Source organism: Drosophila teissieri, chromosome 3L (assembly GCF_016746235.2).
Source record: "Drosophila teissieri strain GT53w chromosome 3L, Prin_Dtei_1.1, whole genome shotgun sequence".
In the NCBI taxonomy this organism is placed as follows: domain Eukaryota; kingdom Metazoa; phylum Arthropoda; class Insecta; order Diptera; family Drosophilidae; genus Drosophila; species Drosophila teissieri.
Genome location: NC_053031.1, coordinates 16733262 through 17859313, shown reverse-complemented (window position 1 = coordinate 17859313; position 1126052 = coordinate 16733262). Strand labels below are relative to the sequence as shown.

The 1126052-nt window shown below is 43.6% G+C and overlaps 121 protein-coding genes, 2 long non-coding RNA genes and 2 other non-coding genes across 197 annotated transcripts; 57 read left to right on the top strand and 68 right to left on the bottom strand.

Annotated features, from left to right (window-relative positions):
* Positions 1-24517: 24517 nt before the first annotated feature.
* LOC122616726 (peroxiredoxin-2) lies at positions 24518-25239 on the bottom strand. Its single transcript, XM_043792278.1, has one exon. The coding sequence runs from the start codon at positions 25152-25154 to the stop codon at positions 24564-24566; it is 591 nt and encodes a 196-aa protein (XP_043648213.1). The 5' UTR covers positions 25155-25239; the 3' UTR covers positions 24518-24563.
* Positions 25240-31860: 6621 nt separating this feature from the next.
* LOC122617763 lies at positions 31861-32763 on the top strand. Its single transcript, XR_006325968.1, has 2 exons — positions 31861-32266; positions 32333-32763. It is a non-coding gene; the product is annotated as an uncharacterized LOC122617763 (long non-coding RNA).
* Positions 32764-69669: 36906 nt separating this feature from the next.
* Positions 69670-72477, top strand: LOC122615979 (endoplasmic reticulum-Golgi intermediate compartment protein 3). The gene is made up of 5 exons (XM_043791183.1): positions 69670-69880; positions 69950-70301; positions 70568-70905; positions 71970-72177; positions 72247-72477. The coding sequence occupies exons 1-5, from the start codon at positions 69793-69795 to the stop codon at positions 72380-72382; spliced, it is 1122 nt and encodes a 373-aa protein (XP_043647118.1). The 5' UTR covers positions 69670-69792; the 3' UTR covers positions 72383-72477.
* Positions 70929-71607, bottom strand: LOC122615980 (reactive oxygen species modulator 1). Its single transcript, XM_043791184.1, has 2 exons — positions 71268-71607; positions 70929-71144 (listed from the first exon to the last, which is right to left on the bottom strand). The coding sequence occupies exons 1-2, from the start codon at positions 71396-71398 to the stop codon at positions 71036-71038; spliced, it is 240 nt and encodes a 79-aa protein (XP_043647119.1). The 5' UTR covers positions 71399-71607; the 3' UTR covers positions 70929-71035.
* LOC122615977 (U4/U6 small nuclear ribonucleoprotein Prp31) lies at positions 72389-74252 on the bottom strand. Its single transcript, XM_043791182.1, has 4 exons — positions 74085-74252; positions 73576-74027; positions 72895-73513; positions 72389-72829 (listed from the first exon to the last, which is right to left on the bottom strand). The coding sequence occupies exons 1-4, from the start codon at positions 74181-74183 to the stop codon at positions 72494-72496; spliced, it is 1506 nt and encodes a 501-aa protein (XP_043647117.1). The 5' UTR covers positions 74184-74252; the 3' UTR covers positions 72389-72493.
* A 523-nt stretch (positions 74253-74775) lies between these two features.
* Positions 74776-79001, top strand: LOC122615909 (probable DNA mismatch repair protein Msh6). The gene is made up of 5 exons (XM_043791087.1): positions 74776-75863; positions 75919-76248; positions 76306-77913; positions 77970-78455; positions 78515-79001. Exons 1-5 carry the CDS (start codon positions 74862-74864, stop codon positions 78659-78661), a joined length of 3573 nt encoding a protein of 1190 aa, XP_043647022.1. The 5' UTR covers positions 74776-74861; the 3' UTR covers positions 78662-79001.
* Positions 79002-79095: 94 nt separating this feature from the next.
* On the bottom strand, positions 79096-86448 carry LOC122616055 (glycoprotein 3-alpha-L-fucosyltransferase A). Of its 4 annotated transcripts, none has more exons than XM_043791314.1 (5): positions 86246-86448; positions 82585-82768; positions 81385-82101; positions 80729-80912; positions 79096-80663 (listed from the first exon to the last, which is right to left on the bottom strand). In XM_043791314.1, the coding sequence occupies exons 2-5, from the start codon at positions 82668-82670 to the stop codon at positions 80139-80141; spliced, it is 1512 nt and encodes a 503-aa protein (XP_043647249.1). In that variant the 5' UTR covers positions 82671-82768; positions 86246-86448; the 3' UTR covers positions 79096-80138. The 4 variants fall into 4 exon arrangements, with proteins under 4 accessions (XP_043647249.1, XP_043647250.1, XP_043647251.1 ...); XM_043791315.1 differs by lacking the exon at positions 86246-86448 and adding an exon at positions 84400-84679; XM_043791316.1 differs by lacking the exon at positions 86246-86448 and adding an exon at positions 84452-84679.
* A 1004-nt stretch (positions 86449-87452) lies between these two features.
* On the bottom strand, positions 87453-89400 carry LOC122616552 (peroxisomal biogenesis factor 3). 2 transcript variants are annotated; one of them, XM_043792044.1, is made up of 2 exons: positions 89217-89400; positions 87453-89097 (listed from the first exon to the last, which is right to left on the bottom strand). In XM_043792044.1, exon 2 carries the CDS (start codon positions 88977-88979, stop codon positions 87822-87824), a length of 1158 nt encoding a protein of 385 aa, XP_043647979.1. In that variant the 5' UTR covers positions 88980-89097; positions 89217-89400; the 3' UTR covers positions 87453-87821. The 2 variants fall into 2 exon arrangements, with proteins under 2 accessions (XP_043647979.1, XP_043647980.1); XM_043792045.1 differs by having other exon boundaries at positions 89231-89400.
* Positions 89401-89889: 489 nt separating this feature from the next.
* LOC122618158 (elongation factor-like GTPase 1) lies at positions 89890-164915 on the top strand. The gene is made up of 6 exons (XM_043794326.1): positions 89890-92219; positions 92285-92714; positions 92779-92892; positions 154177-154361; positions 160350-160558; positions 164799-164915. The coding sequence occupies exons 1-5, from the start codon at positions 90036-90038 to the stop codon at positions 160536-160538; spliced, it is 3102 nt and encodes a 1033-aa protein (XP_043650261.1). The 5' UTR covers positions 89890-90035; the 3' UTR covers positions 160539-160558; positions 164799-164915.
* On the bottom strand, positions 93454-119700 carry LOC122618159. Its single transcript, XM_043794327.1, has 5 exons — positions 118222-119700; positions 97231-97379; positions 97034-97112; positions 94643-94793; positions 93454-94376 (listed from the first exon to the last, which is right to left on the bottom strand). Exons 1-5 carry the CDS (start codon positions 119698-119700, stop codon positions 93670-93672), a joined length of 2565 nt encoding a protein of 854 aa, XP_043650262.1. The 3' UTR covers positions 93454-93669.
* On the bottom strand, positions 138960-152343 carry LOC122618162 (protein giant-lens). Its single transcript, XM_043794332.1, has 4 exons — positions 151324-152343; positions 140401-140954; positions 140114-140285; positions 138960-140051 (listed from the first exon to the last, which is right to left on the bottom strand). Exons 1-4 carry the CDS (start codon positions 151756-151758, stop codon positions 139839-139841), a joined length of 1374 nt encoding a protein of 457 aa, XP_043650267.1. The 5' UTR covers positions 151759-152343; the 3' UTR covers positions 138960-139838.
* On the bottom strand, positions 160647-164629 carry LOC122618161 (proton-coupled folate transporter). 2 transcript variants are annotated; one of them, XM_043794331.1, is made up of 6 exons: positions 164495-164629; positions 163594-163863; positions 161862-162665; positions 161422-161760; positions 160974-161302; positions 160647-160901 (listed from the first exon to the last, which is right to left on the bottom strand). In XM_043794331.1, the coding sequence occupies exons 2-6, from the start codon at positions 163606-163608 to the stop codon at positions 160778-160780; spliced, it is 1611 nt and encodes a 536-aa protein (XP_043650266.1). In that variant the 5' UTR covers positions 163609-163863; positions 164495-164629; the 3' UTR covers positions 160647-160777. The 2 variants fall into 2 exon arrangements, with proteins under 2 accessions (XP_043650266.1, XP_043650265.1); XM_043794330.1 differs by lacking the exon at positions 164495-164629 and having other exon boundaries at positions 163594-164250.
* Positions 164916-168193: 3278 nt separating the features above from the next.
* Positions 168194-171101, top strand: LOC122618160 (protein scarlet). The gene is made up of 7 exons (XM_043794329.1): positions 168194-168598; positions 168775-168824; positions 168928-169064; positions 169266-170231; positions 170358-170599; positions 170659-170759; positions 170831-171101. Exons 1-7 carry the CDS (start codon positions 168270-168272, stop codon positions 171004-171006), a joined length of 2001 nt encoding a protein of 666 aa, XP_043650264.1. The 5' UTR covers positions 168194-168269; the 3' UTR covers positions 171007-171101.
* A 1406-nt stretch (positions 171102-172507) lies between these two features.
* On the bottom strand, positions 172508-197039 carry LOC122618164 (adenylate cyclase type 6). The gene is made up of 27 exons (XM_043794333.1): positions 196851-197039; positions 196076-196375; positions 194389-194500; positions 192377-192531; positions 191527-192017; positions 189548-189942; positions 189358-189478; positions 188741-188921; positions 187860-188009; positions 186979-187100; positions 185421-185513; positions 184357-184503; positions 183961-184119; positions 181939-182083; positions 181782-181876; positions 181556-181715; positions 181039-181136; positions 180728-180818; positions 180532-180645; positions 179206-179355; positions 178729-178889; positions 178148-178281; positions 177070-177179; positions 175814-175983; positions 175513-175694; positions 175097-175221; positions 172508-174187 (listed from the first exon to the last, which is right to left on the bottom strand). Exons 1-27 carry the CDS (start codon positions 197037-197039, stop codon positions 172949-172951), a joined length of 5589 nt encoding a protein of 1862 aa, XP_043650268.1. The 3' UTR covers positions 172508-172948.
* A 14432-nt stretch (positions 197040-211471) lies between these two features.
* On the bottom strand, positions 211472-217067 carry LOC122616760. The gene is made up of 3 exons (XM_043792316.1): positions 216934-217067; positions 212453-212546; positions 211472-212107 (listed from the first exon to the last, which is right to left on the bottom strand). The coding sequence occupies exons 1-3, from the start codon at positions 217065-217067 to the stop codon at positions 211472-211474; spliced, it is 864 nt and encodes a 287-aa protein (XP_043648251.1).
* Positions 217068-218020: 953 nt separating this feature from the next.
* On the top strand, positions 218021-225815 carry LOC122616759 (fibrous sheath CABYR-binding protein). Its single transcript, XM_043792315.1, has 2 exons — positions 218021-218077; positions 225045-225815. The coding sequence occupies exons 1-2, from the start codon at positions 218021-218023 to the stop codon at positions 225813-225815; spliced, it is 828 nt and encodes a 275-aa protein (XP_043648250.1).
* Positions 225816-236820: 11005 nt separating this feature from the next.
* On the bottom strand, positions 236821-245583 carry LOC122617348 (multiple inositol polyphosphate phosphatase 1). 2 transcript variants are annotated; one of them, XM_043793182.1, is made up of 6 exons: positions 245438-245583; positions 238894-239152; positions 238269-238505; positions 237959-238200; positions 237759-237831; positions 236821-237702 (listed from the first exon to the last, which is right to left on the bottom strand). In XM_043793182.1, exons 2-6 carry the CDS (start codon positions 239146-239148, stop codon positions 237106-237108), a joined length of 1404 nt encoding a protein of 467 aa, XP_043649117.1. In that variant the 5' UTR covers positions 239149-239152; positions 245438-245583; the 3' UTR covers positions 236821-237105. The 2 variants fall into 2 exon arrangements, with proteins under 2 accessions (XP_043649117.1, XP_043649119.1); XM_043793184.1 differs by lacking the exon at positions 245438-245583 and adding an exon at positions 239349-239366.
* Positions 240051-240607, top strand: LOC122617349 (cytochrome b-c1 complex subunit 10). Its single transcript, XM_043793185.1, has 2 exons — positions 240051-240211; positions 240349-240607. Exons 1-2 carry the CDS (start codon positions 240132-240134, stop codon positions 240488-240490), a joined length of 222 nt encoding a protein of 73 aa, XP_043649120.1. The 5' UTR covers positions 240051-240131; the 3' UTR covers positions 240491-240607.
* A 1806-nt stretch (positions 245584-247389) lies between the features above and the next one.
* On the top strand, positions 247390-249033 carry LOC122616669 (endothelial differentiation-related factor 1 homolog). The gene is given in 4 exon segments (XM_043792206.1): positions 247390-247758; positions 247860-247983; positions 248203-248363; positions 248752-249033. Coding segments are annotated over 3 exon segments (567 nt in total). The 5' UTR covers positions 247390-247758.
* Positions 249034-249136: 103 nt separating this feature from the next.
* Positions 249137-253681, bottom strand: LOC122616667 (nuclear RNA export factor 2). 2 transcript variants are annotated; one of them, XM_043792204.1, is made up of 8 exons: positions 253510-253681; positions 253049-253337; positions 252524-252979; positions 252333-252470; positions 252118-252264; positions 251912-252013; positions 250705-251835; positions 249137-250637 (listed from the first exon to the last, which is right to left on the bottom strand). In XM_043792204.1, exons 2-8 carry the CDS (start codon positions 253292-253294, stop codon positions 250332-250334), a joined length of 2526 nt encoding a protein of 841 aa, XP_043648139.1. In that variant the 5' UTR covers positions 253295-253337; positions 253510-253681; the 3' UTR covers positions 249137-250331. The 2 variants fall into 2 exon arrangements, with proteins under 2 accessions (XP_043648139.1, XP_043648138.1); XM_043792203.1 differs by lacking the exon at positions 253510-253681 and having other exon boundaries at positions 253049-253366.
* Positions 253682-253806: 125 nt separating this feature from the next.
* On the bottom strand, positions 253807-254688 carry LOC122616668 (survival motor neuron protein). Its single transcript, XM_043792205.1, has one exon. It carries the CDS (start codon positions 254578-254580, stop codon positions 253894-253896), a length of 687 nt encoding a protein of 228 aa, XP_043648140.1. The 5' UTR covers positions 254581-254688; the 3' UTR covers positions 253807-253893.
* A 1690-nt stretch (positions 254689-256378) lies between these two features.
* LOC122615514 (26S proteasome non-ATPase regulatory subunit 8) lies at positions 256379-257386 on the top strand. Its single transcript, XM_043790451.1, has one exon. The coding sequence runs from the start codon at positions 256462-256464 to the stop codon at positions 257254-257256; it is 795 nt and encodes a 264-aa protein (XP_043646386.1). The 5' UTR covers positions 256379-256461; the 3' UTR covers positions 257257-257386.
* Positions 257387-257623: 237 nt separating this feature from the next.
* LOC122615513 (cytochrome b-c1 complex subunit 2, mitochondrial) lies at positions 257624-259475 on the top strand. The gene is made up of 4 exons (XM_043790450.1): positions 257624-257792; positions 257937-258070; positions 258129-258432; positions 258554-259475. The coding sequence occupies exons 1-4, from the start codon at positions 257748-257750 to the stop codon at positions 259391-259393; spliced, it is 1323 nt and encodes a 440-aa protein (XP_043646385.1). The 5' UTR covers positions 257624-257747; the 3' UTR covers positions 259394-259475.
* LOC122615515 (syntaxin-8) lies at positions 259476-260436 on the bottom strand. The gene is made up of 2 exons (XM_043790452.1): positions 259813-260436; positions 259476-259759 (listed from the first exon to the last, which is right to left on the bottom strand). The coding sequence occupies exons 1-2, from the start codon at positions 260348-260350 to the stop codon at positions 259599-259601; spliced, it is 699 nt and encodes a 232-aa protein (XP_043646387.1). The 5' UTR covers positions 260351-260436; the 3' UTR covers positions 259476-259598.
* A 206-nt stretch (positions 260437-260642) lies between these two features.
* LOC122617456 lies at positions 260643-261547 on the top strand. 2 transcript variants are annotated; one of them, XM_043793319.1, is made up of 2 exons: positions 260643-260660; positions 261180-261547. In XM_043793319.1, exons 1-2 carry the CDS (start codon positions 260658-260660, stop codon positions 261468-261470), a joined length of 294 nt encoding a protein of 97 aa, XP_043649254.1. In that variant the 5' UTR covers positions 260643-260657; the 3' UTR covers positions 261471-261547. The 2 variants fall into 2 exon arrangements, with proteins under 2 accessions (XP_043649254.1, XP_043649255.1); XM_043793320.1 differs by lacking the exon at positions 260643-260660 and adding an exon at positions 260875-260988.
* Positions 261548-263130: 1583 nt separating this feature from the next.
* On the top strand, positions 263131-264704 carry LOC122616428 (polycomb group RING finger protein 3). The gene is made up of 4 exons (XM_043791874.1): positions 263131-263543; positions 263605-263757; positions 263822-264105; positions 264221-264704. The coding sequence occupies exons 1-4, from the start codon at positions 263438-263440 to the stop codon at positions 264344-264346; spliced, it is 669 nt and encodes a 222-aa protein (XP_043647809.1). The 5' UTR covers positions 263131-263437; the 3' UTR covers positions 264347-264704.
* LOC122616429 (female-specific protein transformer) lies at positions 264700-265675 on the bottom strand. 2 transcript variants are annotated; one of them, XM_043791875.1, is made up of 3 exons: positions 265541-265629; positions 264953-265296; positions 264700-264882 (listed from the first exon to the last, which is right to left on the bottom strand). In XM_043791875.1, the coding sequence occupies exons 1-3, from the start codon at positions 265581-265583 to the stop codon at positions 264715-264717; spliced, it is 555 nt and encodes a 184-aa protein (XP_043647810.1). In that variant the 5' UTR covers positions 265584-265629; the 3' UTR covers positions 264700-264714. The 2 variants fall into 2 exon arrangements, with proteins under 2 accessions (XP_043647810.1, XP_043647811.1); XM_043791876.1 differs by lacking the exon at positions 264700-264882 and having other exon boundaries at positions 265156-265467; positions 265541-265675.
* A 57-nt stretch (positions 265676-265732) lies between these two features.
* LOC122618404 lies at positions 265733-269597 on the bottom strand. The gene is made up of 3 exons (XM_043794822.1): positions 269440-269597; positions 268616-269378; positions 265733-268545 (listed from the first exon to the last, which is right to left on the bottom strand). The coding sequence occupies exons 1-3, from the start codon at positions 269522-269524 to the stop codon at positions 265953-265955; spliced, it is 3441 nt and encodes a 1146-aa protein (XP_043650757.1). The 5' UTR covers positions 269525-269597; the 3' UTR covers positions 265733-265952.
* Positions 269598-269703: 106 nt separating this feature from the next.
* Positions 269704-275076, top strand: LOC122618405 (importin-4-like). Of its 2 annotated transcripts, XM_043794824.1 has the most exons (9): positions 269704-270132; positions 270676-270848; positions 270913-271628; positions 271688-272094; positions 272635-272744; positions 272805-273930; positions 274020-274237; positions 274313-274735; positions 274832-275076. In XM_043794824.1, exons 1-9 carry the CDS (start codon positions 270067-270069, stop codon positions 274848-274850), a joined length of 3258 nt encoding a protein of 1085 aa, XP_043650759.1. In that variant the 5' UTR covers positions 269704-270066; the 3' UTR covers positions 274851-275076. The 2 variants fall into 2 exon arrangements, with proteins under 2 accessions (XP_043650759.1, XP_043650760.1); XM_043794825.1 differs by having other exon boundaries at positions 269705-270132; positions 274313-275076.
* LOC122618406 (ADP-ribose pyrophosphatase, mitochondrial) lies at positions 275062-276281 on the bottom strand. The gene is made up of 2 exons (XM_043794826.1): positions 275651-276281; positions 275062-275589 (listed from the first exon to the last, which is right to left on the bottom strand). Exons 1-2 carry the CDS (start codon positions 276157-276159, stop codon positions 275175-275177), a joined length of 924 nt encoding a protein of 307 aa, XP_043650761.1. The 5' UTR covers positions 276160-276281; the 3' UTR covers positions 275062-275174.
* A 96-nt stretch (positions 276282-276377) lies between these two features.
* On the bottom strand, positions 276378-277498 carry LOC122618407 (proteasome subunit beta type-1). Its single transcript, XM_043794827.1, has 2 exons — positions 277303-277498; positions 276378-277227 (listed from the first exon to the last, which is right to left on the bottom strand). Exons 1-2 carry the CDS (start codon positions 277389-277391, stop codon positions 276609-276611), a joined length of 708 nt encoding a protein of 235 aa, XP_043650762.1. The 5' UTR covers positions 277392-277498; the 3' UTR covers positions 276378-276608.
* A 217-nt stretch (positions 277499-277715) lies between these two features.
* Positions 277716-279267, bottom strand: LOC122617118 (prostaglandin E synthase 2). The gene is made up of 3 exons (XM_043792826.1): positions 278420-279267; positions 277949-278355; positions 277716-277886 (listed from the first exon to the last, which is right to left on the bottom strand). The coding sequence occupies exons 1-3, from the start codon at positions 279175-279177 to the stop codon at positions 277795-277797; spliced, it is 1257 nt and encodes a 418-aa protein (XP_043648761.1). The 5' UTR covers positions 279178-279267; the 3' UTR covers positions 277716-277794.
* Positions 279268-279529: 262 nt separating this feature from the next.
* On the top strand, positions 279530-280026 carry LOC122617624 (protein anon-73B1). Its single transcript, XM_043793549.1, has one exon. The coding sequence runs from the start codon at positions 279658-279660 to the stop codon at positions 279919-279921; it is 264 nt and encodes an 87-aa protein (XP_043649484.1). The 5' UTR covers positions 279530-279657; the 3' UTR covers positions 279922-280026.
* A 299-nt stretch (positions 280027-280325) lies between these two features.
* LOC122616330 (protein Mo25) lies at positions 280326-282572 on the bottom strand. The gene has a single exon (XM_043791744.1). The coding sequence runs from the start codon at positions 282265-282267 to the stop codon at positions 281248-281250; it is 1020 nt and encodes a 339-aa protein (XP_043647679.1). The 5' UTR covers positions 282268-282572; the 3' UTR covers positions 280326-281247.
* Positions 282573-283625: 1053 nt separating this feature from the next.
* Positions 283626-309792, bottom strand: LOC122615567 (tyrosine-protein kinase Abl). 8 transcript variants are annotated; one of them, XM_043790547.1, is made up of 10 exons: positions 308711-309792; positions 292958-293011; positions 290256-290799; positions 289767-290182; positions 289106-289692; positions 288526-288796; positions 288347-288467; positions 287882-288219; positions 285260-286897; positions 283626-284911 (listed from the first exon to the last, which is right to left on the bottom strand). In XM_043790547.1, exons 1-10 carry the CDS (start codon positions 309039-309041, stop codon positions 284397-284399), a joined length of 4815 nt encoding a protein of 1604 aa, XP_043646482.1. In that variant the 5' UTR covers positions 309042-309792; the 3' UTR covers positions 283626-284396. The 8 variants fall into 8 exon arrangements, with proteins under 8 accessions (XP_043646482.1, XP_043646484.1, XP_043646478.1 ...); XM_043790549.1 differs by having other exon boundaries at positions 288131-288219; XM_043790543.1 differs by having other exon boundaries at positions 283626-286897.
* Positions 309793-311063: 1271 nt separating this feature from the next.
* LOC122615554 (elongation of very long chain fatty acids protein 6) lies at positions 311064-323622 on the bottom strand. Of its 2 annotated transcripts, none has more exons than XM_043790523.1 (5): positions 323467-323622; positions 321185-321420; positions 313297-313434; positions 313034-313156; positions 311064-312503 (listed from the first exon to the last, which is right to left on the bottom strand). In XM_043790523.1, exons 2-5 carry the CDS (start codon positions 321364-321366, stop codon positions 311996-311998), a joined length of 951 nt encoding a protein of 316 aa, XP_043646458.1. In that variant the 5' UTR covers positions 321367-321420; positions 323467-323622; the 3' UTR covers positions 311064-311995. The 2 variants fall into 2 exon arrangements, with proteins under 2 accessions (XP_043646458.1, XP_043646460.1); XM_043790525.1 differs by having other exon boundaries at positions 323407-323617.
* On the top strand, positions 315665-315873 carry LOC122618676. The gene has a single exon (XR_006326046.1). It is a non-coding gene; the product is annotated as a U12 minor spliceosomal RNA (small nuclear RNA).
* Positions 323623-324788: 1166 nt separating the features above from the next.
* LOC122616301 (guanine nucleotide-binding protein G(f) subunit alpha) lies at positions 324789-330170 on the bottom strand. The gene is made up of 5 exons (XM_043791709.1): positions 329859-330170; positions 327292-327513; positions 327000-327168; positions 325862-325959; positions 324789-325770 (listed from the first exon to the last, which is right to left on the bottom strand). Exons 1-5 carry the CDS (start codon positions 329867-329869, stop codon positions 325071-325073), a joined length of 1200 nt encoding a protein of 399 aa, XP_043647644.1. The 5' UTR covers positions 329870-330170; the 3' UTR covers positions 324789-325070.
* Positions 330171-334017: 3847 nt separating this feature from the next.
* LOC122617102 (coatomer subunit zeta-1) lies at positions 334018-335822 on the bottom strand. Its single transcript, XM_043792804.1, has 4 exons — positions 335644-335822; positions 335219-335586; positions 334811-334901; positions 334018-334196 (listed from the first exon to the last, which is right to left on the bottom strand). Exons 1-4 carry the CDS (start codon positions 335659-335661, stop codon positions 334149-334151), a joined length of 525 nt encoding a protein of 174 aa, XP_043648739.1. The 5' UTR covers positions 335662-335822; the 3' UTR covers positions 334018-334148.
* Positions 335823-336282: 460 nt separating this feature from the next.
* Positions 336283-338781, top strand: LOC122615480 (coiled-coil domain-containing protein 13). The gene is made up of 3 exons (XM_043790401.1): positions 336283-337840; positions 337894-338267; positions 338394-338781. The coding sequence occupies exons 1-3, from the start codon at positions 336446-336448 to the stop codon at positions 338602-338604; spliced, it is 1980 nt and encodes a 659-aa protein (XP_043646336.1). The 5' UTR covers positions 336283-336445; the 3' UTR covers positions 338605-338781.
* A 1093-nt stretch (positions 338782-339874) lies between these two features.
* LOC122615482 lies at positions 339875-340476 on the bottom strand. The gene has a single exon (XM_043790405.1). It carries the CDS (start codon positions 340474-340476, stop codon positions 340111-340113), a length of 366 nt encoding a protein of 121 aa, XP_043646340.1. The 3' UTR covers positions 339875-340110.
* Positions 340477-340482: 6 nt separating this feature from the next.
* Positions 340483-368707, bottom strand: LOC122615478 (LIM and SH3 domain protein Lasp). Of its 3 annotated transcripts, none has more exons than XM_043790398.1 (7): positions 367987-368707; positions 351339-351433; positions 343616-343748; positions 343135-343270; positions 341114-342253; positions 340734-340969; positions 340483-340662 (listed from the first exon to the last, which is right to left on the bottom strand). In XM_043790398.1, exons 1-7 carry the CDS (start codon positions 368053-368055, stop codon positions 340483-340485), a joined length of 1989 nt encoding a protein of 662 aa, XP_043646333.1. In that variant the 5' UTR covers positions 368056-368707. The 3 variants fall into 3 exon arrangements, with proteins under 3 accessions (XP_043646333.1, XP_043646334.1, XP_043646335.1); XM_043790399.1 differs by having other exon boundaries at positions 341114-342190; XM_043790400.1 differs by having other exon boundaries at positions 341114-341761.
* Positions 361961-363444, top strand: LOC122615481. Of its 2 annotated transcripts, none has more exons than XM_043790403.1 (2): positions 361961-362082; positions 362145-363444. In XM_043790403.1, the coding sequence occupies exons 1-2, from the start codon at positions 362053-362055 to the stop codon at positions 363270-363272; spliced, it is 1158 nt and encodes a 385-aa protein (XP_043646338.1). In that variant the 5' UTR covers positions 361961-362052; the 3' UTR covers positions 363273-363444. The 2 variants fall into 2 exon arrangements, with proteins under 2 accessions (XP_043646338.1, XP_043646339.1); XM_043790404.1 differs by having other exon boundaries at positions 362004-362082; positions 362149-363444.
* Positions 368708-370065: 1358 nt separating the features above from the next.
* LOC122615642 (protein disabled) lies at positions 370066-381913 on the top strand. Of its 4 annotated transcripts, none has more exons than XM_043790664.1 (10): positions 370066-370117; positions 372794-372864; positions 372926-373522; positions 373582-374188; positions 374897-375130; positions 375367-378361; positions 378432-378541; positions 378602-379339; positions 379402-379531; positions 379597-381913. In XM_043790664.1, the coding sequence occupies exons 1-10, from the start codon at positions 370081-370083 to the stop codon at positions 380678-380680; spliced, it is 6603 nt and encodes a 2200-aa protein (XP_043646599.1). In that variant the 5' UTR covers positions 370066-370080; the 3' UTR covers positions 380681-381913. The 4 variants fall into 4 exon arrangements, with proteins under 4 accessions (XP_043646599.1, XP_043646601.1, XP_043646598.1 ...); XM_043790663.1 differs by lacking the exon at positions 370066-370117 and adding an exon at positions 370994-371676; XM_043790666.1 differs by lacking the exon at positions 374897-375130 and having other exon boundaries at positions 375598-378361; positions 379597-381912.
* LOC122616757 lies at positions 380906-382691 on the top strand. The gene is made up of 3 exons (XM_043792313.1): positions 380906-381087; positions 382235-382262; positions 382323-382691. The coding sequence occupies exons 1-3, from the start codon at positions 380906-380908 to the stop codon at positions 382689-382691; spliced, it is 579 nt and encodes a 192-aa protein (XP_043648248.1).
* A 347-nt stretch (positions 382692-383038) lies between these two features.
* On the bottom strand, positions 383039-383640 carry LOC122617797. The gene is made up of 2 exons (XM_043793783.1): positions 383519-383640; positions 383039-383459 (listed from the first exon to the last, which is right to left on the bottom strand). The coding sequence occupies exons 1-2, from the start codon at positions 383525-383527 to the stop codon at positions 383106-383108; spliced, it is 363 nt and encodes a 120-aa protein (XP_043649718.1). The 5' UTR covers positions 383528-383640; the 3' UTR covers positions 383039-383105.
* A 315-nt stretch (positions 383641-383955) lies between these two features.
* On the top strand, positions 383956-384690 carry LOC122618369 (peptidoglycan-recognition protein SB2). 2 transcript variants are annotated; one of them, XM_043794766.1, is made up of 2 exons: positions 383956-384319; positions 384392-384690. In XM_043794766.1, exons 1-2 carry the CDS (start codon positions 383956-383958, stop codon positions 384577-384579), a joined length of 552 nt encoding a protein of 183 aa, XP_043650701.1. In that variant the 3' UTR covers positions 384580-384690. The 2 variants fall into 2 exon arrangements, with proteins under 2 accessions (XP_043650701.1, XP_043650699.1); XM_043794764.1 differs by having other exon boundaries at positions 384372-384610.
* On the bottom strand, positions 384643-385388 carry LOC122618368 (peptidoglycan-recognition protein SB1). The gene is made up of 2 exons (XM_043794763.1): positions 385284-385388; positions 384643-385220 (listed from the first exon to the last, which is right to left on the bottom strand). Exons 1-2 carry the CDS (start codon positions 385336-385338, stop codon positions 384703-384705), a joined length of 573 nt encoding a protein of 190 aa, XP_043650698.1. The 5' UTR covers positions 385339-385388; the 3' UTR covers positions 384643-384702.
* Positions 385389-385891: 503 nt separating this feature from the next.
* On the bottom strand, positions 385892-388231 carry LOC122618366 (probable ATP-dependent RNA helicase Dbp73D). Its single transcript, XM_043794761.1, has 3 exons — positions 388116-388231; positions 387241-388061; positions 385892-387179 (listed from the first exon to the last, which is right to left on the bottom strand). Exons 1-3 carry the CDS (start codon positions 388136-388138, stop codon positions 385960-385962), a joined length of 2064 nt encoding a protein of 687 aa, XP_043650696.1. The 5' UTR covers positions 388139-388231; the 3' UTR covers positions 385892-385959.
* A 2742-nt stretch (positions 388232-390973) lies between these two features.
* On the top strand, positions 390974-397202 carry LOC122618367 (myrosinase 1). The gene is made up of 4 exons (XM_043794762.1): positions 390974-391204; positions 391890-392091; positions 394966-395859; positions 396541-397202. The coding sequence occupies exons 1-4, from the start codon at positions 391164-391166 to the stop codon at positions 397027-397029; spliced, it is 1626 nt and encodes a 541-aa protein (XP_043650697.1). The 5' UTR covers positions 390974-391163; the 3' UTR covers positions 397030-397202.
* A 17426-nt stretch (positions 397203-414628) lies between these two features.
* Positions 414629-414963, top strand: LOC122617701. Its single transcript, XM_043793653.1, has 2 exons — positions 414629-414767; positions 414832-414963. The coding sequence occupies exons 1-2, from the start codon at positions 414743-414745 to the stop codon at positions 414903-414905; spliced, it is 99 nt and encodes a 32-aa protein (XP_043649588.1). The 5' UTR covers positions 414629-414742; the 3' UTR covers positions 414906-414963.
* A 3737-nt stretch (positions 414964-418700) lies between these two features.
* On the bottom strand, positions 418701-420422 carry LOC122617960 (probable G-protein coupled receptor Mth-like 12). The gene is made up of 6 exons (XM_043794028.1): positions 419922-420422; positions 419717-419864; positions 419487-419660; positions 419176-419431; positions 418957-419112; positions 418701-418905 (listed from the first exon to the last, which is right to left on the bottom strand). Exons 1-6 carry the CDS (start codon positions 420420-420422, stop codon positions 418701-418703), a joined length of 1440 nt encoding a protein of 479 aa, XP_043649963.1.
* Positions 420423-430600: 10178 nt separating this feature from the next.
* On the top strand, positions 430601-441919 carry LOC122616087 (neurotactin). Its single transcript, XM_043791373.1, has 3 exons — positions 430601-431071; positions 438285-438937; positions 439053-441919. Exons 2-3 carry the CDS (start codon positions 438328-438330, stop codon positions 440981-440983), a joined length of 2541 nt encoding a protein of 846 aa, XP_043647308.1. The 5' UTR covers positions 430601-431071; positions 438285-438327; the 3' UTR covers positions 440984-441919.
* A 117-nt stretch (positions 441920-442036) lies between these two features.
* LOC122616088 (E3 ubiquitin-protein ligase RFWD3) lies at positions 442037-444408 on the bottom strand. Its single transcript, XM_043791374.1, has 2 exons — positions 442867-444408; positions 442037-442805 (listed from the first exon to the last, which is right to left on the bottom strand). The coding sequence occupies exons 1-2, from the start codon at positions 444293-444295 to the stop codon at positions 442246-442248; spliced, it is 1989 nt and encodes a 662-aa protein (XP_043647309.1). The 5' UTR covers positions 444296-444408; the 3' UTR covers positions 442037-442245.
* Positions 444409-444656: 248 nt separating this feature from the next.
* Positions 444657-447063, top strand: LOC122616924 (cold shock domain-containing protein CG9705). Its single transcript, XM_043792515.1, has 4 exons — positions 444657-444979; positions 445064-445362; positions 446110-446232; positions 446308-447063. The coding sequence occupies exons 2-4, from the start codon at positions 445229-445231 to the stop codon at positions 446480-446482; spliced, it is 432 nt and encodes a 143-aa protein (XP_043648450.1). The 5' UTR covers positions 444657-444979; positions 445064-445228; the 3' UTR covers positions 446483-447063.
* A 601-nt stretch (positions 447064-447664) lies between these two features.
* On the top strand, positions 447665-449926 carry LOC122615560 (acetyl-coenzyme A transporter 1). The gene is made up of 3 exons (XM_043790535.1): positions 447665-447906; positions 447969-449373; positions 449556-449926. Exons 2-3 carry the CDS (start codon positions 447970-447972, stop codon positions 449727-449729), a joined length of 1578 nt encoding a protein of 525 aa, XP_043646470.1. The 5' UTR covers positions 447665-447906; position 447969; the 3' UTR covers positions 449730-449926.
* LOC122615561 (eukaryotic translation initiation factor 3 subunit E) lies at positions 449918-451623 on the bottom strand. Its single transcript, XM_043790536.1, has 3 exons — positions 451431-451623; positions 450940-451332; positions 449918-450848 (listed from the first exon to the last, which is right to left on the bottom strand). The coding sequence occupies exons 1-3, from the start codon at positions 451518-451520 to the stop codon at positions 450024-450026; spliced, it is 1308 nt and encodes a 435-aa protein (XP_043646471.1). The 5' UTR covers positions 451521-451623; the 3' UTR covers positions 449918-450023.
* Positions 451624-452123: 500 nt separating this feature from the next.
* LOC122615511 (glutamate synthase [NADH], amyloplastic) lies at positions 452124-472394 on the bottom strand. 4 transcript variants are annotated; one of them, XM_043790445.1, is made up of 16 exons: positions 472219-472394; positions 464128-464604; positions 463670-463797; positions 459801-460887; positions 459402-459404; positions 459056-459222; positions 457836-458999; positions 457638-457768; positions 457208-457566; positions 457001-457146; positions 456144-456253; positions 455950-456083; positions 455558-455889; positions 454018-455502; positions 453236-453894; positions 452124-453078 (listed from the first exon to the last, which is right to left on the bottom strand). In XM_043790445.1, exons 2-16 carry the CDS (start codon positions 464440-464442, stop codon positions 452945-452947), a joined length of 6354 nt encoding a protein of 2117 aa, XP_043646380.1. In that variant the 5' UTR covers positions 464443-464604; positions 472219-472394; the 3' UTR covers positions 452124-452944. The 4 variants fall into 4 exon arrangements, 3 of the variants coding, with proteins under 3 accessions (XP_043646380.1, XP_043646379.1, XP_043646381.1); XM_043790444.1 differs by lacking the exon at positions 472219-472394 and adding an exon at positions 464750-464884; XM_043790446.1 differs by lacking the exons at positions 459402-459404; positions 472219-472394 and adding an exon at positions 464750-464884.
* Positions 472395-473112: 718 nt separating this feature from the next.
* On the top strand, positions 473113-485270 carry LOC122616173 (nuclear migration protein nudC). Its single transcript, XM_043791521.1, has 5 exons — positions 473113-473306; positions 473382-473665; positions 473879-474068; positions 484593-484990; positions 485049-485270. Exons 1-5 carry the CDS (start codon positions 473232-473234, stop codon positions 485098-485100), a joined length of 999 nt encoding a protein of 332 aa, XP_043647456.1. The 5' UTR covers positions 473113-473231; the 3' UTR covers positions 485101-485270.
* On the bottom strand, positions 474328-502669 carry LOC122616174 (cell wall protein RBR3). 3 transcript variants are annotated; one of them, XM_043791525.1, is made up of 4 exons: positions 502251-502669; positions 475270-475542; positions 474760-475165; positions 474328-474699 (listed from the first exon to the last, which is right to left on the bottom strand). In XM_043791525.1, the coding sequence occupies exons 2-4, from the start codon at positions 475540-475542 to the stop codon at positions 474671-474673; spliced, it is 708 nt and encodes a 235-aa protein (XP_043647460.1). In that variant the 5' UTR covers positions 502251-502669; the 3' UTR covers positions 474328-474670. The 3 variants fall into 3 exon arrangements, with proteins under 3 accessions (XP_043647460.1, XP_043647458.1, XP_043647459.1); XM_043791523.1 differs by lacking the exon at positions 502251-502669 and adding an exon at positions 494402-494960; XM_043791524.1 differs by lacking the exon at positions 502251-502669 and adding an exon at positions 476610-476965.
* Positions 502670-508518: 5849 nt separating this feature from the next.
* Positions 508519-510588, top strand: LOC122616639 (tumor susceptibility gene 101 protein). Its single transcript, XM_043792171.1, has 7 exons — positions 508519-508683; positions 508784-508868; positions 508949-509014; positions 509085-509360; positions 509502-509716; positions 509771-510117; positions 510234-510588. The coding sequence occupies exons 1-7, from the start codon at positions 508639-508641 to the stop codon at positions 510418-510420; spliced, it is 1221 nt and encodes a 406-aa protein (XP_043648106.1). The 5' UTR covers positions 508519-508638; the 3' UTR covers positions 510421-510588.
* Positions 510569-511079, bottom strand: LOC122616640 (transmembrane protein 258). Its single transcript, XM_043792172.1, has 2 exons — positions 510922-511079; positions 510569-510864 (listed from the first exon to the last, which is right to left on the bottom strand). Exon 2 carries the CDS (start codon positions 510861-510863, stop codon positions 510627-510629), a length of 237 nt encoding a protein of 78 aa, XP_043648107.1. The 5' UTR covers position 510864; positions 510922-511079; the 3' UTR covers positions 510569-510626.
* A 294-nt stretch (positions 511080-511373) lies between these two features.
* Positions 511374-518551, top strand: LOC122616851. The gene is made up of 6 exons (XM_043792423.1): positions 511374-511507; positions 511566-511887; positions 513203-515368; positions 515426-515625; positions 515682-515819; positions 515883-518551. The coding sequence occupies exons 1-6, from the start codon at positions 511499-511501 to the stop codon at positions 518250-518252; spliced, it is 5205 nt and encodes a 1734-aa protein (XP_043648358.1). The 5' UTR covers positions 511374-511498; the 3' UTR covers positions 518253-518551.
* On the top strand, positions 512219-513002 carry LOC122616852. Its single transcript, XM_043792425.1, has one exon. It carries the CDS (start codon positions 512296-512298, stop codon positions 512980-512982), a length of 687 nt encoding a protein of 228 aa, XP_043648360.1. The 5' UTR covers positions 512219-512295; the 3' UTR covers positions 512983-513002.
* Positions 518552-518751: 200 nt separating the features above from the next.
* LOC122615960 (opsin Rh4) lies at positions 518752-528882 on the bottom strand. The gene is made up of 2 exons (XM_043791153.1): positions 528294-528882; positions 518752-519299 (listed from the first exon to the last, which is right to left on the bottom strand). The coding sequence occupies exons 1-2, from the start codon at positions 528880-528882 to the stop codon at positions 518752-518754; spliced, it is 1137 nt and encodes a 378-aa protein (XP_043647088.1).
* On the top strand, positions 519814-524351 carry LOC122615962 (E3 ubiquitin-protein ligase sina). 2 transcript variants are annotated; one of them, XR_006325885.1, is made up of 3 exons: positions 519814-520562; positions 522344-523523; positions 523591-524351. XR_006325885.1 is itself a non-coding variant. In XM_043791155.1 (3 exons), the coding sequence occupies exon 3, from the start codon at positions 522465-522467 to the stop codon at positions 523407-523409; it is 945 nt and encodes a 314-aa protein (XP_043647090.1). In that variant the 5' UTR covers positions 519814-520018; positions 520085-520562; positions 522344-522464; the 3' UTR covers positions 523410-524351. The 2 variants fall into 2 exon arrangements, 1 of the variants encoding a protein (XP_043647090.1); XM_043791155.1 differs by having other exon boundaries at positions 519814-520018; positions 520085-520562; positions 522344-524351.
* LOC122615961 (probable E3 ubiquitin-protein ligase sinah) lies at positions 525110-526474 on the top strand. Its single transcript, XM_043791154.1, has one exon. The coding sequence runs from the start codon at positions 525300-525302 to the stop codon at positions 526356-526358; it is 1059 nt and encodes a 352-aa protein (XP_043647089.1). The 5' UTR covers positions 525110-525299; the 3' UTR covers positions 526359-526474.
* LOC122615964 (probable palmitoyltransferase ZDHHC24) lies at positions 526686-528256 on the top strand. Its single transcript, XM_043791156.1, has 3 exons — positions 526686-527141; positions 527520-527617; positions 527668-528256. Exons 1-3 carry the CDS (start codon positions 526797-526799, stop codon positions 528089-528091), a joined length of 867 nt encoding a protein of 288 aa, XP_043647091.1. The 5' UTR covers positions 526686-526796; the 3' UTR covers positions 528092-528256.
* Positions 528883-529681: 799 nt separating the features above from the next.
* Positions 529682-531485, top strand: LOC122615959 (coiled-coil domain-containing protein 22 homolog). The gene has a single exon (XM_043791152.1). The coding sequence runs from the start codon at positions 529754-529756 to the stop codon at positions 531416-531418; it is 1665 nt and encodes a 554-aa protein (XP_043647087.1). The 5' UTR covers positions 529682-529753; the 3' UTR covers positions 531419-531485.
* Positions 531486-531840: 355 nt separating this feature from the next.
* LOC122617270 (four and a half LIM domains protein 2) lies at positions 531841-590182 on the top strand. Of its 11 annotated transcripts, XM_043793041.1 has the most exons (10): positions 531841-531956; positions 533249-533522; positions 550539-550624; positions 563540-563916; positions 564200-564444; positions 578987-579187; positions 580134-580308; positions 588763-588932; positions 589000-589186; positions 589252-590182. In XM_043793041.1, the coding sequence occupies exons 2-10, from the start codon at positions 533442-533444 to the stop codon at positions 589407-589409; spliced, it is 1680 nt and encodes a 559-aa protein (XP_043648976.1). In that variant the 5' UTR covers positions 531841-531956; positions 533249-533441; the 3' UTR covers positions 589410-590182. The 11 variants fall into 11 exon arrangements, with proteins under 11 accessions (XP_043648976.1, XP_043648977.1, XP_043648979.1 ...); XM_043793042.1 differs by lacking the exons at positions 531841-531956; positions 533249-533522; positions 550539-550624 and adding an exon at positions 553219-553872; XM_043793044.1 differs by lacking the exons at positions 531841-531956; positions 533249-533522; positions 550539-550624 and adding an exon at positions 562942-563274.
* LOC122617271 lies at positions 543914-545998 on the top strand. The gene has a single exon (XM_043793052.1). It carries the CDS (start codon positions 544064-544066, stop codon positions 545690-545692), a length of 1629 nt encoding a protein of 542 aa, XP_043648987.1. The 5' UTR covers positions 543914-544063; the 3' UTR covers positions 545693-545998.
* Positions 590183-591082: 900 nt separating the features above from the next.
* LOC122616754 lies at positions 591083-591637 on the top strand. The gene has a single exon (XM_043792307.1). The coding sequence runs from the start codon at positions 591083-591085 to the stop codon at positions 591635-591637; it is 555 nt and encodes a 184-aa protein (XP_043648242.1).
* An 820-nt stretch (positions 591638-592457) lies between these two features.
* LOC122616749 lies at positions 592458-593583 on the bottom strand. Its single transcript, XM_043792305.1, has 2 exons — positions 592617-593583; positions 592458-592555 (listed from the first exon to the last, which is right to left on the bottom strand). The coding sequence occupies exons 1-2, from the start codon at positions 593581-593583 to the stop codon at positions 592458-592460; spliced, it is 1065 nt and encodes a 354-aa protein (XP_043648240.1).
* A 2795-nt stretch (positions 593584-596378) lies between these two features.
* On the bottom strand, positions 596379-603137 carry LOC122617569. Of its 4 annotated transcripts, none has more exons than XM_043793478.1 (4): positions 603123-603137; positions 601181-601248; positions 596887-597575; positions 596379-596821 (listed from the first exon to the last, which is right to left on the bottom strand). In XM_043793478.1, exons 1-4 carry the CDS (start codon positions 603135-603137, stop codon positions 596379-596381), a joined length of 1215 nt encoding a protein of 404 aa, XP_043649413.1. The 4 variants fall into 4 exon arrangements, with proteins under 4 accessions (XP_043649413.1, XP_043649414.1, XP_043649415.1 ...); XM_043793479.1 differs by having other exon boundaries at positions 596887-597572; XM_043793480.1 differs by lacking the exons at positions 596379-596821; positions 596887-597575 and adding an exon at positions 597974-598838.
* A 3039-nt stretch (positions 603138-606176) lies between these two features.
* LOC122617912 lies at positions 606177-606807 on the bottom strand. The gene has a single exon (XM_043793958.1). It carries the CDS (start codon positions 606802-606804, stop codon positions 606211-606213), a length of 594 nt encoding a protein of 197 aa, XP_043649893.1. The 5' UTR covers positions 606805-606807; the 3' UTR covers positions 606177-606210.
* Positions 606808-606990: 183 nt separating this feature from the next.
* On the bottom strand, positions 606991-614615 carry LOC122617834 (keratin, type I cytoskeletal 10). Of its 2 annotated transcripts, none has more exons than XM_043793847.1 (4): positions 614545-614615; positions 609610-609747; positions 608513-608694; positions 606991-608459 (listed from the first exon to the last, which is right to left on the bottom strand). In XM_043793847.1, the coding sequence occupies exons 3-4, from the start codon at positions 608658-608660 to the stop codon at positions 607102-607104; spliced, it is 1506 nt and encodes a 501-aa protein (XP_043649782.1). In that variant the 5' UTR covers positions 608661-608694; positions 609610-609747; positions 614545-614615; the 3' UTR covers positions 606991-607101. The 2 variants fall into 2 exon arrangements, with proteins under 2 accessions (XP_043649782.1, XP_043649781.1); XM_043793846.1 differs by lacking the exon at positions 614545-614615 and adding an exon at positions 610745-611036.
* On the top strand, positions 612617-614207 carry LOC122617835 (general odorant-binding protein 70). Its single transcript, XM_043793848.1, has 3 exons — positions 612617-612797; positions 612857-613131; positions 613858-614207. Exons 1-3 carry the CDS (start codon positions 612617-612619, stop codon positions 614143-614145), a joined length of 744 nt encoding a protein of 247 aa, XP_043649783.1. The 3' UTR covers positions 614146-614207.
* Positions 614616-614726: 111 nt separating the features above from the next.
* LOC122617833 (2-oxoglutarate dehydrogenase, mitochondrial) lies at positions 614727-627480 on the top strand. Of its 5 annotated transcripts, none has more exons than XM_043793841.1 (12): positions 614727-614746; positions 618376-618493; positions 618559-618696; positions 619083-619262; positions 619918-620047; positions 621742-621820; positions 621882-622293; positions 622349-623217; positions 623276-624170; positions 624230-624384; positions 625490-625777; positions 626791-627480. In XM_043793841.1, exons 2-12 carry the CDS (start codon positions 618398-618400, stop codon positions 626888-626890), a joined length of 3342 nt encoding a protein of 1113 aa, XP_043649776.1. In that variant the 5' UTR covers positions 614727-614746; positions 618376-618397; the 3' UTR covers positions 626891-627480. The 5 variants fall into 5 exon arrangements, with proteins under 5 accessions (XP_043649776.1, XP_043649780.1, XP_043649779.1 ...); XM_043793840.1 differs by lacking the exon at positions 614727-614746 and adding an exon at positions 616607-616735; XM_043793843.1 differs by lacking the exons at positions 614727-614746; positions 619918-620047 and adding exons at positions 616609-616735; positions 620888-620990.
* A 2022-nt stretch (positions 627481-629502) lies between these two features.
* On the top strand, positions 629503-654425 carry LOC122615559 (rho guanine nucleotide exchange factor 5). Of its 2 annotated transcripts, XM_043790533.1 has the most exons (9): positions 629503-629972; positions 640372-643669; positions 645050-645153; positions 651032-651279; positions 651342-652310; positions 652374-652563; positions 652645-653666; positions 653737-653941; positions 654005-654425. In XM_043790533.1, the coding sequence occupies exons 2-9, from the start codon at positions 640500-640502 to the stop codon at positions 654166-654168; spliced, it is 6072 nt and encodes a 2023-aa protein (XP_043646468.1). In that variant the 5' UTR covers positions 629503-629972; positions 640372-640499; the 3' UTR covers positions 654169-654425. The 2 variants fall into 2 exon arrangements, with proteins under 2 accessions (XP_043646468.1, XP_043646469.1); XM_043790534.1 differs by lacking the exons at positions 629503-629972; positions 640372-643669; positions 645050-645153 and adding exons at positions 646277-646413; positions 650447-650824.
* A 590-nt stretch (positions 654426-655015) lies between these two features.
* Positions 655016-672694, bottom strand: LOC122616226 (folliculin-interacting protein 1). 2 transcript variants are annotated; one of them, XM_043791601.1, is made up of 7 exons: positions 671591-672694; positions 660071-660344; positions 658783-659808; positions 658530-658717; positions 656310-658470; positions 655975-656244; positions 655016-655914 (listed from the first exon to the last, which is right to left on the bottom strand). In XM_043791601.1, the coding sequence occupies exons 1-7, from the start codon at positions 671863-671865 to the stop codon at positions 655708-655710; spliced, it is 4401 nt and encodes a 1466-aa protein (XP_043647536.1). In that variant the 5' UTR covers positions 671866-672694; the 3' UTR covers positions 655016-655707. The 2 variants fall into 2 exon arrangements, with proteins under 2 accessions (XP_043647536.1, XP_043647537.1); XM_043791602.1 differs by lacking the exon at positions 671591-672694 and adding an exon at positions 661832-661945.
* A 358-nt stretch (positions 672695-673052) lies between these two features.
* On the bottom strand, positions 673053-676308 carry LOC122616181 (coiled-coil domain-containing protein 6). The gene is made up of 5 exons (XM_043791532.1): positions 676003-676308; positions 675438-675563; positions 675287-675377; positions 674156-675067; positions 673053-674095 (listed from the first exon to the last, which is right to left on the bottom strand). The coding sequence occupies exons 2-5, from the start codon at positions 675551-675553 to the stop codon at positions 673616-673618; spliced, it is 1599 nt and encodes a 532-aa protein (XP_043647467.1). The 5' UTR covers positions 675554-675563; positions 676003-676308; the 3' UTR covers positions 673053-673615.
* A 587-nt stretch (positions 676309-676895) lies between these two features.
* On the top strand, positions 676896-680629 carry LOC122618073 (ribosome biogenesis protein BMS1 homolog). Its single transcript, XM_043794204.1, has 2 exons — positions 676896-678766; positions 678835-680629. Exons 1-2 carry the CDS (start codon positions 676978-676980, stop codon positions 680523-680525), a joined length of 3480 nt encoding a protein of 1159 aa, XP_043650139.1. The 5' UTR covers positions 676896-676977; the 3' UTR covers positions 680526-680629.
* Positions 680630-680845: 216 nt separating this feature from the next.
* On the bottom strand, positions 680846-683389 carry LOC122618075 (protein MLP1). Its single transcript, XM_043794206.1, has 5 exons — positions 683114-683389; positions 682562-683047; positions 682209-682434; positions 681382-682155; positions 680846-681326 (listed from the first exon to the last, which is right to left on the bottom strand). The coding sequence occupies exons 1-5, from the start codon at positions 683185-683187 to the stop codon at positions 681057-681059; spliced, it is 1830 nt and encodes a 609-aa protein (XP_043650141.1). The 5' UTR covers positions 683188-683389; the 3' UTR covers positions 680846-681056.
* A 514-nt stretch (positions 683390-683903) lies between these two features.
* Positions 683904-684423, bottom strand: LOC122618077 (putative odorant-binding protein A10). The gene is made up of 2 exons (XM_043794211.1): positions 684153-684423; positions 683904-684100 (listed from the first exon to the last, which is right to left on the bottom strand). Exons 1-2 carry the CDS (start codon positions 684421-684423, stop codon positions 683904-683906), a joined length of 468 nt encoding a protein of 155 aa, XP_043650146.1.
* An 872-nt stretch (positions 684424-685295) lies between these two features.
* On the top strand, positions 685296-687881 carry LOC122618074 (unc-112-related protein). The gene has a single exon (XM_043794205.1). The coding sequence runs from the start codon at positions 685630-685632 to the stop codon at positions 687775-687777; it is 2148 nt and encodes a 715-aa protein (XP_043650140.1). The 5' UTR covers positions 685296-685629; the 3' UTR covers positions 687778-687881.
* Positions 687882-688490: 609 nt separating this feature from the next.
* Positions 688491-690818, top strand: LOC122618076. 3 transcript variants are annotated; one of them, XM_043794210.1, is made up of 5 exons: positions 688491-688573; positions 688630-688742; positions 688801-689680; positions 689739-689890; positions 689948-690818. In XM_043794210.1, exons 2-5 carry the CDS (start codon positions 688642-688644, stop codon positions 690576-690578), a joined length of 1764 nt encoding a protein of 587 aa, XP_043650145.1. In that variant the 5' UTR covers positions 688491-688573; positions 688630-688641; the 3' UTR covers positions 690579-690818. The 3 variants fall into 3 exon arrangements, with proteins under 3 accessions (XP_043650145.1, XP_043650143.1, XP_043650144.1); XM_043794209.1 differs by having other exon boundaries at positions 688510-688524; positions 688600-688742; XM_043794208.1 differs by having other exon boundaries at positions 688505-688742.
* Positions 690819-690898: 80 nt separating this feature from the next.
* Positions 690899-693206, bottom strand: LOC122618078. Its single transcript, XM_043794212.1, has 3 exons — positions 692988-693206; positions 691759-691957; positions 690899-691359 (listed from the first exon to the last, which is right to left on the bottom strand). The coding sequence occupies exons 1-3, from the start codon at positions 692997-692999 to the stop codon at positions 691118-691120; spliced, it is 453 nt and encodes a 150-aa protein (XP_043650147.1). The 5' UTR covers positions 693000-693206; the 3' UTR covers positions 690899-691117.
* A 3560-nt stretch (positions 693207-696766) lies between these two features.
* Positions 696767-697984, top strand: LOC122615859 (probable malonyl-CoA-acyl carrier protein transacylase, mitochondrial). The gene has a single exon (XM_043791014.1). The coding sequence runs from the start codon at positions 696787-696789 to the stop codon at positions 697948-697950; it is 1164 nt and encodes a 387-aa protein (XP_043646949.1). The 5' UTR covers positions 696767-696786; the 3' UTR covers positions 697951-697984.
* On the bottom strand, positions 697969-703681 carry LOC122615856 (calcium homeostasis endoplasmic reticulum protein). Of its 3 annotated transcripts, XM_043791010.1 has the most exons (13): positions 703529-703680; positions 703197-703367; positions 702794-703134; positions 701538-701700; positions 701238-701310; positions 700705-700779; positions 700408-700484; positions 700147-700345; positions 699094-700086; positions 698869-699036; positions 698490-698804; positions 698195-698366; positions 697969-698141 (listed from the first exon to the last, which is right to left on the bottom strand). In XM_043791010.1, exons 1-13 carry the CDS (start codon positions 703548-703550, stop codon positions 698043-698045), a joined length of 2868 nt encoding a protein of 955 aa, XP_043646945.1. In that variant the 5' UTR covers positions 703551-703680; the 3' UTR covers positions 697969-698042. The 3 variants fall into 3 exon arrangements, 2 of the variants coding, with proteins under 2 accessions (XP_043646945.1, XP_043646946.1); XM_043791011.1 differs by lacking the exons at positions 701238-701310; positions 702794-703134; positions 703197-703367; positions 703529-703680 and having other exon boundaries at positions 701538-701594; XR_006325878.1 differs by lacking the exons at positions 697969-698141; positions 698195-698366; positions 698490-698804; ... (1 more) ...; positions 699094-700086; positions 701238-701310 and having other exon boundaries at positions 700281-700345; positions 703529-703681.
* Positions 703682-703906: 225 nt separating this feature from the next.
* Positions 703907-705542, top strand: LOC122615858 (adenosine 3'-phospho 5'-phosphosulfate transporter 2). Its single transcript, XM_043791013.1, has 3 exons — positions 703907-705021; positions 705085-705266; positions 705329-705542. Exons 1-3 carry the CDS (start codon positions 704170-704172, stop codon positions 705483-705485), a joined length of 1191 nt encoding a protein of 396 aa, XP_043646948.1. The 5' UTR covers positions 703907-704169; the 3' UTR covers positions 705486-705542.
* Positions 705481-706229, bottom strand: LOC122615860 (ribonuclease P/MRP protein subunit POP5). Of its 2 annotated transcripts, XM_043791016.1 has the most exons (4): positions 706117-706229; positions 705824-706061; positions 705585-705770; positions 705481-705535 (listed from the first exon to the last, which is right to left on the bottom strand). In XM_043791016.1, the coding sequence occupies exons 1-3, from the start codon at positions 706134-706136 to the stop codon at positions 705591-705593; spliced, it is 438 nt and encodes a 145-aa protein (XP_043646951.1). In that variant the 5' UTR covers positions 706137-706229; the 3' UTR covers positions 705481-705535; positions 705585-705590. The 2 variants fall into 2 exon arrangements, with proteins under 2 accessions (XP_043646951.1, XP_043646950.1); XM_043791015.1 differs by having other exon boundaries at positions 705481-705770.
* A 1055-nt stretch (positions 706230-707284) lies between these two features.
* Positions 707285-709573, top strand: LOC122615998 (troponin C). The gene is made up of 5 exons (XM_043791220.1): positions 707285-707465; positions 707534-707651; positions 707713-707769; positions 708571-708822; positions 709204-709573. Exons 1-5 carry the CDS (start codon positions 707454-707456, stop codon positions 709230-709232), a joined length of 468 nt encoding a protein of 155 aa, XP_043647155.1. The 5' UTR covers positions 707285-707453; the 3' UTR covers positions 709233-709573.
* Positions 709574-710825: 1252 nt separating this feature from the next.
* LOC122616031 (protein rogdi) lies at positions 710826-716732 on the top strand. Its single transcript, XM_043791272.1, has 8 exons — positions 710826-711044; positions 711802-711926; positions 712629-712762; positions 713203-713274; positions 713346-713477; positions 713982-714139; positions 714223-714553; positions 715596-716732. Exons 1-8 carry the CDS (start codon positions 711034-711036, stop codon positions 715662-715664), a joined length of 1032 nt encoding a protein of 343 aa, XP_043647207.1. The 5' UTR covers positions 710826-711033; the 3' UTR covers positions 715665-716732.
* Positions 716733-716884: 152 nt separating this feature from the next.
* LOC122617473 (3 beta-hydroxysteroid dehydrogenase/Delta 5-->4-isomerase) lies at positions 716885-720395 on the top strand. The gene is made up of 4 exons (XM_043793345.1): positions 716885-716964; positions 718556-718911; positions 719089-719364; positions 719718-720395. Exons 2-4 carry the CDS (start codon positions 718593-718595, stop codon positions 720317-720319), a joined length of 1197 nt encoding a protein of 398 aa, XP_043649280.1. The 5' UTR covers positions 716885-716964; positions 718556-718592; the 3' UTR covers positions 720320-720395.
* Positions 720396-722317: 1922 nt separating this feature from the next.
* Positions 722318-900778, bottom strand: LOC122618539 (RNA-binding protein Musashi homolog Rbp6). Of its 11 annotated transcripts, none has more exons than XM_043795050.1 (15): positions 900393-900769; positions 897771-898505; positions 883352-883392; positions 839564-839645; positions 827106-827190; positions 824137-824178; positions 784914-785006; positions 747916-747964; positions 741727-741809; positions 741219-741303; positions 737955-737990; positions 737805-737888; positions 731488-731553; positions 730659-730900; positions 722318-729221 (listed from the first exon to the last, which is right to left on the bottom strand). In XM_043795050.1, the coding sequence occupies exons 2-15, from the start codon at positions 897854-897856 to the stop codon at positions 729180-729182; spliced, it is 1116 nt and encodes a 371-aa protein (XP_043650985.1). In that variant the 5' UTR covers positions 897857-898505; positions 900393-900769; the 3' UTR covers positions 722318-729179. The 11 variants fall into 11 exon arrangements, with proteins under 11 accessions (XP_043650985.1, XP_043650987.1, XP_043650991.1 ...); XM_043795051.1 differs by lacking the exon at positions 722318-729221 and adding an exon at positions 730249-730382; XM_043795052.1 differs by lacking the exon at positions 731488-731553.
* Positions 826996-828324, top strand: LOC122618540. The gene is made up of 3 exons (XR_006326032.1): positions 826996-827136; positions 827201-828104; positions 828164-828324. It is a non-coding gene; the product is annotated as an uncharacterized LOC122618540 (long non-coding RNA).
* Positions 900779-901341: 563 nt separating the features above from the next.
* Positions 901342-904685, bottom strand: LOC122615811 (AFG3-like protein 2). The gene is made up of 4 exons (XM_043790940.1): positions 904356-904685; positions 903795-904297; positions 903253-903648; positions 901342-903198 (listed from the first exon to the last, which is right to left on the bottom strand). Exons 1-4 carry the CDS (start codon positions 904437-904439, stop codon positions 901701-901703), a joined length of 2481 nt encoding a protein of 826 aa, XP_043646875.1. The 5' UTR covers positions 904440-904685; the 3' UTR covers positions 901342-901700.
* A 1202-nt stretch (positions 904686-905887) lies between these two features.
* LOC122617523 lies at positions 905888-907203 on the top strand. The gene is made up of 4 exons (XM_043793418.1): positions 905888-906217; positions 906282-906515; positions 906569-906768; positions 906825-907203. The coding sequence occupies exons 1-4, from the start codon at positions 905990-905992 to the stop codon at positions 907114-907116; spliced, it is 954 nt and encodes a 317-aa protein (XP_043649353.1). The 5' UTR covers positions 905888-905989; the 3' UTR covers positions 907117-907203.
* Positions 907204-907652: 449 nt separating this feature from the next.
* On the top strand, positions 907653-927130 carry LOC122616998. The gene is made up of 3 exons (XM_043792628.1): positions 907653-907846; positions 926643-926811; positions 926905-927130. Coding segments are annotated over exons 1-3 (333 nt in total). The 5' UTR covers positions 907653-907845; the 3' UTR covers positions 927068-927130.
* On the bottom strand, positions 914423-915803 carry LOC122616997. The gene is made up of 2 exons (XM_043792626.1): positions 915002-915803; positions 914423-914938 (listed from the first exon to the last, which is right to left on the bottom strand). Exon 1 carries the CDS (start codon positions 915664-915666, stop codon positions 915010-915012), a length of 657 nt encoding a protein of 218 aa, XP_043648561.1. The 5' UTR covers positions 915667-915803; the 3' UTR covers positions 914423-914938; positions 915002-915009.
* Positions 927131-927282: 152 nt separating the features above from the next.
* Positions 927283-927872, top strand: LOC122617727. The gene has a single exon (XM_043793697.1). The coding sequence runs from the start codon at positions 927377-927379 to the stop codon at positions 927707-927709; it is 333 nt and encodes a 110-aa protein (XP_043649632.1). The 5' UTR covers positions 927283-927376; the 3' UTR covers positions 927710-927872.
* A 58565-nt stretch (positions 927873-986437) lies between these two features.
* On the bottom strand, positions 986438-987342 carry LOC122617525 (NADH-quinone oxidoreductase subunit E). The gene has a single exon (XM_043793420.1). It carries the CDS (start codon positions 987215-987217, stop codon positions 986492-986494), a length of 726 nt encoding a protein of 241 aa, XP_043649355.1. The 5' UTR covers positions 987218-987342; the 3' UTR covers positions 986438-986491.
* Positions 987343-989959: 2617 nt separating this feature from the next.
* Positions 989960-991630, top strand: LOC122618128. The gene has a single exon (XM_043794270.1). The coding sequence runs from the start codon at positions 989960-989962 to the stop codon at positions 991628-991630; it is 1671 nt and encodes a 556-aa protein (XP_043650205.1).
* Positions 991631-991736: 106 nt separating this feature from the next.
* LOC122617490 lies at positions 991737-992731 on the bottom strand. Its single transcript, XM_043793371.1, has one exon. It carries the CDS (start codon positions 992639-992641, stop codon positions 992027-992029), a length of 615 nt encoding a protein of 204 aa, XP_043649306.1. The 5' UTR covers positions 992642-992731; the 3' UTR covers positions 991737-992026.
* A 1645-nt stretch (positions 992732-994376) lies between these two features.
* Positions 994377-996399, bottom strand: LOC122617597 (odorant receptor 74a). The gene is made up of 4 exons (XM_043793517.1): positions 995515-996399; positions 995315-995410; positions 995072-995254; positions 994377-995014 (listed from the first exon to the last, which is right to left on the bottom strand). Exons 1-4 carry the CDS (start codon positions 996397-996399, stop codon positions 994964-994966), a joined length of 1215 nt encoding a protein of 404 aa, XP_043649452.1. The 3' UTR covers positions 994377-994963.
* Positions 996400-1004661: 8262 nt separating this feature from the next.
* LOC122616722 (transmembrane protein 209) lies at positions 1004662-1006874 on the bottom strand. Its single transcript, XM_043792271.1, has 5 exons — positions 1006717-1006874; positions 1006356-1006660; positions 1005689-1006296; positions 1005303-1005632; positions 1004662-1005244 (listed from the first exon to the last, which is right to left on the bottom strand). The coding sequence occupies exons 1-5, from the start codon at positions 1006737-1006739 to the stop codon at positions 1004882-1004884; spliced, it is 1629 nt and encodes a 542-aa protein (XP_043648206.1). The 5' UTR covers positions 1006740-1006874; the 3' UTR covers positions 1004662-1004881.
* Positions 1006875-1007667: 793 nt separating this feature from the next.
* Trnap-cgg lies at positions 1007668-1007739 on the bottom strand. The gene has a single exon. It is a non-coding gene; the product is annotated as a tRNA-Pro (tRNA).
* A 434-nt stretch (positions 1007740-1008173) lies between these two features.
* Positions 1008174-1009157, bottom strand: LOC122617934. Its single transcript, XM_043793997.1, has 2 exons — positions 1008764-1009157; positions 1008174-1008643 (listed from the first exon to the last, which is right to left on the bottom strand). Exons 1-2 carry the CDS (start codon positions 1009155-1009157, stop codon positions 1008174-1008176), a joined length of 864 nt encoding a protein of 287 aa, XP_043649932.1.
* Positions 1009158-1010094: 937 nt separating this feature from the next.
* On the bottom strand, positions 1010095-1012778 carry LOC122617436 (polycystin-2). Its single transcript, XM_043793292.1, has 4 exons — positions 1012208-1012778; positions 1011629-1012000; positions 1010853-1011571; positions 1010095-1010714 (listed from the first exon to the last, which is right to left on the bottom strand). The coding sequence occupies exons 1-4, from the start codon at positions 1012745-1012747 to the stop codon at positions 1010135-1010137; spliced, it is 2211 nt and encodes a 736-aa protein (XP_043649227.1). The 5' UTR covers positions 1012748-1012778; the 3' UTR covers positions 1010095-1010134.
* Positions 1012779-1012981: 203 nt separating this feature from the next.
* Positions 1012982-1019034, bottom strand: LOC122616540 (allatostatins MIP). 2 transcript variants are annotated; one of them, XM_043792026.1, is made up of 3 exons: positions 1018962-1019034; positions 1017692-1018701; positions 1012982-1014011 (listed from the first exon to the last, which is right to left on the bottom strand). In XM_043792026.1, the coding sequence occupies exon 3, from the start codon at positions 1014007-1014009 to the stop codon at positions 1013380-1013382; it is 630 nt and encodes a 209-aa protein (XP_043647961.1). In that variant the 5' UTR covers positions 1014010-1014011; positions 1017692-1018701; positions 1018962-1019034; the 3' UTR covers positions 1012982-1013379. The 2 variants fall into 2 exon arrangements, with proteins under 2 accessions (XP_043647961.1, XP_043647960.1); XM_043792025.1 differs by lacking the exon at positions 1018962-1019034 and having other exon boundaries at positions 1017692-1018740.
* A 2096-nt stretch (positions 1019035-1021130) lies between these two features.
* LOC122615852 lies at positions 1021131-1026146 on the top strand. 2 transcript variants are annotated; one of them, XM_043791005.1, is made up of 7 exons: positions 1021131-1021294; positions 1021360-1021786; positions 1021841-1022091; positions 1022150-1022743; positions 1022802-1023615; positions 1023711-1024324; positions 1024386-1024554. In XM_043791005.1, exons 1-7 carry the CDS (start codon positions 1021208-1021210, stop codon positions 1024419-1024421), a joined length of 2823 nt encoding a protein of 940 aa, XP_043646940.1. In that variant the 5' UTR covers positions 1021131-1021207; the 3' UTR covers positions 1024422-1024554. The 2 variants fall into 2 exon arrangements, with proteins under 2 accessions (XP_043646940.1, XP_043646938.1); XM_043791003.1 differs by having other exon boundaries at positions 1023711-1026146.
* Positions 1026147-1027914: 1768 nt separating this feature from the next.
* On the top strand, positions 1027915-1029126 carry LOC122617872 (basic helix-loop-helix neural transcription factor TAP). Its single transcript, XM_043793896.1, has one exon. It carries the CDS (start codon positions 1027915-1027917, stop codon positions 1029124-1029126), a length of 1212 nt encoding a protein of 403 aa, XP_043649831.1.
* Positions 1029127-1036200: 7074 nt separating this feature from the next.
* Positions 1036201-1048447, bottom strand: LOC122616815 (protocadherin Fat 2). 3 transcript variants are annotated; one of them, XM_043792383.1, is made up of 9 exons: positions 1048212-1048447; positions 1047184-1047497; positions 1042228-1042592; positions 1040663-1042160; positions 1040340-1040601; positions 1038665-1040279; positions 1038302-1038604; positions 1037092-1038233; positions 1036201-1037028 (listed from the first exon to the last, which is right to left on the bottom strand). In XM_043792383.1, exons 2-9 carry the CDS (start codon positions 1047332-1047334, stop codon positions 1036902-1036904), a joined length of 5463 nt encoding a protein of 1820 aa, XP_043648318.1. In that variant the 5' UTR covers positions 1047335-1047497; positions 1048212-1048447; the 3' UTR covers positions 1036201-1036901. The 3 variants fall into 3 exon arrangements, with proteins under 3 accessions (XP_043648318.1, XP_043648319.1, XP_043648320.1); XM_043792384.1 differs by having other exon boundaries at positions 1048279-1048447; XM_043792385.1 differs by having other exon boundaries at positions 1048294-1048447.
* Positions 1048448-1049482: 1035 nt separating this feature from the next.
* LOC122617955 (alpha-protein kinase 1) lies at positions 1049483-1052104 on the bottom strand. Its single transcript, XM_043794023.1, has 2 exons — positions 1051979-1052104; positions 1049483-1051648 (listed from the first exon to the last, which is right to left on the bottom strand). The coding sequence occupies exons 1-2, from the start codon at positions 1052102-1052104 to the stop codon at positions 1049483-1049485; spliced, it is 2292 nt and encodes a 763-aa protein (XP_043649958.1).
* A 1302-nt stretch (positions 1052105-1053406) lies between these two features.
* LOC122616748 (proline-rich extensin-like protein EPR1) lies at positions 1053407-1056536 on the bottom strand. The gene is made up of 4 exons (XM_043792304.1): positions 1056510-1056536; positions 1055746-1055814; positions 1055027-1055686; positions 1053407-1054909 (listed from the first exon to the last, which is right to left on the bottom strand). The coding sequence occupies exons 1-4, from the start codon at positions 1056534-1056536 to the stop codon at positions 1053407-1053409; spliced, it is 2259 nt and encodes a 752-aa protein (XP_043648239.1).
* Positions 1056537-1065370: 8834 nt separating this feature from the next.
* Positions 1065371-1091457, bottom strand: LOC122617089 (sodium-dependent nutrient amino acid transporter 1). Of its 2 annotated transcripts, XM_043792780.1 has the most exons (6): positions 1091304-1091457; positions 1078753-1079406; positions 1070825-1071056; positions 1067921-1068066; positions 1067726-1067862; positions 1065371-1067660 (listed from the first exon to the last, which is right to left on the bottom strand). In XM_043792780.1, the coding sequence occupies exons 2-6, from the start codon at positions 1079395-1079397 to the stop codon at positions 1065884-1065886; spliced, it is 2937 nt and encodes a 978-aa protein (XP_043648715.1). In that variant the 5' UTR covers positions 1079398-1079406; positions 1091304-1091457; the 3' UTR covers positions 1065371-1065883. The 2 variants fall into 2 exon arrangements, with proteins under 2 accessions (XP_043648715.1, XP_043648717.1); XM_043792782.1 differs by lacking the exons at positions 1078753-1079406; positions 1091304-1091457 and adding an exon at positions 1072727-1072922.
* Positions 1091458-1091741: 284 nt separating this feature from the next.
* LOC122615700 (exocyst complex component 1) lies at positions 1091742-1095255 on the bottom strand. Its single transcript, XM_043790757.1, has 6 exons — positions 1094472-1095255; positions 1094187-1094414; positions 1093679-1094128; positions 1093133-1093614; positions 1092563-1093070; positions 1091742-1092484 (listed from the first exon to the last, which is right to left on the bottom strand). Exons 1-6 carry the CDS (start codon positions 1095123-1095125, stop codon positions 1092137-1092139), a joined length of 2670 nt encoding a protein of 889 aa, XP_043646692.1. The 5' UTR covers positions 1095126-1095255; the 3' UTR covers positions 1091742-1092136.
* A 214-nt stretch (positions 1095256-1095469) lies between these two features.
* LOC122615702 lies at positions 1095470-1096333 on the top strand. The gene is made up of 4 exons (XM_043790759.1): positions 1095470-1095559; positions 1095621-1095682; positions 1095960-1096129; positions 1096189-1096333. Exons 2-4 carry the CDS (start codon positions 1095637-1095639, stop codon positions 1096243-1096245), a joined length of 273 nt encoding a protein of 90 aa, XP_043646694.1. The 5' UTR covers positions 1095470-1095559; positions 1095621-1095636; the 3' UTR covers positions 1096246-1096333.
* Positions 1096332-1097208, bottom strand: LOC122615701 (DNA-directed RNA polymerase III subunit RPC7-like). Its single transcript, XM_043790758.1, has 3 exons — positions 1096972-1097208; positions 1096775-1096903; positions 1096332-1096717 (listed from the first exon to the last, which is right to left on the bottom strand). The coding sequence occupies exons 1-3, from the start codon at positions 1097113-1097115 to the stop codon at positions 1096358-1096360; spliced, it is 633 nt and encodes a 210-aa protein (XP_043646693.1). The 5' UTR covers positions 1097116-1097208; the 3' UTR covers positions 1096332-1096357.
* Positions 1097209-1097442: 234 nt separating this feature from the next.
* On the bottom strand, positions 1097443-1098904 carry LOC122617257 (RAB6-interacting golgin). Its single transcript, XM_043793023.1, has 3 exons — positions 1098715-1098904; positions 1097937-1098630; positions 1097443-1097880 (listed from the first exon to the last, which is right to left on the bottom strand). The coding sequence occupies exons 1-3, from the start codon at positions 1098812-1098814 to the stop codon at positions 1097652-1097654; spliced, it is 1023 nt and encodes a 340-aa protein (XP_043648958.1). The 5' UTR covers positions 1098815-1098904; the 3' UTR covers positions 1097443-1097651.
* A 287-nt stretch (positions 1098905-1099191) lies between these two features.
* Positions 1099192-1103698, bottom strand: LOC122615973 (ubiquinone biosynthesis protein COQ4 homolog, mitochondrial). Of its 2 annotated transcripts, XM_043791176.1 has the most exons (5): positions 1103629-1103698; positions 1100212-1100438; positions 1099943-1100147; positions 1099437-1099660; positions 1099192-1099365 (listed from the first exon to the last, which is right to left on the bottom strand). In XM_043791176.1, exons 2-5 carry the CDS (start codon positions 1100430-1100432, stop codon positions 1099209-1099211), a joined length of 807 nt encoding a protein of 268 aa, XP_043647111.1. In that variant the 5' UTR covers positions 1100433-1100438; positions 1103629-1103698; the 3' UTR covers positions 1099192-1099208. The 2 variants fall into 2 exon arrangements, with proteins under 2 accessions (XP_043647111.1, XP_043647110.1); XM_043791175.1 differs by lacking the exon at positions 1103629-1103698 and having other exon boundaries at positions 1100212-1100465.
* Positions 1101651-1103298, bottom strand: LOC122615972 (UDP-sugar transporter UST74c). Its single transcript, XM_043791172.1, has one exon. It carries the CDS (start codon positions 1103067-1103069, stop codon positions 1101954-1101956), a length of 1116 nt encoding a protein of 371 aa, XP_043647107.1. The 5' UTR covers positions 1103070-1103298; the 3' UTR covers positions 1101651-1101953.
* A 269-nt stretch (positions 1103699-1103967) lies between the features above and the next one.
* Positions 1103968-1108142, top strand: LOC122615932 (cell surface glycoprotein 1). The gene is made up of 6 exons (XM_043791116.1): positions 1103968-1104225; positions 1104277-1104421; positions 1104481-1104543; positions 1106412-1106465; positions 1106599-1107608; positions 1107673-1108142. The coding sequence occupies exons 1-6, from the start codon at positions 1104025-1104027 to the stop codon at positions 1107922-1107924; spliced, it is 1725 nt and encodes a 574-aa protein (XP_043647051.1). The 5' UTR covers positions 1103968-1104024; the 3' UTR covers positions 1107925-1108142.
* On the bottom strand, positions 1104549-1106528 carry LOC122615931. Its single transcript, XM_043791115.1, has one exon. It carries the CDS (start codon positions 1106331-1106333, stop codon positions 1104618-1104620), a length of 1716 nt encoding a protein of 571 aa, XP_043647050.1. The 5' UTR covers positions 1106334-1106528; the 3' UTR covers positions 1104549-1104617.
* An 11442-nt stretch (positions 1108143-1119584) lies between the features above and the next one.
* Positions 1119585-1123553, top strand: LOC122617966. Its single transcript, XM_043794034.1, has one exon. It carries the CDS (start codon positions 1119585-1119587, stop codon positions 1123551-1123553), a length of 3969 nt encoding a protein of 1322 aa, XP_043649969.1.
* Positions 1123554-1126052: the final 2499 nt, after the last annotated feature.

The following is a 1126052-nucleotide window of genomic DNA, read 5'->3' as shown; positions in this document are numbered from 1 at the left end:
TGCCAATATTTCAGCAAGACATGATTAGGTGAAAATTAGATCATGGGGGAATAGGGGCAATAAGAAATAGTTTTGCATTGCCGATTGAAAGCGTACTACTTGCACTTACAACTATATTGCTTCGAATTATTCATTGTTTAATTATATTTTCCAATTAACTATTAACTATTATTTCCAAGTTTAAGTGATTATTGAGGCTTTTATTGTAGATGTCGATTAACGTGTTGCTTCGTAGCCTTCTTATAATAGTAAAAAGATAATAGTATTAGGAAGTTCTTTACCAATATGTAGGTTTATTCTTATACTTTCCTCTTTATATATTCTATTCAGATCCCCCGGTCAATCCAATGTATAAATTCCATCACTCAGCCCAAGAAACCCGAAGTCTTACCGCTTCCCAAGGCGTTGCAATTAAATTCCCGGGCGATGACATGTCACGCCAATCGGCGATGGAATCCGTCAAGTGTCAGCGGCGGTGAAAAGAAGCGACGGACCGGGTTTGAGACCCGCTTACAAATCAGTTGAGATATGGCCGAGTCCCTCGCGCGGGCGATGGATTTCGGAAGAATACTCGTATGTTGAATAAGTTGCCATTGTTCTTAATTATAACGCGTTGTCATGTGAGCTTGCCATTCATTCATTCCGTACCGCACTCAACTCACTCACTCAGCTCACTCGACTTCACTCCGTCCCTCCATCCCGCCGTCCATCGAGTCATCCATCTCAGCTGTTCTTTACGGCTTGACGCCTAATAAAAATTAATTTAATAATCTCCAGCCGTGTGGGAAAGGGACGGAGCGTGGGGCAGACAGAGAGCGAGATAGTGCGGGTGAGCAGTTAACGCTTATGTAAACAGAGCCACCGAGGATGTGTGGATATCGCCTCGTATCTGCTGTGCAAAACATATTAATTAGCATTTCCAATTTCGTATGCATATCTCTCGCAACTATCTCGTGATGCAACGCTGCACACACAAACGATATTCCCCCGTTCTTGAGCCCCCCTCGAGGCAACCCCTCTGACCCACGGGCTCGATCGCGACGGTCAGCAGAGTTTTTCCATTCGGTTTCTTCGCTTTTGCAGCCACTAAAGAACTTTGGCATTGCGTCTGGGCGACTTAACGAGAGCGTAAAAGCGAAAACATCAAAATAAATAGCTCAAAAAATTAACAAGACAGCGTCAGCAGCGACGGCGACGTCAGCGTTTCGTTTTATGCTACCCTGTAGCTTGGCACCGTGGCTAAGGGTATTATGGGCAGAAAGGTAGGTTCCACAGAGCATATGTTATTTGATAACTGTTCTCCCGTGAAACTATTTCACCACGCAACTTACTGATTTATTATTTTAATATCCATTTATTTACTGGATTTATAAAATTCATTTAGTAATGAACAGTGTTCCAACGAGTATTTACTCAATTTCTGTTAGCTTTACAGAATACAATATTTCCTTACCCTTAATACGTTTGATTTCGGATGTTCCCAAATAAATTATAATATTTATGTTTACATTCTTGATTTTGTTGGTGTTTCTCTTAGACATTTTATTTTTAAAAGCTTGAACATTTTAAGTAGCCCATGTACTTTATGAATTTGTGATTCTATCGCTCACAAATTGTATGTAATATGTATGATATAATAACGATGAGAAAAATAACGCAGTAGAACATGTTTTTAGTTTCAATAGGAATTTCTTGTCCATGTCACCCATCCTTAAGGGATAACGACGAAGCTTTTCGTTATTTAAACCCTTTAAAAATGCATAAGAGCCCGCTAATGAGTATCGTCTGGGTCTCAAACTGGTCAGGTATTGGCCTACTGTTGTTTCCGACAGAACCTGAGTCTGGGTCTGGGTCTGGAACCAAAAGCGAGCTGAGGCCACAGAACCATGGACGGAGACGAGTGGCAGAGACTGAGGGGCAGGGTCTTGAGTGAGCCGAAATGACTGACAGACAGCCGCCGCGTTGTGGCAACTAATCGAAACGCGTTGCAGCTGCCTCGTTCGAGTTTTCGCAGTCAAAGTGGTTGCCCAAGTTGTTGCACGACACACACACACATACGTAAGTATAACCATACCCAGGGAACCGGGAACCGGGAACCCAAGAGCTTATAGATATTTTTAGGCGCGAGTGTTTACCTACAACGCTCTCCAAAAACTTGGCAGCACGACAGGCTCCGGCGAAATGGAATGGGAATGGGAATGGGTATGGGTATATGGATATGGGGATCGACTTTTGCGTTCCGACTGGACGCACATCAAAAAGACCATAGACGACGTCAGAAGACATTGGACATGGACATTCAACAACAACTACAACAACAGCAGCAGCAGCAGAAGCAACAAACACACACGCAACATCCACAGTGAGGTCCAATTGTATTGTGCCCGGGGGCGCGACGATTTGAAAGGATACTATACTACTTCTACGCAATGCAAAGAGGATGGCATCGGACGGTAGTCGGTAGTCGGCAGTCGTCAGTCGGCCAGACGAGCTCTATATAATTTGATGAACAAACAAGGGACAGGCAGACAACCTTGGACCGAGACATGCCCCGAACTCGACTCCCCACTAATCATCTACATGTATGCACTGCGAAAAATGCAATCAACTGGAAATAGGTGGGCTAATGGTTCTAGGTATGCAAACTTAGCAATAAATGCATACATACTACATACCATCATTATTTAATAAGCATTGTGGTTACAACAGCAGTCATTCTATGACTATTTCACTTGGCAAAAATATTTTGTGTCAATTACATTACCTTGCTATTTATTGAGTTTTAATGAAATCCCAGAATTATTTCCCAGAGTGTACGGTTGCAAACTAGCCTTAAAGACTCGCCCTACGCTTGGCCAACCCAGTTCATAATAATAATAAAAAGAAACTACTTAAGTCCATCCAAATGGGCCTACAATTGACTCGATCCGAATGGGCTGGGTCCACAGAGCGATTCGAATTAGCATAAGCAGACCAAAGTTGATTCATGCAATCCATTGGAATTAGTCAAATTATAACTCAACTGATTTTAATGGTGACTGGCAAATGACAGCCGTCTTCGAGTTCCGCAGCTATACTTCTGCTGGCCATTCATAAGTTTTCGCCATTCGCGACTCGTGCTGAAGCAAGAGATATGGAAAAAGCAAAGGAAGTGGAACCGCTGGGCGGGCAGAACAATGGCCAAGATTTTGCTTCTGTGGGACGTTGGACTGGAATTAGTCTCGCTTGGCTATAAATAAAGCTCGTTTTATTCAATTAGGCGGAATGGAATGGAGCCGCAATACAGGCCACAAAAGTTCATCTATGGCTACACGAACTCTATGGATGGGTTGCTGTCAATGGAAGTTATGAGACTAATCTTCAGTCAAGAACATAAATTAGCTTGGCTAGAATAGCACGCGAATATTTAGTTAAGTAGCACGCTAGCCAGCTTGATTTTGAAGTGGGTAAAAGGCGCAAATATTAAATTATTTCCATATATTATTATTAAGCTGAAAAAACAGAAGAAACTTATCTTAAATATATGTATAAAGTACGATATAATAAACTTCCAATTACTGTATTATAAATCTTTGCTTGGGCATAAAGGTTTCTGAAGTATTTCCTTTTCTTGCATTTCCTAGTTATTATTGTAAAGTTGAGTTCATAATCAGCATAAATAGAAAATACTTATGTATATTAAGCATATTAATTCACCACAATAAGTTTTAATTTCCTGTATGATCAATCTATGCTTGGCCATGAAAGTTTCAGAAGTATTTCCATTACTTTCATTTCCTGCTTTCAGTCAGTAAATGTAACAAAAATTACATTATTCCTAGATATTAAGTTTAAGTTGAGCTTATAATCAGCATAAATGGGAAAACTTATCTTAAACGTATTAAAATTAACACAATAAGTTTTCTGAATTATCAATCTTGGCTTGGCCATCAAAGTTTCAGAAGTATTTCCTTGACTTTCATAAAGCAATTCCCTTCAAAGACAACAGAAAATGTATATCGTAGAAGAATCTAACCGAATGATCTTCTATCCGCAGTATATACCCTCCAACTGAAATTTTTAAACGAGATACATAAGAAAGCATCTTTTAATTTATCGATTCAATGGCACCCAGTATCGAAAAGTTCAAGATAAATAAACCCAATCTAACAACATTTAAATACAAATTCGAACAGAAATTTCTCATTATCTATTTGAAAGCGCTCTTCTCCAAACTGGAAAACCCATTGAAATTCCAAGCTGCTCAATCTTATCCAATAAACCAGGTTATCTCCCACCTTCTTGGGATAAGACAAGGCGGAATCCCAAATGCCTCTTTCTGGCCAGTTTTATTGATGGCCGTAGATGCGGCCAGATGCAGCCCTATATCTTCACTAATATGTCATCTATTTGCAACTAAATGCAATTAAAAAGCCCGAAAGACAAAAGAGCGTCAAATCTATTGTGGCAGATACAGATCCCGAATGATACGATACGATACCGAAACAATCAAGTAGAATCACATTTTAAAGTCGATCTCGAAGACTGCCACTTGATGAGTGGTCAAAGTGAGGCGAGATTGGGATCAGCCTTGTAAATCCGAAAGATTAAATTACCATGTTACGTTGGGATCTGAGGTTTCTACTCCATAGCAGCTCTGGTGGCTGGCTGGTGGCTGGCTGGTGGACTGGTGGGTTGCTAATTAAAAGCGAGTAAAACTCAAACGAAATAAAATAAATTCCGCCATGGGCTGGAATTGGAAGAAGGGTAATAATTTCACAGACATTTCACATAAATAACATCAATCGAGAGCGCAGGCGACTCCAACGAACTTCTTCTAGGAATCCGAGTATCTGGGCCTGAAAAGCAAACGTTTTTCTTGTTTCTTTTCTTTTTGTGGGGAGTGGAAACATCATTAACATGTCGTAGATACGCGATGAGATTTCGATGTTCAGTTCTTTTTTTTCGTTTTTTACTTTTGTTTTGTCTTGTGTGTTGGGAGTTGTAGGAGAAGAGATTCTTCTTCTTTTATTTTGTTTTATATCTAACTGATTAACAATCGACGGGTATTGTTGTTGCGTTGCTGCCTTGCTGCGTTGTTGCTCCTATCAGTCAGTCAAGGCGTTAAGGCCGAAATGTTGAGTGAGGTTGCCCCGTGGACCCGCTCGTATATCTCGATCGCCATTCGATCGCCGTCATCATCATCAGCTCGATCTCTCCGCAGTTCGTGTGAAGCTGCATCGGCTGAGATTTTATTTTTTCCGTTTTCATTTCATTTTTCTCCATCGAGTTTTCTGTTTTCTGTTTTATTTGGAGAGGCAACAGGTTAACACGCCAGGTTAAACTGACCCGGGGAGACCGCAAAGCTGTTGCCTTGGCCCGAACATTTTTGATTGCTTTTTTAATGTTTCCAATTTATACGAATCATTGTTGTTTTATAGTCCGCCACGAGAGTCCATAATTTAGCCAGAAGAGCTGGTCTGTTCTCCTCTGGCCATTGAGCCCGGTTCAGCACATGAAAAAATGTTCTTAAGAAAAATTACAAAATAAATAGCAAGTTCTTCCTCGGCTCTTCGACTCTTCGGCTTCGGCCTCTGCCGGCTTCAGAAGTCATAAAGTCAAAACGCTTTTGTCGGCATCATCATGCCGCGTTCCCATTGATTTCTGTAGCGCACTGTGGCAATGTTTTTAATTAGACAGTTTTGATGTTTGCGTCAATTGTCAATTGGCCAAGCAGGCAACAAAGCCACAAAGAAGGCGCAGGAGCCGAGCCGAGCCGAGCCGAGGATCCTTTTACAAGTCCCGGCTTAGACGCCTGGGCCAAAAAAGGCGACGACGTTGTCGCCAACTTTGGCCAACAAATCTGTGTCAAGGCATGGGGCAACATGCAACATTCAGCTGCATGTTGTTGCTGTTGCTGCTGCTCTTGCTGCGGCTGCATTTACTCCTGTTGTTGCTGCTGCTGCTGCTGCAGCCGGGCGGATGATCTGAAGCGCGACAAGTGATTGCCATCAGTTGTCAGGCCGCTATCGTTGATCACAATGTCAACAGCAGCAGCAGCAAATGCAACAGCAGCAACAACAACAGCAGGAACTGCAACAGCAACACCAACAGCAACAACATGCAGACAGTCAGACTGGCGACGGCAAATTCCCGTGGGGAGCTGCATTTAAAAGGCATTTAAGCCACAAAATCTCAAGCAGCAACAGTAGCAGCAGCTCCACCAGCAACAATTACTGCAAGTAGGGGAGATCATTTGGGCTTGGCGGGAAGCGGGGCATCTGGATATACCCTAACAAATTTCAAGACATATACTTTATCCTAAAAGTAATAGGGCATAAAATAATATTATGTAAACCCACAATGTAGTTCACAAGTTGAATAATAAAAGTGTTGCTGATATACAATAAGTATTTGTACGTAGAAAATAAAATAATATATATAACTAATGTTAAATTATTGCCAGCATAATTTTTAAAAAGTTAAAGTAGTCTTCTTAATTAAAGCAAAGCAATTTGAAATTCCTTTAGACGCTCGTAAAAATGTCTACCCACATAAAAAGCCGCCCTTTTTCGCTTGCACAGCCAATAAAACCCTTCCTAATCTATTAAATGATATCAGAAAATTGCCCAAAATATTTACGACATATTGTAAGCCAATAAACTATATGGCCAGTTTTCCTTTATGCTAATTGATTCGGGCCGAGCAAACTCATCCCGAGCCAAACCCAATTAAAAAGTGGCCGTGCCCAGTGGGGCAAGGGCCAAGTAAACACTAAAAACAAAAAATGTGAACCACAATAAAGCTGAGCCGCCAGCGCACTGGACTTCTGCAACCACAGCAACCACCGCAGTGGCAGTGGCAACTTGAGCAGCTGGCAGCTAACTTTCGTGACATGACAATTTCGATGACGACGATGATGAGCCCCGCCAGTCAGCGAGCTTGGCCCGATCAGGATCAAGGGGCTGTAGTCCAGCCTTGGGAAGGCATAAAGCACTGTGAGAAAATTGCAATTAAGTGAAATATATATTATATCTATTATCACTGCCAAATCACTGCAAATCTTGCAATGGATGTATAGACTCTTTAAACAAATTCGATTGAATCATGGATGGTATGTAAGTTTAAGAGCAGATGCGTTTTCTTTTAAATGGCTCAAATCATGTTACAAAAAGTAATCTTTTTAATATAAAGATCATGAGTAATAGCCTTAGAGATATTTTTTAATGTGTTGCTGCTGGTGTTGTTGCGCTTGCTGCATGATGATGTTGTCGGTTGACAGTGACGATGACGACAACGACGACGACGAGGAGGATGACTTCGACTTCAACTGCGACTGCACTGCGACTGCGACTGAAGCGCAGACGACGCACGTTGACGATATGATAGACGCACTCATCACATCAGATCACATCGCATCGCATCGCATCACATCACATCAGCCCGTGGACGTCGCCTTGATTGTCACATCGTTCCGTCGTCATCGTCGGCTACCGAATTGGATGGATCCGATCGGCTCAGATGGGATGGGATGTGATGGAAGGTATGGGATGCTGGGGCATGGAATGGGATCGGATCGGCATGCGGGCACTGAAAATTGCAATTTGCCGTCATTTTGTAATGAGGGAGCGCCAACCGCCAACCACCAACCGCCAGCCACCAACCACCAACCACCGGCCTCGTCGCCGTCGTTGTCGTCGTCGTCGTCGTTCAACGAAATTATGGCAAATTGTTTATGGGGTGTTTAAATGGCCCTGCAACAGCAGTGTTGTTGCTGCCGCTGTTGCTACTTGTGCTCTTGATGTTGCTGTTGCTGTTGCCGTTGCCTTTGCTGTTGTTGCCTTGACTTTCGAGACTATAATTTTATTTGTAAATAAATTCATGTGGAAAACCAACAGAGGTTAGGCCACGGAACCAGCGCCCAAGAGTGAGATAAACAGAGGAGGTGCCCTGGTCATTAATCATTTGCTTACTGTCGCTCCCTTAACTGGCCGACTACACGGTGTGCGTGTGCGTGTGTGTGTTTAACTAACTCATTATAAGGCAGGAATCCCCAACATGCAATTAAATAACGTGGGTCTAATCCTAATGAGACGACAGGCACTATGTCATGTAGTCGTTTCTCGTCGGTTTCCATGCAACATTTGCGTTTGCGCATGCGCATTTCCCAACTCGATTCTCCTGTTCTCCAATTCTCTGATTCTCTGATTCTCCGGTCCTCGGCCTTCTATTCTCCAGAGAATAGAACCGAACACAGTGCATAGAACACAGGGCTCTACGCATGAGTGAAAGCTGCGATTTGAGTTCGAAAGCAAGCGAACCGTCCAAAAACAAACACGTGTTCCAGGCCAATTGCAATGGGCATGACTGTTCGGGATAGATTTGTGCTGTCAGAGCCCTAAAGGAAAAATTAATCATATTTGGTTCTGAGCCAGAAACACATATGTGGTTAAATTCTTGTGGGCTGTTCCGGCCGAGAAATAGATGTATTTTGTGTGAGCTGATCATTAGAGCAGTCTTTTTGGGGACTGCGAACTATTCGAGCCGGAGGAAGTGGAGAATCGTGTTTCTGAAAACACCTTTTGGGGGGAGCTTAGGAACGAATATTGAAAGATCAGTGGATCTTCGCTTGATTAATTAGCCACTTTTACGCCGGGAAAGGTCTTGATCGATTTGATTGAGCACAGCTTAATTGTTGTTGATACTGAGGAAATCAAAACTAAGGGAAAGTCAACAGATTAAGCTTAAGAAGATGAACTAGATTGACTTAGTTTAGTTTTAAGATCAATAACCTATTAAAGCTAAACTCAGTACCTATATTTAACAAATTCTTTATTGTTTAATTCTTTCGTTAGCTATATATATTTATTATATATAAAAGGACCAAGAATAATTAAAAATATGTCCGGAAACAAAGTGGCCCATTTTGGGATTATCCTTTCTGTCCTAAGGTCTTGCACAACCTCCTCCCATATTTTCCATTATTCCGATCATAACAACCTACTAAATACCAAATATGTTGTCTGTACCTTTATGACGCACATAAAGCAATCCGACCAGTATCCGCACTGATCCCATACTAATCATCTCGGTCTGGGAACCTATACACCCCAGCAGGTACAGAGATAAACCCTTGCCGACCTTGCTTCAACTGTTTGTTGACTTTAACCCACCGCTGGCCAAGGGGTCTGTTTTGCATAGACCGCTTCCGTGAAAAGGCACCCCGATCATTGCACATTGTCGGGCGACGTAATTGGGCCAGCGTTAAAGTCCAGCGAGTAATCCCATGATCCCAAGAGGTGATCCTGCGATTTACTACTCTGCCCACGCCGGATTCCTGGGTAACTAATGATCCGCGGGCGGAGCGACAGCGAATTCCCTGGAAGATCTTTTACGACCAGCACCCAGGTGGGAAGGGGCAACCTTTGCTCACACAACTCTAATTGCTTGGAAAGGAGCAGGAGAACGAGGAGAACGAGGAGAACGAGGAGGATGAGTATGAGGAGGAGGGCAAACCGAATAGAGTGGAAGGGTCGTAAAAATTACAACCGCAGGATTTTCTCTGTCAGCACAACCATTAATCCCACCGATCTCTTAGTTCCAGTTTGGTTCTGGTTCTGATTCTTTTCTTAACTGCTTGACAACGCCCTTGTAAAGTGTTCCTCTTTTTTTCTTGGTCCACCTTGGTTCTGTTTGGGTCCAGTGATGCAACTTCGGCCCTTTTGTGCGGCAGGCTATTTCGGATTTTAATGTTTTATTGGGATATATAAAGTATTGCAAGGCAAGCAGAAGTAAAATAAATTGAAATCTTTCTAGCATAAATAGTTGAAAATTTGCGGTCCTACTCAAAATAAAATATAGTTTATTTACCACACTTCAGGTATTTTTTATTTTATTTTTTCATTATCCCAATCACGTTTTAGTTTTTAATAGGCCTTTGGCCATCACTGTTCGGAGCTCCAATAAATGATGCAGGTCGGTGCGATTGTACACCGGCCTTCTCTTTTGGCGGTTAGGCTCTAATAATTCTGTTCATTATGAATTAATTTAATTCGAGATCGGCTGGGGGAAGAAGTGAAAAGGTTCCCTCGAATTCCCAACGGGTGGGCGCCACGGATTGTGTCAAAGATACGCGACGCATGCGGCGCAAAGTTCCGCCAAATGCACAGTTGGTAGTCGATCGGTTGGATCGTTTGGGAATTTGAAATATTATTTGTATATATATGTATATCAACTCATAACCCGGTGGCCACGACCGGTCTCCCCTTTTGCTCTGTACTATATATGTGTGAATTTCATATTTTATTTTGTTGAAAAAGGTCAAACGCACGCAAAATTCGTTCACAATCTTTTCTGCCTGCCCGCAGACACAATTTTAATGCTCGGATCGAGTGGGGAATTTCTGTGGGGGCCGCGGGGGGTAGTAAAAACAAGGCAAAAGTTTATCGCATCCCAGAAACTCGGAAACGCTCAGGCAACGTTGCGTGTTTGGCCGGCTTTGACCCAAAATAAAGTTGGCATTTTGAGTGTTTTATTGCATGGACACAAGTTTCAAGCAATCAACAAAGCGACTGATCAAATGCAAGATCATCCAAATGGGACAGCCAACCGCCGAAGTTATTGGGTTCGGGGGTCCTACGAAGGGGGCCAGTTCAGGGGGCCAAGAAATATGTTTATAAACATGCACATTTGGCACGCGATCATCAATTTTTAGTCCGTAACTGCCTTATGCGTACTGTAAGATACATTTGCTGTGTCTGCGTCCGCATCTCTTGGCCTTCTTCCTCCTTTCGGCTGGCTTTATTTCGGGGGCTATCAAACTGCAGCAGTCTGGGGAGAAAAATTGTTTTGGGTAAACATGTGATAGATAATGGATATTGATATGTGAAAAATGGGGAGAAAGTCAAGTAGAATTCTCGGCTGGAAAGCAAGTTTCAATTTGCTGCACTCAGGTGGGTTGATAAAGATTGTCCGATTAATAGAAAGGAAAAGGCATTGCAATGGAAGTTATAAGAATTGAAAAGATGTGTATGGCTTTCTTGAAAAGAACTAGGCAACAATTGTTGGGATTTTCATGTATTGTAAATTGGATTGATCTTCCTTGAAATAGAAACATAAATATATTATTGATTAAAGAATAAATCCATTAAAGTTTAAAGTACTTATTGTAATTTCCCAGGTCAACAAACTCGTGTATATCTATGTATCCAGCAATTATTAGACAATATCTTGATTTCAAATTAGATTTCATGCCTTAGTTCCAGCGATATTTTGTCCAAATCAAAATACCCACAAATGCATCACAGCCATAGAACAGTGCAGAACAAAAGACTGGTAAAAGTTAAAGAACAATTACAGTCTCCCCATGCCGACGATTGCCGATCCAGTGTTGATTCCTTACCTTAATTGTTACACAATGATCGGGCTGAATCTCTCCGTGGTTGGATGTCGGGTCTCTTGCCGGCTACCCACCAATTATAAAGGCCGATTAGATAACCAGAAAGGAACCCCGCTACCTTCGTCCGCCCATCGAGTTGCCCATCATCATGTTTTATTGTTTGCCCGACTCCAGTCTTCCAGCTCCCAGCTCCCAGCTCTCGACTCCGATTCCAGGTCCCAGGTCCGAAATCCCATGGCTTTAGCTTTAGCTTCAGCTTTAGCTTCGGTCTCGAATCGAATGTGGCACTGTTTTTGGAGGTCCCCAAACGACAACGAGAAAACACACCAAAATGTTCAACTCATTCGATGCCATTTAGAGCAACAATAGAGAGCACAAGCCCGGTAAAATGTAAACAGAATCACCGGCTTACGTATCGATACGAAAATGAGCAATAATAAAAAAGCAGGCAGGCAGGAGGCAGCAGAAATTATACTGTGGCCCAATCGAGGGAGCCACAGTAAAGTAAAGTGAAGTGAAGTAAAGTGGGATAGAGGCACCGAGCGACCTTCTCTTCGGATAAAACAACAAGCATACCCAAATATGCGATCATTACTCATGCGCGATTTCACAATAAATCAACGAGACGTGTTCACAATAATTTTATTCAACTTATTTTCTTGTCGGTTAGCTGGTCGCTCGGCTGCCCAGATCCCCGGCTCGGCTTGGTTCTCCTCTGGCTTCGCTCCCGTCCAGACCTCCAGACCTCCATCCACATCCAATCCGTAGTGCCGACTACTCGTATACGAGTAGAGTCCCTCTGTTCTTCTGTTCTTCTGTGTGTCGATTGTTATTATACCGGCATCTGTGTGAGTGGCTGCGGGCGGAGATGGAGTTGGACTCCAAGCCAAGTTGGATACCTGTGTTGTATCGGTCGGAGCGCTGTGCTGGCCACCAAAATGCAAAAGGAGCGCAGGCTTTCATGTTGTTGGCGGCAACAATGAAACCGTTTTCGCTACGAGCCACGGCAATGTGTTTGCTAAATATGCAAAGCACCAGAACTCGAAATCGAAATCGCCGGGGCAGCCAACCTGGTGGCACTTGGAAGTCGATTCCAGTCCCAGTCGCTGTTGCCAGTTGCGCTGTGTTGCAATTGCTCGTTGTCATTATCACACTCAGAAGTATTTTACTACAGCTTGTAAATCTAAGTAGCAATTGAAATAGAAGAAGAAGTGAATAACATTTCCAATAAATCGAATTGAGAGGATTAATTAAATTTATTCGACAAGAATATTATATTCTTTTACAATTTATTTCATGAGTAGTCAATTGCAATTGAGTAGGCTCTTTGGGCTCATTTACCACTTTAATAAATACGTATATACATTCCTCAACACCTACTAACGGAATTAGCACAGTAATAGCACACAACATGGTTTTCTAGAACTGACCTTATTAAAATGCGTTATTTTCCTGAGTGTACTTTTAGTTGCAGTGGCGTTGGCGTCGACTTCGTGATGTGACGCTTCCCACTCCGAGGAAAGAAGGCTCCTTCGCATCGAGCGCCGCCGTCTTTGGGAGGAGTGCAACTATTTTCGTGTCGCGGATCGTGATGAAGTTAGGTGCATGGGCCACGCAATCCCATCCTATCCAATCCCATCCAATCCAATCCCATCGAGCACCGGCATCCTGTGGGCCTGGGCCCAGTTAGAGCCACCGATCCGAGCCCACGGCCACCGATCATTTGCAAATTGTCTGCAGACAGAAGAGGAAGCCACACGATTTAATTGTTACGCACATTGACAGCAGATTCCAGGGGGGCAAAGGCGTGTGGTTGGGGGCTTCATTGTCTGGCCCTGGGTTATGAGACCATTGAAAATGCCACCGAATGCAGATATGGCCAGCTCAATGGGCTGGTTCACTCGCTGCTTACTCAGAATTGCCCTTTTGCCGGGCTTCAATTGGGCCTATCGCCAAGTATGGAGTGCTCGAAGACGATTGCAACAAGCTGTGAATATCTCAAGGATTTTGTCCGAGAAAGAAGCATTCCAAAACATAGTCCCAAAACCTTTGACTTCAGCGCAGGTGGGCTCAGAAATAATAAACCTCCATCCCTTTCGCTAGGAAGACTTAATTATAATTATAAATATAAAATAAAATATATATTGATATCTTTGTTAAGAAAGCAAAAATCAGCATGTAAATATTATGTAGCTGTTGAATAGATCTAGAAAGAGCACTCCAAGCCTCCCATAAAAAGATTAATGATTTAACGATCAGCGACTTCAACATATCTCTGCCTGAAGAAACCAAACCAGATGTGATCAGTCGCGTGGCTAAATAGTCGATCAACAGCAATTGTAGATCACTCGAAAACAAATGGGAAGATAAGCGATCTCCTTAAGAGAATGGAGATCTTCAAATGAAATGATCTTGACTCGATCACAACTGAAGTGTTTACGAATAGAGATCACGGGCAATGATCGAGTGTGTGACAAAGTGACAATGAGCAAGTGTGACATTGTAAATGACAGCGAAATGATCAATCAATTAAGTGCAAGGGGAAAATACAAAAAAGGTTTACATTAAAAGTAATAATTTGGAAGAAATTATATCCGTGCTAACAATATGATTTTCTCAATATAATATACTTTTCATATAATTAGTTTACAAACAATGATGAAGATTTATAATTGAAATCAGCAGGCTCCGCTTCACCTTTTTATTTTGTTTATTTATTTTGCGGCAAGAGTTAATCTTGTTAAGAGCGCTTCCATCGGAACGATCAATCTCGTGGCCCCCAGATATTTCCGTCTCCCCCAATTGCAATATGATTTACCCCCATGGAGCTGAAAAACATCATCGGCGACAACAGGAAAACTGAGAGGAAAAAAGAAAAAGAAAACTGAATAATCTGGGAGCGATGCGAAGTATGCGGCACTTGTGTATAGGGCATGAAAGCTTCGTCGTGTCGCATGCTTTGCATTTCGAACATGTTTTATAAATAACGCTTCCCAGACCCCCAAGCTCCTCATAGAGGAGAGGAGGGGAGATGAGCTGGAAAAAAGAATAAAGTGCGATCTGCTCGTAGTGCGGCTCAAGAACATGGATTTCGTTTTAAAAATCGTGTCTTGTTGGCTGCTTTGCTTTTGCCACAAAACAAAAGGGTAGCAAAAATATGCAGCAGCTCGTGAGGAGCAGAGGTTTCCGGGGCAGCGCAGTCCACAATGTTGCACTGATGCCTCCAGAACGCAGATCAACTTTTTGGCGTCTGCCCCTCATCTTGGCTTTTAGTTCTTGGCTCTAGGTTCTCGGCTCTCGGTCCTCGGTTCTTGGCTAATATGCATGCAATCAGCCATGGCAGCCAGCCGACGACGTCGACCACGAAAATATGTTCGGCTTGTAAACGTTTGCCACGCAAAAACCAATAGATCAGGAGTCTGGTTGTACCCGTTCCTCCCTAAAAAATGTGCAAAAATGCTCCAAAAATGCTTGCGACCTTCGGTTACCCAGTACTCTACACACATTTGTTGTGAATGTGCATATCAGGTGTTTGCTTTCCAAAACCATTGTAGGTGTGCAGTTAAGGCAAATTTTATATTGGCGACACTCCCGAAAAACACAACACAACTTTCAATTCACTTTGTTTAGATGGTCATAAAAAGCGAATTTAAGTGTCGTATTAAAATATCTTTAGCTTTAACCCTGAGTTACTGAGACTTGAGTTCATTATATGATAATAGCAAAGAGGTCAATAAAGTTTACGGCGTTCGCTGCAAATGAACTTTAAGAACACAATTAAAACGCAGATATTTGTGTGAGCTAATCATTTGTTGTTTAAGATGGTTTTAATGGTTTGTTACGAAATACATTTAGCATTTGTTTGATAAATAACAATTTATCTGAAACTAATTCCATGTTAGGGTCATGTCTCTACCGCACATTGAAGACTTATCCCTATTTTATGTTTTTTCTTTATTTTAATGGGGCGCCCTGTTCGCCGCTCCTAATGCCATATTTTATGGCTTTACCTCTGAGGACTCTGAAATCCACGTACTTGTGATTGCGATCGATTCAGCTGTTGATCCTGGGAAACTGTAGCCATTGTTTGGGAGTCCCATTCCCAGGCAGGATGCAATATACCCCTGATACCCTTGGGAAAATGTGCCGTCGACTAATATCCCATCCATAGCCAATCGGAGTACCCATTCCCGTTTTTAGGCTTCTAGCTGGAGGATGACACATATTTTGCTTAACGAATGTCACACAGCACCGATGACGATGACTCTTCCTGGTGTTTGGGGCACGTACAGCGTCGCTGTTGCTGCTGTTGCTGTTGTTGCTGTTGGGCATTGCGGCTGCTGCAGTTGCTGCTGCCGTTGTCAGAGGCCTCAACAGCTACTGTCAAAGTCACGTTTTAATGTAACGCTGGCTGGCTGGCTGGCTGGCTGGCTGGCTGGGGCTCTGAAATATTGAGATTGAGTTACGAGCAGCCAACAACTTTTGTCAACACGCGAAGCTGCATAAATGCCGCTTAAATGGCATAAAATATGCATATGCAGCGGCCAGTCAACCAGTTACCAGTTAGCCAAGTTGGCCAAGTTAGTTACTTGGCTAGTTATCGCACCACGCTCAACATATTTCAAAGTTACACGACCGGCTCAGGGAAAGGGTGATGGTGATGGCGATGGCGATGGCGATGGCCATGGTGCTGGTGCTGGTGCTGGCGAGGATTGGGATGAGGACCTTACCTGACACGCCCTTAGTTAGTTAGTCGTCGAGTCGACTCGACTGTGTCTGTCCATCTGAATTTCGAAAACTCGACGGCAGCTATGTGGCCAGTTTCCTCTTGCTGGCTGCCGGGTAATACTCCCTCTTTAGCCCGGCGTAACCGGCGTAGCTGGCGTAACCCTAAGGAAATTCTTTGTAATTTGCGTTTTTCACACCCATTTGATGTAGCACCAGGTCTTAATCTTAATCCCTGCCACCAAAACGGCTAACTACCTTAGAATACCAGGCGGCAGAGGAGGCAGACGATGCAGTAAAAGGGTTGACCATCATAAATCGATGGTGTTGGCATGATATGCGATGGGAATTCCGACGCTACTCCCTTTTGGCCACTGGGAAAAACTGTCATGTTTTTCGCGTTCGTCAAGCCGGAATCCAAAAGGGTTGGCTAGGCAGCCAGCCCTGAACCTGAATGAAATGCGATCAGATAGGCACTTCAGGCGGAGTAATTATAAGTGCAGGCGTACTGCCGCATTGATATGTTCCGCGCTGCAAGAGACATGCGGGCACAATAGGAGGGTAATGAGGAAGTTAATTGTTCCCGACTTTTCGAATTTGTTCCTCTTCAGATTAGAAATCAGTAAGCAGTTAAGCAAAAGAGGGAGCTTTTTTCAATTGCTCTATTTAGCAGTACTCCAGCACAAAAACCAGTAATCTTTGCCATAAATCTAAACTAAAGATGTAAGTACATGCTGTTCAAGAACACGGTCACACAGTTAAATTACACACTAGGCGACCTTAAATAATAAAATATAAAACGAATTACTTTTTTCTTATCCTTAAAAGTATATTTTTAGTTCTTTAAAATTTATTTACTTTACAGCCCGAAGGTCTGAAGACCTGTGCCCGTACTGCATCCGAATCCGAGTGCAATCACCGTGTACCAATTAAGATCGCCAGGATTAGCCAAGATTACATTTACATTATCTGTGCTCTCTTATTTATGGCGCTGATAAACCTTTAGCCTACTCATATTTTCAGTTACCAACTGGGGCTATATCCCCATAGCCCCGCTGCCTGGTCTCTACAGATATCGGTGGTAGTACCGGCGGGTAATTTTCGTACCTGCTGCAGTCTCATCAATTGCTTTGTCAAACCTTGAAGCCTGCGAGCCGAGGGCTCAGTGTTTAGTATTCAGTATCGAAAGAGAAAAAGCAAATCAACTTTTCAGCACACACAAAAAGCCGGGGCCCGGTTATCAAAGTAATTGCCAATTGCTGATGTTGCCGTTGTTAACCAGCGACTATCCCCATATGCACTCGCATATGAGGTACAAGTTTATGTACGAGTATGTCTCGGGATCTCGAGATGTTGGGATGCTCGGATGTTGGCTGGATGTCGGGATCTGGGGATGGTATGGGATGCGATGCGATGAGCCACCACCATTCCACCATATAGCCCGCAGCCTGATAAAACTCAATACTTTTGTGTGTTTATGGCCAATCAGAAATCATGCCCATGCCCACCTCAGCCGCATACAATCCCGCTCACTATATGCATAAACTTCTGCAGCTTTTTACTTTTCCATACCATGCCTCCAACCACAGAACCCCCCTCGACCCACTTGGCCATTCAAAACCGAGTGTCATTTTTAGCCAATTTCGCTGCAGTTGCGTGGCATGAAAACTCAATGGACTGGACACGAGTCGAGGACTCCTCTCCATGGGCTAACTTGCCACACCACCAGCAACTTGCAACAGCCACTGCAACAAATCCAACAAAGAGCTGAGAAGGCAAAAAAAGTGCGAACGCGTTAACTACATGGCGTCGCCAATCTTAGCTGGAAAACGTACGACAAGACAAGACAAGCCAATTGCTGGCCCCGGCCCTCGGATCTCGGATCGCTCTGGGATCGGAAAGAGGGCCAAGGGGAGGTGCACTTAAACAAAAAAAGGTTAACCAGTCATTACAAGTATGGCAAGGGTTAAGTTTATATCTGGTTTATTAAGGAGTATCGCTTAAAATCAAGTATTTAGCGCCGCAATTGTTTTACCTAAATAAATATTTTAGTCATATTTTAGCTAGCTTTAGTAGTACCAAGTAGTTTACCATTTAGACAGCCACATACTTCTTACTACATGACTAATACTCTTTTATAAAATATTTGGTTATTTAGGCGATATATAAATATTTCTAAATATTTCTCGACCTCAGTTCGACAATTTGTTCCATCAATAGAAGGTGAAATCGTCGCTCTCGTCGGACTTTTAATACTTTAGACTTCTCAAGAATTTCTTAATATAATTACAATTAATAGTTATGGCTAATTGTTGACTTATTTTTATCAATCCATAAGTTACTACATTTTTTTCCAGTGCCTGGGCTGAGAGCTCGCAGCGCAGTGAAGCGAACCGCGCTGGACTGAGCTGGGAATGCCAACTGAAGAGCTGACGAAGTGGAGGAGCCGGGAACTGGAGCTAAGCCAGGAGGGGATCAGGAGGACTGCACAGTAGCGCCCGCGGCCCAATAAGTGTGTGAAATAAACAATGTGCACACGTTGCCCCAGCCCCCGCCACCGCCCCTCTGCTCCACCACCGCCCCTGCCACTCAACACCCCCGAGCCCCGCGTGGCGAACCCACGTCCATGTGTTGGCTTGTATGTACATTTTTGTGCTCGACGAGACAACGGCAGCAACAACAAAAAGCCGAGAAAAAATAAATAAATAAATTGCAACATTGGCAGCATATTTTTACACTTCTCCTCTGCCTGGCACCCAAAAAGCCCACGGTCCACGTCCATGGTCAAGTCAAGGATGGCAGAGGAAAAGCGCTGGATGGGATGCATGGAGGCAGGAGCTACGACGACGAGGACGCCGAGGAACGCAAAGCAACGCACTTTTAATAAGCAATGGCCAATGGGTTAAATGGGGTATAATTAGACGGACGGCGAGTTGGTAACATCTGCCAGCGGGGCTGCGGAATATTTGAGAGGAAAAACTGAAGAATAATGCACACTGATCTTTATGGGCTTATGGTGTGGCATCACTCAAACGAGATAAAGACGGTCTCTGGAGAAGTAAAGCGCTCAGGTGCAATTAAATAAATTATTTAATGCGAGCTCTAAAATGTTAAACACCTTACATGTTATAAAAACTCCAGAATTGGGCTTCACAACCGTGGGCCATAATAAATTCCTAGCAATAATATAGAATCGAAACCAGAAACAAAACATTTAATATAAACAAACTCTTAGTAACAAACATTATTTAGATTTATTTAAGTGACTTCAAAATGTAAAATGAAACCTTTAATTCAAAATCTTAACGCCTTAAATATATTATGAACAACCTTTTATTAATGCTAATTTATTTTCCAGTTATATATACATATATACATTCCTGGTGTTCCACATATTTCAGTTCACATATATTGAAGCAAACGCTCTTGTTGAATGGACAATGAATTTACGTACACTTCCACAGCCATGAAGCATTTGTCAAAATATTTTGTTAATTAAAAAAGGCTTCGTTGTGGACAGAAATGGGTATTGCCTAGTTCGATTCCCAGAAGCAGCAGCCCCAACCGCCGTGGGTTATTTTTGCACATCGTTTATGTGGCCCCCAGCATAACTAGGCAGCTGCCCCCTTTTTCCCCTTCTCCCCTTTTCCCTTTGGCTCCAACACGATCTCCATCTCCGATCGCCGCCTGTCAGCGCTCCACTTGTGGCGTCTGAGGATCGGAGCCCGCAGTTCTCCGTTCGGGAACTCGGGAACTCGGACCCAAGAGCCCAGAGTGGACTGGAGTCATCAGTGGGCCTGCCCTTTGGTTGATATTTATTTTTTGCTGTTTGGGCTGATTAAAACTGAGAAATCCAATTTATTTCAAAATTTATTGTGTCTCACACGCGCTGGGACGTTCAGGAATTGAAAAATATCAATAAAGGCATATGAATTGTTACCCAATAATAAATCAAGTCCCCCCAGCAAGACAAACAAATATTCCTTTTATTGTTTATATATGTACATATACCCGTACAAAAAGAAAGAAAGGGCTGAAAAAAGTTAAGGCAGCAGCCCCCTACTTCCCTTGCCATCCGTTTTATTCCCGCCGTCTGTGGCATTTTTCGCACCGAGCCCAATGAGAAATATTTCAATGTGAAAATCACCGAAAAAGCTGGTGGGGAAACGGAAAAAACGTGAGCAGGCTCCCCAGGTTATGCGGCCCATGATCATCATTTCATTTCAATTCGCTGTCCCAACTGGAAGACGGCAATTTTCTAAGAAAGACGAAGCGCATACCGAGGAGCCAAACGATTCCAGATTGGCTCCAACTTGGTGTTTCAGAAATATGTGCAAACAATTACGTGCTTCGGGAGAACGAGAACCAAAACGAGATCTTCCCTTCTGGATCGCCGACCATCCATCCATCCGTCTGTCTGTCTGTCTGTTTGGTTTTGTTTCCTTTTTTTCTCTTTTAGTTTTTTCTCCGATTTTTTCGTCAATTAGAATGAGCTGCTCCTTAAAGGAAGCTGTGAATGTGCGAAGATTTCTTTTATACGAGTGAGTATATTCCTGGCCAACCTGGTCTTCTTTTTTTGGAAGCCCTGCAACCATCAACGGCAGCTAAAATTAATATACCCGCGATAACTCAACATCAACATCAGGCGGGCCATGGAGATGGGAAGTGCACTGGAAGAATATAGTTCTGCGATGCTGTATTAGGTAGAATACAGTTTCTTGAAAAAGTTTTTTATTTTCCTATTTCTGCAAGCCCAACAGTGATAAAACATTTATGTTATTAATGTTTAATACAAGTGTTGGCTCTTCGATTTCCAACAGTTTAGGTTTTGGAATAGAACATGAGTTTTTAAGTAAAACCCATATTGCTTAAGTACCTAAAAAGCGAATATAACAGTGGTGCAGAAACCATAAGGAAGCCTGATCTGAACTTAATAATGTGATGCAATATTTTTTTCGAGTGTTGGCTCCCCCCCAACACCCCCTCCCTAACCCCTGGCCAAGCTTCTTTTGCAAATTTCTGCCCCACGTTCCAACATCCTGTTTCGTGCCGTTCATCTTGTCTCTCCAATTGTTGGGCCCGTCTCTTTGTTGCTTTTCCATTGTTGTTGTAATTGTCGTTGTTGTTTTTATTGTTGTTGCTATTATTTTTGCTTTTGTTGTTGCTATTGTTGTTGTTGGCAGCTAGTTAAGCAGTTTCGCGTAAACGTTTTTCCAATATGAGTTTCGGCTGGAGGTGAGGTGGTGGTGGTGGTGGTGAGGGAACTGGGGCTGTGTGTTGGCTGGCCTGTGTGTTTAGGCTGTCTACAGGGTTGTTATTTTAAAATTAGCACTTTGATTTAAGTTGTCTACACTCTTGGCGGCCCGTCTCTAGTTGGCCAAAAGCCCCAAGACTCGGCTCAAACCGAAACTACAGCTGCATTTTAGCCAAGGTGTTGAACAGCTGAGTGAAGGGTAAGATAGGGGGTAGAAGGTGCCTGGGATTGGTATTGGGATTGGGATTGGGATTTGGGCTTCGGATTGTGAGTCCAACTTGATTGCCGCCACAAAAGGTTGAAGGTTAGGGCAAGATAAACTGTTGTTGATGGTGCCCAGAAAGCCATTATCCACATATCATCGCCGGATGATTTCAGATGTGTTGCAATGTGCGGGGGATCGCATAGGTTCGGATGGGATTGCATTGGAATATCCCACCGCCCGATGATTATGCTGATGGATCGGACAGTTCCTGGGAGTCGAAGTGCCACAAGATGATGGCCAGTTGAATGATCTCGGCTGTGGCATTCGTTTCCTGGTTCCCGATTTTATTAGTCATGGCTTTTTCCATTATTTTGTGCACGCCAGCGTAGAGCGCAAACATCTGGGTAATAAATTTACTGAACAGCGGATCTTGGTTATTTATTTTTTTATATCTTATGGGCATTCACACCTCTTATGGCCGGGGCTGTGATTTTAAATACACCTTTTCTAAATAAACTGTGATTTCCTTTATGACTAAGTTTTCATATTCTAAAACGTTTATTTCATTATTCGCCGTTTTATTTATTGTTAATAATGAGGCAGTATTATAAAGATTTTCATTGTGAAATATGTAAAAGGATTTAAAAATCTTCTTCACTAAATTGTTTTTCAGGTCTGCAAGACTCATAGACAGAAAAATGAATAGGCTCAGTACCTAAATTGATGGATGCTACCAATTATTTCAGCTGGCCCCACTTAAAGATTACCATGCAATCTAGCCAAGTTTTCCGTAGTGCCCATTATCAGTGCAACTTCCTAGTTGATGTACGCACATTGTCGAGACCGCTACGCCATTGAGTTGATTAACCCAGAGGCATGTCTCCCCTTTTTGGTCGGGGATATCGCGTAGCCAATTCTTGGAGGGGCCCATGGTGCGGTGGGGGTTTGGGGCTTGGGGCCAGGTGAAGGCAGGTGAGAAAGAGCACGTCGCTCCGTTCTGAGGCGCCAGCGAAAAGCGATGAAAGAACCGCATCTGCCGCAATTACGGCGATGAGGTTCCGAAGAGAGCGTCACGTCTCCGGTTCTTAGGCCTCAAGATCACCGATTCAGATGAAGATGAAGATCGAGATGGAGCTGGAGATGGAGATGGAGATCTGGTCGCAGTTGCTAATCAACTCGTTTATCGGCCTCAGACTCGCCAGCGTAATCAATCATTGGCCAGATAAACAAGCGTGTGGATCGAGCTTATCTGATCCGTAGTCGGGGACCCTCGAATGGCACGTAAATCGCTTCCGGCGGACTTGGCAACTGGTTCTTATCACTGGCCTAATTAAATCATTACAACCATCAAAAGCACACAGAAGATCTTCAAAGCCTTTATTTCTAATAACCATTTAAATATTTACGTAAAGCAAATTGTATTAAGTATATATACATATGTAATAGTAATTCCTAATAATGCCAAATTAATAGAAGAGAAGCTTTCACGCAGTATAATGCCGAACAAACCATGTAGTTCCACTTGCGGAAGTCTGACCGTAAACTGAAGGGAATCCAAATGAATCGAATGGAAATTAAGTGAAATGACGATGGGCATTAAAATGCATTCGAATCGGAACACATTTCACTACTAATCAGAGCGATAGCCGTACGAGAGACGAGAGACGAGGGACGACGGACAATGGGCAGTGGACAGTGGACTGCGGCTCGGAAGGCTCATGCATTTTTAATGCCCCATTTTGTGGCCGGAAGGAAGCGCAACACGTAAACGTGTTAATATGGACAGCACAATCTATTAATTTGTCAACAATAAAGTAAGACAAGCGACAGGCGACATCGTTCCCGAATGAGAGCATTGATTGGAGCCACCGACCAGACTCACTGCCCCCAGTGCCCCAACTTTTGGGGCTGGGAGGAGGACCAGGGCCTTCAGCTTGTTGTCAGCACAGCAGGTACGAAATTAATATGCGAGCAACAATTAAGATAAGCGCGCCAACTTGTGAAGTGACTGCTGCGAGGAGGGCGCAGTCGGTGGCCCCAATCGCGGTTGTCCGGCGACCGCAGCAGCCGCCAATGACTAAGGCGACAACGCGCTGGCGACTGGGGGAAGAGTTCCACACAGTTGAGATGACACCGAGAGAAATGCCCCTCTCATGCCATATATTTATTAATATATCAGGTTGTGCAATGAATCACCAAACACGAACTGAAACACTTTAAATGTAAAGCGATGTAAAAGATTTAATATTATTTAATTAATATCCCAATCTTAAGATATAGCAACTTTGTGCTTATTTATGTAAGCTTATCTTAAGAATATATTTACTACATTATTTGCAATTATGTGTTATATGAGTGCTATTTCTATGACTGCAAGTACAAACAGTGTATGATAGAAAAGGCCTTGGAAACTCATGTGTTCCATTTATTGTACGTACTAGAAAGTATCTTTTTCAGTGCAGAAGAAAACCAAGAGCAGCGATCTTGATCGCACCTCGCCGACTGACTGCTTCCTCTCACAAGCAGACTCTGCGGTAGCCCGAAAAAATAAACAAGCAGAGCTGCAAAAATACTTTATACGAGTTGAACAAATTTAACCACATCCATTAAGCAAGACCTTGATGACAAACGGCGGCAAGTCTTTCGTGCGATAATAATAAGTATTCATTTCAGATATAATTTTTGTCGCTCTTCTCATTTGGCCATCGGTTCTTGTTATTTTCGGCATGCCCATACGTATAGTAATAATTTCAGTTACCCTTTGCTGATTGCCGATTATATTTTCGGGTGGAATGATTTTATTAAATTAATGGCGATAGAGGTGGCATCTGTTTGAGAATGCAGCCTTAAATTGATTTTATTATGATTTACAGAATGTCAAAAGCTTCCAAGCAAAATGTATAAGTATTCCGAGAACTTTAAAATGCACTTCTTTGAATGTTCATAACCATCGTTTATTTAATGGCCAGCATGCACTGGCGTAGAACAGATTGTACATAGACTTAAGTGGCGTGTTTGAAGTAGTCGTGTATTCCGGATGCATCGGCCTTCATGGTCCTGGCTCCGGGACGCCAGTTGACCGGACAGACCTCACCGAACTCATCGCTGAACTGGAAGGCCTGAACCAGACGCAGTGCCTCGTCCACACTGCGACCCACTCCCATGTCATTCACCGTGATCTGGCGAATGCGGCCCTCGCGATCGATGATGAAGAGGGCGCGTAGAGCCAATCCCGTCTCCTCGTCGAGCACTCCATAGTCCCTGGCTATCTTCATGTTCTTGTCGGCCAGCAATGGTATATCCAACTCACCCAGACCTCCGTTCTTCCTGGGAGTATTCATCCAGGCGCAGTGCACAAAGTGACTATCAGTGGAACAGGCCAGGACTTCGCAGCCCACATTCCTGAACTCCGGAGCTCTGTCACTGAATGCCTGCAGCTCCGTGGGGCAGACGTACGAAAAGTCAGCCGGGTAAAAAACCAGCAGGACATATCTGCCACGCAAGTCCACTAGGGAAAAATTACGAAAGCCACCGGATACCACCGCATTGGTAATGAAATTGGGCGCCACTTGGTTAATATTGAGCATACGCATCTTGACGGGCTTAAATTAGTTATTTGTTTGGAGCTGAGAAAACTTAGTTCCACTGGATTTGATATTTGAAGACTGAATGATCCGATAGGGAGTTATATAGCTTGGAGTGCTATATATAGTTTCAAATTTGTGATTTCACAAAATTAATCTGGGCTCGGAAATTGGATTACAAATATAATTAAATGCGTTTATTCACTCATTTTGAGTTGACCTGCATAAATCCAACATTTTTGACATTTTCCCCTTAATCACATTTCAATGAACATTCTCTTACAACGCCTTTTCATATTTGCGCCATTTCGCTCTCAAATTTCCAATTCATATCTAACCGACAATCGTAACACGATCAGCTCCAATTAGAGCGTCCTTTTGGCAACATAAACCGAATCCGAATCGCATTCGATTAAATTGAATCCAATTCAATTATGTGAATTGTGAATTGTGGGGGTTCGACGAACCATACACCACACACCATACACCATACACCTGCCGCTGAATGGGCGTGTGAAATGATTGTTGTGTTAATTTCGCATATGACACCATCAGCCGTCAGGGAAATTCAAGCACTTTATGCGGTTTATTGGCTTTGATCGATTGAGGGAGTCACATTTTTTATATATTTATTATACCGCCACTATATGACCGCCAGTCATACGGGTCTCGGGTTTCTTGACAGCTCATTCAGTGCGGTCTGTGTCTGTCCCGCTTTTTCGGCTTTTTTAGCATACGTTTTTGTGCCAATTTTGAGTTGGTGAAATATTTGGAGGCGATTTAGCAGCACGTCAATTACCGCTGGCCACCTGATGACAGTTGCAATTAAAAGCAGTGGAGAAAATGAAAAAAATAAGAGAAAAACACGAAAATGCGGGGAAAATAGTTGCCAGTCAACACGGATGGATGCCTGTTAATAGACATGTAAACTGCAATTAAAACAAGCCAACGGGGAGGGGCCAACACACAAAATCGGGGATGGGGGGGGCAACTCCAACTCCTAAATATTTTGACTCGGCCAACTAACATGGCCAAAGAGACGGCGGGCTGGGACTTTTCTTTAATTAAAATATTTAAGCACGCAAATAGGCCTGTCTCTCCATTCTCCATCTGTCTCTATGTGGCCAAGTATACCCGTCAGCCCCTATATCTTCCATATATGTACATACAACCGTACAACCTTTCCGGGCATCGGGATCTGCGGGAAAACTCAACTGGGCGTGTCCACGCTATATACTATAGCGTATAGCGTAGTATAGAGTTCGGAACACGGAGCTGCCGTTGTGCGGCTTTAATCAAAGTTTTTGCCAGCGGGGAATCAATCATTTGAAATTTAAACGTCATCGTGCGTCAGACAACTCATAAGACAAACCAACAGTAACAGCGGGCAGACCGGCCCAGATCGCCACGATTCGAGATGGAAACGTGAGGGCCGTGGATTGGCAATTAGAATTGCAGTTGATGGTAAATAAATGTACCTCTTCACAACAGCATAAGTAGTTTATTTCCCCAGCGTAAAGTCAAGTGCTATATTGCAGGGTAACGGAAAATCGGTTGCACGTATGTGGAAACACAAGGATAACTTATCTTTGAAAATGCCATAAATGTACAAAAGTTTTTATACATCTCTTTACAACATTTGTGTTATAAAACGCACCTATGACATAAATACACATTGCAGGATTTCATTGAGTAAACTTCTAAATGCAATAAAAAGTGTAATATGTATAATTGGCCCGTATATTCACGATATCCCTATCCCATCGCCAACTCCAGGTGAATGCGAATGTGGCGTGTCCGAGTTTTTAGCGAGTCGCCTCCCAGTCCAACAAGAAATCAACCAAAAACCAAACCCCCGATCCCCGAACAGCGACCAGCGACCCCACGGCCAACGCAATCACAGCGTACATTTTTCTTTCTTAAGGTTTGTATTATTTTTTCGTGTATTTCTGTGTATATTTTTTGCGTTTCTGGCCGGCCTGTCTTCATGTTTCGGCGTAGTTTTGTTAATGAAAGCCAAAAGCGAAATTAATGCGTGTGGCCAACGCCATCAGCAGCGCCCCCAGCTTATCACTGTCAGGCGATCTAAACTGGAACTGGACCTCGTTTAAGCCAAGTCGCACCGAACTTGGCTGATCTGCTGGTGTTCAGCTGAATTTATTGGCCAAATATACGAGTATACTAGTATAGAAATTCATTTGATACGGCCCATGGGAAATTTATGCCCCTGTCGCCTGGCCTTTTGTTTTCGGCATTCTGTGTTTGCGCATAGATTTTTAATAAGTGATAAGCATTTGAAATGACAATTTTAAAGTCGATTAATTAATTAAATGGCAATTGAAAATGCCAGCAAGGCCCACAAAACACGGGCACGGAAACATGATGGCACAATAAAATATACAAATTGATTGATTTCGGCTTTTTAGGCATATATTTTAATTTTGTTAGTGATTTTATTGTTTGGTTTTTGTGTCAGATGCGAATATTTTCGAGAATTAGCTTACGGCCAGTTTGTTATCTTGAATAAGTAAACTGAATGGTTATTCAGTTTGAAGCTCTGCTTAATATATTGCTCTTTTTATGTTTTGACATTTTCATGACACGATTCCGTGTTTAAAGATAACCGATTTAAAGTATATTAAATAGAATGCTGATATGGCAGTTGTTCGCACTGCAGGGGAGCTCTTGTTTTCCAGCTAAAATCGTATTCAATGAGTAAAGTGCGAAGTGTTTTTTGTTCTGCAGAAGATATTTAGCAAATGATAGCATATTTATGTACAAAATGTGTCAAAGTCAAGAAAACATAAAGACCAAAGCTGGAATATCTGAGCTCAAAACGTGAGATTTTTCTTTTTGTTCTTGTGCACCTGGAATATAAAGAGGCAAAAACAGTGTGATTATATTTGCATTTTAATGGTTTAAACTTAAGCTGTACAAAAAAGCGGACAGTCATTTCCGGAAAGAATCCAATTTTAATTAAATCTTAACGGAAAACTAAAGAAAATTCTTAGAATTAACTGAATTTACTAGACCGACTTGAGGAGTTTTAGCAAAATATTTGTATAGCTTTTTATCGCTTACATACAATGAAATATATTGTTTTTAACCAAGTGGAAAATGACCATTATCGTTTTTAGTACGACATTTACCTGATTAAATACCATAAGCCCCATAAAGTAAGAATATCAATACTGCATCAATAAAATTTGTCTCATTTATTCAAAACCCAATGGGATCTTTTACAACTATTTGATTACAACTCAATTCGCCCCACCGGCAATAATTTAAGTTTTTATTTGTATCTAGGCAATACATTTGTATTTAACAAGGCATGGAAAATGCCACTTAGCTCAACCCGCGTGAATTCCAATCACACGCCCTCCCAAAACAATCGTGATGGATCGAAAAGACTTTAACTTTCGTATTATTCTGTTTTCCCATGGAACGCCTTGTTATACGCGCATAGTTCAATAGTTTGAACTCTTTTTAATTGATCTTGATTAATCGCACACCACACACAGATACCGGATACAGATGCCGCCCAAGGAGGCGGAAGGCAGGCTCCCCATATCGAATCGGAAGCCCGACCATTAATTACGCTTTAATTACCCGCCGAAAAAACAAAACCAAAAAAACATAAAACGCATGAGGCAAAAACCTTAATAGTTTCGCCTTATCAGCATAGAGTTTCGCTCGCCAGCACTCCTAATTTCATTAGTTTAATGGCACAAAACTGTGGAAAAACCAACAAAGCAACGAAAACACCGACGAATGGCTACCAAACTACGCAAAACGTGCAGACGGGGTAGCAGCACAAAAAAATTGTTAACAATTGTGAGAATAAATTGCTAAATAATTAAGTGGATCAACGGCCGTTGGCCGAGCGAGCTGCTCGAGAGATCTCAGACTCCAAATTGCATATGATTAATTAAAGGAAATAAAATGCTGACGACGGCGGCGGCCACTAGAGAATGAGTAGCAGAAAACTACAGATACAAAAAAACAAGAGCAGACCGAGCGAGGAGCCAACGAACGAAAATCTTTTTCTTTAATTAATATTGAAGTGAAGCAAACCGAAGTTCAGTAGCGAACCGACGGCAGAAACTGGAAAAAAAACCAACGACAAAAAAAGCAAGCAAGAAAGACAGGAGGCGTTTTTCAACTCATTAACGTTCAAACAAATTCATTTGCATATCTCTACCTGCCCCAAATTAATATTCCATGGCTTCAACATTCTTCCCGACTTTTTCCGTAAATTTGAAACGCTTAAGAAACGAGCTGAGAAATGGTCTCACACACAATTTGAACTGCAACACTGCTCAGTCAGTCAGTCAGTCAAACAGCCAGCCAGTCAGTCAGTTTCCCCACCTTCGCCAAACACCACCTATTTTATTTCAGTTTCCTTTGTCTAAATGATTTTTATTAACATTTTTCGCTCTTTGCGTCAGGTATTCGAGTAGGGATACGCATTTGCTGTGTCACTGCAGCCAAGCGTGCCAGTGCTGCCAGCTTGGCTACTTTGCTCGCTAGAATAGGGAATATACATAGATAGAATATACATATATAGCTAGAAGGGATCTTAATTATGAGCTCTCCAAACTAAGAAATCTTCTGAAAGCTAATGATTTAAAAGTGTACTTAAAGCTCAGTAAAAGTTTAAATAAGGTAACATATGTCACGAAATACCATTTAGGCATTCACTTCTTTGGTAATCAACTTGCGGAATCGTTAACTCATTAGCTGTATAAAAATATAAGATCAACAGAAATAAATAAATAAAAAAGTATTCCAGCTGGAAAACCAACCATAAAAGACAGTTTATTCTCAGGAAAGTACATATTACTATTGTACCAATCACATTTTTCCCCAGTATTTACCTGATTTGGGATTGTAAACCTTTCCCTTCCTAGGCGAATCTAGCTAGTTTTTCCTATAGCACCTCAGTGGAGGGGCGATCGTGGAGCGGGGAAGGGGCGTTCCGACGGGAAAGACGCCGGCGCATACGGAACGGGGTCCAAGAGCCGAGTGCTGGGCGTCAACTGCATGCCATGCGTAAATGCCAAAAGCGGCGATCCGACCCTCGTCTTAACCCTCCAGTGCCCCTTTGCGGCTTATCTGCTTGTATTCATCTTGAAAATTGTTTCTAGTTGAAGTTTGCCTTTTAATTGTTAGGCGCAAACAGCCGACCGACCGGCCGACTAAATTAAATTTATACCTACTGTATCGGCGGTTTCTTTCGCACCCTTAACCCCTGTCAGTTCCATCTGGTTGCGTGTTTTCCCTGTGGTCGGTATGCGAAAGTAGCCCCAGCCTCTCCCTCCAGAGGCCCTATAGAGGATATGGTGTAGGATCGTCACATGTCGCCCATTGAGCATGTGCAGCCTTTCAGGTTAACCGACTATCTCGTTCTCTATCAACGTTTTCTAGCCCTCTCTGTCGGGCAGGTCAATAAATTCCTCCGGAAAGTGAATTATTATAACGTTTTTATTAAAGTATGCCCTTGCATCTAGTCCAGTTCTACACACACACATCTCACATAATTAGCATAGTTATGGGGGTTCCGTGTTTATCTAGGGGTTGGCTCAGTTTAACTGTCTAATTTTTCACTCAACTGTCCACATTTGCCTTGGAAATTTATTAATTTGTCCAATTCCACTGACAAATGATAAAAAGCTTGACAATTAATGAGAATATCTGCTCGAATAAAAGGTGTCGTATTAATTAGAATACTGGACCGGGGGGTCGCGTAGTGCTGATGTAGGGGTGTTGAGTCAGGGGTAGGTGGTCCAGCACTAGGCTCAAATTTATGAGCACTATGCAGGATTAATATCCTTTTTATGTCGTGGCTTGCTGTTCATGTCGCACTTAATCACGAGCAATTGAAACCGCACCGACAAGAAATGTGTTAATTTCGAGGGTATGTCATTTTATGTTCGGCTTGTATTTGATTAAATAATGTGTTTATTACCTAAATTAGTTATAATAAGTTAGTTATATAAACACAATCTTTGAAATATTGAAATAAAATATTTATCTTTTCTTCCGCTTTTTTTAGAAAACATTTTTTTTTTAATCATCATATATACATAGATCGAGTATTATAATTTCACTTGCCTTTAAAACCACAAAATGCTTACATATGGCTTCCCAAATCAAATGCAATAAATCTACTATCTGTGATCGTTGCCCAAATTTAGACACCATCAGTTCAATAAAATCCAAAATTATTCACTCCTTCAATCAAAGAGCCATTCAAGACATTGAATCACCGAAAACGTTTGAAAGCCATGAATTACCATATCGGAATCCCGCGAGCTTTGTACAAGTGTATACACATGTTACTTATTCATGGCATTGTAGTTTCTGTTTTTTTCTGAAAGGGCAGGTGGGCTGGTGAAGGGGGGAATTTTGAATTTTGGATGCGAAGAACCCTTTGTACCCCCGCCTTTGTGATTATTATGATTATTCGGGGGGCCCCCAAAAGAGCGCCATTTAAGCCGCTTGTTGTTTGGTATTTTTCACAGCTCCGCACAAAAGATGGATCTTCGTCTCCAGCGGAGAGTGTTCACGATCGATTTGGAATCGTTGAAATATTTCCCAAAAAAAGAAAAGTTTTTCTTGTTCCGAGGAGGTTTCATTAGCGTTTCGGGTACACCTGATGTGTCTTTTCGGGTACACCTGATGTGTCTTTCTTTCTTTCAGTCGGACAATGGAACCCACAGGAGGCTATTTTGAATAACTCGAAATGAAACGAAACAAAACAAAACGCAACGCAACAAAACGCAACAATGCTTTCGCTTCACTGAGACGGATGTGCAGCGTTTTTAGGGTTCATTGCGTTCACCTCATCGAACCGCACAAGATGTTCGTTCACATGACTCGGCAGTCCCAAAAAATGCAAGACAATTAAACAAATTAACAAAACAACGGAGCAGAGTGCACGGCTGGGCCAGCTTAGAGCAATTTTACACATGAGAAAATCGAAGAGCATCGCCGACCATTAGCCATTAACTCGAAAAACCCTCCTCCAGTTCTTCATCCAACTCATTTCTGGCCGAACTGCGCGGGTGTTTCCCAACTGTCAGCTGTTTGTTAGGGAAGTTCAAGTTGAACCTGCCCAGGTAATTAAGTTTCGAATTTTACTTTTCAATAGGCCATCAGGTTTGACCTCCTCCCCCATCAACCAGCCATTTGAACCCTTTCGCCGCTCACATGCTCACATAGTCACATGCTCACATGGTCACATGTGTGTGCGTCTAATTTCATGGCTGTTAGCCGAAAGGGCCAGGTCCAAAAGGTCGCGCAAGACAGGCATTTAGTATGCACGTTCCCCTAACGTCTGGCTGGCTGCCCCCCGAAAAGTCTCCTTTTCCTCAGGAACAACGACTTTTATTATTGACATCAAACGACCAGTGCACGAATGATGACCCCAGAGGAAATGTGACCCCCGAAAAGGGTTGAGAGTGACATGGAAGCGGGAATACTCTATCCACTATTTTTGCAACTGAACGATGTAACTAGTACTAATATACCAATTTAGTGGTTAATCACAGTGTACTTGTATATACATACATCTTTAAAAGAGAACAAATAAATTATTCAGTTTTGAATTAAGTAATTAGATTTAATTCACACACTCATTGGTATTAGAAAAAAACAACAATTGACTTGCTGGAATATTTTTAGGTGCCAACTCCAAATTAATGTTCGCTTGCGCCTAATTGACAGTAAAAACGCCACTCAATTTCCATTTCCGCTGTAAAAACTCGGCAGCCATCAGCATCTCTCAGCTTCATTGACAAATCTATCACTCAGATCGTTAATTACTTCTGCCGAACGAAGTGCCATAAATATGTGACTTCTAATCTCCATCAAATCCTATCGGAAACAAATGCATCCATCAGATCCAGAAACCGAAACTCCACCACTAAGCCCACTCAACTTGACTCAACTCTTTCGCCTGAAGAGCATCTAAAAACACAATGAAACAATCCCACAAAAAAATAAAGGAGAACAGAAAAAGTTCGAGGGCAGCAAATAGCGACAAAGAAAACTCATAAAAACGTTTAATGATGTCACAAAACGTAATAAAAATGCAATAAAATGTCAAAATTATTGAATTTACGATACGAAACAAGTTCAAAAAATAACAACAAAGAGCAACAAAAACAACGACCCAGCAACAAAAGAAGAAGCAACCAAAATAACAATAACCAGGGGACGGAATTCCACTTTCGGGGCGGAGAAACACCTCTGCAACTCTTTGACCGCTCCGATGGAATGGGTTATATTATATTATATGGCATTAGTATGTTCCATTGTTGTGCCGATTCTACTTGTTGTTGTTGTTGCTGCTGCTCTCCATTGTTGTTGCTGTGTGCGTTGTTGCGTTGAGTGCAACATGCGTATGGTTGCTGCTGTCGATGCCGCAAGGTGTCGCGCACTGCCAACTACTCTACCATAACCCTAACCCCACGGCCTAATTTGAATAAATTTCAAGTGTAGGCTCGGTGTTTGCATATTATGCACAGCAAAAAAATATCTCAAGTAGTGAGCAACAGAAATAATTCCTTATTGGGTTAAGAATCTATGTGCTTTTCTATAGTTCGCATAAATCTGTTATCTTTTATTTGAGTTCTTATTTGCTGCTTTTCTAAGCTCAGCAATTTCTTAACTTGAATCTTTCTCCAAGTGCAGTTGCATGTGTATATGTCGAAACTTTTTTGTAGTGCCATTAGTGAAGCGATTGATTCTTATCAAAAATCTTATCAAATTGTGTTTCCTCTAGCTGTGTCCTATTTGATTTTGGGTTACATATAGCGGTGGATAAAAGGCCGAATGGAGACTGCGGGTCAAAGGATCAAGGCAGGGGTTTCAAATTAATGGGTTACAAGCGGCGATAAGGGATCCCGAAAAAGAAAAAAAACCAAAGAATCATCAATCCCGTAGGGCAATTACCATATTCCCTGGCTTAGACAGAGTGTCTCCCCAGGAGCAGACTGCTTGACTCTGGAGGTTCTTTCCTTTTCCCATCCATCCATCGAAACCATCGTCATCCTGGCCCAGCGATTCCAGACGCACCTCCATCGCCTCATATATGCAGGCATGAGCGGGCATACTAATTAGATCGGATCAAAGAGACTGGTGTTCTGAAACTCCGGCGAGTGGATGGGGTGAGCACTGATTTGATTTTTGATTGGGATCGTTCTCACTCGGTTCGATTCAATTGAGAGGAAGCACTAAAGTTGCATTCTTTATGGCCTGACGTGCTCGAAAGAATCCGTTCTTTAATGTAAAAAGCAGGTCGGAATTTAAATTTAAATTTAAACATTTTAGAGTGCAAAATGCATCTTAATGTGTCTTATTAAAAAAATTAAAGGAAAGCAAGTAGGACCTATCAAAACCATTTTCTCTCTCATTCATATTAACCTATAGGTATTCCTGGTTTATAGTTTTTATAGTTTTTACATATTTTGTCGTTGTTCTCCATCTCTTTTAGCCGACTACCTATTATTTGTTTGAGACAAATTACATATACCTTGACTTTCAAAAGATGCTATCAAGGTCCCAACGCACATATGTTCATCGGAAATAGTGACCAGTGACCGACATCTACCCACCAGTAGGCCGGCTCAACGTCACTCGAGTGTCTCAGACACTTGACTCTATCAGAAACAACACTCGGCTCATTCAATTATTACTTGTGAAAACACAGCCGAAGCTTACAATTTCATCAATTATAATGTGCGCTATAGGTATGCGTCGGTGCCTCATTAGTGTGTAATTATTTTGGCCACAACTCGATCACTCAAATTGAATTGCGGTCACCTATTGCCCATTCCATTCCGCATCATCTCATTTCATCTCGAGTGAACAGAGAATTCTTCCACCACATGCAGCGAGCGCCTTGTTTGCCCCAATTGAAAATGTCAACCTATCAACAACAAATTAACTTGAAAACTTACAAAACAAAAAATGTGCCTCGAAAAAATACGGAAAGAAAAGCAAAATAAAAGTGCCAGTGCCAGTGAAAGAAAGCTAAAAAACCTGGCCGAGTCTATAAGTAAGACGCCGCCTGCTGTTGTTTCTGGGTTTCCGAGTTTCTGAGTCTCTGAGTCTCTGAGTCTCTGGGTTGCCGAGATGTTGGGGCTGAGAGCTGATGGTCATCATGATATATGAACGGCCTGGGCTAACATTTATGTACCACAAATGTCAACTGTCAATGTCAATTTATATTATGCTGCCACATTGCGGATATGTCAGCATATGAACATATGTATCTCAAGAGAAAAATGTAAAGATACAAAACCAAAAAACAGAACCAACATTTTTTCGGCCCAGGTTCGCTTTTTGTTTTGGGCCTTAAGTCCGCACCGGGACTGAGTGACCGTCCTACGCAAATTGGTCTTTCCTCCACAGATCCAAAGATCCAAAGATCTGGGAGCCGGGGATCACAAGTATTTATAACATTATTTTCGCACTCTTCGATGTGGGTGTCGTTGATTTGTTGGCGTCTCCGTTGGTGTTACCTTGTCCAGTCCAGTCCAATCCAATCCATTTCATTCGTTTGTGATTCGCATTTAATTTGCTTTTTGGGTTAAACAAACAACAGTTAAGGGGTAAATTATTTTAGGGCTGCAGCCATTCCCCAATTTATTTCCGAAGACGAAACAAGAACAAAGGTACCAACTCACACACGCATGCACAGCAAAGGTCAGCTGAATAATGTTTCCAACTCCGAGTTATTTAAAAATTAATTTGCTGTATTCCAAAAATCAATCAGCTAAAGTGCCAGGTAATAACAAAAGTTTGTTAAAGTCGTTCTACTTTAAAAATCGTAAAATATTGCCTAATGATTTTTAAGTGCTACGGCTTCTATTTAAAACGGGCAATAACTTTTTTAATTGAAGCTGACACGTTATAAAAAAAATACGATAAAATTGATTATTTTCATAATGGCGTCTGCATAAAACACCTTGATTGAAATTTACTTACCAATATTTGTACACTTTATGATACTTTAATAACCGCTTGCTTTATTCCTATGACAGTTCAACGTATCCCACTAAATAATGTTGTATGAAATGTTTTGTATATCGCAAAGAGGCAATTGGTATTATTTTGGCCCCCGCTGTAGGGGTATCTGCATATGGGTATCTGTATAAACAAGCTGGCGCACATTAATAATCTTGTTGAACCCGGCAATTTCGACCCTATAATCAGCGAGTGAAACGCATATGCACATAAAGGCAGTTTGGAGCAGGAGTTTGCAGTTGGCTTTGGCGTTGGAGTTGGAGACGGCGTCGTGGCTCTTTGGTTGGCTGGGTTAGCTTGACCAAGTACGGTCTGGTTGGCCAACTCCGAGTCCAAGCCCGAACCCTGAGTCTTTTCGGCCTGGTACACGCCTCCGGGCAACGCCTGCTCATTCCATTGTCTGGCTGGCTGCCACTGCCTGATATTTCTCCTCCGAGGAGACGTGGCTAATTTGAATCAACCGCCTCTCGCTCATTTTCGCTGTCCCGAAAAAATGAAACCGAAAACAGGCGGCCGCAGCAAATTAAACGCGCATGCGCAGCAAACGAACCGGACTTCACCACATAGCGATCCCCTCCGAAAAAGGGATCCCTTGGGCCAACTCGCATGGCGACCCCTTCGAAACCGACGCCCCTGGACACATCGCTTCCGTAGAGCGAGCGCTCCCCCAATCGGCCAAACAAGCATGTGGATAATTGTTTCCTGGACAGGCGGTAACCCGAACCTCGGGCCCATTTCCAAACTCCAGTAGATAGCCCTAACCAGAACCTCAATCTGAATCTGAATCTGAGCTGGCGGCTGCTGCGCCGGCGTCTGGGAGACATAAATCCAAAAGTAAACATATAAATTTAGCTAAGTTTTCCGGCAGAGAGAGAAAATGTGAAGGCCGATGGGTTCATTTGTTGCCTTTCATCAAGAAAGTTTATTGAGAGATAAAGGTTTTATTAAATAATCAGAAGAAGATTTATGTGAATAGAATAGATACAATATTTGGAAAATGTAAAAAATCGGTTATCTGGTTATCTGATTGCTGAAGGGTGTTAGATTTACTTGCCTCACATACCTTAACACTCATACAAATTTCCCAAAATCATCTTAAAATGAAGATAACTAGCTGGAAATATGAATTGTTTTTCCTACGTTTTCCCATCCCAATCAAGCCAAATAATCTTAGATTTTCGACTTCGCCCAGTGCACAAAACTCGCCCATTAGCTGTCATGTGTGTTGTTTATTTTATGTCCGCTCTTTTCGGGCTTGTTTAGAACGAAAATTATGCAATTATGATAATTGCCCGGCGGAGCAGTTTGGCCAATTATGAAAATATGAGTGTGTTTATATTTTTATTATATTTGTGATCGTGCCCGGGAGGCTTCCGTTGGCACGCAATCTTGGCCAGCACGGCCAGCTCCTCTAATCCCAGGCAGCCGGCTGAGAAATTCTGTCAATATAGGGGAGGCAGTGAGTGCACTTGACTCTTGTCCCTGGTCTTTGGTCTTTGGGTTTGGGCGCTTCGGAGGAGTAGTAATGCTTATCATTGTCCAAGAAGCGGAATTGTTCCAATTATCCGGAGCTGCACGCACTTTCGGCACTCTCCCATGCAACGGTCAGAAAAAATATAAGACGAACGGAGTGTAAATAATGCTATTTAATGGCTCGGGTTGGCTCTTTATAGTTGCCCTTTTAAATGCCGATAACCTTTTTATGCGCTCGCCTGGCGACCATAAAACGAAATAACCAAGAGCAGAGAGAGCAGCGAGACCTGAATGCATTAAATTGAATTCTTGGCCCTTGTTTACTTGGAAACGCTGTTCTTAACGCCATGAAAACTAATTTTATAGTTGCACTCTCTTTGGGCCAGCCCAGGCCAGTCGCACATTTCAATTACATGGCCCGAAAAGTCCACCACTCGTAGCTTCAGCTCCGTAGCTTCATTTAAATGGCCAGCGAGGCTTTGCGAACTGGGAACTGGGTATTGGATACTATGGATACTCTGGGTACTCTGGCTACTCTGGGCACTGTGACTGGGTACCCATGTTCCCTTATTTTATTTCTATTTCTATTTATTTCGCCCCCGCCCCTTCACAGATCATGTTTTACAATGCGTGCCCCGTCGCTCGACGAATGCATGTAATGAAATGTTATGCCCCGGCTTGCAGAATGCATTTTGCACTTTTAGTGCATGCTAATTGGCTCCTTTGGCCAAGTGGTTGATGGTGTGACCATGCTTTGCATAAACCGTTAGCACACTCATCTTGGCCATTCTCACGATTGCAGTTCAGCCATCTAAATGCATCCACATCCACATCCACATCCACATGCATATACTATATGGCAGCCGTAACTATCGGTTAAAGTCTTCGAGTCGCTTTATGGCGGAATCGGAATCGAGCAGAACAGAGCGACTATACTAGAACTATTCATTGGATGTGGATGTTGAGTGAGGTCTTGTGCCATCGGGTGTGGGATTGGGCGAGTGGATCGGATTGCTGTGATGACTATGAGCGCACTCGTTTTGTGGCTCGTTTGGATTCATGTTGCCAAGTACGTGGCACATTTACAACTCCTTTTTATTGGATTAGATTGTTAATATATATTGTTTGTTTCCGCGCTTTACGGCCTTGCTTTATTTCTTATTTGCATTGGTGCGGGTGCAGCCCTCTACTCCGTCTTAAGGAATTAGGTGTAAAACTCGGCGATTCTTTTTATGGCGGCATTTTTACCTAATGACCCCCATCTCAAGTGCTTAGGAATAACTTAATCTGCAGGAGGCCTGTGACTCACTTCTATGTTAAATTCATATGAAATGGGAAACAGCATACTGACATTCAACAAGCAACAAATATTTGTATTAAGATACATTACGTGTTACGTGCATATGATCATATAATATGCAACAATTAGAAGTTGCATATTTATTTATTGGCTACCACACTCTAAAATCGCATTTTCTACAGGATACCTATGAGTACGAGTTTCATAAAGAATGGCAACAAAAGTATCAGTTCGTACGTATCAAGATCAGGTACCACTTACTCATATATCTTCATTTTTAACAATTCAAAGTTGCAATGTATTTATTATTGCACTTTTTTCCTCCTCACCTAAGCCCTCTCAAAATATTGCTTATATGCCAAGCACGTTTTTATCGCACCTTTATCTTAAAGTATTTGCATATTGTTATTGCAGGTTCACAAGTATGGTTTTATGGTTTGTAAACGATCGAAAGAATGGCTCTTATCATTTTATGTCACCTGTTGAGCCACCACTTCATGCCGTTTTATATCCACCGTTTCAAACTCTGAACTACTTTATTTATGCGTGAATCTTGCACTTTAAGGCGAGTCACTCGGAGGTGCATGCTTGCATGAATATGTTATAATTTTCATTACTCAGAAATATCTAAGACATTTCGTCAGGGCTAAGAACTTCCCACACAAACTCCAGTACTCCCCCAGTTGATCTTGGGATTACGCATTTTTATGACTGCCTCTTAAACTCATTACGCAGTTCTCACAGTAACCTATCTTCATTTAATTTCATTATCTAACCCTTAAGTCGCTTATCAATACCATTTCAATTGCATTCCCTTCCTCTGTTTCTTCTTTTTTTTCTTGTTGAGCATTTCTCTGTGAAGCTCGTAAAAGTGAGTTACCCAGCCAACGAATAAAATGCAATTGCATTTATAAACTTTTTCCCGCTTTCATAGAGTCCCCATCCGTCCATTATCGTTATTGGTTAATCATTGCTGGGCATTAAACAAAATTAAACGGGTTTTATCTGATGCGCCTTAATCAACTAGCGACTAAGTCTTTTCGATTTCCAGTCCTCAGTATTTGGAATTTAATTACGGAACTCGAATTTAAATAAAACATTGTTGCCGGCTCAGCGAAGACACACGGCGACTACATCATTTGATTTTCACTGGAATCGTAAATTAATTTTTTCCGTAAATCTTCCAGTCTCTAGTTGGGCCATACAAAGTAGTCGTCGCCGCTCTATGGGTGTGCGCACTTTTTGTTTTTCCACCTTTTTTCGGCCACAGAAAGTCTGGCATATAAACCATCAGATTTCGATATAATCGTAAATTTTCGCCCAGCGCACAAGGAGCCACCGCAAAAGAGGAATCTCTAAGCGAACCTCACTCAAGCACACACTCACTTACACTCGGCAAAAAATCGTCACAATGAGTCGACGGCAATAAAATAGCTGAAATGGCTGAGGAGCTGCAAGGGTGAGGGGGGGAAGTTCGAGAGTCTTTCGAGTTGGAGGCGAAAATGTGATTAAGTTGCGCGCAAAATCCAATTTTTATAACTGCAGAATCACTTCACTTGGACCCGCTGTCCACCCGCCTCCCCACACACTCGTTGCATTTCAATACCCTGTATCGCGGGGTATGCCACATTTTTTTAAAAATCCCGGTAATATCCCGGTAATCGATCTAAGTTATCTCTTTACATGGCGCGATACGATATGATCTTATATGTATATCAATCTCTATTTTGAATCCTTAATTGTGATGTACTATTATAATATTTATACACTTTAAGACAACGCTTATTATTGGAATAACTTAAACATATTACAGCATATTTATTGAAATACTAATCGAAAGTAGATCCTATAGCTGTTAATACAATCTGTTGATTCAGTACACAAAATATCCACACCTCTAAGTGATAGATGCTGAAGAGCAGAATAATTGTATAGCAAAATTGTTCCCCGAAAATAGCTAGATTGTTTGTTTAACTTTTTGCTGATACGTCAGATTCAACCCAAGGGTATGCGGATGTTCGATAACCTCCTTTCAGGGGCTGAAACTTTTTTTCGGCTGAGCCAAGGCGAATTGAGTCCGCCGCTGTTATGGATTTTTTTTGCCGTTGCTCGTAAGATGCTTGGCAGGGCAATAATCATAAATTTAGACAACAACGAACCGGCAGCCGCAACAGTAGTAGGCACCACATAGAGGGGGTGGGGGATACTCCAAAGGGGGCGGAACCTTGGGGGGACACACTTGGCCGGAGGAGCTGGAGCTGTAGCTGGAGCTGCGAGTGTGCCATGTGGTCCGACTCCGAATCCGGCGACTACAACTCCAACTTTGATCGCCGGTTCACTTCGTCTGGTGAATTTCTGCTTTTCGGGGGTCGTTCTAAGCAAACAAATGCTTAAAGCATAAAATATTGATATTTTTCTGCTCCTTTTTTATTTTTTATTTATTTTGTTCTGGTTTTTGCGTGCTGTTTTTTCCTTATTTTGGGTGCTGTGCCAGCCAAGCTTAAGCTGCAATCGATTTCGATTTTCGGATTCGGGTTGCATATGAAGTTGTCTTTTTATTTGATTTTAAATTGTTTATTGCTTTGCATATTTCATAATTCTTTTCCCACTCCGCTCTTGTTTGTTGTTGCTGAAGCTGTTGTTATTTTCGCCATTTGTTATTGTAAGGCTTTTGCGAATTTTCGTTGGCCTTGGGTTAGTGGAAGTGTCGGATGGGCCAATGGGCCAATGTGAATATGGGAATATATTTTGGAGTCGGGGGAGGATGAGGGCCGACTGACAGATGGTTTTTGCGTCGAAATTCGGCGGGTTTCTGGTGAAATCAGGAAGCGGATCGATGTGCTGACATTGAGGAGTCACATTCCCATGAAATTTAAGGCTTCCCAATTTAAGCGGAAGCTGCCAAAATAAATTCAAACGACAATATTATGTTTTCGTTTTCAAAATATTTGTAAGGTTGCCTCATTAAAGTTCTTTGCTGTATCAAAAAAAAAACTTATATGTTATAGATGCTGATTAAGTTCAACTAAAATCTTTTGATTGCTAATCTGAACATTTTAAAACTTAGTCACATTTAAAGTTAACATAGAAAAACGTCACGTTACGATAACGATTTGTACTTATCCAGCAGTTATATTTATTTTCCAAAGGCTTCCCACTTTAAGCGGAAGCTGCAAAATAAATTCAAACGACATTATTTTGTTTCGTTTTCAACATATTTTAAGGTTGCCTCATTAAAGTTCTTTCATTTAAATCTTAACATGAAAAAATTTAACGTAACGATAACGATTTGTATTTATCAAGCAGTTATATTTTCAAACATATAATTTTAAAAAGAAATCTTAAATTAAAAATTAGGCAGAAATTCTTTCTCTTTTTTTTGCATCTTCCTTATTTAAACAACAATCGTTAGAGCCACCCTGGAAATTATGCAAAACATGTTTGTCCGCCAAAGAAGCCACTTTTTGGGATTTTCCGAAACTTGGCAGACACATGAGTTGAATGCCACAAGGAGGCTTCTGTCTCGAACTCATTTCTTGGCTGCATTCGATATGCGCCCCCTTCTGGGGTCCTGAGTTTTGTCAGTTAATTTCCAATACACTTTTCCAGGTGCCCTAACGCCGTGCTCCATGTTCTCAGCTGAAAACCCACCCATGGACGTCGTATGTGCCCCAATCCCAATCGGAGGCTTATCAAAGGTGTCTGCGCTGCGTGCGTGTGTTCCCGAATGACCAAATGCCAAAATGCCCAAAAACCTAGTAGCTGCAAGTGGAGGCCAACAAAACGGGCCAGATCGGGCCAAGTCCAAAACCCAGGGGCTGGTCGAAAACACTTGAATTTGCTCATCATCAGCAGTTGCAGCCAAAATGGGGAGGGGGGCAGGCATGGGGATGCAGGGGCTTCGCAGATTGGTATCGATGGCAAGGCTGTCTGCCAGAGGTTCAAATACTAACACTTAATGAACTTAACTTTCCAACAACATCAAATTTCCATAAGAAAGGCAGGAAAGGAAGAGCTTCTGGGGATGGAATGGGATGAGATGCTGATGTTTGCTACTTTTGCAGTTTCCCCTGCGTGTGCAAGTATCTATTAGATACGCTTATTTCGAGGAGAACGCCGGTGCAGCCGACTGCAATATACCTGCCACACTTGTTGTTGCTGCTGCTGTCTGCTGGATGCTCTTGGTTTATTCTGTTTTGGCTATACCCACTAGTTTTGAATTACCATTGAGTATACTTGATTAATGCCCAATTGATTGATGTGAGCGCGCATTTAGTCTCTTTTTATGTGTTTCTTGAACACATTCACTGTTACTGGTTGAAGCTTTGGTATGTTAACATCGCATTGCATATCCTATAAGCTTGTGTACGTAAAACCATCTCCGATTATCTTGGCATTAACATCCCTAACAAAAACACAATCTTTTTCAAAACTAGTGCTTGTATTTACTAATTAGAAATTGGTTTGAAGCTATATTTCTTTTTGGCAGTATACAGAAACAGTTGTACCAATCTCTTGCTCTTTACACAAGAATTTATTACCAGGTATCTTATAGTTGGGATCCCCCAGCTAGTGCTCCAACTTGTTACTGTTGAGGATGGGAGGCTGCCGTTGCCTGCACAGAGGCATCAAGATACTGCCCCGGACTACATTGGTAGCTGCTAACCGAATACGAGTATCTGGGCATCTGGGCAACTGCTCCCCTCTCGGATCTTTGGGGTTCTGGCTCTGGCTCGGGTTCGGGTTCCATTCAGTTCGGTACGGTGCGGTTCGCAACGGAGCTTCCTCTTTGGGTCTGGGTCTCTGGCTGCGAGCGACTTTGGCAATCAGCAATTAGCAGATATGTTAACTTCATGTTAACGAACCAATTTGAAATTTAAATGCGGCACAAACCCGGGTGCTCATACGTCGTTGTTGTCATCACTTCTTCAACTCACCGATGCACCCAGTCCGATGTCGATATGTCGTTGTCGATGCCGCCAGACAAACCGACAACTGGGAACTGAAAACTGGGAACTGGGATCTGGTAACCGGGAACTGGGAACTCGGGGGTCCAGGAACCTCTCGTCAAGGAGCAGAGTCGTAGGCATCTGAAGACCCAGACCCCAAACCCCCACACTCCAGTCGCCACACACACAAATTTCTTTTTAGCAAAATTTTAATACACCAACCTGGAAGAAATCAAGGGAATCGGCAAAAGAAATACCGAATCGAGCGATCCTAAGAGACGATACATATGCATAACCAAAAGCAAAGGAAACGATAAGAGAAGTGTTTTTGGAGAATGCAAAAAATGTTTGGATACCCTCGATGCAGAAAATGTTTTACACATTTATGTTTCACACAAATTATGTTTGAAAATATTTTAAAATATACTAAATATGCTACTCTAGTTCCTTAACAAATGAATTCATTAAAAGCTAAGATAATATTAGCATAATTTGTGACCCAATGATCATACAGAACTAAGGCAGGAAATTATTAAGCAACCAAAACGATCAAGAACTCCAAATGAATCCTTGCAAAAAAACAAATACCCATTGAAATATCATAAAAAGCTGCCCAGCATCCCTAGTTCCTTTCCCAAGCTCAATTACCTGGTTTTTATACCCCATCGCAGGGCATTCAAAGAAGTGGAGAGCGGGCAGAAAAAACCATGTCATCATACTACGTACCAAAGTACAAATGAAAAGAGTTCGTTAAAAGCTTCTTCATGTTTCTTGCCGTCTCTTTCGCTCGCAGACGCCCCATCTCTTTCGCTCGCTGTGGAGCTGCAAATTCTTTCGGGGGCCTAGCGTCGAAGAATCATTCCAGCTCCGCCGAGTCGTCGTCCGTGCTTTTATAAATCACAGAACGAGGAACGACGAACGACAAGAGATGGAGTTGCAGTTGGAGTTGGGGACCGGCTCAGGAATTCAGCGACTGACAGACAGGAAGGAATATAACGACGACGACAACTTAAGCGCGAAAAAAAATAGTCAATAGCGCGGGGCTTCCAAAGGGGTTTTGCGAAACGAAATGAAACCCTGCCATCCCATCCCATCCCATCCCATCCACACTAACCATGCAAAAACTGAAAAAAGAATAAAAAAGTGGTAAGATAACAATGGCAGTGGCCTCATGGCCACGGCCATGTAATTGTTGCAACTTGCGAGCTGCAAGAAGCGGTGCAAAATTTAAAGCGCAATTTCAAAGCGTATGACAAACAATAAATCAGCTGAAACCATCGACCATTGCCGGCAAAGGAAGTGGTAATAGTTAAATAAGCACAGTCGAAAGGCCCAGGAAAAACTCCAACGAAATTATCATACTCGCATATGAAGAGCTCCTGCACAGGCAGAAAACCAAATATACCATCAATTTAGTTGGCATTACAAAGGGAAAGAGTCTACTTAACACCAAAGAAACTTACAATATTGAATTTCTAACATACTTGCTAAACCTACATTTTATAAAATTATTCTCTTTTTTTTAGAGCAAATATTTAAATTTATATTTAATAAATATTCATAATTAAAGTCACTCTTGCCCAAAAGTAAATATATGTACAAAGATTACATTTTGTTTTCAGATATTTAGTTTTCAGATCTATAAATCTATAATTAATATTTACTACGGCCACACACATTATCCTTCTATAAAAATATTGCTTTATTAGTTTTTAAATACAATTTTGCAAATTTGTAAATAAAATTTTCTTTCTGAGAAATATACCATTTTTTCCCGGTGCAAGAACTCCGTGCACTCCAATTGCAGCTCCTCTCCTTTCGTTTTCTTACGCTTCTTTTTGCATATGTATCTGTCGGATTAACTAATGCGATTTTCCATGGCAAGACTGCGAGTCCTAAAAAGTGTAACGACTTTGCCAGCGGCATCGTAATGTTGAGCTTCGCATCGGCGGCATCAACACCACAAAACCGAGAATCCAAGAAACCAAGAAACCCATGTCCATGGGGGGCCATATATCCATAAATGATCTTGTAGGTAGCCGGCAGTGATCGCTAAATATTGGATTGCCTCGAAATTTTACGCATCTATTTGGGGACCGCTTATTTATGCGGTTATTGGTGCTGTTATTGTGGCTATTTTAAGCGATTTGCGGGCATTAACGCGAAAGCCATTCCCCTACATTAATTGCCAAAACGATGATCAAGGCGTTCTAATGACCACAATTTTAATGGTTGATATAAACAGAATTCCGCGCGAGTTAAGAGCCTTCGAAATCGGACATTTATATAAATTGCAATCACCCGCTGGATAGCATCTCTAGGATCGATAAAAGTTGGCTTCATTAAGTTGCAATCGCCGGAGCTAAAATGTAGTCTTGAAATTATAATACTCACTTTTAGGGCATCTCTTTCACCTGGCATTAAGCTTATGTTAGAATAAAACAAGTCTTAATGAACCATTTCTTTATTAAGCCATCAATGTTTATTAAATAAAAGCTTAAAGGCTGATATCTAGTCCACAATTCATTCAAAACGTTCGAACAAACCGTACATTATTCTTATTGTCTGAAAAAATGTGTCAGCAATTTATTGGGCCATAAGTTTATATGAATTCAACATTTGAATGGCTCCAATACTGTCAAGTTAGGACAAACAGAAATCTAACCCATATTTGATTCCTCTCAACATTTATCCTATTATCTTGCATCAATTTGTAAGGCATTCAGGTAATCCTCAGTTTAAAGAAGTTTGAGGAAAATTGCTTTCGGTTATCTGTGTGCGATTTATTCCTTTGTCATCCAGCTTCTCCACTGCTCCTCGGAGTTGCATTGAAATCACATTGAAATTTTGCAGCAGCTCTTTCAATTATTTATTCCCAATGTGTATCACTTATGCCTGGCTTCCTGTTAAGCCCGAATCCTTTCCCCCATGGGTGACTCCACCCCACTCCAAAAAAAAAAGAAAAAAAATGCCATTAATGCCACACACAGCCAAATTCGCATTCCCCATTTGCCATTTGCCATTCTCTCCTCACTGCGAATGAAAATCGCATAAATGTCGCAAGTAAAACCTAAGAAATACGAAACAAAAATGTCTACTAAAGGCACATTGGCACAAAATTTTTAATTGCTTGACAACATCAAAACACATAAAAACAGTCGGCAGGGAGGATCGAAATGGCAAAGAAGTGGCCATGGAGGAGGGATTTTTAGGGGACATTTAGGGGAGTGGCGTCCACTCAAAATATAATTCAGTTTGCCACCGACCAGAAATTGGTCGTCAGACCAAAAGACCAAAAACACAGGCGAGACCACTACAGCTCCCATGCACCTCCCATGCAGCATCCTATTCAATCCCCAACCCGCAACCATTCCATCTCGATGTCTGTGATTTCATTTCGACTTTCGACAGATAACGCTCGCCCCCCAAGTCGTCGCCCTATAATAAAATTTTTAGTTGTAGCTTTAGTTTGGTGTGCCAATGTTCTGGCTACAAAGCATTTGCTATTCACGAGTTTGCACAATTTTTGCATTCGATTTGAAAATTCTTTTCGAGTTCGAGTCGGTTTGTATTCCTTTTTTTTCTTTTTTTCATTTTTTTTTGGTTTTTGTTTCTGTTTGATTTTGCCTGTCTCTTGTTTATTTTTGTAAATTTTCTCTTTTTATGTTTGATGGAATCACGTACCGACGACTGCGGCTGGGACAAACAAATTTGAGTGGGATTGGGGAAGAGATGTCAACGTGACAGGAACGGAATTGGCGGTGATCGGAACAATCAGTCCATTTGTGTGGTGCTTTTTTGATTAACCTCGTGGAATTAAAAGTATTCAGTGATTGCCTTTGTCTACAAATATTTGACATAAGACAAAAATATTCAAAGTCGGACAAGAACCAAAAATTAAATGTTCGCGTGCTCTATAGTTACACCTCAACATGCAATGAGTGTTGTTGGAATAAAGTTTTAGTTTTAACACTAAGCTTTCAACAAATCATACAAACATATAACATTACATTATAAATTGGTCAAGCTAATATCATCGAATTCATATACATACATAGATCTAAAATAGTGGCTTATAGCAGCTAAGAACAATTTCATTTGGCTCACGCTGCCACATCTGAGATGCGGCCAAGAACGTGGAATGGTTCCAGGTTCGGTCCATAGGTGCAACATGGTCGTAAAGCAAACAAAACCAAGCCAAACCAAAACCCAACTAAATCGGAACGGGACAGTGCGGCTGCTTCTGGCCAAAGTGGATATTCAGTTGTTGTGCCGGCTGCTGCCAAAGCTTCCAAGCTAACGTGTCAATTGCCAGAGGGGCGAGGGGTGGGGACACTGGCGGTTGAGAGGAGGGAGGAGGGGAGTAGGGAAAGCGATGGGGCAGGCTACCAACTGCCAACTATCAAGCCAAATTGGTGGCACGGCACAGGATAATGTTTTGAGCTGCGGTTAGTGTAAGTTTTTCTGGTCGGTAGTGCAGCTGTCCCAGCGACACCTACTAACTCCTATTTTGTCCTCTCTGCCGTCCTCTGCACTGAGAAAAATATTAAATTCAAGATATGTAAACAGTAGAGTGATGTAAGGATCAGCTAACAGAGGCTTAATAAAAATTATATTCAGACAAACAAAATTCTTCTAAAACTCCATTTTGTAAAATGTACCACATTAAAAATATGTGTTTGGGTGTCCGAACAATATATATTCAGAATATATATTAATGTTAAATTCTTAAATATTTATTAAAAAATGGGAAATATATGTTGTCGCTATGTAATTTGATTTTAGGAGCCCAGTAATTGTAGATAATTAATTGTTTGTAATACAGTAATTGTTGTCTACATTTATTTCGAAACTCTAAAAGTTTCGCTTAGTGTTGCAGTTTTTGTTGTTAGTTTCTACATCGTTGTTTTTTTTTATTATTTGCGCTTTTGTTGCAAGTTGTCATTTTTCGTATTTGGTAATTGGTTGCTGCTTTGTCACACCGAGCCACATGCAAAATGGCATTCCTATCACATAGGAGCCGCAATCCACTCGGCACCACACTTTGTGCCGCACCACTTTGCCACTTTGCCACCCACTGACCCCTGACCCCTGGAGCAATGGCCATAGCCATATAGCCACATAGCCACCTTTGTTGTGGTGGTGGTGCTGCCACCAACTACGTGCTCTTTTCATTTGTTTTTATTATTATTAAACAACTCTTGTTGTTCCCGTTGTCCATTTTGCCGGTGGTTGTGCCTTATTCGATGTACGTTGTACGTTGACTGTTGTTTGTTGTTTTGCTGTTTGCTGTTTGCTGTTATTTGTTGCGGCAACTCTACCACGTGTCATAAAAGTTTACAAACACATGCAGCACCCACCGCTGCGATGGGGCAGGATAACCCACAGACAGCCGACGTGTGATAAGTCCGAGGTCCCAATCCCAATCCCAATATGCCGCGCTTTTTACGACCACACACACGAATCACCGGGCTCTGATCTAAATTAAGTTGATTCAATCAAGATTTGCGTGTGTTTCTGTTTCTGTTTCGGTTTTGGTTGCTGTTGCTCTTTCTGTTTCCGTTCCTCTTCCTGTCCCAGTTACCATTTACCAGTTACCGGTCAATGGATTTGTTTAATGTCCGATGTCGAATCGAAAAAAGAGGCTATCCGGACAACTCAATATGGCACGTGAATCGATTGCTTGCGTGGGCGTTCAATGCCTGCAATCCTGGCGAACACTTAATGGTTTTCTGGCCTACGCTTTGATGATCCACATGTCACCGTATGGGATGTATGGGAAATTAAGCTGGGCATGGTTGCAAATCTGGGACTAAAATCCATTTTAACATCCGCCTGGTACTAGGATTTGTGTAACCCAAAATGTAGTGCTAAATTCGGTGTCAAAAATCGAACAAAAACAGGATATGTCCTTCGCCGTATTAGAAAATACAGAAAAGTACTTTAGATGGAAGGTTTATGGCAAAGCATATGAAAAGTGTTGTTTAAAAGTAAAAATTTCAGAGTTGCAATTACTAAAAGGATTTGATATAAGAGAATGTTTATAATATCAAAAAAAGACCCGAAAATGCAAAATCGACAAAGTCTATGGATAATGAAATATTACGATAAATGCAACATGTTTGAATGAATCCAAAAAACCCTTTTCCCCATCCCGTTCTGTATTACCTTCCATTAATTTCGGATCACTCCTGATTTATTCAACTCCCGTGAGCGCTGAAAGTACAATATGGCCGGCCACAATTGAAAAGCCATACAAATATAACAGCCTCGTCCTTTCGGTCCGCCAAATACCCAACCTACAAAGGGACTTATCTGCTGCTGTAAAAACACACATATCATACACGTAAGACACCTTATCCCCTTTCACGCCCCTTATTCGGCCAACACGCGTTCTTAATCCGCTAAAGCCGAAAGCTCTTTGAAATATCCACACCGAATTATGTTGTCCAGTGTGTATGGTCATAAATTTTACGACCGCGATGACCGACGGAGTGAGCACCAGAATTTTCGGCGTGTTTTTGCCATACGGAAGTGGAAGTATCTTAGATACGGTATCACAGGGAGAACGGAAAATGGAAGGTACTAGGAGTACATAAAACTGACGTAATTTCGAAATTGTATTCCTGTAAAATCTGACAGTAATTTCATTTAAATGACAACGCCAGCCCACCTCCTCTCATCCAACTCGATTCAATTCAAGGAGGGCGGATTCGCAGATGGACAGGAACGTTTATCCCTGTCAGGTATTAAATCTCCCCCAAGATTCTTTCTTGGCGTCCGGACAGTGATTCCGTTCAGTTGTTGGTCTGTTTGGCTCGTACTTTGTTATTAACTCATTTCCGTTATGCCATAAATATGCGAACACGACGGGCCCGGGCAATTAAAACAATTGCAAGTTTAAATTTACTGCAGCCGCAGCCGTTCAAGTGCCTCAACTGCTCAGGCTCTCGAACCCGGGCTCTGTTGACTCATAAAACCAACAACATGGACATTAAATGGGGGTTCCTTCAACGGTCCAGGTGGGAGGGTCACTGTATGTCCAATTGCTGGACGGGGAAACTATGGTAGTTGTATCCCCTAGACCACAATAATCAGTCAACATGTTTTCGCGAAAGGAACACGCTAGGTAATCAAATAAAAGTTAATTAAAACCATTGTTTTACATAACTGACAAGAATCGTTAAGTTCTTTATTCCTTATTATACACGTTACTCGAAGTGTGAAAGGGTATACTAGATTCGTTCGTGAAAGGAATGTAAGAGGTAGAAGGAAGCGTTTCCGACGCTATGAAGTATATTTATTCTTGGTCAAAATCACTAACCAACTCGATCTGGTCATGCCCGTCTGTCTGTCTGTCTGTCCGTCCGTATAATCGTCGAGATCTCAGGAACTACAAAAGCTAGGAATATTATTATATTAAGCATGCAGAACCCACAAACATAGACGCAGTATGTGTTGCCATGCCCACTCTTACAAGCCACTTAAAACTTTATCGTTCGCACTCCCACTAGCTGAGTAAGGGGTAGCTGATAGACGAGGAAGTAATTACAATCAACCGCCAAACTTATGATACGAATGCATTGAAGTTGCTGAATCCCCACAGCTTTTTAACGCTTCTCCTAATCGGGTATCTCAATCAGATGCACTTGCCTTCAAGATCTTCAAGATTGTTCGCAACGGGAAATGTGGAAGGCTGTATCGTTCCGGACATTATCTTATCCCATTCCAGTTGGATCACTGTTCCCGGCTACTGTGTCGGCCAGAGATTCGATTCCCCGGCTAATCCTGTAAACAGCAACTGTAATAAATTCCTCCACCTCAACCGATTCCCAATGTAGCCAGGCCATAAAAGAGGCGAATAACAATAAAATTGAAATGAGTGAATTGGATGCTGTCGTCCGCCGTCGACTCGTCTGGTTGCCATCTCTTTCGTGAGGCGCGTTGCCGACTCTTTCGCACATCTCAAATACTTAAAAGGCGACAAGACAAGCCTGACACTAAGAATTGAGATTCCTTGGCTTAATTATCAACGCATAATGTTTTTGGGTGATTTCATCTGCATACTTGCAGCCCAAGGGAGTGGGCCTGAGCCTGAGCCTGAGCCTCGGCGGTGCCAATCTTAACAAAAACGACGGCGACACTGTGTAAACATTGTGAGAGACTTGAAATTTATGTACAATCCCAGCCGAATGGAGAACGAACCGAACCAAAACGGATCGCATCGGCATTGGACTTGGACTTGGACTTGTGCTTGTGCTCGGAATCAAATTCGAAGGCCAACCAACTCCAGACGGACCAGATCCGGTGCCCAGGTTCCAGGTTCGATGTTCCATGCTCCAGGTCCCCGGACCTCGGACCTCTTTTGCAGGTGAGAAGTGTCCATCTTAATCGAAGCAATAAATACACTTAATGAATTTCCTGCACTCGAATCGAGGAAGGCCGCGTTCCGAGCCCAAAGCCTCAGTTTCAGTCACAGTCTGCGTCTGAAATCCACATTCTATTGGTCATACAATGGTGGAGGGCTCTTGCTGCTGATGCACTAAAAAAAATGAACAAATGTATAGTATTTATGCATGTTTTGAATAAGAATGGAGAAGATCTACAAATAAGAAAAGTGACTCAAATGTTTTTTTACTTAGTATATTATTAAACACCATTTAAAAACATATAACTTTTATTTCAAATTCTGAAATACGACTCATAATGAATGCCTTGCCTACAAAACCCGTAGACTGTTTTTGTTACTTTAAAGATAGATTTACATATATAGAGAAAACCATTATTCCTGACCCTTTTCAGATGCTTTCCTTGTACCTCAGTGTATCGATTTTCTTATTGCCCATTGCGTGGCATTTTCGCACCCATGGAGAATGAGTTTGCATCGCACACAGACGCAGTTCCAGACGCAGCCTCGAGTCGAACAATTCGCCTGGCGATCGTCGTCGTCCAAAGTGTCATTAAAGTCCTTTAATTTATAGCAGAAAATCAAGTAAGAAACATGCAACGACTCGGCCCATTTGGATCTTTGGTCTTTGGTCATGGTCTTCGGCTCTGTTCCCGTCTTAAAGTCAGGGTCTCTGGATCGGGCCCTGGTCTTATTCCCATTCCCATTCCCAATGCCATTGCCGGTCCCATTCGCAATGTTAAAGCCATATCCATTGCCAGTTCCATCTTGCAACGGTTGTTTGTTACTCAGTGGAAATGGAAATGGCAAAGAATCGAATTTTGCTTTTAGCGCGGCCTGTTTTTTAAGTTTTTACGAGAGAGAGCTCCATTGCGAAGGCTTGTCGTTTTCACCCGAACATATGCCTTGAAAAAATGACCAACCAACCAACCAACCAACCAGCCAACTAACCACTGAGGCCACAGGGAATCGGGGAATCGGAATCGGAGGGATATATCCTAACATCAGGGCCCAGTTCCCGCCTATGGAAGGTGTCGCATGAGTTTGACGTTTTGGTGCGGAAGTCGCCAGCGGCATTGGGACATGTTAATGGCCCTCAGGTTTATAAGTTATACATAAATTAATGCGGCCCAGGAAGGACGGACCGAGAAACCATTTAGGATCTGGACGGGCCGTAACGGGTTCGCTTCAAGTCATTAAGACCACGCTGCCAGCTGTTGCCTCAAGTGTCCCTACTCAAAACAGTTTATAGCTTCTGGGCAACACGGCGATCGATTGGGTAAAAGTGAACGCAAACTCGAAGCTGAAGTGCAAAAGAAGATCCCCCGTTTTACCTTTCTCTCCATAGGAATACCCAATGAACGGACCGCACCTTACCTAATCCCATCCTATCGCACCAAACACATATCGATGTTGGGATTAACGGCTCTTAAAATCTGTTGGCTTCTTTAATAGTTTTTTGATGAAAGATCCCTAATCTTAATGAGATCCTTACAGCAGGATTATTGGGTATTCAAACGAAGCTTTAATTAGTAGAGGGAGCCGTAAAAGTATCTTTTTAACAGATGTTAGAGTTATAAAGGGTATGGGGCTCATATTCCTTGGAAGCGCTTCATTTATTCTGGAGAATTTTACGCTCTTAATGGTACGTTGGATATCCATCTTTTCGATTCCAGCTATTTAGTTTCGGATACCTTTACAGTAAATATTCAAACACTGTTTGCTTGAACTAATTACTTACTTATTAATTGTCATGGGCAGACCCATAAGTAATCCCCTAAACTTCGGTGCTCAAGCTGCAATGGCTTCTTTCTAACTCAACTTCCCACGAGCTATGATACGAAACATACTTATTCCACAAAAGACCCGAAATTCCCCCATGTAAGAGATATCCCCAGACCCCTTTTTCGTGGTTTTCAGCCCATTAGCTGCCTTATTATAAACACATTTTTTCGATCTTTTAAGCATTTGATTTGTCTCAAATACTCAAATATAAACAGAGAAACTAGTCCAACGCATTTCCCACCATAAATTCACAGGGAACTACTACAGGGAACGCTTGATTTCCCCCCAGAGAAACGAATTCTTCCCCAAAAAAGAGAAATAACACACAAACAAATAGAAAAAACAAAATAAACAAATTGAATGCCTGCCTCACTGAACAAATTTGTGACCTCTGCAAATGGTTTCACTTAAAAAATCGGAAGCGAAGTGAAATCGGAGAGGAATTCCCCACGATGATGGCCGACAGCTGCTCCAAAAAGGTGGGTGGAACTGGGAGGAAATAGGGGGAGTTGGGTGGAATTGGGGGAGGTGGGTGCTGGGAGGCATCCGCCAAAACATGGCTTGTTAAATTCTAATTATTGTAATTAATTACCCGAGAGTCAGGGCCGGGCAAACAATGGGCAGTCAATAATAATAATGATATTAATTGATTGAATTATGGAGCGTGCGGCGAGTTGCGCAAAATCACCGCCAGGGGGCGACAGACACACACACACTACCACAGCAGACAAACAGTCATGGAAAACAATTTGTGGCCAACTTTGGTCGAGGCAACTTTTCAACGCTCGCCTGGGAATATTTATGAATGCCACACAATCGGTGACGAGGGGCCAAAACAAGCAAGACTCTCCGCTTTAGACATTTATCCCAAAAAAAGAGTGAAACAGCAACGTGCGACGCCCAAAAATAGACATTGAAAACATGCTACATGCGGCGTGAGCGGGTTGTGGGGGTGGGCGGAAAACTGTAGTATCCGTGCTGGATATTATTGAATGGGTATGAATACCTCTCCGAGGAGCAGAAGTCCCCCACCATTCGAGTGTTTCGTAAGCGCTTGCTTATTTTTGGCATATGAAAGGAAAAGTGTAGACAAGGCGACGTTTTTATGGTAAATGATTTATGCCACCAGCGGGCGCAGCGTCAAGGTAATTGAGTGGGAAACGCTGCCTGGACATTTCCATGCCCATACTACACACTATAGCATACCCATTCCCATTCCCGTTCCCATTCCCATTCCACAACCCCCGATATGGTGTCGGATTTTCCGGGGGCAGCCATGTTGTTAGCTGCTTCAAAGACATCGCGAACGACTCGCGCAAGTGTAATTAATGCTGTGAATTTTGCGTATTAAAAGACCAACTTCTGCCATCATTCAGCCGCCATGCGAATCGAGTAGAGTGTTTATTTCATTCCCTATATATGCGGGTACTACCACTGCAAGGAAGATCTTGTCATCTCAGTATGTCGTAATTAGCACGGCATTCAGCAGTTATTTATGCTTGCTAGGCAAACGGCTCAACCTTAAAATTATACCTCTAAGATAATCAGTAAAATATTATTTGATTTGGAATAGTATGGATTATTTGGGAAGCTAGGAATCCTGTTCCCAATGTATCCTGTATAAATCCTTAAATACTAAGAACTTATGAACTTGTAATGTTACTCTACCATTAAATGTGGTAAATGTTTTTAAGAAACAAACTTGGAATAAAGTGATTAAAGAACAGAAAAGCGGAAGCCGATGACAATTTCGTATTCATAAAGAGCTAGAACTTTAATATTGCTCTATCCGAAGGTACTTAAGCACGCTCCTAACCCGACACCTGAAACTAGTTCGCACATATCTGTCACATGATTTACAGCATCGTAAACAACTCAGTGTTGGCTCACAGCACCAGCAATTTAGAGATTCCCCTACGACGAGCCTGTATCCATAGTAAGTAGAGGGTATAGGGAGTTCGGTCGGGCATCGGCCATAGATTTCACCCATCTTATGTTTGTTTTATATGGCCGCAACTGCAGCTGATCCTCATAAAAAGCCGCGACACCAAATCCTCGTGGCGTGGCAAACGAGCCGTGGACTCAACTTCTTGCCGGTCCTCGTTGCATGCAACCAAAAATTATGCACTCCAGTGCTGTCACTTTGGCCATTTTTAGCTAGTTATATAAATTAATTATGGACGCATTTATTAATTTAGGAGCACGGTCGTCGAATGACCATTCTAAAAATCGCCAATAAACTAAACCAGTATTATTTATCCACAATTAAAGGACGTACATACCACCATACGTAAGATACCACCTATAAGACATTCGATGGATGCACATATCCTCATAGTTTCCAGATTTTGGATTACATTTCTGGCATCACTTGCGCCCAGATATCCACAGATACGAATGAAACCGACAAACGTGTCGAGCTAGTCGCTGGCCCCAAAGGGGAGTGTCGCTGGAGGGGGAGAGCGGGAAAATGCGGGGAAAATGCGGGGAAATGCGGGGAAATGCGGGGAAATGCGGGGGAGGTGCGGGAAAAGGAGGGTCGCACAGACAGCCCAAAGACGAAAATTTATTACGGAAACTTCATTGACAATTGTCACTGCAAGCTGACGTCGCTGGCTCTGCCTCAGTTGGTAACTAAGTGCGTTGCGGTGTCGGGGATTTGTTGTATTTGTATCTGCCGGATTCGTATTTGTGCGAGTTTGAGTATGCGACGAGTATTTGCCGCATATAGCATCTTAAAATAAGCAGCAACATGTGCGAGTGGGTCCAATACTTGTCCATAACATTTGTGCGGCTGGTGGCAGCTTATGGAAATCATATGGCAAAATGTCAACGAAAAACAAATACCGTAACCGACAGGAAAAAACGCAGAGGGGCGGGCGGGCGTATATGGCGTGGATTTTGTCAAAGGAATTCGCGCTTAGCATTTCGAGATTTCTATTTTGGAGGGGGCGTGGCAGCTGCCAAATCGCGTGAATTATATGGCGATTAGTCGTATATTAGTGAAGGCAATTACAAAAGCGTACTGCCTTGCGATCTGAAGATTATGACAAATGCACGACACGATGATATATGGTGTAGATTAATGTTTACAAGTTTGGTTGGAGATTTATGGCCTGGTAACTATAGTTAATGTTGTGGGATAAATATGAAGGTTTTAGGGAAACTACCCAAAAAATGTATTTTGGTATAGGGGAATACTTTTACAACCTCATTCAATACGGGTACCATTGATATGCAAATTGATTTGGGAGAACAACACATTTTTTATTTTGATGAGCTAAGTAAATACTATTGGCTTCAATTACATATTTTTGGTTTAAGCTACCACTTTAAATATAAAAACTGCTTGTACAACGAGAATGGTAATTATCCAAATGGCTTTCTTATAATTCACATTTTGTGCCTAAGGATGTTAGCTAATAATCATAAATTGGTTAAACATGGTCGATCCAATGTTATAGAGGCTAAAAGCAGAGTTTCCTGGTTGTCCCATAATTAAACTGAAACTTGGAATCCAAGACTGTATAGTTATAAATACATGTTTATTATCCTATCAACTCAATAGCCTGATCACATAACTTGCACCGAGTATCGGGTTTATTTGAGCCCAACCTAATTTCCTTTCCCATCTGCTGCCACTAAACATGCCCCTAATCCCTTCGGCTAGAAGAATTCTCCCCCTTTCTCCGCCCCCCGCTCGTTGAAGTAAATGTGTTTATAATACCGAAAGAAGAATCATCTGAGTTCTTTCGCGCGATGCCATCATTGGAAGCGTCATGCGATATTAAGTGAAGCACTTTGTCAACTCTAGACGAGCGGGAGAATCGGAGGGACAAAATCGGGGGCATGCCCCTCGGTATCCTCCGCAACGGAGCACCGGATGTTGTTTGGTAATTATTTAGAGCTCGCTGCTGCCTTGGCATTGGCGTTTGATGTGTTTGCGTTGGCTTTGCTTGCTCTGCTTGCTTGACTTTCTTTTCCTTTTTTGATTTGATATATTTAACAACAAATTGCTGAAGCGCGTCCAACAAGAACAACAGCGGCGGCAGCGGCATCAGCAACAACAAACAATGCGACAACATGAGAACAACAAATAAACAAAGACATCATCAATAAAAAGCCACGGACGACGAGCCAACACAAACACAATTGGAAGTTTCGGGCCTCCCGACTCATAACTCCCCCTCTAGGGAGTCCCAAAACTCACAGTCCCAGCCCCACTCCCACTCCTACTCCCAATCGCAATCCCTATCCCAATCCGAATCCCAATCCCACTCCCATTGAAGACAAGACATTAACTTTCAATTGGAGAGCGAGATGGGGAATGTTGATGGGATTATAAGTGATTTTCATCAAAAATGCAGCGCACGACAAGAACAGATATGGAATCTATGTGGGTATATGTGAGTGCACTCGAAAAAATTCTACATCTACATTTTTAAACATAATTCTAAGTATCAACAAATAAATAGCAATATTTCCTACATGTCTTTGAGTTCAGAAAGGTTTTGTAATGATTTTGTGATTATAATATTTGGACAAGCTCCTAAAGATTAAAAATGATTTCACAAAAGCTAAAGGTAATCTTATTTATTAATTGTTTATTTAATTTTATGTAATACTTATAAACAGTTAACAAGGCACAAATTGCTATATGTCCGTTCCATTACGTAAAGTTCCATTACCAGCTACATTTTCGCTCAGTGTGCGTAAGGGATAAGGCCTTGTTAAAAGTTGCCGAAGACAAGCGACGTGATAACTCAAAGCGAGACATCAATCGATTCGTCACCGTCGCGGGCAATCAGCCAGCAGAAGTAACCCAACTTCAACCGCGACTTTAACTTCAACTTCAAGTCCAACTTCAACTTCCACTGGAGTCGGGCAGTCGGACAGACGGACAGTCGCGCTTAAGTTCAAGTTTCAGTGCCCGGTGGCCGTCCGCAGGGCCCTCTTAAAATATTATTCATAATTCCATAAATTTAAAGGCCCCGAGGAGCTGGTAGCCTGGAATCTCGTTGGGGCCACGCGCCTGCGCGTTTGTCATATGCAAAAAGGGAGGGGCGGAGGAACCCTCTTTATACGACTGCTCCGGTACATTAAGCCTAATGAACGTCCTTAGCTGTATTGGCTTGAGGTTGTACAGGCAGAAAAATAGTGGTAGGGACTATAATACATTTTAGTTTTATTTCATAGATTTAATATAATGTATTTAAACATAACATATATTTTGAGCTATATACACCATATAGCTCATATATGTATAATATATAAGGTATTAAGTTCACCCATTTTTCATATAATTAAATATAACAAATTAAAGATATACATTTCTTTCCAGTGCAAACTCGGATCTTTCGTTCTGTGTCACTTGTCGGTTTAAAGGAGTCCACTTCCCTGTCCCCCGGAATGACCGAAAGTCGCCGTGATTACCGCGAAAGGGAGGCCGCTCACCGCTCACAGCTCGCCACTCGGACGGCATTAGCGCAGAAATATTTAATTAATGGTAATTTATGGGCACGTAAATTGTGCAAAGTGCGACCGGAGTTTCAGTCGAAGGCAGCTGCAATAAAAGCAACACCAATCGCTGCAGCAGCAGCAGCAACAGCAGGATGATATGAGGAAGTGACCATTACCACTGCAGTACCCAATATCAGGGCCCCCCGCCGTTTCTAGTTAACATCGGGAGTTGCAGAGGTTAATAGGGTTTTCTTTTTGGCCCGAAATGTCGGTAGTGCAATTGCAAGGGGTTAGATATCACTGGACGTGGCAGTAGCCGGTTAAAAGGTCTGCATAATCAGCAATCAGCCAATGTTGCATGGCGAATGGCTATTTGAAATGTGATAACAAGAACTTGAAGTAATGACAATAACCACCAAGGTTAAATGAAACTCACCTATACTAATAGATCAATCAATAACTTAAGCCAACCTGTATCTCCTTAATATGTAAATCAATTTATTTATTGCGAAAAAGGGTAGAACACTTTTACGAAATATTAAACAGAAAAATAAATAAATAAATAAAAAATGCTAACCTGGGATTTCTTAGTCAATTCAAATTCTAGAGAGATCCAGCACTTCTAGTACAACATGGTTTAGGTTCATTTTAGGTATAACAGCGAACATGTTAAGCCCTTTGTCAAAAATATCTTCACAGATATAAGTAATTAAGGTAAGGCTTAAAGTCAGGTAATTATTGATGAGTAAATATAAAATACGTGTGATGTCAGAACCCAAACTTGAGTGCAGTTCCGGGCGAAAAGCAATAAAGCCAGTGACACTGCGGAATGCAATAAGATGTCAACGGTAGCCTGTAGTCGGAATATTGGCCCGACGGGTATGCAAATTCTGCTACTGCTACTGCAGTTGGATGTTTGAACCATCTAGCAGCCGGCAACGCGCCACTAAAAACTAATAAGATGTTGTATCGTCATGTATCTTTCGCGGTGCTATCCGTATCTGTAACTGCAAGCCAAACCGAACCGACCAACTGAACCTCGGGCATCCGCCGCCATCCGCTGATGGCTTCTCATTTTATTTCACCTAGTCACGTGCTGCGTTTGTATGGAGTTTGAAGCGGTGGCAATTTCCCGCATTTCAGCAGAAAATATCTAACTACCTACGCGCGCTCGCCGATTCTGATTCGGATTCTTGTGCGGATTCTGATTCCGACTGTGAGTACAGCGACTATGGCCGAAATCATGACCAGGGGCGTCGGAAAATCGTCCCCCTCAAGAATGTTGCATAACTTTATCGGACCGGGCGGCTGATCCAGCTATCCAGCAGATTGTGAACATCACACTCACAGAAATCGTAAAGTACTTTAATTAAATGTAGTATAATTTGTAATTAAATTTCTTTAAAATACAGTGCAGCATCACCATAGGTTTCTAACTCTTAGTTACTTTTAGTCTCTCTATAAATTTCAAATTTAATTGAGAACTATCGATTCGATCGGCTATCGCGTACCCTTTACTCAGCTTTTAGAAGCAGAAATTTATAAATGTGGTTGGCATATCTTTGGAAACTTCCAAAAAATAAACATTTAAACATTTCCCAAGATTTCGACATTCATACGGACAGGCTAACGGACAGTCAGTGAGACTTTTGCTTTTTACAATACTCTTTTTTATCTGCACTATCTGGTACCCATTGAGTCTTTCCGACTACACACCTGGTCACATATACTACTGACTGTTTATTTTTGTATGCGATTCCTTCCTATTTCGAGGGGGAAGCTGTTGGAGTCTTTTTCATTAAACGGTAATTTCACACCGGCGGACAACACACAGAACACACAGAAAGGGACGGCAGATGTGGGGGAAAGAGAGACCCAATTGTACGCGGCTAGAATTTTTCGGACATTTATCGCCAGGCTGTCGTCGCCGGTCGAATCTCTCTATCGCTGCCCAATTACAAGCAAGTTAAAATCAAGTAGGAGATGGGGCATTGATTAGTTGCCAAGCTAGATACAGGATGGAGAAAGAGAGGGCGAGTGGCGAAAGAAAGAGACGGCTGTGCGGAGAGATTAAAACGTAATCTTTAGCGCCGCAGTCATATGAAACGTGTTCGATTAGGCTTACAGCCTTAGTGGGGTTCGGTTTTCTGCACTGACAAAAAAACAACAAACAATTGTTAGCTTATGGAATAAGGGGTAACAACGGGTCATAGTTAGTGATCATTGCAATCAATAAAAATTGTTGGTAGGTCTTTAGATAAACTCTATTTGCCGGTGTAGAAAAAAGTAATTCCTTTATTGAATTATGTTTTGTTGAATATGTACACATATTTTATTGGTTCGTTTTTCTACGACACATTTTTCTCTGTTTGGGCTCCAATGGCACGGGTTTCCGATTCGCTCCACGTTGGTTTCTGTGGACCTGGCCAACTGCTGTGCCGCATGTAGGTGGCCCTGAAGTGGGAAGTGGGTTTTGGCCACAAAGACCCCCTCTGACCAGCGGTAAGTGCTGAAATGTGTCCTACCTACGCGGCCAACGGAATGGGCCGAAATCAAATTTGCCAACGGATTTATAGTCTCACTAGTGCGCAACGGAAGATTGCGAGTCGAAGTAGATAAGAAAATAGAAAATAATATTAGTGTTTTTTCTTTGGGAATTTAATAGCCGTAAATATGAGTTTCTAGTTAGTTTCTAAAGCTATGCTTGTCCATAGAAACTTATATCATGCAATACAAGAATACAACTTATAAATTTTTTCATATAATCAGAAAATAATATAAGTAAATACGTAAGTTCTCTTTATGGTTGTTTAACCTGAAAACATTGTGGAAGTTAATTTAATATCCCTTTGTAAAGCGAGTTAATCCGCTGCAGACAACCCAAACCCATTTGCAATCACACAGACTCCTTTTCAAAGGGAATGCTTAAGTTGGCGTAGGCTGCGTCCTGAGTGTTACTTTCGAATTCCCCTCAAATCAATCTTAGTGCGGCAGCCCCCATTGTTCGGGACTTATCCACACTTGACCAGATTCCGGTCGTGCCACAACCCCGGTTCACTTCGCAGCAAATGAGCAATTTACTGGATTTCTCCTACGCACTGTAATTACATGCAGTGGGGAGATAGGGGCCAAAATGAAATGCATCCAGAGCCCGTCATGGATGTTTAATAACCTTAAACAGATTTCCTGCTGTCTTAGTAATGCTTTTCACTTGTTTACATTGCAGCTTAAAGGATTCAACCTCCATTCACTCTCCACCACAATCACCATCGCAATCCAACCGTACGCACACCCACACGCCCACACACTTTCTCCCACCTGACCATGGCTTTATTCAATTTTGCAATTTTGCGTAAATGTAATTAAAATATCCTTTGGCCCCTTTGCAAAGGCGCCGAAATCTCCACCTGTGTGTGTATCTGTGTGACTGATTGCGGGTGGGAGTTTGGCTGTTTCCAGGGTGCTTTCGGGTTGTTTTGGATTGTTTTTCGGGGCCTCTTTGGATGGTGCAACATGGTCAGTTGTGGGGTGGAAAGGATGAGTTTTTCCCCAGCATTAGCCAACCGCATGCAGCACTTGTTGGTAAGTACATCTCACAGACAGCTGTGGTCAGAATTATAGTAGGGCTAAAAAAAGAAGCCTGGAAATGTTCTGTTTTTTAGGCAACTTAAATGTGGCAAACAATTTTAAAGTTGTTTTTGTCTAATATGTATATTAATAATTTTAAACGGAGAAAAGCGTCTAAATGAAAGTGTGAACATTTAATACAGAGCGTTTATGTTTGGGAGGTTAGTTTTTAAAAACCTTCTAATCTTAACTTGTTTATGCTACACAGGTTCGATAATTTTTACTCAAAAGCTAGAGAGGTCTGCCAACCTAAAGAATAAAATTAAAATTAAAATTCATAAAAATGTATCATCACCTCATGACCGCTCCTGTACACTTTTATAAAAAAAAGGGTGGGTCATTTGGGAAGTGCAGACGGTAGCATTACACGCTCCTTTGCATATTGGGCAATGGGAGATGGCCGGCTCAAAGGAGCCAGGAGCTGGGCAGTCGTCCGCTTTTGGAGCGGGCTAACGTGGCTCTGCTTGTTTATTTGTTCATTTGTTTGCTCGCATCTCGCTTCATGCGAGGGATGACCTTTGGCCCGCGCTCTGGTGGGGCAAGTGCAACAATCAAGGCGCCACATGCCCCGCTTACTGTCAAAAACACGCAACAACGCATCCCCGGCCAGCAGCCAACAAACAAACAAACAACAAACTCACAGAGCCCAAACTGTGCGGGTGCACAGTGGATTGGGCAGGTCAACAAACGATTTGGGTAAAGGCAAGCTAACGACTATGGCCCTGCTTCACTTTAATGTTTATTCTGCAATTCGTAACTCGATCAAAAGGCGACTAATTGTAGGAGTTCTTACAGTCCAATGAAACACCCAGTCACGCACAGCTTAGAACGAAAATGAGGTAATAAATTTGGATGCGTTTTCATAATTTGTAAGTCAGGCTCACTCAAATCAATAAATATGTTAAAGGCAAGCAACAGAAAATAGAAAACTTACCATAAATAATTCATACATTTAAGACAAACTTTCATTTAGCAATTTATGAACTAAGATTAGTTGTCTTAATGAATATACATAAGTTATTCTCGCACTTCTAAAAAACGTGTGCCCTTATGTGAAACATCATGATAGGGAGCATAATAAAGTGGGATTTGGTATTTGAAATTGAATTACTTTATATTCAATATATTTATGTATAATTTATTAGGCCCACTGTTCCGATGCGAAGCATGTTTTTGTGGCAATCGCAGCGAAGGCCGTGCTGCAGCTTCTTGACAATGATAACAATGCGGCGAGGTCCTTTCCAAGGGCTGTGACACGAGCTGCATGGACTGACTGGCCGGGCTGACGGACGGGCGGGACTCTCAGGACTTACAGGTCTTGCAGGACTCTGCGGCAGCGCAGCGCTTTAGTGTGTAATTTAATTGAACGGACATAACGAGACGCACACGCACAAACACACACATACACAAACGTATGGAAAGAGTCGAGGATTCGAGTGGAGTCCAGTTGAGAGTTGAGTTGAGTTCAGTTGAGTTCAGTGCATGTGGGGGACTAAAGAGGACTCTTTGCTTAATTGAAAGCAATTAAGTGGAAAATTGAAAACTTTGGCAGCCATAACGTTGACGTCTGACCGCCACTGACACACCGCATTCCCCCCTCGCACCGCACAGCTTCCCGCTGGCCCATCATTCACGCACACGCGGAGAAAAAATGTCACCAAAATGCACACTTTTCGATCGAAATATGTTAGCAAAGAGCGTCGTGTGCCCATATTTAAAGCGACAAACTCAAATTTAGAAAGAGAGATATGTTGGAAAGTTAAAAAACATACAAACACACCATTTTAGTTTAAGCTTAGTAGCATATCCCTGGTCAACAAATTTGTATTTCGTATTTTAACTTATTTTAACTTTTTCTTTTCCAAACTATGAAGATTTTTGTTGACTTAAAAGGCATGTAAGCAATTGTGGTTTCTCTTAGTGCACCGAATGCAGAATGCATTTGCATTTGATAGCCCCGCCCACATTTCGGAGGGCGGCGAGTGGCGAAAAAAGTGTGCAGTCACGTACGGCAGCGACGTCGACTGAGGCAGCGGCAGCGACAGCGGCGGTGGCAGTGGCAGAGACGCCTTTTTGCGCTGCTACTGTCATTTTACATGCCACAACACACAATTGACAGCGCGGATATTTATGTAAATAATTTTTCATGTTGCTGGTCGGCGGCAGGCAGTGTGCACAACAAAAGTGTGCACTTTCCGTTGACGTGACCCGCGAGTGCGCAAAATGCAAAGAATGCAAAAAAAAAAATACAACATTTTCGCTTTTTCGCGCAGAAAACAAACAAAATAGGCGAAAAATGGACGCCCGCACACAATGGGGTTAAAGGTTGGCGCCCATTCATCTATTTCTCACCCCGAGAGTTCTGCATAAAGAGCCCATTGTCGCGGTCCAGCCCACAAAATGGTTAAAGTGCAAAACGGATTGCAGTCCGTGAAAGGATTGCACAAAACCGATTTCCAGATGGACTTGAAAAGCGCGTCCAATATGCAAAAGTAACGCATTTTTTAGCAGCCATAAAAGTGTTTCAATTATTCCACAAAAATTGCTATATCCTATACAATGCAGTACAAGTATTCAATTATTTTTTATCTGTTACAACTTATTGGTGCATGCATCAAATATGTTTTTCCCAAGCCAGTTTTTAACCTTTTCACCACCCCTATAATATTTTCATTAATTTGATTCCTGTTTCAATTTTTCGCCAGAAAAAACTGAAAGTTTATCCTTAAAAAAGTACGAGGTTAACTTGAAAGTCTAGCTGGGAATTTGTTCAACTTTTGCGGTAATATTATGACTTGTTGTCTAATAAGTGTATGTAATATATGTAAATAAAGTGAAATTAAAGGCTTAAAGGTTTAACCACATAAAATAATACCTGCAACATTTCTAGCACACATCACTTGCGATTAAAATGCTTGCAGATGCCTTAAAATTTGAAATACTTCATATTCCTTAAGTGGAAACCCGTTGGCATCATTTTAAATTTGCATATTACATTTATACCCCTCTGCATTCTCATTAGAGGTGTCGATTAAGTGTGGGTCTTATTGTTCATTATGCGCCCCTAATTATAACACATTGCAATGCAATTAATAGGCGCGACAATTAAAAGTAACGAGCAGCAGAAATCAATATGGATGTTCGATGTTCATAGGTGACATGTAACTCGGTTTACAGCCATAAAGCAAAATGGAAGGTGGTCGATTTTGAAACGCTTTCGAAACTTTTGTCGGCAAATGGGGCGTACAGCGAGGATTTGACATCCTAAACCAGGATATATGCTTAAATCGTGGCCACCGATTTGAAATTGTCCAATGCAGGAGTTCGTGGCCCAGTTGAGTGGACTAATTTGTCGGAAATGACGTTTTCGGTTTTCGGCCAGCGGATGTGGAGTTTATGTATGTGAATTTTCGCCGCCCATTTATAGCAATTTTCGGTGGGCAAAGGACCGTTTGTGGCATGGAACCGATTTGAGTGACAGGAGACCACCGGCACAAGGCGCAGAATATTTTCAGTCCTTGCGCGACGCTTTTCCAAAACGACGCCTGCTAATTTAATTAATTCCCACCTGGCCCGATGGCAACGAAGGTTAGTCGTGCTGCAAGAAGCACCCCAAACCCCAAAACCCCAGCAACCCAACCCAATCGCCCATCAGCAATACACGTAATTGAAACATTCCTTGACCAGCGAAATTATAAAGGAGTCGCCCCCCAAAAGGAAAAAAGTTACTTTTGCCGCAATTATTTGGCACGTCTCCACTAATTAATTACGCCTTTTGGCTCCACGTTCTTTGGGTGGTGTGGTGGGGTGATGGCGTAGTGGTTCGTTCGGCTGTTCCAAGTTTAAAATGTCCACGTTTAATTAAATATGGCTCGGCAGCGGCGGCTCTATAATTAATTTCGGCACTGCAATTTTGTTTAAAGCAAAGAATGCGGCCCAGGCAAAAAATATGTATGTGCCACGGAGAGCTGAAAACCGAACCGAATTAGAGCAGGACATCTGCACGGATGGATTCAGCCTCCCTCGCGGGGATTTCCCACCCCGAAACCAATTTGAAATCGACACGGAGAGAAAATGGCACAGATTGGGACAAGTATCCCAGCGTTTTAAAATGGATTATTTCATTTAGAGATTTAAGTTACTTCTATTTTTATTTGGGATAGATACATCAAAAATGGCTCATATAAAAGCTACGATCCTCTTAAATGAATTAATATGAGAAATAGCAGTTCCCCTACTTTTGGAAGGGAAAAGTAATTGTGGGTTACTGTGTCAGTAGAACAATATATAGTATATTCAATGGTTATCTATTTTCTGTTAAAATTAATACATTGCAGTACGCTTTTTCCCAGTGCGTTTTCGAAATCAGAATCGAAGCCTGGGTTGGTGGCCAGGGCATTAAAGTGTCAATATCCATTAGGCAGTCCTGATTGTTTAAGCTGCTTTACGCCAACTTCTCTTCTGGCTTTCTTACCCATTCTACGGCTCCGGGTCCGGGTCCAAGTTTCTTGACACGCTCTCTCTATCTTTTGGCCAGGTTCTTTTGTCTCCGGAGTCTTTTATTGCCGGCAAAGCCGTGGCACAATGACTCCTTCTCCGCTATTTGTTCTGGCTGCTGTTGGGCTCATTGTTTCAAATAAGAAATGACCCGAATTGGCTAGAGCGAAATGGTTAGAAATGCAAATTAGCGGGAGATAAGAGGGGGCGGTGCGCGGTCGCTTTGGGGGCGTGGTCGGGGGAAATGGCCATGGCAGAAACCCCGAATGCCCTGTGGCCATAAGTTGCGCGAATATAAGAGGATATACTGCGAAAAGGGCTATGAACTTGTCATTCTGCGGATCCAGGAGACATTTTCAAAGCCAATTTAAAAGTGACCCGATAGGGCTAAGAACTTTTTGACCATTTTTCATTGAATTATTCTTCAAAAAGTAATTTTGTATTTACGAAAAAATAGTTTTAAAACACTTAATTTGATTAGTTATTATTTAAATATTCAACGTAAACTAAGAAGAGAGAAATATGTTTTTTTAAAAACAATAACTTCATTAAAAGTGACAATTTCGATTTTGTAAGAACGCAAAGCCTGATGGTCTATTCCATACCCTCTCCAATCCATTTACTTTAATTTAGAAAGTAAAAAAGTGTAAAATTACCGCTGGCTAATCCTTGTCATCTGCTGCCTTGCCTGATTTTACAGATTTCTTGTCCAGGTAATTGCAAAAAAAGGTCAAGTCGGCAGAAGAAAAGACAAAGGAAACTGTAGAGTGGCCGGGAAAATGAGAAAGCATCGGGGACTTGAGCTTAATTGGTAATTACACAAAGTCGCGGTATGTTCTACACCTACATACAATTATTTGAGACCCTACATGGATTCTGGGTTCATGGGCATTCAGTCAGCCAGTCAGTCAGGGGAAAAGCCATTTGGTGATTTATATTTCGGCGAAAACTTTTAACTTTAACCAAAATCCCCGGGGATAAACCACAGTCTCCTATTAGTCCCCTTCTTTGGAAGTTCTGGGGTTGTGGGGTTGCAACCCCTAAAAGCTAAGCATTAGCTGCGCGGGCTGTCGAAACTTGTGGTTCCTTTCAATTAACCTTTCATCTGTTTAACATGTATTATAAAATTAGACGCGGTCTCCTGGACCGCAGCAGCAGCAGCGGGTTAAGACGGCTGATTGGGGGTGGTGCTGGGGGTGATGCTGGGCACTGCCTAATGTATGCTCAACCACAACCCCAAGACATGACAACACTATTAAACATTATTCGTGGCCATGGGAAAGGACGGCCAAGAGAAGTCCTAATTGTCGCCGGGCCAATGCGGCGTATGCGCAATCAATGGGGTAATGAATGGTGAAACCAAAAAAAAAGAGAATTTAAAGCTTATATAAATGTAATGCTGGACTTTGAATTTTTTAGCCCGTTGCTTGTAGTTAGAGAGGGTATTTTGTATTCGTTGAACATAATTATAGTAAAAAGAAGATTGTCCCATCCTATAAAGTGTATATTACGATCAAGAAGGGCTAATAAAGAGATCGCAGAACTATAAAAGCTTTAATGCTCCGAATAATCATCAAAATACTAGGTGCTGCAATATTCCACATAAAATACCTGCGTTCTAATAACCTTTTTAATTTTTAATGCATTTTTTTGGAAATGTAAAAATGTTGTAATTTTCAAGTATGTAATACACTACTTACAATGGCAATGTAAAATATCATCTCTCTTGATAATCCAGGCACTATAAGGGTTTTAAGTTCTGTGGGAGGTATCCCTTATTAGCGGATTGGAAAGCTAATTTGTCAACCCTTACGGATAAAAATTATTTTAAGGTTTTTTCTTAAGTGGCCTATGTGTTTTTATAGCTGCATTTGCTGCATATCATGTAACAGCAGACGTTTTTAAAAATGTAAAATAAAAAACGTAAAATAGGAGCAGCAATGTAGATACAGATTCGATGACAACCAATCGAACCGCAGCGAACATCTGTTTGGCCGGGCCATCGCAACGAACTGGCAACGCCAATTTCAACACGTCACCTGTCCTGTGCAAAATATGTAATTTTTATTGTTTAGGTCTGCGTTTTGTCCGTTTTGTTGGTTTTTCGTGTGCAAGATGAAGTTCGCCGACGTGCTGCGTCGCCTGGACGCCTATCCCCGCACCCTAGATGATTTCAGCGTTCGCACAGTGGGCGGCGCCGCAGGTGAGTGCAGGTGTTCAATTGACTGTGGCGATAAGAAACCCAAACAACCGGCTTTTCCCTACTTTTCAGTTACGATCATCAGCACCAGCATTATAAGCCTCCTGATCTTCCTCGAGGTCATCAACTATATGCAGCCAACCCTAAACGAAGAGCTCTTTGTAGACACCACTCGTGGTCACAAGCTGAGAATAAATCTGGACGTGACACTTCATAATCTGGCGTGCAATTACATCTCACTGGATGCAATGGATTCATCCGGGGACACACACTTGAGGGTGGACCACGATGTCTTCAAGCACCGGCTGGATCTCAATGGGGAGCCCCTTAAGGAGACGCCCATTAAGGAAATAGTTGCGGTTTCGCCGCCCAATAAGAATGTCACTTGCGGCAGTTGCTACGGAGCGGAGCACAATGCTACTCAGTAAGCTAGTCAATAGCTTCATAAGTTCAACCCATACTGCTAGGTGCATCTATTCTCGCTGATAAGAATGCCTAATTCATCTATTTTCATCTATTTAGGAAAACACTTATACGAAAGTAGGACGTCTTATTATTTCAAGCTCGTATCCCGTATCTAAATTAAGATTTATCTGTACCTAGAGCTACCTTTTTAACTTTTTGTATGATTCTTTCATAGTAATAGCTTTCTAATCTCTTCTTTATAATGCCAATTACCATCCTTTCTAGCTGCTGCAACACGTGCGAGGATGTTCTCGACGCCTACCGATTGCGCAAATGGAACGTGGCGGTGGACAAGATTGAGCAATGTAAGGGCAAGTACAAACGCAGCGACGAGGACGCCTTCAAAGAGGGCTGTCGCATCCAGGGCCACCTGGAAGTGAACCGCATGGCCGGCAGCTTTCACTTTGCGCCCGGCAAGAGCTTCTCCATCCGCCAGTTCCACATCCACGACTTTCAGTTTAGCAATGTAAAGTTATCGCACACAATCAATCATCTATCATTCGGCGAGAAGATCGAGTTCGCCAAGACGCATCCCTTGGATGGACTGCGAGTGGACGTGGCTGGTGAGTAGTGAACACAACCCATCTAGTATTTCTGTAACGTCTCTATTGCAATAACTTAGCGTAATTTAAACAAGATTGGAGTAGGGCTTAAGGTTGGTTGTTTAGTAACTCTAGTCAAATGCCAGCAGGATCAGCAGCGAATCCCTGTGCCGATAGCCATGAAGGTGCCGAAGGTTCCGCCACCCTGTACCATGGTCTTGCCTACATTGTTGATCAGCTCCCGACCACGTAGTCCGTATCTAATGGGGATTTCGATGTGGTTCGTTAGTTAGCCGGTGTAATTACATAATTGCCGGCCTACACTTGCGTCACTTCTTTAGAGGAGTCGCAAGTGGAGCATCCGGGTGCAAAGTCCAACCCACCTGAGTGCCGAGAACCCTCCGAAGACCGCTCCGCTGGCCATTCCCACGCAGAATCCGATGATGAAGCCCGTCTTCATCTTATCGAAGCACGTTGGTCCCTGCTGGGAAAATGAGCTCGTAGGCAGAGGCATGCCGCAAAGTCCGTGGTTTTACCGGTTCTCCCGATATATATAAGTTGATTCCGCTTTGTAGCAAGCTCCGCTGCTTCGACGCACTTACGAATATCGCAGAAGGTTCGTTTGTTTTAGAAATATTCAAAATATTTCTATTTATTTCGGCACCGACTCGTCGAATAATTCGTGAACGTGTGAGTGTGAGCAGCTGAGTGATGGTGTGCGTGAGCTGTCAAATGAGGCAAAGGGCTGCCACTTTGTTTTTCGCTCGGCTTGCCTTGTTCTGGATATGCCCGATAGGGGGCGCTAGCTTAAGAGCGGGTGGCTTGAAATCGAAATGACTTTATTTATTTATTTATATAAAACCAAACTATTTGATATGATTTATAATGGTTTTATAATGTACGTTTTGATTATAGTTAGAAGTTCTTCAAAGATTGTTAGGGTAATTTCACAGTGGGCCAAATGCATATTTTAAAAACGTTTACGAATACACATTTTTATAAGAGGGAAATGCAATTTACTTACTAAATGAAATCAAGACAATTGAAATTAAATGTAAAATATTTAACCATCGAATCTTCAACAGAAACCAAAAGCGAAATGTTCAATTACTATTTAAAAATTGTGCCCACGTTATATATGCGAGGAAACAGTGACGGCGAGCCCATATACACGAATCAGTTCTCCGTCACGCGATACAGGAAAGATCTTTCAGATCGCGAACGAGGAATGCCGGGCATATTCTTCAGCTACGAGCTCTCGCCGCTGATGGTGAAATATGCGGAAAAGCACAGGTGAGTACTACAAAGCTATAAAAGTAATATTTAATTACAATTTTTATTGGTTGCATTCGGGTTTCTCAGCTCCTTTGGTCACTTCGCCACTAATTGCTGTTCCATCATCGGAGGTGTGTTCACGGTGGCCGGCATTCTCGCCGTGCTGCTGAACAACTCGTGGGAGGCCCTTCAGCGGAAACTGGAAGTGGGCAAGCTCAGCTAACAACCATTTGAATCTCTTGTGCAGCTTTACTACGCCTAACTCAATATACATTCGACAAATCTCCAAATAAAAGTGCTTAATTTTATAGAAAATAAGGACAGAGCTGTTCCTTTAGGTGGTTCGCTGTCCCACTGACAGGAATCCGGAGGTGTTTGAAAAGTATTTGGCATTGGCTTCCGTCTGCGAACGTTCCGCCGCCTGGGGATTCACAATCTCCAGACCTTGCAGTGGCGTAAAGGCCACACTGGAGGCTGTTCCGGAGATTTGCCGTTTGACCGTGGTGTTTCCGCCATACACCTGCTGCTTCTGGAGGTTCTTGTGCAACGTCTTGCTGATGCGCACCTTGGTCTTCTCATCCACCTGGGGCAATCGGATGCGGCCAGTGCCAGTTTTGCCGATAGTGCCTCGGGAGTAGCCCAGATCTCCTTGGTAGGCATCCTCCTCGATCTAAAAAGAAGTGAGTAGATTAATAAATAACTCATTACCCTTTTATTTATAAGCCAGAAACTTACGTCTCCGAAATTCATGCGGTTTGCTTGTTTGCGGAACTCCGTTAGCGCATATCGCTCCTTCATCTTGCGCACGCGTTTGCCTCCTCGCTTTTTCTTGCTTCCCTCGATTGGTTTGGGCAGCGGCTTTATGAACTTCACCGGCGGCGGCTCCTGCAGCTTGTCCAGTTTCTTTTCCACATCCTCCTTGAAGCGCAGTCCAATCTCGCCGTGGACACTCTCATGACAGGCATCCACACGAGCAGCCAGCACGGACTTGGCGGCCACCAAGCGAGCTGCCTTGCGTCGCAGATCTGGCGCAGTATCCTGAACAATCTGAGAGTAGTACACGTAGCCAGTGTGCGGCAGCATCTGCGTTTGTGAGAAGCCCGACAGGGTTTTCTTCTGTGCGCCCAACACCTGAACATTGCAGGCCGGCATTTTGGACAGTTTGGAAAGACCACCAGCAATGCCCAATAGTTTAGCTGCCGTCGATGCTCCAACGATCATGGAAAGATTTGGGGCTATGAAGGTCATGCGACTCTCTACATACTCGTAGATCTTGGACTTGAAGTTGTTCAGCTCGATGGCCATTTCACAGGCCTCGTCGATCTTGGCCTTCTCCGCTGGTGTCAACATGGTTCTGCCAAAAGGAATGAAGCTTAGTAACATGATTTATTCGGTTTGGCGGACCAAATAACTTACCCCTGTGTGGTGGACGCTGTGACTGATACAATCATAATGGTGGCCTGTGTGAGGATGGCCTGCAGCTTCTCGTTGTTCTTGACCTGGTCCAGGTCATTGCCCAGCTCCTTGACCGCCAGCAAGTACTCAATTTCGCCCACGATCAGGGAGTCCAGTTCGGGGAACCGCTTCTGGTACTTCTCCTTGGTGAACTTGTGCACAATGGAGATCTCGTTGTCAATGTCCACGGCTATGGCATTCGCGTCCACGATCAGACAGTATTCAGGATCGGATTCCACGGATCCCAGCATTTCGGCTGCGGTTCTTTGGCGACTGGCATAGTGCTCGATCTGCTGCAGCGTGTTCCTGAGGCGCTCCGAGTCACGCAGCTTGCAAAGTTCCCGCACCGACTGCACGGTTACATCCACGTCCATCAGATTGGGAGCCGGCTTGGCCAGCTTCTCCGCCAGCAACTGTTTTGTGGGGAGGGAATCATTAGAACTCATCAATTTTTGCTTTGGTTGCCTTACGCTTTCGTCCTCGGCAGTGGCCATTTCCGCATCCTCCTCCTCCAGCTCATTGTCATTGTCTTCCTCGAGATCGGCTAAAAGCTCATCGGCGAGCGACATTTTGGCTTATTTCTAAAATTTATTTTAAAAACTCGTGAAATTAAGTTTGTTTTGGAATCGAAGTGACCGTTGCTTAACCGCTTAATTATACCACGCGGCTTATTGCAAAGCGTATAGCGTAAAATAAAGAGGGTATTCCTGTGAAGAATACTATGTGGTAGTGCCACAGGATTTACATTGATAAATTTTACAAAATTCAATTACCATTTTAAATATGCAGACAACAACCTACTATCATAGCTCTTGTTATTATTTTTGAAAGCCACAAAAAACTCCCTTAAAATTCTGCATTTAAAAGTCAAACAAGTGCAGAAACGGTTTCACAACTAAGTTCTAAACCCTTTGATGAAAATTGAATATTTGGTTGGTATCGACTATTTTGTTAAATTGTGAACATTCACTGCTTACTTATTTTTGGGCGATAAGATCTGGATGAATGAATATGGTGGTCTGGAGATATGTTCTATTATATTAAGAGCACCATTGGAGCACATCAACAAATGATGTATTCAAATTATTCAAACGTGCACGAGCTCCCCAAATATACTAAATTGATAAACTACTATTTTGGTATTTTTAAGCCAGTGTTTCGCAGAATATAATTCGGTTTTGGCGCACAATCTCGGCGTCTGCATCCTGGATTTTGCGCAACCTGGCAGACGTTTCTAGGCCACTACCATGTCCAAGAAGTTGAACACCAGCGTGGGCGGAACGCCCACAAACACGCTATTTAATTACTTTTCCAAATCGCCGGCTGTCGACAAAAAGAAATTGAATCCCAGCGCGAAAACGGATCCCAATGAATCCACGACCGAAAAGGAGAATCTCCAGAACCAGCAGCCGCAGGTGAAGGATGCAAAGAAAAAGGATTCCAAGCCGGCGGCCAAGAGGAAGTTGCCCATTTCCGACGATGAGGCAGCCAATGGGCAACGCAAGCGGAAGCGCATCGTTCAGCCGGAATCGGAGAGTGAACCGGAAATGGAGGAGACCAAGTCGGAAGACGACTTCTCCGACTGCGCCTCCGACTACGAGCCGGATGATAATGAAGCCAGCGATGATAGCGGCAGCAGTGGCGAGGAGGAGGTGTCGCCCAGCGAGAGCGACATGTCCGTGGACAGTCCGACACCGAAAAAATCGCGCAAAAAGTCAAAGATCCTGAACAACAACAACAACAATGAGCCAACGAGCAAGAAGGTCAAGCTGGAGTCGTCCATCCAGCTGGCCGAGGGTTCAACCTTTCAGGAGAAGCTGATGAACCTGCAGAGCAATGCCAAAAAAGATGCTTCCTACGATGATATCGTAACCACCACATCCCATCTGGATGAGCCCGTTGTTTGGCCGCACCAAAAACTGGAGTTCCTCCAGCCGGACAAGATCAAGGACAAGTACAAAAGGCGTCCAGATCATCCGGACTACGATAAGAGTACCCTGCACGTGCCGGAGCAGTTCCTCAATGGACTGTCGCCAGGAGTTCGACAATGGTGGGTTCTTAAGTCGGCCAACTACGACTGCGTCTTGTTTTTCAAGGTGGGCAAGTTCTATGAACTGTATCACATGGATGCGGATGTGGGCGTCAACGAGCTGGGCTTTACTTACATGCGCGGCGAGTTTGCTCACTCGGGTTTCCCGGAGATATCCTTCGACAAGATGTCCACCATCCTCATAGACAGGGGCTTCAAGGTGATTTGTGCCAGGAGAGTTTCCTCTTCCCACAATAATACAACATTTTCTTTAGGTGGCTCGTGTGGAGCAAACGGAAACCCCAGACATGATGACTGAGCGCTGCAAGCGGATCAGGGCCACCAAGTTCGACAAAGTGGTGGCGCGCGAGATCTGCCAGATTACCAATCGTGGCACCCAGGTCTTCGGCTCACAGTGCAAGATCGGACCGAATCATCAGCCCAACTATATGCTGGCCATAGTGGAGCAGGATGAGGGAACTTGGAGCCGGTATGGAGTGTGCTTTATAGACACCTCCATTGGAGACTTCCATTTGGGTGAGTTCGAAGACGACAAGAACTGTTCCCGCCTTCTCACCCTCTTGTCACATCATATGCCCGTGTTGGTAAGTAACTGCTTTACATGAGTACATGGAAACCCACTTATGTCTATTATTCCCTAGCTCCTCAATGAGAAATCCGCCTTGAGCCAGCGATCCCAGCAAATTGTGCGCACTGTGCTGGGTGGAATTCTTAAAGAACAGGTGCCCGGCAACGGAGTGCAGGCCTGCAGTGCCGAGAAAACCCTGAAACTTCTGGCGGAACGTTACTATGCTGGAAACGGAGCCGATGACAACTGGCCATTGGTGCTGCGCACAATGCAGTCAGATATGGATCACTTGGGCCTTACACCCAATGATAATTACAAGCTGGCCCTTAAAGCTCTCGGCGAGTGCATCTTCTTCATACACAAGTGCAAGCTGGAGCCCAAGGTGCTGCCCATGGCGCGTTATCAGCTATACGTGCCGCCCGATCAACTGGAGGATGCCAAGCCGGCGGTGGCCTCCACCTTGAGACGCTCCCACATGGTACTGGATGCCACTACGTTGTCGAACCTCAGGATTATTGGCGAGGAACACTCCTTGCTCTCCACTTTGGATCACTGCTGCACCAAGTTCGGAAAGCGACTGCTGCACCACTGGCTTTGCGCTCCGAGCTGCGATGTGGCGGTCATTAAGGAGCGACAAGATGCTATTGGCGAGCTCATTCGAATGTCCAGCGAACTGCAGGAAGTTCGCGCGTTGCTAGCTCCAATGCCGGATTTCGAAAGAAATCTCGCACAGATTCACCTATTTGGAAACAAGCAGATAAAGCAGATGGATCACCCGGATTCCCGGGCGATTCTCTTCGAGGAGAAGATATATAACAAGCAAAAGCTACTGGGATTCATGGCTGTTCTCAAGGGATTTAACGCTCTCACCAAGCTGCCTAGGATGTTCCATCAGTGCGATACAGCTTTGCTCAGGAGGATTACCCAGCTGCCGGAATCTGAAGGTACTTTTCCCGATCTAAGCAAGGAGCTACAATATTTTGCCACTGCCTTTGATCATGATGCAGCTGCTAAAACGGGTGTGATTGCGCCCCAAGCGGGAATGGATGCTGAGTACGATGCGGCAATGGATTCCATAGGTGAGATTGAGAAACGCCTGAAGTCATATCTTGAGGAGCAGGAGCGACACTTTGGCTGCCGTATTACCTATTTCGGAAGCGACAAGAAGCGGTACCAGTTGGATGTGCCGGAAAGCCATGCCAGTAAGGCCAATAAATCCTATTCCTTGGAAGGACAAACTAAGGGAAAGAAACCATCTCGTCGCTACACCACTGCTGAAACAAGAGCTCTACTGAAGGACATGCAGCACGCTGAAGAGACAAGGAACACTGTGCTAAAAGATCTGGCGCGTCGTCTCTTCGAGAAGTTTTCAAATCATTACGACCAGTGGAAGCAGTGCATCGACTGCGTCGCCAACCTGGATGTCCTGTGCTCACTAGCTGAATACGCTGGCCAACAGATGGCTATTTGTGTGCCAGAGTTGGTCTCTGGTGCGGAGCAGCCGTTTATCCAACTGGAGGAGGGCTACCACCCTTGCGTAAATGCATCCACCTATATTCCCAATGGCCTGGAATTGGGCACTGCATCGGAGGCGCCACTATCCCTGCTCACTGGTCCCAATATGGGCGGCAAAAGTACGCTGATGCGGGAAGTGGGACTCCTCGTAATTATGGCGCAAATTGTAAGTAATTTTAATATTCGTTATGTTTGCTTAGTTCTTATTTTATTCCATTTTAGGGCGCCCACATTCCCGCTACTAGCTGTCGCCTTTCGTTGGTGGACAGAATATTCACGCGCCTAGGTGCTCAGGATGACATTCTTGCCGGGCACAGTACCTTCCTCGTGGAGCTTAACGAAACGTCACTCATTCTTAAACATGCCACATGCCATTCGCTTGTGTTGCTCGACGAACTCGGCAGGGGAACCGCCACTTATGATGGCACAGCGATTGCTGCCTCTGTTGTGAACTTCCTGGCCAATCTCAAGTGTCGCACTCTGTTCTCCACGCACTATCACAATCTGATTGATTTCTTCCACGACGACAAGAGAATCACACTGGGTCACATGGCCTGCATGGTGGAGAACGAAGACAATGAGGATCCCACCCAAGAAACGGTCACGTTCCTGTACAAGTACACAGCCGGTGCTTGTCCCAAATCGTACGGCTTTAACGCTGCCAAATTAGCTGGAATGCCTCAGGGAATTATAAAGCGGGCCTATGAGGTGCGTGGTTTTTACCCATTATGTTAAGAACTTCACTGAACAATTGTTTCTTCTTTCAGCTTTCCAAGAAAGTCGAAGCCATTGCCCTGCAGCGCAAGATTACGACCAAGATCGTAGCTGCCACCGCCGGAAACGAAGACTCCAAGAAGGAGAAACTAGCTGCTCTCAAGGATTTACTAAAGCAGTTAAAATTGTGCCAAGTTTAATGTGCAGATGCTGCAAAGTTGAGGCTACTTATGATTACTTATGATTCGCCAAGAGGCAGCTATGCTGTAATTGGAAGTATACGTTGCTTTCTAAGGATTTATCACCGTTTCAGTATGCACGATTTTTTTTTTTATCTTTTATAAGTACTCTGAATCAAAAGCTGTGCCATTATCAACAATCATTGAGCCAAATGTCTATGAATTGATCCATTTGAAGCCCAGAAAGCCTTTTAAATTGTTTGCCATTAGTTGCCACTGTTTAATTCTTTTTATTATAATTATTATTTTTTGTATCACAGTAAAAATTAAAATTAAAACAAGTTCACAATCAAAATACACACACATATGATATTATTATTCAATACTTATAAATAAAATGTTACACAATAAATACAAATATTGATAAAAATTGTACAAAACACACATTGCGCTGTTCGAATTAAAATAATACGCCATATGATATTTTATGAAAAATAGGAATGCAGATTGTATTTGTATTATATCAGATATATGTTAGCTTGTGCGAATCGGTTATAAAGTTAGTAGTTTGTCAACAGGCTGGGAAACCTTTACAAGTAGCTCTCAACAGCTAACATTTCAACTGAAAGCCGGACTAGATAATGCCTAAAACAGAAAGTAAAACCTTGAAAAGAAAGTGCGCTCTAATAACAGGCAACTTATTTCAGGTCGAGCCATTATTTGCTGGTTGCTTACAAAAACACTTACAAAAGATCTAATCTATATAGCTGATGCCTCTTCTCATTTTAGTTAAGCTTTTTAATGTCGAACTACTTTAACTGGCCTGTCTTTTACTCATTACGGTCTATTTTGGACTTGCTTTTAGTTTAAACAACTATAAATTACCGAACTATGTATACATAGCACTTGTATATCCATATATAACTAGACTAGGTTCCTAAGTTCTCTTACGCATCTGGTATTGTATATGTTACAACGGTCGGCAGGGAAACCTTTTAGTCGCCGCCGACCTCATGCCTCCTCGGTTTCATTTGATTCATGGTTTAGGTTTACTTACCAACTAACTACAAAAAACATTTACGTAAAACTCCGGCAAAAACGAAGCGACTCTTTACACACGGTTTAGCGAAGGATGGGTCGAAGGATTTCGGTCTTCTCAAAAACATTTGGGACTAGAAAGCTTGGAATTTGGTTAATAACTTTAGCTATTAACTTTTTGTAGAATTAGCTTAGAAGTAATCAGCAAATCAGTTAAATAATATAATATTTGGCCATTATTCATTCCTCAAACTATAGATTTTGGTTTAAGACTAACTATTGCACCATTGTACTTTCCAAATCAGAAGGGACCCATCCTGTGGATAGTGATAGTGAAAGTGGAGAAGGTGATGCCTACGAAACAACAATTCAGAAGCGAATGACTCACTGATGAATGATAATGCCACTTGATCTACCCATTGCCCATGCCCACAATCTGGATCGCATCTAAAACCTGGACTCAGTCGTCGCTGGAGTCGCTAATGACGTCCTTGCGTGCCTTGAAGTTGCGCCAGGATCTCGTCGTGCAGACGCCGGGTCCCCGCCACCAGTCGTTGACGTCGGTGTACCACCGGGGCTTCCTCAGTTGCTCCTCGTTATGGAGCGTGGCACACACGCGACACCAGTAGTACGTGTTGATGAACTCCCCGGTGCCCTTCCACTTGAAGTACGAGTTGTACAGCTCGTCGTCGTGGTCCAGGATGCGCAGATACTCGGCCAGCTCCTTGGGCGAGGAGAACTCGTCCACGTGGATGTAGGACCTGCGCGGCGCACTCACCTCGTAGTCCTCTGGCCGGGCGCCCATGACGATGGGCAGAACCCTCCTGTTCAGCGCGTTCACGAAGAACTTCTCCGTGATGTAGTCCTTGCAGTTGGAGTTCTCGAACGCCAGGTAGAACTTGTAGTCGTTGTCCAGGATCTCGAAGCACTTGTCCGCCGTGCTGCGGGAGCACTTGAAGTTGCCACACGCCCCATAGATGTCAACCTGGTGGAAAACATTATGAGAGATTATTATATTTGATCTTTTATATTATGTGAAGTGATCCGAACCTCGATATATTTCTGCAGTTCATGGGCATACTGGAGCCGGCCGTTCCTCGCTCCACAGTTGGACACAAACCAGGCCACTTTCTTGGTCTTGTTGACGGAGTAATTGATATCCTGCTCCTGCTGCTGCACCTTTGTGTCGTAGTACTGCCACTTTTCATAGGGTGCTACAATTGTGCTGTCCCGCCTGCAAAGAAGATAGTTGTTTAAAAACGTGTAAACATATCACCTTCGTCCGCATAGTGGCGAAGCGCACCGAGCAGAGTGTGCATACATATTTACACGAAAAATAGAAAATCATTAAAACAGATATACCAATCAAAAGGTAATCCATACCAACACAACATGTTATAATATAGAAAATAATAGCCCAAAAAAATGTAGAGATTTTAACTCAAATTAGGTTAAATCTAATTTCTAAGCGTTGTTTAATTGACAATAATTATTAATAAAGATCCGATTACCTCACCTGCCTCTGAAGAGATTTTAATGCTCACAATTACTTAATTTTAATGAAGAATATTTTTTTAACCGAAACGTGAACTTGATTTGTAAAAAGAACACTAACCCTCTTCAATATCAAAGTATTTTCATAGAAGACTTCAGAACTCCAAGTTAAACAGATCCAGAAAATACCGATAATCAATATATAGACCCACCTGTAGGTGGCCGTCCAGTTGATGGCATCGGGCACCTTGACATTCTGCGTGTGGTACGGGCACTCCAGATAGTAGAGCATGGACACCTGCTTGGAGTTGCTGGGCCGCCGAATGCCCGTGGGGATGTAGTGGTCCTTGTAGAGGATCATGTCGGCCGTGCCGGCCAGATCGCGATTGGCAGTCAGTTCGCAGGTGTCCACGGGACACTTGGCTTTCAGGAAGACGTCGCGACCCTTCTTAACGTTCCACGGACCCAATCCATTGTAGACGAGGATGGTCTTCAGCTTGCCGCTGGATTTGATCTCCTCGTAGTTGTGCGGCACGTACATGAGCTGGTTAATAATACGATCGGAATAGGGATCCTGATGGGGCAGCAATCGGGGGGCATGACGCTTCCTGGCCTTGCGATTGCTGTAGGTCCTGGCCGGTTTTGGATAGTACTCTCCGTTCTTGAAGAACCAGGCCTTTTCCGCCGGCGGCTCTTGCATGCGATCCGCCTCGTTTTCCTCCTCCTCCAGAACCGCCTGTTCCGGCTGCTCGACGAGATTATCCGCCATTTCGGGCAGTAAGGTGGCCGCCACTGACGGGGGAGTGGAGCTGGTGGCCATCATGTGCTCCTCGTCCATGGACTGTAGTTGATGCAGATGCTGGTGCTGCTGTTGCTGTGTGGTTATCTGCGACGATCGTGGACTCAGCGTCTTCCATATTTCGCGCTCTCTGTGGAGTTTGATGAACAAGAGTCAATTGTAGCTATATGTGTTTATTTGCTTCTTAATACAAATATGCAATCAAATTCAGATGCATGAGCAACACAGTATAAAGATATCTTATACTGTGTTACTCATGATATGTTATACTGTGTTACTCATGCATCTGAATTTCGATTATTATAACTTAAATAGTTATATATACATACATAGTTAAAACTTGAACAACGACTTAATCTATGCACATTTTTTAAAACTTTTCATTTTGTGTACGCTAACCGTGACTACTCATAGTCAAAGACAATTATTGAACTTCAGTGAGGTAGAATATCAATTTCTTGAAATTAAGTGCTGCTCAGGGGTCTTGTTTACATATTTTTTAACACCTGTTTGGCAGACTCTTCCCTTATCTGCCACTTTTGGAGATGAAGTTACCATATTTGAGTGGTACTATTTACCCTCAGACTATTTACCGACATGATGTCTTACTCACTTGAGACTGAAACCGAATATGAGGAGGAGGGCGCAGATCAGAGTTAGGTAGAAGTACTTCTTGAGGGATATCTTCGGACGCCGCATGGTGACCACTTCCACTCCTCGGCGATGGGACTCTAGACTACGGGTTCCGGGGGCCAATAATCCGACTGCGTCTTCTTCAGCTGGCGTTGGTCATTGTGCTGTGCGAGATAGACAAACAAATGCGATATTAAATGAGAAATACAAATAGTTTACTCTCTTTCGATGCCCCGAAAATCCAGCACTAATTACCCGTGTTAATTATTCTGGACTGATATGACTTCGAATTTTGGTTCAGTATTTTGGTGTTGTACTCAAATCGTGTGGATCGGTTGAACTCTCTGCGAGAACTGCGCTCAATATCGAAAATGTTTCGTTTCAACGATCCGAGGGGTGTTTATCTTACGCACTAATGCGCTTTCTAATCTAATATTGTGTTTGGAATAACATTTCATAACTCATTTCTCAGGGGATTTGATATTAATTCCCGATCTCTAGTGAGTTAGCTCTGCTTTGCACTTAGCAACGATCAACACTGCGATGGTCGACATAATTATTCGGATTTGTGCCATTAGTCATGGACGAACAAGTTAAATGACATTAGTTCCGATCCGAGAGCAGGGCATCAAGTGACGTTCCGAACTCAGTCGAATTATATGTATATTAAAATGTGGGAGAGTCTCTTGGGTTTAGTTTATAAAAATATTCCAAATCGCACAATTCGTATTTGCCCAGGCCAAATATTGAGCCAGATGGCTGTCTCGCCTCAAGAGCTGTTCCACATCAGCCAGCGGGGCGTATACGTAATACAAAGAAGCAGGGGCTTCTTACCCGGCGAATCGGGTAAAGTGGTTGGAAAAGTGGGGGTGGAGGGGGCAAATCCCCATCTCCTCCCGGCAATTGGCAGTCTCAAAAGCTGGCTACTAGCCACGGCTTTTATGGACCTGGCCCCGGGGGTGGCCTAATTACAGGGGAGGCCGGCGGGCGGGTGCATCTTCATTTGGGCCACATTCCTGGCTAATCCCCCAGAGCCCTCGCCAAGTGTCCATCCATCCATCTATCACATGTCATTTATGGCACTATTCCGTAGGAGTGCCTCTGTGTGACTCATCCCGCCGGCGGTTGCAACATCACTTAGGGTCTGGGGGCTGGTCTCTTGTTCCGCACTACTTTGGTGGCCATGCAAAAAGGTGGTAGCAATGGTGGTTTCACCGGGGGCTTCACCGCACTTATGTGGCCCGCTCCATTTCGCAACTGTTCTACACTCGAAAAAAGTCCTAAAGTTCCTAGCTAGGTATGTCAAAGACAGTGGAATGTCGAACAGTCTTTATAACGTACTACATTCATCTATACCATTTAAGCTATCATAGTTTGAGCAGTAACTTAACAAATAGAGATAGTCAAAGGAATACTTTTAAGCTAATTTAACAAAATGTGCTTTATTTTCATCAATATCACTATCATCAATATTATTATAAACTCTGCACACTTTTCTTCAGTGCACCCTTCATTGGGGTCTTCACTATCGCATTTTTGACGTTTTTGACAAGCAAACAGCAGGAAAAAGAAGAAAATAGTAAGGAGTGGCGAGTGGGGATAACCAGAGTGGATCCCCTGGTTGGCATGAAAAATGTAGTTACAGTCATTCATTCATGTTGCAAAAGTAGGACTCCGATGGGGATACATGCACGTGTATAGGGTTGGGGTAAAGGAACGGAAATGGGAAAGTGGCTCGAACAAACAAAACCACATGCAAAGGAATCTATAGTCCGAAGAAGTGACAACAACTCACTTTATCCCCATCAGGACGACTAGTAGAATATAATACGAGTTTGGTTATACACCTTGTACTTTACTCGGTTGATTATAACGCGGTATTGAGTTCTTTGGAAAATCTTCAAACAGATTACAACTCGCTTTCGAACCGATTTCGAACCAGTTTGCAATGTGTTCATGCTTAAAAGGTTCGCGCAAAACTAAACTATTTTTTCACACCTTTTTTAGTCATTGGGTAATTGGTATTCACTCCATTTTTCTTATCAGCTCGGTTCATTGGAAATGCAAATACTGTTTGTAGTTATCGTAATTCCTAAATTTTTTCGCGTATGTACATATATACAACAACCTTTTTATTAAAAAATCTTAAATGTGTCACTTTAATATTTAAAATAAAAAATAAATTTCTACTAAAATTCTAATTAAATGAGTTGAATTATTTTTTATGAATATTAATTGCTTAACAAAACTGGACAATGGTAATATTAAAGATAGTTACAATTATAAAGTTCATTAAAGATAATTAGAGTACACACCATTTCAATTTCCGTTCAAACAACCTAAATCACCAACAACCCAGTTCACCTAAATTCTAAAAAATGTCTTTTGTGTCCCCGATAATTGGGCTCCTCGGAAAATCCATGACGCACTTTTCTTTGGCTCGAGTCGTGTCCTGCTTTCGCTTCCTTAATTTATGTGTTTATATTTAGTTAGGTGCTGTGGCCCCTTGTCAAGGCACTTGATCTACGCCCTCAGTATGTCAATAAGCCTATATATACATATACTATACCATGCAATATAGGACCCAAGCACCCAGAAGGGGAAACTCGTGGCCAGAAGGTGATGGGTGTAGGGGTTGCTTGAGTTGCATGCATTGTTTTCCTTGAATTTCCCACACGGACTTTGGCTGGGGAAAATGTCATTTCTTTGTTATCTCCACGCTGCTGCACTTGACTTGCTTGGCTACAAGTTGATACCCTTTCTTGAAGTCTATTTTATGCTCTACTATGCAGAGATAAGGTATACCCAATAATAATTTGAATCCATATACTAATAATTTTTTTAATCATTTAAGATTGTGTCAATGCTCATATTTCATTATCCTACTTGAATTGCCTTCAAGTTTGTTTTCAAAATTTTTGGGGGTGGTATATGTACATATATAGTACATACTATAGTATATTATTTTCAGATTTGTCAAGATGACAAACAACTCTGGGATAAAGAGAGGTTATTTTCATTTGCTTAGAAATTTAGTTAAAGAACTTACAACGTATACCAAATGGTATACTGATATTCGATCCTTAAGACTTTTATTAAGCTTGTATATCATATATACTGTTATTTGAATTTTTAGATGTAAAACTATACCAAATTTTATACTGCTATCACCTCGACAATGTAAAATTTGAGTTTTCAAGGGTATTCTCATGCTCGGATCCCAAAATCTGTAAACAGCCTTACCGTTATTTGCTGTGTCTCCTTTGGAGGAGCTGCCTTTGAGAAGTTTTCTATTGTGACTTCGCAAGCAGTTAGTTTGTTCACTTGTGGCCTTGCTAATAATAAAGTGTTGATAATTTTAGGCCATATTCGAGTGGTTTTACCCCTCTCCCGTCACCCATCACCCCCGCCCTTACAACCCCTCCCAACAATCGGTACGCACGCACTGTCTGTCCCGTTACCAATATACCGTTGTGTCTCTCTTCGTCGCTCACATGTGCTCATGTGGCCCTTTGATTTTCGTGTTCAGCTTTTCTTTGTCCTAATCAATATATTTTGTGGTTGGCTAGTGAAAAGCTGATGGGCTAAGTGGGCTTTTAGCCCCATCGACTGGCCAATAAACATTTTGCAAGTGCACTTACACAATTGAGCCGCCGTTGTTGTTGCTTGTTTGTTTGTTTAATGGTGGCTCGTTAGACTTTTCTCCGCTTGCTGGTTTTTCCAATTTGTGTATATTTCGAAGTATTTCTCATATTTGCACAATGTGTTTCAACTGAGCTTTAAATGGGCTATTCAATGCTTTTATTTCATTTTTGTAAATTTAATTATTTTTCCGCACCAACACACACACACACAAAGTTTAGCAGGGATGTATAAAAGTAACTGTTGTCCTTTGCCTTTTCACGTAACTTTTGCAACTGCGCCCAAAATGGAAATTTGTTACCAGACAGCTGGGCACCCGAAGGAGTGAGAGAGATGGAAGTGCAGAGAGAGTCCTGCGAGAGCAAACAAGCCGCGAAAAGAGCGAGCGGGAGATATATACATCTAATAACTTTCACCTATTTAAGCTTAAACTTTTGCATAATTTATGATCTTTTTCAAGTTATTTTCCGCTTTAAAATTATTCATATTTGTCGTATTACAATTAACCTTCTGACATGCGGCATTTCTGCGCAAGTGTTTCTAGAGAGAAGAGATGGGAGAGAGCGGCAAGAACAAGAGAAATGGCAAACAAACAAAAGCCACAGCCACAGCTGTCTTATCAGGGGGCGGTTTTTGCCACCCCCTTTCGACTGATAGCAAAGACAACCGTTGCTTGAGGTTTGTGTCTTCGATAACTATGTTATACAAATTTGAATTTAATTTTAAACTTTTTGAAACTAATAAAATGGTATATCAATTTAATATATATATTTCAGACCGCAGACTGTAAGAAACCTTTCTGATGTTTTCAAATTACGTTTTAATTATATGTATGTAAAATGTTATAGTATTTAAAATATTTCTAAATAAAAAATACATTTGTTTCTCCTATTAGATCAATAACAATAAGCCCCTGTGTATGTACATATTTTTGATAGTTCTATAAATCAACATTTTCTCTGATAAGCTGTACGGAAAACAAAACATACCTATTTTATATATACGATGTTGACCAAATAATTTATTAATAAGTGCCGCATAAACTTTAATCCAATATATAAAAGTAATAGTCTTTACAAAAAAAGGAATGTATAGTTTATTTAGTTAGCATTTATTGTACAATTCCTTTAAGATTAACACCCAAAGTTTCTAAAATGGTATAACTAAATTTTCTGTCACTATTTCCATTAATCAATTACACACATATAAATTACTTTTCCATATATTTTCGATACTTAATAACCCTTAGGTCCTTCCTATATAAATATTCTCTCATATGTTGCAAACACTCTCCAGTTATTTTTAAAGGCCTTCACGTTACTCGATTTGTGTCCCTGTCCTGAAGGATTCCCCGTGGACTCAATGGGGGGAATCTGCTTAAGCATACCTTACACTCGCTTCGATTAAATATTCTTAGAAGCTAAACTTAATACGGGTTGGGGTTCAAGTAGACATACAAACAATGCTTCTGAGAATTAAGATCGTATTAAAAATATACAGGTATATAAACTATAATGTTCCAATTGTCTTAGCCTAGCCTATGCACGGATGCATAATCCAAGTTTTGTCGATCTCCTAAGCGGAGCTGAAGCTTTCGTAGACGTTCGCCCCCAGCGTCTTTGTCTTCTCGGCGACCACGTAAAAGGTGAGCAGCTGGGTAGGCAGATTGTGGGGTCGCGAAGTGGTGTCAAAGCCTCTCGAGGTGAGACCACTGATGATTGGAATGAGCTTGGCCAACGCCATCAGCACCCGGTTGATGTTCAGCAAGTTGTTGTTCTCCAGACCATTTTGGCTCTTCGTGTTTTTGGCGCCCGAGCTTCCTGCCTGGTTGAACTTCAGGTTCTGTTCCTGCTGGGTTTGCACTTCAGTTTGCGGCAGATGTTGCAACGTTTCGCCCATGCTCTCGGCGATGGCATCGCAGGCCAGCACGAATCCACGGCTTACATTGTGCGAACAGACCCCAATGGCATCCTCGCTCTCCAGCAGATCAAGCGTCTCATTGAACATTTTCTGCAGCAGCGGCGAATGACTGGGATTCTGGCTGGGAAGCAGATACTTGCTCATTCGCGAGTTGGGATCCCGACGAGTGTCCGCATTGATGGCCATTTGCAGCGACCAAAACAGCTGCTCCAAGTCGGTAAGGGAAAGCTGTTGGGAGAGCGGCATGGTCTTGGTGACAGCGATGACCTGGGTGCGTATATATCGGGCAAGATCCCGGATGCCCGACTCCGTGATAAAGTGTCGGATGAGGGAGAGGTACTGCTGCTTCAGCTCGTCTGTGACTTGCTTCTGTTCCGTCATGATGTCCCGATAGATGTAGCCACCCAGGAGATTTAGCTGCACCCTCAGAGCAATAACCAGCATGGAGGAGGCGTAGACGTATGTGGCCAGCCTTGTGAACGCCACAATCTTCATGTCCTCCCAGAGTTCCAGCTTGTTCTTTGGATTCTGGCGCAACTGCTCGAGCAGCTCGTCCGTGCTGCACTCCCTAAGCACCGCCTGACACATCTCCTCGCCCATCCCCAGGATCACCTGGTTACACGTCTTCTCCGTCGACTCAAAGTGGGTCGTGCGCCGCGTTCTCTCAAAGAATTCCCTGGCCTGTTTCTCCTGAAACTCCACGAATCGACGCTGGGCATATCGTGCCGCAAAGATGGTACCGCCCACCAGAACGCCGGTCACTATGAACTTTCGCCGGTGGCGTGACAAGAAGTCCTGCAGGCGCGACAGCATGTTAACGATTGGAAAAGGTTTCTCTTCTGCCGGATGGCCAACTAGACTCTGCTTCCTGTGTGAAATGGCCCAACTGCTTTTCCGACTGTTTCCCACTTTTTCCCGCTCCACCGGCGACCTGTTCGAGGTTAATGAATAGTTAATGTGCAAAGTTCATCTGTGTGCGTAGGGTGGCGCTCTGCCGACGTCGCTGCCAGCAGAGGAGCGCCCTCAACTCATCCGCAGCGATTAGATTACCTGCTAGAGCTCACCTATATACCCGTGCTCGGATACTCGGATCTGGTTCGCCGCCTTATCGGGCCGATTGCTGGCCTTTGGATCGGATCTAGCTTTGGAATGTATGGAATGGATATATCCTTTGTTGTTGTCGCTGAATGTGTTATTTCTCTGTTTGGAGCCGCATACTGCGTCGTCTGTTTGATTCAAGAAAAATCCCAAAAGTGCGAGGTTCGGAAATACCGAAAAATGGCATTACGTTCAGTATATTTTCATCTACTGCTTACACTTACATTCAAAATAATTAAAATTGTCAATAAAGTTAGGAAATAAAAGATCTAACTAAATATACACAAATTAAGTCTATAAGGGCATTGGAATTATACACAGTTTTCCACAAAAAAAAACAAACGCGTATATGCGCAGACATTTTCCATTTTCATTCCGGAACATTGATTGACCACAATATAAACTAAATTTCAAGGGCTCTTTTTTGTATGGGCTGGTGGTGTGCGTGGATAGTTAAATCTTTTTCATTTAACATTTTTGCATCTTAATTTTTTTGAATTCACCGCCAACTAACGAGAAAATAAATGTTCCATAATCCACTGTTCCTCTATCGTCGTTAACAGCTAGGCCAGACTAACATTTTCACATAACAATCTAATAAGATGAATCTGTTAACAGCTAGTCATATTTAAAGTTTTTGTAGCTGGTCACACCAAGTTGCGAAATTGCCGCGTGCGGGTTTGTTTATAAATACAATTGGACCAACTGGCGAAATTCCCAGTTAAAGTCGTAGTGACAATCGGCATAATATTACCCTAATAACTCGTAAGGATGCCCGTGGTCGAGGGCAGCGATCTGGTGCTGCTGCAGCGACGCCGTCAGCAAGTGCGCAACATCTGCATCCTGGCGCATGTGGATCACGGAAAGACGACACTGGCGGATTCACTGGTGGCCAGTAATGGAATCATTTCGCAACGGATGGCGGGCAAGCTGCGGTACCTAGACAACCGAGCGGATGAACAGGAGCGTGGTATTACCATGAAGAGCAGCAGCATCTCTTTATACTATCAGGAAGCGGAGGAAATGGCTGGTAATCCGGACTACCTCATCAATCTGATTGATTCGCCCGGTCACGTGGACTTTTCCAGTGAGGTGTCCACGGCGGTAAGGCTGTGTGATGGAGCCATTGTCGTCGTGGATGTGGTGGAGGGTGTGGGTCCTCAAACTCGAGCCTGCTTAAAGCAAATCTACGAGGAGCAGCTGAAACCAGTCTTGGTGCTAAACAAACTCGACCGTCTGATCCTGGAGAAGCAGATGGATCCTCTCGATGCCTATTTTCATTTGTGCCAAGTCTTAGAGCAAGTTAACGCTGTTCTAGGCAGCATTTTTGCCTCCGATATTTTAGCCAAGGAGGATATTACCAAGAAGGACAACTACGAGTCTGCCTTGGAGGAAGTGGATGACTCAGAGCTGTATTTCTCACCCAGCTCCGGCAACGTTATCTTCTGCTCCGCCTACGATGGCTGGGCCTTCTCCGTCCGTGACTTTGCCGCCATGTATGCCAAGCGTTTGGAGATGAATCGCAAGGATCTGGAGAACGTTCTCTGGGGCGATTTCTACTACAACTCAAAAAAGAAGGAAGCTTTGCCAGGAGCCCAGGAAAAAGCCAAGAAGCCCATGTTTGTCCAATTCGTGCTTGAGAACATTTGGAGCCTTTACGATATTATTGCCATTCGGAAGGATAAAGATAAACTGCCCGGAATTGCTGAGAAACTGGGTCTCAAGCTTGCAGCCCGAGATTTGCGTCTCACTGATCCCAAGCTGCAGATCAAGGCGGTTCTGGGACAATGGCTGCCCATTGACAAGAGTGTCCTGCACATGGTTATTCAGCATGTTCCTCCGCCTCACCAAATCAGCGATGAGAGGGCACAGAGATTGCTCTATCCAGCGAATGTGGATTTGGGTTCTCTGCCGCCAGAAACCCTGAAGCTCAAGGAAAGCTTTACGAGCTGCGATGCGAACAGTTCAAATGTGATTGCATTTGTGTCTAAAATGACGCCAGTGCACATCTCCCATTTGCCACAGAATCGACCCAAAAGGCTAACGGATCAGGAGGTTCAGCAGCGCAGGGATGAAGTGCGTCGTCGGTTAGAAGAAAGGAAGCAACAAAGTGAACAAGCGGAGCTCGAGAAGATCAGCCAGGGTGTGGAGCAGCTGAGTACCCGTGTTGAAGTTCCGGAAAAGGAGGAATCTAAACCAGAAGAAGGGGAGCAGAATGAGTTTGTATTCATCGCCTTCGCCAGAGTCTTCAGCGGCACATTAAAGCGCGGCATGGAGCTGTTTAATCTTTCGCCCAAACACGATCCCCGTCAGCCAACGCATCGCAAGGAGGAGGAAGCACCCTACGCAAGTCGTGTGACCATCGGAGATCTCTACATGTTTATGGGTGGTGAGCTGCAACTGCTGGATGAAGTGCCCGCAGGAAATATAGTGGGAATCGGAGGTCTTGAATCGCACATCGTCAAAACAGCAACCTTGAGCAGCAGTTTGGATTGCACCTCCTTCAGCGAACTAAGCGTCATGGCCACTCCTATTCTCCGCGTGGCCATCGAACCCGTTCAACCGCAGGACATGCCCAAACTAGTAAAAGGATTAAAGCTTCTGAACCAAGCAGACGCCTGTGTTCAGGTCTCCGTGGCTCCTACCGGTGAGCATGTGATCACTACATTGGGTGAGGTCCATGTGGAGAAGTGTGTGCACGATCTGGAGCAGAGTTATGCCAAGATTAAGGTGAATGTTTCCAAACCTATTGTTTCCTTCCGGGAAACAATTGTCCCCGCTGCCACGGTGGACATGGTTAATGAGGCCATTGTAAAGACGGCGGAGGACAAGGATGTTAACAAGAAGATTGCCGTGCAGCAGACGCTTAACAAACTGGGCACGCTGAAGGTGATAGCGGTTCCCCTGCCTGCAGAAGCTGTAGAGTTGCTGGAAAACCATTCGGAATTCCTCAAGGTAATAGTTACTGATCGGAAATTTATGTGAATAATTTCTTAAGAAATCATGTCTTTGTCCCTCAGGAACTTGCAGCCATTCCTAGAAATCAATTGCTCTCAGAGAAGTGGACAGCGCTGCTAGCTTCAATTAAATCAAAGCTGATAGCTGCTCTGCAGGATCTTCAACTGTTTGGCTTATGTACCCTATCGCCCGAGGAGCTGGTGAATCGAATCTGGGCTCTAGGTCCTCGCAACTGCGGAACCAACATACTACTCAACCTAAGCGACTACGAGCAGCCTGACTTCTGGTCAAGTCACGCCAAGTCGGATACGGACATTCGTTCGAAGACCGATCCACGAAAGGATTTCAATAGTTCGCTGGTGAATGGCTTCCAAATAACCTCCGTAGCCGGTCCTCTGTGCGAGGAGCCCATGCAGGGCGTTTGTTTTGCGGTTCTCGAGTGGTCTATCCAATCTGAAGGAGAGGATTTAAATTCCCGAGGTCCCTTTTCGGGTATGTTAATGCGATTTACTTTAAAAAGGGTTGCGAAGTATTTCAATTCTACCCGCAATTATAGGTCAAGTTTTGACTGCTGCTAAGGAGGCTTGCCGTCAGGCTTTCCAGAACCAGCCACAACGATTGGTAACACCCATGTATAGCTGCAATATTGTGGTCAACGCAGAAATGTTAGGTGAGTGAATCAAATCCAAGTTATATAAAATATAATAGCCATGATGACAAATCGAATGTAATCTTTTAGTCTACATTTACATTCTGTAGTCCGATTAAAAGGGTGCATATGAATGAAGCATGCTATCAACTTAAAAACTTTGAACTCATGAAGATAATAAGACATGTTTTTTAAATAGTATTTTATTTAACTACTAGTAAATGCAGCTTAGGTCTAAACATAAATAAGCAACTAAATTTAGGTTAAATAATTTCGGTGTTGGTTTTGTATTTAATTATCATTTTGTTCATATGTTTCCTTTGTAAATAGTTTCCAGTTTTGCACCTAAACTATTCGTTTAAATCTTTAAATATTATTTTAAAAAGTTGAGGCCTTGTTTACGCTTAAATGCAAAACAAATTAATTAAACAATTAGTGCGATCGTGCCCGGGCACTTGTAATTGTTTAATTAATTCGTAAATTGTTTTGTAAATAAATACATGTATAAATATATAAATTAAGAGGGATGGTGGTACGCTGGGAAGAAGTGAAATGCCAAGTGAAATGCCTAAAAACATCTTTTGAAATTATGAAAAGCTTAGCTAATTACGTTACGTTACGTTGCGCTAGACGTTACGTGACGCGAACTTTATGCTTATCGAAGCCATTTACTTCCGTGTTTCTCATCTCGTACTTCAGTCACAGTTGATTTTTGCACAGTTTTAAAGTCGCCGGAAATGTCGCCTTGTGCTATTGAAATTGTATCTACTAGGATTGGTTGGTTGGTATTTCCGGAACTTAGTCCCAAATGATGCTCTGCTGGAACTCGAGCACGCGATCCCACGGGAACTCCGGCTCATAGTCGTCCGTATCGGGTAGGGATCGCCTGGTCCGGCTTCCGAGTCCAGCCTCCTCCGCCGTGGTGGTCAGTTCCGCAGCCACTGGAACTGCTGCGGCCGCCGGTTCCGCCTCCTGTTCTGCCTGCAGAGTGGTTCTGGCCTCCTCCTCTGCCGCGGGAGTACTGCTGCTCGGTTGCTCCTCGGCGCCGGTTCCCGATCCACTCGAAATGGCTTCGATGGGCGGCAGATCGCCGCGCCGCTCGTTGTTGCGTCCGTAGTTGCTGCTCGGGAAGTTGTTGATCGAGAACTGATCCGGACGGAAGTTGGCGGAGCTGTGGCTGCCGCCGCTCTCCGGTCGGTTGAGATACTGGTACGAACTGCTTCCTCCGTTCTGGAAGCTCGAATCCTGCGGCTGGTAGTTGGAGCTGATGGCCGAGCTGCCCGAGGAGCTGCCACCACCGTAGATGGGTCTGCCGTAGCTATCCTTCTGGCCACCCACGGTGGTTCCCACAGACGGGCGATAGAACGGCTTCTGGAGTTGATACCTTTTGGGTGGCTGGTTGCTGGGCTTGCGCACCGAGTATCCCGGCTTTACACACATCATGCCGAATACTCGGATTCCGGGCACGCTGGCATAGGTGGGCTGGTCATGGGCCATGGGTCCCTCTGAAAAGTTCAATACATTTAATGCGAATTTGTTATTTTACTATCTATATCTTTAAGACTCTAATGTATACTTAGTAAAGCCTTGTATACTTGTATACAATGTATACTTGTATATACGATGGTTGTTTAATGTATGCGTTTTAGTAGTTTGCAAAGGATAGATATGATTTCATTTTGTACTTAATAGTAACAGCGTTTAAGCCGGCTTCAATTTATACCTCATAATTGTTAGTTGGCTTCTAAGGTTGGTACATGCTCGAACTTACCCATCTTGAAGTGGTCGGGACAGCGGCAGATGACCAAGTAGTGCGACTTGCCAGTTCGTGTGTTTTGGAGCGCCAGAAGGGACCAATCCTTGGGTGAGCGGCACTCGCGCATCTCGGTGGTGGCCTCGCAGGTTTTGGCCAACGTGATGGCCTGAATGAGAAACATAAAAAATAGGGTGTGGTGAGGGTGTGTAGGGAGAATGCACTAAAAACCAATTTATTGCAAGAACAGCACAACAGTTCTAAGCCGCAAAGGATTTTAAATGCAACTCAATTTTCCATTTTAGCCTTCTGTTTGAAAGCTGCAAAGGATTTTAATTGCAACTCAATTTTTCATTTTAGCCTTCTATATAAAAGATCATAAATTTAAAAATACTTCAGATTTTACAGCCTTGTGCAGTTCTTCACGACTTTAACTGGTCTGAGATGTTTGGAAGGCAAAACTCCTTTATGGCCGCGGATGGTCTAACCCATATTTAGCTTTAGTGCAGTCTGTCTAGACGGCAGAATTGGTTTAATAGTACGCCCCACTAGCCATTCACTTTGGCCCACAGGGCAGGATGGAGAAAAAGAAAGTGACCCCATCCCGATTTCGATCCCGATCATGACTCTAAATTGAAAGCAGGCATGCTAAACGCTATGAACAAGCTGTCACTAAATACGAGGTGGAAACTAAGCGGAAAAACAGGAGCAGCCAGTGCCCAGGGCTTTGATTTGGAGATCTGCCAGACGTTAAAGGCCGGTGGGCAGGTCCAAACACTTTGCTGTCCAAATTGCTTCGACTTTGCCCGTTCTGCTACGCTTTCAATTGGCCAACCTGATTGTCCTTTTAACTGATTTACAGCCTGGGCTACTGTAAGTGCTGTTCGCCGAACAGCCGAACGTTAATTTGATTGACTCTTGCGGCGCTCGTTTGCATGTCAGTCGATTGGGAAAATCTTTTCTTTTGCATCGCCTTTTTCTATTTTTCCAACCGTTTTCCGCTCGCTTCATTGGCTGTGGCATTCAGGTTAATGTGGTCCGCCCGGCTGTTCCAGTTTTTCCTAACGCCCCGCTCTTGTTTTCTGTTTTCCAGCTAAACGCATTTTCATAATTTGCTGTACAGTTCCGGCAAAATGGTAAAATGGCAAAATGGCAAAACAGCAACAGCAAGTGTTGCATTTAACGGTGAAGTGAAGTGATGTGTAATTATGACAATGTCTCGCACTGCCCACACTCCACACACCTTTTACGCGGAGCACTCTAGGCGACCATTAAGCCATTAGAAATGCTTTTTATTATTTAATTTATTTGAACATTTACCAAGCCACGCTGCTTTGCGTTTATAACTCAATTAAACGTGGGGGAATCTAGGGAAAATCGGGCGAAGGAGCCGATCACGGCCAGGCCATAAAGCAAATAACATTGCAATCCACAAGGTGATCTGGGAAGCTGACCTGGCCAACTGATCGTGCCTTCGGCTGGCTGGGAAGCAGTTCCTCTCCAGCGAGAGTTGGGGATGCGGTTCGAGAAATCAATTTTACGATTCGCTAATCCAGCAAATGAGGCTCAATTCCTTTGGTTTGGCCAAACAGCCGAGGGGGGTGATCTTCAACTGATCAAATGATATATTGCTGGCTTCCAGGCATCGTGATTTTCTTTAATTGACCACTGCCCCGCGAAACTTTCGTGCAATTCCAAGGAGTGTCTGCGCTAAGAAGCACTCATCTTCTCTAAGTAATCAATCGATTGATAATTCTGTGGTTTACTAGGAGTTAGACGTGTTGTTGCTTATTTTCTTGGCCACTTGCTTCATTTAATCAAACATTCGGTATTTACTTCTTTATTCCAAAGAAGTTTTCATTTGAAGTTGGTTCTCTAAATGATCAATTAGTGTGGAAGTTGTTATTTAATTAATAGCGTAAAAGCGATATCGGTTTTTTTTCAATAAGCATTCTTTGGAAAAACGGAAAGGTAAATAAAAATACCTTCAGATCGATCTAATACATCTCATTGACTACTTCCCATGCCATGCCAAGTATTTACGAAAAAATCATCCGAGCTTTGATCAATTACAAAACATGAAATTCGTGTCTTTTGTCAGCAATCTGCTCTATTAAACTACCAATGATTCCACTGATTCCATCTTGCACTAACTCATTTAAAAATAGATCAAATTATATTTGTGGTCAGCCAGCGAAGATTTCGATTTCGACTTCCCAGAGATCCGGAGTCGTGCCAGCGAGAACCTGTAACCATCTATTGAACTAATGATCAACCGAGAGTGATCTAACAAATGATCTGGAAATGCCTGCTGTCAGTTGCACTTTCGGTTCCCAAGGGATCCTACGGTCGTGGCCCCAGGGCAATTATCCGAGTAACTCGGTTGGTATGAAATGTGAATGAGCTCACCTTCTTCTTAGTATCGCCAACCAATTTTGTGGTATGCTGATCATCTTCATTCAGACTGGCCGAGCAGGGATCACGATATCTGTGGAGCAGATGAGCAGGATTAGAGGATTAGACTCGCAGGATTAATTAGAGCCTGGGGGCGGGAGTGACAAGTGGGTAGGTCCAATTTCCAGGGCATTTCCAATCTAGCAACTCACCTTGATGGACAGGCGCACAGTGGTTGGGTGTAGTTCAATCTCACGTAGACGGCGTTACAAACTTGCTGAATGGCACACTCGGGCAGCAGATAGATGTGCTGATTGTGCGGATAATAATGATATTTCGTCGGTTTCGCTGTCGCCGTTTTCTGCAAAGGGAGAAGGACCAATGAGTACGATGAGATTCAGCTCCCGTTGATTGATGTGGCGAAAAGGGTTTGCCACCTCCTCCTCCTCCTGCTCCTCTAGTTTTCGCCTTCTTCTATTTGGTTAGCAATTAAAGTTGCTCTGCTGGCCGGCTGGCAAATGTTTGCTCCTCGGAGGAAAAAGGTGTCTTGTCGAGGTGTTACAGTGTTGTTTGTCTACTGCCAGCTTTCTGGCGTGGATGAAGTGCGAAATTGACGCTCCCCCAGTTGGATTGTTATACCCATCCACATTCCATCATCCCATGTAGACCATGTCGCCCTGCCAAAAGTTTTCATTTCGCACAGTGGGGTATAGTCTTATCTTGGCTAGCAACTGATTGTTAAAGACGTAAAAGCTGAAAGCTGTCTACATGAATCTATGGAAGTTGCAATTAATTCGAACAACCTAAAGATAGTTCTTGTTTGCATATCGTAAATAAAGTAATATTATATTTTCCCTACCCTAGCCCTATGCGATATGTAAATATAAAAGCTATGGTAATTGTTAAAATAAGAGAAAATAATCAAATCCTTCCATATAAATCAATGATGTCTGAAAGGGTATTCAAAGTGGCGTTTTTGGTTGTCGTCTTTGAATTCCGAGAGACGCGAAAACGGATAAAGCATAAAAAAGCAAAAGGAAAAGTGAGGATGGTCTCCTACCAGCCATTCAAGCACTTTGAGCTGAGGAGAGGCGACTCGAGCTGAGTTGATTTGAGTCGCGTTTAGTCGAGTTGAGTGGGGAGTTGAGTTGCCTTGGCCAAAGCAGGTTAATGGCAAACGAGACCCTCACATAATGCCACACAAAATTGCTTGGCTCGCCTTGCATCGCGTTGCAACGCGCCTTTTCCGCCGAGGAAGGGGGAACAAAGTTATTAAGAAATTGATGCAACTTGAGGGGGAACACGTAATGTCGAGTGTGGGTATATAACATATATATTATATATATATTTATACACATATACATATGTGTATGGTAGGTAACCCTGGGTAACCGGGCAAACTGCCAAACGCACTTTTACTTGTAATTTCCAGCCATCTCCCTTTCGTATCCCGTCCCATCCCACCTGACCCAACCCATCAGCCACTTCCTTCCTGCGACCATTTCCCAGTGTGTTTTCCCCAAGTTGTTTTTCATTTTGGGAAACTTTTACCGACAGCTGGGGGAACTCAGGATACCCTCTCCCTTCATTTATTCTTTCCCCTTGTTTGACTATTAAAAAGTTTCCACACTTCAGTTTTCTAAGTCTTTACTTGGGGCACTTTTCAGTCGGCATTCATGACACATTTGATGGTAGTTTCCATTTCAATGTGCTGCATTACTTTTCCTTTCTAGGTAGTTTTTAATTATTTTGTAATTTGTTTTCTTGTTTATCAATGCGTGTAAGGGGATACTTGGAAATGAGAAGGCTAAGCAGTTGGAGACCTAGGAGACCTAATGATCTTAGCCTATGAAAAGTGGCTAGACTAACTTAAAACTACTTCAAGTTCAGTTCTGTTCAATTTTATAATTCAATCCATTTTTATTTGTCTTTTATTTGTTTTTACTTTTCCATTAACATTTCAATTTATTTACCTCAATTTTCGACTACGCTGCGCTGCAAACAGCTTTCCATTTGGCTGACAATTTATCGATCTAGTTTACAGGCACCTTGAACCCCATTTTCCTTTTTCTAGCGCCCCGAATTCGAAACGCGGAGCCTCCAGCTTCAGCTCCAGCTCCAGCTCCAGCTTCAACTGAAACTCAAACAATTCCCTTTTCCTACTTAGCACATAATTGAACAGAAAGCATCTTTGGTTTAGGCCAAATTGCCGGGCCATGATTCGCCTGTACCGCACTGAACGGTACTTCCCATGTCAGTCATTTGCCATTCATTCATTCATTCGGGTATTCAGCCATTCAGCCACTCAGCCACCTACTGTCAGGTAGGCCTGCTTTCTGGCAAGAGAGTGATTTACACTGACCCTGACCATTATTATTGAATTTTTGCCGCTTGTACTTTGGCTTTTCTAGCTCTTTGAGCTCTTCGAGCTTTTCCAGCTTTTCCGTTTCCCTATTTGGCGTCAGCTGGTTGTCGCTTCTGTCCAAATGTCCAAACTGTCGCCGCCAATGCCTTTGTTTCCACTCCACAGCCGTGTTGCCTTGTTGCCGTGCTGCCTGTCTCTTTCACTTTGGTTAAGTACATTTTTAAATATTTACCGTGTACCAATGCAGCGGGCTGGTGGATCGGAGGGGAAGTCCCTAACTAGGCCCTAAGCCAAAAGAATTTTCCACGAACTGCAAATTAAAGCGTTTTGTGTTGCTGTGTTGCTCTGTTGTCCGCTTTTCACACAGGTTAAAGTTCAGCCGGTGGCAGTTAGCAGGAGATACTCCCCGGTCCCTCCAGTTCGTTTTTAGTTTTTTTGTTTTTATTGGATTTTCAGTTTTTTGCTGCCCCTGCCCACCCAAGTGCCACTTGAAAATCGTGTTCTCCGATGCCAGCTTCCTGCAATTTGGACTGCAACTCGGAGTCGGAATCTCGACGCGACCTTTCGCGGGTTGTGTTTCTTTTTCTGCACTTCGTGTTTTGGGTTTTTTCCCACTCTTTTCCTGTTTCTTGTTGTATTTTTGGAGTGCCATGAATTGCGTTTTGATTGAAAAGAAAGTGACATTTCCGTTGATTTTCCTTTAGTGCCGAATGGCTCTTTAAAGTTTTCCTTTTATGCAACTCGCAACTCTTTCTTTCGGTTTTGGATGCTAATTTGTTTTCCTATTTGCCATTTGCCCCGCCAAATGACGTGGAAAATTTTTCTTTCTGTTTGTTCCATAACAACATTGCATGGTAAATAGCAAACAACAAACAGTAAATTGCAGTGGCAATCGCAGAAACAAGCTGTGTGCAACACGACGTATGCGTGATTTGTTTGCTGATGAATGCCTGGCTTATTGACTTGTTTCGATGGCCATGATTGCCACTTGATTAGCTGCCATTGATGACCCAGGATGCAAAGAATTGTTTTGAGTTCCTTGAGGTATTATGGTTTTTCGTGAGATAATCAAGTAAAACTTATGAAACACTTGCACATATTTCTATGCGAATTTGATTTCAACTCATTGCAAACATGTTGTTCTCTTTAATTTAAATATTCTGCAGTGATTGAAGCTGAAGTAATTTGTATAGTTTTAACATGTACTCGCAGTTTCATTCATTTTTTATCACATGGGTAAAATCAGTAAACTATTTTGGCATCAAGTTATTGAAAATCCTGAGTTACTGCCCCAAAGTCTCACCCAAACTATCTTCCGTTTGCTTATGAGCTATTTTTAAAATGATAAATAGCTACATTTGTCTTCCTCACTTCACAGCCAAGTTGATTTTTAGTTTCTCAGCCTTTGTTTTTGCACCTAACAAGCTTAGCAAACAAGTCCTGCAGTCAGCAGCACTTCTCGGATTTCAAGTCCTCCGGGCATAGGAGACTTAGCCCCATCGCATTGCTTTGCGCACTCTGAACAGCGAATATATATCTTAAAGCCGAGTCGCCATTTGGAGGCTTGATTTATGCCAGCAGCTCGAAATTTACTTTTAATGAGAGAGACGGCGAAACCGAGGAGCCGAAGCTAAACGCATGTAAGCGACAGCAGCGCCAGCTTGTATCTATATATCTTGCAGATGCGAAAACCCCGCCACTTGTTATTCAAATCAGCTTGAAGAGATTCAGGAGTGGAGCAAAAACAGTCACATGAAATTTCACCGCTTTGACTACGGATAAAGCTACTTCTCAGACTCAATTGCAGCGACTCAAGATTCAAGACTCAAGACTGAAGTCTCAACGCTCAAGACTTCAGATTCAATGGAAATTTGCATGGCTACAGCCGCAATTAATAAATAATTTTCATTTTCATTTCGAAATTTGATTTAATTACGTGAAAGTCTTCGTGTGTCTCACACCTACCACTTTCAGTGGGAAAGAACTGAAAATTAGTTGCCATTTTAAAGCATTCTCCCTCTCAGGTTGTTTGTTATTTAATTTTATGCTCGAAGTGAAACCGAAATTTAGTTTTCAAGTACTTTCGTTGAAGTTCTGCGCGCTAGGTTTGTTTTTATTGTTATTTATAAAGCGTGAAGTTTCAAGTAGTTTGTCTGTCTACTCACGGATGTATCTTGCTTTTCGGACCAGACCTTTTTCTTTTATTTGACACGACAAGCTACCGAAAACCTTACACTTGCACACTTACACATTTCACTCGAGATTGTGTTTTTTTCTATTTTACCCCTGTTAACGGTAGTTTCTCATGCAAATCCCGGCACAAAGCCGTTTGTTTATTTGTTTGTTTGTTTACCATTATTTATTTGTTTGTTTGCCTAACGCTTTTTCCTCTTTGCGCCGTCCAATTGATAATTATCATCATCATTGCTTTGGCCATCATCATCCCGCACAGCATCCAGCATCCAACCAAAAACCCGGTAAAAGTCATTCGCATCACAATCACAACCTCAGTGTGTAGGAACCTCCAGCTGGCCTTTTCCTCCTCCTCGATTTCAATGGCTTTTTGGTCTTTGGTCTTTTGGTGTTTTCTGAGTAGCCCCAAGCTCTCGTAAACTCTCAACACTCTCAAGTTGTTTATGTCCGCAGGTTGTAATTAAAATGTTAAATAAATTGTACAGCCTGATTGCCGATCTTTTTTCGTTTACAAGAATGCCCAGTTATTGGGGGAAAATCTGCAGGCCAGCGGATATATTGCATATGAACTGAGTGTCCGGTTAAGTTCTGCTTATGGATCCTTCATCATAAAAATTTCATGAGGAAGACTAATTGCGTAGTTAACATTTATTTAATATTTATGAAGAGCGTGAGGAGTAATAATAAGTGTAGTAAAATTTCCTTCTTTAATAAAAAATTACTTTATAATGAGCTTTATGCCAAAGTCATTTTTGGCAATGTCATTTCGGCAATGTCATTTTTATTGTTTGGGAACAAAAATGATTGTGCCTTGCTTGTTGTAAAATAGTTAAACTGCTGCATAAAATTTCCTAGCTACTCCCCTAAGAGGTAAATTTTGTGGTCATAAATTGCTTTAGGTGGCTGAATCTGAATCTGCCACATTAAAATCCAAATGGATTGTAAATTTAAGCCTTGGTACTCTTTTAAATTATTTTTCTCATTCAATCACCTGTGTAAAAAAACATATTCGGTTGATATTCAACTTGAACTAAACCAAGCCACTCTTCCCTATATGCATCTTAAACGGAGCCGTGCTCTTTTGAGCCCCCTGCTCTTTCAAGATCTTTCCTAGACATTCAGGCCGCAGAACGCTGAACGCTGGCCAAAGTTGGCTCTTTGTAGATGCGGCCTTCTGCGCTGCGCATGCGTAACTGATATCCATCTTAGGCGGTGTTACAATTTTTTGTTTCTGCGCTGTTTTTCCGCGCATAACTTGTCAAACGGCAAACAAAGGGGAGCTGTGGTGTGCCGCACCGCGATGAAGATGACGATTGCAGATACAGATTGCAACAAAGAGGTAGCAGATGCACACAAAAAAGAGATTATTCATTCTAATGATCCTAACTTTATATAACTACAATTTGAGAAAAAGCTCTAAGGCACAGTTCAATAAAAAATGAAATATTCAACAAAATAATTGGCACCTTTATGTATCGGTGAAGATTATTTCTTTCTGTGCACAGTGAAAAAACCAAGATGCATACAAGGCAATTACATGATTTGGCTGGCAATGAATAATGGAAAAAATTGTTGAATAATCCAACAGCAACAGCAACCACCACATTCCATACCCAATTCAAGTCGTCGGCCAAAGACGTGTTCATAATTGTCATCTACGCCATGTTGATGATACTGAATCGAAGTCGGAATCAGAATCCGTTTAATGTGTCAACCGCAGAGCGAGCGTTAATTTGTTCTAGTGTGGCTCTAATGCCATTCGGGCCAAGAAAGGGTATCTCTGTGTTTGGTCATAAGCCCTGTTGCCCAGATGCTCCGGATTACATTTGGCTTTAATGCCCAGTGCCGTAATAATAATATTTTTACATTTCTTGCCCCCTTCTCGTTACTTGGGCGTTTTTTCTCAATATATATTCTTTTTTTTTCATTTTTTTAAACACTGCTGCTGCTGGCCGAGTTTATTGTTCTAGTTTTCGTGGCCGTCGGGGTCTGGTCCGGTCCTGAACAGTTCTTTCGGCTCGTTGGTTAAGGTTTGTTGAACCTTTAATGACTTTAAATGCCGGCTATGATATGGTCTTTAATGCACGTTTATGAGTTGCTCCGGCCTGGCCTCCGTTGTTTGGGACACTTTGTGGGACAGAATTAATGTTGCTGCCATTACGGTAACGATTCGGTCATGATACCAAGGGGAAGTCTGACATTAGTCGGTAATATTAAGATATGGGGCCAGCCGGATGCTCGGAATATGGCTTCTTATGCCCGAAATAGGCTTACATTTGAAATTTGGAAAGTTTTAACTGAATTGGTGGTGCGGCTTTCTGCCGATTCTCAGTTAATTCTTATCGATATGCAAGACTTAACTTTGTTATATTATTATTAGTCTTGCTTAGAAATGGTAAAATAGTGTATTGAAATGGTGAATCTTTTTGAGTTCGGACAACACATTTTCAATTCTAGAAACGAATATTGATATCCTAATACTTATTTAATATCTCATTTGTAAATAATAATTTTAGCTTTGATTGAAACTTTTGCTTACCAAGTTTTATTAAAACCATTCTCCCTTTCCTGTTCGCTTTCATGTAAAATACTATTAAAAATCACTTTCCTCATTCAAATCTCGAGTAGCTATCACTTTCTTCGGCGTTCTTTCGCAGTTAACTCATAAAAACTAACCCAAATAGGCCCCGAATCCAGTCGCTTTGTTTGTATATTTGTTCAAGGCAAACACGTCGAACAAATTCACTTAAGAAGAGGAAGAGTATGGGAGCTTGGAGAGAATCCATAACCATTTGATGGCCCATACTTCAGGTCTGGTCGTTTACCCCGAACAATAGTCCGGCAAAGCGGTCAAAATGTTTTGGTTTGTTTGTTGTTATTGCCGCTTTTTACCGCTAAAACGCATAATAAACTCTACGCCAATCTGGGGGGCCAAAAACCTGGACTTTTCTAGGCACTTGGTCTCCTCTTTGTTTTCCGAATCACGTACTCTAAATGGTCATTGCGGTGGAGAGATGCTTACCTGAAAGAAAGAAAAGAAGCAAAGAAAGCGAAATTAGTATGGGGTTGTGTCAAAATAATGTTCAAATCATTAAGACAAAATTGCAAATAAAAATGAGCTGGTGCAAATGGGCAACTCTCTTATAATTGAAATTTAAATTTTAATCTACGCCAACTAGTATTCAAAATGCAATAATAAAGAAAGCGAATTTCGTTTATAAATTTTAAGCCAGGGAAAAATAAGTGATTAACATTGCATTTCTTCGGGGTCTGCAAATGGTTTTATTTTGTGAGGCGTCTCAACTAAATGCTTTAAGAGCTCATTTAAATGAACTATTTACTTTGCAGAGGTTTCAAATTAAAATGGAAAACATCCAGGGACTGCAAATAATTCCTTTGTCGTGCCTAATTACTGCAGCTGTTTGCTTTGTCTCGGTTCTTCAGAGTCTTCTATTTAACATAATGTGCAGTAGGTTGGCTCTTCTATTCGCCGACATCTTCCTCTTTGGTTTTTGGGGCCTTGGGGCCAAACACTTTCTTTTATTGGACTTTCTTCGCGTTCTTCTTCCATGCCTTGCCATTTTTTCTGTTTTATCAAAGTAGCGCACATTGCACATCTTACTCACCGCCCCCTGCCACGCCCCCCAAGGCCCTGGGGTTACGTTTCGGCTTTTGTTTTGCATCTGACAATTTACTTTTCGCATGGCTTTTTCCACCACGGAGGCCAGCGAAAAAAAGAGGTGAGAGATAAAGATGCCGACATTACGCGCTTTGCATTTTCCATTTTTCACTTTACATTTTTCCCTCTATCAGTGCGATGTGTTTTTTATTTCTGTGTTAATTATTAGCTTCCGCTTCGAAGGGAACACGCTGCAGTGATTCCTCTTCTGGGCCAGAGCTATTACACTTGGCTAATGTCTGTATTAGCCAACTTGCAACGAGTTGCACGAGCTTAGACTGGAATGCGAGTGTGTTTCCAGGTACCCAAGTTGGTGGTCAGTGAAAAGGCCGCTCAAAGGAAATGCCACTTTACCGACACTTATGACGGAAAGCTTTGGACATAGCCTTTGTTTTGAAAGTGTGATTCAAACGATTTTATTATTCTTTTAAATGCTTTTTTTAGTAGACATACAAGTTTATACTCGTATATCTTACCATCGGAGGCTTCCGGATTAAGCTAATGATATGATTTTATTCCCTTTGTTCAACAACGTATTTAAAATGTAATTCCGTGTTGCCATTGGAAATTGCAAATATTTTTCTTTTATATTGGAATTTCCTTAAACTAAACTGTATTTCTTTACCAATGCTTTGACACTGAAAGTATTTTTCGAAAGGTAGTTTTTCACCACTTGCTCCTCAAAACAACAGACAACCACGACTAATGTTCCTATGACCGTAAAAACTCGAAGTCGGCAATATAAAGCGAATTCCTAACCCTTTTCTGATCTTCTTCTTCTGGGTAGAGAGATGGCAGGAGAAGAACTTGTAGATACGTTGATGTATCTGGCCAACATCTTCACTCCTTTGGTCATTTGTAATGTGCGACAGATTTTGTGTTTTTCTCGTAGAAGGCAATTTCCACAGTCGAGGGCAATTTGGATTTGCATTTGGCGATCGCCGGACCAAAATGGACCGAGCAGATACGTTCGTTGAGCTTAACAGTAAACCCAATCGGCAGCCAAGAATGGTATCTAATAGATACATGGCTGAGCTCGGCATTTACAGCTATCAATCATAATTAAGTGAATGATAATCAAAATGGACAGCATTATGAAAGCTGCATCTCTGTGAGTTTCTGAGCTGAGTGCCTGGGTTTCCGAGTCTCTGGTTCTCTGGATATCTGAGTTCCAGAGTTTCTCAGTCTTAGTTTCGGTCTCGGTCTTGGTTCTCTATTATTATGGATAATGATAAAGAGCGGCAGATCGAGCGGATCGGAGAGTCTTCTGGGCTCATTCTGCAGTTCGTTCCGTCTTCATCTTCATCTTCAGCAGCACCGTTATGCAGGTCAGCCCTCTTTTCTTCTTCCCCAACCAACCCAAGATGCAGATGCATCCGCAGCAGCAGCAGCAGCAGTGCAGCTCAACCTCATCTCGTATGCAAACGCAGCGCATTCCTGTAGCGATACGAATGTATCTTGTATCTACCATTGACATGCCAACTGCCTGGCTGCCTGACTGCCTGCTTGGCAAATTTAGCACGCTATGATCAAAAGGCTGGCTGGCTCGATGGCTGGCTGGCTGGTTGGCTTGCATTGTAGCTTTCATTTTGCCAGGTGACAGCCAACTATGAGTGGTTACAAGGCCCCCAGTTTCGCAGCCTCAGTCTTTCTCCATTCTCCACTGGCAGGCACATTAATTTATTAGTTGCACTTGCTTGTTGCACTGTAAGAGATACGCACACGTTGAGATACTTTCTGCTGCAGCACCACATCACAACAGCACCACAGCTCCATAGGTACACGGCAATAGCTCCAGAGATCCATTGCCCCACCGCAGGTCCGTTGGCGTTTGTCGGTTGACGGTTGTAACCGTGGCTGGCTAGTTGTCGCCTATCAAATTACCCAACTCCGCTGCTCAATTTCAAACCGTTCAAACCGGCAGTCGGCGGCCAGAGGCTGGAGGCTGGAGCGACCAAGTGGAGTCGCCTTCTGGGAGAGGATGCCTCCACCACTGGGTCTTGCCCAAACGGGAGGATTGAGTCCAGCGAATTGAGGTTTACGCGTTGGCGCTAATCGTGTTTTATTGCCACTTGCTGCACCGAGCGGGATATTTTTATGTGTTAGAGTTTATGAATTTCCTGACTAAATTTAACTTCCCTGCACATTTGTGGTTTTCCTGGCATCCTACAAAATATTTATTTTAGTTGGTCAAATGCATTTGGAAGTACAGTTATAGAAGTTTGAAGTCTTTCGAATTTTCGTCTAATCATCAGCCGAACGCAGTTTAGCTTTCTAATGAGTATTTTTCTCATTAATTCATGAGCACTTTATGAGCTGTATAATGTTTTAAGACTTAGGAGGCCAGCGACCAGCCTCCTAGTTCTCCTGGCAACTCTGATCTGAAGGCCTTCTCACTATTTTATTTGAGTTTCACAGCAATTCGCTGCGCATAAACCTGTCACAATCGGTGGCATCCTCATCTACATCCACATCCATCCTCGTTGGCGTCGTCGTCATCATCATGATGTGTCCTATGGCCAAATGCAACCATTTGGGATGCGGACTACTTTGTTGCGCCTGCCCATCATCCATCCTGGCCATATCCATATGCGAGAGCAGTCAAACTCGATATTGCCCGCCTATGTAAAAAATGTCTAGGGCGAGGGATTCGCTCATTAATTTTCGCGGCCATCCTGGGGTCCGGTTTTTCGGAACCGCAGTCTGTGGACTCTATGGATGACGTTGATTGAAGATGCGGTCGTGTTATGGGTGCCTGGGAAACTTGGAAACTCGGCCTGCTTTTGCCTTCGCCTTTTTGCCAGAAACGATTAATAAAAGTGTGCAAAAGTTGGGCTCCGTTCCACGGAGTTGCGAGTTTTCCCACTTTTCCTATGCTCTGCGATCTTTGAACTCAATTAGTGTTGTCTGGCCAGGAATCTCCAGGAGACTACCCTACCACAAATGACACATTTTGGTCGAGGCTTGTATCTTGCATCTTGTGGCATAAATTTCCATTTCAAATGCCACGCCCATCGCACACGCTTTTAGCCCATGAAGAAACTTTTGCTTTTCGGCTGTGCCCCATGATGAAGATGATGATGATGATGATAAACTTCGATGACTTCATGATGATAGGGATATGGGAACGGGTGGCTGCAGTTAGAAAGCGCATTTTTTGAAAGCCACCCCCCACCCACTCAGTCAGACACACCGTATTTGAAGCCTGCCATCGGTTTGTACCCTTTTTGCACCATTTTGCTATTTGCAATTTGCGGTTTGCCAAGCCACCAAGCCACTTAACCACCAACCACCACAACCAGTGCTCCCTCCAAAAACTATCCGCACTCGCAGTTGACCAACTCAATTTTCTTTGGCAAACCAAAATCCAAAAAGGAGTTTTGCGGCTTTGTCCATTTGGTGTGCTGCGTATCGTGGCCAATTTGTTATTTTAATGATTTCGATGGAATCTTCGCACATAATTGAGCCGGGGTCCTCCTTCGAGGAACTTCTGTTTCTGGGAAAGTACGTGGTAGCTGTAGCTGTGGAACTATCTGACAAATGGCCGGACAAACGCTGGCCAACACAAATGCATATCGCTCTGACACAACCCACAACTTTCTGAAGTTCCAGCAATGCTAAAACAATATTTATCCATACTGCAGCGGCAAGCACTTGTAATATCCGCTGGCAAAAGGCCTTTCCAATGGGTTGATACCCACTACGAGTATATCGATGGGTGGCTGTCTGATTTGAGCCGAGTTTGGGTTCAAGGAGTTTTCGCCTCCAGCTGCGGATTCCAATACGTTTTTCCCCATTTGCGCTGTCTTTTTCTTCGGTTTCGGTTTTCCTGGCCATGGAAATTGACACTCCACCACCGGCGCGTTGTGTGTTGTGTTGTGTTGTGCCTCGTTGTCGTCGTCTCTTATTAAAAATTGTGTCAAGTTGTCAGCGGCAACTGCAACAGCAGCCACATCGGTTGTCAGTGTGCCAGTGTTGGCGGTAGATGGCCTACAAAAAACCGAAAACAAATACGAGAAACAAAAAAACCTGACCACACTGGCTGTAAGTGGAGTTGATGGAGTCAAATGCACTTCGAATTTTCCACAGCTAACCAAAGAAAGGAAAATGAACATGTTTTCAACTCTGATTTGTATTGCTTTTGTTTGTTCAAGAGCTTTGATTGCAAGATGAGCAGCTGTGGAATTTCAAGTTAAATTTCAAGTTGATTGATAGTTTTAGAGTTCCAATTGATTTTATTTCGATGCTGAGTTTGCACACATTTTTAACCATTTAAATGGATTTTCTTCCTTTGGTGTAACAATGAGGAAAAGAATGCTTGTCTTGGACATTAATCAACTAATATTTTGATACACATTACAATTTCACATTTCCATTTCCATATCAATTTCAAATTGATTTTTCTTATATCTTTTGGAAACTGCTTTCGGCCTATCTTCGTATTATTTGTGGAGCCAATCTCATCGTCGGCCTGCTGCCATTAATTTTAATCGCAGATGAGCAATCAAAGATCTACAAATTAATTGCACTTTCTAAAGAAAACCATGGGCAAAACAAAGAAAGCAATCCGGTAATTTGGCGATGAGCCATAAATTCGAAAATCAAAACTCGATTTGCGGTCGAGAGCAACTTTGACCCCCAAAAAGGTCTGTGGGCCAAACGTTAATTCGGCAATTTCTATGCTCGCCTGCAATTAATGGGAAAGATGGAGAGAGGCCTTCCTCCTTCAGACGATGTCGAACATGCAACCAGCGTCTTTTAACCCACTCAAAACTCGAATCTCAATCACCCCAGACACTCACTCACGACAGGTGAATGCAATCAACGATCGAAATAATGTTTGAAAATTGTATTTTGAATGGCAAATCCACAATGCGAAGCGTTTGTAATACTCCCATTTTTGGTGGCTATCGTATTTATTGCCAGCTGATTTTTGTGGAGCAACCAACAACTTTTACTTCAGATTGCCAGAGTGTTGCAGTTGTCTCAAATTTATGTCTCACTTCGTAGAAAGTGCTCTGTGGAGCGGGCAGTCGGCCAAAGGTAGGATCTTCTGTAGTGTAAAATGTTTTTCAAGTCCTGATACACTGGTAGCATTTTTCTGGGTGGCATTTGGAGGACATTTAAATTGCTAATTCGTGGGCGTGGTGGCCCCTCTTCCAAAGGTCCTGTGTTGCAACTTTGGCTGCCGCTGCTGCTGTTGCATTTATTTATGCTTTCTTGTTGTGCTTATAAATTGTAATTCCCTGTCCCCAACTTGAAATGCGCAAAAAGTTGCCTTTTCCCCGTTTGGGGCGGGCTGCATAATTTGTTTGGTCTAGAGTAGAGAGGAGTAGAGCTTGCTCCTTGGCATCGACGGGGCTTGCTTTATGGCAGCCACTGTGTTATAAAATTGTTAACAAATGGCCTGGCTTATCGTCGGGCATGATGCTTATGCCCCTTGTAATGGAGATTTTCTGGCCTTTAGTTGGCCCAGAAATAAATGTGAATTTGAGTAGTAGTCTGCGCAGTCAACAGCATACATATTTCAGAATGCAGCATTAGCATTTGCTTTGTGCAAATTATTTACTGAAATAAATTGGTGACAAAAGTAAGTTACCATTCTATCTCGTAGCATGTTAATAATTTAAGGCTCTTAAGGAAATGAAGTCGATGCTATTTGAATTTAAAGTCATTAAATTAATGTTGTTTGTGTATATGCCAGGGATATGCCATTTGGTAAGTAAGTCACTTTGATTTCTATCCAATTCTGACGGATCTAACTTATTTCGAATTAAAAGCCACACAAATTGAGCAAATAATCTGGATCATCTGACTGTCCGGCCAACGAGAGCGAATCGAAAACCACAAAATTGAGTTTGGTTATTTCTTGGTTCCGATGATTTCGAAAAGTGCATTTGGGTATTAAATTTATAGACCATAAATGCTAAATGGCCTGTATACCCTCTCGTCAGTCTTATAAATTATTTATCAATTCGCTGTAGCAAAAGGCAGCAGCAGCGCCAATTGAATTAGCCATCAAGATGCCAAAAAACAAAACAAATGCTGGATATATAAAAAACAAAAACAAAGAAAAATGTGATTTAAATGCAATTGGTTTTCCTCGCCGCTGTTGTGTTGCAGTTTTTTGTACAATTACACGACCTAGAAAGCCAAAGCAGCAGAAAGTTGCTAGAGAGCTGCAGAAGAAAGCCAAAGACTGAGTCTCTTGGCCAAAAACTCCGCGAAACAAAGACACAAATTCGATGGCCAGGATCGAGAAGCTGATGAAGATGAAGTTCGGCGGGGGCCAAGTGGAATGAAAGATGTTGGAAGTATCTCATAGGTTGTTCGGGTCTTTGTAATGCAAATAGCTGCAGTTGTTCCAACCGGTGGGCCTTTCGAGGGGATTCCCCCTCACTTGTAGTAAAGACATTTGCAATTAGTTTGCCAAATGCTGTGAGATCTTAATTTGGTCGTGAGTCTTTTCGCTGAGCGAGATGCCAATGGAGTTGGGCATTTCGCCGGCATCGTCCTACACATTTTTTTTAGTCCCCCTTAAGTGTCAGGTTTGTTTTATCCGAACTTGATGTAGTTGGTTTTTGGCAGTCGGCCTAATGACTATTTACACTCTCACTCTTTCTTCGTTGTGGAAAAAAGAGCGATCAATGGAAAGTGCAGCCCTCATTAGTATATCAATGTCTTGTAGCAACACGATCTGCATGATCTTTAGGGTCCCATTTGAGGGGTATTCCCGGAGTTCGAGGGACATTTATGTAAAATAGCCTTTCTTACGTTTCGCCAAGACATCGTGTAGTTGATGGTCATGTTTATTGGCTATCTATGTCAACAAATATAATGGGAAAATAAGATGTTATCTTTGGATTTTCCCACTTTAATGTGGGCTTTTAGAGGTTGCAGAATCTTATTTGGGACACCTAGTAAATAAATCTTATCTGAAATTCATCTTCTGGCTAACTACCTTACTCAGCGAACCTACAAAATATCCTCCGTCTCATTTGCTGATGATCTTCCTGGGATTCTACAGCTGGGTCTCCATTCCGTAATTGAATAGCGTGCGGCGAGATAAATGCCTCGCCAAATGGCCAATTCTGGATGCTCAAGTCATGGCCATAAATTGCGAATCTTCCGATGAATTATGGAATGGGCACAGTGGGTATTCACTACCTAGATACGAAATACATGGATATATGCCCGCGTTCTTGGCTTAATTGAAAAGACTTTTCGACTTCTATTTTTAGTCCGGCTTTTTCCCTTTCTTTGGTCGGCTTTGATGCTCTTTGTTTTGCCTATTGTCTTGTGAATACGACCCTTTGCCGGATTTCACTTTTATTTCGCATTTCTGGGATTCTGCTTTATGGTCTCCGGTGATGACCAATCAAAGAGAAATAATTTTCGCTGGCTAGCCAAATAAATTACAGTTATTAGTGGGTGAGATTTTTGTGGCGTCCACACGCCCATTTATTCACCATAATTGCTAGTAAAAGTTTTAATAAATCATCGCAGAAACCGAAAAAGAAAACCCTTTCCCAAAACAAAAACAAGCTGGTTAGAAAGCCCGACAAGATTGGCGGCTTCTCTGCTTTCTTCTGCCAGCCGGATTGTATTGGACTGGATTGGATTGGATTGTCGGCGCATTGTTCGATTTTCCTAATCATATATGAGTGCATATCTCTGCCCCTTTCTTGGCTTTCTGCATCACTGCTTTCATTTGCATTCGATAGCAGATATGCAACTTCCGTTGCACTGAGCGAAAATGTCAATATCATTTCTTATTAAGCTTAAACCATTTGGAATAATGGTTTGTTGAGATACAGTCGGTATGCAGCACACAGTTAGCAAACACTTATCATTGGTAACTTCGCAAAAATGTAAAATACATCCTAAACGAATTGGTTATTTGAGAAACACTATGATACCCAAAGTGAGCTAGATCATAAACCTTATCTACGTAACGACTCATTCGTTTTCTCTGAGTGATTGCAACTTGCTACCAGTTTTCCACAGCATCATCATCATCACCATTGTCTTTGTCTTTGGGTTATCATCGTTTCACCGAAAGCCTTTCCTTCTGAGCAATCTGGAATTAGCATAACTTTGGGCGTCTAATGTCTTTGCTCTAACGGTCAGCTTCAATCATCGCTCTGCCGGCATGTGTTTGTGTTAACAAGCAATTGATAAAACAAAGCGGTAAATGTTTAACCAAAACATGTTCGGATGATAGGGGCGTTCTCCTCTTTCCTCCTAAAAACCTGTGTTTGTTATGTTTGAGCTGGAGTTACGGGATAAAAGAGTTCTTGATGTACGAGCTGTTGACTTCTCGATTAGAGAGTTGATGAGTCTTGAGTAGCCTGGGGAAAATTTGTAATAACTGGTGAGATTTTTCATGTTGATTCGCCTCCATGAGCAGAAGGCTCTGGTTAAGGGGAGTTTTACTAAAGCTAAGGAGGGTTTGCCTCTCTTTAATGTCTTTGTTGAACTCTTTATTCACAATCATTGATTTGTTGTGCTGTCATTTTGCACTTTCAATTAGACGATCTAAATGTCAAATTGTCATGCTCGACTTCCCCGCATTTCCACCCGCCAACTTTCTTGACTTTGTTGAATAAGCCCACACACACGGATCCACAGAGAGACCTCGCTAAGTGCACTTTTCCATGCTACTCCAGGTTGTCAGTCATCGGCTGACCAAGTCACGCCTTCTTCCGCTGTCCACATGTTTCTATATGTGTATAGTATATAGGGAAAATCGGCGGCAGCTGCCGATGTCTGTTAAATTGTTAGACAACAAATTTCACGCTCTTTCACGAGCCGTAGGAGGGTTTTCCTTTGTCTTTGATTTGGCACCGCCTTCGTATATTTTCTCTTTTTTTTTTCGTTATAATTTCTAGAAATCCACATTAACTGCAATTCACTTTTTCAACATTATTTTTCATGTTGTTCATTCGTTACATACTTGGCTGCCAAGGCTGTGATTATATGCTCTATGACTTGTGAAATTGTTAGTGTCATTGCTTTTGCAACGAGGCACGAGTCGAACTTGGTTATAAGAAGAAAATGCCATCGAAAGTTGGGTCGAAAGTGATCGAATTGGTCTGCTTACCATGGATAGTTTGGAAGAAAAGGTCAGATGCAAAGTTTCGAACTGCGAACTAACTAACCGAACAAATCGTGTGCAGTGTTTAGGTTAAGTGAAATTATCCAGGCAATTTGACGATATTATAAATCCATTTAGTGAACTAGTTTTTCATGATAATTTGGTTATTTTTATATGCTAATAGTGAATACTTTGTTCTAGTAATTTAATTCAATTTAATATGCATAAATTGCTTCTTAAGATTGTTCTGTGCATATTCTCGCTCTGTTGCGTTTGTATTTCTTGTATATTATATCATCGAAGTTTATAAAGCTATCTTAGGTATGTTTTTGAGAAGCGCACAGAGAGGATTTGTAAAATATATATTGTTATATATAGTACTAAATTATTTATAGTACAACACCGCTTTTAAGAAAACCCAGTATACCCCTGACTTTGCTCAGCATAAAACTGCAGTTAAATTTTTGTTGGGCTCTCTGTGTGTTGCATACGGCAAGGCTATAATTAATTATTATGAGCGGTGGTCTTTCCGAAGCTTTGGCTCATGCCAAGCCTCTGGGCCTCATCATCCTCCCCGATAATTAGCCGAGTTGGAAGCGTGAAAAAGTCGTGTGTTGGTGGTTGCATCACCGGAGTTGGGAGGCTGAGGGGAAGCCGGAGAGATTTGCAACTCATGCGAAGAAGATCGCAGCCGGAATCAGACATGACCTAGCCGTAGCACTAACTAACGAACTAACGGTGCCTTGCCCTCCATAATTAAGCACAATCGGTTTGTCTATACAAATCAAACAAAATAGATTTCGGTCTTTAGCCCCATTTGCAGTTCTAAGTCGATTGTGTTTCGCAAAGAAAGCGTGTAAATTCAACTGGCAGCGAAAGTTTTTCCCCAACTTGTATTATTATTTGTATGCAAATTAGCAAAGAAACGAAGCCCAATTCTTTTGTTGGCGATGTAACAATTATGCTTTCATCTTTCGATTGTTGCCAAAAACAAATGCCGGATAAAAACACACAAATCTATTTAACAATGTGCTAATTACACGCGGTCACAGTGCTAGATCCAAACCACGGCATTCTCCATAGTTTGCTCCTCTCTGCGGTAACCGTAAACAAATTTTCGCTTAATCGTTAATTTATGATATTCCTAGCGGTAACCGACAGCCGGCAATCAAGACCCAACCCCGAGCTTGACGCTCCGCTGACCAAGCGTCATCATCTTCTGGGTATTCTCTCCAGCTCTGACCATCATGGGTAGCTCATAAAGTTCTTCCGCTGACCGCCGTTGTCTTGAGCAGCATTGAGCAGCATTGATTCGATTTTATGACCTTTCGAAGCCCATTAACATGCTGGATGCTTGAGCATTGAATCGTAATTAATGATCACTTTTCACTTTGTGGTTTTCAGTTTGATATGTTTACTGAATGGAATATTTTCATGGGCTTGATGCTGGGTGTAGCAGGTGTTGTATGTGTGGAGAAATAAAAGCGTACATTGATTAACTGCATGCCCTCTTCGGAAGCCAGTCGTATAATCTTTTATTTGGACACGAAAGTGCTGTGTAGTACACAAGATTAGCCATCGCCTAAGCTTAAACTGTTGAGAAGCGCGGAGAGAGGCGCTGTATTCTTAGTGCTCTTTAGCTGGGAGAGTGTCTTTTGGTTTAATCAAATCCAACATCCATGGGAACCACCTCATGGGATAGGCAATGAAAGGCTAGGATACTAACTTTCCCCGGCAGACGGACCCAAGGCTAATCCAACTCATTCTCAAATTCCACCAACATTCCCAGTGCGTCAAGCATAATCACATCCATTCACAGCCTTTACTTAAAACGGCATCAAACGATGCTAACCGCACAAGCGCAGTTCGATTAATCTGCAGATCAATTGATCCAGCAAACAAACAATTAAAGTCTTCATTAGACTGGTCGGGGTCTTTGCCACCCATTTAGGTGCGGATATGTGACTGCCATTTTAATTAGGCACACGACCGGCATAGAACCAGTGACTCAACCACCCATGGCCAAGTGAAACATTTTCATTTAGTTTAATTCTTTTCTCATTTCAGGTAAGTCCAGGCCGCATAGAATCTAGCAACGCCAACTCAACCTGTTTCCGTGTGCTGGGTAAGTAAGTTGCTCAACCTGTCGATGATGTTGGTCGCTAGTTGGGACGCTGGAGGATACAAGCTTTGCTATGTGTGTCGTATTGCATCGATAGCCGATCGCACTATGGCCATAAATTATGTCGTTGTTTGCGCAGAGTCTCTCAGGCCGACTCAAACGCGAAGTCATTCCAGCATCCACTAGCAATCATCATTGTTAGGTGCACATCAAACTTTATAGGTCAGTAGTGGCTACAAATTGCCATCCATTCCGATGCCTAGCTGCCCAAATCATGGCCGATCCTCCAGTCAGATGCCCTCCATCTTCATCGCTGTCTCACCAATTGCAGTTTTTCGTCTTGACTGTATCTAATAAGGCTTGACCAGTTCCCTTGTCCATGTCATCAAAAAGCAGAAAACAAAACGATATGCTGCGATACCAGCCCAAACAAACTGACCCACTCAACAATTGCATTGAAAGTTTCGGTTGCTTTCCAGCTTGTTCCCTTCCCCCTTTTATCCTCCGGCTTATGACAATCGATTTGCAATGGAAAGCCGAAGACCTCGCGGCGCTCCATTTATAACAAGTGACCAGCTTTGGCCAACTACCCAAGTCAGTACCCCTTTACAGACATAAAAACAGTTGAAATATAATCTTGTAATCAGCCACAGAACCTATGTTGTTGCATGATATCTACATCTAGGGACTTTAAAATCCATAGATATCAAACACATGTGATATAATTCTTTTCAGTTGTATTACATAAAACCAAAAGAACCCTACACCACACACTTCGCTAGACATTTTGAGAAGCGCAGAGAGAGCCCCTAAACATAAATCTTGGTTGTTAATAGCGAAACAATTTGAAAATTATTAAAATAGCAAACAAATAACTAGTAGCTTATCTAAAGTACTCTCATATGTTTTCTAATAAACGCACAATTTTTTCTCTGTGTGGCTCTAAACTTTTTGTGGCTCCTACTGTGCCTTCGATAGCTTCGTGTTGTTGCTGTTGTCATTGTCGTTGTCATCGCTTGTTGCTTTGTTGTTATAGTTTGAGAGTCAAGTTGTTCCAATAATTCTGCATTTGACATTCAACGGGGTTTACTTCGGTTCTTCTAGTTTTTGTTAGCTTAGCCCGAAACGGTTTCCGTCTTTTTTTTTTCGTTGTCCAGAGATGTCTCTGTCCCGGCGACTTAGCCCATTGTCTTGGGAAATATGTATCTAGCTTGACAGGCGCTCGCCGCCTTTCCCCTTTCTACATTTCCCCTTCGAACTGTGTTGTTTTTGGTGGTCATTGCTAATTAAGCCAAAGATGGGGCCTTATTTTGGAAAGGACTTATTGTGTCAGCGATCTTTGGCCCTGATATTTAGGTATGTTTTGGAGTATATTCAGTTGATAGTAAAAATAATGAAATAATGAATACTATTAATATGACTGCCTAGTTGTTAAATGACAAGTTACGAACAAGGGTTCGTAATTTTTAACACTACAAAGAAAAGTGAGAAAAGTGAGAAACCGTAGTTGCACCCTGCCAAAATGGCCCTTTAATATTTATTCAAAAACTAAAGTATACGGAATTTGGATAATGAATAATTTGCAGAATTTTCAGAAGGGCCTATCCACAAAGTTACTAGCGAAGAAAAGCCCTTAAAACTCTCTTCATTAGAAAGTGTAATAATTTTTCTCAATAGCGTAGGAACTGTTTTTTGACAATATGTAAAAAGAGAATTTTCTAAAAGCGTATATAGATGGATGCCTTACCTTGTTATCCTTGTTGACTCCTGCTCCTAGTTTCTGCTGGTAATACTCCTCCCGAGCGTTTGTGTTGAGGCTGTCGATCAAGGCCGACGCATTGACATGTCCATCGTAGACCATGCTATCATGCTGGCTGCTGTAGGTGGATGGCGTGGCCCCCGATCCTGCTGATCCTGCTGCCGCCGCCGAGGATGAGGATGCTGCTGCTGCTGCTGCCGCTGCTGCCAATGGGATGTTGGCCTGGGGAGTACGGGTATACATCTGCTCGATGGGCAGGGCAGGAGATGCTGAGTTCGTGGTAGCCGAGGGAATAGATGCCGAGGACGGGTTGGATGAGCCACCTCCTCCGATCGAGGGTGTCACCTTTTGCAGGGGCTTCGCTTGCTGCTGCTTCTGCTGAAAGCTGTTGGTGGCCAATTTTTGTTTTTGAGTGGTGCTGCTGGCGGCGGCAGTGGTGCTGCTACTGGGTTTTGAGGCCGCTGCCGCGTTAGCAGCTGCCGCACTCACGCTACTCGGACGCTGACCTCCTCGTTTCAGAGCGGCGGTGACCTTGTGGGCGAAGGGTCGCTTGGTGGCCCGATTCTTCAGCTTTCCCATGGTGGTCAACGTGCGCTGCTGACTGCCCGTATTCGCGGTGGTTGTGGTGGTGCCATCGGCATCATCCGCTGCCGTGATGGCCGCTATGTTGTTGTTCGATCTGGCAGCTACGAATTGGTCATCGGGATCAGTGGAATCGGTGAGGGACTCATCACTGGTGGTCGCTGCCTCGGATTGGGTGGTCAGATTGGGGGAGGTGGTCTCGCCCTCCTCATCGGTGGCCTCCGATTCCGACTCCGCTTCCTGCTGACTCACATCCGTGGTCGTGGGCATTTCCTTCATTATGGTGCTCATGGCAGCCTGCTCGTTCATCGTATTCTGCAGCTCCAGCAGCGTGGTTTCGTCTAGGATTAGGGTGGGATCCGTTTCAGCTTCGGTGGCTCCAGTGGGCAGCTGTGTGCTCTGCTCGAGCGTCTCCTGATCCCGCTCCGTTTCCGCTTCTGTTTGCGATTCTTGGGTACTAGAGGTACTGGAGGTGCTAGTGGTGGTACTACTACTGCTCTTGGCGGAAGTAGCTTCCTGCTGGTTGAACTGCTGCTCCTCAATGTCCAGGGACTCCTTGAGCCTGGCCACCCGCTCCACAATCCTGGCCAGCATATCCTTCTGCTGCTCGGGCAGATTCTTCGTATCCAACTCTAGCAAGCGATCGTATTTACGGATATTCCTCTTCACGGTCTCAATATCCGCCCGGGTTTTGGCTGAAGTTAAGCCGGGCTTGGGATTGGGATTGGAGCGGGGCTGCTCCTGGAAGTAGGTCCGTGCGCGGCGGTTGCTGTAGCCCACCAGTTCGATGACACCCGGGTAATCCGCAGTGGAGGAGACGACAGTGGATACCAACGCAATCAGGGCCAAAAAACCGCAGCTCCAGGCTGCACTTAACCGCACCATTTTGACCACGATTGCTGAGTTTCGTTTTCTTCCGGTTTTGTGTTGGCTTATACTGAGGATTGCTTATAGCGATTTTTCGTACTATTTTTCGGCGTTTTCTTCTTTCTATTTTTGTTACTTTTTGCACTCGCGATTCACGTTCGGTTTTTCTTGTATTTCTCGTATTTCACTCGCTCTCGTATTAGTGTCAACTAACAGTAACTCCAAATCTTCGGACACACAGAAAGACACACACGCGAAGTCCAGAGTCAGGAGGAGTCTGAATCGCAGTTCTTCTACCAACTGGCTTGACACTCTGCGTTTTGGCCACGATCCGCTGACTTCTAACGTCGGATTACAAATGTTCCAGGCCGTTGGACGGCAGCGTCTTTTAAAAATTTCCAAGCGGAAAACGCAGCGCAGACTTTTCTCCCATCTGGAGCTTCTCCATGGTAGCTTCTTTCACCAAGTTCATGGCCAGACCGGTTTGAAGCCAACATGTTGCGAGCCGCGATTGCGATTGTATCGTCGTTGCAACCGGCGAGCGGCGAATTCGATCCAGAGGAGGAAAAAATTGTTTCTTTTTTTCGCCGCATAATCATCGTTCTCTTCGCCGCAAAATGTTGCCAGCTTTTGACCTCGAATGTTGCCAGGGCCAAATTGACAAGCGAAGAGCACTATTGGCAACATGTTGCTGAGCTTAGCCATTAGGCCGGGCACACGCCTTCCCTAACGTATCTGGCGGATACGTATCTGCGCGATATACGAGCCCATGCTCAATTCAATTAGTCATTCCAGACACACGTCGGCCAAGCGAGGAATACGGCAATGTACACTGAGATCACAGTCACTCTATAACTGAAATTTGCAACCGGAGAACCTTTTAATACCTGTGTCGTGTGTACTTTGTTTCCGGAAACTTGTTTAATATTTCAAGAACAATAACAATTCATAAATATAGGGAAAACAATAATAATTTGATATAATATGGCATCCGCTTATATCAAATTATTATTGTTTTCATAAAAAAATAGAATACATGAGTTACCATTTTTACTGTTTTTCTACCTTTTTGTTGTTATAAGAACATGTTCTTCATATTTATAAGTGTTGACAATGAAATTCAAATTAAGGTAGATATTTTTTCGGTGTACGGCCTGATTCTTGAGCTGCTTTCGCTTCAATGTCAACTCGGCTCGTTTAGTCTGTCATCGATTTGGACTGGTACTAACAGAACCAGACGAGCTGACACCTAACACCTCGTGGCCAAAACCAGCTGAAAATTCTTGGTTTCTCTCTGGTTCAATTTAGCTAAATGCTTTCGCATTAAACATAATTTGTCGCGGCCTTCTTAATTGTAGAATGGGAAATATGTAGCTCCATCTTGAACTTGAACACTCTCTCTTCCAGTATCATTTCTGTTTTCGTTTCTCGAGACCTTTCTCCCTCTGGGTGATCTATAGCGCCAATCGTGCTTAGAACATCTAATGAACTTCAGACAGCTCATCCATTTACATTTCACAGTGCTCTCATATTTATACACTGACAAAGGGTGCTTTGGGTATAACTTGGAACAAAAATATATATACAATCCGTTGACAATGCCTCAACATCTGAGACTTTTATGACTTTATTTGTAAGGAATTTGTTGTAATTCATCGATTACTTATTTGATAACTTATTTGATTTAAAACAAACATTAAAAAAAATGATATAAAAATGTGTGTTGTAAGGCTATGCTTAACCATTTACTATCTCCCTGGATTACTTTTAAAGTAACCTGCTATTTTTTTATAAACTCCAAATAAATGATTAATAACTTTTCTTTCCCTAAAGTCTCAGTGAGCAATAATTGGCCGCATTTCCGAGATTGAATTTCTTTATTTTCAAGGCATTTCAATTACGTTTCCCCGATTCCAAAGAGCATCTAATATGCCATTAAACATTCTTCCGAGTCTCCTTTCATTTTACGAGCCAACTATTTGGCTGCGAACAATTTCCCTACCGCCTGGGAACTGCAATAAAACAATAACAAATGAACTAATAAGAAAACGTTGCCAACTCAAGCTCAAGTTCAGCGGAAAGGCTGTTTTGTGGAGCTTCCCATTTTTCACGTAGCCGCGCAATAAAAGAAACCGAGCGTTAATTAAAAAAATAGCCATAGATCAATGCACCTGATAGATGCGGGAAATATTTGTTCTGCTGTGTTGTGTTGTGTTGTGTTGCTAGTTGCCAGTTGCAAGTTGCTAGTTGCTGGTTGCAAGTGGCTGGCTGCTCTGGGGTTTGTGAATGTGTGTTGCCAGCGGCAATGTGGTGTAATTTGTGAGAAAGAGGCTGGACTCCTTAGCCCTTCTTAGTGCCCCCTAATGGAGGGAGCCCAGAGGCGTCTCAGAACCCTAAAAAAATAAGGTGGGGGAATGGTAGAATGTTGACAAGGCTGCAGGCGCTTCCTTCATTAGCATGAAATGGCTGGAAATGGCTCGAATCTTTGGCTTTCGTCTCTGACACACATACGGCGTTTATAATCGTAATGGTATAAACGCCGCAGTTGCTAACTCCTGCTGCAACTGTTGCTGCTGCAGTGAGTGGGTGCTGCTGCTGCTGTTGCTTTTGTTGCGTGGCTGCAACTTTCTTCGTCTCCTATCTTTGGTGCATATGCAGCGGGCTCAGCACAGCAACAACATCAACGCAATGGCGGCGTCTGCATTCCTAGCTCGCTATAAAATATGCGACCGACGATCATCTAAGTACAACAGCAGCAGCAGCAGCAACAGAACAGCAGCAGCAACTCTGCAGCAACTGCTGGAGCAGCGCAGCAACTCTTGAACTTTACTGCGCCAGGAAAATGCTCTTGCCCTTTTTCCATGCCGTCTTCTTCTTATTTTACTGCAGGCAGCAACTGTTTAGCATGATCGGCACTGAACAAATTAGGAACTGAGTTCCACATATTCATTAATTGACTTACGTTTGATTTTAAATGTGATTTTATTTTATTATTTGTTAATTTTTAATGGAAGACTGTTATAAATGTAAAGCTTAAGAAACAAGAGAATATATTTGCAATACACTTGGAAACCAATAAGCCTTTTTCAATAACTCTGTTTGAAGTAAGCTTATTTTTTAAATGTTAGTGGATAATAAAATAGTTTGTTTGGAATTTTGACCACAAGAAGAAATATTTTCTATTCCTTTAATGTATATAATTAAGTGCAGTGTGGCTCAAATGAGTGAAAGAGAGAGGAAGACGCAGCACGATGTTGCTGCTGCTGCTGCGGCTGCTCAAGTGCCAATAGCAATCTTCTTTTTTTCCAGCCGCGTTTTCCTCCTGCCGTTGTTGTAGTTTATTTCCCCTTGGCTTGATCTTTTGGACTTTGGCGGTAATTTTTCTGCGCAACTTTTTCCTTTTGCCCAAGACTTTATTGGCTCTGGGTTGCCTTCGCTTCGGCTTCGGGTTCGGTGTTCCTGGTTCTCTCTCTGTATTTCGGTGCCATTTTAGCGCTGCCCCCCTTATCTGCCAAAGTTTTGTCTTCATTTTTATTTTAATAGCGATCTTGATACCGCAGCTGCTGCTGCGACTCCTCCACTCTCTTAGCTGTTTTTTTGCGGTATCTTCTCTTTATCACATAATGATTTCAAATGGTGCGAAATTAATTTGAATTATTACTGTTATTAGCTGTTATTTGTGTAATGGTCAGTGCCTGATCGCAGCCCAAAAACACTTCTTGTGTCGCTGCCACAGACGTTGCAGACGTTGCAAGTTGCGGCCGTGCATTACGCAAGATGCAGGTAACTAATTCCACAAGACGAGCTCTTAAATCACCGATAAGCCATGAGAATTAACAATTCCAGAGCTAACTACTAACTACTACTACTACAGTGGGTACGTGGGAAAGTAAATGAAGTTTTAACGTTCAGCATGCGATACTTATTAGATTAAATAATTTGTTTAGTGATTTTATAAGTAATTATTATACGAATTCTTTAATATTTTTATAATTTATCTGAGTTGTTAGGATTCATTAGGATCGCCTTTTTATCTTAGAACTACGAACTATGCAATTAAATTTATATTAAATTCCTTTTAACTGGTTAGGTAATAATATATATAAAGATCGGTATTTAAATTTCACTTTAAATTATCATACCCAATGATCTGAATAATACATATCCCACAGATAGGAGAAAAATGACCCAGTTGATGACCAGTCTTGTTTGCATTTTCTTCCCGTGCAACCTTGGCAGCAATTACCAATTCTCGTTGGCCGCTCAAATGACACAGGCTTTGTTGTTCGGCTAGCTGGTTGGCCACATTTAAATTTATTAAAACTGCACCAGCCACTAACGGACGTTGTTTGGAATGTGCAACATGTTGCTGCTGCAAGTTGCTGCTGCGTTCAATGACCAAGGTGATCTGTGGTCCCTCGTTCCGGCATCCTGAATGGCGCCTCGGCCATTTGCAATTTGCCATTTTAGCAATTTTAGCATCTCACCATTTAGCATGCAACCTGATGCCATTCGTCATTTGTTTAATTGTGCCCAAGCTGTGTGCAGCACTTCCTGCCACATCAGTTCAGTGTAGATCAGTTCAGTTTAGTTCTGTTTAGTTTATTTGAGTTCGGTTTAAATGAACTGAGTTGAGTTGAGTTTTTCTTACCGTTTCTAATTGTTGGCCGGCACGAAGCGTTAGCTGCAATCTTTAGGCTCGGACCCATTTAGTTTCAATTAATCAAGTTGTCGCTGCACGCGCCTATTAGCTGTTTATGACAAGTGTTCCCGGGCGACGGATCGAGGGAATATATACTCGTATGTATCTGTATGTGGCAACTTGAAGCCGGCAGATCTGACGCCTCTGGCTGTCCGCCTGTCGCTCATTAGCGGCGCCCCCGAAGTCTCCGCTGATGTGGCTGCTCCTGCTGCAGCTGCTTCCCCTCCTCCTTCTCCCCCTGCAGTCCACCAAGTGTTTGTTATTAAATATACGTGTGGCAGTTGCCGCTACTGCCGGTCGGGACTGGGAACTGTTCTTCTGCGGCTCTTAAGCTCGAGCTTCAAGTTCAAATCGACACTGTCTTACTACCTCATAGTCGAGGGTTAAATGGTTAAATGGGTTATTGAGGATTGCCTACAGAGAGCATTGTCTTAAAAGAGTTGGTTTTTATATCATATATTTAGTAAGTATCTATCTATAAGTATGAGATCATTTAAATCCATCCAATGGGTTTTGCGCTAAAGACCCATTTATAATATTTTTATTTCCTCTTCGACATATTTTAAAGGAATTAATTCATTGACCTAGCGTTAATTCTCCACCAAAATAATAAACACTAATTAAACACTAATTCAAACTTGACAGAAAGTATCTTGCTTTACTAGCACAAGTCATGTTTTCAGCCAAATTAAATGCAACCAGAAAGGTGAGCACATATTCATTTTTCATTCCAGTAATTATGGGACTTCAGTTGCATGCCGTGTAACATTTTGGATTCCGGTTAATTTCTACTTACAAAGTATGAGTGCATAAATACATAAGTGGGTATCTGGTAGTCGGAATACTTAACCACATCACGATTGTTCTTTGTTTTTTCGGTATGTTTTGCAATGGGCAAGTTCTTTAATGTTCCACTTTGGGTTTATGTTCAGGTACCGTTGCATATGTGGGGGAAATGGCTGAAGGCTTTATACTTTTTTCTATATTTTCTTTTCGGTTAAAGATTGCGCCATTTCTGCGCCCAGCTGTCACAGGTTCGTTGACTCCCAGAGGCGCAGTTGGTGTTGAAACAATCATGTCCGAAGCAGTGGCCAACTCTTGACGTGCCCATTGCATAATCCGCGCCATAAGAGCCACAAAGCTCTCCACATCTACATCCACATTCACATCCAGATGCAGATCCAGATCCAAATCCGGGCAGACAGGCTTTACTGCGGTAATTACTATTGTCTGCTAAATTGATTTCGAAATGCTTAAGTCGGCAATTTTCGGAGGCTCAGGATGTGAAGATGTTTAGACTCAGTGGAGTGGAGCAGTTGGTGTCCAGCAATTGTGGGTCAAATGCTGCAGCAGACGGATTACGGTGCAGATAGCCATTAAATGGCTTAAATGATCATCGCCTGGGTTTGGCAACTGTTCTAACTGTTTGTGAACTCACCAATTCGGTGATTTGCACCGTAGCCAAAGTTCAGATGCTCAAAATGAAGTAATCTTATTTGATCACTTTGCGGCTGAGCTATATTTTACCTGACTAGATTGCTTAGTTTAAATTATGATACAGAAGGTTATCTAAGCTATTTGAGCACATAGAGATTTATGTTAAATTACTTTATGCAGTTTAGTGGGCTGTTCAATAATAGTTGTCAGAGAAAATCATTCCCTTTAATGTCTGGCGGCTTGTATCAATAACTTGTTTGCAGCTTCTCACTTTCGAGTAATTTTTCAAAGTCTCTGCGATTATACACCTGGAGCATAATCAATTAAGGTATATTAATTATGCCTTGCTAAACCAGCGGAACTAAGCTGTGTTCTCAATCTTCGCAGATTTCTGGGTGTGCAAATAGGAGAGATTACATGAAACTCGAAATGCCACCGACTCTGAATGTCCTCCTCAGCCAAGACAACTCAGTGGCAACTGGTTCGGCCTCCTCATTTTTATTTCACTTGCTTCCCGATTATGATGCTGGCGATTGGGATGCCGGCGTTCTGTTTTAGCTCATGTGAAAGCGGAACTGGACAAACTAGAATCGATCCCTGGATATATTCCCATATGCACACGCACTAGATAAGCCAGATCTGCCTAAACCAGTTGCGGTTATCGGCACCTTATATCTCCGGATCCCCAGATACTCGTAAAACCAACACCCCCCACGAACTGATTGCGTCCCATTTCCATTTATCGCGATGCGTTGCCTGCAAATGAAATACGGCGGCCGAAAGCAAATTAAAATCGTGGCAAATGTTGCGAGCTCCCCTAATTCGCTACTCGACTCCTCAATCCGCAATCCTCGCCTTTCGCATTAAGTTTTTTAAATTACCGTCTGCCGAGGTAGCAAAATTCATGCCTTTTACCCTGACACTTCTCAGTGATGCCAGGTTTAAAAACGTTTAACTTTTTCTCTCCACGGTACACCTTGTGTATTACCTAAAACTAATTAGTAAAATATAAATTTGGTATCTAAATCCAACTCTAATTCAACTATATATCCAGTAAGCTTAGTATAAATACGTGTATTATTTTCAAAAATATATCTTAGTCAGAGAACATTTAAGGAAATGTTTAATCATAACCATTTTTGAGGATCGTACCGTGTACCTGGGTTAGTTGACTTCCGCCAGCACTGAGTAATTCTCAGTTCTTGCGTGCCAGGCTTTTACTTATTTACCTTTTTTCTAGCCGGGTCTCTGCCACTTGTTGCGCCCGTTGCCAAATGCAATTAAATCTGTGTCGTGTGTGCAACAATTGCACTTGGCAATTGCAACTGTGCCGCATAATTGTGCCAAATGAATTTGTAATTATGTATTTGGTTTGGCTCTTGGTCATGCCATGCAATCTGAGCCGGTTCCAGTGCCACTTCCACGTCGCCCTGCTGTGTTTTTAATGCCTTTTTTTTCGTTGTTTTTTTTTTGTGTTTTTGGTCATGTGAGTGACATCACAGTAGCAGCCACACAACACAAAGTCATTGTCAACAATGTCAGCCAGACCCACAAGACCAACAAGTCCAACAAGACCAGGCCAAAACAGCACGGAGCAGACCGGCAACTCTGTTCGAGCCATGACACCACACAAAAAGAAGGCTGACAAAATTTAATTAAAGCGCATGACGAAAAATTCTTTGGAAAAATTGTTTAGGCGACATCCGATGAGCCAAGAAGATGCCAGGCACAAATACCTATAATACCCTTACCGATAGATAGGTGATAATAAAAATCAGTTAAAGTGACAAATTTGAAAAGCGACATAAAATTGTAAAAGATAAGTAAATTGTGTAAATGTATTTAGTGCAACTCCTTTAACAATCTAGACTACTTGCAAATCTTTTTCAGTTAATAAAAAAAGGAATATTTATGTTCGCCGTAAATAATAATCAGATATTTGATACAATAGTGAAAGTCAGCGGAGCCCTAAGGGCATCTCCAAAAACTATATGAAGACACTGCCGACACCTTCAAAGTTACACATTCCCAACTTTTTGTTCCAGCCCGCTCTATTTATATTTTTTGTTAGACAAGCAAGTCTAAAGTTTCAAAGTCGCCGTAGACAAGATACTGGGGCAGGAAATGTGGGGAAGGTGGCATGTGGCACCAAACTGGGTATTTGGCAAAGTTTTCTTGAACTTCACACGGAGCCAATTAAATGGCGACACGTTACGGAACATCATCCTCGTCATTATGATCATCGTCGGAGCCTATTCCCAAGTGGCAATGGTGGATGTGAGATGGCAGCTATGGGTATTCGAAAATGGGTCAATGGTGGCTTAAATTGTGGCTGGATAAGGTTGAAAGCCAAGAGGTGTGGGCTTGACATTTGATCGCATCTGCCGATCCACTCGGCTGATTGACTGATGAATCTTTGCGGGGTTTTTGCGGTTTGATTTATGACGATCTCGATGCCAGGTTTCATTCAACTTTCTTTGATTTTCCATTTTGCATTTTGCGTGCTCGGTGCTCAGTTTTCCTTGACTCGCTTCTTGCGGCTGCTGTTTTGTTTTCATTGCCATGATATCATTATTGAGATGTACAGCCCCTTGCCCCTTTGTAGCCTCCGCCGTCCTGGCAACAATTTGTCTAATGTGCCAATTTGGTCGCCCGCCCCCCAGTCCCGCTGCTCCTCCATCTATTTCCCAGTCTCCCAGTCTCATCTATCCGATTCCAATCAGCTGCTAGATATGGTTAGCAGCCAGCAGAGTGAGTGAAAAGTTTCAGTTTTTATTGCTACCCATGATGGGTGGAAAAGCGGCACTGATGGATTTAAAAGTTGTGTGGAAAACATTTTATTGATTAATATTCATATAAAATATATAGTGTAATTATACTTATCTTTACGAATTATACTTATACCTATCATCATACATTTGTTTTAAAGTATTTAGTATTCGCTAAATAGAAAGAATATAGGATACGTACGAGTTGTTAGTTCTTTAATCGCTCAAGATAAAGGGGTTATAATAACTATGCCTACACATGCTGGATATCTTCTAGGCCAAACTTCATCGAGTATCCCTATCTCGATGGCTACATTCCGCCTAGACAGACCCATCTCCCCCAAATCGCATCAATGACAAGACAAACCGAAACTGCGAGATCTGGGCGCTTAGGAGGCCCTATAATTTCCACACTCTTGCCGCCCGCGAAAATCTCGCTGGCCGCTCGCTCACTTGTCCCATTTATTTATTTTGTACTTTTCAGCCGTTTAAATTTAATTCACGATTCGCGCTGCCATCGAACGGCGACAAAGGAACGGAGAAAATTCCCTCGACGACGGATTGCAATTTTCCATCCATCTATCTCTATCTGGCTGGCTGGTTGCCTGCTTTTCCTTCTAACAAGCCAACGGACGCGACGGGCTTTTCTTTTGCTTACTTTCCGATTTAGCCAGCCAAAGTTGGAAAATCTCTGCGCTCGCGTACTTAACCGCAATAATTTTTGCTCATTTGAGTGTCGTGGAAATGAGTTAAAGTCGCGATACTCTGGCATTGCCACTTGGCATCGTCGCTTCTTCTTCTGCACGCGGAAAAATAGTTTTAAATATTCTTAATTTCAAAACTTACTTAAATAAGTTGGAGTCTTTATTAGATCACAAGTTGCTATCGTCACTCGCTTTTGGCATTGCTTAGAGGTGTTTTAGTTTTATAATCTTCAAGAGACGTTCTTCTTTTTAGTGTCGAAAGTAGCTCAATTTGGCCACCATTTTTCCCTGTGTATTTGTATACTGCCTAATGTAATGTGAGCATTACTTATTTCCATTTTTTGTTTCTTGTACGCCGCCTCCTAATTCATTAATTTCCCACAGAGTCGAGTGGTAGCTGCATCTGCAGTAGGCAGCTACAAAGTCAATTTCAAACGTGAAACCGTTGAAAGTTATCACCTTCGCGCGGGAGTTTGTGGGACCGAAATGAACCGCAATAAACTTGCGCAAATTGTCGCTGCTCTCTCTAATCATTGTCAGCCGTAATGAAGTTGTTCTCGGAGTTGGTCTCCTTTTCCGGGTTTATACTGCTGTATTAGCGACTTTACGGAGTGCTCAAGGCTGCTATTTACTTGTGTAATATCTTTATGACCCATATTAAATCGTAAATCCCTTCTGGGTTCTGGCTACCCTGGCTACTCTTTTAGTGGCCCTTCCCCGAGGTTATATGACCTCTATTACGCGGGTCTTAGTTTGTTTTATCCCTAGGTTATGAGTTTTGGAGAAATACTATATTTTACATAATAAATGTGTTTCTTTTATTGTCAAACGTCTTGTAAACTCCATATTCCATTAGTGTATAGAAATATAAGGAAAGGTTCAAGTGTCCAATTAACCATACTTAAGTTTTTACTCGCTTTATTCCTAAGACATACATTTCAAGATACTAAAAGAACAAGCCTTAAATCCAAAAGTGATTAAATAATACATGTGTTTTGGCAGAATGGATTTGTGTAATTTAAAAAATAGGTTGCAGCTAGTGTGTATTGCGAGTGCTTAGCTAATCGGCGTTTATTGAAAAGATAAATCTTTGGGTCTCCATACTCTATGCTGGAAGCCAACATATATTTGTTGGCCCAAATATTTTGGGTATTCTCTGATAGGACTGCCGTAGAAGTATCGAAAAGGTGTCAATCGCCGTGACCCAGTGAGAAGGTGAAGTAAACTGGCCAACAGACTGGACCACTCTTGGCCTTTTGTGCGGCCATAAGTCTTTTGTGCGGTGTCGCCGCATTTGCATTTCTTTCAACCTTGTCGGTTATCAGTTTAGTAACTGTGCAAGAAAACGAGAACCTATGAGTGGAAGAAACACATTGTATTTACGTGTATCGTTTGACCTGACCTCCACTTAGACTGGTTTATATGCAAATGAATTAATACAATTTCCAATCTCTAGTGTCATATTTGAACTTTCGTTATGCGTTGCATTCTCGGCGACCGAACAATGGTCCCAAATGGCTTTATACAGAGGAAGATTTTACCAACTCTCTAAGCCCAATGAAAGTGATTTTCCTGACCCCGTTTTCAGGGAGAAATACAGAGAAGACAATCTTTGGTGAAGAGCTAACGAAATTGGCTTGTAAAAATGTTTCGCATGTTTATCATATTTCTTGATTTTACTTTTCTACTTTTCCTCTCCGGGCTTCTGGCCCTGTCAGTTTTCTATTTTCCAAGTCGGACGCATAGTTTCCGTGGTTTTTCCCCAGCGTCCCACGCTCTTAATTACCCCCTCTGCCGAACCGCCTCTAACCACTAGCCTTCTCATAGCCAGTTTGCGTATAGTTCAAGCCCAGCTTCAATTGGTAGCTATCTTTTATCTCTTTCACCTCGTCCGTCTCTGTCGCACTATTGGGGTCCGTATCCAGTGGCTGTTTGCTTTGTCCTCTCTGGTTTTCAATTTTAATTTGTAAATGTGCCAAAGGAAGCTGTCCAGATGTTTTGATTTAATTTTCTCGTACATTTCCGAGGAAAAGTCCGTTTAAATGGATAAACCAAGAAAAGGATGGCCGCAAACTCATCGCTGTCTTTTACATCTCGGCAGAAATGTGTTTTATGGTGAAAGGTTGTTGCTTGAATTACCATAATTCCCAGATTGTTTCTTCCATTCATCACGGATTTATTAATGAAGATTAATCGGTTATCTTTGGATTATTTATAAACGAGTTAATGTGGTATTTCAAAGGGGATTGATGTTAAGGTGGTTTGATTATAAGCTGATTCTTGAATAAATAAGTATTCAAATATTATTTAAGATAAACAATAAGCAATTATCTCAGTTATTTGACACATTCTATATTGTGCATGTTGAGATTTTGATATTACTTATAGCTCTAATTAGTGTATTCAATCTATTGTAAAGAACGTTAGTAATTTGTGAGTTGGGCTACCTAATTTTCCTCACTAATCGAGCGCGCTTATCCACTTAATTACGATACAATCTTACCTCTAAAAACCCCTTATTTCTGCATACATTTGCAGCCAGTTCAAGCACCCAATTCAAATCGCATTTCAAAGTTAATTTACCCTGAAATGCAGATCCTATCGCGGTAATTCCATCATGCTGCAACTGTCGCCGAAAGAAAACAGATCTGGCATTCGCCATCTGCCTTATCTGCCATCTACCATCTACCATGTAATGCAGCCATCAAGGGACCACACAGCTACATAGAAACAAAGGATTGACAACACGCCATGGGTCTTAATGATTTTTATGAGTTCATTAAAAATGTATTTTAAAAATTGTTATATTTATGAGGGAAGCCCAGGGTGCGGGCAATTGTTATTGTGCATTTGCATTAAATTATTGAAACATTTTTCGCGCTCTCGCTGGCTGACATTGTTTTTTCTGCTCCTCCGTGTTGCAAGCGGTTTTATTAAGTGCAATTGCAAGGCGACATCACCTGGATACACTGCACACAACTTTGTGGACTGAGAATATTAATTGGATACCATACTGCAGTCGACTTCTGTAATTTCACTTAGCATATGCCATTAGGATTAGGACGTGCATTAACTCTTTCTGCTTTATATAAAACTTGTACTTATAGAGGCTTACAACTGAGGAAGTAAAAGTTGTTAAAGTTCAACTTGAATTATAGATTAGATGGATAATAATTTTATATATATTATTGTCCATTTTTTATTAGTTTATGTTGTGTTATATTCTAAATACAGTATTTCATACTGGCCAGCTCACACATTTCCATTACTTATGTATAAGCATGCCTTGACTTCTGACCTGTGATTTCTCCATACATTACACGGGTACGGGTTTTTCTGACTGTGTAGGCCTTTCCTCACATGTCAGTCAGTCAGCGGTGGTATGACAGACCTCGACAGCGGCAGAAAAACAGAAACAACAGAAACAACAAGCCACCGCAACACCCGCAAGTTGGAAGCGTTACCAACTTTGGCAGCCGTTAAAACTGCTGATGATGTCTGCGGCTTTGTTGCCATATCCACACCTACTGGGAAGAGGGAGAGGGTCCAAGGGGCTTCTGGGCCGGCTGCTGCTGCCAACGCGTATTCATCATCATTTCTGTCATCCAGGCATGGGATGGGATCGCATGGGATGGGATGGTATGGTATGGGCCATGGTAATGGTGATGGTGATGCTGATGGGGAAAACCTTTGCTCACATGATGCGCTTGAATTTTCTCTTGCACCTAAATTATATTTTTCCTTTTGCAATCGGTGCTCTTTCTATTTTTCTTCTTCTCTGGCAGTCGCTGCTGTCAATGGATATTTTCTTCCATTAATTTGATTTTCCTCAAGTGATTTTTCCCACTCGTTCTTAAATTTGCTTTTAGAAAAGGAAAGTAAACGCCAAACTTGTTTATTTATCTTCTTAAAGTTTTTGCATACGTGTTTTAAAGTTGACCTATAAACTAGTTGAAGCTGCATAAAATTACAATTTGTTTTGCTGATTGCTATAGGTGTTCTTAAATTAACGAAACAATATTTAATACATTTTCAGTTGTTACAAAGTAGCTCATTTATATTAGTATGTATTTTAAATTTACTTTAAATTTAATTTTCTGCGCCCCTATTTTACTTTAAGTAAAAACTTTCGACCCATTATGGTTGATTATATTGCTTAGCCTTCAGCTAAGATGGAAAGTTTAATTTTCATTACAAAGAAGCTTAGCTTATTGGTTTATCTCCCAGGCGTTTTGGCAAACATTTTCGCAAGCACTCATTTTGTTTATTTAATTAGAAGATGAGCTGGTGGGCGAAGAAACTTCGGGGTTCGTGTCATTAATTACTCAGCAGGCCACTTGGACACGATCTTCGGGTAGTCAAGTAGCTGGCCAAGTGGCTCCGCGTGGCCAAAACTGCAGCTCTGCGGGATTCTGGCACTCGGACTCGCATTTTGAACGCGCATGGGGGACTTTCTTTCCGAAATTGCCAATTGAGCGGAATCAAGGCAAATACTTCAAGACTCTCCGCATCTCATTTGAATGCTTGAATCTCTAAGTTTTGCGGCTTTCCCATGGATCGTTTGTCTTTTTTGGCCAATTTTTTTCCGACTCTTTTTTGGCAAGGGTTTGGGTCGATGGGCGGCGGTGGGGAAGAAAAACAATCAACGCGCCTTGGAAACGAATTCGCATGACCAAAAGAAATAGTTGAAAAAAGGCGAATAGAAGTTGGGAGGGAAATGGGTAGACTAACCTAGCTTCGACTGGGAGATACCTTTTATTGTAATACACACTTATCTGATAAAAATTAGCCTAACCCCAATATTTAAAGTAATTTACCCGGCAACAGATTTTCCCCTTCTCAACTAATAGAATCTTAGCCATAAACATCTTAATAGGTTCGTTAATTTCTGAATAAAAAACGAATCACCTTTCTTATTAAGTAATAAACGGAATTACTCTGATTAACTACATAAAACTACCTTTGGTTACGAAGCCAACTAAACCGATAACCACTTTCTGCACTTGCAGGGTATTTCTAGCCAAAGTTTATTTGCCTTTTGTTGAGCTCACTTTGTGTACTGTTGGCCAAGTAAATACTTAAATATAGCACACACTTAAATCGCTGTTGATATTGTGTAGCGAAAGTGAAATTTAGTTTGCCTACCTGGAAGTGCCAAAAAAGCCAAAAAGCAAAAAGCACGAGCGATCTGAAGAAAAAACCCAACTTACGACTTAAATGCGAGATTCGCTTACGGAAGTTCCAAATTTGAAGAGATTTCTTTCAGTTTTTACCAACGATTTTGCGATAATTTTTTTGCTTGCAATTCTCGGAGCTGTTTGCCTAGTCTAATGAAAGTTAATTACAACATCAAAGCGGTGTCGCTGCCACTGATCTCCGCTGATCTTGGGGTCTCCTCCTCCGGATACTCCTCTTCTACGCCGGCGCACAAATTCCGATTAGGTGCGGCCTAAAAGACGGAGGGGGAGAAGGGGGGAAAGCCGAAAAAAATTGTGCGATACCAGGCGGAGTCTAAGTAGAGAAAGTACATGTAAAAGTATCTGAAAGATGCGAATCTGCTGCCGCTTTTGAGGCAGTGGGGTCAAAATCGCTGAATACTTTTACCACTCGCTTTTGGGCCAAAAAGGCGCGCTGCTGACCCCGCCCACACAGATCATGTGTGTGTTTGGTTGTAAATATTACAACATGACTGCCTACTTTTTTTCCATCTTTTTCCTTCTTCTTTTGAGTTAGAGATGTTAACTCGAGAGCTGCTCGTCATTTGCATACTTAACACCTTTCGGGAAAATGCGCCAAGATGCATGGAGTTGAGGCACTTGAGTCATCTTGGCTTTTGTGCAATTAGAAAATCATCATCAGGCTGCAGTCGTGTGTTACTTTCAATTTCAATGCCTCTGGCTCTGCCTTTACCCATTGTAATGCATGATTTGTATCTTGGATCTTTGGAGCTTTGGATCTTTCGGCTCGGCTTTCGTTTTGCGGCCGCACCTCACCTGCTTCGCCAGCATCGCCTGCACTTCCATCTCCACATCTCCACATCTTCAAAACCATTTCCATCTCCATTTGAATCGGCGATGACTTGGCTCTGCTCTCTGGCTATTACAATTATTGTTATTGTTACTGTTATTGCTTTATTGTTGCAGTTTATTGCATTGTCTGGATTCGCCATTAAGGAGCCGTGGATTTTTTTTTGATTTTTTTAGTTTTTGCATATCACAAGTTTTCCTCGCGTGGCTTCCAAAAAATAAATCGATAAACTTTCACCCTGCTCCCATTAAAATGCCATTAAGATCTGTGGAAATTTGTCCAGCCGAAAAATCCACAGTCGACGGATATCAATAAGCAATTGTATCGCTAATTGCATTGATTAATGTCTTATCGCATTTGAATTATCTCACAGCGCCAAAAGCAGAAATAGAAATGAAAAACTAAAATCCACAAATTTCACTTTCCAAGCAACAGGTGAAATCTTCACCTGAGTGCTTCCTGTCCTGTATGGGTAAACGTAAGGTAAAAAACGGTGAAATAGCCGCAAAAAGTACCCACTGCGGTAAATATATATATTAAGAATAATTATATTTGAGTGAGATCATCTCATCGCTACTGTTCATCGCTACCTCTCATTTCTCATTTCTCCCAGGCCAAACTGATAAGAGCCAGAATCCCCAGCCCTTTGCGGGCTTAATGTTGCTCAATTAAATTCATTGAGCTGCATAAGCACCTTCCACCAACAACGCATAATTATGCAGATGTTGGCCATTTAAGGGGCCAACTCTTCCCACTTCCCCCTTCGTTTCCCATTTGGGCGCCTTCCTCTTGGGGGAGATTGCATGTCAGGTTGGGCCAACAAATCGCGTCTAATTAGTGACCCGCAAATGAAGAAATTTTTCGGACACGAAAGAAATTTCGTGGTGCACTGGGAAAATCTGCATGGCCATCTATGTCTTTTAAGTATTATATCATTTGGCAGATTGCTTGCAGTTTCTTTTCTTTACACTTTAAAAGCACAACATAATCAAATTAATCTATGGTTTTATTTATATATCAGCATAGGTTGTATATCTTGCATCTAATAATCATAGTTTTTAAATTTGTTTTCAAGAAGAATGTCAAGTCTTTTTTAATTTACATTAATGTAATCCAACTTACCACATAAGTTCTCTTTTCTGATCTTCTTTTTTGCCGGTGCTTAAGTAAGTTTTCCTCCAAGACATGCAACTTTGTTTGCGGGCTCTTGATATTTGTGGACAGTTCTTGGTATTATTTTTTGTCTTGCGACCAATTTGTTGATGTTCATTTTAATGATGCGAAAGAAAGTTACGAGCAGTGAAAAAGAAGAAGCCCTGCGCTGGCATTTTCTAATGATGCATATAAATCTGGTATCCAATAACCCGAAACAACCCTGCAACCAATATCTCCCTAACTCGCTTTTGGCATGCAAATTTAAGCCATCGGCTGTCCGGCCAATAAGCAAGGCAATCAATCAATAAATGGACGGGAATCTGAGCTCTGGGGCTTGGTATCCCAACTTTTTGGGGGTGGGGGAGTTGAAGATAGTCGGTCAACGATGATGGCTCATAAATATGGAAAATGCAGACACCTTGGCAGCTCTTTGCCTCCTCCGCTGCTGAAAGATGAGTGGAAATAATTAGTTATCGACGGCACCTGTGCAACAGTAGCAAAGTCAGTCAACTCGATGGGTGATGAAACTTTCGCCAAAATAATTATTACTCAGGAATTTCTGTGATCGATGATTTGGGGAATCGCTCTTTGAGGACTGTAGAATCACCTGGTTTTTGTAGTGTCTTAAAAGTATATTACCTATATCCATAACCATAACCTATAAAGTAATGTTATTTACGATGTAATTACATCCTAATGATTTAGGTTGTTTGAGAACATTCACTTGTATATAGAGCAGCTCACTTACTTTCTTTTATCCATGTTTCAACTTTTACTGGGCCAAAAGCATCGGTTTCTGGGGACAAGAATCCCATGCTGAAGTGAAAATTGCCGACCTCAGATCGAGATTGAGGACACCGTGGGGGAATGGGTGACAATGAATTATTTCTGCGGCTAACTGTTGGTAATGTTGGCAATTTTGGTGTCTGTGGCTGTTCAGATGGCTAAAAGTGAGTGAATTTCATAGCCAGCCTAATGAAAAATGTACCGAGCTCCTTAAACTCTAATTAAAGTTTTTAAGTGTCTGTGAGTTTGGTGGGTTGTTGGGTTGTTTGGTTGTTTGGTTGCTCGGTTGTTGGGTCTTGTTAAGGGGCTAATGCTATAAACTGTCTTCCAACTGTGCCCAATCTGTCTGTTTTCATGTGGCTATATGGGCCTGCATCTGTGCCGGCTTCTTTCCACTGTGCATTTTTAAAGATCTTTGTCTAATTAGTTGGCACACTAAACGATTTTGAGGATCTTGTATGCTTAATATACAGATCCGCTTTATGGATTCGCCCTAACCTCATAGATTTGATGGCGTATTGCTCCCATGCTCCATGCTCCCCTTCCGGTAATGGGCATAAAAAGTACTCATCTTTTTGTGAGCGTGTTTTATGGTTCACTGGGCTTTTCGCACTGTATATTTTTACAGCTTCTTCTTTCGGCAGAAAACATAGCCCTTTTTTCATAAGCAACACATAATTCTTGATAATTTTTTGATGCTTTGTTTTTATGGATGGTCGGTAATTGAATTTGTGGCTAGGTCCAGCGATGGTCCATCTCTGCAGCACTTTGAGATATTTATTTAATTATATGACGGGTCTTGACTTCTTCGTCTTCAGGCGCCGCCAGCTGCTTTCTAATCAACATTGGTCCAATGATTTGCATTTTCAGCTGCTTTGGCTGCAAGGCTTAAGCTTTGGCTTTTGGCTTCTACGGTCACTTTTGCCTTAGTTTTAATTGTTTTTGCTTGAGCAGAGTTTAGAGAGGAAGCACTTCTGCGGTTGAATAATTTTGATGGATGCATAAGGCATGTGGCAATTTGGTCAAGAATTAAGCCAGCAAACCCCGAGTTCTGCAATTGTCTGTTATTAGCATGAAGTGTAATTTGATGGCGTTATAATTGGTTTCACTGGCTTTTCTGATTGACGTCATGTCTGAGGATTTCCCATTGCTGGAAAAGCTTATCTTACTTTACCATCTTGTATGGAACAATTGGTGAGGAAACTTAATTAGTGAACTTCAGTTGCCTGTAGTTGCACTTATTTGTAGCTCGGCACTACAAATATTGTATTGAACAGCAATCGATTTTCATACGAGATTTAACCGGTATTATAAATATTATTAATCAATCAATTATTTGGTTTATTATACCTATAAATATATTTATTTTATTTATACATGTCGTAAAGTGAATAACTTTTTATTACTTTACATTACGTTTGGTGTCAAATTTGTCGTTTGGCTAACGCATACGCCTAAAAGTAGGCAATGTTCTTTAACAGCACAGGCACCCCCAAAAATATGTGTATAAAGAACCCACGAAATAAAAAGTGTTTGCGGTGGTAAAAGGCAATTTGTAAAGCATACTTAGAAGGTAATTCTAGTTGGATGTATTTTTTCAGTAAAAGATGAATACTGAGAAGTACGCGAATAAAAAGAACCTTCACAGACTTTTGTTCATAAATTAATGTTTATTTTTGCCTTTTTACAAAGTGTTTAAACCGAAACGTCGCCCAATTTCGTTGCTCGTTTTAAGATAAACAAAATCCTGCAGCTTAAATCGATGTACATATGCGTAGTTGAGAGGGAAGAAGAGGAGTCATGGTGGTTACTATACGTGTAGTTAAAAGCCTTTGCGCAATTTCTAAATTAATTTCTAATTTCCTTGCCAAATCCATTGGTCAAATTCAGGAGAAGTGGCTTTGAAGGCGTCACACAAATTGCACTAAAATAGCTGCCAGAGTTGCCACAGTTTCAAACTGCCTTCGCTATGAATTATTCAATGATACATCCTTACGATAACTAAGTGCACCCCATCCGAACATTTGGCACATCCTGCTCTTTGACGTTTGCTGCATTGCTCCACGTAATTTCCGTTTAAATTATAACTGAAACTGTTTTCGTTAGACATACATATATTAAAATATATACAATTTATGCGGGTTAGATTACGAGTATAGTTTGTTGCTATATTACATAGTGGAGGGTATGCCCTCCTTCGTTGCAGGTCTTGCTCTTGTTTTCATAAATATTCATTACAAATTATTTGTATAACAAACTGCGCACATATCGATGCCTAAAACTAATTAAATATTTATATCATACGTTTTATGACCAAAATTTGGTAGCAAAAGAAACACGCCCCTTCAAAACTTGAAAATGATTTGTGTGGAAGTGCATTTTAAGTTCCTAGCTTGTATTTGTTCGTTTTTCCCTTCTCATTAGTTGGTAACTTGGCGAGACTCAATTGGCTCAGTCGATATCTATATAGTAGCTGCTGCTCCTCCGCTCACTTCCTCCGCTATCTTCCTTTACAAAGTGTGTTTTATATATGCTTTATATGTGTGGCTATGTGGAATGATCCCCTTGGTGATGCACTCAATCGTTGGCCATGCAGTACCCGGAATATGTCTGTATGTTGTCGTCCACAAAACTCTCGCCGGCTATCACGCCGGATTGCGTGTGATGACTGGGACAGCGGTGTCCTTTGGGGCACTGGCACAACGAGTTGATGTTGACCTCGTCCAGGAACTCCTGGCGCTTTCGCACCGTGAACAACTTGCACGGCTGCTTCCGCTGACAGCGAAGGCGCTGTATAAATGAAAATGTACATTAGGGCCAAGTTTCAAAGAAATATTCCATGTAAAACGCACCGTCAGGGGAGAGCAGGCGAACAGATATCTGTAGCCCGGACTGCCATCGCCAATGGGTTCCCTCTTGGTCAGGTATGTCACCGAATTCCGGGGACACCGGCAGTGCACTATCTGCTCTGTCACATTCAACTCCGCTGCCGTTGTCAAAGTCCAAGTGTAGTCACGGAAGTGCCTTCAAGGAAGAAGAATGTTCCAATTAGACAGTGAATAAATATATTATGTAAATTCAAAACTGCATTTCGTATAAGATTCTAAGGATATGAAGTAAGGATGTATTTGTAACTTACTTGCAAACTGGCAACTTGTGCACGGGTTGGCACATTTTGTAGTGCCTAGTCTTATCGGCAATGGTGTGGCCATCTTCCACGCCCAAACTGCTCGGACAGCCGCCAATGAAATTGGTTGAAGGCTCCTTGGATCCCCGGTGTCCGGAGTGCCTCATGTGCGCCGGTCCCCTGGGGAACTCATTATCCTGCACCTCCGCATAGGGCAGGGCGTCATTGTAGTCCGGCGACTGATCCAGATGATCCAGATCGTCCTCGTAGACGGCGCCCAGCTTCTGCATCAGCTTCTTCATATGCAGGCTTTCGAATTTCTTGTCCTGAAACTCGCCCAACAGCATTCGCTTGTGCTGCATCATCCTCTCTCTTTCGTAGTAATTCCTGTACTTCAGCGAATCCGCGGATCCAGACGAGTGGCTGTGATGATGGATGATCACGTTGTTGGGCATGCGATTCGATTCAGGACAACGACATTGTCGCTCGATCCAGGGGGTTTCGTATAGATCGATCTTGGAGCAGACTGCATGCGGCGCACAGATGGGCAAGTCCTCTTCAGAGTCCTTCAAAAGAAAATGATCGGACTTTGTTAGGAACATGTGCTATAACTGGTTGGGAAACATTAGTTTGTAATGAAGCCAGAATATAGTAGTCTAATACTCTCCCAAAGCTAGGAATACCAATGAGGGGTATCACAATCCCTAAAGCACAGCTAAACTACTTGAAACATCCTAGAAATTTAATATATTTGGGAGTTGATTTTAAGCCCTAAAAGCCTTTTATTATCCCCTTGATGCTCTGCTTGATTATTTGCCAAATTACCATATGATAAACAAACCATAAAGGCAACTTCCACAGACTGGAGTGCTAAGAACCCTTCGAAAATAGAGGATTGTGTCAACACAGTGATGGCAACTTGATTAACATAACTGAGACAGCCAAAGTCGGTCCTAACTGGAGGATATCTTTGGTGTCTTGCTTGTTTGTTTGTTTGCTGCCCAACAAATACAATTCATTAATTGAATTCCCCAAACAGAGTGGGAGCCCCGAAAACTTGGGCTCCGTTGTTGCGTTTGCCCAAGTTGGGATCCAATAAAAACTTATGCATTGTGTTGTGTCCTGGTCGTAACATAAAAACCAACAACTAGCAACTGATGGGTGCTTTTCGAGGATGCCACTCCAGAGCCTGGTTCCTTCTATCATTCGATTTTATTGTTAGTGATGCTTGACAGTAAGAACAGCGACAACAACAGGTTTCCAATGAAATTATCGAAAGCAATCAATTTTTTAAGTGGAACTGTCGCGCACCCTGGTATTTTTTTCTGTTCACTCTTTGTTATCCCTTTTTGTCGAGGGTTTTCGCCTTTTGTTTGGTTTCAATTTCATTTCCCTCGCTCCACTATCTCCTACCACCTTTTTCTTGATTTTTATTCAAATTATTTTTGGGTTTCTCTGGCTTGCACCTGCTGCTACCTGAGCTCTTTAGGGTCATTCCTTGAGGTCCTTCCTTTATTTTTTCGGGAGAGCGCATACCGGAAGTCCGGAAGTGATTTAGTGCAACTGACGGAAGTAAATAAGTGAGTGCACACGCACACTAACAGTCACACTCACACTCACACTCGCACGCACACACTTAAGCTACAGCGCATTGAAAAAGGGATTAGCCGTAGATGAAGCGGAAGTGAGTCCGGAACAGGTTGCCTGACCTTTTACCTTTTTGCTCAATTGAACCGGAGTTCTCTATGACAGTTCCCTGCTGTTTCTCGCTGTCTCGCTCTCCCCCGGATGTCGTCTGCCTGCCTTCCTTGTGCACTTTATTAGTTGTATTTACTTCCTGATTTTTTTATAATGCTGCTTCCGGAACTTCCTTCTCCACTCGCTCCCCCGTTTCCCACGCAGTTTTGACCCAGTTTCAAACGCAGCACCTGCCGAAGTCCTTAACCCTTTCGACGAGCGAATTTGTCTTGCACTTTGATTATTCATATTTCAAGCAGAAGCTTCGGGCATTGCTGAGATTCTTTCTCGATTTCGATGGGGGGAAGAGCTGAGCTATGAGACCATTGTCAATCCACCCCTGACAGGATATGCCAGAAGTGGAGTTTCAAGGGGGATCCGTTGGGTAAGCAGCGTGAGAAATTCTTTGAAATTCGAGCATGTTTATTGAGATTTCTTTCCCCCATTCAGTGAGTTTTTTCTCTCTGTTTTTTAGTTTTTATTTCTTATTTTTGTCTTCATGTGTTGTTGTGTCGGGAAATGGCACTTCAAAGACATCACCGTTATTCGTATACAATTTTACATATTGATAAGCAAATCACATGGCAGGGACAGCATATCAAAGAAGACATGCTTCATCGGCATTCCAATGCCATCAGCTCATCTCTGAGAAGCTCACAATAGGTGCACGCAGAAAAAATGTGATGCTGTTTGTGAAATTTTGGGCTTAATAGAATTTCATAGCGCCTGTCATTGGTATGAATTTTAACTTTGTATTGTAACTTATTCGAAGCCCTTAATTCTGATAGTCCTAGATTCAAAATAAACATTGTTGCTGGATTTCTATAGAATTATTAAGGTCTCTAAATAATATTAGTTGACTAAGTAGTTTTTCTTGGTGCACGAGTAGAATCGACTTGTAAACAAGACGAAAGTTTCTGTGCTGGCGAAGAAGCTGGAAGAGTAGTAAAAGTTTTGCCAGGCCAACACAAAAAAGCGAGGGAAAAAGCAAACACAAGAAAGGCGGCGAGAAGAGGGAGAGAAGGCAACCGGATTTCCGGTTTAGCAGCTCCCCAAAGAAGGTGGTGTGGCGGGGAGTTGGGGGACAGGGTGTCAGGGGGAAGGGGGCAGGGGTCCAAGCTGCTGCCACACTTTATAATTTGCTCGATCTCCATCAGCAGCACGCGTGTACCGCTCCCCGAGCAGTCAGACAATTAGCCTCATGTGTCAAAGTGCAGTGCCAACGGAAGTTGAGAACGCGCCAAAGACAATGAAAGAGTTTTCCCTCTGTGCCCCCTTTGCTGGCCCCATTTCCCCAGCCAACAGCTTTTTTCCTCCAGCAGCTGGACGCAGTGCAACGTGATGCCGCAAGCATTGACAAACTTTTGTGACTTTTGATTTCAATGAAAGCCGCCTGCGAAAAAGGGAACCCTTCTCCCATTCCATCTCTTTAATTGAACCAAATTAACCCCGCTCACAACCTCCAGAAAGGCGGTGAATGGGTCGAGGGGGAGGGGGAGGGGCTGGGTGGCCAGGGGGTCTCCCCACAATGGAATTCTTGGAGCTACTTCTAGCGTCATTGCTGTCATGCCTCATGTGGCTGCCTGAATGCCGGGAATGCCATTCCCCGCAGCGGAAGTGAGGTGTCTTCAATTGCACAAGGCAGTGGTGCCAATTTGGAGTGACTTTCAGGGACTTAAAGCGTTTCAGGAACCATCTTTGTCGAAGGTTCCTTCCTACTTTTTATACAACCATATAGCCATAAGTTGTGTTTTAAAATTTTAATGACACTTTAATGCATTGTTCTTAATAGAGACTGCATTAGTTTAATAGGAAACTAAATTAAGTTCTTTTCCAGCACAACCATTTTTCATGACCTAATGTAAATCACATAGCATTCCAGATCCTTGAGTAGTATTATTGTTATTGTATATAATGTTCAAATCTATTATAACGCCCATTTAAATGCGATGCTGTACAGTATGGATTTGAATGGATTTGAATCCTGAGTTCAGAGGATGCTGCTTTCACGATAACCTGACTATGACTTTGGCAAAATAAGGACAAGTATCGACAGCACCTGCTCCGCATTGTAGCATTGTATTGCGCATTTGCGCCCCATCTGGTGTGCTATCAATAACGGCCTAACTAAAGGACAATCAATGACATAAATTTCCACACAACAAACGGAAGATGTCTGCGTTGTTGTTTTCCCGGTGCAGCGGCAACAGTTGGTTGAGTTCTTCCCCCGCCGCCCCGTAATTCTTTCGTGGGTTTTTGGTTCCCATGAGGGCGTTGACGCACACACGACGATCAACGTCCGGGCCGGAGATTTTCCGATCTTTCCGATTTTCCAACCGTTAGACGAGACGGATGGATGACAGCAGCCTGCCGCCTGCCACAAGTGTGTTGCCATCAGGTAGTCTCCGCTATATCCCAACCCCTGCACCCTCTGTTATCTTTTGTCTGTGCGTTAATGATTTTTCTATACACTTCCTTTTCCACATTGTTTTTCTCCGTTCCCCCCACCCCTACTCATACTCCGACTCGATTTTGGGTTATTCTTCTCTCTCTCTCAGTTGTTTTTTGGGCTAGAGAATTATGCAATCTGGCGTCGTCATGTGGCCGAGGTAAGCGGAAGTATGCCGGCTCAGCATTGGTTTTCATCCCAGTTTCTGGTCAAGATATATATATATATACATATATATTGCCTAAGTCAGTGTGTTTACACGAAAATTCAATTAAAATTGTTAGAAACGGAAGTGGAAGATGGGGCCGACGAAGCGGAAGTAACACGGAAGTTGTTAGGTCACTATCTGTCTTCCGATTCCAAGTTGGAGACGGAGTCCAAGTCCCAGTCGCAGTCGCAGTCCCAGAGAATTCCAGTGAAAACTCTCAGGCCGGCGCGAGCACTTAGAGAGATTCATCCCAAGCCGGAAGTAGAAAAGATTTGTGTACGGCCGGCTCTTCAAAAAAATGCGATGAATTTATATATATGTATGTACCAGTATATAATAATACTTTGCATAGGCAAGTCCAGGAATTGCCCGGGGCACGCAGACTGACCGTGCCACTTTTGCCATGCCTGCCTGCTGCCTGCCTGTTTTTCTCTCTGGTTTTTTTCTGGACTGCCTTAACGGAAGCATGCCCCAACCGCAAACAAGCAGGGAAAAAACATTTTCATTCATAAAACAGCAGAAATTCCAAAAGGAAGCGCGCAAAAGCCAACAGACAACAGCAGAAAAATTATAAGAATGTTGACTAACTCAGTTTGCATAAAGAAGTTTGGATACTCTTCGAATTCATTAATTTAAAAAGCACAATTGTATGTTTCGAAATGAAACGATAAGCACGTTTCAAGAAATTTAAGAAAGTATACTGGATATAATGTAACTTCTTAGAAAATCTAAACAATAATTTATGAACGTTTCTGCCAAAGCTCATTGCAAAAGCGGAGTACTCCTGTTGTTTGTCAAGGATTGTTCAGGGTATAGCTGGGAAACTGGTTTCTCTGCGGGGCAGCCAATTGCAGCTGAAGCAGCAACAAACAACATCAGCAACTTCCCCTTTTTGTTGCTGCTTGATTTTTGCGTAGCTTGTTGATCGTCACAATTAATGAACGTCTACGCACACGGACATCCACCAACCACATCCACATCCTCATCCTCTCAACCCCATCCCCAAGCCCATGCCGAGTACCCAATAGCCAACTCCACAACTCCATATACCCAATACCCGACCACAATCAGTCTCAGCTGCTGATGTTGCTGCTTTTGCTGCTGCTGTTGTTGCCACAACGGAACGGAAAAAAGTAATTCATTCATTCATTCATTCAGCAACAACGTGGCATAGTTGTTTGTGGCTTTTTTGCTGCGGCTTTCTGGCCATTGTAATTGTTGCCTTGGCCAAAAAGAAGCAAGACAACCGCAAAATGTTGCCGACTGTGTGGCGGGCTATAAACATGTTGCTGCTGCAGTTTGCTGCTGCTGCTTTTACTGCTGTTGCTGTTGCTGCTGCTACTTCTGATGTTGCTGCTGTGCTGTGGGCTCCTTTTACGCGCTTGCCGCCAAATAAATAAATCTTGACTACAATGCCGATGGCTCGTTGATGTTGCTGCGGCGATTTTTATGAATGAATGGATGGCCGGCCAGCTAGCTAAATGAAAAGTTGCCCGGCTTTTAGTGTAAACTGGCTTTGGCTGTTCGCATTTCTGTGCACATACATACATTCATGCTTTTTTCTTGCAGAAAACGCGCGCAAAACGTCACCAAAACGCTTGTGATATATGTACATATATATATTTTCTTGTTTTGCCTGTTTTGTCTGATAATTATGAGCAACTCGCAGTGCCACGCCCCGTTGCCTCCCTCCTGCTGCCCGCTGTGTAAATACACCCAATGCCCATTCCATCCATTTGCTGTTTACTCGCCGTCTGCGCGCGTTTTTATGAATGAAATCCAGCAACAAAGAAGAGCAGCATTCGTTGTTGCTTATTTATAGTTAATTTATTTTTTTACCCCGCCATCGTTTGCGTTGTTTTTCTCTCCGCGTCTTGTTTTGATATTATTGTAAACAAATTGCGCCTTTGGGCACGTAATTAGCACACTTACACGATCGGAAAAGCCGCCAGTTGCCCCGGGGAGGTGGGAAATTGGAACGTGTCCATCAATAACTGTAACAAGGTCTCTTTCTCTTTCTCTATCTCTATCTCTTTTCTTGGCCAACAAAAGCGGAAGTGTTCCAAGCCACATTTCCGCCTGGCCAGCGACAGAGAAATGCTTTTTTTTCTCAAAAAGTGGCACAAAGCTTAGACGGCCAAACAATAGGGGCAGAAAAATGAAAGATCTTATAAATCAACAATATCACGGGATTGTACGTATATCAATGGATATCTGGACGAGGTAGAAACTTTTGTTCTAGCCTCATGGCTGAAAGATCTCATAAATTAGCCATATCACGAGATTATACGTATTGCTTTGGATATCTGGAGCAGATATACACATTTGTGTTGACCTTATGCCTGACAAATAAATAATTGCGATTTTGGTTAGTATTCTCATGGAAAATGCAATGGCCTTCGCCTGGTTTCTTTCAGGTGATTTTGAAAATGAAAAAGAAAATCTATCTGCATTATGTTTTGAAGTTGCGTGGTAGAGTATCTGGAGCTTCGCCTGCGACTTGGGCTAGTAGTATTTTGTTAGCTCATATGAGAAAATATATTTATATATATAGTATCTATAAAAGTTGACTTGGCGCGCGCGCCAACAACAAAGTCTATAGGCAGAAGAGGAAGAAGTCGAGGGAAAAAAGTGGGCAAACTAGTTTTTTGGTATCTGAGCATCCGTTGGCTCAGGTTGTTGTAGTTGTAGTTGCTGCTGTTGTAGTCGGGGGCATTTTTCTCAATGGAGCTCTCCGAGATCGTAGACTTGGGCACTTTTTAGGTGAATAATTGCGGTATGCTGCTGCTGCCTGCTGCTTGTTTTTTAGGCAAATATTTTTATATTCGCGCCTAACTTCGTCTGCGGCATCCAGACACACTTAACCGACATATATCCATTGTTGCTGTTGCTGTTGCTGCTGTCATCGCTGTCTACTCTCTTTCAGTATTTGTTTGTCTTATTTATGATTATTATTATTGTTTGCCTTCGAACCGCATTGAATAATTTCTATATTTAGCATAACAAAAATTCCATGGCAGAGCAAAAAGCATAGATAGAAATTGTAAAAACATGATATGCGAAATCGAGGGAAGCGCGGTTCGATTCATTATGGGATTAAAGTGTTAGGCTCTGATTGTTGGGATGAAATCAATTTTAGAAGGGAAGGCGTTTTGTTTGCTAATGGAATTATTTCTTCTTTACATATTTGGGTTTTGATATTCAAATGCACTTAACAAAGAATGCATTTCTCCCAAGTTTAGTCAGCAGAATATTTACCCTTGAAAATATGAAGCATTGCATTTATAAATACTCAAAGCACTCATAGAGTTAGTCATCAACCAATTAAGGAACATAGATATGATCTATTAGTTCTACAGAAGGAAACTGATACTGCAGCAGGTCAGTGATTGATCAATTTGAAGGTTTCGTGGAAGTTCCCAGCAATCGTTGAAATTTCATCAAATCAACGAAAGTTCCCAGCGTAAAATTTCATTCACAAGAATCTCCCATCACGAAAAACACAAAAGTTCACTAGAAATCGGATGCTCAAGTCCATTGATGATTTCTGTGAAAAAACTCATGAACATAAATTTACCAAAATCAGATCAACGATTCAAAAAACTTGTTTGAAGAAGGTTGAATTCAAAATTGTCATATCGTGTCAAACATATCGGATGTATTGATTAGCATAGAAATCCCATAAATAACCATTAGAGGTGTGGTCGAAATAAAAGTTGTTGGGTTTATATAACCAAGTATTTCCATAAATATTTATTGCGTATTTCGGCACTAAGCATACGCACAACTGGCACTTTTGTTTCCATGTCTGGATTGCAGCCTATAAAGCATTTTCACACCTGCCTGCAACACCAGAACTCAGCTTGGTCAAATAGCCAGAATGGCCGGAATATATGCTTGGTTTGTTTAAACATTTCTCAGTCAATTGGAATTTGTGGCAGACTCTTTTGATATTCCATTTCCAATCAATCCCCTTCCCTGGTATGTTTTCCCAACTCCCTGGCTTTTGGCCATGCCACGCGCACACACATCGACTTGTTTAGGCCAAATATGCGTGGCTGATCTGTTTGTATATGGCCCGACAAATTGCCCGATCTCTGTTGATGTTGCTGTTGCTTTTGCTGTAGTTGTGTTGTTGTTGCTCTCGTTGGCTTTATCCATTCATACATTTGGACGGTCTGTCGCTTTGGCATTCATTCATTCATTCATAGATTGACTTGCCCAGCCAAGCGAGAAGTTGAAGTCGCTGACGTAGCATTTGCTGGCTGCTCTGCTCATCCAGCGTTTACGTTTTCATTCATTCACACACGCGTGTACAGTGAGAGAAAATATTCACGAATGCGGTCATTGATATTTGAGTGTATGCAAATGTTAGTTGCTAGACTGGATTACATTCAAAATAACTTCAAAATGCTTTCTAAAGCTTCTATTGGAACTCATTGTTATGAGTGTAGACTTGTGTTTATAATTTTATGAGAAGCCTAGTTCGACATGTTTTTGATATAAACAGTAATCGACCTTAAGTAAACACTTTCCAGTTTAAATGCATTAACGAACTTTTCTCAGTGTTCCCACTCACACATGCACCACCTCATCGCGCCCCTCACTCACCACCATTTCACCCATTATACCACACCACACCATACCATACCATACCATACCATACCGTACCACCGTCATTATGACCATCATCATCGACTTCTCGTAGTCGTCGTGGTCGTATTTCATTCATGAATTTTCTTTCATTCAGGTCTTCCCCGTCTACCCATCTACCCGTCTCCCTCCCCCTGCTGTTGCCGTCTCCCTCTATCCCCGTCTCAGTCGTGGTCGTTGAAAACGTTTTTAAATACCGGAACTGAATGTTTAGCGCTTTTAAGCATGGGAACTTTTTGTTTTCTTCTATAAACTTTCCTCTCCCTCGCTCCCAGCCTCCTTCCTCCCTCCGTCTCTTTCCTTCCCCTGTGCCCGTCTCTTTCTATCTGGCTATTTGCCTCTCTTTCCGGCTGCTCATTCACAGCCTTTTGTGGATCTATTCCGTTGTGTTCTATTCTCCAATAAGGCGTTTTTATTGCAAGTTTCCAAACAACAGGAATTCTCTGCTCAATTTTTTTGTCTATTTTAGGTGTTGTGTTGTGATGCTGCTTTGTTATGCTTGTTTTATATGCGTTCCAAAATTTATTGCAGGCATTTGGATTTCAAAATTTATGAACCAAGTCGAACCCAAACGCTGTGGCTTGAAAGAAGGTTAAATGGTATAACTACTTGGCAGTGAAGTGTAAGGATACGCTTGGGTTTCGTATAAAGTCATTAAGCATTGATTGATCTCTTATACTGATTTACGCATAGTACTAATAGATTTATCTTTCCCGTTTCTTACACACTTAGATAGTGATCCTTCGCAAGGGTATTTCCAAGTCGAACCTATTCTGCTGCCCTGCCCTGCCCCTTTTGCTGACTTGTTTACGCCGTCAATATTTTGCCTTTGAGTACTGTTGATACTTCACGCCTCGGCCTCGTAGCAACATCAAGCCAGAATTCGATTTTCAGGGCGTGTTTTGTCGTATGACATTTGACATAATAGATATGCGATACATGATATACGGCCGATCCAATCCCCTCTCCTTCTCAATGGACACTTGATTTATGGCCAGATCGGGAGTGAGAACAATGGAAGCGATGTGACCTACGATCTGAATTCGCATTGAAGCGGATTTAAGGGGAAAGATAACGCCAAGAACTTTTTGGTGGGCCGTGGCTTAGTCATGAGTAGCCAGCATTGAACTCTTGACCCGCCGGGCTAATTGGTTTTGGTATCGCTCATATCGTTCGGTTCGGTACAGCAATTGCGACTTTAATTGATCAAATGCGACAGATCAGTTGAGTTGAGCTCTCGGCTGCAAACAACTTTCATTTTTCATCTAGAGCGAGTGTTGCCGCTGCAATTAAATGTGCCATATGCGTGTGGTGATATATGGATAGTGGTTTTGTGGGTGTCAAGTGTAATGGCCATAGGGCGGCTGCTAAATATAGCCAGCGTTTCTCGAACAAAAGCAACAAAATATGTAAAAATAACGAACTAAAGCTCGGACCCAGCCCAAAAAAGTTGCATTGCAAAACCTGCTGTGCAGAGAAAGAAATCGCAGCTAGTCTTGCGATGGACATTTAAAATTGATTGGTTAAGTGATTATGATGCAAATCCAAAGATAAGAAACTGTTTTGAAAGTTCTTTGATAATTTGGAATAGCAGACCTTTAACTGCTCCTCCGTTCGTTAGTTTGAATGAAAGTATCTAATCCATCAGGATTGTTTTCTGTGTAGATGCTGCTGCTGCAGCTGATACCGCTGGCGTGGGCAAATGGCAACCAGTTGAACAGGTGTCTGCTGACGTTGTTGCCTGCATTATGCAACCTGCCATTGCCAGTTGTTGGTTTCATTGGTACCTTGTGTTATTTCTGTTTTTTTTTTTTACTTAGCCCCGATCAATGCAAACATGTAATTAGCCAGGCTAATCAAATGGATTTCGTATTTGCTAGCTACTCACCCCCACTTGGTAGAGGACGCGCACATCCCGATCGCCGTGCGGCTGCTTGCTGCCGATGAAGCTGCGGTGTTGCTGCTGCTTCTGCAACATTTGTCGCGCATGTCGCCGCGACTCGGCGAGATCCTTCTCCGCGGCCGCCGTGGAAATGCTCACAACGGTCAGTTGCTCGGCGGCTGTCTTGGCTGGCTTCACTGTACTGGTCGCCACTCCAGTTGCTGCCGCTGCTCCTGCTCCAGCTCCCGCTCCTGCTGCTGCAGCTGAAATATCTTTGGCATCGTAGACGGTGTACTGCAGACTCTTGTGCTTGTCCGCCGTGGAAGTGGTCGGCGTAATCTCGAACACCTCGAGCGGCAGTCGCGTGCCGCCGACAGCCACGGCAGCGGCGGTCAGCAGCAACAGCAGCATGCACGGCAGCAGCATCAATGTCGTAGGCATGATTTATGACTCTGACTCCAGCTGGATTTCTGGATCTCTGGATGGTTGGGAATCTTGATGTGGATCTGGATTTGTACCTAGATCTGGGGATCTTGGGATCTTTCCGAATCTATTGATTAGATTTGTGCGTGCGGGTGTTTTCTTGCGGTTTGTTATTGACACTCAATAAATTTTGTAATTGAATTCGAATCAAATCCAATCGAATCGAATCGAACCGAATCGAGTCGAATCAGTGTTCTCGCTCTGTCTCACTCGCTCGCTTAGAACCCATGGCTTACATGCACACACACACTGGCAGAAACGAACTCTACAAATCAGGTTTCAAATCGAACGATCGATTGATTTGTGGCGAATGTCACTCGAAATTATTGGATATTTCATTCACTGCAACGGTCGGTGGTCGGCAGTTTCTGTTTGCTATTTAGTAACTTTACACCCGCGACGTCGCTGTCTCCGGTGGCCTTTCGTCTCGTCTCGTCCCGTCTTTTCATTCGCTCCTGGAACGTATACCCTACGGTATCGTATCGTATCGTATCGTATCGTGTCGCCTCGATTCCGCTGCCCTCGCTATATGCTGTTCGCTCGACCAACTCACTTTTCGAACTGATCAAACAGAAAATCCAAAAACGAGCAGCGCACGGCGAACGAGAGCCGCTGAAGCCGGCAGAGAAGTCCGCTGCTCGCGTCGCTGCCGGTATATGCGTGTCTGTACACTGGGAGAAAATGCGCGATCAAACGAAGTCATTTAAGTCATTTATCAAGAAACTCAAGTCGTGAAAAATAACCTATTTCAATTCAGAAAAATTCATTTATTTTTTTGTATTGTTTGTTGTAGTTTTAAGTTGCACAAGTCAATTTAAAATTGTAAATGCTTTAAAATCTTATAAGTATGCCAATAAATAAAATTATTTTATTTAATTTTCACTAATGAACAATTATAAAATGCATAATGTTTCATGACAATGAGTGGACAATTTTTAAGTGGACCACAAATTCTAAGTTCTTCAACAGAAATCAGAAAGTATGTGGTGAAAAGTGTATTTAAAGCACTGATTTAAGAGTAGTGATTTTAAACCTTTTGAGAAATTTTTTTTTTAAATCCTGATTAAACGATATTGTTCTTAGTGCACAAGCGGCAGCGGCACACCGTGAGAGAGCACGAAAGAGAGCTGGATATGAATGAATGAACATGTTGTTGCTGCCTTTCCCGCTGGTGGTTGCAGCATCCATGGCCGCTGCTCCTGTGTGCGTGCGCGTATCTGTGAGATGCATCTGTGAGTCTGTGCGGCTGTGTTGGTGAGAGCGAGCGGATGGCAAGGTGTCTCTGGCTCGCGTGCTTGGCTTAAAGCAAAGGCAACAAAAGCGACGAAATAAAATACAACAAAATAACAAAAAATTAAAAGGGGGCCTCGCAGCCAAGCGACTCTTGCCGCTTCCGTTGCATCCTTTCGGCCGTTTTTGCTGCCGCCGTGTTGTTTTTGTCATCTTTACTACGGCACCGGAAACTAATTCCTGCCTTAGCCACATCGACTTGGACTTGGACCGCCTCCTCCTGGCCTTCTTCGCTCCCCTCCCCATGTTTGGGCCTTCTTCTTGTAGCGCATGCCAAAAAAGAACAACTGGAAAATAATCCAGAAAAGAGTTTAACAAGAATGGAAGATTGCGTGCAAAGTCGAAGCTTTAAATTCCCTTGGAAAGAAAGGTTTAGTGGGTTAGGTTTAGGGTTTAAACTCCGAATTACTTTGGTAACTACAGATCTCAAAGTGATTTAATTTGTAAAGAAATCTTTTTGCTTGTCAGTTACAATCGAATTTACCTTACCACCTGTTTTTATTGTATATTTATAATGTAAAGGAAATGTACACCATTTACTCCGTACAATGTTCTACACAAGTTCAGTATTTTGGGCGAACTTTTAGTATCATTGGTGTCAACTGGCGAAGTTTTAAAAATGCCTATTTAATTATACTCCTCTTTGTCTCCCTCGCAAAATGTTTGTGCTGTTCCTTTGAGGTCTTCCGAAATTCTTCAAAAAATGGTAATGCCCAACAAGTAGGGTATATGGAGAGTGCGAGAGAGACCTGGAAACGATCTTCATCTCCATCTTCGGCTTGGAAGTTCAAGCGAAAAACGCGCGAGGTTCGGCAGAAAGCCCGCCAATTTTATGGGCCAAACCCGATAAGATTTCATTTGTTTACGAGTTACCTTGAGACGCGCCAGAAACAACAACAACAATAACAACAACAATACAAGAAAGAACTGGCGATATAGGCGCATTAACCAGAACCGACCACTCCAACTGAAAGGCGGCCATTGTTAGTTGGAGGTTTCCCTTTTCCCTTTACCATTTCCAATTCGATTTCTAGCTAACGACCAACAGCTGATCAAAGAACGTATCTCTTTCGCTATCATTCGCAGGTAAGATGTACGCAGTAATTGGCCGGCGGCACGGCAAAATCCTCTCCGGCGATTTGACCCAGGGCAGCGGCAACTTCGCGGTCACCTGTCTGCTGCCGGTGATCGAGTCGTTCAACTTCGCCCAGGAGATGCGAAAGCAGACATCTGGCCTGGCCTGTCCCCAGCTCATGTTCAGCCACTGGGAGGTGAGTACTGTACAGTAGAGCTTTGGAGCTCTCTCTACTTTTCCCTTTAGTTTGAAGTATTCTTTGTGATGTATATTTAAGAAGAAGTACTATAAATGGTATTAATCTAAATTTAAATAGGGAAGATGACTCCCGCTGTTTATGAGGAATTTAAAAATGAAACTTGAATGCGTAATTCAGATAATTATGGACATTTTCTAAGTAGAGTTAGTGAGTTGCAAAACATAAATATTTAGATATAGGCATCAGATAGCAGGAGAAATTAGTCAACTATTTACATTCCTACTACATTGTTTTCCAGACTCAGTCATAGAGAAAATAATTTGATTAATCCCGTGTGTGCCAGTTGTAAACCAATGTTGAAGTTTAGATATTAGAAGGTTGTTTCTGTTATGGAATCCTGACTGTAGCTGGCAGCTGTTGCTGCTGCCCTGCTGATGGGGCACAAGTGCAGCGAGTGTCCGACCATATGCCATGTGCGTGCCTCACCGAACTCCCCCTATTCCTGACCCCCATTCCCCATCCCCCATCCTCCATCCCAACCTCTCGACCCGGCTCCTTCTCCCCGAAACTCTCGCTGCCTGTCTGTGGTCAATAAAAATCTCAGCTTACGCTGCTCTAAGCCTTCTGTTACCTTCTGCTGAAGTCTTATAAGCTAAACCACAGTCAGCAGCAGTAGCAACATGGCAACAGCAGCAACTTGGCAACAGCAGCAGTTGGACTGAAAGATATATGGTCCATTTGAAGCTGCAGCTGTGTGCCACTCGAGGTAACCCAAAGCCCCAAACCAGCCTCCCTTTCTCCTCCAGTCCTCTCCTTTCTCCATCGCATTCTGACCTTGTCGTGGGCCACAATTAACACTCGACTTGATGATTATTCCCCTCGGTCTTGTGCTTTTGCCAAGATCAGCGGATGGGCCAAAAATCTTTGAAGGTATAAAGGTAGATATTTTTAAGACCAAAGGCAGGAAAGATATTTCAATTGCAAGAATAAAATATTCCCACACCTTTCTGAACACAGCTCCATTTAATATTAATAAAGCAACATGTTTTGCCGCCTCAACCATACACGTATTTTCAAAGTGCGTGCATTCCGTATTAGTATGGGTGCTTCTATCGGTGTGATTGTGATAGTGTTGGTCACATCGCCCAACCAATCGATAACAACAAGTTTTTGTATAATGACTTCCGGCGATTTTCTATTTCTCAGCTCAAGTTTTGCGGCGACGGAGATGTTGTTTGCCGTTGCTTCGTATAATTTCTTACGCATTTTCAACGCCAGACAGCCGGAAAAGTGGAAAAGGGGCGTAGAAATGGGAGGTGAAGTTGCATTGCACAGAATAAAATGTTATTTAAACGGTCTTTTCGCGATATTTTATCGTAGAATACGTACAAATATTACTTCAAACAGACATTTTGAATTAAATCTATGTATGTTATTTTCAAAAGAAGGGCCAACACCTAAAAACATAGTTGTGCAACTTCTAATTGTGTTGAAATCGTAACGGAAACTAGTTCAGTCAGCGCAAGTGGAAAAGTATCTGAGAGATATTCCATTCGATTACATTGTTCTGGTCGAAGGCAAAGTGAAAACAATTAGGATTTCAGCTTACCGCTCGTCCGAGCAATTAAAACGGTCGACTTCAGCACTTTGTCCACGCCCACTTCTCTTGGCCAGTGACCATACCACCATACCACCACCCCGCCCCCTGGCACCCAACCCCTTTTCCAGAGTTTTTTGTTGTTAACCCTACCTGCCAGGTGAGTGGGCCGGGCTCTCCGCCGTGGGCGCAGTTGTCACGTGCCCATAATAACAACGAAGGCGTCAACTTCACTGGAGTGGCCAACTTCTGGTTGGGGCCAAAAGGGAAAAGGGCTCACAAGTGGGCGGGGGAGCCGTCGTGTTCCCAAAAAGCCATTTCCATTTCTTGCTGCATCATGGCCCACAATACGTTCGTTAAGCATGTGCATCGCCGGATCAGCAGATCTGCAGCCGCAAGAAATCATCTCTCGAGATGAACTCTTAACGTGGAATCCGGAATCTGGAAGCTGCGCACTGGAGACTGGAGGCTGGAGGCTGCGGGCTGAACAAGCCACCTGAAACAGAAACCGAAGCAACAAAAACTAATTTTCAGTTTTCATATATCATAATTTTTTCTGTTATTGCCGTTGCTCTTTCACTTCACGTAGCAGCATTAAGACAGCAGTCAGGAGCTCAGACTCAAGCCAACAGTGCGTTTCATTAAAAGCATTCATTCATTGTGAACAGATCTTCACAAAAATTTGTTCTTTATGGGAGTTAACTTTCAAACAAAAATCCTAGGAAGATCGCCATAGTTGTCCGCATTTATTAAGTTTCATTACGACTTGATGGATTTTGCTTTCATTTTATTTAATTTTAAAAGAGCAGTTCATAAAAACTTAAATGAAATTCTAATTAGACGATGAAGCTTCAACCATCTCATTCTGCGCGGCCTTACAGCAATGTGTCGCACTGTTTAACCGGGAAATATCTACTCGTCGGGTTACTGGCTACTGTCTTGCGCGCTTTTGTTATTATTTAATTTTGAGCTTCCTTTTGTTTTGCCCCAACTCCTCCCGCTGGCTGCATAACTTCTCATCTCTGCTGGCCACTTGATGAACCCAGAGATTGTTATTATGATTACGTGTGTGTGTGCCGGGGCGACGGGAGAAATGAGCCGGGGCAGGAAGAGGGTCAAGACCTGCAGCCTACCGAAAAAAAGGAAAAAATAATAAAATAACATAACAACTTTGGCTACTGGTCTTACTTTCAGGCCGCTCTGCATCGGGTTTTCCTCTGCTCCGGAGTGTTGCATATGATTTTGTTCTGGTTGCTGTTGTTGATGTTGCTGTTGTTGTTGATGTTGTTCTTGTTGTTGTTCCTGCTGGTTGTCGCGCTTTGCATGCAAGACCTCAGTTCTGGAGCTCTGAAACTACTTCAAAAGCATAACAGCCACGGCCACAACAAACTGTGAGCAAAGAACCAAGACAAATAACAAATAATCTGATAACTCGTTTTGTATCCCTGCCACAGTCTGCCCCCCACCAAAGGGAAAGTCTGCAGTGGAGACAGTGTGGAAGGGAGTGGGGCCAAGAGGAAGGGGGCGGGGCAGGGCCACAGCCATGGGCGGGGTTGGAGTTGGAGGCGGGGGTCGTAGGGAGTGCGCCCGGAGGCGGGGGAGAGCATGGCAGTGCCCTAAAGTCTGCCTGGTGCGAATAAACACACACATACAAATACACTGGCCAAAAAAATTTACAATTTAATTGACTATGGCTTTAACAGAAAGGTTTTCAAGCAATTGTTATTTTAAAATTATTCGTACTATTGTAACCTTAGATCGTCTATTAAACAAATAAGAGATCGAAATCAATGATACATATAAAATTCAACCCCTTATATTTTTAAATAAAAAACTCTATAAAAAATGCTTGCCTAACTAATTTTCGTGAGCCCAGCCCCCATTTTTTTTACTGTAGGGATATATCCGTGCCAAGGCAAGTGTTTATCCAAGTGGCCAAAGGATTGTTGTTGCTCTCGTTGTTGTTGCCCCAAAGTGGAACGTGGTTTGCATTGTCCGCTCGCTGGCTGTCAAAATGACGCTCATCGAAGACCGCCGTCCGTGGTCCGTTGTCCATTCGCTGGAGACTTTTACCAATGCGGGGACCCCAAGTCTTTCGAATCAACTCGACTCGAATCGAGTTATATTCTGTGGGCCCAGTCTCTTTCACAGTCTTTCAGCCAGTTTCTGGCGCGCGATAATAATCTCAACTTCGTCTTGGTCGCGGACGGACAAATGGACAAACGGACAAATGGACATGCGGACAAATGGACAAGCGGACAGGCGGACCGATGGACGGCAGCGTATTTCGGTAGCTGCCGCGTAAATTACCTGCATACAAACCGCGCGCGGTCGGACAGGTAAACACATTCACTCATACACCTAAGCACACCACACCACTCATAAGAACACGTGTGTGGAAAGAGAGTTGGAGATACAGAGCGATATACGTTACCCTGCCATATAATGTAGTGCCATACCAAGTGTGTGTGTTGATGTCACGTCGTTTGGTTTTGGCTTTGGCTTTGGTTTTTTGGACTTTTGTTTTGGTTTTCGCGGTTGCTTCAATATTTTTCTTAATATTTCAGCCTCAGGATGGGAGAGTGGTCGGTTTGGAGGTGGCCATCAGGAGTGGGTGATTAGAGGGGGATTTGCTGCAATCTGGAGCGTGGTGCTGCACTAGCGGGGATAGCCACCTTCCTTGAATGGTATAAGTGCGTTTTAACCAGTCTCCTGCACTGGCAAAAAGCACATGTGATGTGATATACCATTCTACAAGTACAGTTAAAATTGCGGAAAAAGAAAGGAAGATTTCAGTTCAATATCCAATGTAGATATTGGTAGAAGCCATTAAATGATAAAAATACTTCATAAATTCATTTCTCTTTGAAAAGTTTGGTAATTATTTATATCCCACTGAATATGAAACCCTCGAAAGACTCCCTTTTTGGGGCAGTGCACTCATCTGCCTGCTGGTGGCTGGCTGCTCATTTGTCTGGCCCGGCTCAGACGCAAGTTCTGCGCACTTCTGGAGCACTTCAGCTGCCACAGGGTCTCCTCCGAATGCTGCCCGAGATTTGGAGTGGGAATGTCGGGAATGGGAATGGGAATGAGGATGAGGATGGGCATGAGTTTTGGTATGGGTATGGGTAGGGACGGCGATGAGGAGCGATGGAAAGACTGGAGGCTGCTGCGCATGCGCAGAACCATTTGCGAAGGATGGCAGTCTCGCTTTTGCGTTCCTGTTTTGTTGTGACAGGGATTGCAAACTGCGAACTGCGAACTGGGAACTGGGATTGCCTTACCTTGTCGAGGACTACTGCTTGGCTCCCTATAGTGCCCCCATTGTTCCCTTCGCCTCGATCCCTTGCCCACACTTGGCGTTGTTGGCTGTTGTTAAACAAGCGAAACTTTGTGCCCGATAATGATCTACATGGGATTGCGAAGATGTTCGAGGGCCCGCAGTTTAGCGTAGTGCGAACAGATGGCCCAGAACACGCACAGTGAGAAAATCCTTAGCAAGGTGGCTGTACAAATATATGCCAGATATTATTAAATCGGCTTATGTGGGATACTCATAAATGAATGCATAGATAAAGGGCAAAATTTAGGTGCTAACTTACCAATTGTCCATGTTTTGCATTTATGTTCTATATGACTCTATTTTTTCTTGCTGTGGAAGGAAAAGTCTCTTCCTGACAAAAGACCAACCTCAAGCCTCAGCATCTTAATCAGCTCTCGAGCAAGCTCAGTCATTGATGAGGGAATTCATAAAGTGTAGAGCCCAAAATCTGGAGTGGGAGAGTGCTAAGTTTTTCCAGCGAACCGCTCGACACCCGCCCGCTGGGTCTCGAGTCCTTGCTGGAAGGAACACAAAAAAAAAGGAGGAAGGAAAACAAAACAATGCAGATCTCACACCAGAGATTCTCAAGTGGTTCGCCTCGCAGGAGGCAATCATCAATCAAGCGCAGGGAACGCTCTTCACGCCATTCGCTATTCGCCATTCGCCATTGAGGAAATGCCCCGTTCTCCGGTACGCCGGTTCTGCGTATCCTGGCGAGCCTGCCTTATCACGTAACGTGCAATGCGTGTCCCTGCGTCCTTTGAAAGTCATTAAGCGTCGAGTCCTTTGTCGCAGCCTCTCAGCCTCTCGAGTCCACACAATGAAGATGTGAAAATGCACGCTTTCCCTGCTGCTGAGACAAAGAGCCCTGCTCAGAGACCCAAAATACATACGACTATACCGAAGAAATAAACCCCGACCCAGCATCATAAACCCAACCCAAATCCAATCCAGTGCGAGGCGAGGCGCAGGCGCAGGCGCATAGACACAGCGACGCCTCGTTCCTTTGTCCCGTCTCAAGTGCCTAAATGATTTCCCGGAATTTACACCCTGCGTCTGCTTACAGGTGATTGATATCGATCCCTTCTGGCTGCCGACAACCGAGGAGGAGCTTATGCACTTCGGCGAGAAGGCGGACTCCGCGAACCGAGCCAAGGTCTACATGGACAGTGTCCGGCGGAGGAAGGGCCTCTTCGTGGACGAGCAGGTGGTGGAGCACGCGGAGAAGCAGCGCACCCTCTCCAAGAACAAGTGATGCGGCAGCTGAGCTCTCGGGTAAGTTGTATATTCAATGCAATTTCTATTTCCCCTCTTCCATTTCAACCAAAACCACCATTCGATATTCCTAAATGATAGGTCAAAATATAGAAAAGTTTTGCTTTTATTAAAAATGTATGGATGGGAATGGTATACATTGGCAAAATGTTTAATGCAATAGCTGCCCTGGGTTCAAGTCTTTTAATTAGGAACCGTTTTTCAGGATTATTTCACAGGCTAATTCTCGTGCTTTTCAGTTTCCGCCTCCACGACAGCTTCCCTTTGGGAAATAAGTCCGCTCTCCTTTTCAGGAACTTCTGGAACAGCCAGTGCATTTTTGCCCAAAACAATGTGAATGCAACTAATAGTAAAACACCAAAAAAAATAAAATCATTAATAAAATAAATAAGAGTCACACCGCGGCATCACTTACAGAATCATCACAAAGACAGCGATTTGGGTGCCAATGGTTAGGATGAAGACACTTCCGCCGTAATTTGTACTCTGAGTGGCCCGATAAAGTTGCGAGTAGCACACTCCGCTGATGAAGGGCACCGCATTATCGCAAACTGAGAGCAGGGCAAACACCTTTCCACGCTCCGATGTGGGCACTATTTTCGAGGTCATGGCCCGGATCATGGGACCCACAATCGGACCCAAGCTGCACACAACGGCTCCGGCGTAGAGCAAGTCCGTATTGGAGGCAAAATAGAAGAACAACCGGGCTATCGAATGCGCCCACGTGCCAATGAAAACGATTGTCTATGAATAAAAGCATTTAAATGCGATGAGTAGTAAATCAGTTGATGATTTAATTGGGGTTAATTCTACTTGGTAATCAAAATTAGACAATAGACAGATTTGTGCTAACGAGGACTCACCGTATCCCTCCATCCAAGGAGCTTGTTCATCAGCGGCACCGCCAACAGCATGGCAATCACATAGGCCGACGACTTGAAGGTCTTGAAGTGGCTGTACGCACTCACATCCCAGTCGAATTTGTCCAGGGTGTACATGTAGAGGTACTGCCCCTCGTCGCGCTGAAAGGTGTACAGGGCCATGCTGACCAGAAGGATAACGAGAAAGCTGCGGCGATGTCCCTTCCGCGGCTTCACCAGCACCGCCAACGAGTCCTTCACATGCTGCTTATCAAAGAAGTCGCCCCAAAAGCCACAGTATCCGAGTTCCCTCAGCGATCGCTGTCTCGGCGTGGTTTGCCACTGAAAGTTATACATAGATGTATTTAAGGAACCTGGGAAACAAACATATTTTCCGATGCTCCTTCGAACGTTTCGATTTCTAGGGTGAATCCGAAACTTACCTTCAGGGCGCACAGGGTGTAGATGATGGCGAGGGCAAGTAGAGAAGCGTTCACGGTGAACATGTCCGCGTAGGACTGATTGAACACGTTGTAAAAGAGGTGCGAGCCCAGGGCCACGCCCAGGGGCATGGCACTGAGGTAGATCACGTCCAGGATGGTCACCCGGATGGTGCGCTGCTCCAGCGTGGAAATGTCCGAGATGTATGCGAAGCAGGAGGCGAAAATGGCCACATCCGCACCGGTCAGCGCCGATGGCAAGGTGGCCGAGTAGATGATGTTCTGCACCGGCCACGTGGGCATCCTGGCATTGACCACTATCATGGTGGAGTAGACGAACTTGCCCACAAGTCCCATGAGCAGCGGCAACTTGCGGCCCCGCCGATCCGAGAAGGAGCCCAGGAAAAGGGCAAGGATAATGGGGAAGACGTGGGCGGAGATGTTCTCCCACTGAAGGAACCAGGCATTGGTCAACATTGCTTCCTTTCTGAACTTCTCGTTTTCCGGCTTGTTGAGATTCCGGCAGATCTCCTCCGTGAAATTCCTGTTAACCCGACAGGATTTGTACAGGAAGAAGTTCTGCTCCACCACCGAGGTGATCATGAAGGCGAACATGTACAGGAACATCGTGGGCTCCACGGATATGGATTTGACCACATGCCACGCCCACTGGCAAACGGTGCGGCCCGCCCCCTCGTCTCGCTGTTCCCTAACGGGGCCGGACGCGCTGTTCTCGCTGCGCTCACTGCGCTCACTGTTCTCACTGGACCGACTATTTCGTCTTTGTGCCGCATTTTCGGAGTGTGCCTGCAAGTATGCAATGGTTGTTTTGGCATTCGAGTTGTCATTTCAAATCAATGCTGGCAATGCCAAAGATTTCGAAGAGAGGATCTCCTCGTTGGCTTTGCGATTAAAACTTGTTTTAAACAGTCGGTACTCTACAGCATTTGGTGAAGTTTATAATTTGGTTCACTGAACAATTGCTTGTTTATTTATTTTTTAGCAGTTAGTTACACAATTAATTTCACCACTGAATTTATAAAAATAGTTTATTTATGAAGCAAGTTAAAAAGGACCACCCCAAATGTGCTCTATTTCTCAAGAACAACTAATAAAAACTGAGGTGGTTCACTGCATAAATTTCGTTGCACTGCAACGTTTCAATAATAATTCTTTTTTTTCACGTGAATTTTAGTTTAATATAACTTTTTTAGTAACTGGTTTTAATGTAGCAACAATTTAACGGAACATGGTGTTATAGCATTTGGCATCTTTTCAGTACATAAGAGTATTCGCAAGTCACCAGAAATTCCTCAATTTATTGTCGACCGCATGTTGACAATTTTTTATCATGTACATTTTAGTTAACAAACAATGTGATTCTTGTGTTGCTTTTGTAAAATTCTACGAATGTTCCTTTTAATATTTTCTGTTATGTGAAACCAGACACAGCACTTAAAATCAATAATGAAAAACTTTATCAACAACAAAAACTCTATTCAAGGTCTTGTCTTTTATTTCAAAGATTTCTTCCGCGAGCTCGCGCGCTTTTCAGGCATCAATTGTGATACGTAATCGTTTAACGAATCGCGACGGTCCAATTTGTGCGATTTTTTAATTGCATAAAAGGCGAACTGTTTTTTTTTTTGCATTTTTGTCACTCACTTCGTGTTTGTTAAATTTAGAACGTAATGTTTTAGGCCTCGCAAACAAAAACAAACTAAAAAGCACTCACCTCTCTGGCGCTCATTTTTACTTTGCGCACTGTTCACTCTCACGCTGTTAAGTATGCGGGGTATGCTCCGTTATGTTTGGGGGTGAGTATGCGCTCAAAGCTTTTGTGCTCTCGCGGTTTTTTTTACCGCATGGCTTTCGCAATTCAAAATATAACCGCCAAAAGCAGCTTATCAATTGATTACACTACCAGTATGTGCATTGCTATTTGGTTATTCAATTGCCATTTGTTATGCAAATTTGCAAAAGATTAGACTTCTAGCCGTGTACCCTAGATATGGGGTAAATTAAATTATTGTTTACTTCAATGAATTCGTAAGCCAATCTCACAGTTATTGCGTACTTAAAATGTTCAATCCTATTATCTAAGTAATTATATTGGAAACTGCGGGAAAGTTGTAGGTTAAATTATTAAAGATTTGGTGCTGTATATATTAGGTAAATCCATTTATTATTCATTCATTGTTTGTTTTGCTAATTTTGCGATAGATTAGATTTTGTAACCTGCAATCGAAGTGTGGGGTATATCACGGAATCGGTTTTTTATCTCACTTCTTGGTTTTATTAATTTCACGTGTACGGCTGTATACTTGGTACTAACTTTAATTTTCGTCTAGCTGGGTTTTTTATAGTTCCATAATTATCCTTATATCTGTAGCTCCCAACTTTTGTTCCGTATCAAAAAAGTACAATAAATTGAACTACTAAAAAAACTCGATAAGGGTTATGAACTTTAATTATAGACTCATTAACTTTGATTTACTACTGCTGCGATTATCATTCTCAGAGATTTTCAATCTCCAAACAGTGGTTTACTGTGCTCAGTAATGAACTTAGTTTAATTGTTGTGAAATTGATTCCGCTGCTGTTGGCATTTGTTTGTATATTGAATATCACATTACGCTGCACTTATTTTCCACCGATCCTGTGTTCCGAAGAACCCAAATATTTAACCGCGCGGATGCGACACGTCCGCTCTACACCTCGATGGCAACTGGAAACTCAGAGGGTAGATCCGTCCACTCAAAACTGGCTTATCAGCCGAAAAGCTGATACAGCTGATACAGAGCGTTTTATATTGGCCTCCGCAGCAATCAGAGCTTCAATAGCGATTGTTCGTTGCTCTTTATTTATTTACGTTTTCAAGGGGTTTTCCCAATAAGCTGCTGACCATTTCTGATTACTTTCTATTTTCTCTTCTTGCAGGTGCTAAGAAATGATTGCTTTACCACCACGAATGGATGAACACATCAGGCTGAGGAATGACATATATTTTTATATCTTGTACACTTATTTAATGAACAAATAAAATGTTAGGCAAATAAATGTTATTTTCTTAAAAAATGCTGGCTTTATTTTAAATTTAGGTTCTACGAGAGTATATTAGATTAAAAGAGAAAACATTATTTTGAATTGCCCAAAAGTATGCAGCAACTGTAAGCGATCTTTAGCAAAACTTTCTGTTCGGCTTGCTTCCGTAAAAGTCATCGAAGCGGGAGGACCTCAAGGAAGTGTGTTAGGACCCACTTTATATTCTATCTTCTCTTCGGATATGCCCACTCATACAGCAGTCACTGGACTAGATCGCAAAGATGTGCTGATTGTGACAATTGCTGACGACACTGCAGTTCTGACAAAGAGTAACAGCATTACCGAGGCCTCGTATGCACTCCAAGAGTACCTGGATGCATTTCAGAATTGGGCTGAGATGTGGAACGTCTGCATCAACGCTGACAAATGTGCAAATGTTACTTTCACAAACAGAACAAAAAGCTGCAGCGACGTCTCACTTAAAGGAAGAGTACTTGACCACAAGTCATCCTACAAATATCTTGGAGTGATCTTAAATAGAAAATTATTATTTGGAAGACATATTACGGCGATACAGCACGCTTTCAAGACCAAGGTCTCTAAAATGTCGTGGCTAATTGCTGCCAGCAACAAACTTTCCCTTGCCAACAAGGTCAGAATTTACAAGAGCATATTAGCTCCTGGCCTATTCTATGCAATACAGGTGTACGGGATCGCTGCCAAAACGCACCTGCATAAAATTTGGGTTCTCCAGGCAAAAACGCTCAGGAAGATCACGGGCGCTCCTTGGTACATGAGGACCTAAGATATTGAACGCGATCTGCAGGTGCCAAAAATTGGAGACAGGATCCAGGAGCTAGCGAAGAAATATAATGATAGGCTAGAATCTCATCCCAATAGCCTAGCGAGGCGACTAAGTATCGCAGCCCAAAGTCATCGGACAAGAATGAGAAGAAGACTAAAACGCCACCACCCTCAAGACCTGATTAACCGGGACTTGACATAAACGTGCTACATGTGAATCCGCTCAATTCCTTATTATTATTCTATATTACTATTCCATTTCCTATAAAAACTACCCAATGTAATCTTTGTAAATTAACTTAGATATTAAAAAATTTGTTTAATGTAAATACTCAGATTAGATTAAGTTGTCCAATAAGGGTAATAGTACGCTAGTCCAAATAAACAATTTCGTTAATGATAAAAAAAAAAAAAGGCTTGCAAATGGTGCTTTTTAAAGGCTGATTTTTCAAAACAACTACATCAACTAGTAACCAGCTTTCTAGAGGATAGGACGTTCTGTGTAACTATAAACGGAAACAAATCTTCGAAAAGGCCAATTTGCGCAGGAGTTCCCCAAGGCAGCGTTCTCGGCCCTACATTGTACTCTCTATACACTGCTGATATGCCAACTCCAAGATCGGTCCGAACTGTGGACACAGATGACGTGCTTATTGCAACATACGCTGATGATACCGCAGTTTTAGTCAGAAGCAACTCCTTGGTCATTGCCGCAGAAGCCTTACAGGAGTACGCTTGTTCCTTTGAAAAATGGGCGCAGGATTGTAACATTCCTATGTTCCTATATACAGTAGCAAATGCGCAAATGTTACGTTTGCGTCAAGACCTGGAAGCTGCTTCTTGGGTCCGTGCTGGAGCATAAGCCCTATTATAAATATCTTGGGGTCATCCTGGACAGAAAACTTAACTTTGGACGACATGGTACATTGGAAAAGCATACTATGTTGTCAAAAGCGGCAAAAATGTCTTGGCTCATGTCTCCTAGGAACAAGCTCTCCTTAAAAAACAAGGTGGCCATATATAAAACAATCCTCAGCCCGATTTGGAGATATGGTTTAGAAGTTTATGGAATTGCTGCCAAAACACATATAAATAAAATCCGTACAGCTCAGAGTAAAATACTGAGAACAATGTGCAATGCTCCCTGGTACATGCGTACTAGTGATATAGAAAGAGATCTGGCAATAGAGAAGGTTGGTGACGTTATTCAAACACTAGCTCAGAAGTATGAAGACAGGCTGAACCGGCATCCAAATGTTCTCGCTAGGAGATTGTAAGGAGAAGATTAAAAAGACTCCACCCACAGGATCTATCTTTTAGAACCATGTCGTAATAAATATTCCTAGTTTTAGTTGTCGCAGTACAATAATTTAATTCTACATGTATCCAAACTTTTTAATAAAAACAAAAAAAAAAGATTTTTCAAAAAAGTTTCTTAACAAAAATATATAAATTTAAATTTAAATAGTAGACAAGCATAAATAGTAGCATAGGCATAAAGAAGACAATAGTGGACAAGCAAGAGACCCGAATAGAAACTCCAAACACTAATACATTAAATACATTATTTAGGTTAATCAAATCTGATTGGCTCCCAATATCTTTGAATATGTGAAATGTTTCACACTATGAGAAACCTTCATTAAGAAAAAGAGTCTTGTAGAAGTGTGAGGAATAACAGCTGCCGTTTACCAGACTAATTTATTTCTCAATCATTTTCTTGCTCCCCTTTTGAGCCAAATGAATGCGAAAACGCGTAGCAAAACACAGACGAGAAGTGGCTCCCATCTGGTTGTTGGCTTTCCCGATCCAGCGGCGGTTTCCCGAGCTGGCTGCTTGGATGACTCTGGCGCTGCGGGGCTTCCCGTTGGATGGGTGGGTTGGTCTGGACTGCATTTTCCGCTGGCAATGGTAATCGGAGCCGCCACCTAAGTCCGCTGCTTCCCAAGCGGTCGGTAAACTGCAAGACGATCGAATGCCCGCTGCCAGGGCCACCCTAAAGATTGTGGACCCCGCACCTCAGATCCCAAGTTGAACATATTTGCATTGTGGGGTGCTGAGCACCACAGTGGGCATTGGCAAGAAAGCTATTACAAAATAGTACCCAACTCATTGTTCTAATTACACCCAAGAGTGTCAGAATAAACGCTTTGCAACGACGATAAAAAGGTCTCTAATGTAAAATTAATTTTAATAATTTCTATAAAGCCCTAAAAAGTACATTCCTCTTGTCTAAGAAACTTTGTGTAATGGTGAAAATTATAAAAAATTAATTCTTTTGATTTCATAGTTCAACAGACGTTTATCTAAGCTGATAGTAAACACTTATTTAATTCTTACTTTCTTAATTATTATATATATTTGTTATTATACACTGAATGTTTCTTGTTGTCGCATTCTCATTACCCAGTGTGTACTGTCCCTGTCTATCTTACTGTCAACTTGGCTGTGACGACTTCTCAGCAAAGTTTAGATGGTTAGTTGGTGCCCAGCTGTGGCACGCTTCGGTTCAGCAAAAGTCAGGCTCCTCAGCAGTGATATCCCAGATAAAACCCAGAGATAATGTCGGACTCAGATAGCAGGCTGATCGATGTGGAGGCCCCGGGGCGGGTGGAGCTGCATGAGTTGCAGATGATGCCGGTGGGCAGCACCATTGAGGTGCCCAGCTTGGACAGCACACCCAAGCTATCGAAACGGAACAGTTCGGAGAGGAGTCTGCCCCTCAGGAGCTACAGCAAGTGGTCGCCCACAGAGCAGGGAGCCACCCTGGTGTGGCGGGATCTCTGCGTCTATACCAATGTCGGGGGCTCCGGGCAGCGGATGAAGCGGATCATCAACAACTCGACGGGGGCCATTCAACCGGGCACTCTGATGGCTCTAATGGGCTCGAGGTAAGCAGCTGCTGCGGAAATCGATACGGCTCGAGATCAGGTGCACTCGAGTGGAAAGTGCTCGAGAACTGGCTGTCCAAAAAAGTGCTAACTATGTCAAGATGTCTTACTTTGGACTCTGATAAGCACAGATTCCGCTGCCACTTTCCCCCCTAATAAAACATCTTCATTCACAGTGGCTCTGGGAAAACAACACTCATGTCGACGCTCGCCTTTCGACAGCCGGGTAAGTGCACTACCAAGTACATATAACTATGCGGTCCCGATAAGATTACACTGATCCCCACACTATCTCCGCCGCTCCATTTGCATTGGGATCTGTGCTGCAGCCGGGACCGTGGTTCAAGGCGACATTCTGATAAACGGCCGGCGCATCGGGCCCTTCATGCACCGCATCAGCGGCTACGTCTACCAGGACGACCTCTTCCTCGGAACGCTGACTGTTCTGGAGCACTTGAACTTTATGGTGAGCTACTGTGTTTGTATAAAAGTTGTCCGTCATCTAATATCTTAGTTTATAGCAATGGTAGAATAACTTTCATACGTGTTTCTTTAATGAGACTCTTCCCACGTGCTTCTATCAAGACATTATCTTCTGGATGATAGTGCAGTTTGGCCTACTTTAAATATGGCCTTTAGTTTAAATATTCCGCTCTCCCTGTTCTAGGCACATCTCCGCCTGGACCGTCGGGTGTCGAAAGAGGAGCGTCGCCTCATCATTAACGAGCTCCTGGAGCGAACCGGCCTCCTTTCGGCGGCCCACACTCGAATTGGCAGCGGCGATGACAAGAAGGTCCTTTCGGGGGGAGAGCGCAAGCGATTGGCCTTCGCCGTGGAGCTGCTGAACAACCCGGTGATCCTGTTTTGCGATGAGCCCACCACGGGACTGGACTCGTACAGTGCCCAGCAGCTGGTGGCCACGTTGTACGAGTTGGCCCAGAAGGGCACCACCATCCTGTGCACCATCCACCAGCCGAGTTCACAGCTCTTCGACAACTTCAACAACGTGATGCTGCTGGCCGATGGCCGGGTGGCATTCACGGGATCACCGCAGCATGCTCTAAGTTTCTTTGCCAATCACGGATACTACTGCCCGGAGGCGTACAATCCGGCGGATTTCCTAATTGGCGTCCTGGCCACCGATCCTGGCTATGAGCAGGCCTCGCAGAGATCGGCCCAACACCTTTGTGATCAGTTCGCCGTCAGCTCGGCGGCCAAGCAGCGCGATATGCTGGTCAACCTGGAGATTCACATGGCGCAGTCCGGCAACTTTCCCTTCGACACGGAGGTGGAGTCCTTCAGGGGCGTGGCCTGGTACAAGCGCTTCCACGTAGTTTGGCTGAGGGCATCGCTAACTCTGCTTAGGGATCCCACGATTCAGTGGTTGCGGTTCGTCCAAAAGATCGCAATGGCGTTCATCATCGGAGCCTGCTTCGCCGGAACCACGGAACCCTCCCAGTTGGGCGTACAGGCCGTTCAGGGCGCCCTTTTCATCATGATATCGGAGAACACCTACCATCCCATGTACTCCGTGCTGAACCTCTTCCCCCAGGGATTTCCGCTGTTCATGAGGGAAACCCGATCGGGTCTCTACTCCACGGGACAGTATTATGCGGCCAACATCTTGGCTTTGGTGAGTGTTGAAGCGAGGTTTGTTAAGTTAACCCTATTAAATGGTTATAGAGTATTTGCCATATATCTTGCTTTTAGAGCACGCACATACCATAAAAGCTGATAATTTTAACTTATTTGTTAATAGCTGCCTGGCATGATAATTGAGCCCTTGATATTCGTCGTCATCTGCTACTGGCTGACGGGTCTGAGGTCCACCTTTTATGCCTTCGGAGTGACTGCGATGTGTGTGGTGCTGGTGATGAATGTGGCCACAGCCTGCGGTTGCTTCTTTTCCACGGCTTTTAACTCGGTGCCGCTGGCAATGGCTTATTTGGTGCCCTTGGATTACATATTCATGATCACCTCGGGAATCTTCATACAAGTGAAGTGGGTGATTAAATTGTTCATTTTTGTAAACTCTGTGTCAAGGAACACACTGCTTTCAGCTCGCTTCCAGTGGCGTTTTGGTGGACACAGTTTCTTTCGTGGATGCTCTATGCCAATGAGGCCATGACCGCTGCTCAGTGGTCTGGAGTGCAGAATATTAGTAAGTGGAAACCGAGTCCCCACTCAAAGGACCTAACTTCATTGAATCAATATTAATTTAAATGCTTACAGCCTGCTTCCAGGAGAGTGCCGACTTGCCCTGCTTTCACACGGGTCAGGATGTCCTGGACAAGTACAGCTTCAAGGAGAGCAACGTCTACCGGAACTTACTGGCCATGGTGGGGCTTTACTTTGGGTTCCATCTGCTGGGATATTACTGCCTTTGGCGAAGGGCTCGAAAGCTGTGAGAGCTCCCAGTTTGAGTGCTGTACATATACTTACTACAGAGCTATGAACTATGAACTCATCCAATAAACAATGCCTAGATTTTAAAATAAATAGCGCCATTTATTAACACACTTTGCTTTTATTTCCTTTGTTGACAGCACAATGAAACATTTACTTAGACTGCATTTATTTTTGTCCTTATCAACTTGAAACTGAACACCAAAGCTAATCAACAACGAGTTCAATACACGCATACACTTATGATTATACTATAAACGTATAGGATACTTCATACTTCATATTCTGTTAAATTATAGTTCGTAGCTAGGCGTAGTCAAAGTGGCCGAGAGGCATTCGTAAAATTTGCAAGTTAAAACTAAGTAACAAAAGGTTATAAAATAATTTATGCATCTTTTCATACTCTTCATAGAAATCACAGCGAGAATTTTGTTTGGTTTTCTTTGGTTTTCGTTTTGTTTACGCATTGTTTAAGTTGCAGTATTTAAATATAAGTATATATTTATACTTAGTGTTGATGCTTTCAGCAACATTGAGACATACAGACATCGAAACACATTTAACATTACATTCAAACAATACTATTTCAACATATAACGTATTAGATACTCTTCCCATCTCAACCTATTCTCTAGTAAATATCGTTTGTGCAACAATTCAAAAACTTTTCATGCTGCTCTTCAATTGACAGATTTTTGGTTTTAGTTATTTGGAAAACACCAGCTATGAACAGCCTCAAAAACCGATGCTATACTCCCTATCGATATGATATACATGTACATATATTGTAATGTAATATCTCTTAGCTCGGTGTAAAAATATTTTGCTGGGGAATGCAATCGAGTCATATAATAATATAATATTTCCTTTTATAGCATGCGTAAAATAAGAACTGCATGTTATAAGGGTTCATTAATGAAAATACATTGAAATACCCACCATTAACCATAACTTTTAATTTATTAACTTGTCAATTATATACTTATGTATATTCATTCATTTAAGGAGACTTATGCAATTTATCGTTTACAATTGTATTCCCCAACGTCAAGTGATAACTAATTATTCGATTGACAATGAACATTAAATTCGATTTCTTTTGGAATTTACACCCTACTGCAAACACACATAGGAACCTTACACACCTACACTCCTTTGCAAGGACTCTGCTCCCAACTTACAACCTATCGAATGCCTAGCAGTTCTAACAATGCTCTTTGGTACCCAGTTGAAGTGCAACACTTTGCTTTCGTACATTAGTTCTGTGTGTGATATGGAATTCACGTTTGTTGGTGCCCTGAAACGCTAACTGAGGAACATGTAAAGCTACAATAAATGCGAGATCGTACAGGGGATGGGGGAAGCTGTAAGTACAGTCGAACTTCTCTAGCGAGGACCACAGAACTGATATGGTTGATTTACTCTTCAAAAAGATCTTTGGACTTGCTTATGTTACATATAGTTAAAGTTGGAATAGAACTTTACCATACATATGTGCTGATATTACATTTAGGAATGAACATTTAGTAAGTATTTTTGTGTACTTCACTATTATCTTCTTCGATTCTTGAAGAAATGTTTATATATTTGTATCTATATGGTAAATTTTTAAGTAAATAGGCATTTAAATGATTTTTGTTTTATGTGACATTTAATTCAATTAAATCAAATAATCAATAGACAGCAGTTATTCGGTTTTCCTATTATCTTTCTGATATCTTTGTAGTTTTTATAGCATGGCAAAGCATCCTGCTAAAGAAGTTCGACTCCACTGAGTACTGGCAAACCAAATGCATCTAATGACTACACCCTTGTCCCAACCATTAACCTTACCTTGCCCATTACCTTATCTTATAGTCCATTACCTTACCGATAGTCCTACCTCTTTTACATACCTCCTACCTTTTTGTACATATTTACACGGCTGCATTGCATGCGCACTCCTTACGTGCTGACATCCTGCAGGAGTCCGGTGCGCGGACTACTCGCTCCGCCGCCCCCTGTGCCCAGTGCGGAAACCGATCCGTTCGTGCTGCTGATGAGCACCATGCTCCGGCTGTTGGGCAGGACAAACACCTCGGTGGTCAGCTGGCCGATGGGGCTCATCGACTGCGAGGTCTTGATGGGACTGCGGTTGGGTTCCAGCGAGGCTGTGCGGGGCTGCCAGTCCTGGGACGAGTTCTCCGTGGAGGACTGGCCGGGCACCGAGCCACCGCTCTCCAGAGTTCCGGGTGCCGTCTGCGTGGAGCTCTGGCTCTCGTTGGACAGCAGTCGCATGGTGGTCGAGGTGGTGAAACTGGCCGCAATGGTGGTCACCGAGCGGCGCTTCTTCTGCTGCGAGGAGGAGTTCGACGATCCCGAGGAGGATGTGAAGGGAGTGGCTGTGGTGGTCACCGTCTCCGTCACGTTGAAACTCACAATTGTGTCGCGTTTCCTCAAAGTGGTGGTGGTGGAACTGCTGGTTTCACCCCGGAGGTTCTGCTGCTGCTTGTTGCTCAGATCGGAGAGACTGATGTTGTTCTTCAGCAGGATCTCCAGGTTCTCAATGGAGTCCTTCAACCCAATCTTCTCATCCCGAGCTATCTCATCCTTTAGATCCGCCACCAGTGTCCTCGGCGGGGCAGTGGGTGTGGCCAAGGACTTACTTGCGCCTCCACACTCCGAACAGCTGTCGGTTGCGGTGGGATTCGCATTCGATAGTGGATTACCGCCCCGCAGGATGGCGGGCAGAGCACCAATGGTGACCACACTGGAGCTGTTCGAAATGCTGGGCGTTATGCCCGTGGAGCTACTCACCGTGGTGCCGAAGGAGGAGGATATGTTATGCTGCCGGCAGAGCGACTTCCTCCGCTGCGCCGTCAAGTTCTGCATATTGGAGTTCAGGTCAATGTCGGGCGAGGGCAGCAAGTCGTCCTCCTGTTCCGTGGAACCCTGCTCCTTGACCGGTTCCTGCTGCTTCTCTGTTGCTGTTCCAGTGGCCATCTTCTCCGGCTCCTTGGCCAAGGTCAAGGTCTTCGGTGGCTCCACCTCGGTCTTGGCCAACTCCAACTCCTTGGCTTCTATGGGCCGCCTGCCCTTCAGGAAGTAGGTGATCATCGAACCCTTGCCCTTCACGTCCACGCTGCCGCGACAGGTGAGCTCGAAGCCACGCCCCTCGAGAATCTGCTGCATCTCCTGTGTCACCTGACCAGGTGGGAAAAGAAAGGGGCGGAAAGAGAGAACGAGCGATAACATAAATTCCGTCTGACAAGTTCAATGGCTCAGCTGTTATTTATTCACCCGCTCACTCCTGGCTACGTAATTCATGATAACACCCGGGACTCCACTGCTTTCCAGCTCCAACTCCCACTCCTGCTGCATGGTCCCTCCAACTCCCAGCCCAATCCCCTCGAGCGTCGCCCGCTTAATAATTTACTTTCCTTGCAAATTTGGTCCCCTTTTCTTCGTTTTATTGACAGCTTCGTCGCACGGCAGATAAAATCAAGTGCGCATTTTTATTTGGAGCTGTACGCACCCACATTAATACATTAGGGTGGACCATAATCACTAAATAACTGTGCGAAGTAAATACTACTATAAATACTCCTTTTTTCATATTATTTATATACAGATTATATTTATTTCAATAAATTTTAACAATTTAAAGTAATGTCTGAAGTTATTTTGTATATTTTAAATTAAAAAATTAAAGGTCCTAACTTTAAAAAAAAATGTTCTATAAAATCTATTAAGCAACAAAATAATAAAATAACAATTCAAATAGCTAGCAATTCCTTTGCTTCAAAATTTGAAATCTAAATTCCCTTATTCCAAAGTATCTTCATTCTTATTTGTCTACCTACACATGTATATCTGTGCCCTTTTCGCATCTGTCCGAGTCGGAAAAGTTCACGGCGACACTAAAACTTTTGCACTGAAGTGGTCAGCCCAGGTGGCCATTGATTGGGTGGGCGTGGCACCGCCCTTAAGCCCTGCCCAACAAGTTTCGCAACAAGCATTTCGCAACAAGCGAGAACTTTGGACGGCAAAAGTGAAGCAGCATTATATCCAGCTGAGTGCCCGCGATTAGGCGATGATTCCATTAAGACTCACCTGGATGTGATCCACCAAGCCGGTGGAGTCCATTCGCGAGGCCACGTTGACGGCGTTGCCCCAAATGTCATATTGGGGCTTGCAGGCTCCAATAACGCCGGCCACCACAGGTCCAATATTTATGCCTGCAAACACACAAGTGGCAAGGGGAAGAAACACTCAGAGAAATAGTATTGAATGTGGCAAAAGATATCATACAAATTAGCTAAAGTATTATGGATTCAAATAGTTCGTTTTTTAGGAACTAAAAACATATTTAATCTTCATGCATGGTATGGTACATATGTATGTATAAACCAAATAAATATTAATTTGAAAGTTAGCTCTATAAGAACTAAAAGCAGCTCATAAATTGATCTGATGATGTCTTAAAGCTGCATCTTATATTTGGATCTTTGAAGGCCAAAAGCTCTCACCTATTCGCATGCGAAAGTTGTTGAAGGAGTGCATGTTGACCTCCTCGATCTTGTCGAACAGCTGGAGGGCGTAGTCGGCCATGGCGGTCACGTGGCTGAAGTTCACCCGGTCGCAGGTGTTCGCCGTGAGTCCGGATGCCGCCATGTAAGTGGCGCCCGTGCTCTTGATTTTCTCGATGCAGCTGCCGGAGGAGAAGGGGTGGATGAGAAGAAGGTGGCCGGAAATGGACCAGCACGCAAAGTGGTTAAAGCCGTTTAGGCCAGAATAAGGAAGGGGAAGCGCTGGCGGATGGGGACTCACCGGAAGCGCTCCTCGCTGAGCAGCTCGTCGAAGTCGGCGATAATCTCGTTGAGCAGCCGCAGACACTCCACGCCCTCGTTGTTGCCCTCCAGTTCCACGTAGAACTCGGAGAAGTTGGGTATGCTGGCGAACAGAATGCACACCGAGTCGCACTGCTCGTGGTAGAGGTCCTGCAACAAAGTCAATCGAAAACTCAATTACAATCTGGCTGGATGTGGCACCTGTTTATGGCTGTGCACTAAGCTGCAAGTGTTTGAAAAAATCAATGAAAACTGTACTTAGATTTATTTCAAACTCCCAAGAGATTTTAGGTCTTTTCAATTAAAAACTAAGTGGAAAAAGCCTAATAATAAACTTCATTTATTTAAATGTTTCTCTTACTGGTTAACTATAAACAAGCCATCTTTAAGAAGTATGAAAAAGTGCCAAAAATCGCTTTTTCAGAGAATATCTTTTCGTTTCACATTTTCTCACAGTGCACGTGCTTGCCAGGCTCAAGTTGAGCTCATTGGCTTTTGTCCCGCTGCCAAAGTGGGTGCTCGTTGGCCATCAAATGCGGCTGCTAAGCTTGTTGAATTTGCATTTAATGCGGGCGGCTGCCACGCCTCCTCGCCAGTTCGCCCCCACCCCCGACTTTCCACCTTGCGGCAAGTGCAGTGAGATGTTTTCTGGCCACATACACGTGGTCACATCACAATTTGCTTCCCAAAATCTAGGACCTTTCGCCACCACCCAACTCCAGCTCCCAGCGCCCAGCTCCTGCTGCATGTGAACATTTGGAGCAGATTTCACAGCCACAAAGTTTTTTAATATGCTGAACAGTTTGCCGGCATTGCAGCGTGCCTCATGAATATATGGCCACTGCACACATACATATATACTCGTATATGGCTAAAATCGGTACATACAGTTGTGCCCAGCAAAGCGACTATTCAGATTGATCTAAAATACTCTTCAAATGAGCATTTAAAAATGGTGAAATAACTTTTGACCATTTAGGTTTTATATAAAATGAGCTCAATGTCCTAAATCCAAACTTGAAACAATCTATAAAGTCTCGAAAATATTGTAATGTATATAAAGTATTTAAAATTGGCAAACTTTCTGCTGGCAACAAATAGTTTCTAAATCTTTAAGAACACAATTTATGTTGTGTCCATCATAACCAGCCAATTTCGAGATAATACTTAGTGCCATTTGGGTTGTCATGACTGTTATTAAGGGTATTTGCTGCATATTTGTATTTGTATACTTACGTCAAGGTGCTTTTCGCGGCTCAGAAAATGCTCGGCAACGTGAACGGGCAGAATGTTTTCGAGCAGTTTACGGTTATAAGCCTGCAGGTGCTCCATATCCTCCTTTTCCTCTGTGAAATAAACGAGAAAGGAGGAAAAACAGCGGCGGAAACCCAGAAAAAGAGGGCAAAAAAACATAAGCGTGAAATTGAAATATCAGTTTATCAGTTTACCGAAGCGGAAAGTAAAAGCGCCAGAACAGAAAGCACGGAACTCAAAACACATTTCCATTGCCCGAAAAAAGGGAAAAGCCGGGGAAAATGTTTTTCAATGCTCGTCTGTGTGGGTGTGTGGGTGGAAGTGCAATTGTGCACTAATACTAATGAAGTGGCTTATGCGCTGAAAGTTTTCCCAATCCCTCAGTCGCATTTCCTCAAAGGAATCATTTCAAATCACTGTCAGTGTGTCAAAGCGGGAAAACCGACGTCAGAATGAAGGAAAATGGATACCAACTTTTCAACTCCCGAATTCTAATCAGCAACAGCATTTAATGGGCTTCTATTTGCCTTAAGAGAAATTAGTAAAATTCCTTTGTTAATTTCGAGACTGGTTGTACTATGCGTATACTTAATATTCAATTAGAAAGTTTAAGCATTAATAAGGCTTCTGCATTACAAAATGGTTAGGCTTTCACATTGGGGAATGCATTTAAAGATTGTTTTTAGATGTTGTGTTTGAGAAGAGAAAACAAATATGTTTGCTTCTATGCTATACTAAAAGATATCAATATTATAATGAAAATTAAATCTTGAATAGTTATAAATACATAGTTCTAAACTGTAATTTATAAAGTTTACTCTTTAACAGTGTACCTTTATTTTATTAATGAACCATTTAAACCAACCATAATTGAGTTTGTGATAGAAAGCTAAAATCGAATTCAGAAACCATTTACTTGAACGTTCTCTTTGACAGCTCCAACTTTTAAACTGCATTTTCCAGTTGGGAGCATAGACCTGCCCGTAAAAGCATTATAATCCTTTGCTGCTTAACTTTCTCTGCGCACTTTCCACTCCGGGAATAATTAAACTTGTCTCACCCGTGGCTTGCAGCTTCCAGATGAAGTCCAGACGGTAAGTGGCCTCCGTCTGGTGGCTGTGGAAAATCAGGGCCAGCATAAATGCAAAGAGGAAGATGGAATCAATTATGAAGCGCAGCAGGGCCTCCTCGTTCCTGCAAATCCGATGGTGCCGATGGTGCAGATGGATCCGACGGCGCGGCGAGAAAGAAAGAAAGGTGCAATTGTCCCGAGTGGCGACAATGAGCAAGTTATTCCGGTCCATTAAAGGGTAATACGGCGGCAAGGACAGGGAGAACAAGAGGCAGGGGGTTACTGCGGCACTTGATAAATGAATCCAGCTGGATTCGGATTCAGAGTTGGTGCTAAATACAATTTTAATGCAGTTTGCGGCTGCCGTAAATGCAATTCAGCTGGTGCCCTCGTCTCAGCAAAGTTCCGCAGCCCCTGTCACCCCCTGACACTCCCTTCAACCCGCTGAACCCAACTGAAATTGCATTACGCCATAATTCGTTTTCATTCAGAGATAGCGCAGCTGCCTCGCTGAATGCGGAATGTTGGCTGTTGGATGTTGGATGTTGGCTGTTGGATGTTCTACTTACGCCAGCTCTTGGCTCATTTCCCTGCTGCGCGAGTACAAGTAGGAGGAGCAGGCCATGTAGCTGCCGGAGGCCAGGAGGAGCAGCAGCAGCTTGAGCAGGATCCGCAGGACCTGGTAGGTGGCACAGCTCATCATCGAGAGCAGCGTGAGCAGCAGGAAGGTCTGTGGGCGACGAGCAAGCGAATCAAGCAATTATATATTCACGACCCACCCACACAGCAAATAAACGCAGCGCGGAACAATTGCTGTTTACTTCTGCCACGAGTGGCACCCATGTGCCACATATGTACGAGTACATGTGTGCTCCACAAATGTTGACGTCAAAACTCGAACTTAGGGATAAATTTACTTTCTCTCGAGGCGTATGGAACTGGATTCTTTATGCTTAATGACGGACTTTAACGTTTAAAGCAGAAAGCTACCTTCTTTGGGAAATATACATATATTCCCATAACCCCAGCTCAGGGCAGTCACTCACATTGTAGGCCAAATAGAAATCGCAATCGGGCTCCTCGGCGGCAGACATCCGTGTGTGGATCTCCGTGTCGTTCAGACTGATGCTCCCGTTCATATCCAGCCAGAAGCGTCTCCTTTGGAGCAACTCCATTTGGCGGCCCGATTCCTGAAACTGGGGAGAGCACGGCTAATTAGCTGTCCGGTCATGAATTTCGCATTAGGCAGGTTTAACGATCTGCGGGCAGATTTTAACGAGCATCCAACAGGTCCTGGCCCCGTAGTCCCGGGCCAGCGGGATTGACCATTAGGCTGGCCCAAAATGAATACGAGTGCCCCTCTTAAAGTGCCATTAAACGCGGCCCGAAACAAACAGCGAAGTGACAACGAAATGTCAAGGAACTTCTGGCCCGAGACTCACTGCAGACAAAAGCCATGGGGCAGGTAACAAGTTGCCCATAAGGCCACCCCCCACTTCATCATATGGGCACAGGATCCTGGCATCCTGGGGCCAGGACTCGTTCGTTGCCCCTCGCTGCCTTGACGAACTTTAATGGAAAAACTTTTGTTTTGACGCGCCCCAAACGAAACAGCGACGCAGAACGCAACAAGCGCGGCCCCGATTTTGTTTGGACTACAAAACGTAGATTATTTGTATTCCTTTTAAGAGGTCGCCCCCTGTAAAACAGCCCCCAAATTTGACTGGAATTTCTAGTCGAAAACTTTCCTCTAAGCTCGCACAAATGCACAGCAAATGATTGGAAAAGCAAAAACTTAACCTGCCCCGAAAACAAAGTGAAAGTGGCATCCAGGCAGTTAATATTCATTTTTTATTCCTCGCAACGCAAATCACCTTCGAAACTTGCCTATCAAAGCACTCTACTTGTATGTTTGTTGCGCATACGCAGTGTGTGTCGCATTAAAGTCAAAGAAATATCAAGTGCGCGGCAGTGGAACTAACTTTTCTGACATTATTGAAAGGCAAACATTTATTTGACAGCCATTTCTGCATTTGAGATTTAAAAATGTTGACTTATATCAATAGTTTTGAATAAAATACATGTTTTTATTTATTTATGTACAACGTAAGCAAAATCATTTGTTTGGTAATAAAATAGAAAATATGGAATAATAGTATTCGATAAACTCAAAAATTCACGATGAATAATAAGTGCAATTAAATGACCAGTCAAATTTTTGTAGGGCCACAAAGAGCAGTTCTGAATTCAATTAAAAAGCCCGACGTTACAACATTCCGACGCGGCTTTTTTAAACATTACTCAAATATTTACAGCATATTATGGGGCCAGGCAATTAATGCAGATAGCAATTATAATTTATGCATACTCACCATGGCCAGCAGGGTGGTGAGGACAATCAGGGCGACACTCGCAAGGGCGAACAACTGCGATACCCTGCGATTGCTATGAATGCGCAATGAGAAGCGTTTGATGTCCGATGGCAGCTAAAAGTTTCGCATTCCGCCGAATAAAAAATGCAGAACGTCAACATCTACCCATCTACCCGCACTTTTTGTGTGTACTCACCTGAAGGTTGATTTTGTGACATGCCACCAGAAATACCAGGAACCCGAGCAGCAGCAGAGCGCCAGTGGACGAGGCCAGAGTCAGCAGGGAGCTGCAATGGAGGAGTAGTTGCCAATTTAAATGGCCACCAACTTTTTCGGCAACACGTATACGCAGTGGTGGATGCAAAACAGCTCAGGGCCCAGCGGGCATACGAGCGGCTCGCCTCGCTTGGACGCCTCGAAAACATCATCTGAACTGGTGGTTTCCAGCTCATCCGCTCCCTCTCCCTCTCTCTGTCCCTGTCCTAAACCAAATCCCCATCAACTCACCTCTGGAACACCACCAGCCGCATTATGCTGGTGCCGAGCAAAACCAACAGACTGCAGTAGAAGTAAACACACAACATGCGATCTGGTTCGCTGGCGTACTGAAAAACAGAGTGGTAAAAGCTCGGCTTAGATGTGCATTATGCAGCTATATTTGTTTACTGTGTAGGGGAACAATAGCAGGGCAAAAATAGGTATTTGGTCCTTGTTTCTCATTGCAGCAACAACTAACATATATGTAACATAACAGGGTAGGCAAATAAATTTGTATATTTGTGTTGAGCATTTTGGGGGGCTTTAAAAGAAATTAAGGGTCTATTTTATTTCAGAATTTAAGAAATCTATGTATTAACCTTAAATAAATAAAATTTATAAAATTCTCTAATCCCTAAATAAAGGAATATTACTTTATTACAACGAAATGAATGTAGGTATCACTTCTAGCTGGCAAGAAAGTTATGATTTTCGATGGAAAGTATCTATTAAGTATTGAGTAGTACTGAACTAATTGTAAATGTACCTTCCTCTCCAGGACGTTGTCCTTGAAGCAGAGCAGCAAGGACTGGCAGTGCTCGGCCCTCAGATGATCGATGCTCCGGGCATCGATGGCCCGCATCAGATACTCATTCACCTCATCCTCGGGGTCCTTGGCACTCTCCGAACTGTCGCCGAATCCAAATCTGCAATTAAATAATATATCAATAGATTACTTTACCCAGAGGAATCAAGTAATTAATAAAACATACTTTGAAGTGTGCTTTTGGGCCGTGCCATGCCCCATCATACGAAGTTCTTTGGAAATGTTGCCATTGACCTGCAATCGATTTCTGGACTTTTTGTGCTGAAAATAGGAATGCATTGTGTATTGAAGGTATGTAATAATTACGGAGGACTCCGACTTACTGGCCTATATATGTCTCCTGGCACAATTAGGTACGTTTCTATCTGATGATCCTTGAGATACGAATTGCGCTCGTTTCCGTTGCCGACCTCCACTTCATAATCGCCATCCAGACACTTCAGGGTCTCCTTGGTTATGTGCACGCGCCTGGGATAGTCGGAAAAAAAGAAACAAGAGGACACATTGTAATGATTATCTTTATCAGCTTAGGGGTTCCTTTATCTTTTGTTTTTCCCCCTTGCGGTTGGTCAGTTAACCGCAGGAAGCGAAAACATTGCAAGGCACATGTACCATTTTCCACGCCCACATTCCGGCCAACACTTTGGCCCTTGCGAGTTGTTTATCCAAGTTTACGAAATAGATTCTTAATGCTCTTCTGGGCTGCAGAGAAAGGAGAATCCGGCAACAGATGCCCCTGGCTTCCTGAGATCCTTGGCTGCCATGAAACTACTGCCTGTTGTTGATTCTATTGATAATTACACGACGCTTTGTTATGGATTGCTGTAGTCCACATTCCCCGGGGCATTCCACTTCCTCCTGTTGCTGCTGCTAACGAACTTTTACATGCCACGCTGGCTCAACTCTCAACTCTCGGCTAAAATTGCAGCTTATCGGGCAGCCCACTGAGACGATGGCTGAGGCGATGGCTGCCACTTTGGCCAACACCCACTGCAGCTATTTGCTTTAAATTTCACCCGGGACAGGGCTAACAAACGAGCTGCCGTCGCCCGGCTGACCCAAATAAACTCAACAGTTACTTAAACTTCCACCCAAAGTCGCAGCGTGAATATTCACAAAAAGTCAACCCAGAAGGAAAGTGTGCAAGGAAAGCGCTCGAAACGGTGGGAGTACTGGGAGTACTAGGCCAGTACTTCGACCCTTTGCTATCTGTTACTTTGGGGCCTTTCAACAGGCTTAGGAACCAGTTAAAATGGGTGCAAAGTACCCACAATTGTGGCCAGGGTTACTTCTTATGCACACCTTTCATTTTCTGAATATTGTAAGAATTTACCAAAATATTAAACAAATAAGAATGACACATAAGAATAGATTCTTAATATTTCAACAAATCCTTCAGATACAAACAATTATTTATATTGTCATTCCTTTTACTGAGATACATTTAATATAAATTTAACAGTGTTTTTGTCTCTAAACCTGCCGTTTAATATTTTTTAAAATAATCTTTCTTGAAGCAGAACATGCTGATATACCTTGGGCAACACGAACTTTTGAGGCCGGGGTATCCGAGCAGAAACAAATTGCTCAAGTGTTGAAGTGAGTGCAGCTGAATCAACAGCAACAAAATATTGTTGTGGGGCACTTATCAGTGGGGCGGTGGGAGGAGTGGGTGGCGTGGGTGTGGCCCCCACTCGGTGGGCCATAATCGATTGGGCGGGCTATCTGAGAGAGGGGATGGGTGCTGCAAGGGGGCAAGCACTCGTAAGTTACCAATAACTTGACGCCTTCAGTTAACCACAAGTCGCATGCAAAATACTGTGTGTGTAGGGCAATTACAACGATTAAGACCACAATGGAGAGGCGCACCCTCGAGCGGATGGTCGAAGGACTCGAAAGGACGAAGGACAACCGCAGAGAGGCGACACTTCTGGACTTTCGAGTGTCTTTATGGGCGGTGCTTCACACAATACAACTTCTGGTCGGTCACAACAAGTTGGCTTTAATTGTGCCACACTGCTGTTATTGGCCAGAGTTTTCGGGAATGTAGGATACTCCCTCTTTCACTTTCACTAGCCATTATTCACAGCTGTCGCCGGAAGTTGCTCCAACTGGCCGAAACGGACGAAACGGGATTTTCAATGGATTGAATTGGATTTGCCGGCAGAATGAAATTGAATTTACCGTGGGAATGGCAGCAAAATGAATTGAATCGAAGGGCATTTCCCATGCCTCGACCACAAAACGCCCAAGACAATGGACACTTTTGAAGTGCCAACATCAGAGGATGACAGCCAAAGACGCCGGATCGATTAATCTCAGCTAGAAGATTAAATAGCACTCACCCGGGAATCCCGCCACTCTCCATGTGGTTGGCCAGCGTGACGTCATTGGACCAAACGTCGAACTGCCACTTGACCAGGCCCAAAACGCCGCAGTGCACCCGGCCCGTATGGATGCCCACTCGCATGTTCACATTCACGGCCATCACCTCGCGGACCAGGCTGCAAAAAAGGAGGGAACAGAACGCCAAAATGCTTTGTTTTATTGGGTATATAAGCGCAGATTTTACATAGGCATTGAAAGCAACAAATTATACTTATGGCAGCATGGTAAAGTGACAGTGTCCAACAGAGGAGTGTGAGGAGGGAAACTCCTTTCTCGATGTCCCCCATGCAGCCACAACAAAGCCGCAAAGCAGCATTGCCTTTGTGCTTCTGTTTGCTGACAAGGATACTCACGCGATGGCGTCAATCATATCGAGTCCCATTTCCACGGCACAATGGGCGTGATCCGGACGGGGTTCCGGGAGCCCGGAGACGCAGTAGTAGCAATCGCCCAGCAGCTTAATGCGCAGACAATGATGCTCCGCAGCCAATCGATCAAAGCTGCAATGGAAGTGCAGAAGTGAAAACGCAGAAGTTGGAAAATGGACAGGAAAAGCGCCACACGAGCTGTAACTCTATACACCATAAGCAACGGCCATCATCTCATCTCAGTTCATCCTGACACAAAAGAAATGAAAAGTAAAGGGTCCAAACGAGTATCTTATCCACTTAATAGCACAGCTTTTGTTTCGAGGTATCAACAACTTTAAATTAATTAAACGCTGAATAATTTGATCAAATTTCCCCCACAGGGACCCACAATTTACTTTCGCAACCACAGTCATCAAAAATTCTCCTGAAAACTAATATTCTTAAGAGGTCGACGAGCATAACCGAATATACAAGTATACAACCCCCCTTCCGAAATTCTTAAATTTTATCTGTTCCTCACCCATAAAAGCAGCTTGTTACTAGTGCCCAAGCTCGGTTACAAAGAGGTCAGCAGGTTTATTTGTTTGCCCCAAGGTCAGTTTCCCTCGTTCACTTGGAGCAATTAATACAGCCGCAGGCCCTGTCTGGGTTTCGATTTCATGAATAAGAAAAGGACTCAGACAGATGGACGTGCACTAAGAAAAAGTTAGAATTTGGTGGGCTTTCTTTAGGTTCATTCGTGGTAAAACCCTTTTAGATTCATGCCACCCGTTTGCTAGTTTCTTTTTCCTGTGTCAGTACTATGGTATATTAAATCAAAAGTGAAAGCAGTCAGCCAGTAGTGTAGTGTAATGTAACTACTATTTTAATATAATTTTAATTAAAGTTCTTAGGGCCCACGAGTTTCCCCTTTTTTGGCAAGTGCACGAATTGTTTGCCATTAATTATGACCACAAATTCTGGCCGTCCCAGTGGTCCATTCAGCAGGCACATGCAACATCGCATCCACTACGCACCCGAATCCGAGTCCGAATCCGAATACTCACCGGGCAAAGAGCTCGTTCAGCAGACGCACCAGTTCCTCGGCGGTGCACTGATCCGAGAGGCTGGTGAAACCGCAGATGTCCGCAAAAAGGATGCTGAAAGGGAAAAAGGGAATTCAGATTTGCTGGGACTCAGTTCTAGGTAATAGCTATACCAAGAAAAGCAAAAGGCCACACGGTTAGTTTTTGATTTTAGAAGCATAGCAGAGCAGATTTTTAGCCACAACCAGAGGTTTTTTTTGGTTGTGGGACTTACTTTTCTTCCCATATTTAAAACGAAGTCCAAAAATAAAGTTTAAAGGTATCTGGTAGTATGCAGTTTAACAATATTGCATTTCAAAGCAGACTGGTCTTTCCCACTTGAAACATATTGCTTCATATTTTTACGTATTTTTAAATCAAGTCATTTTAAAACCGCCCCATTGGAAACAATTTTTCTTTGAGCAGAACCCGAAATTTATTAATTTTACCTTAAATATCTATTTCATACCAACTTTATTTTCAGCCCTTTTTGTTTTTAGTCAATATTTTCTTTAATAATGCTGGTAAGATTTCCATAGGAATCTCAACTCCTTTGAGGAGATTTGCATATATTTTCCCCCTGTCTATTTTATCTCGGTTAACTTCCGCCTTCAGGAACATTCTTTCCCCTTTACTTAAGACTGAATTATGTGTCGGTTATTTATTCCCCGAAATCTAACAATGTTAAATCCCTTTCACGCTACTCTTGGCCTATGCAACATGGCCATGTGTTGACAGAGCCACGTTAGCACAGCCACTTGTTCTGTTTCTTTATTTTGCTGATTTTACGACTCGTAACTGAGAAGGGCTTAGTCGGCTCAGCGCGTAATTTAATACAAAATGGGCTGGGAAAAGTTTGGGAGGGTAAACAAGAGGAAAAGTAACAATGGCAGCCCGAGACGAAAGTTGGACGAGTAATGCTCTTTATTTTGCAGGGAATAACTTATTGTTAAAGTTCTTTTTGTAGGTATTGCCAACCGAACGTGGTTTTAGTTACTCAAAAGTTGGTATAAAATATTCGAAAACCCAGGGATTTCTGACCAATGTAAATATGATTTTACGCACATCGACAAAATAACAGTACTAAAATTATGAACTATGCACTTTCAGTCACTTTCCGTGAAAAAAGTGACAACCTGAATACGTTCTAGGTATCTTTTCTTATTTCCCCAGCAGTTTTTCGCATTTTCCCCCTAACAACTTGGAGTAGAAATCCCAGCAACCCATTCTAAAGGGAAGCGGAGAAAAAGCGACAGACAAAGGACATTTCTGACTCAAACAGGTGCGCCTCAAAGTATGCTTTATTATGCTCGCTTGACTGCTGAATGCGTGTGTCGTTTGTGTGCGTGTGTGCGTGTGTGCCTTGCATCTGTGTGCGTGGCGCTGTGCACTTGGCTTTAGCTCCTTTTTGGCTTTGCATACAAATTCATTGCTCGCGTTACACGCTCAGACATTCAGAGACTCTCAGCCAAACAATTTATTGACTTTGCATGCAAATATATTCGCCCACGCCACACACTTCCCCTCCACGTCCACTCACCTGACGTTCTCGTGCCGCTGGATGTATATCTTATGGAACTGGGTGTCACGTGGCTGGCCCGCAATGTCGTCCTTCATCTCCATGGCCACATGACGCGGCAGCACCGACAGCAACAAGCGTTCCTGCAACAAATGGATATGCTACAATACCTCATATATCACACACTTTCGAAATCCCAATTCAAGTGAACTCCTGTTCGCGATCGGCATGCATAAATCAACTTGCGTGCAACTCATACTCTTTGAAAATGGTGTGCATTTAAACTATTTCATTAATAGTTAACAAGAAAGGATATTTGGAGGATTCATAAAAATGTTCAGTTAAGAGCAGAGCTCTTAAATGTTTCGAAGCTTTTCATTGCTCCTCCGTTCTTGTTTTTAGTCCTGGAAGGCGCCATCAAAAGGCATCTCCGCTCTGGGGCACCTCTCTACATGGAGCACCAATTCGTTGTTATGCTCAAGATAAAAGACCACCGAAATGTGAAGGAGCAGTGGGTTATTGCGAAGAGCATGGGATGGGATGGATCAGTGCCCCGCTGCTACCCAGTCAGCATTCCGTTTGATGCAAACAATTCGTGCGAAATTGGCCCAGAGTTCATTACTTCACCTTTCGGCTTGGTCTTTCATGTTCCACACCCACATACCAATAAAACACCTGCAGATTTCTCTTTGTCGACAGCTCCTGGGCTTCCCCAGTTAGCCAACTCAACATGAATGGCGTGAATTAAGCTTAAAGTACCAGATGATAAATACAAATAATGCTTCTGGAAAATACCTAAAATTAACTAGCTTTAAAGACTAAATGCAATAGGGAAACATGGTCTACGAGTATAATAACTTGCAATAACCTGAAGAGATTTCCTCCTTCTGAGTGTCACTCACCTGCTGCTGATTCTCGCGCTGAGTCCTCAGCCTGGCCTCGATGCACTGCCGCGTCTCGATGAACGCCTTTCGCTGGGCCTTCTCCTTGGGCCAGTGGGTGTAGACGCCGGTGAGGTTGGCCAGGAGGAGGGCCACCAAAGTGCAGAGGAGCTGCGGGCGGAGATTGGGGCATTAATGACATTACGAGCCATAAATACGGGGAAAACAACACTTAGGCGGCTGGTGGTGGTGGTGGAGCAGCCTCCTCCACATTCTCGATTTCATTCAATTTGGCGGCAATTTAATTTCATTCCGTTCATGTTTACTCCCAGGCCCTTGGACACGTGCCACTCTTAGCTGCTGTTTTCCTCCCTGATTTTCCCCTGATTTTCCCCTGATTTCCCTCTGCAAAAACTGCCAATTAAAGCTAGATGTCCTTCCCACTCGCCCCTTTATTGCGCAGTATTTCAATTTTATTATTCGCTGAATCAATTTGCATTTGCGGCTCAGTGAAAGTGCCAAACCTGTTGATAGATGGCTACATGCTCCATTTGATACATAAACAATGGAATCGCATTAAGTTGTGTGACACGCCAGAGCAATGTTTTCTTTCAAACTAGAAGCGTAGTAAAATATTCATTAACTATTGCGTTAAATAAAAATACATATAACTTCTTACAAATATATTACATTATTAAAGTGAACACCCAAGTCTTTTTACATTCGAAATAAATGTTATAATCCTACATCCCAATCCACAGCCAATTTCTGAAATCCCACACATTGTGTAATTAAGCTAGCAATTAAATGTGATATCATTCGAGCACCCAGCAATTCAGCAACTCGAAGACCACATGTGTCCTCCCACTCCCACTCCCACTCGCACTCGCTTTCGCACTCACCTCCCCCCAGTGGATGAAGTGGACCGCCTCGTCCTGCACCGCGGTGAGCCTCAGGCAGGTGTACAGATGGACGACGCTCAGGAGGATTCCTCCGATCAGAGCCTCCCGGAGGCGGAGGGGCAGCATCGTGTAGGTCATGTAGATGAGCACGATGCAGCAGGCGCTGCCGTTGAAGGATTTGCTGCCGGAGGAAATCGGACACGAGAAGAGCGATTAGGACTCTGGAGCACAGGTGCGGTTGTTTGCTCAGCATGATTCCCAGTTCTCGCAATTAGCGAGCCGTGAATGATTAATTTTGCCGAGCCAGCAACAGCTGCCGTGCACTGAGAAAAATTAATGGGTCTCTACTTCTACAATGGCTGCTAAACTATTCAGGGAACTTAAAACAAATGCTAAGTAATGGGAAAAGTAAAAACACATAAAAGAATTGAAATAAGATACTAACTAAATTTAATCAGCACTTTAAGGTACATAAATTGAATACAAATCAACATTGATTCCCAAGCAAACATATAATAGTTTGATGGATTAATATTGATTGCTTTCATAGAATAATGTGCTCAACTAACCAACGATTTTAGTAGTGGGCTTGTTAGCCATGGAACTCATATACCAACCTGGGTTGCATGGCGTAGCTGACGGCCACCTCGATGGCCAGGAAGGTGCCCAGGATGACGTAGGACACGAGCACCAGGAAGATCTCGTTCATGGCCGGCTTGGAGAGGATGCACAGCAGAACTGTAGGCAAACACAAAGGGATTAGCGGCCGAAGTCAGAAGTCACGCGGTGCGTGAGGAGCCAACTCACAGGCGTAGACAATCCCGCAGATTAGCATGACAATGAGGAAGACCAGCACGGACTCGTCCACCTGCATCAGGATCAGGGAGACGAGGTGGCCGTAGCCCAGGGGTGGGTCTGAATTATCGGGTGCAGCTCCGGCGTTTGACGAGGTGTTTAACACTTCATCACGTTCCGCTTGTGAAATTTGATTGTAGTCGCGGACACGCGGCGTATACGTAATGTGTTTACTGCCCTTACTGCCAGCACTCCGCCCCTCATCAACGTCATCATCATCATCATCGGGAGCAACTGTGTACACATCGGCATCATTGGGGGCAGTGTCAACAATCAGCTGGGGCAGGATCCCTCCACCCTTGACCAGCCCAATGTCCTGCAGGCTCCGCTTCTCCCGCATCCTGTATCTGCAATAAAGTCCGAAATTTCATTTCACTCGCATGAAGCACTTGATGAAACCGTCTGCTTTGTGTTTGGCCAACTATCCGTCTTGCCAAATGCGGCATTTATGGCCAGCATAAATATTTGTGGCAAAATAAATCTAAATGTAAATGGAAGGCAGGCAAAATGAATTTGAGCAGTCAGTTAGCACACAAGCTATTGATTTGCGAATTGTCTTGTGTGTTCTTGCAAGAGTTATTTCTTTATCCGCTGATATCTTATGGCTGCCACAATACTGTATGGATATGATTTTGATGACAAATATTTGTGGCAAAACAAATGGCAATAGGTGCTCAAGGATATCAAATGGAAATTTGTGTGATTCTCGGACAACTTGTAGAGCACAGAAAATCGTTTTTTCTTTCTTGTAGCATTAATCTTATCCATTTTTCGTTTCAGTTTCAAGAATAGTATAACTTTATTTTAAAGACGTAAATTTTAGACAAACTTTTAGTTTTATAATGTTGTTAAAGTCTATAGATAAGGTTTATTTTTATTGAGAATTGAACTTACTGTTCCTGTCTTATCTTAATTTGTATTGCTTATTTAAAACATTTATCTATGCAGGGTACCTCACAAAACTTCAAATTGCGAAATTGCTCTTTTTTACAGAAATACTTTTGGCTTTTTAATTGCCTGCTGAACAATTAAAATGATTGCCCATCAGAGTGTTTTTATATTCAACTTCAACAATAACCTTGGGATTTCAAGTAAGGCATTGTCATGAATTCGTAATGATTTCCCTCAACTATTTTGATTTTATAATAGTTCATGCATTTCTATTGTCTGATGTTGTCTAGATTTTTCTGAAATTATATTCCAATATGTCTTTAAATTCAACTTTAGCTTAATTTTTCCCACTCGATTAAAGCCTCGTCATGGATTCCCTTCGATGAATTGTGGCTTCTCCCTCGGCTAAAATTACTTTTCGAGGAGCTTAACTTGGTTCGGTCCTCCAGCTCGCTTTAAATTCAATTTGAGCCTACTTTGGACACACTTTTATGGGCTCAGCTCTTTTCGGACAGCCCCAAGTTGTTTCATTGATTTCCAGGAGACCACCCGGAGTAAAACCTCAAATGCGAGCTGTGCAAAAATGGAATCGCCTTTCGGGAAAAGCACCTTGTCGACCCGGTGACCTGTCAAAACTTGCCCCTTCTTCGCTTTCATCTATATTACAGTCTCGAATTTCAGCTGTGATGGTGATAAGATTGGTGATTTGTAGCTACAGCAAGGATGCTGTCTATAAATTACTAGACGAGCATTAAAATTAGTGCAAAATTTAAAAGAAAAATGTTCTAAAAATACACATAGTTGTAGATATAAATAATAATTTATAAATATATAATATACTTAATATATATTGTATTAGTTTTAATGTACTTGTTGTTGATTGCTGTTCATGGAAAGTCAATAAATTAAAGAAATTTATATTGTATGATCTCATAGGTAGGAATCTAATTCAAAACAAAATCAAGCCTTTGAGATTATATATCTATTTTTTGGAGAATACTAGCTACTTTGTACATTCAGTAGTTGGCATATCTGCTCACCTGGTGCGGTGCTGTTGGTGGGACTTGTGTTTGTATCGGTGTTTGTGGAGGCGTCGATAATGTTTGCGCTTCTGGCGGCGCCACACCAGCCCCCCTCCGCCCAGCTGCCCATTATGGTCCGCTTCAAAATCGTCGAGGTTGCGGTTATGGGCGGATTTCAGTTCCCCGCCTCCCGCCGCGCCGCCCGCCCAGCTGCCATTGGAACCGGGAGCCAGGAGCGGCATGGAGCTGAGCCGGGCCATTTGATCCGATGATGCCAGCAGTGGTGGAGGCTTCACTGTGGCGGTCGTCAAGTTGGCCACGGTCGCATTTGCGTCCAGTCCGATTTCGCTGATTTCCAGCAGCAGCGCGGTGCTGCGCCGCAGCTGCAGCGTGGTGAAGACCAATTGCGTGCAGGACAGGGCCAGGATGAGGGCCAAGAGCAGGGCCAAAATGTGCGTCGTGTTGCTCTGGTTCATACGCAGAAAATACCGCTGATACAGCATTTCCACCTGATTGCAAAAGGGAAATGAACACACTTAGAGAATGGGCTTTCAGAAAGTGCCAATTATTTATCTTAAAAGTGTGTGTCTATAAGTTCATTTCTTGTAACATAAAAGAATTACATAATTAAGAGATATGCAACATAGGGAATACTCAATGCAAAATATATAATTTAGATTTGGAGTCTTAGGGATAAATCGCCAATTTTTGGAAATGAATTGCTGCTCCTGCTGTTACTAGAAAAAAGTTGAGCCCGCTAAGTAGCAAAGTGAACAAAAAAGTTTGCCCAAGAACGACGGCGGTTGAGGAGACTTTGAACTTGTTTGCAAAAGGATTTCACGGAAAGCTGGAAGCGTAAGTAGCTTACCTGGAGATTCTTGAACTGGTGGGTGGAGCAGAGGCGCAGGATGATGCGGTTCAAACGGAACCAGAACGAAAGGCTGGGGCTCACAGGACCATTGGCAGTTCCGCCTCCTCCGCCGCTCGGCATCGGATTGTTGGCCTCCAAGTTGCTGGCATCGCCTGAAAGCAGAGTACATGTGTTCTGTTGAGGTCAGGATATCCTGCCAAGGCCTATAAGGCAAGGCCCCACTCACAGAAGCCAAATTAATTAGTGCCTAGCCAAAAAGTTAACCAAAGTTGAGGCTTAACTGAAATGTAGCTGCAATTAGCCCGGCAAAATGACTGCAAATTGCAAGCTGAATTTGCAAGTCCAATCACAACTGTTGCATTTTCACATTTGAGTTACCTTGCAAATGGGAAAACGCATTGCAAGAGATTAAAATTATGTAAATTGCAGTTATAAATCTGACACAGCATGAAATTGGATAGTTTTGTATTCGCCAGAGAGTTTTGATTCTGAATAGTCCGTCTGAATGGGGCAGCAAATGCCACATTGTTGTTCAGTGAACTGGTTTTATGCGTGGAAACTTGTTAAACGCTCGATGAAAAAGGTATGTAAATAAAAAGCTAATAAAATAAATGCCTTTTAGACATTTAAACTGACAGCCTAATTGAAAAGCAATCTAATAAACTTCAACACTAAAAATGTTTCTTTTATTAGCATATTAAAAAGACTCTTTGTAAATAAAACGAACACAAATAAAATACTAATTAAAATCATGAATAAATCAGCTTTCTAAGCCTGACCACTTAAATCATTTGGTTTTTATTCGGATAATTAACTGCGATTTGCTGACTACATATTAACATTCAAAATAGTGCGAAATAATTTACATATTGTTTTTATCCTTGTTCATCCTTTTTTAAAGATTTCCTTTAAATATTTCTTGAGATATATGCATTAAAGCTAACATTGATGATAGGAAATAAGATTAGGATTAGGAATAAATATATCTTATAGGTTCGGAAACGCTTCCTTCTGCCTGTTACATACTATTCAAAGGTATGCACCTTTTTACCCTACGATTGACGGGTATAAGTATGTATGTTATATATTTTATATTTATTTTTTTGGGTGACAAAACGCAACGACGAAGACAGAAGGACCCACAGCCACACCCAATCGCCCCACAAACCTAATCCTCGGGCTATTGTGACAATTCAAGTACAATTTATTCGCTTAACATGTTATACACATTTTCGATTTGCCAGCTATTGTGTGAGTGGCACATCAGCGTCGGTGCTCCTGACATTTTCCCTCCTGAGAATGGAAGCCTTGATTTCGAATGCAGCACACAATGCCATAAAATATTTTGTTGTAAACTGGAGAACATCAGCCAAATCGACATATTAAAATCATTCAACTGTCCCGTCTCCTGACCACAATGCAAAAAAATAATAACAAAAACGTAACCACAACAAGGCGGGAAAGGCATGAATGGGATCTACGAGTATGTTTTTATATGCATCAATAAATAAATGCCAAACGTGACTATGTAAATTTCCATAGATTTGTACGCAGCCAGCCACATACAGATTTCTATGGAAGCCAAGAAAACCAAAGGCTGGCTTGGTTTCTTTCGCAGGAAATACAAACTAAAATAAATCTGGGCGGTGGGCGGATGGAGGCTAGTGATATAGATGCCTCGCATCCAAGGCAACCTTGAAGGGGGAAAAGGCGATATGTGAGTGAAATGCCAATGACGAGGAAACGTGAGACGAGAAACGAGAGTGAAAAGAGAGACGAGACTGCGAAATAGCCTCGTCAAATTCAATATGACAATGACAATCAACTTGTGACATTTTGAGCGCTGTGGCCAGGGGAAAAAATTTGCGGCGCTTTTCCCCCCAAGAAAAATGGGACATGTGTGCATGCTGGTATTTCTATTGACCCTCAGTGGCTCCTGTTACGAGAGGTAAACGCCTTCCTATTACCCAAGATTTCCCAATCGCAGCCATTCGAGCCATTCATCTTACCTGGCTGCAACAGCTGCGTCTCGTCACGTTGGTAGATCATGGGGCTGTGGCAGGTGGAGCTGGAGTTGGTGGAGTCCATGGATTCGTCGATGTTGCAGCGCGTGATTCCAGCCTAAGCACAGAACGAGAGTAATGAAATTATTATAGCTGACAGGTATGGAATCTCATTTAGGCATTTCAATGGAATGTAAATAAAATGCAAATTCTTGTATAAATTAAACAAAAATGCAGTAAGTGCGTTTTAATTGCAAATATTTGTGATAGAAAGGAACTTAACAAATAATAGTACACATGGAAAAAGCTATTCCAATTGTTTATTCCCACTAGTATGTAGTACTATTTTTAGGAATGGTGTTTATAAATTACAAAAAAACTTATAAAAGCAGGCATTGTTGCTTCAATTTAAATATAAGTGCTTAATAATAATAAACACTCAGTAGGTGTGCTCGCATTCTTTTCTCTGCATTAAAAATTCATTTGGCCTCTGAAAGTATGCTATGATTTTTTGTGCGGTCCGCAAACAATTGAACTAAACGTTTTGCCCACTCATGCACACTCTCACCCACACACACACACACGCACACACACCAGCACAGCCGAACGCACACTGCGGCAAGTGTGTTTGGATCCCCGCGGCGTTTTTAAGCAAATTGCCGCCCATTTGAATGCCAGAAATGCTTTTTTGTAGCTCCCCTCTCTTTTTTTTTGCCTTTTCAATTTGCTAAACTTTGTCAATTGACTCTTGACAGCGAAGGCAAATAAAAATACACACACACACACACACGAGCAGACGTGTGCAGCTGTTAAGTGGCCCCCTGTGCATGTCAGCTTAGCCATGCAAGTGCGTGGCTGTGTGGGTGGCTGCCTGCAAGTGTGTGGGTGAGTTCCCAGACGTGGCTTGTTAGTTGGCCTTACAACAGGTTTGTGTGGAGCAACGAATCTAAAACTATAAAGTAGTAAGAGTTATAAAAAAGATACATTGACTTCGCTTTTATTGGAAAATAAACATTGTAAACATAAACATAAACATAAACATAAAGAGTAAAATAAACTTACTACTCATTGCACAAAAACTAAGTTCTTATAAAATAACAATTGAATGCCCAACAAAATAGCTAAGGATGAAGAATATGCATTATATTCAAAAGTAACAAAGAGAAGGGGGTTAAAGCTTCCAACCAACACCAAATATAAAATTGAGCAAGTAAATTTGACTTTATACATTTTGTTTGACTATAAAACCAACATTAATTCTATTATAAAGACACTTAAACCCCAGGGAAGCTGAAATTAATGAAACACAAAATGGAATTAAAGCAAACGTGTGATGGAAAAAATTAAACAGTTTTCAATTAGCCGCAGGACATCTCCCCCGAGCCAAGTTTCGGCATCGATGGCGATGAAACAATACATTTAGTTAAAGCAAAATGTTGTGACACAGATTGTTTGACTTTAAATGAATTTCCCAGGGCGACTGGTGCGTCCCTTCTCAATGCCCATTAGCAAACTGAGCCCTCGATGAAATTGTATTCAAATTCAGCTCGGACCAGCTTATTTGCGGCCCAATCGAATTAAATATTTATGTCCCACAACAGGTGGAAGGAAGATGGAAGGAAGCTGGCCTGCCAGCGACATTGTGTCCATTAGGCGGGCAAATTAATTGATTCCAGAACCCCCTCGAACTCACCGCAATCAAACTGCTGCTAACCACGGCCTTGCCTCCCTTGGCACTCGTATTGAAATGTTCGATCACCTCCCAGTTGGACTTCTTGGGCGTCGACGGCTGCGTCTGGGTCTGCGGCGAGCCCGCTCCGGAGGAGGCTCCTCCGCCGCCGCCCCTTCCCTCCTGGCCCGGCACATGCAGCTCCATGGACGCCTGGTGGCTGCCACTTCCTCCTACTCCACCGCCGCCTCCTCCTCCTCCTCCCGCACTCCCCGCCTGACGCAACGAGGCCGAGCGGCTGAAGAACTTTCTGTGTTTGCTCTCCTGCGAGGAAATATGTAAAATGGTCAGTACACCGATGAAGGGAGAATGTAGTGTCGAGAGTGGCCTTGCAAAGTAACAGCTTATAGCAGGAAAATATTTAAACCTCAATGTTCAGTCAGCAAATATTAACGTTTAAACGATTTACCAATGAAGGAAGGCAATAAAAAGAGGTCTTAAAGAAATAATATTTATAAAATTTGGTTGAAGCAACAGACAGTGTAAAGCATTCCCTTTGCCATTTATACTTGAAATCATATAACAAGTTTGATAATCAAAACTCAGATACAGGGAATACAGGGAAACGAAACCTGACTTGTAAAATGACAACCTTTTACATTATAATTCAATCAGATGAATTTACAATCTTAAGTAGATTATACCAATTCCCTAAGTGCACTGACAAAGGGGTTCCCTTTTCCCCAGAGAACTATTACGCAATGATTTTGTGAGGGAGTGCTGGGGTCAATTAGCTCACCTCCTTGCTGCTGGCCAGGCTCGAAGTGCCAGATCCTCCAGGACCTCCGGCTGCCCCTCCATGCCGCATGCCCCGGAGGGAGAGGCGCTTGGACCACTCCCGCTTCTGGCTCTCCGACGACAGCGAGCGAAAGATGTGGGTGGCACCACCACCCACTCCTCCAGATCCCGCTCCTGGCGCTCCGCTCATCTGGGTGCTTCGATCCTTTGGCGCTGAAAGGAAATTGATTTTCATTTTACATGCTAAAGGAGGCGGTGCGCTAATTTCTAAACAAATTGCCAATTTTTGCGCTCGACAGCGACAGAAAATGGCATTAAAACAATAAATTCGATTTTGCACAGGCGAAAGCAGGGAAGGCAAACCCCAAAACAAAGCAACTCAAACAGAGAAACAGCGACTGCCGCCCCCGCAAAAAAAGCATCGCAAACTGACGACGCCAATAAATATATCGTATCTACTTTTCGGATTCACCCAGCGCCCACTTTCCCTCAATATGCACGAATATATACAAATATATTTGGGCTTATAAGGCCTTTTTTGGTTTTGTTTTTGGGTGCCGGCCCACTTAAGTCTCACGAAATGCTCGCCAGACACGCGAGGTCCTATCAAAACAGAAGTCGCGAAAGAGACGGGGCGACGCGCACAGAACGAGACGGGTAGGCACCCAACGAGTACAACTTCAGATTGTTTGTTGAATTTTCGAAAGAAGCAGGAAATTTATCTGCGATCAAGCCAAGTTTTAATACCCTTTTTAAGTCGTAAAGTTGTGCAGATTATCTGAGAAATACTGCAGATGAGCTGCGAGAATGAAAGCAGAGATTATCTTGCATTTATGGCGTGCCAAAGAAACGAGATAGTAGTAAAATACCAGAGATACATCGCTATGAGAACAATCACTAATTTTAGAGCTTATTACTACCACGTGAAGCACCCAAGCACTCCAAATAGCCAAACTGCCCGATTTCATTGGCATTCCAAGCCGAACTGTGCCACAGACAACAGCAAAACAAAAGCGGGGTGAAAACCCGAGTGAAAACCCGGGCGGGAAAGCGGAAATAAAAGGAAAGCGAGCGGTTGGGTGGGGAAAACTTCCATTGTGGAAAGTCTTAAGCCAGGCGCAGGTCGTTCGCCGCTTTCTTGGCTCTTCATCGTCTCGTCTTCATCAGCACCACATTTCGCATTTTGCCTTTTGTCGGCTTTTGTTTTTAGCCAGAGGCGGCGTTGAAAACTTGGCCAGTGCCACGCAGAGAAAGGGGCAGAGGCAGAGAGGGGGCGTGGCAAACCCGAAAAAAAAGGGGCGGAGGGGGAGAGGGGCGAGCACAAGTGCCTGGCCAACGGCATAAATATGTCAAAAACACAGCGCGCCGCGTGCTGTAAACAAATTGTTTTGCTGTTGCCAAAAAATATATGAAATATTTCAGCAAAAAACGTAGTGAAAGAATATTAAAAAAACAATGCCAAAGAGTTCCCGCAAAAATACGAACCTATCGAGTAACACGGCAAGCAATAGTCGAAATTCACTTAAGGAATTCTTGGGAAATTCTTATGAATAAGTTCGCACAATTTGCCATTCAGAAATCTGTGTTTTGCTTTTAGTTCAACATTTTTGCCACCCGCCAAGTGGAAAATATCGGACGGAGAAAACCCCGGAGATCATCACATAAACATAAGCCATATTTCTTAGTTCTGTCTTGAATAACATTTGTATTTTCCAATTTGTGCAATTCAACACGTAATTAACTCATTCTACATCTTTGGCAATGACTCGAGACGGATACAAATATAAGTAATTATTAAAATGAAAACTGGAAATTCTAATTCTAGTGTTGCACACGATATGTGGAAGAATGATCTGCGAAGCGAACTCCAATTAGAAAAACTTTTTTCAAATGGCGAAACTAAAGAGACAACTTCTAAAAGTTGTCAACTTTTCTAAAAAATCACGAGTTTCGCCAACTTTCCACTCGTATGCAAAATAGGCAATGGGAAAACTCAGCTTCGAAGGCAGGAAAAGCGATGGGAAGGGGAAATCCCCAGAGACGTTACCCTGCCAATTGAAAAGTATCCTTGGTGAAAGCTCATAAATGTCGTCATCGTCTGTCATTCGACACTTATGGCTGCCTTCAGGAATCAGTCATCCAATGGCTTAAGTCTTAAGCTATTTTGCATTTTCCTACGTGCCACTTGGACTTTTCCAAATCGAAGGAGACGTTGACAGAAGGCAGTACACAATCGGATTTAATTGGCTTGAACTGCTCGGTCCTTTGGGGATAAAAGGCAACAGCTGAGAGCGCAATCAATCTAAATTAATAATTTCGGCATGCTAATCAGCCGATTAATCACAGGCACTCACAGAAATGGTCTAGCATCCTGCACAGTTTGCAAATCAGCAACAATCAATGTTCGCATTGAAACATATCTGTTATTATACCAACTTATCTATGGAAGACTTCTGAAATTAGTTATTCAAAAGCAGACATAAAAATCGTTTTAACTTATTGTATGCAAATGTTTCGTATATATTGAACTTCCTACACTTCTACCTTGTTTGCATTTCTAATAAAACAGCAGCTCAGCTCTGAAAACTCGCACTAAATCAATGTCATCGCCCCCAAATCCCCTCCTCCTGAAATATTTGCCCACTTCGCCAGGTAAATGGCATGCAAACAATTGTGACATGCAGGATATAATGGTATATCGCCTCGGTTGTATTCGATTCGATTCCATTCAATTCGATTCGATTGAATCGATGCCGCAGACCGATGGCAATTCATTATCTTAATGGCGCTAATGGTCTGGCAAATATTGTGCCAGCAACAAAAACACACGATAAACGTTTGTGTCAGCTTCGAGCCAAAGAAAAATTAATAAAAACAAAACACATTTGATTACCGAAGCAAAAACGCAACATGTGTAAATGGGGGAAAATAGAAGTTCAGTGGAACTCGCTTGGAGGAGAGCTGTCCTGACTTTGGAATACCTGGCAAATAACCTTTGAATTTATTGATTGATTTATTCGAAACACCTGGGAATATTTCCCAAATTTTAAAGATATATGTTTAATATATTTTTCAAGGGACTAACGAATAGTATGAAAATGGCTAAGCATTCTAAAAGAATATGAATATGAAATTCTCTGTACCTGATATGCACATTTGCTACCATAATATCGTATTGCTGAACTATGAAAAAGGCCCTAGATTCCCGAAAATACTGGATATATCCGCGGAGCAAAAAGAGACAGAAGGAGTGAGTGTGTGGGAGCTTTTGTCTGCCATCTCTTTCACGCCACCTCATGCATATTCATTCATTAACCGGGCAACCGAACAGCTGCTGGCATTTGGCACCACCCCCTGGCCCACCCACCCTTTTAGACACCCCTAGCAGCACTTCCCCCCCCACTCCCCAATTAACCACCCGTGTTTTGGCCTCTAGGTAAGTTCTCTCTAAATATAGTTAGTGGAGCCAGCGTTCACGCACTAACACACGTGCGACCAACACTTAGCCACTTACTCAAAAACACACGCCACGAATGCACTGAGAGAAATGCTCGTTAGAAATCTACGCATATACTTATAAACCTGCATAAAAGGAACGAGAAATGGATTTACTGTATTATAATTTTAGATTAATTTGATCGATGAATTTAAGTAATCATTTCCTTTTGTATTAAATACTTTTATGCTTGTTTAATTTATTATTTAATCTAGCTTTTTCTTTTTGCAATTTAAGAAAGAATGACAACGAAATATAAAATACTTTAAAATTTACTGAAGAACTAAATATTACGGCTTTCCTTTAATAGTCAACTATTTTTGTAGTTTTATTGCATATGAAACTACCTCTTTTCGTGCAGTGTAGTACATATATTGTTAGACACCGATAGATGTTTATGCTGCCATTGCTGCCTGCTGCCTGATGTTGTTCCCGATTTTTTGGTTATGCTGCTTTTTGTTTACGCATCGTCATCTTTGGGCGTTTTGTATAATGTTTGCATTTCATTTAACGCGCTGAGGTGTTTTGGGTAGGAAATTTGCATTGCCAAACGAATTCATTAGCCATCAAAAAGGTGGGACATATGTACACTAGAATTCCAATGCATGTTCCATCGGAGATGAAAAACCAAATATTATTTAACTTTCCTAACGAATTTCCTAAGTTAAATTAAACATTTCATAGTTCACATTGTCATGGGGCTACATATGAAAATAAGTATTTAGATTAAGTAATTATAGAATAAGGTACGTAATGAGTCCCTTTGCATTGGGAAATATTACTCATTCCCCTTTTAATGCTTTACTTAGGTTTTATGAGGCAAATACCAAGATGTTTTTTGTGCTTTGTGGGTCTAATTAATGTTCTATATCATCAATTTCGTTTCATCTGAAATTACTCAGCCGAGCATTTATTTAGACTTCTCCAAATATTCTGCCCAAGGTCTATCATCCCATCAATTAAAAAATGTTGTGTGGAGCAACCGAATAGAAGGGAATTTTTCATATAATCAAAAACTTCAATGTGTGCGCTTGAAAACGATGGTCTAAAATAACATCCATAATTAATACAGCTAGTGCTGAAACCACAGAAAGGAGCATAAATTTGTTTGGTTTATAAATTCGTTAAAACAAACCCAAAGCCAAAAACCGAAAGCCAAAGAACCCAAACCAAAGCCGAAGCCGAGGGAAAAGCCAAATGCCAGACAGAACCCACATATTTGTTGAATGAGTTGTGGCCAGAATATGCAAGAAATATTGAGGGCAATAAAACCGGTCAAGAGCATCGTAATAAAACTTGAACAAGAAGGCATTGGCCGAGGCCCAAAAGAGCGGCGGCTGGGAGGAAAATCGGAAAATGGGAAAACGGGAAAGTTCACTGCCAATAGCCAGCAGCTGGCTAAGCGGAAAATGATTTCCAGCAGCTAAATGGGTAAACAAGATGGCAAAATGACTTACTAATTTGTGACATGATCCAAGTTAACCAAACCAAGCGAATGAATGCGACAGCTCAGGTAGGAAGCTACCCAGATGCTATCTCCCTTCCATATCCGCCCTCTCGCTTCCTCCGCCTTTTTGTCTCAGTTTATAGCTTTAGTCCTTTCATTGTTGATGATGTGCATTGAGCAGTGAAGAGGAGCGTCAATAGGGAGGGCAGTGCTCGACCCGGAGTTACCCCGTATTCGGTAAGTTATTGATTACTCTATGATTTTCATACTGAAGAACAGACATTCACTTAATTGTTGCCATCTTGTGATACAAGATACTTTCTGATACTTTATATATTTCCATTTGTAAAATGATTAGTTTGTTTATTAATTATATTATATTTACATAATAGGTACTGCATCTGTTAGATTTACAAATTCTGTAGTTATATAGAAGCTGTTCTCCCTTTAAACTTGTAGAGACTTACGAAAGTTATTTGCCAAGCAACTAAATGGATTAGAGTAAGCCCAGCAGATTTTGAAAACAATTGGCGGAAAGTAACTGAGCCGTTTGCAAACCCCAAAATAGAACCAATATACCGGAGGCACCACTCCCGCATTTTCCTGATCACTGGGTACATCGGCAACAAAGCAAAACAGTTTCCCCGGCCCGATTTTCCATCCTTCCTAGACGTTTTCTGTTTTGCCGTGTTTTGTTCGTCCGCTTTTCTTCTGCCCCGCCCTTCCGCCTGCCGCCTGCCGTTTGCTTTGTTTATTTTAAGTCCATTATCCGTTATCCTTTATGCGTTGCGCCAGAGCCATGTGCTCGTGTGGCCCAGAGCTCACAGTTCCTGGCCAACTCTTGGCCCGGTGACTTTAGCCCTCTGCCATGCGGACGAGGCCTTAGTCACCAGTCACCGCCCTTTTGCATACTGAGCGGCGGTTTCACCAAAGGACCCCCCCATGTCCTGTCCCGCCGGCTTATTGCTGGTGCGCCGACTGCAATTTCATTAAAGATATGCAGCCAGCAGGTTATGGCCTCTCTGGTCATCCGGCGCACGGCACATTCCGAGGACCTCCGTGTCTCCGTGTCCTCCGAGTCACTGGGCAATGTCAAGTGGCGATTTGGCAGGCCGCCAGGACCCGGAAACCTTCGCCTTCGATTGAAGGACTCACCGGTGCATTAAATAGAAAGGTGTCTATGAAAGCTATTTATTCGATTATCGACAATTAGCTAAATGGCAGCCATATTTGCCAAAACAATTTATGGCTTGGAAATACATTCATTCTCATTATATTCAACACATTCATTATACCCATTGATCATTTTGTGATAAATTCTTTATTAAAGAATACATAAGTTTATAATTGAATGACTTCTTGACTACTACATTTTTATTGCTTTTTTTACACCCGCTATATAACATCCCCATGAAAGTTAGGATTATTATTTATTAAATAAAACTTCCAATGAATTTCCTACTTTCACGCTTTCGAATAATTCATTGTATGCCGCATATAGAATTTCTCGACGAATTCATTTTCGGCATTCTCTTTCCAGTTCGCTAAACTACCACACACTCACTAAGTGCACTAGGTTCTGAATAGAGTCGAAAAATTTGCGAATCGGATTCCATTCGATTGCATTTCGATGCTCTCGAATGGTGCATAAATCACGAAGTTTATGATTGTTTATATGGCCGACATAAGAACACAGTCTAGCGTATCTGACTGCGCTTGTGTGTTTATATCGAAAATATTGTGTGCATTTTCATGGACAATTGCTGAGTAAACAGAAAATCGTGTTCGTTTCGATGCTCTCTTATAATTTGTTTAATTTGGCAGCCGGAAAAGCCGCAGCGAAACAATTTTTATGGAGTCAGGTGGCGAGCTCGAACTTCGAACCCGGAAAGGAGGAAATCTATCTGTGATTCCTGGGAATTCGACAAACCAAAATGCCTAGTCATGGCCAAAGACAAGTAATTGAGTTGAACTTGAACTTTTTATTTTAGTAATTCAGTTGCCCTTGAAATCTGTATTTTATTTCTGTCTCTCAGCAACGAAATGTGGCAAGTTCAAGGACTCTCACAGCTTTCATCCCATGTGTCAAAGGATGGCCTGTGAATTAAAGCAGAAAGCAGCTGGTCCACACTCTCGGATTAGAATAAAGAAAAGAAGCCGAGCATATTGAACAGAGAGCTCAGACCCCTTGGAATGGGGATCGGAGATTGGGGATTCGGGTATTTGGGTCCTCGCCTTGAAGTTTCCATCGAATTCGTGCGTGGACTACAAACAAAAGAGGATTTTCCTTGTACTAATCAGACACATTTCCAGGGTAAGGGAGTGCAGTGGTCCAAGGGTCGTAGGTCAGTGGGAAAGGGCACGAAAATAACTCCATGAATAAATTAACACGCTCAGCAGCTGATTGGATTTGGCTTTTAAAGGATTCAGATATGTGCCCTATGCCAGACGAATATTCAATGACTAATTAGAAATGGCACAAAGCGAGTTTATCTGTAGATATGTGATACATTTATCAAGGCACTTACAGGGAGGAAATTATCTATCCAATCGAGTGCAATATTTAGAAATATCAAATTATGCAAAACTAAATATTTATATACTTATACATTCAGTTTTTAGAGTTTGAGTCTCGGTATGAACTCACTTTGTCCAGGTTTGAGTTTATAATTGGCTTAATGTTTGAAATGCAAAAAATGTGATACTGTTTTTATATTAATAATACAATTTATATTTTATTTAAAATATTTCTAAAAGCTTTTAATACCATTTTAGGCAACTTCAAGACACAGTATCGACCATTTGTCAAAGGAAATCTAATGAATTAGCGACAAGTAAATGTGCTCAAAGCTTTGGATTAATAGCATTCGGGTTAATTAGAAATATGTTCACACAAATTGGACGTAACATAGATTAGACGAAGTTATGTTAGATATGGAATTAAATGCCAGACAGGTTGGAGTTAGCCTGATGCCAAAGAAAATAATTGAAATGCTATCTACAATATTAAAGCACTTTCGCAACTTTCTCTGTCACTTTTAAGGAATTTACACTCTAAAAGGAATTTTAATTTGCGTGGAGCCATCGATTTCCTAAAACGTTTTCACATCACACCCACTTCGATTATAAATTCTTTGTAATCCACAAAGTTCTCTCTGCTTTCCCAGATAACTGAGACACCAGAGGAAAAACTTCCGAGGCCATCTTAGGCCGCACAGGACATTTAGTTGCTCAAAGTTTAAGCAGAACTTAGTCCACCTGCCGGCCAAAAAGCACATCTAGAGTCAGATGAGCCAGCATAAATCCTTGCTAAGACCAGGACCAGCCTACGAAATAAGAGATCATATAGCACACGGGCCACAGGAAGCCAGGGGGTCACCGGAAGTGCGGAACTTTGCCTCTGATGGGGCATAAACTTTTGTGTTTAACTAATTGCTGCCTCACACCGACTGCCTCACAGCGACGCGCCCAGCTGGAAAGCACATGCAATTTTCATCTGACACTAAACCGCACTACCTGCCTGTGGTTGGGTGCAAATTTAGTATCTCATTACGCATACTTAATAATTTACAAAAATATTCATATTACGCATACGCCCCGTACAACGGAAATGGAAATAAACCAATGCCAGCGTTGCACTACGAACCGCATGAGGTGGAAGACTACAGCTAAATAGTGGCGAGGGATTGGCAGAGTCTGACAATATTAACCAAAACTGAAGTTGAGTTGGGTTCGGTGGTGAGTTCGGTGGTTTAGAGTCCTGCAGGTTGAGGGAAAACCCATCTCTTTGCTGGCGAGCATGACCGTGTGTGTGACGTTCAACATAATTAAATAATTAAGCGCTTAGAGTGGCAGACGGCTTGTGAATGAACTAAATCACAAAAGAGCAAGCGAATCGTAAAGACACCACTGGCTCACCGGCCCACCGGTCGGCTACTTAATGTTTTGGTTTTATTAAAAGGAGCAAATCAGAATTTATTTCCTGCAATTTCGCATACATACCTTACAGGACGAAAAGTTTTCCTCCGACTTTTCCTGCCTCCGCCTGCTGATAATAACGCTGATGTTGATTAGGCTGATGATAATTTATTTGAGTATTCCGTATGCATTAAAGAACAACATCTGAAGATTTTTCACATTTTCTTTTTGTTTGTTTGGCTTTCCTTATTTCGCCTTGGTTCGCTGCCAACTTCTGAACTTTAAAATGTGCGCATTTTTTACCGTCGGAATGGATGCATTCCAAATGAAATGCCCGTTTAAGGGAAAAATGTTTGAAATAATTATTGCGAATTTCATTTCCTTCTCCCTCCCCTTCAACTGCACGCGACTTTTGTTTTTATTTATTTTTCGCAATGGAAACAGGGACTTGACAACATGAACCGTGTAAAAACTTTCCACACATGCGGAGGAAAAAAAGGAATTCAATTTTAACTGATTTTTTAAAGACTTCTGCTGATTGTCGTTCTTTCTGATATGGTACAGTTGTTGACAGTTCGCTTTTTATGTATTTGTTGCGACCAAAAAGGTCTTTAAAGTGTGTTACCAGAATATCACATTTCAAAAATGGTAAGCTACTTGAATTAAGAACTCGCCTATAGCGTCCTCTCCTATTTTTATATTTTTATAAATCAAATAAATTGCACTGCACCACTACAAGATACATAAAAGTGCATCTTATGTTCTTTTTATTAAGGCGAATTTATCTGGCTCCCATTTAATTCGACTACGAACTCTTCAGTCTGAAATAACATGCGTGGGATTGTTTCCAGGAACAGATCAAATATGCATTTAATTTCGACATACGACTACCAATCGATTGTGCATACGAAAAATATGTTTATCCAGGCCACTCACTCTTTTAAGTGAATTCAGTTCTTGTGATCAACAACTTTGTATCCAACACCCAAAAGCAATTAGTATAGTAAATAGTATATTGCTTAAGATTCGGCTCATTCCGAATTACGCATTGAAATGCGTAATTTGAAGTAAAGACCAATCAAAGTGGTGGAGTAATTGGAGAAGCCAAACTCCAAATTGCCGCGAATCGAGCAAAACAATCAAAATAATTTGTTTACTTTATTACTTTGACCCAGTGCCTCGGAACTGTATGAATTTGACGGAAAAGGGTGTTGAATCGTGTTGAGACTGACACCAAATGGCTGGCAATTTGCATACGAAATGGGCAAATTGGCAAAACAGAAATTGGAGGTGGGAAAACCGAGCCAACTGACACAGGTGAAATTGCATAAAAAGCCAAGAGTACAAATAACAAATCCTAGCCGAGCCGAGCAGAATGATTGAGAGGCAAAAAGACACGCTATTCAGTCATCAATAGGACATGCCCCGATATCAATCCCCCCAATCCCCTCTCACTGACTCCCCCATCAACTAAATCCCAATCAGTCGGCGAAAATCAAAGCGCAAATCAGCGCCCAGCGAAAGTCAAATTAGAAAAGCGGACGAACGCAAAAAAAGCGGAAAAACAACGGGAAGTATATTGAGCTTTGCCCTATCAAACCATAAAACACCCTTCTAAACTTTTTGGCCATTTCCAAACATTATAAAGTATTTTTCAACAACTAAGTTAGGAATCACAGAACTAGTTTGCAGATAAATAAGAGAACTTTCACTTGAACTAAACGCATTTTCTATAAATACAAATCTTTAAATATAATTCCCCATCTCAGATTCACTGCAATGTTTTGCCAATGACGAGAAAATACCCTTCTGTAAGGGTACGAAAAATAGAAATCAGTCATGGACAAATGAAGCGTCAAATTAGAAAATAATGAAAACAGAAATAAGCAGCAAATCTATATAAAGTATATGAAAATATATACAATGCGGGGAAATCATAACAAAAACAGAGATACTTGAGCCGGAAGCGTGCTCGCTCTCTCGCTGGCTGGCGGCACAACAATGAATCAAGGATCCCAGGACTCAAGGATGCAGCCCGTGAAGACAGCCAAGCGGCAAAGATAAACCCGCACTGAAATCGCCAAATGAATGGGAATGGGAATTGCGGTGGCGGTGGCGGTGGGGGGATTGCGATTGAAATGGGGCGGCGGGGTTACGATGTGTTTGTGGAGGGCGGTGGGCGGTAGGCGGTGGGTTCAATGTTGCCATTGTTATTACTGCTGTAATACGCTTTGCGAGGAGATTACAATTTCTGATTACTTTGTTATTAATAAACACAAAAAGCGTGCCAAACACACGGCCGCATTCAACGAGATGCACGCCGACACATGGAGAATACATGATCGACACTGGATGCTCTTGGCGACAATGCAGTAATTGAATTTCATTACAAATGGGGTATAGTACTCGTATAGTATGGAGTTGACGTATACATAGTTCAACCCACTCAAATTCGCTAAATTCCAATTCCCTCGTAGCTGCAAGCCAAACGTGTAGGCTGTGTTCATCATCTATACAAACTAAAATTATACATTGAAATAAAGTAAGAATTTAAGTTTAAAGCCTACACCGTTTTAGGTTCGACAAAAGCAGCTTTCACAAAATTATATGCATTACAAAGTAAAAAGTAGGCATAAATACAATTTTATGATTTTAGATAAGAATATCTGTTCTGTAACTTTTATGTTTACCTTTTTGTTTATGTTTACTTATGAATTCCATTTCTTGGACTAAGCTCAATGGAATTTAAAATTGAATCACGCTATTGTGAAGTTTATGTTTTGAGTTCCATTAAAAGCGTATAATCCAGAAAAAGTTACTCCCATAAACTACCTTTCCCGTCCATGGAAAACCGTTGACAATGACATTTAACACCCAACCACCCACAGTTTTCCCTTCCACCACCCTAAACCGCCTGTCTGCGCCGCGTTTACTTTATCATTTTTTGCTTTGTTAGGCAAAACTGTTTATTAATAAACTTTTCTCTGCTGAGGCCCACAGAGCCGAACAATAAATACGAAACAACAACAGAAACAAGAGAAACAAGAGAAGCCCTTTGCGCAGGAAAAACAAGGGAAAATGCATTTCGTGCGAAAGACAATTCAATGAAGCTGCTAAGCCAACTAGCTGCGGTATCAAGTAACCGATCGGATGGAATTAATGGAATGACAATTGAATATTACATTGCAAAATTCCCAACTGGCATTCCCAACTTCGCACAAAGACGGCTTTAACTCTTTAGACAGCACATTTGTTGCCAAATTAATTGCATTTTAATTGCTTGAGGGAGAGCAACTTGAAGAGTTTTGTGATTAAATTAAGTGTGTAAAATTTGTTTTCTTTCGGCTAAATTCACAAGGCATTCGGTTTGCAGCTATTTCGGGCATTCAATTTACTTTGCAATTTTAATGCGGCCTTAATTAATATTAAATTTCGATTTATTCGAGTTGTTGCGGCCCCTCGAATTCATCTTTATTCACAGTGGGTATATCGTTAATGTTTATTTTGATTTAAGCGTGCAAATGATTTGTGGCGTTACATTTTTGCCGATCAAGTTGAATTTTCCATTTTATGTATCTTTAAGATTCTTGTAATACTTTTTATGTTTACAAATAAGTTTGCACGCTGTTTTTATTTTTTCGCGTAACTTTAATTGCTTGTTTGTTTTTTCTTTTAAATTACATTCCAAATCGACACAATTTTTAAAGTTTATGGTTTATTTGTTTTTAGAGATGCACACCATTCTAAAATCTATATGTTTTACACTTTCAAGTTAGAGATAACATAAAAACAAGCATTTAATGTTAATACACATTTTAAATTGTATCCTGTTGCTTTGGTTTTTAATCAGTTCGTTGCACTTCTTATTTTGGAAAGTCCTCTTAACATAAAATATAAGATTTGCTTATAAAAAAATATACACATGTTATTTACGCTTCGCACAACTTAAAGAAAATAGGTATGCATTTATTGATCATTTTGGAAAGTTTAAAGACCACTTTCAATTTGAAGAACTCTTGTTTAAGGTTTTATTATGGGCTTGTTTCAAAAATCCAACAGTACTACAAGTATCTGGAGTTGTTTTATCCATTATCGCACTTGCTGCACCGTTCCCTCACCTATCACACACTTTCACTTTCGGCTCCACTGGCCGATTTTCACATATTGGTCGGCGGAGAGAAGGTGGACTCCTCTATGGGCATTATCTTGTATCTATGGCCCTTCAAACGCTTTTCACTGTTGCTCGGCCGAATATTTTTATCTCGCTCGCTCGCACTGTCTTCAGCCGGGCCGCATTTTCCGCTTTTCCGATTCCGTTCCGTTCGCATTCGGCAACAATAAACCCGCAACTAAGTTGAATTTTCCTCGGCGGTCGGCTTATATACGATTTTCCCAGTCGTCGCTTCGTCGAATGTTGAATGGCCAAAGCTTCGGCAGGCTTTTCCCGCATTTTCCGCAAGCTTTTCCCGCCTTCAACACTCAACGAAACTTGGGAGATTCTTTCAATCAGATACTGTTTACAGGTGTTTGTTTTGGCCCCGATTTATTGAGGTTTGCGATACCAAAATAATACGAAAAATGGAAGGAATGAAAACAAATATTCGATAGAGTGCAATGCACTTAAAGCTCTTCAGCTCGGATTTTTTATTTGTTTTTGATATCCCACGGGAAACAACAAATGCGCAAAGATTCCAAACAATTTAAGACACTTGTTGCTTCCCAATTTTATTCCAACTGCGCGTAAAAGTAGGCAAGCAATTTTTCTGTTTTCGCGTACTGAATTATTCATCAGTAAATTCAAGAACGGCTAACCGCCGGAAACATAAGAATCCCATATATATTTAGGCACAGCACAAACAGCCGCCAAACAAGAATAACATTTAAAACTTTTCAAATATTTATACGGCCAATTGGAAATTTGTTGAATTATTGAACTGCCTCAAACTTGTCAGAGAAAAAGGGGCGCAGCGGGCTCTCCAAGTTACAGGGAAACTTTCCTCAAGATTGGTTAATGAAAATGTATGCCAAGCGGCAACACGTAAAGAAAACAATAAAACCCGGCCACAGTCGGCCGCAAATCAATTGAGAGTGGGAGGTTTGGGGGTGTGGAGGTGTGGGGAGCCCTAAGGACTCCGCAGCAAGGACCTCACAGGACTGCGACAATATCTCACGGTGAAGAGTTTCTTGCGACGTTCCGTGCGCATTGTGAAAACATTTTTCTAATTTCCTGTCATCTATATAAATGAAATGTTCACGGCAGCAATCGAGTTGCTGCGAGGTATGAGTAGGGTTGGATGGGTATATTGGTTTTGAGGGATGGCACAAATTCTGAAGCTATTCCACATAAACTCAAACCAAGAGAATATATATTTGAAGAAAACACATATTGCATAGAAATGTACCTTTTTGTATTTAAAGTGCGACTGGGATCTGAGCTTTCTAATCATTTTAATTTTTCATAAACTCTAAACTAATAACTCAAACAAAAGTTACTAATACATTGAAAATACTAATATACAAATATTTTTGAAGATAACAGATGGCAAAATACCTATAACTTTCAAACAGGTTTACCCGTCAGTATGATAAACTAAGTATTTCATAGTCGCATGCCCCATTTCAGCCATTTTCCAATATCGTGTGAAACAAGCAGAGTCGGGAAAGTATTTGTCTATGTATTTTGTAAAATTAAACAACAATTGTCGCACGGAACAGAAACAGAAAACAGAAATTCGTAGTGGAATGAAGTCAATGTATGGGACTAGAAACGGAGTCGCTTCACGGAGCGATAGTGGTAGCCATCGTCCAGGAGGGCCGATGAGTCCTCCTCGCCATTGGGCAGCTCCTCCACGACGGCATTGCCGTCCAGGGGAGGCAGATACTCCTTCACGGGCAGCAGGTTGGGAACCACTGACGGAGTGCGATAGTGGTACCCATCGTCCAGGAGCACTGCAGACTCCACCTCCTTCTCGGGCTCCTCCTCCACGGCTTTCACTTCCACCTCCTCTTGCGGTTCCGTGGTTACCTCCACTTCCTGCGCCTGTTCGGTAGTGATGATAACTGCCTCGGTGGTTGGCTCCACTGTGGTGGTTTCTTCTGGAACTACCACCTCGGTTGTGGTGGGCGCCTCCGGCTCCTGCTCCTCCTCCACCACAGGTGGCAAGTACTCGTTGTTCAGCGGCAGCGGGGGCAGGTAATCACGGGGCGGCTGCAGGACATGGTCCAAGGTGGCGGCATGCTGCTCCACTGGCGGCAGGTAATCGCGACTGGGCACAGGTGGCAGCTCCACTGGAGGCAGGTACTCCAGCGGCAGGTGGCTAACATCCCGGCGCGTCACTGAACGACAGCTGGCCAGGCTCACGACGGCAAACAGCAGGCAAATCACCTTGACTCCGTGCTGGAATTGGGAAAATAAAAGCCGTTACAATACAATTTCTGTGTTAACTACAATTTTAAACAACAAAGGATATGAAATTGTCTCTACATCTGCAAAAAGATGGCAGTTTTACAAATTAGACCTATCTATTTAATGGAGAATATTGTTTAAAATTAAATTACATTTTTGGATGATACCTAATAAGTGAACATATTTTAAATGTATTTTAAGTTCACAAAAGTAAAGTTCTTCAGTTACAGACCAACTTTGTTTCAAATGTCTATCTTAAGTTTATCCAACGTGTTCAAAAGTAGTGTCATGTTTTTACTGGTTTTGATTAAATGTTACTTCTGCACTGCGACTCACCATCTTTCTTGTAACTTCAACGTTTGCTTCACTTGCTCTGCGATCTGGATCTGACCTGCTCAATCGATTGGAGCTGCGGTTGGGTTTGCTGCTGCTGTTGAAATAGTTTAAACTATTTATACAAAAAATTAGCGGGCCGGCCAAAGAAGTTCGATGGTCAATCGAACGCAATCGAACCGCATTAACACATATTTCACGAATCGCCGCGGCGTTGCCCAAGTTAAAACGTCTTCAGACGTGTTCGAAGTTGGAAGCTCCCAGCCGGATGTTCGACGTCTTGGGCCCTGACAATGGTCATTGATCGTTGAAGATCTGAAGACTGGCGTTCGGAGATTATTATTATTATGTGTTTGCCCATTTGCTCTGCACTATTTGATTGCCGAAGAATCTGTCAATATTATCGTTAGAGATTACCCCAGCCCATTCCATACCTCATTCCCTTCCGCCATTCGACAAATATCATTTTTCCTATATTTATACATCTTTTAATGTTTTTGGGGGAGGGCCTTCGAAGCGTGGTTTCAATGTCGCCCTCGTAAAGGGCCAATGTCAAGTGTTTTGGGCCATTGTAACGATTACACCAACTGCAGGTCGACGATGACGGTGCTGAACATATAGCTGAATATAGCTCTTCGATCAGAATTGTGTCGGGGAAGTCACGCCGATCACAGCAGTTCCATGTAATTTGTTGCTGCATCATCCAACAGCAATTAACCGACTTATCGCACTTGACCGGTGCTGTAAAATGGAAGTGGGTTCAAAACGCCGAGGGCTCTTCAGCCTTTTAAGCCAGCTTAAGATGAAGATGAAATTGAAAACGAAACTCCCATTCGAAATCGAAAACATAGCCAAAATGAAAATGAAACCGAATCACAAAGAAAATGCATGAATGAAAGCCGCATGAGAAGAGGAAAGCCACAAGAATATATTCAATCAAATGTCATAAACCAATCGGAGCTGCCACAAATCCGTTTTATCAATAAAAATATTAGTCAACCAATCTTCAAAAAAAGGACTTTGTGATATACTTTCAAAAGGGATCACGAGCAACAAATACCCTATAAAGAAGATGATGGAACGAGGTGTTAATTCCAATTTAATTCTGCCGATGGAATATTGAATAATTTGACACATTTGCCGATAAAAAGTGTGTCAAGAATGCTAAAATAGCAAGTAAATAAAAAGATGGGAACAACTTCTAAAATATTTCACAGTTGGCTAGGAATTAATCATATTTAAACCAATAGGAACAAGTTTTATATTTGTACTGTTCTTATACCTGAACATTGCGCAATGATATGATAAATATTAACTTCAAAAGAGCAAAAAAGTAGCAAAATTGCCAACATCGCCGTAGTGACGAAGCGTAGTGACGAAGCGCACGAAGGGTTCTTGTGTATATACGCAAGAAAAATCAAAATCTGCTTTAGTTGTTCAACCATAACTTCAATAGAAATGGCAAAACATTCAAAAGTTAAACAAGAGAATCAGCTTCTTTCCCAAATTCAGAACAACTAACTCAAACTGAGTAATAAATAATAAGAATAAATGTTGTATGATTTTGGAACCGACAAAAGAAACATTAATTTCACAACTTTTAGATAAGCCTTCTAGATAATCGGGAAATTTGCTTTTAATAGCCTAATTTTATACCTGAAACTAAAGGCTTATGCTATTCAAACTAACAAACTAAACTAAACTATCCAAGAAATACCTTTTTCATATTGTATATTCTTAGTTGACTAACAAATCACGTTTCGTCGCAAAAGTTAATATAAGAACTTTTTTATGTTGCAGTTGCAAGCGTCTCTAGTTAACCTCGTTAAGATTTAAGACTTTAAGAGTAATTCTTGGGCAGTGTTAAATTTTTTGCGTTTCCAGAACACCTAAAAAAAGAAGCCTAAGCTTTTTATCTATTCCCCAGTGTGGCGAGCAAACAAAATGAAAAAACACGATGAGCAAAAATGCTTTCAATTTTTTGGATCCCCCATTACGACCTGTCCAAAATCAGCAGTCCGATTTCTCCTGCCAGTTCAATTCAATGTATTTTTTTTTGCTGGCTAGGCAAATCGAGGATTAGTAAAAATTGAAAAACTTCCCCACAGCGGCCACAAACCTAAAAAAAAATCTAATGGTTTGGTCCCGCCAATTTCTGTTCTGGTGGGGCAGTTTGCGTAATAGAAAAGCAAAATATTGAGGTAGGAATTTCCACTGAACCACGACCGCTTGGTTTAATACCTTCTGGTTTATTTGAAGGCGACATGAATTACAATTCGCGAAAAAAATGGGAACAAAAAGTTTCGAAAACGCAGCTGTAATTCGGGGGTGTTTGGTTTAGAAATAGTTTTGGGTGAGTATTCCGGGAAATCGAGCTTTCGTTCGAGTAGTTGCCACTCAGGGCATTTCCATTTTACATCCAAACACACCCCCAGCACAAAGCCCCGAATAAAACGAGGTGAACTTACATTGAACGAACCGAGAGGGAAAAACTATTCAATTTCCTCTAATGGTCCATTCACTCAGACCCAGAATATTGGGAAAAATATTCCGAAAAAATTGCAATGAGAGCTGCAATTCAGATTTGATTAGGATGTTGAAGAAAAAGTTATAAAAGAAACAGCAAAATTTATCTTTCGTATTCAATATATATTCGTATCTTTACTTAAAATCAGCCTAATAAACCTGTTGCTCTCTGATACAAATGTTACAAATAAAAATTGATGCAGTAATAAGTAAAAATACGATATGTATTCATTTTCATTAAAACGAATCAGTCTTACGTAGTTTCAAATAGCACAATAAATGCACTTTAAAAGTTTATGATTGACAAGGTAAATTGCAAACTAAGTTTTAATTTTATTAGTTATTTGTCCCAATTCACCATATCCTTTCGAGTCCCGGCAGATTGCACCTTCCCTAGGCTCTTTGGTAAGTCAATTGCCCTAACCTCCTTAACTCCCCCAAACTCTGATTGATGTTTGCCTTCTGCTGGTATAAGTGTCATTTGCATGCAAAACTTGCCAACTTCGGAGCACACACTCGCACTATGTAGTTTATAGAAAACTGAACAAAATGTAATCACGCCATGAAATATGCAACAGATGTGCAGGGGAAAAGCTGGAAAAGAGGATTCATGGGGCATGGGACATGGTGCAAGGGGAAGGAGAAGGACAATCTGCAAACAGGCAACAAATTAGAGGCAATTCACGTGCCTGTCAACTTAACACATTACGCTCCAATTACGCGCCTTCGCAGGGCGCAGATACATACATACGTACAGGAATCGGGTGAGGTCGCAGGGAAGTCCTGTTCGTCCTGGTTCCGGGTTCCTCGAATATCACTTTCCGCATAATAAAATCAGACGGAGCCCGTTGCCTGTCGCCTTAGCTTTGCAGTTTGGCAGGATCGCAAGGGAGTGGGTTCTCCCAATCGGCTTGGGAAATGCAATGCATACTAAGCAGTCATACTAGGGAAAGGACATCACTTATGCAACAGACACTGCTCGGGGAACATCGAATCCTGGCCCAGGACAAGCAATTCCAGGAGGTGTAAGCCGAAAAGAACACAGGGCGAAGACTTTTATGACCGGAGGAAAAATTTAATTACAATTTACAGGTTTACCTTTGTCAGGTTGTCAACCCTTTTCATCGGGAAACACACACTACAAGAAAATGGTGTCGCTGATTGAAAAAACAAAGGTGTTTTTTAAACTGTGCACTTAGGGCATTACATTTTGCTTAACCATTTTTATTACATCTTAAAATACCATGAATTAATTGAGAAAGATTCCCTTGAACTTTATGTTTACAAGGAAACTTTGAAAACAAATATATATAATATTATGCCATGTCAAACGCGATAACCGAATTAGAATTTAAACAAGTAAAGGTCTTTAGATTGAAGCAAATGGTGCAGAATTGTCTAGATAAATGTGTCTTTTGTGTTGGCATTGAACTGACCCCGAGCTGAAACCCAATTAATTTTGAAATCCTTTTGGCAAAGTGTTGTGCCAGACTCCTTGAACTCCTGTCTCTTAGTCCTCCGCTTTTATTTATTACATTTCATTCCCGTTTTGCTGTTGATTTGCCTCGATTCTCTGCCGCTTTGCGCTTTGGGTCGCATTGTCAAAGCGAATTTAATTGTCTCAATTATGCGCTAAATGTCGCCAGTTTCCAACAGCTTCCAACAAAACTCCGACCCAAATCAAGACAAGGTCAAGCGGGGCGGTGTCCTTTTTCATTGGGTTTGTTGGTGGTGGTTTGGGCTGGGAAACCAAAGACAAGTTAGTGACAAGGCAACTTCATTGAAGCAATTTTCACCTCCTTCGGGGGCACCGAAATGAGGCAAAGCGACGACCAAATAATCAAGTGACTTACTAAAAAGTTAACGCAATTCTGTGGTAACTTCAAAAAGTTGCGTCAACCCTTTTGTGGTGGCGCCTTGTCGTGGCCTGAAGGAATTTCGCGGTTGCCACCACCTACTCCTCCTCCTCCTCCTCCTCCCCCTTCTTTTTCTCCAACTTCTCCTCCTCTTCCGCATCCTTTTCCGGTTTGCAGCCCCGTGTCCCGCCAATTCCCGCCTTCACGCTCAGTTGAATGCACTTTTGTGCCTTCATTACCACGCCGCCAAAAAGGACGAAAGTCCTTCAAGCCTGGGGGCATTTCTCATGCAGACTGAGTTGTTGCGAAATTTCTGGGGGAATCTGCTGACTAATTCTATAAGTATTATTACATTTTAATTGTAATTTTATTGATTTATAACGGGGAAAAGCGTTTGACGATCCAATTCAGTTATATTTTCAGTGGTATGAAGAGAACGCCAATTGGTATCTATACATTTGTCGATATATTTACCCATTTATTATTTAATAGTCATTGGAGACGCTGAGTGCACTTAATTAAATCCGAGCGAGGCAATTAAATGTCAGTTATCGAAAATTAGTATTGGTCTGACATCCAGTTGGATTGCAGCCCTATGAAGTATTATGATTATAGCGTTCTCCCTGGTTTTTAAACTCAACTTTAAGCCAAGACTTTAAAAACCTCATCAACTTCCTTGAAGTTCCAAGAAATCCACCCCGTTTTCAAGAAAATGGCAGAGCATGAGTCCCACTTCCAGGCAGCCAGCTCATCGGAATAGATGACACATGGCGATCCCCAGCGCTGAAATCGCATTAGACGCACTTGCCGGCGTGTAATGCGGCGTATACGCAATTTGATTTACAGGTAATTAAAAAACAACACACGCCGCACACACCTGACGGAGCGACCCGTGAATTTTCATAATTTCACACTCAGCTGGGCAGCGTTTTCGGTGGAAAAAGCGGATGACATCTAATCAAAAAGCACGGGTTCTGGCCCTCTATCTATACCATCTCGCAGATATATTGAGCGACAAAAACATGCAAAGCTTACTTTTTACCACATCATATTGCAAACAGCCCACGAGCGGGGAAAAGTGGCATGTCAACAGCAAATTCTATTGCGCAAACATAGGAAATTGTACAAATATTGAACGGAAATATCCTGCGGCTTTGGGACTCCTCTATTGACACGTTGCGTGGCCAGGATGGCGAATTTCCCACTGCAAGTGGACAATTCGAGTTGGTGGCGTGGCTGTGTGAGTGTGAGTGGGTGTGGGTGTGGGTGTGGGATGGATGTGTGGCATAATGAGTAGCAAGTGGAAAACTTTAATACCCTAGATTGTCAGCCCTTGTCCGCAGGATTTTCACTCCTTTGTCGGACCACAATAATGTCCTTGTCGCGTGTGTGTGTGTGTGTGCGTGTGTATCTGTGCTTTGTGTGCGAACGGTTTAAGTTGCACGTGTGCGTTAACGTCTTTTGCGGTTGACGCTTACAATTTTACGCCGAAACTAATTATATTAACCGGGCTCAAAGTGGCCGCGCGCTCGAACAGAATCAGTTTATGTAATGCATATGAGAGTGGGCCCAACATCCTCGTCCTTGGCACATCAACATCACCCACAACAACAGCAGCAACAGCAGCAAACGGGGCGAAATTGGTGTGTAATTTCCAATTAAGCTCAATTTAGCGCGGTGGCCAAGGCTACAAAGTGCAGAATAGCAATGTGGCAAATTGCTGGAACAAGATAATCGGCAAGGACCATCAACTAACCTGTCCCCAATTCCAGGGACACCTTACATAAATAACAGCTCCACGTTGGATAACAAGGAAACCAGCAGTCAGCGGGGACTGCGGGGGGAAAGCACTTTGGGATTAGTGGCTCGATATCATCCTTTTGGCGAAATTAAGAAATGGCTTTAAAGCAACACAACGCTAATTCCAATCAATCGTATTACTTTCTTATTGTACCAATTACTTACTCTTTTAATTGCCTGGCTAATGGTATTAGTTAATATTTCTCAAAAAAAAAGATACAAAAATCATAAACCAGCGGAAGCTCACTTAACTTAATGAATGTTTTCATTAACTCAAATTTTGTGTTTCTATTACTACAAACGGTTTTGTTTTGCAAAACTGCAATTGATTTTCATGCAAATTTTAAATTGGGAACGTACAACTTCTTAACGGGAAATCTTTCAAATTTCACCTCACTTATTTTTCCATCCATTTCCCTCCACCTGTAAAACTTTACCATTCAGAATCGCCTTTGCCGCTTCAAATGGTCCGTAAGTCGCTGCCGAGCAACAGAAGTCAGAGGTTATGCCAACTAATTAAGTCGACAACTGATGGCAGCAAATTTAATTGAAACGAATCTGCCGCTTAACAAGCTGCACAAACAAGGGAGCGAACACGAAGGACCTCGTCCTGACCAATATGTTTTCCATCCCATTGGCCATATCGAAGTCCGACTCTCGAAAGTAGAGAGTCGTTTAAACGACACGCCATTTGTTGCCGTGTTTGCCCTCGTTATATCAGCCGTAGTCGAACAATTATTCCATATTAAAATGTGCAGGCTACAGGAGCAGAGTGAGAGTGAAAACAAATGGGCGAATAATTAAAAGTAAATTGAAATTGAAGTGCGTCGAACTGAGCTCAAATTGTCTGCTGCCCAGAAGACCTAATTAAAAAAATATAAATCCGGCCAGCTAAGCTCCGGGAATTCCCCCACCATCCGCCATCCACCATCCACCAGCATTCAAATTAACATTCGCAGCCAGGTTCCAATTGAAACAAAGTCATTATCCTGTCGGGCAGTCCGTGTGGGGGGCATGTCCTGTTCACTGAACTCGCCGGAATGCTGCAGCTGCAGTTTCCCCTAAATTGTTGACTTTAAAAGTGAAACGGAAAACTCAAGCGGACATCTGGAGCAAACTACACAGAACACTTACTTCTGCACTAAGGATATTACTTAATAACCATTTTCAATTGATGATTTCCAGGTGCAAAACATAATGGAAAGATTGTGTATATTGAAAAGTCTTCACTTTTGACTATGGTCTTAGCAAACGGAAAACGGAAATAGTAGTAGATTGTATATAGAGATAGTAGATTTTGATTTTCGATTTCTTTTTAAAGAAACCCCATTTATATTTCATCTTAAATCTACAAACATACTTTCAATTTTGTTTTCTGTGCACTTGGTCCACGATTTTTGTAAAATTTTCAGGTGTAACATTCGTGTTGGGACGAAAACCTGAAATTTCCCAAACAAACAGATAGACAAACAAACAAACCTGCGGAGGGCAAGGCAAACAGAATCAAATTGTTGCTGTTTGTTGACCTATGTACTCCCCCACACACCATCTACATTTTGAAGGAGTCCCCCATCCCCATCCCCATTGGACTGGATTCTTATTTGTTTCATTTTCATTTCTTTAGAACCAACTGCAGAATGAGGAGAGGAGCCGATGGGAAACGCTTTTCGGTTGCAGGGCGTCTGGGGAAATTAACAAAGCCGCAGGTGCAGTGCCCTTCGCCCGAGAGTTTGCAGGACCTGTCCTTGGTTGAATCTTAATGAAATATGAACAGGGGAGACATCAAGCGTCAAGTCAACGAACTTGCCGCCAGGTTCTCCCGGATAAAATTACGCATACGCCACGTTGAACAGCGAAACAATAAATTCGCCTTTCTTAACCCTTTTTCGCCGCTCGCCCAGTTAATTATCACGAGCCAGTGCACAGCTAATTGGAGTTTAACCTTTCGGCCGCTGCGATACTTTTGGCATTTTTATTTATTTACCCTCGCTGGTGGAACAACAAAATAAGCCCCGAGGAATAGCCTCCGCTGCTTCCGTTGCCTAAAATAGCTGCTGAAAACGGACCATTTAGCCGCTTTTATCTAATTGCCAAAGCTTCGATTTCCATTTTGTCAACGTTTTGCACTGGTGGCTCGTCGGTTGCAAAAACATTTTCGTTGGCACGTCGTTTCTGGCTACATAAATTTAAATTGAATTTTAAAAATTCAGAAGCCAAAGAACACCTCCGAAACGTCGAATGCGTGGGTGTGCGGAATGCCTAATAAAAACGTTTGCTTTGCCATCGATTTTCGGCTCGTCGACTTCGCATTCCCGTCTCGAGTTTATAAATATTTATGCGTTGCCTTTTTCGGGCTTTTCCCGGCACCCTCCAACCAGAGTCTATGATGACTGGATGGGAAAACTATAAGTTAATGCGAGCTGAAAGGCACCAGGGACACCAGGCACCAGTGCGAGTGATTGATGAGCTCCTGCGGTCAAGTCATTTCCGAGTTTTGAGTTTTGAGCGCCAATCGAGCAGCAATAAGAAATATGTAGATGTGCTTTTAGGGTTATGAACGGAGCTGTTTAGATAGTTGGGAACAATATATATTCAAAGGAATCAATTTAAAAAAAAGAGAGAACGCTTTAGTCGAGTTCCCCGACTATCCGATACCCGTTAGTGTGGGGTGCGGGGTCTGGGCTGCGAGGTCCGGGGCGTTAGGGTGGGCCTGGCAAAAAGTTTTTCTGTAGATCGATAAAAATAGACAATACTAATAAGAAAATGAAAAAAATATCAAAACATTTTTCAAAAATGTGGGCGTGGCGGTTTTGGGGCGTTAGAGTGGGCGAGGCAACATGAATCGAGAAACTTGCGCTGCGTCTATGTCTCAGGAGTCTGTATGCTTAATCTCAACTTTCTAGATTTTATAGTTCCTGAGACGGACAGACAGACGGACGGACAGACGGACATGGCCAGATAGAATCGGCTATTGATCCTGATCAAGAATAAATATACTTTATATGGTCGGAAACGCTTTCTTCTCCATTTTACTATATACAACTGTATCCTATCCTCTAGAACTAGCTGTTAATAAGAATAATTATAAAAGTACTCGTAATTACCTAATGAAACCTACAGGGTACTACAATTTCGTGGCGATTTATAATTGTTTGTAAGTGTGCCCAAAAGTATGCTACGCCATTTGCAGTTTACTGGAGACCAGTACTTGCTAATCTGTAATTAAGCAACTTTAAAGGCTGAGCTGAAGTACAACCACTGATTGTTGGATTTATCATTAGATGAGCTTTTGAAGCTCACAGATACTTACGCCCACAAATACGAATTTCCAGCTTCGGCAGCTCATCAATTTTTCAACAGCTCTGACAGCCGCAAGCGACTTTCGGACACATCCATATACTGGCATAGTACATCCCACTGGCTGTCAGGAGAGCAACTGAGACACATGTAACATCTAAACATCTAACTTGTGGAACCGTGGCTTAATTACCTGCCGCAAGCTGTTGCCATTAACAACACATTTTTGGCCAACCCAATCGATGATTAGGGCAGAGGACATGGGGAATCGCGGGACCGAATTCAATTAAACTGTCACAACCCACAGAATGAGTGACTTGGATTTATAGTCCAATTAATTGAAGCAACGTCAACGCAAACGCAAATTAAATGATTGCGAATACCTGTCCCCCAGCGAAGAAGAAGCTGGCTGGTTGGCTGGCAACATGCTGGCAAATTTGTTAACAAAAAGGATTTCCATGTTGAGATTTGCCAGCATCCAGCAGCCACAAGAAAAAAGAAGGGCGCTACGGCGAAGAAAAGAAAGTAATTTAAATTTGTAAATCGATAGGCTTGACGGTCGACGAACCCTTTTTTCATGCTGTTCTTGCTGTTCTCCCCGCTTTTTATACTTTTTACTTCCCATTTAAATTTTGTAAATATTTTAACTTAATAAATGCCTGGCGAGCGGTTGCCCACGGCGCCTAGAAGTCCCAGAATTTGCATAAACTAAAGACAAACTGGAGCCCGACTTCCACTCCTCTTGGCTGCCACTCAAGTCTCTCCTATTTTCGACGGGGGGCTGTCCTTTTCGTGTGCCTCAACAAACATTCTCAAGTTGGCAGCCGCTGGCTGCTTTTCCAACCTCTTTTCCAACTCCTTCCCTTTTCCATCTTCTTTTCCATCTCAGGTGCAGAACCTTACAGCAGCTTTTTCGGCTAATGGTCGTTGAATCGGCGCTAGGCTCTGGATTAAGGATGTCTATTCATAGAAAATATCAAATAAACTAAGCTAGAAGAACACAGATCAGAATAAAGGCTTCCTGAAATATTCGATATTTTTCTTGAAATAAGAGTACACTAAAGTGAGTTAAGACATGCAAATTGTATAACTTAATGGATTCAATCTACATACAAATAGTTCTATTAAAAATATTAAGCTAGAAACTATCATTAACATATCATAAAACATGCATGTATTCAAAGTAAATTATAGTGGAAGAATCCATCCCCTTCATCGATTGCTGCTTTAAATTTTAGAGCGCTTTCAAGATATAAGTTCTCCTATCCATCGGTATCATTCCCCTTCCCAACTTAAAACCCTGAATGGTCCGTTTCATTGACCCAACATGCAAATTGACTGTGAAACAAACAGGCAAGAAGCAGCAAATAGACAAAGTTTTATATATGCATAAAATCGCAATCAGAAGTCGCAAACACACAGACTGGAATCAATGAGCCCCGAACAATTTATGGCTTAACATATCCTATATGCCATCTGCATGTTTCTGTGTTTTTTTTTCCTCTCTTGCCGCGTTTCGCTATAAATTATTTCCCCCACATGGCAAGTAAAAAGGTGGCAGATACAGCACCGCACTCATCCTGCAAACATAAAATATTACACATGAGTGGCTTTTATGCAAAGAAGCTGGGCGAGAAATGCGGCCGCCTCCGACACTTTAAACTTGGCTAAGCAACAAGTTGGGCTCCTTTTTACGGGTCGGCAGGAGAAGAATTATTGCGTTGCGGCGGAAACTTAAAGAGCCAGCGGAAATTGTTGCCGCCTTTTAGGCCGACAACCAGGGAATGATTTATGTGCCACATGCAGCACGGTGTGGGTATATCCCACCGGGGGTACAAATCTCTTACCACCGCCCTGCAGCCTTATATACGATGGCTCGGGGCTCACTCGTTCATTAACAATTCATTAAATGCCACCAGAAAAATTAAACGCAAGGCTAAACAGGGCCAATTTATCCTCAGCAGACAGGACATCGAATTTGGCTTTCATGTGTGGTTAATACATGTGGGCAAATCCCCAAAAAGGTACTCTGAACAATTTGGTGTATATACAATGTATACATGGCTAAAAGTTGGTTAGGGCATCACAAAATCCATTACTTATTATTATTTATAAACAACAAGTTTGTAAATTAGTATTGCTAAATAGATGATTGATTGATGCATTTGTGATAAAGTAGTACCTCTTAATAAATAAAACAAGTGAAGAGTGTTCATGAGTTGATAAATTTCGTTCACATAAAGACCACAATTGAATGTGTAAAATGTAATACGCGCAATTATGCTTATGCCTATTGAATGACCCTCGGTGTTTGGTTAACAAACGCAAATACATGAGGGAAACTGAAATCAATAAATAATTTCCGCAACAAGTTCTGATGACAATTTCATTGGCTGTGACAGTTGTGTTGGCTGGGCCTATTTTTCATGTAACACGCATTAAAATTATGTTAATTATTCACGAGCACCCAATTAGCTGTGAGAAAAACGGTCTAAATATGATATGATATGAAAATAGAATAGAACCCCAGCTGAAGACACTCTGGAGGGCCCTCAAAGAGTACTTCCGCACAATTCGGCAGGCCTGCGAATTAACACCTCAAAAATATATTCGGAGCTGGGAGAACAAACGTTATGAAAATAATTGAAATAAAAGTGCGCAGCCTAAAGGTCAAGCCGTCGATCGAGGTCCAAAACCTGGACCACTTGACATTGTCCAAAGCAAAACTGAGGCAAGACGAAGCCCCTAAGAAGAGCACTCCACTTTGAAGTGGCTCCATTTGTTACTGGCCTTTTTGTTTTTGGTTTCTCTAATTATGGCCGGACTCGCTTTTGGCTATATATTGAGCAGCTGGCCATTAGCAAATCATCAATCAGCTCAGGCAACTTCCAATTGCAAGACGCAAATCGTAAACCCGAAAAGGCAAACTTGAAAAATGGTAAGTCCTCTTGGAATTGAGTTGGCTGCAAAGGATTATTAAAGGCGAGAAATCAATAAAATAAATTGATATAAATTCCACTTCAAAAAGCGGAATTTTAAAATCATTTAAGCTTACCTAAAACAGTACTTATTTGGTGCAAAATAAAAAATACTTCTACTTCTTATATAATTTGCAGAAAATCTTCTCGCTTAGTGGTGTCCTTACCCTCTCCGCCGTGGCCAGCGTGGCCCTAGGTGCCCCCCAGTTGGAGTCTCGCTTCCGCCGCGATGTTTCCGAACTGGTGGATCCCGCCGCCGTGGAATACCTGCCTCCTTCGGTCACCGAGGCTGTCCTCCTGAACGCTGAGCCCGTCGAGGCTGAGGCTGAGGCTCAGGCCGATCCTGCTGCCCAGGAAGCCGAGCCGGAGGGCACTGTCCTGGGGGATAATGGCTACGAGTACCGCACGGTGCGCCGTCTGAAGCTGCGCCATCGCAACCGTCGTGATGTGTCCCATTTGCAGCCAGCCAGGCAGTACCTGCCACCCAGCAACGCCTACTTGCCACCTGCCCAGGAGGCGGCTGCTGCCCCCGAGGCTCCGGCTGCAGCTCCACCTGCCGATGACACCGAGGAAGTGGTGTCCGCCGCCCAGCCCAAGGTGAACCGGGAGTACCTCCCGCCCACCGAAGCTGCGCCAGCGGCCGAGGAAACCACCGAGGCGGTTGCACCCGAGGAGCCAGCCGATGTCCGTGTGGTGGATGTGCCCACCGTTTCCGGTCAACTGCTCCAGGATGGCTACCACTACCAGCAGCCGGCCGAGATGCCCGCCGAGCTGAGGGAGGCCGCTCCCGAGTATCTGCCTCCAGTGGGAGGCGAGGAGGTCATCGTGGAGGGTCCTGCAGGAGGCGAGAGTGCCGTCCTGGGCAGCGATGGCTACCAGTACCGTGCCATCAGGCGTTACAGGTTTTAAATTTCTCAAATTTGCCAGCGATTTGCTCGCGTTTTGTTCCCTTTTTTAATTGTTGTTCATGTTTTTTAATTGGTCTAAATAAAATATAATTTTTGAGCAGAACTCTTAAATGTTTTTAATGCATTTGCATAGTTCTTAGCACAGAAACTGAAGTTCAACAAGGGTAAAAAGATATAAATTCCTTGAAAATGTAGTTTCACCTGATTGAATAATTATTATTGCATATTAATTGAGCAGTGAAGCAGAAGGCAATGCGATAAAAGGATCAACAAAAAATATATAATATCCGCAACATATTTTCGCTTCCCCTTTTTTAAATTTGCTATCTTCGCCTCATAGAAATATGCACATGTTTAGTTAATAAAGTAAACCTTAAACTTTATACATGACAGCATAAGTCAAGTAAATCCACATTAGGCAATTGGCCGATTGCACAATAAATCCCCAGCAAGGATTTGATTGAGGAATTCCCAGAATAGTTCCAAGGCCTTATGTATTTATATAATTAAAGTCAACAGGCTTATGGACTACATGACTACATACCTGTGGCAAATACAAACAAAACATTACGTATCCGCCCTGAGTGGGTTTGAGCTGCGCAGTCAGTTGGCTTACGTTGTACATTTCAGCCTTGTTTAGTGTCAATAAAAGGGCTTTTATATGTGAGTCGCCAATTAGCTGAATTTATGCCCAACTGGCATTGCTGGCAGCTGCTCCCCTTTGAAGCCCCTCGATATGAAAATCGTTGAAGGATTTTATATAAATGCTCGCCCCGCATCCTGCCACGCCCACTGATTCCGCCTCTGGGTTGCCATGGACGCCTTTGGATCTTAATTAATGCACTTGCGCGTTAACTCAACTCAATGGAAATGGAGGAGGGAGGAGGGAGTGGGTTCCGGAAAATGTTCCACAAGAGGAGCAGCATTAAGTGCTCACTCAAGATAAATTACTTTGACGGAAAAGCGCAGATAATGACCAGCTCGTCATTTTTACACACTCACTCTTCATTGGCCAATTTCTGCTGGCGTTCGCATCCTCTCCGGATCCTCTTCTCCTTTCTCCATTCTTCGCTTTTGAATTATGAAATCAATTGTGCGAAATTCAATTAAAATCATTGCACTTTTCGCTGCACAGGCAGGGCAGGCGTATGGCGTATCGAAACCGACGCAATCCCAATTACATTCTAACATCTGTCCAAATATGATAAGGCCGTACCATCATTTTCCGCATGTTTATTTTAGGTCCAAAAAGCCCCCAGGGAATCGCAACCGAAGGGATTGGACAGAGCTGCCTGTGACAGCCCGCTTATTGCATATTAAATTGGGAGGACAGCGGCACAAATCAGGATTCAGGAATCAGGAATCCGGAATCTGCCAACAGAAGCAACAAGCCGAGCAACAAGCGGCTACATTCGTTTTGAGTGCCCGCCCGGAAGGACATTTGTGTTTGCGCAAAGGAACTGTTGGAATAAATGTGTATGCCTTGATATGAAATGTTAATTAGCATAAGAATGAATCAGCTGATCGCGGATAATGTAATGAAATGTAATGTAATGTTAAATAACATAATTATGTCACTTGCTCAAAGAATGTAAAACTGAATGGAAGTGCACGAAGCACAAAACAAAAGTATTAATAAATATATTCTAACTAAAATAAAGCAATCCACTTTATTATCAACATGGTAGCAGAGCAAGGTTAGAAAAAAATTAATCCAAGGTTAGAAAAAAATTAATCCAAGGTTAGAAAAAATTAATCCAAGGTTAGAAAAAATTAATCCAAGGTTAGAAAAAATTAATCCAAGGTTAGAAAAAAAATTAATCCAAGGTTCGAGAAAAGAAAATAATCCAAAGTGTATAACTAAATCCAAGTTATAAAAATAAATGCTGTTCGAGTGAAGCGACAAAAAAAAAAAAAAAAAAAAAAAGAAAAACGTGTATAAGAAATAAAAAGAGAAAAACAATATTAAAAGTGCGAAATATTAAAAAATACGAATACGTAAACAAGACTATTGACTAATGCTGAACAATTAAACGGAAAAAGATTGAAAACATAAACTAAAAGGATTGATGGAAGCAGATTAAAAATTTAAAAGTTCACGTGCAAGCCTTTTTATTACATGGAAGTAGAAAAGTGTGACCCTATATGAAAATGTGCATGAAATGAATGACATAGAAAGAGACATAAAAGAAGTGTGCAAACAGATTAAAAGTGAAACGGAAAAAATGAGTGCTAACGCAAAAATCGAAGACATTGTTATGCCCATATTCGATGGAGCTAATTTTGGAAGCTGGAAATTCAGATTAATGACAATATTGGAATACAAAGAGTGCAAAGAACCAGCAGTGCGAACAAGAACAACGGAAGATAATGAAACAACATGGATGAAAACAGAATTAAAAGCGAAAACAATTTTAATCAGTACAATATCAGACAAACAGTTAGAATATATTAGTGAGTGCCAAACGACATTAGAAATTATGAACAAGTTAAATGAAATGTATTCGACAAAATCAACAGCCCTGCAAATACTGTGCAGAGGAAAAATCGACGAAATTAAACTAAAAGACTATGAAACAGTGGAAGAATTTTTTATAGAATTCGAGAAAGCAGTAAATAAATTAAAAAACGCTGGAGGCACCATAGACGAAAACGAAAAAATGAGGTATCTTTTAAAAGCACTACCAACAAGCTACAGTTATATTGGAGACTTCTTAGATGTAATTCCGGAAGCACAACGAACGGTAGAGTACGTAAAATCAAAAATAAAAGAAAAAAGTTTAAACAGAGGTCCAGTGGACAAACAAAATAACGTAAGCACATTTAACACCAAAACTAAAAAAGAATGCTATGTGTGTGGCAAAACAGGTCATATTCAGAGGGACTGCTGGCATGCTGAGCAAAATGCGAGAGGCGAAAATAAACAACAACAACAATTCAACAGGCGATATCAGAATACGAATCAAAGAGGCGGCCGAGGCAGAGGTCAACATCATGGAAATGGTCGAGGACGTGGAAATTACTCAGGAGACAGGAATCAAGGAAGACAACAAGAAAACAGCGACAGCGTACAGTCATGGACAACAAGAATGATAAGAAACGAAAAATTAATAAATTGTAATAACAGCGAAAGTAACAACGAAACTACAGTAAATTGGTTATTAGATAGTGGATGCACTGATCACATTATAAACGATTGTAAACTTTTTAAGAACTGTATTAATTTGAAAAATCCTATTAATGTTAAAGTAGCCGATGGCAAACAATTGCAAGCGACCAAGATTGGAAATGTAGAAACATATTTTAGAACATACAACAATGAAAATTTGATCGATATTAAAAATGTATACTTTGTAAAAGGCATAAAACAAAATTTGCTAAGCATATCAAAGATAACTGAAAATAAATGTACAGTCGTAGCCAGAAATAATGATACAAAAATCTATAACGAAAAGAGAGAATTGCTGACAGTTGCGAGTAAAATTGATAGTTTATATAATGTAAAAAGCTTCATGCCAAAAAATAAAAGAAATGAAATATATACAAATGTAACTAAATTAACTGAAAAAGAAAAATGGCACAGGGCATTAGGCCACGTAAATTTTCAATATTTGAATAGAATTATTAAGAATAAAATGTTAGATGGTCTGCCAGATAAAATCGAGAATACCGAAATGAAATGTGCGAATTGTATACAAAGTAAAATGTCAAACGAACCATTCGAGAACAATAGAAAGAAAACTAAAGAGACATTAGAGTTAATACATACAGACTTAAACGGACCACACAGCACAACAGGTTATTGTGGGGAAAAATATTTTTTGACATTCGTTGACGATTTTAGTAAATGCGCGAGAATATATTGTATTAAAAATAAATCCGAAACTGCGAGCTGCTTAAAAGAATATGTTAATTATGTTGAAAATCAGTTCAGTAAAAAAGTAAAACAAATCCAATGCGATAACGGTAAAGAATATTTGAATAGAGAAATATTAAACTTTGTAAAGTATAAGGGAATTCAGTTAACTACATGTCCACCGTATGTACACGAATTAAACGGCGTAGCAGAAAGATATAACAGATCGGCAATGGATATTGGAAGGTGCTTAATGAGAGAAGCAAACATACATAGGCGATATTGGCCAGAAGTGATGAACACAGTAGCTTATTTAAAAAATCGAACAATCGCAAATACAGCAGTAAATAAAAGCCCATATGAAATATTTTTTGGTATAAAACCAAATGTAGAAAATTTAAAAATATACGGAAGTAGAGTTTTTGTTAGAGTTCCAGAAGTACGCAGAAAGAGTAAATGGGATAACAAATCAGAATTAGGAGTATTAGTTGGTTATAATACAAACGGATATAGAGTTTTACTAAACAATAGAGTAATAAACGCAAGACATGTTCAAGTTGTGGAAGAGAAAACAAAATTAATTTGCCTAGAGAAAAACAAGCAGAATGATAATGAAAGTGAAATAGATGAAAATGAAGAAGATGATGAAGATAACGCTAAGACAGACGAACTAAATGACACGGAAGAAGTTAATTCAAAAACTAGCGATGAAAGCGAGGGTGAGGAAAACAAAGAACATTTAACAGTGCAGAGAACATCAAATAGAAATAAAAGACCAGTAAATCTATACGGTAACCCAGTAACACATTTTATTTATATCAATTATGTAAATGCCATTGTACCAAACACGTACGAAGAGGCGATGAATAGTAATGAAAAGAAAGAATGGCTCAAAGCAATGAATACAGAAATGCAATGCTTAAATAAAAATAATACATGGCAAATTGTAGAAAAACCGATAAACAAAAAGATTATAGATGTAAAATGGGTGTACAAAAAGAAAAGTGATGGGACATACAAAGCTAGACTAGTAGTAAGAGGTTTCCAACAAAGAGAACGACTAGAAAATGTATATTCACCAGTAGGAAAAATGCAAACATTAAAAATATTACTATCATATTGTTGTAAAAATGGTCTGTTTGTAAATCAGATGGATGTCGAAACAGCCTTTTTGAATGGCTATGTAAAATCAGAAGTTTATGTAAATGAACCAAAAGGTTACGAAACAGGAGAAAACAAAGTTTATAAATTAATAAAGGCATTATATGGATTAAGAGAAAGCCCAAGAGCATGGTACGAATGTTTGCATAAATATCTCGACAAATTAAATTTTATAAGAAGCAATTACGATTATTGTTTATATGTAAAAAGAAAGGATAAAGATGAAATATATATTTTAGTATTTGTAGACGACATATTGATATGCAGTAAGAACAAAACGAAAATAACTGAAATTAAAGACTGTTTAATGAACAAATTTACAATGAAAGATTTAGGAAAAATCGGAAGTTATATTGGAATAGAAATTAATTATAGTACTGAAAGTAAGAAAATGACGTTAAATCAAAAACGATATATTGAATCACTGGCAATTAAGTATAATCTGGAAAATGCTAAGCTATACGAAACTCCAATGGAAACAAACTTAAAATTAGATCAAGCAACTGAATGTGATGAGAAAATTAAATACAGAAATTTGATAGGTGAATTATTATATATAAGCGCAGGTACAAGACCAGATATATCATATTCCGTAAATTACTTAAGCAGATATCAAAGTTGTTACAATTCAACACACTATAAATACGCGCTAAGAGTATTAAAATATTTATATAAGACAAGAGATCTGAATTTAACTTTTGAAGAGAATAAGAATAATGAATTATTAGATTGTATGGTAGACTCCGATTATGCAGGAGATAATGTTGATAGAAAATCCACGACGGGATTTATAATTAGAATGTATGGAAATATAGTATATTGGAAAACACACAAACAACACGCAGTAACAAAATGTTCAACGTTTGCAGAGTACATTGCCATGTCAGAAGCAGTCACAGAAATATTATTTGTCAAAAACATGTTATGTGAAATATTTAATATTGATAACGAAAAAGCGATAAAGATTTACGAAGATAATTCAGGCGCAGTAGCCATTGCTAAATTTGGTAACTTTACAAAAAATTCGAAGCACATTGAAGTGCAGTATCATTATGTTAACGAAAATTATGAAAAAGGTATTATAGACATTGTGAAGATAGAATCAAGACTTAATATAGCAGACATGTTAACCAAAGCGTTAGACAAACAGAAATTTATACGAAATAGAGATGCTGTAAAGTTAAAGTAATGAAAGAAAATCAAGACAACAAATTTAAGAGGCGTGTTGGAATAAATGTGTATGCCTTGATATGAAATGTTAATTAGCATAAGAATGAATCAGCTGATCGCGGATAATGTAATGAAATGTAATGTAATGTTAAATAACATAATTATGTCACTTGCTCAAAGAATGTAAAACTGAATGGAAGTGCACGAAGCACAAAACAAAAGTATTAATAAATATATTCTAACTAAAATAAAGCAATCCACTTTATTATCAACAGGAACAACAAACCATGAAGTGGGGACAAGCACCACATGCGGAGTGGGCACTTCTGGGCGTTTGAGTTAAAGTGACGCCGGTGATGGGAAATGCTGCTTAGCAAAAAGGCAAACATATTTGCAAAATCGATTTGCTAAAACAATTTTTTCGGATGACAGTTAATATATTATTTGATGGAACCAGCAGGAACTCCATCTTCTATTACCGTGATCCGTATTTACTTATGGCTGTATCAATGCCTACCGCTTAGCTGCCATTGTGAGAATCGCATAGAAAGGCGCTCCATGAGATTTGTATAAAATTATAAATTATTTATTAAATCGTCTCTGATTCGTCTTTGTTAATAACATAGCTTTCCATATGATACACAGGTCAAATGGTTTTTTAATTTATTAACTAATCAAAGCTTAAAAAATTATGAAATAATATATATTAATCCATCACAATTGATAAGTATCATGAATCGAGCTCCAGAGGAATATCTCCAGCTGAACTAAACCGTGGATTACCTTCAACTTTACTGTAACAATAACTTGGAAACAGAAAAAATCCACACGGAATTCCACACCTCAGCCTTAAATAAATCAAATTGCCTCGGGAAGTCAATTTCGTTGGCAAAAAGCCGGCGCTGCAAGTGACAGTCTCGCCCTGTGAAACGTTATTAAAAATTATTATGCATATTTATAAATTTAATTTGTGCATTACAGCGCTTTCTGACAGATAACACGGAGTATGTGCGGCTGGCGGAAGGGCAGGAATCACTGCAGGCCATTCGAGTTGAGCTCGTAAATGGCAGCAGATATTCATTCCACTACAGGCTGCGTATGCAGCAGGATATTCCATTTTGATGTCCTTCCCTTTCCCTTTTCCTTGTTTCCCTTGCTCATTCTCTCTTTTTCCCTGCGGTGCACATTTCATACACGCTTTGTCTTCCGAGCGGCGAGCATAAAAAACAAAGGATGCCAGGATACGAGATACTTTCACACAGACGGTCGCCTGTCAAGTGCCGCGTTTAACGGTCCTCGAGGTGGCATCCTTAACCGAAGGATGTGACTTTTGCAGGAGGTCCTTTCCCCCCTTTCCCTTTCCCTTAGCGGTGATGCACAGCGGTGGATGTTCGGTTTCGGGGAACCACTTTCGTCCTTAATCAATGTCCCCCGCTAATTGAGTGCTAAAAATAAATATAAATTCAAATGAAATGTCTGCCGCTTCATCTTTTTGTAGGCTGCCAAATTTATGAGCCCAATTTGCTCACGTTTTAATATTAATTGTGTATAATTTCAGGGGGATTAGAAGGCAGAGCCTTGTCGTTAGGCAACGCAGAATTGAAAACATAGGTATTACATTGTATATACATTTAATTTCCAAACAATATTTCAAATATCCACAATAATATATTAATCCCTTTATAAAAATAATGGGATTTCGTTGGGTAAGTAATAACTTTCAGAATCGCATAGAAATGGCTGTGAAATGGGGAGATAACTTTCCTGTATCATTACTCTTGTTTTCCGACGATACTTTTTATTCCGATTATTAGTCACAACTTAGAACCCGCCAAGCGCAAAGCAGCTCTTCTCGTTTCCTATCCTTGCACAACATTTGATCCGGGTTAATCCTTGCTGTCCACGGCAGGATCCCAACTACTTTCGGTCCGACCCGAGGCCCAAACTTCCATCAGCAATTCGTTAATGGTCACTCATTTGTGTGTCAGTGAGCTATGAATAAGCAATTCGAGTACTGCTCCGCCCGTCCGCAGCTGGAGATGAAAGTTTTGTGGCCCCAGGTCGGAATCTGACCAGCAGCAACAGGCAGCTCGACTCGTGTGAGCTTGGATCCGAAGGACCCAAAATGGCTTCTACACACTGCTCCGTTTGTGTGTGGGTGGGTGGGTGTGTTACCCGAGGAGTGGGAGCCGGATATCCAGGCCAGAAGCTTTGAAGTGCGTCAGGTAATTGGTTAATTATTAGGCCTTGTTTGCTACTCCGACTATCGCCAGGAGGCACTCTGCTCAGCAGCTCGGCAGCAATGAAATGCCCAGATAAAATTTAATGGGTGGTCTTCGCATTGGATTACACAACCGGTCAACAGGCAGTTATGAACACCACATATTCTCATAACTTATAAGGACTTTCCTGCTGGGCTAACTTCAGATATACCAAATTTCAAGGCATGGGAATCCATTCCCTACTGCAGGTACCTTGACTTTTAAGTGCTGCCTGGAACTTGTAAGTCTAAGCTAAACATTTTGATAAAAGCTATATAAATAAAATAATGAAAGATGAATAATGTTTCACTTTATCCTTTTGAAAATACAACTAAAGAATATGAAATGAGGGTAAGCGTATTTAAGCCTCGGCTTTGTGCACTTCTCTGTCTTGATTTTTGCTGCACTCACAGGTAAAGCTTAACTGCGGGAACAATTCCCAAATTAGAACAAAGTCAGCACTGCTGGTAATCATTTTTCACTGCAACTTTTCATTTTCCATTTTCCACACACGCAGTGGACGCCCACACAGTGAGTACGTGTGTGCGTGTGTCTTGCTCTTGACTCCTACGTTGGAAAATTAATAGCCTGACCACAAAAATTCTTGTAATTTTCGCTTGGATTTTGTCCAGCTGGTGGCGAGAGTCCATTTTGGTTATCAAAGCAATTTTCTTCTTTGTTGGCTCTACTTTTTTGCAGTTTTTGTTTGCTTTGACCATTTTAATTAAGTCAAAGTGTTTGCTTACACACAAGAACTGTATGAAAAACGAAAAGTATAAACATGCCGGGGTAAATATTTTTGTTTGGAAAATACTCCTGACTTATGCACTCATCTCGATGCAATCTGAACTGTTGCTACCGTTTAATATCTTCCTCTCATTTGTCAGGCGGATTTATTATTATTTAATAATTATGCCGTACGAATGAATACTTAATGAGTGGGAAAATGAAGTGACCTTTAAATATGATATGCAATTACTTTTCCTCTGGTTGTTACAATTTTTCAGTGGAATTTTATGAGTTTAATATCATAGATTTATCAAGAATATTCAGTAATAAATATAAAAACTTATATATATTTGTTTGAAAAAACCAACTAATATTTATAAAAAATATATATAAATTATTTAACCAACATAAAAAAACTAGTTAGTTAACAAGCCTTTTTTGGGTCCGCATATAAACTTGTATACGTTTGAAAAACTTTGAACTTTTCCCTATTACTTATGGATGAACTAGCCTTTAAAGTAATTGTTTAGTATTTTCGAGAAGTTATTAAACTAATGAAAAGTAGTCACTTAGACAAATCCTTGGGTGGCTATCAACCCAGGAATTCGATGGAGTTGGAGAAGCAAAAGTGCCAAAAGATCACGTACACAGCCCCGTTCCTCAGGTGAATCACAAGGACACTCAACTAGCTGGGACAGACAGTCGGCGAGGATTTTGGCAGGACCTCAATGGTGGGCGGGGTAAAAAGCCGTCAGTTGGGCTGCCGTGACAACGCCCAAATGGCCAATACGGCGGTAGGACGAAGGCGTACGAGTGAGCGAAATAAAAAACGCATATTGCGTAAATTTCGATGTCAAAGGCGGAGGCAGGACACAAAGTCGGTTTTTGGATTCGGATTCGCTGGTAGGCAGGACCACGTAAATCGGGGCCAAATAGAGGAGCTGGAGAGTCAGGTGCGTGTGCGGTACTTATGAGTGGCACTTTGTCTGGCCTAATACCCATCATTAGAGCATTTAACAGGAAACACGTGACGCTGCATAGCAGACAACCTGCCCCATCCCTTCCATTATCCTCCTCATGTCTCCCTGGAAAATCTAAAACAGTGGAAAAGTGCGGGGGCATGGCACTTTAAACAGGGCCTACGGTTTTCACACCCGAAAAGGATTTGTCAAAGCTGACTTTTGGAGGGGAGATCGGGATTGCAGGGCAGGATGCTCCTGCAGACTAGACACAGTGGTCGTGGATGGAGCACTCATTGTGCCCAGAAGATGTAATTAAATTCGAATTTCTTCCAAGTTTTAAGCCAAGTATTAAGGGGATAAGCGACTTGTGAGTACCGCGACTTACTGCAGGGTTAGTATTTTATCCGATGTTGTATTACATTTATTACCAACGTAATCTTAAATTGCCTTTGATACATCTAAGCCTCATTTAAAAATAAAATAATGCCCCTATTTCTCTTTACTTGTTACAAACTTACAAATAAATGTGGTGGTTAATTTCTGGGAGAACTGCTTTAATTAAAGAAAATTATACATAACCAGTCCAAGCCAACCAATGTGCTTATTAAAATAAGTGTATTTTTAAAGAAAACTTGTTTTCTGTGTTATATGAATCAGTTTAAAAATATAAAAAAAAAAATATAAAACTGACAAGCAATTTTATTAAATTGCAAGCACGGTTGATAATTTGTGTTTTATAATCCCACTGTACTGCTGAAAGCGCCATCTAGCGCTCGCTTATACTTGCATATACATTCTACATGCATTATACATTATACATGAAGTAGTTTCGTTGGCGCCAAATAAGTAAAAGTTCAAACCGCAATCTCATTTTAAGGACTCATTTTATTCAGTTAATATAAAGCTATTTCTGACTGCAGCGCCATCCACGTTCAGTAAGCGTATAGAAAAATCGTTAATTTGAATATTTCAGTATCTGGAAGTGTGTTTTGGTGTGGTGTGACTTTTCGACTGAGTGAAGAATTGTGCTGTTGCTGGATTAAAAGTAAAAAATCTAAATCGAAAAATACTTGACTGACATCCGCCGCGAGGCGACCCTCCATTTGGTACGAAATTTGTACATTACGAGTTAAAAACTATTCTAATTGAAAGTTAGTGCATTAAGTAGACCAGCATGGCGGCGAGCGTGGTGGCCAGAAGCCCGGTAACTCCGGATCCCAGCGATGGAGCACCTCCCGTCCGGCAGTAGTATTCCCCGCAGTCCGCGTCCGCAATGTTCTTGTACTTCTCGAGGACATCGGACCACTTGCACAGGCCCACACTGCACCAGTCCAGCTGCACGGCCTGCTGGTTGAGGAAGAAGACCACCTTCTCGCGGTCCAAGTCCGCCGGACAGTCGTACTTCACCGCCACGAAATTGGAGGCAAACGGATCGATCAGGCTGCTCTTCCAACGGCGGCTCGTCAGACTATCGTAGTTGTCCGCCCTCAACTTGATGTCGTCCTTCTGGATTCCCAGCGCAGTAATCAGGGTCAGGAGGCCCGTCGAGTGGCCAAAGTGAGCCACCACATGTGGCGACACCGGGTTGCTCAGGTGGGTGAGCAGGTCCTGCACCAGTCGGCAGTTGAGATGCGCGTTTTCCGGGAATCCATACCCCGATCCGTAGTAGTACTTCAGATCCTCCAGGTACTCAAAGACCGTTACTTGCTCCGGCAGGAAGGCGCCGCACCAGACGCTGTTGCGGTCCACCTGTAATTCGCAGTTGACCAATTAACTTCTCTACGAGTTCCTCGGAAAACACTCACATTCCACGCCTGCTCATAGCGGCACATGTCGTACATCAGCTTGATGTCCGCTTCCTCCAGGGTGTAAAGGAAACTGGGTACGAAAAAGAGCATTTCTGAGATCGATTCTACTGAATAACACTATAAAGTATTGGTAAGGATCTTTCCAGAGATAGATCATTGCCAAGGAAATCCCATTACTTTTCAATTTGAAAACTTACCCCAATCGAGTTGAAATTTCTGCCAAGGTGTCGTTGTACAGCTTAGACTGATGGAACTTGTAGTACTCAGAGCCCTCATCCTTATAGTTCACATTCTTGAAGGATGAGCAATAGTCATAAGGACGCAGCAGCAGGTCCTGCTTGGGAATCTCAACGGGATGAGCTTCGTTTTGGGAACCGAAGAGACCCTCGGCGAAAGCCTTGAAGCTTTCTGTGGTGCGCTGGGTGTCCGTGTGACGGAACTGGTGGAAAATAGTTGCAAATAAGTATATGTACATTTTGTATGTGAGCTATCCGTAATGGAACTCACCTGGTAATAGGTATCGTTATAGGTTGGGGGCAGCACACTGGGGTAGTAGCGCTGGTACAGCTTGGCCGTGCCCCTGAGATCCTCGTAACCCTGGGCGGTCAGATACTCCTCCATGTCGGGCGTTATGCTGCTGTTCCACTTCCACAGCTTGATGGCAATCAAGTCCGTCTGGCACAGGGCATCCGTTTCGGGCTTGGTCCTGGCCACTTGGTAGTTCTTTACGATGAGGTCGCGCAGCTATAAACGATTTTTTATAAATATTTCATTGAGCTACTTCATCGAATTTACAAAATCAAATTAAAGGCCATTTGCTTTTGAATGGCTGTTACTTGTGCTGCAAACAAATGATATGTTTGTAAAAATTACAACGTCGTAAACTTTATAGTCATAGCTCATATTTGTTGGCAATAAAACGTTTCCTAAGTGGGCAGCTTGACTTATAATGAATTATCGTTTTCAGCCAAGTTCTTTGAAGCTTGTAATTTACTGAATAAATTAATAGGTTTCACTTTCGCGATAAAAAGATTACACTCAGAAAAATGCAAGGGCTATAAAACTATTGGAGCTTTGACGGAGAGTAAAAGTCTTTTCTTCATTTTTTGCAAACCATAGCTGTGGAACTCACCTCGGCCACCCTGGTGGCCTTTTTGATCATGCTCTTCTTGGGCAGCCGTGTGCCGTGCCTGTGGAAGATCCACATCTTCTGGGGCTGGCAGCCGGGCACCAGGTACTGCTTGTCGATGTCCGTGCCCTTGACGATCTGGTAGGCGGTCTTCGAGGAGAACTGGCGGGTCTGGAGGCGGGAGGTGTCCTTGCTGAAGCAGTAGTCATCTTGGGCGATGGCCACCAGTGGCAGCAGTAGCAAAATCAGCAGGCGCATAGCTCTGGGGAAATTCAGACGGAAATGGAGGATAGAGTCAGCTGAGAGGCGGCAAAAGGGTTGCGCGAACATTTAACGGGCCCAGCCTTCGCTTGGGCGCATATCCTTGAACTGTCGTCCTGTCCACTGGCTGCCTGACTGTGGCTGCCCTAATGGACACGACGAGTGTCATATGTGAAGGCCTGCTGGAAGCCACCCACCTCAGACAGCGGAAAGGTGTGGCATTTAAATTGCTTCGCTGGCGTCTGGCAAGGAACTTGGCAAGACAATCTGGGAGGGGCCACAGAATCGAATCGTATGGAAATCCAGTCGGAGTTCGGAAGAAATGCCAGCACACACGCACCCACACTGGGAACAAAATACCACTCTAATCTAAGGTATCTATTACAATTTGGGCAACCTCGTCCAATTTAATTCAAGATGTATTTAAAAATTTGTATTCCATCACCAATCCATAAGGATTTTGCAACTTTATAAAAACGTATTTATAGTTTCTCCTTTATTGTCCAAGATATCACTCTTCCTCGTTTTTCTGAGTGCAGCGACACGCCGCCAAGAACTAACCTAACTCTGGCCCTGAAAATTAGGCTAATGATTCGCGCTTGGCCCTGCTAACAAATTGCTGCAGTTCTAGTCCTCCACGTGGCTGGCTTTAGTCATCAGCCGAAGTCCATCAAGCGAACTCCAACCCCTGTCTCCACCTTCACACTCCTTTCCCAATTAGGTCAGGCCAACAAGTTGGGATTGCTCATAGATTGCTCATAAAAGATTGTAATGTTTCAATTTAGTGCCCGCATCCGACATTGATTAATCAATCCCTTTTGCAGGGAATTTCGATGGGTATACAATAGCTCATTAGCGTCTTGTAATTCGAACTGACTTCGGAGATAGTTATAATATAAATTTTGGAGTGACAAGCTGGCCCGACACGTTACTTCTAAAATTCGATATCAAGCAAAGTACTTTCAGAATCTAAAATCACAATGAGTTTAAAGAAAAAAGCGTGTGGCCTATGGTGCAGGCACAAACCTACGGAAAACCAGAAAGCATTGGCCTTAGCCTTGTAAGTGCGAAGATAAAGCAGAAGTACAGTACGCACCAAAGGACGAAAGATACCCAGAGTTGCATTCTGAGCAGAGTTGCCAGCCTGACTTAAGAAGCTCATACAGTATTGTTATTAATATTTTCTCATGTCCACAGCGCACCATCAGCCGCCACCTTTGGGCTGGCTGCAGCATTGGCTGTTGTTTATTATACCGATTGGAAAGTAATTGCCGGATGGATTCCCCTATACAATACCAAGTTTCCCAAGCCCGAAGATCCAAAGAAAAAAAATAAATAGGAAATGAACGCTGCAGCATCACTTATTTTTAGTCTCTATGGTTGAACAAAATCGTACTCTCGAAGATCGTGCCTTTTGGGGAAAATTATTCAAATAAACGGTTTTACTGGTTTTCAATGTTTTCTATGTATTTTCGGTGCCTTTTGCGGTTTAATGTTGCTTATATTTTGGAAATGCATTTGGAACACGCGTCCAAACAAAATAAATGCTCTGCCAGTCAAAACACAAATGGAAAGAACAACAAATAAATTGTTGCCGCAGCACCAGAAATAGATGATCCAAAAACCACCCGAAAGCCCCTTAATCCAAAAAACTACATCTTCGAAAGAAATTTGGGGTTTTTTGTGTTTACGGATTCGACCCCATCGATCGCTGGTAAATGCAGTTAGGCAACCTGTTGCACTGATGGTATGGTAAATAAATAAATATCATGGATATGCGATGCTTGTACACAGAAATAAATTATGCATATTAAATATTATATAAATAAAAGAACAGCATTTGATCGAATCAATTTCTGTATAAATATACAAACATTTAAGTACCACGTCTCAAGCAATTATGCATTGTCTTGTTTCCCAAGCATAATATACGGAATATATTGTATTTATTTTGAGCTCATCGTACCATTGCCTTAGTTTTTCTCTCTGTGCAGCTGTGACGTCAGTGGCATAGCATTGACAGCTGCAATTAGCTTGTGAAATTTCCAATTACATATTCCATGTGCGGAAGGCCAAAAAGCGATCTGACACACGCATCTAATTTTGCTGCCTCCAGTGCCATCTTTGCATTTTCAAGTGCAAATAATTGCCTCACATTCCCATCGCATCCAGCGGATTGGTTGCACTTTTCTAGCGCTACAGATACTTCAGATATTTCCCGATATTTCAGACGATCTGCTATCTGAGACCCCCTCCTTGGGCAGTCCCCTAATCAATTGAATGCCCCTCCTTTGTTTGCATTTGCAACCCATGCCATCCCATCGGCATTTTTCTAGTTTTGTGTTTTCTCAATGCGAAATTAAAATTCCAATTTGGCTGCCATCTCGTGTTTACTTAGCTGGCTTTTATGAACTGGGCGGGCAATTTGCTGCCAACCCCTTTCGTTTGTAAAACAGATTCGCCAACTCGGAAAACTAATTTGATCTGTGAGTTATATTTAATATATTGTATATTCCCCTAATGTTCTCTATAGAAGTGTTCGTGACATTCGGCTAATTTGCCTATTGTGTACATATAGGGAATCGCCTCATTATACACGAGACATATTGCGATCATATTCAATGTGGCATATTAATAAGTGGACTGTCTATCGAATAGGGATTTTTAATTGAATAACAAATGGGATTTTCATCAGTATTGTTAGTGAATATTAGTTTTTTTGAAATATACTTTTGTTTCGGTGTAGTCTTTGCCTCTCAATAAATTTGTAGTTCTTATATTTCTAGAGATCTGCCCTCGTGCTGGTTTCATTTGTGAATTTATTTTTTTTAGAGCATAGAACATAAATCAAAACAGAAATATATTTGGCTGCCGTTTTTTGCTGTTTCCACTTTGCCTAATTTATAGACGTGTTTTTCTCTAATTTTTCTTTTGGTCAGTCTGCAGCACAAGTCATTGCCAGTGACTCAAAATCCAATTCATCATTCCACCAATTGATTTTTCCAGCACACACTGATCGATCTGGGATCGTTGAACCCTTACGGGGAAATTGAATAATTTCGATTACGAAACTATTCGGAGATGTGGAGCAGTGAATGCGCAGATACTTGCATCAATTGCTGGCCAAGTTAATTGATCACACACGCAAACAGCTGGCGAGAGCTTTTCGCGCTGTTCGCTAGCGGTTTTCACAGCTGCCCGCGAATATAGTCGCCCAAAAAGAAGATTGGAAAGAAGTGTAGAATGCTAAAATCAAAGATGCGCAACTACTGTGCATATTAATTAGCGAATGTGTGCGAAAGGCGAATGCCAGGTCGACCAGACCAATTATCGTAATGATGCTCAAGCGCAATTCACTTAAAATCCCCGACACGTCCCCTTCCAATGGCGCATATTCATGCACACCACATAAAGCGAAATATTACACAGTCCTCTGGTATATACATATAGTATGTTGGTACTTATGGACAGTCTTGGGCGACCGGAACATCCATGTTCCGAGCATAACATAAAAAACATTGGGACATTGGGCCATAGGCCATCGGAAGACAAGGCCACCATCTAGTTAATATGCAGACGTCGAATTCCTCCGGGAAAGCGGCGTTTGGAGCCCCGGATAATAGTTCTTGGACTGCCTTTAGGAATCTTTAATTAAATGCGATAGCCGAAAATTGGCTGGGCACATTAAGTACTTAATTTATCACCCAGGGCCCAAGGCGACCTTCCCCATTACAATTCCGATGGATCTGTGGGATCTCCGGTCTGGTCTGTGTGATTGTTTGGTTGGAAAATATTTTAAAATATGCCGCCTGCTTGACCTCAGCGTGACAAGTGGGAAGTGGGAAGTGAGGAGGGGAATGCTGCTTGGAATTTTGAAAGAGTTTCCAAAAGTATTTTCGGGGATAGTTCTTTGGCAGGCGGAATATCTGACGTCGGTCGCATTTCGAATGGCGTCTTTCCCAATGATATAAATATGTACGTATGTATACGAATTCACTAATGCCCATTCAAAATCGAGAACAGTGCCGACTATTTTCGATGGCAAACAAGGAAGCCAAAGGAATATAATGGAAAGTGTTTCGGTTAAGGTTAAGTGAGCAATGGCGAATGCCAAAATGATTTTGGCACCGTTTCAAGAGTGAACAACTTTTGACAAATTCTGCAATTTATTTGAGGCGAGTGTGGTGATCGTGAGAATTTTCCTCTCTTTCGGTTTCTAAGTGTAAAAGTGGATAATTAAAGTCAAGCACATGAACTTATTTACACTGTGTAATCGTGCTATGTGCCCTATACATTTTTGAAAAGTTTTGTAAACTAAAAATTGTGCAATTTTAAAGGACTAGAACGGGAGAAGAACAATTTAAAAACTATATATCGAAACTTTTAAGAGCAAACAAACAATATGAGAATAAAATCACCGGATATCGTTAAAAAAAAAGATAAACACATGCCTGAAATAAAATTGGACTAATTTACTTAAGCCCATTAAAAATATGGTTCTTTGTCTGGGACTAAAATAGCTTGCGAACGTTAAAGTGATTAATATGAAGGATTTTGAGTACATTTTAATCTTTAATAGCTTTTGTCAATTATATATTGGTTTTGCAATTTTTAAAATGAGATAATGAACAACCGTCCCCGTTTGTAGAAGTAAATATATTTGCTTATATTTATTCTGAGATCAGAAGCCAAAGAACACGTTATTTACCTCTTCAATAGGGCCAAACAATTGCTTACAACTTGTGCAACCTGGCCAAAACGATTTGTACGGAGGGCAGATGAATAAACAGTGCTATGGAAACCAGCGACCAAATTTTCCAAGAGCAAAGTGATCGCAGCAGAGGAAAACGTAGAGAGGAAAAACAAGTTCGAGTCGTTGGCCTAAAACCGGTTTTCTCGGCCTCTCTTTTGGCCAAATGTTTGTTTGTTTTTTCATAGGTAGTTGGCCCACATAATGGGCCGACACTCACCCACGCCTCTCAGGTAGCAAAATGACAAGTATTGAAGCCGTCGACATATTCAAGCAGCAAAAACTCGCGGGAATTCCGCATATTTTCTAGGGCTGAGCCCCAGAAAACCCAGATTCGTATGTGAGTTAAAAGAAATTAAATATTTAATGTGTCCCCGCGGTCCTTGGACAGGGGAGTGGGCGAGTGGCGTGTCCAAGTAGTCGCGTGCCCACGGGGCCACTCATAAATCTGGTAATCCCCCCGAGAATTTCGGCATCAGGAAGTTGACCGACAAGACACTTGTTCCAACTATTTGTTTGCGTAATTTGCCTATCTTTGTGCTGCTATCCACTTAAAGTGCACGAACCCAGATTAATCTCCCTGCGCCGGAGACTTAATTATTTTAAGCGCGTTATTAAAACGCGTGCAAAACGCACTCGGCTCATTTGAGACACTCAGGTGATGCAAACGGCTGCCAGTTGCTAATTTGATTGCTCGACCAACGAAACGCGATTTGGCCACGAATTGTGGCAAAAAAAAGATTTGATTTTAGCCTAGAACGTTGAACCCATCATAGGGCTAACTGCACTGAAAGAAATTACGAAACCTGGTATAAAATGCAGAAAGAGTAGGTTTTGCTTCTTTTTAAAATTTTAGGAGAGAAAACGTAGTTGTAACCAATAAATTAAATATTGATGGGCAAACGGGAAAATGTTGTAGTTGCACAAACTAAAACTTCTTCTTTTTCTCAGTTTTCTTTTCGGCCCTTTGGCGAATAAAAAATAAAGTCTCACGCTGCGTGGAAATGGAGACCGAAAAAAACTAAGAAACAAGCAAAACCAAATTCGTTCCCAAAACTGATTAATGTAGACACCTCAAGTTTCCAGCCGTTTTCATTCATATGCAAAACGTCGAATGGTAACAATTTAATACTATATTATTTCGCTGAGCTCATCACGAAATCGAACGAAAAAAACAACAGAAATACGTTATTTGTTTAGCCGTTTGTTATACAACAATTATACGTAGATGACCGTCGAACAGGTTCCCCAAGCGGATTCCATCTAGAAATCTGTGACTGCGAATTACGAAAATAAACAGAAACCGCAGGTGCAACTGGGAAATATCTAATATTGATAGATGGAGTGCAGTCTAATGGATCAATTAAGTGCAATGTAATTGCCGCTGCCAAAATGATCGCGCGAATTTCTTGGCGCAAATTATGTGAATTTCGTTCTGAACAGACGACTGTTAATGCCTCATAAATTGTGCTCATGACATTATACCATAATTTAAAATTAGCGTAATTCTTGATGCGCTCACACACACACACACACCTATTTGGTAATTTAAATGCACTTGGTAAACAATTGAAGTTGGGCAGTTTTTTCCTTAACCGTTTTTCAAGCGACTTATCCGCTCACGACGTCGCGACCGCTGAACGCTCGAAATGAAACTGATGAAAACGCGCCCAAATCGCCTCCAAGTTGCCTCTTTCCCACGCGCTGCTCTCTGCTTTGCTCTGAGAAATGGAAATTACGCGATAAGAGATTACAATTTATAAACAATTTGCGCAGGTGGGGAACGGGAACCTCAGGTGAGATGAAGATAAGAACCAACGATAACTCAAATTATACTTAAGTAAAAAGGCCTCAACTACGATAATTAAGGACAACTGAAATCATAGTCCTAAATAATGTAATATAATCTCACTTTGTATATATAGGAACTTATTCTTAATGACTACAAATTTTTAAATCTACATACATATATAAAAATATTAGGAAATCTGAGTTACTTTAGGTATTTCAAACTCACAATTTTCATAAAAATCACGTTTTTATTCCAACATTTTATATTCATCTATTCATTTTCATATTTTAAATCAATATCTATATAGATATCTGAATAACCAGAAGTAACACAAACTATGTATATAATCTCAGTCAAACTGATTAAGTCCATAAATCGCTAATTGCGATTTTCTGTAAGTCACATGGCTTATCGTTATTCCAAAACAGTTTATATGAGCTTATCTAAACGTGATAATTTATAACCTAATTTATTTATTGCAGATCTCATAATAAAGCTTGTAAGTGCTTTGAATTTATTTTATTTTAATCTTTAATTGTCGCAGTTGAAATTTTGTTTTTAAGAAAAATTATAGATTGATTGAAAGTAATTAAAGTATAGCGTCACCCGATTAAACTAACAATAGCGAGCCCCAAAGTCCTCCTCCATCGATTTAGATTCAGACGTTCAAGTTTACTGCTTTGGCGGCACTAATCACATTTGCCTGATAACAACAAAACCTACAAGGAACTGTACCGCAGATCCTTAGTATAGATTTCACTTGAAATATCATCGGACTTCTCCTCCCGGCAGATAAGTAATTGGCGCAGAACTCGAACAATCTGTCTCTCTATGAAGATTACTGGCCGAATCGATAGGCTGATGACATTCTCAAGTGGCACCGATCCATTGTTGACACTTAAAAGCCGAATGAGTACGTAACTATGACGTTAGTCAAGGACTTACTTGCGTCCAAAGCCCAGGGCTTTTCTTTAAACTTCAAAAAAGCCCTTAGACCTCGTAAAAGTACTCAAAGTCGCACACTGCAATCTGGTAATGTATTGTTGCATTTGTTAGTGGGAACTTTATTAAAAACTCTTAAGGAGTAAGGCTCTTTTGATTGATTAAATATTAAATTGATTGATTGAAATTCAACAAAAATTAATTATATTGATTTCAAGAGCCTTGCATTAATCATATTGACTGCTATTTAGTTTATTTGAAATTTGAGGTAATAATATACGTGATATTCAAATGTTCTCATATACCCATTGTTTAAATTTAAAACCACTTTAAAACTTAAATATATATGACATTTGCACTAATAAACATTACACTTTACGAGTTTTTTCTGATAACCACTTCTATATATAGCACCTTCTATTCGCGTGTAAAGTAAAGAATTATTGTCTTAATTCGAATAAATGTATAAAATATTCTTATATTTTAAAAATCACTTACCAAATGTTAAAATGTCTTCATAATAGTGCAAAAAAAGATGGAGGAGTCGTGACTCCAAGATGTAAGATGTAAGACAAAATGTAAGAAAACTAAAAAATGTACAACTTTTTAAATATTGCCTGCAAAACTATCGATAGACGTCATCGCGCGGCTGCAGAATAACAGCTGATTTTGCTGATATCGAGTTACGATAGGCAAAGTTGTCAATTTGTTGCCATTAATGGCAATACAAAATATAAACAAACCACAAATGTTTATTTTTTCATGACTTATCCCATTAATTCCGTATAATTTGTTTTTTTTTATTTCTTGGATCCTTTTACTTAGTTGCCCCGGCTCATTAGTGTAAACAATGGAATAAAATTATACCCAAAAACAAAGCCAAACAATTTCAGAGATATTTTTAAGGATCATTTGATCCTATCCAAAATTGCAGGACTTTCAATCGCGCTGTTGAACTAATGCGGCAAATAGGATTTTTTAGTACAAAATCAGAGTTAGTCGACTACATACGCGGGCGGAGTGGCGTTTAACCATCTGGTAACACTGAATTAAAGATAGTTCTGGAATTTCGTAGTTTTAATTACTAATAAAAGCAGAGCAAAAGCAAAGCAAAGCAGCCAATGTAAGTTCCATCGGACGCAGCGAGTCAACGAGGCGATAAGTTCGGCAGTTTTCACTCATTACTTTTCATTTATCCGCGTCCACCACAAACCGACGAAAAAGATGTCGGACTGGGACTCTGTAACTGTTCTGCGGAAGAAGGCACCCAAATCGTCGACCCTAAAGACGGAATCGGCGGTCAACCAGGCGCGCCGCCAGGGAGTCGCCGTGGATACCCAACAGAAGTGTGAGTGCCGGCCAAATACCTCATGCTCCATTGAAGAGTGACCCCCTTTCGCGACCACACCACTGTCGTCTAACCTAGAATCGCCTCCTGCTGCATTGCGTGGCAATTCATTTGCTATTTGTGTCATCGTTCCGTCGATTTCACAATCGCAAGCAAACATTTCACGCTGCCTGTGGGACATCCCCTCTAGTAATGATCCAATCTAACCTTCTCGTACAGATGGTGCTGGCACCAACAAGCAGCATGTGACCACCAAGAACACTGCCAAACTGGACCGCGAGACCGAAGAGCTGCGCCACGACAAGATCCCCCTCGATGTGGGCAAGCTCATCCAGCAGGGACGCCAGGGCAAGGGCCTCAGTCAAAAGGACCTGGCAACTGTAGGTTCAATAATCATTTTGAAAAAACCATAAAACCATGAGATTTAAACTGGAATATTGCACTTATTGCATTGCATTGTAGAGAAAGAAATGATATCCAAGCTAAAGAGAGCCAGCTCGCACTTCATCGCTTTCTATTTATACCTTATTTGTTTTTAGTCTTTTTTTCAAACATTAGACTTTTACCAAATATTTGTAAAATCTCTAATTTATACAAAAAACTCACACTGGGAGGTAGCTTTCACCTCGACCAGTCTTTTAAATCCTCTTAAGATTAGATATTTACAATTAATTTGGTGACCTAACTTTCAATAAGTGGCACTTCAGTTCGGTTAAAGGAGCTTTAAATTATTTATTTCCTAATTAACTCGAACTTTATCTATTTTAGAAAATTTGCGAAAAGCAGCAAGTGGTAACCGACTACGAGGCCGGTCGCGGAATTCCAAACAACTTGATTCTGGGAAAAATGGAACGCGTTCTGGGCATAAAGCTGCGCGGCAAGGAGCGCGGCCAACCAATAGCGCCTCCCGGTAAGAAGTGAGACGATGCTGCCGCGTCCGCCGCCAGTGGTGCTCCTCACACGACCACCTCAGCACGCAGCGCCCGGCAACAGAACCATCAACACCCGGATTCTGGAGGCTGGAGCACTGTAAGCAGCAGACGCAAATGAAGCATTATCGGGAGGCTGGAGAACCAAATCAAATCGGGTCATACAGCAGCAGCTGCAGACGCAGCGAACACAGAAGCATACAAAACCGAAGATCTAACTAATCACCACTATGAGCGCCAATTTTGCAGTTTTTTGTCCAAGCCAAGGGGTTAGCGGAATTCGAAGCGCTTGCCACTTGCCAACCCCTTTACTGATAAATTAACCATTGTAATTACCCAAAACACATACAATCACACACAAGATGCACACAACCCGGAAACGGAAACGAAGACGGACGTGAAACGCAAAAGACTTATCTGATATTAACGCGCTCATAGCTTGGAGTAGTGTTATTCGTTCATTTTGGCATTAGAGTTTGTTTTGAAACTTGATCTAAGTTATGGAATTAAAACCAAGACATGAAAAGCATGAAAAACACTCGAATTTCTTTCAATCTTTTTTACACACATTCATTCATACCGAATTTGCATGAACCAACCATTACCATTCGGCTAAATCCATTAAGCAGACACATTAAATAATATATGAAAATTCTTAGAGCTTAGTCGGACTTTTCTCCTTTGTAATTTATCGTGTAAGGGTCTTGAACTGTGCGTTTACTAATGCATTATACATATTATACAAATACATATGCTAAATGTATTTAGAAACATTTTCTAGTCTACAAAATATTTAAATATTTAAGCGATGGCATTTTCTGAATGTTTATTTCCCACTGCCCAATCCCCATTCCTCCGCAGCTACGGATTTAAAGTCCAGGATATACAGCTCCCGTACGTGTGTAGAAAAGAGACTTCTCTTTGCAAGTGATTAATTCTTAATTATCAAATAAATGTTTTCGGCCATCTTACATTTTAATGGTAATCTAAGGTAGTTTTATTGGGGTGTCGAATTCGCAAAATAGGTTCAGTATTTTTAACAATGATGAAACACAAGTAACGAAAAACCGGTAAAACTTAAGTTTCCAGCAATATTGCAGATGTATGAAGCGCAAACACAGATAACATGAAACCACCACTTATTTAACCAAAATTTAAGACATTAAGAATGGGTATGGCAATCATTTCCATTCCGTTCGATTCTTTTAACTTCCTAAAGCAACAGGAACTAAAATAAAGTAATACAATGGTTCTTTGGCTATTAAATGCCTTTGAGTTCTAGAAAATTGGTTTGTAATTGCGAGTTTAAATTGTCATGATTAGCTTTAGAGGAAATTCTTAATCGATTGGCTACAACTATTTTTGGATTTACTTTGGTCAGTGAACAATATTTTCTATCAAGCTTTAGTTGGATGTATCCTAAGCGAAGGCTAAGTCTGGGATCTCGTGATTCGCGTTCTTCTGAATGAACAACTTTAGGGCTCGCTCAAAGTCCCAATCAGCTTCCTCCACAATCGCTGTGACCCAAGTGGAAATGAGCCCAGTTACCTCTTGAAACAGTAGCAATTTGTGATCCTTCACATCTACGGAGTCCTCTTCCACATGACGTTCACTTGAATCAGGATAATTCACACTGAAGGCGGTTCGCATTAATATTTTCGATGGATTCATTATGTGTAGACGTTCGTTGGCGATCTTTAGACGACGAGCTCTCTTACCCAAGCCCTAGAATATTACAAAAATAATTTATGTACTATCATCATAATACATAGCTAGTAATTTCATAACTTACCAAGTTCGCCACATCGAACTTGACCACAAACTGACGGCTAAAGCCCAGAAGGACACCACCAATATCAGATCTGATTCCGTGTCCGGTCCTAGTGCTAGGTGGCTCGTCCCGCAACAAACCAGTCACATAGATAACCGCCACTTTACCATCGTAGTGCATTACATCCGTCTGCAGGGAGTGAAAGTCGTGGGTGACCCGTGGCAGTTGCAACAAGATTTCCACGATATCAGAAGAGCCAAAGAACACGCCATCGCTTGCTTTGGAATAATCCTTGTTGCGAAGATTTCGTGCGTGCTTGTTGTATTTAGATATACGCTGCAATATCTTGGGAGTCTGGTGATTTTGAACCACGCTGTAGTTGCATGTTAGAGTAAAGAGCGAGTCTTCGGAGTAATACTTGTACAGATTATGACGAAGCTCATCGTTTTCGAACTCCCGGAGATAGTTTTTAAGAAAGCCACCCACCAACTCGTAGGCACCTGTATCGCAAAGAAAGTTCTTCTGCACCGACTGGCCGGGATTCGTCTGCAAGTCCACGCCATCCAAGGTGGTCAACTGTGGAAAAACCTCCTTCACGGCCTTGACATACTCGCTGGGAAGTTTGTAGTTGCGGCATAGTTTATTTCCGTGAAGTACCAGGGACTTAAGAGGCAAGTTTCCAAGACTGTTGATGTATGCCAGATCCTGAACCCAGTTGTGGCTGAGATCTACCGCTCGCAGGCAACCCATCATGCCAAGGACGTGGGCTCCATCCAGAACAAGGATCTTATTGTGGCACAAGCGGATCTCTGAACAGGTAGTCATGAACTTTCGCGATGCTACCGACAGTACGTAAGTCAAAATCTTTGGCGAGCTTAGAGACACCACCACGTCCTTTAGACATTCTTTATACTGAAACCGTGCGAGATTAAGCATTCGGTTCTGTGCCACATAACATTGTGACACAGCCTTCTGTATGCACTCCTCCGGATCGACGTGATGCTGCTTAAAGGTGCTCACATTCATACGTAGGTAGTAGCGAAAAATCCGATTGTCGGTCGGAATAGTCATCTCTAGGTTGCAATTTTTTACCAAATGTGCAATTTGATCAAAGCAGTTACGCACGAGGAAAACGTGCTCCGTGTTAATGTACTGAATTACACAATAAGGTATTGTAATAAGTTATTGTTCGCAAAAAACTGATGGAGAAACAAATTGGCAGACTCACCTTATAATAGCAGGGATAAAAGTTGCTGAGGGTCGGATCGAGCTTAATAAAGAAAAAGTCAAAGAACACCTCCTGGTTGAATTCTTCTATGGGATCGGGTATCTAAAATTATTCATATGTGTAAGTTGACTTGCACGATAATAATTGTTGGAGGATAGTAAAAGAAACATATCTGCAGATTTTTCGGGAATCAAAGGTCAACCCACCATAAAGGCATGCCAATGCTGGCTGTACTCAAACTCGGGCAACTTCCACTTGTTATTTGCATCAAGCCGCGCTCCATCTACTTCCAAATCGATCTCCACATCCAGAGGCGAAACGGACTTGTGCAGCATGTTAAAAGGCTTTCCATCCTGTGGAGCAGTTTAAAATCAGGAATTTGGTGACTTTTCAATAGGAAGACGACCTGTTCTGCACTCACCACTAACTGGAAGTTACTCTCCAGGGATCTAATGCTTCCCGGAAAGTTGGATGTCTTTACAATGGGGTTGTTCTCCAGTAGAAGTTCTCTGGCCCGGAATTGTTCCAGCGCGCGACACAAGCGCTCGGCCGACTTGATCTAGACAAGAAAATTTATACGGGATCTTTTTAAACCGGGAGAAGTCAACTCACCTTGTTGCCCCTTAAGTCGAGCAAGGCGTGGTCCACATTGGCGAGTAGCATCAGGGGTCGTACATCCCGAATGCGGTTGTTAGACAATATAACTCCGTTCAACCGTAAGCGTTCAGAGTCGTTGTGGACTATCACCTGACACACGTTCAAGAGGATACTCGGATTGGCCAGGCTTACCACAATGTTTTCGAACTCCGGATGACCTCCAAAATTGTCCAGATTAAGAAGTCCATCCACACCGTCTCTTTGAATCAATTGTTTCATCAGTCTGGTGACTACCCTTGCGATGTGGAGCGTTGGAGTTATTTGGTCTCGTCGGTACTGGGCCACGCCTAGTTGGATACTGATAGGAATGGAGGCGCCTCTTTCCAGATTGATGGACAGTCGCTGTTTGAAGAGATTATCAATGGCCGCCTTGCAGTTCCTGGCCAGTAGGGTATCCGCGTTCTTTCCACGCTGAAAATCAGGCAAGATTTATGAAGTTTAAATTCCATGTGTCGGGTGGTTGAGGAATGTGAAATCTACCTGGTAGAACACGGGAAAGAAGTCCGCCCCGTCTATCGCCTGGTATAAGGCATCCAGGATTATCTGTTCCGGATTTGGTGAGTATACTAGGCGGCCCTTATGGTGCACTGCGATCTCGATCCAATGGATACCCGGAACACGATCGCCGTAGCTACTGCAGTCGCTGAAGACCGTCGGATCCGGATAGTCCAGTTGGATGGGCACCGATCCATCGCCAAAGTCCAGGACTCTCATCTGGTTCGGCATTGCAAACGAGAAGAATTTACCACTTTTACTTCAAATCGTAAGCCTGCAAAATAAAGGATGCATATGACAGTGTTGAAAACGGACGGTAAAAAGATCCAAAACTTTATTTAAGGTCCGTTTGTTGACTTGGAATACTGTATACTCTTTTCGTCTCTATATCTCAATTTTAATCCATATAACATATATTAAGGAAATAATTAAAAAACGATACGTACTTAGAAAGTTATTAAAGATAATTTTTTTTTATATAATATAATATGAAAAGAATCTGCGACAGATCAATAGATCGATGTTTTCGTTTACTAATTTGTATATAGCCAGCTAAAATCAAGGTATTCTATCGAAGGGTAGGAATATTCCGTTACAAATTTTCCGAGAACTCAACCGCTCGCCACGAAATGTGTCACAGAACTGACTTTCTTAAGTGGCCATATGAAGTATCAACCAAAATTTCTGCCTGCCTCGGCTTTTTTTCCATTTAGCAATTGAAACGAGATCCCACCATATGGACATTGACTCTTTAACATAACAATATTTAATTGGTTTGTTCGCTTAATATCTACAAGACTTTAGAAAAGATGTGATGAGATGAGATGGAATTACTTCTTGGGTGTCTTCTTCTTGGCGCTAGTGGTGGTGCTGGCTTCTTTCTTTCCCTGGTAGAGGCCCGTATAATAGCCGGACATGTACCAGGCGGTGAGCATGGCCACGAAATCCTGCTCGGCACCGTCGCCTTGTCCGACAATCATGGGCGGTACTGGTGGCATGGGCGGCATAACCAGTCCCCCAGAGATCCTGCTCCTTCCGGAAGACTTGGGAGTCTTTGGATGACCACAAGCGACAGCGGATGACTTGGAGCGGCTCGGCTGCTCGTCCTCCTCCTTCTTGGCGACGAGGAACTGCTCTCGACGCACCCGCTTGCCCCAAGACGGCAGGAGGTCCAGGAGCAACACCTCCTGCTCGTTCTCATAGCCCAAATAGCGAATGACGCAGGTGCCCTTCTCCTCGTTAATAGACACCACGGCGCCCTCGTAGTCCAAACCATCCACGTAGGTGGCCCTGGCGTAGTCGCCCACCTTGAAGGACACCGGCTCCGGGCTGGCGGCCCCACCAGTGGCCGAGTCCTCGACAGCTTCTTCGTCGGCAGCGGCGTTCTCCTCCTCGCGTTTGTTGGTGGAATCTGCCAAACGGCGGGCCAGAGCTTCGCGGGCCAATCCCACCGACTCGTCGTACGTCTTCACCAACAGGGAATCATCCCACACCGCGGTGTTGGCCTCGTCGGACATCTTAGCTGCCAATCCTATCACGTTTTTAAAGGAAGAATCAAGCTTTGACTTTTTATGCGAATTTGCAGTGTGTTGGAAAGCGTGGGCTAATCACCCGCATTTCACAGCACTGACCAAAATACAACTATTGCTTAGAGATGGACAACGATTTAGATGGAAGAGCTATAATGTATACAGTTGTTTTGGGAATCCCGTTAATCTGAAATACTTTCTTATTTGAGCGCAGAAAGTGATATTTTAAGAATTAAAGTTAATATATATATTAATATATATATATTTCTCTTCCCTAACAAATACAATAAAATCAAAATAGTTGCACTTCGCACCTCATGGCCGGAAAATTTTTCAAATTTGAAGTACTGTTATGTTTTCATAAAGCATAAGATAGTATCGATAGCTATCAGCACACATCCTTCACACAACATAAACAAACAATTCCCTCGATCGTTGCGCGTTTAAAGCGAGATCCATAACTTTGTAACTCAATTTCAGAGGAATGGAGTAGTTGGTGTGCCGAATTTGCCTCGGGCATTGTGAAAACGTGTTCAATATTTTTAGAATTAAGCACGCCAATGTAGTTTCGAAAAGTGGAAAGAAGCGATCATACATTGGCTCCTCCTGCTGCCAAGATGCACAAAATGCGTTCGAGTTTTGGAAAACCTACCAGGGAAGTTAGCAATTCTACTGTCAATTATTGGAGGAATCCCAGGTGCGCAAATTATCGTATTCCGAGCCTGGACGAAGGACCTTTTCAGCATAACGACCAACTTATAGTAAAAAACTAACCACTCCTTGAAGACGATTTTCCATTCTTAGGCTGTGACATCGAGCAGTCCAATAGCCAAGTTTTCAAGGTCGAGGTAACAGACGAAGTACACCATGGATCGGAAAATAGAGGACGTGCCAATGATAGACTACATCCATGCCCGCATTGCCCGAAGAGTTTTTGGATTAATTCAGCACTTAAGCAGCACCTGCGAGCTCACACAGAAGATCGACCGTTCCAGTGCTCCCATTGCTCAGACTTTTAAAAGTGCATAACATCTTTCATGACATTTTGCCATTCACACAGAAAAATGTCCGTTGTTCCAGAGCGCCCCCTCTGCTCTTCAAATTTCACACTGCCTGCCAATCTTAAGAGGCATTTGACAATCCACACAGGCGAACACCCTTCAAGTGCTCCCAATGTCCAAAGGCTTTTACCAAAAATACCCATCTTCGAGTTCACTTGTGGAGCCACACATCAGAGTGGCCGTTCACTATGCATGCACTAAGTGCTCTAAAAGGTTTTTCACGAATACTCAGCTGCGTAACCACCTAAAAACCCACAAGGATGACAGTTCTAAATCGCTTTTGAAATGTCTTATTTCATGACTCGGAACTTTTGACCAAGTCGAATAGGCGCGATTTCGTCACCCGGAATTTGTAACGTTACTGATACGATCACTAAGCTAAAAATTTTTTGTTATAAAATAATGTTGTCTATTGAATAAACAACCTTAAGCGCCTTTAGATAGTTCTTTAAGTTCTTTATTGTGGTTCAAACATAAAGGAAATACAATGCCCCTTAGATCAATTTACATTTATATTTCAGATTGTATTATGATATTTGGAAAGGCAAGAGTTTATTATTGCTCATTAATTATTGGCTTTATCTTGGTAATCAAGTTTAAAATATTAACAAAATTATTTTCAAAAGTTATTATTTACATAAAGGATTAATTTAAATTTTCCAGCCCTTCGATATCTTAATAATCGATAAAGATTCGATTGCCCCCACCGCTATAACGACCCGACTACAATTGCCATCTCTAAAAAAAAGCGAAAATCATCTTGGAGGTCTGCAGAAAACATTTTAGATTGTAAATAACTATCTGAAGAATGGCCAACGTGGAAGCGCTTTACAAGGAACTGATCGCCGAGTGGGCGAAGCGGCCACCAAACACCGTTAAATGCGGACAGCTGCTGGATCAACTGAAAGTAGCCCTCGTGAAGCTGGCCTTCCTGCCGACGGACGGAAACGACGCCCAGAGCTCCAAGAAGCAACTGATCCTGGCCAGGAGCGTGCTTGAGGTGGCCGTCGAGCACAGCGTGCTCAGCAAGGACCTGCTTGCCTTTGAGCGCTACATGGCGCAGTTGAAGTGCTACTACTATGACTACGCCAAGATCATTGGCGAATCGGAGAGCAAGTATAAACTGCTCGGGCTGAATCTGCTCTACCTCTTGTCCGGCAACCGGGTCTCCGACTTTCACACGGAACTGGAGCTGCTCTCCGTGGACGTCATTCAGCACAATCAGTTCATTCGGCCCATTCTGTCCCTCGAGCAGTATATCATGGAGGGACGTTACAACAAGATCTTCCAGGCCAAGTCGACTGTCCCCGTCGAGGTGTATAGCTACTTTATGGATCTGCTCATTGAAACGGTACGCGATGAGATTGGTGCCTGCATCGAGAAGTCCTACGACAAGATCTCCGCCAAGGATGCCGCCAAGCGGCTCAACCTTCGCGTCCCCGACGAGATCAAGGCCTTCGGCGAGAAGCGCCAATGGAAACTAGAGCCTAGCGGCACCTACAGCTTCACGGACCGCAGCGTCAAGCCCAAGGAGCTTCTGCCCTCCGAGGAACTGGCCGAGCAAGTGCTCAGCTACGCCCGCGACCTCGAGATGATAGTTTAAGTCTTCAGCAGCCTTTAATGATCGACAGAGTAATGTTAAGAAAACAGTTCTAACGCGCTGGATACCACAATTTTTATAATAATATGTAACTATATTGAAAACAAACAGAAATTAAAGCTAAATCTCCTAATCCAGTAGTATTTTATTTTTGCAAGCCTAGCAACAGTTTGAAACCAACGTTTCACAACCAACTATTTTATACATCTTTCTGTGTTAATGTAACTGCCAAAAAAAAGCATTTAATAAATTTGTTCAATTGTCAAATTATTTTCCCCACTTCTAGATCACGATATTTCAAAAATCCTGTGACTTTCTCTAAAGTCACAACTGTTACCCAGTGTGACCGTTTCTGAGAGCCTTAAAATAGGTCGTAGTTGAAACCTGTGCGACGGCCACACTAGCGCGAACGACCGTAAAAATTTTCGCTCTGCGATTATTTGTAAAGAATTGCTTAAAAAGCAAATAGAAGAAATTATAGCATAATCCACGCCATGGCTTGTAACGCTAGCAAGACGTCGCTCCTGCGCGCTATCGCCGTAAGTCTCGACTTAACCAACAAATAGTTACGGCAGCGAATCTTCCCAACGGAAGGCTCGTGTTACGTAAAACACCCGAAGTTGCCATCTAAACAATGTCGAATGTAACAAGAATTATTACAATTTCGTACCGTTTTCCGGCAGAAACGAGGCTACGCCACCTGCCCCCGCCCCGTCGGCGACCTGTCCGCCGTGAACGTCAAGGTACTGGAGAACAAACTAGTGGTTGCCACCGCCGATGCCACTCTTCCCGTTTCGCGCGTGTCTTTGGTGCTGGGGTGAGTCCACGGAGCAGTAGCCAAGAGCTTGGAGTATCCTTACCTCGATCAATTGCAGAGCCGGTTCCCGAAACGAGGCCTACGACACCCAGGGAGCCTCGCACCTGCTCCGTTTGGCCGGAGGGCTGAGCACCCAGAATTCGTCCGCCTTCGCCATCGCCCGCAACATTCAGCAGGTGGGCGGTACCCTGACCACATGGGGCGATCGCGAGGTCGTCGGCTACACGGTGACCACCACAGCAGACAACGCCGAGACCGGACTGCGCTACCTGCAGGACCTGCTGCAGCCAGCCTTCAAGCCCTGGGAGTTGGTCGACAATGCCAAAACAGTGGTCAACCAGCTGAACGCCGTCTCCACGGAGGTAAGCCCACAATCGAGATTCTTAAGCGCCCATACAATCATCATTGCTCTAGCAAAGTTTTAGCTCCTAGAAAATCCAAATCCATCCAAATAACTTTGAATAACTCCTATATCCTTTACAGCAACGCGCCATTGAGCTGGTTCACAAGGCGGCCTTCCGCAACGGCCTGGGAAACTCGATCTACTCGCCCCGCTTCCAGCTTGGCAAGCTGTCCTCCGAGAGCCTGCTGCACTACGTGGCCCAGACATTCGCCGCCGGCCGTGCCGCTGTCGTGGGCGTGGGAATCGACAACAACACCCTGGCAGGCTTCGCACAGACCCTGCAGTTCCCCAGCGGCGGCGGCAAGGCTGCCTCCGCTAACTGGTATGGTGGAGATGCCCGTAAGGACACTTCTGGCCACCGTGCGGTCGTCGCCATTGCTGGACAGGGCGGTGCCGCATCGAACCACAAGGAAGCGTTGGCCTTCGCCATCCTGGAGCAGGCGCTCGGCGCAAAGGCCGCCACCAAGCGCGGCACTTCTGCTGGACTCTTTGGCGAGGCTGTCAACTGCGCCGGCGGCGTCGGAGCCTCTGTCAAGGCTGTGAACGCCAGCTACTCGGACGCCGGACTGTTCGGTTTCGTGGTCTCCGCCGACTCCAAGGACATTGGCAAGACCGTGGAGTTCCTGGTGCGTGGTCTGAAGTCTGCTTCGGTGTCGGAGAAGGATGTGGCCCGAGGCAAGGCTCTGCTGAAGGCGAGCATCGTCTCCCGGTACTCGTCGGACGGTGGTCTGATTAAGGAGATCGGTCGCCAGGCGGCGCTCACCCGGAACGTGCTGGAGGCAGACGCCCTGCTCAGCGCCATCGATGGCATCTCGCAGTCGCAGGTCCAGGAGGCGGCCAAGAAGGTGGGCAGCTCCAAGCTGGCCGTCGGCGCTATCGGCAACCTGGCGAACGTGCCCTTCGCCTCCGATTTGGCTTAAGTATATAAACACCTGTACATCTGTTAACCGTAATGTAACGACTAAATAAACCTGATCAAGGGGAACGATCCGCGAAAGTAAATACTTACAAATCCTACTTTAATTGGTGTATACATAAATAATCAAACTTTGGGTTAACGACAGATAGACATTCCACGCAAGTCACACTATAAACCAATAAAACAACTGGAATGGTTCGTAGCAACTAGACGAAGACCACGACGATGATGGCGACGAACAAGGCAATGATGACGAGCCAATAGCCCCAAGTGCTGTCTCGCCGGTTGACCTGTCCAATGCTCTGTGTTTCCCGCTGCACACCTGTTTCCACGCGGTCCATGGCATTAGCCAAGTTGTCAAGGATATCTGCAAGGAAAAAGGGATAAGCATTGACAGCGAAGGGATTTGGGCACACCCACTGTTCTGGTCCTCCACCTCGTTACCCAGCTGTGTGGCCAGTTGGCGCTGTCTGGACAATGTGGCTGATAGCACCTCGAGTCCTTCGTTCTGCTGCGCCAGCATCTCGGTCTTTCTCTGCTTCAAGGCCTCCACATCCAAGGCGGTGTTTCGCGGGGGATTGCTTTGACCCGGCAAGAGATCCTGATCCTGCCAAGCAGAACCGGATGCCGCCAGGACATTGGAGCAGGTGCTGTTTGCGAACTTCTCACGGATCTCTCGCAGCTGCGAGGTGAGTCTGTCCCAGTCGATGCGCCGCTGCTGCAGCTCTTCCTCGGGGCTCGTCTCCCAGGTGATGGCGTTGTCCAGCACCACCTTGAGGTGCTTCACGTCCTTGGCCAGCTGCTCTATTCCGGTCTGTATGCTGCTAGTCAGTTGGACGTACGAGCTCGCCTTCTGATTGAGCTGCTGACGCTGGTTGAGGTACACCAGGAGCTGATGGCGCAGTCGCTCGCAGCCCTCGTACTCGATGTCCCAGGAATCGTGATCCACCAACGCCATTTTTATGAGTAATTATCAAAAACAGAAAACTACGCCTCGAGGAACCCACACAACAAACACAATACCACAGCAACAGCTGATAACTGATAGCTGCTGGCAAATAAGTAAGCGCGAGTACGGTCACACTATTCGTAAGGAGTAAACAAATTGGATTAAAATCATTTTGATATCAGCCGAAATACACCAAATTATGCGAGAGGGCCAGGAGATAAACTATGCGAGAGGACTTGGAGAAGAAATATGAAGATTTGGCTGCAACCAAACAGCGGAGTTACTACAAACTCTTCCAAGGAACATTTTAGAAAGCATGGTTTAAAATTCCCTACCTACAGATACTATTACGTATTAGAAAATAACACATATAAACCATTATACTTTTAACAAAAAAAACGTTACAAATAAGAACATATATATAACATATGATTTCATGTAAATCTTTCCAACTTTAAGACTTTCGCAATTGCCACTTACGCCAGGCAGTCAATTAATTCCACGACATTTTGAAGGAATAGCTCAGGAAGAGCTGCAGATACTTTTAAGAAATATCTAAATGCTTTATTAATATATATTGTGAACTAGTGTGAACTATTTACAGCTGGAATATAATAATTCAAGCTGGTCACTCGAAATGATGTGAAGTATGATTATTTGGCCCTTTATTCCTGAAACTACTCTCAAAAATTAGGAAATGTTTTCCAAATTGCTTCCAATTCTGATTCTGCACAGTGGTCGAAGGACGTATTCCTTGTGCTCGAAAATCTACTCCATTCCCACACATAATCACACCCTAACTGGCCACATTTTAAAGGTTCCAAACCTACATTCGCAGGAAAGATGTTATGGCACCCATATTGTTATCCGGCATACAAGGGACCGATTTTACACCGACATTAATGAGATCCGAGCTGAATTGCAGTACACCATCAGGGACGGGGTGATGACCATCAGGAGCACCAACGTCCCGAAGGAGTTGGGCGGACATGGCATTGGGAAGCTACTGGCCAAGGCGGCACTGGACTACGCACTGCTCAACGGGCAATTCATTGTTATCAAGTGCCGGTTTGTCCAGTACTACATCGACAAATATGAGCCGCAATACGCCGAGTACATACTGAAATAGGCAATCCAACCCAGCGATCCAAAATTGTCAGAGCAAACAAACTAAACGAATACAAATAAATCCCCTGCACATACATATTTATGTCTGCTTTCAGATTGGTTAATTTCTTTGAAAAATCACATGAGATATATTTTGAATTGGTTTGGCTCCATTTATTTTTAGACGATCATTTAAAAATTACCAAATCAAAAGGGAACAGGTTATATTTAATGACGAAATTAAATGAAGTAATGGTAGTTTTCTTCATTAAAGCTATTTTGTTTAGCTTATAAAAACAATTTGCATGGACCTTCAGCACGTTGTTTTCGAAGTTAAAACAAGATAGAACGCTATAGTCGGATTCCCCGACTATCTGATATTCGTTACTCAGCTTGTGAAAGTGCGAAGAGAAATTACAACACTGACCGTTTTTGCCGGTTTGTGGGCGCTAAAGTGGGCGTGGCAAAACGATTTTTGGTATATAGAGTTAAATTTACAAGATGAACAAAAATGTGAAAAAATTCCACATTTTTCTAAAGTATGGGTGTGGCAGTTCTTGGCGGTTTGGGGGCGTAAGCGTGGGCGTGGCAAAAAGTTTTTCTGCAGATCAATAGAAATTGACAATACTAATAAGAAAATGAAAAGTATCAAAACATTTTTCAAAAGTGTGGGCGTGGCGAAAAGTTTTTCTGCAGATCGATAGAAATTTACAATACTAATAAGAAAATGGAAAAATATCAAAACATTTTTTAAAAATGTGGGCGTGGCAGTTTTGGGCGGTTTGTGGGCGTGGCAACATGAATCGACAAACTTGCGCTGGGTCTATGTCTCTGGAGTCTGTATGCTTATTCTCAACTTTCTAGCATTTATAGTTCCTGAGATCTCGACGTTCATACGGACGGACAGACAGACGGACAGACGGACATGGTCAGATCGACTCGGCTATTGATCCTGATCAAGTATATATACTTTATATGGTCGGAAACGCTTCCTTCTCCCTGTTACATACTTTTCAACGAATCTAGTATACCTTTTTACTCTACGAGTAACGGGTATAAATATGTAAGCTAGTTTTCCCAACATTTTATAAATTTAAATTTTGTTATGTTCAAAAAGGGTTACAATTTTTAGATCTCTATGCTCTGAATATATTAAGCATAAGATAGGTAAGCTGTTAGGTAAATTATTACATTTTTGGTACACGCGCTCCATTTTTTTAGGGAAACGATAAAAAACTAAAAAAATAATTCAACTTTCCAAATTAAGCAGTGTGACCATCCCGAATTCAGCAAATGCGCTTGCCGGACTGCTGCCACCCCCACACATACGATAGCTGGGACCGGCCCGGCGCGGTGAACAAAGTCACTATATCGATATGGTGACACAATTCACCCACACATGCATGCATTGGGTTACGATAGTTGTGACTTAAAGTGGCAAAATCACTGGTTTAGAATGAGCGGTATTTATGAATATATCGGAAATCGGCTGCCAGAAACTGTAAAAAGAGTAAGGAATAGTTTTACTTGACTCATATTATTTAGCATTAGCGGTAAAACACCTACTATTTTCTTGAAAACCACAAAGGTAATATTAGTAAAGACGCTACTGCTCGTGACAAGCCGCCAAAGCTGTGACAAGTTACGGTGAAATAATCGCACCTAGTAACAGGTACGCAACTATCGCCCATCCCTAACTCACACGTACACACAATTTATTTAGTCGTGATTTCTATTTTATTTGTTTCAAATTACAACCAAAAAGGAAACAAATCGCGACTAAAAGCCGCTGGCCACAATGCCGAGTGCCTGTTTAACCGTGCGCGAGCATTCCCTTTAATCGGAATCGAGCGCGTCCCCCGTTTTGTGCGTTTTCCGCGCGGGAGTGGGAGATCGGAAAATCCGCAGCAGGGCAAGCCATCGGTCCGCAGCAAAATAGGAATATATAGGATATAGTAACGTAGTTCCGCACACAATCGGGGGGCCAGCATGGAGCGGCGCGTGAAGTTGAAGACGATCAATCCGCACATCACGTGCAAGATCTGCGGGGGCTACTTCATCGATGCCACCACGGTGACGGAGTGTCTGCACACATGTGAGTTGGTCCGGCATGGAACACCACCTGCCCAATAACGCCAGTGTTGCTACCCTTACAGTTTGCAAGAGTTGCCTGGTAAAGCACCTGGAGGAGAAGAAGACCTGCCCCACCTGCGACAACATCATCCACCAGTCCCATCCCCTGCAATACATCAGCTTCGATCGCACCATGCAGGACATTGTGTACAAACTGGTGCCGAAACTGCAAGAAGGTTGGTTAGAGCGTGTGTTTTCGTTTCTTCTTCTCACTCTTACCTCCAACACGAACCATTCCAGATGAATCGCGCAGGGAGCGGGACTTCTACAAGAGCAGGAACATGCCGTGCCCCAAGGACATCACGCAGAACCACGAGGATGACAACGAGAAGGTGATGGACGCCCACGCCGAGTCCGACTTCCATCGTCTGGACGAGCAAGTGAACGTGTGCCTGGAGTGCATTAGCAATAACTTCAAGAACCTGCAGAGGCGCTTCATTCGCTGCAGCTCGCAGGCGACGATAACGCACCTCAAAAAGCTGGTGGCCAAGAAGATCCTCAACGGCATTGAAAAGTACAGAGAGGTGAGCTATTTAGCTTCCGAAACAATAACTTCTGAAGTGAAAGTTAAGCCCGTCAGGGTTTATTTACTTGTACGCACATACTATGTGCTAACCACACACACATTGTATCTTTCAGATCGACATTCTGTGCAACGAGGAGCTGCTCGGCAAGGATCACACGCTAAAGTTCGTCTACGTGACGCGTTGGCGCTTCCGGGATCCGCCGCTGCGGCTGCAGTTTCGTCCACGGGTCGAGCTCTAACCACTGTTTTAGTATAATGCCACAACAAATGATCTATTTTTATAATTTATTGACAAAGCGTAAATATCGTAATTAGGAGAGTCGCTAGTGTTAGTCCCCGAAACCATGAGTGTATGTGTAAATGTGCATGTATAAAGTCGTAAGTATATGGTTATCCCTCCTAGTATTAAGTAACTTCCTCTTCCTAACTCGTGTGCCCCTTTTGTTGCCGCCGTCTTTGCTGCATTTGCTCATGATTTAATCAAAGTTCTCCGTTTGCAATATTTTATGTTCTCCTCCTTTAGTTTGAAATATATATGTATTTATTATTTTAATGTACAAAACACACGAATGTAAATAAATTTGTAATTATGTCGAATGGCGTCTGTTTAATATGGGGGGCGCCACGCGTTTCTGTAGCCAAACCGCGGAGCTCCCATGAACGGCTGTCGCTGGCGAAATCTGTAGTGGGCACGTGGAAATGGCGGGGCAGGTGGAAACGACGGAGGATGTGGTAGCCGTTGGTATCCATATCTTTGCTGCATGGCAGACATCCCCTGCAAATGGGTTTAAATTATATTTATAAAAAGCTTATTAATGTCTCGTATAAGTAATAAAACTACTAACGTAGAAATCTTGGGGTGGCACTTGCAAATAGTAGTTGATGATCTTTGGGGGCGGATTATACCGATGAGGACTCCTTTGGCGTCGCCTCCTTTCACTGCTGCGACTTCGGCTGCGATTGCGGCTCCTAGAGCGATGACGATGCCTTCTGTCGGAAGACTTGGATCTGGAGCGAGTGCGTCTAGAGGATCTGGGCGATCTTTGGCGCAGCCTTCTCACCCGATCCTGTTCCCGAACCTCGTCCGCAAAATAGGGAACCTTGTGCTCCTTCTTTTTGCTGTCCCTCTCGCTTCTTCGCCCATGGTGTTCTCTTTCTCGCCGGGATCGCGACCTGGTGCCATGCGAATCTACGTGAAAAGAGAGGGGTTAGTCACTCCATCCAAGCCATCGTGTTTGGCGCATCTTCGGAGGTGGAATCCACATAATGCGCAGTAAAAAGTCCCATTGTCCAAGCTTCTTTGTCTGTCTGCTCGTCCAGCGTTCATTTTCATCCATTTCACATTTCACACAATATGACACTAGAAAAAAAACAACAAAAAGATGGCACTTGATCAGATTCTGATCAGATCGGATATACTATATAGTGGGTACCTCGATGATCGGATCCACAACTGCTGTCGGCGTCCATTTTCATCGGAAAATGCTGGGAATGAAATAATGCACTTTCCTCGGTGTGACCGTATTCGGCTTGCACCAAATGTGCCCGCCCACTCACTTTTCGATGACCTATCGCTGCAAAACGTTAATTTTTAAATATTTGAGAGCAACATATACAAATTTAAATATTGAGAATCACTACTACACTTCTTTATTTTTATTCAATCAAGATGAAGCTTTTAAGAACGAGCGAATATTTTAACTTTAAAGATTTTCGTTTTCCTTACAATACTCTACAAACACAGTTTCATTTCATAAGTACACGAGAATACAATGCGATTTTTGTTTTAGCTACTGAAACACAAACATATGGAAAACGCAATTAGCAGGCACAAATAAACCAATTTTAAAACTTAAAACTAAGCGGCACATTAATGCGCTCGTTCTCCATGGAGACCACGATGAGCGGCTCCTTTTCGAGCAAATCCCGCCTGGGTGAGCGGAGCAGGCGCACATCGATCTCCGCCTGGCCGCCATCCGGAGAAACGTAGCACTCGCTGGGACTGATTCGCACCAGATCCGGGACACTGCAGGTGACCTCGATGAGCTGCCTGGAGCAGAAGCTGTTAGTTACGGCCAAAGTGGCCAGTGGTGATCCGCCGGCTCCGAATTCCAGCGAAGCGGGCTGCACAGACCAATTCCGCTCGACGGGCATCAAAGTGGTGGTGTCCGCCTCCAATAGCTCATCCACAGGCTCCAATAGGTTGCTCTGCGTTGGCGTCGGCGAATTGGCCATACATATGGTCCGGAATAACACGGTTTCATCGGCCTCCGGAAGGAACATTAGCGAGCTCTCCGACGATTCATCAAAATCCCGATTGAGGGTAAGCGCAACATCAATAATCCGCACTACGGTGACCAAATCCAGGATGAACTCGGGTGGTTCGTTGAGCTGGCCAATGTTGCGTACTGGCTGCTCATCCGGAAATTGGCCCCAAATGCTGTCCAGCATCGGTGATGTGAGCTTCTCCCGCTGTCGACTGCTCATCCTTTGGACCAAGCTGCGCATACGCTGTCTGTTGGGCTCGTCTCCGCAGAAAATCCGCATATTTGCCAGGGTCAGCACCGGCGCAGTCTTCTTAAGTATGTTCTTTAAGTCCTCGCGATTCGGTCGGAAAAGTATCTGCACGCAGCGTTCGCTATTTGGCGGCAATATCATGCGGCTTGGACGCACTTCGAAGGCCTCGCTTAGACGCAGTTTCATGAGCACGGTCGAGTCCACTGAAATACCCACAAAAGCGGTAAGAGGGCCCTTGTTGTGAAACTTGAGACTCGCAGTAAGAGGACCAGCGGATAGCTCGCATACATCACCGATGGTAAGGAAACTGGCGCCCACCGGTCCTTTTAGCAGACCCTGTATGGTGATGGACGCACTGCCGCCGTAGCCGTACAACGGGATCTCCAGGCCCGCCTGGTTGCTGTTATGCGCTCCTGCCGGTGCATAAAAAGACAAGGCTCCGATGGCCGCTCCACAGACAGTGGGACAGAAGTTAATCACCACCGACCGGCATTCCATGGCTTGCAGTGTGATGGTGCTGCTACCGGAGTCAACCAGCTGGAAACCGGGTCCCTGGATGCCAAGCCGAATGACGAGGCGTTTGTCCGCTGTGTTTTTCACCTGCATGGACTTACGGACATCTGTACGCAGTTTTGTGCTGCCCCAACAGAGGGTCGTGTGAGTCACCTTTAAGGGCAGCAGCTTCCCATCGCGATGACTGAACTCACTGGAGTTCGAGCAGCGCGAAATACTGCGCGGTGCTGTAATAGAACTGGATCCTAGTCCACGTCTTCCGCTTGCTGCGAATCCGCTGGTGGAACTGGCCTCACTTCCCGCGGGCGAGGAGTTCGCCTTGCGTGCTACTCCACTCATGAGCTGCCTGCGGTCGGAACTAGTTGTGCTGTCTAGCAGCGGCGAAGAGAGACAGCTTCTTGGGGAGGACAAGGGTGATAGGTTTTTGGCGAGGTTCGGTGAAATGCCAAAATCACGTTCTGTGGAAGAGGCCACAGCAACGTCACATCCATCCAAGCGAGTGCTGCTTAAGGATGAGGGTTTGCGCGGAATCATTCCCACTGTGGAGATCGATACCCTCTTCTTGTTCACTGGCGTCTTGTCCTCGTCCTCGTTTTCATCCTCGGTGCAGGTTAGTGGACGTATTCCGTCGCTACTGGACGGACTTGCAGATCTTGGCGAAACCTTAGTACGTCTCACTCTGCGGTTAGGCTCCTTCACCGGCGTCGAGGGCCACTCATCGATGTCAGCCTCGGCCTCCGTCTCCACGGGATCGGTGTCCGCACGGCTAATGGTAATTTGCGGGTGGTCCGCCAGCGGACTGAGCGGCTTGCGCGAGATGCTCTGCTGCAAATGACGGAAATCCGTCGAGTTTAGCACAGAGTCCGTGAAACTCATAGTGTCCGTAAGCTTGTTGGAGCCGCACAATGTGCGCTCCGCTTGGGAGTTGCTGCTCTGGTTCTCCTTGTTTTCTCCATCATCATTATTAGTGCCACGACCATGCTCCCACAAGTGGTTGACCACCTCTACAGTGGATGTATCCGAGTTCAGATCTATGTCCCTAAGCGCCTTGTCGATTGCGGAGAGACTTAGGATCTCGGAGCTCGATGGCGGACGCTTGGTCTCTTTCACCGCCACACCATTGTTGCCCTTCAGAACTGTCTGAATCCGATCCTGCTGCATTTTTCGCATGAGATTGCGTCCAAGATTTGAGCCAGTCATGGCATCCGCTTTGGTGTAGGTTTTGTTGTCTGGCTGCGGAGTTTTCTCGCCAACTGAATCCAGGGTCGCGTTAGTTTGAGGTTCCAATAGCGGTTGAGTGGATCGGGAGCGATTCGGGCTGCCGTTGCTCACAATGTTCCATATATTTTCCGATCGCGTCTGGAAGTAGTTGCCCAGCGAGAAGTCTGGATCACCAGCCAAGACAGAACTGTGAACGAAAAGTTGGAATTATTATTAAATTCAGAATTGTAATTTGAAGACTATATTTTGTTGCATACTTGGACACCGAGGTTTCTATTTCGGATGATGGCGGCGGTGCGGCGATCTTCTGCATCGCCTGTGTGCTCAACGTGGCCGTCGGCATGGCTGTAAACTCCTGCGCCCAGGAGATTTCACCCAGCACCAGTTTGGACTGCATTAGCTCGGCGGGAGCGAAACTCTCATCCTGACCTTCCGCCGCCAACGAGGCAGAGCCGAAGGAGAATCCCCCACCGCCGTTAAGACTTAGATCACTCATGTCTGCAGTGCGCGGTAAGCTGCGTGAGCAGTTGAACGAATCTGTGAGGCTACTGGAGTTGGCTCGTGATAAGTGATAGCTGGCTTCCACCTGGCTGGCATCCTGTAGCTTCTTCTCCAACAGACGAGCCTTCTCAACGAAGGAGGACTTTAGGATTTCGGCCACAGACAGGGATGGCTTCTCCCTGCGGCGCTGTTTTCCAGCCTGGCAGAGTGTGGATCTGCCGGTGATCTCCGCAGGCTCAAAAGAGATGTTAGTGCCCTTGGTGGCGGGCGTGACCAAAGCAAAGGAGCCGCTGCTGTTAAGATCAATGGTTTCGTCCGTCACCAGCTCCGAGATGTTTGTAGTGGAGCGCATCTGGTGGGCAGTGCTCTTTGCTTGGCTGGGACGCGATGGTCGGGGTTTTTCCAGTGTCTCCAGCGCACGCAGTCGCTCTTCCCGGAGCCGCTCGTGGACGGCGGAGGAGTCCCGACCAGCGCCGCTCCTCCTTGCACTTTTGCTGAAGCTGGACAGGTCGCCAAAGACTGCAAGAAATCTGGATTACTCGCTGCTTCGGAAGATTTCCGGCGTACCCCGCCTGCTTACCCTTTAGATTATCCATGTTCAGGATGCCCAGCGAGTTCTGGTCCATGTAGCTGCCATTTCCCTGGCTTCCACCGCTTCTATCCATTTCGCTTCGTCCCTTTACAGTTAGTGCGAACGCGTAAACAAGAAAAGGCGCGTCTTTTAGTTCGAAAATGGACGTCGATAAATGATAACAGATCCAGGGCTGCACACACGTGTCGAGGCGGCCTTTGTTAAGTTGTCCGCTCAAATGTCGGAAATTCAAATATTTTACGAGTTTTAGTTTATAACACTTTGGGAAGCGCACAGATCAACACACTCAACAAGAAACAAAAAACATATTTGAAAGAAAAATGTTAACACAAGTGACCAATTAACTGCGTAAAAAATCATATTTCGTTAAAAACTCGTAAAAGCGCTATGATAACCGCCAATTTCAAACAAAAGTGTAAAATAAGCTGGCGATAAACTGTAAGCTGTAAGAACAAGAGCAAAACGTGCAACGCCAACGTGCCTCCAGCCCTGGTCGTATTTTCGCCAATTCTCCCCGGCTTCCCACTTCTCCATTCCGTTCGTGCGAATTCGTGCTGTAATTTGTACCGAATTGTGTTGGATATCCTCGTGGGCACAAACAGTAACTCCTCAAAAATGGAGGCAGCTATTCTGGACATAATCAACGGGATCCTGGGCATGGACACGGAGCGGATTCGTCAGGTGAGCAGAGCGGGCCAAACGACAATCCGGCGATGAAAAGGAGGTTATCCTGGGCGCCCTTGGCTGTCTTCCATGTATCCATTCCGTTCAGACCATTCCATTTCGGTCTGACCGCGTGGCTGCATCGACATTCCCAATATACATGTGTATATATGTACGCCACATGAACACAGTGGTTTTTAATTCGGCATGTGCACATTCCTATACGTGCAAATGTTTATAAAGCACAGTGGGTCGCATCTTATTAGTACTCGACAAAAAACTCGTAAACTAAAAATGTAACTAATAGTTTCTATATAAGCAGAGTAAATTTATTGGAATTCTGGAAATACATATATTATTAACATATAATTTGTATTCAACTCGTTCATATTCCATTACGAGTATTAGTTCTTTTTCAAAAATGTGTGGGCAGTACGTCATTGAAACGCTGCACGTTGCTCACATGGACGCTCCCTAATTGGAAAATTATTTATGTTGATAGTATGCTACCATACGGCCATAAAAATTCCTAATTAAGTTTCTTTTCTTCCGCTTTCTTAGTCAACAGCCAAGATGATGAAGGCCTACGAGAATCCCGATTCTCTGCTGGTTCTCACCCAGATTGTGATGTCGGACAGGGCGGTCCAGGAGCGGCATGTCGCCGCCGTGCTCCTCAAGAAGCGGATCAGCAAGTTGCGCCACTGGCAGTTGGTTCCCGCCGAGCATCAGGCAGCGTGAGTTCACAGGTCACCTTTTAATAACGACACACTAATAGATGTATGTATTTTTACCGATTAGAATTAAAACGAACATGCTTCAGGTCCTCATTGCGGTGAAGGAAAAGACAGTGAAGGGCACAGTGGCCCAGATAATTGGATCACTGGTGCGCCACGAGGCGGAAAAGGAACACTCCTGGATGGAGGAAATACTGAAGTTTATTTACGAACGTTGCAGCAGTCCCGATCCAACAGAAAGCGAGCGGGGCAGCTCCATTTTTACCACGCTCATGGACGCTGCTCCCGATCAGTTTTCGAACCACATGGATACTATCTTCCCGCTGTTCGCCGGCGTTCTAGTAACCGCCGAGGCGAACGGTGACATGGCCACACCCACCGTGTTCAACGTGCTGGCGGGTACGTGCTACCTCCTGCCCTTCGTCAGCGGACATAGTGGAGCTGAGCAGATTGTGGTTAAGGCTGTACCGCTAATTCTCAAGGCCCTAGGCGCCTTCGCCGAAAAGGGGGATAGTCAGGAGTTCATGGGTGCTTTTGATATCATAGACGCCATGGGCGAGTATGTGCCCCATTTACTGACCGGCAATGTGAAGCTGATTTTGGAGTTTTGTCTGGTGATTGCGAGCAACCAGCAGCTCGAGGATTCGATTCGAGTTCAGGTGATTACCTTTGTGGGCAGCCTAATGCGCCTGAAGAAGAAGGTTATTATGAAGCAGAAGCTGCTGGAGCCCACACTAGCGGTTATGTTCGAAGTGATGTGCCAGGACCCACTTGATGACGGTTGTAACTGCTCCTTTCTATTTCCGTTCCCATGTTTGCTAATCCTATCCATATTCTAGACGATGATTACTTTTCGTCGGAGAGCTCGAATAGCCCGTCCAATGCAGCTACGCAGACTCTGGACTTGATGGCTCTCCACATGGCGCCGGAGAAGTTTATTCCGCCACTACTGCAGCTGCTGGAGCCTGCGTTGCAGAGCCCGCAACCCGTGCTTCGTCGTTCCTCTTTTATTTGCATGGGCGTTATTGCCGAGGGCTGCTCTGAGGCCATTGGAAACAAGTATCTGGAGGTCATGCTGAATATCGTCAAAGCTGGAATTTTTGACTCTGTTATGTTGGTGCGGGTCGCCGCATTCTTCGCCCTCGGACAGTTTTCCGAGTATCTTCAGCCGACAATCTGCAAGTTTGCTCCCCAGATTCTTCCCGTGCTTTTCGACTATCTGAGCCAGCTAGTAATGGAACTCAAGGTAGGTAATCACTGCGGCCATCTTTGACCAACCTGGAATCTGTGTATTTTACATTCTTGTTTATTTGTTTGTGCTGCTTCTAAAGGCTGGCCATAACAGCAACGGGCCGAATCTCGATTCCGTTCCTGCCAAAGATTCCATAATGTACTTAGACAAGATACAGATCAAGCGCAGATCGCTCATCGCCAAATATAGGGTGCTTTTTCGTTTTCTTACTTTTTACTTTCTACTTAATTGCACATAAAACACCTCAAGTTGTGAATTAGTTTGCCAATTTTGATTACATTCAGAGATCTGTTGTAGATATCTCATCGTCATTGGTTTATTTAACTTATCAGCATATGTTAAATGTTCATTGACTCGTTTCTTAATTGTAATTTGAATGAGTTATGAGTTCGTCTCTTCAAATTGGTCGGAATATCACCGAGCCAAAAAGGGGTTCTTTCCACGCAACAAATAGTTTTTTGGGGACTGCATTTCCTTCTGCACGAAAACCCAACACATTGTGTGGCAAAACACACTAAATGTATTTTCTTGCAGATTGGTACGCCGGAACCGAAACACATGGATCGTATGTTCTATGCCTTGGAGACCTTTTGCGAGAATCTGGAGGAGGACATCGTTCCCCATTTACCCACACTGATGGATCGGTAAGGCTAGACTATACATATGTAAATATGAGTTCACAGTCTGATAATCTTATTGTGCAGCCTGTTTGGGGTTCTGGAACCTCAGAACTCGTATCGAATGCGTGAAATGGGTTTGTCGGCCATAGCAGCGGTCTCAACCGCAGCTAAGGTACACCTGATGCCATATTTCCCCAGGATCATGAGCATACTACAGGGCTGTCTGGTGAAGGAGTGCCCAAAGGAAATGCAAAGTCTGCGCATCCAAGCTATCGACACTCTGGCCGCGCTCTGTCGCGAAGTGGGCAAGGATAATATTATTCCGCTTGCCGACGATACAATGAATTTCTGTCTGATGATGCTGGAAGATGGTCCGGACGATCCTGAGTTCCGTAGGAGCATCTACAACCTGATGTCCTCCCTGTCATCGGTTGTCAACGAGAGCATGGCCACTGTGTTCCCCAAGTTCATTGATCGCATAATGGAGTCTGTGATTTCTTCGGAGGACGTGTTGCCACATGTGTCGGACATAGCGGAGGATGATTTGATCCTGGATACGACCGATGTAGAGATTGATTTAGAGCAAACTGACGACGAAGACGACCAAGACGGCTACCAGGTGGAGAATGATTACGTCATTGAGAAGGAGGAGGCTATTATGGCACTTAGGGAGTTTGCTGCACACACGGGCGCCGCCTTTGCACCCTATTTGCAGTCTGCATTCGAGAACGTCTACAAGATGATTGATCATCCGCAGGGCGACGTCCGTAAGGCGTGCATTGACGCCATATGCGGATTCATTGTGGCTCTCTACAAGTTGGAAGATGCCGCCGGCTTGAAGCGCGCCTGCGAGATTGCCATTCCAAAGTTTGCACATATGATGCGCACAGACGACGAGGTTGGGGTCGTACTCCATCTGCTTGACGTACTCGGCGATGTCTTCAAGGATGTCCAGTTGCAGGCAATAAACAACCAGGAGCACGCCGAACTAATTTTCGGGTGCATCCGGGACGTCTTCACAAATAAGATGGCCTGTCAGTTTAACGAGGAGAGCGGCGGTGGAGATGAGGAGGATTCGGAGGAAAGCGAGAACGACGAGATGCTGTTCGAAAATGCTGCCAATCTGTTCCCCTTGTTTGGCTTGGCCCTTCAGCCGGAGTTGTTCTCTCTTTATTTCGGACGCCTTTACCAATTTTATGTTCAAAGGCTGGTAAGTTTTCAACGAAATACCAAAGATGTAGCAAAGAAGAGTGGTCTTAATCCTATGGGCATACTGGAATTCAATTATTTTCCTTTCAGGCGAAGGCAAAGGAGCGCGATATTCCAGAACATCGGGCTTACATCTATGGCGCACTGGCTGACTCCTTCAAGGCGCTGAAGGGATGCTCTGCTACTTACTTTGACGCCCTGTGCCCCCTTTTTATCACCGGGACCAAGGATTCTGATGCCAAATCGCGACAGAACTCCTATTATGCACTAGGCGAACTGGTCATCCATTCCGAGGAAAAATCATTCGAGTGGGTGTCCCAAGAGCGGCAATGAACTTTTCTGGCAGAATATAATTTTGATATATTTGTTTTTTTCATCCACAGGTCGTATCCGGCAATTCTGCAAGCCCTTTCAGAAGCAATTGTCAGGGAGTCCCAGCCCGCCGCCTTGGACAACATTTGCGGAGCAGTTGCTCGCCTCATAGTTACCAACCCGGACTCAGTGCCGCTTGCTCAGGTGCTGCCCGTGCTGCTCAACCATTTGCCTCTTAAGGAGGACGTAGTGGAGAACGATATGATTCAGAAGGCGTTCCGCGTGCTATACTTGAAGGCTCGCCCCAGCATTGTTGCACATCTCGAGCAAATCCTGGTCATCACCATAGAGGCGATTTACAAGAAACAGATGCCTGACGATGAGACAACCGAAAGCGCGGTGGCCCTCATCAAAGAGATTCGCGCCAATTACCCGGAACAGTTTAACCAAGTATCAAACGCGAATCCGGAAGTGTTCAATTATGTGCAAACTCTGTAAGCCCACATATCCCAGCAAAAACCACCAAAAAGCTCTGCACACAACACACATCTGCACCTACTTGGCTAATGCCCAACGCCCTTCGCCCGCAGATTCATATATTGGAAGTGATGCAAGTGTCGCAAGGAAGCTTTTTTATACGAATAGGTTCGAAATAGTCTTAAATTTCAGTTGTGCTTCGGTGGAGTTTAATCATTCAAGATTAGCGATCTTTAAAATTGCGAGAAGTAGCTTTTCTACCGGCCGAAAAACAGCGGCAAATGTTTTCTAATTTATAACCACATCTAGTGAAACATGAATATGTATTGAAACAATAAAGAGATTACTTGTTTCCATTAAAAACATTGTTTTCATTTAAATCGTATAATTTCACTGAAACGCTCTTTTCTTCAATCGTCAGGCAGTTGATCCTAACTTATAGTTTTTGTGTAATCTCTACCAGTGTGCATTTCGTCTGATGACAACTTCCTGGACGATGTCTGCATGATTCGCGTGCAGCTTAAGATTAGAGTCGACGTCCGTCCAGCGCACATTGGTGGCATCGTCACCGGCCACTAGCTCCAATTGTCCCACTTGGCTTCCGTCTTCGTCGTGAAAGTTCAGCGCAGTGGTTTCCATCCAAGCGTTGTCCGTATTTCGAAAATCGTCTACGTAGCCTTGATATACCTGGACGCCGCCCGCTTGGAAAAACCGCTCCACCATGTTGGCCTTGTCCGTAAAATTCAATGCCTCCTCGGTGAACTCCCGCTTAAGAGTGGCACTTACATTTTCGCCGGGATCGACCATCCCCCCGGGAATGGCCCACAACTTGTTGTCGGACCGCTGTATGGCAACCATCTGTAAGATATTCCTGGCGGAAAGAGAGATGGAATTGACATTACCGCACTTGACGGGCAATTAAGCCAACTTACTTGCCGGTGGCCGGGTTGGCCACAATGGCTCCTTGGTCGTTCCGCTTCCAGCGCGTGACAATAGGATCTGCGGCATGATTGGGACCCCATCGGCCTAGTGACCCACGCCCGGTAAGTCCTGTACGCCCGATCGGATTCAGGGGCAGTCCATTCTGCACGTTGTAGGCACCGTGGAAGGACTCGCGGTTTACCTGGCCATCCAGCTGGTTCCACTGTGGCCGGAAGGTGTCGCTGGGCAGCGGAGGATCCGCCCACACCTGCCCGCCAATGTGTGGCGCCGTGTATGCCGGCGGGCAGTAGTCCGGGAACGGCTCCGACCAGACGACCTGTTCGTCGGACACTGGGTACCGGAGCACGGAGCTGCGTGGATACATATTGTTGCGGCACATCAGGTGCCGGAAAATGCCCGCCTTCACCATCGAGGACATCATCTGGGTGGAGTTTAGGGAGTTTTCCAAGATCAGTAGCAAAAAAAGCAGCGGCAGCAGTGTAAGCTCGAAACTCGTCATTGGACTGAATTCTCTGAGCAACAAACACAAATAAATGATTTTGTTTATGCACACCAGCGGTCATAAACTTAGTGCTGGGAATTAGTGTGCTGCATTTTGATAAGATAGGTAACAAAATGAATATGTTTAGTAAGAAGAAAGAAGAAGAAAAATATCGCACAGAATTATTCGAAATTTTCGATTTAAAAATTATGCTGAGAATTGAAAAGCAGATTGAGCGTTTTTCTAGTTTTCCAGACGCAGCCGTAAGCACTGCATTACTTGAAAACAATTTATTTATAGGACCGGCTGGTCACACTAGCTCGCATATTTTGAATCTCAAAGATTCGGTTTATTAAGATGTTTTGTGGTTTTGAGTAAATACAAAAATTTGAAGCCAACTAACTTAGAACGCCTGGTTTCCACCGAATGCCCCTAACCAAATGAGACGCCAACATTCTCGTCACAGGCTAATCCTGACGCAGCGTCAGAGTTCGAACTTCAATGCCATCCTTGGTGATGATGTTGATCAGCACAGAGTCGCCGGTGTAGATGTCGCGTTCAGCGGCCGAGATGAAGGTGTCGGAGGCAACGCTCACGGCCCGCTCCTTGGTCAACTTGATCTTGTCGGCGTCAGCCAAGTTCATGTTCTTGTGGCCAATCTGGTTGTCCAGCACCGGTTGCAGCAGCGTGCCGGCAGTGCCACCGGCGCGGTATGTAGCCTTTTCACAGTGACCAATGGGATCGTACGAGTAGACGACGCCCTTGCCCTCGTTGTCAATACCGGCCAGAATGTTCGACACGTAGTACGGGAAGAAGCGGCGATTGTACATGGCGATGGAGAGCATCTGGGCGACGGCCTCCGTGGTCATGGTGCGCAGATGGGTATGCTCGTAGCTCTGCATGCGCACCTTCATCGATCCGGTCAGCGAGAGGGTGTCCGCCCAGCAGCCTGTGGAACCCAGCACCGTCTGGGGAGACAGCTTGAAGAGTTTGCTCTGCGTTCGGGAGTGAATGTTGTAGCCACTGCTTAGGCGGGTGTCCGCTGCAATCACGGCGAAGTCATCTCCGGCGATGGCCACAATGGAGCTGCAAATGGAGAACACTCCGGTTAGGTGGAAACAATCAGCCGCATCGCTATTCCGCTGAGAAACGGCAACTCACCCGCCATTGGACTCGTAGGGCGAGAAGTCAGCATGCTTCATGCCGGGAACCTGGTAGTCCGGGAATTGCTCAAAGCCTAATCTGCTCATGTTTTGTGCTCAAATTTACCAATTAACTCGGCAAGTTAAAAAACGAACGAAATGATTTGCAAGTTTGCAAGCGGCTAATCAAAATCACAAAATCAGTGTGACCGTTGTTGAATAACGGACACAGCCTGCTTATTGACGTTATCGATAGGTATCGGTGATTTTTTTTAAATTGTTACTAGCAGGAAGTATATATTTATATACCTAAAAATGTAAATTTTACGTTATTAAAGAAAATAAAAGAATTCTTAATCTCAACTCTTTAGCTCTTATAGTTTCCGGGTAAAGATTAATTATTTCTTTTTACGAATTCCAAACGAAACTAGATTTGATTAAAATGTATATTTTAATGAACAGCTCGGTTACTTTCAACAATCTTTGGATAAAATAAGTGCAAATGCTTGATTTAAGCTATAGCGGCCAGGTTTTCAATACGTTCTCTTTGCAGTTGCCCCCGGTTCTTCTCGACCAACGCCTTGACGTCATAAAACCATTTACCTGCAGGAAAAAACATAATGTTCGTTCAAAAGTAAAACAAATACATAAAAGAAACTATTTACCGATGCTAGTGTTTTGCAGACAGTCCTTAAACGTCTGACATCCCTCCATGCTCGAAAGCACGCCGAAGACCGAGAGATCCGCCAAACTGGGCTGTTTTCCGCCCATGAATTTCGTATTCCTCTTGTTCAGCTCAGTGGTCCACTGGTCAAGGGCATCGTACATGTGGGATCGGACGTCGTTGGTAAGGGCGTGTCGGCGCTTTAGCATCTTAGCAATGGCCCACATGGCGGTGGCTCCACAGTATACCATCAGGTCGCGCTCCCATTTGGGGAAGTGAACGTCCCACTCGCCAGCTTGAGAGAACCACTCAAAAGTCTCTAGGGATTCGCCCATGGTTTGATAGCAGTTGGGCGATATCAGGTGCACCAGGTGGCTGTCGGCCCAGCTTCTCCACTTGCGATCGGTTCTAAAATTGGACACACGTAATCAAAATACTTGCTGGAGGGAATACATGATCCTGAGTAACTTACTCCTCCGTTTCCTTGGAAACCCCCTTGGGCGTGTGCTCTCGGTACATGAGGAAGTATTTATTTAATATGTCGTTCTTCTTTTTGCCATCATCGTCAAAAAAGGATGTGTGCGGATAGAATTGCGCCAGCTCGCCGATGTCAGTGCGCTTGTCCTGCAGGAAGGTGGCTATAAGGGATATAATGGCACTCGAGTCCACCATCTGAACGTATTTGCCGTCCTGCTGTCGGATGAGCACCATCGGCACCTTCTTCACCGAAGACCAGCGAATGTCTTGCCGCAGAACGGCATCCACTTCGACCACCGCATAGGAGATGCCCATGAAGTCGAGGAAGGCGCGTACCTTGCAGCAGAAGGGACACGTCTGGAACTGGAACAGCACAATGTCCAGACCGGACGTGTCCTTGGGGTTAACATAGCGCTTGGTTATCCGCACTCCAGCCGGAATCCCTCCCAGGCGCGTCGGCTTCGTCTCCTCATGCTCCTTGTGCGAACTGCCGTCCGTCCAGCGCTGGTACATTGTGTACACCGAACCGGTGGCCGCGCCCACTGTCGCCCCCAAAACTGCAAGCTTAAAAGTTCCGTTCGGCTTCTTCTTGCCTCCGCCGTTTTCCACCGCCACTGCAAACTGGCGGCGTGCAAATGCAACATCCGGATTCCGTCTACGGGCCAACAGGCGTAAGGCGCCGCTTCTACTTGTTGCCGGTAGGGGACGGACGCCTGCCAGAGCGGTGGCAGTAGCTAGCCGAAAACATGACATAATTCGCACCTTTGTTTTGACTTTTACTTAATATTATGCAAAAATTAGCGACTTATCAGCCGCGACTAGATGACCAGTGTGTAATAATACAAATAGTTATTTGGGTTCCAAAATATACCAAAGTTTAAAATATACCAAAAACGGTCACCTTGTAGAATGTGTTTGGGATGGGAGATCGATTGTTAATTTTTTTAATTACTGTTAGAGCATTTAACCTTGATTAAGTATAATCAACATAGTCGTTAAATAAAAGGAAATGAAATCATTTGGTGCCACACATATAGCGTTGCAAGATTGTATATACTTGTCGGTAAAGTCCTAAAAACTTCTGAGCCTGCACTATAAAGTGTTATCGATAGTTAGCACCAGAGCTGTTGGGAAGCAATACCATCTCTACAGAATACAAAAAACAAACTTTTTGTAGTTGTTTTTTTTTTGCAATCCTCGCGACTTTTGTTTATAAACAAAACCAGCGTAGCGATGTCTGCTTCTGCCGACAGTCTGGCCGCCGCCGCGTCCCTGGACAAGTACGGGGACGAAGACATCTTCAGCCTGATAATCCGCTACGGACTTTATGTGGGTGCCCTCTTCCAGTTCGTTTGCATTTCGGCCGCAGTGCTGATGGAGAATAACCCGGATGGCCATAGTAACCCGGAGACCGGCGAAGTGACGGAGCGGGAGGGCGAGCCGGTCCGGACACGTCTGCACAAGATCCGGAAGCTGGAGAAGAAGAAGCGACGATAGATGTAGCCATCCGTAATCCATAGCTAGCCTAAGTACTCTCGAATGCATTTATTAAGATAATTGTAATAAAAACCTAGTCTACAGTGGTTATAGTAGAAACATGAACCTGAACATCTCATTCATGCGTGCCCTAAAGCACGCTAATTATGGGGTCTAGTACTGACTTTTTATGGATAGGTACATACATATGAAAGGATTTCCTACTCTTGCAGGCACACCTTCAAACGTGATTTGGAATCTCATTTGCTTTCTGTGGCATTCCCTGTGCGTGAATCATCTCCCCAGCCCTTGATCGACGTTTTTTGGGTGAGGTTGCCGCCCTGGCACGATTTTTTGCACATGACTCAGGGGGGAAAGCTATACGCCCCCTGGGAAAACCACCACCCACAGTGGAAAAACTGCTGTTTAGTTTGGCTGTTATCTTTAATTTGGGAATAATATAAATTATAATAATCGTATAGTTATTATGCTGCTTGCAATGTTGTTGTTTCTTGTTTGTTTTACTTCCCTTTTAACTATGTACGTATGCATTTGTGTAGTGTGTATGTGTGTGTGTTGAATGCTTTCTCTCTCTCTCTTGCTCTTTCTATATATATATATCAGTATATATATAGTAGAGTCCATGCCGAAGGATGCACAGACAATTATCACTATGAATTATTATTAGTTTTATGCAGTATTTAGTTTTCGTTTTTTCATGAATTTTGCGTGGAATTACATTTTTAAGTCAAAACTCATTGTGAATCTTACGTTTTTGGGGTCGCAAAAGGGGCGTGGCAGGTCAAGGCGGTGAAGGGACATCTCGTTTCAAAAACGATCAAATTTCAAATACAACAACTAGTTAAATGGATATCGAAAATAGGTCTGGGTAGAAGGGGGATTAGCGGAGGATCGACGGATGGTAAATCATATCTGTGTAGCAAGATATAGGATCTGATCTAGGGTCAGAATGTCTAGATGTGGCTATGTTAAATTCGAAAGTCTCGGTACTGTTTTGTTTTTCGGCGTTACGCTATTTACTCGTACTTTTCCTTTTTTTGTTTTCTAATTCGCTTTATCGTTATTTATCATTATCATCAGTGTTGTTGTTGTTGTCTAAATTATTGTTTAGTTACTCACAAGTGTAGAGTCATCATCGTCACAAAATATAGTATATAATATATATTTGCTTTAACCCACACACAAAACATGTTCACATCCTGCTAACCCACCATCGCTCTCTCTGCTTCCGTATCGATCGCTTCTGGCTTCTGGCTACGGTCCTTTTGCCCCCGGGACGCTGGAGCTGGAGTTGGAGCTGAAGTTGGAGCCGAGGTGGAGGTCCAACTAAGCCTCGGGCAGCGGCTTCAGCTCCTTTATCTGCTTGATCAGATAGGCCTTCTCATCGTTGAACTGCTCGTCCTCGGAGCGATCCGTGTGGAAGTTGGTCAGAAAGTCGACCAGCTTTGTCTGGTTGCGCAGCAGGATATCCAGAATGGGCTTCGGCTTGTTGGGATTTGCCACGAACACCTTGAAGACGTGAAACGCCTCAAACTGAATGTTGCGCGACTTCTCCTTGAGCATGTTCATCATTAGCTTGAGGTTCTCCGGCTCGGATATGTAGCGCGTCATCACGGTGAAGTTGTGCCGGTCCAGCAGCAGTTCCCCAAGCAGCTTCAAGCTCTGACGCCGCGTCACATAGTTCTCCGAGTTAAGCAGGCGCTGGTAGTGCTGCGAGAAGAACTTGTCGTAGTTGGCGTCCAGGAACTCCGCGCACAGCAGCTTGTGGCGCGTGAGCAGCTCCTTGAACGTAGAGAAGGCATCGCTGGCAATGTCAAAGGTGGAAACCTCCACGTAGCGGAAGAACTTGAAGAACTCATCCGAGTGCAGCATGATCTTGGCCAGCGCCTCGTAACGGGCGCACTCTCTTAGCATGGTACCGGAGTTCAGGGCGATCTCCGGATGCGCATCCTCGTAACCGGCCATCAGAGTGAACAGGATCTCCGGCTTCGTGCATATATACTCGACGGTGGGCGAACGGGTGCCAATTTGGCGGCGCAGCACATTATTGAAAATGAGCGCCACATGCTTCTTGCCCTCGAAGTCGATGCGATGCAGGTTCTGGATGAGCAGCAGCAGCAGGTTGCTGTTGTACAGCTCCTGGGACAGCTGGGCCACCACATAGTCCGCCGGCGGCTCGGCATCGCTGCTCCCGTAGAGCATGTTTTTGATCGAGACCAGGTTCTTGCTGACGTCCTCCTGCGCCTTCTCCACCTTGCGGTCGCCCGCCTCCAGGGCGTTAATCGCCTCCTTCAGCGACTTGACCAGCTCTACTGGCGACTTCTGGGACTTCCCGAACAGTGGCATTTCGCTGTCTTTTCACTCGAAATAGGACTTGGACTTGTATATGGATTGGGATTGGCTGTGGATGTGGTTGTCGTTGTGGTTTAGTTGGCCTGTCGATGATGTCTCGTATCTTCTGCCGATTATGCTGCTGTTCAGGGCCCTTCGAGTGCTGGCTTTGTGGTCGTTCTGACAGTTGCCCAATTACCGACAGCGAAGACGCGGAAAACAATGCTTGGCAATATTATCACGGTGGAATATTCTATTATTATATATTATTTTTTTCTTGTCTTCTTCCAGGGATGAACAATTTCGATTGGCCGACGTTTCGATAGGCGGTCGGTTCGACAGGACTATCGCTTCGGTGGCGTGCAGTGTTGTAAAGGTTCGTTAACTAAACACGACACATAAATTCAATTTTAAATTAAGAAATGACCAATTCTTTTACATTTTTATAATTAGGTCCATTTTTTGTTATTTATTTTTAGTTTTATTTTTTATTAAAACTAAACTAAACTAAAAAATGTCCATATGAATACCCAATACATTAAACATGTTATAAGTTTGTCCCGCTAAAACAAGATAGTTTGAATTCTTTAAATATCGTTTTATTTCTCATTGAAGTACTTTGTTTTTGATCCGTTTTCGTTTTAGATATTATTCTTTAGCGCTTATCAGGCGCTTGGTGTATTATAGAAGTTACAGAAATATATTTGTGTATATAATGGGCAACTTTTCGCTTTCGCCTCGTCAGCTGTGTTGGCCCATTTTTCTTTTTTTTTTGACATTTTATCGATTCCGGGCCAAGGAAGAGGACTTTTGGGTTATAGGGAAAGGCATAAGTTTATTGTATGCACATCAATATTTGTAATTATATCTGTAGGTTCGACATATTATCGCAGGCTGCCCCTCGCCTGTCTCGATTCGTATATTTTGAAATAAATTTATTTGGTTTTTGTTTTTGTTCTTTTTTTTAATTTTTATGTGATTTTTGTTTACGTATAAAAGTTTTTTAAAATCCTTGAAAATATCAGATAATAATTACAGTTGGTTGTGTATACGTCTTAAAAGCATTTCGATGCGCTTCGTTCTCGAACATAAATTAAACATAAATCAATATAGTCTTTGCCACTAAACATATCAATCAATTTGAGTAGTAGTAGTTGAAGTTATCAGTTAATAATAATATCTTTGGGCTTTGCTACTGTGTATGTAATGGTTACGCCGAGTACTTATAGATCATGATCATAGACATATATACTGCGGGGCTTAAAACACACGATCGAAAAGAAGTCGCGCCTACGCATACCGAAGAAGTATCAAGTTTCCATTCGCTTTCCGTTTACATTCTCTCAAAGGGGGAGTTTTGTGGTCGTTAAATGTATCATATAATATAATATCTTTATCTTTTTATCTTGTAGAAGTATGTAAATGTATAGGTATAATAAAACATTTTACGACTAGTATATGTAAATATATGTATGTATATGTATATATGCATTGCGGTTTCTTTGTAATTACTAAGTTTATTGAGATATTCTATGAATATATTTCCTTTCATTCTTAAGCCATGTCTTGTGTCTTTCTATGTATATAAAACAAACGAAGCGCGAATACGTTTGAGGGGCGGTTGGAAAGGGGTTGAGTGGGTGGGAGGTGTGCCCTCACTTTACAATTAAAAACAAGGATCCTCCCGCGAGACCTTACCCAAATTTGCTTAGCAACTCATTGTTTAATGATTTCATTTCTGTTTTTTTTTTCGGTTTTCTAATTTCTTGTTTTTCTGGAAGCGTTCGTCGGGGCTCTGCACAGATCTGACTAGATATATATGGGTATATATAATAGAAGCTACTACTACACGCTACCAAGTACGATACATAGGTGTCCTCCTCCGATTTTAGTTGCTGCTGTTGCTGATGTAGTTGTCATTTCTTCTTCGCTGGGCTTGAAGTTTCGTTTCCTGTTTTTCCTCCTCCTGTTTTCGGCCTGCTGCTGTCGCTTCCGTTTCCGGTTCTGCTTCCACGGGGGATGGTGTGGTTGGATGATTGGGTCTACAGACTGGGGCCCGATCACTTGCGCTTGATGAAGTTACCCTCGGCATCCAGCCAGATGCCCTGATGTTGGTCGGGCGCGTCCATCCCCCGTCTTATCATTTACCTGTTAAGCGCATTGGAGATCTGACGCAGCGACTGACCGACCTCGGCCACCAGGCGCTCGTTGTCCTGGACGTTCTTGCTGCCTGCGGAGCGCAGGTGCTGCGACTGTGCTTCCACCCGCGTGACCAGTTCCCGGAACTGAAACTTGGAGTGCGGCGGCATCGCTCCGTTCTCCGCGAAGATCACGCACGAGTTGTGCAGGATGTTGAGCTTGTCACTCAGCTGCAGCCACTGAGATCCGGCGATGGCATTCACCGGATGCTTGAGCGAGCCCTCCAGCAGTCCCACCAGCTCCAGAATGCTCTCCCGCGATATCTGGGTGGAGCTAGCGGAGCTGGCTGGTTCGGCCAGTTTGGCAATTGGCGTGGCGTAGATGGTCAGCTTTGTGGGCTTGTGTGGCACCGCTGGCTTTTGCTGGATCTGGGGCTTCTGCTCGTACAGCGACTGGGTCATGTCTGCTGCTCCTTGGCCTCCCGATCCCAGACCGTCCGAATGCGACTGCTCCTCGTCATCTGTGAAGAGTTGCGTTGAATGAGAGGTTTTTATTGTGCTGCTGGCCTGCTGCCTGCTGGTGCAATCTCTACTAGAGGTGCTAATGGATGTGGTGGAGAGGTTGGAGGTGGTGCAGTTCGGGGGCGGTGGTGGAGGGGCTGCCGGTGGTGGCTTGTTGCCCAGCTTGGCTGGAAGAGTGCCGCCAGTATTGGGGGCCCCTGATTTCATGCCGTACTTGGGAGACAGTTGGGCATTTGGTGTTCCGCCGCCATTTACCACCGACGGCTGTTGCTGGAGGATCGTGCTGGTGGCATAATCCGGCGCCGGTGGCTGCTGCTCCCACAGTTTCTTTAAGCTATTAATACTACCTGTGCTTCGTCGCTTGCCGAGATCGCCTTCTCCCGCTGCTCCCGCATCCGCCTCCACATTCGAGTTGGTTACGTCGATTTTGATTTCAGTCTTTTGCATCGCCTGGGAGAACTTCTTGCTGTTGTCCTCCTTCCGGTTCAAAGTGCCCGTTGTATTGCAGTTGGCATTGTTCGTTACGACTACAGGAGCTGGAGCTGGAGCTGGAGCTGGAGCTGCCGGCTCCTTCTCCTTGTCCACTCGGCGGAGATGGGCCTTGAAGTCGATGATGGTATTGGCCGGCTCCGCTTTGGCGATTGGCGCACTCATCTTCTTAGGTTCAACTTTCTTCAGCTGAGCCTTGAATCCGGACCCAGTACCATTGCCGTTGGTCAGCTTTTGCTGCTGCGGCGGCGGCTTTGGCAGGTTCATGCTCTCGGCTAGTTCGGTGACAAGCAGGGAGACAGGATCCACCACTGCGATGCCCGAACCGTTTGCCAGTTGTGAGGCCGGAGCACTATCCTTGCCAGCCGCCTTGATTTCGGTGATTAGCTTCTCCTTGAGATCCTCGGGTGGACTGCCCAGCGAGCTGCAGGAGTCGGTGGAGGGCTCACGTTTTCTCAGAGACACTCCAAATCTGGAGCTGGCCTCCTCCACACTGGGAGCAGTGTTGCTTACATCGTTGTGGCTGCTGTCGTTGTTGTTTGTTCCGTTTCCATTACTTATATTGCCATTGTTTGGCAGCTGGGCATGCAAGTGCTGCTGGATGGCCTGCACAGCGCTCTCCGGCGCCGGTGGAGGAGGAGGTGGTCCCCCCTCGAATTCCTCGGGCGGCGGAGGCAAATCCAACGGTGGCGGTGGAAACTCAAGGTTGGCCAGAGCTGGCTGTACTCCTGATGCAACTCCCGTGGCACTCCGCTTGGGTGAGCTACTGGAACCGCCGGCCCGGAAGGAGGAGAACGTCATCATGGTGCCTTCGGTAGTGGTGCGATGACGCTGCAACTTGTTCAAACTGGCGGCCGCATTGTTTTGCATGGTCACACCTCCCGACGAGTTGCTCCTGATCATTTGCTGTGGCGGAATGGGACTGGCCTTCGGATTAATTCTGACAGCCGGAGGCGTGGCGTGCCCATTGGCTGGTGGCAGAGCAGGAGCAGTGGCCGGCAGAGCAGGAGCAGCCTCACTACTGTCCTCTAGGCTGTCCAGATAGGCACCGATTCGGGCAACTTTGGGTAGTGTGCCGTAGCGGTTCACCACCTGCTTGACATTCATCACCTCCAGCGCTCCCACTGTGATGGGATGGGCACTGGCCACTACACCGTTGTTGCCATGATGCGGTTGAGTTGCTGGCGGTCCTGGACCCGGAGCGAGTGGATGGTGCTGGGACCGCTTGCTTTGCCGGGTCTCTAGCCCTCGGTTACCCATCACGGGTGTTCCAGTCGGACGCTTGAAGGAGCTGTGCTGCTGCGAGGATCGAGGACCTATGCCTCCTCCTCCGCCGCTGTGAAGAGAATGCTGCATCTTGTTGCTGGCAGGAGCGGCTATCACTTGGCTCAGACTTTGCTCCAGACTATCGCCGGTGGCATCTGTGTCTGGGTCGGCTGCCGGATCCGTTTCGGAGTCGTACCGCTGCGTCAAACTGTTGATGTCTCGGGCTAATCCTACCAAAGTAAATGGTGAAATGAGAACGATTAACTTGGACTCGATGCATAGTGAGTGGTTAATAGAATGCGTCGTGCCAGGTGCTGGATGCTGGGTGAAATTAATGGTCAGTGATGGGAAATACCTTAACTTTGAAGAATTAATTAAAAATTGTTGTTATATCTCGGAATAGAACAATTTTAGATTATTTAAAGCACCGATCTAGGTACTTCCCATCACTGGCACTTGGATATGGGTTAATCCTGACCAAAGTCTTGTGGTGTGTATGTGTGCGTTGATGTTTGTCGAGCGAGTAAAACTAGAAAACACCAAATTATGAACTTAAAAAGTAATGAGTATTTGAGAATATCTGGTATAACCTTGAAAGAATGCATTAAAGCTAGTCTTCCTAAAAATAAGTTTTAATATTCTTAGAACCATCCTACTTTACGTGATATAGGATCCATAGTCTGAAAAGCCTTATTGAAAAACATAAGATGATAAAGTAAGTTAAAGACGAAATAATGAAGAATACTAATATTGCTCATTGTTGACTTTCAAGGATATAAACCAAACACATGATAGTTAAAATAGTTATAACTAAAAATAAACAACATAATGTTAACAGGCACCAATATAAATAAAAGCAATAAAAATAACAAATAATACCAACTTAATAATAAATTTTGAGATGGTTAGAGAAACATCAAATGAAAAATGTTAATGCTCAGAGATCAGACAGAAAAAAGACGTTACATTAGGAAATCATCGACACGAACAAAACTTTAAAACTAAATTTAGAAAATACCAATGCGGAAATCCAATATCAAGGAGTTCCACAATGAACAACCAATGCAGGAAGTTATCTAAGTACTAACAAACCAATTACAATTAAACATAAACATGAACAAGTAACACGAATCAAATAACACAGGAACCAAAATATAAAACATAAACAATTTTTGAAAAGGAGATTCTCGCTATGGACTCCGGTGACAAAATACCTCGAAATAGGATGTCGTAAAGAAAACTACTGCAGGAGGACGATTTCTTAATGGAATACTGTTGTTGTTTCTGCTTTTGATGTTGTGGTTGTTGTTGTTGCTGTACTGGCAGTGGTACTGTTTGTTGTTGTACGGACTGTTGTTGTTGTAGTGTACGTATTTGGTGTGTATGGTGGGTTGGAATTTGGGTCTTGAAATTTCTAGAGAGGGTCTGGCTGAAATAGTTGGCAGTTTTCAATTTGTGTATACCATTCGTGCTGAGGTCGTCGATGAAATTGCATCTGGCGTTGGCTGGATCCTCCTCGCGATAAGTGGAGTCCCGACTGCTCGAGAGCAGGCTATGAATAGATACAAAGCAGATGATTAACTTTTGGTGCCCTTCTTGCGGTGAAAGAGTTCTAATAAACGTTCACTTCAACAGTTCGGGTATACTATTGATCAACTCATCCAGAGAAGTGATCTTACCTGGTTCGCTTTGGTGGGGCGGGCGCCTGTTTGCCCTGCTTGTTGGTGGTGCGACGCATCTGGACGTTGCCCTTGCCCTGGCTGGAGAAAGTGCTTAGTTTGGTGGAAGTGGAGCCGGTTTCTGCAAGGATACGGCACTGGTAAGACAAGAAAGCACTGCGCAAAGGGATTTCCCTCACCTGACATGGGCGTGCTGGCCTGCTGCTGGTGCGAATCGTTGTGATGGGCGTTCGGCGTGAGGGACTGCCCGCCGGGCAAACCCTTCTTCACCATCTGCGGTGTAAGACTTAGCGAGGCGGTGGCCGAGGATGAGGAAGCGCAGCCGCTGGCCGCCGTCGTGGTTGTGGCTCCTCCGCCGGTGGCCACGCCCGATGTGCTCGGAGCGGAGCTGCTCGCGCTGGTGGCGTTGGCGTTCAGCTGCTTCTCGACCGCTTCGGTGATGGACGATTCCTGCGGAGGAGCGGAGAAGGAGAGATGGGCACCATGTGGCTCATTATTGCTATCACTACTTGCTGCACCCTCGATCTCGAGCGATCAGAGCACGTCGACGAGGTGGTGGCGGTGTCTGTGGCTATGACTATGACTACTCCTATTCCTATGGCTATTGCTATGGCTATGCACATGGCTGTGGATGCTGCCGCTGTTCTGGTGGAGCTCGTCGTCGTCGTCGCCGTCGTAGTCACTCGCCTCCTCGCCAGCATCGTCATGATCATCGTGATCATCGTCATATTCATCGTCCCACACCTCGACGTCACCCACCTGAAACATGTGCTCCAGCGCATGGTGTATGCTCTTGAACGTGGGCCTGTCGGTGGCATCCCACTGCCAGCACTGGCGCATCAAGTCGTACACCTCCGGCGGACAGCCTGGGGGTCGCTCCATGCGATAGCCCTTCTCCAGCTTGTGGTACACGTCGGTCAGGTCGATGCCCGGATACGGCGACATTCCGTAAGTGGCGATCTCCCACAGCAGGACACCGAAGGCCCAAACGTCCGACTTCGTGCTAAACTTGTTGTAGGCCAGACCCTCCGGTGCGGTCCATTTGATCGGGAACTTGGCTCCGGCATGTGCCGTATACGTGTCGTCCCGCATCAGGCGTGCTAGTCCGAAATCCGCCACCTTGACCAGCTTGTTGTCGCCCACGAGGCAGTTGCGGGCAGCGAGATCGCGATGGATGTAGTTGCGCGACTCCAGGTAGCTCATTCCCGACGCTATCTGCGTGGCCATGTACAGCAGAGCCACTGCGTCGAGCGTTTCGCGGCCGGCGGAGCGCAGGAAGTCCAACAGATTACCGTGCGACATGAACTCGGTGATGATGTAGAACGGCGGTTCCCTGGTGCAAACACCTGAAATGAGGAAACATGTTAATGGCATTTCCTCTTGCTTAGTAGAATTTTAAAATGAGTTTATTAATACCCACCTATGAGCTGCACAAGATTAGGGTGCTTCATCTCCTTCATGATGGCCGCCTCTTCGAGGAAGTCCTTCAGCGCCATGGTGTCCTCCTTGAGCGTTTTAACAGCCACCGTGTTGCCGTACCGCTTCCAAACGGCCTCGTAGACCTCTCCGTATTGCCCACCGCCCAGCTTGTGCTTCATCATGATGTCCGTCCGGCAGATCTCCCATTCATCCGGCTCGGGACTCAGCGGGAAGACAGTGGGCTTGTTCTGCTTGGGCGCCGGATACAAGAGCGGAGTGATCAGGCCGTGACCCTCATGGGGCACGCTGTGGTGGTGCACCAGCTCGGCCAGAGTGTTGAACTTGGCCTCCTGGGTGACGAAGACCTTTCCATCGGGATCCTCTGAGATGCGGTAGTGATAGACGCGACCCTCGTATCTGTTTGGAAGAAGATGGGAAAATTAAAATTAAATTAAAAAACAATTGCCAATGGAAAAGCTAATATGCGCACCTGAGACTGATGCTCCTTTGACCCGGTGAACTTTCGCTTTCACGGACCAGGAAGCTGCCATTGATTCCGGAGCTGAGAAGGTACTCGGCGGCATTGCGTGAGATAGGTCCGTGGTACCAGGAGTGCTTCTCCAGCGAGTTGAGCGGCGTCACGTAGTTGGAGGGCACCCATCCCACGTTTCCGGAGTCCGAGTGCGCCTCGCACCACTCGCCCGATTTGTTGTAGCTAAGTATGCGCACCTGCTCGCCCTTCTTCAGACTCAATTGGTTCTCTCCGCCGGCTTGGAAGTCGTACAGCGCCACGAACAGTTGCGGATCATCCTCCTCAGGTCCGGGGGCCAGAAGGTTCTCCTTCGAGGTCCACCGGTGGGCGGATTCAAACACGGATGTAGTCGAACTGTGCCCACCGCCCAGGGAGGAGCCTTGCAGTCCCAGTCCACCGGAATCCTGCTGATGCTGCTGCAGCTCAGCCGCATCCGCCAGAAGAGAGGCCGCCGTGCTTCCGGCCGGAATGTGAGGTAATGGACGCGACTGCAGCAGGGCTTCTGTAAGGCAGAGCCAAAGAGAAGATGAATATTAGATGGTAAAACATGAATTCAAATTCCAAAGGCGGGTTACACTGCTAAGGAACAGCAAAACATGGTTGTTTTAAATACTTTAATATATTTGAAATACATTTTTTCGCACAGAGTATTGATAAGTAATTTTATTATCTTAGGTCATGGCTAAGCGGCAAGTTGTTTACCATTCTACGGCACATCTCAATGTCAACTTTTAAAATGTTACGCTTGGTTTGTTTGCGGTTTTTAAATCAAATTGGAGGTTGAGTAGTAGTAGAATCGTGTTTTAATAGTTGTAAGTCTGTTATAATTTGTAAAATACATTTTTAACGAAACTTTGATGATAAGTTCTGTGTGTTTACATGCCATTTGTTAGAGGCATCATTGCAAATCACTTTTTTTAAGGTGTACTGGCTGAAGACAATGCAGGTAAACCTGTTTCTCTTCGAGGAATGCGGGCAATTTGTGGAGCAAGTGCTGGCCAGCGGGGAAATCGGAGTGCACCGGAGGAAGTCTCTGCTCCATTGAGGGAATGGAATAAATTATGCATTAAGCGGAATAAAATTACACAAATCGTGGACTGCCAGCCAGCGGTGGACCAGGAATCCCTCAACGAGGCATTTTATTGTGGGAAGTTCTAGCTGATTGTCAGTCGGTTCGGTGTCCCCCCAAAGCCGTTCTTTTCTTCCGCCTCCCACACTCTTTTTTAACTGCGTATCCATAGTCGGAATGCTCCGTGCAACATAGCTTAATCTGTGGATGCATTCCGAAAGGAAAAGACCTTTTGAAAGACCTTCAGAAGTAAAGATTGAACAGAACAGATTGTTAGTCTAGAATTTATTTGATGTCCCCTAATCCTACATGTATCACATTAAGAGGTATCTACTAGTCGACACTCATCAATTGCCAGCCCATTTTCATTTACAATGTTTCTCTACAGAATATTGCGGCCCATTTCGAGATGAAGTTTCGCTTGATAGACTGCGCAAGCAAACTTGTCAGATGCAAACCTGTCCGAATCAAGCTTCTAAAAAAGGGTACTCTTTGAAATTAAACCAGACTTTCGCCGCAGTGTCCCATTGAAATAATTGTACAAATTTACATTTTTCCCACTCTTCTTTCGAGTGCGTGCGAGTTTTGTTTGACCAAAGCAAACACTTCCGCTGCATAAAAGTTCTCCACTTTCATGGGCACAATTGTGCATAAATTTGGATGAAGTGGAAGTCATTCAGAGACCGGGAATCTTTGGTTTGCGGTCGGTGTGCTAAGCAGTCATAAACCGATCCAAATCATATTGTATTGCATTTGAAAAGGGTTCCCCATCGCACACTGTTAATTTATGCGCGCGAGACAGGAAATATTAATAGCGAGTAATAGGTGTGGAGTGGGTTTTGGGGCACAAAAGGGAATATATCGGGACAGATTAGAGCGGAAATGTACGGTTCTCCAATGGTGGTCAGGTCTGGTCTGTCTGTCTGTCTAAGTCCCCCAGCCGAATATTAGCCGGTGAATATATGTATACACCCACTTTATATGCAATCTCGGACATCCCATTTTAAAGTATGTTGTTGGTGGCGAATGACTCATGTGGGCAACTGTTTTACTGGGCGTGGGGATCGAGAATCATTTGGTATTGACTCAGTTTTTAGGGGTAATCGAGGAAGTCTAGCGATGCTGAGTCAGCTGTGGATGTTGCAATTATCATAATTGTAGCTAAATGGCTTTACGAGGAATTTCATAACGAGTAAGTCTTAACGAATCTACGAGATTTCGTTTAGATGTTAGTTCAAACTCAAAACCCCATCTTATACTCTCTATTCTTTAAACACCCAAATACAATTGTAACTCGATGATTAATGTTATTAAGTACAAATATGACTAAGTACATAGTGCCATAAGAAACAAAATATATTTATATATATTTATTTCGATACAGTTATGAGAAGTTTATGTCTCATTTCTGAAGTGCAGATGCCTTCTCATCACTGTTGACAAACCCCACTATCATCGTGCAATACATAATGAGAATACCCCAATCATCGGATGGGAGCCGCTCTTTAATTATTAAGAATGACACTGTATGAGGACTTTACATTGGAATTATGTTTTTTGGATGGTGAGTAGAAGTTTTTGTGGTTGTTACCTAAGTTCATGTGATATTTGCCTGGATGGCCGCGAAAAGAGCTGTGCTTGGTACCTGCAGAAACGAAAGAAACAGAAAGATTTTGGGTGAGAGGCAGGTTGTCAGCCAACTGGTAAATTATCTATGGATAGAGCAGGCAGGTTTTCATGTTATCATCTAATAACGATGGGCGGCAAATGCGATGAACTACAATGGAAGTCCGAAGAGGCTCAAAAATAAAAAAACTTTTACAAACTAAATAAAAAGGAAACTAAATTAAGTACAATTATCTTAGTCATAACTCTAGGTAAGTAATAGGAAAACACATGTACAGCGAACTATATACAGTTAGCGGATGGATGACATCAAAAGCGAAGAGGCATTTCAGATTAGAAGGTCTTGCAACCGCAGAAAAGCCAATTAGCGACCCGGCCAGAACAAGAAGAAGCGTAATAACAACAGCAGCCAGATGATGGCTTCAGTAAGTGCTGTAATTTCTCAGCCGAGTGAAAAGTATCTTGGTGATTCTGGAATACCTAACGCGCGAGTGTGTGCACACTGAAAGAAATGTGATAGTCGCAGCTAAAAAAAACCATTGCATCAATACCATTTAGATCAGATTAGATTTGAACATAATTATACTTACAAATGGTTTAGATAGATTTAGGCTAACAAAAGTTGCTTTTACAAAGTGGCCTCACTCCAAAGTGCGGAAAAATAATCATTTATTTTAGTGTAACACGCCCCCTAGACATTTGACAAAAAAGGGGAGTGTGTATGAAAAAACGGAGAAATATATGGCCCATTCAGGGAACTTAAGCTGCTGCTCAAGCGGAATGGGTCCAATGAACTTTAAAGTCACAAAAATTCTACACATGTTGGGAGGGAAAGAGGCGGAGGTATGGATGCAGACAGAGATGGCGATAGAAACATGTCTCAAGCCATGCACATCCGCCATCTAGCGACTGCTTATGCAGGTTATTAGCGTGAATTTGGAGCATCTCGAGCTGAGGGCTGATTACGAGTGAAATGATGCGCGGTACCGCTTTCCCACCCACTGGCACCCACTTGCACCTCCGCACCTCCCAAGCCTCCACTCCACCCACTTTCCGCCCGCAACTACTCAAAGACTAAAGTAAGTGTGTTGAGTAAGCACAGATTGGAATCAGCCGCATCAGCAGCTGCAGACACCGCTGCAAACTATGAACCGATACAGAAAATACAGTACTCCCCGCGAAATAAGAACTTGAAAACTCGACTACACGATTATTTTATAAACAAACTATAATACCGACCCTAGAAGACATTTTATCCAAAATCAAGTATTATTTATACGCTGTTGTAGTTAAAATAATACTATATGTTAACATCATCAAAAGTACTACAACTAACACTATTAAATCGAACAGTTGTCATGAAAAGATTGATTGATTGAAGACCTAAAATTAACTTTTGTTAAATATGACTATGTAGTAGTCATAATGGGATGTGCTCCTGCAACAAAGTACTATACAAATGCAACTAATTGAAAGCTTTTCATTACAGCCTTGGCTCTAACGGATACTCATTGCGAATTGTATTTTGAGATTTCTGAAGTATCCGTCCTTTGTTTGATGGTCCGTCCTTGTCCAGCGAGCATTAAACTTGATGTGTCTGCCATTTGTTATCTGGGGATATAGTGCTGCTGTTCGCTCCCCAGCCAAATCGAGCTTCAATGTGTGATTTATGGCAATGCATCTTCAACTGCTCATTCATTATTTCATTCGCTCAGTCTGTCATCCATTCACACAGGCCATTCATGCACTTGTTCTGCTGCGGGTTTGATTTTCGTGGAGCTTTCTGGTGTGCTCGCTTTTTTTCGCTCATTGCATTTCAGCACGTTCTGCTTAGACTCTTAGTTACTTTTTTTTACTCTATTTTAGCTTTGTTTCTTGTATTTTCTACGTATTTTTGTGTTTTCAGCTCAAGGGCTTTTGTGTCTTAACCTGGCAGGGATTTCAGCTGGCCTCGGTCTCGTCTCCCCTTTTTAGCACCCCTTACTCTACTTGTCGGATTTCATTCACATTTTGCCTTTGGCCTCTTGCCCAGACATCCAGACGTTTATATACACGAATACAAACGAGTGTAACTACATGTACACAAAAGGGGCAGGGGGCGTGGCCAGTCAGCAGTAATAAACTTTTACGGTGTAAATTTAATTAGTCATTTCTCTGGCTTCCGTTGCAGCGCCGGGGAGTGGGGAAAATGTAGGGGAAATTCTCGGGGGTTTGATTTCAGCTTTTTTGCCTTTCAATTTGATTAAGTTAAAGGGAAAACCTTAAACTGGCATTAAGGAAGTCAACCTTAGTACCACCTTAACAAAGTTATACAATTACATCGGACAGTCTGAAAATTGAACAGTCAGGGAAGAGAAAGACCAAAGACAAGATTTTTAGTAATTCTTTTAACAATAGAAATAATTAGTTATACTTTTTTCTTCTTTCGCTGTTCAAAGTAAAATGCATTTTTCATCTCTGTATGGCCTAATGATACCTTTTGAAGCGGAACTCTTGAACGGAACTTGAGATCATTAAGCTGGCAGACCCGATTAGAGCAGCAAATACGCCCCAAAGGGAAATTGAAACGGGGGATAGTTAGGGAAACATGAAGAAATTAACCTACAAAGCCAAAGTTTTCCCTGCCCAACTTTTGAGAACAGCATATGGTTATATGGTTATCTGGGAATTTAAGTTTCCCGTTTAATGTCCCCTACTTGATATGGTATGGGAAAAAAGCAACTGGTAACTGACGGGGCAAACAAAAACTTGTAGGAAATACAGGAAAAAATGTGAAAGAATTTAATTAGTTCTTTTTTTAGTTTTTACACCCCTAGTTTTGCGATCAAGTTCCTCCCCTTGCATCCAAGTGCGAAAAAATGTTGTGCAAAAAACTACGAGCCGCGAAAGAGATGGCGAGTGGCCAGAGCGAAACAGAAGAGGCGAGGACAAAAGGAAAGTCATGTAAAAGCAAAGAGCCAGAGGGCCGAAGGATCTAAGGAGTGTCAGGGGTGCAGCAGGGAGCAGAGGTGGCCAGGACTTGGCCCTGCACTTGGCAAAAGGACCAAAGAAAAAATGTTAAATATGAAATCCACCCTTGCCTGACAAAGGCGACCCTCCTCCTCCTTGCACGAACAAGCCCCTCGACTTTCCCCTTTGGCCGCAGGGTATTTTACCACTTTTCTAAGGATTCCGCACTCAAGGCTCACTAGCCTTCGTAATGCGGGGTCCGCGGGGAAAGGACCAAAGTCGAGGGTACATGCAACCTAATGTGACGTGTGACGCAGCAGTCGATCTCCTATACACTTTAAAGTAAAAAGCATTTCGCACTTAAAACTGCAATTTGAGTGCATACTCCGAACAAAATCATAATCGCACTCAATAAAATATATATGCGAGGTACTTCATTATTGTTTGCGAGGTGCTTGAAAGTTTCAATAAACTTTTAAAGTTTATAATTAAAGTACGCATACTAAAAGTGTCGCAGATCAAAAGGCAATTTAATTGAATTTTTGTATTGCCTTATAATTGCATATATAATATTTTTCTACTGAAATTTATATAGAAACTCGTAATTTTTCTGAGTGCACCCTCTCAGTCCCGTCAGACCTGCATTTGCGAGGAACTTGATGGAAATCAAGTGAGTGCAATAAATACACATTAAAGTGAGACAGAAGGCGCGAAAAAAGGTGGGACAAAAATCAATAATGAAAACCTCTTCCGCCCCAGCCGGGCGATGAGTGTCATCCATAAAATCGCATCACCGCCAGCAAATTAATTGAATGCCAGCATCCAGGCCACCGGAGGACCCGAAATGCAGGCGCAGGGACAAGGGGTGGAGATAAAAGGGATAAGGTGAAGGACAAACGCTGCGACAAGCCACATGAATGGGCGCACACTGCACTCTATGAAACGAAGCTGCCAATACCCTCTAAAAATATACCAATGTATTTGTGTATCTAAGGATTGAACTTAGGCAGCATGCCAAGAAAGAAATCAATTAAGTGAGCTGCATCACTCACTTCAACTTTTCACAACGAGGTGTAAGTGAGTTCTGGAAATGCTGCGTAAGCAATAAAGTAACTGATATGGCACACAGCATATTTACAGGGTATTCTCCGTAGGATTACGAGAAGGTAGCAATTTTGTGGCGAAGGTCCTATCGATCCAGGTCCCCTTGCATGTGCATCGCTACTGTCCTTGCTGCAAAGTTCACAAAGCTGCAACATTTTTGCTTTTCCATGGCTTTTCATAATGCGCAGGGGAAAGTTTCCTTCAAAGTAATCTCGAACGGAATCTGGGCCCTTGATATCGGGCAACTTTATCAATTACAGTCTGCTAGGTTCACAGGAAATTTCACCCATTCTGCCGTGATGGTGTCCATTATCACGTGTCCGAGGGTCCGTCTCCATTGTCTAGTGTGAATGAAATTGACTTTTAATTGTCGACGATGACCAGAAAGCAAACAAAACAAGGCACAAAAACCATTGGCATGCACAATTTGTGTGGCTATGCAAATGACAAACAGAACGAGCCCAAAGAGCAGGGAAAAAGGAAAAGAAGCTAATACGACGCGTTGGCCAAAGATTCGGAATTCAATTGTGAGTGTCGAGTGAATGACTCACTCGGCGTACTCAGTGTGCACAGTGGTGAGAACGAGTTATCTATGATATGATCAGGAAAACCGCGTCGTTCGGAAGTGCTTTCGATATTCGTATAATCTGCTATCAAGAATGATTTCAGATTAACAGTAAGAGTCAGTGTGACCGTGGCGTTTTATTTCAAATTTACGGTCATACTATTGCAAGCAGTAATATATATTTTATTTAAAATAACCAAATAAAAGTAAAGTAAACAGTATACGACAAATCGTTATTCAACAAAGTTTTCTATACATTTAAAAAAGCATTCACGCTTTTTATGAAACCTCCACAATTTCAACATATTCAAAAGATAATACAAAGCATTGTAATAATTTAGAGGTGGTTGGTTCTGACCACCGTATGTTTTTCTATGGACCAGACTATTTCAAATTCACACACGATATTCATTCATGATTCTTTTTGTTTGTTTTTTCGATTCAGGTTAGGTATTCCTTCCTTTCTTCGTTTTTTGACCTGCCTTTTTCTGGTTTCCGTGTATGCCGGCGGTGCTCTGTTTTGTTTTGTTTATGTTTTATGGCTTATTGTTTATGGCCAAACGGGGAGAGAACAGGCATTTGTCATACTTTTTTCCTAGATATTTGCACTTATTCATTTGCATGTCAGCTGGCAGTGAAACATACTCAAACATTTTGCGTGGGCATACATTTCTCAGATAATAAATTTGAGCAGGCGATAAAAAGCATTTGACCATAAAAATGTGCTCTTTTTTCAGTTCTAGATAAACAAATATTAAAAGCTCTCAGGGGGAGATAAAAGTCAAAGTCAGAGTAGGGGGCCAAAACAACAGATGGAGAAGGAAGTCTTGGACACAATGATGGAATTCCTGAATTATTTTCTCTGCATTCAACTCTTGGGAAAGCTTGACAGCCACAAAAAGAAGTCTTAAGTGCGTGGGCGGAAAACTCGCATTGTTTGGGAATTGTAAAAACAAATTCAACTCAAAAATAGAGATGAAACCTTGGGAAACTCCGCCTCGAGTCGAAAGCGTGCTTCAAATAAACCTTTGTCGCCGAGTTTTACGTAATTCCTCAATTGAAAGCTGCCGAAAAATACAGAAAAATTGAAATTGAGAGATCAAAGTGCAATCAACTTAAATGCCTGTACGTTTGCCCAAGCGTGTAATTACGGTTGAACCAGTGGTAAATATACAGAAATATGTACTTTCCACCTACCCAATCAATGTAATCTCGGTACTCGGCAAACAAAATTTGATTATCTTTATGGCAGCCGACCTAAAAGCTTTTTAATGCGCGCAATTTTCCTTGGTTTTGTGCTGTCCCTTCTCTATTTCCTCGGTTTTCCCGTTCATTTCTATCATTGTCATTGTCGCAAAACCATTTATATATTTTACGTAACCCGCCGGCCACGTCTGTCGCATATCCGTTCGTTTGTCCGGCTAATTGTTGGATAATGGGTAATGACTCCGAATTTCCCCAGAAAACAAAAATCATTTGAACTTTTTGGGTGCGTTTTTGCGGGAATGATGCATAAATTATACAACTTTACTGTGTTCGATACGAGTTTCCTGCTCAAAATGGTTAATATTTTCCATTTGATTTTTTTACTTCCGTATTAATAGTAGCTGTTTCCAGTGTCCAACATTTGTTTACATCACTCGCGGTCTTACCGCATTGTAAATTAAGAAATTTTTGTTCCTACTAATTACGCACTAAAAAAATCCGAAACAAAGTCACTGTTTTCACTTTTCTCGCCTGTCTGCTTTTATAGTAATAATAATTACCATTTTCACAGCTAATGATTTTCCATTTCAGGTGTCTGCTTTTCAACTATTTTTCGGTTTTATTCATGCTTATTTTTACTTCATGATTTCGTTTTTCGGCGCTTAGCTTAAGTCGAGCGTGGAGAAGTGCGGAGTTTGTTGTAAAATCGCTGAAAACCTCTTATAATTTTATATTTTGTCTGGCTGCCATGAAAATGATTGATCGATTGAGTCAGCAATTAACAAAGTTGTTTCTCAAATTTGATTTGTTTATTTTTATTGGTCAATGAAAATGAAAATGAAAATCGAAAAGCCAGTGCAAAGTGAAAGTCTAGCACTTGTGCTGATTTTTCCCACCTGCCTTTGCATCCAATGAAACGAAAGGTGAACGAACGATTGATAAGGATTGCACAAGTATTTAATGACTCGACAATTTCGGGTTAGTTTTCCCCACTTCCCAGCAAGTTGAGCATTTTAAAACCAATTCGGGTTTTCCCACAGCTAAATTTTGCCCGGCAGATGGAAATCTCCACTATTTCTTTCTGTTCGCGACAGGACAGGTTCTTCAAAAGAAAAAGGTTCGTTTATCGCGATTGTGAGAACAGAATGCGAAATCAACTGGGAAAAAGGTCGGAAAGTCTGGAAAATTGAAAAACCAGAGACGGGGAAAACTATTTAAAGCCCAGGTGAAGGCAGCAGAGGAAGATATCTATGTATGATGAGTGCATAAAAGAACCATCTTGGTGATTCATTTACTTCATTTTCTGCCATTTTTTTGCCCGCTTCCTTTTCTGCCGGCCTCTCGGTTTCTTGGAAGCCAGTGCAATTGCTATAAATGAAATGAAACGAACGGCGACGAGCGACAGGCTGCCGCGGATGTGGATGTCGTTTAAATATTACCAGACGGCATAAAAATTGACAGACGTCGCCAGACAAAGGCCAAACAAACTTCTGAATGAACCATCCAAGCGAGGCATAAAAAATCCTAAAAACGAAGGCCCGAAGGAAATACCCTTGTTGTACTTCAGTTCCTGTTTAAAAAAAAAACTAAAGAAAAGGGATACAAGTTTATGCAACGGTTTATCTTATAACTTTACCCTTGGAATAAACAATTTTTGTTATTAAACTAAAAACTTGTTTTTGTAAGAAATACTTCTCTTAAAATAACTATTTGCTTATTTTTTAATTTAAAAAATTACAGAAAATGTAATTAGAAGAGTATAAAAAGAAGAGAGAGTAAGTAAGAAGAGAGAGAGAGAGTAGACACACGAAACCCGGCGGGGCAATTATATGAATTAATTTTCGCATCAATTTTCAACATTTTTGAAAACTGCTTTGTGAACTTCAAATTGACGCCTTACATTTCGGTTATCATCTGTTTTTAGGCATGTTTTGGCAGCTTCATGTTTTCGGTCAACGGTTCACTGACCACCGCGAGAAAGAGACACGGCTATTTGGGGAGAAAAGGACAGCATTGCCGCAATGAAAGAGAAGGAGGCACTTCTTTGTTGGGATCCCACCGGCAAAACAGACAAACAGGTTTCACCTTCTTTCTCCTTCTTTTTGCACTTGCATTTGTCATGCTTTTTCTTTTGCACACATTTCTTTTCTCTTCGCTATTTAAACGGCTGGCAATTTTATTAATTTGTTTGGCGCAAAAGAAAACAAATAGAATTTGGAGCCGTCCACTTCAGTGGCTTGGAGAGAAACTGATAAGCCGTCGAAAAGAATCGGTCAAATTTCACCAATGGCTAAATGGGGTGAAAACGCAATTATGGGGTATTAATGGCAAGAGAATGAAAACTAAATGAAAAAGAAATTGGGTAAAATCATTAGCGGACTGAGGATAATAGTTTGGAATTGGCGTTTTATTATTGTCACTTTGGGATGTTAATATTACTTATTTTAGGAAATATAACACTAGAACGACTAAAGTTTTGGCAATTATTAAAGCTAGAGCGATTTATGAATAATATTAATGGACTCTAAAACCATATCATCAGATAGTGCAAGTCCCAGTCTTAAGTTTTAAATAAAAATAAGCAGCTTAAAGCTCAATTGCACAGCTGAATGCTACCCTTCGTTCTCACTATTTGTGCGAATGTTTCGCACTTCATTCATTTCACACCTCATTTATGCAACTTCTTCTTCCTCTTCTAGGGGATTATGCCCCACCTGGGAAACTGGGAAAAAATTCAATCAACCTGCAGCAGCTGGTGCCTTTGTTGCTGCTGTTGCTGCTGTTTTTGCAGAGATTACTTCACGCTGCACCTCGCAATCTGGAGCTTGAACTAAAGGTGCCTATATGCATGGCTTTGGGTATATGTATACATACATACGTATGTATATGAAAGTCACTGCAAGTCGGAGATCCAAAGTTGTGAACGTGCCATGCTGCCCCCTTTGGCCACCCACCTCACCTCTCCATCCCCCTCAGCAGCAGTGTTTGCTGCCCCCAAAGAACCCATAAGATCGCATAAACAGTTGCAATTGCGAACGTGATTGGAGCGAATGCAATCCAACCTGCAGATAGAGACAGGTACTGCAAACGAGAAGTGAGAAGCCGATTCGGAATCGGAATTGGAATCCGATTCTTTATACTTCTACTTCTCATGGCTCAATGATGGATTCAATTCCCGCAAAGACAAGAACCAGAAACAGGTTTCCAATCGCCTTCTGCTCCACAGTGAGCACTCGGAAAATTAGAGCCTTCAGATGCAGTTTGCAACCTATCTATCACTCAATTTGGGCTTTTTTAACTTGCATTTCGTTGGGTGTGTCAGTTTGTTCAATAGTTTGATATATATTTTAGCTCAGCATTATAAATATAATTATAATACCGCACTTTATTTGGAATCCAAACTAAATTAGACTATTTTCTAGTTCTCCTTATTTTTGACCATATAATAACTGTAATGAGTTGGTACTACAACAAAATTAACGAGTGATAATAAATCGTAAAGCTCATCTGTAATACCCATATTTAATTTCAATATGTAAAGCAAGCTCTTCTTCGCCAAAAGCAAACACCAATAGTTTGTTTAAAAATACCCAACCAAATCCCCAGAAAGATAAGCTACTGTATTTGCTCAATGGGCATGGGCCACACGAAATTGTTTATGTTTGTGCCATGCACTGGGTGCAATAAACATAAATAATAATATTAAAAAGAGAAAAGTTTTATTTGCTGATTTATATGACCTTGTTGGCTTGTTTAACACAGAGACAGAGTGAGCGAGACGGAATGCACTCAATTTAATAACAAAATGTGAAAAAAAGGGGGGCGAGCAAAGGGAATTAGTGTTTGCCTTCGGCGATTGCAAGTTAAACACTGAAAATACGTATGGCAAATATATCAAGTGGAGCGGTTCCCCCTCCTGAGTTGCTGAATTGCTATCCACAGCCAACCCAGAGAAATAAAGACTTTCGAGCAGTGTTGTGTCAATCAATCAATCAAGTGGCGTCAATACTTGTGACCTCAAAGCTGGAAAATGAATAGAGAATCGGGGTGAAAGAAACCTCTTCTGGCTTCTAATTAGTTGCCGTTATACTGGGGGCATCTATGCGCACTCCCCCTTGAGAAAATATACATATATATTTTCTTCACAAATTATGTTTGTTTTTCTCCAATTTCCCTCTTTTTCGTCAGCTAATTTATGCAAACCATTTTCAGTGGGGCGAAAGACCTCGGGGGAAAAGTAGCCAGAAATAAAATGCGGGCCAGCGATTCGGTGGGCGAAAACTTTGGGGGCGTGGCCGCGGAAACGCTCCACTGGGAATGCGAAATTGAAATAATGAAGACGAGGGCACATTACATAAAACCAAAGTTAAGCAATCAGCCGACCTTAATGTCACATGAATGAGGAAAATAGACTTTAGAGTGATTGGGGAAATTATTGAAACGGCGGTGATGTCAGATTTATGATGATCTATGGCCACATAAACAGATCGTAAAGTCTCCACGAAAGTCATCGGAATGCCCGAGTTCCTAATGGATTAATTTGTTAGAACAAATTTAGCTGCAGCAGTTTAAATCCAGCACAATTATTGAAGTGAATTAGAAAAAGCTGGCTTTGCATATAACTTTACTGTTATTTGAGCACTGACAGCTGTTCGACGACTGTCTAATTGGAATTTGAACAGCTGTTGGCGCTACCTTGCTGTTCCCATTGGATTGACACACCCACATATGTATGAAAGAGGGCGGGCGCGCAAAGCGGAGGTCATATTAGGCAACTGGAAATGGAAGCGCACTGGTCTAAGAATAGAAAAATAAAAAACATCAAAGCGCAGGGCATGCAATCATCGAAAAAACAAAGAGAACAAATAGATGCCGATACCGATGCCGAAAGAGCATGGAGCACGAAAGGATTTACGAGCTTGATCGAAAACAGGAACATCCACAAAACTATATATAACTCGTAAGTCGCCTGGTGAAATACCGCGACAGAAAGAGATGGCGCACATGCAAATAACCTCATGACGAGTTGTGCACTTTGTTGCTGCCTTGGTGAAAGTCAGGGGCGCGGGCAAAGGTCAGACAAGGGGGGTGCCTTAAGAAGCAGATAGTATTTATGCGTTGAAGAAGGGAAACTAGAGATACTACTCCAACATGCACGATTTTTGCAGGCGCTAATTTATTTATATTTATTTAAGCTCAACAAATTAAAAATAAAACCATCAGTAATTGTAGAAGATGTTATTTGTTTCATTTAACCAAGGACAAAAATGGGAAACTTCATGTGAACAATGTATGAATTCACTATTTCTTTTTAATTCTTGGTCTAGTCATTTCATTTCATGTTAATCACAATTTTTAAAAATTTCAAATGCTTACTCATATATATTTTATTTTTCCTGACATCCAAATTTTGTTGTCTTGTACTAGTTGTTTCAAGACCCCTGTCGGTCACTATCCCAACTACGCCCCTTGATCAGCGACTCCGACTCCGACTCCTCCAACTTTCAATCTCCGTCAGCGCCAAAGGAAATTGTATAAAAACGACAATAACAACTGAAAGCATGGAAGATACACATTTCGTTTTGGGGCTAATAATAGAAGTGCAGCCGCGAAAGAGAAAAGACTTGTGGTACAAAGTGGTAATGGAGACAACGCCTGCGATATGTGGCACCCCCACCCTTCGATTCCTCCCCCGATTTCCCTTTTCCTGAGTGCTTTATTATTATGACAATTATGTTTGAGCACATAAAATCATTGGGGAAATATTTATGCGACGTGTACATTATTCCGTTTGTTTTTGGTTTTCGGGGGGTAGGTAAAGTCGAAGAGCAAACGTTTTTCCTCCTTGCTGCGTCACCTGTGGGCCACCTGCCCCGCCCCCTATTCCCGCCCCTCTGCCACCCATTAGCCTTGTGAAAAGTTCATTTGCCCCGGCTCATAATTTGCCGCTTGCATGTCAGGCAAACTGAGACAAACACCACACTCGGATTTCCCTGCTTGTGCGAAAAAGATAGAGAAGAGTGAAGTACACTGCGAGAAAATCTGAGAAGAATGATTTGAACACTTCTGTAGATTTGCGTACTAGCATTTTGCATTCTCAAGGGGCATACAAATGTATTTTATTATTATAGTTTCTTTAATGATTTCTACATTTGAATATATATTTGGGTTCAATATTACTTTGTAGGTGGTATAAAATATTATTACTCAAGTACATCATACGTATATAATAAATATTTGTTCAGAATTATAATAAATTTACAATGTGGAACGCAAAAAGCATTTTTTTTTCCTCCGCCTATTGCTATGTAAATTAGTATTAAAACAATTGATAGTTATGAGACGAGCCAATTACTCATATGTACATTTTTCAAAGTGTATACATATTTGTATTATGGTCAAAATAAATTGCACCGAATGAAGGTAACTGTAAAATGTTATCAAACACTTGTTAAATTCCCAAATATTTTGATGATATAGCGAAATTGTCGGTTTCAATTGCAGAAAAGTTGAGGAATTTGTAAAACATGTTTTTGTGAGTGCAGGGACAAACGCACTTCGTGCACTTTTTCTCCTCGATAGAAAGAGTTGTGGCTTCTCTCCCACTTGAGTCTATTTTCGAGACGTCAACTTGCGTGAGTTGGTTGCAAAGTGGTGCCTATGGTGGCTCGGGTTTTCCAGCGGGACGCAGTTGGGTGGTGCAGTGCTGCATTTACCGCTGCAATTGGCAACTCCATTGAGGCGTCTCCATATGGATCTGCATCTGCTTCAGCACCGGTTCTGTGGCATTTTCCCAGGGTGACACACAATCCAGTCCCTTCGGCAATGCAACTGCCGCCCCAAAGTATCTAATTACATTGTATCGCATTACGACCAACAACAAGGTTATGAAATTGCAATTGCAATTGCAACTAGCACAACGCCCACGACATCTGAACACTGCCATTGCTACTTCGGAGATGGGGAATTTGTCTAGAGAATGCCATATTATTTCTCTTATCTTTCAAAGCAGAGGATTTTCATTTACGTTCTTCTTATAACTTTTCTTTTTAAGAGACTTTTTTACAGTTTGTTGATTCTCGAGACTACTTATTCCTTTTAATTTATTGATCGAGCTATATAAGCTTTGTTATATTAATTCAGCTCCTAGATTGCTTACTTAAATCTAACAAAATGTACACGATGATATAATGGTTGCAGCCCACTGTGCATAGTTACGTATGTGGTTGTATTAACTTTGATTGAGCCGGAGAGGCGTAGCGCGACTTTCCCCCCAATTCGCCCACTTGAAAGTCCGAGATCCACCCGGACAGGCTGACAATTGCGGTGAGTCGAGTCGGGCTTTCCGTTTCTGTTTTTGGATTTGGATTTGTGCCGGCTTGTAATCTGCAGAGCCAGACACAGTTTTTACATTGTAATTCTGTAATTGCATTTCGCAGGCCAGACACACGAAAAAGGCAATTGCAGGCCCCCATTCCGACCTTTTTGGATGGGACACACTCTGATAGTTTGGCAAATAGATGTGCATTTTCGCTGGCGAATTTTCTGTGTGGGAAATCACACCGCACGAAGCTGGAAAATGTCGTTTTTATGTTCCGATGACGAGCGAATACATATTGCACGGAGCGATGACTCAATAGTAGCGTCAATAAATATTTATATGAAAACCGGCTTATCAGCGTCTCAGCTGAGAGATTGAGCGCACTTAAGTGCACACAATAAGCGACTAATTATAATAAAAATAGCATTAATTGATTACAAATTGCTTGCTGAGACGGAAGGCTCTGCGCGAGCGAGATAAGAAATGGCTTCCAGTTGAGAAGACGAAGGAAAATCCACAGATTGTTGTAAATCATCTGGGAAATGTGGTGCAGCTTGGAGTCCGAAGGGAAAATCGATACGTTATATTTTGGTCTTTGAGGAAGCCAACTTGAATGGTTTGCAAAAATAAGGGTTTCAAGTATTTACCCCAACCCGAAAAAAACTGGGGAACTTATTGAAAATGTATCAAGTAGGGCTTATGTTTAAAAAGTAAATCAATCAAGGATTAAATTTCAACTTTTAAAAACAAGGAGATGTATGGGTATAATACATTTAGGAACTGATTGTCGCAAAACTTAAATAGCTATAGTGACCATACATATATGCTCAACTGATGTGCAACTTAATTTTTTAACAGCTGTTGCAAAAATGTTTGTAATTGTCAGGGGAATAAAAAAAACGGTTTAAAGTACACGAAAACCCAAATATTTATTCGACCCTTGTATTCTCACATATAGTGCTGTTTTTTTTTATTAAAAGAAAGTCCTACCACTAGGTTTTTTCATATATTTTAACCTGACAAATGTTTTTCCGGTAGTCTTATGCCAAATCCCGAATGCCACCCGATTCTGGGTCCTATTGTGGTAGGACATCGTCGACAGGGACATAAAAAAGCTATTAGCAACGGGAAAAGTCTCTAAATGAGGGGGTGACGGAAAATGCGGAAACGGGGAGGATGGACAAGAAAAATTATGCAGCTAGGCAGGGCAAATAATAGAAGAGTATTGGACAGGAAAATAAGGCAAATAAAATGTGCGTGAGTGCGTGAAGGGCAGGAAAAATGCGGGGGAAATGCGTTGGAAAGGCGGAAAAGTGAAGGAAATGGCAATATGTCAGCGGGGGTGGGTCAATGGTGTTGTGGGTCGCAATTTCAACCACTGTGCGGGTGGCAGGGATAAGGGTGCTAGGAAGAAGGTCGGAGGATAAAGGATGATGGAGAGCACAAATAGGGATTGAAACCGCCCCAAGCAGCACAAAAACAACAGCAACGCGTGCTGCGCTCTCTCTTCTCTCGTTCACTTTTCCTTCTGCTTCATTCTCTTTCTCTCCAGTAAACAAAAGCAGCGGAAAAGCAACAACAAGTATGAAACTAGCCGGCAATAACAACAATAATTTCCAATATAATCGGAAGCAATGGAGGAAAAAAGAAATTGGCTCAATTGGAAAGCAGCGTGAATAGAGGAAAAGCGGGGATAATACGGAAAGAGAGGGGAAAGGGAAAGCTGAGAGGACTGCACTTTATGAACAATAAAAACAACACTGTGCAGCACAAACTGGCAAATAAATCAAAATGTACATGATATTTACAAAAGAGATTTAATCACGGGTGCACTGCAATATTTTATTATTTTTCATATTTTTATTGACCCATGGAACAAAATTTTTAGTTAGTTACTCCTTAAATATCAACTGTTGTTCGAAATATTGAAAGATTTCATCACCAACTGAAATGAAGTCGTAGCATTTATGTATATGTATGTATGTATGTACGTATATGTATGTATGTATTGATATCTTGTGGGATGTGAAATAATACAACTCTAAGCAGTTTGCCATACTGCAACAACCATTTTTATAGATAATAAGAAAAGTCACAATACTATGATGGAATTTACACCTGAGTTTGGATGCATCATGCAATTTTTTCATAATTAGTGTGTAGGTGAATGAGACTGTATACTTCAGAATCTGTATTTATTGTACATCCTCTGAATTTTATATGTTGCACAACTCTTAAACGGGTCGATTTGGGCCTGATGGTACAAGATTATTACAATTGATGCCTTTTTAACTCAAACTACAATGTGCAAGAAAATAATTTGGCGTATTTCTAAGATCCAATGTAAAAGAAGAAACACCAATAAGAAATAAATTAAGCTAACACAAATTAAACACAAAATGATCAAACATTTAATTTCAAAAGATTATTTTTAGCGTGCTCTATATAAAGATGTTTTTAATTTAATTTGACTTAAAAAGGCGTTGCACCATTGCAATTTAGAAAATATGCATTTCGCTCTGTGTACTTCGCATGCTTTCGATGCCCGTTATCCAACACTTTAAGGAACTTACCGTTATGCTCGGTGAATATGTTGAGACCCACGGTGGGATTGCAGCGTGCATCCTTGTGTCCGCCACTGCGCTGGCTCAGCCCCGATCCAGATCCACCGCCGCCCCCTGATCCGCTGCCACTGGCCACGCCGGAGGACGAGGACTTGATGCGGGAGCCACGGAGCGTGGAGCCCCCGCCGAGGGGGGCGCTGCTGACGCCACTGGAACTGGAGATGCAGTGGGGGGAGACGGAGGCCACTGGGCTGCTGGAGAGGCCGATGCAGCTGACAGGGGCCCCCGAGCCGCCCCCTCCCGAGTGGGCGCCCCTGTCCTTGCCCTGCTGAGCCCCCATTTGCCAGTGGGTGGTTGGGTGGTTTTTCGCTCTTGCGCAGCAACAACAACTTGTACACTTTTCGCTCTCCTCCTCTCTCGGCTCCTGGTGCTTCGGCCTATTCGCTTACTACTACTACTTATTATTTGCTTTGCTTTTTTTTATATACTTCAGCTTCAGCTCTTCGCTCTTGGCCTTTTGCTCAATTATTTGCCGTTTTGCCTTTTGCTTTGCTTTAATTTATTTCACACACACACACGCACACATTTTTCTTTCTCTTTCTGCGTTTTTGGAGTAGACAAAAAAGATTGGAGACACTCACGCACACACAGAAGTACACACGCACGGAGGAAAAAGGAAGTTTGCGATTTATCTGATTTGTTGTTCTACTGGCCGCTCAGGTGAATTTGCGAATTTGCAGCATGTTGGCAAAATGTTGTGTCGGCAAACTTCTTGTCGACGGCTGGGAGGCTGGGTGAGCTTTGCTGGCGAGGGGGGTCTCAAAAACACGCCCTGAAAATGCACTTTGTCTTTCGCCTCCGCCTCTGGCTACTCCTCTCTCTCTCTTTCACGGTCGCTCGCTCTCCTTTTTTACGGTTTAATTGATCCGCAGGCGGATCCGCTGGACATGGTAAATTAATCGGTTTTCGCGACGATATAGCTGTATCTGATCTGCTAGCGTTGCTTGCTGATTTATCTACATCTGTGCATTTTTTCCACGCACCGCGACGGATCGAATTGGAATCCAACTTGCACTCGTGTGACCGCTCGTCGGTCGTTTAAACATACCGTTCTTCGCAAGCATACCGATAGACATATCGATATTGATAATATGGCTCAGCCTTTACAAACGCGTTGGCAGTGCTGGTCGGGTAAGAAACTCGGCTAACGCTAACGCTGGGTGCGGGACACCGATTAGTTGGGTGAGTAACTTCGCTAACCAAGCCAGTGTTAAACACTCCATTATTTTGAACACTAACTTTAGGCAATTCAAAAAAACTAAAATTGAAACGTTTAATGCTGATTATTTTAATGTTTTAGCTTCCCTAGAAATTTTATATTGGTGTGCTTATGTTCCTTTTTTCTCTATTAATTTTACAACGAAACAATAGACCAAAGATTAATCATTTAAATTTTCTTTCACTTTGCTTTGAAAAATTCTAATTTATATTCTTAACTAGCTTGATTATTGCTCTTAAGAGATTAAGAAATTAGTAGACTTGCTATAACCAAAATTGATTTAAAATGTTGCATGTAAATTTATAAGGAAAAGTATAAAACAAGATAAAAAGTTGTAAGGTAGGCTACGATTTTTATAGTACGCCTTTAAAAATATAAATTCCCATACGCCCATAAAAAAAATAAAACAACTGCACTTTTTCCATCCTTATCCGTTTGTTACGTTTTATTTATCCGTTGGTTTTGTTTAGCATTCTCAATCTTTAGTGTTCTTGCTTAGTTATTATTTAGTATGTATACCCGACAAAAATTTCAAGTTTGTTCGTTTCAATTTCTCTCTCCTGCTAGAGTTCAGTATCAATCGATCCTTCTCTCCATTCACACGATCCTCCTTCAGCTTCTGCTCCGAATTCATTTTCAGTTTCAGTTTCCTCGCTTACACTAAATTAGCTTTTCAAGTAGGACTTTTGCTTTTCATTTTCTCGGTTTTGCTCTTCCACTCTCGTTCTGTTCGCTTACAAATATAAATATAATTTAAATTTTTCTCTGGTTATTCTTTTACTTTCTTTTTTTTTGTGTTACGTTCAAGGACTTTCTGTAGCTTTTCTAAGTGACCAAAAAGCAGCAGAGCAATTGAAGGAATATTCAAATGCATTCAACTCAGGATTACTAAATAAATGCCTTCCCCTAACAGAATCGAACCTTTTAGATAGCAGTTGACACTGGTCAAAACTATACTGACTGACTGGAATATATACATATGTTAAATTTTCAAAAATATTTAATTGGTGACTATGACAATGCTTGAATTTAGTCCAGTCAGTCAGCAACATTTTATCAGTCGTCTTTCGACTGTTATAAATATTGTTTGTTCTTACAGATTTCAAAACAGTTTATTACTTTACAATAACAATTTGCGCTCTGGATCTTGGAACAATAGACTAACTTAGTGTTTTGTTATTGGTTGCTATTATTTTTTACGTTTTCACGTGTTTAATATTCCGTTAATATAGGTTTTATAAATATATATGCGTATAGACTTAGAAGTACAAAGTTCTCAGACCCCAACTACAAGTGATAGCTGGAAAACAGTTCTCCAGCAAATCAAATTCTATTTCAACCAAGAATGCCTGTCGTTTGAGTATCGCATACAGAGCGATATTCAAACTTTAGGCAGGAGTCTGATCCTTCTTGAGAATTTTAACTAAAATTGGGAGGCAACACAAAATTCCACCTGAGAGGTAAATAATAGCTGACAACGCAAATATCGAAATACATTCAAGGGCTAGTGGAAAAGAAAACATTAAACATAAGCGACTTTGGGCTTGACAACACACTTCTAAAACTGCAGCTGGGAATTACATCGAGAGGTATCAAGAAGAGTGACTATTTATTTAATTCATGCAAACTAGTGAGCAGCTAGGTTCCTTGCGTTCCCTTTACATCTCCCTTTGGCTAGAGATTTAAATTCAAGCCTGTACACTTAGTGCCCTAAGCTTTGCATGTACTCGCTTCTATGCCCCCATTTACATACAGTTTTCTGACTCGACTCTGAGTTTTGGTTAGCTTAGGTTCGTCTGTTTCTTATATACATGTTCAGATATATAGTTCGTACGTCTGTCCACACCGTACAACTTTTGGCTTACAAAATTAAACTCTCATCCGACCGGTAGTGTGCCACCCAGGTTTAAAATTAAAAAACAACTTGTACACCGCTACATAAATAAATGTCCTTAGCCGTAAACAGGGGAGTGGTGATGATGGGAGTAGGTGCGGATGTGCCGAACCCCGCCGCCTTACTGCGCCTTGGCCTTGCGCAGATAGGCGGCCTGATCCTCGCCAGCGCCGATGAACTTGGAGCTCTCGCTGGCCTGCTGGGGGCTGCTCGACTGCTTGACCGCATTCTGGGCTGCCAGGGAGGCGGCCATGCGCCGGCTCTTGTGACCACCGGGCGCCAGGTACGCCTTGTAGAAGAAGCGCGCGAACAGGACAAAGTAGCTGGAGTACATGGCGATCGACAGGTTGATGTTGCGCTGCGAGATGTGACAGGAGGAGGTGCCGTGCGTCTTCAGGAAGCCATTGGCCCACACGTTGATCGCACATCCGATAATCATTTGAGCCAGTTGCAGCGATGTGATGATCATGGAGATGAACCTGGGCGGATTGAAGCGGGCCGCCTTCAGAGCATAGTAGCTGTACATCACCGAGTGCACGCAGTAGTTCATCACAATAAACCAGCGGGCAGAGCTAGTGTATTCCGTGTAGCTGAACCACGAGTAGATCAGCACGGTGATGTGGTGGTACCTGTGAGCGAGAATCATTCAATTAATATGCAGTTCAAAATTCCTGTGCTTTCAAAGTAATGTTGGCAAATCACATTTATTTGTTGGTCATTTTGAGCAATCGGTACTGTTTATATCAACAGTATTTCGAAACATTAACTCATCGTTTTTTCCCTACCAAAGCTACTTATCAACTACTACTACAACTAGCTACTTTCTTATTCCAAACTAACCCTATGTGAATCTCATTAAATGTAATTCGCCATGACTCATTTGTAATGCTAATTAAATTCCCGCAACTCCCACAGTATTAATTGCAGCAATAAAACATATTTTACTGTTTCTAGTGAAAGGGTCTTTTAGTCTTTGAATAGTAATAAAAGACAATTATCTTTCTTCGAACTTAGGGCGCAATCCTTATAGTATATCAATATATATGTTATATATATGCCGCCATATGTAATGTTTGCAATCATCAGATGTAGCTTTTCTCCAACGAGAAATCTTTTGCATAAAGCTAGATTGTCATTATCTCTTTCTATCAAAACTTACCAGTGCAAAAAGATGAGTGGCTGCTTGCGGAGCACAATGAATATCGTGTCGCCCAGCTCCGGCAGTTTGCTGAGCACGAAGAGCCAGGTCCAGAAGCCGCACACGCGATCTTGCTCGATGTAGCTGTGGGAGAAGGTGGGGGATATCGGTCAGTGATCGGTGATTTGCATGAGGATCAAGTTTCCAGCCTCAAAAGCAGGTCATGCGGGCAGGCGCTGAACCCGACGATGTAAGGCTGTGATGGGAAGAGCTTCAATACCAACCTGGGCACGCAGACGGAGTGGAAGAGTCCGTAGTGACGCAGCACGTGAATCAGCTCCGGCGCCGTTCGGGCAGCTCCCATGATGCTGAACATGGCCAGCAAGGTGTTCCATATGATCAGTGGGCCGCGCAGTTGGAATCTGCAACCAAAAACGAAAGGAAACTTTAGTGATACAGGAAAAATACAGCGGAAAAGTACCAAGATTGGAAGATTGTACTCGTGCTTAAAATCGGGCTCTTTCCAGACACCTGACTTTGCTCGATTGAGTTTGTATAAAAATCTGTTCACGTGATCTCATTCACATTTTACGTTGGCTGAATTAAACACAGCTTTGTAATTTCGTTAAGTCCGGCAAATGGGTAATGATTTTGAAACAATTTTATATTCCTACTCCCACACTTACCAAAAGCAAGTACTAGAATATTTTACTAGTTGGCACTTGAGATTATGCATATTTACCAGGGGCTAATAGTCGAGAAATCGCAGCGGAAAAAAATGCCCAAAGATCAACAAACTCTAACAATTTTCAATTTTCATGCCTCCGTCCTAGACGAGCGTGACTGTCAAAGATCAAGTTGTTATTTGCCATAAGCACTTAATATGTGCGAATTTTTGTGTAATGCAATGACATCAACCCCCAACTGGAAGATGCCGCAGGGTCAGTCAAATACTATTAGAAATTTGCGAGTAACTTAATCTACTCAAAACGGTAGCCTTTGCGCAAATTTGCTACTTAGTTGCCAGGGCACTTTGAGTAGCAGACCGATTCGAACATTCGATCCCGTGGAATAGACATTGGCTGCTGTCACGGCATCACCTAATAGATTACAGCCGATTAGTTTGTCTCTGGGCAAACACAGAAATTGATAACGCAAGGTCAAGTTAAAACGAGGAATCTCAGGTGATCGCAGCTTAATTCAAGAATCTACCAAAAGTGGTTAGAGCCGGGAATGACACGTGTTTGGGAAACAATAAGTTCTTCTCTAAAAAGACACCCAGTAAATCACCCGATCGATCCCAAGAAAGACAAAGGTGCCCACACACAAACCAGAATACTGGTTTAGCATCTAAATGAGCATATATCTGGCATCTGAAGTTCTTTTGGACAATCTAAATTGAAGTAATGAGCTTGTTTAAAGAGGTTTGTGTTTTTGGGAACAGCTGAATCAAAAACTAATTTTAATCGCACCACTCAACGAGTTCACTCGAATGGGGAATTGATTCGAATGTGGGTCCTAAATCTTAATTACTAATAGCCAACAAAGTTTACGCAATCAATGGGCTGCAAATCAGTTGGCCCACCTTATCGGCGGACCGTTAACTATACTATATATTCCACAGCAATTAGTCATAAAAATCCACACACTGACAAGAGCCAACCAATGGAATCGCAGAAAAGCGTGATTTCAGTTATCACAATGTGTAGTTAGCGGGCAAACCAAAGAAATTGATTGCATTGACCTTTAGCCTGGAAAGAAATTCCAATATTTAAATATTTTTTTGAGCAAACAAGCAAAGTGTACTTGGCAAGTACTTTAGCAGAAAGTAGGAAATTTCCGAGAAGCAAAGCTCATAAAAGGAAGTGTTTGTTTGGCCCCACATGTCAGAGCCCCAAATGCGTCAACGGGTTTATGAAAACACAATCGATAGTCGCTTATTTCCCCCAAACAAAGCCATAAAGATAGCGTATTTTAGTTCAGCCTACACCACTTTTATCGAGGGCAATCAGAATGCCAAATTGAAAACCTACTTGTATCATCAACCCCCCAAGCAGCTCACTCGAAAATCTAGCAGAGATTTGCATACATGCGTCCCACTGTATTAGACAATTAAGCTGCGTCCAGCGCAGATGGAAGGGAAAACGGGCAGTCACGGAGCGGAAATGTTCATCTAAGGAATTGAGTTCCACATGTGCTCTAGTTAGAAATCTTAAATATCATTTCTATTAATAACAATTACGCGCAGGAGGAACTGCCTTGAACTCCAAGTTTAGATATAACTTGCAGTTATGTGTCACGTACAAATACCAACTATTCGAAGATGATCTGCATTTCACAATTCAATATTACACAAGAACTGTCAGGACATTATCCTTTGAAATCAAAGCTCTTCGCAAACCATAAGCATGGCCACTGTAATTGAAATAGAAACAGAAATACAACTATTTTTAAACATGTTCAAACTAATTCCGATTAACTTCAAAAGGAATCAAAACTTAATGCAGGACTGAGGAACTCTTCACAAACGACCCGCAATATGCATTCAGTGCTCCCTGCAAAAGCTTTTTTCACCCGGCAGCTGTCTCTACGATTCCCAACCGGTTCTGGTAACACGCGCATCAGCTTCCAGTGGCCAACTGAGGGCAATTCGTGCCTCAAACTAATGAGTAAGGAAAACCAAGATGCCTTGCTAATCGCTTGGCAGTATTGGCTTCTAGGCAGGGGGGCGTCCTGCGTCCCCTGAAGCTCAATTTTTGCACGGGCACAGGTCGTCCCCTCCTCCGCCGAGTGGGTGGCGTCCGGCCGAGCGAACCGGCGCCTACTTTGCGTCCGGCTAGCGAGGCTCAGGGTGCCACCCCACGGTTGGGTGTTGCGATCTGCCCGATGAGTTATCCATGCGTGAAGGACCAACAGTTCCACAAAACTAGTTTTAATCGACGTAATGTGGAGCATATGAAGTACGGAGCGATCCAATCGCGATATATGCCAGATTATTAGACTCGATTGCTCAGAAAATGGATTCTTCAGATACATATTGGTTAGTTTTTGTTTATGAAGTGAAAATGCTTTAAAATACAAAGAAGTGACGATCTTCTTAAGCTTAAGCTTCTTCTTTGGCTTTTGCCAAATGTCAGCGCTACTTAATTAGCCAATTCTTTGAAATTTTTGAACTTTGGACTGCCGAATACTTTTGTTTATATGCGTGATACACATACGCTGTACATGGAAACTATCAACAAACTGAATCATAGAAAAATGAGCAAGAGTGCACTGCTCTATATATGATAGGAACTGAATGTTTGGGATTCTAACACTTTTGCAATCCAGAAAAGGGCATATTTACGAAGTCAAATTTGTCTACTCATGTATGTACATCATGTAACATCGAACACAAAACTCGAACTGTATAAAAGTTCTGAGCAATTTAAGAGTGCTAATAGGCCAATTAGTATGTATCAGCAAGGGAAGAACACGCGTATGTAAATAAACTTTAAATATATCGCAAAGTAAAGGTTTCTAGAAATTAGCTATCAAGTTAAATACCATAGGTATGATTTGGATTTAAAGATGGGGGTACGAAAAGTCAAAGTTCAAAGTTATACATGTATAAGAAATCGGAAATTAGACTGCGTAACACTATGGCCATAATCATGATGATGGCGCATTAATAGCCAATATTATGGGGAGTTGATGAACTTTCTTTTGCTTTCCACTTCGTGGCTTTTGCATAAGCAAAGAGAAAGACTTTGGCGAATAGGAGAGAGCAAATCTGATAAATGGAGAGAGTAAACCTGATTTGGCAAAGTTTGTAAACAAAAGACAATGGAAAACGAGGGAAAAAGGTTGCAAAAAACCGCAGAAATGTTGGTCAATTGATTATTTTTCGCTAGGTTTCGGCTTGGGTTAAGCTCAGGTTGTTTGGGTTGATTTATGCAGCCCCTATAAACGCACTATATATGCACACCATATTCCAAGCGGTGGCACACTTCCATACGTTTGCACCTAGACACCTTATGTATACCTTGTGGTCATATAGATATGTATGGAAATAGGGTACCAAATTCGCAACATTGTCTCGAAACCGATGCGACAGTGTTTTGTTTTTCGCAAACCTTTTTTTCGGCGCATTGCAAAACTGTTGGCTGTCTGGGTTTATTTGTAAGATAATTTGGGTCTCGGTTTGAATTCGGTTTTTAATTATTATTCATCATATTTTGCGGTGGTTCACATGCTGGCCAGATTTGATGTCACAGCATTGACCAAGTTATTTCCGACCGCTTTCAAAGTGCAACCAATAAAATATTGTGAAAGGTTCGAGCAACTTTTGCTGAATAGGTCATTTTTTTCAAGATAACTTAATCAAAAGCTTTGCACGGGAAACCCAATTAAATGGCAATCTAGATTGAAAAGTGAAATAAACAGCTATACGACTAATACAAAATTTTGCAATTATATACTACTATAAAGATAAACGCTTTTTGTTTCGGAAACCAGCAATTACGGAATTATATAAAACACACAAAATCTACCAAAAACATTAAATTAAAATGATCGTTTTAGGCTGCTTTAACTTCCATCTTTATAAGCTCAATATAACTTTTATTTCCGTGACATGCCGTGAATTAACAATGAGTTTTGCTTTGTATAACTTCAAATTCCTTCATTAAGGTACGTCCAATGACCCATTATCTTCCGTTCTTTACATTTCCCTGAGAATTGTATTGAAAATTTGGCGTTTCGCACCTGAAAGTACTTCAGATGCTCGGAGCACTAATCTTATCGGCGTAATTGTTTATGACGAAAGGGAAACTCGATTGTTTTCTTCGCCAATGAGCGCTGATTCATGGCTAGAAGTTTCGGGTAACGCGGGATGACACACCTGCTGCAGCAGGTGGCCGATAAGCTGTCAATAGTCAGACGAAAGGCAGTCATCGAGTCCAAACAATCCAGTCAAAACAATTCCGGGGGCCGACAAAAACGAGTTATTTCTGGGGGAGAGATCTGTTCCACGCTCGAGGTAAATAAAAATGGGGAAAAGTGGCGTGATATGAAGATGCTGGCTTGAGAGGAAAGGGCGGCCGAAAAATAAAGAAACACAGAGCGAGCTTTCCCCAAAGCTCCAACATTGAGGTCTCGAAAATGGTATCGTATGTAGAAATATATCAAAAAGACCCAAAATGCCTCACCCATCAAGAAACGCGGCTTAAACGACACATTTTAACGAGATTTGCTCGCCAGCTCTGCCCACTTTTGACCAACTGTTTGTGTTAACGGTGGTCGTTAATTCGATGCTAATATATGTACATATATGCACACTCGTAGGCCGACCAAAATTGAATTAAGTTTCACTTTCAGCACTGCCCTTTCTCGCCTCTCGCCTCTCCATGTTCATATTTATTTATTCAATATTCATTATTTTCGGTCTGCTGGTGCCTGTGAATTATTTTGTTAACTAAATGCTGGCTGGCAATAGTTAATTGCGGCTGTGATTGTAATTGCAGGTGCTCGTATAGGGCGGCGAATTGAACTCAACGCCGCTCGCTTGTCATGGCGGCAATTATTGGTTAATTCGCAAATGGTTATGTAATTGCCACGCTTCAATTGCAAAAATTTCCCCGTAGCAACCCAGTCGTTAGGCATTTTCCCAACCATCTAAGGACACTGCATGTGCGAGCTGGCGTGATGAAACCACATTAAAGGACATTCTTTCAAGCGGGGGTGGCGGCATCTAGGTCCTCTGTACTCAAACGTCCTCGACACACTATTCTCAGTGGTTGTGATATAAATAGTGCAATTTCCTCGGAACAACAACCAGAGCAATTGAATGACTCAATCGCTTTAAAAATTTAAATGATTACGAGTATCGGTCATCGTGCTCCTCTGCAAACACATATTCGCTTCAGATTTCTATTTTAACTTTTGGGGCCCACACACGTTTCCCACCCCATGCTATATCGCCCCTTCTGGACCCTCCTTATATGGTCACAAAACTTTTGCGCACGCCAAGTCCAGAGCTACACTGGCCAACATGAACATGTTTTCCACGCACATTACATCATTTCATTATGTCGTTTTATGAACCTAAATGGGCTTTGTAGCTTTTATTTAGTATATTCTCAGTAGAGACTAATTGTATTGTGCATATTTAATCTTTAACCATTTAAAGATGTGTCAACTTTATTACGCACTGCGTTATGGATAGTAAACTTAAATATTAAATATCATAAAGCCTTTCGACCTCTTGATCTTCTGTTTACTTTCAGCTATATAAAATCCCTTTAAAGTGACAGTAGATATGGTAAACGCAATCAAGTGGTCCAGTGTGCCATGTCATGAAGAGGGCCTACAGAGTGGTTACATTTCAGTGTCCTGCTGGAGTTCCGTTCAGGATAACTCCCCACAACCCCGACTGCCTGGACACACCCACTTCTTGCATGACATATTGTATGTGCCACATATGTATTCACCGCGGAAAACTTTGTCCGTTGGGCATTTGAAGTGAAACGAGTACGACATGGCGTGTACCTATAAACCTAATCAGTTTAATGACTTTAATGGCCCACTGTCCGAAACGGTGAAACAAAACAGAAAATCAAAAATGAAAACAACTTAGATGAGGAGGAATGCCAGTGGAAGTCCACTCTCTAAATATGTATGTAAATACCCGCATATGAGCGCCGTACAGTCGGTGGCATGCGGTTAAGTACACTTGCATACAAATTTCGCGAATCACATCAACCAGCTGTTATGGCAAATTTATTCCAAATATGGAATATTTGCTGAGCGAGTTAAAATCAATTCTTGGGCCCTGATTTAACTTTCCAATTCATCCTTTTTCCCCCTCAGTTTTTGAGCCCCAACAGTTCAAGAGAAACGATTCCCATCGCCGTTCCACTAAACTCACACCTTTCTGTGCCAAGTACGTCCATTTGCGTAGCTGACTCTCCTCCATGTGGGCAAATATTGAAACGACATTTCGAAAAAGCCGAGTGTAAGGTGAAGCCAACAACGACAACATGGAAAATTGACCGACAGATCCCCCGACGAGTGTCCGCGGAGAGAATCGCCAAGCAACCCAGGGCCAAGCCCCTATATAACTCATCAAAAGCCCCATGGCTGTAGGCCGGAGTGTGGGCAGGAAGCGCTACTCAGAACATTATGTAATTGAAACAAGTTCCCCATCTTGAAAAGCTATATCATTTACAGTTCTCTAGCTAATATATTTTAGCATAAATGGTATATTTTTATATTGGTACACCACCAATATAGAGACAAAGGAGCCTGATGGAAATAGAAAATAAATATTTGATATTACCTAACTTTCCTTTTTCAAAACAAAGTGCAACTTGGTTGAGGATGTCATACATTCCCAGAAGAGTAACAATAAACTTTTCTGTTACCCAGCAACTTTCTACCGAATTTCACAGTGGCGTTAGCAGGGCTATAAACAGGTGACAATCCCAAACAGGTGACAAGACTAAATTATGATCTTGCAAAAAATGCCGGCTAGTCACAGATGACATGTCACGAGCCGAACTTAATTTGACTTCAAAATCGATGACGACAATTAGAAGCAGGCAAATACAAAGCGAATCGAAACGAAACGAAACGAGACAATTGTCAGCACGAAATGCCAATTGGATCCATCACAGGTACATCAGGTAACAAGGAACAAACAGCGTTGACAGTTGGGAAAATGGTTAAAATACCCAAAATAGCTAGGAAAAGTGCGTGCTCAGGTGCGAATGCAAATTGTTTGGTAGTTGAACTTGAGTTGAGGATCCACCTACATCATTAGTGTTTGATTAGCCGTAATTTAATATAATTACACGTGGAACTCAACAGCTGTCAGGGGTAATAACAAAGGCACACTTGGACTCCAGACTTTCTTGAGAATAAACTGATACAAAGCTCTACTGAGTAAATATGGGCTTTCCAGGGATTGGTTTCGATAAATAGTAACTTTTCTACCGGCTGCACTGGGCGTGTGGAGAACTTGTGGGTGTAATTAGTGCCGCTCCTATTGCCGCCAGCTGATAATTTTCCAGGGGCAAAGGGTGCAAGTTCTTGGCCCAACCATAATTTCGCAAAGTTTTTGAAACCATTCAATAACTCATGTCTTTTAAGCGCGAAACAGCTAATATTCGTAGGCCAGAATGGCAGACTCACCTCGGCCGATTTTGCATGAAGTGCTGACCACCGAATATGACCAGCATGTAGATGCCGCAGTAGTAGAACACCCATGTCCAGTTCTCTAGCATCCACTTGCGCGTCCGCTGGTGTATGAAATCGTTCTCGAAGTCGAAGATGTACGAGTAGTTGGGCGTAACGCTAATGTCCATGTTGATCATTTTGGTGGGCTTTATGTGTTGACTTGGTGGCTATGTTTCTTGAGTTATGTGCGCCTGAGGATAAAAAACGAGGGGAGAACGATCAGTTATTGTAGTTAGGACAATCTGCTTAAACATCATATTAAGCTTCGTTTGGCAAGGTGGTTTATCGTATTTTTCTTTAAATAAATCTAAAACACATCATAGGTTTGCGTTCGTAAATAGTTTTAGCTACACTTTAGTAAATAAATAATTGTTTAAAAAATATATGTAACTATCTAGCCTTGTTAATTAAATCAATAATACTATAACTGGAGTAAAAGTGCACATAATTTCAAACGCACTTAATAACTTGGCCCTTTAAATTTGAATAATTTACAGGCTTTTCTTGTCTATGTTTTTTCACTTAGTTTATATACTTTACATATTTTAAAATAAACACACAAAGAAACAGGAAATACACTTTGGATACGATTTAATAACTTAAGAGAACATTCGTCAATTAAAAGAACTACAATTTATCTTCAAATCGAATGTTTTTAGTTTTTATGCCCGGCGGTCTCACAAACTACTGATTGCAGTATCTTATCTGTTCCCTAAGTCTTGGGGATTTTACACGACGATGTTTAAAGCTTAATTCGGTAAAAATTCCGCACCACTCCCCCTCTCACTCACACACATTCAGGCACATAAAAAGCCCGCGTTTTGTCGCATAAATTTCTCGACGACCTTCCTTTCCCCTTTGTCCCGCCCCACTCCTCCTCTCTCTCCACCTTTTCATTGATTTTGCCAGGCACCAAAAAAAAAACACCGCTGGTCCATGGCTCTCTCTTACTCATTCTTTCTCTCTCCCTCCCCCACAAGCTCGCTGTCCCTCTTGCTCGCTCTGCAAGGGATGTGCAACGCTTTCATGAATGGCGCACGCTTTGTGGTCATCTTCATCTACATTCTTCCGCTTTTCACACTTTTCACACCTCGTGCTGAAGCTTAAATGGATACACAAACAACTTGATACACAAGGAAAAACACCGCTTGTTAATCAGAGAAAAAAAAACTCGTCATTGACATAAGTTTTATGTGAATCAACTTTATTTTAAATATTTAATTTAAACGTGTGAATTTTAAAATCTCGAAAATCTATAGAGGAAAAGAATAAAGTAAACTGGTATAAATTAAATCCATTTTTAGTCTCTGAGTTATCAAAAAAGTTTGTGCTGCTCTATAAGTTGGATTTTTAGTTTTAAATATTTTACTTTTATATCTTTAAATCACAATACTCATCAAGAATCAAGCGACTGTCTGAGCTACCCCATCATTACATCATTTTCTCCCAGTGTTCCGGGAGCACAATGAGTGAGGGGGTGGCTGTAACCGAAAGTGCAATTGTGGTGGTTTACAGAGAGCGCCAGTCTGGCGCGCTCTCTCTCTCTCCTTTCTCTCTGCCCCAAAAGTCTCGTGCGAATTAAAAGAACTTGAAGGAATGCATAAGCAAACAGCCATATTCAGCCGAAATACAAATGAGACATGCCCAACTTGCCGGTAGGAGGGAAATTAGTTTGAATGCCTAATTGCATGCCAGACACGCGACTAATCACACACACACTCGCACGCGCTCACACTTTGCTTTTACGCACTCTCACTCACTCTCGCGCACACTGGTGATTTCGTTTTGCTATAAGCTTCGCTTTGGTTTTGGAAGCTTTTTCTGTTGTTTCTTTTTGAGCAACATATCCGGTTTTTTGCGCGAGCGCTTTCAAAAATTTCTAGTGAAATTTTTTCGAGGCTCCTAGCGGTTTTTATGCTTCCGAAAAACAAACTGCCCCTTCTCTCCCTGACTTTGCTCTCACGCAAAAACACGCGATCTTTTTCGTTTTTTTTATTTTTGTGGTATTCTGGTTCCTGAATCGATAAAGTACTCGGCTAAATCAGCAAATGTCTGGGAAATATGTTTTTGCCTCGCCTCTCTTTCGCTCTCTCGCAGCATCGGTTGAGAAAAAAAAGGGGCGCAAAATAAGTAGGAAACCAAACCACCACAAAACATTAACGAGTACACGCACTCACACAGATATCACAGAAAACACGGTTACTATTTTCGAATGCTGATGGCTATGAGGTAATTACTTTTGCTCGCCGCCTCTTATCGCAGTATCAATTGGCTGGATCGCACCACACACGGCTGGCTGTCACACAGTTTTCCCCCAGCGACTCGGTTCAGCAAACTCAAAAATCTATCGAATTTGCCGGCGCAAAGCGAACTGAACGTTTAGCTGGCGGTTCGGTTGCTTTATCGCTATACTTATATACCGGAGATATTTTAGTACCTTTTATGGCGTTGGTACTTTTTGCCATCGCGGTATTTTTCTGCGACTCGCATGCGGTCACATTTAGCTTAGTGTGGGTGGCGCTCTCTGCACACTGGTTCCACTCCAATTGCGCACCAGGGGAATTTTCTTACGTTTTACGGAACAGTATTGCATAGGAAAGTGAAATTGATTATTTGAATGCCCAAATTATAACAAAAATGTTCTATACAAGAATATTTATATTTCATTGATAAATCGTTTTGAGTTGCCTAATTCTTCAAATAAAAATAGTAAGGCATCAGCACTTTATTTATTTCAGTTGTTACGTAACGAGTAATGCAACGCCTAGTGATGCTTTACGCTACACTTTAATCAACAACGTATTCAAAGTGTTATGGCTTATGGCAGTTAGAAACGAGCAGGAAAACAAAATACATTTAAGAGCACCAGTTTAGTAGGACAGACAAGTTCAATTTATTTATAAAAAGTTTTTAAATGTGTAGATTAAAGAATAGTTGCAAAAAATGAATTGTGTGTTTGATCATACCTTTGGTGCGGTTGAAGGAAACGTTTCCTTGTTCCTGTAACATAGTTTTTTACGGTACCATTAAAGTCTACGAGTAATGGGTAGAAGGTAAAGACCACTGAGCATTGGTGTATAACTTGGCTACTAGTTAGGCGATGCATCGCGATGGTTGGGAACTATGTGGATTCCATCAGTTAAATGAAGGAATATACATTTTAAATTAATTTACAAATTGTAACAGATTGATCGATAAATTGCTGTTGAGTGGCATTATGTGCAACTCTATATATATATATATAATTTTATTTATACGTATTTATAAATTTTCCCGTAGCTATCTGATTATTGGCTCGACCCATAGTGTAATAGAATGATTGTGTTTAAAAAAGTTGCATGCAAATGGTTTAAAAATGGGCGGATAGACGAACATGGCTATATCGATACGATTGTTGATACTTATTATGAACCTATATCAAGAATTTCTATGCCTATGCTATCTATAGCTATGGCCGCACATAATCACTTTATAGTGGAAAGCGTGCGTGCCCTTTTAAGTATGCTACACTTAGTGTTTGTGTGTGAAATTTAATAAAAGACATTTTAAATTTGTCTGCCTAGGTTTTGGTTTTATTGTATAAGTTATATTCTCTTAGAGTTTAGACATAAGTTGAAAGAGTAGTGAGAGCATTTGGTGCGAGGATTTTTCCTGTACACTCTTGCAGTTAAATATTTTAAAGCGTTGTACCAGGCAATGTGCAACACACTGTTGCCACTACGATCTAAGGTCCTACATGGCTACTTAAGTCATATCCGACTAGATCACAGTTGGTGGGGGCCTGAGGACAGCCCTCCCTTAACTTTATTGAGAAGCTCTCCGATCCGCTACGAGATCAGGACTAGAAGAGGCCCATGCTGGACACGTTCTCCGAGAGGATCATCTTCTGGACGTCGCAGAAGACATCGCGGATGCATCTGGTGTCCGTGGCGACGGTGAAGTGGTAGTAGCACTCCCTTTCCGAGGTCCCCAGATCCACCTGATTCCGCGAGTGGCGCTTGAACGGCTCCTGTGTGATATCCACTAGCTTCTGCTTGATGAACATCTTGGTCCAGTCACTCTCGCCGAAGCAATTGTCCTGCTGCGGCCTCTTGCAGAAGTCCTCGTACTCGGGAAAGTAGTCCACGATGTGCTTGCCGGCCCGGATCTTCCGCTCCATGATGTCGTACTTGTTGAGGAACACGATTAGTCCGGCGGAGGCGAGGAAGCGATTCTGCCACACGGCCCTGAACAACTTTAGGGCCTCCTGCAACCGATTCTGGCTGGGATCCTCGCGCAGATTCTGATCGAATTCGCTGCACGAGATCAGGAACAACACGGCCTGTATGCCCTCGAACACCTGAATCCACTTATTCCGCTGGTCCCTTTGGCCTCCCACATCGTACATCTGGAACTGCTGTTCGCCACCACCCATGCACTTGGGAATGGGCACGCGGAACGTGATTTGCGAGATGCCGGTGGTGATCTTCCGGCTGTGCAGGATGTCTTCGGTGCTGGGAATGTACTCGGCATCGCTGATCCGCACAAAGTTGTCCAGGAAGCTGGATTAAAAAGAGAGCAAGCTTTAGTTGGGGCTTCTTTTAAAAGAATGGAGATAGTGCTGATATGGAATCAATCCAATTAGATACTTACTATTTTGCACTATCCAGCAGGGGAAACTCATTTGAGCGATCATAGCAGGCGCGAATACCCACATCGTTCCACAAAGTAGTGACGTGGTCGCAGTACTCCTAAAAATACAGAAAAAGCGACCCGAAATTTAGTATTGGTTTTACGTGAGTGATAAAAAATACATCAACTTTTCACCGGAAGATTGCCAAAGGCGCTTGGACAGACAAGTACAAAAAGCTAATCCCATTGTAAAATCGTCTAGCTGAGCGTCTAAAAGAAGTTTATTTGCTAAATATGTGATAAGGATCATAAACGCCAAGATTGTGTCACCTCTCCACTACCATGCGAATGATCAACATCAACATCAACATCAAAACAAAATAAAAATGTTATACCGTCAACCTTGAACCTAAAAAAAATATATAAATTTCTAAAAAAAGATATACTCTAATTTTGCCTGATATGATTATTTATTTCCTCAGAAAACTGAATATTCGGGCCGTGTTCGAGTCACCTACTCAAACAGCACTCATAAATTGGGCAGAGCAAGGGGAATCCGAACTTCGGTACTTATTTTGTTTATGCTTGCTATTACTCACTGGCAAAACATAAAACCCTGAATGACTGGCATCTAGATCTGGCCAACGCCCCGCCCACTTGGAGACCTGAACAGCCTTGGTAATCTAATCGTAAGCCATATAATGACCACTGGTTAGAGGTAGATAAATTGGGGAAAGATAGGCAGATTGCGCTACATGAATCATATTAAAAGGCCGTTGCAGCTGCGGCGAACTTGAAAAAAAGGAAAATAATACAACCGGGCTGGGCCAGGAAGTCCGATTTACAAAACACTTGTTTTGGAAAGTTTTCAGACATTCCACGCCATCTAATGGACTATCAATGGGCTATCAATCAAATGGGCGCTGCTTATTGCTGATAAGGGGAATTCGATCGAAAGCCGTTGGAGATTTGACGCAAGTCCAGCCGATTGACTTCAAAGTCGTTTGCTCCGATTTTCGACAGCCACAACGAGTATGTATTTCCAACTGCGACAACACGACATCACGACATCACGACATCACGACACCACGACAACCGGCTTTGAAGTGCAGCGAGGGATAAGATACAGATAGGAGCACTCCAGGGCTCCGAAACTCACCTCATTCATATACTCGGGGGCCGATCCGGGCAGGGAGAGGATATAGTCTGCCGATCGCTCGCTGGTACAGCTGCCGAAATCGATTCCCAGCGCCTCCATCTGGCCCACCAATTGCAGGATGGACTCGTGGATGTTCTGGTATATCTCGGGGATCTTCTCCCGCCGCTCACTGTAACGTAAGGAAACGAAGACCTTGAGTATACTTTAAAGAACACATATTTTCCAACAAATAATAACAAAATCTTGGAAATATTAAGGCTTAAAACTAAATATGTTTGGCTGCGAAACTTACTCGTCGGTGAATCCGTTGATGTGCAGTATCCGCATTTGCTTGATGATGGTAGTTTTGCCCGACTCGGCGGTGCCCAGGAGCAGGATCTTGACGGTGGTGTCCCTCGCGCCCTTGGACATGTCCTTGAGCACGTGGTGGTCAAGTGGCACCGGGAACTGATCCTCCTTTTGGGCCATTACCGCCGCTGGTTTCGCCGGCTGTGGGCGCAAACACCGCAAAAGTCTGCATTGGGGAAAAGAAGAGAAAGCAAATTTGCTTAGCAGGTTTGTTTGGCGACTTCTAAGGAAAAACACGCCGATCAAAGGCATTGCTATATATAGCAAATGCTAAATATTTGCATACACCCCAAAGACCGTCACCCACCCAGACCTGATGTGTGTTTAATTAAAAGCACACAGAACCCGGAGGAGACAGAGGAAGATACGGGTACGTGGACTGTTTCAACTTTTTCAACTACTACGGAAAATACGCAATAGATAAAACCGCAATGGACCCGAAATGGAGTGGCGACGTGGGGTGGGGCTACTGGCGGTACTGTCTGGCTGGAACGCCAATCTCACGTGTCGACGGCGGCAATTCAAGCGATTTTTGTCAATAATTAAACAGAGTAGTACAAACTTTAATTAGGTGCAGGGTTCAGTGCGTAGTTCGCGTAGGTAGCTAGAAAATACGATTGGCTAAAATGCATTCTAATTGCTAGTAAGCAAACTTAATTGCCATCTCATCCCGACGATGTAGGAATTGTTTACCTTTGCTTTATATCGCAGTGTAAATACTTAAGATCATGACTGAGTCATAGCAAGTTTTGCAAGACATAAAACTGCAATTATCGCCTTCTAGTATGGGCATAATAAATATTTGAGGGGCAAGTCGACTATTAGACAATGCACTTCACGTGGAGCCATGGCATTCCTACAATTGACTTTAAAAGACCAGGTCGTTGAATACTTAGGCACGATCAATACTCGACATTACAAGTGCCGTCACACTTAGTTCTTGATGTTTCCAGATCGCAAAAAGACAAAACCATTTAGGCAATTCAATCTGAACTTGCCGCAATTATCAGCATTTTCTGGACCAACTTGCCGAGTTTGAACCCAATTAAAAGCAGTTAAAGAGTTATCAGTGAATTTGGGTTATTGGGACTCTGATTGGATCACGTTTAGATATCGCCAGACATCAGCCCGCATTCCAGACAAATTGTCCGGCAATTTAATTAACTGACTAATTGGCTAACCATGGAAAAATTATAGTCCCAGCTAGTCCCAGAATGGACGTACTTTGCGCCAGCTGGAAGTAAAGTATATCTGCTTTATATACCACCATCGAGTCAGGTGGAAATCATTCACTTCAAGAGATCGACCCAAGGGGGGATAGGGAAGTGGGGCTGGGCGCCAGCAAACTTTATGGCCGGCAATTCTAATTGGGCGATTGCCAAAACCCGCTCAAGACCATTGGCTCAGGCTGATTTTCGATTTTCGGCCTTATCGAAGGCGCCCGCCACTCCAGATACGAACCTGGAACCTATCGAACCTGGAGCATCGGGCATTTTGCCTCTTCATTCCATTTTCCAGCAGGTATGATGAAACTCTTGGCTAATTTCGGCTAATTTAAAAGGTGTCTTCTTCTCGGTGAACCATAACCTAGGCGGCCAGTTTACGATGCGCTTATAAAAGTTAATCAAGAATATTTCCCGCAATTTCGGTGGCAATCGAATCAGGAACGAATCGAATTGGGGAACTTTCGATGAGTGTGTCTATCTTTACGCCGCCGTCGGTAATTTCTCACTTGATTTTAACAGGCCCTATAAACTTGGCCGATGTATTTATGGCCGCTTACAACAAAGGAATGAAACCCAACCGATGTCCATTGACCTCCTTCCAATGCGCGGATGGCAACCGCAAACTATATCGCATTTCGGCTGATTGGTAAAAAACAAATAACACTACTCGGCCTGACAGCTGCCAAATGGAACGTGTGGCTAATCTAAACAAATAACCATAAAATTGTATAATTTATTCACAGATAATTTTTTTGTAATTAACTCGGCTTAGCTGGGACTGATGAGAATCGCGGAGAAGGGATTGCATCAGCCTTAGGCTGCCAATATGGCAAGAGATTCGAAATATGCAGGAAAACCTAATAGTTGGCATTCCCGCGGAACTCACTGAATTGTAATGATATTTCGAGCTAATATACCCCTTGAAAAGGTCAATCGATTTGTGGTCTTCCCATAAAGTTAATTTGCATTATCTAGCCGACGTGCAGTCTGATTTGGACTGCCCAAATAAGTGTGATTAGCTCAGCCAAATATAGAATGGGAAAACATATTGGATATTCCGCATTGATATCATTCGCCGCCCACTGATAGGAGTTATATGAAACCTGTATACCCAAAAGTTACTTTCCGCATTGGTTAGTCTTATCAAGCTGCATAAAGGCTCCAATTTCGTGGCCAAAACTGTGATTTAGGCGAATTCGAAATTTAGGTGGAAGTGTCGGCAGATAGGGGCCATATTGTTAATCATATATACCAAGACCCACTTTCTTAGAAACTAGAAACCCACCTTAATTTCATGGTTCTGAGTGCTGTATCAATTGTGGGCGATCGATTATGATTATGCCTTTTGGTGGAAACTTCTGCCGCCTTGTTTATACACTGCTGTTCACTGGTGCACAATTTGTTATTAAATACTTTGGATTCCACTGAGTTTCTGTTTTCTTTGGTCGGGAACGTGTTTATCGAGCACTTGAGTTCTCGTCACTGCTATAATAATATCCATTTGTCTGTATCACTGAACTTTAGCTCTTGCCTGTGATTCAGGGTTCCCTTTTTTTGCTGTTCAGCTGAAGGCCGGAACACGTCTAACACCGTTTTATGATCACACAGCACTGAAAGTCCCAGCGAACGGGGTGAATTCTTAAATATCAGTTCGTTTCCATTCAATTCCGAGATAAGGTCCCCAAAAAGAGAAAGAGAGAGCTCCAGCTCCAGCTCCACAATCCACCGACTGCGAGTGGGAGTGGGAGTGGGTGGTGAGGCGGTTTTGGGGACGAACGGGAGTCTCATAGCCACGAATCGTTTGTTAATTGCTTGTACGGGTGTTCAAAGTAAGAATGTACAATATCAGTGATAAGATAGCCGTCCGAGGGTAGCTCAACATATAGAGCAGTGCCCGGTGGAAGAGAGTTATTCAACAGAGAATAATGGGTATTATTCAGCTCTTAAATGCCAAAGTTGTCCAATCATCGATTCATTGTAAGAGTATCTAAATGTGCCTGGACTAATTTACAACGCACACGCACAGGGAGAAATAGTTTGTATTGGGTTTCAGGAATTATTATTCTTAATCAACATTAAAGTGCTGTGATGATATCGATCACCAATTCGTGTATGCTACCTGGATTTTTGTGGATACACCTGGACCTAAAAGCATCTAATCTCTTTTCCGTTTATAGACCATGAATGACTTTGGGCAATACCATACCTTGGAAATCCCAATACTATGAAAATACGAATACGAATACTACGAATACTTTGAAAACCCCATATCATCGACCTATTTTAGAAATATTTTCACTCCAAGTCGAGCACTAGAGCTTAACCAATTACGAGCTGGAGCCTTACATTTTTGGACTGAACCTTGCCCCTCTTCAGCGACAACTGTCATTACACTTGCTGGTAGGGGAGGAGGATTACAAGGGTAGAGCGATTGTTTGCATACTGAACGCATTGTTTTGCAACTATCTGCACTCGAAAACAGGGCACTCGAAAGAACATGTAATTAAAATACAGGCCCCGGTAACACAACTCAGAACAGAACAGACCACACCAGACCAGCTCAATTCGACTGGTCCGATCGGAACTGAGGTCTTATCGCGGTAATGGAAGATAACTGGCCACCAGGAGAGGATTTGACCCACTGTCAGGGACCGTAAATTAAGGGTTTCCCATGGATCGGGCCACTCACGGTTCACGGAGGTTCACTGCGATCTGGGTTCTCGAAGCGTTGAACCCGTTGACCGATATGGATCCGGGGTGCATCTGACCGGCGGGATTCCCGGGGGGTTTCGGTAGTTGCCGGGCGGCACTTCGCCACCCCACTCCACAGCCAAGGTCGCCAGCTGCTCGAGCCACCACCCACTTATCGGACAGTCGATGAGCTCTGATTCCACCCCATCCCACTGTACGGACTTAATTGTCTGTTTGCAAGTCGTCTGGGAGCTGAGAAAGAGTCACGATTCGAGATAGAGACATTTGGGCATGGCCCTGCAATTACCGCGAATTGTGCGAAAACTTTCCTACTCATTGAAGGCCATAAAGTCGATTTTATGGATCGGGCCCCCTCATTCGATGTTACCACTGGGTAATGCGGGCATGACAGAAAGTAGGAAACCTTAAACCGGCACCTTCATTTCGCCATAATTCGCTCAGTTTCAATTAGCTGGCACACACGTGAAGAGTTACTAATGGATTTTGCGGAATGGAATTCTAACTATTTTGTTTACCACAGACGAGATTGAAATTCAGGGAATTAATGGCAATCGTTCAAAATATACAACATATGTATATACAGACCCGAAAAACAAGTCGCCAATCATTTCCCAGTATCAGTCGCGATTTGATTCCACCTCTCCAGATGTTGATGGCTTCCGTTTCAGTAGACAAGAATCCGAAGTCAAGCGCACAAATCGTATGACTAGCCCGACCGAATGCCAAATAGTCCTCTCCCAAAAATACCAGCGCGTTGGCATTATATAAATCTGAGGGGGCTGGCGATCGGGATCGTAAATCTTAATCCGATTGGAACCCATTTTCGGAACGGTGGCGCTAATCATGTGGAACCTCTTTCTCTGCCCAAGTAATCTCCCCTGATAATGCAGGAGTATGCTCGTACTTGAGATCCCGATATTGGGTATAAATTAATGCGGAGCTGACCAACCAACTGTACTTTAAGTTGCGATGGGGATGTACTTTGAGTTCACTGATCTAATACTTAAATATTTAACATCTAGAATATTGAAGAATTTAAGGTATTTCTAGAAAATCGCAACACCTGTTTCCAGATCTTTCAGTACACATATGCATATATCCGTTTCTTTTATCTATTGGACCCAAGCTATATATTATTATATATATTTATATATATATATATAATATATTATTAACATTCCGAAAGTCTTTCGAATAGCTTGAACTACGTGTATACGATCGAGGTGTTATATCAGTCCTAGTGCCTATATGATCCTATCTGTGAGTCGAGGAGCCCCTGTCATCACGCAACCACGTAAGCAGCTAATTCCGGGGACGTTGCGCCTTCGACAAAGTTCCTGAACGTGATCCCGGGCAATCCATCCATCAAGTGCGGTCCTGATACCACTGCTCCTACGGCTGATAGATATAGCTGTGTACTTATGTACTTACCTCCCAACTGACTCCCCACTCGGGTGTATTTGTCTAATTCGACAACACAGAAGGCAGATAAACACGAGGCGCTTAATTTTGCGATTGTTATTGTTTTGGCTGCAATGTTGACAACCATTTGATTAAGGAACGATGGGTGGGGTGGATGTGGTTGTGGATGTGGGTGGATATATCAGTGGGAGCGGAGCACGTCTCCGGTTCATGGGTGGTGAACGATGGATGATGTACGAGCAGCAGGTTGAAGTTGAATGATAGCATGTTAGCCATGCGATCGAATGGTGGCAAAACAAGTGAATCACAATGGCAAACTGTTTGTTTTTTGGCTTAGATATTAAACGGAGTTACGAAATAAGTAATTTTAGAGATAAATGTAAGTCCCCCGATGGAACAAGCTTTAATTAATTGCCTTCATTTTCTGAAACGCAGAACTTCATTTCATAACTAAAGCTTTTAATAGCACCGGCAATAGTTAAGAGTTAAGAGGTAATCCATTAGGTTGTAATGGCCGTAAATCAAACAAATATACCTTTGAGTGCCAATGCCCTTACATCGAGTTTGCCAGAAAACAAAGCTGTTGAAAGCCGCTTGGACCTGCTTCTTCAAATAGAATTTCTTTATGCGCCCCTATTATAAAGATGTTGAGATTACCGGTGCTTAATCGCTAAATAATTAGCAGCGCCTCGTAAAGAGACTTTAACACCCTAGCACTCCCAATTTTAGGTCCCACTTCAAGCCAAGTTGTTGTGTTGTTTGGACACCGCTTGGTCACGTGTTTACGACACACTTTACCCTCGTATAAGGGGTAAGTGGAGCCAAGTGGTTCGATTTACCCCATATGCATATGAATGGTGCTTGCGCTGCGAGTTGCAACATAATGCCTGCATTATCTCATTGCAATACTGTAATACTGACCGATCTGCGTTGCGTTGAATGGGTCAGTTCTGGCATTATATGGCTACATGCGCAAGTTCTTCGATTAAGCAAGAAAGAATGATTGTGTACTTCGGTTCCACCATTAAGTTCTGTGATAAGCCTTAGCCGCTTGATAGCAACGCACATTGGAATACTCTTTAATACATTCACTAATAGCACGGAGTCTTTAAGGCTTTTATGAGATTTAAGTAAATCCGGTCGTTGTTTTTTTCAGGGGGTTCCCCCTTATCGGAGAACTCGATTACATACCACGTACAAGAGATTTATAGTGGCGCAACCAGACCTTGATAGCTCAATCGTCCATCGGTGCCTTAAGCTACGTTATGACACAGCAAGTTAGTAGTTAACCAATTAAAACATGCAGGCTCTCCAGTTAAATGTATGTATTATATTATGCTTTACAACTAGGCGAAAACAGTTGGGGCTAAAAGAAGAATCGAATGTATTGCGACAACGCGGCACGGAAGTGGCATCCTCTCTTCTGCCACCCCATTTCACATCACTTCAGAATGGACCATTTGAGTTGTTCACGTGCCGATTGCAGAACCTAAAAGATAGATAGCACACACATATATAGATACAGATACTCAGCAGTAATTTCGATCAATTAGCTAATGAACCAAATCAAAATGAGCGCGAAGTTCCAGAACATGTTCACCAGTTTTATTTAAACATTCTCAGAGTACAATGGATTGGGCAATATGGGGAAAAGTAATCAAAATGCAGTAACAAGTGCAAAAGGTACAAAATTTGACAACGATAAACAACTACTTTAAGTCGTAATACGTATTACTATCTGGAAACATTAATAAAAATAGGCACAATTTACAACATTAAAACAATTTTGTTGAAACTAAAAATAAATCGTAATTTAACAGAAATTCTAATAACAAATAATTGTATCCAAATGTCTAAAGCAACTTATAGCGCTCAATTCCGTAACAAACTACATATAATCTTCGAGAACAAAAAGCCTGTTTATTTGATCATAGGGCGGGTAAAACTAAATGAGAATATATATGACTGCAGGTCATCGAATTGCGAAGCGAAAACGAAACCAGTTAAAATTAAAGTACAAACGGCTACCAACAAGTTGTAAACACTTAGAAGAGCTACTAGGTAGTGAGACTACCAAAATATACCATTAAGGGTATTAGTTACCTGGGCAACGGTCTGTTCGGCAATTGGAATGTCATCGTTGCGCAGATCAACGCGTTTCACCACTGACGAGGGATCCGCATCCAGAATTATTCTGTTTAGAGACAGGTTTTGGTTAAAATAAAATATTTGTTGTTTAAAATATAATGTATACAGTGAGGGCAAGGCGCGACTTTTTTAACTTTAGGTTGATTTTGTAGCTCAGCCTGTGGTCATAATAATCTATTCAAGCGTAGGCCACAGGCCTTACAGGCACAAACAAGGCCTCACTTTACCTGGCCCAAATGATACCCTAGTAAATAACAATGTGTTTTCGGGGTATTTGGACCGTTTCGTAGATGAGCTGCTTCTAATGGAAATTCCTATAACCTTGCCCTGCGTCTTTCCATCACTGTATACAGCAATACACACCCTCCGTCGCAGATCTCGTCAAAGGCCAGCATGATGATCTCCAGGTTATCCAGCACCAGGCGCTTCTCCACGTTCTTCTTGAGGATCAGGCTGATGGAATCGTAGAGGCAGTTGAGCACGGAGAGGAGAATGAGCTCGTTCTCGTAGGCGTTGCCCATCACGTAGAAGAAGAGGTCCACGTTGCTCTTGTAGACGCAGGTGAGTCCGTCCAGCATGATGATCTCCGTGTTGGAGCGGTGCGTCTTGTTGAACAGATTCTTTTCAAAGGCCTTCTGCTCCTTCAACGTGGACAGGATGTTCTTGTCGTAGTACTTGGCCAGGATGCGGTTGCCATCGTTGTCCATGATGCACATGCCCTTGATGATGTCCTGCGGCACATATTGCGTTAGATTTTATGCCATTAATTTGTGTATTTTTCAATTTACCATCATAAATCCGTCCATCTTCACTTGTTTTCGTGTCTTACACGTCACTTTAGTATGACCGTATCGCGACCGCTCAATTATATCAACAAAGCTGCACTGCCAACTCGCGCCACAAAATAAATAGCTAGATAAATCCGCAACTAGCTAGAAAACAGATGCAAACATTTTTAAATTTCATGTAAACCGTAATGTTATTAATATTATTATAATATATTTTTAATATTAAGCTGAAAGGCTGTGGTTGGCATGCTTTAGCTGTCTTTATGCTTTTGAGCTTGGGTATGAGCATATTTTTCGGCACTAAAGCACAAAATAGATATTTATTTATTTTTATATTGCTAGTTACTACCACAAGTTTATAATTAGTATTGTCCCTTTAGCTATTTTATTTTTCCTGTTTATTTTTATATGCAAAAATTCAGAAGTAAACCGACATGTTAAAAAGGTGATTTAGTTTTTGTATGTGGAAGAGAATGAAAGTTTAAATCTAAATTACAAGACAGGGTTTCAAAAATTACTTAAAAAGACCGAAATGAATTTTTTGCTGAATGATTATATATTATATGATTATATTTAAAGTCCTAATTAGAGCTACAATTTTGCTTCAAAGTCACTTGCCTTTGATTTGTCTGTTTCAAAAAGAGGGAACAGTTTTAAGAACGTAGGAACTACTGCTGACAGTCAAAATTTGAATATTTTAGTAACACCGAACAGACACACGTATAAATTATTTCTGCTCAGCCAACGAAATTGTTAGATTCAATTGTGTATATTTTTATGTGAACAAATAGAAGCCATTGTGATGGAGACTTTGCCGGATGAGTACTTAGCCCATCCAGATCAGGAGCTTCTCGGGTGCAAATTGGACCGCTCCGCGCGCCGTCGGCATGACCATGAAGCCATGGCAGCTGCCCATGTGGTGCTGACAACCACGGCGGTGAAACCGAAGCCACCAAAGCCGGAGTCCAAAAAGCTGCGCAGGAAGCTATCCGAGTGCGAGCAGGAGAAGCAGTCACTGGCCCAGGCCATTCAGGAGAAGAATCTGGAGATATTCGACTTGAAGAAATCGGTTGATTCGCTCAACGAGGTGCTCAACTCGGTGCCCATTGATGAACTGCGATGTAACTCCTCCATTGCGGGCACCAAAATCCTCGAACTGAGCAAGAAGAACCGCCAGATGCGTGCCGAATTGGAGCAGGCAAAAAATCGGCTGGGTAAGAAGGATGCCCAGATCGAAAAGCTGGAGAAGGATCTGCGTACCCACGAGGAGAAGCTGCAGCAGAACCAGGATCTCCTAAAGAAGGGCTGCTCCGCCGATGAGCTCCAGGCCAAGATCAACAGTATGCAGCAGAAGCTCTTCGAGACGCGAAACAGGAACACTGAGTTACAAAGCCAACTGAAACTGGCCCAAAAGTGCTTGCAGCACGAGATCGGCGAGAGCTGCAACATCAACATCCTGGCTAACAACCTCAATCAGGCCAATTGGCGTGGTCGTGCCCAGCAGATCATTACTCTGACCCAGAAAGTGCAGGAGCTCAAGGCTCGATTGGATTTCTACGAGGACCGAGCCGTAGATCGCACCGAATATGCTCCAGTGCCGTTGGGCTCAGATCTGGACTTGGTCAGCGGCAACTGCCGATCACATCATGCCAGCTCAGAGAGATTAGGGGGAGGCGATGGCGGCGGAGCCACAACTGCTAGCTTCGATCGCTTCACACCGGGAGTGCGTAAAAGTGAGATTCTTCACCGAGCCAAAGTGGAAGCGCTGGAGAAGGAGATCCTTAGCCTGCAAAGTCAACTCGAGGAGCAGCGCAGCAAGACTCTCGCCCTAAAGGTAAGGAACAAGAACCTCAACGAGGAGATGAACAAGTACAAGATTCGATCCAATGAGCTGGAGGAACAGACCGATTTCAATGGCGTCAATATCAATACCATGAATGACAAACTGAACCGGCAGAGGATTCAGTACGAGAGCCGTCTGGACGACATGCGTGGCGAACTCATCCGGGTGACCGAGGAGCGGGATCTTTCGCGCCGACAAATGGAAGAGCTGAGCGGCATGCATCTGGATCTTCAGACGGTGGTCAAGCAGAAGGATGTGGCTATGGCCAGTCTGCAGGACATGATCAAGAAGCTGGAAATGGACCTGCGCGCCCTCTCCGGCGGATTCCTCTTCTCTTGTCGCGAGTTTCGAAAGGTAAAAATGCGTAGATTAAAGAAGCTATTCAATTGCTAAATCACATTCTGCAGGAGGAATTTGTGGGTATCCTGGATGCCCTCGAGGTGGAGAAGAACCAACTAATAATGCTCACCAAATCCCTGGGAGACCGTCTGGAGACGGAGAGAGCGAAGAACGAGGCTGCTCAGGAGCAGATCGGCAAGCTAAAGACCCGTATCGGCCGTCTGGAAGTTAAGATCAGGGATCTAGAGAAGGAACTCGATGTGCAGTCCGACAAGAAGAAGCGCACCCAGCGAATGGCCGACTACGCCAGTTCGCTGAGTCGCACTTCTCTTAACGGATCGATTGGTTCCTTCTGCTTTGAAAACCAGTCCCAGTTCCAATCCACCACAACTCTTAACTCGACCGCACAGCCTGAGGCCAAAATAGAGGATCTCAAGAATAAGTAAGTAGAAGTATCATCTCTTCATTAAATAACTATCGTTCGTACGTTGTACCAAAATAATTATATAAATTATGAACAAATTTTAAATAACATACTTCAACTGCTTTTATTCTCGTAATATTTCAGCCTTGAACTGGCCAAGGAGAAAATCACAATGCTGACAGAGAAGCTGGAATATATCACCGAGGAGAAGCACGCAGACGCCAAGTTTTTCGAAGACACTATGAACAGTACCAAGAATATTATCCTTGAAACAATACTCGGAGCCCGCGAAAAAGGATCGATGGATCGTAGCATAAATGCGGATAAAACCACGAGCGAGATTTCCATTCAATAATGAAGATGAGAAAACACGATTTGTATTTTGATTAATTTTTATGTTCTTTGCAATGCGGGCAAACTCGAAGAGAAGTCTCGCCATATAACTAGACTGTTATTAAACTTACATGGCATTGCAATGCACATCATGAATTCTGAAGTACATAGATAAATACGAGTTTTAAATTTTCATAAATTTTTATTTTATTTGTAACACGTTCACAAAACGAAGCCTTTGGCGCTGCTTCTACTTCAGGATAAGATTAGATTAATTCAAGTATTTGTTAGGTGATTTCTTTCCACTCGAAGCATTTCCAATTGCATTATGCCTATATAATTGTTATTAATTGCTTTCTATAGCTATGTATGTGTGTGAGTGTGGTGTAAGTTAAGTTAATAATACATTATATAGCTTGACTTGCCATAGAAAAACGATTCTCCAATCACATATTTAATTATTTTTAGTTGTCGTTTGTAAATTGTTTCGTTACTTGCGTTAGAAATTCGTTCTCCATTGCATGCATACGGTATGAAAATGTATAAGTTACAGTATAAGTATATTTTATTGATTCTTTAATGCATTATTGATAAGCCTAGTAAATTGGTTTTATCTAAAAAACACGTTTTAGCAAATTAAAGGCACTTTCAAGGATTTCTTTTGTGAAACGAAACGATATCTCCTTATTCTCTCTTCAATTTAACACTAGAAACAAACAATATAATTATTATTATTCTCTTAACAAAAATATATATATTAAAAACATGAATCTCCCCCAAAAACAAGAACAATATCTTCCATGTCCTACTCGTTTACACAGATAAATTGACAAAATGGTAGGGATAAAGACCCCATTCAGACCGATCAGAATCTGAGTGGATTGCTAATGCGAAAAGCTTTCAAAAAGCCTAAGAAAACTTGGGGGAAATTTGTGTTAGCTTTTGCCCCGTAAGTATTACTTTGAGAACTTCTAATTAAATTAGAAAACCTTTGCCTTGGGATTTTGCTATCCACAACATGTTATGCTGAAGCACTTTAGCTAATCGAATTGTTTATAGATATCCGTATTTGTATATGATTAGTAAGCTATAGTGTACGATTAGCTGATTAACGTTTTGTATACTCTTCAATAAATATCTATATAAATTTGATTTATTAAGGGCTGTAGATAAATGCAAACTTGGCTGGGTTAGCTTGGTCGCTCAATTTCTTATTGGAATCGGTGCAGATATATGTTCCGCTTTCATATATTAGTCGATTCATAGGTGAAACACATTCGACGCTGTTGCTGATTTCTCATAACTCTGCTGTGGCTTCGTTTATTTAATAAGATGGATATCGGATTGTTGGTTCTTGGTTGGATTACTAATAAATTTAAAATTAATTAATCAATTTCCCTTCTCTTTTTACATAATCCGCTGCTTTGCTATATATAGTATTTATATATCTATGTATGTAGTGGATGCAGTATAAGTTAATGCACTAAAGATTTAAATTTTGGGTGTTGGTTGGGGTGTGGGACTCCCATCATCGCCGGCGCCGCCTGAATACGTGATTGAAATAGTAGTAAATGTCCTGCTCGGCCTGCTGCTGCGGCGTCTTCTTGGCCAACTCCTGCTGCTGCTTGGAATCCACTTGCGGATGGTAGTTGCTGTAGTGGTTGTAGCCATGCATGTCGTACGGATTGTGGTGACCCGGATGCATGCCTGCTGGCGGAGGGACTCCTCCACCTCCGCCGTGAACCCCGTGCCGTCCGTTCCTCATCATTAGATTCGCGTGCATGTTGCGATCCGCAATGAAAACGTTGACGAAGAAGGCGAGCACGAGCAGGATGTAGAGCAGGCAGATGAGGATCACCACAAACTGCTGGCGGCAGCAGCAGTAGTAAAACATTCCCTATTATATAACCGCCTGCTCCACATAGTTGGCGGGCAGCATGCCGGTCTTGCCGGTACGCTCCACACGTCCGGTCATCCAGCCTGAATCGATCGACTCCACCTCGAAGATGACGTCGCCTTCGCGGAAGCTGACCTCGTCGACGTCCTGCGCCTCATAGTCGTAGATGGCTCGATAGACGCGCTAAAATATAGTATACAGCACATATATTTGATAAGTGTGTTAAATATGATAAACATCCATTTGAAACATACCATAGAAGTGCTCTGTCGAGATTGTTTTTCCTGAAGGGAGGAGTAGGATGGCTGCTGGCGCATCTGCTGTTGCTGCGGCGGATGCTCCTGCTGCTGCATCATCTGCACCTGTTGGTAGTACTGCTGGTGCTTCTGCTGTTGGTGAGCCTGCTCGGCGGCGGTAAGCGATCCGTAGATGCCGTTGGCAGGATCAATATCGGAAACGGAGCCAATGCGCTTGGGGTACACGCTGTTGCCTGCGAGGACATACAAGGCTGGATTAGTTCTGTTAACGCTACATATTTTCTAGCCGGGGACAAGGACAAGATGAGTGTGTAACATCGAGCTGAGCGCGCACTATCACTACCTCGAACTACCAGCTAGCCTGCTCCGCAACTTACCACCTTGAGTGCCCCGTGGCTCGGAGCTGTAGACCAAAGTGGTGCTGGACCGGCCGGCATTGGGCACCACCCTTGGTCCATCCGTGAGCGGATCGTAGTCCGCTATCTTCCCGATATTGCTGCCGCCTGCCACATGCTGTTGCTGCTGGCTTGGCACATGGCCATTGCTGGCGTGCTGCTTAACGTTTATCGAATTTTCCGAAGGAGTCACAGCGGTGTAATTGGGAGACGCGTACAATTGCTGCAGGTGATTCTGGGCAGCTCCTGGCCCGGCTGCCACTTGTTGCTTGCCGTTGCCATCGTAGGCGACACTGGCCGCCGAGCGTCTCATTTGTGGCGGCAACATTTGGGTCTGGGAGCCGTGCCCATTATTGTTGATGTTGCTGTGGTGGCTGTGCGAAATGCCGCCGTTGCTGGCATTGTTGTTCAGCAGGCTGTGGTGCGATTGCTGCTGTGGGGCAGCCACCAGCGTGGGGTTGGTGCTCTGTTGCTGCTGCTGTGGCTGGTCGTACTGATCCACGGAATTGCCGCTGGGGTGATGGGAGTTCTGGAGTATGGCCGAGCGCATCTCATTGTAGCTGTTAAGCGCTTGCTGCTGCGGATTCGCCGGCGACTGTGGTGGCGGCATCTGTTGCTGCTGGGATGTTGCTGTGGGATACAGATGTGAGGCTTGTTTAATGGCTTGCTGTTGCAGCAGCTGCTGCTGTTGCTGCTGCTGTTGTTGTTGCTGCTGCTGCTGGCGCAGCGCCTGTGGTTGCTGGTAGTGTGCATAGGGATCGTGCAGTTGTTGCTGCTGTGCCCGCTGTTGCTGCTGTTGTTGCTGATGCTGCTGTTGCTGTTGGAGTTGTTGGTAAGTGGGCGTTATGGCCGCTGTGTTGTATTGCTGGTGTTGTATGGGTGGCGGTGGCAGGGTCTGTTGCTGCTGTTGCAGATAGTGTTGGTGTTGGTGTTGTTGCTGCTGCTGCTGCAGTTGCTGCTGATGTTGCTGGTACTGCTGCTGTTGTTGCTGCTGCTGTTGGTGTTGCAGCTGCTGTTGTTGCTGGTGTAGTGTCGTCGCTGCTGGCGGAATGGGTGAGGCTGTGGGTGCATATTGCGAGAATTGTTCAGCTGCCAATTGCTCAGAGAAGTATTCCGATTCATCTTTTCGATTTTTTCGATATTTATCGATTTCGCGGTGGCGATTAATTAGTTGCAACATTGTCCACAGTCGTTGTTGTTAGTGTGGATGTGTGTGGTGGTGGTGTTGTTGTTGTTGTGTTGTGTGTATCGTTAGGTTAACGGTAGTTCAGAAAGCACACATATTATGTTGTTGATTTTATTGTTGCAGTTGGTTGATGGTGTGGGATAAATGGCAACAAATGATAAACAAAGTCCACAACAAAATAAAAGGAAAGAAAACAAACCATAAAAAACGGCATTATAATCAATATTAATTACACAATGTGACAGCTGTGATGGAAATAGATACAACATGGATGGATAGTGCAGAATTGCAAATTCTGACTTGCCACATGCATTTCTATACAGTAGAAGTACAGTGGATACACAGTAAGGATACGGATTAGGTAAATAAAATCATAAAAAAGGGAAGGATAAGAAGGAAAGGGAAGACTTTTTTTTTTGAGTAAAATAATTCAAGTGACATTTAATAGAAATTTAAATGTTTAATTCAATGAACAAAGAAATCAATAACAACCGCTACACATGTTCTCTGTAAGCAGGCTTTGTAATTTTTTGTGACCATTTGAATGCATGCATGAGTGAATGACGTCAATAGACTATTATAAACACATTAAGTCAATTGAAATTCGAATAAATTAATTCAAACAGTAAGCCCGGCCCACCACCAACTGACCATTATTAAGCGAACGAGCGGTCGCAAACAATAAAGCTTTAATACCAGTGATGATGAGGAGGAAAGATACAACAGTTAGAGGCTTGGAGGGGTCTGGTCTCATAGAGATGGATATAGTGATAGATACAGACGGAGGAAGGAGGTCGAGTGCAAGGCGACTACTCACTGCTGCTGTCGGAGACCTCGGCGGATCCTCGCTGCTTCTCCATGGCCGCCTTCTTCTCCAGATCCCCGTGATATGCCACGTTCGATATGTGCTTCGTGTTCTGTTTGATCCTCAGCGTTTCCGGGTCATCGGCCACCTGTCGGATGCAAAAGCAATTAGCAACGGCATGCTCCAAATGGGGGATGCAACTGTACATATATCAAGCCTTATCGCAACCTTAGGACAGATATATGTATGTTCCGCACTGAACTGAACTTCATAAAGACCGCGCTTTAGTAATATGTACATATGAAGTCAAAGGTGCCAGTTAGTACGAACCGAATTTACTTATCAAAATGTACTATATAAACATTTCAACGACCTATCCATTGCGGAACTGAATTAAACCTAATAAGGAATAAGTTCGCAATAGAAGTAAAAACAACTTTGGATAATTGCGCTTCCTGTGCACATCTTGCACTCTCAACTTCTCTGCACTGACCTGTGTAAATTTGCCCTTGGCCTTCTCAAAGTCCGCGTGGTACTTAACGTTCGACTGGATTTTCGTGTTCTCCGCGATGCGCTTCAGCTCGGGCGTATCGGCAATGGCCGTTGCCTTGGCCTTCGGGATGTGTCTGCAAGAGGGAAGAGGGGGAGGGGAGAAGGGGTTAGGTTATAGATCAGCAGAGTTAGAGGAGTTAACGCTGGTCAACTGTGCTAGCAGTTGCACAGTCGCTCGTTCTGTGGCATGCCGCACATAAAGTTCATCATCATACTCGCACACTGCCGGTGGCAATCGGAGCTCTCGCTGAAAATTCTCCACGCCAGCTGGCCAACTTGGATTTCGGATTTGGTTTTCGGATTCACGGAAATTCCGCTCGAGTGGGTGGAATGTGAGATGCTGATTCTGCTGCGGGGGATATACATACATATGTACATATGCTCATTCGCATATACTTATATAAGGCCACAGCATATCCTACATCTCTGATTTCATGTTGGCTTCGTGTGAAAACCTCTGACCTCGCCCCTCTGCTTTTATCAATTAAAACAGAGCCCCAAACAGCAGAAACTACGTGTACTTTTGTGGTTTGATTGGGGTTTTCTTTAGTTACCCTCTGGCAACTAACGGGAGTGCACTTCCACAGATTTTTCTGTGGCTGAATGTAGTTTATCAAAAGCCTGATTAATATGCTAGTGGTTTACTCTTAATTTGCCATTGGGTTTAGGCAACTTTTAGCTTGTCTGGGAAGTTTTAATCCAAATAATTAGCATAGGAATTAAATAGAAGACCACAATGCCAATTTATTTGGTTCAAAGCATGTGAAAAGCACATTGAGGATTAGGAATGCTATTGCCAAACTATTCATTCACATTCATAGAGTAGGTAGCTTTCTGACGGACATTTCATTTTATTTAGTGTTATTTTTAAATTAAATAAAAAATATATAAAACATTCAAGCAAGCCAAGCCTAACTGATAAAATCCAACTAGAAGCCATTGAATAAACGCAAAACACAATAACGTTGATATTATTATGGCACTTTCTGGATCAACTTCCCAGTTTCGTCCCCACAGACTAATACATCAATTTAATTATTGGCAGCAGCAAGGAATAACATGGCGCATCTGTTATGCGAAAGTAATCATGGCGAACAAACACACGCAGTTTTGTGCAGTTCCATAAATTCACGACTCTTTTTGTTTGCAGCCATGTGCGGAGTGCTTTAACCTATCAGCGGGCTAATCGATCGATAGATCGATTGGACAACAACCCAACTGATAACCAACCTCGATGACTCGACTCGTGAGGTTGATAAACCCACAGCGGGGAAGAACTCCTTTCTGCCTTTTAGCCCTATTGGCCCCTCACCTCATATAACAGTATTGTAAACGTAATTGCATGCGAGTCTATTGGCTTTATAGAATATTTATGGGTTTTTAGCGATGTTATAATCGCCTACAGCTGGCGCCGACTTTCGAAAGGTGGTAGATGGCAATAAGTTGCAATCGCTGTGGAATGCGAACCAGCGACAAAACAATGACAACTGTCGCACACGCACAGAGGTGACCACCATCGAGATGGATGGTAATGGTACGGCTCGCTGTATGGTATATAGTACATATATAGTATTTGCTATAATGGCATAATGGTGCGGTACACATACGGTGGACAGTTGATAGTGGCACAAGGCCGTTTAATGACCAAAGCGTGTGAGCAGCACCAGACCCAGAATCACTGAGAGAGCACCGATGCATGTAGGTCTATTCCAAACAACAAGACTTTGTGTAAGCTGTCCTAAACGCGACGAAGGTTGTATACTCTCTACTTACAATCCTATCTATCTAGTAAATATTCAGGTTACTAAAGAGATCCGAATTTAAAGACTTTAAAGGACAACTGGGATATGACTATACCGATTTAACTATATATCTCCAATTAAGTTTAATTAATTTGCAATCCTACAACTAAGTGTTCAGTCTAGCCAAAATAGTATCCTTGCAAATTAACGTACTGTTTTCAGATAGTTTTCACCAGCAGATACCTCAGACAAATAGTTCAACCCGCGAAAAGGGTATACCCAAAGTGCAACAACAACGCACTGTTGTTGCCGCTGCAAGCTTTGCTTTATCGTTCAATATGCGTTGCATGTGTGTGCCACAGATAGAAACAGGGCAGGAGAAGCGGTGGCGAGGCGGCGGGGAGGCGGATGAGGTGGTGGCCAAGGGGCAGAAATAAGTACAAAGCCCGAACCGCAGAAAGCATCGTCCGCATTGCCGTTGCGTTCGGTCGGTCAAATTGCTGTTGTAGCTGGCACACATTGCTGCTGTTGTTGCTGTTGCTGCTAGTTGTGTTGCTTGTGCTGCTACTGTTGCTGGTAGCTGGTAATGATGACATAACAATGCTTGAGCGCCCGGAGGCGACATTGGCGAGCGTCTACCACCAGCGGATGTCTCAGCACGTTCCCAATAGATCAGCAGCAGCAAAAACAACAAAGGCAGCAACAGCAGCATGCACGTCAGCAGCAGCCAAACTAGCAACAACAATGCATGTCCATGATGCAATTGTTGCTCCTTTTTTCTGCTTCACATTTTATTATTATCAAAGAATTTTAAGAATTTTATTTGTAAACAATACAGAACCGCATAATCGGTAGCATAAATGGTTTCCAAGAAGAACAAATGTTTTTTGGGCATTATTTCTACATTGTATTATACATTTTAAGAAATATATTCTAATATAGAAAAAGATATATATTTCTAAAATTGTAACTATTGAACATTTGTTGTTTTACACAAACAACTGCTTTAATTGACACAACACAGGGTATCTGTTAGTCAATTGATGGCACCAGTTGTCCCTGTCGCTGTTCATGATTTCCCACACAAATTGCTTTTGATGGAAAAGAGGATATCTGGATTCCCGGCCATCAAACTGGACCACATCGCGTGGTAGTCATCAAGCATCGAAAGACCATCCAAACCAGGCGCAAACCACCCATAGCCAGCCCAACATATAAACGAGAAAAACGGTTCGGACATTCATTGGATGTCAACATATTTTTCAGCTTTTTTCACTCTTGTTTTTTACTTACTCCTATTTCTTTGTTTTTTTAATTTTTCCCATGTGGAACAAGCAGTGACGGTGATTGGTGTTGAGTTACCATGACAGTCTTTTGTTGTTCGACGACTTTATGGTGTTGTTGTGCAATGGATCAATGTAAAGTAAGCCAGGGAGGGGCAGTTACGACTTAATACTGGCCATTGCTGATGAGATGGGATTCACAAAAGACTGCATAAAGAATTACTACCCACTTTATATGGTTGTTTAAGCAAGGAATATGAATGTTCTTTTTAATGATGGTTGTTTCTTCTTAAGTACATTTCATAAAGCATCGCATCGAGATGGAAACGTTAGAAAGGAAAACATATTCAAATATTAATTTGTGGCCAATTTAATAAATAGGGTAAATAAGAATGTGCGAAAGTTAGTCTCTTTATTTAATTAAATCGCGATTGGGAACTTCCTGCCATTTATTAAACAGTCTATAGAAATGTATCTTAATTGTCTGATGGGTAATATGTTGAATATATTTTCTCATAAATAAATGATTTCCTTTACTGCGCTGACTGAGATGGCATAACAAAAAGAGAAATCACTTCACACATAATTTGCAAAAGCGTTTAAATTGAAATTAAATGCATGTTCGGCCGATGTGATAATCTCCACCCCTTCTCACCCTTCTTCCCTACGCATTTACAGCCAAAAGTTTTTGGCATTGGCCCATCAACGTCATCATCGGTATTCATAGTCCGTTGCAGTCAATCAAAGTGAGCATAAAAGTTCGAAAATCCATCGCACAGACAGCGACAGCGAAAGGGAGTGAACGACAGTGACTGTGTGTAAATTCCCATCGCGTGTTTAAAGCTTTTAAAAATTCATATTCAATAGCCGGATAAGAAAGGTGTTCCCGGGGTAATCGTTGACACCACTCCCAGCTCATTTCGGTAGCTAAATAGGCGACCCACAAATGTTTGTATTTAGCATAAAATAGGGGACAAATGAGACAATGCCCCCAACTCTTCCAGGCAGCCAGTCTGTGGACCCAACTATTTTTTGGTAATTGAAAAGGTTTTTGTGGCCGTTGTCACTTTTGTTTTCTATTTTGTGGGCGGCTTAAGTAATCAGACGAAGATATATGCACAGCTACCCATATATCCCATATAACCATCGGTATTGTTCGGATATTTAAGCCGCGTTTTAAAACGAAAGTAAAAAAAATGGGGGGGAAATGTGATGCAAAATGAAATGAGAGAAGACGAGAAGAAAATGTGGCACAAGGGGCGGGGTTTTTGGATGATGGGTTGCATGACCATGGTTCACTGGGTTTTTATGTTAATAAATAAATGCCAATGATATATAGAAAAGTATCAGCCTTCTGTTCGGCAGATGTTTCGCAAACCCCGCTTTTTATTTTTTTACTTTACACAACCAAGGGAGAACGAAACGAAACGGAATACAAAATAAATGCGAAAAAACGAGCAAGACATTGTAAACATCTCGTTTTCTAGTTCAATTCCAACTAAATGGGGCCTGGTAATGTAATGTATACAAAATTGTATGAATAGAAGTAGTTCCTTCCCACATTTGTACACATGTGCATGTGCATATATGTACATATATTACATATGTACATATGTAAGTGTACTTTTGGTTTTGGCCCAAAGCCGGCTTCTTTTCCTGTCCTGTCCTTTGGCTTTCGGCCTTAGGTAGACAACGGCCAGGAAAGCCGTACTTCAAGATGCAATTAGGGCGAGGAGAAAGTTTCGTTTATAGGGGATGGACATTTATCCATAAGCTCTAAGTTGTACAAAGTTCCACATTTCCTCTTGTGAATAGACCGGACAACAAAGGAAGCTTGGGATATTTACTGAAACTAGTTTGATCCAAGAGTTCCTATTTATTTACTTCTCCTACTTGTTGGATTGCTATTGAGCTCTACTTGTATATGAATGAAAATCAATTCCGAAACAAATGAATTTTCTAGTAAGGGCAACTAAATTTTTAATTGGTTTCAGATTGATTTCGATCCTAATGAAATGAAGTCCTTGCATCACAATAAACTACAAATTTTAAGTCTCAAATCATTTCCCACATCATCCAGTTTAATATCCAAAATTAAGAAAGTTTCGCATCAATCTTGGAGTACTTTTCCCATTTTGAGCACTTCCTTCCCTGATACGAGCGAGTATCATATCCATGCCCTCAAATCCAATTAACAATCAGTTGTCGGGCACTTCAGCTTCATATGTGGCCCAACTTTAATTGCACGTTTCCCTCATTTATGCTGTGAATGAACTTCATAATTTATTGCAATCGTGTTATCCCCACTGGGTTGCTGACCTCTCGGCCCAAGAAAGCGGCACTATGAAAACTTTGTTTTGACCCGTACGTAACTGGATGGGAAACTATCTTTTGTCTGCAGACGGAACTTAACAGAAGGCTCCGAAGAACAACCAGGCTGGCGAAACTTCCCGAGCAATTATAAAATGCAAACCAAAAAGTGGAAGTTGAAGTCGCCGCAGTTGTAAAATGCAAGAAACCCAAAGTTGGGCAATAGTTGGCACGTAAAAATACCCTACATAAAAGAAAAAACAAAGTTCTTCAGGTGTTCATAAGGATTTATAAATGACTAAAGCCTTTTCCTTTCCGGCAATTCAAAATGAAAGAACGATTCAGAGCTTAATAGTTTTCATTAATCTCGATCTGAAATGAACTCAGGGAGTTGGGAATGGAATTGAATATGCCCCTTTAGAGCCGCAAGTACCCCGCATAAAAATCTAGATCGAAGACACGGACAAAAAAAGGAGGAGGAGCTCCGGATTCCCGCACGTGGCGTCACGTAATCGGGGAGCAGCATTTGCCGGATAGGTGCAAACTGTTTGAGGAAATGCAGTGAAAGTGCTGGCAGCGGAAAACGGGGCGTAACCGCTGCCACTTTGCCGCTAAACCACATTGCCGAAGCTGAGTCCATGTTGCAATTTATGCAGGCGATGACATCAGTGGAAATTCGCACAAAGCGAACGGGACATGTGATACCAAGCAGACAGCACGGTTGGTTTTCGCCTGGAAAATCGTGATGGGCGGAGAAGGGGCACTGCGCAATGGAGCTAACGGACGCATAACTCAATCCGCATGGAATTTTTATTCCCGCAGCGGTGGCATCCACAATAAATCTGCATTAGAGCAGCAGCAGCAGCGGTAGTCGCAGTAGTCGCAGGACAGAATGTAGTATAACCAAAGGAGGACGGTGCGATCCGATCCCCGTTTCACTGCGCCCCTGGCTTTTGGCTCAAGGCCAGCAAATGCTGCCACGCACTGCAGCAAAAAGAAAATATTGGGCAAAAGGAGCCGAGGAGCTGAGGAGCTGTGGAGCTGGCTGGTGTTGGCCACAATACAAAGCAAAACACTTGCTCTCTTGTCCGCTTACCCAGTCCGGTATGTGTGACATTGTCTACAACAATGAACATGACACAGCATCAAGCGGAGTCTGGTCAGGGGTGGAGTTCTGGTCGGAAAAGGGGGCTCGCTCGTTGGCTTCTGGGAACTTGGAACGCCCCCCAAGTGACACAGATTCCCCATGCGAAGCGATTCCCGATTTGAACAGCTCAGCAGGAAACGGGAAAAGCTTTGTGTGCGCGAGGCGTCTAGATGGCAGAGTTGATCACCTGCTCTTCAATAGGAAAACTAGTTCTCGGAGTTAGGGAAAGTTACGAACAAAAAATCAACTTTAAACTATATGTATGTAATTTACGTTTAACTATGTTGCTCTTACGTATTCTAAACACAAATTTAAATGCAATTTGTTTAATGAAATGAACCAACCGGTTTAAAAGAATCCAATTTAAAATGAAATATTTTCATCGATAGCATTGCAAGCTCTTCGACTATTCAAAACACATAATTAAGCCGTTAGCAAAACAATACCGTCCGTCATAGGCAAAAAAGAAGTAGATAAAAAAATAATATTGTTGTAGATATGAAAACAATAGCTGGCTATCATTTCTAATCAAAAGAACGTAATAAAATGAAATCAAATGAAGCCGGAATGCAATCATAGCTGGGCCCAAAGGCAAACAAGTGCTGCAGATTTGAAAAATTCAACTGCAGCCATTAAATCTAACTCTAAACGCTATTAGAAGCAGCTGCTGTTATCAAGCGAACAATTAACTAGTTCACCGGGTGAACTGGAGTGGGTTTCACCGTAGCTCCGCGCCTGGCCCACAACTGCATTTCCGCATTCTGCACCCATTCTGCATCCACTCCGCCGGCATTCCTTATTCAGCCCGGACTTTTCCCTAACCAGCTGCTGCGCTTTTTGCTCACCCACTTGCAGGGAGTTTTTGCAATTTTCCAGTGAATTTAGGCGTTATCTTCGCTGCCAGGGGCACTCTGCCCCACCCACACATCCACTATCTCAGGGAGCGATTAGATAAACGACGCTAATGAAGATTGCCAGGTGAGGGAGGCAAATCAAGGTTGACCATCCTCCATCGCATTCCGATTTCAAGTGGGTGCGATGCGATAAGGCTTAACGTGATTGCCCCACTGTGCTCCACAATTGTGCATGGGTCCCGCTGGCGGTCGGTGGAGGAGGAGGACGGTGAGGGGGATGGATGGAATTCTGGGGGCTAGGGGGTGGTATAAACTTGGTTAAACTTACGCCTCGCAGTAGGGCATTTTGTTGTAGCCCTTGTAGGTTTTCATATTGAGCGTCATGCCGCATTCTGTGCATTTGAAACACGTTTTGTGCCATGTCTGAAACGAAAGAAAAGAGGGGAAAAACGTTGAATTACAAACGGAGAATCAGGGAAATTGTCGAGAATGCAATATTATTATTGCTATTTGTTGTTTTTTGTTTGTTAGTGTGGCGGTGCTGCTATTGCTTCCTTTGCTCTTTGTTGCTTGTTAGCCAAATTGGCGCAGTGCAACTGAAAACTCTGGGCCAAGCCAAGCATAAGAAGCGCTCTCAAAGGTTTTCATACTATTCCGTTAACTAGAAATTTATGGGTACATATTATATTTTCTCCAAAATTAATTGGAATTAAAAAAGCGGTTAAAGAGATCTCAAAGAAATCGTTAAATTTCCAACTGTTTTTAGCTGTAAATGTAATAATTCATTTGATTATTATGATTTTATGTGCATAAAAATAAAGAAAGGATGCAAAAATGAGTGTTGCTCGTGCTGAACAGAACAGAACAGAACATCACGTTAGCAAAACATCCTTTAGTTTGAATATCTCAAAAATTAATGAATGTTTTTATAGATTTTTATAGCTGTTATGGTGAGTGCATAAATTAACCTTGAGGAAAAACAAAGAGCAAAGGTCCTTCTTATTTTGGGAAAAGCACAAAAAGAACCAATTTTCTGATTATCTCAAGGTTTTGCATTCCGCGATGAAGGTGAAGAATACGAAGATATCGTAGTTAGTACGGTTCAGTTAAGATAACTGGTTAGATAAGCGTTGCCAAGTCAGACAGATGAGAACCAGACAAACAGACATTGAAAATGTTGCGTGATTTGTGGTGACTTGGCATATGAAGTGGGGAAGAGCTCTCATCTCACAGATACCGAGATACAAAACTTCGCAACGACCAGAGAAAGAACTTGTGATGGAACTTGGATAGCTCGACTTCGTATCTGGTGCCTGGATGTTTGGTTTTCCTTCTTTTCTGTTTCTGTTTGCCTGCAACGCGTTATGCAAATTTTCCGAAAGAGGAAAAAATCTCAAAACCGCAATGGAGCCCCAACTCATCCACATTCACATCCCCATTCCCATTCACCCCACCATCCTTGACGTGGAGGTCAACAAACGATTAACTTGTCTGCGGATTAGCAGCCGAAAGAGAGGGCCATACATTCGCCGAAAGAGATGCCAGATGGGAGTACAAAATATCTCCTAATTGGTTTTCAACGCTGTCTGCCACTGGAAGCTGGCGCAAAAACATCGCAAAACCAGTTTAAACAACAATTAAAAGTGTAGAAACAAAAAAATACGATAGTTAATTGTTTGATGGACGCAAACAGAGATAAAAAACAAAGAAATAAGTGAAATAAAAACGAAAGACGTCAGTTTACCGCATTCCATGGCCCGAAGAGAAAAGCTGAAAGCGAAACAATCTTTGACCCCACTGAACCGAAACCCGAATAAATCATCGCATTTTTCTCCTGACCCGACTTTTGAATCTGGGCTTAAGCAAATGACTTTCCAGCTCAGGGCGCATGCGTAACAGGGGCAGTGGTTTGGAGTATTTGGCCAATTGGACCACCGATGCAGTTCGTTCGGTAAGAATGCCTCAGGTTCAGACCTTCGTTACTAACAGTGGGCATAGGATTTGGTTTGTTAAATGTGTGTCGAAGACATTAGGGTCTTTAAATTTAACTCTGATGCATGGACTTTCTATTTAGTTGCTTGTGTATAACTGAAAGCCATATTTATAGTCATAAAACCATTACAATATTAACAGCGTACCTAGCTTGTTTATTTGTAATTTAGTTTTTTATCTAATCATGTTGCGTGAAAGGCTAGCGAATGTTACCAAATATGTTTAGTAAAGTTGTTCAAATTTATTTATAGATTAATGAATTTTCCGTATTTGACATAACTTCATACAAAATTCATAGTCAAAGTCCATCGACTTTTAAGCTGTTTGGTTGCAGGCAAATTGCATTTTCAGTTTCACTTTCGCAACGAAATGCTGTCGAGTTTCTTGCTTTTTTCTCACATATTTTTTATGTTGTAGGAGTGGCCATGTGAATCTGGATGGGCAATGCACACATGGGAATGTAGCCATATGTATTTAAATGTGGTGAGGTAATAGTTTGGTGGTCGGTGGTCAACAACGGAGTACGTCTCCCGCGTCAACTGCATTCAATTTCCATTTTCTCCGGCCGCTTTAACCCACTTTTTCACTTTTGCTCGCTTCTCGTCTTGATTTTCAATTTGTGGCTCAATTTTCAAAAGTTAAACGTTTCCTCTTGGCTTCGCTTTGTTTCGTTTTGTTTTTGGTTTTTGGTTTTGGGTTTATTGCCGGGCTGTTTTCTGTCAACCACGACGAGGTGTTAAATTTGCATTCGAATTTGCACGCTTTCAACGTTTCTCGACCCAAGTGGCGATAAAAACAATTGGCATGAGCCACGAAATGGTAGGAAAATCTCGAATTACCACGGCAAGCCAAAGCCAGCGAATGACAAATGGGGGCAATGAGCACCAGCAACAACACCAGAAACTACAAAACAAACAATTGGTTCAAAAAATCTATTTATAAACGTAATCAAGAAAAATAGACCAGACTTGAAGTGTCAAAGTGATTTCTTTAAATTTGCATAAGGAACTGGAGCACTTGGAAATGGGAACAGATATGTAAAAAAGCAACTGATTTCACCAATTCCGAATTTGGTTAAAAATTCAGACAAAACCAGCTCTCCTTTTATTACATATTTAGTTTGATTTGCGAGTCAACACCTATTGTTTTTACACTAATTCAAACTCCTTCGAACCTTTTGCAAGTGTCATTTGATGTAAAGGTGGTAAAATCCTTTTGAAATTTTCACATTGTTGGCAAGGAGAATAATTTCCCAAACAATTGATCTGGCACTTTAAACAAAATGCATTCTCTGTAGACCGAAATATAACTTACTCTAACATATTTAATGCATACTAAATAGAAATATTTGATACGGAAGTTTATAAATAAGTTTTTTATATCTTAGAAGCTCCATTATGATTATATAAAAGTGTATATATGTTATATACAATTTGTGCTTTCCAAGCTCCTGGCACAAGTATCTTTGTGATCCGCAGTGTGAAGAGTATTTCCAAGGCGAATTCTTAAAAGTTTTGGGACAATAAACACTTCAAATGCCAAACGGCAAAAGGCAAACACGCTTCAGACATGAGAGCAAACTGAAATCCAGATTCGCATTGTTGTCCACTGCCAGATTATATGGTTTTTATTTCATTTTTTCTGGATTTTGGTTTTTGTTTGCCGGTCAGGTCAGCAGCAAAGGCAGTGAGGGAAGAAATTCTATGGCCATTCAGAGGGAGAGATGCTTTCTCTCTATTGTCCGGGGAAATGCTTCTCAGCTTTCTTTGAGCACAAATTAAAGTTCGACTAGATGCAGCACTTAAAAAACTGTTATTTATGCTCGTATAGCCGGTACCGTTATGAGCTATCAACGGAATGAAGTCGAAGCGGCAGAACTCCCCCCGCGCCAGCTTTACATAAGATATTAATCATGATTTAAAGCCAACTCTGCCGTCTCTTGGCCAACTCTGCGTAGCCATAACATCCATATCCATATCCATATCCCTCGCTCCACCAGCAGTTTAATCAAAACAACAACTGGAGAAACCATCAAAGTGGAGAAATGAACGGGCCATAGTCGCAGCGAAGTCGGGAAAAACAGGCATCACCATCGCAGTTGCCAGTATGCACAATAAAATATAGAAAATATAAGATGTGATGACACTAGGTTCAGACTGAACACTTTTATCTAAAATAAACAATGGCAATGTATAAATACACACCTTAGCAAAACGATCTGCTCGAACACTTGACCCAACTTCGTTTACTTTTCCAAATTTCAAATATTCTAAATTTAAGTCGATATATTCCAGCGATAGTTGCGAGCACTCAAAAGCACTTTTAGTCCAGCATGGACCACTGTTGCCCAAGTGGAATCAAGTGGAATGGAGTTGTCCCCGCCAGAAGACAACGCCATATCCGAGCTCGGAGGAACCCTCTTCTCCGCCCCCTTCACTTAGAGCACTCGACATTGCTGGAGCATGAGTCATCCGCACTCAAAGAGTGCTCTTGCAGCATTAGGTCGCGAATCGCCCAGATTCTTGCCGGCAAAAAACAAGTACACAAAAAATGAAAAAATGAAATAAGCGAGTAAAAACCAAAAAAAGCGAAACGAACGCAGTTGGTGGCCCCGATCGCTGTCTCTTCATTCCGCACCACTTGTGGCAATAAACGAAATTAATAAACAAATAATTTGGTTATATCTCTGCTCTCAGATTGAAGCCAGCGAACGTGCAAATATGTGGAAAAAATAATAACCATAAAAAGCGATTCTAATCAAATGTGGCTTGTTGCTCTTTCGGCGAAACTAAGTACACGTGGAGAAATGATGTGAATAGGCGGTTAATCAAATATTTAAGTTATATGTAATTTGGGAAATCCCTAAAATTTTATACGTTGACATATCAAATATGTCAATCCTATACATTTATTAATTAAATGCCCATACAAATTACAAGGGCGCATAATTCACTTGTAATCCCACTCTAAACTCTCATTTCAAAATATCTGCAATAAACTTTTGCAAAAGTGTAAAGAAATATATTTCACCGCGGCGAGTGGAGTGACATAAAGGCCAAAAGAATGTTGAACGGAATGAGGTTGAGGCAAACATGATCCACATGTTCGCATAATGCCCCACATCGGATTTACTTTGGGAGCTAGCCCGCCTTATCTCAAAACTTTCACAATGAATATGACTCAAGATCCTAGGGATGTTATCGCGAATGCAATCTTTAAGATTGCGCAGTCAGGAATTGAGTTGAATTGTACTATATACGGCATGGTGCGATATTAGTTCACTATTTTGGTATAATGCTATACAATTTCGCTGCAAGATTACGTAATTTTTTCGCCTTTTGATTGTGCGGATGTAGTGGCAAAAAACAAGTATGCATATGACAGAGTCTGAGCAGCGTAATTGCAAAATCTAACAACAGTTCCAGTTTTGCTGCAACTCAAACAAAGGCAATCCAAGTCACAGAAAACACAGCTCCAACTTTGTCTATCAAATTCAATTTATGGCACCCCTCTATTTCTTTCCACCCCGAAAACAACTTTTAATTAGCCATCAGCTAAACTCAAATAAAGAAAGGAAGCCCCTAACTCAATTGAACGAAACTGAAAGCGCGTTCAAGCAAATTGAAAACTTGTAGATTCCAATCAATGGGAATGGGAAGAGATCGGTTTGACCAGATACCAGATACAAACGGTTTTCCCCCTTTTCCGCCCTTTTTCGGGCGTGTGAAAACGCCGAAGATGGAAAAACATGAAGTGAGAATTGCATAAGCAAACACACTGTACAACACAAACAGCTTGCCCGGGGTAAATATTCAATTATAGCATGACCAAATTGGGGTTTAAACTGGTCACGTCAGCAACAACAATTAAAAACCATTTGCCGGCTTACTTAACGCTCATCAGCGGCCAGTTGTTGTTGATAATGTCAATTATATCATGTGTGGGCCACCATATAGGGAAAGTCACATAGTCAGACAGTCGAGTCGGATAGTCAGACAAATACGACAATTGTCCCACAGACCGACAGACAAGAAACTCAATCAGCTATGAGGTAGGGTAGTCAACTGATCGAGTGCCGATGACTCATTGCAACACCTCAGACTGTATTTAACGATGACAGTTCTTTATTTGCCATTTTTGGGTATTTTCATTTTTGGTACGGATTGTGAGTACGTCGGCCTTAATCTGTAAACACCTTGACCTTACGTCAGCACGCATTTTTGCTTATAAACAACAATTGGCGGCCCGCAAACAGAGCGTGGCAAGGCGTGTTAAATTGACCAAAAACTTGAACGCAACTCCGGATTTTTTGGGTTAAGGCGCAGCCACGGCTTGCCAAAACAAAATGTAATAAAAACCCACTCGAGAATCCGAAACAGCAGACTGCTTTATTACCCTTTAACGGGCTTGGATTTTAGGTTTCACGTCGTTTAAATTGCATTCACACCCTCTTATAACGAATACTACAAATAATTTTTAAAGCTACTGAACATCTAAATTACAGTGTGTTAAATGGATAGTTCCTTAAATTGGCGATCTTTGGCCGATAGGTAGTTATCGAATAGTAAAGATTGCGAACTTATCTAGATATATTACCTTTATACCATAGCAGTTAATTGGATAATAACAGCAGATTGGTATTAATAAAATTGATATTCGGGGTTATATTATATTATGTTTTTGAAAATAACATTTTAAGAGCTGTTTAAGTTATTGTTCATTATTTTTAAATAATTGTTAGTGAATTCAAAAAGAGATTTTAAAATACAAAATATTTTGTACTAATCAACTATTCAACTATAATCCCCTTCCCATCAAGAGTATCCACGTATGATGGGTGCTCTGGCACAAAAGCTCGAGCTGGGAGATTGGGATAAAAGGAGAGGAAGCGGTTTAATTCTGCTTGGTCGCTTTCACTTCCGCCTCATCAGGCGGATTCCCCCTATATCTTTCTATACGTGTGACTCCGAAACGCCCCCGCCCACTCGTAACTCCAACTCCAACTCGCAACTCGGAACTCAAACGCTGCAGCAAAGTTCCTCCATCAGCGTCATCAGCAGAAGCTGAAGACACAGCAGCTGGCAACTGCAACTGCAAGTGGGTTTTGATTTCACGTGGGGTGTGCGGACTTTTTCTCTATTTTTACAGATGGGAGGGGGCAGGGGGAAACTGCCGCCTAATGCTCCTCTTCTACGCAATCAAATTTCTGTTTGCTCTTCTCTATTTAAATTGGGCATTACCAACGCTCCGGTGATATATGTTTCCTCTTCTCTTTGCCTGACATCTGTGCAGGCGTCGGATCAGGGTCTTGAATATGCATCTAACGATTACCATATGCCCAATGCCCGGGTCACCCATGGGAATATTCAGCAGAATGTGTGAGCGAAATGATAAGACCAATTAGAAAGTGATTTGTGAACAAGTCTCTGCTGTAGATCACTTGTGACACTCCACACAAAGGAGTCAAGCTTGATTATCTATTCAAGACTTCACTTCCAATTGCCGCCACTTGAACGAAATGTTGTTAGCGGTCGTATCAGATTAAGGAATGATCTATTGGGTTCAACATCCCAACTAAAGAGGAGGTTGAGAATTTACATATATGAATGAATGAACGATTAATTTGGCAGATGTTATATATTTCTATCATTTGATAAAACGAAGATTATTTATAGCTTTAAGTGGTTTGTTAGTTTGAAGTCGCATGAACTCGTACATTTAAATACCAGACAAAGGTGATTAGGCACCCACAAATTGTGTGCTACATAGTTTCTGTAAAATAGGTTGTCTGTCAAAACTAAGCCCTATGTTTGTACAGATTTAACTCACCTAGTCCCGGCTTTTTCACGCCATTTTCCACATTTCCCCGCACCCGTTTTCCCTTCGCTTCAGTCAATTAGCAAAGTCAATAGGAAATACCGCCTGGAGCTCCTCCTCCCCCAGTTTCTGTTCAGCTCAGTTCAGTCCATTTCAGTTTGGTTCAGTTCTGCTGACGTTTCAGCATTTTGCTTGTTTAATTTATAAACGTCAGAAACTTCACACACTCCCTTCCTCCCATTTATCCGGCAGTCAAGACCTCTATTTGAATTTTCACTGGAAGCACAAAGGGCTATTCCCACACAGTGCATCCAAATGGCAAGTGCTAATTCAAATACAACTACGAGTGGCAGGGCTTATGTGATTAGCAAAGTTTTTGCACAAAAATCAGATCTAGTATCCAATCGGTTTGCTCGGCATCCGTAGTAAGTTAGTCATATATGCATCTGTCTTATAGGAGTACTTAAATTATTAATTAAGAGGGCTCCTTGCACACAAGACGAACAAGCGAAACTTTTGGATGTGGGACACAAGTTCAGCGGCAGCAGAATGCGGTTTGGGGTTAAATGTGGGCCAGAGCTGAATAATAGAAAAGATTTCACTGCAACGGGCGCAGAAAGCGGCAAATTGAAAGCGACTTAAGCACGTCCATCAAATGTCTAGTGATTAAAAACTGTTTTATTAAGCTCTATTAAAATCGATGAGGTAAATTTTCAAACATAATCTATTATCCAACCTGGATTTAGGACGTATTTCCTTATTAGGGGGTGTATATAATGGAAGAAAATAAACCTCAAGTGCCAGGCAACTCAAGAGTCAAGCAACCACCACTTGAACTTCTCCAACTCTGCCCTTTTCTCTCCACAAATAAAACCCATGGCAAATGCAATAAAAGCACCAAAGATAGAACGCCCCGCCTATTTACAGATCCCCCTCATTGAAAACTTGAATGCGGGGGGATCAATTGGATGATGACGAGGAAAGTCATGCAAATGCTTAAGAGAAAGAAAGAATAAACTAAAGACAAGAGGGCTGCGAAGACGAGTTCAACTTGTCGTTTCTGTCTGCCCCTCCGAATTTACACGAGTCGTTGGCAGACCTCTCGAGTGATCTTTCCCCTGGGATCTCCGCCTGTCGCCCTTGGCCCCCCTCCACGGGTGAGTTAATAAAGATCAATTGAATTTAAACAAAGCAATTCATTCGAGGAGGAACATACTTCGAGTCCCCTTGTCTTGCCTGTGAATATTTCCCTATGAACGGACCTCGCATTCGGCTGGTGAGTGCGTTGTTCAACTCTTGTTACAAGTGACAAAAGAGGGAAGTGTTTCCCCAAAGCAAATGCGCATTAACATGAATATAGCGTCAGCAACAAAAGACAAAATGTGTAGAGGGAGGGAAACAATTAAAAGACGTCCAAAACAGGAAATACAGAAGACGCGAAATGAGCTGCAGAAGAATCAAAAGCCTGACCCAAAACTTGTTTAGACTCTCTTCAATCATCTTGTCCATTCTGCTCTGTCGGTCATTAGTCAAAATTTGAGCATCGAAATTAATTATACAATACCAGAACCACAATGGGAAACATTTAATTGGAGGAAAAGCCCTAGAAACGGGTGAAAAAACACCGAAAACTGAAATAATACAAGCCGCAGCGGCAGAAGCTATTTAAAGTTTCCAAACAACTTCTGCGACGACGACGACTTCCAGTTTCCGAAGTGGACAAAACTTTTTGTTACATTTACAATTTGGGACACAAAAGACGCCAAGTAGCTGGAAAAAAGCTGGCCAAGCGAAATCTTGACTTTGAAGTTTGTAGGCATAGCAAATTCTGTTTGCCTGCAGTTTCTCAGTCGTTTTTCTCCGCCTTTGATTTGCTTTCCATCTCAGCGAGAAAAAATTGGCAAGCGAACCTCTTGAAAGCGAAGTCTAATTAGGCAATGTCTCAATGAAGGGAAATGGGAGCAGAAACTCAAGATTCTCTGGGAGATTAAAGTGCAATGAAAGTGAGTGTGGTAAGTCGAGGGCTTTTGAGGCAACACAATTGCATAAGCTCGAAGTGAAACAAAAGTAATGGCCAAAATGATTCTCAGGCAACAGGGAACCGGAAAAAAAGATAATTAAGGTGCAGAATGAAGAAATGGAAAGGTTGAGTAACTCCATAAATTACTATGCTCATTTATTAAAGCTTGCTTTTATATCTTATCTTAGTCTATTGTAAATGGTTGTATTGTAAATAAGCATTCAATAATCCCTATAAGACATTGTCTATTTGATTACAATAAATGGTAGTACTAGCCTACGAATATTTTATGTTTGCCTATTTAAAAGAGATTTATAACAAACCAAACAAGTTTTAAAAAACCAAACTAGCTTTTACAAAGATTTCTCTAAACACTATCTTCAATTATCCACTTAACCATATCTAGATCTGACTGATCAGAAAGAAAAGATACACGAAGTTAAAGACGGGAAGCAAATTGCAATAAAGGGAAAACAAAGACAGTGACAAGTCGAAATATTGTCCCCCTTTATCGCATCTGCATCTCTCTTCGTATTCGCCTGTTTGACCACTTTTATTTTCATGCCTCAATTGAGGCACCCCACTCCCATTTTGCATTTTCCACCTTCCCCTTTCCCCGGCCATTTTCCCCACCTTTTCCTTTTGGACCCCGCATCATTGTCCGTCCACCGTCGAGTGAAAAATTGATTGTCATGCAAAAGTGAACTTTAGTTTTGAGTGAAGTGAGCGAGGTGAAGAGGCTCAGTCAAGAGTGGAGAAAATGTATATAAATAAATACATAAAGCTATTGTCATTCTTCTCCTATCCATAGTGGCTTCCGAAAGCGAAAAGGTTTTGAGTGAGGCACAGAAAAAAATAGTGTCGATCTACCGTTTGACATACAAAAGACTCTTTAGCTTTTAAATCATACTTTTTAATTTTTGATGAAACCGAAAATTCAGTTATACATATATTTACCAATTTTGGTATCTAATATTAATTTTTTCTTGCTGAAGTTCTAAAAATACTGTACTCACCAATATTATTATTACTAAACCTACAGTTTAAAGCTACAAAATTGGTTTTAGTATATTACTGCCGATATTTAAATCTTAAGAATTGTAGTATTTATTAGTGTGCTACAACACTTGTATAAATATGGCAACCCTGATTGCTAGTTGTCAAATTTCCAGCAGAACAGTGACTGTCGAATCGTGGAGACTCAAAGAAGAAAATGAAATCCCAGTACACCCGAAAAGCCAAAGTAAGTGGATGTTTAGTGTCGTCATCAGGTCAAGTAATCTCCGATTCGTATCCCGATGTAAGCCAGAGCCAGCCAAAACACCTACAGCAATAGAGCCCAAGACGAATAGTAAACTGGCGGGTCCAAGATCGAGATCCACCACGGTGGTGGTGAAGCGCCGGAATCGCCGAAATCGCATTGATGGAGCAGCCGGAGGCTCCACAGGCGGCAATGCCGACGTGGGTAAATGCAGCGCAGGTTTCTGCGGAGGTGGTAATTCCAGAGGAAATAATTCCGAAGGAGGTAAATCGACTGGATGCAATTCCGGTGGAAGTAATTCCAGAGGAAACAATTCCCGAGCAGGTTATACTGGTGGAGGTAATGGTAATACCGGTGCTGGTAGTTCCGGAGCTGGGAACAAGTCCGGCCAGCTCGTTCCGGTGCGGCATAAGCCTCTAAGCGACTACATGATGCTGGAGGAACAACCTTCTGCATCGAGTCGTCCAACCACATCCTCTTCCTATTTATCGGACCAAGATCCTCCGATGAGTTATGCTGCTGCGGTGGAATCACTCCCCGTGTCTAGGCTCAAGGTCAAGGTGGTGCTTTCCCCACGTCTCAAGCGGTCCGGCAATCAGCCGCCGATAAAGCGGCCGAGTCCCAAATCTTCTCCCGACGCCAAGGTCAAATTGACCCCACCGACGCAGTCTAAGCCACACAATGTTCAGCTAAATCCGAGGCGCAACATGGCCCAGGTTCCTCCCCAATCCCGCGTTGCCCAGGCGAATCCCAAGCCGAACAACTTACCGCCACCTGCCGGCAACAATAAAAAATCCAAGTCAAAGAGATCCCAGAAGGCCAGGCAAAATCAACAACGTTCGGAGGCAACTTCTCCGGAACTGCCAGTCTCACCACAACCGTGTGATACTCCGAGTAGTTCGCCGAAGTTCTCCGATACCACAGCCTACCTGGACCATTACCATGAGCAAATGCAGCGCTTTCTGGCGGAGCAGACGGCTGGTCAAAAGCCTTATCCCAACCGTGGCCAAGTGAAGTCCTGCAAACACAATGTCCAGCTCCCAACCAACCGATCCCTTTTCGACTTCGATGAGCGACTATTCAAACGCGGCGACTTGGAGTCGGCCGCCATTTTGGCCCAGAATCAGGCCATGATGCGCAAGTGGCTGAACCCCAGCATGCTGATCTCCTAGGCAGCTCGATTACCAATGAAAATTGATCAGTTAGTTTTATATGTGTTTTTGAAGTTGTTATGTTAAATCAAAATTCTAAACGATATCTTATGAGCAGTCTCCGTGGCATGCAGGCTTGCGACCTACAAAATGGAAGCCCATGGAGATTAACCTGTATTTTGAATATAAATTGGCAAATAAAAAAGTTATTTGATTCCAAAATCGGTATTATAAAAATTAAATATTTCTGAAACTTTTTTTTCAGCACATCCACCGATTTTCCAAATGTTTCTCTCTCCATCTCTAACCGTCCTGAAGTTTGTTGCTGTAGTCATTTGTCACTCGAAAAGGATGCAAAAATTAAAACATGGCCCAGTGAGAAGTGATGGCCTATTGGGGAGGCCAAAAGAGGTGGCTTCGGAGCGGGCGGAAAGAGGGGTCATCAGCGGGGTCAGGCAAGTGCAAATGTGTGCCAGAATGACAGGGGCGGCGGTGCGCAGAAGCCAAAGGGGGTCTCGTTAAGTGGCAAACGAAGTCAAACGGGCGGCGACGCTTTTATTTTTGATGCTTCGCTGCCTCTTTCTGTGACTTCTGCTCTCAACTTTCCTCTTTCGCCGCTCGATTCGTGCTCTGCGAAATTGGCCAGGAAAGGCTGGCCAAAACTGGCACGTTCCTATAGCTATGCCCAAAGCCATAGAGCCACAGAGCAGCTCTCTTTCTCGATCCCCCCAACTTCCCATGACAACATGACAACAAAGAGGTCATTTACTTTCCTTGCGAGCATGAAATAATCGTTCGTCGTGGCTCTGACTCTGAAAAAAGATGTAAAAACATCGAAAACAGCTCGAAAAGTCAGGCCAAAGCCAAACAAAGCGCAAAGCAAAAAGTCAAACTCACATATTTCGTGCAAAATAAAGCCCAAATGCAACAATGACTACTATTGGTAATGTCGTAGGATGGGATTGCAACTTAAAGATACTCTATATCTGCGAAATTTAGCTTTCTCTGGTACAAGAAAGAAAGTTTAGAATAATGTTTAGGTATTTGCTGCCCATACTACAAAGTATTTTAAGCTAGATAAAAAATACGAAGAATTCACAGTTATTTAAATACATCGATTTGGCTTTTTAGATAGGTGTGCACTCATATCTATGATATCTTTGATTTTAATGAGTCCCACATCATTTCTCCGTATTCCAGTATACCCTTCCTTCTACAACTGCAATATAAGGCAGGAAGGAAAATATAAAGCTGAGAGATAAATGAAATTGGCAACAGAAGCGACAGCCACAGAGGATATAGGCACGGCTTCAGAGGCCCAACTTTATGGGCTAGCAGTCGAGTTGACTTCTCCATTCCGAATCGTTTGGTTTTTAATTTTTTTGCTCGTATCAAAAATCGATTAACAAAGCGCCGGCAGCAATGCGCCGCATAAAGCCGCAAAACTTTAACGGCACATTTAAAAAGGCATTTCTTCAAACGAATTCGCGTGCCAATCTCTCTTAGTGCTTGCGTCTATGTATGTATGCGCATATATCTATGTGAGGTGGAAGGAAATAAGAGATAATTGGTATAAAATAGCCGTTTATTGCTGTCACGAGTATCGATTTCTATATCAGGATGTGTCACGTGCAGATAGCAGCCAAGGAAAATCTTGCTGAAAAGTCCCTATAATTCTATCGCTGTTTAGGTTACTGTGATTCAGTGAAACATTTATAGTATAGTAGCTCCCTTCAACAAAGTAATACTATTGTTCGGTTTTAATGGTGGAAAACAATCACACAACCATTGCGTAATCAAACTGGACTTGAACGTCAAAAAACAATAGTTTGAGCTTGGCTTCTGATCTCATAGGTTTTTATTAGTCAGGGTTATTGTATTGCCATAAATTGTAGGTACAGTGCTTATTGGGTTGGGAGAAATAATAATAATAATTTGGTAACTGGTAAAATCTAGATAAAGTAGCTAAACTCACTTGATTACGGTTCCGTTATAAACATAAAAAAAATATAATTTATTATCAAACGAAGTTCCACAAAAATTATTTTACCATTTCCTGTTTTCTACGAACTACAGTACCCCTTCCAATCATTAAAGAAAAATTCCCCAATTAGTAATGCGCTCAGCTGGCAAAATGAAAAGATGATTGATCCCCTCTGCATAGCAATCATTTATTTTGTCAAGCCTCTGACCTCATATGTAAGGCGATCTATTGCTCAACTTTAAAGTCTGTTGTGAAATGCATGCATTTAAATTGCTTCGCAATCGCAGACACACCCGGCAACAGAAGGCAGCCGCAAGTTAAACACGAAACTACACAAGTGAACTAACGCAATTTAATGTAAAGGTAAACTTATACTCCTTAAACTTTGGGCCAACCCCCCTCATCTCTCCCACCCCCTCGTCCCATCAAACGCCGTGTTTACAAGTTTCAGCATTTCCATTAGGCGAAAAACACACGCAGACGCACATACATAAATGTTTTATAACCGACTTCAGTGCGTCTGTCTTGTGACTTTAAAATAGTCTTCATTACTACATTGTCTATAATTAGAATCGAAACTGCTGACTCTGGAGGGAAAGAAGAAACTCTGGGGAGACGAGACTATAATTAGGATGTGCTTGGTGGAGAAGGGGTATTAGTTTCATGTGCGGAAAAAGGGGGTTTTCGGATTGACACGTTTCAACGCTGCTGATACTCGAAGCTGATTGGCAATCGGAATTCGTTGATGGATTCAATTCGATTCAAAGGGGGAAACCGAAACCGAGCCAAGCGATTCGTAATGTAAATGTTTGGCTCGATTGCAGCGTTATCAGCTTCCAAATTTCGTCGAAACAACAACACAGGCCCTCAAAACGTAAACACAGACTGACAACCAGCCGCCAAGGGCGAAAATAAAATGGAACTACAACAAGGAAAAGCCTCAGACTTAGAGGCAAACAAAAGTTCGCTTAAATAAACTGGATTAAGCGTAAACCAATAAGCCCATGGGCACTGAACATGAGAAACGAAAGCCCCACTTTGCGTGCACCTACAGCTGTGTTTAGCGTTTTAGTTGAAACACTAATTGCAAATATATAGTACAAATATGTATTAAGCATATTTATAGTTTAAAATGTGCGAGCGCTAATTGTACACTTTTCCTTGTTAAACCGAAAGCATTCAGTTGATTGCACAACTACAAACGAAATGGATAAACTTACATAATCCAATATCAACAATTTTATATCCTTTATATTCTTAAGAAAACAAATGAGTCCTATTAAGAGAAAGCTTAAAAAGGGCACTGAATTTTATTTTAAATATTATTTGTCATATCCTGCAATTCCTCAGAATGTCCAATTCCTATAATTGGAGCGTTAAGCTAAACGATTTGCATGAAAGCCAAAAACTTTGCTTAAAATTTCCTGGAAAATTCGACTGACAGGAAGTTATTACGAATTATGAGTAAAAAAATAATCATTTTATTTTTAGGTTTTTTATATGAGTACATTTTGTTGTTAGGCAATAAACATTTAAATGTTTTGTCAAACAAACTTTTAAACGAAAATAGAATTGTGATAATCTTATCAGCACTCCCTTAAAAGGTAAAATCTTTTCATTTTGCCAGCTGCTAATTTCGCGAGTACCACTGTGTCAGATTTCGGCTTAAGTGTGTGTGTGTGGAGAACGCAGTAAAAAAAAACTGGTCTCAAGTCTCGAAAATATGCGCTCAAGGTCGGTCAACGGATTTGCTTTTGTTGCTTTTTCGAAAGACAACAACAACAGCAGCAGCAAAAGCAGCTGCAGCCAAAAAAGCAGTGCGAAAAAGACCCAAGATCGCAATAAATGAAATGCAACAAGCGCCGCTGCGGGAAAGAGCGGCCACGATATAATTAGAGAGGGAGCCCGAAAATTCTGCCAGCGGAAGCGGCGGCGGCAAACGTAAATTAAAAGCAATTGTAGAAATTTCCTGAGTTGGCGAAAATGTGAACAGTAATTTCTGTTGTTGTCGCCACCCGCGCACCACTACACTGAGCATAAATTCAATACACTGATCAGTTGCCACGATCATTGGATATGGAAAGATGGTTCAATTTAGAGTTAACCGGTTGGGAATAATAGATATTATATTACATTATTTTATAGACACATAAAATAATAACTTGTTTCTAAAAAATACATACATTTATCTGGAGCTTTTTGAAGAAATTAACAATAATATAATTAAAATTATGAGATCTCTTTCCTAATTTGTACTTTTGACAAGCGTGATTAAATTTGAAGCAAACTGATGTTCTTATGTACAAACGTAACGTCAACACCCAGTTTTGGTCGGTCAATATGTAAACCTTTTATGGAAGATATTGTAGTTTTCCTCAGTGCAATAGTGTCATTACACCCACATATAGACGCGCGAAGCTGCGCCGTTATTTTCGAGTAAATATTTGAATTCCGCGAAGCGAATGGAAAGGCAGCCAAACAACTTTTGCGGTTATTAAGCATAGGATAATAAACACCGAAGAAGCAGAGCAACATAAATAAAAAAAAGGCACGCATGATCAATGGGGAAAGGGATAAAATTATGGGAGGAAGCGGGAGAGCAGAACCCACGGCCATGTGCCAGCTAGCCGTCTCGCTCTAGCGCCCGCAACAAGTGCACGAAAGAGCGGCTTAAAACGGAAAAAGGAGCCACCACGAAAATTATAGAATCTGAATAGGATGAATAAGTTGGATATAGCGAATATAACTCACTTTGTCCAGACACTTGAGCTCCTCGATGGGGTAAACCACCTTTTGGCAACGGGCACAGGTTTTATTCATCTTGCCGCTTTTTCCTCCTTTGTTTGTTACTTTTGCGACTGTGTGTGTATGTATAAGCCTTTTATTTACACAACAGGATATTACTGTTAACTATTTTTATTTTCCCCGTTTTGATGACACTGTTCGCACTCCACGATTTCCTCACGAATTTACGCTCCTCTCGGCTTAATTTTGCATATTTTCTTGTGATCTGCGAGTCGGAGAACCTGATCGGATCTGAATAGGAACTACGGGAATGTATTTGTTGTGTGTACAGGTATGAGCCGAGAATTTGATTTACACTATTCACAAAAACATCTAATAACTGGTTTGCTTTGTTGTTGTTGATATATAAAACAACTGACGATCGATCGCATCGACTTTTTGTTGTATTTTTGTGAACCAATTTGCACTTATTCTCTTCGTTTTGTTAATTTTCAGCTGTCGCGACTGCGCTGCAGGTAAAAATAAGCGACGCGCGCAGTGGAAAAAGAGGAAGAGCGACTGGCGTAGGCGTTGGTAACGAATTAATGCCGCTGTTTCTGATAACACCGCACAGAATTCGTAATCTATTATTTGAGTGTTAATTTTTAAGGTGAGTTTGATTGAGGCGCGACACAAACGAAATAACGCGACAATCCGCGATAAATATTCCGTTCCGTTCGAATAGAGTGACCGCAGCAGACTGCGAGCAAAGTGACCGTTGCGGGGTTGTGGTGCAATATTTTTCGATGTCTTGCTATGTTTTTGGTTCCCGTTTTGGCCGCACTGGCGCCACTGTTTCGTGGAGAATTTGCTTTGGAGTGCGACCATTGCGTAGATTGCTGAATACGCCAACAAATTTTACAACAAAGAACTAATACTCGTATTGCAACGGATAAAATCGACAATTTAAATCTTTACTTTAAAAGGAATTTAAAAAATGTAATTCTTGTAAAAAATGTACTCTTTTTTTATCTAAATTTATAAGCACGGAATTTAATATTAGATTCATGTAGTTTTTGTGCATAAAAATATTATTATTTATTATTATATCATCGTTATCAAATCTTTGTATATCAATTTTTAATATAACTCTAAATGTCTCACAGTTGAAGTGAGAAATTTATTTTATTAGTTTCAATTCATTAAACACTTTTTTAGACTAATGGCTAAACATATTTAAACATAAAAGTCAATAACTTGTGAAATAGTTAATTGTTATTTACAGCAAGTGTGAGCAAAGACCTATCGGCTATAATCGATAGACCGATAGCCTCAGTACCGGCTGTCACACAGGGTGCCCGCGGCAGTTGACCCACCACCCCCGAATCCTTGGAGTTTTACTATCGAATTTTCGGTGTGTGTCCATATCCTGCTGCTCCCAGGACGTAGGACCGAAATTAGGCTAAAAACCCATGAAAATTGGCCTAAAACAAAGGTTAAATACATGCAAAGCCGGGAGAACATTAAAATCTGTGTGTAAATATCTGCCAAAAGAGTTGAAAAGGGTCGAGTGGACTCCAATTTCTTTGTGCTTTACTTTTTTCCTCGCCAGACAAAGAAAGCTGCGAGTGTTGTGCAATATTTAAACGGAAAAGGATCATACAACGAAAAGCTGTTCATAGAAATTACATAGTTTACTGCTGCATAATGAGAGGCGTAGCTACATCCCTTTCCCACCCCCCACAACGCCCTAAAGTAGGCAAAGTGGAAGTAAACACGCACACAGATGCCCCCGTTGGAAAATCGATAATCCGTGCCGTGTGCGTGTGAGCGCGTGCAAGTGTGAGTGAGACAAATGCCGGTGTGTTCTATCGACCGACTGGCACAATAGCAACAACAAAACGCTGACAGAAAGGAAGTGGGGGAGTGCGAAAAGGACAGAAGACGCGAACAGCGAAACAAGTGTAAACAAATCGCAAGAAGCACTTAGCAATAAAACAACGAAGGATATCTAACAAATCATTAATAATTCAAGCTCCATAAGGCTCAATCATTATTCGCAACATTATACGCGGCCAAAGGAATTACTACACGAATGCCAATCAGCTTTTTCTGAGCAAAATGCAGACGCTGCGCAAGAAAACGAGTCCTTGTAAATGTAAGTGATACAAATAACATCATAACATTGACCTTTTCTCACCTATAAATACATAAGTTCTTTTTCTTGTGTGATAGTGTGGTATTTACTAGAATATCATTTTTAAAACGCAAGTTCTTTAAAGTTTAATGAAACCAACAGCTAAAACGCAGTTCACACTTTTTTAAATAACAGGACATATATCTATGAATAAAATTTGTATTTGTATTCATGTCTTTCAACTCGCACTTTGAGTTAGAACATTGAATTTGGCTAACACAGTTTTGAACACAGACATCCATTCTTTGAAGTCCTTAAAGTAAAAGTGACTACATAAAAGACAAATTTGTTTAAAAAACAAGTGTTCCTGTTAAAAAATATTATGTCGCCTTTGACAGTACCATATATCAAGCCACATATGTGTTGTCTAGTCTTCAGATAAAACTAAAAACTTTTAAATATAATTAAAAATTAAATTTCGTTCATCTATGTAAATCAGTGTATTAATTTTCTGACTTGAAGCAATTGGATTTTGGCCAGAAAAATTTTGGAAACTGACAAGATATTTACCGTCTAGATAAAAATTCTAGGCGGTACATATTTTGTTAGTCAACTTGGTTACCTCCATTTCTGCACCTTCCTCGCACTTTTTTATCTGCGTAATTCGACTATAGCCCTTCCTATTGTTAACTTGTAAATCTATCCATGCTTATCAGCACCGACAAAGTAAATGCCTCACCATTAAGTAAGATCTAGACGGGTTTAGTGTAATTTCTTGCCGAAATTGGTTTTTAAATTCCGATATATGAAATTGATCGATCCTTTGATTCACCGCTAGACACGGCCTATCGATAAGAGACTCGGACAGCATCTGTCAATCGAATAGCAGCTGCTGCGCCGGCGTCGCAGGTGTTGCAGTTTTCCCAAAAAAGATCAACAATGGCCGAGAGAGCTCCGCGTTTTCTGTACTTTATTTTCGCCACGAAAATCACTAAATAATAGAGTGAAATCCGTGTGCACACGCGAGTACCTGAAAGTGTGTGTGTGTTTTTGTTTGTTATTTCAATTGAACAAACTGCGACAATCCAGTCCAGTCGAAAAAGAGAGACACAGTGAGAGCGTCAGCATCGTAAGCGTTTCCACGCTCTCATTCGCTTTTATTCATTCCATGATCGCGCATCGTTCTCCGCTAGAATTTAATTAAATCTATAGCGTCGCGAAAAATCATTGTGGAATTTATGTATTGTTGGTCTTCCATTGTGTGCCCCCTCCACCATCACCCCTTCTCCTCGTCCGCGTTCCAGTGGAAATGTCAACACACATACACACAACAGAGAGGCCCGGAATGCGACAGTGATTTTGTTGACACTTCGGTGACTAGAGTTCCAGAGTTCCAGAGCTTTTCCAGCCAGCGTTTTCCCAATAAAATGAGCAGGAGCAGTACCCACTGAGACTTCGGGCCGGGCGAAACATGGTCAAATCCCTGGTGGCCAAGTTGTCCACAGCCTCCTCCAACCTCTCGTTGGCCAGCACCTTTGGCGGCGGCAGCGGCGCAGCAGAGGAAACGAATTACGCAAAACGTTAGCGAAAACAAACTAAGCAAATACACAAATCACAAACAAACACAGTGGTCTCTCCGCAGTGGGAAACGGCAAACAAAATGCATGGCACAGCACATGCGAAGATCACAGTGAATATTTTTAAACTTGGACTTTAAGATATTGTGGCTCGCCTAATTATTTTTGATTGTGCTGATAAGAGAAAGCTTTATATGTATAAAGAATAACTTGCGATCTGTGTTCTTTATAAAACAAGGCTTTAGTTGACCAGGAGTTCAAAAAAAACTTAATTCTTTTTAAGATGTTAAAAACTGTTTTAGTACACAGTAAGGAATTTTAATAAAGATGCTTCGGAAATCCAAAAATTAATAGGACAATGTACATACATATATTATATTATAGTTCCCAGCGGATCAATAACGAAACAAAACAGAATGCAAAAATGTAATTAAAACCATGAACGACTTCCTGATTTCGAACGAAGCTTTTAAATGTGCTTTGTGTAAACACTTTAATAATTTCCTCTAAAATGGAAAATATTTTATATTTTTATAAACATTCGGCATTCATCGAAGAATCATTTTGAGTATTGGATGATCCAATGCGGAACACAAATTGTTCAGTCAAGCACATAATGAGTTGGAAACATTTGAAAAATGAATCATTTGAAATCATTTGTAAGAGAATTCACTTCATTGAACCCATATTTATACACATTCCTTAAAAATGCATAAAAAGATAAAATGTTTAAGATATAGACTTTCTTTTAATAAGCTAGTGACTAATTTCTCTGCCTTGACATTTTATTTTATATTGCACATTTTAAAGTATTCTTGTTTAACTTTTGGGCTAGATGGTTTCATTTAACTAAACTTCCGATTCCTAAATACTCCTTTTTTATTTTATGTTTTAATTTCTGTAATGTATGCAAAATTTGCTGCAGTGCTAAATAAAAAAGTATTCAAAAGTGGGTTCTCTCAAAATAAATCAGCCACACCCCGAGTCCCACGGCTTCCAAAACTGACGAGTGACCACTGCACTCTGTAAAACATATTCGCCAAACAAAAATAATTCGAATACACACCTTAACAAACACAAAGACCCATTCTGACATTCGAATCTTGCCCTCTTTTTCCAGATCGCAATGATCCGGGACGCTTTTTCGGCGATGGCGTTCAGTTCAAGGCAAAGCTCATCGGCATTCTGGAGGTAAGAACTCACCAATACGATGTATGTCAGTTTATAACATTGTTATCTTTCCAAATTTAAGGTGGGCGAGGCCCGAGGCGATCGGATGTGCCAGGAGGCGCTGCAGGATCTCAAGATGGCCATCCGGGCGGCTGGAGAGCACAAGCAGCGGATAACCATCCATGTGACCATCGATGGGCTGCGGCTGAGGGATGAGAAAACGGGGGACTCCCTGTACCATCATCCAGTGCATAAGATCTCCTTCATCGCCCAGGATATGACGGATTCGAGGGCCTTTGGCTATATCTTCGGATCGCCGGACAGTGGTCATCGGTTCTTCGGCATCAAGACGGACAAGGCGGCCAGCCAGGTGGTGCTGGCCATGCGCGATCTCTTTCAGGTAGTTTTCGAGCTGAAGAAGAAGGAGATTGAGATGGCGCGCCAGCAGATCCAGGGAAAGTCCCTGCACGACCACTCCAGCCAGCTGGCCTCCCTGTCGTCGCTGAAGTCCGCCGGCCTGGGCGGCATGGGTCTGGGCCACTCGGATTTAGCCAGCGGAGGAATCTCTTCCGGCCATGCCCTCACCCTGCTGGGCAGTAGTCTAGGCACCACGAATGGAACAAGCAGGCTGGGCGTGAATCTTGACGTGGCCAAGGCATCCGGATCGGCGGCCAAAGAGGTTGGTTATTCAATCATATGTTATTTTAAGGTGTTTTTTATTTTAATCCTATTTTAAAGGTTTCTCCGGAGTCGGTGGCCGATCTGGTGGACTTAGAGCAGGAGCTAACCTCGCTTCAGCGGGGAATCAGTCAGATGGAACGGATAACGCCAAACGAGCCCATCACCACCAGCACTGGAGGTGCTGGCCATCCATCTTTAGCGAAATCAGCCAGCGAGGACGATCCTTTCGGAGACTCATTTATCTATGTGCCCTCCTATAGCATCCTGCCACCGCCACCTGACTCCGGACGCAACAGGCACAAGCCGCCTACCAAAACGCCTGATGCGGTGACCAGTTTGGATGCTATGCTCTCGCCACCTCCTGGTACTAGTAGCTCCCAAGGCTCAGCCACCGCAGGACTGCATGCTGCAGATAACGACGATGACAACTGGCTGCAGGAACTGGACCAACAAAATGATGTATTTGACACCTCCAAAGTGGTGAGCAACAGTGGATTGGGTTCAGTTTTGGCCATGGCTCCGCTGGCCTCCAGCGAATCCACGGCCACTCCCACCCAACAACTGACGGAGGTAGCTGTAGGATCTGGACCTCTTGCTGATCTTGATATCGGCTTAAGTACGTCATCGGGAAATGAGGAGCAGAGCTCGATCATGTTGTCATTGGGTGAGTTGAATAGATCTTCGCTACTCCTTCTCCTCATCATTGAAGTTTTCGCGTCTTGTGTGGAATCTGGTCGCTTTGTCATCTCCATTGAAGCGATAAAAGAGCTGTCTGTGATCGTGTGGGGAGTGGTCAGTGGAACTAGATGTGTCCGCCGGCAAGGGAACAATTGGTCTTCTTGGGTCAAATTAATTGAACTGAATGGAATCTTCGGGGGTAAATCTTTTAACAGAATTTTGTTTTGTGCGTAATTATACAAAACCTGTGAAATAATAATTGGTAATGTTAAAGAAATGTGGGTGTACAGAAACTCTTAAATTACCAAACATACATTTTTTTGTTTTTAAAAAACGTCTTAATCATATTTTAGTATTTATTTTGTCTCATGTGCCTATATTTTCCGAATCTTAGCTTTTCCATTTCCATTTTAAGTTTCTTTGAACGTTGTTTTTGGTAAAGGTTTTTGTTTAGTGTTTATTCTAAATTTAACCCAGTACCTTATTCAGAAAATAATTAACCTAAATATCTTTCAAATAAGGTTTTTTGTTTGTGGTTTTGTTATCTTCGGAACTCATCGAAGTTTTAAGCTTTATCCCATTTCTTCTGACCTTTTTGAGATTTTCTCCCGCGAATTCGGAGTCTCCGCTTGGAGCTGCTCTCATTGCTTGTTATCCCTGTCGCTTTCCTGATCCCTTCTGTTCCATTGTTCAGATGCGTTCACGGACTTGGATCCGCTAGGCACAGGACGCACCAGGCCGTATGTCGATAAGAAATACTTCTTCCAAGAACTGAAGAACCCGCCGAAGAAGCTGCTCAAGGAGCTCAGCTCCGGCAGCCAGGCGGGTCTCAGCTTGGGTCTCTCTCTGGGTCAGCCGGATGGCCTCTTTCCGGAGGATAGCACCACCATCTCCACAACCACCACCACAGCTACTAACATCACCGCAGGTACTAACCAACCGCAATTCGAACACCATTTTTGCACAGAGAAAAAAATCATCCGCAACTTAACAACTAACTTTTGTCTGAGTTCAAAATATATTAGCTTGTTTAAGAACACGATTAAAAATGATTTCCTTTTTCATGATGAACGAGTTGCGCATCATATTTGGAGACTTTTTTCTCTGTGCAATTAGAAATCGCATTGAGTAAGCAGCTCTCTAAAGTTTGCACTTGCACCGCAGGAAATCCGCTCCAGAACTCGGCTAACACACTAACATCCACCGCTAGCACCGCCGCCACTTTGGGACAGCTCCTGTCCACGGTTGCTCCCAATTCCAATCCCGATCCGCTTCCCGCTCCCATTTCCATACCCACATCTACTTCCCATTCGATCACCCCGAGCGCTGAGCTGAAACTGTTGCTTGGCCATGTCACTAATCCACCTAATCCCACCGGCCACTATTATACCACAGAACCGCCAACGCTGACCTCGCTGGAAAATCCCCATCCGCCGGCGGATCCTGTACTTCTGCCCAGGGATACGGATCCGTTCTCGCCCACTCGCAAAAAGAGCGATCCAGATCCCTTCCAGGAGAGCGATCTCTTTGCCAAACTGGATGCCTTCGAGTTCGAGGCTCCGCCGGCGGTTCCAGCCCCCTCGATTCCAAATTTGGCACCGGAGCCAAAAGCAAATGTATTCAATGGACCACTTCAGGTGCAACTGCCACCAGAGAAGGAGTTGCAGCTTCAGCAGCCCCCGAGTACGGTGAGGAATCGTCCAACCGCATCTGTTTCCGCTATTCCAAGCGGCGGAGCCCTAGACGTCATCTCCAGTATAAGCAACAAGAAGATGCCGCATCTTTTTGGCCAGGCCAGATCATTTGGCAAATCCGGGTCGGATATTGGTTCAAGTGTTAACATGCGACGCTTGCAGGAGAGCGATTCGTTGAGTGAAACAGAGGCTGCTCCCGAGCCACCGCCGCGTCCAGACTCGACTCCGTACTCGGAACCTCCGCCCCTGCCACCCAAGAAGCAGTTCAGCGACCTGGTCATCCGACCGTCACCCGCAAATCCCACTCCACCGCCCACTACCGGCAGGTATGAGTATTTGAACAGTAATGTCACGGCCAGAAGGACTCTTTCCTCCGTTGATGCACCACCCATTCCATTGCCATCGCGCCGTGTGGGTCGCTCTGATGGCTGCTTTCCGGGCCCGGGAAGACCACGAAAACCCGGACACACCGAGGATGATTATCTAGCTCCGTTGGGAGCTCCACCGCCATTGCTGCCGCCGCCCAGTCAAGGATCAACGGCTCGCGCGAGACCGCAACGGCAGGCTTCGCTAGGCAGGCCGCAGGATATCTACGAAAACAAAGCGGAGATTCTGCAGGCTCAAGCTCAGGCGCAGGCCCAGGCCTCGGAAGTAGCTCCCACTAGCAATGCCTTGGCTCCGGATATCACCCTAACCCAATTGCTCACGCTGGGAATGGATGACTTGGCAATCAAACTAAACGTTCCCGCCAGCAAACTGAGCACCATGACTCTGGTCCAGTTGACAGCCTATCTCTCGGAATATTTGTCCAGTGAAAAAAGTCAAGTTCACAGTCAAGAAAGAAGAACTTCGCCGGCCAATACGGCTCCTGCGCCAGCATCCACAGCTGCTGTGTTCAAGGTGAACTTTGATCAGCAGACCTCCTTCGTGGCCAAGTTCGACGACACTTTTGGGGAGGACGAACCAGTTATGCCTTCGGGTTCTTCGGACTCCACCTTTGTGGCGAATTTTGCCAACTTCAACGAGGCTCCAACTCCGCTGCCAACAGTATCGCCAGTGGTTGCCACAGTACCATCAGCAGATCGGTACGCCGTATTTCGCGAGATCATCGACCAGGAGCTTCAGCAGCAACAGCAGGAAACGGATCTTATGGGCGATTTGACACCGCCGCTAGTGGATGAGACCCAAGTCAAGGAAATTCCAGAGGGCTTGGAGGTGAACAATGTGGGTGCGGAGCTACCAATTGATGCCTTAGATGTCAAGCCTGCGCCCAAGATCGACACAAAAATCACCGAAGTGGTGGCCCAGGCCAAAGATCGGTACGCAGCCCTGAGGGACATTATCCTAGTGGAGAATCTCTTTGATAAACCAGCGATTGCAGCCGGCACTCAACCTGAGAAGGAAAAGGATCTGTTGCAGGACTTTCCCGAATTCAGCGATGAGTTCAATGACGATCATGACCTACGCCAAATTATGGATCATCAGAATGTGCAGAGTCTGGTTCGCGATCGCCATGGTTTGGTTGACAGTAGGGGCTTTCCAACAGAGCCTTCCTCCTCCGCCTTGACAGTGGGCGATGATGACGAGGACGAGGATGCTGATGCGGGTGGTGAGAGCAGCCTAGATAGCAATGAAAAGGATGCAGAGCCTGTTAGCGGTCAGGATCAGTATGAAAAGCTTTCTACGTCCACGCAACAGCTGGATGCAGCTGCTCCGGTTCTAGAGGATATGCAACAGCAGCAATCTCTGCCTCCAAAACAGGATCAGAAATTCCTCTCTGTGCTAACAGCTCCCGGCGGTGGAACGAAAGATGACATCGAGATCGACGAGCTCATGCATCGGGCAATTTCAAATCTCTCTCTGGACTCAAGGGATCGAGTTTCGCCTGCCACCTCTTCAGCAGCTCCATCGCGTGGTGCTCCCGGCTTGCACACGCCCTCGCAATTCAATGATGTCAGCACATCGCCGATTCCCCTCCAGAAACCAGGCATGGGTCCTTCGCCTGTGCCCTCGCAGCTGTCGGCAGTGTCCCAACTGATCGATACCGCAACCAAGCAAATGATGTGCGACAAGGACCGGGAAAAGCAATCCTGGGCTACTTTCGATTCCCCGAAGGCAAAGGGCAAGGCCAGGCTAACGCTTCCGCCACCACCACCTCCTGCCTCCAACACTTCGCAACCGGACACGGTAGAGTCGCCTTGCAGTTCGGATCCCCGGGATGACGGCTGGTCAAAGCAACAGCGTCGCTGGGCGAAGAAGGAGCGCCAGCACACATCCTCATCATCCCGAGATCTTAGTCCCTGGGACGATGAAACGCCGGAGTATCTGAAGCGGCGACAGCTGGCCGCCGCTCAAATGGCTCATCCCCATCAGCCACCAATGCAAGCACCACCTCAACACACGGATCGGCATGGATACTACATGAGACACGCCAGGCGGATGAACTCATGTGACGAGGACTACGAGTAAGGCCTCTTCTTTGAATAATTATATAAGTAATAATTATAATAATTCCCTATATCTTAAATATTTTAGGTACGATGCGGAATTCGTTGCACGCCGCGATCAGCAGCAACATCAACAGCAGCAGCAGCAGCGAAAGTTCAAGCACGGACTCTCTCGCAGCAGGGATAACTTTGAACTGGGTGCGTTTTTCATAAATCGGATTTTTGAACCAATCGTTAACGTTAGTCGTGTTCTTACAGAATCTCCCAGCTGGTACCATCACCCGGCGCACCACACATGGTCGCCTCAAGAGATGGAGCAGGCGCGGGTCCGATCCTTCGAACGTGCTGCTTACGAGCGATCCAGCTATGGGCCACCACCACCCATTTACGACAAGCGTGGTCAACTAAGGGGCAAATACCGCGGAGACCACAGAGATAGGGAGAGAGAGCGAGATCGGGACCGAGAGTATCGGGACTATGCTCATCCAAGCTACGATTTTGACTACGAGAATGTCTACGAAGAGCGTGGAGGGCGCTCCCCATTGGCATACAAGCCAGGAAGGGGTGGTGGTGATTATCTGTATGACAGAGAAAGGGATAGGGACCGCGATCGCAAATCCTTCGACCGGGAAAGTCTCGAGTCCTATGAGAGCGCCACCCGTCGTCGTCGCAGTTTCGGCAGTGGAAACGATGTTTATGGCAGCTTGGATAGTCGCGATGATTACCGTGGGGATAGGGAGAGGGATCGTGAACGTGATCGCGAACAGATAAAGACCCGTTCCCTACGAAAGCCCACAACTACGTCTGGAAAGCTCAGGATAAGTGGCGACATTGATTACGAGCAGGACTCGGAGCAGGACTTCCAGCAGCGATCTGGAGTACGAAGCCTGCAGCGTCCCAGTCAGATAGGCGGTGATGTGGTGTTGCCTTCCAATGCCGTAGTGGGCCCACAACGATTGCGCAAAAGCAGCGGCTCCAGCCCCTGGGATGGAGAGGGTATGTGTCTTAAGTTTTTTATTCAAATCGATTCCTATGTATTAATTGTATACGCATTGCAGAACCGGCCTTGCCCGGTCAGAAGTCTTGGAAGCGTCCAGCCAGCGCTGCTGAAACCGAAAGGCGACTGGCTGAGAGTCGCAGAGCAGCAGCTTTGGGTCAAACACCCTCCGATGGAGAAAAAGAGCGAAGGTCTGTGGGATATTCTTTAAGGAATTGCGTAAATATTTTATTTAAAATCACATTTTTACCCGCAGATTCCGAAAGAAGACCCGAGCCCGCAGTACCAAGGATCTAGCCACCGTCGGTGCTCCCAGCGCAAGTACTTCTGCCCCGTCCAGATCAGGCTATGGGCGTGGCATCAGGGATAACTATGACTATATCTGTCCAGGCCAACGGAACGATGACGACGACGATGATGATGAGGACTATGTGGATGATGAACCGCCAACGGATGAGGATAAGTTCGAGAGGCTGAACCGCCGGCGACATGAGATGCACCAGCGTATGTTGGAGTCCGAGCGTCGGCAAATGGAACGCCATCAGCCGCCATCGCTGGCGAAGCTTCCTGGCCAAAATCGCACACGAGGCGTGGTGGTTAACAGTGACTACGGTTTTGTGGACAGTTATGAGCAAACTCCAACTCCCACGCCACGTTCGAATGCCAGTAGCACCGGACCGGGTGGCCTGATGATGAGTGGCGGGGAGTCCTCCGCTGGAGTTACCAGTTCCAAGTTCAATTTCGACGATGGATTTGAGTCTGATTTCAATCAGAGCTCACCGCCGCCAGCGCCGGCAGGTACCGCATCCAGTTGCAATTCCACGCCAGCGGGTCCAGTTTCGGCAAATGCAAACAACGGCGGATCGAAGAGCCTGTTCCGCTTCTCCAATGATTTCTCGGATCGCGAGAAACGGGAGCAGTTCGAGATGGAAACACCGCCGACCTCAACACCACCAATTACGCAGAAACTGCGATTTGATGATAATGTGAAGGTCTCCCAGTTTGACGATGCTGCCTTCGAAGATGATTTCGCGAAGGCATCATTTGATTTTGAAAAGGAACAAGGGAGTTCTGGCACAGCAGGAGCTGGAGGATCAGGCGCCATGAGCAGGAAGCAAAATATGCGAACCAGCAAGCTGCAGCAGCGCCAGGAGCTCATCAAGAAATCCGAGTCGGTGAACATATTTGCCAAAAAGCAGGAGGATCCCTTCGAGGACGACGAGTTCTTCAAATCGCCGGATCAGGAACTGGCGATGGATCAGCACAATGATGACGCCGAGGGCGGCAAGTTCCAGTGGAGCGAGGACGCGAACTTCGCAAAGTTCGATGAAAACATGTGATTTGACCAACTGTTTGCCAAGGCATCGGGGCAGCGACCGGAACCGGACACCGACAACCACAACTATGCGGAGATCGATGTGGTGAACGACACGGACTTTTCCTTCCTGGCAAATCTCAATCACTACTACCAGCAGCAGCGACTGCACAGCCTGCGACAGAGCTTGAACCGCCATGTTTACTGCAACTTGCCAGTCCAGCAGTTTCAGGAGCCAGTGAATCAACCGATGAGCAAATCCATCTCCACATCCACAAGTCCCTGGCATGAGCCAAAGGTCCAAAAGCCCAAGCCACTGCAGCAGATGCTGAGGAAGCCGAAGAAGTGGAAACTCAAGCGCACCCTAGATGATTTTCTGAAGTGTCTGATCATTGCGTCCTCGGAGCACGTGTACGACTACGATGTGCTGTGGTAGGAACAGGTGGATTGGGAGGAGGAGGAGCAGTCTTAAAAGAGAGAGTTAGGAAAAAACCATACGATATTTAATTCGCCACATATATCTAGTCAACGCAATCGCCATTTAAACTTGTATTATCGTACCACTCCCAAGACGACTGCAGAGGTTCTATTACTCCCAGTTCTGCCCAAGCCAAAACATCACACAGCTCACATCCTGTTGCAAAGTCAGATTGTATATATAGATTTATCCAGAAGTCGATTCCAACCAAGCCATAGAGAAAACTTAAACGAGAACAAGTGTTTGTTAAAGCTACTCCCCACTCGTCAAATAACAAAATACTCACCCCAAACCCACGCCCCAAACCATCAATCGATCTGCAAATCGAAAGCAACTAATTAATTGCCTATGCTAGATGTCGTCTACTCCATATATCGAATTATCCAAAGTGCAACCATTGTGCTAGCATACAATACCACATATATTCCTAGGGTACGTTTATGTTTATGCATACTACGAGCATATTTGTATGATTGGTTGATTACATAGTTAACTAACGACTAATTAGTTTAATTCCACGGCAATGTCGCAGCTAAGTGTTTTATGATTTGACTATATATTATACATAACTATATATTTATACGTAACTGAACAAGCAACTGAAACTGAACGATCAAGTAACTCCCAAGCAGCTAAATAATATACGATAATTATACATACGAACCTATTCTTATATGTAATGCAATTATACGAATACGATAGTTATTGTCAAGTCTCTTTGTGTAAGGGATGTAAAAATTGGTTTTTGTCTCATCATTTTGTTCTATTAATTAAACTGTGAGAAGCATATTAAAAATGGTTTCATTTATTTGGACAAAAGAGATCATTCCAAGAAGAGTTTAAGTGCGGTTTCAAAACGATATCAAGCCGGTGACTCTTGATTACTTGAATGTCTCGCAACATATATATCCATATCGGATCGTATGCAAATGGGCTTGCTGCTTGCCAGCACCTGCCATTTAGGCCGCTTTTGGAGCCAAGTGTTTGACAATTTGGAGCGTCAATTAGCCGGGCCAGCTGTGGTCTTCTACGCCCTAAACACTATAAAACCTTTGAGTCGATCCAAGCCAATGCATATTCAGTTTTTGGACTTTGTGACAGCAGCAATCTCCTTGAAATGCAGCAAATGGTAAGCATATACTTCGGCAGTCACAGTCAGGACTTAAGATTCGCTGTTTTCTGCCTTTAGTTGGTTCTTGTATCCCTGGGATTGCTGGCCAGCGTGGCAGCCAAGCCAGCTGTGGATGCCGCGGTGTTTCCTTCGGCATCTCCTTTTGGACTCTATCCAGGATCAGCTGCTCCTTTTGCAGCCGCCTATGCTGCTGGTCCCTTTGCCGGCGCTCCTTTGGTTAATCCTTTGAGTGCCCCCTTGGGCGCATCTCCTCTGGCCGTATCCAGCAGCCAGCGCTTGGACTACTTCAACCAGTTTAATGCCGCCTTTGCTCCGACTGCTCCTGCCCGCATCCTGGCTGCTGCTCCATTCCCTGCGCCTGGCGCCCGACTCATTCAGCCACCTCGTTTCCTTGCCCCTGCGGTGTCGGCACCATTTTTCTTTTAGGAATTCATGAAATTCTGCCTTACTTATTGTGTTAATTATAAATAAAAGTAAAAGTTGGTTAACCACAACAATTGTGTCATTACCAAGTCCGTATTGGGCTTAACTTTTTCTTTTTCGACGACGTGCCAAGTACAGTGCCTACAGGAGTGATTTTTCTTTATAAGAAATGTGCAAACTTATATATATTACAATTAAATTAGTAACGAAAATGTATAGTCGAATTTCAGCACAATCATTTAAACATATATGTATGTACTTTATACATTTTTTCCTGAATCCGAGAGGCTTTAAAATCATGAATAAGTTTTTGATTATACTTGTCATATATTTCCACAGGCTTGCAAACGTAGTTTTATTGGTGTCGAACATTATCACAATATATTAAAGGTAGGCTATATACGTGGCACATTTCGATCACCAGACACCCTTGTAGCCATATCCAACGTTATAAGTGGGATAGTAGTAGGGATAGGTGTACGGATAGGTGGAGGCATAGGGATAATGGTAGGCGGGATACGCCGGATAGCCTCCGCTGTACTTAACGTAGGTGTTCGGATAAGTGGCCACCGTGGCGGGAGGCACGAGAACGCGATTCCAGTTTCGAGTGACAAACTGGTGGCTGGTGGCCACGGGAACCAGGCGGGGAATAGCAGCGGGCACTGGATACGTTGCAGGATACGTTGGAATCACTCCATTTGCGGCAGTTGCCAAGCTGGCATGGGACAGCACCAGTCCAAGGAGCAAGTAGCCCAACAGGGTAGCAAAAACCTGGAGTATTTTAAGGCTGAAGTATTTTATTAGGTAAATTTATCCTTAGGAGTACTCACGATCTTCATGATGAGGGTAACTACCTGGGCCACTCGATCACTGGCCACTGTCCAGTCGTAACCCACCCAAGTGGCTTTTATAGCAGGCCGAGATTGGATTTGACTTTCAAATGCAACTACCCTTTTACGGGTGACCAACCATCTTTGGTCACCGCCACCGCCTCGTCCAAGGGCAGATTTGCATTCCCAAAGAAGAGAAGCCAGCAAAGCTTGGAAGATAGATATATTTATATATATTTATATACAAATATCTTTGCAAAGATGACGCAAGCGGAATTCGTGGCCAGACAAAGGCAGGTCGTTTAATTATGCTGTAATACACCGATCGAACCCATTGATCAAAACATCTGAGTAAATATAGGACTCCTGGCCAGAAATTTCGCTCGACTATATAAGCAGATCGGCGACCGAAAGAGCACATACTTCAAGAAGTAAACATGAAGTTGCAGTTGGCCCTCGTTTTATGTGGATTGACTCTCGCCTTGGGCCAGATTGTGCCCCGCAGGTCCTGGTGTCCTGTGCCACTCTCGCCGAGATTGCCAAGGCTCATGGTGCCGGTTCGCCTGATTATCATCCATCACACTGTCACGGCTCCTTGCTTCAATGCGCATCAGTGCCAGTTGGCACTCCGGCAAATTCGAGCCGATCATATGCGCAGGAAATTCAGGGATATTGGCTATAACTTCCTGATCGGCGGCGATGGTCGGATCTACGAGGGCTTGGGTTTCGGCATCCGCGGGGAGCATGCTCCCAACTACAATAGCCAATCCATTGGCATTGCTTTCATTGGCAACTTCCAGAGTAAGTCCGCCCATTGAAACTTTGTGCCATCGGTAACATATTTCTGTTTCAGCTGGACTTCCTCCTTCGCAGATGCTGCAGGCTGCCCGGACACTCATCCAAATCGCCGTGCAGCGCCGCCAGGTTTCGCCCAACTATTCCCTTGTGGGTCATTGCCAAACGAAGGCCACAGCTTGTCCGGGAAGGCATCTTCTGAACGAGCTCAAAAAGTGGCCACGCTGGCAGCCGAAGCCTTAAGTTCCCATAGGAACTTTACTTGAGACAGATGTCCCTTGCATACATCTTAAAACCTCTTTTCCATAGCTAATAATACAATTTGTATATACATATTAATTAAAAAATATTTATTATACAAAAGTAATATGACAAGTTCCCACAAGTTTTCAGTTTTGCCTCCAGTGCGGCCACGTCTTGATCTCGTTGAAAAGAGCATCACCCGGGCAGGAGGTGGCCTTGGTCTGCCGATGACCGAGCAGCGTGTAGTTATCCTTGAGGTATCCCCGCTGCTTGGCCAGCTCGATCAGGTCCTTGGCGTTCTGGAGCATCTGGGCGGAGGGGGCGTTGCGTTCGAAATTGCCAATGAAGACGATGCCGATGCTCTTGCGGTTATAGTTGGGGGCGTGCGATCCCTGGAGCCCGAAACCACGACCCTCGTACACTTTTCCATCTCCGGCCACTATAAAGTTATACCCAATATCGCTGAAGCTTCGGCGACCCTTGTGATCCGACTGGATATTCTTGATCATGCGCTTGCACTGCTCGGATGTGGAGCACCCATTGGGATTGTCGGAATGATGGATGATCACATAGTCCACGGCGCCGGAAATCCTTGAAGGGGATCGAGCAGCCGCTGCACCCCAACTGCTGCGGGGCTCAATCTGCAGTGCATTGGCAGATAGAGCTGAGCGGGAAGAGAACTTGATTAGCTGACTTGGTTTGGGTTTGAGCAGGTTTCACTGATTACCTAAGGAGCAGAGCACCAAAGCAGCCACACACGTAATTGCCGTTGATGTGTTCATCGTTACCAGATTGATGATTGATTAAAATTCTGCGGCCACGGCTGTTTATATAGAAGAGTTTCAATTTTTACGGGAAACGAAGCGTTAGATACCCCTTAAAGCTGATTTGGCTCGTTATGAACAGAGCTCAACCAAACAACCGATCAAAAATAAATCATATATTAAAGAACCTATTTCATGGTTTGATTATGAACAACAAGTAACGAAGCGGTGACGCTGTCTTAAACAGTTTAGATATCATTGCTAAACAATTGTTCAATTAGCAGACGAATTCTAAGGTGAATGTGGATTATCTCATCATTACGAAAAGAAAGTAATTAAAATGATTGGTTGTCTAAAGAAAATAATTAAGGAAATTGCGTCTTTCTACTTCATAATTTCGAAATAGGTTAATTTGAGTTCAATTCCCGGACATATTCACCATGTCTTACACTCCACAGTCTCAAAATACGCAGGGTATACATATGTGAAGAACCTGCTGGGGAATCACTTGCGACCCGAGATAAGAAGCTGCTCCGGGAGACCCCATACACACGGTCACGCTATACACAAAAACTTTGTACAATATTATATTTGAGTAAACTAAATAAAACAACATATTCCGTATAGTTATCCCACATGTTAGTTCTCGATGGCCTTTCGCTTCTTGGCAATGATTTGTTTCTTGGTTTCCTTTGGCTGCTGTTTTGTTTTGCCTGCCTTTCTTTTGGGATTTTGTGTTTCGGAGGATTTGTCCGATGATACCAAGATTTGGTTGGCTTTCATTTGCAGCTTTTCCATCAACGTCAGTGGACGAACAGTGGCCGTCTCCTCCTGTTTTTTGTGGACCATTGCCTTGGTGGCCACTCGATTCTTTTGGGCCGCCTTCTCGTTCTTGGTCCTCTCCTTATTCATGCGAAGGCGGAACAAAGCCTCCTTGTATTCCACTGCATGCTGAATCTCAATATCTGGAGAAACGTGAATTTCTTCACCCAATCTCTTGTCCGCATCGCTCAGTATTTTCTTGAATAGAGTCATGTCCTGTTCGGTCAGCAAAGTGACAGCAGTGCCCTTTCTTCCCGCTCGAGCCGTTCGGCCCACTCGATGAATGTATGTCGTGATATGGCGAGGTGTCTCATATGAGAGTACAACATCTACATCTGCCACATCGATACCACGCGCAAGTGCATCTGAGCAGACCAGTCCGTTAATTTTGCCAGCAGAAAAGTCTCTAAGTCTCTCCTTTCGAAGCTGAGCAGAGAGATTTCCTGACAATTCAGACACTTTAGTGCTATACTTTTGAAATAGCATACTAAGCACGAATGTGAGTCTAGAGGCCTGATCCGAACTGTTAGTGAAGCACAGAAACCGCTTCCATTGGTACTTTTCCACCAAGGCAAAAACAGTCAGAGGCTTCAGTCGCAGCTCCGTCACACAGTACTGCTCGGTTAACTCCGCCGGCGTTGTGTATCTGCCCACAAATTGTCCTGGATCTGTGATCGCTTCGGTATTCGCATCTCCTTCCGTTACATCCTTCAACACGGGCATGGTAAGCACGGTGGTGAACAGACGAGGCTGAAAGAGTCGTAGATTCTGTAGCTTCTCTGGATCTTGGGACAACGTCGCCGAGAACAGGAGCTTATGTGGTTGCTTGCCGAAGCTGGATTGCAGTTCTGCATAGCATAGAGGGGCTTGAGTGCCGGCCAGCAGCTGATCGGTGGTCTCCTTTACATGACTGTCCAGATGGTAAAGCCAGTTTTGAAAAACTGCATCCATTATCCGATCGGCCTCGTCAATGACCAGAAATTTAAGACTCTTCAGACAGAAGCCTTTAGTGGCGTGCAAATGTTCAACCAAGCGACCTTTAATAAGAATACATTTTTAATGAGAACTACATAACTCCTCTCTTGTTGTTCAACTCACCTGGTGTGGTCACCACAATGTCTGCCTTGGAGTAGTATTTTCCTTTGTACTGCTCTACCAGCTTCTCCTGCTCATCCTCTAGTTTGTGCTGCTTTGATAGAAGGCAAACCTCCAGCTCCGTTTTGCTGCACAGCGCACTGACGACCCGGTAAACCTGCAGCGCCAGCTCTGCCACAGGAAGGACGATTAAAGCCCTCACTTTACACTCCACCCGCTGCGACAACAATTGGACAATTGGTATGGCAAAGGCCAGGGTTTTTCCGCTGCCCGTGGGAGCAGACACACAAATGTCTCGCGGACGAAAGGGAGGTGGCTTAGCCTGTGCCTCCAGGATCCATGGGATGACCTGCTTTTGGACTGGGAAAAGCCGCTTTATCTTCATCTGCTTAAGAGCCTGGCATGTGTACTTCTCCAGGTAATCGAGCTGGTCAATTGCCTCGGAGGCGGGTATTTCCTCCTCCGGCTGCAGGCTTCCTCCTTCGATGATGGTGGGATGTGCCAGCCAATTGGGCAGCTGCATCTCAACCTTTTTCTTCTTGGCCGCCGAACCATCGCCGCCAAGAACTTGAAACTCATTGGAGGGCACGTCTGGCTCTTCAGCAACTGCTACGGGCTCTTCCAGTTGTTCCACTTGCTCCTCCTTGGCTTCCGCTTCCTGAACATCTGAGGTTTCTTTTTCCGAGATGGGTGTTTCTACAACTTCAATGTTTTCATGCTTCCTCTTGCGTTTTGCAGCCTTTTTAAGCAATTTTTGCAGTATTTCGTCCTCGTTGTTGGTGCCTTGGACCCCATCTTTTTGTTCCTTTAAATCTTCGGTATATCTGGGGTAAAGTTGAATTAAAATCGGTGTAGGTGGTGAATGCAACCTTAATTACCTATTTACAGTAAATAATTCCATTATTATAACTGTTTTTGTTAAACTAAACGAGAGCGAGGTAAATGCACGTGTTGCGGCTACTTTGTTTACGTTTTACAAAAACCTGTCATCGATATCGGGCTCTGCGGCACTTCGATAATAGGCAGTGTTTACATATCGGGCAGTGTGACCTTATGCGCAAAGGCGCGCTGATTCAAAAAAATAAGATTTAGATTGAAGGGTCGATCTAAATAATGCAATTAAAATATAAAAAAATATAAAATAAAATATAGTCCTATATCCTATATATCCTATCCTATATCCTATATAGTCCTATAATCCTATTAAGGATTTATGTTTAAAAAATATGGCTCTGTTTTTTCTTCATATTGGTAATATTATATACTTTACCTACTAATTATACCACAAAAAATAAAAGTTTTCGCAATATTTCGCAAGGGAGAGAGATGATTTTGCCGAGTTACCTATAAAATCTCTTCGTATTTCCCTCTCATCTTATTAATTATTCACACCGTATTCCAGTTTTTTGAAATAATTAAGAATATTCCCATAGACGCAAGCAGAATAATTGACAACGGAAATGGAAGCAATATTAGTTCATATTCCTGTTTTCAAGGGGCTTTGTAGTTTCCCTTAGATATACATATGTATGTATTTACGAAATGCGTTGATGCGTATACAACATGCCGCCAACTTCTTGGGTTTCTTTGGGGATTTTTATGCCAGTCGGTGATTCATAATTGACCCACAGATTGTCCCCACGTGAGCGTCAGATGCAAAATAAAGCATCAGATATAAAAAACAGGTTTAAAAGGTTTCTTACATGCTGCACTAAAAATAATGTGCGAAAACGACAATATTTAGACGATTGAATGTTGCTATAAATTCGACATTTTTTACGTGCTTTTAAATATTTCCGAGCAGTCTTACTGTACACTTAAAAAATCCAATTGCCATTTCCGTTCGTAAATTTGTATTTTTAAATGAGACCATTAATCACGCCGACGGTCGTTTCAATTCGATTCAGATCAGTTCAGTTCAGTGGCAGTTGAACACCTGTGACAGAGGACGACACGCCCACATCGTGTGTCAGAACTTATATATAGTTCCACTTGGCCCACTGTCGTCGGGGCTTGAACCTTAGATTTTGTTAAGCGCCTAAGGATCTACATAACATAATAGTAATAACTGGAATCGAAATTAAATATATACTAATATCGTTAATCAGGGGCTGTAGATTCACTTGTTCATGATTCACCGAGTGATTGTCTGCTTAAGTTTATTTGAATATGCCCTCTGCTAACTAACTAACTATTTTCAACAAATACATTGTAATCTACTTAGTTGGTAATATATTCACACTTGGGAAGTTCCTCGGATGAATAGTTTTCGGTCTGTTCATATTGTTTACTCGTATAAGTTATGATTTCCCACTAAATTGGAAATTGTATCTTTTTAAAAAGAAGTGATGTATCTGTATTTAGGTATCTGCTAAATGTTTCCTGACTTTCAAGACTTTCAGCTCGAATCAGTACCAGGTTCTTTCATTTAGCACATGGGCCGGATTAAAATATCAAAACTGGATATGGAGTTATGAACCGAGTTTGCGGATGCGAAAGCTGCCCATATAATGGCTATTGTAAGGCAAAAGAGTCATTGTTCAGTTCTTTTGGCGAGTCCAATGCTAAAACGGGTTTATTTGGATAAATGCCATTCCGTCTTTAGTTTTGGACTCCCCTGACCAAGTCTTACTTTGTATCTGTGCCCGTCATCAAGACCAAAAGACGATCTTATCTCGCTGTTCCATTGGCTTTTATCATTCCGATCTAATTGCATTTTCCCCGCACCTTATTCGGTGCTCTCCGGAAAGACAACTCTCTTTCCTTATCAATCTTGCGGGGAAAAATTGTGCTCGCTTTTACTTGCACTTAATTGAACATTGTTTTCGCTTTTTAGTTTCTGAAACCTAATTAAAAACTTTGCAGTAAGAAATGGGGGAAAACAGTCGTGCAATTGAAGCCTTACCTACTGCGTTCTTCTGCGTTGGCTTTTGGTACTTAAGTAGTAGATTTAAACAGAAGGCAAATTCTACAACTGGGCCACACCTGCTTTTTCTTCGAGCTTACTTTGTAAACCAATATAGAACCCATTAAATTGGCTCAGTTGTTAAGTATTAATATTAATTACAACTATTTCGGTACACGTTTTGTATGGCGGAGCACACCAAAAATTCAACTATGTAATAAAATTTTAAATAAATACTATTAAAAGTAATAAGACCATTATAGGACATTGACGTGAAGATACTAAGCGTTGGTTTCCATTGAAAACTGTTTGTTTAATACCCTTATGTTTAATAAATTTATGTTATAAACGTGCCACCTAAAACTAAAAGCGAAAAAAGAAAAAACCAACCACTGGCCATAAAACCCATGCCAATTCCATAATCGTGCCCTTCGTGGGAATTTTACGGCCCACTTTAAATATTTATTAGCGTATAATGTATGCTAAGTCGCCCGTAGTCAGTGATGAATTTAAATAATATAATATAACGCTACATATCCCGCTGATTTGACGGGAGTTCTATTTCTCAACAAATTTACGAATCTTATCCTCTCTCCAAATGTTATAAACTTTCCACGTAACTAGTGGGTGCAGAATCCGAGCATCAAGCACAACAAACTCGAGATAAAAACAAGAGAGATAATATTAGCACCTGTTCGGTGATCCCCACTGCGATGGGGAGGTGGGGCAAAGCGGTGGAGCGGAGGAGCGGCGGCGAGAACTTGTCTATAACTCGAGGCCCGCTCCGCCGATCGCTTATAACGGTAGGACATAAAAGCGCCGCAGCTCATTTGCAAGCGTTTCGCTGCCCGCTCAACAACTAAACGCTCGCGAATCGTGGGCGAATCGCTGCGAAGGAATCGCGAAAAGTTCAAAAAGACGCGAAAAAGTTTGGAGCAAAAACTGTCGGTTTTCTGCTCAAAGTTTTCGTTTGGCACACGTTAGTTTCGCGCCCAAGGATATACATAAGGATATTGAAAACATGATGCAACTCATACTGCCCTTGTTTGTGCTGACTGCCTCGTAAGTGTTAGTTTAAGATCGTGTTAATCAAGTGCAGGCTTCCAACATTGGAAAACACAGTTCTTTAGTTCATCAGGCAGCGAAATCGAAAATGATCTGATTATCGAAACTTCCAGATGCTCCAAGTTAAACCTAACTGTTATCTTAAGTACTAATTTCAATTTTCGCTGTGGGCATTAGGTTAGGTTTTTTGAAACGAACTAAGCTTTCAGGTTGGTTATGTGTTTTTAATAATAATAACTTAAAAGTTTTGTTCTTATATCAAAAATAATATTATAAAAAAAAATTACATACACTAAACACAGTTCACTATTAATCTAGCTAGCTAGCTAGTATTAAAACTTTACTTAGCCATTTAAGCTGCCAAAACTCTATTCCAAATAGCCATGGCAAAAAAAAACAAGCTGCCAAAAAAGCGAATTTGGCTCAAAGAAAGCGCCAAATGTGTGTTCAAGCGCGACTGACCCTGATCGACCACCGATCGGCAATTGTTATAAACGACTAGCCAAGATCGTAAAATCGCATATAAAATTAAAAAGTAAATAAAAACAGTCGTAACATTCGTCGGCTTTGAATGTCACTTGATTAGCAGTGGATTTGGCAAGCAGCGGAGATGCTGGATTTTAGCCATTCGATTCAAGACTTAGCCAAACATTTCGATTAACAAATTAACGCACATTTGCAGATGTCTCGGCAGTCCGGTGAGCCAAGCCCGCCGGTTCCCCAGCGACTTTCTCTGGGGCGTTGGATCATCGTCGTACCAGATCGAGGGCGGCTGGAACGCGGATGACAAGGGGGAGTCGATCTGGGACTTTCTCACCCACACTCACCCCGAGAAAATAGTCGATCAATCAAATGGCGATGTCTCGGCGGACAGCTATCATCAGGTGAGCGGACAATTCAATCACGTCGCTATTGTCTAATGTTTAATGGGCAAATCGGTAATGGTAGTATTCACAATCAGAATCGGAATCAGTTTCTGAATCAGAATTAGAATCAGAATCAGAATCAGTCGGTTCGTTTGGCATCACAGTTTGATTGGAAGTTATGCAAAGAGTTCAAGATCTCCAGTCGACTAGCTGAGGTAATCGACTGAATAATGTGCAGGCAACTCGCAATTGATGCACTCTGATGGCTATTAGTTACACAGCTAATTACGTGATATTATCTAGAGCTCTTGACGCTGATCCAAGCAGATGGAATTAAAGAAGTGGTCAGTGATCTTAGGAGTCCGAAGAGATCAGTAGATCACTTCAGTGAATTCCTCGTGCTTGCATAGCAAATCAATTAGAGTTAAGTGCTGGATAGCTAAGGGAGTTTTAACCAATGGAATGGAGTGGGGGTAAAATGGAAATAAAATGAGTATTATTTTAATATACTAAACCACTTTAAATATATGTCTAGTTTTGTCTCTACTTCATTAAATATTCATCAACTGCCAAAGCTCAACTCCCAGTCTCTCTGTAAACGTTAGACTTGAATACATTTGTAGACTGAAGAAGACCTCTGGCTTCGCGGATCATTAGGTGGAATACAATTGTGCCCCCAATTAATTCGAAGCCAAGATCATTGGCCAATTATGTTTGAACATCGCAGCTCCAAACAATAATCATAATTCAATAGGCCACTATATCATCCCCAAGCGTGGACATGCGATGCCAATCGAATGATGTTGCATCGCATTGCGGGCCGTAAAGTAATTTGCATAGTTCTGACCACAAAGCGCATAAATCATGAGCCGCAGGTCTTTGGCAGGGGGACACCTGTTCAGAATTTTGTTTGATTAACTACTGTGCTCTGATAATCAACTTGTCTCCATCTGGGACTTTCAGCACATTACATTTGCACCATTTGCACCATTTGCTCGCCTAATTGATTAATGACTGTCGTTCGGTGCTGAATTAATGATCTTCCAGCAATAGGCCGACTTAAAGGGCGGAAAACTAGGGCGTAACTCGTTTGTGGGCCTGAAACGGAACTGGAGTACTTTAAATGTAAAGTAGTAGGGATTTTTTTGACGGATTCTAGAATCTGGAATATTGTACAACAATCTGGTTAGACCTGATAAAGATCTTTGCATACTCGTATCGGGATTTTCATTTCGTTGTGACCCATTTCCAGGGAGGCAGATATGAACAGATAAGTAGGTGATTGCTAGTTTATGTTAGTTGTGATATTGGGGGTCATAATTGCTTAAATCTGTGTTATGTGCACTAAGCTAGTTAATTTTGTCGAACAAAATGAGAACTAATAAGGGAAAGGCCTTTTGGTGATATTTATTCAATATACAATCCCAATTATGGATGTCCATAAACTTAACCAGTAATATCACATTTTTGATATCCATACTTTAATTTAACTGACTAATATATGTAATATATGCAAAACATAAGTCATAGCGATCCTATATATAGCTAAATAAATATTATTATTTGTGGGAAGGACGCTGTAATTTGTTTGTTCTCAGTTCGAGGTGAATGATAGTGAATTTATTATGCAGGGCGGATCAAGAACTCATAATAATTTATGTATCCGTAGTTGATACAATTATTTATTGTATTAACGATAACCTAGGATTGGCATGCATTCCAATCTCGATCTACTCCCAAGATGCACCCTAGTAGCTATTAAGTAACCAAGAATTTGCATTGAAATAGTTGCAACATAGTTGCAGTGAATGATCAATTCATCATGTCGACTGCGACGGAGAATTGGTTAATACTGTCACAATTCGCTGCTAATGCCAATCAATATACTTGCCGATTTTTCTACAGGTGCCAACTGCTGCATTTGCGTCAGGTGTCATAGCTTTTAAAGTTTATTTTTTAGTTTTTTAGTTTTGTTGGCCTCTGCGCTTGTTATTGTTGTCAGCGGCGGCAGGCGATTTGAAAAATGGAATAAATGGTCGGACAGACAGCTTAAACGCCCCCTTCCTTTCATATGCAGTACTCGGCGATCGCGATTCAAATTGTTTTTCAATTCAAAGTCACATAATTAGCAAGAGACCGAGCCAAATCCAAAGTCATAGCCAAAGGCGAAGTCAGAGCTCCGGGCCAAGTAGTGACAATGACCATTGGGCGTGGAATGTGTCGCCAATGACCACCGACCAACTGGTTTTCCATTCCCATTTTCGGCTTTTCGGAAATTTGGCCTGGCATTCTTGGCATCGATTCAAAGAAAAACCAAATCAATCGGCAGTAAACAAGTCAGAATGCTGCCATCTTATTTTCCGACACTTAACGTGTCCATTAGCCGGTTGGTTTATCTGCTCACATTTCAATTTGAGTGGCCAGTGGACATTAATTTTATTGCTTTGAATTGTCTATATCAATTATTAAATTGGGTTGGCTGGTTTCGATTAGATTTTATAGTGCAACTAAGCGGGCGGATTAAGTATAACTAGCTTCTTGCTGGTTTTTTCATATTTTGACTGCTTGTCTTGACATTATATGGTTAAATAAATTGATACGTTCTTTTCTATGGCCAAATGTTATAAAATCAAACTGTGAAGGCATATCATTAAAGCCATATAACCACGGGCATCAGCATCAGTCAAACTGATTTAATATGCATTCAACTCAATCGGATTTCTTATACCGCATTTAACAAATCAATTCGAAATTTTAAGCTGGTAGTTGAACAAGAAGCATTTAAGAACATTGGCTCTCCAGCTTCTCAAAAAGAGATTATTAAATTGATTCCGATACAAATATTTCCATTTAAGTTGTAACAATAATATTAATATTTCTACATTTTTCCAGTGGAAGCGCGATGTGCAAATGGTCAAGGAGCTGCATGTGGGCACCTACCGCTTCTCCCTGTCCTGGCCGCGAATCATGCCCGGTGGCTACATGAACCACGTCAGTACGGCCGGCATCAAGTACTACTCCAACCTGATCGACGAGCTGCTCCGGTACAACATCACTCCGATGGTGACGATCTATCACTGGGAGCTGCCGCAGAAGCTGCAGGAGCTGGGTGGTTGGACCAATCCGGAGATCATCCCGCTGTTCAAGGACTATGCTCGCCTGGTGCTGGAGATGTACGGGGATCGTGTGAAGATCTGGACCACCATCAATGAGCCGTGGCATGTGTGCGAGCATGGCTACGGAGTGGATTATATGGCACCTTCGTACAATTACCCCGGCATTCCCGCCTATCTGTGTGGCCACAACCTGCTGAAGGCCCACGCCGAGGTGGTGCACATGTACCGGGAGCTCTTCCAGCCAAGCCAAGGCGGACGCATGGGCATCACACTGGACACCTCGTGGCCGGAGCCCAGGGACCCCAACTCCGCCGAGGACCGCGAGGCCTCCGAGCGAGCCATGCAGTTCTATGTGGGCTGGTTCGGTCACCCCATCTTCTCCAAGCACGGCAACTATCCCAAGGTGATGATCGAGCGCATCCGAAACCTGAGCAAGGAGCAGGGCTTCGGAGCACGATCCCGACTGCCGGAGTTCACCACCGAGGAGATTCATCGCATCCGCGGCACCTCTGACTTCTTCGGCATCAACTCCTACACCAGCAACCTGGTCACCTCCAATGGCCACAATAACACCGGCAAGTTCCCAGTTCCGTCCTTCAATCACGACATGGGCGTGGTCGAGAGCCAGGAGGGCGTCGACTGGCCCGGATCCGGATCCGTTTGGCTCAAGGTGAGTTTGAGAGCGGCTTAGAGATTATAATCTTAGATAGCAGGTAGAACGGGAACTTGCACTTAAAGACTGTCCCACAGGATATATAGCGATAGATAGAAACGGTTATTTAGGACAAGAGATATTATGAGGAGACATCTTCTGGCGAGTATAGCATTTCATAGGGATTGTATTCTTAACTCTCTTTATATCTCAATTGGACTTAAAGTATGCCCTGCCAAAAGAAGTGCTTTAAAAGAGGTTATTATTTGGCCCTAGATACACATTATATATGTTACAAGCTCGTTAAAAGTTTCCTCTATCCCACAATAATTACATTAAGAGCTTGGAAAACCATCCGTCTCGGCCACAATTTTACACCAGAACCATATTTCCTTCATCTGCACCACTCTTCAATTATCTCTCGCTTAGTCGGCCAAATTGATTGTGGCCCACCCTCTGGAGACGAGAGATGAGGAATAGAAATCCCCCACGTCCAGGATGAGGTGGTGTAATTAACTTGGTGGAGTGCTTGGGGTAGCTCGAGGGTTGACTTATCCCCACTTAGAGTTTGAGTTATGGTTTGCCGGGTAAACTAGTTAGCAAGGAATCAAAAAGAGGGTGACTTTCGCCCAGGTGGCGCACAGGTGAATGAACCTTATTGATCGGGGCTTGTACCCCATCTCGTCCCTGTTCCTGCAGGTCTATCCCAAGGGAATGTACAATCTGTTGATGTGGATACACCGGGAGTACAATGCACCCGAGATAATCGTCACGGAGAACGGAGTCAGTGATCGTGGGGGCCTGGAGGACTATGCCCGCGTGGACTACTACAATCTGTATCTCTCGGCGGTGCTGGATGCCATGGAGGATGGAGCGAATGTCAGTGGCTACATCGCCTGGAGTCTGATGGACAGCTATGAGTGGAAGGCCGGCTTCTCGGAGAAGTTCGGACTCTATCACGTGGACTTCAACTCCCCGCAACGAACCAGAACGCCCAAGATCTCGGCGCGAGTGTTCGCCCAGCTCTGTAAGACCAACACCATCGACTGGAGCTACAGACCCAAGCTGGATGAGGAGCAGCAGCTGGTGGCCATGGCTCAGCTGCCGGCGGAAGGCAGGACAAGTGGCGCTAGTGGAGCTGTCAGTTGGAGTCTGATGGGTATTCTCCTGCTGGCTCTGCTGCGATAAGGAAACAAATGAATGAATGAATGAGGAGGAGAGAAAGAGCCTTGCCATATTCGATTGCTACTCGTATCCCTAAGTTCGTCTAACCGTCTTTGTAATATATTATGTATAGATGTTGTAATTTGTACTAAGGTTGAAAGACTCGAAACTGAATAAAACCCCTTTGTGATATTTAAGTCATTTTGTGATGTTCAAAGGGAAACGGGGAACTGGTTAGCGAATCGCAGGAGGTAAATACTTGATCTCTAAACAATTAAAAAGCTTAGTAGCTTACTTTTGTTAAATCATAATCGCACATAAACAAGTCGTGAAACGATTTCCTTATTCATATTTTCGCTTCTTTCATTCGTTAAAGAGATCAAAAACTGAACAGAACGATCTATTATCAAAAGATCTATTATTAGTACTACAAAATGTCGCTTATTGTACCTAATGCCATTGATATCACTCATATTTGTGCGACCGAGTTGATCTAGAAACCTTGAAAGATCGATTGTAGGAAGGCGGGAACTTCCATTCACCGGAAAGGTCGTTCAGATGTTAATGCAGCCCTCTTTTAGATTATTTAGCTGACCATTCAGCTCGACATTTGCTCGACGGAGTGACATTTACATGGAGTAATTTCCTTGAGCTGTCGCCCAACATTTCCGCACGTAAATCAAACGGAGAACCAACAAAATATCCAATGATTGGCGATACTTTGCGGCACAATGAGCCTCGATGCTAATACATTATATCATCGCGATGAGGTCGGACTGGGGGCTAATTGTAGGGGAGGGACTGTCTATATGGACATTGGTCCAGCATGAATCGGAATACTAAGATCCCTTGCTAATCACCCTGATTAAATCACAGCTTATGCATATGTAGGTATATTCTTTGCGTGATCACAACATCCGCCTGGCCTCAGCTTAACTTTAGTAAAGAAACTTTCAAATCGGAATCGAAAGCGATACGGAATCTCATGTACACTCATATATAGTATTTGCCTGTTTGTTTGTTTGTTTGCTTCCCTCCAGAACCAGTTACCTTTCATTTTGGGTAATGCTTTTTATTTACACTTATTTTTTATGCATTTAGCTGGATTTATTGTCTCAGTTTGCTAAAGTCACACGAAAACTGCTGCATAAATTAAGCAATTTCTGCCGCTGTAGGAAACACTCAAATGCCACTGCCAGTGCCAGTAGGTAAAAAGGGGCAGCGGATTCTGGGGGATTCCGGGGGAGGGGCTCGTCTGGAGTCTGGTCTCGACCTGCCTGGCGTGCTCCCAGGCTGACTTTGCACCTGTTTGAGTCACGAGCCGGCAACGGGCATATTCATAATTCATCAGTCCAGCAGTCCAGTGTCTGGTGCTGGCAAGCAAAGATTGAATCTAGAATAGAACTAAGGGTTCGTCTCCGAGTCATATACTTACATACAAGGGAATATCGAAAGGGCTTTGAAATGTCATTACCAATGTATTATTCAATGCGAACAATATGGTTCTGCTCTCGACGAACCGATGAAACCCAATGAAAATGGAGGGTATATATGTATGTATGTACGAGAATCAAGTCACAAGGGTAAGCCAAAAGAGGCAATACCAATTTAGGCTTCATATAAGTAAATAACCTTATACTAAGAACCATAACATGTATGGTAATAGGGCATAATAAATTCGTTGAAGAGTGAGTAAGAAGCCGCCCTAAGCCGTCACGCCCACAGTTTTGGAAAACTTTTATTTTAATATATTTTATTGTTGTATCTTGCCGATTTCTATTAATATGCCAAAAACTTTTCGGTGTTGACTTATCTATTGCTGATTTTTTAGTTCCACTCCTACCATCTAAGTAAAAGGTATCTAATAGTCAAGGATATAACATTATGTACTATCAAAAGGGACACTGTAGATAAAAAATGTAGCACCTTTACATCAAGATTTATTCAAATTGAAAGGTTCTCCATGAACATAAAATTTACAAAAGAATCCGGATCTGTATATCAGCAACTACTTCTCTTCATTTTATTCCCAACAAAATACGCCAACAGCCAATAGTTGTTTTTGGAGATATGATTAATGAGACCCAATGGTCAGTCGAAGCCAAGGGAATATCAATCAATAGAAGAAAAGATCCGCTTCAGTTTGGGAGATCCCCCTTCCCCTTTATGGACACCCCGTGCCAGAGTCCAAAATCAACACACATTAGCAAACCGTGTTGTAAAAACCAAGTGCGACGCAAAACTTCACAAAAACAACAAGCCAACTTACAAGTCAAACACACTGAGTGGGGAAAACGTTCTGGAGTTCTGGATGTTCTCAACAGTTTTTCCACTTTTTTGTGCTTTTTTCACCGATGTAATTTTACAGGGCATTGCATCAGCCAAAGTTTAGTTCAGTTCAGTAAGCTAAATTGCACGAACTTCGCAAAATTCAAACATGTGATTTATGCAAGTGTTTATTTTTCTTTTAAAAAGGTTAGAGCGTGAGTAATATAAATAAATCCAGTATAAATACAGATCACGACTCGACGAAGATTAATTACAGATAACGTTTAACTTTACGCATTTTTGTCGATGTAATCCATATGGAATGCATTCATAGTTCCGAGATCCGGAATTCATACGGACTGACATGGCCATATCAACTCGACTACTTATCCTGACTAAGCATATATGTACATAATGGGGTCGAAACCCCTTCATTATACACGTTACCTATACATATTTAAACATTATATTTAAGTAGAAAAGAAAGAATGTCACCACTTCGTTAATTCGCAATTTAACTTAGAAAAATTACAAATTCCATACTAAATATGTAATTAAAAGTTAAGTTTAGAATCTTTTAATATACTTTTATTCCTTCGCATCTGTGGGTATTTTCACGAATGATTTATGCTGTGTTGTAAAAGCGTATTGTTAAGTTCTTATTAAATAATTAAAAAGCAACTTCAAAATAACGTACTTTTGCGGTAATTACGTTAGTTTTCCCGATTGTAACCGATTTAAGCGGTAATTACGTTTGCGGTAATTACGTTTGTTTTCCCGATTGTAACCGATTTAAACGGTTTGTGTATTGGATATAGAAGTTTTTACACATTTGTAACATACTTTCAGGCACAACTATTTTTCCCGTTGATTAAAAAGTTTGAGTAGTTTTAGTGTTCATGAAAAATGAATCCTTATGGTACTTATAATATATGAAGTACTTTTCATATTAATAATAGAAATGATTATTTTGCTCTTAACTAACAATAATAATAATGTATTCTGGATTTTGGTTCAAGAATTGTACTCAATACAATGCACACCACACATTGTTTCTAACTCAATAAAAATAGCTTTTTCTCTTAATGATAGATCGGAAATAATATGAATAGCGCAAATAGTTTTGCCATATATAATAGAATCCTCTTATTAATGGTAAAGGCTTATCAAACTCATAGATGAACAAATTTGTGTTAACTTTTGCCATGTCACGTCGCTTTTCCATTGTGGAACGTGCTGGGAAAGTGGATCTGCAGGAGCGGCTGCATCTCCCCCTTATCAACGTGCAGGATTAACCCGCTGCGCCATTTATCAAATGGTTCACAGACCTCAATGCACTTATTGAAAATTAATACGGCTTAGGACCCACCATAGTGCAAAAATCAGCACACATGCTCGCCCCCGATCACCACCCCCTGCTTTTTGTCCTAGCTCTAATCCCGCGAACAAGGCATTTAAGGGCCACTGGAACTGAACAAACATCTGTCCAGGATGCGTGTAGTGGCCTGCAAGAAGGATTAAATAACAATAAGCGATAGAGTAAATTAAAAACCAGAGTTTGATTGGGCTTGGTTCGGTTCCATCGTCAAATTGTATTCAATTCGGGGAAAATTTAATAGAGAAAAATTATTTTCCAATAGCAACAAGGGGCAATCAAGTTAATAATGTGTACACAGATTTCCGAGGCCCCGTGGTTAATTCTATTAAGATTTGTACACCGAATCAGGAGAATGCGGGCAGACCTATCGAAATCGAACCCAAAATGTGTAAAAAGTAATATGTACACATTTTAGAGGAACTTATATGTAATTTGTGGGTATTTTTTATTTTTAAGAATCAAAGTCAAAAATTGTTAGATACATTTTGGCTTTCTCCGTACATTTTACTTTGTAACAAGGCAATTAACACAGTGAAGCAATTGAGTTAACCCTTTAAAATCAATATTCAATTACATCATAACCAATATCAATTGATTGAAACATTCTCTTGAAAAATATAGCCCTCATCACTTCACTGGGCAACTCCACCCATTCCATCCGATATTATGTACACATGTACATATATGTAATGTCACTTCAGGGTTCCCCTTCTCAAGTGGATTACGTTTGGCGATAAAGTATCATTGAATCATTGAGATTTGTGCTTTCTGCATTTGGTGAGTCGTTAAATGGCATCCATGGCTGGAGAGCTGTATGGAATACGAATCCCCTCGTTCTTGGTGACATTTAGTAATTTTCTGGACAACAAAAGAATAGAATAGCACCCTCATGCAATTAAGGGGCAACTATTCAGTATGGAAATGGTTTTCAGAGCCCCCCATTTGAGATAGCAAAGTTCTTGTCCCTTCAATTGGGTTTCCCATAAATCTTTTGCTGAACTCTAACGTAGGCATGGGAAAAGTTGAAGCTAACTAGATATGATCCTTTGGATGTGAGTTCCAGGTCCTTGTTCATTTAATTACGGGTGGGATTTTGAAAATAAAGAAATGAAAAGCAAGAAAGAAAGGCTTCTTCGCTCGTCAGCTGTTTTGTGGGCCATTATTTACGTAAAGGAAAAAGGTGCGAAGTCTGAAAAGGGAGGGTTGAGGTTCCTTGTAGAACGTGCCAGGATCAGAAGGCAGCTGATCCTTCCCTCTTCCTATAAATCAACGAACCCAATCTCTATCCTTGTATTTTCAAGCCCAAGTTCATTGCACTTGGCTGTGCCTGCTGCCGTGTGCCTTGCTTTTGCTATAATGACAAGCCAATTACCAGCTAAAAGACCTGGACGTGAACGTGGACTTGGTCTACGAAATGCGCGTTTGCCAGAGGAGTCCAGGTCCAGGCGACGGTTTGATTGCGTAACAAATTGGACATCCGACGCATGTCACCCCTTTTTAGGATGGAAAACAGTTAGAGCCATATTTGAGACAGTGACAAATGGTCGAATCCCAGTGATGAGGACATGCTTAGCCGTTTATGCGCTCATAAACTAGAATAAGGCTTTATACAAATGGGAATCCTATTGCTCAAAGTATGTATCATAATAATAAGTATCACTTATTCTAATAAATAGAAGATATCTTCAGTGAGTTATCTTTACTTTTTATTGGAATTACTTGTTTAGACATTATCACAATTACGCACCACGCATAAACATGATTAGAGCAGTGCAACATTCTCCTATGTATAAGGAATTTTTTATTCCTATAGATAAAAGATATCTTTAGTGAGTTATCTTTATAATCTTTACTTTATATTGGGAATACTTGTTCAGACATAATCACCACGCATAAACTCCATGATTAGTGGAGTGCGCTACTGTACCCAGTTTGGTTTACGAGGCTCTCAGTTTGGGAACCCACCACCAAAACCGGAGTCCGCAGTGAATCTGATGACGACCCTGCTGGAATCGCGGCGCCTGCGCAGCTGCCACTGCTGTCCCGATCTAGGGAGCACCATGAATATATGAGTATACGGAGGTATATACATATGTGTATACCTCCAGTGAAACGTACTTTCCAAATTCGTCGCCGCTTTGTCTGAAATTTCACGCAAAAGATATTGCGTGTGCGGCGCGGCAACTGCCTATAGATCGATCGCCTCGATATCGAATTTATATTGTTATATTGTTGTTTGTTTGTCATTGCGAATGCGCCACCATCGAGCAGCCAAAGGGATAAAGGAGGCAAAGGATGGGCCATTGTCCGGGGGCTTGGATTCCGCACCGGGGGTTGCTTCACTCCAGTCCGGCTGAACTGCAATTGCAGTTTTACAGTTGCCACTGGAGGGTTACTTTTCGATGTCGTAACCACCCTTAGTTCCTTCGGTCCCTTCGATTATCATCGCCTGGGAATACGCGCTCCTGGGAGTGGAACCGCTCTGAACTCGGGCTCGGATTTCGATTTTTTTGCGGGATTTCGGTTGCGATGTTGGTCCGTGCTATTCCGTGCACATCTTCCCACCATTTGGAATCTCCTTTATTTGTATATTTTGATTCCAAACTAGGCATCAAGTCCATTGATTTTATGCATGTTTCTCGCACTTAACTGTTATTGTAGCTTAGCTGCACTTTTGTTTTGACGATTTATTGGATTTGGGCAGCAGGATGAGTGAGGGTGAGAGTTATGGTGCCTATAAGTAAACTGGAGTACACAGATCTAGCGTAGATTTATTAGCTTATGCGCAAATGAAAAACATTGACCGGATGTATAAAAATGTACTGCATATGGTTCGTAAATTTACTATTCAGTATCATTGAATAAATGCAAGGTAACATTGTGAGTAATGTGAAAACTAGTTTAATATCTGTCAAAGTAAATAACAAATTGGATAACAAATCATCACAAGTACTGCAAAGCTAATGAAACCATTCAAAACACCAAACAGTGTTTATTACTCGATGTTCGGGCAATATCGCAATCAGATACAATTACTTTAAGAGCCATAAAACCACTTCCAATCGCTGCCATTAAGTGCATCCACCCCAACGAGAGCAAAACATTTGCGCGATCATGTTGGCCCATTGAGATAATCGATCGCTCATTTGTAGCCACTGCCAATTCCGCAGCTGGTTATCAGCCACCGGCCATCTCACGCACCTTGACCACCACCAGTGACCATGTTCCCTGGATCAGTTCCATGGATCTCGATGCAGCGGCCCTCTCGATGCACGACCGACATGCAATGGTTAATTGTTTTCCCTGGGTTCCCCGGTATGCATGAGCCCAGCTACCGCCCACTGGGCCACTATCCTGGAATGGCCCACTACAGAACTGGCAGAACTAGTGTTAATTTATAACGCACCTAAATGCAGTCGCCATACAGATATACAGTCCACACCTCGGGGCACATATATCAGAATGATGTATCGTTAGAACCGGCCACATATCACACTGTGCAGCTGCCCAGCCCGGCTTACATAACGCGGAGACCCAAAGAGCCGGGGACTTTAGTTGGTGGGAGGGGGAGGGGGAGGGGAAAGCGGGTCTATTGTCGTCATTGTAGTCACATTATTAGATTCGCATCGCTGGCCATATTAATTGTTGCTGTTGCTGTTGCTGTCCAAGTCGAGCCCACTGCCGCCAGCGGGATGGTTCATTGAGCAGGGCGACAGAATGCAACTACTAAGGCCGTAATGATCGTGTACTGGTGGCATTACGACGGCTTCCAGGAGCGGATTGTATGAAACTCTACTCTAAGTAACTCCAAAGTGACTAGAAATCAACTATACATCATTTAATCAACTGAATATGTTGCGTATGAATACAGCGGTCCATCATTGCTATGCAGTAAAACTAACTTTATGATATTTCCCTTTTTTATTCAATTGAACTATTTTCAAAGAGGTAAAGTTTGGTAATAAATAACCATATGAGGCTGCTAAGACCATATTTAGTTGCACTCGTAGGCTGAAGAACTTGATTAAATATCGCCCTATGAATCCGTCCCTGCTCACAACTTTCGTAGCCTGGGCTTGACACTCGAATTTGTTCAGTTGACGTGGGTTCTGGGCTAACGCTTTTCAGTTCTTGCCAGAGTTTATGGCCGGAAGTTCTAATTGCCGTTCATTTGAGGTGGAAATGTCCCGCCATATCGAGTGCGCTCGCCAAGAAGTGTATTACGTTTTTTAATCATTTCGGGCAGGAACACTTTAATCGAATGGCTTACCTGTACTTTAAGGCAATGCAGTGGAACTGCCATTGAGAGCGTATCTCTCTCTTGGCTTTTCCCCTGGCGACTGGAAGGCTGATGGCCACCAGGAGGGGCAGGCAAACGGACAGACAAGCAAACATTCCAGCAAGGATCGACAACCTGCAGGGTGGCTGTGGCTGTGGCTGTGAATGTGGCCGTGGCTGTGACCGTGTGGTGGTTGGTATCGATTTTTAGTGGCAATTGCAGTTGCCACTGGCAATCCGTGTCCCCATGCCATTGGGGTAGTCTCAAGTTCGTCTGCCAATTATTCGCCGCTTATTAGGAGTGCGGAGAACGGAGAACTCGAGTATGCCAGGAATATGGGATACGACATACGGACACTCGGACTTGGGACTTGGGACTTGGAACTCGGAACTTTGGGAGCGGGCAGCACGTGACTTGTTCTTCCGTCGCAGCCTTGGCCATTGTTTGCATTTGCATGCGCCGCATTTGGGGTGGCACGTCTTTCACATGCAGCTGGGAACAGTTGAGGTCAGCTCAATAGTTCATGTTGATAAAACAATATAGCAATATTAACATATTTTACGCTATTTACGAACACGTTAGTTTACGTAGTTTACAACTAATTTAGTTGTATGTTCTTTAAATTAATGTTTGAAACTTAATATTGCCGAGGAGCAACTATAAATTTGCATTACTTGTTAATATACGAAATTGGCTGTAAGTATAGCTCATATTTTTCTACACTTAAAGATTTTTAGGTATTTACAGCTGTACTGATTAAAGAAATTATAGACATATTACAAATGCAGTGGACACGTTTCGAGCAGATATGTGATATATGTGCTACTTTGGTGCTTGTGGACACAACTCAAGTGTCGCCTTAATGTTTGGCCATTTGCATGAAGTGGCCGGCAGAGTGGGCGGGGAGTCTGGCTCAAGGGGGTGGTTTAGCCACCCCGAGTGCAAATCAGAGCTAACCACCCACCACCCACTGGGAAACGGGCGCTGACCAGCCGGATGGCTGAGCCCCTTTGTTTTTTACGCGCCCGCGAAGAGCCCAAGTAAACCGGATCGTAATCCTTTCAAACGCAAAACGCAAAGCCAACTGCGGTCGTCGGCGAAATTTACTGCAAAAGTGCAGGCAGAAATTGGGGTTGTCGGTCGGCCAAAAGCATTGCACATTCCCCCGATTGTATTAACGTTCTTTTAATTACTCACCAACGGGGAGATGTTTTAATTTTATTTATTTACACTTTTCAGTCTGGTTAAACAGAGTATATAATAAAGATGTTAAAGATGATGTGAAAAGGAGCTTCTACTATAAACTTTGAGTTATCAATGAAAAGATTCCGTCTTGATTAATTAACAAATTTAACGTAATATCTGCACAATAGTATTACAGTGCAACTCAAAAAATTACATAATTGGCGCCAAAAGTCCATTACTTTCCATGAACAAAGACTCAGAGAAAAATGATGTCTAGACAAATAAGACTTACGGATTTTAGTCAGTAAATTATGTGTATTTTTTATTAGTTTAGAACTCTCTTAAAGATTTAAAAGCGAGTCACAAAAATATTATTATGCAAGGTGTTGAAGATAACTACGAGTACATTGTGTACACTATAACATTCCATCAAAGAACCATGGAAGGTCTAATCAAAATTAAAGTAAAACATTAAAATAATAATTATTCTAATACATTATTATAGTAATTATTCTTATGTCTATGGTCCAATGTTGTAATCTGTAGCAAAACGTAAAAAATAAAGTAAGGGAATTATTTCAAGCACTTGCGTCAAAAACACATTCAATTGCTAAATGCCGCTTTTGCTCGGTGGATAAGAAATATGAAAATAAGCAATTGAGCGATTTTTGGAGGGGGGTGGGTAGGGGTGAGGGGCAGTACGGCTGAAAAGGGGATATCACCCCAAAGGGCTTCTTTGCTCCGAGTTGCTTCACGCTTCTGTGGACACGAAAAAAGCGATTGCCGCCGACTGTCGACTGTCAGAAATCAATGCATTTATCCTCGTCGGCAACAAAAGCAAACAATTTGCGCTTTGTTATTGTTTCTCCCGTTGTTGTTTGTTATTTGTTGTTTACTGCCACTGCAGCCATCTCTTTCGCAGATCGGGTTAACGTGCTGCCATCTCTATTACACTTTTTGCCTACATGTGCAAGGCCAAAAAACACTCGCGATCATTGAAATAGTTTCGTTTTGGCTTTTAGTCAGAAAAGTAACAAATTGAAGGGTAATCAAAATTGTAGGAAAGCTGTAAACTTTTGTATTTTTACCTTAAGAAATCAATTTTGCTAAGAACCACCAAATTATGTGAGCCGGAGTTCCTAAATATGTACGTGGATTCTATTAGAAGGATAGGAAGTTTGGGGTGTTTTTTATGTAACTCTGTTTGATATTTTATATCACGCCACTGTGTGGTTTACACCAAATAATATTTCAGGTAATACAATGTTTAAATTATTTTCGAATTTCTACCAATTTTTGGGGTTTTAGTTTTATATGAAATATTGCGCTTGTTGCTATTGCATTTCCCACAGGTGTGATTGCAGTTTCGGGCTCCTGCGAGCTCCCACGGGGATGCAATGTCGATGTCGATGTGGATTTCGATTTCGGGGGGAGTAGCAACAATAGCCATAGGAACAACAGTGCGAGACGTGAAAGTAGTAAAGGCAACAGGAACTGACTCAGTGGGGCGGTGAAAAATGTTTGGCAAGAGAATTTACAGCCTGGCTGTGGCAACTGCCTAAAAACTTCTGCCGATGTCGGGGGACACGCCCCCTGGGAGCACGCCCATTGCCATTACCAGATGTTATTGCACTGCAAATGGCTGGCAGTAATGTTTTCGTAATTTGTTATTAGTTAGTTGCCCTGGCAACCCTGCGAGGTGCAGTTGCGATGCGCGGCAACCCTGGCTCGAGCACTTTAATTAAGTTACCTGGATGTGAGCCAAGCGCAGACAGCCCATTTTCAATTCCAGCCGCTACAAATGAACTCTTCCGAGAATCAAATTTCATTCCCCCGGCCATAAAGACGGAAAACTCTGTTTGGTAACCGCTCTATCACTCTGGGTCTGGGGATTGGGGATTGGGGATTCGGGGGGAGTGGAGTCACCCAGGAGTGGGGTCGATGACGAGCGTAAAAGCCTCAAACAACCGGAGCTGTGTACCCACTGTTGCAAGTGCAGTGATCACTGGCGTTGCGTGACCCAGGCATTGATAGCACAGCGATCGTAACTTTTTTTATGACAATAGTATTCTGAAAATGTATACCAATACTTTTTCCATAAAGAGTGTTTGTGCTCAAATGAATCTTAGCCAATCGATTAAAACAGTTTTAAGCCATTTTATAAATTTAAGTTGCTTAGAGATCATATACATTTTATATTCAGTTTCTAATTATAAAGCCATGACCTCAAACAAGTCAGTAAAATAAAATTAATTTTGCCATGCTTAAAATCACTTTTTGTAACCCCATTTCTTTGTCTTAGTTTCCCTAGAATCACTTTTCCAAACTCCTTAGAATGGCAAAACAAAATAAAAAACATATATATTTTACGAGCAATCACTGTACGCCGTTTTCCCAGTTATTTTTTAGTTGCTCCTCTTTTTTTATAGCTTTGCCTCTGGTTTTTTATGTTGGTTCTGCTGCTGAATGGGCTCCTATGATTGCAATTCACTTGAGTTTGTTTTTCGTCTTCTCGTTGCCGCAGTTGGTCGACTTACAGTGCAGCAGGGGCATCGGCGGCTAGTATGGCCTAAAGAACGAGTCGTGGCAGAACAATGATAATAATAAAAGCCGTCCCTGGACTTCAACAAACGGATGTTCTCAAGCGGCGCAACTGTTGCTCTGTGCACAGTGAGAAATATTATTAGAAAGCTCTTTCAATTGGGAATAAAGTGGTTAAGATTGAAATTTGTTTCGTTGTTGTGCAAATACCTAGTCTATGAAGGGAGTATCATTAACAAAATATATGAAAAGATATGTTCAACATTCTGTAGTTATAGCTTTTGCAAATATATGTGTATACAATTATTGGATTAAGTTCTGTAGTGATATGATATGGAGTAGGATGGGGAAAGATAAATAGATATCCAGAAAACATTAAAAATCCAGGCAGAATAGATTTTAATACCAAACTCTCTCAATTCCTCCCTGTACTGTATATTTTTTTCAGTGCCCATCCAGGTTGGGGGCCAAACCCTCGTCATTTCATCATAGATTGTGTTGCTGTTCCTGCAGTTTGTCTTTTGTTCATCTTTCTATCTGTATCTGGCGGCCTCGTATCTTTGTGTTATGGTCTTTCGAGTTAATTGTAAAAGCTGCACTTGCGCACAGTCGTTATTATCTTTGTGGGTAGTTGGAAAAGTAGAATACGAGCTTAATGAAGTTTTATGTGTTTCTAATGCCCAACCAATTTGTTTCGATCCTCTTCCTTCGGGCACCTCTCCGCTGCGATGATTTCTCAATTGTGATAGAGATGTTTGCCCTGGAGTTGGAAATGGAAAATAAAGGCTGATTGAAGTGGGTAGATAGTGGAGTTGTAAAGTTGCATCTCAAAGTGAGTTAGCAGGATTGGAACTTTGTAATCGAACCTTCAATAATGACCTTATGTTTTGCTTTTTATAATAGGGTTCCAAATAGGTCGAAATAAAACATGATACACCAATACAATAAACACCAATAGTCAAAGTGTATTAGTGCATTGTGAATATTTGGTCAATTAAAGTTTGTATCTCATTTTAGCAGACAGTGCTAATCAAATTATGAGCCATTCAATTGGCCAGATGACGTCAAGTGCACGACATTCAATAGTTCCCCCAACTTTTCCCTGTCAAATGTCATTTTGCATTTAAAACTATTTTTATACAAGTTTGTTTGCCAGATTCGCTCGCGTGTTTTTTCCCCTTTTTTCTCGCGTGTCAGCGTTTGTCAACTCACTCTTCATCTTGGGGCGGCTTCTTTTTCCAGAAAAAAGGGGGACAGGTCTGTAACATAATTTTATTTAATTACCGGCAACAACAACGTGCGGCGACAACGAGCATTTTCTATGTGTCATAAAAGTTATTTTATGCCTTCTGCGTTAAGATCTACCAAATTTAGAATACCCTTACATATCAGTACAATTCGTACAATTTACAAAGTGTAAGTGGGCTTGAAGGTATACTAGGTATGATCTCTAATATTCGCATATCTACAATTTACATATTACAAAATGTACATATATGTTATAATTGAATAAGAGTTTGTAAACTATTAATAGATATTATAATCATATAATCATATTACAATCTATGAGACTAAGTATGGGTGGATTGTAATTTTGTTGAAACTTTTGTTTAGTGTATAGAATATAATAATACTTATTCTGTGTATCAGAAATACACTTTGCAAGAGATTATTAGGAGGGACGAAGGGCTGGGGGCTTAGGAAGTGGGGTCATTGGAGTAGTAGCTTGTGAAGAGGGGGGAGTCGAAGTGGGGGTACTGAACAACTCGTTTTTCGCTGGCCACAATTTTTTCAACATTATAATTTCGCTTTGAATTACACACATTGCACAAACGGAGCCGAGCCACAACGAGCACTGCCAAGTTCATTGACTTGGCCAACAAGAAGTACAACAATAGCGAAGTAACGAAAAGCACATAATGATTGCAACAAGTTTGCATAGAGCCAAAGCCAGCGCTGATTATTTCAGCACTTATTAAATTTTAGCACAGCTACATCCAGCACAAGTGGCAACAACAACCACGGGCAAAACAGCAACCATAACAACACCATAATTATCATCGCCATAATCATGATCATCGCAAACTGGCGATCTGGCGATCGAACGGCAGCTGCATTTCGCGTCTGCTTAACTTCTGAATTTCCAGCCACATGCAACTGCAACTGCAACTTGCAGCCCCTCTCGATCAACTCAATTGCTGCCGCTCACTTGCTCCACAGATCCCCGCCAGCTGCCAGAGATGAGCTGCGATCTGGAGTGGTCATGAAGGAGGTTCACCTAATGCTGCAAATACTGTGTACTGATTAGTTCACTCTAGAAAGGGTTTGATTATGCTTCAGTCATTATAGAATAATATTTTATATATTTTATTATTTGTACTTACGTACAGCTTTAATACAAATCATTTAAATTTTATTATATTTCAGATTGCTAACTTTAGAAGATCAGATATCATATGCTTTATAAGAAGACTAGAAATCCCATTTATATTAGTTGCTTAAGACTTCATAGTGAATCTACTGATTGCTCTTTGCAATTCCTAGTGTGATATTATTTATAGAATGAGTTTATTCGATTACATTAAAATCGGTCATCTCTGATCGAAGTGCATATGCAAAAGCCAGCAGCCGTCTCGTCTGGTTTCTCCGCCTGTCCATCCGCGCGTCCAAGAGGTCCGTTCGCTGTCCGAATGTCCAAATGTCCAAATGTCCGAGTGTCCGGAGAATGCCCGCCAGCTATTTTACACGCCATTGACTTGCAAGTGGAAGAGGCTGGGCAGGCGGAGCAGAACTAGGAATGGTGCTCCAAGGGAGATGCTACCAAATGCTAGCCAGCATGTGATGAAAAAGTTCCCCGCAGTAGATGCAGTTGCATCCGCTGAATGCAGTTGGTCGTTTGGATACATATAGTTTCCAGATGATCTGCGTAGCTCCCCCGCACTTCCCGATCGATCGATTCCTAGATGCTTTGCGCAGATGGCTTCGGCCCGTTGGAGGGTTCTTCAGCCTCTCACTATCCATCGATTGTGGGATTAAGACAGTTCCTGCTCCAGTTGCCGGTGCTCCTCCTTCTTTTGCTGCGAACGATGCCGATCCATCCCATTTCCAATCTCCCAGTGGCGGTGCATTTGAATGTGCACTCTGCATAAAACGAAATATCTTCTTTCTCTACTTTCAACAAAGTTGTATGATCAGTTAACGTATTTCTCCCAGTGCATGGCGTCACATCCCGTGTGTTGTCCTATTGTGGCCCGTTTCCTGCCGCTCGCAGTTCTTTGTGCTGCTGTAGTATACTGCTGCCCTCCTTCGGTGTCTGATTTTGCCCCAGCATTTGTGTCTGGCCTCGTTTCCTTTCACGGGGAACTTGCTGCGCTGCGTTGGCAACATCATCATTACCTGGCCGCAGAAATATACAACAAGAACATATACAACAAAAACTGCGAGCAGCAACAGAACTGCGACCAACGAAACTGAACCATTTTTCAGCTTTTCCGGCGAGTTCATTCAACTGGCGCCGCCTGCTGCGATTTCTTCTGCTTTTTTATCCCGCCAGCCTCCTTGGTCGGCAAACTTTTGTGTTGACAACTACAGCTAACAGAAAATATGTGAAAAAAAGCAGGAAAAAAGAAACCAAGTTAGGGCAGCCACCTCACCAACGGAAAGCACCGCTCTCCAGTTGATGGATGCAACTGTTGCAACTGTTTTGCTGGATAATCCTCCATTAAAAGAAGCACAGAAAATCATGTTGAAGTGAGGTGGGAAAGCGTAGCGACTAGAATGGTATCCTTTCTCCAGGTGTCTTGAGTTTCAGCAACTGCAAAAGATTTAGTTTCACTAGCAACTCTTTCTTGCCATTAAGATACCTTCTCTGACATCTAAGTATTTTATTGGTTAATATAATCTTGGCATATAGTCATTTTAAATATTTTATTCTTTTTCCTGTAAGTTGTATCTAGGTAATAATTGACGTCCCTTATTTATTAAGATATGTGTTAGGAACCACATGCCTCCAAGTTTAATAGTTTTGTTGTTCTGGTCGCTCGTTGATCTTGAGGTTTATGGGTTTGAAAATTCATTATTTTGGCCAGTTACAAACGCCGTCGAAAATAAAGTAGACCCCCAGCGGTTCCGACGAGCAGAGGGAATGGGAAAATATATGTTGCCTGCTGGCTTTTCCTGGGGTGAAAATCGTGAGTGGCGGAGGAGCTTTCGAAAATGTGCCACGTTGCACTTGTTACTTGCACCGCAATCTCTCCGCCTCTGCAGCGATTCGTGTACACCGTTTGCTGCCTTCTACTTCTTCTCCTTTGAGATAATTTTCCTTCTCTGAAAACTGTGAACAACTCGGAAAAAGGAGGATGAAGCTGGAGCTGTAGCTGTAGCTGGAGCAGCTGCGCCGCCATCATCATCATCATCATCTTCATCTTTGGCTTCTACTTGCTGGTGCTTGTGGTTTATGTAGGAAACGTGCTGAGTGCCGGCGTGGAAATCTTTTAAGATTGCTCATTGTTCTCGGTGGAAAATGGAAAATGCACTTTAATTGCACTCGGCGCGGCAGCAAGAGGATCCAAATCGTACGTGGCATAAATATTATCGGCACCTTCCTGCGCCGCAGTCAATCAATTAGGTCTAGATCGCACTGGATCTGTGGCAATTGAAATGCCAGATGGAGGAATCCGGAGTCGAGGGCCCAGCCCAGACTAATGACCATGGCCATGACCGGGAGCAGGATCCAGTTGGCCAGTTCTCGGGAAGCAAAGGAATCGAAATCGAATGCCTTCAACTGGGGTTTCCCCCCTACAAATTGTGATATACGCCACGTTGCTGCTTCTGTGCAGGCATCTCAAATGTTTTAATTTCCGCGGAAAATAAATAATTCCCAAGTGCTCATGTAGTTAAGAGCACTGGTCATTGACATAATAATGAAGTTGTGAATTCAAGATAATTACTCTTGAAGAATGAAACGGAATATTCGGATTCAATAAGATATTTTTATATGATTCGTAGTTGTAATATTCATTAGACAATACTCTGAACTTGAACTCAAATGACAAGTGAACCCAAAGACATTTCTACTTTCTCAATTTGATCCCATTGCTCGTATTCCAAACATTTTCAGTTGTCAAGTTCATGATTTTGAGTACGCTTATATCGATTTTCGCTGGGGATTGTCACTTTAGAACTTCCGGTTCCCATCTAAAGTATGGAAAGTACCGCCCCCAGGCCCAATAAATCATTTGTCATTGTTGGCATTTTTGCCATTTGCCAAATAATTTGGCACCCTCGCCAGACGTGAATTACATATGCATGATTTTTTCCCATAGAAACAATGGGGCAACTGTGACTATTATTCAAACTCCGCATGAACAAACCATTAAAGCCAAAAGTGTAGACCAACAAGTAGGAACACCAGGCGAAAGACAGAGAAATTCGCGGGTGCAATAAATTTATTTACAATTCACGCACGACAACACCACAGTCCCAACTTCCATGTCCCTGCCCCCTCGATTCTTGGCAATTTGCATATTCATGAAACTAGATACACCATACACCCCTGAGCTGAAAATTTGAATTCAAATTTGAATTTTTATTTCATTTTTCTCCTTCGCCGGAGGAAGAGCACGTGCTGTGCTGGCTTGTAATGACGTCATTAAGTGCTGTTCAGCTACCAAACTGTGGCCAAGGTCTATCCTCACCCACTTTCCCGATCAACTCACACAAAGCAAAATTTGTCTATCTTTGGGAAGAAAGATAGTCTAATAATATAAGAACAAGATTGGCATATGTCTTATAATTTGGTTAGCATTTAGATCCATTTAACATATATCTAAAAGAAAATCGTATTAAAATCGGATTGCTTTATTACCAGCAACATACTTTTCTTTAAGAACTATATAAAAAAAGTTTAAATTTTTAATTTACATTTTTAAAGTACTAATTACTGCTGACATTTAGAATTAAGTGTCCATTTGCTGCGCTAAATCCTGAATCAGAAATGTTCCGGAACTAATTTTCTGGGTCTATAAAAACCGCGTTGCAAAGGGAAAACATTATATTTTCTACGCAAGTCTAGAGACTAAAGCAATATGGCCCACATTGGAACTTTCATCGGTGAGTTTTGAGAACCCAAACTAGACTAGATTTGGATTACTAAGTATTATTTCTGATTTTGTAGCAATCGCTCTGCTGGCAGCTGTGACTCAGCCTGCTTGCCCAGGAGGTTGTGCTGGTTGGGTGAAACAAGGCTAGAATGCTGCCAAAATTAAATATGGGTTTAAGCAAATACATCCTGGCATTGAAAAAATAACACAACTTGTTTAATTGTAGGATTAAATGGGCTTAGCATAAGGAAAATAGGTACTTTTTCAACTTAAAAGCAAAACCTATATCAATTTAGGGATCTGTTTTAAAGGAAATCAGAATAATTATTTTCAATCATTTTCAAATTGGTTGAGCTGATTCCTTTTCGTTCTCAGTGCACCATTCTCTTTCTCCACGGCCCCGATCATTAATTCGAACGATGCGATCTTTGACATTTTTATACATTGCCAACCATTTTCCTGAAGCAATTTTTCGTAATGGAAAACTTTGTGCTCTTTCTCTGATCGGATTTCTGTGCCATCGGAACAGGGGGTGGAGGGGGAGTTATTGGCCGGGCCAGTAGATGCAAAGATTAGTAGAGAAAAATTGTTAATGGTTATTTTTGAGGTAAAATAAATTTGTTCCACAGAAAGAGAGGGAGAGATAGATGGCAGGCGACTTGCAAGAAGATCAGGAAAAGTCGTGAAAATCGTTACCGGGATAATTGCCGATCGGTTGGCAAAAGGAGGAGCTCCAAAAAAAAAAACAGAAGAAGACGTTGGAGGTGGAGAAGGCGGAAGACTCTGAAATTACTTGACCCACAATCTGAACTTTGTGGAAATTGAACTGAATCTAGGCTAAATGCTTGGTGGAGGATTGACTTCGACTTTTTTAGCGATCTTCCAGATTGTCTTTTCTATTTTAGAGGCTATAATTTGGGCTACATTGTTAACAGAAAGCAAGTATTTTGAAATGGGCTCTGGGAGGTTCAAAGTCAATCTAAATCTTGTATAGAGCGATACATATGTATATATAAAGGTTAAATTATACATATATTATTTGTATAAAGTAATGAAGCGATAATGGAAAATATATAGGAGTTAGTATTTAATACATACATAAAAACTACTGAGTTTAAGTCTAACGGGTTAATATCCTCATTGAAATAGTGTAATTACTTATATTTTCTAAAATTTGTTTAGATAAACTTTTATATACGATTTCTAAGTAATATAATATACAAATTATAAAAATTTATAACCACCGGAAACAGTGTGCAATAAAAGCTATCAAATTTCCTTTGCTTCATTTTGCTTTTAGAATTCAAGCATCTGCGTTTTTTCTTACAAAGTTGTACCTTTTTCAAGGGTATTCCAAATTTCCAGGTCAAACATTTTGAGGGAATTTCGTAATTGGGAATGGGTTTAAAGCTTTAACTGCCGGTGGAGGTTTTACGGGTGCTAATGATGACGTTGAGAGGTTCTGGAGTGGAAACGGTTTGAAATGCTCTTCGAGCATTACCAGCATTCACTACGAAATTTGTCATAATTGGCCATTTTATGGCCCCTCTTCTCTTTACTTCACATCTCCTTTTGATTTCGTGGAGCGGGGCGTTGAGTGTCATTTTATTTCTTGTTTTATTCCCAGATTTCTGTGGGATCTTTGGTTCGTTCTGATTTCCCCCACAATCTCAGTTTTTTCGTTTTGATTTCTTTTCATCCTCACGCGAGTGCGACTGCGGTGTCCCATTTTCTGTTTTCATTATAATTCCATCGAATTCCCCATGGAATTTAAGCGAGGGGAAACTGCCAGTAGAACACCATTTCGTGGATGTGTTATTTTTAGTCAGCGCGAATTCTGTCTCCTGGCTTGTTGTTTCCTCAACTTGGCATTGACTTTCGATCGAATCTGTGGTCTGCCGAGTAATTTAAATGTTTTTGGGTGCTACTGAATGTGGATATGGATATGGGCTTATGTGGGCTAGTGAAACACGATGCAGTTCGTGCCACTTTGGAGGGGCTGTGTGCTGACTCGTTGTTTTCGGTAAGAGGTTTGGATCCGTCTGAGGTATTTTTTTTATTATTTTTGCTAATCATTGATAATATTTTTCAGATCATATTTCGTCTGTTATTAATAAAACCAGGGGTGTCTTGGATTTACAAGAAGTTGGTGAAAGGAATTAGATGGTCCTTCCATGACTAGAACCTTATTCATCTCGCTACTCCGTCCGATTCTTCCATATCTCCTGTTTGGAGTACGAAATATGGAGTTCACTCGAATGGCATTGAGTCGAATCAAAAATACCTTTTACTGTTACCTCATTTTAAAGTCAGAAGGAAGCGTTTCCGACCGTATGAAGTATATATGTATATTCTTGATCAGGATGAATAGCCGAGTCGATCTGGCCATGTCCGTCTTTCTGTCCGTATAAACGTCAGGACTATAGAAGCTGGAGAGTTATGTTTGTTGAGTCATGTTGCCCACTCTAACACCCACAAACCGCCAAAACATTCAGAGTTAAAATTTCTCCTTCCACTAGCTGAGTAACGGGTATCAGATAGTCGGGGAGCTCGACTATAGCGTTCTCTCTTGCTTTGATTTAATCTGGGCATGAGACGGGTCGCCGCGAAATTCGTACCAAAATTGCTCAATTGCGACCTAAAACAGCATCGCATGAACATTGCTAAAGAGATATTATACTCTGTCCGCGACGACCCAAATTTGCTCCAGAGGGTCATAACTGGTGACGAATCGTGGGTTTATGGTTATGACGTGGAAACCAAAGCTCAATCATCTCAATGGAAGCTGCCGCACGAACCAAGACTGAAAAAAGCGCGCCAAGTTCGGTCGAAGGTGAAAGTTTGTAATGACATTCAAAATCATTTCAAAGTCAGGGATTGAAAAACAAGCTGACAATACAGGAATAAATGTATGCCCGCTATACAATTTCGTACTGCGCAGCAACTGCCCTTGTAGCAGAAATTGCACGATTTTTACACTGAGTTGAAAGTATCTTTTGCTTTGGAAATTCGGGGTGGGACGTCGGGGGACCCGATCTCTTTTGATTATGATAAAGAACATATTCAAGAACAACACCCCATACTCCAAACCCAGGGAATGGTAGGGAATCGATTTATTTTTTTTGATCAAAGTTGAAAAATATGTGAAAATTAGTACTTCGGTAAAACAGGTATGCCTGCACGTGCAAAGAATATTATCCATTTATTCTACCTTGGTTTTACCGAGATTTGATGACCCTTTCCAAAGAGACCATAAAGAAGCCGGTCTGTTACATATTTCACTTAAAAATCGACCGCAAAGACCGAATTTTCTATAAAAAACACCTGCTTCTTTTGCAACCCAAAAAACTTCAACTTTGAACACGTGTAACTTCTAAAATACTGAACCGATTTTAATCATTATTTGATTCAACCCCTTTGAACTATTACCTGTCGAATGCGATATCCCATGCAACGATCCGTTGTCATCAAAAATTTTATTTCTGTATCTTTTGCGCCATTGTGCGCCCTAAGACGAACTTACAGATACGGCGAACACAGAAACACACACAGACACAAATCAGAGACACTCACACAGGTGGCCGAAATATTTATCGTCTAAAATGGCAAGTCGCGTGTTGTAATTTTCATGTGTCGGCAAACGGAAACGGAACAGCAAAGCATTAAATATGAGGGGATTTGTTATATGTATATATATTTCATAACTCACATTTTTTGATACACTAACACATAATACATCGAAGTAGGCACTTAGTTTCTTTATAAAAACTTATAAAATCATCATAAAATGTGAGGGGCACAAATGCACTAAGAAGAAATTGAGCATGGTTTAGTTGGATTAGTTTGGGTTTTGTTTGTGACAAGGCATAAATCGTGTTTTCCGAATGCTGATAAGATAGAAAAGTGTTATTTAAAAATATGTCTGAGTATAGCCATAGAGTATTTACCTTTCCATTATAATTTTAAGTGTGTTGCTTTTCAGTATAAGCAAAAATAATAGGATTATTCCATAGCTGCACTTTATGTAGGCATATATATACCGATTTGTATTGGAAAACATGATGAAATGGTGATCCAGGAATCGCACAAGTTGGTCAAGTAGCCAAAACGCGCCCATAATCAGAAAAAGTCGCAGGCAATTTATGTAACTAAAATCAGGATATGAAATAGGTATAGTTTCAAATGAGTCTAGTTCTTACGTCTGAAAATCGAATTCAATACAGGTCGTAGAGCCTTGGTCCTGTTGGGCGAACCTCTTGACTTCCCTCTTTACTTTCCAAATGTAAATGGCTGTTAGGACGGACATTGTCACACTAAAGGTTGTTGGGATTATGATCAGGGTATAAAAGTGGCTCCTGACTGTGAACGACGACATTAATATTTGTAAGCTATTAAAATAAACGGTTTAAATAAAAAACACACCGTTAACAGAGCACTCTATATAACCGACATTTGGCAAGTTTCCTAATTTGTCTGGATCATTTTCGCTCATTTGGTCCATTAAAAAAATCACTCCTGTCGGAATAGCAGCCGTACACCAAACAAAGGTGTTATAAATGAGGAATCGATACCGTGGTTCGTCACGATTCAGGGAAGTCACAAATTTCCACAAATGGAAGCTGACCACAGAAAGCCATAAATGCATTGAAACGCTAAAGTAGTAATTGATGTATCCTATAGTGGATAAATTTTATAATACTTTGTAAGCAGATAATACTCATAAAACAACCTGCGGCAGCGCAAATGCTGATTAGTAATCTATTGGACAATGTACAAAAGAAATAAACCATGCACATACAAAAGATGTAGCAAATCAGACACTTTCCAAATAAATTCCGAAGCTTCTCAACAGAAAGATAAACAGCCAGAATAAGGATTTGGCATACTAGCGATATAATATTAACTGAAAGAAAATTAATTTAAGTTTATTGGAATAATATAGTTATAAGGTGCTGTTACGCTCGCGGACTCCTGGCAGATCGATTCCGACGACCTGATGATAAACAAACCATATGGTTTCCGGAAAGTCTGAATAGATTTCGGGATAAAGACAGTATTTATCATTGGACACATATTCGTCAGATTCGTGGAGAAATATGGATCCGTCCTGAAAATAGTTCGATAGGAGTGATTTAGGGAAGCCGAAGGGAATCCGATATCCAACCTTAAGCATTGTGTACTCATCTCTTTTTAGGCTAAAAAAAAAGACATCGTCCCACGGCTGAAAGGCCTTCCTTAAAACCATCAATTTGGTGGAATTATACTGCGGTACCATCTTTAGTTCTGCTAATGACAATTCATCCTCAATTGTTCGGTCCAACATTGTTATTTGAATTTCCTTCTTCACGCCATCATTACACTCTCCATTGCTTAACATATTTTTGCGGGCGCAGCAGATTCGAATGCAGGGCCTAACTTTGCAGATACAGGCTCTTAAATTGCTCTTAACCGGAACTCTGGAACCATCCATTAGATCCTTATAGTCGAATTCGCCGGTCAAGTTAGTTGGAATTTCAAAATGTTCATAGATATAGACATCATTGAACGGTTTAACATGTGAAATATTGATGGTTTCATCGTATTTGCAGGGTGGAATTTCCGCACTCGAATTTTTCGCGATGGCTAGGATAATAAGTGTGAAAAAACATTTCAACCACAAAGGCATAGTTCGCACGGAAAGTAAAACTCGACTGGGTTTCCAACCGATTTTTTTGTGCGTTAAATAGCTTGCAGATTAATCATTTTTATACCCGTCACTCGTAGAGTAAAAGGGTATATTAGATTCGTTGAAAAAAATGTAACAGGCAGACGCAAGCGTTTCCGACCATATAAAGTATATATATTCTTGATCAGGATCAATAGCAGAGTTAAAAATCGATTCGTCAAAAATCTTTTTGTCACGCCCACTCTAACGCCCACAAACCACCAAATACTGTCAGTGTTGAATTCTCTCCTTCGCACTTCCACTAGCTGAGTAACGGGTATCAGATAGTCGGGGAACTCGACTATATCGTTCTTTCTGGTTTTTTGTATAAAACATAAGGTTTCTAAAATATGACAGAATTTTAACACAATTTAATCGAAATCAATTCTCTAGAAACTCGTTATTGCTTGAAACGTTCCAAACGATAACAAAACATAAGTTTTTATACCCGTTACTCGTAGAGTTGAAGGGTATACTTGATTCTTTGAAAAGTATGTAACAGGCAGAAGGAGGCGTTTTCGACTATATAAAGTATATATGTATATTCTTGACCAGGATCAATAGCCGAGTCAAACTGGCCATGTCCGTCTGTCCGTCCGTCTGTCCGTATGAACGCCACGATCTCAGGATCAAGCCTCTCTCAAGCTAGAATGTTGAGATTAAGAATGCAGCTTTAAAAACATAAACGCAGCACAAGATAGTTTCCACATGATGCCACATGATGACTTTTTATAAATGTTTTAATATTGTTTATATGTCTTGTAAATTTCTATCGATTTGTCAAAAAACTTTTTTCTATCTTTTATTTTTTCCTAGCTAGCTGAGTAACGGGTCTCTGATAGTCGGGGAACTCGACTACATTCCATCTTGTTTTATTTCTTGATTTATTCCCAGATATCTGTGGGATCTTTCTCGGGGACCTTTGGTTCGTTCTGATTTCCCCCACAAGCTCAGTTTTTTGGTTTTGATTTCTTTTCATCCTCACGGGAGTGCGACTGCGGTGTCCCATTTTCTGTTTTCATTATAATTCCATCGAATTCCCCATGGAATTTCAGCGAAGAGTGAAACTTCAAGTAAAACACCATTACGTGGAGTGTGATATTTTTAGTCAGCGCGAATTCTGTCTCCTGGCTTGTTGTTTCCTCATCTTGGCATTGACTTTCGATCGAATCTGGGGTCTGCCGAGGAATTTAAATGTTTTTGGGTGCTACTGAATGTGGATATGGAAATGGGCTTATGTGGGCTAATGAAACACGATGCAGTTCGTGCCACTCGTTGTTTTCGGTAAGAGGTTTGTTTGGCTCCGTCTGAGGTATTTATTATGATTTTTGGTAATTACTGAAAATATTTTTCAGATCATATTTCGTCTATTATCAATAAAACCAGGGGTGTCTTGGATTTACAAGAAGTTGGTGAAAGGAATTAGGTGGTCCTTACATGATTAACACCTACTCATCTCGCTAGTCCGTTCGACTCTTGAGTGCGGACCTCCTGTTTGGAGTACGAAATATGGAGTTTACTTCAATCGGTTTAATACAACATTTTACTGTTTGCCTTACGGCGTCTAAACTAGGACGCGAACCTTATACTACCTCCTTATTTCAGTAGGCTAATACTAATTAACTTACCATCCCTCACCATCCGAAGAACGAAGCTTCGAACGGTTTATTAGTCGAGGTGATGTGGATGGGCCCGAGTTGGTTAGTTGGCTAAGTTACTCTGTTCCAAGTATACTCACTAGATATTACGTACCCCTAATTTAAATCACTGTATACACTATATACTATAGTTCAAACTACGACTTACACGACCCCTACCGAGTATTATTGTTTGAACGTCGTCAAATTTAAGACCTCTGCTTAATGTGTACCTATGGATATTTTGAATCTGTTTTCTTTTTCCAAGCCGTTTGTTGGAGCTGAATCTCTGTGGGGCTCCGTCGTGACTAGTGGTGTCAGACGCTATCATAAATATCCCTCGGCTCGATCTGTCGTGGCCTTATGAAGTCTTTCGCTTGGCTTTCCCGAAAGTTGGAGAAAAAACGGAAAATACTGTTGCTCCTGCTCCTGCGATATCTTGGCTATTTCTCTGATTGATTGATTGCCGGCAACGTCTGACATCGAATCTGACCCTGAATCCCGACTGCCTGCAATGGCAGCCAAGCAAAACAGAAGCGAAACGAGCCGATTGCAACTGCAGCTCAGCCGGAGATCAATCGCAAAAACTGCGCAATTTCAATAATTCACAAAAGGAAACGTTCCCGAAGGGGGGGTGGCCCCTTTCGAGAATTATGGGTCTGTCAATGTCGAAAGGGGGGGCGACCCCAAAAGAGCTACCAAAAATGGCAATGCCAATTTCAGTTTGGCAGCGAACTGCGCCAGGGGGCAAGGGATAAAGTCAGCGGCGGTGGCGGAGGTGGCGGAGGTGGAGGCAACGTTTATGGAGGATAAAGGGTAGCCACCTTCATCCAACTCCCTTCGTATTCCATGCAGCACCCCCGACTTTAATAAACGCATCGCTGCACAGACAACTGCCAATGAGCACAATGAGAAATGTCTAAAATCGCAAGCCCACTCCGTGCGATCAAAGTCCCCGCTTCCCGCGGCTTTTCCTGTCTTGGCAGCTCGAATGCTCCTCCTTCTCAATTGTATGGGCAATGCACCGAGCATATTCTTGTTTCCCATCTAAGTTCCCTTTGTAACACATCGAAGCACATGTACTTGTTCATATACACCAAAATATGACGACCATGCTTTGAGCTTTCATTAATAACTACCAAAAAAAACTACAAAGACATAATAAAATGTGAAAATAATGAAATTGTATTGACGAAGTGATACACCCACTTTTTCTCTCTGTGCAGCAGTGCAGCATTGCAAGCCATGTTGCAAGTTTTCAAGTTGCGCTGCTCCCATTTAAGGCGCAATGACGCTTCGCTCATGCGCATCACGCACACGACAACTTCCCTCCCGCTCCCGATTCAGCTCCCTCCCAGTCCGCCCACCTCCTTCTCGCACCTCCGCGGCAGATCCTCCCCCTCGGCGGACTGCGCCCCTCCACTGCAATTGTCAGCGGGCATCTGCAACATCGACACATGAAGTCTGGAGTGAATCCATTGCCCCAAAACGTTCGCATGGGCGCCTAATCAAAGCGCATCGCAATCCGCGGAGGAGCCGCGGAAAATGCACGACCTGGAAACTGAGAACGACTCCAGCTGAATCAGCAATAGATGGAAGTACATTAAGGGGTATTCATAAAAAGATGAATAAAATGCACGACTTTAAAACAAGTCCCATTATGTAATATGCTATATTAATTACCATTAATATAATCCACCTAATAGTTAACTAGGTGCAAATTGAATCGATATGAACCTCATATCTATAATATGGTTTTAACTTGAGAGGAGGAACACTAATATGAAATACATTAGATATTCAATGAGGGTATCCAAGCACTCCACATTGCACCTTTTACTCCCCCAATCAGCTGTTACTTTTGCCGCCCTGTCAGTTGGCTTTCCGATCTGCCTCATTGCCGCATTGATGCAGTTGCACTCTGTCGCACTATTCAGGCCCTTTTGCTGCACTCATTGCTTGGCTGGTGACATGTTGGCTATTTTTAAACGCCGCATCTGCAGCGATTTGCAACGAAGGCAAAAGAAATCTGCGCATGTCGCTAGCCATTTGCTAAATTGCCCGGTTTACACTGAAACAAATTTTGGTACTTTGAATCCCATCTTTCTTTATTACGATCTAAACTGTACTGTAATGTACTGTTATGTCTTAAGTAATATTTTTATTTTTAATAATAGAACTGCCGATTATGCATGTGTTGTAGTTAGTAGTTATCTATGCAGTTTATTTATCTATAAATCCTAAAAGAATATATATTTTTACCTACCAAACCCTTTAAGATTCATGTGCATGCCCGCTCACTGAATCCATCTCGAATCAGAGGTATCTCCGCCGGCTTTCCTTTCACAGTTGACAGCTTTGCGCCTGAATTGCCAATTTTTTGCCCTGAACTTGAGAGGTATTCTGGAAAAGTGCAGCTGTGCCCAGCTGCGTCAATTGTGAGGCTCGGCGTGGGTGGACAATCAATTCCGCCGAGAGCTAGAAGAGCCAGAAAAGGTGCCACTTCTTTCCTAACCCTCTCCGGCCGCCCTTCCCCGGTTTTCCACCTTCGCTTCTTCGTTTACTTTGCCGAGCCTCAGGTGTTTCTTCACATATAACTGTTGCCGTTTCCGGTCATCAAGTTGGCCACTTACGGATGTGTAAGACCCCACCCCTCCCGTCTTTTATCTACTGCCCCCTGGCCACTTTTGGTTCGGTTTTAGTTCTCGACTTAACTGGATTTCACTCCCCCAACTCGAACACAGAGCACAGAGCCCATGGGCGACGGAGCGCTAATGACATTCAACACTATATTCTTGGCGCTTTGTCGGCCTCAGTTGTTATTATTTTTATACCCATTCGACATATTGAGCATATTGGTTTCTCGGTAAATATAAGCTACACCTATAAGACCTTAAGATCCAAAGCTTCTAAAAACACGAATTTTGGGATGAAGTGTCCAAGTAGACCCCACAAAAAAATGACTGGCTATATACTACAATACAATACAATTAAATGAGGTTCTTTAAAATGGCAGCAGGGTATCACGTGTTCGACTACCTTGCTTAGAGTGCTCTGTCGTACTACTTGCTTTCTTGTGCACGTGTAGCCAAACAAAATTAACATTTAAATGCGCTCACAACGGTCGCTTTTCCCCTCCGAAATGAAAATTCAAATGGAAGCTGATTCCCAAAGTCCAGAAAGGAAATGAATTCAGCGCAAAATAAGTATAGGAACATAAAAGCACATAAAAATCAGAAAAGAAACTGCAGCCACCCACGCAGCGAGATGAACTTTAATTAAACACTCGAGAGGACCACCAGCCAAGAAAAAGTGATGAAAAAGGAACTGGGCTTATCCGTTTTTAGCCCTCGCCTTGGAAATATGAGTTGGCAATCAAATGAATGACTCGGCTTGGGTTCATTCCCCACTCACTACTCAAAGTGCGATGCAAATGTGAATCCATGAGATACTCGTACTTTTGCAGCTTTTCGCTGCAGAGACAGATCAATTTCCAGCGACAGCTGTCGAATTAAGAATTGATTTTCCCTCGAGACTAAAGGAATCGAGAAACTGCAGGAGGCGAAAAGTGTCTGTCGAAATAGAAATTGAATTTTTCTCTGTGAAGTCCAAGAGGCACTTATTGGAAATCAGAGGTGCAGACCAGATGCCATTTGGTAACACAAGTATCTTTTCCATGTGCAATTGCCGAGCATCGGTCAGTTATAAAATGTGTCCGACTTGGTTTCTTTTTTTTTGACCACAGAGTTCATTGGCACGCGCTGTTCTCTCTCCTCATTTTTATAGTTTCCCCTTCGATTCGTGGCAGCTGTCGAGGAATCAGTCAGATACTTCATCCATCTCCTGGTCATTTGTCCATCTGGCTTCGGCTTGACTTTGTCTTAATTTCGACTCGTGCAGCCTACAAAATGCGCTGCATCATCTTCATTAGAGCGCTGCAGCATCTTCGTCTTGGTCTTCGTATCTGTGAGATAAACCAATTGTATGTGAGCTAGCTGTCGGATCATTGATGGGCGTTTAATTGAAAATTTATTTTCGAGGGCCCGGCGACAGCGCTCAATTATGTCGAACCGGCTCGGCTCGGGTTTCCCCCCAAACTGAATTGCATCTTAAAGATACTTTGCCCATTGCTGCTTTGGCCCGCTTTGGCATTTTAAGCGGATAATTGCGTTGGAAAAATAAGGCAAAAAGAACTTTGAAGGGTTTCCTGCAAAGCGATGGCAAAGTCAACCGCCCACAAAGATACCCAGTTACTGGCGGCATGAACTCACTGCAGATGCCACGAAAATCAATAATTTGGCAGAAAGTCAAGCTGCAATTGCAGTGGGTGTGTGGCACACACCGATATACGGTGTATGGGTACATACTATATATGGGAGCAAGTATCCGTGAGCTACATTCTGCGCTAATCCAATCAAGCCATCGCCTTGCCCTCCGCATTGTGAATCAATTATGACGCATTAAAGTCCGCTTTCCTTTCACATACAATTTACGCATTCACCAAATTGTAGGAAGTCGGATATTAATAGAGCTTGGCCAGGGCCCCAGCCCAGAAGCCTCCATCCCATCCCATCCCATCTCATCTCAGTTCCAATCTCGTACAGACATCGCCCACACGGGGCATGAGCTTGATCCCTGCACCCGGTTCTTTATGAGGGGCATCTGCTTTTCCCCTGCTGGAGTTGCAGTTGGAGTTGGAGCTTCTGTCTTCAGTGAGGAGCAGGCAAGCATGTCAATGTCAGACTCTTCGTAATTTTTGCAGACTGCAGCACAGTGGTTGGAATGGGGCTGAAAAAGTGTCACCAAGCTTGGAACTAAAGCACATAATACTTTATCTGATTTAAAACCACACTCATTAATCAGGTAAGCAGTTACCAAAGAATAATAGTTCATTATAAACTTAACATGTTAGTTAACTCACTTAGTTGTGCCACTGTGACTCCGACGTTTCTAAGTGTTAATCCGGCTCTGCCGTCCCAATGAAGCCGAAAGTCCCAGTCCCAGTCCACTTCTCATTGGGTGTTTTTCAGGGAGGAGTGCGACACTTTAAAAAGTGCAACGACTCTGTATCTGCAGGGCTGACTTTATGCACTCCGCAGCTCGAGCGGCCGGGGATTGTCAATATGACTTTTCACTTCGCATGCCAGCAGAAGTATCTGAGAAGTAGCTGCAGCTCGGGCTGAAGACGCGGATGCAGTGCGAGTGGGGTCCCCCGTTTCTTCTATTGTCTGCGATTATTTCCACTTACTTGACTCACACATACAGGCCGTATCTTCTTGTGGTTCGTTTTCCCTTTTGAATACGACTGCTGTTTTACTTTTTTGTGTTTTATTGTGTCACTGAAGATTACTAAAGACTCTGTTTTCATTTTCAATGCCTATTTGTGCATTTCGGTTTCCTCCTTTTGTGCGTACACCCATCCATTCCATCTTGCTCTTGAGATTCCGCTGTGAGATTCACATTGTTACAGCGACTCAAAAGTATCAATGGTCTGTTATGATTGGCCCGGTGAATGGGACACATTGACCCTTGGAGAGTTTAGTCATCTTAGGGCGAATTGGTTCCTTAAGTGATTGTTTGCCGGGGGCAATGGAGAAGTTTAAAGTGTTTCTAGAGCAAGGAAAAGTTGCGTTTAAGACTGACGAATTCAAATTTGAGTGAGTTGGAATGGCTTTGGTGAACTATAAACTTTGGTGGACGGTTAACAGTTTAATGATTAAACTTTTCATTACTTTAAAAGTATCTTAGCTAGCACAAAAAAAAGCAAATCGAGTATACTCGTATAAGATTCATTTCTTTCTTTATTAATTCAATATTAATTAGAGTTTAGGCACTCAGGAATTATGTGGCTAAAAAGCAATTTAAATTCTTGTTTTCTAAATATATGTAAAATGTATTAAGGCGACCCTAATTGTCACCTTGAATCCTTTCCTTTCAGAAGTTTAGTCACAACGTGGTCATGATCCCCACCTTCGAGTTAATTCGATCAGCCCACATCCAGAGTTTGGAATACATAGTTGCCAAGGGGGTTCCCCCGAACCAGAGAAAACCCCACCCACTCAACTTGGCTCTTCTGCAGACTGAGTTGCACTGGGTTGCCTCTGAGGTGTTTAACCTCAGTTGCGAGGAACACTTAAGAGCGTTTCATGTTTTATCTGGGCAGGCGAGTCGCGTTCGGGGGACTGATTCCATTAAGGGGCGCCACAACACCACCTTAACACTTGCTGCGCCTGTTGTTCGCCACATGTCCCGCATCCCAGAGCCCAGAGCCCAAAACCCACAACTCCATCCTCTTCCTCATCGAGAAGCAGCGGCCTCGCCCTTCGTTGGGTAAATAAAAGAGTAACTTTTGTGGTTGCCCTCAGACCGAGTGGGTGGTTCAGTGGAGTGGTTTAGTAGCGGGTAGTCCACGAAAGTTTCGGTTTTTTATGTCCGAACATAATTTGCAACGGGGCTAAAACAAGACGCGTTTTATGTGCGACTTCCTTGTTCGCCATTTGTAGTCGACTTTGAGGCGTTTATGGGATGGAAAGTGGGCGGGGCACTAGCTCCGCACCCTACACAAAAAGCCATATAATTGAGCTCAAACATTAAGCGGCTTTTCGAGGTTCAGCTCGGCATATTGAAACCGAATCATTGGTTGATTGAATTACATATCGTGGGGTAAGTGCGCAGCGAACTCCTCCGAACTTCTTGAAGTCTTCGCTTTCGTTTTCGGTTTCAACTGTTTCCGGTTGAAATTTAAATTATACTTGTTAATTATTCCATCCGAAGCGCAACCCACACACGACAGGAACATGTGTTCACTACTCCACTTCCTGCCCTTCGCCCTTCGTCCCACATTTTGCGGGTTTCCTCGTTACCATTTGCAATCATGATAATGATCCGATGCGATCATCTTGATCCTTCCCTCCTACGTGACGGGCATGCGTCAAACTCCAACGTAACTCGAGCCCACCTTCACTTTCCCGAGTGTCCTACGATATTTGTTCCTTTTCGGTAGCAGATGTCGTCTAACTTCATGTCTAATGAAATGCTTCACTGGCTCCACAATAAAATAGGGTACCCTCTTAGTTCGGGGCGTGAAAGTTGTTGACATGTGGGTAGAAATTCAGGGGGTAATACCTATGGCAGGGGGAGAATCGACTTCTAATACATTCCTAGCACGTGTCGTCATGGCTTCTGTCCTAGCCATTCAACTGGCACAAGCTCAATAAAAATATTGTACTATACCATGTTGAAACAGTTTTACCAACTACTATGCGAACCATATGTAACACATTGGTCGATTACCCATATATTATAATCGTCAATTTTTATAAAATTGAAAACAAGCTATGTATTTAGTAATTGAAAGTATAATACTAGGGGATTTCAAAATGCATTACCGAAGGAAAGTATTCTCTCTGGATGAATCATCGCTCAAAACAAATTTCCTTAATCCATCTTTATAGTTTTCATTGCGCAAAAGTTGACTGAAAGAATCATTACATTTGGTTTTCCCTACCAGATAAGTGGATTTTCTCAGGGGTAGGCATACGAAACCCCATGCGAAAGAAGGGGTGCTGGGATGGAGGTAACCAAGGGTAAGGTTTGTGCTGTAATGACGCATCAGAACTTGGAATTTCCCTACATATAGGGCAGATGTTCCATCGGCATTAATTGCGCTTCAACACTTGCCAGTTCGAAAACGAGTTCTAAAACCGAAATCAAAACTCAAACCGAAATCCCTTCTCAACAAACTTGATCCCTTCTTTCTTTTCAAGAACTGAGAAATATATATAATATTTTTTAGTGGTTTTTATGAGTTATAGACTACGGAATTCATCTTAGTATTTCGATTTAATTTAGTTAAAGTTATTGTAACTTACATACATATGTAAGTTATAAATACGTGTTGAATCCAACAATATACATAGTACATAGTATACTATGAACCATTGTACCCAATTTGCTCATATATGTTCCATAAAGGTTCTGATTTCATCATAATATCTGAGGTGTCTATTTGTATGCACAATAATCGCTTCACCAAAACTACAATACCTTTTTCATAAAATCACCGTTGAACATTTTGCACTTACTGTACAGGAAAACAAAGCCGCTACGTTTACTTCTGTTTTCCAGCCACCCCTATCTTTATAAATTTACAAAGCCGGCTGTTTCCAGTTCCAGTGCACAGTGGGCCATTTCGAGTTAAATCTGAACTTAATCTTAAAATAATGTCTTACTAGTTTAATTGAAATACTTTTGAAATATTACTATATGTAATTAGATAGATGTTACCAAAGTTTATTACAATTTGTATACAATGAGAAACTTACAAGTTATTGCTTAAATTATGTTTTCCATTTAAGAGAGAAACAAGTTCTCTCAGAAAACACGTTCCACTTCCAGTTCCCCTTCGGTTCCATTTCCAATTCCACTTCACGTTCCAATTCCATTTCGTTTTCTTCTTTCACGGAAATGCATGAATCGAAACAGCGTCAGTCAGACCCACGCTGTTTTGGAAGCCGCACGCATTCTCCTCTGCTCCGGTTGTGTTTGTTTTCGCATCGCACACGTACACACACACACACTCTCGCCGCACAGACGCGACCAAAAGAAAACAAAATCAAAATCGGCGCAAAGAAGGAATAACTTTTTATATTCCTATTGTGAATCGCATCGTATATCGTATTAAGTGCAAGAAATATATATTTACCCGAATCTAACAAAAACACCGCAACTACTCTCGTGCATTTTGTTTTGCTCTGTGCCGAAGGAAAAAAGGAGCGGAGAAAAGAAAACCGCAACAAATCACAAAATCTGTGCGCTTGTTATACACACCTAAGTGTCCTGCAGGAAGGACATCGGGTTCATCTACGCCACCCGCTGTTCCCAAGGACCGAAGGATTATTCCCAATTGCCGCATTTCAACAAGTTCGAAAAAAACAACACACAAAGTACACAGTGTTTGCGAGAATTGAAAAGGTAAGAGTCTCAATTCGTGTGAAGGACCTCGGGGATTTGAAGCATTGAAGTAGCAGATGAGAACAAATCAATGAATTCGGAATATATTGTCAACGTTAATAATTTAACAAACAGATTGATATATGTATGAACATCAAACAAATGCTGCTGTTACAGTTTAACATTGAAAAACCTAAATATGAATAGGGTTAAATAAAATCATTTATAGGCATATTTAATTAGTGTTAAGATTCTACTAAGTTTCAACGAGGTTCTGTTTCCCACTGCAGTTTATTAGATAATGTTAGTACTGCGTAAAATTGAAAGCTGACCATTTCTGAGATTAAATATTCTTGGTCATTATAGGATAAAAGAAATAAAGTCTTAATTTGAAAACCTTTTAAAAAATGTCGGTGTCAGCTCTAGACGTCCCTAAATTAATTGCTAATCCGCCACAATCCATAATTACCGGGGAAACATCTTACCAAAACAATTTAAATGGCGTCTCGAAAACATTTTATTCCGAGCTCTTAATAAGATTAATGGGGCTTCTCGATTCATTGATATAATCCCTCCGTAACGAAGCACACCCACCCATCGTCATCATCATCACCATCATCATAATCATCATCTTATGCGTCTTGAGGTCTAATGGCTCGTGTCAATGATCAGACAGCTCTTCCCTCCGTAATTCCAAATTTCCATCCTTTCTAATGGCATGTGTCGTTGGTGCGTATGAAAAACATAACCATTTGACATAAATCACGGCCCTGACAAATCCTTTTGAACATTTCATAAACATAATGTGTGCTAATCCTCAGATATTTCAATCCATCACCATCCAGAGGTTGGTGGATGGAGTTGCCCCAAAAATAGCTCGACCCTTTTGGATCATTGGTATGCACAGTCAGACGCCGGCTAGAATAAATCCCCAAATAGTGATTCCGTAAACAAATGCAAATGCAGATGCAAAGGAAATCGTTGAAGGGATACCGGGAACGAAGGCAATAATTCAATGGTGAATTAATAGGCGCATGGAAAAGATCACGCGTTCCCGGGATCTTCAGAGAAAGTTCCAGTTGGCAGCTGCTGCTCCGCGATTCGCTCCAGAAAAAGACTTCCGGGGAATCGGGTAACTAAAAAGTGAGGAAAGCATCAACAAAGCCAAACGAAACGGAGGCACAAAAAATGAAAATGGGGTAGGAAAACGTGAAGATGCCAAGCTGACGCAACATTTGCATTTCGGAAAGAGATTTATGGAGGCAACTCCCCCTTGACTTTTCACTCCAACTTCCCTCATTGTTTTGCCAAGTTTTCAAACGACAAGAGCCGACAGCCACGATGATGTTGATGTTGATGAGTGTGAGATGCCTCAGTATCTCATTTTCCCAATTTACCCCAAAATGTGTGTAATCAAAAGTTTTCTTCTTTACAATTCAATTTTAAATTGTGTTTCTTATGCAAGTTGGCCCCTTTCACTCGAGAAGTAAACAACAATTAAGGAAACACACAATCAAGAATACCAAGCACGATTTTCAACACTTTTTCTCGCTCTCAATGATAAACACCCAGCTATTTACATCTGGAGTTCATGGTCAAACAGATCAAACCAACATGGAGTTTTCATTTAGGAAATTGTAAATCCATCAGCAATAGGAACTTGAGAGTCAAGTGCCGGGATACGATCCCAGAACTCGAACCCCCTCAAGTGCTGCTGACAATTGAGTAATGAGGGTTACGAGAAACCCCAGCGCAAATCATAAATATTTGTTGTTGACAATTCCAATGGCCCTGCAAGGAGTCTTGCTTCAAGGAATTCTCAGGGTTCTTATCGCGGAGGAAATCTCTGCTTATCTGCCTGGAAAAGGAACGTCGTGCTAGAGATATGTGCAATAAAATGGAATGATATAGTGGAAAGGACAGCAATGAGTTGTGCGGAAAGCAGTGCCTCCACATGCGGACCTAACAGATACCCGGTAGTTGGGTTGCACTAAAATAGCACTTCCTTAAAATTAAAAGCAACCATCACAGAGAAACTATCACACAACTTATTGGTAACCTTATGTAATTGGAAGTATATAACCTTCTTCAACATTATAAAATTATAGATAAATGTAAAATTTGCATAGAGCATACCCTATGAAAACCATAAATACGGGGTATGAACAAACATTGAGCAAACCAACGCAACTCAGAGCTATCCCATTCGTATCTTCAAGAGTTGTTTGCCCCTCGAGAGTAATTACAAATTCATAAAAATGCCCTGTTTGAAGTGGAAATCTCGTTTCGATTTTGTTTGCTCTTCCCACTCCCAACTCGAACTAGGCGCCTTCCGCACATCCTTTGAGGTTTGTGGCACTCTGAACTCGTTTACCAATTTCCGCCTCTACCTGCCCCAGGAGATTATTATCCATCAGAATAAAATGAGGGGAGACGACTGTGAATCCGCATCGCACGTGCACAAACCTTTGAGTCTTGCGGTTTCTGCTTCCTGCCCCTTTGTACTGAAAACAAAAATTCAGTCTTATATTTCTAATGGATTTGCATAATACATATGTGTAATATATGATAGATAACAAGTAGATCCTAACAAACAAGTTTGTAATTTAAGCCAGAAATTCGAAGATGTCTTATAGCATATTTTTAGAGGTTCACAGAGAGAATGCTTTTAAAATTGTTGCTTGGTACAAGTTATTTACCTTCTTACCTATTTATTTCATATTTTTTCCAAGTGCTCCTCATGCTCCAGTGAACATTACTCCCCCTTCATCTTTCGCGGCCTGCCGTATTGTTCTTTGCACACGTGTCAGATGTGATCATTAATCACCCTTCTTTTGATTGCCTGGCGAATGTGTGGCTCATCATTTTCCATTCTCCCACTTGGCCAACTTGAACAAATTGCCATGAAATTAAGCAACTTGAACCAATATCCACAACACGGCATGATAGATCGTTAGATCAGAATATTAAAAGTTAATTTTAAAATAACCAGAGGGCATGTTGTAAGCAGGAGGAGTCCCAATCCCCACCAGAAGTCCATTAGCGTGGCGTCCGGATGACAAATTGACTTCGTTAGGAGTTTGCGATTTCCCTCGTTGTCCCTCGTTGTCTGCCGCCTTTCCGACATGGAAATTGGAGGCGCAAATTGAAAAATTATTATGCCTGAGGTTATTGAATCTAAATCGCTGATTGCAGGTGCCCGAGTAGGGAAAATGAGCGCACTGAAAAATTTAAGAAATTTAGAAGTTTCATAGCTTTAAATATAACGCTGTGAAAATAAAACTTTTGTAATAACAACTGAATAATATTACGTTTCTTCATGTGTATCCTGCTCAAAACTGCATTGCCATTAATTCTATTTGTTGTTTTGACTGTCTAGACAAATTTCCTCCTACAAATGTACATATAATTATAAACAAGCTTAAGCGTTTCTTATCAGCAGATCTGAATGTCCGGGCTGTGGAGTGTTCTGAAATTGTTGGAATATCCTGTTTAATTGAGCATAAACAGCACCCGCGCACAAAAACACTCTGAAAGTGCATGTCAACATAGAATGTCCTTTTCTATTGTTTTTTATCCACCTTCTGTCATCTCGCTCACTCACTTTACTGCCCGTTCGCACGCACACGGTAAATGGCCAAGACGCCATCTGGCGGTAGGCGGCAGCATTTTGTCTGGCCGCAAGTCAAAGCCCGTGCGAAAGAGAGGGGGAGAGGTAGGAAGCCGGCAGGAAACGTAATAAATAATAATAACAGGACGCAGATCGGTTAACCCTCCCACACACTCCTCCCCCCAACTACTGTTTCCCCCTGCCATGCCTCTTTCCCCTTTGTTCCTCCCCCTGCTTTTGTCATTTCCTTCGCACTGTTTTCGTTTCATGCTTCGCTGCAGTTAGACGTCCGAAAAAAAACAGTTAAAATGCAGAGTTGGGTGTTGCGACTATTTGATATCGAGCAATCGAGCTTAGCAGAGGTTCTTAGAATATTAACGATAAAAGTCACTAAAAAAGAAAATGATTTCAAAACCATTTAGTATATGTAATACTTTTGGCTTAAGTATTATTCTTATCGAAATGAAAGATTTCTGGAAAAAAATATTAGTTAGGCCGAAAAGAGCATAAAACATAATGAAAACTGTGCGATATACCCTTTTATGCTAAAAGTACCAAGTGTAAAAAACGACTGGGATACAGCAACAGAGACACAGGTTGCGTCTTTAGCGGCAGTTTGTGCCCGAAACTTTTATGCCAGTTATCGCTTTCCCACTCCCGACATGGGGTTATCTCCCCCAACTTCCACTCACTACCCTGTATCCCTGCTTTTCACTCCCTCGGGCAAAATAAATGGCCTAGAGCAATTGCATTTTTATGCATTTCAAAGTGTTTCTTGACGTGTTCCGAGATACGAGATATTTCACCAGAATTTATTTGTTGCGCTTAAGCTGGGATCTACGAGGGTTTTTGGTGGTTAGTTGGGCCAACTTTTTGGTTGCTCATGCGGCAGGATAATCTAGCTGATTTCAAAACACGGTGGTGGAAAACGAAAGACTTGCCTTTTAATATGAATACCCTATAATTTTTGAATCAAATCAAATAAAGTTACAGACTGCGTTTAGTATGTTTGGCTACGGGTCGTTTCAATTTAACATTTGAAAGAACTATAAAAAGATTATGTATATTCTATTCTATATATTATGATTATGGCTTTTCACCTGATCTGGTTCCACTGTGCAATGCTCCCTTGGCTGGAGTATCTCCCAACATGTTGTGGTCAATTGTTAATGTTTTAACGGCCGTTTCCATGTGTAGCACTAAAAGCGAGAAAACGGAATAAAACTCAGGGATAATAAAAAAGGAAACAGGGTCGCGGGGTGTTGGCTATGAGAAGGAAGTCGAATGGCATGTCAAACGCAAGTCTCGAATTTGATTTAATTTACGAGCCAAGACCAATTACAGGCCAAGAATCGAGAAAAGGAGAATGGGGCGAATAATATGTCGGACTGCGTGACTTGGCGACATGGAGCAATTTTCCCTTTTAGCGCGTTTCATTGCGTTTTGGGTGCGTCAACTATGTTTGCTCTACCCCCCACCCCCGCCATTGAAGAACAGACATTTCTCAGCTAATTAACAATGATCGCTATGAGGAATGTGTCTGTGGCGTTTTTGCTATATGAACTTGGTCTGGTAGAGCTTTAAGAATAAACTTATACTTATTGCTGTCCATAAAGATATGCAATAGAAAGTTAGACAATAAAGATTTCATTACTTGTTGCCAGAATGATCTCCATCCAAATCCTACGACTTATCGACGTGTCAAGACTTTCAGTGCGCGCTATAAAGATGCACATTGAAGATAGTGCCCCCAGATACTCCAGTTCCAGTGAACTGTAATTACTTTGACCTGCTTCTGCTTCTGCCTCTGCTTCCTCAGAGGAGGAATAGAACGAGTACTATATATGTACTTAGATGTATGTAGCAAGAACAACAAGGAGGCTTATATGCCTCTGGCCCCATGACTCTTCTCCACTTTGGCCAGACAACTTATCTCCGCCCTTTCCCGCCGCCGTCGTGGTAATACTTTGAAATCCGATTCAATTGGATTGTAATGCGTCGCCTTGCTGCCTCTACTGGCCCCACTAGCCGCACTCTTTAGAACCATGTGCGACACTCTTTTCACTTTCGATACGCAACATTGTCGAGTTGCTTTCGATTTTCCACATTTTCATTTTGTGCTTCCCTCGGCGGTGTCACTCTTCCAGTTGACCAAATCGCCCGAAAGCGGGAAAAACCAGGGAATGAACTGATAATGATGCCAGATTATGGCACGCAACGCAGTTTGAACTTTAAGTTCACATTTTAATGGAATTTCGGCTGATTTACATGACAGAGGTCGCGACTTGGCATCGTTTTTCCTTCGCCATATCTTCCATGTCGCCTCTTTGCGTTTGGTTTTTGGTTTTTAGTTTGCACTCGATGCGTGCGAGTAATGGACTTGTAATGCTCCCCGATGGGGAAATAATGAGGAACCAGTTCAATGGACAGACGGACGGACAGACGGTGCAGTAATAGCCGATGACAGGGCTAGTACTAGAATCAGTGGGTCAGAGGGACAAAATTGAGATTAATATTTGAACTCATTTCACTTGGAGTGATAAGCGATGCAAGTCGATCATGTGAAGAAGGGTTTCTAAGAAATTCAGATCATCATAATTTAGAATTGGGCAATCATATTATTTATGATACAATTTATACGTAAATTGCATTCAATATTTGAGCCTTTAGAAGAGACTTGTGAGTTTAGCTGGAATAATTTGCTCCTAGAAACCCAAATGTTTTTAAAATGATCACGATCTCCTCGAGTCTCTTGGCTAATGTCATTCGAATGTGCGGCTCATTAAAAAAGTCAGGCAAAGTCAGCGAAAGATGTTTTTGAGAAAGAAAATTCTCATGACTTCTGGCACTTTCTGGTGCGGTCAATTAGTCTGGACGTGATTTGCTACTGCAATCCCGCTGCGAGCGGCGTTTTTGGCATAATGATGCAAAAGGACATGTCAAATGTCCTTGGATGCATTCCACGTTGGTACTATAGTTTTTCGCTAATTAAGAACGTTTTCCGAGAACGCGGGACGTGTGAAAAGCGACCAGGCGCACGTACCAAACAGGGAAATGTAAGGACTGCAGAGAGAGTGTAAGAAGGAAGGAATCTGGTACGGGCATCGGATCAAAAATGATGGGTACGCAGCTGGATCTGCTCGCTTAATAAATTTGCGGTCTTCCCGCCCCGAAAAAAGTGCCATGTTGCCAGGATATGTTGAGGGAAATACGAGCAAATTTTCCACGGCCTACCTGAGGGGGACAGCATTTTCCAGGTAGGATTTTAAGCTACAGATTCAGGTAGAGAACGGGAGAGGGCGAGGAAAACCCTCAGCAATTGTGCAAGGACAAAGGAGAGCGAGCAGCATGCGCTGCCATTTGCCAGGATCAGCTGCTCGTCCTTAGGCTAGGAATTCTGCCGGAATCGTATAAAAATCTTGTGCAGCTGGAAGCGGCAGCTAGAAGAATTTCAGCCACCGATCGTGATAGATCCTAGATCGCAGATCCCTAAAAAGTCACTTAAAACCCGAACCAAAGTGTAACTTAGTTATTTTTTTTGCTCAACTAAGTCAAGGTATGTCCCACAGAGGACACTGAATCCAAAATACAAACTAACCAAAAACATTTCTTTGTTTTTTACAGAATTCTCGCAGAGTTCTCTAAACGATCTTGATTCATCGACAATATGGGCGAACTCGAAGAGAAGGAAACCCCGCCCACTGAGACGTCAGCTGCCCAGCAAGAGGCGCTGGAGGAGCCCAAGGAAACGGACAAAATGTTGGACAAAAAAGAGGATAGCAAGGAGAAAACACCCAGTCCGCAGACCTCCAAGCCATCATCTCCAAATGCCGGCAAGAAGTCCTCACCAGTGGCCGAGAAAAAAATCGAGGATGCTGAATCAGCGCAATCCAAACCAGGAAATGGAGAAGAGATTATCGATATTCCCGCCGAAAATGGCGCAAAACCAGAAGGCGCCGAAGAAAAAAAAATAAGCAAGGAGGAGCGCGAGGTCAAGCCCAAAAAGATCCCGATCGGAGGTCTCAAACTGCCCGGTTTCTTCATGAAAAACAAGCCCAAGGCAGAGGGTGACGGCGCCGAGGGCGAGCTGCTCGAAAAGGAGAAGGAAGAGGATAAGGACAAGGAGGCCAATGGAGATGCCGCCACCGGCTCTGGCAAGGACGAACAGAAATCTCGCCCAGGACTGGGAGAGCGTCTGCGCAGCTTCTTTGCCCGCAAGCCATCCGCCGAAAAGGAGAAGAAGCAGCTGGTCAACGGAGACGCAGATGCCAAGTCTGGTAAGCACACTTAATATTATAGAATACGCAAACATATTTCGTATTTCTTGGTCTATCAAGTCTTAGAAGAGATTTCATAAATCAAATTTTAAAAAACCCTTTACCATTTTTGCAGAAGCCACAGCTGAAGCTACGCCCGCTGAAGACGCCTCCGATGCACCACCAAAGCGTGGACTTCTGAACGCCATCAAGCTGCCAATCGCCAACATGATACCGAAAAAGAAGAGCAACGACGATGTGGAGCTGGGCTTGGGCAAGGCCGGTCTGGCCTCGATGGAGACCCTCGACGATTCCCTCAAGGATCAAGACACAGTGGATCGGGCTCCCGTCAAGACCAACGGTACCGAGGACCTGAAGGGCGAGCTGAAGGACGAAAAGCTGGCGGCGGAGGAGAAACTGGCTGCCGAGGAGGAGGAGCAAAATCGGCCCGTCTCCTTGCTAACCCGTCTGCGTGGCTACAAGTGCAGTGTGGACGATGCCCTGATTGTGTTTGGCATCCTGTTATTTGTGCTCCTGTTGGGCGTAATTGGTTATGTACTGACCCACGAGACCTTGACTTCGCCGCCGCTGCGGGAAGGACGCTACATATTGGCAGTGACGGGCTGCGGACCCGTGGAGGGCGTTAAGGAAGATGGAGCCTTTGCCTTCCGTGGTATTCCCTATGCCAAGCCACCGGTGGACAGACTGAGATGGAAGCCGGCTGAACTGATTGATGACATCAATATGTGCTGGAATGATACCCTGCCAACCCACAACAGCAGTGTGGTGTGCACGCAGCGATTGGGCAATGGCACCACTGTTGGCGACGAGGATTGCCTCTACCTTGACGTGGTTACTCCCCATGTGCGATACAACAACCCCCTGCCAGTGGTCGTCCTGATCGGCGCAGAATCCTTGGCTGGTCCTTCGCCGGGTATTCTCCGTCCATCGGCTCGCTACTCTCGGTCGCACGATGTGATCTTTGTGCGTCCCAATTTCCGTTTGGGAGTCTTCGGCTTCCTCGCCCTCGACGCCTTGACCAAGGAGGCGCATCCGCCAACTTCTGGAAACTATGCGCTCACGGATATCATCGCCGTGCTGAACTGGATCAAGTTGAACATTGTCCACTTTGGTGGCGACCCGAAGTCCGTCACCTTGCTGGGTCATCGGGCCGGAGCCACTCTGGTTACTCTGTTAGTTAACTCGCAGAAGGTCAAGGGTCTGTACACCAGGGCCTGGGCATCGTCTGGATCAGCAATTCTGCCTGGAAAGCCCTTGAGCGAGTCCGGTAAACTGAACGAGCAGCTGATGGCCACCCTGGAATGCGCTGATATCCAGTGCCTGCGTGAAGCCTCCAGCGAGCGACTTTGGGCCGCCACTCCCGACACCTGGCTGCACTTCCCCGTGGATCTGCCACAACCGCAGGAGGCGAATGCCAGCGGCAGCCGTCACGAGTGGTTGGTTCTCGATGGTGATGTGGTCTTTGAACATCCTTCGGATACCTGGAAGCGCGAACAAGGCAACGACAAGCCGGTGCTGGTTATGGGCGCCACAGCGCATGAGGCGCACACCGAGAAACTGCGCGAATTGCATGCGAACTGGACGCGTGAGGATGTGCGTGCTTATCTAGAAAACTCGCAGATTGGAGCTTTGGGCCTCACCGATGAGGTTATCGAGAAGTACAATGCCAGTAGCTACGCGTCGCTGGTTTCCATCATTTCGGACATTCGCAGCGTTTGCCCGCTGCTCACGAATGCGAGACAACAGCCCAGCGTGCCGTTCTATGTCGTCACCCAAGGCGAGGGAGCCGATCAGCTGGCCACCGTGGACGCCGATGTCCAGGCCATTCTCGGTCGCTACGAGCCGCACACCGTAGAGCAGCGCCGCTTTGTGTCGGCCATGCAGCAGCTATTCTACTACTATGTCTCCCATGGCACGGTGCAGTCGTTCGTCCAGAACCGCCGGGTCATCAATGTTGGCCAGGATGCGCAGCCGGAAGAGGACTACTTGCCCTGCAACTACTGGATCAGCAAGGATATTGTGCCGCGGTACGCGCGCGTCGATTAAGCAAACCAAAATCCCAAAAGATATCCCCTCGCTTCTAAACTTTCTCACCTGTCCTGATCCGCCTGGGATCGATTATCTCATTCAGCTTTGTTGCGCCCTCAGTTTCTATTAAATTTAAAGCCATCTACACAGATCGATTTCAGCTCCAATAAGTGTAAAATACTTTAGCTTTTGGACTTTAAATCGACATTCGATTTCTTTAAATTTAATACCAACCGAGCACCAAATCAAAGCTTTATACTTCCCGACTTCGCTTCGTGTTTAGTTTAGCATAAGTTAATCTAATGTTTATATATATATAAATATGTGTAACGGATATTTAGTTCTCGTACAGTTTAAGTTGAAAGTCTTAAGTTATGCTGACTCCATACGTTTCTTCACACGAGTACGTATTCTCTAATCTTAACATTAACGAACACAAAACCACACTGACACAAACAGCAAAAACACAAATAAAACATCACAAAATATACAAAATTATACTTAAAAAGTATAGATCTGCGTCTTTCAACTATCCAACACACCAATCTATATACTATACTATAAACCATATACAACTTTATAGGAGTAAATGCCACAGAGGTTTTTGATTTACCAAAAAAACAAAAAACCCGCAAACGACCAACGACGAACATTTTTTGATAGAATTTTACAAAACTCAAGACTCGAGAGAAGCAAACCCAATTCATTAAGATTTACTTGGGCTTGCAAACGCTAGACCGGGTTGCCTTTAATCCCGACAAGCGTGTGCAGCTCGAAACTCGTTGCAAGGAAGGAACTTTTCCAAAAGTTTGAAGTGTTGCAAACACTTCGGAGACTGGCAGGAATGAATTTAGACATATATTTAATCATTCGTTCATTTCCACAATTCATTTAGGAGTATCTATAATTACGCATATATATAAATCGGATATTGTACGGATAACACATTTTTGTATAGCTTTATATGTATATTATTAATCGACCCAACATTTTCTATTGTTTTATACAAGACTTATCCACAACAGACTTTGAGCATTCAAAAATTGAAATCAAGAATCAAAAACAAGAACATGGAGTACACAATATAGATTTATGTTCAGATTAATCTTGTACGCGAACCTTAAGGTTGACAAATGTTTAATAAACGGAAACAATGAAAAATTTAAAACTAATACCTTAGCCTAAAAGCTCGTTTATATCATCAGTCACATATTTCACAGAAATCAGCTAAAAGAAAACACAACTTTGGGTATTTTCACGGAAAATAATGCAGACATATATCATCGCATGGAACTGTTAGCTTTGTAAACTCTACACTTATTGTCGGTGAGGGCGGCCAAATAGGATCCGGCCTGGGTGGCCACTGGGCAAATGTCGTAGATCACCTCGTTGACCGGCATTGTTTGCACTCGCTCCTCGCGTCGCACATCATGCATCATTAGCTGCTTGCTGTCCTGCAGATAGCCCACCACCAAGGTGTTATCCTCGACGCCCAGTTGGGTCGGTCGCGTCATAATTGGTGTGGCCTTCGATCCATATATGGTGGCCTTGACCTTCAGCACGGGCGTTCCATCTATCTTGTCCAGTCGGCCAAGTATGAAGCGAGACTGGGGAAAATTGGGATTGGATCGGGCTGATATGAGCACCGTGTCCTGCACGACATCGTATTGCATGGATAGAAAGGGTCCCTCCACATTTAGTCGAGTGGGCACGGCCGTATCACTGGCCGCGGCGTACTCGTAAAATGTAAGGGCCGTCAGCTGGCAGACCAGGAAGCCACCGCTGGTAAAAACCTTATTTGGTGGCACAGGAACAATGTGTATCACAGGACTAAAGTTATCTGTAAGGAATGAGTAAATGCTTTAGGCGGGAACTAACGTTTGCAGATTCGTGGCACTCACCTTCGGCTTGGAACTCGCAGAGAATGTTCTCGGGAAACCGCAAGTCGTAGATATAAACTCCACCTCGCAGGTCTCCGCCGTACAGAAAGTGTTCTCGCTCATTGCGATCCAGGGCGCAAGACCACAGCATCTTGTCATGAGCGGTGAACATAGACGAGCAAAGCCGGGTTCTTATGTCAAAGATCTTGATCTTTGGTTCTCGACTGGCCACCGTAAGCAAGTGCTGTGACTCGCTAAATGCAATGTCCCTGATTAAGAGCGCAGAGGTGTGCAGGAAGTGCAGTGGCTTGAAGCTGGGCGGATCAATGAATCGTACTCCGTAGCCGGGAAACAGGTTTTGCGCACTCTTTTGCGAGGCCACCAGCATGGAGTGCTTGGCGGAATAGAGAAGCACTCGGCAGCCGGGCTCTCGAGTAATCTCGAAGTTCTTCTCCATGTACAATCGATACGTGGCCAGTTGGTGAATGCTCTTCTGGCCGGAGGCATCGCCTCCGAATGCTCCTCGCCCACCACCTGCCCTCACCAGCTCCTTCAGCCGTTCGTAGTCCTTTTGCAGGAGCATTAGCTTCTCGGCGGTTAATGTGTGGGCCAGCTTCGCGGTAGCCAGCTCTGTTGTAAGAGTATGGGTACGCCGTCGCTCCGCCTCCAGCTGCTCCCTAATATCCGTGTCCAGCATCTGAATGCGCTTTGCGTACAGATGACGGATATCTCTAAATGTGGCCTTCGTTTTGCACTGCGGGCACACCTTTACAGAAGATTGGCGTTGGCTTTCATTTAGCCATCGCCGTATGCAAGATTCCCCAAAGAGGTGACCACACCGTAGCGAGACCAGTCGATGGTCGCCACTCATCTCCCAGGAATCTAGACAAATGGGACAGGTCAGGCCATCGTCCTCTTCATCCACAACTATTGGTTTGCCCTCGGGAGACTTTTTAAGGCTTTTATCGGCAGCAGCGGAGAGACGTTTACGTTTTTTGGGCGGTGATGGCGTTTCCAAGGAGATCACCTCTGGCTCATCGCCTTGGTTACGGTGGGAATTTCTCGGGGGACTGGGCAAATGCGGAGGATCTACTAGAATTGGCTGTGGAACTCTCGGCAGCTGCAGGGCTTCCGGTTGCTCGGGTTCCTGGTTTTCATCGGGCTGATTATAAGCTTCCTCGTCCGGTTGTACCTGAATCTCAGGAGCCGGCTGCTGAGCTTCATCTGGATTGAGGATTGCCTCTTCTTCTGTAGAACTTTCATCTTCATTAGCTTCCGGCTCAAGAGCATCGTATTCATTCTCCATTCCTTGCAGCATAACATCCGGATCGGAATCTGAATTCCGCCTTCTCGGAGCAGGCTGATCGGATTCCCTGCTGTCCGATGAGTATATTTCCGGATCCACGGCGCTCTCGACTTCTGCGCCACTTTCGCTGTCCGTTTCACTCATATATGTGCTCAATCAAGGCTTCCTCCTGGGAAACATGACAGTGCACTGCGGTTCTTGTTAGTTTTTGATCTATCTCGAAATAGCAGCCAAGACGCTATATTTCAAGCTAGAGATGGTCAAAAAAGTGCTGCTTTAGTGATGAAACAACCGAGGGAAACTATCGGGTACCAACTGCGTGCGAAAATGCAGTTAGATAGTTATTGAATCATGTTGGCATATCTTATTGTTCTACTAATAAACTGTAGTGACCCCAGTTGTGCTGAAATTTGAAATGTTTTTAATTTGGTTTTTATTTTTTCTCATGTTGCTATAAACATCGATTACCGAAAAAGCTAAGCGATAGCTTTTGGGGTTTCTATGACATTCCAAAACGGTCACTCTGAGGTCTGACTTTGACGCCTCAGCCGCCATTCGTTAATAAAGTGAAATCCTTAAAAAGCGCGCATTAAACCGGTGTAATAGTCGTTCAAGAAGTTGAAAAAAATCTCCAGATTCCAAAGTTCATAAAAGACATACCCCGCAAAAGTGCTTTAGAGGGTACAAACAACTTAAGCAACCGGCGTTTCTCAAAGCGGCAATAATTGCATCAGTGTGTGGGTGCTTCGCCAAAAAAAAAGAAACCAAGTCAAGATTTTGGATTGTTAATTATAAAGAGGTGCTAAGAAAGAGGGCGTGAAGTTTTCGGTAAGCTGGGAGAGTACAGGTTAAATAAGTGCAACGCAATTTGCTGGCTGACTAACCCGCCCCCCGTGGCCTTGAACTCGACAGACTTGGCTGGCGTCCACTCACCCACAAGCACACACACATACGCACATATATACACACGCGCAAGCCGCTTCTACTGACCGAAGAGAAGAAGAAAGCGAAGAAAGGGGAAGAACGGAGACAGAAGACCGCAGAAATCGGCAAGTAAACGAAAGGAGGAAGAAAGCCATGGCCGAACCAAGGACGCCCGAGAAGCTGCTGGCCGCCAAGCCGCCAGTGTTCCACCACAACAGCCATAGTCCCAATGCCTCGCTGCAGCTGCCCAGTCCCATCATCACGAGGCGCACCCGCACGGCCTCGACGTAAGTCCTCCTGCCCACCATCCAAAACCACCCACCAAGACCAGCCACCCACTAATTTCACCCACTGGCGCCACATACTTGACCCCAAAGGGAACTTGGCCCCTATGCAGAGCCTTTACGGGGCCAAATGAGCGCCGAAAGTTCATATTATTTCGCAAGGTTTGCTCTTTTGTATGAAAACCAAATACAACCTTTTGAAATAGTACACGAATGTTTAGGGGCTTCTGAATTCTAAAGGAAATGCTTTCTATAATGATTTCTTAACCATTGAGCAAATTTTGAACACCAAGAAAAAATGTGTAAATTAGTATGCTATATAAACATAAATTATTAATCAAACATTGAAAATTATATGCAATTGTTTAAACGCTTAGATTAAACTTATGTATATTTTTGTAAAGTTAACATACATATATGGTCAAAAAAGTCAAGCCAAGTTCTCTGAAAGAATTAATTTAAATTAATTGTTTGAAACACTTTTTAAGCACACCAATTGCTAAATGGTGCAAAAATACCTTCATTTATTTGGTTGTATAGCAAACATATATTCGGGGATCAGGAGCTGGCAAAATGATAAGCTCTCGGGAACCCTTTGGAACATAATCCCCGTACTTAATTTCTACTCCCCCGAGTCCCTGCATCCGCCATTGATTAAATTGCCTCTTCCTGCTTAATTCTTTTCCCAAACGCTGCCGACACCCAAACACGCGCAAACTCAAAAACAAAAATAACACTGGGAAAACATAGCTCCGCTCGGGCCCTGGAAAATCCGGTTGTGACCGGTATTGTGAAATCCTTCAGCCGCACCAAAGGACACGGCTTCATTACACCCCATGCCGGCGGAGAGGACGTTTTCTGCCACGTTTCCGAGTAAGTGGATGAATAATGCATGCGCGACCTTTGCGCTGGCTCTTTAAGACCTACAAAAATGTAATCTTCCCACAGCATCGAAGGCGAATATGTGCCCATGCCCGGGGACGAGGTCAAATACCGTCTGTGCGCCATTCCGCCCAAGTATGAGAAGCACCAGGCAGTGCACGTGCAGATTAGCAACCTGACGCCAGAGGTGCACCACAAGTGGGAGGAGCCATTCTATGGTGGCTCCTCGCCCGCCAAGTAAAGTTGGAGCTCGAGGCCCTGGGAGTGGCGGAGTTCGGGAGCGGAAAAGGGAAAAGTGTGTTGTTAAAAGCTGAACGGCCTTCCAAGAAATTTAATTGAGCTAGAGCACGCCACCCGAGATGAACGAAAAGGGAAACCGGAACAGAACAATAACCATGAAAGCAAATGAAAGCACAGCAATCGAAGCAGCCAGGAAAAATCCGACACCAGACCAGAACGTAATAGAACAGAACAACAGGCCTGCCATCCAGCCAGCGAGCAGCATCACCAGAGTTTCAATTGAACACTTAATTAGAATTTAAGCTAAGCTATGAAAGTCAAACAAAACACAGTCACAAATATTGCCTTTTCCTCTGGAAGAGGGGAGAGCAACCGCAACCAGTTTCGAGTATATTATTGAAAACGTATGTATTTGGAAATTGAAATTGTTATTCGAGAAACCAATAGCGACGCGCCCGCGATGCTGTGGTGCCTGTATCAGTAATTACTTTTAATTATAAAAAACATCTGAATGTGTTCGCCAAGCAAACAAGCTAAATGCTCTCAGTAATTCACTTTATTATTAAAACAGCTGCAAAACAATTCTGTCGGTGATTTTTTTGGAGTGGTGTGGGAGTTGAACATTATCTGCATGGTGTGTGTTTTGTACTCACAGTTGCGGTCAGAACAATAGTCGTTTGTTCGTTGCTACCTTAAAGAACTATTAATATTAATGTTAAATTCTTCTTACGGCAACAGAAAGTTTGGTTTTGGTTTTTCCTAACCATTTTAGCTAATGTTTTATTTTAATATAATGATGCTCATGTCATGGTAAGAAATATTATTTTAACCGCAGCTGTAATTTGGTTTTAACTTCGTGTTGCATCTTATCTGTCGTGAAACCAGATACTTTTTGCAGTCCAAAGCAAACATTCATTTTTTCCTCACTATTGCAATAAATGTAAATATATATTTAACATTCTGCGTAAAATCGAAGCAATCATATTCACACATTTAATATATGTATACCTACATATCTTCGCCCGCTTGACTTATCAAGTAGCGCCATAAATAGCCGAAGCAACTCATACTTCACCAACTTTGGATTTCCATTTCGTAAGCATCCCGCCACTGTTCAAATTTTGAACAATTAGTGTGACCATGCCACACTTTATAGCAACTGCATGCGTAGTGCGACACCGAGTTGCTATAAAAATATATTGGAACGTCAACAAACATATGCCACGAAAGAAAATATTCCGATTCGACGGAACATGAATTGATTACAGATCGGACTGGCAGAGATTCAGACAGCCATTCGATCAGACATTTAACCAAATTGAAGGCATCGAGGGAACTGTATCAGGGAAATACGTAAAAAGCACTACATTTGAGTGACGTGGACCTGGGACATTTGTTGTTATTTGTTGGTGATTAGAAAAACAGGTGAGCCTGTGGCCCCCAAAGTAGCACGTCTTCTTAATATATAACTGTCGTTATCTGATCAGCATGTCCGCCATAAGAAGAAAGCCAACGGGCAGCAATGCCGACCAGGAGTTGCTCATCGACGAGCCACCAAAGTCGGAGAAGGAGGCAGAGCACCAGAAGCCAGATATTCGTGGAGACCGGAGGAATATCGCAATACTGTTGTTTCTGTACATTCTTCAGGGCATTCCCATCGGGCTCATAGCAGCCATACCCATGTTGCTCCAAAATAGAGGAGCCAGCTACAAGCAACAGGCGGAGTTTTCCTTCGCCTACTGGCCATTCAGCTTGAAGCTGCTGTGGGCTCCAATTGTGGATTCCCTGTACATCCGGCGATTTGGACGCCGGAAATCGTGGCTAGTCCCAGTGCAGTACCTTCTGGGAGCCTTCATGCTGCTCCTCTCACTCCACGTGGATCGGTGGCTGGGCGGGAATGGTGTTGATCCCAATGTGCCGCTCCTGACGCTGCTCTTCTTCCTGCTCAACTTCCTGGCTGCCACCCAGGACATCGCCGTGGATGGCTGGGCTTTGACCATGCTAAAGCGATGCAATGTTGGCTATGCCTCCACATGCAATAGTGTGGGCCAAACCGCTGGCTACTTCTTGGGCTATGTGGTGTTCATTGCCCTGGAGTCAAAGGATTTCTGCAACACCTACTTAAGAGACGTGCCACTCGAGGATGGCATGATCACATTGCCCCGCTTCCTTTGGTTCTGGGGCATCACATTTGTGGTAGCCACTACCTTGGTGGCTATTTTTAAGAAGGAGAACGACATCGAAGACGCACACATGGACGCTCGCTACACGGAGGAGCACGAGTTGAACATCCATCAGAGTTACAAGATCTTGTGGGACATGGTGCGCATGCGCCCCGTCCAGATCCTGGCTGTAATTCTGCTCACCGTGAAGGTCACGTTTGCTGCTTCAGATGCTGTGACCAGTTTAAAACTAATTGACGCTGGTGTGCCGAAAGATAAGCTAGCTTTGCTGGCCATTCCCCTAATTCCGCTGCAGCTCATCCTGCCGCTGGCGGTGGGCCGGTATACGAACGGACCACGTCCCATGGACGTCTATGTGAAGGCCATTCCCTACCGCATCATCATGGCAACCGTGGCCACTGGCTTAGCCTACATCACACCCTATATCGTCCGGGGAGGATCAGTGCCTGTTTATTACTACGTCCTGCTGATTACCAGTTACGCCATCTACCAAGTATTCCTGTACTCCATGTTTGTGGCCGCCATGGCCTTCTTCGCCAAGATCTCCGACCCAGCCGTCGGTGGCACCTACATGACATTCTTGAACACATTGTGCAATCTGGGCGGCAACTGGCCCAACACAGTGGTGTTGTGGCTGGTGGACGTGCTCACCTGGAAGCAGTGCTCCACTAACGAGGAAAATACCTGCCAGGGCAAGGAGGAGCAACAGGTAAGTGCTCAGAGAAAGAGTTTATACAACATAAAAGATAATTAATCAAGCAAAGACCATAACGATACTGCATCTCTTTGGTTTGGTAAAAGTGTTGTATCAAACCAGAAAGGGCGAACTATCTTAAAGCTGCACAGTTATTATATAAAAGATAACAAATATCCGTCTTTATACTTCCCCAGAGCTGTGAAGCGTCGGCTGGCAAGTGCGAGATAACCTTCGATGGCTACTACTTGGAGTCTGGCATTTGCGTTTTTTACGGCATAGTGTGGTTGCTGTTGGTGCGCAAGTGGATCGTATACTTGCAGGACCTGCCCGTGAAATCCTGGTTGGTGGTCAAGCAGAAGTCGCGGTAGCAATCAATAGTGTGATCCGGGGCCGGATCGTCATAAAGATCCAGCACCGACCCGTAGGTACAAACAACTAATTCTAGGATTAGCTAACGTTTGCATTCTGTAGGCTAGCGAAATTACAAATTCCCGCCTTGGTATTGTTTTTTGTATAACTAATTTTGATTCCGAAGGAAATAAAATCAAATGTTGAATTGAGCGAACGAGTATGATGTTGGTTTATTCGCTAGACTGCGCGCAATCATCGGGTTTTAAAGGGTACAAAGAGTCTTAGCTTAATTGTGGATAAAAAGTCAGCAATTAGTAGTACTTCCAGGAGTCGGCAGACTCCTGATTCTGCTTCTGCTTGCTCTTGCGCTCAATCAAACCGGCCAAATGCTCCGACCGCATGGACAGCGAGTCAATCTTCTCCACCAGCTGCTGATAGGGACTCAGGGGCTGGGTGCCCATCACCACATGACCCAGTTTCGAATCGATCTTGGCATTCAGACGGGCATTGCGGATGAGGTTGACGATCCAGCACTCTGCCTCGTTGGGCTTCATGTTCAGCTTATCGGCCAGCATGCTGATGGTGATGCACTGGTGGATGCGGCAGAATGTCTCGAAGATCATCAAGCGGGCGTCCTCCACGAACTCATTGAGGCAGGCAACGATGAAGAAGTCATTGAGGATCACCGTCTGGCATTCGTGCAGCTTCAGACGCGCTCCCTCGAAGTCAAAGTTCACGTACAGACACTCCAGGAACTCGGTGATGGGATCGCGGTACGTGTACGACTCCTGCTGGATCACCTTGATCAAATCCTTCAGAGCATTACGGCGGGTGCGGTTGATCACTACGGCGGTGGCCAAGTAACGCATGATGTGCGGGCACATGGTCTGGATGGCGTTCAAATACAGGGGCTTGTACAGGAACATCTCAATAATGAGATCGCGTCCCTTGGGGTGATTGAAGAAGACCAGGACAGACCAGTGGATCAGCCAGGTGCGCTGCTGGAGGGCCTGGATGGTGCTAAAGTTGGCGCTGTCGATGTAGTCGCGCAAACGCGTCAGATCCTCTAGAGCAGTGTTCCAGTTGAGGGTCAGGATCTCGGCGGCCAGCTTGCCCCACAGCACATTAAGGTAGTTCTGCAATATTTGCGAGACAATAATTTGGTTAATAAACATTACGTTTTAGTGTTATTTGTCCGTTTCCCTGTTAAATGAGCTCGATACGCACCTTGTCGTTGGGCGACATGACGATGAGGCAGAAGTACAGGTAAGAAGTGGACTCCTGATAGTTGCCGCACTCGTAGAGGTACTTGGCCAGCTTGTAGGCGCTCTCCAGATGCTCCACCTTAAAGTTGTAGTCCTTTTGCAGGGCGTTGACGAAGGTCTTCGAGTCCTTCATGCTCTCGCCGTTCTTGAGGATGTCGGTGGCCTTCATGATGGGTGCCACCTCGTTCTGCAGCTGCTTGAGCGTGGCCAGGACCTCCGCCTTGCGCTGCACCAGCTCCTCGGGCATCTCCTGGCTGAGATTGAGACGCTTGCGGGTGTCCATCGTATAATCGATCATGTTCGTCTTGTTCACCGTCTCCAAAATGTACTCCAGCAGCTCCTGCTGGTTGTAGATCTGCAACAGAAGACACACATATGTATGTAGATTTTGCATAGCTATGTACTGGTGACACGGCAACCGCTGGCGGAGCACCGCCTGGTCGAGTTTCTAACCTCCTTGCCGCACAAGAACTCCAGCAGCGGGAAGGTCAAGTGCCTGTCCAAAAATTGACAGTTGATGCGTGTCAGGTCGAAATTGGCCATAATTGCTGCTGTTTTACTATGTTTTCACAATGAAATTTACACGCAAAATCGGCAGAAAAATACGCGTGCGAGGGCAGACAGTGTGCCCAGAGACGAAAAGAGTGACGCCCGTTTAGTGTTACCAGGGGGTGGAAATACGAAAAGGCATTAAATACCATGATCCTGAAACGGTATTTTTTAAAGCTTCCAAAACGGCGCATTTATTTAAAAAATTAATTCATGGTATAAACATAAAAATAAAATATGTCTCTTTAAAAATAATAGTTATTTACTTCGCACGGCTGTAATAGCAAACCAAATATAATTTCTTCGAATTAACAAAATAAGTATCCAATATTATCTCTATTTCTTGAAGCTTTAAAGCCTAATGTAAATAAAAAAAAACCTTTTCAATTGAAAGCTATTCATATAATAAAGTTTTTTTACAATCTTTCACCGACGTTTTTGTAGTTTTAACACATGATAATTTCTTTAGCTTCAAAATGTATCCAAGAGATTCCTCTCTTTTAATATGATTAATAAATAGGTTTCACTTTATTTTCCCCGCATAAAATGTAAAACACATTTCTCGTATTCTACCCAAATATCGACTCGTCAGACAAATGCTTTTTAATAATTTGAATATTTATTTCATCAAATACTTGCACATAAATATATTCATATAGAGATGTATGTATAAGGGTATACATTTGGGTTAAATAGGTATAAATTGTGTATTTCTTTGTATTCATACATATAACTGCCAAAGAGCACATTTGTTTTAACAACAGCCACTTAGTTACTTTTGCGGTCAACGATCGAATGCAGTTCAAAACACACAAACAACATCTAAAAAAATGCGTTTCGATATTGGCCGAGTTTAATACATTTCTCTGTCTGCATATACGATTTATGGATTGTATATAGGAGGGTGGAGATCAGCATATCAATTTTCACTTCATATATATCTTTAGCGTAGAACAGGCAACACAAGTTAAACAACATTGAAAAAATGCATTTTCTAAATATTTAATGTTCAATTAATGTTTTTGTTTAACGATAACGGTAAGTTTCTAGTTATTGTCCTTAGGTTTTTTGTTGGATATTCGATTTCCTTTAAGATATATAAGTATTCGATTGGCTTCAATCAGCATTTCAGTTTGCACTCTTAATTGACTTCTGCCGCAGCATATCATCACCCATGGAGGGCATCTCGACGAACCACTAACGATTCCCAGCCAGCTTTGCGAAGAAAATAAAACTAAATGAAACGTGTTTGGTTTTGGTTTGGTGTGTAAAAAACTCAAGTCTTTTTAGTGTAATCTAAACTAAAGTCGCGAAAATAAAAATCACAAATCGGTAAAGAATTTCGCTCTATAGGCTAAGGACGATGCACGCACACAAAACTTGATATTAGCTGCTCTGGCTGCCTCTGCAGATCCTCTTTACGATGTTCCGATGACGCCACCAGGTCCTGGTAGCCCGCTTGGACGGCCGGTCAGATAGGAATCCACTTGGCGTGCGGCCTGACGACCCTCGGTAATGGCCCAGACGACCAGCGACTGGCCACGCCGGCAATCTGCAAAGGAATTAACGTAAATTAACAATTGGTTGAAGTTGAAATATAAGAATCATTAGAGTTTTAATAACAAATGATTGATTTGGAACTTAAGAACTTTGCATTTTCAAAAATACGTACGATCATTTAAAGAGTACTTATGAAACGAAAAACTTACCTCCTGCCGCGAAGACCTTGGAGTTCGAGGTGCCATACTGTCCGTTGGATGCCTTGATGTTGCCACGCGGGTCTAGCTCCAGGCCCAGTTCGCTCGGCACCGTCTTCTCCGGCCCCAGGAAGCCCATGGCCAGGAGGATGAGGTCTGCGGGGAAGTACTTCTCCGATCCGGCCACCTCCTGCATGCGCCACTGGCCCGTTTCCGTCTTGGTCCACTCCACCTCGACGGTGTTCACGCCCTTAATGGCTCCATTTTCACCCACGAACTCCTTGGTGGTGGTGCAGTACTGACGCGGGTCCTTGCCCCACTTGAGCTTCACCTCCTCGTGTCCGTAATCCACGCGGAAGACCTTCGGCCACTGGGGCCAGGGGTTGTCCTCAGCACGCTTCTGTGGGGGTTCCGGAAGGATCTCGAATGTAGTGATGCTCTTGGCGCCTTGACGCAACGACGTGGCAATGCAATCGCATCCTGTATCTCCACCGCCGATGATAATCACATTTTTGCCAGCGGCAGAAATGATGTCATTCTTGCCGCCCAGCTGCTTCTTCTGCTGCGCCTCCAGGAACTCCATGGCAAAGTGAATGCCCTTCAGGTCACGGTTGGCCAGCGGCAAGTCACGAGGCCAAGTGGAGCCAGTGGTCAGAAGGACGGCATCGTACCTGTTAGAAAGTTCAAGTGTAATAAATAAAGGTGTTTTAGACATATTATTCCATTAAAATTTGAGGACTGTGTTGACCCAATCACTGCAATCTGGACCACCTTAAATATTCAATTATACTTACTCCTGCAGTAGTTGCTCGGCCTTGAGGTCCTTGCCCACATGGACATTGGTGCGGAACTCGATACCCTCGTCAGCCATCAGATCAACCCGCCGCTTGACCACCTCCTTAGACAGCTTCATCGTGGGAATACCATACTGCAAAAGTCCACCAACGCGATCGTTGCGCTCAAAGACGGTGACAAAGTGACCGGCACGGTTCAGCTGCTGTGAGGCAGCCAAGCCGGAAGGTCCTGATCCCACAATCGCCACCCGTTTGCCAGTGCGAACTTCAGGGATCTCTGGCTTAATCCAGCCCTGCTCGAAGGCATGATCGATGATGGCGCATTCGATGTTCTTGATCGTTACTGCTGGTTCGGAGATGCCCAGAACGCAGGATCCCTCGCAGGGAGCGGGGCATACTCGACCGGTGAACTCTGGGAAGTTGTTGGTCTGCAGCAGTTGACGCAGAGCCTCCTGCCACTCGCCGTGGAACACGAGGTCGTTCCACTTGGGAATGATGTTACCGAGTGGACAGCCTGTGGAGTTGGACTGACAGAAGGGCACACCGCATTCCATGCAGCGAGCTGCTTGAACCTTGAGGTTCTTGCGCACATGTGGGAAGTTGTAGACTTCATTCCAATCCTTCTGTCGTTCTCCAGCATCACGGTAGGGAGCGGATTCCCTCTTGTACTTTACGAAGCCACGGGTCTTGTCCAGCACGCGATCGGCACGCTTCTGCTCGAGCACCACATCCTGAATGGACTCCTCGATGTCCTTGATGTGCGGCTCATGCTTTCCATTTCCATTCTCGATGGCGGACTTTAGTGGCTGCTCCACTGCCTGCTGTTCGGCCATGTCCTTCAGAGCCTTTTGGTATTCATACGGGAAGACCTTGACGAACTTGCCCTGGGCTTCGGCCCAGTTATCCAGCAACTCCTTTGCCACCTTCGAGCCTGTCTTCTCAATGAAATCTGTCAAGAGTTCCTTGACCAGCAACACATCCTTCTCACTTTCCAACGGCAGGAGTTCTACACTTTCTGGATTTACCTTGGGCTTAAAGGAACCGTCCAAATCGTACACATAGGCAATACCACCGGACATGCCAGCGGCGAAGTTTCGTCCCGTGAGACCGAGGATAACCACCACACCGCCGGTCATGTATTCACATCCGTGATCGCCCACACCTTCCACCACGGCTGTTACACCAGAATTTCGTACGCAGAAGCGCTCGGAAGCAATACCGCGGAAATATGCGGTTCCCTCGGTAGCTCCATACAGGCAAACGTTGCCCACGATCACATTCAGATGTGATTCGAAGGGAACCGTATCCTGTGGAGTGATGACAACATTGCCACCGCAAAGACCCTTGCCCACATAATCGTTGGCATCACCCTTCAATGTCACATTAACACCACGCGCCAGAAAAGCGCAGAAGCTCTGACCAGCGGATCCCTCCAGGAAGATATCGATGCTCTTGCCAGCGGGCAAGCCAGCCTCTCCGTATTTGCTGTAGAGGATACCAAATTAGATTATGATCACCTTGTTAATATCCGTAATCCTACCATGCAATATGGTAGCTCAGAGTAGAACCGAAGGCTCGCTCCTCATTATGGATGCGCATCTTGACGGTTACATTATCGTCTGCTCCACTGAATATTTGCTGAGCCTTGGCAATTAGTTCGTTGTCGGAACGCTTCTCCAGCTGGAAGTCCTGCTTTACGGAACCTCCAACGATGTTCGTGCCAGGACGCAGTTCCAAAGCTGGCTGCAGGAGCAACTTGAGGTCCAGGTTACTAGCCTTGGCATCGCGTTGACTGGCCACGCGCAATAGATCGGTGCGACCAATCAGGTCCTGGAACTTTCGAATGCCCAGTCCAGCCATAATTTTGCGAATCTAAAGGAATTATAAGCGGCTTAGTTTAAATTATACAAGCCATGGAAAAAAGGAGCTTACATCCTCGGCCAACATGAAGAAGAAGTTAATAACATGCTCTGGTTTACCCGTGAACTTCTTGCGCAGCTCCGGATCCTGAGTGGCAATGCCCACGGGACAGGTGTTCAAGTGACACTTGCGCATCATGGTACAGCCTTAAAGAATTATAACATTTGTAAAATGAAAGACGTATAAAAGTAATGTTTAGAACTTACCCATGACGATCAAAGGAGCAGTACTGAAACCAAACTCATCAGCACCCAGCAAAGCTGCCACCACCACATCGAATCCTGTGCGGAGCTGTCCATCGGCCTGAACAATCACACTAGAGAAGGTTCATCCAAACAAATCCAGATCCAGACCGTTAATAGTGGGAAGACACGACATAAAAAGGAAGGCAACGTTAGCAAATTCAACCCCTGGTAAGAATCAATGTAATGAGAAGAAATTACGAATGGAGCACAGCGCGACGATCGTGATCGAGTGAGCGAGTGAGTGGAGTGGAGTAGAGCGAGTGGACTGGAGTTTGGATTTGGACTGGATCGATCGAATCGTGTTTTACAGCTGTTTGGAAGCGGGTTTCTGTAGCTAAGATCTGTGGATCAGTTCAGTGATACTCATTACTTCAAAGGTCTCTGTCCAAAGAATAGGCTACTTCTTCATTTTGAATGGATCGATCTTTCACTTTATCCGTTTCCTCACACTGGATCATGTCCATGGGTTCGCAATCGAGACTTCTTTCAATTGTCAGATTTCAAGCAATGGAAACTCTTATTGAGCGCTCTTCCGCTGGACAAGATTCGCCTTCCCCAACCGCCGTGTCATCGTCCTCCTGCCCACCGCCCACTGGCCACATGTACGAGGAGTTTCAATGGGGTTGTGTAGGGGGATCAGCCCAACTTTCCGATGATCAATGGATCTCTGCTTTTGGGAATACATGTTCTGAACAGGTTTTCCAACGCTGTCATCTGGATAACCAGGCACTTCAGTAATGTATCGGTTCATGATTAGTAACAACAAGAGGAGAGAGCGGTAATGGCTCTGTGCCGGCTTCTCCTGGTCGGAAACTTACCGTGATCGTAGATTATTTAGCACCAGCACCTGATGCGTCTCGGCCACACCCAGTTCCCAGGGCAATCCAGCATTTTTAATGCCCGTCCAAGAGCTAGCTCCGGTACCACCATCATGTCCAGAAATTACAATGTGCTCGGCTTTGCCCTGTTGTATTAAAACAGTTGTTTAAGAGACTTCTTTCATTTCTAAGGCATTCCAAACCTACCTTGGCAACACCGGAAGCGACGACACCAACGCCCACTTCGGACACCAACTTTACACTGATGCGTGCATTCGGATTGGAGCACTTAAGGTCATAGATCAGCTCAGCCAGATCTTCGATGGAGTAGATATCGTGATGAGGAGGAGGCGAGATTAAGCCCACTCCGGGTACGGACTTTCGGGTCTTGGCAATATCCTTGGTCACCTTGTAACCCGGTAGCTCACCACCCTCACCCGGCTTGGCTCCCTGCGCCATTTTGATCTGCAGATCATCGGCATTAGCCAAGTAAGATGCGGTTACGCCAAAACGTCCCGAGGCCACCTGCTTGATGGCTGACCGACGGCTGTGGTTTGGATCTTGGTCTGCAAAGCAAATGATAACAAATAAATATTGATTAATTTATTATCGTATAGGGTTATACTTGATGACTCACTTAAATAACGATCTGAGTCCTCGCCACCTTCACCAGTGTTGCTCTTGCCACCGATGCGATTCATGGTGATCGAAAGAGTTTGATGAGCTTCCAGGGAGATGCTGCCAAAGCTCATGGCACCAGTGGCAAATCTTTAGGAGTCGCAAATATACAAATAATCTTGAACATCTGAAGATTTACATGCGGACTCGTACTTACCGCTTGACAATCTCGCTGGCGGGCTCCACCTCGGAGATATCTATACTTTGACGGTCTGTGACAAACTCCAGCTGTCCTCGCAGAGCACACTTCTTCACACTATCCAAAGTGGTTTTCTTAAAGGCTTCAAATGCATCCAGATTCTTATTTACGGCCGCTTCCTGCAGGCTGCCAATGGAGGATGGCTCATTGATGTGAGCCTCGCCACCGTGACGCCAGTGGTACTGGCCAGGATTCCGCAGGATGCGGGTGTCCGGCGTTGCCTTTCCATAGGTTAGTTGATAGCGTTGAAGGCCCTCCTTGGCCAGAATCTCCAGGGTGACTCCACCGATGCGACTTTGGGTGCCACGGAAGCACTTGGTCACCAGGTCGGAGCCCAATCCCACAGCCTCAAAGATCTGGGCGCTCTTGTAGGACTGCAAAGTGCTGATGCCCATTTTGGCCATTACTTTGGCAATTCCCGTATCAATAGCTTGGGCATAAGCGGCATAGATCTGCTTGTCGTTGACCTCGGGCCCAATTACTCCGTCGTCTCTCAGAGCCTGTGCCAGTTCGAAAGCCAGATATGGACAAATGGCATCCGCTCCGTAGCCAAGGAGTACACAAATATGATGAACTTCCCGGGCCTCAGCAGTTTCCACCACAATGCCCACCTTCATGCGCTGCAGGGTCTCAATCAGATGATGATGCAAGGCTCCGAGGGCCAAAAGGGCTGAAACTGCCACCTTACCATCGATTCCCGCTCCACGATCGGAGACCACCAACAACTGGTAACCAGCTTGAGCTGCGGCGTATCCTTCGCGGCAGACGCGATCGATGGCATCAATATACCCCTGAACACCTTCGTTATACTGGAATGTGATGTCCAAGACCTTGGTTCGCCAGCCGCGGTGCGTATTCCGCTTGAGCAGCTGGGTATCTGGAATGCTCAGTATGGGATTGGTGAGCCAAATACGATGCACCTGCTGAGCCGACGGCTGCAGCAGATTCGCCTCCGGTCCGAGAGGACACTGCATCGACATGACCACCTTCTCGCGGAATGGATCGATGGGCGGATTGGTAACCTGGGCGAAGAGCTGCTTGAAATACTCATAAGGTATGGGCTGGAAGTTGGACAGGCATGCCAGCGGGGCATCATTACCCATGGAGCCAAGGGCTTCCTTCCTTTAATACGATAAATAGGTTATCTTTATGTTGCTTAAATGTCATTATCTACTTACTTGTTCTTGAACATGGGAATGAGCAGCATATTGACCGTTTCCGTGGTATAACCGAAAAGAGACAGCCTGGGATCGAAGATGCCCCTCTGGGAGGCGGGCAACTTGGCCAGCTCGTCAACTGGAGGAGTATTCAACACATTGGCGTTGCGAATCTCATCCAGGGTAATCTGTTTAGATATAAAAACAGCTTTTATTTTGTGCTAGGTAATTATAATAACAATTGAAGGCAACCAAAGGACATGCAAAATGAAACGCAACGGGGAAGCAAAAACGAGGATCAACACTACGTTTGGGAGGCCAAAGGACAAAGGATAGGGCCCAGGGCAATCTGGGTTGCTTAACTCACCATCTGCGTCGTTTCCACAACAAAAATACACATAGATTGAGATTAGGGGATAGCGTGAGAGAGAATGGCCAAATTTAGACCAAAGATTATTATTTTATTAGTTTTCCGATTGGGTGTCAGAAGATGAGTTCGTGTTTTAAGATGATTAGTGAAAATCGACCCTGTGACCATGATATGTGTGTAGTAGTGGCTGGATATGTTGCACACAGATCTTGAAAGCTCTGTTGAATCGTAGAACATTTCAGTAACAATACCATGGATAAATGTTCCTTTAACAAAATTGGATCAATGTATCTTTCTGTACTTAACCTTTTGAGTTGAGGTAGTGTTACTAAAAACATTCTAACGAATATACTCCGAGTCTTTCCCCAATCCACATATGACCAAACCATAACTCACCTTCTGCTGCAGCCACTCGGAATGAGGCCTAGACTTGGCAATCTTGGACTTCAGCTCGATGTCCTGGATGAGCTTCTTCTCCTTGGTGTCCACCAGCAACATCCTGCCAGGCTTCAAGCGGCTCTTCAGGGTCACCTGCGATGGATCCACATCGTACACACCCACCTCAGAAGCCATGACCAGCACGTTCTCCTTGGTCACGTAGAAACGCGATGGACGCAGTCCGTTACGATCCAAAACGGCGCCAATGTAGCGTCCATCGGTGAAACTAATAAGAGCCGGACCGTCCCAGGGCTCCATGACACAGGCGGCCCACTGGTAAAAGTCACGCTTCTCTTGCGGCATAGTCTTGTCATTCTGCCATGCCTCCGGCACCATGGTCATCACCGATTCCGGCAACGACCTATCGCTGGCCATGGTGAGGAACTCCAGCACGCAATCGAAGCTGCCGGAGTCCGAGAGATTCGGCTCCACGACTGGGTACAGCTTCTTCAGCTGATCCCCAAAAAGCTCCGACTGCATGACACCCTCGCGGGCCTTCATGAGGTTAACGTTTCCTCGAAGAGTGTTGATCTCACCGTTGTGGGCCAGGACTCGCAGAGGATGAGCCCTTTCCCAACTGGGAAAGGTGTTGGTGGAGAAGCGAGTGTGGACCAATGCCAAGTAGGTTTCGAACTCTGGATCCTTGAGGTCCGTGTAGTAATCCCACAACTGGTCGGAAGTAAAGAGGCCTTTGTAGACCACTGTGCGGTCGGACAGGGAGCAGATGTAGAACCGTCGTCCCGGCTTGATCAACTCGTGGCTGGCCCTCTTCCTAAGGACGAAAACCTGCCGCTCGAAGGCCTTCTCATCGCTTCCGGCTGGACGGCGGACAAACACCTGACGGGACAGGGGCTCCGACTTGCGGGCCACCACGCCAATGGCCGACTGATTGGCCGGCACAGTGCGCCAGGCAATCACCTCCAATCCCAGACTCTTGGCCAGATCGTCAAACTCCTTCTCGGCAGCTGCATGCTGGGCCTCATCCAGGTAGAAAATGCCCGTGGCATAGTCACCCAACTCCGGCAAGGTTTGCCCTTGCTTGGCACTGCAATAGGAGAACACGGAGAATAGGGTTTAATAAGATTGAAGGATATGGTCACTTAAAGTTGACTGGTCATAAAACCATTTTTCCATTGGCTCAATTCTGAGCTCCAGCAGTAATGCGCCATTAAATTGCACATAGTCAGGTCTCTGTTTGCCGCAAGTCAAGCGAAGTCGCCCAGTTCAGTTATTCAGACATTCATTCATCGCGCCATTCCATTCAGAGCTGGTGACGAAACGAGTCCGCCACAAGTCGCACCTTATCAGCATCTTTCTATGGAGATGCCATAGAGAAGCTGTCAGCGATCCAGCCGTCACAACCTAATGGAACCAATCCCATTCCTCCCATCCCGCCCACCGGTCCGCATTATTCGTCTGTCCACCTGTTTTCGTTATTCAGACATGCATTCGTACACTGAGCGAACGCCCAATCAACTCATGTTTTGTGATAATATTGCACATGATAAAAGTTGACTTAACTCATATCTTTTGTATATCCTCCTCCAATATAAGATGTAAAAATTTTGATTTGAGAACCAATAGCAAACTGAAAATGCAAATTTTTTCCCCAGGTGCAATTGAGATTGATCTGAGCTTATATGTACCTGAACCTCGTTCTTATTACGTCTCAGAATTCCGGTCGATCCGATGGACGGCGAACTGTTTAAGTGTTTTGCCATAATTTCGCAATTAGTCCAAGACTTGAAGCGGTCCTTGAACTTGGCAATCACCGACTTGTTGCTCTCAGATCGCAATCTTTAGTGCTCATGACCGTTTGCACGTGCGTGTCTAGAGTGAATTTCTTCCCCCTCGATTGGCATGCAAAGTATTTCACCATTTCTTTTCCAAAGCGAGACGCCGAAACCTCCAGAACACCACGAAAATGCTCGGACATATCAATTAAACCGTAGGCTAGACGCTAATTAAAGAAGATTTATAGGTCTGTCGTGCGACATTACGCGTTTTAATAACCCAACCAGTTGTAAAAATCAATCTATCACCGCCTATTTGTGTATATTATATGCATACTCGGGCATCAGACAGCTGCACTACTAATTACATCGCAAATAGTTGCAAATTCGCGCCATTGATTAGCGCATATTGAGTTGTAAAACACTTGGACAGTGTCATTTTTATTAGCTGGGAAAGTCGCCTTCCATTGGCTATAATGGAGTGGAACGCTTTCAAATCGATCGGTTCCATTGGAAACTATCAGCGAAGATAGTAGAATCAAGGATTCTAAAAGCAGCACTTAGCAACCGAAAGAGCATAAAGTATTTAACTGATTTATTTAACTAAACAAAGGTCAACGTAATTGAGCTCTGATTAAACTGCATAAAATCATAGAGGTCTTTTGCACATCTGACATTTATTTGAGCGATTTAGGTCAGTTAACCTCAATAAACTTTTCAAATATTCTTTATGAATTCGCATTTCACATTTCCTTAACAATTTCAACTGGGCAATTAGGCCCAGTTTAAGGTTCTAAGAAATATATCATTCCCTAAAATCATATCATTCCCTTAAACATTCCCTATTAATCCTGTTCCCTGTTGATTGTGTAAGTTTTCAAATAATTCTTCATTTAGAATGTCTGAATCCAACCTGTCCAAACCTCATTACTATGCACATCTGGTACACTGGGTTAAGTGAAGAACCCGAGGGGAACGAATAGGGGACCTTGACGTGTTTTTCCATTTGGCGTAGTTGAGCTAAATAATGTTGTATAATTTGCACGAAGTAATTGGCTCCAAATGTCTTCTATTCTGCTATCCACTTAGACTGGACCGTAAAAAATCATCGTTTAATCCCATATATAGCCTATTAAAATATATATATATATTACGGTTACGTATGTTTACCGCTTCTGGGCAAAGCGTGACGAAAACAAGAACCGTGCCAAAAAGCTGACAAAATAAACAGAAAGCGAAGTACATAGGTCGGGCGGGAGCAGAGAGCAGATGTTGGATTGTCGGATCTCTATAGGTGGGCAAATACTCCCCGACATAAGTACATATGTACATTCTATATGTATGGGATCGCGGCTGGTCGCGCATATATCTCGGTGGATCTGTGGATGTGCCTCATTTCAGCAAACTATTTTTGAGGTGCCCGATCTTTTCCTCACGGTATATTGAGATTTAGCCAATAAAGGGACATCAATGGACTCTTGAGGCAGAAAGTGCATCCTGAAGTCTAATTTTGTATATCATAAAAAAATGAATGCACAATTAGGTATGCTCAATTATACATTGATGCATTATAAGCTCGTAGTCAATAAATCTCACTTTAAATTGTTACGTAATCTTGACAATGATTTTATAGCCACTTTTGAGTAATAACACTATCATTAAATTAAGCTAAACAATTTATTCTATAACTGATGCTTTCAAAAGATGCTTTCAAAAGGAAAATAAAACTTACGTGCATGATTGATAATACTTTTTTTGTTATATAATTCTAATCGTTCTAATAATGAGTTCGTTGCCTCAATTCAACCAACTTAATCTTAAATGAATTATACTTTTTTGAGAGAGTAGATCTTAACTGATAGACAGCGACAACACGGCAGCTTTGAGCTATTTTCGGATTTCGCGCACGAGATCGCGGCAATATCGTTTCGCCACACCCCCGGCCCACCAACTAGACCCGTGCCCCATGTCCCGTGTAAGCAGTTCGTTCATCAATGGCGACGGCGCCAGAGGAGCCGGCATATATAAACACACTGTACAATATGCGATGCCTAACTTTTTATGTATATATATATCTACATTGGGGGAACTTACAGAGCCTTGAAGTAGAGTCCGTGAGGAATGGAAGCCAAGACGCCAGCGCCATCGCCAGTGTCATTGTCACAGGCGCAGGCGCCGCGGTGATTCATCCGTTCTGAGAGGGTCTGGGCATCACGTAGAATCTATATGTGGAAAAAAATCACTTCAGATTACATTTCTCACTTTCAACTCAGAGACGTAGTTTTAATCGTCTTGATAAATAAAACATTTTCTTGTAAATTAAGCAAATCGAATATAATGCTTGCATATTTAAACGGATAGAGCACCGTTTTTATGCATAAACCAAAGGTGTGGAACGGTATTTTATGTAAATGGATTTTGAATATTTAAAGGAGTGCATAAACTTAAATATCTTAATAAAGATATTATCCGTTCTTAAAAACTTTTTTCAAAAAACTTTCCCTATATAAATAAGGCTTAAGTAATTGAATGGGTATATCCTGGATCCTTACCTTGTGAGAGCGTTTGCCATCGATGGCCACGATGAATCCGACTCCACAGGCCTCGTGCTCGTTCTGGGGATCGTAGAGTCCCTGTTTTCCAGGTGCCTCCCATGGCATTTGCTGCTGCTGCTGCTGCTCCTCCTGAACATCCTGATCCTGCTGCCCATTCAAATGCAGTTCATTCGATTCTTCGAAGTTATCGCTGCTGCCGCCAATGGCCGAACTATCGAAATAATCGGATTCACCGATGGTAGTCGCTGATGTTGTTGTTGCTTCAACAGTTGCACATTCAAATTCGCAATTGTCAGTGATTGTTGGTGCCATTATACGTTGTTACCGTTGCACTTGCTGAAAGTCTCTCGGGATCTAATTTGGTTTCACTCGATTTCAATTGGTTCTATACTGCGTTGGATAAGCGTGCTCACACCTTTTTAGTTAACAGTTATTTCTGGTTTAATTAGCACAGTTTGTTCAGTTTATATTTGCCTGCAAAAAAACAGTAATAGTAAAAATAAATTGTAATTTTATTGCACTTATATTGCAGCACTTGTAGCGTTGCACTTGAATGTGATTTTGCACGTTGCTCAGCTATTTGTTTCGCATTCGTTTTGCACTATTTGCACACACATACATTTATGCACTGCTAGATATACTAGGTAACTATTTCTATTCCTATTTTATCCCGCTGCTGGCACACGCGACACTGACGGCTGCTCACAAGCGAATGAGCGGCGTTGGAGCAGCGCAGCAGCGTAGAGCCCCCAAGATCGGACTCTCTCCTCGCAAAGGTGGCACGCTCGTCCCCATGCTCGCTCGGCCATATACATATAGTATAGTATAGTATATGGCGGCTATATCTCTCTCCCGAGTTGCCCACGCAATCAGAGGCCTGATTCGATTCTGAATCAATATCATGTAATGCAATTGTGCTTATCAGGAAAATATTTGCAATAAATAATTAAGTCCATCTTAATTACTTTTTTTTTAGAAGAAATGTTTAATAGCTTTACATAGTTTACTGTTTAATTCATATTACTTATGTCCTTTTAAGTAATTTTTATTTGTATCTGGTATTTTTGCGCCATGTTTTTCCCTTTGAAGAGTGTATGAGTGCAGTTCGCATTCTCCAGAGCTTTGTTTACCCCCTTTCTCTGAGCACCTCTTCACCTGAATGGGTTTTCTAAATTGCTCCCCAATAGACAGTTCGACGATCGATAGATCGTGCAATTGATTGGCAGTGTGGTTGAACAATCGTTGCATCCAGAAGTGGAACCTTGAATAATGTGCGCATACGTAATGCAACCAATTCGCCCCATATTTACACTGTTTTATCGAACTAGGAACGGCAGCGGTTTATAATCGTTAAACGTTATCAAAGGCAATGGCGAAATGATTTTTACGGCGTCACAACGGACATGCATAGCAATAACAAAATGCTTTAAAATGCGATTTGTAATAAATTCATTTGAGCAAAGCTATTTCAAATATGCAAAGCAAACAACAGAATGAGTTTTGTTTTTCAAAAACAACAACATCGAAATAACGATAAGAAATGGCACAAAACTGGCTGTTGTTTAAGGTTAATTTTAATTTTGGATATTTTGTTTTAAATTCCAGTGGTGCTCCATCACAAGTTATTGGACAGATCAGTTCAACAATAATTGACTGTCACACATGGTATAATAATTTCATTTACATATCGCTCTATGGGGTCTTTCAACTTTTGCCCAGAGAAATGCATTTGAAAATACGTATTTGTCAGAAACACTGTTTGCTCCTTATGAGCGACGATATAAATAGATTCTCCATACGAAGATCATGTTGGTATCGAATTCTCTTTCAAAATTTTCCATTGCTCGCCGCGCTTAATTAAATATTTAGCAAATACCTTTGGCCTAAAATAGACCATAATTTAGAGCCACTCGTTTAATTAGTCCCACATAAAGTTATCAATCAAAAACCCAAGTGTCTAGAAAAAAGAGAAGTGGTAGATTAACTTCAAGTTCATGGGTTCCATTGCTCTCTAAGAAATCATTTCCCATCGTATCAAGGCATTTCTATTGTGCTCTACAAGCGGCTGAATCGCATGAATTATAGGCAAGTTCAAAGTCTCAGAGAGCGATCGAAATTATCTGACCGGGACTACAACGTCACATCGCAATCTTCGGCGAACCATTCGGGTGACACATTCTCGCCGTCTCCCCACTTGGGGTATTTAAGGAGGAGCCGGCGAAATGGGGGGTACGGAACCGGTTCCCCGGCTGCACCTCCCAGATAAGTGCCGAAAATTTGTCAAGCGATAACATTTTCTATTGCGAAGAATCTACCTGCTTTGCAGAGTACTATGGGTATATGGGTATATATATACATTTGAGTTCTTAGTTATTCATATACATATATGTATATTCATATATTTTCATATATAAGATAAAGGGAAGATTCATTTTTATTGATCCATAAGTTATAATAATTATAATAATAATATGGAAAAGGTTACTTTTCAATTGAAAGAACATCGTTATATCCAAATAGCGGTTATAAAAAACAATATATTCGGTACATAAGGGGTATTAAGAAATTCGATAAGCATCATCATCCGAGCTTCTTGTGTTTTTTAGATCTGTTCTTTTTTTTTGCGGCTATGGTATCAGGCGTTTAACATGTGCCAAACGAGTGTCTGCGACTGCGGGGAAAGAGGTAGCCGAAATTCTCATTGACTATGTTTTATTTTCTTTTTATAAGTTAATAAAGTTGGGCATGCACAACAGATAAGACTCATTCACGGCACTCACACGAAAAACCTAATGGCACAGTGAACTTTACTTGGGGGTTTGGGAAGGTTTTTTCCTTTCCGATTTCACGGGATCCAGCTGAGATTACGGTGTTCCATTGGGGAGCCATGCCACAAGGCGCTATTCACGATTTGCATGCGTGATAGAGAGGAATGGTCTATAAATATACACATGTTCGATTTCTGGCTGCAGGCGTAATACAATCACGCAGCGATAAGAATCGTGGAACGCAAAAATGTGACGTAGATGGGCCAATAGCCCTCAACAGGACTGAATGTATCTATGTATCTACGATCTGATTTATCTGACTTGGGTGCAGTGGAAAAGTTTTGACCTAAGATAACATCAAACGAGTCGCAAAAAGAACAATATATGAAAGAACATATTTTGGTGGCTTTTTATGGCCTAAAGAGCCAATAAAACTTGATAATCATGACTTGAATAAAACGCATATCTCCGTTTGTATATGCAGAAGCAAAGGTTATAGTACGGTCGTATGTTCTTTTGAGAGAAGAGATAAAGAGTGCAAAAGAAAAATATTATGCCATTAAAAATAAATGCATAAACCCTATGTATGTGTTGATCATGACGTAAGGATAATAAAAAACGTATTATAAATCTTTGGGAGTTCTACAAAAGCTTTTCAGTACTCCCTATCTGTCTTTCAGATTGACAAATTATCATTTCCTTTTTAATTTGTTCGAATTTCCGCCGTTCTAATTGCATAACTTTTCGAGTGCGTCAGACCTATAGATGGCTATTTTCAGAGTTCAGAATATTGCTGGCAAGACAGATATATATCTATATGGAGCAGCCCGTTGACGGACGGAAAATAAATTCCTGTGGAATTTTTAATCACGTGATGGTATTTAAAAATTGTGATGACCTTTCATCCAACTAAGAGCAGTTAGTTCGTTAAATGAATTCCGACACCTTGTTCTCAAGTCTGATCAAAAGTCAACGTAAATATTTATAGTTGGCCAAAGTGAAAGAGGAGAGAAAAATAAAGCAACGAAATTTAATATAGCAAACAAGTCTGCAGACTACCAAATGAGAATAGATCGCACAATGGAGAAGCGACTGGATGACACGGGAGATATACATAGATATAGATTTAGCCAGCGCCATCGCCATCGCCATCCATTGCGTTGGCTCAAAGTCCACAACGAGACAGCTGCGTGTGGCCCACATCTACAAACACAGAAGAGATATCCGGGCATTAGGATAAGCACGCACAGCTATAGGTATAGATATTCCCCTCTGATATTGTATACTTATGATGTAAACAAGACCGGGCAACAAGTTTCAATAACCCCGAACGCCGAAATAAATAAATAAATTATGCGTCGACAACATTGCGTGTGGTTAGTACGGAAAGCGATGGGGCATGCCACAGGGCCATTATCGTGGGATAATTACAATCGGCGGTTCTAATGGGTGCCAGGATCCCACAATGAAAAAGCCATTAGCCCCAAAGAACTTTCTTCCGTTGGACAATCTAAAAATCGGTGGAGAACCCAACTCCGGTAGCCGCCGACGCTATAAACTTTGTTTTCCAGCGATTTACGATATGGCCTAGCCAAAATTGGGTAGGGGATCCATAGGGGGGTTCTATTGCCGCTATAAATGCGCATTATCTGACCCGGCTGGGCGCTTATCAGGTAGTCGGGGCTAACTTTATTGGTACCCCCGCTGTTTTATGGCCTCCAACCTGTGCACTTAAGTCAGCTGTGCAAAGTTTTCGCCGCGGATTCGGAAAGGGATCACCTCAATTGCTTTAAAAATAGCAACAATTGGTTTTTATTATCCGACGATCGCGTGTTTAATTAGAGAATCAACTGGGCATCTTGCGGTTTATTTTTTATTGCGCCTTGAAATTACGTACAAGTAATTACAATTATGAGAACTTTTTTATCTACACTCACTGTGGGCGCAAGAGGGCTGTAAGAGCTGATAATTAGCCTTGTGCGAAAGCCCTTTTAATCAAAAATGAGTCAATTTGCTGATAACTTACTCTAGCTTTGATTGAATGATAAAGATTAATAGATAAAAGGGCTATAAAGGAATCGAAAATCGTTGATCTTTCATTGAAGTAAAATATTGTGATACGTAATTAAACTTGATATATTGAAGGTCCAAGTTAAATTTGTATATAAGAAGTGCTAATAGATGCACAATTATCATGAACGTCTTAAGTTTTTTGGTTTCTATAATCATGGAAAACTGTTAAACATCAGAGGTATTCTCGAATCACCATTTGATTACTGATTCTGATTTTTTGAAATTAATGTTGTTCATATTTTTTTTATTGTTTAATGTTTTTGGGTAAATATTTGGACTTTTCCCATACTCACCACTTATTTATGGCGTTTTATTGAAAGTTTCCAATTTCTCAGTTTATTTTCCCCATAAATTCCTGTCTGTCCGGAGAAATTTATCGCAGGTGGTTGCTATTTATGGCATAGGTGCGGTTCGCTCCCCCATCCCCCGCTAATTACGACAAGCCTGCTGTTTGCAGTCAATAAACAAGCAACATCGCAATTTACATTAGTTTCCAATGACCGTATCTGGTTGGGATGGGATTGCACATTTGGGGTAGGTTGCCCTGCCCTTACAACCCCCCTTATCCGACATTTCTATATAACCAGAGTTATGTAAATGGAATCCAAGTAAATTGCAGCGGGGAGCTGAATCATGGAATGCCGCTACGTACCGGGTACCAGTTACTGGGTATTGAGTTCTGGCTGCTTCTGTTTGCTTTTTGTCATAAGAGAACTCGGGACCGTGCTTATCAGCACTCCACCCAACTCGCACACGTAATCCTCCCAAAGAAAAATCAATCAGTTTTAACCGCAATTGTTTAAAAGCCATGCACTCAAAAGAAGTGAATTCGTTTAATTAATTGCGACCCCATACGATACTGAAGGATTGAGCTTATAAAGGGTATTTTAACAATATTAAATACCCAAAGATCCAATATCATCTTGTATTGGAATGGAATGTTGCAGCGTTGCTAGACGAAGGCAATGAATTTAGGGAAATACAAAAATAAAATATTCAAGAACATTATGATGTTTTCGAGAGGTTGTAAACCATTTTTATTGCCGTGTTTCGCATAATTAGCCAGTAATCAGTAAATCAGTCAATAAATGACAACAGATTGAGTATTACTTAGGACTAAAATATATTTTTGATGTTTTTACAATGTGTTAGACGCATCCTCGTCAAGAGTATTTAGATTGCTAAAATGCTACCGTAAATGGTGGGGGCACTTGCTTTATATGCCCACCATTTGAGCTTATTTAACTTAGAGGCTGCGACGCAATTGAAAAGTTTTCCGTTCGGGAATTCACTGAACCATTAAACCAAACTTGCGGCGCCACCTTATTTCGAGCGAGACCGCAAAACATATCCAATTTCAAAGGGGATACAGAATTTGATTTGGGGGCATGAATACTTTGCTGACTTTCCAATAAGAATACGGATGTTTAGCTTTCAGTTTCATCTTCACAAATCCGCGATAAGCCCGAAAGGGCTCTAAACGCACTCAGCCGCAAGAGGAGACTTGGTTCACACTTCCGGGGAAATCTCTGCCAATCTTTTCTTAGGTCCTTTGTCTACGGTTTTATTTGCTCACTCAGTTTTACACAATCCTTTCTAAGTGCTGGCACGCAAACACACACATTAAACGGTAATAAAACAAAGGCAAGAACGTTATCCTTTAACTTCAAGTGCAATTGAAATGAGAAAGCCTTTCTCTGTGCGGAAAAATAGCAAAATGCGGCGTTGATTGCATAACCGTTATGTCAGGAGAGAAAACCGGGAGGATGTGTAAGCCAGAGAGCGGTTAGGGCTGAGAGAGCGAACTCGGAAGCTGCCACCCACACCAAGACCCACGCAGAGAGAAAGTGTAAATGTCAAGGGGCAGTGACGTAGTAAGACAAACTTCGCCGCCCACGTTTATAAATAGAGGCTGGAACAAATTTTGTTTCTTTCTTGAATACCAAATAACAAACAAATTTTATTTCTTTCTTGAATACCAAATAACATGTTACGATACCAATTTCTATTCACTTTAAAGTGCAATATAACTAAAGTGTAAGTAAAATAGGTTTTTGTTTTATAATAATAATCTGCTTAGGATTATGTCAGCACATTACTAAGTTGCCCGGAAATTTTCCCTGTGTAATAAAGGACACTCAAGCACAAACACAGATACACAGTGGCTGTCATTAATTTTGATGCGGCAATTAGGCATAGCCATTTGCGGCATTCGGTGGCCGCAGACTTTCAGCAGCCACTGTACTCAACGAGAGGGAAATGAAAAAAGATCGGAAGAGGGTAAGGGCGAGGGCGGTGGAGCGGGAAGGAAGAAATCACTGCCATGGCCCTTTGAAGCAGAGGAGAGCGGAGCTAACCTTACTCTGACCTTGAAGCGGAGCGAGCGGGAGAGCTGAGCAGCTGTCTGCATCACAGTGAATGGGGGATGGGGCGGTAAATAGCGAAACAAGATTCACGAATGAAGCACAGCGCAGCCCATAAAATAGCCAACGAGCAAGAAGAAGATAAAAGGGGGTGGGGGCAACATCAAGAACAGAACTTGGCAGCGGAAAAAACAAGTACAAGAAGGAGAAGCTTGCGGCAGGGCGGTAAATCACAGTGCAGGCCATTGCCATAGCTTCAAAAACACAAAAATTAATATTGCGCACTTTTTATATTTATTAAATTTTAAGATGTGTATGTTTACAATGTGACACGTCACGAAATTTTTGTATTATCGTATGTTATTTCCAAGTATAATATTCAGTAAGGCTTAATGACGCACATCAAAAACAAAGTAAGAACATATGTATATTACTGGTTAAAAATAAATTTATCCCTTTATGTTTGCAAACCACACGTTAACAGCACTTAAACGTTGCCCATAAATCAGAAGCTCAAATAGCCGCTAGTTTTATTTCCCCCACTGTAAGTTCTGGTGTGGGAGCTTCTGCTCTCCTACTTCTTCCTGCTCTCTGGCTATGCTTCTTCTTCCCGCACTCCCTCTTTTCAACGTGTGTGTGTGCTTCTCTGTGTTCCATGTAAAAATTATTGATTTTTTAGAGGAACTCCTACGGGAATCAGGAAAAGCTATGGTAAGAAAAAGGAGCACCCCGGAACCCTTATCTCGTTTTCATTACTGCTTTTTTCCCATTCCCCAACTTATGGTGAATAGGTATGCACGTATGCATGTGTGTGTTAAGTAATTTGCATATCACATTTTTGAAGCGACACAAAAAGGAATTCCACGCATATTTTTTGCAATTACTTTGAACTTTTCTGATACACCGATTCACTGTTTTCCGTTTTTTTCGCGCTCACACAAAACCAAGAACTTTGAAGTTTTTCACTTTTCCACTTGCTTATAGCACTTCCACTTCGATTTGGCTTTAGAATATTTTCTGGTTATTCCGCGTGTTCAGAATACGTGCGTTTTTTTCAAAAGACCGAATGAGAATGGAAGAATAGGACGAAAATCGCAACTATCCCCAAGCCAAAGAGAGCGCAAAAGAAAGCGGAGAGCGAAAAGTTGCGTGAGAGCTTAAACGAAGTGGGGGTAACATCTGTTGTTTTTGAACTCTAGCTTCCTTGTAATCTTTTACCCTTAAACTTAAAATAATAAGGAACCAAATTTTAACAGATCGAAAAACCCGATTCTACTTTTTTCAGTTAATGGTTGCTTTTATTATTTACATATAATTTGAATGCGTGTCGTAAAATACCGTTACATGGTGTGCTCACTGTCAAAAGCTAATATCGTATTCTCACTGGGACACATTTATATTGACTGTGTGCTTGTATGAAGCTTTATTATCCACTTCACATCATTTTTTTCTTATATTTGACAACAAGAACAAATTCATACCTTCACCACGAAAATAAATTGTAAAACTGCAATTGCAAAATACTTAAAGTAACATTTGGTAATGGGATTATCGAGAAGAAGAAAAATAAAAATTAAATAAAGATTAACATTATAAGAAAAACCCTTTTTTTATGTGGCATAAAACCAATTGAAAAGCATGCCAATTAGTTTCAAAAAGCTCCAATATATAAATGTGAAATACCGTTACACGCAACCCTGCTGACTTTCAAATTCTGACTGCTGTGTGTCCAGTCGGTATATTTGCTTCAGTATGTGGGTTCTTTTGACGTACGATAACAGGTCACATTATTTCTACATGTGCCGGGTCGGCAGCTAAACTTCAGATAAAAAAACCAAACTAATCGAAGAGTCCAGAAACAAACGTATTTCAATTGCCACCAGTACAAATACCAACAATGTCTGCTGAGGAAGGACAGTTTGACAATATACTGCTGGCCGTGGCCGAAAAGCATCGCGATGGCGTGCCCCAGGTAAAACAACAACCAAGAGCGCAACTTCTTTGTTTCAATTTTGGCTATTTGCGTTGTTTGTGTTTTATATTGCAGTTTCTTGGCACTTTAGCCAGTTTTCTGCGCCGCAAGACCGACTTCTTCACGGGAGCCAAGCAGGCGGAGTGGGAGAAACTGCTGCTGGATGTCTTCAACAAGGAGTCCAAGCTGGCCATCACCGCCCACAACGAGAAGGTAAAGGCTCGCGAGGCCTCCCAGCGCATTAGGGAGGAAAAGGAGAGGGCCGAAAGGGAGGCCCGCAAAAAGGAAATCGACGATAACAAAATATGTGATATCACCGACGAAGAGGCTGCGGCTATTATCAAGGAGGAGGAGAACAAGTATGTGGGATCATAAAGAGATCGATAACTAAAATACCTAGGTGACTCAGGCCGAGCTACTTTGCAAGAGCTGTGATTATTCATCGAAATATCCACATTATTCTTATTCTAATAGAAAGAGTTTACAAAAAGAGTTCAGTTTCTATCCGGTCTTTCGAGTACCTAAATATTTTGTAACACTAGCACGTCATATTAAATCTAAATCACCTACAGAAAACGCCAGCAGCTGCTGGATAGCGCTGGTGGAGAGCCAGCTGCCTCGAACCGCGATGACGTCTCCAAGCCCATCGAGAAAGTGGACGATGACTCCGAGAAGAGTGAGGTGGGCAAGCTGCTGCCGAATGCAGGCAATGGCTGCACCTTGGACAAGTACAACTGGACACAAACACTACAGGAGGTGGAGGTAAGTCCGGCCAGGGGTGATCTTCAAGCCCTTTTTCTCCCAGTAAGGTGTTGTCATAGTTATACATTGGCTAGCAGATTTGGCAGCTCAATCTTAATTGTCTGTCTTTTTAATATTGTTGACTTATTGTTAGTATTTAATGACGTACAAGGGCAGTTTTCTTGACCAAATACCTTAGTCGCTGGTTGCTAGGCAGCGGTCATAGCTGAAAGCCCATGTCATTGAACCCACGACAGGTGTGATTCACCAACCCCTCGTATACAATTATAAAATTCACTTTATTAAACATATCACAGGGATAAATAACTTATTTGCTAACCAGAAAGTACAGCATTATCCGATACTAGGCGGCGATGGTCCGATCCGATCAGATCCGCTCCAGATCTAGTGTTTTGTATGTTTCTCTGTCTCCAAAGCATAGCGCGCTTAATACTAATGAATTTTCCCAGCTTCGACTGACTCGACACTCCATCCAAACAATCTTTAAATAAATATCTTATACAACTAGCGCCAAGACGACACGATAACAATAATAATAATAATGGGGGACAAAGACAATACAATAAATAATATACTAATTGGCTAGGTTGGGGTATTAATTCCTAGCTCTTGGGCATGTCGCGGGCGCGCACTAGAAAGAGAATAGTTATTAGAATTTAGCTGGCACAGCGGATTTATAAAAAAAACTTACTCTCCAGCGCATAGACCATGCCCATGATGAGCAGCATGAAGATGGTACTCATGCTGACTATCAATACGGTGACCTGGCGTCCCCGATCGCAGAGACCACGCTTCGGTTTCTTCGGCGGACCACCCTCTCCATTGACCATCGTGAAGTGCATGGAGCTAGCAATGGATACGGTATCCAGGTCTTTGGTTTTCACATACTGCAAGTTGGGATCCACGTCGGCCGGCTGCTGACCCTCGATGGCGATAACCGCATCCTTGCCGCTGGCGAGGGTCAGGTTGGCGTTGTAGTTTGAAGAGGAGGGATTGCTGGGCATCAGCATCTTGTTGTGGCGCTCCTGCTTCTTGTGGATCTCCGCAAAGCGTTCCAGATTCGCTGCCGTCAACAGCAGTGAGCCGGAAGCAGCGCTCTGTATAAGTCGAATGGAAAAGAGGAGAATGTTTGTTGAGTCACGGTTGTTCGATACGGTTTGGTTCTCCACAACCGGAGCCTGCGTGGGCTCGGCTTACTCACCCGCGTGCTGTTGTTACTGTCGCTGGAGCCCTGGGAACTCCTCGATCCCCTCTTGGCAGCAGCCAGAACAGCCGCCGCTGCTGCCGCAGTTACAGCAGCACTTGTATTATTGTTATTGTTAATGTTGCTACTGTTGCTGGGCGAACTGCGCTGGTTTAGGGTAGGCGGATTCGAGTGCGATTTGTTGGAGGACTTGGAGGAGCTGGCCGAACTGATGGCCGAGCTCGAGGAGGATGCCAGCGAGGCGCGGGGAATGTGCCAATAGTCCTGCATCTGTGGGGAAGCAAAAGCAGTTGGTTAGACATTATTTAAAGTAGTAAATAAGGGAAATTAAGAGAATAGAATATAATATGGTATCAAATGTGTATGCAATTATGGCCTTTAACTATAATAGTTTTATACCCGTTACTCGTAGAGTATGTATGTAACCGCCCAAAACTGCCACGCCCACACATTTGAAAAATGTGTAATTTTTTTTCGTTATATTAGTGTTTTACCCAATTTTTTATCGATATGCCAGCAAATTTCTCGTTCTTTGACTTGCTGAATAATGGGTAACTGAAAGTCGGGAACTCGGCTGTTGTAATTGTTGGATAGCGAAATTTTCAGATCTTCCCTATTGATCTCCCCAGCTGGGGATCGTGTCACGATCGGCACATTCGCTGTGCTCCACAATATCTGCGCTACACATTTAAGTCTTCCTTCCCTAGCCCCAGTTCTCTGTTCCCCCTGTTCCTGCCGTTTGGTGGTGCTAGCGTCAGAAGAAATCAAAATCCAATATCCAAAACCTGAACTTTCGAGTTGTCTTTCGACTTGTCTTTGCTTTGCATTGGTCGCCAACTTGTTTGATATTTATGGTCTCCGGTCTGGGTTGGCTAAAAGCCTGATTTGTATTTAATATTAATTCGGCTAGTCGACAGTTTTATTTTTTGTGGGCAAGCTTTTAAATCTGGGGCCTTTCTCTTTAAAAGGCTTCGCCGATTGTTTGCTTTTGACGTAATTGTGGCAATCAATTGTCCTCCCAAAAAATATAAGAATTCTATTAGCTGAAGCTAAAGTAAAAAAGTTGCATTTCAAGTTTGTGCCTTCAGTCTTTTGTTTGATTTTGCTGTTCGAGACTTTTGTGAGTTTTGTGCGTTTGTCTTACACAGCGCAGAAGTTAATAAATGTGTTCGTGCTGCTTCTTGCGTTTTATTTATTGTAAATATTATTTAGGCATGCGGAAGTCTTATCACACTGTATTGATTCAACTTGATTGGCCAGTTTTCGATTTGTTTTTTTTTACACAGCGTTATTTTTGGTTTACTTAATGTGTCGTCTTGCGTTGTTACTTTACTTACATTTGTTAATTTGCAATTTTCTGTTTGTTTTGTTCTCGGGATTTGTTTGATTATTACACAAATTTATCACACACACAATTTAAGCTAATTAGTATCACAATCTGGAGTATTTTTAAGCAGAGTCTCGCTCCGGTTGTCAGTCTCTTTAATTGGGGTTTTATGATGTATATAATTTATTTAAATTACGGCTCGCGAAACACTCAGCTGATCAAGCTGCTGTTTGGGGTAACCGATTCGATTCCACTCGCAATTCTTCTCGTACTTTAATGGCGGTATTCTCCTTCTTCTCACGTCTTCTTCCCAAAGCGACGAGTTATTCAGTGCGCGTGTCGCCAAACAGAACCGATCTAAACGGCCTCAAGAATCGAACTGAAGCGAGCTTAGCGGCTAAGTCGGGCTCACAGGTACGATCTCTGCTCACCTGAGTTCTGCCCACCTGAGCAGCGACGCGGCGCTGCTGTCGCTGCCTCTGGCGGCTTCGACTGCGCGATGCGCAAACCTTTTCGAGTGGAAGTGTTTGTTGTTGCTGGCTTTCCTGACGGATTTTGCATGTCATAATATTTCGGCGGTTCTCGTTTGTTGCCACTGCGACAGTAGTCACTCGTGAATGAAGGTAGTCGCAGGACATTTTGAAATATTTCATATATTTTAAACCTTTCACATTCTTATCACTGTTAGTAAGAACTTTTAGCTAAGTTATACATCGGGGTATCTATGCTACGGAAAATATTATAAAATTTGTTTCTTTTTTACATTAAGGATATCGAGAATCTTTTCGTGTAAAAATAGCTCCCACTGTAGTGTGTGTACAGTGTGTAGTGTGTATATAGCCCTGAACGATCGGCCACTTTTCTGGCCATTCTTTTGTTTCAATGATGTTTGATGGGGGCCTGTTGCCGGCTTTGATGTTTGGACTGCTCGCCTTGGCTTGATCACCTCATCATGCGATTTGCCTACTTTCTTTTGGCTGTTCTTTTTATAGCCTCCCGCCCTTTTGCTCATAGCTCATTAAGCTGCAATTCGGCTTTTGGTGCTGGGTATTTCTGGCTCCAAAGATCTTCAGTGAAGGGCCCTTGATCGCTTTTGGCGTGTGGGCGTTTCAAGATCCGTTTCGATGGCCCAGAAATCACAATTTGATTGCGGGAAAAACCTAATTCTAGTTTAATGTTAACTTAATTAGGGGCAAACCTTGACCACCTTACGGGCAGCTCCGCCCATTTGCTGTAGCATCGTTCCCAGGGACCAGTAATGTTTGATTAATACTTGTTCCATTATTAAATCAACGGTTTATGATCACATAAATAATATGGCCATTATTTAAATGTCCTAACGAAGAATAAGCAAGTCTATTTTTGGTTCATTTCAAGTTCTAAGAAAGCATTTAACGTCAACGATGCCAACAAAAGCTTTATATCAACGCGATCAAAAATTGAAAAAATGAATTAATTAATGAGAAATTAAAAACATGATATTTAGGTGGGGATGCACAAGTTTTCGGTGAATTCCTAATCAGGTTTTCTTTTACAAAGGTTCAAAATTTGCATTTTGTTACATTTGGCTTAAGAATATTCGGATGTCTTCAAACTATTGACGCAATGAAAACAACGTGAGTCATCAGAAAAACAAAACGTTTTTGGTTTTTCATTAATAAATTTGAATAAAGCCAAATTGTTTGCGTTTCTCTTGGCGGAGTTAGTTAAACAAATTGCCAAAATTCCCCAACAATTGTTATCGAATCGGAATAGTTGTCTTCCTAATCTACCACGGATCTCGTATTATTATAGGATTATACTTTTAACGATCAGTGGGAATTGGTTGAATAAACAATAAATTCTGAGAGAAACCCAACATTTCTATTACAAATTTGTTTGCTTTGGGTTAAATCGCAAAGTTCCATCCCATCTGTCATTCTCGGTAGCAAAAGGCAACAAATGTTTCTAATTTTTTTCGGCAATAACTTTTGTTGCTTCGTTTGCTGTCGAGCATCTTGTTATCACCTTTTAAGTGAGACAAGTGAGTGGCCTGCCGCCAGCTCCAACTTTTTGTACTTTTGGTATGGGTGAAGTGCTGGCTGCTCGAGCCTGGTCGATTTAATCAGCGGAGAGTTGACAAAGATTACCTGACACGGCCAGTTACCAGAGCAGTGGCAATGGACTCGCCGGCAAACGCGAACGCGAATCGCATTAGCAACAAAGAGTATAAATCGAAACAGAACCAGGCGGTGTTTTGAGATCACTTGAGAAGGCAAAGATTGAGGGACGTTGCCACTCAAAAAGATGGGATGACGGCGAATGGGAGCCAAACACCAAACACTTGCTATAGATCGCAGGCCGAACCAATCCGAGACATTCCCCCAATAGAACCAACACCATTCACCTCGCCTCATCGCGAAACGCCATATAAAACCGAAGACAAACAAACGGCGATCTTTTTTTCGTGCATACAATTAAAAATGCAAAATAGTTTCCAGTGACGCCGGTGACAAACGGACGGATCTTACGTGCCCAGCGATTTCTGTTCCATTTTGGGCGACAACAATTGGGATTAACAAAAAAAAACAAATATCTGTGAGAATTGATAATTTTGTCGTGGTAAACGGGGAAATCCCTTCAAGCTATCTGGATAGATAGATAGATCCGTTGACGTTTGCCACGCTTATTTGTGTGGGGCCCGAGACCAGTATTTCTCTGATTGCGGCTATTAAAGCTTAATTTTCGTATAGAAAACGTTTGAGTATTCTGCCTTCGGGGGCTGTATTTAATAAATAGAATCTTAAGCTTTTGCTGAATTCCATGCGAAATTCTTGACGGCTTGACTCACTCACACAAAAGGAAGCGGAAATACTAAATAAATATTTTGCTGATACCTCATCGCAGAAGAGTATTGCCTGTTGGTCCTATATACAATTTAATTTTTATTGTCGCCTCCGCCTTTAATTGCGGTTATATAAATGAAACTGATATTTGATTCGATCATTTAACACATGTTTAGCTTATAAACCTCTTAATGGGTTTCTCCTATAAATCACGCCATAGTCAACTTTGCTGGCGTTCGAAAATTGAGGATTGGAAGCCCAAACAAAACGCTAACAAAGAATTCAACCTGACAAAGCCTTTGAGTAAATTAACCGCTTTTGGATCCGTTCTCCGTTTCCTGGTAGAGAATTTACTATTGAGATCAGGTCAATACATTTAGAAATAACTTTTCTCTTGAGTTATTTGAAAGTCTATGTAATCATTCCTCCTAGATCTACGATAGACTCGATTCCTAGAAGTCTTACATAGACTTAGTTAATTTATTAGCACGGTATCAGCATAAATTCTCAGATCTTATGTGCAAAATATGTAAATATTTTACAATTCGATAGGTAAGCTAACCCATTTTACATATTTTAGGTACATTAATCAACTTGTGTGATGAGTAGGACAGCAAACTGAACTTAGTTCTTAAATTATGAAATTAGCAGGTTTTAAAAAACAGGCTTACATTTTTAAAGATATCGAATGTCAGATACAACACTAATTTCCATCATGCTACTGTTCTCGAAGCTTCTTCACGTTTTCTGAGATTTTAATTTACGCGAACCCATTCAAGATGACAGTTTCAGCTTCGACTGTATCAATACGATCTCGTTTCTCACCGAATTGGAAACCTTATAGAGTTAATTATATGGGATACCCCCAAAATTGACTAGGTTAACCGGATAGAGTTTCCAGTATCATTTGCTTTGTAATCCGCTTATGGCGCAAACAAATGGCTACCAGATCGATCTCTCAAATCTCATTTACCATGCAAATGTCAATACGGATTCTATTGTAGCCACTCTAGAGCTCATTGTACGCCGAGTTTTGTGGGGATGGGGATCCAGTAGATTGGAGTGGAGTGGAGCTGGAGCTACGTTCCCAATAGGAACTAGTTTCAGAATTAAACGCAAAACAATTCTAAATGGAAAGGAATAAACAAAAATTTGCCACGCTCGACTTTGATTCCATCTCCCTCTGTCTTGAGATGTTGGTACTCACTTGTAGCCACAAATAAGTCAGTTTAAGCCGCTTTTAATGAGCTGGCAGTAGCACTCGTGAAGATAAACACTTCGATAGAGGTTATTTGCTATGTTAATACAGATTACTATATATGACTAGTTACTTCGATCTAACACATGTTTAGCTTATAAACCTCTTAATGGGTTTCTCTATAAATCACGCCATAGTCAACTTTGCTGGCGTTCGAAAATTGAGGATTGGAAGCCCAAACAAAACGCTAACAAAGAATTCAACCTGACAAAGCCTTTGAGTAAATTAACCGCTTTTGGATCCGTTCTCCGTTTCCTGGTAGAGAATTTACTATTGAGATCAGGTCAAATACTTTTAGAAATAACTTTTCTCTTGAGTTATTGGAAAGTCTATGTAATCATACCTCCTAGATCTTCGGTTGTCTGTATTCCTAGAAGTCTTACATAGACTCAGTTAATTTATTAGCACGGTATCAGCATAAATTCTCAGATCTTATGTGCAAAATATGTAAATATTTTACAATTCGATAGGTAAGCTAACCCATTTTACATATTTTAGGTACATTAATCAACTTGTGTGATGAGTAGGACAGCAAACAAAACTAAGTTCTTAAATTATTAAATTAGCGGGTTTTAAAAAACAGGCTTACATTTTTAAAGATATCGAATGTCAGATACAACACTAATTTCCATCATGCTACTGTTCTCGAAGCTTCTTCACGTTTTCTGAGATTTTAATTTACGCGAACCCATTCAAGATGACAGTTTCAGCTTCGACTGTATCAATACGATCTCGTTTCTCACCGAATTGGAAACCTTATAGAGTTAATTATATGGGATACCCCCAAAATTGACTAGGTTAACCGGATAGAGTTTCCAGTATCATTTGCTTTGTAATCCGCTTATGGCGCAAACAAATGGCTACCAGATTGATCTCTCAAATCTCATTTACCATGCAAATGTCAATACGGATTCTATTGTAGCCACTCTAGAGCTCATTGTACGCCGAGTTTTGTGGGGATGGGGAGGATTGGAGTGGAGTGGAGCTGGAGCTACGTTCCCAATAGGAACTAGTTTCAGAATTAAACGCAAAACAATTCTAAATGGAAAGGAATAAACAAAAATTTGCCACGCTCGACTTTGATTCCATCTCCCTCTGTCTTGAGATGTTTAGGGGTCCACTCCACTTGTAGCCACAAATAAGTCAAGTTTAAGCCGCTTTTAATGAGCTGGCAGTAGGCACTCGTGAAGATAAACACTTCGATAGAGGTTTATTTGGCTATGGTTAATTACAGAGTTATGTTTCTATTTGATTACTACTATATTGACTAGTGTTTACTTAAAGAACCAGGTACGTGGGACCTCTCTTCTTCATTTTAAGTTAGAAGTTCAACATTTTCAGACACATAAATTAAACATTTCGTATTATTTCTTCACTGTACCAAGATGGGGCGACTCAGCTGTTTTGTGTGATAACATTATCGAATACAAAACACTCCGCAGATAGACACTTCTAAGCACTCGACTCCATCAGCAAAGCCAGTTTTTTTCGATTTTTATTTTGTTTAAATGGACGGTTTGTTGTTCCATCGCTACTCGTATTGTTGTTGCGACCATTCTTTTTCCTATTTAATTTTTTTGGTGGTGCCTGGCACCGGATCGCATCTTTTAGCATAAATTATTTGCGGCTAGATATTTAAAGAAAATGAAATGCTGTTCAAGTTTTATAGAATTAATCAGAGGCAACACCACCAAATGAGATAGCAACCAATAGCAGTTTCAAACGGCAGTCGACAAAGATGTCTTTCACTTTACACAGAGAGAAGCGGTGCGAATTGGTTCAGATCTGTGGCGATTTGATTGATCGATCAACTGGTTGGAGGCATAACGTGCAGCCCGGCGAGTATAAGCATTAACATTGGGACGGGAATCGATCGATTTGCATAAAATCGCCCACTGTCAGACGATCAGTCTGCGAATCCGCTCTCACTTGGATAAGTGTGCCAAGTCTCGTGCATGTTTTTTTCCCCATCTTATTTCTGCCGTCGTCGCAGTCATCAATTTTTGTTATTATTCATTAATTCATTCACGACACCTTTTAGGCTTGTCTCTGAACTCAAAAACGAACTCTGACTTTGACTGACGGTGACTCTTCAGCTTTGTGTTTACCTTTTTGGTGGCACAGCTTCATTTTCATAGCTCACATTTTACCCAGGGTCTATTGTTTTTCCTCGAGCCTCAGCATTTGCATGGGTATCCCACCTGTTCGGGTGATTTAATGGCCGTAGGTGTCAGCGGGTCTGCTGACTTATGATTTGTGTAAATTTCCTAGTTTCGAGCATAGTGTTCTTTAAGTTGCTATTTGCATAACCTTCAGCGGTGCAGAATCGGTTTGTTTTCCAGTCTTCGGGTCCCTTGAGAAAGCTTACATTTACTTAATAAGTTTTACATAAATTCCAGTTTCAAAAACAAAGTCTGACATTCACAGTTGGCCATTAGATTGTGATACCTTTCATTTTAGGGTTATAAAAACATGTACGTTCATTTTGCATAGTACTGAACCACAGCTCGTGGTGTTACTTATATAAATAATTGGTCTTTTATAAGGCTAAAATGTATATTTCTTTAGACCAATTCGAGGCTATTTTTATTGCCGCCTTACATCCGCGTACGATTCAGTGCTTCCAATTGGCATCCGCTTCAGTTTCAGCTTTTGACACATTTTATCAACGGCGATCGCTGGTGATGAAGATGCCACCCACATGAGCTGCGATCAGTGAGCTTCTGATGACATGAGCCGCGTGCTGCGCGAAGAAGAACTCGAGGTGCTACTACCTTGGCTGACTGCCCACACGAAAACCCCCCAGTAGATAGTTTATGGACTATCATGAGCTGAGCTGAACGAAAGCGTCCTTGGTTCAGTTGGATGCTTGGATGCGGCGTCGTGAGATTTAAATTAAAGGTTTACCTTACCCCTCATTGTTTCTGGCACATGCGATTCGCTAATTGATTGCACAGCCAGTTGTCTAATAACTCTGGGCTTTAATTATGCTGCGAGCTAATGGGAAAGGTGTTAATGTATGCATGTATCCGTGCGATTTATAATTAATGGCCAGCCGTGGCACATAATTCTAGACGCCACTGTAATTGCTGTGAACTTGGCCAAGCAGCCGCATAAATCCATCCGCAGGTTGCTTTACTTCTTTACACAGAGCGAAATGAGAGATCTGCTTCGCAAGTGTTAATACAACATTATTTTCGATTGCTATTACTATTAAATTGCATATTACTGTTTCAATTTAATCTCTGATAGTACTGATTCTGAAAACGTGTCAGATTATTCCGCGTGTATCCACTGCAACCTGTTGAGCGACATTCTTGAGAGCTCCTCGTTGCGAGGCTGAGGAATCGATGTTAACTCCCTTAACCGGACCTGAAGAACCGCTGTACGTCCTTGAACTGGCAGCTGAACTAAATTCCCGTTCTACATTGAGTCCTTGAACAAAGGAAGCCTCGATCCGTTGATCTGGTGAAGGGCAGATGTGGCAGCTGTGATATGATCGTTGGATCGTTGGATTGTTGGATTGTTGGATGCAGAGACGTGCCCCTGCAGTTGGTTATTTATAGAGATCGTTATTAGCCCGCCAAGGTTGTGCAATGACCAAAGCAAAGTCTGGCTAAAAAGAATCTCCGTAGATGTACACACAAATCCGATCATTAATCACAAGAGCTGCCACTCCAAGCTTGATTATATGAAGAACCCCTGAATAATCCGATCCACTCTACTCTAGTTTGATTGTCATTAACGGAATTGCTTTTGCATTACAAAAGGCAGAGCACAAGCAACAATTTTAATGGACTTACATTGTATTAGGCGCTCATTGTAGTTGCCAAAAGAATGTTGCCTAGTAATAATTGCTGACTGAATATTTATACAAATCTAATAAGCTTCAATACTTTGGTTTTTACAGCTCAAGATTCCGTTTAACGTATCATTCGCACTACGTGCCCGCGATCTAGTCGTCAGTATTGGAAAGAAGTCGCTGAAGGTGGGCATCAAAGGTCAGGAGCCCATTATCGATGGCGAGCTGTGCGGCGAGGTGAAGCAGGAGGAGTCCGTGTGGGTCTTGCAAGACAGCAAAACCGTGATGATCACTCTCGATAAGATCAACAAGATGAACTGGTGGAGCCGCCTGGTCACAACCGATCCGGAGATATCTACGCGCAAGATCAATCCAGAGTCTTCCAAGCTTTCCGATCTGGACGGGGAGACGCGCAGCATGGTGGAGAAGATGATGTTCGATCAGCGGCAGAAGGAGATGGGTCTTCCCACCAGTGAGGATCGCAAAAAGCAGGACATACTTGAGAAGTAAGTACAACAGCCATCCTAAAACTGTACTACTAATATATTACCCTTTCCCTTACAGGTTTAAGCAACAGCATCCTGAGATGGACTTCTCCAAGTGCAAATTCAATTAATCAAACATTCTCAACTTTACCAGTAACCTTTCGCTTTCGCACTCTTGTCACTTTTTCACAGTTCACATTTTAAATGTGAGTTCTTCTTCATTTTCAACCACTCAATAAACTAATGCAAGCAAATAAAATAATTTGTAGATCGTACAACATTAAAACGAAAAAACCCAGCATCTTAATATATTTCAATATGCTAATACCAATTAGTTAGTGAAAGCCAAACAACAAACCAAAAAAATCGATCATTCAAGCCGTAGGAAAAAACCAGCTTGATCTTCTGCAAATAATTGAGGTAACTCCTCGGATTTTATGGCTGCCTTTAAAAAGGAATTTAAATTGAATTCGTTTATTGGAGCTGAACATGTTTGTGGAACTGGATTGCAGGCATTTCTTCACTTATCTTTAACGGTTTTGGACTCTCATCGTGATTTAGGGTCCACACCCAAATTCAGATCAGAATTCTCAGTAGTTCTCTGGGTCAATGATCTGATAAATTGTGAACTCGTTTTCCAACCCGATCATGAATTCTTTATAAATAGTGTATTTGTCGGTTTGCTAGGATTGAGCTAAGTATAATTTTAAGGTGCTAAACAATCTTCTAATGAATTCGACTAATTTGGCAACTAATTGGTTGTTTTGGCTTTAATGTTTTTGTTTTTCGTATGCTATTTGCCACGTGCCGTGATTTTCAGGTTCGAGATGAAAGCGTGACACGCGAAAAGTTCGCGATAAAAGGACTAACATGAAAAGCCTAATGTTAAATACATTTACTTATTTAAATTATTTAAAAATAAAAGGACTAACATGACAAGTCGAATGTATAACAAGTTTACAAATTTAAATAAATTTTAAATACCATTAAATAAAATAAAAATTAAATTGAGTAGCTTAAGTTGCACAACCAACCACCCCTATATTTCAGAAACCTAGGAAGAAGTAGAGACATTTGATACGCCCCGCTTAGTTGTTAATTCGCGTAGATCATTAATTAGTTAAAACGTTTCTCAAACCGTGTTTAACAAACCGTAGAAAAAGAAGCAGCCGCACAATGCCAGCGCTCCCCAATTAATGAATGGTTTCTCCATCTCCATCGCAATGGAGATTGGGGTGGAGGCCAAAGGAGATGGCTTTGGGATAGTTGTGCGCGTAGTCCCAACTAATCATCTTTTGAGTGGGTGGGCACTGTGTCATGCGATCATATGCCTCACTTAATTAATTACCAATTAACATCATAAATTACTGTCAGGGGGAACAATGCAAAGTGCGCAAAAAGTTTGCCGAAATTCGCATGGTGGGGGTCGAGTGGCGGCTAATGGCCAAAAATAAATTGTAACAAATTGTTTGGCGAGAGGGCGCGAACGGTCAAGAACAACAAACAGAACAGAAACAAACACAAACACACAGAAACAGAACCCGCAGCAGAACCGGATTTTCGGTTTGAACTTAATAAGAGTATGTGGAATTTTGTTTGTTATAAATTGGAAAGTACAAAATGCTTTCAGTTTATATATCCGCTTCGGTTTCTGCCTGCCAATTAGAAGACACAACCGGTTGATAAACGTCCAAGGGGAAAGAGAAAGCCCACAGCTAAATGTGGTTAGATAATTCGCAAGCCTGGCTGCTGCCAGAATGTGAGTCACTATCACTGCGACTAGGGGGAAATTTAGTTTGTTCGCCCTGGGCGCCCATTATATTAATAATATTCCAGGCCGCAGTCAGGATCTATAAATAGCGCTTTTATTCAAATCAATTGAACTGTTAAATGACGCACGTGATGAATGCGTCTTGTCTGCCCAACGCTGTCCAGCAGAGAAATCAATAAATATTAAATGTATGAAAAAACCAAATCAACAAAAATGGGGAGTCATAAATAATGAATCCGGGTGCCTGGTTCTACTGTTGTTGCTGCTCTGCTGTTCGTTCTACTCATTTTTTATTATTGTTTCGACAGGCGCAAATTTTTGGTAATTTCGAGTGTTTCCCACATCTCAAACACACACTCGCACACACACATGTACATCAATAAACTTATGGCACAAATTATTCCTTTGGGGCGTTCTCAACCGCTTGACGGTCGCGTGGGCCAGTCCATTTTTGTACCATTTGTTCCCAAACTTATTTTTTATGCTGGTAATTGCGGCACATTTGTTATTTTTAGCCGACTCGGCTCTGGTTTCGCCCATTGACTATAGCAGTTGGACTATTGGCGGAGAAAGGGTGCGGGATCGGGGCTGATGGCTCTATTGTACAGGCAGCATCATGCCGGTCACGCCTCATAAATTCGTCTAGACTCTGGCTCAGACAAAAGACTTAGGCAACGAACTCGCTACGAAATCGCTGACCCGCTGGAAAGTTTTTCGTTGCTAGGCACAATCATGGCGGCGCTGTGGGCATTTTCTGTGTCCACTTTGAAGGTCAACACAAACTGCAGTGGCAGCAACTGTTTTAACGTAGGGCTTGAAAGATACAAATCGACCAATCTATTTACCACTTTACGAGAGTTTTGTCATTTGAGAGACACAATTCCAAAAAAAAAACGCTAAAATAATCGCCGGTGCATTAATCTTTGAAAATGAACTGTAATTATTGTATTTCATGTTATATGTTATTACATTCTTTTTTTTAATTTATGCAAATGACGTTAGAGAATGCAAATAAATCATTAGAAACTGTGCGTTTTATTTAGATGGCAATATGCACAGCACCACCATACAAACAGCATAAATTAGTAATCAATTAATTTAGTTGCTATTGTGAGCAATATCACCAAAGAAAAAGGAAATTATTGGTGGTCAATGAGCGGATTTCCCCAAGTGAATCATCCATCAGTAACTTTAGCATGCCATTTTGTTTAAAGAATGTTAATACATGGCTAAGGTGTTTCATATAGAAGGGAATTCCTCATTGGACCTGCTTAGCTGGAGGCTCGAACCAGACCCGAGCTCCAGTATGTGGAGTCCATGACGAACCGATGACGTTGGTGGGCTTGTCACCCGACGCCAATGAACCGTGGAGTGCCGTGTGCCGAAAGCCGCACCACCGGTTGATAGTTGGCAGTGGGCATGGCAATGTCTTGGCCGGGTCTCGAGATGTGCAGACAGGCGCGATCGCGGGCGGAGATTAATGGCTTTGTCTTATGCCCATTACATTGGCCGTTTCGTCAGCCGATCGTTGAAGGGTTCTAAGCTGTGCATGTCAATATATGGATAAATATATCCGGCTGCGTTCCCGGACCTGATTCATGCAGCAGTTGTCTGTTCATACCTATGTACATACATATATTTATTTATTTTTTCTGTTCCATTGAGCTTGCCTTCACTTTTGGGCTGCCATTGCCTGCAGGAATTTCCAATTAGCTTTGGTTATCGCACAATTTGTTTGCCTGCTTGCTGCATTTGCATATCGAGCAAATCGGCTGCTGAGCGATTTATCGATGCTATTAGCTTGGTTTTTGGTGTATGCTAATTTACGAGGCTTAGCTGCTTTTTTTATTGTAAATAAAATACTGCAAGCCATGGAAAATGGTTCCAATCCCGATGGGATGCCAAATAATTCGTTTGTTGAATACATACATATTTCTAATGACTTGCAGAAGCCAAAGACCAATTCTGTTTTACAATAATTTTCGCATAATTAATACCATATCCGGGTGTTTTCCCCATTCTGCAACCAAATTTCCTTCGGCTCATTCGACATTTCTTGTTGCCAACTGCTGAAGTGTTGGCCCCAATTACTTTGTTGGCCACCGGTATACAGCAGCTGTTCCACCGTTCACCGCTTTGATAGCGATCTATTAATTGGCCATTTTTGGCGAATTATTTTTCGTTTTTTTTTTCCTTCTCGATCTTAATGCTTTGTTTTCGGCTTTATCTTTTGTCTGAATTATGACTAATTTAATGGTATTTAGAGTGCGGGCGACGACAAATTTATTGTCGATTTTGTTTTCGTGGGTATTAAGTGGAAATATTTGTTTATTAGGAGCTTATGGCCTAGGCTAAACGCAGAAGGAACATTTTTCTACCGCTAATAGCTAGTCAAACTATGAGTAATTAATTTTCGGCATCCTCTTTTGGATTAATGAAACATTCTCGTACTCCTGAATGAGTATTCAGAATATTCCCATGACTCAGATTACTATTTTTTGTTATATACAATCGAAAAACCAATGTTTGTCCAGTGGACATCGTGGGTGGTCGACCATCATTCATCCAAAAAGTTAGGAGAAGGGGCAGAGTATATGGCCATATAATCAACGTTATTAATAACACAACAATATCATTTGTTTGACATTTTATGAATTGCTGTTCTTTATGCTGTGTTCATCACCCGAGAATGTTGTGTGAAAGGCAGAAGAGCAATCACCGCGATGATGATGCATCCCAGTGAGGGGATTATAGTCGTGAATGGGTCTAATGCATAGAGTTTACTGCATATGCAGTAAGCCCACAATTAGAGAATGATTTCACCCGATGCAACTTTGAATAGAGGAAGTTCTTCTCCAGCATACTTGGGCCCACAGATTGCATATGTAATTGGATTTTAATTGCATAATTTATTGCGAAGACAGCCCTCTTGTTATTTGCCAGCTCATCTAAACGCAATTAAAACAATCTTAATCTAAATTTGTTGATTGTGTTCGCATAATAGGGTAGGATTTATTGAAGAGCTATTTTCGAATGTGAATTGTTTACTAACGAACTTTTAATTTTACTTTACATAAAACAATTACTTGATTTCTACTATCGCTTGAAAAATGTTCAATTTTGCAAAACATTTTATTGCTTTAATTTTATTTTGTGGGCATTTTACGATCATTTAAGTCGCATTAGCTAATTAATGGGAGCTTTCCTGTCCCCTTCAATTAACACACTTCCAAAAGGGGCGAAAAGGGCTTGTACACTTGCATAATTATACACACATCTGGCACGTTAAATATAAAACACAAGTTAAATAAAGGCTGTGAAAAAACCAACAAAAAGCGCCATTAAAGTTGACATGGGAAATGCCCCCCCAGTCGGTGGATCAGAGTCCAAACTCAAGGGGTGCCAGCATGGGAAATACTTAGCACCAGGCATCCTCAATGTTTAGATTCCATAGCACTGTAAATATTTGTCTTGTTTTCACTGTACTTTTCTATTTACTTTGGCGGCTCTAAAGCTAGTGGCACCACTTGTTACATAAACGAACAATATTGAGCAGGGTATACAACATTAAATACTAGCAATGTTTCAAAAATATGATCTTAAGAAATTACATTAAAATATATAGTTATTATAAATTAAATAATGCAAGTTCAAGAAACAATTTCTGTTTAAACTTCTTATTTTATGTACATCCACTTTACTTCACTTTAAGTACTTCCCATTAATGCCTTTTGATCACTCAAAACCCAAAAATATAAACATAAATATCCAATATTATCAAAACTCTCGCGCAGAACAGCTGATCGGCGACCATTTCCCCCCGCACACCCACCGCCCCCTGAGAGCGCCCATCGCTGCTTAGCGTGTTCATGCAAATTCGACCTTGACACAATTTCGTTTCACAACAGACAAGCAAACAAATGAGCGAGGGAGGCAGGTAACCACACACATGTGTGGTGTGTGCGTGTGAGTGTGTGAGTGTGACGGCGGCGACACACATAAAGAGACAACAACAACGCCAACAACACCAACTGGGGAGCAGTGGGTGGGGGGTGGCCAGGTGGCGGCGGGAGGAAGCAGGTGAGATGGAGACACCACCTCGTGTAATAACTCAACCTCAAGTGCGGGCCAACTAAAACAAAAAATTTAATCTTCGCTGTTTTGCGGCTTTGCACTGGGAGAAATTTGTAATATTTATCTTAGCTGCAATTGAGTTTTAAAATAAAAATGATTTATTTACGAACTCTTCTCTTATAGACTTTATCCTAATAAATACTTCTTTATTAGAAATATTGCTTAACTTTGTTTACACATATTTTTTCCATTTTATTTTTGTCAATTGAAAAATTGCATGTTATAAAAGAGTTGCTAAAGAGTAGGTCTATGTTCTACTCTATAATCTACTTTAGTTTGCAAATGAAATGATATTGTACTGCATATTCATTATTCATTCGTTTTGTTTTTGTTTTGTATAATAATACTTAAATTCTTTATTCCTGTATAGGTGTTTTTATGACATTTGAAGTATACTCCCGATTGTAAGCCACTTAAAAGCGAATATTATATTATTATTATATAGCCTATAAAATCAATGCAACGTCCTACTTGCAACTCCGCAGTGTAGCCGCCGTCGTTACACCTCACCAAATTGCCTGTTGTTCGTCGGCAGCATTCACATGGCCAAGACGTCTTACGAAAACTGTTTTTGTTTTACTGCCAAGAAGTCAAGTCTGAGAATTGCATGCTCTGAACTTTGCCGGATTTCTGGGCGGTGGGTGAAGAGTTGTGGGGCCTGGGGGCTGGGTGGCTGGATGGCTGGGCGGCTTGGTGGCATGGGGTTGCACAAGCGACGAGGTACGATGAGCATGCGATGGGGAGCACTCATTGGAAATTCTAATGCTTATAAATCGGGCCGGATCTGATCCCAGGCCTGGGTCAGGTCAAATCATCTCACGATCGTCGCCAGCCGCTTTGCTGCTCCCCCAGATCGCTGGGGGCTGATCAAAGGGAAGCTCGCCGACAAATTTGGAGTTCGCCGACAAATTTGAGTCATTTTTGGTGCCAAATTGGCTGGCTGGTCTGGGTTTTACAAAAATAAAAAGGTAGAGAGCAGAAACAGAAAGATCTCCTCTGAACACAATAAACTTCTAATTAATTTCAATGATGTCGGCTTTGTTTTTGCCATTTCCTAACAGCACAGCTCTTAATTTCTATTATTAATTTGTTAACACATTTCGCGCATTAATGAAGGAGCTCTGAGAGCTACTCATCGATATCGATGGCACGTGGAGGCATTTTTAATCGCTCGCCCATAAATATGCACATATCTGTCGGTCTTTTCCCCCATCAACCGATCAGTTCCCCCATCAGTTCCACTGGGAATACATTCTTGGCCGGATTTGCATGGGAATTCTTCAAACAATTTGAATGGCAGTAGGAGCGTGCTGTTTAATCTCAGATTCAGGCATCTGTGTATAATGGTATCACTAATTCGATGACATAGTAACTAAGAGTGCATGACAGATCTGCGTAAAATTTGTTGCTACCCGTTAATAAAAATAAACATTTTGTAAATATCTAATAAGAATGTGCCATCGCATTAAACGTCGTTTAAAAAGGGAAAAATGAGCTTCACTTAAAGTTTTCCTTTAATTATATTTAGGCCAATCTATTGTATTTAACCTATTCGCAATTCAAACTCATGTATTGGGCGTTGTCATTTCGCATGTCAACAGATCAGATAAAATTCCGACATATTTCAACTACTTCCTTCCTCTCTGATCTATGTCTGCTATGGAGATGCCCCCAAAATTAGATAATCTCCAGCTGGCAGCTGTTTGGTGTTTGGTTCATTTTTTCGAAAGTGAAACTGTCAGAACCGCGTCGCATTCGGATGCCGAATTCCAAATCCGCTTTTGTTTCAGTCATTATCCGATTTAAAGATCAGCACAAGACCGGCACAAAAAAGGAGACTCTCCAAAATGTTTATTTGTGTATCTCTTACACAATAATAAATTTAAAAGATACTTTTTGCTGCCTTATGCGCTACCAAATTGGATCTGTGGTTGCTTCCCCATTCTTTTGGCTGGATTTAAACGTGGGTGCTGCGCTAATGCTCTTTTGTCGTGTACGAGTATACGAGTATACGAATGTACGAATATACGAGTATATATGATATTGTCAAATCTGAAGTGGCAAATTCGACAAAGTGAAGGGCGAACTGTCTGGGAATGCGATCGACTTGATTGAGTCGAGCTTTTCGCTCTACTCCCGTGACACGTGTCCCCTGAGACTTGGCCGTAAATTTTATATAGCTTCCGTCGCAGAGCAAAGCAACCTCCGCATTGGCTTTTAATAGTATTGGTTATTAACTCTGAAGTTAAACGAAATTGCATGGCTGAGCAGAAATTGGGCAACATTTAGCATTTACTTTGGCTTTTTCAGTGCGTTTTTTTGTTCGAGAATTCTGCACAAGGTTATCAAACACAAACACCATCGAAGCAAAATTGAATGCAATTAAAGTTTGCATTGAAAGCCGCCGAAAAATTGCTTCTCTTAACAATTTTAATAACCGAATGCAATTTGCAGTTTCTCGTGTATCTGTATGCGCTCGTATCTGTGTGATTTAATTCAAAGCCACGTCTTAAGCCGAACAAAGAGCAATAACATTTGGCAGAGCTCAGTTAAAAATTGCTAACTCAGAACAACTGGGTTGCAAAGAACAGAATAAAGGAGCTGAGGCTTAAGGTAGATATTTAGATTTAATTAAGTGGGGTGTTAAGTGGACACAAGCACGAATTAACATTAATTTACGTAATTGGAACAGATATAACTATTATCCCATATTTATACATATTGTATAAAAATATTAATCTAAATGTTTGTTTTAATAAATGGAAGTCTCTTAAGAGTATTTTTATTTTTACCTTTAATTTTGCACCTTAGGTTTTAAAACACTTATACATATACTAAGAAAGTGTACAACAAAAAAGTATTTATACTTCAAATATATTATAAAGCTGCTCATTTTTGAATAATGTTTTCTTATGATTTTTTTGAAGCATTGCCAAATAAAATATCACATACAAAATTAGTCATATTTTTAAGCCCGCTAAAAATGTTAAGCTGCAAACTTGCTTTGGCAATTTGGCAATACTGCGCTTGGAGTGAGATCAATATTTTTTTAAGCCATATCAAAAGAAAATCCCGACAAATGAGCAGCAAAAAATGCAATTTGCTTATTGATCAATGCACTGCTTAAGAAAATAAAATATATAGCATGTCGCGAAATTATGGCAAATGATGCGGTTGGAAAAATTTGCAATTGGCAAACTCGGACAACGGGGGAAAATACAACATAAAAACCAACTGAAATAAGCAAGGAGACAAATACAGAGAAAACAAATTGTAAACACGTTTTCGAGCCATTGCGGTGTGCCGCCCCGCATTAATGGGACAAGGGGCGTGGCGTTTTTTGGCGGCACAAAAGACAGCCGCCAACTTGTCACGCACATTTTGTTGCTTTTTTGTTGCTTTTTTGTTGCTTTTTTGCTGCTGCCGTCTCTTAGCCTAGTTAACTTGTGTAGCTAGAGTTGCAACAACAAATGAAAATAACAAACAAGCGAAGTAACAATTTTTGGTGGGATACATTTGTCATTTACCTGCTTGGGCGCATCCATTTTTGACCAGATCAACGAAAGTGTGAGTGGGAGAGTTGATGTTATCGAAATTCAATTGGTTTTATTTTTGGGTTTTTTTTTGTTGTCGGTTTTCTGGTGTCTTCACTCGGGCTACTTTGGGTGTATTTTTAGTTTGAAGGTTATCAGTGTCACTTTGGGTTTTTTTCGATTTCAGTTCTCTCTTCGTATATTTCGATATTTGCTTATGTTCAATTTGGATTCACGATTATTTCCCTTCAGTTATATCGATATTTTCGATACTCTTAAGGACTTCTCGATATTCGTTATCGTTCGATTTCGTTATCAGTCACTTTCAACGCAGAACAACGCAAACGCAACAATTTTGAATTGGAAATGTTCAACTTGTATGTTTTCCGCTCTTCCGTTCGCCGCCACAACTTTGATTCGTATTTGAAAAAGAATAATTTTCGCATTCACTGCAAACTAGTTGGGTACTCGAAGCTCTTGGCGGTGCTTGGCAAATGTAGCTCAGTTTTTCTATAACTCTAGCGTTAACTTTAGTTTTTTACTCTAGCTCTGAAGGCGCGTGCACACTCCGTTGCGGCTGTGCTGAGACTAACTGCGACTTCGGCCGCCCGACGCTTCAAGTATTAAGAAAAAAACTACATTAAACATTGTTTGCTTTGGGGGCCTGCACACTCACTCACACACACAAACACACACACATACACGCCAGTATGGAGAGCATAGCAACACACACACTCACACCCGGGTTGGGGGCTACAAATTGTTTGCAGCTCGCCCGATCTGAACTTTTGTGGTTAATGCCAAAAGTTGGCTTCTGCTCGAGAGGCCCGAAGATGCTGGGAAGAAGCCGGAGACGCTGCCCGGAAAGTGGGCGTGGAAGTGGGGTCACAAGTGGTCTAAGTCCGCGGAGGAGCTAGCAGTACACTGCCCAAAATACATTATAATTCAGCCATGTAAGCTACTGAATATTTGAGGCTCCAAAAAACGGTTAATATTAATATTATGAATTATTACAATTATAATATTTTAATAATTATTATGAATTTAATAAATAAATTTTTTAACATATTCTTATCAGTTTAATTTAATATAATACTAAATATAAATTTAATAAAATACAATAAAATAAAATAAATTAAACACTTGCATGACCTTGAGCTTACATCATAGCTTACTGATTTTAAAAGATTTAAAATTGAAAAACTGTATACATTTTGGCAAAGACGAGAGAGAAGGTCTTTCCGAATTCTGAACAAATATTTTGAGTATGTTCCTTAACAGCATCATATATTTTACTGATAAAGTCCTTTATTCTAAGTATAGCTGCATTTGAGCTTTGCTCTATCGCAGAACCAGATACAAAATCAAGGTCGCACAAGCTTCCGTCTCTTTCAGCGCGGATTACTCGCTCTTTATATGCCCATTTTTGCATTTTTATTCCGATTCCAATTACTCAGTGTTATGTAATGCCATTTTAATTGATCGTCTTCCTCGCGGAGGGAGATCCCGATGCCGCTGCCGATTCCGATTCCGCCAGGCTTATTGTTGTTTGCGGCAAATTGTGAAATTGTGTAAACTTTTTTGTGAACCTGGCCATTCAGCACGTACACAAGAGATAGACGAAAACAGAGGGAGACGGAGAGAGCGGTGCCGGCAAGCGACCTTGACACATATTCGCCAGCGAAGTCAACGACCAACGAAGTTGGTTAGGAAAACTCGTTACAGTTGTTGCCCCGCGGTTTGGGCCAGCTGAGTCACGTGGAGAAAGAGTGGAGAAATGTTGGGCGGCAGAGAGAGAAAAGCAGTCAGCGGACTGCGGAGCAAGCTGGTGGTTTGTGACCATGAACTTGAATTCGATGGGCTCGTTGGTTGATCGAATTGAAACAGATTTATTAACCAAGGTCTGTCAGTTAAAAAAAGACAGCACATTCATCTGTCATCTATTTATTAAGGTTACACAGGTGTTTCCTGAACATTCTACGTTATCAAGATACATAAAATGAATTAGTGCACAGAGCGTAGGTTCTTCTTTCATAACCGCTTACGAAGCAAACACTTTTAAGTCTAACCCAACCGCGTTTAAGGTAAATTCTAAGCAAAATTACACAATTATCTCAATAATCGTAAAAACATCAATAAAAATTGGTTTTAAAGATTATTACCTTTGATGTAACTTGTGGGTGTGACCGGAACGTGTTTAAAAAACGTGACAGATGAGCAGGCTACCAAAATTGAGTAGAAATCTTTATGCTTGGACATTAGGTGATCAACGGTTGTAAATGTAATTGCACTTAAGCGGCGAGATTTAGATATCACCATTACATTTAAAAGCCTTGTAAAAGTTATGGCATCTAAAGGGGGCGTGGTAGATTCCGTTTTTTATGCAACAATGCTGGCTTAACAAGCAGTAGTTAAAAGTGCAATTTAAATTTGCATATCTTCAGAGCAATAATTCAAATTTCATCAGCTCTGGCAATAAAGTGTCGCATTTGCGCTTAAGATCTGATACATTTTTGGGAACTCCGTCATGAATGGCATAAAAACCTGAATATCTTATTTAACTGATCTTTATATTTCGCAGTTCCGTTGGCGAGGGTCAGTTTTGTTTTCTTTGCCAATGACGGGGCAAATTTTCCAGGCCAGCCACTGGCTCTCCCAATGTCGAAAAGCCAAACACTGCGAATCCAAATCCCTTGCCGGCTTAAACGGCTTGGTTAGCATGCAGCTTCAAATTGCTGCTAATTTGCAGCGGAAATATTTACACCGCCAGACAATGGCGCAGAATGGCTAAAGTAAGTGGATCAAAGCTGGCAATGCAAATTAAAAATAATATTTTCCCCGCCTCTCGCTATCGGCGAGGTCTGATCCCAGGAGGGGGCCCAGAGTCTTGGCCAAAGGCTGAGAGCGCTTGACAAATGCCAAAAGAGCCTTGGCAGCGACTTACCAACTAAACAGCTAAACAGCTCTTGGCCACTAAGCCGCCGATGACTTTAATTACAGTTATTCGCTCCAACGGTGTCTGGCTTGACATTTGCATGGGCAACTTGAATGCATCCAGCAAACCCACCGTCCCAAGTGCAAAAGTCAAGATTTCCCGGGTGGGAGTTGGAAATGAAGCCGAGGTGTGGACAAAGTTTAGTGCTCATTGGTATTGAAAAATATGCTTTTTTTGCCGCTGGCTAACAGCGAACTAATCGAAACTCTTGCACACGTTCAAGAATCAGGTATATTAGGTATAAGCATATACTATAGTAACTTAGTGCCATAAATCAGCTTTGCTAGACTTTGCATTTTTATTTAAAATTAAGCGCATAATGTTATATAATGTCAGGGCAATAAAGAGTTTTTGCAAAACCAACTCGGGAAGAATAAATTATTAACGAGCGATAATTCATTTTAAATTTCACATACGCAACGTTGTCTTGACGCTGTAGAAAATATTAATAATACGCAACGTTGTTCTTTGTAACTCAGTCCACTGCTGCATAGTGTATTTTACATCGATAATCCATTTATATAATATTTATAAATGACAAGCTGACAACTCCAAATACTGTTTATTGACTATCTAGTTTTTTCATAACTTTTATACCCAATTACCACTTCAAGCCCACTTCTCACCCCAACTAACGCCATAACTAGTATACATATTTCGCAAAATTTGTATGACAACTCTTATTATTAATAGGCGTTAAAAGAGCTTGCAAAAAGCAAGCAGAGTGATGGGAGAAGGGGTAATGTATCAATGTCGCATTGCTTATCGGTCATTGAACTTGGCTAGTATTAGCATTTATTGTTGGCAAAACCAAAATTTTTGGCAAATCAATTGGCTACGCGCAACATGAGCAACTTAATAAGTAAGATATTAATAAACACAAACTGTCAGGCTGGCCAGCAAGTCAGCAACTCAGCGACGTGCAGCTGTCAAAATTCGTAGACTTGAAAGTCGGTATGGCGATCGGTGAAGTGGGGGACTAACTCGTGCCTCGTTCAATTTTTCGGTAGCTCAATCAAATTATGAACAAAAAAACAACCGACGGACAGCCGCAGCACCAACAAGAAGGCACAACAAGCTTGCAAATTATTTACAATTTATATGCACACAATCTACAAGCTGGTGACTACAAAATATCTCTGCGCAGTTCGAGCCAAGGAACCTTCAACTGCGGTCTAGCTCAGCGCTGATTTTGGCCAGATTTCACTGTACTGCCCTTGCCACTGTTTGCTAAACGTTCTCTAAGGTTGCTGGGAAAGTCTGTGGAATGCCGATCGCAGGTCGGGGACCCAAGTCAAGGCCCACTCAATTTACATCCACCAAGGGCTTGGAAAATGCAAATGAAAGTAGTTCAATAATTTGCAATCAAGTGCACTCGATTATTATTATCTTTTTTTTGATTTACACAAGCAATAAACATCATCTTAAAGCTACTTGACCGAACATTGATGTAATTGATTATTAGTACGAATAAAATTATTACACACAACCTTTACTCGTCTGTTCGTGGTCGAATTCTGATCAGGTGAAAAGTTACGATGAGCTCTGACTTAGTAACAGGGCAGTATGCAGATTGTTGATTAAGATTAGGAATTAACATTCCAAGTATGATGACTGAAGTGTTCTGTGTTATAGGTATACTTTCTAAAAGAACAGGTGCTAAGACTTAAAGGCTTATTTCATTAATTAAGTTAGCTTCAAACCATACTGTTAATTTGCAGTACCAACATGTTATCAGCTTAGTATAAAGTCAGTATGTAGATTGATTGTGTTATTTATTATATTTCTAATTTATTAATTTATTATAAATATAATTAACCTTCTGGCATTAGTATACTTTCTCAAAGAACTGGCGCTTATGTGATTAAAAGCTTATTTTATTAATGATGTTAGGAATATGTTAAAATGTAAGTATAATAATGTCCAAGAAACGAATCATAATAAAACCTCATAAGTGAGACCATGCCTTTATGTTAAATATTTAAGAATTTATATAAACTAGTGTTCTTGGGAGCACAGGACATGCTGCTACTAATTGTGTTTACTACTGCCAAACTTCTAGTATGTTAGTTTTATAAAATTATGTATATTACTTAATTATTACCATAAAAAAAATTATTTGCATATCATTAATGTATGGCTTTAGTTATTAGGTATTTTTATAAATATTTGTATCTATAAATAACCTTTAAAACACTTAGAAGTTTCGAGGACCAACAAGTTTCTTTTATTAGAATAACCTCCCTTTGATATAATTATGTTTGATAAACTTTTACTATATTTGGCCGGCAGCTGCAAAGCACACACATTAATGGAATAATGATGCATTAAATGAAAAATTTGTTTTTATTATTTCGAGACTTGTTACATTTTAAAGCGTTAAATGGCGAACATATTGTGAGCACTTATTTCGCTGTTGCTATTAATTTTGCATTTGCCGCCTGGCTTCCTGCTCTTTGTTCGGGGTTACGTCCGTCCGGCTAATGGCCAATTTCAATTCTTTATAGACCATTAGGAGAGCACCCAGGCAGTGGTAACAGTGGTAACAAGTATAACAACTCATTTAATGGGCATTACTCATCTGCGTATACTTGATATGGCCACGCTCCGCGACCTTGGAAAGCGGAGGCGGTGTGGCAGAGCCAGGTGGTTGAACAAAAAAACACAGAAAAGAAAATAATACCCATAACCAAACCAGATCCGGAGGGCTGGACACGCATCGCGGAACTGAAGTCGGAAATTGGCCTTTGTCTTTGATTTATTACGAAATCTTCGCGCTAATTGCCCTCGGAATGTAATCCACTTCCCATTTCCAGACTTCCTAGTTTCAATTAGACTTCAATTGTGCAGCCAAGCGACCGATCCATTAGTTGGTCACAGGGTCAGCGATTCTATTCCCACGCCAACGCGTTCCACCGCTTTAGCCCACTATTTTGCATTCATTAATGGGACAATCTCCGGTTTGGTTCGGTTCAGTTGGGTTATCTAATGAATGCGAAACCCCTGGCAGCCGACTTGCCGGATCATTTGGCTTATATAAATAAACATTGGAGCCAAGTTCAAGACGATAATTGTCTAAAATGAAAATAAAAAAGGCGCGAGCCAGTTCGTGAGCACATCTGGACTGTGTTTCCATCACTCACCCACCAGCGGGCTCTTAATTCTCGACCTGTCAGCCAGATCTAGTCAATCAATTGGCTTAGAGAACGTTCCGATCCCCATTTGGCTGGCGGTAATTTAGCTGACTTGGCCAAAAGGGTTAAGTGCGATGGCAAAATGGCAAAATGGCAAAATGGTAAAATGGCAAAATAGCAAATCATGGTAATTATGAACGGGCCGTGCCACTTGCGAAATTAGTCGACTTGGCAAACGCTACGTGCATTAATTGTGCGGTCACATAAATCGGACCAAGAGGGCGGGAATCCAGGGGGCGTTCAGCAGGTGGCGGTGTAACTGCAGCTGCTGCCCGATGAGTTCAAAGCTACACTGGGCTACATAACTCAATATCTATAATATGCATTCGTACGCTATCCCAACTCAACACCGCAGGCCAGTGTCTAATGCCTCAATTGCGAATTCGAATTTCAAATATGTGTCATTTGCGGGCGCAACAATTTTCCTCATCTCCATATACAAATGTACAAAACTTTTTGCCGGATTTTTACAACTGCTGAGTTATGAATGCAAATGCTAATGCAACGGCTGGCGATAAATCCCCCGACTAATATATATCTATATATATCCATCTGACTATCGATGTAGTGCATCGGCAACAGATGTAAAATACTCGTACTAAAAAAAAGGCACAAGAGAATCTACAAATTAGACACGATTTTTTTCAGCTGGCGAACACGATTCTAGACTCACATATGCAAGGCAAACGGAATGACAACTTTTAGATACAATATTGAGTATATACTCGTATATACACAGATATCCATCTGTATGCATATCAGAGCGGTCGAGATGAGGCTGCATTTAATTAAGCAGCAGCCGTAGGTGATAATCAGCAGCTTACCCTTTCTGCTAATTGGACTTAAATTGCAGCATTGCAGCCCACAGAGTCAAACCCGATCTTTGGTGGCCTTGTCTAGGGCTCAGAGCTCACAGCTCACAGCTGTGCACACAATCTGGTCGAGATTTATGGCCATACGCTATAGTCACCGCCGATCTGTCTCTCGTTCTCGAGCGGAACAGCTGGCAGCGTTTATCGCCACTCAGAAGCGTGTGACACGCCTCCTCCTGCCACCGCCCCCGAAAGCACCCACCATCCAACCACCCCACCAAATTGCATATCAATCATTCGGATGCAATTGACCCTGGCAGCTGATCAGCTGGCAATTGGCCCATTCGGAATGCATTCGATTCCATTTGATTACTTTGTGCGCTTTTTTTCGGCCAATGATTCAGCACATCTGGCGCCAGCGAAAATTTATGCAAAATATATACACATCAAATATTTCAAATATGTTGACTGCCTTTGATTTCGGTATGGAATTCTCAGGCCAATTCGTTGGAAACTGCGAAATGCGCAAACCGCAAATAAAATTTGCAAAAAACAGCAATCAATTTTAGTAAGAAAACGCAACTGGCGCCAGTTTTTTGTTTACAAATTAATACACTGCTAATTGGAAGGGATAGTGCAAGAGACTGGGAATCTCTTTATTTATTTTTAATTGCTGTTTAATACGTTTTTAAATTAAAGTTAATCGTATTTAAATTACACATTATTTTGAAAAATAGCAAACAGATTAATTTATAAAATATATACGCTTGAAATAGTTTCTCGATTTTATGGGAACTTAATTCTAATTTTAGCACAATTTTATAGTGTACTACCTAACTTACCTTTATTCAACTATCAAATTTCTTCCTGGTCTTGCTTTATTTAAATTTTTTGTTATTGCTGCGGTTGACTTCTGAGCCTGCGTGACTTTTGTTGACTGCTTGTATAAAATTGGTCAATGAACGCGTTTGTTTATGAAAATGAGTTCGAGTCTGGTTTTATTGCCACTCTTTGTTAGATCAACTCAAGCTACTAAGATGTGTATTTCTTTATTTTTGCTTAATGCATTTTGGGGTTTATTAAGTTTGAAGTTCTTCTTATTGGGCGTCACTCGTTTCCTAGGTTTATTTGCATTTGCCTGACGGATTTGATGAAGAATTCTTAAAAACACACACGAGCGAGAAGTCTTTGGGTGGAAATTGTTTTGAAACTTTGATTTTTTTCGTTTTTACGGAGACTGAAAGGTGTGGGACTCCCGATGCCGGACAACGCCAACTGACAACTGTCAACCCAAAACAAACATTTATCGCTCGACAAAAGCCTCGACCGCCGAGCAGACGGTACATCAATTTTTCATTTAATTTAAATTTAAATTCAACTTAGGCTACTCAGTTGCTGTGTTCAATTGTCGGGACAGGCGCAACGAATGCTCTTCGCCTTGCATTCCATTCGCGGTGACGTGGCTGCGATCTTTTGGGCTGCTCATTATCTCTGGGGCAGCTGCCAGGTCACGTAACACACGAAAATAAGTTCTGCCCGGGACAAAAATCAATTTTACGTGCCAAAACTCATCGATGCCGATGGCTTGTACTCGCCTCAAGATGGGCGGACCGAGGGCGAGTGGGCGTGGCCCGGCGACAATTATAGTTCATTTAGGTAGCGCGGTGGCATTTGTATGCCGCCGAGCTGGGTTACTGGAAATTTGGTGCCGAGGCACGAGAAAGGTCGAAAAGTTCGTTGCCTAAGTCTTTTGATTTTCGTCAGGTGCTTTTCGCATTACCGGAAGCACTCGTTAACTGATGAGCAACTGCGGCAGTTGGATGTTCCCAGTGAAGTGCTACTGCCGATCGTGACCACAGGCGGTAAAATCATATGATTGGCTGGTGAATTATTTAAGGTGCATTCGCAAACATTTAATATGATTTGTTTAACTCGAAAATGCTCGGAGTGACTAAAATAAACTTTTTGACAAATGAGATTTGGGCCTTTATAAGCGTATACCTCATAAAATAAATTGAGGTAGGTTTGGGTATTAGACTCAAAACTTTAACAATCATCACATCATAATAGAAAAATGTGCTGCTGATGAAATAGTGCAATTTTAAGGTACAAATATTCTATATCGTTGGCATAAAAAAGATTTAATTCCTTTGAGGGAACTGAAATAATTATAGGGCAGCATTTAGCAATTCTAAGTAATAACAGGCCATAATAAATAAAAGATTTACATTGTATTTATGTGATGATTAAGTGGTTATTGGCTTTGGTAAATATATACTAAGTTCTTCAGCCAGGTCATGATTGTTTCCAAAGAACTTAACTTCAAGAGTGACTAATTTTTGTTGGGTGATTCACAGACCGCATTCAAATCCGAAACTTATTCAATCAGCATCAATCAACTTCTGTTCTAATTTGCCACTTGAAAGGATCTGAGCTGCGATTATTGATAATTCGCCACTCCATTAATTATTAGAAAGATTACGCTGCAAAATGGTCATAGAATTATATAAACCAATTCGAGTGTGAATACTTTGGCCTAGGTGACTACGTGCCCAGGGTTTGAAATCAAGTCAAAAACTGGAAAACCCCAAGTCAGCCAGCCAATGATCATTCATAAATTTTGTTTTAACGATAGCGGAGCAATAACAAAAGGAAATACAAATAATATAATTAATTAAACTTTTATGCGAAATCTAACAGCAAACTGATGCCAAAATGGCAGCAGAAACGGTAGCCATAAACATAGACAGATGGTAGATCATTTCATACCGAAAGTCATTGATAAGCAGAATATATTTTTGAGGCACGATACGACAGTTAAATATTTCGTTTTCTACACCAAAACTTCCTGTAATGGTGACATTGAAGCACTATTTAAAAATCTGGGTAATTGTGTCTGTCGTCGCCATTATGCTTGAAAATTATTGTTCACTTGAAATGGGTTTTTGGGGTTCTAGAAAACGAAAACAAAACTGACCGAAGGTTTTCCGCGGCTCATTTCACATTCTAAGCTGTCAGCGTTGTCATTGCGTTTATTAAGTGCTCTTCCACAAGTCAGTAAACCTGACCTGGAAAATTATGTGAAGCGCTTTTTGAAATCAACGTATTGATTGATAACTTTTTGTTCATCAGCAATGCGGAACCAAGGCAACGGAGGTAATCCATGGAGATTCTCGCCTGGAGGAGTAACACGGCGCCCAAATCCCAGTCCCTGGTTAATTCATCGATTGCTGACAGGCCAACAAATGATGGCTAACTCAAAGTTCGCACAAATCAAACAACTATCAATCATTCGAGCACACGAACAAATTCGGGTATTTTGTCACAAAAACAAAGCAATTTACTAATTAATGGTTTCTGTCGTCGAGTGGCAGAGTTCACGAATGTAAAACGCTCGGGAAGGGGAGGTGGAGCCCCAGGTGAATGCGCGACTTGACCCGGAAATGACCAACAGTTACGCCCAAAAACCGAGGGGTTAAAGCATACTTATGCCCCCAAATGCTGCGAAGAATAGTTGGAAGTGGCAGTTGAAAAGAATATTCATATACTATTCATGTTATTAAGCTATTCAGAATGCCCTGGGGAGGAAATTAAAACCCTTATAAATCCTACCTGGGAAGCTAATTACTTTAAATATATATGTTGTCATGGTTAAAAATACTAAAAGTGTTATTCCACAAGGCTTGTTGCAAATAGTTTATATGATGAATAGTTCAAAACTAAAATAAGGCATTTATTTATCTATTGTGGGTTACAATTCTTAGACTTTAACTTTGGCTCATGATTGATTTAATCAAAATAACGTAAGTTATAAATAGACAATACGTGAATAATCGTAATGTTTCTAAAGCCCAAAGCAAATATTAACTAAATTTGGCTTTTAATGGTCTTAATTTCGGAAAGCTCTTATCCGTAGTTAAATGTCTTTCATCACATCTAGCCGCAAATCTCCTCATGCTCAAAGTTCAAACATCTTATTGAATATTATTTCATGCTTTGTGTAGTTCTGCGTATTTATTTGTTCTTGGATTGGTTTTGTTTTTTCCAATGTCTCGCGTATTGTTCATTAATCGCTGCAAAGTGATGCTGGCAGAAATTTGTTCTTTGTTGTTAATGATATTGTCAGTGGGAGCTGGTGCCAAAAACACATATGGCAAGCTGCGGATACGAGTATATATAGCATGTCATGGCAGCATCAGGTGTATTATTGATTCTTGCGTTTGATGTTTTTATGGCATAATAAAAAGCATTAAATAGCATTACAGAGGAATTTCGATCAATACCTCGGGTTTCCGCCGCGTGGAAGAGGTCACTGGAGGATGTTTCCAGGTATTCCACGGGGAATTTTAAATTTTTGCCGTTGAATCTTCTTTGCGGTCGCTTGGAACCCACTGACAGATTAATTTCATCTGTTTTTTCATTGGCATTTATTTTTAGTTCACTATTGTTTGCGGCGCGCTGATCATTAGAGATTATTTTTAGAACTGCGGGCATTAAGTACGCCGAAAATAAGTCTCGATTCAGAGTGAAGATTTGCCATTTATAAAATGTAAAGACATAATGGCAACCAATTAGCCGGAGTTTGCCTGCCCACTTCCGCTTCTGGCCAAGTCCATTATGCCGAAACGGATCCATCTGGCTAGAACTTCGCCTGTTTGGGTCAAGTACTCGGCCTCAAAGTGCTGAAATTGTTTTAATTAAATTTATTGCTCACAAGGCGGGAGGCTCATTAAAAGTCATTGGCAGGCGTGATGTGATTAATCGAGCGTTGAGATTCGGTTGACAAAATTGATGACTTCTGAACGAGATTCAATCGCTCGAATTCGCTTACGTGGGTGGTCCCAATCAATCCCGTCGCATAAATCATTCTACTTTCAATTCTGAGTCGCGTTGAACTGCGACTGCCCAGGCAGAAGCATTGGCCACGGCATTCAAGAAAAAACTTACAACAGTTAGTTGGTCAATGGGTTATTATGATAATGAACTCAATTGCCGCTGCTCGGAGCTTTGTTGTAATTTGCCTGGCCTTGGGACATGGCTAGAAGATTTCACAGCCGAAAGAGAGAATAGATGGCGCACACAAAGACCGCGGAACGCGATTATTACGATGATTACGATGATTATCATTATCGCGGTGGCCGCAGAAGAAGCACACAGCTGGCCGGAGGTCATCGCGGTTGGGAAAATCAGGCTTACAAGAGCAGGCAATTACACAGCCACACCGAAAAATATTTCGGTTTTCTAAAGATTCAATAGGTTTTCATTTAGGGTGTTTTCCATTTAATTCAGGGGATAACATTAGTTTTGGCTGAAAGAATTCCAAATCGCCATGGAAACATCTTCAGTCCACTAAGTTTTTTTAATTATATAAAAAATATCTTAAGCTGAGTTGTATTTCTGTTATTTATATCAACGCAACCATCGGGCTTGCAATTAAATCATGTCATGTAAATGGTGTCCCTCGTATAACTTTCGAAGTAGAACCATTGTGTATACTTTTCTCAGTGCATCGACAAAAGTGAAGCGGCGTCAGGTTGTTTTTTCAGCGTGAGCTCCCCAGCAGTAGCAGTGGCCAACAGTGATAAGAATCGCGTTGGCTAATTAAAAGCGACCACGAGGCGTATGAGTAATCGGCAGTCAGTCGGCCAGTCAGCCAGAGTGCGCTCAAAGTGATTTATGTGAACTCACTTCTGATTTGAACTTCAGGCGAGCTCTTCAGGCGAGTTCAAGTACGCATGGCCAACAATTTGTATTTGGCCGAAGGCGAGACGCATAAGAAGCCAATTGCCCAAAAGCACTTGCCATTCCACGAAAATGTCCAACCAACCGAAGCAACTATACCCAATCTATTGTCTATTAATAAACAAATTTTCCATTCCTCTGGCACTTAAATGGATATCGTTTTATAAAGTGACCTAAGGAACCAAAATGTTCGTTATTGTAAAACTTCGAAGGTGACTACGGTGCTATTTACAAAAGGCTGCACATCATTTGATAAGAAATATCAATTACAGCATATACTTGATTCTGGAATTCAGTTTTGCTTAAAAAATGCAATGCCATTGCTGATCTACCCCTAATGATAGGGCATCGTTTGGCTACTGTACTTGTTCATTGATTGCGCTTCGGGCAGAAATCAATCAGCAAGGCAAACAGTAAAACAGTAACAAAAGGCATTAGAGCTGACCTTCCTTGGAATCGAAATTTTATGTGCGCGAACTTGAGACATTGGAAGTAATTACTGTCAAAGCGGAATCCGCAACGGAATTGAAATTCGCGACAAAGTGCCTCGAAAAAGTTTAACGACTCACGCAAGTTTCTGGCCACAATTAGGCTTAACGAGTGAAGCAATGGATCGATATCTGGATTTGTTTTGCAGAGATAAGCCGGTAGGTAATTGCCATGTTTTGAATTAATTGTCGAAGAGATTGCCCGAGGGGTTCTATATATGCGAGATTTGGTAAATTAAAATCAGCAGGGGCAACTGGAATTATGCTTGAAGTGCAGAGCTTTAAATTCCAAATTGTTCAGATCACTAAATTCTTCTTGTCACTGGATTTAGTTCAGTTTCAAAACTAAGTTAAAAGCTTAATTAACGCATTGTCTGCTTTAATACAAACATGAACATATGTATGTATGTACTTATGTTGGTTTTTTTATTTGATGGTAAAACGTAATACAATATTAAATTGTATGTAATAATTGCCTAAATCCTAAATTAGAATTTTTTTTATTAAGTTTGAATAATCTATTAATTAAGTAAACTCTTATAAACTTAATACGTATCCTTTTTGCTCAATGTCTTAACTAAATTTCTTACCGTTAAAAGCCGTAGAGTCTGGCAACGCTGGTCATTCAAATAAGCATTCATTCAAATAAGCAACAATGGTGTATTTTGGTATATCAGTATTTTTGAGTTTGGTTGGGTTTTGACTCTAATCGAATCATGTTTTCTTTCCTTTGTAATAGATACGAATATTTGGAAAAACTGCGAAAAGTTACTTTCCCTCAATACAGTTTCTACCAATGTGACCCGCTAGCTGTGCGTTGCAAAGCTACATTAATTAAAGGCGTTATTTGGTATACTGGGGAATAAGAGGTGGGCACACTGCTCGTCAAATTTTGTTGTTTTCATTCAACAAATTCCCTGCCATCAAAACGAAAAAAGTTTAAATTCTATCAAAATTTTAAGAGGATTTCGATTGAGGCCGATCTGGTTTGCCAAGCACCATGCCCGCGGTTGAGGAGTCACAAATAATAAAGTATCTATCGAAGGTAAGGCCCGTCTATGAGTCATCCGCCCATTCTCTGAGATTTTGGGTTTGTCTTTCTTCTGCACGAAACGCAATTAACGATATAATGGATTTAATTGCAGTATAAGTACGTGGGTGCCACCAAGAAGGACGTGGTGGACGTGGTCACATCGTACCGCAGCTTGACCTACGACCTGCAGAGGTTCGGTAAGCATCAGCTGATAACAGCTTCCAAGCTGGCCAAATGCATATGTATGCACATATATAATTTATACATTTTATTTTAGTGTTTAACGATGGCAGCTCAAAGGAATTGTTCACCATACAGGGCACTATTCCCGTGGTCTACAAAAGTAATTCATTATATTATAAATACCTCTTGATAATGCAAGATAATGAATGTTTTTTTTCACTTACTACCAGATAACACGTACTACATTCCTATTTGTATATGGTTGATGGACACTCATCCGCAGAATGCACCCATGTGTTTTGTCAAACCCACTCCCACCATGCAGATAAAGGTCTCTATGTATGTGGATCACAATGGAAAGGTCTATTTACCCTACCTGCACGACTGGCAGCCGAACTCCTCCGACCTTCTCTCGCTCATCCAGGTGATGATCGTCACCTTCGGAGAACATCCGCCGGTGTACTCAAAGCCTAAGGAACAAATCGCAGCACCATATCCCACGAACTGTGAGTGAGAAGTTCTATATAACATATATAGTTAAAAAGAAACTTTAATTTTTGTCTCGCCTAAAATGCTCGATTTCATTGTGCTTAATACTTTCCAAATATTTATGTTACAAACTTTATAAACATTTATAATTTCTCCAGCTTATATGCCTGGCGGACCTGGTGGCAGCAACTCGTTTCTGCCTTATCCTACAGCTGGCGGAGCTGGTGGCGGCAACTTTCCACCGTATCCCACAGGATCCAACTTCGGACCGTATCCCCCGACACCCGCTGGTCCAGCTGGCGGATCCGGCTATCCGCCATACATGAATTTCCCGCAACCAACAGCGGGTGGTTACCCACCAGCAGCGGGATATGTAAGTTGTTGATCAAAATCCCAGAACTGCTTGTTATAGTTTTCTTCTTTTCAGAACCCCTCTAATCCCAGTTCCACGGGCACTATTACCGAGGAGCACATCAAAGCATCACTCATTAGCGCTGTCGAAGACAAGCTGCGCCGCCGAATCCAAGAGAAGGTTAATCAGTATCATGCGGAGATCGAAACTCTCAATCGCACCAAACAGGAGTTGGTCGAGGGCAGTTCCAAAATCGATGCCATTATATCGCGTCTCGAGCGCGAGCAGGTTGATTTGCAAAAGAACATAAGTGTACTAAAGGATAAGGAGCAGGAGCTGGAAAAGAGCTTAGAAACTCTGGAAAGCGCCGAGGCCATTAACCCCGACGAAGCAGTGACCACCACAGCGCCTCTATACCGACAGTAAGTTGAATGTTAACTCGAACAGCATCATATACCGCCCACAAACACCTCCCAAGATTAGCGTGTGGCTTTTACATACCTTTATGCTGAAGTCTAAATACTTATTTCACTTGCAGGCTACTCAATGCCTATGCCGACGAAGCGGCCACCGAGGATGCCATCTATTACCTGGGAGAGGGTCTCCGTGGAGGTGTCATCGACCTGGAGACCTTCCTCAAGCACGTACGCCAGCTCTCCCGGAAACAGTTCATCCTGCGGGCCACAATGCAGAAGTGCAGACAAAAGGCTGGTCTAGCCGGATAGAAGAGCCATGATTTCTTTCGATGGGGTAGTGCGAGCACGTGTAGACGATTTATATGTTAGCATAAAATATATTCGAAATTGTTTTAAGAGCAAATTGAATCTTTAAAATTGGAATTACAATACACCTTAATAAAACGAAGGCCTCATGTATGATTACGCCCACGATCAGATCTTCAGTTTATTTCTATGCGGAATGGTCTTTTATCTCATACGTAAATACCGACGGTTAGAAGTAGGAAAACGATACCGAATCCCAGGAAAATGGAGGCACACAGGCTAATCAGCAGTTCCTTTATTAAGGTGCTCTCCTTCGAGCTTTTCCGGGACACCACGAAGATGAAGAACCAGGCGGTGAAGAAGGTTCCGATGACCAAGAGAACGGTAGCAAGGTGGGGGAAAACGGCCGGGTTCACGGGCGAAACGTAGCGCTGCATCACGTCCATTCTAAAAGTACGACGATCCAGTTAAGCTATTAATTCAACACACTTGCGGCACACTTACATTGTATTTTAGCTCTAATTACTTCTTGTTATTTTTTAACGCAAATTGTACGTGGCCCGGCAGCTAGGGTTGCTTCTCTTGTTATCGTTATCGGTGGCACCCACAATCGATTGATAGCTTACAAGTATCGAAACACAAGAGCTATTTTAGCTATTAGAGCTATTAAATTTACCATTTAACATTTAAACATTTAAGTGATAAAAAAATAACTGGCTAGGAAATTTAATTTTTTTATGTCATGTTAATAATGCTTTACAGTAAGTGTTAATTTGAATACTGAATCTAACTCAAATGTTATTTTTTGCTCTTGGTGTTGTGCGTATTTTTTTATTTTATTAAAAATGTGCCACTATTCGGAAATAAAAGAATTATTATGTCAGATTTCTAGCAATGGCACCCAATATGTTTACTATTCGATAGCCACATTTCCGATAGCCAAAGTGCCATCACTGCCTCGATTACCTTCTCTTTCCAGTTCGTCCATCACTGCCATCAACGTGCTCTCTTTCATTATATTACTTTTTATCAATGCGCAGGAAAAATAAATCAAAGGCAAAGGAAAACAAAGACGCGCAATATGAGTGATGTGAGTGTTGGCCCAAATACCTGTTATTAGTCCCATTGTCATTCCTTCTACTCCACAGCTTGAGGAGATGGACAGCGAACGGCTGAACGAGCTAGAATCTATTCTCTATGCCTCGATCCACTACAGCGATGGCACCGAGGAACACCACACTGCCATGGATCAACCTGCGAAGGAGTCACCCAGCGACCAGGATGCCAGGAGCATGCCACCGCCTCCACAGCAGAAGCATCCAATTCCCGGACATCGTTTCGTCAGCGGAACGCGAGTGATCAACAACAAGCAGAAACCACGCTACTGGATTGACGGAGAGGGAGCTGCGGGGCAGGGCCATGTAATGCGGGCAGAGGAGGAGCAGGCGACCACAAACAAAACAATGCCAGGTGAGTGTCAGTCAGTGGTAAATGGTATATAGTAACTAAACCCATAAGCTGGTACAGAAATAGTCCCAAAATCCTTAGCCATGAATGTTTTAAAAAATGGATTCACACAAAACAAATAACGTGAATTTTATACGAGTATTTATTTAATATAAATTATAGCTAATTAAGTGTTTGTATTGATTTCTTAATCATAAAAAGTTGATTAATTAGAATTTAGTTAGTTCTCACCTGAATAATAGCCATAAGTATTCTTAGCTAGTTATGGTACCGCTCCATTTCACAGTTTTTAAGAAGCCCCTTTCTTACTCTCGTCAGTGGGGATCAGACCAGCTTTTGGTCATTAGGCTGCTTAAATCCTTTTCAAAACTATTTGGTTGGCTTGCTTTCAAAATTCTCCATAACCTTCCAATGATGACCTGCTTCCTCAGTCGCGTTTTAAGCCTGGGCAGGTGCGGCCTGCAAGTCCTTCAAAGGCGGATGGGCCATATCAATCATTGCACCTTGGCCTTGGCCACAATCGACCTTGTCTGCATTGTTTGCCTGCTGCATTACCAACTGGCGCGGCATGGTCGAGATCTGTTTTTTTGGTGTGAGGAACTGAACCAACGGCTAGTGGAGTACATGCTATCCGCAATCGTACTGATGGCCAGCGTTAGTGTGCTGGGCTCCTGTGTGGATGGCTTTATCTTCTCCGCCTTGGTTCAGCGGAAATTAAGTCAGTTTGATATGCCGCGGCAGTTTTTTGAAGATCGTTACCGCAGGTTCGTGTTCATGCGGCTGGTCAGGCAACTAGAGCAGGCTCTCAAAGTGCAGGCTAAGCAGTCTGAGTTGGGCGAAAGGACGATGACGCCACTCGCAAATCTGTCCGAGGCTCAGCAGCTGATCACGGAGGCTATCGACGAGTTCCGCACAGCGGTGCGGATCCTACTGTGGCCCAATCGATCCGACCTGCTTGCGGAGGCGTTTGTCCTCTTCCACATAAGCGAATCGCAACTGTCGGATCTGACACTCCAAGGGTACAAGCTGAACGATGTCGATGGTGACGACATGTCCAATTCCCGTCTTAGTCATATGCTAAACCCACTCTGGTATTAAAATTGGTCTTCTAGTTCAGAAACTGCCTTTTCAATTGGTGCCAGGGATTTGGCTTAAAATAAAATGTTTGGTCTTCTTAAAGTCTTCTTAAAAATTAAATTTAATATGTATCGCATGGGAAATATGTTATATTATTAGTTTTAGATGTCCTGAAATATGAGATTCATATTTGGTAGCTGTACTAAGAATCACCGTATAATGTATGCTTCTTGTCTCTTAGCTACCGAAGAAGCTTCCTCTTCAACACCCAAGGATGTCGAGAAGCCGAAGGACAAAAGTCCTCTGCTGTCGCCCAAAAAAGGAATGCCTAATCAACCGAAAAAAGTAAACCAGCCATCGAATCAGCAGCACAATTCACAGGCCAAACAGCAGCAAACTGCGCATGCAAAGCAACAGCAAAATCAACAGACAAAGCAACAGCCTCAGGAACAGAAAAATGCGCAACAGAAACAGCAGCAGAGTCAAAAGCCAAAGCCGCAACAAAATCAGCAATCCAAGCAGCATCAAAACCAGCAGAAGAAGGCGACGCCAGTAGTACAAAAACCAAAACCACAGCCAACCGCACCCACCAAAGTGAACCACGAAGCCTACGAGGAGGAGCGCTTTGACCAGAGACTTCTAGTCGCCATCCCACCGAATTGCCCGCCCAAGAAGCAGAATAAGCCGCAGCAAAACAAGCAACAGCAGCAGCAAAGCAAACAGCAACCGAAAAAACAACAGCAGCCGCTGCAACAGAACAAACAGCAGCAGCAAACAGGTCCTGGACCCTTTGGCAAAGCCAATCGCAAGTTGGAGCAGATTCAGCGTCTGGCTGATAAGAAACAGAAATCAAAGCAGGCTCAGTTGAATAAAAAACAGCGAAAGCAGCAATCTGCACCGGTGGAGTTTGTCAACCTGGCGGAAAGCAGCCGATCCTCCGATGACGATGATGTAGTTCTAGTACCAATTCCGCCAGCTCCTATCATCGATTTGGACACGAGCGACGGCGAGCAGACCTGTACCTCATCCCAATTGTTTCACGAGGAGAATGCAATGGACGCCACAGACGTGAAAATGGGTTTGTCTTGCATTACTGCACCCGAGGAGATGAGTGTTGTTGCTGGCAGTACCACGCCGTCCATGCATTCACCGTGTTGTTCCGTCATGTCCAGTGATGACTTCATAGTGCAGAAGGATACCACCCGCTTGTTGGCCGAACGTGAGAACGCCAATGATGAAGATCTCCTGGTGCTGACCGAGACGGCTATAAGGGAAGCTATTGGGGAGGAACCAAAAGATAAGGAAGTTGCGGAAAATACATCTGTGGATCAAGAACACGATCCTGCGGCTGATACCTCATCGGAATATGAATTTGTGCCTCCTTCGCGACTGGAGGAAATTAAGAAAAACTATCGCGTGGACGAGCAGCAATTCAGAGCTTTGGACGTCTACGAAAGTGAGTCTGACCTTACGGAAAGTGGCATTTACTCAAAGGCCAAAAGCAAGACCACGCCGACGATCATACGCAACGTAGATTCGTCATCGGGGAGCTCTTCGGTCGAGGAGGTAGTGGAGTCTAGTGTCCAAAAGACTAAGCGTTTGCGCAAACGCTCCAGTTCAACTAACAATCACAGCCAATCTGACCCAAACAACGACGATGGGTTGGATGATTCAGACAGCGAGGATGGCGTCCATTCTACTGGAGTTCCTGGCATAGCACGTGGTATGGCAGTGGAGCGGTGTAAGCGCAAGATCCGTAGAATCAGCACCAGACATAGCTCTGATGACAATTCGAAGAAGACTACACGTATCCAAAAACCCAAAGTTTCTACAATTCAGCATGCTAGCTCAGAATCCTCGTCTGAAGATGAACTGCCAAGTGCCAGGGAAATAGCCGAGCGACTACTTAATCAAGAGCAAGGACAAGGAAGAGAGCAGATACAAAAAGGAACTAGCGAAGCTATGGATACCGTTTCTATCGGATCCGATGCGGATTCCCAAGCAGAGGCTGAGTTTCGCGATGCCATGACTGATCGATTAACAGCAGTCTTCGAGCGTCTAGATGCCCAATCCAAAAAGAAGGAGGACGAGGAAAAAATGAATGCGAGTGGATATATATCGGATGAAGAAGACTCTAGAGACAAAAGTGCAGACACCACTGTGCGTTTCGAGGAGGATTTGGATGCTTCCAACGAGCTCGAAGAGGCGGATCCAGAAGAGGAAGATACAGACTTGCCAATCGAAGAGCAGCCCATACAAGTGGAGCATAATTTGCCAGAGCTAACAGACGAAAGCCTGCCAAAAAGCGGCGACCTCATTGGCTGGAACGGAGAGATGTGCAGCTTCTATAATGACAGTTGGAATGGGGAAAACTTCTCTGTTTACAAGCTCCAAAGAATGATGACAGGTGCTGTTGACTTATTAGTAATAAAAAAATACAGCTATTAACCTACTGTAATTGCAGCTCATCGCCAAGAGTGGAGGATCAACACTGCGGACAGATATCCGGTGGCACGACCCCGCTCCCATGCCAAGTGCACCAACTGCTTTGAGATGGGGCACGTTCGATCAAAGTGCCCGCGTCCCCGCAAGCCACTCGTTTGTTTTCTATGCGGAACTGTTGGTCATGCCGAGCCCCGGTGTCCCAATGCTATTTGTTTTGGGGTAGGTAACAACATTTACAACTCGAACCTAATAAACAACTCATTCTCCATCTTTAGTGCGGATCAAAGCAGGAAACTTACGTGCAGCAGTGCAACAAGTGCTCCTTTCATAGCCGCCTTGTCTGCCAACTGTGCAAAATGAGAGGACACGGCGTGGATCACTGTCCGGATAAGTGGCGTCGGTACCACTCTACGGTAATACACATTTATCATTCACTCTAGAAATCAATGCTATCTTAATTTTTTCTTTTCTAACAGACTCGATCAAACACTGATCTGGATACCAGGGTACAGTATAGAAACGTACAGTGCAGTTACTGCGCCGGACGCCATCCTTTTGAGAACTGCCGCCAGCGGATTGGTGACTTTCGTAGCACGAACTACACAAGCCAGATTGTGTCACACCAAAAGATATACAAGAATCGCGGTGGTCCTATCGGTAATCTTGGAGATTTGAGTGGCTTTTTTGATATTGAAACTCCCTTCCACTTTAAGTGGAATAAACCGAGCATGCCCAAAAATTGCTATTATGCTAAGTTCCTTGTGAATGCAAACTTGGCAAAAGTCCAGTCAGTCAAGAGAAAGTCAACCACTGCTTTAGCGGAGATTCCAGCAAAGATGTATACCCATGAATATGTGCCCAATGCTCAGGTGAAGGCGGCTCGAGGAGAGGTATCCGCTGGAACGGCGAAGAAATCGCTTACGAAGCAAAAGCCTGTGGTCGAGACAATCGCTGAGAACCGACCTGCAGTCGTTGAAGAGGAACAACCTGTAGAGGTGATACCGCTTGAGGTTCCACCTGAAAAGGAGCAACACAAAGAGGAACATCCTCAAGGCGAGCAGCTTGTGGAGGTACAGCCTGTTGTAAGCCAATCCGATAAGGAGCTACCCATGAATGACGCTGGTCAAGAAGATACATCGTCCTCCGTTCAGCGTGAAGAGATAACCACCAATTTCGACAATCCACAAAAGGAGGCTGGCCCAAGTAAAACACCTTTGGCGGCACCCCATGAGTTAGACTCGGATTCGAATTACAGTTTCTCCGAGCACTTTGAACTGCCTAGCTCGACAACCAGTGATGTCCAACCCATCAGCGAACTTCCGCTCGACCATCCCATGGCCTCTCTACCTGATGTCATACCGCTAAGTAGAGACGATTTTGAACTCTCCTCCAACTTCCAGGGAATTTCCATGTGTGTTAACTCCAGTAGCAGCAGTCGCCGCACTGACGACAATCCCGATCCGGATTCCAGTGAAGAACTGCCAGATGTTCCAAGCGAGGGCAAAATCATCATGGCGCGCGATCAATCCGAGTACCTGTTCAGTCCCGAGGGCCGAAATTTTCTGGCCGCAACCGCCAAACAGTGTCAAGTTAGCGTACGCATGGACTTTAAGGACTACGGCTATGTTCTGGTGATCTATGGCCTTAAAAAGCACCAAGAAGAGTTGCAACTGAAACTGCTTCGACGCAATCAGGAAGTCAAACGCAAGAGCATTGACTTCCAGAGCCAGAAACCTCCCAAACGAATCGATGTGCTAATCCGCTTTATCCGAGATGGAATCAACAGTCTTAACACCAATCTAGGAAACGCAAAGAGTCACTACATGCGCATCAAGGAGCTAGAGGAGATGAACACCAAAAACGGCTTTAAAATGGCAGAAAAGAAGCGGCGTCAGCTTAACATGATCCTCGTTGGCCAAGCGGGACTTCTGAATGGCAAAACACATCTCGATCAGTTGGTGGTCTTATTGCGTCGCCTGATTGATAACTTCTCGCCGGATGAGAACGCCACGGCACAAATGCGCAACGAGATCGAGGACCATTGGCGCATGATCTTCACGGCATATCCGCATCCGAATTACGACGCTTTGCTCAACAGTTATGGTCGACTGGATCAAAAGAATCGCCTGCCCTCGTTGCACCTAGATCCTGTGCTGCTGGGATTGCAGCAAAAGAAACCGCAGAGTCAGCCGCAATCGCCTAGTAAACGACCTCCATCGCCAACTCCTCCTCCACCATCTTGGCAGGACATGGCTCCGCCACCACCTCCAAAAATTTCGAAAAAGAAGCAACGTCAAGCTCTGGAACAACAGAAGCAGCAGCAGGAGGCTCAGCAGCAACAAAATCAACAACGCCAGCAGCAACAGCAACGTCTGCAGCAGCAACATCAAAACCAACAGCAACAACAGAAGCAACAGCAACAACGTCTGCAACAGCAACAACAACAGCAACGTGTGCAACAGCAACGTATACAGCAACAGCAGCAAAACAATCAGCAAAATCAGCAGCATCTTCAACGTCCGCAGATCAACCAGATGCCCTACAATAATCCCCAGCAACGATCGCGAGCCGATCTTCAGCTGCGCCAGACTCTCAATCCGGAGTGCGACCGTCTGTTGACTGAAATGGGTGAAAATCAACCTGGCAGCATCAACAAGGACGCCAACAAACCGTCCATGTTCTGGTCACGCGAAGCGCTCAAGTACCTCGATGATCTTTTCAAGATGACCTCCAATACGGAGACCGTAGAGCGGCTGAACCGAGTGCTTCAGCGATCGCAGCGTGGTCTGCTGTCGCACAACGATTACCGTGCGGTCATTCGACTGCATTCCCTAATGTGCAACTGAGGATTAGCCAAGGACATGGGGTTTCTTTCTGGGGGGTCACTTTCATTTTGTTTAACAAATGCCAACAGATTTCACAACGGGTATCTGAAAGATATTACCCAAAAACCGAATAAATACATAACTGACTATTTTGAAAAGAGCTCGAATTTTTGATTTTATTAGTTGAGTAAAAAGTTTCCAAGCAACTGTGTAAATGTATTAAGTATTAGAGTTCAATTTTTTCCGTTAAACATACACGAAACAAAAATATAGATTAAATAGTTACATTAGATAGGTATGTGTAGAAATATTATGGCATCTGAGAACCGAAGCCCAAATAAAAAACGGACTAACTTTGTAATTCGTTTGCAATAATTACTATTCATTTATTTCGAACTCAGGAATGTTTTACTACAAATTATAACATTAATTGTTTACTGTTTCGTTCTCGGTGTTTTATATTTTTCCCAGGCTTTCGTGTTACATGGTCAGTTGTATGAGAGTAGAGTTATCCTTGATTCTATGCCGCCGTGGTCTGCTGCTGCTCCTGAGTGGTAGTGGACTGCGCAGAAGAGATCTCCCCTGACTTTTCGTTGACTCCCAGCCAGGGACAGCGCTTCTGCAGCTCCATGCGGTATCTGGGGTGACTTATGGCATAGACGAATGGGTCTATGCACGCCACCAGTTTGCAGGTGCAGGCCGGGATCATCGTGGCTCCTGGTGTAAGCAGACTCTTGTCCCCAAATGCCCCGATCAGCGACATTACGCCGTAGGGTGTCCAAGATACAAAGAATAGGAAGCAGATTGTGATAGCCGCCTTGGCTATCCGAATCTCTGCCGTTTCCTTGCTCTTGTCCACATTGGAGCGCAGCGACTCTACGTTCATCTTTTTGGCCTGCTCCCTAAGCGCCTTTTCGTGGCTGAAGACATGTCCCACGATCTGCGAGTAGTAGTAAAGGATCATCAGCGTGGGACACACGAAGCTGAAGAAGAAGATGGTGCCCACAAACAACCGGGTGTCGAAGTTGTCCGAAAGATAGTCAAAGGAGCAGGACGTGAGGTAGCCCTCTGGAAATGCATAAAAATAAAGACGGTTATTGGGTTTTTTGATATTAAGATATTTGATTACTGCATATCTGTAAAATACAGCTTTACTCTTCTGCGAAAGGCATCACGAGTTTCATGCAAATCAAATATGTTTCCTCTAATTTCGTGGTTCAAACTATGTAGTTCGCATGCATTTAAAATGACCGCCAACCGTAATAAACAAAGCCAAGATATCGCCTATCGATAATTTTATTTCATTTTTAAAAATTTGCATATCTTGTTTGATTGTAAATTCTATAAAGGGTCAAATGTTATTTATTTATGGCTTAAGATTAATGCATGGCATTAAATAATTTTAAAAGTTAGGGTATATTTGTCAGTACAATTATATATATATCCTTGTTGTCGTAATCTAAAAGTTGTTTAATTCATTCGACAAAAGTGGCAAGGCTGTTAAATAATCGATAACAGTAAATGATAGTAACAAGAGGCACATCGATGTGGTCGATTGCCTGAAATCGACTATCTTGAATCGAATAGACGACGATTTAGGTTCCATCTCTGCAACCGACGCGGACATTAGAAGAAACTTAGTAGAGTAAATTAATTAATAAACCAACCAAGGCAGGCATCACACCCAACGTACATGGAAAATGCCGAAAAAGACTGAATTCCACACCGCGCAAGTGCAAGTGCAATAAACGCCGAGTTCGGCGATCAGAGAACGCAATATAGAAAAAGTGAGACACGAAAAAAAAACCCATTTCGCTGCTGTGTGTAAATGCAAATGATTTATTTTTGTGCAGCAACAACAACAACAGCAGCAGCAACACAGAGGCAGAAAGGCAAAAATAACAAGTAAAGCTAAATATGAATAAATGTGTGTGTGCGGGTCGCGTTAAAGAAAATTAGATAAAAAGCCAAATGAAATTAGCTCACGCCTGAATTTCGAGTTTCGGTGCGGTGCAAGGTGAACGAAAAGGCGAAAAGCAATCAAAACTGTTTTTCCATTTTCCCAGTGTGCGTGTGCAGTAGCAAAACCACCTTCATTGATTGTATATGTAGTTAAAAAAACAACAAATAGCAACGTAAAAAACGGAACTTGCACCTAGGATATATACACACACATGCTGGCTGTATGCGTGCGTGTGTGTGCATGGCCGTAAAGGCTGACTGATAAAAAAGGAAACAAAAAATAACAAGAAAAATAAAACATACACACACACACACCAACGCAGCGGGGCACCACTACCTCGGCACAATTTCTTGGAGGCAGCCTGCCATGTAAGTTTACATATCAACGATTATGTATTTCGCAGTTGTTGTTGCTGTTTATACTGCAGCCTAGCCGCTCTTGATGGCGGATTAAATAAAAAAAAGATAGTCGCATTTCGCTCTGCACCGCAACTTACGTTTTCTATTTTACCATTTTGCAACTCATGAAAGCAGAAGCCAAGTTAATTATATTCATGGCTATGACTTTTGTGGCAATTACCATTTTTACCCCGTATAAACGATTCCAACGGTACGCAACGTAAACGAACTGTTAATTATGTGTGTGCGATCTGTGTCTGTGTTGTAAGTGGTGTTGCCCACCCCGCGACTGCCGCCCTCCATTCTCCTCCCTCCTCCCACAATTCCCCGTTGCATTTCTTACGTTACGCACTTTTCATTGCGTGCCCTACGCTTACGATTCTACGTTTATGCGGGCGAAGTTACGAAATTCAGGATAGCAAAAGTTTAAATAACTTTCTCCAACATGTTGTTAGCAAAATATCATGGCTTAGTTTCCAGTTTAGGGTAACTTAAGGGTTGCATTTGTTTTCTAAACTAAAAAATTGTTTCTGAACTATTTCGACACAGAATTACAAATATACAATTACAAGTTATCTCAAAATTGCTATCTTAAATTTGAATTCCGGTTAGGGAAAGAAAACAAGTAATGTTTGTTCATCAGAGTGAAACAATTACGAAAAAATATATATATTGATATTTATCTCATAAACGCACCATAGCACCCACAGCGTATTGTTCGCACTCATATGTGCCCATTCTGTCCAAAGTGGACAAACCCGTGGAACCACACCCATTACAACCGGCACGCCACCCACCATCCTACAATCCCGCAATGGGTCGACGTCCCTAATGGCCGTCCATCAGCGTCGGCTCCGTCAGCTCCGCCTGATAAGAGCCAACATATTTGCGCCGTTCCACACGTGCCGCCAAGAGGCTTTTGGGCTTGGGCTCGGAGTTGGAATCGGAATCGGGCCTTCATTTCGACCGGAGACGTGACGGCGACCTCGGGCTGGGTCTTTACTTTCGGAGACCAACTCTGGTTCGATACGTTCCGCTTTAAGTAATTGCTTTAATGCAATTCCCATACACGCAAATGCGTGTGTTTTCTTTTTTCGGTTATGACCACAATTGGGAATCCACGGCAAGGTTAAGGTCAGGTATGATAAATCGCTGTGGCTTTTCTATTGAACGGCACGAAAATCGAAGTGCGAACTACCCTTGATCGTTGGGTGCCTAAAAGTAGTGATAATAATGAACAATTTTCAAAATAATAAGGCTCCTAAGCTAAATTTTGTATAGCAATCAAGTAGATTTTGTTCAAAGTTTGCATTCATTTCCATTCAAAGAAAAGTTTATTACTTCATCCGAAAAAAAACTCGCCTGTTACTCAAGTCTCAGTGGGTAAAACCAAAGACATTATAATAACATTCTAATGTCTTTGGTAAAACCGTAGGAAAGAACATTGAAATCCATAGTTCGTGCCGAACTTAAGGCGCAAAATCGATAAGAAGCACATAGCATATGTTGAACTTTATAGCAGCTTTTCTTAAGTTTATTATTCGTTTACAAGTTCTTTTTGGATGAACTAAGCTTGAAGTCTTTTCCACCAAACGTAGATCTATTTTTGGTCGGATATGTATATTGTATTGTAGGTTATTGCTTTTTTGGAGTTTCTTATCACTGACCGAGCAAAATTAACAACAAAAATAAATTTTCTATGACTAAATTAGCCGCATTACTCACCAACCTGTGATTCTGTCTCGTTTTAGCCACAAGCACAAGAAAGCCATCGCCGAAGCCACCGGAGGGGCGAAGAACCTGAACCTGGCGAGAATTGCAGGGACCCAGAAGAATTGTAGACACATTCGTGCCGTCGCGAGAACCCTTCCAATGTCCAATAAAATCAACCCGAAGCGCCGCGAACCGACAGCAGCAGCAGCAGGAGCCGGTGCCACGGGAGTGGCCACCAACACGAGCACCTCGACCGGATCCTCCAGTGCCGGCAACACGTCCTCGGCCAACACATCCTCGTCGTCCAGCTCGTCGCTGTCGTCCGCCGGTGGCGGTGATGCGGGCATGTCCGCCGACTTGACCTCGCTGTTCGAATGCCCCGTGTGCTTTGACTATGTGCTGCCGCCGATCCTGCAGTGCTCCAGCGGGCACCTGGTGTGCGTGTCCTGTCGCTCCAAGCTCACCTGCTGCCCCACCTGCCGTGGCCCGCTGGCGAATATCCGTAACCTGGCGATGGAGAAGGTTGCCTCGAACGTCAAGTTCCCGTGCAAGCACTCTGGTTACGGATGCACCGCCTCGCTGGTCTACACGGAAAAGACAGAACACGAGGAGACGTGCGAATGCCGGCCCTACCTTTGTCCGTGCCCGGGCGCCAGCTGCAAATGGCAGGGCCCGCTGGACCTAGTCATGCAGCATCTAATGATGTCGCACAAGAGCATCACAACGCTGCAGGGCGAGGACATCGTGTTCCTGGCCACCGACATCAACCTGCCCGGCGCCGTCGACTGGGTAATGATGCAGTCCTGCTTCGGCCACCATTTCATGCTCGTGCTGGAGAAGCAGGAGAAGTACGACGGACACCAGCAGTTCTTTGCCATCGTTCAGCTGATTGGGTCGCGCAAGGAAGCGGAGAACTTCGTCTACCGCCTGGAGTTGAACGGAAACCGACGCCGGCTTACCTGGGAGGCAATGCCTCGTTCGATCCACGAGGGCGTGGCTTCCGCGATTCACAACTCGGACTGCCTGGTGTTCGACACGTCGATTGCGCAACTGTTCGCCGACAATGGCAACCTGGGCATCAACGTGACCATATCTCTGGTCTAAGCGCACTGTCAATTCGTCGAGTTCTTTCATTTTTTGTGTTTACTATTCCGATACATATACATATATAGTTTATAGCCCTCTGTTCGCATCAGGCGTCTAACTCATGGACAGATTGTGAGTCGGGAGATTAAGAAGAAAGAGTTTTGCAGAGTTGTTTTATAAAAATGATTCTCTATTCTAGGAGCCACTTACATGCATATGTATATATATCTATGGAAATATCGGGCTGCTTCGATTATCACATTCGGCACGGTATCGCAAAGTTTTCTTTGATTTTTAAATTGGGCAAAATGATTGTACTAAAGTTTTTGTGTTGTTTGAATTTAAAACTATATAAGAAACTCGAAAATTTCCAAATCGAAATGGAAAGCGTATTAAAGCTATTGCTAAGTGCTGTTGAGTGTTTATGGCATAAGTTAGTTCATTAAAAATTCGTAATTTCATATTTTTGTACATGGCTGTGTGTAAATCAACTCACTTGCTGAACATTTTCCAATACTCTTGGCAAAATTTCGCGGATTTAATTCACACAGTTTCTTGTCGAATGCGATAATCGTGGCTGACCTGTATGTTTGTATGTCTAATCGGTTCGATTGGTACTCTAGTTGTAGGACATGATTTTTCAGTTACCGCACACACTACTATATTTCAACGTTTCAGTGTTACCCGTTTTGTTAGTTCATGGGGTTCTGCTTTAGTTTAATTTAGTTCGCAAGGGCCACACACCTGGAGCAGAGCTGCCTGCGCGTGCCCACGTGCCCACCACCCACTACAGTGAACACTAGGAACACAGACCCACTCACCAAAACGAACAGAACAACAAGGAAGGCGAGGAGGTCACTCATCACTCGAACATGTACTGCAAAGTCTAGTTTAGTTAATGTAAATTATTTTATACAATACTTGTAAATGGTAATAAGTAAAACGAACAGTTTAACGAAATTAACAAACCTAATAATAACAATAGCGGCAAAAGCGAAACCACAAAGAAGAGTAATATTTGATAGCGATAATCTGTAATAACTCGAGAGTTGTTTGAAAGTTGCAGCCGAAACGAAACTGCGACCCGCAATTTTGTTCATGCCAAACCATCAGAAAATAACAAAAAACTAACAAAAAAAAAGAAAACAATTTTTTTCGCAATGCTAAAAAGACAGTTGCCCCTTCCCATTTTCCCTCCCATCCCCAAAACGTAAAAAGCAATGTTAATGTTTAAATTCCTACCTAGTTTAGACGATCTCCCCGGTTTGGCTCATGTTTTGGTTTTGATTTCCATTCGGCCAACGTTTCCCAATCGAAAACGGAAGAAAAATTAATGATTTTAAGCATCTGCACCATAATTAGCTTTTAATGCGCCGATTTACCGCGCCACTACCATATGAGATCACTCACACAGACACAAAACTACAAAACTGAAATAAACGTGATTAGTAAAAGTAAACAAAGCTCGTTAATTATTGAAATTAATCTGGGAAGCTGAATGACGATGAAAAAACTACGCCACTATAAAACTGTTTGTAAACTGTTTGATTCAAATCAGTTATTAGCTGTTTAATTTGGATTATCTTTGAGGTAATGGGATTCATTACCTAAGGTTTATCTCTAAAGTGTTATTTAAATGGTATTCCCGTTTGCACAACGAAGGGCTATCTAAATAAGTTGTTAGTATTACTAAGTAGGCTCCGAAGTAAAAGTAGCTACGCGTACACTTAGCTTCGTTACATTTTAGTACAGATACTTTTTTCTATTCCTTTTAAACCAAATTTAAGTGTTCAGGAAATAGTAAACAAAAATTTGTATCGGCACTTTTCTTTTACACAATCGTTTGGTTGTTAGAAATAATAGTCTTAGAAATAATAGTTTGCGCATTGATTGTGTTCTGAAGCACAAATGCCTATCGGTAATTCACGGCCACTTTTGAAATCCCGGCCGGAGCGGGTTAATCCTCAAAGGACTACTGCAACTCCAACCGCATCCGTTGAGATGTTGACTCGTCGTCAATCGGCGCCAGCGTTGGTCATTCCGCCGGAGGAGACCACGCACCTTGTGGTGGTCAAGCGGAAATCCCCGGACACAACAGCCGCCGGAGAACTGGTGCCCTCTAGGAAAAAGAACTCAGTGGCTGTGCAGTCGGGAGTTGTGGCTAAGGGGCCACTGGACACAATAAGCAGTGGTGCCTCAGACGACTTTTTGATTTCTTTGCTGGAGTGCCCGGTGTGCTTTGGCTATATGATGCCGCCCATTATGCAGTGTGCGCGTGGTCACCTGATCTGCTCCTCCTGCCGCTCGAAGGTGAATCTTTGCCCCGTCTGCCGAGTGTCCATGACCAACATCCGCAGCCTGGCCATGGAGAAGGTGGCCTCCAAGCTGGTCTTTCCCTGCAAGCACTCGCACTTTGGCTGCAGGGCGCGACTCTCCTACGCGGAAAAGAGCAACCACGAGGAGGACTGCGACTGGCGCCCGTACTTCTGTCCGTATCCGGATGACAAGTGCTCCTGGCAGGGGTCGTTGAAGGACGTATACCAGCACCTGATGAGCTCGCACGAGAACGTGATCACCATGGAGGGCAACGACATCATCTTCCTGGCCACCAATGTGAATCTAGAGGGGGCCCTTGACTGGACAATGGTGCAGTCCTGCCATGGCCGGCACTTTCTACTCTCGCTGGAGAAGATCCACTTGGGTGAGGGCTGTCAGCAGTACTTCACCGCCTGCCGGATGATCGGAACCATGCGGGATGCCGCCGAATTCGTATATAATATCTCCCTGGAGGCCCATAACCGCACTCTCCGCTGGCAATCCAAGCCCAGATCGATCCGGGAGAGCTTCGCCTCGTTCACCAACGCGGACTTCCTGGTGCTTAACAAGTCCACCGTCGAACTGTTTTCCGAGGACGGCAATCTCGCCCTGAATGTGGTCATTAAGAAGGTGCCGGGGAATAACCACTAATCCCGTATCTCTGCTACCCTATAAATCGGATTTTCGTCCCTGATCGGTAGCCGTTAGCGTGTTATATGAATGCATATTGAATAAATACATTTTATGTGCCAAGTTGGCCCAACGAATTTATATGTAGTTGTTATTAGGCTTATGACTTTAAGAAGTATTAATAGAAATCCGGGTTTTCATAGTTATAGTTATATGAGTTATAGTTACGTAAGTTATATGAATAATGTTTAGGAAAATACAAACAAAATAAACCAAATAATTATGTCGTACATTTCCTTAACGACCAGATAGGAGTTATATCCAGTGAATTTTATTGACAATCTTTACTTCATTTCGATACTTGTCACGTGCTGGTTTCAAATGTAGCCCCAGAATTCAATTGCAAACTTATATTTCTTTAATACTCGTATACCTTATATCTTCTATAACGCCATAACCATGTGCTTCATGATGACTGGATGCAAGTACATAGCTGACGCCCATCCGAAGCGGTTTGCAAATATCGTGCATCCCGCCGCCATAGGATTGGTTTTAGTAGGAACCGTCCTGTTTTTCTCGCTGGAAATGTTCTACATATTGCCCATGATTTACGACCCCAATGGACTGTTCTTCAAGGTGGCCTGGCTTATCGCACTATTCATTGTCTACAACCTCCTGGGAAACATGCTTGCCTGTCATCGCACTTCCTCTGCGGTTTTTTCCTTGCCCAAGGATCGGCAGATTCCGTCTCCAGAGGAGGAGCACCTGTGGCACTTCTGTGACCACTGCCAGATGCTAGTGCCGGTAAATAGTAGTATCTGTACCTCCACGCAAAAACATTTGTGAAAAGTGGAGGTGCAGATAGCACACGATTACGCATAGATTTTGCTACCCGCTACTCGTTGGAAAGCATGTAACACTTGTGATCCGCATCACAAGCCGAGTCGACCTGGCCAAGACCGTCTGTCCGTCCGTCTGTTTGTCCGTATGAACGTCATATGCTGATTCTTGTGACGCCTACGCCAGCAAACCGTCCAAAAGATTGACACTGCCAACACTTATGAGATTTCTGTCGATACTTAATTTTGAAATTTCTTCTTCGCACAACTAGTTGAGTAACGGGTCTCTGATTTAAAAAATATATTAATCATTTAAAGCCACCTCGTTTGCCTCTTAAAACAGCCGAGATCCTGGCACTGCAAATTGTGTAAATGCTGCATTCTGAGGCGGGACCATCACTGCATCTTCACGGCGACTTGCATTGGCCACAATAATTACAGGTAATTATGACAGCGATAATATTGTAAATTCACCAAAATCTCTTTTAAAGGTACTTTTTCTGGTTTACGATGTACATGCTTATTGGATCGGTTTTGTCTTTGGCAACGCATATACATCTGCTTGTAATTAATGAAGACATGCGGAGGCAATATGCGATACTTCACATTACACACATTATCCTGTTTATCAAACCAATTAGTTCCGAGGCAATAGCACTAAACATAAGTTTTATTTTCAACATATATGCCTGCATTCTGCCACTTATAATGTTGGGGTATCAGATACCAGCCCTATATCTGAATACCACGTTCTATACCCTGAAGGATCTTAGTTACAATCAGGGATTGCGAAGGAACTTCATGGCCCTTATGGGAAAACGAGGCCTCTGCACTTTTTTCTCGCCCCACATAAGGAGTCCTTTACCGCACGATGGAACCCAGTGGCAAACTAAGCCTTCAAGTAGTACTGTGTAATAACACCCGCCATTACCTCCGAAATTAACTGTAGAATTTTCATCGCATCTATTATTAATATCTAATATAATTAAATTTGGCTTATCCTTCACAACAAAAGAAAAAAGAAATCTCAAGAATCTCATTATAAATAAAATGTCTAAGCACAGATAAACACGATTAAAACCCCTGGTCTATGATTTTAATGGGTCAAAAATCTCACCTGGCACGAATCGATCCCAGAACTGGGTGAGCGGCAGGACAACCCATGGCGTGCAGTACAACCAGATGATTATGTTCATTATCACCGCCTTGGTGAAGGTCATGTTCCGGTTCATTGGCTTCGTGATCACATTGTACCGATCGTAGCCTATTGCCGCGTTCGTCATCCCTGCTCCAATGCCCGAATAGGAGCCGATGGAGGCGAATATCTGGCACCAGGTATTGCCCAAGGCGAATCCACGATGGAAGCTGTTGTAGATGAAGATCGGCGCCTTGAGGCACATGATCAGATCGAAGACGGCCAGGTTGAGCACGAACATATTGGATGGTGTCCTCAGCGATTTGGAGGTGCTGAAGATCCAGATGACCATGCCATTACCCAGTGTCGAGGCGCAGAAAAGGAATATGTAGAAGACGCCCAGCATGTAGTGCATGGAGGCGGGCGGTTCCAACTGGGTCAGCCAATGCTCCGGGATGTATTGAATCTGATCCGGAGGCACATTCCATCCCAGGAACTGTAGGTCCCCGTTGCCAGAGCTCCTCGCCTCCGGGCGGAGAGGCGGTTCACTGGCATTGCACAGCGGTTCCATACCGGTTAACCCGATACCGTACCGATTCCTAGCCGATACGCCTTAACCGCTACCCGTTTCGCTCTGTGTGCGCCACAGGGCTGAACTGTTTCCAATCACCGCGATGCCCCGTTTATATCGCATTTTGCGGTGCTGGGCAAATTCAATTAGACTTTGTGGTTGCGTGCCCGCAAAGACGATTTTCTGCCCAGTCTGCTATAAAAAATATCAGCGAAACACTTCGCTCAATCACGGGTAAAGGGTTGGTTATAAAATAATGAGGTTAAGACACCGTGTCAGGGTTAAAATTTCAGGGGACAGTAAATAAAAATGTGAAAAAAGGGGTGTCACAAAAATACCTTCAAACATGACGAAATTTGCATGAATGTTTGTTAGTCTCCAACTGGATTGCATGTTTTTGAGTTATTCTTAAACAATAAATATTTCTAGGATATTACATTTACGTTAATATAATTAGAGTCAAGTAAACATTGTACCAAGAAACTTTAAAAGGCTGAAAAAATGCATTTAAAGTAAATAATAAATGAATAGCAATCCTATTGGTCTATTACAATTTTAACGCTGTTGATTTGCTGTTGTATCACCGAAGTCTTGTTATTTGTTAAGTGATATTGCGTTAAACGAATTCAACAATTGAGTTTAAATGGGTCATTTATAATGCATCTGTAAATTAATTAAACAAAAATTTTTAAAAAACTAAAGTAATTTAGTTTTGAGTTTGAATCAAGCTGGTGCTGCCACATCGGTTTAAGAAAACCGCTAACGTTGCCGGACCAACATGTTCACGTATCGCTGTGACTGTCAGAAGAGAGTCACACAAAAAAAAACACTCCCATTAAAATGCGAAAATAAATAGTAAATAAAGCGAATCATGGATGAAGTGGACAATATAATCATGCACCAGCTGCACCAGGTGGACGCGGCCATCGAGCCGACAGAGGAGCTGTCCGGCTTCACCCCGGAGCAGGTAGTGCGAGCGGTGTCCGGCTGTCTAGCGGAGATCCGTCCAGACTTGCAGCTTCCCCGGACACTTCCCGGCGGAGCGATGGCCCAGCGCTTTGGAGTGGCCAGCTCCTTGGCGCAGGGATGCAAGGATAGCGGTTACCGCGGCGATATTGGATATCAGACATTTTTGTATCCCAATGCCGTGGAATTGCGGCGGTTGCTGATGTTTCTCATCGAACAACTTCCGCGAGAGCGTCAGAGCACGGAGGACGGTGGCAACAAGTCGCAAACCCTGAGTCACAGGCAACTCCTAGAGCGAAAAATCCGCAAGGAGCTCGCCCAACAACTTAAGACACCCTGGGTGCCACAGTTTGCCAGGTCCGTGGGCAATCGCAAATATCTTGGTTGCAGTAGTCTGGGGATCGAATTTCGACCAAACATCAATCTCAACATTCCATCCGCCAATCCCGAGGAGCGTTCCAAGGAGCAGCAGCAGTATTTCGACCAACATGCGCCCAGCCTCTTCCAGCAAACGTCCTCCACCTCTTCGGATCTAATAGCCTCGGTGCTGCACAAGAACGAGCTGGACAGATGGGGCCAGACATTGCCGGACTCAACACTTCCCTTTGTGCCCAGCGAAGATCCAGCGCCGCCCCTACCGATTCCTACCGTAAAACCGCCCGCCAGTGCGGAGGAGGAAGCTTCACCCATCCAAGAACTGAGCGACCAAGTCGAGGAGTTGCGAGTTCAATGCGAAACCCTGCTAGCGGAACGCAAAGCACATGCTGTTGCCACTGCAGCTCTTAAGCAGAGGGAAACAAAAGCGAGCGAGGAGATCAGTCGCATTCAGCCCACGCTCAAACTGCACGAACGCACTTCCTTGGTTCTCGCCGATTCGGAGGAGAACCTGACCAAGCTGGAGGCCCTACTAAAGTCCACTCAAAGCAAAAGGATCACGCTTACCCAGCAATGGCAGGATTACAGGAAACCACTGCTGGAGAGCCTAGAGAAACTTAAGACCGCCAAGGAGGCTCAGGAAGTCCAGGGCATTCGCAACAACATCGAGCAACTGGAGCAGGAACTTCTGGCCAAGACCCAACAGCACAACGAACTTAATGCCACCCTGCGGAACGCCAGTCAGTCCTTGGCACCTCGCAAGGAGTACACCCGCAGGATACACGAATTCATTGGGAATATCCGTAAGCAACGAGCAGATATCTACAAAGTTCTGGAAGACACGCGCCAACTGCAGAAGCAGCTCAATGTTGTGGGTGCCCAGTTGCAGCGCCAGTTCAACTACACGGACGATCTGCTCTTCCAGAGCGCCAAGCATGATCTCCACGCTAAGCGGGCCTACAAGCTCTTGGCCCAACTCCACGCCAATTGCAACGAGTTGGTCGAATGCGTCTCCCTCACGGGAAACGTGACAAAGCAGATCCGCGAACTGGAGGTCCAAATCGATGGCGAGAAGTTGAAGAACGTGCTGACCAGTCTGCAGCAGATCACCGGCGATATCCAGAAGTTCGAGCAGCACATTCAGGAGCTGCAGGAGCAAATACGGACCGTGGAGCAGCCGCATGCAGGGAGTTAGTTACTAGGTCTCACTTGTTTACTAGTGCCAATCACAATAAACGAATTGATGCACGCCTAGCGTTCATTTTATTAGTCAGAAAGAAACGTTTTTATTTGATTGCTTTCAATGTTTTCACAGATAAATATTCCAATTTTAAAAATATACATCTACAAATTCTTTCGTCTTTTGAATTTAATAAACAAATGTATTACATAAGTTATTATCTTATGTTTCAAATTAAATCTAAATTAGATATCCTGCATTAAGAATATTTGGAAGCTTTAATATTAAAGGGTATTTGCACAGTCGGTTTCCGAACTCTAATTCCATTTTGGTATTTTTAGTTGGCGGCTTGGTTTTTTTTGGTATTTTTACGTTAGCCGGCCACGTTCACACTGGCCAACAGCCGCAACATTCGTATTTTTCGCAGTGTTTTGAAAGCCAAAGCTGAAGCTAAAAGCGCGTCGGCAGATCGCGTTCGTTTCGTTTTTACGTTGATTTACTTTCGTTTGTTTTTAGTTTGCGCGGCAACGAGTGAGATATAGTGTGTGTTTGTGTGAGTGTTCAGTGTGTGCATTGCTTTTTACTCCTGGCTAAATTACCTACCACAAAAATGCAACAACAACGAGAAAAAGCCGTGTTTCAAAATAAAACACTGGAGTGCGGTGTTGTTGTTGTCGTTGCTGCCGCTGCCGCTGATATTCCAGAACTTGTTTTTGGCCTAGAGTTGTGTGTTGTTGTTGCTGTAGTTTTTGGGTTCTTGCATGCGGCCGATAACAAGTTTAACCGGTGTGCGTGTGAGCCGCGCTTAAATGTGTGCATGCATGTGTGTGTGCGCCTTCGCTGGTGTGCGTGTGTGCGTGCGGCTCCTGCAACAAACTGTTGCTTCTTCTTTCTTCTTCTTACTGAAATTGAATTCCAATTAGAATTGCAGCACGCTGAAGGTCGAATTTGCGAGGGAGGGGAAATCGAACAAAAACTAAGCAGTAAAAAATAGTGGGAAATCGAATAGAATAAATCAATTAATTGGCCGGCCGGCTTTGCTTCTTCTTCTTCTTTCTCATTCTCATATTCGGGGTCAATCAACGTTCGCCAGCAGCAGCAGCAGCAACAACAACAACAACCACATTCTTTTGGAAGCGTTCCGGTTCACCTTTTTTTGTTTTCGTTAGTGACGTCTACTTCTAAAAATAGTCCAATGACAACATTCTTTGCATATGATCCGAACTTCCAGACTCATTAGAGTTTTTTTTTTTTCATTTTTTTACGTTAACTCTTATTGGACATAGATTGGGAATACAGTGAATACCAGTTTAAATACTCCCCCGCAGGCTCACTTCCATTTTAAGTGTACCCACTTTGCTTATCATAAATATTTGATCAATTTTAATTAAAGTAAATCACTTTCCAGTCATCCGGTTGGCAGCAAAAAAGGCAAACGAGTTTAAACAAATGTGATTATTCTGATATTCGCTAAGCAAAAATACAATTTTATGAGAGAAGGAAATTTTTAAGAAATTGGTTACATCGTTTATTTACACAACTATTAATTTTAAAGAAAGTACTATAAAGCAAAGGATTTAACTAAAAGTAAATGGTTATTTTCAGTTAACTGTTGTTATTTGTCAAATTCCCTAATTGACCCCAATTGCTGTCCACTGTACATATATCACAAAATATCAGCGCTTCCAGCGGCAATTTAAAAAGGCCAAAACAAACGCGAATTGAGGTGGCAAAAACAGTTTAACGCCAGCGACATTTTTCAAAGGCTACGTAATAATTTGCTTATAGACCAAAGCAGCAATGCCAACTGATAAAAAGTTGTTATAAATTAAATTTACTTCGCAGCACGCAAGCTACCACATAAATATAGTAGTGAAAAACCGAAGAAATATCGAGAGAATAAAGTGCAACCAAACGCAAGCAATACGAAAAGGCGTCCCCAGTGAGTTTTTCTAACTAGAACCTAGAACCTAGAGCCCCAAGTGCAATTCATAAGCGATAACCGACGGAGGTAGACGATACGAGTATAATTGCCATAATGACACCATCGCCGACCAAGGAACTCATGAGTGCCACACCGACGATTTCGCGTCGTCCGCGCGAGGAGTTCGCCGAGAAGGTGAGTGGATATAAATATGGATATGGATATGGATATGGATATAGGTATACCTAAAGCTATAGTTATTGAATGATAGACTGAAGATATAGCCAAGAGCAGGGCCGATTTAACGGCCCGCGGCGTTTTGGCCCAAACTTCCTGTGTTTCCATTAATCGACCCCAAATGTGTTGCGTTGCCGTTCAGGCGGGAAAATACATAAACAAATTGGGCTTTCGCCTTCAAGTCTTCTCTTGTTTGTTTGCCTGTGCCTTGTTCAATAAAATATATACGCACTCGATCCGATTGTACCATCCACACATATGGATGTTCATACATACATATATTGCCATCATCAATGCGCGGCCAAATAAATATCGCTGTCATCGCTGTCTTCTCGGGACTTTTCAGCCTTCTCGTAATCGTTCCACCTGAGTTCTATATTATGATTTCCGTTACTCCATCACCTGTGCCGCGATTTGTTTCCGTGCCGATCGGGCGGCTTTACTTTTCCGCGTCTGCTTTTATTCTTGGCTCTGACTAATCGAATCCAAAACATTGGCCCTGGCCTACGTAACGTGCTGAAATTTCATTGATAAGATATCGTTGGCAAGCGGTAATCGCTGTTCTCAGCCGGCGGCCGCAGAGATACCATGTCTGTGTTTATTTAGCAAGTGCAATATTAAATTTGGAAGCTAGACCTAAAGTTTAATAAAACCGTTGCTATATTAAATACAAACAATGGAAAAGTTCTAAGCAGGAAGTAAAGTCTATTTTAATATAACAATTTTGAGACAATTTTAGTTATTGTTCAAAACAAACCATTTTAGAGTATAATATTTTTGCATCTTATTTGCTTAATGATATGGAAGAAAATATATAATTTCTTATTTATATCTGACCCTAAAACGTTTGGTTCGTTTTAAAATGCGTTACGAATAATAAGTATATTTTTTTAAAAGATTAAATTTTTTGTGTACTCATACAACTTGTTTGTTGTTTGTTTAAAATATTTAGAAATTGCCCAAAAATTGTCTTATCTTTGAGCTGCATTTTAATAAATTCCACCGAGCAACCCAAGCAAATATCTGCCAAATGTTATTCTTAAGTCGAATGAAAGTGCTTACATTTCGACAAGATGACTTTAGTACTTCCCATGCTGCCTTAGATAATTTCGTAGTTTGACTTTGTAAATTATCCGAATCGTACTCAATGCGGCTGACGTCACTCAAGGCACTTGAAGTGCAAAAGGAAAAAACGCGAAATAAAAACACTTGCTGCAATAACCAATTCGAATTCAAAATTCAGCGCTCAGACTTTGAGTAGAGGTCAATGTTGAAGTGGGGAAGCCTCATTAATGGCGAAAATGGAATGCTTGAAACTGGATTTAGCCGTTCGGCAGAGAGCGTGATGTATGCATATACTAATAGATGTTGAACAGTTACAAATTCATATGTAAATCGTATTATTTATGGCATGTATCTGGATCGCACAAAAGCTGTCGCCAGACAACGCCCAGAAATGTTTTGAATACTTTGAGTGTTTCGAATGGAGATGTCAAACGGGCTGTGAATTAAGAGGGTCTTATATTTGTATCTGATTCCCTTGCTCTCGAAATTTTCGTCAATTGATTGATTCGCCACAGTTGGCAACAACTTTGGTGCAGATCAATCAATTTGCTGCACACGCAATGATTTTTTTTCGAATTTTTTTGGAGGGTACCTGTGTCTGGGGCCTCTTGTGTATGTTATGCGATTTTATATCTGGGCTGTCAACGATTGTCAGTCAAGAGCGAGGGTCCAATGCAACCAATTCCATGGCATTGACCATGAAACATTTATTTTTTATTCGCTGGCTCGCCTTAAACGCGCTTTTCGCTGTGAAGTTGATGGCGTTGGCTGTTGGCGTGCTAACAGCTAATTTTGTATATTCTGCATATGTCTTTTGCACATTAAAAATACACAAAAAAGGGGGAGCAGAAACGAGAACAAAATTGCGGACCACATAAAACGACATGCCGTGCGAAATCTGATGCAATCGATGAGATCATCACCCGCCGAGATTCTCCATCCGAATCCGGGCTCCATTAATAAGCCGTTTCATAATTATAATCAGTAGGGCCAGCGTAATAATTTCATTAGCTGAGCCTGGCTTGCACTGCAAGTACTTTACCATTCGGATTTATCTAGGGGATACTCCACTTCCCATAGAAATGTTAGCTTAATCCTGGTACTGACTCATCCGTATTCCCCAAAAAAAGTGGGGCCCTGGCCTCATTAGCTGGAAAAGTCGCCCTTTGATATTTTTTCGTATTTCCAGATTGGTTCTGACTCATCTGGTGCATCATCATCGCCTTCTTGCTTCCTTTTGGGATGAGGAGCCCCTTGTTCTTTGTGTGTCGCCAACTTTGTTGCAGCTGACTTTCCATTTCTGTGCACTCTAAAAAACGCTTCACACATTTTGATTAACTCGAAGAACTCGAGTCTTAAATCGTTCGAGCGCTTTGTCTTAATTGCTTCGGAAGGTGGCGAATTTTTTATTATAATTGTTTGGTTAGATTGCGATCTTTATAGTCGCCACTTAATTTATCAACCAGTGGCTTTTGCTTTCCTGTTTGGTCCGGAATAAAAACTAGACCTGAGTCATCATTATCATGCTGACGAACCAAACCCAAAGAATTTGTTCAAATGTCGATGATGCGTCTTTTGCATAGGAATCTTTTGAGAATACATGAGAAGCTGTATTAACCTAATGAAATCTTTAAATATAGAATTACCAGTGCTGTATCAGATAGCTGTCAAATTAATGATCGGTATCTAATAAACACGTCAATAAACAAGAGTACTTGTGGCTTTTGGTTGGCGCAGATTGAACAGCAAGAGGATCTTTTAGATAAGATTGCAAACTTTATTGAATAAATCGGTAACTAAAGAACGATTAGATTTATAGCTGTATCCAGATAGGAAAATCTTTATTTTAATCTGCACGTATATAAAAAGTTGATATATGTTAAATGAACACCCTGACATTAATCAAAGAATTTATGTGCACATTATCGACTAAAAGAGCGGAATCTATAAAGTGCTTTCTGAGGACTTTCAAACATCAGTATCAAACAAAGCTTTCAGATAAAACGATTTTTGAGTGTCTTTTTTGGATGGCTGGCCTTGCATCCCTCAACATTTTAGCCATTTTTATGCTCCGTTCTTTATATTTTGACACTGTGAAACCCGAGGCAATCACTCTGCGGCTTTCCAAATACCACGCTATATACTGCGAACGTATATAGAAATCCATATATATGTGCACACGAGTGGCTTTCATATGTATTTGCATTTGGAGACGCTACGCTCGGCATTATTTGCGTTTTAAAAAACAACCTTGCACTTGCCGAGCTGCGACCAACGCTTGACAGTCGGCAATCGACAATCGACATTCGCATTTCGCCAACTGGTAACTGGCAGCTTACCAGCTAACTAGTTACTGCCGCCTGACAGTTGACAACTTTGTCAACGTTTTTAATTGCATTATTAGTTTTCATTGCCCGTCAATTTGCGGCCAAATGGCTTCAAGCTGCAAATTATGGCGCTTCGCGTCGCGCCTTGAAACACATTTTTGAATTTCGGCGGGGCGCATTTTTGGCGCCCCTTCTCCCAACTCCCCAATCATCGGTCATATTCCGGTGTCCGTTCTGGCCTTTCCGTAGATTGTTGCGTGCCTTTGTTATATTTCCCAGGGGATTGTTAGATGTTCGCACAGCAGAGGTGAAAAAAACAGTACTAAGAGTTCATGAGGTTCATGATTCAAATCTCTTCTAAGTAACTTGTGTGCTATGAATGTATGGACTATTGGTTTATATTAGAATTACATATTTAACAAACATTATTTAGATTAAAATTACATATTTATAAAAAAAAGAATATAAGTATTTTAGAAACAAGAATCACTCGTCTAAAAATGTAATACTTTTGGAGTATATCATTTAGGTTAATTACAGTATGAAGGATAATGAATATCTGTAGTTCGAGGCGCTCTAAGTTTAAAGAAGAAATCGAATGTAGAACGACTTGAAGTGCTATTGTGGTGTCCAAACTTGTGGTGGCACGAAGTGAGCGGCAAGTGGGGAAGGTTAGAGGGTTGTGGAGCGGGGCGTGGGGCGTGGGATATCATCTTGCACACCTTTCAAAAACCGGGGTGGTGTGGCATGGACTGGGCTGGGCAGTGGGGATGGCCAGGTGGCTCTGTCATATCACATGGCGGTGTTTGCGCAATGGAATACCGGCACGCTATCGCCTTTTTGGGCCACGCCATCCTCCATCTGGCAGGAGCTGGTGGTGGTGGTGCTGGTGATGGTGGTGCAAAAGGAGGAGGTGGTGTCGTTGTCATCCACCTACCGGATTTTCGGCTGCTATCGCCTCTTTTTGTCTTCTTCATCATTTTTCGGACGCCTGGGCGTGTCGCACATTTAATGTTGTTATTATTAATTTAATTGATTTGGACTTTAATTCGTTTATTTTGGAACAGCTGGCGTAAATGTTATTAACACAAAAAGTTTACGCTCGGCTCGTTTCGTCTATTCTTAGACGTTTTCCATTCAAATATACTTTCGACATCAATTTCGGCTTAACTACCGGCGTTTTTTTGTTTTTTGTTGGAATTGCTTTAATGCCAAATGCTTTTGGCTGTGTGATCTTTTGCGGATTCTCTTTTTGGCTCTGAACTGCGGTAACCCTAATTTGCATTAGATGTATTTAGTAGATATTTTTTTGTCAGCTTGTTAGGCTTTAATTTTTGGCAATCATTCGCACCAGCCAACACTTCACACCCCACCAAAAATCCAGTTTGAGCGTTTCGAATATAAATTGCTTGGCGACGGAGCAGCCAAAAGCCGGCATATTACCCTTCAAATCTCGTCATCTCGCCACCATCAAATCCCGCTTAAAGTCAATATTTGTGTTGGCTTTAAGCCGAGTTACGGTGACGTCATCGTCACTCGGCAAAGCACGCCGATCGGAAATTGAGCCCCTTCAATTAAACTGAATCTCCTAAGGCAAGGGGCTTATATTCATATTGCTGATGCTTGGTTCCCCTTTTCGGCTTAAAATCTGAATTAAGAGAGCGTATGACAGGAAGCGCAATTAAAAAAAATAACAAAAAACATGGAGAAATAATTAAAAGTTCGACGATTCCACCAGAAGCTTACCTCACTATTGGCAGAGTATGGGAATTCAAGAGTAAAATATTTGCATATGACCTAGGGATTTAATCCGCTAAAGACACGTTCCACAGAAAACAATGAAGGCGAAACGGGTTCTCTGCTTTTCCAGGTCTTTATTGTCTTATGCTTGAATAAGTGTGTTAAGTAAACCTTCTTCTCCTGAACCATTTATTGTTTAAAAATATAGCTCTCCAAATACGTCATCCTTTGGCATTCGGCATTCGCCACTTGGCAATAAGGAGGAGGTCTTTACCCCAAAGTGGAATGCAACTGCAGTCGCTGCTTCGGCCAGTGCCACTTCGTGTAACCATGTGGCCTTTCTCCAAAAATTTTCAAATAAAACAGTCATGAGGCCGCACCACCTGCACCACTCCCCACTCCCCAAACCCAAAGCCCCCAGCCACCCAAAACCTCTATTATAGCAGGCGCAGAGTTTTGCAAAGCCCGCGTCATGCGTGCCTCCACTTGGCACCTATTTATGTATGCACAGTTGGGGTCACAAAAATGGCACCTACAAGATTCATACAATTGTAAAATATTTGTCAAAGTTTTATTCATTTTTTTTATTGCTTTTGGGATGTTTAGGAATGTTCATGTCGTAAAATAAGTGATAGGTGTATGGATAACTTAGCATTTGAACTTAACTAAATTCGATTTTCGATATTGTAACTTAATGCTACTCTAAACTTGATATTTGATACAATCCTTTCATTTATATACAAGGAAATCACAATTCACTAAATGTTTTCAGTAGCATACACCTATAGAAAAGTTGATAAGAAATCATATTAAAATCATATTAAAAACATATTCAAAAGAAGGTATTCCATTTTGGGGACCCCGTCTGTGGATCTTGTGTGTGGTGGCATTCAAGCAGCGCTTATGTGTGTGCCCGAATGTTAGGCATCGCATGTGAGTATTGGATGGACCGTACACTCATACTCGTACTCATACTCGTACTCGTACTCATACTCGTACTCGTAGTCGTACTCACACTCGCACTCGTGTTGATGGTCTACTTTTCTTCCCCTTTTCATCCGCAGGCCTTTCTTGAGTCGCGGCCTCTTGTGTTTGGTCTTGTTGTTGTACATTGCCTGCCGGCAACCGGTCACGTTTACTGCACTGAAAGAAAAGGGATCTTTAATGACATTTTTGATCTTACAAAACATGGACATAGCAGGATTAATGTTCTAGTACCAGGCCAAAAAACATTATACTTATATGAAAGCCGCAAAAGTAAAATAAATATAACTTCTTATAATATCAACTTAATTTTGCCATGGAAGAGTTAATGGTTTCTAGTGAAGTTAATGTTTCATATTAAATAACTAAAGTTTCTCTATGTGCACGGTGTTGCTGTTGACGCCAGGGGGCAGCCCCTCCCATCTCCCCGAGTCCCCCGCGCTTAAGTGGCTAAGATAGGTAGGCATTGGATTGGAGCAGCTGTGTGTGCTCTATAACTGTAAAAACACGCTCGCCCACTTCCTCAAGAGCCGGCGTTTTGACCAAGGCGTCGTTTTGTTTGATTTCTGTTTCGTTTATAGTCTATATCGCCCCGATGCGATCTCCATCGTCGTATCTATGTTTCTCTGGGTATGGCCGACTCCCCCGTGTGTGTGTTAAATTTTAATTGTGCTAAATGTGCACATAAATACACAATAACCGCCCGACAATAGTGTTCACAATGTCCAATCGGCAGTTCACAATTCACACACAATTTTTCAATTTCAACACCCACCCATAATTTGGCTTATTTGTGGCTATTACCATTGCACTGCTTGCTTTTCATTTTTATTTGGCCTGATATTGTTGTCGTTGGCATTGGATCCCCACAGTTGTCTGGGTGTGCGTATCTGGGCTTGTGCATGACTTAATGGCTGATAAATATTGTATGGCAGGTCATATACCTACACAGACATGGATCTCCATACTTGATACTGTGCACACAATGCATTTGTCCAGTGGACATGTGCCCATTGGCCATTGGCCATTTCGCTGGCAAATAAACCATCGGATCATCCATGCATAGCTGAGTCTTGGGTCACTTTGCCTATACAAATTCATTTATTCAAATATTGATTTGCTTATCGGGCACACATATGAATATGGCCGACATATGAATTGCATAAAACAGAAAATTTTGTTAAACTGGGTAAATATTCATAGAATTTATGGAGTGCTGCATTTTTAATGGCTAACACGTCTCAATTGAAGATAAATATGTTATATATATAATTTATTCTCCATCACTCCGATATGGTTTTTTAATTCAAAATAAGCAAAAACGCAATTCCCGGGAAATGGTTTATTCACTTGATCGAGCACTGAATGCCATACAATGATTTTTCTTTAAAGGCACTTAAGCGGTTTTATAAACAACTGAAACTACACTGGCACACTGGGAATTGACCTCATGATTAATCATTTGGTTTTTCTCCACTAGCAGCGATGATTTGCCTCTTCAAGTGATTTATTTCGCACACGAGCAATAAATATTAAAAATGTCTTAAGTTCTTTATTCCATTTGTTTTTCTCTTTTCCGGTAAGCCTACCTCAAGCCAAAAATACAAATGCTTTGATGTTTATGTTTAGAACAAGGCATTTAGTAAATGTGGTACCAGCGCCCAAGAACCATAATTTAAATGATTAATTCATAATCTTTATACGCAGACAACGGGTTGTATGAGTAATATGTCCTAAGCATTTAATATTCATTGAAGTTTAGATTTGTTTCTTCTGCCAATCTGCGGTCCTACATATTTTATTAATCTTTTCACAATAAACATTTTGGCGCAGCCATATTTCTCGGGTGGCAGAAGGTGGAGCCTGAAGGGTGGCACCCAATTTGGCAACCACGGATGTATGTATGTGGCATGTGGCAAGTCTTCTGTTCTGTTCTTTCATTCTCTCGCCTGCTTATGCGGTTGCCACAACCTCGGCTGCTTTGCTTTGCTGGCTGAGCAGTGTTTATGTGGGGAAGATGCTGGCTCATGATTCTGCGAATGGCGTGAACTTTCCCCTGCCCCAAGCATTTTCTATCCCCACTTCTCCGGCGTCCCGCAGCGATTTTAGATTGCCCCCGTCCAAACGTATATTTGTGTTAACAGTCAAAAGTATTTGCTCTGCGGAACGTGCACAGTTCCTTGGGGTTTTAACAATTGAATAAAATAATGGAGACGAAGGAGGGAATCGAAGACATTTATTCAATTTATTAAGTGTAAAGATTTCGTATAAAGAATATAATAGTTTTTACTTTCCCTTGCAAAACATTCAATTCCTTATATAAATACAAACAGTTAAATTGTTATAAAAAAAATACTGCGATGTTTAATTTCTAAACAACTAACTGATAATAGATTATATTTATAGTATACTTACAAAACATTTAAACTTATTTCATATTATTTAATTAAAATGTTCTAAGTTAATTATAAACACCAAAAATAAGCCAATAGATTTAATTATTTGAGAAATCATGAAAATTAGTTGCAAATACAACCGCTTACATGACTCAGAACCATTATATTTTATTTAACGCATGTGTAGCTTTCTGGTTCATTGCCTACATTTAGGCAGCAGCTGCACGGTTTCATGAGTTGAGCCTAAAAGTAGGCAATTGTGTAAGAGCAAACCTGCCTGAATTCCAAATTAAAGAAGATTAAATTTGGAAAGCAGGCAAATAATTCAGCAACTGATTTACGAGCCAACTGGGACTGCCGAGCTGCAGAGACTTTTGTCCTGAAATTCCCAGAGTTTCAACGGTACATGTATGTGGGAACACATGGGCAGTTGTTAAGTGCTTAAAATATGCATGATTTAATTGCCAGCCAGCTGCTGCAAAGTTGTCAAAGCTGCATTGAACCTCATTCAGCAGTCCGCGAATTTCACAGATACGCCGATACAATCAAATGACTCGCATAAAGTGAGAAATCGGAAGCGAAGCAAATTAAAGTGCCACCAAAAACGATAAAATATGGTAAAAACCCCACACACGCCACACGATCTCCTCTGAAGCGCAAACAAAGAGACAATGTCTGGTCACCGTATACCCATACGCCATCGTCATCGTACTCGCGTTTGATCAGCTCCGTCAAAATCAAATCTGATCGTAGAACGCTCACCTCTTCGAACAAAGCATAGCCCAAACACCTGAGCTCAGGTGTCGTCTTTGTTGCGTCGCTTGTCTATTGTCGACTTCACACCCGGTAGTTGGAAAATCTCAAAGTGGAGCGTATAAGGCGGCTGCGAGATCTTGCAACAGGAAGGGCAACAAACTGGTTGGGATTCATATAAGCTCAGTGTCCATATAAGACGTAGCGCCTATCCTTTATTTCTATAGATGTACATTGTTCAGACTTTAATGGGTTGATGAACTTAATGTTAAATAAGGAATAAATGAGAATTGAATTATATATGGAAAATTTAGATATATAAATAAATTACGTTAACGATTTTTTCATTAAAGCCATACCCTATTATATTAGGTAGTGTTTATATAAATTGTTTATAGTAAATTATAATAAAATTGTTTATTATAAATTTTAGTATTTATTAATGAAATCATCATTAATATCAATTAATCTGTGACATTTGATTTAATTTTTATAAAAGTTAATTATGCATTATTATTATTATTGTTGGTTTGAAAATCTTTGGTTACATGTGAGCCGTGTTTACTGGGTATCTCATTATCGAGCTTATTGAGTAGTTGGGTTCTATTGATTGCGGTGATGTTGGCATGCCGGTGTAAACGCTAATTTGTTAAATGAGCTGTTGATGCCCGTCTGCGATGGCTAATTAGAGCGATTTCCGTTGCATAAATTACGAAAGTAACGTTTGCCCCACCACCGACTGGAAAAGGGCTAATTTACATAATACCCGTGCATGTGTGTTTGAGTGTGTGTGTGTTGGGCACTGTTACACCCACGCACTCAGCTGGTGCTGAACGCATACGAACCATACGAACATGTAGCCACAATACATAATACAAGCGGCTCAAAGCGTGTGGAACGCGATGATGAAGTTAATACGCTAAATTGGTCAAAACAAACGAAACGAGCAAAGTCGAATGTCGAAGCAACAAACACGGCAAGAGAGACGGCGACAGTGCATGCGAAAGAGACGGCAGGCGAGAGGGTAGAAATTCTAGTGATCCGCGTAATAACTGAAGTTGGGCGCTCAGTTGCTCAGCGGCAGTTGACAGCGTCGGTTCGTGGATCAGCGATCAGCGATCGTGGATCGAGATTTTTTTGGCCCGCCGCTCGACAAGGTTAATTAGCCCAGATCCGAGATCGAGATCGACACCGAGATTACAGAGCGACAGAGAGCGAAGATCACCATCTAGTGATGTCGTTTTTTCGCAATATACGCTCCTCCCTCTCCTCGTCATCGCGGGCCAAGAGTTCCCGCTCCTCGTCCCGCGACACGACACCGGTACGCTCGGCATCCCGTCCGGGCAGCGTGATCAGCGGAGTGGGATCCGTGGGAGTCACCAGCCGCCGGGACTCGACCACCAGCTCGACTTTGCAGCGCGGGGATACCTTTATCATGCCCAATTCGGAGGAGGAGGCGGGTCCTGCATCGAACACCTCCACCCTGGAGAAGAAGTCGAAGAAGTCCAAGGTCTTCAGTAAATTCAGCACCTTCACCAAGCGCAAGAAGACTCCATCGCCCGAGGAAGTGGCCAGCTATGAGCACCATCCCAGTGACACGGCCACGAACACGTACTACAAGTGGCGCAGCGATGGAGCGGACCGTCTGCAGGACTACGATGCTCAGGCGGATCCGTTCAACTTCCTCTACGAGCAACACTCCAATCTGAGGGCTCTGCAAACGGGCGAACCCAGTGGTGTCCATCGACAGGCCAGCATTGGTTCCAATTCCAGTGGCAGCTTTGATTCATCCACCTACCGTAAGAGCAAAACCCCCACGCATCTGCGAGAGCAGCTGGAGCAGCTCAAGACCCACTCCAACGACGATCTGCTGGAGGATCAGCAGCGGGAGGAGGATGAGCGTGAGAAGTACAAGACAGTCACCATTAATAGCTTTAGGAAATCCTTCAGGGATCGCTTGCTGCAGCAGCAGAAGGAAACGCCCCACAACCCCGCCTGGTTTGTGGAGGTTCCCGCCCAGCCAACGTCCACGAAACCACTGGAACGTCGCGAATCCAAGGAGAACCGCCCGGATTTCCTGGTCTTCGACAACGATAACTACCGCCCGCAGTCGCGTTCTCCTCTCCGGGATCGTCCCTCTCGCTCCGCCACCCGTTCTCCGGTAAAACGAAACGAGACTTTCCGTGTCACACAACCTTCAGTGCGTCACATGTCGCCATCGCCATCGCCGGCACCCACACCTGCTCCCTCCATTCGCATCGAGATCAAGAACTCCATCTCACCGCATTCTCCCGGCAGATTTGTGCCCGTTGGCGTGGCCAAGCCCATGCCAACCACCGAGTACTATGCCCAAAGACTGCTTGCCAATAGGAGCAGCATGATACCCAGTCCAAGTCAAAACCAGGGCTCTCGATGGTACCGCCACCAGACCAGCTCACCCACCCGCTTGAGTGTGGGTCACCAGCAGCAGCAGCTCCACCAGCAGCAGCAGTATCAGCCCAACCACCTCAGCCAGCAGCAAAAGGGAGGACGCACCCTGGTGCACATAGGATCCGAGCAGAGCAAGGTGGCACTAACGCCACCCACCCGAGGAAGGGCGCCCACAAGGGTGCAGCTCTACGGCAGTAAGCCACAGAGTCGGCCACAGCCAACGACCTACTTTGGCGGCCACTACAACGCACCTGCTAAGCCCAGCCCGCGATCATCCTCGACTGGTGGACCCACCGTGTTTCTGGGGCGTCGCGAACCACCAATGACACGTGCCACCACCAACAACAGAAGCGTCGCCAGCAGCACCACCGCCCACATTGCCGCCCCCGTGCCACGACGCAACCGATCGCCGATCAAAATGCCCTGGCGGTAGGCGTTAACCGAATATATATATATGGATGTATATAGATATATATGTGTATATCATATTGCCAATGGAGAATCAAGAATGAGTGGATGACATGTATAGCAGTTCTTTCCAAAGTGACAAAGTCGTCGAAGTTGCGTCATTATCAGAGCTGGGAGCTCAGCTTTGCAAACGTGGTTTTCGCCCCTCGATATTGGGCAAATAAATGATTTATGTATCCCCATCAGACCGAACAATCCGTATCGTGTGTTGTGAATTTTTTCTACGTAAAATTATTGTTAAGCAAATAAAAAATAAACGACAAACAGATAATGCAAAATGTGAGACTCAACGGGGATTTTTGTACAATTAAATGGCTTCAGCGAACCCGAAAAAGCACTCGCGACTTCTAGTACAAAGTGTTAACTGTCAGTTTTGAGTAGCCCCCAAAAAGAGTGCTCTGAACTTGCTATGAGTGCTATGATATGAGTGCTATAAAAGTATTGTAACAGATGGATGGATAGATGGATAGACAAGCATATAGCTATGAGTCTCTATGACTAACGTGCATAAGAATGAGCGAACGTTACGTGACAAGCATTTAATATGGTCACTCGATTGGTCCGATGGGCGGGGTGAGGAGGTTCTCTAGTTGGAACGCCGCTGATGAGCTCTTGGCCATATTTGGGTTGGGAATATGTATTCGTACTCGCAAGCAAATTATGGAACACAGTGCCTTTCCCCAAGCCAAAAAGCCAGAACACAAGGCGCTGGTGATGTCAGCCGTTTATCTATGCGCTTCTCCGGATTTTCACATTAGGGATGCAACCAAACGGACATACAAATTCATCTTATTCCAAACTGGTAGTCCCCACGGATAAAAAAGCATTAATCAACAGATGCTTTCCAAGCGCTTCTCAAAAAGTTTACTTAAGCAAAGCACCATAACAAAGAAATACTTAGGAAATAAAAAAATAAACTCCATACTTTTTAAATCGTTAAGATATACAAAAACATGGCTTTTTAAAATTTAAAGAGACGGAAAGCCTATAACATTGGTGTTTTGGATGCCGCTGGTAAAAATAGTATGACTCAAATGGTTTAGGCATCCTCGTAAAGCATGGTTTAGAATAAATTTCCTTTCACCAACTAATGATGATGTCAACGGCCTTTCTTTGCGCTTAAAAGGCTACCTTAAGAGAAGACGTTAAAATAGGAATATAATGCTAATATTATAATATAATACCAACAGGAAAGTAATACTTCCCGTATAAGTTGAGTACTGATGCTCGTTATAAGATCAATCATTATTTGTCTTTCAGTAAAACGCGGTGCAATATACAAAGTGTTAAGATAGATTTCTTTTACGTAAAGCTCTATGGTAATGCGATGGTAAGCCGTGTGATAAAGCGATTTTCTCGTATCATACTAACTTCGTGAAATGGCTACCACACAAACTCCGATTTCGCCGACCGCATCCGTCTTTTGGCTGTCCGCTAATTAGTGGATATTGCCCCATTCTAACTTCAGCCTAACTCTGCGCACATTTCACTTTCTAATCTAGCGGCAACGAGGCCAGCAAAAGACTCGTCTCTGGCCAAAAAGGCTTTTATGTTGAGAGGCAAGATCGCAGAGACATCTTTGGTCAGTGCAACTACAACTCCAGTTTTTGCTCTGCGCTCTACGCACGATCTTGAACTACATTAGTCTCAGTTGGCGACGCACTTTGTGTGGCCAGATTTTCAGCTACGTGAGTGTTAATGTTAATGTGAACTAGAGTGTGAAAATCACTAAGTTTGTAAGTTTGCAATGTAAGCTAATACGCAGATTAACCTTGCTAATACGGCTGGAGTCTTGGCGCTATTTCTTCTTTTTTTTGCGTGGGTCTACAAACAGGTTGAATTCAGCCTTTGAATCATCATCATCGCCAGTAAATAGCATCGAGCTAATTCGTGATCGCTGGGTCGGAGGTTCCCCAACTCATTCCCCAAAAACTCCACTTGTTCCGTCTGTGAATTTGTTAATTTGGCCTGTACTTTCGGTACTTTACTTAAGTGTGTCGGTTTTTCGGGTCTCTCTCTCTTTTATTTGGGTTGTGTTTTGCAATAAACAAACACTTACTGTTCTGTTGCTTGCGCTTTAAAAGATATACTATGTACTACGCATAGATTTAATTCCAAGTAACTGAGGACCGGTTTTCAGCTTTTTTTCTTCTGTTGCTGCCGCCAACTGAGACGACGACCTACGGATTTTAGTACCCTGTAGCGGTTGTTTCGGTTAAGGTATTTTGAATTGCCATAAAACTTGTTAATTTAGGAAATATCAGTAAGTATGACATAAGGGGAGAGAAAGAAAAATGTTCCAATATTTTATTCGGTGCTTTGATAATTAATTTAAAATATATCTAAATTTGTATTCAACAAATACTTGTGAGATTTCAATACAAAATATTCACATATTAAAAGCTCACAAATTTAAATATACATTATTTAACTGAAATGAATTATAGAAATTGTCAACATTGCGTATGAGTGATAATATTAAAGATTTCCATTGTTTCATTTGGTAGTTTAATCCTAAACATTTGTATCAAAATACTTATAAACTGTATGTTTAGGTATGTCGTCTTTGCGCTTAAAACTAACTTACTCTCCTTTTACTGCAGACAAACAGTCAACAGCCGTTGGCATAGCGTCATTGTTTGAAAATGTGGTGGCTGAACAAACTTCGATTCAGATTTTATAATTTTTCGATATTTTGCTATAAATTTCGCTCTGCTGTGCCAGACTTTTGGCATCGAGTGGGAGTCCCCAAGTGCGTGGGCCTAGCAGAACTGGACTGACCACCATTAGAGCCAGATTTGTATGCGCTAAATTTTACAAGAGCCCGCGACCAAAAACGGCAATTGCAGCACACTATTTCTCATATCGCGAAACGAACTCAGCTCATGTTTATTTATGCTAGATATTATGATAATTAAAATGAAATTGGTTCACAGGCGGCAAGACGGCACATGAGATCATAAAGTCGGAGGAGAGATTGTAGGAGGAATACAAATTGGATGATAATCTAGGCATTACATTAAATCCGACTGGGTGAAATGTGTTTAATATCGAATTACAGCCCTAACATTTTGTGAAACTTTCGCCATCATGGATTTATTGACATACCCATTCGTTTAATTGGAGCCACATTAATCTTTGAACACAGCCAAATACAGCAAAATACAGCAAAAAGGCAACACAAAGTCAAAGCGGAAGACAAAGCGGCGACCGCCTAAGTGGAAATCAAACATTTGCCGAACAGCGGGCCAAGTTGCAACTTAATGCCAATAATATCCGCGCATCAGGCGCAAATGTTTGCCCTGTCTACGTCGCCCTCGAATCCTCGAACCCTCGAATCATCGAATCCTCGACCCTTCGAACCCGTACTCGCACTCGCACTCGTCCTTATCCCCGTGGCATTGTGTCCCCGCCACTTTATTCCGCCGCTTTGAACTGGGTCAGCATCGATTTTTGGCCAGCGACGTGTCACAATTATCGCTGCCAGCGATGGATTCGATGTCACCCAAATGGCAGTTTGCTCCTAAAATGCCAAAAAATGTATTTACTTTCCCTACCCGAATATTAGATACCTAGTTCTGTGCCATGCAATATAACTTTGGTTGAAGAATGATCTGACTGTAATAAAGTTTCAGGTATCTTAGATAGGTCTATCCGCCCAGTATTATATTTAAATGTTCCCCATTCCCAATAAATGTATTCTTTAAACATATTACATAAGTACCAACAAGTACGATATACCTTTAATGCTACCAGGCCATAAAACCAAGTGGAGTGCACTGAGGGCAGCTCTAGACATCTAGACATCCTGAATATTAATGTGCCGGGTCAGAGCTATGAAAAGTCAAGTCTTGTGTTTATTGGCAAGCGTTAAGGATTACATATAGCCGGCCGAAAAAGGAAGCAAAACAATTTCTACTGCAGTCCTCGAACTCGGCACAAAGACAAAGGCAAGTTGGCCAAAAATGGAAGCGTGCCAAGTGCAATTTCTGTGTTTTGCTCCCTCTGTTTTTCTGTTTTCCGTTTTTCTGTTTTGTTTGTTGGCTTGGCTTGGTTCAGCGTGTATTTTTGGAACAAGTGCAACATCCACAGCGGCCACTGCAACATCAACATCCGATCCGCGGCAGCAACTGCAACTGCAACTGAAGCTGCCACTGCCACTGCCACAAACATATCCATTCCCCCCGCTTGCGCTCAACTTCTGGCATGTGGCACCGGCTTGGGCCTCCCCCTTTCCTTTGGCTCCCCGGCAGCTGGCCAAAAGCGATTTCCATGCATTTGCATCCGGAGTCCGGCAATTTCAGATACGGCCAGAACAGAAGTACATGGAATTGTTTGGCGCAATGGCGCGTAAATGAGCAGGGCACAAATTAAGTTGTACAATCGTAAATCGGTTTTGTCCGGGCGCCTTGTTTTTCATTTTTATTTCCCATTCCAGCATGTTTTTTAATGTATTAAGAAGGGGAAGTTTTCCGAGTACATAATGCATGCTGGCTGGGCGCACCAACAATAATCTTGAATAGTAAAAAGTGATGATTATCTTAATGCATTTGCATTATTTCCTCAGATGTAGTTAAGGGAATATTTTGGGCATAATGAACTCGTAACAACGTCATCTTAAATCACAAAAATGCATATTAATTTTAGAGTTTTAATTATAAAAAACCATTGGAACCGTAAATTAAATAATCATATAAGCTATGAGAAAATCTGGTATTCAGTATTTTATGTGTTGTTGGAAGGCAATAATTGTTGTCGATATTTGATTATGGTTCGTTTTTGACTAATTATATTTATTTCCTCTTTTTCAGGGCGCCATTATAAGAGAGGTTGAAGATGGAGTTCGTTGTGAGCAATGTAAATCAGATTGCCCAGGCTTTGCAGCGCATGATTGGAGGTAAGAAATTGACAGCTTTAAATATAATCTGTAATAATTTCAAGCGATTTGTTATAAGGTGTTTTTAAAAATTACATTTAATCTCTAAAAATGTATTCCACTTCAATAATTGTTTATAATATCAACTAAGTTTTCGTGACTACTCAGCTACAACGGCTGTTAAATATTCTATATCATTTAAAGAACATAGAACAATTGCTTTGTTTCGGCAATTGGAACATGCCGCCCCCAAAGGTATGCCAACTTTTTGTGCCTTCACTGTAAAGCTCTCTGAAAAGCTTTGCTGCTTGCTAAGAGTAGTTGGAGGCATTGCCGCTAGGTGGAGCAGACTATAGTTTCGTAAATAAACAAATAAAACAAAAAACAAATAGATATCCACGCAATAAATAAGCTACAACAAAGTCAGTACATTGTTTTAAAGACCCTAATATATTAATTTGGAATGCACTAAAGTCAACATCTTTTGATTATTTTCCTGCGTGGGCTTGGCATTAGTGTATCTTGATAAATAAATTATGCGTCAGCGGTGCCAAAACCAGGGAATCAAGAAAAAGGCAAGAGCAAAACATATACAATCTTGTGGTTCATAAAAGCCAAGTTATAAAATGAGCCAAAACTTCAAGACGGTGGCAAAGGCGATTTGGCAGCGCCTCCATCTATCCCCTCAATGAAACACATATAGAATCGATGACATCGGTGCAACGAGCAATGTGCAATGTGGATAATGACTGGCCGCAGCGTTAATTTATTGCTCGCCTTGTGGCCGCGAACCAAATAAATATTAGCTCCTCCGATTATTTACACTATTTATCACTGGTATTTGCGAAAGCCAAATAATAAGCCATGCGAAACTAGTTTAATTCCAGTAGCATGAATTATGCAATTATCTGTCGCATTTTATAATGCTCCATATATGCAAATCGGGAATCGACAATTGGGCAAACACTTAGCCTTTTCGTCTGCTCCTGCGCCCGACCACAAAAACCATTTCAAATTACGCCATTAATTTGTGAACTGAACCGAATGTCCGACTGTCTGTCCGGCGTCTCCTTTTGTCTAACTGCGGTGGTGTTTTCTATTTGTGTTTTCATTTTGATGCTGGCCGCACGCCAATTCCATCTCATGATTTACGGGGTACGGGGCGTATACGTGATACACTTTAAAGGTCCTCCGTTTACCGAAACAGTAGGTTTAAGAGCAAAAAACAAAAAGTATAAAATTACTTAAATGGAATTATAATTCCATCATTTATAGATTTTCTTAACCCACTTTTAAATACTTTTATGGTTCTAAAAACTGAAATAAATAGGAAGAGCATTCCGCTCTCGTAGTTTTTACCAATAATTCATGTTTTCAGCAATTACTTACATTTTGCCTGATTGGATTTGTTTGCTTTTGGCATTTAAAAAGTATTATTTGCTAGAAGCAACTAAACTATCTGTTTCTGGCTTTGGGATTTATGTCTTTATGTGAACTTTTTGTGGGGTAGTAAATTAAAATTTTAATTTCTTTAACAAAGCAGCCTATACACACATCCTCAAATCACAAGAACTATAAAAACGATATTTGGAAAATTTCTATTTATAAATAAAACGTAGGCATTTAATGACCATGTTATTAAATTCATTTGATGAAAACATAGATCAAACCGTATCGTGGGAGCACAATTTATGATGTGGGAATTCACACTTAAAGAAATGGATTATCAATGGTTATTAAGAGCAGTGATGATTATCAAATTAATGGAAAAGATAATGCTACACTGCAGTACAGTGCTTTATCGCTTCAATAAATAGCAGATTGCACTTGCACTGGAAAAAGTCGAGATTGCATTTGATTGGACAATCAAACCATTATTTTAATTGGGCAATAATGATTGCAAAAAGGTGTTAACTATTAATCACAGTATGCGAAGATAATTGACTAAGCAAATAATTATTTTTTCATGCCCAAGTGCGTACATTAACCCCTTGTTTCCCCTTCGCCTCGTTGTATCTCGATTTCACTCCGTTGCAGCGGCAATTAGTTGGCACTTAAAGACCTTGACTTGAATTTCTATAAATTCACCCAAGGGTTCGCCGCACATTTGTTTCTCCGGCCTGGAGATTCAGAGTGAATTGATTGCGATACGAGATTGAGGATTGACGATTTCGATTGCGATTGCGATTGCCATGTGGTTGCTACATCAATTTGCCGGGTTCACTTCAAGTTCAAGCTTTCGAGCGACGCGTGCAGTTTTTGTATGTCTCTTATTTTTTAGGGCTTATGCTTGAGCAATGGAGACCGACATTGACTTACTGACTGCCTGACTGACTGACTGACTGACTGAAAGTCCGACTGATTATCTACATGCATATGCATATACATATGTACGTATAGAGCTCAAGCTCGTGTTTGTATTTACGTGTATTATGCATTGACGATCTCTCTAACAGCTGCGTGCTCGTTTTGAGTTTGTCGATTTATTTGCTTTTTTTCGTATTTGTATTTTATTTTTCGTGCTCAGAGACGAGCTCAAATTGCATTGTTTAACTGTTAAAACAGTTGTTCCTCAGTTGCCCGCACGATCGGTCTGTGTCCCCGAGAGCGAATGAATATTCAAGTTGAATTAAAAAAATATTGTAAAAAATACGAGGCTGTGGAGAAAAGAGCACGCGATGTGTCAGCACCTTATCGCGTTTAAAACTACGCTCTTTTCCACGGCGACTGTTTGCCCAAACGTCAATTGTGCTTATCAAAATCGAAATCTCTTTCGGGCAACAGTCTGCTCAAAAATATAAAGCGCAACAGTGGTTTCAACCCATATTCTACACTAAAACATCCCAGAAGTGGAACCAATCTTTATAAAAATGTACCAAATTCAATTGTGTAGCACAGCAAATATATAAGTTTTAAAAGTACAAAAGTTTGTGCAATGTGCTCATCGCGGAACGACTTTAAAGTTGTGAAGCCCGCCGCTTGAAGCCACCAAACTGAAAACGGTTTTGACAGCCCGAGTTGCTTGTGTTTTTAAGTTGCGTGCCGAAGTCGTTAGCTGAAGTCGCAGCTCGAAGCAGAAACTGAAGTTGAACTCTACACAATATGCTGTTGAAGGTGTGTCCATGCGACGACTTCCAAGTGCAGCACAAAGTGGTGAAGAAGCAGCCCAAGTTTCCCACCCGCGAGCGCCACATGGCCATTCGGCGGAAAAAGTCCACGGCCATGGTCACGACCACGTCAGAGAACACAGCCAAGTGTCCGGAACAACGGTGAGCATGGGAAATGTGGGAAAGTGGGAAAAGTAGGGGTAAGATAGGGGAGCAGGGGTTCTGCCGGGTCAGCTGTTTATGAGTTATCGAGGTGGTAATTATCGGCTAATGGATTGTGCCCCGCGTCCAACAAAGTATTTTAATTGGGCATCAATCTTTCGGCACTCGCCTCGGGCTGAAAAGGCCAAGAACAACATGGGCAACTCAAATAAATTCCAATTTGACTTCGGCATCTTCTCTTTTCATTTCTCGACTGCTGTTTTGCATAAGTTCACACTTTGCGGTATCAGATTTTAATAGTATGCCATTTAACCGGCGCAAAGTGTGTGTGCTGAGGGAACCAAATCAAATTAAAAAACCGTCTTAAATAATTATAATTGCGCATCTTAATTTTTTAAGATTTTGGTATACTGTCCTATTTGGTATACTGTCCTATTTGGTTAAATATTCTTGATAAATTATATATTTTTAAATCTTGCTGAGATAGAAACAAATTAACATATATTTGGTAAATTGAAAATATTTATTTATTTACAACCTTTGTTAGTTCTAAGTAGAGCAACCGAAGCAATGTAAATTTATGTTTTCTTTAGAACTTTCCACCGACCCAACTTTCTACTCGAAAAAACTACAAATGGGTTATGCAAAATCCACGAGATCTTACCCATAAATAACCGATGCCCCACGTGAGATGCCTTTTCGGCCGAAAGACGATTAGAGAAACACATTTTTGACAACAAAGCAATTTAAAACATTTGCCGGCCAGAGGCCAACGTCGGCCAAAAGTCGAAATAGTGACGAATGATCATTGTACTTGGAGCAATAATAAACATTGGGAAATTTGTGTGTTTACCTAATGTGACGGTAGCATTAACGTGAATTTCCACGAATCAAAGCAAACGTCAAAGCCTACAAAATATATGTGTACAGAAATAAATAAATACATTCCATTTGAAAGTAAGACAGCATTTGTAGCCACCTTTTAGAGAACACACTGCAAAAAGGCATAAAATGTAGAAAGATGGCCTTAATGCTTGGCCGCAGAGCCATTTACACCTGCGACCGGCGACAAAAGCCAAATGTAGCCGGTAGATACATGTATCTACAGCATCTGTATCTCTTTTTTCCCCCACAACGCCATGTAATGTAATTTCCTTTTGGCTGTTTTCGCCCGTTCGTGTAATTAAAAGCAACAAACGACAGGCTCGTGCATCAAAGGTGCCTCTGATGGGTGGGTTAATAAACAAACAAACAAACAAACAAACAGGTTTCCCCACAGCTGTTCACCTGGCCCCGGGTGCCAATGATAAATGGGCTGAATTATGCCCAATTGCATCTGCATGTGCACTTCATATTGGCCTTTGAGTGCGAAATCCGAATGGACCCCATGCGGGTGTGTATTTACTCATAAGAATTGATATGAACCAATTAAAAGGGTTTTTTATCCATTTATTGTTGTTTACCATGGCTTCGGTTGGTATGTCCTTAAATAAAATTGGCATTTTTTATAGAGAAAGTCTTTAAAATATGACTAAAAATAGTATATGCAAATGACGTAAGATGCAAAGCAAGAGTTAATTCCTTTTTGTGTATTTATTAGTTGCTTAAAAAAATTGCATAAATCTTTTTACAACGCAGTAATTGCCTATCTGTCACAATAGATCTCCATACACGCAGACTTGAATTCCAACTTCTTCAAGTTCCCGAACAAAAGCCCAATAACTTGCGATAATAGCACGTGTACGTGCATTTAAAGATACGGGTATTTAGCCGTAATCGATGTGCTGCCAAAAGAAGATACATCCAGATACATTAAAAACATTGGCTTTGCACTGCCGAGTTGTTCCGGCAGATGGTCGATTTTAGCTGGGCTCGTCTGCGTGTCCATTAATCAGCTGCCTCGCCAAAGTCACGTTTTGCATTTCGCCAGTGTATCTTTGTATCTTTGTATCTGCGAGACAGCTTGTGTGTGGATGTGGTTGTGGATGTGCATGTGGATGTGGATACACTTAATGCGGCTGCTTATCAAGTTGACAGACATTGCGGCGACACCGCAGAAACTACCTGGATGTGTCTGGAGCCTGGACTTTTGTGAGCCTCTAATTAAGTGGTTTCAAACTGGAACTTGAACTTTGCCAGGCGATGGTCATCAATCTTGCCCAGATAGAGATACAAACATGCATGCAGATACAGATACAGATGTCAGTGCGGAGCGCACATTAGATGCCTGATTTTATTGCACAATTTACGAAATTAATCATTAAAATTTACGATTAAGCGAGACGCGGCAAAAAATCTTCATAAATTACAGCCAGTACTGTGACACAGATGGGTGTGTTGACTCTTCTCGTGCTCGTGCGCCATGAATGAAAACACTTGGCCACACCAATCAAACGGATTGGGATCCCTGGGCCCCTCACACCCGCCTCTGGGCACACCACCCACTCAAAGGCTTTGTGTATTTTTAGTGCAAATATACAAATTTGACCAAGTGCCGCTAGCAGAAGCGAGCTAAGCGAATCCAATGGCATCATAATATTATTAAAGCAGTTGCGTAGTCCAAAATGGCTAGGCGAAAGGGGTTGTTGCCTTAAAAAAACATCGGTTAAATGATTTAATAACATTTTGCGGTCTACTCAAGATTCTAAGATTCTAAGGACAAATAAATAAAAGGTTGGTTGTTGCCAAGTAAACTATGAGGTGAACAACAACTTATGGTAATTCTCTTAAATTCTTTACATAAACTTCAATCGGATTAAATGCCCTGAGTTATGGGTAATACTTTTGAGAACTTAAATGAGCATAAACTTCAACTCAAGAACACCTCACGTGATATGCTGCTTGTTTTTTATGCCTCCGAACTACATTTTCCTCAAGAACCCCCTAAGAGATCCCCCTTTGAGGACGTCCCTTGATTTTTTATGGCCCATTTGCGCTGTCTCTATGGATTTTGTCCAGCTCGCCCCGCCTTCCCCGCCCGGCGACAGTTGGCCTTTTAGCTAGTTGGCTTCTTTGCTTATAAATAATTGCAGTTCGGAATTTGTTTCATGTCTGCGCACTGCTACATGTGGCAATCAAAGTCAAAGTGTGGATAAATGTCGCAGACGCTTTTGATAAATGGCCGGGGCAACTGGTGCGGAGGTCGGTCATCCAATACGACCTTGACCCCCTTCCGCGGGGCGGAAGCCAGATGCAGCTGCATATGCTTGGTTTACATTTCGAGTAATAAGTGCGGGGACCGATGACCATTAATTTGCCGGAATTACCTTAGCACCCTCCAGTCATTTGCTTCCATCTCGCTGCTTGTTCCCCGAAATACCCACTGTCTAAGCGCTTCGCCAGCCAAGCGCACTACCTGTTGACTCGTTAACTCAGGTTAGTGGCACACTGTGAGAATTATATTTACTTTGTTGTGTGATTAGATAAAACAACTGATTGTGCCAGCTAACTTAAGTTACTAGTGAAAAGGCAGAAACAAAATAAGTTCTTAAGAACATAATGTATGAGATACTAGTAAGTTACTAAAATCTTGTGGTTTACTGTTTAATTTCCCAGTATTGGGTAGTTTCTCTCAGTGCTGGAGTTGCAACTCCCACCACATTGTCACTTCCCATGCACGTGTGTGTGTGTGTTTGTGCTAATGAAGAGGGCCATAAAAAAGCAGCGCAATTCATTGCTAATAAGCGGTTCTTGCGGCTCTCTCGACTCCCCCTTCTCGTACTCCCCCTCCTCACCCCTTGGATGCAGCGGAGCACACTTGTGCGGTGCCATTATCGCACACCTTTTGGAGCAATCCCGTAACCAACCCACCCACTCTCTTTCTGCACCGCTCTCTTCTTTCAGCGCTTTCTTTCGGCTTTCTTCTTGGCGCTTTTATGCTGGGCTTCGGGTCGCGACTTCGGCTGCCGAACGGCGTGCGCAGACAGCGACGCCGACGCAGCAGAGTTCAGTTAGAATTGGATTGCTGGACGGTGCGGTTGTCGGCGGCGTTCATTCCTCGCGATTTGCGCGCGTTTCGCACGCGTTTTCCCCAGTCGGTTTCGGTTTGCGGTGTTGTGGAATAAATTTAAAATAAATTGAATTATATTTAATTGCACATTTTTCCGTATGCTCACCTCTGGACTTGGCCATTGACTTGGCGGGGTAGTGACGTGGGTGCGCTGATATTTGCTCGATCTGAAGTGTTTAACATTTATTTGAATCGTAAACAAAAACAAATCGCCACGATTTGTTTACATTTTGTTGTGCGGTCTCTGGTTGCTTTATTATTATTATTACTGAAAAATGCAAATGTCAATTGCCGGAATTAAAATATTATATATCCCGCTGCAGAGAGGAATTTCGAATGAAATATTCCTTGGATTATTATTTTTCACTTGTCCCGAGAATGAGTCAGTGTTTGGATTACACTCCCACCTAGTTTAAAATTTTATCCCACACACTGACAATTGTTTTTCCTTTTTCCCATTTTCCCTTTTCACGGCCCATTGCGCTTTTCTCAATTTTGTAACACATTGTGACCAGATTTCGCGGAACTGTAACCCCCGGAAAATATTTGCATCAGTGCTGAGTGATAAATGTTTCTGCGATGGTATCGGAATCTCAAGCCGTAATATGTTGTTCTGTAGTTCTCGGGAATTCAGTGACGTTTCCACAATTTCGCTGATCCAGCTCTTTGGGTCAGCCTGACAACTCAATGGGTTAATGGTGGGTTTATTCGCGATAGATTGATGAGAGCTATCATCCAACGCACATACCTTAAATCATAATAAATTACTGAGTATTAGCGGTGCTGAGTCGAGTAAACAGAATAACTGGGTAATGAGGTGTTTGCTCCCCGATCGGTCAGATTGATAATGAGTTCTTAGCAGCAAAGCAGGCGGATTGGGAAAACAGAGTTATCAGTTTTCCTATGACGTTGTGTTATCTACATAAGTGTTATCTGGAAGCCAGGTTAGCGACCCATTAAACCTATGGATTTCCAAATTTCACTTCTTTTTGAGGGATTTCAATTAAGAAAGTAAATTTGATTGAAAGTATTTCCGCCAGTAAAGTAAATATTTTATATTAGTAATATTTGAATATAACTACTTTTGTTACCATTCGCGATTGCTTTCTAATAGCAATAGTGTTCGATTTAATTTAATTTGATAATTGTTTTGAATTTAAAGTTTGTTTACTCGTGGATAGTTAGTTACTCAACCTAGTTTTCCTTGATACATTTTCCTCTTATTTTCCCTATGTTGCCCTGCAGAAGTCGCATTGGCTTTGTCGTGATTTATGCGGTGACATCTGCGGTTCATCTCTGTGGGAACCCCGCAAGGTTGAAATAATTCACAATGCAATTTGTTGCTAAAGAATATTCTATCTGCTCTCCGTCCGGCAGCTCCAACAACTTTCAGTACAACCCCGTGCTCGTAAATATCAACTAATCTGCCCTCGGTTATGGGCAATATGGGAAGTGGGGTTGTGAGGGGTTGTGCATCCTGTAGTGCATATGTTAATTATCCCACCTGCCCACTGATAGGGGGGCAACCCCTTCAGAAGAGCCGAATGGAGGGGGTAATGCTACTCAGTGATTCAATTAGCGGTAGCCATACGCACAAACCCATATTTACAAGTGCACAGGAAGAAATTACCCTAACATGAGTAGAACAAAAAAAGAAATCAACTTATGAGCTGTTTATAGTATTGTTAATTGATAGATATTTGACCTACGTTACATTAAATTGGCTAATTATGTGATTTTAATCACAAGTATGTACCTATCTTGATTAGTTTAGTTTGTATTTGTGTTGTTTCTATTTTTTGCAAGTTGTTCTCTGTGCAGCTGGAAGTGAGGGGCAATGCAGCTCTGGTATGACTATATAAATATATAGGGCAATCTGAGCGTCCAACAGTAAAGTGCATTGTTCTGTTGTTGTTGGGGTAATCGCATTAAAAGTCGTTTAATCGAAAGCAAAAGGAGAACTTTTCTATCCCCGCCCTCCCCTCACCATGGGTTCAGTGGGTGGAAGTGGGCGGCATAAAGTAGGTGGGGTGGGTGGGAAACGGGGACCACAGCTCATAATTGAGATTTGTTGCACTCCGGCGCTGACTTTTATGCGAGCGGTTTTATTGTTTATTGTTTACAGCGGCAACATGTAAGTGCAATTACTGCGGAAAATTGGATTTCCTCCCGGCGGAAAAGCTCTCTCGCTGGCTGGGCTGGTCTTAGCGTTCGAGTTTCGCTTTCCGCGAGGTGGCAAACAAATTGTTGGTCAAACAATGCTGATTGCTCTCTCGGCGAAGCAGGGCGATACTATACTGAAGGATATGGCAAATTGGGGCCGGGTGATGGCACAGAGCGCATAGCCCCAAAAGTTTTCCAATTGCGGTTGCCGCACGGCGCTTGCCTCTATAAACGAAAGTGACTTTGGGGCTTATCAATTGTGATTGTGGTGCCGGGTTACCTACACCTACACACTGTTGCACCCCCCACGCCCACCGCCCATCGCGAAATGCTGCGGGGCCTAACAAGAAAAGTTGTCGCCGAGTTTGACTGTCTATCTGTGCGGCAGTGTGAGAGTTCGCTTTCGGGATACAGTGCTCGACGAAACCATAAAGCCATGTACCCGATACGAATCTCAGATCTCGTTAAATGCACTGATGAGCCAACTTTCTGACTGAAATTGAACGTCTTCTTGGCTGATAGTGAGGAAGATACTGCAGACTCACTTAAAATTTGTTGCGAGAGCAAACTAAGTTCAAGATTGATACATTATCAATAGTATTCATTTTGTTGATTACAAATTTGAATTCTATGGACACTTAACTTTTCTTTAATTGGTTCATTAAAAGTTTCAACGTGCTAAGCGTTATGCCTGGCACTGTAGCAAACTTTTGGCTTTTAATTACATTTATCTGGCCAAAGTTTCAGCCCCGAAACTAGTTTTATTTGTTTGTCATACGCATTTCTGTTGATTGTACGCCATACGATATCAGTTATTATTATATTATGAAGCTCTTTTTATGCCATTGCTATTGTTCATGTGCTCTTCTGTTGCCCATTTCAATTAAATGAAAATCTTTGCCAGATGGCAAAGCGCATAGCGTTCGCTTTTTCGCGTCTGTTTTTGATGTGACAAAAAAGCCTTGTCGCAGAGAAGGTTCTAATCTGAAATGAACACGGTTTAATGGCATTTTAATTGTTTATTCTGCGATAACGCTGCGCATCTTCTCTCCGCTGAAGACTGAAAGCAAACAGGGAGATACAAAGTCGGTTTTACAGGCAGATAAAGAAAAGTATGGAGAGCAGAAGTCATTGTAAGCCGTATTAGCACATATGGCCCGCATTGGTGCATTTTAAGCATATATGTATCTCTGGGCAAACAAATGTGTTCCTCAAGGTCCCCAAAGCCAATGAAATCCAGAGACTGAGTTCCCCATACAGCTGCGGGCATTCTAAATTCACTTGAATATTTAAATATAGAATCAGGCCGTGTGATCTATCTTGTACTTGGAAATCTGTCAAATTGAATCTGTTGCTACATCAATTACGGAAATGACATTTATTCTGGGAGGGATTTTTTGGTTAGAACTCGTCCGCCTTTTTTGTTTTTTGCTTTCATTTAAAATCGATTTGTATCAATTTCCTGAGGGGCTTATAATCACATCAGACGTTTAAATCATACATATGTACATATATGCTAGAAATGTTTAATTAAATACCTATTAAAAAATACTTTCGATTTATTAATTTTATTTCTCATTTACTAATATTTATTTTGACTTTTATTAATAAATGAGTGAAGCGATAATAGCATACTCCAAATCCCATTTAATGCTTCCCCAATCAAGAATTTACTATTTATCAGCTATAAATATAACTACGTGAGTCAAATATGATTCCAACCTCCGTGTAAAATTCTGGCTAATCTTATCAAAATGTTATTCTGAGTGGCCATTTAAATATAGAGTGTTCTTCATATCTTTGGACGTTGAAATGTAAACATAACTCGATATAGATCTTGCGAGAACCTTGACTTTGTGTGTCACAGAAACATGACTCAACTGCAATCACATTAAATTATTCAATTTATTTGCATTACCTGGGGCAAGTCCCCTCGAGGCAGCAGAAGCAAAACCTGTTGCACTTTTCCGCATCAAAGTCGTGAGCAATTAGCAAACAGTTCCTCATTTTCCAGACAAGTCCATAATAGGACAGCTGGCATTTAAAGAGCATATTCCCTCCGTGTTCCGTTCCGTTCGAGTATAGCCATTTGGACAATCGCCAGTCCCTGTTTCCATTTGATAGCATTTAGGTGGAAGAACTCACGTCGGCTTATCTTATTTTGAACGCTAACGCAGTTTGGCCTCCGTCGATGATTGAGCAAATGGAATTTGGCAATTTCGGTTTTGGGTTCTGGGTTTTTGGTTTTCTGTCTCAGCTCCCCCGATGACATCACACTCACATACGCAGGCCAATCCTACCCAGGATTGGTGGGTGCGTGTGTGTGTGTGCGAGGGGAGAGACCTTTATTAATCTTATCAAAAGATGCTCTTCTACCTTTTATTTCATTTCATTTCATTGCTTGGGCGTTTTTATTTTCGCTAAATGTCATCCCGACGGCATGCCATAATCGTGAGCTCATTTTATCTGGCCTTCTTTTTTTCACAATCTACTGCTTTAGAAACTATAAAATTTCAAGAATACAAAATTAGCTGATAATGTCCTTTGATTTACTATACAGTCTGAAAATTATCTTTCTGTGTACTGGTTACGGGCTTACGCACAATTTCAGTGGTGTGGGCGTATTTATGATTGTGATTATTTTGCTTGTAGCTCTAATTGAAAAATAAGTAAACAAGCCATTATAGAAATTCCCAGCCCGCAGAATAGCGCGCAGAGGTAAAATTCAATTCTTGGATAGTAAACAAATGGTATCAGAACAAAGGTCAAATTAGCACTTTAATCAAAATGTCAATGAGCAAATAACGCGCACCGACGTGCCGAATGAAAGGTGATTTAACCTAAGACGCGAGTTTCTCTTATTTTCGTGGAGGTGGCAGAGCGAATCACCAAAGAAGAACCGACAAATTGTGCCGAGTCAGGCAATAAGAAAAGATATTTAAGCAGAAACACATGAAAGCCGAGCCAAGTTCATTAAGACAAACGGTAACAGCAATAGGAATATAAAAAGAGGCGGATAAAGAGCCAAAAACCCTTAGTTCAAAGTGCGGTTAAAAGTGGCGTAAAATGGTGAAAATGCTCGATCTGGACCGTCACGCAGAGTGCCCACTGTGGGCGGCACTGGCCTCCTCGGATGTCCCATGGACGGGCATGGACTACGCCTGCCTCAACGTGCTCAGTATCTACTGCAAAGTATTCGATAGGAAGGAAATATACGATCTCATAGTGAGGTAAGGCCCTAGCCGGGTTCGCAAAGCTGCCGCTGGATGGCGCCACGCGAACTTGCGACCAAGCTCACCGAAGCTGCGCACAGTGGATGTGGCTTCATTTGCATTTATAACATTTTTAAATAAATCGTCAACTTAAGGAGATTTAGAAGTATTTTAAAGCTTTAAATAAAGTATGTTTGAATATATTATGTTTTAGAAGTGGGCCCAATGATTCAAGAGTTTATGTTATTTTATTTAACAATTTCATTTCCCTATTATTTTCCAGGAAAACCTGCCAGTCCTGCAAATGTCCTCGCGAGGCGCATGCCATCTACCAGCAACAGACGACCAACGTGCACGAGCGACTCGGCTTCAAGTTGGTCTCTCCGGCGGATTCCGGAGTGGAGGCACGGGATCTGGGCTTCACGTGGGTGCCGCCCGGAGCACGTGCCTCTACGCGGATCAACCGCTACTTCGAGCAGCTGCCCGACGAACTGGTGCCTCGGCTGGGCAGCGAAGGAGCCTGCAGCCGGGAGCGCCAGATCTCGTACCAGCTGCCCAAACAGGACCTCTCGCTGGAGCACTGCAAGCACCTGGAGGTGCAGCACGAGGCATCCTTCGAGGACTTTGTGACGGCGCGAAACGAAATCGCACTGGACATAGGTGAGGCATGCTCAGAAATCGGACTTTAGAAATGCATTAAGGGCAAAATTAATAAGATTTCCATTTGCATTTAGTTTAATTTAATTTCTGTATACTTCAATTCGAACCTGCTTTCAAACGATCTTAGAATTTAAATCTATATGCGCGTTTAATCTCTAATAACTACTTTATATATATGTATATTTTGCATGCCAAGCAATGGCTTTAGTTGTAATTCCCTGACCCCGCCCAGAATGACCTAACTGACTGCGTTTTGCATTCCGTTTATTTTCCGGTTGAATAGCCTACATCAAGGATGCCCCCTACGATGAGCATTGTGCGCACTGTGATAACGAGATAGCCGCCGGCGAGCTAGTTGTGGCGGCGCCCAAGTTCGTGGAGAGCGTGATGTGGCACCCCAAGTGCTTCACCTGCAGCACCTGCAACCAGCTCCTCGTGGACCTCACCTACTGCGTCCACGACGACAAGGTCTACTGCGAGCGCCACTACGCGGAAATGCTGAAGCCCCGCTGCGCTGGCTGTGATGAGGTGAGTCTTTGCCTCCACCCCCAATCGGTCACTGTGCATAGCCCCTCCTGTAGTATGCGATCCCTAATTGACAAATATTGTGTGGCACACTTTTGGGGCACATTCTGCAGACGGGCAGAAGGGGAGATGGGCAGATGGTATCTGTGTGTCGCCTGGCAAAGCGAGAGTGTCCGTGTGAGTGAGTGCTCGCTGTCACGGGCTCTGGTTTTTATCGCCCGCCGCACGCAGTTCCCTTTTATTGCATAGGTGCGGCTATCGCCCTTTCCAAAGGTTATGGCATTTTCATTGAACTTCACTTGGTTGCCCGTAGGAGTCGGGGATCCCGGGCATATCCTCCAGCTCCCCAATGCAGCGACTCGCGAGTCGCGATGGCAACAAAGAAATGAAGGCAGTTCATTGGCAGCATTGGCTGTTGACGCGTTGTCATCCGCCGAGCGGAAGTTCATTGCGAGTGAGCCGGATATTTGTGGCATTCGGTTAAGGTCAGAGTTTGCTAAAAATTGCTAAAGGTATTCGCAGTTCGTTACAAACAAGACTAGCTTTATTGAAATGATTCCTTATCCCTAAAAATAACTGGTTTATGGTACATTCTGATCATATATCAGAATTAATTTTATCTCAAATAGATTGCGGGTGTGAATAAATATTTTATATACGCAGTTTTAAGAACATATATACTAATATGTTTAAATTCATTCATGATGAGTTTATATTCCCAAACCATGACAAAGAAACACTTTCGCTTTTGTTTCAAAAGCTAAATAAACATATGATAATATCATCGCCCCAGATGACCCATTTATTCATACAAATCTATGTATTTTGGCACAATTTCTAATGACAATCAGTTGCCGAAAATAAACAAAGGAATACAAAAATAGTTTGGCTCTCTGGGGCAAGAACACAATTATGCCGCGTTTGACAATAATTATACCGATTCTGTCTGTTGTTGGCGGTGGTGGATAATGCAAAGAAAACGGCGAAGAGAACTGAGAAATCGGCGATAAAGAGCCTCTGAAAGCTGCTGGCAATGTTAGTGTCAGTGCCAAGTCGAAATTTATGGCAAACATTTGTGTGCAGTCCGCTCGGAGGCGGGGAAATGGGGCGTGGCGACCCTGGCCCCAGGCGCTGTCCATGCCAAAGAAAACTGATTTGCAAACACTAGGAACGGTAAAAGTCATTCGCATAAGAATTACGAATGCTAAACTGGATTGTTTCACACTTTTGAAAATTCGAACTTTTATTAGCAAAATAAACAAAGAACTGGGCACTTTTTGTAAACAAAATTGTATATCTACATTCAAAATTTAAATATTACTTGTTTAAATCTGGAGATACGATGTGAGCATTAATGCCAAATTGACCATTTTTATGGAAATTGGCACCTTAGCACAGCTGAAAATTATTCAAGCCAACTGTGCGTATGAATAATACGTGTGGAATGCAGTATACAAAGTTCTAGTATGCCAAAATGAATGGTTGCCTTTAAAAATTATGTATTAAATTTTAAATGTTTTTTAATCATTTCCAAATATTTAAAAAAGTGATCTAACTTGGTTTGGTTAATTTAGTTTTTAACTGAAATAATAATAGCATCATTCACTAAAAAATCTTTAGAACGTAAAGTATGTTTGGGATTCACGACTGGTTTTAATAAAATACATAATTATTTAATGAAGTTGATAGTTTCGATTTAGTTTTCTTATCTGATTTATGGGCATGTCGCTTACTGTTCTCCCGCACGAAAGCGGCGAGCAAAGCAGAAAGTGGCGAAAAGTGTTTTGTGAAAAACAGCAATCGAAGCATAGACCAAAATAGATCCCCCCAAAGGAAAAGGGGGCGCGGCCGGCGGGGCGTCGACTAAACTGATTAGAAAATCCGCCTTGGCCAATTCCGATTGCTTTGGCATTTGACACGGAGGCAGTGCAACAGCGGCAGCGGTCCAAAGCAGAAGCAGAAGCAGTCGCAAATACATTTGTGTTGCCAAATTGCCAGCGACCAAAGTGGACGATGTCTTGTCAGTTCTACAGGCCTTTTGCTCTCATCGCTGGCCGTCAATTAGCGCCGTTTGCCATTTGAACGGATTCGGTTCTTGGCGGTTCTCTCGCCTCGCCTGGCGGCTGATTCACTTGTTCTCTAGAAATCGGGGGTCCCATGGGCACTTGCTGGGGCATTAATCAGTTGCAAGACGATCGATTAGCGGAAAACAAGAGCCCGCCCGTGATACTGCATTCGCATCCGCCTGGCGATTTCGCCTGGCCCATATCCGATTCTCCGTGCTACGCGCTCTCATAAATCGTCTCAAAACGTAGATAAATGATAAATATATATCAATGATTGGTCGAATGATTTGTGAGCGAAAGTGAAATAAATAGTTTTCGAATTACCTAATCGACTGGCCATTAACGTGAGTGGTGTGAATTTTCGAGTGCGTGGTGAATATATTTTATATAATACGTGTTAGCCGATTCGGTTCTCGTCGCTATACGAGTATACTCTCATTGAATCGGCGAACGTTGGAGGATTCGGATTCCGTTCGATTTCGGGCATTACGCAATGGCCGCTGAGGAGACGGCGCTAACCGGCGTCGGCGAGCTACTTTTCTCGCTGCTAATTGGATACCTGGGCGCCCTGGAGTTCGCCTTTGTGGCCCGCCATCTCTACCACTGGACCTTCCAACATCCCGGCGATTCTTCTGCAGACGCAGATGCAGCAGCCGACGCAGAAGAACTGCCTCGAATGCGAGAGCGATTGGATAAGCAGATCAAGGAGGCGGCTGAAAAGGAAGCCCTGGCGGGAACCAATGTCATGCAGGATGGTGTCCAATACATCAATGGAATACGAGTGGATCCCGCTGGTGATAAGAGAGAAGCTTTGGCCGCCGAACTGGCACGTCAACAGCAGATCGAAGCCGATACGAGGCGTCAGCTGGCGGAGGCGGAGACCAAGCTGGCAGAGGAAAGACTGCGGGTCCAGAGGGAGAAGGAAGAATCGGAGCAGCAGCAGGCGAAGCTCATAGAGGCCGAGAGGCAGCGCGAAAGAGAGCAGGCGGAGAGAGAACTGCAGGAACAAAGAGACGCCGAACGCAGGCAGCTAGAAGCAGAAGAAAAGCAGCGTAAACAGCGCGAAATCGAGGAGAAAGAGGAGAAAGAACGCCTAGAAAACGAAAGAAAGCTGATAGAAGCCGAACGGGAAAGGGAAGAGAACGAGCGCAGACTGCAGGCAGCTGAAGAGCAGCGCGAGCGGGAAGAGAGTGAAAGAAGAATCATCGAGGCGGAGCGTCAGAGAGAGCGGGCCGAAGCCGAAAGGGAGCAAGCCGAACAACAAAGGATCCTGGCTGAAGCCGAGGCAGCCGAAGCCGAACGCCGTCTCTTTGAAGCCGAACTGCAGCGAGAGCGGGATCAAGCCGACGAGGAGGAGCAAGCACAGAGGGACGCGGAGATTGTAGAGCGTCTTCTGGCAGCGGAAAGAGAGCTCAGCCCAAGCGGTACCGAGAGCGAACTGGAGGAGGACGCTGCCATCGCCGAGCATTCGCGTCGCCTGATCTCCAGCAAAACTGATCTGGAGCAAAGGCAGCGATCGATTGAGGAGAACGCCAGACTCTTCCTGGAGGCTGAAGAGGAGATGGTGATGCTACAGCAGCGCCAGCTTCGAGCGTCCCGCAGCAAAGAGGAGGCAGACGAGTACGCTGGCATGGAACCGTGGGGAGGGTGTGAAGTGGCTAGGTTCAGGAGCCTGAAAGCCATGGTCAAAGCTGAAGAGGTCAAAAAACCAGCTCAACCTTCCCTGGCGTATCGGATGAAGGATCCTCCGCGGAACCAAGAACTCCGATCTCCAGCCAGCAGTCGTCCCTTAGCACCCAACCCTCCGATGAAGTCAACAGGATCGAGTGCGAACGCCCTGAACCTGAAGGAGAAGATCAGGTACAGGAAGTCCAGTACACTGAGGACTACCTGCGTTCCTTAGATGGCATCAAGAATCGTCCTTTGATGCGAGAGGACGGTTCTGGCAGGAGGAGGGCCTTCAAGAAGCGACGATCCAGTGGAAGCTCCAACTCCTCTCGGGAGTCACGCGCCTCCCGCGACGAGGAACTAAAGATGTTCACCTCGCTAGAGGAGGAGGAGTTGCGCCACGGCAACCGGGAAGACTACAACCCCATCAAGTATACGAGTGAACCCACCCTGAAGGTTAAGTCCCACCGACGTCACAAAAGGAGTCCAGCAAAGGACGTAAGACCAACGGCGGACTCGACCACATCCTTGGAGATGCTCGGTGAGGAGAGCACAAATCCGTGGGGTGAGGTTGTGCCGGAGCACTACAAGGATACCGAGTTCTGGAAGCGGGAGAAAGCGCTTTCCATAGACGAGGAGGAAATCGAGCTGGAGAGACCCTCAAAGGGAGAGGATGTGGAGGATGAAGCCACCAATGAGCCAAAATCGTCCTCCTTTGAGGAGGCCACTGAGGCACAAAACGAACAGGCAGTGGCTGCCCTAAAACACCAACTTTCCAAGGAGCAGGTGGTGAGTAAATGGATTAACGAGGCAAGGATCTTTATCAATGGTTTATTATGTGTGCGTTAGGACAAAGAAACGGAGCAGAACAACCCGCAAGCAATGGAGACCAGCGACAGCAACAAATCCAATGTAAGTGCGTAGGACAGACACCTAGCACCACTTCTCACCCACTAAATCCGACCACAACCTGATCCACCAACCGCAGACACCACTGCCGCATAACTAACTGTCCTAACTGCTTTACCTCTCTGCTTTTCATATTGCTACCGCACCCACTTTCCGCTTGCTTTCCCGCTTCACCTTCCCCCAAAAAGCTGCAAACCTCTACCGCAGCAGAGGAGCAATCAAGGGGTTCACCTGGCTTGCGACGCAGTCCACGTATGGATGAAATGGAGCATTACCCGGAGCGCTGGTCCGCCAGCCAGGAGCAGCAGTCAGTGCAACAGCAGCCAGCGCAAGCAGCACCAGCCATCAATGTCCAGCAGCCGGATACGGCTCCTTGGCGGGATCAGTACGGATTGCTCATGGAGGGACTCAGCGACTTCTACGACTTTACCGCATCTGTAAACCCGTCGAGATCCCGTTCGGCATCGCGCAATCCCTCACCAGCTCCCAAGAATGTGGCCAATTTGATGGATGTGGACTCGGAGCGATCGCTGGAGGTCTTCGACGACACTCAGGAGGGTGTAGTGGCCGGAGAACTAAACTGCGAGTCTGTGCTTCAGCTCCTGGAATCGAACCTAAATGAAACCGAATCCTCGAACGACCAACTTCAAGTACAAACTGTAGCCGATGATGCCAAGAATGATAAATCCATACTACCACTGGTACACGAACCCCTCGAAAGCTCTTCACTTGGTACTGTACTGGAAGAAAGGGGACGGGAGTCTTCTGTCGGACGGATCCAATCCAAATCCCGCTCCCGTTCCCCACTTCCCACCTCAGAGAACCTAGATAAGAGCATTCATAAGCGCAGAGAGCGATTGATCAAACAGAACGATGAACTGGCCGAACGTCTCTCCCGCTCAAGTTCAGAGGGTTCTATGGAAGTCGAGACAAATGGCAATGGCCGATTAAGTCCAGCACTGGAGGTCACCCTGCCACAGCCTGTAATTGAGATTAATGAAATGGCCGACGAGCCCATGAAGGATGAGGAAACTACACCTGAAGAAATGCGACTTTTTGTAGAGACCTTAAGAGCCGAGAGGAATGCCCGCTCGAGATCCCGATCTCGTTCCCGTTCTCCTCTGCCCACGGCGGGTAATATAGAAAAGAGCTTGGAAAGTCGTAGACAAAAACGCATTCAACACAATGATGAAATCTTCGAGAAACTGCACGAACAAATGCCTTCGCCCCAGATCATCATAGAGTCCGCATCTCCGCCAACTTCACCGCTTCCTCTACCAGTGATATCCATTGAAATTGTCGAACCACCGGAGGAAACTGCTTCCCACGCCGAAGCAGAACCTGAGGATACACCAGAGAGCATGGCTAGACTTTTCGAGCAACTTCGTCTGAATCGAGTGCGATCCCATTCCCGATCCCGGTCGCGTTCGCCACTTCCGACAGCCGCCAACTTGGAGCAGAGTGTGCAGAAGCGTCGCGAGAGGCTGATTGCTCAGAATGATCAGTTCTTCGAGGTGCTCCAGGAAAGAGCAAGGACCCCGGAGCCAGAAACTCGCATGACCGTGGAGTACGTCTATGAATACGTTCAAGAGAAAGATGAACAGGTTGGCGAAAGTCGCGACAAGCGATCCTTGTCCCCATCTCGTTCACGGTCACAGTCGCAAGAGAAAGGGCAAGATGATTTCCACTTGATGCTCAACCTGGAGGGCAGTGAGTTGCGCACACTACGCAAGAATAGCGAGGAGTTGGAAAGTGTCCTGGCGGTGGGTGCAAAGCAGCGGGAGGTCGATATGGATGCCCTGGAGAAGCTACACAATGCCAGTGAGGAAATAGAGCTTCGCGTGCTCAGCCCCACTAATTCGGAGTTAGAGAGAGTGGTTGAGATGACACGGGAGAATCCTGACTTGGATCGCACGGTCTCTGAGGTGGCGCGGGATCTGCAGGACGAACTCATGGCCAGCGGCTTCAAACGCTCCACCTACGTGGGCGAGTCCTTAGACCTAGGCAGCGATCAATTCAAGGAGCTACGTCGGGAGGCAGCTCAGTTTCAGAGATCCCGAAGCCCATCTCCCGGAATGAGCATGGATTACGCTCGAGAACAGGCTGCAGCTCAAAGGGAGCTCCAAGCAGCCATCCTAGACTCTCTGACCGAAAGCCGCCTGGGAGCCAAGCCCAAGACCTACTCCGAGGAGAGAACTGGCGAGTTCGAGGATATAACTGCCGCCCAGCTGGACGACCTGCGTCATCGTACGGCCGAGTTCCAGCGATCGCGTAGCCAGAGTCGCTCGCCCTTGAGAGAAGATAGCCTCACCCAGTTGAGGGACATCGAAGCGGAGTCGGATAGGAGGGAGCTGCAGGATCAGTTACTAGATAGGTTAGCCGCCTCAAGCATTAATTTCGAGAATTTCTCGCGGCACCTGAATGCCGACTTCCTGGACAGCGAGCGGAGGGCCTCGGACTCGGCTTTGATGGGTGACATGGAACCGGATGAATACCATCACTTCCGTCGCTATTCACTTGCCCAGGAACAGCCCGTCGAGGAGTATCCCAGCGATGACTACGTTTACATCTCACAAATCGAGGTGCGAACTCTTACAGGAACAAGGACTTGGTTAAAGGAAGACTTTTACCTCCAGGAACCAAACGATTTTTCTGATTCAAAAAGTCCGGTAAGAGATGAAGACTCCTGGGCAAGAGCTGTTTTGGCTGCAGAGGCGGAAGCTGCTGAGTTCGATTCCACCAATGCCATCTACAGCTATGACATAGTGGGAGACCATGAGCACTTGGATCAGGACAGGAGCAGCTCGAACGACAGCGAGGACACACGACAGACGGTGGTGGAAATCGATGACGAAGATGAGTTCGAGCTCGAGTTGGACGAGGGAATCTCGGATAACAACGAACGCACCCAGCCCACCGATGAATCCCACCATGACACTTCCGAATGCGAAGAGGCAGAAAGGAATGCAGATCGCTATGAAAATCGGGGAGCTCAGGACTGGGAAGAGGTAGATGATGTGGAGGATTTCCTTGACTACGGTTTCGACGATGGTGCTGTGGGTGGAGCCACGCCCTACTCCGATCCTGACTCCTTCATCGAACAGATCTACAACGAGGCCATCAAGAACAGAAAGCAGTCTGGAATTCTACGGGAGTACGAGACCATGGTCCAGGAGCAACTGCCTTCGGATCTCAGCGAGTCCGAGAAGGAAAAGTCCGGTTCTGAAAGTGAGAAGTACGCCTTGTGGGCCAAGACCAGGGAACTGGAAAGATCGCATTCCAGTACCCGACACTCAGATGTTGACATCGCGTTGGGTTTGATGCCAGAAAGTGAACATCGCGACTCTGAAATGCGTTATCTAGGTGATGCGCATGTGGTGGCTCGGCAATCCACCAGGTTACGTACCCGTTATGGATTCAATCCTAATCTCGATGTGGGTGACCTGGAAGATGACATCGAGGTGGACCTTAACTACAAGCCCAAGAGGGAGTACAACTGGCGCAAGAACTTCCGACTGGACGACAATGAAGAAGGGGAAAGGAGTGACCAAGTAAAAACCGAAGAGAACGAAGAACAAGAAGCCAGAGACCAATTTGAGGAGGAGTTCGGGTGGCAGGATCGAGAACAAGAACATGATGAAGAACACGATCTAGATCGGGAGCAGCCATTGTATGCTAATGAAGAAAACGGACTTGACGAACAAGGAGAGCTATTGGAAAACCGCAGGATGAGTCTGGGCGGAGAGAGTATCACCCTCTTCAGTCGAAGTCCTGTTCGAGAAATTTTACCAGATGTTCCTGAAGAACTTCCACAGGAGGAGGAAGCACTCGAGGAACAGCCAGCAGCAGTGGCTCCATTGGAAGACCTGCCAGCCGAGAAGTCAAAAAAGAAAAAGAGCAAGAAGAAGCTGCGCAAAGGATCTAAAACCGAAGAGGAACTAAGGGATGATAATGACTCGGACACGCAAATGGGCTTCACTGCACGCAGTGATGACCCTGAGGCAGCGGATCCGCCAAAGAGAAAAACTCGCTCGAGGCGAAGCTCAAGAAGCAGCTTGACCAATGAAGAGGCCAATGGAGGAGCAGGACTCTTTTCACCTAGGAGCAGTCTTGCCTTTGTGGGCGAATCCTTGGAGGGCATAGCTGAATTCGAGCCACAGGAAAGGGAGGAAGAGCAGTCCTCCAAGAAGAGGACTAAAAAACGCAAGAAGACCTCAACAAAGGAATGCAAGGAGGAAGCCAAAGAAGAGACCCAGACCCAGGCCACTGATGACTCCCATTTGGATCAGGCACTAGCTGCTGCTCTGGCGGAGATCGCCCCCATTTCGGTATCCACCAATTTGAGCCCAGAATCCACGCAGCAGAACCTACTTTCCAGCATTAGTACTGGACAGAGCGTCTGCATAACCCCAGCATCATCCATCGAAGAGATTGGCGAATCGCCTTCCTCGACCTCAACTACGGTGGCTGCAGTGGTACCAGCGCGATCCGTTGTGGACACCTTCGACATACTCAAAGATGCCAATTTCTATCCGCTCTTCTAGATCGCTTGGTTTGCTAACTAAACCTGTGCCTTCACACTCTATCACCCATTTGATTTACTCTCTATCTGTTTCTTATAGACATGATCATAAGCCAAGTCAAGCCAAGCACAGCCCAGCACAATCCAGTCCAAGCCACATCCAAAACCGAGCACGCTGTACACGAATTCAGTCCCAGTTAAAGATTCAGCATCCAGATCCAGCATCCAGCATCCGCTCCTCTGACTGAGGGATCCCAGAGATTCCGATCTGTATAAACTATGTATTATACTAACGACACAGAAAACCTTGAACCCAAAAAAGAAAAAACGAACGATTGAAGGATTATTTACCATAACATAGCTGTTAGTTTGCTTAACAATTTTGTCTTTATACAAATGACGAGAATAAAGCCAACTGAATAAATGAAGAAACCATTTCGTTGTACTCTGGTTGCTATTAATAGTCGTACACCCCACCGAAATTCGCATCTGCGGTTTGTGCCAATTCTGCACCGGTCCTCGAAATACTCGGGCATTGAGATCATTCATGCCGAGGCCCGAGGCAGCGGTGTCACCCATCAATGGGCCACCAAGTGCAAGTGCCTCAGAGGAGGGTTCATAAATCTTCCCGCAATTGCCCATATTATTCTGAACAATATGTCTGTGGTCCAATTTGCATTTTCCCATGATGTCATCGCTTGACAGTCGGCTAATACGAATGAGCCAACATTTAAGTCCGCAAGGGAAATGTCCACCTTATAGACTTACTTGATTTTAATGCTCTTGTCATTACGCCTATAAACGAAACCAAAACAATCTGTCATGAACATGAGTTATGTGTATGGTTCTTGGGCTCACACACTTGCTTTTCTTGGGTCTTATATCTGAATGATGGGACTAAGGTCAGGGCCAAGTGGCTTTATGTTTGTCTAAAATTTGTCAATGAAAATATGGGGACATCTGTTGTTCTCGCGATGAAACAAAATTATGTCAACGTTCTAATTAAAACCGCAAGTTTGGCCAAGACGCGTACAAGTGCGGTCAAAAGAAAAGTTTATTTTCAATTTTTTTTTTTTTTTTTTTTTTATTTATTAAGGCATACGGGAAATCTTGGAGCCCTTTGTGTCCTTCTTTATTTTCAATAATGAAACTAAATTTGAACAATTCCAACTTGCATCGTCAGAATTTATTTAGTTTTATCCCAAAAGTATGCTAATCTAAATGTCCAACTTTGCATTTCATTCATTCAGATCGTTTTGTTTATGTCAGTTTAGGGAAAACATTATTTTTGCACTTTTCTCACTCGTGTTTTTTTTGGCGAGCTGCTGCTGTCAAGTTTTATATGTCATATCCTTAGTCAAATTAAGCGAAAGTCAGCCCAGAAAGGCGACAAAGGTTCGCGGAGATAACAAATTATCTCAGCGACTGTCAGGCCGCAAAAGGGGAAATTGAAAATGAAAAATTCCCAAAATATTTATGACAGGCCAACAGGAAAGTGTGTCACTCGAGTGATTTGTTTACGCAGCTCACTTGGCTTTGTTCTCCATTCTTGCACGGGGCAAACGGGCCATTTGGAATTTATTTCTGTAAAACTCATTACGTAATGCACTTGTACGCCAAATAAATGTATCTCCCCGAACTTGCGTTAGAGCCACATCCAAGCAAACACGGCCAAAACGCTGCCAAAAAGTCTTATTCAATAGTTTTGTCTTTGACATGAATTCATTTTTCTTGCGGGCGCACTTAAAAGCCTGCGGTTATATTTTCTTTCATTTTTTTTTATATTTCCACCCAAAGTACATGTGTATATAGTATTTGCACTGCTCGCGGAAAATTGCCTTAAATCATTTTCTAAAAAATTCACTTGAATTTTGTGCGTTCAGCTGGTAAATGAATTTTTCATATTCAGTGTCAGTTAAATGAAACACCTTTTTTTGCACACCGCCATACGTTTGTTTTTGCATTTCGAAAATACGTATTAGAGAGTCATCTGAGCATCAATAATTTTCCAAAAAACATGATTTCATTTGATTTGCATCGACCAAAGAAAGACATATTAAAAATGTGCCAAATTAAAATCGCAGCTGTTCTTAAACTTGAACTATAGACATCCTCCATTAAATAACTTACACACAGAATAGGCTTCTTGTCTCGGGAAAGTTTCCCAATTTGCTTGTGATTTTCGCTCAATGCGCCTGAAATGAAAAATATAAAAATACGCTGGAATATACTGCCTATACTGTCTATATGTGTTCGCCTGAATTTATGACCCAATTAACGCTTTAACGCCTGCGTGAAAAATGCCAAATAATCGTAATGGGGACCCAAGGGAGGGGACAGCGGTCACATCACGCAAAAACTTTTTATCAAAGATTCGCGAGATGCGGCTTATTTTTAGACCAACTTGCAGATTGCATTTCACTCGGCTCCATTGCAGTTGTTGTTGCTCGTGTCTGCGGCGAAAATAGCAACAACTAATATACACATGCGATGCATTATTTTATAAGTGTGTGCATATAGCCCAGCACGAACATATATCATACTGTATATGATAGATAGGAGCATGGCCAGCGAAACTTGACTCGGACAATGAAGTTGAGCCGGAAGCGTACTTTTGTATTTCCACTTCAATTCCATTCAAGTGCACTTAAGTAACATATTCTGCCAATGTTTTATAGATTATTATTATCGTATTATTATGATTTTTTTACAACGTGCTCTTGTTATGCTAAGCATTATTTACTGCTTATGATTTTGCTTAGGTTTTTGCTTTCCGAAGTATTTCTAGAAATCAATGATTTTATGGAAAATCTCCCTTGCGGTTTATATGCTTAATACCCCTTTAATTTTGGCGATTCCCACGTCACTGGCCACATCATCATCATTAGAGCCATAAATTTCCCATCTCGGCTGTGAATCAGTTTACATCAGCATTTAGATTCTTAAACAATGTACGTTTTTTTGAGGTTTTCCCTCTAGCCAGAATATTCTACGAGTTGTTGATTTTGTTTATTAATCATTCTGATCTGGTTTAGACGGCCTTGTTAATAGCTTTCTACCACTGAACTGTCACTAGAACATTCTTTCGTCCCATTGGCCATTTGTACTTGTTGCTTCTCGCCAATTTACCTTGGACGGCTGCCCTTTGGTGTCGTGTCAATTTGTCTAATGGAAATTTGTTCTGCTGTTTAATAAACATCGGTTATTAATTGGGGGAAATATTTTCATGTGCCAGAAAGTGTAAGAAGTGATCTAGGACCTGATGAGGTCATGGTGAATAAGTGTTCTTTGAAAAGAGCGAGCTACAGATAAATGTTGATGGATTCTTCTAACGCCTGACTTTCTTCTTCGAATGCATAGGATCACCGAAATTTTCCAATAATTATTGACTTGCCCTTGTTGATCGCTTGCTTCAAATCATAAGATAAACAAATTCGTTTATGAAAATACAACTAGGAGAACATAACAAACATAAATTCACAAAATTAAAATGAACTTAAATTAACGCATTCTATTTATGGTATTTCCCAATTTCGGATTTTATTCTTACATTAAGTTGAGATTATTTTTCCAATTTGCCGACACACCTGTTGGTTCATTTCAATTCAATAAACATTTTGCCCGCTGGCATCTCAATGTTGTCTGTATGCCAAATGCTGTAATGCAGGAATCAAGAATCAAGAAACTGCGGAATGCGAAAATAAATTCCATATACTAATACAATTTCGATAATGTATGGGCTGGAGATCAATTAGGGCATCTATTGGAAAATTCAAAAATACCGCTGGAGTGCGATAAGCCAAGATGCCAGACGCAGATCATCGTTTTTCCAACCGATCCAAGGGAAAAGCGATTTATGCTCCACTAGATGGCGATGGCGATGGCTATGGCGATCGTGTCGTGTGTAGTGCAGTGTGGGAAGCGAGAGAATTTTCCTCGATTTTCCATTTGCGCGAGTGTTTGGGTGTGCTGCTTGTGTGTCGTGTGCACAAGCGCCAGCAACAACAGGAAAAACACACTACATTTCGTTTGGTGAAAAATTGAAAATTTTTCAAAACTCTGACATGCGAATTAGGGGGGTTTTTTGAGTATGTGTGTGGGGGGAGGGGGATGGGGGATGTTGGCATGCCACACCCCTTTGACCGCCGGCAGGTGGGGCGAACGCCCACAACTTTTGGCACCTGAAATGCGTTCGATTTTTCATTTAGTATTTTTAGCGGTAAGCGCGAACGAAATATTGCATGCAAATTGGCCGAAATCGTTGAGAAAATTACCCATTGCATTGCAAATTCAATAACGCCGTTAATTATTGGCGATATTTACATTGTCTACCGCAATAATTCAGCCGCCCGTCGCAGCCGCTCCGAAAATCAAATCTCTATAGAGATTTCCTACCAAAGATCTCGATCTCGACGGATCCACAACTACTTCGCTCTCTTCTGCGCCCATTTGGCTCTCCGAGATTTTATTTTTACACTTGGCGGTGGCGAAACTAGATACAGAGCGGACTGAAAGCGGTGCAGCAGGCGTTTTGAAAAACATTTTCGGAAACCGCTGCGCCAGTTGAGATCCCGACTCGGCAAAGTTCATACCGTGCTGGACCTCCGAAATCGATCGAAACGATACACAAACACCAGAACTAACACAACGATACAGATACAACGCGGGCAGACAAATCCACAAGATACAATAATTATAGAAAGTTCAGTCGGTCATTAGAGCGAGCGAGACAGCGGGCGCGATGGCGGACGTGGAAATTATGCAAACGGTGCAAACGGAAGTGAAGAAGACCACGAAAAAGGTCAAGAAGTCGTCGAAGCGGCGCGAATCCGAGGTCCAGATCAGCGAGGTCGAGGTGGACGCCACCATCGAGGAAAGGGGGTAGGTGACCTGTGTCATGTGTGTCCCAGCACAGTTTTGTGGCAGTTCGTAACGAAAGTCTTCTGTAATCATTCAATAATTCTCTTGTGCTCTCTGTCCGATCATCCCAATACTTTGTTGTACAAAAACATTGCACATTCCAATCAAAAAGATTCCAAATATATCAATATACAAACCAATGAAAACTCTTGCATATCGAACTTTTACAAAACGACACACGTTACTACTCTACTTTCCTCGGCAAATACGTTTACTAAAAGGTATCCAACAAGTCTATCTAAGCACACCCACCACCAATCCACAAGCCAGTGCCACAAAGTAAAACTGCCAAGTTACACCCCAGAACTACACTGCACAAAACGCAAACTATACACAATACAGAACTATTCCGATACAAACAATCTATGTGATAACTTATACCCACTGTTTTGTTTATGCCCCATTGTGCCGTGAATCAATATCTATATCTATATACCCCGATCTCTGTGTGTGCTTGCAGTTGATTTTCAGTGGCGAGTACACAAAAGCCATGGACAAGGACTGGCACTCCGGACACTTCTGCTGCTGGCAGTGCGACGAGAGCCTCACCGGACAGCGTTACGTCATCCGGGACGACCATCCGTACTGCATCAAGTGCTACGAGAACGTGTTCGCCAATACGTGCGAGGAGTGCAACAAGATCATCGGCATCGACTCCAAGGTACGTGAATCTATTCCGATATGGATAATGGATTTTGGATAGTGGGGACGGGACTGGGGATCGGCGTTTGGGGCCAACAAACTGTTCGTAAACCGAATTTATGGCCATATGTGGGTAGTGAAAACATTTAATAACCTTTAAGTAGGACAGAAATGCAGGCAGACGGGCTTACAGACGCGATTTATGGAGCACACTTCCCGTGCCAAGTTATGAACTCCAGTTCAGATTGCTGCTCGTAAAGCCGAAAAAAAATGAAATGTGATAAATATTTGTAGATCGCTCCAAATACTTCGGATTACAACAGTTTACACCGAAAAATTGATTTTTAATGTGGTTTTTATGTGTGCGCTGTGAACTTTATGCCCGTTTTATTATCATCGCGTTTTTATTGTGTTGGTTTTATGCGTCTAGTCATAATTTGTTTTAATTATCGCGTTAAAATTAGAATGACAACTGCAACACGAGAAGAAATGCAATAGTTTCGTTGAATTTGTTTTACTAATGTTTGTAGAATAAGCGAACAAGGTTTCGTTAAATTCCGAATTTATTTAAGGGATTCATTGCGTAAATAATTTTTCATGGTCTGTGCAGTTTGAAAAATGTTTTTGATATAAGGGCAATTAATATGTCTGCAAACATAAATTATAATTCTAGGTAATTTATTTCGCTTGGCTAAAAGCCCAGCATTCAGATGAGACAGCCATATTTTACATTCTATAGAGAACATAGAACAAGATCAGCATTTGTAGTTATTAAACAATTTTGTACCTAAAACGCTAAAGGATAATGTTGTAGTCAAATGAATCATTTGAAAAATAATAGTATTGTCCGAAGTTATCTTTAAAAGTGATTCATGCAAGTTTTCTAAAAAGATTTCAATTAGAAACACCTGAGTGTAAAAATTAACCCCCGATTTCTGATTTTCTTTGTTATCCTTCCATTGCAGGATCTGTCCTACAAAGACAAGCACTGGCACGAGGCCTGCTTCCTGTGCTTCAAGTGCCACCTGTCGCTGGTGGACAAGCAGTTTGGCGCCAAGGCGGATAAGATCTACTGTGGAAACTGCTACGACGCCCAGTTCGCGTCCCGTTGCGATGGCTGCGGCGAAGTTTTCCGCGCAGGTAAGCGAATTCCGGGGAAACTGTGTGGAAATTGTGGCATACTTGCGGGCGGGGACTGCGTAATGGCAGCACTAAATTCCACTAGATGGGAATGTTTGCCAAGAGAATCTCGGAATTCCAGTTCTTCTGGCTACCGTTAGGGATGGCTAATTGTTACCGCAAAATTAAGTTCACCAGGAGCCGGACTGGTGCAGAAACTGGTTCGGCACAGCGGGATGGGCACAGGTTTCCCGTATCCATGGCATATCTCAAGCACTTGATCAATTTATAATACGAACGCAAGGAAATTGATTGCCGTAGGCTGGACATTTGTTAGCCGAACTAGGCTTATACTCATTGCACGTATGTGTCATAAATCTAAGCGTATATAAAACATTTTTATCAAGGCCCAAACGTAATTCTTAAACCTTCGAGGTCAACTAGTCAAAAATAAACCAAATTTAAAGCGTATTTAAGGAGCATTGAACCTAAAAACCAGTTGGAAGGCATTAAAATCAGTGGATATTTAAATGTAACTCTCTTTACGTCTTGAACATTGACAAAGCACCTAAAATCTGTAAATTACTCTAAGTAAGGAATATGTATTTAAATCAAAATGATTTATTTCCCAAAAGTGGTCCACCCAAAGTGATTCGCACGCCTTGCATTCCAAGCAACGAACTTGCCACACTCGAGTGCGTCCAGTTTCGAGATGCAAAGATACGAACGCTTACGTAAGTGCGTTGATGTCGATGTCTCAACTGCAAGTTCATTGTCACCTGTCCACGGACTCGGAGTCTTTGATGAAACGGGCAAACTGCTGCAGCCCACGCCAGACCCTGAACCCGCTCTCCAAAAGCCCCATTCCAACCCGCTTTTCGGACAAGGTGTCTGCTCCGTTTTCAATTGTAGCGCAAATAAATATGACAGAAAGGCAAACAGCGTCAGAATACATTGACTTTGTCAGCGAGTGATAAATTTATGGCTGATAAATGCCGCAGATCAGTTCCGAGCAAGCCAACACCAACACCCGATACCCAGATACCCCGATACCCCGATACGATACGATCTTAACCGATCCGACCCCTCGGCACGTTCCCAATTTGGCCAAAACACCAAGGGGGCCGTGACACTTTCGCGTTAACGCAAGGTTGCCAACCACGCGTTGCCAATTACGTGTAGAACAGGCCAGTCCGTAAGCCGTAAATACAGTATATTATTGTGTATATATTGCTGATTTTCCTGCACTTGCGAAAAGTTATTTCAATGTCAGCGCATCCCACACTCTCCAATCTGTCGGATTGAGAGATTCTGCTGTTTATCAAAGGTGGATCTCGGACTGACAGGCGACACTGCTGTCCGGTGACCGATTTGGGCACCACCTAATCACCAAATCACCGCATCAAGTGCATGCTAAATACCGGCTATTTACCAACTCAGAACATGATCCCATCCAGATCTCTTGGATCCGCATTGAGCTCGTTGAGCTCACCTAATCCCACACGGTGACTCACCAGATAATAATAATAATGGATGCTGGTACATTTTCTGATTTATTTACTCTCACTGACACGCGTCGTCGAACCGAAGATTTTGGGATTCTAATTTGCTTTCTTCCCCTTGATTTGTGGCTTTTAAATTGCCTTGGCTCGCAATCATTAGAATGAAAAACAAGAGAGAACGCTATAGTCGAGTTCCCCGACTATCTGATACCCGTTACTCAGCTAGTGAAAGTGCGAAGGAGTCTTCAGCACTGACAGTTTTTGGCGGTTTGTGGGCGCTAGAGTGGGCGTGGCAAAAAGTTTTTTGGCAAATCGATAGAAATTTAGAAGACTAATATAAAAAAGAAAAAATATCAAAACATTTTTCAAAAGTGTGGGCGTAGCAGCTTTGGGCGGTTTGTGGGCGTTAGAGTGGGCTTGGCAAAAAGTTTTTTGGCAAATCGATAGAAATTTATAAGACTAATACAAAAATGAAAAAATATCAAAACATTTTTCAAAAGTGTGGGCGTGGCAGTTTTGCGCGGTTTGTGGGCGTTAGAGTGGGCGTGGCAACATGAATCGACAAACTTGCGCTGCGTCTATGTCTCAGGAGTCAGTATGCTTAATCTCAACTTTCTACCTTTTGTAGTTCCTGAGATCTCGACGTTCATACGGACAGACAGACGGACAGACGGACAGACGGACAGACGGACAGACGGACAGACGGACGGACAGACGGACGGACAGACGGACAGACGGACATGGCCAGATCGACTCGGCTATTGATCCTGATCAAGAATATATATACTTTATATGGTCGGAAACGCTTCCTTCTGCCTGTTACATACTTTTCAACGAATCTAGTATACCCTTTTACTCTACGAGTAACGGGTATAATGATTATTATGCCGCTTTCGGAGGCGGAGGTGCGGCAGAAGATTGCGAATCAGCGGGAAGAATTAAATAGAATTAGCTTTTTGGCACCAAGCGAATGGGGCTTTCGTTTTGAGTTAATTATATAAAGTGGGTAAATGGATATTCAGTTTCCCAGTCGAAGAAAATGAATGCTAGGACTACTGTGGGTGGAGAAAATAATGTTTCAAAATTGTCTTATTTTACACAAGTTTAGAAATGGTATTTTTGCATTTCATGTTTTCATTGCATCACGTTAAAGTTTATTTACTGCTAAAAACTGAACAGCCAATTACTGACGCATTCTTCTAATGAATTTCGATTTTTTATCGACTTTCAATTGATTGATTTGCTGGTAGCGAATGGAGGGGAGTCCCACGCACGATGGGATCATCCAACGCGTGTCGATCCATTTCCGTGAGTAGAGCGAATTAATCAAAAACGATGCCAGCGAATTGAACTTCATTCCGCAACGCCCTATGGGCATAATGTTCCCTCGCTCCAAATCGGGACAGAATTGATTAAGCACTGCAACTATTTCCTATTCGATCAAGTGCCAAATGCCACTGGGCGTTGCGGCCATGCAACCAACCAGTCTGACTCCAAGTTGCGAATAGTTGACATGTTCCCAGCCACAATGCATAATGGGTGCCCACACTCATAACCGGGGCAAATCTGCATAAACGGAGGCTATATCAAGTGCCATGCGCCGGCGGGTTCGTCAGTCTCCTCCCGGCGCGGTTCCTTCACTCAAAATAGTTCATAATTGCCCCACCCAACCCACTGCGGGCGGAGATCGGCAGATTGAAGTCTCTAAAAGGCACCTCGACTGCCTTGCCAAGTGGCACACAGAAAGAAATATTCTGATTTTGAAGTAACTCACAGATATTTTCTTGTATGAATTACACAAAGATCATTTCGTGCGATTTTTGAATATAGAAGCTAGTAATGTTTCAATATAGAAATTTAAAACTGTGTCAATCGTTTTGTTGCTGTCTATTTTCAGAAATTACGATAATTTTCATAATTAAGTGCTATTATTTCACTTCAATTTAGATAGCCTTTTTTTGAGCAGTGCAGCAATTTCAGCTTGTCGGCTTCGGTACAACAAGATGATCTGTTGTCGAAGGCGGCATGCAACAGGTACCGCCTCTCCAGTAAACAGTTTTCATTTGCACTCAACTCACTTTCCACTCAACTCGGTTCGGTTCCGACTCGTTTCTCTCAGCTGGATGTCTCTCTGAACTCCGCCGTCTGCTTTTGTTTGGGGTCCTCGACTCGGGATTTCAGTCTCAAAGCGGCTTTCAAAGCGCGTGGAATGTGCCGCGGATGCAAAAGAATTAGCTTGAATATCAATTCGCCGTAGACGTAGACGTGTGTTTGTTTTGCTTGGAGCAACGTGTTGCATGCGAATTTGGTGCATAAACTTTGATCATCTTGATATAATAAAGAACCAACAAAAGTATTTCCGCATCTGAAATCTTTAGTTGAGAGACGGCGGCGCTGATTAAAAGAAACCAGTGCCCGTCTCCAATTATAAACATATTGTTGTTTAGAGCAATTCACCTGTAAACAATATGGAAAAGTGTACCCAAATGGCTTCTGTTTTCATAGTGTGTAAATTGCAACCACGGGGAACTGCGAGGAACTGCGAGGAACTAGCGGCCCACATTGCGTATACTTAATGCCTTCACTAGATTTCACTTGGCACTCGCTCACACATCCTGGGCGTATACGTAACGTGCGGCCCACACACCGCACACATTACACAATCCGCAGGTTGCAGCTGCAAGTCACCCCAGAAACGAAATCTAGACACTGCACCGCCTCTGCCCAACTTACGAATTCCCATAAAAAATCGCTTCGATATCGAGTCAAATTCATAAATAACCAAAGAAATTTCGTGCCACCAAAACCGGAAACGAAATTGGACCCATTTTGGCTGCATTTAGTGTCAAGCGATGGCCATTTCGACGCGTTCCACATTTAAATTTGATCCGAAATGGGAAAACATGTGGAGCCAAACATGAAAAGCAACGACAGAGACATATGAATATGCACGCAATTGAGTCGGAATTTCTTTCCATTATTGCTGTAACTGTTGTCATTGCAATTGAATATCAATCGAAATGAAATCGCTTGAAACTATTTCCACATGGCTTTCAATTGAATTCGTTAATTGCGCTGCTAGTGATTCAGTCGATTCCCTTGGGCAGTCCACTTAACTGCCTGGCTAATTAAAGATCCTATCTATCTAAAGGTCCATCATGAGCTCCCTCATCCCTCATACTTGACCGCCAAAGCTGATCCCACTGAGCCGTTGTCATCCGTTCGTCTTATCAAAACAACGGCCCGCAAACAAGCAAATTCAATTTCTCTTTTCTCCGAATCTAACAGACCAATAAATCTCGACTTTTAAGCCAGCTTTTGTGCCCTGCGGCGGGTCAAAGTCAAAGATCTCGCAGTGAAAACCAAATATTGCGGGAGGCCGCTAAATGAATCCCATTTTAATGCACAGCTCAAAAAGAAGATCTTTATGCTGTGTAAATTAATTCTATCTTTATCTTTCTATTCTTTATCTTAATAAAATATGTATACAATATTCCAGTGCTATTTGCAATGCACAAATAATTCTTATATCTTTTCATAATGATAACCCAAAACCTCATTGTAATCATAAGCAAACGAAATCTTCTAATTTAAAAGAGCAACTTATGAATGCATACGTTTATTTTTAGTGCATTGTTTAGACAAAATGTAAAGACTTGATCAACATCATATTTCGGTCTTTCAGTATTTATTTATTTTCTTATAAATAACAATTTCTTAACTTTTGGAGTTATATAGTTTAATAGTGCGTACGGCTTTATAATATTTGATTAATAATTAACAGCTGGAATGCAAATACTCAGCAAGTCCATGCACATATTAAATTGGAAAACCATACAAATATTTCTCTCCGTGTGCGATATTTGCGCTGTTGATGGTTTCCAATTGCAATTAAAAATGCAGACCATGCACGAAGTAAGGGTTTCATTTTGGCTTTGCTTTCTGGCTCGCTCGGCGTTTGGACTTGGGCTGACATATCCGAATCCAAATCCGAATCCGATTGGAGTCCACTTTCATTTTCGGAGCTGTGACACTCTGAATGGGCCAATGCAAATGTCATCAATCAGCGGCGTCGCACTCGCAGTCGGCGACCTGTCAACATATCACTGCCTCAATGTCTCAATGCCTCAATTTCCCAATGCCTCTCCACTTGACCCTCGGAATCCGAGCGTCATTGCTGCGGCGGCAGCGTTTGTTGTAGGCGTCCGTTGAGACTCCAATCTTTCAGTGGGCGATGCCTTTGGACTTTGCGGAGCTGACAGCCCATCACAATTAGTTATAATTATGTTAGACGCTGGTCGCTATAAATAAACGTTGTTTATGCCCCACCGTTTGGCCGCAAAGAGCGTCAGCAACCCATACGAATGCTGCGGTTATGGGCTGGTAACCCAATATCGATGGGACTCACTGTGGGGTCAACTGAGTTTGAACCAATTGGAGATAAATAGTTGATATTGGAAGCTATTTTATTATTTCTCTACTAAAGTAACACACGCAATCGAACTTGCAGCTCTGTTTAATTTTCATATCTCAAATGACAAGTTTCACATCCCTAAGCGAAATAAATACTAATGCTTAGTTTTACAATCAAAAGTAGCTGTGCTAGGTTTATGATTGTTTAAATGCATGTTAATAGAAGAATAAATATTTGCTTGACAATTTTAAACATTTTAGAAGGGAATAAGTTTTTGACTAAATATATATGTTGACATTCTAGTGACATGTTCACTTTATTTTCATAATTTTTGTTAAAATACATTTCTTACTTACAATTCTTTGTTCAACTCTTAAGCTCGTAATTCTTAACTCTTTCTAAAAATCAGTATTTATCATTATATTTTCGCTCTCCGGACGCTAATCTTACATCATCAGCCCAATTCTTATCCCATTTTTACCCGTGGTGATCTCCGACATTCCTAGCTATCCATCTACACCTTCCCAATTGTGTGGGTTTCAATAGTTATTATTCCACTCTAATCTGCTCTATTCCCATCTGAGCTTCCTGTGCGCTTCTGGCTTGGACAATTTCCTGCTTCAATTTGCGGACCAGCTTCGGCCAAATCAGAAAAAATTGTTCACGAAATTCAACAAATTTTGGTTTTGTTGTATTTACAAAAAGTTAATTATTTAATGATTCATGATAGCTCGTTGTTGTTTCATTTCCATTATAACCAATTTGGCTTGGGATTTTATTTATAAGCATTCGCTAAGTTAAATGAAACTTGTTATTTGGCAAATGATGTCATAGAGGCAACGCCTTCAGATCATACCACATCTATGGGTGAAAAAGAGAGAGACTAGGCGTCGCCAAATTTGTTTTCTGCCCAAGTCCAGAGATCGCTTCGAGATAAGCGTTCTTCGCCGGTTGGTGTGGAATAGCCTAAATGAGTTTTATAGCCGGTCTTCGATCTCGCAGTGACCCACTTTAGCGATGACATTAACCAAACTGCATTTTTCGTTCAGAAGAAAGGGGCAGGTCAGAACTGAAGTCATTGAGCTGGGTACACTTTCCATTCGCGAACTAATCCGAACGAGAAATACAAAGGTAGCACTCGATCATGACCGACGTGGATGTACTGAGTTCGAGAATGAAGTCCCGGCTTCACCTGCAGACCAAGACCATTGGTGCCGAGCGCATCAAGAAGGCCAAGGATAACAACGAGGACATTGCCGTGCTGAGCATGTTCCTGCCCAACGCCTCCGCCGTGGAGGAGAACCGGAACTTTTATTGCCAGCTGGGCGACTATTGTCGCCTCGGCGATCCGCGTGCCAGCAAAGCAGGTAACATTTCCGTGGTCCACACACTCATAAATCGATCTTATGTTAATTAACAACGGATAAGACATCATAATTTATCAATATTATTGTCCGAAAACTATTCAAATTGGCCAGAAGAAAGGAACCGCCCACTGGCTGGTGGCGAGATCCATAGCGTCATCGCCGTCGATGGATGCTGATGAGTAATGAATCCATTTAAGGGGGTCGGTCTCTCACACAAGCCAGACAACTAATATAATCTGTTATAAATCTAGGGTCTATTAATTTGGATTTTTAATAATGCAAGACAACCATTCAAATTGAATGTATTAAACGAAAATGGTAAAGTAGATACATTTATTTACACATTTTAAAATCATGAATACCAGGTCTGCCATGAAGTAATATTTTTTGTATTTTAATAATTACATTTTAATATTACAATAATTTAATATTAATTTATTAATGAATAAAAATAAAGTCAGGTGAAATTTCATGACACATTTTACTGGAATTTCCGTAGACAATTTAGCACAACTCCCAGAGAGAATCTTCCCTAGTTTGCCCTTACTTTCCACAAGCGTCTTGCTTGGCAACCGCGAATGAAAGAATAATTTGCAGACGACATAGTCAACATTTCCACTCAATTACCCGCGCTAGCAGACCTTTTTTTCTCGAGGCGGGGAAAATTGGCCTCAACTCTTTTTTGTCTGATTATTTTTGGGCAGAAACATTACGAGCACGCAATAAATAAAGCAAGAAGACAGCAAAGTCCTCAAGCGTTTATATGGACTACTAATACTGCGATAGCCCTAAATCATGCAGAGAATGGCTTTCGTCTCGAGACTAGCCGAAATTTGCGTAATTTCTGCATTAATTATTGTGAAAATGTTAAAGCCCAAAAGGAAGAATCGGGTAAGGCGTGACTGGCACCCCTCGCTTTGGGAAAGATGTTGCATGTCTGGCCGACATAACGAAGGAACGCTTTTGCTTCCATATTGGAAACGGATTGTCTTCCATCCACTGATTGACTCTGCCCTCAATCTGTCGCTGCCTTCAAATTGAGTTCTCCCCAGATGGAATTGATAGCACACGGGTTAGCTGGGTTAGTGGGTTGCCAAAGTTCAAGGTTCAAGGCCGCAACAAGGCGGAAATTGATTTCGACTTGGATTGATTTTTCCTCTCACGCTCTGTTCCTTTGTTTGCTTCACCTCAGGCACCAAGAAGATGGAGTATAAGACCAGGCAGTGGCACGAGAACTGCTTCTGCTGCTGCGTCTGCAAGACGGCCATCGGGACCAAGTCCTTCATCCCGCGGGAGCAGGAGATCTACTGCGCCGGCTGCTACGAGGAGAAGTTCGCCACGCGCTGCATCAAGTGCAATAAGGTAATACACGGACAAGAATGATGGGTATACATCGCAATCATCTGATCAACTGCTATTCAACTTTCAGGTCATCACCTCGGGAGGTGTTACCTACAAGAACGAGCCGTGGCATCGCGAGTGCTTCACCTGCACCCACTGCAACATCACGCTAGCTGGCCAGCGATTCACCAGCCGCGACGAGAAGCCCTACTGTGCCGAGTGCTTCGGCGAGCTGTTTGCCAAACGCTGCACGGCCTGTGTGAAGCCCATAACAGGTGAGCATGATAAGGAATACACAGTATATCAAAGCAATCTGATTGAAAACTCTCCTTCTTATCAGGCATTGGCGGCACACGCTTCATCTCGTTTGAGGATCGCCACTGGCACCACGACTGCTTCGTGTGTGCCAGCTGCAAGGCTAGTCTGGTGGGTCGCGGCTTCATCACCGACGGACCCGATATCCTGTGCCCCGATTGTGCCAAGCAGAAGCTGATGTAAGCCATCTGCCACGAGTCAGGATGTGGGAGAGCTGTGGAGAGCTGTGGAGCAGCAAGCTTAAATTAGCCATAAACAAATTCAACGAAATTATGGATCAAATCAGAGGGATACAAGTGGAAAAGAGGATGAAGAGGAATATACACAGATGTATTAAACGATATACAAGAGATGATAATGCCTTACAATTACATTAGATATGAGAAAATTAGCTGAAGCTGGAGATGACGAGTCCTACTAAATCAAAAGCAAATCAAATTTTGTAAACTTCAAGTCGATAGAGTTAGCTAAAATCTACGGTAACTTTGCTTTATCTTCACGCAAGTAGAGCAGCACATCAGATTGTATAGAAACTTATTATTTGTAATTGCATTTCAGAACGAAATCAAAATCACTAAACAACAAAACAAAAAAATGGAAAAACCCAAAAAAATCAATATGAAATACTGATCCAATTGTAACTATTGTTGCCACATTGAAAAATGTATGTTTATTTATTTATTTTAAGTTTTAACCAAGCGACGAGCGAGTCGAACGCGATGAAAGTTTCCTAACCGCTGGTTTCAGTTCTAAACAGTTCTATTGTATTAAAAACCACACACCATTTATGTTTGATACATTGTACATTATGTGTATTAAACACAAGTCCTAGCAATTTAATTGTTTAGTTTATATTATTTTCGTTACGATCCCTTCGTCCGTTTAGCTATGTTAGAGACTCCGCTTACTTAAAGCACTAAATACACACACAAATAATAATGATAATTGCGACACAACATTATATCAATGTCCTTAACTATTTAATGAAATTCAATCTAAATAAATTAATAAATTATCAACGAAAACAAATGGTTTCTATGCAGGAGCTTGGTTAGGAAACACCATACAGGTATGTACATTTTATTTCAACTTTAAAAATTAAAAGTTGGAAATTAAACATTTTTTTGGGGTGACCAGAATTGAAATTTCAGCGTTGCCAGACTGAGCGACAAAGATGACTGCACGACTTTAAGCTGGACCTATAAAGTTTTCAACATTACTTTGCTTTTCAATTATCAATTAATGTAGCTTATAATTTTCCATTTAATTTTTAAAAACCTCAAAGTCAACTACAGGGATTATCGGCTATTTCAGGTTGGAACCATCAATATATATCCTTCAAGTGCTTAAATAGTTGATAAACTTTATACGTACATTTCTCACCCAAGACAAACATTTCGCTCATAAGTGAGTTGAACCCTTCTCATATACTTTCAGGGAATATAACACTTTCACTACATGAGACAATATCGACTTGCGATATTGGCAGTACACATCGCTTTCGGGGCCAGTTGAAAAATAATATAACAGAAAATTGACAAATAAATGCAAATAGGTAACTCAAACAGCAGAAACAACTCAAAACCAAAGCGCAGCGATTGCTCAGGGCACGTCTCAAAGTTGGGATTGGGCTTATTGGCCATGTGCCAAGCCAAATCAAGCCAAACGCCTAACCAAACCGAACAAAGGCAAATACAAACAGTGCCCAGTTACACTCAAAGTGCGTACAAAAACTGGTAAAGCGCGGAGAAAAAGCGCAGCAGTTGGAATAAGTTCGTTGGCCAAGGCGAACCCAAAATTAGTGCACCCACAGGCCAGTGCCAGAGCGGATCTTCTCCAGACTTCGATCATCCGCTATGCAGTTGATCTACTTGACGCTGGGACTGGGGCTGATCTTCACCACCGCCCCTCAGGCGGCCATCATCCCACTGACGCTGATCAAAAACGGAGTTGGATCGAATCAGGCGCTGCCCATGGACACGGAGAAGTTCGGTTACCTGGAATTCAAGCCCAATGGATCGCTAATCCTCAGAAGGGCGCCTAATGAGAGTGGCAGTAATCTACAGGACCTGCTAATGCTGCGAGGAGTGCTGCAGGCTCTTAAAGCGAATCCCTCAAAAATATCGGATACCGGTAGCGAAACACGACTGAACCTAAGGATCTATGGAGATGGAGTGGAGCACAAGTTTCCGCCCCTCCTGGAGAATATCATCCAGCGCATTCAAACGTATTTTTCGGTCTACCGCTTTACGGATACTAGCAAACCCGGTGGATTCCAGCGAATCGAACTTACCACACAGCCGGCGGAGGATTCCCCGGATGTAACCACCATAAAAGCCGAGAACGATGACGAACTGATAGTAGTAGGAGAGCAGGATGCGTACATTACAGTTGGGGATGATACAGCCTAGTCACCACCACTCTATTATTACTTATTTATTCACCTAGCTTTGTAAGACAATAAAAGTGCCGTCCTCAAAATATTTTTTGAAAATATATCACCCTCATTTGCAAATATCAGGGCACGATCGGCGTTACTTTGTATGCGGCGTTGTGAATCGGGCACTTTATGATTTCATTTACCCAACCGTGTAATAGTTGCAATATTTTTATGTTGCTGGTCTGCGCATGAAGCTCTGCGAATTTCGCCGAATTTTTGGGGGTCATTGCCATTACGTAATCAATGGCTAAAATAAGTTTCTTAACGTTGGGTACTTGAATAAATAAATTAATTATTATTGGCACGACAAGAAGGAATCATATTCAAACTGTTTCTTTCATATCAACTTCTTTATAACTTGTTTAGGGTCGTAAAAACTCGAACCGTTTTCTCACATATCCCAACCGACCCAACCAAATTTCCACTCCCGGCATTCTACATTTTACATTCACTTTTTTATTGTTCTGTTTTACGTTTTCAATGTTATGGTTAATGAATATGTAATGATGATGATGAATATGAACGTTTCGTGATGATAATTATGAATGAATGTCTCTTTCTCGTTTCGCTGCTGTTAATTAATGTCTGGAAAATGGAAAATGTGGCGGATGCGTGTGTTCTATGTTAGTAATTAAATGTACGATTGGTGGGTGGATGTTGGATGGTGGATGAGGGGAACCCCATGACCCGGTCGCCATGGCGCCGAGTCAGCGATGAGAATCAGTCGTAGAACCAAAGCTGCCCAAGGGATGGATGAGATTCAAAGATGAGTTCTGGTTCCAGCCGAGGCTCTAGGCCTGCGGCACCATGGCATTTAAGGCATCTGCTGCAGTCTTAATCGCCAACTCAGGCTCAATCTGGAACTGGGGAATCTTCTTTGAAGACGAGGCTGCCGTGAAAAAACATGGCATGGTCAATCCACTTCAGTTTGTTCAATAAAAGAAACTTACATTGCTCCAGCTGCTTGGAAATATCGGTGACCTTCTGAACGGCAGAGTTGTCCAGCTGACGGCCGGTCTTCTGCTCGCTAGCATCAGGAATGGTGGGCTTCAACTCCTGAGCAGCCTGCTCCAAAAGCGGTTCCTTCAGCAGAGGCTGTTCCTTCAGCAGAGGCTGTTCCTTCAGCAGGGGCTGTTCCTTCGGCAGGGGCTGTTCCTTCAGGAGAGGCTGTTCCTGCAACAAGGCCTGTGGTTCCGGCTTGATCTCAGCCTGTTGCTCAGCCTTCAGGGTCTGCTTCAGAGCAGTTTCGGCAGATGCCAGCTCCAGTTCGGGTTCCTGCTGGATGCTGCGTGCTCGGATCGTGGAGATGGGCCAGGTGTAGAGGGGACCATGCACCACATCCACCACCGGTGTGTGGTAGACCTGTGGCAGACGGTAGAAGTGCCTGGCCTCGGTGGCAATCAATGGCTGAGTATTGGCCGGCGTTTCGATCAGCTCAATCTTCTCCGTCTTCAAGCCCTGCAGCTGCTCCTCCTTCTTGGACCCACTTGGCGGGAACAGGGAGGGGAAGAAGCCCGCTCCTGCGGAGGCTGCGGATGCTGCCGCCTCGCTCACCTGGCCGCTGACGATCTCGACGCCCTGCTGGGAAACCTGCTGGATCTGGTTGGCAATCTCGCCTGTGTTCTCCCACTGCTTGGTCTCCGGAGCACCGCCAGCACGGCCAGATCCGACGGCATCCACCACCGGCACCACCTGGGCAGCAGTTCCAGCAGGCACATACACAATGGTCTCCTCATGGTGGTGCGGAGTGGCCACGCGGGCCAGTGGCGACAGTCCGTGGACATAGCGGAGAGCGGGCTCCAGGTGAACCTGCGCCTGCGGAGTCACAATCACGATGTGCTGGGCCGTCGGCTCCAGTGGCCTGGCCTGACCGCCAATTGCCGCCAGGGACAGACAAAAGGCCGCGAGGAGGAACATTCTGCAAGGTGGTTAAGGATTATAAATCGATCGTAAGGGATTGTAGAAGCTGAAGGAGTACGTATGTAATGAGACAATTAAAGAAAGCCGATTTTTTGTGAGTTCAACACATATGAGTTTCTCTTGGGCTTAAGATATAAGATAAGAGATATATTTTGGGATATATAAACTCACATTAACACCTGCATTTCAAAGGAACAGAATACCATTTTTATTTACCACATTTGTAACTGACCTGTTCTTTGTTATGTTACTAATTGAAGTAAGCATACAAGTTAAGAATAGTACTTAATCATGCGTTATTACCGAGCAAATCTTCATAGCCTTAGTATGTTTAGTTGGTCATAATTATGCCAGTACGTGTATGCAAGTCAGTTGCATTTACACAATACTTCAGGGTTCAAGAGTCCCGACTGTATAGTATTATCTTCCTACCCCAAGTGCAGCAAACGGGTCTAGCCGATGGTCTATTTATAGACGCTCTCCTGCCACCGCACCAAAGTCCATTCTAAATTTAACGTTATTCTGCGCATCGGTGTGTGTCCGTGTGTAATTGCATGTTGCCTGGTCGGACAGGATGCTCCTCGTACTTGCATGGATCGAGGGACTATCAACCGGTTTGCAATTGATTGGCCAGGCCATTGGTACTTCTTCGCCCAGCACTTCTAGTGTAGATACTAGCTAATGACTGCAAGCAGCTTTATGGCTTAAATCGGTACTTGATAGTCAAGTTCGTATTCGTCGTTCCCTCCCCTTCCATTTAAAGTTGTTCTTTGTGTGGTACTTGCCAAGTTCGCCGCTTAAGTCTTTTGTTTGTGGGTAAAAAAAGAATGTGATGCAAGCTGGTAATATCGCAGGAAGGAATAATAATTACATAAAATACTTCAAATGTGATTATACAATATTAAACCATATTCATTAAATAAGGAAATATAATTTAATTTGTTAGTAAGTGAAATTCTTCTTGGGTTTATTCAGTTTTCATTAATAACAATATAAAGCCAACCGTTCGAAATTAAAAAAAAAGGACTATATACGTTTTTCTATAAAATAATAGTTCTAATTATAGATACTGAACTTATTTTTCTTTCTTTGCGCTTCAATTGAAACTCTGCAACAATAAGTGGTTTTGTTTATTCTTAAAATTCAATTTTAATATACTAACATTTAAATATATCCTTAGTTCTCTTCTTATTAAAATTGTACTCTATTAGAAATATGAAATGATTTTTTAAACCCATAATTCGGATAAATTCGCTTTCTCTATCCGATTCTATGTCTTGACCCAGCCTCTAACTTAGTAGCTTAATGAACATATTAATTTTTGGCCCCATAAAAGGGATTTAAGGCCAGAGCAAAACGAGATTGAATTAAGCACACTATCTGAAATAAGCCGAGCATAAACGCAAATGGGGGTCAGACTTACTTTTCAGTAGTTGATGATGGCCTTTCACGACTTTCCCAAATCTAGGCAGGTAGTTTGATGGAGATGGAGATGGAGTTCTCTTGTGGCCACACGATCCGCAATCCGCTCGAGAAGAATCTAAATTATCACTAGTCTGTCTGAACACAATGGCAGTGCGATGAACGGGCTCAGTCTTCAGTCTTCAGTGTTAACACGGCGACCACCTCAAGGAAACTGGTGGCCAATGCTGCTCGGCCATGGGCTTTTATAATGTGCGACCACAGACCCCTTACCCTGACCTATCCCAAGAACAAAGAGCTGAAGAAGCGAAGAAGCGAAGACCTGATGGAACTGGAAATGCGCAGCTTCCCGCAGGAAAGCCGAAGGGGGAACCGGGTCGTTCGCTGGCCAAAAGAAGCCTGAATAGCCAACAAAGCTGGCTGGCTGGCCAGATACATTCTGGTTTCAGGTTCGCTTGCAGATTGCAGATGGCAGATGGTCAACGGAGATGCCGTCCTGGCCTCATCCCCGGCCAAGTTCTGGGCCTATCAAGTTTGTTAAACCTGCCGCGTAATAGAAGTCAAGCATGGCATGGCGATCGCATTGAAGCCGCATTGACGGCCAAAGGTACTCGGCTGGGAGATGGTAAGTGGTAGATGCAGCCAACTGGTTCAGGTGCAAATTGAATGTGTTTCTTCCTGCCGACCGCCCCTCCAACCGCTGCCCGCTTAGATAATTTATTTTCATGTTGCCTGCCCTGGCGGAAAAGATTAATCAAGATTTGCACATGCTCGCGTTCAGTTCGCCTGAGATTTTCAATGCGCTGTGCGCAATCGCATAAATAAAAGTATTTTCCTTATAAACTCTATGCACTTCCCTCAGCAATTAGATGCGTTGCGTGGCTCTCTGTCACAGTCTTCACGTGATCCTGAATGGCTATTTGCGATCTCTGATTCGAGTGTCGGATAACAGGGTATAGAAAACTCCAGTTCCTTGTGCCGTTCGTCTTAAAGACCGAACCATTATGGAAACATAACGATCCTTTGCAAGCTATTTTCATGCCTAATATTTTACATCAAAGTAACTAACTTTTGAATAAATTGTTGTCGAACCAACATTGACTTAGTTAAATGAGTTCTCTATTAGCTGATTTCTGGAACTTTTAGGCTTGCCTAAATAAGATAATATTCACTTACAGATACTACTACTACTACTACTAAGAAATAGGCTTGTAATGATCCCAAATAATTTCATTTAAATAGACATATTTTATTGGCAATCTGGGAGCTGGCACACAAAAAATGTTGCTTAAAGTAAACTATGAATCTCATTGCGATCTGGTCCAATCCAATCCAATCAAGCTCTTCCATCCAATCCTACAGCATTATTCCTATTCGGAGTGAAGACGCCGTTTGGGAGCCATGCGGATGAAGGGTGTGGGATGTGGCATGGCCGCCTTGGTCAGCGCCTGCCTGGCTGCGTAATCCTCTGCGATGGCGGTGCGCCACCTTTCCACCAGGGAATCCCCTCCAGAGATGCGAATCGGGACTATTTGCTGAGGCGTTTCCCGGGTCAGAGGGAATCGGGCAATAGTCAAAGGTACATCATTATAGTCATAGTCATCGCTGGCCTTCTCCGATGCCAAATTGGGACTCTTGATCACCAGTTGATTCCGGGTGGGCAATGAAATGCTGAAGGCAGCTGCCTCCTCGGGCGAAACTCCGGCAATGGCTGTGGCCTTGGGCGAAGCTACGGCCAATCCATTCCGGCCTGAAAGAGCAACGGCATTCGGCTTTGAGGAGGCCACTCCACCTTCACCGGCAATCGAGAGACCTAGAAGGGGGTTAGGTGGTATTAGAAATAAAGAAAGAGTGAACTCGCTTCCTCAAAGAACTTACCCACTGGTTTTGCCTCAGCCACGGCGGCATCTTTCTTGGGAGCCATAACGGACACACTATCGTTGACATCCTCATAGGGATCCTCGTTGTTGGGTGGCAGGAACTGCTCATCCGGCGAGAACTGCTGCTCGGTGACCTCGTCCAGCTTCTGTTCGTCGATCTTCTGGTCCGCCGGATTGTTGGTGGCCTCCAGGCCAAAGTTGGCTGGCTGCTTCTGAGGATTGCCGAACATTTCCGGCTGCAGCAACACACTGAAGTCCTTAATCTGTCCGGTTTGCTGGAGCAGGGCCAAGCTCTGGGCAGCCTGGCCCAGTTCCAGCAGGCTGCTGGCATAGATCTTGTTGTCCTCCTCGCTGAAGGAACCCTTGCGCTTGGCCAACTCCTGAATGGCAACCAACCGAGCGGCGGCCGACTGAATCCGATTGAAGTCACTGGCGCTGGCTGAGATCGAGCTGCTGGAGCTAGAGGCTCCACTAGCATCGGCCACCGCCGAGATGCTGGCCGCCGTAATAGTGACAGTGTCATCGGAGTCCCTGGGCACAGCCCGCACCTGCGGCTGCTGGCGCTGCAGGATGAAGCTGCCCACACTGCCGTCCCGCTGCGGACGCAGCTGGAGAAGCTGACCCCTCAATCCTCCGTAGTAAGGATGCTCCTCGAAGACCAGCGGAGCCGACCTCGATCTGTGTCTGCTTTGCGGGGTTAGATTTGGTTATAGAGAGTGTGTGTTGGGTGTGTGTGAGAAGTGGAGTGGGGGTGTTGCCTGGATGAAGCGGGGATTTAGAAAAGCGTTGGAATATCTACATGGAAATAGCGGACTACTATATGACCCAAGGCGAAAGCTGTACAGTTTACGGTTTACTTTATTTACAATCTAGGAAATGACACATTAGTTTAGGCCTCTGTTCTTAACATAGGAACGTAGGTCAGTTGGGAGGAGGAACTACCACTTAGATTCACTTGGATAAACTACGATGGAGCCCACTTTCAGCCACCGATTTCTTAGGATAATTTTCTGGCCAAATGACTTTCGAAATAGTGCTAAGAAATCAGGTAATGAAATTGAGCATTAGGTGAAATCATTCCTCCTTTACGTGAACAAATCCAGTTCCAGATCCGCCGTAGCATGCGCCTTGCCACCCACACCTGCTATGGCCACGGATTCGGGATTGAAGTAAACGTTTGTGGGCACGCCCTTCTTTAGATACGCCTTGGAAATGGGCGTGGATATGGCGGTGCCACCATTACCAACCACCGCCTTGGAATGGGGTTCCAGGATGAGAGCAGCCTGCTTGCGTCCCTGGATCGCCTGAGCCTGCTCCGGTCTGTAGGGCAGGAAGTAGTTTCCAAAGGGAATCTGCGGAAAGTTGCCCGAACTTGTGCTGGTCTTTCCGGTGGCCTCAACCTTCAAGGGCACTCTTCCGCCCGCCTGCTTCCTCAGTTTCTGCGGGCCAGTCGCCTTCTTCGACTGCTGCTTGGCGGAGCGGGGTGACCCAGAAGTGGAGATCACCAGCTTGCCCGGCACCGGAACAATCTCCTCGATCACATACTCGGGGTTTATTTTGCTGACCGCTGAGCGGAGACCCACATCGCTCTTCAGATCCCCAGTGGTTCGGGTCTTCTCTGCCGGCAGAACCTGTAGCTTTTCTGGTTTCTCCAACTCGCCGGAGCTGTCCTCGGCTAAGCTTTCTGGTCTGCCAGTTGTGGTGCGAGTTGTGGTGCTGGTGGTGGGACTGGTGCTGGTGGTTGTGGCACCGGCTATGGTGGGTTGCACCACATAGGCCAGAGGCAGGTTGTAGGCGGCGTAGTAGGGGGCACTGAGCAGCACGGGTTGATAGGCTACATAGGGCGCGAGGTGCTGGGCCGGAGCAGCTGCTGCAATTAGTTTTCCGGACTTCTCTGCAACGGGTGCTGCTGGTGGCCAGGCCTCGATGTTGGTGGTGCGCCAGTAGGCACTTGAGTTAGGATTGTTTTTGGTTTAGTTTTTGGATAGTGGGATAGAGGGAATTATGAAGAGAGCCGCTGGTTAGTCGAATAATATTTACAGCAATAATTCGAGGGGTTAAACTGGGTCGCGTTATTAGCATGCGGAATAAGTGAGGATTAATGTGGATGATATTTACAAGTACTATGTACACGATGAAAGCAAAAGCCCAAACATTTACGAAATACAAATATTTATTAGAACACTAGACAATACCAACTACGGATCCTAACTAAAAGTGCTAAGTACTAGCTATGGGGGTTAAGCCTCGAACTGGCCCGCCTCCAGCCCCGCTCCCTGATCCTCCTCCATGGTTGTCGTGCCCGTGGGTGGCGCATAGTAGACCGTTGGTCCTGTGGCAACCACCTTTCCCTCTCGCGGAAAACTTCTCGTCTCCAGATCGGTGCGTGCCAGGGCATCTTGCAGGTCCACATTCGCCGGTATGGAGATCACCTTGGCCCCGGGACCGGCGATGGTGAGACTGCGTGGATGGGTGAGGGCATAGCCCCCGGGACCAACAATCGCCGTGCCTCCACTGCCCGCCGTGGCCACGCCCCCGGGTCCTGCGATAGCGATGCCGCCCCTGCGCACCTTCAGCCGCTGGATGATGATGCCTCCTTCGCGCAATGCCTGCTTTTGGGTGCTTTGCTGGGCGGTGGCCACCTGGCCCACAGTGTGCATCAGGTGGTGGGCCTTGTGGGCAAACAGGTGCTTCTCTGAGGAGGCACTGTTGTCCAGTTCCGCGGCGGTGTTCTCAATGGTATCCACATCATCTGCCATCCCATCGCCGGCGCCTTCGTTCTCATCCTCCCATCTATAATCCTCCGAATCGATGGAGTGGTTCTTCAGGGGAGCATTGCCAACAATCACAGGACCTTGTGCAGTCGTGGCCGCCATTGGAGGTCGGAAGGGCAGCTTGAAAATGTTTTGGAAGGCATTCTTGATGGCCGCCGAGGTCTGATTCTGCATATCGGCTATATTCATGCCGGGCATGCGGAAGGGACTTAAGCGATTCCGATTCGGCAGTAAGCCTCCAGATGGTGGTAAAGTAGAACTCAACAATACGGGAGCAGAAGTCGCCTTGATATTAAGAGAGGAGGATCCCAAGGAGGAGGAACCCAAGGAGGAGGATCCCTGGTATGTTTGCTGTTCGGCTTCCTTTCCACTCAAGCGAATGGGCTTCGCTGTGGAAGCAACCTTCTTTCTGTTCAAAGAGTTGAATTCCGGTGCCAAGCTGGGCTGAATCTTCTGCGGCTTATGCACGGGCTTCTCGCGGGAGTCCAGCCGGTATTCCTTGAAGTTCACGGGCGCAGGAGCCTTTGTGGTGGTGGTGCCTATGGTGGTGGAATTTCCCCTCTTTGGGGTGCCATCTTCATTGAGGGCCAGTTCTCGGGGCAGGAAGAACAGGTGGTACTTGGGCGTCGTCTTGCCCTGTTTTCGTCCAGCTTTCGCCTTGCCATAGAAGCTGTCCACATCGCCTATGATTTTGTAGCCCTTTATCTTGTATTCCTGCGAGGCGTGCTCCTTGAGGTACTCCTCCTTGTTGAGCTTGTACAGGTGCACGGGCACCACAAAGTGGGCGGGCAGCTGCTGAGCTTCTTGCTGGGAACTGGGCTTCGGTACCTCCACCTGGTTGGGTCGGAAGTAGAGCTGGGCTTTCTTCTCCTCCTGGGAGGAGCTCTCAATGGCCTGGCGCAATCTGGGAGGCACATTGAAGCTGCCCGCCACATTCCTGGTGAGTTTCACCGCCCTAATGGAGGGTTCTAGCAAGGTCTGGCCATTACTGCCCGAGAAGTGGTGCTGATGGGCGTGGAACGGCTGATGGGCGGGCTTGGGGAACAGGTATTGACTGGAATCAAGGATCGGCGGCAGCTTGGGCTGCTCCGGCTGCTTCTTCACGTAGCCAAAGGCCTCGTTAACCTTGGCTATCTGCTCGAGGATGCGCTTGGCCTCGTCCGCCTTTTCCGAGGACGGAGTGGCCGCATTGGGCTCAAAGTCTTCGGGAAATTTGATCAGTCGCTGCTTCTGAATTCTGCAAACGAAAGGTGGGGTTTGTTTGGTCTGTCTCTCTGTTGGTGGAGTTTGCTTTTAGTTGCTAGTGCAGGGAATGTATGGTTGGGTGGAGGACAATGAGTATTGGGGTTAGTCACAAGTCTGGGCTTTTGGGTTTAGTCACATAGTTCTAGGCAGGCGCATCAACTTCTACTTGGAATGAGCATTAGCGTTGACACAGTCACATTGGCAGGCAAGGCATTCATAGTTATTTGGGGTCTTAGGTCTGGATAACTGGTAACTAGCAACTAATCTACTTACTCGACGGCCAGTCCACCGGGCTGTTGGGCCTGGCCAAGAGCCAAAGAGGCCAGAAGCAGTGCTGAGAGCTGAAAGACAAATGTGTGACAATGGATGAATGATCAACGATTTACTCCGGTTAGATGGTTAGATAGGGTGTCTGTATTCCGATGTCGTAATGGATACAAAAGTCGCGCGTATGGAATGCGGTCAAGTCCCTCGCGAAAGTCTCTTTCCCTGCTCCTCCAGCGCATTTGCATAATTTCTTACGCCGCTGAACGCTAAGCCGAAAAGTGAGAGCCAGGTGGCAAGGAACGGCTTAAGTACTCGCCCAATTTTCCCCCGAACACGATTGTCAAGAACCTCACGATCGGCAAATATTTGACTCACTCTCGCCGGCTCTCCACATCTTTGGCAAAGTCAATATTGACGCAACCGTTAGCCGGTGGAAACGACCAGCCCGCACGCCCATCTATCACCGCCGAAATGTCACAAAGCCGAGAGGAACTGAGACCAAAGCCAAAGTCAGAGCCCAAGCCAACGCCAGAGCCAACGCCAAAGTTAAAGCCAAAGCCAAAGCTGGATCTGAAGTCGAGGCTCGTGTTGTGTCATTGACCTGAGCCTCTAGGCGGCTGTTACGATTTCGGGGCCGAAACGTAACTCGAGAGAAGAGATTCTGGCACAGAGGCTGTCGAACCTGGTTGCCATTGATTTGCAAGATCTCTTGCATCCCCCCAGGCAGTAAGATGTATTTCTGTCTGCTTTCTTTTGTGAGTATCGCCTTATTTATTATATTGCCCTCCCATAACGATACCGATTCGACCCCGTGTATTGGGTGTGCCTTGTCCAAAAATAAACTGGGTTAATGGCTCGAATGCAAAGTTTAAGCGCAGCATTTTATGTTCTCGAACAAGATATCAATGGGTCCGTCTCCTGTTCTTCGCATGCGATCAGGTGTCTTTTGGTCTCAAATGATATTCCAGAGCAATTCCCATGAAGCTAATTGGACAGGGATTGATGGACTTGGGACGTGTGGCTAACTGTCTATACTCATAAATTGATTAATTTATGAACCACTATCGAAACGATCACAAACTCGAAAACAAACCAATGCACTTATAGTTAAGAACCCCACACAAATGTGGTCGATTGTTTGGCAGTTAGCAGGGAGGCAGACGACTTATATTACCTTTTGTTAGCCCACGCATGATTTTTATACGTTTGCGGCATATTAATTTTATGTTCCCCGAGTCATAATTATTTTTTGGGCTTTTAAAACAAATGGTTGTATTGGTTATGGTTATAATTGAATGGTATTGTTGCTTATGGCACAGGCGCTGTTGAGTTTTGACTATTAAGGGAATGCTTCTCTTAATGGGAATATGAATAATGCAAGGAACAATACTCCCTTGGTTTGAATGACTAATTCTCACTTTTTAAATTGGGGTGCGGCTAGAATTTTGTCACGTTCCAATGGGATGGACAAAAGGGTTTCACTTTTCAGATGAATTAGCCCTTTTGAAACACCTTTACTAAGTAAACAAGAACTGGCACAAAGAGGTCTTAACCTTTTGCAGTAATATGAAAAGATTCTCCAAAAGAGTTCTTAGCATATAAATTGGTTTCTGATTATTATAATGCCCGGAAAGATTTTAGCCATCCTATTAATATTTGCATATGGCTCAGAGCATAATTAAGGCTAATTAAGGCGACCAAAACGGCCAAGAACCAAGCCAAGAATCAAAAAAGTCGCTTAGTGAAAGTTAGTGGCAATTCAGAAGTGAAAGAAACAAAAGACTTAAGGCACGAACTTGGGCCAGTTGACGAGTTAATGAGTTCAGCGGCGGCACAGAGCAATAAATGATTAATTGCGGTCAGGTATAAACTAGTTTCGTTTTGTATTCCCAAAATGTTGAGAGAAGTCTTGATATTTTAATTTTCTTTTTCATTCGGTTTGACTTACAACAAGGAAGCGCATTTTAACGCGGAGTTCTGGTGAATGGTTTCTGATATTTCAGTAAGTTCTTGGTGCTCGTGGCGTTGACCAATCCTCGCCTTGACAATATATCCTTGAACTGCAAACGAGAAACGGGATGAGTGGCACTCTGGGTTATCACGCGGCAAAATCACACACACTAAAAGCACTAAAAAACCAATCCTGCTGAGCTTTCAATTTACGATTGTTTCAGGTTCCGTTGGTTTTCATTCTTTTTATTTTGTCGCGCACAATAAATAGGGTCTGGAAATGAAACTCCTACCAAGAACCAAGAGCCAGCGAGCCAGGCGACGTCTGAAGATGAACTGAGTGCTGGCCGGGCCCAGCGCGTCTGTTTATAACATTTCCATTAGCGATGCAAACGACGAAGCGAAAGAAATGGCCAAGAAAACAGGGCCCGATCAGGTGTAAGAGAACTGGGGCTTGGGCAGAAGAGAGAGCCGAAGAGAAGTCCGCTAAGTCCGCTAGTCCGCTAGCACGTAGTCGAGCGCCTTGGCCTGGCTTTTATCTGGGGGCGTGGATCTGTGGGATTTGGTTGCCAGCTCCAGGGTACACAACTCCAATTGATATGCAGGCTCACAACTCTAGGATTTCGCAGATCGAAATCTTGCCCGGTCCCTTGGGTTAGGCGAATAGTTTGCCTAACATATTGTCAGATATTTCCCAGGCATGTGATTAGATGTGCTGACAGGCGCTTCTTCGGACTACTGTTTCGCAACCTAGCACCTAGCTAGAACCCAGAATCACAGCGCTGACTTTGATTAATTGGCCGTTTATTGGCTTGACTGAGTGTGACGGGACAGGAGCGAAGTGACTGGCCATTACAAGTGGAGTGAGCCACGGGAATAGAAGCGAAATGCGTGTGGGAAGTGGAGAGGTAATCAGCTCGGAACGGGCCCAAAACATGACATAAGCCAAAATGGTAAGGGACTTACCGTGATGAATGAATCGATTGGTTGCCGGGCGATTCAATTAAAATGTTGGCCTGAAACTCGTTAGGAACTTTCGCACAAAGTGACTCAAGAGTCGTGTTCTTTTTCTGATTTGACAATCACTTCGGCGTGAAGACTTCTCACACTTCTCGGGTATCAACAGATGTCAGGATTAAGACATTGCTTCGGGCCATTTTTGATCGATAATCATAAATAACAAATGTCTGAAATCAGAGAAATTGATTTCAGGTTCGTGCCTTAAGTCATTTGTTTTCTTGGCAGCCCAAAGTCTTTATCAGCCCAGAACCATTAATTTGCTGATTAACTTTGCTGTGATCCAACTGCAATTTATTCTTTTATTGGTTTTTATGCCCCAAGCAGCCAGCTACTCAGCTACTGACTCCGCAGTACAAGCAGCAATAATGCATATTGCCTGATTAACCAGCATCGAACGGGGGGTCGACCTTTGTGGCACACGCAGGCATCAATAAAATTGCCACAAGATTTATGGTTTCGAGTGTGCAGCGCCGAAGGGAGCATACGAAATTAGCAGCAACACGTTGTAAGGCCCGAATGCGCCACACGCACCACTTGATCCACAATTGGAATGCAGCAATCAAAAGGCGATAAATCGAACCCCAGCAGAAATCCAAGCAGCCGAAGAGCGAGTCGAGGAGTTGAAGACCCAAGACCCAGAGACCTTGGGGCCTATTTATAAATGCAGACGAAACGGGACTGCTAGTGGGATGTCGTTGCCTAGGCCCGGGCGAATTAAGTCTGACCTTCGGCGAGGAGTCCCAGCCCAAACCGTTGTTTATGAGGGGGAAAATAAACAGACACCGAAGTAGAAACAGAAACAGCTAACTGGCACCTGGGAGAGCCGGAGCCCCAGTAATTTGTGGTTTCAATGCAGGCCGTTCTGCTGCTACGCTAACCCAATTATGCACCTAAGCTACTTCCCAGGTGAGCCATTGATTTCTACGCTGGGAACGTGGCCATTTCAGCCATACAAACCCTATACCCGGCCCGGCCAAATAGAATCTATGTCAGTGGTAAGCAGCAAGCTTTTTAGTGCTTTTCTGTACGTTCTTTCAGTGCAATCGGCGAAGAAAGTTTTCGAGTGCGTAGGAACTTGTTTCAGGGAAATCACTAGCTTAGATCTCTTGACATTAAACTTAATTGTGGCAGTGAAACTTTCGGTCAAACTGGCCCATGTAATAACTTTTTGTTTTGGCAAATATGCATATTATTATTGCTTTTGGGCTTTTGGGCTTTTCTTGTCTTCGCGCGGCCAGAAATATATTTTATTTAGGCCACGCGGTGAGCGCCAAGGCTTTCCGTTCGATTCAAATTATTTGGCAAGTGCGCGCACGCGTCGAACATTTCAAATGCTGTATTATATTGGTCCCGTTCCGACATGAAATTACCCAAACAAAAGTGAATAAGCCACCGAGCTGACTCAATTTGGCTTTGGGATGCACTGTCCATTTGTAAAATGACTTTGTGCGACCAAATAACCATTTTTATGATCGGAAAATCAATTAGGGTTTATAACATGCATAAATCGCCGCACTTGTATCGGGCCAAGGCACGCGCCACAAGCAATTAAAGCTCTTACAATCATTTACGATCTGAAACTGACAATGTTTACCCTTATCTACTTTATGCAAACCTTTTTATTGTAAAAGGATAAAAACGAATGTATGTACATACAGACCAGTAAATCTGGTATTGATGCGATAATCGCTTTAAAGATTTATAGATTAAAGCAATTTGCTTGCTTAACATGGAATCATGATCCAAGTTTTTCAATGACAACAATTTATATATATTTGGAAAGGCATTTATGTGGTTGTATTATGTGGTTGTAACAAAAAAGGTGTGAAATGCAGAGTTCTCTATAATGTTTAATTGTTGTTTATTTTTAAAGAAGCAACCCTTTATTTGAATGAACTCTGTCGTTATACCTGTCACTCATTCTTAGACATACGTTTGCAGCTCAGATCCCCGATCACGTAGGTGTCAAACACGACAGGTGACACTGTCAGATCTCGAAAGAGTTCCAGTAAATAACGAAAAACACCCAAGTAGAACGAGCAATAGTTTCAGCTAATGTATTTTATTTACGTGTAGCCACGATATTTATGCAACTCTTGCAGGCTTGTCAAGGCATTTGTTTGGATTCCGTTTCCGATTTCTATTTCCGAGTGCGGTTCAGCAGCGGTGGCCTTGGCCAAATTGCCACCCATGACCACGAATCCGATGCCGGCGCCCGCCTTGTAGCTCAGCTCATGGTAGCCAGCCTCATCGTAGTAGGAGTACTTGCCCATCACATTTCCCGCCTCATCGGTGTGCTGGGCATGCGACATCTGGTCGGTGCTGAAATCAAAGTTTCGGTGGCTTTGCAGCGGCTTCAGTTGATTGGTCGGTGCTACTTGATAGCCCCTACTCAGCAAGGAAGTTGCATCTGCCAGATTATCCTGTGCATTGTAGGAAATCCTGGGAAGTGGGCTGTGCCTTGTCCTCAAGGCCTGCTGCACAAAGTTCAATGGCCCAAAGGAATCCAGGGAAGATGCCCCAAAGCTGGGGGAAACGACACTCCTGTCCAATCTATCGCCATCCGTGTTGTAGGAGTACCCTTGTCCATTGAACTGCATATACACTTGCGCTCCTTGAGCACAGGAAACTGCCAGCAATGCAATCCCAAGCACCAGCATCTCGATTAAGTCTCGGAAACAACTAAACTCCGAGCATGCCAAGTCATGGGGTTATATGGAGATTCAAGGAAACCGCAGTGCGCACATTAACCTGCTTATACCCGCATCCACGGATATCAAATAACTGTTTGCCAGAGATACAGATACAGTTTGAGATACAGATACAGACAAAAAATGTATTCCGCTTTAAATACTGTTGTAGTTTCCATGTGGAGTCAACCCAGTTTCGGTTGCTCAACACTGATCACTTAGAGCTACGCACTACAAACTACATATCCAATGGGGGCCAGCAAGTGCTTAGTGCTCCCTTGAGGCATTCAGCTCGGCGATCTCATCCTGACGCAGTGCCTCCGACGGCGAGAGACCGATCCTCCCGCCCAAGGGTATGATGTCGATGTTCTGGACATGGGCACGCACACTTTGACCAGGCGGCAGACCCACATACCATTTACCCACGTTCTTGATGACGGTGGAGTCGCGGTGTCGCTGCACCCACTCCCGATCCCTGTCGATCTCCAGAATTCGGTGGTTGGCGGTGACCAGTGGGGGCAGTGAACTGCCCACATCGTCGTCGTTGAGGTGGTAATTGTCCCCGGGTCCGCTGATGGCACTAGTGCCCGATCCACCTGTGGGCGGCAGGTAGCCCAGGCCGGAGTCGCCTTCGCTGGAGGCTCCGGCTCCACCTCCTCCTCCTCGGCGACTGCCTCCCCCACCGGCAGCATCTCCCCTTCCTGGGCCCCTCTCAGAGGACGCACTTCCTCCACCACCGCCGCCAAATCGGTTTCTGTTTCGGGACCCACTTACATTGTTCCTCGTGGAGCCACCCGAACCTCCTCTCTGCGACCTATCTCCTCCGCCATCGTACCTAGTACTGCCCCGTTGGGGACTGCCCGCGGGGAACCCTCTCCGATCTTCCTTGCCATTAAAACTGGTGGATCCAGAGGAGCTGCTGCTTAGCCCAATGTCATCCCCGTGGTTATCAGCATGGGACCCCAGATCTTCATCAGCTCCACCTGCATCACCCTCTCCACGATTCCTATCTCTTGCCCCGTCAGCCGGCTTCAGGAAATCTTTGCCCCCGGGTCTGCTTGGAGTACGACCCCTTACCGCTCCACCCGCCCCTGAACTTGAACCTGAAGCTCCCACTGAACCACTTCCACTACCAGATCCACCTCCACCTCCACCTCCCTTGGGACCCAAGCCACCACCTGCACCCCTGCCGAAATCATTGGCCAGTCGGAAGTCCGGATCTGCCAGACGAAAATCAGCCACAGAGGGATTGATATGCGTTCCAGGACCAATCCGGTTTTGCACCACCCGGTAGCCAATTCCTGCTCCAGCTATATACTCCACGGTCCGCTGCACGCCCTTGTCGTCCAGAAAGGAGTAGGTTCCCCTCACCAGGCCATCGGGGGCTCGACTTTCCGCTCGTCGGTGATCCGAACCGGAGGCGATCAGCTTGTAACTCCCAGCCGGTCCTCTTTGCACTGACATCTTGCCACGCGCTTTGGGGTGGGACTTATACAGAGGACTGGAGTAAGCCACGACGGATGGGCTATCTGGCACTGCGTTGGAGATCTCGAATCCGGTTCCGGCTCCTGCTGCGTAGCGAACACTGTGCCGCTCGCCCACATCGTCCAAATAGGAGTACAGACCTAGAATTGAATTAGTTAATATACAGTAAATTATGAAGAACCAAAGATCTCACCCCTTATCCTATTTCCAGAATCATTCTCCTCGCTGCGCGACTGATCCGGAGTGCGGTAACTAAAGCTGTAGGATGGATCGTCGAAGGGATCGGCCAGCGGATCGTCTGGACTTCCACGCGGCAGAACCGGATACTGGGCCAGGTCCATTTTGCGATGGATTTTCGGTCCGTTCACGCGAAATCTATGTGGGAAATGGAGGGAGATTAATTAGCTGCCGACACAATGAGTGGGGATTGGGTAAACCCTTCCAGCGGAAGCGGACTCGCACTGCAATTTTGAATATAGATTCGATCTCAGTCCGACACGCCATTACTTCGATTACTACACATCTCGGGGAACGATCCCATTCAGAATCATCGCTATCGTTGAGCATCTGCCATCTACAATCCATTCCGTTTTTTGTTTTTTGTTCGGAACTTCAGGCCAGTCAATTTGTTAACAGCTTTTTGTTTCTGTTTCCCCCAATTTACCGGAGATTGCAAAAACAACAGTAGCCGAAGCGGTAATGGAAAAACGTTTAGGCAACGCCAGAAAAAGCAGTCCAATGTGTTAGAACGGCTCCAACTCCACGACGCCCCTCCCGTTTGCTTGGGTTTCGCTTCAGTGGCCGCCGCCTGCCGCCAACCGCTGATATATGAGCTCAGCTCTGACATCGAGGGGAGATAACTCACTTTGTGCTGCCACTTCCTCCGCCGCCCATACACTCAGGAAAATCTCCGACCTCAAGGAGGTTACCTTCCAGTCATATGTACGCTCGGAATTGGGAAAAAAGTCTTTATGTTTTGAGAAGAGTGCTTAATGTCTTTCTCTCTCTTGGGTCTCATTTGGAAATTTTCTTTAACTTCTTTTAGTTTTAATAAGTAGAGTTACAACTTTATTAGTAAGATAGTTCGAATAAATAAAGATGGTTTCTAAAAAGTTAATTTTGTATCACTCCATATTCCTTGTTAACTCTTTAGCTAGAATTATTTGTAAAAGAGTTTTCCATGAGATTTGCTCCACACCCATGCACCCAGAAGTATTGCCATTTTCGCCCAGTGCACCACCGCACTTTACTCACTCGGCTGCGCCACCGATTCTGTCTTCGATTACTCACCCACGTGGTCCGGCCGTGTAGACCGTCTCCTCGATCTGGCCGCTCGCCGGACTCCGCGAACCGTAGCGACCTCGCACCGTGTTGTCCGGAGTGCCCGAGGCGCTGTGATAGTAGCCGCCAATGTCATCATTTGCATGTCTTTTGGCCGATCGGTGGCAGCAGCAGCGGAGCCATTATCCATTATCCATTATCCATGCCGGGGAGCAGACATCGAAACAGAAGTAATTGCGTTGCCCCATGCGTGCGAAATGGAAGGGAAAGATGGTCGGAAGCGTGTTATTGTTGTGGTTGCAAAACGTTGGGGCGTTAAAGAGGTGCTAAAAATCTCAGATTTGCTCGGGTGTGGTGGTACGGTAGCTAACTTCTTTGACCGATTAGATGATTTGTTAGATTTATGACCCGTGGCTGCTAAAAGCACTGTAATTGAGTTGTTCTCTTTTAGAGGTTTTCTATTCCACCGAACTGCGGAGGTTGTAGGTATTTGGGAAAGGTTATGACTCTATTTCAAGACTAACTACATTTTAATTTACTGTGTTCTTATTTTAAAAGGCAAATCGACGACAACTTATGTTTTATTAAATAAATTATGCCACTGGGTTAGGTTTAGGTTAAAAATTGTAATTGATTTTCGGCAGCTAACATTTTTATATAAAAAAGGAAAAGGATTATTTATATTTCCTGCTAACCAAAAACACTTGATAGGTGGAATGATGGTTTTAAAGAACTCTATTATACAATTTATGTATTCCTTAAGTTTACCAAAAATGTTCATTGCTGATATCAGATTATAAAGTCATTTCTATCCGAATTGATCTTAGTAAGAAGTTTATAAACCATATTCTATTTTAAATGTAATTACAATACATGTTAACATGTACACCTGCATGTTACATTAGGTGTAGTGACCCAACTTCTGCCAAAATTTCCTTCTGACTTTTAAGCAATCCTGAAAGTATTGTACTTTTTTCCAAACAGAATACTAAATCGATTTTTTCAATTATAACGAGAACTAGTCATCAAATTGTTTGAGTCACTGGGTGTTGCCAGAATATGCATTTCATCTTTAATGCCACTATTTTTTCTGTGCTGATATCCTTTTAAAATGTTCACAATAATTTGTCACAAATCTATGTACCGAAACTGAAAAGATCCATCCTCGTTGATGGTATTGTACTCGACTTCGGCTCTCGCAGGATGCGCAAAGTATCCCAGAAGTGCGCAGAGAAGCAGGACGAAATTCACGTGCCGATGCAGATGCAGCATCATTCAAATCGCATTTGTTGTAATCCAATTCAGAGATGAAGCAAGTATCAAACGGGCATCCTGTTCCAGGCGCACAGTCTACACATAAGCTTCTATTCCCCCAACCGATCCGATTCAATTCGATGCGATCGTCTTCCAATCCGAGCTTGGATCCCGACTTAAACTCCGACTTGGCTGGCGATCTTCGAGAGGAGCTAGCGGCTAGAACAACGCGACGGCGACGACTGATGCGATCCAGCGTTAGACCTTCGTATTTAAATACGATTCTCAGGCGACTCAGCGAGCGGTTCGTGCGGCGTTTGGTGGTGCTGCTAGTGGAGCTAGTGGTGGTAGTGGTGGTGCTTGTCTCACCTGACCACCCACCGAAAAGAGCCGAAGCCACGAAGATGAAACAGCAGCATTTGTGTGCAAATTGCGTTACAAGAAAAGGCGGAAAGTGGGCGCGGGGCTCAGGTGAGAGAATTCGTTCTAATGATGGACACGCAAGTGTTGTTGCAGCTGCTGCTGCTGCTGTGTTTCTCCTATTTTATGGCTCCTTGTTCGCCAGTTTGGGGTGGTGGGGGGAAGGGGGTAAAACCCGCGGGAAATGGCCAGCGGAAAATGGAAAATCGTGCCTGTGTAGCTGTCTGTCAATTAGCTCACGTTGTTCTTGTTCCCCGAAGTTGCAACCTGGAGAGCTTCCTGTTGACAATCCATTCTTACCATTCTTATCCATTGCCTTACAATTCTCGAAACGCTGAACATTGAACTTCATCGCTGGGGCATCAGTTTTCAATTTTCCATTTTGCATTTTGCATTTTCCGTTAGCCGGAGCTTATTACAAATTCGATCCAGAGCGAGTCTGGGTCAGTGTCTTAGCTGCAATTTTTGGCCAGGTATGCAATTAAAGGCAATTACCCGTCGGCTGGAGGAGCCCAGAGAACTTTATGACAATTTCCGCCTAGGATCTTCGTCGGATCGTTCTTGGATCTTGGTCATTTTAATGAGGCATAATTAGCGTGGCGACGCTGGCCACTTCCAAGAACAGTTATTGGCCATTGTTCTGGGTTCTAGACGGGGGGATGTGTTGGAATGGCGTTGGGGATATGTCAGGCCCTCTGATTAGACCGCCCCGGCCCGCTTGGCTGGCTTTGATTCTGGTTATAGTTTATAGTTCTGGCTAGCCCATATCCACGTCCACTACCGCCTTTGATAATCTTTATAGCCGTTGTTTTTTGGCCATATGCAAATTGCTCGGAAGGCGGAAGAGTTCACCAATTGGTTAATTGTGCGCTCAATCGGAGCGAGTGCGTTCCGAGCATAAGCGATGTGTAATCACAGTGCAAAACCGCAGAGACAATGGAACGAAACCTAATGCGATCGGAGAGCCATGGAGCTATATCATAGTCATGATATGTGGCCGCTGCCAATGACCATGTTCATAGGCATGTAGTCGAGCTTAAAGGACAAGTTTCTAACGGACTGCACGCATGGGAACTGTGCAACCAGTTGTGGCAGTTGCAGTTGCACTTGGAGTGTTGCAGTTTGCCATTGAACCACATACCCATAGAGCAAATCTCAGAAAAAAAAAGAAAGAAACACCTAAACTGGAAATTCATAAGTGGCCTGTGTGGGCCATCCTGCCCGGCTGGCTGGAAAAAGTGAAAATGCTTTCGATTTCATCGCGTCCATTTCTTCGGGGGACATTCATTTGACAGCGGCCCAGGCGATCGGATCGGCGTGGAGACTCCAATTAATCGCAGCCATGAGGATTACACAACTGTTATACATCTCGGGCATGGTTATCGCATCGATCGAGGCTGTGGAATATCTAATTCGCTTCGAGACGAAAAAGGCCAAGTGCTTGAATCCACCCAGAACGGCCAGAAAAGTGGAGTCCGTCATAAGGGAGTGCCAGGATGAGGTCCGCAACAAGTTGGTTAACGGTGAGCCTTCACATTAGTTAAGCCATATCGAGTACTCTACGGATTTAGTCCCCATATAGAGGCCTATGAGATTCTCAAGGAGCAGGTGGCTCACAATCAGCCGCCCATCGATCCAAACGATGACTCCATCGACTTCATCTGGCCTTCTGTGCCTGCGGGCTCATCCGTGGATCATCCGCCCAACACCAGCCACTACGAGTATATAGTCTACGATGAACCCGAGCCCCAACGCCATGTGGCCAGACTGATGAGGAATATCCGACGCCTGGATGCGGCCAGTTCGGGCATATATCATCCCACTTTGGTGCCGCTGGAAGACAAACGCATTGCGGGGGTAAGTAGGGTTGAGTCAGGGAATCTTCTGCGAGACTTGTAGATCGCTTTTCTTCTCGTGTTAATGAAATGCATGAGCCAAGCTCAATTAAGTTCAATGGCAGCCCAAGAAACAATTGGCTAAACCCCCACTTTAGCTCAGCCAGCTAAACCTAAAGTCAGGGTTTTTACACAATCGAAAGAAAAGCAAATGCATTTTCAGTTGCATTCAAAATCACACGCCTCCGTCCGTCGGAGATTTTTCGCACACCTCCCAGCAATGCTGAATTTGATGGCTGAAAAGCGCACTTTATGGCGGCACTTAATACACATTAGCTGGCTTTATGCATCAGCAAATTGAATGTACAGATAGAAGTAGCTACGCAGTGAGAAATATACGAGTGGATTTACGAGTTCCTCAGTTTTGATCAAAACTAATAATTGTTCAGAGAAAAATATTAAAAAAGGATCAAATAATAAACAAATTTAGTCTAGGACTGATTTCAAAGCCATTTAAAGGGGTTTTCCCAGGGTAGAAATGGAAAATACCAAATGGTAATGATTCTTCTAAAACTATGACAAAAGGAATTGGTGTCAATATTTCAGCAGGCGAGACAATTAAACCTGTAGTTAGTTTTAAGCTTTAGTTTTTACAGTGTATTCCATTGTATATTTAAAACAGGCTTAAAATGAGTCTTTATCCAAAGGTTGAGAATAAATTTTTCCTACGACATCTATGTACTTTCAGTGCCTGCTGCACTGCGTCTATGCCAAAAATAACGCCATCGATCAGAAGGGCTGGCCCACCTTGGACGGCCTGGTCCAGTTCTACTCCGAAGGAGTGCACGAGCACGGATTCTTCATGGCCACCTTGCGGTCCGTGAATCTCTGCCTGCGGTCAATGACCGCCCGCTACGGAGTTAATCGCAAGGAGCTGCCCAAGAAAGGTGAAAGCTGCGATCTGGCGTTCGATGTCTTCGACTGTATTTCGGACCAAATTACCGGCTACTGTCTGGATCAGTACAGCAGATATTAGTTGGTTACTCTGTCTAGTGTGCGTAGCAATTAAATGTTTAGTGCAAGTTGAATTCCAGTTTTTGTGTCATGTGGGGACCATTGCTGTGGAAAACAATGTAGGCGGATTCAAACATTATTGGACATTTCTAAAGACATGTTTTCTTTAAGTATTATTCGCTTTTCTTTTGGCAATTTTCTCTTTTTTTTCTTTCAAAACTTCCCTCGATCTTAAAAATGAAAAGTAGTCAACCAGAAGACAATCCTATCGGAATTTTATTTTTATTAACAAGCTATTGGAATTCGTTTTTAAATGCTTTATACCTTATATACTATTGGTTCGAGAAGCTAGTGAATAAAATCGCAATCCCCATTTGAATAGATTAACGGAAATATTTTACGTTCTTGACATTTTACTTACACACATTACGCCTATGCCACAGTGGCGCCATCTGCAGTCGCATGGGTAAATGCTCTGTATGTTAGTGTTACCGCTCACCAACGCTGTAAAAATTATCGATATCAGGCACGACACGATTCAGTATCGATTTGTTTGACAGTCCAGGCCTTACGCTAGCAATAACAGTCCCATCACTAACGCAAAAGTTTTCGGCTGTAAAAACGTAAATATTTCAGCTTTAAGCAAGTTTAGTTTAGAAATAAGTAAATCAAGTGCGTTATTTTGCAATAAGCGTGCGGGGTCTTGGTTAACTTAGTGCCAGTACTGGCGTCACCGAAAAACCCGAATTTTGGCGTGCTTTTCTCTTGTCCCACTCTCGAGCCCGCTACTGCATCATGTGGAATTCCTGGAATTACCATCATCGTTTCAGCGATCAATAAGCCACTGCCGCGTGTTCCCCTTTCTAAAAAGTGCATTTATCAGGCGTATAATTGGTATTTTCCAACGTATTTCCACCATTTCAGTTCAAGGACTGTTCTTATATAATTGAAAAGTGCAGGTGGGCGGCTCGTCGGCGGAAAAGCGCTTGCGCCGGCCGCCCCAAAAGAAAAGTGAAATTTCGCAATGCAAAACAAGCAGCGACGTCACATGTGATTTTGTAAAATTAACTTGCCGCACTGATGACGCAATTGACCGAGTGCCGCGTGTGCTTTTTTCCCCACCGCCAAATGAATCATCAATCAAAAGCAATAGCAATACCAAGCAGCAAAGAAAGCGCGCGGCCGCATTGTCTGGGGCAGCCCAACTAGTTTTTTCTGCAGACGGATGTGGATCATCGGCCACAACCCATCATAAGTCAGCTGCAGTGCCCCAGATCGGGAATAGTAATAGTAATAGTATAGTATAGTATAGTACCACGGAACCTCTTCATCCCCTTACGCACCATGCTCCTCAATTACCTCATGCCCTTGGTCAGCTCATCTTCTTCTTCTTCGTCTTTAGGGGGGCTCGTCAATGGAATGCAGTTGCAAGCTGGTTTCTGAAACCGCTTAGCAAGGTGCAAAACCCAACTGATTGCGTCTCTCTTTCCTTTTGATACCCTTTCATAGGGTATCGTGACAATTTAATGGTTTCCGCCAACTTTGTTACTAGGTTACGAGTTATAATTCGATTGTCTACTTACTATTTCCGTAGTTTTACCGCATATAAATTAAGGTCTTCTCTTTTTGTATAATTTTCCAGTTCTATTAACAAGGGACAAGCTTGCAAAGAAAGCTAGAAGTATTGTTAAACTGGATAATATATCATTCTTTTTAAATAACTAAGGGTATTTAATGATCGGTGACCCTAAAGTGTTCATTAATTTCGCACTCGCATCGAGGTAAATGGTTAACTTAATGTGTCTGGTGTGTGAACTTGAAACTTTATTGATTAGCGGAAAGGTAATCGATACACGCACATATTCACTTGCTCGCTTGGCATGACCTATTAGGTGCACAGTAAAAAATATTCTAAAAAATAATTAATATAATATTTTGGATAATACATTTTCGCATTTATTCTTTTCAAATTGTATACCAAATTAAAAATTGAATCATTTAAAGAGCGCTTATATTGCTTTTTTGTTGCCTTTGGTGTTATGTGATAAACAAGCTGTATGAGTGTATTTTGAATATTATTATTTTCTATGCATACCATACCGCTTTCTCTCGGATTCATATACTCTTCTCGTTTTGGGCTGTGTGGGCGGCATTCTTTCAAACCATCAGCCGGCTGACGATCGGACTTTGGGATTGTTGTAAACAAATTTGGGCTATAAATACGCAAGACATGGGCAAAAGCAAGGGGGCGAGGCGGTTAGATAAGCGGAGGAAGTGCGGTCAATGTATAGATATATAGCTATGTACCTGACTGTTATCAGGTCCACCGATCGGCGACCAAACCCCCTTTTGCCAGAAGATAAAGATACAACGCCGAGTTGTCATGTGGCCGCTTTGTGTGTTTTTATCACACACTCTGTGTTTTCCTTCCCAGTTTTCAGCCAGCTCGGCGGTTCGTGAAGAGCAAATTCGATTTCTAAATTTTATATTTCACTCTCGAAGGCGGCCGCTGTTGTATTTTCGCTTCAGTCGACGCGCAGCACTCAGCACGAACAAACGTTTGCCGCGTATCTGCGAGATACGGATACGAGTACGACGAGTACATATATTCGGTTGGTTTTTGGAGCAATCGCACGCAGTATATGCGTATATATTATACGGTGTCTTGATTCCACCGCGGTGCAGTGTATATACAGTCGGAATTAGACCTTCCACCGACTAGAATCTCAATGGATTTTTCCAGTCATGCCTCGAGTTGTGGAACTGCAAGCTCATCGGTCGGACTATTTCACACTAATTAGCTCCATCTGGGCGTTCTAATAATTCAGCTGCTCTCACGCGAGTCACCGTTTTTTATTTTTTGCACTTATGTAATGTGTTTTCGTAACATCTGCGGCGACGTCGAGCAGAATATAATTGCAGGGAAAGCAGTATGTGAAAAGCGGCAGCACGAAACAAGCAAACAGATAAATGACACTGAAAGAAACTGTCGGGCCGCTAAATTGAATTATCTATTGTGGGGCGGGCGGACAATGTAACTGTAATTGTAGCTATGACCGAATCGAATCGAACAACCCGAGTGATGCACTTTCAAATACTCAGCTTCGACCACTCCAAACCGGTTAGCCGTTCCAATTGTTTTCTTTCCTTCATTTTTTCCCTCCCATGTCTGGGGGCCAGCGTTTTGTAATCATTTCATTTTGATCGTCTGGTCAGCATGCGTTCGTCGATAAGACATGTGACCTGGCCACGCCTTCCTTGCCCCATAAGTTCCCATTCCCATTCCAAATTTCATTCAATTTGTACATATTTTTTGCACGACTGGCTTTAGATAGGGATTCAATTACGACATCCGCACGCGCTGGCCTATCGCTAATATTTTGATTAATAACTTGACAAATTCTGGAAGTGCTGGCGTGGCATGATTGGGACTAGAGGCCGGTTACGCGCCCTCTTATCACTGAATTGCGTCTCGAGGGTTCTGCGTTTAGTCATGGACCGCAGGAATTTATTACTGCGACCCAGGGACATTCACTCTTGACGCTTCTGTCTTATCTGGGCAAACTCGTTTTGGCCCAAAACCCCAGGTGAATGCTCACTGTGATTCGGAGATGGCAAACAAACAGTCAGGGCAAATATTCGCAACTGATTAAAAGTTGGGAAACGAACAAACTGCGCAAAAAGCAGCTGGCTCTCCCTAAGGGTATATTCCTATATAAAAACCCCCCATTTCACCATTATATTTGGGGGCCAAAGTATCTCCGCCATTTCTTGGCTGATTATCAAAAAAACGAGCGACGGCCTGGCAAAACCAGCCCACGTTAGTTTGACGTCATCGGCGGAATCAGCAGGCGAACGGCATCACGTGTGCTTTTTTCCAACAAGCGATCCCCCGCTCTCAACGGTCTAGTCTGGCTTTAGACGTATGTAAATTCCGCCGCTATCCACCCATTGTGAACTTGTTTCGTGAGGGAATTTCATAACTCGCTCACTGGCCTGGCAACAAGTTCGGAGCATTCGGTTGATCGGTGACACAGTTAAAACCCAGAACATGACCATGACGTAAAAACTTCAAAGCTATCTTATCGCGTTTACAGCAGCCGAGGGTCAGGAGTTGGGTGTTTAGGGGGTGGCACTATCTCTTACGTGGCTTGTTTGTCAACAAAGCCGCCATCGATTAATCAGTTGCAAGTGATACAATAGTTGGCTGATAAGATCCCCACTAAGATTGTCTCTTGCCCATTTCTTTCAGTTATATTTTGTAAAGCTACAAAATGCATAGAGCCCACACAGCCTTCAGCCTGGCCTTGTCGCCGATGGCGCACAAGAACTTCGCCACATGGCTGCTCAAGAGCAGCAGCAGTCAGCAGGTGAGTTTGACCAATATGGAGAACATTAAAGAAGGCCCCACTAATGAACCCTTAATCTTTGCCAGATGGCCAAGGTGACTGCAGCGGCCGCCGTGCGCACCTACAACTCCGCGGCTGCCGAACCTTTTGCCAACGGCAGCACCGCCTCCTACGTGGAGGAGATGTACAACGCCTGGCTGCGGGATCCCACTTCCGTGCACACCGTAAGTATCCCCATTAAACAGGGTTTTCTTTCTGCGAGCTTTAAGATTCGACTCCTGCTCTGAGTCGTTGTGAAACCAGTTCCTTGTGTTTATTTCTGAAGCGGAAGTGTTTAATTCTCCTTCTGAAAATCACTTAAATAAGTTGCAGGCTGATACTAAGGAAAACGAACCACCCTGAAATTAAAAATCTTATAAAAGCTACATAAAATACTGGTCTTCCTGAAATAAGGCCTCGATTAGCAATACTTTTTAACTTGTTTCCAGTTTAAGCTGTGCATATTTTCGATATCAAAATAAATATTCGGATTATGGTTTCAAATATTGCCACAACATATATACTGCTGACTGTTTGCAGACAAAAACTAATTGATTCATCATCCTTTTAGTCCTGGGATGCGTACTTCCGCAGCAACAGCTACGTTAGCCCGCCCAACTTGGCGCCCGTGCAGGCCAACACTCTGCCGCTGACCGCCTTCAACTTTGGAGGAGCCGTCGCCGGCGCTGCGCCCGACTCCAAGACCATTGACGACCATCTGGCCGTCCAGGCCATCATCAGGAGCTACCAGGTATGTCGGCTCGTGCTGGCTCCCTTCATTGGCTTCCAGCCGAACGGTGGAGATTGCAGCCACAGTTGGCGCTTTTTGTTTCGTTCTCCTAGGTTCAGTTAATGTTTATGTTTAGATTATGATCAGTAGAGTTGCCTTTGCCCCCCTTATGTGTGTTCACTTTTGCCCAGACCAATCATTCCGAATCCAGTATTCATGGTAGACTAGAAGATACTTCCTTGACTTCCCCACGCCATCCATATCCATAGAGTTAGATACTCACTCCTTCATGAGTAGTTTGGTTTTCTGTTCGATCACTTCCATTCCGGTTCACCAAGTAGTTACATATTGAGGGGATTCGTCACATTTGATTGCACCATTCCTCATTAGCGAATAAGATTAAGAAATACCAAAATTATTTGCGGTTTCCAAGGGTATTCTAATTTTACTGCCAGATTAGGAGTTACTTTTAGTTTGCACATAATATACATTTTTGGCAAAGTTAAGCCTGTTGATTTGTGTTGTAGAGCTGGTTTCCATCGTTTGAGTTACTAAAGCCACACGATAACTACTTAGCGTACCCATTTAACTAAATATACCTAAGCCCTTTGATCTACCCTGTACCCCTTTTACATATAATCAACCTATCTGTCTACGATATGTATGTACCATATAGTCACGAGGTCATTTGGCATCTGATCTGGATCCGCTTGGAATTTTGACTCGCGAAAAAACCGTCTGCAAGGATGGGCTAGCACGTCGTGCTAACGAAGATGTGCTCAGGCAGCACTCTGGGTTTTTGTTTGGTAAATTCTTTTACAGAACTGTTTCATTTAACCCCCAGTCGCACTACTATCCAAAACCTGTTGCACATTCCTGCTACTACCCACTCGCCTAGTAACTAAGTTAAACACTCAAACTTACGCAATTGGTTTTGAAAATAACTCGTGCTTACCATTTAACAGCCGAAGAAGGTTAAATGAAATTCGGAGTTGATGAGGAAGGGACACATAACCCTTTGTAGGATTAAGTTAGCGAGTTCCGTTCAGTTCTAGGTTTTTAATATTTCCTGTAAGTAACCTTGGTGTTTGGCGTTCTCGAAGTTCGTATCTTTCCGTTAAGGTTTATTCTTAAGCATCCTGTCGACTCTATATCTCTCAGCACCCCAGTTCCATATCTCTCTGTTCTGTTCCTGCACTGTGACTTCTCGATTAACCCACGAAATTCGAACACATTGCCATCTGTCAATCATTGTCTACTGATCCTGTCGAAGCTTTTAGTGTTCGCTTTAATTTGTGTTTGTGCGTTGAGCACTTGTATCTTATTTTGTTCAAGCCATATCTATTCTATAATTTTAATTGATTATTTTCTTTTCCTTTACTTTTATATAACTGCTTCCTAACCTAAATGTAAACCAATCGAAAAACACAAACTGCAATCGAAACTCAAACCAAAAACCAAAACCGCCAATCGTTTCGAACAATGTTTTAAAAAAAATTCAAAATTCTCTATCTTTGTATTATGTGTGTGTTTTGAAAACCTAAACAAATCGAAACCGAACCAAATCCAATCCGAAAACATTGTTATTACTACCACCACCAAAACCACCACAACTACCAACCAAACACCTAATACTGACACGTTAGATTCGAGGACATAATATTGCTCACCTCGACCCACTCGAAATTAATACACCAGAATTGCCTGGCAACTCCTCGACGAAATCCATTTACGCTAATTTCAGTTTTGGTAAGTAAATCCGGCGGTGGTCGTAACACCTGGCTATTAGCCCAAAATATAACCTGTTTCAGTTCTTAACCCTTGATTTGTAAATACTTTAAAAAACCAAATACATATTGTGTTAGTGACGATCTCTGTCTTTCACCCGCACACACGATCCCCGGCATCAAAAATCGATTATCAAACCCAACCAACCACACAAATGTATCCAATGATATATAGAACCAAGTAAATATGCGCTATATATTGCCAGTGAATTTGTGTTACATTGTTTGCCAATTTCTGCTTTTAATTATTATAATTTTGATGTCGTGCTGATATATATAAATATTGTATACCTCACCAATTCGATTATGTCATAAATAGATTGCATGATTGTTTTGCATTTCTCAAGCGACATGAAGGGAAATCGATTGATAAGCCCCCTTTAGTCTGATTTCAACTGAAATGCTTATGATTATGAGCCCATCAACAGCAAATTTAAGTTATCACCGATAGTGTCTAATGCATGTAAAAAAAAAATGTCCGAATGAGGAACCCGTGAACCGCCCAGCTGAGCATGAGCATCCGAACCCAATATAAACTTTGTACTGTGTACAAAAACACCTCCGAATAGAAGCAACAAAAATCATTACACTCCGAATTTCAAACCAACATCTGCCGCCTACAATTTACTAATCCCACACCATGACACAATCACTCAGAACCCCTTACTAAAGTTTAAACCCATTGTTCCCCATGCGCAAAAAAATATAAACAGGTGAGCAGGACATGGATCGCCAGTTCAAGCTTCCCAGCACTACCTTCATCGGAGGCGATGAGGCCTCGTTGCCCCTAAAGTGAGTACACCCACCAAAGTTAATAGATGACCCAATTAATTTTTTACATCCCTTCTATTAGGGAAATCCTGAACCGCCTGGAGAACGTCTACTGTAACAAGATTGGCGTGGAGTTCATGTTCATTAACTCTCTGGAGCAATGCAACTGGATCCGCAAGCGTTTCGAGACCCCCGGCGTCCTGAACTTCTCGCCCGAGGAGAAGCGTCTAATCTTGGCCCGTTTGACCCGTGCCACCGGCTTTGAGGCTTTCCTGGCTAAGAAGTACTCTTCTGAGAAGCGTTTCGGTCTGGAGGGTTGCGAGATCATGATCCCAGCCCTGAAGGAGATCATCGATGTGTCAACGGAGTTGGGAGTGGAGTCGGTCATCATGGGCATGCCCCATCGTGGACGCCTCAACACCCTGGCCAATGTGTGCCGCAAGCCCTTGAACCAGATCTTCACCCAGTTTGCTGGTCTGGAGGCGGCTGATGATGTAAGTAAACAAAAATATAACCTTAAAGGAGATATTTAATGTCCTTTCCTTCTAGGGTTCTGGTGATGTCAAGTACCATTTGGGTACATACATCGAGCGATTGAACCGCGTTACAAACAAGAACATCCGCCTGGCCGTCGTGGCCAACCCGTCCCATCTGGAGGCTGTGGACCCTGTGGTGCAGGGCAAGACCCGTGCCGAGCAGTTCTACCGTGGCGACCAGGAGGGCAAGAAGGTTATGTCCATTCTGATTCACGGTGATGCCGCCTTCTGCGGACAGGGCGTCGTCTACGAAACTATGCATCTTTCGGACCTGCCCGACTACACCACACACGGCACTATCCACGTGGTGGCCAACAACCAGATCGGCTTCACCACCGATCCCCGTTTCTCGAGGTCCTCCCCCTACTGTACGGATGTGGCTCGTGTGGTCAATGCTCCTATTTTCCACGTGAACGCTGACGATCCAGAGGCCGTGATGCATGTTTGCAAGGTGGCTGCTGAGTGGCGTGCTACTTTCCACAAGGATTGTGTTATTGACTTGGTCGGATACCGCCGCAATGGACACAACGAGATCGACGAACCCATGTTCACGCAACCCCTGATGTACCAAAAGATCCGCAAGCACAAGAACTGTCTGGACCTGTATGCCGACAAGCTGATCGCCGAGGGCACTGTTACCGGCGAGGAGGTCAAGTCGGTGGCTGCTAAGTACGAAAACATTTGCGAGGAGGCTTTCGCTCTGGCCAAGACCGAGACCCACGTCAAGTACAAGGACTGGCTCGACTCGCCCTGGTCCGGCTTCTTCGAGGGCAAGGACCCCCTGAAGGTGGCGCCCACTGGAGTCAAGGAGGAGACCCTCATCCACATCGGCAACCGATTCTCGTCGCCGCCTCCAAACGCAGCTGAATTCGTGATTCACAAGTAAGATCGCAAAAAGATACTTTTACTTCAAATACTAATTTACCGATTTCTTCCCAAGGGGTCTATTGCGAGTGTTGGCCGCTCGCAAGACAATGGTAGACGAAAAGGTCGCCGATTGGGCTTTGGGTGAGGCCATGGCCTTCGGCTCTCTGCTAAAGGAGGGAATTCACGTGCGCCTTTCGGGACAGGATGTCGAGCGCGGCACCTTCTCCCACCGTCACCATGTGTTGCACCACCAGCTGGTCGACAAGGCCACCTACAACTCGCTGCAGCACATGTACCCAGACCAGGCGCCCTACTCCGTCTCCAACAGCTCTCTGTCGGAGTACGCAGTGCTTGGTTTCGAGCACGGTTACTCGATGACCAACCCCAATGCCCTGGTTCTGTGGGAAGCTCAGTTCGGCGACTTCAGCAACACCGCCCAGTCGATCATCGATCAGTTCATCTCCAGCGGTCAGTCAAAATGGGTGCGCCAATCGGGTCTGGTGATGCTCCTGCCCCACGGCATGGAAGGCATGGGCCCCGAGCACTCCTCGTGCCGCGTGGAGCGCTTCCTGCAAATGAGCAGCGACGATCCCGACTACTTCCCCCCAGAGTCCGATGAGTTCGGAGTGCGTCAGCTGCACGATATCAACTGGATCGTTGCAAACTGCACGACGCCCGCCAACTACTACCACATCCTGCGCCGACAGATCGCATTGCCTTTCCGCAAGCCCCTGATCCTGTGCACGCCCAAATCGCTGCTGCGTCACCCAGAGGCTAAGAGTCCTTTCAGCGAAATGAGCGAGGGTAGCGAGTTCCAGCGCATCATCCCCGACAACGGTCCCGCCGGCCAGAACGCCAGCAATGTGAAGAAGGTTGTCTTCTGCTCGGGCCGCGTCTACTACGATCTGACTAAGACGCGTAAGGAAAAGCAGCTGGAGAGCGACATCGCCATCGTGCGTGTCGAGCAGGTGAGTCCACATGTAAATAATTATGTTGTTCCATCTGCTAACGTATTTTGTATGATCAGATCTCCCCCTTCCCCTTCGATCTGGTCAAGGAGCAGGCCAATCTGTACAAGAACGCCGAACTCGTGTGGGCCCAGGAGGAGCACAAGAACCAGGGCAGCTGGACCTATGTGCAACCTCGTTTCCTCACCGCCTTGAACCACAGCCGCGACGTCAGGTAGGTGACAGGGCTATATCTAAGCGGTCAGCAACTATCCACCCACCTGAACAGGAGCACTCCGACCACGTCCTCACACCCCGATTTTTCTCTCTGGCTCAGATTCTTCTCTAGTCTCAGTTTATCTTTGTCTCTTTCATGAAGTGCACTATATTCATCGTGCACTGTTCTTCTTATCTTTGATTCTCTAAACATTTTTCTCTCTTTTGCTTTTGTTTCACTACTTTTGCATTAAATGAAGATTTAATTTGACTTTTTCATTTTTCATCGCAATCGGTATCATTTTAAATGCTCCAGCCGTATGATAATTACTTTCAATCGAACTAATAATAATAATAATAAAGCTTAAATTAAATGCATTTGATATAAGTAATAATTCTTAAAGTTTACGAAATGTCTTCAACCTTTTTTCCGACAACCAGACACCTTAATTTACTATCTTTATTGATAAGAAAGTATCATACGGCCATGGCGAATTAAAATTTTATTCGAGCTTCCTCTCACCCCTCACATGCCTCCTAGCTGCTGTATTTATCACGCTCCCACTTTATATATCTATCTATCTACCTATCTTATTAGCTAGTGATAGTCACAAAAAGTGATAAAACACCATACACACAAAACTCAAACACTAATTGAACGGATATACGATTCTGATTTCTATTTTCGTTTGAATGAGCATGTCCGGCACAGCAAAAGAATATATCATTGTCACCACACAGTTCAAAAATCAACATATGGAATTTTTATCGCCGAAATTCTCTAAGCGAGTCCATCAGCAAATTGGCTTCATCCATCCGATATTTCATCCTATCCATTATTACTGTGCATGGCTTTTTATTTATGATTTAGTTTAAATACTTGAGTTACTTTTCTTTACTTTTCGAATCTTGTGAAAGACAAGCAAACCAATTGTGTTATTTTGAATCTCCCAAATTCCCACCCCAAAATCCACTCGTTGTGTAAATATGTACGTGTATTGGCAACATCTGAAGAAAAAATTGACAAAATTCAACAAATTCGAAACTACCCAAGAAACGAAAAAGCAACCAAAAACAAATCCTTTCTCTCTTTCTCTCTCTCTGTGTATGTGTTATTGTTACAGCCAAAGCGATGAACAATCCTCCTCCACCAATACTACCACTACTACTGATCATACTAATCATGAATCCGACACCGATTCCGATTCAAAATCTAAACCGTGGCTGAGTCGCATGTTCGCCGCCCCGAACTCGAACGGCGGCGATCCTAAGGATCCGGCGCAAACCCTTGGCGGCGACTTCAATGCCGCCAAGCACTTTGATTTAAAGAATGTACGACACGATTTCAATAGGCCCGCGGGCATCGCGGCCGCTCCGGGCGCCCGCATAGCGAAAACCGGACGCAAAATTAGGTGAGAGGGCAAGCTCAGCTCCGCTACGATACGCGCGGTCAATGAACTGTATCTACAATTAATCTAATCAACTACCAACTACTATCTGCAATTTAACTATCCTACCAAACGGAAATTAACTCTCAGTTCCGTTAACTCTTCATTTGTCTCCTCGTTTCCCTTTTATCAGTTTCCTCGATTGCGTTTCTGATTTCTGTTGTTTGGCATGATTGTTCCATGATCCAGCGCCTCATGGTACCCCGGTTTAAACGAAATCAACACACCAAACCCTACTACTACTACTACTACTACTCTTAACTCCAACTCAACAATCTAATCCTCTAATCCTGAAGCACTGTTTTTCTTTTCAGTTCTGAGTTTTTGTTTGTTTGCACCTCCCGCGTTTCGAAAGTTTTGCATTTGCTTTTGATAAGTTTGCCCTGCCCCATTTTGCTGTTTTGCCAGTCCAGTCGTTATCGTAAAAAACCACAGTTAACCCCGACATCTGTACTGCTCCAATCTAACCCGAGTTGCTCTGTAATCTGTATTCGAATTCGTTTGTTTGTACGACGTGCTGTCTATATATCACAATCAAGTTAAAAACTACCACAGCTACCTTGAAAAGAAAGCTTTCAGCGCTTATAGGCAGACATCTCATACTGATACCATCCTAATCTAGGCAGTTTGCTGATCAACGAAGCTTGAGAATTGAGGATAAAAATCGAAATGATTCTGCATTGCAGAATCCATTGGGGTCCATTTCAATGTTTGGGTTCGGTGTGGTTTCCCTAAATTTCACTCTCGACTTAAGATCTCTATACATTTTAATCTTAATATTTAACACCCTGCGCTTGCTTAACCGTCATTTCATTGAACATTTGCCATAACTGTGCTAAAACCAATCAAAGAAACTAGACTAAAGTTTAGTGCACGTGTCTAATCGAATAAGCAAATTGAATACCGAATGTTGTGCCAACTCACCGCTCGACACCTCAAGTATCCCCACTAATCCAAACTATTTTCCCAATCCACAGCTACGTCGGACGCGCCTGCGGAGCTTCCACCGCCACCGGATCCAAGGCCCAGCACATCCGTGAGCTGAACGCGCTGCTCAACGACGCGATTTCGACCTAAGGAGCTGTGGTCTCAAAGGAGATGAGATTGAGATGGAGATGGAGACGATGAATATTAATTACGATTATATTTTGTATTGAAACGTATGCAGACTCTTTGATACGATTTTTTGCTGACGAAATTGTTAAGAGCATTGTGTGAAAGTAATGAAATGTTAAATATTAGTTTAGTGAAATTACAAGAGCAAACGGCAACCAAGTAACAAATAACACGAAATGTTAAGTGTTTAGTAAAGAATCAAACAAACAAAAAACTACAACTCACAGCAAGTTTTTGATGGAAACTAAAGAGCCAAGATCTAGTTAATAGCCAACTAACCTATGCGCATACATTTGAAGCGATGAGAACTCGCATAGGAGGATCACAATACTTTCGGAATGAATAAAACCCGTTATAATCTTATTTCTTATTTCCTATGTTTAATATTTATTTTATTGTATTATATATAACTAAACTATCTCAAGCTTTGCGATGTTTTGACACCTTTTATCGGTCGCAGGCCAAGAAATCATTAGTGTTTTTGATTGCCTAAGTTACACATTTTTGTTTAAATAAATGAACAAGTATAATACTTAACAATGACAAACCAACAGAGCTGTGCTTTAGTTCATCACCGATCAAGGAGGCACTATCAGGGATATAGATCGCGTTTTTTATACTCCCCAGTAATTTGAACTGGAATGCTTTGAATCCGACTCTCAACAACTTGCGTTTGGAACTAAGTAAGGCGTTTTACATTTTTTTGGAAACCCTTTATGGAGCGCATCTAAATGCAGTTAAAATGCTTGTTTTTGATCCTCGGACGGAGTCCAAGAAGGACCCTCTAAAAATATTTACAAAACAAAATATATACATATATTTAAAACTAATATTGCACTTGTCTCGCACCAATATAAGATATTGAACTGTAGAGTGATAAAGCTAAACTTTTCCAAGAAAAACAAAATGAACGTAACTATTTTATAAAAACAAAGAACTTTAAGAGAGAGTATGTGTGTGCGACATTGTCGAATATTTATCTTCATCTCTAAACTTTAGTGTTACTACAACAAAGTATAAATCACAAATTTGCACCAAGTAAGTAAGTAGAATGTTAAAATCAAATATTACACGAGGCAAAGAGTTTTCAAGAGCCCAGATAAGAAAAGAGTATTGCAAATAATGTAAAATGGGGGAATAACACGATACAAAAAGGAAATATACAATTTACTTTTAAATGCATGGTACATCGCGTGTTTTACTTAATATAAAAAGGGGAAAACCTTTCAGCTTCTAGACCCAAAAACCAGTTCCTGCTTTTATTTTCTTCTCTTTTTGGCAGGCTTTCAGTAACTAGATTTTCTACAGGAAGTTGAGTTGCAAGACTGGCCGTTGAGCATTTTCCATTTTCACTGCTCCATCATTCTATGCGTACTTTCACATGCTATCTGCAGTATGGAGCCAAGATCTTCCTGTCCCGACAACTTCGACATCGCCAATTGGGCAGGTAAAGTGCTCACTTTTGGTCAATTTCTTCCCCCCTGCAAAAGCAATTTAATCGAACATCTTCGACTGAGTTTTTGCCTCACTTTTGGCTTACTTTCTAATGTTAACAGTATATTTTCATGTCTCCCCGGAGGAACTCCTCCAGCGATCGCATTGAAGAGTGTCTTTCTTTTGGGACTGCTCTCGTGCGGTTTCCAGGTAATTGTGTAAAATGTATCAGGGGCAAACGCCACGTGACTGGAATATTTTGTTATGATCTGTTGACTCAAGTATTTTGCGTTTTTTAACTGCCTTGCCAAAAGAAAGAGCACTACTGGAAATGAATGTAAGTGTAACGGAGGCCCAAACACCCTTTTCAGCACAGAAGAAACCAAAGTTCAATTCTGCTCTAAAATTAGTACTAATTATTTATCTATTAAAAAAAATTAATTTATAAATCTATCGAAATGCGAACTTTCAAAGCAAAGACACTAAAAGAAATGTGCATTAGATTCATAAAGGCCCAAGTTTACGCATAGATGCGATTTGTTCAACTACTAGTCATTGGTACACGAGTGACTTTTAAAAACACTAAAGGCATTCGGGAGATACATATTCACTACTGATAAAACAGCTTGAGCTAAGAGTTACTACTTCTTTTTGGCACCAATGGATATGCAATTAGCATACTATCCGTGTTAAACGAAGAACTCTTCTAAAGGGCAGCAACCACAATATCACTCCAAGAAAGTAAACAAAATCTTAAAATGGGGCCAGTCGCTTGCCGCCAAGAGTGGAGCAGTGCCTGAAAGCTCGGCCCGGGTCACCCTGTGGCCGCTCCGATTCTTGGACGAATGTGGGGCCTTCGGGGCGCCTGACCCGACTTCGACTCCGACCCAGAGCTACCGAACTCGGCGATCGGTGCTCGTTGGTTGGTGGTCGGAGCTCGGTGGCCCATTGTTATGGGGCTGCTCACTCTCGCACGCTCTCGCCGTGGCGATGACGATCCATCCCGCTCCACTCCAGACCGCCGATCCCAACCGATCCGGCGGTATCAGTCTGCGTCTCCGGTCTCCAAATCAGTCAGTCTCATTTTCAGTCTCAGTCCGGCTATCAACGTCTCACGAGCTCCATTAGCGCGGTTCGGCGCGATTCGATTCGAATCGGTTTGGTTATTCCATATTCCAGTTGTTATCGAAGCCGAAGAGGCTGAGTAATGTGATTGATGACTGCCAGTGGTGCAACTGGCGATCGAGTGAAGAAATAATTAGAAATAAAGTAAAAGTGGAAAAGTGAAAAAGTGGAAGAGTGGAAAAGTGGAAAAATGTGGCCAGTTCCAGCGGCTTCTGCCCGGGAAAGTGTGCGACAAATTCGCCACTCGCCACAGCATAGATAAAATGATAATGGGCCAGGCTGATTTGTGTATGAAAGCGTGAAAGATAATGCCCCCATCCCCATATATTCCTTACATAACAATTCAATTGGCTTATTAGCATACAAGTGAAAAGAGTGAAACAAGCAAGTCGATTGATTTAAAGCCTCTATAATTGAGCACTTCGCATGCAAATTTAGGATTCGGATTTTACACATCAACGGGCACAGTAAACGGCCTCAAAATGTAAGTATTCTTGGGCACAAATGGGTGATAAGGCGTAACGGAAAGCAATTGCACAGCTCAAATAACATGGCCTCTGATAATTGCGGGACTTATCTGCACTTTTCTCGGAAAAACAATTATACACTGCCATAAATGTGCATAAAAGTGGAATCACACGATTCTTTTTCGAGTTTCTTCGCCCTTCTTGTCTTTTTGTCTTCTTGCCAATTTGCGGCTTTGGTTGCCGTGCAGTTAGAAAGCTGCCAAAAGCAAATAAAGGTCGGTCTTTACTCTCTTTGAAAGTTGTTTATCCGACGGATTGGGGGGAGGGGCCGAAAAGTGAAAGACGATTGATTAGCAGCGTGATGAATCTGCGTTCTTTGAGTAGTCATTACTCACATCATCACTTGACGCACAGAGAGGGAAAAACAAACAGGCAGATAGGAAAGGGTTTTATTTTTTGTATAAATATTTTATTATTTTGCATTTGTCTTATTTATGCTCTTTCAGCTTATGAACTATTTATGTTCGTTGACAAATTATTATTTAAACCAGCTTTCAGCATTGATTTTCACGTACTTTGAGGCCTATATTCACCAATAAAGGTGCGAATTTTAGGAGCCTCCAGTTTACCAATAGAACCCATATTTGTTTATTGTGCCTATTTCCTTTCCGTTCACTTTTCTTGTTTGTCAATCATAACTCTATTAGTGGTATATCAAGTAATACCTTTCTCAATAACCACTACCAAACTAGGTCAATTCTTTGTAGTCAAATCAATGGAATCTTTCAATATTTATTTTGCTCTCCATCGATCACTTGCTTACCCTCTTACGCACTTTTGCTTATCCAGAGCCGAGCCCTTGCTTTCCTATGAATTTTATTGTTGCACTACCAGTTTCCATTTCATCGCGACTCACGACGTTGCCACCGTTACAATTTCCACGATTTCTTCCGGCCCCATTGCAATTACAAGGCAAATACCAGTTTACACACATGATGGTGACGAGTGTAATTCTGCAATGTCTGCTGGGTTTTATTGAGTCGAGTGGAGTGGAGTGGAGTGGCCTGGTCATGGCTTCCGTTTCGCGTTTGTCGTCGAAGAAGAAATCACCATAATAACTCTGTTAGTTATGCAGTCGGCAAATTATACCCAAAGATTACAGCTTAGCGAGGGGGGGCTAACCACTTTCCATTTTCATTCACATGATCTCAGAGGGGTGACCATCTTGAGATCAGCTTCTTTGCATAACCATTGTCAGATGTCTAAGTACTGGCCGTATAATTAGAGCCCACGCCCACGACGGCCGCACACGAAACTGTGCTGCGTGGGCGTAATTGTGAATTTGTAGCTCGCAGATACAAATAGATACCCCGATGCTCGTAATTCGTAATTGTAATTCGTAGGTGCAGCTCACAGGCGCTGACAACCCTGGTCGGAATTGGCCGAAGTCTGGGGGACTTTTCCCCAGCATTCCATTCCAGTCAGCAGCGATCCGTGACTCATGGCCCAAATGCGAAGCTGATGCTGGTCAAAACCTGTGCACAGAGCTGCACAATATTCCCCTTACTCAAGTGGCCACAAAAAACACTGAGGAAAATTGGCATTTAATATTTTTAATTGTATTTTGTATCTATTCATAAAGTTATGTTCATCAAAATATAGAAAACCGAAGAGATTAACCATAATTGTTGTCAGAAAAGAAACATAAAACTCTTTATCATATATTTTTATGTTATAGTTATAAATATATATGCCTATATTTTTACCAAGTTTTATATCTGGAATTTATAAATATGCAATCCTCCATTTGCTACCTTATAGAGAACTCATTTCCTATAGAGACTTTTTCTATTGGTTATAGTTTCCTAATAATATGATAATACAATTAGCCAGTATTTAATAAATGCCTTTTCTGCCAGTGTAGATTTTTTTTGGGCCAGTTGCTTGGCGAATGCATTCGTCGTACCAGCCATTGAACTTTGTAGCTCTGCCATCAGCAGTTATCGTTGCAAAAATGCATATAAATATATATTAAAGTTTAGCAAAACAACAATAGGAGAAACAAACGCGTCATCGGCATCGCTGACATGCTTGGTGACATTTTCGATGTGAAAACTGCACCGTAAATCAAGTTGACTTAATCGATCGATCGCCGATCGAAGCTGCGAATGCCAATGAAGCTGACAGCTTCACCTGCAGGTTCTTTTCGGGGCTGGCCATTATTTTTTTGTCTTGTGAAATTCCGCTAATTTATATGCATTGGGCATTTGGCCAAAATCGCGGGTAGTGAGACAATCGTTTCACAGTCAATAACATTTTATTTTCGTGGCCTGTCAAGTATTCTATATAGTTCAAAGCCGGTTAAACTGTGTCACCACATAAGTGTGGGTGGTTTTGGAGGCGATGAATACTCATGAATACGATGGATACTCTGATGATACCAGACCCAACGTCAAGTCTGGCCTAGAGAGTTCGTTGATCGAACCAAAACATCGATGAGGCATCACCTGTCCATGGACAAGAGATCCAAACTGGTTAGCAGATGGGGAGAAAGAAGTCCCCGAGCAATTTCCATAATGAGGTGGAACCGCAAAAGAAGCTTATCATTTACATATTTCATAGAAATTTAATAAAATTTTTTAACTTCGTTAAGTTTTTATAACAGCTGTAAGAACTAAATATATTACCATATATATTTTCATTAGATTTTTTCTGTAATTGTCTTACGATGTTAACTGATTCAAATACCTAGTTTAAGATACCGTTAAGTTAATTATTAGAAAATAATTGTTATAATGAAGTGTTTCGAAAAGTAAATAGATTGAAAGCAATCGTATAAAAGAAAATTAGAGAATTAGCATTCGAACTAATTGGCATTGCTCTATTTCCTTTTTAGAAGAGCGACTCTGATTCTTGTGACTAACTCATATTGATTCATTTCTTCCTAAGTAAAATGATGAGCGTTGTTCATACTCTTCTGAATTAAAATATTTTCTAATCGGTTTATCCAAGAATGTTATGAGCAAGTAAGGCCTGCACACATAAGGCTACCAGATTTCCTTGCAAACTGATTCACTGCGCCACACATTTGCTCACTTTCACCTTGAAGTTAATTCTGTACTGTTGCCGATACGGGGACTCTTTGTTTTTAGTGATTAAACACGATTCCAAGCAACCAGCCACGACCACCGACCACCGATCGTACGTGGTTCCGATTTAATTCTGGACAAATCACGTTTGGGGGCTGAGATGGGAGCTCAAAACTTGAAGACCCCTGCCAAGGCCACCGGAGCCGGCTTTAATCTTCAAATACGTATTTTCACCGCACTTCTCCATTAGATTTACCAGCGGCTTCGCTTTGCAGGGCGGCTGAAATACAAATGACATGCAACCGGAGACACTTGATGATGACAGTTGGAAAGTGCTTTAAATTTATTTTCTACGCCCAGATTTCATCTCTGCTCTGCTCTGCTCTTTCTCTCTGCGCAGTTGTACAATAAATTAAATAGACCAAACAAAAACAAGAAGTTGGCGCTTTTCTTACGCTGTAGTTTCGTCAGCCGGAATGGTAACGATAATTAAAGTTTTGCATTACCGCAGCTGCTTGTGATTAATGGGCATTGTTTCGCATACGCCCCGTTGCCCCACCGTCCAAACCCAGCCCAAAACCGCCCCAAAAAACAAAAAAACAAAAAACTGAAATTAAAACGAAAACGAAATCAGCCGAAGGAAAATCAGCCACTTAATGCAAATTACAGAGACAGATACAAAGATACTCGTGCAGATGCGAAGATACGGCGCGCAACAAGTGTGTGCTGTGGAAATGAAGTTGCCACATGTGGCAACCGTACAACCGGGTGCTACAGCCTCATAAACAGAAACAGCCCCAGATCATGGTGATCATGATGATCGTACCCCTCATAATGACGACGATGATCCATCCACCCAAGTACAAAGCGGTTGCGCTGACAAGCCCATGTATGGGCGTCGGTTTTTTATTTGCCCGGTTTTTGAAGCAGCTCACTGCTGTTTTTCGCATTGCATTCAATGGAATGGAATGGAAATGGAAATGAAAAGGAAAACGAAAACCAGGTTTGCAGGTCGCTGAGATTTTTGAGTTTTTCGTGCGCGCCGAAACTTTGCGAAATGCTAAAATTCCTTTTAACTCTGTGCCACATCCACGGTGGGTTTCTTAACCCGCTGAAATTTCGTCTTTATTAGCAAGTAGTTGTTAGTTATAACATAATATAATTGGTATTATTTTAAAGCTATTGTATTTGAAAGCTCTCTAATTCCAAATACCGAACATGCCCTAAAAAGTATGATATAATATACAAGATTCAGTTCATATTGTTTGAGTAATTAACATTTTTTTTTTATTTTAAAGAAATATTTTATTTCCCTTGGGTAATTCAATAAAGGGTTAAGCTGTTAGTGCCCGTTAACAGCGACTAATGGTCACCCAAAATGCAGACCATCCCACTCGCACACTCCACTCGTTACAGCCGTTAAGTATTCGATTGGTTTTGAATCCGGCGCAGCGCAGCGCTGCTTTTATTTTGTATTTTGTTTGTTTTGTTTATTTGCCTTTGTTTACTTTTTTGCTTTTACTCTCGTGCGCTTGTGTTTTTGTGGCCGTCTGTTTTCGACAGCGCTGAACTTGGACAAGAACTGGTATTGAATTTCCAAACACGGACCGGTTTCGTTAACAGCGGCTTAACCGATTCGTGCCGATTGATGGACAGTGATTGAAATACATTTTTCGGGGTCTCCAAACTTCGCAGAATCACTAGAGAACCTGTTTCCGCTTCCCAGGCGCCCCAAGAAGTGATTTAGAGTTTGCAGACATGCCAATCCCTGAATTAATGGAGCTGCCAAATCAATTAGAGGCGCTGCGACTTAATTAAAATTTGTTTGCCTAATTAAAGGCCCGCACTGTCAGTGTGAACGAACGCGCACAAGCGATTCTTTGTGGCTCCTCTGCTAGAAACAGAAACTCGAGATCTCCAAGTCCGAATCCTCTTTTGTGGGTCGCATGCCAGCGGAGAAATGCAGTTCTCAGTTGGAGAAAAGTCCAAGCTGCAGAAACGGCGAAGAAACATATACATATGTACAGAAAGAGAAACAGACAGAGACACACAAACAGAAACAGAAACAGACACAGAATCAGAACAAAATGCAGCGCCAAAAGCCAATGCACAAGAATGCGAGACGAACGCCACGATCCAAGATCCAAGATCCACGATTCCGAAGCGGAGTTGCAGTGCACTGCGAGAAAAGTATAATTCTGATAGCTATCTGCTCGATTTTCCCCGTGATAATATTTGAGATTCACGCTCACAGTAATTTCATTTGATTGCTTAGCTATTCTTGGGAATTTCCCGAATATTCCACGTTTTCTGATAAGATATCTATAGAGATATAGTAGTAGAGTAATAGTACAACACCCAGTTGAAATGGAATATTTTGTCTAAACAATGTTTTTCCATTAGCTAACTGTTCTAGTTTGATATAAGCAGCATTATGACTATAAGCAAAGACTCAAATTATTTGCAACTAATTTGTAAGAAAAATGATGAGTATTTAGTTGAGTATTCGTTTCGTTTGTTTATTAAAGTTTTAAATTAGAAATGAATAATACATGATTAGCTTTGTGTAACCAACAAAAGCCAAAGTCTCACTTCCTTTTAGTAAGGGAATGGATTTGCTTATGTTTTTCTAATATCTAAGAAAATAGTGCAGGATCGTTAGCAATTTTTCCGCGTGCCCCAAGAAGAACGGCAGTTGCAGCAGCAGCAGCGATATCAGTAGCGCAACATCGTGCGGCGCACCAGCAACATAAGCTGCTACGCGACGCGACGCCAATGGCAATCGACAGCAGCCATCAACAGCACAGCGGCGTCGACGGCAGCAGCAGCAGCAGCAGCTCCACCAAAAGTCGCAGCAAAGCAGCAGCAAATTCGCGCAGCAGCAGCAACGTCGACGGCAGCAGCAGCACTCGCCAGTCGGTTTGCGGTCGTCGGTCGGTGGAGACGTTTGGAGTTGCTGGCGTGTCTGTCTTGCTTTTCTCGGCACTCCTCTGCGCGTGTTTTTGTGTTTGATTGTGTTTGCGGCTCGAACGGGCGATATAGATATAAATATAAATATTTTAGATAATGTGCAATATGCTAAATCGACAGCAGTGCAGCCGAAATCGAGTGCAACAAGTTGGTTCATTTTTGGGGCCAGAGTGAAATGAAAGCTGGCAAAAGTGAAACGCCCACAAGAAAATCTGCGTGGTGCTAGTGTGCTCTTGAAAGAATCTAGCCAAACCACTTGGCGAATTCCACATACATACATAGCAAATCGGTAGAAGCGAAATTTCACCAAGAACAGGCTCCGAATCTCCGATCGCCTGGCTAAAACTTCGATTTCCGTTGGGATTAGACCGAGCCAAACCAGCTCTTAATGGTAATTAAAGAAAACAAACGAAATGCTACACTTCCTTGTTTCAGTTGTCTGCCTCTTAGCCCCTTTTTCAGGTGGAGATAAGACCTTAAGAATGGTATATGGACTTCAGTGAAAACAAAATGTAATACTTTCTTGCTCAATCATTAGAGAAAAAAGCCTTAAAAATGCGAACACTAAACATATTTGATTAGGCATTTCTGTGTTTGATTAGGAAGTATTGAATTTTGCATACGTCAAGCTTAATAACATACTAGCCACGTTTTTTGCGGCTACTCGACTGCAGTTAATTGTTGTCACCTAGGTATTAAATGAAATCACATACGAGTATTAACGCATACCTTTTGGCCAGTTTCCGCCAAGACTTAACTGTTAACTCCGTGCGGTCGGTGTGCTTTCCACACATTCGCACACGGGCGACTTGGCCTCCGAACTGACCTCTTCTTCCATGTCATGTCGGATAGTCATACGCCGCTTACGGTTTCAGAATTACGGTTAGCCATGTTCCGTGGCCATGTTTCTGTGTTGTTTGGTTCCATTAGCTTCACTTTGCCAATGCTGCACGCTAATTATACGCCTCTGTGCCTTACGCGGTTATAGCCAGACCTAGTCCAAGATTTAGACCCACTCCGAATCGCAGACTCTACGATCTGCAGTCTACAGTCTACGGTATGCAGACTGCAATTGCCGTTCTTTGAGGCGCTGAAGGCAGCCAAGCTTGGAATGCAGTTAATGCTCGTTTGCATGCTGGTTTTTGCTTCTACATGTACGAGTATGTATGACTATCACTAAAAAATAGTCAATCGAATTTCCCTCAACTTGCCATTCGATAAGCCATCACGGGTGTTCTCATGACTCACACTGTAATCAGTGGGCAGATAAGCGGGTTCACATACAAATTGTGTCACTTGTGCGCATCAATTTAGCAAATTCAATTTAACTTAAACTCAAGCATAGAGGCACAAAGCCTGAATAATGTAAGCATTCGAGAGGGCGCATAAGTGGTAAATAGGAACTACCCTTCGAACATAAGGCAACTATCGACCCATCGGCTTTGTTTACCATATGAAGCATACGCAGTGGTGTATTAACGTTTAGGGGTTGCTCGCAGCTAGCCACCTATCCACCTATCCACCCAGCCAGCTAGCCAGCTAACCAGCTAGCCAGACAATTCAGTTGGCTAAGGGCTGCAAGAGCAGTTCGGTGGTTGAATTTTGCCACGGCAACGCGGCCAAAACAAAAATAAAGTTTTCGTGCGATGGTTAGTTACGAGGCAGTCAACAAAATTGACGCAGTCTAAGGTCCTTTTCGGCCAGTGATGATGTAAAGTGGTCAAATATATATATAACTCGATTGTGCAACCAACAGTAAGCCCAGAATTATCCCACATAGTTTCAACACCCATTCGGTCGTCTTCAGCATCGCTAAATCATGGCCAAGACAGTTCATTAGCTCTGAAACAAAAAGGAAAAAAACAAAAAGCGAGTAGCCAGAGGGAAAAGTAAACTTTCACATTTCTAATGGCGGCAGGTTTTGTTTTTTTTTCTATGCAAAATGGCAATAAATTTAATTTGATTTAATTTCTCGAAATTAAAATATTTCCATCCCATGTCATTTGCTATCTTCTTCCGCATTCGCATGTAAAGGCCGAGATTAGTTGTTTAGCTGCGTGTCTAATCGCTGGATTCTTGGCTCGAAGTCAGCTGCGCATTATCACTTTCACCCCGACTGTCAATACCTTTGGTTTCCCATCGGGAAAATCTTTCTGCCTCCCTCGGAAATTATGAACCGTTCGCTGTGATGGAGCAGACAAAAAGAAATCAAACAAAACGCTGCATGCGTTGAAAGCGATTTGCATACCTATAGATATATGGCATTTTTTATATGCTATATGCTACATCTTCATAATAAATGAGTGGCAGGTGCAGCTGCAGCTTAGCCTAAAAAACTGCAGCTCATCAAGTTTCTTTTTTATTATTCCGTCTTTTCTTCTGGCCAAGATGAGGTTGATTTTTATATTGTTGAGGTGTCTCGCTGTCAATTGTTTACATTTTCCATTTCGGTTTCGGGCTGCTTAATATGCGAATCATTTTTATTGACCAGGCCAAAAAGCTGTTGACCGCCTCGCAGCTTGATTGGCCTTAGAGTCCACTCTGTATAAAAGGCATTGGAATTATCATTCTGTGGCGGCGGAACCGAAGGCAAAAGATTTATGACTTGTCTCAGAACTTTTCTGAGGATTTTAAGTTAATTGATAAGTGTTTAGCACGATTCAAATATTCAAATTGCTAGATAATGGGGGAAAGTTTCGTTCCAAGGTATTTTCCCAATTAAACCGAATTTTGTGATCAATCAACATCTTGCTGTCTTGATTCTAAATTTGCAAACATTGATATCTAAAGTTCCCATTAAAAATATATGACAAACTTGAAGTTGCTCGGTGTTTATGTGGTTTCATTATCTAAGATAGAGAGAAAGACATTCACTTCACAATTATTCGATAACAAGTCTTACATATTATATTTCATTAGTTTTATTACTCGCAAATATGCAGAGTGGCCGAGGGCAAGCTGGCAATGATTCCGTTGGAAATCCCCATTTTGGGGGCCGGTTTGCTTTCCGCTTTCCGCCTTGCAATTGACAAATAATCGCCAATAAAATTCCATTTGGCATAAACAAGACATTATGTGTAAACACACTTATGGCCAACAGTTTCCTTTGGATGCGAGTAATTCGAAAAAATATTGTCGGCCAAAGACGTTTGCGTAATCAGCAGCTTTGGCTCTTTTATTTACATTGGCCGTGTTGTCTGGTGCGTGTGTGCTTGGCTCGTATATAATATTTTGTTTAGAAACCTTTTTGCAATGGCGAATAAAAATAAATTTCGGTATTCTCGCCGCGTGCTGCGCAATGTGACAACTAGAAAAACATATGGATATAACGCTGGTGGTATATGAAAAAACAGCAGACAAGTATAAAAAGTGGAAAGGGAAAAAAGGAGGCAGAAAAAGAGCGCAGATGAAAACGGCTAACGAACGTACCGAAAGCGGCTTAAAAGCCATTTTACGATGCCGCATGTGAGGCAGAAGAAATTGTTTCGACTTTATGTAATCGCTCATTATAATTGGCATTTGTGTGTGACAAAAAAGCACATGAACGCGGGGGGTGGTGGGCGGTAGAGCGGTTTAGCTATAGAGCTGTAGATCTGTGGAGCTGTGGGGCGGTAAACAATTGCCAGGTGTGAAGAGGCGGCAAGACGGCATTGTTGCCTGGGTTTTTGTGCAATGCCATATACTCGCAGGCGGCCAACATCGATCGCATGGCGATAAGCCAGCGCATTCATAACGTATCAAGCATACGCAATGTTGTACACTTGCACACCGCACTGATTTCTCGCTTGCCCAAGTTTTGGTTTCTTTCGGCTTCCTCGAAAATTGTATGGAAATAATGTCAATTCACCATTTCGTCAGGTAATATGAGTCAAAATTGAAAAAGAGGCTTAAAATGCTTGTGCAGATTACACGATTTTGCCACACACTTGGGTGCGGTGGGTAGCAGTATTTTTAAAGTATTTCTCAATGGGTAGAACAAGTGGTTTGATTGCTAATAGTAAACAATTGCCTTTGGGTTGAATGGAAAAGGTTTTGTTGATGTGTTGATGTGTTTTTATGACGGTCATTGATTAAGTTTTATTAGTAACTAAGACTACACATCCTCAATTGTAGAAACTTTTAAAGGAATATCTTTTAATGCAACAGTTATACGTTCTTTTCACAATTCTCCTATACTAAAAATGATTAAAATCGGGAACTCCTTGACATTCCATTTGCCAGCGACAAACCAGCTTATCACCCATAATTACTGCGATGGGGCACGCCTTCAAATATAATGGCTGGCACCCAATTTGCATTTGCATGAACAAGATTTTCACGAGCTTTCTCTTCCACTCTCTGTTTTTTTCTGTTCCAGGCCCGGAGGCAACAGCAACATTATCATCAGCAGCAGCAGCATCTGCAGCAGCAACATCTTGGCCGGCTGCATCTTGGATAGCCGAGAACGTGATCGCTTTCTGGCCAAGATCGGAGCAAGCCGGAGCCATGGCGTTGTCACCTGTCTTGGATGCGGCTGCCAGAGCCGCTGGCCGTGATCGCAATGGCAATGCAACAGCATCAGCAGCAGCAGCAACAGCAACTCCAACTGCAGCAGCAGCAGCAACAACACCGCGCAAAGCGAAAAAGACAATTATCAATTGGCTGGTGAATAGTGACAGTGAGAACAACAATCGGCCGACGTGCGATAAGGCCGGCAAAGATAATCCAAATCCGAATCCAAATCCGAATCAAAACTCGAATACCCAAGCCAATCAAAACTGCAGCTGTGAGTCGCGGGCATTTCGCGATTTCCGGGGCGTGCAAACCTTGCGACTGTTGTGGAGCAGGCGCATCAAGAGTGCCAGCGAGGATCAAGGTCACTCTCCAGCCCACTGCCACACCTCCTCCTCCTCCTCGCTGGGCACGTTGAAAAAGCTGAATAAGAGCGTTAGCTGTCTGGTGAACGCCTTCAATAACTCGCGCGATTGCGCCACGCCGGAAAAATCGCTGGCGAAACGCGCGGCCAGCTTGCACAACTTGCAGGACTCGCAAACCAAGCATAAGCAATTGCAAAGGGAAAAGGATAACTTTTACAAGTACAAAAACGCCGAGCAGGCCAGAATGCAGGCCAAGTTAAGAAGCAACGCCGACGAGGCGATTTTAAACGCCAGCGAATCGCGCGCGAAACGTGACGACAGCGATGGTTTACCTGCAGGCAAATCGTATAATATGGAAACCTTATCAGCCGCTGATAAGGCTGGTAAAGTGGTGAAACGGGAAGCAAAGACGCAGAAGAGGGTGGAGCTGGTGGAGGAGGTGGGAGAGGCAGAGGTGGAGGTGGAGCTCCGAGCCAAACGGGAGCGCAATCGCCTTGAGGGTCTCAGTCTCAGCGCGGCGAGCGCCCAAAGTGGGGGCAGCAGCGAATCGCTTCAAACCACCACCTCCTCCACGCCCACCCACAGCACCGTGACGTCATCGACGGGTCGGTCGGGCGGACGTCGCAAGTACAGCTTTAAAACCCATGCCGGCAAGTCATACCATCAGCATCACCATCCGTCGCGCAGGACTAGCAGCATGGACTCCTCCAGTGGTGGTGTTAGCATGGTGGCCAAACTCACCCATCAGTTCAACGAGATTATCCAAAAGGATGCGAGACTTCTGGAGCAGGTCAAGCGGAACAATGGCGTCTGGCTATCCCGGGGCACCCATGTCTACAAGATAGTGGAGAAACCAGCAGCAGAGGGAAAGGGCTTACCTAACGCCGAGGAAACTCGCATCTCGACCGTTCAGCGAAATATCAAAAAGTTCGAGCGGCTGGAGAAGCCGAGTGTGCCCTTGAAGAGTGAACAGCTGATGCGGAAGCATCTCGAACTGATGAAGGTCAGCAGTCTTCCTCGGGGTTCCCGAATGAAAAAGACTCTCAAGCTTCCACCGAGTAGTGCGGGTATTCCCGAACTGGCGATAGTCAGCGAGGAACTGAAGACTCCTACTGCCGAGGAGCAAGCTAAGCAACCAAAGTCTATCAAAAATGAATCACTGCCCCATCATGCCGACGAACTGAATCAGACGAATGACGGACCCAGTGATGAGCTGGATGTAATATTGGGGGAGGAAGGCGCCGAGGAGGAGCTGCGTCAGAAGCAGCGGAAGCACAAGTATGCCTCCATATACGAGAAACTCCGATTTACCTTCGCGAAAGGTAGGAAATCAGCGAGTCCCTCACCCACGAAGGGCCGATCACGGGAGGAAGTGTCAATAGATGAGGAGCCAATCAGTGAGAACTCATCCCATGATAAGGTTACCAGGAAAGAAGATTTCACATTGGAAATTCCCAGAGAGGTAACACCAAGAGCAGAAGACATAGAAGACTCATCACACGCCCTGCTGATATCGCCGTGTTTGGAAGCCGATGCCAAGATCCTGGACGCCCTCGAGGCAGTGGACCAAAAGCTCAAGGTGCTCAACCCCCTCAACGAAGTGACCACCGCCGACGGTGAGCGGGAACTCCTCCTGGCCGCCAACGATGACTTCGAGCAGCGCATCCTGCCCAACAGCTCCTTTGTCTACCAGGCGGCCAACAAGCAGTACTCAAATAACCAAATTCTGCTGAACCAGGCGGTAAATGTTACCCTGGTCAATGCCATCGAGGGCGAGCAGATGATCATGGAGCAGAAGCAACTGATGAAGGACAGAGAGTTGGAACTCACGGAGCAGGAAGAGGATCAATCCCCTAAACGGGCGGAAAAATCGCCAGAGAAGGACGAAACCCCGGAGCCCGAATCCCTCTACGAACCCATCACACCTGTTGTGGATGAAACCAAGACTGAAGCCCAGGCATCCAGCCTCTTCAAGATATACACCAAGAAGTCGGAGGTGGTGGAGGACATATACCAAACGGTCGAGGAGACATCCACGGCCAAGGTGAAGACGAACCTCTGGCTGGAGGGCTACGAATCAATCGCTGGATCCCAGGAGGCCTGTCCCTTGCCCTACGATGGCTACGAGTCCTTTGCCCCAGAAGAGGCAGTAACCACACCCACGACTCCTTCTGCCACTGGCACACTGGGCCGCAATACCCGCGATGAGCTGCCGGAGCTGCCGAAGCCCAAGAGAGTACTCAGCAAATCACCCATTCCCTTACGCCCAGCACCTCCAAAGCCAGAAGCCAAAGAGTCGGAGGAGGACGAGAATATATACGACACCATCAAGGGCTGCTACGAGTCCATGCACTGCAAGGCCACCTCCTCCTCGTCCAGTGGAGAAGCCACCCTCACTACGGACACCATTTCCCTGAGTTCCAACTGCTACGAGAGCATCTCCCACATCCGGAGGAGTCGCGTGGCCACGACTCAGAATCAGGGACACGGCTCGGCGGGCAGTTGCATCCAGCTCTCGAGCAGCGGCTCCACGTTGACCATCTCCTCGGACCACAAGACCAACAGCCTTTATGAATCCTCCCTGGCAGCCGCCGGATGCGTGGTCTACGGAAGTGCCAGTGTGGGATGCAGGTCGTCCTTGGGCAGCAGTGCCGGCAGCAGGGACAGCGGAAAGCCCGGCGACAAGAGATCCTCCATAGCCGGCTCCAGTGACAACAGCGATGCCTGGGTGGACATTTCGGATGGGGAGATTGGCCAGGCGACGATGGAGGCGACCGCCAACGAGGCCCAGTTCATTGTGTAAGTATCGCAGAATTAATGCGCTTATCTTTAAATACAAAAGGGGCCAAGTGGAAGAAATTCATTAGAAAAGTGTAGATAAATTATGAATCTGATTGGAATTTGGTTTATAAAACTAAACTAGAACTATATGTATAATTCAGCGTTTCATGAGGCTGTAGGTTAGGTTGATGTGTATAAATATACATCCACCTCTGTTCATTCACCTCTGTTCATTCGTATATATACACATTGCAAACCGGGAGAAAAGTCGCAATGTTATTGTTATTTATTCACTGCCCGTTAAGCAAAAACGATTGCGCGGAAAAAGCGATTGGAACTGCAATCTTCCTACAGCCGGGCTATAAAATTCTGCGTATATTGCTTATCAGTTTGTTTGGGTTTGCTTATCTAATCAGTTGATAAAGGACGGGCAACCGCATGGATTTTCAGCGTCTGAAATTTTGTTTGCCGCCAATGAATGGTGCATAATGGGTTGCAACATGGGTATACGAGTATGTATAGAAATAATGATTTACTTCGAGGTAGAGGTTGACCCCAAAACAATACTAAAAAGCAGGTCAAGGTAGTATAGGCTTACATATTCATATCTGAATTACATTAGGTAGCAGGATTGAATTCTAACGACTTCTCGAGCAACAATCTCGTTTTTAAGTGTGTCACGCAAACTAAATTAATTTCTTATCAAGCTGAAAGTCCATTTTTAGTCACTGTATTATTTTTGCACATACTTAATCTCATTTTGGAGTAAACAACTGGCGCAGATTTTGCGACTACGTAATGATATCCAAGTAAACGCCGCTTATTTCTTTCCATACGAGTATATGCTTGGCATAGCTTATCGAAGTTGTTCAACAACAACAATAAAACAGCTGAGGACTGCACCAAGCACTTAACGATCTTTTAATAGTTCTGCTGATGAACAGATGATTACCACCCCCAGAACTTTTGTTAGCACTTAATTAGTACCAAGTCATGCTGTGCCATTTGGGTGTTTCGACATTCGCCGGCTGATTGAAAGTTCTTCACAGCCCACTTCTCCCCCGCTTTTCTTATCAGCTGATGATGATAATGATGGAATATTGATAATGATAATGATAATTTTGAGAAATTGTAGGTCAGCGCTCTAATTGATAGGGGCAATAGCTGAGGGGATAGCTGATAAGATTGGCGGGCCTCTTGAGGGAAAATCTGGAAATGCTGAGAGCCCTAAATCAATGCAACTACTCCAGACAGTCGATTCCAACTCCCCAAGGGAGATCAGTTGTCTTGAATTAGTTTGATCGATCGGCTGGTGAATTATGAAGTACCTAACATTACCCGTTTTTAGTCAATTAAATGTGTATTAATTTAGATTGTCTTAACCTTTCTTATTTTCAGTGTGAGGGAGAGGTTTAAGCCGCATCGCACCCGGAGTCCGGATTGGTCGAAACGCATCAGAGACAAAAGACTGCAACAAAAGAAGGCGATAAGCTGCATAGAGGGTGAGTAGGAAAATAAGTTAGGACCATGTTCATGAGTGTTTTAAGTATTTTGTGCAAGAACTAAGAATGTGCTCACTGTCTTGACCTAACATTCTCTACGACATTATGTTGCATTGGGAATTCTGAATAAAATAATTTAAATAATGATTTGAGAATTAAGATAAATATACAACAATAGAGGGGATTCCTCTTCAACGGAGCTTTTCGTGAAAGCTCTGTTTACAGATGGCGTCAGCTTTGATCGCGGGTTCGTGTCCACACTAAACGTTACCATCCACACTTGGCATTAACAGCTGTAAAGTGTCAGCGCTCCAAACCAATAATTATCAACGGTTTAATTAGACCAAGTTGAGGCCACTTATTTATTTTGCCTTTGATGAATATGCCAAATTGGCTGAGCTCCAGTCAAAACTTTGCCCCAAGCGGCGTCTGGGCTCCTCGAAAGAAAATGCCAAATGTGAAGCGGAACCCGAATTGTTAACGCGTCGAGCAGCTAACAGAGCGGATAATTAAGCCACCTTTTTACAAATGAGAGTGAGAGTGGAAACAAATGGGCGGCGAACAGGGCGACAGGTTCCACAAAAACTACACACTGCTACAAATTTTCTTTATTCTATAAACCATAAAAAAGAAAGGAGGTAGTCCAGCAGTTGGCCTTACTTCAACAAAGATGATTAACATCTCGTATACGCAATATTTTTAAATTTTATTTTTTAATCCACAATTAGTTATTCAAACTCCAACTTAGGAATATTACTATTTCGAAATGTTGCCACACTAAGTAAATACCAAAGAATAAAACAATTATCGTGTCTCATTTACTTATTTACGCCAATGGATAGATAGTTAGTTATATATTTATGTGAAAACAAATGGAATTAAACTTTTCTTTTTTAAACGTTACACTATGTACTTAGTAGGATTAATTAATAAAAAGAAAAATACGTTTTAACAAATGCGTAAACACCAAAGCATCTTTAGCTTCGCATCCCCTTAAGATTCTCCTTTCTAAATAAAATTGGTTTCAAGAGCCCACTTCGTTTCGCGCAGTGCACAATGCCCATAAAGTGGACGCAGTGTGCAGTTACCGCTGCTCCGTGAATGGGATGGTGATGTTGGGGCTGGGGTTTGGGGCAGCAGTGGCGCTGCTGCTCTCCACTGGCAGCTGGGCCTCTCATTCGTGCCAGCGCGCTCAACTGCGACGGTCCGCTGAACAAAACGGTGTGCGGAATAAGACGCGAAAGAATTCGTGTGATAAATGTGAATACCAGTGGGATAATAATTAATGATGCTGCTCTAATGTCAACCTGTGACACACAACCATACAATAAATCAATAGAAGCCGTGAAGTGCACGTTAAGTTTAGGAATGCTCTCAGAGACAAAGGGAAAAATGCAGCTAAAGAGAGAGAGAGAGAAGAGAGCTTAGTGCATTTTTGCATTACAAGTTTTTTGTTAAAACTTTTCGCTGTGTGTGTGCGCGCGTGTGTGTGGTCTTGCTGCTTTTGGAGACGTCACGAACTGAAACCGACTACGGACTAGCGACTCACCATCACACCACCCCCTCCCTGATCAACCATAAGCCATTATATTGTTGTGTTTCTGACCAGTATTTGTTGCTGCCTTTGCTGGCGATGACGAAATTGTTTAGCGAAAACGAAAACCAGTCTAGAAATATCAAACTAAAGCCGACCCAAGCAACCTTGAAGAAGTCTTAAAGAAACACAAAGCGAAACAGGGAAAAATATACGGGGCGATAGCCGTTCAGCAAACTTTATTGGCCAAAGGAATCGCAATCCGCCAAACGCGGCGATGACTTTTGCATTAAAAGACGTGTCATAATGAGTCCAACTATTGCAAAAAGGCGGTGTGCAATGTGCAATGCGAACTAGAGTGCGAATTTGAGCCACAGCTCGCAAGCCAGTGAACATGCTCGACTACAGAGGCAAAACCAAGCAAGATCGAAGTTTCCTTGAAACTTCACACTTTTCAGAAAATAACTAGATCGCAAATCCACAACACGGTTTATGATTAAACCGATAGTACTGAAACATTATCAAGATTCATTAAAATGTGTAAAATATTATTCATATTTATGCTTAGAATTTCTAAATGAATAACAATATAAACTATTACAATATATGGATTTATTCAGTTCTCTTGATGTTAGCACATTTTTTGAGCCGTACAAACCCACTGCCAAAATTCCCTCAGTGTTGCACATAATCCTACAAAAAAAGCTTTGCGTAAAAATGCGATAATCTCTCTAAGAGCCCCCCATTTTCCCCCCATAAAAGGGGGTTTGGCGAACGCAAGTCCACTTGGCAATTGGAAAATATCTGGTAATTGTTGCATGTTCCATGGGTGAAACCGAGACCCGCAAACCGGCAGTGCTCAGGCCCAAGCTCAAATCCGCTAAATGGAAATTCTCAGCTTAACTTTTACCTTTTGCCCGAGGCACGTTCAACTTTGGCTCGTTACTGCTGCTGACACGCAACGCCCGCAGCGAAAGTGTCGTGGAAATTCCGAGCCAAAGTCACAGTCGCTTGGAGCTCACACAAATGTATATACATACTATATAAATTTATGAGCTTGCCGCATGCTGGAAAATGCATCCCAAGTGGAGATTTCCGAATGAATGCAGCTCTTCAATTGGATGACTCGTCGCTGTACCAGTAACTGAAATTTAACAAGAATGATTAGGCTCTTCAGACGTGTAATTACCTTGAGGAAAAGTATATGTAAATGTAGTACTTCAATGTTTCATGATGTGCATATTTCAGTTTTAATGTTGATGACTAGTGAGAGTGCTTTTTCACTACGTAAAGTATTAAAAATAGTGTTGCTGATATTTTAACAACCTATCACATGATATTTTTAAAAAGCTATAAGTCTGTTGATTGATCTTCAAAGCCAATAAACGTTTCTAGTTAAATGGCCTTTAAATTCCAAGAAAGTAATTGCATACAAATTGGTGCTACAAGCGGATGCCTTATAACTAGATTAGCGCCGCAAAGCAAAGTTTCATTTAAAATACTGATATAATAATATATAATAATGACCAAAAAGTAGTGGAATGATGGCGAACTCTTTAAAAACTAACCAGATCTCAAGGAAGAATTGCCACTTAAATGGAGTCATTTAAAGCATGAAGCAATCCAAACATATCTGTAAAAACAATTTTCCGACTCTGCTCGTCGTTCCTATCAGCCATTATCCGTTCTCTACGTGACCAAGAGCCGAGTGGAAGACAATGACATCGATTGGCACTTAATAATCTTAACCTTAATGCGTCAGGCGATCAATCAACCGTTCGGTCCGTTGATCAACTGGATTTTTTCCAGCTGCATAGCAGTGTTAATTGTGAATTGTTAATTGTTAATTGTTTATGCGTGAAGAGCGGATAGAAACAGCTGCAGCAAGAGATCGTCAAACTAGCGGCCTTGCACTTGCTGCATTCCAATCAACAAAAGATCATCTTCCTCTGCATCAAATATACATATGGATGTGTACATATGCGAATTATGTACATCTGTGAATTGCATATGTGGCAAAGTCTGTGTAATCGTATGTATCGCATGGCCAGACCATCTTTTCTCCGGTTTCTTTGTTTAAGTCTCACGCTAAGGCGCTGGGGCGACTAATGAAATAAACCATTTCCGTATTGGCATTGTTGCGGTACGATATGAACATTCACTTTACTCACTTTACACGCCCCAGCAAAGGCCTAAATTCGCAGAATATCGCCAGGGAATACACACTTGAATCCAAAACCAAAACCAAAAGACAAAAGCCAAAAGCAAAACCATAACTGGAAACCGGTAACTTTGGTATCACGGTGCCCAGAATCTCGGCGCAGCTCCTTGTTTTCGGGCCAGAACCCCATGTTTCCATCTGCCCACGCGCAACAAGTGTCGCCGCCAGAAAGTATCTCGTTTCGTTCAAGATATGGTCACGTAAATAAATACAGCTGCGGCCAGAGTTGTTATTTGAAATTTTTTGATCTCCTTGTGGCATTTATAAAGTACTAATGTGCATTTTCAAGTAGCACATCCAAGTTGGTACATTTCTTTTCGGAATAAACCTAAGGAAATATATTGCGATGCATGAAATCATTGTAAAATATGTTCATAGACATTATTGATAAGTACTTTATGTTCGAATTTCATGTCTTACATTTTTCTTTTATTATTGCAAGTATACGGTCTTGAGAAACTATTATGCAAGGAATGCAAGTACTTGTTTTACCAATCATAATTTTTATGAGTCTACTAACCTGAAGTGCTATCTTGCTGACCGCGCTTGTAGGTACATGTTCGCAAGCCGCATGTCTGTGTAAACTCATATCCATGTTCGGCGCGCAGAGCTTGGATCGCTGCCTGGTTTTAGTGGCGCTCTCGAACCGGTTGGCGTTCGCTGCGCTTGCCTGCCCCTTTGTCTACGTAGGTACCGAACTACGTATACGTAATATGCGAGCAGATAGCATCTGGTTTAAGCACTTTGTGCGCGAAACCAGCTAGAATTTTCTAACTTCACACATGGGTTGACTGCGAAGTCGGTGTGTACCCCCGTGAAAAAGTGGTTTAAATTCGTTTGAAAATTGCCAAATTCGTTAATTTTGAGAGTATCTGAGGTACGGCACCTGCCACATCATGGTGTTTGATTTTTCAGCTATGTCTGCTCATCACTCGACATTGTATACCCAGCGACTGTCTGCATTCAACCATGATTCCATTGTAATTTGCGCTATTTTGCATGCCCCGGCTTTGGCTTTGGGTGTTTGCTTTTATTTAAGTTCGCTTTAGTTTAGTATAACCCTCGCTACATACTAGTTCGCATTCCATTCGCTTTATATGGCCAGCAGCTGGGTTGTTGTGACACTTGAAAAGTCGGTTTAATTAGCATATCGGACAGTGGGCTGATTTGGTCAATCAAAAAGGGCAGACAATTGCTGCAGCAGCTTTAATTGCTTTCAATTGAGTGCAACTTGCTAAGAACTCTGTTCTGACTACCAGAGCTGAAGCTCCATACTCAACGAAGGGGAAATCAAACTTCATTCAAAGGGTCCTTTATTTATTATTTTACATTTAAAATTAAACGCACAAAGGTTGATTATAAATTAGAGCAGCAGCAGAACAAGTCAGACAATTTCCGCCATGAATAAATAAAGTATACTTATGTTTATCAAATTTCGAAATTTTCTTTGGTGGAAATGGTCTGAAGTCGCAGTCAAATCAATAGTACTTGAGTGCAGCTGTTTGTTCAATTAAGCGAATCACTGAATCCGTTGACAGGCTTCTGACCCCAAAGATGTGACAAGATGTCGGCGTTGAATCGCAGCAATGGCCAGCGCCTCAGCTGCTCCGGCAGTCTGAGCAGCAGCGGCCATCCCGCCGATCCGGTGACCCTGCCCCGGAAGCGGCGACCTCGCGCTCGCGGCGAGGTGGGGGTCACCTGTCAGGGAAGCAGCACCGTCTATCTCAACGGACCCGTGTCCGCCGAACCCATCCGACCCGCTCCCGAACCCATTTACCAAAACGAGGCGGCGGCCATCAGCCAGCGCTGCAGTTACAGCCACCAGCGAGCCCAACTACTGACCTCCATGCGGGTGACCCTCGTGGAGGGGGCCAAGAATACCGCAAAGGTCACCATGGCAGTGAGCACTTTCGTAGGTTCGTCCTGGTTTCAAAAATATTCTATAACAAATTAGACATAAGACAAGGTAATAAGTGAAAATCAACCAGAACATTAAATCTCTGATGACTGTAATGCCATGAGAAATTTTTTCAAATTCCCTAATTTTAAAACCATTTTAATGTATTTAGAAGCATTGAACCAGAAAATGACCACTACATTGTAAACGTTCTTCAAACTTTCAGATGACTCAGACCACTACTACGAGACCCTGTCGCCACTCGGAAACAAACGCCATTCAACACAGCTGGTGCGGCAGAGCCAGGATGCGAATCGGAACGGAGGGGTGCGCTCCTCGCACCGCCGGAGCAAGAACCACTCGGCATCCGCCCACGCATTGGGCGAGCACGTGGTCATCTCGGATGACTACGACTCCTTTGAGACGGACAGCGATGATCACGGCGATGGAGAACCCGACCAGCGGCTAAGAAATGTAAGTGTTTAATCAATGCTAAATAGATTCACCATTTTAACTCTGCGGAAATCCCCTTTCAGCAAAATGACAGCGGCGTGGACATGCGCAACCATCGCCTGCCGAAGCCACCTCCTCCGCAGAACCAGGTGTACGAGTTCGTGCGCAAGTTCAAGGACTTCATATCCAGCAAGAAATCTCCCAAGGGCAGTCAGCAAAAGCTGTACGAGAATACGCCAGCTTCCACGCAGTTCTACGTGGAGAGCAGCAAGCGAACGGAGGACGTGTACGAGAGCACCGATTACGGACCTGAGCGGAGCCCAGCTCCCGTAGACAAGGGCCCCCAGGAGCAGGCTCCGGTTCTGAGGGCCAAACAGAAGAACGGCAAGAGTCTTCGCTCCCGTCTCCGCAAGAGTCTGGTCGGCTCCAGCTTTGATACCAAGCAGCTCTCCTCGCTGGCCCCTACACGGAGCACATTCTACGTGGAGGATCCTGAGGGATCACTGCCAGCGCTGCCATTGGAGCCGGAGATCCACGGTTCCGGGGAACTGGACTCGGGCTTCTCGGACAAGAACTGCACGCCCTTGCCGGAGGCACAGAAGTTCTCAACGGTGGCCCGCAAGGCCAAGAAGGAGGCGAAAGCCAACAGGCGCCGCACCACCATCGGTTTGCGACCGCACGATCCGCCGCCGCCTCCACCGCCAATGATCGGCATCAAATCTCCCTTAGAGCCGGAGCGGGAACAGGAAGCTGGGCAGACTACTTCCTGGTACGCCGAGTGCGGCGTCTTCAAGCAAGCCACCAATGGTGCTGTGTCCCCCAGGGGCGATGAACCGGTCACACCCACGCCCAGTGGTCACGGAGGCGTAAGCTCCTGGTACGCGGAATCGGGCCTCTACCAAACCAGCGGCATATCAGTGGCCAGTTCCAGCGGCAGCTCCGGCGTGTCCACCGGCAATGAGGCGGGCCTGGGCGACGAGCTGTCCTCGGAGCCGCATAGTCTCTTCTCCAATGAACCCCTATACCAGATGTACAGCGCCGCCAAACTAGAGGTGAGTGAATCTAATGTGAGTACTCTAATATACATTCACTTACGATTATTTAAACCATTTTAGTCGATCACCCGCGACCTGGAGGCGCATGGTTCCTCAGATGGCTACGAGGAGATTGGCCAGCAAGCTAAAATGAAGCCCGAGACACAGGTTAAACCCAGACCCACTGCCCTGCAGCTCGTGGAGCCTAAGAACGGTCCTTCTCGCACCTTGTGGAGCGAAATCCCCGAAGTCATACACTCTTGCATACTGCGTGAGTAGATCTCTTAATTTTTTCGCGAGAAAGCTTCGTAGTCAAATACATTCAAGTTATTCCACTACCATTTCTTTTCAGCCACTTTGACCAGTCGGGAGCGGAGTCTTCAGGAAGCCAAGTTCGAGATCATAACGTCGGAGGCCAGTTACCTAAAGTCGCTGAACCTGCTGCGCCGGCACTTCATGAATCACAGCGCCTTCCTGGACACGTCCGTGCTGAGTGCCAAGGACCGGAAAGCCCTGTTCTCCTACATCGTGCCCGTGCACGAGTGCTCAGAGCGATTGCTCACGGAACTGGAGGCCTGCTGGCAGGACAACATCATGCTGCTGGGACTGAGTCGCTGCATCTACGAGATCGCCGAGCGGCACTTCCATGTGTACGTGGCCTTCTGTGAGCATCAGGGCAGGATGGACAGAACTCTGCGCCGTCTTAAAGAGTCCAAGGATTCCCTATCCTTCCAGCAGCACCTGGAGCGGCTTGAGGCGAGTCCCAGCTGCTGCGGGCTCAATCTGCACTCGTTCCTGATGCTGCCCATGCAAAGAATCACCCGCCTGCCGCTCCTGATCGATGCAGTGTTCAGCAAGGAGTCACCGCTGAATCGAGAGGAGTACGAGAGCTGGAAGTTGACGCTCGCTCTCGTCCAGAAGGTGGTGGGCCAGTGCAATGAGGCGGCCAACCGCTGGGAGCAGGCCTTTGAGCTGGAGAGGATTGCGCGCCAGCTGGAGTTCCCCTCCCATGTGCGAGCGCTGGCCATAGCTCCAGTGGGCGTGCCGCGGGCGGGAGCCAAGCCGCGTTTCCTGGTCAAACGAGGAGAGCTGACCCACCTGCTGTGGCGTGGTGAGGACGCCAAGTTGACCTTCGGCAAGCGCTTGACGAAGATCAGCATATACGCCTTCCTCTTTTCGGATCTTCTGTTGCTCTGCAAGCGTCGTGGTGAATCCTGCTTCAGTGTCTTGGACTATTGCCCCAGGAGCATGCTCACACTCGCCTCCGGCGATTCGCTGCCCCAGCTTCCAACCAAGGACCTCAAAGACCAAGCCGGCAAGAACCTCATCCTGATGACGCTGCTCGAGAACTGCGACCGCAAGACCGTCGAGCTGGTGGGTTATCTTAGTCCTTGATGCCTATTATCTTTGACAATATGAGTGCTTACATTAATGTTTTCCTCAGGTGCTGTCTTGCCCCTCGGTGTCCGACCAGCAGCGCTGGCTGCAGGCCATGAGACCGCCAGAGGCGGAGACGCCCGGCGAGAAGCTCTACGAGTCCTGGGACTGTCCTCAGGTGGTAGCCAAGCACAGCTATGAGTCCGACGAGCCAGACGTTCTTCAACTTGAACTGGGCGACGTCGTCAATGTTTCCCGCAAGCTGCCCGACGGTGAGTGACTGCAGATCTTTGGTACAAAAATGCAATATCTTATGCTCTTTATCCTTCATATAGGCTGGTACCAGGGCGAAAGGATACGGGATGGAGCTGTAGGCTGGTTCCCTGGAAGCTACACCGAGGAGCTGAACTCAGCCCATGTCCGCGCTCGGAATCTGAAGCAGCGGCACCGCCTGCTCACCTTTACGGCCACCTACCTGGAGTCCCAAAAGAGCAAGTGACTTCCGGCTGCTCTTGGAAAACGGGGAGAACACTAGATAGCAACGCCAACTCCATAGTCCGCAACCAACTCTAAGTGAACTACCAATAGCCGTACACTTTAGGAAATGTGATAATTATTTAAATCGATGTTAGTATTGATTAATCGAAAGTCTTAAAATAATTTTCCCTACCAAGTAAGCAATAGCAGTACTGGAATTTAATTATAACCGTTTAGTGATACGTAAGCGAAATCTTAATAAACAATTTATGAAAACAATTACTGAAAAGCGAGAAAATAATATTATCAAGCTCATTGGCTACCAGATACCTGTTACTCAATTAAAAAGAATGTGGGGGGATGATTATGCAGTAGGGAAGCGACTGTTTGCCCAGTTTCCGCACGAGCGCCCTCTACCGGCGAATGCATTTACTTGTCACGACTCCCTGACGTTACTCACTATGGATGGTACGCCTTGTAATTTATTTAATTAATTTAATGAATTATTATTAAAATATAGTAATTCCCACTGTTTTCTATTTACTACCAGGTCTCTACACGGTTTCCTAAATTGTGAGCGTGGTTAATTGGTGGTGGAGGAAGATAATAAAATCAGAAAATAAAAGCGTTTTGGGCGTTACTGTGTTAAAATGTATAAAACAGATGTATCCGATATCATTATGTTCAAAAATATTCCGGACACTAGCCATGTCTATTCGACCGAATAAAATTCGAGATTTTGGGGACTTTATGAGCTAGAATGTTGTGTTGAGCTGAAAGGAAAGTCAAGAGAATAAAATTTGTATATACTTCATAGAACTTTTCCATTATTTTTGTAGCCAGCAGTTAAAGAAAACGCAGGTGATTAATTCATTTTAAAATTGTATATTCTCCTTCAAAAATATATATACATATTTTTATTTGATTTGTTTGTTGTTTTAGTTGTTTTCATGAATGCATTATACATATATAATTTTAGTAGCTGCACTGCATCCCTAGAGTATTCTAAACTTATTCAATTAATGCTACGATTATATTATTGCTGTCATAAATTATTAAATCTAAATCAAGCACTACAAAAGTGTGGGGCGGAGCAAGATATGTTTTGGCGATCGATCGATCCGATAGCAGCCCGTTTCGAGTGCTGCTAAGCCGGAGTCGTCATCATCATCGTCACCCTATCGCCAACACATTCTGGCCCGGCTAATTCTAACCCAGATGATTTACAATGCTCCTTCATGTGACCGCGATGAGTGGATGTGGTAAATTTCGATGAAAGACCCATTTACACTGGGCGATTACAATAGTCAGAAACCAATCGTTGCAGTTCAGATTGAATTGGTTTCGATCGAGGGCTACGGCTAAGCTACGGCTGAAAAACGTATCATGCATTTAGGCGCTAGATTCCTACACATATAAATATATCACAAAATCAGTGAAATTAAAATTCGCTGGAGTATTTGCTTGTTTCGCTTTGGATGATGCATGAGAAGAGCTCGTTGAAAACGTTGAGTGATAGAATGTTTGGCAATGTCCTAGCTCAACAGACGACAACAACATGTCACCTGAAGCTGATGCCGCACTTGCGGCTGATCTTAGGTGTGTGAATATATGCTATTGACAGCAGCAATGGTACATCGTTTTCGGACAACTGCAGCGGATTGGTAATGTCGCTCAGCCGGCACGGATCAGTCTCAAGCAGGAATGCTGCCAAAGTTTCCGACTGCAGGTAGATTTCCTGTAACTTCGACTCCAGAAACGACAAGCACTGAAACCAAAAATTCAGAAATTAACAAAGAAAATTCATAAGCAAATGTGCGGTAACTACCTCGTAGGCTGGTATGCCACCTGCATTCATGGCTTGTACGGTTTCCAGCATGCTGGAGACGAGCTGAGACATGCCGACAGGAGAACTCTGACCACCGGCATACGGAAACTGCTGCGTCTGAGATGAAATTAGCCGAACATCCCACTTGTCCATGTCCGCCACAATTGCTATGTTCTCCGCCGGCTGCGAGATTAGAGAGGCTGAGCGCGCAGCCAGAGCTAGATCCTCTCGCAGATGCATCTCCCACTTATTGGGCGGAGCACAAGTACCCTAAGACATTGGAAACAAAATACAATCAGTATAGGCTCAAAATAAATCACATGGCAATTTCCCACCTGCAATACCATGTCGGAGACGTAATGATCGCTGACGCTTAACAGCAGCGAGGGAATGAAGCCGGCACGCAGCTGGTCGCCCGGAGATTCGTCGTCCTGCGGCAATTCCTTGACGCCCGGAACAGGCAGTTTTAATAGCTGCTGGGACACATTGACCGCTGCACACTTGGCGGCCACCGAGGAGACGGAACTGCGTCCTGACGGAACCCGCTTGGGCTGCTGCTTGCGCAAGTACGTCGTCTGCATTTGGGTTGGCATCGTGGGAGATAGTGGCTCGACTGACACTGTTGACTTTAGCGTGTCTATGGAGGCCGCCGAGTTTACAGATTGAAGAGCCTTGGAGCTGAATCCATTACTATTCCCACTTTGATTGTAGCAGTGCATTTCATCGGTCTCGAATTCCAGCTCGGTGGCGTTGGAAGGTGTTTGGTTCCAGGTGGCCGAGGTATTTATGCCAACGCCGCTGCTGCATACTACGCAACGGTCGCTATTCGCAGCCACTGGAGTTGTAGGAGGAAGCAAAGCGGCCGTGGAGCTACTGCTAGCAGCTAGTGTTGCCGTGCTATCGCTGCCCTTAAGGGCAGCTGCCTCGCTGGCCTCCAGTTTGGTTACTTTGTCCATTAGCAGATCATAGTTGGACATCAACAGATTCTTGCTCTTCATATAGTTGGTGGCTATTTGCGGATACTGTTCAAAGTTGAACTTCATACCCGAGTGCTTGCTTCTGTCGTGGGTGCGCTGATGTTGTGCACATAGCATCAAAGCGGGCTTAGAATCTTGATCTCCGCTTAGGTCCTCACTGCTCTTTTTCAAGTTGATCAATGGCTCATTATCGCCCAGTACGAAGACCACCCCATTACCATTATCAGCCGATGTTTGTCGGCAGATGCCGTGCTCTCGCTCGATTAGCTTGTGACAGTGATCAAAGTGGATCTGCTCCTCCAGGCTAACGTTTTCTTTTATGGGCTCAATGCCCCAAGTCATGCGATCGCTTTTGCCCATGCTGTTCTGCGTTATCAAATCTGAGAGTGACAAATGCGAAGCGCGTCTTTCATGACTAAGGGGCTCAAAGTCACCTACTCCTGTTTCTCCAGTCTTGCTCTGCTGTTGGTCCGGGTTTCCCTCAACCGAGTAGGTGCTGTTGCGTCGCTCCAGCTTGCGGTTGATGATCCGAATGCCCTGCTGCAGTTTGGCCAAGTCGTTAAGACTCAGGCCCTCCGTTACACCTGCTATGTTCCAAAAGAAGTTCTTTTTCGGAGGAGCTTCCACGTGGTCTTCATAGTCGATGGCCTCGATGGCACCGTCGTCCACGGAACCCGTGCTTACAGAGCCAGTGCCGCTTGACTGCTCCTCCTCCATGCACAGCTCCACGTTATCCGGCGTGGTCACTGTCAAACGGATCCGGCCGTCTTTGCCAGTACGAAAGTACTGCTGTGTCTGCCGAGCCAGCAGCGTCTTCTTGTCAATACCTGTGTCCATTAAATAGTTTCCGATACGCAGCTCCTGCTGGACAAAGTGAGAGTCTCGGAAAGCCAGCACAGTGGGAATCTCATTCTTTTTTAGAGTCTGCATGCCATCTCTGGCGTCCAAGGACCCTAGGTCCAATCCATCTTGTTCCCCATCCTCGTTCTCCCTATCGTACCCGTTCAGTTCACCATTCTCATCATCCGCATCATCAGCAATGGCATTCAGATTCTGTTTGCAGGTGGCAGCCCTGCTAAGTCCACGCTTCGGCGTCGGTGGACTCTTGTTCCTCTCCTGCGGACCCGATTGATTTTTAGTCTGGCTCTGGGCGACAAGGTCGTTAATCAGCTGCTTGTTGAAGTCCTCCCGCTTGGCCGCTCTTCGTACTTCGCTGCACCGAATAAAGTATGTGAGCACGTTTAGCAGCTTCTCTACCCAGAGCTTCTCTGCTCCACACACAATGGTGCGTGCTAGCTTGGGCGGCATGCCGATGGCTCCGTAAAGGTCGCCGAGTTGCGCCCACAGCGCATTGTACGGATGCTTCTGGGCAACTTGGAGTAGCTTTGCTCTCTGCTCAATGGCCGCCGCTGAGGCAGAGGACTCCGATCGGCGAGAACCGGCGCTGTTGAAGGCGGACACGGTGGCTACCCATCCGAGGTGATGAGTAAGGATTCCCGTCAGCATGGTGCTAATAAAACTGCAATAAACAAATGTATAATTCGATCTAAATTTTTAACTATCTAGTCGTAGACTTACAAATTAGAGTCCTTAGTATCGGCGAAGGAGAGAAGGTCGCACAGCTCCTTGATGAATCTCTCGGCCACAGTCTTGGAGTACTTGCTGCCGCTGGTGGTGATGCTCAGCCAGACGGGTGTCTTGATGCGCGGGGCAGTGAAGAGATCGCTGAACCACTGTTGTGTATCCTGCCAGGCCTGGAACATGATCTAAAGTTCACACATAAATTCCTGATTAAATTAAATTCTACAGGGAATGTATGTGTGATCCTGACCTGCAGAAAGTTCTTGTGGTTGATGTAAGCCAGCTCTGTATTGGCTCTCAATCGACTAAGCATAGATTCCAGCAGGGCAATATGCTCGCTGCAAAACAGCTCCATCTCCTCCTCGAAGGACTCACTCATGGAGATACACACGGCCAGTCCCAGTTTCGCCCGCCGGCGCAGATTGGCCTGCCTCCTGCCCATTTCCGGATTGCTTCGCGTCTCATTCGCACAATAGCTCGCTCTGCGATACTGCGGTGGACCCATTCCACCGCCCTCGCTGCCCCCTCCAGCTCCGCCTCCTGCTGGTGCTGCCACCGGGCCATTTAATGCGTAATTGTCGCTAAGGAAGCCGATAAAATCGTTCTTGGAATGCTCGTTCTCGAAGGAGGTGCGCAAATTGCGCGAGATTCTTCGCTGCAGGCAGCCATCGCTGGCAAATCCGTCCAGGTAGGGAGACGACCCCGTATAGCACGCAGAGTCCATGCTCAGCTTCCTCATTGCTTCCGACTGATCCGAGAGGACGCTGCCCAAACTGCTCCGCGTGGATGAGTACTGATATGACCACTGATCCCCGCCGGCTCCACTGCCACTCCCACTAGCCGAATAGCCCGAGTCCGTGGCAGTGCTGTATGTTGATGAGTATCGAGGCCCGCTGGAATCGATCGAATGAATCGACAGTGACTGCTGATCAGCCGGCGTCGCTGGAACATCCAACGGTGGCGTCAAGCTCATCTGCCGACCCACACTCACGCTGAACGGCATCGAGAACGAGTTCATCGAGAGACCATCCATGGATCCGTGCTCGCTGGATATCGATGTGCGCGGCGTCGCCAGGCTGTTCATGGAGAGCGTAGAGTAGGGCGACTGGCCAGATCCCCCATTGCTGGTGGGCGTCAGGTAGACCTGGGAGCACAGGATTCTGGCCGGTTCCGGCAGCCAGTGCACCTTCAGGGCCGTTCCGCAAAAGGACATCGGCAACGAGCCAAACACCATCTCGCCCACCGGCGTGATGTCGGCTCCCGAGGGTCGATTGTGCTGTTTAAAAATATAACATTTATTAATTCAAAACAAAGAAATCATAAATGATCTTTATAAAAATCTAAAATATAAAACAAGAGAGACCACTGCTACTCCGCCAGCTCCGTATGTTGCAAGCTAAGTGAGTCATAGCTAATAATTTGCAGAACGAATTATGATGAAATGAAAACGGTCGTGAAACTTCACTTTTACGAACAGTGCATATTTTGGTTTTACACCCGGTCATTAGTTCGAATAGATTGCTAGATAGATGACTCACCTTGTAGCCATACTCCGCGCACACCTCGATGAAGTTGCTGCCATTGTTGGAATGTGTCTTCGACTGAATCTTGCCATTCTGCAGCGCGGTGTACTTCTCGTTCTTAAGGAACTTTCCCCCGCCATTCGTGCTGGATGATGAAGTGGATGAGGATGTGGCTGATGGGTCCTTGTGCGTCACCTTCTGGAGGGCATTCGAGTCGAAGAGCAATCGTCGGGTGTCATCCTCTTTGTAGAGCAGAACTCGCACCTGGCTGCCCTCGAAGGGGAATCGACTGCAAAGAAGGGATCAAAAGTAATGTAAATGAATGTGGGAAATTAACTAAAGATGATTGTAATCACAACTGGGTTAGAGTAAATGGTTTGTGTTCCCGCAAAACGAGTGCAAAAGTCACTCTAGCTATGCCCACTATTATTTAATACTGCCATTCACCAAATGCACTGTTCGAAATTCCCCTCTGTATAGTGCTGTATTAGTTCCACCGCCATTTTTCCATTTATTCGCCACACCTTCGTTGCCATTCGACACCGTTCACAATCGGGAATCTAGAGTTCCGGTTGAAGGTCGTCAAAATGCCACCCGCAGTTTCGCAGCCCAGCGGAGGTTCATTATAATGCGCACATCTCGAGCAGCTCTCGTATTTTGTGCTGTTCATTGTCGTCGATAAAATGGCAAATGCTATGCTCTATATATAGCGATCCTCAGTTGGCACGTGACGATTACTCATGCCCCCATTCGAGCGGTGTTCTGACAGCCGTGTCTTCAAATCTTTTACAGCCCGAACCAGAACATCGAATGATAAGGCCGAGCAAAGCGTACTAATGCTGAACTTTGAACCCCCTGAAATGGGGGGAGTGAAGGTGTCCGGTAGTCACATGACGGCAAACTTGAATGTTAAATTAAACCAATTTATTTTTGCCGGTTCTATAATTGGCTGATCCAAGTAGCGCTGGCAAATGAGGTATATATCTCGGCGGAACAGAACAGATAAAAGTTTGCGGTCTCAATGAACAAAATCTATTTTAAACCTAATTGTATTCAAACAAATGGCGGAGGTTAAACAAAAAATTGTTCAACATTTTAGGTAGTTTTCAATTCCCCTACACAACCATTACTTAAAAATATAATTGAAGAGGTGAGATATATTGTGTGAAATACAAAACAAATGAATAGTAGTGCATAATTCGTTGACAGGTCCTGTCGACGCTAATTATCTTTCGCTCCCTCCAATACCCGATACCCGAAACCCAAAACCCGATACCCAAAACCCATTCCAAATCCAATCCACTCCACATGGCAGACAAATCGGCAGCACCACCGTACTCGATTTAAAGCTCGTACAACAGATTTGAGCTAATTAATTTAGTGGCTGTATAAATGGCTTGTCTAAGTAGCGCTAAGTTTGCAAAGGCGCCTTCTCTGAAATTAGCGCTATAATTAACAATTAGCCCAACTGATGATAGTCGTTGGCCGTTTCAGGGGGTGGGGATGGGCTAAATGGTGGGGGGAGTGGGCGAACTAGTTTTAGAGCTTAATAAATGTTTTACTGCCCATGTGATAAGAAGGGGGGAGCCCGCACGCACGTCGATTACGAAGGTGTTTTTTGGTTTTAGGTCGGTCACGAGGGCCCCTGATATAGTGGATATATTGTGGTGGGCTGGCCAGCACCGCACTGGACTGCACCGGCGGCCCCTTTGTTGTCCTCGGACTGTCCAATGTCCGGCTATCCCGGACCGGGGCCAATTTATTGACCGTGCTTACTTGGATTTGAAGGGCGGCGTATGCATGCGACAAAGGGTAATTCCAACTGCAGCTTCGCGATAGCGCCAACTGTCTGGCCGGAAAGTTCCGTAGTTACAGGTTGTACTTGTCCAACTCGACCTTGCCTATCTAAAATTTCGCAACAGAAAAATTCCTCATTTCATTTGGTAGTAACTCCTCCTTAAGCCCTGCAATTTAGGAACCTAAATTCATAATGTGATAAAATATCTATAAATTCGCTATAATCTATATAATTCAATGGGTAACAAAATATTTATACTTTATGATCGATTATTAAATATTAAACACATTTTACATGAATTCGCCTTTTTATCTGCTAAATTTACTTTAAAAATTCAACAATAAGTACTCGGCAAATATTTATATCTGGAGCTCTTCACATCAAGACCAAATTGATAATTTCAATTGAAAACGTAAACAATTTCTGTATTTACTAACAAGTCACAAAGTAATTCCAAAAATTCATTTTAAAAAAGGATTTCAATGAACTAAAAAAAAAAGTGTCAAATGTAACTCCTTATTTTATTGTTAAACTTTTCAATTGGAAATGAAAATTGCGTTTGAATATGCAATTATATTTTTCTCAGTAAATGGCGTTTCGTTGTTCATATTTATTTTAAGCTTTTGCATTCTTTAGTTTTCAAAGTTGGAGTACAATTTCTAGTTTATTTTCGAATTCAGCCCTTTGGAGTTGGACAAGTTAAACTGTAACATTTACCGTTGGACCGCCGATTAGCGCGGACGGACGACGCGTCGATATCTTTATGAACGCGATGCTAGTCAGCAAATGAAGTTCAAGGCGCTCGCGATCGCACTGGGAGTATATAGCCGAGAACTGGGGAACCGAACTGGGAACGGGGACTGAAAAGCCCAGGTCCCGTGCCCAATCGTCAGAGCGAGACGAGCGGCGAGCTCACTCGCATATGCATTATAATAAGGCCTGCCTGTGTGCCTGCCTGCCCAGCCAATCGATATATGTATGGATGGATGTATGTACCTATGGAGGCACACCACGGCCGCACATACAGACGAGGGCAGTACGCTGAAACACTCATGCAGATAATACAAGCAACGATCCTCAACGAGGCGACTTCGGGGCCGCGACATGGGGCATCCAAATTGGAGCGCTGCTCACATGATTTCTCGGACCCATCCCCATTCGTTCGTCCAGCTGCGCACCCAAACCAAACCGAACATAACCGACCCGAATCCGATTCCGAATCTGATTCCGATTCCGATTCCGAATCTGATTCCGATTCCGATTCCGAGTCCAAAACCCCCGAGTGGGATCCCAGAGTCGGACGAGCATCATGTGGCCACCATTTGTTGCTTGTCATAGACTGATGTGTTAATATGTTGTTTAAAAATTTCCAAAAAAAAAAACAGTAGAAATTTAAAAAAAAAATAAACCTAAATACACACATATATGAGAAAGAGAAAGGAAAAACATTTGTGCAAAGTCAAGAGCCAGCGATGAATGATTGTTTGATGGATTAGTTGAAAGACATGTGGCCAAATTTAATAACAACGTTAAAGACATTCCTCAACGGTTTTCTGACGAAGGTTAAATGCCCTAGGAAATGTAATTATCCAAGTTGTTTTCAGGCTTTAAATACCTTGGATTTTTATCAAAGCCTATGCAATAGGAATTTGACACAAATCAGAAATTCCCAGAATTTGGACTTCTGGTTAAAGTACGATTTTGTTTATCAAATAAATAAAAAGAGTAAGCCTTTTTTAATAGTAAAATATTTCATAGTTTCCAAATATATTTGTTGTATTGAGAAAGGAATGTAGACACCCCACTGCTTTATTTTTTTGCAGGGTGCTGGTGATTGCCCACCCAAATGGACTTTGTCAGCAGCCCTGATCTTTGGGGCACTACGAGTACGTGAGCATTTGAGGCCAGAAAGCCAGAAAGCCAGATGCCAAAAGGCACAGGGCTGCTGACCTGGCCAAGATGGGGATGGAGATGGAGTACGGTGGAGATCAGCGCGAAAACAATTATCGAAAGGCCGCTAAGTTGACTTATCGCTCGAAGAGGCGGCTGCGTTGTTTATTCAGATATTTTTGCCTTGGCTTTTATTTTCATTATTTCTGTGGGAGCAGGGCAGGGATGGGGGGCGGGGCACTCGCTGGGATCACATGCTTTTTCAGCTACGCAAGCAAAACAAAGCGAGCCACAGCCAAACAATATTAAGCAAATAAATACATACATAAATACGGGCGGGCATGCATAATGAACGAAGACAAGAACACACGCTTCCCCCGATCCACCGATCCGCCGATCCGCCGATCATATAGCCCTCTCTTTCGGGGGTTCTGTGCAGTGCAGAACTATATACACTATATAGGAATATTTTGATTGATACGGCCAGGTGTACTTATGGGGGATGTAAGGCGGAGTGGAGTGCCACTCGAGTGGGCACGGGCGTTATCGGGCTTTGCCTGGATTATGTTTTGATTAGCCCTTGGATACTCCACTGCGCCACACTGATTGATATGGGAAATCGCTGGCAATTGATATGTCCCAGACTTTTAGCTTTTGGCTTTTGGCTATTGGCTATTGGCACGGCCACCGTTCCACACACGAACATACACAATTCAAAACCAGAGTGATAAACAGAGAGTAAAGGCGCACAATTGTAATCAAATCAGCATCTGTTAATGACTTTACAGAGCGTGTCTGGCCGTCTGATTCTCCCTGTCTGCGGATTTTGCACTGAGAGAAACCAAAGCGCTCTAAATCATTTGTTCATCTTTCGCTGTGGAAATTTCTAGAGCTGCAAAATTCTTTACACGAAAGTACTTGACAAAGTACAAGCACTTTGATATGTACAAATGAAACCAAGAACCTCATTAACACTTTCTGATGATAGTTTGTTTGAAGATTTCCACCTTTCATAAGCAATTGTAACCAAGGTTCGGCCTTCAAGGATGGACTTCTTGCCACCAGATGCCACTTTTTTGTCCAGTGTTCGTCTTTTTGTGTGAGTGAGTGAAAGAGAGCGTGGCAAATAAACACAGATTTCCAAAGCGACGACAGCACAGCCAACAAAGCCTCTCGGGCTGGCGGGGAGTGCGGGGTGGGCAGGCAAGGCGGCGGCAAAAGCGAAACAACAACCAGTTGCTCCATCCATACAACAAGTCACATGACCCAACCAACCGACCGACCGTCCAACAACGATGATGGCGATGGCGATGGAGACGTTGGCGTTTGGCTACGACAATGGGTATATATAATGTATAAATATATATGTATATACGGTATAACGGCAGCTGCGCCCAGCAAATTGACTATCATTATCACTGGGCCCATTATAAGCAGTTATGCACACACAAATAAATCCAGTAGACACACGTCCGCACAGTCGAACGACCTTCACCCCGTCCTTTTGGATCGCAAAAAATCGAATGTCAAGTTCAAAGCAATTGGCAATATCCCCAAAAGCCACTCGCACTCTTTGGAACACCAGAAATTTATCAGTCAGCCAGGCAGGCAAACAAAAAAAAAAGAAGAAATAAACTACAAAAAATAAACACAAACAAGAGTCGTCGTCGTCGTTGTCGTCGTCGCAGCCGCTCACAATACTAATGAGCAAATGACGACAAAAATATCGAGTGATTTTCATTGTCACTTGAGACCAATGCAAACAGACCCGGAAAAGTCAGGTGGGGTGCCAAGAGGAGGAGGTGGAGGTAAGGACAGGCGAGCACTGGCGGGCGCAATCAATCAATGAAAGTTCCCAGGTAACCAGAGCCACACACAAGTGCCAGCATTGTGCACTTGTTTCCACCTGGCAAACACAACGTGACTCAGGAACAAGCCAACTTCTGTCCAGGTGAGATCATGGCCCAAATGTCAACAAGTCAAGAGTCAGAGTCACAGAAAGATGACGAAATACTAAATACGAAATACGGAATTCGGAATCCGGTGATCGCACATCAGCGATGGTATCAAACCTGAAAACAATACTTCCGTCATCTGGCGAATAAATAAATAGATCGCCACAGCAGCAGAAGGAATCAGTAAAAATGGTTTCATTCAGCAATCTGGGATCGGGGATTAATGGAAACATTTACATTAACAAGCCCGATCGAAGGGAAAACAATAGCCGGACCTTGCAGATAAGGCAGAACCACCAAGTGCCCTGTAAGCTACCATATAAGCAGTTTTACAACCCAGAATCATGTGGTTAGCTTGGTGAAAAATTCCATTTGCCGATTACTTATTAATAACGCAGTCCTTATACCTTTTTTTCTTAGTAGCACAACTTTGGACAGACATTACCGTTCCTTTAAAGAAATTTGGTTCATTGAATGGATTAAACTAAGCAAAGAAATGTATAAATTAAGCATAGAAAACCAATAACTATTTGCCATATTCGCCTAATACAATAATACATTGTGTTTTATTGTCGGGCTTGTAAATCATAATTTTACAATCAAATTTGTCTGTGGAGTCCTAAACTAAAGACCGCACATAAATCTCAAGTGAAAATTTATAATGATCTGTGAAGTTTAAAACCCAAGTTGAATACCCCTAAAACACATTAGGCATTCACTGTTTTAAGCTTTCTATCTGGAATTTAACGATTCAAACAGTTACTGTTCGGCGAAAAGGCAATAAACAGATATAGTCATCCTCATTATTCACACTTCTGTGTGCACAGCTCGCACAGTATGAATTTCCATAATTCCGTGAAGTAACAGCCAAGTGTAATCTTAGGTGTTTTTGGCCATAACCATAATGCCCCCGTGATTCGATGAGCGTTAGGATTGGGCCTAAGGCAATGGCAAACAGTAGTTTAAGTAGAACCGTGTGCATGGGCCATTGAAAACTATTCGGAAATCCTGCCCCCCTGGAATATTTCACCTATAAGGTGTCTCGTTGAGCTTCCGTTAATGGAGCTCTGGACTTAGGCACTTGGGGCTCTTATTTTGTTTGCCCAGCTCATTGATACAAGGCGGCGGCAGGCAGTGGAAAACAAAAGCGTTTTGTCAACTGATAATGGGTGAAAACAGGGCCATTCCACAGACAGAGAAGCGCTAATGTCTACACTGCCAGATAGCTAGAGTGAATTCAAGTGCAAATGCGATTTGCGATATACTGATATGACACCACACCTTACCTGTATCACACTTTGGAGTTAGGTCTTTATAATCCTCTATTTCTAACAATAAATACCATTGACAGCTCCATAATAAAATTATGTCGTTTTTTTTTTTCTTCAACTCAAGTTCAAAGTTAATCCGATTAAGATATCAATCAATAAGCAGTTTAGCTTTACCAAAAAATGCAATTGGGAATTATTATTATAAGTTGAAAAGAAAGAGAAATTCAGCCTTGACATCTAACATATTGTTGTTGTGTTTGGAGATATGTATTGTATTATTTTGTTTTGTTTATTTGGGTTGATACACACTTTTTGTTGATAATTAAATTAACATTTAATTAATAAATATTTGATGGTGTGCTAAAAATGTGGAAATAATCGGTATAAACTGGATTAACGCAATGTAATTATTTATATAGAGTGTACAATCTGTTAGATTTCTTTATACATTTTTTGAAAAATACAATAAGGTAAACTTCGTTTTTCCAAGTGCACCTGCTATCGGAACGGGTCCCGAGGCAACAACAAAAACTGGATACGCGACGTCGTCGACGAATCACTACTCATATGACTTGGCAGACCACGCGACTTCGCACATGAAGCACCACATCACCACACCGCCGCACCGCCACATCGTCACATCGCCACCTAGTCCCCTTCCACTCGAAGTGCTGCCATTTAAATGTGCTGATTTCTGTTTGCACATAAGTAAAGTTTGTGTGCCGACTGCTCCGCAGGCAAACGCGTACATATTTAATTGCACTGATGATGTTGACGGATGATGGTGTGGGGGCAGGGCAGGGGAGCCATGTGATAGGTATAACACCTCTCCTGACTTGTGGCCCACGGCCCACAGCAAACTAGAGCCAGACACACCGGCACCTGGCCCATTACTATACTACTCTATTACGGTTCGTCGCATCGTAACGCTACGGCCCATGTAATAAGTTCACACCTGCTGCGATCCAACCACTTTGATTGATGTCTGGCCGGCCGGCTTGCCGGCGACTGTTTGGCCATTCAATTGGCGGGCAGTTATCAAAAACTATTAATGAATTCTCGTTCCCTCCCCAATTTACGACTCATTTGCCTAAGGCTCTAAGTGAAATCATCCATAATGGTTCATTCAGAGCGGTGCTTTTTTTCATTTTTCAGTATATTGTAGAAGATTGATATGTGTGGCTTTGTTTGATCGCCAATCGAACGCGATTTTATTGTGTGCCACACGTGCCTGAAGCCCTGGGCCCACGGACCATAATGAGACTTTGTTGGGCCAAAGTTTTCCACAAAAGGTGCTAATTCGCTTGATTTGCGTAGCTGGATGCGATGCGATGCCATACGATGCGGTGGGTATTCGTATTCATGTGAAAGTCCAGCGATCGATCGACAGCTTGCGAATCGCACTTCGTAGATCGCAAGGCGATTGCGCGAGTACGAAATCACAGTTTGTATATAGCCTGAAATCCCCGGACTTATCGGGAATTAATACCAGCTCGCTAATAACGGATATATGTATTTTTGGACGCCATATGTGGTGGATATCGGGCGAATGACTTGCGAATTGGGTTAAGGAATGCGCGCCTTCAAAGGCACATGATGCCAGGCGTCTGGTTTTGGATTTATTCGCTTTTGTGTCATGCATACACTTCGAGGCGAATTTAAGCAAAAAACTGTCATGTGACCAACTGGCTAGCAAATGTCTAAACATGGTCATGACGACGGGGTCCAAAGGAAATGATTCACCCCTTTCCGCACGATTGATTCACCCCAGGTGTCCGGACCTTGATTTCCAGCATTTCACCATTTCACAATTTCTTAATTACACACAAGTGTCATGAGTTTTTGGTGTTATTTTCTTTATTTGTTTTTTATTTGCGCCAGCTTTTTTATTCTTAGCTCTGGGCCTATCAGAGGAGACCGAAAGTATTTTTAAATCATTTCTTTTGGGCCCCGTGGAAATATGAACGATAAGTGGAGGTTCAGATTCTGTCGTGGAAATTTACCCAAGCGTGCTGCCGTAATTTATTGTCGTCACCCAACTAAATTAAGCAAATAAACAAATACATTTATTTGGCCCGAGTGGAGTTTTTAACTGCTATTAGTGTAAACGTTTGTTTAGTTTACAGCGAAACCGAAAAACCTGACCTAGTACAAAGATAGCGGCGAATAGGGGGTGTTTCGGGGGCTAATTTGAGGGGGAGTTAGTCGGACCGGCTGTCTACACCTTACAGGTTTTTGTTTTTATTGTTAGAATTATTCCCCAAGTGTGAGAGCGTGTGTGCCTGTGGGCAAAGTGCAAAAACCCCAAATGCTGGCGACGCTTAATTAGCAGAGTGAAAAGTTTCTATCACGTGATGGCGATGGCGAATGTTGGCGACAAGCGCGGCCATAAATGTATATACGGCCCGAATATTGGTCAATACACACTCGAATCTGACAATTTCACCATTATGCTATATATATTTTAAATGCCAGCTTGGCGTCTGACCGATAAGGCGGCCGATTGACAGCGTGGAGGAGGCGCTAATCGAGTTAGCCAGGCAACGGAGGCCCTCACTCAGCTTAGCGGCCCCAAAAATAAATGGGCAAACGATTGAAATATTTTATGGGCCCTGTCAACCATGGTCTCCGAAATTTGTTATCCATTAGGTTTTTTTGCATATCGACAGTTTGATATCATCGTGAGTGGTCGAGATACGGGTTTAGATCGTTATCACACTGAAGTGATTAGAACTCGTATTAAATAAATGCGAATACTAAAACGAATTTCGTTGTATAGAGATTTATAACACAGAAAACGGATATAATATTCGAACTATGAATGGTTGTCAAAATAAACAGCAAAAAAGAGAAGAACGAAACCGAATATTTCTCTTGCCAACTTTATGCACATTAAAACCTTCATAAAACTGAACAAACAAATACGTTTTCGGAGAACTGTAATCTTATCCGTTTTGATTTCGCTAAAATTATACGAAACTGTAAGTGGTGTCAGTGATATTGCGTTCCTAGCAAAGCGGGCGTGGGTGTGTCCACCAGTTAACCGTTAACAAAGCATCCCGCAATCACAGTCCCATTCACACTCGCAGTCACAGCAACAGCAACAGGAACCAAAACCACAATCAGAGCCCACGCACAAGTTAAGCAAAGTGTCAGATATAAACATTGTAGAGCCTATGCAGCAGCATACATAAGTAAATAGTGTAATAAATAATAATGAAATGAGAATTAAGCGAAAAGGCAACAAAAACAATGCGCCGCGCCAACAACAAAATGTGTATGACATAATAATCACGAGAGCAGGCCGCGACCGCCGATTAGCAAGTCATGTGATTCGCTTTTATTTACATTTGCGCCTGACGTTGCCTCCGCCTTACCCCTCCACGCCCCCGTAAAAGTGTACCAACGTTCGCCGACGCTGCGTGAGTGCGAGCGAGAGGGGTAGCGCGCACGAAGCGATAACGATGAGAGCCGAGAACGAACCGATCGCTCTTGGGCCAGAGAGGGGAGGTGCAAAAGGCGTGAGGAGAGGCAGAGCATAGTGGGGCACAGTTATTTGCGCGCGCAGCTCGATCGATGGGTGTGGAGCAATGCGAGCGAAAGAAACGGCAACGACCAAACATCAACGCAGCTCCTCGCACACATGCACCCACCATGACTACCCAATATGCACTGCTGGGGGTGTTGGGTGATTTAGGGTTTGTTGTTGGTTTCTTCTTGGAGCTGCTTGTGGTGCAGGCTATCGTTATCGATATAAGTACAGTGGAGCAGCCATATGTGGTTAGACCACAGCAAGAACCACAAATATGAATTTAATGCGCAATAAAGAAAATAAACTAAAAAATAAACAAAAACCATTTTAAAACTTATTTTAGTTATTAAAATTGAGTTGATTCAATCAAAAAAATGTTTTTAATTTTAAAAATTTAAGTTTTAACTAGATCTTTAAAATACTTGTTGAAACGCCATACCGCAAAATGACTCTTCAAATGTAAGGAAATAGTAATAATCCCTCTTAACAGCAAGCACCTGAAAATGGAATTTCTTGCAAAAACATATCAGGTAGCTTGTGTGCTCTTTAAGAAGAGCACACTGTGATTTTTACAACAGAGGGACAAGGAACTAAGATAATGCGCCTTCTTTGTGACGTTTTCGAGACAGCTGCAAACGCATCTGTGTAATCCCCAAGATTTTGCTTTCACTGCTATTTCACTGCGGATTTGCGTCCATTGCTGTTGGCCAGACATGCGGACCAAATTGAAAAAGGCAGGCGGCGTACGTGACGATGATTAGTGCATGCCGAATTTGTGTGCTGGGTTATCGTCCTCGTTTTACGCTTTGCCAATTTGCGTACGAACCACGGAAGGAGGAGAAAGACGAAGCGCAGGTGCTGCACGAGAGAGGACCATGAGTGGAGGTGGCGGTGGAGTAGGGGCGTAGATTTATGTATAGTGTGAAACGCATCATGAGAACGCTTTTTCGCACGCCTCTCTTTGAGCGAGTGTGTTTCCGAGTAATTTCGCAGCTGCACCTATTTTTCCCCCTTTGTTGTGCGCGCATTTTATCGATACACTAATACCGGGTGTTAGGCAGTTTTGTTGTTAAAAAGATAAACACTTACCTTAGATAATTTCGCGAAGTTTGTTTTGTAGCTTTTGCGGACGACGAACTATTGCCAGCAGAGGCCGTGGCAGAGACGCCGGCAGAGGCGTGAGTTGTACGTGCCGGCAATGTTGTTGTAGCGGGGGTTGCTGTTCCTGTAGTTGTTGTTGTTGTTTGGCTATTAATTAGCGCTGCTGCTGCTGCGGACGCTGCGGTCAGCGTGGGTGCTGCCGCTAAATTCGCGGGTGCTGTTGGTGTTGCCGACGGAAAGAAGAGTTTATTCAATAGGGCCATAATAAGACACGGTGTGCGCAATCTGTTAGCAAACACATCTGGCCAATCGAAATCTCAGAACCGAAGATCGAATATTGAATTTATTTATTATTTTGTTTGGAAATGGAAATAAAACACAGACAAGCACACACACAAGCGCGCACTTTTCGCTTTCCTTGGAATGTGTAGTTGTTGCTATTGCCTTGTTGTTGCCGAGAGAGATGTCTACCGTTACACGCGCGCCTGACAGAGCGAGATGGCGGATGCTGCACAATCAAATCCAAAACTTTCGCTTTGCACTTTTCTTTCTTGCACTGCTTCTGATCTATCTGATTTCTTTCTGTACACAAACACACATACACTTGCAGTGGAATTTATTTGATTGAACAAGAACAAAATATGGCTATTCTTGTGTTATTTTCGCGAATCGGCAGCGGAAACGACACAGGTTCTTTACCGTTCCACATCGAAATGAGAACCGAATATCGCTGGCGTCCGCTTTAAAAAGTTTGCAAGAGACGCGTCGCAGTCGTTAAATGTGTGTGAGTGAAAGAGAGGGAGAGCGGCAGCAGCGTTAAAAGAGCGCCGTGTGTGTATGTGTAAATGGTTTTCTGTCGTTGCTACCAATGCGAGCTTCTTTTGGCCAATACACACTTTTTTGTTGTCATTTACTCACTTCCCACTTCCTGCCCACCTTTTTCACAGTCTTTCTTTTAATTCTCAGATCAAAGTCACGTCACTTATTTTAATTGAACACTTTGCGGCTCTGTTTGCTCTCCCTTGAGATGTTACATACTGGTTTATGGACTGGCCCAAAGGTTGGTCTTTGATCTTAACGCTTTGCGCTGACTGTTTGGCCTTTATTTACAATCCCAAACACAAACAACACAAGAGCATTTTGCAACGCGAAGTTGGCCGCAGCTGCGCGCCAGTGTGTGCACCCCTAGATGTGGGAATAAGATGGAATTTTTAGGGTATATTTTAAGTGCTGCCACACCAATTGGCGTGCATTTAACGGAAATTCGAAAATTCTTGTCGTTTAAATTTTGTTGTTGGTCGAAAAAAAAGAATGTTATTTATTATAAATTTAAAAAAATATCTATATATGTCAGATGATGTTTACTTCTTCAAATACGTTTTGTGCACAGAAGTTGTACTTAGTACTACATTGCGATCCATTATTACGATTAAATAAATGGTGAAGATAATTTTAATTTTAAATTGTTGAACTTTATTTTTGTTGGCTTACATAAACATACTTCAAAATTTTTAAGCCCACATGCGAAGGAATTGTGGGAAAATGGTTTCGACATGAATAGAATTCACCCTTCTTATAAATTCATACGATCTGGTTAGCGTGTGCTGTCCATCCTCATCCTCTATATCCTCCATATCTCATTATTAGCTGTGTTTCACTTAACTTTAACTGGAACCGAGCGAAATTAGAAAACATTCAAATCTTAAACATTAGCGCTAAATATTCGTTCGCCTAGGAATTCCGTTATTGAAAGGTTTTAAGAGATTTTGATCAAATAGAACATACATATACATATTAACCATATATAAATGAGGCGACTTTGAGTCGCCCTGGAGAAGCTTACGATAGTTACTTTCTCATCTTTTGTTTCTGTGTTTTCTTATGTTTTTAGGGTCGTTAAACTGGTTGCTTGCATGCGTGCGTGTTTATGAATATAGTGTGTTTTCGTGTGGTGTGTGAAGTGAAATAAGTCATGATTTTTCGGTATCCCTGTGGGAGAGCTACTGCATCCTCCTAGTCCTTGCAGGTGGACGTGTCCATGGGACTGGCTGGCTGGATAAAGGCCGTAGCCGCCGAGCTGGGCGGATTTGTTGGCGTGAACGCCGACAGTGAGGAGTTGCTGCTGCTGTTAACAAGATTGCCGCTGGACGAGTTGTTCAGGCTGATGTTCATCAAATTGGACGACGACGACGAAGCGCTGGAGTTGCCAGTGAGCTGGGCCAGCAGACCTCCACTTCCACCGCCGGCCAAGAAGGTGGCACTGCCCCCAGCCGAATTCGACGAGCCAAGGCTTAGGCGTTCGCCTCCTAGATTCGAAAGAAAGCCGCCAGCGGCATTCCCAGCTGACACGGACGCAGACGAAGAGGAGCTGCCGGTTCCCAAAATACCCAGCAGTGGGTTCGTTGAGGTCAGCACGTTGGGTGCGGAAGTGTTTAGGCCCAGCATGGGCGTTGGCAGTGCTGGCTTGATGAAGCGCTCGCTGGCGCGACGATTCTGAATGAAGAATTTTGAATTTAAAAAATCTGGAAATCAACAATTTATTTTCGCACTCACCACAAGCTGGCCGCAGGCATAGCAGCGGTTTTGCACCGCCGTGCCCGGACTTAGAGGTCGGCTACTCGAGGGACTGTGGGAGACAGGACTGCTGATGGTGCGTTGACGCTGGGCGCTCACCGCCGAAGCTGCGGCCGCGGCTGCTGCCGTCGCTACAGCAAACGAACCGCCGCCCATCAGGTTCTCGTTGTAAAAACGTTCCTCGTCCATCTCCAGCGAGGATTCCGATTCAGAGAGATGCCGGCATAGGGCTTCGCGGCGCTCCACCTCCTGCTTTAGCTTGCGTTGAAGACGCGCATTTTCCTCGCGAATGGACTTCTCTTCCTGCGCATACTGCTGTGTTTTGATGGTAGCCTCCTTCTGGGCGGTCGCCAGGTCGGAGCGATAACGGAGCACTTCGGAGCGCAGAATCTGGATATGGGCACTCAAACTGGTGGCCGTATCGCCACCATTGGCATGGGCGTTGTTTGTGATGTCTCGTGGCGTGGTCGGATCGGAAACAGGCTGATCCAGCTTGATTTGCAGCGAACGCTTTTCGGTTTCCAGCTTGTCCATGCGCTTCCACAGCTTGTTTACAAGAGCCTCCTGTTCCTGCTCAAGCGTGTTCTCCAACTCGACCATTTCGCGGCGCAGCTGCTCGAGGTTTGTCTGCTTGTTGTCCGTCTCCGCCTGGAGCTTCTCAATCTTGCGCATGAGCTTGTTGACGAGGCACTCCTGCTCCTGCTCGAGTGTCTGCTCCAGCTTGCATTTCTCCTGACGCAGCTGGTCGAGCTTCCGGGAGAGATCGTTGGTCAGACACTCCTCCTCGCGCTCGTAGTGGTGCGCCAGAGTCTCCTTCTCCTTTTTGAGTGCCTGTATCTTCTTTAGTAGCGTGTTTGAGATGTACTCTTCCTCCTGCTCGGCTTTGGCTTGCTGTAAAAGGAAACAAAGTTAAATGAAATTAGAATTGTACTAGGAGGTTCGGGGTCATATTGAACTGGCGAATATATAACAGATCTCAAAATGCATAGTTATATTTTGGTATTATAACCAAAGCAAAAGAATGTTATCTGGTGCCAAAACTGAATTTGACCAGAAGAAAACATTTCTGAAACTTAATTTCTATTGTTATAAGATATACGTTATACTAACAATGATGACTGAGGCTTGCTTGAGGCAGCGATTCTCCTCTTGCACCACTTTGCACTTGGTCTTGAAGGTATCCAGCTCGGCTTTCAGCACCCTAGAAGCGTAGTCAGATTATTTCTGGTAAAATTACATTGACTGATTGTCAGTGACTTACTTGTTTTGCTGGGTAAGCGATTCGATCCTTTTCTGGAGCTGCTCCCGAGAAACTGGACTTGGTGGCAGCATGGTGCCGCCGTCCAGCGAACTTTCGGATTCACAAGGACTTTCCATGCCTGCAAAACTAAAGATAAATGGCCCAGTGCCATTATGTTTTTGAACATATATATGTATGACATGAAATAATGTATGCCAGTCGCTTTTTAACTACATATATATACGTGCATGAGCATATATGTGGCGACTGGCTGTTCTTTATTCTTGAATTCGTCTGCGCCTCGTGAGGAACAAAGAATAAAGAAAGCGGTCGGTGGTGGTGTTTGGTTTTGGCCCTGATCCGATACAAAAGTTTAACCTTCAGCTGTGATTTTCTGTGCATCTGGCTTGATGCAATTTTTCGGAAATCGATAGAAGGGCAAGGTCGGCGAACGAAGGGTTTGCAAAGGGGACAGGCCACCACCACCCACAGCCCTTAACCCCGCATGACTTGCAACTGCCCTGGGACTTCGCCTCCTTTTAACCGGCTGAAAATCTCCGATTTTCCAGATTTTATCTCTGGTTACCTGGCTTTTGTGCGTTGGTTCGCCTTAAAAGACTTTTGCCTTCCGCCGCACTGCTCCTCCCCCTTCTTGGACACTCCTTCGCCGCCTCTGTTTCACCAGGGCTCTGGTTGCCGTTCTTGCGTTTCACCTGCGCAGGTGAAAGGATGCAGCTGCGAATGGATTAGAGTTGAACCTCAGGCGTCTGCTTAGGGCCTGCAGATCTGAGTGCGGTACATTTTGCCCGAGCCGATCGAATAAAATTAATATCAAATTGCGAAAAATCCACAGTGCAGAAGTGTGACCGTATATGGGGCGAAATACCGAAAAAGCGCTCACAGCGAAACGCCGCAAGGTAGTGATGACACTTGGGAAAATACCATCAGAGGTGGGAGACACTGCTTCTACACCTTTATGTTATTTAAATATTCTCGAAACATTATAGCAAAATATTACAGAAAAAATATTTCTCTCTTGTTGTTGTATTAAGAAGAACGAGAAAAACGTGGATTAATTGGAAATTTAATTTAAGAATTGAAGGAATTACAATCTTTTGTAGTTTGTGTTGCAAGCGTTTCCGTGTTTTTCTAATATTTTTCTTGAGTTCCCTGATGACGATGGGATTGCGATATTTAATTTATTTTATTCACATTGTTTGTGTGTCGATTTTGGTTTAGTTTATATGAGTAACAAACAAATCTCTAAGAGAGTATTGCATAGATAAAAAAAGCGTAGGTCTTTTATGTATTATTTTAGAATATTAAATGGGGCACTTTGATCAATAAATTTCGTAAACAACAATAAACAAAATGTATATTTAAGCAAATTGAAACAAAAACATATTAATTGGTTAGATTTTTTTGAAATCTTCGATAGGTATTCAGGGCTGGATAAAACCAATTCAGTTGGAGCTGTTTACCAATCTGGCAACACTTGCTCCACGTGCAGCGCGTAAACAGCGGATAATTTAATAATTGTAGATATTTAACCGCTGTAACAATGGCCGACGATGCCGGCCAGGACAAGCGAAAGCAGCACCGAGCCCGCCAATCCGGCGTGAAGGCGGACAAGAAGAAGCTAAAGGCCAAGAAGGACTCCAACCAGAAGGAGCCCGAGTTGACCGCCAGGCAGAGGAACCCCAAGGCGTTCGCCATCAACTCGGCGCAGCGTGCAGAGAGAAACTTCCGGCGCAAGGAGGACCTTACGGCCAAGAAGCAGCATATCCCTCTTGTCGATCAAACTCCGGACGTACCGCCACCCGTACTAATTGCCGTGGTGGGACCGCCCAAAGTGGGCAAGACTACGCTAATTAAGAACCTAATCAAAAGCTTTACGCGGACGAATGTCACTGATATAAAGGGTCCCATCACTATTGTGACCTCCAAGAAGCGCCGGATCACCCTGCTGGAGTGCAACAACGATGTCAACTCCATGATCGATGTGGCCAAATGCGCCGACCTGGTCTTGCTGCTTTGCGACGCAAGCTACGGCTTCGAAATGGAGATCTTTGAGTTCCTAAACATCTGCCAGGTGCACGGCATGCCCAAGATAATGGGCGTACTTACCCACCTGGACATGATCAAGAACCCCAAACAGCTGAGGAAGCGAAAGAAGGAGCTAAAGCATCGTTTTTGGACGGAGGTCTACGACGGCGCCAAGCTGTTCTACCTTTCCGGTCTGCTTCACGGCGAGTACCTGCGAAACGAAGTCAAAAACCTGGGACGCTTCATCTCCGTGATGAAGTTCCGCCCGTTGCAGTGGCGAGGGGCTCATAGTTATCTGCTGGTAGACCGTATTGAGGATGTGACAAACACGGATCGCGTTCGCCGGGATCCCAAGTGTGATCGTGAGGTTGTACTCTACGGCTATGTTCGAGGAGTTCCTCTCAAGCAGGAACACATGGTGCATATTGCTGGCCTGGGGGATTCCCGCATTGATGAATTGAATGTTATACCCGATCCGTGCCCCCTGCCTGGGACAGAAAAGAAACGGAGTTTGCTAGAGAAAGAACGATTGCTTTACGCTCCCATGTCGGGAGTCGGTGGCATTGTTTACGACAAGGATGCGGTCTACATTGAGCTACAGGGATCCCATTCGCACAAGGAACAGGAGCAGTCCGCTGAGGCTGCCGAGCAGGCGGAGCTGGTGAACAAGCTGATCGATAAGAAGGCCACTATCGATGAGCAGATGGAGCAGCAAGAGTTCCGTCTTTTTTCAGATGCCAAGCCAATCAAGTCCAAGGACTTCCGCAATGATCAGGACATCGAAGAGGATGAAGAGGCCGAAAGTAGTGAGGATGAGGATGACGATGGGGAGGACTCTGGTCTGGATGCTGCTGACAGTGAGGATCAGCAGGATGAGTTCGATGCTGACGATTGGCGTGGGGAGAACAGTGAGGAGGAGGAGGATGCTGAGGAGGAAGATGCCTCTTCTGGCGATGAGGAGTATCAGAGCCTGGGAAATGTGAAAACATCCAACGAATCCGATTCGGACAATGAGGAGGCTCGCGTCCTGGCCAGCAATATGAGCTGGAAGACTAACCTGGCACAAAAGGCCCGCGATGCTTTTCTCCAACGTCACTCGGAGTCCAAAAACCTGATGCGTCTTGTCTACGGTGTTTATAATCAGAGTGAACATAGTCGTCAGGAGGCAGAAGCAGAAGGAGATGATGACTCAGATGAAGAACTGGGTGGTCTGTTCCGGGTGGCTGCTAAAAAACAAAGCCAGCAGCAATCAGACAAGGACATTAGGGATAAGGACGAGCGATGTTTTTTCGAGTATCAGGGAGGTAAGTTGGTCAGCCGAATCTATTTAGTTAAGAATGGTCAACATATTTACACTTATTTTATATTTCAGATGCCACTCGGGACTGGCTGGCGGAAGACAACAAGGAACTTATCAAGAACTGCTTCGTTACCGGCAAGTGGAAGGCCAGCGAGGATGCTGAAAATCTACTGAAAATGGACGACATGAGTGACGCAGAAAGCGAAGTGTACGGGGACTTTGAGGATTTGGAGACGGGCGAGCAGCACAGCGGTAAACCCAAAACAGAAGATGGTGGAGAATCGGATGAAGAGAATTCAAAACCTGAGGAACCCTCAGCAGCCAAGCGCAAGATGACCCGCGTAGAGGAGGAAAATCTCACCAAGGCGGAGCTGATGGCAAAAAAATTAAAGTTAAAGGCGAAGTTCGATGCGGAGTACGACAACAGTGGCGAGGGAAAGGAGGAGGATACTGGTCGAATTACGGGCGATCACTCCTTCTACGAAGACCTCAAGGCGGAGGCTCAGCGGCAGAGCGAACTAAACAAGAGCGAGTTTGCCCACCTGGACAATGAGTTTCGCATTCAGATCGAGGGTTATCGCCCAGGTCTTTACGTCCGCCTCGGTTTTAAGCAGCTCCCCGCCGAGTTTGTGGAGAATTTCGATGCCAGCTATCCGGTACTGGTTGGTGCCTTAAACATGACCGAGGAGAACGTTGGCTATGTTAACTGCAAGGTGAAGAAGCACCGCTGGTACAAGAAGATCCTCAAAACAGGCGATCCTTTAATCATCTCAATGGGTTGGCGCCGTTTCCAAACAGTGGCAATCTATGCCAAGGTGGAGGACAACTTCCGACAACGCTACCTTAAATATACACCTAATCATGTCACCTGCAGCATGACCTTCTGGGGTCCAATAACTCCTCAAAATACTGGTTTCCTGGCCTTGCAGACTGTGCGTCAGGATCAGGAGGAGATGCGTCGTCTTGGCTTTCGGATAGCGGCCACAGGCTGTGTCACCGAGCTGGACAAATCGTCGCAGATTATGAAGAAGCTCAAGCTGGTGGGACACCCGTTTAAGATCTACAAGAAGACAGCTTTTGTAAAGGACATGTTCACCTCCTCCCTGGAAGTGGCAAAGTTCGAAGGAGCCAAGATCAAAACGGTATCCGGAATTCGCGGTCAGATCAAGAAGTCTCACCACACTCCCGAAGGTTCTTATCGTGCCACATTCGAGGACAAGATTCTTCTGAGCGACATAGTCTTCTGCCGCACCTGGTTCCGTGTGGAGGTGCCTCGATTCTATGCTCCTGTTACCTCACTCCTGCTGCCTCTGGACCAGAAGAGCCAGTGGCAGGGTATGAAGACGCTCGGTCAACTTAAGCGGGAAAGGGCAGTGCAAAATGCAGCCCAGCCCGACAGTATGTACACAACGGTCGTGCGCAAGGAGAAGATCTTCCGCCCACTCACCATACCCAAGGCCCTTCAAAGGGCGCTGCCGTACAAGGACAAGCCAAAGCTGGGGCCGGAGAATCCCAAGGAGGCGCTGGAGCGCGTGGCCGTGGTTAACTCACCGTACGAGCAGAAGGTGTCTAAGATGATGAAGATGATCGAGACCAACTTTAAGGACAAGCGGCAACGTGAACGTTTGGAAATGAAGAAGCGCATTAAGAACTACCGCGAGAAAAAGCGAGAGAAGATGGCTTCCAAGGAGCGGCGCCAAAAGGAGCTCCGCAAGAAGGTATCGCGGGCCATCAGCAAGGTGCGGGGAAAGCAGACTGCCTGATTTTCATTTTGTTCTTAAAAATTATTAATGGACAATTTTTAGATATTTTGCTGTATAAAATGTAGATATAACAAAATTAAATGTTTTTATGATCAAAAACAAAATTTCCATTTGTTTTTCATTTTCTTATGTCAGCTATATGACAGTAGTCTGGTCTATCTTGTTCTGACTTGAATGCAGTCTAAAATATAAATACATTCAGGAAGCTTCGTGCAGATAACTTTTAACGAACCTAAAAAAACACTTTCCTCTAAGATTGACGGAAATGATTAATGTGGATATGTTAATGGCAATCCTTCCAATTATATACCAAACACAAATATGTTTATATTACAATTTAATCAACGTCCGTGCGGCCGGCTCTGGAGCAACTGCATCAAGGGCTGGATTTGATCCATCTTGGCCAGTCACTGATGCAGCTGCTCCAGCTGGACCGGACGCACGAGCCTCAGCTTGAAAAATATATATATAACTCAACACCGCTTAGGGACTAACTTGAACTGGACATGGGTGAAACTAATGCAGTGTACTCTAGTCCTGACTCTTGTTGTCGTCGATCGTCTTCAAAGCGGCCAAGAGGGCGTGCTTGCGACTGCCGGTCATGTGGCTACTGGCCGCTGCTCCGGTAGCGATGCTGTTCCTCTTCTTAGGCGCAGGATCGTCGCGCATATTGCTGTTGCTGGCCTGGCGGCAGAACGTCTTCAGGAAGCTCTCGCGCTCCTTGTAGTCATCCGAGATCTGCTTGCGCAGGCTGGACATGTTCTCCTTCAGACGCGGAGCACGTACACTGTTGTCCTGGGACTGAGAAAACATTAAAGAACTATGACTGGAAAGGAATGACAAGGGCGGAAGTCACCTCGTCCTCGCTGCGCTGCGTTTGTTCACCATCAGTTCCGTCGAACTCCTCCGCCGATTCCTCTAGAGGATCGCCCTCGCTGCTCTTGTTATCCAGGTATGCACCGTATTTCACTAGACTGTTATCGTTGGCATTCTCTTCGCTGTTGTCCTCGGGTTCCTCCCCCGTCTCGCACATCTTGTTCATCAGGCCGTACGCATCATCCTCATCATCCTCGCCAGCCGGCTCATAGTCGTCCTCGTACTCGTACTCCAGAGATTTCAGAGACTTCTGCTTGGGCTTGGCTTCGGCGGAAGCCAATCTGGACATGGTCTCCGGCTCACGACGCTTGCTGACCTGGACACTTTCCATCTTGGGCACTGCAACGGCAATTCGTGATTTACCGGATTTTCCAGAAGATACCGGAATCTTTCCCTGGGCCGAGAGCACTTGGCTCAGAGTGGACCGACTGACGTTCTGACCCATCTTAGCCTGGTTCGTGGCCGGCGGCAGGATAAGCTTGCCGCTGCGCCCTCCCACCTGTCGTTCGACTTGACTGGGTGGAGTGCTTGGTCCACTCTTGTCCTCGGCACTGTCCTTCTCGAAGTCGTAAAACGATTCGGACTCCATCACATCCGTTAAAGCGGTAAACTCGCTCTGGTTGTTCTTCTCGATCGCCTTGTCCAGCATCTCCATTGACTTCTCCAACTTGTCGATCCTCTCCGGCTCCTCGGAGACGCCACTCAGTTTGGTTCGTCTTCCGGAGGACAAGGGATTGACCTTGTCGGTGCCGAGCTGAAGGCTCAAAAGTTAAAATATGACATGGTTGAAATACTCATAGTACCCACAGTGTACTCCTCCAGCTTGCGATATCCACTGATCTCCAGCTTGGCTTTCTCCAGCTTCAGCATCACCTCCTTGCCCTTCCTCTGCTCGTTAAGCAGTTGCTGGCGGACGTTCTTGGACTCCAGCTGCACCTTGCGGGCCAACAGCTTCATGTCGTTGTCCTTCTCCTCCAGACGCAGCTCCAGAGATTTCACCTTTTCCTGAAGCTTTTGGCGCTCGTCGAGATTTCTAAATAAAAAAGCAATATTGTACTATTTTATACATATCCATGCAGGTCAAATGGGAAAAGAAAGTTTAAAGTGCGACTGGCATAAGTCTATCAACAAGTTAATAATCTATTAGTTTTATTACATACTTATCCTTGTTGAGCTGGCTGTAGCGTTTGTTCTGATCACTCAGCGACAGGATGATGGCCTCCTTCTGCTTGAGCTTAAGCTCCAGATCCTTGTTCACAGCCTGCAGATTGCGGTGCTTGGTCTGCCACACGCGCAGCTCCTCGGCGTGGGAGCGGAGCAACGTGGGCAGCTCGGCGTTGTTGGACTCGTACTTGTTCAGCGCCGAGGACTGGCGTTTGTGGAGGGTGCGCAGCATGCGGTTCTCGTGCGCCAGATTGGCGATCTCCGCCTGGGCATCGGCCAGTTGGTTCTGGAAGGTCTTGGCGCGCAGATTCCTCGCGGACATGACCCGCTGATGGATCTCGCTGTGGTTCTGCGAGCTCATACTGCCGGAAGCCTTTAAGGCGCCACGTTGTTGCGGAGGCGGCTTGCTTCGCTGGTAGATCAGGCTGGCCGACTCCCGGGAACTGGCCGAGCATAGGCTCTCACAGCTCTTTGCCGACGCTCTAGAAAAGGGATTTAGGGGGAGATTTTAGATGGGGGCTGTTCCCGAAGATGTGGACTCTACCCACGCCATCAGATGGTTCGTTTCCGAATGGGATGCTCTTGGGCCGTAGGACGATGCCGGCTTGCGCGGCGATACCATCTAAGATCCTGCCGCTGCTCCGGAGGATTATCACTGGGTTAGCTCGAGAAAGCTACTAATTTTCAGAGGCCAATTCGGATGTTTAGTGTATAGAAACAGATGGAGAGCCGGTGCGAGGCGAAGTCGAAATGTAACTGAAAACCAAGTGCCTGCTGCTGTGGTTACGCCAGTTGTTTGATGTCTGATGTTTGTTTATTGTTTGCTCCGCCGACTGCTGCGTTGTTGGGGCCAAATCCCAAATCGGGGCTCCTAGGAACTGGTTGCCATGACGCCTCCGATTGCTCGTCTATCGAATTGGGGAATCGAGACAACTTGTGTTTTTAATAAACTTTTTCCTATCAGAACGAATTGTTGTCTATTAAAATGATTTTACAAATAAAAATGTGAAGTAAAAAAGCAAAACCTTGTAAAATCGAGATTGGACTGAGTAGAGCCTTCTGTTTGTTGAAAAACGGAAGTTTCTTAAAACAAAAATCTACAGTTTACTATTTCTCCTAACTAACAAAATAGATCTGCAACTATTAATTAGTTGTTTGTCTAATATCCCGTAAAATAATCCAGATTTGGGTAATGAACATATTTATAATTATTCTATCGTTGAATCTTACTGTTTGGATACTTTCAAAAAGGTCAAAGATTGAAGCTTCTCTGCAGTTTATTCGTTAATTAAAGCAGCATAAACACTAAAGTTAACAACGACGTAAAGTAGAAGTTGATCAAGGCTCCGCATTGGCGTTGGCCTTCATCTCCTGGTATTTGATGCGGTAGGTTCCCTCGGGATCATAGATCTTCTCCAGACGCTCCCAGTCGGTGGGTCGGTTGTCGATGAGATGACGGGTCACCTTTTCAGCACCATACCGTTGCTTCTCCGTGCACTTGGTGCAATCAGTTTGGATGGCGTCGGGTAGGATCTCTACAAACGATTGGGTATTACCCAGATTTATTGGAGTGAGACTTGAACTTACCCTTCAGCATCTTGGCATCGGGCGAGCAAGGACCTGTGCCCTCCAGGCACCTTATGTAGTTGATTAACAGCCGCTCTTGGTTAAGGATCTCGTCCAGATCGACGTTGTCGAACTTATCGTCGTAGGCCTGCTCCACCATCCGTTCCATCATCGGTGCCGGCGACGTGGCCGGCGGATGAGGTAGCCCTTCCACTTGGAAACAGGTTGTGCAAATCAGTGCCACCACCAACGAAATGTGCCCCATGGCACGTCGGAAACCGGGCTGTCCCATTTTTGAGTCGATCGTATGCTGCCGACCGTACTAGCAATCCGGGCTTTTATAGAGGCCTCCGTTTGGAATTACCCTGCGTGTCTCTATCCAATTTGACCAATTGGGCTCAAATGAAGTCAATTTAATTTGATTACCTAGAGCCCATCAACAGGCAAAAGCGGTAGTGGCTTATTTTCTAAATACATTTTTTAAAAATCATTCTGGGGTAACCAATTTTTTTTGTGTGACACTAAAATATCCAATGCGTGAGCAATCAATAATTATCGGCCCTTATGTGATAGTAAAAAATGTTTGCGTCCCGAAACAAACTTGCTCACTAGAATCTACAAGCTTAATCTCAACTTTCTAGCTTTCATAGTTCCCGAGATCTCAACGTTCATACGGACAGACGTAAGGACACACGTAAGGACAGACGTAAGGACAGTACGGAAATGGCCAAATGACCAGATTGGCTCGGATAGTGATAATGAAATAATCAAGTATTATGGTATATGTACGTGTTACATACTATTTATATAAAAATGTATATCCTTTTTACTTTACAAGTAACGGTTAAGAATAACAAATAGGAAAGGCATTAGTTTCCATTTCGTTTTTTTATATACCGAAAATAATGCATTCACTTTTGAGTACAAATTTCATTTAATTGGGAAAAAAATTAAATAAATAAAGCTTCTCCGCAGAAAAATTTAAAATTGTTTTTTATTTTTTAAAAAATGCACCCTATTAAATTGAAATGAATTTAAAACTTGTTCGCGCCCATAAATTAAATATTTTTTTGGTGTTATCTATGAAAGTAATCGAAGAAATATCTTTTGCTATCTGGTTACACCGATGAACTCAATAATCGATAGTGACTCGGAAAACAAGGCAGAGATACATCGATAGCATCGCGAGTGGGTAAACCAGTCGGTTCGGCGCTTTCTTTTTCAATGGACTGAATTTTCTTTAGTTGCTCTATTTACGCAAGCGAAACGAATTGATGCAATTGCCCGGATCCGGAAACATTGCGGGCTAGGCAACGCAACTGCAGTGAATTTTCGACCCGTGGATTGCGTCACAGTGCGGGAAATGCGAATTTGACGACCATCTGTGCGCCGATCGGTGGAAAACTCTCGATTTTGCAGTGGGCGACCCACCAAGGACGACCTAGAAACACCCCAGACAGGCAGCAGAAAGTGGGACAGGTGATATCACTGCAGAACCATGATCCACGTCGGCGAGAACTCGTGGAATCTGCGGATCTTCATCACGGATCTGGCACTGGAGAAGACGATGCGCGTGCGCGGTGACCAGCACATTGGGGGCATCATGCTGCAACTGGTGGATCCGGAGAATCCCAAGGACTGGTCGGATCATGCTTTGTGGTGGCCAGCGCGGAATGTTTGGCTCAGCAGAACTAAGTTGACCCTGGACCAGTATGGTGTCCAAGCAGACAGCCTGTTGCACTTCACACCCATGCACAAAATACTGCGGGTGCAGCTGCCGGACTTGAGGTACTTGGACTGTCGGGTGGATTACTCCGTGAAGACGTTTTCGGCAGTGGTTAATCTGTGCAAGCAATTGGATATCCGCTACCCGGAGGAGTTGTCCCTGTGCAAACCACTGGAAGCCGAGCACCTGAAGCGCAACTTCGCCCAGGTGCCGCATCAGAAGCGAGTGCCAATCGCTGAGCCCGATGGCACCACTTACTTACAGCCTGCTGCGGACACCAACTCGTTTGTGCCCATCAGCACTTCGTTTCATGGCGAAGGCGGGAGCACGGGCAGCCTGGACAAGCCTTCTGCACCAGGATCCTTCTTCTGTGCTCCTCTGTCGCCGCACAATCACCGAGCCCGCTCGCCAGTGCGCGCTGTCTCACCTTCCCCAGGGACCTGGAAACAGAGCCAGCTTGGCTATGCCACGTACGATTCAAGCTCTTCAAGTCTTGGCGATTTCCAGGAGAATTTGGCCACCTCTCCGCCCACACCCTGCGGGGATGTGCGAGCCCTTTTGTTGCGCCCCAAGTCGCTGGTGGAGAAGGCGCGCCTGAATGTGGGCTGGCTAGACTCGTCGCTGTCCATCATGGAACAGGGCATACGGGAGTACGACACGCTGTGCCTGCGCTTCAAGTACTTCACCTTTTTCGACTTAAATCCCAAGTGCGACCAGGTGCGCATCAATCAGCTGTACGAGCAGGCCAAGTGGAGTGTGCTTAACGAAGAGCTGGATTGCACAGAGGAGGAGAGCCTTATGTTCGCCGCCCTCCAGTTTCAGGTCAACCATCATGTAAATCATACACCACAGGGTGGAGCAGTGGACTCGGGCATTGAAACTTCCAGTCAGGAGAATGACAACGAAGATGAGATTGATTCGGCACTCAAAGAGCTCCAGATTACGCTGGAGGGGCCGGACTACGGCGGAGATTCGAGGAACATTACACGCATACCGGAGCTATCCGACTATTTGCGGTACCTAAAGCCGCAAAGATTCACGCTGCGCGGCTACAAGCGATACTACTTCACCTACCGGGATCTGCACTTGCACCTGTTCAAGAACGCCGAAGAGTCGCGACGTGTTGCGCCTGCCATAAGCATTAACCTGAAGGGCTGCGAAGTGACCCCGGATGTAAACCTGTCCCAAGGAAAGTATGCTATTCGGCTGGAAGTTTCTCCGGAGGGTGGCCATGGCACCAACAGCGAGGTGTGGGTGCGCTGCGAGAACGAGCAGCAGTACGCCAAGTGGATGGCCGCTTGTCGTTTGGCGGCCAAGGGAAGATCCCTGGCGGATAGCTCGTACGAGGGTGAAGTGGATAGCATACTCTCGTTACTGCAGATGCAGCGACCAGCACACGGAGTGCATGTAAACATTGATCCTCGCTCCGTTGAAGCAGTTGATTACCTATCGCCCAAGATCGTCCGTAAACTGTCCAACAAGGCAGTTCAGCGGATCCTTGAAGCACATGCCAACGTTAGGGAGCTGAATGCGTTAGATTCAAAACTGAAGTACATCCAAGCCTGGCGGTCGTTACCAGACTTTGGAGTAAGCCTGTTCATCATCAAGTTTGACGGGCACCGGAAGGAGGAGCTGCTCGGCGTTGCCCACAACCGCATCATGCGCATGGATCTGAGTTCGGGGGATCACATCAAGACCTGGCGATACAACAACATGAAGGCATGGAACGTCAACTGGAACATTAAATGCATGATGATCCAGTTCGAGGACGAGAATGTGGTCTTCTCCTGCCACTCGGCCGACTGCAAGGTGGTGCACGAGTTCATCGGTGGCTACATCTTCATGTCGATGCGGTCCAAGGACAACAACCAGACCCTCAACGAGGAGCTCTTCCACAAGCTTACAGGCGGCTGGTCCTAGGACTAATTGCTCGATTTTAATGGCAGCCAGTTTTATTTGTTCGAATTTTGTTAAGATAAACCTCTGTTTTAACTGATAACCAACTGATAGACTCACAACTTCAATGCAATACTTGTATTTAATTTCATTTTATTTACTTTTTAATTCGTTGTTAACTAATCTTGTTGATGATTTTTCACCACGAAAATCGCTTGCCAATGACCCTTTTGACTGCCCAACTCTTAAATAGACTTAACCGTGGCCTTAGCAATGTTTTTGTATGACTAACTCGTAAGTGTATATTTAAAATAAAACTCCCATATTAAAATTCAATTACTCTTTGGCATTGTAGTTTTAATGGGAATAAATCGATTTTTTACTATGTAGGCAATATTGAGAACATTAAAGGTAATTTCAAGAGTAATTTACTCTAACTTCAAAGATATTGAACATGTGTTAACTAAATAAATAGAATAATCCTACGGTAAAATTATGATTATGTACCGTGTTATTGTAAATCGAGATTTTAGTTTGACTAATTTATTATCAATTGAAAGAATTGTTTTTAACTGGGAAAGTTTAAAGCCGAATTTGTACGCTAATAAAAGATATGAGCGCAATTTAGATAGGGATTAAAAATAATATTTTCAAAATGTATAATTTAAAATTACGCGGTATTGATCGATCAATTTATATCGTGAAGCTTGGAACATCGATTAGCTCTCGATAATTTGCCGCCAGCTTTGTTGAATTGTCATGGAAACGAAAGTAGCATTTTAACATTGATTTCCCATTATACTACAGTCTCTAAATTAAAGTAAGTGTATTAAACCTTTTCTACAGATGAATAGTGCAAGAATTTCAAGAAACTAGGAGAGCTACGACATGGAGAAAACAGAAAATACTCAAAATTCTCGCACCGCCTACGAAGTGCAAAGGGATTTTGGCTTCAGCAGTGGGCTGCGTTCGGAAATTATTTGGGATTCGTAAGTTATGCAATTACTTGAATAATCGTACCTGGTAAAACAATATATATACCTACAGATTAGCTCCAGATCAAGGGGATGTTCTCCAGCAAAAGATAGATAACCTTATTTGCGAGGACGACGACCGCAATGCCAAGGCGATTCAACGAAAGCGTGAGCAGCTTTTCCGGAATATTTGGAAGCAGCGTTGTTACACCAACGGCACATTGCTCTCCGCCATTATTTACGTGCTGGTCACGCCGGATACAGACCCGGAATCGGCCCTGCAGTCCACCAACTACTCCTGTCACCCTGTTTTTCGCACCCGGCGCTGCATGAAGGGCGAGAACAGCGCCGCCTGCTGCATGATTTTTGTAGACGAAAATGCACGGGTGTACTCCAATTGGGAGCAGTTCGTCTTCCGGAACACCCTGCCCAAGGGCCTAATGATCGCCCCTAGCCAAGGAATTTACACGTTCACCGGTGACGAGGAGCCGGGCGTCCAGTTGATGGTCCATCCCACGCCCGCAGCGCGTGCCAGATATAAATTATTGAATGCTGGCGATAAAGTCGCCACTGTGGGTAGCCTGGTGTCCACTGTTCCGGCGGCTGCAGCTCTGGCTGTGCCTCTGGGCGCTCCCCTCGTGATTGCCGCCACCGCTGTGGGCGTGGCCACCGGGATCTACAGCACCCTGCGCTCTGCTTCCCATCTCATCGATCGTCGACGGCACGGGCAGTCCACCTGCATTACGGATACCGAGGCACGCAGCTCTTGGTTGGGCGTAGCAGGTGGCGTTGTGGGTCTGGGTGCCACCGGGGCTACTAAAGCTCTGTCCACCGCTGCAGGAGCCGGCTACAAAGTTAATCCCGCAGCTCAGTTGGCCGTTAGGGGGATAAATGGAGCCTCAGTGGTCATCGCCGGAACGGGTGTGGCGAATGGTGTTTATGATCTATATTTGGTTAGGATCCATCCGAAAAAAAATACATTTATTTTATTACTTAATTTCGCTTTCACAGAAACTTGGTGATAATCAAGCCATAAACAGCTTGGACATGCTGCAGATGGCCTCGCACTTGGTGATATTCACTCATTCAATCAACAATATGCGCATCGCTTCCAAGGCTACCAACGGGTCCTCCTTGAGACGAGCACTTCGAAATCAATCCAGGCAAGATAATCCCTCCCGGCAATCACATACTTTCTTTCATCATTATTGTATCAACAGAAAAGTCTTTGATCGAATCTCCCAGGAAACAGTGAAGCTCCACAATGAATCTGGCCAATTTGATATTGTGAGAACCCTAAACGAAATTCCTTTCAAGGAGGCACTCCTCAGCCTTCACAATATTAACTCGCATCTAAGCCAGGGACTCACAGTGGCCACCACTTTGTTGCCCCAAATACTGAGCCTCAGCAGTGGCGGGCAGATGCTGATCAATATGGATGTGCTGGCGCAGAAATTCGGTAGAAAAATCGTGGAGCACATCTGCAATCTGGCCAGCTTAACGGACGTTTTGGAGGCCATGGCCAGGTACTTCAGCGATCAGGCAGTACAGCTCCTAATGCAGATGACCCGCACTTTCGTAGAGGAGAACGTGGATTCCATTGATCGCTCGCTGAATACGTTCGTGTCTACTGAGGCGGTGCTCTTTCGCATTCTAATGCATTGCGTTAAAACCTTTGATGATTTCGGCGAAGATTTCCTTCAAAGACGCCGGGAGGATATCTTGATGGTGGTATCCAAATACTTTCGATCTCTGGAGCCAGTTAGCGAGAACAACTGCCGCAAGTACACATGCAACGTTTGCAAGGGCGCCTACTATATAATAGAACAAAGATTTGTCAGCCATATATAGGAATTTTTAAGTAGGCTTAAGTAGGCTATTCTCTGGCTCAAGCTGTCTGTTTACCCTGTTATTGGGTGTAATTTTTGTTTTTTCGTAAGAGGTATGACCTATTAAGTCAAAAAATCTGGTGTTATTATGTGTAAACCATTGAGTGATTAATAGTTTGTAATAGAACAAAGATTTGTCAGCCATATATAGGAATTTTTAAGTCCAAGTTTGTAACATTTTATGACTTTAATGAAGAAGCGTCATCTAAGCCTTATATGCTGTAAAATTCTGATTGTTAATGATTTTTAATTGTACACTAGTCTTTATAAAAACTACTTTAGTTCCGATCAATGGCCGTATTCGATTGTTTATTCAAAATCGATCTAAGTGTATAAATACTGTAAATGGATTTGTGTCCATGGAAGCGGGCACAAATAAGGTACTCTATAAGAGTGAGCGCGACTTGTAGAATGTACATCAATAACCTAACTATATCTATGGACGGATTCAGAAGACTCTGACCAGATGGCACCGGCATGGAGCATGGCACTGGAGATCTCTTAGCAGAAGAACTCCTCCTCGCACTGGTTTAGGCAGCAGTAGGGGATGTTGTTGTAGGACCTGCTCGAGTGATCCCTCTTGAAGCGATTCTTCTTCTCGTGGTGCGGCTTAATGGGCTTGTAGCGCGGAAAGATGTCCAGTTCGCTGAGGCGCTTGAAGTGATGCCCGGTCACCTTCAGGTAGCCACCCATTGGATAACTGCTCCGGCTGATATAGTGGTGCTTGTGGACCGATTTGCCGGCTGAAAAGGGGAAAACGTTGCCAGTGAGCAAATTGATCTTGAACCTGCGCCTTGAAATCGGTTAACTTTTGCATCGGAACTGCTTTATGCAAATGCCGGTGTAGTGCGCGTATTAATTGCAATCTACACACTTATAAAACGTGTTTTCGATATGCAGTTCCGAATGCAATTGTCGGGTTGACTGACACTCTGACCTTATTAACTCGCTAATCCAATATTTTAATCTTTTCCTTACAGATCTAAGGTGGAAATTGTCATTGAGTTTATTACGTTACTCTAAAGTTGGAACCAAACTTCCAAATTGATCATCTGATAACTATGATACTATACTATGATCATGATGATAACTAGGAACATTCTATGCTGGAAAATCTTAGGATCTAAGGAGCTGATACTTACATCCAATTCCATTAAGATGGTGGTGCGGGTACCCGATGGACCTCCTGTCGCGGCGAGCACCCTCGTCCGCCTGGAACAGGTGCTCGCACGCCTCCATCGCAAACTTCTTCATCCGCTCCAGGGAGCAGAAGCTGCCCGACGAGCTGCCCATCAGACAGCAGACACCGAGGACCAGCAGCATCCAGCGGCACATATTCAACTGCAATGGAGGAGGAGCGGGAGGAAAGGCAAGACAACTGTGAGTATGAGTGTATTCCAAATTAAACACCCAACAGGCCTCCGGCACCTAATTATAAATCGCTGACGCTCAGAATTTATCGCATAAGTGTTACAACGATCCTCTAACCGGCTGCACTCTGCCCTGCTTTGGGTTTTCAATCCGAATCTGGATCGCATCTCTGGACACATCTGGATAAACCACTTCGGATGACGACAGCTGGGTGCCGGGTGTCGGGGTGTCAGGATGCCTGGATGACGTCGCCGACTCCCACGCACCGGATTATGCCGCCCATTAACTGGGTCAATATCGATCGATTCACGATCGGAACATAAACTGGAGCGCATTTGCAAGTCGACGCGGCCAAATGGTAAAATTTAATTGCCGCTTTTAATGACCGAAACTTCCCCGACATTACAGAGCGTTGGAGCTGAAGTGGAAATTATGTAATGCGCCTCGCAGGTAGGCATTTCCGCATTTTGCATTTCGCATTTCGCACCTTGCGGTGACACTCCAGTCTGTTTAGCACTCGCTCCCCCATATGGATCCGAATCTGAATCGGAATCCGAATCGGAATCGGATTCGGTGCGGGCATTATGCTGTTGCCCGTGGAGAACAAAAGCGCATTTGTTTATATTGATATTTTTAGCAGACAGCCTGTTAATTGTACACACCCACTTTCTGGCGCGAAGCTAATTTAAGTAATTAAAGTGGAGAGTTAGAAGACAGTTATTTACTTGGAAAATTTTGGAACTTTATGCGGAAAAGTCCACCCTATACTGGAAATGTCTAAGTTCAATTTTGTTCAACTATTTGGTTGGATCAATGAAAATACATAAGTGCAGTATGGCCCATTATGGGAACTAAATGTTTAGTAATTTTTATGATTACCTATTGGAGCTGAGCCATTTTAAGAAACTGTTTAAATAAGCTACCCGAAATAGTTTCAAAATAAAACCAAAACTCCTCAAAATCGATTCTTTAAAAAAATAAATTTGCCTTAGTCACTTACCTTTGAACTCATTTTAGTGGCGTTCTAGGATCACAATCCTCAATAGATCAATAAGGCACCTCGAGCACCTCTCTGGCTGCAACACTACGTATACGTGTTTTTTTGGCGGGCAAACCGAAAACTTGCTGAATGTAAACCCGTCCGTCCGATCGACGTTACCTGATAATCACGAGTGGCGAGCGCACAATGAGCTTTCATTGCCGACGTAGCCAAGCTTTTATACGCGCTTCAAGAATCGAGGATCGGCGCTTCGGATCGGCTCAGGTTGCCGCTCAGACTGCCGCTCTTCACTTCGAATGGGGGGTGAGAGAGCGGATCGGGATTTCTGATTTCTTGGGTCTTGGGACTCGGGTATGGAGTATGGAGTATGGAGTATGGAGAATGGGGTTGGGGTTTTGGGTTCGGGATCGGGATCCGTTCGCAGTCTGCAGGAGTTTTGCGTAAGCGGCAGGGCGCGCCGGGCATTCAGAAATATATTTTTTATCAATGGGGCTCGCAACGGACGTCAGACTTTAAGAGTTGGCATTTATAGTTTCATGGCGCCGCCTCCGAATCTTAATGAATTTAACAACATAATTGTCTCGGTTTTTCTGACTCACAGCCACATGCTGGCCTGCTCTTGATAAAGCCATGGCAAATACTGGAAGTTGAACAGTCTAAACGCTCTTATCAGCACACCTTGGAAATGTAATAAGGTAGTAATAGTCTAACTTGACGGCCGCTGGTGGCAGTGAAAGTGAGTGAGAACTTAAACCTTGTTGCCGGGGGTTTTCCAACCAGGGCAACGCACTTCTTGATAGCTGCGCACGATTAGCAGCTTCTAATGTTTATGGGGATCCATAAACAAGTTTACCAGACCCATAAAACAATTCAAATATTGTATGTGGAATTAAAGCAACTGTATGATTTATATTGTTGCGAGGGATTGGCGTTTTCTACTGGAACTCAAGAAGTACAACAGTGATTGGTAACCTACCTATAGTAAGCGGTAGAGGAATGGAAATCTCTAATAGTCTCTCAAAACATGAATGTGCTAAAAAATTATCTATTACTTACTTATGTATATGACTTGACCTTCTTTTTTAGTGGCTACTAGTACTTTACTTTCCTACTACTGTTTACTATAGGTTGTTCTAACAAAAGTTAAGCCCAACATAAAAGTCTAGAATGACAGGTTCGTTGTGCAATGGAAAGGCGAGACGTTTGAAAGCTTAAGAAATTTTTGTATTGAATAATATTCAAATGCACCTCGTGGTGTTTTATTCCACTGGATTTTAATTGATAACATAACATTCCTGGAACTGGTATTTCTAGAAAGAAATAAACAGCAAAGTTTAGTGCTCATATTGAGGGCATTCCATTCAAAGGCTTTTAAAATATTATGTTTTTACATAAAGCGATGTGTTCTGAATGAAGTTGGAATAGATTGACAGCATTTAGAGTATGTCACATAAATTAGATGTACAAGAATATTTAGTGGAATTATACGATTTTCCCGAACTTTTACTGATGTATTATTTCCAATGGTTTATGCCTCTAGGATTGTTGCCTTTCGTATAAGCGAAAGTGAAGAACTTTCCCTCTCGTTTTTGTTCGGCTCTGCCTCCGTCTCTTTCGGCAGCGCTCTCGCCCTCTCTTTCGCTCACCCTGTTGCAGCATCATTTGGGGAGGAGCACTTAACGGTTGTTCTGGATCGGGCGTCATCATCGTACGTTCTTATTTTATCAGATCGTTTGTGTTACGTTCTTTTTCGGGTATTTTTAGCCGCTCTCTCGGTCAATGCACACTTTCGGCCGACTTTTTATGGGTTCAGATTGTTACGTTTCTGGCTCTGATTCTGATTCCGATTCTTATTCTTATTCTGAGTGGGGTTCGGTTTCGGTTTCGTTTCCAGATTCGTTTTGGTTATGCATTTTTTTTTACCACTTGCTTTTCGCTTTCGTTGCATTCCCGCATGCGGAAATGCCAGCCGGACCCCGTGGCGTATGCGCAATGCTGCGACGCAGTTGCACTTCCCCCACATTTCGCACGTATCCTTCGGAATGTGCATTCTCGCGCTCGTCGATCCGATCGGCCACAAATAACGGTAACGGGCACGTTCTGGGAACCCCGACTTGGGTTCGGAATGTGTGCTGGCTGTGGGTAAAACTCTTTCTGGTATGCGGCATTAATTGGTTCGCCACGGGCTCTCATTCATAAATTCAATTTCACAACCTGATTTAAAGAATCGCGCCACTTGCGCCATGTCAACGATCTCCGTCGAATGCCCCTACCTGGGCATCAAATTCACGACTCATTATCAAAGAAAAAACAAAAATTGGACTTAAAAAAAAAGAAAAAACAGCCGAAATACAACACAACCCAACGGAGTATAAACCGCAAACAGGTTCTGCTTCTAATAGAATCGCCGGTCCATCGACGATCTGATATTCGTGCAGTCTAGACGAGCATTGGTACACATATCTGGTGGGTCCTTTCCTTGGCAACAAGAAAAGAGCTGGGAATGTCGCTCCGTCTTCTGGGAAGATCGCATCGGATCGGACCATGGGCGGATGGACAAGGGACACTGGAGGACCGCTCACCGCAGAGCGTGTGAGCTAGTGTTTTTGTTTTGATGCCCACATCTCCTGTTCCTTGAACTGAGGGCGAAAGTGGTGCGTCACGTCATCTCCGCTGTCTGACTTTGCCGGCGGCTTTGTCGTTCACCTTTGCCATCCACATCCCCATCCCCATCCTCCCCTATCCTGATCCTCATCCGCAGCCAAGTCCTCTGCCAACTCTTTTGGCCTGCCGGAGGGTTATTCTTTCGCCCTGGGTTCAAAAAACTCTGCGATTGCCTCGCTGGGATCGCATTTCAAATTAGAAACTCTTATTTCGGGGGTCCGAATAGCACACGGCCAAAAAATACTCTTTTGTCTTGGCAGGGTTTTAATCTTATGTCTCGTATCTTTTTAATTGTTTTTTTTTAGGCCCAGAGTTTCAATATTTATAGGCGTATTTTGGAGATTGTAATAAGGGCAGACTATTCAAAATTTAAAATTAGTGTTAGGCATGAAAAATTAAATGCAACCGAAAAAGCTTTCCGCGATATATGTTTTGCCTTAAAATATAAATATTCTTCACAGCATTATTTTCATTATCATTATTTAATACTTTGTGAAATTAAAAGCTATTTAGCATAAAATGAAGAAAGTCGTTATAATGTATATTTATAGTCGCTAAAAAATCCATAAGCGATCATTAAAACATCGAGACTACCAATTTGAGAGTCTATCATAACTTTGGTACTTTGGACCCAAATAAAAACTTGGCTCAAATTTCTATGCGTAGTAGTCAGTGACGCATGAATGAATATACAACCAACATTATTTCGCCATGACCATTAAATGAGAGCCTAGCAACATAAATCAAGTTTGGCTATAAATAGTGGCAAAAGACCGCAGACCATGACTAAGATGTCAGGTGAAATAAAATAACCTAGGAATTTGGATCTTTTTGTGAGCATAACATACAACCTATTGCCAATTGGATAAATTCTATGTTTGTAGTAGCTACTTGAAGAAATTAGCAAATGCAAAATAATGTACAGTAATGTTGACAATGTTGGCTTTCGCAATTAGGATTTATTTAAAACTATGGGTGTTTCCCAATATTTTACGAACGTTTTGATTTAGAGCATAAACCGCCAAAAATCAAATTACAAAGTGTACTAAGTACAGTCGAAGTACTAAAACTATCGATTGTTATATTTCGTTATCGATAAGATACACTTTTTTTAGCTCTAATCAGCTGTTATGTTATGCCGCGAACTCCTTCAACGAAAATGTTGGCCGCCCGCAGATTACTACGATCGCCGCGGATTACCGGTACCTTAAGCTGGTCCCGCTGGAGCAGCGATGCTGCGAAAGCCACCACAGAAACCGCCGCCCTGCCGGGTAACGCGGAAAAGCGCCAGCAACTGGTCAATGAGCTTTCTGAGCCGCTGGAACAGAAAAGCCGACCCGCCATCGATCCCAAGGAAACAAGTGTGATGCTCTTTCCTGGTCAAGGCACCCAGTATGTGGGCATGGCCAAGGACCTGCTCCGATTCCCTGGCGCCCGCCGCATCTTCGAGCTGGCCAACGAGGTGCTGAAATACGATCTGCTCAAGATCTGCCTGGAGGGACCACGTGAGAAGCTCAACCGCACGGAGCACGCTCAGCTGGCTGTGATGGTATCATCGCTGGCAGCCCTGGAGCAGTTACGGGAAGAGCGACCGAAGGCCATTGAAACCTGTGTGGCAGCCGCAGGCTTCAGTCTGGGCGAGATTACCGCACTGGTGTATGCGGATGCCCTGCCTTTTGACAAGGCATTGCGATTGGTGCAGGTGCGGGCCACTGCCATGCAGGCAGCATGTGACCAGGCAGCCGGAGCCATGGCCATGACCCTCTACGGACCGGACACCAATCTGGGAGAGGCCTGTGCACGAGCACAGCAATGGTGTGTGGACAAGGGAGTGGAGTCGCCCTACTGCGGCATCGCCAACTACATGTATCCGCACTGCAAGGTCGTGGCCGGCAACGTAGAAGCTCTCGAGTTCCTGGAACAAAATGCCAAGGCCCTCAAGATCCGGCGGATGAAGAGATTGGCTGTAAGCGGCGCCTTTCACACTCCCTTAATGCAAAGCGCCGTGGAGCCCTTTACCAAAGCCCTGAAATCGGTGCGCCTTCAGGATCCCGTCATCAGAGTATACTCCAATGTGGATGGCAAACCCTATCGCCATGCGAAGCACATCCTAACGCAGCTGCCCAAGCAAATCGTACGGCCCGTCAAGTGGGAGCAGACCCTTCACGAGATGTACGAGCGCAAACAGGGCGTCGACTTTCCACGCACCTTTGAGTGCGGTCCTGGCAAAGGACTTGTCCAGGTCCTGGAGAAAGTTAATGCCAAAGCCGCTCAATCCAGCTTTAATGTTATAGCCTAACCTTGTATAAAAATTCAGTTTGCTTTTATAAAAATTTATATTTTCTGGGCTAAAGGAAACAAAAACGGGGAAGTTATGACCGTTGGCAGACCCTAACTCTTGTCGTCTCGTGATCGCATCCGGTGCGCAAAGGCAGCTCCCTTGTTCTTGCGAAAGCTCTCGAAGGGATCGTGCATATTCGCACCCACTCCCTGTGGAGAAGAAATTAGAAATTGTCCCTTCCTAGGAAATCTTGTCACTTCACCTTGTACATTTCTCGACGATCGCGCACCTCGCCTCCAGAGATGGGCGTGTCGATGCCTTGATTCTTTGAGCCTAGTCCAGTGCCAGTGCCCGCCCAACCCATTTTCATGAGCATTTGGTGGCCCTTGTTAGATTCCTCGATGAATTCCGCGGGCTTGGCAAAGGTGCTTCCCCTGGAGAAAGAAAAATAGCTCATTGGTCTGACTGCCAAAAAAAACTATTATACTACAGCCGTGCTTTTACCATGGATCTTATAGTTATGGTACATCAACTTCAAACTTCACATTTACACTTACAGAAAGCTCGGAGGGGTTGGAGATCTGTCTCGATCCACACGTCTTAGGTTGATGCTGTTGCCATTGTCTCTGCTATTGGAATTGCCGCGTTCACCACGGCTCTCACGATTGCTGTTTGTGCTGCCGCTGTTGTCCCGTTCGTGGCGAGGAGATCGATTACGACCCTTGCGGTTGCTACCACCGCCTGACCTGTTCCGGTTTGTCGGTGGCGGCGTTAACGAGCGCTCCATGGATCGCGACCGGGATCTGGAGCGTGAGGCGGATCTGTCTCGAAGGGGCGGCGTTTTTGAGCGGGAGCGACTGCGACTCTTGGATCTGAACCAGAAAATTAGTGTAAATGCTTTATATTGTGGTTTATTGATGGAAAACAAGCACTCACCGATAAACTCGCTTGTTGCTCTTTTTAGGTAGGGGTTTCTCAAGCACAATCGGACTGGGCGAACGCGACTTTTCTCGGATGCCGTCCTTGATTTCCTCTTCCTTTTGCTTTCGAGCCGCATTCTTCACCTTGTAGTACTCATAGAGACCAAGCTTCTCCCAACCCTCACTGCAAAATAAACCCCTTTATAAGTAACGCTGAATTAGATTCCATTAAAATACTTACTTATCCCTTGGACGATCGTGGGAGGGTGCAGAGTAGAAGGCATTCAATGCATTTGTTAGACGCTCGCTTTGTGGCGCTGGAGCTGGCAGTCGTATATCCGCCGGGTCGAGGGCTTTGTAGTTGTAATCCTCCAGACGAATAAGTGGCACCATGAGGCCCGCTGGCAGGTCGTAGTAAGGCGCTGTAGGTATTTGTGGCTCTCCAATTACAACAGGATCTCCAGATTCTCCGTCGACCAATTTCTGTGGTTGCTGGCCATCTTCTACTGTACCGTCTTCCGACTTATTGGTTATAACCGCGCGAATGGCCGCATTGAGCACATCCAGGTCCACTTCGGAATCAGCATTTTGCTGGACGGGTCTCACAATATTCTGGGGATAGGCAGCCATTGGCGGCGGCTGCTGTTGTTGCTGCTGCTGCAGTTGGTGCTGTCCTGGTTGCTGAGGGTCGTCAGGATGGTGTTGCTGCTGCATCTGTAAGCACGCCTGAATTGCTGCACTGAGGACGCCAAGGTCAACAGGTGGTTCATTGCCAGATCCCTGCAATTGCGGAAACTGTCCCGGTTGTGGTTGCTGCTGCTGATGACCTATTGCTGGGCCCTGATTATGATGTATGGGGGGTCCGGCAAAGCCTGGTGGTGGTTTGGACATGTCCGGAATGAAGAAGTTCGGTCCCCGCGGATCCGCAAACGGATTTCCCGGAGGTTGCTGCTGCTGTTGCTGCTGATGGAAGTTACCGCCTGGATACATATTATTTCCCGCCTGAGGATGCTGCTGATCATGCGGCCCCTGACTATTCATGTGGTCATGGTCACCCGGCATTGGTATTCGGTGGGACATCAGCGATGGAATGTTCTTCTGCTGATGCTGGAGCATGTGTTGCTGCTGCGACTTCTGGGCCACTATCTGCTGCTCCAGATGCTGCGCCTGCTTCTCAAGTTGGGAAATTTGCTGGCTGGCGTGTTGAATGAAAACCTGATGCTGTTTCTGGTAGCTGAAACATAAGAGTTATAGTTCATTAAATGCTTGATTATGTTATAAGACTTTTACTTACTTATCCAGAGTCGCATTTGTATTCTGCGTAAAGTTGGCTGTTATATCATGATGTGTATTCTGCAGATTGGTTTTGTACTCCTGCATTGACGAGTCCGGTGACTGAAGCTTCGAGATGACGCAAGCATCGAAGAACTTTGCCTTGGACTCCCACAGGGACAGCAGCTTGGCCAGCTTTTGGCGCTGGTCTGTGTTGGCAACTGTGGGTGAGGATAACGCAATTAGAAATCCAAAACCAATGGATCGAAGGGGAAATACATACTCAAGTCGGCGCTGCAGAACATCGGAATGACGACGTTCTCGAGGCTGTTCTTCAAGTCATTGATGTTCTTGCGCATGCTGTAAATACATCGTTGCACTTAGGTCTCATCTCCTAGCTACTCTAAAGTCTCGGTCTGAGGTCAGAAGTCCGTCCGGTGGTTGTAAGGTTCCGTCCAATTCTGTCAGTGTAGTCCACATAAACTAACCCACAAAGTAGGGTTACTACTCAGAGGGTTAGTTATGGAGGTCTATGGCCCTTAAATACTAACTATACAAATAATTGAGTGGGCGAACTTACCAGTGATGGAGTATATCATTAACTAAATATATAAGATGCAATTTTTGCTGAAACGTTGAACCATTGACCAAAGCCCTAAAAATAAATTAACAAACGAAAAACATATTTTTCTAGTTTTCTGTATGCACAACAACATTGCCAAAAGTACTTGTTGTGCAAGTATGATGATTTTTGTTAGTTAATCTTCTTTTTTTTTTGTGGTATTTTTGTTTTTTTCCGATGATTTTCACTGTTAAGTGTTGGTGTGTTGTTGTGCGTGTTTAAGGTTAAACTTATTAAGTAAAATGATTTGTATAGATGTGTGGCCCTAGCTATAAGACTTCCGGATCTGGGAACTACTCATGATCATAACATCTCTCGAAAACGAATATCGAGCCTCTCTGGGGGAGTCTCAATCGCTCAATCGATCATCTCTCGCATGTTTTTCGATATTTCGTTTTTGTATGTTTGGTTAGTATTTCACTCGTTGAAAGAAAGAAACACAATTTAATTAATACATATTGGAGGTCATTAGGTATAAAACTGAGGCATACTTCTTTAAAAGATATTGTAAAACGACATTGATTTTTGCGCTGTCGGTTGAATGCTGTAAAATCCAGTTCTTGCCTAAAATTGCAATATCAAACGGGTTACTCATATTGTCATTGTCACTGGCGATAATAAATTAGGTTTAGGATTAATCAAAAAGTAGTATGGATTCATTTAGTGTGCGCTTTGTGTGCAGCAAAGCTGCGGAGCATCAAAATTCAGCTCCATTAGCTAACTTATGACTGATTACGAGACTACAAACAAGCAATAATGTAATGCAGCCGGTCCGCTGAACTCATATTTACCTGCAGAGATGCTGTCCTTGGTGCAGGACTCGATGATCGGCTGCAGAACGCCATCGAAGTCCCTCAGCACAATGCCCTGTTCGCCAGCCATCTGTTCCTGTTGCGCCGTCTGCGCCGCCGCAATTGCATCCTCTATCTGCTTTGTCTTCTGGTTCATCAGGGCCTACAGGTTGGTTTCATTTGGTTGGTTGGTGATGGTGCGATTTGGATCGCATGCGTTGGTGTGGTTCGGATCGAATCGGTTTGGTCATTGGGCACACAAAGGTTTTTCACATTCATATTCGCATTTGCGATTCATATTTCGTATTCGAGTCGACAAGCGTTTCAAACAAATTTGATTTTTGGGATTTGTTTTTTGGTTTTTATACAGTTTTGTCAGTTGGTATGAAGAGTGGTTTGATTTGGTAATTTTTTTTTTTTGGTTTATGTTTCAAAAAATACAATAAAGCAAAAATTTAATGTAGCATTTTAAATTGTTAATTAAATAGTAAAAATAATGACAAATATAGATTGTAGTTTGGTAATGCTGAAAGTACACTTTAACTTTATCTTATCCGCACTTCGAGAACAAGGACTGAGTAGATCAATTGAAAGAAAATTTAGAACATGGACGAGCAGGATTATTCTTAGGAATTCGGGGATTAGTTTGTGGTGTCCGTAGGAAACAGGGCATAAAGTGAAACATCCATCCAACATTCCATTACATGGAAATTCAATGGCGACAAGCAATCTTTTAAAGACGAAGTTGGCTTACAGTACTTATAGAGTGAAAGGTCCACAAAAACAGTAGTATCGTAAGACATTTTTGAACGTATTACTATTTATAAAGATTAATATAAAAAAAAATGTTCGAACCAGACAATGTAATTCTGTCTTTGGAAATCATTGAAGTCCGAAAGTATGTGGTTATGTCTTTTCTCAAGAAAATAATTCATAGGATTCCATTTTATAAACGTTATACTTTGAATTATAGGTAGAGAGTTCACAATCGATTGGGTCGTTTCAAAGGGCGATCAAAATTCTAAGAAGCAAATAGGTTTTTTTTTTAGGCAATAAACGAAACTTTAGTTTTGGAGTTAATTTAAGAAGGAAAGCAATTTGCTTCTGCGAATTTTTGTGAGAGGAGGCCAACAATCAACATAGTTCCCGGTGTTCTTTTCTTTTCTTTACACACTCGAGGTGCTCTAATCTCTCAAGAAAATGTTTGCAAAGGTAGGTGTATAGAGGTACCCCCGTTGTTGCCAACGTTAAATTACCGTGTGCTGTGCGGAGAGATTCGCTTCGGATTGCTGGATCTGTTCCCGCAGCGTCTTCTGCTGCATCTTGATGGCTTCCAGCTGGGTCGTAAGATTCATGGCAATGGCATTGCCATTGGGCTGCTGATTGTTTGGAGGTCCACCGGAGTTTGGCGGCCAGGAGTGCTGCGATTGCGGTTGCATATTGTCTTGTGCGTTTTCCGGCGGGTGCTGTGGCTGCTGATTGGGTGGCGGATAGAGGCCCGGTGGCTGCGATTGCTGCATTGGCGGCGGATGTTGCATGTAGTGGCCGGTTGGAGCACCTGGTGGCAGTTGTTGGTTAATGGCCTGCTGCTTCAGCACTGTGTTGGGTGATAAATGCTGATTATAAGGAATAATTTCCACCAATTTAGAGTGCACTTACGAGTCTGTTCCGCTGCCACCCTAAATTGATAGTAGCTGGCGAACTCCCCGCCGTAGAGGAACTCGAACTTTGGGTTGTTCTGCTGCTTCTGCTTGGTTATGGCCTCGAACTCTGGCCCATTCCTGGCCACAAACTCCGCCAGTTTGTCGATAATATTTCGTAAACTAGCATCTGCAAATAGAAAGAAAACGTAAGAAAGGCTTTTGCAAAAAATGTGAGCATATCAAAGGTTGTGCGTGCGCTGTGTGTGTATGTGTGCATGCCAATAGAACTGGGCGCAGAATTTTCTCAATTTGAAGTCATATGCAGCACTTGTTAATTAAAGTACTTACCACGTGGCGGCTGCACGTCCATTTTGCGATTGTTATAAGCACTATTATTCTATGTAAACTTATAAATTCATAACTTTTTGCACTTTTCCAGCGGCACTTTTCACTGCTTCTTCTTGTTTTTTCTTATAGTGTGCCCATATCCAAGCATTTCCAAAATGACAAACAGTCCAATAATAAGGGTCATTCTCGGCACTATTTTAAAAGTGGGTTTTCCCTCTTTGTATAGGTTTTTCTCAGTAAATAAGCGGATTATAGTTTTATAGCACAATTGTTAAATAAAGGTATTATCAGCAGCATTGTGCCAATTAGAATGCCGGTAGGAGCAGAGTTGCCAACCTGTTACACTTATACCGGTCTTTGGTTTTCGATTAATAACACAAGGTGGCAACGTCCCCAGACTATCTCCCTTCTAAGCTGACAAAAATAGTTTATTCGTGGTAAACAAACCAAGTGCACATATTTAGCCAGAGCGATTTGCACTCAAAAGCAATATCCACGCCTGCCCGTGATTAATGCAGCACCCGAGGAGGCATGACAAATCCGCACATTAAACCGACAACTCCGCGGACAGCGTGGCATTAAATTACACGGGCTCCTTACAATAGTTATCTTGATATAGCCAATATATAGTGTGTATATGCATGTATATACACACTTCCTCCAGCAGCAGAATGACAGATAATAAGGGGAACGTTATCACCATTAAGGTCGGCGAATCGCCGGGAAGTTCGCCGCCCTCGCAGCGGAAGTCCTCGACGTCGGAATCGCCACCGGAACTGCGAATCCTTTGCTTTGACCTCACCTACTACAACCGCACCACTCAGTTCCTGCTCAGCTGTGCCGGCGTCTTCTTCCTGTACATCCTGTACGGGTATCTGCAGGAGCTAATTTTCACCGTGGAAGGATTCAAGCCCTACGGATGGTTCCTCACTCTCGTCCAGTTTGGCTACTACATCGGCTTCGGCTTGGTGGAGCGACGCTTGGAGGGCTATCGGATAAGCGGCGGTTCCTTTTGGAACATTGAGCCGGAGCCACGTTGCATTCCGATGAGAACATACCTAATTCTGGCTGCTCTTACCCTGGGTACTATGGGTCTCTCCAACTCAAGTCTCGGCTACCTCAATTATCCCACCCAAGTGATTTTTAAGTGCTGCAAGCTCATTCCCGTGTTGGTGGGCAGCATCCTCATTCAGGGAAAACGCTATGGACTGCTGGACTTTGCGGCAGCCACCTGCATGTGCATCGGATTGGCCTGGTTTACGTTGGCCGACTCCCAGATGACGCCCAACTTCAATCTGCTGGGCGTGGCCATGATTTCGGGAGCTCTGCTCTGCGATGCAGCCATTGGAAATGTCCAGGAGAAAGCGATGCGAGAGTTCAAGGCGCCCAGCAGTGAGGTGGTGTTCTACTCATACGGCTTGGGTTTTGTGTACCTATTTGTGATTATGCTGGTTACCGGCAACTTCTTCAGCGGCTTTGCCTTCTGCTTGGAGGTGGGTTATAAAAGCGGTTTTTGATGTATGAAATCTAATCCTTTTATCCTTTTATCCTTTTAGCACCCTGTTGAGACCTTTGGCTATGGCTTCCTGTTTAGTTTGTCCGGCTATCTGGGCATTCAGTTCGTGCTGGCTCTGGTGAGGAGTAGTGGTGCTCCCATAGCTGCCACAGTGACCACCGCCCGCAAGGCTGTGACCATTGCCTTTTCCTTCGTGCTCTTTAGCAAGCCCTTTACCTTACAGTTAGTATTTGTAAAATTCAAAAGATAATGCTATATTTCACCTATGTATCTAAAATTTTCAGATATCTGTGGTCTGGTCTCATTGTTGTCCTAGGAATATATCTCAATGTCTACAGCAAGAGGAACAAGCTGACGTTGGCCGACATCCGGCAGAAACTTAAGCAATTTGGAGCCAAGATTGCCCGCTCACCGAGTCGCAAATTCCTTATCGAAGTTTAGAACGATACCAAAAACATTTACATTTTAGTCGAATTGGAAGCATGGTTTTTCTACAAGAAAAACATGAAATATAATTACTTAATTACATTCTATACAAACTATATGCTATCTGTCCATGTCGAACTCCATGACGCTCTTGAAGAGATCCTGACGCTCCTTGGCGGAGGTTATCTGGCCCATGGCGCGGTCCAGGAACTGTTTTTGGTGCTTGACTATGAACTTGTTGCATTGGATGATGGTGGCACCAATGTAGAGGGTCCTAAACTTGGCCCGCACATCTCCAATCTGGAAGAAGTGTGGTTTTAATACTGGTTTAAGAACATGGCAATGAAACCAACCAAAGTAATCAGTGGTAATATACTGGACACAAAGCGTTGGCCTCGATGAAGACAACGTATAATTGCCATTTTCGTCCGATCGTTGATGTACTTCACACGAAATCCCTGCTCGATCACGGCGAGGCCGTACACTCCGTGATACTTCTCCACATTCTGGAGCAGTATTTTGGCCAGGCTGTGGTCGTTGAGTCGCAGAGATTGTGTTGGAGTATGGGGCACAATCTGGACCGCTATATATCTGTTTGAGGACGGCTTTATTAATAAACGTTGCAGAAAATGCGGTCAATATTTACCTATTCTTAATGCGAACCATCGCTGTAAAATCAATCTGGCAACGCCGAATAGTTGGTTGCCAGACCAAAAGACGCTTCAACTAACGATAACTTGTTTGCGTATCGGTTTTTAAAATTTGCCAATAAGCTGTTTGGTTTTTTATATTACCTAAAAATTGAAACTTTTTAAACTAAACTTTTTTAACTAATACTTTCTTATACTAAGTATACATATGTTTCTTTCATGCCTACCGAAAAAAATTCCTAAATGAATGATTTAGCCATGACTCAGCAGTATTTAAATCCGTGTCGGCTAGAAAACCATTTTATATTTCTTTTCCATATTATACGCATATTAAAAACTATGTTTTGCAGTATATTAAAATAAGTCTAGTTAAAGTCAAACATATTTTTTAAATCCGCTGCAGTTGTACATTTGCAATATCAATATTAATATCTGATATTCCCTTTAAAAAAAGGTCAGAAAAGGGTCAAATGTAAGTAACAGTGGATCCTCTTTTACTCTAAGGACGCTCTTTTCTTTGACGTGGATATATTTTTAAAATAAATTCGTGGACATGAATTCTTTTAAGCTTCACTACATATATATCAAATATTCATATTTTGACAGTTGAACAAAGGAACAGCCCATGGATTTGGGAATCGGACAAAGAAGTTGGAAACTTGTCGAGCAATTCGTGAATGAGGGCAGAACATTCCTTGCTGTCGCTGCCCACGTTCAGCCCTCCTACGACAAACTGGATGGGGCATTGCTCCAGTGGGGATTTCTCCATCTGGCGGCGGAATCGAAACACATATATGTGTATATATCAACGATCGTGTTGTTTATATACTTGGGGACGCGGGGATCGCAGCGCAACGCATCGCATTATAGCTGGCTGGCGCACATATGCAGATATCGTGGCTCCCCCTGCGGCTCGGCATGCCGCTCCACTGGATGGGATGCTCCATCCAACAAGCGATCAGTGGCCGTGGAAAACCACTATACGGCTCGTGTTCAGTCTCCGGCAGCGAATGCGGCGGGATACGCTCAGATCGCGTTTTATTTTCGCGTTTTCCCATCGCACTTTTACAGTTTTTTCTAAAAAACAATAAAACCGAGGCAGCGGCGTGGAAAAGCGCTACATATACTCCAACGATCCGCACATCCACCACCAATCGGCCGTGTTCGTGTTTTTCCGCTTTTTCGTGGCAAGTTCACCGATTCTGGTCTATATTTTGGAAAACGCATCCGCGCAGCCTCGCAGTTGGAACGAATACTCCGTGACGATCGGTTCGTGAGATTAGGCTGATCAGAAAGATCCTATTGGCACCCCAAACCCAAAAGCAGCAGCACCATGAGCAGCGTTGTAAGCATCTAGGATCATTCCCGCACCAAAGGACTTTTGCTGAGTAACACTTATTTGTCCAATTCCAGGATGAAGATCTTACCCCCGAGCAGATCGCCGTGCTCCAGAAGGCTTTCAACAGCTTCGATCACCAGAAGACTGGCTCCATCCCCACCGAGATGGTTGCCGACATCCTGCGCCTGATGGGTGAGTTCTGGGATTGGGATGTCCAGTGTTTATGGGAGTACTTATGCTTTTGGAACTGCAGGTCAGCCCTTCGACAAGAAGATCCTGGAGGAACTGATCGAGGAGGTCGATGAGGACAGTAAGTAAACAATATTTTACTGCTTTTAGACAGTAGGAAGAGCCTGGTGGGAATTTATGTATATCTACAATTTTATATGAATTCAATTCAAATGGAAAACATTTGCATTTTTTCTGTCAAGTAAAATCCAATTAAAATAATTGTGCGAAAATAGTACAACTTGAGTGGCATATATTTAATTTTATTAAATTCCCTTGAAATTTGGGCACCAAATGGTTCAAAATTAAATGTATATACATATGTAGTTATTATAAAACGAGCAAAATCAATTTGGTATATGCATCAATAATATATGTGCTCTTGTGCCAATTTCGTGGATCGTGTTTTTCGTTTTATCGAATTGTGTAGTTATATATACAATTTGGTTTTCAAATTATGCTGAAGAGATGCTAAGAGCTGAACAAATATTAAGTTACAAATGGAAAACCCAAATTAATAATTCGATACTATACTATAAATTGAATCAGAGAAGTTAAAAACTAGAAGTAAATAATGTGTAGACTGTATGCAAAGAACATTGATTCAATGGCAAAAGGGAACAAAATATAAAATTTCCTACGGTCAGCTATAAATTATAAATTTATATATTTATGGAAAAAGCTTCGTCTGTTCCAAATTTAGCTGGTAATTACAGCAAATCAGAGATGATCCACCATCGAACGATGATTATATTTTAGTTACGCGCTGTCATTGATTTATGATCATAGCCGCTGTGGGACCATCATCATTAGCTGGTGGATTTCCAGTTGTTTCTCTGCTAATTACACAATATCTAATTATCCAATATTTGGCACCTTTCAGAGTCCGGTCGCCTGGAATTCGGCGAGTTCGTGCAGCTGGCTGCCAAGTTCATCGTGGAGGAGGACGCGGAGGCCATGCAGAAGGAGCTGCGCGAGGCGTTCCGTCTGTACGACAAGCAGGGCAACGGCTTCATTCCCACCACCTGCCTGAAGGAGATCCTCAAGGAGCTGGACGACCAGCTGACCGAGCAGGAGCTGGACATCATGATCGAGGAGATCGATTCTGATGGTTCCGGTACAGTGGATTTCGATGGTGAGTGCCCGTGCAGACGCGTACTGATATTAATACATTCTAGTGGCTTTCCATCCGCATCCACATCCCCATTCTCATACCCATCCACTTCCACATCCACATCCACCCACATTGGCGCATATAGTGATCATAAATTTCGATGATCTTGAGATCGCGCGCGATCGCTCGATTATGACAGCTTGATCACCGCTCCCATGGAGCATATCGGTCGCTATTTTTAGGCGCGACACACAAACTCGATTCCACACGCATTTTTCATTCTCGGAATACGTATTTACATTTTGTTTTCGTGTTTATGGAATATTTATTTATAAATGCATATAGCGGTTGCTCTGGCTCGGTGGCATCGGTTTAATGTCTGTCATTTTGTTTAATTTACAGAATTCATGGAGATGATGACTGGCGAGTAAATAAACGCACTGCGTCTGCCACCCACTCAGCCACCCACCACCCCCTGGAAAACACCACCCACCCCCACTACCAAAAAAAAAACCCCACACATGCACACTATACACACACACACACACACCCACACACACCTGTTGGGCACACGTTTGTTTGCTCCTATTTGCACACTTGTTTCGCTTCTTATTTGCATTTTCCCCTTTTCCACTTTTTGTTTTTTCTTCGGGGAGCAAACAAATCCACGTACTTCAGTTTGACAATGCCAAACACAAGTAGAAATAGAACTTTTGTACTACTTTTTATACTAAAAGAGCAACGGAATACTGTGTATGCGAAAAAATAAATGTTATGCCATCCATGGCAAAAAAACCCAAAAGTCCACTCTTGTTTTCATTTGTTTTCGGATCACTGGATTACTTTTTGCCGCCAAACAAACACGTCCATATATCTCGCTTTGATAATGCGAGTAAACAAAGTGAACTTCCCGCACTGGAAGCGCCGTAAATTTTATTCAGTCTTGAAATATGTGCAGCATTTCCTAGCATTTATTGCACACTTCTGGGTTTATTTTCCTTATACGAGTGTTAATTATACTTTTACTGGATTTGGCGATGTTCGCCGTTTTGACAAATGCTAAATAATGCTGGCGAGCAACAAAACTTTATATTAATGGACTGGCAATTAGTCACAAGCTTTCTTCTCAGCGACAATTTTGTGTTTATATTATTTTGTTGTCGGATCAGGGTTTCCTCTGCCAAAGAAAAACAAAACAGCCTATTTCGATATACGACTATATATGTATACTTTTCCATCAAAATAAAAGCGTTTCTTTGGTGAGTTTGTAGCTCATCTATACTGGCACTTCACTTATTTTTAGCCCACATATTTGTTGTCTAATGCTATGGAGTTCTATAAATGGGACTTGAGTTTCAAGTTAAAATAATGCACTTATTTATAAACTGTGCTCTGCTTGAGGAACGCCTAGTGAAATAGTTTGCTTTTTGTGTCTTTCATTGTTGAGTTTTGACTGACTTAAAAAAATGTTGTAGTTTATGACCACAGGTTTGCTTGTGGAGTTAATGATATGTACCGACAGCCTATAAAACGTCTACATAATAGAGAAGTCGAACTTGTGATCATTTGAAAAAGTAAGTTAAACTTGATCACTAGTCTCAGTACCCCGTTTCAGTTTTTTGAATAATAGGGTTTTATATGAGAGATTCCACGAAAATAAATATAATTCCAAACATACTAGTGAGTTGTTTAAAATTAGTTAGGAATAAAAGCGAATCGCTCTTCAATCAGCCTAACGTTCAAATAGAACACCCACATGCGTATGTATATAATCAGTTTTCGCCACTGTGGACTGCCCTACATTTCCTATTTCTTGTTAATAAATAAATATTATGCTCTTACCAACAGCTGAGCTGAGCTGAAGTTGGCCTCTTGTAGCTTCGATCGGCGCAGCGAAGAGCTGGCCGAAGAAAGCTGCCTGGCCTGGCCAAAAGCTCCGTCTTAACCACGTTAACTACAAGTCTACAAAACGAGCATTGGCATTGGCCTCGTCATTTGGATGGTATGCTATACCGCTGAGTTGAGCGCTGGGCGTCGATCGTCGAACGTCGTACCGCTACCACGTACCGCTACCGCTACCGCGATTCAGCGTTTTTTTGGGGGGCTCTCCCTACGGCCGTAAATAAAACCCCACCGAAAAGCGAACGAACTATCCGCGAGTTTTCCGCCTTGCGACACTGGGTCTCGTGATTCGCGGTTCGCGATTGATAAAGAAGTTCGAGTATATCCAGAATGCCGCAGAGGTAAAGGAAGACAGAAAGCACTAGCTATACCGTTATTTATATAATAGCAGCAACAAAATGTTGTTTGTTTTGGCTTATTTGCTTACCCGCTGTGCGTGTGTGTGTGTGTGTGGCCAAGAATCAAGAATCAGAAATGTGAACGTGTTAAGAGCGGCAAAGCCGCAGCCAATGGCCATGCCAATAAAAATTTATGATGGCATAAACTTTTTAGGAGGCCCCTGCCTTTCATCGATACCTTGCTATTCTCTTGGCCTTTTCATTCTTCTGACATTGGCTTATCAAATAAATTCTAAAACAAAATAGGACCTGATAAAGCCATTGTAAGTTTGTGCGTGTGTGAATAGTGGTGCTCAAAGTATCTGGGCGTTTGTCAAGTTCGCTTGATAAGCGCGTTTTTGTGTGGCCTTTTGTAATTTTAGCCATGATTGAAAACTTAAGGCAGCCATTGCCCACCCGTTCACCGCCGACACGCGCTGCAGTGGTTTTTAAAGGGGGACTTGGGGAACTGGGGTTTTTAGCTGGCTATACGGGAAAATTCTGCAGTCCAGCGGCAGAAACCAGACGCCGACGTCAGCTGGCTGTGACGTGAGTCACAACAATGGCCCACCAATTAGCACTTGACTTTGAATCAAATCAAGCCGAAATCGTTCGCAAACATGATAACGAAATACACAATTGTCCGACCGAAAAGGCAAACAAATCGCGTGTTATTCGCGAGTAACTAACTGAATTGTTTCTCTGTTTTTTTCCCTCGAAGTACCACGAACAACTGGTCGTTCCAGCCACTTCATCGTCAGCGGAGCACCAGTGGATACCCTCAGCATGTCCTCAACACGGTGCCCGAAACCGCAGTGCTTACCACGCCCCCGCCCACCAGAAAACGTATGTAACGCTTTTTCTGTTTTTATTTGCCATTTGAACTTGGCGCCCAAGCAAGCAGTGCTCTGCGAAGCTAACAGAGATTGATGAGCGGAGGGAGTATTCTTGGGCTATCTTGTGGTTTAACCGAATCTAAATCTTATTAGAGCTTTGAACGCAGTAATTCTTTTTGTTACTTTGCCACTTTTAGTCATAATCATTTAATGTTCGCTAATTTTCACTCCTTTTCAACGTTTAACAGCTTTAACAGAGTGCAAGTAAGAGCTCACTGTTACGTCAAGCAGTGCATTAAGCAGAGCGGGCCAGGGCTGTAGACTGAATGCTTGTTCCAATAAAAATACTTTGTTTATTTTTTTTGACATTTTATATTGGACAAAAAATCCAATTAGAAAGACAACAATGTTTTGTAGAACTCCTATTTAACAAAATATTGTTTTTAACACTTTGTGATTTATTGTGGTGGATGTTTTGACTGACTTAGAATAACATATTATAACCCAAATATTTTAACTCGATGACAATATCCGCGTAGAATATCTGTATTCAGCAGAAGACAATGATTTTTGAATGTCGCGCCCACATCGACCAGTTTAGTATTAAAGCGGTAGTTTTGTAGGATTTTGCGCTGCTTGCATGCCTGCCGGCCACTTGGCAACCCTGCGTTCAATTAAACAACAACAACTGAAATAAAAACAAAAATTACAGCGCTCACAATACAAATTGCTGGCGTTGCTGCAGCGGAAAGCGGACACAAGCGCAGATTCTTAGCAGCGCGGAAAAAGCCGAAAAGCGCGATGAAAATGCTCGCGGACACGGAGCGTGAGGAAGCCCTCAACCTGGTGAGTTTTCCGATCGTTAGAAAAGCGATGCGATTGCCATTGCGAGTCCATGACAACGGCATCGCACCAACAAAAACAATAACAAGCGTTGCCAAAAAAGCAGCATAAAAAACGATTAATTGAACCCTCTATGTTGACTAATTGATTATCGATTGCCGCTGATGTTCTGTTCTTCCTGCTTTTCCTGCCGACTTTCCACCGCCCCCGCACATCGCTGTTATTGATTTGTACACGGAACGTGCTTTGTTTGATGGCGCTATCGCAAAACACAAACCCACCAACGCCTCACCTCCTCGCCGCCACACCGACTTACTGGCTGACTGGATGACTGACATACCTACATAATCTCTGGCTGGCGGGACTCCGAAACACAAAATACGAACACCAAATGCGGAACACCAAATATGCAAACCCAACCCACTTCCGAATACGACCCGTAGCAAATTGAGTTCGAGTGGGTGCTGCGCCAAGAAGTACACGCGATACTGAAGCAACTGAGGACCATTCTAGTGGTGAGTACCCGATCGGCTTGGCTTCCCTAAGCTTCCTTAAGCACTAACCACACCGCACACTGTGTTTCCAGGAATGCGCCCATCGGTTTCCGGTGCCCCTGTACGAGAACGAGGGAAAGAAGACTGAGAAGTTCATACTCACCGTGTCGCCCGATCAGCTGAAGGCCGTGCTGACCCTAACGGGCGATGCCATCACCCAGGCTGTAAGTGCCATTAGCTACCTCAGTAAAGTACGCCCACTATAACACCCAGCAGGAATCACCGACTGGTAGAAACCCCAAAAGATTGTAGACGCCCCCAAAGAGTGGTGGGAAAAACCCCCAAGCATTTAACTAGTTCCTTTCTTAGAGATGATTCAGTTTTTGGATGTATTAGCATACGTAGCAAAATTCCCCAGAGGTTACTCAAAACATTGGTTTGCGTCAATAGTTAGGTCTTATACCGACTATTCAATTCTTTACCATAGAAGTTCACACTCCTCTTCTCTACAATTCAGCGCACTACTACGCCCAGTAAAATCATGTTGATAATCATTTAAGAACATATTTATTTTCCTTATCTGTTGCTGAAACGACATTTGTACCTTTCCATTATAAATATGCGTATTTGTTCAATTAATCTGATGACTTAACAGAGTGAAACAAGTGCAAATTTTCCGATCAGTTCCCGACGACCAAGGTATGCTAATCCCGAATTTCCGTTCGCAGGACATTAGCTTTAAGCTGTGTAAGGCGCCGAGCCAAACGCAACGTACCTCCATCACACATGACTCGCCCTGGAAGTTGCAGCAGGTCCAGGATGCGGCCAATCATCTGCAGACCGCCATCAACCACATAGACGATGTCGACGACTCTTATCACTTCAAGTGAGTCACGTTTTGTTTTGCATGGGATCTGGGCTCCGCGGGTGTGTTAATGCACTTATAATACACTTGTAAACTCCCCACAGAACCTCCGACGAAGTGCTGCATGTGATAGGCAACATTCTGGATGCCCTGCAGCGGGGCAGGAACAGTTTGCTGGTGCCCAAAAAGAAGCCCATTGATGAGCTGATCAAAGGGCGCAACATGAAGTCGCTGGTTCCCAATCTGCCCGAGGATTTGGCCGTAAGCTTCTACCTGCAGAGCCACAAGCTGATCATTGCCGTCTACCAGCTGCTGAACAACCAGGGCACCATGCGCTTCGATTCCCGCCAGGCGGAGGCCTCTGTCCAGTGGCTAAACGATGTGCTACTGCTGCTGATGAATGGCCAGAAACTGTGCCAGCAATTAAAAGACAAGGTGAGTCGCCGGTGAAGCACCGGAAGTGGGCAAAAGAACGCTCGATTTGTATGACTGCACACACAGCAACACATTGGTAGGAACGAAAAGAAGGTCAGGCACGATTAGAATACAAATAAAGAAAGTAAAGATAAATTATATATGAGTACTATTTAAAAATGTAGCATAAAATATTTTAATTGTTTCATTTTGAAATAGATTTCATCATCACCGGGATGGTATGTTTATGGTCAGTTTTTATTTAGAAATTATGGGTATTATATCATGTTCGCCCCCCGCATTCACCAAAAACAGAATACTTGTTCTCAGCGGGTTAGAAGTATACACAGAAATATTCAATTATTTCCCAGAGAAATAACAAATGTATCTTTGTTGTATACACTGAAAGAAAAAACGTGTTTTCAAAAGCGTACCTTAGGTATCCACAGTTTTGTCGGGGCTTTCTATAGTGACAAGAGTATGTTTTTCTGACACCATAATGTTGTGTGTTGTTTTGTATAAGTTATTATCAATTTAAAATATTTTTATTGATCATAAATCAATTTTTCGCTCGGTATACCAAACACAAATGTAATGAGCACGATATTTCGACAGCTGGCTGTTGAACAGATCAAAATTGTTCTATAATTTATAGGTCAGAATAGCCCAAAAGACTTCAGCAATTACTTGGCGCCCATTAGATTATTTCAGCACGAAACACACCCACCCAAAAGTAAGCTATTTTTGGAATTAGCCGGCACTGATAAGGCGTCTGCTCTTGAAATGATATCACAGCGATTCCCAACGGCAAAGCACAAGCGTGGAGAGCCACAGATGCTGTCCTATTTTCCGCACCCACAAGATGCCGCCAAGTTTTATTTGGTTGCTGGCCAACTGCCAGGGCCACGCTGCAGCTCTTGACTGTGACGCAAGTCGGCAATTAAAGTGGCCAATATGGGGATTGGCCCAAGTATTGCAAATATGAGGGAACGAGTTCTAATGCGCTGGGTCCTAGACTGAGTTGTGGGTGTATTTTTAATTCAATATTTCCGCTCTTTCGCAGATATCTGTGTTTTCGGTGTACAAAGATTTCACAGTTGGCTCGCGTTCGCCCTCAGCACTTTCCTACTGAGACGGGGAGCACAATGGAAACCAGGAAAGGAATCCCTTGATGGATGGCAGCGGTGGATCGGCGACAGAAACAATAACAACAATAATAGCTAATAAAGAACCGTACTTGTAATAGCGAAGTAAATAATGTTAGTTGAAATGTTGCTACTGGAAACGGCACACCCATAATACCCATGCATACTATACTATACTATACTATACTATACCATACAATACAATACTTTAAACACTATACTGCTATATACAGTACAGAGAGTTATATACATACATACAACTAGTTTAATGTACACAATCAACATTCATGTTAAATTACGATTACGTAGAACCTGAGTTCATCGCTTCACGTCACTCCAATTATGCATCAAAATGCATCTAAATAGCATTAGGCTGAGAATTGAGAACAGAATACGTTTGTGAAAACCAATTGTGTGTGTATGTGTAACTAAATGAAATTGCTAGATAATTATAGTTTATTCATACATGTAATTTAATGTAATATACCATGGCCCTTATTTATGTTTGCTAAGATGCAATGAAATCCACCAAGTCAGCAGTCAATCGGTACTTAAAGTCGGTACTTACAACGTTTATACCCCCAATACGCCCCCATATACATATTTACCTAGGTACATACGGAAGGGGCACCTACATCGGCATTTACATGATATTGTTGTAATAAACCAAACCGAAATGTGAACAGAATTTTTAATTGTACTAAACACCGTTTTGTATTCGTATTCGTAATTGTATATCCGTAATTGTATTTCGCGTACTCGTTAATGGTTAATGGTTAAGAGCGCCCAATCCTAATCTAATCCAAAGTCATTTGTATCAACGGCCTTTACTTCTCGTTTACTTTATACATATACCAGGGAGTTTATAAAGATATAGAAAGTTATTGAATGAGATGCAACGAAAACAATTACCACTGTACTTATTGAATATTGCAATTGCCTAAGCACCCCGCTAAATGCATGGGAAGAGAAGACAACTATTTATGTAATCACTAAGCGTACTTACTGTCCACATTCATTTACTTGTTGTTGAATAAAAATTACCTTTTACCAAATGCTTTCGCTCTCATGCTTTGAAACGCGTTCTTTTGATTTTTCGCGCCACAAGCCCGATATTTGCGATCGATAGCAGCGATGGCGATGACGATGACTATGGCGATAGCCTAGTAGCTTGGCAACGATCGTTTCGATTTCGGTTTCGGCCAGTTTTGTTTATGGCCACCAAGCAGTTTCAAGTCAGCAGGCAAGCCCAAAGGTTTGTCCACAAAAAAGAGCCACCTTCTTCCGGTAAGCGGCGTTCCCTACTCATAAATAGTACGACTTTCGGGCTTCTAGATGGACAAGTGCCATTGGTTGAGTGTTTCAAATGGCCAGGCCAAAATGCCAAAATCGAGTGTTGACGTGTAGATGTCGAAATAGACGCGGAAACCAGTTCGCCGTAATTGTTTTGATGCTGTGTTGTAATCTGTAAGCCCGCCTAGCCAAAGAAACATTAGCACATTGAGCCATGTATCTCTTTGTTGAGATTGCTGCCGTATCTTGTAAGTTGATGTTGCGGATGGCGATGTTGCTGCTGCAGATGTGGCTTTTGCAGATGTTGCTGCTGTCACCATCGGCATCTTATTTTCCTTGTGTTGTTTCTCGAGTCTGCTGAATGGCCTTAGTTGCTGGACGGGCTCTAATAAAATCACAAAGACAAAAGTTGACCGTGGCCAAGTAACACACTAAGGGGAAATAGAAATCGAAAGCCATAGAGCGAGTGTGTCAATGGACTCAATCATACTTAGTATACGAATTTTCTTCGGATTTCCTCTATCCTCAATAACCGAAACTAGTTGCATATCATATCTTCAATATCTTTGTCTAATCTTGCGGACAGCATTCAAACTCTCTTTATTTGAGTAATTATGAAGTTAGCAGTCATTTTTGGCACTCTAAAAATGCGAATGCCATTAATACGAACAGAAATAAGGTCGCGTTGCATTAGAAGGTAACCGAAACTAATGAATTAATTAGTAATGCTTTTTTTAGCTCAGCTGTTGACCATTAAAAGATAATTGTTACTAAAGTATAGCTTAGCCCGTTAATCTCACATTTACAAAACCCATTCAGTTTATTTGTTTCTTTAGTTTAAATAATAAAATAGTAAAATAAATCATAAATAGTATATACCCTGAGCAAAGCATCCTCTGCTTATAACAAGATACAACATTACAAAATAGTGAGTTTACATGTATGCAAATAGTGTCAAAATGCTTACCCAAAACCACATTTAGCTTTTATTTATGTTTGAATGTCCTAATTTCATTGTCAAATTACCTGTCGATTTAAATTTTGTCCTGATTTTGTGGCCATTTTTTCTTGAAAATAGGAAATCGTCCTTAGTTGTAGGGCTTCATTTATTCTAGGGTGATTTTTAAAATGTTGAATACCCGTATTTGTTCTATGATTGTAGTAGCTTTTAATGGGTCTGACCAGACTAGACGACTTAAAGCCCATTTCAACAAGGTGAAAGCCAGCTTTTATTACACTGAGTGTAAAAACAAATAATTCCAGTAATCAGGGGAATTTGAATTACACAAATTATGAATTATAAGTAAACAAACATATATATATGAACATATATAGTAGCAATAGTAGCCGCCTTTATTAGTGCCGCGGAGCGTCACGTAAGCCGAGTATTTGAAAACGCGCCGAGCCACTCGGAAACCTGCTCCGCTGACCCTCGAAGAAGGTCGCCGGCTGGTGATGAGCCAGTTTATGTGTGATGTCCAAGTGGCCGGGCTCATTGGGCCGCCGACCATAAAAGCCACTCTCACGGAAACTCCACTTAAGCACTTAAGGCAGCCAAGCTAACCTGCAGTCGGTCTCGTTGCAGTTAAACCAAAAACCAGTGCACTTTGACCCCGGACGCAATGGGCAACAAAAGCGGGGAAGTGCTGCTCGTAACCGGCGGCAGTGGATTTCTGGGTCAGCACCTCATCAAGCAATTGCTGGAGCGGAAGGAGGAGCTGGGCATCAAAGAGATCCGCTCACTGGATATAGTGCCCTACAAGAACAACATCGGTCATGAGGAGACACCCCTACTGCGCACCTATGTGGCCGATATTGGGGGCGATCGGGAGGCACTCAGTCCCATCTTTGCGGGAGTGGACGGGGTCTTCCACTGCGCCGCCTCTGTGAAAATCGAGTATCCGCCCAATTACGAGGAACTGGAGCGCGTGAATGTGAACGGTGAGTGAGCGGATAAAGTACCTCATAAGATACGTAATTCCAGGCATCATTTCTTTTACTATAACGAGTTGAAATCAGCTTTGATTTCATCTTAACTTCACCAGTTAAGCTGTTGGCTTCCGGACTTGAAGATTTCCAAGATATAAGTCATCCTGATTAATTTCTCCCTTTTTTTAGGCACCCTGGCCGTGGTGGACATGTGCATCCAGAACAACGTGAAGCGCCTGGTGTACACCAGCTGCACATCCGTTTGCTTTGTGCCTTTCAAGGGCCGTAGTACCTTCTCGGCGATAATTAACTCAACGGAATCCAAGACAGACACTCCCACGCTGGACAGTTCCACTTTGTGGGAGCAGGATAATCAGTTCCTGATACCCGGATACGCTTCCAGCAAGCTTAGGGCAGAGAACATAGTCCTCAACTCGAATGGAGCTCCCCTGCACAACCAGGAGGGTAAGTTTGCTTAAGCAGATACCGCCCAAGTTCTTGGTATCTTAGTCATAAGGTATAATAAACGAATCAATTATACGCCTATCAAGTTATAGGGTTTAATAAACGATTCAATTATACGCCCAATTAAAGTTGAATAGGCTAATTTACTAGCTATTTGCAAAAATTAAGCTTAACTATAAAGAAATGAAGACAAATTCTTTATTTGAAAGCACATCTCTTTATTTCTCTTAGAATGGGTGCGATTTTTAATTATCATGTGGTTTATTTCACTTTAACTTATTTAAAGGCCATATTAGTTCGACAGTTCATTAATAATTGACAGTTCATTTACTAACATTTGTATTCCCTTTCAGAATACCTGGCTACCAGCGCCATTCGCGCCCCTTTGACCTATGGCGAGTGTGACTCGCACTTCATCACGCAGATCTTCGACTTCCTTTCCTCTAGGGGATGGGTTTTCCCACGGATTGCGGGCGTGGGTGGAAAGCAGCAGTTGGTCTACGCCGGGAATGTGGCCTGGGGACATATCTGCGCCTATAAGGCGCTCAAGGTGTCCGATAAGGCTGTGAATGGACTTCCCGTCTTTGTCACCGATGACACGGGCATCAATGATGTGTCCCGTTTCGTCCAGAAGATGGCGGTGCTGGGCGAACGGTTCAAGGTGAAGACCAGCTGGTGGTACGTGCCGCACTTCCTGTTCTTCTTCCTGGCCTTCCTGCTGGAGGTGGTGGTGCGAGTAGCGTATCCCTACACCAAGTACCGCCTGCGGTACTCCCTGCGCGCCATCGCCTCCTACACGTCCTCGATGCTGATGTACAATCGCCTAAGAGCCTCCATCCACATGGACTACATGCCACTCTTCGATCCGGACGCGAGTGCCGAGCGGAGTGCCAAGTGGTATGCCACGTGGTGGGACCAACGACAGCAGGCCAAGAAGCTCAAGAAGTCCAGCTGAGTGGGGCTAATCCCCCGTATTGCGATAGTATACTCCTTGATATCCTGAGTGGATTTGTGTTTACTGCCCTCTCTGAATCCTGTAAATATCTTGTTAAATAAAATGGTTGTTGTTTGTATTACGAGCTCATGGTTTACTTTTGCAAAGGAAAATACGATAGGAACTTTGGTGAGTGGATGCTTACATACGAGGGTCGTTTGATAAGTCCGTGACTTTTTGAATAAAATATATTTTTTTCGTCAAAGAAGCGTTTTATTTCTCAACATAATCTCCTTTTAGCTCTATACATTTAGTCCAGCGTTTTTCCAATTTTTTATTCCTTCCAAATAATAGGTTTTCTCAAGGCCCTCAAAATAGTCGTTTGTTTCTGTGATGACCTCTTCATTTGACCCGAATCTCTTACCGCCGAGCCATTTCTTCATGTTTGGAAACAAAAAATAGTCACAGGGGGCTAAATCTGGAGAATATGCTGGATGGGGTAGCAGTTCGTAGCCCAATTTATGAAATTTTGCCATGCTGACTACACACGTGTGCACCCGTGCATTGTCCTGATGGAACAGCACTTTTTTTTTCGCCAAATGCGGTCGTTTCTGCTTCAAATCAATATCGAATCTGTCCAAAAGCTCTGAATAATATTCGCCGGTGATCGTTTTACCCTTTTCAAGGTAATCGATGTGAATGATACCTTGTGCATCCCAAAAAACTGTGGCCATGACCTTGTTGGCCGACAGACCCACCTTGGCCTTCTTTGGTGCACGTTCACCCGGAGAAACCCACTGTCTTGATTGTTCTTTGGTCTCTGGTGTGGTGTGGTGGATCCATGTTTCGTCTACGGTAACGAAACGGCGCAAAAATTCGTTTGGATTGCGGTTGAACATCGCCAAACACTCCTTTGAAATGGTCACACGGTTGCGCTTATGGTCGTGTGTGAGCAATCGCAGCACCCATCGCGCGGAAAGCTTTTTCATGTCCAAATATTCATGTAAAATGTGATGTACCCGTTCAGTTGAGATGCCTACAGCCTCAGCTACCTCACGCACTTTCATTCTCCCATCATCCAATATCATTCCGTGGATTTTGTCGACGATTTCTGGCATGACGACCTCTTTTGGGCGACCTGAACGTTCGGCATCACTTGTACTGGTACGACCACAACGGAACTCAGTAAACCATTTCTTAACCATTGAAATTGATGGTGCAGAGTCCCCATAATATTTATCAAGTCTTTCCTTGGTTTCGGTGATGGATTTTTTACGCAAAAAATAATGCTTAATTAGCACACGAAATTCACTTTTTTCCATTTTCGTTAAAATTCACGAGATCGTCTGCTTTCAATGCCTATAAAACGCAAACCAAAAAACGCAGCTTTCTCAAAATTTTACAGTCAGCTGTTAATCGATAACTGCTGACAGGAGCAGTGTTGTATTTAGAGCAGGTGCGCGGCAAATACAAAAAGTCACGGACTTATCAAACGACCCTCGTACCCTTACAGAAATTACATATTAAAAAAAACTGATGTATACCGAATTTAAACACTTGGTGATGAAAACCAACATAACTATGATTACTTTTCTATTATTTTAAATTAATTTTCGGACTTATTCCATGCGGCTATATGAAACAGATGCCTGATATTGATCAAATTAAAACCGAAATATACTTTAATTAATACAAAACTTATTACAGTCAAACAAGAAGCCATAATTTTGGATAGCTGATCAATAGTCGATAAATGTGAGCATTGAGTTAACCAATCCGCTTTCATAGCTTACCTGCTAAATACTTACCCCTTTTAATATTTACAGAATTTCTGTATAAAAAAAAAACCCACATAAAGAAGCCCAGTAAGGAAACAACTGTCTTATGTTTTTGAACAATGTTCATATTGGTTTATTTATCATTATGAATTAATTTATTTATTTCTCAGTTATTTCATTATAATTTTTATTTCATATATATATATTTATATATATATATATATATATATATTTGCTTGTCTTGGTTTTCGGTTCATCTTGTTTTTTTGCTGCTCTAGAGCGTTTCTTGCCGTTTGTTTTTTAAACTTATGTACCATTAGCTTAACTTAATATGCCATTATTTAATTTAATTTTTGTTTAAAATCATGTTCATGTTTTAGTTCATTTTTGTTCTTCTGAATTCTTTGTTTGTTTTCCTCTTGTTTGTTCATTTTGGTTTAATATGCGGTTGCTGATCTCTGTTGTTGCTGCTGATTCTGCCCATTCCACTGCCGATCTTAACCTGATCGAGGGGATAGTGGCCATCCACTTCCCCAAGAACCTCTTCTATACTTCGATCCTTCTATCCTCCCTGTACGTGGCACATTGTGAACAAAGTGAGTTTTAATTTGCTGCTAAAGCTGTTCGCACTTTTGTTGCATATACATATTGCGGGCTGACTGTGTGAATGTGAGTGTGACTGTGAATGTGTATGGGTGAGGTGTGTATGTGTGGGTCTCTTAAAAACTTATGTAATTTCGTGTGTGCAAAAGAGCAACAATTTGCCCTTTTGTCGTCCGTTAATAAATGTTGCACTTGCTTTTGTTGTTAAGGATGTTGCCGTTGTTGATGGTTTTGTTGCTGTTACTGTTGCTGATGCTGTTGGTGGCCGCATAGTTCTGTTCTTTCGGTTCGAGGGTCCTTATATATAATTGAATTTTTTAACCACCAATATGCGTGCCGGCCTGTCTGTCTGTTTGCCCATCGAATGCTTAACATTATTGAATTTAACTATATGTTTATTTGTTGTTCTTGGTTATATAACTATGTATATATATGTATATATCATTTTGGGGTTTATTCTCATATATTACGGGCTTAATGTTCTTCGGTCTTTTGGGGGTTTTTTCCTCCTTTTAATACATATATCTTTCTGTATACATTTCGGATTTTCTTATTTCTTGTCTCGTTTTTATGCATTTTCTCGTAGTAAATATACAAATTCGTTACCGGATTTCTTTATAGAAATGAAAAATTGTTTATTAAATTCTCGTTATGCCTCTATTTATGTGTATGTGTCTCTGACTTCGTCGCTTTGTTTTGCGGAATCTGGCGTTTAATTATTATGTTGTTACCTTGTATAGTTTGCTGTAAGTGTAGTACTGTACCAGTTGTTTATATTATGTTTATGCTTATGTACACACATTGGCCATTTCGCAACTCGCATCTAGCATCTAGCATTTCGCATCCAACATTCATCATCAGGCCCATACCAACATCATACCCAATGTGTCCGATTTGGAATCATGCGAACCCATCGCATCCAGCATCTGGCATTCATTCCGTCTGGTTTCATTTGTGTTACAGTATTCGCACTGAAAGTGGCCAGAGTTCTTGGCTCTGCGGCTTCGTAGACAGTAGTATGTATGTTTAATTGATTCTCGTCCTGCGCTCCTTAATTACTTTACTTACATAGTTAGAATACTTACAAACTGGGCGCCCTGCTATGGCGCATTTTATAAATGTATCTTCATCGTCTTGTTGTCTGTCTTGTAGTTGCATATTCATCTGCCGCCTGTTTTCTTCTCTAAAGATTCCTTTGACTTTTATGTGTATAAAGTATTAAAATGATTTCATCTTGCTTGGTTACGCATTTCTTGTAAATACAATTTTAACGCCACACACGCCGTTTGTCTTGCCTCAATTATGTATTATTTGTTTTTGGTTTTTGGTTTTCCTCATTTTCTTGTATATATTAATATATAATTTTCCATATAGTATAGTGTAAAATATATAAGAGATATTGTCAATATAGTAAAGGTGTTTTGTCAGCAGGAGTTCTGCCACTTCCAACTGACACATTCCTGGGGGGAATTTCTTACTTATAGCAAAAATAGTCAAGTGATCGTTCGTATGAAGGTTCTTTTGTATGTGATCTCCATTGTATATATGCGTGTGCCAGTGTCTGTGGCTGAGTGTGTTGGGTGTACAAATATGGTTGTGTATGGGTGTGTGTCCTTTATGTGTGTGCTGTGGGGTGTATGTACACATGTCTATAAAAAAGAACCGAGGATAGAAATGTCTCGTGTGAGTAAAAGGATTGCTATCGTATAAAAGCACGTCAAAGTGTAGAAGGCCCACAAGTCGTAAATCGTGCCAGGCGCCCCTTTGCGCCTCTCTCTGCGCTTCTCAAAAAGGCCAAGTGGGCGGCATGCCTTACTCATCTGTGTGGTTGTTCTTGGTTTTGGTTTTGGTAAACAGAAAGTTCATTCGTTCGTTAGCGCTAGGTATTAGTTAAATTGTATTTCATTATCGTAATCTTTATCGTAATTGTAATCGTATTTGTTGATGTTGTTGCTATACTCATACACATAATAAGAACTGATATGTTTGTAAGTCAATAATAAGAGAAAAACGGAAAGCAATTCGTATATGTATCTACGTAACTCCGCCTACACCCAATCCTCATCATAATCATCATCATCGTCATCGTCTTCTGGTGTTTCGCCAATTTAAAACTATTTTACATTACACTTTATGTCTTTTTGTGCCACGTGTTCATTTTCAACTTTTGGCTTTCTACCCGGCTTCGAACACCAATTGACTTTGTGACCGAAAGTTGCGTATAGCTTAAAGTATGGGGTACATTATTTTTAAAAAATCGTCACGGCATACTTTTTATACACACATTTCTCCGTTCTCGATATAAAAAAGAGAGCTCACATGTCGAATCCTATAAATTGTTTTCCTTGTTCGTGTTATTAATATTTTGTTCAATTTAAAGCTTTTGCGCCTGCGCCGTCTACTGCTGCGATCTCATCCAATATTTTCTTCGCTCTGACGGCGCAGCAGTAAAAAAATAATGAAAATGTTTTTTGTCTTCACTTAATCGCTTTTTGTTTTTTTTTGTTTTTGGTATTTAAAAAATGTTCTTGTTCTTGTTGCTTGTTGTTGTCTTTATGTCTCTGTGCTGCTGGTGTTGGAAATTCTCTAATTGACTGAAATTGATTTTGTTACAAGGACGCATTGCTTGTTGTTCCGGTATTCTTTAAGCAGAAGTTGATCCGGTATACCAATAGTTATGTATGTATGTAAATGTCTGTGATCGGCTATAACTTTCGCAGAAGATCCTTATAGAATATACAGCACTAACATACAAAACACAAATGGAAAGCCTAGAGTCGATCGATAGCGGGGAATGCTGGGGAAACTTCTAGGAAAGACTCAACATTACACCTAAAGCTGCATCGACTTACAACGAAATGGAACGAGTTGGGATCCCGAGACTATCTCGGGGTCCTTCGTCCTTTGTCCTGCGTCTACCTACACCACAAATAATACGAGTACAAACGATTGTCGGCCCAATGATCATGATCAATGACCATGGGCTCTAGTTAAAGAAGTGTAGCAATACAGGCTAAGCTGCCAGCGAAATGATTTCCTCAGACTCTGACTAAGACAGACGAAGGTCGGCCTGGTGTTTCAGATAGTCGCTTTCTTGAATTTATATATATATATATATATCTGGTATGCATGTATATATATATAATTAGGTGTAGGTGTATATATTTAATGTATATTTATATATTGGTGTATATTTTATGTATTCCTTTGCGGGATTTGTTCAATTTACTTCTGTCTCTGCCACGCTTGTTGTTGTTTTGAATTATTGCTTTTAGAACATGTCTTAAAAATATATTTATTTATATATTTATATATGCCTTAGAAGTAGGTTTAATATATATATATATATTATGCAAATATAACATGTTTGCCATCGCTGCCCTCCGCCAGCCTCCCCCGTTTAAAAATATCTGCCCCGCAGGATAGAAGCTGCATTTGGAATTCGCCTCCAATGACCTGTGACCTGCTAAAGTAATCCTCGTCTCGTAGGTCCTCGTCTTCTGTCCAAAGTCCCGATATGCCAGACCGTCGAGTGGTCTGATCTTTGTCTATCTAAAATTGAAGATTTCCGTCCTTAGCTTCCTTAGCTTCCTCTTAATTTGTTACCTCTTGTTTAGTTTTTTAGTTTTTGATTATTTATAAGTGTGATGCACATGGCAAAGTCGCAAACCGCGATCTTTGGAAAATCTGAAATGATCGGCGTGGGGGGTGTAGTCAACACTTTAAACGTTTAATGTAGTTTTTTATACACTGCAACTATTGCTTGTCCCTCTCTAATTATCGCATAGGTTCGGATTCTGTTCGGATTCGGTTTCTGGTTACTGATTTTTGTTTTCTGGTTTCGGTTACCGCGATTCCATCTACTACTCGTATATAGGTAATGTGTAAGTTTGTTGGTCCGAGACTCGACAAAAGTCCTGGAGAGCGTTGGTTTGACAATTTGGCAAAAAAGTTATGAAAGGAACATTTTCACTGTTTCGGCATTTGCTTTTGTTTCTTGTTTCACTGGCTTTCCACTGTTTGCTGTCTCTTGGCTTTTGTTTCAGTTGTGTGTGTTTTTTTCCTCTGGGTTTTACGTCGCCTAATGCAAAAAATCTCAGACAGACAAAAAGCGCAACGTATTGTTGTTCTGTCAATTATAGAATATTTTCTTCTCTCTGCTATTTTGGTTTTCTGACTCTTTTTGTTGTTCGCAATTATCCCCCACTTGCTGTGTGTAACAAATGTTGTTTACTTATCTAGCTGATAGGTTTTGTTTGGTTTGCTTTTCCAATAATTTAATACTCCATATAGTTGTATATAAATATATTTTTCTATTACGCCCCCGATTGCATCGTCGTCGTTATCGTCATAATCCTCAAATATGTCTAGTACATCCATCGTCCGGGCGATTTAGCCGGACGGAGCGACTAGAAAAAAATTAATTGCACATTGCGTGGCCTGCATTCATCATCTTCATTATCATCATCATTACCATCATCATCACCATCATCATCGTCATTGACATTTTCATTTTCATCATGGTTTTCATTTCCAATTTTCCACTAGCGTTTTTGTGGCGCATCTGTGATCCTTTTTACACGCTTGTTTACAGATATATTTAGTTAAGTGTTCAAACATTTGCAATTTTGCGCGTTTGTTTTATAAATATTTTATTTACTTAATCGTACTATATGTTGTATGTATAATAGTTCATTGTTATATTTGCGTATGCTCTTACCAAGTAATTTGTTTAAGTGTTTCTTTTTGATTTATCCGTAAGATCTGTTTTATGTTCGTGTATTGTGTATTGGGTTTGGGTGTGTGTGTGTTTGTCGTGTATTTTGTATCTTGCATCATGTATCTCAAAAATTGTGTTTCTTACATATTTAGGGTGTTGCTTTTTGCGTTTTCATTGTTTTGGATACTCCATTGTGGTGTAGCAAATAAATTGATTTATGCCTCGAGCTACGGAATTTCACTCTCTCACTTCGCTTTCATTGTCATATTTAATGCTTTAACATATTTGTCTAACTATCCACTGATTAATTAGCATTATTTACCACTTTGCTTTCAATGTGAACACAAAAGTTATAGGTTTTTCCTCTACTTTCCCCTGACTCGATTGAAATAATGAGAAAGAGAACTTCAACATAGTTAATAACAAATTGCCTTCGACTTTTGCTCACATTCGCTTTTGTTTCTTTGTTGTTTACTTTGGCCAATAAAGGATTTGTTGTACTTTAAAATAAATTCATAAATATAATTGTAAGCACAATTTTGATTTGATTCACCCCCAACCCAACCCAGTCGAGAAATCAGAACTAAACCCAACCGATTCTTAACATTTTGCAAACTCCTACACCTCAGTTATCTCTCATCTTAAGTCGATTATCGTTGAAAGTACAATAACTTGTGGTTGGTTTCGCGTTTTTTGATTCAAGTAATTCCCTTTGTATATATTGCAGTTTACTTTATGTGTATAAGAGTGTATATTCTTGTATATATATAAGTATACATATATATATATTTATCGGCTTTAACTTTAAAAGTTACAACTTAGATACGTTAAGAATAGCAATAATAATGGTAATAATAATTTGCCTTTAATAATACGCAATCAAATAATAACATTTTCGCTATTATTGCAACATTTTTGCTTCCTCCTGTTTTTCAACTCTATCGTTTTATTAGTAACCCCCGTCGTACTTTTTTTGTGATTTCTTTTTTTTTGGTTTTTGCTTTTTTGTTTGTTGGTTTCTCATTACTTAAAAGTGGTTACGCCCCTTTTGGCCTGGTTGTCATCTGTGGGCGGTGGGCGTGGGCGTGTGGCGTTTGTTGGCTCGAGGGGGGTGGAGTCCTTTTTTTGCTGTGCGAGCAGGGCCACGCCCACCCACCGCCACGGCCGCCCACCGCGATGGCACTCCACTCCAGTTGGACGCACAGTTTCCGTTTAATTTGCATTTTAAACGATTTTTGCTGCACACGTTGCATCTTTCGGGGCCGAGCGTTGTTCTTGCCGATGTTGTTGTTGTAGTAGTTGTTAAATTAAAATTAATTTTTGTTGTTTGTGTTCGCTCGTAGTTCGTCCTCATCACTTGCGTTTTTTTTTTACTTTTTTCCCATGCGTTATATGTATGTATATACGTATTTGTAATATACGTTAATTAATTAATTATAATATGTGTGTTTGGTTTATTGTTTGTTGCTCTTGCAGTTCTCTCGGTTTTTCTTGCATGTGGAAATACACAAATATGTAATATGTACTTTATTTGATTTATATTTATATATATGCAGGTATATATAACTTTAAATTACTTCTTTTTGCGCTCTGTGGTTGCAGCACTGCAGTGTGTGTATGTGTGTGTGTGTGTCTGTGTCTGAGTGTGTGTTTGTGTGTGTCTGTCATTTGTTGCTAAAGTTGCTGTTGCATTTGTTGCTCCTGTTGCTGTTGTTGCTGTTGCTGCTGTTGCTGCTGTTGTTGTTGTTGCTGTTGTCATTGCGGTTGTCGGCGCCACCTTTTAATGGTATCCATTTGTAAATGCCGCAGGAATTAGTGGTCCCTGTAAATAAACGTTTCGTGGAGAACAAAACGAGCAAACACCAAAAATTATTTAAATAAAATGCAATTTCTAGTTGCATAGCTACGCACACACATACAAGTATGTATTTATATAAGTATAGGTATATGGGTATTGATATATAGAAAGTAAACATTAAGAGGTATACATATATGTACTGAATAGAGATAGAAGTGGCAAATTGTCGGAAGAATAAAAATCGGAAGATTCGAAACTTTGCTTTCGATCGCAAAACAAATAAAGACATTTAAAAACTGTCACAATTCGCTGGCCAGGTTTGATATGAAGGAAAAACCGGTAGAACCATTTAATTTTTGTTGAAATTAAGTTGCACCAACATATTTTCATAAAAAATTCAGGATTTTATTTTTAGTAAAGAATGAAAAGACATTTGGAAGTTTATTGTGCACGAAATTCATTAAATTCAAATTCATTTGCTCTTTTTTACTAATGCTGTTTTAGCAAAAATAGAAGAGCACTTAATTTGATTGTAGGTGGAAATTTATTAAATAAAATTGCATTTTTCCAGACACTCGCCGTGATTGTCAAGTCCTTTATCCTTTATCAAACCTCGCCGACAGCCATGGATAATAAATAAGTTTCGATATGATTTATTTTAGTTTGCAGCGAGGCATGGGAATATTGAAATATTGAAATATCGAAGTACGAAAATGTTCATATATAATACATATACGGTGTATACAATTTAAATAAATAATAATAGTTTAATTGAAACGGCCTAGTAAACTGTGCTTGTGACGTGCATACATATTTTTACGTTTATTTATTTTAGTTTTTTTTTGTTTTTTTTTTTTTGTAAATTTTTGTTTGACTAGTTGTAGTTAAAAGAATTTGATTGTTAATAATTGAAATCGTTTAGTTGAAAAAAGAAGAGAACACGCTGTAGTTTTGTTGGTGTGCCTACCTTGTGCAACTGCGTTTGTTTTATACTCTTATTTCTTTTGTTTGCTTTCGTTTAGCTTTATTTTATTTGTATTTTTCATATATTTTTTCGATTTAAATATATATAATGGGTTTCTTTTACTTTTTGCATATCTTTTGTTTTGTTTTGTTCTCTTGCATTTATATTTTTGGGTTATCAGTCTTTTATATATTAGCCATCGCAAAGTTCAACGAATAAATCTGTACGAAATGAAAGAGAAATACATACAATATATAGAAGGATAACGCAATAGTTTAGCTCTACATCGGCAGTCTCTCCTTATCTCTACAATATGGGTTTCGTGTGAGTTAGTGTGTGTGTGAAGGATTCGGGATCGAATCTCTAAACGCGAGACTTGCGTCTCATGTGGGTGTTTCGTATCGCTGGCTTACTCTCTAGCTCTAAAACCCAAGTCCAGGGATCTGGCGATCCCGGAACTTGGCTCTGCTTGCCGCAGGACCAAAAGGACCACTCACCGGGCTGTAGTTCAACGGGGCGCGGCTGACGGCGATGGGGAAGCCGGACGGCTGCGGACTGGTGGCCTGCACGTAGCCCACATTGTCGGCGGCCGCCGAGCTGTACATGTCGATGGTGGGGCCAGGTGAGTTGGTGGAGGGGAATCCCTGCCGGGTGGCCGTGTTGGCGGCGGCGGCATGCGGCGATGCCGACGGTCCATAGCTGTGGGCAGCCGCAGCAGCCGCCTGATAGTTGTTCATCACTGAAATGAGAGGGGTAAAAAAGGACATTCGTCAAGTTTGGAAACTTATAAAGTACGGCTAAATTACTCAGGGAGTTAGAGTAACAACAGCTATTGTAACGATTAAGAACGTATTAAATTACACACGTATTAGTTACTTTACGTTAACAAAACGTTTAAATGGGATATATTTCAGGCAACAGTGTGGATGAGTAACGTGATTTCTTACAATCCTCATACGCAGTGTTGCCGTATTTTTTTAATGCCAAATGTTATAGTGCTATTAACAAATAATCACTGATTTATAGTAAATATAAACTCAGCAACAGTTGGGTAAGCCCATTAAAATGTTTGCCAAATCAGAATAGCAAACTTTCACCATTCACTCATAAATGATTGACGGACATTTGTTTATCTAGCTCATAGTGTTGGCCACTAGCAAATAGTCACAGAGGCTGACTTTTGATAGAGACATTCGTGCTTCCTCATGTTGGGTGAGTAACTATTAAAATGAACTGCCCTGCCATCCTGCCACCCGTAATCTCGGTTTTTCCGAGCGATTCTACCACCTGGAATGGAAATGGAAATGGAAAACGGGGGTCACTCACCTGACAGCGCCTGGGTCAGCAGCGGTGTATTGTTGTTGGGTGTCAGCTGCCCATTGGTTAGATCAACTGTAAGTGGCAAAAGAGGGCGAGAGGGGTGTTATTAGTGGGGGCGGGCTGGCCAAGGCGGATCGTAAGTAACTAGTCGAGTAAAAGCCGGGCACATATAGGAGGTGCCCGCGCCACAAGAGTATACGAAAGTAATCAAGGCTGAGCTCTAAGGTAAATGGGCTGGGTAAATGGTAAATGGGGGTACATGTGGGATTGGGAGCAGGGATCGAGTATATATATGTTACATATATTATAGTGGGTATGGAGTGAGAGAGTATTCGAGTATGCGATTGTAATACATGTGGCTTCAGCTCTGTTATATCGGTGTGCCGCCGTAGAAGCAAACAATCAAAAGCGAAAGTAAACAACTCTAACTAGTCCCAGAACAACTACGATGCCAAACGCAAACACAAAAGACGAACCAAAGAGCGAAAGGAAGTACGTACATATATAAAGTATAAATGGATGTGAGTTTCTGGGGGACTTTCAGGGCTTTTTAGGACGAGGAAGCGCTAACTGGAACGCAGGTTATGAAAACACAAAGTGCTTGGTTATTAAACGAGCTTTGGGCGTAGGATGTTGACGCTACAGTGACAAAACAAAGCCAAAGCCAAAGCCCAACTAAACCAAACCAAACCAAACCAAACCAATCCGAACCCATCCAAACTCAGTTACATCGCTTGGTTTGCCCACTGATGTGCACTTTCCTTTGGGCGCTGCTGCCCGGATTTTCCCCTCCGGTTTTTCCCCCTTTTTTTGCCCGTTGTTATCATTGTTATCGTTTCGTTTTTCCTATTTTTTTCGTATATTTCCCATTTTTTTGCGGCTGCTCTCCCTTGTTATGGTCACAGCTGCAACAGCAAGTAAAAATACGCCAGCGCCAATATTGAAATGACAACAGAATGCGAATACGAATGCGAATGTGAATGTGAATGCGAATGAAGGCAAGCGAAAAAATGGGTAACTGGTAACGGGTTATGGCTGGGATCGGAATAGGGATATGGCGGGAATATCTGGGTCGTACGGCGAGGAGGGAAACGTAGCAGTTGCATTTCCTGCGGAAACACAAAAATTGATGTAACGTAACGTGACGTAACGTAACGAGGCATGTCTCTGGCAGTCGTTCGCTTATTGTAGAGAAAACCCACCCACACCCACCACCACACGCACACCCACAACCCGTTCGCCACCCACTCGGCTCAACCCTTACGACCTTCGTCATCGCCGTTGTGCGTTTTATGGCGCCAATCAACTTTGGCTTACGTTTAGTTTACGTTTTTGTGCGAAATCTCGGTGCGCCATGTTGTTTTCATTAGTGTTGAGTCTGGGACTCACTATAATACAAAGAAGCGCCCGAAAAACCCCGGATCCCCATACGGACCGCCATAAAGAGCCCGTAAAAGCAGCAGCAGCAGCAGTAGCAGCAGCAGTTGCAATAGCAATCGCAATCGCAGTGGCGGCAACGGTTGCCTTTGTAAATAAATAACTTATTTAGCCGGCGTTCCTTTTTTCGGGCTGCCATTGCCATTGCCATTGCATGAAATGCGTTTCCGCTGGAACTTGGGGAAGGTACACGACAGTGGATTGGTTGTGGGTTTGTGGGAAAATTGCAATTGTCAGTCCTGCGGTTGCGGAAAAACAACTGCTACCAGCTGTCGACCTGGCAACCCTGTTACGGCCACAATAAAAGGTTAAATTGAGACATTTCAACAAACAAAATCGGTCAACATAAGACATTTACATGATCACGATACTGCACAGTTTCAGATAAAGTTCTTGTTCAGGGCTGGGGGGGAGAACTTATAGTAAAACTAGGGTATACATAAAAATGGGTACTTATATACGAATACGTGTGTGGGGTTATACATGTTTGATGGTTACAGCTGTTCGCTACTAATGAGTGTGTTACATGATACAGTTTTTGGTAAATTAAATGCTATTTCGAGCTACTTTTTCGTCCGACGCTTGAGCTAATTCGATATTGTTAGAGTTTGATGTGTGTTAAATTTGGTATAAAGCAAAGTTTCTCAAACAGAAGAACACTACACAGAAATATATGTTTGTATTCCAACTACGACTGGCGCCCAACGTGGGGCATTCAGTTTACAATTTTATATGTGTTTTTTTTGCGGTCTTGCTAAAACTTTCTCTATCATCTAACAGTATACATACAGTTAATAATGTGGAAAATTGTTCGAATATAGAGCCAAAAACGGTTATAGGTTTAATATAACGATCAATACGTATATAAAAAGAGTATAATGCTTGTACGAATATGCATTGGAACAATAAGACGACCATTAGCTGACCTTGTTGACTGTTGACTGCGGAGTGTTTGAGCTGCTGTTCTTCTTATTTGGTTCCTGCTGCCTTTGCTTCTACTGCTGCTGCTGTTGTTGCCGCAATGTCCTTGCCAAGTTGCTGTCAGAATATTACGCATACGCCCCGATGGCCACTTTGTCATTCACTTGGCCCCGTCAATTCCACTGCCTTGGAATCGCTAATAATGCGAGCGATGGCAGCCAATGGAGAGACCCCAAAAGGATAGACTTTTGCTTGGGTTTTTTGGTTTCGGCTTTGCATCCGCATTTATTTTATTTTTCGTTTTATTTATCTTAGTTTTGTGCATTTATTTAGTTAATAACTCGTTTTTCATTTTCATTTCCATTTCGATCTCGTTTTCGTTTCTGCGCAAGCAAATGGTTTTCTTGTCTCGTTTGAAGCGTTTTCTTATAAATCACAGTATATACGTGTAGAATACATATTGGAATATGCGTGGGTGTGTGTGTGTTCGTGTCTGTGTGTTGCCATATAGGTTTTGTAAATAACTCGCAAGCGTTTGGTAATTGTCAATTTAAATAGTTGCCAAATACCTCGAAGCAGTTTGCGGGCATCCGGATGCCACAGCGCCACAGCGTTTCGATAATTGCATTCAATTAACTAAGTAACAGCTTATCCAACTATATAGAGTTATTGACCGATCTTTTCGTAATAGGTTCGATAGTGTGTGTGAGTTTAAATAGCTAGGTGTGTGTGTGTGGGTGAAACTTACATGGAGAGGTCATTGAAAAATTGCATTTTCCATTAACTTAAGAGAGATTTGTTGTCTTTGATTTTTGGTTTTTCTTTTTGGTTTTTTTTTGGCGCTGCTAAGTTGCTTTCGAAAATGGATGGACATTAATATTGTATTTTTCGTTATTGTACAAATCAAATCGATTCACGCTTCGTATAAAATGAGAATACCCAACTTAGCTTGTAAACGTCGTCGTATATTAAATATGTATATAAATATTCATGTATATAAGGTATAGTATATATGTATGTATATAGTAATGTCTAGATGTATTTAAATAGAAATGTCGAAAAATTTCGCTCGTTTTTTTTGATATTTTGGTTTGCCACTTTGGAATTCTTGCGATGCACCGATGAAGGAAGGAATTTATATAGTTTTGAATGCTTCAAGGCTTCAATTCGTATGTGGGCCAAATGCGGTTTGCTAATACATATGAAACGGAATAACACAGCTACGGATAATGGACAAATCTACTAATTAATGAACTTTAGCTATGGCAAAAATCTCTGCACGTTTGCTAATTATCTAAAAACTCATGGGACCACCAACAACGACGGAAGCGAAAGCAAAAACAAAAACCAACTGGAAATGGACATGGAAAGCGACATGGAAAGCGGTGTGGAGAAAGGAAAAATTGCATACATAATGTGCAGCAAATTAATTAAAGGATAATAATGGCACTACATGTGACAGGCCTGGTAAAATTTGTTGTTATCTAAATGTTTTTCCATGTGCACTCTGGCCATTCTTGTGGGGGTAGCAACTAATTTATGCATACAGGGACTACAAATGAAATTTGCATTTAAATGCTACGGTAAAATAGTTTTATAAATAATAGATAGCGTCCCTGAAACGGGATTCAAACGGTCACAGGTCGGGGTGTAAAAAATCAGGAGATATATGGATTTGAGTGGGCGGGGAGCGTATGAAGATCGAGTATAGTTCGCTATAGAGTTTCGTTATACAATAGTTGTGTCACACATCTAATTAGGGTTCTAGAGACATGTGTATATTATAGTGTACGCATGTCTGTGAGTAATTGAGTGATTATGCCGGCCTAGATCTAAACGATTCTAAGTACTCGATTACATCCGATTACGGAACTGCTCTAGGATTGGTTAGTACGGGTGCTAGCTGCTCTATATGCGAGTATACGTATTGTAATTGTAGGTTTTATAAGTTGGGGATGCCTCTAGACACTACAGATACTGCTGCGGTAATTGGTTAACTGCTCCAATAATATATGGGGAATACTTTTCGGGAGAGTCTAGTATGTAAGTTTCGTGTTTGTATGTGTGTTAGTCATATAGTTAGCTATGTATATAGACTGCAGCTCTAAGTGTGTGTGTTGGTGTCGAAGTTACATTTTCTATGTAGTTCGTTTCAGATCTCTTGCGAGTTCTTTGCAAGTTTGCTCCACTCTGGAGTATGTCCGTGGCTTTAATAGTGGATTTTACTTTGGTTGTTGCAGTGTTTACCATTTACCGTAGATACAAGCTAGTCTAACGCTCTGGATAGCATATCTCTTCCAGCAGCTGTTGGCATTGGAGTTAAATGGCTGTACCTACTTGTCACCTCGTACTCGAAAGATATAGTTACTTGACACAGAAAAAGGGCGGCAATGAAAACGGAACTCTGCATCTCAACTTCTCATTTGCCTTCTCATTCTCATTCTCAATCTCAGACTTGTGCGATTAGATTCGATTCGATTCGATTCGGGTTAGTTCCGCTTAGAAATTTATGTTGCCCAGAAACTGCGATTTGATGGCCGCGGATCGAGCCGTGAGCGCCGTGGCCAGCGGCAGGGTCAACGCCTGTTGGTGGTACGCCGACTGGGCGTGGCTTGGGGCGCCACCGGAGGGGGCGACACCTGTCGCCGCAACACCAGAGGCGGCGCCAGCGGGGCCACCTCTGCTGCGGCCCGGGGCAGCGCTACAAGCGGTACCGTAACTTCTACCGATTCCGCAAATTGTCAAGCCTACAAAATCATACGAGATACAAGATAGATGAAGAGAGAGATAGAGAGAAAGGGGCAAACAAAAAGGTACAGTCTGCACTAGGGACCAGATCTGTAAGTCTATCGATACGGACTTGCTATATATGTATATTAACGACAAGATATAAATAGCTTTCATTTAAATTCAATAACAATATTGGTAGACGATACAAATTAGTTATATGGCATATGTTGTCTAATTATGTTTATAAGTTATGATCAGAAATGCTTCGAATCCATGTAAGGAAAAATATTTTAAGAAAACAGAAGAAAGGACTAACACCAAGTAAACTAGAAAAGGTGTTCTATTGATTTGTTCGATAACAGCAACAAACTGATCGATTTTTTCGATAGCCGTATCGATATTTTTACAGATCCAGCTTGGACGGGGAGTTTTATGGTGGCAGGGGATCGATTTACATCAGCTATGTAGATGCCCTAGTAGCTAGTGAGGGGTCACAGTGTTCAGTGGTGAGCAAATGTTAGACTCAAGGCCAAGCAGTGTCAAGGACATGTATCCGCAGGATGCGCAGGACTCAATTCTAGGGGATTCTAGATGTATCGTGTGGTGGGTTATGCTGTGAGTTTTTCGATTGCTTCCGATCTTCAGCTATTTGTGCATTGATATGACGAACGCGTTGGTATTTTTAGTTTTAAGAGAACTGTGATTTATTTCATTAATGATCATGATATCTGAGTAATACTCAATAGATTATCAATGGGCTGGGGATCGTCCTACGCCATGTAGTCGCCAATTAGGATTCGATTCTCCGGCACTACGCCCATAACACTCGCTGCAAAAGCAAACACAAAGACAGAAGAGAAATAATAAAGAGTGTGGCAAGCGAAACGGAATGAAACATGGAGGTTTGACTGTATCTGGTGGTGAATACATCGAGGACTAACGAATATTCACAAGTACTAACTGAATTAGTAATGCCTATCGGAATGGTTATCGGAATTACGCGAGGTCCTTCGTCATATCAAGCGGCACTGACTGCTTGGAACGGTGGGGTTTCAATGGGTTATGTTCGGTTCGGTTATTCACTGGGGATTCACACTCTCACTCACATACAAATGATCAACAGGGTCTGAGTACGAGTCTGTGTGCAGGCTTAGGTGAGTGTGTATACACACAACTATTGTTGTGGATGCGGATGTGGTTGTGGTGGTGTCTATTTGGGCATGAGCCGCACTTACCAGTTGGATAGGGCAGTCCGAAACTGGGATAGCCCGAGTATCCGCGGCCAGCGGCATAGGCAGCGTAGGCAGCTGCCGGAAAACCTAATCGGAAGTAAACAAGAAAATACATTAAGTTCTGGATCACTTCAATTAGGTATAGTAGCTCACCTTCGGGCAATGTCCCCAGTCCCCACATGATGTTATCTAAGGGAGTCGCATGGAAAACAAGAGAGAGCACAGAAGAGAAAGGCATAAAACAGATAATTACTGACACTCACACGATTATATCATAGCTAATGAGTTCAAACAAAAGAGTATCGAGATTATATCAGGACTAATTGTTATAGAGTGTAAATATGAGCGACTGCTTTACTATACGTAATCGTAATGTGTACTTAGAGATCTAGTAAAGTGTGAGTGGCAACTAAGGAACTGCCGCTATATACTAGTTATATATGTTTGTTTCGAGTTCTAAGTAATGTTTTGGAGACTGCACTCGACTTTTGTTTCCAGTGCATAACTAGTGGGTGGAATAAATTCCGCGCCATCTCTGTTATTTTCTGCATTAACAGCCTTGATTTGAGCTATGTTTATATAGAGTTATATGTAGAGTTACATTTTTCGTTTACACAATTCTAAACACTTAATATATATGTACGCAGTTATGATCTAAGACATTTAGTATCTATGCTAGGATTATAAATTTGAATAATTTGGCTAAATATATATTTTGTAAACTCTTTAGCGGGGGCAATTCTAAGGCCTGCCGTTGTGCATTTCTACAAAAATGCTCCATATCTCCAGGCCATTGCCCCGCACCGCAACTAATTAATTAGGAAAACTTAGGAGAGATATAATACGAATCTGAACTAAACACAGAAAACTATAAGTATGTGGGCTAGATAAACACTACAACTGAAGAGGAGAATATAGGAAGGTTGACAGCTATTAGATGTTAATTAAAAAATTTGCATTAATTTTGTTTTCGTTTCGGCCTGGAGTCACTTCCGTTGCGCATTCGTGCCACTTTCGCATCAATTTCTTGGCCATTTCTCCGCCCCTTTTGGCCATCTGCATCACTTTCTCTGTCTCGTTCGTTCATCTTGGGCATCGAAGGACTCTGGCGACGGTACGCTTCCTGTTCATATATCATCCTTCCACTGTTGCAACTTACGCTAATGTTACACTGGATTTAACTAGAGTCGAATTTGAGTTTGAGTTTGATTTGGATTTGAATTTGAATTCGAATTTGAGCGCTTAATGCGCTTATCGTAATGCAATAGATGTGTGTGTGTATGTGGTTATTTATGCATGTATAATAAATAGCTAGTTTCGAGTTTAGTCAAATATTAATGGCTATGGGCAAACAATATGTGTTTGTACGTAAGTAGTACTCGAACTGGGAGACGGCGGCAGTCGGGGGAGTTGGCCATCAGCTGTCTGAGCCGTAATTTGCCTGGGCCCTGTAATTGGCCCGAATGCAATGCACATTGCACACAGCACACAGCACACTGCACGTTGCATAGGGCACAGTGCACACTGCACACTGCAAACTGCACACTGCACATCCATTATCCATGATCCATTTCGGAAAATTACACTCCGACAGCTGTCCGGCCGCTACGATTGCATCTGTCCAGTCCGGTCGCTCATCAATTTTTCAAAACTAAACTTCGTTACACACATCGCATTTCTAATACTCGACCGGCCTTCTTCGGCTGGCTTACTTAATTTGATATCCAACTTAATCGCTAGTTCGATACATTCGCTAGGTTCGGAACCGAAGCCGCTCTAGGTAAATATGCCTTTAAAGAGCTATTGATATGAGTTTACGTATAGGTTGTTAAATAATGTTTGATATACAAGAGAATCCGTTTTGAAACATAAATGGGTGTCATTCCTATGGAGCTGATGACTTTTTGCTGTTTAATTTGAAACATGGTTCGCTTTTGTTACATTCTTAAGTTCTAGAAAAGTCGGACAAGCCAGGTGTCTAAGACATATTACGATCGCCGTCTAAGGTCTAAGTGTATCGAGTGTCTCGACAACATCTAAGCAGCTCTCTAGGACCTGCACTTAGCCTAGATATGTATATGTACTTGTATATCTTAAGTAAGTCAAGTTCGCTTAAAGTCTAAGGAAAGAAAACGAATGCGCCGCTATTCGAGTAATTTAGTTAAATAACGCATACGCCGCGTGGCCTAAACGCAGCTTAGACAGTCACAAAATATAAGTTACGATATATATATAGTACATATGAAGTAAGTAAGTACATGGCTAGTTGTAAGTTGTAAGTGGTAAGAAGTACACGTAATCCTAGGCCTAGCCGCTTAACATATTTTTGGACATTGAGACGGAATGAGAGTCATATATATAGGTGTAGTCGAGTGTGTTCTTTCTGAGTGTGTCTTGTGGGTGTGTTTGTTTTCGGGATTGGGGTTGCCAGTTTTGACTATCTTCGGATAGTGAAAGTTTCGGAAAAGCTCTGAAGTAAGTAGCCGAATTAATAGGAATTAGCCTTTGAAATTTGGCATAGCTAGAAAGCATTCAATGCTTAGAGGTCTCACTGTGGCCTGGGCGGTCAGATTCCGGGCAGCTGGTACAGTGAGGCCGCCGCTGCCGCCGCCGAATTGGCGCCCGCCCCAATCTCCATGCCGCCCTGCATGGCCAGCAGTTCGCTGAGCGGATAGTGGGCGGCGGCCAGGGCGGCATTCTGCCGCAACTGAGCCTGTTGCAGCTGGGCGGCGGCGGCAGCAGCGGGCGCATTGGCAGCCGCCGCTTGAAGGGCGCCCAAGGCGGTGGCTGGGGCACGCAGACCGCTGGTGACCGCCGCTGCTGCCAAGAGCCGCTTGTAGCCAACGACGGCAGCGGCGTCGGCGTAGAGGGAGTTGGCCAGGGCGGCGTTGCTCTGGCCCGCTGCGAACTGCAGCAGAGAGGGCGTGGCGGGCGGAGCGGGATTGGCGAGCGGCAGCAGACCAGGTGCGGCGCCAGCTGCAGCGGCCACCACTTGGGCCAGGCTCTGCTGTTGCTGCTGCTGCTGGGCGGCCACAACCTGTTGTTGCTGCTGCTGCTGCTGTTGCTGCTGGTGGTGTTGCTGCTGGGCGGCGACCACGGCCGCCGCCGAGAGGTGGGCGGGCAGGGGGTAGGGCGTGTAGCGCAGCGAGCCCAGCAACTGGCTGTGGGAGTGGGTGTGCGGGTGGTGGGCGTGGCTGTGGCTGTGGGCGGGTGACTGTGGGTGTGTGTGGTGCAGCTGCTGGTGGTGCTGTTGCTGCTGCTGCTGATGTTGTTGCTGCTGCTGCTGCTGTTGCTGCTGGTGCTGCTGCAGCACGGACGCGGCAGCGGCTAAACTACTCGGCAGCAAGCCGGCAGCGGCGGCGGCGGACGTGGCCGCCGTCGAATGGGCGTGGCTGCTGCCCCAGACTACCAACTCACCGTATGCGGAACGCCCGGCAGCCCGCGTCTTGGCCAGATTGGCCGGCAGCATCACCTCCTTCGGCTGCGCCTTCTTGCACTCGACCTGAAAGGACATAAAATCGTTGTAAATCTTAATATAACCCAAATGTAGCTATTTATGTGAATGGAAGTCAGCTTTTTGGTCTTATTGAAGTGATGAACATTTAAGAACTGATTTAAAACAACAGCTTCTTTAGGAAGGTTTTCATTACATGACTTAAGAAACTGGAGTCTGAAACCTAATCCCTTTCCGAACATGCTTTAGAAAAAGTTCTTTAAGAAATACATTTTTACAACGTGCAGCTATGTATTTATTTATTTCACAGCTGGCTGGCAGTTTCAGACTCAAGCATTTAAATAAAATTCGCAAATTAATGGCCGATTTAGGGCAGTATTTTACCCCCTATGACCAAATATAAACTAAGAGTCGAGTGAGTGGATGGCTAAGCCTTCTGGGCTGCGATTCAGACCGCCACGCTTCACTTACCATTTTGTTGTTTATCTCGTGGAAATGAATTTCGCAAACTTTGTCTACCACATCTTCGCTTTGAAATGTAACGAAGCCAAAACCTGCAAGAGAAAAGAGCCAAAGTGAGTGAGTGAGTGAGAGTGGGCAAAAAAGTTTAAGGGCTGCAAAAATTGAACGAAATATGCTTTTGTGCGAGCGAGCGGCTAAATAATTTACTCAAGTGTCGAGACCGAGACAGAGGCAGTGTTCACCCCTCACCCCTCACCCTTGCCCGCTGTGCTCCCTTTGCCCCCCTTGAACCCCTCGAACCCCTTAACCCCTGCCATTTCAGGATTGCTGTCCTCCGGCTGACCTCAATATGCATCCCCTGCAGGGCCTCAAGTGGCGGCTGGGCGAGTAATTCAAACACTGGCCGCTCCGAGTTTACATAATAAACTTTGGCCAGCGGACATAGCTCTCAGTTCTCAGCTCCCAGCTCTCAGCCACGCCCCCTTAGCCCCTTAGCCCGCCTCCCTGGCCCCTCGAGGAGCGCCTTGGGATCGGGGCATAATAACTTTGTCCTAATGGCCGGCCAGTGGAGCCATTTTTGATATCTTCCAATTGGAGGCTGACGGAGAACTTAAATTCCTGGAATGTCAAGTCATTCCGGGGGTTTGGGGCTTGGGGCTTCGGGTTTTTCTGGGGCCCGAATTGGTAAAGGATTTATTATGGCTTAATTAAATTTCTTCCATTTGTTGCCGCTGCAATTTGTGCTGGCAAAAGTTTAAGTTGCTAGAATTTCTATTCGGCAAGGAGTATTTTGCAGACGGCATTCGTTGATGGGGCTTCAACTGCATTGAGTTCGTACTTTCTTACTATGCATTTTTCTTCATCGCTTTAAATTGTGGGGTAAATATAATATATGATTATAATTAGATTATCTTTTTTAGGGAGTACTTCCTTGAAATCAGTCTTTCCGAAACGAGGGAAGGAATTGAGCTGTTTTCGAGCCCAACCTTAAATCGGCCAAGAAGTGGCAATTGCTTAATTATAGTTTTTAAAACGGCGGAAACTCCTTGAATAAAAAGCAAGTAAGAAGCAACTTCCTATCAGATGGGGCTCTATGAAATTCCCTTTCGGGCTTTCGCCATGCGCCATTCTCTTGCACGGCTTCCTTCCCTCCGATTTCGCCACTTTGGCTTTATCGGGGCTTTTCAATTAGCGCAATTGTCTGAGATTTCACATGGCCGAAAAAGAAGGGCTCCCCTCCTCTGTGCAATTAGCAAGGCCAAGTGCAGACACCTGATGCCCCGGCGCCCGCATCTTGTTTGTGTACGTGTGTTTGGCTTGTCCTGCGGGCGGTGGGCGGCATGGGCGGTTGGGTGGCTGGGGAGTGGGGGAGTGGGGGGCGTGGCCTAGCTGGGCGTAACTGACAAATTAGTTGGAACAAGTAACAGTAAACACGCAGGCTTATTAGCGACATGTGCCGAGCTGAAGAAGCTCCGAGGTCCTTTTGCTCAAGACAACAACGTGCGGGCTTCATCCTTCGCCTCCTTAAGTGTGTTTGTATTTGTTTTAATTATATAAAATTAGCGCACGTTGCAGTGCTGCACGTCAGCTACACGGCGAAATAAAATGTTAAACTTAAATTGTACTATCGAAGTTACTGTGTGCTATATCTAATACCACATTTTAAAGATCTTTGGATCATGATTGGCGTTTCAAAACCCTGAAACATGTTTGCTAGTTTGGTTTTACAAGTAAAGAAATAATTATTCTCTCGAAGCCGGACGAAAACCAACACATTTATTATATCGTAATGTAAGAGCCTTTTTTCCATGTCTATTTGGTTTCTCAGGGGCTTCTATTCCGCTGCAACTTCATAAATCAGCCGTGGAACAAATGAAGCCGGCTAGTTTCGGTACGTTCCACGCTCCACGCTCCACGCTCCACACGTAACTCAATCAAAAATGTATCTGCTGGATACAAATGCGCCCGTGTTGCATCAGCCATGAAGCAATGCTCGTTGCCCAGTTAATTCCGTGGCCTGAGGCTTATGGCTCTGAGGTGAGTCTGAGTTCTCGGCCCGGCCGCCATTTTTACCTGTCGAAAATTTCCCGCAGGACGGAGCTGGAGCGATAGGAGCTGACGATGGTCTTGGCAACTGCAAAAATTGCACACTCATGCATGTTATTGCCAAGAAGCGGACACAGATATATGCTCTAGGCAAAAGAGGGGCTGGGTGGAGGGGCCTGAGGGGACTAGGACTAGGACCCAAAGCCAGCTGCTGTTATGACTGCGCTGCGCCGGCTTGCCAAAAAGAAAAATTACAAAATTTTCAATTTTAATATTAGTGGCGGCTGGCGACGCCAACTGCCAAGCCGGCCCCCAAAAGTTGCCCGATCCTCCGCACCAGCAAGAACACCCCCTCAACCCACCACCCACCAGCCACCACCCACCGAAACCACCCAACCTCCCACAATGGACTGCTTAGGCGCACGTTGGGCATGTCCTTGGCTTGCCAAATGAAATTCATAGCATAGTTTCGGTCGCAGCCCGGCTGCGCTGAACTCTGTATTTGTACAGGCGAGATTGCTTAAGGAGAACTTTAAAGATACTTTAAGGTTGTTCAGCTTAAATGCTGTAACTTAATAAGGTATATTACTAGTTTTTCCTATAGTAATTTGTTTATCTTTAAGGTCTTTTCGATGTGCGGGGTCATAATATGCTTCGAAAAACATATATTCATTGCATCACTTTTAATGACATGATGGAGTCTTTCTTTTTTTAATGTGGAAATTTTGAGCTACATGCTTTCATTTGAATTTAATGAAAAATGTAACATTTGTGTATTGAAATCTACGAGGTTCATGGTCCGAAAGTAGAGTACACCTCAGCGCATCTCCACTGTAATTGCAATTGCCCTCGCCCGCGTCGTTGTCATCCCAGTGGTTGTTATTGCTATTTGGGCCTGCCTATATTGTTTTATGGCATATTCATATATCGCTGCCTATAGCTTGTTATTTTTTATCCATATGAAACGGTTGTAGTTGTAGTTGTAGTTGTAGTTCTGGGCCAACTGCCACCGGTCTTGTTAGCAGCAAAAAGGGAAAAACGCCGCTGCAATTTTCAGTGACCAGGCTTGCGGATATATGGGTTTGTGAGTTTCGGTGCAAGTGTGAGTTCTGAGCCACCACGTTAGAATGTCTGTCTATTTGTCTATTTGTCTATCTGTCTGTATGTCCGCTCGTCCAAAGGTGTGTGTGTGTGTGTGTCGCTGGGCTGCACACATGATTTATGAATGAGTAACAAACTTGCTGCCGTGTAGCCGGAGCAACCAACGACGTCTTTTCCACTTTTCTTTCTTTTTTCTACTTTTTTTCCTTGCCCCTTCTTTATTATAGTTGGCGAGTGTGTGTGTGAGTGTGTTTGTGTGTACGTGGCAATTGCCACATACAAATACAGACATATATGGGGGGCTCTCGGATCGGATCGATAAAATGCAATTACAGGCATATCGCAAGTGCCAGTAGGCAACGGACTCCGACTCCTCATGGCAATAAGGTCGTACATCGTACATCGTCCGACTGTACAAAAAGTCGCCATCGATGTCCTCGTCCTGCCCCATCCTGCCATCCTGCCCCCCATCCTCCGACTCGTGCCCCATTCTCCTGGCTCGTGGCAATGAAGGCTCCTGCTACAACTAATACCCTTTGATTAACGACACACATTTTCTATTGACTTGCCCGCTGGTCGCCTGTGAAGTTGGGCAGTTGGCTTTTACCGCTCGCTACCAACGGCCAACGACCAACGGCCAACGAACAACGGCCAACAGCAGCAACGACAATAAAATCCTGCATATTTCATCCTGCGATCGATGCACGCAATTGTAATTTGCAAGGCTGACATATTCCGGCCAAAATGAATTGCTCGGCCAATGAGTCGTGGTCGTGTCACCGGCTAAACTGTCCAACCAATGCATTTTTAATTGGAAAATTGGCAAATCACAAAGTCGCTAAAGTAGGTGATTCGTGGAAATTCGCTCAAGTAGTTTCCCATGGTCTTTATGGTTTCTTGGTCAATGGGCTGAAGTTAATTGGGCTTTCGATTCCTGGCGCTTATGTCCTTGAATTGTTTATTGCCAATGAATGAATCATGCCCAATTATATTAATGTGTCCATGAATTCAAAATATCTACTTATACATTTACTTTAGCCGTTATAAAGAACATTTTTCAAAGTATCCATAACGTTTTAAAAGTGCCTGGTTTTATTGAATAGCTGGTGCTTACTTCACGTCTACTAATTCCATTAAACAATCTAAATTTAATAATAGCTTGAATCTTCAAATTCACTACTAATAAAGAGGAGATACTGTACTGTAGATTGTAAAAAGATGTGGAAATTGGTGAAAAATGCGTGTTACTCATTTTATATTGCTCATTATTGCCGCCTGGTCTCCGAATGCCTAAATCTTTGATGCGATGACTCGGCGGCCTTCGCATTATTTGTAAAATGGCTCATATTTGTTTTTATTGGCTGCCGACGCGGATGCTCGGCCATTTTTAAGCCTTCGCTTTTTTATGTATGTATGACTGCATCATCATGCAGTTTCAGCGTACTCCAGCGTCCAATTAAGCGAAATGTTCTGTGGGCCCACGGCTCTATCACCGCGGCCCCTGCCGACTTGCCACGCCCCCACCCGGGTGCACCCTCTCGACGCCCACTCTTTTTTGCGCTTATCTGCGCTGCGGCGCACAGAAGTATGCTACAATTTTTTACGGGCCGCGCACAAGCAAAAATCATGTTTTCTTATTCCCGTGTGCGTAATTTGAAGGGCGCAAAAGTTAACAATGTCCGGCGGTCGGCGGCGAGGGGGTGGGTGGCTGGATGGGGGGGTTAGAGAGGGTGGCGCGGGGCAAGTAGCGAAATGATTGTGCACCAACAACTATTGATGCATGCGGCTGTTCGTATCCGTGTGAGCTAATTACTTTTGAGCAGTGGCAAGGACCTCTGTGCAGCTGGATGTGGATGTGGAATGCGAGTGCGGTGGGCTCAGTGTGTGTTTTTGGTTTGTGCAAAATTGGGCACATCAATCTTAATGCGCCGTGTCTCAGGTTGTAGCCCGATTCCCGATAGGACTCCTCTTTGCTGCCAGAGGGACATGTCAATGGGATTGGAGACCCGGTCGCAATGCGAAATTCGGGGCGTCATTTAAAACTTTAATAGGCAAAATTGACAACGACAAGGCTACGAAGGACACAACAGGACCCAAAATGGACAGGCACTGCGGGAAAAGCCACAAAAATATGTCGCAGTAAAGGATCTGCTCAAGGATGAAATAAAATTGACCTAATTCGTATTTAGATGGATTTTACATGATTTAAAAATCTTTTAAAGATTCTATCATTAACACAACAGAAATGTGCTTGTTAACTGCAGATTTCTTTTGATATTGCTTAAAAGAGCAAGATGTATTTCTTAACTTAAAATGTCTTTCGTTCACATTATCACATTCATCAAATTAAAAAATGTACACGTTTAGTAGTTAAGAAGTACCCAAGAGGGTTAAAGTTGTTCCGGTTTCGGGGCTGACTTGTAATGACGCCCGACTTTTCTGACAGTGCAGGGCAAGCCGGACATTCTGACAGGCGCTCGGAATCCGGACGGACAGCTGGACAAACGCAATGGACGCAGTCGTGCGCTACAAGTTCGTGTAGCGGATGTACACTGGAGATTTAAGCCTTCTGCCGGCCAGCGCACCTCAGCTGCTGACCTCGCTCGCCTGCACCGCCCACTTGCCACCTATCTATGTATGAGCCACCCAGCACCCATCACCCACCGCCCACCGCCCACTGCCACCCACACGGCAACAACCATCCACTGGCGTAAGAGGATGGCCCGTCTCTTATGGCCCTTATATCCGGTTGCATTGGCAGGTAATCTTTTCGGGTCCTTCTACATCCTGTAGCCCGTCCATTTTAATGCCCCGACAACGTTTTAAAACTGTATTAGCCCTTTGCTTATGAGCATCCTGCCATGCATGATACATTGACATTGTGTGAGTGAGGTGAGGTGAGGCAGGGTATTCGAGTGTTTGAGTGTTCTGTGCATTTGCTAAGCTCCGCACTTCCGGCTCGTTACGGCACGGAAATGGGCCGCAAATGTTTTGCGGCATTGTTGCGCTCCGCCAGCGAAAGCGATATGGATAGCGATAAGAAGGACTCACCTCTGTGCCGATTGGTCTGCTTATCGAACATCAACATTGCATCCTCGATCTGAAAAGAGCGAAATGAAAGGTGTAGATTCGTTAGACAAGTTGAAAATATAGCAGATTGATTTATTTGTTCGAATGTTTTTGTATTATTAGTCTGTGCGGAATTTTAGATCTATTGTTTGCTCCCGAAACATTGAAAGTGGTATTGGTATGTTGGTAAGTACGAGAACACAAACATTTTTATAAGACTCCCTTTTGCAATGCTAGGATCTGGCCATTTTTCATTTCCCAGCCAGTTTGCCGCGACTTTGCTGCACTTGTTCGCTTCTTTGTTTCACTTGGTGCATAAGCATTCGAAGTTTGCCTCCTCGGTGCGGGCAACTCAATTAATGGCCTGAATAAATGTTCGCAGCAGACAAAACTGCTGCTAATTGCAAAGTGAGTGCGCACAATGGCCAACACACACACACACCCACACATAGACGCATACACTGAGAGTACTGACCCAACGCCCACCGCTTTGGAGGGGGCGCAAAAAACTTTTACCCATTATGGCGCAAAAGAACTTATAATGATAGTTGACTGTCAAACCAGCGCACTAACTAACTAACTAACTGCGCTGACTTTCCACTGGCTGACTGGCTCATTACAGACCCGCTAAATGGACATGGGGGAATGATGAACTGCCCAAGTGACTAACCGACTGACTGACTGGCTGAATGACTGATTGACCGACTGTCATTTGATATTTTAATTGAGACAGCCAATGAATGCACCGAATGTGCTGCTAAATTGGCCATCACAATCAGATTGCGGCTCAATTGCATTGGTCAACGGGAATTGTGCAGTTGTTAAATTGAGGCATTAATGATAGATGGCAGATATCAAATGAATTTTGAATTCAGACAACAGCATGAGATATTTATATTCATAATATATTATTGGGCCTTAATTAAGGTACTTATTGATACTGCCTAATTGGAATTTGTCTAATATGCTTGGTGCTTTCGCTTGCTTGTGTCCAAAGCTAAAACCAATGGCCAAATAGATGCCCAGTTAACATAGCAGATTAGATTGCCAATCACCCGTGCACTTGGTCCTTTGGAAATGTTCGCATTCTTCACTTGTCACCGTAAATTTGCCAAAGTCGGTCCAATTAGCATATGTAAGAAGTATTATGCTGAATATATTAAAGGTTGTGGCGGCAGTGCAGCTAGTAGTCTAGTAGGAGAAATAAACATTTTAAAGTGATTTGAATGTAATCGGGTTGGGACTCCCACCTCCATCCTGCCACAAGACAGATGTCTTGGTGAGGCGCCTCGTTTGCTTTGACTTCTTTGAATCCTTTGGCCCGAACCCAAGGGCCAGGACGTCTCGTGCGCCACTCAATATTATAATGTGACAACTTTGCCATTGTCTCGCTGCTCGCTGCTCGCTCGCCCAACTGCTAATTGCACACTTCTTGTCAAAGTTGCGATGCGGCCTTTAATGAGCTGCAAGCTGACCTCGGATGCCACCGACCTCCTCCCGTCTTGGCCAATCTTCTCCTGCCTGACTGCCCCACTGCCTGCTTATGGGCCATTGATTAAGCTTAATCAATGCGCTTAAGGCAACTCGCAACTCCTGTGCACTGTAATTAAAATGCAGCCGCGATGCCAGCGAAGGCGGCCTTATAAAAATTAATTAAGCTTGCGCCGCACTTTTCCGCCCACCACCCACCGCTGGAAAACTCTGCAGCTTCTGAGGCTGCACGGGAAAAAAGCGAGTTTTCATTGGATCTGAGTGCTTTGAATTCGATTTATTAACTTCCATGAAAACGGCTTTTATCGCATTTCAGTTTTGAATTAAAAGTTGATCAACACCAAGCTGCATAAAATAGTTTCTGAAATTTAATCACAGTGTTAAGATGCTTTTCAGTCGATAAGGGAACTGGTAAGTTCAGATGTTTTTAAGGAGTTGATATATAGATATTCATTTCCTACTCAGACTAAGCTTTGCATTAATATAAACTTTCCACTTTTTAAGTAAAACTCCTACTATATATTTTAACTTTCTATTATAGTTACCTACACCCGCAAACTGCTGCAAATTAAAACTTTCTGAATATGCAATGAAAAATCCAATACGATTATGATTTCTGACTTCAATAACACATTCTATTAACCGCACTTTTTCCGCGCAGTGTAGCTGTTGTTCGCGCCTCGCAATTCGCAGCTCTTCAAGTGCAGCCGCCGATGCAACCAGCTACAACATTGTTTTTCAATTAACAATCAACAACAATGCCGCAACACAATACAAACGAACGGCGAAGGTTACACGCGCCAAATGACACAAAAATTGCCAGCTCAGGTGCTGCAAGGATAAGGGGCGGTGTGCCACAGGACTGAGGATGGGGGCGTGGCAGGCAGGGCAGGGCAGACGGGGCAGCACAATTGCAATTGTTGTTGTTAATTAAGCGGGCAAAACTGGAAAAGCGAACACTGCGCTCGAATTGCGGCCTGTTGTTAATGTCCGCCCATCGATTGCCAAATGGCCAAATGGCAAAATGGCAAAATGGCCCCTCTGCCCCACCGATAGCTGTCATAATTACACTGCCCCTGGATCGGTGGCCAGCTCATTATGCCACCCATTTTCCGATTTCCCCGGTTTCCTCGTTTTTTCCACTCCCATTGCTCATCGGTCGACCGCAAACTTTAATTCTATTAGCAAACGTTAAATGAACAGCAACAAAAGGTGGGCGGTACTCGATGTATATGTATGTATGTAATGTGGGTTACAGTTGCCGCTGCAATAATAGCAAATCTCTACAGTTTGCCATAAAAATAGAAGATAATACAATATCCAAAGTATTTGCTCTATAAGAATCGTATTGTTTGCTCTGCGTTCTATTGGAAATTGAGAAATTTTAAGTTCCTGTACTAGGCTTCATTGATGATGTGTTTAAAATCAACCCTAGGGCGCCGAGATAATGGACTAACTTTAGCAATTAACTGAAGCCAAAAGTGCTATTATCTTGGCCGCAAATGTATGTAAATGTGTGCGCCACTAACAAGCAGGCGCGCGTAATTTTATTTAAATCTGAATTCATTAATTCGTCATAATCCCCAATCATTGCGCCGCCTGCCATCGCGGAGAACTTCAAAAAGCCATCAACGACAGACGTTGCTGCTGTACCGCCACTTCACTCCATTCCATTCCACTCCTCCCACCCCTCCCCTTTGAATCTCAACCGCCAACCGCCCACCACCCATCGAACCGCCCAAAAGCCGGGCCATTCATTTGGCTCATTTTGTGTACAAAAATGCTGCGCTCAGTGGAAACGGCGACGCTTCATTATCGTAATCGTTATATAAAACAGCGGGCAGACTACTGAAACTCAGACGATGACTACAGTGTCAGACATCTGTATATGTACGCGCCTGTGTGTATGTCTGTATGCATGTATTTTATGCGTTCTGTGGCACATTATGTGCTTACAGTGAGTCCTAGACGAGGCGACTGCCGTTGACATTAATGAATGTGGCCGACAAAGAGTGCTGCGGGTGATTTTTATTTGAGTTCCCGCCCCACGAGAATTAGGCAGTGACCAGGCGAAACAAAATAAAAATGTAAGTAAGCAGGCTGGAGACAGGAAAAGGTTAAAGTCATATTTCCACAGTTAGCGGAAACCATTATCTTCTCAGTTGGTTACACAATACACTTTTAATCAAGAGTCTGCAATGCTGTTACTCCTTTCGAGCTGTGAAGATGTATTGTTTTAATTTAAAGCTTTAACGTGAAGGATAAAGAAATAATGCTTGATTAGATGTTTGAATGGCACCATTACATGCAGCAACTGAAAATAAGCAGCTTAGGCGAGCTGTTTCCTTGAAATGTAGCTTAAAGTTTATAGTTCAGTTGGTGGGAGCGAAAAGTGCATAATGATTTGGGCTTATTGCGAAAGTTGCAGCCAAGAAGCGAAGGACTTGCGGTTATGCAAACAAACGTGTTTGTTAGCGAGTTCGTGGGACGCTCCACTTTGTCGGAATCCGGGAATGCACATTCTACGAGTATAGACACCCGTATATTAATGCCGGAACGGATGGATGAAGCTCTGAAGCCCGGCCACTCGTTAAATCGTCAGCAATTCCCACCCTTCTGCGTCCGTCTGCGAACCGCTTTATCCTGCCCATCGCCCATCGCCCAGCCAGGACGCCTTTGGTTTTGTTTCAAAGTCCCCGAAGTTCTAACTGGATAATTTGCAGTAATTCATCTTGCTGTCGGTTTTCTCGATTCTCCGTCGGACTTTTTTCCTTGGACTCGGGACTCGGATTCATGCCCGCTCCGTTTTTTGGGCTTCCCGCTTTTGTATGCCTGCTTGATTGCGACAATTTATACGGCGTCGGGCTTGTCAGGATTTGGTTTTTGGTGGCTGTGGCGGCTGCCTGGGAAATTGAAATGAAAAAGGACGATTCCCGGCAGCCGACGCTCTTCAAAAATGCCAGAATGAATGGCGCGAGAGCCGCACACTCCGTCGCTTTAAAGCTGCAACTGAATAGTCATACATCTAATGATAGTCTGTCCGCTGCACTCGCCAGTTACTTATTTTTCGTTTGTGCCACAGCGAAAAAAGCCCCAGCAGATATGCTCGTAGTTGGGGGCGAGTTGTGGAAAAAGTGAACTTTTCCGAGCTGGACGTGTGCGATGCGATGCGATGCTATGGGATGCGATGCTGGGAGTATCCCGGGGGTGGGACATCTTTCAAAAAACTTTCGCCGGGCGACAGCAAAAAAACAGCATCGAGTTCTTATGTACAATCCCCACCGATGTGCTTGTGTGCTGGTGTGTGTGACAGTGTGTGTGGGTATGTGTAAGCACATGACTGCGTGCGGTTGAAATATAGATAAACTTTTTTAAGCTCGTATTTATTACATATTTGGCTGTAAGTAGAATTTAAGTTGCTTTTTGCTACCGACACACGCTGCGTATGAGTAATGCCCAACACCAAACCACTCAATTCCTTTGCTAGCACACACTTTGTACACACAGCTGCGGTAAAAGTTATAGAACTGGATAGTAACTAGCAAAACGGAGAGTTGTCTTTCAGTTAGTATTATCTTAGGTGCGCTGAAAGGCTTTAAATCTTGTTTGAATTACTTCAACAGCACAAATTAAACCAAACAAGTCACTGCCCAATTTCAAAAATATACCGATTTAATTAACAATGTGACATGTTGTTTCTGGGGAAAACGCTATCATTTCAACCGCAACTGTGCCACACATACAACCTTGTGTTCAAACGATCTGTTTGTGGTAAACTTGCAATCAAAAACGCATCAATCGAGGCGATTGAGAGACAAAGGAGGGCAGGACGAAGCGCCTGGGAATGGTCGAGTGGCACATTAATGAGCCGCACTCGTGCGAGTGGGGCCCCGGATATATATTTCAATTAAAAAAGGATTCCATTTATAATCCGCAACTTGATTTGTTATGCCAAAGCAGCAGCGACGAGAGTGTGGCAAAACCGAAACCGAAACAGAAACGGCAACAGCAACCAAACCCCAACATTAGCTGCACGACTGGAACGCAAGTATGAATATTAAATTGCTGTGTAGAGAGTTGTGAAATCGGAGGGCGAGATGGGGCGAAAGATATAGATATAGATACAGAAGCAGAAACAGAAACAGCTGCAGATACGTGGATGCAGATAGAGGGAATGGCAAATGGCGAATGGCAAATGGCGAATGATGAAAAGCGGGTTTGCATAGCTGCTGCCTCGGGCTTAGTAGATCAACTATTAATGGAAAAAGGCAAATGAAATGGCTCAAAACCTAATGGCACGCACTATGACACCAGCTTACACTCGAGAAGGTCAGCACAAAGGTCAGGGCAGAGCACAAAAGAGTTGGGATTTACATAAACCCACGTTCTTTGTTAGCCGGCTCCCATATAATTTGATTGGATTGACCTGCTATCTAATATTTCAAATACTTCCCACATCATTACATCACAGCTCGGTGAGTGTTTTAAGCATTTCCAAATTAGTTTCGTGTCCGGGATTATCCCACTTATCAATTTGCTGGACAAGCAAAGTTTGCTTTTGCCTGGCCATGCCGAAAGATAAACTTGCATTTTAAGCGACGTCAATCTCCATTATAACCCTAATGAAAGCAGTTCTCGCACACAGACACAGTTTTCTTTTCGGCCACAGCCACAGCTTGTCATCACTTTTAATAAGCTGGCCGCAAAAACTTTGTCACTTTTTTTACTTTGCCTCCGAGTTCTTGAGCTCGGAGCTCTTCGTGTGAGCTACTAAAATTTAATTAATATCGATTTCGGATTTGAAAAGGTTCGCCAGCTCGACCCAAAGGCGCACACACACATTTTGCCATTTTGCGGCAGGCCAAACAACTTGAGCGGGTTATACACAAAAAAGGCAGCAGCACAAAAAATATATAAAAAAAAAAAAGAAATCAAAAGGAAGACGGCGGGTTAAGGGGGTCTATTGGGGCCATACAAAGATGTTACAGCTTAGGCAAGAACTTGCACTGAAGAACTTTTAATCTTTGCGAGCATAAGTAAGATATATGTACTCCTCCAACCAGTCTTATATATGTGCGTGTGTGTGCGAGTGTGTGTGTGTGCCATTCCAAGAATGGAAGCAGCTGCTCAATATTTTTGCAGAGACTTGCGAGTGGGATTGAGATTTCTAATGGGATTGGTTTTCTCAGCGAGAGGGTAGTTCACTCCCAGGGACCTTTCTTTCTATTCCAATCTGGCTTTTTTGGGCAGCAGTTAAAGTTGCTCCACGGCCATATAAAACAACTTGCGGAACAATTTTCGTTAATTAAAATATTTTCAATGTGTAGTTATATGCTTTTCTGGCTACTGAGTGCTGGTTTCTGTTCTGGCTCGGCTCCTGTGTTCTGGGCTCTGGGTTCTGGCTTCTGGGTTCTGGCTTCTGGGTTCTGGGTCTTTGGGAAGGTCCTGATGCTCCCTTTGCTCCTGGCTGGCTGGCTGGCTGGCCCGTCATCGCTGCTAAGGATGCTCGAATTACAAAGCAAATTATAATTTCATGAAAGTTAAACGAGCAACTCTCCACCGCTACTGCTACTGCTACTGCCCTGCTGTTCCCGAACCTGCTCCTGCCGAGGGTCACTGAGCTGCTGGCTGGCGGGGGGCGCGGAGGGTAAGTGGAGTAGGTGGGCTAAGTGGGGAAAGTGGGCAATGTGGGGAGCCTTGGCCACCCACTGCGCTCTCGAGTGCAAAGGTGGCCTGGTCGGCGAGCTGCGCCCGAGATTGGGAATTAAACATGCTGCCGGGGAGCGAGCAATGCAAAATACATAAGAATAAAAAGTGAATTGGGCAGGCTGGGAAAATAGGGGAAAATATCCAGTGCCAGCGTCAGCGCCCAGCGGAAGCCAAGAGCCAAGAGCCGGCAACAATAAAAAGCTTCTCTCTTGTATTTTTTCAGTATGTGCAAGTGCGAATTTATGTCTTCAATTATTCAACGCCTCATTTGTATGCCCCGCTTCCTCTCTCTCTCGCTTTCCCAGTCTCCCTCTCTCCCTCTCCCATTTGGACTGTGTATGTGTGTGTGCGGGCGGCATGCTAAAATGGCAGCGTGCATTTCCGTTTCCGGCCAGTGCATTGCATATGGCTGCACATGTGCCATGTCTTCTGCCTCCCTCCCCCTTCCCCCCTCTGCCAATTGAAATTTCAACTGGCGCAAAAGTAATTCAATTCAACGCCGAAATGCTGGACCCGAAAAAGCCAAGGATCCAGCCGGTCGTTATATAACTTTCGGGGGACTTTCGAGGCTGGGATCTCTGGGCCTTGGTCTTCGGTCTTCGGGGCGGAATCCACTTCGAGAGCCCGACGACAGCGGCAAGAACAAAGCATTTAAGAAGTTATTGTCATAAATGTTTGAGTTTGTTTGTTGTCGGCAGCACCCCCTGCCACGCCCCCTTCCCCCATATGACTCCGCCCATGGGCGGAGAGACACAACTTTTATTTAGCCATGTTGAATGCCACCGCCGGCAATTTGCAATTCTAATGTAATTTTTTCGCGAATCATAAGTTAGAGCCGCAATTCGGGTGAGGGGATTCACTTGAAAGTGTTCCACGGCTTAAGCCCTGACCAATTGTAAAGTTGCCCAAAATTGGGAGAGGGCGCCGCCTTTTCCTTTGCCTTTTCCTTAGCCTTTGCCTTTTCCTCGTTAGTTACGCGGCACAAATCGATCAGAGTGCAAACAAAAACGAAGAAAAACAAAGGCACCGAAAACCAGCGAAAATATGTTAATTTCGCTTCATGTTTATTGCCGAACGATGACGAAGAAAATTAATACAAAACCGTTGGGGGGAATTTCGGTTGTCCAAATACACGACAACTGAATGCTCTTTATAACTCAGTTTTCACATTTTAAAATCCTTGGCGGTTGGAAATCTTAAAATCATCCAATCAGAGAGCAAACATCAATGAATACGAAATCAGAGAAGCAAAGCAATTAAGTTCAGAATGCCGTGAAATGCATAAACAAAATCTCTGCTGATTTTGAGGGACTTTTTTTTAGCGTGTTGTGCCGTATCGTAAGGATTCGCTGAAGCCCTGCCATAATTACCAGCTTATGAGGAAAAAAGGGATTGCAAGGATACAGAAGGCAGCGAGCGGGAAGGACAAATAAATGCGAACTCAAACAATGCCAGCGCATTTACATTTGCATTATTTAGCATTTAAGCGTCACGCGTTGCGTAAACAAATTGTGCAAACAACAACAAGAAAAGGCAACACGAGCGCGAGTAATTCATTAAACAATTTGCTTTTTATATTCGGGATCGAATCAGTTGTTTTTGCCCATTTTCGTGGGCGGATTTTTTGGCTGAGGACGAGAGGACGAGCTTAGCTGAAGTGAAGCTGCAACTGAGACCGGGGATTTAGTTGGTCAGTTTTTAAAGCCACACACTCGAAGGGTTCGGTGCTCGGCGTGTATATCCTTTTTATACACACCAATGCACTTATTGGTTTACTTGTTTACATGGCAAGCTGCTCGTTTTCACACTCTTTCTTATTTGCTTTAACATTTTCGCATGCATATGCAAGCAGCCAGGACGAATTCGAGGACGAGGACGACGACGAGCACGAGGACGTGGCGGAGGACCTGGTCCTGGTCCTCGTCCTGGTCCTGGACCCAAGAGTGCAGCAGCAGCTTGTTGTTGCTCGTTGTCCTGCGGTGGCATTCTGTGCATGTATGGCATCTGTGCATATGTGTGTGTGCATGTGTGTGTGTGCGTGTGGGAGTCCGCTTTAAGTGCGCCTGTATGCGTGGCAGTTGTTTGCAATGTTTTTACATCGAATGTTGATTGTACAAAACCACTGAACAAGAAAAATTAATTATACAAAAACGTCACCGCCAAACAGCTACCGAAACTGTTGACCCAATGGTGCTGGCGGGGGCGACGGAAGGAGAAGGAATACACAAGAAAAAGTTGCCAACCATATTTGCAATATTTAATATCTTTCATTTACCTTCAAGCTTGTTGTAAGTACCTTAAAGTAAGGGAGAATCAATCAAAACTTTATATGTACCTTAATAAAAGGGTTTGCAATCGCAGTTATATATGAAGGAACAGAAAGTTTTATAATAATATGTTGCAAATTGTCAGACTTAAAAGCGATAGCACAACGGCAGTAAACTCTGAGACACCCTTTATTATATTGTTCCCCATCATGTTTGTTTAATTACATCTCACAGCCATTGGTTTTCCAGTGCAGCACGGTCAGGAGCTACGTTTGTAAGCTTTAAATGGCTGAACCCTTTTCGCCATGTGTAGAGAAAACCTTTGTTTTGATGCAATATTCGTTTTGCGGCTCCAGATAAAACGAATTTATGCCTAACCAGGAGACAGCCAGACATGCACATTGCTCCGTCCACAGCCCACACATATATTTCATTATATTTATTTATTATTTAACGTATTTCGCATTAGGCAGGCGGCAGGCGGCACAGGGCATTGTCCATTTGCCGGCCAGCAACCGCAATGTTTGAAACGAGTGTAATAAATCAGACCCAACTGGCAGGCGGACCAGGAGAAGAAGAGTTTAGAAGTGCAGCTGCTGCTGCTGCTGCTGCTTCTGCCGCTTTAGAATCAATTTATGCAAACGCCTCGCAATCAAATAATCCCTACGAATCGGTCGAAACAGCTTTTAAGCAAATTCCAAATCCTGTAGCATACTTTTAAGCGCTCGCCTAATGTGAGGGAGAGCCTGGTGGGTGGGTGGCTGGGCGTTTGGGCGTTTGGGTGGCCTGTGGGTGGTTGCGGGTGGATTTGGCATTGGCAAGTCAAAGACGTCGAATGCCGCGGGCTCTGTACGTGTTCAAGTGTGAAGCTGGCAGTGCCACGCCCCCGCAAAACGCCCCCAAATCGACGCTTACACTTATATTATGTACGAGCATTTCTTTTTTGTATAGCTGCTTTTTTCGCTATTTTTGTTTTGCACGGAAACTGCGTTTTTGCATTTTTTTATGGCATTGCATTTAGATGTTGTACTTGCGTTTTTGTGTGTCGCTGGGCGAGTCTGTGTCTGTGTGTGTGTGTGTGGGGAGCTTTTGTTGCGGTGCAGTGCAATTTTCTCAACCCAAACCCTCCCCTTTTGTGTGTGAATCAAGCAAGTTTTTATTTCAAGCAGCCAGCGGAAGTGTGGCCCTTGTTGTTGCTCAGCTAAGAAGTGGAAACAGCTAAAGAACGGGTTTGGGTGGAAAACTGACGGAAAATCCTGGCAAAAATGGGGTGGCAAACGGTAGCCGCATTCACAGTCGCAGTCGCTGTCGCAGTTGCAGTTGAAGTTGGCTTCTGTGCAACATTGTGGCACATGGCAAACTGATGACAACGACAATAACTGTAATGAAACCGAGATAAGCTCTGGCCACCCAGAGAATCCCAGGGAACTTGCGGTCCCGACCCAATGACGATGCTGCGGGGCTCCACTGTACCATCCACTGTACCATCACACCGAGACCGCTGGACCTCCGCTGACACAAGCAAATCGCATGCTCATTTGTTGTGCCATTGTTGCTGGTCGTCGGGCAAATTGTTGGAAATAGAGTTTTATGCCGGACCAGAGGCGATTATCGCGGTCACGGATTACAGAGTGCAAGGAGCATTATAAATGGAGCTTAGGGTTAGCTTACGCAGCGGGCAAAATGGATCCTCATTTCAGAGGAGGAAAGCCAGCGGATGGGGGTTTTTGCTATTTTAAATTGCAAACAACGTTTAGTTACTTAAATCAGAGTTAAAGCAGAGGAGAGGATTTTGTAAAATATGTAAATTTACATATCAACAATGAATGTGGCAACTCAACTTGTAAAATTCATTTAAAATGAGAAAAATATGGAATAAACACTTGTTATGCCATTGACATGTCTAAAATACATTGTGAGACACTTAAAATTTTAAATGGACGATATGTACTGCTTGTTGTTTTATAAATTATTTAAACGCCATTAATGGCGTTCGAAAAACCTTATCGTTTTAAATCCACAGCGATAAGTATTCCAACTTGTATGGCTAGACAATGATTGATAGACTTTCCCATGATCTCAAAAGTGTCTAATTTAATATTTAAATTGGTTTCTTAAGATTCAGTCATGCAAATCGATTAAACTCCACTCCCACTCCGCTGGTCTGTCAATCCGAACTGCGTTTTTTTCGGTTTCGTAGAAATCTAACCTCTCAGCTAGCCACTGAATAATTAAAAAAAATTTGCCACTCAGTTGGCTCGAATCCCACACTCCCGAAAAGTAAGGCTTTGAGTGGAATGGGCTTCTGCTTTTCCGGGAGCAAACAGTGTGACAGCCTCAACCGCTGGCTTTTCCCCACAGTGGCCGCTTTTGCCGCCTTTCCCGCTCCGCCCGCTTTCCCTGGCATCATCGTTGCTGTCAGTTTCAACTACGCTTTCGTTTTTATGCCCCCTTTGTCACTCCGGCCCTGAAACGGAACCCTCAGCCCCCTGAAACACCCCTGAAACGGGCACACACACACAGCGGCAAAATGTTGAAACTGTTGATGTTGACATTGCGCCTGGCCTGGAATACCCGAAATATATTTTCATTCTTCTTTTATTTTTTCTCTCGGCCTGTCAAGGCGGCCGAAAAAAGAAGAGCCAGACCCCAAACGATACCCACCCATCCACTCCACTTGGAAAGAGGAAAGAGATCCGCCCCTGCAGACGCTCCATTCCTCATGTTTGGCGAGTGATTTATTTGACTGACACTTTTTTCTGCGTTGATTGCATCGTAATCCCAACATAATGAGTACTGTTATATTTCATGGCCATTCTCGTTTGGAGCAACCCAAATGAAGTAGACAATTTTTCAAAAACAAAGACTCCGAGGATTCCGGGTGGCAGGACTTCCGTTCCATTGTGCATGTGGCACACGTAGGCGGCCACTTGAGAGCGGCCAACTCAGATGGACAAAACGCTGCTCAAATTCTCATCATTTGTAAGCGTCATCAGCAGCAGCAGCCGCAGCTGGAAAAGCTAACGAAAAAACGCTAAAAACAGTGGCCATTTGGCAAAGATCAAAGTGGAGGAAAATCCCCCGAAACCTGTCCTATATCAAGCGCACCCAAGCTCCACTCCTCAAACTATTTCCAAATATCATGTAAAAGTCGAATTTTCCAGTCTTAGTTTATTAGTTGCACGTGCATCCGGTTGAATAACAATTATTCAATTATTATTGTTCTGAGAAACAATCGTAACAATTGTAATTACATTCCACCCAAATTCTGTTTTAGTTTTACAAGAAACCAAGAATTGCTTATGCAAAACTGGAGCTCATAAAAACAATGTAAATTAAGGTACCTACGCATATTCATATATTCAAGTTTGGTTGGTAAATTTAAGATTTTCTTGATTCAGTTGGTTTTTCTGCAAAAACTTTGCTACTATCGTTTCCGAATTACAGCGCTCAAGTTTGAGCCATATCTGTGAGTAATTTGATTACTGTGAGTGTGATTTTACATAATAATTTATAAATACAGCATAATTAACAAACAAAGAATGTGGAATTAGCGCAAATTACGTAAGTCGACGATTCAGAGGTCTGTGCATTATGTAAATATTCCCCAACTGCCTTTAAAGGTGTTACACCTGAGTGCCTTGCCACCTGGGTCTCTTGTGGCTCTAATCTCACGTGACAGGTGAAATCGTGGGGGAATTAGTTTTAATTAAATGGGTTAGCCGCTCATGAAGTGGTTTGGTTTTAAGCTACGATTTATAATGAACATTTATACAATGTATAATGAATGTATAAGCGGTTTTACTACAGTTTTCAAACAAACTACGCAAGTGAAGTTTCAAGTAAAGGATGATACTTAATTTCAATTCCAATTGAGATCAGAAACTGAGATGTATTAAGAAACATAATAATGTTTTTAAAGTATAACCTTTCTACTGCAATAAATATTAATTTCACTCCATTCTCGCCAGATTTGAAATCTTTTGCCATCGATCAGGCAGAGGCCAAAACTGTTGTCACCTGGTGGCCAGGAGATGTTGTCGCAGGGGACACTCGTGTTATCCTATTCCTGATGGACTAATGTCCTTTGGAGCCATTATTGCTTTGCGTGGAAAACCCTGCGGAATTGTTGTTGTCAGTGGCAGTAGTTGAATTTCGGAGATTCGGCCATTGTGTTTTGAAAAGTTTATGGGAGATAAGAGCAAGTACGAGAGATTTTTCTATGCATAATGCGGCAGTCGCACCCGAAACGGGGGCTAATTTCTCTTTGTCTCCAGTTTCCACTTTCCAGTTTTTCCCGGTTTTCCTCCCCTTTGTCGTGTATTGTGTATTTGTGTGATACCCAGTCGCATCTGTGTGCGGCGGCAATAAAAACTTTTATTGTTGTCACACGTAGCAGAGTGTAGTAACAGTGAAGCCAGCAGTTCCCGTCTCCATTCTCCATTCTGCGTTCTACGTTCACCAGCTCCGTTCTCCAGCTCCGTTTTCCATCTCCTGGCCATTTTGCTGGTCCTCCTGTTGTTGTGTAACCTGCGTACATACTTCCGTTTCCGCCCCGCCCCACCCCGCCTTCCCCTAAGCCCCATGCTTTTCCTCTTTTTTATTTCGGGCCAGCCAAATTGAATAAAATGGCCTCAGTTAATGGTTGTCGGGCTGATTCAGTTAGCGCATAAAATGAGCAGAGCTCTATCCACCATCTCCAACTTTTCTTCTCCTCTGCTTCCTTTCGGGAATGTGGCCCGCACACTTCCTGTGTGTATATTTTCTGTATATATTTTGGTCACAAATGTGGCCGGGCCTAAATCTCGGTTTTACGAGCGCATTCTTTTGTTCCCGCCGATGTCCTTCGTCCTTCGTCCTTCCTCCATAGTCCTTCGTCCTTTGGCCCTCGCCATCGCCATCGCCCTTCGCCTTTGCCAACGCCATTCTTTTGTTTATTATTTGTTTTATTTTTACATACACTTATACACTTTTGCGAGCGTCAGTCTTTAGTTGCCCCATTATGGCCGGGCTTTCAGAACAATGTGAAAATCAATGCTAATATATTAAACATGACTGCTTCGCTGGCCCAGTGCACATACACATTTTATGACTGTTTTGACGGTCTAAAATTGCAGCCAACGCATGAATAAATAGATTTTAAATATCCGAAGAGGCAAAAAAAAAAAAAAACAAAAGTAGATTAAAAGGGCAGGAGCAGCAAGACAACAGCCGAAAAATTGCAAAAGAACGAGCGCTGCATTCAAATGAAGGACTGCGAAATGCAGACAGTTGGACATGCAAATGGCAGTGACGAGATGTACTGATGTAGGTGCTCCTCCGGAAAATGGCGGGGAGGGTGCGCTTTCCAGGGGGCTTTTCCGGGTGCCCTTTTCGGTGGGCGGTTTCTCCTGGCTGCCGCTGCCGTTGCCGTTTCTGCTGGAATGACGAAATGCCCGTTCGCTGGCTGACTGGTTGTTCGAGTGTTTAAAACGGCTATTGTGCAGCTTGTGGTTGCTTTGCAAATTGAATAAAAGTTCATTCGAGTGTAAGGCAACCGATAGCACACTCATACACCCATACACACACACACACACACACACATGGAAAACCCTCGCTGGGCTGCAAAAAGAAGAAGGAAAATGCAGAAAAAAGGAAACTGCGAGCGAACCAACGAACATTGAATGAATGTGAATGTAATCGTTTTGCAAATGAAAATTGATTTTTGAATTGTGGGTGGTCAGTCCCGTCGAACCTTTCCCCGAGTCCCCGAGTCCCAGCTTCCGGAGCTCTATCACTCCGGCAAGCAACTAAATGAAATCAGCGACTGGACACGGCAACAAATGGCAGTTCACAAAAAAGGATATGTACACAGGAAATAATGGTGGAGCTGATTTCGAACCTTTTTCCTGCGCAAAAAACCCAATTCGCAACGACTTGTGAAGGTGCGCAAAAAGATGTGGATTGAAAAACAATTGGGTTTTATATTAGTCAAAGCAATTGACAATTAAACCATAAAATATAATTAAGTGCAGCAAAGGTATTCGTTTATTTTGATCTTTATTATTAATGCCTTTGCAGTAAATAGTAAATATACCTGCTATTTAAGCCTTTACAATTTTGAATTAATTTATCTAGCTTACTTTAAATACCAAAACCATTTTGAGAAATCAATTTATTTTGAAGCGATCATAAGTTTCAAGCTTTTGCATGCACAAATTATAATTCTTTTTTTTCGCTGTGCATAATGTACGAGGAATATACATTGCTTGCAGCGATGTGCAATTTGGTTTTTAATTTAAATATAAATTTAAATCTCGCAATCGCATAAAAGGACGCGAACAAATAGCGGGCAGATAAAGAAACTAAAAAATTGCCATTAATAATGCAAGGCTTAAATATTTGAATGCCCCTGCGAAGTGATGGTGGTGGCGCTCTAATTGCGCACTGGTGTTGGTGCCTCTATATAAAAGTGCATGTGTGTGTGTGCGTGCTGTGTGCGAACGCACAAAAGTACGCTATACATTTTTCATGCGACCATAACAAAAGCAAAAACATACGGAAATGCTCGGCGCTTTTCTTATGCCACAGCGACCGTTCTCAAAGACACTGCGAGTGAGACGGCGAATCTCAGAGCGAAAGAGAGGGGAGATGGGAGATGGGAGGCAAGGATAGACGGGCAACAAAGTGGATTTGAATTATTCAAAAAATGCGATTGTTATTTGCAAAATGTGCAGTGAATTGAGACGCTCGCAGACAAGCGACGACGACGACTGCTGCCGCTGCGATTTACGTTGGCGAATAATGTTGTATTTATGAGCCAGAATAGTTGGCTAAAGAGTTTTATGGCAGCACAATTGATGCAGCAGTGCGATGGAAACTTTAACTGAACGTTTGAGGTTCAGCCACTGGGCTGGGGTGGCAATATGAAATATTTACTCACCCAAAGTGGTGGTAAAATGATATTTTCCGCGTTCACTTGCCAATAAGCCTGGAGCTGCATTTACATCTAGGTATCTTAGGGGAAACTTATTTTCAAGTTTATCAAAAATATATAACTAAAGCGTTGCAAGAAGCAAAATGCTATAATAAATATTTAATTGTATTCAACTTTGCTGTAATAGGATACGCTCATAAACTTAGCCACTTATTATTCGATTAAAAAGTAATTAACCACTCTAGCGAATTGATACATAATACATATGTATTGATTTCAGTGCAATTATTAGATTGTTTAAATTTAATGGAAACCAATTGATTTATTGGTTTTAGCAGATAACTTACAAATATCGTTAGTGATCTGAATCCTAAGAGAGTCAAATTCTGGGTGGTTTTGGCCAAACTGAAATTGACAGCTGCATCATTTTTTCTTGGCTCAGCGGAACTCACTCACGCTGCAGCTATTTATCATCTGCGACTGAGGCGCGTTCAAAGGCCAAAGCTGCACCACCAAAGCTGCACCACCCGAACCACCGACGCACCACAGCACCACTGGTGACATTGCACTCTCCTGTCCATTTTGGCTCCGCAGAGCCGAGCCATTATAAATGAAAGCACAGCCGGCTATCCAAAGCCGAATCCAAAGCCAAAGCCATTCAATCCGGCCCAGCTAGACAACAAAATGCAGGAGAGTAGAGGAAAATTAAAAGAAGAACTCAAACCGAAAATGGTTTTAATCAGTTATTCATGAGGCGCGGCGACGTCAAACAAAAGCGCCTGCCGGTTGACATTGGAAGTCGACTGACTGAAAGATGAGGCGGCTATTCTGTTCGTTGCCATTCTGCAGATGACGATAATGACGGTGATAAAGAACGCAGTATGTGAAAAAAAATTTATGAGCTGGAAAAGGGCTTCAAAAATGAAATGAAAGCCTTAAACTCCCGCCAGCAACAACAATTAGCTGCAACTTAAAAGGAAGGAAGGCGCAACGGGTTTGTTTATTCAAACGGGGGAACAGGGGGTTGTTTTTTCGCAGTGGATGTGTGAGTCCGTGTCTTCTCCTTCTTCAACTGGTTCTTGGTGTCTTGGCGTGTTGATGGAAGCACTCCAAACTAATGAGTATGCACATATTGTATGCAAGTGGCAAAAAGGGGTAGCTTTGCCGCCTTTGTTGCAGCGACTCTAGATGCACTTGGTGCCCAGGTAGCATGTCTCGTCAAGAGGGGCTTGTCGTCGCTGATTTTGTTTTGTTGCCCGGCCAAAGAGCCTTCAAATTAGTTGGCACAAAACATAAATGCAAATGAATGCATGCATTTGCATCGCAACGCCCCTCCACCATCCACCATCCAACGGTCCACCATCCCACCAGCTATCTCCATCACCGCCTCCAGAACAGCCTCATTAATGCAGGCCTGATTGGACTTTTTGTTTGGAATGGGAGGAGATGCCTGCACACGGACTCACACACAGCTCGCACACACACAGCGCTCACATCGCACACCCAGTGCACTTAAGTAGCTGGGTTTTAAACAATTACATTGGACGCCTTTACACATTATGCTCTATCTGCTTTCACCTTTCTCCTCGCAGCTCACCAACCCGCCCTTTCTCGTGGTGTGAATGAATGTTGTCTGCTGATTGAAAATTCTTGTGCAAAAATGTCGACGTCGACGTTGTGTTACTCTGACATGCTGCTGCTCATTACATTAATTGCTTTGGCTTGTCTTTGCGACAGCCACAGACGATTGCAGTGCACACGGTGCGTATGCGTATTATGCATGCACGAGTGTGTATCTGTGAGCTGCAACCGTGTGCCCGATCGTCATGTGTATGTGGAGCAGCAGCAGGAGCGGCAGCAGCAGCAGCAGCAGTCGCATTTCAATTTCAATTTTGCAATTTTGGCAGCTGCCAGGTGGCACTGTCTCTCCAACTGCCTGCCATCCCTTTTCCCCCTCGACGCTGTCCCTCTCCGACTGACTGACTGACTGACTGTCTGTCTGTCTGTCTGTCCTACTGACTGTCCGTGCCTCTCGCTCCCTCTGCCTGTCGGACGGGCAGTTTCCCATATCATGGCAGCAGGCTGGCAGTCAGCATTTCGCATTTCCCATTCCGAGGCTCAGACCAATGCAAAAGCCTTTTTATCGCTTTTGCCCCTCATCAATTCACTGGCTAACAGATTTGCGCAGCTGTTTCCCTCGTCCTCTCCTCTTCCAGTCGCACTGGGAGAAATCAGTGGGAATAGTACAACCATTTGGATTTAAGAATAGTTTGTATCGAAGCTAAGGGCTTACCATCCTTGTAACCTAGATCATCAGATAAAAATGTAATTGACCTTTATAATTACTTAAACTGTCTTAAATGTGTACCTAATAAAATGAAGTAATTTATTCTTTGTGTTATTGATTTCTCAATGATGATTTCTTTCCTCTCCTTTATTCCAGAAGTGCAGCGCTTTTCCCCCAGTGCATATATGTGGGTGTGCGCGTGTGGCTGTAACTGTGCATGTGTGTGCACCCGAAAATGTATGTCGCCTGTCAAATTACTTGAATCTCTGCTCTGCAGTCGCCTCCTCAGCTCAGCCAGCTCAATGCAGTTGGACCCACATTTGTGCGCTTGGTTTGTCGTGTCAGTCAAGCATAATATGATTATGTAGATGCTCGCACACACTCTGCTTCACACACACACACACACTCACGCACACCCACACACAGGCACGCATCCATACAGGAAACGGAAACTGAGTGGGCGGGAATGCCGCCGCCCAGCTATCGCAGTTCCGCAAAAACTACGAATATCTATTGGTTACACAATACATTTACAGCATTGGATGCACAGATCCAGAGCGCTGTCAAATCGTATTTATTATTTTATGTTTTCATTTTGAAAATTGCCAGTCGCCATTGTTGTTACCTTGGCTGTGATTACAGTGAACAAAAAGCACTATCTGTCCATAATGTCCGACTGTCTATCCGGTTGTCTGTCTGGCTAACTAATCGACTGTTGTCGGATCGCGTCAAGTACCATAGTTCTTCGGGTTTTCCAGCTTTTCCAGCTTTTTCACCTTGCCATTCGGTTTCCCATTCGGTTCATTGTGTTTGCGGCGGGCAAACAGTCAAAGGGAAAGCGAGAGATATTGAGAAATGGGGAAAATGGGGAAAAACCCCTGACTTTTACCGGCAACTCTCAGGATGTGTGTGTGTGTGTGTGTGCCTCAGAGTCCCCTAGCAATCAGGATTTGGTATGCAAATTTGTAAAATGGAATTGCATAAATATTAGAAATCAATATTGGTCTCGATTCCCACTGTCTGTCTGCTGGAGTGTGACTCTCTGTTTGTGCTTGTGTGCTTCTGCGAGGGTGATGAATTAAGGCAAGTCGATTAAAAGATAAGCACTCAGAATGCCCCTAACTCGACTAAATGCTTTCAGTGTCAATTTGCCTAACGCCCCGTTGACGAGAAGAGCGCGCAAAGCCTTCCCACTTCCCACTTCCCACTTTCCCCTTCCCATTTATCACTTTTCCAACGTGTGCTAAACATGCAGCAACTCTCTTGACCTCACGATGATGAAAAACAGTTTGCAACTAATTAAGCTGCACGCACAATCTATCATGCAAGTTAGCACCCGGCCAGCAGGAGGCAGCGGCAATAACAACTAAGTTTTCCTCGGCACAGTGCAACAAAGCCCGATGAATTTGGCCCCGAGGAAGCGGAAACGGAAATGGGAGTAGAAATAGAAGTCTACACTCGGGAAAACTGCCTCAAGCTTAAGGCTTTGCCAATTTCAGGAGTATCTCTTTAGAAATCTATCAAAGAGATGATAATGGCACTTATACCTTTTATATATTTTCAACTCCCAAAAATCCCTACTTTATTTCCTCCATTAAAGTATTCGCTCCGTGATTTCCGAGTGCACATCTGCGGCTGAATGTCCGCTGTGATGGATATGTGATGTGCACTAATGGCAGCATTATGCAAGCATCGGGCATTAATTTGCTCATTATCTGCACGACCACAACCGCTGCTCGAATAGCTCTTGCCCCACTGTCCCCTTGCATGTGTGTGTGCGTGTGTGGGTGTGTGTTTGTTTGGCAGTGTGTGTGTCTTCGTGTTTGACAAGGTAATATGCAATAAAAACGATACCCCGATCCTGCGTCGGGTTGCGTGGTGCGTTGCCACATTTGACCGCAGTTAACAAAGGCACACACATGCACCCACCCACGCACACAGACAGAGCACGATGTAGATGTATCACGCGCCCACTGGAGGAGCCTTCCACATACATACGCACCGATACAAGCACACACATACATACTCGTATATAGACTGATAGCCAGGACCCAGGACCTAGTCCATAGCCGGGGCACAATAATAAGTGACGCATTTAATCTGATTTGCTTTATGACATGTTCATGACGAGAACAATTAAAATGTGCGGTTGGCTAGGCAGCAGAGAGCCGAAGTTTCGGGCGAGGGGGGTGTTTAGGGGTGGCGAGTGGGTGTAACGATGATGATGTCGGCCGGCGTAAAAAGCAAATTGTTTAATGTGCTGTGAATAAGTGACAAAACAGCTGAACCCGGGATAGGCGCAGGAAGGGGCCTGGCCAGAGGCCTCCTGCTCCTTTGCCAGTGGTTTTGTGCTTCTGGTCATGGAACTTTATCGACGACGCGTGCCGAAATCGAGATGCGAAAGGGCAGTGCACTGAGAACAACGATTTGTGAATTGGATAGTGTGGGACCGATAAATTAGAAAATTTTAAACACAAGCATATTCATTACAAAAACACTAACATGGTCCTTAAACTAGTTTCTAAAGTACAGACAAAAACACAAACTTTTTTTTTGACAGACCAAACAAATATAGCTCCTTGCCAATCGTGTATGAATTAATCGAATGTAAGGCCTAGGCTTTTCTCGGAGTGCAGGGGTGGGAGTGGAAGTGCGAGTGATGGCTCGTTTGGCTCCCCAGGGGTGACTTTGTCTTATCGCACGTAAGGGTTTATCCCATTAGCCGCAGTTGACTTGGCGGTCCTTGGGACTGGAGGCGGGGAGGGAGAGGGGGAGGGGCTGTATCTCTGTCCATGTATCTGCTCTTGATTAGCCAGTGGGTTATTAATGATCCGGCCATGGCCGCAGTGTCAACAATATGCGATATCCACATTCGATTTGGCAACTGACAATCGCCCATCCCTTTTCGGGTCTCCGTATTTGTGAGCCGCTCCTCTTGGCCATAATTGCGACAGTAATTGGACATAATGCGACAAAGCTTTCTCTTCAGCTCCAGTTCTCCAGTTTTCCAGTTCTCCGACTCCGTTCTCCGTTTCGCCATCGCCATCGCCTCGCTTCCCTAATTCTCCAGTTGTTTGGCTTACACACGCCTCACTGGCTCCTTCTGACTTCTTCGCCGGCTAAAACTTTGTTGCAGTTTGTTTTTACTATTGTTTTGAAATGGCGAAATTATAGACCCCGGCGACCCTTGAGCTTCATTTCACTCCCAAAAACCACCCACTCCTGTGACTGGCAGCGACATCCTTCGCCTTGTTCATCTTTGGCATTATCTACTTCCGCCATAAACAGCAACAACTTTTCATCTTTTGTGCCAAGCAGCAAAGGCAGCAGCATCCGTCGTCCTTGTCTTTCGGCCATCGTGCCGTCTCTTTCGCTGGCTTACCACGCGCCACGCTCCGCATTTTTATGATTTTTATTTTGATTTCCTTTAAACTAACTTCGGGGAAGGCGAGACATAGCCAGAGGAATGGAGAGAAATCGTTGCTATTTTTGCAAATTGCCTACAATGATGGCCGCAAGTTCGCGTCCTGTCGTTTTCTCTCCTCATTTGCCCTCGTCCTTCGTTCTTCGTCCTTTTTTTCAATGTTACGCTTGAAGTAATGTTACAGCCTCCTGCTCGCTTTGCTGCCGCCTTTGCCTGGCACCCGGAAAATATTATTTCGCTTGACTTTTACAACAGCCCAGCCATCGAGAGGTTTTCCCCCTTCCCCCGGCAATTTCCCCATCACTACTTTTATTTTATGTTTTTTCCGTTTAGTTGTTGTTGTTTATGTCGATGTTGCTGGCGACGTTCCGTCCAAAACTATTTTGCTATTTGTTTTGCCTAACTCGATTTTTCACTGGTTGCCTTTTGTCTGCTGAGCGCTCCACCCCCCGTTTTTCACATCCCACATCTCGATTTTTCCTGGCACTGACACATCTGAGGCGACACACAAAAACACATTTGACAAAGTAAGTACACTGGTAGAAAAAGGAACACTTTACCTTGTGCGATGACAAGATTGGCGGGGAACGAAAAGCAAAATCAGTTAAGAAAACGGGTGGACATGGCCTAATTATGCAATCTTAATGCCGGAAAACTTTTGAAATTCATGACTCTAAATAATTGCATATGTTCATTCAGTTCACATAGAAGAACTCATTCCCAAAATAAATAGTTTTTTTCGCCTTAGTTTTGGCTCTGCTTACAAAGATTTCTATTCAGTATTGGTTTTTTCTGCCTGTAAAGCCAGAAACTAAAGCAAAACATTCAGAACACTGTTGGCTATTTTTGGAACTCGCCTGTGTCATCTTTTTTTGTTGTTGTGTTGCTCCTGACATTTATTTTTGTTGCCGTTGTTGATTCTCCGATTTGCCATTCATTTTGTGTTTGTAATGATTTCCATGCTAATCACAACAATTGACGCGTGTGCGGCTGTGACAGTCAGTTCGATTCAATCCGATTCCATTCCATTCGATTCCGTTCAGTTTGGGCCCCAAAATTCTGGAGTGGGGCCACATAACAAATGATGGCTATAATTGTATGGGAATCCTGCTCCATATTCATTGATGGCCCCGACATAATGGATTTCTATGCGGGCCGCACTTGGTGGCCAAACAATCGAGAAGGATGGCGGATAGTTTTTCGCCCCCACTTCGGCACGGCGGAGCAGCTCGTTGATTATTTTTCGGCTTTGATCTATTTTAATGCTGGCGCATTACGTTATCATTTATTTGGCGGGGGAAATTGAAAGTATTTATCAAGCTGCTAATAAATGGATGGCCCGACGGATTCATTCGATTTCGATCCAATAGCCGGGTGCTAAGCTGCTCAGCAATTTTTCAAACTTGAAATTAATAACGATTTTTCCTCGCCCATTCCATTCCATCCCATGCCATCCCATACCATCGCATCCCGACCAGTTTCATTTTGCTTGCCTTTAATTTTTCTTTTATCTGCCATTGAACAATGGCCAGGCAATTTCGGTGGAGCAGGGAGAACGAGAAAAAAGCGAGCAGCAGGATCAGGAGCAGGAGCTGGAGGTGGAGAAAGGACAGCCAGTAGCTGGCATAATAAATTAAGCGCTGCTGGCCCGATGGCTGCCACTTGGCCAAAATAAATTGCACTAAGCGAAAAATAACAACTCAATCCATGGATGGAACGGAACGGACGACAAACGACAAAAACTGCCGGCCAGAAAATTGAAGTAGCAGCAGGAAAGGCAGCCAAAGCGGGAAAAGCGGGAAAAGTAGGAAAAGCTATAGCTCCAGCTATATGGCAAATGGAAAAAGTGCGCAGCACAATGGGCTAAAAGGAGAGGAAAAGGGGATATAAACAGATTACGTCGTTATTGGTGCTGCTACTGCTAGGACTGTTCCTCCGCTTCCCTTTCCCTATTTCTTTTTTGACCAGCACGTGCCCACACATGTCCCCAGGATAGATGGCGATGGCAGCTCCTGCCTGCTCCCTGCTCCCTGCTCCCTCCGCCCGCCGATATCCTATATCCTTTAGCCCATCGCGTATCTATGCATGACCAGAGCTCCCTCGATTGATTTTGCGTCCTGGCATCACCTGCGGGCTAAGCTGCTTTCCAGGATTCGCAGGACGACGCTGGAAAAACCACCGAAGCGTTAACGTAGCCTGTCACCTTTGTGTCCTGTTGCCCAAGCCCGAGCCCGAGTCCGGTGTCGCATGTCCTTGGTGTCCTTTGCCTGCATTAATTTATTTCCGTGTCCTGCGACAATCGTGCCACAATTCACGGCTGCGTTTTGTTAATTAATTTGCTCATTTATTGCCCGGGGCACACACTCTTGCAGGACTCTCTTGATTGAGTCCTTTAGAAGGAATTGCAGTTATCTTCAGGCAGCAGCTGTCTTCAGACCTTGTTTTCAAGTTTACCTTTTTTCTTTTATGTCTCTATTTTGGGTTCTTGGTTATAAGAAACTAAGCTAAGTCTTCTTAAAATTTCACATCAAAGAACTAAGCGAAATAACAAATTAGTTGATTTGAAAATTCATTTTCATTTCTTTTCACCGACTTCAAGCTAGAAAACTATATTAATTCAATACTTTGTAAATAATATTAATTAAATTTTCCAATCATTAAAAGCCTTTTTAATATTTTTATCACCATTTTAGTGACATCTTGTAAACGATTCTTGAGGCTTGCAGTTTTACATATTCTTTTGGGCTTCTAGTTTTCCAGTTTGATTCTGAATTGCCTATTGTGCCGTGGTACATTTTCAAAAAGATTTCAAATGTCAGTTATCCTTGGTCGACAGCTGTCTCCTCGGATTTTAAAGTTTTGCCCATTTTCTTTTATATTTGTACTCTTCATTCTTTTCATATTTCCTTTTTTGGGTTTATGGAACACCATAACAAAAACATAAATCAAGAGCGTCCCGGGATAATTTTTGTATAGCGTTTGCTATTTTTTAGCTGAGCTGGCATCTGCAGTTTTTGTGAAAAAGCGGATTTTCCACGGCTTTTATCTGCGGCGAATTCGCTGCGCCTTTGTTCGCTCCGCTTAAAGTTGCCTAATCGCAGGACGTAGGACGTAGGACGATGGCTTGAGTATTTCCCTGTACATTACCGAGATAGTTTTCATAAGCCACCCTGAACTAGTTGCAATTGGCCTCTAATCCGGCGTAAATCATTGCACTTGGGGAGCTGGCCGTAGCCACCTTGGCCACTAATTTACCATTATGTCAAGTCGAGAGCTGCTCAAGATGTCGTTCATTATGGGCCCATTCTTCAGGGTTTCCTCAGCAACTTGCGGCCACTTATTATTTATTGCGCCTTAGGTGAGCGCTGCGCTGCGTTTCGCTTTTGCCATTTTCGCCATTTCTGCCATTTTTGCCATTCACTCAACTAGCATTTTTCATGCACGTTCATTATTATCATTGCTGGCCCCCAAACTGCCATTCCTCAGACCCCAATCTCTGGATTTTTCCACCGCCGTTCTGCTGATTTTCCCATGCTACCATCCCATCCCCTCCCATCGCATCCCATTTCTCAAACCCCCTTTTTTGCGCCCTGCGTTAAGCTGCACCAGCCGCTGATGATAAGCGACGAAAATGTGCAGAAAGCTGAAAGTTTCGCACAATTTTTTATGCCACGCTGGGCTGGGATGGGTGGTTCGAGGCGACTGAGGGCTGGGAGTTGCAAAACGCAAAAAATTTATCACTGCAAGAAGCCGGATGCTGGCTGCCTGGGCCTGGGCCTGTGTCTGGCTCCTTGGGCAAATAAAAGGCGAACGAAACTGCAGCGCGCCATTCAATTTGATTACTTGCGTCATAAATACCGGAAGCGTCAGAGTATTGAGGCACTATCACCCCCATATCTCCGGCCTCGCTCTTTAAGGCTCCTTTAGTATCCCCAGCATCCACAGCATCCCCAGCATCGCCAGCATCTCCAGTACCACAGCATCCCGCAGGGAGCACAGACTGCCCCCGCATATGTGCGTGATGCTAAGGAGGCGAGGAATATGAATGCGATGTCGATGAATGACGGCGGTAATATCCTGTGCCGTCAGCAATTGCAATGGCTTGGCTGCAGTGACGCAGCAGCTTGCTCCGGACTTTCGACTTGGCTTGGTGCTTTCGAGGGGATAATGGGTGGAGTGGAGAGCCTCCACGCTTTTTATGCACTCAAAAGAATCTGTTCGGCAAGAAAAGGCATTAAAATGTCGACAGTGAAAGCGTCGATGGCTTGGGCGAAGAAAACGTATTAGTAACAGACTATTGAGACGCAAAGCGACTATAACGCTGGGCGGGGGTGTCCTTTTGGGCAGCTCCTGCTGGGGCATGCAACGCTTGAAGGCCGCAGCAGGCTGCCAGTGCAGATTCTTACAAGGCTGCCAGTGCAGATTCTTACAAGTGCGCCGCTGCTGCTCCTCCGCCGCGGCAAATGACTTATGTGCTACGGGCTAGCACTCAGCACTCGACGGGCAGGATGCAGAATGCATGGACGCAGGAAGCAGGATAAAGGACATGGGACGCAGGATGCACGGACACACTCAGAGAAAATGGCCTTGACATTAAAAGTCGCCATTGGTTTACCTTAAATTGTACCTTAAATGTTGATTTTTGATAGCTCGTCAGAAGTGGTTGATGTTTGATATTGAATTAGTAAAATGCTTTTTGGTTACAGAATTTGTGATATGGTTTTTGTCATAAAGACACATGAAAAATACTTTTAAAACACTCAGCTTTATTGCTAAATATAACGTAACATACATATATAAGATCTCTACCATTTAAGGCACCTTAAATAGCGTACCTTTTAATAGCGTTAGATTGACGATTAGGAAATTCTATTTTCAGAGGAAAAGATTAGAGACACTTTGATATGATAAGCCCACAAATTAATGAACAATTTTGCTCTCTGTGCAGGACTTGAAGCGGTGACGACGACACTATCGCCAAATCAGCAGCGCAGCTTGCATGCATAAAAAAATTGTAAAAGCGCAGGAGTCGGGCGATAAAAAGGAGCTCCTACTGCTGCCGCAGGATGCAGGATGCAGGAGTCAAAATGACTTTGGGGCACACCAACATAAGTGCATATATATATCAGATATAAGCGTTCTCTTTGTGGGTGTGGGTGTGTGTTTATGTGTGTAGTGTGTGTGTAATGACTGATCGTGTGATTTTTTAAGCCACACACACAGTGAGTTGCGTTGAAAGACGATTTATCTTGGACTTGGTGGGGTGATTGCCTGGCTAGATGACTGCGAAAACCCTACACACACCGCCCATCCGGCACACAAATCAAGCACACACTCACTTGCACACCATAGAGAAAGAGATAGAGATAGTGGGGGGCGAAAGAGATGGCAAGAAAGCATAAAAAGTGGCAGCAAAATAAACAAACAAACGAGTTTTTGCTCCACTCTCTGTGAAAACGTAAGTTGCGGTTGCATCAAAACGAACCCAGGGCCAGAGGGAGATGGCAGATCGGGGTGGCAGATGCGAGAGTGAGAGGGCAGCAAAAAATAATAGCAAAATATCTAACCATGGGGAGAACGGGGGGCTCAGGGAGCTCAAGCGGTTGGCAGAGATTAACTTTCGGGTCGCAAAAAAAAAAAAAAAAAAAAAAAAAAAAAAAAAAAAAAAAAAAAAAAAAAAAAAAAAAAAAAAAAAAAAAAAAAAAAAAAAAAAAAAAAAAAAAAAAAAAAAAAAAAAAAAAAAAAAAAAAAAAAAAAAAAAAAAAAAAAAAAAAAAAAAAAAAAAAAAAAAAAAAAAAAAAAAAAAAAAAAAAAAAAAAAAAAAAAAAAAAAAAAAAAAAAAAAAAAAAAAAAAAAAAATGATACATGTGGTATTGGACAAAAAAAAGAAAAAAACAAATACCCAGATGGCAGGCCACAAAAAAGCCAATGCCAAAGCAACAGCAACGGCGGCAGCAATAGCAATAGCAACAGCAGCGAAAAGGCAGTTAGCTGGAAGCACAGCACAGCCAGCACTCATTCATTTAAATGCCATTTTAAACTTAAATGAAAGTTTATGGCTTTTTATTTGCATTGTCGCATATGCTGGCCTATACGTATGTACTCTGTATGTATATGTATATGTACGGCTAAGGCTGTCGCTTGTTGCTGTTGCGTTGCCTAGTAGATCAACACCCTCCGAAAATTGAGGCAAGTGCAACATACACATGGCAATCAGGCTCGCACACAGCGAGAAAATCGGGGAATGGAAGTGGAAGTAAGGGGTGGTACAACTCAATACTTTGTTTTTGTCTAAAAGTCATTTATTTCTTCCTTCCAAATACGATTTTACATGTTTCCCGAGGGGAAATGTAATTTCTCGCATTTCTAAGGATGGCTGTTCTAAAAAGGATTGTGAGTTGCTTGCATTTAATTTGAACATTGGATAATATTTGCCAATGTTACTGCCTAAAATTTCTTAAAGCCCTCAGGGTTGTGCGTTGTGTCCAGTGTAGCTGCTTGTTTTATAGGAGCGACGTGAACACATATGCCACGCAAAACTCGACACTTTACATTTGCCATGGCAATAATTTATTTTTATTTTCGTTGTTTTGCCAGAAATTCGTTACCTGCCAGGACAGGACGGCATAAACGAGCCGAACTGAAACAGAAACAGAAACAGAACCAAACAGCAGTGAGAAGAACAGAACAGGTAACACGACATGGCAGGTGCAAAAGGCAACTGCGAACAAGCAACATTCAGACGGAGCGGCGTACATAAATCAAATTAATTTTGTAGGCGAGCCAACGTGCGCCATTTTGTGGCACCCTCTTGCTCGCACACGCTTCTCCGACGCCGTCCCGCTCGCACACACACTCGCTTGCTACTTGACGGCCAGCGGCGGGGGCGGGGGAAAAGTGCGTTTTAATTGCAAAGATGCCGCCGCGTTTGGCATCGCGATTCGAGGCTAATTAGGCGCACAATTGGCACGAAATAAAAAGCCAGAAAAACAAAGAAGCGTACGTGACTATCTCAAGCTGTCGATCCGCCATTGCCACGCCCCCCGCCCCTCGTTCTCCCGTTCCCCGCTGCCAGAGTGTGTGGCAATAAAACGTACATTTAAATTGTCACGACGGCGCAGGGGGCGGGGAAGCGGAAAAGCGGGAAAGCGGGAGGAGGGCGGCAACCGCATCGCACGTGTAGCGCACTCGTATTCGTATCATCAAATGAATATTCGCTTATTTGCATCTCTCTCGAGGTGGCAAAAAATACTCCAACCCCATCGTGCACCACACACTTACACTGCCGGAAAATTCTTAGGAGATTTGAGTTCTTAACGAACAAAGGCTTTTTAATGAATCTGTTATATATTACATTATAAATTTTAAGGAGATAATAGCTAATAACTAATTCATGGGAAGCAATGTTTGTGAACACAGTAAGGAGATTAAATTCTAAACCATTTAATGAATAGTGAACACATATTTTTTAATCGAATGTTTAGGCTCTCTAGTGGCACAAAAAGCACTCGAATCCTGGTTAAATATTAAATCCTTTTTCTCTCTGTTCCACACAAGCAAATGAGTCTCAGCTGCTGTTTTTTCAAAGAGTCTGCATGTGCGACTGCGGATTGATGGCAGTTGGGTGGCTGGCTGATGGGTGGCTGGCTGATGGGTGGCTGGCTGATGGGTGGCTGGCTGATGGGTGATGGCTGACAAAATGAGTTTTCCAGTTGTTTTCTTTTTTGCCGGGCGAAAAGGGACAACTGGGGGCAGCGGTGGGTTAACCTTTGATTCAACAGCTGGCTTTTAAATTAAGATTTCGCCCGGCTGCCAGCTTTGGGGGCCCTCTTGTACAATTTCAGCAGCTGGAAATGAGAAAAGTTGCCCTGTTGGCCAGCGAAGTTTGCAGCTGGCTGGCTGGCTGGCCGCTTGCAAATTTCTCCGTCTTGGAGAGTTGTTTGCCGAGAGTTTTTGGCCCGCAGAACTTTGCTAGACTGGTAAATATGGTGTTTTTGGTGGGTGGAGAATCTAATTTCGAATGATTACGCCGCAGCCTTTCCGGCAAAACTACTTCAAGTGGAATTATGTTATTACTTGGCCGTGGACCGCATGTATTTCTAGCTGGGCATTCCTGCACACAATGCCACCTCATCTGCATCTCCATCTGCATCTCTAGCTACATCTGCATCCGCATCTGCATCTGCATCTGCATTGGCATTGGCATCTAATGATATTGAATAAGCACTCGAAAAGCTCATATAAAGTAAACAATTGATTTCCATTACCCCGACTGGGAATCGGAGATGGGAAGCCAGAGGAGGCTTAGCAACTTGGCATTTGCTTAGCCACCGTTTACTTGCACATTTCCCTCCTTTTTACTGATTTTACTCTTTCTTCGCTTCTTTTTTTACCCCAATTCTAAGCACTTTTCCTGCCCACTTGGCTGGCGGATATCTGGATATGTGGAGTCGCAGTGTGCGAGAAGAGCCAGTTTCTTGCGAGTTATTTTCATATTTGTTTAAAGTCTATTTACCGCAAGTTGACAGTGAAATATGCGAAACTAGCGCGTAGCCAAATAAGTGCGACAGTTTCCGGTTACAACTGTGGCAATGCCAATGTCTTGCGGGTAGCAGCAGGAGATTTTTCCTGGTCCGCAACGCTTTTCCCGCCCTACATTTCCTCACTCTCCTCCTCCTCCTCCTGCGCTACCCGTGAGTTTTGCAGAATTTTCTCCCCTTCGTCAGAGTTGCCTGCATGTCATTGCGGTTTGTTTGTTTGCTTGACTTGCGCCCGGGTAAGGATTTCATGTGCTTGAGCCGCCGAAGGACGGGGCTGGAGATGGGGCTTTCGAGAAGGGGTTTTCCAGAGGGGCTTTCCAGAGGGAGATGAGCCCGACCAGGACCAGGACCAACCGCAGAGCTCTGCATATGTATGTGTGTGTGTTTGCGAACCTGTCTGTGCGGGCTGCCTGCCTGTCCGCATGACAATTTGTTGTGCATGAAATCTGCTGCTGCCGCTGCTGCTGCTGCATCCTCTACTGCTCCTGCTGCTGGTGGTGCCCCATCCTGCGTCCTTCTTATTTCTGCTTACTGGTGCAACGTTTTTTGCGCAATTTGCCAAAGCCATGCCAGGCACGAAGCAGATATGCAGAGCAGCTCGGAGCAACCAGAAGGAAACCAGCGAACAGGACGAGCAGCAGCTCACGCTCCGACTCCGATTCCGAATTCGAATCCGACCACGACTGCAGCTACACTGGGAAAATATGCTCAGCATATTGGATTAGAAATATATAAAACCTAGATTTTCAAAATACTTAAAAAGACGATGTGGAGATGCAACAGAATACTTCTAGGCACTTTTACAAGAGCCTTGAGTTACTATATATGCACGCATCAACAAGATTGATGTTTTGATTTACTTTTTCATCCGAGAAGATGTCGTTTCTCTCAGTGCCTGGCTGTAGCCACAGTTAAGCTCGGTCCGGGCAAATAGTCTGGGCTGTGTAAACAAACGGTTATCCCTGCCGAGTCGCTCGCTTGCAAGACATATTAGATTTCCCTCCGCCGCTATATCTCCCGATGTCTATGGCCACAGCCGAGTTTCTAGTGGAAGTGGTAGTAGTGGTAGTTGTAGTTGTAGCTGAGCCTAACCACTGAGACGGAAGTAATGTGTCTATCAAAGCATTAACAACGAGCCCGGCCAACGAAACGAAACGAAACCAAAACGAAACCGAAACGTCTTCGTTTCAAATAGAGTTTTTCGCATACCCTAATCGCAAGGAAAAGGGGTGCATCGTATTGATTTCCCATCGGTTTTGAGCTCAACCGAAGATAGGGCTTTATGGAAGGGTATTCCGATCCCAAGCCACGATTGACAGCTATGAAAAATGTGTATTGCATTGTTTCAGATGGGTTTTACAAGGATGGACGGACGGACGGACGGACGAACGGATGGATGGATGGTTGGATGGATGGTACTTGTTTGCCAAATGCCTTTTGCATTAAACGCCTTTATGCCAAATTGAACACAATTAAATTAGCTGCGGCCAAGGGATTAAGGTGGAAATTGCCATCGTTGTTGTGGTTGTTGCTGCTTTCTGTTGCTGTTGCTGTTGCTGCTTTCTGTGTTTATGTATAACTAATTGGCTATGTAAATGGCAGCTGAGTGGTTGCCGTGTGTTTGGCGTGTGCATGTGTTTGTACACCTCCACCTACACACACGCATGCTGTTAATTACGAGCATAGGCAACCGCAGCTTATAGATGATTGGACCGGTTTAGAGTGGCTCGAAAGGTTATGGGGTGGCTCCCCCCCAACTCTGCTTTTTAGTTCAGTTCAGTTCAGTTTGGGCCTGCTGTTTGTGAAGGGGCGGCCTGCGCCACATCATCCGCCCACATTGACATTTCGAGCAGCTTTGTCATGAAACCTTTTGCTAAGGATTATGCAAATCTGCCACTCATCGTGCATTCACACTCACACTCACACTCGCACTCACTCGCACACTGACACACGCAGCCAGCTCAGGCACACACACACACTCACACACTCGCAGAGAAACACTGGCGTGCCTTCATTTACATTTACATTCAGCTAGCTGAAGATTTGCGCATCATAATTTATGCCCCTCAAGCCCCACATTTCCCCGACAGAGACAGCAAGCCTGCCTTCCCCAGTGGGAAAGTGGGAGAGAGGGAAAGAGAGGGGGCGAGACACTTCATTCAGAACGCCTCAAAAATTGCCCGCAGTTATGACAGTCAGGTGAGCTCCGACAGAATCAGGAGCAGCCAGGACTCACTCGGATTCTTATTCACATTCGCAGTCGGGCACTGCGAGAAATGTTACCCTTCGTCCTTGGGTTTTACAAAAATATAGCTCCACTACTATTATTTTAATTAATATAATTTCAGTTCTACTGCATTTAATATCTATGTATATGAATTAATTTATCATCCTAAGCTTGCTTAGCTTCAAAATGTTTATTACCTTTTTCAAACAATTAAGGCGATTAAGGTTTTCCTATTTAGCAATCAGTATTTCATCATCAATTAGATTCAGCTAAATCGATTTCCTTGTTTGAACATACATATATACTAATCTCCTTTTTAGATAGTTGTGGTGCACTTTACCAAACACCTTTATCATTTCGAAAGTTATTCAACAAGCGTCGGAACAATATTGTTTTTCCACTAAATCTCGAGTGACCATTTGTTATTTTTCGCGTCAGTGTGTTTTGGCTCTCGGTCGCTTGCCTTCCCATAATTAAATCATAAAAAATTGTTTTTTAATGAAATTAGCTGGGGTTTTTTTCTGCGCTGCTGTTTTCGTTTTGGCTTTGCTTTGCATGATTTGTCATAATTAATACCGAAGTGGGTGGGCGACCGCAGGGGGTGGGAGACAGAGGTTTATCCGACATTTGAGTGGCCTGGCACCAACAGTGTTTCCCATTTGGCCCAGAAGATGGTGCACTTTTGGCCATTTGCCTTCCGGGGAGTGGGGGTTCGGAGTTCGGGGTCCTGGCCCTCATAAAATGCTTATGAAAAGCGCTTAAATTTACTAACCTTTTGCGGTGCGGTGCGGTGTGGTGGGGTGAGGGGCGAGGGAAATCTGCAAATGCAAACACCGTAAACACCTTTAAGAGCCAGTCCAAAGGAGACCGGACTTGGCTGCCAGATCCTGATAGTTGGCTGGGCAATTTCCATGCGAAGGGACTTTACAAAATGTGTAGTTTATTTGCAATTTTTTAGCCAACGAGCTTTACGTTTCTGTTTTGACTCCCACCCCCTTTTTCCGACCCCCCAACCCTCCCAACCCTCCGAATGTGGAATTTTCGTTATCGCCCAACTTGCAGCAGCAGCAGCAGCTGCATCAGTTGCAATAAAATCAGTGGCCAAAGGTTGCAGCATCTGAGGTCAGCTGGGTGGCACTTTTCCACTTTTCCACCTCCCTTTGCATGTGTGTGTGTGTGTTTGTGTGTGTGTGCTTGTTAAATAGAACATTTGCAGGGAAACCTGCGCTGGAAAAATTTGAAATTCGCCCGTTGTGTTTTGCTTATCCTATTCGTTTTTTCCCTCAGTTCTAAGTTCTTTTGATTTGTTTTCGCATTTGGAAAATAGTTTTCTGATTTGCATTTAAAAGGGGATTTTTTGTGGGGCTTTCAGGGCCCTAGACGGCCTACGGAAAAAACATTGTACATATATTGGGCTTACAAAAGGTGTTGCAGATAAAAATATATTCAAGCGTGGGCGACAAAATAAACAGCGTAGATTTCGAACAGGAAATCAAAACTTATTCTGCGAAATGAGAGAATAATTAACAATGATTTTTTAAGGGCATCCGACAGTGACAGCCTTGCAACGCCAAATGAAAATGAAAATGCAAATGCAAATGCAGCCAGACAACTATGAAAACATTTGAATACAGTACTCGAAGAGATACAGTTAACTGGAAATGCCATTCGCCACAAAATGATAGAAAAAAGGTTTCCCTGGCAACACGAAATTGGCTGGCAGAGCTGCGTCATAAATTTCTATCTCCGCTATACACACACATATATGTATATATATATATATTCTATATAGAATAGAATCGGGTGCTGTTGTTGTGGGTGCTATGGCGCATACGCATGCAACTATTAATCATATTGAATGGAGCGCCCCGACCGGGCCGGCTAATCAATCTTGCCAGGAGCAATCTCTCCGCGCTCATCTCATCCAAAGCGGAAGAAAAATGGCCGCTAAAGTCATTAACGGCTCGCTGGTCACCTGCCGCCGAAAACAGGAACAGGGAAAACTGCGGGAAAGGCCGCGGGGTGGGTAAACTAAGCCGCCGGTTGCCGCTTGCCGTTTGGCTATTTTGTTTATGGACCTGGCGAAAATCTATCTGCACACCGCCGCTCCTTTCCCTTTCGATTTTCCTCGGTTCCCTCGGTTTTCCCAGCTGCCCAATGAGGCGGCAGGCAAAAGCCAAAGGGGATTAGTTGTAATCAATAACTTGGCCAGAAGGAAGAGGACGGAAAACTGGTCTTGGGTCTTCTGTTTTGTTTGCCTGTCGAAAGTTTCTCCGCACAGCTTATGGCCGGGCTTATACACTTGCAGCCAAGTTATTATTATAATTTCCTTTGCAATGCGGATTAATTGAAAAGTTTTCCATTAAGAACTCGCGCTTGGTTAAATCGCCCGCCGCCTTTTGTTTCACCTTTTCCCATAAAACATAAAATATGTATTTCCTATATGTATGTACGCGTATATATATAGATTTGCGTGCCCCATAGTATCTTCACTATTTGATCGTTATGGATTTTGACAGCTTCGCCGGGCACGATGAAAATTACTTAAAAGCATTTCGTTACCCAGCGCTGATTTGATTGATGGCCGTCACCTCTGCTGCTTTCCTCTCACTCGTCATTATATTCGCATTATCAAGTGCTACAGCTATATATATACATATATACAGATATATATATTTATAAAGGGGGCGGGGCAATGGAGCATTGCAAATGGCAGTTGACGTCTTGCGGCGAGGAGCTGACAAAAAGTTGCGCCAATTTATGTCAATTATCGGAAGCTTTACCTGCGGAGTTGAGTTTCAGTTGGGGGTGGAGGGTTGGCTTTTGGATGGGTTGCGGGAAATCGAGGAAATCGAGAAAATCGAAAATCCCCTCGAGAGCAGGCTGCGTAATTTGCTGGGGAAAACAAATAATGGCATTTTTAGCTGTTACCCGATACAGCTACTTGTTTTCTTCGTTTTTTTGTTTTGTTTTTCATCATTCAAATTTGTCACTGGGTGACTGGGAAATTCGATAATGTTTAAGGGAGGCTGCCATCCCTTTTTTTCCCACTGTGGGATATTGAATTGAAGTGTGGGTTATTGGGTTTAAACATGGGTTGGGCATTGAATTTCTGAACTGTTCGCTTCAATCTTCTGTTATAAACTAATATGTTTTTTAAGGTAGAAATGACGTTAGAAAATGGCTTTTGAATAGTATTTAAAGCCCCTCACACGACTTGATATGTCTTAGCTCCCCTAGCACATTTCATATCCACCTAGCTGCATCCATTTAATGCTAAAACTCTACTCGACATGTGTTATCCTCTTGAAAAAATCCCCACCATCCGATGGCACATCGTTAATGAAAATCCGTGTTTGGGGCTTTTTTTGCGCTTCGACGGGATCGAGAGAGTCGCTCATTAAAATCGGCGGCGGGAAGGCAGAAAAGCGTCTAGCAAATCGATTTTCGTTTAGTATCGTAATCAACAACACGGGATTTTGGTGCTCGTGCTAAAAATTTGTTTTTTGCGCTATAACAAGTCTGGCAAAGCCCCCCGTTTCGGCCTTTTGCCCAACATGGCTGAATGGAGAACTTAAAGAGCACTCGAACGGCACTCAGCCGCAAACACACACACATGCACACTCGATATGCATACGTGTGTGTGTGTGTGTGTTTAAGTGGAGTTCTTTTTTTGGGGGGCGGAGTGGAGCCCTGAGCTTTGCAGTACTTGTCAAGATTGAATTTGGTTCGAATTTTTTAGAGGTTTTTCTCGTTCATTCACTGGCTTCGTATTTCTTTTTTTTTCTGTTTTTTGGCGTTTTTATTGATCAAACAAAACATAGCAAGTGGCAGCCAGTGAAGGTGTCACTGCTTACGGCAAGAAAATAAAAAAAAAGGGAAAATATATATACAAATCTACCCGTACATTGTATTTGGTTGAGGAAACACGCGCAGTGCGAATAGATTGCATGATTTGCTCCACTGCCTGTCATTCTGATTTTTTATGATTATTATTTTGCTTCATTTCGCTTAGCATTTTGGCATGTGACGGGCTCCCCCCTTCATATAGTTAGGGATATACCAATATATTGCAATAGGGGGATATACATTCAGAGGAAAGCAGTTCTCTTCACTTACCGGACCAAACTGTTCGAAGTAACTTTTGACATCCTCCAGTGTGGTGGGCGCCGAGAGGCCGCCCACAAAGATTTTCTTCGTTCTCGTCACCATCTGCAAAGGATCCGAAAAGAGCGAAAAACGGAACGGGTTAATATACATACGAATATATATGGCTGGCGAGTAATGAGCGGAAAGGTTAAGTTGGGCGGTATTTAAATATGCATTTTATTCGGGACTTTACGCGGCTTTCTCGCAAAGTTATGACCCCTCCGATGGCCGGGAGCTCGGGAACTTGAGGCTTCGACCTTCGACCTCGCCCGTCTTCCTCCCAACTTCCTGTAACTTATGGCCACCAACTTTCGCCATGAGTCGTTCGGCCATTTTGTGCATTTTATGTACTACATGCATGGCCCTTATTCTCTTTCTCTCGCCTGCAATTGTGTGAGTGCGCCTCATAGCGAGTGCGTCTGTGTGTGTGTGCAGCTGGCATTTTTAAGCTGACAGTTTCAAGTGCCAACTTTACGCAGTTAGCGCTGCAGAAGCAGCAGCCGTCGAGCACCCAGCTCCGAAAATGATGGCGAGACAAGGACGAGCAGCCTCGGGCTTGCATATGTAGCTGCACTCGCAGAAATGACTTTCACGCTCAAGGATACTCTTCTTAAGTCAGGAATACATTCCTTTTATTTTTTCAGAAATATTTTGTAGCTCTATCTTAGGGTTTTATAAAGGATATATTCTTTATTCTTTTTCTTAGTAGATGTACCTTCTTTTGCTATATTATTTAGTTATGAGTAACTTGGCTTGCCTATTTCAAAAATTCAGAAGACTCACGATCCTTAAACGCGAAAGTTATCCCCATCCCACATTTGCCCGCAGTGCATTCGTGCATGTGTGTGCCAGCTGCTGGCTGTCATGGTGTACGCGTGTGTGTGCGCGTGTGCGTATGTGTGTAGTGCAACGCCAGCCTTTTTAGCCAGCAGGCAAGCGTAAACTGTTAACGTTAAGTGACGGCAGTTAAGGCACAGTGGGCCCATCGCAGGGCCCCACCAATTTTAATTTGTATAATTTTTAAAAAATTACCCACAAGCTAAGTAAACCCCAGAGACCTCGGCTAAGTTCAGAGGCTGTCACGGTTGGCTGGGAAAATCCAAGGGGGCGTTGTGCTCGACAGGACCAGCAGGAGGAGCAGATACAGCAGGAGGAACAGGAGGAGCAGGAGGTGCGGGGCCCACGGTTCGAGGGACCCTCGAATAAACCGGATGAAGCTGATGACGCTGATTGCACTGACGCTTGCAAGCTGCAATTTATGAGCACGGCACAGACAACGGGGATGAAAGCACCCCCATCCCCACATCCATCCAAGCCCAACCCCAACCCCCTTTATAGAAGGGGGGTGCAGGCGATGTGGGATATGTCCGTTAAGGAAGCTAACGATATGTAACAGCGGTGCTGATGTTTCTGCAGTGCCAGCAGTAAAATTCATACAATGTCGTAAAATTAAAACACTTGTGCTGTCGCACTCACTCGCGCACATAGATACATAGGAGCTAGAGCAAGAGGGGGAGGGGGAGGGGTGGAGGGTGCGAGGGGAGGTTTAGATGTTACTACAAAGTTGGTCGTGCAGCTTTTGGCAAGGCAAATCGCTTTGGCCCAGAGTCCTGTCTTCTTGCTCAGCTCCTGGCTTCTGTTTTCGGTCTCCTTCTTCCTGTCGCTTTTAGTTTTCCCCCCTCCATCTCCTCCTCCTCCTCCTCCTGCTCCTCCTGTTTTTCCCTTTTCGTTTTTCTTCCTTTTTTTGTGTCTGTGCTGCACTTTAGCCAGGTTGAGTTAGCAGTGGGACTTGTGGTCGGAATGGGGTGGCGCTGCACTCCGCGGGCGTTCCCTCTAACAATTTGCAAGGGCAAAAAAGACCAGAAATCAAGTTGAGAGTGTGCTGCAAGAAAGTAACTGTAACAACATGACGTCCGAGACAACGCTGAAGCCGGCACCATCCCATTAGGCCAGAATCACCCCCCTCGATGCACCGCCCATGCTGCTCATCATCACCAGCCTCAGAATGGGCACAGAAATTGCAGCGTTGTTAAAAAGCGATTCAAACTGCAGTGGCCAGCACTTTGAGTGTGGTTTGTGCACTAACAGAAAATTAGTGTTTGTAGTGTTTCAGGGATTGGAAGTCACTTTAAAGGCATCAACTTTAAACGAGGAAAATAATGGTATTGCATGGGCCATCAACTACCAAACATTACAATATTCCAATAATTATGCGAAAACTTTGTATCTTCTATTACTCAAGGAGTGCTTCCTTTTTCTCTTAGTTCTGAAGAATTCAAATTTGAAAGATGTTTAACCATCTATTGTCCTCAAAAGTGCTTTTCTCTGTGCAGCAGCCACAGTTGCAGTTACTTAGCAGTCGACCACATCGCACTTCGGCTGCACTAATCACTCGCAGAATGGAGCTACTTAAACTAATAAACTGGAGACGGGAGTTTGATTGCCAGGCCAATGTCGGCAATGTCATCATCAAATATAAATGAACCAGTTCGGGAACACGCCCAGTGCTGATAGCGGGGCATGAATCAAAAACAAAACACACCCAAAACCGAACCAAACGCGACCTCAAAACAAATACACATGCGGCCACGGGGAAACACGGATATTCGGGCTACAAGGATACGCAGATACGCAGAGACTCAGATACTCAGATACTCGGCTACTCGGATACAAATGGCACCACACACGCATACTAACGAAGTGACACGGCATTTTAACGGCCGCCGCAGCGGAGCACAGATTAGGAATGTCAATATTAGCCACAAGGACTGCGATGAGCCGCCGGATGTCCTGCGGGGATGGCGGTGGCCTCGGGTCGAGTGGGTGGGGCCGACAACTGGCACAATGTTTGGCCATGGCCATGTCTTTTTGGCCGGGTAATGCCGAAAATTTGACAAATGACGTCAGGAGTGGGCGTGATCAAGCGGTGGGCGTGCCAGCCAAATGGACGGAATGGCGAGGGGCAGGACACACGGAAGCGCAAGAGGGCGGAGCGGTTACAATGCAGTTGACAAGAAAGTCGCCCACTGGACGGATGTCTAATGTGGAACAGACGCGACGGTGACAACGAAACTGTTGTCCCCCAAAAAGGAGTGCATGTAAATAGAACACTTGTAATCTGGAGCTGCATGCTCGATAAGAAATATATAATAAACTATCATTAATTCATTTCACTTATAACTTCCTTGTTCTTGGAAAGCTTTCATAATTTGATTACTCTTGATTGGAAAATTGATTATCCGCATGACTTATGCGACCTAGAAGCTTAGTTTATTTTTTCTCCGAAATGTAATTGTTTGATTTTTCGATTTGCCTTCCAGTTGGTAAATTAAGTTCCTCTTGTTGCGTTCTTAATCATTCAATTTAATCGATTTGCATGAAAACAAAAGATGAGCTCGAAATAACGCTCAAACAAGCAGAACAAGAGGCAATCAATCAATTCAACACCTATTTTATTACTTCATAAAAAGATTTACGCCTTTCTCCTAGCTCTGTGTATTTTAATGAGGCGTAGCATATAAATAGGAAAATACAATAAAATCGACACTTTATCACGACCTTTCATCGATGCGCCGACGGTTGACAAGTCGCATGCATATTTCATTCTGACAGAGATGCTTTATCGATAGCCCCGACTTATCCGGAGTGTGCTCATCTTACTCGAGCTTCCTGGGAATGGGTTCCTGGGGATGGAAAGCGATGCCGACATGGCCATCATCTCCATCATCTCCCGGGCTGGGAAGCCGAAGCCAAAGCCGATGTCTGTTATGTTAGTGGGAAAGGCCAAATCAATTTAACACTTTCAACTAAATTATTCATTTTGCATAATAATTTTCAAATCTGTCAAAAATGTACACACACACAGCCGCACTAAGATTCTCGTTCTTTCGAGGCGTCTGCACTTTCACACGCTCTGGCATGGGGGCGTGGCACTTTCGGGGGCGGTGGCGTTTGCGGAACGCTTCCCAAAAAGCACTCAAATAATTCCCGGGCGTAAGCTAAACCAGCGCAAAGTTGCCGAGAGCTCACAACAATGGCAAACGGAAATTGGGCGAGGGGTTTTCTCTGCAAGGCAATGAAATCGAGGGGTTGTTCTTGCGGGCAGCTGCGGGGGATGGTAAGAGGATAGGGGTTTGGGAAAATGGAAAACCCTTTAACCGTGCGTAGGCTCCGCCGCCGTTCGCCAAGCGTCGCAAATTCTGTTAAGCGAAAATTTCATCAACGGGGCACAATTTTCATTCGCCATTCAGACTTTTGCCCCACCTGCCCTGCTCCGCTCCCTTCCATCGCCATCCCCATCGCCATCGCCATCGCTCGTTGTTCGTTGTCAAAATGAAAGGAAAATGTCTCATAAATCCTTTTAATATTAAATGAGCTCGTTCTACGCGACAGGCTTGGCCCAACCCGCGCAAAGCGTAAGGGAAAATGGTGGAAATTCGGGCAACGCACACACTTAAAATTATGTGGCTAATGGGAGCAACTTGCCTGGAAATTGCGCGCGGAACTGCGGAGATATCTCGAATCGGCGACACATGTTCAGCGGGAAAAGCATGGAAATGCGGGGAAAATCGGGGAAAATTGGGGAAAAGCGGGCAAAACCAAGGGACCGGGGCACTCTGCCAATTGTCATTAAATGTAATTTTTAAACCTGTTAGCGCATGTGTGCCATAAAATGCGAGGTTAAAAAGGGGTTTTCTTTCGGGCCTCCCTAGGATGTCCTTTTTTCTGTGCGTTGCCATTTGGTTTTATTGTGAAATTAGTCGACAAAAGCGGGTTTATTAAAGTTTGCCCTGAAATTCCTGATGCGTTGCCTGAATTTCGGGCCTGGGCGGCGAAGGGTTAAGGGGTGATTTTCAACGACAACAATTTGTAACATTTGCCGCACTTCCCGCAAGAATTTTGGCCGCCGGGGGTTTGGGTGGACGAAAAAAAAAGTCGACATTGCTGGAAATCGGGATTGGTTGTAACCCACTCGAAAAAAGAGCTCCAACATCATTCACAGTGACAAATTATCCATGCAAATTTTATACAAAATAAAAGGGGAGACCCACAAAACGCCCGCCGCCGTGGGAAAAAGTGTTGCATACTTATGAGTGCTGGCAAAGAGCTCCGGCATTTTTTTTTTTTTTTTGTTTTTTGTAAATTTTATTAATTGGAATTAAAAAAGTTTACTGCTACCTTTTTGGCAGCTTTACCAGGTTTTACATAAATTTCTACAGCATAGGCATAGGCAATATATACATTACTTTACAAATTAAGCTACTCTAACAATATTTAATTGATTTGTTTTCCTTAAAAAAGAAAAAGAAAAAATATTTATAATAATCTCGATGGGAGATCATGTGGGTGGAATCTTTTCAGCCTTCTTTTTCGCGGGGGATGGATAAGCCTTCTCGCCAGGGTGTTGGGGTGGGAACCGAGTCGCCGCATGTATCTTTCCGCATGGGTCCTCAGTACATCGCCTATCTTTGGAATATTAAGATATCTCCCTTTCGATATCTCTGGTTCTCATGTACCAGGGGGAGTTACAAAGTGATCTAACGACCTTACTTTGAGCAACTCTTATTTTGTTCAGATTAGTTCTGGCCGTAATTCCGTATACTTGCAACGCATACTTCCAAATTGGGGTCAGGATGGATTTATACAGGCGAACTTTATTTGCCAATGAGAGTTTGTTTCTTGGCGAAAAGAGCCACGACATTTTTGCAGCCTTTGAAAGTACTGCTTTCTTGATCATCGTCGTATGCCTTTGAAACGTTAGTCCTCTGTCCAAAATCACCCCGAGGTATTTGTAGAAGGTCTCGTGTCGAAGTGTGGAGCCGAGCATGGAAATTCCTGAGCAGTTCAAGGGCCTTTTTGTGAATGTGACGCAAGCACATTTGCTGCAATTAATGCCGATATTCCATTTCGTTGCCCACCTCTCGAAGGCCGTCACGTATTCCTGTAAGCCCCTGGTTGCATCACTCATGCTTGTACTTCTGACCATTACCGCGGTGTCATCCGCATAGGTTGCAATGAGAACGTTTTCGTCTTCAACTTCTGTACAGCACCAGGAATCCGGCATATCGGAGGTATACAGCGAATAAAGAGTCGGGCCTAAAACACTGCCTTGGGGTACACCTGCTGAGATTGAACGCGTAGACGATTTGTCGCCATCGACAACCACACTGAACTGTCTGTTCGATAGAAAGCTTTTGATAAGAAGAAATAGCTGTGGCGTCAAAAGGGTCTTAAGTTTACTTAGAAGACCATCATGCCATACTCTATCAAAGGCTTGTTGTATATCCATGAATACAGCGGTTGTATACATCTTGTCCTCCATTGCCTCCAAAGCAAAGTTTGTCACTCGGTGCAGCTGTTCTGGAGTGCCATGACTTTTTCGGAAACCGAACTGCCACTTTGGAATAGCTTGGCTCACGCTTGGAAGTTTGAGGATGCGCTCTAGTATTACTCTTTCCAACATTTTCCCTAGCGCGGGTAGAAGACTAATGGGCCTATATGCATCTACTTCAGTGGGTTGCTTTCCAGGCTTCGGAATCATCGTTATGATTGCCGATTTCCATTTGTTTGGAAAGTGTCCCAGCCTTAGGGCGCTATTAAACAATAGGACTACGAAAAGTACAGCTTTGATGGGAAGGAGTTTAAGCGTCCTGTTGTCTAGGAGGTCCTCACCAGGTGATTTTTTAGGTTTGAGCATTTTAATCTGCGTTACTACCTCTTCCAAAGTAACAGGATTTGTGGGGAGGGCCATTTGAAAAGGTTGGTCCAAGAGTGTTTGCACCCTGTTTCGGTGTTCTGCCGGAGTAAGATTCAATGGCTTAAATCTATCCTCTAAACTGCTTGCAAAGATATCGGCCTTCTCCTTACTGGAGCCGCACCAACCACCAGCCAGATTTCTGATGGGAGCCTTTGGAATAACTTGTCTTTTAAGGTTATTCGTGAGTTTCCACAGCGAGTAGTTAGTTGATGCATCAGGACTTGCATTTTCCAGCATTTGGTCAAAGTGGTCTTGTTTGTTTTTCACCAGAACTTTGTTAAGACGATTTGATAACCTTTTGTAAATGTTGTGGGCGCGTGCGTCTCCTGTTCTGGAAAATTCTCGTCTAGCTCTTCGTTTGAGCTGTATGAGAACTGAAGCGTTTTGTGGAAGTATACTGCGTCTACTCTGAGTAGGAGAATTTCTGCTTCCTGGTGTAGCAAGTGCCGCAGCCGCGTTAATTGTGTCCATGAACGTCACTATAGCATCTTCGATTCTTCTGGATAATTTATGTCGATGTTTAGGTTAATGCTTCTGTCTAGGACATTCCTAAATGTTTCGACAGAGGAGCCGGGAGCTAGTAAGGATTTCTTTCTGGATTTATATTGTGGGAGTGTGGCTTAATGTTGCAACTAAGGGTAGGTGATCCGAAGATAGATCGTATTTTGTTTCAATTGAAAGTTTATTTATTGGCCCCGTTTACGACAAAAAAGTCCAAAGCTGTTGGCGTCAGTCTAGTGTGATAAATGTTAATTTCATTCTGAACTATGCTGTGATATAAGAGCTACAGGATCATCATTAAACAAACTCTTTCTAATTTCTTAAGTGCACAACGCTATGTCCAATCACAATCAAAATATCCCACAGCTTGTGCAGCCCTATTTTCTCATCAAATTATTATATTAAATTGATCCCAAAAATCGATGTTCTTGCAGTGCACGCTTGAAGTTATGTATAATTCAATATGCTCCATCAATGACGAATTTTGGGTTCTCGGCTTTCTGTTTTTGTCTGGCTTTCAATTAAAATGACCATAATCACACACAGTCACAGACAGGACTCACCCACACCAACACCCTCGACCACGTACACACACACACACATCCACTCCCTCGACCACGTACACACACACACACACATGTGGTCCTGATCCCGGTGCGTTGAGCCCAAACAAAATTTGTGCAATTTCCGTTACTAATACTTTTTGGTCAATTTCCTTCGAATTTGCTTGGCCAGTCGATGCGGCAGGACAAAAAGCGATAGTTCGTTCGTCTTCCTTGTTGATTTATTGCCCTGACAGAAGGAAGTCCCATCCTCCGTTAGGTCCTTAATTTCGTTGATATTTATGCGGCAAATGTCCTGCGAACGTAGCCAATAAACACGTTCCTGCTGTCACTGACAAGGGATAATGGGCCTGGTTCATAGAGAAATCAGCATTTGAATATGCCCCAGGGACGAGGATTGAGAGTCCGAGAATCTGAGAGTGAGGACGGCCCTTCAAAGGGAATGCAAATTCCGAGCAAAGTCCTGCTTTTTTGTCCGGCTTTAACTTGTAAATCAAATGAAATATATGGTCGGCACATAAATACATTTTCGTAGATTGATGTCGAAGAGTTACGTTCCCCAACCCAACTGAGCTGAGCTGAGTTGGCATTTTAATGAGCTCCATAATGCGACGAGGCAACAGAACTAAAATGGCGCATCGCTCACAAATTGGCGGCGAGTGGGTGGCAAAAAGGATGGCAAGAGCCAGAGCACGAGAGTCCTGGCAAGTCACCTTATTTATGCATAACAATAATGAATATTATACAACAAGCCCGAAATGTAATTCTGTGTAATTAATTATTAATTTATGCGCATACATTTAACTCACACGCATTGTCGTCGACAGCAGGAGCAAAGGCAATGCCAGGACCAGGACACATGTGTGCGACTCCGTCTCAATCCCTTCGTGTTCTCCTCTCCTCTCTCTGCGACTGTGCCCGTGTGTGTGTGAGTGTGCGTGTGTGTGTTTGGCATTGGCATCCTGGCACAATGGCGGCTGGCGGATACGGAAACTGTTTTGCTGCCGTTGATGCCGATGCCATAGAGAAGCCCCGGCCATTGTAGTTGCCGATGCCGGGCTTACCCATTAATTGGTGCTATTTATGGCTTGATTGGTTTTCAACATATTCAAGTTTGCATTTGAATGTACCCTGCTTGGTAATATTCGCCATTTATACAAATATTTATAAAAATACCCTTGTAAAAGAATACCTTGTCTAAACCAATTTGTATAGTTTTATGATTTAATTTAAGCTTTAAGTTTTATATCATGCTTATCATATTACCTAATACTGATATTTGAATAACTTAAATTTTTTATCTGAAATTATTTCTAACATTTTAACCACTTTTGCCCAGGGCACGTCCTGTTCGAGCACCACCTGCATATCCTTTAATGCCGCTGCAGCGATACTAACGACTAACGACCAACAAAGTCATTCGTGATGCTGGTCGCATGTTGCTGCCTCTGTCGTTCTAATGTTAAGTTGAATTGTCATTAAAATTGTCGTCCATAATTTCGACATTAAATACACACACAGGCGAGCACACACACACACACGCAACCTGCTAAACCTGCTACCGAGCTTCTATATATGTGTGTGTGTGTATGTAAATGGTGCGGCTGGCCCCTCGATGTGTGCAACACTTTTGGCTTGGCGAGCAGAGCATAAATGCTTGCCTCTGCTTAAGCAGATGTGTGAGTGAGAGTGCGCCTGATGTGTGTGTGTGTGTGTGTGTGTGTGTGTGCGGAGCGTGGTTAAAAAGTGCCAACGCAGCATGTTTTCAACATTGTTTAAATTTATATGGTAGACAAGCGAGCACACACACTTTGGCACACTCGAAGGACGTGGATGGGACACCCAGGACACCCAGGACAGCCGCAACTTGTGCTTAAAGTTTTAAATTTGCATAACACAGCAGAGGAGCAAGAAGAAGTGTGGAGCTTGGAGCAAGGAGCAAGGAGCACGGAGTCAAGGAGGGTCAGCCGAGGACATGCTAGTCCTGGCTCTCTTACGTAATTGCCGGGCTCATAAACTCCAGGACCAATCATCATTAGGCGCTCGGTCATTACATAATTATCGCAATCACAACTTGCAGGTAATTGAAATTGTGTGTGGTGTCCATTCGGAGTCAATTTCGATAAAGTTTCCCTCAATTCCGATTCCGGTCCGTATACATACTGGCTTCCATTTAACGCTAATCACTTGCAGTCACACACAGCGAACTCGAAACTCACTTTGAGCCAAATAATTTGTCTTTCTATTTCCGTTTAATGGCCGCAAGGCGGTGGAGGGGGGAGGGGGGAGTTGGGCAAAACCTTCTTGCTTTGCGGCGTTATAGATTGTTTTTGGCCAAGGTCAAAAGCGGGCCACTCGGGGCGGGCTAGGTGACGGTTTTGCTTAATTAGAACATTCATTAATCAAATCAAAACCATTTGCCACCCCGGGCTTAGGCCTAGCCGGGCCAGGAAAAACCAGAAAACCAGGCCAGACAATGAGGAAAAGCGAAAGAAGGAAACTTTTGGCGAATGGCGGCCAGGCACGCACAGGGCCCCAGAAGAACTGAAGAACAGGCTAAGAGGAGGAGAGTGGCAAATAAATTCGGTCGCACAGAAAAACGACAAGCGGCATAACAAAGCGCACAGATTCAGAGCCAAAGGACGCAAAGTAACGGAGCCACAGGATGAGCCAACGTAATACAACAAAGGACGAGAAACGGAAAAATGCGACCATTAAAACACATTTGTATATCTATTTTTGGGGCGAAGCCGGCTCGACCTCAAACTTCTGAGCGGCGGGCGGTCCGCGAATGCCACAAAACCCAGGAACCCCAAAAACCCGAAACTCTAACCGAAACCGAAACTGAAACCGAAAGATACAGAAACGGCGAAATGGAAGAGCAACAATGGCCAGCACACAAATACTTAAAACTACTTTAATTTATGGCACACGCATTTCTGCGTTTAGCTCAGCCCCTTTCCCGTTCATTTCCGTTACTATTCACGAGAGTGGGCTTTTCCCGAGGTCGGAGGCCAAAGCAATCAGTCAGCAAACAACATGGCTTTGAGCCCTGCCTTTAGTCACTCTTTCAAAGGATACGCTCTCTAATAAGTCGCCCATCTATTCTATTTCCATCAAATTTATAAGTGCAGACCGCCGCACATATGACCCAGCCAGTTATCAGCGTACGTGGCTGAGATTTGGCCGGGAAATTAATGAGAAATCATAAATCAGAAGATAATTGGAGAGCCCTGGCGGCCAGAAAAGTCTTTCTTTTCGCTTTTCTTTAGCGGTTCTGGCGGTTTACAAAGTCAAAGCGATATCGTCAGTCACCCCGCCTCCCTTCGCTGCAGTCAGTTGCACCCGCCTCAGCGCCCAGATGCACAGAGAAAATTATAATTATTTTCAACTTTTCAGTATTTCTGTAGAGCTCGTGGTAGATCAGGTCTAATGCAACAAATGCTTATTTAAAATGCTTTTCTAAATGCTTATGCTAAAGACACGTAGTTTATTTTGATGGCGAAATTATAAGAGCTTGATCCTGTTTTTTAATGTTTTTCTCCCCGTGTACGCCCCTTTTCTGGCTTTTCTGCCAACTGCTGAGTGGGTAAATTATGCATAAGCGCACTACCAGCCACATTATGACGAGGCAGGCGGACGTCTGATGCAGAACGCAGCTGCCTGGATTATATATGAGTGGTTTGGGGATGGGGGCGAAAAGGTGAGCGGAAAGGGGGCAGCGGGGCAGCGGGGAAGGGAGGGAGGGATGGATCAGGAAAGGGGCTGGCAACTCACTTGTCAACGTGCTCATCACATTTCTTTCCAACCAAACCAAACGAAACGAAACCACCCAAACCACCCAGCTTGCCGTTTATGCGCACCAAGGCAAACAAACAGCAAAATATTTGTATGCTAAGCCAAACACATGCGACGGCGAAGCCCCACAATGCCACGCCCCCTTCCAGCTGCCAACAGCCGCCCTCCGCCCGCCGCCCCTTTTCAGAGAGCCAGCCCAACGCGGCTCAAGTATTTTGCATTGCTAAGCAGAAATTATAAATCAGGGCAATTGTTGAAGATTTGCAGCCCGCACAACTAAACGGGATGGCAGGCGCAGGCGAATGAGAACCGGAATGAAAATGGAAATGGGAACGGTAAAGGGACATGCGGGGCGTGGCGGGAAGGGAAACAGGGAGCGGTAAGGGGAAGAGGGGGAGAGGGGGGTCCTGGGATTGCGGCACGCACGCCTCGCTGGTTTCCCGGTACATGGCCGCTTCTGCTGCTGCTGCTGCTGCTTCTGCTGCTGTTGTTGACTAACTGACTGGCTAAGTGACTGACTGAGTCGCTGTGCTGTCTGCCCTGCACTCGAATAAAATACCCATCTAAACGTACGAAAATTGTAGTAAAATACAACACACAATATATAGAAATACAAAATGTCGTAGACAATAAATAAATATTCTATACACAAATAGAAATATGCATTACATTGTGTAGAGAGTGAGTATCCCATTTATTTGTGTCTATCTAAATATTAAAGATAAAATAATTTTATTTTCGATTCCCGATTATTGTTTTATAGTTTTCTGTTAACTCTTGAACTTGAACATGATTCGAAGATTTTTTCTAGAAATTTGTGTTGCTTGCAGGCAACAAACAATGAACAAGAAATTCAGAACCAGCTATGAATGTTTTGGCGAGTGCTTTTTTTTCGGGGCCTCGTCTGATGAACGTGCACAGGCAGTCAAATATTTTGCAAGGACGAACGTGGAAAAATAAATAAAAAATTCCCACAAAAATGAATTTAACAATATGAAAGCAGACGCGGGACGCGACGAGTGCGGCGGGCAGGGGGAGCAGGGAGCGGGGAGGTGGAGCCAGAGAACTGAAATCATAATTTAATTTAACGTATTTTTCGTTGCCAAAAGACAAGACGGGAATCACACACACACACAAACACACACACACTAGAACAGGGAAGAGCGACAAAAACAACAGATGGCAGGATGTGGCGGGATGGGGAGAGATTGGAAAGCAGAACTCTGGGGCAGACTCGGATCCAGAGAGTCACAATCAGCGGCAGGAACAGAAGTCCTGCTGCCAGACAGACTAAGAGCAGCGGAAATAACACGCTCCGCAGCGCCGTTTAAAAGTGTAAAAGCCGTCAGGAAAAAGCTAAAGAAAAAAAAGCAGAAAAAAATGGAGAAGGCAGCTGAAGGAAACAGTCGCGAGTTTTTCCATTCGCCGCGCTCATGGTATGAGTCACCTTGGTAATAGAATCGCAGCGCGTTTTGCCTGGATTTTAATTTTAGTAATGGAAGACAATGGCAGACAGCGGAGATGTGGAGAGACAAATAAGCTTAGCCAGCAATGCAGCATCGCAGCATCGCAAGGAGAGTAAAGATGATAAGGCGGAGGGCAGCCGTAAGATTTTGCCAGATTTATTGCGCCACGTTGCAGTTTGAAGTTGTCGAGACATATAAATCTATCCGCAGCGCAGAGGGCAAATTTACACATGATTGTTATTATTTAATGCTGTTATTGTAGCTGCTGCTGCTGCTGCTGCTGTCATGCGGTTTTTTAAACGATTTTTATTAGTGGAAAGGAAGAGCGGAAAACGGAAATAACAGCCACGCGCCGTAAAGTAGACAACACATTCCGAACACACAGCCCTCTCCACTTTCCCAGCCCCACTTTTCCCACTTTTCCCTCTTTTCCCCGCTTTCTCCAGCGCTTTCCGGGCACGACATGCAATAAATGCATTTTGCATGGTGTGCACGTAAATGACCGCCGACGATTTAAATTGTTACGCTGTGGCCGGCCGAGCGTTGTCCGCCATCAAAATGCATTACGTATACGCAATAAAAATTACGTATACGCCACCGAGTGTGTGCGTCGCACGGGGGAGTGACTGCATTTTATGCGTGCCGCGCATTATCATTTAACATTTCCGGTTCTGTTCTGTTCGGTTCGGTTTGCTACGGTTCACGGGGTCCTTTTGGGTGGCTGTAACAATTGGCTAAATAGTTTATTGTGTGTGCGAGTTTGAATGATGGAATGATGGAGTGATGAAATGATGGCAGGGGCCATCGATTGATTGGCAATTGAAATGCGCGGAGAGCGTGCGACCGGGAGTAAATCATGGTGAATTATGCAATTATAGCGATCATCTGGGATTAAATAGGTAATTGATTTTTCAACATGCCTTTTAAATCACTCCGTGCCCCTTTCCATTTCCATTTCCCATTCCATTTCCATCTCCATTTCTCGTGGCCCGACATTTGGGTAAATATTTACCCTACTTTCGCTACCTTTTGGCATTTTTCATCGCTGGGCTAAAAAATTGCAGTCGTTCGGCTCTGTCAACTAATCATACAGAAAGCATTTCGCCCGCAACCCGACCACCGACAGTTGACCAAGCTTGAGCTCGGGCACAATAATTTTGTAAATTATTGCGCATACGCCGAGTGTGTTTGTCAACGCAAAATAAAAACGTCAGAGCGAAAACTTGTAAGCATATTTTCCTCTGGGGATCGCCGCGGTTCATCTCAAGCTTGAGCCAAAGCCCCAGCTCATTTCCAGCTCAAATAAGCGTAAGTAAATTTGTAAGACAAACAAACAGGGGGACAAGAAAAACAAAAACCAGAGTCCTGCTCTTGACGACGCCACCAGCAGCAGCACCAGCACCAGCAGCAGGTGGAGCTCTGGAGTGGGGCAGCTGCAGGTGGACAGGTGTACTGATGCCCGGGCAGCCCTCGAGGAGAGTCTGGCCTGTGTCGCTCATCAGGAGCACCTCCTTAGCTTCCCAGTTACCCAGCTACCCAACTCCCAAGCTCTCGAGCTCCAAAGCCAAGTCAGTCCAAACAGCTCCGGGCACCAGAGAAAGACAGAGAAAAATGAATAGCTGTGGAGCCTCTGGTCCGGGGCAATATTCATTCCGGTGGCAAACAAACACGCAGAAGCAACAATGGTCACAACAGCACAGCACACAGGGAAAAAAGAAAAGGTCCTGAATGGAAAACAGGGGACAGTTAAGTCTCATCTTTAATTAAATCTAATGAAAAGTTGAGAACGTAGGAAAAACAGTAAACAACAGATGGAAACATATGTTCAGGTTTAATTTAAGGATATCAACTTCAACGGCTTAGAGCTTTAAGTTGCATTTAGTTTTTAAAGAAGAAATCAAAGGTTTTTCAGTCTCCTTTTTCAAATTTTTAAGAAATTTAAGAAATATATCCAGTTTATTATTAGAAAGCGGACGCAATTGAAAATTGATCAAATAAGAGTTGGAAAAGAACTTCCTTCCACTTAACTTTATAAAAATCAATCTTTGCGGACTGTTGTAAGCCCAACGAACTGGATTCCCAGAGAAGTCCGTGTTTTTGCTCACTGCAGAAGACAACAACAATAAGCTCACTAACGCCTCGGACGCTGCCATTTGTGGCACGCCCCGCCCCGCCCCGCCACGCCCACCGCCACCCACTAACCTAGCGCCCCCTCAAGTTAGTTGATGAACTTCGTGTTCAAGTTGTAGCACAAGAGTTGACGCCTCGCAGCCAAAAACTGCGACTGCTGCTGTTGATGGCCTCGCATCTGGCTGGGTGGCTGCTGTGTGGGAAATGGGGGCATGGGGGCGGGGATGGGGCGTGGGGCAGAGAGGAAAAGTGGGGGAAAAGCCGCCGCCAGCTGTAACACTGATAGCAATTCCAAGAGACAACAACGGGCGCCGTGAAAACTCCTGAGCAGCTCTTTGCTTTTCGTGAGTTCTTGTTTTTCTTTTAGTTTATTTTACTTTCGTGTGCCGTGGCGGCGTCAGCGTCGGCGTCGGCATCTTCACTTTGGTTTGATTTTATTATGTTTTTCTTTGGGACCGCACTGGCCCCCATTTTCCAGCCCACCGCCACCCCGCCTCCTGGGCACCCAATTTTCCCTGGCCACATGCTGCCAAGAGTTCTCTTTGCTTGTATTTGACTTGGACTCGGCGACCTTTGGAGAGGTTGAGCAGGTTGAAAAACAGTAGAGGCGGCAGCAGAAGCAGCAGCAAAAGCAGCAGCATCCCGAGCCCCGTTACAATATCAAGTTAATTGTTTGAAATAAGTGTTGCCCCACCCACGCCCACCCGCCGCCTTTCTTTTTCACCCTGATTTTCCACTTCCCACAAGGCCCCGTTTGTTCTATCTTGTTGCTGATGTTGCGGTTTCTTTTGTGCCGCCTTTGGAAACTACCCACATTTATAGTGTTGTGGTCGAAGCTTCTCGCTTTTCCTCAGCTGGTTGTCAACGCCAGCCACAGCCCCAAGTTTCCCTGTTTTTCCCCCGAATTTTCCCCCGTTCTACCGCCACCCTCCCACATTTTTCCACCCTTCTGCTGTTTTTGAACTTTTTCGTATTCGCATCTCTTTGCCTGTTTTTACTTTGACTGACTCTCGCCTCGGAGTCTCAATGTTTGGAGTGCACTTTACCCGGCCAACTTGAAATGAATCTAATAACTTGGCCCAAACACACACACACACCCACACACAGACACGCATAGATTGGGAGCAAAAACAATGCCCTGAAAATACTTTTTTTTCGGGGAGAAAAGATTGTTGAAAAGCGGATTTTGTTTTGCAAGTTGCTCGAGTGCTTCGGCGGTTTCTTTTCCACTCCACACTTTGCGCATTGTTCGCTGGCAATTCAAATATTTTACTTGAGGAATTTCCCGATCCCGATCCCAAGCCGAAGCGAACCGGTTATAAGTTTGCAGCCCTCCAATGTTAACAGCTCTATTAGTTCAATTTATTTGTCTGGCATGAAGGGGGGAAATGGGAGGGGGAAAAACAACAATTTTCCGGGCACCAAAAACGGAGAGAACCCAGTGACATTGCCAAAGACAAAAGTGGGCGGGGCGCAGGAATTCAGCTTGATTGTGTTTGCAATTTCATAAAATAACAATTCGCCAGCGCCTTGGCATCTTTCATCCTTGTTATTGGCGCCCTGATTGCCGCCGGCGGTTGTCGCTTTTCCTGGCTTTTCCGCAGGATTCAAGTGGAATGGAATGCGTTCGTAAATAGCTGGCAAGGTGTGGGCCCGGCATCCGACTTCTCCATCTCCATCCACATCCACATCCGCATCTCCATCTCCATCCCCATCCGCATCGCAATATTCATCACCATCACCATCACCATTCCCATTCTCATTCCCAGCCGCATACCCATCCCATTGCAGGACCCAAATTCGATGGTGGAAAGTCAGGTTCCCGCTGCTGGGGCATGCCAAATTCAATTCACACAAAATACCCGTAATTCAACACCCCACGGATGGAGATGAATATGCCACTCCACTGACTGATTGCTTTTGCCTCCAAAACAAACTCCCCCAGGGCGCATTGAAATGAGTTAAACCAAAGCTGCCAGCCGCTCAAGTTTTGCTCGTTTTCCACGATTTTCCTCAATTTCGCTCGCCTTCCTCGATGACTTTCCCATGTCTGAGATTTCAGCAGCACAGCAGCGACATCTCAAGCGACTCGTTGACATATTTGTATTGTATTCAATCGATGAATTTCTGCAGCTTCTTCGCCGCATGGCCCATAAGGGAAAATGACTTATTTTGCTTACGCACACATTGAACAAGTCCTCAAGCAGCAGCTTGCCATCCTGCCATCCTGGCATCCAAGTATCCTGGCATCCTGGCATCCTGTGCGGGTCTTGATTGCTCTCCCGCTTTTCCATTCCTTTGCATTCTGTCCCACTCTTCTTACTATACGCGGCAACATTTTGTATCCAAAAGACTTTGATAAAATCTAGATTTAAATGTTATTAACAAGTGTTTTTGTTGTTTTCCTTTTCTTGCTAAATGCCAGATATTCAACCTTACCTTTTGTATTTATCATTAAATATTTTCTTTAAAATGTGAATGTATAGATTACAACATCTTGAAAAATCCTTATAATTACTTTTTAATTTGATCACTTTTAATTTAGCTTAAGTTTGAATCCATTTTGGCTATCCAGTGCTAAACTATGAATATCAAGAGGAGCTATATTTTCATTTTCCTCTTGTGTATGCTTTGACATTCGTCTTGTTTCGGCTCCTGTTCCGTTTTCCAGCGGAAAAGTTTGCGCTACACATTTTTTACTTCGCTGACTGTCGACATTCGTGTTGATATTAAAATTTTAATAAACCCCTGCACGTTGACTGGGGGAATCTTCAGCTGGTCCTTCTTTTCGAGCAGCTCCTGCTGGTGCTTCTTTCCCTTCAGCCTCTCCCTCTCCGTCTCCCTCCTATTTTTTCTTTCTTTGGCTCCCCCGCCGTTTTCCGCGCTTTTCCCAGCTTGTTGCACTTGACGGAAACGCGTCAGTTGGGCGCGCTCACATTTCCCCGCCACTTGCCCCACCGAGCTCCCAATTGGTTTGGCACAACGCACATTTTCATGCGGCGACGAGACGAAAAACGAAAACGCCATAATGCTGGAATTGCCATATACTATACACACTCGCACACACTCGTACACACACTGGCGTACTTGTACACTGGGGTCCCAGCTGGCTGACGGCAATGATTTCTTTTGGCTCCACGTGAAACGTGTTGATAAATCAAATCCCAGGCCCCAGTCAATGCCAATGCCAATTTGGTTGACAATTGCTGTTTTTTTCTTTTTTTTATTTTTCGCTTTTTCCCGCATGAATGACAGCTAATTGCTGGGCGGTCGGAGGGCTTTTTTTGGGCCCTCCACAGCTCTGCACTTTGCAAAACTACAGCAAGCTGCAACTTTAAGCCCTTTTCAAAGACCGACTGAACAGGCTTCCGTGTCAGGCGAAAGCCAGACATTTGTAATCCATGTAGCTGTCTCCGGAATTGGCTTTGCGGCATCGGACAATTCACAGAAAAGGCCGGCTGAAGCCCTAAGCGCGTTGCCCGGAATGAAATCAAATAAAATAGTTAGTAAATAATAAAACAGTCGAGCACTGGATTCGGGCTTTCGAGGATTTTCGAGTGGAATAGGGACTTTTAATGCCCGCTTAGGCTGCCGCTTGCCGCTTACCGCTTTCCGCTTTTATGGCCAATGGCAATAGACGAAAATTTTATTATAGAAAACGTCTTTGGGCTTTGAGCCGCAGGCAGTCAACAAACCATTAAACTCAAGTGTTTACCACAAGCCCAAGTCACTAGACACAAATCTAAAATGGCAGTTAGACAACTCGAGCGATGTGGGCCAGCGGCTAATGTGGTTACCAGGATGGGTTCGGATGGGCTCCTAGGTGAGCAAAGTCCTACGGAGTCCTCGATCTCGTGGCTAAGTGCTTCGAGCTGAGCAATTTGAGTGCTTGATGGCGAATTTATTGCCAAACAGACGAAAGACGCTTATGGTTTAAACTCAGTTCGAGAGATGTGCGTAACTTTATGGCTTAAAGGAAGCCAGTAGTTTCAAGTTCTCCAGTGGGAAGATACCACATCTTAAATACTTAGCTTTCGAGGATTAAAAAGCTTTTTTAAATATATTAAATATTGTCCCAACACCTAGTGGGACCTTCCGCATGAAAAACAATGTCGGAAGTATTTTAGTATTTCAAAGTAGCCGCCAATGGCTTTTTCATCAGCTCAAATGAAGCCATTGGCCGATTGAAACATTCATGAGCCAAAAAGTTGATGGCCGCACGGACTGCTCATCAGAAGTTGTAACCAAGTTGAAACCGCACTATAAATATATTTCAACTTATTTATGACCACTTTTCGACGAGCGCTTATTCGCGTTTACAGCCGGGCTGTAAAATTTATGAGCCAAGGGGTCAGAGGTCGTGGATCTGGATCAGTATCAGTATCAGAGCCGAGAGACACGCGAATTGCGATGCCGCGTTTATTTTCCTGGTGCGTAATTATTTTTATGACATTCTCCCCTGCCTTTTTTGTGAGTTAGAGGTGTGGGTCAGATAGCCGGTGATAGGAGTGTATGGGCTATGTGGCAAAGGTCCTTTTGTCGGGCAACCGTGTTGAAGTGTTGGCGTTTGCCAAACAAATTAAAAGCAAATTATAACGAAGCAACGAAAATGGAACGAAAATGGAACGAAACGAAACGATATTATCAGGCAGCAAGGACACAAACTACATTTTAGACTCCAGCCGAAGGAGGACTTCGAGGATTCCCCCTCACTGATGATGGTCGTTGGAATTTTAATTTCTGTGTTGTGCTTTTCACTCGGGCAATGCCACTTAAAGCGATTTACTTGCAAATCTTGGTAATGGATGGCAGGCAAGGTGAGAAACGTGCCCGAGGACCAGAAGTCCTGCGGAGGGTGCGAAACGTGCCTGACGTTGGACATAAATTAATTTATTGCGTGCGCGCCTGGCCGAGAAAACAAAAAAACCAACAAAAAAACAAAAAAGGAAGAAATAACAGAAAAAATGGGAAAAGCGCTAAGAACAAAAAAAAAATTGAAGAAGGAAGGAAAACAAAAACAAACGACGCGATTCGTTGGATTGTTTGAGCTGCCAGCATAAAAATAATTCATTGCATACTTCTTGCTGGGACGAGACCCGAAACTTTCATTAAATAGCATTAATAATAAAGAGATGATGGTGGCATTTAGGGGGTATTTAGATATTTAGGGGACTCGTAATGAGCTGCCTTACTGGCTTGGTGAAGGTGAACGTAATTAAATCTAAATGTTTGCAGTTCGTCCTTCATTACGGAATTGCGACAGTTTATATACTTCATTCTTCAAGATTATCGTCATTTTGTATTGAGTACAAATATTTGTCAGTAGTTAGCTAACATGTATAATATGCCGAGAGGCAAAGAGGAAGTTGTCTTACAGAACTTGAATCTATTTGATTATTTCTTGAAATTCTTGCAGAATATATAGGTATTGGGTATTTTCTTGGGCTGCACTTGCAGTATCGCAGCACTTAGAGGGAAACTTATGCATTTGGCTATTTGGGGCACTTACAACGAGCTTCTTTGTTGGAATTGTGGCGGCTGCTGTCGTCGACAGCGGCGTGAACGTCGACTGCGGCGGCGGCGGCGGCGCTGCGACGGCGGTCACGGGCGGACTAATTGCTTTAATGGTCGCCTGCGGAAGCGGCGGCTGCTGAAATAACTCCGCTGGCTGCTTCACGTAGAACAGATTTACTCCAAAGTGTGAAATCTTGATGGGTTTTATAGCAACACCTTCGACAGGAAATGGGTGTGTGTGGGCCGACTTAGGTGCGTCGGCTAAGTTGGCTAAGATCGGCTGGCTGGCTGGCTGGCTGATCTTGGCTATATGTGTGTATTGGCTGGGCTTCAATCGCTGGATGTCTGGCTGTTTGCTGTCTGCTGTAGCGGATTTTCCCTGTTTCGTAGGTTCGTTCACAACTTTTTGAGAAGCTCTAATTTTCGGTTTTTGGGTTGTCAGTATTTCTTGATTGAAATATTTGATTGGTTTATCTGTTTAAACACTACTAAAGCTCAACGTTTGACAGCGCGACAAATGTCCTGCTCCTGATTTTCAAATTTTAAATTATGTTTTGGGGGATTGTTGTTGATTGCACTTGAACGCGTTGGTTGCTTAAAGCACACGGTGACAAAAATCTCAGGACGCGATTGCCGCTTCGTACGGGAGAGTTTTCTGTTTGTATTTATTTTGTTTTTGTTTGTGTTTGGAAAGCGGTTTGACTTTGTGTGGATTACTTTCGTGGATTAATTACTTGGCTCGATGACTCGATTTCGATTCGATTCGATTTCGGTTTCGGTTTCCCTTGGCTGTCGGGGCTGTCGGCTGTTGTGGTTGTAGATTTCTTGGTTTCACACTAGGCTACTTGCACGGTTTTAATTTGCTGAGGAACAGAACGCAACGACTGCTGGACTCGCTTGTCTGATAACGACTGAAGGACTCTCGCGAATTGCGTAGGATTTTTAGCAACAGCCGAGCGCAGCGGGATTCTCCTGAGCGTCGCTGCCGGCGTCGCAGTCGCCGTCGCTGCTGTTGCTGTTGCCAGTGCCATTCCCGCTGCCTTACCGCCGCTTTCCTTGCCGGCGCAGAAGCATTACAACAGCGGAAGTGGCTAACAGAGAGAGCGAGCAGGACAACGGACCGGAGAGAGCGAGTGAGAGCGCAGGATGCACCCCCACACGGAGTGGAGCTCTGTTAACTGCCAGCCCACATAGCGGCCAGGGTTGTCGAGCTGCGCCACTTTTTCCAGGATAGCACAGGCACAGGCCGTAGCAGTGGAATCCTTATAAGTTTGAGAGGCGAAGAGCGAGGCAAATGCATCAGAAAATCCCCAAAAATGAATGCAAAGTTGTGCCCACAAATAGTCTCCTTACTTTCACCACGAAAGTGTGGTTGCGTACTTTCAGGATCGATTTCATCCTTGATTATGAGTACATTTAAGACGTTTCTGTTGGTAAACAGTTTAAAATGTGAAAATTTTAACTAATTTTATTTGCACAAAATGCAACTGGCAGCTTATTGAATTACTGACCAATAAAATATGCTAAATCAGTTATCTTATTTTGATCATTAACCATTTTCAGCATCGTTTTAATTTTTTTATGAAAAGCCAGTAATGTTACTAATTTACAAGCATTAACATTTACTTTCCCCTTTCCACAAAACTTTTACCTACTATGTTGCAACCGAAAGCAAACAAACAAACAACAAAAATTGGACATTCGCAGAACATTCACTTTCAGCAGGAGAAATACTTTAACAGCGCTCGAGAGAAACCTTTGTATTGCAACAGCACGGGAGAGGAAGGATAACGAAAGGGCTTTCTCTCAAGCTCTCCGAGAGAGAGAGGGCAAAAGCGAGAGAGAACTTGGCGCTCCACGCGCGTCATTGTTGCACCTTTATGTTTGTTTTCGTGGGTGGCCCGCGCTCGCTGGAGAGAGGGACGAAAGAGGAGCAAGGACGAAGGAAAGGCGCAGAGTGCGGAAGGGAGGGAGCGAGAGAGCAAGAGACGGGGAGACGATGGCGCAAACAAACAACAATAGCGATTCGAGTCGGCAGAATGTCCATGTAACCTCTGCAGAGGGTGTCGCTGATGTCCCGATGATTATGTTGATGAATAAGGATAATGCCGATGTAGCCAGGTGAGTCCTAACCCTTTGTCCCAGAAATGTGGCATTCAGGGTAAGACGGTGAGCATATCTTACATTTACAGGTTTACTGATTAAAGTCTTATTTTACCATTTCTATTTAAAAGATTTAACAATCATTAGCTTTTCAGTACTTAATGTTCCTTTTTAAAAATCATTACAAATCAATTAATTATTTCCAGAGCATCTTAGTATTTTACATAAAACGTATTTTTATTGACAACAGTGCAATTACTAGTCAAAGGATTAAAAATCACCACGTAAATAATGTGAAGGCACTGAATTGATAGCTTATGCCTATATCGATTTAATAGGATTATTTATTATTTTAAGCCCATATAGTGGCAACTATCTTCGTGCCGTTATCATCAGCTTGAAAATCGCATTCAAGTGAACGAACATCAAAGACTTTTCGTCTCTCAGCCTCATTACAATCCTCGACGTAAGTATCCTTCCTGGTTGCCTCTTCATCATCGGCATCTGTATCTGCATCATCATCGCCATCGCCATAGCCATCGTCATCGCCTTCGTCATCATCATCATCATGGGCAAAGTTGTCCTGGTCGTTCCCGTTCTCCTCCATTGTTGTTCGTCGTGTGTCTCGTGCGTTGGTGAAAGTGTCAACTTGACATTGCCTGGAGTGCACGCGCCACCGCTCTCTCTCGCGAGCACACACACCCACACCCACACACGTGTATGCATGTATTTGAGTGCTCTCCATCGGACACACACACGCACGCACACAGTGACAGCTACATCCTTACAATCCGCTTGCGTCAAATATTTTGTTGGCCCGGGGCAATTGTTGTTGCTCCTCGCTGACAAGCGAATATTGCTCGCAGCTGGGAATTTTGCTCTCGCCGAATAAGCAATCACTTCCGCTCTCTCCCTCGCTCTGGCTACCGCTATTTGGCGCTCTCTCACTGCTCGCGCTCTCGGCGCAAGCTCGGTGAAAGCATTTCCCCTGGCTCCGAAGGAAAGGCGGCAGCGCGGTCGGCGGCGACAGAGGCTGCTGCCATGGCAGCTTTATCAGTGCCATGAAATGTTGTTCCCGGAAAATAACCCAAAGGAAATGCTGCACACGCACACACTCATACTTACACCCTCGCAGAGCGCCATGTGTGCGAGTGTGTGTGCAACCAGCAGCAGCAATAACTGTGTACATGTAAATCCTGGTTTGTTTCATTTGCCGATTTGGAGCACCGTCCTCCGCAGCGCCCCGCTCATCCGATCTCCCCGCGCCGAAAAGCCCGCCGGCACTAACTTTGTACGCTTGATGATGATAATAATGTTGCCCCTTGCCAGGCGCACTGAGAGAAAAGTCACCCCAATTGCAAATCAATCAGGTCGGCGGGGCATTCTTCGGTAAAGAATCGAAGTTAATTAGGTTGTGTGTAGGAATATTCTAACAATGGAATGCTACAGCTTTAGTGGGTTTGCTTCTTATGCAGAATTAGTCACTCATAGTTAAAGTTGTAGAAGCAGGAAAATGTCTACAAATGTCTATACAAATGTTTTTCCCGTGTATCAAACGAACCGTGCCCAAGCCAAGTCAACCCAACAGCAATCCCAATAGCAAACCCCAGCCCAGAATCAAACTCAAACTCGACCCAAAACCCAGAACTCAGAGCCCAGAACTCCAGCCCATGCCAATCCAATGCCAATCCAATCGCACGGCCACACCAGACATCGTCTATGGAAATTCGCATGCCGATTTTCGAGCGATTGCAATTGATTTGTAATGTATTTCATTGTTGTGCCTGTGTGTGTGTGTGTGTGAGACAGAGAGACGGCGGTGGAGGGCGGGGGTATAAAATTTCTATTGATTATTTCTATTGCCTTTGTTCGCCGCTCGTCGCTTTGTTCGCCATCTAATGATAGCTGTGGGGGCATTAAAAATGTCATATACAATAGTTTTTGTTGCCAACTAGCCGTAAGCATATAAAGCAGGACTTAAAGACCAGGAAGTGGACCAAGTGGCAGGTGCATGGCCAGGGATAAATTGTAAACTTGGCCGCATAACGCCGCCAGGACACGCAGCAAAAATGGGAAATGGCAAATGGCAAATAGGAAAATGGGAGCAGAGAGGCGGCTATCAGCTGGGGAATTGGCATGTGTGCAAGTCAATTATGGGTCAAAATCCACACAGGAGTTGAGTTGACTGGAGTTTAGTCGAATCGAGCTGGGCTGAGTGGCAAACACTCGAAGCTGACGCCAATGCCGCTGCTTTCCTTGGCTTTTCTTTGCTTTTCCTCGCCATTCCGCCACTGGTTTTCCTTTGCCTCAGCTTTAGATTCGGCTTCTTAGCGCAGCTCAACGCACATTTTTATGAGTTCATTCGCCGCGCTCCTTTTTATTCTCGCTTTAAGGACAACGCAGGGTATATGAGGTGTATAACGACCACACAATTTTTGCTAATTCCGGGAACTAGGAGTGATAGGGGCAACAATGTTAGTAATCTTCCATTCCTAAATCCTTTTCATATCCTTGGAAGCTCAGAAACTGTAAGAACTGTAAAAAGTTGACATTGTGTAATGTGTAGTTTTTGTTAAAAAAAGAATTCATAAATATACATTTTATAACTCTTTATTAAAGGGGAACCATTGAACTAAACTCCTAAATGTATCACTTTTCACTTAAAGGTAGTTATATTTATCTTACATAGTTTGGAAAAGTTATGGAAAATGGGCATTGACTCATTTAATCTGTTTAAAAATTGTTAAAGGAATTTAATTCAGAGCTATGTCATTTGTGTGGCTCTGCATGTTTTATTGTGGTCAGTTATAATTACAAATCTTTAACAACATTCGCATAGGGGTATATTTTTTCACACAGATTCCATGAATTGATTTCGACTTATTTATGGTTATTGATATTGACAGTACGGCTGTTGCCGAGTATCTTGCAGTTGGGGAAATGGAAAAAAACATAATACAATTCTTAATTTGAGTTCTTTTTTGATATCGCTTCAAGACGTGTGCGAGATGAAAGGAGGCGAGTAAGAAACGGGGGGTTTCGGCCAAAGTGGTCGGGGTAAGCTGAACCATCAGCCATTAGCCATTGCAAATGAAACATGTTTGGCTTTATCGCATTTATTGACGACTCCGCCGGGACGTTTTGGTTGCCTTCTTCCACAGCCACCGAAGCCAGATCAAACAAAGCCACATGGGAGGTGGTGGGGGGGTGCCCCTCGAATTGCGCTATCGAGCAGCGGCAAACAGACTTATAAAAACATTATTTTATGTGCATGTGTGTGGGGCAGATTTAAGCGGAAATGGGCAAACTGAAATCACTAAGAAAGCATTCATAGATAACCAGAGGAGCATGATGCATGTGAATATGATGAACCGTGAAACTTGCACAACTTATTGATATAAAATTGCTCAACGAACGAAGTTTTAGACTTCCTACTGTTGAGCTGAAATCTAAGAAAGTTTGGCGGAAAATATAGCTTCAAGTTAAGTCAGGGATAGTTTCTATAAATTTGGATGTCAGCATCGGTTGGGTCTAACAATCTCAATGTTAATCCAGAAAATCTAGCAGGTTATTGCTCGAACTGTGACTGCATTTAATAGAAATAGAAAATATGAATAAGTAATGCCCGAACTACTGCGAAATCCTCGCTGGATGTCCGGTCGCTTTTAAGCATTCCACTTGTTAAGAGCTTACGCCGCGCACTTGGCTTTAAGCCACGCCAACAAATGCCACTTCATTCGGCTGATATTTGTGGTCGGCACATATACACAGACACACACACACACACGCACAGACACCAACACACAGCGAAAATAGCAAAATCACACACATCCTTTTACCATCAATTCTCTAAGCAACAAACAAACACACGCACAAAAATATAACGAGGGGCACGGAGCAGGAGATGCGGCAACACGCAAAGCTCTTTTCACTACAAAACGGAAGTACATAGAACCAGGAACAGCCCAAGCGGAGGAAAGCGGTGTAAACCCAGGGCGGAAAACAGGGGAAAAAGCGGGCCAACACACTCGCATACCGCCACAAGCTTAGAGCAAAATACTGTGGCAGAAACTACACACCATCGCAGGGGGCAACTGGAAACAGAAACAGGAGCGCACGAGATATTCATTCTATCGTAAAATAGGTGAGCTGCCAAGCTGGCAAGCTGGCGAGTGTGGAAAAAACAAGCGCCAACGCTCTGGTCAACGGATAACAAAACATAAATAATAACGACAGCCCAGTCAGGATGCCCAAGGATGCTGGGGAGAACGAAGGTACATCTACCATATAAGGCGGGGTATCTGGTACGAGTTTGCCCAAGGGCAGCGCCACCTACTGGCTACTGGCCGAAACCAGATCGCCACACATTCAGTAAAAATCATATTCAGCAGTAACATTAGCCGGAAAATTAATTAAGTCATTTCGATTGGGATATGCAATCTGTAAGATTTATTTCAGACCGCTTGATCCAAATATTTTTGTTTAATAAACGAAAATGTATTCCTTTTATTAAATGCTTAGCCAATTTTGATGCCATTTGAAATGATTGTTTTGTGTACAATGAATCAAAGGAATCCAACATTGCTGCGACCAATCGAACAGGTTATTTCGATTAATAACCCTTCTTTTCTTTTTGATTCCTCAGCTGCTTGACGAGAAAACTCTTTTCTTCATTTTTCTTAATCTGGAGTACAGAGAATACAAACTATCCAAGTGAAAAATCATCTGGATTAAAATGTGCTTCTGTGATTTAAATAATATTTATTTGAGGTCAAATGGGTTTAATTAAGGTAATTAATTACCTTAGGCCATACCAAAAAATTGGATATTAAAGGACTAAGTAAAAAGTCAAAATACAAATAAAGTAAGATAAACTCCGACTCGAAACCGGTTAAAGATTGCTGTGCTCAGCAGCCAAATATTCCCCGTTCCGGGCTCCGTTCAATTGAAATGGAAAACGCTTTCGGGCCGGCTTGCCTTCCTGGAATATCCTTAATCGCCCTGTCCTATCGGTTTCCTGTGAGCCAGAACAAAAGCAACCGAAAACCGACCGGACAAGGGCCGAGAAATGGGAGGCAGGATAAGAATAAATCCCCCACAAGGGTACGAGAATAATGTGAATGTGAACGCGCATATAACTCATTTATTCATTTACTATACTGGGGAACGTATGTGGGAGCAGTAAAAGTTGTGGGCGAGGAACACGGCAGTTTTGTGAGAACTTGTAAATACGAGAATATGAAAACATTTAAAGGGAATCGAGCTTCAAAACTCTGCGCATTCCCCCGGTAAATAAATATATAAAGGGAATGTCGGTGCTTGCGTGTATTGAGGCTTGCGTTTGATTTAATAGTTTATTAAGATACGAGCACCAAGTGCAGATTACGGCGGGCAAATTTGCTCTGCGGTCCGCTCGCCACCCCCCACAGTTGCCCCACCACCCTCGAGGCACCCGAAACCACCACCACACCACCACCTCGCACTATTACCGCCCCCCAGAAAACCCGGCAAGACACTTAAATGCGACGACCACTGGATTTTGGCTGTGGTTTATGGGCTTGAGCCGGGGCATAAATAGATTTCGGGTTTCTTGCCTTCAAAGGAGTCGGGGGCAAATGCGAGATTCTGCCCCAGTATTTAGTTACACCACTAGTTTGGCTGCGAAACTGTTGAATTCGATGGATTTCGCGCGAGTAAAGTCCGCTGGAGCGTGCCTCCTCAATCAATGCAATTATTTAATACGCCCGTTTAGTATTTACACCGCTTTTCATTCGGTATTGACACAGTGCTTATGTGCATTTATCTCGTTTCTTTGCGCCAGTAACTGATTCATTTTCATTGCCAATTTGTTGCGCTCGGCAACACGGGCACGGACACGGCCAGGGGCACGGGCTCATTTAAAAGGCTCATAAATTAATATTTTCACGCTTTAAATGCCACAACAGGCGTACTACAGGATACAGGAATACATATTATACACATTATGGGCTGTATGTGTCTGTGTCTGCCTGCTCGCTAGGCGATTAAAATGGCTGTTAATGACAAGTGAACGTTATAAATTACGGCGATGAGGAATTTCTTTTCCTTTCCCCCCTCCCACCGTCTCGCTGACTGAATGGCGATGATGATGAGAATGCGGATGGGATGGATGCTGACGGGTTGTATCTGCCGGAGACACCGAAGGCTGCCTAATTATTTAAGATCAAGCGGCGGCGGGGAGATGCCAATGCCAATGCCAGTGTGCAGAACAATGAAAATTAAGGCCAAAGCCATAGACAAAGTCGCAGCCTCAGCTTCGATCTAATGATGTTGTCTTGGCCTCTTCCACGCCTCGATGTTATTAATGATGGCCTATATGACTACCTACCTACCATTCCCCCTTACATACGCATGCCTTTGGCTGGAGTTTTGGGTATCGTTGCCTTTAAATTACGTATACGCCATATTTTCTACCGCCTCTCTCATGCTCGCTGCACTGGGGGAAATATGTTGATAAATGCTATTGTCATTTGTTTTATTTAAATCTAAAATCTATTTAATCTTTGCATAATCCTGGCAATTAGCAACTGATGTCTTGCATTAATTCATTTTTAAGACATACATTTAGGTACAATTCAATGTAATCCATATTAAACGGTTTGTGTTGTGGGCTTAAAAAACGAGAAATTAATTTTTAAATTTTCAGTAAAGCTAATTCGTGAAATAATCACATTTCCTCAAACAGACATTCCTTTGCATAGGAATAGTCTTGATTTCCGGTGTAGTTATGCGCTCATTCCATCGCTCGTCCTGTTTAGGCAGATGTCGGATGTGGTGGGTGGCCGAGGGGTGGTGGTTTGGGGAGGGAGCGGGTGTTTGTGGGTGGCGAGTGGGCGGGGTGGGCGGTGTGCAGTGAGCGATTGAACCAGCAAACAACAACAACGAAGGCGGCAATAGAGATGATGACGGGGAAGCCAGCACACGGCGAAATCAATGTGTGTGATTTGCCAATTATGTGGGTTATACTGCCAGCGTTATGTGTGTGTGTGTGTGTCAGAGGGTGTGTAAGTGTATGGGTCCTTTTCCAGAGGGTGCTGTGTGCGTGTGTGTGTGCGCCTCGTCATTACCGCTGTTTCCATTTCCGGCAGACAGGCGAGGCTTCGATGTCAATTTCATAAGCAATTTACGCAGAGAGCGGAGGGGGAGAAGGGACAGCGAGATCGAGGTGGATCCCATTCGATTTGCCAACTGTTGAGGCCGAAATATATTTTTCGAACGGTGGAAATTTAGTGGCCCCCTAATTAACCAATTTTGCAGCCTCCGTGTCCGGGGAAAGTTCACACGTACGACCACGGCTTTGTCCTAATTATTGGGCTGCCATAAACAACACAAAGGGCCAAGGCAGAGACAAAAGTAATGGCCACCATAATTCACAGTTACTTATTGTTTATCCGTTCGTTTGGCCCGGCTCAATGTGGCCCATAATTTAACTGGCCCAGTTGAATCTCTCGCCTCCTCCTTCGCCTCCTCGGTTCTCGGTTCTTGGTTCTCGGGGCTCTGTTCGATTTAATGGCAACCCCCACAGAAATGTTGCAATGATTCGCATCCTTGAAGCTACCGGCACTCTCTGTGATTTAAATGATGCGAATTAATTTGGAGAATTCCCAACTCCCCCTCGCACCAAGACACACAAGCTCACAAGCGCTCACACTTGCAACCTGTGCAACAATGGAAGGCAGAGGGGATAAAGAATGGAGAGAAAGGAGGATAAAGCGGCGGAAGGCAGGGAAAACAATTGCCTGGCTGGAGGAGAAAACAAGAAAACAAGGCCAAGGAAAATCTCAGTGCACATAACCGAAAACCAAAATCGTGGCCATAACTATGTGCGGCTACCAGGGAGAAGGAAATGGCAAACAGACAAAAAATAAAAACACAGCAAAAAGTGCAAGGGGAAAACAAAAGGAAGTGCACAAAACAAAACAATGCAACTCGGGGCCTTTCGATGTGTGAAGAGGGGGGTCCTTCGCCGAGCCGCAGCAGATTGCATAAAAAATAGTTGAAGAGCCGGACAGCAGCAGCACCACCACCAACAGCACCAATAGCACCAAAAGCAGCAGCAACAAAGACAGCGGCAACAAGAGCCTGCCACATTGGTGGGAAACATCTCTTTTGGGTGGTGTTGCAAGTGGGTGAATGAGAGGCGGCGGGGGATTGGCGGCTGGAGGAGGCGAAAGTTTAAACAACTATTTATTATAAAATACAGAAACTACAAAATACTCAAACGAAATAGGCACGCAGAGCTCCATGGAGGTGCGGAATACTTGATTCCCTAATAGTAGATACTAATACACGAATCTAAGGAGCATTAGATTAAGAAGGTAGACTGTTTTTACTTTTCATTTATAATGTTCCAGATAATGTGACAGAAGTTTGATGAAAATCTGAACAAATCTTTGATGGCTTTTGCCCAACAAATCATTGTATAAGCTGGAGAGTTTCTAATAAGATTCTAGTAATAAGCTATTAAACTTAGCCCTATCTTAACCCCGTTTTACAGGGTATCAAACCTATTTAACTCGCACCCAGAGAGATAAATTCAGGCAGACAACAGCTGAGCGTGAAGGTGGCATCAGGTTTTTTGAGACAGCAGGAGGTCCAACCAAAAATACCGAGCTCAGCCAAACCAAAACGAGCGAAACGAGACCAAACCAGACCAAGAGCCACCGATCCGATCCAAACCGACCAGAGCAGACCAGACCAGACCAGGCCATCCAATCCAGCATCCATCCAGCACAGATGAGAGAGCATGGAAAAGCGGGAAAAGCGATGCACTGAAGCCTCAGCTGGCGAGCCAAGCCGAGCCAAAGGAGCAACTTTTACGTGAAAATGTTCAAAATTTAATCAAATTAAAGTGAATGCGCCGCAGGCAAACATATTTCGCACGCCGAACGAAAGAGATGGCGGCATGTGAAAGAGATAGAAAGAGAGAGAGCGGGATGTGCGACGAGGATAACAGGCTGGCAACTCGGCGCAAGTTTAATATGTAAATTGTTTTCACTCGGCTTTCGTTGCTTTCGACATTAAGTGGTTATCATAGCCATTTATGAGGCTGTTAAAAAGTATCTCATTAAACATAAATGGCCGTCCTTCGTCCTTCGTCCTCCGTCCGCTCAGCTAGAACCGCATAGATAGACAAAGTATCGGAACGTTTCTAAAACGCCCCTCTCGCAAATCCAAATCCAAATCCAGAATTTCGATGGTCGCAGCTGTTTCAGTGGTTTCCGCATCTGGCAAAGGGGTTGCAAAACCCACTAAATTCTCCCTCCCGCACTCACGTGTATACCGTGTACATAGATATTCTATCCGAATTCCGTTTACCTGTCAAACTTTTGCCATTTGTGGCCAACATATTTTGAAGTTGGCCCGCACACACAGCATTCTTGTTAGCCACCCACCATTCCACTCCCATCTACCCCCGCCACCCCATTTTCCAGCCCTCCTGCCCACAAGTTGCGCACACCCACGGCAATTTCCCAGAGACAGAGCCACGTTTATGCCTAAACTTTGTCAATTATTTGCGGATTTAACATTTGTAGCTGGTGCGGATTTTGATTTTTGATTCGAGTTTAAAAGGCAGCATTACAACAACAACGAAACCAATAAGAGTCGAGAAGTTCATAAGCTCTGCCGAAATTACCATGACACACTTTAAGTAAACTTCGAGCAGGATAATATGGACAGTCTAATGTAAATGGAATGGAAAAATGTAGAAGAAACACTTTAATTTGGAATGTTAAAAATGCAAGACAAACGTTCATATTTAATACCATTTAAAATAGCAGCAACGAAAGTCAGAAAATATGAAGCTTAAAGTTTTGTATAATTAAGTCAACTAATGGTGATGAACAAAACTTCAATTTTGACATATTTAAATACCATTTCCTAGAAATACTTAAATGAAAGCCTTCGGATTAAATAAATATTTTAAAGCTTAAAAAAGAATGGAATAAATAACAAGAATGGAATAAATAACAAGCAACAAAGTCACATTCGAACTGTTGTCATTGGTAAGTATTACAAATGCCTAAGCTTAATCAAATTAAGGGAAACAATAAAACAAACACGTGAAAAGGCATTAAATATTATTAATAAAAATGTAAATAAAATACGAACATACATGTACATGTATATGGCTGTAAAAAGTGTACACAAAATTGCCACTCGTATTTGTTTCAATGCAATAAACACATTTCAATTTGCTCCACAGCCCACCTCATTTTTACGGGCATCATTAGCGCCATTTTTGCAATCAATATTTTTTTGTTGCTTGTACTTTATGCTTGTATTTTTGCATTTTTGTATTTTATACTCGTATTTATTTTTTAGCGAGCATTTTTGAATATGCATATCAAATAACTATCAATGCCGTCCAAGGCCTGCCACTTGCAAATGCTGAAGTCTCGCAACAAATTATCAGCGCAAACGTCAGCGGCACCTGTCGTGTCCTGTGCCACGCCCCCACCGCCCCATCTCGTGAAAAATCTTCCCTCATATCACACTCTTGAATCTGGAAAACTCACCCCCGCCTCCCCTTCGCCCGCCTGTCCGAAAGTTGTAAAAAGAAAGCAGACAACGAGTATTGGCATAGAAAATCAAAAATAAAATACGAAAGGGACGGGTAGTTGCGGGGTGAAAGAGGTGGATATATAAGCACGAGATGGATAGATAGAGTGAGACAGAGAGCAGATGACATTCTGTTGACGTTGATGGCAACACTTGCAATTTGGCAATTTGATTATTTTGGCAAAGGCTAAATAAATGTGTATGCAAAGTGGGTGGCGGTGGTGGCTTTCTGTTGTGGGGGCGGTGGAGGTCATTCGGCACCTGGCCACTGCGCCCATCTCGCTCGCACCCACAGCTGCGCTCTCGCTCCCACACTCGTTTATTATGCGTAGCTCGGAGAAAGTTTCGCAAAGTAATAACGCCGCAAAAGTTCAACTTCAATTGAAATAAATTAATTTCAACATTCGGACTGACAGCGCCAACTAACTGACAATTACACACACTGCGAGATAGTGTGGGTGCGACGGGGGGCGAGCGAGATGGAGATATGAGTGAGAGAGACATACTCACAGCGTGCCGCCAGTCGCATAAAATAGTTGAGTAACTTTGCGATATTTTTTTTATATATATTTTGCGCTTGGCTTTTCGACTGCGCTCCTGCTGCTATCTTTTGTTGTAAATGTAAAATAATAACGACAAAATTGCACTTTCAACTTTTTGACTTTTTCACATGCCATTGTCTGCAGCAGAAAGTTGAATTAATCGACCCGACCCAGCCCCACTGAACTTTCACCCCAGAGCCGCCTCCATGCCACCCAAGAACTGCAGTCAGACGCATACTTGCCACATAGTTTGGCTGCCTCGACGACTGTTCCATCTTGATTGATTACATATTTCACAAGTTATTGCGCAGGGCGGCAAACGGAACCGGAAGTGCGGGAATGGAACGGGAAGTGGAGGTGGAGGTGGAGGGAAAGTGAAAGGGGTGAGAAACACACGTATTTATTAGATTTATGGCCTGGCTTTCATGTCTGTTCTGTTCAGTTCAGCTCAGCTCCGCTCTGTTCAGTTTGGCTGGGTTATAATGGATTCTGCCAAGTGTATTCACACAACTTTTAATGTATTGGAATTTCTCCGTCTCCCCATTTCCCCATTTCTCCGCTACACTTCTCCATCTCTGTCTGAAATGCGCCAACATCGCATCCGTCGCACACCCGAAGGTACTAAAAAAGTAAAACTCATGTCGAAAGCGGTAAGCTGTGGCAATTGACTGAAACTGCCGGTTTAAATTAGAAAAGTTTGCACAATGTAAGTGTACAACTCCCCCACGCTCACACATACACTCGCACTCACACTCGCACTCGCATAGCCAGCACACACACAGATACAAATACCCACACATGAGCGGCACATTCGAGCGTGTTAATTTAATGCCAGGATGCCAGGCTGCCAGGACACAGCATTTGCCATTGATGGGCTCTCGAATGAAAGAGATGTCTGCGCCTGGTCAGCTCCAGGAGGGGATGGGTCCAAAAGTAATACTCGTTGGGAAATCTATGGGCCGCACAATTGTTTACGTCTAATTTACCTACGAAAATGTTGTGGGACGGGATAATTCAGCAGCTGTCGAAATAAAATTCCAAAAATGTCACAAATCACTTTCAGAACTGCCAGAGTCTATGATTGAGTGGAGAATTTTTCAATAACCTTTGTCCTTCCTTCCAGTTACACTGTTGTTTTCCTATGCAGTAATGTTAAATTGCAGCATATTTAGAAAGCACCGCCTTCAAATAGTTCCCCTAGCTCTCCTCTATTTACTTTCTAATATTGATTCAGCAAACAGTTCGCAGCAGACAGCATTGGGAAATCAATAAGTAAATACATAAACAACATCCGGTTGTCTGTTATAGAATCATTACAAGTAATAGATAATGGTTTTCAGTTAACTACTCAAAATACGTCTTATAGTAAGAACATAAAATTACTTTATCAAGCAAGGCGTGTTACCTGACTAGCTTCATTGAAAAACTATGAAATTCTTTTATGTGAGAAGAATTTCGCCTGGTTGCCCTGCGCTATTCATTGGCCCATAACTATGCGGTTCGAGTTGATAAAATAACTTAATCTAAGCAATGCCAAGACCGAAATCCGATCTGTGCATATAATACACTTATACGACCTGTTCGTGTACGCACCTCAACTCAACATTAAAGGATTTACCCAACTCAACGATTCCGGGATATTTTTTGCTCACACGCACTCCACGGGGATAAGGAAGCAGATTCATATGGGGAAATGGGGATGTGGGGTCCGGTCCCAGCGCTTTTCTTTTGTTCCGAACAAACAGCCATAAATCCTAGCCAAGTTCAAACTATATCTGCTGCCCCGTTCTGCTGGACCGTTCTGGGAAATTCATTTTTTTATGGCGCACTTATATGGGACAGGACAGCGCAGCCCAAAAATCCATTTCACTTATTCCCATGCACTTTTATGGCCCTAGTCCGCCAGCAATTTTGCACATTAAAAGCGAACTTTTTACATGACATATGTATGCCACTCTCCCCCCATTTCCCCATTTGCCGCCCCCATTTTTCTATTCTTCGCAGCCGCCCCAAAAATATAACTAACACAAATATACATTTCATATTCATGGTGGGGAGTGCTTAAAAAGCGAAGAAATTAACTCGGCTGAAGTTTCGGGGGAGGAGCTGCGACATGTGTAAAAAAGCAGAAAGAAGAGCAAGTGGCGGCTGTTGGGGAAGTTGGGGCTGTGTGCAGCAGTGGGGGGTGAAAGTAGGGGATGTGGCGAAAGTAGAGGCCTACTTAGCACCCCTCCTGCTCGGAGTGTCCCCTATTCTCCGGCTGCCACACTATTTTCTGCTTAGTCGGCTCATCTGCATTTTATGGTCCAAAAATATCACAATTTTTTCGCATTTCATTATGGCGCGCTATGCGTGTGTGTGCCACTGCACTGAGGGAAAATAAGCATACCTCTGTACTTTCTGCTTAAAGTACCCAGTTATAAACAAATAATTTGTATCATCTCATTACAAGTATGAAATAATGTATATATATTTTAAATATTTTTAAGCATAACTCTATGAAATAACCACTTTTGGTTCACTACCCCTGTCTAAAATATTCCATCCTTTAAACACACTAACATAATATCTGAGATATTTTAGATAGTGGATTGCTCAGCAGTATTTTCGTAAATTAAAGTGGGGCAGATTTCTTCCAGTGTCCTGCCGTGCGTGTGTTTGTGTCCCAGCGAGAACTTAGCAGCGTCATTTAGTATGCTTCATTTCATTATGTTTCTTCCCGTTCCCGTTCCCCACCGTTGGCCCCATCGAGACCAACCCCAAACTGCCTACGTCTACGCTCCCTTTTTAAAACTCTTAACTTTCGCTGCAACCGCAAGCATTTTGGGCCGCATTTTGCGGGCAATCCTTCCTTCTCAGCCTGGTCCTCGTTTTTTGGTCCTGGCAAACGGGCCGAGAAATTGTCCTCCCTATCATTCTGCCTCTCGCATTTCCCTTTCCCTTTTTTTGGGGGGTGGGGGGTTCTCCCGATTTCTCTTTTTTTGTTGCTTTTGATGTCGCCTGCACAGTTTTTTCCTACAGATATCTTGGTTTTTTCGCCATCGCACTGCGTAGGAAAACTCCTTTGGGTGTCCCTGCCATTTGCCTCGCACTAAGCCTGCTGCCATCTCTTTCTATACCCCATTTGCCGTCCCGCTCTGTCAGTCATTTTTTCCTCGTAATTTTCATAAGCAGCCGTTAGACGTTGGATTTATGTTTTTAAACGCCTTTTAATATGCGAGAGGATATTCGCGCGTAGCACCAGATCCCCAGCGAACACAAAGCCACTCGCAAAATGCCGCATAGCCAACGTCCTAGCCACGCCCCCCCCTCCCCACGCCCCCAGCCTCTTTGCTCCTTAAAGCCTTAAGCCACCAACTCGCCTCCCGAACATCCTTTTGGCCCTTGCTCGTGGCTGTCTACTTCTTGGTAACGCCGCGCAAATCCAGTGAGAATGCGTTTAAAAAAATATTATAATAATAACATTACGTAAATAATTGTTGGCTGCTGTTGCGGGGGGGGAGGTGTTGGCTGGTTGGGGGTGCGAGTGGGGCTGGTAATTTCGGTGGGGGGAGGGGGTGGTGTGGTGTTTGGGAGGCACGCGCCTCTGGAATGGCAACGGAAATCAGCTGCGTGTTGATAAGCACGCATATAGCTCCAAGGAAAGTTGCCGACGACCGAAGGATCTTGGGAAATGGCGGGGGGGGCGGCAGGAAACAGGAGGCTCTGCCTTCGACTTCGTTTCCCTGTATTATGTATGTGAGTGTGTGTGTGAGTGTATTCCGAGCAAGTGTGTGCGTGCGTGCCATTTGCGTGCGTATTTTTGGTGTGCTTTGCGGTTTGTCGTTCAGCCGAATCGGTAAAAAGTTACCCAGCTAAACAAGTCCACCAGGAGTATACACCCGAATCGTTATCAGAAATACTTTTTTGGGGCATTAGCTTTATATATAAACTATATGATTTAAGAAGAATACAGACCGAGGTGCAAAAATTGGTATAGATAGTTTTGAAGGTATGATGTATAAATTATTTGGTATACAGTACACAACTAGAAATCGAATATGTTCAGAAGACATTTTTATATATTAAAGTTAATTCCTTATTAAAGGTTAGAAAAGTAGTAATTTCAGTAATGGAATTGGTTGCAATTCTTATTTAGGGTGCAAATTTATGCACGTACCTAAGATGTTTTAACTTTAAGCTGTTTAATAGGAACCATTAATATACAACTCTGCAAATATATCCTATGAAACCCATACAGATATTTGTATAAATGCCATCCGTTAAAAAGGGTATATATCAGCATAAAGGAGGCCAGTAGGAAAAAACAGGGCACATTTGTAACGCGCTGTCTAACCGGTACAAAATGTGCGTGTGGCAAGCTTAGAAAGAGAGGGGTGGCTGCGATGGCTGTAGACAGCAGCAGTTCGCAGTGGTTCCTCCTTGTGCCTTTGCTTTTTTGCCGAAATTCTGTTGTCATCATCACTTTAAGAGAGCTGGTGTTAAGGTGGCATTGTGGGCGGCACAAGTGGGTGGGCGATGGCAGTTGGTTGGTGGGTGGTGGATGGGTGGTTGCAGGAAGCCAGAGCAAGCGACGCCTGTCAGACACAAAGTTATCTTCGCCTCGACTTGGCAGCCCCGTTGTTGTTGTCATCTTCCGTTTTTAATTTCATCTGCCATTTACTGCTACTTATGACACATCCTTTTGCCAGCCCACCTCGAACCACACACACACACACACACCGAAAACCACGAAACTGGCTGACAATTTTTGGGGCTGCTTTTCCTGGCTTGCTGATTTCACTTTTTTTTCCTGTGCACTTTTATACCCTTTTAGAGAGTTCTTTTGTTGGACCATAAAGGTAGCATGTCCAGGATACAAAGGACTAGGCTATGCATTATATTTTACGACTGAAAGTCAAAAATATTTGCTAAGTATTATGTCAAGTTTACTTTAGTCGAAATTAGCCAGCTGTTGCCCAACTGGATGTTACTGGTGGTTTCATGGACATTCTATTCTTTCATGTCATTAAAATATTTTATGTTCTGCCTACAACAACGACAGTAGTTTAATAAGCACTTTCTGAACCAGTTTTAAAATTAATAAAAAGTTATTTAAGTCAGTTCAATAAGTAAAAGTATCGAGATAGCCTTCCCCACTTAGAGTATATATTTTTGGGTGGCTTATTTCTTATTTTATATATATCAATTTTGCTGCGTTTTTTTTGTGGAACTTACCTTGGGATGTGCACGGCGCGGAAAAGCCACTTTCGGATCGACCTGCGTGGGAAAATGGAGAAAAGAGCAGAAAAAACATAGAGTGAGTCCGGGGAAGATCCGAAGGAAATCGTATGCTTAATGACATTTAAATGAAAGGAACATTGCGCACAACTCTTCATATTAATAGCCGCGCATAAATCTTGCATAAGCCTGCACTGCACATTAAATGAAATTGCCCCAAGGGGAGTGGTGGTGCTGGTGGTGCGGGTGGTGCGGGTGGTTGTGGGTGGTGTGACATGGGTGGTGTCTGCTAGTGACTTCGAGCTGAGCACGCACGAATTAACGCGTAACAAATTGCTCGGCCAGCGGGCGTAAGGAGAAAAAACGAGCAGCTTCTACCCAATAAGCAGCGTCATTAAAAATAATTAAAAATCATAAAAATTCAATTTTAAGCATTTTTGCCTCCTGTCTATCCTTCGGCGTTCAGCCGCAGCTCGTCCTGATTTTCCCACTGCTCCTGCTGTCGTCCGAGCCGTGGCTTTCATATTAGTGCAAGGACACAGCTCGACTTGACAGCTGAAATAAAAAATCTGGGCGCGAGGGTGGCACTAAATCCCGGCATCTGAAGTGCTGCTGTTGCATTTATCCGGGTATCTTAAGCCAATGAAGGAGCCGCAGCGAGGAAGCAACGCAATATCCTCTGGCGATAACAATTCGCACATACATACATATACAGATTGTACGTATGTACGTATGTATGTATGCGGAAAATCTGTCACAGGATAGGCAGGACATGCGGCTGCTCTTGTTGCTGCTGTTGCTGCTGTTGTGTTTGCCGTTTGCCGTGTTGATTTCCTGTGTGCAGGACGAAAAACAAGAGCAGCCGCACGGCGGGAAATTGATTTTTAGATTAAAATTAAAACTAATCAGCGCTGAGTGGCGAACGCTTCGGTTTCGGAGGATGTCGATGCTTTTGCCTTTTTGAAATACATCAGGCCGAAAAACCGTAACGAAATGAAATGAAATGAAATGAATTCGTTTCGTTTCGTTCCGTTTCGTTTTGCGTCGCTGTGCAGCCAAACGGAAACTCGAAAATCCCTGACCGGCCGAAAGTCAGGAAGACGTGTATATGGTATATGGTTGGTGGCCATATAGATATAAACATTACACGTTTCACTCGCACATTAATGCAGTTCCAGTTGCGAAACAAACAACCAAAAACGCTGTCCGCGGCTCAACAAAAAATTCAACATAAATGCTGGCTGCGCATTTTATTTACAGTTGGCAGGCATAAAAGGATGATCGGATGGACATCGGACCGAAGGACTAGCTGGAAACAGTGCAGCTCCACTCAATTAGGCTAATGCCACTGCGGCGTATGCGTAATGCGTGCGGAATATCATTACAGCGAGCTCCACTGTGCTCCGCTGCGGCCAATCAAATGCGATTTCCACCTATACAAAATGCGGAAGGAAGCCACTTTCGGAAATGTATTTATGCAGAGGAATGAGCACTGCGTTTGCGAAGCTGATTAATTAAATGGATAAAATAGAGATGCCGCCGGAGATGCGGACCCCACCTACCACAGCCTGGAGCCCGCTGCCCGGAGAACTGAGCCTGGAATCCAGAGCCCGCAGCCCAGAGGCCGAAACCCGGAGTCCGCAGCCCGGAGCCTGGAGAGCGAAGCCTTCAAACCGGAGAACGCAGACCAGAGCCTAGAGCCCAAATCCTAGAGCCTGCAGAACAGAGACCAAATCCTAGAGCCTGCAGAACCGAGCCCAAAGTCAGCAATTTAGTTTGCCTGTTAGGTGACGTTTCTAGCTTTTGAGTCGTCCGGGTTAATACATTTATGATTGGGATAGGAAAATTGCAGGGGTTTGGTTTGTGATGTGTTTAGAATGGGTAGGGTTAATTGACATGCGTATCGAAGGTGGGTTGAGTTTTGAAGAAGAATTTATTTTATTGTTGTATCGGCATGCCCCTTGAGTAATTCTGATTGCTGAGTTTGGAGGAGTTTCCACGCGATTAAACGCGGTTTAAGACGTACATAGATAGGTAGATGGTAATCAATGTTTGACACTATAAGGGATTTAAATACTTGGATATGGTAAGCTAGGTAAGGAAAGGTGTTTTAACTTAACTTATTGAGGCATGCTTTTAATTAGGTTATGTCAGAATTTCAGTTATATCACTTTGAGAGACTCAATAAGATGTTAAATATGTGTGGTACTTGACATGTTTTGCACTAAAAGCAATTCCTATCAAATATTAAATCGGGATCTTAGCCAAGTCGATCTGCCCATGTCCGTTTCTGTGTCCGTCTTTCTGTCCGTCCGTATGAACGCTATGATATCATAAATTTAAAAAACTACAAGACACAAAAACTAAACAAGCTGACTCTAGCGAACTCTTTTAAAATAGGAGTGGATATTTTTGCATGTTTTTATTCGTATTGCAGATTCCAATCGATATGCCAAAAAATTGTTGGTTTTAGTATAGCATTTAGCCATTCCTATTAAATTTAAAATTTCTTCTTTGCACTCTCAATATAGCGTTCTCTCTGGTTTAAATTCCGTTTTTAAATATTTACTTGCAAATTACACACCGGTGCTTTGTTGAACGTCCCAAAAGGGAAGAAATCATCAAGAGCGCACCTGAAAAAATTAACCATTGCAGCTCATTTGACGTTCATCGCGCCTGTCATAACAGCTAATTAAAAATTGTTTGGCGTTTGGGCCATGGTTTTTTTGGAAACTTTCGTATGCCTTTTTTGCCTATACTGTTATGCTTTGACTTTCTAATTGCTGTCAATAGAGGGTGTGGGGAAATATTGGGGGTTATGGGCTTGGGAACGATGCTTTTGAGCAAATATTTAACATAGTTACAGTGGAGTTTTCTGTTTGGGAAATGAGTGAAGAAAAAAACGAAAAAAGGGCGAAAAAAGGGAGAAAAAAGCGAAAAGCGAAGAGTTCGTGTGTAACATTTACCTTTTTGCCATCCAGCTCGTGTGTGCCTTGGGTGAGTACCTTATCTACGCTATTTGGATCGCTGAATGTGACAAAGCCGAAGCCTCTGCAAGTAGATTTGGAAGGAGATGTAAACAGGAGACGGTTAGCGAGAAGTTCTGCAAATATTTACCCAAGCCAGGAGCCAAGTAACTGAACCTGAACCAGCCCTATCCCGAGACCGAGACCGAGCCCCAGAATCAGAATCAGGAAAACAGAAAGAGAAACAGGAGCCCCGCCTCGGCCAAAGTTGAACCTGCCATCGTCAGTTTAGCACGTGCGCCAATTAGGCGCTCAAATTACATCAAAATATTGCCAGCAAAGAGTGGCTTGGGGGGGGCCAAATGAGCAGTCTAAGGCCCATGGCCCCATTCCCCCATTCCCCATCCACAAATGCCCCTTTTTCGAACTGAACTGTTCGAAGGCAGACGCTTACAAGCCATTACGTAAGGCGCGCCGTCTCTTTCCACGCCAGCTCCGTCTCTCTCTTTCTGTTTCTGTTTCTTTCGTCCGTGTTGTGATAAACTTATTCTTGTTAAATATTTAATTAAAATGCTTATTATCTCGCACTGCATTTTAATGAGTCTCCCATGCCAGGGCAACGAAACGAGACAGCCAAAGACAACAAACCAGCTCACAGATTTTGGGCTGTGGTGGCCCCCCTTTCAATCCGCTCCCTGCAACCCCCCGCCACCCCCTTGCAACCCCGCCTGTGTGCACGTTTATGTTTATTTGAGTTTTGCCACTTGGCAGCAACGCTTAACGACGCCTCGTCTCCTCGCTGCGAAACTCACAACTTCTTTCAGCCCGGCCCAGACACATGCTCGTATTTGTCTTGCTCTTTTAAGCCCTCCACTGCTGCCACCACCCCCACCCACCATCGACCACCCACCATTCACCGCCCACCAGCCGACGTAAGCCGCCCAATCTGCACCACCACCCCACTCAATCCGAGCCCCACTAGAACCGCAAGCACAGACAGTAATTAACGACGATTTTATTGCAATTGTGGCAATTGTTACGGTCCTGATTCCCCTCAGTGTGGCCCAGAAACCAGGAGCCCCAGCCCAGCACCAGCACCAGGCCCAGTTAACATGGCCAGGTCCAAGTGGTCAGCTGGCGGTGGATTAGAACTAAACAACCCATCTGGCATACAACTATGCTTCCAATTCAGGAGTGTCATGGTCAATATGGAAATGCTATGTGCAGGAATGATTAGCAAATGTGACTCATTAATATATAATATAGTTCACAGAAAAACTACCATTAATAATTAAAGCTTTGAAGTGTGTGAACTTGAAAATAATTGCAAATATTTAAGCAAACTTTTCTTAGAAAATTAAATCTAAGAACAAGGGTTCTTATGTAGTTGCAATTACAATGTTAATTATATTAATTATCATGGCTTTTATCCCGGCTCAAAGTGTGCGAACATTGTGGAGTAAAACTGTCTGACTTTTATATAATAAGTGGCGTTTTAATGGGTTGGTGTCAGAACAGTTTTACTTTATATTCTACCCTGACCTTGCGATAAATCATAGAAACTAAATACTCGCTATTTACAATAATTTACTAACTAAAAGCTACGTTCTGTCTATACTGGCGTAATAATTACAGAGCAATTAATGTGTACAGCTGCTTTCAACTAAGCGGAGCTACTAGTTTAGCTGATTGCAAATGTTTTTAATCGAAAATAAATCCTGTGTAAAATGTACAACATGGAAATTCTCCTCTCAGAACATTTTGTGAAATGCAATCATTATGGTAAGCAAGCAAATTAAAGCCAGAAATGTTATTCATTAGGATTTTAAGACAGCAATGTGGAAATCTTGATTTGAATAATGCTTGCGTGTCCTGGAACTCCCAGTAATTTTCATTCCCCACCCACAATTTCAGCTCCATTCGTATCTCAACCCTTTTTTGATCCACTTTTGACATGCAGTTTTATTGTCTGCGTTTTTCCATACAATTTACTTGTCAGTTAAATCATTTGTAATTGAAAGTTAAACAGATAATGCGGACATGTAATTGTTTCATTGAAATTTTATTGCTTACTGGAGGGTAATTATTTATAAGCAAGGATTAAGACTGAGCTGGCATGCACTAAATTTAATTCGGAAAGTATCCTCTGTGGGGATCGTCCTACAATTCATAATCCTTACAAAATGCTTGCTGCTCTCCATTTGACATTCTTTCGGCCACATCGCATCGGTGTTTTGCCATAGAAATTGCTATTCAACAACGATGCCAACAAACAATGGCTTGTTGCAAATTTATAAAAACAATTTGCATATGGAAAAGGATTGCCCGGCCTGTTTTGTCTTTGATTTTACCCACTTCCCCCCATTTTCCACCCACTTCCACCCATCTGCCCCACTCGCCATCTACGTGCCATGGATAAGTCATTATTTGTGTGCTTGTTGTCCTGGTATTGGCTTTCTGGATTCTCGTACAGCTGGCACGGTCTGGTACATATTAAATAAACATTTTATCGTATTTATAGACGAACAATTTGTGCAATGTGCAATTTGCGAAAAAGAGGCCTGCACCTATTAATATTGATTTAAATGGGCGATTTGGGGGTGAAATGAATGGGTGGAATGGGTGGCCGACCCGGCCGAGAAACTTGGAGTGGCTCGGTAGGCGTAACTTCAATCCAATGTTCAAGTGGGTCACACAAAATTGCAGAACAAAAGCAGGAGAAGGCCGAGTGCCACAAAGTTGAGGACGGAGATTGTTGCAATTTCTGGGGTGACGACACGGGCGGCGGCGCAGGCAGGCAGGGGAGCTCAAAGTGAAAAGCCACAAATTTAAAAGGCAAAACTCAAAAATAATGTGTCTCCTGTGTGCAATTTACTCACAAATTCAGATTCAATTTATGCAACTCGAGGCAGACCGGCATCCGCACGACAGACAGAGACAGGGATAGCCGCAGAGCGGGACGGCAATAGAGCCAGAATGGTGGAGCGCTCAGGATAACAACAGAATGTGTGCAGGCAACAACAATGGCCCACAACCCACACACACAAATGCACAGAGAAAAAAGTGAGGCAAAAACTGTGATTTTAAGTAAACGAATTTTATCTTTGCAAGGGTTTCAGGAATTAACTCGTCGGCGATAATTTGGAAATGAACTAATCGAAATAGATAGAAAAATACAAAGCAAATACTGAAGTGTTATTTACTTTCCCTATCGATTGGTTGGATTATTTGTTAATGGTTGATTATTGTTTAATTAATTTAGGAAATACTTTAGATATTCGTGAAATTGTGCCGTGTGTGAACTTAGACAATGAAGGAAAAACTAGGCAACAACAAGGACAAAGCAGAGACATGCAGCCTCCGACAAGAAAATGGGGTTTTGTGGCGGGGTTGCCGGGTGGGCGGTGGACGGTGGGTGGTTGCTGGTGGGTTGACTGTATTCCGCCGCCACCCCCTCACCACCCCCACCACCTCCTTCCTAGAGAACATGCAACTTGGGTTGCTTGTTGAATTTTATAAAGCCGTTTCAGAATGCTAATGAGCGCACGCACACAAGCTGCCAGCAGCCAAGGATGATGCTGTGCGCTGCTAGTCCGGAAAAAAAGGGGCGGGAGGCCAGGTGCGACAGGTGAGCCCAAGGAGAAGGGGGCGTGGCAATCATGTAACACATACAAACACCGCAGACACGTACCAAGCAGGGCTAGAAAGGAGCGAGGGGCATGCGAGAGCAAAATAAAAGTGTTATTTGAATTGGCATGGCAGAGCTTGAGAAACTTTGTCGAAGATCCTTGTTGCTGCTGCTCCTGAGCTTACGCACAATTTAGCAAAACAACTTGCATGTATTTAGCCCGTAGATACAGATACTCATACCTGTGCAGGAATGTGAATAGTTTACCCGAAGGACGGCGAGGGGGGCGGCGGGGAAATAAAGGAGCCATCCTGGCCAACTCGGAGTGTCTGCAGTTAAGTTGGCGGTTGGCTTGTGGCTGGCGTCTTGGATTACCGTAAATAATCTAACTAAATGAGTTACCAAAACGGTCAAAGTTCACATCAAGGTGTTGTGTGTGTGCGCGTGTGCGCGTCTGTGAGTGTGTGAGTGTGTGCATCTGGGTGTGCGTGTGCCTGTAATGGGAGCAGATAACAATATTAGAAGTCCTAGCATATGTCCAGTGATCAGGTGCAGGGCGATGATGAGGATATTCCGACCCCCGGCAATTGCCAAAGCCGAAACCGAAAGCTCATTTAAAGGCAAATGACGGCTGAAGGGTTGGATTTCGGTGTGGACAGGGTAAATGGAATTCGGGATATCCAGGCCAAAGATTAGTTGAAATTGAGTAAGGTTCAACTGCACTAAATGGAAATATTTTTCAAAGGGATTTTGGCTTTTTCACACACGGCCCAAAACCTGAAACCCATTTAAATAAATATTCAGAAATATAAATTGCAATCGATTTCTACAAACTTAAACGCATTTACAGCCCCAGCTAAGTCTTATCTTACATATTTATTATATTTTCGAAAAAAGCATAACTTAAATATTTATTTTAACATATATACGTATATAGTACTTTATTTTAGTAATTGGCCCTGAAACACAATTTTTATCGAAGCACTTACTATATTATTTATTGATTTAGCTGCTCCACTATTATTCATTTTCAATTGACGTCCAATTTGCGCGGTTTTGTGCGACGTGCAGCACTTAGTATGCACGGTAAATGGAAACCGTTGCTGGTGCACCTGCAGGATATGGAAATCCCATGACCCCACCACAAGCCAACCCATTTTCTTATATCTCTTAATTGCCTCAACCTGAGCTGACCTCAGTGCCAGACAGAATGACAAACTACTGTGAATTGCTCTTGAAGTCAGCGGAAGTAAGAAAACAATTGTCTCTGTGTCTCCGGCATCCACAATCCCACCCCCCCCCCAATACGCCCCCTGTTAGACCCGCCCATGCTGCCACCCCCAGTTAACCCCGCCCACTCCCTGCGGTTCAGTTTGCCTTCGGTATTGTTAATATACAAGTTGCAGTCAAGGCTGGAAATGGAGGCGAGCATTATTTTGTCTATGCGCTGCTAAAAAGCAAAGAAGCCGCCAGCCATGCCCTCAACCTTAGAGCTGCAAAGGGGTGAGGGGTGAGGGTGAGGGGATTTAACGAAAGTAGCTGACGGCTAACAAAACTTTCAATCCGAGGAGGTAGGCAACGCATATTCAAATGACTTTTTCGTGTAAAAATTGCGAAACAACAAAACAAAAGCGCCCCGAACGAACAATTGCGAGAAGGAATGCAACTTAAGACGACACTGGAGTGCCCGGCGGGGTGGGGCGCAAGGAGGCAAGGACCAGGGGGCGTGGCAGGATGAAGAGGCCGTTTCAGGCAGCGAGGCTGGAGCTGCAAGAGAGGCGGCTCTTCTAAGTCCCGGCTACAGCGAAACGTCAAATCCCGAGCGCACTAACAAGCACTTGCAGGCGGGCCAAGACGCCGTCTTTGTGCGCTTCGTCCTGGCCAAATGTTTTGCCGGTCGAATACCCTCGGGTTGAAAATTAATGCTCTCAATTTCAGGTATTACATAATTCATTATTTGATTTATAGAAAAACGTAATGATTAACCAATGCAACACATTTTGGAGTGGTAAATGTGCAATTAGAGATGTTAGAAATGTAATTACTCATGTTCATTTCAATAAATTCAATGAATACGGTGAAGTTTTTATGTTGCAAGTTTATGGTCTGACAAACGTTTACAACATTTGAAAGCGCTTGTATTTTTGGTCAGCATTTTTAATGGACATTGTTGCTTGGAGTTTAACCGAGTTTATTATAAAACCAACGAAACTTCTTCAATTATTAGATTACAATACCTTTATGGTGTTAGACTCTCTCTTTCAACATAAGAAACAAGTAGTTTATTCCGAGTTTATTTCAGCCATGTAGGTTTGATTTCATCTCGAAACACCTCTCATCGCCGAAGTGCGTGGCATCTTGCATTCGATCCGATGGAGGCTTTCCTTCTTGGGTTTTTTTCTTAGCCACCCCCCTTGGCGGCACCCCTGCCCCACCCCCGTCGTCGTCGCCGTCTCTGGCTGACTGCTGTCGTGTGAAGTGGGGCCGCGTGCATGAAACTTTCACAAGTGGCTTCCTGCCTTGGCTCGCCTCGCACTTTATAAGCCTACGCCGGCCGGGCGGAGGGCTCTGCTCTTTCGAGGGGAGCCAAATTGGGCTGTTGGCGGGGGAGGGGAAGGGGGAGGGGGGTGAGGACAAAGTAGAGGCGCCGCCCACGCCCATTTTGCACGTTTTTATGCCTTTGGCTTTGTTTCGTTTCGTTTTGTGTCGTGTCGTTTTCCTGGGCACAAAAATGCATCCTTGAACACGCACACTTAACTGGGCCTGCGTGAGTGGCAACCTCTTGCCACCCGCAATTCCCGCCCCCCTTGGACTCCTTGGACTCACCGGCTCTCCACTGCAGACAGAAAAAATATTGACCAAATTGCTCAGGACAATATAATTTAATGTTCCCCAAAGTACCTGCATTTTCCTGAATGGGAAATAAGTATTAAGAAATAGCTTTAAAGGTGCAAGTTCAAATCTTTGCTTCTTTTCTTCATATGGCATAGGTTTTCAGTTGGTTTTTTAAGGTAAAACTTTGTTAGGAAATACAATGAGGTGCTTATTACAAAATATTATTTCTATTTCTTGCAACAAAGTTGTAAATTATTTGATATTGGGACTAAGTGAAATATGTATTCATTTTAATTAATTGATATTGTGTAATATATTATAAATACTTGATTAATAGCTTATTTTATAATACAGCTAACAATCTTAAATGAAAACTGAATTTTCTAACACTTGTTACTACCAAGTTTCTCCGGATGCATTTTGTGTGTCCTGTTTTCCTTTCTAGCTGGCTGAGGCTACTCAAGCCTGGCATGGAGACATTCAAGACGACTATGTCGCCACCCCGTCAACGACGTCGAGTCCACCTCGAGTTGTGTGTGTGCGTGCCCTTGCGTTGATGTAAAGCCCCCGCCCACTTGGTCCTCGGTAGCCTCGACCCCACTTCCAGGAGCCCATCCCCCCAATCGCCCATCCCGCAGTTCGCTATCTATGCGTGGGTCTTGGGTAATTTTATTAATCCAGGCACAGGAACAAGGCGCTGGCGAGGCAGCTCGAAAAGGGGTTTTTCCCCAGCATTTCGGCTAAATATTTAAATGGCCTGGCCATTATGAAAATTTATCGATTTAGTGACAGTTTAAGGACACACATTATGGGCGGCCATTTGTTATGTTTTTATGGTTTCGTCGTATGCCTGCTGCTAATGTCAATTTTTGAGTGTCGTTGCCACATTAAATTCTGCGGCAGCTGGCTAACATAAAGTCTCGAGTCGGTGCAGAAAGGTGACTTTATTTTGTAATTCATTTTATCATTATGATGTAAGAGTGCGGTGCGCAAAGCAATTACAAGGGAGTGAGTGATTAGGGGCGTCTGTGGGGATCATAAAAATATTCCCTCCTTTATGCTCCACCACTTTTTTCGGGAGGCTGGGCTTTTCTTTTCATACAAATTCAAACATAAAATGCGCATAAAAATGCGCGGCGGCGGAGGAAAGCGCATGAAATAATCAACAGTAACAATGGCGGGGAAAAGTGAAATTCCGGAGCTGGAGCAATGCTGCCACTCCAGTTGACAACATTTGAAGTGTGTGTGCACTGGAAATAAAGGATACTTGCAGGCCATATATAAAACTACATATATATATTATAATAATTTGAAGATTTGTTGTTTGAGAAGCGTACCAATCCACCAATAATCCTTATTTAGTTTGAAACGAGATTAATCATTCACTTAGTTCTTGAAATTCTCCCCATTTGTGGATACCTTTTAGGGGTATAGTACAATCTAAGCTCGGATTTCTGCACTATCCCCGTCGAAGATCCTTGAAGGATAATGAAAAGTATAATCAACGTTTTTTGCCGTGTGCGTGTGTGAGTGACGTCTCAACCAGCTTGGCCGATGACTGCGATGTCCTAATGGTCTTTTGCCTCCTGTAGCTGACTGATGTTTGGCACACACACTTCCACAGCCTCACACTCGCCCAGCGACGCCATAATTAATGATGAAAAATTGCTACCCACACACACATACAGCAGCGTGGGCACACACACAAGCGGACACTCAACATATGCAACAGCAGCAGAAGAAGGGAGTGGAGGGGAGAGGAGGATGGGTGAAAATATAAAGCCATTTGGTTTTGTACGATGGAAATTAACATGAAAAGGGCAAAGCGCAGCTGCCATTCGCGTATGGCCGAATATGTGAGATCGGTCCAGAATCCGCCACCCCCCGGTTCCCATTCCCCATTTCCCACTTCTCAGTTCCCAGTCCCCAGTCCCCAATTCCCCGAAAAACCCCCACATGCAAGTGGTCAATGGCAGAAGGTCGCCGGAAAAACAAGGAAAAAAGACCCTTGAAAAAAACACCACCACCCCAGTGGAACACATAAAGTGGCGCACTAAAGCTGCGAGCTGGGCAAAGTGATTAAATTGAGTTAATTATGTCCACCGAGAGTGAGTGTGTTAGAGCAAGACAAATACGAGTTTGAAGTTGTACATAAATTATTACAAGGATATTAAATGTGGCGCACAAAACAGGGGAATTACCCGAGTATTAAGTGCATATCAAAGGCCGTTAAATGCGGGAAATAAAACATTTCGCCTGCGTGAAATTGCTTTAATCAACCCTTAATCTTCATTACAAAACACACTTTGTCTTTGTTAAGTCTTCTCAAGGTTCTTTTCAGCTTATTTTTCTGCTCCCGAAAATATTTCGCATTTCAAAAGGCATTTGGCCATTATGGAGGGAGTTTAAAAAAGCATTTGGACATTATGCAGTGAATTGCCACTTCGATTGTGGCGCAAAGTCGTGCAAATTTGGCTTACGACATCGAACTTCTATCAAAGTTTATCAAAGCCAAAACATTTAATGGTTGTGCAAAATGCTTCCGCCATTTTTTGTTCAGCTTATCCCTTTGGACCAGCCCGCTTTTTATTTGTGTATGTTTTTATATTTTGCCGTGTGTGTTGAGTGTGTGAGTGTGTGAGTGTATGAGTGTGGTGGCCCGGCTCTTATCTAAAAACCCGTTAAATTTATTATGCAACATTGCGCGCGGGTGGAAAATGCGATTTCTCATTCGATACAGATTCAGGTAAACATTCGCCGTGTGTGTCCGGCAAATAAATAAAAGCGAGCATTTTCTGCTGGCGCGTGTAGCGCCAAATAAAAACAGAAAAACATTAACAAGCGGCGGCGAAAAAAATTTAACTTAATTGCCAAACACACACACTCAAACAAAGGCACACACACACCCATACACACTCACACAAGAGGGTGTTGCGTTGTTGCTGTGGTTGTGTTTTCCGCGGCGGGTTTTCCGGGAGGGACGAGGAGGAGAGGGGAGGGGTCGGAAAATGGGGGCGGACCTTTCTGCTGTTGGCGTGCGTGCGCCGTGCGATATAATTTATGTTTCAATAACTTTCGAAACTCATTGAAAAGTCGCTTATGTTTGCTTCAATGGCAGCAGCAGCAACAAAAACAGCAACAGCAACACAACAAGAATGCTAAAAGTACAACAATAAATTGTTTGGATTTACTTATGCGCAGGAGGAGGTGGCCAAGTGGGTGGCTGGCTGACTGGGTGCCGAGTTTTCCTTAGCCGGGCGCTGCCGTTTCCCATTTCCCATTTCCCAGTTTACTCCATTTCTTATTTTTGCTGCACTTGAGCGACCCCGCTTTGTCTTCTCACCCGCAAGAAGAAAATTCCCGCTCAACTTGCAAAAGTTTTTCGCTATTTTCCCTCTCGTTCCTTTTCTTTTTATTTTTCTGTGAATGTGTTTTGTTTGCCATTTGCTTTCATTTTGTTTTTCTCGGGCTATTGCCTTCTTTTTAGGATTTTCCACCCCGCTCACCGCTCCCCACCAACCATCTGCCGCTGTTGTTCATTTTATGCTCTTAAAATTTATTTGCAAGTTTTCTAATTTGTACTTCACTCCATTTTATTGTAATATACAATCTCATTTGAAGTGAGATATGTCAGGACATCTATCCAGCGCGGAAAAGTATAAGGACCAAAGCGAAAGGGATGAGTACAGAGAACGAAATTCCTTTAGAATCGTTTAATCAAATTTGTAATTTACATTTGTAATCTTTTTCGAGGAATTACGTTTAAAATAATGAAAATGTTTCTGAAAGCAATACCTTATATACATATTTCTTAAGAGGTCTTACTCCGTCCGCTGTTCTCTACCACCTTTTCTCGCCGTGTAACCAGTTAGTGGAGGTGGCCTATAAGTATGCAATGCCTGCTGATGGCTGATCCTGGCGGCGTATCCTTGTTTCCTGTTTCGGAACCGGGGCGCATATTTATTAACCACACTGTTGACTCTCGCTGCGGCAACTTTGCGTGCAGCTTGTTGCTCCTCTGGCACTTTGGCCCCTTCCGCCCCCCTTTATCCTGCCCCTTCTGTCTTCTGTCTTCCGGTTTTGAATTTTGTTGTCGCACCTTCTCAGGAATTCTGTTTACATTTATTACTTTGCGCAAGTTTAAGTGAAAAATTTCCATAAACATTCTTTTAAGCGACATAAAGTTTTTATTAAATTTTGCTAGAAATCCCTGACACGATGATATCAGGCAACACAACGGCGACGGCAAGGGCACTGGCAACAAATAGAGCTGCGGAATTTACAACTACCAGAGGGTAGAACGAACACCTGCCACCCCGAGCTGCCGCTCTTCAAGATACTTTTGCAAAACGGGGGGAGGGGGCGAAGTGCCAACTGTTTTACTGTTGGCAGTACGAGATACTGCTCTACTGCTCTGCTGCTCCGGCTCCTGCTGCACGCAGTTCATAAAAATTTTGCCAGCCAACATGACATGCACAAAGGCGAAAGGACACACGGCGCCTGATCCTGCGAGTGGAAGTTGGAGGGAGAAGTGCAGGAAGGTGGCATAAACTTTCGTCGCTTGTTAACCTGAAAGCTTCGCCGCCACTCCACACCGACATTAGATGAAATTCAATTAAAACAAAGATATATTTCGTTGGACAAATTCCGGCAGCAGTGGCTTAAACCGGGCGAAAAAGTGCTCTAAAAAAGGAAGGCAAGGAAAGGACTTTCGCGCATTGTGTATACGCCCCATAAAACGCTTAATTAGTGCAAAGGGAAAGCGGAACATAAACACTTGCTTGTTGGTCGTTCTTAAACTTTCTTTGTAGAGCATGGAAATGGAGTCTGCATAACTTGTGCATAAAATGCTCACTTTTAATTAAATAAAACAGAAGAAAACTCCTAATATCCTTAGAAAAATAGATATACAAGAATATGCTAATATGTCAGCTCAATTAGGAATCTTTTAGGTGTTTAAAAAATTAATTTACAACGGAATCATAAGCAGCCTAATTAGTTGAATAATCACTAAACACTTCCTGGCGTGGAACGATCTTATATTTAATTTGCCGTATATTAAAATTGAAATGGGCTCGTTTAAATGCCAGCTCATTATTCATACTGTCCGCAAAAACCAGCTAATTTACGTTAAGCATTTTTAAATAAGGTCAAAGTACAGGACTGGGCGCGGGGGTTGCGGGTGTTGCGGGGGGTATTGGCCACGTTCAGCCAACTGAAAGTTGATCGAAACCGCAACAAATGACAAACGTTACGGCAAAAGTACACAACACGGAAACACACACACACCCATACACACATGTGCAGAGGAAAAGAGGAAAAGGGGAAAGCTGGAGTCCTAGGTAGAGGAGTAACTCGGAGGAAAAAATAAAATCAATGAAAATGAAAACCAATTAGCGGTTAACCAAACTGTTCAAATTTGGAAATGGATGCAGCCGTGCATGGCCATAAACAACAACAACAACCACGGCAACAAAGATGGCACAGTCGCACAGGGTTGGCAGATGAGTGATAGAGGGGTCAACAGCAGTCGGCAAAGGGAAAAGGGAGAAGGGGGAGGGGGAAGGGCTGAAAGGTAAAAGGTTGCAGGGTTACAAATTTATTACACGAAAATAGGAAATAATTAAAATCAGTTTGAGCGCGGATAACGTTTCGCTGGGAATGGGGAAGAACTTTTTGATTGATAAATCAAAAGTCACGGGCAAATGCGGGGCGAGAATGAAAACGTTACGAAAAACTGGAAAACTGTGAGATAAAAATCAAAAGAATCCTTCCAATAAGAGAACGATGACTAGGTAAACGTTTTTCCAGTCTAACGAGTTCAAGCTTAGATATTTTACTATTATTATCCTATATCTGCAATTACATTTGCTGCAGGAAGAGAAAAGCCCTATTTGTATTATTCAAATACATTGCGATTAACCACAGACCATTTCCTAATAAGTCTCAAGAAATACACCCCGATTTGAACACAATAAGGTAAGGACCAACTCACCTGGATCTGCGCGTCGTGGGATCCTTCATGACCATAGCCTCTGAGATATCACCGTAACGTCCGAAGTAATCGCGTAAGCTCTCTGAAAGGAATACAAACAAATGCAGTGAATAATCAATCAAAGCCGGTTTATGAAATGTCCTGGGGTTACACCCAAGTACGGCCATCAAAATCACGACGCCAAAGTTACTAATTTCGTTACGCGCTTAATAAAAATAAACCGAAAACAAAAATAAAAGTAAAAATAAAAAAAGGGAAAATGAATTTCGCGTGATGCCCAAATAAACAAACTGGTTGGACCCTAAACTCCTCACTCCTGTCAGAGCATCTCCCCGAATGGCCCCTTTCCACACGCTTTGCGTACGCAACTGGACATTATTCACATGCATACTCGCAAAGTACACTGAGAGAACTCGTAAGTGACTCCAAAACTAAATTTACGCTTTTTTATTTAGATAATAATTAGAATATATATCTTGTTTCTGCTTCTTGGACAGGATCTTAATGTATAAAACCGTTTGAGAACTAAACTAACATGTAATTCTGAGAGCATATAAAGATATTTCCTGTAGATACACAAGTGTTTATGGTTTTTCCACAATGTACCTACTTTATGAATATTTAATAGGCCATTTGATTTTGTTTCCTTGTCGCAATGAAATGGCTATTAAAATAAAGAACCATTTTTAACTTATGGCTTTCGTTGTTTCTCTGACTGTAGGCACACACAAAGTACGCAGACCACTTCAGACTCGCTGCTTTGGTTGCCAGCGGCAGCTGTTGTCTGCGGTTTTGCGAGCTAATCTGACTCTGACTCCGGCCGGAGGATGCGGATGCGAATGAAGGATGGCGGATGGCGAATGGCGGATGGCGAATGGCGGATGGGACGCAGGACTCCGCCCGGCTGGAAGCACTTCAGCGGCACGTAAGCACACAAACGCAACACTGAAGTTATTTCAACAAAATTGCCAGACAAACGGGACCAGGGGCGGGGATTGGGAAGGGGAAAGGGGAATGGGAAGGGGGCCACACGACAGATAGCAAGGCTCGTTGGCTGCGATTTAATGCACCAAAAACAAGCAGAATAAAACCGATAAAGTCATCCTTCGCCCGTCGGCTGCTGGCTGAGGAGCCCTAATCCAGTCGAGTGTCGGCGCTGGCGTCATAAATTCAAACTACAATAAAAATTCAATAAAACAAACGATTTTGCCGCTCACGCCGCGTGGCCAAGACGCTCCGGCCATAAATGTGGTGCGAGAAATCGCACCAGGGAACCAGTAGCGCCAACACCACCATCGCACCACTGCCCCAGCCCAGAAATCGCGGCACCACCAACACACCAACACACACGCACCAAAAACCAGGCTAGAGCAACTAGTTGCGCCTTGTGTCGATGCAAAAAGCCACACTTAAAACAACAATTCAGTATTCATATTCTTTTTCAATCCTCCTTTGGCCAGAACAATTATTTCTAAAATGTGTGGTTCTTTAAAAAAAGCATAGCTAGAATTTCGTTGCACCTAACATCTTATTTAAATAGTTTTTTAAACTGGACCCTAAGAAATTTTCTAGTAATATTCCAAAAATAGCGCAATTCTTTCCCATTTAAACTAGTCTTTCAACTATTTTGTGTCGCTTTATAAGACTCTCGCTGCATTTTTCAAGTGCATATTAATTTAAAATAATTTTGTAGTTATGTATTATAAGCTTTATCAAAAGTTTTCAAGTTCGCATGTGCCCAGTTATTTCCATTCTAGGCAACTTTTTCTCAGAGTGCATTGGAAGTGTGGGCAAGGGAGAGGGTACGAAAGGGGTAGGGAAACGGGGTGGAAACTGGGTGGCTCGGGGTGAGTATGGTTTCACTCGCAGGCAGGCAGACAGTCAAGTGGGGGCAATGCAACGCAAACGCGAAGCGCGTCGCGTGATTTACATAAGTATGCACAATAATTATGAACAATAAAAAACAATTTGTTTGCTTATGACAGTTTTGGAACCATAAATAACAACAGCAACTGGCGCAGCGGTTCGAGTGGCATGTGGACGAGGGAAATGGTAGATGGAAATGGAAAATGGGAAATGGTATGTGGTGGAGCTGGGCCCCGTGTGTGTGTGCGTGCGTGTGTGGCATGCAAATTGATGGGGCAGCCAAAGGGTTGCGCTCCATTTCGTTACGTTCTACGTTCGTTGCGTATGTGGCGCAGCAAAGTATGCTACACTTTAAGTTTAAATGGGCAATTGCCCCTCTATGTCTCTGTCGAAGGAGCGGGGGGAGGTGGTCACGGGACGGGGGCAGGGGCGACACTATTCTATGGCATGACTTGGCCATTAGTTGAAGCTGAGGTGTAAATAAACCAGTTGGAGCTAACCACTCCCAATGGCTGTGATTGAGTGGGTCACCGGAAATGAGAGTTCGCAGTTCATTCGCTACCGTCGCTCATGAAGTTATAACGACATTTCAAATGTGATATAAGTTCTATTCGATTTCGAGTACTAAGCTTTAAAATGGCTTTTTTAAATAGACTTGTTTTATACATTTATAAAAATCTCATTTGATGTATTGTATATTGTAGCCTATAAATCGTACGGATCTTTGTCCTATTATTCTAATTTTAAGAACATTAAACATAGTAATTCTGAGTCAAAGTTCTAGGAACTTTTAATACATTTTTTGTATACAATATAAGATAATTAACTAGTCCAATAACATACATATTTCAAATAGCAGGGAAGAATATCAAACTTTCTATGATTTGTATTCCTCTCAAAAATCAGATTCCAGGTGAAATACCAACACAAAGTCATCATCAACGTGTCAATCAGTGCGCTATATCTCACTCAATATTTCAGACATGGCCTTTCTGCCCAATTAAACCCCTTTGCCGTTTCTCACAGTGCACCAGGCCCCTCTGTTTTGGGTACCCCCCTTGCTGTCATCCATCGCGGCATTCAGTTTTGAGTGACAGCTGCAAAGTTTGTTTTGCATTTCATATTTGCGAGCTTGTCTGCAGCCCCCCCACTCAACCGCTGCTCGACCCCAACTCTTTAGCAAGGCTCAGTGCCAACTGTCACTTGACCGGCCAAAACCCGCGTCCTGCCACGCCCCCCGCCCAAGCCAACAGGGCCAATAGAAAAGCTGGCAAACAAAATAAATGTGTAAATGTGAAGAAGCAAAAAACTGGCAACACAGAAACAAAGAGAAACAAAAATGAAAATGGTCAACAAATTAAAACGCGCCAAAATAAAAATAAAATTAAAATTTATTTGCTACCCAACGGCTGCGAAAAAATAAAAATAAAATAAAATACACATAACAAAAACGAAGTGGAGGCGGAAGGAAGGGCGAAAGGAGCAGCGACAAGAGCGAAATATATTGTAACGGGCCAAAAGCCAAACTTGGATTTAATTAAAATGTTTACCACAGTCATTTCATTTTCATAGCCAGCAAACATAAATTTTGAAGAGGAAGCGTGTGCGAGTGAGAGAGGAGAGAGGGTCGGGACCGCAGAGCGAAACAGCTGCAAGAAAATGCCAAAAACATTAAAGTTACCACACCGTGCTAACGCAAGAGTGGAAATTTTGATTGTTGCATTTTCGGTTTGGGGCGCAAACAATAAGCGATAAACAAAATAGCTTCAATCTGCAAACAGGAATTGGATTTGCAGGTAATTAGTTCAAGCAGGCACAGCAACACACACACACACGCACACTCACACACACATACACACACTCACTGAGGGAAATTTATCCCGAATCCATTTAGTGGGATTATTTATAAGAAAACTCGGCTCCCCACTCTTTCCACCCAAGGCAATCCGTTTTGCGGTTGCAGGCATATTAACCCCTTAACGTCCTGGCGGCCCTTAACCCCCTGCTGCCCACCACCGCCCAAAAGGTCCCCAATAGGCCACCGCACATGTTGTCAAAAGCACAATGCTGAAACCATAAATTTATGTGCCTTCTATTGTTTTTGCCAAAGAAAGCGGAAGTTGTGTGCTCTTTGCGGTGCGCCTAGGAGCCATAGGGGGTGGGTGGCTAGGAAAATGGAAAATGGGAAATGGGGGAAAACTACACAGCAGCAAAACAGCAACCAAAACCAGAATGGGTGAAAAAGGTGTGCGCAAAGGGATTTCAATCAATTGTGAGGCGAACTGAGGCAACTGGCAGCCAGCGCAACAAAAACTCAAGCTCAGCTTCTGTTCTGTTCGGTTTAGCTCTGCCCTGACCTACACTGCGCGAAAGCTGGGTGAGTCAGTACACATAAATAAATTAAGAAATACTACCAATTCGAACTTTGAATTGAGCTCAATTGTAAGATGCACAAGTAACATAATAGTTTATTAAACAAGGCTTGCACTCTAGATTAGATTTAAAAGTATTGTGCTCTCTATGAATAAACTAATAAGTTGTGTAAATATTAAAAATTGTAAATACCTATCTGCTAAAACAGACTGCCATAGTACAATGAATAATATAGGACAACCTTTCCGTTTCAAAAGCATTAACTTTATTTTCGGTAATGACATTAGCAAAACATTCCAACTCCAAAAAGCGATGAGTTCTCGATTGAATTAAGACACAATGAATGAGAATCTTTATTTTCCCTCAGCGTATCGTTTTGTTGGAAAACGCAAATTGCTATTTTGTCTGAACAGCAAACGAGATGGCAATTCACTGGAAAACAGAGATACCCAGAGCGGGCCGGAAAGAGATGGGGCGACAGGCAGTGAGAGAGACGGCGAGATGGACCCGTAGAGCCTGTTGTAACACATCCCGGGCGTAGCATCATTTTTCATGCGCTCCAACAACTTCTGACAAAGGTCGGTCAAGCAAGTCTTAAAAACTTTGCGACAAGACAACGCACGTTCCGTTCCAGCCCCCTGTGCCCCCTGTACCCCTTGACCCCTGGAGTCCTTCTGAGTCCTGCGAGCGCCCGCCTTTCGCTTAGTGAATTACGCCGGCTTTAAGGGGTTAAGGTTCAGCCCCCGAGGGCCACGGGTAACAGTTGTCGCTGTTTGCTCTTCGCTCTAAGCCGTAAATAATAATATTTGGACAAGATGCCAGCCGGGGCGGGAAACCAAAAAGCGAACGTCTAATGCTCTAAGAAATCGGATAAAAAATAAGTGATTCATGATTTAAAATATTTAGGAATATTTTTAGATAATTTGTTCCTTTCACAGTGCACAGCATTTTTTACATTCGTTTTCACATAATTTCACACATTTTTGCTCCTGATTGAAAGTGAGTACGAGAGTGAAATTAAGTAGAGAATTATGAATTCAATCGAAAGCAAGAAAAGCAAATGCACAAGCCAAACAAATCTTTGAAGCATAGTAATCAAGAAGAGTTAAACATTATAATCCAATCTAAGATCTCCTTATGAATGGCTTTGATTTTTGATATGCGCCAAACTTTCTTGCACAAGAAACAGTAGAAGCATAATTGAAACAGTTCTTAGACTCTCAATGACAAAACTAGAAAACTCCATCCCAGATAAGATCCACTTTGATCTCCCAACCTAATCGGGGCCCGTATAAGGAGCAACTGTTTTAATTATGATGTGCTTAGAGGAGATTCAAGAACCTTTCCAAACTTTCCAAGCGCGGTAAACATCTTCATGCATATGAAACTAAGCTCTCAGATTTGGTAAATTTGATAAATAAATATAAGGCATAAACTTTACCATGCCCACATGGCCTTACCATGGAAAATCCCTTTCGTACGCAGAATTCCTTAACCCTACTCAATGGCTCAAGAATGGAAAACTTGTTTACAAGCGTCAACATTTTCACCTGATCTACGGAAAATGTTTGCCCAAGTTGGCGCGATTTATGGCAATGGCAAGTCATAGACTTATGGATTGCCATAACTTGCGAACGGCACTTACCATAATTGCATTGGATATTGGAGAATGGATGAGATTTTAGATATTCGGGGAGTGGGGGCATCTGAGTCGGCAACTTTGAATAATTTATGTGAGATGCGTTCAAAGTTGAGACGCACAAATTAAAATCAACGCACCAAATGATTGATGAATGGCCGGAGTATGGAGACGAGTGCTCCGTATCTGGATCCGCCTTTGTTCGGGTCAAGTCATTTAAATACGGACAATGGGTCACTAACACAAGGTAAACTCCAAACTAAACAGAATGTCAAAAATCAAAGTCCAAACTTGATGGAAAACAAAGGCCAGAAAGTAGGCAAGTTGAAGAAGCGCCGGTTAAACAAAAGGCGGTGAAAACTTTCCACGCACACAAAGCCAACAAAACTTTCGGACCAGAAAGAAAGTGGTCTGATGTCTTGGGGGGGTGGGAGTGGGAGTGGTCTTATCTCTGGAAGACACAGGATCCAGGCCCAGGACCCCGGACCCAGGGCAGCATCAAAAGCATGCTAATGTCCAGCCCTGGCCGCAGTACGCCCACCACGTAAACAATCTCGCAGAAAAGGGGGCCAGTGGAGACAAGAGCCGAGAAGTCAAGCACAAAAAGGGTCAAGAGGGTCTTCTCTTGGTTGTTGGATGGGGCAAGTTCCACGGCACAAATCCCCCCCAGAGAAGCTCCGCCACGCAGGATATGCGACGGCGAGGACGACTGTGAACGCATACGAATCAATTGATTTGGGAAGTGCGGCGGCGGCAGGACGAACTCAGCCAGGATGAAAGGTCTCGGTCCCCTCACAGAATGCAAAGTCTCAGCTCGTTTCCTATTCCTTCTCTGCGCTCGGACTTTTTGTTGCCAATGCAGCCAGGCGGAATAAATTTCCAGCAGTCAAGGTAAATCGTCGTGGAAATCACTGAAAGCAAATTAAAAAGTAACATCCAGGAGAAAGGGCAAAAGGATGACCGAGCCAGGTGAAGTATGTAGATAGATATGCCGCCACTCACTCGGGCACTGCAAATATCAAGGGTGATGTTTGAATGTTCTGCTAAAATGTTTATAATAATCACTACAAATCCTTAATCATGCTGAAACTCTTATTTTTTAAACTCCTAAAAGTTGATTTTAATGTTGAATATGGTTTTTAAGGAGGACTAGACGTTTCTCTCAATGCTCAATGATATATTTTCTATATGGAGAGACAGAGTCAATAAGGATGATGGGGATAGAGGAACAAAAGGGTCAAGCGTTCGACGCAATAAACCAAAATGCGACTATCGGTCCACAAAGGAGGCGGTGCCCGGAAAGATGGGGGAGCTCTAAAGGATTTCCTTATAAATTATTGTGAATTTATGCGAATCATTTCCAGTCGGATTGCCGCCGCGATGGCGATGACGCAGCCCCCGTGGAGCAGGAGGAGCACCGGGAGCACGGGATGATCAGGAGCAGGAGGAGGAGCAGGAGATGGCAAGCCGCCGAGGATTTTAACTTTATAATTGAATCCATTACTTAAGAACGTGCGTCCAAGATTTCGACGTATTAAAGTGTTGGCACCCCCACCAGCCTCTGGCCCGAAAATTCAAAATCCAAAATCCAAAACCCAATCCCATGCCATCCATCCAAGGAAATCTCCACCGCTGATTGGCAAGGGTAAGGCGAGTTAAGTTCTTGGTTTGTTGGCTACACAAAAACCCCGAAATAAGTTTTAATTACGGGCATATGATGGTGCCCGATAATAATAATAATAATAACGGCGAGCGAGCGCACGAAACGCAACCAAACCAAACCGAGCCAAACGAAACGTTGGAAAAACTTTTGGCGCCCCGGCAACGGAGACGAACTGAAAAATTCTATTATAATTAATAGCAGAAAATTATGAAATTAATGCAAAGCAACAAAAATGGGTGGAAAAATAAGGAAAAAAAGGAGTACGCACAGCCAGAACAGCTCAGCCAGAACAGCAGCCCGAAATTGGATTCATTAAAAATTGAAGTGGGTTTCGTGGCAGCGCCGAGTGGAAAGTGTGCTCGAGCTTATCCCAAAAACTTGGAATGCAGCGAAAGGGTTGCAGAGGGTCGTCCTCCAGCAGCCTCGGCAATAATTGAATATCTCAGGTCGGATTGGGTCGCAGTCGGCATAGATTTCTCCAATCACATTTAAGCTGTTGAAATGTTGATGAGGGGCAGATTAGAGGTCACAAATTTGACACTCCACATTCCACATTCCACCGGGCGGATAATTAGAAAGTGGACTCCTCCGGAGGGCAATGGCCAGCTTTTCGAGGCACGATAATAGGGCTGGTATTTCGGAAGATACACTTTGTGCAAAACCAATTTCGTTCCGTAATTAAATTATTTCATTTCGTCACCACAAAAATGTAAACCGGAATAATTGTCAAAGCTAACGAACCATTAAATCGGAATAGGTACGCAAATCGATATCAAAAAAAGAAGTCTAAATTGTCCTGTTTTATTGCGGCGCTTATCCTTATTATTGTATTTATTTCTTAACTGTAAACAATTGTTACACCAATAGCGTTTGTTCTTAAATTGAACAGCAATATAATGCAATTTGATAACTATTATTAAACGCCATGCATATTTTTTAAACATCAATTATATTAAAAATTAAATTCAATTTTATTTTAATTTGACGTTTGCGTGCGTAAATGAAATTCCACTTATTAACATATATGAATTGATATTTGAAGTACGAATTTAATTAGCACAAATTGATGCAATGATAGGAATAATATTTGTTATTCCGTTTAAAGTCTGTCCGGCTGAATATTAGTTTCCGAACGCGATCAATTTTGAATTGAGTTGAATTCCCGGAGGGCAAAGAAGTATCGATGTGCCAAGTGGCGTGAGAGCTCTTAAAGCTCCAAGCTTAGCCTACTCCATAACAAGATACATCCTCCGGGCCACTTTTCATTTTCCAACCGGATTCTCCCTGGCTGCCTTTATTTTTGTTGTTGTTACACGCAATTTTTCATACTAATTACCAAGCAATTTAGTTTTGTGTTTACACTCGCTGGCCGCCTGCCCAGTTGATTGGCATTGGCAGCGGCAGGTGGCCGCCTCATTAGTGGCTTAACTTGCTATACAAAATGTGTGGCACTTATGGCAAACAGAACTGAGCACAGAGCACAGCGCACAGAGCACAGAACACAGCAGAGACCAGAGCCCAGAAGTGGTGGCAACATGAAACATGAAAAAGCAGCAGCATCAAATTGACACTTAACCGGAGTGGCAGGGTGTGGAGCAGGAAGGCAACAATAAGCAGCCACACGTTGACCAGCTGAGTGGATGGGGCGCTGCGGAATGGGCTTGGGAAATGGCTCCAAGGATGGGAGTTGCAGGAGCAGCAGGAGCAGCAGGAACAACAGCATTACCAACTGTGTAAACAAAAACGACGGCGTCGAGGACAAGGCAACAGCGCTCTCACACACTCGTGCACTGATAAAAAACAGGAAATCTGCACGCCGATCAGTTGCACATTGAAACATACACTAATCCAGATTATTTGTATTTATTTAAGCTATGGTAATATGAAGACTAAAGACTATAGGAAGCTGTGAGGATGACAGGAAGTCAGGATATGCAACTCAGATATACAACATGTACATATTCCAAGCCTTTTTCATTGTACTCAGTTTTAACTATTTAAATACTTTATATACTTATCAAAATCTATTGCCTTTTGGTTTACAAAACATTTAAACCGTAGTAATAGTGTATATTTTAAACTTCATTGCTTGTAGGTATTATAAGTTTCTAATCTCCATTGTATGCAAGTTTTTGCCCCAGTGCACGCAGTGTGAAGAGAACCAAGGATGGGGAAACGACAGCGACAAAGCCTGCCACATATCAGTCAGAGATGAGACACAGGGACACCGAGAGCAACGGAGACAGAGAGCCTGGGAGCCCGAAAGCCGTCGAGAGATCCTTTAAAGTCGACCCGGGCACTTGTTGGTGTCCATAAGCTGGCTGGGCAAACAGGCAAACAAACCCAACTAACAAGCCATAAGATGACAGCCTGCCAGTGACAAATTGTGCCAAATCGAAATGGTAAACAAATGCCAGCCGGTGGAAGAGAAATGCCAACGGAGAAATGCCGGAGAAAGGCTGGAAAGCGGAGGAGCACAAGATCCCTGGCCGAATGGAAGCAACAAATATGCAAATTCTGCACATCTGCTAATTTGCTAAGCTGAAAAAGAGGAGCAACAGGAGAGGCGGGCGGCGGGAGGTGATGGAAATATTGATGCCGAGCAATCAAATGTGCCACGGGGCGTATGCGCAATATTTGGGAGGCCAGAGGAAAAGTGGCCACAGATCATAGCTCACTTCGGTCCACTTTGTGCGGTATTAGCTAAGCAAATAATCATTACATTTTCCATTTGTTTTTTGAATACATATACATTTGTATCACTGTGTGCGTTTGTGCCTTATTTTCCCTGTTTTTTTTTGTTTTCGGAAGTGTATCGATAGCCCCCCAAATAAAAATCTCTCACGCATTCCCAGCACGTACCACATGATTCCCACCCCCCAGCCCAATTCCTCTCATCACTCGGCCCCACTTGACGAGCAAACAGCTCTCGAGGCATAAGCCACCCCCAGATCCCCCAGATGCCCCAGAATCAGCCCTCCCGCCATCGAAAACTCCCCCGCAGTTTTCTCCATTTAAAAAAGTATCAATTTCATTGTTACGCGAGCTCGTTTTTTCCCTGTTCCCTGTTACGTCCTCTCTTAGTGTTTTGGTTCTTTATTATATGGTACATCCTCGGAGTAGAGTCTTATGAATAGCATAAAAAGCTGATAAAGAATAACACAGTAAAGTGAAGTGGGCTCGGACAAAAGTGTGGAAAAGATTATTGAATAAAAATCAAGCACTTGGGTAGGAAAAACTTTACATAGGAAATTATGATTATGGGAAAGAGCAAGTACCAAGATAAAAAAGTCCAAGGAACATATTCAATAGGTTTCCTTGGAAAACTTAAGAAACTAAGAATAAGTTCTCTTCAAGAAATTCAGCTAATTAAAAAGTAGTTTCTATAAAGGACCTAAGGCATTTAATAAATCAAAATGGCTTTTGAACCTGATTCCTTTTATAACTTTAAAGTACATATAAATTCTTTAAAATTGAAAAACAAATTTTGAATTTTTTAAAGAAGTGTGATTTTGAACTCACATCGATCTTCTCAAGCTAGCGTAAGAAATATTCGATTTGCGCGTAGGGCATTGCCCATTTTTTCATTTTCATTTGCCTGTGCAGAGTGAAATAAATTTCGAAACGGCAATTGCACGAGGGCCCATGGCAATTTTAGATGAACATTTTCCACAGGACCCGGAAAAGAAGGCGAGAAGAAGAAGCAGGGCAGGACAAGAAATTATTGCCCAGTCATGACGTGAGTTTTCATTCGACGTTGAGTTTTTGCATAAAATTTCAATAAGGCGAAGTAAGCAAATGTGTTTTCTTCGAACGCTTTTCCCAGTTTGTCTTCCAAGTCCACTTGGCCAGCATTTCGGGGTGGATAAAGTGCCAATAGTTTGTTTTAAGACTGTCCCCAGTGTCAAATTGAGCTAATCAGGCTCAGGTTGTGCCCGGAAAGTTCTAGTAACTGGGGATAATGCATCATTTTGTGGTCAAAATGGCAAAAGCGTTAAGTTTTTATGACCAACGACTTTTGGATCTAGACCAACAATAATCTCCTGCTGTTTCAGACCGAGTTTGCTTGCTTGTTTGTTGGGAGTTTCGCTCGTTTGCTGTGTATTTTATTTTATCGCTGTTGGCAGCCAGTGCAGAGCCAAGCCAAGGCAAACCGAAACCCAAAACAACAATAAAACCAGTCAAAAAGCACTCGAAATGCCAAATGAGTTGAGTTGGCCCCGCCCATCTTTTGCCTAATGGCCAACCCACTCACCGTTCACCATTCACCTCCCCCTTCTTCCTGGGCGGGAAAACTCAGGCTTCACTCTGTGTGAGAGCTCACCTTTTGCAATTAATCCGTTGCTGGAAAAACCTACGCCTCCGCTGCCGCCGCTTCGTTCCATGTCTATGGAAATTTTTGGCCCAAGAAACGAGGGAATTTTCACCCACCTTCCGCGCGCCCTGCGCTGTGTTGTGTTATCTTCGTTTTTCATAAACAAAATGGTAAAATCTGTTTTGGCTGCCAGCGGGAAAAACAACAACTTGCCGCTGCAATTTGGCAGCGTTTTGCGGCGCGAATTCCTCGCCGCACTGCCAACTCCCAAAAGCCCTACCGCAATTGCTACTGCCATTTTTCGGTCTCAAGTGACAAATATTAGAGGAGTCTTTATCGCTAATTAGACTTGGTAGCCGTAAATCTGTTGTCATTTGTTGTGCTTTCCATTTGTGCTATTTTCGGATTTTGGTCGCGCAAAAGGTCCTGCTGTGCGAATGCAGTTTGAAGTTTGCCAACTGATGCCGGAAACATTCGAGACTCCGAGGAGTTTGGGCTAAGAAGTTAAGCTAGGCAGCTTGGGGGGCTCAGAGCTGAGGGAAAACACCAAGGGAGTAGGGATCAGGACATATAGAAGTAATGGCCTGGAAGTGACTTTTAAATGAGTTCAGAAATTGTCTTGGTATGATCGAAGCACTCGAGCTACAGAACTCTTAATTATCGCATATGTTTCCTTTGGCAGCATTTTATGAATTAGAGCACTGCATGTGTATAGTGCACCTAAGCAGTATATATTGTATATTTCATAAATCTTGTATATAGTTTTGTATATTTTGTAAAGTTGGTAAACACTTAAATGAGATTAATTCATCTTACAGCACTTAGAAAAGGAAATTAAAGGCCTAATTAAATGCTTTAAGAGGACATATTAACTTATTGTTGAGTAGCTATCAAAATCCAACAGCAATATTGCCGCAATTTTTGCGCTGTGCAATTACTTCTGGAGCACCACAGGCGGCAATGGCAGTGGCAGTGGCTAACTATGGAAAACAATGGCCTTGGATTGCATCCAGCTGCCATTTCGAGCGGATGGCAGACGAAAACGATTCTGCGGATACGGATTCACCAGCGAGACAAACGACAAACGACAAGAGACAGCGATGAAGACCGAGGAGGAGCGGCAGGCTCTCTACGATTATACGAATTTTTTATGGCACATATGAGACTAATAGAGATTGCGATGCTGGATGTTGGATGCTGGATGGAAGATGGAGGATGGAGGATGAAGGATGGAGGAGGAGCTGGAGCAGCTGGCGCATGCCAAGAAACGAGGCGAGGCCAGTGGCAATTTATGCGGCTCAGTGTTGCATTAAATGTACAGTGAAATGCTTGAGTTAATAAAACAAGAAAAAAAACGAGAAATGTAAAGACGCCTGGTAAACCCAAAAATAAAAATGAAAAGCGGAATGAAAATGAAAATGAAAAAGGAGCCCGGGCCCAGAAAGGAATCCTTCAGAGGCATCTAGCAAGAAGTGTGGCCGGAAATGAAGCGTCCCCATTTGGAGGTAATAAGTGTTTTTGGGCTTTTGTTTTTGACATGCCCATGATGAAGTGGGGTATCCAGGTTTCCTCGTGCAGAATGTGACCAAATGGGGAATTGTCTTTGAAATAAACGTGATGAAACTGAGTTATTGGCCGAGTTTGTGATGAAAGGGGATACACAAGCGACAATCCTTTGGGAAATCAAGAAATGGGGTTTAACAAATAGTTTATAGATCATATTATTCGGAATGTTTAGTTGTCCACTACTGCTACTTAATTAAATTATTAAATTATTTTTATTAACTTTTATTGAAGCCGAGAAAGATAGGAGAAAGCAATCATCAGCAGCAACTTTGAATACAGCAATTTTTCCCTTTAATGGGCCTAATCCCACTGACCAATTTTCTCCAATTGCTCCAGTTGCTCACTCCGCGCTTTTCCGACCCTCACAATTTTTCCCCGAGACGAATCGAGAGCGAATCCCGGGCCTAACCAAGCGCAACCAAAAACTTAGTTAACATACGCACGCACACACACAGGCGCACACAGGCACACACAGACGCACACAGGCGCAGCTCACTTTCCCCCGGTGAAAGTGTGTGTGGCATGTGTATGATAAATAGCTTTCAATTTATATGCCTCGAGGGCGGTCAGGCCAAAGTTTTTGGCTCTGGGATTGCGAGGGAACCGGGCGAAGACTTAAAGGTGTTCAAGGGTCATTTATCAGGCAGAGCGGCAACATTTAGCGCTGCCTTCGAGCCCCGCACACACTCGCAGGTGGCAGGATGTGGAGGTGTGTTGAAGTATACCTGTGTATGTGTCTGTGCGGCCGGGAAATTTATGCCCTACGTCTCCAGTGGGAGGCTGTCTAGTGAAGGCAGGGAGAAGGGGTAGAAGGGGGACACCAGCTCCTCTGACTAGTGGAGTATTCATTTCGATCTGAAAGTGAAAATCATTTGCAATTGTGGCAGTTGCCAGTTGCCAGTTGCAAGTCGGCGACTTCTAATGGCTTCGTAGAGCGGTCGAAATTACTTTAACCCGCCAGCTGGGTCCACAACTAACTTCTCTACCTCAATGTTTTTTGCACAGCGAAAAATAAACGGAGTTATAGTTTTAAATTGTGACTGAAGGGGTTCCCAACTGGCGCATCTGCTGCTGCTGGCAGAGAACTAATTGATTTTGTCATACCGAACACTGCAAACAGAATTCCATTGCAAACATGCACATAGTTTAACTTACAGACATGATTACCCAAGGTAATTAGTACTTACATAGATATCAGAACCATAGGAAATAGTGTACTTACAAGAGTTTAAAGATAAATTATATTTAAGCAGTTGTGACAACGTTGCTTATTCTTGTATTTGTTTGTATGTTTCTTATAGTAAGGGTTCTTTTTAGTGAGAACCTAATTTGTTGGAAATTTAGAAACTTCTTTTCGGTGCTGTGTAACTATGTGCCCCACCTGCCGCCCCATTAAATGAGTGAGTAAATGTGTGTAGCTGTCGACAGGTGTGCAAGTAATTACACTCACACCCATCATCAGCAGCCATCGGAGCGGGAGGGGGGGAATCGGGGGCTGTTAGTTGAGGGGGGCGTGGCCCGGCCTTTGCATACCCGGCACACAATTTATATTTGCCAAAGCTGCCGCTGACGCTGATGCTCGGGCATCGGAGCATCGGAGCTACGGGGCTTCCAGGCAGACAGGCAGGCAGTCAGTCAGGAAAAATGGTTGCCATTTCCTTGGTCTCGTCAAAATTAATTAATTTGCAGCGCTGCTGCAGCAAGGACTTCGTCGGCCGACGGCAGACTTCGCTTCGCATTCCATCTATCCTGCGGTTATGCCTTAGAAAGCCACCTCACAGATCCCCGCCCACGCACAGTCCACAAATCAAACCGAGCAGGCAGCAAACGATTTACACTGTCCAACAAGATGATTGACGCTCCAAGGCACTGAGAGAAACTGGGCGCCGAAATCAATAAGTCTTTAAGAAACTCCTTAGGAAGGCTTGTGTCTTTAAGATGTTTCCATCAGTTTGCTGGAACTAATATTGTGTTTGATATATGTATATATAAACTTAATTTTATCCAAATGCTACATTTATTTTAACTTGTTGTAGCGTTTAATTGGCTGCTTGAGTATCGCAGATAAATAATCATGTATTTCTGATTATGCTTAGCTTGTTGATAAGAACGAAAGCGGTGTTCTAATATTGAACTGCAATACATTTAGGAACAAAAGCGGGTGTTATATGTACTATATTACACTTGGATTTGTATTGGAAACTTTGTTGCCGAGTGAAATCAAATCCTGGGGTCAGATGCTATTGATTACCAAAGTGCGAGCCAATTGAATTGAATTTGTGCTACAAATCAAGTAAGCAACTTAGCAGCTAAACAACAATAGCAACAACAACAGCCCGGGGCTCGGCCACCAAGCCACCCCCTTTCCCCCCGCCCCTGCAACCCTGTCAATAGCTGACCCCAATCAGAGGGGGCGGCACGCACACGAGCACACAAACGGAACACGGAGGTGGACGGTGGCGAGGGGGGAGCAATCAATTGCAAGGAATGCGAGAGCAACAAAAAATGCGAATCAGGAGTGGCAGGGGGCGGGGGGTGAACCTGCCTTCAAAGGACGAACACCGCTCTACCCTCAGATTTCGGTGGTTATCTCCTTCAAGCCAACTGCCTTATGTTAATATATTTGGTTTTGAAGTAAAGCTTATGAAATATATTGGGAAACTTGGACATTCTAAGGACTCCGTCCATTTGAAAAAAATAAACAATTCAAAACAGCTGTAAAATTCTTTCATTTTATAAAGTTAAAGCCTATTTTCAAGTGTAGAATCCAAATTTAGTGGTTTATAGTTTTGAAAATATTCAACTTAATAATCAGAGACATAAATGTTAATAGATACGAAGTAAACTCCGAAAGCCCCGCCAAAGAAACAGGATAGCGAGGAACAAGACCTGGCCAAGGATGAAAACGAAGCAGGAAGAGTGCAGCATCCACTCGCTTTCTGTGCGTCGCCTGCCTCACGTGGCAGTGAAGTGCAGCTATAAAATACTAATCCGCATCAAATGAATGCTACATCAATCTTGTGTCGGGCGCAGGCGGCGGATGATGCGTCGCCAGGTGCGTGAGGTGAGGATATCGAGCAGGTCCTGGGAGCCAGGACCACGACGGCACCAAGAACGACAAGGACAGCCAAGAGCCATCAACTATCCGCCGAAAAGGGTGCAGGATGCACGGGTGAGCCAGCGACGACGAGCTGGTGGCAGGCGCAACTTTAATTTTGTTACTAAGCCCGAACAGGGACAGCGCGGGCTTTCCAGGAGCCGAACGGGGTGAAGGGTACACTGAACACAATTATGAGTGATAATTTTAGAGAGCAGTATGCATGGGAAGAAATTCCCAATTACGTGATCATTTAGAGAGCGGTTTGATACACAACTTGAAACGTTAAAGGCATTCTTTGTAGCTCATCAAACAATATCAATTTTTATTCAAAACGAAATAATGAATTCATTTTCAGGGCAACATTTTTCAAAATAGATAGACAAATAGATAGACAATTCTTAAAACCGCCACGAAAGTTAGGACAACAAATTTGAATGAGTGTAGGACCCTGCCTTATTACCGGATCCGTTTCTTTCTCTGTAGGGAGTGCGGTAGGAGCGACTGTGGCAGTGTTGGTGGCAGATGCCGTGGAGGAACCGCTCAAAAGTCATTTCCGCAAATGTTGTCGGCATCGTTGTCGGTGTCGCATCCTCGCTGCGAGGATTGCGGATTCCGGGACGGGAGACAAACGGGCAGCAAGAACTAGGGATTAGGGATTTGCGTGCACATAAATGAATTTCGTGCACGCATGGAAGGCCGTTGGGGCTGGTGGGGCTTGTGGGGGCAGAGGGGGTGTAAAGGGTGCTCCCAGGCTGAGTGGTTGAGCAGTAGGAGCCACCTAAGCCCTAAGCAGCTGCTGCCGCAACAGTAAACGTTATCTACACACGTGCAACGTGCAATGTGCAACATGCAACCAATGAGCTCGCCCCACAATTTCCCCAACCCCCAAGCCATCCGCACTTTCCAGCCCCTCCTCCCTCCCCCCGGTCGCATAACAATCCCACCACTATCCTTCGTCCTATTCCAGCACCATCGTCTGTGTTTGCATTGGTGTGCAATTGTTGGCATTACGTGCCACTCTCGATTGCCATTCAATGACAGGAGCAGCAGGATCCAGCTTTAGAAGGGGAATCCTCGGCAGGAGCGGCTGAAGGGAGGACTGGCGCAATCCTCGGCCGTCGCAGAGCCGCCAACTATTGAATTACTTTCAACCTGCGACTGAAGATTGCACTTGAAATAGGATTCACAGCTCACTCGCTCTCCAAAAGCTTCAGATTTTCAATTTCCGTTTCCTTTTTTGCGCTTTTCCAGCCCGCCGCCAACCCACCGACCCTCCACTCCCCTTTGATCTGTGCGTCTGGGTTTGGGTTTGGGTTCGGGTTTGGGATTGGGATTGGGTCCTCCGCCTTTTTTTCCCCGTTTGTTCATGTCTAAGCAAATGGAATAAGCGCGCTCATTGCTCGAGCTTGTTGCCGATAGATGGATGTATGGATGGATGTATGGATGCATGGATGACAGGGGGCAGGACTCGGTGGCAGGACTCGGTGGCAGCAGGGAACGGATGGATGGGTACACGGATGGATTGACGATTCCAGCCCAGAAACTATGGAAACTACGGGCATGCCCTTTGCAAGGGCTTCAGCTAGGGGTCAAGGGGTTAAAAGCGAAAGCTTACACCTTTTGTCGCTTAAACGGGTTTTGGAAACCTGACCTCGAGGAAATCATTACGTTTCTGCTGTTAAAATCTATCGCAAATAATTGGGTTACCAGGAATATAATGTCTTTTTTCTGTTACTAAACCATTGGGAAATTTAAATTTAGAAATAAAACTTATTGTTTTTAGATATTAGGAAAACAAAGTCTGTGCTAAGAAGAAACCTTGCTTATCGAAGGTAGAGTATCTATCTTTTCAGTCAATAATATTCATGACAACCCTTTATCGCTCAACTACCCTATAGTGGTAGTATATTCTCCTGCCCTTAAAATATTCATGGTAGCCACTAAAAACCCCCTCCTATTCGACATCGGGTTTCTGTGACGACCTGGCCAGAAAAAGTGATGGGAGCCACGCTCCTCCACGGTGGCAATGTGGATGAGAACGGTGGCAGCCACGATGCACGTGCATCGCTGCAGTGGTTGCCACAGGCAACTACCGCCATTTGTACCCCCATCCTCTATCTACGTGGCCCTTCCCATGCCACTCCTTCGGCGGCAGTACATCAATCCTTTAAGACGCAACATTGAGTGCCAATCAACAAGTGCGTTCCATCTTGGACTGTGCAACCTGTGCTGAGAATTCGCCACCCCTTGGCACCACCCCACCACATGCAACAGTACGCTGAACACTTTTATTGCTAACCATTTTTCCTTTTTCTCCTCCTTTCTGCGAGGAATGGCGAATGTTCTGGCAAGGATTTGTACATACGATTGTACGCTCTACACACGTTTGCAGTGTGTGAGTGGGGAGAGGTGGCGGAGGGTGGCTGAATCGGATTGAAAAGAACTCGGCACGTATTTGTCACGTATTATATATTTATAGCAACCAATGAACCGTTGAATGCATGGACAGACTGCAGGATAGGATGTTGAATGCATAAAACGCCTCCCTCAAAAGTTCCCCCACTTCGGCTTCCCCACGGACATTGCTCATACGCCACGTGTACTTGAGAGTTGGGCTTAGTTTAAATTGAATGTTCCTCGGGCTGTCTGCGCCACAGAGAAATTGAGAGTGTTCACACTGAGGTCAAAATAACTATCTCCAGTTTGTGGCTTGTTTATTAAAAGGTAACACATTTTAGTATTAATAACCTTTATCAAACATTTTAATTCAATAAAACCTTTTAAATGCTATTACCAAGTTTTTTATTTAAATATTTCTGAGTTACAGACCTTTGATTCCTATAACTAATTATTAGTATAATTTAAAAGCACATGAAGTACTTATTTTCAGTCCACTCCTGAATGTATTGTAGGTACTTATTTTCTGTGTGCATGATGGAGCAGGAGATTTTCAGAAAGAGAGATGGAGGAACAACCATCACAGTTTAATTATAATTTTAATCACTTTTGCAGCTGCAGGAGCGGCGGCAACGGCAACGGCGGCGCGGAAATGAATTTTATGAAGCGTGCTCCGAACTGTCGTGCCCAACATAAACTGTTGTCAGTTTCTGGGGATTCTTTGCTGGAGCTGGAGCTGGAGCTGGAGGAGCAGAAGGATGCGGGCCATGAGGAGCAGGAGAGTCGGGAACTGGAGAAGGGACAACCGACGGTCATGTCAATTCAATTTTTGTGCTTCCGTGCGCGGCGACAAGTTTTAGCCAGTTCCCCAACGCCCCCTTATCCCCTGACATTTCAGCCAGCGGCACTTTATGTACATCATCATCAACACCTTTTGCCAGGCGCCATTTACACGCCGTCGTCTATCCTCGTCTCTAAGTCTAATCAGCCCAGACAGCCATCAGTCGAGGGTTTGCTATCTCTTTCGGAATCTCTACCCCCTCTCTCTCTACTCGGTTCTCTCCATCCCTTTCGCCCTTCCCAATTGTTTCTCCCATTCCCCAGCGATGTGGGTAAGCGAATCAATTTTAATGCCGCATTTGTTGCTCGGATTTTCGTCGAGAGCAAAAGGAAAAGCTGATGCGAAACCTAAATCAAAGAGCAGGACTGCTGGTACCCTGTAAAATTTACACAATAAAGGCATAAGAGCGATCCGCTTTAATTGGCCATTTGGCCTACATAAAAAACACAAGAAAAATAAGAATTGTGATATAAAGTTTTATGGTTTTAAATTATTTTAAATTATAAATTATTTTCTTTAAGATTGTTATTTGCAGGAAATCTTTCAGTGTCATATTTATTTATTTATATTCTTTTTTCATATATAAATGTTCATATTTAAATGTTTCTACGTGTTCCTTTCAGATTTTACAACTTCACTCAACTTATCCCCCCTCACATACCCCTTGGTGAGCTCGAAAAAAAACATGAATTATATTTCTTTCTTGCCTCGTTCGCCGGGGCAGGCAGAACAAATTGAATCATATTTTTAACAGCGACGAAATGGGAAATTATAATTGCCAGCTGAGCATTTGCTTTAGACTCAACGAAGTTTGCACTCGCGGGCCTGACACACTTCACTTCATTCATAACACAGAGCGTTATGAATTAAGGCAAGTGCTCACACTCCAAATATATACGAATACGTATGTATATATACATGAATATATATAGATGTGAAGGGAGACGAGGCTGCTGACATGTTTTGTCCACAGGCACGCATTCTCTTGCGGCCTGGCTAACTGGCGAGCGGTTCTTGTTGGCCCGGCTTTTGGCGTTGGCTGACTATCTGGCTGGCTGAATGGCTGGCTGGCTGGCAAGTTTCCCAACGGCACGCGCTGCCTGCTTCCTGAATTTTCGCAGCACCCAGAACCGCCCTTTTTCGGTGACGACAAGTCAGCCTGGCTGCGTCACTCATATGAGCCGCAAATATCCAAACCCCTCCCCCGTTGTGGCATTTCACGTTGATGCCACGCACGAACGCTTACTTTGTCGCATGCCCAACTTTTGGCTATTAAGTCATTTTTTGGCTTTTTAGATTTGCGACAAATTCCCGGGGTTGTGTCCACTAATTGCCCAGAATCTTGTGCCTCCTATCTGGTGGCAGCTATGCTATGCCACCATGCGGAATGGTAATTCAACAGTTTTTCAGAACACCAACAGCCTCGTGGACCATGTAGCTCTCGATCATCGGTTGGTCAAGTGTTTGCCACTGGCGCAGACAGAATCGAAGCAGCTGATGTTGCTTCTCTTGGCCACACAACTTCAACTCTTTTATAAGAATTTACTTGAATGAATTGTGCAGAGTTTCGAGTGGCCCAGACGACAGGCAGCCGGGAAAAACCAGCAGGAGGACGGGCGGAAAAGTCGACCATAACAATGACAAGACAAGATGGGATGAATGCAGTGGATGGCATGGAGTGGTGTGGTCGATGGCCACTCAAAACTCTATGGAAATCAATAAGAAGTGGTTGAAGACATTTTCACCAGATGGGCTCTCGTATACTGCGTTGCATATTTATTCAAATTTAAAATTACCCAAAACCGACACGAAGACATCAAAATCGAAATACTATGCAGTAGTTCTAAGGAACTTCTAACACCACTACTATATATTTCAAAATACCTCTAAAGGCACTTAACTAAATTAGATAAATATATGTTGATTTAAGACTATATCTTAAGCAAACATTATTTTATTCAATAACGGAACAAAATATAAAGTTGAACCGCAGCATGTGATGAAAACATGAATATTTTTGTATTCAAAGTCCACAAACATCGAGTGTAAATTTGTAAAAAAGAGCTAATTTCAGTGGCAACAGATTGTGCGCATTCTGATTTATAGCTGTTAACATTTTATTGATTAAAAAAGGAGCCAAACAAATGTTGACAGAAGCAATGATTTTCAGTTAAAAGTTGAAAAACAAGCCAGCTATGTAGCATTTACAAACCACTCGGTTGCCAAAAAAAGAAGCCTTCGAACGAAATCCAGTTCGTTTGGGCCCCATTTTCAACAGGCTGAAAGTAAACTTGAATAAAGCCAGTCCCAGTCGAGACCGTATAAGAAACTCAGCTCCGCAGCAGGCAAACAATGGACACGGCCCAGGCTACTTAGCCACTTGACTGCACTTCCACTTCCACTGCCAGTTTGGCCAGATTTTCCCAACTCCGCGCCGGGCAAAAGTGAAAAGCTAGATTTGTCACGCACTGATGCGTCTTTAAGCGTTTTAATTACCCACCAAACGAAACGAAAGGCAGCGAAACTTGAGCATAATATGCAAACCAGGACAATAATTCACATTGTCCCCGGGCACAAAGCCACTAACTGATCTGCCCCCCTCTTCCTCTGGAGTAAGACTTACCAATGCAGTTGCACTGGAACAAAATATCAAGAATATAGCATTACTATTAATATTATTATATTTACCTCTATACAAAAAGTAAGCATACAAATATTTTCTAAATTAATTAAAAATATCTGACGACAATAACGACAAATAAAAAAACGAATTACACATTTGCAAGATAAAACGTGCTATCTTTAATTCTTGTTTATGTTCATGAAAAGTGTATAACCTACTGTGTAACTTAGTGTTAATTTTTATTAACGGCTTTAAGATCTGCTACCTTACAAAAAAAAAATGCCCGAGCTCTTGTTGATGTCACTCACATAAGACATATTGATACCGATTTTTTTGCAGTGCGCCTGCAGTTACCATTGCAGTTGCACTTGCATTTGCAATTTGCATTTCGGACGCTCGGGCAATTAATAGCGCACACGTAAACAAAACACCGCACAGTGCAAGGATAGCAAATGGGGGCGGTCGAGGCCGAGGAGGTCCTGCCAACGGTGGGCGGGGCTGGGCGGAAGTGGGGAGGGGTGTGGTGGGCTGGCCTTACGACAATGACGATACTAAGGTTAGGGACTATCAAAATGCAAAGCAGCAGGCAGGTAATGAAAATGCTTAATGGCTTGCAAAGTGTCACAGTGGCTGAGCGCCTGTGGATAGGCAATGGAAATTGGCAAAAGGGTCGCAGGTCGCAGAGTCGCAGGTTGGCCAAAACCCCCACTCCAACCCCAACCCCAGCCCCAACCAACACGAATGCAATTGGCGAACGAACTTAAAGCGCGTTAAATTCAACTGCTTCGGGAGGAAAAGCGGGCAGAGCGCATAAAAAGTCAATTAAAAGAGGCAGTGGCAGTTGCTTGTGCAGCTGCGTTTCGGTTTGAGTTTTTTGTATTTGTATTTCATGTCTGAGTGTCTGCCCCACGCCCACTTTTCGTGCGCCGCTGTGGCCGCCCATATACACGTAGAAAAAATGCACGTATTTCGGACAGTGTTTTTGCCCTGTAATTTAAAAATAACCCTTTAGCGAAGAAAAATGAAAATTACTTTTTTTAAGTCGTGAAGTATGTGAAGTTTTTTAAACATTTTTAAATTTTGTTTCTTGCAGTAAATTTTTCAGAAAGTTCTTTAAAGGCATTCTGTCGAACTCTATAAGTGGAATAAGAGTATTAAACATCCGAATATTTTATTTTTTATTTTCTTCCTTTTCTTCTAGGCTTCTTGCTTACATTAGTTTTTATCTAGGGGTTTTAAGAAAATGAGAGTTTAGTATTTTTTCGTGTGCACTGGCCAGACTTTATGTGTGTTGGTAAGTCCTTCGAGTGCATGAGTGTTGGCCAGCGCTTTTAGCAGAATAAACAGTGAAAGTTGCGCAAAAAGGACACGGCCAAGACACAAGTGAACGAGTCGGAGAGACAGGACGAACAGGAGTACCAGCAGTAGCAGGATTCCTCCTTCCGAAGGAGCAGCAGAAAGAGATGGCCATAAAAATGGGTGAACGAGTCTGAAAGAGTGTGAAGCATGTTGGGACCTTTGAACGTGTTGAACTTTCAAATGGCTTTGCGCGCCGCTGCCAGCTAATGGCATTACAGTTCACCCCGTTCCAGCCAGCCCCGCCCCTCAGCCAGCCCCAATCGTGGATCCACCGCCCGCCTTCCATCTCAGCCCCGCGAACCCCTTTGACTGCATACAAAGGCCGAGAACGAGAGGGAGCGTGCGAAAAAGCAAAGTGTAACTGCAATGTGTGTCCAGTCTGCCTACACCGCCCGAAAGACCAGTCTATATTGTGAAGAATATTCAGTTAAAAATGTTTAAGCCTACAATCATAATCATCCCTATTGGAGAAACCTTATATGGTTGGCCTTAAATTAGTTGCAAGTTCTGTTCTGCATATTTAATACATATTTTAGAGAAATATATTTATTTTAATAGCGTGCTAAGAATTAATTTTTGAAAGTTGTACTTTATAATATATGCAGTTTTTATAGCAATTTGATTAGATGTACTTTGCATATACACCTCGATTTTTAAAAAACCAACAAATCCGAACATATTTCTATACTGTTAATAAAAATACTTTCTGATCTTCTTGCAGTCATTGCTGTTTGGCTTTTGTTTTAGCTTTTAGAGACCCATTTGAGATTTTGCGCAGTACATGGGGCATGTGCAATTAGAGTGACGTACGCTTTATTGATGCCCATAGCCATTTGGCATGCATTAGGGCACGGCACACAAACACACACACACACACGCAGCCAGAGATACACATACGCACACACACTTACTTGGGGGCAACTTGGAAGCAGTTCCAAGGTAAAAATATCAAAGTTGAAGTGCACTTTTTTATTCGTTTGTCACGCAGCACTGGGTCTATAAATTATTTCTTATGATAATTGGCTCAAGCGTGGGCGAGCAAAACAACCAGCAGTAAGCTAAGTTTACAAACTGGGAAATCGGAAAATGGGAAAGGGGGAGGTGGCAGTGGGAGGTGGGGGACCAATCAAAGTGCAGCAACAATAACTGCAATCAATGGCTGCTAGTTAGAGCGGAAATCGGTAGAATACTGCCTGACATTTGGCCCGTAATTACCGTTATGCCACTGCCACTGCAAACTGCAACTGCAACCGTGTGGCAGGTGAACTGTGTTTGCTCGAAATAAAAAAGCACTGAAAAGCTCAATTGCGGTCGGGTTTGTATGGTTTTATGATTTCCTGGAAGACTTGCTTTCCAAAGTTGCGTGTCCTGCTAAATTAAAGCAAAGAAAATGTTTATAGCCACAAAGTGTGTTTACATCGAGTGCAAATACTTTTGATCGGCACAACCTGGTTTACTTATTGACTTTATACATATTTTATGCTCAGTTGCAAGGTATTTTCATTTTAAGATACTTCTGAAATGCCTAAATTGGTTGAATGGAGCTCCAGGTTTGCACAGCAATGAAGCATGGAAAAGAGCAACTCTTTCATCAACTGTAAGTTTTTAAGTATTTAAGTTATATTTAATGATGCCGCCCAAATAAGTAACTTTAAATAAAAACTTCACTTAACTCCAATTCTGTATTGCATTCAAAATAAATAAAACTATCTGGCTGTCGACAGTACTTTCAAGTTATTCAAAGCATACTTTCACTTTCAATGAAAACGACTTATGCGGACTCGATCATTTGGAATGAAATTAAAAATAGATTTCATTGAATAAAGTGCAGTATTTATGAAAGCCTTTTCATAATGGAAAACTTTTGCTGTCGCATTAAATTTCTTTGAATATTTATTCTGATGCGTGCGGAACTCACAGATTATTTCCGCTCCCAAAGACAGCAATTAGATGCATTTAGGGGATTATGCCATACACTTTTCATCTGGCCATAAGCCTTAAGCAATTTTTGTGGCCAAACCAATTTTTCATAATCTCTTTTCCCACATATATATTATTTTCAATATGCAGTCGAAGTGACTGCAAAGTGCGAGCAGGGGATTTTATTCTGGGAAATATGCGAGCTACTGTATCTCCGAGATATGAATTGCATCGTATGAAAATGTGCTTAATTTAACTGCTGCCAGAATGGCTCCTTCGCCACTCCTCCCTTCCGTTCCCCTGGCTTTTTGTCGCTGCGTAGATGATTTAAAATGTGCATAATAAGCGGCACTTGGAGAAGAATGAAAAAGAAAAACAAGCTACATATAGACTAGAGAATCAGTTGAAGACGATGCCGTGTGGCGAGCAGGGGAGGCGGTCTGGACTGGAATACATTTGAATCACAAAACTAACAAATAAATAACACAAGCAACGGGAGTGTGTAAGACAAACACACTAAAAAAGCAAAAAAGGGAGGATGGCTAGTTTGCGGCACCGAATTTCGCAATACTCTCGCAGAAGTCTATGCTGTGTAGGGCAGGAAAACCTAGAGTAGGTTTTAATAAATATCTATTCATATATATTCTTTTATTTAATAAATATTTCTGATTTACTAGAGCAGCTTTGTTAAAAACAGATGTGCTTTTATCAAAAACAAAGATATAATTGGAAAAGATGTATTAAGGATCATATAAACATCCGCCACATTTAAGCATCTTTGTAAGTAATTTGAGCCCCATAACTTGTGGACCATTGCAATACCCTCTGGTAGGGCATTAAAATGGGTAAAAAATTCGGAAAATACAAAACGAGCAGACAAATGGCAACCGGGATCGGCGGACAGCCAGCAAGGAGAGATAGTGCGCGGGCAGAAGTGCGGGGAGATGGTGACGGTGGGGGGGAAGTGGGAAAAGTAGATGGGTAAGAACAACATATTCAAATTTAAAATTTCGCCTGATTTTCCTGCTTTCCCCGCTTTAGCTGATTTCGTTTGCATTTTCGCCGAAAACAGCGCGAGACGTGGAACTTTTCACACATGCAGCTGGCCGTGTGTTAGTGTGTGTGTGTGTTTGTGCGTCTAGTTCGAGTGTGTTAGTGTTAGTGCGCTAGTGCGATTGTGCATATGTATGTGTTTACAGTTAGCGGGCGCCAAACCAAGGTGTCGCCGTGCACCCGAAATCGTTTCAGCGTGAATACATTTGCACCGTCTCCATGTGTCAACCCCGTGCCACGCCCCCTGCTCTGACCTGCCGCCCCTTTGCATATCCTGCAACTTCCACAGTGGAACCAGCATGCTGCAGTACCACACCGATGCATCGGCTCAAGTTAACTCCGCTTCGCAGGCACAGTAATTTAGTTAAAATATTCAAAAAGTTTGCGCAAGTATTTTCGTTATTTTCGTTATGCGTACGAAGATGGAAATGAAAATGAAATTCGATTTTTAGGGCAAATTTCAGGGGGCGGCGGGAGTTCAATGCGCCCATAAGTTATTTGTGGGTGGACATTTTAGGCGGGCTGAAATGTGCCTTGGAATGCCTCCATTGGTATTTAAACTGAAATCTGAATTTATTAAACACGCATTCTTCTCGGCTGAAGTATTCGATGAATTCATATTGATTCATTGTGGCGCGTATTTTTATATGAAAGTCTTAAAACCAACATTTAATTTTGAATACCCAAATGGTTGCTATATGTATATGCATCTCATAAGCTTAATTCTAGTCAAGCATTTCATGAGTTGAACCATCTATAGGCACACAATTTTTGCTACTTTATAACCAATAGTTGGTGGCTGCGATCCACTGTCTTTGGCCAGGGCATACCTTGAAAATGCTCGTAGCTGGCGAAATGTATTCGCATTTTCGCAAACGCGCTGCATTAATTACCGCAGCAGCCTCCGAGCTTGAATGTGTGTGTTGGTGTGTTTGTATGTTTGTGTGAGCTAACACGTTAGCCCGGCAAGGTTTCCTCCTACCCCCTACCCACTACCCCCTTGGAGCCCCTGGCAGGTGCTTTAGGCCGCGCAGAGGAGTGGAATTTGGTGGAGGGGGTTGGGGGTTGGGGATTGGCTAAAGGGGGCCTTCAGAGCTGCGGAATGGAGCACGGTCAGCGCTTCACTTTGCTTCCTTTCGTTTCGCTTGGCATCGCTCGTTGGCGCTGATATGTTAAGCTGCATTTTGGCTTACAAAAATATGGAGAACAGTGCGGAGCCAGCCAGCAGTGCTGGGCACCTGCAAATCCTTTTAACTCGTTTGGACATTTTGTGATGTATTACGTAAGTGCGGCATTTGTGGTCTATATAAAAGAGAGTTGCAAAATAGCCCCCGCCCCAGCGCACAGCCACACTGAAGCCCACTCACACACAACCCTGGTCACACGCAAAACAAAAAAATAGAGAAGCAGAGGAAGTTGGCATGGGAAATGCTTAAATGATGAAGCGAGCTCGCTCGTCCCTTTAAAGTTGGCAATGAAAAAGTTTCATATTTTCGAAATGGATATGGGAAAGGATTGAGCAACTTTGAATGGTTATGATGAATGCTTGTGGTGAAGAGGCTAATTTCGGGGATGTGACAGAACAGCCGCCAATCCATTAGATGGACAGACAACTTGTCAAAATGAAAGCCATTTGACTGCGGAACAAGGCTGTTTAAATAACTTGCTTGTCGGTGACTCCATTTGGCTGACATTATTAAGATCACTTTTGCAACTGTTTTAAAAATATAATGTATAATGTTATAGAATAGCTTATTCAATTCAGTCAAAACTTTGTGAAATTTACACATACTGTAAGCCATTGGCGTAATATTTCAAATCCGTTTACTTTTCACAATTCATTTGTTTTCAATTAGTATGATTGCTCCTGAAACTTAATCTCCAGTCATCTGCAATACTTTTAGCCAACATTAAACCCTTTTAAACCTATTTCTGATCTTTAATCTGTGTTCGAGTGGTTAAGCCGAGTTTATTGATTTCCCTGGGTTTTATTTAGAATGCTTGCTTTTGGTCTTTCTAATTGATTCTCTGCCCGAGCATCGACAGCATTTCCTCCAGTTGTTTACCACAATATCCGGAACTGGAACTGGAACCACAACCTTGCAACACACACACACGCATACATCGGTTGCCGCACACGCAAGCTGGGATCACACACATGTGCATACCACAAACTAAAAGGTTTTCGGTGCGTCCAATGCATAATCAACAAGCAGCATATATTTATGGCCTTGCCAGACGATGGCAATATAAATCAAAAGCTTTTGCAACTCCATCCATCATCCAGCTCGCAGCTTGCCTTTGCCACCTCAGCCCCACCCCCTGCCACCCACTGAAACACCCCCTCGCCGTCCCTTTCTTGCCACAATTTTCGCACGAATTAAATGCACATTTGCACCTCCCACGCCCCCAAATACTATGCTACTCCAATTACCGAGAGTTACATTGCACTTGGACGCTTTGGGCAGTGTTACGTCACATTGCGGTTACACATTTTACATCGGAAAAATTAGTAATGCGCCACAAGAATTTTAGAAGACCACATAATATCTTTAGAAATTTAATAAAGAACTTTGTTATAAGAATAGGAACTATTAGATATTACCATTTATTAAACGCCACATTCATTAGAATAAAATAAAATCTTAGTAATAAAAAAATATTTCAGCTTTAAGGAATTAGTATTTCCCAAGTTGGATTACCATTTTTCCACTGTCCTTGTAGGTGTGTGCAGTTGGGATAAGCGATTAAGGAAAACCAAAGCGTGAAACTAGGCAAAAGGGATGTCGAAAGCTGGCTCAAAGGCAGGTGGCATGCCACGGCAAGATGCCGTATCTGAAGTTGAATTTGAAGCTGAAGTTGTCCTCAAATTGAAGGCAGCAGGCGGATGCAAATTGGGGAAAAAGGGAGTAAGGAAAGTGGAAAAAAGGAAAACACATAAACAGCAAGAAAGGCGGAGAAAGCGGAGAAAGCGCGCCGGCAGTTTACAGAGCATCCTTGTGCTGTTGGCAAATTCAATTCAAATTTTGTAAGCATTAAAAATTGTTGTTGGCCTGACTGCAGAAAACTTGGGAAACTCGCCGAAGGAAAGTCGCAGAAAGCGACGCAAAATAAAAGTGATTGTAAGTGCCAGCAGCAGCGGGGCGGCAGACGAAGTGGAGGGGTTGGGGAAAACGGCAGAGAAAGCGGCACAAAAGCAGGAAAATTTATGAAAAGATAAAAGACGCAGGCGTTCATTCAAACATAACACACACAGATACACACGCCCACACACCCACCCACACACCCAAACTCAGGTGAGGACAAGCAATTTTAAATGGCGGCAGGCGGCCTAAGTACACTATAAAAAACAAATACTAGTAACTACGTAGACCACTGAGCTGCAATATTCATCTCAATAATATTTAATTTATTATAGGGAAGTCCTGATCCTTCGAATGTCTAGTACAATGCCTTGCAAACTTATTTCTTTCAATTATTTTCCGAGTGTAGGAGTGTTGAGAGGAGGCAGTGCAGGGGAACGCGTGGGGCCTGCCCCGTTTGGCGGCTGCCACTTGAGGCCGCATTACTTCAACTTTGAAGATGCTCGAACGCCTTGTGCCTTGCCTTCGACGCGGGCGACACCTAGCGTGCGCAGCTGGAAGCTGCATTCGGTGGCAGGACGAGCAGTTCTCGCAGGACGAAAGGGAAGGAAGGTCCTGCGGCCCACTGTCCTCCTCCAGCAGCCCCAGCATCTATGCTATGTAATATGCAAACAGATTTTTTTCACTTTCATTGGGGATGTTGTGGCTCCCCCCATACCCAAACCCACACCCGCCACCCCCTCGCCAGGCCAGGCCTCCTTGTTGCTTGTTTGCGGCAAACACAACGCCCGCGTGCACCCAACCCCCCCTCCGGACCACAGAACGTTTGCTGAAAAGAAGTTTTTTAGCAACTCAGCAGAAAAAGGAAGCACGATGAATGCGAGGGGGCTCGAAGGCTTTGGCTTTGTCTGTGGCAGCACATTTTGAAAGTGTCCTCGCCAGTGGGACAGTGTTGCCTAATGTCATGTGCACTCCACCCCACTCCACTCCATCCCACAAACCCCCCTGAAACTACCCCCCTGCCCGCCCGGCCTGCCACCCTTTGTTTGAGGGGTGGCAATAAAAACACGCAACAAAAGCTGAAAGCTGCAACACACAAAACATTTAATCACACTTTGCACAACTTGTTGAAAATGCAAGCTTGCAGCTACCCCTCCCCCAATTTGCCACCCCCGCCTCCCTTTAGCCCCCCACTTTCAAGCACCCCCTTTTGTGCTGGGAGCTGTGGGACCAATTGGCAAATTAACTTTCAATTCAATTCAATGGAAGCATTTGAAAGATACATTAACACCTGCCCCATAGACCAATTGAAATCGTGCACAGAGAGAAAAGTGGGGGTTGTTGGAATTTCCCAACATCAGTTGTATGGATTTCGAAGTAAAAGTAAAGCCTTAATAAAGATTTCAATGGAAATGTTATTTTAAAATAAGTTCGCTTATCATTTAAATATTTATCATTTATATCACTGAAGATGCTTTTGAAATTATACATTTTTTTAAGTGCTGCAAGGGAACCAGAAGGAGAAACAGAAACCGATAACGGTTTAGATAAAGAGGGGTTTAGTGCATGACACGCCCCTTTGGGCGATCCCGTTGGCCTTTTGATTTGGCTTCTGGTAAACCCGATGACTCGTATTGTATTCCCCGAGTGTGTGTGTGTGTGTTAAATTGAAAAGGTTAATCGAGTCAAATTTGTAATGATAATTCATTGGTTTTTGACTAGGAACATGTAATGTTCAAGGATATAGTTCAACTTTAATAAGTCGTTTAATATCAGTTTAATTATTGAAATAAACTAAGTTCTGATAGATTGTTTGTCTCAAGACTTAAAGTAAACTTGTTAAACCATTGTCTGTGCATTGTTATGCATTGCTTTGCTACAGAAATTATTTTCGCTGGCAGTTACATCCCCGAAAACTAATATCTTCATCTCTGCGTCCTGAGCCATTTCCGCTCGTATTGGCCGTAACTCAATTTCCCTATAGCAGTTATTATGATGGCCCGTGGAAGAGGCGGTACGCGCGGCTTATCAACGACCGAGGCACTAAATCAACTTCTGCCTCGATGCCCCATTAACCCCGCCCCCGGAGCAGAGCAGAGCACAGTTGTTACCTATCCCAGATAACCCCCAGATGCCCCACCTTTTGTGCGATGTCACCAGCAGCATTCTGGCAGGACGAGAGATAAAGCCAAGCCAAATCCAGGACGAAATCCACATCACAACAATTTGCCGACGCTCTTAAGCCGTTCCGAGAAAGGACTGCGAAATATGGCAGGCGAAAAAATAAAGAACAGAATGAATAATTGCCAATATGCCACAAATTATTTCAAATGAAATGTGAGTCCCAACCACAAACGAGCTCGTAAAATATGTATTTATGATTTATAAGCACACACATAACAACACAAAAAAATTGCACAAAAAAGCGAGGGAAGCCCAAAAAAATAAGTACAAATATATATTGTGCAAGGCAACATCGTAGATAAAACTTTGACAGAATTGGGGGCGTGGTCGAGGGCGTAGTTGCATTGAAATGCAAGCGAAAGAGTTCGGGCTCGCAGTCAGAAAGTTGGCACAGCCAATGAGATAGATTTTGACATGGACGGAGGCCAAGCAGAAGCCACTTAAGCAACGTCCTGCCGCCCCTCGTCCTTTGAGTCCTGGGGCAACTGATCCGCCGGAGTAGATTGCCAAACGTCAGGACACGGCGGACGCAAAGGTAGCAAAAAATGCGGCAAGTAATGGGTGGTGGGCAGCGATACCCTGTGGAAGCCTCAAATCAAACGCTTATATTATTTTCGAGGGGAAATCAAACTTTATTTTATTATTAACCGATTAACAAGGGGAATAAGTTAGGTTGATCAATAAAATAAAATGGCACCAAATTCCATTTAGAAATTTAAGACTATAGTGATTCCAAATATAGTATATCCTTGAAGAGAGAATTCAGAAAGTCCTGGAATATAAATTAAATTGTATATCCCTTAAAAATCTTTTTCGCTTTTACAAGACAAAAAATAAATCTTTCTTGGAAGCTGGCAATCAACGTAGTCCAAGTATTAAGAACACTCAGCAAGCAATGAATGCATTTTATCAATATACACCGGACTATCATCGTACAGGGTATCACTAACTTAAGCTAAATAGAACTGCCTGCGTTTGCGTTTCCGTTTCCCAGCGGTATGTGCAACGGCCAATGTTTGTGGCACACACAAAAAGGAAAATTGAAAGACAGCCAAGGCGGGAAAGGAAAGCGAAGGGAAAGGCCAGCGAGTCCCGGCCGTGAGAAAAAAGGGGACGGCGATAAAGCGGCCGAAAGTCGAAAGAGCATTTGCAATAATAATAAGTTGTTTACGGCGCGTGAGTTAGCATCAAAACAAGCGCTGACATTTAGGGGCGGACACGAACACGGACTTGGTAAATGGACACGGAGTTTGGACTTTGGACATGGCCGAAAGGATGTGCAAGGAGACATGCAGTTTGCGCTGTCTGGAGCCCTTTTTTGGCCAATTTCTGGCCTGGCACTTCCTTGAAGAGCTCGCCGAAGTGGCGCCATCTGGCGTGGCTGTTCCGCAACTCGGCAAAAAGCTTGACGCCATTTTTATGAATGAAAAGCGCTTTCCACGCGCCGAAGCTCGAAGAGCGCATTTAAGAGAGCCGCGCGCTTAAGAGAGAAGAAGAGCGGCAAATGGAAATATTCTCTCTTTGTTTTTGTCACTGCCGCTGCAAAAATTCAGCAGGTTGCAGTTGCAGGTTGCGCGTTGCACGTTGCTGCCGTGTTTTAGTTTTAGTCACGTGCCAGGCTTCAAATCAAACAGGATGATGGCACATTAAAGCAGCGTTTTGCACGACTAACGAGTTGCAACTTCGTGGCTGCAACTTCGTGGATGCAATGATTGCTGCCCCTGTTGTTCTTGCTGCGGGGTCATGCAACTTTAATATGTAAACAACACCTCCCCCTGTCTGTGTGTGCGCCGGTGCAAGGGTGTGCGTCTACCGGAAGCAGACGTGTTGTGACACGCTTTGACTTGACCTCAGTAGCAGCGGCAACAACAGTGGCAGCGGCAGCAGCAGCGCTAACAACATCTGCAGCTGCAACACCAGACAGACTAGAGCCATAAACGCACGTCAATCAGAACCAACTGCCAGCTGACATTATAACAGAAGACCAGGCAAAGACCGCCCGAACTGCCAGTAAAAACGCAGCAGCAACTTGCAGCAGCAGCTACATAGCTGCAACATCAGGAAGCGGCAACAACCATCCGTGTTGTCTGCAACAACCGAAACAATTTTCGGTTATGCAAAGGAGCTACACAAATTTTTGGTCTGACCCAGTTTAAGGCCAACCAACAGCGCAGAGGAAGGCTCACTCACACAGACACAGGCACAGGCACAGACAGCGCGTTACGTGAGGTCCTAGCCGATTGCGGGTGGCTTTTGGCTAGACGAAGACCCGCGTACAAACATATATACGTGTCCGTATATATCCGTGGAACACAGGAAGTCGGGACAGAAGTGGCAGTGGAGTAGTGGATTCAGCTAGGAAGACACGTAGCGCACAATTTCGTAATAACTTAATCGATGTCGACTCCGGCAGGATTTCCACCATCTCTTCGATTTTTTTGTGCCGCATACCCTGGAAGTTATTGGAGCTCATCTGTTGTGACAGATATCTCTCAGATTCAGCAAAGATTCTATTAATACCGAGATATTTGAATAACAAGGCACTCTATTAATGATACGAGTAGGATCAGACTTATAAGACTTAACTAGGATAAGATTACACATAAACATTTTCAAATAATAACCTTCAAACTGCAGTCATAGATGTAAGGGCTTTTTAGGGTGGCAAATAAAGCACATGAAATGAAATTGAAGAAAAAATTGAACTGAATGTAATAAATTGGTTTTTTTTTTTTAATCTTGAAAAGGGTATCCGGTGTTCGGAGGTCCCGAGAAATCTGCTGCATGCATTTTCTTCATTTTTCCCCGTGTGTGTGCGAGTGTGAGAGTGTGCGAGAGAAGCCTATCAAGTAGGAGCTTGGCTTTGGTAGCAGGCAGGAAGTTGGCAATATATTTGACTGCTCTGCGAACGGAAGCGCAGCTAGGGCCCCTGACAATGGTGCGGTGCCTTGCCTCCTCCTAATGGGGAAAAGTGGGAAAATGGGAGGGCTGAAGGGCTGTGGTGCTGGAGGGCTGGGGGAGGGGCTGAGCCGAGCTGAGCGGTTAACAACCGTTGGGGAAAATGTCACTTAGAGGCACTGCAGCCGGCAGAGTCTCAAAAATAGAAAGGAAAACGGTGAAAAACGGGCTGCGAGGAGAGAAGGGAGAAAGGAGCAAGGAGAACAGGAGCAACGAGCTGGAAACAATGAAGGCAAAAGTTGTCGCTGTTCAGTGGTTTTTGGTGCGAAGTTCGGTTTGCTGGAACTTCTAATGAGACCGAGCTGGAAGCAAAGATATCGAAGTGGCTTTCATTATTGAACTCGGACACTCGAGGATAAGAATATTTACCTTTGCCGTGTCAAAATTGCCTGGCACCAAACAAACTGGCCACGACGAAGGGACAAAAAACTTGCACTTGTTCAAAGAAAATCGGAGCTGTAGAACCAATATAAAGGTTGAAAAGTGCACAGGAAAAAGTTTATCCCATCTTCAGGACATCTTTTTCTTATTCGTCAGATGTATAATATTCGAGTAGCTATTCCAAATGCAAATAAACTATGAAAATGAGTCTTAACCGTTTGTAAATACTTAGGTACAATCTACGATAGGAATAAAATGTCAATTAAAAGAAATATAAAACGGTTTTATGTTACAGTCGTCGATTAAGATGCACGACTTTTAACCGGAGGTTAATACATTGAGACAGTCTAGCCTAGGACAGCATTTCCAATACGGTTTTATGTTAACGTTAAACGGAGACGTCTCGTAAAATATAACAGGCGTTTAGATGGTTTAGCTACCCAAATATAATCTACCTGGTGCTGAAATTAAGATGCCAATAATAGCGTCAAGCCGTTTAGGTGGCATCTTTTCTCCGTGTGGGAGACGTGGCTCTGCAATTGAAATGGGCCCAAAGACACACCGAAGGCAAGGCCCAAACAACAAACACATAAAGTCGATAACCCGGCCAGGATGGCGAGTGTGTGTGACGTGAATCGGAGGATATATGGAGGAGGAGCTGCAGGAGCTGCAGGAGCTGTGTGCTGCAGTGGCTCGACTTTTGTGCCCGACTGTCTGACTGCCTATTTGCTCGTCTGCTTTGCCTATTTTCAGTTTTTTTTGCGATTTTTTTGTTCTCTTATTCGCCCAGCTCAGAACTTGCGACTTATGACTTCCCGAGCCGACAAAAAGAGCCAAAAAAAGGAGGGAGCCGCCCAAATACATGGAAACGAGCGACTCCCCCAAGTTCGGTGTTGACATTCACAGCGCTCATTAAATGTGCTGCACCAGGACCATCTCTCCATCTTTTGCAACTAAAAGTTGCTAAAGTTTAGTTAGCTGGGCTGCTCGTGAGTATTTGGCCAAGTCATAATGTTCTTGTTAAGGTTGAGCAAATTGAAAAGCCAAGAGGCGGCATGCCGGGCTTTAATCTATATTTTAGGATCCCCTTCACTATTACCCCTACTTACCCTCTGCTGCTATAATAATAATAATAATAGCTTGTTGTTATTGCATAATTTTAATGTGTCGTCCTTAATTTAAATGCTTCCGCTGCACACGGAGCACGAGGCGAATCCTTGGCAACGTCACGACATGGCCCCGACTTGTATCCTTCCGCCCACCTCAGCGAACGCCCCGTCTCTGTCTACTGCCCTCTGCCCCTCTCTTTCTAGCACTATCCCTATCCATGTGCCTGTGCCTGTATCCTTGCCCTTCTGTCCGCATTGTCGTGTTCCGTTTTTGGCTGCCAAAAAATTGTCTATTAGTTGGGCCAGAATGAACATTCCATAATAATGGCATATGACAAGCGCCACATGCGGCTGCAATTGAAGGCGAAAGCCGGCGGGGCGGAGATCGCCGCTGATGGTAGATGGTAGTTGGTAGATGGTAGTTGCTAGATGGTAGATGGTAGGTACAGGATAAGGCTGGATGCTTATTAATTTAAAATTTACGTAGCATGCACTTAGGCGCCGGCTTGAAATTGCAGGTCCCCAGCAAGCAAGCAAACCGGTTGAAATCTCCGCAGCCAAAACGGTTTTAGGGGCCCAAAGGCTACACGACATTTTGATACTTCGTACAAGTTAATTAATTGTTGGCAGGACCGAAGCGAGGAGCAGTCCTGCAGCCCCGTTGCCTTTTGCTCCTCACTATACATATGTGTGCATATGTGTATACACACATGCACTATATATTCAGTGTCACTTGTGTAAATATTCAAACCAGCTACGCCCCCCAAAGTTGATAGCCAACACGAGAAGGCGGCGGAAAGATGAAGGAGCATTCGCTGCAGCGGGTGAAACAACAACGTGTCTAGGACTAGGGCCAAAGGCGCAACAACATGACCAGCAGTCCAGGACATTCGCACTCACAGCAGGGATCAAAAAAATAGCACCAAGTTACAGATAGTTTTTAACAAAATAATAGCAGCCGTATATAGAAAGTAAGATGAATGTTGAACTCAGTTTATAATGATATATAAAAATCTTAGCCAAATATCTTTTTTAAACTTTAAATTAATGTGATAACATTTAAATTCAGATTTAAAATTTCATGAATATGCTACAAATAGATAACTGAATCTAAATTAAAACGTAAACCGTGCTAATGAAAATTCTGAAGTAAAAGGGGCTATGTTAAGTTTAATTAAGAAAAATATTTTACAAAAACTTCATATGCAACAACTTGGAAGCCTAAGTCCAAAACTTGGTCCGCACTGCTGTTATTCTGACCGCAGCTGTTCGGCTGAAAAACGAGACGTAGTATGCGGCATGTGTGAACTTTTTAACCAAACTCGTGCCAAAGTCAACAAAACAGCGAAACTGGAGACACAAGACGGGCCAGAGCAACCGAAGCAGAAGGAGGATGAAGTGGAGGCGTTGAGAGCAGAAGCCATTGGCCAACTGGCAGGACATTAAATGCGATGCAAAAGCGAAGGATCGCAGGCGGATGGTCGGTGTGCGACAAACCTTTCTATCGGAGCCAAGATGCGGTGGCCACAGCCTCCGGATAATCACATTCAAAAGAATATGAAGCGGGCTGCAAAAACATCGCCGACGATAGAGCGGCGAATGCAAGTGAAAAAACGAGTGCACCGGAATATAATTTAGGTAAATATATTAGTTACTATTAAAAGATCATTTTCACTTTGTTTGAACAACTCATTGCAATGACTTGCAACTGTATGTATGCACAAATAGTAGGTTTGAAAAGTCAATTTAATACTTCTTAGAATGGAAGTCACATTGCACTCTATTCGTTTTTTTCTTAGTGTAAGCGGAAAAGTAAGAGGGTGATAGTCAACGACTGTGAAAGAAACAGGAAATGTTGCACGGCAAATTCAATGCGAAGAAAGGGAAGCAGTGAACTTTGACTGATGGACGCACTGAGTGACTGACTGAGAAAAGGAAAAGGGCACGGGATTCGGATGGAACTGGAACTGGGATTGGGACTGGGACTGGGATTGGGATGATACGCAGAAAAAGGGCGGAGTGTTTCAAAACAACCGAGGAATGACTGGCTGGCTGGCTGGCTGGGGGCAACCGTCCGGCACTTATTTTATTGACAATTTTATTTTCTTCTCCTCCGCTTTTCGCCTGCCATGCTGAGCTATTTCAATTTGACGCTTCTGCTTGCGGCAAATTGTTGCTAACTGCCTCTGCCGTCGAGTGGCATAAATTAATCAGGAAATCGAACGAGGCAACGGCTACGATGATGGCGGAGGTGGAGGTAGAGGTGAAGGTGACACGCCTCCGCTGCTGCGCGCCACGCCCCCTTTTTCTCTACATCCTGAGATGGGCGTGTTTCCAAAAATTTGACAACTTTAGATTTTAAAAACCAGCGGCAAAAATATTTTCATCATCGTTTGTTTCCTGATTCAATTGCAATCGCAGGGTGGCAATCGACTGCCGGTTTTAGTTGCCAAATCGAAGAGTTATAGAGTGGCGCAAATCTAGTTTAGAATGTTAGTGGAAACTTTAATTGCTGCGCGTAAATGGTCTTCGCACTAACCCGTTTCCTAAGTGGTCAATTACCGGTTGCAGTGATTGATTTGAAGAAATCATCGTGAACCCCAGTTGAAAACAACAAATGGTATTTGTAACTACGTTCATTTACAGAACTAACTGAAGATATACTTAAATTAATTAAACTAATATCAAAGATTATCACCTTACGTTTTTTCCTGATTTTTGAAGTTGTCACATAGAATTAGGTTTAAAGCCGTAAGTTAATTATTTGCTTAAACTTTAATTGGTTTTTAAATGAACGGGATCTTTGTGATGATTCTTGTGCATAATGTTTATGGTTTAGTAATGATAATAAATACTCAAAATTTGGTTAAATGAAAACCCTCCGCCACAAATTTCACTTCTAAGTGTATGAAAAATATGAAATTCTTTTGTTTCCACTAGTGAATAAAAGAAACTCTAATAAAGCCAAAAAGCTGATAGTCTCCACAATGCGCAAAGGAAAAACAAGTTTTAAATGAAAACCCAAAAAAGAACACTTTTATAAGAATTCATAGATAAATATAAACTAGCTATCCTAAGGTCTTAGATTACTTTGTTGAATAAGTAATATGAGTAAATCGCGACACCGGCAGTTCATTGCCATTCAAAAAAAGGTTACTTGGCACCCACTTTCCTCCTCCCCAGGACATTTGATAGACAATCCCCTGGCGGTGTTTGCTCCAACCTTTTGAACTCTTTTCAGCCATCTATTGACTCTACCTGGGCAGTTTGGCGGCGTCGAAAGGAGGAGCGCTGCTCGAGAAGTAAGCCCGGATATGCACACAGCCATAATGCTCGGCGCAAACAGAGGCTCTTCTTCGGGCTGGCTTCATTTTCATTTGCATGACACAAGCTGGCGAACAAACAAACCAACAAACAAACAAAAATAATAATAATAATAAAAGGCGAGAGGGGTAAATCGGGAAATGCATATTTATTTGCTCAAAGTATCTCGGGCAGAGTCTGGTGGCGCTTTTATCGCTAAGCGGCATCGAAATGTGAGCGATATGCATGCATAGATTCTACTTCGCTCGCTTTTTGTCTTCCACTGCCATTCTTTCCATTTTTTCGATCAATTCACTTTTCTGGATGTTTTTGCTGGTGCCCCCTGCCCTGCCCTGGCTCTTTATTTGGTTATTTGTTGCATGAGTAATGTGCCGCACCGTTCTGCAGATGCAAATGTATCTGTATCTGTAGCTGTAGCTCTAGCTGTAGCTGTGTCTTTGGTGCATATATAAATAGTATTTCAGTTGAACGCACATCCGAAATAGCAGAATGCGGAGCGGGTCGCGTATTGTGTTTCAAAAATGTTGTTAAAGCTGACACAAATCACGACGAGTAGAGGAGCAGCGGAGGAGACTAACAAAAAGCCAGCGAAGGCCTTTCATCCAGACACACTCGTATCCATATGCACATAAAGATGAATGCCGAACTCTGACTCTGACTCTGACTCTGAATGTGTCCCGATCCCAAGGCAAAGCCAAAGCCAAAGCCGGAGGCACCAAAAGTCGAAGTCGAATCGGGCGGCGAGTGTTTCCAGGCGATAGCAGCAAATACGTTTTCAATGCATACAATTACTTCCAGCAAACTGCTTGCGAAATTAAAATTAAATTACGCCGGGGCGATGATGATTTCCCGGATGAAGGAGGCGGAACAACTGGAGGCTGGATGCCGCATCTGCAGACAGACGGCAAAGTTCATTAAGTTATTCGAGTATATGACTTGCTAGTTGACACGAAAGCATCACAAAGGCGGCACCTATCGGGGGCGGTTCGCAGCACTCGAGAACGTCATTAAGTAGCTAAGACAATCGTGCCAATCATTAAAAATCTTGGCCCAGCTAGAGTCAAACGCTCCTGAGTGCCTTCGGCCCCCACTGCAATGCGGATGCGTCTATTCCACTGCCCCTCATCACCATCATCATCGTCGCCATCGTCATCGCCATCATCTCTGCAGTTATCAACACGTACGCAGTCGCCAGTCGGAGACTCAGCTCCGCTCCAGATCCCGCCTGCGAGTCCGACCTGTCTAAAGCAGCCCTAACTATGCCGTTAGACCCAGTACGTTATGCGCTAGACCCGAGCGCATGTTTATAGACGCCCTAGATTAGGTCTTTGTCAGCACATTTCGAGTGTGTACTGTGCGGGAGGAGAAGCTTGGCATGTGTAGCCACAGCAGCAGGCAAAATAATAGCAAGAAGTGTATATCGATTCCAGGAGGTTACACAAATTAAATGCCAAAATTAAGATCTTTTAATTGTATTAATAATATCCACAAACACTCAAATTATATCTTGCAACTCTCAGTAATGTTTCCAGTTTTTATAAACTGGATATTCTGCAATTGAAGTTAAGTATTTGTTCGCAACTACTCGGATATGGCAAGAAACTTTATTAAAAATCTCCGAAAATGTCTGCTGCCCACCGAACTTGAATACATTTCACATAAATTATGAAATACATTTTCGGTGCTAATATCTTAACCCGAGCTGTTGGTGCGACTGTGTGCTCGAGTGGCGGTAGCTGCGAAAAATCCAAAGCATAAGCTTTTGGCGCGAGTGGAAGTGGGAGCCACTTGAGCCGGCGTTCTGCTGTTCTGCTGTTCAGCTATACTGCTATACTGCTGTTCTGCTGTTCCGGCCTCTGCCTTCAGCGCCAGAGCTGCAACTTGGCTAACAATAATACAACTAGTGGTGGTGGCCAAGAGTTCGGGGGAGTGGGTAGTGAGTAAGGGCCAGGAAAGAAATAGACTCGCAGAGCTTCTCTGAGCTCGGTTCCTTGCGCTTAAATGGCAGCTAATTGAATTGTTTGCTTTCTTCTGGTCAAAGAAAAAAACGATTTTGCTTCATTTTCGGACATAGCAGAAATAAACAGAATATTCAGGGCAGTTCCCAGCAGCATACGCAACTCAGTTTAGCGTTTTACGCGATTTTATAACTTTTGCTCGGGAGACTCAGATTTATTAAAGCCAAGTAATGCAAAGGTTCTACAAGAACCATTACTTTTTGATCGACTCACGTGCCACTCATTGACCCTTCGCCGCAATTTCCATTCGAATTGACTTTTGCGCTGTCTCGATTTCCGCCAAAGACATTTTTTACACTTGCAGCGATCCGTTTTTGGCCCCTGTTGTAAGTTCTTGTGGGCCCTTTGGCTTTTGCCTAATTTACCAGCTCCATGGGGCCAACTGGCGGCTGCCAAGAAGCGAAAATAAAAATTAAAAAAGAAATAAGACACACACATCGGCCACCGAAATGGGAAAAGATAACAAAAGAGCCGGGCAAAAAAACACTCATACCGACCAAACCAAACCAAAACTAAACGAGCAAAGGGTGTGGGGGAGGGGGCGGCATTCGTATTCGTATTGAAGAAGCCATTTGAAAATTTGAAAATTTTTTGGCACAGGTACAGGAAACCGGTCCCATACCGCCCCCGCCCCCGCCTTCGCCCCCGTCCTCGGAAAAAATCAAAAACCCAAGAGGCGGGGGGAAACACTGAGAAAGGCCAAAATAAAGAGACAAACCAAAGACCGCATTGACTGTTCAACTATACTCGTATACCCGTATATGTATGTATGTACGTGAAAACGTGTGTACAAACGTGTGTGTGGATATGCGCTATAGGTTATAATATGTTAGCGTAATGCCGAGTGGCACTCTGATGATGGGCGGAGCCAACAAATTCGCTAAACAAAAAACAAAAATGCAAGCGGTCCAAGCAACAACACAAAGCGGCGATATATGTGTGCTACAGGGTATGGGTTTTCTTTTCCTTTCTTTTTGGGTGAGCACTGCAGATACTACATACAAGGGCTCCCAAAAGGCAAGCGCATCTTGCCAGACGGCTGCAATCCCTACTTTGCAGACCTCCACTCGAGTGCCATCCAAATTCGGTTAATATGCATGCCCAGCGAGCTTTGATGGCAAGTTGCCTTTTGATTAGCCTAATGAAACTATGCGGCTGCATAAGATGTGGATGGAGGAAATCCCGCAGGGCTTCATCCCCAGCCCGCAGTTCCAGTGCATCTCGGTTTTCGTATCTGAAGTCGTCCCGCAATTGACGTCAGATTCAGATTCAGATTCGATTCGAAAAAGGGAGCAAATCTCAAGCATTTGATCAATTACAATTTCCAATTTAAACAGAACCCCGCCTTTCGATTCATTGTTGTCTCACACTGATGTGAACTCACATAAACACAAACTGAAATCAAATCAATTCGTAGCCCATTGAAATTAAGATACAAAATTTCGGTTCCTCACAAATTTCTACACATCTCGGGAGCCTGAGAAAATCAATTCTCGATTGAGAAATTGAGATATAGATTTAACTTCGGTGTTATCAGTTAAATATCGTGAAAACAAATAACTAGAATTAGAGTCGTCTTTAAAAACCCATTTAAAGTGTTTTATTCCTATGAGAATTCAAATAAAAAGAATGGAATTTAAGTTACGTTATTTATTACGACTAAGATTAAATGACTGATTAATAAAGTATTTGTATAATAATTTACTTCGCTTTAATTATATTTTAAATATAATTCATTTATTCATTAAATGGTAGCTCTACTAGTTGACTTTTCCCCATTTTAAAATTAATATTGGACTACAAAGCCATACAAAAATAATTTAACGATTTCTGTATGGCTAAAAAGATGTAGTAAAAAATGTAATATTATTTGTGGCTATGAAGTTGTTTTTGGCCCCGATTTCCCCACTTCCTGGTGGCTTTTTAGCGCAGGATTGCTACTTAACTCTTCTGCTAATTGACCCCTTTATCAGGCCCAAGTCAATTTTTAGCGCAGATCCACTAATTTTCACTCACCTGGACTTGTCTGCCAACTGAGGCCGCCAATGAACATTTTTCTGAAACGAGAAGAGCCAAGAGAAGGGAAGTATAAGATAAATGAGGCATTAGCTATATGTACGAGGCACGAGCAAAAAATTAGATAAATGTTATGGCCTGTCCAAAAGACAACAAACAAACAAACAGCGAGCTGGCTTGCTTGGTAGCTGGCTAGCTGGCGATCTCTTATCGGCTCCAATGTCCGGAAGCCTTCTCCACCAGCTTCTTCACTTTGGCCCAAACAAGAGGAGGAGGCTTGCATTGTCGAAGGTCTACCATTCTGGCCAACATGCCCCCGTCCTCGTCATTATTACCATTATCTCAATCATCATCAGCTGCAGCACTTGCAGTTCCAGTTGCGGTTGTCTGCTGTCTTCGTCATTATTTAAATCATAGAAAATAAGCCGCTTTCCCGGCATTGTTTTCGTGCTGGAAATCTCACCCACTCCCTCCCACCTTTCCACCCTGTCTCGTCTGTCCCCCCCTCTCCCCCCACACCTTCCAGGCAGCCGCTGCAGCGGCTTATGCAAAAAAAAGAAGACAGCAAATGGCCCTAATTAGGAGACTGCTCGGATGCACTTCTCACCGCGATGAAGTATTAATGTAAAGAAATTTGGAATCATTTCATACTTGGTAGGGATATCCGATCGATTTGCCAAATCATTCTTACAACAAAATTAAAATACTCAAAAGTTACTATTTTTGTACCGGTGGAAAGAAGTTATTACACATATTTTAAAGTTTGAAATTTCTTAAAAATTAATTAAGAATTTAATGAGCAGAAATATAAGGTTGGGACTTGATAGTTTCCCGACTTCGACGTAGAAGTATCAAGCATATTACCGGAATTAAGGGAGGTAATAAGAAAAATTAAGCGATAAACCATCTTAAAGTGAACTTATGAACTTTCTTGGCCGACAAACCGAGCCCCGAATGGAAATAGGCTTTTCCCCAGGGAAAGCGGGTGGAAAACAAAAGCAAAGGCTGTGCCCGAAACGAAAGTAGGCGGTGGAAACACAGTAGCAGTAGGAAAAGCACCGACGACGACGACAATGATTATGAAAACTTCAACAAACTGCAAAAGAGCGCAACAGCGGCACGAGGGGAAGTGGAGCGGTCTAACAGGGGGTGGTGACCCACCAGCAGTGGGCGGTGAAGGGTGGGTAGTGGGTGGTCCGCTTTGTAGGTGGAGGGGCGTGGCAAATGCAGTTGGAGGCAATGTTGCTGGCGACACGAAAACGAATGTAAAACACACACAAAAATGCATAGGAGCACAAATTGCAATGAAAAGCAAAATAAAACAAGGCGCTGGGGGACAGAGAGTGCAAAACTAAATGAAAATGTTAATAAAATGTGCAGCAACAAATGCAGCAGCGGCAGCAACAAAAGCGGAAAGTAAGCTAAAAGAAAAACTAAACCAAGCAACGGAAGAAGCGTCAACAACAACATCTGGAAAACGGGCGGCAGGTGGGTGGATGGGCGTTGGCAAGGCGGGGCAAAAAGTAACAGAAGTAACAGCACTGCAGAACCGTTTCGGCCTGAGTTTGCACAGTTTTGCCGGTGAAAATAGGCCTCGAATTGCAACTCGACAGGAAACCCAAAACTTTTTGCACGTTAGACTATGCCAAACAATTTGTCATTAATCAATGTTTGGATTTTCCCTGTTTCTCCGCTCGGCTTCGATTTAGGCCTCTGCCTTTCGCAAATAATCAATCTTCGTGGAAAGTAGAGACAACAAACAATATCTGATAAATGGCAAGGCATTTTTTCAAACAGAAATGCGACAGTCGAAGCGGAGTCCTGTTGAGTGCAATCAGCAAAGTTTAAATTTAAAAGTCAACAAACAGAGATGATGCCTTTAAACGCTCGTCAGCACTAGATATAATGCCTTTTTGAATCATATTAAAATACCAATAAAAATCATTTCATCGTTTCAACTTGAGGTTTCGAAGACAAACCACGGCCAAATCCACGGCTGAATCCATCCATCACATTTCGATATCTACTTTGTCACCCAGGTCCACTCACTGCTACTCACTGCCACCCACTGCCACCCACTGCTCCCATTGAAAACGCCACCAATTGAAGGATGACGCCGCCGACTGATCCGCACATATTTGTATTCATTTCATAATATTTCAGCACTGGCAACATTGTCTGTGGGCATGGGGCGCACTGCAGGTGACCTTCGGTCGCAGCGTGACAAACCCCCTCCCCCCGAGTACCGCCCCTCCCGCAGCAACCACACCTCTGGCCAATTGCAAGTGCACCAAATAAATGCGACCTTGTCCCACACAGCAAATCTGAGTCTGTGCACTGAGGCTCTGATTTTGCATTGGCTGTGTCCAGCTGCGCGACGCGTAATTGCGAACAAAATAGAAAAATGAAAAATGAAAAAAGCACTATGGAAAACCCGAAATGGAAAGCCATCGTGGGAAGAGGGGGGGCGGGGAGAGGGAGGGGCTGGGCTGGGAAGGTGTCAGTTTAAAGAGTTCAACTGAACAAATTGCACAAGATTACGCATACGCAGTGATGTCCCTCGTCAATTGTTTTATTTTTCTCTGGCCTGGCATTCAGTTTCCCGCGGGTGCCAACTTTGATGACATTTGCCTTTGTCTATGCAGATCCCCAGGCTTTGGCTTTGGGCTTCCTCCACCCGGCTTATGCAGTTTTCGCAGCTATTTACAGATTTCCCACAAGTTCGCCCCCTCAGACAATTCATTCCTGGTTGCTGGTGGATGGTGGGTGGTGGCCGGGTGTTTGGGTGTTTTGGGTGGCTCAGTGGTTCAGTGGTTGAGTGGTTGCGTGGTTTAGTGTGCGGCTGCTAAGCCCAGAGTCATAAACAAGTCAACGCAACATGTCCGATTGGTAGAGCAACCACCGACTGACATTTGTCACCCACTGCCTGAGCCTAAGTTGCAAGTCTAGTCTGCACTCCAAGAAATAAATCTGTGTGCACATCCTTGACGGATTTTTTGTTCCCCCATCCACAGATCTCTTTAAATACATATAGTGCATTTTAACAATAACAATATATTTTAAATACCAAGATAGAATTTTAAACGTATATCAATATAAGCCAGTCAACGAAGACTAAACAAATGTTTAACACTTCAAGCTGTAACATGAATAAATACCGAAGGGCTAGTAGACAAAAAAACAATAACTCAGAAATTTTATAACGTACAACATTTGGAAGACATTTCCGAATTTTTGACGGTGTATAATGATTGTTAATTCTTTGAAAAGAAAGAAAAACAAAGCAAATCAGTGCGGGTTGTTTTATTTAATTCAAACAAACTTATAACAATTTATATCTGTAGATGTTTGTTGCATCATAAGATTGGTTCAAAGTATTTATTCCAAAAGTTGATTAATAAAAAGTTTATATTAGGATTTAATATAATATTTAAATATTTAAAAGTCAATACACAAAAATGGTATTCAAAAATATTTACAAAGTATTAAATCAGCTTACATATGCAAGCTCCATTTCGAAAACTTGTTCATCAGCCATAGCATTCTATTTCACCCCTATTCGTGTTTTGATGAGAATTTATTTAACAATGTATGATTAATGCACATCAAAATCAATCAAAATGCAGCCCAATTAATGTGATTCCCTCTTTTTTGAGTGTACCGAGCTTCTATTGGCGCTCCGTTCTCTGGTCTGCTCAGCTCGGTCACATTTGCTTGCATTACGAAATAATTGTAAAGCGCACGTCACTTTTCTATAGGCCTTCGTCTGTCTATCCGTCCGCTCTCCACATAGCCCCCTCTCCCATCCCATATATCCCCCTGAAACCCCCCCACATGCCCACCTCCCCGCTGCCAGCACACTTGGGCCATTCATGCGCAAGTCGTCAGCGCCCATTCACGGTCTGTCCCAGTCACACACTGGGCGAAAAAGCGCCATCAAACATCGTGTGTACAACGCTTGATTGGAGCTGGCTGAGGTATTGAAAGGTACATTGCAAGAAAAGGGTATTAATAAATTATAAAAATAATAAATTTGAATATATGTATATGTATATCAAGAGGACATTGAATTTATATAGTTGCCCTTGGCAAGTAAACAATTAACCATTAATTAGTAACGACAAGCTCGTTGTAAATCAATTTACTATTGCTGTGTTTAAAGTTGACGGTTATGGTTTTTAAAATATTGTAGGTCGTATTTCAACGAAGATTATATTATATTTTGGTTTTACCGAAAGGCTATAAAGCTTGTAACGCGTTTGGTTATATTTTATACTTATAGTTTTCAGTAGTTTTCAGTGTAATTGTTCGGCTGCAGATCCGTACCCTGACCCGTTTCCCGGACCCATTGCCCATTTCCCATTTCCCATCTCCCATATTCCGGACCCGGACCCGGAGCGGCTTGGCTAGCTCGGTTTGGCTTTACCCTGGGCTGGGCTTTATACTTGGCGCCCGCTGATGGCTCTGCCGCAGTCGCTGCCGCTGCCTCTGCTGCAGTTGCAGTCGCAGTCGCCGTTCGCCTTGCCGCTTGTTTGCCATTCAAAATCCGTTCAGACTTTGTATGCACATCAAGTGTTGCCCTCTCGCTTCTGCATTACATTTGCATATAATACCATCTCTGTCTGCCTTTCTTTGGCCGCCTCTCGGCGCCTCTCGCCGCCCCGCCCTTCTAGTTTTTTTATCCCATCATCTTTTCTCTCTGTGCACTAGTTGACGTTTTCTATTGTGGCTTCATTGTTGAATAGAAAAATGTGCAAAATAGTAACTAAAAAAGGAAAATAGCAAAACAGCTACCCCTGCTCTCCTTTCATTCCCTCCCCCTTTCGCCAAGCCCCCCTCCTTGCCACACGCACGCCTCTTGTTCGGCTTACAACTCCCCTAAATCTCCTCTTCGCTGCCTACACAGAGAACAAATTCACACAGCTGCAGAAGTCGAAAGAGGTTTAAGATTTTAAAGTTTATTTAAATTTTTTAGTAGTATTTTACCATCAAAGAATGCTAACCCAGTCAGGGTAAAGAAATAAAGAATTCTTCACGAAACAAGAACAGTTTTCTGTTTTAATTTCGAAAACCTAAATTAAAACTAAACTCACAATAAAGAATTATACTAACAATTTGGCAGTTTAAGTTTTCTCTTTCAATTAAGATACGGAACTTGTTTAACTTTCATCTCTATAATCTTAATCCTAAAAGCAGCTAAGTTTAGTCAACTTATTCAACTCACTGCAACTCAAGCAGAATACGATGCCTGGTAATTCTAACTTTCTTTTAATTATTTCAAATCCGTCAGCTTGGAATTTTATTTTCTCCGTGCATCCCCATCGCCATCATCATCATATCCGCTGCGTGGACTTGCCGCTTACATGGAAATAAAAGTGCAGATCTTGTAACTTTAGTAATTTTTCACATGACAAATTATGTGAGCAGCGACAAAGCGGCAAGTGGGTGGTGTGGGATATCAGGGGGTGGCAGCCGGGTTGGGGGGAACTCTGCATGTCGAGAGGCCAACAAAGGGGCGCATATGGAGATACACACACGCATACAAAGGCACTCGCGCACACAGATACTCGAGGGCCAAGAAGAGAGTCTATCCAAAAGGTGCCGAGTTGTGGCATTTTGAAAGCGGACAGTCCGCATTATGCAACAATGTGGCGCCCAGCTGCGAGACTATTAAATAAAGTTGCATTAAATATGAGGTTCTGGAACTCTGCGGCTTAATAGCTCATAAATCCGTCATCAGTTGCACATTTACATTGTTATAGTATTCAGTTCTAAAGTAAATTTGATTGATCGTCTTTAACTCGTAGCTTCTTCAAAAGAATGTTGGCAGATGATTTCATTTTATGTGAACCCAGCGTTACGAAAAAGCTATTTAATACTCGGATAATGAAGTTAAGACAATGAACGTTTGGTAGATTAATATTTAAGACTGTTAACAATACAAATACATTTTGTCGCGCCCTTTTTTATAAAAATATACATTTTAGATACAGTCTGACAAATAAAAAAGCACTTAAGCCCGTGCAATCCGTACAAATGCCCTCCGAGAAAGATTCCTTCAATTTATAAATACCTGCTGCACTTCACAACCAACAACTAACTGCTCGACATTCCTAACTGCCCGTAATAGTTTTAAGCTGTTATAAAACGATTTATACAAGCTGCCAAGATCCGGACTACATACCAATGAACCGTACACACCACGACCCACCTCGTGCGCAATCCTTATCCGTTTATGAGGGAGTATCTATGAAAACCTCTGGACAATTTGACTCCCGCAAAGCCCAAAAGCAACAGCAGCGGTGACAACCACTGGGCCAGAGAAACAACAGCAAATCCCCATCCACATCCACATCCTGATGACTATCATGTGCGGCTATCAACAACATCATCAAAATGCACCAACATCCAGCAGCAGCGGCGACAAAAGGAATAGGGGAAGAACCTCTGCAATTGCTTCGTGGTTACAACCTTTTCACTCCGAAATCGAAGGGCTGCAGGGGGATGAGCGGGGAGAGCGGGAAAAGCGAAAAGCGTTGGACACAGAACCACCAGTAAAAGCTGAAACGCATCGGGAAAAGCGACACTCCACATATTCACACTGGTACAAAATACTCGTAATAAATGTGAGTAGTTTAATCTCAACCGAACTTCAAAATAAAAATGTTGAAACATTGAATCAATTATGATTACTAGCTAAAATTAAAATTAAATCTTATTTTATTATAAGGCCCTGAAAATTAATCAAAAGTTTGTTTTTGGTTACGAAAAACTAACATAAATTAAATTTTGATCTTTATTTCTATTTTTTAAAACAACTCTTTCTAAGGTTGAAAGTTGACTTTATTGTCCTACTGCAAATTTTCTTCGAGTGATATCTGTACACTTAAGTAATGTTATTGACATAAATAACCATTGAATTTGATTGTTCGGAAACTCTAGATACAGATTGGGAAATAACTTTATAAGTGACAATTGACGACATAATGTAAACAAGGTTAATAAAAAAGTGATATAAAATTAAGGAATTACCAGAAAACAAATAGTTTAAACGAATCTCTATGTATAGAAATTAGAGACATTGTACTCATATTAATATCTCAAAGTTAGCTCAAAACGGATAATTACTACCTCGACTGATGTCTACTGTGCAGAATCACACTTGCAACGCTGGAGAGCTATAGCCTAAGCTGGAACCCGAGATGGGGAATTGTGAAAAGCTGGGCCAGCGCATAAATATGCCGCCCGCCGACAATTGTCTGAGACATTCGAAGGCACAGCCCATGGTGAGTGCGTGGAGGCGCCAGGGGTTCGAGGGGCTGGGGGCCTCCAAAGGGGGTTTCCCACAGTGGGCGACTGGGGAGCTCATATGGGGGAGCAAGAACACGCAAAACAGAGCACAAATATGTTGGCGGAGAGCTGAGGAGAGAGGGGATGGAGAGCGGTAGGCGAACCTCAGACAAAGCCAGCCAACGGCGGCTAAAAATGTTGGCCAGGCGGAGGCAAATGTTTTATGTAGCACCCACTGAGAGATAGCCATGGGAGATGTGGACACAGTGGTAAAAATATTCCAAGGATCCCCTTTAATATGCTAAAAAATGCTTTTTATTTAGACCTTAAAGCAAAGAAAGAAAGCATATAACATTTAACTTATATGCAAATATTCATTCTCATGTTCCTACCATTTAAATCTTTATTTAATACTGCCAATGAAAAACCGATCTCAACAGCATTGTGCCAAAATTTAATAATGCTAACTAAATGATACAAGCAAAAAGATGACCCACTTTCAGATCCAGAGAAGCTTTAAGCTGGATAATCCAGCTGGAAAACTGCAGGATTTAAATTTTAAATGCGAAGTATTAAATGGTATTTCAAAGATTGAGTACCTAAGAAACATTGAGCTCCTCCTAAAGTTGAAAAAATTGTTGGAGAAATGGGAATACACTGGAAACGATTTACATATTCTTCCACTGTGAGTGCGGGTGAGTGTGTGTGTGTGGGAGTACGTGTGTGTGGCTGATAGTGTGCGTAATGCGAATGTGCACGAAAAAGCGTAATAGAAAAAGAACTTTACAGTTGCATCGATTTAATCGTGCGGAAAGCTAAATATGAAGGAGAAAAAGACAGGGGGAAAGTGGGGAGATCTGCGTCTGGAGCATCGGAGGGGGAGGCGGAGGGGGCTAGGGCGGCAGTGGGTCAAAAAGGGGGCGGGTCTGTGGCTCAGCCTAAATTGGGATACGCTTCGTTCGGCTCGGCTCATTTAAAGCAATTCTACTGCTGCAAAACACAAACACAATTACCAGTACATGCAATTTATAATGAATGGCGAGCTGGACAGGGGCGGTGGAAAAAGGGGCGCTAGTGAGGGGGGTGAGGGAAGGGTTGGTTGTGCAGTAGGTGGGAGGCCGTAACCCGCTGCACTTTGCGGTTCAAAGGATGCATTGTGGCCCCGTCTGCGATACAGATAGGAAAACTTTTGCGCTGTCTTTCCTCCGTTCCACTGGATTCTTCTTTCACATTTCCTTCTCCCGTTTATCGTCTTATATTGCATAACATACGCCTCGTCTTAAAAGGGGGGGCGTGGGAGGAAGCGGAGTGGTGCACAAACAGGCGACCAATGTAATGTTTTCTACAGAGAGAAAAAAACTTTACTACTTCCAAATTGCTTAAGTTTTAGGACTCCAGTCCACCTTTTTGTACATTTTTAAGTTGAACAGCAGAAACTTTTCATATTTGTGTGTAAAAAAAAAACCAGGCAGATTTTTCTAATATTATACAAATCTTTGCAACCCTTGAACTCGAAAGATTACAAAATTCAAAGGTGATAGATATTTTAAAATTGTTCAATTAAATTTTTTTAAATCAGCATCAAAAACTACATAACAAATTGTATAACTAGACAATATTATTTATTTTCAATTTCAGTTCAGTTCATAAAAAACTTCTGCGTTTAGAATCAGAAGCTTCCCATTTCCACTTTATTAATACATAGTTTCTTTTTAAAAAACTTTGTTTTCTTAGGGTTCTGAACTTATCTTTTCCCATGATTTTTTCCACTGCATGCACCTATCACTCCACCCACCAAACTCATTTTCTAATGGCGGCTTATACTGCCTAACCGAAAAGAGTTTACGTTTTATTCCGCTGCCAAAAGTTATGACTGCATTTAGCAGAGGGAAAACTTTCTTAGCTCAGCATTGCATTGATTTCAAAAGAGAGAAAATATATGTACACATGGGAAATGGCAAATGCGAAATGGTGTGGGGAAATGTACTTTTAGGCCAAGTATTGTGCTTGGAGCCCCCTACTTCCTCAAGTCACTCCATTTTAATCGAACTGTTTACTTAAAAGTGCAACTAAAGCAAATGAAAAGTTTCTTTTCGGCGTGTCAGACTCCGAGGAGATTGTAAATTGAATTTTGATTATGTCAATCGTAGGACGGCAGAAAAGTTTTTGCCATTCTTGCGGTTTAAGTGCATTCCCCTCTTTCCATTCTCTTTTCAGGCCCAGTGGATATCATCCACCCAGAAATAGCATAACAACATACTGCTGCCGCAGACAAATGGCCAATTTACATATGCACAATGCTGGAACACAAGCCCAAACACAACTCATCCGCAAACAAACATTTAAAGCCCATCGAGGGCAAATATTTTGCAATTTGTTAACATATTTAAAACAGTTTAAAGGCAGACAACGGACAACTGTTGGCTTTTCGCACAGACAACGATAAATGATCGCCTGTATGTGTTGTGATAAACACTTGAGTTGAACCCTCAACTACAAATCCTCTGACTTCTTTTTACAAATAATAATTATATATCTTAAGAACTGAAATGGATGAACACATTTACAAAAGAAATTAGATGATCTTAATTCGAATTAAATTCATAACAGTCAATATTTTATTGTTCATAAATACTATTACTTTCAATGTGAATTTAGGTTTAATATCCTTTGTTCGTTAATAAAAAGTGCAATCCAAAATTATATGTTTATGTTCTAAGAATAAGTTTAAAATTACTCAAAAAATTCAAAATAATTCTTGTCAGGGCATTTATTTATATTTATTAGTTGTATGTTAAAATATTTTTAAATATCTCTGTTAAATTAATTTAGGTGCATCATGACCCGTAGCTTAGATGTTCATTTACTTGCCTCAATTTGATTAGCACACAAATATTTCTGTAGGCAGTCAGATATAAAGGAGTGAAGAATTAGTTGTTACTAACGAGATGGCCATTTAGATCAGCTCTGTTTGAAGGAAATTGTTTTACCATGAGTGTTTTGGTAAAACTAAATTCGCCTGGGAGAGGGATGCTGGATGCTAACCAACACAACAAAGCTGGCACTTTAAGCTAATGGCCGTCCTAGAGTCAAATTGCCGCAGGCCTCATTATGCATACAAAATGGAAGCTTATGCCGTACAACGGACAAACATACGGACAGCGTGCGGCGTACAAAATACGGAATACGGACAATGACAGTTGCGTTTGCGTTTGCGTTACGGACAAACAAACAAAATTACAGGCTATATGAAAGTGCGCACACAACGACACAAAATCATTTGAAAGCAATTATATCAGACAAACACGGGGGATATGGCCAATGGTGATGGTACTGGTATTGGTGCTGGTACTGGCACTGGCACAGGCGGCTATTCGAATGGGAGTGGGTCAGTCCGTGCTCAAAGCACGGCGTACAATGAATCAATTTACGGAACGTAACAAAGCCGCAATTACAAGTGCCGGGAGAGCAACAGAGACGAGAAACAAAACGACAATTATGAAAAGAGCAGCGAGTGCAATTGCATCGCAATCGCAATCGCAATTCCACTGACAGTCGTCTGTCGATGCGGTGCACAATTTTTGGGGCCACGCTAAATGACGCAGGGGCCTGGACCAGTGTGTTCCCCAGTTTTTCTCGCTCTTGTTTGCATTTCTTGCTCGGTTTTCCTCGGTTCTGTTCTAATGGATAATTGTCGAGCTCGCATGCAGATGGGAGGCATTCTTGGGCGGGTCAAAAGGGTAGCGGCGGCGGGATTAGTGATACGTAGGTGTGCCAATCACCCAACAGCACTTGTTGATTCCACTCAGAGGTTCTGAAATGCCTCAGGACATGTTTGGCTGAACCATTTCGGGGGGATTTTTCAAATGGCCTTTCTAAAATGATTACACACAGGTTTTTAAGTACAAAAAGGATTACGAACTTCAGCAGAAATATTTGAAATAATATTAGTTTGATGTTAATTATCTTTCTCACATAAAAACACTTCACTTAACCCCCGAATAAGTTAAGGAATGTTCTTAGGAAAATCTTATGAAGGTCAATTGAAATTATTCATTTTTAAAACGTAAACAAATAAGACTTTATAATCTATATCTGTTGTATCTTTACTATATAAGTTTGGTAAAAAAAAAAACTAACTAAACTTTTTAATTATGTTTAATGTTTTTGCTGTTTCGCTTAGTTTAGGAGGCTAATCCTTTTTTATTATAAGTCTTGTTCATATATTTTTAAAATTTATTTTATCTTAATTTGTGACAAGTGAATTTCATCTAATCCTACATGTATTCAGTAAGCAAGGTATCATGGCAATCGATCACTCCACAGAACGATCTCTCTCACATGATGTTTGCTGCATTTACACTAAAAATACATTGGCAAAGTGAATTGTATTAATAGCAGGGCATTTATTTAGTTATTTCAAAGTTTTGTGTGTTGTTTTTTGGTTTGGCTTGTTTTATTTTCATTTTCTTTCGCCTTTGTGTTTATTTACTTTGCCATTTTGCGCCGAGCAGGCATCTCGTCTTCTTCTATTTTCCGTGGGCCCTTCAAAAGATTTATAAAGTTTGCCAAAAGAGCGGGTGGCGAGGGGGGGTGCGAGGAGGGGTGGGTGTCGGGAGCGAGGGGGCGGTAGCGCTCAAATTTACTGAGCCGTGGCGATCGCCGCGCCAGTCAACGAAACTGTGAATGGAATTGTATTCGCATGTTTTCAACGATATTCGCCAAGTTGCACAACGAAAATAGGGAAAGATACTGAGACGCGGATACAAGTGCAGAGATGCGGATGCATTTGTATCTGTGCATCTGTGTATCTGGGCAGCGTCATCAAAAGGTATTTTGAATTAATTCAAGATTTATGCATTCAACATTCGCTAGGTGCCGCATTTCCCATTCGCATCGCCACAAAACTTTTACTCAACTTCATGTTGCAACCAGTGATGGGAAATCTACAAAAAAATCTAACAAAAAAATAAAACAAAATAGATAAAAGGTGAAAAGTCTTATTACATTTATAATAATACTGACAAAAAGTATCGACGAAGATCGTTAAATTTGTACCCATTTCTTTATAAAGTGCATGCTAAATGTTCAACTCTCTGAGCAAGTAGTACCTTTTGATACAACCAAAGTGCATCACTGGTTGCAGTTGCAATAGTCTCTGGTGTTGCAGTTGCAGTTGTTGCACCTGCCAGCATCGTCGGAGCTCAGCGAGCAGCAGGTGATCCATTTCTTTTATCCGGTAGCCTCCGCTTTCCCGCCACGAGAAATCCAATGTGGCAAGGGATTTGGAGGGAAAAGCGGGTCGGCAGCCCAGCCCAGCCTATTTTTGCGCTCGTGTTGTTGCGAGTTTGCCAAACTAATGCAAATAGACAAGATGAGCTGCAATCAGCATCCGCGCCCCCCTTGTGGAGTGCTGAAATTCACTTGGGTTATACAATTTGCAGCATTTCGATAATAGATATATTTATAACCGTACATCTATGTGGATGTATATGCATGAACTGCATAATTTATGGGCATTGCGTGTTCAATGGATTGCGACGGCTGTCCGGGCCATATGGCTGTACCTATGCCTTTTCTCTATATTCGCCTCGATTTTCCAATTTGGTGCTGGGTTTTCTCCCTGGGCCACTTCAATGACAAAAGGTTTATATGCCATGAATTGGCATACAGCAGTATGCTGTATGTGGAGCCCTCCTCGGCGCTTCTCATAAAACTTACTTGAATGGAGCGCCTAAATTTGGTTTTAATTTATAGGAAGTAGGGAAATTGTATCTAACACTGGAAATATAATTGAAGCCACGACAGAAATTCCATGAAGGCAACATACAAATTTAAACTAAAGTGTCAACTAAAATTACAAGTATAGGGTTATTATAAACAATTCAAGAAATGCTGTGGAAATGTATATAATTTCTATTGCATGTTAAACTGATAATAAATTATTATTACCTTATTTAGAGTATTTATTTCGTTTGAGTAGAAAAAACAGTTGCCAGATTCAGTTTGCAAATAAAGTTTACCCTCAAAAAATTCACTCCGTGAATTTCCAAAGTGTGCAAGTAATCATTTCGTACATCCCCTTTGGAGTTTGCATTGAACTAAAATTATACTCGATGCGAATTCCGACAAGCCGATGAGAGCTCTCTATTCAGAAAGTTGGTCACTTTATGGGCTGCGTCAAAAGTCCGTTCCAGCACTACCTTCAATCTGTCCACTTGGCTGCCAATCACCGGCTCATCCATTTGTTAGTCCGACTTTCTGACAGCAGAACTGCACCCCCGACCACTTGGACCAGTAGTGCAAACCGATGCAAATTATCAGCAATGCAGCTCGCAATTAATCTACTGCATATGACACCGCAATCACAACTTAACCCATTTTGGCACAAGTATAAATGTTGAATGAGGGGCTGGAGCTGGGGAATCGGACTGATAATAAACTGTAGCCGGCAGGATGAAAGCGAGACGAGGGCCACCGGGCAGCCAGGCAGCCAGGCAGCCACTGCATTGCACTAAAGCACTAAGCCGAATGGCTTTAATTGAATTTTGATGTCCTTGGCAAATTGTTTTCTAATTAGTTTCGCAGACTTGGATCCCCAGCTGGGCCATCGTCCATTTCTGGCCGCTTTCGGCCAGTTCCGGCCCCAGTTGACATAGAAAACTTTCTGTCAACAACTCTAACTGCCTTGACACCGCTCCCCAGGCCACGCTCCATTCGCTTCCGGCGCCCTGGGCTTCAATAATGACAAACTTAAAACTTAAACAATTAATGCCACGTTCACGACCTCAAACTAAATAAAAAGTTCACGTCCACCGCGGCACTTCGAAGTTTGTATGCTCTTCCTCAAAAATTCGATAAAGGGTGATGTAAATATATTTCAATTTTGATTTACACAATTGAAATATAAATGGATATAAATATCTGCTCAAATTATATACTTCAGTATTTAATATTTGAATACTTCCCAATTCATAAAATACTTCAAATAAATATTTAAAAATTGCTATTAAATGCGCTGTTTTCTTACAACCAAAGTAATATGAATACCGAGTTGAACAATATACATTCTCAGTTTTCAGAGATGCCTAGCATACCCTGCGACCGAGTATAGCACCAGCTCACTTACCCGGGATCATTGGGCACCTCCGAGGGGGAACAGGGTCCCAGCTCCACTTGCTGTTGCTGCTGCTGCTGCTCAATCTTGATGTCCATGTTGGGGCTTTTGCCTCGGGATTGAGATTGAGTTGGAGTTGGAGTTTGAATTGGTGATTGGAGTTGGATTGCAGTTGGGGCTGAGCTGAGCTAAACTAAGCTGATGTGGTTGTCTGGTTGCCTGGTTGCCTGGCTGTCTATTCTATAATTGTTGCTCCAACGCCTTCTTTGCGGGCATCGAGATGCGAGGGGAGGTCGAGTGGTTCTGTGCGGCTGAGTGGCTGTGTTACTGGGTGTTATGTGTGGACGGGGGATGCTGCTACTACGAGTTGGCTAACAAAGTGTTCCCTTAATCATTGGCCACGATGGCTGCTAGTTGGCTGTTCGATTGGCTGCCGGATTCCTTGATTTCCATTTGGTCTGGCTTTGGTTTTCCCGCTGATTTTCCACGGCTTTTCTCCTGCTTTGGTTGGTGTTATCGTTTTATGTAGCTTTTTAATTATAATTTGGTTACATTGCACACTGTGAATCACATTTCTTGGTTGTTTTGGTTGCTTCGTTTTGCAGGCCACTTTTGGTTTGGTTTTAATATTATTGTGTATTTTGTAACTATTATCTGGTGTTTAGACTTTAAGTTTTAGAAACGTTGCGTTAACTTTGGTTGTTGGTTTCCCAATTGATTTAAAGGCAACATATTACTGCAAAAGATCTGTTTCGGTTTGTTGTCGGTTGTGTTTGGTGAAAATTAATTAAATTGCAATTTTAAACTTTGCCTAGGGAAACTTTTGAAAATGCAATTTTCCCCTTGACTCGCTCCCCTCGCTTTCCCACCCATCCGCAGCTGCTGCTACACCCCCACCCACCCCCTAAAATGCAATGATTCGCAACGAACAATCGTAAAATGCAAAAAAGTGCAACCGATGTGGGGGAGAAAGAGAGAGAGGGAGAGGGAGGAAAACCGTGGAAAAGCCAGGTGAGGAGCGGGCGGAAAGGGGGGCGTTTAGGTGACGGCTGAGTGACAATTGGGATGCGGTACTAAGACTGAAAAAGATCTTTGTTTGAAATAAATTTGCCTCACTTTATATGGCATCAGCCATTAAATTAATTTTCGTAGAATAAGCGTTTTAGGCGTCTCATAGAAAATTAAACATCTAAAGATGTAAATGTTTTAATAAAATTATAAATCTACGTATGTATTTTCCTTTTCTGAGATTTTTTAATGGCTTGGTAAATATACAAATTTAATTTATTAAATAACCAACTTTATACTAAATAATAAATTCTTAGAGTAATAGGATTTTAACAGTTGTTTTCAGATATGTTGCTGTAGTAATTTTGAGCTATGGAAGACTGAGAATCACCTTAGGTTCCCCGAAACAATTTTTCGGTAATTCAAAAATGCTGGCATCCAAATTTTATAGCTTTGCACTTTTGTTTGTTAAACCAATTATTTTCCGTTGCTCTCTCCGAATTTTTTCGTTTTCCTACATTTTTTGTGTGCTCTTTTTTTTGCATTTTCTGTTCTTAATACGCGCCTTGATCTTTCCCACACCCACAACAACAATAAAAACAACAACAAATGATAGAAAACGAGGGAGATAGATAGAGGGAGAGGTGCGAAAGGGCAAGAAGAACATTGCATGCAGTGACTCCCTCAACAAAAATTACAACAAAGCCAGCAACAATATAATAACGCGCAGCATGCAAGCTTTCACGAACAGACTCTCACACACACAGGCACACACACAATCGCACAGGGAACATGCACCGTTACAACGAGAGCAGAAGTTAACTGGCGGCAGCAACAAACACGTGACCCGACAATTGCGACAATTGGCAGCACAAAATAAAAACAAAATAAACGTTAAGCTAAAACAGAAACAGAACTAAGGGAACACATGTGTGGCCAGAGATCGCCGACAGGGGGCGCTTGATCGGTTGATCAGTAATCGAAGTTACCGTTAGTACAGCTGATGGCAGCCATTTTGTAAAAGTGATCACAACAGAGATCCCAATGAAAAAGGAACGACAAAAATAATACAAAAAATTTATATTTTATGTGAAATGGAAACTATAGATATCTTTATTGATTGGTTTGACACAAAGTAATGAAAGACATGGCGTACTATCTATAGAATAAATAAATTTGATGGGATTTATATTTGAAAGGAAATACTACATCTATTATATATATATTTTTATTTTATTTTCATTGTGAAAACACCTTTAATTTTAATTGAAAGCAGCTTAAAAGCAAACCAAGTCGATTTACCTTTCTTGAGAAAAGAAATAAACGTATCCCTGTCATTACCTTTCCTTTTTTTTATAGACTAATGGTTACCATTTGTCATAAACGTAATGCTACTTTTCTACATTATTCTTTTTAAATAAATCAAAGTCAGAAGACTAAAATCCAATAAAGGAAACATGACTTCTCAACTTCTCTCCCTCTCTCTTTCTATCGATCAAATACGGATGTGGCCGTTATTTTGCCGGCCGGCAGCCATTTTGCAGGAAGATCAACACAAAGGCAATGGACTAGTGAGAGTGAACGAGAGGGTGGGCGGGGGTGCGAGGGAGAGGTTTGCGCTCTAACTCTTCGTCTTCAGTGGTTATTGTAGTTGATTGCAATTAAAATCGAATGCCGCGCACTTTTATTTGTTTTCCCTATTTTTTCGTATTTCGTATTTTGTTTTATATTATATAATCGTCAAATTGCACTCCACACAGCCATCGAGGTAAACAAAATGCAAAATGCCCTTCTCAGCAAGGGTTTTCCTTTCGAGGTTCTCGGTTGTATTGGTTTGGTATCTTGTACGCGATTGGGTTGGTAGTTGTTTTGGTTAAAACACACGCACTTCACGAGCGGGACGAACAGCTCTGAAATCGGGCGACTCGAGGAATATAGAAACTGCAACGGTTAGTGCAACGCTGGCGTTCCGCTTTTCTCAGTGCGCGCACACGAACGCGACAACCAACAAGACGACACTGAGCGGCGAGACCCCAAAACCCAACTGACGGCCCCAAAACGACCGGCAGCAGCGACGTCGACTGCACTGCTGCACTCTCTGCCTTCGCTGCTGTTGTTGTTGCTGCTGCTGTTGCTGCTGCTGCTGCCCCAACGGAGCTTTGCACCGGCAGCGGCAGAGGCAGCGACTGCGGCAGTTGCACTATTTACCGGCTGCACATGGCGCATGTACTTCAGCATCACAGCTGATAAGTGATAAGCCGCAGCGAATAGTAGAATGGCCAGAGCGTGAAAGAGAATGTTTGCGGAGAAAGCTTCCCGAAGAGAGCGGCGTTCTCTTAGACCGCGTGCAGCTTTGAAAGCTCACACTGCGAAAAATCGCATGTGGACTTTATGTTTGCAGAAGAGCAATTGGATACGATTGTACCAACTTTAGTCCGTAAAATGAAAACTGTGAAATTTGATGATTTCATACATACATTATATGACAAAGCACTTTAGTCACAGATCCATTTCTCCATTTGCAACTTTGGTAGTTTTCCTTAAGTCGTACACCGCAATAATAACACAATTTTAATTATTTTTCGCCCTGAAAACATCGTTTAATTTCGTTTTTCCACACTGACAGGTCATTTCCATCTTTATTGCATTCTGAAACTACGCATACGGGGAATTTAGTACAGGCTAGCGCTTATATGCTCAACACTGGAACAAGTTATCCATGGGGCTATCTTAAAATTATGCAAAAACAATAATGAACGCGTCGTGGAGAACTGTAACTCCAGAAGGTCTAGGAACTTCTTGAGCCCTCTCGATGTGCCACATGTCGGGGTTTTCTCCGGTCCGCGTTTAGGGATTACAACAAAAACAAGTAGATGTCGGCACCCTCGAACTACCACTCCAAAACTCCCCATCCACATGAGCGAAGATCGTTGCCTAACTGCTCTGGGCAGTTACGGGCTTGGTGGGCGGCGGTGGGGGCGTGCTGCCAGCGTCCAGAGGCTCCGTTCGTTCTTTTTCCTTGTTCCAGCTCTTAAGGCCTTCAGGCAGCGTGGTGTCCTCCTCGAAGGAGCCAGTTCCCTCGACGAACTCCTCGTAGGTTGACTTCTCCTTGAAGGGTCGGGGGCCCAGCAGCTCAATCATATCATCACGACTGAGCACTTCGTTTTGGAGCAGTCTTTCCGCCACTTTTTGAACATTCTCCTTGTGCTTGGTCAGCAGACTAGTGGTGGCCTCGTGGGCACATTTGATAATAGACCTCACCTCGTTGTCGATCAGTTGAGCAGTGTCCTCCGAGTAGGGCTTGCTGAACACGGGATCTCCGGCCTGGCCCACGTCGAAGCTAACCTGGCCAACCTTCTCGTTCATGCCGAAACGCACCACCTGGGAGTAGGCAATATCGGTGATTTTCTTCAGATCATCCTGAGCACCAGTGGTAATGCGATTAAAGAACAGCTCTTCGGCCACACGGCCGCCGAGCGTCATGCACATGCGATCGAACAACTGCTCCTTGGAAAGCAAGTAGTGATCTTTAGGCAGGTACTGGGCGTACCCCAAACCCTTGCCGCGTGGTATAATCGAGACCTTCAGCAGGGGATCGGCGTGCTCCAGGAACCAACCGGCCACAGCATGGCCAGCCTCGTGGTGTGCCACCGTTCGCTTTTCCTCCGGTGCTAGAACATTGGTCTTCTTCTCCATGCCGGCGATAACACGCTCAATGGCCTGCTCGAAGTGCTTGAGCACAATCGAATCCTTGGAGTCGCGGGCAGCAATCAAAGCTGCTTCGTTACACACGTTGGCAATGTCGGCGCCTGTGAAGCCTGGTGTCAGTGCAGCCATTTTCCTGCTGAGCTCATTCTTGTCCAGCGTCGTCTTCAGGTTACCCAGATGCACCTTAAAGATGCTCGCCCTGCCCTTAATATCAGGTGCTGGGACATATATCTGCCGATCGAAACGACCTGGTCGCATAAGAGCCTTGTCCAGAATATCAACACGATTGGTGGCCGCCAGAACGACCACATTCGTAGTGGTGTTGAAGCCATCCATTTCCACCAGAAGTTGGTTGAGTGTATTCTCTTGTTCCGAGTGGCCGCCGAAGGTCTTGCCACCACGTTTGCGACCCACAGCATCGATTTCGTCGATGAAGAGGATGCAGGGGGCATGCTTTCGGGCCATGGCGAACATGTCGCGGACACGAGAAGGTCCCACGCCCACAAACATCTCGAGGAACTCGGATCCCGACACGGTGATGAAGGGCACATTAGCCTCGCCAGCGGTGGCCTTCGCCAAAAGCGTTTTACCCGTTCCGGGTGGGCCAGTAAGCATGGCACCCTTTGGTATCTTAGCGCCTAAATCGATATACTGCTGCGGGTTCTTCAGGAAGTTCACGAACTCCATGATTTCGATTTTGGCCTCCTCGCAACCGGCCACGTCCCTGTAAAGAATATACCAGGTATTAGGTATTCTATGTGAAGTTTCGCCAGCTTACTTGAAACCCACACCAATCTCATTGGGATTGGTTAACTTGGCGGTGGACTGCATGACGCCACCAAAAAGACCACCACCCTTGCGTCCACGGCCTCCACCCATCATATCGGCCGACTTGCGCATCATATAGACCAGGAAGCCAATGATGAGCAGTGTGGGCAGCAGACCTGTCAGACTAGCGGCCTCCACCTCGTTGCGGTAGATTACGGGCACAAAGTTGATGGACTCCGTTCCCTGTTCCGTCTGGGCCGCCTCCAGGTTTCGCTCAAAGCTATCAACACTGCCGATGTTGAACCACAAGACGCCACTGCCGCTGTTGCTGTTCTGCTGCAGACGCACTCGCACCCACTTCTTGTTAACCACCTCCAGCTTTTCCACGGCGCCCTTTGACAAGTAGCTGGTTTTGGAAAATAGAGATATGATTAGCAACTATAAATGTAGCTAAAAACGTATCATAACAGGCGAAAGTTCCAGAACTATGGAATAATGGATATATTCACAAGTTTTGAACGAGCTGTTATGCAACACGTAATTCTACCGCACCTGTTGACGAACTCCTTCCAAGAGATCTCCTTGTAGCCCATCTCGAAGAAGGCGAACGAACCCACCAGGACGACGGCTCCGATGGCACCCAGAAGGATCCATCGCTCCCTGTCCCCGCCGCCGCCGTTCTCGCCCAGAGGTCGTCCGCCCAGCGAGTTGCCTCCTTTTCCTGCCGGCCCTCTCGAACTGTTGCTGAACATGCCGAAGTTCCAGTCAGATTTCGCATCTGTTTGAGACCTGCTGGGTTTAACCGAGGCGGGTGCTGATGTGCTGGGCTTCTCCGAGGCGGATTTACTGGAACCCGAAGGGGGCTTCTTATCGCCAACGGATCCTTTCGGTTGACCAGACGACTTGCCGCCGGCTTCGAAATATTTTTCGAATCCTTTTGGCGGCTTTTTGCAGAGCAGCTGGATCTGTTTGACCACATAGCGCAGCAGGGGCGACAGCTCCGTGGGCAGGATGTAAACCCCGGCGCCCGTGGCTCCCATGTGTGTGCGTTGTCCCTGTAAAATAGACGGGGGTATTTATTTGGATAACCCTGGAAGTGAGGGATAAACCCACCTTTCCCGCCAGGGAACCCGCCGTGTAGTTGCGCCGCATCATTCCGGCCATCGTTTTGGCCGTGCCGAGCAGCCGGAAAGCCATGACTACGGCGGTTTTTCAGTCCTCGCTAGGTTACCCAACGATCGGTCGCCCGGATTGCGTGGCCACCGCCTCCAAGCCTCTCACACTGACACAATTTTGGTCCGGAAATAATGGGTTCTTCGAACTGACAACGAATGTCGGCGCCTCGCACACCGGGTTGCTCTTAAATTTCTCTCGGATTTCGCAAATGAAATGGTGAAATAATAAGCCTAAGAAATTTCTTATTATTAAGTGTGACCGCGCCGAAAACAATGGAAAATACCGACCGGTCTAACGATAAATACCACACAAAGTTTAAAGCTGGCGAAAGTTTACTTGAATAGTGTAATTTTAATACCCTTGTCAATTTACTTTATATAAATTTAATCAACATGTGAGAAACTCTGACAAGATTGCCATTTTGGAGTCGATGCATCTTATAATTGTAAATCAAATGTTGTAACGGATTGGGCCAAAATAGTGGAGAACAATGCTACAAAAGACAAACAAACATGAACGAAGTTAACATATTCTAGATCGCTTTCTTGGTAGTAAAATCATAGAACTCTCTGCAAGGGAATAATTCTGATATATATTAAAATACCAACGGTCACGTTGCTTGTAAATAAAGCACTTTACGGAAAAGTCGTTTTGGTATTTTAAGACCGAAACGTTCAGTGCAGACCTGAACCTTTGTTTGGATACAATCTTGAATAAGCTGTCTTCACTGGAAGTGAATGTATTGAATGTAAAAAGTATAATTAAAATTACTACTTTTATTTATTTGCTTAAACATTTCAGTTACAGATATATGATAAACATAATAAGTTAGTAGTTTAACAAAAACTGTTTCGGTTTATTGTAAATGTAAAAATGAAAATTCGTGAAAGACAAAATAATTTAGACGGCTTTGAAGCTTGTCAAAAAAGAATCAAATACCTATGTAATTTGACATTACATTTTTTGCACACCGAATTTCAAAATGAAATGGAGATCATGCTTTTAATATAATATACATACATATGTACAACAGACGGTCTAAACATGCTGAAGATATATACTTGGAATTAGAACAGCAACTTCTTACCAACACGCATTCACATGCATTTTAGTCCATTTAGGCAATTTGTTTTATATGTGCACGATGGAGCTATAGAGCTATGCTATGGAATGAGGATCCAAGGATGCATCTAGATGCAGGATTGCAGAAGCCAAGGTGTCTCCGGATGATACAAGTAGGAGCAAGTGAGCGGACAGAGGAGCTCGTCTTCGATGTCCTTTTCGAGGAAGCTGTTGCAATTTGTATACACTCTATTATACTTTGCTAACTAACAAGAGAACACTACACAGTGTATGGCCAATAAAAAAAAGCAGAGAAACCACAAATTGCATATTTTTCCTTTAAAGTACAAACAAGTGTAATTAACCGAACAGTAGGCGTGTTTCGCATAAAACTTTCGGTTACACAGCATTTCTTGTCTACATAGCATTCTTACACAACTTTTTAATACATTTTTACACCTAGTCAGTACATATACTCACAATATATTCACAAATCCGTGGCCAGTGATATGGAGGATGCCCCAGAAACCAAGCGAGTTCAGCTGCAGGACCTGCCGACTGAAGTAATGCAGATGGTTATGGGTCACTTGGACCTATACCGCCACAAGTTGCTACGGGAAGCTTCGGAGCAACTGAAACAGATCAGCACGGCGTACATATTGCACCATCACAAGCGCTATGAGGCGGCCTATCGGGAAGGACCTTCGGAGGCAGGCAGTAAAAGGATCATGCTGCAGGTGGGCTAATCTCCACTTCTACTTATCTGATCCTATTCAGTTCAGAGGGTACCACTTTCCGTAGATCCTGCGCTCAACCATCAGGCACTTCTCCGACGAAGATAGCGAGTCGGACCTGGCCATCAGTCTGCTGCACTTCCACGACAGGGATACCGTTTTTTATGGCGAGGCTGATCAGCTGGGCAAGTTCCTCGCCCACTTCCTGTTCCTCAAGGAGCAATCCTCCAACAAATTCAGTGCTGAGCGCCTAAAACTTAGCCGCCTCCATTACACAATGACAGTTTTCAGCCTGCTGCGGGTGAGTAAAAGTTGGTTCTTGAGTCCACCGGCCTGTGACCAGTGTCCTTGCAGCAATTCCGGAACTTTAGGATCCTGGGATTTGGCAAAACCCTCTGGCACTGGAACGTGGAGGTTGAGTTGGCCAACACCTTCATCGGAGTCATCGACGAGGAAAGGGCCAGCTTCAACACCGTGGAGTCCCAACGACGCATCTACTTCATCTCCATTCTGGCCGAGCTGCTCTTTCTCGAGAAGATCAACAAAAACTATGGGTAATACCTGTCCTCAAGGCAGTATTTGTAGATGGATTAAACTAGATTTCTTGCAGTGGACAGAGAGGCTTCGAGGGCACCTTGTACACCTACAGCATTCAACCAAACTCGAATGCCAATCGCAATCCCCGGATGTTCATAAAGTTTATAGTACAGGGTCCGCAGTTTCTCATCGACTTCCTGCACGACCTTATCAGCGGAAAGGCCGATCCTCACAAGCCGTTTCACTTGCCACCGGGAACCGACTTTGCCATCCGAGTTGAGACCAGGTGCAAGCGAGGGCCACAATTTGTATACTTTGGAAACTTGAACTTTAGTATGTTGGGATGGAGTGAACTGTCTGACTAAAAAGGTCTTAACAAAGATGATCAACATATTAGAGAAGGTGTAATCTTTAGTGTACTGTCAAATACAACAAATATTAAGTGTTTTGTATATCATTTCAAACTCCTTCCAAGAGTGCACAGATAAGCTTCCCTTGATAAAGATAACATAATATGCATTCCAATCTGCCGTCTTACTTAACGCACTAATCCGATTACCATATTTTCTTTTCAGCTCTTTTGAGGCGTCAATAAAATTCTATTTATCATGTATTCGTTCAATATATCTTCTGTTTAATTGCCAACTTTCTTATTAAATAAGTGTTTGTCTAGATACTTTGTTTATTAAGCCAAGTATCTTAATCCGAGTGAAATAAGAAAGAGCGCGAGCTAAGAGAAGACTCTTCACTGCAGTTCGAAGTTCGAACTTCGAATGCAACCGGTCTCTCTCAGCACCCACGTACTATTCGTAACGTTGGAAAAGCGGGGAATCCGAAATCCGATACTGAGTGCACTTTTCTTGGCTCGGCTCTTGCAGCTCGATCACTCATTGTCGTGATCTCGGAACGGAAGAACGTGCAAGTTTTCCGCAATTAATCGGTTCGGTGCAAAGAAACAATTGCAAGATGATGACATACGCGAACAGCAAGCCATTAATAATTGCAGTGAACGCGTTTATTGTTGCAGCCGTTGTTATATTGTTGTTAGTCTACCATTTTTCGAACCAAATTGAAGATCCTCGAAGTAACTAAGAAGTAAGTGAGTCCACCAAGAATCTGCCGTCTTTATGGCTGCAAAAGTTTGCGTTTGCTGCGTTGTTTCAGATACCTTATAGTACAATCTCAATGCACACGACAAATGCAACTTTTATACCTAATTCTCTGTTACAATAGACACGACAATTGATCAAGTTACAAGTAAAACGAATTGACGAGCGATCGTGTTCGTGATTTCCCAACCATCAGTGGTTTCTTTGTAACGAAACCGACGACAAGTGCACCAGTGCGCTACTTTGAATGATATCCGAATATTTATCTCACCAGCTGAAAAGCGAACTTTTTAATGTGTGGCATTGAACTTGAACTGATAGCATTTTTAATAGCATTGTTTAAATTCCTCTTGATCAAAGGCACATATTTTACAAAGTTCTTCACGTGCCGCTGTCCAGTTTTTATCGCAGTAGTGGGGCAAGTAGAAACTAAAAGTTTATTTAATCTATTTTTACTTCAATTCATTTACGAACTCAGCTTCAAATTAATTTGCAAACTATATTATAAAATCTAATATGCTGAATTAATGAGCTCCGCTCCCAAACCCTTTTCTTAAGTCATTCGGATAAAGAGCTGATGGACTTTTAATCGAATTTAAAGTGGCTGGAACTTAAGGAAAATGCTCGTTGAGTGTTTGATTGATGGAAAATATTTTGTTGTTGCCTGCAGTTTCAATCTGGAGTTCAATAGGTTGTCAGAATGGCATTCGCAGCCCGTCGATTGGTCCTTAATTTCGATGTGTCAGCGAAGTGGGTGGATGCAGGGAATGTCGGCGAGTGTTGGGCTTTTAAGCGATAATTAAAATGCATCAATTTATTGCCGTGCGCCGCGCGATGTGCGAACAATAATAGCCATTTAATAAATACTCTCAATCAATGCCTCCAATGCCCCTTCGCGCCCCTCCGCACACCATCCAAATAACGAGAAGAATTGCGGGCACAAAATATTTGCTTAATTAAAGTAATTATGGTTTCATATTTCATGCGGCGCGAACCTGTAGCTGTACTCCAGCAGTCCAAGGCTCGGTCTGGGCGGTAATTACGTTTTGTCATAAATTTAACATTTATTTTAAAATGTCATTAAGTGCTTAACGTCCCGTCCCCGTCTCAATTTCCCCCTCGCCCTCCGCTTCACTTTTCCCAGCACTGGAGTGCACACTTTCTTGATGGCTTGGCATCATTCAAGTGGCCAAGAGAAGGGAGCTTCCAACTCACAGATGCTGGCACTGTTGCGAATTTGGTTTTTAAAAAACAAGTCTCACTTCTTCAAATATGACATTATTACCACCTAATGCTCTTCTTGGTTTAACTAACTAATTTGTTTTCTTTCATTCCCTTGGAACAAAGGAAACAAAGGATGAAATGGATTTTAAAATAGTTTATTTATGTCCCAACTTCGCATCAAGTAACTGCTCCAATTAACTAACATTTTGTTGGCTTTCCCATATGATTGGCTATAACTAATGCCATTTATACAAATTGTGGGTTCTGTACAGCTAATAAAACTCATGTCCTGCCCATCACTGTTCGCTCTGGATTCGTGGACACAGGATGCGTGGATGCGTGGAGGCATGGATGCATGTCTGCAGATGAATGTGGCAATGTTGCAACAAAAGGAGCAGCGCAAAAAATGAGTGCAGGAGAAGTGGCACGAAATGTGACAAGAGAATCCAACACCAAAATGAATAATGTAAATACGCCAAGTGTACAAAGTTTTAATTGTTATCGTGTTTTGTTTGAGCGTTGCTCCCTCTCGCTCTCCCCCGGTGTGTGTGTGTGTGTGTTAGTGTGTTCGTGTGCTTGTATGCTCATGTGTGCGCTTGTGTGTGGCAGTGGCACTCACGCCTGCTGCCAAGACGCATCCATTTACGGCTGGCCAAGTTCTACGTTGCGCATACGACACATTGGTCTCGGGCTCGGATCTGCAGTTGGCTGAGTGGCCTGCGGCAGGAGGAAAGTTTTCATTTTGCATATGCGCCTCGAGGCCCTCTGTCATTTGACTACCCAAACTCGGATCGGGGGTTTTAATCCACGTTTTATTCCTGCACACATAAACTACTTTTTAAATCAAACTCTTGTGTCTGGAGGATTTTCCGGCGGATTGGGGAGAGCAGCACATTCGTCTGGCTTCATTTAAGTTCGTTTTTATTTTCCTATAATTTTACCACTTCGACTGCAGTTTCCTTCTTGGTAGTTGGCTCTTGGTACCAAGTGTAAGCAAATTGTAGTCCTTAAAATCCCTTATCTGGCCGGGATTTATTAGTTAGTTGCTATAAAATGGCTGCTCTTAATCACCAAACGGAATGGTGTAGTTTTTTCTCAAGTTGGATTTAATGAACGACTTAATTTCTTAATAAATCAAACTACCTCCAGGGACATAAACCTAATCTGGCTTGATTAAAGTTCACCTCATGTGCCTCTTAATGCATTCTGCACACTATTACCTACAAATTGCTGGCCATTTTGGCTGGCAATTTTTCGTCCTCTTGATAGCCTCAATTATTTAAAGTTTCCTCCAATTTGAAACGGTCTGCTTCGAGCATTTAAGGCATTTATGGCTATTAAAGTTTAAAAATGTTTCACTTGCAGTTGATTTGCATAAATATTTAAACTTGTTTTGCTTGCATATGCATTTTTGCCTCTGACTTTTGCCATGAAAATCCAGCATCCTGTGGCTTTTGCCGTATTTGTTTGGCACAAATTTTAAGTGATTTATGCTGGCCGCAATTGGGCTGCCCAATAAATATGGAGAAACGCACCGAGAGCCATGAAAAATGCAGGGAGCATCGTGCGCCGTACGCCGTGTTCGGGTATCTCCATTCGGCCATGCATATTTATTTGCCAACATTTACTTATGCTGCATTTGAGGCAAGTCGTTCTTGGTCGTTTTGGTCTTGGCCATGGCCAACTCAAAGGCGGCTCCAGACAAAGTTGCCAGCCATAGATTTGCCATAAGGACGCACATGAGCTATCAGTTTGCTGGCTGCCAAACAGCAACACCAACAGCAACACCAACAGCAATAGCAACCAGCACCAGACTTGAGAACACTTGAAAGTTCTCTGAATCGGCTTCGTCCGGCCTTCTGTTTACTCGAGCACTTATTTATTTGATAATAATTCCAGGGGTTTTCTTCCAAAGCAAACTATTTGCGTTGGCCATTCTGCCGAAGTCCGTAGTCTGATCCGTAGCCATATAACGAGGAACTGCACCGACACGAACCGAACCGAACCGAACATAACCGTAGCTGGGCGGCCAACTCTTTTGTCTAAATAAATAATCAAAATGTCATAACAAGTGGCGTTGCAAGCGGGGGCGTGGCGGTGGCGGTGGCGGGGCGGAGTGCATCTCCTCTGCTCGGTTCCGTTCTGGCCGGCATGTATCTGCAATGTTTATGCAAATGCCGTGCAGCCACTCCTTGAGATCCTTGAGGCCATGCCGTGCTCCTGATTACGGCTACGCACGCAGCCCGATCGACCCAGCTCCCCCAGGATGCATCAGTGCAATATAAATATTTTACATAGATTTTACATAGCTGATTGAAGTCCGTGTGCATATGCTAAGCCCGCCTCCCCCTCGCCGCCCTCGCTGCCCTCACATCCCGTAACTCATGCTGTGAAATTATCCGCTGCATGGCAATCATATCAAATCAAATTTAAAGTGCCCCTCGCCAGGCACAGTGGGCGCTTCGGTACTGGAGTGGTCCGTAGTGGCAGATCCTTAAAGCCGCCAGCCAGGATGGCTTTAATATTTGCTCAGTTTTGCCAATATTAGGCGCCCTTATGGTTTAGTTTAGTTTGCGGCCCTTAATTAAAATTGGTTTTGATGAGCCGTCTGCGTCGCATTACTTATTTATTTCCCAATACATTTTGCTACCAATATATTTGATGTACATTTTAAATTTGATTTCATATTCAGGCCTCGAATAAAAGCGTTTCTGTGCTCCTTTCAACTTTAACAGCCAAGAGCAATGCTTTATTACGCGGCTTCAACATGTTGATTCTCTATTCAAGTTAATAATAATATAAAAGTGATATACACAACTATCGTATTCGAATTTGGTTCCACTTGCGAATCCAACCCATAGTTCGCACTTTGGCGAAATGCGGAATAGCAGTATGCAAATATGGCTCAGCATTAGCATACAAAGGCGTAAGCCTAATTGAACCAGCTGTGATTGGCATGACCCCCAAGCCACCCGGGAAAGTGGGTGGTGTGGCTGGTGTGCGTGGTGCGGGTGGTGTGGGTTTGACCCACAATGCGGGCGGGGAATTAGCGGTGACGGTGGTGCAATTAATAGCTAATTTAGAGTCGATGTTAAAAAGGCAACATTATTTATGATTATTTGTTTATTGCTTGCGGGTCGTTCCTCTTTCCACCTGAACGAATTAACAACCCACCCACTTCACCGAGCACACACACCACTCACACCCACTCACACCCTCTCACACCCACTCACACCCACACATGCAAAGCAAAGCCGCTGGCAGCATTTAGCTGCAATAGACAGCCATTTTGCGGTGCTGCCTCGGCGATAAAGTAATAGCTGCTATTTAGGCTTACGACCCACACACACAAAGACAAACTCGGACTCACGGGGAAGCTACATGTGTTTTCGGAAAATTTCTCTGCTTCCGGCAGACACAAATACAGCCGCACAAGTAGACGCTGGGCTGCCTTTGTTGTTCCTTTCCGCGAAGCCAAAAGCAGGAGCTGAGCTCACGGCTGGCTGCGGATAGGAGCACGGCGAAAAATGTCCTTTCTATGCAGATAAACAACAATTTTTCAAAAATAATATCGATAAAGGCTTTAACTATGCTGAAAAGTTAGTTAGTAGTAAATATTTGTTAAAATAGTTATTTAAAAAAAATATTCAAAAGACAACTGGGAACGATATCATTATATTTCCACATACTATATAAGCAAGTTGTCAAATATGGTTCTTAAATAATTTGTTAAATAGTTTTGTGAATTTAACTAATATATTTTATGACTGTTTTCTATACAGTTTGCAATTACATTTTAGATTCGGTATGTTGGCCTTTGGTTTCCTTATTCCAGGATCTAAAGTATGCAGATGTATCTTGTTTCTCTCAAACGTTTGGGCTTTACATTGATAACTAGATTTGGTTTGAGTCTCAGTAAGCACACATATTTATCCCCAGTGTAGGGCACTGGAAAGGGCAGTGGTTGTTTCACTAGGCGGGCGGCGTGGCGAGGCGTCATTTAGTCTGCGGTTAGATGCGCGTACGTTTTCATGTTTTGTTCGCGATTCTTTTCTCTTTGGTCCCCGCTCTTAATGCTCTTGTTAAGTTTTTTCTGTTTTTTTTGTTTTTTCCTTTGGATTTTTGTTTTGTTACAGCCATGCGACTTTTTTCGCGCTGGCTTTCGGCTGTTGCGCTGCCGTGTTTTCCGCCATTCGCCGATGTTGCGGTTGCAGCACGTCTGAACGTGTTTATGGCGCGCATATCCGCAAATATGCAATCAGACCATAATCTACTTAATGTCTTTTTCGCCGGGAGGTGGGCCACCCACCCAGCGCCATCATCAAAAAAAATAAAAAGGAGAGGAGCAAAAAATGGGAAAAAGAATCCCACATTGTGAATGAAGTAATGCAGTTTGCCACATTTCGGCCAACCGGCACACACGTGCTGCGCGGATTTATGGCCAGAAGCAAAGGACACGGCACATTAACCGAAATTAGGCTGTCACTTTTTGGCCATTCGCGCATTAGCTGCCAAAAATGAAGTTAAAAGTGCGTGTTTTTTCCGCTTTTCATTTCAAGGCTTTTGTTGCCTACTTTTTGGCGCGCAGCGAGGCGTTCACTGCTTTGAAGTCCTTGGCTAGGATATGCGGTGTGTTTTTGAGAGCGCGTTAGCAGCCGCTGCAAAAATCGAAATGAAGCTCGTATAAGGATGGGAGTTTTAAATGGGTAACTGTGGGATTTGAATGGCAAGACATATGGTACAAAAACCCCACGATGAAGTATTATAATTGAAAAGAAAATGAAATAGAAAGTTTACAATTTACTACTTTGTTTAACTTAAATAAAAATGTGTATATTTAATTGAAGATTTCGATACAAACTCTAAAAAACAAATGTTATTTGAATGAAAGGAAAAAATTAATATGGTGAGTTTCAACACAGTTGAGATTTCCAAAAATAGACATATTTTTAAAGCTTCTACTCGTAGATCTGTTGAATGGTATGAAACAGCTAGAATAAAGCCTTACAACCCTATAAAGTTTATATATTCTTGATCAGGATTACTAGCCGAGTGGATCTGCCCATATACGTCTGTCCGTTTGAATGTCAATACGTTTGTCCGTCCGTTTGTCCGTCCGTTTGTCCGTCCGTTTGTCCGTCCGTTTGTCTGTCCGTCCGTCTGTCCATGAGGAGAAAACTGGTATTGTGCAGATTCCAGTTTCTATCGATTGCAACAAATTCAAGCACTTCTGTTCTAACGCTCTCTCTCTTTTGTTAAAATCTCTAATGACTGTGGAAACTAGTCCACTTCATAACCTCAAAAAATGTAATTTAGTTAGACATCGTCCCTTTTATTTCGTAACTGTCCTTTTTCTTTTTCGTATCCAAGATGCATTCCAAGAATCCCTTATCCCCACACCATCGACAACACTTTTCTTTCACTGCTATCCTACTTTGACTTAAATTTACACAACCTTTTAGCTAATTTTAAAGAAAAGTAGACGCACAAAGGGCCGAAGGACACAAAAATCGTTGAAAACAAAAAGACGCTTGCAAAATATTTTGCAGTAGACAACATTAGATATTGTTTTGAGCTGTGCAGACATGGGCTGGCATTTTAGTTTAGTCCCTGTTCCTGGTTGGAGTTTTGTTTCTAGTTCTGGTCTGGTTCTGCAACTGCTTCTGCTTCTGCTTCTGTTGCTGTTCCTGCTGCTGTTTCTTTTGCCATTATTGTTATTGGGGGTTGGGGACGGCTGACAGTCTCCGACTGGCCTGTTATTGTTGGCTCGGAGCACAATGCGGCCATAAAAAGCTGGCAAGCCAAACAATTGAAACAATAAAACGGCTTTAAGAAGGAGTCCTCGGAGCTCCGGCTGGCAGAGTAGATAAAGGCAATTAGTGGTCGACTGCAGTTTACTCAAAGTTTCAATCGGTACCGAGTCAGCTAGCTGCTTGGGAACAGGATCTCCTCCAACTTGGCGTTGAAAAGAGCCTTCACCGTCGCGTCGGTGGTGTCGATGATCAGCTTGTAGTAGCCCGATCGCCGAAGAAGTCGTTCTTCGTCTTCGGCCACCCCGTAGATTTCCTCGATGGGCATCAGGATCTCGCTCTCGTTGGGCAGGATTAGCTTGCGGGCATCCTTGCGGAACACGGCCACCGCCTTGACCATGTTCGTGTGTGCCCTGACATAGTGCTGGAAGGTGAGGCTCTTCCGCTTCGCTGAGATCTTCGACTGTATGCGATCGAGGCGGGCAATCAGGCGCAGCAGGATGAACCGGGCATACCGATCCTTAATCTCCAGCAGGGACATCTCGCCGCCATTGTCGAGGGCCGGGCGCAGATAGACACTCAGGATGACGAACACAAACACGGCGTTGATCGCGAAGATCAACACCAGTATGGCCAGCTGAAAGCAGTCGATGTCCTGCGAGAAGGCCTCCGCCAATCGCTTCCAGTACATCAGGTCGTAGTGGTGCACGCTCCACTGGTAGTGCAAGTAGGCTGTTACTGCCACGCCCAGTCCGCTATAGAGCGCTATGTAGGGGTAGTTCACGTGGAAGAAGTCGTTAAGCTGCACTCTCAGCTTCTGCCACAGCTCCATTCTGTGTCCCGTGTCCTTTGCTATTTTCTCCGGTGTAGGGTCCTGGCTGGAAGCGGATGAATCCGACTGGGTTTGAATTTTCGTTTCGGTTAATTTTGGTGCTTATGTTCCGAAAGGTTGAACCATACAATTAGTCTACTTAGTTCGGGGTAATGCAAATCCAAAGGCGATTTTTACCAGCCTTTTATGGGGCTTTACGCTGTTGTTAGATCGCATTGAGGTTTTCTACTAGACTGCGAAGTTCTTTATATTTTATAAATTAAGAATTGGATATACAACAAAGTTGTTCAACTAAAACTTTACCCGTCTGAGCTCAAAATACTTAATACTTACTTATTATTATTTGTTATTATTAATATTTTATTATTATTTTTTGTAATATTGACGCAATCCGTTAAGCTTTTAATAATTCACTTTTCCAATTCAACTATAAATTCTACAGTATTAATATATATTATATAAATGGCTCTGGTTTTGATTAGCTTTTAAAATAGGTTGAAATTGAGTTTCACTCAATAGTATAAGAGTGTGTTTCACCCTGCAACCAAATGCTGTGGATGCCAAACAAGTTGCGGGTTCGACGAGGCAGGGTCGAACTTGTTTGGGCTGAAGGGATTGAGCTTTATTGGTGGTGTCTGCAAAGGTTTGAGCAGATTTGACATCACTCATGTGGCATAGGTCTGGTCCCCTGGAACACGCAACCACTTTCAGTGGCCACAACTCGGATGGAACCGCCCAGGACTGCAACTCGAACTGCTTTTGTGTCTTTGGGCTGCATTGTATTCTACTTTTTTCCGAGCTGCAGGCAACTAAAACACGTAAAATAACCAGGTCCTGTTGGGCGACAACATTTCGCTATCTGGACTAACTTTTGCCAGTACCCCGCTCCTCCCGCCCCTCCCGCCCCTTCCCTTCTGCTATCAACCCCGAACGATTTGAGACGTTGATAAGGCAAGCGAAAAAGTATAGCATACTTCTGAGCGCAATGCAATTTTCCGTTTTCATGTTCTTGGCTCTACTTTTTCTACGTTTTGTGCTGTTCTTTCCCTTTTTGGGGTTCGTTCTTTGTGCTGTGCACTTATTATTGTCTCTTTCGGTTGACTTTTTGCGCCGAGGCCAAAGTGCATGCAAAACTGCATTTTGTAGACAAGCCGAAAACCGAAAACTGCCAGCCAAAACGGAAATATTCAAAAATGCTTCGCGGAGTGGGTGGCAGTGGGAGGTGAAGTTCGGTGGGTGGGGACGGCCTATCTGCCAGCTCTCTGCCTCTTCCTCCTCCTCGGCGCTTGTGTGTGTGTGTGTGAGTGTGTGTCTGCGCGCTAATAAAAACGTAAAATTTAATGGTTACGGAAGGCACTAAAAAACAGGCTCACCGACAGCACCCAAGTAGTTGTTGCTGCTTCTGCCGGCGTGCACTTGCGAAAATCAGGGGTTACCTTATTAAAACAATTAACATTCGACTGCGAGATATATTTATGGTTAAGGTGTGCAAATATTTCTTGTTATTTAAATATAGGTACATAAAAGTACCTTACAACTACAATTTATAAGTAAAACGTAAATGAAAGGCGAGAAAAAATAGCATTCAATTTGTTATAAATATTATATTTTAACAAAAGCTAAAATATGAATCAAGAAATATAATAATATAAATATCTTACATTATTTTTTTTTGTTGTTCTCGAGATGGTCTCTTTAAAAGCCTTTTATATACATATATTTAAAGGGTCTGAAGACCGGAAAAAACTTTTTAATTTTCTTCAATACGCTTCACTCAACAAAAGCTCTTTCCGCTTTTTCTGAGTGCATCTGCAGTTGCCGCTGCACTCGTAGTGGTGCAGCAGTGGTCTTCGGCTGTGTGAGTAGTGGCGCTGGCGACAACCAAGCAACGAACCACAACCGCACCAAGGAGCGCGGGGAAAACCATTCGATGGGCAAAACTGTAACTACGCCAACCGCCGCCGTCCTTGCCGTTCTGCCACCCCCTTCGCCAGCCCCCTTTGCCAGCCCCCTTCGCCAGCCCCCTTTCGACCGCCACCGACGCAGTGGAGCGCCCATCCGTGCACGTCAAACGCAGACAACTTGAAAAATGTAGAGACAGCGCCGCAGTATAGTTGAAACACGCCAAAAAATATGCAAAAGTAAAATAAAACAGGCGCAGACACAGCGACAGACAAACGCATTTGGGCCCGTCGAAAAGCAGGCCCAAACCAGCAACTTCCAGCCACCAGCCACCCACCAGCCACCAACTACCAGCCACCAACAAGCAACTACCAACATCCAACGTTCGACAGTCGAGGGTCGAGGTTCGACATTTGCCGTTAAGGGTTTTTCGTTGTTGCTGTTTACACTCGATCTCCGCCAGAAAGGGATAAGCCGGGGTATGAATGGCTATTGGCCAAGCTCTTTCTCTTTTTATTGTAATAATATATATATTGTACAATATGCAGAAAAGAGTTTGACACGTATTCAATTACTTTCTTTTTAAGAAATAGAGAGAGCAATAAGAAAAGGAGCCTCAACAACAAATAAGTAACTTGCCTCAAATATGAGACTTTTATTTTCATAACGAACAAGTCTTGGTTATGAGCAACATTTATTAAAATAAATTAACAAAAATTGCGTCGTTGTATTGCTTATCTAGTCAGGGAAATACCCCGCACATTACGTATTTTTTAGCCAGTATTCAAAATTTGACGCTGCTCCTTGATGTTTTTACTAGTGCTGCCATTTTGACTTGTGTCCAAATTTTATTCAAAATTTGAAACAATCTGCTTATCTCTTCTCAGTAACGAAATAGGCCCACTTGTTTGATATAAGTTCCATTTGTGTTGAGATAAGTTGGGCAAGCTTAAGGGCTAGCTTAAAGTACTTAAAATACAAGTGGATATTATAGAGGTAGCCACAGTGAGAAATGTTATTAAACTTTTATTTTCGTCCTTTTCCTGTCAAATCTCTTCAGAGCTGAATGCTGCCTGTTGGCATCACTAGTTTCTGGCAACTTGCATTTTGTTTTGTTATTTGGCAGCGCATTGCACAATATTTTGCAGCAGGCAGTTTTTAGCCACTTTTTTTGGCCTCAGGACCTCTTCCCCCCTGGACGTTTGTCCACTTGACAGTGGGCACTGGGAAAAGGGAAAGAGGGGAAAAGGGGGAAATGGGGAAAAGGAGCAGTAGCATTTTCAGCCGGAGTTGAAAAGTCAGTTGTCGGCGGGATCGAAAGTTATGTGGCCGGCTGTTCGATTCGCACAGAGGTGTGCGTGCGGCAAAAACGACTCTGGACTCTAAAAAGCTAACTGAATGGACAGCAATTTGCGCGGCTAAACGAGTCCACAAAGGCTTCGCAGTCCTGCGTCCTTAGGCCCCCCTCTCCCCCCCAATCGAATGGCTGGGGCGCCTGCTACTGTAATTAGGTTTGTCGCTGACCAGACTCACATGCATGTGCATGGAATCCAATCGAATCGAATCGCATCGAAACGAAACGTAACGTAACGAATCGAGTCAAAGTCACCGCGCCACTCGCCCAAAGTATGCTGTAAATAATTCACAATTGTGCGACGCATTCGAATTTCGCACTCGCACACTCACACACCCGCACACTCGCACACTCGCGAATACTCGGTGGCGGAAATGTTTGCCTTGTTTACAGCGCAGTGCATAAATTTGCAATTGCATGCGCACAGATACTGATGCAATGGTGCGTGCATTTCCGCTTGCTGTGTGGGTGCGTGTGTGAAAGGGGGCTTTTCCGGTCCGAAGGGGCGGAAGGGGGGGTGGAAGAGGGGCGACCGTCAAATTAGGCCTACTCCCGGACTCTGGCGAAAAAGTTGAACAGCAAATTTTCGTAGCTAACAGCATTTTCAAGTTTTATCGTTACGTGCGAGCTGGCGTCCACTGGATTGGGGTTGCATATACGCTTGGGTTTGCTCCTCGGTGTCCTTGGCACAGGCATTGTATTATGTTGCGTCCCTCCAGCCAGAGGCGTGCGCATACACTGCGAGAAAAGTCCATTAGAGTCCACCCAGAGATCATTATGGCGATTTCCCCAAACACAACAAATAGAGTTCGTACTACGTGGCAGAAGCAAACTCATCAATTTAAAACTCTTTTATTTAGGCTACTTAAAATGCCAAATGATGCGCATTTTCGCTGAGTGCAGCTGCGAACGCGAGCATGGACGTCGCCTAGCCTTGTCTATTTAGCCGCCTGCATACAAAATGCACATAAATTGTCATGTTCGGGGAGCAGAAGAGACACTCTGCGGAGGGCGGGGCAGGGGGATTTAGGGATAAGGAGGGGCTGTTGGGGCCAGAGGCTCCATGGCTCCATGGCCATGTGCCGAGCATATTTATATTGATTTTCGCGCCTGGGATTGGCATTTGGGGGCCGTGCGTCGGCCGCCAGCCGCCAGCCGCCAGCTTGTTGTTATGTACTTTGCCTTTTCAATTTCGGCTCGTTTTCCTCGTTTGCTCGCCCCATTCACTTTTTTTATTGTGTTTTGTGGGTGCACAATAAATTGAGCCGAAATTGCATCAGCGAAATTAACAGTTTCATGTACGTTAATAGACTTTTGCAGCGGTCCTGGGACCCCGACATTGCCCACATCCCTGCGGATTGGGGTGGTCTGCATTTGGCAGGGGTTTTGGCCAGTCGGTCGCAGTGAGCTCATTATGTTGGGGCTTTTTAATTATGGCCAAAAGAGCGTTTGCAGTCGCTTAAAATGAAATTTTCTGCTTTTCAGCGGCAGTGCGTTAACTTAGCTGTGGCTTAAATAAATCTGTTCGTGCATATTTTCGCCATTGTAAACCATAGTCTGGGCTTTAAACTTAAATGTTTAATTAACTTATTAATTATTTAACTAATAGGTTTCTAGAGCAGATAAATCGAGAGTCGACACAATTTGAAAGCTTGTTTGACGGCACATAGTCAAACTTAAATGCAGAAAATATAGTTTTATTAAAAGGAGAGAGTTCTTTCTCAAAAGTTATTCGTTTTTTGTTGAAGCTAACATTTATAAGTAGTTTATGCCCTGCCAAAAAGCAAAATCTTATATATTAACGTGGTCCTGGACTCCTTGCAATATGGTAATTTCTACCTTGACTTTCCTCGCACGCAAAGTGCGTTTTCATATTGAATTCAAAGCAGGAGAACAAAGCACAAATGGAACTATAAATCATTCGGCACTCATAAAGCTAGAAGTCCACACACAATGTGCATTATTATGCTCGCTGCAGTTTGGCTCATTAGGTCGCCGTTCATGCCATTTGGAATGTTTGGACCCAAACCCAAACCGAAACTCGAACCCGAATCCGGACTTGGAGCCGGATCCTGGCCAGGACTTACGCCCTGCGATCCAATTCTCTAGCATCCGCTAGTGCAAAATTTTGCATGGGTAATTAATCTGGAGGGATCCCTGGGATGCCGTAGCTCCTGGCCATTAAAAGTACGCAGCTCGGCAATTTCTGAAATTTTAATATGGCAAACGAACTAACAATAAGCAAACCACTTAGTTACTTCTCACAGCCATGGCTAATTTGCTTTGTTCAGCTGCTCCTTTGCAGCTGGAAAATGGAAATGAAGTTGCTCTTCGCAGCCGGGTAGATGCAAGTTTTGGTAGCCACTTGAAATATGCAAAATTTGTAATAACCCGAAGAGGGAAGTTGCAGGAGATTGAGATTGTGGGCTGACGAGCGAGGACATCAGGGGAGCGGAAAGGACGAAACCAGGCAGCCAACGCACGCAATCGGCAACGTGTCGCATTTGTAGTTAGACATAATTGTTAATTACCCGAAACCATTACCACATTAAAGGCCATAAAATGCAACACTAATTGCTTTATGCCACCTCTACGAGGCAGGGCAGTGCACTGCGCGGAATGGGGCGTCTTTCAAGAGTTGATTACTTTCCAGAATAAAGAGGAAAACATTGGAACAAAACTACATTTCTGTGTAATAGAAGCCATTGAATAACAGTTTCATATTCTTCAACATGAATAAAACAGCTTATGATTCAAACTCATTAAATAGCAATATTGACCAGTAAGATTTATATTTAATTATGCACACTTTCCCAGCACTTACCCATACTTTCGCCCAGTGCACTTGGCTCGAACATTTCTATTTGATTATGCAGCAGTGCTCTCCTTTGTTATGGTTCTGGTCGGGCCACGAGTTGGTGTGTGCCGTAACGTAATATGGAGCAGAAACAATAGTTTTGGCCTCATCATCATCCAACGGATCCAGCTCCTTTTCCAGCTCCATTCCCCCGATCTTCCGATCCCCCAATCCCCCAATTCCCCCCATTCCCCGGATCCCCCGAGCTCATGCTCATGCCATGCCAAGCAAACATTGCCGTTCGGCGGCAGTCATCGTCACCAGAGCTGCACATGCCATATGATTAATATTTCAAAATTACACTGACATGCAAAGTGTCAACTCATTTTGAGAGACGCCGCCGGCAGCACTTGGCACCCTGGCACCCAGGCACCCAGGCACTTTGGCACTCGGGAGTTTGGAATACGGACAACGGACTACAGACTGCGGACTGCGGACTACGGACTGTGGACTACGGAGTGCGGATTCCGGACTACTGCCACGCCCACCTTTCCACACATTTAGAGCACAAAGCGCTGACAGTGTGCGAGCAGGCGGGAAAGGTGGGGAAAACGTTTTGTTACAATTCACTCACAGGTGGTGGCCCAGAGAGAGAAAAAAGTAGGCGTGTGAAATCGTGGACTAAGTGAAATATTTATTAGCCCCGGCACATCGCAAGTCACGCGTTCGGGGCACGCGATTAAAATGGAATTACCACGAGGAGAGCAGCTACGTGAAAGGTTATGCGAGTGGGAGTGGCATGTAATTTAATCGAATTTATAAGCACCTACGTCTTGATAAACACAATCCCAATCATAATCATAACCACACTCCCAATCCCAATCCCATTTACCCATGCGCAGCAACCGGTTTCCACGGAAAGTCATAGAAACAATCGAGGATTTCGCTGGGAGTGGGAGTGAGCATACTGAAGGAGCAAGGACGAAGGATGCAGCTGGAGCAGCTACATCAATGCCAGGCGTTAATCGATTGTGCTTGCCGACTTACATAATTGCATTTTTCCCATCTCAGCAGTCGTGAATCGCAACAAAAGCAGATCGAACCATAATCGAATCAGCAATAGTTTCAGGCGGTGGAAGTTGTTCTACACTCTTACTGATAAAAGAATTAAGTGTTATTACCTAAGCGAAAAGAATAGATATGCAGAATAGTGATTTGAAAAATTCTACAGAAAAAGTCTAATAATGTTAAGAGACAAATGACCATTGAAAAGTATTTGTTTTTTGTTAAGGTTTTCATTTTATTTTTAAAGGAACAACAAATAACTAGAGAGATAAGAAGAGCGAGCTTGGATTGGATATAGAAAAATAAATACTTTTCACAGTATTAAAACTTAAACAAGAGAACCAACAGGTAGAAAGAAGTAAGCAATACAAATATTACTTGGATGGTTCTCGGAAATCCCAATAGCTTTTAATATGAAATACATAATTTTCCCTTTTATGCATCCGTTTAAACCACTCAAAGGCTGTAAAGAAGTACACATAGATACCCGAGCAATCAATCATCGTGCGTAAAAGTGGTAAATTAATTTACAGCATTTCAACCGCAATCACAACGTTAATGTGGCATGTGCATCGATTATTCCGATATGCCTATCCTGGGCAGTCGAGTCGTCCTTATGGCAACCGAACAACCGAAGGAGTGGCAACCGCAGCCAGGAGAAAATGGCCAGCAGAGCAGCTGAAGCGTTTTTAATTGATTTCTCCTCTCAAGTTTCGCCACACTCACATTTATCAGCGCTCCGTTTGCGGCTTGTCCTGCGTATCTGATCGGAATTGATGCCACTGATTTATATAATCTTGCCCAAATAATCTCATCCAGTAGTTGGCATAAGCTGGCTCGCAATTAACACGACTCAACGCGCACACACAAAACGCCAAAATGGCAAAGGCGGAATGCTAAACGGCAAATGGTAGATGGTAAATGCTAAATGGCAAACAGCACAATGTATCCCGATCCCGATCCCAATCCCAATCCCAGACCGAATCCTTTCGGGTCTGAAATATTGGCCTAGCGATTTGACATATTGCCAACAAAGGAACTCATTATCTGTGCATTAAAATGGGACACGACCCGCTTTGGTTCTGTTGTGTTTGCCTTTTCAGTTCGCTCGGCATGCCCCATTCCACGGTGTGTGTGCCACGCTTATAAAACACATTTATCATAACTAATCCTTTGGGTTTTCGGCTGCCATGCCTCCGGATCCGGACTCGTATCCGCCCACACCGATCCACCGACCCAACGCCCCACCGACCCACCGCCACCACTGCTCTGTCAGCGATAACACTTTGAATAATAAATAAATACAAACAAGGACATTTTGGCAAAGGCAACTGCCAGACGGCCAGACAACGCCGGCCGATTTTTAATGCAAACGATTATCATGTAAGGCAATATAAAAATAAATTGCAGCCGCCAACGAAAAGGAAAAAATCAGGAGCAGCGACAGGACATGGGAAGTCGAGGGGATGCTGGCCACATGGGTGTCCTTCGAGTATACACAGAGGAAAAAAGTTATAGCCGAGTTGTCTTCAAAATGACTTCATTTTGTGAACGATTACGTTGGTTAAACCAAATATATGGAACTATAGTGACTATTTTATAGAAATTGTTCTATTGAAAAAAGGGGCATTTGCATAAGGTTCGTAAAGCAACAGAAACTAGCTTAGAAATAAATATTACATATTGAAATTTATAACCAGTTTAGCAAATATATTATACATGCATCTATTAACACCATTAATTATAGCTTAAAATCGCTTTTTAATCAGTTCAAAATCTGATTTATCTATGCCACAGCCAGGAGACATGCAGCCACAAAGGACATGAAAATTAATGCCTTCTTGTGCTGCGATTTTCTCTCCGTACACCTCCTGTTCCTGATAGGCATCTGAGGCGATTCTAGGCCCAACTTGCTGGCAAGGACCCAGTTCGCCGCTAATAACGCACAGCAACGGAGACACTTTAGCACCGAGAACGGAGGACAATCGAGAGACTCCCCTGCTGGCGAGTCCAACTCCGGCGGTCTCATCAGTTCCAGCTCCATGTGCCATATCCTGTACAGCCTGAGCCCCAGATCCTGCTGTTGCTGTTGCCTTTTGGCAGCATTTAAATAAATTTCGCACGTACATATAGACCAGCGGTTAGTGTTTGCTGGGAGCGGGAATGGATGGCCGGAACACACACAGAAGGCTCGATGCTGGCTGTTGCTGTTGGCGACAGCACTTGGCTGCGACTACCCTGGTAGCCATTAAAGCCAATTGCCCACAAAATCATGCCCGATATCATAATTGCTCTTCGTGGTTTGCATACCCTGTAATCCGGCAGCCGTGCAGGAGCCCTTTCAATTAGAGTAGGTCTTGCTAGTTCTAAAGATTTGGAATTTGTTGTTCACTGGTTACTTAAAAAATGTGATATGTTCATGTTATCAAGGCAAATATACATTTTAGGGATACAAGTCAATAATTATTAATTAAGTTATATAGCACTTGAGATGAGACTTTTGACTTTCTAGGTTTTGTAAAGAAATGTAACTGCTTGTTTCGTAAACTATAAACATAGCTTGAACACCTTAAGGAGCAAAGGGTATCTGCACTTCGCCTACTTCCCGAAGTGCGGCAATCGATGTTCGGCATCGTTTAGTTAGCGCCAGCGGGCAGTGCAATGGTTAAGCGAGTTTGGACGAGCGGAGCCCGAGCTCTTGGCTCATATAAAATATTGTTTATACAGTCCGATGGAAACGATGAAACGATGGAACGATGGAAGCTGGCGGTGAATGAGGGGAGTAATCGCAGATGCGATAAATTTAAACACTTGTTGTAGTTGCTGCTGCAGAATTTATTAGAAGCACTTTGTGGTTCTGCTGGCTTTTTGCATGCGTAGCCCATGGTCCTATTAACGTCTCATGGCCAGTTGCAGTTTTATTAAATTTGCGACACTGAGCCATCTATGCACATCCCACCAACAAAAAACATCCGATATATGCATCTGCATGCACCATGCCATGTTGCCAAGGCTCAGAAGTTCAGAGTGCAGGCGGAATACCCATTTCGTTTGTTTTGGCCACTTGAATTTGCGCCAAGTTAATTAACACTAACGGCTCGGCCCAAAAGAACTGCCAAACTAAACAAGTACGAGTGTACATAGCTGCTCCGCGCGGAATCCTCGAATGCTAATGAAACGTTCGCTGCATAAATTTAATTGTTTATCGGCCCTCTGAGCTGGCTGAAGGCCAGGACCCGCCAAATGCCTTTTGGCCAGCATCATGTGGGGAAAAGGGACGAGTTGGAGTTGGAGTCGGAGTCGGAGAAATAGCCGGAAACTGAAGTTCCGGAGTGGAGGCGGGCATATGGCGCACGGGGTGTTTGGCAAGTCATTGGCAGTGCCGATGCCACGATGATGACTTTTAAACTTTCTATTAAACTATAGCAGCGATGATAGATGAATAATAAAAGCGCCAAATACATAATAAAAAAGTTTAGCGTCATTGGCGACAGGCGGTTTGGATTTTCCTGCCAGTTCGAGGCCCATCAGCGGCTCCTTTCGCTTCAAATCAGCCAGCCATATTTGTTCATACACTGAAAAAAACCGTACCACTTTTCTTGTGGTGTATGTGCCAAGGAAAAGATGGAAGCAATCATAAAACTTACTCGTAACACCTAAATATTATATTTTCAAGCATATGTCTGTTGTAATGTATATTAAATATTATAATTCTTTTCTATATTAAAATATGGGTGAACAAGCTTTTAAGCAAAAAGACAGTATTTAATAAAATGCCATAAGGATTTCGATTCTAATATATAGGTATATACAAAAATATATTTATTAATAAAATATATTTCATATTTTTAATTGCAGTGCAGTGGGACAAATCGGTGTATGTGTTCGTCCTGCAGACGAAGACTGATGCTGCTGCATTTGCGGTGAGAGTGCGTGCCTCGCATAAGTTGGAAACGTTAACCGGCAGCAGGACCAAGGACCAAGGACGAAGGACGAGCTGGGAACAGGGAACAGGGAGGAGCTGGAAGTGAGTCTGGCAGGCAAACTATGGCATAGCGGATCGAACAGATTGATGAGTTGTTGAAAAATGGCAAACTTAAACAACAATTCCACTCCGCAGAATGGGGAGCATGGGAATGACTAACGATGAGCAGAGAGTGCGGCCTTTGTGCGAAATTTCACATTTGGTTAGCACACGCAGCTTTGGAAAAGGGGAGAACAACAGGATGGATTTGCGAGCACACAAGGACGAACATTTACATACAGCCTACATCCTACCATAAGTTGATAAATAATAATACTTTCAAATTGTGTAGGAAATGAGGTACTACACTTGGAATATGCACTCAAGCAATCAATTTCAGCAAGGAGAACTGCATGTGATCTTCATTACATTTGAAGCTGAATAAAAGAACTTAATTCGTTTTGTATGAATCAGATGCTATGTATGGGGTATATTCTATAGGCTCTCTGCGAGTTAAACTATTTCCAACCCAGTTGGCCTTTCGTCAACTTCCAGATCTTTGTGTCGGGGAAAGCTGTGCTCTGAAAAGGCTGTATTTTATTTATTTCGAGTAGCTGCATTGGAAACCATGAGTCTGGACTACACAAACTGGGTGCTGAACCGCCTGGCGGACTTCTACCACTCGATCTACTTCTACGTGTCGCTGTTCTCGCTGAGCTACTGCCTCGTGTTGTACCAGGTGCGGAAGAGGATCTACCAGATGGACTTGACCTGGGAGAGGATGTCGCTGGTCTACAGCTGCAGCGGGGCACTGATCCTGATGCTGACCCTGATCATCTACTACGCCTGGGTGGCCATTGGACTGATTTGGCGGCAATATTGCGTACATAATCGTGCCTCGAATCGCACTCGATACCTCTTCCACCTGTACAGAAGGCAGCAGGTCGGGGAGCTGAAGTAGTGATCTGATTAATCCCCGAATTGCTCTCAATAAATTAATCAGTGTGGCACTAAATGGGCGCTGGTAGCAGCGGAAGCACGGCCATATGCAAATCGTTTAATCAAAATGTAAATGCAAATGCGAAAAATTAAAATGTTCTCTCGTCAGAAGTCGCGCAAACAGACATTTTGTAAATATTATTATTACATCCTCATTTTTGCTGCTTTTTTCGAACTTTTTGTATCTTTTTGGTTGCGTTTTGCGTGTGTGTCCATTTATTTATATTTTGTGGGGTCGTTTATGATTTTTTGGCTCCCTTTTTACTGCTGCACGGCGATAAATTTGCATTTAAATCACCGCCACCCCCGAACCAATTGGTTTTCTGTGAGCTGTCCTGGTTTTTCGCTTTTTCGGGGTTTGTTCGCCGGCGAGACAATGGAACCCAGTACCTCATGTATATACATACATATGTATGTCGTATATGTACATGTATAACCGGGCATTATTAACCACAAAGTGTCACATGATTTTATTTCGTTTCGTTTCGCTTCGTTCCGCTAGACGTGCATTCTACCTGCAGCTTGTGCAGCTTTTTGTGCCCATTATTTTTGGGCTGACTTCTGTCCGATGTTAAACGCTGATAAGCTCCAAAGGACATTTTCCAACATAAAATAGCCGTAAGTAGCACTTGTCTGCCGAGTGGCAGGGAGTCAGGGCAGTGCTTGGACTCCAGGACTCGGTGACTCCAGGACTCGGTGACTACAGGACTCGAAGACTCCAGGACTTTGAGACTGCACTGCAGTGCAGTTAGGCGAGTGCAGCTGGGATTGCAATCGCCATAAAGTGCGCCGCCGGTCGTCGTCGAGGGCAAAATTGAAGTGCAAATAAAACGCCGAGCAGTTCGGCTGCTTTGGTTTTTTTCTTTTTTGTTTTTTTGTTTTTTGGCATTTCGGGACATGGCGAGGATACTCCGCGTTTCGCCGCATATTTCAACAAATTTTTTACTGCACTTTGCAGTTTGTGCATATTCTTTTTTTCGACCAGTTTCCCCTTTTTTGTGTCGCTTAAATGTCACTGAAACAGCCAGCGGAAATGGTCGGAAAGTATTTCGTTTCGTTTGTTATGCTAAAATTTAAGGGCTCAGGAAGTCGTTTTAAAGAGCAGCAAGCCAAGAAGACAACAAAAATAAATAAATGATACGACGAGAAACACGAAAGAAATAAAGAGAAACTGACAAACGATTCGTTCGCTGTTCGATTTATTCGGGGTATTTTCATTTATTTCACGTTTGATTGATTATTGCTAGACAGCCGACCCACCGACCGGCCGACCGACCACTGCAAATGAGTTTTTGTTATTTTAATTTTTTGCATTCATACCATCTTTTTTTTTTCTTCTGTTTCTGTTTCTGTTTTGTGACCCAGCCTTTGCACTCTGGCCATTTTAGATTGCATAAATATTGCGTGATTTCTCGTAAATTCCAATGTTTATTTTATGCAAATTTCTTAAATTAAATCGCACGAGAAAAAACGCCTCTCGAGTGTATAAATGTGCAAATTATTGGCCGAACTTTAATTAGCTGCCGTTTATTGCGATATTCAGGTACGTAATGCGTTCTGATTTACGCCTCTCCAGCGATAATCTTCTGGTGGAAAAACCCACGCGAATGTTCATTTGCATGATTGCCAATTTGAGTGGCATGATTTATGATTTCGCAGTTAAAGTCAACTTCTATCATTGAAAAAACTGGTTGAGATATTCCGGAGAGTGAAACTATAGTTTCACATTTTCCACGTGACATTAGGAGTTTAATAGAAATTATTCAGAGTGACAAAGTTGCATGAGTTTAGCATGAATCCACTATTTGAAATGTGTTTCGTTTATCAAAGTACTGTAATATGTAAAGCATTAAGCATATAAAATTAAATCTATTTGACAATAAATTCTCTGTTCCAATTTGAATATTAAAACTTGATATTAAAAGTTACAAAGCAATTCTAAATGCGGCAACTAGATAACCAATCTCTACCCATAAACGAATTTGATTTCCCTCCTCGGGGCATCGCATTTTCGAGGCTTCCTGTTGCCAGGGCCATTGCCATTTGGCCATGTGGCCATGTGGCAGTGATGTTTATCAATATATCAGAATAAATAAGCCATTTTCGATTCGCCGGCATATGCACTTGTCACCCATCTGCATCGCAGACTGGCAGCGTCTTGGCTGTGGCAAGTTCAATCTATTGCTGCACGATGTGGCACATTGAAAAGTCAGCAGAAAGCCTACCAGGATAACCCGGAAGTTTGTGTGTGTCTGTGTGTGCGTCGAGTTGAACCAGGAAGCGGCATGGACCCAAAAATATATACATAAGCTCGTAAATACGAGTGTACGGTGTAAGGAAAGGACTGAGACCCCTGACTCACTTGCCCCAAAACTATGCGCATCATTTTATTTGGGCACGTGCTGCTCGTCATTTAAGAGTTTTGTCTGCACTTTCGTTGCTGGAATTTTAAAATATTTTCCGTGCCAAATGCCTGCGTGGCTTTTACTTTTCGCCCTTTTGTCCCAGAGCCCGTTGAGGCACCCTTAGCCCTCAGCCCTTAGCCCTTAGCCCTCCTCAAAAAAGCAGGGGCTGTGTGGCCACACACAATATGACTGTTGCTGCATATATATATATATATATGCTGGATATATATGTATGTGTATATACTATATATACAAAAGTCCCTAACAAAGTGCCCAAGTGGAATGCAACATTGTTGCTCCACAGCATTCAGATGTGGCGGCATTTTCTATTTCTATTTCCATTTTTGTTTTGGCATTTTTTAGTTGCCTTCATTTCTCTCTCGCGCCGAGCGCCGTCATTTCCACTGACTGCGTTTCATTTGCCTTTCGCAAGGACTCTCGGATCGGCCTCTTCCCGGGCACAGGCACAAGCACAGTCACAGGCACAGGACCCCACTGAGGCAGACGCTTCACCAGTAATTTGGTATGCCTTTTGTTGCCTGCCACAGTGGCTGTCCCCAGTATCCACACTCGCAGGAAAAATCGGCTTGCAAGCCGGGAAATCCAATCGCGGAGGGAAATAATCTCTTGCTTGCGATCACTTTTTTAATCAAGCTCAGTACAAAGGGTGTCCGAAATGAAATCATTAGATATATGCACTTGTTTAGAGTCAAAAGTGGGAACAGTTGGATTAGCTGTATTGGGTACTGAGTTTATAAAGTAGAAAGTTTATCTGAGAAAAACCTAGAAAATAATTGTACACCTTAAAAAATAGCTCTTCATAATGTTAAATTATAGATTCAATTGAACATATATTTTCGTTTGATAAAAAAAGAATAAAACTGTGTATCAAATATTTTCTCACAGTGTGCTCTCTTTTTTGTAGCAGCCCCAACTCCTTCACTGATTGCTGAAAAAAACTATTTGCACTTTTAATTTGAATTACAAATTTTGTTTCGGCGGGGAAAAAATTGAAAAAGTGTAATCAAATTGGCGGGCATATGTAGACGTGTTTATCCGCCAGTTTTAAGGACCTCGCCGCTTTAACGGCCCCGAGTTTGAATTTAATTGACTGTTGACCAAATTTACACAGCCCGGCCGTCTGGGCCGTTGCCGTTAATTGTCCCGCTGGCACATTATGGTCATTGCCCATTGCCCACTGGCCACTGGGTGCCCGCAAACACACTCTGGAACACCAATGGCAACGTATTAAACTTGCATGGGCTATGACATCATTGTTGATGCTGCAATTACCAAATCACTAAGCTCCACACACACCCAGACACTCACACCCAGACACTCACACTCGCTCTCGCACACCATTGTAAATACGTCCGGGGAGTTGGCAAATATTCGCATAGTTCATGTTCGACCAAAATCGTTTAGATTGCCAAATAATAGTGACAGACCTTTTCCAATCACGAGCATATATTGTCAATTGTTTGCTGTTGCTCGGCCCGGAGGCTCTTAAAAAAAAGTTATGGATATTTCAGTTAAAATCGAGTGAACTTTACGGCGCTCCGCAGTGCATATTTATTTATTAATATCCTGTAGCGCATGGAAATTACATTAAAGCTAACAAAAATTAGTATTTTGGATCTATGATTCATTAAGCCATATATGTATGTGTGGTCTTTCGACATATTATTTAAATAAAGTTGGAAATCAGAAGTCGGCAATGTCCATTTATATTTACATCTATAAATTGTGGTTTTTTATATATTTGATTCTAATTTCCGCCATAAGAGGTGATAAAGTCCCAGATAACAACGTCCTTCTTCTGCAAATAACAAAAATATAGCATGAAAATGCAGTTAAATAAATTCTTGTTATACTAGCAATGTACATTTTAAAAAACACCACAAACACAAACAGCCAGCTGCTCCGAAATGCCACCAAGAAATAGAGCTGCCCAAGTTGTTCGTAAAATATTAGTAGTTTATACAAATAATTAAAAGATCTTATCTATTTAAATTGGCAGCATAAAGACGTAAACATTTAGTAAGCTAAACTATCCTAGTATGTATTAGTAATATGCTTTAGGTTCAGGAAATGTTTGCATTTTAAGCAGTTAAGCAATGTTGTACTAAATTGTTTAGCTGCGGATAACCATGCATGCGGTACCAGAAACCCAGTCGAATCCTAATTCCTGAGTATCGATAAAAGATAAATTTGAAGTGGTCGCTTGTCTGGTTTCGAACAAGGCCTGTTTGCCACCTCCACCCACCCACACATACCTTATTTTCCGTATTTTTTGTTTTTCGGGTTCTGGGGGCACCCGGAATAAACAGTTGAAATTGCCGCAAAAGTGCGCATACGACACGTTGTACGAGGCCGCGTCGCTGCGTTGCTGCGAGCAAACAAGCCCGAACACTTCGTCGAACAGGACTACGTGCCCATCCACCCATCCACCCAACCACCCATCCACCCTCGCAAAAACCGTAACAAGTGTCGCGGCAAACAAGGATACCAAGGCTGAACGGGCGGGCGAGTGGGTGAGTGGGAGGGGGTCGGGCAGCGATGTGGGAGAGTCCTTGTCTGCAAGCGAACCGAACAGGTTCGAGTTCGAGCTGAACTGAACAGGATGACGGGGCACTTCGTCCTGGCAACGATAGTCGGGCCCATCGCACAGTTGGCTGTCGTCCTGCGGCAGCGGTGGTTGTGTGCGCTCGTCCCTTGGTGGATTCACCACCAGGACTCCCACACACTCAGCTCCTGTGCCTTGAAAAGTGTTTAGTGTGCAAATAATCAAACCAAGAAAGAAACAAGAAAAAAAAAAGATGGAAAAACTACAAAGGAAAAAGTAACCATTAGAGAAGTGGTTAAAGTGACAAAACCTGAAACTGTCGAGGACATTATTGTGTGAGTGAGATAAGGACTTGCCGAGACAGTGGCCCGATGACTACGACAATGGCTACGCCCAAGGCCTAGGCAAGTTGAACGCCCACACAAGCGCACTGAAACACACACACACACCCATGCACACACACTCGCAGGACGAACAGGACGAGCAGGACGAGCAGGACACGCAGCCTGGCAAATGGCTTGTTTTCGGTTCTTAAATTGTTTTATTTTTCCCCAGCCATCCTCCTTTATTATTTAGCGCGGTTCGTCCTGTGCACTGTGTGGACATTATGTGGCCAGGACCTCCTGCCATATGTTTACTCAGTATTTGTGTGGGCGCTTGGGCTCGACGGGGGCGCTCTTTAAATTGAAATAAAACAAGCCGAGCAAGCCGAGCAAGCCGTGCAACCATCCAACCAACGACATCCCTTTAAGCTAATGGAGAGCCTTATCTGTGGTCGATCCATCGGTAAGTATCCTTTGACTGGCTTAAGCAGCCTGTCATTCGCCACTCATTGCTAATTGATATGTGTAATTAAAGCGACTGTCCGGGCATTTACCGCTCCGCCTGTCAGCTGCAGCGTAATTATAATAAATCAACTCGATCGCCATCCGCGCCATGCAAATGCACTCGCCCGATGATAAATAGTTGCGAACCCAAACACCTGACACTCTTTGCAAACACTGCCATGGCGGGGCGAGTCTTTAAATTAATTATGTCCCACGCAAAACATTTCTCGGCCCGATATCCACCATCCACCATCCACCATCCCCCATCCCCTGTACTCCATTTACTCTATCTCCATTTCCAACGGCCGAGAAGTATGCGTGTTCAGGCTGCCATTTCCGCTGCTTTTCGCTTCTCGCCTCTTGCCTCATGCCAATCGTGCAACAGCACTTTGGCCAAGTGTCGCTGCTCGGAGCGCCAATGGCTCACGGCAGCTCATTGCCAGGATTCTCGATGCCCCATTCCCCATTCCCGTCACCCGACACCCGACTCCCGATTCCTGCCCCAGCCCAAATGCAATCAACTGAAAATTTCTGCGCGGCTTACTAGTTGCAAGAGGGTTGCAAGAGGGCATATCCGGTCTAGTTGGGCCTGCAACACGGCTGCAAGCCCTCTCAAGTGTTGCCACTCCACTCGATAGGGCTTGTAAGGTGCATTCTCGCCATTTTTCCTAAATACAACACTCGCAGTTTACGCCCAATCTGATTTCGATTATAAAATAGTTTCTAAAATATCTAAATTAAAGCTAGCTAAATTCTAAAGCCCTAACTGACCTAAACTATGATTTGTATATTTATGTATGGAATCTTGAAATATTCCAGACACCTTGTACATATATAAACAAGTGCATATCCAAAATTTAGAAAAATCAATGTGTTTTTCTGCTTGAATTCACTTCAGAAACCTGCGATTGCATTGTAGAAAAACGTTTGGTGCCCACAACCACTTTATCTTCGCAACTGGCAATTTCCACAATGAATTCAGAGTTCAAGGAACCCTCCAACTTGCAGTTAGGCTCTCTAATTTTCACTTAAAGGTGTTCCGAAATCGAGTTAGCCGCGCTGCAATGTGCAGCCCTTTTTGCTTGTCACAGTCGGCGGCTGATAGCATTAATTACAGCCCAGTTGGGTCCGTTGGAGAATCGTTGCTCTGGCCACTCAGTTGGGCTGGCCATTAGCATTTGCAATGGCTTTCCGCATACCAATGCCCATGTGCACTTAGAAAAGGGCTTTTCGGCTTGCGAAAGTAGGCTGTCAGTTGGCCAAGACAAATGGCCGGAGCTGGGCTAAGACGATGATGAGGAGGAGAAGCCGTTAACACATATGCTCAGACGCGACGACTGACGGGCAAATCTGCTGTGGATGCTCCTGCATCCTGCCATCCTGCCATCCTGCTAGCCTGCCATCCTGCCATCCTGCTAGCCTGCCATCCTGGCGACCTCCTTTGCTCATCCTGCTGATCCCGAAGCTGGGAATAAGTTGAGACTGCAGATTGAATTACGTGCAGAGGCTCGAGTCAACGTTTACCAATTTGAGAGCTGTGTGGCTTAGCGTCGGCCGGGGAACCTTTCGAAGTTGATTCCAAAGGTGTGCCGCTGTCTGTCAGCCTGTCAGTGGCGGGCACACACCCACTTATCCGCCAGCTGAGCCACCCACCAGTGCCACCAGTGCACCACCCACTTGGCCACTGCCGAGGCCCCGACGAACGTCACCTGACATTGTTTGCTCTGCGGATTTGCATTGTGGTTAGTTGGCGGTGCAGTTTGTTGGCTTGGCTTGGCTCGCCCAGCTATTCCTTGCCTTTCCTGGCCATCCTGTGCTGATGCAGAGAGAGAAATCCGCCACACAAATAAAAGCAGATTTTACGTGCCACAAGTTATACTGGGATTTTAGGTAGCTCATAGAACTAGCATAGCTGATACTTAAAAAACATTTAAGAATACATCAATATTCCTCGGATGTTCATCGCTTATTATCGTGATCCCATTAAACTAGTATTTATACTGAACATTTTCATAAAATTATCTTCATCTATTGGCAAGCCATCGACTGCTTTTGCCGCAGTGTACTTGTGGGCCACATAATGGCGTAGTTGCCTCTCCCCCGGCAACTTAAATAAATGTTTTCTATAATCAAATGGTAATGCAGTCGGGGCCGCAGCCTCTGAACACTGCCCGAAAACCCAGCCAAGCGTTCAGGGCAGACTTTTAGCTAGTTCGTTCTAAACTGAACTCCGACGGAACCGAAGGCTTCAGAAATCCAAAACCCTAAAGCCCAAGGACCCAGCACCCAGGAGCCAGAAACCGAGGGAGGTCAGCCTCGTCTTGTTTTGAAGTAATTACATTGTTCGCTGGCATCGTAAAGTGAAGTGAAAGGCGTTAAAGTGTTAAGTTGCTTGTTAATTTTTTCCCTGGCATCCTTGCGATGCTGGTGGCTCCCGGTGGCTGCTGCTGGTGGCTCCTGGTGCCCAGGATCCCAGAGCAGTAGGTAGCCTGATGCTTGGTTTTGTTGTGGCTTATAGTCGCGTCTGATTAATGAACCGTGGCTATGTAGCCGGATTAAGCTGGCCGCTTATGTTGCCGCTTCTGGTGTTGCCGCTTCTGTTGTTGCTGCTGCTGCCGCTGCTGCTGTCAGAGGAGCGATGCCTCCTGCGGCTGCTGTTGCTTGTAATTAAGTTGAGTGTAATATAAATAACTGTATTTGCACAGCCAGGGTCTGAAAATGTTTCATTAATTCTGTTATTTAGCTAAGTATGTCCAAGTTGCCGGAATGCTTTTTGGGGCTAGCAGCAAGAGCTTTTAAATTGTAATTAGTTGTACTTAAAGTTTGTAGTGCTGAAGCAAAAAGCACAGAAAGAAATCAAATATTAAACACCAATTTGATTGACTAGTAACATTTAAATGTATGTAAAATGTATAACTTAGGTATCAAATATCATAGCACAAAGAAAAGGCATTTCTATAAATATGCCATTATTATTTTTGATATTTTACAACTGTTTTACATACTCCGAAATATTTTGTTGTGTTGAACAACACTTTTTGCCAGCACTCCAACTTCGCTTGCCAATTAACAGCCTTTAAACTGTAAAACTGTAAAACTATCCGGAAAAAGTGCAGCATACTTATGAGGGCGAGTGAAAAAAGGTGGCGAAAATAAGCACGCTTTGTTGCACGCGTAATTTGCATTATTTGCTGGTAATTTAATAAAGTTTTTGAATTATTCGCAGCGAAGTCACGCACTCTGCCACATTGAAATGCAATTATTGCAATAAAAACGTGAGGCGCGTGAAAAAAATAATTTATGGAATACAATAAACAATGTGTTGCCATAGTTCGATGGTAATCTTTTTTGCTCACTTCTATTTTGTTAATTATATTGTAGCCCTGATGTGCATAAGTCCGGCCAGTGCAGTGTGTGTTGCCATGTTAACGCACTTACACACTTACACACACCCGGCCAGGCTCAAATAAATTATGCCTGGCGATTTGTGTTTATTTGCAAACAAGCGTTGACATCAGTGCACCCGCACCGAGTTGCACTATAGTAGCATAAATTTATGGCACATTATATGTTTTTTGCCCAAATGGCTACAAATTGCATAATTGCAATTAGATTTGTGAGGCAGCTTAACGCGTTTTGAGGTCGCAAAATGCAATTAAGTATCACAGTTCGGTGCCGGTGCGATGCCAACTAGATCCCAACTAGATCAATGGCGGTAGACAACGCATAGTCGGAATTTTCCGCCAGAGCCTGAATGAAACAAAGAGAACGGAAAATGGTTGCCGAAAAGAAAAGCGGAAAGTGCACAGAGACTTACACGCTACAAACGCTAAAAACGCTATAAACAGATAAGACTCGTGGCCAAAAGGAGCGACTGGCGGTGGCAGAAAGTTGGCAAGTGGAAAGTCAAGTTGGGCGCACGCTATTTATAGGCAACGCAAGCTTTTGTTTTCGATGCCCTTTTCATTTGCAGTCGGCACTGCACAAGCCCAAAAACACAAAGAAAAATACGAGTGCTAGGAAAAAGGCGAGTTTGGCTGGCTGAAAAACAAAAACATAGACAAACTGAACGTCAGTTAACTCTGGGCCATGCACAGCGAATGACAATGGCGTCCTCGGCTCTTTATTGTTCGCCGGACTTTCGCTGTACGTGCACGTATATGTATGTGTATGTGTTTTAGCTCCCCACTGCCCACGTTTGTCCCCGGGAATCCCCCGAGAATCTGGCCAAAGCCCAGTGGCCACACCACTAACTGCCTATGGCTCTAAAGCGCTCAACTACTCAGAGTGGCTGCTTAAAGTTGTCAAATGCGATGCACAATTTAAACGTTCGATGTGCAGGTATCCAAGGAAAAATAAAAACAAAATTAAAAACGCAAAAAGGCAAAAAGCAAAAAGCTGTGCAAAATAAACGACATTGTTGCCCGCCTGCAAATATTTTCGTAATTATTTTGCATGCAAAGTGAGGATTTTTCCAATTTTCACTTATCAAAGCGCACATGGCCAATATGCAAAAATGCGGAGGCAAAAAACGGAAACTGGCAGGCGAAATAGTCCTTTTTCACAGCAACGAAACGAAAATACGCTTCAAAGTTTTGCTGGCAAACTTTCTATTAGAATTTGATAAAGGTGATAATGGGAATAATTATAGTCTTTCGTTCTCGGTTCAGCTAACAATTTTTCGTTCAGCAGAAAGTGTTTCCACAAGTTTAGATACGAGCGCGGTGAAAACGCATACGACTTTGTTGTTGGAGCTAAATGTTTTTGTTAGCTCATTCATTGAAAAGTGGCTGGCAAATTCGCGAATGCCCAGCTGCAGAGTATGGGAGCTGGCCAAATGGCAGTGCAAGTGCTTAAACTGTTGTATGCCTTTTGGCCGGCATAACGTTTTTACGTCCTATCCATTTCATTTCGCAGAACTGTTAATCCTGGCTATCCCACGGACAGCTGGGGATTGCGATTGGCCATCCGTTTTGGTCTCGTTGATTCGCTGGGCTCGAATCGGTTTGGTTTGGTTTCGTTTTGGCTTGCATAGGTTGGGCTGGGTTCGGCTTGGCCTGGTTTCCCATCGACGACGAGCACTTTTGTTTGAATTTACATTGGTGAACACCTCCTGCACGTGTGCTGGTGGGTTGCGTTATTCCCGTCTGCCTTTCATATGTGGCACTGATACCTTGTATTTTACTCCGACTCTGACTCTGACTCCGACTCTGATTGTGATTGTGATTCTGATTCCCATTGCCATTTCGATTCCGATTCCGATTCAGATTCAGGTTCAGATTCCAATGATTGCTAGTTCTGATGACAGCGTTTCGTTTTGCATATTTTTGCATTTGTCCGATGCCGACTCAATGACTTCCTGCGGCAGTGACTCCTAATGGGCGATGGCTGTCCGTGTCCGTCTGAGTCTGAGTCCTTAAATGTGGTACACACACATGCAACACACATGCCACATATACACGACATGCTGTCGCGCAATCACACAGCTCATAAAAGTCGCCTGCCACCACCGCCTGGAATACTGGCTCTTTAAGGGTCATTAAATTTTAAGCACTTGCGAAGGTCCTGCAGCATAAAAGCGAGCTACGATTTACGGCCCGATAAACGCTCCCCATTTCCATCAGCTGGTGCTGCTACTACTGCTGGTGCTCCTTGCTCTCTGCCCTCCACTACTGGGATAAGTTCTCCTGTTCATTATTTGAGTTTGCCGCATGGCATAAATACTTATAAGTTATGGGAAAGCTGAGCAAATATGCAACCAGTTCGAGTGGCATTCTGGGATTGCTCTGCTTACGAAGCACAGTGATCACTGGCGATGCGGAAAAGCTGCAGTGCATATGTTTCAGATAAATTATTACATATAAAACTCTTATATGAAGCTTACTAGTCATATGTGGAAATTACCTTTTCAAGATTTATGGTTGTGGAACTGAACAAGCAAATGTACTAAATAGAAACGGTATATTTCGACGTACTATACTCCATATACTGGAAATTTTTATTACGACCATTAGAACTAGGAACTTTATAGAAGCAATTTAAGAAAGGTTTACAACTCCTTGGACATTTTTTGGTCAAGCAGCTGCCAAACGTTTATGCAAGTACTTTAAAGTCAACGATTTGATTTATAGTCACCAGCAACTGTACATCAGATGCACAAGGTAATATTGTCCATTTAAGAGTGTCCCTACCGTACCCGAGTTCAATGCAATGCCAGCGTTCTATTCAACCAGACAAGTGACTCGCTGCCATCTAAAATTGAATTTATAGTTTATTTATGCAGCTACTAAGAAATTAAAGACATTGTTGCCAACGTAGACTGGTTTGGGTCGTGGTAAGAGGGGTATAGGGGGTATACAAGGCCCACACACATGTCAAGCTCGTGGCTAACACCCATACACACCGCCAGATCCCGAGGTATATAACTCAGGCCCATAAAAACAGCGCGTGGTTTATTGATTTCGAAGGCAGTCCTCATAGAGCTCGGCAAATTGATTTCGGTTTTGGTTGAGCTTAAAGCTCAAGAGCCCGGGATTCCAGAACCTCCATAAATCTGTCAACTGAGCCCGTCGCTAATCAAGTGAAAGTTCAAATCGGATGATTTAATGCCAGCAATCGACTCCCACGCACATGCTACATTTACATAATAATAATGAATAGATGGTGCATGGGATGGAAATGGAGATGGCTGGGGATCGGGGATTGGGTATTGGGGATTGCGGATGGTAAAGGGTGTTGTTGGTAGTGGTAGTGGTAGTGGGCCTGGCCAGCATAATTCAATTAATTTATGCGGTCGGTCAATGTTTAGTTTTTACGTTGTGCGGTTTTCGCTTTTGCCTTTTCGCTTATAAATCATTTTGCATAATTTATGCGTAGACCAAGAGCCCCACCAAATGCCAGCTAATCCGGTTCGCCAGACATACTCATCCCTTCGTCCCGCTCGTTTTGTAAAATCTATTCGAGCGTAAAAAAAACAGGGCGCACAATTACAAAAGTGCAGGCGCAATTTATGGCCAGTTAGTATGGCCAGCCGATAGTTCTTAATATTTAATGCACACAATTAGCTAAAGTCCGCTGGGCCAATATTGCTCATACGCCCCATGTGCCGACGGGCCGCATAAATCCCCCAATGGCATCGCATCGCATAAGCAACTTTATTACAAATTTATAAGCGCACTTCAGCCCAACAACAATGCTGCCAAATGGGCACATAAATTGCTCGGCCCGTCAAGAAGTTGGCCATAAAAAGCAAGTTGAGCCGGCAGGACGAAAGGCTTGAAACAAAAAGGCCGCCTATGCTGTGCCGTGCCTTTTGTGTTCCGACACGACTGTCAACAGCCATTAAATGCTCGAAGCCGGGCTCATAACCCAGTTATATGCCATGTGGAGTGCTGTGGAGTGAAGTCCAGAGAAGTCCAGAGGAGTGGAGAGTGGAGCAACCTATGCCATGGCACAGATATCTTGATACTGCGCCACAGGGCGTATACGTTATGCTCACTCCCCGGCAGCTGCGACTCAGCTCAGTTCAGCTCAGTTCAGTTTCAGTTCAACTTAACTCTACTCAACTCAACTCAGTTAGAAAACGTCAAGGAAGAAAAAATAGCTGAAATAAAAACAGGCTAGAGAGTTTGCGATTGTAGCTAGCAACTTCTGACAGCGCAATTTATCACTATCAAAACGGGCGTGTGTGTGTGTGACTGTGTGTCAGTGTGTGTGGGTGTATGGGTGGGTGTGCTGCTGTGGCAGGGGGTGTTGTATTGCCTATATAGAGCAACAACAGCCTACAAAGTTGAGGTCGTAAATCAAAACTTAAATTTAACACATGCAGCGGCAAATGGCTGACACTGCCAAACGGATGTCAAGTCCTATTAATCGTGCTCTTACTCCGAGTCCACCGACTTTGGCAGCAACTTTTTCCTATTACCTACAACTTTTTATTATAAGGTCTCAAGAAGAAAATAATGAAAAATGAGCTGCGATATTAGTAGTTTGACTTGACAATAAGTTAGGAATCTTAATTCAAAAAGACAGCATAATAAATTATCCATCACATATTATTTATATTTATTTCTATATTTTAAAAATTACCTGATTTAATGCTTATATTTCTAAATACTTTATCTCCGGCTACTTTTTATTGATAGTATTATTTTGAGGGTATGCAAGTTTCGGTTTTCAGCTGCTGCATTTCGCTCTTTGCTGTTTGTATTTTACAGTTTGCATTTGTATTTTTACGCGCGATTTCTCTGGCTCAGCTCGGCCTTCCGAATCCGTCCGTGAATACGAATCTGGATCTGGCAGTGACTCCGTTCCGGCTGCTCCTTCTCTGCTCCACCACTGCCGCAATTCAGGGGGAGACTGGAGTTCTGGTCTGGCGGTGTCCAGTTTTTCAGCCTGCTTGTTTGTCAAAGCTGGCGGCCCATCAACAATTGACAGATGGGAGTTGGCCGGAAGTGGGTGTTGGATGGGTGGGGGATGGGGATGGGGATGGGCATGTTGCTGCACGCGTGAGTTAATCTGTCAAAATAGCTCAACGGGAGACAGCGTTGTGGGAGTGCAGAGTGCCGAGGGCAGAGGAAGGGGGGAAAGCCGATGAAGAAGCAGACCTAGCCACTTCACATGTTATCCGCCCTGATTGGCGGCCCGAACTCTCTGTGGCAGTGACTTGCGTGAGGGTAGAGATATCAACCCAAAATCCGCACATCCGCAAGATATCCCCATGCCCATCCTCCATTTCCCTTTTTCATCTCCACCTCCACCTCCAGCTACATCTCCACCTACATCTCCATCTTCATCGCCGCCGTCACCGTCACCGTCATCGCAACGTTTCGTTTTAATTTGGCCCCGGCTGCCTTTTAAGTTGATTCCCCAGAACGAAATGCCATCAAGTGCTGCCGCTTGCCACTTCGTTTAGTCATTTGGCTGAGCCATTTTATGTTTGCCCTTGTAATTTGGCCTGATATGGTGATTTCGACTTCATATCCGCTGCCGGCAGGAGGGCAGGAGATCGGGCACGCAGTCGGGAATCGTCTACATCCGCCGGCAAGGAGCCCTCTTCCCCACAGCCACCCACTTCCTTTGTTGTCGTTCGGTTGTCATGTGCGAGATTTGCGTGTGTTACGACGATTAATTTAAATCATTGATGATGCCCCCGCTCCTGCCCCTCATCCATGCCTCTCGTGCTGGAGGCTGTAGGCTGTAGGCTGGAATGTCTACGGATTTCGTTTTACTTTTTATTTGCCCCTGTGAGTGGCAGGCCACGCCCAACTCCAGAAGGCCCCCAATTCCATCTAGCCTGCTCGTTAATCATTGTTTTCGACATTTGCCCGCTCGTCAATTGCCTTTATTGTCATGGTGATGGATCTGAGGATGCCGGAATGCTGGGTCGCTTGTCTTAATGCGCCACTTAAGCCAGCAAATATGTATATCGAAAACGATTCCCGATTCTCTGCCCTGCCCGGCCTGGGCCAATTGTTATTCAAAAACCATTACCATTAGCCATAAAATGCAGCACAGGCCAGAAGGAAATTAGCCTGCGGACTCGAAAATACGAGCCTAATTTATGGCAATGCAGCAGCGATTTCTCGGACAGGCCATGGGCATAATTAGTTTTCGAACTTTAAAGTTATGAGTGGGGCCCGCTATCTTTATGGCCAGACAGGCCAGGTTTCCAGGTTGCCTGACTGCCAGGCTGCCTGACTGCCAGGCTGCCTGACTTTGCCAGGAGGAGGATCCACCATTGATTTTGTCCGTTTGTCTGGCGGGGAATGGCGCAAGGGAGCGAGAGGGAGAAGCCATGTGGCTTTCCGCATATAAAGACATTTTTCTGCTGACCGTGTAGGTGCAGGGAATTGGAAAGCCGGGCTGCAACAGCGACAACCTGACGCCACGGAAATTCTGCAGACGCGGACAAAAGTTGGCCAAGTTGCGACAGTGTCGCCAGTGTGGCGCCTCTACACCCACCACCACCCACCCCCCTGCAGCCCCATTGTGCCCGTCCTATAACTCTTAATAATCTTGTGAGGCATTACCTAGACTACGGGACACACCCCGCTTAATAGAGCCATTTCCATTTGAGGACCTGCTGTTTTTTTGGGCGCACTGTGTTTTTGCTTAATGCGAAAGTTTTGCGCTAGGCAGCCAAAAGTTCGCTCGCATCCACATCAAATTTTCATGCGCATTGTAAACATTTTCTAATTGAGTTGAAAAATACATAACGCTGCTCCTCCGAATTGTTATTGTTTGTGCGAAAATAATGAGGGGGCTGCTGCGCATGTTTGCCTTAGCCATTAAGGACTTGAGATGTTCCTCGAAGCTGAGCAAACAAGGCGCAAATGAAGAGGACGGGCTGGAAAAACACTCGCAAGCCAAAGCACACAAATTAATTTCAGCTGGGAAACAATTTAAAGTCTTTCAGCTGAATGGGTGACTGAGTGCCTGACTGACTGACTGACTAACTGACTGACTGCATCAACAATAAGTGCGGAAATTGCAGCAGACGATGCCACTCGACACTTGCCTTAGTGCTCACAGCTCGGCTCTTAGTCCCGAGTCCTGAGTCCTTACTTCTGAGTCCTGCGTCCTGAGTCCTCGTTGTGCAATTAGGTGAACGGCGGCGGGCAGGAGGTTTATGGCCTGCCGAAACAGAAGCGGAAGTTCCACGGCACAGGAAGTGCAGCAAAGGCGATGAAGGACCTTTCCCTGCTCCTTCGTTACTCCGCTCGTCCTGGCTCGGCTCCGCTGCTTGCTAAGCAAAATCAATACATAAAGCATGCGCCACGTTGTCCCCAACATGTGTCGAACGTGTCCTTATCTGCCACTCTCCCACCTCTCGTCCTTCGTCCTTCGTCCTTTCGTTTGCCGTTTGCCACCTTAATTGGCTGTGGCTAGACAAACGCAGCAGGGTGGAGTAGGATGGAGCAGGATGGAGCGGAGCCCCACAAAAATAATGAATGTCAACAAATTGTGACAAGAAATCAAAATTTCTGAAGACTATGGCAAGTGACAGCGATGTGGACAGCACACAAACCGAAAAATGAAAAGAACCCAGGAAGTGAGTGCGGAAGGTGCGCAGGGGCAATACCCTGTGTGAAATATTATTTTAATTAAAATGGAATATTAAAATGTATTCATGTTCCAATGCAGTCGCAGATATAAATCTAAAAGCTTTCGGCAATTTTATGCAGCATCTACAATTGCTCATGGCTTTTAGAAAATTTCCTATTGGTTTTGAAATCCACCCAAAGTCCTTAGTCAGTTTTTGAATAAGAAAGCTAAACACAATAAATTCTCATATTCGGATGCTTTCATCCATTGAACATTTATTTGCATTTTCCTCCGTTGAGCACACATTTTTAAAAGCATTCGCCTCCGCCTGATATACTCCACGCCACGCCCACAATGGGCTGCGAAAAATCCCCCCCATTCCCCTCCGACGCTTCGTTATAGTAACGAGCTGTGCCGAATTTATGAAGATATTTGATTTGAATTTTAAACAGCGGCTCTGGCCCGGCCAAAAGAGCTTAACAATGACGGGCAGGCAACAAGGTGACGGGAGGCCTTCGCCGGGGGGAATGGCAAATGAGGCTGAATGTTGGTGTTGGTGGGGCTTAAATTACGCAAATAAATAGGAAACAAAAAATGTCCTCGGGGCTTGGTGAGTGGGGGAGGTGGGGAGCTGGGGGGAGGGCAGGCTGTTGCTGCTGGCCGAAAGGTAACAAGATTATCTGTGTCAAGACAATTATTTCCGCCGCATCAGCAGCGTCGTTCTGTTTGGCCAGCAATCGTGCGTGCGGCAGCGTGGAATGCCAAATGCTAATGGAATGCTGCCGAAGTGCTGCTAAATTCGGTTTGGGATGCCCCCTAATGCGGCAATGAGGATATATACTGTATACTCGCACTCGTAGCTGCCGCATTTACATGATTGCCGCATTGCGTTTCCGGTCGCCTATCTGCGCAATTGTCATGCAGGCCGCTCGATTTAAGTAATTCGCAATTGAGTGACACAAATGCGGCTTGGGCTCACAGTTCACCACTGTGAAGCCCACAGGACTCGACTCGGGTTTCCCTAAATTAATTAATTTCTTGGGCACAATTTGTAGGGTTCTTGTTGGAGAAGAAAAATGGCATAAAAGCAGTGGAAATTAAACTTCAAGAATTTAAGCTAAGATTCCTCTACGTTGTTCTATAAACGAAAAATCTAGCAGTCATTTTAAAAATGTTATTTTAACAAAAACTAATTTAAGGCGAATTTAAAAAGAGTTGTATATATAGTGTCAATATATAACATTGAACCATATTTTAAGAGAAACAGATATTATATTTAATTTAAGGCCGACTTAAAATGATTTAAAAATTGAACAAAACTTAAAAAGTACGTTTACCAAAAAGCCCTGAATGGAAAGCACTACGTGTGCTTAGAGGGCACTTCGTTAGACCGTCTTTTGCAACTACTTATCATTCAATCCATCGCTCATCTATGAACACTCGCTGCTTCCTTTCTCCCCACAGCTCCGCACTGCGACCCCCACGCATTATCATTCACAACTCATCCGATTGTCATTGTCTATGTCTGTGTGTGCCGCGCATCAGTGGGGCAGGAGCTGGAGTGGAATCAGGACGAGAGGAGCAGGACTCGAAGTGCTGGCAAGGAAGCTGCATCTCCTTCCCGCGTCATCGCCATCTCATCGCGGCTTACAATTTTGCGCTTGCATTCATTTTTAAAAGACCCAGGACCCAGGGGCATGCTTATGCCAGTATGCAGGATAGAAGATAGGGGATGGAGGATGCAGGATACAGGGATACTCTCCATCGCTCCATTGTCTGCAGGACAGCGGCAACATCCTCCGAATCGTGTTCCATCTCTCCATCTTCATCTCGTCATGCGCTAATGGCACAAGGTGAGTACCAACCGACCGTGTACTCTGTTGGGCGCCAAAAGTGTTAAAAAAGTGACTTTTAATGGGTTTAAATCAAGTAAAAGTTGTTGAAACTTGACTTGATTTGAGCGATTCCCCCACCACTCCGCTCCGGGATGTCGCAACGGAATCCGTAGCATCTACGCTTGGTCGCCTGCCATTTTATGATGCTCCGCTGCTGATGCCCTCAATGCGACCGTAAAAAGTTTAAGCTGCCCGAGATCAGCTCAAGTAGCTTACTGCCACTCGGCCTGACTTCGCCTTCCTTGGGAGCTCGCCATCCCCGCCATCCTCGCCAGCCTGGAAGACGCGGCCGGAGGTGGATGCCACTTGATGGCGCTACTCGTTAGGTAATTTGGCTTTGATTGGGGTTTTGGGTGCATTTCGTGCTGCGTTTGTTTCAATGACAGGCATCCAGGAAAATCAAAGTTGTGGACTCTGCAAAGTTCCTTGGCTGGGTTAGGGGCTTTACCTCGGAAGCTGATGGAGCTTATTAAGTGGATTGGAAGAATATAGAACACTTCTGGAGGATTCTCCTAATTGAATACATAATAAGATACATAAAAAATCAAATGCTGAATAGAAAGCAAGGAATCTAAGCTATCACAATATTGGTTTTTATAAATATAAAGAGCAAATAAATGCTAAAGACAGCATATTTGGTATTTTGTTTAATTCCGTATCAGCAAAGTCAAAAGGTCAATTAGTCAAAATACATAAAAGATAAATCCCAGATTTTGCCAAAATGCACACACGTTCGGCGAGTATCCTTGCAGATAACAGTTTTTCAACTGCTCACTTAAAAGGACAATTATAGTTTGACAGCGGCCAAGGAGACACTTGCAATTTTAACTCGTATTTTATGATTCGATTTGGGTCTTGGACGTCTCTTATCCCCCTTAAATGTCACGTAGTGAACCAGACACGCATCCAGCATATAAATATAATATACATATATGTACATATATACATATACATACGAGTCTGCATCTTATAGATATCCAGCCAAGCTCCCACGCAACTTCCAGTTAAGATTTTTATTACTTTATTTTATGCTCGTTCTGCTGCGGTTTTGGTGGCCCGAGTTCGTGGAGTCCTGTGTTTTTGGGTGGGGTTTTCGGCTTCGGGGTGTGTATGTATGTGGGGATCCCTAAGCCAGGCAATGAGACTCTAATGCGCGTAAAACTAATACAAATGCGTTTCTTATCCGCCACCACCCACCACCCACCGCCCACTGTTGGCCAGGCCAAATTGCTTGTACTTTGCCACAAGTGACGGCTTATGCGGCAATATACATAAGTAATATTGCGTACCAGGGGCGTTGTCTGGCCTTGGGTGGCGAACGAGGCGTTAGATCTATGCGAAAAAAGGGGGCGGAGTGGGTGGAGTGGGTGGTGGGTGGTTGTTGGGGAAGCTTAACTAAATAACCGTTTGATGCGACTGCAAACGTTTTACGTTCCCATCACACTAATGCGAACACTTCCAGCCAAATGTCCATAAAGCAAATGTCCAAAGCATTCAGTCTAATCCCCAGTTGAGATACTCAAGGAAGATGAAAAGAGGAATTCGATCAAGTGATCAAATCAATCTGAATTTAACCAGATTTTGATGAACAATAAGAAAATAATAAAAACCCATAATTATATAAGATTGTTTCTTTTCACAAGTTACGAAGTTCATGAAATCAGTACGAAATGAAATTATAATGACGTAAAATTTGCTGCAATGAATATCCAAGTTCTTTCTATTTAATTAAGCCATCAAAAAGAGTAAATTACGTTAAACTACTTTCTGCAAACCATAATTAAAACCTAAACACATCAAAGCTGTCTCTACTACTCACATTTTCCAAGGGAAACCACGTCAAGTCCAATGAAACTCGTTTAACAGCAAGAAAGTTACAATTAATTTCAAATTATCCCAGTCAAAGAACTTGGAAAATATGCAAAGCATGCAAAAATGGCATCTGGCAGCTTAAACAATTTTTGTGGAGTAATTGAATTGAATGCAAACGATTGCGACGACATAGAATTTTATAATTTACTTAAACAAAATCCAATTTGGTGCGTCATAATTTACTTACAATATTTCCATTTTTTGTAATCGCTTGATAGGCGTTTTTGTTCATTAAATTTTTTTATGTACGAGTATTTATGCACATATGTAAACTGAATGAAAATGTCATGAACTCAAATTAGTTTCATAAACTCTGTGGCGATCATAAAACCGATGTCAGATGCAGACACTGTTTTATTTAAATTTATTTTCGCATTACCTTTTTTGTCGATTTCAGGCAACATAATTGCCCGAGCATTACCAGAAAGTGCAATTCAATTAAAATGGCTGATGAAAAAATGTCGGAACATCGAACTTCAAATGGCACTCGGCGTGCAAAGCACATATATTTTTATTACCTCTCCACATTTTGTGGCTCCTCTTTTTGCGATGTGCACAATTTTAACTTTTGTCGTATGAATTTTTGTGTGAAAAATGAGGGAAACTGCTCGCTCAAAGGGAAAATAAACTAGTCAATTTGATATATGACCGTACCGTGTCATGGCCGTGAATGGTGTATTACTATACAGTGGACCATGGGCCATGACGAACCAATTAAATCAACGTCTGATTGCAAAATGAATGACTTGTAAAATTGTCCCCGCCCCCTGGGAAGTTGGTATCAAATTGCGAGCGTTTTCCTCATCCTTCTCATGGTCTCTGTTCCTTCAACTGAGTCTGCAGTTATAGTAAATGGTCTATTGACTCGCAGGGCTTACACACACTCGACTCACTCTCGTAAGTCCTGGCAAGGACTCGCAGGATGTCCCCAAGTTTGGCTGCCAAAGTTAGTTGGGCCTTCGGGTGGCGAATCAATAAGAAGGCGGCACACAAATGGCAACAGATTAGATGGCATTCTTTGTGTGTTCGGCGTAGTGAAATTAATTCCATGCAAAAGTTCTCCTTTGTACATTAGGGTCGCTTTGAGGAAGTCGGGGGAGTTATTAGGGAATTACTGGGAATTGTTGTGGCCTTCTCTGGCTCACACTGGCCCGCCTTCTGGTTGCCCCAAAATTGTTTCAATTAATTGTCATTGTTGCTGCCCTGTGACTTGACAAAATCTCCAGCAAATTAATGCAAATCATATACGAGTTTGGCTCTCGTTTGGCAGATTATACTTTAAGTGCCGCAGCACTTCGCCAAACATAGATGAGAAATCAAACAGTAAGAACGGCAAGGCAAGCAACCAAAAGCCGCAAATACCGGACATAAAAACTTGTCACTCGAAAAAGTTTACTGCCAATCCCCGTAAGTCTGTCTGCATGAGTGGTTGGCTTTTATACAATAATGGTTTAGGTATCCATTTTCTAGAAGAAATAAATAAGTATTATAGATTGCAGAGTTGATAAGGAAGAGTATATATATGTCTTAAGAAAAGTAGTAATTAAAAATATCTAAAATCTTAGAGCAATTGAAATACATTTGAATGGGTCAATGTATAAAGCATAAATCTATATAAATATTCTCATTAAGTACTTACTATTTTTCTTAATTTTCCTGCCTTCTCTAAGTGCCATACTGCCAACTTTTGTGAAGGGTATCTGATAAAAAACAGAAGTGACTTTAAGCGCTTTCCAAACAGCTTAACATGCCGTTGTCACACACGCGAGGACTAGCCAAAGCCGAAAATAAAATCCTTTGCAGCTGTTGGAGGTCCTACCAACTCCCAGCCCCATTCCCCTTCCCCCCTCCCGACACTCACCCCCTTCAGCATCTCACTTCGTGGGTTGTCCTTCGCATAAAGCGCTTACGCTGTGTGGCAGATTGATTTGTGGTCGGGTTCATGCCAAATTTAACTTTAATAGTTTTTACTGGATTTACTTTTAATTAATTTTGCGGAGTCCGCACTCCGTCCACTTCCACTACCACTTCCACTCGCACGTCCACGTCCACGTCGAGCTCCCCGTTTCCATTTTCCCCGATCCGGGTTTCAGTTACGAGCCAGTTCATTTGTAACAGGCCAAGTAAGCGAGCAAGGAGCGGGCCAAGGCTCGGGTTGAGGGAAGCGAGTCCTGGCTGAGAGTCCTGCTTGCTGCAGCGTTTATCGTGCCCGCGTAAAGCGCAATTAATTTCGTGTCTGTTTTGAGCAGCAGTGCCACGCCCCCTTGGGCCCGTTGCGCCTCCTTTAGCGAGGCCCACAGTCGCCGCCATTAATTATGAGATAAAACACTAAAATGTATCAAGTTGTTGCCTTGCTGCTGCTGTTGTCGTTGTTGTTGTTGTTGTTGTGCCTCTGTGCAAGTGACAAAGTTGCCGCCACAAATTTACGTCTGGGAATTTAATTTCCACCCACACAGCCGCCTTGTTTTTCCGTTATCAGTTTCCATTTTTAGTGTTTTGCCAATGCAGAAAGTTCGCCCAAGTTCTAACCAAGAATTATCCTTGTCTTTTCAGATTCCAAAAAAGATGAAAGCATATGTGGCTGCATGAAGTGGTAAGTATGAAATTGAGGCGGGAAAGTTGAACAAGTTTGGGATCCCCGACATGTGATTCGGAATTAAAATGCTCCACTAATTTTACATTTTTAATTTGCCTAAGAAATCCATAATGCAAGAATGACAATGGTAATTGGAAATTCCGAATTTCATAATGGCAAGATTATCTATGGAAAATCTTTAAGGCAGAAGCATTCAATTAAAAGGCCACGAATACCGAAATACAAAAGACTTTATTCCGGCATTGTGTGCAATTTTGTAGGGCAATTTCACATCACCTGTGCGAATTATTTCAACACAATGAGGCTGACAAAACAATTAACTTTTAAGGAGTCATTAATTAAGCCAAAAGTCCTGAACAATGCAGAATGCAGAATGCAGAATGCAACGGAGCAATCGCTTACCATCGCATTCAATTTGATTTCTATATACTCGTACGAGTGAGTATGCCATCTTCAATTTGGGGAACACATGTCGTTGGCATTTGCAAATCAAATCCCCTGGGCATACAATCAAATCAGCCCTGATGATTGTGATGGTGATGATGATGATGATGGCGATGGCGATGGCGATGGTGATGGCGATGGTGATGCCAACAAAGAGGACGACAACTTCCTCCTTTCGGGAGACGCTTTAAGTTGCTTAAGAGGAATCTTATGCAGAGGGATTTCGGTGGTTTCCGCATGCATTGAATTGCAGATTCTCGGGACTGTTTTAAATGCAGCCCACGCAAACAGAATCCCCGGGGCAACAACAAAAAGTACAAAATGAAGAAGAGAAATAAGACCGGGGGCTGATAAGGTGGTGGAGCAGCTCAAAAGTCGCTGGCAAAAGTATTCAGAAAGAAGTGCAGCTGCAAAAAAGTTTACATTTCCAGATGCCATTTTACTTTACTTTGCCGTTCGGCTTACATGGCCGTGCGAAATGTACCTTCTTCCCCTTGGAGGTTTCTGTGGGTGGCGGTGATGGGGGTGGTGGTGGTGGTCTTTGGGCCGTGTCCTTGTGTATTTTTGTGACTTTTGGCGCCGCCTGCAAAGACAACATCGCCGGAGAGTTAAGCAACTTACTTAAGCGAGGGGAAATGTCTGGGAAAATGGGGTGTGGGAAAGCCGCTTTCAGGAAATTGTTGCATTTCGGTTTTGTATGTTGCCGTTGCGACTCGAAATACACTTGACTTGACTTTTGCCCGCAAAACGCAACGCGGAGGGCGGGGGGTTGGAAAGCCGGAAAAACAGGGAAAACAGGAAAAACAAAGCAAAGATGGTGGCAAAAAATCGAGGCCAAAATGTAACGAGACACACAACCCCGCCCACTCACTTTCCACTCACTTTGTACGGGAATATATATGCGGAGCTGCGGCTGTTGCACGTATTTGTTTTAATAAAAGTTTTGCAGCAAAACTTAATGAAATGTTGGCAGGCCTCAGCCTCAGTCACAGCCACAGCCACAGTCCCAGTCAGCCATCCTGCTACAAGGACCTCCATTTCGGGCCTAGCTTGTTTCCCAGACAGGGCCAAGACATGAACATGTTCCGACTGCGACTGCTGCTTACTTATGTGTGTGCAAATGTGGAGTTACGGGGAGAGGCAGGTCCTTCCAGGACCTCAAAGGATGTTGTTGATATTTACGCTCGAGGAATTCGGTAGAATGCCTTTCAATTAAAACAAGTGTGCAATAATTTAAGTGTATGCCTTGCGGCTAAAAAAGAGCTGAGCCGAGTTGAGAGGAGGGAGAGTTCTGCAAATTACACGATCCGTTGTCGATAATTGACAGTGGCCACGTCTTAATGTCTAAGTGCCACTTTGCCAGCTCCGACAGTTTTTGTGGCTTACAGCACATGCCGCAAAAAAAGCAAATCAACATATTCTCGCTTATGTAGCTTCAAACGTGGGGCAAAAAAACGCATTACACAAACATGACCAAAACCAAAGACAGCTTGTTAATTGGAAAGTTTTATGCAATTATAAAACTTTTTTCATTATTCCCTGGTGTTCTTTTCGTTTGTCCTGTTGATATTTTGTCGCTCCGAAAGCATACAATTCGGTCCAACCTGCAAACGAGTGTAGAAGTAGTGACAACCAAAGGTGGCCAAAGCGATCCGGTAGAAACTGTAACTGAGACGTACCCAACTCATGTGTGACCAAAGTTAAAATGAAAATGCACAGCGGCAGGAAAGCATGGCTACATGGCTAGATGACTGGATGGATGGGGAAATGGAAAGATGGAGAGATGGGATGATGTCCTTGCACACATACAGGATGGATGCTGGCGAGTCACAAAAACGGCAAAATGTCACTGCCAGCAGGGCAGCGTGGCCAACATGTCGCATGAGTGTTTTGTGCTAACTGCAAACGCAAAATTAATTTCATTTTGAAAAGTCCGCCCCCGTCCCCAAAGTGACAATTGCATGAGTTGGCAAAGTGTTTAGCATGAATTTCATTGAAGGCCAGCGGCCAACAGCCAACAGCCAACGGCCAACAATTTAAGCAACTTTAAGGGGGAGGCCCCGAAAAGGGGAGGAATCCCTCACCCAGAGCAACCGGAGGACGGCCCAAATGAATATGTAAGCGGTCCCACTTGGCCATTTACGTGTACAATTGATGTGGTTTGATTTCGTTAGGGGCATTGCCAACTACATAAACACAATAACAAGCAGGAGGACGCAGAAAGAAGGTAGGAGGAGTCGGCCCATTCAAGTAGACATCGCCCGACTAAAAGCCGTCCCAAATGGCCTCCGGCGGAGTTTGCAGGCCAAGTATCCAGTCAGCCAAATGAAACGAATGAATAAATGAGGCCAGAGGCCCAGGACAGTTCGATTCGTATTCCCTTCCCTTCTCTTTCCTTTACTTTCCTATCCATTCCGATTCCGACTCCTATTCCGATTCCTATTGCTACTCCGCTGACAGTCAATTCAACGGAGAGGAGCATGTGCACATAATAGCTGCTAAGCAACTGCACTCGAGTGTCTTTGTATGTGTGCCACGTAGTTGTATCTGCTTGGCTGCGTATCTGTATCTTTGTATCTCTGTTCCATATCCTTGAGCTCGCCGGCGGTGCCATGTCCCAGTTGGCATGTCAGCTACTCGTTGGGCCGCGTTCTTCATTTAAATGGTTTTCAAATTGATTTCATTTGATCGCAAATTATAATATTTTACTCACGACAAGTGGTATGTCCTATATGCGAACACTGAAAAAATGCCATGTAAATCTTATATTTTTATTCATATATATACTTGTAGCTATGAAAGCTATGGAATATCAACATTCGAGTTCAAAGCCAAACAACAGTTGCTAAGTAAGTTGACAAGTTAATGTGGTATTTTGATATTGTATTATATAGCACTATTTTCCTTAGTGTAAAATCAATCTGGAATACAAGTATCTCGAGCACAATTCTGCTTATTAGTATCTGTTTGGCTGAAAGTCGAACCCAAAACTTGATGGATTCGCTCGATGGGTCGTGATTGTTGTTTGCATGTTTATTATTATGGGCCAGTCGAGAAGACCAGCCGGAAGTCTCGAATGGAACACAAAATGCCGTCCAATCGGGAGCCATAACTGAGACCCAAGAGTGCGTAACGGAAGTGCCTCGTCCAAAGGATGCGAAGGATGCGAAGGATGTGGAGGATGCGGAGGATGTGGAGGATGCCCTTTGTGTTTGCAGTCGGGCAAATATAATAAATAACTTTTTGCTACTTTTCGTATTTGGTCAATGCTCGACATGGGTCCTGTTTCTGCGCTTTAAACTTTGTCTCTCTAATGGCTTTTCGATTGCCTCTCGGCTACTTTTCTGCACTCATCCGATTGCGAAAGGAAAATCAATATACTATATATACTTCGTACTGTACTATATGTGGTGGGAGGACCGCAAATGGCAATCAGTTGGATGGCCACCATTTGTCATGTCACGGGCGGGGCCTAATTTATCAATAATTATACTTTGCAAACATTAAATGCGACCATTGTGCGAAATCAATCCGGATGTGGTCGGACAAACACACTCCGTAATCTATTAATAGATAATCTTTTTTGCCCGAACGCTCGCTGGCATGTCATTAATTACACCCCGATCCCAGATTCCCAGATTCCCCGATTCCCGGGATTCCTCGATTCCCCGATCCATTCACCTTCGCATCGGGCGGAAAGAAAAACCCTTGGGACCAGTCCAAAAGGCCCCATTCTTATCGGGGCGAACTTTTCCTTCACTTTTTTTTGCGGCCGTATTTTCATTAAATGGATTTCAATTATGTTCAACACACTGCCACGGGGAGGGGGCACATGGAGAACGGGAGGGGAGGCCTTCTGATGGCTGGCGAACTTATTGCATAAAAATGTACAAAAGCAGTTAAAATAAAAGGGAAAAGGGAGCGAGGAGGCCAGTAAGCAAGTAGGCAAGGGAAACGAACAATTTTTAAAATGAATTCATTAAAAGTAAAAATCAGCGATGGCCGGAGAAGAGAAATCACAGCGCAAACAAGACAAGACAGGACTCCACTCCTGACTCCGGACTCCGGACTTTGGTCTCCGGATTCCTTTGATATTAAATGCCGGACGCAAGCTGCTTAACCCACACAACCCTTAACCCTCTGTTGCCGCGCTTCGACGCGCTGACTGCACTTTATTTGGCAACTTAATCGCCTACGAGGCCGCAGTTTAACTGGAATTTCCTGCCCTCATCAGGATGAATTGTCGCGTTTTATTAAATTTCATCGCATTAGGGCTAGGCAGATGTATCTGCCTATCCTTTTAGGATTTTTTGTTCATCCAGGGTGATAATTCTTACGACAGCAAGGCTTCAAAAATTAAGCCTTTCCTTTCGATCTTTGCATGAATTTGGATTAGTTTTCTTATATTATTAAATTAAATTAAAACAAAATGTAATTTATTTTATTAATAAAGTCATTTTTGGTTATCAACTCTTTAATGTAAAAGATAGGCCTTAAAATCGTGGCTGTGGACTGCAATGTTTGTGGGTGCCGACCAAAAGGGATTTAAGCATTTTTAAGTGTTTTGCAGCCGTAAAATGTTTATTTAGCATTTAAAAAAGTATTTGCTGCGGGGCACGTTTATGGGACGTAAAAAAAGGGCATCGTCCGAGGGGCAGGGGAAGGAGAAGGCATCTGCGGCCTTGTCAGAATCATGCCCCATGAGCCGCGGGAGCAAACAGACAAACAAAGTGCCTGAAATTTATTTAAAAACCCATTTAACAGGCTGCCCCAGTGGGAGGCCTTCGAGGCTATGGCGATGCCCTAAGCCCACATCAAACAAAATGCGGAAAAATCGGAGCTGGGGACGGAAACTGTCGCCAGGGGGCGCCACATCAAATGGTCAATTAAATTTCTGGGCATTTCATCAATGTCGCCATTGTCAGAATTTCTGGGAAACGCATTTTTTATTTATACGAACAATTTGTTATATTGTTGCGGCAGTACGGGGGTATATGGGGATTACTTAAACGCTAATGATCTTGATGTTTCTTAAGTAGAATTCAGGCCCATTTCTGGAATTTGAATATGTCTAAAGTGAATTTTATTCATCTCATTTCGGAGTTTCGCATCTAATCTTATATTTCTTTACAAAATTATGGAATCTTTCGGGTGCTACAATATTTCACGCACTTAGCTAAGTTTTCTATTTGAATATTTCCATTTCATTAAATTAACCCATTAAAATAACTAGCATTTTAATACTTGGATAATTACTACTTAGCGCAGTCTTGTGATGTCCTCCATGCCATTAACCCTCTGTAATAATGAGAAATACTTGATCATTACTTATCTGGATTATTTGGCAGTATTGGCATTTAACGAAAACTCCCACTTAAAGCGATTGCGAATCTAATGCTAATGCAGTCAACGTCATTAGGGTGCGGTTTGATGGTATTCGTTTGGAGCGAAGTCCTTGGTGGAAACAATTTGCGCGTCAAAACTGGGAAAGCGTTGAATTCGCAGCCAGATGCCCTGCATCCCTTGTGGAAATTATTTTAATTTTTCACGCAACCGAAGAGCGGAAATTCCAATTAAAACGCATCAGCGCATTGAGATACTCCGCATTCGGCATCTGCATCTGCATCCGCATATCGCATCCGAATCCGAAAGAGAAACAGAATCAGAGTCAGGATCCGAATCCAAAGCCAAACAAGGATGGCGTTGAGCATTTTTTCTGACTGATTTTCCATTTATTTGCGTAAATTAAAACAAAAAAAAAAAAGGAGCAGGAACGGGCGAAATCCTGGCACGCACTCACACATACGCGGCATGCAGGACTCGCGGCTCCAAAATAAATAAACTGAGATAAAGTGAGACGAAAGCGAAACGAAAATAATAATGTGCATATGTAAATAACACAGGCGTAGCCAACAACAAGGATGTCAACGTAATTGGACACGCGCGCTGGGGAAATGCGGAGAATGGGTAAAAATTGCGAGGTGGTTTCGGGAAAATGTCGCTGATTGCCGCCCCGTCCATCAGAGCGTGTGTTTACTGTAAATAGACAAAGTGGCGGCCGCACAGGACACGGACTCGTAACCGTCTCGCTGGCTGGCTGGCTGGCTGGCTGGCTCGCTGGGTCCGAAATGACATCACAATTTCTTATTATGCTGCTGTCATATGTTTTTAATTTGTGCCGCCCAAATGAATTTCCGGTTTTGCTGAATTCAATTAAATTGAATTTCAATTAAATCGCCACAGTAGTGTGTGACATCAGTACTAGTCATTCACATCGGCAGGAATACCCATATCTCTATCCATCTATCTGTCTATCTATCATTTGCTAACTTTTCAAATGTCCTGTCGTACGGGTATTGTTTGCGTTGAGCCATAAACAACAAATTTCGTTGACTTTGGCATTTAAAATGTTATGCGCAATTAGGAGTGCAAGATGAATGTGTTGAATGGCTGCCGGCGCAGTAATTACAAACTCTGCACACGTGACGCACCACGCATAATGAAAATCCGAATGAAATGGCAATCTGCAGTCTGCAAGCAGCAAGCGGCAAGCAGCAAAACAAGCGAAATTATTTTGCTGATTTACCAAAGACAAACATAATTGAATTACGGAAAGAGCGCACACGGACATGGTTATGAACACGGACACGTATCCGGACAAGGACCACGGTGCGGCTACGTAACATGCTCCTTAGTGTTTGTGTGCACTCAAACAATGCGCATTAAATTGCCAATTATTTGCTGTTTCTCCTGATCGCATTTATACGTTTTTATTGATCCACTTTGAGTGGTGCAAATGGGAATGCACAACTCCCGCCCCATTGTACATTCAATCCACAAACCCATGGAAGGCCATTCCCACTGCAGTACAAATTAGAATGCCCAGGATAATTGCCAGATGCGATTAATCCTGATTCGATTATAAATGCAAAAACGATGCAGATCGGGGGAGGGTAAATAAACAGGATGCCGAACAATCAAGTGCTCGGTGAATGGCTTAAGCATATTTAGGATACTGACTTTGGCCAGATTTGAAATTAGTTTCACATTCAAGACTCAACAGCAGATAAAGTGCAAGTCTCAATAAACGCTTAACTGCACTGCAATGCTTTGTTATAATAATAAAGCCCTAGTTTATCCGCTTACATTGTTACACAGAACATTTGATTTTTGGTTTTGTTACATTTTAAGGGGCAACAATTTATGTTATTAGAGCTCAGCGTGGGCCAAAAAGATCAACAATATAATATTATTTCCATGCCCAAACAAGTTTTTAATAAGTTTGTGATTTGTGGATGGGAAAAAACTAATCTTCGATGCCAACGAATAAAAGCCATAAATTCAAGGAAAAAAATGGCGAAATGGCCGCAGGTCGGAGTGGCATAAAAAATGGCCTCAGCCCCCGATTTTCGATCCCCTCATCCCGCTGGCGCACTTGAGCGATGGCCGGCGGACATGATTTGGATTCGGATTCGGATTTGGGCTCGGATACATACATACATATATAGTACAAACAACAGGAAATGGGAAAACGCAGGCAGTGGCGAATGGAAGTGGCAGGGTGGGCGTGGCCAGGTGGGATGCACCATGATTCGATTCATTTTTGTAATTGTTTTGCCCGGAAAATGCGGGTGAAGCGGGTGAACGGTGAACAGCAGTTGAATTGTTTGCCAGGGCAAACTGCAATCAAATCAAAAATGGGAGTAGAAAAAATAGAAATTTAATGTTTGTTTGCGTTTCAATTCAATGTTTGTTTGTCTGCCGCAAGGCAGTTGTTGCACACTTGTTGTGGTTGTGCCTGTCACACGTGCCGGGCATTGATTTAAGCGATTATTTTATTTGATTTCTAATTAAAAATCATAGCAGACGATTTTTGTTTCATGCCCCCCATAAACGAGCATTGGAGTTGGACTTGCACTTGCTTTTAATTAAATGCAAATAACAAATAGCACAGTGCGTTGGCATAAATTATGCCAAAAAGGTACGACCGTTCACAGAAGGGTGTTCGAGTGTTTGAGTTGGCCATTATTTATGGGTGCAATCATTCACATGATATTCTGCGGTTTCCCCTGCATTTATCACCCAACAAACTTTTATAACACTCGCTTACCATTGGGTGTTGCGTTATGATTAATGCTTTCCGCCACGAAGGGTTGCACTTATACGTATATACCTATATCCACACATCCACATCCTGCTATCTGAAGGGCTAAAACTGCCGTAAATTCGCTTTAATGTGCCACTTCAGTTGGGTTACAGTTCCCAATCAGCAGTTGGCTTATTGATGTCCTTCCAGACGAACAGGCATCAAACTGTAATTAAATTCTCACTTTGGCCAGGTTTCGCCAATCAGTTTCTAAGGAAATCAGTTGCTTTAATTAAATTTCGATAACTGAGCAGTTTGCACGAGCATAAAACATGATTTAAGGCCGCGCGAAATGCCCACAATGCCAACAGTGCCAGCATAGGGGTTAAAGGGGGGGGGGGGGGGGAGCGAGCATAAACAGAAAACTCATTAAAATCATAAAATGCATTTATGACAGCCTTGTTTGCACTGCGGGGCAATAAAGAGGTGGCTGAGGCGTTGCTGAAAAGTGTCAAAATCAAAACCAAGGCGCCATCCAGTGTGTGGCTGTGTGGTTGTTTGTGTGTTTGCGCTCTCGCATGTGAGTGTGTATCCTGGCTGCATCCTGCTTCTGCCCCCTTATCCTGTGCCTCGTCCTTTGGCTTCTGCCACTGCCACTGCCAGTGCTCTTGCTTCTGCTTCTGCTGCCGTTGTCACACAATTATGCGTACAACAGTCCCGGGCGCTGTTGTTGTAATTATGTTGCCGGCTGTAAAACAAACTGCCAACAAGGACGACGAACAAGAGCCTCCAAGAAGACGAAGGAGCGCCTGCCGTTGCGCCAGGACAAAGACAACTGCGCTGGCGGGCAGGACCCAAACACGTGCACCGGAACAAAATATGCCACACTTCCGCACAACATTTTATAATAATTTCAAATATTCTCCATTTATGTTTCTAAGATGAAGAAATACTGCTCTTTTATGGTTGGAATAAATATGCTCCAAGTATGTCTTATTAGTCAAGTCCAACTAAATGATAGATTTGCGCCGAGTGTTTTGGAATAGCAGCCCGGATGTGCAGCCACTTCGATTAATCATGGCAATCCAGAATCTGCAGCGGAGTTGAAATATGAAAAGCTCTGCGGAAAATGCGACGGCACTTTAAGAGGGGCGCTGAGCATTTTGCAGCGACAGAGTCACTTCAATCAGGCTCATTCCGTGTCCTTCCTTCTGAGTCCTTCCCCCCATGCGTTTGACAACTCGAAAGTACGCACAAAGTGAGCAGAAAGAGGGTATACAACGTGATATTTGCTTGGCCAGAAGGAGGAGCCGCCACTCCCATTCACTCGCCCATTCGGGCTTATCTTTATCTCCGCCTTTGTGTACTCTTCTTGGAGCTTCTTATTACCGAATAGTTGGGTGAATGCCTGGCTATCTGGCTGACCACGTTCTCGAGCTACTCCGCCTCCTCCTCCTCCTCCTACTGTTACTGTTACTGTTACTGCCCCTCGTGCTCCTCGTGCCCCAGCGCCATTCATCTTGCGCTCAACAATTTTTCACTGCATAACTCAGGGCGCCACGTACGCGGAGGTCCTGTCTGCGCAGGACACCCCCTAGAAAGACCCCCAAAACTTTATCTGCAATCAGTGGCCTGCACAATTTCACACATGGCCACATGGTTCGATACGTTTGATTAATGCCCTCGCACTGAGTGCATCCTCTGACCCGAACCCGGCGAACTGAACTTCTAAACAACTGCGAGGAGCCGTTGAGGAGGAGTTGACTTTTATTTGGTCCCGGCTTAGGGCTGACTTTGACGCTGAATCAACGGAATCAGAACGTGCGGGTCCCACACATTTTCATTTTCATTTCCATCTTCATTCGCATGCGAGTTGTTCTCGGCCCAAGCTCAACCCCTTTCGATTTGCATTTTCCGTTGCCAGAGCGAGTGCGATTGCTATTGGGATTGGGATGGGGACTCCCCCATTTTCATTGCCGTTGCCGATGCCGTTGCCATTGCTGATGCTGATTACCATTTCGCATTCATTCCTCATCATTTGCTCAGCATGTCAGTCAGTCAGTCATCCAGTTGGCTCGACTTGGCGGACTTGGCATTCCAGCTCTCCTATTTAGCTGATTGTCGTCTGGCGGAGGCAGAATCCTCCGTTGCGTACCACTCGTGCCACTCGTACCACTCCATTCGAGTCCTGGCTGCGTGGCTGCGTGTGCTCAGCATTTTTGTTGACATATTCATTGGCAAACTCAATAATGCCGGATTTAAATGGTCGATAGCGTGTAGGGCTCGCCGCCTGCATGTGCGTGTGCCAAATTGATTTTGGCCAAACATTTGCCGCGTTTGTCGCGGAAATTGAAAAGCGTCTTCCGGTGGGAGCACCGCTCAGACTTTAACTCGAAGTTCCTTTTCCTTTTCAAACTCTCTCTCTCCCTCTTTATTTTTTGCGATTTAAGCGTGGCATGAGATGGCAAAAGTTGTGTAAATTATTTTGCCATTGCACTTGTCAGCTCAACTTCCTTTTGGTCCTTTGTGCATCTCTTTTGACACACTTTGACGTCAGTTGCCAGTGCGGAGCGGCTAATTTGCAAGGAGCCAGCGTTTCCGCCAAACAGCTTCGCAAAATTGATGAATAACAAGCTGCGACACTGGAAAAACAGTATTAGTGCATTGAGACAACAGTTTTGCGGGGAAGTTTCTCAAGGAGTTCATCATAGCAACAGTAATATACCCAGAAGTTAAGTGGAAAGTGAAGCGCTACTAACTTATGTATATATTCTTAAAAACGGTAGCTCCCTTCATCAGCCATCATAATTTAATGGACTCTGGACTCTGGACTCTGGCAAAGGGCATCTTCCCGTCGACTTTGGCTTATTTCCGGTTTTCTGATTAATGAAAAGTGCAATTTGAAGTCCCTTCCTTTCGCAGCGCACTTGAAGTACAAAGAGACTCAAAGCAAAGTAGAAGACGATTGGAATGAGTGCTGATGGCTATAGTGATGGTTACACTGATGCGAATGGGGCAGACTCATCATCATCATCATCGGCATCGCCATCGCCATCGACATCTCATCTGGGTTCAGCTCAGCTCATCTCATCCCATCTCAGTGGAAAGCCAGCATCCTTGGCCACAAGCCACTTTAGAATCCCATCGATTTTTCCGCCTTGGCTCTTAGCCGCGCTCGCTTTTGAGTCTTTCGGGTGTTTGCCGTTGTTGGCCGCTTTATGCATTTCGTAGCCACTTTGATGACATTACCAGGAGCGATGGCCAGAGCTATCACCCCAACCCCAACCCCAACCCCAACCTCAACCCCATCCAAAGGCCAGTCTTTCCGCTCCGTCATGGCTTAATGGCATTACGCCCAAGGCCCCACATTTTTTGTACGCTGTACGCTCGCCTCGCCCTCGCACTCGCCCTCTCAACTCCATCAATTTCAGCAGCTTTTTACAATAAATTAAATCAATCGATCAAGCCCCGGCAAAAACTGTGCCAATCAATTAGTTTCCACACACAAGCGAGCCGCCGCCGCACAGCAGCCCCCACATTGCACCCACATAGCACCAGATAGCTGGGTAGCATAGCAATAATTTTAATGAAATACAAATATAAATGAAGCGGCCAACGAAGAATGACAGCTTCCGCAGTTGAACGACCCGATGGTCATCAATCGAGAAACTTTTCACAGCGAATTTGCTGGAAATTATTTCGAGCACTTGCCCGATTAGAGACGCCATGTTTCCAGCTGTTTATCTAAGCCATTTTGCGGCAACGACATCGCTTTTGGCCATGTGCCGGGAATCTCAAGTAGTTTGGATAACCTACCCTGCGCCGAGTGGGCAAATGCAAAACAATCCAATAACAAAGGAGAATTCAAGGAACCAAAGTGGACCCACAATTTCGGGTCTGCAAGCACCGACATTCAGATGCTCTTTCCAATTTCGATCTTTCTTTTTCCATTGTAAGATAATTTAAGGTCTGTCAAAGAACTACTCAAATTGGGGTTTTAGTTTTAATGTAAGCTTAATATAAAATATTATAAATAATATATATTTTTCCAACTTGTTTGGAAAGCGGAAAAAAGTCGGATAACGCAAAGCTTAAGACAAAGTATAAATACTCCTGGAATGTGAGGCAGAATCTTATCGAGTGGCAAAAAAATGAGAGAAGCGACAAAACGAATGACAAATTTTAATGTCAATAGCCGCAGACGTGCAAAAAAGGACGAGGCGGTGGTCGTGATGGCGGGCAGGACATGGATTTCGTAGGATCGCAGCGCCAGGACCTGGGCCATTTGCTCTTTATCTGCTGCCGCTTTTCATGTTCATTTTAATTTGTCCAAATGTCCTTGCAGCGAGCACAAACGATTTGTTTTCGCCTTCGCCTTCGCCGCTATTGGGACGGCATTCGTTCGGTTTTCGGCCCTTCCGGGTTTATTTGTATTAATGAAATAGACGTTTTGGGGTCATGCTAAAGTGATTTTTCAACGTCTGCCAGCAGCAGGAGCAGAAGCAGTCGGGGGGAGGGGTGGAGTTGTGGAGGTGGGTGCACTGCCCACCCCCTTTGGCACACATCCTTGTGCCGGTCCCCAGCTCCATTTTGCTTATCTCCGTTGTAGACCATTGTTGATGTTGTTGCCCCTCGGAGCTCGTTCCGCTTCTTTCCGTGTTTATTTTGCCTTTGCCTTTGTCTTGGTGCCGTAACCCGGAGTCCTGCTTCCTTTCCCTTCCCTTCCCCTCCCCTCCCCTCCTTTCCATTTTTTTTTTTGCATCGGTCGAGGGAGCGAGCGAAAATGTCGTAGCTTTTCAGCAACACTCGCAGCAAAGTGAAACTAATGGCAGTTAGTTTTGTTAAGTCGATAAAACTGTCAGTGATATGGCAGATTGTGTGGCAGCAGCCGCAAGCTCGCTCTGCCTTCATTTTCTATTCTTTTCTACTCTCCACTTTTTTTGCACTCCCAACCTTTTGCCATCGCTGCTTTTGTCACCTAACCCATTTCATGTTTTTGATCCTGGCAGGCAGAAAAAAAAAAGGATTCGGCAACCAGATACATTTTAGCTGGGTTAAAAAGTTAAATGAAGTTGCCGCAGGCATTAAATTTCCGTCGCCGCGAACACCGAACCGAAATTTACACCAGCTCATGGAGCAAAGGAACACTCATACTCATAAAGTATGCAAAACTTGTGCACCATCCCACCAGCGCCCTTTTGGGGGCGTGGCTGTTGGACAAGTAAGTGGCATTTTATGTTCATTTGCCGCGACTCGCTCTTCCTCAATGCCGAAATGGCATTGTGTTTTATGTTTTCGCCTATGCGAGAATGCACATGACGGCGATGTGGCTGTGGGTGTGGAAAGTGGCAAGATGGCAAAGTGGCAAGAGGGCATTGGGTGAGTTAGGAATTGGCTGACTTATTTCGGCGACAACCCGACCAAAATGGCGCACATTTTTCGCCCGCCGCCTTGTGCATCCTTTCCATCCATTCCATCCTTTCGCAGGAGCATGGTAAATGACTTCGCTGCCATGTCTTCATCATCGTCGGGCTTTCAGCTTATTACTTTGGTGCGATAACGTCCGTGCATTCCCGTTTGCATAGGGGATTCCAGCAGTGCCGGGGATTCCCCCATGCAACTTCGCGTGTGTATAGGTGCATAGGTGTCCGTGTGTGCGTGGTTAGGTGGCCAGGTGGCCAGGAATTAATTATCGCGTATTGCTGGTGGCTCACGTATCCTAAATCAAAGCGTTTAACGTCGCTAATCCCCTTAATGCACGACCCCGTGGGGGAAGCACTCCAATTTTAGACGAGCCAAATGGTGATCCAAGGTGCACTGTTAACAAAAAAGGTGCTCTCTTGAAGCAGATCCTAATTTATATATGCAACATGTAAGAATTGTTAGAGAAGCTTTTGAATTCTTTGCTATTGACAACTCCTTAATGCAAACCGCGTGCTTGATTGAAAACTTTGAAAATATAAACGAACCACAGATGTTTTTATTAATTTCATACACATTCGAATTGAACATTTCTTAGCACCAGAACTGTACTATACTGCTATATTTTTCCAGTGTCTCTAGTTTCCCACGCAGTTGGTCTAACGTATTAAGCAAATTAAAATGAAAATCCCTGGCCAGGCGAAACCGCAGCAAAAAAGCGAAACATATATACACACATTTGTATGTTATACAGCCAAGTTGCAGAGGAGCCAAGGAAACGAATCTCCAAGGGGAGATCGGAACAAGGGGTCCGATTTGCGGGTCGCAGCTCGGTTGTGGTCCAAAAGGACGACACGATGGCCAGGTCAGTTCGCTGTGATTGGCAGGAGTCATCTGGCAAGTTAATTGCCCACGATTTGGCCAAGCGGCGAAAGGAATTTGCAGGACTTACCCAAATGGCAATGGTCGTGAGTGGGGTCGTGACACGCGGTGCTCCTGACGTGCAATTAATGGCGGTTCCAGATGACCAAGTCTGCAGCATTAGCACCCCAGGAAAATGTTGGGATTTTAGGGCTTTAAAGAAAGCGTGGGAAATTCATACTCGTTTTTAAAGCAATTTAAGGCAATTGCTATGTTTTTCCCATAACCATTATAACTTGAACTAAATTCGATGCAAGCAAACAAATTCTAAAGAAAAAGTATTAGAGTGGCAACAGGAGAACCTTATAAAATAGAAAACTTTAGTAGAAAAAAGTGAAGTAAGCATACAAAAATTGGTAGAGATTTTCTCCAAGAATTGATTTCTTTTTACACAGAATAGCCCACTTGCTCCGCCTATACTTAGTTTACTTTTTATTTTAAATTTCTGGCCACATAGTCAAGTCGGTTCCCCGTCGATTGTTGTCGTGCTGAACTTAATCCCCAGAGTAGAGCCCATCAATCGGATTGAAGTCCACCTACATCATCTCCTGTCCCCCTCCCCCACCCCGGCTGCCAGACCCAGAACATTGATGTAGGTGAACTGGGAGCCGAGAACCGGGAGCCGGGGGTTCTGGTCAGGACAGGAGCTGACCCTCGTTCGCCGCTGCTAAATCTCGGTCATTTGCGACGCTATTACGGGGCGGACTTCGTCGGTTGCGCCCCCAAACGAGCTTTTCCTCATCACTGCCATCACTGGGAAAAATGTATTCGGACTGCAATTCTGTAGCCAAGCTCTTACGTGCTATCTCCATTTTTGACAGACTAATATTCTGGGCCCACAAGACCCTCATAATTTATGTTGTCTAGAAAAGGAATAAAAAGAAAGCAGTCCCCATTTTACTTTCTTATTACTTTATGTCTGTAAATTAATGTAAAATTAAAACAATAAGCCTGGAAATGTAAGTTCAAGCTGTTTGATTTAATACACACAAGGCAGCATAAGGAGTTTTAAAGGACTTGAGAACCTGATGGGTTTTCTCAGTGTTCGCCCATAACTATTTGTATATCGTTGCGAACCAGCGACCATTATCCTCTATGGGTGCGTATTAACTTTTGCTTCCTGTCAACATTGAAAATTATACGGTAGGCGGCCACACACGGTGCCACCTACAACCAGTGGGTGACCAAGGCCTCAGCCCAAGGAACCATCCCATGCCATGGCGATTGCCATTCCCATTTTCGTTCTCAATCTCGGATCCCTTGCAATTTTTGTACGCTTTGGCTTTTCTCGCATTCATTACGTGAGCTGGGTGGCTGATGGCGGCATTGAATGGCCAGGGGGAGTGGGGGCGTGGGGGCGTGGCACCGCCCCATGTGTCATTAGCCCAGCATGAGCTCCCCGTCTGTGGTGGCACTTCCCCGACTCGAAGCCAAGGAGCATTTCATTTAGCCCTCGTTGTTTTTTGTTGCTGTGGTTTCGGGCCAAATAAATCAAGAATTTTTTACAAATTTGTTGTCATCATGTTGACATTTCCGACGTCTTTATCGACTTGTGGACGGTGTGGCGGGAGTGGCAGAAGTGGACGGTCAAAAGGCCCCGTTTGTAGCACGATTTCCATGCAAAATACATAAAGCGTGTCTGGATGTTGGGGATCTGAGGATGTTGTGCTATGTGCGAGGCACTATGTACTGGCTAATGGGAAATGTCTGTGAATGCAGACGAAAAAAGCGTACAATTTCCCAGCAGATATTGCCAAAACTTGGCTTAGTTCGAAATTGGTTCGCCGGCGAGCACTTGAATATATTATGAGACGTGCTCCTGAGAAGTTCGCAAATTATGTCAATTACGGTGGGGACAACATTTTCGCTGCGAAAATGCAGAAAACGCTAAACTACAAAACGAAATTATCGACTAACAAATGCGACTGGCAGCGGGGAAAAATGAGGAAACGCAATCTAGGAGCGAAAAACGGAGAAAACGAAGGACAAAGTACCAGCGCCATCCGCTTGACGTTTGTAACTTTCATAAGAAATTCAACACTTCCGCAGAAGGAGAACTGCAACAGTTTCCCGGCGTGGCGCAAATTAAAAGCAAAAAATGAAAGCGGGAACTAAAATCCAAGAATGGTGCGGAAGAAGGGCAGGAGCCAAGGAAGCGGCGGAGGAGCGGCAGAGGAGCGGCAAAGGAGCTGCCGTAAATAAAGAATTACGTCTTATGTGTGCTCTTGTGTGCGTATCTATTTGCATTCGCCATAAAACTCGGCGCCATCGAGCGGCAACGGCAAACGGCGCGGCATGAACACAGGGGCATCATGAACGTCGGCCAAATGACTTCCGTTTCCGCCGCTTAAGATGGCGCGTGCATCACATCCCTACACATCCTTACACACTAACACACACACACACACATACACATTCCGGAGGCGGAGATATCCGCATCATCATCATTTGTTTGCCCGCTCGACTGACTGCCTGCTGTGTCCACTGCTGACATGTCGGCTGGCATGCTGAAAAATTGCATCGAGTATAATGTAAATCGTGTCATTTGTCAATGGCAGATGGTCGCCTTTCCTGCGGACAACAACTCCGATCCGGGAAGCGAAACCGCCTAATGACAATTGCCGAGCTCACGGAGTTTCTCTACTGAGAAAAACAAAGTAATTTAGCTCCAGTAGTGCGAGGGTGCACTAGAAACTAGAACTAAGGAAATACAGTTCCATTCTCTATTCCCTTGGTAGAAGCTGTGTATTTTTTGCTCTGTACAAAAAACAGCAAATGATTTGTATAAGCGCGAGATTAAAGGTGTTGTGATTGGATTAGATTGGACGTTTATTAAGAGATAGACTCGGGTAGTGATCTTGATCAAGAATATATATATGTACTTTATAGGATCGGAAAAGCTTCTCCTACCAGTTACATACATTTCAACGAAGGCAGTTTACCTTTTTACTCTACGAGTAACGTTTATGATTATGAAAAGACGAAGGCGACGTAATCACTTATCAAAGCAATGTTTTGTGCACCTCAAATGCAGATAATGGACTATTTTAATGGTTCGCATAAATAGTTTTCTTTGGACGGCACAGTTCCATTCATTTATCATTGAAAAATGTATTGTGTGGGGATAAATTTGATTAATGAACTCATACGCACATACAAAATAAATCAGAGCCAGTGATAAGCATTTCGCATTCACATTCTGTGCTGAGATAAAAGAGGAATACTTTAATTAGAACAAATACTTTCCACTGGATTATAAATCAGCGAGGAGTTTCCTTCAAATAAACTCTGTTTGATGCCAGAGCTCTTCGCTCTGGACAGCCCATACGCCGCGTACATCGCGTTTAATGACTCTTGGCTAAAATAGTTTGCCAACAGTTGCTCCGCGCTGGCACATTAACGTGGCCAAGGCGGCAAATAATTCAATAAAGCAACTTTCGGCGAGATTAATTAAATATTTCTGTCTAATTTGACGCAATTTATGCAATGCCAGGGGGAGCGAACTAAAGTGGGGTGCAGAAATGAGCAAAGTTTGCCGGCCAAACTTGCTTATCTATGTGCTGAAACTTTTATTAATTACAAAGGATACACATCAACATTAGTCCAAGTGAGCTGCGGAAGTGGCTTCACATTTGTGAATTGAACATGGGGCGCTTCGAGTTACTTAGCTTCCTTTACTGACTGCCTTTTTCCTTTTTCCGTTCGTCCTTTTTGCCTTTCTTGCAGCTGCCTCTGCCTTGGTGCCTTTGAATGACTGAAAGCTGGCGAGGATTAGCCACAAGGACAGCGGTAAGTGGCCGTCGAGTCTGGCAAATTATGCAACTTAATGCGCTCGTATGCCAATGTACATAATGCATAATTAATTTGGCCCAACATGCACAACCTGTTGAGCCGCAAAAGCACTCACCTTGGCGTCCTTCACTCCATCTCAACCTCTACATTCACCTCCTCGTCCCCCTCGAATACCGTTGCCATTCCAACTGAGCCGCTGCCTCATTGAAAAGTGGCATAACGAGCTCTTGTGCCCCGGCTTAAAAGCGCTTACAAATTGCTACATGAAAATGTCTGCCCAGGGGCGGGTGGAAGTGGGGGTGGGGGAAATGGGAAAGCGGGGAAGAGCGAGGAAAATGGAAAACGTAAGGGCAGCGCAAATGAAGCTGTGAAAGAGGGGCACCGGCGGGGGCTTTCATCAACACTTCAGGACTATTGCAAAGGGCAAGTTGAAAACTGAAACTGCAACTGAAGCGCTTTTCCACACACACACCCGCTGGAAAACACGGCGCAGAGTGAAAAAACCTCCGGCTTTTTAATGAGTCAAGTGGCCAACACGTGAAACACTCACAGTGTGCACTGAGAACATTCATTATTAATGATGGTTGATATTAACTAGGGAATTTACCGCTTTTAAAGTCTGGCTGCAACTAGCACACCATCTAAACTTGGAATAAAATAAATGTATAATAAAATATTTACCAAAATGGTAGCTAATTAGTAGTTGTTTTAGAAAATACTTGAGACTTAATAATAGTTTTCAATATAACGAAACCCGTTCCTAAGCTACATTCTTAAAAGCACTTGTTAATCATAATTGAAAGATAGCTTAGGTGTGCACATTTCTTTGCAGTGCACACATATCTGTGTGTAATGACGCGCATTTCGACTGACTTTTGTGCGAATGCAGTTGAACGAAATAAACCGTTTTGCCTTTGAGCCGAATTGAGTTTCATTTGAGTTGGCCCGCTGATTCGCTCACTCGTTTTCGGGCGTCATGCCAACGCCGTTTGAGTTTTTGTCTGGCTTTTATAATTGCATGTCGACTCTTAATGAGCTGGGCGCCATGCAATTTGTACTTTCGCTGAGCAAACAGCGAAAAGCGAACAGGAGGAGGCTAAAAGCAAAGGATTTCCCATTTTCCTGCCACTTGAAGTTGGGTTCTGCGGATGGATGGGGTTTGCTTGTTTCGGAGTTGCCGGCGAAAACTCGGTGAAAAATAGAGCGCAGAAAGTTGGGCTCTTGTTCAAATGGATTTCGGTCGTAAGCGAAATAAAACCGCAAAACTCAAAATGAAATGAGTAAATTGCGGTTGAAGTTGCCAAAAGCTTTAGCACTCCTGCCTTTTTTTGGAATGTGTGGTTTTTGTGTGCTGCTTGGCCACATCTGCGGCACTCTGCACCGAAATAGCCTTAAAGTTTTTGCAGCTTTAAAATGCAGAAAGATAAGGCAATTTAAATATCAAACATGCTTTTTGGCCTGCATTGCATAAATATACGAATATATGGGATATCCAAAGCAAACACATTCTGCTTATCAAGCCACATTGCAAACGCTTTTTATTTGATCTACTATCTGATGCTTAGATTTCGGAAATATGAAAATTTATATCTTTAAAACACTGCTGTGCTGAAAAATGCTATTTATTTTCTGTGCATGCTCAGTTTGCCTGGCAACGTCGATTCTCCGGCGAAACCTGTGGAAGTGCCTTTCATCGCAGCCGGCAACCATAAAGATTTACCCGATAATAGGATACACAAAACGAATGTGAATTTTTCAGTTCTTAATGCCAAAACGAAGTCAGAGGCTAAACATAAGAGTCGAAGACCATAAACAATCCTGACAGGACGTGAAAAGGGACGTGAACGTGAATGGCAGCAGGAGGCTCTTCCCTTCTGGGTAAAAAGCATGCGAGGGGTGAATAGCTTTAAAGCTGATGCATAATATATTGCGTATACGCCCCATTATGCCCTCCGACGAACACAGACCGACACACAGCGACACACCGACACAGCGACACACAGACACATGGGGCAGACGAACATGAACGGCAGACTTCTAAACCATATATCGTATGTATAATTGAAAACAAATTTTACTGCATGTAATTGAGTGTGTTTGTTTGCGGGCCAGTGCCTATATACATATGTATGTATGTACTCGCATGCAGCTCGAAGTGTTTGTGTGTGTGGGCGGGAGTGTCTTGATATCGATAACAAATGCCACAAATTGAATTTAAATCATATTACATACAAACAAGCAGCACAGACACAAAACAGGCCGGCTTTCGACTGGGGCTTTGCCTTTGGCTGGGGATAGGGATTGTGATTGGGATTGGGATAGGGCTCTTGGCCGCGCCATCGCCATGCTAGCTTGTTTTATTTATGGCTGCAACAGCAACGATAACAAGTGCAACTGCAACAGCTACACAGAGAGAAAGCAGATCAAACCTAATGAAGATATAATATTAATAGGATTCAGTTAAGCGACAAGGCAAAGTTCCTCTCGTAAATCAAAATAGAAATAGGCGTCTAATCACTTTATAAATTCGTATTTAAATTAGCAGATCTGCATTGCAATTGCGAAGTGTTATCCACTTTATAGAACACAAAATCAGTTCAGTGGAATTTCAGTTCAAAATCCGCAATTGGAATTGTGGTTTTCCACGTGTACCACAGCCGAAGTCTGAGCAACGCCTTTGCTTTTGCATTGAGCCACATTTGAATTCGGGTTTCGAGATTTTCATTTTATGCATTCAGTGCACACGCCCAGCCGAAACAAGGCAGCCAATCTCCCCGAATATCCTTCGAAGGACTCCGCCTCCGCCTCTGACTCAGACTCCCCGTCCTCTTAATTGCCAGCTCTGCATTGGGATGCCATAAATTTATGCATTGCATTCTGGCAGCAGCAATACGTATTGCACCGCCACCGCCACTGCCACTGCAACTGCCATAGAAAATGGCTCAGAATCTGACAATGGCACCCAAAGCGAGTCCTTCCGGAGGACATCGTCCAGACGGCCTCCGTCTCCGGCCGTAAATAAATGTTTGATAAGCAGTCAATATGATTTGATGGGGGAAAAGCAATTAAAGTCGATCGCTTAAAACGAAATTTAAATGCTGTCAAAATAAGAAAGTCCCCCGATAGAATAGATAGATATTTACCCAGCAATTTGCTCAGACAAACAGTCGTCCCATCTCAGGGCCATCTTTGCCAGAAATCGAACTGTGAACTCTGAACTGTGAAGCTCGCAAAAATCCATGTGATGTGCAAATAAACGGCCACTAAGTTATGGGCTCAAGTCAATTCCGACACTCGATGTCGAGGTGTCCATGCGAGCTGGCACGACCCAATATCTGGGAGCCGAATGGAGTTGGACTTAGTCCTTAGTCCTTTTGCTTAGAGGAACGTGTTTTCGCCTGGCTGGGGAACGTGACGCACGTGCGTGCAAAAATGCAAAGGACCAAAACTCTGGGAGGTGCACTTCGTATTGACGTTAACATTTTGCTCGGCACTTGTAACGTGCTGCAATGCAAAATACGTACGAAGCTGAAAAATGAAACGCAAAACTGAAAGGAGTAAATACCAGGCGCAAACTACAACTGCACAGGAAGAAAAGGTGGGATCGAATTGTGAAAGGAATTAGAAAACACTCGAAGTTATGAAAAATACGTAGTATGAAGAAGATGCTTAGCAAATTCATATAAAAGAATAATTGGAATAAAACACTATAAACTAAACAACTATTTTTGCATATTTTCCTTTGCGCAACTTATACTCTTACATTCCATAAACCAATCCACAAGCCACTGCCATATTATGTTGACGCCGAAAACACCCTTAATTATAGATACTATAATCACTTATTAAACGACCGACAAAACACGCACAATACCTGTTATTACCGTGATCAACTAACTGGCAATTGGGAACCGGAATGGCCACGTATTTTCTCTCGGTTCGAGCAGGACAAATAAGCAGATTGCCACGGCAATCGCAGGCAATGAAGCGTGTCCTGCAAGGACCCACACCTTTCGGCTCAGGCAACAGCTCACTCCCAACTTGGCCGGAAACTACTCCCTGCACCACGTGCACCCTGCACCCGTACATCATGTCCGGGGCATTGTTGCTGCTCCTGCACGCGCCGCACGATTTTGCAAATAAATACAAATAACTTTGATTTTGTGCCCCTTCGGAGGGGCGGGACACGCCCCCCAGCCCCGGCTCCCCCGACAGCCCAATCGCAGTCGAAATCCCTGTCCCAATCCCCGAGCGTCTGACGTTCAACAGAAGCATTCAAATTAAACTTTATTTGCCCTCCCCGTACCTTGGGGCGTCTCTGGGCTTTCTGCTTAAAATTGCAGATTGCAGGCTTGATCACATTGCTTGCAAATGAACGTTGGCACGGTAGGAGCAGGAGTAGCGAAAGGAGCAGGTCCTGGAACAGGACCTCCAGCAGCAGTAGCAGTAGCAGCAGCAGGAGCAGGAGCAGTCAGACAAACACATGAAACGTGCTGTGCATGCAATAAAGGAGATTTTTTGTGGGATTTCCTGCACTGATACCAGCCAACGGCACAATATGCTCCATAAATTGCCTTTGGCCTCTGACTCAATACTCGTTTATATGTATACCTTCACATGGATATTTCAGGAGCCACCCCAGACAATAGTTTATACTTGTCTATGATTTAGTTTTGGCGCTCGAAAAGGGATGCAGCTGGAAAGGACACACTTCCCTTCTATACCCTAACCAAGCTGACCAAAATAATAATAAGCATGCGCAGAGCAATTATGCGAAACGACTTCTAATTGCATTTGGCGGCGCTGAATTTAAGAACTTTTGCAGGAGTTACAAACTACAAGCCACTTGCGTTTTACAGCTTTTCGCAGGACTCACATTAGAGAGACACGGGTTCGACCCGTTTATACTTATTTAAAATAAAAGGATTTCCTAGTCCGATATATAGCTTAAACTAATTAACTTTGAACAAAAGTTAGTTGTGAAACCTCATGATGAAAGTCCAGTAAGAGTATTTCTATTTCATAAGAGCTTTTTCGGTTTTTATACAAACGTGCCTATGTAACAGTGTAAATCCGTCAAGGGTACAAATAAATTTGTATTAGGAAATTCAAACGAAATTTAATTTAGCTATTTTACAATTAGGGAAGACTCTTCCTAGAAATCCCGTAAGTAACCACCTCCAGATGGGATCCTTTGTTTAGTTTTCCAGGGTAACGGAAGCAATAAAGCGACTCCTCCGCTTGGTTAGGTTATTATTATTGTTTGTTGTTTCGTTTCGGTGTTCCCTTTTGTTTGTAATGTGAAAATAATCCTCGTGAAAGTTTTGTTGTGCGGGAAAATCAAAGTATTAGCAACTCGTTGCCTCTCTCCTTCTGGCTGAGACTCAGGATTCAGACTCAGGCTTCGGCAACTTCCGTTGGGCGCCGTCATGGCCACGTGAGCCCAGAAATAGAAAACACGGCCAACACGGCAGGAGCAGCAAGGCTCTACAGTGCAGCTGAAAACGGTAATATTGTTTTTTAGTTATTTTTTTAAGTGCTCAATAACGTTCTGTTTAGGAATTGTATTGAAAACATGCTGTTTAAGTGTTTAAAATGTGGTGATAGTTGTAAAATTAGTTCCTTTGAAGATCTCAATTATCTTAACTAATTTCGAGTGCTATTTTTGTGGCCCCGCCTGTGAGCCGTGGGTGGCCTGAACGTGAACGTGAACTTTTCACGTGCGCAATTTGTGTTCGTATTTAGTTTTCCTCTTTCCGCGTTCGCCAGAATGTGTGCTGTTTTATTCATATATAGTACATTATTCGCCCCGACCTTCTGCACTGGGTGCTGTGTGCTGGGTTCTGGGAAGGAACTACCCTTGTCCTAGCCGAACTCAACTCAAATTATATTTTTATGAGTGGGGCCAAGTTACGGCACTTAATGATGTTGCTTAGCAAATTGAAGCAACTAAACACAAACATAATTGAAACAATTTTCTCATTATAATGACGATGACGATGATGGTGATGGCGAAGGCGAAGGCGATGGCGATGGCGAATAGTAGGTAGAAACTCGTGCAGTTTTCCGGGTTCCTTTGAGGGAAATGGGAAAAGGGAAAGGCGGCGAAGGCGGTGGAGCAGGTGCCGTTGACGCAAATTGTTTGGCTGCGATCCTGTCAAGGAGTTCCAGGTAAACAAAGAGCGCGCGCCCAATGTCAACTAAATATGCGTCGTTCGGTGTGAGGAAGATGAAGTGGGCGCCAGGAAGTCCTGGCAAAAGTTAAGCGCTCAAATAAAATAAAGGAAAATGGCAAAAAGTTAGATAGTGCGGGGCGCGCAGGCGGCTGCTAGGGTACAGGTACTCAGCCTATCGCAGGAAGTGCAGCCAGCGCCGGAAGTTGTAACAAGTTAATGGCAGTTTTTCAAGAAGCCAACGACTGTCAGGTGCACTGCGATCCGAGGATGCAGGGCCAACTGGGACAACTGGGCGCACTGGGACAACTCAGGCAGCAGCATTTAGCCGGAGGAACAGGAACTCCAGATGCAGGACTAAGTGCATTCAAGTTGGCACTCAAGTGCCGCCAAAGTGCCAGTCGACGTGGCCTAATAAAGTTGCTTAGCCGGGTCTTGGCGGAATTAAGTGGCTGCCTCCTGGCCTCCAGTCCTCCAGATGCCGTCGTCCTGGGAACTCAAGCCCACTCTGCTCCTCTCCGTTTATACACACACTTATTTTAATACTCTGCGCCTTTGTGCTCATCTTGCCATTGTATTTGTTTGGCATTGTGTGCCGGGCCATTAGCAGCTCAATTTACAAAACGTCGACTCCTTTAGCGCCGTCTATCTGCCGCAAAGCTATCGGCCCAAAACAATATTTGGCATTGCGGGCGTCCTTCCCGCATTGTTTTTGCAGCCCCATCTTCTCTTGGCTAAAAGCACTGGGCGACAAGTGGACGCCTAATGGACCGGCGGCCAACTGCAATTCGATCCGGATGCCCACGCTGCGGATGCGAACTTTTCCTTTTGGGGATGCGTGGAGTTGATGGAGTGTCGTGGTGGGGGGAAGGGTGCACAGAAAGAAACAAATACTGCTGACTTACAGAAAATATGCTTTTTGCACAAAGTGTAATTAATAACCGCTTAGGCAAACTGTGTGAGGAAATATGTGGATTTTGGTCACAGGAAATTGAAGCCGAGCAATTCAGTTAACAGTACGCGCCTAACAGCCCGCTTTTACAGCGAACTGTAGGCCACACGATCGCGGATCTGGCCACGCCGGCCACTGACATCTGTCTTATTGGGTCCGGCAACGCTGTGTGAGTACTTCCTGTCGTTTTCTTTCACAGCCAGGCCGACAAATTAAAAGGACGTGTGTAAAGAATATGGAAATTCGACGCCGTGTGATACAAACAGCTTGCACAGATCCTGAAGAAAGAAATCATACTTTCTCCTACAAAAAACAATTGACTAAACCAAGTGGTTGTGTTCGGATTCAAAGAATACGCGTGTGGAAAAGCCTTGCAGGTGAGGAAAGGTTTTTGTAAACTAAGCGTAGTATATACGAGTATTTATGTACATAACATTAGCATCCTAAATCATCCTAGCACACAAGTCTACAGAACTGCGGACTTCGAGGGATTTACAAAATATTTTAGAAGTACCCAGAAGCCTGAGATTCATATTATGAAAACTTTAAAAGAGATCTTTCATTATATATAACGGGTGTTTTTTTTAGAGGTATAGAACTTTAAGTTGGCATTAATGTTCAAGATGGCGACCGATTTAACAGCTGTCAAGTGATTTATTCTCAGTTTGGTTTGGCAATTCGTCATGAATAGACTCACGCCTGAACAACGCTTGCAAATAGTGCAATTTTATTTCGAAAATAATGGTTCTGTGCGGAATACGTATCGCGCACTACGTCCATTTTATCGTCGACAAAATCGTCCATCAGAGCAGTTAATTCGATTAACCATGGACCGTTTTCGCACCGCGTTTACTCTTATTGATAACTCGCATCCCCAGAGACGCCGTACGGTGCGTACAGAAGAAGCTATTGCTGCTGTAGAGCGTAGCATTGAGGAAGACCCGAATGAGTCCATCCGCCATCGAGCACAGGAATTGGATCTGTGTCCATCCACTTTATGGAAGATTTTGCGGAAGGATCTTGGTTTGCGTGCTTACAAAATCCAACTCGTGCAAGAATTGAAACCAAACGATCATCAAGCAAGGCGTAGATTCGTCGAATGGGCCCAAAACGAGATTGCTGTTGTTCCCGATTTTCATAAGCGAATTTTGTTTAGCGATGAAGCGCACTTCTGGTTGAATGGCTACGTCAACAAACAAAACTGCCGCATTTGGAGTGAAGCTAATCCTCAAGTGTATGTCGAAACACCGTTACATCCAGAAAAACTGACTGTTTGGTGCGCTGTATGGGCTGGTGGAATCATTGGTCCGTACTTCTTCAAAAACGATGATGGCCAGAACGTTACAGTCAATGGTGATCGGTATAGAGCCATGATTACTAACTTTTTCATTCCTGAATTGAACGACCATAATGTCCAGGAGCTGTGGTTCCAACAAGACGGCGCAACGTGTCACACAGCTCGTGCCACAATCGATTTATTGAAAGACACGTTTGGTGACCGCCTAATTTCACGTTTTGGACCTGTGAATTGGCCTCCAAGATCTTGTGATTTAACACCGCTAGACTACTTTTTGTGGGGCTATGTAAAGTCATTGGTCTATGCGGATAAGCCACAAACGCTAAACCATTTGGAAGACAACATTCGCCGTGTTATTGCCGATATACGGCCAAATATGTTGGAAAAAGTCATTGCAAATTGGACGTCCAGATTGGACTACATCCGAGCCAGCCGTGGCGGTCATATGCCAGAAATCATATTTAAAATGTAATGCCACAAGATTATCTTTCATGTCAATAAAATTCATGTCAATCGAATAATCCATCGTTGTTTTATTGCAATTTAAAGTTCTATACCTCTAAAAAAAACACCCGTTACAAATATGTAGCTACAGAAATAAAATCTAAGAGTTACAGCTACATTCGTAATGAACTGAGATGAAAGAGATTTATGTGGTAGCCATGGTTAATTAGCGAAAAAGCGCAGACAACATTATCTTATAAGCTCAAATTAATCATTTCTTTCCAGTGCAAAGGGCCCACGACTTTGATACATTGGCAAACAAGAAGGGCATAAAAACAAAATCAAATTGCTTGCAAATAGCTAAATAAAAGGATGGCCCAGGACGAGGCTTCGGCTTATTACTCCCCAAGTTGCCAGCCTGCTCGAAGCCAAACATTTCAGCCAGGATATGGCCGACGAGCGAGGAACAAGTTTGCGCTTTGCAAATTAATAACAACAGCGATGAGTTTTCTTGTGTGCCCCGTGAGTCCTTGTTGTTTTTGTTGTTCTTGCTTTTCATCCTTCATCCAGATAGGACAATGTGAGTATGTGTGTGTGAGCGGTAAGTAGGACTAATGCCTGCAGGTTGACGTACGTGCTGTGGCATTTTTATTAGGCATCTCCTTTTTTACGAGCCCCGCGCCGAAGCCCTTTTAATGTCGAAGGCGGCGCCAGACTCCACTGGATGTGGAAGCCAAGAGGGGGAACGTTTCATGGTCCATAAAAGCAACAGTCCCCCGAAAACACCGTTCCCAGAAATTTTGCACCCTTCCAACTCGATACCATACCATCTCCATCGCCATTGCCATCGCCGTCCTCCGGAAGAGTGAGTGTTACTTTTTGTTTAATTTAATTAGTCACGGCAAAGCCCACACCCCGAATATCATTGTTATTAGTACGGGCATTTTATTGGTCGCATACCGTAGAGGAATAATAACAATTAGGCTTAAATGGGGTCTGGCTCCGATAAATACCCCTTATCCAGATGGGTGAGCCGTTGAAAGTATGCTCTTCAAAGTGAGCGAAATAAAATACAATAATAAAGTTCTTCTCTGTAAATCCACTTTTATCCGAATACAAATCAACACATTTTGTATAATTGTACCTCTTCTGTTCCTAATACTTGAGTTTGTTCTAGTTTTAGAAAGTCCAGCATACCCGAAGTGCTACCGCTTACAGCACGTGTTTGTGTGAGGGGAGAGTATAAAAATGTCGCTCAATTAAAGTGTAGACACTTAAAATTCAACACTTAATTTCGTGCGTAACATTAATGCCGAGCACATAATTAAATTATGTTAATTACGCCCAACAAAGTCTATTAACAACACACTGCAGGAGCGAGATAGACAGTTGAGCTGCCTGATGGAAGGAGACGGACGCAGAAGCTAAATCCCTTTTGGGCCAAAAAGGCCAAACATCAAATAACTTTCAATCAATTCCAATTAGGCCAGCTCCCTTTTGGCATAAAAATTGGATCCAGAACGGAACGACAATTTAATTTCAAGTTTAATGGCAAACAGCAAAAGAAATAACCACAAAACGCGGGGTGAGCTGGTGGCTTTCGAACAGTTTGATGTTGTTATCTCGAAAGCAACCCGTTTCAGCCGTTCAGCCATTCGGGCCACCGCAGGAAGGGATATTGTAATAACAGCTGCCCGACACGAAGGACTATCTGATCCTTGGAAATGCGCAAGGAGGCAAGGAGGAGCCCCAGGAGCCGCAGGAGACGGAGGAGACGCCCAGGAAAATGGCAAGGAAAAGGCGAAGGAAACGGCCACGCAGCAATGCATTTTGCAGTTAGCAACAATGGGCCAGCGGTCAAAGCCACAATAAAAGCGTGGCGTGGCGTGGCGTGGCGTGGCATCGCTGGATGGAACCGAAACTGAAATGAAAACCACAAAACACGCCAAACCCGGAGTCCTGGAAGCCCAGAAAAGCACGGATGAGAACGGAAACGAACGGAAGCGGGCGAATGTCCCACGGACATACAGCTGTCCGTCCGGACGAGTTTGAAGACGTGGCAGTATGCTAGAGCAAACCAAGTTCATTTTCAGTGCAAAAATTTAATCAAGAAGTGCAGTGCAGGGCGAGCCAAAGTGTCAGCGGTGGCATTTCCCACTTTCCACCGCCACATCCTTCCCCTGCAATCTATTGTCCCCCCTTGGCCCACCCCCCTCAAATGTCCTGGCGTCCAGCCCCTTGCGTGTAATACGAGATTCGTTCAACATTTACAATGATTTTGTGATTCTTCCGACACTTTATGGCCCAAGCCACGCTGACAGGCTCCCCACTAAACTTGAACACCCGCACTCTATATCCTTTTCTATCCTTTTATGCTATATACATACACAAGTATATGCATTTGTATGTGTATGTGTATGTGCATGTGTATGTATACACATCCCATTGCTGGGTGTGTTTGACTATAATAGAGTGAAAGACTTTAAGCAAGCATCGCTATCGTCATCGCCATCTCCATCGCCATCACAGCGCCATCTCGGTATTAAGTTGCAAGCGAAAAAGTTCACTTGTAATGCAGACGAGCAACGAAAATGGAAAATTGGAGCGCAGCTGACAATGCTCCCATTTACCCCCTTTCCCGATTTCCGCCCCCACTATTTTTCAGGAGAGTGTCAGTCGATATCCTGCGATATCCTGCGAGCAGCTTGGTCAGGTTCCCACAGGCGGGCCAGGATGAAAAAGCTTGCGCCGCGAAGCGAAAATAAATAAATATTTGGTTAATTCGATTTTTAGCTATGATTGTCCAAACGCAATTCTTGTTGATATTCAATATTCAAGGGTTGCGACTGGGCATCGCGGCTCGAAATAAGAATACAACTCGGCAACCAAATCACCACTAAAGTGAACTTTTTATCGAAACGAAATTGGTTCATGCGATACAGTGCAGCAAGAGCAAAAGTGAGCATTGAAAGTTGAAAGTTTTATTAAAATTAGCAAATCTTGTTTATTGTGCAAGAACGTTACCGATAAATTGAAGAGGAAATTCAAAGCTTGCTATTTACATGTTCACCATATTAAGTTACATAAACGAGTTATTTGTCTTTAAATATTTCTGACACATTTTACGAACCAAATGAAAATCGTACTGCTGTCTTAAAATTCTGAAGTTGTTTGCCGACAGCTGCTTTCTGACGTTTACAGAATATTAAATTGCATAATTAAATTTAAATGTGAATTCTGGAAACAGCCTGCAGACTTAAACTTTAGATCAAATTCATTTAAGATTTTAGTTTAAAGGCACTTTTAAATGGTTATTTACGGAATACGCCCAAGGAGATTGCATTTCATTGAAATTTACATCTCAATTACTATCAATGTCAGTTCACTAAAATATCATTTAAATATGTACTAATAAAGAGGTTGCATAATTTCTAAAGGTATATAGATATCAAAACGATTAAAGATATTAAATTTCACAAATGCCAGACCAGCTAAAAACTGTAAAGGACTCTATTTCCAATTCAATAAATACACAAATTTTCTATTACGAAACTTAAAACCAATCTGCTAACTTGAAAAAACAAATTGGAAACAAATAAATGCCTACTCATTTTGATGTTTTAATTAAACTGCGGCGCGGTAGAAGATAAAAACTTTAATAACATTTTTGGTTGGTATTAAGCAACTTTTCTAACCAAGCCACTTGTGAAAAATAAAGTTAAAAGTAATATGTTTTATGGGGGGAAACAAGTCGAGAATTTACATCAGGAAAACTTGCGTTATGAATTGGGGAGCCTGAGCATGGAAAACGTATTTTGTAACAAATATTTGCCAAGCATCTTTTGACAAATTATGACTTGGATCCCCTTGCCCCCCGTATCCCCCTTCGACTTGTTTTTCTCGTCCTGCTGCTCCTGATTCTGTTCTTGTTCCTGTTGGTCTTTGTTTTTGCCAGCAAACTATGGCTCAAAGTTGCCATGACAGCGTTGCCACATTATACAACAAGTGCTCGAAATAATAAAGTTAACAGCACTTTAATAGTTACCGCCTGCCACTCCCACGCCGCCCACAAGGGGCGTAACGAATCAGGGCGGAATCAGGGGGCGGGGGTGTGGCAAACGGCAACCGAACGAGGCAACTTCAGCAGCGGCAGAGGCAGCGGCAGCGGCAACATGTTGCCGGGCAACGGGCATAAATGAGGGGCTTATCCTATCGAGCAGCACAACTTGAGCAATAAAATTGCTTTTATACTCGTATACGAGAGTCTGTGCCGTGGATGAGCTGGGAAATAGCCTGAAATATTCCTGGCATGCTCAGATATACAACCATTATGGGCGGGACAGCAGATAAATTTTCCACTTTGATTTCTCTGCTTAATAAAAATCAAATTTAAATGCGGCTGACAACGCACCAAGAAGTCGTCAATTCTTCGCAGTTCCATGTGTGGAGGGTACACGGTGAAAAATAACTAACATCTACATAAAAATATGAAGAAATTTATAAATAACTATGCCGAGAGGTAACTTCTTAATCTGCACGCAAATAATATTAATCATGCATGGCAATCAAAAGCAATTAAAAAAAAATAAGGTAATCATTTTCTGTAACTTCTTACTTAACTACACATTTTGTTTCACATCAAATGTATTTATATTATCTGGAAATATCAGAAAAATCCAGAAAAATCTGTTTAATTCACACATTTTATAAGCACGCATCTCCAATTTAACATAAATTCTTGTATAATGCTGAGAAAATAAATATTTAAATGAAATCAGCTGGCAAATATTCATAGTCCAATTATACTTTTAATATTGAGGAACAAGTGTGGGAACCACGTTCTTTTTTAAACATGAAAACCAATTGTTTTCCCAGCCACAAAAGCTAGACACACATTTTTGGAAGTTTTGGTCTTTGTGTAGGAAATGGCCCTGGGGAGCCAGAAGGCATGGGCCAGTAGTGGAGGCATTTATGGCCAGCTGATGACATGGCTTCCAGCGATTCTGATGCTCCTGCTGCTGGAATGTAATAAAGTTGAAGCTTCCTTCGGTTCCCGAGTCTTTTCACTTTATGGCTGGCACATAAAAGGAAATCAAAGCCACCAAGAGGAAGCCATCCGCAGCTGGCCAAGTCAAAGAGTCAGTCGTCCTGCTAAATGGCTTTGCCCGGGAGTCAGAGCTCCATGGAAACTTGAAGCTGAGGCTGTAGCTGAAGCTGAAGCTGAAACGCAGCTAATAAGGTCTGCGGAGCTGCAGGGCGTATGCTTAATATTTTGAGCCAGTTGGCGCTTATATAAATGCCGCTGGCCGGAGCGCCAAAGCGGAAAGTTCTGCATAAATTCAATTAACTAAAAACATGCAAATGAAAACTTTTTTCGAGGGCGACAAAGCCGCGGGGCGAAAGCAGAGAAATGCTAAAATGCAACTCATTCAGATGCACAGAAGTGGCAATTGGAAGTGGCCACCAGGCGCATCCACTCTTCCCCAGTCCCTTCACTTCCTCCACTTCCTCCGCCCCCAGATGCTTTCTAATTATTTCGCTCTGGCTTTGGAACATCCTTTTGGGTCCGCACCCAGTCAACTATGCGTGTATATCAGCAGTATGCTCCTATAGGAAATGCAATAATGTAAAGAGTAATTGTGCAAAAAAATAGCAAAAGCAATAAAGAACGCGCAGTTACGCAAAGCGTAGTGGGCGGTCAAAGGCCATGGAATCTGGCGAGGATAACGGCAAGGACACCACTGCCAGCAGTTATGAGTGCGGTAAGCGGTCCGAGGCAACAAAAGTTGTCAACGACAGCACGAGAACGGCACGACACGGCACGGAACGGCAACGACAACGACAACTAAAACAAAGCCCCAACCCCTGGGCGCTGGAGCGGATCGAGCAGATGGAGCGGTTGGATCGCATGGGGGAGCAGGAGGACGCAGGGGGGAGTGGGGGGACGTTTACGTGCAACGTGGCCGCACAAAGTTCGAGCGCAGCTCACGCGCCCCAGCCACGTGATTCCGCTCCTCGGGCTCCTGTTGCTGCAGGACTCGCCTCGTGCCCCGGCCCAAAAAGGATATTAATTTCCCAAAGGTGCCGTTTTTGCTGGCAAAAATCACGCAAAATGCGACCCGGCTCTCAAGAGTGGGCGCTGGAGGTGGAAGTGGCAGAGGAGGTGGGAGTGGAAGTGGGAGTGTCGGGGGACAACTTAACGAAAGCCTGGATGAGTGGAGCCTTTGTCGAACAGAACATTACACACCCTAGGCTGCAATTAGAAATACAAAGTAGTCCATTCAATGCTACCCAGATCGTACACAAAATTTTAAGTAGGTATAATTGTAATTCATTTAGAACGGTTCTCACTCCGATTACGTGACATAAAGCAGTAATTAAGACGCAAGTCAAGTGGCATTTGCACTTTGAAACTGCCTAGAAGTGTTTTTTGATTACCATATATTTTGTAATATTCTTAAAATAACATCAAAATAACTACAAATATTTGAAGCCTTAAAAAGCGCTACTTTAAACCAATTATTTTATTAAAATAAACCCGTATATTAAACACATTAATTGGCGTATTCATCAATATATTAATTAAAATGATTAGTATAAATTACAAAATGAAATGGTTCGTAAACGAGTTACTTGTTTTACACAATATTCTATATCAGTTTAAAAAAGGTGTAGGAATAGCAAAGATAGTCGATAAACGTTTTTAATTTCACTCAGGTAAAAACCGATCAATGTAACCCATAAAACAATGGCAAAAAGCCTGCGAAAGTCATAGGACCCCATGAGATGATTATATCACCGACGCGAAATAAAATTAAAACGCACGCACACAAATTAAAAACTTTCAATAGCAACAATTTTCATTTAAAAATTCAACACCATGCGCTGAGACAGGCGGTGGTGAGGGGATTGGGAAATGGTGTGGAGAGGGGGAGGGGGCTTGGGGAAATGTGCTGGGGAAATGGGAAAATGTGGGTGAGCTAGCTGGCATTCCGGGTAGCAACCGCTTGTTGATGGCCATTGAAGTGGGGCGACAAACAGATTTATGAAAACTGAAAAATATCCATTGTAATTTGACTGTGCGAGTGCCAAAGGACCTGCCAAAGGACCTCCAGCGATGGAAAGCTGCTGCGGAGCTGCTGGGGAGCTGGCAACAATTAAAACTATTTTGGCCAAAACAATATCGGGTTGTTGCCATCGCCGCCAGCTTTCACAGTTGCAGTTGTTTGCTGCTCGTTGCGCGCGTCCTTCGCTGCTGGCTGGCAACATTTTATTAGAATGCAGGCCGGGTACGGGTACGGGTCAAACCGCAAGGGGGGGCTCGGTGTCAGGGGGGAGTGGCCACCGGGAGTGGCAAGTGGGAGTGGCCAGCACAGGAGGTGGTCGAGGGGCGAGGGGCGAGGGCGAAAGGACAAGACCGAAGCTGATTGCTTGCTGCAATGGCTGACAGGACATGGGGCTTGGCTATGCCCTACACCCGCGCGGTTGTTCGCATAAAGGAATTCTCCTGCTTCACGAAATCCGATTATAATCCGATTATATTACTTCACTTGTTCAAGCTGTCCACAAATAATACTATAATAATATCATGTGATTTAAGCTAGTGAAGTTACGCCATGCGTAACAGTATGCAGCTGCTATTTAAAGCTGGCAAGGGCATGCGACTTCGGTGCGACTCTATCTGCCGTACCCCATATCTTGTGTTGTTCCCTTGTTTTGTCATTGCCACTGTCTGTTTATTGTGCCAGCGCTGCAGAACTCCAAAGCATGTCCCTTGGCCACGGATAAAGTGCAGCGGCAGCGAACGGAGGCGAAGGCGAAAGCTACAGCGAGCACAGGACGCGAAGGACACGGGACGCGGCTGGGCAGGAGCTTAGCAAAACAACAGCTGTTGGCCTGCGACCTGCGACCTCTGACCCCTGACCGCCGAACCCTTTTGGCTGTCTGGGCGAATTGCTTTCCCGCAGGCAGGCGGAATTTATTGCTTTAAGATGGCTTAATCAATGGCTACTGACACTTCTTGGACTTCGGCTCCGGCAGATTCTGCATCATGAAGCCGGGCGGCGGTGGCTCGGTCTTCAGGGTGGTGAGGCCACCCTTGGGCTCACTGGCGAACCTTCCGTTGCGCGGACCAGCGGGGGGCAACTTGTCATGGCGGAGATCTGCCAGGATGCTGGCCAGGCTCTTCTCGTCCAGGTCCTCGTACATGTCATCGTTGACCGCCAGAACGGGGGCGTTCACACAGGCGCCCATGCAGTAATCCTCCTTGAGGGTGAACTGCATGTCGGGCGTGGTCTGGCCGTGCTCCAGATTCAGGGTTTTCTTGCACGCCTCAAAGATCTCATCGCCCCCGCGCAATTTGCAGGGCGTCGAGGTGCACACACTGACCACATACTTGCCGCGCGGCTTCATGAAGAACATGGTGTAGAACTGGGCCGCCTCGAAGGCCTCCATGGGATCTATCTTGATGGTCTCGGCCACGGCCTGAACGGCGCTGATCGAGAGCCAGCCCTGCTGCCGCTGGGCAATGTCCAGGAGCGGCAGGAGTGCTCCCTTCCACTCCGCCCTCGGATACCAGGCGAGCAGGGCCTTCACCCTTCGCTGGTTGTCCTTCGAGAACTCGAACTTCAGCGTCTTGCGCATTGCAGTGGCATCCATCTGGGCTCCGGAACGCAAAACTGGGGCCAGGTGGATGGCGCGGATGGAGCCGGGAAATCGAGACAAGCGCAGCATAACGGTATAAATATATACGTACTCTTACTTTGTATACTCGTATATATGAATTCGCCTAACGTCGAATATTGAAATTCCTATCGCATTGACATCCTTCGCTCGGAATACACAAAGCACATGCGTTCAAAGCCGCCAACGAGTGGGAATATTCTGATTATATCGAGTATCAAATAAATAGTATCGATGTCAATTGAATGCCTATTAAATGGAAACAAATATATTTAATATCGTGCAACATCAAATTAATTGCATTCAAATGGTAAACGAGAAGTGAAATGCAAATAAGTAAATAATTTAACAGAAAATAACATACATAAATGAATTAAATTTAACCTAATCCTATTCCGGATTGCCAATATAATAATACAGACTTTTAAAATTGGGCAATTTCGATGGAAACTGGTTCACAGTGGAGAGTCAAAATAAAGTACGATTCATAACATCTAAATATGATTCTTTTTGATGGAAGTTCTATATGGTTAATTATAGGCTATAAGCTATTGCGTTCACCACACAAAACCAGCAATTTGTATGTTATATTTCTCTATTTAACTATGGTGCAAGTCCGTGTGTTGTGGCCAAATTGCAATCAAATTGAGTTGGCCAGCTGGCAGCTGCTCGCCATGACAACGTGGAGGTGGTGAATCCGCAAAGCGAGGTCACAGCATGCCAATCAAGTCTCCGTGCCGCAAATTGTTCAAATTGCATGCCGCTCTTAATTGTCAATATCAGAGCTGCAGGTCAAATTCAGCAGGTTCAGGGGTGGGGTCACCTCACACGGGTTCAACTCCAGTTCCCCGAGCATTTCACACCTCACTCATGTTCAATTGTAACGATACCAACACTCGCTTATCAACACCTGTCCCTTGGCTCATTTATGGCGTTTTTATTGCGGGTCATTAATGTGCATCTGTGTAGGCCCAGAAGATTAGATCGTAAAACGCAGACATTACGCTAGCACAGTATCCGCTCGAAATCCATAATAAACAATTAGGATAATGGCTATTCAAAGTGGCATCCACTGCAGATAGCATAACGCTAATGCTGCAAGCTTATGTAATGGGGAACATCAAGGAACTGGAGCACATGTTGCCCCCAAAAAGGGCGCCGAATCTTTGTTGGAAGCCCCTGTCAAAAATAATGAAAATTAACAATTTTTATGGCCGAGCAGAAGGGCAAATCGACCTTGTGCTCGGCTTGTGTTTTCATCGAACGCATTCAATTTTCGTGAAAATAGATTCGATGAGTTGAATCCCTGCCAGAAACTGCCTAGATATCCCGGTGCTCCAGATCCAGTCACATGAGGTCGTCGATGGCAGCAGCTCTCCGCCATTTCCACTGCCTAAAGAAACACACACCAAGCACCTTACTCCACAGCTTACGGTAAAGATAAAACCACGTAGCCGCAACGTTGACAGCGCCGCTAAGATGCCCAAAATCCACGTGAAGAAGCCGCTGGCGGGACTGGTCATACGTCGTCTTCCACCTGTTTAGCGTGGACTTGAATGACGACCGCGACTTACTGAGCCATAATAGTGTCAGCGTTCATTTCGGAGGTACAGACTTGCACCTTGGAATAGAAACGTGCAGTACGAGATTGAGATTGGAGTAACTGCTGTAACTAGTTCGGCTTTAACTTCCGAGTCTATTCGGTGCGTATATATCACTATCAGGTGGAGATAGTGTTATGGTTTTGATGGTTAGATTTTCGTTTTACCACAACTTCCACAAATCACCTTGGCACACAACAAGCCACGGGCTTAATAGCTGCCAAGCTGTAAAATACACCTATGCAATCAGCACTGGGTCCATATAAGAAATAATAAACATGACACTCCATAATTGATACAAAAATGACAGAAATACAAGCAATTCTATATCAAATATAATTTTTTAAATAAGCGGTTAAACAATCAAACTCCAAAGGTATTTTTGGAGTGTGATACCGATTATTATTTATGACTTCCAAAGTCCAAGAGTAGTTCTAAGAGGTCTCTGACCCGCAGGAGTACCTATAAATCTGCATGCGAGTGTGCATGTTGGCCCAGCAAAAGTTTGGCAGTCCCAAAAAGCGGCAACAAAATGGGAACTGCAATTGGCCACCAAGTACTTTCCAAAGTCTTTTGCATGGCAGTTCACATAATTCGTGTTGTGATAGTCTCGGCCTCGTTTCTCCCCGGTTTTTGGCTCTTGGCTCTTGGTGGGCAGCAGTTTTCGGTTTTCGGTTTTTGTGCCCAAAACATAATTAAGTGCTTTGCAAGTTGTTTCGGCTGTTTGGGGGAATTTGTCATAGCGTGGATGGGGGGAAGGGCACGGAAAGCCCAGAGAAGCAGAGCCCGTTGATAATGTACTAAGTAGTAATAAATTTTACTTTTATGCGAGTACCACAAGCAAAGAAACTCTGGGGAGAAGCGAAAACAAACCAGAACAGAAACCAGAACAGAAACCAGAATTCAGAATTCAGAAATCAAGAGTCGGCGAAAAGTGAAATGGGCCCTGTTCCCCTTTTGACCCCGTCGACGAGCTCAACAAGTTGGCCAAGTTAGCGAGTTCCCGACCATCAGACCATCCGACCATCCGAGCTACCGACTTTCCGAGCTGATGAAGTGGCAGTGGCCATGAGCCGGACTTCAGTTGTAGTTGGCCAGCGTTGGAGTGGAAGCTGAAATTAAATCAAACATCAAACTCAATCGCAAAGCCAAGAAGGAAAAAAGGACTTTTCCGCCGGCAAAATGAATCGAAATGGGGCAGGGACGAAGTGCCAAAAGTGTTAGCAACTTTGCCATATTTCTGTTGATTTTGTTCGCACAAAACTGTGGCCAGGCACGCAGCCACGGGCGTGATGGATTAGCAAAGTTGGAGTTTAGTGGCCGGGCAACCCCTGTTTTTAATTTTGCAAAAATATACCAAACTTTGTGTGCGCAACTGCTGCCGGCCACGCCTCGCCGGGAGGTCAAAGGGCGTGACCTGGTGCGGGGGAAGCCCATGTTCCATGTTTTCGATCAGCTGCAGCAGGACTTCGAGGCGAAATGGCGGCGCACAACCACAGTGAAGCCATTTAGTATCCTCCAGCACTTGGATTGGGAGCAGGAGCAGGAGGCTCACCGACTTCAATCCCACTCAAATGCCAGTTTTGATATCCTGGAAGAATTGTACAAGGATCAGAAGGCTTATGCACGGAAGACCACCACCATAAAGCCCTTTCATGTGCTGCAAGAACTCGAAAAGGACCTGATCAAGGCGGATAAACACACCACCACCGTTAAGCCTTTTCATCTTCTGGGAACCCTTGTGAAGGATTTCATAAAAAAGGATCTGAAAGACGGCTATCTGGAGCAGAAACCCGTAAAGTCAACGGAACCCCCAGCTGAACACAAAGCCGAGCTAAAACCGCAATCCCGCGCTAAGGAAAGTCAAAAGCGGCGACGGAAACGCATTCGCCGCAGAAGAAAGCGAATTCGCCGCCGCCGGAAACGGACGCGCCGACGTCGCCGCAGGAGGAGGAAGAAGAAGCGAAACAAGCGCAAGAAGAAGAAGTACAAGGGCGGCAAGAAGAAGAAGAAGAAGAAAGGCAAGCGGAAGCGGAAGAAGCAGCAAAAGCCGGAAGATCACGAGCAGCACTCGATTTTCCAGCCCGGTCAGGTGATCTTCGCCAATCCCACCAAGCAACCGTACTACCACCCCCATCCGCACGGATATCCATATCCTCCACACCTTCCGCCTAACCAGATGCAAGTCCAGACTATACCCACAGCTTTATTGGCCGCCTTGACCACCAAGAAACCTCATACCACGACCACCACCCATCGTCCCTTCAGCAAGATCAAGTATCTCCTAAAGCACAACAGCATCTTCAAGAAGAAGAAAAAGGAGTACCTCAGCCACGTCGGCCAGGTGCTGTATCCATTTGTCAAGTTCGTGGCCTTCTTCACAGTGCTCAACCCCTTCACCTTGGGCGTCTTCCTGTTCACCCTGATCTCCCCCGCCGTCTTTGGCTTCCTGGGCTTTGTAGCTCTGAGCGTGCTGGTCAAGCCCTTCCTGCACCTGGTATTTGGGGTCAAGCGCAATGTGAACGCCTTCGATCGCAAGAGGTGGCTGGCCCACAAGCAGGAGGAGAAGCTTAAGCTGGCCCTGCGACCGGTGACCATTCACAAGCACTTCTACCAGCAGGGCCCGGTACGATCTGCCCCGCCCGTGAAGCTTCGTCCGGTGGGTCACTGGCGCAGGGAAGGAGATAGTCCTGACACACAGATGCCTCGACCATCTCAGCGACCACCACCACTGCGAGCTGCACCCACACGACCACCGCCCAGGAACCCACCACCCTTGAATCGTTATAATCCTTTGCTACCGGAACATCACAAGGCTCTAAGCTATGAGCATTCGGACCAGCCCGGAATCTTCCTGCGATAGCAACACGCAGTCCTTTCTGTAGATAAATCTTCGATGTATAGAGCAAAATGTTAAGGGAAACTAATCTAAATATGTCTTTAAGTGAAGTAATTACACAGTTGTTACGTAAGATTTCAATTTTAATTTTTAATGTAGCGCTAAAATATATACACCTAAGTGTCGAAGTGATTACAATAAATCTGTTTCTTATAGTTTTTAAGTCCCAAAAGCATACTTTGAGTGATGATCTGACTACACTCCAGAAAAGTAATCAAGGCAAGGGACCTCTTACTTTGGGAACTTGGGACCCTCACATGCGTGTGCTGCACTTAAATTAAGACGATTGTGAAAAGAAATTAACAACGGCAGAGCCAATTAAAAAGTTTGGCAACCATTAAATCGGTTAGCAGACCAAATTTAGTACTTGTAGACCATCTTGTAGATGTCGAGCTCTCGCAACTGCGTCAATTTCTCGCCGTAACCCAGGCGGAGGAGTTCCTTCTCCTGCTGCTCATCCACAGAAAGAACTTCGTGGAGTGGAAGGCAGAGCTGCAAATCTGTGCGTTCAAAGAGCTTTCTTGCTCTCCAGCGAAACTCCTTCACTGCCTCGGCGCAGTCCTTGTGATTTCGCAGGAAGTCATTTATTCGTGGGTGGTGGTGGATCAGCCGGTCCATGGACGCCAACAGGAGCATCACAAGAAAACGACTGTACCGCCTACGAACGAATGAGATGGGCATGTCCAGATTGCCCTGCTGATCCTTTGCAGCTCCTTCTCCACTATAGCGCCACAGCGTGATAATCAGGATAACAGCCACCTTGAATCCACCGATGTGCAACAAAACCGACAGCGGAGTGATCTCCTCCTGCGCTACCATTTCGCGCCACCAGAGGAGGTCCCATTCGTGGTAGATGTACCCGTAGTCAATGATACTCATCACAAGGAGGCAGAGCACGGCGATGTTGCCCACCACTTGGTAGTGCAGTCGAATCAGCCGAAGGACACTCCTCCAGCTCATAGGAATCCTTGGCATTTAGATTGAATGAAAGGAAGAGTTCAACCGAATACAAACTACGAAATTTTGAAACCCCACACGAAAAACTATACTTTTACTTCCAGCAAACTAGATAGATTCTAAAAATAAAGAGTTTTCGAAGTTATTTGATTTTAATTGGAAATATTATTTGCTAACTTCTTAGTAACTGCATTTCTTTGAATAGATTTTATCTCATCTTTACCAGACTTCTGAAAAAAAGTGCTGGCAGTTTTAATTAAAGCGTTTTAACTATTAAACACATTCTAATTTAATTCTAGCAGGTAAGCTGGCTAATAGTCCAGTCATAAATACACTTGCTTTTCTACGGATTTTTGGTTATTCTGCTTTGCAGCAGGGAACCAATTATTAGTTGACCATTCAAATTATATCGCAAGTTTGTGCATATTCAGCACTTAATCAATTGGTATTGGACTCCTGTTTTTTATCTGGTTGCCCCAGCTGACGGTATTGGCATTGGCACTTTCTTCACACAATACTCAGAGCCAATATCAACTGCGCCTTTGCAATTTGCCAACATTTTGCAGGCCATCATAATGGAATCGCCTTGGGAACGTCATTTTGTTTGGCTCAAAACAAGTCGTTCGTCGGTGGAACTGCACTCCATTGTGAGGACGCTGGAGAAGATTGGAAATATGTATAGGAGGGAGTTGGAGGAATGAAGAGTCGGGACTTGAGGCAGGAGGGAAGTGCCCGCATTCAAATGCAGAGAGAGAAGAATATTAGATACAGTTGCATCCCATGAAACCCCTGTAATTGTAGCATACAGTATGAGGTATGTATAAGACTTCGTATCAAAAAAAAAGATAGACATCTTAAGTTACATTTGTATGATATTGATTATTTTTATAATCAGAAGGGCATCGAATATTTCTGCGCAGTGCAACACTCGGAGTGCCAGGACTGCAAATAGAACAAGTAATAATAAATAAAATTGTAGCCAATTCATAAGGATTTTGCATTTTGTCGCTTCAATCAGGCAATTGATGGTCTCCGGGAGGAGGGGGTGCAGTGGGGCAGCTGTTTGCCGGGGATTGGTGGGTGCTTCAGGACCACAGGACCTGCGAACGACTGGCAACAACATTCATTCATATTTGTCAAGTGCCGATTGAAGCTGCCTCTGCACTCTGCTGATCTCCTTCAAAGCCGAGCCACCCCCCAACCCCCACCCACCTTGCCACACCCCCATTGCCATGCCACCATCCACTGGCAGCACAATGTGCGTATAAATAACGGATTTCCTGTTATAAAATATTTGTAACGACATTTTCCCGATTTATGTATCCACACATATCCACACAGACGGATTATGCATGCTGGCATCGGTGCTCAGAATGCTAGCACTTTTCCTTTAAAAATGTTTTGAAGTGTACTGCGGAGCATTTGGAAAAACCTATAGATAAATACTAGTTTTACTTCACTTAAAAAAAAATTAATGTCTTAAAAGTCATGCAGAAGGGCGTTAAATGTGGATATAGTACTGAAGATTTCCCTACCTACAGATTTTACCAACGACTTCATAACACTTGTAAGATTGGGTTCAAAGTATTTTAATGTACCAAGCTTGCAGCTTATTTTCTTTCGCACAGGATTATTTACAACAATTTTACTAAGGATTCTTTGAATCCCTTTATATTTCAAAGGCTTGCAATTACATCTACTTGTTTGAACATCGCTGTACTCACTGGAATATGCTGCATTGTGTCATTGCCAGTGGATGAGTGGATGCAGCCCGCCTTCCAATCCTTGGAGATTCCTATATATAGTGCCACGGAATCTCCGGCTGCCGCTCTCCCCTGCCAATTGCTGCCACTCAGTCATGGCTGACAGTTATGGCTATATGGATATCGATATGGATATGTGCCGGGTAACGTCTTCGGATTGCAGCTGTCAACGCAGCAGCAAATTTCGCCCGTCCTAAATGTGCTGTTCCTACTTAGGAGTCGAGAGTGGAGAACCACTGGATTGATGATGCTCCGACTGGCAGTTGCAGTTGCAGTGGCACTTGCACTTGCAGTTGCAGTTGCACTTGCATTTGCAGCTACTGATGCAGTGGGGGGTGCATAAATCACAGTCATGCACGTGTTAATATCCTGAATGCGCTCGAAAGCTCCATTGTTGTCAGCGGATATCCTGCACACAAAGGTAAGAGGGAGTGGTTGTGGATGTGGAAGGGAAGTGATGCATCCTGTTTTCGGGGGCGGACAAATGGCCACGGGTCAGGCCACAAATGATTCCAGGTATCGCATACCTTCCAAATGATTGGCAACGCAATTATTCCAGCAATCCGAGTCAGCCAGCTCATCGCATCGAATTGAGGAACGTGAAGTAGGAAAAGGCGCCCTGAATGATCTGCGAAATCGTTGAATCAGTAGTTAATCAATCGAAATAAAGTTAAGAGCTATTCACCTTCAGTACGGCTGTTAGACTAACTCGAAAATAATTAAGTCCTGTGATGAAGAAGGGTCTCGAGTTCAGTTGGATGGCCATGGTCACCAGTTTCATCAGCTTGACATTCTCGCCGACGTTGTCCGACTGATGAATCACCTGCTCCCAGTTGGCGGTGTAGTACATCATGCCCAGTTCATCTGTCTGCAAGTGAATGTTAAAAGATTTAATAGACGGTGTGGAGAGTACAGAAGAAACACCCACGGTTTTCAGGAGAGTTGAGCCGAGCACTCCCAGGGCCAGTAACTCCATAAACTTGGCCAGGAACCACACAATGTAAGCCACATTGGCCCAGGGATTCTGTAAAAGAAAGATTACTATTTTATCTGCATGTTCCTATTGAAAGCTTTAACTAAAACCTATTGGGCTGCATAAATATAGATCTCATCCTGAAAATTACCAACCGTGAAAGCCTTGAAGAACAGAGCGCAGAGCAGTCCGGCGCTGAAAGCGAACATGACGAATATCCTTAGGGTGAACTCCTCCTCCACCCGCTGGCCAAAATCCCTCAGAGCGGCATTCCTCCGCAGGATGTGGGTCAAAATCAACCGGTAGCCGGTGGCCACGTTTAGGGAGCTACTCCTCTTCAGCAGCGTCTGTGCTGAGCGACGCAGATCCTGGCCAAGCTGGACATATCGAGCATTTAAGTGCATCATCAGCTCGCCCATGACATTTAGCTCGCCGAACAGCATGCTGGTGATGATGAAGCCCACCCAGAAGTTGAGCAACAGGAGCGGAATAAAGAAGTGCAGCTGGGTGTTGTCGAAGGGGTAAACCTGCTTGTAAAGCATTTCTCGACGATGGTAGATGACATTCGTCACTGGAACCAGGAAGAAATTGAACAGGGTCAGCAGATACACGGTCGAGTTGACCCGTGTGGCCAGCATCTGCCTTTGAATCCTGGCGAACAGGAGTGGTTCCATCTGCTCGCTGACGTAGATTTCCGCATAGAAGCGCTCCAGCAGAGCCCGGAAGCGATCCTTGTGCCAGGCCAACTGGAAGCAGCGTATCTGCAGCTCGACCAGGATCAGATATGTGGGCATGCCCGTCAGCAGGTTGTCCATGTCCTGCCGATTCGCTATCAGGTAATGAAAGTCCACCTCGTTGTGCTCGCAGAAGACCAGGAATCCGAGCACAATCATCACCCTGTCCAGCAAAACGGTCCAGCGCCCCGATTCCGCCTCCAGGGGCCAGGCGACGTGGTTCAGGACACGGTACAAGGACACCGGCCACGGCATCGGAGCCAACTCTCCGCCGGGGAGACGGGGTCTGTAGCGACGGAACGGCATGACTGGATGGACGTCCCTCTGGGTGGACGCCCATTTATATTCTAATTTTAATTGCCGCCGGCCTGATGAAATATTAAATCCATGGCCCCATCATAAATTATTCAGATTCATTTGCGTTTGTCAAAATAAAGCCGAAATCGAAACCAAACGAAACCAAACCGAAAGCCGTCACAAAACCAACCCCGTTGCTGATTTGCTTTCGAATTCCAATCAACTGGCAAAGCTCGGAGTTAATTGACACGTGATTATCAAAGCTGTGGGGATGGGTTCAACTTTAAAGTCACTTATAATTTCTTAAAGCTGTTTTAATTTACCCAATATGCCATCAAATGCACTTAATTTATTAAAAGTACCGCTTTAAACAAGTAGTAATTGAGGATAATGGCTAATAGTCTCAAGGGTGGCTGGACTTTAAACTCGAATCATACCAAAAATCCACTCGCCTCATTGCATTTCCGTCTCGGCGGACGACCGCAAACAATCATTTTTATGATTATGCCGAAATAACACTGACATAATTCCAATAAAACCGAAATTGCCCTGGCACACTGACTGACAGCTCGGCCTTTGTGCCCTGTTCACCTGGAAGAAGGCAGGTAGGCCACCAGCACAGGCGCCAGGACCTTCGCTTCCCCCTTCAGGACTACAGGAAGGCAGTGCCTCCAAGTATGCACCTGGGAGCAGCTGCTCATGTGTGGGTATGCCCCGGATCCTGGCCTGGCCAAATCAAGGGACGACCGAAAAGGCGTCGGAGCAGAGCAAATTCAATTCACTACTGTTGATTCTCCGCCCGTTGTTGTTGCTGTGTTCTGGTTGTTCTGGTTGTTCTTGTTTGATAAAAGGATGAAGGGCTGAGGAAAGGCCAAACAACAGGGAAAAAACCCAAATAATATTAATATGCAAATTGAGTTTTTTAGTTGAGTGATCTAAGCGGATAACCGAGGAGGGCCAAGTCAAGGCGAACGCCCGTCTCGAGGGACCAACACAGGATCCGGATGCGGACTAGGATGTTATGAGGACGAGGATGAGGACAAGGATGCGGACAAGGATGCTGAGTCTCTCTTTGGGGCATTTTGTTTTTTGCTTTATTGATTGCCGGCGGGACGGCACACGTACATATGTATATATCTGGAGCAGCAGTCGGTTTAAATGCGAGTTTCGAATCAATTGAAATCATATTTTATTAAACGTTTACGGGACCATTTCCCACAACCGCCGCAGGAGCTCGGAACTGGGAAAATATTTACAAGAAGTCACAGTCTGTGACCCACACATCGGTGGATGAGCAGGCCGCCGGCAGCGGCGAACGCTTCAAATATAAACACATAAAAAGCATTATACGTACTGGTAGGTACACATAAATCCGTATCCGTATCCGTATACGTATCCGTATCTGCAACTGTGTGGGCCGTCGGCAAACGACGGGGCGGGGCGGGGCGGGTTATGGAATTCTGCTGATTCGCTCGCTTTTTGCGTGAAAACAAATTCCAAAAGAAATTGAAAACATCCAGTCGCAGATTGAAAGCAAACGAATGGCGATGGACGATGGCAAACAGAAAGACCTGCGAAAAGGCACGAATCTCGGAAAGCTGCAGCACCAGCAGTCTGGGAAACACCGCCCGAGGGATTGGCCAAATGTCACGCAACTTTTTGCCATATCTCCCGACTCCCAACACCCGACTCCCGACTCCTGACTCCCCCTTCCCCTTCCCGTTTCCGTTTTGCCAGCTCCAGGCCACCAAATACAAAGCGGTGTTCAAACGAAAGGCAAACCGAACACCCTGCCCCTTCCAGCAATTGATTTATAATTACGACCACCAGCAAGGCCGAACGGAAGTGGGCCAACAAAAGCCGTTTTGGCGGATTTGCTCAATTAGCCAGGTCGGACCTGAAATCGAAACCGAAATGGAAGCCCATCCGAATGGTTCCGAATAACTTGCCCACTGGAGAGTGCACTAAAAGTGGGCACTTTATACTTTATACATGTTTGGTTTTTGGCTCTGAAAAAAGTTATAAGTAATTTCCTTGGCATAAAGGTAAAACAATTATTTAATTAACAAAATGTAATTGATTGTAAAAATATGAGAAGAAAGATACTTTTCTAGAAATAACATATAAGTGAAGAGTGCAGATATTAGGAAGTTATTTTATAATACGGAAAATATTCCTTGTGCACTCCTTTACGTGACTCCGCAGAGCGTAATTTCCGCAGGGGCATTTTCTTTTTCCTTTAAAGTGCGCCTTCCTTTGTTTTAAAGCTCCCGTTTACCTGTGGCATACGCGGCGTATGAGTGACCTGATATCCGGCTTTCCAGGAATTATTCGTTCGCCCCTGTTAGTATGTGAAATATATGCAAATTGGATTATATTCATATGGAAGGGCAGCCTTAGGCTCAGAGACGCCCCCGCATCAGCATCAACCTGGTATAACAAAAAACCCACAGGATGAAACACAAAATATGCTGATGTGCTGGGTAGTGGGTAGTGGGTAGTGGGTGTGTCCATTGTCTAGACATAATTGGGAAACAGCTCCGAGATCTGGTCAGTGTCACAAAGGGAAGGTATTTACTTTCCGAAAATTCATCGAAATACACTGGCTTGTGCTGAAGTCATTAAATTTAATGAAAATGGACCTCATTTGAAAGGGCTATCAAGCATATGACAGAACCTGAAATTCTCAGAAAATCAGATATCTACTTTAAAGGGAAGCTTCGGTAACAAAGAGTTTCATTAAAATCCTTACAAAAATCCACAGAAAAATGTTAAATCCGCCTAAAAATGTAAATAAACAGGCTAGTCTTGTTTTTAAGAAACATTAATTTTCATCTTCCTGTCTGAAGAATTAAAAGAGGCAACAAAATGTAAAATGAGTTATCATATTTTCGTTGAAATGCTTTGTATTCATGCCAAGTATGCTGATTTCCGTTGTCGGGCCATTCTCAAAAATGGGTTGTTAGGTCTTTAAACAGGATTTGTTCAATGTAAACCCATTTGCGCTTTGCTATCTTGTGTATTCTTATCAAGTATACGCACTGATTTCCGATTTAGAACATGACTCGCAGACCATTAAAGAAACATAAGCAAAGTCACTTGAAGAATGCAAACCGTAAACACAACCAGCACAAAAAAGGGGCAAGTAGAGAGGGATACAGAGGGATACAGAGGGATCCAGACAGACAACCGCACTCCTCACAAGAGCCCCTGAATAATTAAAATGTCTATGGCAACGCACATCCTCGCATTTAAGGAGAGCCACATCCATGACGGTCCGATTGCACTGTGGGTGGGTGGGGGTTGCCCACAGTTGGCAGCAAAGCTGCAAATCGAACACGCAGGTTTACATGCGCCTAATCCCATTGTCAGCCGGATGGCCCGAGGCTGAGTGACTCGGAATCCCCTGACACCCCAGCCACCCCGCTGCCAGACCATTTTCCGCTTCCACCTTGAAGGTCCTGCCGAAAGGCCTCAAGCATGTCCGTTATTTTGTTTACAAGAAAACATAAATCTCGGCTCCTGCGGCCGGAGTATGTGGAGTATGTCTGTGTGCGGTCGAAAGGATTCGCCGCCGTGTGAAATGGAACATATCATCACATCCCCAACCCAACCCGACACACCCGACTCGACCCACACATATGTGTGGGTGTTGGCGGGGTTAGGGTTTAGGCGCTTCCTCGATCCCCGCCTCCTCCGGCTACCCACAAAAAAAAAGGAAAAGGACCAAGGATGAGCGCCTTGGGTTTGGGTTCGGGTGAGTGGCAAAAGCTTTGGTTTGCACGCGTCAACTGTAAAATCCTTTTGACATGCAGCCGGCTACTCTTTGGTCCGAAACTGGCCATAAAAAATGGGCTTTAGAAGCTGGGAATCCAATTATAAAGAATTTTAAACTATGTAGCGTGAACAGGACACTTAAAGTGGGCGAAAAGGGAAACCGAGCAAAAGCCAGGTTATTAGCGGATGTAGCCGTGTGTACTGTAGTGTGAGTTTGTGGTACATGTGTGTGTGCTTGTGTGTGGGTGTGTGTGGGCAAGTTATTAAAAGGAAGCCAGTTCTGACAGGTCACAATCAGTCAAGGACTCACCCAGCTGAGCTCCTGCGTCCCACTGTATAAAAATTGACGTCAAATTTATACGCCATTCCCGCTTTCGGGTTTTCGGGTTGCCAGTTGAAGAAAAAATATAGCAACAATCCATAAAGTAAATGTAGCATTTAAACAAACAAACCGGGCGACATCAGAGTTAGATCGGCCAGGAAGAGGGCTCGGGGATGACAATCCGGGCCAGGAGCTGTGACAAAACACTGCAAGCCAAAACTGACAGTGACAACTGGCTGGAATGGAATGACGGGGAATGACGAGGAATGACGGGGAGCACAAGGAGCAGCGCTGATGATGCTGCCCCCCATTCGCATCCCTGGTGCTCCGAGTGGGAGGAAAAATTGACATAAGCGGATATGTTACCCAGCGCCTTTCCGGAGCGTGTTGGGGCGAGTGGGAGAGTGGGCGTGGCACTGGCCCATATAGGCGGATGCTGCAGGAGCAGCGAGCAGATAAATTAATGCGATTTTTCATGTTGCATGCTTGAGTTTGATTTATGCAATTATATGTCTCTATATGGGTGGTGGGTGTGGGTGGTGTAGCATGTGTGCGAATGTGAATCTGCCTGAGTGCGGGTGACAGACAACTTTTGTCAAATACGTCTAAAAGCAGTAATTTTTTATATTTGATATAAGGCGGAAATGCGAAGAACATTTCCGGTTCGTTACCTACGCGCAATGGGAGCTTAGTGGAATTAGTTGCCCAATTGGGGATGCGCTTCAATATCTGAGTGATGGGCAAAAGTGATTGGCGAGGCTATAAATATATTACATTTAAAGTATAAACAATATTTTATTCCTATTTTAAAATTGTACTTATGCTTTTAAATTTAAATCTGCGCCTTAAACACGTAACAAATTCATTTTAATTAAATAAAAAGTATAACTTTTTTATAGAACTAATTTTGAAACTAGTTTTTCAGTTTGATTAGCCAAATGAAAATACATTTTATTAAACATATTTAATGCAATTATTTAAATATAAAAGATCTGCATAAATTCCTGTTTTATTTCTAATACATTATTCTTCATAATAATGTTTTTATGGATATGGTAACTGCCCTTTAGGAATAGTATTCCTTTTCCCAGAGCATCTGCCTCGGCGAGTGCAGTCAACAATCGTGTGTGGAAGGCAGCCGGCTGGGCCATGTTAATTTGTCATGATGCCACTTGCTTACTAGTTCTGCTTGTGGTCCACTCATCCGGCGGCCAGCCAGGAACACTCGTGCTGCATACGGAAATTACACAACAAATGGACTTTGGACGTTGGACATTGGACTTTGGGCTTTGGGCTTTGGGAGCTGGCTGGGGATCCTGTTCGTTTTTCTGGAATCAGGGAACAACCTGAAATCTGTCCAAATCCGATTAAATGCAAATGGCCCCGCAACCCCGACGCACGTACTCACACATCCATAGCGCAGATTAGTTGCGTAAGTTATCAGTGGGAAGTGAGAGGAGTAAGTGGATGGTGGGTGGGTGGCACAGGTGCTGCGATGGTACAGGTGGTTCAGGTGGCTCGGGTGTTTGGGGGTGGCACCAGATTTGAGTGGTTGCACTGCAGCAATCGTCAGTCAGGCAAACACTGCAGCAATTCCCGGTGGCCAGGAGACGACCAGTTATACGACTAATTAATATTTGAATGGCCGATCCGGTTGCATGTCTCTGCGAGACTTTAAGCCATTGCCAGTTGAAGTTGGAAAACTGCTGCTCCGGCTGCTCTACTGCTCCTGCAGCCCAATAGCAAAATAGCTGAATAGCTGAGCATGGAAACTCATTTCGGCCATTAATGGCCGATGGTTTGCGGAGTAACAAGGCGGAGAGTTGGTAGTCCTTGGTAGTCGTCGTGAGTCGTCGTTTCAAAGGAAATGACAGCCATTTCCATTTTTAGCTCCGCTTGGGAAAGCGAGCAACTGGCGAGGACCAGGTCCTTTAAACTGGAACTACACAAATTGCTTGCTTAAAATATGCGCTAAAAAATTCCCAGCCAACCTCCGCATCCGCATCCCCAATATTTGAACATTGTCGCAAGGCATCAGCATCAGCATCGGGATTTTATGTAGCGCATATTCCTGCTCCACATCCCCTTGGCAAAAAAGGAAAATAAAAGAGCCACTTCCGTTTTATTTGCGCAAAATTAAATAAACCGAAATATGGCTGACCATATTGGCGCATAATGGGCAAAAATATTTTTTTCATTAATGCCCCATGCCCCGTGCCCCATGCCCCATTCCCCAGCGGAGTAGATGGCAAAATAAATAAATAAGCGGAGCCAAAAAGGAAAGCCGAAAAGTAAAAGCTCCGACTGCGACCAGCTTATTGTGTGTCAATATTTGGTTGACCAGGCCAACGGATCCAGTTTGGTGGCTAAGTGAGAGCCTGCCTGGCCAACGGGCGGAGGTGGAATAATAAAATCATTTTAATAGTTTCGCCGCCTGCAGTTTTACCGGGCTTTATGGAGCTCAATGAAATTAAAATGAACTGTCATTAAAAGTGCTCCTTTGATATGTTCAACGATTTTCTTGTCATAAATTCAAATAGTTGCTGCTCTTCCGTGGCCACTTTAATGAAGTTAATGTGCTTTTAAATTCACAGGGCTTAAGTCAACTTGATCCCGATTAAAAGTACCTTCAACATTTAAACAGAGTAAGGTATTTTATAAAATGAAATAGCCACTAGGATATATAGAAAACACTTTCGCGCATTATGACTTTGCTATTGATTAAATCAGTATACCATAGTCCCTACTGATATTTGGGTCCTATAATATAACGCTATAGGATTACTCAATATGACTTGAATCATCTATACATCGATACACACTCGTATACACATTTACTTCAAATACAAAATGTTCACATCCAACTGAATAGTAAAGGCCCATTGAGTGTTCAGTTCACACCTTCCGCCACTTTTCCTTTCTTCAGCTGACAAGTGTTCCACTTAGACTTTTCCTCTGCGCCAGTGCCACGCCCCAAAGGCGTCCTCATCTCAAGGATAGTTGAGCTGCTTCAAAGCGATATTAGATGAAAATTTGTGTAAGCCGTAAAGAAAAAGCCGATTCACCGAGAGTGTGAGACGATTGCCAATCGAATTTAATGCGCATTTCTTTTTAAAGTGCCAGCAGCTGGGAACGCACATCCCCCCAGCCACACATCCACCCATCCAGACCGAGACCAAGACCAAGAAGCCTTCTTTTGTCAACAGCAGGGTATTAGGAGGAGAATCCGCCCGAAATCCCAGCCCAGCCCAGCCACCATCCTCCAGCCACCACCCACTCGGGAGCAACCCAGCGAGCCGCACTAATCAACACAATTACGAAGCAGTCGAAGGAAAACTTTTCTAATTGGATATGAAGACGCGCACATGCGTTTCTTTAAAGGAATTTCACTCCCGCAGGCGAGGGTCCAAATATTGTGACAAGAAAATGGCACGACTCAAGACTCGGGGATATCAAGGTTCCGCGCCCCAAGTCCCAACTCCAATTCCCATCTTAGGCTTCGCATCTCCCAACTCCGCGGCTGAAATGCTTTGACAAATTATTTTTAAGCCAATTTACAACTTGAGAAAAAGTATCAGGAAAACATATCACTCCACTCCACACACAGGGCGTTCGGTTGGGTTGGGTGGCCGAGTGTTTGTGTAGGTAAAGCAAATATAATGCGAGGGATAAAAGTGTAAAGTTGACAACCCAGGCACATTACTCACCCGAGGTGCCAGCCATCCACCATCCACCATCCAGGCATCCGGGAGTAGGGGCGGCATTAAAATAACCAGCCAACCGATTCAACGTCAAGCCAGAGCCCAGAAATGAGCATGGCCAAGAGAAATGGTAATGTGACTGGTCGAGAGGGCCCATCCTGCTCGTCCCTCTCGTCCTGGCGCCTGCTTTAGGGGCCTCCGTTTGCGACTCCTTCATTCTGCACTACTTGGGAGCATTTTCTCAGTGTCTCTCACTCGACAAAATGTCGACAGCGTCGGCGGAAACCATTAATTTTGTCACTTTCGGAAGTGTAAAGTGGCGAGCATGTGGGAGCGTGTCGCAGGCCGAGCCGATGGCCAGGTCACCAACTGGCTGGTCAATAGTGAGAATCATGAAAGGGCAATTAAAGTCGGGCACCTGTGTGCGCCTGTCCACGAGTATATCTTGCCACCGACTGCCAAACAAGTTAATTGCACATTGACCGCAGGCCACACGACACTTTATAACCGCGAAACCACAACAGTCGTAAGTTGGCTTAATAATTACAAATGCATAATTTAATAGTAACGAATGATGAGGATTGCCCGCAGGCACCAAACGATAGTCGAGTCGGAAAGGACGATGCTTAGAAGTAACGAGTGATTTAGGGTTGGGTTAAAAGTCATAGCCATGGCCGATCAGCTGCCCAACTCAGTCTTCGATGACGCACATGATGTTGATGCCACTCTTGCCAAGATTGACGCACTCCAGAGCAGATTCCTGGTGCTGTCGCATGTAAATTAGGAACTGTATGATAACGTAGAACAGGTTATTCCTATCGTAGACGCAGTTGTGCAGTTCCTTGTCACTGATGAAGTTAAATTTGGGGTTAAGTAGATTGCTGGTAGTCAAAATGGCACAGTGGGCCTTGTTGTGAACTGCGTTCACCACGTCCTTGGTGGAGCGCTTCTCGTCGCGAATAAGCACGTAGCGGGAGTGGAAGGGTCGTCCGCCGCCCTGCGGCAACGGCATCAGCTGGCTATCCAAGTACACGCAAAACAAGTGGAATAGTATCTGCAGAATGAGGTTACAGTTAAAGATCTCACTTCCCGAATTTCTTTCCTTTACTTACAGCTGCATCGGTGGGCAAATGCTCGCCCCACTCCTGACCGTTGTGCGTTTTGCCCGAGTTCCAGCGGTAGTCGGCTATGCAAGAGCCCTGCGCAAGCTCCTTAATGCGCTGCACCAGGTATTCTTGGTTGCTGAAGGTGTCCAGGAAAGGTAAGAGCATGGGCAACATCGGAGCACATGTTTGCACGAACTGTTGGTTTTCGGCTGTTTTGCGTAGTCTCTCCAGACTCACAGATCCAATTTTAAGGTCAATCAGACCTCGCTGGCGAAAGACATCGTCCACATAATTGATCTCTTTGACCAAACGCTGTAGTATGGTAGTAGAAATCCACTGGAAAATGGTAAAACTTTAGTAGGTTGCAGTGGAAAGTTTTTCAGGCTGCTTACAAATCTTAGATTGGCCACATATTGCGACAGTTTGTCCGTGGAGATGCGCTTGATGACCTCCGAATTGCTGTCCCTGAACTGGAAGCCGCCAAACTCCTCAATCGAGGTGGGAGCATTTTCCGTAGAAACCGCCGGAGCGGGCGACAGCTGGTAGATGGTGGTCTTGAGCATATAGGCCGCGTTGTTGCAGTAGTTCCAGAAGGAGTTGGCCGTGCCCATGCTCTGCACATTGGGAGTGTCCGAGCTGTCCACCATGCTGCGCTCGCGATCCGCCTGCTTCATTAGACTGGTCAACTTTCGAGTGTCGGTCATGAAGTCATCGCGTCGCACCTCCGCATACGGGGACATGTAGGCGGACTCGTTGCTCAGATTGCTCGCATTCAACGAGTTGTTTTGCACCATCGAGGAGTTGTAGGAGGCGTTTTGGTTCGTCTGCTGCGGCGTCCTTGTGGGACTGGGGCTGCGGCGCATGGACTGCGAGCCCCAGCAGGAGTCCTCAAAGGAGGAGTGCCAGTTGATAATGGGTATGTCATCCTCTACATCGCTGTCGGGCTCGTAGCTGCGTGGTTTCATTACGGCTCGGGCGCAAACTGTCCGCAAAGAGTTCTCTACAACAATCAAAGGAGTTTAGTGGATAGAATAGACAAGGTTTCTTGGTATTCCTCACCTTCCGTGCCGTCCAGCAGCCACTTCTGGATATCGCTACCCATCACTTGGTCCCCGCCAAACCATAACCACAAATACTTGCCGAAGCAGGCCAGCGCACTTAGGCCAATGAGGGTGGTAATGGTGCACTCCGCCAGAAACCAGTAGGTCCGGTAGACGGACCGACATGCCTGCCAGATGTCGAAGAGGAGCAGCGACAGCAGCACCACATTTATGGAGCACCACTTGAGGTAATGCCGCGCTTGGGCGCCTCGCAATCGCAAGTCCAGGCTGCGCTGCACCACCGGGTTTTTACTCAACGGCGAGCTGGAGAGTATTCAAGGGTTCATTTTCTGAATCCTGGACTAGTTCCTCCCACTTACCAATTGCTCCGTGTGAAATTCATTGTCCAGTTACTAGTAATGCTAAGAAAATTGTCTGAAGATGTCGAAAATGCCGGGAAACTTGTTTTTAAGTGATTGCACCCACAAGGAGTTAAAATACCACAACGTCAAGAAGAAAAATACCGTTTTGTTTAAATCGCGTTTCGGTGGTTTTGTTCCATGACTCACGCCCGGTCACGCCTGAAAGTTAGAAAGCACCTTAGCGAAGACATTTCCCTTAGCGGAGACAAATTTCCCAGCGGAGACATCTACCAATCGGCGATGTTATAGCGAATATCGAATTTCAAAACGAGCATCTGGGTTTTCTTTTTTATTGGCTCTAACTTTTAGAATTATAACACAAACTTATAAATAAAAGGTTTTTCGTTGCTTTTGAAGCTTGCAACTATTACTGAGCTCCTATTTTTAATTTATCATTTTAATCAATTATATTATTTTGTTTTTTAGGTAATTTATAAAGTTTATTGTGATTTCCGTATCTTTATTCATTGTTTTTAATTTCTCATTACAAAAACGTTATATAACCGAACTTTGAATTTTCTTAAAAAGTTATTATTGCGCTAAAATTAATTCTCAATAGTGATTGGTTTTTATTTGTTTTTAACCATGAAAACTCTAGTATAAAATAACACTTCATTTCGTTTCCTGGTGAATAAAATTTACTTAAAAATTTGATGATGATGGCTTTAAAAAAAAAAACAAAATTAAGTTGGTTTCATATGTATGTTTTAGCCATAAAAGTCTAATATAAAGTAACAATAAACTTGTTAAGTTCCCTTGTAAATAAAGCTTACTTAAATAACAAAAACAGAATGCTCAATAACATACAAATATTTTAAAAGCCCTTAAATAATGAATGGTTTAATAAAAACAGAAATTATATTTTAATTAAGTATTTAGTTGGTAAAAAAAATTATTCTAATTCCACTTGGGCTCGTCCGGGAATTGAACCCGGGACCTCTCGCACCCGAAGCGAGAATCATACCTCTAGACCAACGAGCCGGGTTGAACGGCCGTCGACTAATTACTGAATGTAAAGTAGGCTCAAAAAAAAAAGAAAGAATAGAGCCCTTACATAAGGTTCCGCTCAAAAACTTTACCCACAAGTCGCTCAAGATTACGTCATCTTACTCTTTCCATTTAGCAAATTAGAGAAAGTTAGAAGACTCTCTTATTTGCTGATCCAGAATGAAAAAAACCATTTCACCAAAACTTTGGAAGAACTTTAGAACTCGTTGCAAAGGTATACAAAAGAATGGCTAAATACAAAGGCTAAAGAAGTCTTACGCAGTCTCTTGCCATCACGAAGTTTAAGTAAAACATTTTTAAAGCTTTAATAATATATCTTATATTTGTTCCTGATTTATAACATTTTCGGAGGACAGAACTTAGCTAGAAATATTCAGTTTTGCACCTACATATGTGTTCCCTGATCTTTAAGCCCGCTTCACTGCCCGTCTTCTCCGTCTTCGCTTGCCAATGACTGACGGTCCGACTCCCACTCCAACGCCGATCCCCGGAACCGGAGCCAGTTGCAGCAGGAGAGGATTACTGACCAGGGCAGCGGCGATGCCCAGAACAGTGGCACTGGCCAGCGGAATCAAGAAGCTTTTGGCCAGCAAGGCCTTTGGTGAGATCTCTGGCGTTCCCTTGTGGGAGACTATCTCGTGGGAATCGATGGGGTAGGGGCTGTAGGAGTAGTCCACTGGCGGCCCAGGGTACTGGCCATGTTCCGGTCGGGGTCTATACACGTGGTATGGCACTCCCGCCTCTCCGCTGGAGTAGCTGTGTCCAGGAGCCGGTCCTGGTTCGTAGCCGTGTCCGTTGGATGGTCCATAGTCATACTGATAGGGGTGGCTGTCGAAGGCGTAGCTTTTGCCAGCACTTCCACTGCTGCCATAATGACCTTGAATAGTATAATAGTTTTAAAAATATATTTAATAGTAATCAAATTCATGGACCGATCAGCCATATTAAGTTGTAGCTTTTTTAGGCAGATTATATATTGGTTATTCCTTGAACTCACCCACGCTTATGCGATCGTGTATATTCCCACCCAACTTCCACTTATCATAGGCCTGGCTGAGATTATCATTTAGGCTACTGGCCTGGGAGCCATGAACTCTTCCAACCGGCGGGAGGGCACCAATGGGCTTGGATATGAAGCCAGCTGCAGTGCTGTCCAACTTGGCGGTCGATGAACCCGGTCCGCGGTAAAACTCCGGCGGCGGATCGTAGCTCTTGGCTGCTGCAGAGCCCACGGGGTCCAGTTTCACGATAGCCTGGCGTTTCTGTGGCTGCATGGGCTGCCAGGACTCGGATTCCTTGGACGCGTTCTGCGCGGATGCGAGGGTTATGGTTAGGAGGAGACCGAGGCAAAGGCCAAGGGCCGGGAGTAACTTCCCTTTGGACGCGAACATGTTAACTGAGTGCGCCGCCTGCAGACCGGGGATTTTATATGGGTCCCAGTCCCAGGCCATGTCGTCATCTGGAGTGGGTGCTATTACAGGCGGTGGCGACAAATTGCAGTCAGACAATTTCAAACCGTCGCCGCTTGGCTGCTGGCATTGAGACGTCTGCAGTGCGTTTCAGGAGCGATTAGTGCCGCCAGCTTGGGCGCCCTCGAGATTGGGCCACGCTGTTCTTTCCACACTCTTTCATCAGGCATTATATCAACGCGGAGCAACGAGCGTGTAGTTGCCAATTTGTCCCTCTCTCGGATTATTGAAATAAAGCGTGCGTACCTGAAATCCGTAGCCCACGGCAGGTAGCACCCAGAAATTAGTGGAGTTATTCACGCCCGCGGTGAAAGAAAAACAGAAGCCCCAATCTCCGTTTAATTAAATCATTTATCGCTGCTTATTTTTGAAGTCGCTGTTCAGCGAAGGGGAATGATCGGAGGTGAAGTGAGGACGTGGGGGAAAAGTTACCTTAGCTACAAAAGAAAGCCCAACCTATGGAAAACGGTTTCACGCCGATGGTGGAAAGTGTTGCTAGAACGGTTACGCAATATTTTAGATTGCTCTTTTTTGTTGCTTCTTATAACTACAATCTCTCTTACTAAAGAATACAGTATTATCATCCAGATGAAATTAAAATAAAAACCTTTTGAAACCTGCACTTATGTACATCAGAGCTAAATTTTAATGTCTTCTCGCTACCGAACTTGGAGGAAATAGCTTCTGGCGACATTTGCATAGAAATACAATCAAAAAACGTTGGTGTCTTCCTTAAACTGGAAGGCCATGATAAATACCATATCAGCATATTTAAACATTTATTTTTGGGAAAAACATTCGATTACTAATTATGTTACACATATGAAATAGTTAAGAAGCCATAGCAAAGGATGTTTGTTAGTATAGAAAGACTTTGAGCACATCGTGGATCACGGCGATCATCGACGCCGCTTCCGGTACATTTCCGGCATGTCCTCGGGATCGGAGTCGGATGCAGGCGGTGTTGGCAGATTGCCATCCCTGTCGCCCAAAACCAATCGTTCCAGGATCTCCACCTGGATGTCCAGAATGGCCATCAGCTTGAACATCTTCTCGCCGCGGATCCGGTAGTCGGCATTTCGCTGTTCCGTGGACAGGCGAGCTCTCAGCTGCTGCGGGTTCTTTATGTGGTCCCTTTTGGACTTAATAAGTTCCCGTCTATTTAGCTCTAGTTCCACGTTCTCTGCAACAGTGTGTCCACGACGGTCGTACGTCTTTCGCAGGCAGCGAAAGGTGTCTCCAAAGAGATCCGCATACTCTACGCGCAGGAACTCCAGGAAGGTGATGGACGACCGATTGGACTGCTCCTTTAGGCTCCTGCTCGTCTCGTTGAAGTAGTCATAGATGACGGAGGCGAACACGTTCATCAGGATAATCGCCAGGAGGAAGACGAGCACCAGGTAGAGCATAATACCCAATATGCGACCTCCGTGGAAGAAATCCGCAGGACGGATGTCCCCGTTAAAGCCCATGGAGTACCTGAATCAATCAGATTAGTTTATGGTTAGATGAATGGATAATAATAAGAGAGATACAGTGGAGTTCCCCGACTATCAGTCATTAATCCTAATGAATTGTCAGCTATCAAACAGGGGTGCTATGTTTGGGGCTACCTACCACATGCAGGTGACCACGGACTGAACCATGTGGCTGAAGACCACGGCGTTGTTTCCATTCGGCACGGCCAAAGTGATGCCAATGGCCATGAGGACGACCAGAATGATTACACCCAGGCTGGCCACGGCTCGCCAGGCGGAGAAGAGGGTCTGGGTGAAGTGCTGGAAGACGGAGGCGAACTGGAGCACCTTCCACAGCCGCATGGTGGTGATGCACACCAGGAAGCCCTTCACGATGAACAGCATTTGGTGGAGGCGCAGTGGACGCTGGAAGTCGAGATACTGCCCCTTGGTGGCCGTCTCCACCATCTCGAGCAGCGTAGCCGTCTCGATGTCGCGCATTATTACCAGCACGGTCATGATGGCGTTCAGTATGCATATGGTCAAGTCCACCATGGTCCAAGCTTCGTGGGCGGCGGCCGGATTGTGCCAGATCTTCGAGAGCACACCGCGGACGAACAAGATGACCAGGACGGTGTGTACAAAGAGTATGAAAAGCTCGATGTTTCTTCTCGACTCCACACTTCCCAGCATTCTCACTGAATCCACGTGCACCCGGGGTATCTGGATTCCGAATGGGGTGTTCTCCAAGCGCAAAGTGAGCAACGTGAAGAGGTTGGCATCCGCGTTGTACATCGTCAAGTCGATGAACAGAGCCGAAGTATTTTTATCCAGCCAGCCGTAGGACTGCAGGTACTGGATCTGCTGTATGCAGTGTACCTATCAGAATTGTAAACTAACTAAATATTTACAAATATCTCCTCGTATTATCCAAACCTTTGTGCTCATCATGAGCACCTCGTAGCCACCGACTTCCGGGTAGTTGAGCAAATAGCCATAATGGTCGTAGTTGAGCAGCAGGCCATTCAGAAAACTGGGCTCGAACTGGGCCGGCACAAAGGGGTCGTAGATCCGCCAGAACTTCTCCGTGTAATGCATCCGGTGATAGGGAAGACGCCACTCCGGCGCATAGGTCTTCGTGTCCCACTCGGGCGTGCCCAGTCCAATGTGGCAGTCCACAGGACGCACTTGGCGCAGGCGCACCACGCCGATGTTCTGCCACTGCTCCATGGCCCACCAGCCCTCGTAGCCGTATGTTCCCGGCGCGAAGAAGGCTTCGATCATGGTGATCTGCAGATAGCTGTGTATCTAACGGATGACTTAGGTTAGGACCTTTCGTGGAATAGTTAGGTCCATGTAACCCCATAGCATTTCATGCTGTTATATAGCAAACGTGAGTTATTGAGGAGCATAAGCTATACGGCAATCCCATTTGTGGGAGTTTCTTTTATAAATAAGTAATTCAGTATTGCAAGCATCTTTATAAAGAGTATACATTTAAATAACACTTCTCACCTGGTATATGAAGTACACCTGCGACAGGCCAAAGGTGACCGAGGTGTTGTCCCCGAAGAGGCGCTGCATGTTGTAGGTGTTGAAGTAATTAGCCTGGTCCTCCTGCAACACCACCAGCAGCATTAGGGCAATGAAGTAGGACCCATAGAGCAACAGGTCCCCAGCAATGCGTTTGTATCTCTGGTTGAGCAGCTCGTTCGTGTGGCCCTCGGTGATCAGGAGCTCGGAGCGCAGACTGCGCAGCCGGATCCGCAAGTAGCTGATGTGGTTCATGGTGGGCACTCCCTCCTCCGCCTTGTAGGGCGGGTCCTCCTGCGGCCAGGTGGCATAATCGATGCCCAGAATGAGGAAGCGGATGGGTTCTAGGATGAGATATTGGAAAAAGAACACCAGGACGATGGTCACCAGCATCGTCTTGAATCTCTGGGGCTCGTGCATGAATCCCGAGAAGATGGATACCAGGGTGAAGCACACCAGCAACACGGTTGCGGTCACGGCGAAACACGCGAAGTTCTTGCGGCTCATATTATTGAAACCCATTTTAACTGCCTTTCTTTGAAATTGCTGCAAGTCCTAGCTAAAACTCAGTAGTTATAAAATCCCAGCTTGCTGCTTTTAATTTTATAAGTCCATGAATTTAACACAAATGTATATATGTATGTAAATAAATAAATGTATAAAGTAATTTTAATGGACCCACCCATCAACAAATAAACTTGATACTCATTTTGGATACTTTCAACGTATTTGTATTTCGTATTGATAGTTGCCATTCGGTATGTACTGATGTATATTTAAGTATAAAGATATATGCACAATTCATTAACTTAGTTAACGTTTCTAAATTAAAGCGGTATTCTTCCGAAAGTTCCTCTTGTATACGTGGAGACTAGGTGCTAGAGTAGATACATAGTTGACTAGACATACCGATACATGTATGTAATGCGTATAATACTGGCTGATCCGGTGACTGGCGAGCGCTTTCATACATTTTCGGAATTGACTTTCAGTGGCACGGGACCGGGGGAACTCCGGACAACCTAATGCGACTTGGACACTGAGAACGGAACGGAACCTCTTCGCGGAGAAACACACATGCTATATACGGTTAGATACAGGTGGATTAGTTAGTCTGGTTAAGTTTGCCTGTGCTACGACGATCCGGTGCGGGATTAGTTGCTGGGCAACTGGGAGCGCTTGCCCCAGCCGCCGTGAAGCTTCTGCCACTGGTCGCGCTTGCCCCACATGCCCTTCAGGTTGTTCCAGGTGGGCTCGCGCTTGCCCCAGGCGCCCCTGAACTTGTTCCAGCCCTGCGCCTGCCTCCTCTTTCCCCAGGCCACGTTCATGCTCTTCCAGGCTCGCTTCTCCACGTCCGGCTCGCCTGCGAGATCGTCGAAATCCTCGCCAGACTGCGATTGCTGCTGGAGCGGCTGCTGCTGCTGCGCCGACTGTCCACCGGCCAGCCTCTCGAAGGTGTCCCAATCGATGGTGTTGGTGCCATCCGTGATTACCAGCGGAACAAAGTGACCGGTCATGTAGATGTCCGGATCGCTGGCGTCTCCGCTGGATGACCTCTTGCCCCACGAGCTCTGCAGCGACTGCCAGGCGCGCTTGTTGTTGCCGTACAGGTCGCTCTCGCTAAGTTGATCCAGTACCACCTGTTCGGACAGCCCTCCGCCACCTGGTTCATTGGAGGCTGGGTTAGCCGCACTGCCACTGGCCACCAAGCTGCCACAAGCGCTGCCCAGGATGAGGAGCACCATCAGAAAGCCGTAACTTCTCCGCGTCTTAGTGTGAGCCATGGCTGTGGAAATGCAAAAGAAATAAGACGCAACTTTAGCAAAATATATATATTTAAAAGATATACATTTGCTGGACTTACATTTTCAAAAGCTTAATAATAAAGTATAAGTTCCTGGAAATTACTTTGCCTCATGTCCTTTAAATATGATTGGTTCACTTTAATTTGATAAAATGGGCACAACTGGTACATTTCACTTCAATTCTACATTAAAATATTGCTTTAGAACTATTGTGGAAACTACAATAATAAATGAAATGGAACTTAAAATACAAGTGGGTAAGCCATAATTTTGAAATAATAAAAATAAAATATATACTATTTAAATTCAATATATTTTGCAAATAATAAATCCTAAATTAAGAAAAATTAAATTTTACTATCAGTTACAGGGAGATTAGCTTTAATTCCAAACCAAATCCGCACGAAATTGCTTTCAGTGCAAAGGTGTAAATATGAATGAATAAATGGCTGACGAAAGACCGATCCTGATGAGGAAGCACAACCGCACTCGCGGAATGCTCAATTAAGTCGCTGCCGACGCCACTCGACTGCTCCCTGGGGGTCGAGTGGCAAGTCCTGGAGAGTCGGGAGTCCTGCGGCAATCATTTCCGCCCGCGCCTCGGAATTACTGGAACACGCGCAAGAACAACAGGCGAGCGGGAACAAGCGTAGCGATTTAGCTAAATAACCTCTCTAATTGAAAGCGGTGGGGGCCGCCGGGTGGGCGGATTTGGGTGGTGCCCACCTTCGGCAGCAGTGCTGGGGTCATGCCGTCTGTCGACCGCTGCGTTAAAAGGCAGCAGCGCATAACAGTTACAATTTATGGTCTATTAATGTCCTTTCGGAGGTAGCAACCAGCGGGGTTACTGGGGAGTAGGCATTTCAGTGAACTGCCTTTGGAATGTTAGTAGGGCAAACAATGGGGGGCGTGGGATGGAAAGCCAATGTGCAGATGATTGGCAACTGGCGAAGGAAGAGAATCCCAGTCGATAATGATGCCTTAAAACGTTGATACGCTGCCCCGCAGTCAAGATTATGGTGCTGTTTACGCACTGGCTTAAGTGTCTTGCGATTGCACTTGCGGCCACTCGACAGACTAGACAAAAGCCGGGGGAAAATTCACGGAAAATTCAGTGGGAGTGGGAGTGGTAGTGGGTGTGGGTGGAAAAAGCAGCGCTCGTTTGTTTGCACTTCCTGCCAAAGTAGTTTTCCCTATGCGTTCGCATGAGCCCCGCCACCATATTGATTTGCATACAGTCTAGCATTAGCTGTCAGCAAAGCCACATCCTTTTTAAAGGACACTCCAAGAAGGCGGAAACGTTGGCGTATTATGCTTTCATTATTGCGAATTTTTGCAGTCCCCATGCATAATGAATCAGATATTATTAAGCCCCTAACTATAAGTGCTCGGTTTGTTTAGTTTACATGTCTGATGAGCCTACAAATTTAATAATTCAAATCGATCTATAAATTATACTGAAAGTGACTCACAAAAATCCTGAAGAAAATTAAAAAGATTTTAGTGGATAAAGAATATTTGCTTTCTTGCATTCTTATTATCCTTCTTTAATGTGCTACATTCAAATAACCATTTATGCAAGTTCAAAACCTTTAAATGATAAGAGATATGGAAAACCGATCACTCGGGGACCTCTTCATCAGTAAACGCTGTTACATTGATCTAAAGTAATGAGTCCAATAGCTAGATCATCCTCGTAATAAGCTACCAATATAAGTCAAAGTAACCCAAAGCGATCCCTAATGGCCAAATCTAATCCCTTAACTGCCCGTTTCTATTGGAATTAGCACATTTGCCGTAATCCCCGTACGATTTTATGGTCATTGCGAATCGGCAGCAGCTGGTAGGCGCCAACATGGAAAGTCATTATCCGGGGGAATCAACTATGCAAAGCCCACTAAAATCGGAGCCACTGGGGGGCAGGACGTGGAGATGGTATCTTATCTGGACGGTTGCCTGATTAAATGACGTTGCCGCCCGCTCGGATTGGCCGACTAATTGGGAAGCGTCGTTTCTGGATGCCAGTGCGGATATGTCCCCTAGCTCCTGGCCAACGACCAGCGACTCCTGACTGATTGTCCGATGTCCGAGTGCGGAGTTGGCCGCTTTTTTCCGGCTTAGCCCGGACTTAATTTGTGCGCTTGTCGTTGATTGATTGACGCCGCCCAGATGAAAGTTTTAGCGGCTTTGCGCCAAATTATAATATATAGCCACCGCGATGATAGAGCACGCATCGAATTTTATGACCTCTCCCCCAAAGAGAAGATAGGATTGAATGGGGGCTGGGAGTCAAGAGGCAGGCAAACGTGCCGGGTCATCTTGTAATTGAAATTAACTGAAAATATTTATGGCCTTGCGGCTGACATTCCTCCGAATTTGGTAGTTGACTTGCTGTGCTCCATTATTAATTCGCCAGCCTGTTGCCAAATAATTCATGTGGTGTCAGGACGGAAGAGATATCCTTCGTCCTTATGGCGACTGCCTCAAGTGTGGTAAGCAAATTTTCGCGCCAAAATTAAACAGCTCGTTGAAAATCGAATTTGGCAGCTCGCCTACTATTCGCATGTCTCGATAAATAGCTGGCGCAAATATTTGCCAAAGGATGGCATTCGCCAATAAGTATTTTGTTTAAATAGGTTTCCTGCCGGCACCCACGCACCCACGCTCTGCTCAAGAACTCGTCGCCTGTTGCCGCTGAGTGTGAACCGAAGGATTCCCGGGGACATGGACATTAACGAAAAGTCGTAAGCAAACAAAATATCCGCAAAAGAGTAATATACTGCTCGTCTCAAGCAGGTTAGCCGTGGGACTCCTGCTTTTTGTCACTTCAATTTCGATGGGCTTGTTTGGCCAGGGAGCTCTGCATAATTTGGACATGTTTCGCAAATAAATTTACGCTGATGAGTCTCCTACTTCTCAGGCAGCGGACTATTTTTAAAATTTTGTTTTATTTCAATTTGTGAACTGTGTGAACTGTGACGCAAATATTGAATTTGATCGCTTCATTGGGTTTTAATAAATAGTTAAAAGGTCAGACTTTAAAATGCCCGCAAGAGGGAAACTCGGAAAAATGTTTGGAAAATAAATGACCTTCGTATGCTAGTTACTAATTCATGAAAATAAAGTGGCGTTAAAGCATTCACTGTTGTTTTAAACATATATATAAAACATATATATATATATATATATATATATACAAATTTTGTTTTATTTTACAAAGTTTTTCAGGTTTCCTTAATAATCACAAATCAGATCATTAAAACTTGTTTAATGCATATAAAAGGCGTAATCTTGAAGTTCTCCAATATTTTAAAAATATTTTTCACGATTAATGGTAATACAAAATGCAAAAACAGGTCTCCATTTTTTAGCGCATTCCTTAATGTATTTTTCTTTAAATAATAATTAGAAACTCACAACATGATCTGCTTTGCCTTTGAAAAGGTTTGCTTAATTTGCTTGAATATACACTTTTTTGAAATATAGAGAAAATTGTGTGAAAGTGCATTTAGAAACAATTTTAAAAATTCGCGATACTCAAAATTTAGGAGTAAAGCATATTTCAATATGAAAATTTAACCACAAGAAATCACTTTGGAATTAATTTCCTACGCCATCCAATCGAGTTATGAGCACACTGAATATCGAACGGACCACTTACCTGACTATATATCTCCGTGCGATTTTAGCGTGCGAATTGTTGTTGAAGCCAGCGGAAACTGCGGCCAGAATTTTACAATTTTATTTCGGGTTTGCAGCGCACTCTTTTATAGAATTTTTTCCGACATGAAATAGCGTTTATAAGTGAGTTTACTGGCGCGAGTGCAATTCAATTAGCGCTCTCACTTGACCGGTGTGAAACAGATTGCGAGGAGCTTGGGAGCGTGGGAGCTGGATGTCCTGGCTTTTGGCTGTGCGCAAACCTGTTGATCAACTGCTAATGATACGCAGCCCGGCGCGGCGGTCGCTTATAAATCAAAACGGAAGCGAACCGCCGCCCGAACGGCCATTCATGTGTCCACGAAGGGAGCCTCGTTTAGGTGAGTAAGCTAGTGTGTGTGTGTGTGGGGACAGGAATGCCGGCTGCGCACGCACACAATGGCAGGGGGATATGGATATCCGCTTGTCGCTTGTCGTTTGTCGTTTGTGCAACGGAAGTGGCCGAAAAGTGTGTTGCCTACTTAGCGGGGTACGTGTTAGCAGAAGTGTAAGTGTTAGTGTTAGTGGAAGTGTGCGTGTGTGTGTGGGTGAGTGAGGAGAAGCCCCGAGTTTAGGGCACACATGCGCGATTGTTTGCTCTGACTCCCACCATCCGACTGGCGGAGACCATTGTCGATCCCCTGGGGAAAGCGAGCCGTGGACTCATTCAAATTCAGGTACACGCACTCCTTGGGGCATTTAAAATTAAACACCCCGCACACTTACAATGGAGCAAATGGAACGACTGACGACAGCATATTGCATATTGCATTTCTTTGTCACCGGGTGGCAATTGACCAAACACAAATACGATTCCCGCCACTTACCAACCACCACCCATGTGCCCATGTACCTATGGCCACAGCTCCATCGTGAATGCGACTCCCCAGCAGGATGCTTAGGATCCGGAGGAGAACCCTTTTAGTGCTTCATGAATATTTATGGCGACACAGCGCCTCCTCCGTTTTGTTGCTAAAAAACGAAGGATAAAAAGAGCTTCTTCAATTACAAGTGACGCCCCAAAGATGTCAAGTGGGAATGTGTGTTGTGCTGTGCTGTGTTGTTGTGCTGGGTTGGGTTGTGTGTGTGTTGCAGCGTATCGCTTTCTATGAGGGCACATCAACAGGTTTTCATTTGTGGCCATTTGATGGGACGCCGAATAAACGATGATGGGAATATTTATGACACTCCTCTGCCGGTGCGTATAATGAATGGGCCATGGGACCCCTTACCCTTGGCACGCTGCAGCCTTCGTCCATCGAGGAGATAAGCTACGTAGTTACTAATTGATTTGGCCACTGATAAATCGCTGCCGACTCTCAACGCCGATGACAGCTACATGTGTCCGTTCCTCCGCAACACTTGCAAAAAGCTTGATCGATTTAGCCGCTTTTTAGCGAGAAAAACAAATATTCACGGATGGGGGAATGTGTTAATTGGATATGACTGGATTGGATTAACTATACTGTGGAAAAGCAATTGCATTAGTTAATACATGCGAATTGGGTGTTGTTTTCAATTTACAACTGTTCAATTCATACCTGTTTTTATAGTGAAGCACTTACTTTGAATATTCACCCATTGAACTTACCCCGCTTAAAGTGATTTTTCACAGTGCACTTGATGGTGAGTGACTTGCAGCAGGAGCAACAGAAGCCCAAACGATTGTAAATCATTTCCATTTACGTGTCTGGCCTAATTGCAGACATCCAACGGAGACCTTTGAGCGATCCATTTGGGTACGTCACCACTAATGTTTCATTTGCATGGTGACAAAGTGAATTAAATGGGTTCGCCTTAAAGGCGCAACTTGGCCCGCACAATGGGAGAATGCAGCGAAGCCCTGCCTTGACCAAACGCCTTTTCCTTTCTCCTGGACGCCACACTTGTGTGGGAATCCCTCGGCGCTTCCATTGTGAAGATGATGTAGCTGGCGCTGTTGGCAGCTAATAATAATTTGTTTGCACTTTGCATATGCCATCTGGCCAACAAAGGGCGGCGGCGGCCAGGACCCTCGAAAGACATGGGGAACACAATATCCCGGGGTCAAGGCAATCGTAAAATCACTCCGGAACTCTAATATCCTTGAAAGGAATCAATTCGTAGGAATAGTGGGAGTAGTGGAGTACTTATTGGTTTTCATTTCCTTAGGAAGCCATATTTCCAATGTCATATGTGAATCATATTTTTAGGAGACTACTAAAAATATCCGACAAATTACCTTACATGGTCAAGGTCGCAAAATCTAGAGATTTCCATATCAAGTGGTGTCGGTTTTAAAAGATTTTTATGTATGACTAATGCACTAATGTTTAATCTTGATCATTTTGCTGTTACATACATAGTTTACTCCCAGTTAATTCCCGGGCCGGATTCAGATGCTGACTTGTTGATGCTCCACCCCGGTTGCAATCTAGAGGTCGTCATCGTGGCGCTTGTAGTTCCCCATGCTTCTGCTTTGGACACCTTTAAGACTTTGCTCATGGCAGTTCAGATGTGGCATTTAATCACAAAAGTGGCTGTGAGCTGGCTTCTCAACTCTTGCAGCTCTGTGTTGAGAACAACCTTTCTCTTCACACGCTACTCTGCGTAATTTTCCTAAAAGGACCTCATATGTATTTAGCCAGTGCTGTAAGAAACCCTGCTCATTGCACATACCTAAGTGGTCCCAATTTCCACCAAGACGGCAAAAAACGTGGCCAAGCCCGTCTTAAGGGGACAAATCCGGAAAATAAGACAATCTGCCGCGCAGAGAATGTCGTGTGAACTTGAATCTTTTAAAATGTTCTTGCCAATAGTTCAACGGAATGTTATGCATGCAAACACTTTGTACCACGTTGACAATATTCTAGCTCTTTCTTTAATTTTTTACAAAATAAAACAAGTCGTAAAAAGTTTCTTTCTTGGGTATGGAATTATTATTTAAACGACAAAGTTTTTGTCATATACTAGCTGTTTAAGTAAATAGGAAAAATCATTCTGCCGAGGAATGCGAGAAATAATCGAACGGAGTTTAAGTAAAGCTCCAGGATCACTTCTATATGTATAAATTCATAGGAACTAAAATTATTTACATATATGTATTATAATTTAATTATTTTAACTATGCAATATTGTTTATTTAAACATTATGAAAATAATAATAATTTCTCGTTCGCGCTTCCACTAGCTGAGTAAAAGGAAGCTTGTCTCATACAAAAAAAATGTTTAAAAATATTTGTTGAATACTCGTTGCCTACAAAACAAATTGAAGTTGGCAACAATGGCCTTAGCGAGTGCACCATCCACATTCAGCAAACACACCTGACCTCACCATCTAGCGAGTGTATGAACCTCGTACAGACAGCGCTGCCACTTTTTTCAAGACCATCGATTTTCAATAATCGGGCTCAGCTGTTCAGCTAAATAAAAATAAATTCAAGCCGGCTGAAGAACAAATCGACTTTTTGCAGGATTGCCATGAATTAGGTACTGCAGAATGGATATAATATTTTCTCAGGATGTGCACGATGCGCAGAAGTTCCTGGATTGCGCGGAGAAGCTGGAGTACGACGAGTTCTCGGCGGTAAGGACTCGCGTTCTTGATACAAATATCCTGATTATTCTAATGGCTAAAATTTTGATTTCCAGAAAATGTTTGTATTCAGCAATGGGCACAGCGACGTGGATGTGTTTGAGCTAATGGGCAATGACCGGTTGTCGCAGTTAATCTACGGATGGGAGGTGTGCCACCTGCCCACCAGGGATTCTGAGTCCTTAAAGGACCCAGCGCTGCGTCACATTGTCCGGGTTTTGGCCCACCACTCGCTGCAGATGTGGTTTAGTCAGGAGTGGAGGTCCTGCTCTGAAGGTCTGAAGCACCTGTTGCTCTACAGCCTCACCAAGGCGGTGCCGGCGTTCTACCAGATTGGTGAGCTGGCCAATATCAACTGGTCGTACATTCTGCAGTTCCAGACGAAGCCCTGGAGCCTCTCCTACCTGCAGCAGCTTTTCCTTAACCTTAAGGTGAACAAGCACCACGCCATCGAGCACACAGTTACTGCGGCATCAGGAGAAGGTAAATAATTACTACCTTTTACAAGAATAGACCTAATCCTTGTCAATTTCTTAGACATAGCTTTCCTGGTACAGGAAGGTCTATCTCTGGCCCTGCTGCGACTTATACAGCTTTTTAACGCCGGCAACTTTGAGGCCGTGAAACAGCTGGCGCTTCGGATGCTGGCGGCTTGGCTGAAAGCCCACGAAAATGCCCCATTTGTGTCCTATGAAGGGGATAAAAACTCAATCACACTAATCGGTCATCTATACCTCTTGACTGTATTTGTAAGAGATGAAAATCGGGGTTATGTGATTGATAATTTGGTAAGAAAACCGTTCATCATGTTAAATATCAAACTAATGTCATGACACCACCCCTTAGATGTACAACATACGGTTCTATGCCCAGACGATGCAGGAAGCTTCGATCTTACATGACATTAACCTTACGCCGGCTCGACTTATTGCCCAAGTTTGTGTGCGTCTTCGACTCGGAAAGAATGGGTTCTTTGAGCAAATTGGGTTTAGGAAATTCAAACTCAGTCTGGTCACTTCTTTTGCCGTCATGCTGGAGGTCTACTCCAGCTATGTGCTGGGAAATCTCTTGATGGAGCTTCAGGCACTCAACGAAAACGATTTTTTGGAGCACTTGCCACAGTTTAAAGAGCTAATGTATCGCTATGTAGAGGAGCGGGAGAGCAGCGAGCGCTTCCTTCTAGAGGAGCTGAAGAAGATGGAAAACCAGCGAAACAGCCACTTTCAACCACATGTAGTAGAGTTTAATCTCAACTACCAGCAGCAAATATGCAAGGGGAACCGAGCCAGCAATATTGGCAACTACAAGAACTGTGATGACGACGAAAAAGTTCCACCTGAGGTGGACGAGGAACAAGATAGACAAATAGATCCGGTATTTCAGAATGTTCCAAACAATGAGGAAGTGTTGAGCTTTGTGTACAAACTGCTGGCAGAGCGGGTAAGTGAAGAGACCTGACCAAAGCAATACCTCTACTAAACTTAGAGCTTTCTTACAGAATTTTTCAGGCTGGAAATTCGCTAAGATTGCCCTACTGCTGAAGATTATTGGGCAACAGTTGAATGCAATAGAAATATGGAAATATCATCCCGGACTGACCGTTGATTTTATGCTTAACTTGGAGCAAAAGATGTCTGCCAACTATGCTGACCTGGCAAAAGTGTTCTCTGATCATGGATTTATGGAGGCAGAATTCTGGCTGACTGCTTTCTACCTCCACCCCACATCATCAAATTATAACGAAGTGAGGCGATGTTCGCGGATCAAGAAAAAGCGACAGGAGGAGGACTGGCTCCCTGCAACAACACCTCACAACGTCAAGTACGAACTGCTAAGCTCCACGATCGATGTGGACGAGATTGTGACCATAACGAACCATAACGCTCCAGTGGCCGACTACGATCCTATATACAAGTCGCTGCAGGCGCTGCGGCTGCCTCGCAGCATGATCAAGGACCTTCTGACCGTGATCTTTCAACCACGGAACAAACGATACTCATGGGCCCTCGATTGGCACACGCTACACGAGCGTTGCCATGCCCTACTCAAAAGCCAGGACCTGAAGAGAAAATTTGTGTCTCTCAACATGGCCGAGGCAGGCGACGACTTGAAGTATCTCCAGATCGACTATGCCAAGTACAGGGATCGACCACAGTTGGACTACGGAACCATAGAAGAGGGCTACGAGAATGCGGCCACTCTTCCGGAGGCTGAGGAAGAAGCTGAACCAACGCCAGGAGTGGACGATGAAGTTGAGAAAGCCAAGGAGCAGAAAAAGCGGCGGCCCGCCAAACGCAAATTTTGGGATGAAGGTTAGCGAACAAATCGTTTACTTTTAAGCCAATATGTCTTTCCTAAATATTAAATTCAGTCATACTAATAATTTTAACTTCAAAAACCCATGTAGTGTTTTCGGAAGACGAGGAGGAGGCTGCCTCAAGCGATTCGGAGCCCTACTACACAGGAAATGGCCGTCGAACCCGAATTAGAGCCGCAGCCATGGTAGCCAATGCCATGTTGTCTGACATGGATCGAAGTGTGCGCGGTGGGCGACGATCGAGCTCTCCAGAGACATCGGAACACCAATTTGATACACGGGCCGTCCTCGAGGAGCAGCCAGAAATCGCAGTCGAGCCTCCAAAACAACTGTGTCCACCAGAAACGTCTACCAGTAGCAAAAAGCGTACAATTGGCGATCTGATGGAGGCACGAACGAAGTTTAGCAACGAAACCGGCGGTTTTAAGGCGTTCTCCGACATATGGAGTTTTGAGAAGGAAGAGCTGCAGAATGTGGTCTGCGAGAGCAACAACCTGATGGAGTGCAGCTCGGTCCTAAGCAAATTCAAGAACTGGAAGACCCTTAAAATGGCGACCGCAGCAAAGGCACCCATGCAGCCATGTCCACAGCCCGTGGGAAAAATCGTTCGCACCGGATCGGAAACTGAGAGCGTAAACTCCGAAACTTCTACGATGGCTACGCACGACTTCAACGAAGAGGAGGTCAGTGAAGGTTCCCCCGGTGTAAGTAAAGAGCTAACACCCTCGCCGCTCAAAAAGACTGATTTTACCACGGACCCAGAAGTGTTGCAGCCCACAGGTGAATTTGAGACGCATATGATCCATGAGGCCTTAGGAACTACAACGGTGTCACAGAAGGCTGTGGACTCTCAGGGACTGGCAACCAGACATGCGGCCGAAAAGCCAAAAGAAACTGGACCAACTAAAAACTCCTTAGAAGACGGACAACTGGAAAGGGATCTGCCGAATACCAGGAAACAAAAAGAGAAGCTTATCAACATGCAGCGCTTAGGAAGTGCTGGGCTACCTGATGACATGGCAACGCCAACAGAAACCGGGACGGAAACCGACACCGCGGAGGAGACACTTCTGTGGGATGGCGGTGATGAGAACCCAAGGAACAAGCGCTTAAGACTTGACACAGTGAACGACGAACCCAATTCCAGATCTCCTGCAAGTGATACCATGGAAATGGAGAGAAATCGTCTCATCAACGAGTGCCTGACGCGTTCTGTTCAAGTGAGCTTAACCAGGCTGACACCACAGGACATAGAAAAACTTCGGGGAGTTAGAGTTCGTGTTAAGCGAACCAACTTGGTAAATTTCTATCACGACCAGACGCGTCGCAGCCAAAGAAGGCTCGCAGCGAGTCTGAACAGCCAGAGTCGCTCCCACACCGAAGACAGCAATGCATCCTCAAACAGCTACGACGACCGTAAATATGGTAGACGCCGCTTCAAGAAGTTTGTGCACATCACTTCGGACTCGCCAGCTCCTTCGGAATCGTCCACTCCATCGCCTCCAATGATAGTCAAGCCGGTCTTCAAGCACATAACTTCCGATTCCTCAACGGATCTCGAGGAGGTGCCCCGGTCTATTCCTGCGATTAGAAGACGAGGACACGTTCGAGGACGGAGCGGGCCAAAGTGTAAGACGCAGCCAACTTTACGACGAACGCCGTCCTTTCAGCCGGATGTGATCGAGCTGTCCTCGGACTCCCTTTCCTCCAACTCACCAATTCCAGCAGCTAACCACCCGATGATTCACTTCACTCATGCCATGGAAATGGATCCGCTTTACGAGGAGGCCATCATACCATTTTAACACGCTGTTGACAAGTCGAGCCTGCTTTCGAGCCGGAGGCGATGTTCTACGTGCCCGGAACGAATGCCGGCGAAGGGATGTTCGGAGGTTGCGCCGTGCAGAACGATGGAAAAGCAGAGGGTGCAAGGAAGATGGAGAATAGCTGGGAAAATCGAATTTGCCTCGCTTGTTAGAATGCAATTAGCCTGGGGCACATTCGGTATTTGCTTTGGCTAGCAAAACGCCAAGATTTTTATGAAATTATTTACGTGTACATCTGTTTGACCAAGTTTCCGGCTCCGGCTTTGTATTTCGCTTTTTATTTGGACTGTGTCGACGCCCGAAGGCCTTAAAAAAGAACTCTCATCGAGTCCTGGCCGACACTCAATGGGAAAAGCAAACGCATCCGCTCTTCAATTAACTGCCTAATTGATGTGCATTGTGGTTCTAAAGAACCAAATTAGCTACACGCGGCGGAGAGCTCCATGACAAGTATGACGACGGCGGCGACACGTGGCTGCTGGTGTGAAATTTAGTGGCAATATATATATACATGTATATGAATCACTAAGTGGTTTGAAGTGGAAAAGCCGGGCAAGGATTATGATTATTCTCATGTAGGAGAAGTTCTTAGTAGTATTTAGCTCTTATATAAGGACATTGATACAAATTACCATTAATTTTGTTTAATACTTTAATATAAAATTATGTGTAACTAGCAAGAACACGTATTGTTTCTGATCTTTCAAGCAATTTTTTATAAAATAAATACAATTTTAAGTATGCCTTTCAGTATTTGCTTAGTAACTTGATATTGAAATCTATAAACAAATAAATAAAGCATCATTAATGGACAGCTCTGCTCACCAGCAAATCAAGCAACCCAAAATATGAACTTCATTATAAATATATCCTATATTAATAATCCAAAAAGTTACCATTAAAGTGGAGACAGTTTTTAAATACATAGGAATACCGCAATAAACAACAAATTTAATGGTGTTACATTTACTGAAGCATGGACCTTTTTTCGGTAACAAAAGCACTCAATTAATATCCATTAGGCAACAACCAGCGTTATAAACTGCCTGAAATGTAGCATATTACTAAATTAGCCCCCTTGACACTCAAGTTCTCACTCGTGTTGGCAATTTGCGGCGATTGCCGCATATCATAACAAATCCGCACGTGGCACCCGTCGGCCTCTTGAAATTGCAACACTGATCCTCCTCCTTCAACAGGATTTCTGCAGATAGCAAACCCACATCGGCACACTTAGCCACTTGAGCAGCCGCTAAGACCGTGGCACGTGCCAACGCCTGGGTCTTAGGCTTTGTATTGGAAGTATGGAATCGTGAGGGAGTGAGAGCTTTCGTTGGGTACACATGTTGCTTTTGGAAAGTGGAGGCGGTATCCTGGCCACGTGCCACTAACCCGTTTAGCGACAGGCGTAAGCCCTAAACGATTATTGCGGTTTAGAGGCGAAAACCGAAAGAGTTGATGGTAATTGAATCGTTGGAATTGCAATCGCATTAGTTCGATCTGGCGATAAAAAAAAATAACAATTTATTTGGTCTGCGAAACACTTATACTCTATATATTTGGATGGGTAAGGGTAAGGACACTTTACTTAGTACGGTGATGGGATAAATTGCGTTTAAAAATTAAACCTACACCAAAAACATAAAACAAATTGAAGTGATTTAATGATTTCATATTCAATTAAATTATTTTCTTGGATTTTTTTATTTGTCCTTTAGCTGAGTGATTTTCAAAAACAATATTTAATATACTTTTGTTAATTTTTACTATTTACTTACATTATAAAGCTAATCATTACTAAGATTGACCAACATTTGATTAATAAATAATATTATATATACATACATACATATTTAATAATTCAATAAAAAAATCATATAAAGATTAACAAGTGTAATAAGTGCATGGTATCTAAATACCCCTAGAGAAAGGGTACGAGTGCAGAGAAGACCTTTGATGATGCCGTTGGCGACACCGCTGATCCTCGGACGCAGACATCCTTCCGATTGGCTTAGAGGGCACCGCTCGCAGCGGAGCGTGAAAAATGCTCGTATTTTGACTGGTAGCGGCGGCGAGCAGAATGAATCTCCATCTCCAGGAAGTTCAGCTCGCTCCCGGTCGTTCCAGCTAGACGACGTTTGTGTGTGAGTGGGCAAAAGCCACCCCCGGGCGGCAATCACGGCGCATATCTGGTGGGATTTGTGTCAGGGTTCTGTGCTCTCTACTTTGCGCTATGGCGCCGCCACGACCGACGACAATGCGCCGAGGGTTGATGCCTGTTAGTCCGGAGCCAAATCAGCGGGCTTAATGGCTGGCCGGGCACATAAAACGGGTGCGCACTCCTCGCCAGCTTTTAGTTGGTGCGGGCACGCGAGACGCGAAGAAACAACTCTCTCACAGCGGAAATCGTGAATCGGAAATGTGCTAAAGGATATAGGATATAGACACCGAGATACAGACACGAGATCATGGCCGCCTGCTACAATGCCTACAGCGCTGGATCGCAGTCCTTTGACTTCGACGAGGACGACGACGACGCCTCCTTCGACAGTGGCTACGAGAAGAGTTTCGAGACGGAGGCCCAGTTGAGCTCGCGCCGCCGCCTGGACTTCGGCACTCCTCCGACTCCGGCGATCCCGCAACCGTACTCCGGCGGCACCTGGGACGCCGTACCGCTCAGCTCTCCGCCGGCGGGCTTCGTGGGACTGCTCGATACGAGCAGCAATCACAGCACCCGGAGCGGCAGGACGCTGGTGGAGCATCTGAACAGCCGGGCTCCCAATGGCGCCTTCGATCCGCCATTGACTAGTACGCCGATGAAGTCGCCAGAGGATCCCGATGCGCCGCGACCCAAACGCAAATATGCCGTCGGCAAAAACAGAGTAACTCGCTCGCGCAGTCCCACCCAAGTGGTGAAGATCAAGCGATTCCGCCGCATGAAGGCCAATGACCGAGAGCGGAATCGGATGCACAACTTGAATGATGCACTGGAGAAGCTGCGGGTCACTCTGCCCTCGCTCCCCGAGGAGACGAAGCTGACGAAGATCGAGATCCTACGATTTGCGCACAACTATATCTTCGCCCTGGAGCAGGTGCTGGAAAGCGGGGGTTCAATCAACCTGGACCTGGAGAAGCTGCAGAACTTCACGCTGAGTGGTGAGAGGATTACCAAGGAGCTCTTCGATGCTCTTTTCGTGAATCCACAGCCGTATCCCATGTTCGGTCGAATGTTCCCCTATGGTCAGGGAATGGCGCCTCTGGCCCAGCATCAGACTGCTCCAGCTTCGCATGCGGAACAGCCTCCGGCGATGGGCGGCTTTCAGCACGGCATGGAGTACCCGCAGCAGCTACCGGGATTCGACTTTACAGGCAGCATGCGGTTTTACCACCAACAGCAGCATCAGCAGCAGCAGCCGCAGCCGCATCAGCCTCACCATCTGCAGCCTAATCCCCAGCAGGAGTCCAGCCCGCAGCAGTTCTCGCAGGAGAAATACGATCTCTTCAGGGGATCCTTCGATGCAGCTGCCAATCTTCATCCTACTAACTTGGACTCTGGGATTCACCAGCAGAGCAGCTTCTACTCGCAAACACCGCCGTGGAAGGACTATCCGGAGGATCAGGCTCAAGCACTTGCCGTTCCACATCCACACAGCTACAAACACTTCGCCCCACAGGTGTAGCACAGTTTTGGGGGCCGAACTACGATCCTAGGGTTTTCAGCGTGATATACTAAAAGATTGCGGGGAATTGCAGAACACTGATCAGGGGGAATCGCCATGAGATTGGCCCTTGACTTACTTTGAAAAGTAACTAAAGTAACTTATGGGCATTGTCTCGGGTTTTCCCTTCTTCACTATTCTCAACGTCCTGGCAATCCGTTGATATTGGTAATAAGCGAGGCACCTAATTGACTACTGAGGTTATCGTCGTGTTTGGAAATGGAATATCTTTAAAAATTCTACATTCCACACTTACGCTAATCTTTGAACTCAATTAGTTTCATGTTATAGAGGGATCCGCAATAGATTAACCAATGTAAAGCCAACCATCCACAGTAAAGCTTCACTAACTCATTATAATTTCATATTGAATTCAATAGTATTTGCAATCATTGGCTTCTTTCTTGCGGATCCCTGGTGAATATTTGAATTCAAAATGCTTAGGATAATCATCTTTCCATAAAGCACTCTGATTCTCAACATATTCGCAACGTATACTTCTTGACTATATAGTACAAATCGGTTGTCCATTTAGTGTAAGCGATACGTACCTTGCCATTCTACATTTAAGATCTCACTATAACAATCATTGAAATGAACCAGGTATTAGCCGTAATTAACTATACAATCGATTAAGTGTATGTAGTACGTATGTAGGTTATGCCAGATTCTATGTCAGTTATTGCAATGCAAGGAAAGCGAGCTAGTCAGGGCCAGAACTTTAAGGTGATAAGATTGAATTTCGATGTAAAGCCATAAAGATTTATTTTTGCAAATAAAGTTGATGATCAAAACGAGCCAGAAAATTGTTCGCAATTGGGAAGAATGGATGGATGAACTGCTGGACAAAGTCAAAAATAGTAGCCAAAGCAAACAACCCTGGAATCAGTACCGCTGTGTGCGGATTTCAGATCCCAAACAAAGGACTTAAATTCAAATAAATATTGTATATTGCAGTGCACATAAAACGAATGGCTTTGTGTGTGTGCACTGCAGCTTGTTTTTATCGTAGGGGGCACTTTTCGCCCTTACAATTCGACATGGGGTGAGTCCTGGTTTCAAGTAGAAACCGAGCTCGTACTCCCGGCTCGGCCTTCGGAGCTCGAACAATGGAAGATTGCCGTCACCTGCCACACAATTACAAAACGAATGTACCAACAGCAGCAGTCAGGAGCGGGAATCCTGAAACATGAGCTCTGAGCCAGTGGACCTGCATGAATGCCACTCAAATTATTTAGTTGAATGAACCGGCAAGAGTCGAGGGAAATGCTTTACTGCTCTACTGCTTTGCTGCCTAACTGAATCACCAAATAGCTGAATAACTGACTGACTGACGTTTTCCGTTACAGGGAAAGGGTGAAAAGGTGATAAGATGCTGCAAAGCCGGTGAGGAATTCGCAATCTCGACTGGAGATTACAATAAGACTGTCCTATCCCTTAATAGAGCTGTCATATTGGTAAGCCCTACATCCAATGGCTTTAAAGTTTTAAAAAAATGCGAGGGTTTGCCAAATCAACATAAATCGAAAAGTAAGAAAACAGATTAACTCAAATAAACAATTTTGAGATAAAACCAAACATCATATATGTGGTATCAAATAAAGTCAATCATCATTCAATAACCACCATCTTGAACTAAAAGATTCACAATGAAATCAAAATTTTTATCAATACTGGGTTAAAATTTAAAATTTTAATTTTCTAGTTTCTAGTTTGAACTAGTTCAGCATATTCATATTCTTAGAAACGACTTTAGATTTGGCCATTGTAAGCATTAAAATAATAATAAGTGAACTAGATATTTCTTCTGCCGGTAAAGGATTCGCTCATTGTTAGTTCTTGGGGTTATAAGTAGGAATTTGCCAGTTCTTCCTCAACTAAGCCGGCGTTTGTCATTTGAGCAGCTTTGTTGGAGGTGTCGGGATTTATCTTTGCAATAATCATTATTATGGACCGGCATGGGTCCGCATTCCTGTTGTGCGGCAAAGGCGCAAATACGCAGCGGGTGAGCCAGCTAAGCTGCATTCAATTTCCAGGACTCGACTCTCCTCGAGGGATGAGGATGAGGATGAAACCTGGCACGGATGGGACTGGCATCATTAGCGGACGGGGTGGCTCCGTTTCGATGGCTATCGGCGGATCAATGACGACATCTATGCCTTAGCTCCCTTCCCCGAATGCTAATGCACTGCGAGGCTGGAAAAACAATTTGGCGATGGCCATAAGGCGATAAGGCAACCAAAATGGAAACAAATTGCCATGGACATGCTAAAAGGCGCAAACACAATGGCATCTTCGGCTGCGGCAAGTGCAGGTCCTTGGAGAGCGATTCATATGCGGTCCGATGAGACTGCACAAAGGACGTCGGTTGGGTCGACTAATGGAGGAGGGTTAGACTGGCAGATACCTAACCAAATCAAATTTCTGTGTAAATATACAGGGATTAGTCAATATGGAAAAAACACAAGGGACCGTTTCAAATTCTTCCTTATCAAACCGAGCAACGAAGGAGTGCTGCCTTCTTTGAAGTTTATTTATCAACTTATAGTATAGATTTATTATTTTGTAAATCAACCATCTGTATGAACATGGATTTTAGATTACCACAAGCTTGAATATAAAATGTGTGTCTTCTTTACCTTATAAAAGATTGGAGAAAAATATGAAACCATTTTTTGAATATATGTGTCTTTTGAGTAAATTAATTGAAGAACCATTAAACATATATATGTTTGTTGTTCTAAAACCATCTTTTTAAGTTAATATTAAAAAGTTACACGATAGTAAGTACTGGATATTTAATATTTTTGTGTGTCAAAGGTTGGATATGCATACGGGAAAGTAGAGTCAGAGTTCAACCCCTGGAATGGAAGGCATGAAATATTAAGATCATATATCACACCGTTCCAGACGACACCGCGCCAATTTGTCCTTGCCCTTTTGCGATTCCCATTTCGCAAATCGAATTTTATTTGCCGAATTGATTGTTTTACGCCTTTTTAGCAAGAAGTTGGCACACATTTTTTAACCCTTTGCCGGTGCACGTGGTTATTCCAGCCCCGGATCCTTTGTCTATTACCCCTTTTTGGTCCTGATCAAACATCGAAGGCAGAGATTCGCTCTGGTGCAAGGGCTACACGTTCGCTTTTTAGCGGCAAGTTGCTCGACCTTTTTGCCCATTCATTGCCCTGCTCGAATTGGTTTATCTGTGAAATCTTTGACGTCCTCTGGTTGTTGTTTTTTATCTGTGAGTCTGAACCTTCCGGGGTGTGCGACCTCGTATACGTTACTGTTCCAACTCGAAAAAATCCATGTGTGCCCTACCTTTGTCGCTTTCGAGTTGTGTGCTCATCTAACCGAAAAACATTGGATAAACAAACAGCCGGCTCGAGTATTTTGTTACACTTACCCGTACCAGAGAGCCCTGGAACAGGACCTTTTTATTTCTCTATTTTTCAGAGTCCGTGGAAGGAAGCCAATCTGTCGCATTTGTGTGCAATCGTCCCTCGGCTGAAACTGTAAAATGTTATGCAAGCGCTGATTTCTAATCCGATCAGAGCGGTTTTAGTCAAATTTAAGCAGATTTATGTCACATTGTTGAGCCAGAAAGTGGTACGCAGCTGAGGGAAAACAAAACGAAAATGTTAACACATGTAAATCAAAGATCAGATAACTATATAGCGCATGCTCCTCTATTAGGCAAATCGAATTGAGATCATGTTCTTGCCCACTACCGATAAGACCAGAAAATTCGATTAAGGTTGCGGAAAATTATGTCAATGTAGTACGAAGCAGAAGTTACTGCGGGTTATTTCAGGATACTTTATATAGATTGATTATTCTAGCTTTTATTATATACATAATCGCAGAATTCAAATTTGATGTTTGGTAATGATTAAAGAACATTTATAGAGACTAATGGGTGGAATGGAATATATTATTCAACATTTTTAAGAGATAGATAGAACCCAACTACTTTTATCAAGTATTGACAGACACTAGCGTACTAAAATAAAAAAGGACAATAATAAATATATTTTTATATAGCTAAACTCAATTCGTGCCTAACATTTACCTCCTTTATCTTTATTTACAACTTAAATTTCTGTGCAGAAAATAAATGGTCTTACACATGAATGATTATTGAGAGAACTTTTCAGAATCAGTTTATCAAAACGCCAAGCAGTTTTCCAACCCCATATAAGAATAATTTTTCAATTCCAGTCACATTCGCATCATGGGACTGTGCCAAAAAAAAAAGGAAGGCATTTCAAATATATTCCTTTTCCAAATGAATAAACTGTTAGACAAACAATACATTAAACTTTACAACTTCACACCCGCCGCCAGTGTACGCGAAACATTAGCATTTGAGGAAGCACCCTTTCACTAGGCTGGAAATGGAAAAATCCTGGCAGCAAGGAGTGGTTCGTGGTTCATGGAGAGGAGAGGACATGGTATGGTAGCTGTACCACAAACGATGAGTTGATTGTTATGCAAATGAGCTTAGCCAGAAACCAGCAACCAGCAACCATCAACCGGCGACCAGGACGAAATGTGAGAGCCCAACCCCAGATTTCGACTCGGATCCGGGTGCAGTTCATCAAGTGGTCATAAATTTATAGGTAGTTTTCAGACGCGCGAAGCTGCCTAATTACTATGCAGCGCCATGTGCATAATGAAGCTGACATTTCTAATTTATGGTTGATATTTGTTAATTTTCGTTTCGTTGTGCATAAATTGAAATTGGAAGGTTGGCACTAAAATGTCGGCAAAACAACGGTTTCATGCCTAGTTATTGTCAAATGTAAACAACGGACACGGCACGAGCGATTTAATGGGGGTTACGGCGGAGAAATCCTTTCCTGATCCTAAGCTGACGGATCCTGGTAGTTCCACAGTTCCACTTCCGGCTTAAGGCAACTATTCGCGCGAAAATCCCGCGGTAAATCCGCCATTGTGTGGGCTTCCGCACGAAAAAAAAGGAAAATTCGGGGAAAAATGCGAAAAATCCTTGCAAAAAAAGGAATTGCGAAAATTACCCCAAAACGTTAATGGGAAGCAGAACTAGTAGTTAGCTGCAATTACACTACCCCTAAGTCCTTTTTTATGGTCCTGCCACCTCGGAAAGCGACCGTTATGATTACTTGCCACACTTTCCTGCCCCGCTTTTCACTTTTTGGTATGCACGCAAGGCTTTTCACTATTTGTTGCTCGATCGGGAGAGGGAGGAGGTCCTGTCGCAAAGGAAATGGCCGGGCTCAGTCATTAATTGTTGGCATTGTTTGCGCCTCGTCAGCAGGACATCTGGCTCACTGTCTAGCTGCCTGACACTAGCTGTCGGAGAACTGAATCTGGGGTAAAAGTCAGTTTCTAGACACCTGCATACACACGGTAGGTAGTGTGTGTAATGCAAATAAATCGTTACGAAGTCGCATTATGATTCAAACACAATATTTTAAAGATACTATCAAAAAGTTGTTTAATTTACTTCCTTGAACAATATAAAAAAGTTGATCAAACTAAATGCACCAGAGTTGGCGTATTGTGGCTATTGACTTCTGTCCTTAGCTGAGCACATACTTTAAGTATATCACGAATACAAAAATGTATTTAGCAAAAATAGAACGTTGTATTCACTGGGCAAAATAGAATTAGACTATCTTTCATGTCTCCTGTGCTGTTTGAAAGTTAATATTCACTTTCCACTATGTTATATCTCTAAGTTAAGCCCTTGGCGCCCTATAAAACCTATCTGTGCTATTATTACTATATAGTTCCATGTGTATCAGTGGTATTAATTGCAGATTAAGAGAACTTCAGGCCCTGATGGCTGGCGCCGTGAGTGACTAACAAGCGAGCCGCTTTGACACTCGAATTTGTAGTGTGATTTATGAGGATGACACTGGCATCATCAATCACTGTTCAAGTGGAAGGTGATTTAGCAAAACACAAAAAAACGGAGACTGCAGGCGAATCGCAATTCAGGTTAGTTAGGCTTTATGTAAATTTCACTAGTGAGGGAAACAAGTTTAATTACACTCCATCTCTGGGGAGGAGGACGAGCAACCCCCAAGTGCAGTTGAGTTGACCCGGACAACACTTGATTCGATGTCTTGGGTTGTTGATGTTGTTTCGCTTTAAAAAGTTATAAAAATAAGTCGGCGGCGGAGAGCGGCAGCAACCCCCGAGTTCGTCCTGCACCCTTTGATTCTGGCCAGGATCGGGAATGGGGGATCTGGGATCGGGGCAGGACCAGCATCATCCCCTGTTTTCCCGCCCGTTCTCTCGTTCGTTGCCAGGGGCTAATGAGCGCCGCACATTAGTTTTAACAACATTTATTATTTATGGGTTTTTCCCTCCTCCTGTCCCGCTCACCCTCAATGCATCCGCATGCCTCTCTCTCACTCTTTTCACAGAACACTTACTTTGGACGTTACATTTTCACTTGCCTGCATAGTGACGCAGTTGCCGAAATGAACTCAAAATGGGAATTTGCAATTACTCCAAACGCGGCAAGTTTAATTGGAATTTCGAATCCGGAGCGGCTCGTTAAGGACGTCAAGTCAGGATCTGGGGAGTCTGGTACTTACAAAGGTTCGGAGGTGGGAGAAAGGGTAATGTGTATTATGATTCAGTGGTTTTTTTGATTAGTATAAACTATAATGCAAATATAATTTAACTAGTGCATCTCGAATTTCAATTGATTTCTTTAGTTGAGCTGTTTTTGATTAGATGAAATTAATTAGCTTGTCTTCTAATTAAACCATAACCAACTGCTTTTAAAGTCATTTGAATCCTGGTAGCCAACATTTTCCATTTAATGAATATATAAAATCAATAAATTCCGTGGCTACTGATCGGAACCACATTCAGTGTCAACACCTTCCGGATGTCAGGCCATTAGTGGGGATACGATTCATTTGCATATCACTTTACACGTTAGCCTTTGACGCAACGCCAAACCGCTGGGAATAATGAGCAAAAGGTCGCGTTTTTCGCACTTTTGTAGTTAATAGAATTTATTTGCACACATGTTCACATTGGACAAACTACTTAGTCGTATATAAATATATTTACTTAACAGCGAAAGCATATGCATTCTGTTTGAAAACGGGAGACTCATTTTCGGTCGACACGCACATGGCCTGACTTTGACTCCTGGTCGAGGATTGGATTGTGGAGCTGAAATTGGGCTTCGTTTGGGGCGGTGTTTATACTGCACTTGTTCGACATGTTATAGGCAAATAGACGATAAGATAAATATATAAAAATAAATGCATTCCAGACCTGCCAAAGTGCCAAATGAAAACCCGCGAAATTCGACAGGGAAACCTGTGCACTTCAGCACAAATGACACACAGAACTGACTCGACTTAGGCTAACCATTTGAATAGAAAATTGAAAAAATCCCTACGCTTTATACAGTACTATATGTTAATCGTATATGTTAACACTAAACTAGGCTAATTGGTGCTACACGTACATTCTAGATCACGCGCATAGTATGCTTAAGCTTATGGTATATGGACTGATTTGGCATTCTACCTTCTACCAATCTCTGCCAGAAAGAAGTCCCGGTTCGCAGATGCCGAGCGGAGATCCTGGGAGACTCGGGGATTCGGAGATTCGGGATCTCCGCTGGTGCAAAGGGGGCTTGAGTCTTGGGCACTAGTCTACTAGGTTGGTGGTCAGTGGTTGAACCTGGACCTTCCCGTGCAGAAGATGAGCTGCGGCTACAAGGGCCCGTAGATGGGTTCGGAGTAGAGCACGGCGGGCATGGAGTAACTATACGAGGTGGGCGTGTGCTCCGTGGGACTGCGTAAGCTTGCCTGAAGACTGCGCTTACTGTGCCGCTTTAGCCTGGAAAAGGATAATAATGAGCCATGAGGATAATGGAAAAGGTCAAGGCCAAGTCAAACTCACTTCTTCTTCAAACAGCAGGCTGTGCACAGGGAAACCAAGGCAGCCAGGCCTATGAGGGCGGCCAGGAAAACCAGCCAGGCTCCCGCCGAGGTGAGCATTCCCGCGAAAATAGCTGCAGCATGAGTCCTTCTCACCGAGCAGGATTCCACCTCACTAACCCCGTAGGCGGCGTATATATCTATCAACTCCTGTCGCAGCTGCTGCGAGTTCATCAGCTTCTGCATGTCGTTGAAGGACAAGGCAGCTCCATTCTTGAACATCTGGAAACAGGAGCTGGTGGCGGTAAAGTCCAGACTCATGTCGGGCCGGGTGAAGACCTGTGTATCCAAGACATGCAACTCCAGTCCCAGGGGCTTCAGTTTTTTCTGCAACTGCTCCTGGAAAGGCCGGATATTGTGCTGGATTTCGTTTGGAGGTCGGGCGAAGACGAACTTAAGCAGGGACTTGTCTCGGATCACAAACACCTTGAGATTACTGTGGGCTTGCCGCTTGGGTTGTACTGAGTTGTTGGCCATCACCCGCAATAAGAAGTAACCATCCACGTAATCAGAGAAGGAACCTCCGGTTCTCAGTTCGCCAGTTCGATTGTTCAAGGTAAAGAGATTCTGCAGGTTACCGACGGCCAAGCTGCGACTTCTCTTATAGAACTGCGGCACAAAGGTCACGTTCTCGATGGAAAGACCAACAGGTGGAGCCTCCGCATCCGCATCACTGGCTTTCAACGTGGTCACCACAGTGTCGATGGGAACATTGATCCTAATACCCACAGTGGGATCTGGCTGCTCGAATTTCGGCAGGTTGTCGTCGATGTCCAGTACTCGAATGTTGATACGCAAATGTGAAGGATCCTGTCGATCATACGGATCTCCGATAAACTTGTAGCCCGGTTCGCCCAGCTTTATACACTTAATCGTCAGAGTAAAGGACTCAACCTGCTCTCGATCAATAGGCTTTTGGGTCTTGAGAATGGCCAGGCTGTCGTTGTTTCGCTCTACTGTAAACAATTGTTCATTATTTCCATCGATGATCACGTAATCAATGGCCGCATTCTCGCCGAGATCGTCGTCCAAGGCGCTGAAGTTACCGACAATGGTGCCAGCTGGCTCTTCCTCTCTTACCGTCATGCTCAAGGGTCCTGCGTCCTTTAAAAGGATACAATTGTTATCAGTTGATATTCTGGATGTTCTCCTACAACGCTCCCTTCACTTACAGCTTCTCTTGCGAACCGAGGTTCGTGATCATCAACATCCAGGACAGCAATTTGAAGGATCCTCGTCACCGACTGCTTGGGCTGTCCATTGTCACTTACTTCCAGCAGAATCCTGTACGTGTCCTTCGTCTCCCGATCCATCGATAGCTTGGTTGTTATCAATCCTGAGTGAGCATCTATCACAAAGGCCTCCGCGTCTGGAGTATCTGGCAAAATGCGATAAGTAATGGTTCCGGATGGGGTGTTTTCATCATCAGGATCACTGGCAATGACTTGGAATACTGGAGCTCCAGTAACAGCATTCTGAAAAGGTATCGGTTAAGGTTACTTAAAATGCTTTAGAGATTATAAAGAAGTGCCCACCTCTGTGACATTTGCCATTTGTCCCACCCGAGGAGACAAGAAGTAGGGCACGCCATCATTGGCGCTCACATCCCCTATATAGATCCTGACATCGGTGTCGGTGGACAGGGTGGGCTGTTTGGGCAACTGGTTGCCGTTGTCCTGGGCACGAACAATTAGTACATACGGCTGTGCGCGGCCCTTGCCGGTAAGATTGCGTCGGGTGGAGATCAGACCACTCTTGGGATCGACCTTGAAAAGTCCATTGGCCTCACCCTCGTTCACCAATTCGTAGCACACCTCGCCACCCAGACCCTCATCCGCATCCACGGCCTCCAGCTGGAGAACAAACGAGTCGATCTGCGCGTTTTCCGGAATCACGGTGCTGTATTTCTTCTGGGTAAACTCCGGAGCGTTGTCATTCACGTCCAGTACCTCGATCTGTAGCTCCACTACGCTTTGCTTGGCATCCGTGGGCCGACCCGGAGAGTCCTCCGCCTTGATCTGCAGCTGAATCCTGGGTGTGCGCTCCCTGTCGATGGTCTGCCCACTAGCCACGATTACTTCCCCAGTTGTATTGTTGATGTCGAAGAGCATGGCGTGCTCCCCCTGCAGTGAGTAGATGATCTTGTGGTAGCCCAATCGCTCATCACGGGCGTTAAGAACGGCGTCCTTGTCCATAGCTCTAACCCGGATGACTCGCTCCGGATGAGGCCTGTTCTCGATGATGGTGGCTTGATAGGAGGTCCGTTCGAAGTGCGGGCTATTGTCGTTCACGTTCTCCACGGTGATGTTGACTCGACTGACGGTGCTTCTTTGTCGATCGGCACTATTGGCGCGGACTTGCAGCTCAAACTCCGGACCAGTTTCGCCCAACGCCTCATAGTCCAGCCGCTTCTTGAGTATAACCTCTCCGGTTCGCTCCGCCACTTGGAAGTAGTCCACCTGTTTGGGTTCTACCAACTCAAAGCTGGTGATCGGCTGTCTGGTGACAGGATCTTCCGCCTGCAAAATAAACAGCGCACTATCGATGGGCATTTCCTCTTTGATCTTTACATCGATCACGGGTCTTGAGCTGGTCCAGCCGGGATTCTTGAACACCGGATTGGTGTCCTGGAAGGACTGCACGTACACGGTAACTTCCGTGAAGTCCACCTGTCCCTCGGGATCCACCTCCGCATTGAGATCTCGCACACCCACGGTGAAGATGATGATGGCGGCCACATCGTGACGAAGCGTCCCATTGACAAAGATCTCACCACTTTGGCTGTCCACTCGGAAGGCCTCCTGCAGCCGGTAGTTGCTGCGATTGGCTATGCTTACGCCCGCTTTTGTGGTAGCAGCAACAGGACCAACCATACTGTACTCCAATTTTGAGTTAAGATCCTTGTCGGTTGCTTTCACCCGAAGGACACTCTCGCCCACGGCTGTCCTCTCGGACACGTACGTCGCATAGCTGTTCTGCTCGAACTTGGGACGCTCATCGTTGATGTCCTTCACATTAACATAAACCGTGGTGGTGGCCGTTTCCGGGATAGGAGTTCCGGAGTCCACTGCGTTCACTATGATCTCAAAGCTGTTCATGTTCGAGTCGCGATCGATCCGTGCTTGTGGCGATACAGTGATCAAGCCAGAACTGCAAAGTAAATTGATAAGATTTGATTTAAGTTCAAGGGTTCATCTAGCTAATACTGACAGTTCATCAATCTCAAAGTTGTCGTTGGCCCCCACAATCCTGTAACGCAGCAGGCTGTCTAGACCATCCGGATCGTGGGCAGATACAGAAGTGACATTTGATCCTGCAGCGGCGTTCTCGGGGATGGAGACTCGGTAGCTGGGCGGGCCTATAATGGGTAGGTTCTCCATGTTTTGGAAGTGTCCTCGGAAGATGGGCCGTTGATTGCCGGATATGCCAACGCGTACCAAAACGCGAGTGGTGTTGGACAAGGGAGGAATGCCTATGAAGAGTATTTCATAATTAATGGTTATTTCCTTTTGAGTAATATGCAGCATACTCACCGAAATCAGTGGCCGAAACCACCAGTTCGTATTCACCCCTCTCCGTGTCCATGGATCGCGCTGCTTTCTGAATGACAATCTCGCCCGTATCCGGCTCTATCCGGAATACATTTCCAGCAATGCTGTTTTCGGACACAATGTAATACTTAACCCGCCCATTTCCCTGGGTGGGACCATCTGCATCGTGGGCACGCACGAAGAACTGGGGCTCAAAGAGGGCTGCACCCTCCCGAATAGTTCGACTGTATTCCTTGCTCTCGAAGTTTGGATGATTGTCGTTCACATCGGTGACCCCGATGAACAAGTTGGCATTGGCCTCCCGCTGCCCTCCATCGATGGCCACCACTGTGAGGCTGTAGCTGCTCTGCTTTTCGTAGTCCAGAGGCTTAAGCAGGTAAACGCCTCCGGTTTCCGGATTCACATAGAAGTTGTCGGCACCGAAGCCCTTGAGCACGTAGCGAACGTGTCCAAACTCACCGGAATCCAAATCAGTGGCTTTTACGTGTCCGATTATCGCGTCCACAGGAAGATTCTCAGCTGCGGTAAAACGATAGGTGCCTTGGTCAAACACAGGTGCATTGTCATTAGCGTCCAGCAGATGGATCTCTACTCGGGTCTTGGCCTTCTCCACGCCCTTGACGGAAGCCACAAGATCGAACTCAAATCGTCGCAAGTCCGGATCGGCAACATCGTAATCCAGTCGACTAGCATTCAACACCTTGACAACCACAGGTGTCCGGCCTTGAGAATCAGTGGGAGAGACTTCAAATACTCTGGCCGCATTGAAGACATCCCGCAAAGAAAGCTCATAGCGACTGTTCTCGCCCATGTCGCGATCATCCACGAAGATCGAGAGTCCCGGCAGAGGCATTCCATTAGCCAGGTTTTCCGTTATGGAGACATTGAAGTGCGGTCCACTAAAGGTGGGCTGGTGATCGTCCACATCGGTGACCACAATGGTTACTCTTGTCAGCGAGTGCTCGGCGGGAATAGCTCCATCGATCAGCTCAGTGGCTCTTATGGAAAACACATATACTCCACCATTTTGGAGGATCTCAGCGTTCTCACGATCCAGTGGCTCTGCGGTGGTCTGCAGTACTGCAGTTCCCTCGTGAGGATCTCCGAACGGTACCAGCTCAAAGTGCCCGAAGGGTTCATCTTCCAGAGAAAGGAATATTTCCCTTGGAATGCCCACATCTCCATCTACAGCCTTGACCGTCAGAATGCTCACTCCGGCGGGAGTGTTCTCCGGCACTGTCGCGGAGTACGGAGCATTGGTAAAGATGGGCGGCTGATCCTGGATGTCGATCACATTGATCGAAATGGTGGCCACGGAGGAGAGGCGGTTATCCAACGCACTGTCCGAGGCCGAAATGGTCAAGATGTACGAGGGACGACTCTCGAAGTCCAGCTGTTGCTTCAGCGCCACTCGCGCTGTGTAGTTTCCGTCAGATAATTTTACTGCCCGCACCTCAAAGATGTCGCAAATGTCGTTTTCCTGGAAGAGAAGATGTGCCAAATAAGATATGTACAGGATTGAATTATATTTCCTATATGTAACGTACCTCTACACACTTCATCTGAACCTCAGCGTTGATGCCCTCGTCCCGGTCCACGACCACAATGGGTGGCTCCACACTGATCTCCGAGCCCACGGGCAGGGATTCGCTCACACTGGCGGTGTAGGGTCTGCCCAGGAATATCGGCTGGTTGTCATTGTAATCCCGTACAGGAATCACCCGCCTTTGGGAGACGGTGTTGGGCTCTGTGCCATAGACACCTTCGTCTGTGATGCTGATGATCACCTCGACGGTGTCCTGGGTCTCTCGATCCAGCTCCTGGCGCAGGCGCACCACCCCCGTCTCGCGATCCACCGAGAAAACGGGTCCGCTGATGCTGTACTTCAGGCGACCTCCTTCCGGATCAGTTCCTGCAATTAAAATAAATGTATAAGTTTTAATAATCATTCAAATGGAATTTAGTCGAAAGTAATAAACATCGATTGTGTTGAAACTCAAGAATTGCAAGAACTTACTCTTCTCTCTTTAATATTTATGGGCTTAATACTAATCGTAGAACAATCAATAACATTTGAATAACATTTGAAGTGTAGTGTAAACACTACACTACACTACACTACACTACGTAAAAACACTAATTATCGATATTAAGCATTAAATAATGAATCTGGGAGCCACAAAATAAATTATCTTCTCAACAAAATGTATTTGTAAATAATACACGATCATTAAATCTAATTTCCGACGCAGATAAAAGAGATAACCACACGAATGCTCAATTTACCAAGATAGATAATCAACGACATGAAGTGTGGAAAAATGCTCTTCTCTTAACGAGACGGCTATTAATTGTAACATTTATTTATATTAATTCCCAGAAAGATCCAGTTCTCTTTGCCAAATTAAAGTGATCGATACATACTCCACGTGTGTGGGACGCGTGTTGGACAGCCGGCAAAGTGCAACATGTTAGTTGGCGATGGAGTCCCGGTGCTTGACACGCTCGCTGCTTTAATTACAGGTAATCCGAGCCAGCGTCATAGGCTGTCACTTCGGGAAGTCGTTCAGTGGAGTCGCCGCCGTCGGTTTATGTAAAAGCGTGTGAAAAATGCTAATTCGGTTCCCACAACCTCCTGCGCCGGCGACTTTTCCAGTCGACTGCGGTTTTCCGGCCCCTCGGAACTGGGGCAACTAGTTAGTTGTGGGTCTAACCCTAAGTGGATTGTGTCATTCCCCGGCAATTTCTCTTTCTCTGTGCCCACAGCGTCTAATAACAGGAAATGTATCTACAAGTATTTGGCTCGGGTAGCCGAAAAATTCCAGCTCGGGGGCAACTCGAAATTACTTTAGAAATTCTACCAAAGCAATCATGGAGAAAAGAAAGAAAACAAATGAACCCAGGGAGCTTACAAAAGAAAACATAGACCAATAAGCGGTCGGTCGTTCGGGAAACCCGCTTTTGGCCGACAGATTTTTCAAGTTTGCAGGGGGCACTGGGGAACTCAAAGTTGGGAGCGGGCTTGTGGTGCACCGACAATTGCAGCACGACCACAAAAAAGACACGGCCCAAAGCGGGAAGCAAACAGGCACAGCCGCTCCTCCATCTAACCAAAAAAACATACATACCTCAAGCATTTCCCTGCCCCCCAAGTACTCCCAACTTTATTGCTCTATCCCGATTCAAAACTGGATCCCTCAGCATTGGCGCGTGAGTGACCATTTTAACTTTTCAATGTACATAATCATTTTTCCAGCTCACACTTACCCATACCGCGTAATCGTGGGGTATTTGGTGATCTTGAGTTATCGTGTGAACTGCTGAACCGTGGCTTAGATATAATGATATTAAAACATAGCCTCTAGTTTTAAATAATTGCAATCGATACTTAGATATAATTCTATGTTGTAAGTGATATTTTATTGCTATAAATATTACTTCTATAACGATCAAGAGCCTGACTCAAAATTTCACCATTTAATATTGAGAACCCACTTTGTAAATGACAAAACGATATCCATCTGATATCCGCGAAATGGATCTAAAGTTACAAAATGCAACCGGTCAATTTGATACTCGTACATAGGGTATCTCTAGATCAACCCCTTTCCACTGCTCGATTCTCGCCCGTTTTCTCTTTATGAATTCTCGAGTTCGATTCGAGTATGTGTGTACATACGGTGTGTTTTTAGGCAATTGGGGGAAAAGTGGAAAAGCTGAATGAGCACTGTAATTGCGGGTACGTGCGAGATGTGGAAAAGCTCTGCTACTTTTCACTTCGCCCAGCGTGGATGCTTTCATGGAGGGGGAGGAAGTAATTGTTGTGGTTACCATTGTTGCTGTTGATGCGGCAGAAATAATTTGTGATTTCATGCTTGACGGAGCGTATTTGTTAATATTTTGGTTATTATTACACATGGAACAGTGCATAAGCCGAAAGAAGCGAAAGAAACGCCCGCCATGTGCCAACATTCGTTTTACTTAGTGTTTTTGGAATGGTAAAATGTGTAATTATGTGTTAAGCGGGTAAGAAAGGCAAATTCAAGCGGCTAACCGATAGGAGTTTTCTCTGCTGCATTCCGTGCAATTAAATCCTCAAATTTCGACACCAGGAGGCAATCCCAGCGGACTTTGGGGTTACGCAACGACTGACACTCAGTATTGTCTTGCGATCTCGGATTATGTTGTGCCCGATATGGATTCAGCTCAGTTTCCCGGCTCTCCGTTTAGGCCGAGCAATTTCCTTGGACGGGTCAGTTTTTCCGTTTTATTTTTTCGGTGTCTGGTAGACGATTTTCCAAGGCACTTTTGATTTCCAACGCACCCAGCCAGAGCAAACGTGTTTCGTATCTCACGGATACCGCTTGCAAAACGAACCAGTCTCCAACTGCATCCGAGTCTCGGCATCGGTTACATTTGCAGGCGGAGTCACTGGGCGAGCATCATCCAAGGCGATTTGGCACACGCTCGGCAACCAGTTAAGACAATGCCCCATCTGATTATGAAGTTGCCGTGGAGCGGCATCAAATTGTAGGCCTAAAGCCGCCGCAGCTGCAAATGTATCTCAATCTCTTAACTGGGCCTCTGTGTTAGGGTGTCATTTGCTGGTGGCTGGAGGAGCTGGAGGAGCAGGTGCAAACTAGCTCTACCCAGTTGGATAACTTAATTTAGGGGGAGTGGCTGGCCCGCCCGAAGTTTATTAAGTCTAAAATTTGCTCAATTTGCTACAGATATAGGAAAACGACTCTCGATTGATTGCCACTCTCGATCGGAGTAAAAGTGCTGTTTTCATTCTCTATCTAATGGGGGAATGGGGGCCATTACCTTACCGCAATCTCCATTATCGTGGACTAACACTTATCGGTGGTGCTACGCACAAACGTGTTCAAATGCATTTCCGCCTGCTCACCTATCAGATACATATGTCTTTGGCTGTCTTTGTTTGTTTTTGTTTGTCAATTGATTAGCAAACTGCATTCTCGGGCGAGCTAACTTCAAAAAGACTAGAAACCAGAAACAGAAACAGAAACAGAAACAGAAAAGGAAAAAAATCAACAATAAAAACATGAATATCTTGCTGGGGCTTATCGAGCATTCTTGCAGATCCGCACTGCATATTTTAAGCCAAGTGGCATTATGCAATCGCTTATACTCGTATGCTTATATATCTGACGAATGCGAGATACGAGGGTGCTGAAACGTGCGGCGACCACAAAAATCCAATACCCCGCACAAGGTTGACCCGAAGTAGGTGGCCCACCCAGACCAATGCGGTCCAAGAAATGAAAGTCACCACTGGTAATTTGAGTTACGATCAAAGCTAAATTACAAAATTATTAGAGCCAGTTTTGGGGGATTGTTTTCTTGAACCGAAAGGGGAATACCGTTTTCAGTAGCGTACTTAGCCAAAGACAATTTTAGTGAAAGTAATGAATGCCTAACAACAAAACTGAAAGACTCAAAGATAATTATGTTGTGATAAATGCTAATTTAATTATGCTTTTTCTGTTTATTTATCTAACATAGTTAGTTAAAAGGCCAACAAAATACTAATTGTCTTGCTGTGCAGATCTTAATGGATCATTTATTAGGTCATATCAGAGGCAATTCATTGTATAATGGTTTTACCATTAAACTAAAATAATGAAAATAAATATTATATCAATTAGCGGCATTGTTAAACGCTTTAAATAAAAAGTATATTTGGTAGACTTGGAAAAATTGAACTAGACATTAGTTATATTAATAAAGCTTTAAAAATGTTGAAAGAAATGACATAAGTATACATCCTAGTCGAGTAGAATACCATTTTTGTATAGCATTTCAATTCTTTAAATTTCGCACACTAAGTTGTGTCTAAGTCAAGTTATTTTATTTAAAGATTGCTAGTGAGCTATAAAACTACAGTTCGCTCAAAATCAAAGACAAGAGAAAAACCAGATAATAGGATAGGTCATTTGTTAATTAGTTCGAGTTCGTGACTGAGTCAAAAGTTTACTTTATCTAGTTGTCTTGTTCGAAAGCAGACCGTCTTAGTGATTTGCTTCGTAGCTTATCTTATTCTATCTTATTCTATACCTGATGTAATCTCAAGACTATGTAAGTGTATGTTCTTTTCGGATTACTTTGTATTTAAGTACTATTATTAAGTGCATGTGGCCTTTTTATTTCCCATAGAAATAGCCCATATAAGTATGTAGTTATTATTAATCCGAACTTCCCACACTAGGCCAGGTTTTGATCCATCTCTTTCTTTATTTTTGGCAAAACAAAACGAGCTACTGGCAGTGAAAGGCATTGCCACAAACTGCGTGGGAATTGGGCTATTGGTGTTCATTGTCTTTCGCGATGCAATGAAAGCCGTGAAGCAATTCCGCATAAAATTATGAAACGTGACGGCCCCGTACTACACATGTTGATAAGATGTCGAGCATGCAATCTTGGCCAGAACTCCCCTCCCCCCCAACAGAATTCGTAAAAAACGCGACCTGGTTGCAACTCACCTTTCAGCTGGAAGACGGGACTGCCGACGGGCGTGTTCTCCGAGAGGCTGAATCGGGACATGTCGCCCGTTCCGGGGACGAACTGAGGCGGTTGGTTGACCAGCTGGCCAGCGGTCAGGCTGAGAAAGAGCAGCAACAGCAGCGGCAACATGTTGCCGTGGCTAATTCAGTGCCGTTAGGTGTATCCGTATCCGTTAGGTCCGAGTTTCGATGGTGTTTACGCGAGTATTTGGCACATGTAGAACGACACAGTTTCGGTACAATTCGATCACTTGGCTCTTGCTCTCTCACTCCGCTCCGCTCGCGTTCTTGGACTGGCCGAAATGCAAAACAAACTCTGGTTATTTATTGGGCCCGAAACAAAGATCTTTCAATGCTAGCCGCTGCACCGCCCCCAGCTGGCCTTGTCGCGGGTTGGCTCAAATGAATGGGATTGGGCTGAACGGCTTGAGTTGAGCTGATCTTGCAGAATCGCTTATCTTAGCCTTGCCGTTTGAACTTTTGCCAGCTCTCGATCGCATTCCACAAATGATGTGCAAAGCGAATGTGCTGTATGTGAATGTGAATGAAACAAAAAAGCGATGTTCCGACGAGATCTAAAAGAAATTTAGTAGCGAACAGAAGATTTCACTTTATGCACATGTGAAAAGTGGCACATGATGATGAGGCGGCTGCTGTCCGCCAGTTCCGATCATTGGGCACTTCTCGGCGATTGGCAAACGCGGCGATGATGGCTTTCTTTTGGTACCAACGCCAGCTCGTAAGCCAGAGCAGGGGAATGTGCAAAAGCGGCTAAAACAAATAAACACAGGCAGGCAGCCGACTGGTTCAGGTATAGTATAGTATGGTATAGTATGGTGTAGTATCCGAGTAGGTATCTATGGGTTCTTGTTTTGGCCGAAAAAGAACAGCAAATGGAGAGCGAAATCGAGGAGAGAAAGAAGGAGAGAGCGGTGGCGAAAAACAGGAAGCAAATGCAATTCGGGCGGCTTAGGGCAAACAGCTGGGGCTAATAAACTATAATTTACACTAATGTGGAATGACCATTTGTGGCCAACTATTCCACGGATATATTTTTGGTTTTGGCCAACGCACGCAAAAAACACACACACTCGAAACCGCACAACGGATGACGCTAGGGTCCGAAACTTGATCTTGCGCCTTCTTTTGCTGTTGTTTTTGCAGCTACGGATTGCTATAAAGTATCTCGCGGATGCCGATTCGAGTCGAGTTTGAAGCGCGACAACGTCTGAACGCAGCGACGCTCGCTTACCTTCTGGCCGGACTTACCTGTTGCTGCCCGTTCTTTCAAACGAGAGCCACTCACAAAGACTCGGCTCTGAATACTGGTTTTCGGTTTCGGCTCTTGCCGGTTCTGTTTTGCGGCGGGTTTCGCGCACGCGCATTGGAATTGGCAATGAAAACTGGGAGTGTAGAGTGGAGCCCACTTTTGGGCTCACAAGAAATGTATTTTCGGGATATATTATTGCCTATTTATACCCGTTACCCGCAGAGTAAAAGGGTATACTAGATTCGTTGAAAGGTGTGTAACAGGCAAAAGTGTGGGCGTGGCAGTATTGGGCGGTATGTGGGCGTTATAGTGGGCGTGGCAAAATTAATCAACAAACTTGCGCTGCGTCTATGTCTCTGGACTCTGTATGCTTCATCTCATCTTTCTAGCTTTTGTAGTTCCTGGGATCTCGACTTTCATACGGACGGACAGACAGACGTACGGACAGACGGACGGACATGGCCAGATCGTCTCGGTTTTCTGATCAAGAATATATGGTCCTTTATATAAGGTAATTTATATGGTCGCAAACGCTTATTTTTGCCTGTTACATACTTTTCAACAAATCTAGTATACCCTATTACCCTAGGAGTAACGGGTATAATTACATACATGGATGTAAAATACTTAATGCGCCCAATGCAAACCAGAACTTCAGTGAAAATGGTACCAGTTTGTTGTCAGTAGACAACATTTAACCTTCCACAAGAGTTTTTATAACTTGAACCATATCAAATTATAAGCTTTTAATCTACATAATACCTAAATCTACGCATATTTTATAAACCCACTTCTGACAAATTAATTCATATTAAATGCCCAAAATTGATGTTGAATAACAAAAAGCCTATAATTATATAGAATGAGATACGTTTATATAATAATATTATAAATATATAAAACATACAATTTAGCTATATTTCATTTAATTATTCAAGGTAAATAAGTCCTTGCTATGGAGAACAGCTAGCCCTAACTTAGTCTAAGTACATCTAGCGTAGTTAGTGGTTAGAGAGCATCGTCCACCTGGAACTGTATCAGGTCCTCGACGGGGAAGCGGAAGAGCGAGGCGGTCTGGGCCTCCGCTGCCATCTGTTCGATATTGGCGTTCTTCGGATAACGATAGTGCTCATCCGCCGGTGTTTTCCTATACCGATGATCCTGCCGAATGCCGCCAAAGGCGGAGGGATCTGGGAGCTCCGCCGCCACAATAGGGTGCTCGAAGTCAATCAGCGGCAGATGATCGCTGCGCGAAATGGTACTGGATCGATTGCCAGGCAGGGATTGCAAGTGTTGCTGCTGTGTCGCCTGATGTTGCTGCTGGGTTTGATTATGCGACGGATGGTGTTGCTGCTGCTGCTGCTGTTGTTGCTGCAGACCAGGGCCACTGCCATTGACTGCCTGTCTGGGTTCAATGGGACTGGGCGGATTGGGTGGCGGTAAGTCGTTTGAGTTCATCATGTTGCGTTGCATGTTGTGATGGTAGAATGGATTGGTGGAGGCGCGAATCGTGGCAGTTGGCTTCTGCTTGGGGAACACGTTCAAGTGCAGCATGATGGGGTTCGTTTGGCTCTCCACCTGACCCTGACCCGGTGCAGAACCCTGTCCAGAAGTCTGCCCGTAGATGGGCTCATCGGGATGCACGCTCTTCGGAGGCGGGAACTTGTGCACCTGGTTGTGGTACAACGCCTGCTGCTGACTGTATCTGGTAGCCTGGTCAGGGAAGAGTACGGGTTGTTGGGTGGGGAACTTGAAGGGGGTCTGGTAAATGCCCTGGCCCATCTGAAAAGCCGCCGCCGTGGTTCCAGTCAAGGCAGCAGGCGAGGGCAGGGCGTAGTCTTGCTGGAAAGGATGTCGCATCACCGAGGCGGGACGCGAGGGCGGCAGCACAGGATATATGTCCAGATTGACCTTAAAAGGCAGCCTTTTCAGTTGCGGCTGCCGTGTGGCATTCAGTGCGATCACAGGTGGTGCAAAGTGCTGCTGCACGAAGGGATCTGCCACAAAGTGCTGCTGACTGCCATGCTCCAGCAGTTGCTGCTGTTGTTGCTGCTGCTGTTGCAATTGCTGCTGAAGCTGTTGCTGCTGAAGCTGTTGTTGTTGTTGCTGCTTCTTTTTCTTCTTCTTAGACAACGGTTTTCCGTTTCCCAGTGGCTGCATGGCCAACAGATTAACATCCTGCGGCGAACGGGGCTTGTAGGGATACAGTTGATCGATGGCCACCCTTTGATGGGGCATAACACCGGGATTGTACCACGGCATGGGCATAGACATCATGGGAAACATGGGCATCGGAATGCTGAACTGCATCTGTTTCTTGTTGCGCTTACCGCGGAAAAAGTTCCCAATGCCACTGGACTTGAGGTTCTTGAAAGTGCCTGCGATGTGCAGACCCGTGGGCATCATCACCATGGGTGGCAGTTTGCTGGGGGCCAAGCCGCCGATGTGCAGGTGCTGCAGGATGTCCTGGATGTTGTTAAGCTCGGGACGACCCTCACCCTTGGTGAACTGCTCCGGCATCGGGCCCTCGTAGGGAAAGTGGAACGGCTTGGGCTTGAACTCCTCCTGCCCTCGAAGAGCGCGCGTTCCCGACGATTCGGAGTACTGTCGTCGTAGCAAACCCTTTGTGGGCGGCGGCGGCGGAGAGGGCGAGCCCAGGGACAACTGCATGTCCTGGGTGGTGAGGCGCGGGGGGCGTGGCATCTGATCGCGCAGCAACCCCCTCAGAGGCGTCATGGTGGCCGATCGCTTGGGCAGGCGCTCGTAGACATGGGCGTCGTCCGGTTCGTGCGACGATGTTGCGTGTTGCTGCCGTTGCGCTTTCGTGCGCCACGTCCCGTAGATGGGTGCAACGTTGCTGTCGGCACGCTCCAATAAGTAGGCGGTTTCCCCAGCAGCTCCCTGCGTCGCCTGCATCTGCTGCAGATGCAGCTGCAGCTGATGTTGCTGCTGGCGCAGGTACTGCTGCTGCTGCTCGTGCTGCAGTTGCTGCAACTTGGCCCGCATCTTCTCGATGTCTGTGTCGCTGTCCGAGGGCTCGGTCTCCGTGGTGGGCTGGGATGGCTCGTCTGCTGAGGACTCAATGTCGTTCGCAGATTGCTGCTGCAGATGCTGCTGCTGGTGCTGTTGATAAAGAGTGGCTGCTGAGGCGACCTTCACTACCATGAGAGACATCTACAGGCAGAAACAAAAGGAAATCAAAGATAGTGGGGTTACATGAGCTACAAGATAATTGGTTGTGTTGCCGAATAATAGCGTAACCTCAAATTGAAAATGGGGAGATGTACAATTACAGCTCCATTTGCTCACATCAAGATTTTCACGTAATTGTTACTTAAAATATGTATCCAACGCGTAAAAGGGTTGCAATTACACTATACTTTGTAATAACAAGAAAACACTTTTGTATGACAGTGCCTAGGATAGAATAATCCTTTTAAGCTTTTTGGTATCTCCTCATTGACATAGTAAGATCATCTTAAACTGGAATAGCTTTCAACTCACAATTGTGTACCCCAGGATCAGGCCCATAATCCACCGCCTGCCGTTAGTGCCGCAAGGATCCTGTCCCGTTCGAGTGTCCCGTTGTCCTTGTCCTTGTCCTTGACCGACTGCCGACTGCATGAACATCTTTCCGGGATCTGCTGCTCGAACCACTCGGCTTGCCTATCGCTTGATAAATGTGGGCTTGAGCTTCTGCCTCATCGCGGATCGCAACGATGACTGAGTGCAACCGGGCGCTGGCGGCGCCTAAAAAGCGTCGGTTATATCGGCCCAAGTGCAACAGCTTAATTAGAAAGTTTAATAGAGTTTGGCTGCGAAAGCAAAACAGCAAGCTACAGATAGACAAATAAATTAATTGCTCAGGCGAATTCGTGCTCCCAGGCAAGTGGAAAAGAAAGAGATATTAAAAAACGCATTGACCATGAAAATCTGAAGATAGCTGCGAAGTAACTAGAAATGTCTTCGGGGGTAATGAAACCGAAGTGGCTATGCACTGACGAAGGAGCTAACTGTGTAGCTATATATCTTTATAATACTTATAAATTAATTATAAACATGGAATGATACGAAAATATATAATTATAATAAAGAAACAAGTTTACTAGTTATAAGTTCAAAAAACACATTAAATATATCTTAAATTCGACTTCCATATTAGTATGGAAATAAGATTATTTATGGTAAGCTTGTATTTGAACCCACTCATACGAACATTTTGAACCCATTAACTAAGCTAACGTGTTTCACATCCATAACTTAAAGAGGTAGAGACCAGAAGTGGAGGTCAAGGCTAACTGTCTAACCTGCACTCTTGACTTTGCTTAGTCGTGGAAACCTACATTCAAGATACCTCTTAAAAGAGGAGGGACCAAGCAGACCACGAAATCTCCCGGACATGTCGTGATGCCATTTCCCGGTTGCGAGAGAAAGATAAAATGTGTTATTATTGTTTGGGTTTGGGTTTCAAATTCACAGCCAACAGGACCGCAAGTAATTTCCGCTTCCCAAAAACAGAAGAAAATGCTCGTAAATATTCGAAAAACTTATTTTATTGTTCAGGTTTCAGCGATCCGAATTAAAAGTTTATTTAATCGTAATATAGAGCTATATAGTCTTGAGCTGGCGTCCGCCACAGACGACGGCCGCCTATCGATCGTATAGTAGTGGTAGAACATAGCAAGAGTTGGATAGACTGTTAGCTGTACAATTGGGGCACTCATTTACAATGATCCCTAGCTGTATGAGTATGCGATTCATTAATTACAAAAATAAAATAAAAACAAACAATTGTCGTCCTTGCAGGCGCACCAGTGGCGCCCTCTAGCACCGCTGGCGCCGGATCGTGTAAAGTTAGACTGTACGAGAATTGACTAGATCAATCTAGCCCTAGACGAGGCCCTATCCCTAATCACATCTGGATCTCTAGATCTAGAAGTTGAAGGGGATGCTGGGCACGGGGTACTGGTAGCCCTGGTGCTTGGTGGGTGCGGGTGGGACGTAGACTGTGGTGCGCTGAGTCGGGGGTGGCACGTACACAGTGGTGCGCACGGTTGGTGGTGGCACGTACACGGTGGTCCTACGGGTGGGTGGGGGAGGTGGACGGGTGGTGCGCACGACAACGGGGGGCAGGTAGGTGGTTGGGGGCCTAGTTGGGGGACGAGTGGGTGGTGGAGGAGGGCGGGTGGTGCGCACAGTTGGGGGTGGCAGGTAGGTGGTTGGTGGGCGGGTTGGGGGCCTCGTGGGTGGCAGAGTTGGGCGGGGAGTGGTGCGAATGGTGGTGCGCACGGTGACCGGGGTCTGAGGCTTGTTGGTGGGTGGCAGGTAAGTAGGAGCCGGAGTCGTCACACGACGAGTGGTGGGTGGGTAGGTTGGTGGACGAGTTGGTGGTGGGGTGGCACGAGTGGTGCGCACGACAACGGGAGGCAGGTAGGTGGTTGGGGGCCTAGTTGGGGGACGAGTGGGTGGTGGAGGAGGACGGGTGGTGCGCACAGTTGGGGGTGGCAGGTAGGTGGTTGGTGGGCGAGTTGGGGGCCTCGTGGGTGGCAGAGTTGGGCGGGGAGTGGTGCGAATGGTGGTGCGCACGGTGACCGGGGTCTGAGGCTTGTTGGTGGGTGGCAGGTAAGTAGGAGCCGGAGTCGTCACACGACGAGTGGTGGGTGGGTAGGTTGGTGGACGGGTTGGTGGACGAGTTGGTGGTGGGGTGGCACGAGTGGTGCGCACGACAACGGGGGGCAGGTAGGTGGTTGGGGGCCTAGTTGGGGGACGAGTGGGTGGTGGAGGAGGACGGGTGGTGCGCACAGTTGGGGGTGGCAGATAGGTGGTTGGGGGCCTAGTTGGAGGCCTGGTAGGAGGCAGAGTTGGACGAGGAGTGGTGCGAACGGTGGTGCGCACGGTGACCGGTGTCTGAGGCTTGTTGGTGGGTGGCAAGTATGTGGGTCCCGGGGTGGTCAGACGACGAGTGGTGGGTGCGTAGGTTGGTGGACGGGTTGGTGGACGAGTTGGTGGTGGGGTGGCACGAGTGGTGCGCACGACAAGGGGGGGCAGGTAGGTGGTTGGGGGCCTAGTTGGGGGACGAGTGGGTGGTGGAGGAGGGCGGGTGGTGCGCACAGTTGGGGGTGGCAGGTAGGTGGTTGGTGGGCGGGTTGGGGGCCTCGTGGGTGGCAGAGTTGGGCGGGGAGTGGTGCGAATGGTGGTGCGCACGGTGACCGGGGTCTGAGGCTTGTTGGTGGGTGGCAGGTAAGTAGGAGCCGGAGTCGTCACACGTCGAGTGGTGGGTGGGTAGGTTGGTGGACGAGTTGGTGGTGGGGTGGCACGGGTGGTGCGCACGACAACGGGAGGCAGGTAGGTGGTTGGGGGCCTAGTTGGTGGCCTGGTAGGAGGAGGAGTTGGACGAGGAGTGGTGCGAACGGTGGTGCGCACGGTGACCGGTGTCTGGGGCTTGTTGGTGGGTGGCAGGTAAGTAGGAGCCGGAGTCGTCAGACGGCGAGTGGTGGGTGGGTATGTTGGTGGACGAGTTGGTGGCGGTGTTGGACGACGAGTAGTCACGACAATGGGGGGCAGGTAGGTGGTTGGTGGCCTAGTTGGTGGCCTGGTAGGAGGAGGAGTTGGACGAGGAGTGGTGCGAACGGTGGTGCGCACGGTGACCGGTGTCTGAGGCTTGTTGGTGGGTGGCAGGTAAGTAGGAGCTGGAGTCGTCAGGCGACGAGTGGTGGGTGCGTAGGTTGGTGGACGAGTTGGTGGTGGTGTTGGACGACGAGTAGTCACTGGTGGCGGTGGCTTGTTGGTGGGTGGCAAGTAGGTTGCTGGAGGACGAGTGGTTGGTGGCCTAGTTGGTGGCCTCGTTGGGGCAGGAGTCCTTGGTGGTGGTGGTGGAGGAGGCAGACGGGTGGTCACTGGTGGCAGTGGCTTGTTGGTGGGTGGCAGGTAGGTTGCTGGAGGACGAGTGGTTGGTGGCCTAGTTGGTGGCCTCGTTGGGGCAGGAGTCCTTGGTGGTGGTGGTGGAGGAGGCAGACGGGTGGTCACTGGTGGCAGTGGCTTGTTGGTGGGCGGCAGGTAGGTTGCTGGAGGACGAGTGGTTGGTGGCCTAGTGGGAGGGCGCGTTGGCGGCCTTGTGGGCGGCCTGGTGGGCGGCTGGGTGGTGCGAACGGGCAGATCGAACGGCACATCGGGCGGGGGGTAGAAGTAACCCTCGGCGGCACGAATTTTGCGCTGGAAGAGGTGGCTTATGAGTTCCTGCTATCAGGAATTCGGCAGATGTCTGGACTTACCTCATGGGTATCGGCCGATGCGGTGGCCACTGCCACAACGCAAAGCGCCAAGACAAACAGTGCACTTCTCTGTGGGGAAGGAACGAAGAATAGAGTCGGGTTAGTGATGCCACATATTGATGGACTTCGGTGGTGTCGCCGTACAGAGGTGCTCAGACTAACGACTTGCTCTAACAACCTGATTGAGACTAATTGATCGCCTTCTAGGCTAATCGCCTATTCACGCTTCGTGGCAACTTGGCCGGGGTCGGAGGAGGCAAGGCAACTCTGCTGGCCTGCGGGTCAAAGCTGTGGTAAAGTTCAGCCAACAAACGGCAAAGCTGAGTGCTGAGCTGAGCTGAGGGAATCGATTTACCATAATGCATTGAAAATCACCCGAAATGCTGGCGCAGACATTCAACTTTGACGGGCATTAGCATCTCTAGGTCGGTCCCCTCCCCCGGAGCTATGTAAATATCGCAGATTGGCGCGATTGATACATAATGCCCATGCAAATGCGGTGCGACACAAGAGATGTGAGCTCAATGGGGACCCGAGGAAGTAGCCCCTGAATTATGGCTTCCGACGATGCTGTCAGCGGGTTTATTTGCATTTGTCGCTGGAGTTTCGGCAAGGTCATTGCTAGTTAATGAAAGTGCTCGTCGATGGCCGCAGATGGCCGGTGCCGATGAGCTCAATTAATTGGCTGACGGAGAATTTTCGGGGGCTATAAAAATAGCCGATTATGAAAGAAACCGGCCCGGATCCGGCCCCAAACCCCAAACCCCAAGCTCCAGACCAGTTCTAGCCATGATTATATAATAATCAGCCAAGACAGGCCATAAAACTAGTGAGAAGACGCAAAATTAGCATACGCATCTGGCATAAAAAGAATAGTAAGCACCGGCTGTCATTTATAACCAAATCTGTTAGATTTTAGCCTATGCCTCCGAACCCGACTGGGTCCAGTTTCATTTTTGGCTGCTGATTGTTTGCTAATTTCAGAAATATTTGATCTTTGTATGTAAATTATTTTCAATAATTTATGCTAATGAACCTGAACTTTTGGCTGTTCTAACTTGTTTTAAATATCGCATCAGCCGCAATCAGGCTTTGGAATTCGAGAACCACATCGGGTTTGACTTATGGCGGGTGGTGCCTAAAGGTTAGAAAGTGAAAGGACCTGGAGAGATAATCGCAGAGGCAGAGCGATTCCCTTGACTGTTCAGTATGCTAATTGGCAGCTAATTAATCCGATTCACGCCGCATCGAGGGCAGAGCCCCAATGCCAAGACTTTGGGGCAATTAAATTTGTCCAAAACTGTGGGAGATTTGGGTGAATTAAAGTCTGGGGAAAAGATCTGGGGGGCCCTTCAGCAGATGAAATCTTCTTGGGCAACAATGTCGGTGATTAATGGACGTCTGTTCAATGGCAACGTTAAGAATCTAACTTAAGGCAACATTTTTATGGCTATTTACCTAAATACGCCAATCGCAAATTGCGACTAGCAAATGTCAGAAGCAAAAGCGAAAATTATGGAAAAAAAAAACAAGTTTTAATTTCATCTTCAGCCATGTCAATGCTGACATAGAAACTGCAGCCGCCACATGGCAGAATGCACATGCAGCTGGTCCATCCTAATGACTTAATACGCAAATTGCGGATCGCGCCAAGGCGATTTGCTCCGTGGGCGGCCTACAAGGCGTATGCGTAACATTGCACTCGATGCCACTTGCTCAATTTCCACATGGCTTAAATGTCAACCGCCAGCTGGTCAACTCTTAACTCGAGATGATAGCCCGGGTCCAGAGCTGGACCCTCGACAAAATGTGAAATGCAAATAGGTGGCAATTGGCGATTGGCGATTGAATTGGAACTGCAGGCGGCGTTGGCAATTTGTTTGCTATTTCTTCTTGTTTGCGATGCTCTGGCGTGCACAGAGAAAAATCGGAAACAAGTGGCCTACTCTAATAATCTCCCTATAATCTATTGTAGCCTTAAATCCCTATACAAAATTATATTCCTACATAACTGACACATTATTTAAACACAAGTTGTGTTTTATTTGGTAATTATAACTGTTACTTTGTCAAAATTTGAAGTTTGAAATTGAGAATCATTGAAGATTTGCCTACAGGATGTCACATTTGGGTTTTGAATATTTTCTACAAATCACCAGCTCAAACTATAAAACGTTAAAACTCCCTTAATACGTGGGTCTAACAAAACTGATACTCTTTATCTTCGTCTGCACTGCTTTTCCTTTGCGAAATGTCTTGTTTGTCTTCACACCGAGGGACACTTGTTTCGTTATTTTGCACTTTGCACACGATCATTGTTCGTTTTGGGTTAGATTGGGTTGGAACTGGGTTCGGTTACCATGGTGTACACTTTTGGACTGCTACAAACGGCAGTTGTGGTAATCCCGGGTGCGTAGGTAATCCTAGGCGGTGTGCGTGGATAATCCTTGAGGACGGTACAGTGAGGATCGGAAAGGAGAAGACGCGACCGATCGTATCAAATTCAATGGACGATTGAATTTGATCGATGCCAAGCTATGTTGGTTTAACTTCTAGGTCGAGTGTGGAATACCAACTAAAGCATCAAAACTTGTAGATTTTCTATATATACTCGGACCCAGCATCTGCCCACCTGGGCAGCGGCGTCGGCAGAGGCATCTTCACCTGGGCGACAGCTGTTAACACACGGCCAAAAGCCGAAATCGAAAGCGTTTTGGCCAGATGAAGATGAGCCGAACGCGAAGCCTCTGCCTCTGCCGCTGTCGACTGCAACGCCGACAGCTGAATGCTGAATGCTGACCAGAAAGCCAACCAGTCTCGGATGTTTGATGTTTGTGAGTTAACAGCCAGATAACATGGCTAAGACAAAAAGGCAGCCAAATTGGGGCCCAGCAATTATGGCAGAAGAGCAACTAAGACAAATAAGACAACTAAGGCAGACGCACTACCAACCATCCACCAACGCCTGCTCTTGTTGGCATTTCTATTTAGCCAACTCCGATGGCTGGCAAGTATGGCAAATATGCTCGCACTTTTGGCAGAAGTCTGCGCCGAGTGTTAAACACGTTGTCGTGCAGCGTTTAATTTGGTAAATGGGTCCGAGCCACCGAATTTCATCAATCGCTGAGACAAGCTGGCTCGGTCGCCGATCGAGAGCCAAGTCAAGGCTCCCATCGAAGCTTGCCAAGGCAAATAAGGCCGAGAAGATCAGGCGTTGGCTAATGGCAATTACCCCTCGTAGCAGGCCTAAATGCAGTTGGAGTCGAAGTTGGAGTTGGAGTTGGAGTTGGAGTCGGAGTCGGCCGATTGAACATGAACCGGTTGACTTGGCCAAAAATGCGTCTGCCCGGGGGTCAGCAGATGGCAGCCGGAGTTGAATGTTAAGGTAGGCTCAGCTCATCTCTGACTCCGCGTCAGCCGACTGACCTTTAAACGCACACTCGACGATCTCGATGATCAGTGATCAGAGATCAGAGAACTGTGATCAGTGCTGCATTCTTCGAGCGACTCCCAAACTGGTTTCGGCATCGGCATCGGCTTTGTCATCGCCTGCATTTCGCCACTTTAATAACTAGAATTTATTTATTATTCGCAAGCAGTCACGTCTAGATTTTAATGAACCAATCCGAGTGACACCCACTGGCCACGCGAAGTCATGAGCCAGCCCAAAATAGAAATGACTTTGAACTCTTTCGGCCCAAAGGTGCGTGGTCACTGGGTAGTCAGGGTCTAGAAAAACGGCGGCGGAACACCCGGAGGAAGTGCAGCCAAACGGAAGTCACCCCGGCGGCCATCAGACGGCACTTAGAGCCACATTAATTCTTGGCTTTTATTGCATAATTGCTGGCTAACTATTCGGGTCATAACTTGCTTCGCACATCCCCGCAAAGGCAATGACACTTGGCGACGACGACGACTGCTGACATTTCAAATTTGTCATTGCGGATAACTGAAGTGTGGTGACTGAATTGTTTTTATTATTTAGTTTCAGTTGGCTAGAGGAAAAGCCTTTTTTTGTCACCTCATCCCACATTGCAACAGACGATTATTCAACGTCTTCCACGCCGAGAAGTTTATAATTTGCTGCCTTAAAATTTAAACTCAACTGAAGGACGTTGGCAGTTGTCTAACAGGCACTAGCCTGTTCTAAACCGCATTCTAGACAGGTGGCTGTTCGGATAATTTAGAAATAAATTTGTTAATCTAGGGGAGTTTCAGATCTCGTATGTGAATTGTTATGAGTCTTTGTCTTCGGGCGCGGAAATCATAATATCTAGTTTTTCATTATGTTTTATCAGCGTGGAGATCTCGACTTGGCGCTATTTCCGAATGGTGCTACAGACATTATCTTGTATTAATAGCATTTTTAGTCATCAGGAACAAGGAGATTAACGAGGTAAGCAAATATTAAATCATAAAACTAACTACAAACTTTTCTGGTACACCCAAAACAAATTCTGACAAGCAACCATCCTTTCAAATTTTCGTACAGGAAGCATCAACAAACTTTCAAAGTAAAGTAAAAAAACGACTCAATTATACTTTTGTTTAATACAAATCTTGTTGAAACTGCTAAGAAGATTCATTGGCTTCGCAAATGCCCAGACGTTTGTTATTAAAGACTTGTACCCATTCAGGTAGACAATTAATATTACTTATCTAATCCCAGAGCAAATTAAATACCCTCACGCACCGGCCATTAAAATTGAAATCAAGTCTCTTGGCCAGCAACACGAAAAGTTCAACCACAAATCGCCTAATAAAAAGTGTTCGCCGAAGAACTGAAAACCGAGAAGAATATTTCGCCACTGAATATTCATAAGAAGGCCGATGACTCTCTACGCACCCAGAAGATTCACGCTTCTTTGAATGGATAAAGACGCTGCTCAAAGTGCGTGGATATTCAAATTTCGCGGATCTGCTCTTCGAGGGAATCATATAAATTTCCGAGTCAAATGTCACGTCACCTGCGACAGCGGTTGGAGGAGAACGGGCCGCGGAAAGATTGTTAATTGTGCTTATGATTTATGCAAATTTGGCCCAATACATAACGCGAATCTCTGGTAAATTCTACATGGCTTCGCACAAGGCGGACTATATTGTTTTCTGCTTAAGATTTATTCTTATGTAAATCCGCCATCCAAACAGACGCCCAACCCGACTAACTAGTTTGCCACATTTCGCTTTTTTGTGCTCAGCTTTGAGTTTGGCTTAGAGTTCTGGTCTAGGAAGTGGAATTACCTAAGGTTTTATAAAAGGTTCGAACTGGATTTTACGCCAAAACAACCTTAAAATGGAAAGTTCTTAGTAAGAATCGATATTTGCTTATTATTAGAATTTAGTTATTCGTTAAGGCATTAATATTTAAAATAATTTGAAATCAGGCAATTTAAATTCGTATATAGGTTTGCCTACTAAGTTGAAGAGTCTGGATTAAAATACAATTAAGTACCATAAACTCTTCTTTAATAATATACTTAATAATGCACTTAAGCATATACAACGAAAAACACAATAATTTAGTATAAAAGTGAACTATATTGGGGTTTTTCGCCCTTGAATAAGAGCCATATTTCATTCATTGACTCAATTAATCAGCCTGACACAAAGTATTCGAGTATCGATTAAGTCTTTTAACCATATCTGATGGGCTGAATGCAAATAAATAAAGTCGACTTATCGACCACTGATCTGTGAAACATTCACCTTAAATTGATTTAGATCGGCAAGAAGACCTAATTAATTCTTTCAACAAGTTGTCGCTCTCCTTTGTTTAAACAATAAAAAGTACAGTTAGAAGAACACAAAACAGAAATCCCGACCGTAAATTTATGAATATGATTTGTCAAAATGTAAAATGTTTGCGATGCGAGTGAATAATTGTTAACAGTCTCGCTCGCCAAATCGCATAAACAACTTGCTAACGGCATTTAGTTAATGGATATTCCAAGTCTGTGAATGCGATGAGCAAATGACGTTTGATATTCATTTAAAAACTGTTAAATTTACTTGAAACAAAAACCTGCAAATTAAAAGCGGTGCGGCGAGAGAAAAAACGTGTTTCCCCCTGTGAAAGACCCAGAAACAACAAAAATATTAATAAGCCTTATCAAGGACACTGGCAGGCGAGCGTTAACCAGTTTTGGCCAGCAATTTATGGGCCACAATTGCGGGCCATTGCCATTGGAATCCTTGCCGCACCACTTGAAACACCCATCCAATTTTTGGGAACCGCCGAGGGTCACCGCGCTGGGAACTGTGGGACGAACAGGTAGCCAGCATCCATGGTAACCGGTTACACAGAATCTGAGCTGCGTCCATTACATAACCACATATCGTGTGACCCTTGAAAGTTTAACCAACTCGCCAAGTGGCCTTTCAAAGCGAAAGTGTGGGGCTTAACCAGAATTTTACAAGACCTCCGGACCGCTATCATCAATCAGACCAGGATCGAATTGAGCCTATTGTTCACTTAAGGCGACACCCCGTCTCAAGCTCAAGTTCAGCTGAAGACCCCATGCTACGTGGGTCACAAAAAACGGAAGGTGCTCGAAATGGAACTTGGGATGATGGCTCACATCGAGACCTGATTAATGGCCATCTCGAGAGTGCACTTCACCCCTTCACCTCTCTGCCCATTATCTGCTCGGCTGCCAAATTAGCCCACTTGGGCCTGTGATACTCTGCCTCTGGCAATCGCACACAAACACTCATCACGTCACTCCTCTCGGCGGAGGCGCAAACATTTTGGAGTGCAAATAAAACAGAAACTAGAGCACTGCGAGTCACACGCGTCGAGTCCGCCACAAGGCTGTTTAGGACCGAAATTAAATTCAAAATTAAATATACACAAAAGAGATAAATATAATGTATGAATTGGAGCTACAGATCAGGCTTAAGGCATCGACGTGGATGTGTAAATTCTACACGGACTGCCCAAATACGAACAACGATCCAAAAATTAAACTTGAATAAAATTCATTTGTTTCGGCCCGGGATCAGGCCAACTGGTTATATCGCCTCATTTCAATAGCCAACTGGTTCGTCCCAGTACATAATATATTGCCATTTACTTACTGCCGTCTTGTAGGCAGACCACTTTTGACAGCGTCGATTCTAGGCCCGAAAAGCCAAATTAAAAGGCAGACATGCAAATTGGCCAGTCTTTTATTTCTCATCGAGCACACCCTTTGATTTACAGGCGAATTAATCAAGTCGCTCAGACAAAATATATATTTTTCTTTAAAATATTTAAATATTAATTTGTCTTGCCTAGCAAATTGAAAATTTATGCTCTTAAGTAATTTAACAAATAATATGTAAATTGTTTTTCATCTTAATGGTAAAATAAGTTTACTAGGAATATATTCATGCATATAGATACTAGCAGTTATAACAGGAAGCAAAATGGGATTATTAAAATATTAATTAAAACTAATTTATTAAATACAAAGCTTGAACTAAAGGGTATTCCCCCTTAGACTCTTCGCACAACTGTGTATATCATTTTGATTTAAAGAAGCTCCAAAAGACATCACACACTGAGGCAGTCGACGCATCGCATATATTTAAAATTTATCCCAGTCCAGTCGATCGGTGGCATGAGAAGTGTCCGATCGTAATGGCAGCCACGAACACCATTCTGCACTTGTAAAGCCACGAAAAGGCCACATAATTTCCACCCGGCCATAAATTTCGACTGTTGCTTTTATGATTTGTTGACCTGGGTCCAAGACCACACATTTATCCACGGAGCTGTGGGAGCTTCCCGCTGTCTTCCGCGTTTCGGGGCCTTGACTTGGACACGCAGTGGACAACCACAACCACAACCAACCTTCGAGGAGCCCTTAATCCTGCAGTATCCTTACATGTCTCGTGGCATTAACTCGACTTGACATCGCATTTCGGGCGATTAGCACCAACTTAATTGGATTATGCAATCCAAAGACGTCAATCAGTTGGAAGTCCCCTGTCCAGTCCCCGCACTCGGTGGCATCTTCTCGTCTCGAAGGTTAGATGGACCAGTTTTCTAATGAATTTTAGATAGAGTTCGGCTCGGACTAGAGCCACAATGAACGCCTAAGTATTTATTAGCTTTAATTTGAATTTTCATATAAAATAAAAAACGCGGACAAAACTCGTTGAGGTGCTGCTGCTTCTTCTGCACGGCGATACATTTAGACATTGATGCTTCTATACGAAAACATAAAACGACACACAAAACAACACCGCCAAACAAAATCAAGTTCACCTCGAGTGTATCAAATTTGTATAAAATTCATCAGTTAGCGAATACGTCAGCTGGTAATACAAGATCTAAACTTTGTGGTTAGCTCGATGCCAGAGTGTGTGTATGTGTGTGTGTGTGTATCTGTGTGTGGGCATTATGCAAAGCAGAGGAAGAAGACCAAGTCCAACTTATACCTTATAAACAGATATATATGTACCTGTTGAGCTCGGATCGGATCGATTAGCATTTTAGTGGCTGGCTGGCCTAATGATACTCCGCCATGGGAGCCACCTCAATGCAGTTCTGCGTGGCTAAACTATATTTTTATGTGGAATCGATTAACTCGAGCCATACATCACACGCTTGTTCCATCCATTCGATATGCTCCACTCAAGGCCCCCCTCGGCGATCCGAACAAGAGTTGGAATCAGCTTAGAAGTGGCCAAAACATCGCTTGATTGACCACTTAATGGGCCAACTTCGCACTTCTTCAGCGCTATTAATGTATCGCGCGGCAAGAATGTATCGCATTATACGAAAATTGGTCAGTAATTGTTCAATTTTCATTTTCATAGCTCCATAAATCTTTAACTCCCAATACTTCTTGGTAGTAAATGCGTTGCGATGGCATTGAACACATAACGCATTTTACAGCCAGAACATAGAGGTCTAGTTATGAGTTAGTATGACCTTTTCAAATGTTGTGACTCCGAGTCAAAGAACAACAGAAATGTTACTTAGGAATTGGCTATAGTTTGATATTCATCTAAGCAAACACGTATTGAAATGGCTTCTTAACTAAAATAAACCTTGTCCTGAATATTGTTTTAAGTAGACTATAAAATCGTAAAAGCAAACCATTCCTTCATGTATTTTAATAAGCCCAAAGCTGCAGTATAAAGCCATTGTTAAACCAGAAGAATCCTACGCAGTTTCGTTTAGAATAACGGTTCGCAATCGATTATTAATTTACTGCCTTCACAAGCTTTCGATTTCGTTGGCGCTTGCGTCAGATAACTTGCTCTGCGGCTAAACACAAAAGTATTCTTAGCCAATTTTAAATACCATCTTGGGCTGTTCACTTGCCCAAATGTCGCCGGCAAAACCATTTTGTGCAAATTTGTAGCGAAAATTTATAGCTCGAAATATTCGAACATATATTCTAAGCTGGATTTTGGTAGTTAACGGCGGCAGAAGCAATCGCCACGATCCACCGATCATGTTCGAACATGTATGCTAATTGAAATTCTGGTTCCCCAACTGGAATCCATGGATGAGATGTTTAAGTAAAAGTTTTGTGATTAGCAAACAAATTTAGCACCCGACTTGACAAATGCCCGAACTTTGGTATTTAATGTGCATAAAATTGCGGGGAAACAGAAAACACGGGCGATCATAATTTACTAATCCTTCTATTTATTACATAAGATCGTTTTCGGAATCGTTGTGTTTCAATGTAACTTTACAATGGATGCTTAGGTTATGGGGTCATAAGCCTACGGACTAACTAAGAGCTGAAAAGGCTTAGGGTTAATTCAGTTAATTCATGGATTTTAGGCACTCGAATCCGTGCTTAGGATTAATGTATACTCATTCTTTCCACATTTCCTGCTCCTGATTTCCAGATGAAGAACAATGACAACGGAATTTTCTCGACTTAAGCTAAGGAACTAGATCGTATAACTATATCTAGGGACGCTCTCGCCTTTTCTCTATCTCTCTCTCTCTATTTACAGCTCGCAACTAGAAGATACACTTTCCATATGGATACGGTTCGTTATTCGTAGCTTAAGGTTAGGTGTGCCGTAGGTGCAACACGGATTACAGATACAGATACGTTTGTTTTGGATGCAACAAGTCTTTTGAAATGTGAATGCTTCGTTTCCCACTCCTGGTCCTCCCCTGATTTCACAGCTCCGTGGAATACTCCTCCGGATTGACGTTGAACTTCCGCCAGCAAATGTGGTCCGCCGCTCCACCGGACGTCGCTGGAGGTGGCAGCTTGTGGGAGTTTACATTCACCACCGAGCTGGCCGACCGCTTGACATGCACGCTGGGCGGCGGCGGCTGGGCAGGAGCGGCCAGGCATCCCGTGGAGCGGCCCAGCGGATTGCGGGACATGGCCGAGGTGTAGTTATTGTTGCTCTTGCCATTGCCATAGGTAATGGACTCGTTCGAGGGCATTATCTCTATGCGCGTGGCATGTCCTGTACCGGTTCCCCCATCGGAGAGGCGGCGAATGTAGACCACCTCACGATGTTTCTCCACGGATTCCCTGGGCGGTCGCATCTGCGTTTGGGTCTGCGGCTGGGCGGTCTGCCGCATCCTCTGTGAATACCTCGACTGCTTCGCATCACTGGCCTGGAAGGGAACGTATTGCTGCTGCGTGATTCCTGGGAACTTATCCACACTTATGTCCTCTTCAATGGCAGAGTCCCCAAACATGGATCCGCTGTAGTTGGGAGAACTATTGCCAGGCGTGGATGACTTCCAGTGCTGCTGATGCATGGGCGTCTGGGTTTGACCTCCGTTCTGTACTCCATACTTCGTCGCACTCGAGTACTGACCCTTCTTGATGGAATGCGTATAGTCCCGCGTTCCTCTTCTTCTCAGGGTGAAGTCCCTGCGTCCTGTGTCCTGGCATACGGAGCGCCACTGCTTCCAGGAGTGACGTGCCAAAGGATCCGCCGGACCCCACTCCTTTGCTGGCTTCGAGGCCTCGCAGATCATGCCAAAGAAGTTGTACTCCACCTGCCGGAAGATCTGCACACAGGCGATGATCACGATGACGGCCAGCACAAAAAGAATTGGCGCCCAACGTGGGAGATACTCCGCCAACACGTCGAACCGATCGTCGTCCGCACACCACCACACCAGAATACCAGTCAGTATAGCCGGACAAATGACCCACAGCCACATCCACACCCGGAAAATGGGACGACCTATGGAGAACTCGAGGTCTGTGTAGATGTTCTTGGCTCCGTAAATCCAAGTTATGGCAATAAGCTCGAACACCAGGGCAGTCACCACCATGGTGCCCACCAATCGCGAGTCCAGCACGCGGGCGATGAGGAAGTTGGGCGCCGCGAAGGAAATAACGGCCACCACCAATCCAATCAGGCAGATCACATAGTTGGGGCGTCGTGGCACCAGACGCGTGGAGGTATACACGGCCACCGTGATGGAGACCATGGCCGAGAGGATTATCAGGGCGTAGATTAGGGACGGGACCAGATGCTGTAGTAGGTGGCTGTCGCCCTCCCGGGATCCGTTCAATACGCGGTCGTAGATGGCGGTTAGGGGCTTCAGTTCAGCCATATTCTGAAAGCCATTTGACGACAGATCAAACTGGACCATGAACAGGGTCACGGCAATGGCGTTGATGAGCAGGTTGAAGCAGAGGTAAACCACCGAGGTTCTCACAGCGTCGCCTTTGTACAGGAACTTGCCCGTGACCATGGGCAGAGCTCCAAAGCCACAGTTTACCGAGAAGAGGACCTGCATCAGGGCATTGAACCATATGTTGCTCTCGGCCAGCAAGCCACAGTTGAAACTCCACAGCTCCGGGAAGTAGTGCCGACTGAAGGAGTTCCGCACTTCCCAGCCAGTGAGTGTGCAAAGCAGGACTAGACCAACTAGTCCGAAGACGAACAAACTGCGCCGCAGGATTTTGGCATTGTGCGTGCTGTTGGATAAAAAAGGGGCTTATGAATCTGTTACGAGAAATGTATTCTTGGCGTTTAATCTTACCACAACATGACAACTATCCAGAGACCTATTAGCCCCGCTGCCAGGAGGCCAAAGTACAGAGGATTGCGCCAAAATGGAGTTAGGAAGGTCAGCTGCAGGCACTCCTGTCCACTGGTTCCCGTCAGGAGGTATCCACTCTGTAGGATAAATCATTTTAATATATGTATATTCTTCTGGCAGAGTACTTTCACTTACCAATCGCAGCTTGACGGGTCCCGCGCACTCGCGGAATGGCAGGTCATTGGAGGCGAACATCCCGATGTAGGCCAGTGCCAGCACGGCCTGCAAGGACACCCAGATGGCCGAAAGCCAGGAGGCAAAGCGACTGATCATGCAGGCTCCTGGAAATATCAATATTATTAAAATCATATTGAAAATTTAAAATGAAGAGACTGATTAGAACTGATAATATGTATTTCATTAAAGTGAAAACTATTTACAACAGAAGCAACTTATATATTACTTGCTATAAAATCAAGTTCTATCGCATCATTTATGTAACAAACTTAACGGCTTGGTCCAAATTGCATTTTTAGAATCGGATGTAAGCTCCGCATAATATACGATCCCATTAAATAACCTTGCTAACGAACTACAAACGAGCGGAAGAGGAGGAACCCAGTTAATGAAATTACATGTGTGATTTAAATGGCGAAATTCAAAAGGCGAAATCGTACGTTTGAAAAGAGCTCAAGAGAAAACTAGTTATCAATGAGAACGAGATTTTTTAATATCTTTACATTAAAATTTATAACGTATTCTGCAGTAAATTAAAACCATTCGCCAAACCAGATCAATTTGACCTTAAAAACACACCCAAAGCTGTGAATTAATATATGTATTGTAAATCGATTGGGGGACTACCCTAAAACGACATTGAAAAGTGTCCGAAAAAATATAATAATGATTTGACTTTCAAAGGTTTTAGGGTTTGGTTCGTTAGCTCCATGAAAATGAATAAAATATTTTAATTAGCATTGTCTGCTGTACAGACCGCAACTGTTTTTTCTTGTTTACCATACACTTCCTCTCATTCAAATAGGCCGCATTGGATTACGTTTGCCAATTCCGTTAGCACTGTTTTTTATGGTTATATTGCTGTATCGATCAAGCAAAAGGTGAAGCCACAAGAGCTCGCATCTCATCTGACCTATGGATTCTGTTCCTCGTTCATTCATATACGCAATCGGCACGTGTCATGAATATTTTGCCTCATTTATCGTAATTATAGCCTGCGAACAACTCACTCATAAAACGCTCCACTCGATGAGTTCGCTGATTTCACATTGAAATGGGTACTTTAAGCCAACGTCAGTGGCTTGAACAATGTTAAGTGTTGCCTTCGGCCATTTATAAGTTTTATAAGCCATTTAAAGAGGCTTTAATGACAACTCTTTAGTTGAGCACAAAAACGAACTAAAATATGAGTTCTTAACTCAAAACTAATTTTCAAAAGAGTTCGTAGCATTTGCTTTTTATTTTAATGCTTACTGTACAACATTTAGAAATAAATGAAACGTTTACTGTAAAAAGATATGTTACTATGAATCATTATATGATGGAAATGTCAAACTATCCATAACATATTTTTAAATGAGTAGCCATTTATGGAAATCTTATGGAGATTTATATGCTGTTAACAATGATGTTTTAGGAATGTAGTTTATTGCTCATACGCACTGTTGCTTCGCTCGTCATGTTAATATTTTGTACAGTTCTTCTTGATTAGAAATCATTTGCACTACAAAATATTCTTATTCAAAAAAGGGCGATACAACGAAGGCATTCCTTTGCAGCCACCAAGCATTCACGTGTTTTGTTGGTGTTTTTATTATTACTGAGGTCTTTTCGAAGGTGTTGTGTCGTAATTTGCAGTTGTCGTTTTTGCTTTTTGCCATTATTAGTTGTTGCTCATATTGCTCATTTTTGAATTCGTTTGTTTCTCGTTACAATTGTTTTTGGTTTATACTTTTGTTCATTTAGAATTTGCCTTAAACGTCTCTATGGTTATTTTTTGTGGACGCGCCGCCGCCTTGGCCGCGATACCGCACCACCATTTTGTGCGCCCGTTTCCATTTCCGCTTCCGGTCCGTTTCCGGACCGCTTCCTGTCCCGCCCAAGCACTAGCTCCCTGGCAGAAGGGGGCGTGGCGGGCGGCGATCAGATTGGGCGTTTTATGTCACCACCAGATGTCCTTGTGGGCCCCCCACACGTTGTCCGTCTACCCCCGCTGCTGATGGGGGCGGCAACTGAAGGGGGCGTGGCGAGCGGGCTACAGCAGGCGGACGGTGGCCGCGGGGGCGTGGCGCGCCAGCGATTACACGAACGGGACACACACACCAATGCATTTTGAGGTTTTAATATTTTTTTGTACGATTTTCAGAGATTTTTTGCGGTTGTCCTGATGACACGATGATGATTTTATCTACTAGGTCACATTTAAGTAAGTCTTCTCTTTTTTTAGTGTATTTTATGTGTATTTTTTAGATTTTTTTGTTTGCATTGATATAACTTTGGTCTGATATTTGTTTTTCTCATTTTGTCATTATCATTTTCAATTCGTGATGTCTTAGACTTTTGCGGTTGTTGATTTTGCTTTCTTGTTTATTTAGCTGCTCCTGTGCTCCTGTGCCCTTGCAACTGCACCTGCACCACCCCCTTCTTTTCAGGGGGAGTGGCACTCTGTGCGCCTGCTCCGGCCTTGGCTTTTGCTTCAGAGAGTGAGAGAGAGATGACGAAAGTTTTGCAATCGTAACTTCGGCTACCAACGGACACAATTCGAGAGAGTGGGGATGAGACGGGATGTGCCCAACCGTCGTTGCTGCGGAATGCACGACCGCCCGCTGGAGGTCCTTGCAACGAGGATATTTAAGCTGTGCCTCGCCGAATTCCAGCTTGGGAATTTTAAGCGGGTGGACGCAGTGCAACTGCAGAGCTTTCCCCAGAAACTTTCGTCCTGCAATTGGGGATGCAAAAAGCTGCAGCTGCAGCTTTAGCTTTGGCCCCATTTTGTACCCCCAAAACGGGGGATGCTTCCGTTTCTGTGCACCTGTTGCCTGCCGAAAAGTATGCTACCCCCGCCCGTCCGTCGAAACTCACCTTTGAAAATGGGCGAGGCGCGCCAGGTGTGCGCCGCCCCCTGGCCCAGAAACTGGCCCACTGAGATCTCCAGCAGAACCATGGGCAGGCCGACTAGAAACAGCAAGACCACATACGGAACCAGGTACGCCGACCCGTAGCGGTCCAACTCGCGTGGGAAGCGGACCACGTTCGCGTAGCTCAGGTTCAGGCACAGACAGAGCACGAGCCCGCGGAACACCGAGCATTTCGTCTGCAATGAAAAGAAATGGGACAGGTGTGGAAATTAGTTTAGACAGCATTAGATAGCATGGAATAGGCACTAGCCCGCCTAAAGTGGACCCATTAACTAAGCGCACCAAAAATGGAACATCACCCAGTTATATTTGAATATCAATCGGAATTTAATGTGCTGCGACATGCTCTGTTACCTTATACAAAATATGCTTACCATATAATGGCAAGCTAAATTCTAGTTTTAAATGAAATTGAGCACATCTGAAAATCTAATGAATAAAAAAGTAACATGTGAATGTAACCACTTAATGTGAAAAGCTGTTCTAAGGTTCAACGCCTTCGTTAATTAGCGTGAATGGACTCAACTCCCTACGAAGAAAGTAAAAGTTTGTAATGAAGCGAGTAGTTTGCTGTCCGCAAAATTTGCACAGCTGATGAGAAAACCCAAATTTACTAATGGCTGTCATACTCGTATGCAAACCCATTTGGGTTCGCTTTTGCAAGTAACCCAGACAAATAGCGGCAGTCACAGTTGCCGCATCCGCCGACATTAGGCAAAAACAAAAAGATACTCCCACAGAGCTTCGCCGTCATTTCCGGTACTTCCGCTTTCGACTTGTGTAATTCCGCCGTGCTACGCTTTATTTTCATTAATTACACAATTTTGCTTTCTGTTTATTTGTCTTACGACTCATATTCCTCGAATTCCCCCACCCATCCACAGCCAAGCAAACTGGCTTAGTTCTTTGTGTTCGCACAGTGAGCGGCAAAAGAAAGTGCCAGTGCCCGCAGCAGCAGGGTGTCGCGGGGGATCTGGGGATCTTATTAAGCGGCGGCCAAAGTACCAAAATTCGCTCATGGCTCTAATAAGTCATCTGCGAAATGTACAACATAAGCCCATTAGATGAGCGCGCGCAAAAACATCAGCCAGCCACTAACAACGGTCCTCACTTTGCTTACTTTCCAAGCGAAATAAAAACAAGGTGGTAATAACCACCAGCGTAGCAACTGAAGAATACCTTGGATTCTGCAGGTATTCGAATCTGAACAATCTCATTAATATATTATTTTTAAAACCATCAAAAACTGATAATAAGTTTGAATTCATTATTTAACTCAAGTAAACAACTTATTAAACATTCGCATTATTAAACGCTTTTAGTTTAATTTAATCAAGAAACTGAATGACTAATTAATAAGCAATCAACGTACAATTTATTAATGTAGAGCTAAACGACTAAAACGAGTATTGTAAGATTGTGAATTTATGTTCTATGCTTGTACATGCTCGTTGATCAGTATCTTGTTTGCTTTATAATTGAGAAGCCTCTCAAGGCTCATCCAGCTTCTAGGCCCTAGTTTTGGTACAGGGTATCGCCAAAAGTCAGCTGGCGAAGCGCTTCTAAGTGAAATTCGCTCAGTTAGGCAAACGAGCTGCCAACAGGGCAAACTCAGCATCCGAAGGTAGCGGAGCGGTAACAACGTGACGCCCAGGTGAAGGCAGTTAATAAAGCGAAAACCGCACGGTGAAAATGTAAACAAAAAAAATCGACCAGCCAAGCGGCGTTTGGAGTTTATGAGCGTGCAGATGACGAGCGTTATATAGGCATAGCATATCATCATATCATCATCGTATCATATCATATATCGAATGGCTTATCATGCATGATGGCCCCCATCACTCACTTTTCGATAGTATCGGAAGGGTACGTCCTCGTGCACAACGTACAGATAGTCGGCTAAATACTTTGTCGTTGGTATCTCCATCTTGGGACAGACTTTGTATTGCTTGTAGGTGTCAAAGAACTTGTCATTTTCTTGCATTTGTTTGTTGGTGCATACAAATCAGGTTTTGTATTGTTATGCTTTGGATTTTATTGCGAGGTTCTGCGAGCAATGTTTCCCTCTGAGCTGAAATTTTAATTGCACTGCACTCGAAAATAAATAAATTACAATTAGCGCGGGCACTGGTGTGTATTTTGAGCATTTCGTATTTATTTTTTAAACATCATGCTAATTAAAGCCTCGACTTGGGGCATTTGTGTCAAGAAAATAACAATATTTTTATGCAAGTGGAACAAGTTATCACGTGACGACGACAGCGAGCCAACAAAAAGCGCAGACTTTTAAAATAAATTGGCAACACCTTCAGAGCCTGGCCCTGAACCGCTTATTGAATGTCTCGCCGTCTCGTTTTGTTTTTTATAGCACATAAGGTATTTATATTTGTATTCTGTATTTTTTCGCATTTTACACAAATCGCCAACGCATATCAATGACAGTTGTCATGTAATTACAGTACGCGAGCTCCTATTCTATATACAATAAAGTGGCTTGTGGTCGCGGATTGCCTGGAATTTGGTTACATTTCATTGCACAGAACGCATTCACTTCACACTTTTGCATTTTCCCCGATTGCACTGCGTTTCCTATTTTCTCTTGGCTGCTTTTATTTTTCCTTTTACTATATGTTTTTTCGCTTTCCGAAGCCTTTTGGGTGAGCGTGTGCACTCATCACTGCTGCAGCGTCGAGTTGCGACTGCGCAGACGACGATTTTGATTGGGGGGGAAATCGAATTCGAGTGCCCGAGGAGAAAGAGGAGAAAGAGGCGACCGAGAGATGGCCAAACAAGTTTTCCCCCAATAGGTAAACTTTTATTTGGGATCGCTCTCTGCCCGATTTTCCTCCGGCTAAGTTTTCATCTGGATGAAACTCGGAAACTCTGAGACTCAGAAACTCAGATGTTGCTTTTGGACCACACCGAGCGTGCGAGCGAGCGTACCTAACTGCTCTCTCATTAATGCAGAACTGACGACTGACGTAGTGCCGGCGGCAGCGAAATACAACAGCACCACCAGCAGCACCAGCAGCGGCTCCAAAGCAGCGACGGCACCAAAGCGTGGCTTTCTATGCACAGTGGCTGCGCAAAGTCAGCGCACGCCTCCGCGCATCTGCTGAAAACGCCGAGCCAACCGCACGGCTCACTGGGTTTCTTCGGAAATTTATGCATGCTTCTTTCAGCACAAGAAAAAAAACTTCACAACGAAATATGGAGGCTTAGTACACAGAGTTATTATTCATTAAGTCACATAACGATCACTTCAAACTTTATGTGGAAATAAAAACATTTATTCCTGATTCATGTTAAGATAGGTTGTGGTTTTTCACCCTAAAACGATTCTTATATAATATATTAAACTTAATGCAAATATTTGTTCTAAGTGCACCCAACTTAATCGTCACGGGCTTATTAAAGCTCTTCAGCATTCTAAGTCGGCCCACGCTAGTTAATTGAAAAAAAGATCAGGGAACACAAAGATGCTGGCTGAATGAAATTCTATTGCTATTGCTTAATGACGCCCTTAGGCCGCGTTCCCATGTATCGAAATCCATCTGCATAATTAACTTGTCTTCTGCACAGCAGGAAGTGGACACCGCGAAGAGCAGAAACCGTCTATTAGTCTTGGCTCTATGAGCCGCTTCTCATATAATATTAAATTTTATTTTAACACGTTCTTTGGCGCAGAAGAGAAAAGAGCGTGGCAATTTCTAATTATTATGTAAGCATGCGAGCGAAACTGGCACTGGTCGCGTAATTAACAGCACTCACTGTGTGATCAAAAAAGGGGGGAATGGGAAAAATTATCGCTGTAGCGCCGAGCGAAATAGGTGGATTGAATGGGCGCAAATGGAAAAAATAAATATTATTACCAGCTAGAATTTATATTTGGCATCAAAGTTCTGCCATATCAAGCGGAAGTCCGTTAAAATGCTAATAAAATCAAACCGATAGGCTTTGACTTTCTCAACGATGATCACATCAAGAACTTAAACACTTTTAGCATAAATAATTGCGCTTTTTTTGGCTTTTTGACGGTCGGCCTGTGCCTGGCATACCGAATGAGCTCTAAAGAGGTATTATAAATACACGAAATATGAAAAGCCATAAGCTAAGAGTCAGAAGTAAAAGCGTGGGCTGGGGCCAATTAATTGAGAAACTTAACCCATAAATACCCGCCAAGGTTTCTCTGGGTTTCTTCTATCGAGAATTGATTCCGTGATTGTATCAGAATGGAAAGGTCTTGTAGGCTGCACAATAATTACCTTCAGTGTGGTATCACCTGAAACTGGAGTGTGAAAATGTCCCCACAATGGGGCTGGTCACAAAAGGTGTCCGAAATAAGGCTATTGTGAGCAGTATTTGATGTTGAATAAGCGATGCCTCGACATTCTCTTTGACTGAACGGATCTGGGCACTGGAGCATGGACAAGTGTACCCGAGGAGTGGTAGTTATGGTACTCGCATCTGGGCTATTGTTTTACGACTTGGATTGCGTCTCGGGGCTCTAATCAGGGGCCAGTGAAAGGAGAAGTCATGAAGCCATGCAGCTGTGTGTGATATCGTTAACTCGTCAAATGGTCTCGGTTACACCCAAACCCGGTAGAGCAGTGTACCGTGGATTGCGATTGTATATCGTAAAGCTCAGGGGAATTCTGTCTGATTATCCACCAATGTCCACTTTCACTACATACACATTTCCCGATATATCGATGCAATTCTAATAGCCCCACGCAATTAGTGTGTTGCATCGAACCAGTTTGCAACTGACGTCATTTCTTATTTTCATTTCTTTTTATGGCCAAAACGTGAGTCTTGCCACCGCCGAATTTGCACCGAAAGTATCTGCAAGATTGTACTGGCTGCCACTGTGTTTTGTTGAACTTGTTAATCAGCGAATTGGAAACGAAATAACATAAGAGATGAAGTAACTGAACAGCCCGAGAAACATGCATATGGGCAGGGGTTTTCGCTTTTGGGTCTTGGGTCTTGGGTTTTGGCCACTCGCATGAGGCGCAAAAGTAATGGAAGTGAAGTGGCCAGAGACGAGGGGCAATCGATTGTGGTAAGCAAATTGCACATTCAAAAAGTCCCAAGTTAAAAGTAAAAATAAGCAACGAAATATGCGAACTGCCAGCAGACATGGAATTAGCCGAGCCCATTGGCAGATACAGTTTAAACTGAGAGACCATGAAATTGGTCAATAACTTGTTCATTTGAATGCAGGATTTCGGAAGCAAATAATTTAACTATTCCAACATCAAGCTATTGAATAAGTAATTATAAAATATAAGCAATTAAGTAATAAGGAAGGAAATAAATTAGTCTTATACAATTGTTGTAAATCACTTTGGTACTTAGGAAATCTATACAAAAAATACTTTATTAAAATAAATACTTAATCTTAATGTAAACCAAAACTAATCGATATACAAGAAAATAACGTATAAAGTTTTACTATAATCATGAATTTTATACAAATTTAATTGTTAGCATTTGCATTTTAAACATATTTTTTGAATCGAAACAAAACAAAAGACTTCGGAAACAAACTCATTTGCCCTTCGACTATGCAACACTTTACGCGCTTAGGTTGCAGTTGGCTTTTAATATAAAATCATAGCATAGTTTAATGGTGCAAATGATTTATTTGACAAATGTCAAATGTAGAAATGAGTAGGGTAGAAACGGCCATGAGAATTAATTAAATGTTATATGTATTTTTTAAATAGCAATAAAATAATATTAGAGGTATTTAATAATTATATTGGTAAAACATATTTAGTAAAATACAATAGGCTCGAATGCATAAAGAGAAATCAGAAAACAAGCAAATAAATTAAAAGAAATGGTTGTTACATTTTACGCAGTTTTAACAGGAAGCCGTTTTTTAATTGCCGCTAATCTGTTTGATTTCAGTAAGATAACCATTAAATGAGCTCCTACTTCACTAATTTGTATATATATAGTGTTTGGTAATCCTTAAGAATATCTCTCCCCTGTTATGTTAAGATGATGTAGATGAGATAATGATGTACGGATTCTTCACTTAATAGATATTAATAAAAAAAATTTATAAAAAAAAGTAAGATAAACATTGAAAACGTCTCAATGACTAATACCTCATAAGTTATTGCTTTCATAAATGTTGTATTAATTCGAGTTATCAAATTAGCTGCACGCACTTAGGTCGATGTGTTAGTTAGTGTGTGAAGCTAATTAAGGCCAATTAGCAGCTGTTCGACGCAATTCATATTGCACTTGGCACTTGCACTTGCACTTCCACTTGCAAACGGCGAGCGAACCTGGCCTGAATGGGTGAAAATTGCGGGAAACAATGGGAGAGCTGTGTGGATGGGAAAGACAATGGCCAAGCGACCAGCTGGGCCCTATCCGGTCCACTCCACTCCGATCCGATCCGATCCAGTCCGGTGCCCGCTGCCTTACTAACCCAAATAGGAGACAAATGCGAGCTCACAGATGCCGAAACTAGTTTTATGATCGTGTTTATGATGCCGCCGCGCCGGACAACCCTATAAACAATGACTATTAGACCAAGACCCAAGGATGGACTGTGTGGAAGACCTGCATTCCCCGCCTGGTTCGATCAACAAAAGAGCTTCAGGTGTTTGAAGGTTGCCATTGCCACGCCCTCTGCTGCAACCGAGTTTGTGTAATCTTGGGTAATCTTCATCTTGAAAACCATTCAAACACCTCAAATCCAACATTAGCAAACAAAGGGGGAGAGCAAACAAATCGCGCGAAAATTAACGCGTTTTAACGCTAGAAGGTATAACAGTCAGTAGAAAAAGTCTACAGACATCCACAAATCCGTTACACAAGTAGAACTGTAAGCGAGCTCATTACATTGTTATTTTGATAAGCGCATTTATGAAAATTGTAATCTACAATTGGAAACTAATTTTTGTTAATAAGTATTTAAACATTTCTTATATATTGCTAAGAGTCAGTTGCTAAGAGTCAGTTGCATTGGCTTACACAAATCGATCGATTGGAGCTCAGCAAAAAACAATATAAATATGATCTTGGGACCTGGGACACGTACACAAATTCATTCCGAATATTTTCAGCATTATTAAGCAGAGAAATAAAACTTACAGCGACTCGTGAGTAATCGATAAACGGAATCACCGGAGCTTTTTTCAAAAGACTCGCCTCACCTGATGATAAGCAAAAGTTAGCTGTGAATTACCCCGACATAATTCTTATTCAGATTCATTCTTATTAATTCTCAAAACATGTGAAGGAGAAGATGATTCCAATCGCTTCTGGCTACTCGGTAATATTAAACAAAAGAGGTTCAACTTGAGAGATCTTCTCTGATAACTTCTAAATTGCCAAAACAGGTAAGACCACCACTTGACTGGAAGCCAAAATAAATTGCATACACGAGCTCCGGCTTCGAAGATGAACTACTTTTTGAAAGTTCCACCTATCGGAATGCTAAAATTTATCTCAAAAACACTAATTAATATACACACATACTCTTATATTTGGGCACGGAATTAAAGACATGAGGTTGATATCCAATGAAGTTTCTTTAACAGCTTTTTCATGTGAAAAAAAATCATTTGGAATTCCTAATTCTGCAGAAAGGCACTGCGGTACATACTCGTATATAAGAAATATATTAATGTTCGATACTAAAAGTGTGAGGACTATCAAAAGTAGTAAAAACTTTCATTGACTGATTTTACTTAAATTTTTAGTTTACGATAATTTGTCTACTCAATCGTTGAGCCGTTAGGCACTAACAAAATCAATCAATTACTTTTCTAATAAATCTCAATGACGTCCCATATTTCCACCATGAAACCACGCCCCTCTTTCCCACCTGACTGGTTCACTCACCTGTTTGTTGGACTCATCCTCGACGGCGGGCAGGAGCTTGGCATTGCTGGCCGTGGTGATGTTGTGGGCGGAGGCCGACACGGAGAAGTTCTTGGACACCGCATCGTGGTCCATGTCATGGTAGCCACCCTGGATCTCACTCAGGGTGTTGTTGCTGCCGCTCAGGGTGACGATGCCGCTGGAGCTGATGCGACCGGAAGTGGCGGTGGTGCGACCGCCACCACTGTCCACCACGCTGGACACCGTGGAGATGCAGCTGCGAGTGGTTTGTGGTGAGGGCGTGACGGTGGGCAGGTCCGTCTCGTTGGCCTTGGCCCGTCGCATATTCAGCCAGGACATTCGCTGCGGCTGTCGGCGATCCAAGGTCACGGATATCTGTTCATTTCCGGTTCCGCCACCCGTTGGCGCTCCGCCTATATAGACGCATGTTCTCGACGTCGCCGTGGAATCGCTGCGCAAGCGGTTGGAGTTGTCATTGTGATTGCGGTTGTGGTTGTTATCATGGCGCGGCAGAGTTGCCATGGCGCCGGATATCTGGCGGTAGGTGGGCGTGGCCGGGGGCTTGGTGCCACTTCCGGCACGGGCTAAACTAAACTGTTCGGCGAGGGCCTCGTCGCTGCTGCGCGGCTTATAGCTGCTGCTCATCGATCAGATCTGCCAGATAAAGATAAAAGAACAGGAATGTCAGCTGAATTTATCATTTTGAAGAAATCTATAGGGGTAAACAAATTGGGGATCGAAAACATTTCGAGGAGTGGCACATAATCTCAAAGTATCGGATTTCCATGGAATTATGTAGAATATAACAAAAAAATGTTGGCCTTAAGAACATTTATTCTAAGAGAAATAAAATAAACAGTTAATCAAGTAACTAAATTGATTATGTAAATCAAGTTGTCATATATTTAATATGTAATATTCCGATATTTTTTATATATTTAATAACTTTTGACATTTATGAATCTTGTTAAATGGTTGATATAATTAAATGATTCAAGGATTAATACCCCATATTTATATTTGATCAATAAAGTGTCATTTACATAACAATGAGAACGTTTAATTTTTGAAAAGTTTAACCAGCTAAGACTGTCAACATTTTCTTTGTTTTGGTGGGTAAAATTCGTGGAAATATCAGAATGACTTCAAAGGCCCATTCCCCGAGCGAAATTCACACGCAGCCCGAAAATCATATTAAAAATACGATTATATCCGCTTTGGGTTTCTAACGAAATGATTCATATGGGAGATGAGATGGGGTTTTTGTTTTCGGGCCTGTTTGGACAGCGATTTACATGCGAATTGAACTGCGAAAGAGAACAATGTGTGTCCGTTGAACGGAAAGTGAAATGTCGCCACAATTCGCAGCTATGCGAAAGTGAAAGCCCTCCAGCCATTCTACTTCAAAGTGATGACCATATTTTGACATGGATTATGACATTGTTTGCGGAGATTCTTCGATCATCTTTTGTAGTAAAATTCAGCACAAATCAGAGCAAATCATTTTATTTCTGCTCTAGACAGGTGACTTTTTCGCCGCCGAAATTTCACTTGACTGGTTATTTTTATCAGACACGGACAGTGAAAACATCTCGGCTGAAAGTTGGCAACAATGAGCGTTGAAACAAAGTCGTAAAAACAACTGTTTCAATATGCACATGGCAAAATGAAAAAATGCATGAATACAAAATAAAAGAATCGAAAGACACACCGCGATATCAGTTGCCTGCTCTCTGTTTCACAACTTATTATTTTATTGACCTGAAAATGAGTTTCTCGTGCTAAAAATATTTCTGGCGATCCATTGACATTGTTTAACCCATTCTCTGCAAAGTTAAAAAATTAACCTTTATTTTATAATATGCAGATGCACACTAAAACTTAAATAACCTGTATTCCTGAATAGACAAGAGAAAAAAGGCATTGAATGCCGGAAAAACCCATCCTAAGCCTGAACCTAACTCTTAAAGTCAATAAACTGATATCCGTATTTGGGAGCCACTAAATCTGGCAATATATTTTCAAAAGAAAGATAAAGAAAAGAGAGAAAAGCTTTAATAATTATTATGCCAGCTACCGTCTTCGAGCCTTGGCAAGCCAACATATGCGGCTAATAATCATTAATTAAGCCAAGTGCTCAAATATGTTCGACGATTGGTGTTTATATATTTGCACCGCTGGATACAATACAATTCAAAGCCATGATGACTCAACTCGAACACCACACTTCGATTATTGAGATTGTGTCACTATATTAATGATGGCGCTTCTCTGCTCTTATCGGCCCAATGGCACACATTTATCTTGGCAACAGCAGCAGCAGCAGCCTTATCACAATCACCTGAAATGCATATTTACAAATAATTATGCATGCTTGCATAAATGGGCAAAAAAGGTTCGGTAAAATAAAAGCATGGAGAGAAGAAAACGAAATCCACTTTTAACATGCGATCGAGTTCGGTGACCAGCAAAACAATCCAAAAGAGGTCCGTATCTCGATCTTAGCCGAGTATTTACACAAATTTTCGCTCATTTACTGCTGTTCCAGGCCGCCAAGTCATACAAATAAAAACAGTTGAAATAAAAGGTGATCGACTGGGGATATATGGTGTAATATATCGAAATGGGTCAATAAAATATTTTGCAAAATACCCCATTTAGGTAAAATAAGAAAGAAACGAACAAAACTATCAAATTAATTATTATAAGCTTTAATTTTCGGAATGTTGGAATGTTTCAAGTATTAAAAAGAAAATTGTTTTATACTACGATAATGGTGCATCGTATAATCGCTGTAGGTCTTATATAATACATTTCTTTTGTAACCAACTGCAACGTCAATTTTAGACCCTTGAATCCAGTCTACATATGTAGTTTCCCTTAAAGTCCCTATTTTGAGATCAAATTACTGCAGCCAGCCGATGTTTATCCACAAACAGGCATTTAATGAGTACCGGGTATCGAAGTGTTTACGTCTTCGTCGGCCAAATGAAGGCACCAAAGTGGATGACGGCGGCGTCTCCGTCTGTTGTTATTGAACATTTGGCAAACAACAGTGGCGCCTTAGTGGCAGAGATTTGCATTTGCCAGTTGCCGATACAGATACAGATACGAAACGGGGAGAGATGTGAATGCCTTCAGATACTTTCGGTCGTCGAGTGTTAAGCCCACTCACACAGGGGCATTGAGATGGCAGACACAGATACAATTTGGGAGGAGTCGGGGCGGAACCAAAAGCGGGATCGCTCGACCGTTGGCCAAAGACTCGGAAACCCAGTCCGGCGGCACGGAGTCAAGGGATCCGGCGATACGGCGATCCGGCGATGCATCAAGTTACAAGTTATTAACAGGTACGAGGGCGAGTACAAGTGTTGCCAAGGAAAGCACCTCACCATACCCGTAGATGTGCCACACATAAATATAAGTACATATACATATATATATCTATATCCGTGCCTGCTTTTCTTTGTGCACTCAAACCGAACGGCGACAAGTACGAGAGTTGGGGCTCGGAAAAGTATGACACTTGATAAAGGTTCTGACGAGGGCAGCATATGTAGTGAGTACTATCCTATATATAGAAATGCCGGTGGTGCCACCAGCAACTTCAACGCCACCAAAGAATTCAGCCGGGCGTAACCACAACGCAAGACAACACAAGACAACTGCCACTGACCAAAGAAAACGCGCACATTAACTCGCCATTTAGCCTGTAATTATGGCCCGGAGAACCCAAACAAACCGCACAGAACCTCTGATCATTCCACCTTTGGTAGTAAAGTTTTTTAGCTGAAATTATCAAGGGTTCACTTCCAAGGAAACCTGAGAATCAACTGCCTTGGCAGCCATTATATTTAATGGAAAAGCAAATGGATGGATGAATCTGGCACTATTCAAATAGCTTTCCTCATGGGAAGCTTACGAAACAAAGAACTGGCAGATCAATCAGTTATTGAAGGTCAAAGTGGTTGGTAGTGTGGTTTGTGATAAGCAAATGAGTATGATACGTTCCTAATGGACTTCAAATGCGTATTTACAGATAGAATCAGGCAATGTACATATTCTTTGTACATATTGCATATTATTTTTATGAAATATATGCAAAGAAATTTATAGAAAGTAGATCCAAATGGCCTTATCAACTGTTCCTTTATTTTAAGCGAATAATATGAATTATTCAGAATAATTGATCCTGTTTTTCTCAGTGCTGCAACCTTTAACTTTAATAACATTCCCGCCGGATTACCATCAATTAAACGGCGCACGATGATTAAACTCAAACGCAATTGTAACGAGCACACGTGGTTGACCTTTGACAGGGCGATAGTCGAACTGCCAGCGAATCGAACGCACATTACGAGTATAAGAGTATAAGGCTGAACCTGAACCTGAGGCAGAAATGTCACAAACAACATAGTAATTTCCGTTTACAAACCGGCTGCGCTAATTAGTGTCCGACCGTGTGGCTAATTTGGTGATCATCCAACGGGGAGAGCAAATCAAATCAAGTCACAGCCAATCTCGTGGCAACAATTCATTTGGTGAATCCAGGGTATAATCGCAATTGGCATGCTGCTCGGCTATGGGCTGCATCTGTATCTTTAATAGGCGTATCTGTATCTGTATCTCAATCTGCATTCGAGTAATTGAAAGTCTGCGCTCGGCCTGGCGTAAAAGGAAAGTAAAAACTACTTAGATGGGTCTGACTATTTCTCCTCTTTCTTCTGCTTCTGACGGCTCACAGATCACAGCCACCAACGAAAGTAAAAACAACAAAGCCAAGATACTTGGCTAACTAACAACTACCAGCTAGCAGCTAGCAACTAGCAACTGCCAACTGAGTTGACATAGTTTCTCAAAAGGGGAAGATTATGTAAAATTATGTGCAAATTGAATTGAAACTCAGGCGACACAAGTAAAAGTATCTGCACGAGCGCGAGTACGAGTACGAGTATCTGTATCTCGGCATCCGCGCGTGTCGGTATCGCATTGATTGCCTCTTAGTGAATGTCCAATTCCAATCGAGTCTAATTAATGCTGTCCGCTCTGGGGACACGGACCACTGCAAAGTCTCGCCGGGCCACGCCCCGCAATCGGTTGACTGATTCCGATTCCCCGATTCCGAATCAAAGCGAATTTTCAGCGCTGTTTTCTCAACAAATTGTCACATCTGCGATGGCAATTCGAGTTCGTTTTTTCGTGTTAGTGGGGCAAAATAATGGAGATGTGATCCGAAAACTCGTTCGGCCATTATGGCTCTGCAAATAGCAGTTAGCTCGTGGTAATTACACTTATCCAGAGATCAAGCCAGTGGACACTTTTTACTTTTTCTGCCTGGTTTTATTGGACCTGTTTCGCGCGTGCAGATTAGCCAAGAAGTTGCCCACATCGACACTTGTTTGTCACTGGGTCAAGAGCATAATTGAAAAGATACACCAGGAGGCTCTGGCTCTGGCTTTGGCTCTGACTCTGGCTCTGACAACCGCAAACTCGATTCAATGGCTGATTCAGGACCGAGTTGGCCCATGATTTGCATAAATACTTCGTCGTGCTGCCCTTGCCGCTCGTTAATTGCATCATCATCGAGTCGCTGGCAATCATAATCGGTACTCAAAACAAAACTCTGCTAAATGTTAGTACCCCCAAACCATTTTGCTCCCCCCCCCTCCAGTTGCACAACCGAAGTTTCGCTTTTGCTTTCGCACAATGGCAATTATCAGAATCATTAGCAAATGAATGGGCTCCACCTGCCCCCCTCATTGACATTAGATTTGCTTTCGCAATCGATTCGAGCAGACAGAAATAGTCAAATGGCAATGAAAATGCTGGGATGCTACCGGAATAATTTCAGTGTTAAAACACTATTCATTCCAGGTGCTTGCGATCGAGTTCTTGAGCTGATAACCCGTTTTCAAAGAACTTTTACTTCGCCAAGTCAGATAGAAAATTCCCTTTACTAATTTTTCAGTTGAGCTTGATGTGTTCCCGGCACTTATCTAAGCTTTTTCTTAATTTCACCATACTGCAAATCCCAGTCACGTGAAGATAAGCTTTAAAACATAGCTAAACATTTCCACAAATTATATTGGGAAGTTTCCTATTAAACTGATGCATAAGTTATTGAGCTAAGAAAACAAACAGGAAAATATTTTTGAATAATTTCATTTAACCAAAATTATTATGTCTGTATATGGCATTTCAGAATTTTTGTATCCAAACAAAGATTAGTTACCGTGGAGTTCCGCGTAATAAACCAGATTATGTTCAGGTCAGCAATCACATACACTTTAAATACAGTTCTATTTAAAAATATTTCGTTTTTCACAGAATTTCAATGAACTTCTTTCCACTTCTTATGGCCAGCCTAAGGTTGAGCCGACATTCATTCATCACTTGTTAGGAAGTAGATAATTTGTATTCAAGTCGGCTTCTGCTTTTTTTCGGGCAACAAGCGAAACTGGAACTGGTAATCAGAGACGTAACTCCGATCCAAGTGGCTCATTTGAATGCTCCATAAAGGGCAATTGCCACACGGCGAAATGGGAATCATTGAGCCACGGGAGCCGTCATCAATTCCGATTCAATAGCGCACAAATTCATGGAAATTACGTTCTCACACACGCGATAAAAAGCAGACAAAACAACGAAAAACATTGAAAATGCGAAGTACAAATACAAAGCGTTTTGCGGTAACAGAAAAACTAAGCGACGACTACGACAGGTTCGGCGGTACTGACGGACTGCCGACTGACTGGCTGACTGGCTGAACCGAGCGAATCGACTGAGAGCGGAACTGCGATGAGCCGGGCTGAGCAGAGCCACAGGCTTGGATAACATACCTGGCAGGTAGCGACGGAGCTGAGCGGTACAACACGTGTAACGGCTAAATGTATCTGCCAGATACACAGCTCCTAGCCCATCCGATCGGGCGTCTGGTAATCGCTGTAATATCAGCGAAGCACGCAAACCAATTCAAGATAACTCTGGAGAGAGGGGCTCTCTATTTGACCATATCCTGCACGCGAAAAAATCATATTGGCTTTCAGCTTGGATCTGCTCACAATAATCGATTTGTATTATATGTATCTCTTAAGTCTTCAGAACCAGAGAGAGTGATAAGTCACTCTCTTCTCAACGTTCGAAATTACGTACTTTAGTCCCTAACAAATTCATAGATCTAAAATTGTGTTTCTACCCTTAAATGCCATATTTTTGACAGTTGCTTGTGATCAGCTTTAGTTAGTTGATTCAGCCTTGCGAGAACTACATTATTTTTCGCCGTGTACCCAGCACATAGGAACAAATATCCGAGTCCCGAAACTGCGTTTCATTGAGGGAGGGAAACCTTCGAACCTCGGCCAAAGAAGCCGCACAACAAAGAACAAGGCGAAGCGAAATGCTCATAAACAGGAAATTAATCACTCGAGTGTGTGTACAATGCGCCGATTCCCATTCTCAGGCCCTCAGGTAGGAGTAGATGTATCTTGGGCCGAGTTCCTGCTCCTGCTGGCGGAAAAGGACGAGGTCGCAAGGAAGTGAGAATTCGAGGGCTAGCGCAAGGTAAGGTAGAACGAGGGATTCCCATTTGCCAAGGTCGCTCAGGTCTCAGGTATTACAACTTCATTCGCTGCGTGCAATTTAATTCTGTTTATTTTGACTTTTCGATTGTTCGGCACAGTGCAGCATAAAAGCGATCGTAAAAAAATTCCCAGGTAGTGCGACGCTACTGGCATAATGCTAATGAGTTCCTAGTTTGAGTTTTTCTTAACGATGATTCAATGGCGGGCCCAGAGATTCTTAGCCAATAACTAATTACAATTGGAGATGTTGCCACTTTCAGAGGAGGTGGAGAAGGCAGAGTTACCGGTTTCCGGCTCATTTCTAATTATAAATCACACAACTCAACAATTACTTTTAATATTAATTCAGCATGCACCCAGCAAATATTTCATGGCCCCAGAACATTTGCGCCTCACCAATAGTTCCTCATGAGCTGGGGTTAAAAAAGAGGGCCTAAACAGCTTTTGATACGAAAAACGTGCGAGTGCTTTGTGTTGTTTTGATTTTTTGTTCTACTCAGAAATTAATGAGTTAAGGAAACCATCATTGGAGCTTCAAAAAAAGAGCTTAGCAATATTGATGTTATTTAATCTGATTTCTGATTTATTTTTCTCCATTCAGCTTGTTTTCTAAGAAACTCAGTCTCTATTTGTTATTTGTAATCCGCAGATTTGAATTCCGATTTTTGCTAATGGGATCTTTACTTGGAAATTCGAAAATGCGGAATCCCACATCAAGACTTCTAAAAGTACTTAACAAATATAAAACATGTCAATAATTTTAAAACAGAAGCTAACACACTTTTTGCCTTAGATAATTCCCTAATTTGATAATTTTGTCTTCCCGTGCACTGCTGATTTATGCAGACACTTTCGTCACACCTGAGCTTCCCAGGTAAAAACTCTTTTTTCAAAGACCTCAAGGCAGTTGAGCTTCATTTTTTGGGGTTGGGAGGAGGGGAGAGAATGGAATAATCTTTGTAGCCACATTAGAACCAGGCACATCAAAGCGAGGAAACTGGTCTATGTGTAATGTAAGACACGAGTTCGTCCACTGCCACGATCACGTTTGCATGGTGAAAACAAACCAAACCAGACGAGCAGACACTCGAAAAAAAGGGGACGATAGCCAAGTCGGCTTGCCAAGTAACCTGTCAGTTACCAAAATGAGTGCAGAGCCATTTTCCGCAGCATGCTTTACTAAGCCCCACATTACGCTTTTTGTTTTGTGTTTTTGCTATTTCCCAGCCGCCTTTTGGCCACTTTCTAGCAGCAGACTGGAAGACTCTAAGAACCAAACAGCCGAGCAAATTGCACCACTTTGCGGCGTTCTGGTGGCGAGTCGGCCCAGGGGCATCGTTACCATGGCCATTACCGGCTGCAGTGTACCTTACTGACACCATAAATGGTCCACCAGTGCCAGTCGCCAGTCCCCAGCTACGGAGCTATGTGCTCTAGGTCCAAAGAGGGCCTTTCCACGAATGTGAGTCTCTGGAGTTACTTTCCACCTGTGTTGCGTGGCGGCAATCGAGCTGCGAAATCTGCAACTCTACTCCCAATCGAATATGACGTGCTCGGGCGTTTATTCTTTCATCGTTTCTAAGACCCAAGTCGACGCGATATCGCAGTCTTTTCTCTTGGCTTTTCTTAGAGGTAAGCTGGACGGAGAAAAGAACAATAGATTGTTGCTCAAGAACTAAGATATTATTCTTAAAATGAAGACATTAACTAACGAGGTTCAATCAGTTGTAATAGATCTGTCTGCGGTACTTCCTAATTTCACTTCACAATGCTTAGGAAGGTCTCTTGCACCCAATATGTACATATTGTACTATAATAAGTCGAAGCTGGAAGTTAACTTTGCAACTTTGTAGCGTAAAAGTTAGAAGGAATTAATCTTCATTTTGACTCTCATTTCATTCATTTCCTTCTGTTCTTTTGAAGACCAAATTCATCAGCAAGACAAGGCATTTATTTATTTATCAGTTTCTAAACAATAGAATTTTACTTTTTAACTTCTTCTTGAGATCGGGAAGGGCATTTTGCCCCTTTTAATTCGGTTACAACGGCTGTAATGGGTTCACACAGTTCACATGGCTCATGGATGCGAGAACACGACAGCCATAAATAAAGATTCACCCACCTCACCGGGGTGAGAGGCAGGTATTATGTGGCATCTGGCTGGCTATATTCAGATTCAGTTAGCACTTGCCGTAACTCTTCTCGCCTTTATTTTTATTTATTTCAGAGTGACTTCATTTTCTCAGGCCTGAGCCGAGTTATCTGAGTCTGAGCCTGAGCCGGTGACATGCAACCCCCGTTTCGGCCTTTTTATACACTTTTTTTATCGTATAACGCTCCATTGTTTGGAACAATGTGCGCCGCACACTCTTTTTTCCACATGCATTATAAAACAAGCACATAACTATACTAGCTAGCACCTGTATATTATATATGTAGGTGTTTCATATGCACATAGCACACTTACGGCGCTTATTGTTTGAGCTTTTCCGATTGCCAAACACCCCGAAAATATTAAGAAAATACTTGAGCACGTATGGCGCAGATTAGGTGCCAAGTACACCGGGGGTCAGTTCTGCTGATGACAGCAGCGCTGGAAAATGTGGCATTAATTAGTCTAGGTCTAGGGTATAGAGAGTAGAGTCTAGACCCCAGTCCGATCGCGAAATAACGGTCAGTTGGGCGGGCTAAAATGAAAATGTGCGGCCCACAGCGAGCCATATTGCAGTTGCCAGAGAAAAAAACAAGAGGCGAAGAGGAAAATAAAGAAAGAAAGAACGAAAGGTAAGAAAAACTGCCTCTGGCAGCTAACCTCAAGTAAACTTGGGTTCTGGTTCAGGCCAAAACCGGAGAGAGATGGTGAAAAAAACCTGATGACTCAGTCACGAAGCACAATGTTGATGGCTTCCCCCTCGGGAAACTGGCGGAAAGTCCGTATAGCGGCAGTGGGCGAGCTGTGGGTGGGGGCACCTTCCTCTATTGCAGTCTTACTGCAGCTGAGTAAAATATTGAAACAAACGATAATGGGCAAGTGCAAATGTTCAGCGAGCGATGCATTCTGCGGCGGATATTGCACGGCCATAAGCCATTTCCCCTGTAAAAATGCTCAGTGTGCCACGCAAACAGGTAAACACTCTATTTAGAACGAAAACAAGAGTGACTTTGACGTACCTTCGTCGCAGTTATCAAGTGCTAAAATGTACGCAAATAAATGAGCGCAAATAAACGCGTTTTTGGTTCTAACTGCTCTTGAGTATAGTTAGATTTTAGGCAGCTCCAACTGCTATTTCGATACCCGTCATCCTCCTACAACAGTTTGTTCATAAATACTGTTCAGCTGAAAATGAAATCTTTCGTCTCGTAAACACTTACATTACGTTCTTATATAATATTATTGTGTAAAACGACTAAGTGAGTTGTGGAACATTGGTTCTCTACGGTTATCAAGTGCGAAAAATATTTACTCAGCATGCAAACAATAAAGTGGAACGACAATTAAAATAAACAAATACGAATTTCAATGGGGGCAATCAGTGAAATTAAATAAGGTTTGCTTATGTACTAGTATATCAAATGAGAACTTTGATATCGCCGCAATGGAAGAGGGGTACAGTGATGACATCTGACACTATACTCGTATTCATTCATACGCAAACTTTGAGTGAATTCAGCTGGCACTCACTGTCACTGGGTAATATGCATATTTGCAAAATTATACTTCAAAGTTGGCATTGAAGTAACCAGATACGGGCTTTCTAAAACTAAAACTGAATTTTCTAACCTACACATTCACAAAAAGGTATTTATCACATCAACAAGTTCATGCTGCTAGCCCAGTGAGGCCACTCATCCCTGATGTCTTCATGACTCAAGATCACCTCGGTGATTACAATATTTACTGATGACATAGATAACTCTGCCACTTAATCACACCACATAGTCAGTCGCAGCCTTATCGCCCCTTATCCGTTTCTTCCACAACAATTACAGTGGCTTTCGAAATCCGTATCGAAGGGCCAAAGAGTTGAGTGCGGGCTGAACTAGCTAATTATAGCGGAAGTCGAAAATGCACCGCCAATATCATTGGCATAATAGCATTGAACTTGCCAGACGATCGCCGAGCGATCGCGATCGCGACCGACTGACTTTCCAGGGGCTTATCAAGGTGGGCCAGGTTTCGGCGAAGCTTCGTTAAAATACACGGCAAGAGCAACTGTGACGACCGCCAGTTAAGTCTAAAACAAAAGTCAGTTGGTGAAGAGGAATGGTGAGCAAGGAAAAACCGTGGAAATGCGAAGTGATCCCGAACGAGCTGTGGTATAAATAAGCTTGTTTTGGCACAATCTAAAACTAAGTAGAGGTATTATTATCCATTATTAATCCTAAGCTTTTCCCGAAGGCGATATGAAGAGGCAGTATTTCAACACCTCATTAGGCGCTTAAAAGAATTGTCTTGTTTTATGCGTTTCGTAGCCGATGGGTTTTCCATGACGAACAGCCATAAAAATGTAAATGTCTTCTGTTAACCGGTATCCACTGTACTACACGCTGCCGAAAAAGTGGAAGAACATGAGCACGGGAGCGCACGAAAAGCACAAAAAGCGGGGAACGTGTGTGCATGAGAAATGCAAGGCAGAGGGCGAGACAGGCTAAGGTAAGGAATGGAACGGCTGGAGGAGATGGATGGTGGATGGTGTGGGGGATGGGGGTCAAGGGAAGGTAGGGAGAACCGAGTCAGGAGCGACAACCGCAGCACGAAACTGGTCGGACGGGTCGCCATGGTGGCCATGTTTATGGGACAGCCCAGACAGGAGGGAGGATCACTTCGGATCGGATCGGAACGGAACGGCGGTAGTCTAACTTTTTGTTCTCCCTGACGGAGCTTCATAAAATATGCACCACATTCAGTCGCATGCGTTGCGGCTTCTTCCATTTTCTATTTTCCATTATCCGTTTGCCATTTGCAATTACCATTTGCATTTCACGGAGTTATCAACACGGCACATGAGCACACACGGAAACACGTACGGCTAGAACAATTTAAAATACACGAAATAAAATGCTTATAATGCAGTTGAGGAAACGACGCGGACGGGCGACAACCGATGCGAAAGAGGCGCGCGACTTGACTGGGAGCTCCAGCCCGAACTCCAACTGCTGGCGACCGAAAAGCCACCCCGGAAAGCTCGCTTTTCGAGCTGAAGAGCTCTCTGCATATCTCTTTGGGTCTCAGCTATCTCTTTTGATCTTGAAGAGCTCTCTTTGACCTTAGGAGTCTGTTTGAATATGCGCGCTATATATTTTACGATCAGCTAAAAATACCAGGAGTATTCTTATTTATGTATGTATATAAAAGAGGAAAGACGGAACTTTTTAAACAAAAAGCCAAACTTCTATCGGCGATTTTTAGAGGCTAACGTATAAAAGATCTTGTTCTTTACCAGTACAATCTCTAAAATTCTACATCCAAATGTATGTATATAATTTAGTTTACTCGCATTCTTCGACAAAAACTGAGTATTGGCTATTTAATTTTACCTTAGAACTTATACAATAATCATCATCAATTGCTAGCTGTGGAAAGTTCCCTTTAAGGCTTACTCTGCGAGTCTTTACTTAGTTTCGTTGATTTTTGTCTACGTGATCCCTCTCTTTCAACGTTTTGAACTTTCGCAGATCCACATCTGTTTAAATATACGCGCCATATATTTTGCAATCAGCAGAAACAGCGCTTTAAATACTATTGCACTTAAAAATAAAACCCGGTTTAAACGCTCCCTGACTTTCAGATTCCAATCCCTAGATCAGTGGGAGCGCGCTATGTCCGAGAAGAAGGCGAGTATGTCCTGAATGTTGAACTCCAGGTTGATCATGGCGCCGGCGTAGCACTTTTGGATGCGCTCCTCCAGGTAGTTATACTGGGCAATGAACTCCTCCTGCATGGCGTGCCAGACCACCTGCAGTAGATTCTCCTCCTCGCTCAGGTGCTTTTCCACCTTTTTGTAAAGGTTCTCCAGGCCTTTCTTCACCTCTCGCGCAGGATACTGAGCGATTACCTTGCGGAGTTCCTGCTTGGAGAAGGCCATCTGGTAGCTGATCTCCGTTTCCTTGACTCCCTGGGCCACCTTAAGTTGCACGCCTTCAAAGAATTGCTGCAAAAGCAGAAGGGAAATTTATGAGATGGAGATCCACTTATCTTTTCATCTGGGAGGTAATTGACTTTGGCTTACATTCAGTTTCTCCAACGGCCGGCCGAAGTACTGAGTCACATAAGCTTTAAGCGCATCGTTGTAACACTTTTTGGCCTCCTTTTTCAGGGCATCCAGACCAGGAACCTTCAGCTGGGCTAGCAAAGCGTACATGTGGTGGTAGTTCTCCATGCGCACTACCTGAACTGGTGTCTTGGGGTGCTCCTGCGAATGCAGTTGGATGCCCTCAAATATGGCATTTACCAGCTGCAAGTACCACTTCTCCATGTCCGTACGGCGATCCGATTTCCGAAATATGCCCTCTGCAGTTTGGGCAAAGTTTTCGAAGTTTTCCACATAAGGAAGGATGGCCTTCGATCGTTTGTGCAGCTTTGCCTCCCGGATAGACAGCAATTGGTTCTGCATAAAGCGGTCGAAGCTCCGCTTCACCTGCACCAAGGCAGACGCGAAGGTCATGCTGAGAAAGGAATGTGTGTCCTGAGCGGACATGACGTGCTGCGTAAGTCGCACAAAAACGTACAGAGAATAGCTATGTAAAAGAGATAGGTTAATGATGCTTGCCCAGAGACCATTACTTTATGGATTACTCACAAACTGTCTACACGCTCAAAGCTCTGGATGAAGCTAACCAACTCTGGTTCTAGGCAACCGAAAAGACCCATCATCAGTTTACGCACATCCTCGTTAATCTGACGATCAATCCGCTTCTGCGGCACACCATCGGCTGATGGCGACACCGCTGCTGATATGATTGACTGCGACATGTCCACTGCCTTCTCCATCTCCAATGTGGTCTGTGTGTTCTTCGTCGTTGGACTGATAACGTCCATTTGAAAAAAGTTAATGCAGAAAAGCTGTTCCTGCAGGGCAATGGGTTCCAGCTCAGCTAGAACCTTTTCCAACAGTGCATCAAAACGAATTCGATCCGCTGTCTCCACGCCAGGACCCCACTGATCCCTGTTGATTCCGAGCGTGCCATAAGGTATTGTGGAAACTGCGGACTTTCTAGAAGACGTAGACATGTCAAGATCCTCCCGAGAGTTTCGAAGCTTCTCCGTCACCTGAATTTTAGCCTATACAGTGGTCGAGAGGAGTTGATGCTTTTGAATTTTTCGCATGTCGGTGTTGATGTCTTACCAAATTGAAGAAGTTCCTCACATCCCTGTCATAGATCTTACTCAACGATGCTGTGTACACGCGCATTAGGCCATCGTAGGTCTTCCGATCCATGGCTTTTGCCCAGTGCATCAGCTCCGTATACGGCGTCAGTTCCCGGTGGACGTTGGAATGGTTAGGCAGCGTAAGTTCGGTGCTGGTCACCTGCATGTCCCCTATTTCGTTGCCCAAGTGGATGAAGAGGTTGTTCATAAAGCGACTGACGGTGGCCGAGAACTTTTGTTTCCACTTTTCAAAGCGCTTGCGTTGGTCTTGGACCGCCTCCAAACGAAGCAGAGCGGGATCAATATCACTGTTCATGGCCTGTTGCAAGCACTGAGCAGCTGCAATGGCTGCTTTGCGTCCATTAGCCGTCTTTAAATCGGGTTCATCCAGAGCCTGCTGCTGGCTGTGCGGCAGGTCCAGTTGACTCTGTAGAAGTAACAGAAGTATTAAACACTATAAACTTGGGTATACTAATAATACGAACTATGACTTTGTTGAGCTCCTTCATTAGCTTGATATTGTTGTTGTTGGCAATCTCGATCATGGCATTTTTCCCACCAATTTTCTCCATGGTTTCCTTGACATGACCCAGAATATCCTCGTAGCTGTCAAGACGATTCTCAAACTTATCTGCCTCGGAGATAGCGTTGTCGATGTGCTCCATCATTTTCAGTACCTTCTGCTCCGAAGCAAGAACACTTTGCATATTGGCCTGCGAGATAAGAAGTTATGAGTAATGGATTCACGTTGAACAAGTGTAATGAGTCACCCCATCTAAATCATGAAGCTCCCGGGACAGCTGCTCTATGAACTGCTCAGCATCCTTGATGGCAAAGTCGCACTCGGAGAAAAGTTTGCCCAGCTCATTGGCCTCCTTGTCCGTCAGGGCGGTAAACTCCTGGGCCTCCTCTTCTTCGTCCTCCTCATCGTCCGAGTGTTGCGTCTTCTGAGCCGCTCTGCCTAATGCTACTTTTTCTGGCGACTTCTCCGACAGCCAGGCTGCAGGCACATTCCGGAACTCCGCCCGCTGGCCACGCACGCTCTTTTGGATTTGGCGATTGAGCACCGCCAGAAAGTTTTGGCGCTCGTGAGGGCTTAGGGCGTACCATTTGTACAGCTTCTCCAACTGGAAATCGAACTCGTGCGTCTCAAACTGTTCATTCCGGCCGTCAACCCACTTAATCTCGTCCAGCTGCCAGCTCCGCTTGCGCTTGTACTCGCCCTCGCGCTGCTCTGACTGCTTGATGAGACACAAAGTGACCACAGGCACCGGTGGCGCCGTGGTGACCACGCAAAGGTAGCAGGGCTTCTTGTCTTTCTTCTTGACCACCGTCACCACAGAAAGGAGGCGTTCTCCGGAGGCCAGGAAGAGCTCCTTCTGCAGCGTGTGCTTGATGTTGGCCATGGCGCCAATGGACAGCATGGCTGGGAATGTCTTCGCAAGGCACTGGTCTCAAATAAAGTCCTTTCAAGAATCAACAACTTGCCAATTGTTTGCACTTGCAATTAGCAATTGGAGAACGCCTCCGCACCAACAGCTGATTTAACAGAGCTTATGCAGAGGCGTTTAAAGACTATCGGTTAGTGATGAGCGAGAGGCGAATCACACTTACGCAGTTAAAGATCAAAATTTTAAAATAATACCATTTGTTTGTTAGGACTGCAGATACGAAATAAAGTGTATTAAATAATAATGGTTTTAAACGAATTATGTATGGTAAATATATTGTATGTTGTATGTTTTTAATTGTATCGAAATATCAGCAAAAACGCTCGTGATCTCATCACCAACTGTAGGGTAGATATTAAACTATAAACCCAAAACGGTCACACTGTTCAACACAAGGTAATCTACGGGTGAGTTTTTATGCGAAAAAAATTTGGATGCGAAAATAAACCCATCTTTACCTATTTCCAGCAACTTTCGAGCAATCATGTTGGTTAAGCACATTGTCAAGCAGGGGCTTCTGCTCAAGAATGGTGAGTTTGAGTGGCCCAACACTCTTTTTCAGCAGAACTGCTAACCTTAAAAATTACATAATGTGGAAAAGCTAAGAGAGGAACTTCAAGGAACTGCGGAGGAATAGTTCACCCACCAATCCTGAGAATAGCTATGGATAATTTCAGTATTAGTCAAATTAATATCGGGAGTAACTTCGATGAGATCATTATCCAACTTACATTCCGATGGGACTTCCCTTTTTAAAGAGTTTCATACGCACCATTCACGTAAATATTCGTATGCCTTTTATTTCAGCTGGCGCCTTGTCGCGTGCCGCTTACCACGGTGGACATGGTCCCCACTCCACCATGAACGATCTGCCCGTGCCCGCTGGAGACTGGAAGGAGCAGCACAGCCAGAAGAACGCCAAGTACAACGCCGCCCTCATCACTGGCATTCTCGTCCTGGCTGGCACCATTGGATTCGTAAGTTGCTGCCATAATCTCTTAATCCTATACTGGTCTAATTGCAATGCCCATTGCAGGTGAAGTCTTCTGGTCTCATCCACTTCAACTACTACGTGCCCAAGAGCCTGGACTAAGCCAGACATCCCTTACATGTAAACTAATCCAACATTTGTGTTAAATAAGCTTAAAGTGGCGACGTAGTAAATCACAGATCCGAAAGTATTCAGTTCGATGGTTTTATTTGTCTCAGTATACGGGACCATCATCCAAATTGTCGTCTTCATCATTGAAAGCTTCTCCATTATCAAAGTACGTTGCACCGTAGTCGTTGTCCTCGTCCATCTCATCATCCAACGCCGCCTCCGGATCTTCCTCCTCCTGTTCGGAATCAGATTCCTGCTTGGCATCGTCCTGCTCACCGCCACCTGACTTCAGTTCCTTTTGCTCCAGAACCTTTAGCCTGTCTTCGATGTTTGTCTTCTTGGCCAGCAGCTTCGGCTTCGCATCTGCTCCACGACGTTTTCGACTGGAGATGTTTAGCTCCTGGGGCATGGCTTTGTAGTTAAAATCAGGATGTGCTTTGAGTTTCATGCGCTCCATGGCTTTCTGGGAGTGTTAAAACAGGATTATAAACAGCCCATGTTAAATAGCTAGGATTATTACTTCTCGCCAATCCTTGTGCACAAGGTTTTTTGCGTCCTGACTGGCGGAGACTATGTAATAGGGGGAATCTCGCATTCGGTTCAGGAAATCCTCCTTCCACAGAAGCTGGTAGTTTTGTGTGGCGGTTGTCTGCCGGAGTAAAATAAGCAAAATGTTGATCACTTCTTAGTGACTAAATTAAATGGATTTATACAAACCTCTAGGGCAGTGGGTCTGTTCAAAACAGGCGGAAATGTAGGTGGCGGCGCCGTCTGCACCGGCATATCCTTTGTGCATCCCAGCATGGCCATCTGCTCCGCCGTGAGGGTGCCTGTCTTGCCACCCCTTCCGCGGCCTGCCATTATGATAGTTTTATTTATTTAATTAGTTTAAATGCACTTATTTCTGATTGTATTGTTTAGCTTGCACGTTTATTCCACTCTGAAAACGATCAGCTGTTGACGCAACTGGAGGTGTTGCCACCTAGTCAAACCCAAACAATAACACAGCAACGTGCCTAATGGTCGGATTTTAATACCCTTCTTTTATTAAAATCTCAATACCAACTTCTTACAACTTTTTAAGATTTCTACGTTCTTTCCAGTTTTCCAAAATATAATTACACTTAAATTTTACACATAACATATACATACATATTTATTTGCAATTTGCACTTCATCACTTATGCTATGAACATTAATTACGTACTAATATTAGAGCGCATTCCTCATATTTTAGGCGTGTTTTACATTTACGATTCCATTACAAATAGCCAATGGAAAATTAGTAAGTAATTTTCCAATTAAAAAATATAATATTTGAGGGAGCAACGAATTGAAACAATGGGTCATTTTAACCACGACAACGCTGAAAATTCGAATTAACTTTTAAGCTGAGTTTATATTTGGGTTTGGGGGCTTTGTGGGGTTATATCAATCGGTTGGCAATCATCGGCTGGCGACAGACCCACTTTCTGCATCAACTCAGTGAGCTTCTGCGCTTTGCGGTCCTCGTTGTGGGCAATTACTGTGCAAAGATGCTCGGTGAGCAGCTCCTTCTTTTCGGATGCATTGTGCAGCTCTATCTTGGCCCGCAAGAACTGAGCCTCGATCTTGACGTATTGTTTTCTGTGCAAAAAAAATATTAATATTGGGAGCACAAGTATTTAGCTACGCTTACTCACTCTACATTGGAAAAATGTATGCAGGCATTGTCAATCTGCTTCCTCAGCAGAGCTACGTCCACGGCCAGATCACTTTCCAGCTTAGACAACTCGTGACGAATCTCTTCGATCTTTCGCGACTCCGCCGCTGTCTTCTGGGTGTGCTGCTCGATGGCCTGGTAGAGCATTTGCTTCTTCTGCTTGTTTTGCTCCTCGATCATGCGGCGATGCTGTTCGAAGTCCTTTAGGGAGATGCCCTTGAAAGGTGAGTCTGTGTTAAGGCGCTCCCGCGAAGATGAGTCCTGGGTACTCGGCAGGATGCTGCCATCATCCGTGGAGCTAGTGGTCTGGCTGTCACCGCCGCTTATCTTCAGAATCGAACTGTCGTCGGTGGACGTTCTCTCAGCATCCGCATACGTGGCGGGGGGTTTCTTATCTCTAGCTGTAGCATGTCCATGGTAGAGTGCCTCTATTAATGAATCGGAAAGTGGGCGCTCCAAATTCAGCGATCCGTTCGCTACGTCATCTTCCGCTGCGGGAGTAGGAGTTGCTGGCTTTTCCGTGGGAGTCGCAGTTCCCGATTTGGCCTTCTTCGCCACATCCGGTTTTTGTATGGGTTGCTGTGGCTGCTGCTGCTTCCGCAACTGATCCGCTTGCCGGAAGATCTTATCGGGCATCCGCCGAATGCCGGGTTGATTCCGGAACGCCTGCTTCGCTGCTCACGCACACATAGGCAAAGGTTTTTATTATAAACAGCTAATTGTTTACACGCTTCGTGGTTCATGCATAGTGATCTAACCTGCTTCCAGACTCGCAGGCCTTTTGCCCACACCTCCCTCCTTTACGCCCGTGATCTTGAGGATCTCGTCGTGGCTAAAGCCATTGAATTTCTCAGTCATGGTGTTTAACTTAGGGATAATTAGCCATTAAGACAATGGACCGAAAAAACAAAACAACACATCAGCAAATGCAAACAGAACGAGTGGAGTTGCCACATCGGATTACGTACCGATGCGATCATTCGCGGGTATAGGCTGTTTCCACTGATCTTGAATTCACTTTAAAAAAGCGTACAAGTTGATTTCGTTTAAATGCTTAATTTAATTCGACAAACTGCATTAGTTTTCTTTCTTAGTAATTAAATAATTTTTTAAATATTGGAAACATTTAAAAACTTATCGCCCTTACAGCAGTTGTTGCCAGACCACTTTCCCCCGATCGCGATAATAGTAATCGATAGCATTAATCGAAAACTTATAAATTCAAAAACAAGCTCTGAAAAAAAACGCCTTATCAGGCTTTATTCAACACAGTAATTCCCAATTCGGATCGCAGCTCGTGGATGTTCTGCTCCCAGCGCTTCTCCCAGTAGACAGGCATCAAGGGCTTGGTCCGCTTTCCGTTCTCCAGGGCCCACGGCAAGTAATGCTTCAAGTACGCACGCCGCTGCCTAAGTACACGAAAAAATAAACAAACGTGTGAATGGAGGTATAATTAGAGAACTCAGTTCACTGAACTCACTTGGGACGTAGGCGAACTGCTCCGAACACCGCACCACCATAGCACATGGGCAGTCCGGTGTTCAAAGCCTCCACCCACTTGACGGCCACCTCGCCGAGCATATTGGTGGGCATGTCCAGCACCGTGTGGATCAGGTCGTGGCATTCGCGATACCGCGTCATCAAGTAGGCCAACTTCGGGTCCTCCAGAAACCTCACGGCCATGCGACTGTCCGGCGTGACTTGCTAAAAGTGGGTTACCAAAATTATTGTCGAATCGATGGACAAACACAGCGGACATTTAATTATATCTATTTATCTAAATTGAAAAGTTATTTGCAAGTATATAAGCTAATCATTTGCAACATTTTCAATACTTAGTTGTTTTTTCTAATTGTTCTATACTTCGTCGTAATGGTTACTTCAAGATACCAACTTCAAATTCGACCTACTACAATGGCATTCACTGTCTAACTTCTCTTAAGAATGTACTAACGTTTGTTCCTACTGGCTTATCACGCTACTTACATTATCTTTTAGGAACTTCACGTAAGCGGCTCCAAAGGTATCCGGTGGCAATGTTTCTAGGTACTTGAAGTCAATAGTGCTGGTGTGGATGCGGGGCTTATCGGCCATGATGCGCTGACCCTCCTCGCTGGCCTGCATGGTGTCCAAAATAGTCCACAGAGCATCCTCTCCAGTCGTCTCACCCAAACAGGCGATCATGTCATGACTTAAAGATTAATTAAAATAATTACGAGTTTAAGGAGACTATTGAATTTATTAAGACGCCCTACCGTCTTGGATCCAAAAGAGCAGCTATAGAGGAACCTGCTCCTAGGAAAACCCGCTGGAAAGGCGATATCTCGATTCGCTCCTTGAGGTACTGACGCTCGAAGGCATCCTGAGGCTCTGCCTCGGGTGCTTCTGTGACCACCGCTTGGGCATTAGCTTGGGCCAAGTGAAGGCCTCGACGCAGGGCCAGAGGCTTTGGTAGACGCAAACAGCGTTGCATCATGATGATCTGTGGATTCATAGAGGAGATATGGGGAGGTGCACCCGGTGACCTTATCAGCAAGATCGTCGGCATCATCATCATTATTATCATCATCATCATTGCACACAAACATGACCCTGACTACCTGTCTTCGGTTAAAGCTTGTCTTTCGAGCCGTACGTACGTGCCCACTTTCAATAGCAGCGAATATGAGCAAACAATTTGTCCATAATGTGGGTACGCGGACGGGGCTGACGCTGACTAACAATTTACCTCACCGCACGGCTAAGTCTGTGCAAACCTGTTTCGGCTTCCTCATTACCTGTCCCCACTCCGAACCCCTTACTTCACCGCCTATCAATAATGCGGGGTCCCAAAATAACCCAAACAAAGTGCTGCCGGGGCACTGGCACCTCATTCTGCGGCTTTATGCCCGAAATCAATGTCGTCATAGTTGTTTCTTTGGATAAATGGTAGTCCCTGTTTATAAGATAAGTTAATAATAGTTAGACAACAATACGACAATTCTGTCTGTGTTATTTACGCTCTATCTTATGATAAGCAACTGGGAATCAAAAGCTGTTAACATGCTAGTTACCAACTAAAATCTAATTGTAGATACCCGTCCTAAAGCAAACATATTTCGTTTAAAGTGAACAGTTTCAGCTGCGCAAATTTATTTACCTTTAAGACAAAGGAAAAGATTCTTCAGCAGTCCGAGTCTAAACAAAAGTCTATTGAGGCAATTAACAAAAGAAACGGAAAATAACAGCCGAAAAAACTAAAGGCGTGCTAATCTAAATAATACTATTACCACGCGCAATCTCACTCTTGTCTAATAGTAATGTTGCTTTTTATTAAGAAAAAAACCCAAGACTTTGATAAGGGTAACCAGTAATCGGGCTACCCATCCCAAGTTTCCCGGTCGCTATTAAAGTAGTCACGATGAGTGATGACGCTGCTATATAGTCCGGCACTGCAGTACTTTGTTTTTGCAGCAATCTCAAGGCAGCAACGTGTTTGCCCAGAATAGATAAACAGCCGATTGAACTCAAGTAAATGAAAACTCACACAACGTAGTTTCGTACTTTACCTATTTTACACAAAAAAGTAATTAGAAAAGCACATGTGAGTGCAATATTTTTGCTTAATGAGAAAGGTCCGAGTTGTGGGCCTTATCGGAGGAGGCAATCTTATCAATAATGACCCCAAATGGAAGAGAAGAAAGAACACAATTGGTTATCTGGCCCACCCATGTCGAAGAACAAGGAGCGGTAGTCGGTGTATTTCTATTTCTTATGACACTTTCGATGCAGGAAACAGTTGCATGCAGACAAATGTACAAAGTGATTAAAATTACATAATTGCTAAATTACACTCTTTTAGAAACATTGCTAGATATATATGTACAGAGACGATGCGCTGTGTGGTTGTAGGAAAATCGAATACGAAGTCGCAAATCGCAGATTGCAATGAAGTACGTAGTACGGAATACACTAAACATATCGTATGGCTTTGGCTTGAGTTTGAGCTAAGACGAAGCTAGACATTCTCGCCGCGGGTGCTGGGCAAGTGGTCTTGCTTATCGGGCGCTCGCTTCCGCCGAAAAGTGACGTACGTGTACAGCAGACTAGCCAGTACGCTAATGTTGATCCCGATACAGTTGAGCCACGAGAAGACATAGTCGCCGCCAATGAACATGCCCAGATAGGTTACGCATATGTTTTTCAGGCAGCCTACAATGGTGGTGGTCAGCGCCGAGTTGAACTGCGTGCACACTATGGTGCTGTACGACAGGATGAAACCCATAACGCAACTGAGCAGGAACTGCAGCACAAACACTGAGTCATTCCATTGTCCGAAGTTCAGCGCCTGATCCAGATCCCCTGTAACATAGTTGAGGGCCAGCGCAGGCAGAAACATAAACAGCGAGTTGTAGTACATCAGGCCGTACTTTCCGATCTCCGAGGTGTCGAGTTTCTTTTTCACATACACGCCATTCGAGGCGGTCAAGGCGTTGGTGATCATCACATAGATGTATCCCCTCATGTTGAACGACAAATCATCAGAGGCCGCCAGCAGGGCTCCACCAATCATGGCGTACACGCTGACCTGAACCGCATTAGATGGTCGCAGGCCCAGAATCTTGAGCTCCAGCAGCATGGTCATCAGGATGGAGAAGCGTCGTAGGGCCGCGAACATGGGCAGACTCAGGGTCTTTGTGCCGCCCAGTCCGAACATCATGTTTCCCAGAAATATCAGTGGCAGTGGAAATATCTTTGAGAAAGTATTTCTCTGCAGAGGTGGAAAGTTCACCAATTTCAGGCGCTTTCCAACGCCCAGGACCACAATGCTAGCAGTAAGTTGGCCGAGGCTGAGGAACAGAAACGAGGGGAAGTGGTAGGAGGTCAGCACCGTCTTGTTTACCACCGTGATCATGAAGGAGGACAAGCCATAGAATAAAGCGCTTCCGATCTTCTTGACAAACAACGCCGAGTCCTCGCGTTCCCGGTGGCTCAGCTCCTTCGAACCGGATCCATTGAGCAGCGATGCCCCACCCGATCCGCCCATCTTCTCCTCCTGCTCCCTGCTTCCGTCATCGCTCTCCAGGAGCGGCTGCAGGTCCAGCGTTGTGTTGCCGCCGCGCGAGACACTCATCGTATTTGCGGGGGGGCTTTTATTTGAATTAAATCGCTTTCGTCTCTATCGTTTGTTCGGCGGCGACTATCTAGCGGCGCGCACATTTGCTCACTTTTTTGGGGCCACTTTGGGGCCGGGGAGGAAGCGTTCCCACAGCACATTAACGAGTATTTGCTATTTTTACCGACGCGAAATCGCAGCCATTCTTCCCGGAACATATGTTCAGTGTGACCGTGGCATAACTGTCAAAACATGCTCCGCATTTAAAATACCCTAAATGTGCCACCACTGTTAATTAACAGTTCCTGTTGTATTGCTAGCGGCATGCCAATAGAAAAGATATAGAATAAGCTAACTATATATTGCAACGGTATCCTTAACGAGTCACATTTCCCTATTAATAAGAATCAAACACTAAGCTTAAGCCACAAACACTATTTCTCACGTAACAGCTCACTAACGGATTTCACAACATCTCTACGACAAGACACTGTTCGCTCATATTAAATTGCGATACCCGGTGTCCGCAAACACTTTACACCGATGCATTAAAAATCCAATTAATACACAAACTTACCTCAGAACTTTTAAGCCAAATAATTCTGCACGAATTCTTTTAACCTACACCGCTTGCTGATCAGCTGTTTGGTACGAATAACAATAACACTGTTAGCAACAGCGCACAGTGGCAACATACTCCATAACTTAACAAAATGTACATGAATTTGAATTATTGATTCTTTGTGCCGTTTCCAAATATATGAATTTAAGTTTACTATATATATTTTCAAAATAATGTAAATTTTTTATTTTCGGTTTTAATTTTAAAAAAGGCCATCGACATAACTTTTTTAACATTTGGTATAAATTATGTTTGCTTTGTCCCACTGTGCAAGGCGTATAAATAGTAGTGGCAACGCTGCCCGAGAGATCGAAATTGTTTGGTTTTTATTTTGACAACAACTTTGATAAAATGAGTAGCTCAAAAGCGAAAAAGTCCAGCAAGGGCGACCAAATCCCAAAACCAATTAGCATTAAGAAGGAGAAGATCGAGGAGGACCGGAAGCTGCAACCGATTTCCCACTACATAGACGACCGACTGGAACTGGTGAAACAGATTTTTGGGACTTTAAAACCGAAAACTATTATGAACCTGGCTCCAGAGTTCCTAAAGGTTTGTTATAATTCTTCATATTAAGGGTTATTAAGTAGTAACTTTACACAGAAAACGCCCCTGGACGAAATCGAAGAACTTTGCCTGGAGGAGCTACTCTGTTTGTCTACGAAGCGCCTAAAATCCATAATAGAAAACACAAAATGTCCCACGGACACAGAGAGCTCCGAAGATTCTGATGTAGAGCACAAAGAAGGTATGTTAAAGCACCCTGTTACCTTTTAACCCCTTAACATCATAAAGCTATCATTTCAGAACACATCTCGCTAGAGGAGATTTCGTCCGACAGCGACATCGGAGGTCAGGAATCGCGAAAATGTGAGTTGGTGGTATAAGATACATTTAATTTAGAGCTTTTATCTGTGTAATCTGCACAACTGCACGCCGTAAAGTTAGCCACCGTACTTGAACTTCTCGCAGGCAAAGAGTGGCGACACGTAGAATGCCCGCAGGATACAGACATCCTCTCCTACGCCGATAACCACGTTATCCGAATCCTCCTTGCCCACCTCCAGAGTAACTACAAAGTCTCCAACCTCCAAGCAGCCCTTCTTCCTCATAAAGTCCACTCCAAACTCAATAGGAGTATAGTTGCACTCGTTGAGATCCTTGGTGTAGAGAACCGGGTGCATGTTGCGGCGCAAATGAAGCGCACGAGCCAGTTCCACCTTGCAGGTAATGGTTTCCGCATCATCTGTCTCCTCCAGCGGCATCATAACATACACTGGGCAATAAATCTCAATGCGCGAAAGGGCCACGCTGGCGGTCTCGCAAGTGGTGAACAAAAAGATGGCCTGGCACTCAATCGAGCTTATTGTGCGAATGATAAAATTCACTATCGTCTGGTACGAGGTTAAGATGCTCTTTAGTACCATCTTATTCTGGACCGCGCCAACTCGATAATCTTTAATGGGCATCAGCTTTTTGACGATCAGCGGATATTTGTTGCACCATGGACTTTTTTGGATGTGAATGGCGTCGACCTTCCAAAGGAAATCGTGCAACTCAAATCGCTTAAAATCACTGCAACGCTCCAGCGGAACCGTGCCAATTACTGGCTTCTTCTGGCACTGCGAAATGGGAAGCACGTCCTCCATAATGTAGTTATAGACGCAACAGTTTACGTTGAACATGTCCGGTATCCAAATGTAGTCCACCAGCTTTATGATGCCTAGCAGATCCAGCATGTTGCTCCGCACATACTCAAAATCTATCATTCCGATCAACTTCATGTTAAAATCCGAGTTTAAGGTCTGCCGCACGGCACGAAGGAAGCTCTTGCAACGTATTTTGGGCAGAACCACGTAGTTGGCATTCATAGACGCGGCCATCTCAAGGTCCTTCATGTAGAGATCGGGATATAGCTCCGGGTCCAGAGCGTGGCACTGTCTAGGAAGCTCTATAAAGTCGTAGGAAGCTACCAGACCGGCATCTATGATCATCACGGTTAGCGCTTCTCGCAGGGTCTTCACCACCCTACCCCTAACTTCACGTCCGATCAGCACAATATCGCCCAACTGAACGGATGCGAGATAACAACGCAGATTGATCACGAATGCTATTTCCTTAAAGCCTTTGTAGCGGTAAGATTCATCCGTGGTGAGTGTGACGACTCCACCTCGTGCCAGCATCACGGTGCAGTTGTTCCTCAGTCTGCCAACGCGACAGCACTCGCCGTTAATCTCCAGAGCCAGGCCAGTGGTCAGACGTAGTTCCCTCTCTACAGAATGCGCCGAAATGGCAATGTTCATAGTGTCCAAAATGGCTTTTAGTTCATCGGGCTTATTGGCCACCGCATCGACGTGAAAGGTGTAGGTTCCATTTTCCAGCATACGTCTCAGCTCGTCGTGAGTGGTTTCCGTCACCAGCTTGGCTACAAGACCCAAATGGTAGTATCGCTTCCGCTTCCGCCGTCTGGCATGCTTCTCGTGAGCCTCACATGCCGCTTTGAAATCCTTTAAACGCTGCTCCAGGTCATGTTGTCCATTAAGCCGCACCGTGAACTTCTCCAGGCGATTCTCGTCCTCTGGCTGCTCCTCCTCCTCACCCTGATCCTCACCCGTCTGGCTGTCTAGTTGCGGCGTTACCTCTTTCTGGTTGATCGGCATCTCGGCGTGCAGTTAATTTAAAGTATACTTTACACACAATTTGTAATGCAATCTGTGTCGATCTTGTCTTAATTTTAGCTAAGAAAAAGCTTAGATCCAAAAAAACGAGCAATGGGAATGAAAACAAAGAGTGTGAGTATCAATTTTATGAATGTATAAAAAGTAAACAAAATCGAACGAACGAAAGATGGCAACTGCCATCTGAGTTTGTGTCCGTTTGACTGCAAATTTGATCAGGTTACTAAGGTATACCTTTTTCCCACAGCGGGCGGTCAAATGAGCGTGCTGGAACTATTGGAACTTCAGGCACGAGCCAGGGCCATCCGCTCCCAGCTGGCAATGGAGCCAATCACCAAAATAGAGGTCAAGTCGGATGATGATAATGACGAGGTACCAGCGGGAAAAGTTCAGCGAAAAGAAAAAGAAAAGCGCAGCACAAAAAAAAAGGATTCTGGCAAGCGGAAACCGCAGGAATCAGCTACTGCAACATCTCTTTCCCAGCCAGATATCAGCAGCAAGGAGCAGCAAGCTCCGAGAAAAAGAATCAAGATTAAGAGAAACTATCGGCAGACTTCAAGGTCGCCAGAGAAGGAAGGTCCACCACCAACATCTGCTCCTTCTCCTAAAACATTGGTTTCGGGTAACGATTTAAACAAACTGCCCCGTTCCAAATCACGTTCGGCCTCACCAGATGTGATACCCATACAAACGGAGCCTGAAACACTGCTGATCAGCGACAGCACGGATGATGAGGCCACAAAAAAGAAGACAATTGAAACGACTAAGCAAGTCGAAACGGACCCACCAGCCCCAGTCGTTGAAAGCGAGCCAGAGGAGGGAGAAGTGCGCGATGAACCTGAAGAGCCAACCAAGGCAGATAAGCCAGCCAAGCCAGAAGAGCCTACCGAGTCAGAAGCATCAGCTATATCGAAAGAACTGGAAAGTAATAAGCCAGAGGAATCAGATAAATCTAATACGCTCGATAAAACAGTTGATAAGGAACAGCCCTTGGAAGAAGCTGCCTCAGAGCCTAAGAAGCCGATTGCATCCGAACCAACTGCCCTTGACGACGAAGATCAAAACGACGATGTCATTTCAATAGGTGGTGATCTAGAAATGATTGAGGAAATGACGAAGGATGACCATTCACCTCCAGTGAGCATCAAAAGTGAGAAGAAGGAGAAGATGCACGATCCTGAGGAACTGGACAACGATGTCATATCCCTGGACACAAGCGAGGACGAACGCGACAAACTTCAACAGCCAGACTCCGAGGTATTTTTAAATGTTAACCAAAACAATTACATTTTTATCATCATAATAATTTTTTTGTTTGAAGTCCTGGCGCTCACGCTACATGAAGAGCTCCAAGGTCAGCCAGGTGCTGGCCGAATCGCGTTTGGGAAAACGCGTCCGCGACAAACTCAAGAAATCAAAACGTAGCAAAGCCACCGCCAGCGAGGAGCAGGCCAAGGTCGAAAAGCCGGATTCATTTACTTCCAAGCATGAAGACGGATCTATTGAGCAATACCAGGAGCTTCTGCAGCACCGACAGCGTAAAACATCAAGCAGCAGCAAAGGGGATAAATAAGTTTACTCGCTAAGGGCGGGATTTATTGAAAAGTCGCGTACTGACGCACGGCCCTAGTTTATGTGGCATATAAAAAGTCAAATAAAAATCCGCTGTCCTCGTGGGCGGTAGAGAACAAAAAATTTGAATATATCGTGCTAAGCGGATATTTAATTTCTTATTCGTATTTTCTTATACTCTATTCAAAAAGCATGTATGCGCTGAGTATAAGTTGAAGTAACTGCTTTTCTTTTTAAATTTAAATACCAAATAGTATGTACATTCTTTAAATTGTTTAAACAATTTTAGGAACATTTAACAAAATGATTATATATAGAACCCCATTCTATGGAAATACTATTTATTTTAAATTAGATAATTATGTATATATTATTTAACTCGTTTTTTGTATCTTCGTCGACACGATGTCTTGTGAATTTTAGTTTTGTTTTGTAACTTAAAAGCAAATGCGAAAACTATGCCTTTCGTTTAAGGGAAGTTTGCGTGGGCCGAGTAGCCTGGAATAGGCACGCCAGAGCATTGATATTACTAGTCATAAACAAGCTGAAAAATCATTATGTACAAATTTGAATGGAAGGGTTTTAGTTTAACCCAGTTTCGGCTCCCCACCCGGTTTTCTATACATATAAGGATTCAGCTCCACCCGCCACTTTATCATCGACTTTGCTCGATTTCTAATCATGCGGTTACAGAACATGTCCACACAACTCTACACTCGAAACTACTCCCACCACTTTTTACTGTCCTCCTGGCCATTCCACTCCACTCGATTTGTTAGCCACCCCAGTTCGGTGTTACTGGTCTGGTCACTGGACTATATCTCAATTATGTTGCTGGGGGGCGGCGGTTGAAGCGTGTTGCACCATAAACGATGATTGTTTTATCAGAGACTCGGGCGTGTTGATAAACTGTTTTAGCAACAACAACCAAAAATGGTCCGGAGAGTTGTTCTCTGAGTGTCATTTTTATATTTGACATATCTAATACGCATGTCCTGTGAGCAGAGGGTAGGATTCGTTTACTTATACGGATGTGTGCTTTTACTGCGAATCCATCAAGTGGGCGCGAAGTATACATATAAAGATGGCATGGGTTTAGAACAATTGCTTAAAATGTTTGGTATTTATATTAAATATAAACTTATATCTTATTTTCTTTAGACTTTAAAAATAACATAAAAACTTAAATGATTTTAATAGACCAAATAAGTAGGAACCAAAATGAACATTCTACTGAAATGCCCCACGTTGGGCGCCAAATAATAGAAGTAGTTATTGGATAAGACAAGCACATGTTTTGCCAAGCTCTGCCACCCTGTCCCTTACTAGGCCGTGTGGTTTTTCTCTTTTTAGTCCATAGAACGCCCCCGCGGCGAGAAGTAAACAAAATAGCAACAGAGCGTTGCCCGCTGGAGGTTGGGGGTGGCTCTGGGGGTGGTTTCTCTCGCGTGCTCTCGCTCTCATTCGAGTGCGCGGGTGTGGGTGACTGCATCCTTTGGCGGCAGGCTGGCAATTGGGAAAACTGAAAAGCCGAATCAGTCTACAGAAAACGCGTACGTGGTGCAGAAGTAGCCGCGGGTGGCTACCACAGCGTCGTTTTGGACTTGTCGGCATGATCAATTAAGTGTAACGCCCCGTACAAGTTCTGTAAGTTTCCAGCTGCAACAAAATCAATCCAAATCCACGAGAAGCAAATGAAAGCCAAACAAATGCAAATAGCAATCTGCCGATTTAGTGTGTCCAAAGTGTTTGAAATGAGTGACAAAACCCGAGGATTTGTAAGCCAATAACAATCAAAAAGTGGTGGCAACACAAAAACATAGTAAATCAAGGATAACCAAGCTTATTTTGTATTTTTATAAGCATAAACGCTGTGCTAAAAAACCCGATAAGTGCTTTAAACTCTAACAAACTACTTAAGTATTAAATAATTAAAAATTTTGATACTAGCCCAAAACATGCCTTATTCAAGGAGTTTTCTTTCGCTGCGCGCATATTATCGCAAAACGTTACGCTTAGGATTAAAGATGCTCTCTCTGGCCAGAGACATTGTGAGTCCCAGCTACGAAAACTGTAACCAAACATAATCCGTGTACCGGATGTAAGATAATTGAACTATGCCCGCTTGCATTGGCCACCTGAAAACAAAATTATTACAATTGGCTTGAAAAAAATGAAATCAAAACAAATTCGAATTGGCAAATTAAATTAAATTATGTGTTTGCTTAATGCTTCCGAACGCTTCAAATCCCCCACATATACCGAGTGCAGTCAACGTTAATTTCCAGTTCAAAAGTACCATATTAATGATAATAGAATCTAAAAACATTTCATTCTAAAGAGATATGGAAACTAAATGACTGCATTTTATCCTTTTCCCCTTAATTATACCCCTCCATATGCATGTATGTATAGAACACTTCCAATAACTTCTGAATAAAGTCATTCAGATTGCGCTTTTAAATAATGCAATAAACTTACTTTAATAACTTAAATATATCTCAAATATCTGATTTCCTACTTACTACTTATTTTTAATTGGCAATCTGATACATCCTTTATCTGCAACATACACAACTGTGAAATTATTAAAAGAAAATCATAGGTTTATGACCAGAAATTATTCTCTTTTAAAGTAATTACATATTCCAGGGTTTTTTTTTCTAGAATACAACTATAGATGATCGACAACAGGGTTTATTTTAAATTTATTGTTATTATTATTAAATTTTTACAGACCATATGGGTTAATTTACTATACTCTGTTTTCTATAAAAATTGTATATTGTCAAAATTTTTCAAAAGCATTTGAGTTAAGTATTTCCCTACACGCTATGTGCTATATGGTTGAAACTGGTTTTGAGAAGGATTTCCTAATATGCACCAATGTGTAGCATTTTGTGATCGAAAAGCATAGCCCCCAAATGATAGATGCGATTTTTGACTGATATGACGCACTTACACGCACACAGAGACAATGTTCAACGAAGTTGGTAAATTTGATTGGAATAATAAATGGTTTACTTGTGTATGTGTGGTGTCCGCTGCTCTCTCTCTTTTTTATGAAACAAAAGTGCACGATGCCTGATATAGGTGTCATAAAGTTTTATTAATAATGAAAATTGTACTAAAAACGAGGCCATCCGGAATGGGACAATTTATTAAAAAGTCTCATTAGCTCACGCTTTTATCGCACATCGAGCATACGCCACGAGGTCCCCTTACGGGTGCTAATAACGTAAAAGCAGAGACGAGATTAATAATAATATGCCGGGCTCTGGGCTGCGATGCGATAAAGTAAAATTTTCGATATGGACATGATTAAAATGCCCACCCCGGTTACCAGGTTACCACCCACTTTTTATGACATGGCAGAGGCAATAACTGGGCCGTCGGAGATTAAGTATTTTTAATGCGACTGACAATAAAAATATAAAAATTTCAACGATAGCATACAGCGACGTCAGCAGGCCAAATCAATTTCAATAACATATGAAGATATATCTATTGATATGTGTTTTGCATGTGTCTGTTGTAAATATACAGCCGACTGATATTAAGTCACTTGCCATGTGCTCCTCCAGCAATATTTATTCGCTGAAAATCAATAAATTCCACACAGACACACACTCGCAAAGCGAATATTTTTCTTTTTTCTCATTTTCTCTTTGCGCTGGCGCTGCGGCTCATTATTAATATAAGTATATACTTGTATACATCTGTATGTATAAATGATTTTTTTACATTTTGTTATTTCGCAGGGCCCAGAGGATGGGGGTTGGCTTAAGTGTTTTTCTATTACGCCTTTTGCCCGAATTCCAGCTTGGCCAACACACCCACCCACACATACACACCAACACACCCACAGTCTTAGAGCCACCCACCTCCCCAATATTATATTTGCTTTTAAATATTTTGATATACAGCCCAGTAACTCACACACACACGAGCACACTCACAACCAGGCATTTTCTCATAAAAATTCGTACTCGAATAAGACGAAGTAGCTGCACACACACACACACCCATCAACCCATCCACCCACACACATACAAACTGGGCGAAATGTAACCCGCAGGCATTATGGGTTAAGGGCGGTGGAGGAGAGGGGGTGGGGCCACATGGCAAAAACTTTGAGCAGCAGCAGGAAAATAATGTAAAGGATGTGCCTGGGCCACCATGGAGACCAAGCCGACTGTAACTGGAAAATAATAATTTTTTCTCCCTTTTTTCCTTCATTTCTCGCTTTCTCCGAAGAGCACCCACACCACCCACACCACCCATCCCCCCATACACCCACTACACCCCACCCACATTCATCCCTCCTTCTGTATATTTGCCGTTTCTTTTGAGTGTCAGAAATGGAAAAGAAAATAATTTGATGGTTTCATAAACTCGCTTCAGGGGCCAAAAGGAAGGCGCGGGGTGGTTCGGTTTTCCCCTGTTTGTGTGGGTGTGTGTATTTCTGATAAAATTGCAAACTTCTCCCCGTCCCCCTCCCCGTCACTTTGTGTGTGTGCTAGTGTGTTTGAGGCAGAAGCTAGAATTTATGGAATTTTTCTGCTTTTGTATTCTTCTTTTTTGGTGAAAAGTTCTCGGACGATGGATTTTTCTTACAAAATATTTTGCAGCATACTTATGGGGGTGGCTTCTGCGAAATGTTCATCATGCCGATGTGGCAGTTGATAAGGAATACAGTATCAGTCTCATTAGAGCCAAGGAAAACACTTGCCTTATTATAAACATGACTATTATAACCCATATCCCCTCTCCCTTATCCCTTCTAGCCATTTTCCACCCACACATACGCACTTGGGCTGGTTTGTGTGCACAGCATTTGTCCTTGTCTATGTGTTTGAGTTTCATTATTAATTTTCCTCGTTTTTTCATATTTTTGGTATTTTTATTTTATCACACACATACGCAAGGGGGTGGAACGCACACACACACGCATTTAGTTTATTGTACAAAGTAATATTTGATAGAAAAAAGTTTTAGTGTCCGACAGAGATGGAAATAGTTTTTGTTGGCTTTTCGCTTTTCGGTTGGTCGGAAAATAGGTTTTGTGTGCGTATGTGTGTGTAGGAAATGAAAATGGTTGGGGGAAATTAATTTTTCACTTCGTGGCCCATGCGCCATGGAGATGTGAAAGTGAAAATGATGGAAAAATATCAAACGGTGAACGATTTTGAGGCCTTCGAAGCCTCTCATTACGCGCTTTCCCCACCGCACCCCATGAATTCATGTTGTTTGTTTGCTTTCCCTGCGCGTTCATTGGTTTCTAATGAGATTTCTTACTAATGAGCTGAGCACCTAGAAACTGGCAATGTTTTTCCGTTATTTCCTGTCCTTTACCTTAGGGCTGTGCGCAAAGGATTTCTGCTAATACGTCAACGAAATAGGAATTCTTGGAAATTGTTTCGACACACTTCTGATTTCTAACATTTCATGTGATAACGAGTTCGGAAGAATCGAGGAGGTTTTCTTTTTCAGTTATGGCGCTGCTTCTCTTAGTTATGGTCATTACATCACTCAGATTACTGCAGTGTTTAATTCTAATTGCTGCAACTTTCTTGTGTTAGTCGGTTGCTACTTGAAGTGGATATAAAATTTAGGGGCTTATTAACACATCCTTTGATTCTTCCCTTACACATCTGAATTTTCAAAACACTCACTGCATAAATGATTTTGTAATAAAGGAACATTAAAGTAACGCGCATTTCCAGCAAACTAATTTGTCGCACACATTTCCCGCGGAAAGGCGACACCAAAACCCGTCCCCTCTGAAATATTCCTCCCCCGCACAAAGAGGAAAACTAACAAAGATCATTACCCCCGAGCTGAGGGTTGATTTTCCAATCCCCCGACTCGTTATAATTCCCATTTCCATTTACATTTTTGAGGCCACGCATAATTTCAATTTGATTTTCATCAGAAATATTAATTGCAGTACCCACACCGCATTTGGGCGGGGGTGTCCTGTCAGGATCTGCTTTTGAAGGCGTAAGTGTGGCATATGGGCTCAAAGGGCGTATCAATCATAAGCGACATTTCGTCAGGACACGCTAGGTTAAGGGTGCGAAGTGGGTTGGGTCCAGTTTGAATTTAAATTTAATAATCACTATTATGGTGTCTAACGAGTTGGGTGGGTGCTACGCCTCTATCCAACCCATTTAATTCGTGTTGCAGGCTTAAAAAAAACATGTACATATATACAAAATATTTCTTGAAAACATATTTTCAAATATGCATACATTTACATATGTATAGTTATAGCTACTCTGATGTAAAAGTACTTATGAGCATATGCACTTGTAAGACGTTAAGTGGTTTACAATCAAAGTTGTTAAGTGCATTGAAAAGAAAAGTGGTGACGGGGTTAAGGTTCCCACTCCACAATCCCATTTATCCCATATGCTTTCTAAGCAAAAGTTCGTTTAATTGGATCCATATATGTACACATAAATAAGAGTTGAAACGACATCTTCATTAGGGGAATAATAAGTTTAATTGACTGACATAAGAGAAATTTAAACAACTTGCATGGCTCTGTATAATAAAACTACAGGCAATTGCAATTCCCTTTATAATGACTTGTCCGCACCACTTGCGGTTTGTTTACATTCCGCCCGCTGCAAGGACATGCGCCTACGAAAAAGGGGAAGCCCCTCTTTTCGGGTGATGCGTGCGTGTTAGTGCCTTCAGTCGAGTGACGGCGAAAGCGAAAGTGCCGGCACCGACAACGTCACAGTGGACATGTGTGAGAGTGAAAGTCAGTGGAAAAACCTTGACCACGACCACGGCGGAGACCAGGTCATTGCAGACCAGGCCGAGTGGCTGGCCGGGGGGTTTGCGGTCCGATCCGATTCGATTCAGCTGCCGACCAATGAGTTGCCAACTGCTCCGTTCCGACTGTTGCTGCTCGACTCTTTTGCGAGCCTGGTTCGTTCAACCGGCGATTTTCCATCCACACTCGTACACATATGGCCGGCTGCTCCAACAAAAAAAAAGAGAGTCACCTTCAAGGCGCAGGCGCAGATCGCGATGAACACCGCAGGACGTTTGGGGCATCGGGGGAAGTCACTTTCACTTTTTCGGCCTCTGATGTGTGTTGAATGCCGAGTGCCAAAAGGATAGGGGAAAATGAGAAAGGGGTGGCCAAGGTTGGACCCACACGCACACACATGCACTTGCAGCAGGCATGTCCTTCGATACACAAGTATCTGTAAGTCAATCCGTCAATTGGGCAAAGCAAACAATCACTCGCCGTATCTCTGGGGATAGCTTGTGACTCAGATTTCCACTGAAAAAAATCGTATTCCCTTTAGGGATTACATTCGACATCCACTTCATCACAAAGTTATTTATTTGTATGCTTCTTTTCTATTCCTTAGACAAAATTGAGTACAATAATATGCACTAATGTGCTCTTAAGTATAATATTATTTAAAAATGTAGGTAAATTTCACATTTTAAGCCATTTGCTTCAACTCTGTAGAAGACTGGTTTTCTTTGCTGTTTAATTCAAATTCTTTAGGACCGAGAGAAGTTAATAGATAACCGATAATCAATTAAACGCTTTTTGACTTCAACACCCATATCTTCAATACTGAAGAGGACAACACATGCAAATCACCCATTTCACAACTTTGATTCCCATGATTTTGTTTTTGAAAGATTTGAATTGAATTTATTTTATTGCTTTCCTGAATATATGTAAACTGTTTTGCCCAACATCTTTTGTCATGGGAATTTACTACGTGTTTCACTTCCAAAGTGCCTTTCTAAAGAGTTCCCTACAATACGTTTAGGTAATCATGTTATTAAACGACTATTACAAAAATTCTTCGTCAGTTATCCCTAAAAAGGATTAAAAAAGGAACTACTTACCTGGGTGGAGATTCTGATCCCTTCTTAGTCCGCAGAAGCCTTTCAATTAGCCAATTTCAACATTAGAGGACATTAAACCACCCCCTAAAACCCTTCCCGAGAATATTTATTCGATTCCTGACTACCAAACCCAAGTCAAGAAGTTGTAGCCTTTGTGACAGGAACTTGAAAGAAACTAAAAGAAAATGTGACTCTTTTCATTGGGAGCGCATAAATTAAAATAACAAAAATATAACTGCCGGAACACCAATAACAACGACGGTGGCACACGAACTTCTGCAGTAGGAAAAACAAATTGAAAATCCTATCGAACAATGATAAATTGGCACGACAACAATAATATCGGGGGAAAACCTTCCAAGTTGCGCGGTTGTTGCTCATTCGTGTGCCGCCGTCCCTTTCTTTTGTAGTCGTAGTTGTAGTTGTAGTTGTGGTGGTTACTGAAAATTTCAAAAAAGAAAAAAAAAGAGAGGAGGAAAACGAAAACGAAAAGGGGCGGAGCAATAATGGTTTTCCGGGCAGCGCTGCTCAGTTGTCGCTCTATGGATTTTTTTTAAGGGAAATTTTATGATTTTTGATATTTTGGGGTGTTTTATTGAGGTTTTTTCCGTGATATGGGTAGGGGCCCACAATATGTGTGTGTGCTCGCGTATTAAGCGATATGGAGGGTTAGAGTTGTGTGTGTCGCCGGGATTTTAGTATCATTGCTATTTGCTGTTTTGATTTTCAACCGGCAACTGGCAATTGATAGCCGATATTTTTTGTTATTCCGCTGCGTCATGCGGCAGTTGACAACGAGCAACCCACTTGGCAGGACACGATCCCGACACACGCCAAAGAGTTCTGAAACACAAAGTGCGCATGCGCAAAAGCGACTTGCACAACGCGAATTTCTTGAGAGCATCGATCGAGATCACCGATCGGAAAAATAATTTTTGAAAATGCTCGGTTAACTTTTATACCAGTGAAAATAAGAAAATCCAACGATACAGTCTTTCGGATCGCGACGCTTTAAAAAACATACTTAATGAGTAGGTGGAATTGTTATACTAGTGTGATGTGTTATTGAAATCATTGTGTTAAGTGGTCCCATAAAAGTAAATAGCTGATCAGGGAATTGTCCCTTTTTTAAAAGTAATAAATTCAAAATCTTATTGGAAAATAAGTTTAAGATTCAGAAAATTCTCCAATTCATTCTTTGAATTATTCAAATCATTCAGTTTGAAAGTATGTCAGTTTTTAAAAGTATCTATAAGATTTTGTTTCGCTCTTCAGTGCTTTAACTTGCCACCTTTTGGCACTCCACTTGGAATTACTTCTGAAATTCCATCAAATATCTTTGCCCGGACCAAAACCAATCCGACGTTATTGGTTTTCCCTTGGCCAGTGTCAAGATTATGTTCCGAGTCCTTCGGTCCCCGCATCCTTCGCAACTTGGTTGATATGTTGGTTTGCCAAATTAGCCGCTTCTCTGGCGAAGTCTCAAAATATACAGTGCACACACCCACACTCGCCATATACATACAAGTATAAATACCTAGTCGAGGAGTATATGGTTTTGTTTACACTCTGTTGGCATTTTCATTTCGAACATTTTTCTTGGGCATCCTCCTCCGCCTGGCACGAAGAGATGGATATAAGGCGGGCAGGCAGGCGAAAAAAATCAAATAAAATAACATCAAACTACCTTAGGCTTTATAAAAATCCCAGTCGAAACACAAGCGAGTGCTGCTGCCCACACACACCAACCCACAAAGATACTGAAGAGAAATGCGCACATCCTGGCAGGCATTTTTTCTTAACTCCTCCAAGTGGCAGGTCCGGGGTCATGGGGGGTTAAAAGGGATCGGGGGACCGAAGAGGGGGGTTTCGGCCTGAAGAAATTGTATAAAAGCAAAGTCAACAACAACTACAACAACGACAACATGTAGCTGGAGAACCAATTTCCAACCATGGAAACTTAATTTATGTCTGCAGCATAGTTGAGAATATTTTTCTTTCTTTTTCCTGCCCTCCGCCCTCCGCCTGCCACCCCCCCAACCCATCAAACTTATTTCCCCCTATCCTTTGACTGCGCCTCCATCGGTTTCTCCTTTCTGCCTGAGCTCAAATAGGAAAAAGAATTTTCGGTTTATTTCGAAATTTTTTTCATGCACTGAAAGAAGTTCAAGTCATTTCTAGATGTACTCTTACAAGAATTTTAACATACTTAGACAATTAAAACAATATTATTTTTGAACATTATTTCTTTAACTTATAGTTTGTTTCTTAGAAGACTTAGTAAAGTATATTTTATTTAAGTTTCAAGTCACATGAAGGGTTTTTCCTTGAATCAATTTATTTGTTCATAATTATATATTATTCTTATGCATTGGAAAATGCTCTTTAATTATTGATAATTTCACTTAGTGTCTCATAAATTTGTCTCCGTGTGTATCTCCGCCTATTTTTGCCTCCCTGTTGCCAGGCATTTTCCCCCTCACTTTCCCATCTTCCTTCCTATTTTCCTTTTTGCTTTCCTTGAGAATCAAATTTATTTTACCAAGTCATGTTGAAGAAAATTTTTATAAGTTTTATGCTTGACTCAAGTGATGGTGTTGGCCGGGGGGCGAAAAGTGGGTGGCAAATCGCTGAGTGCCTGTGTGTTTGTGTGTCCGTGTGGTTGGGAGGCGCAAAAAGTTTTCTGTGTGCGGCACACAAGCACTCACACCAACATACAGCAACACACCCACACCCACACACACACACTCGGGCACAAGAAAATAAGCAAAATTTGTATTCCTTAAATCGGATGACTTTGTATAAATTTTCGTGTGCGCCACAATGGGGTTGTGTGTATGTGTGTTAGTGGGTGGCAGCTGGGGCTCATAGTAAACAAACAAAAAGGAAAAAAGTTTCCTTCCCCCTATGTGTAAGCTATACATATGTATATATATATAATGGAAAAATTTTTCATAGAATTTGCACAAAAATGAAAAAGTGTAGCCACAGCAAAATAGTGTGGGAGGTGGGTGGTGGTGGGGCATTGTGGGTGGGAATAATGATTATGGAGAGGAGGCAGCAGGAGGCGGACAGAAGCAGAAAAATGAAATTAAGCGCATACGGAAATGAGACACAAATATTCTGCGTGTGTGTGCGGGCTTAGGCGATTGTGTGTGTGTGTGTGCAGGAGAAATATTTGAGTGGCATTCAGTTGAAGCCAAACTAAAATTGAATGGAATCCTTCACCAAATATTCTGCGTTCTTTTTACGTTTTTTCTCTTGGCAAAAGTAATGCGATCTAAGCCTCAGTTCATTCGTTATGTACATACACTGGAAAAGAATAAAGGGACTTGTGAATAAGTGGATTTAGTAGCGAAAAGGAATTGGTTTCTGTTTCCTGTTGCTAGAAAGATTATTACATTTAGTCGAACTATTTGAAAAGAAGACGAGGTACTTTTTGGGAAAAAGTATTAGTCTTGATTGCCTATTAAAAATAAATCACTTTCCTTACTACTAAACAAAAATATGAAAGTGGGTTTAGAACTCTTCCGTTGTTTATTAACTATTCCATATTGGTTTGAAACTGTTTTTTTTTTGTTATTTAGGGATTTCTTTAATCCATCGCATATGGTGACTATATTACATACATGCACATAAATAACCCTTGTCCCATTCCTTATCGAAAAGACCGCCCGCTAGCATGGCTTCGACTTCAATTAAAAAGTTCTCCACTACAATGTTTCTCCCTCTCCGTCTTTCTTCCCCTGCCCCGCAGTAATATCATCCAAAATGGCTGCATCCATATATGCCACCCCACCGCCAGATCTGAGCAGCGAGGACACTGCTCTCTCCGACGTCTCCAACTCATCGACACTCAACACGAACAGGAACAACCACACCAGCGGCGACAACAGCAACAATCCACATGAAGCCGCAGGAGCAACACCCACAGCCACGTCAGCCACAACCAGAGGAGCAACAGGAGCAGGAGGAGTGGACAGCTCTTCACCCGTCGCCCACTTGGTGCCGGCAATGGAGCTGGAACTGGAGCCGAAGCCAGCGGGAAGCGGAGCAAATGAGGCGGACCAATTGGAGGAGGCGGAGGATGGGCGCAAGGATGTGGATGCGGAGGAGGAGGCTGGCGATGCCAACATGGCCACCATGGCGGCAGCCATGCAGCTGCAGATCCTGGAGGCCCTAAGTGATGCGGCCAAGAAGCGTCGCAAGCAGCACAATCCCAGTCGCTTGGAGGCCCTCAATTTGAGTGGAGAACCCACTGGTGAAGTGGGTCAAAAGAAAGCAGACTCCTCCACCGTGGACTTCGAGGAGAAGTTGTCGAAGATGTTCCTACCCAAGTCGATTGAGCAGCTCAAGGAGACCTTCGAAATGCTGCAGCACCAGAAGCAAGCGGAGGAGCAACCGGAAACGGGAGAGGAAGCGGAAGCGGAAGCCATGGCAGACATATCAGAATCCACCAAGCAGCGCGAAAACCCATACCACACTTACTGCAAGCAGTGCGGCGAGAGTTTCGAGACCGAGTTCAAGTTGAGCCTGCACATGCTGCAGGATCACGGCGAGGAAAGGTCCGGCGATCAGGATCCCGCTGACTTCCTGGCCTCCATCAAGGTGAAGCTGGAGCGCGCCGACATTCCCAGTCCGCAGCAGGAGCAGAATATGCAGCACGACCTTACCAATGGTCATGGCAAGGACTTGGAGCGGGAGCAGGAGCACTGGTTCCAGGCCATGCAGGCGCAGCATCACCCACACGGGCCACAAATGCCGCCTGCCTTTCCCTTTCCACCAGAGGCAGCCTTGGGACCAGCGGGCTACCTGCCACTGCTCGGCATGTCCGGGTTTCCAGGCGTGGATGGCCTGAACCGCCCTCCACTGAGGATCTTCAATCCCGAGGCCTACTGCGAGCTGTGCAACAAGGAGTTCTGCAACAAGTACTTCCTCAAGACGCACAAGGCCAACAAGCACGGCATCTTCGATCCCGTGGGCGAATCGAGCACCAGCAACTCCTCCAGTCACCACAATAACAACAACAACAGCATCACCAGCAGTAACAACAATAACAGTGGTCACCCCAATCCCAGCATGAGTTCCATGAGTCAAATGTTCCAGCTGCAGCGGGAGGCCCAAGTGGCGAAGCAGGATCCCACACCAGCTGGCGGAGCATCGAATCCCGTGGCCTCAGTGCACTGCGACATCTGTTCCAAGCGTTTCACCAACATATTCGCCATGCGTCGCCACCGCGCCAAGCAGCATGAGGCTCCACCAGCTGCCCAAGTTTCACCCAACTCCCAGGCACCCATGCAATCGCAATCGCACAGGGGAAGTCCCAACGAGCCACCACAGCCGACTATAAAGCAGGAAATGTCACAGGAAGCGGAGATCAAGCCCTATCAATTGCCCGAGGGTTTCCGCGAGGACTTCACCCTGGAGCAGGAGGAGCTGAGCTTTGTGCCGCCGCCACGAAAGTTGCCCTCCCATCTGCAGCAGCAGGCGAAGGATTCGAACTTCAATCCGGACAAGCTTCGTCGCCTAGGCGTCCAGTTCCCCGACTTCTTCTGCGAGCTCTGCTACCGCGAGTATGCCAATCGGTACTTCCTACGCACTCACAAGTGGAAGCGCCACGGTCTGTTTGTGCCACCCGAAGACTTGGCACCACAGCCAGGGGGCAAGGAGGAAGCCCAGATGGCGAGTGCTTGGCCCTTTATGCCACTCAATCTGATGCTGGCCAAGGCAGCGGCAGCCACAATGGATCAGCAGGAGCAGGAGCGCGAGCCGGAAGCGGAAACGGAGTCAGAACAGCCCAGCAAGAGGATCAAGTTGGAGCAGGGACAGACACCGCCGGAGGGATACGACGAGGATAAGCTGAATGGATCGGTGGTGGGCTTGCAGAATCTTCAGAAGCTGCAGTCCATGCTGCAGCAACTGAACGACATCAATGGCAAACGCCCGCTACCCTGTCATCTGTGTGGCCTGGAGCAGGAGAACCAGTATACCTTGAGGGCTCACTTGATGACCGAGCATGCTGGCCAGATGCAACTGCCCATGCCCATACCGATTCCACTGCCCGATCAGCAGGCCCCACATCCCATGGCCAGTCTGTACCATGCCCAGGGAAATCCGCAAACTCCGCCGGCCCCAGGAGCCAGATCCCCGCCAGGTTGTGATCTGCGCTGCCAGCAGTGTGATCGTGACTTTGCCACACCCCAGGAATTCAAGCAACATATCGCCGAGGTGCACTTGGGCAGGAACGGAGGGCTGAGCGGAAGTCCCCTGCGCGAGGGTTTCTTCACACCCGAGCGCCCAGTGGCGCCGTCAGCGGGCGGACCCGGAACCCCAGCCGCTCCCGCTGGAAATCGTCCACCCTATACCCTAACACCCACGAGCAGCTACTGTGAGATTTGCAACAAGGAGCTGTGCAACAAGTACTTCATGAAGACGCACATGCAGCGGATGCACGGCATCGAGATTGAGAATGGCGCCCAGATCGGTGGCGTGGTGTGCAACATATGCAACAAGGAGCTGTGCAGCAAGTACTTCCTGCGCGTGCACAAGCACAACACCCATGGCATCATCGAGGAGGGATCCCCACTGCCACAGCCGAGGGGTCAGAATGGAGTCAAGCTGGACGCAGCCGCCGCAGCAGCCGCATCAGCATCACAGCCATCGCAAGCGCAGCAGGATCAGGACCTCAATGTCTCCCCACCCACAGTGGAGGGCAGTGGCGGCAGTTCATCCAACTCTGCCCACGAGGTGTGCCCACTCTGCTCTCGCCAATTCCGCAGCTTCAAGTGGCTGCGATCGCATCTGATGAACGAACACGGAACCGCCGGCGTGGAACGCCTCCGGGAAATGGAAACTACCCAATCCTCGACGCGCAGCAAGCCCAACAGTCCCACGCTCAAGATTCCCAACGGAAGTGGCAGCAACCCAGGAGCAGCGGGTGCCGGAGCCGGAAACACCGCTCCCAATCTCGCCCAGGCCCTGCAAAATCTCAATGCCCAGCACCTCTTTGGCCAAATGCAACAGCAGCAGATGCCCAAGATGCCGCCACTTCCATTGCCCGGAATGTTTGGCGAACAGGCGGCCAGGTTCAAGGAGTACCAGTGCTCACTGTGCCCCTTCACCACGCCCTACTACGCCTTCTTGTTCATCCACGAGCGATCGCATGCTCTGCTCAACAACGGCGGTGAGGGCATGGAGTTGCCCATGGAGACGCCGCCACCACAACCCACTAGAAGTTCGGGTAAATCGCGCAGCAAGTCCAACAAATCCGTGGTGGCACCTCCTCCTAGCAAGTCCGAGGAAACAGAGCCCCTTCTGGAGCCCACCAATCTCAGCACCTCAGCACCGAAGGTCGCATCTCGTTCCCCCTCAACTGGGGCAGGATCTCCTCCCGCCTCCTCTCCAAAGGCAACCAGCTCAACTTCGCCCAAGATTCAACGCCGTCGATCCACCTCCAAGCCCCCAACGACGCCAAATGCATTGGGCAGTACAACTGGCGTCCATCGGTCGGCGGCCACCTCGCCCTTTGAGGGCTGCGGGGATTTGGCCAACGGCACTGGCAAGCCGGCCAGCTACGCCCAGCCGGATGGGGCAGAGGAAGCATATCAGATGCAGGCCTTCCACCTGCAGCCCGCCGACGCGGACTCCGAGATGCAGTTCGCACCTGCCCTGGTGTACCTGCCCGTCCGCGTTCGCGCTTCGGAGTCGGCCACGCTCAGCTTCCGGCTAACACCTGCCTAAAGGTGCCACATGCAACAGGTATAGTGTTGCCAGCGTAAGTTCAACCCATAGAAACCAAACAAAGAAGCCCCACAAAGTCACGGGATTGGGACACTCTAAAGAAACTTTCGCTCTTTTGAATCAATTTCTGTCTTAAACTCCAAGATATGCAAAATACTTTCAGCGTTTTTAAGATGAGTGTTCCGATCCCAGGAACTCCCACACCCCCCACTAAATAGTTAAGCAAACGAAGTTAGGAACTTGAAAAAGACAAAATAGTGGAACTACAAAAGACTGAGTGCGCATATTAGTTGAGCTCATTATTAATCTTAAATATATACAAAATCCATAACACAACAATCGATCAATATCTAAGCCCGAACTCGAGCCCAAAAGTCGACCATGTCCAACATGGCGCTGATCAAATCTACAGCCTATAAATCACAAGAAGAACAAGTCCGTTTCAGCTGGCAGCACTGTGCTAATCATCAAAATAAGATATATACAAAAATATATATATTATATATTTTGATAGATGCATGACAGAGCATTAACCATAACATACCGCAACCTATAACATATATCTCTAGTGATTAACTATCAAAGTTCCTATGCGTAATAGTAATCTATCGCAAACGAGTTGCAGAAGATGAGAGGAGAGCAGAGAAGAGGGGAGGAGACGAGATGGTCAGAGGAATCTAAATACGTACATAGATTAGGCGAGGGGAAGGCAGAAAGTGGAGGGTCCATACCCATTAAAAAAAGTACCATATATACCACTTAGAAGGAATATATATCGTAGTAGCGGCATAAAATCAAAATTACAATTATACATTTCTCAACTAGATATGAGGTGGGTTTGTCGTGCTTAGATTAGGACTAATCGGTCGCGGGGATCGAAACATATACATATGTATATGGCATATGTATGGCGTATTCAAAATGCTATGGTAAAGCTTCAGCACAAACAAATTGCTCAAAATCAAAATCAAAATCAAAATGAAAACCTTTATAGCGAAGACTACACTTTTAGGATGTTTTTAAACAATGGCCCTGGAGAGCTTCACTTCCTTTAAATATCCTCTAGAACACACTCTTACATTAGCCGTATCTGAACCAAGTTATATCCAAGGAAATGTCTTCACTAAAGCATATTAATTCCAGCGCACAATGTGTACATATAAAGTTGTTAAAGATAACACCATGAAAGTTCAGATTTTGGGTAGTCAGATAGATGGAGGGAAAACCAACGCCAGAAGGTAAAATTTAAGAACATTTAAACAACTCAGGGCAAAAGTACAATGACCATTAGTACTTTTTTATACAAACATATTTAGAGAAACAAAAAACCAAAAGCATACGCAAGTAAAATATTACCATAATAATAAATTAAATATATTATGAAACGTTAAAAAGATAACAAGAATGCTACCTCAGACGGACTTGAAAACAATAATTTAAATAAAATGAATTTATAAAGAAAATCTACGATACCATTGAAACCCTTCAAGCTAAATCTAATTTCTTGTAGTTACAAGACTTTACCTCAAACAGAATTACACTTTACTTTATTCACCATACTTTATTCTAATATATATCCTATGATTTATTTATCCATTATGCATTCTAAGTTAAAACATTCCAAAGACAAGAACTAGTCGCATAAACGAAAAGCAAACCATTCTAGTCAAACGGTTAAGATACAAATAGTTTTAAATATATAAAACAGGAAGCCAAAACAGATCCATCAACTCCTCAGTTTTGGGAGACGATTCTCGCAGATTATTTTTTAGTGTTTAAGAATTTGTTCTTTGGCGAGAAAAGTTGCCCAAAATGAGTTGATTGCTCCGTGAAGAATTTGGATCGGCGAAGAACTATTTGCTATATTCAAAATTTCCTCTTTTAAAAACGTGTGTTTTTTAAAATGCTGCGTGCCTTTTAGCAAATACTTCGCCGAGTCCACAGCACCAAAGTTTTAATTAAAGCTCCAAAATCGAAATGAAATTCTACAAATATTTATAGATCGTAAAGAAACATTTTATTTTACATTTCACTTATTTCTTAGTTCTTATGTCTTACTTTAACTGTGTACATATGTATCGAATAAATGTCATGCAATTTATATTTGTTAAACTTGAGTTTCTTTTATTATTTCGATGTTGATTTCTGATATCCCAATTTGTAAGCCACCGCATGTACTTTTTTATAACCCTGATTGAAGTGTGCCAGCCTCGAGTCCAAGGTCTTAAAAAATCTGTATCTTGTACTTATCGCCTGCGAAGTTGTCGCCGATAGGGGTAGACCCTCTCCTTTGTTTCGTTTTATATTTTTTGGGAAACGTTCACATAGGGGACCTTCATTTTCCGGGGTGTGATATGCTGGTCCAACGCCTTGGCGACTTCAATTATTAAATTGCCATTTGATTCAATTTGTCAACAATGGCTTGAGAGCCTATCTGCGACTTGTTAATCATTTTAAAAAACTCACAAGCAGCTGCCTTCCAATTCCTTCCTCTTTCTT

Coding starts and splice junctions, on each gene's coding strand:
- LOC122616754 (XM_043792307.1), top strand. CDS start 591,083: ATGCAGTTGATCTACTTGACGCTGGGACTGGGGCTGATCTTCACCACC.
- LOC122618407 (XM_043794827.1), bottom strand. CDS start 277,391: ATGAGCAGATTAGGCTTTGAGCAATTCCCGGACTACCAGGTTCCCGGC. Junction 277,228..277,302: donor CCCTACGAGTCCAATGGCGG/GTGAGTTGCCGT, acceptor CTCCATTTGCAG/CTCCATTGTGGCCATCGCCG.
- LOC122615702 (XM_043790759.1), top strand. CDS start 1,095,637: ATGTTGGTTAAGCACATTGTCAAGCAGGGGCTTCTGCTCAAGAATG. Junction 1,095,683..1,095,959: donor GGGGCTTCTGCTCAAGAATG/GTGAGTTTGAGT, acceptor CTTTTATTTCAG/CTGGCGCCTTGTCGCGTGCC. Junction 1,096,130..1,096,188: donor TGGCTGGCACCATTGGATTC/GTAAGTTGCTGC, acceptor TGCCCATTGCAG/GTGAAGTCTTCTGGTCTCAT.
- LOC122618159 (XM_043794327.1), bottom strand. CDS start 119,700: ATGGTGCGGTTAAGTGCAGCCTGGAGCTGCGGTTTTTTGGCCCTGATT. Junction 97,380..118,221: donor GAGTCAACAAGGATAACAAG/GTAAGGCATCCA, acceptor CTCCCTTTGCAG/AAAACGGCGACAGCGAAACC. Junction 97,113..97,230: donor CTGTGCGCCTGTCCATCAAG/GTGAGTTGCTAG, acceptor TCTGCTCCACAG/ATATCGTGATCCCTGCTCGG.
- LOC122615700 (XM_043790757.1), bottom strand. CDS start 1,095,125: ATGCTGTCCATTGGCGCCATGGCCAACATCAAGCACACGCTGCAGAAG. Junction 1,094,415..1,094,471: donor AGCTTCATGATTTAGATGGG/GTGACTCATTAC, acceptor CTTATCTCGCAG/GCCAATATGCAAAGTGTTCT. Junction 1,092,485..1,092,562: donor GGCCGTTGGAGAAACTGAAT/GTAAGCCAAAGT, acceptor CTGCTTTTGCAG/CAATTCTTTGAAGGCGTGCA.
- LOC122617833 (XM_043793841.1), top strand. CDS start 618,398: ATGCATAGAGCCCACACAGCCTTCAGCCTGGCCTTGTCGCCGATGGCG. Junction 620,048..621,741: donor GCACTCTGGGTTTTTGTTTG/GTAAATTCTTTT, acceptor AAATATAAACAG/GTGAGCAGGACATGGATCGC. Junction 624,385..625,489: donor AACCACAGCCGCGACGTCAG/GTAGGTGACAGG, acceptor TTATTGTTACAG/CCAAAGCGATGAACAATCCT.
- LOC122617835 (XM_043793848.1), top strand. CDS start 612,617: ATGAGGATTACACAACTGTTATACATCTCGGGCATGGTTATCGCATCG. Junction 612,798..612,856: donor CCGCAACAAGTTGGTTAACG/GTGAGCCTTCAC, acceptor GTCCCCATATAG/AGGCCTATGAGATTCTCAAG. Junction 613,132..613,857: donor AAGACAAACGCATTGCGGGG/GTAAGTAGGGTT, acceptor ATGTACTTTCAG/TGCCTGCTGCACTGCGTCTA.
- LOC122617348 (XM_043793182.1), bottom strand. CDS start 239,148: ATGCGCCTGCTGATTTTGCTACTGCTGCCACTGGTGGCCATCGCCCAA. Junction 238,506..238,893: donor AGGCCACCAGGGTGGCCGAG/GTGAGTTCCACA, acceptor AATCGTTTATAG/CTGCGCGACCTCATCGTAAA. Junction 238,201..238,268: donor ATAACGATACCTATTACCAG/GTGAGTTCCATT, acceptor ATTTTCCACCAG/TTCCGTCACACGGACACCCA.
- LOC122615513 (XM_043790450.1), top strand. CDS start 257,748: ATGGCTTGTAACGCTAGCAAGACGTCGCTCCTGCGCGCTATCGCC. Junction 257,793..257,936: donor CGCTCCTGCGCGCTATCGCC/GTAAGTCTCGAC, acceptor GTTTTCCGGCAG/AAACGAGGCTACGCCACCTG. Junction 258,071..258,128: donor CGCGTGTCTTTGGTGCTGGG/GTGAGTCCACGG, acceptor GATCAATTGCAG/AGCCGGTTCCCGAAACGAGG.
- LOC122616330 (XM_043791744.1), bottom strand. CDS start 282,267: ATGCCACTGTTCGGGAAGTCCCAGAAGTCGCCAGTAGAGCTGGTCAAG.
- LOC122616852 (XM_043792425.1), top strand. CDS start 512,296: ATGATGACCTGCTTCCTCAGTCGCGTTTTAAGCCTGGGCAGGTGCGGC.
- LOC122616997 (XM_043792626.1), bottom strand. CDS start 915,666: ATGGAGCTGTGGCAGAAGCTGAGAGTGCAGCTTAACGACTTCTTCCAC.
- LOC122615859 (XM_043791014.1), top strand. CDS start 696,787: ATGCCGCGAACTCCTTCAACGAAAATGTTGGCCGCCCGCAGATTACTA.
- LOC122615998 (XM_043791220.1), top strand. Junction 707,652..707,712: donor CGACATCCTGCGCCTGATGG/GTGAGTTCTGGG, acceptor TTGGAACTGCAG/GTCAGCCCTTCGACAAGAAG. Junction 707,770..708,570: donor CGAGGAGGTCGATGAGGACA/GTAAGTAAACAA, acceptor GGCACCTTTCAG/AGTCCGGTCGCCTGGAATTC.
- LOC122616088 (XM_043791374.1), bottom strand. CDS start 444,295: ATGAGTGAAACGGACAGCGAAAGTGGCGCAGAAGTCGAGAGCGCCGTG. Junction 442,806..442,866: donor CTGCGAGTTCCAAGCCGAAG/GTGAGTGCCACG, acceptor CATTCCTTACAG/ATAACTTTAGTCCTGTGATA.
- LOC122616760 (XM_043792316.1), bottom strand. CDS start 217,067: ATGAAGGCACAAAAGTGCATTCAACTGAGCGTGAAGGCGGGAATTGGC. Junction 212,547..216,933: donor GAGGAGGAGGAGGAGGAGGA/GTAGGTGGTGGC, acceptor CTATTTCAACAG/CAGCAGCAAACCCAACCGCA. Junction 212,108..212,452: donor TTGAAGTTACAAGAAAGATG/GTGAGTCGCAGT, acceptor TCCCAATTCCAG/CACGGAGTCAAGGTGATTTG.
- LOC122616087 (XM_043791373.1), top strand. CDS start 438,328: ATGGGCGAACTCGAAGAGAAGGAAACCCCGCCCACTGAGACGTCAGCT. Junction 438,938..439,052: donor AGACGCAGATGCCAAGTCTG/GTAAGCACACTT, acceptor CCATTTTTGCAG/AAGCCACAGCTGAAGCTACG.
- LOC122615642 (XM_043790663.1), top strand. CDS start 371,568: ATGGTCAAATCCCTGGTGGCCAAGTTGTCCACAGCCTCCTCCAACCTC. Junction 375,131..375,366: donor AGCTACTAACATCACCGCAG/GTACTAACCAAC, acceptor CTTGCACCGCAG/GAAATCCGCTCCAGAACTCG. Junction 379,340..379,401: donor CAGCCCCTGGGATGGAGAGG/GTATGTGTCTTA, acceptor TACGCATTGCAG/AACCGGCCTTGCCCGGTCAG.
- LOC122618076 (XM_043794210.1), top strand. CDS start 688,642: ATGGAGAAAACAGAAAATACTCAAAATTCTCGCACCGCCTACGAAGTG. Junction 689,681..689,738: donor GTGTTTATGATCTATATTTG/GTTAGGATCCAT, acceptor TCGCTTTCACAG/AAACTTGGTGATAATCAAGC. Junction 689,891..689,947: donor GCACTTCGAAATCAATCCAG/GCAAGATAATCC, acceptor TTGTATCAACAG/AAAAGTCTTTGATCGAATCT.
- LOC122618368 (XM_043794763.1), bottom strand. CDS start 385,338: ATGAACACATCAACGGCAATTACGTGTGTGGCTGCTTTGGTGCTCTGC. Junction 385,221..385,283: donor TTTGGTGCTCTGCTCCTTAG/GTAATCAGTGAA, acceptor CTTCCCGCTCAG/CTCTATCTGCCAATGCACTG.
- LOC122617349 (XM_043793185.1), top strand. CDS start 240,132: ATGAGTTTAAAGAAAAAAGCGTGTGGCCTATGGTGCAGGCACAAACCT. Junction 240,212..240,348: donor AAAGCATTGGCCTTAGCCTT/GTAAGTGCGAAG, acceptor TCATGTCCACAG/CGCACCATCAGCCGCCACCT.
- LOC122617624 (XM_043793549.1), top strand. CDS start 279,658: ATGTCTGCTTCTGCCGACAGTCTGGCCGCCGCCGCGTCCCTGGACAAG.
- LOC122618406 (XM_043794826.1), bottom strand. CDS start 276,159: ATGACGAGTTTCGAGCTTACACTGCTGCCGCTGCTTTTTTTGCTACTG. Junction 275,590..275,650: donor GCCAACCCGGCCACCGGCAA/GTAAGTTGGCTT, acceptor TCTTTCCGCCAG/GAATATCTTACAGATGGTTG.
- LOC122618128 (XM_043794270.1), top strand. CDS start 989,960: ATGGGGCAGGGACGAAGTGCCAAAAGTGTTAGCAACTTTGCCATATTT.
- LOC122615860 (XM_043791015.1), bottom strand. CDS start 706,136: ATGGTTCGCATTAAGAATAG. Junction 706,062..706,116: donor ATGGTTCGCATTAAGAATAG/GTAAATATTGAC, acceptor GTCCTCAAACAG/ATATATAGCGGTCCAGATTG. Junction 705,771..705,823: donor TATTACCACTGATTACTTTG/GTTGGTTTCATT, acceptor CACTTCTTCCAG/ATTGGAGATGTGCGGGCCAA.
- LOC122617727 (XM_043793697.1), top strand. CDS start 927,377: ATGAGTCTGGACTACACAAACTGGGTGCTGAACCGCCTGGCGGACTTC.
- LOC122617960 (XM_043794028.1), bottom strand. CDS start 420,422: ATGCCTTTGTGGTTGAAATGTTTTTTCACACTTATTATCCTAGCCATC. Junction 419,661..419,716: donor TCTGCCAGGAGTCCGCGAGC/GTAACAGCACCT, acceptor ATTTTCTTTCAG/TTAATATTATATCGCTAGTA. Junction 418,906..418,956: donor ATTGAATTCGATTTTCAGAC/GTAAGAACTAGA, acceptor TCCTGATTTTAG/TTACATAAATTGCCTGCGAC.
- LOC122616428 (XM_043791874.1), top strand. CDS start 263,438: ATGGAGCGGCGCGTGAAGTTGAAGACGATCAATCCGCACATCACGTGC. Junction 263,544..263,604: donor GACGGAGTGTCTGCACACAT/GTGAGTTGGTCC, acceptor CTACCCTTACAG/TTTGCAAGAGTTGCCTGGTA. Junction 263,758..263,821: donor GGTGCCGAAACTGCAAGAAG/GTTGGTTAGAGC, acceptor GAACCATTCCAG/ATGAATCGCGCAGGGAGCGG.
- LOC122615909 (XM_043791087.1), top strand. CDS start 74,862: ATGTCCAAGAAGTTGAACACCAGCGTGGGCGGAACGCCCACAAACACG. Junction 77,914..77,969: donor TCGTAATTATGGCGCAAATT/GTAAGTAATTTT, acceptor ATTCCATTTTAG/GGCGCCCACATTCCCGCTAC. Junction 78,456..78,514: donor TTATAAAGCGGGCCTATGAG/GTGCGTGGTTTT, acceptor TTCTTCTTTCAG/CTTTCCAAGAAAGTCGAAGC.
- LOC122617912 (XM_043793958.1), bottom strand. CDS start 606,804: ATGCTGGTGCTTGGGATTGCATTGCTGGCAGTTTCCTGTGCTCAAGGA.
- LOC122616301 (XM_043791709.1), bottom strand. Junction 327,169..327,291: donor ATCAACGGATTCACCGACGA/GTAAGTTTCGCA, acceptor CTTACGTTACAG/TGAGCGGCGGGAGAAGATCC. Junction 325,771..325,861: donor CTGCTGGATAGTGCAAAATA/GTAAGTATCTAA, acceptor TTTTTAATCCAG/CTTCCTGGACAACTTTGTGC.
- LOC122615561 (XM_043790536.1), bottom strand. CDS start 451,520: ATGGCCAATTTCGACCTGACACGCATCAACTGTCAATTTTTGGACAGG. Junction 451,333..451,430: donor AGTTCTTGTGCGGCAAGGAG/GTTAGAAACTCG, acceptor CTTCTGTTGCAG/ATCTACAACCAGCAGGAGCT. Junction 450,849..450,939: donor TCATGTCGCCCAACGACAAG/GTGCGTATCGAG, acceptor CAAATATTGCAG/AACTACCTTAATGTGCTGTG.
- LOC122615960 (XM_043791153.1), bottom strand. CDS start 528,882: ATGGAACCGCTGTGCAATGCCAGTGAACCGCCTCTCCGCCCGGAGGCG. Junction 519,300..528,293: donor CTGGGATCGATTCGTGCCAG/GTGAGATTTTTG, acceptor ATGCATTTCCAG/AGGGCTACCTCACGTCCTGC.
- LOC122615554 (XM_043790523.1), bottom strand. CDS start 321,366: ATGATCAACATGGACATTAGCGTTACGCCCAACTACTCGTACATCTTC. Junction 313,435..321,184: donor TTCATGCAAAATCGGCCGAG/GTGAGTCTGCCA, acceptor TTTTGGTTGCAG/ATTCCAACTGCGCGGCCCAC. Junction 312,504..313,033: donor CCACTCATCTTTTTGCACTG/GTAAGTTTTGAT, acceptor TCTCGCTCACAG/GTACCACCACATCACCGTGC.
- LOC122618075 (XM_043794206.1), bottom strand. CDS start 683,187: ATGGTATCGCCGCGCAAGCCGGCATCGTCCTACGGCCCAAGAGCATCC. Junction 682,156..682,208: donor GCAAGCTGGAGGAGTACACT/GTGGGTACTATG, acceptor TTGAGCCTTCAG/CTCGGCACCGACAAGGTCAA. Junction 681,327..681,381: donor CGCAGCGCAGCGAGGACGAG/GTGACTTCCGCC, acceptor ATGTTTTCTCAG/TCCCAGGACAACAGTGTACG.
- LOC122618078 (XM_043794212.1), bottom strand. Junction 691,360..691,758: donor CCATCTTAATGGAATTGGAT/GTAAGTATCAGC, acceptor TCCCCTTTTCAG/CCGGCAAATCGGTCCACAAG.
- LOC122616757 (XM_043792313.1), top strand. CDS start 380,906: ATGAGCAAATCCATCTCCACATCCACAAGTCCCTGGCATGAGCCAAAG. Junction 381,088..382,234: donor TACGACTACGATGTGCTGTG/GTAGGAACAGGT, acceptor ACTTTGTGACAG/CAGCAATCTCCTTGAAATGC. Junction 382,263..382,322: donor TCCTTGAAATGCAGCAAATG/GTAAGCATATAC, acceptor TTCTGCCTTTAG/TTGGTTCTTGTATCCCTGGG.
- LOC122615962 (XM_043791155.1), top strand. CDS start 522,465: ATGTCCAATAAAATCAACCCGAAGCGCCGCGAACCGACAGCAGCAGCA.
- LOC122616722 (XM_043792271.1), bottom strand. CDS start 1,006,739: ATGAATTTCACACGGAGCAATTG. Junction 1,006,661..1,006,716: donor AATTTCACACGGAGCAATTG/GTAAGTGGGAGG, acceptor AATACTCTCCAG/CTCGCCGTTGAGTAAAAACC. Junction 1,006,297..1,006,355: donor GCTGCTGGACGGCACGGAAG/GTGAGGAATACC, acceptor TGATTGTTGTAG/AGAACTCTTTGCGGACAGTT.
- LOC122617271 (XM_043793052.1), top strand. CDS start 544,064: ATGTCGTTTTTTCGCAATATACGCTCCTCCCTCTCCTCGTCATCGCGG.
- LOC122615961 (XM_043791154.1), top strand. CDS start 525,300: ATGCCTATCGGTAATTCACGGCCACTTTTGAAATCCCGGCCGGAGCGG.
- LOC122618160 (XM_043794329.1), top strand. CDS start 168,270: ATGTCGGACTCAGATAGCAGGCTGATCGATGTGGAGGCCCCGGGGCGG. Junction 169,065..169,265: donor TGGAGCACTTGAACTTTATG/GTGAGCTACTGT, acceptor TCCCTGTTCTAG/GCACATCTCCGCCTGGACCG. Junction 170,232..170,357: donor CGGCCAACATCTTGGCTTTG/GTGAGTGTTGAA, acceptor ATTTGTTAATAG/CTGCCTGGCATGATAATTGA.
- LOC122616639 (XM_043792171.1), top strand. CDS start 508,639: ATGCCCGCGGTTGAGGAGTCACAAATAATAAAGTATCTATCGAAG. Junction 509,015..509,084: donor TATTCCCGTGGTCTACAAAA/GTAATTCATTAT, acceptor ACTTACTACCAG/ATAACACGTACTACATTCCT. Junction 509,361..509,501: donor AGCACCATATCCCACGAACT/GTGAGTGAGAAG, acceptor TAATTTCTCCAG/CTTATATGCCTGGCGGACCT.
- LOC122615977 (XM_043791182.1), bottom strand. CDS start 74,183: ATGTCGCTCGCCGATGAGCTTTTAGCCGATCTCGAGGAAGACAATGAC. Junction 73,514..73,575: donor ACAGCGTCCACCACACAGGG/GTAAGTTATTTG, acceptor TCCTTTTGGCAG/AACCATGTTGACACCAGCGG. Junction 72,830..72,894: donor ACCGCATGAATTTCGGAGAC/GTAAGTTTCTGG, acceptor ACTTCTTTTTAG/ATCGAGGAGGATGCCTACCA.
- LOC122616924 (XM_043792515.1), top strand. CDS start 445,229: ATGGCCGAACCAAGGACGCCCGAGAAGCTGCTGGCCGCCAAGCCGCCA. Junction 445,363..446,109: donor CGCACCCGCACGGCCTCGAC/GTAAGTCCTCCT, acceptor GGGAAAACATAG/CTCCGCTCGGGCCCTGGAAA. Junction 446,233..446,307: donor GTTTTCTGCCACGTTTCCGA/GTAAGTGGATGA, acceptor ATCTTCCCACAG/CATCGAAGGCGAATATGTGC.
- LOC122617966 (XM_043794034.1), top strand. CDS start 1,119,585: ATGGCTGCATCCATATATGCCACCCCACCGCCAGATCTGAGCAGCGAG.
- LOC122615959 (XM_043791152.1), top strand. CDS start 529,754: ATGGATGAAGTGGACAATATAATCATGCACCAGCTGCACCAGGTGGAC.
- LOC122617955 (XM_043794023.1), bottom strand. CDS start 1,052,104: ATGTTCATGCAGTCGGCAGTCGGTCAAGGACAAGGACAAGGACAACGG. Junction 1,051,649..1,051,978: donor TGATCCTGGGGTACACAATT/GTGAGTTGAAAG, acceptor TTCTGCCTGTAG/ATGTCTCTCATGGTAGTGAA.
- LOC122617934 (XM_043793997.1), bottom strand. CDS start 1,009,157: ATGTTCGCGTCCAAAGGGAAGTTACTCCCGGCCCTTGGCCTTTGCCTC. Junction 1,008,644..1,008,763: donor ACACGATCGCATAAGCGTGG/GTGAGTTCAAGG, acceptor ATACTATTCAAG/GTCATTATGGCAGCAGTGGA.
- LOC122615515 (XM_043790452.1), bottom strand. CDS start 260,350: ATGGCGTTGGTGGATCACGATTCCTGGGACATCGAGTACGAGGGCTGC. Junction 259,760..259,812: donor CGAGGTGGAGGACCAGAACA/GTGGGTGTGCCC, acceptor TTTTCCTTGCAG/ATATCCTTGACAACTTGGCT.
- LOC122616748 (XM_043792304.1), bottom strand. CDS start 1,056,536: ATGGCTAGAACTGGTCTGGAGCTTGGG. Junction 1,055,815..1,056,509: donor GAACTGGTCTGGAGCTTGGG/GTTTGGGGTTTG, acceptor CCTTCCCCACAG/AGAAGTGCACTGTTTGTCTT. Junction 1,054,910..1,055,026: donor CCACCTACCTGCCCCCCATT/GTCGTGACTACT, acceptor AACAAGCCCCAG/ACACCGGTCACCGTGCGCAC.
- LOC122615701 (XM_043790758.1), bottom strand. CDS start 1,097,115: ATGGCAGGCCGCGGAAGGGGTGGCAAGACAGGCACCCTCACGGCGGAG. Junction 1,096,904..1,096,971: donor ACAGACCCACTGCCCTAGAG/GTTTGTATAAAT, acceptor TTACTCCGGCAG/ACAACCGCCACACAAAACTA. Junction 1,096,718..1,096,774: donor TGCACAAGGATTGGCGAGAA/GTAATAATCCTA, acceptor TAACACTCCCAG/AAAGCCATGGAGCGCATGAA.
- LOC122616667 (XM_043792204.1), bottom strand. CDS start 253,294: ATGCCGAACCAGATGAGAGTCCTGGACTTTGGCGATGGATCGGTGCCC. Junction 252,265..252,332: donor AGAGTAACTTCCAGTTAGTG/GTGAGTGCAGAA, acceptor ACTGCTCCACAG/GATGGAAAGCCTTTTAACAT. Junction 251,836..251,911: donor TTTATCCCTGCTATTATAAG/GTGAGTCTGCCA, acceptor TGTGTAATTCAG/TACATTAACACGGAGCACGT.
- LOC122617597 (XM_043793517.1), bottom strand. CDS start 996,399: ATGCCGTTCCGTCGCTACAGACCCCGTCTCCCCGGCGGAGAGTTGGCT. Junction 995,411..995,514: donor TGTTCTTCAAGGCTTTCACG/GTTGGTAATTTT, acceptor TTTCTTTTACAG/AATCCCTGGGCCAATGTGGC. Junction 995,015..995,071: donor GTCTAACAGCCGTACTGAAG/GTGAATAGCTCT, acceptor ACGATTTCGCAG/ATCATTCAGGGCGCCTTTTC.
- LOC122616815 (XM_043792383.1), bottom strand. CDS start 1,047,334: ATGTTGCCGCTGCTGTTGCTGCTCTTTCTCAGCCTGACCGCTGGCCAG. Junction 1,042,593..1,047,183: donor TCCCGTCTTCCAGCTGAAAG/GTGAGTTGCAAC, acceptor TTTTAATTGCAG/GAACTGATCCGGAAGGAGGT. Junction 1,040,280..1,040,339: donor AACTTTGAGATTGATGAACT/GTCAGTATTAGC, acceptor TTTACTTTGCAG/TTCTGGCTTGATCACTGTAT.
- LOC122616640 (XM_043792172.1), bottom strand. CDS start 510,863: ATGGACGTGATGCAGCGCTACGTTTCGCCCGTGAACCCGGCCGTTTTC.
- LOC122617872 (XM_043793896.1), top strand. CDS start 1,027,915: ATGGCCGCCTGCTACAATGCCTACAGCGCTGGATCGCAGTCCTTTGAC.
- LOC122618366 (XM_043794761.1), bottom strand. CDS start 388,138: ATGGAATTATTTACTGTAAATAG. Junction 388,062..388,115: donor GAATTATTTACTGTAAATAG/GTAATTAAGGTT, acceptor ACTTTACCCCAG/ATATACCGAAGATTTAAAGG. Junction 387,180..387,240: donor CATTGTGGTGACCACACCAG/GTGAGTTGAACA, acceptor TTCTTATTAAAG/GTCGCTTGGTTGAACATTTG.
- LOC122615559 (XM_043790533.1), top strand. CDS start 640,500: ATGGCGTTGTCACCTGTCTTGGATGCGGCTGCCAGAGCCGCTGGCCGT. Junction 651,280..651,341: donor CCGACCAGCGGCTAAGAAAT/GTAAGTGTTTAA, acceptor ATCCCCTTTCAG/CAAAATGACAGCGGCGTGGA. Junction 652,311..652,373: donor ACAGCGCCGCCAAACTAGAG/GTGAGTGAATCT, acceptor AAACCATTTTAG/TCGATCACCCGCGACCTGGA.
- LOC122615811 (XM_043790940.1), bottom strand. CDS start 904,439: ATGGCTTTCCGGCTGCTCGGCACGGCCAAAACGATGGCCGGAATGATG. Junction 904,298..904,355: donor CGGGTTCCCTGGCGGGAAAG/GTGGGTTTATCC, acceptor TCTATTTTACAG/GGACAACGCACACACATGGG. Junction 903,199..903,252: donor GAGATTGGTGTGGGTTTCAA/GTAAGCTGGCGA, acceptor TATTCTTTACAG/GGACGTGGCCGGTTGCGAGG.
- LOC122616552 (XM_043792044.1), bottom strand. CDS start 88,979: ATGCTGTCGCGCCTGCAGGACTTCTTGTCACGCCACCGGCGAAAGTTC.
- LOC122616429 (XM_043791875.1), bottom strand. CDS start 265,583: ATGAAAATGGACGCCGACAGCAGTTGTGGATCCGATCATCGAG. Junction 265,297..265,540: donor TTGTGGATCCGATCATCGAG/GTACCCACTATA, acceptor CTTTTCACGTAG/ATTCGCATGGCACCAGGTCG. Junction 264,883..264,952: donor TGCCACCCCAAGATTTCTAC/GTTAGTAGTTTT, acceptor ACCCATTTGCAG/GGGATGTCTGCCATGCAGCA.
- LOC122616055 (XM_043791314.1), bottom strand. CDS start 82,670: ATGCGGCGTCCGAAGATATCCCTCAAGAAGTACTTCTACCTAACTCTG. Junction 80,913..81,384: donor AACTGGACGGCCACCTACAG/GTGGGTCTATAT, acceptor TCTTCTTTGCAG/GCGGGACAGCACAATTGTAG. Junction 80,664..80,728: donor AACTGCAGAAATATATCGAG/GTTCGGATCACT, acceptor GTTTTCCACCAG/GTTGACATCTATGGGGCGTG.
- LOC122617118 (XM_043792826.1), bottom strand. CDS start 279,177: ATGTCATGTTTTCGGCTAGCTACTGCCACCGCTCTGGCAGGCGTCCGT. Junction 278,356..278,419: donor GTTTCCAAGGAAACGGAGGA/GTAAGTTACTCA, acceptor GTCCAATTTTAG/AACCGATCGCAAGTGGAGAA. Junction 277,887..277,948: donor TCTGCAAAACACTAGCATCG/GTAAATAGTTTC, acceptor TTTTTCCTGCAG/GTAAATGGTTTTATGACGTC.
- LOC122615973 (XM_043791175.1), bottom strand. CDS start 1,100,450: ATGAATCCACAGATCATCATGATGCAACGCTGTTTGCGTCTACCAAAG. Junction 1,099,661..1,099,942: donor TGAAGTTCCTAAAAGATAAT/GTAAGTAGCGTG, acceptor ACCCACTTTTAG/CAAGTCACGCCGGACAGTCG. Junction 1,099,366..1,099,436: donor GCAGTTCGCCTACGTCCCAA/GTGAGTTCAGTG, acceptor TCGTGTACTTAG/GCAGCGGCGTGCGTACTTGA.
- LOC122616759 (XM_043792315.1), top strand. CDS start 218,021: ATGGCGAATTTCCCACTGCAAGTGGACAATTCGAGTTGGTGGCGTGGC. Junction 218,078..225,044: donor GGTGGCGTGGCTGTGTGAGT/GTGAGTGGGTGT, acceptor TATAATTTGCAG/AAAATCTTCTCGCTTAGTGG.
- LOC122615480 (XM_043790401.1), top strand. CDS start 336,446: ATGGAGACTTTGCCGGATGAGTACTTAGCCCATCCAGATCAGGAGCTT. Junction 337,841..337,893: donor CTTGTCGCGAGTTTCGAAAG/GTAAAAATGCGT, acceptor CACATTCTGCAG/GAGGAATTTGTGGGTATCCT. Junction 338,268..338,393: donor ATAGAGGATCTCAAGAATAA/GTAAGTAGAAGT, acceptor GTAATATTTCAG/CCTTGAACTGGCCAAGGAGA.
- LOC122617102 (XM_043792804.1), bottom strand. Junction 334,902..335,218: donor GACGAGATCTGCGACGGAGG/GTGTGTATTGCT, acceptor GTCTCTAAACAG/AATAATTCTGGATGCGGATC. Junction 334,197..334,810: donor CCGAACAGACCGTTGCCCAG/GTAACTAATACC, acceptor TCTATCTTTTAG/GTTCTGCAATCGGCACGTGA.
- LOC122615932 (XM_043791116.1), top strand. CDS start 1,104,025: ATGAGTAGCTCAAAAGCGAAAAAGTCCAGCAAGGGCGACCAAATCCCA. Junction 1,106,466..1,106,598: donor TGGGAATGAAAACAAAGAGT/GTGAGTATCAAT, acceptor TTTTTCCCACAG/CGGGCGGTCAAATGAGCGTG. Junction 1,107,609..1,107,672: donor TTCAACAGCCAGACTCCGAG/GTATTTTTAAAT, acceptor TTTTGTTTGAAG/TCCTGGCGCTCACGCTACAT.
- LOC122618077 (XM_043794211.1), bottom strand. CDS start 684,423: ATGGGACAGCCCGGTTTCCGACGTGCCATGGGGCACATTTCGTTGGTG. Junction 684,101..684,152: donor CGATGCCAAGATGCTGAAGG/GTAAGTTCAAGT, acceptor AATCGTTTGTAG/AGATCCTACCCGACGCCATC.
- LOC122616998 (XM_043792628.1), top strand. Junction 926,812..926,904: donor GGAACAGGGAGGAGCTGGAA/GTGAGTCTGGCA, acceptor TCCACTCCGCAG/AATGGGGAGCATGGGAATGA.
- LOC122616226 (XM_043791601.1), bottom strand. CDS start 671,865: ATGGCCCTATTGAATAAACTCTTCTTTCCGTCGGCAACACCAACAGCA. Junction 656,245..656,309: donor TCTCCGACATGGTATTGCAG/GTGGGAAATTGC, acceptor CCAATGTCTTAG/GGTACTTGTGCTCCGCCCAA. Junction 655,915..655,974: donor GTGGCATACCAGCCTACGAG/GTAGTTACCGCA, acceptor TTTTGGTTTCAG/TGCTTGTCGTTTCTGGAGTC.
- LOC122615481 (XM_043790403.1), top strand. CDS start 362,053: ATGAAATCCCAGTACACCCGAAAAGCCAAA. Junction 362,083..362,144: donor AGTACACCCGAAAAGCCAAA/GTAAGTGGATGT, acceptor TCCCGATGTAAG/CCAGAGCCAGCCAAAACACC.
- LOC122617257 (XM_043793023.1), bottom strand. CDS start 1,098,814: ATGACTGAGAAATTCAATGGCTTTAGCCACGACGAGATCCTCAAGATC. Junction 1,098,631..1,098,714: donor GCCTGCGAGTCTGGAAGCAG/GTTAGATCACTA, acceptor GTGCGTGAGCAG/CGAAGCAGGCGTTCCGGAAT. Junction 1,097,881..1,097,936: donor ATACATTTTTCCAATGTAGA/GTGAGTAAGCGT, acceptor TTTTTTGCACAG/AAAACAATACGTCAAGATCG.
- LOC122615511 (XM_043790445.1), bottom strand. CDS start 464,442: ATGGCACCAACAATCACTGACAATTGCGAATTTGAATGTGCAACTGTT. Junction 453,895..454,017: donor GCCGAGCAACTACTGCAGGA/GTAAGTATAATT, acceptor ACTTTCTAACAG/GTACGATGCCGTCCTTCTGA. Junction 453,079..453,235: donor CAAGGTCTTCGCGGCAGGAG/GTAAGTTTTTCG, acceptor ATTCCTTTGCAG/ATTGCCGGCGTGGCCAGTCG.
- LOC122618367 (XM_043794762.1), top strand. CDS start 391,164: ATGATGCAACTCATACTGCCCTTGTTTGTGCTGACTGCCTC. Junction 391,205..391,889: donor TTGTTTGTGCTGACTGCCTC/GTAAGTGTTAGT, acceptor GCACATTTGCAG/ATGTCTCGGCAGTCCGGTGA. Junction 395,860..396,540: donor CCGGATCCGTTTGGCTCAAG/GTGAGTTTGAGA, acceptor CTGTTCCTGCAG/GTCTATCCCAAGGGAATGTA.
- LOC122618074 (XM_043794205.1), top strand. CDS start 685,630: ATGATCCACGTCGGCGAGAACTCGTGGAATCTGCGGATCTTCATCACG.
- LOC122616726 (XM_043792278.1), bottom strand. CDS start 25,154: ATGCGTATGCTCAATATTAACCAAGTGGCGCCCAATTTCATTACCAAT.
- LOC122615567 (XM_043790543.1), bottom strand. CDS start 309,041: ATGGGGGCTCAGCAGGGCAAGGACAGGGGCGCCCACTCGGGAGGGGGC. Junction 289,693..289,766: donor TAATCTTGTGCAGCTCATAG/GTGGGTATTAAT, acceptor TCCTCATTTCAG/GTGTTTGCACCAGGGAACCG. Junction 286,898..287,881: donor TTACGACATCCTATTTCGAG/GTATTTTGTCAC, acceptor TTACTTTGGTAG/GATTAGCCCGAGACATCAAC.
- LOC122615514 (XM_043790451.1), top strand. CDS start 256,462: ATGGCCAACGTGGAAGCGCTTTACAAGGAACTGATCGCCGAGTGGGCG.
- LOC122616031 (XM_043791272.1), top strand. Junction 713,478..713,981: donor GCGATGCCATCACCCAGGCT/GTAAGTGCCATT, acceptor TTCCGTTCGCAG/GACATTAGCTTTAAGCTGTG. Junction 714,554..715,595: donor GCCAGCAATTAAAAGACAAG/GTGAGTCGCCGG, acceptor GCTCTTTCGCAG/ATATCTGTGTTTTCGGTGTA.
- LOC122616851 (XM_043792423.1), top strand. Junction 511,888..513,202: donor CACAAACAAAACAATGCCAG/GTGAGTGTCAGT, acceptor CTTGTCTCTTAG/CTACCGAAGAAGCTTCCTCT. Junction 515,820..515,882: donor GGCGTCGGTACCACTCTACG/GTAATACACATT, acceptor CTTTTCTAACAG/ACTCGATCAAACACTGATCT.
- LOC122615964 (XM_043791156.1), top strand. CDS start 526,797: ATGTGCTTCATGATGACTGGATGCAAGTACATAGCTGACGCCCATCCG. Junction 527,142..527,519: donor ACTGCCAGATGCTAGTGCCG/GTAAATAGTAGT, acceptor CTCTTAAAACAG/CCGAGATCCTGGCACTGCAA. Junction 527,618..527,667: donor ATTGGCCACAATAATTACAG/GTAATTATGACA, acceptor TCTCTTTTAAAG/GTACTTTTTCTGGTTTACGA.
- LOC122618162 (XM_043794332.1), bottom strand. CDS start 151,758: ATGCCTACGACATTGATGCTGCTGCCGTGCATGCTGCTGTTGCTGCTG. Junction 140,955..151,323: donor GCGTCCTCTACCAAGTGGGG/GTGAGTAGCTAG, acceptor TTTCTTTTGAAG/GACTCTGAAGAGGACTTGCC. Junction 140,286..140,400: donor CACAAGTTGCCAGTTTGCAA/GTAAGTTACAAA, acceptor TCTTCCTTGAAG/GCACTTCCGTGACTACACTT.
- LOC122615856 (XM_043791010.1), bottom strand. CDS start 703,550: ATGGACGTGCAGCCGCCACGTG. Junction 700,087..700,146: donor ACAAATGCGACTCTGGATAA/GTAAGTAAAAGT, acceptor CTTATGTTTCAG/CTACCAGAAACAGCATCAGG. Junction 699,037..699,093: donor CACGATCGTCCAAGGGATAA/GTAAGTATTTTA, acceptor TTTATTTTGCAG/TGAGGGTTGGGAGAAGCTTG.
- LOC122616181 (XM_043791532.1), bottom strand. CDS start 675,553: ATGGAAAGTCCTTGTGAATCCGAAAGTTCGCTGGACGGCGGCACCATG. Junction 675,378..675,437: donor TCGCTTACCCAGCAAAACAA/GTAAGTCACTGA, acceptor CTACGCTTCTAG/GGTGCTGAAAGCCGAGCTGG. Junction 675,068..675,286: donor AGCAAGCCTCAGTCATCATT/GTTAGTATAACG, acceptor TTCCTTTTACAG/CAAGCCAAAGCCGAGCAGGA.
- LOC122615980 (XM_043791184.1), bottom strand. CDS start 71,398: ATGCCTCTGCCTACGAGCTCATTTTCCCAGCAGGGACCAACGTGCTTC. Junction 71,145..71,267: donor GGAGGGTTCTCGGCACTCAG/GTGGGTTGGACT, acceptor AATCCCCATTAG/ATACGGACTACGTGGTCGGG.
- LOC122616173 (XM_043791521.1), top strand. CDS start 473,232: ATGTCTGCTGAGGAAGGACAGTTTGACAATATACTGCTGGCCGTGGCC. Junction 474,069..484,592: donor AAACACTACAGGAGGTGGAG/GTAAGTCCGGCC, acceptor TGGTTTTTACAG/CTCAAGATTCCGTTTAACGT. Junction 484,991..485,048: donor AAGCAGGACATACTTGAGAA/GTAAGTACAACA, acceptor TTTCCCTTACAG/GTTTAAGCAACAGCATCCTG.
- LOC122617569 (XM_043793477.1), bottom strand. Junction 600,900..601,180: donor CCCGGTGGACTGGCCGTCGA/GTAAGTAGATTA, acceptor TTTCGTTTGCAG/AATTCAGAAGCAGCGACTGA.
- LOC122617270 (XM_043793050.1), top strand. CDS start 567,001: ATGGCCGCTGAGGAGACGGCGCTAACCGGCGTCGGCGAGCTACTTTTC. Junction 568,170..568,204: donor GGAGGGTGTGAAGTGGCTAG/GTTCAGGAGCCT, acceptor TCAAAGCTGAAG/AGGTCAAAAAACCAGCTCAA. Junction 568,965..569,024: donor AACTTTCCAAGGAGCAGGTG/GTGAGTAAATGG, acceptor TGTGTGCGTTAG/GACAAAGAAACGGAGCAGAA.
- LOC122615972 (XM_043791172.1), bottom strand. CDS start 1,103,069: ATGAGTGTCTCGCGCGGCGGCAACACAACGCTGGACCTGCAGCCGCTC.
- LOC122618404 (XM_043794822.1), bottom strand. CDS start 269,524: ATGGATAGAAGCGGTGGAAGCCAGGGAAATGGCAGCTACATGGACCAG. Junction 269,379..269,439: donor GAACATGGATAATCTAAAGG/GTAAGCAGGCGG, acceptor GATTTCTTGCAG/TCTTTGGCGACCTGTCCAGC. Junction 268,546..268,615: donor ATAGAAACCTCGGTGTCCAA/GTATGCAACAAA, acceptor TTTCGTTCACAG/TTCTGTCTTGGCTGGTGATC.
- LOC122618539 (XM_043795047.1), bottom strand. CDS start 897,856: ATGGACATCAAGATTGAGCAGCAGCAGCAGCAACAGCAAGTGGAGCTG. Junction 883,393..897,770: donor GAGGTGCCCAATGATCCCGG/GTAAGTGAGCTG, acceptor TTCTCGTTTCAG/AAAAATGTTCATTGGCGGCC. Junction 741,304..741,726: donor ACGAGATAAACAACAAAATG/GTAAGTGAAGCG, acceptor ATGTCCTTTCAG/GTCGAGTGCAAGAAGGCGCA.
- LOC122615858 (XM_043791013.1), top strand. CDS start 704,170: ATGTATATACACACTTCCTCCAGCAGCAGAATGACAGATAATAAGGGG. Junction 705,022..705,084: donor GCTTTGCCTTCTGCTTGGAG/GTGGGTTATAAA, acceptor TTATCCTTTTAG/CACCCTGTTGAGACCTTTGG. Junction 705,267..705,328: donor AGCAAGCCCTTTACCTTACA/GTTAGTATTTGT, acceptor TAAAATTTTCAG/ATATCTGTGGTCTGGTCTCA.
- LOC122616174 (XM_043791523.1), bottom strand. Junction 475,166..475,269: donor ACAGTAACAACAGCACGCGG/GTGAGTAAGCCG, acceptor CGACTTATACAG/AGCGCTGCTTCCGGCTCACT. Junction 474,700..474,759: donor CATGGTCTATGCGCTGGAGA/GTAAGTTTTTTT, acceptor TTCTCTTTCTAG/TGCGCGCCCGCGACATGCCC.
- LOC122617436 (XM_043793292.1), bottom strand. CDS start 1,012,747: ATGGGTTTCAATAATATGAGCCGCAAGAACTTCGCGTGTTTCGCCGTG. Junction 1,012,001..1,012,207: donor AGGTGTACTTCATATACCAG/GTGAGAAGTGTT, acceptor GTCATCCGTTAG/ATACACAGCTATCTGCAGAT. Junction 1,010,715..1,010,852: donor TCCGTGGTCACCTGCATGTG/GTAGGTAGCCCC, acceptor TGATTGATTCAG/GTACTCCATGGGCTTTAACG.
- LOC122618164 (XM_043794333.1), bottom strand. CDS start 197,039: ATGAGCGGAGCGCCAGGAGCGGGATCTGGAGGAGTGGGTGGTGGTGCC. Junction 194,501..196,075: donor TTAGCAGCAGTTTGATTGCG/GTGAGTTCGAGG, acceptor TTCTGTGCTTAG/GCTGGAATCACGCGCTGCAA. Junction 184,504..185,420: donor CTGAACGAGCTCTTTGCCCG/GTGAGTATTCGG, acceptor CTTCCATTGCAG/CTTTGATCGATTGGCTGCGG.
- LOC122618405 (XM_043794824.1), top strand. CDS start 270,067: ATGGAGGCAGCTATTCTGGACATAATCAACGGGATCCTGGGCATGGAC. Junction 270,133..270,675: donor ACACGGAGCGGATTCGTCAG/GTGAGCAGAGCG, acceptor CCGCTTTCTTAG/TCAACAGCCAAGATGATGAA. Junction 273,931..274,019: donor AATTTTATGTTCAAAGGCTG/GTAAGTTTTCAA, acceptor TTTTCCTTTCAG/GCGAAGGCAAAGGAGCGCGA.
- LOC122615560 (XM_043790535.1), top strand. CDS start 447,970: ATGTCCGCCATAAGAAGAAAGCCAACGGGCAGCAATGCCGACCAGGAG. Junction 449,374..449,555: donor AGGGCAAGGAGGAGCAACAG/GTAAGTGCTCAG, acceptor ATACTTCCCCAG/AGCTGTGAAGCGTCGGCTGG.
- LOC122615931 (XM_043791115.1), bottom strand. CDS start 1,106,333: ATGCCGATCAACCAGAAAGAGGTAACGCCGCAACTAGACAGCCAGACG.
- LOC122618073 (XM_043794204.1), top strand. CDS start 676,978: ATGGCCGACGATGCCGGCCAGGACAAGCGAAAGCAGCACCGAGCCCGC. Junction 678,767..678,834: donor TTTTTTCGAGTATCAGGGAG/GTAAGTTGGTCA, acceptor TTTATATTTCAG/ATGCCACTCGGGACTGGCTG.
- LOC122616540 (XM_043792026.1), bottom strand. CDS start 1,014,009: ATGGCTCACACTAAGACGCGGAGAAGTTACGGCTTTCTGATGGTGCTC.
- LOC122615482 (XM_043790405.1), bottom strand. CDS start 340,476: ATGTTTTACTACTGCTGCTGCCGCCAGCAGTTTGTGGTGATCCTCATC.
- LOC122617701 (XM_043793653.1), top strand. CDS start 414,743: ATGGCCCACATTGGAACTTTCATCG. Junction 414,768..414,831: donor CCACATTGGAACTTTCATCG/GTGAGTTTTGAG, acceptor CTGATTTTGTAG/CAATCGCTCTGCTGGCAGCT.
- LOC122617523 (XM_043793418.1), top strand. CDS start 905,990: ATGGAGGATGCCCCAGAAACCAAGCGAGTTCAGCTGCAGGACCTGCCG. Junction 906,516..906,568: donor CAGTTTTCAGCCTGCTGCGG/GTGAGTAAAAGT, acceptor GTGTCCTTGCAG/CAATTCCGGAACTTTAGGAT. Junction 906,769..906,824: donor AAGATCAACAAAAACTATGG/GTAATACCTGTC, acceptor GATTTCTTGCAG/TGGACAGAGAGGCTTCGAGG.
- LOC122618158 (XM_043794326.1), top strand. CDS start 90,036: ATGCCCGTGGTCGAGGGCAGCGATCTGGTGCTGCTGCAGCGACGCCGT. Junction 92,715..92,778: donor TTCCCGAGGTCCCTTTTCGG/GTATGTTAATGC, acceptor CCGCAATTATAG/GTCAAGTTTTGACTGCTGCT. Junction 154,362..160,349: donor TCATGTTCAGCCACTGGGAG/GTGAGTACTGTA, acceptor GTCTGCTTACAG/GTGATTGATATCGATCCCTT.
- LOC122615478 (XM_043790398.1), bottom strand. CDS start 368,055: ATGAATAAAACCTGTGCCCGTTGCCAAAAGGTGGTTTACCCCATCGAG. Junction 351,434..367,986: donor AGCTCAAGTGTCTGGACAAA/GTGAGTTATATT, acceptor CTTTCGTTTCAG/ACATGGCACAAAACGTGTTT. Junction 343,271..343,615: donor CCAAGGGCAAATTTACACAG/GTCAGTGCAGAG, acceptor TGCATCCGACAG/GTGGCCGATGACCCGGAAAC.
- LOC122617089 (XM_043792780.1), bottom strand. CDS start 1,079,397: ATGAGCAGCAGCTATAAGCCGCGCAGCAGCGACGAGGCCCTCGCCGAA. Junction 1,067,863..1,067,920: donor GACCCGTCAAGCTGCGATTG/GTAAGTGAAAGT, acceptor TTTATCCTACAG/AGTGGATACCTCCTGACGGG. Junction 1,067,661..1,067,725: donor TGGATAGTTGTCATGTTGTG/GTAAGATTAAAC, acceptor TTTATCCAACAG/CACGCACAATGCCAAAATCC.
- LOC122618369 (XM_043794766.1), top strand. CDS start 383,956: ATGAAGTTGCAGTTGGCCCTCGTTTTATGTGGATTGACTCTCGCCTTG. Junction 384,320..384,391: donor TTTCATTGGCAACTTCCAGA/GTAAGTCCGCCC, acceptor CCTCCTTCGCAG/ATGCTGCAGGCTGCCCGGAC.
- LOC122616749 (XM_043792305.1), bottom strand. CDS start 593,583: ATGTTCCTCCTCGCGGCCTTTTGTCTGTCCCTGGCGGCAATTGGCGGT. Junction 592,556..592,616: donor TTCCAAGCAGCTGGAGCAAT/GTAAGTTTCTTT, acceptor TTTTCACGGCAG/CCTCGTCTTCAAAGAAGATT.
- LOC122615979 (XM_043791183.1), top strand. CDS start 69,793: ATGAAGTTCGCCGACGTGCTGCGTCGCCTGGACGCCTATCCCCGCACC. Junction 70,302..70,567: donor GCGGAGCACAATGCTACTCA/GTAAGCTAGTCA, acceptor CATCCTTTCTAG/CTGCTGCAACACGTGCGAGG. Junction 70,906..71,969: donor ACTGCGAGTGGACGTGGCTG/GTGAGTAGTGAA, acceptor AATCTTCAACAG/AAACCAAAAGCGAAATGTTC.
- LOC122618161 (XM_043794331.1), bottom strand. Junction 161,761..161,861: donor ACACCCTGTGCGCCCTGAAG/GTAAGTTTCGGA, acceptor TATAACTTTCAG/TGGCAAACCACGCCGAGACA. Junction 161,303..161,421: donor TCCTTGGATGGAGGGATACG/GTGAGTCCTCGT, acceptor TTTTATTCATAG/ACAATCGTTTTCATTGGCAC.
- LOC122617473 (XM_043793345.1), top strand. CDS start 718,593: ATGGGCAACAAAAGCGGGGAAGTGCTGCTCGTAACCGGCGGCAGTGGA. Junction 718,912..719,088: donor GGAGCGCGTGAATGTGAACG/GTGAGTGAGCGG, acceptor CCCTTTTTTTAG/GCACCCTGGCCGTGGTGGAC. Junction 719,365..719,717: donor TCCCCTGCACAACCAGGAGG/GTAAGTTTGCTT, acceptor ATTCCCTTTCAG/AATACCTGGCTACCAGCGCC.
- LOC122617834 (XM_043793846.1), bottom strand. CDS start 610,875: ATGATGCTGCATCTGCATCGGCACGTGAATTTCGTCCTGCTTCTCTGC. Junction 609,748..610,744: donor GATGGATCTTTTCAGTTTCG/GTACATAGATTT, acceptor ATCGGCCAAAAG/ACATGCAAATGATGACATTG. Junction 608,695..609,609: donor TACACGGCCGGACCACGTGG/GTGAGTAATCGA, acceptor TTTCCCACATAG/ATTTCGCGTGAACGGACCGA.
- LOC122617490 (XM_043793371.1), bottom strand. CDS start 992,641: ATGCCAAGGATTCCTATGAGCTGGAGGAGTGTCCTTCGGCTGATTCGA.
- LOC122615852 (XM_043791003.1), top strand. CDS start 1,021,208: ATGGATATAATATTTTCTCAGGATGTGCACGATGCGCAGAAGTTCCTG. Junction 1,022,092..1,022,149: donor GTTATGTGATTGATAATTTG/GTAAGAAAACCG, acceptor ACCACCCCTTAG/ATGTACAACATACGGTTCTA. Junction 1,023,616..1,023,710: donor ACGCAAATTTTGGGATGAAG/GTTAGCGAACAA, acceptor AAACCCATGTAG/TGTTTTCGGAAGACGAGGAG.
- LOC122617525 (XM_043793420.1), bottom strand. CDS start 987,217: ATGCTGCGCTTGTCTCGATTTCCCGGCTCCATCCGCGCCATCCACCTG.
- LOC122616668 (XM_043792205.1), bottom strand. CDS start 254,580: ATGTCCGACGAGGCCAACACCGCGGTGTGGGATGATTCCCTGTTGGTG.